At 41.1% G+C, this 1,074,927-nt stretch overlaps 10 protein-coding genes, 2 long non-coding RNA genes and 1 other non-coding gene across 25 annotated transcripts in view; 5 read left to right on the top strand and 8 right to left on the bottom strand.

The window, feature by feature from the left end:
* Positions 1-14,337: 14,337 nt before the first annotated feature.
* On the bottom strand, positions 14,338-72,673 carry NRCAM (neuronal cell adhesion molecule). Its single transcript, XM_032221902.1, is given in 27 exon segments — positions 14,338-17,209; positions 22,619-22,697; positions 24,674-24,805; positions 28,855-29,007; positions 30,205-30,330; positions 41,581-41,757; positions 42,408-42,530; positions 43,159-43,363; positions 44,103-44,218; positions 45,157-45,382; positions 46,215-46,285; positions 46,377-46,574; positions 47,054-47,155; positions 53,242-53,366; positions 54,315-54,462; positions 54,553-54,719; positions 55,485-55,488; positions 58,267-58,377; positions 59,840-59,983; positions 61,521-61,556; positions 61,559-61,651; positions 63,532-63,716; positions 64,148-64,259; positions 66,221-66,277; positions 67,301-67,471; positions 72,112-72,234; positions 72,511-72,673. Coding segments are annotated over 27 exon segments (3,570 nt in total). The 5' UTR covers positions 72,659-72,673; the 3' UTR covers positions 14,338-16,971.
* A 109,621-nt stretch (positions 72,674-182,294) lies between these two features.
* Positions 182,295-243,084, bottom strand: PNPLA8 (patatin like phospholipase domain containing 8). Its single transcript, XM_032220774.1, has 10 exons — positions 242,995-243,084; positions 240,406-241,573; positions 237,723-237,872; positions 235,429-235,580; positions 215,379-215,473; positions 213,545-213,716; positions 211,625-211,682; positions 201,257-201,451; positions 186,308-186,503; positions 182,295-183,575 (listed from the first exon to the last, which is right to left on the bottom strand). Exons 2-10 carry the CDS (start codon positions 241,486-241,488, stop codon positions 183,301-183,303), a joined length of 2,376 nt encoding a protein of 791 aa, XP_032076665.1. The 5' UTR covers positions 241,489-241,573; positions 242,995-243,084; the 3' UTR covers positions 182,295-183,300.
* A 22-nt stretch (positions 243,085-243,106) lies between these two features.
* LOC116511039 lies at positions 243,107-261,528 on the top strand. The gene is made up of 3 exons (XR_004255709.1): positions 243,107-243,180; positions 251,397-251,512; positions 261,448-261,528. It is a non-coding gene; the product is annotated as an uncharacterized LOC116511039 (long non-coding RNA).
* Positions 249,833-376,335, bottom strand: IMMP2L (inner mitochondrial membrane peptidase subunit 2). Of its 2 annotated transcripts, none has more exons than XM_032220777.1 (6): positions 376,075-376,335; positions 371,009-371,146; positions 354,477-354,580; positions 289,281-289,346; positions 263,052-263,154; positions 249,833-250,543 (listed from the first exon to the last, which is right to left on the bottom strand). In XM_032220777.1, the coding sequence occupies exons 2-6, from the start codon at positions 371,132-371,134 to the stop codon at positions 250,421-250,423; spliced, it is 522 nt and encodes a 173-aa protein (XP_032076668.1). In that variant the 5' UTR covers positions 371,135-371,146; positions 376,075-376,335; the 3' UTR covers positions 249,833-250,420. The 2 variants fall into 2 exon arrangements, with proteins under 2 accessions (XP_032076668.1, XP_032076669.1); XM_032220778.1 differs by lacking the exon at positions 249,833-250,543 and adding an exon at positions 260,598-261,630.
* Positions 317,784-335,481, top strand: LRRN3 (leucine rich repeat neuronal 3). 2 transcript variants are annotated; one of them, XM_032220776.1, is made up of 3 exons: positions 317,784-317,895; positions 317,980-318,079; positions 332,851-335,481. In XM_032220776.1, exon 3 carries the CDS (start codon positions 333,184-333,186, stop codon positions 335,317-335,319), a length of 2,136 nt encoding a protein of 711 aa, XP_032076667.1. In that variant the 5' UTR covers positions 317,784-317,895; positions 317,980-318,079; positions 332,851-333,183; the 3' UTR covers positions 335,320-335,481. The 2 variants fall into 2 exon arrangements, with proteins under 2 accessions (XP_032076667.1, XP_032076666.1); XM_032220775.1 differs by having other exon boundaries at positions 317,784-318,079.
* Positions 376,336-394,490: 18,155 nt separating the features above from the next.
* Positions 394,491-781,872, bottom strand: DOCK4 (dedicator of cytokinesis 4). 4 transcript variants are annotated; one of them, XM_032221142.1, is made up of 52 exons: positions 781,507-781,862; positions 684,134-684,217; positions 681,995-682,035; positions 670,360-670,415; positions 665,930-666,026; positions 627,129-627,277; positions 622,187-622,271; positions 621,598-621,749; positions 592,028-592,109; positions 591,073-591,133; positions 588,139-588,271; positions 586,580-586,668; positions 573,052-573,177; positions 565,104-565,228; positions 560,296-560,458; positions 558,776-558,882; positions 555,733-555,889; positions 554,681-554,778; positions 554,512-554,595; positions 554,325-554,425; positions 551,409-551,490; positions 548,515-548,685; positions 547,744-547,936; positions 546,092-546,219; positions 544,787-544,921; positions 515,820-515,918; positions 510,487-510,581; positions 509,862-509,937; positions 505,250-505,350; positions 502,402-502,460; positions 491,850-491,998; positions 482,592-482,677; positions 477,459-477,554; positions 472,161-472,221; positions 468,923-469,016; positions 466,505-466,653; positions 464,202-464,288; positions 458,447-458,551; positions 424,349-424,490; positions 423,183-423,349; positions 421,964-422,050; positions 420,117-420,293; positions 417,786-417,869; positions 414,415-414,534; positions 414,010-414,128; positions 412,056-412,176; positions 408,897-408,978; positions 408,581-408,690; positions 403,026-403,098; positions 402,707-402,814; positions 396,507-396,565; positions 394,491-395,672 (listed from the first exon to the last, which is right to left on the bottom strand). In XM_032221142.1, exons 1-52 carry the CDS (start codon positions 781,541-781,543, stop codon positions 395,247-395,249), a joined length of 5,868 nt encoding a protein of 1,955 aa, XP_032077033.1. In that variant the 5' UTR covers positions 781,544-781,862; the 3' UTR covers positions 394,491-395,246. The 4 variants fall into 4 exon arrangements, with proteins under 4 accessions (XP_032077033.1, XP_032077034.1, XP_032077035.1 ...); XM_032221143.1 differs by lacking the exon at positions 554,512-554,595; XM_032221144.1 differs by lacking the exon at positions 402,707-402,814.
* LOC116511270 lies at positions 749,587-779,613 on the top strand. Its single transcript, XR_004255732.1, has 3 exons — positions 749,587-749,628; positions 778,744-778,844; positions 779,462-779,613. It is a non-coding gene; the product is annotated as an uncharacterized LOC116511270 (long non-coding RNA).
* An 82-nt stretch (positions 781,873-781,954) lies between the features above and the next one.
* On the top strand, positions 781,955-837,736 carry ZNF277 (zinc finger protein 277). The gene is made up of 12 exons (XM_032221146.1): positions 781,955-782,083; positions 803,550-803,751; positions 807,052-807,140; positions 810,042-810,124; positions 815,550-815,641; positions 820,192-820,302; positions 823,100-823,232; positions 828,504-828,571; positions 830,688-830,784; positions 832,358-832,400; positions 836,018-836,192; positions 837,116-837,736. The coding sequence occupies exons 1-12, from the start codon at positions 782,044-782,046 to the stop codon at positions 837,306-837,308; spliced, it is 1,326 nt and encodes a 441-aa protein (XP_032077037.1). The 5' UTR covers positions 781,955-782,043; the 3' UTR covers positions 837,309-837,736.
* A 39,317-nt stretch (positions 837,737-877,053) lies between these two features.
* Positions 877,054-901,883, top strand: IFRD1 (interferon related developmental regulator 1). Its single transcript, XM_032220931.1, has 12 exons — positions 877,054-877,441; positions 882,478-882,582; positions 883,647-883,728; positions 885,295-885,419; positions 885,521-885,678; positions 887,826-887,876; positions 887,959-888,137; positions 888,619-888,727; positions 890,172-890,306; positions 898,156-898,284; positions 898,553-898,648; positions 899,570-901,883. The coding sequence occupies exons 1-12, from the start codon at positions 877,390-877,392 to the stop codon at positions 899,657-899,659; spliced, it is 1,311 nt and encodes a 436-aa protein (XP_032076822.1). The 5' UTR covers positions 877,054-877,389; the 3' UTR covers positions 899,660-901,883.
* A 71,101-nt stretch (positions 901,884-972,984) lies between these two features.
* On the bottom strand, positions 972,985-989,148 carry TMEM168 (transmembrane protein 168). 5 transcript variants are annotated; one of them, XM_032221297.1, is made up of 6 exons: positions 989,083-989,148; positions 985,511-985,609; positions 984,345-984,384; positions 981,663-981,805; positions 979,485-979,759; positions 972,985-975,873 (listed from the first exon to the last, which is right to left on the bottom strand). In XM_032221297.1, exons 2-6 carry the CDS (start codon positions 985,537-985,539, stop codon positions 975,326-975,328), a joined length of 1,035 nt encoding a protein of 344 aa, XP_032077188.1. In that variant the 5' UTR covers positions 985,540-985,609; positions 989,083-989,148; the 3' UTR covers positions 972,985-975,325. The 5 variants fall into 5 exon arrangements, with proteins under 5 accessions (XP_032077188.1, XP_032077187.1, XP_032077190.1 ...); XM_032221296.1 differs by lacking the exon at positions 989,083-989,148 and having other exon boundaries at positions 985,318-985,603; XM_032221299.1 differs by lacking the exon at positions 989,083-989,148 and having other exon boundaries at positions 984,345-984,403; positions 985,511-985,588.
* Positions 989,149-999,712: 10,564 nt separating this feature from the next.
* On the bottom strand, positions 999,713-1,023,653 carry BMT2 (base methyltransferase of 25S rRNA 2 homolog). Of its 4 annotated transcripts, none has more exons than XM_032221717.1 (6): positions 1,023,485-1,023,558; positions 1,019,582-1,019,717; positions 1,012,128-1,012,269; positions 1,006,874-1,007,038; positions 1,005,681-1,005,795; positions 999,713-1,002,918 (listed from the first exon to the last, which is right to left on the bottom strand). In XM_032221717.1, exons 3-6 carry the CDS (start codon positions 1,012,196-1,012,198, stop codon positions 1,002,289-1,002,291), a joined length of 981 nt encoding a protein of 326 aa, XP_032077608.1. In that variant the 5' UTR covers positions 1,012,199-1,012,269; positions 1,019,582-1,019,717; positions 1,023,485-1,023,558; the 3' UTR covers positions 999,713-1,002,288. The 4 variants fall into 4 exon arrangements, with proteins under 4 accessions (XP_032077608.1, XP_032077607.1, XP_032077605.1 ...); XM_032221716.1 differs by lacking the exons at positions 1,019,582-1,019,717; positions 1,023,485-1,023,558 and adding exons at positions 1,013,681-1,013,748; positions 1,015,357-1,015,396; XM_032221714.1 differs by lacking the exon at positions 1,019,582-1,019,717 and having other exon boundaries at positions 1,023,485-1,023,653.
* A 20,826-nt stretch (positions 1,023,654-1,044,479) lies between these two features.
* Positions 1,044,480-1,044,586, bottom strand: LOC116511921. The gene has a single exon (XR_004255793.1). It is a non-coding gene; the product is annotated as a U6 spliceosomal RNA (small nuclear RNA).
* A 25,681-nt stretch (positions 1,044,587-1,070,267) lies between these two features.
* The window catches only part of GPR85 (G protein-coupled receptor 85), a 4,842-nt gene continuing 182 nt past the window's right edge, over positions 1,070,268-1,074,927 (bottom strand). Inside the window, exons 1-2 of the mRNA XM_032222164.1 lie at positions 1,074,479-1,074,927; positions 1,070,268-1,073,021 (exon numbers count right to left, since the gene is read on the bottom strand). The exon at positions 1,074,479-1,074,927 is cut by the window's right edge and continues 182 nt beyond it. Coding sequence (XP_032078055.1) covers positions 1,071,734-1,072,846 — 1,113 coding nt within the window. The 5' untranslated portion in view covers positions 1,072,847-1,073,021; positions 1,074,479-1,074,927 and the 3' untranslated portion in view covers positions 1,070,268-1,071,733. The remainder of the gene's footprint in view (positions 1,073,022-1,074,478) is intronic.

Genomic DNA, 1,074,927 nt, shown 5'->3' on the forward strand with positions numbered 1-1,074,927 from the left:
TAGGAACAATGGGATTAGAAACAAAATATGGCAGTAAGTAAATAAAAAACGAGCCTAGGATCTAGAATAGAGGTGTCCAACCTTGGCAACTTTAAGATTTGTGGACTTCAACTCCCAGAATTCCCATAGCTGACTAAAGAATTCTGGACCTGTTCCACACACTAGCACTGAAGTATTATTACCTAATAGTGGATTAAGTTTTAAGAACGCTAACTTTAAAAAGGGTTGTTTGAATTACTAAATCTTATTCTGTTTTAGCAGTGAAGTAATAAATTTTTACTGCACAAGATTTGGGGGGATAGATTGTGGGCAGGGGTGGGTTCCTGCCAGTTCTAACCTCTTCTATAGAAGAGGTTCCATAAATCTACAGTGCCATTTAGAACCGGTTCCAGCTCCCTCCCCTCGCCGGTCCGCACATCATCAAGATGAAGAGCTGGAGGAGGAATTCTGGGAGTTGAAGTCCACAAATCTTAAAGCTGTCAAGTTTGAACACCTCTGGGATTTTTTTTCTAAAGGGTTAATGGTGCAAGGGTCTTGTAACTTGACAGCTTTAAGACTTGCATGCTTCAAATGCCAGAGTTACTGAGCCAACATGACTGGAGGAGGAATTCTGGGAGTTGAAGTCCACAAGTGTTAAAGCTGTCAAGTTTGAACATCCCTGGGTTTTTTTTTTTCTAAAGGGTTAGGCTTGCAGGACTAATAAAGAGCATGAAGTAGTGAAAGACCTACTGGAAGAAATTATTCCTAGATTTGGACTGCCAAATAGTATATCATTTGATTGTGACCCATATTTCACAGCTAAGGTTTTATGTGAACAGTTAAATATCACTTGGAAGCTTTACTCAGTCTACCACCTGGCAAGTAGTCCTATGGCAGAAAAATGTATTGATTTACTAAAACAACAGCTAGCTAACATATGTCAGGATGCTCACCCGTCCTGGTTGCAAACTTGCCACTCACATTGTTAAGGCTTCACTTTCCATCTCAAAAGGGAACAGCCTTGAGCTTCTTTGACGCCCTTTTTGGGCGACCATATCCCTCCCTAAAGGCAGAGGAGAGGCCCATCCTACAAGTGGGTGAACTTACCTTGTACCAATATGTAAGACAACTCGCTGGGATTATGAATTTTGTTTCCTGTTATCTGCAGGAAAATTGATACCTTGGACTAGATCATCCAATGCATCCATTTCAACCTGGAGGCTGGGTGCTCGTAAAACCATGAGGACCAACAACCTCCTTGGATGAGAAGTGAAAGGGACTATTTCAAGTGCTTATGACTATGGCACTAAAAGTGGAAGGCCTGGCGTCTCGCGTACATCATTCCAGAGTGAAGAAATGCCCACAATTTGCCACTCCTGATTCTTGGACGGTGTAGCCTGTGATTTCCTTAGAAGAAGCACCGGGACTCTGTAACCATAGTTACACCCCCCCATAGGCGTTCTCTCAATTAGAAATTTCCCCCGAAGGTATTTGTAGCTACTAAGCTACTAGATTTGGGAGAGTTACCCAATACTTACCAATAGCAGATTGGGGAGTGAAGACTACAAATAAACTTAGCAATTGTCAAGATAAGATTTATGACTTATTTTTATAGTAAACAGCTGTTAAGCCATCTGTACCTAGTGCTTTCCCTAGCTTTAATTGTTTGATTACCTGCAGGATTTCCCCAGAGGTTATTGGTTGGTTCAACCTATACCTATGTTCTTCGCTAACTAGGGGGATTTTCTCTTTATCTAAGTATTTATTTATGTCTAAGTCCCTAATTTTGTCCCCTTTATACAACTCTGTAAAAAATTCTCGAAATCCCAAGATTTATGACTTATGACTTGTTATGTAACTGTGCTCCTCCCACCCACCTATATTACACACACTTTACTTGAAAGGAAGATTAGAAACCATAGGGACCGTGAAGTATCCAGAAAGCACCAGAAAAACTATCAACCCCTTACCTGATTTGGTGGATTCTAGTCGCTCAATAATGCCCTGTGTCGTATACAGGCAGTGGTGGAAATTCTAGCTAATGAGACTGGGGAGCTTTTTATTACTGCAGCAAACGAACAAGAAGCCATACAGCAAATGACAGTTCAGAACAGGATGGCTCTGGATATAGCATTAGCATCCAAAGAAGGTGTGTGCCCATTACTTGGACAACAATGCTGTGTGTATATTCTGGACAATCAAAGGAATTCCACAGCTGAGCTACACACATCACAAAGATCCCCCCTCAATCCCCCCTCCCCCCATGAAAGTATGGGAAGGCTTATGACATTGGCTGACAGGATGGTTACTTAATTTCAGCTGGTTAAGAACCCTGATAATGACCCTGGCAGGCATAGTCCTTATTCTCTGAACTACCTGTTGTGGATTACAATGCCTTCTGCTTTGCCTTTCTACCTGTAAGCAAACTACAAGGTATCTGTTTGGTGAATCTTGGAAAATTAAACCATTTTCAGGTTCAAAAGGGGTTGTGGAATGATGGGCTGGCTGCAAAAACAAAGCAAGGTTATGTCATACACTTGAAAGGAGATTGGGAAGCCTGTAATTGTGGAGTCTGCCTTGCAAGAATGAAGAACACTTATTACAGATAATATGCACGTGTAACACTTGTAGCAATTCTAGGTGGTTAGAAGATGATAACAGTAACAAAGAACTAGACATCCTGCATAGCTCAGCTAAAAATTAGAAATAGAGATGGCCTGGAACAAATAGAATGTGTATTAGATAACTCCTGGAGCATTCATTAGCCAAGGCTTAGAAACAGGGGGGGGGGGGGGGGCTAGAGACCAATAGAACAAATTGTTAGATCATTACTAAAATGCTTATTAGATGATATTTCTTCTTAACCTGCCTTGTCCTCTCTTCTCCTTTAGTTGAAATGTATAAAGCTTTCTTAACCCTTTGTTTTTGGTTCTTGGCATTTTGGCCGGTCCTGACCTTTTCCTTGTGTGGCACGACATAACCGCAAACGTCAAAAGTGCGCCAACAACACCGCGGTACTAAAAGCGTGATGTCAAAAGCGCGCCGACAACAGCGCGCCGACAACAGCGCGCTGACAACAGCGCACCGACAGAAGCGCGATTTAACTTAAGGTAAGGTTTAGGGTTAGGTTTAGGGTTAGGTTTAGGGTAGGTTTAGGGTAGGTTTAGCGTTAGGTTTAGCGTTAGGTTTAGGGTTATTTTTAGGGTTATGTTACAGCGCGCTTCTGTCGGCGCGCTGTTGTCGCGCGGTTTTGACGGTGCGGTTTTGTCACCGCACTTTAGTCACATGCGCTTTAGTCTACCGCGGTTTTGTGGTGGAACCTTTCCTTGAAGTAATCCAATAAAAAGGCAATCAAAATTGTGACTGGCATCCTTCATTGGCTTCGGCCCCAGGCTGGGGACATCTCAGTATCTCAGGTAATGTGAATGGCTAATCTTACAACAACAACAACAACAACAACAACAACAACCAGCATATATTTAAAATGTGCTCAAGGCAAGAACAGAAGACTGGATCAATTTTCTCTTGCAGTGATGTGTTACAGAAATAAAGTTGTCCCTAGCTTCTGTCTCTGTTTTATTGTAGGAGAGGATGATCTTTTCCCATTTCTATTTTCAATTTGTGAATGCATTTCCTGTAAGTTATATACATTTGCTTCCAGTCTTCTGCTAGAAACAGAGCCTCCCCTTTCAAGATTCTCCTTAGCTGACAAGAAAGTGCATCCTAAAATATGTATGATATGGCATGCAATTTCTGTCCATAATCATCTATATATAGCATTACAATCTTCTCTGCAGAAAGAGAAATAGTACAGTGTATGATGTTGATATATTCACAGCAAATAGCAGATTTAAAGTTTTTCATATTTTGCGGGGAGAAAAAGATGCTGGGATAAGTATATGTGCAAAGTATGTGGTACAAAGAAAGTCAATATCACAGATGATGGCAAAAAAATAAATAAAACCTGTCTTGTTCTGCCAGCCATCTTTACTCCTGGCAATGAACATGGAGATATATCGTAATAATGATCATGTGCATCTCTCTCTTTCTCTACCTCTCAAAAAAGGAGAATAATCTAGAGAAAGTAATAATATTTCTGTAAAACTTCACCATTCACATCAGAGATATTTTTCTCAGAAAATAATTACCTGGAAATTTTCATCTAAAAGCCAGTGAAGAGAGAAGCATTGTTTTATTTTGTTTCTGGGCTACAGTGCTCTAATAAAAATGTTCATTCACTATTTTCCACCTTCTTTCCTCAAGTCATGTGTTTGCTTAATTAATATTTCATTGTACAATATATAAACATTCATACCCACTTCTCTCCATCCATTCAGAGCAAAGAAGCTGTAGAAGTGCTCCACAATAGCATTTCCATGGCAGTGTAGATATTAACGTGCATAAGACTGCAGAAGTAATTGGCCATTAAAATAAAAACTCTTCTTATGTCTAATCCCAGGAAGCAGGGCTTTAAAGTGGCGGCAGGGCCCCGGCGGCAGGGCTTTAAAGTCCCGGCACCATCCACCATAGAGTGGGACCCGGTCCCGCTCTATAGTGGATGGTGCCGGGACTTTAAAGCCCTGCCGCCGGGGCCCTGCCGCCACTTTAAAGCCCTGCCGCTGCGTCCCTGAGCGGCCATGATTTCCCCCCTCCCCAGCCAGCCCGCCCACCCAACCCATTCCTCCCCCTGCCACCACTGTGTCCAACAGGCCAGGCATCTCACGTTTATGACGGACATAAACACGAGACGCCTGGCCTGTTAGACACAGCGGCGAGAACGTCCCTGTCGCTGCCGTGTTCTGCCGCCTCGCTCCCCCTGAAAGAAACACACACACACACACACACACACACACACACACAAATTCCTCACAATAAAAAATTACAAATTAAATTACAATCATTTTGAATCCCCTCCTCCCTCTGTCCGATCCACATACCTTTTCCAGCTGTGGATTTCAACTCTCCTCTTGTCCGCCCGCCATGATGAAAATGTAAAAAATTAACTAAAAAAGCAACTTACTTAGGTAAGGCATGATTTGCTGCTCCCAGATCAGGAGGCGGGAGAATCACGTGCCTCCTTTGCATAAGGAATTTTTCACCTTTTAACTCTTGCTTAACTCTGAGCAAGGATTAAAAGGTGAAAAATTCCTTATGCAAAGGAGGCCCATAGTTCTCTCGCCTCCCCCTACAGTTAGCACTAAGCAGACTCAGAGTCACTGTGACTCTGGAGTCTGGCAGCAACTACCTTAGCCTTTTTAATTATTTTAAAAATTCTTCTCTTTTCCTCATGACACTGGTGAAGCCCCACCTCCCCTGCCTCCCCTGACTGCACGTCCCTGGTTAGAATCAAGCACAAATTTGGTAAGTTCCACTTCTATTCCCTCATTGAATTCGTTTATGAAGATGTTGAAGAGTACTGGACCTAAGACGGAACCTTGTGGTACTCTCCTGCTTACTTCTCTTCATGTAGACATAGACCCCTTAAGAACTACTCCTTGAGTATGGTTTGTCAGCCAGTTATGAAGCAATCTTGTGGTGATGCTATCTATCCCACTTTTTTCTAGTTTACCAAGAGGTAGGTTGTGGTCTACCTTGTCCAATGCTTTTCTAAAGTCTAACTATACTATGTCCACAGCATTTCACTCGTCTACTTTAGTCACTGTGTTGAAGAATGAAATAAGATCGATTTGGCATGATTTGTTTTTAACAAACCCATGCTGCCTTCTAGTTATTACTTTACTCATTTCTAGATGTTGGAAGATCTGTTTTTTAAATTATCTTTTCCAGTATCCTCCTGGGTATTGATGTTAGATTGAATGGCTGTAATTTCCTGGGTCTGTTTTTTTTCCCTTCCTTTTTTGAAGATGGGAACCACATCAGCACTTTTCCAGTCCTCTGTGCTCCAGAATTTTTGAAAGATGTGGTATAGTGGTTATGAGATGACATCTGCCAGCTCCTTTAGAACTCTGGAATGTAATCTATCAGGTCGTAGTGATTTGTATTCATAAAGATCAGACAGGTGTTCTCTTACTATTTTTTGTGTGCTTATTTTAACTTTTATTTCTAGTCTGTCTTTTACAGTTATATTTTTGGTAGGTTGGACTATAGTTTTTGTGTGTGAGAGAGAGAGACCAATGCAAATAATGAGTTAAGCAGTTCTGCTTTCTCTCTGCTGCCTGTTGCCATCTTCTCTTTTTCATGAACTGACTGTTGCTTTGATTTTTTTCTTGTTATTTATATGTTGGAAGAATTTATTATTATTATTATTATTATTATTGACTTTTGTTGCAAGTCTTTGTTCATTCTGAGTCTTCGCTTTCCTGATCTTTGGAGATTCTGGCTATCTGCTTAGTTATGTGTCCTCTTTCCAGTTTTTGTGCTTGTCCTTTTTGTCCTTTTGTCAGAGAGATGTTTGTGCAGCCATGCTGGTTTCTTCTTGGATTTCTTGTTTTGCTTTTTTAGTGGTATTGTGCTGGACTCAGGTGTTATTATCATATTGTTTAGAGTTGCCCAACCTTCTTGAGTTGTTTTCCCCTTTAGGATTTTCATCCAAGGAATCTTCCCCAAGTTCTCTCTTAGTTTGTCAAAATCAGCTCTTTTAAAATATAAGACTCTTGTATAATTATGTTCTATTGCTTGTGTTTGCATTATGTTGAATTCTAGTATGACATGATCACTCTCACCCAAGGTCCCTGCAGTTTCAACTCCCTCTATCACTTCTTCTGCTTGTAAGAATTAAGTCCAGTATGGCATTTCCTCTAATTTCTTCCTTTACCTTTTGGACAACAAATTGTCAGCTAGATTGGTCAGGAACCTATTCAATATCTTGACTTGGTGTTGAATTAGTCTTCCAATTGATGTCAGGGTAATTGACATCCCCCATTACTATTGTGGTGTATTTCCTACATATATTTGTATTTGGTTGGCAAAAAGTACATCTATTTTTTCTGCTTGTTTGGGTGGCCTGTGTATATACCTATAACCATGTCATTCTTTTTTTTTACCCTTGAATACACACCCATATGTTTTCAAGGATGTTTTCGTCTTTGGCTTCATGCATTTCTGTAGCAATGTAGTGGTCCTTTACATACAGTGCAACTCCATCTCCTCTTTTATGGAGTCTGGGTTTTTTGAACAGTTTGTATCCTTCTATCAGTATGTTCCAGTCATGGTTTTTATTTTACCAAGTTTCTGTTGTCCAACTATATCATATCTACCTTCATGTATTGATAGTTCAAGTTTACCCTGTTTGTTCTCCAGACTTTGTGCATTTGTATAAAGGCACTTGAGATCTTTATGTCTGACTCTGTGTATGCTTCCTATATCTGCTATTTGGTGTTTGAGTTTGTCTTCTTTCCCATCCCTCTTTACGTCATTGTTTGACTTGTTTTCTAGGAGTTTTTGCTTGGAGATCCTAAATATTTGTCACCCCCCCCCCCAGGTGAGTTCCTCTGGGTTCAGCTGAACCGGTAGTGAAAATCAGGGCTGGCTATCCGAACCAGTAGTATCGGCAGGCTGGCCATGCCCCCGAACTGGTCCCCTGGTCACTTACGTCTGGAAAAAATAGAAGGAATAGAACTGGAGAATGGAAGCAAAGTGAAGGCATTAGGAAAGGATGGCATATTGAAAGCACATAACATCTTGAATGGAAAAGTCAAAGAGTCAACACAAAAGGAATACATCAGGAGGGTCCGCAAAATATTAAAATCAAAGCTGAATGCTGGAAACATAATTAAAGATATTAATACATGGGCGGTTCCAGTAATACGCTACTCAGCTGGAATCATCAACTGGACTTTGGCTGAACTGGAAAATGCACAAACTTTTGAATATGTACCACGCTTTACATCCATGATGTGACAGGTTGTACCTGCCAAGAAAAATAGGGGACAGATGGCTATTGCAAATCCATCAAACTGTAGAAGAAGAAAAACAAAGTTTGAATGATTATGTGAACCAAAGTACAGAAAAATTGCTGCAGGCTGTGAAAATGTAGAACAGTACAAAAACAACAAAAACAAAGGCAGAATATAGGGAAAAACAGCTGGATGACAGATTAAATAGATAGAAAACCAAAGCTTTGCATGGACAGCACTTGAAAAATATTGAGGGAAAATGTACATGCCACCCTCATGCGGGGGGGGGATTTTTACCCTCCTGAGGCTCTGGAGGCTTTCCTGAAGTCTGGGGAGGGTGAAAGTGGCCTCCTCCAGCCCTTCGGGAAGCTAAAAATTAGCTGATCCTCCTGCGCATGCGCAAGTGAGCCACACACACACATACATGAGCCACACACCCACGCATGCATAGAGATTCCAAATTAGCAACACAATTAGGGAAGCCAAACAGACAAGATTAGCTCAGGATTTGCATTTCCCCCTTTGCCTGTAGAGCCAGACATGACCCCTTCATGACCCCATAGGAATCTAGCAGCAGCCTTTAAATTTAATATTAAAGAGACATTCTTACACCGGAACCGGCATGTCAATCACAAAATCTGAAAGAATGCATTATAGCCCAGCTATCTCAATCCCACCCCAGAAACATGCTGCTGTCGTGAAGTTTCTGGCATCCAAATAAAGAGAGAACTTCTTTCCTGCAGCCAGCCTCCATTTTATTTCCACCCTCTTTCTTCCGGCTTGGAACTGAACCAGATTTGCCGATGCCTGGAGGCTATTAGGATCTGGATGGGGGTGAACAAACTTGTGCTCAATCCTGATAAGACTGAGTGGTTTGGATGCTGCCCTCGAAGGACTGCTTAGACAGTCCATCCTTAGCTCTGGGGGTGAAAATTTACGCCCCTCAGAGAGGGTCCGCAATTTGGGAGTCCTCCTGGATTCGCAGCTGAAACTGGAACATCATCTATCGGCTGTGACCAGGGGGGCCTTTGCCCAAGTTTGTCTGGTGCACCAATTGCGGCCCTATTTGGATCGGGAGGCACTTCAAACGGTCACACCCTTGTCACCTCGAGGCTGGATTATTGTAATGCGCTCTACATGGGGCTACCCTTGAAAAGCATTCCGAGACTGCAGTTAGTCCAGAATGCGGCCGCACAAGCAACATTGGGTGCACCGAGGTACACCCACATTACCATAAATGCACTGCAAAACAAACCCTGGGTTTATATGCTATAGCATAATGTATTTGTTTGGTTTGTGATAAGCATAAATGTAAGTGCTATGTCACATACTGTAGTACCAAACAGTATGTTACAGAAAACAGTTTCTGTAACTCTATAGAAATAATGTGGATGTTGGAAACTACAATTCAGAATGTGTAGCAGTTAGAATGCTAAAGTAGAATCAGGAGACTGACATTCAGGTTTAATCTTTTCATAGGGTCACTTTAGGCCAGTCAATATCTCATATCTCAATTCATCTCACAGTATGTTGTGAAATATGTCCCCCCTGGAGAAAGGTCAGATAGCAATCAAATGAATGTCTCAGTAAGAACTATTTTTATGTCAAATGCATTATAAGTTATTATATGAACATAATGATTCAGGTGAATAAAGTGCAGTTTATTAGATCTTGGCATTAGTTAATAATCACATTTTTCCAAATTATGCCAAACAAATTACAGATCTCAAGAATCTCCATCATATGCATACTATGTGAGGTGGGGGGGGGGGAGAAATGGTTGGCTGGCAATATACATTTATTTAATAATTTAAATAAATTACACACACACACACATACTGTATAATCTAGCATCTCTATTGCTCTCATCTCTCTCCTATCTATCTATCTATCTATCTATCTATCTATCTATCTATCTATCTATCTACACACACACACACACATACTCACACACACAACTTATTTAATAAATCAATTATATATGTGTGTATGTGGTGTGATTTTATATATTCTGTCCAGGGTTAGGGTTAGGGTTAGGCACTCTGGCACTCACTACTGCTTGTTCGCTCATGGATGCGCCGCATGCGCAGAAGCAAAAACCAAGATGGCAGCACCTTATAGTGCCACCCCGAGAACCAGTTCAGGGGTGTGGCAGGCCTGCCAGTTCCAGTGACCCAGGCTGCCAAACCACTACTGGTTCTGCTGAACCAGTCCGAACCAGTAGGAACCTACCACTGATTCTGTCTCTCTCTCTTACATCTATATATCTGTATCTCTTGGACAAAGAATAAAACTATAGATATGTTGCATTTGACTCAACCTGCTTTTAATATTGCTACATTTAGGTTGTTTCCACAGCAACGGAGGGATCTCTCTTGGCAACATATCAGTTCTCTGCCTGTGTATTTCTGTTCTAATGCTTCATGGGTAAGATGTGGATCCTTATTAATACAAGCAATCTAATGAATTTTCCAATTTTTTTAAAAAAAAATATGACTATGAACATACAGTATATGCAATTACTTTATCATATTTTATTGACAGTTATGAAAGGTTCATGTTACTAGGAAATTGATGATGATGAAGAAGAAAAAGGAGGTGGAAGAGAAGGAGAAGGAGATAACGTTGATACATTACCTCCTCTCTTAGCAGTGAAATTAGCTTTTCCCTAGATGGCTATTGTCTTGGGCTCTTTATATGCAGCAAAATGAGATGAAAGTTGTAAAACTATATGACTTTGAAGAAAAATGTGATAATGATAAAGATAAGCCCTCCTGGGGATATTTTGTAGGACAGTGCATTCTCTGAAAAAGATTGGAAAGAAGTACTTCAGATTCCACAAGAGTGAAGCACCTGACATTGTTCATATAAATCAGTGTTCCACAACCTAGTCCAGTGTTCCACAACCCCTAGGGAAAGCAACCTCCTCCTCCCCTCATGCCGGCCACTCTGTTGCCCATTTCTCCATTGCAGCACAGCACCATGCTTGCCCCACCCATCACCATCCAAATGTCCTTGCTTCCCCCAAACATTTCTTTGCCTACCTCAGGCATGTCCAAAGTTCAGCCCAGGGGCCAATTGCAGCCTGTTTTCAAATTTTGAGTGGCCTGCAGCCTCTTCTCCCTCTTTACTGTACAGCGGTTCCCGCAGTTGTCCCCTGCTGCCCATCCACAGACTGACCACTGTCTTCAAGGCTGGTGGTTATATTTCACCAGAAGATGGCAGTAGACTGAGTCAGCACTCTTGTCACATGACCCTTGTGTGCCCATTTCTAAATTGGCGACAGTAACTAAAAAAAGGAAAGTTGATGGTGAAGGCCGCTTCCAGGACAAGTGGAAATTGTATTTTCTCACTGAAATATGAAACAACTGTGTCTGCCTAATTTGTCAAGAGATTGTGGCTGTTTTCAAGGAATTCAATATCAAGAGACACTACCAGATAAAACATGCTAACTGTAACAAGCTAACAGAACAAACAGGTCAAAAAATTGAAGGAACTGGAAGCTGCTTTAATGGCACAGCAGCGCTTTTTCACAAGAGTCAAATGAAAATGCCACAAAGCGAGCTAGAAGGTGGCAACGCTGATTGCCAAGCACTGCAAACCTAAGGGTGAATTTATTAAAGACTGTGTGATGAAAATGATGGAGAAAATTACATTGTCTGGACTATTTTGGTGCCTCTAACAGAGAGGAAAATTGCCAGAAAGGATGAGTTTACTAGGACAAGTCTGCCATGCAGAGGAAGGACTTATGACTACAATTGAGCCCAAAATTTTGGTTGCTAAGCAAGAGCGTTGTTAAGTGAGCTTCACCACATTTTACCCAATCTATGATATCTCCTGGTGAGTGAAATCAAGTTGAACATGTCCACAAAATAGGCCACACCCACAGAATAGGTAGTAAAAAGTTTTGAAACCCACCCCTGGATTGCATCTTACTCTTTTGCCTCCCACCCTAGGATGCTCTTATGTAGTGGGATCAATATGGGTGAAGGAATATGAAAGACTAAATTTTCCATTTTCTCCAGTGGAAGAAGGCAAAACCAGGGAGCGTGCCAAACCCTTGTCCTCCAGTGGAGCCTTAGGCCACATGGAGGACCTCTGATGGAGGCACAGGCTGTCTAGAGCCCTAGGCAGTGGAGGGCAAGTCCCCAGCCCGGTCCTTGAGTTCACAGGACACCTGGACCCCACAGCCCAGCCCCACGTCCCAGAGGGGTGCCCAGTTGCACTTAACTCCTCCTTGACACTGCTGCTACTGTTCTCTCTCTCCTTCGCCAGGTTGCTCATGGTGTGTGTGGGAGGTCAAAGTGTGTGGGTCAGAGGTCGGCCCATTTCCTCTCCATGCAAGGAGATCCAGTTGTGTAACCAAAGCATCCTCAGCTAGTATAGATCATGACCATCCTCTTTCCCTTTCCTGTCCCTTCTTGGATGTTCAAATGCAAAAGGGGAAACGTTTCTCCTTTTGTTTTGCTTTGCTTTTAGTTTAGCTCTCTGCCAGCGAAAATGAAGCTCGAGGGGACTGTGTGCACCCCCAGGGCTCTATTTTCAGTCACGACAGACTCCTGCCGCCCTCTGCCAGTGAAAATGGAGTGTGCAATGCTCCCAAGCTCTGCTTTCACTGGCAGAGGGCTGCAGGAGGCTGGCGCGGCTGAAAACAGAGCCTGGGAAGATATTATTGGCTGAGAATCTGAATGCTTTGCACCCCACCCTAAGCTCTGTTTTTGCCAGTAGAGGCACTAGAGATCAATGCTTTGCTGTTTCCATGGCAGCCCAGCGGGCCAGATCCAAGCCTTGAGTTTGACACACTTGCAATAGATTAATCACTTGCATGATCATAAACATTATCTATTAAAAATCTCCTAAGATATAACCCCTAAGGAGTAATACAATTTTATTGCCAAAAGCAATTCAGTTGTAAATATCTAGACTAAATGCCAGAATATGGTAATATTACTTATGGATTTTACATCTGTTGGTACAAACATAATCAATACGACAAGCAACTGATGAAAGTAAAGCATATATGCAAGAATAAAATGAAAGCTTAATAAATGATGTGATGTCCCTTGGTTTTTAATGTATTTATGAATAAATATAAAAAGAATGCTTAACATAATGGAAATTTATTAATAGAAATGTGATTTCATATGCAGATGAGGCTATATTATTGGCTGAGTATCTGAATGCTTTGCGATGAAAGATGTGATTCAACTCAACATACAGATCTGAAAAGTTAAAAAAAGTTATACATAAATGATGAAAAACTTGACAAGTAGGTGAATTTGTACACTATAGCAGGATATGTATTAAAAATGAAGAAATAAATTAGATATAATACATATGAGTAAATTTTAATAAGGCAATTGAAAATCCTGGTAGAAAAATAGCAAATAAGTTTATTTATTGCATGAAATTAATGTTGGAAAAAACAACTTTTGTATACTTGTGCCCACTTTGTGATTCAGTAGTGAAAACTGAATGTCAGGGGAAACATAAAAGTGTACTGAATATAGTATGGATTATTCGAGTAGTACTAAAGAAACTAGAGTGAATTGCCCAGGTATCAAATACAATTGTGTATAATTGAACTGAATAGAAAAATGAATGAGCACTATGAAATAAACAAATGTTACATATACAGAGAATAAAAGAAGTTTAAAACACAAAACCAATAAAGGAAGAGTAAATTAGCAAGCAGAAAATCAAATAACATTTTGAATGTGAGAAGCTTAAAGGAATAAAAAAGGGTTTTTTTCTCTTTCTTAATCTCATTGCATTGCAATGCAAATCACTGCATAATTTTACTTTTGCCTAATCTTATCTATACCAAAGGGAAATAGTTTTATAGTTCTGCATGAAGAATGTATGACGTAATCTAAATTCAGAATTAAACTACTACCAGTAATTTTATCTCTGTGTATCTCTGATATGCTAATGCAGAAAATGGTCAAATGGCCTTACTTTTATTTAGTTTTATTTAATGATATTTTGATATGGAAAAACATATCTCCTGAGTTCTACAGGCAAACAATATACTGAGAAAAAATGAAATTTTAAAACCACGTTTATTTTAATACAAAATGTGTTGCATCATTACAGAAGTAGCCTTAACTGTGTATCTTCACATGCATGGATAATTTTCACATCTCCATTTAATTGTAAGCTTATACCGGTTTCCAATACTGTTGAAAAATCTTGGTAAATTTATTCCCTTTTGTGCTTTTTCAATTAGTGCTCTATACCTACTTTATTTTTGGACTGCTAATGAGATGGGCATTGCAAATTGTGCCTTACATACATAGTATATGCATCAAAGTTGCAAATATATTGTGATCTCAAATATTAGATGCACTTGGTCACACATTAATGCTGTGCAATTTCTAAATAAGGCATTAATCATCCTTGTGATAAAACAGAAGCATCACACAGTAATAAACCTTACCACATGACCTGAAAACTGCAATAAGAAAAGTAATTTTTTATTGTCCAAGTTTGAATTTATATGCATTTTGGTAGATGCTTTAAAATACCAATCACCTTATTGGTTAAAGTACATCCTACACAATACAACCAAAACATTTTTATTTATAACACCTAATAGCATATAGCATCTACACTTTAAGGGTATGTACAAATTCAACAAAATATCTACATATAAAAGCTTACTTAAAATTAAACTTGATGCAAGTTATGAAAAACCAATTTATTAGCAAATGAAACTGAGCATTCTTTCAACCATAGGTTGTTATATAACATTTTATATTTGGAAGTAAATCTTTTCAATGATAATTTGTGTGTGTGTGTGTATCTGTATGTTTATGAGAGGGAGTTTGCACTTAATATGAGGCCATTTAAATAAAATTAAACTTAGCATTTATTAAATGATTTAACTCTTTTGTAGGATTCTATACCGTTTCATGCCAAGCACTCTATTAAAAGCTATATTCTGATTTTCTGACTGAGAGATAAATCTGGATGCTGTATTAAGTCAAGTCAAGTCAAGTTGGTTTTATTGTCATGTCAACAATATACAGTACAGTACACAGTGAGATGAAACGACATTTGCCCAGGACCAAGACAACATAGATAAAAAGAAAAAAAGGAGAAAACAGAACTACATATAGCTCTAAATCTAAGAATTTAGAGAGTTGAGGAATCTGATGGCTTGTGGAAAGAAACGGTTAGTCTGTTTGCGCGGGCCCAAATGCTTCTGTACCTTTTTCCAGATGGTAGGAGAGTAAAGAGTGTGTATGAGGGGTGTGTGTGGTCAGCCACAATGTTTCTGGCTTTATGAATGCAGCGTGTAGTGTATATGTCCATGATAGAGGGAAGAACAACCCCAATGATCTTCTCTGCTGTCCTTATTATTCGCTGTAGGCTCTTGCGATCCGAAACAGTGCAATTCCCAAACCAGGTAGTGATATAGCTGCTCAGGGTGCTCTCGATGGTCCCTCTGTAGAAGGTTGTGAGGATGTGTGGTGGAAGCTGTGCCTTCCTCAGTTTCCTAAGGAAGTAAAGATGCTGCTGGGCCTTCCTTGTAATGGAACCGGTGTTGAGGGACCAGGTGAGATTCTCCGCCAGGTGAACACCAAGGAATTTGGTGCTCTCTACGATCTCCATGGAGGAGCCATTGATCTTCAGTGGGGAGTGGCCGTGTTGTGTCCTCCTGAAGCCAACAACCATTTGTTGTCTACATTCAGAGACAAGTTGTTGGCTTTACACCAGTTCGTTAACTTCTCCACCTCCTCTCTGTGTGCTGTCTCATCATTCTTGCTGATAAGACCCACCACAGTCATATCATCAGCGAACTTTATGATATGATTTGAACTGTGCATTGCTACACAGTCGTGCGTCAGCAGGGTGAACAGCAGGGGATTGAGCACACAGCCCTGAGGGGCTCCAGTGCTCAGTATGATGGTGTTAGAAGTGTTGTTTGCGATCCGGACTGTCTGAGGTCTTCCAGTCAAAAAGTCCAGGATCCAATTACAGAGGGAGGTGTTCAGGCCCAATAGGGTCAGCTTCCCCATCAGATGTTGGGGAATGATAGTGTTGAAGTGTTATAGTGTTCGCATATTATTTTGAGAATAAGACCATGAAAAAGCAAGTTGTATTTTATAATTCATCTCCATAAATAATGAAATCTCAATGAGTTTTAATGTAGCTTAAATACAAGCCATTCCTAATCAAACCAACATATCTGAGTATTTGAAAGTGATTGGATTACTTTGGCAATTAATCACACACTGTTAAAATCAACTGAGTCAGACAAAATACATTGAGAACATTCCTGCAAGTACTCTTTCTGCATTTGTTTGGTGGTTGCTTAAATACATGTTTACCATGTTCAGAAAACTTCCTGGTGGATGATGCCAGTTATAGTACATAATGAAATGCACATTATTTGAAGGTACTGAATATATTTTGCCATGTATATTTCTGGTCTAATTTTTTATAATTTGAAAATTTTACATCCATAAGTGTACAACTCCAAAATGAATTAAAACAAAAAAAAAACATAAAACCCAGTGTGTACTATATTTCAAAAAATAGAACACTGTGGTGCAGTAATACTTCATAATTAATAAGCCTTTAAAATAAGAGAAGCAAAAAGCAGGTATCAGAATCTCAGTTAGCATCAGAAAATATGTCATACTTAGTCATTTTCAATCATATACTGTACATCCTGTTCCTAACTGTCTTGCAAGAGACATAATGACATTAAGCTAGACATTGTCACCAATTTCACAGCAATGTCCACAAAGACATTGAAGTTCTATGTAATACTACTATAACACTCTGACAATGGGAATGGACTTGAGGGATTTAGTTAAAGACTGTTTAACAACTTCTGAAAATCATTTTCACTGGCATAACTGATTTATTTTTAGATATATGCAAGACTTTGCACGCATTATACTGCATTTGCAATATTAACTGATGTTCCTCATCTTAACATCTTTATAAACAAATGCTGTGTAAAATGCTTCATGTTTTGCATTCTGATTTAGATTTTTGTTTTAAATTCTATACTTATAGAAAAAACACTTCATTAGTTAGAATATTTGTTTCTTCTCTTATCTATAATTAGGGGAACAAATATAAGTGTGATGTAAATGTTGATATGGAACAGTTTCTTTAATTAGACAAAAGAATTCATTGCATTAACTGGGGAAGGAGCTTCAGAACTTTCATTTCCTTCTGCAGGTTCTTTCTCTTTTTTCCCGCTATATTGTCCAATAAAGGAGCCATCCTCATTGAACTGGCCATTGACTCCTTCTCCATAATCAACTAAACTATCATCACTGTCTTCCTTTTTCACAGTCCTGTCTGAGGGTGACCTGCTTCCTTTTTTCAGAGGCTTGTGATCATCCATGTCACTGAAAAAAATAAAGGAACCATCTTTTAGAAACAAGTACAGCAAATATATTTTCTATAGTTAACTAAGAAATAAATGATGCATACTGATTTTGGCAACATTTAGTTATTACATAAATTAATAGAGTGTAATTGGCATGAATACATGGTACAATCATGGTTTAAACACAAGAAGCTTCCAGTAGCAGAACATCATTTTTTACCACCATACATGGGTTTCGACTTCAAATTTTGCACACACAAAAAATGGCAAGCATTAGATATGGCTTTTCGGTCTTCAAACATAAAATTATGGTGTGCATTTAAATTAGTTTGTTAAATTTTTTAATTTTCAATTCCTTCATATGAATGGGAAATGAATTTGATTATAAGAAAACATTGATTTCTTCATTACAAAAATATAATAAATAATATGTTTTATATGATATTTTACACATACCAGGGTTGAAATATTTAACATTACCTTTTAAGAGACCTATATATTTTATTAAAAGGGTACAGAAGAAACAAATGGAAAAAACCTAACAAGAAAAGCAGACACTCTATCCTGGACAGTGATGAGTATTTAATTCAACCAGAACCAGAATTCAATCACACATTTAAATATTTCCACAGAATGAATATTTTTATAAACAGTTGTTCCCAGGTTTGGATAAAATCACAGATGTTATATAATGCCACTGGAGAAAGTGCACCATTGAAGTAACAAACAATGCATAAACATTGCAGGTCCCAGTTTTAATAATTAGCTATGCAAACATTGCTAATAATGTGTCATTCAGATACACAAGGCACCTCTTCTTACCTTACACAAAGAAAGTAATGCAAAATAAATATGTTGTGTGGGAGCAGTGCTGCCTTGGCTACATTATTTTAACAAAGATACAATTTACACTATCTTAACAATGAAGAATTTATATAGAAATGGATCCTTGCTATTTTATATACTGAGCTAGATATATTGGTAAATTTATTTTACCAATCAATGGTAAATTTATTTTACCAATCAATACATCATGGATTTGTTTCTGTTTATGCTACTATAGAGGCACAGATTTCAACAGTATCTGGTAATGAATCAAGTCTAATAAAATAAATGTGGTGAATATTTAAGTGGTTTTGCCAAAGCCTGATACCTTTATTTTTGTTCTATTTCTGTAAAAAATTACACACTATTATCCATGGTAGGACTATCTTTTTTTCCTGGTAGCTGTCAGCCGTAGATTCTCCAGCATGGGTTTCTGCAGTGTGCTTGCTTGCTATCGGCTTGCAGAAATGGGGAGGGGGGCTTGGGCATTTGGGATGGAGAAATGAGCTGGTGTGTAGCAGTCCCATGAGAACTGGAAGGGAGGTTTGTACTCATGAATTATGGCACTACCTAGTGGAGTTGTTTATACTCTGTCATGGTCATCCATGACTCTAGATGCACAAAATTCCTGAAGAGTAGCTCTCGCACAACATCATGCTGAACATTGATTGAATTCTCAGTGCTGGACTCTGAGGAGAGGGATTTGGGGTTTCTTTCAATGTGTAACTTTCACGTGTTTTGAATTAGATCTTGTCTTGCTTTTGCTGCTATCATTTCAAACTTAATAAAAGTATCTCTTCTTTAATTCAGTGGAGTTGGGGGTTTTCTTTCTTGGGTTTTGAATGGAGGCAGGCCTAACATTAGGCAAGATCTGCTTTATCAGCCAACCTGGAGACCCTAGTCTACTGTGGGGGTTGAGCACTCAATGTCAACCCACAGGAATGACTGGGAAGAGTCCAGAGCCCTGGGATCAACCTCTCTTTGGCCATGCCAGAGCAGATATGAAATGGAGTGGCTGGAGGAGCTGCAGTGTGGCTGGTTGCTAGGCGTAGAATGGCTGGAAGACCATGGGGAGCATCCACCAGGGATGACCTTCACTAGAGGGCAGCATGGTGACTTCGCCAGAGAGGACTCTGACAAGAAGGTCTTCCTGCTGAGCCATGCATTGCAATTGCTGCATGAGGTGATCAAGAGTCAGAGAGCTTGGGAAACCCTTGCCTAGAAGCTTGCCCAGACTGGCCAGGCAGCAGGGGGAGCAGCCCCTTCCCCAGTTGTGGTGGTGACCTCTGTTATTCCACAGGGGGCAGCTCCAGCTGTAGCTGCTCAGCCAGCAGGTGCAATGGTGGCTCGGCCCCTCCCCCCCAGTGTGATAGAAATCCCCAGAAGCATTGAATTCCTAAGGTTCCTCCTCTGGGAATAAAATACAGAAGGGATCCCAAAGCTCTTGGCTTCTTTCTAGCCCAAGTCTGGAATCACATGCAGGAGTATGGAGATGAAGTGGGATCTGAGGCAGCCAGATGTGTCACCATGGTTCTGGAGGGAGCTGCAGTAGAGAGGATGGTTAGTCTTCACAACAACAATGCTCCCCAATTAAGGAGCTATGATCAATTTATGGTAGCACTTTGTCAGCAGTTCAAGGACTCCTAGCTGAACGCAAGGCTAGGATCTGAATGAAGACCATTACACGGGGGCAGAATATACCCAGGAGTTCCGTGAGCTGGCCTGCCATATGTCCATCTGGCCCGAGGAAGCAAGGATGGGCTTACTGATGAAATCCATCACACCTGCATCTCCCGAGGGGTCCCTCGAGATCTAAGGTGTTGGTATGTGTTGAGGTAGACATCGATCTGGCCGAAAACTGGCACCGTGGCAACTGCAGCTGGAGCAAGTCCTCCAGCTGCTGTCAAAGGTGGGCTAGTGTCCAAACTGAGATCCACAGCGTGCTTTAAGTGAGGGAAGGAGGGACACTGAGTAGCTGATTGCCATTTGGCCAAACCAAGCCCCAAATCTGCAGCTGCTGGGGGCAAGAAGCTTCAGAAGCAACTGCCGAGGCATCATGAAACAGCCTTGAAGGGGGTAGAGGCCTTTGAGTTTCCCCCTCCTACCCAGGAGGAACTGGGAGGAACCCCCACTGGAGGAGAGTGAAACAGACTTTGACGACAACCCCTTGGTAAGTCAACATGTGATCCCCATGACCACAGTGGAGCTAAGGATGCCTTTGTCAGGCACCCAGGGGAAGATGTTAGCCCTTTTGGACTCGGGGTGCACCAGATGTGTGATTAGCTTCGAGGTGGCAGAGAAAGTGGGACTGAGACTGAGGACACTGAGGGTACCCATAGCTTTTTGCCACTGCATGGGTCAGTGGCAGAGGGGCAACTCACTTCATAATTGAATCTATGGAAATGGGGATGGGGAGCCACAAAGAGACATTCAGTTTTGTTGTAGTCCCCAGAATGGATAATCCAAGCAGGTCCCTCCTACTTGGATTAACCTGGCTCCACAAATGGAATCATCTTCTGAACTGGAATAAGGGGCTTCTAAGAATCAGTTCCCAACCAGAGGGAAGAGGGGGAGAGAAACCTTCACTAAGATCCCAAAGAGCAAAGACTACCAGCGAATTAGGGGCTGCAGTGCAGGAGCACACAGAAGGAGAGGAGAAAATCCCAAAGGAATCCTGGGACCTCAGGGAGGCATTCAGGAGGGGAGCTCTGACACACTCCTGCCCCATCGACCCCTGACTGCAGCATAGAAATACTCCATAAGGTGAAATTCCCCAAGCCAAAAATCTATTTGATAACTCCATGAGAGTTAGATGAACTGCGCTGAAAAATATACACTGAATTATAAATAAAAGATAAACATTTTAATTGCACTGCAGAAAAATTCAATACTAAAATAATAAAACTATTTACTGTTTCTGGTTTAACTAAACTTGCTATTTTGAAGAGATGAAGTGTTCTGCAAATTAAATTGTGTACTATTATGGTAATACTATATGAAGTTTCCCTCAGTGAATATATGGCGAAGGCATGTATTTAATTTTTTATGTTTTTGATATATTAGATTTGAAGACAGACAACAAATTAGACTGATGATTTTCATATATGTTGAGTTACATTCATGACTTTTATTATTTTCAAAGAAAATACATGCTTATTCCAAGGCAAAGAGCAAAGTCTACTTTTTTATTACAAAGTATAAATTTAGTTCAGGCCATTTAGATAACTTTCATATTTCATGCTTTATAAATAGAAGTCATGCATGTATCAATTTCTGCTCAAAGTCATGCTGAAAGCACATTTACCAAATATATGAATGAAGTAAAATGCTGAATCCAAATTTGTTTAAATATTGGATTTTCAGTGCAATAATTTGGATCTGCATTTTATGATTATAATATATATGCTCATGATTTCTCAGCCATCTTTTATGGAGGGATAAGGCCAGGATGAACAGAATATATTTCTGCATAAACGTATGATGCAAAGCTCTACTACACATGCAGATGCAAATGCAAAGTTCTACTACGTACTTCTATTCATTTGGATAAATTTGTATATTAATAGTCAGCAATACGATTATTATTATTGATTGACTGATTACCTGTGATGGCCCACAGAACCATTTGTCAGGGCACACAAGGCGTTGCCCTATCAGCTGGCCAGCATGCATGTGCGTGTTGGCCAGCTGACTTCAGACTTCTTTTGAGGCCATTTTTCGCCTTCCGGAGGCTTCAAGGGCCTTTAGGAGGCTTCCATGAGGGTTCCGGGGGGGACGGGGGGGACTGGACGTAGGGCTGATTTTTGCCCCCCAGAGGTAAAAAATCGGCCCTATGGACAAACTGGAAGTCACCATTCACGAACTTCTGGGTTCCCCGTAGGTCCATATTTTGCCCTCAGGAGGCTTTAGGGAAGCTCCTGAGGCATCCAGAGGGCTTCTTGAGAGAGGGGAGGATGTTTTCACCCACCCCAGGCTCCTAAAAAGCCTCTGGTGCCTGGGGAGGGAAAAAAAAACAGTGCCAAAAGTGGGGGGCGCTGGTCACGCGCACATGTGCATGGGGTGGGTGGATCACACGCATAGCGTAATGGGTGTGGCATGCCTACGCACAACCCCCGTGCTCCCCCTGTTTTTGGCACGGGAGCCAAAAAGGTTTCGCCATCACTGCTGTAGGCCATATCAACGTACAAGGTTCCAACAGATATTACCAATAAAATCCTATACAAGCAATTTAAAATAAGAGTAGGATAAAATACAATAGTTATAGAATAAAATACAATAATCAATGTATATTTATAGTAATACTCAAGTGTATTCCTATGATATATGCTTTGTCATAATACCACAATCATGCAAATTGAAATATTTGCTAGGATTAAATGAATTATTAAATGTCTGATAATTTAACATATTGATTTATATATACTGTATCTGGATTGAAAAGTCATTTAGTAAAACAGCATCTAAAATGTTCATGTGGCATCATATCTGAAGATGGTGGGTGAAAGTTATTACTACACTCTAAGTTAAATGATTTGAATAGAAAATCTGAAGAGTATTATCTTCAAATCCAAGATAATATGATTAATAAGAAAAAAAGTAATACCTATATTCACCAAGAGTTCCATCATCTTCTTTCATAGGTTGTATTTCTGGATCACCATGTGCATCTTCTTTTTCTTTCACTAAAATATGCAAAATTGGACCTTTAAAGATGCCATTCACAGAATTTACACATCTTTTAGAACAACCCTCTGCAATCTATGAAACAATGTAATCTTGGCCTCATTTAATACACGACTAAATTACAAATTGGCAAAGAAGATTGAAAGATTGAAGATATACATATATGACTGCCTAGAAGGTTTTAATATACCAGGAAACATATTCAACAAAAAGACCAAAACTAGTCTTAGAAAAAAATAAAGCTATAACAGAAACTGCCACTCCAGTATTGTTTGCCCTTTTCTTTTCTACATAACCAGGGAGACACGAGGAAAGCCCAACTAAAGTCTCTCTGCAATAATTTTCCTTCACCTTTGGCTCAAAGCACACTTCTGCACCTGCTGTTGTCTTAACACTTTCTGAACTGCTTCTTCAAGATTATCTTTATAGCTCCATGCATACAGCAAATAACAATTGTATTGCTAGCATATTAAATTAGGCATTTGTAACTTTCACAATTTTGACAGTACTACTGGAAATTGGAGCAATAGTTGGCTATAGTTGGATTGTTCAGAATGGGTGCTTCAGATTTTCTTTTTTTAATCCCATTGTGTGTTGATCCTTCTCTTGGTAGCGTTCTAAAATGTTATAGCTAGTCAGATGAACAACAGAATAGTTGTAACTTTGAAACCATATTGGAAAAAATTAATCTAAGCCAAAACCAATGAACTATATACAGGTAGTTCTCTAATTATGACACCAATTGGAACCTAGAACTCTGTTACTAAATAACAAGGTTGTAAAGCATTACGTCACATGACTATATGGCTTAGTAATGAAATTACAGCAGTCCAGGTTATCATGAGGATTATGTGGGTCATTAAGTGACTTCTTACTGGCTTCACCATTGCTTTGCTCAGAATCACAATGACTTGACTGTGATGGTCAGAACTCCAAGAAACTGTCCTAAATCCCCATTTTTAACTGCTATTATAACTTTGAGCAGTTGTTGAATGAATGGTTGTATGAATGGATGAGGACCACTGATAGTAAATACCGTATTTTTCAGAGTATAAGATGCATCAGAGTATAAGACGCACTAAGGTTTTGAAGAGGCAAATTTAAAAACAAGTAGTTAAGTAGATAGAGGGAGAGAAATACAGTAGGTAGGTAGGTAGGGAGAGAGAGTAGGTAGGTAGGTAGTAGGTAGATAGAGGGATAGAGAGAGAGAGAGAAATACAGTAGGTAGGGAGAGAGAGAGAGAGTAGGTAGGTAGGTAGGTAGATGTTTTCAGGTGTATTTATCCATGTGCTGGAGAAGGAAATTGCTGACAACCTGCAGCACCTAAGACTTGTTTCTGCTGGCACAGCACTTGATCAATCTAATTCTCATCAATCACTCTAACTTTGCGAAAGGAAAAAAAAAGTTTTTGCACTCTGCAAACCTCCCCAAAATGGCCTGTTTTTTGCAAAAATGGGCCCATATTTTTCAAATAAAAGGCATGAATAGCCTGGGGGGGGGGGCTTGCAGAGTGCTCCTTGCGGTGTGGTAGGGCAAAAACGAGCAAAAAATGGCCTGTTTTGGGGGAAAATGGGCCTGTTTTTTTGTCAAAAAAAATTGCATGCATAGTCTTATGGAGGCTTATAGAGTGCTGCTGGGGGCTGGGCGGGGAATGGCCCTTTTTTGTTCATTTCTGCCCTCCCCAGCACCCAGGAGCTCTCTGAAAGCCTCCATAAGGGTATGCATGGCCATTTTGGTGAAGAGGGAGGGGGGGGCTTCGGAGGTAAAAATATGCTGTATTCGATGTATAAGGCGCACCCAGATTTTCAGGCTGTTTTTTGAGTAAAAAAGGTCTGTCTTATACTCCAAAAAAATACGGTACTTAAAGATTTACTTCTTATATTTTGAATCTTAGCAGCAGTGATAGAAATATTATATTTAAATAAAAACAAATATTTTCTTTTTCAAAGATTAAATCAGTAGATCCAAAACTTACCTGGGTATTTTCCACCTTTATTTCTCCTTATGAAACAAATAACGAGCAAAATCAAGATGAGAAGAGCAACTGCACACATAAGGCCAATGAACCATCCTTGAGTGGCAATGTCAACCTGCCGACTTGCCTTTGCTAATAATGAAAAAGAGGCATTTATTCGTACCAGTTTTGCATTCTTATGAATTAATTTACAGACAATTAGAAATAATATATTTTGGTCTTTTAAAAACTTTTGGCAATTTTTAGTATTGTTGAACTTTAGATACTTGCATTTTAAAATACTAAATATGTAAACATGAGTATTCTCTTCCCTTATACTTGCCCTACTCTTCTAATAACAACATTTGTGGCAGTGGTTTGGGAATTGTCCTTTGACGCACAGTTGAATGTACAAATAATTACCTTGGAAACATTTCTCACACATTTTTAAAGGAGCTCTCTCTGTGCACTAAATAAGGAAAATTATGTAGTAAGTTTCCTATCCTTTCTCCTCAGAAGTCTATGGTTTAGGAGCAATTTATTTCATTTAAAAGAACCAGTTACACTGAATTTATGTTCATGTAAAAGAATGCAATAGAATTTCTAATATAATTATAATATATATGAATTCTTCAAATTTATGCATTTGCAAAAGGATAGCATTTCTTTATAGAACATAAAAAGAACAAAATGGTTTTGTGAGAATTTGTTTTTTGTCTTTTAAAAAGCTAACTTTAAATAGGATAATATGAACAAATAATGTTTAATAGGTTAGAGCAATTTAGCTTTTCCAAACATGCAGTTATTTGGTATTAAAAATACAGTGTCAAGTATTAAATGAAGACATGTACATTTTACATTAAAATTCAGTATGTCAACTATGCAAAACAGTACATGCTTAACACATACTAATATATAAGCTACAATAACAACTTACTTACAGAGTTTCCAGTATTTTATTTCGGTATATTTGGGTAAAAGCATATAGAGTTCTATAAGCCACTACAGTGCATTTAAATTGCAAATTATGTATAATTGCACTACATATATAGTTTGCTTCAAGTATTTTTCTCTCTGAAAAAATACAAAAGCTGCTAATACAGGCAAGTCATATGAATTTATTCTACTGTACTTATTTAAAATCAAATCATTACTAAAGTAAATGTTAAACAGAAATCTTTTCATAAGCCATAGAATGGATCTTAAGCAACTAAACAACTTTTATATCTTTTTCCTGTTTACTTCCAGTTAGAAATAACTGGAGAATTAAGGAAATAGCTGTTGGTTTAGATCCAGAATCAGAGTTGAATGTTTGAATGAAAAAACTCTACCACCCAAGAGAAATAGAACTGATTCCTATTGATTCTTTCATATTACCCTAACCCTAACATAAACTCCTCTGATACAGTTTATCTTCCTTTGGTATAATAATATGGTTTGACTAAAGAAGGAATGGCCCATAAAATATTCCTGCCACTTCCACTTTCCAATAATAAAACTTAGGGGAAAAAATCAGTTTTTAGAGAAATGATGTGTCTTTAAGGAAGTCAGGAAGATTCTTGAACTTCTATTTTATTGCTGAGCTTTCTTGAGTCTTGAAATATATCTATAAATTTCAAAACTTAAAAAATGCCTTCCAAACTCCAGAGTGGGTTGAGCTAGCTATCAGTCAGTTCCATTCAACAATAACAAAAAAAACACCCCACCTTGGTATCCAAATTATTTAATTTAAAGGAGATTGGATTTTATGGAATTTGATGCAGAGAGAACTGACAGAATCTAAGACTTTTGTATAGCTGAGATACTATTGTAGCCTTCCAAGGCATAGATTTTTGATGGGTTTAGAGAAAAATACATTTTTAAAAAATGTGCCAAGCCTATTCCAAGTGTTTAGAAGTATACGGCCATATTAATTCCAATTTTGACTTATTGATCCATGTCACCCAGCCACTCTTTCAAATATCCTCCCTATTTTTCATCCTGTAAGCTGGACATCTATAATAGTTTTGACAGGGCACAAAGAGACTGGGGAGTTACTGTCATGCAGAAAAAGGCACCCAACCATATTAAATAGTATTTCAAGCATAAAAATGTTGTGAGGTAAAGGGGGTTCAGATCCTTTTATCTACAATGACATGTTTCAGCTGATAAAGTTATCTATAAGCTATAAGCTTTGGATCGAATCCATTATTTGAAATAATATTTAGATGTTGAATGCAAGGGCTTTTCTCATGCCAGTTCTTTTATTGCAAACAGAAGAAACATTAATTGCAGAACAATATTCTGTACTTCTCTTCAGAAAAGCTGTCAAGACCTGGCTTTTCTGGCAGGCCTGGGGCTGTTGACCTCATTGTTGAGGTCCAGCCCCGACTGAAATGAATGTATCTGTGTCGTTTAAACTTGTCTTATTTTATTTTTACTTCCTTTTATTTTCTTTCTCTTCCCTTCTGTAAGCCGCCCGTAGTCCTTCGGGATTGGGCGGCCTATAAATAAAATTAAACTTACAAACTTACAAACTCTTCACATATCAAACAACCAACATACACTGCTATTAGCACATGAAGCTACTGATCTAAAATATTGTTTAAGTTAGAGGTGTTGGACCACTCCTGATAAATTATTTTATTTTACAAAATTAAGTTTAGAGATATAATTCCATTTATAAAAACCAGTGTCCATGCAGTATGATGCTGTGAAACAGTGAGTGAATGAAAATATTTCAACACCATGTACTATAATACACTTCTGTTAATCACGTTTTTCAGCACAGGTGGGCAACTTGCCAGATGATGCATGCTCAATTCAGCTTTCTGGCAATTGTCCTAACCTGCAATTTAGGGACAGAGCAAGAGCCAGATAGAAAGAAGATAGGGTCAGGTAGCAAAAAGGAAAAAAATTGAATGGGTAGATAATCTTACACCCTTTTACCACTGGTTCCATCCATAGCTTATGACTATTAACATAAAGTCCTGCGTATTACTCCATAGGTCATATGATAGAAAAAGATTGCTCCCTAATGCTTTATGAAAATATGTGAAATTGAACAAATGGCACTGAAATTTCACAAACATCCTATGATAGTCTCTAAATATTATGTTTCAACATACAGTATGTAAAAACTGGCTTACAAATTGACACAGTAAAGACTTTGAATAAAATATTCAATAGTATATACAGGTGAAACTTGAAAAATTAGAATATCGTGCAAAAGTTCATTTATTTCAGTAGTGCAACTTAAAAGGTGAAACTAATATATGAGATAGACTCATCACATGCAAAGCAAGATAGTTCAAGCCATAATTTGTACTGTGCTTGATTGGCCAGCAAACTGACCTGAACCCCATAGAGAATCTATGGGGCATCGCCAAGGGAAAGATGAAAGACATGAGACTGAACAATGCAGAAGAGCTGAAGGCCGCTATTGAAGCATCCTGGTCTTCCATAACACCTCAGCAGTGCCATAGGCTGATAGCTTCCATGCCACGCTGCATTGAGGCAGTAATTGCTGCAAAAGGGGCCGAAACCAAGTACTGAGTACATATGCATGCTTATACTTTTCAGAGGTCCGATATTGTTCTATGTACAATCCTTGTTTTATTGATTGCATGTAATATTCTAATTTTCTGAGATGGTGGATTTGGGTTTCCATGAGCTGTAAGCCATAATCATCACAATTATGACAAATTGCGGCTTGACTATGTTGCTTTGCATGTAATGAGTCTATCTCATATATTAGTTTCACCTTTTAAGTTGCATTACTGAAATAAATGAACTTTTGCACAATATTCTAATTTTTCGAGTTTCACTTGTACACTATTTATATTCAATGAACCTTACATTTTGTAGAGATTTTGGATACCCTACCATTAGAAAAAACTGCTAGTAATGTTTAATTTATTTAGATTTGACTATTCTCAAACATTGTATTTCATCATGAATAAAAAGCATACTATATAGGAAAAATAATGTGAGGATTAGAAAGCATCTTTGAAAAGGAGACATGAGAACTATTTCTTTTTTCTAAATGAATGGGATATCCATTGTATGAACAAAAATGAGTTGATGTAGTTCTGAGTTACACCTTTTAAGGAGGCGAAAAAAGATATTAAAATATGTGAAGAGAACATGACAATATTTTGAAATGCCAGCACTTAACACATCACAATTCTGAATGGAAGGCAGAATTGCATGGTGTGCCTCACCTGAACCTGTCTCAAATACAGCCTCTGAGCTCCTAAAACCAGAAAGACCCTCCGCAACAACCCGGACTTTATATGGCGTTCCTGGTGTTAATCCTTTTAAGAGAAAGAAGCTCCGAGAACCATTAACATTTTCTTTTTTCAATTCTTCTTTGCCTATAAAATTTTTAGGAACACAGCATTTGTATTCATTCATTCATGATGAGATATCTTGTCACTTTCAGATACTGATCTTTAAAATATTTTTTCTTAAGACAGCATTGAGAGAACTATATTCTAAATATTATTTTATTCTTCATGCTATTCTGCTAAAAATTGCCATGAAGAAGGTAATTGGATGGGATAATAATTTTAAAGCATATTTTGTGTATTATAATAAACAACATCTTCCATTTATTTTGTTATACTTTACATCAATTATGCCTAGCAAGAAGTGAAAGGAAAGGAATCACAATTAAAAGGACAGATTCTCAATGAACTTTTATAAACTATAAGTTTGACCAGGCTCTTCCTTTTCTTTATTAACCACAAAAACAAGCTTCTATTCAGATTGTCTCACTACATCTTATTTGGAACTGCTAAAAAGCTGATGCTTTATGCAAAGTTGATCCATTAGACACCATTTTCTCACATAGAAACTGGCAGATAAGATAAGCAATTACATAAAACTTCCTCAAAATATCACAACTGAAGGAAGACCAAATTACAGATAATGAAAATCTTCCATTTCAGCATCCCATAGTTAAATGTAATTTAAAATATACATTGCTTTACATTTGTGTGATCTAAAAAATAAAATTAAGTTATTTCAAGAACACAGTAATGGCAAAATTAATATGAAGAAATTTGTAAGACTAAATATACTCCACAGTGAGCAGTTTTGTATATTGCTGTGCTATGCAAACCATGTTAGGAAAACTCTATTCATATGTTCCATATATATTTATTTGAATTGAAAAATACTAGTTTAAAAGGAACAAGCATTCCTTTCACAATCCAAAACCTATGTATGTCTTTCATAGGGCTAATAATCTGCTAATTTACTTCCTGAGAGAAAGAAATAACTAATTCAATCTGTTTTGAGTTTCTTTACCATCAAAGTGACGTGTAGGGACAGGCATGCTATGTCAAACAAGTATGTTAAAATTTTTAGTAATTGCTTTTGGCAGAAATCCTAAGATAATACAAGAAACCAATGTTCTATGTACGTAGTTAAACATGTTACTTCCACAAAATCTGACTCTTAAATCTATGTCCTAAAAAAGCAGAAATAACTTTAGAAAAGAAATCGATACTGTTTTTTTTTCTATTTTTACAATACATTTAAAAGAATTCAATGAAATGTCTTCTTACTGCCTGCCACACCATATTCAACATAAATGTTCTCATGAACTGGACCCTCATATTCCCAACTGATATTGGCATAAGTTTCAGCAGCTGCTGCCGTAAAATTTTTGATCCTTGGATACACTGGTTCCACTGAATATACAAGAAAAAAAGAGCAAATTATTAAAGGCTGCATGTATTCAATACTGTCCAACTTCATTTATTTAAGTATCACAAAATAGAATGGGAAAAACAATTTATTGTGAATTCTTATGTTTAGAAATTCTGCTTAAACATAATTAATACTTTCTATCTCATTTTAGTTACTAAACATGGTTCTCCTGCAAACAGCATCGAGACAAACTTTCTTTCAGCTCTAAAATGAGCTTATAGATGGAATAAGCCTTTAACATAATCTGAAATTATGTATATGTATGTTTGTGTTTGTGCATGCACATGTGCATATGATTTTATGAAGCATATATATATGCTTGCAATGCAAACAACACAAGGTGAGGGGGGGGGACACATGCCCCATGCAACCACATGTCCTTACCTAATGGCCACTCCTGCAACCCTAGCCACCGTGTCCATTGTGTCATGCTAATGGATGCCACAAAAAGAGTGGCAGGCCCAGTGACACGCCTTGCTGCAACAACACAACATAACAGCAGCCATGAGGTGACCACGCTCGCCGCCTCCTGCACCTCAAAAGTAATAAGATCTCCCAAAAAATAAGGCCAAGTGCTTATTTTGGGGGTCAAAAGAAAATAAGACCCTGTCTTATTTTGGGGGAAAGACATATGTGTGTGTATGTATGTATGTATGTATGTATATGTATGTACATATGTATGTACGTACATTCATATATATACAGTATGCATACATATGTAGATATATATGTAGATATATATGTATGGGTGTAGGTATATGTATGCATATAATGTATATAGCATGTGTATATATCTACATACCATATTTTTCAGAGTATAAGACGCACCAAGGTTTTGAAGAGGCAAATTAAAAAAAAAAGTTTTTGCACTCTGGAAACCTCCCCAAAGTGGCCTGTGAATAGTCCTCCTAAGGGCACGAACGGCCTGTTTTTTGCTCATTTCTGCCCCCCCCAGTCCCCAGGAGCTCTCTGAAAGCCTCCTACAAGCTATGCACAGCCATTTTGGTGAAGGGGATGGGGTTTCAGGAGGGAAAAAAATGCTGTATTCAGTGTGTAAGGCGCACCCAGATTTTCAGCCTCTTTTTTGAGGGGAAAACGTGCATCTTATACTCTGAAAAATACAGTGTGTGTGTGTGTGTGTGTGTGTGTGTGTGTGTAGATTTTCATGGGTGTAGGTATGATAGTCTTGTTGTATTTGGGTCTTTTCCCATGTAAGATTGAGATTGTCTTGGCATCGGTTCAGCGAGGTCTCACTCGCCATCTTCAGGCTGATGTTTTCGACTTCGTGTTTGTGTGAGTAAAGTGTGGTCAGAGCTGCCGTCTTTCTATAAATCTTGGTGGGGTTGTGTGGAGTGCTGGCTTTGTTTCAGTAAGTGGATTGATTGGCTGTGTAGTTGTATCATGATTGGTAGATTGGTGCTTATTGGTGCTGGCTGTGTGTCCATTGTTGTTTCGTGTTGTAATGGCCTGGGTGGTGGGTGGGACTCGTTTGTTGACTAGGGCTGGTTTGCAGATGTCTGGTAGATGGGAGGTATCATCACATTTATTCGTGTTATGGGGGTGTTTCTCTTTTTCGATAGCTTTTCCATAATTATTCTCTTGTTGAAGTGTTCAGTTTTGGAGATTAATTTGGTTCATTCAAAATTAATTTTGTGTCCTGTAGCTTTAAGGTGCTGGAAAAGGAAGGGAGTTTTTTCTTTTTTTCTTACTGCGTTCTTGTGTTCTGCGATGCATGCATTTATTCTCTTATTAGTTTTTCCTATGTATGTTACAGGGCAGATTTTGCCTGGTATTTTGTAGACTCCTTGGTTTTCTAGCTGGATTTTGTCTTTGGGGTTTCTTAAGATGTTGGCTATTTTTTGTCAGTGTTGAAGGCTGTCTTGATATTGTGTTTGTGGAGAATTTTGCTGATTTTATCTGTGGTTCCTTTGATGTAAGGGAGGAGGGCGATGCCATTGTCCTGTTCTGTGTCTTGATTCTTGGGGGGGCGTCTCCCTATGGATTAGGTTGGTAATTGTTTTTCTTTGGAATCCGTTGGAGATTAATACATTTGTGAGAGTGTGTAATTCAGTTTTCAGGTGGTCTTTGTTGGCGTTTGGTTCTGGAGATGAGGGTTTTGGCTACAGTTGATCTGTGCAGGGTGGTGATGGGATTGTGCGTTTAAGTAGCGGTTGGCGTGTGTTTTTTTCTGGTAGATGGTATGTCCTAGGGAGCCATTGGGGTTTTTTGTAGATTAGGATGTCCAGAAAGGGAAGTTGGTTGTTAGCTTCTATTTCCATAGCAACATTTTGAAACTAACGCCTTAGATAGATCTGAACACAAACCCAAACTCTGGCTTAGATATATAGATGACACTTTTGTAATTTGGCCACATGGGAAAGAAAAACTGGACAACTTCCTCACACATCTCAACAGCCTACACCCCAAAATACAATTCACTATGGAAATAGACACACACACACACACACACACACACATACACACATATATATATAAAGCCGGCGTCCCTCAGCAACCAAGAAAAAAACCACTTAACTCCATTTCACAGAATTAAGAGTACTTTTACTGGTTATGAAAAGATAGCAGCTAAGCAAAGCAAGATCTGAGGCAAAAGCGCACAAAATCATAGATATCAATAGGTGACCCAACCCCCTCCCCCTGGTAACCCCATCCCATAGTCCAATCCACACATCTCTCAGGTGTCATGTGGGTGTCATCTTCAAAAAGCATCATCAGGTTGGTATGCAGGACAGTTGGCCTTGGCAGGCCCAATCACTATCTCCAGCATGCACAGTAGATGGTGAGAACAACACTCCCTTTTCACAATCTCTCCTGTACTTAAAACTTCTCTTCCCAAATACCATGCCTCCCCTCCCCTGTTTCAATGGCAGCCGAAAAGCAAGTAGTGAAACAGAGGCTGACTATATATGTATGTATGTATGTATGTATGTATGTATGTATGTATGTACACACACGTATATATGTACATACATATATATATGCATATATATAAATATGTAGATATATATGTATGGGTGAAGGTATATCTATGTATGCATATAATGTATATACATGTGTATATGTGTGTTATGCACACTATATTGCCAAAAGTATTCACTCACCCATCCAAATAATCAGAATCAGGTGTTCCAATCACTTCCAAGGCCACAGGTGTATAAAATCAGGTACCCAGGCAAACATTTGTGAAAGAATGTGCCGCTTTCAGGAGCTCAGTGAATTCCAGCGTGGAACTGTGATAGGATGCCACCTGTGCAACAAATCCAGTCGTGAAATTTCCTCACTCCTAAATATTCCACAGTCAACTGTCAGCTGTATTATAAGAATGTGGAAGTGTTTGGGAATGACAGTAATTGAGCCATGAAGTGGTAGGCCACGTAAACTCATCCAACATCAGTGTGTGACCTCACAAATGCCCTTCTGGAAGAATGGTCAAAAATTCCCATAAACACACTCCTGAACCTTGTGGACAGCCTTCCCAGAAGAGTTGAAGCTATTATAGCTGCAAAGAGTGGCCCGACGTCATATTGAACCTTATGGATTAGGAATGGGATGTCACTTACAGTAAGTTCATATGCGAGTAAAGGCAGGTAAGTGAATACTTTTGGCAATATAGTGTATGTGTAGATATATATTTTCTTTTGAGAGCAGGCAACAGAATTTCATTTTTAATATGTCCTAGTGTGTTCACAATAAAACTGACAATGTTTATTTTTATCTTAATCTTAAATTATGGAGAAATAAATGATCAAACAATATAATCTTATATAAATACAGATATGAGCCTTGTTAGATTAAGTGATATGTAAATTATAAAAGACAAAAAAGCAGAATCCCAGATTATAGTCTTATTACTGAAAACTGCAATAGGAGGAACAGTCTTATACTGTTAACGTCAACTCTGAAGCTAGCCTGATCGAGGCCATTTTGGAGGCTTCAGTGTGCCACAATAATGCTGAGGGATAGGGGGGAGGGGAATAGAGATAGCTGGATTTTTGTAGCCAAAACAAAATAGTTTCCCCTGTGAACCAAGGACATTCCCATAGGTGGCTGAAGAGAGGAGGAGTGAAGTTTCCAAACAATTGGACAGCACCCTGATTGGAGCATGTGACTGATTGTTTAGGAAAAGGGGAAAACTTTTACTTTTAATTAGATGAAAACCGCTGGAACCTTTAGAGTTGGTTTTCACTAGCCTGTGTCACTATGATATGTCTAATAAACTTGTTCTTTGAGAAAACTGCTTGCCTTGGAGTTATGCTTGTTATGGGCATATTACTTGGAACCCTAATATTAAACCAACTCCACAACTAAATTCTCTGCTCCAACCAGAGCTGCTATCCGGGGTCCTGAGCTCCGGTCGCTTGCCCGGTCTACCCAGGCAGCAGAAAGACTCAGGGAAGATGACATAATGGAAAAGAAAGGAGAAGACACATTGGGAGCTAGTGGCAGGGTCTTGAAGAGCTTGCAGACCCCCTCAGAGATCCAGTAGGTGGCAGAAGCAGTGGCGGAGATCGTGTGCCAGGTGGGCCAAGTGGCTGGCCACTGGGGAACTGTACCAAGCAGAGGAGGACTTCAGATACCATGCCTCATCCCAAGAACCAGTGAGGGATTGTCCAGTGACCTTGACCACGGAGTTGATGATCACAGTCCTCGAGTGGAGGGTGAAGGGACCGCTAGACCTGGATGACTTTGGGGACTGGACATACCAAACAGCCGGTCCCCCTGGCTCCACAGGCCCTGCGCCATCTGAGGTGGGGCTCCCAGCCTAGTAGGCTGGCAACTGTGGTGAGGATTAGTCTGTCCAGTGCCTTGAAGCAAATTCTCCTAGAGATGGCAGGGGATCTCCACCAGAGGAGGGAGTGTATGACATCCATGGGAAGGTTGATCTTAGCCAGGGAACAGCTCAATGATTTTCTCTAAAAGGGTAAAAGACACCTCAGTGAGGACGGATGCGTTACACGGTTGCTTCATAGCAACTGCTCCAAACCTGCGTCTTCTGAGGGGTTCCTGATGCATCCACGAGTGGTATTGGGTGGCAGTGGTCATGGATCCAGAGCTTCACTGCCATGAGAAGAAGGGACCGACCAAAAAGAAGCCAAAGAGCCAACCTGAGTGGCGGCAACTTGGCTGATAGTTAAGTCCCTGGCAAGTGGATGAACAACTAAGGGGAACCTCAATGAAGCCAATCAAGTGCTTCCAATGCACCAGCAGGGCAACCAAGCAGCTGAATTCCTGGCTCCAGCCCCTATACCAAGGTGAAGACATCAGAAGCAGCAAAAAAAAAACAAAAAGAAAAAAACACTCGGGAAGGCTACAGAGAGGGGGGAGTTTGCCCACCAAATTATTGAGGTCTCCCTTCCCCTATCTGGGGAAGAGGGAACTCCAGTCCAGGAAGTCAAGTTGCCGATGGTCTACAACAGCCATGACAAAGGTGAGGATGACCCAATGGTAAGTGAAGCCATCTGTCCGTTCACCATCCGGTCGAAGTTAATGGTGTCCAAAACAGGGGCGCAGGGGAAAGTGGAAGCAATCATACATACAGGTTGTATCTGTTGCCTGATCAGCCTACCCATAATCCTAAGGCTAGGAATCAGGGCAAAGCCTTAGGATTCAAGCAAGTAAATGTTTCAAGCAAGTAAATGTTTCGTTGATAGGCAGAGGCTTTTCCATGCTCCTTACGATATGATTCAAGCAAGTAAATGTTTCGTTGATAGGCAGAGGCTTTTCCATGCTCCTTACCAAGCCTGTTAGGTTAGAGATGGGCCGGCACTGGAAACTCAGGAGTGAAGTTTCCAAGCAACTGGATAGCACCTTGATTGGACCATGTGACTGATTGTTTGGGAAAGGGGGAAAACTTTACTTTTAATTAGATGAAAACTGCTGGAACCTTTAGAGTTGGTTTTCACTAGCCTATGCCAATATGATATATCCCACTGATGGCTAACCTTTTTCTAAAGACATGCCAAAATTGTGTGTGCATGCCCCATCCACCTGTGCATGCGCGCGTAGGGTGGGTAGGTGGTGTTCCACCCTCCCCAGGCTCCAGAGGCTTTCCTGAAGCAAGGGGAGGGTGACAATGGCCTCCCCTGGCCCCCTGGAAGGTAGAAATGGATCATTTCCGAACTTCTGTTTGGCCTGTTGGGCCATTTTTCACCCTCTCCAAGCTTCAGGAAAGCCTCTGGAGCCCAGGGAGGGCAAAAAATGGCCCAATGGCCCAACTGGAAGTTCAGGAATGAACTCTAGAGGCTTTCCTGAAGTCTGGGGAGGATGAAAATGGCCTCCCCCGGCCCGGCCCTCCAGAAGGCTGAAAATCAGCTGGTCAGCGCATGCATGCATGCCAGAGCTGAGGGCTGCCATTCCGGCAAATATAGTTCCATGTGCCACCTGTGGCACGTGTGCCATAGGTTTGCCATCACTGATATCTCCAATAGACTTGTTCTTTGAGGAAACTGTTTGCCTTGAAGTTCTGCTTGTTATGGGTATATTACTTGGAACCCTGACAGTTAACTTATGAGAGGAAGGAAGGGAGGAAGGAAGGAAGGAAGGAAGGAAGGAAGGAAGGAAGGAAGGAAGGAAGGAAGGAAGGAAGATTAATCAAGCAAAAGCTTTTGGAAATAAAAGACGTGGTCTTTTAATTTCAGCTGCTTTAATAAGGGGATCATATTTGGTAGCTAAGAAAAGGTAATTATTTAAGATCAAATTGTAACTAAATATAACTAATACTTTCAATACAACATCTGTAAATATGAGATACTACCAGATAAATAAGCACAGATAGAACTCCATGTTTATCTATTCTAATATCCAATCAAATGTTTCTAAAACAATATTCCAAAATGGAAGATTCTACAAGTAATGAAAAAATGTGCACATATTTTTCTAATCTCATGCAATTTTGTACATTTCAAAATTTTCTTTCAGAATGGTGCATTCCAGCTATTTCTATGGAAAGTTATTTTGATAAAATAAATAGTAATACCCTTATAAAATATTGAAGGTGCAGTATGCATGACAGATGAGGTTTGAAAAGAGTTTTCTGAATATCCATCAAAGCAGCAAAAACAACAAAAATATGTTTTAATCAGCACTTTGCCATCTACTTTCTGTCCTTTAAGTAAACAGAATACACACATACATAAAGGTTTGTCAGTCCTTCCAGCTCTCTTTCTTTCTCTCTCTCTCTTTCTCCCCTTTTCTCTTTCATCTCTTTCTTGTGCATGCAAGCAAAATACCCCAGGATCACGGCGGCGGGGACAGCGACTACTTCCGCTGCCGCCACTGAGAAGTGAATACCTGGCTGCGCTGCGGAGAAGAGCCACACTGTGCAGGAGATTCCTTAGAGATAGATGTTGTCTCAGGAAGGAGGGGAATGGGACCGCGGCTCGCGCTGACCTATGTCTAGCGCTAAGGAGTCTCCTGCACAGCGTCCCCGCCGTTGTGATCCCGGCCCAGAAAAGTATTTTGCTTGCACGTGCAAGGAAGAGATGAAAAGAAAAGGGGGGAGAGAGAGAGAGAGAGAGAGAGAGAAATGAAAGAGACCTGGAAGGAGAGAATGGGGGAGAGGGAAAGAGAAGGAAACAAATTAGAGAGAGAAGGGGGAGAGGGAGAGAGAAATGAAAGAGAGCTGAAGGGAGAGAATGAGAGAGAGAGAAAAGAGAGGGAAACAAAGCAGGGGGAAAGAAAGGAAGAGGAAAGAAAGAAAGAAAGAAAGAAAGAAAGAAAGAAAGAAAGAAAGAAAGAAAGAAAGAAAGAAAAGAAAAGAAAAGAAAAGAAAAACTTTCTCAGACCTATGAGGAAAGCAATGGCAAGCTGGATCTCTTGCCAAGAAAACTATAGTTTGCCAGAAGGCACAAATTGGAAGCAAATCTGATTTTTTAAAAAGAAAATAACAGAGATGGCAAAAAATGCAAAAAATGAAAATAAGATTATTTATAATTTTGGATAGCATATTATATTGTCAAACTCAAAAGGCTTTTGATACTTGTCGTCGTCGTCGTCATCATCATCATTATCATCATCATCATCATCATCATCTCTCTCTCTCCCCCCCCACCTTCAGAGGGACTGTCGTCCCTTGTGGAAAACACAACTAGGAACTCCTTGGCTCCTTGTTCCCCCCCCCCCCCAAAATCTCTTTTTTTGTTGTTGTTGGCCACATATGGTCCTTGCTGATACACTCTTGCCCGCCACCCCTTCAAAACGCGCAAGGATGTGACAAAATGGCACAGATCCTTTTATTAAAAACCCCTGTATTACAAAGGCATTTTAATAAAAAGATTGTGATGACGTCAGTGCCTCACCAGCCATAAACCTCACCGCACATCACTGCCTTATAATTAAGAACTATTTGGGGGCCTACAGAAAGAACTAGAAGAAATTGCAGTTCCATCAATAGGAAATATTAACTGAATAGGTTCAATGCTTTATTTTGTTTCATTACTATTTAAAAGAGAAGGATAAAATGCTGTTAACTATTACCTGGAATAAAAAATGAAATAATATTCAGCAAGCTATTACCATACTTTTTATTGGTACTTAGCAGAGGTGGGTTCCTCCTGGTTTGGCCCAGATCGGGCGAACCAGTAGTGGTGGCGGCGGGAGGCTCTGCTCACCTGCCCAGACACTTTTGTGCAAGCACAAGCGAACCGGTAGTAAAAAAAAATGGAAACTCACCACTGCTACTTACATCTTTGTGAAATATTTCAGCAAATAAACCTTAGTATGTATCACATTGATTAATGAAACAGTAAGAAAAAATTATATTAAATTATTGAGCAGCTTAGTTCTCTTTGGAACAGTAATGAATGCTACAAGTAACAATCCTACATCAGTATTTTATTAGTACAGTACTTTGAGGAGGTTAATGACATGAGGATATGTGGCCCACTGATAAAGAGTGTTGCTGAACACTATTATTCAACATTAATTACAAGTGAACAACCCTGGAAGGCCACGTTTACTACCCTTCCATTACGTAAATAAGAAAACACTGCTTGTAGCAATTGCTCTTCCTTGGTTAATCTGGACGTTCCATATTCTTAGAAACAAATAGCCCATCCCAGCCTATCCAATCAGTTAACCAAAGCAAAGGGAAACAAAACAGTTATTGTCACTTAGTCCTTTCCAGTAAACTGAAATTGTTTTGTTCAGCATACTCAAAAGATAGGTGAAACTACCTATCCTACACAATGTGAATTGTGCTTTTATAGCTAGCAGTAGTAGGTAGCAGTGTGACTATAAATGAGTTAAATATCAATGAATTTGCACTTTTAGATTTTATGTAACAATCAACAGCACAATTTGGTTTTGTCAAGCTTATCAATTAAATTATTTTGGTAGATTTAGCATTAGCATTAGCTCTTCCCAAACTGTGTAGCATATCAGCCATTGCTGATCCCAAGCTCCGATGAGAAAGGAGGAGGATTAAGGATTGTGCTAGCAGCCTGTAAAAATTATAACCATTGCAAAAACATATATATATATCTCCATGATATATAATGGAGAAAAAGAATGAGGCAGCATATACTGTTCTGGTTTTTTGAACGAGTAAGCAAATTTTTTTTGTTAAGACAATAGATAGCTCTTTCATAAATAGTATCTTCTTAGGACTTTATTTAGGGAACGCTACTGTTTCCTCTTATCACCAACTTTTTAAAAAAATATAGAAAACTGGGGGGGGGGGGAAATCCACAGAATCAATGTTTACTTTTACTTGCAATTATATTCAAGGAATACAAGTATGAGTAGAGGAAAATAAGAGAACACTAAACTACATTACTAGTTACACAGAAAAAATACAAAAAGACTAGTAATTATAGTACTAATGTATTCATTGATATTAAAGGATGAAAGCAAGCAGTTAAATGAAAAGGTATTGGAATTAGAGAATAAGAAATTAAACAATTCATTGATTTACAATAGTGATATATGAAACAAAAAACAAAGTTAGTGGGCATGAATTTACTTTAAACTACTACTCTTTAACAGATTTAATTTTTTTCAATAAAGCATTTCTTAAGCACTAAGTATTCAGTCTTACAATTTATGGATATATCATTAGTGGAAACATTCCCTCAAACTGCAGGTAATGGAACTTACATGAAGATCATAAGCAAGATCTTACTGTACAAAATAATAATATCCTAGCAAACAATGTGCAAACACTATGCCAAATTAAGGAATACAACACCCAACTATCTATTTAATTTGGTCTTAATTGAAAATCAAAGCCTCTTTGTTTGCATTTGCTAATGTGATTAGGTTTTTGAATCATGTATTTTCTACTACATAAGTGATATTGCAAAAATATTTTATTGAAGTCTTTTCATGGAATGCTTACCTGCTATTGTTTAGGATCTTAAAGACTGATTTTGGTTTTAATACCTATTGTGTGATACAGGATCAGTGAATATCCCAACTGATGTATTTGTTTGCTTTAATTTATTTACTTTAAAATTCTTAAATTTATTAATAATTTATTCCTTTAATCAATTTATTTATTCATTGGTTGTGTACGATTGGCAGTTACATTACAGGGGTTTAACAACTTTCAGACAGATATCACAAATTTATTCCCATGAGCTCTAAAGCACCATTCAGCCTTTGAATCAACAATGCTGCAGAATCCTGGAATATGTGAAAATAGGTTATTTACTCTAGGCATTCAGAATTAGAAAACTGCTTTCACCTAACATATATCTGTATTCTTTATATAGTAGCTCTAAGACGATTAGAAAATGTTCATGAGTTTCCTATTTCTATAGTCAAATAGTATTTTTGAAACCTCAATAAAAATACTAAAATATAATTTCACATAGTAACCCCAAATATATGCTTGTATGTTAACATCTGTATTTCTTTTAGGTTAAACAGCTTTTCTAAATATAAAAATTAGGATATACTAGTACTTTAAGGGTAGAAAAAGATCTGCAAAAATGTATAGATTATTCCCCAATATATATATATAGAGAGACATTCTTTAAAAATCTACATACAGTTACTTCAATCTGAACTTGAAACCTTCCCTTAGGCATGGAAGTCAGCTGGGTGACTTTGGACAAGTCACTTTCTCAATCCACCCCACCCCACCAAAATTTTATGGGAAAATCAGGAAGCAGGAACATTCTGTATACTACCTTAAGTTACACAAGTAAAGGTGAGATTTACACAAATAAATATTTTAAATTGATATGCCTTACACATACCCATCTTACCTCCGTTCATAATTATTACTGCTTCTTCTGTTATTTGACTTCCAGGTCCAACTGATGTTTGTGCATAAAAATAGAACTTGTATCGAGTGCTGTAATTCAGGTTACTTAAAATCAAGCTGGTCTCATTGGCAGGAATATTGATCTCTTCCAAGTGACCTAATTCATGAGTACTATTAACTGTTGTTATATAGAATACAAAATACAATTAATTTTGTATTTTACTACTGAAGCCAAGCATTTATGCAACATGCTGAATCCTGCTATTGACATGCTGCATTAGCACTATTCAGAGAGTATAATTTGTTTAAATGAATGTATGATAAAGGCAGAAAAATCCTGCTTCTAAAGCAGAACAATTTTTGTTTGTGAAGTTGTTCTGTGGCTTCCTGCATGTATAGATTTCAAAGGCCTACAAAGTTGTAAGTTGTAATTTTTAAAGTAATGTGTACAGCTTACATGTTCACTTAATTAGCTTCCTAACATCTGGTTAAGAAGATCTTCTTAAGAAACACAATGCAGGTTAGCAGCACCTAATATCAATTCTCACCAAGCAACTTTGTGCTGCCTGCATCTTCCGCAACTTTTGTCCCCAAGTCGTAATGCATACTTTTCTCTGAAGCAGAGAAAAGTCATTGTATAGCTTTTTACAAGGAAATACTGTGCTACCCACTTTCCATAAAAATTTCCTAAAATTTAACACTGTTCATTTCCAATTCTTAAAAACTGATTCATATAGAAAAGTATTAACCAATCAATCTAAAAAGATACTATTAATTATTCAATAAAGTTATGATTTGTGGATTCATTTTTTTGTTAATTTTACTTACTTGGTTGAAACTTTAATGTGTATCCCAGCAGAACTCCATTTGGATGAGAAGGTGGTCCCCATTCCAAAGTTAGAGTGTCTAGATTTTGATTGGTAATCTTCAAAAAAGAGGGTGCACTGGGAACTTTAAAACACACACACACACACAAACACATCCCAAACACACCCCACAACATAAAGTTAATTTTAATAAAACTCAAATATTATATGAAATATTTTAAATGTTCCTTCTAAATTATCATCACATTTTATTTAATACATAAAGGTTACATGTGGGTTTTCTAAAATTTGTATGCAGTTTCTGGACCTCTTTGGAAAGTTACTCATCACTGCTAACATGTGCCTGAATTCTGCAGATACGTTATAATGCTATCAAAATCAACTAATAATGCTTTATTCTCCTTATATGACTAACCTTTCTGTTAATTTCTCCCTTCATATTTCCTTAGTATACCAGTTATTACATGTGATAGACATGAATATACTCTTTGTCTAATATGCCTTAGCACTACTCATCTGCTGCACCAGTACAACTTCAATAATGTAGCCATTTATCTATAAAAGCTTACATATCACTTTCTTATAGATTAATTTTATCTATATTTGCTGATGTTTCATTGTCTTCCAAATAAATATGTAAAAAATCAGAAACATGCATTATTTTTAATAATCATTTAATAATAATAAAAATGGCCAGGTAATACTTAACTCTTAATGTGAAAGATAGATATATGAGTTATTCAATTACATACCTCCTTCTGGAGTCTTAAATGTTTCATCTTGGCTTGCTGGTCCTTCTCCTTTCCCATTAAACACTCTTACATTCAGTTTATAAGAACTAAAAGGCTCTAGTCCTGGCACCATTCCATGTGTTCTATTTCCACTGAAAGTCAACATTCTTTTTTCCACATGCTGCTTAATTTTTCCAGATAAATGTTTGACTTTCCAATAGTAAATCTAAATATATATGCATGGATATTTTAAACATTAATTTATGATGTTCTCAGATTGCATTATATTATACAGCCCAAATGAATTTTGAGACAAGCAATTTAGTGTGCTAAATAATAACCAATAATATTTTTTTTAAAAAAATAAGCATTTAAAATAACTTAATTAAAGGAAATCCATTGATTTCTTCTCTAGCCAAGACTATCCGGTCGAGTGAGTTTAAATTATCAGTGCAAAGACATATCAAATCCTTAACATATGTAATATATTAGCACATTAGACTGCTAGTATTTGAAGCAAATAAACTGCCTTCAAATCTCCACTCAGATATGGAAGTTATTATCTGACTCTGAATTTGATAGTTCTTAGCATAGTCTATTTCATACTGTTAGATAAATTATTATAGGATTCTTTAGAAAATGGCTAGTATAATTTAAATACATAAATATGATATAAGTTTTAATGCTTTTGTATGCACATTCAACCCAAGACTAAATACTGGTATGACAGAATATAAAATTTATGCTACACATGTTACAAGGAACACTTAAGTGTAAATAATAACAATGGTTAGACTAAAAACTGTTTCTGACAAACATCAAATAGCCATTCTCATAGACCAAGAAAAACAAAATAGTAGTCACTATTTTGCTAGACCAAGCATCTCAAGAAGTAAAATAATCAAATATATCTGTGGATATTTTTATACTAAATGCTGTTTAAGAAATATTTATGGTTAACTTACTTTGTATCCCTGAAGATGACCCCGGACAAACTTTAATGGAACTGGATCCCACTGCACTTTCACTAATGTACTGTTTACAACCTGTACTTGCAAATTGCCTGGAGCAATCATTGGCACTGACAAGGGACAAATACAATAAATCCAAGTTTAGAACCACTTGCATGTGTTTATAAGGCACCATGTTTTCCCGAAAATAAGACCTGGGCTTATTTTCTTTGGGGCCCCGAAATAAGCACTTGGGCTTATTTTCAGGGAGGTATTACTTTTTTGATGTGCAGGAGGCGGCGAATGTCGGGGCTGATGGGAGTGGAAGTGCTGCTACCGCTGACCCCACCCTCTGTCCTGTCTACTTGCCTGGGGCCATAACGAACCAAACTCTTGGCACACCCCGGCCCCTGCCCTCCCCTGCCTGCTGGCCCTGCTGCTGCTGGGAAACTGGAGCTCGGGTCTTATCATGCAGCATAACTCTGCACAGCTTATTGCGCCAGTGGAGTCTCTTGCAGCAGGATGCTGTGAGGCTTGGGGTGTCAGTGGAGCCACTTCTGCAGCGAGTGGCTCCACTGGCCCAAGGAGTCTCATGGTATCCTGATGAGAGCGGCTCCATCGACACGACAAGACTTGTGTCATCTGGCCATAAGTGGCCACAAGTGGCTGCAGAAGAAGTAGGGCAGCAGTGCAACAAGTGTTGGGACATTGGAGGTCTAGCTGCAGCAGTCCTAAGGTAAGTGGGTTCAAGGCATGCGGGGTACCTCCACCCACCCCCCCAACATCGCTTGATTTTCACACTTTTCATCCCACCTCAAAGAACCAGTTGGTGGGCGGGGCTTAACTAGGGCTTATTTTTGTGGTAGGGCTTATTAGGTGCAGGCATGAAAATCGGGCTGGGGCTTGTTTTCAGGGTAGGTCGTATTTTCAAGGAAACAAAGTACTTTAAATTTCATAAATGTAGAAAATTAATTTTGAATTCTACATTTGTACCACAATATTATTACTACTCAGAAAGTCAGCTAAAGCAAAAATTATACTAAAAACTGAGTTAAATTAAGAAACTTACAGTCTTCTCCAGAATGTCCAATTATTGTTAAAGGGTCAGGTGCAAGTCCTAAGTCATTTAATGCTTGTACTTTTATCTCATATGGAACAAAAGTTGGTGTATCAGCTACAATATATTTAGATACATTTGCAACGGTAACAGATGTCCATTCATCTTCACCATCATTCTGCTGCCAGCTGACTTTGTACTGAAGACCTGGACCATTGGACTGAAAATCCGTTAAAGGCTAAAATGAAAAATAACAAAGGTATGATTTTTAATTAGCTATAGAAAAGAGGATGAAGATAATATAAAGTTAATAGTTTTGTTCTAACGATTGCTAGAAAGTGGTGATTTAACCAGGATTTTTTTCATATTCATGTGTGGTATACAGCTTAAGAAATCTTACTAATTTAATGACTCTTTACCTTGTTCTAAAGTAAAATCTCAAGTGGTGCTCACAGGGGGCAACTGTAAGCAAAATGCTCTCTGTCTAAAAAAGTCTAAAAAACATGCTATTAAAAGAAATGGGACTGGAAAGGACTAAAAAACAAGAAAGGGGAAATGACAAATTAAAAAACAACTTCCTTCTATAATCTTGTACTTCATGGGTTGCATAATGAAAATAGAAGTGCCCTAACTGAACAATCTGTTTCTAATATAGTTGCATTGCAGAATGACAAGGAATCATAAATTGAAGAGCTATGATCTTCAATTTACTGCATATATTGCTTAGATACATCATATAAGTGTAACTTACTCATGGGCGCTAACAATAAAGTTGGTTATTTTTTTAGCATTATCACTAGAAATTAATATTGGAACCACACTAATTTCAAGTCCCATATTTGGTCCTAGATGTATACTACTTTGCTTTATAGCAAATGATATAGCAGTGTAATCAGATAATTCAAGTAGCACAGGTTGAATGATATTAATGGCATTTCAATGGGGTTTTTTTATACAACAGCAAGTCAATCTTTAAAAATGTTTTGCTGTTTTTCTGAGGTTTTTGCTACACATTTGGGAAAAGTTAATACTAGTCATACTTCATTATTTTATGTTTTCAAAAAGCTTACCTTCCAAGTGATCACCAAATTATTAGGTTCCGTTCCAATCCCGTGAACGTTAATAGGATTGTCATCTGGTTCTAAAATTTTAATTTTTTATATTTAAGTAAAATATAGACCACAGTAGTTAAATGTTATTTATATACTAAGCAGATAGAGGTGTTTATTTACTTGCAGGTTTTGTAAAGTATTTTTCAGAAGCTTCACTTGGTTGGCTCCTTCCAATTTCATTAAGAGCTATTACACGAAATGAATAATTCACATATGGTGATAACTTTAACTTTACAGTTGTAAACACACCAGGGACTTCCATTTGGTAATTCCATGTTCCTGGTTCATGCAAAGCATCTTCATATTCAATAATATACCCTGTAAATAAAGTTAAAGTAAATTTTGCTTTATAAAGCCTTATTTTCTTTTCATATGACTAGCCAAATGCATATTTTTGAGAAAAGTGTTATTATATCAAGAGTGTTGTAAATGCTTGAAAACTGAAGATTCTGAAGGTCAAATTTTACTTGAAAGCTATCAGACTTTGCAGGTTTGAACCTTGGCATGGATTATAATAAAAGCATGACACAATATTTCTGATCAACTGAATCAAAGAAGTAACATCTCATGTATTTTGATACAGAAAAACTGAGGATACTGCTACTGAATAGGTAGTTTATATCAGTAAGTAACAAAAAATAGGTCATTTACATTGCTATTTTGCACCACAGTTCAGTGCTTATGCAATGGCACTTTACAGAATTTTAACAGTCATTTAAATGAAAACAATCAAACAAATGCTGTTTATTGCAAAATAGAATGCTAAATGATGTTCCAAATAAACAGAACTCTCATACCTGTAATGGGACTATTGTTTTCATTGCCCGGTATCCAAGTGAGTTGAACACTTCTTTCTAAATGATCTGTTAATTCCAAATCATAAGGTGGATTAGGACGATCTGAAAAGGGAAGTAAATAACAGTTATATTCTAGGAAAAATTCTGAACAAGCTTGTTTACAATATGATTGTGTAACCACTGGCATGCAATTGCAATGAAAATGCATAACTGACTTTGCTGGGAAACAGTGCAAAACAAAGGCAGATTATTACATAAATTCTAGTAACAACATTTGTTTTGCATTACAAAGTAACAATATAAGAACATTTTTGTCATGGTTCACCAGCAGTTTCAGTTTATGAGTTGTGGTAATGATTATAGCACTATTTTATGTAAAACAAACATTTCTTTACACTAAAAGAAACTAAAAATACATTTAATAACTACAAAAAAACTGTTTCAGAATTACATCGTTATTGGAGCCGCTATATTGGCATGTACTTAACCAAGCTCATGCAGACTTGATGTTTTTAACTTAATGAGTTAAAACTGTGACTCTTTCACACTCAGAAATTGATTTTTGCTTAAAGTGTGAAGGAGCCGGGAAATCCAATACAATATAAACATAGTGGTTTTTTAGAGAAGAAACAGGTCGAAGGCTGTGTGAGCACTGTCAAGGTGTTTAAGACCCAACAGAAAAGGGGAAATATGCAATATAGATGGGAGGCCCCAGCCGGCATTACGGTCACATTTGAGAATCAAAAACTTCGTCTTAATTCTGTTTCGGAGGCTCAAGATTTCTATTACAAGACTTTGAAGGCGGGACTTCCTGATTCACTTGGAAAAGAGGAGAGACAAGCCGAAGGAGAAGGCAAGCAACAGACCACATGGCTGCAAGATGGAGGGGGTAGCTCCCCCTCCCTCGGAGAAGCAGAAAAGCGGAGTTTGAGGATTTAGACATTCTAAAATATTCACCAAAGTTGTGGATTGAATGGGGGTTTGCGACCTCTCTCCGGCAGAAAAAGGGGAACTTATTGGTGGGGTGATACTGAATGTATATATGTAAAATGCATGCAGAATGATTTATGCTGTTTAAATCTTGTTAGAAGGGAAAGTTTGAAGAGATTATTTTAAAATAGAAGGTAAACTGATTTTTGTTGAAACTAATTATTTTGAGCTAGATTTTAAACTAATGCTTGCATAAATTTGATAGTGGCAAATATTAGAGAAGCAAGGGATGAGGGTAAAATGCATGTGGAATGATTTACGTATATTGGTGGGGTGATACTGAATGTATATATGTAAAATGAATGCAGAATGATTTATGTTGTTTAAATTCTGTTAGAAGGGAAAGCTGGATGAGATAATTTTAAAACGGAAGGTAAACTGATTTTTGTTGAAAGTATTATTTGAATATGTGGAATGATCTATGCTATCTAATTTTTATTAGAAGGGAAAGCTTGGTGAAATTATTTTATAAATTTGGATAAATGTTTATCTGAATACAAGGTTAAGGAAGAGGAACGGGAGAGTCTACAGGAGGTCGGGGTAAATAACAAAGAAGCAAGAGACGAGAATAAAATATAGATAGAATGATTTACACTATTTAAGCATAGATAAAGATGGGGGGCTGAGCTTAACACAAAGAGTTTCTTTTTTTTTGCTTTTTTTTTTTGTTGTTTTTTTTCTTTGTTTTTTTTTTTGTTTTTTTTGCCTTTTATATATTATTTTTATTTTTAATCCATATGAATATAAGATACTTTAGATAGAAGGCAGTGCCAGGTGTGGGCCCTGGGAAGTCAGGAGGAGTAGGGATGGGGATTTTTGGGGGGTGGGTGGGTGGGTGTTAACATAGTCTCAATAAGAACAAGAATGCACTTATATACGGTTGTTCTTTTTTTTCTCCTTTTTTTTTTACTCTTTTCTTTCTTTAAAAAAAATTTTTCCCCCTTGGTTTATTTTACTTTTTATCAGATTATAATAAACAACACTTGAATAAAGGAATACACCAAGGAGGGAGGTAGAGGGAAAGAGGAGGGAGGAGTAAGGAAGGAGTAAGGGGAATGCAAGGAGGGTGTGTTGGGAGTAAGGGGAGAAGGAAGGTTTGAGGGGAAAGGGAAGTAGGAGGGGAGCGTTAGAGGGAGGAAAGGAAAGTTGGAGGGGGTAGATGGGGTGTATGGAGGATGGAAGTGTCAGGTGGGGTTGTGAATGATGAGTTGTGTTTTCTTTTTATTTTATTTTATTTTATTTTTTATTTTTTTTTCTCTTATAGCAAATACTCTGTATATAAGTGATTGTAAAATGGAATGTGAAAATGAATAAAATATATTTAAAAAAAAGAAAAAGAAAAAAAAAGAAAAGGGGAAATATGATTTACATTCTTTGCCCTATCTGAGTCTGATAAATAGTGACAACCTATTGTAGAATTCAGGTCCAGGAAAGACAATAAGAGTTTTTAAAGTCATGGATTTCTTTGTTAGATTTTTAAATATATATAATGTATATATGAATATTAATATGTATAAGGTAGCAAACAAAGTTGAAAAGAAAATAAAGGATAGGTGTTCCAGTTACTGGAAATGTTATTTAAGTATAAAAATGATTGAATAAGAATGTCTTAGGAATTTAGAAGGAAAGTACTGCCACTCGTAATTATCTTCCAAATATGGGAAACTAAAGATTAATTAATTAATTCTTTAAAATATATATTCTCTAAAATTAAATCCAACCTCTAGTGTCTTTATAAAAATGTCTACTCTAATAGTTATGGAGAATATATCAGCAACCCATAAGCTGAAAAATTGTTTTCCTATCATATCCCATAATAAAACTGACATATGACACCTATAACAAAAATTGTCCCAAACTAATTCTAAACTGGTAAAATCTTGCTCAAGAATTATGTGTCCATGATTAAATTGCTTAATAAATTAATAATAAAATTTTAGTTTCTTAATTAGGGGGAAATAGTTACAAGAAGAAAATATATTAAGTGTACAAATTTTAAAGAATAAAGAGGGCAATAAGGAGTTCAAGTTTGGCATAACTTAGTACATTTAATATAGCACCATATGTAGACTTAATTTTGGGCAGAAACAACATCCATTTTTAAAATCTTACATTCAACAGCAATAAACAACTAACAGCCCATAAAAAGGTCTATATATGCTTAAGATTATATCACAGAGAAATTAGAAGTTATTTTTAAAAAATAACAAATGATAAACTATGCTTAACAAATGATAAAAAGCAGCTGAATGTTACACAGGTTTTAATAACTCGTTCAGGCAATTATTTGAGAAATTTATACTGAAGACAAGTTTGATTTAATTATAATAATGAAACAGTTTAGCATTTCAGTCATAAATAAAAATAATAACATAATTCTCATCAGATTTAACATAAATTTATAACCAAATAAAAAGAGAAAGTCTGAAAAAAGTAGAAAGTTGAGGAATGTTTGATATATAATGCAAGCAAGACTTATTATTAGTTTACCGTAAACAATAGGTGGAACAGTTGGAGGGGCTGAAAAAAAGGACATTAATATAAACTATAAAACTTGTGTTAGTAATCAGAATAAAGCAACACTATTTATTACTAATATGACTTGCTATTGTAATAAAATGTAATTATCTTATTTACAAAAATGTGCAGAATATGCATTGAATGAAAACAACAACAAAAGCCTCTTTTATCTGAGTCCTGAATAGCCCTGTAGACAATTGTCAAACTATAGACTCATCATATTGAAAGGGATCATTTAGGCCAGTGGTAGTCAACTTGGTCCCTATCGCCCACTAGTGGGCGTTCCAGCTTTCATGGTGGGCGGTAGGGGTTTGCTGTAACTCTGCTTTATAAATTTTATAATATAAAGTTATTTCCTACTTTATAAATCACCATTACTGTGGAACGGGTGGGCGGTTAGAAAATTTTACTACTAACAGAGATACAAAAGTGGGCGGTAGGTATAAAAAGGTTGATTACCCCTGATTTAGGCTATGTAAGGCAATTGCCTGCACAATGCATGAACTTTAAGCATTCCCAACATCTTTTAGTACTGGTCCCAGCATTGAAATGTTTTCACTGTTAATTGGTTTTATTCCCCATTAACATTACTGAAATTAGCTTTTCTACAATGTAAATATACAATTTACATAGATCCAAAGTTGTTCCAAAATAAGCGAGAACAAGTGTTTTTGTATGACATATCCCACATATCTGAGAAGTGCTATCATTTCCCTTGCTTACCCTATCAGTTTTTCTAAAAAAAAACCAAAAATATCCAGTTCAGCCAATTTCTCTTTACAGGATAACCTCTAATAATTTTCATTGCTTACTTTAATCCTGTTCCTATTTCTCAGACTCCTTCTTGAAGTATGCTAAAACTCAAGAAATTATTTTAAGTGGTGTAATTAAAACAAAATAAAATAAAGTAACTATTTCCTATAATTTGGAAATTAGTTTTTGTTGAGTATCTCTAATGCTACATCTATATGTATGTACCGGTATGTATATATGTGCATATTTGCAACAAAGATTTACTGATGACTTACCGTATTTTTGTAGTATAAGCCGAACCTTTTTCCCTCAAAAAAGAGGTTGAAAATCTGGATCCATCTTATACACTGAATGCAGCTTTTTTTTTTGCCTCCCAAAACCCTGCCCCCTTCACCAAAATGGCGGTGCATAGCCTTTAGGAACCTTGCAGAGTGCTCCTGGGGGCTGCGGAGTGCAGAAATGAGCAAAACACGGGCCGTTTTTTGCTCAATTTTGCCCTCACTGGCCGCCAGGCTCTATAAGCCTCCTAAAGGCTATGCATGCAATTTTTTTTGACAAAAACAGGGCCCGTTTTCATGACAAACGGGCCATTTTTTGCTTGTTTTGCGCCCCCCCCCCAGGAGCATTCCTCAAGTCTCCTAAAGGCTATTCATGCTTCTTTTTTTAAAATAAAAAACGGGCCCATTTTTGAAAAAACAGGACGTTTTTGGGAGGTGTGCAAAGTGCAAAAACTTTTTTTAAAAAATTGCTTCTTCAAAGCTTTGGTGCGTCTTATACTCCGGTGCATCTTATACTCTGAAAAATGCGGTATCTTGTTTACATTTCATCAATATCCTTTTCACAATTATCATCATAAAACTATGAATCTCCCATCCTCTTCAGATACATCTGATTGTTTTTCTTAAGTGGATAATCTTTTTACTTCACAGCTAAACTTCATTCTGTAACTTTCAGTTTATTTCTCTAATCTCTGAAGTTTTTTTCAAATTATTTCCACGATCCAGATTCCCTATCTCACTTAGTGTTATATCACTTGCAATTTGATAAGCATTGCCTTAACTTCAACCAGTTATTAATGAAAATATTGGCCAATTTGGAAAATTCTGAATATTTTAATCTCCTTCAGGATAATCCAACAACTGACAAAAAGTGAACCATAACCAATATTTCTTTAGAGCATACTGATATTTTGTTTCTCTCATTTTAATAACAGTATGTGCACCTCCAAGCTCTTTTGAAATCTGTCAAATAAGGCAATTAGGTATTTGTGTGTTACTTCCCTGCTAATGAAAACTTGTACTTTTCCATTAAACCTCCTATGTAGGAGATCTTTCTACAAAAATACTTTCTAATTGGATATGGAGTTTTAAACAAGATTAATTTAATAATGTCTACCTTACCAAATATAAATTCAAAGAATTAAGATATTTTAAAATATTTTTCTATCAGGTTATTTTTTAACTCTACAAAAAACAATAAGCTAATTTATGAAATCACATTATAAACAAAGATACATAATAATTATAATGCATACAGAACCCTAAATATTAAGATTCTGGCATGGAAAGAAAATCTGTACAGAGAAAACTCAGAACTATATTTTCTCAGATCAGGTCCAAATGACGGATATGCTAAAAGCTACCATAGTTTCAGGCAAGTATATAAGAAATCATACTGTCTTTTCTGGTTGTTGTTTTTTGTAACACTTTGGGTTCAAATTTAAGACAGTAATACCTGAAAAATTAGTTTTGTTGAATTTATGGGATCAAAATATATTCTTACTTTTAGATTATTCCAAAACTGAATACCAGAATATTCAGAATAGCTTAAATATCAGATCTTAAATAGATTAAAACCAGTTAATACTTTCACAAAAAGTTAACAGATTTGTTTTTGCTTTAATTCTACATTAAGAGATATCTTACCCACAATAGTGAGTACAGCATTTGCAGAAACACTATCCAATGTAGTATTAGCTAGGCAAGTATATTCTCCACCATCCTTATCAGTGACATTCATAATGGTCAAGTTGTATTTACCTACAATAAACCTGTAATTACAATACATTTAATTATTCCATTATTGCAAACAGTTCTAAATACATACGTTATTAGTTGTAGTATAAGTTGTAGTAAATAACAATAGCATCTTAATACAAATGTACTAGTTACTTGACAGCAGTTCAAGAAAGAATACAGAAGGAGAAACCAAATTGAACGACTAGAGTCCATTACAAAAAAAATGCAAGACGATACAGTGGAATTATGGGACCAGTTAGAACAATGGCAGAACAACAAATGTAGATAATTTTATTTATTACAATAATTTGTCCGCCATTTAATAACTTTCAGAGGAGATGCGATGAATTTAGAATGAGGTTTAAATATTGCAAAATAAATTCACCATATGTGTATGTTGAAATATGCATTCCACAGACATTGCTCAAATCAAAGCACTAAGAAACGACATGCATTATGGACAAATAACAGAGGCATCTGTTGGGGCTGTGTCAAAGCAAAGAAATTAAGAGAGCAATGTAATAATACAAGCTGCACCCCTTTTGTAGCGTGTAATCATATCACACACATGTATGAAATAAGTGAAACTTGTATCCTAGTGGCATGATGCTGCTTTTATCATTTTGATGAAAGTATCAGAATCTGTTATTGTTTTAGTAACATTTGTTTAGTTTAATGTGTTAATCATTACATCATTCTGGTTTTCTTTTCTCTTCGCAGTGTGATCCTAGGAAAATATACTTGGTGAATATATAAAAAAATGCAATAACACAGAGGGGTTATTGAATCTTATTATAGCATACATGCCTGGTGGAGAGAAATCATAATTGGTGCATTGCAGAAAGCACTATCTTAAAAAATAGTAATACTTTATCTGCAACAGGATATATTATTGAATTATAAGTGGAAATATGTATTAAATCCTCTTGTTCGTGTTTAATTAACTTGCAAAGAAGTGGGGCTTGGGTTGGAATACATACCGTCCATCATCTGGTAATTCATCATTTTCTTTCAACCATATAACTGTAGGTATTAATGTTGCATCATATTTAATTATACATTCAAAGAAAACCTGCTCCATCCTTTGTACTACTTTGTATTCAGGCTGCTTAATAATCATTGTGGGTTCTGAAAAATAAAATAATTACTATGATACTTAACAATTACCAATTGGCAAACAGATTAGGAGGCTTTTATTTCAGAGCCAAGGTTTCTTACCCTTGATTTCTAACTGAACATTATTTTGTGCTTTTCCTAGTTTATTTCTTGCTATGCAGGTGTATGTGCCACTGCTGTCCTTTTGGGCTTTCAAAATTTCCAAGGTCCCATTATTATGGAAAACATACTGGTTGCCCTGGAGAATGCTACCTTTCATTCCTTGAAACCTATGTATTGGAAAGAGATTATCCAAATTTTGCATTAATTTAAACTTTATTTGGAGACAAGGTGTCTACTGCATCCCTAAACCCCAATAGACATGTAATAATATTTGATAAACTGTAGAAAGATGATTATATGCATACACAACAAAAAAAGACGCAACTCACACAAAATGTTAATAAATGATTGGATTTAACATGCCTATTTTTAAATACGTATAATGTCCCCAATAAATTTTGGGACTGGCTAACATTTTCATTCTCACCATTCCATGCTCTGAAATTGCTGTTGATCCGTGGGTGATTCTATTGATGAGAACATTTGGTAGGGGAATTGCTTATCCCTGTAATCCCAAACCTAATTGGTAGAATCAATTAGCTGGCAGTTATACAATACAATAGCAGAGTTGGAAGGGACCTTGAAGGTCTTCTAGTCCAACCTCCTGCCTAGGCAGGAAACCCTATATCGCTTCAGACAAATGGCTATCCAACATCTTCTTAAAGACTTCCAGTGTTGGAGCATTCAGAACTTCTGGAGGCAAGCTGTTCCACTGATTAATTGTTCTAACTGTCAGGAAATTTCTCCTCAGTTCTAAGTTGCTTCTCTCCTTGATTAGTTTCCACCCATTGCTTCTTGTTCTATCCTCAGGTGCCTTGGAGAATAGCTTGACTCCCTCTTCTTTGTGGCAACCCCTGAGATATTGGAACACTGCTATCATGTCTCCCCTAGTCCTTCTTTTCATTAAACTAGACATACCCAGTTTCTGCGACCATTCTTCATGTTTTAGTCTCCAGTCCCCTAATCATCTTTGTTGCTCTTCTCTGCACTCTTTCTAGAGTCTCCACATCTTTTCTACATCATGGCAACCAAAATTGAATGCAGTATTCCAAGTGTGGCCTTACCAAGGCATTATAAAGTGGTATTAACACTTCACGTGATCTTGATTCTATCCCTTTGTTTATGTAGCCTAGAACTGTGTTGGCTTTTTTGGCAGCTGCTGTATACTGCTGGCTCATATTTGAATGGTTGTCCACTAGGACTCCAAGATCCCTCTCAGTTACTACTACTGAGCAAGGTACCACCTATACTATACCTGTGCATTTCATTTTTCTTGCCTAAATATAGAACCTTACTCTTTTCACCATATTTTATTAGATAATGCCCAATGTTCAAGTTTGTCAACATTCTTCTGTATCTTAAGCCTACCTTCTGGAGTGTTGGCTATTCCTGCCAGCTTGGTGTCATCTGCAAATTTGATGAGTTCCCCATTTATTCCCTCATCCAAATCATTGATGAAGATGTTGAAGATATCTAAAACTTTGGGGTACTCCACTGCATACTTCCCTCCATGTAGATGCAATTCCATTGAGGAGTACACGTTAAATGTGGTTGGTCAGCCAGTTACAAATCCATCTGGTGGTGATGCTGTCTAACCCACATTCTTCTACTTTATCTAGTAGTAGGTTATGGACTACCTTATCAAATGCCTTACTGAAGTCCAAGTAAACTATATCGAGGCATTACTCTGGTCCACTAATTTTGTCACTTTGTCAAAGAATGCAATAAGATTAGTCTGGCATGATCTGTTTTTGACAAACCCATGTTGGCTTTTGGCTATTATTTTGTTTACTTCTAGGTGTTTGCTAATTTGTTGCTTGATTATCTTTCCCAGAATCTTTCCTGGTATTGAGGTCAGGCTGATATGTCTGTAGTTTCCTGGATCTATTTTTTCCCTTTTTTGAAGATGGGAACCACATCAGCTCTTTTCCTCTGGCAGTTCCCCGGTGCTCCAGGATCTCTCAGTGGTTCTGAGATCTCGTCTGCCAGTTCCTTCAGAACCCTGGGGTGTAATCCATCCGGTCCTGGTGATTTGAACTCGTCTAGGGTAGACAGATGCTCAGTTATCATTTTCTTCCCTATTTCAACTTGGGTTCCTAATCTGATATTTGTAATGCTGTTTTTGATAGGTTGGACTGTTTTATCCCTTTGTGTAAAGAGAGACGCAAAAAATGAGTTAAATAGTTCTGCTTTCTCCCTGTTGCTTGTCACCTTCCTGCCACTTTCTCCCAGCAATTGGCCAATTGTTTCCTTAACTTTTTCTTGTTTTTAACATGTTGGAAGAAGCTTTTTTTTGTTATTTTTTACTTTTGTGGCAAGCCTTTCTCAATGTGAGCCTTAGCTTTCCTCACTTCATCTTTACAGGCTTGGGCTATTTGCTGATATTCTGCCTTAGTTATGTCCCCCTCTTTCCACTTTTTATGCTTATCTTTTTTTGACTTTCAATTTGTCAGAGAGTTCTTTATGCGGCCATGCTGGTTTCTTTTGGGAGCTGTTATTTTTCTTCTTCATTGGTATTGTGCTAGACTGGGCTTTTGTAATCTCATTTTTCAAAATTTCCCAAGCTTCTTGAGTTGTTTTCCCTTGAGGATTCTCATCCATGGAATTCTTCCCAATCTCTCTCCAAGTTTATTGAAATTGGCTCTCTTAAAGTCCAAGACTCTAGTTTGACTTTGTTCTACTACTTGTGTTTGCATAATGTTGAATTCCATGGTCACTTGTCTCCAGGGTTCCTGTGGCTTCAACACCTTCTATCATTTCCTCTCTGTTAGTGAGAACTAAGTCCAATATGGCTGATCCCATTGTTCCCATCTTTACTTTTTAGGAAACAAAGTTGTCTCCTAGGTTTGTTAGGAACCTGTTGGATCTTCCACTTGGTGCAGAGTTTGTTTCCCAGTTGATGTCAGGGTAGTTAAAATCCCCCATTACTATTGTGGCATGCTTCCTACATACCTTAATTAGCTGACTAGCAAAAAGTTCATCTACTTCCTCTGCTTGGTTGGCTGGCTGTAGTATAGACCTATGGCCATGTCATTCCCCCTCCCCAACCTTTAATATTGACCCAAATGCATTCAAGATAGTTCTCATCATTGTTGTGCTCTATTTCTGTTATTCTCTTATTTCTGTTAGTTTCTCTTATTTAAAAGAAAATATAATGATTACTTATAGTCATGGATGTAATTTGTCATCAGATCAGTGGTGGGTTGCAGATGGTACACCTTGGTATGGGCGTACCGAAGCCTGCCTGGAACACCGGATACCGTTCCTGTACAGTGCTCCAGAGGGCCCACCCGCCTGCCCGAGCTCCTTACCGGTCTTTTAAGTCTTTGGTGCTTCCGCACATGGCGCATACAGCATCTATGCAAGGCTCCGCTAAGCAGTTGGACTGTCGCGGAGGCTCACAGAGGTGCTAAGACACATGCACGTGGGCTGCACGTGTCCATGTGAATGCAGCCGGACCCATTCCAACTGTACCAGTTGGAACGGGATCCGGAACCCACCACTGCATCAGATGTTTGCTATATAGTGTAAGACAAATTAATTATGTATAAAATTGAAAAATAAATTAATCACATGAAATGGAAGACAAACAATTAAAGTACACAAAAAGGTATAGATCTCTATTTAACTTTCTAGATTCCCGCAATATTCATCAGTTTAATGCGCATTAAGCATTAATGATCCCCCCCCCCCCGCAAATTGTGAGTGACTTACCATTCAGTTCAGGCATAGGTGAACCAAAAAAAACACAATCTAGCAATGCAGGATTATTTTCAATGACTTGATAAAGTTTATTGTATGGAGTAAGGATTCTTGGTGGTTCGGCTGAAAAAAAAAATTCAAATGTTATGAATATTTTGAATGCATTTGTGTAGGAAAGTTATATATCTAGCTTATTTATATAAGTGTATATGTCTAGCATTGATGATGTTACCTACTTTGGGCAATTAAATGCCCCAATAACATGTAATAATAACGTTGCCATTTTCATACTCTAAGTCAGTGGTCTCCAACCTTGGCAACTTTAAGATCTGTGGGCTTTGCTGGCTGAGGAACTCTGGGAGTTGAAGTCCACAAGTCTTAAGTTGCCAAGGTTGGAGACCCCTGCTCTAAGTGAATTATGTTGCCATTATCCTACTCTAAGTGAATTAAATAGAACTCTCTGCTGTTACAGATATGTGACGTTGGGGGAAAAGTGTCTTTCATTCAAGTAAACGTAATATTTGAGATCTCAATAATAAATGTATTATCACTTTTTTTATTTTCCAAGACAGTTCTCTGTCTTATATCTTATGTAAAATTTGAATAAGACTAGTAACGATCTAAGACAAAATATTTAGGGATTGTCTTTAGTCGGACATTATTATCCCAGGGACCACCTGTAATCCAGTTTGGAACAGCATTTAAAGTCCGGCTTTAGGCACAAATCCAGTGGATGGCTTTGGGCCATATACTCTCCATTGTAGAAAAAGGCAAGGGCAAACCACTTCCAAAAATGTTGCCAGGACAACTGCAGGGACTTGTGTAAGCAGTCACCAGGAGTCGAGACTGATTTGAAGGCACATGTATCTTAAAAAGTTGAGTAATACAATAATTTTCTTATGCAAATTACATACCACCGAACCTAATGATCTCCCAAATAAAGATGAATAGGATTGCATATAAGAGTGATGGCTCAGTGGTTAAACAATGCTTAGCTTGTCAGCTGGAAAGCTGAATAGCCCATGTTCAAGACCCAAGTGCCGCACAATGGGTTGAGCTCCCATTACTTGCCCCAGCTTCTGCCCATCTAGCAGTTCAAAATCATGAGAGTAGATAAATAGGTACCACTTCAGTAGCAAGGTAACAGCATTCTGTGCACCTTGGCATATAGACATGCTATCCATGTGACCACAGAAACGCCTGTGGACAAACTCTGGCTCCCTTTGCTAAGAAGTACCATTCCTGACAGTCGGATAGGGGAAAACTTTACTTTTATAGGATCTAGCCTACTACTTCCCCCTAATAAAGATGAATAGGATTGCATTAAGACTTTATTGGGGACATTTGAGGTTGAGATATCAAATCTGACATTCATTATATGCTTTTTTATTCATTAACTATACTGTTTTTATGCATAATAATTACATTTATATTAATATAGTAATATAACTGAGATGCTGGAAAGACAAGTCCAATAAATACTAAAGTTACCTATGAGTCAATATTGTAGCATGTACTGTCTACTGATGAGTAATAAAGCACCATTATTATTGGATTTTTTAATTTTTAAAAAGCACCGTCTTACCTAAAATATTGACAAATGCATTTGCTAATAGATATCCATATTCATTAGAAGCATTACACTGGTATACAGCACTTGATCTTTCTTGCACATTAGTAAAAATAATTGTATCACCATCAACTTTTCTACTGGGTTCTTCAGGAGCAACTGTTAAAACACAGGATAGATTAAATTATTCAACACTGAAAAAACTATTCTTGAATTGTAAGAAAATCATTTGAAGCAAGGTCAGAAACACTGTATACATACATACATACAAACATACAAACATACATACATACATACATACATACATATGCAGTATTTCTGACTTACCTTTAAATTATTTTCTACATATATATTCCATACTTATTCCTTTCACTTTGTCAGCACCAACCTTATTTGAACTCAGAATTAGTTTAATAGTTTAATATTAATAGTCCATATCAGGTTATGATAATTAGATCTCAAGCCAGTAGATCATTGTATCAGCAAATATAAACTCCACTAATATTAATATGAACATTCCTGCAAGCTAGCTTTTGATTTTATCTATAGGCTCAGTATTTCTTAATATTATTTGAGATGCACTTACAACTGGAGATGGAAATTACACTGGAATTTTCTTCATGCAAAAAATACACTACTCAGTTTTGGTTTCTCATCTCTTCTTCACAGATCAAGGTAGGCAGTTGTGTCACTATAAATATTTCTATAATTCCCAGCAGGAGGGTCAGTAATGGAGAAAGCTGGGAACGTATAACATAGCTATAGGGTCATAGGCTTATTTTTTGGATTATATGCAAATAGGATAGGATATTTTTTTCTCAAAGATTAAAGCATAGCAAATGCTCTAATATAATTAGGAAGGCAATTTCATACTCTTCTTCCCTATTTATCTTTGTTCCTCTCAGTTCTGCTTCCCATCTTGCTTGGAACATCTTTAGTTTGCTTGGAATTCTTTTTAGGAGTGTACAATCAAGTATAAAAATAAGTGTTAAAATCAATTGTACAATTAATGTATAATCAGCTATATACCAGTTGAGCATACCAGTGCATAAAAAGCATGAATCATCATTTATAAAAATAAATACAGTATTAAAAATCTTCTTAAAGTGTTTCTCCCCTATATGAGTTTAGCAATCTAGTGCTTTCTTATCCCTTTCCTCTGATTAATTGCTTCATATGAGATGCGTGGCTCTCTCTTTGTGAAGCACAATTTGAAATGTTCTTTTCCAGAGTCCCTGCGTCAATGTGCATAACAACTTAATGGGAAGAAAAAAAAAACTTCAGAAAGGGTTGAGTGGTGGCCTGTTTTTAGAAACATCAAGGAACTACTATTTCACACTGAAGCACTTGATAGAATTGGTTTTAGATTCTTTCAACTTCTTAGTTAATGATCTGATTACAATGCAGATTCAAAAGCTCTTACTTTGTAAGACAAAATACATTCATTTCTTAAATAAATAAATGGTAAATTCATAATTTTCTATTTTAGATTTAATCGTTATTCTCTCTGTGTGTAATCTTTAGAGATTGATGTCCATTATTCTACTTACATTAAACTATACCAAGCTCTATAAATGTGTGGAATGTTTTGCTCATTCTAAACAAAACTTTGACTACTTGTTCAAAAACCTATATTAACAAAACCACTAATATCAAGCAGAATTTAACATGACATAAAAGTGAAAACAGCCCATACTTTCAACTGGAATTCCATTTGCTAACCAGTTTATGCTGGGTTAGGATTGCCACTAGTTCTACAAATCAAGGAACCATCTTCTCCAGGAGATAATACAAGGTTGGAAGGTTCTCTTATCCAATAAGGGGCAGCTGAGTTTTAAAAAAGAAGCAAAAACATTCAGCAACTAATTTTTGCAGTGGTAGCAGTATATTATGTTACATATATTAATATAATTAATGTCAAAACTCCAAATGTATACAGAACAAAAATGCATTTATTAAAAATAGAATAAATTGTTCGGTTAATAATCAAAAGTTTGGTAGCATTTTTTTCAAACTATTTTTTTTTATTAAAGGCATAAACTTTCATTACCTACAACTCACTTTAATCATCTTCATCTTCATTTTGATTCTAAAAAGATGCATAAATCATCTTTTTATACTAAGAGCTTTTACATTTAATAGTATTACCACAATTACCACTGTGTGGTAAACTCTTTTCCAATCTCTAAAAATCTTCTTGTGTCAGAAGCATAATGAGTTGAGAGACTGAAGGATGGGGAAAATAGCTGAACATACAATTAGGGATAATCCTTGCTCAACATTCATTTGTTTTGGGACTGTTTGAAGTTAGTGTTGAATGAAGGGACATATGATCTGGCCAAATTCTGGCCATTGCAGTACTCCTGCAGTCACATGAAAAAAATTTGAGCCCACTTGGGACTATCTGCATTTACAACTGTCATTTGCCTACCAGCTGCTACCAGCTGCCCCTTCTACCTGGCCTTGCTCCTCACCACAGCTGTGCCTGCCACCTTGTATGCCACTACTGAACCAGGTGACCCTCTTTTGTGCACCTTCTGTCACACCAGTACATCTGGGGGTTTTCTCTGCCATGACCACGATCTCTATTTGTGTGTCAGCCAGCATCTTCATTTGCAGCTAGGACAAAAGAAGATGGCATGAAAGAAGGCTGTGTCAAGTATGTATTAATACATGTTGCAGCAATTAGCAGGACTAGGCAGCAGGGGCAGCTGGTGGCAGTAGATTGGCAGGCAGCCGAAAGGGCAGATATGTGAGGAAGCAGTTTTACCTTACTAGCTCAGACTGGAAGGGACCAAGCCCGGAATGGCTTGGATTGGGGTGAATCCTTGTCTAACAACCAAGAGGCATTACCATCATATTTTTTAAAAAAATGTTTTAAACTTACCTTTATTGTTTTATAAATAATTCAAGGTAGTAGACATACCAAATAGTCCTTCCTGCTCCTATTTTTCTCACAACAACCAAGTGACTTCGGCTGAGAGACAGTAACTGGCTCAAAGTCAGCCAGCCAGCTTACATGCCCAAGGCGCAACTAGAACCCACGGCCTCCCGATTTCTAGTCTAGTGCTGTAACCATGAGATCAATCACCTCTTTATTTTGTTATAAGATCCTGTTATTCAAAGTTTTGTGTAGCAAATTTCTGATCCTGCTCTCGAAAAATTCCTGATAATCAAATTTAAGATGTATCCAGAAATGCCAAATCTGAACAATTTAGAGGCCAGAAACAGCATGCAATTATGATACTTCTATCATCCCTGGTGGTCTCTCCTTGCTGCACTGACATGTGGCAGTTTATTACAACTTTTATAAATCTTTTTATTTTCTTCTAACATTTCTTTCCTGTCATTGGTTCTATTATTTACTACTTCGCCCTCTATAATATCATGGAAATAAAATGTAAACTTAGATGAAAGAAAAATATAACTGCAACCCTCAGAAACTGAAAAGTTGACTACAATAGTCCATCAGATTCAAATAGATTACATTTTACATATCTCATGTTTATTATGAATTATCAAAAAAGGATGATAAGACACTAAGAAAATAAAAAGTTTCTATGAAGTTCCAATTAATCATATGCAACTTGGCCACTTTTATTTTTATTAAAGGATGTATTTCTGATCTGGCATGAATGTGAATTCAGAAATGTCTACAGAATATACATGTTAACTTCTAAATGCTAAACAAGACAACATAATTTTACCTTTGACATTGACTGTAATAACATGATAAGCAGAACCCAAACGATTTGTTGCCATACATTTATATTTCCCTGAATCAGCTTGAGAGACATCTATAATTTTGAGGGTTTTATGAAAATTGTCAAATAAAGTCCTGTTGACAGGAAGGTCGCCACCCTCTTTGCTCCAGCGGATTAATGGTGTAGGTCTGATAGAAGAAAATATCATTAAGAACAGTTGAGATTACAATGTTTAAATAAAGTACATTTTGGAGTTTTTAATAATTAAACTAATTTAATAATGGTTTAAAATCCAAACATATAATCATTTATTCTACGTTTTGAAAAAGGTACTAAATACTTATTATATACTATTTAAATTTTATTGGTTCTATTGCCTGTATACTATGTGTTATCTTAATTGGACAAGGCTGAAAGGCAGTATTGCCACTTGTTATAATTTGATCAAGTATAATAAATATAATGGTATGTGGGAAAGACCTTGGGAGGCTGAGCAAAGAGATGCTGCCAGGGAAATGATCAGATAAAAGACAGCATAGTCCACACATGTATAGTAGCTATCCACAGCTGTATAATGGTATCATTATACTTATTTTCCTTGATTAAAATGACAACTCACAATCCTTCTGCAATACATTCCAGCATGAGAGTGTTTCCTCTTAGTTCAATTTTGCTACTTGCATTTCCAGCAGGTGTTAGAAGAGTTGGCTGTCTTTCTGAATAAAATCTGACTAAAAAAAGGAAGAAAAAAAATTATATATCATTTAATGGAAACAAAATCTACACCAAAACTAATTCTTTGTATCCAGTGCAATGCATGCTTGAATGTGTCTATACATTCAGTAAATTATATAGAAATAAGTGTTTTTAGCTAGGGTTCTATGACTTGCTCGATTATCTAATCATTTTGCAAGAGATAATTTTGACAGAGATAAAGGTGTTGCTTTGTATATCAAAACCTTGCTTTTCCTATCATTTTTTAAAAAAATGCAAATTTGATCACAGATTGCAAAAGCAACTTTTCCTTGGAAAATTTATTATTTAACTCTAATATAAAAACTCTTAGGATAAATAAAACACAACAATGAAAATATTAGGCACTGAGTTATAATGATGGGCAAACGTTTCCATGGAAAAACTTTGATTTTGAACTATATATTAATTTAATTGTTATACAATTTAATTTAATTATCTTTCATGTATATTCAAACCCTTACTCTCATTAATGGGATTTTGAATAATTATAAGCAATGTACAGTAGCTCAATGCAGCTTTAGTTCCTGTGGTGGAATGTAGTCTGGATTCCCAGGAAGGAGGGGCTGCACTCCATAAGCAAAGAGGCAATGAAGCATGAAATATTTGGTTGGGAGGAAAACCAGCAATTTCAAGAGTATATCTATACTGAGGCAAATAGTTTCTTAGTTTGGCATGGTTTCGGTCTATAAGTAAAGAACAATAAAGGAAACTATTCAGAAATAACTTCATATGTATTTCTTGGTTCCTAAGAGACTTGGCAGTTCCACAACTTCTCTTAAGAAAATACTAGAACTGTAATTTGATATAATTTTATTCTTTGGGGATTTCTAACATCTGCACATACTTAGTTCCTTAACTTGGGGATTACTTTTAATAATGGAATAAAGGTATATCCAGGGAGAAAGAAGTTATAAAAAATAGTATGTTCCAGAAATCCAGAGTGAGCAGGTTTGCCCTGCCCTGTTTTTTGCATATGAGCTTTATGCATTTAAAAAAAAATAAGTTACCTACTGTTTTAATGGGAAAGGGGAACATTATCAAGCACTGTATCTAACAAAAGTTGCAAATCAGCCAGTACAAAAATGTTCTAATTTAAATAATGTTTTATGAAAAAGTAGAAGACAAATTGATTTCTACATATGTTTCAATTCCTGAAATAGTCATGGGCCATGGCAACTGAAAAGGAAACCAATTGCACTTGAAAGTAGGTAAAGTGAAGTAAAGGGAGCCTATTATATCAGACATACATACATGTGGTGTGTGGTGTGTGGTGTGTGTAATATATCTATATATTTGCATCTATCCTATGGTCTCAATATATATATTATACCTATATAAGCATAGCTTAACAAATATATTAAAAAGATGGTAATATAATAGACGTATTACAAGTGGGTTTGTCTTTTTATTTATTGCTTTAAAAAAAGTGGATATTTATACAAAGAATAATATTCATAATGAGAACCATAGCTTTGCTAAGGACTGGAATAAATAAATAAAGTGTCACATTAGAAGATAAATAATTTTAAATATGTAGTAAATATATTCATCTTAATGCAAATTATTAAGTCATTTAACAATACATTTGGTAAGTTATAAAACAGAACGTAGTTTTTCATTGCTTTTTAACAAATTAATTGCCATTTCGAATAAGTATGCACTATTGTGTAGTTCCAGGAGTAATAAATCATCAGAAAAAAATATGAAAAGAAATATTGTTAGGTTGATTCTTGGGTCAAAATGAAACATGTTCTTCATGCAAATATTTTGCTGTTATTTCCTAATTATCTAAACTTAATAACATTATGTAAATTGCTTAACATATCTCCAGTTCTAATGAGATCTACATTAATGTAGCATGAGCAAAACAACCATGAATTAATGTTAGTTGACTAAATTCTATATGAATGGAATAATGTTCATCTCTAAAACTCACCACCATAAAAATCAGAGTCACTCATATTAGCAGTTAATGTTTCATTCAATGAATCCACTGAAACAAATAGAATATCATGAAGAATGCAGCCAACAAAATTAAATGTGGGACTCAGAAATTAATTCTGTTATCACTACAACCAATGCTTTAACCTCAAGCACAAAGAATTCAAGATAGAAAATAGGAAAAATGGGAAAACAATGGATCAAGGTAAACTGCTTCCAAATTCGATTGCAGAAAATATGACTTCAGCAACAGAGTGGTCAATGCCTGGAATGCACTACCCGACTCTGTTGTTACATCCTCAACCCCCCCCCATAACTTTAACAACCTGTCTAGCGTGGACCTCACCCCTTTCCTAAGAGGTCTGTAAGGGGGCGTGCATAAGCGCACGCCTACCGTCCCTGTCCTATTGTCCCCATTTATTTGTACCCATTTCCTGTGTTCATGTACATGTTTATACTTATACCTGGTATCTCGTACATGTTTGACAAACTAAATAAAATAAATAAATAAATAGCCGTCTTCTGGATGAGGAGCATATTTGATTCCTTCAGAGTTAGTTCCCCTATACTAGAAATTCCCAAATATTGAGGAAAATCCACCTGCCTCCAAGAAAGTTTCTCAAAGAGGTCAGGGTTGTAATTGGCACAAATATGAAATAAAATTATTTTATCTTTCCAGGCTACAGAAGCTACAAGTTGCTCTTCTGATCTACAATTTGTTTTTTTTTTGTTTTTTTGATGTGATTATCACATGAAACTTCACTTGCAAGTAGGATCTGAATTAGTATGATACCTAAAAACTTATCAAACTGTATTCAAATGAAACTTGAAATTTTGCTAAGCAGTTACTTAATCCTACTGATGTCAAAAGTACTGAAACTATTTAAGAATAGCAACATATACTGTGATAGTTGTAATAAAGATATATTGCAAATTATTTTGACTCCTTTCCAAATATTTCATTTCGATATGTTGCAAGGCACAATTTGCAAAAAAATGTTTTCTACTATACTAATATAAATTATATTTTGGCTAAATATAATGTCTACAAACCAATTTAGAAATTCATACCTACCTGGTTCAACTCTTAATGAAATAGGTTGCTTCTGTTGAATAGTTTGAGTGTGGTTAAATCTTGCATAACATATATAATCTTCACGGCTATCTTCTTGTATTACATTAGAAAAATAGAGATCTCCATTTAGACTTTGTGAAACTCTATTATTTTGAGGCAGCTTTTGAAAAGCTATAAAAATAAAAAATGAAACATCTATAATGCCAGCTCACAATATATAATTATTTTAAGCATATATGTAAATTACCAACATTTCTTCTGGTAAGATACTCCTGTTCTATAGCCACAATTAATCCAGTTCAAATTGAAGGGATTTTTACCTTTAAAATATATTTTTCTTAACTGATATATTCCACAACAACTTCTATCACTATGACAGTTTCAGAACTATATTCCAGTTCATTTTATGGTTTGTATAATTCAGGGGTGTCAAACTCAAGGCCCGTGGGACCGTCCTGGAAACAACAAAGGACTGGCCTGCAGGATGGTATGGAACTTGGGAGATGTGTAGCCAAAATAACATTCCTTCTCAGAAAGTCAAGGTCGCTCCATCTCTGCACCTGGACAGATGTGGATGGGGAGGAATCTTCATCCACAGCAGTGACTGATTGGACCATTTGATGGGCTTGTAGGTATTGGGGCAGGGTCTTCAACTTTCAACTGGGTGGGGGAAACCTGGAAGCTTTCAGATTTGGGTTTTACCAGATGTGCCAACATGGCTCTTCTAATAAATTGGTGTTTTGAGGAACTTATTGCCCGAGGTATTATTTCATAGTGGATGCTATTTGGCAACCTGACATTCACCCAAATCTTCATTAACAACAACACCAGCTCCCTGAATTCTGGGGTGTTGTCTGGGGTACTAAGCCCCAATGCTGACCTGAAACCAGGCAGTGTGAAGACTCAGGGAAAATGGAGCATGAGGACACACCAGATGGCAGCTATGGGGATGGCAGGAGCGAGTGGCAAGGTCTTGCAGATTCCTGGTGGCAAGACGGATTAGCAATCAAGGGCGCCTGACTGAGACGTCGCAGTCAGCACCTGGAAATCCGGGTCTGGCGGAGGAAACCCCAGGCCAAGCAAAGGGGATCGGCGGGAAGCCTGCAAATAGCCACTGCCGATTGGGATGCCAAGTAGTGCTCGTCAGTCATGGGTGAGTTGAGACCGCTCAATCCCTGATGCCTGCCCTTGGCCGAGACCTGGGACTCCTCCCATGGGACCCCAGTGACACAAGTCACATGCGGCCACCGGGGCCAATGCAGTCGGGAATGAGCTATGAAAAAGGCTGCAATTGGCTTGGCTTGCCGGAGCTCCCTGTCCCTCAGCCACTGCCGCCAATGCAGGCTGCAGGGGTCTATGGAGTGGGCTACATCTACCTAGGTCCACCAGGGATTTTCATTCCCCAGTGACCATGACCCAGTGGCTGCCTGGAAGGAGCTGTGATGCCGGCTATGGCTGGATTGGCTCACTGGGACCATCCACCCCAGAGCAGCTGGAGCCAACTCAACCTCCATACTTGTTGGTCGCAACCCCTGGATCCAACAAAGCCTGCAACCTGTAAAAAAGGCAAAACTCCCCCACTCGACTGGTCAAGATCAAGAGCTGAGCATGAGAGCGGAAAAGGGGAGATTTGCTTAGCAGGGTGTGGAGGCTCCACTCCAGCCTCCAAAAGTTGAGGATGCCCAAGCCAAGGAAGGCTTAACAAAACTGGTTGAAGGAAGCAGTAGGGAGGATGACCCAATGATCAGCGTAGCCATCCCACCCTTTACTATCAAAAGCTGGATAGTAATGCTGGAAATCAGAGCCCAAGGTGAAGTAGAAGCTGTCACAGACACCAGCTGAACCAGATGCCTAATCAGCCTCCCCATAGTCAAGCAGCTAGGCATTCGCATGAGACCCCTCAAGTGAGCCATCTGTTTCGAGCAGGTAGATGGCACACTGATCGGTGGAGTACCATCCACCTTAGTCATGGAATTGGTCACATTAGAAATGGGGCGTCATTGGGAACTCATCCAATTTGTCGTAGCCCCCAAAATGAATGAGTCCATCATACTGGATCTTCCCCGGCTAGACAAATGGGGACAAACCATCACTTGGGAAGGCAGCTATAGAAAGCTGACTATAGGCGTTGGGCCGCTGCCTCTTGTAACGTCAGACCCAGGCCAAGTCTCCATAAGACACGGCAACAATAACAAGCCACAAGCTGCCACCCCTGCAACATAGGCCCTGCACAGTTATCTGCAAATGCCAAAGGAATACCGAGACCTAGTGGGGGTCTTTAGTGAAGAAGATTGCAACCTTCTCCCTCCTCACTGCTCCACTGTCTGCAATAGAGTTTAGCAATAGCAATAGCAGTTAGACTTATATACCGCTTCATAGGGCTTTCAGCCCTCTCTAAGTGGTTTACAGAGTCAGCACATTGCCCCCAACAATCCGGGTTCTCATTTTACCCACCTCGGAAGGATGGAAGGCTGAGTCAACCCTGAGTTGGTGAGATTTGAACAGCCGAACTGCTGAACTGCAGTCAGCTGAAGTAGCCTGCAGTGCTGCATTTAACCACTGCGCCACCTCGGCTCTATGTACCAGTGGTCAAGCTACCAAAGCCAAAGCCAAAGATGTACTCCATGACTCCAAGAGAGATGGAGGAACTAAGGAGGTACATTGATGACAACTTAGCAAGAGAGTTTATTCAACTTGCAAAGTCCAAGTGGCAGTCCCAGTACTCTTTAAAGAGAAGGATTGGGGGGGGGGATGAGGCTCTGCATTGACTTTCATGGAATTAATGCTGTGTGCATGGAGACCACCTACCCCTTACCCCTCATGAAGGATACTGAACCACGTGTCCAAGGGCAAAACCTTCACAAAGTTAGACCTGAGAGAAGCCTACTACTGCATACAAATTAGAGAAGGGGATGAGTGGAAAACTGCATTCAACTACTCCCTTGGTAACTTCCAATTCAAAGTCATGTCGTTCGGCTTACAGGGAGCCCTTGCAATATTTATGCAACTAATCAACGAAGTGCTGCATGAATACTTGTACCAAGGGGTTCTAGTCTACTTGATGACATTCTCATAGTCAGTGAGATTTTAGCGGAGCATGTGAAGCTAGTGTGACAAGTAGGGAAAAAGCTTCTCACTGCCAAACTGTACGCAAAGCTGTCAAAGTGTGAATTCCACAAAACCTCTCTGAACTGCCTCAGCTAGCAATTATCTAGCAGAGGGGTGGAAATGGATCCAGGGAAGGTTAAAGTAGTCCTCGACTGGCAATCCCCGCACACTCGCAGGCAACTTTAAAGCTTTTTGGGGTTTGCCAACTTTTATAGACAGTTTATCCCAGCATTTGCAGAAGTCGCCCTGTCCTTAACAGAATTGTTGAAAATGAGGTCCCCTCCAACAAAACAAAAACCACTCAACCTCTTGCTTGGACAATGGATTGCCAAAAAGCCTTCGAAAAGTTGAAGAGACTCTCTGCCCAGGAACCAATCCTGCAGCACCCTGATCCAGAGTGGCCATTCTTTATCCAAGCCACTGCAAGTGATGTAGCAATAGCAGCAGTACTACTGCAACAAAACCCAAAAGGACAACTCCTGCCATGCGCTTATATCAGGGGTGAAATTCACAAGGTTCTGACAGGTTCTGGAGAACCGGTAGTGGAAATTTAGAGTAGTTCGGAGAACCGGCAAATGCCACCTCTGGCTGGCCAATCACTCCATGCACATGCGGAAATGTATGACTAGTTTTTCTTTCTTTCTTTTTTCTTTTCCGCTATAATTTTGCAACCAGTGAGACTAAAACCAATTTCGTTGTATTTATTTTGCACAATGACAATAAAGACTATACTATACTACTATACTAAACTCCTATCATGATTGAGGGTAAGCAACACTCCAAAATTAAGGACATCCTGGATTCGCACAAACATACCATGGCATCACACAATACCTAGTTGCTTGGAAACACCTGTCCCCCTATCAGAATGAGTGGGTTACTAAAAAACATGTTAAGAGCCCCCAACTTACTGAGAAAGTTCAATTTACAGTATCCCGAGAAACTCAAATAATTCACTGTACTGTTTTCTCTTTGTGCTTATTTTTCAGGTGGATTTCTCCTATTCCTAGGGAGGCAACATGTCAGGTCCCATAGATCCCTATTGGGATGCTATCATTCTGGTGGGGATGGGGCTTGGGTGCATTCCTTTGCTTATAGCCTTTTTCCTGATGTCTATACGTATATCCTGTACTTTGATTTACCTTCTTGGGAATGTAATGAGGGAGGACCATCTGTTTTGTCTCAGTTCCAAAGCCTCCTGCAAGAGATGCCTGAGAACAGTTTCTTATCACATTCTCAGCCTCAATTCTGAAAACAACTACCTGTGGATTGGCTCATTCAACATCGAACTGAGGGGAGGGGTTTCTAACTGCGTTATCCTAACTGAATTAGGATCTCAGATCCTGCTTCTTTTGTCTTGCAATATTATTTTATTCTTTCAATAAAGGGTTCCTTTTGAAATGTTAATTGTTTCAAGAGTTCTGCTTTCTTGAACGGAGAGTAGAGGCAGACCCTTCACCCACAATGTAAGATTTCCCTTTGTTGAAGGATCAGGGCTTATCAATTATTTTGGCAGTCCAAATTATTATAAGCCTGCAACAAAATGAATTCCCAATGAATCCTAATTTCAACTGATGTGTAAAATAGCAAAATAAACCTCTCCCATATGTCTTATTGCTATAATCCATAGATCATCAGAAATAGAAAAACTGAAAATCTAATTTTAGTTTTGTAGTTGCATATGGGTTTCAAATGTAACTTACAGTTATCCATCCAGAATATAATAGGTGGTGGTAACCCTGCTGGTGGCCTGCAGGGAATAATTGTATATTGACCTTCAGTAACTCTTATTGGAACTAGCTTTTCTTTAGTCCACAAAGGAGATCCTACATGGAAAAACATACCGTCATTTAGTCTTAGGCTTAAAAGAAACAACCAGGAAAGGAAAATACTATTAATATAGCATAAATATCAGACAAAATGAAATTTATATTTAATATTTATATACAAGTTAACAAACAGAATGGTATTCTTTCTTAGGTAGGAATTTGATTTTGATGAGTGATATAGCCTGTTACAGAAAAGCAAGGATTTCAAACAGAGAGGGAAAACTATTTGCAAGAACTGAGAAGAAATAAAAGTTTCATTAATATTAAACTTACGGGATGCTCTTATAACAATATTATTGGAAATTGCTGCTCCAAGCACATTCCTTGCTGTACACTGATAAACACCTTCATATAATTCTGCTTTTCCTCCATTTTCTTCAGTAATTATATTTATTAAAAGAGTTCCTGAATGAGGCTTCATTCTTATTCGTGAATCTTTATCTATATCAAAGTGAGTTCCATTACGTGTCCATGAAAAGCTATCAATAAAATAAAAACACTGAAAAAAAACTTTATTAAGAACACATCTTGTTTTAAGAAAATGTACAAATTATAATAGTATAAACATAGTAGTAGTAATAGTAGCAGCAGCAGCAGCAGCATTGTGAGAAGCAAAGATAACAATTTTCTTAAAACACTTATCTCTATTTAATCCTTTTAATTTTCTTTTCATTTTCTCCAGTTAACAAAAAAGTCAAGTATGGGCAGATTTCCATATATTGAAGGCTTATAAACTGGTTCATATACATCAAGTAATAATTAAAGAGTAAAAATTCTTAAGAAATGTGTTATATTCTTCTTATTACTACAATAGTTTCCTCTTCAGAAACTTTGTGATTATCTATTAAGACATCCTTTTTTCCCCCCTGAAATTCATATATTCCTTTCAGAATTTTTTTGTCTTCTCCACTGACATTTGTACCCTCTAATTAGGAAATTATATTTTCTTAACTCTTTATTTTTAAAGTAAGTAAAATCACTCTTTACTGGTTGCTGTTTATAGATTGTGAAATGGAAAAACCTTTGAAATTTTTTTTGCATACAATATTTTTAGCAAAGTAAAATTAAAAATACTGATCATGTTGTATAATTATTTTGACATATAGGACAGTATACAGTATGACCCAGTGGTGGAATTCAATTTTTTTTATTACCGGTTCTGTGGGCATGACTTGGTGGGCATTGGGAGGGGAAGGATACTATAAAATCTCCATTCCCTCCCCACTCCAGGGGAAAGGTTACTGCAAAATCCCCATTCCCTCCCGATCAGTTGGGACTCGGAAGGCAGAGAATAGATCGAGGCAGGGACAGTCAGACGTGGTATTTACTGGTTCTCCAAACTACTCAAAATTTCCGCTACCGGTTTTTCAGAACTGGTCAGAACCTGCTGAATACCACCTCTGATATGGCCTGATTAACAGCTTTTTCCATATACAGCAGCCAAATCATTAAGATGTTCTTGGGTTTATGCTTATTTATAAGACAACTTAAGAAAGCATGTTCTTAATGCTGGAAGCCCAAATATGATTGAACAGAGATAAATTTGAGATGTTAACAGCACATTCAATGATCAGGATGATGTATATAGTACTACCACCAACATACTGAATCCAATGACAGGTTCAACCATCCTCTCGCCTTCTGAAAATGGAATAATGTATTTAGTTAGACCACATCTACTTTGGCCACTTTGATCTGGATATAAATCAGGAGCTTCTTAGCAATGGTTCTAGTTATGAATGTTAACTATTTAAAATAAAATAATTAAGAAACAAGTACCCTGAACGTTGAATAGTACTTCTGAATCTGATGGGAGCCATGCTTTGAACATATAAAGGATGTTCTTATACACACAACACACAACACACACACACGTACACATGCATGCGTGCACACACAAACACATATTCCATAGTATTACAACAATGATATTGAATTACTTTCCTTTCTCCTGCCACCCCTCCTGAAAGCACAGCAGAAGATGACAGTAAAGGAGAGCGCCTTTGAGGCATAGGCAAAGTGAAATGTAGGAAATATTTCCTTTTAAAGGAAATAATGTCAAAATGAAATAATTTCAGAGACAAACTTCTGACAGAACCATTTAGAAACACCAGTTAAGTATTTACATGATGTATTTTGATCTGGAATCAAATTTATCCTTGTATCTATAAATTATTGGGTCACCTTCATAAAATTTAGATAAGGTTGCAGTTATGGGAATGAGAGAAAACCTGATTATCCAAACCTATTTTGTTCAGGTATACATAAGATTGCATTATAAAAATGACAATAAACTTATGTATACAAGACAATCAATCCAGTAATCACTTAACAATAATGTTTTTCTTTGGCTGTATGATATATTATAAAAATCAATGGATGAATACAAATCTAGGACTTACGTAGGAGATGGTTTTCCTTTTGCTTCACACTGTATTAAAATATTCTCTCTTGGGTCAATAATATAATCTTTTGGAGACTGTTGTGTTATTGTTGGAGGCTGTGACACTTTTTAGAGAAAGTGATCAAAGAGAAAATGGGAAAATACATTTTTATTCACTGGTTTTAAATTCCTCTTTCCCTTCAAGAGCCCAAGATGGCAAACAGAATACTTCCTTCCCTAGCTATATCCACAAGAACAACCCTGTGATGTGAGTTGGTTGAAACAAAGTGACTAGGCCAAAGGAAGCTAAAGATAGGCTTGAACCTGAATCCCCTCAATCCTAGTCCTACAAATTAACCATATCTCTAAACTGATTAAATAATAGTAAACAAACATTTAATATATTGAAATCACACTTAAACCCACAAGGGAATAAGCTCTTCTCAAAAGAACATGATCATTACATGACTGTAGAACTGCATTCTAATACATGTAAAACAATGTTTCTACATATAAAATTTTAGGCAATTCAACTAAACTACCAGTTTATACCAGTCACCATTCTAGCACACACAGTGTATTATAAACAGTTGTTCTTATAAACCAAAACCGGTACTTACTTGCCAGGAATAACTGCTATTTTGTGTATGTCTATATTCAAAATTTATTCTTAACTATCCAATAAATCATGAAAAGAACTTAGCTTAGTATTATACCGATGTATTATACAATTGGCCTGGTTGTTATGTTTCAGAGAGCATCAGTGTATACAAAAATATGTCTACTTCTAGAAGATACACTGAATTTTTCATTAGTGTTCCCAACATTAAGGGAACTCAGTGCATTATCAGATGCCAGGCTAGCATCTTTCTGGATAAGGAAATTGACTCAATTTGTTTAACTATCCAGTAAATATCTCTAATGAGACTGGCAATCAATTCATGAGAATTAAATGAATTGTATTTTTATATAACAGCAAGTTTTCACATTGTCATATGTGAAATGAATTAATAACTAAACATATTAATATAGAAAAGTTCTGATGTGAGAAGGTAATTGTGAGATGAAAACTGACCTCTTAAAGTGATTGTGCTTAGAGTGCAAGGCACTCTTTAAAGTGCAGGAAAGTTCATTACTATTCAGGACTATTCAGGACTGTTCCTGTTGTCTCAATTCCAAATTCCAGTGATTCAGACAACTAGTTTGTAGGATAGGATCTATGCCTAAATATTGATGATCAACTGGAAGGGCTAAATAGTTAAAAGAGTAAGTGCACAAGGCATGCTAGGGCATATTTTGCACTAATTCCTATTAGAAAAGTATTTACTCTTTGTCTATGGATATTCTCAATCATTCAGGTAATGGTTGTCCCAATTGTGTTTTTCCAAAAGGTTTTGCACAAGATGACATAACAAACTATAGCCTGCCACAATCTGATATTTAATGACAATTTCTATTACTAGCTAAGTGGCATTTAGAGAATGTAATGGATAAATATTTCCTAATCCCTACCACTTCAGCTTGGGGAAAAAAGGATTGAATCAATCCCAGGTGGCACAGAAAAGCTACTGCTTCCCCAGTGCCTTTCTGTCCCAATTTTATTCTGTCCTCTATCTACAGGGAGTAGAAACAGCAGTAGCTATGGCTGATGAGGCCCATTTTATCATCTTGGAAGTAAATTAAATAGTCAATGATTGTAAATGTCATATTTATGGAATGTATCTAGCAAAAAGATGATTGTGTAAACCAGAGTGATCTATAACATTTTGCTCTCCTCAAGGAAAAGAACCAGATATTTCAAGCAAGCGAAGTATTAAGCCTTTTCTTTTCTGCAGAAACAGTATTTCTTTTGAGTATTTATCATACAATGCATGCATCTTATTGATTAAAATACAGCTATGCTATATGGGCTTTTGTATGCTGGTAAGATTCATATGTATGTCATATGTATTGTGCTTAATAAAAAAAACTTTAATGTGTTACATTTTAAGAAATATCTCTATTTCTTATTTTATTTGTAATATGTCTATGGAGATTCTTAATCATTCAGGTCATGTTATCCCAAAGGTTCTTTTCTATAAGGTTATATTAGAATTGAAAAAGTTTCTTGGATGAGAAGTGAAACATTTTCAAAGAAAAGATTTTCAAAGAAAAAAAACAAGAAAATCCAGTTTATTTGTAATACATTTTTTACTTTAGTAAAGAAGTAAAAGAAGTATCCTATTTTCCTTGGTCTAACACTTTAAAACAGATAATAATACATTTATATGATTTTATGAAAACCAAAATTCTAACTGTACATGCCTATCAATCAAAATAGCAAAAGGAAGAAAGATTCAGCAAATAACACACTTTGTGTACAGATGAATATTTATCTGGAACATCAGCAACATCTGCTCCTTATGCATTGGAATTAGACCTTGTACATTTAATGAACAAAGAGACATTTTAAATAGGAAAAATGCCTTTGAGTTTCATTTTCCAAAATGCAATCAATTCTCTAAATCCTTCTTAAATAATGTGCACTAAATGCATTCAATCCAACTTGCTTTTAAAAGTGTTTTTGTATGAGTTTTAAAGAGTACATGAATTTCTAAATGGAAAGGTACATACCATGTTTTCCTGAAAATAAGACCCGATTTTATTTTCTTTTGGGCTTATTTTGGGGGATGGTCCTTTTTTTTCATCTCAAGGCCTGGCCCAGCTGGGCATCTGTCCTGCCCATGCATGCACAGGAGGTGGCAACCATGCGGAGGCCGAATGCAGCAGGAGATAGAGGGAGGCAGGTACCTGTGTGCCTCAGATCAGCTGCCCCCATGGAGACCATGGCTGGTGCCACTGCCATGAGGTGGAGGTAAGAGAGCATGACAATGATCTGATAGTGTGTGTGTGTGTGAGAGAGAGAGAGAGAGAGAGAGAGAGGGAGAGAGAGAGAGAGAGAGAGAGGGAGAGGGAGAGGGAGAGGGAGAGGGAGAAAGAGAAACACTACTGCCAGAGTATAACTCTCTGAGGTTGGATTGGATTGTTCTCTTGCTCTTTCTCTGGGGTGGCAGTGGCAGCGCTTCAGTGCCTGGCCAGCAGAGGGTTTCTCACTCAGCTGATTTCCCTCTTTCTTCTCCCCACTCTTCTTCCTCCTTCAGACAAAAGCTGCACTTTTCATTTGTCCATTGCAGCGCAGCTCCCGGGATTTACTTTGAGAACGGCAGGATTTGGGGGACTGTCAATCCTTGTTTGTGGCATGGCAAAGAAGGTGGAAGGCAATCCCACCCATCAGACCAGACCAGCCTGGCAGGAAACCGACTAGTGCCAAAAGCAATTTAAAGTGTGGTGTTCAAGCCGTTCAGCTGCTTTTGGCCCCGCTTAGTTTCCCAACCCACTCCCACCAGGCTGGTCTGGTGGGGGGATTGCCTTCTGTCTTCTCCGTCATGCCACAAATGGGGATTCACCATCCCCCAAGCCTCGTCACTGTCAAAGTAAATCGTGGGCGCTGCGCTGCAATGGACAGGCAAACAGCACAGCTTTGGTCTGAAGGAGGAGGAGGAGCGGGGAGAAGAAAGTGGGAAAGTGGCTGAGTGAAAAGTAGCCCATTGGCCAGACACTACAGTGCCACTACAGTGAGAGAGAGATCCAATCCCACCTGTCTGTGTGTGTGAGAGGTGGGGAGGGAGGGAGGGAGGAAAGGAGAGAAAGATACCTGATTCCACCTCTAAGAGTTATACCAGGGCTGGTAGCAGTGTTCTCTCTCTCTCTCTCTCAGACACACACACACACAGAGGTTTGATCAGATCGTCCTCTTGCTCTCTCACCACCAACCATGTTTTGCACAATGGACTGCACTGCTTCATCCTCCAACCCCCTACTGCCTCGCTTTGTTTATGTTCATTCTTCATTCTTACTTGCTGCCATAACGGAGCAGGAGGATAGATGACACATTGGTATGATGGCCAGAAAGTGAGGCGGGGGGAGGGGTAAGATGAAACAAAGTAATGGGAGTAGAAGATGAGGGCAGGGGATGGGGAGCTTTCCCCCACCAATTTACCTAAGTGCCCCATAGCCAAGCCTTCAATGTCCTGACAACTGCCTGGACTTGCGGTGACGGCGGCTCCAGAAACCTCATCCAGGATCCCACCACAACAGAGCAGGAGGCTGAGCGATGCACGTGGATGGGGCTGCTGGAGCCATTGAAAGACGAGGCAGTTGTCAGGATGTTGATGACCAGACTGCGGGGTGCTCAGGTAAGCCGGTGCAGGGCATGGGGGGGCAGCTGCACACCCCCACCTTGCTTCATCCTTGACCGCCTTGCTTTGTGGCTGCTGCACTGGTGTATCACTCAGCCATTCCATTACGGCAGTGAGCAAGAAGAAGCAGCAGCAAAGAATGAAGAAGAATGAAGTGAGGCGGTGGAGGGGTAGAGGGCGAACCAAGGTGGGGATGTGGAGCTGCCACACATGCCCCATAAGGCTTACCTGAGGGCCCTTCAGCAATGTCACCCATGCCATACCCTCACCCACCCCACCCACCCCACCCATGGCGGCCACATGCCTTCACCAACATGCTTTCCAGCTCTGTTCTCTGCCACTGCATGCAGGGCAACAAAAGTAGTCTGTGGGACTACAGTAAAAAACTTCCAACGTCGCGAGATTTTTGTTTTTTGTGAGAAGTTCGAAGGTCTGAACTATTTTTTTAAGATGACTGCCTCGTCTTGCGGCAGTTCCAGCACCTATCCAATACCCATATGCGTCCTCAGCCTCCTGCTCCACTGTATAGTATAGTATAGTCTTTATTATGATTGTACAAAATAAATACAACAAAATTGGTTCTACCATTGCGGCTGTGAGCAAGAAGAAATCAACCAGTAGCACGCAGGGTCCTAGATGGGGTTTTTGGAGTCATTGCCATGAGGCAAGCAGTTGTCAGGATATTGATGGCCTGGCTGTGGGGCCCTCAGGTAAGCCAGTGCGGGGTAAATGGGGCAGCTCTGCACCCCCACCTCCTTTCATCCTATACCTCCCCACCCTGACCCTAGCTTGGTTTTTATGTCTGCGCCTTGCCCCCCTTGTAAAACCAAATGGTGGGTGGGACTTAACTGGGCCTTATTTTAGGAGCAGGTGTGAAAATTGGGCTAGGACTTGTTTTCAGGCTAGGTCGTATTTTCAGGGAAACACAGTATCTTTTAAATATTAATTTTTTTTCTTGTACATGTTTTATATAAGCTATCATCTGTACAGAATATTAAAATAAACACAATAAAATGGTTTCAGCACTTAAAAATTGTATTAAGTCACACATTTTTTTTTGTAGGCTTGTGGGCAGAACTTACATTCTTCAAGAAGTTTTGCTTTTTTTCCACGTTACCAGATTCAGGAAGTGAATTGTAAACATGAATTAAAGAAAATTATTTGTTAGTAAGATAGAAGTAATGAAATTCTAGAAAGAAAAGAGAAAGTACAGGCATTCATACTATAGATCTTTACTGACAACAGATACCGAATTCACTTTATCAGCAAAGAATCAGCATAGTTTTCTCACAAAATATTTGGAACTTTTGTTTAACGTTGCATTGTCAATTATAAATATTATTCCTAAATTATATGGAATAATTAGCATTACATATGCCCTTGGCTGATATGGAAATGGAATTAATGGATGGCATAATTTGTCCACTGCAAACCAAAAGCAATCGATAGACAGAACTAAATGGAAGAATAAGTAACAGAGATGGAATGCTCTGTTGTTAATTGTGCCATTTCATTATCATCTGTTTGAATACAGGAATTCCTCATTAATATTTTAATGAGAACCATTAATTCGTGTTACCGTGGAAATTATAATTCTGTGTTTGTCATAGGCTTGAAAAAATAAATTCTTGCTGATAAAAATATAAACTTCAGCCAAAATTGTACATTTTACTACTCTCTTCTGATAGCCTTTGTAATAGAATAGTGGATTCTAAATATTCTAAAACAGTGGGTTATAAGTTCTTTAGATAATTATGTGAACTGCATGTAAAACCAGAGTATATTTTAATGGCTCTGTATCTGTTCTTGCTCTAGTTGGTGTGTATTGTTGATTATTTTTAGAATATAGCCTTTTTTTCCTAATCTCAGTAATTATTACCTTTCAAATATTTTCAAATGTAGTTTGTTAAATATACTTCTTTTCATTGCTAAGTCATTAAATAGGTTACGAGTGCTAAGGTAATCAAAATGCTAATTGTTAATTATGGATATATTCTACATGCTGAAATAGCAAATGTATTAACAAGGTAATTATTAATGGATCATTATGAACAAGAATTTCCTGCAGCTAAGGAGACTGAAAATGTACACACACATATTCTTTGCAATGCTATATTGTTATACAGATTTATTCTAGGTCATCAAGATATTTGTTTACGACAATCTTTCAATCAGTATCTTTTCATATATTGTAAATTGTTAGTACTTACAATCAAGAGGTACATCCAATGCAGTAATAATTTGGCATAAAAAAAGAACCAAATGTATACTTTTCCAGAGATGCTGTGAATATCCATTTTTACTCAGAGATGGACCATGAAACTCACTTTAGAGTTATACAAGCTCAACTTTCTGTTCTTTAAGATTGCTGGAATGTTTTTACTTATTTTGTATAAGTAACCTAGAAAAGAAGCAATGCCAAACAGAAAAAGAGAAGTGAATGCTGCAATTAACTTGAATTACTAATTAATATTATATATAATATTAATATATAATATGGTTAATATGATTACTAATTACTATTACTAATTAATATGATTAATATAAAAATCAGCAAATATCAACAAATGGAATGTAATATGTAAAATGCAGGGACTCCAAATACAATTCTAATACAGTATTTATCTTTTACATAAAAGAGGTATCAAAATTTGAATGCAGAAATTATGATGGCAAATTTGAAATATATGAAGTCATTCTTTGGTAACAATATAGCAAAACAGCAAAGAAACGTCTCAAAATTAATTTAATTTTCCTTCTTATTAGCTGAAAAGGAATACACATTCCCGTGTCTCAGACAGAACACTACACGAGGGATGGATTTGTTTCAGGGAGTTATTCCCCAGCTCTTTCCTAAGTGGAGACAGAAATTTTGAGTCCTCTTCAAAAAGAAGACAAAATATTTAGGAGCTATTTCTAAGTATGAAATTGAATTTTTTATAGGTTTTACACTGTCATTATTTTAGGCATCAACATATCCTATTCTGTCTCATTTACATTTACTCAGAGGACCAGTTTATAAATAATTAACACTTTGTTTAACAGTAACATGGTACTAAGAATGACTAGAGAACACAAGTTGCTTCTGTTTGAAGATATACCCCCCAAAAAACCAACCCAAACTATTCAATTATGCCTATTTACAGGAATGAAGTTTTCTATTTCACAGGATCCATCAGGATATTTTTTATTTTCTAAGAATATTCTATTTCTTTATTTTCACACTTTTTTTGCAAAAAAAAAATATTTTTATTAAGCAAACAACACACAAAAAATCATCATCTTACATTATATCTTGTAGAAAGTGTGTCAATTGGTTACAATTAGCTTTTGTGCATCTCTTCCACAGTCATTACTTACATTCATATCAAATGTCAAAGATTCTTAATGCGTCTTACTATCACCATATCATAGTTCTCATTTGACTGAAATTGTTTTAGTGTCCTTTTGCCTAAAATAATCCATAGTTAAAAACAAAACCACCTGATGGCATTTTATTAATTATTACAGAGTCATCCAATAGCCTTAAACCTTTATAACATATTCTAAACAAAAATTAGTTGGCAAAGTTTCTAAGCCCTCTCCGCCCCCCAGCCACTGTTTACAATTTGTGTCCAGGTTCCTTTTGTTATGTATGTATTGTTACATGTATGTATCATTAACTGTATCCCTTATCCTTATCATTCTATTGTTAATTGTTGTAATTAATATTTGTTAATAAAAAATCCTTTACTGTTTATATCTATTTTCTTCTCATCAAACCAACATATATGTATACCTTAGTGCCCTTATCAATTATTTATTTAACATAACAATCTATAAGTTACTAAATTACTACTTACTAATGATAAAACTTAGTTAATTTTTATTATCTACTTTCATATATTCAATAACATTACACCTTTATAACATATTCAAAGTAAGAATTAATTAATTAAATTTCTAAACCTTTTTTCCCAAATCATTATTTGCAATTTATATCCAAATTCCTTATGTTAAACTACTACATATATATATATATAGTACATATATATAAACTACATCTCTTATAATTAGTTAACAACATTTCTAGGCCTTTTTTTCTAAGTCACGCTTTACAATTTATATCCAAATTCCTTATATTAAACCAGAACATATATATGTCGTTAACTATCTCTTATCATTTCATTATTATTGTTATATTAATATTTGTTAACGAAATCATTTATTACTTATATCCAGCTTCCTCACCTCCAGCCAACATAGAAATATACCTTATTACCATTATCAACTATTTATTTAAGCAAGCAATCTAAAAATTACTAAATTCCTACTTACTAATTATCCAACTTAGCTATTATTATTTTTTATTCTCAATTTTCATATATCAACCTATGTCCTTCCAGAAGGCACTTATTTCTTTTGCCATTGGTGGAGTTAATTTTCAGTTTATTTCCTTGGTAAAGTTTTTATGGACATCTCTCCACACCTTGTTGTTTGTTGGATCTCTCAGGTAATCTTGGTGCCCTTTTGCTACTTTAATTGATTTATCTTTGATTATCAATCCTGCTTCTGATCAAAATTTTCTCTTTAAAACCATCATTTTTTCTCTTTTTTCTTCTATTGGGCCTTGAAAATTGAGGTAGAGCTCCAGACCCCCGAATTCCCCTCTCCATTCTCCCATTTTTTTGCTTTCAACCACTTTCACTTCAGAAATCAAATCATTAGTTTTCTTATCTTTGTGTTCATGTTTATCTTCAGTTTTGGAGCTCCATCTCTCTCATTTTTTTCTGATATAAACTCTATCTTCTTGTCAATTCTCCAAGTTACCACCAAAAACTTTTGAATTGCATCCCAAATCTTTTGCAAAATATACATATACATATACACACATATACACATACATACACACACACACACACACACACACATACATATACATATGCATATGCTTATACATATACATATACATATATATCTTAAACACAAAATCATTTGTAATCTTCACAAGAAAGAGGTTCCGTTTCCCTCCCCCTCCCAGTGCTGATAAGACTCTCAAAGTACAGCTGTAGTAAACACTTTGTGCCCTTGGCTCTTATCACTTTTAGTTACGGAGCTTTGAAGTACAAAGACAGTGAAATCAAAGGAGAAGCAGGAACAAATGCGTAGTTTAAAAAAAAAACCAAAAAAAACTCTAGCTTCTAGCCTCCGAGAAGCAGAATTCAATTATTTTGCTTCTCTTATCTCAGATCTAAGAGGGACAGAGTTCTTAAATGGAGTTTAATAACAAATAATAGATGATTTTTGTTAGAGTAGAGAGAAAGATTTTGATCCTTAAGTTGAAAAATAAAGCAGGAAAGAGCCGAAGAAGAAAAAACCCGTCCGTTCACTTTAAGAAGAGGGGAGAGAGAGAAAAAAAATTGCGAGGAGCACTTCAATCTACAAAGTGTAGTTATAAAAAGAAAAGCATACTGACCAAAACAATCCAATAAAGATCAATTCCGCCGCTTACTTCTTATGCTTAAGGATTTAATTTAGCATAAAAAAGAAGTTCTTTTGGGCAATTTTTTTTTCAAAACAGAAAGGATTCACCAGATGATCACACTTTCTCTTTCCATTTCCTTCCGTTCCTTAGCTGTCCCCACTTCATCAGCCTAGGCTGCCTTTTGTCGCCAGCTTGAAGTCCTTCTCTTGTATCAATCAGAGACTTGTGTTATCCCTGATATCAGCAAGACGTGGTCTTCCTGTTCACCATCTCTTCAGGACAGTTTAGGTCCAATTGGACCTCCCCCCCCCCAGTGGCAAAAGTATTGGCTGCAGTCTCAAAACATTGAGACCGCACGTCCGTACCATAGGGACGTTGGCTCCTCCTCTATTTTCACACTTTTTGTTCCTTTTAAAAAATATTATTCAGAAAGGGAAATATAAAGACAAAATGATTTAACTGTAATAGAATACAGGAGAGCAAAGGCACTCTCCAAACAATATGTTCTGACCTAGGCTTCCTGAGAAAGCATAAATCACAAACTTAGTCTCCAAAACTCTCTTTATTTAAACGATTGTGAATTATGGTCATTCACAGCCCGTAATGATTTACAAACAGTCTGTGAAGATTCCGACAGATGTCTGCTCGAGTTGACAGTCTTTCAGGGTAATGTGGATAAGCACCCCCCCCTTTTTTTACCTCCCTTGCCAGAGACCTAGTTGCCAATTAGTTTTGCAAGGCTAAAAGCAGCACAGAGTCAAACAGGACTTCTCAGAGATTGAACTGACTAGATGAACTAATTACTTCCTGCAAAGGCTCATGTCCGTTTGCTCCTCTTTTATGTCTTATAGGAAGCGCCAATAATCTCCAAACATTACTCCCAAGTAACCCTTTTTTCCTTAATTGTTCTTGCCTTCTGGCAACTCTGCGCATGCGCACATTGGGAACACACTCACATTGTTATTCTGTCTCACTGATGTCAGACTCCGGAGGCTCCGGAGGCAGCTCATAACTACCAGATGGCCCTGGCCCCCTCTCTGCCTCGGATGCAGAGCCCTCATCCGAGCCTTCCCTAGACTCCAGGACTGGCCCATGTTCCTCCCCAACCTGCTCACTGTCAGACTCTGCTGCCAGCTCCGCAGGCTGCCGCCGGACCACAACACAATAAGACATAGATCAGAATACTGGATTAATATGTAAAAGCTTCTCATTTTTTAAACCATGTTATAATCATATTGATCAGTCTCTACATTACCATCCTTAAACATTATTTCTCTTCCAAAATCATGTTAATAGTGTATGTTTACTTTATGTGATTTATGAACATCATGTTATATCCTTCATATTATTAATATTCCTACCTACATTAAGCAAACTATGGTGGCCCCATTAATATCCTGGCCATAGTCTTGAAGATTATCTGGGTCTTCACTCTTTTTCTGCTTTTCCAAAAAGTTGTTACATTCATATAATTAAAATTGGAAGAGGAAAGAAAAATATATAATTCCATAAGCTGGACAGAAAACAGAATCTACATGCAATTAAGTACATAACATGCTCTTAAGAAAAATCATATTTCTTGAAACAGATCCTCTATCTGCCAGGCAACACTTCAATCCAATACAAATTTGATTTTCTTCTTCTCAATTGTGTCTGATCATCCAATACTGTCTGGAGAAATTTGTCTCCTTTGTAGGGTTGAGAGAAAGTGACTAGCCCAAGGTCACCCAGATAGCTTCATGTCTCAGATGGGACTAGAACTCAAGATCTTCTGATTTCTAGCTTGATGCTTTAACCACTACACAAAACTGGCTATCTATTTCAAAAGTAGAAATTGAATTGTAAAAAAAGTTATTTCAAAAATAGGAAAAGAAGGCGCATTTCTGAAGTAATTATCTGGAAAGGGGAAGCATGAATATCATTGGGATCCTGAGATCAGAGATTTATTAAAGTAGGAACAATGAGTTGATATTGTTTAGATGTCACTGAATGCTGAGTGGAGACATGAGGACTATCATGTTTAGTCTATGGCTGGGTAGTGCAGCCTTACCTGCAAAGGATAGAACAGCTATGAAGAGCAAAGGCAATCTAAAGTACAGGTAGTGCTTGACTTACAACAGTTCGCTTAGAGTCGGTTCGAAGTTACAACAGCACTTTAAAAAGTACCATTTTTCACATTTATGACTGTTGCAGCATCCCCATGGTCACACGATTTACATTTGGATGCCTGACAATTGACTCACATTTATGATGGTTGCAGTGTCCCGGGGTCATGTGATCACTTTTTGCAACCTTTTGAGAGGTAAAGTCAATGGGGAAACCAGATTCTCTTAACAACTGTGTTACTAATTTAACAGCTGCAATGATTCAGTTAACAAGAAACTCCTGATTCAGTGGCAAGAAAAGTCATAAAATGGGTCAAAACTCACTTAACAATTTCTCATTTAGCAACATAAAATTTTGGGCTCAATTGTGGTTGTAAATTGAGGACTACCTGTACTGGAGCTGATATTGTCCCTTCCAATATAAGCCATTCTACTGTAATAGAATACGTTGCAACAGAATAAGTTGTTTTACTTTCAGTTTTTATTTACTAAATAAAGAAAATTATAATTATACATTATTTTTCTGTAAAAGCCACTAAACAACATATACCACAATATGCAAAACTATTGCATACAATATGCATAACTTCTACAACTGAAAAAATATACAAAGCATCAACTAATTTATACAATTTTATTTAGTGATTGGTCTATCAAATTTTTATGCTGCTGCAGTGAAAGCACCATTCATGGCAGCACATCAAATAGGTCAGTGGTCCCCAACCCCCGGTCCGCGGACCGGTGCTGGGCCGTGGAGTACCTGCACCGGGCCGCGCAGCGGCCGGGGGCCATGATCGCTGCAGCGGCCGGGGGCCATGATCCTGCTGCCTCTTCACCCACACGCGCAGCCTGAGATCAACCCCAGGACTCGAACCCGAGAGCCGCCTCTCCGGTCCAAACCCCACTCCCACCCCGGCCGCCCGCCCGGCCGCCTTGGTAGCCCGTGGAGACGGAGGGCGTTCGGTTCGCCGCTACCTGGGGGCGCCGTTCCCATGACGTCACCGCGGAGTCCTCGCCTCCTTCCCTGGCGAGGCTTTCTCCCCGCCAGCCAATCAGAGGCCAGTCCCTGGGCAAGCGGGGACAAGTTGCTGGCCGGTCGAAGCAGAAGCGGGAGATTGGAGGGGGGGGGAGAGAGAGAGAGAGCGCTGGGCGGGGTGGCAGCGCGTTCCACAGCGGACTAGGCACGCCGCGGGCTGCCAACCCCCCCCACACACACACGTACACACACTGCCTCTCTGGCAATTGGCTGCCCAGGAAGGGAGCGGGGAGCTTTCACAGATAGGAACGTGATGGGGTTTGTTTCTTCCCCCACTCCTGAGCCCTTTTTTTTTTTTTTTTTGCTTGCCTTCTGGGGTCTCTGCCGTGGAGCAGCCGAGGTCAGATGGGGAGGCAGAGAGAGAGAGAGAGAGAGATGGCGGGTGGCAGCTGTCTGTGAAACATCTTCCCCTCCCCACCTCCTGGGCAGCCAATTGCCAGAGAGGCACGGTGGGGGTGGTGGGAGTGGTGGGGGTGGAAGGAAATAAAAAGAGAAGTTGCCCTTTCATTTTGCAATCTCTCTCTACGACCTTGTTTCATTCTCTTCCCTTTTGTTTCGTCCTCATTTCTCAATCTCAGCAACTTTAACACTTTTGGACTTCAACTCCCCAAATTGCCCAGCCAGCTAGAATAGATAGATAGATGGTGGATAGGTGATTGATAGATAGAGAGGGATGGATGGATGGATGGATAAATAGATAAATAGATAGATAGATGATAGATAGATAGAGGATATATACACATACACGCATACACACATACATACACAGAGAGAGAGAGAGAGACAGAGACAGAGACAGAGACAGACATGGATGGATAGATATCACAGAAGTGAGTACACCCCCTCACATTTTATCAATATTTAAGTATATCTTGCAGCAGTTTAGACATTAATGGCTGGGGGCCATGATCGCTGCAGAACAACGCCCCCCCACCCCTGCGCGCGCTCAGCGGGCCACGGTAAAATTATCAAAGGCTGACTGGTCCGCGGCGATAAAAAGGTTGGGGACCACTGAAATAGGTAGTCATTTCAATTAGCTCTTTGGTGTTACTGAAAAGCCGTATAGGATTACTTTTTTGTGTATGCATCTAGGAAAGAATTAATTTTGGTATGTAAAGTTCATTTCATGTTAGGATTACATAGAGAGAGACCATCCAGTACTGTACTGTATGTTCCAGGATTTACAGAGAATCTTTAGAATGTTCTCCCTCTGAAAACCCTTCATTCTGGTTCTCTGTGGGAATGTAAGTCCATACATAATACTTTGTATTCTAATAAGTGTTCTAGTAGAAATCTTCAAGTTAGTGTTACATTATACTATGCTGAAAATGTTTCCTGAATACACAATATTAAAAAGTTGAATAACAAATAATTCATCCCAAAATTGTGAAAACTACACAAATGGCCATCATTCATTATTTGAGTACGTTATCCTTTTGTTACCTTGGCACTATCTATTATTTCAAACAGGCTTAAAAACTGCTGCTAGTCAACATTCTCATAAAACAGCAAAGCTCTTCAATGTTATTAGACCACATACAATGCAAACACAAAACAAAACACTGAGCTAGTAAAAAAGTAATGTTACTAATGTCAGATGAAATCGCCAAGTCAAGTAGACATGGGATTTGCTTAGTTTTACACATTCTCTAATGGTCAGATAGAACAAAGAGATGCCTCCTAGGGAATGGTCAGATTAAGGGGCAACATAGCCTACAGCTGACAGGAGGTGAGGCAAGAGACTCAGAAGCAACCCCACCCTGGTTTCTCAGAATAACAGAGTTGGAAGTGACCTTGCTCAAGCAGGAAACTCTATACTATTTCAGACAAAATGATTGTCCAGTCACCTCTTAAACAACCTCCAGTGCTGAACGCCCACAACTTCTGGAGTCAAGTGTTCCACTGATTAATCATTCTAACTATTAGGAAATTTATCCTTAGTTCTAGGTTGTTCTCTCCTTGATTAGTTTCCATCCACTGCTTCTTGTCCTGCCTTCAGCTGCTTTGAAAATAGGTTGACCTCCCTCTTCTTTGTGGCAGTCCCTTAAGATTGGAATACTGCTATCATTTCTCCCCTAGTCCTTCTATTCATTAAATAAATACCCATTCCTGAAACTGTTCTCGTATATTTTAGCCTCAAGTTCCCTAGACATATTTGTTGCTCTCTTCTGCACTTTTCTAGAGTCTCAACATTGTGTTAATGCAGACGTGAAAACAAAACAATATTAGTTATCTGTCGTGTTTCCCATCTGGTCTACCTGATAAGGCTGACATCAGTCCTGCAAGTCCTATATTTCTTCCAGGAAAGGAGTTTCAGTATGGCCACTGTCCTCAATGAATTCTGGTATCTATCCAGCATCTGGTAGCAATGTTATGCAACACAAAGCAAGTGACTGCACTGCTGTCAGGCTAAGCCAAAAGAACATGGAACAATTCACCAAGTTCAGTCTTTATATACTTACATATAGCAGACAGAATATTGCCAGATTAAACTCTTGCTACTTCTAACATATTAGGAAATTATTGGGAGCGGCTATCTTCACTTTCTTCCCCTACGTCTTCTTATCTAGTTCTGGTTTCCGTCCCCTTTCTGAAATGTACAGGTAGTCCTCAGGGTACAAACCTAATGGAGCCTGCCCATTAGGTTCATAAGTAAAAAAAAAATCATCAAATGAATCAATTTTACAAATTTTAAAATCAAATTCATTAATTGAATGAAATGGCTCATTAAATGAATGAAGATCTGACTTACTATTTCCTTCCGATTCATTAATTGATCACTGGCATATTAACTGAACTGAGAGGCTGCTGGTCCATCCTTCTGCTGAGGAACTAAATTGCCTCCAAGCAGGCTCACAGACTCTCTGACTGCAGTTGCTTTAAAAAAACCCATTTGCTGCTAGTCAACTCAAGCGTCTTCAGACAGCTCCCCAAAAAAAGGGGGGGTGGGGAATTTACAGAACTGTCCGATTGCAGTTGCTTAAAAAAAACTACTTGCCACTAATTAGTTTAAGAGTCTCCAGCCAGGCACCCAGAGGGTGATGGAGGAGAGATTATAGAACTCTTGGCTTGCAACAGTAACAGCGCTGGAATGGGCTTTGTGGTCATCTAGTCTAACCCACTGCTCTCATAAGAGAGTATTCTGATAAATGCCTATCCAGTCTCTTCTTAAAGACTTCCAGTGATGGAGCACAACTTCTGGAGGCAATTTAAATTTAAAATCTACAAATTATAGTAATATACACTAATCCCCAAATAAAAGCAAGGAAACACAACATTATAGAATGCTTTATGTAAATTGCGGCTAGCTTTTCTACAAGCAGTTTCAAGGCAAATGCAAACAAACTTTATCTTTGCAAACAATAGTTTGCAAAGTATAGTACTTAAAAAGCAGAGCTGTTCCCAAAGTGCTTAGAAACAAACAGTACAGTACTATAGAATAAGAAAAAAGAATATTTTAATATACTTATAGAAGCAATTCTAGCATTCAATTCTGGCACTAGTTCTCAGGTCCATACAGCACTCAAAAGAACAAAAACAAAGTGCCACACTGGTTGTAAAAATCTCTGTATCTTGTTTGGCCATATGACCAGGGACAAAAAAACCAAAATAAACAAACATTGCCAGCTTCAGGAAATTGCATGTTGTAACCAATGTTCCCTCTAATTTTTTTCAGTGTGTGCGGAAAAGTATAGTGTTTGAGCGGCACATTTTCATGTCTGAGCACCTGAATTTTTTCACAGATGTTTCACAGAGCAATTGATTTATAAGATCTGAATTGGAATGGAGAAAAATGGTTTTGTGCATGAGTGTGTGTGTGTGTGTGTGTGTGTGTGTGTGTGTTTGAGTGAGCGAAGGGATCCGGTAAGGGAACTGTGCCTATTTAGAAAAGAAGGTAAATTATTGCAAACATGATCAGTTGAAGATAGCAAACATGATCAATTGAAGATAAGTATGGGGACAGGTTGGGCGGTAGAGAGAAAGTGATAAAAGAGTAGGAGAGAGGAAGAGAGGAAGAAAAAAGAGGGAAGAGAGACAGAAAGAGACAGAGAAGGAGAGAAAAAGTGACAGAAGAGTGGGAAAGAAGGAGAGAGAAAGAGCGACAAAGAGAAAGGATGAGACAGAAAGAGACAAAGAGGAGAGAGAAGGGAGAAGGAGAGAGAAAGTGACAGAAGAATGGAAAAGAAAGAGAGAAAGAGATAGAGAGCCAAAGAGAAAGAGGGTGAGAGAGACAGAGAGAGAAGAGAGTAAGAGGAAAGAGGAAGAGAGAACATCTCATTTCAACCTGGAGGTGCAAATATTCTCTTTGATTGGTAATTTTATTTGTCCATTTACTATCCAATACTCTCATTCCTCCTTAAGTTCATCAAGAATTTCCTTCTTTTTATTGAATTTATCACAATACTTTGAGAACAACTTTTCAGCATAGCTTTACAGCTATTTAAAATATATAGAAATTTAGGTCACGTTTTCAGAACATTAGTCTACTATTTATAAGTCACTAAGTCAAAGAAACAGAATTCAGAAAGTTGGCTTCCCTTTTTGTAATTCCATATTGCCTGCTTAACTTTTTACCTACATTTTTGATAACTGATATTCACTGGTTGACTCAAGAAGCCCATCGTAGAAAGAAACCCTCCATATGAACTTGTTTGGTTTCCACGGAATGAAGTTTGGTCTTTTTCCTCAACCATACAATAGCATATTCTTTCTAAGGAGGATATAATCAAGATAGTCCATAATGCCTACCAATCTAACAGTATGGCAATTGACAATCTCTTTATATTTCAACTCTAACTCTTTCAGTCTTAAAAGTTTGGTGAGGAGAAATCCAAAAATTCTTTTAAAGAGGGAAAAAATGCTTGCACAATTGCACCCATGGAGACTGTATATATGGACAACACACAGAGAAACAAACTTAACAAAGTGCTAAGTCTGCCCACCAACTAACTAACTCTCTCTCTCTGAGAGGGACTGCAGAGGGTCTCCTAGAGTCTATGGCAGCGAGTCAGTCAATGGGAAAGTTGCCTCTTGGAAGGAATGACCCGGATTGGCTTCCGCTTTCTATCTACTGCCCAAAGACTGAACGGAGAGCAAAGAGGCAGGAGAGACGAAGCAGGAGAGATGAAGTGGGAGCCAATCCGGGTCATACCTTCCAAGAGGCAACTTTCCCATCGAATGACTCACTGCCCTATAGACTCGAAGAGACCCTCTGCAGTCCCTCTCATCTGGCTGGGATGCCAGCGAGAGTGTTGGGCTGAAGGAAGGAGGGATACTCTCTTTCTCTCCCTCCCCTCTCTCGCTCTCTGGAAAATCTGAGCAGCCACTGCTGGGGAGCCCATCCCATGGCCTTCTCCCATCGCCCCACACACCCCTTCTCTGAGCTACTTGTGGACCTAGAACTGATTGCTATCTCCATGCTGGGCTCTCCTCTCCTATTATGGTGGAAGACGTCTCACAAAAACCACTGCGCGGCAGTTGGAACTGCTGCACGGTGTTTGTTGCCACGTGTGTGGCCGCGTGGCTGCGCAGCTTAGAAGAAACATTGGTTGTAACCCCAAATGGCATAGCCAAGTCACAGAGTAAAAAATAGCCAACACTGCAGCAGTGACTGAATTCCAAGTCACATGGCTCTAAGAGGCCTCTTTTTTATCGCAGTTTTTATGTCTAATGTAAGTACCCTTTCTGATAAATTCATTCTTGTGAAAATTCGGTAAATGAATGTTCATACCTGGAAGATTACCTGTATTGCTTTCCTTGGAAACTGATGTTCCACTATAGTCCATCACCCAGCTCCCCCTCCACGGGCATTATCTCTCACAACCAATAAGCAATTTGCAGCAGGCCACTGATACAACTACTGCAACAACATGGCACAATTTGCCCCAACCTGCAGGAGCACAACAAATTATGATTCAGCCAATCCTTCCACTTTCCCATGAGAGCTCGATAGAGAAGTCTGTAGAGGGTCAGGATCAATTCCAGACATTCACTGTTTAATATGAAATCTTTATGGCAGGCAGGCCAATGGAATTTCCCACCAACTAAAGTGACTTTTCTGTTGAGTTGCTAAAGGAAGCAGCTGCCAAGTAGGCAATGCAATTCATTGAGGGGAACAAACTGATGCTAGACAATGATCAGAATTTTACAAAATCACTGCTGTTTAGAGATTGGGAAGCTGGAAATGTAGGGAGGACTATCTTAGCACAAATAGTCTAGTTTCGAAAGGGGCTAGGTAAAGACCTAAGAGCCAAGCTGGTGAGGCATGGTACCCCCAAACCTCTGAAAGAGCTATACCAATGTTGTATAATAATAGATGCCCCTAGAAGAGTTAAGGCAGGAAGAAAAGGGTAAGAGAAAAGAACCTACAGCCTATGTTCCCCCATACCATCCTGCCCAATAGTCTTCTCAGAATCTAGTGTGGAAGAACCCATGCAAATCAGAGCAGCCAAGAGATCCTTGTATTCAGTAGAGAAACAAAGAAGAAGGGATTTTACTACAGGGCCTCTGGACACATAAACAGGGAATTCTCAGTAAAAGCACTAATGTTGGACACAGCAATTAGATGCAGAACTTGTAAATCAACAGAGCATGTAGCCCACAAGTGACCAACTTACTCTGAAGCAGCATAATAAGAAAAATTTTTCTGGCACCCTTCTCAGGAGGTCCCATGGGAGCCTTACACCATGTGATAAATGCTCTCGTCAGATGACTGCAGGCAACATACTGAATTATCCTGTAGCCTTACTTTAGACTCCAGGCAGAAGGTTGAACTTTCTGCTCTTGCAGACTTGGGAGCAACCACTATTCCATAGATAAAGAAACAGAATAGAACTGTGATAGCTACCTTTTTCTAAAAGCGTGCCAAAATGTAGTCCGCATGCTATGCGCGTGCATGCTCCACCCACCTGCATATGTGTGCGCAAACCGCCCCTGAGATCGCAGTCGACACTTTGCAATAGTTTTGATAACACCACCGACAATCAAAGATAAGCAGATTAAGGAAACAGAAGAAGGGCATTGAAATTACATGAGAGATCTTATAAGCAAAGAGTTGCTAAGTGGAGTCCATACAAAGCTGATTAAGGAGACGATTAGAGGATTGATGCTACAAATGACAGAAGATATGACACGGTTTTGTTATTGGAAAGATACTGGTTGACAGATGGAAGAGTATAATTTAAAACTAGCTAAACATAGCAAAATTTAGTGATAATATAGTTTATTATATAGTTTATAAATAATTGATAATGATAATAATGTATACAATGTGTGGTTATGATAAGTAATAACTGGATATGAATATTGAATGGTACCCATGAAAGGAAAATTAGAAACCCTTTTGGATTATATATAAAGGTTAATAATAACAACAACAACAACAACAACAACAACAATTCCGCCGTTGCCGGTCCCAAGCCCGGATGAGAAAGGAGGAGGGTTGGGGTCAGGTTGGCATCCCGTAAAAACAAACCCGCCAAACCCATACAATATGGTGAAAAAAACAAATAAGAATTCCATACTGCATCGGTCGTTGCGCGGGTTAACAAGGGCCGCGGCGGATGTTGGGGTCCCTGGACATCCGTCGACAAGTGGCTACAAGTGGACCAGCCAACAAAACGACAAAAATATAGTGCAGATGAAACCGTGCCATAATGGCCTGTTACTACAACTCAGAGCCAGAAAAAAGAGGCTATTTAAAGCGAATGTATGAATTATGGAAACAACAATATCCAGATTCAAATGTTAGTGAACAACGACTAGCAGATCAAAGGCGATTTATTATACGGAATAAAGTGTTTAGTGAAGTTGAACATGAGGAAATTCAGGCAAATTGCAAAACCCAAAAAACAATATCACAAGCGGAATAACTGATATTCAAGACACAACTAAAGACATTATAGTAGAACTCCAGAAGAAGCTCTCGGGAGGAATAACATCACCACCACTAGAACCAGTTATCACTGAACCAACTGATGAACTAACTCAAAAACAAAAAGAATTGAAGGATAAGATCATGGAGCATTTTCTGCTTAATGAGGAAAGGCAAACGTTTACCATCACTAAAAACTGTGCCCAAGAAATTTTGGCCCCTATCATGAAAATGGTTAATGCAGTGTTTTCAACAATTGAACCGGATCCATCTTGGAAACAAACCAGTTAATGTACAGCGCAGCTGTAATAGTCACTAATGAACTAGGCATTAAAATTAAAGTACCTAGTCACACAACAGAAAAAGCATCAAAGCCAAAGTGGAAAATCCGTTTAGAACAAAAAAAATCCAAAAATTAAGGGCAGATGCTAGTAACTTAAAGAACATACATGAGCAACGGCTTAAAAACAACAAAATCATAGATCGGCTAATCAGAAGATATAGATTGGATACAAGAAACATCAATGAAGCTGTAGAGATTGTAAAACAGCAGATAACACCAACAGCTAGAAAAATTGAAAGATATGAGGCACGAATCATCCAATATAAACAAAATCAGCAATTTCGATCAGACCAACGGCGTTTTTATCAAAGTCTTAATGTAAATGGTGACACCAAAAGTGAAAAACCAGAAAAAAAACAGGCCACAGTTGAATTCTGGAAAGAATTGTGGGAAAATGCAAAGGACTACAACAAGGAAGCAAAGTGGATACATGACTTTGAGAAAAGTATTGGCAACAAACAAATGCACATATTAGAAATAACAACTGAGATGGTCAAAAATCGAGTTAAAAAGGTAAAGAATTGGGCATCACCTGGAAAAGACCAATTACATGGTTTCTGGCTCAAATATCTGACCAGTTACATGCAATATTGGCCAGGCAACTGAATAAAATTTTACAAAAGGGCCAAATTGATGAATGGTTGACAACTGGAAAAACATACTTGATTCAGAAAGATGCAACTAAAGGAACAACACCTGAAAACTACAGACCAATAACATGCTTGCCAACAACCTTCAAATTACTCACAGGCATTATTGCAGATAACATGATGGATTATTTGGGAACAAACAACATCTTGCCAGTAGAGCAAAAGGCAACAAAAGAAGGAGCAGGGCACAAAAGATCAGCTTCTAATTGATAAAATGATATTAGAAAATTGTAAGAACAGAAAAACGAACTTGAATATGGTCTGGATTGATTACAAAAAGGCATTTGACTCACTGCCACATAGTTGGAATCATAAAATGCCTAGAAACAACTGGCATTAGCAAAAATATTACATCCTTTACTGAAAAGGCGATGAAACAATGGAGAACTGAGTTGGCAGTAGGGAATGAGATCTACGGAATGGTTAATATCAAGCGAGGAATTTTCCAGGGTGATTCACTTTCACCTCTTCTCTTCATCATCGCAATGATCCCACTATCAGTAATCTTAAAAAAAATGAAATTAGGCTACAAACAGCCAAAGAAGCTGAAAAAATTTCGCATTTACTATATATGGATGATTTGAAACTCTATGGAAAGTCAGAAATAGAAATCAAATCATTGACAAACACAGTCCGAGTATTCAGCACCGATATTTCAATGCAGTTTGGCATGGAAAAATGCGCCACTGTATCCATAAAAAGGGGCAAAATCACTGCATGTGAGGGAATTGAAATGCCCAATGGCCAATTAATTAAATGCAAAGAAAATGAAGCCTACAAATACTTAGGCATTCTGCAGTTGGATAACATCAAGCATGGAGAAGTAAAACTATTGTCAGGCGAGAGTACACCAACAGAGTTAGGAAAATTTTGAAATCTAAATTGAATGGTGGAAATACAATCAAGGCCATAAATACCTGGGCAATACCAGTTATAAGATACACAGCTGGTATAGTTAACTGGACACAAGCTGATTTGGACCTTTTGGACCGAAAAACCAGGAAACTAATGACAATGCACTACAGTTTACATCCACGTGGTGATACTGATAGACTGTACCTGCCCCAAAAATCAGGTGGCAGAGGATTATTACAAGTGAAGCAAACAGTTGAAGACGAAAAACATGCACTGGCTGATTATTTAAAAGAAAGTCAAGAACATCTATTAATCGAAGTAAAGAACAAAAATCTACTGAAGGCCCTACAGACGAAACAAGAATACAGAAAAGATGTGATAAAATCAAGAATGGAGAGTTGGCAGAACAAAGCACTGCATGGCCAATTTCTGGAAAAAATAAAAGATAAAGTGGACAGTGAACAAACTTGGTTATGGTTAACAACAGGTACATTAAAGAAAGAAACAGAGTCACTAATCCTGGCTGCGCAAGAACAAGCTATCCGCACAAATGCCATTAAGGCCAAAATCGAAAAATCCTCTGATGATGCCAAATGCAGACTTTGAAAAGAAGCTGATGAAACTGTTGATCACATATTCAGCTGCTGTAAAAAAATCGCGCAGGACTGATTATAAATTGCGGCACAATTCAGTAGCACAAATGATCATTGGAATTTGTGCAAAAATTATAATATTAAAACAGCAACAAACTGGTGGGAACATCAGCCTGAAAAAGTCACCGAAAATCAGATGGTCAAGATCTTGTGGGATTTCTGTATACAAACTGACAAAATACTGGTGCATAATACACCAGACATCACACTGGTTGAGAAAAATAAGGTCACAATCATAGACATCGCAATACCAGGTGATAGCAGGGTCACCGAGAAGGAACATGAAAAAATCGCAAGATACCAGGACTTAAAATCGAAATTCATGACTATGGCACAAACCAGCAGTGATAATTCCAGTGGTAATTGGCACACTGGGTGCTATTCCAAAGCACTGGAATTACATTTAAAACAGTTAAAAATTGACAAAATCACCATCAGTCAAATGCAAAAAGCCGCACTGCTTGGATCTGCACGCATATTACAAAAATACGTTACGACGTCCTAGGCCCCTGGTGGGGCCCGACTAGTAACCAATGCCAAATCTGGCGAAACAACTGGCCGCTGTGATACAATTGTATAATAATAATAAAGAATTGTTAGATTCAGTTAAGTCTTGATTAATAGGGGGAAAATGATATGATGCAGGATATAGTCAAATAAAGGAGGGATAATGATAATAACGTGTGTGTGTGTGGTGTGTGTGTGTGTGTGTGTACAATATAAAGAAATAAGATGTAAATTGTAACAATGATTGGAAAGAAGGATAGAAAACTTCGTTATTACATATTATGGATGTTTAGCTAGAATAGGATATAAGGATTTAGTGTCATTGGAGGATTTTAGAAATAGTAAATGAAATGCCATTATGTGGTTATGTATTAAATCTTGGTATATTTTATGATGAAGGACGTTTAAACAACTATAGTCAAATGAAAATGGAGGTATGATGACGCTAACATGTATAAATATCTGAGTTAAAATACTTGAGTTAATATGAATTATGCTTGATGACTGTGGAAGAAATGCACGAAAGTCTTTTGTAACCAACTGATACACTTTCCACAGTATGTAAAAAAGGAAGATTTTGTGTGTTGTATTGTTTTGAAAATAAAAAATAAAAAAAAACTTTAATAAAAAAACCCCATAGCTACTTCCAAAAACATTTAATTAGAAAAGCTCTACTTCAAATATGGTCAAAAATTAAAAAAACATTACAACAAAATTCCAATTTGGCTATCCACTATGGAAGCTCTGATATACCTGAATGTATTGGATATAAACAAGATAATAAGATACAAAGACATAGTAGATTTCAATTTCAATTTCAATTTAATAAAATTTGTATGCCGCCCACTCCCTTGGAACTCTGGGCAGCTTACAGACAGATAAAAAAGCATTTAAAAATTTAAAAGTAAAAAAAATACAATTGTTAAAATTACACAACATCCATTCAGTCTAAGTGGGGCTGGACATTGATCAACAGCCCCAGGCCTGCCGGCACAGCCAGGTCTTAGTGGCTTTACGGAAGGCCGGGAGAGTAGTAAGGGTCTGGATCTCTACGGGTAGATCGTTCCACAGGGCCGGCACAGCTACAGAGAAGGCCCTCCCCCAGGGGGCCGCCAGCCGGCATTGTCCAGTCGACGGCACCTGGAGAAGTCCCAACCTGTGAGATCTTGTTGGTCGTTGGGAGGTATGTGGCGGGAGGCAGCCTCTCAGGTAGCCAGGTCCTAAACCATGCAGGGCTTTAAAAGTAACGACTAGCACCTTGAAGTGCGTTCGGAGACCAATAGGGAGCCAGTGCAGCTCGCGGAGGATGGGTGTAACATGGGTGTATCTAGATATACCCAGTATCGCTCGCGCGGCTGCATTCTGGACCAACTGCAGTGTTTGAACACTCTTCAGGGGCAGCCCCATGTAGAGCGTGTTACAGTAATCCAGTCTTGAGGTGACGAGGGCATGAGTGACCATTCGAAGTGCCTCCCGGTCCAGATAGGGCCGCAACTGGTGCACCAGGCGAACCTGGTCACAGCTGACAGATGGTGTTCTAACGTCAGCTGCAGGTCCAGGAGGACACCCAAATTGCGGGCCCTCTCTGAGGGGTGTATAATTTCACCCCCCAGGCTAAGAGGTGGAATGTCTGGACTATCTTTGGGAGGCAACATCAATAGCCACTCGGTCTTGTCTGGATTGAGTGCAACCAAGAAAGGTTAAAAACAAGGCAAGAATTGAAAGATGAGGGAATAGACATAGGCTGGTGGCCATATTTACAAATACAGGCAAGGTATAAAAAAGACAAAGAAAGGGATGGATTCTATAAGGAGCCACAAGAACTGAATAAAATTCTATAGGGAACCGAAGAAAATTTGATTAAAAATATATCATTATTTATTAAGAATTAAAATGGAAGAAGAAACGGTGACAGAAACGATGACAACATGGGTGACAACTTTTGGGTATACTATAGAATTGGCAGAATGAGAAAAACATCTGGAAATAAATTATAAATTAACGATAGCAATGGCATATAGAAAGAACATGTACAAAATGTTTTACAGATGGCATCTCCCACCAGCGAGAATTGAGAAAATGTTCCCGGAGTGCTCACCTATCTGTTGGAAATGCAACCAACAACACGGAACATACTACTATATGTGGTGGACGTGCGCATCTGCGAAAAAATATTGGGAAAAAAATAAAAGACTGGCTTGGAGGAGATTACCACACACCAAATTGAATTAAAACTGGAATTATTTCTGTTAGGAATTATAAAGGGAAATTATGAGAAAAATATTAGATATTTAATTCTACACATAATCACAGCAGCAAGAATCTCATTCCCACAAAATTGGAAAAATAATTACACACCTACAGAATAAAATGTAATAAAAAATATTGGAATGTGCAAAGATGGATAGGCTCATGAAAGAATTAAAAGATAAAGCAGAATCTGAATATTACTCTGTATGAGATTTGTGGTATAATTGGCTAAAGGAAAGGGGGGGGGGGAAGTAAAGCAAAAAAGAAAAGAAAAATCAAGAAATTAAAAAATAACTACAAAACCGGAAAATGAATAAAAGGTAGTATTACAAAATAGACTGTAGCAAATAAATAATAGGAAATGGATATAAAACAAGTCAAATGTAAAGGAGAAAAAAGTATGAAATAATATAAATGTATATATACATATAGTTATAGTTATATAAGATTTACATGTACAGATAAAAGAATCACAACAGATATGTAAAAGAAGTGTAATGTGTTGCAAAGATGTTATGTTTGCATAAACAAAATAAAAAGTTAAAAAAAAAAAGAAAAGAAACATGGATACTAACGTCACAATAGATACAAAAGCTATGAGTGTCGCAAAGAGCCATGGAAAGATACATGCTTGGAATTACAAGACAAGATAAAAAGACCTGCACATGGATTAAAGAACAAATGAAAGTATATGATATCATCAAGACAGTAAAAGAATTGACATGAAAATGAACTAGTCACATAGCAAGAAGAAGTGTTCACGAAAGAGACTTAAAATAAGATGAATCAATGATATCAGTAAGTATTGCGGGCCCAACTGGCAAAAGGTTGGAAACATGCGGAAGAGGCCTTCATCCTGCAGTGGATAGACAATGGCTAAAATGAAGAAGAAGGAGAAGGAGAAGCCAAACATCAAAATTTTGATCGCGTGACCATGAGGATGCTGCAATGGTCGCTAAGTGTGAAAATGGTCGCTAAGTGTGAAAAATGGTCATCAGTCACTTTTTTCAATGCCATTGTAACTTTGGTCACTAAGCCCATTATACCACCTTTCTTGCCACAGTTCTTAAGTGAATAACTGTAGCTGGTAAGTTAATAACGTAAGTGAATCTGGTTTCCCCATTTGACTTTGTCAAAAGGTGATTATATGACCCCAGGACACTGAAACCATCATAAATACGAATCTGTTGCCAAACATCAAAATTTAGATCGCGTGACCATGAGGATTCTGCAACGGTCACTAAGTGTGAAAATGGTCGCTAAGTGTGAAAAATGGTCATCAGTCACTTTTTTCAATGCCATTGTAACTTTGGTCACTAAGCCCATTATACCACCTTTCTTGCCACAGTTCTTAAGTGAGTAACTGTTAGCTGGTATTTTGTATTTTGGATAGAATCTTTTTTTAAATAGCCTAAGACAATTTAAAAAAAGAATCCACACAGAATAAATTGAAGTAAAACATTTCAAACTATTCTTTCTATGTACGATCTATTTCAAAGTATTGTGCATAGAATTTTTAAAAATGGTTTCACTTCAATTTATTTTGGATAGAATCTTTTTTTAAATAGTCTAAGACAATTTAAAAAAAGAATCCACACAGAATAAATTTTAAAAAATCCTATGCACAATAAATAAAATATTATTTTAAAATACATTAAAAAAAGAAAAGAAAAAACCCAGCTCACTTACCAGCAGGCACAAGTGAGCACTCCAAGTCAATCCAGAATGGTGTAGATGTTAATACAAAGAACTGAGCAAATTAAAATGTTCAGGGAAATATTTTTCAAAGAAACTTTGCCACCATTTTTTTCACACGAGCAGACCTCCAACCTCCGTGCCCCTCCCCTCTGAAAAATCTAGGAAAGAACAGTCGCTACCTCTCTAGCCAAGTATTTCCTGGAGCTCTATGGTACTTGGTCATTTTTTCTTATAAAATGAGGTAAAAGGGGCGTGGGGGGGTCCGTTTTCTTGCTTTAATGTTTTAATATCTTCAATGAAAGTACTGAGACAGAGAGAGGGATTAGACTTTTGTCTTGCCCTGGTTAGGATTTTTAAGCAAATCCACTGGGCTTTCAACATGAAGCCAGAAAATCGTGACCTTTTTAAAACGCCCCGGGACACAGGACAAATTGTTATAAATTGTGACTGTCCCGCTGAAATCAGTCACCTTATAGTAGTAGTAGTATTTAATTCTAACCACAAAATGTCAGTTTGTCGACTAAAAATTGTGAATGTGTATGTCTTTCAAAAATTAATGTTAGAACAATATTTATCATAAGACTAAAAATAAATAATCTACTCCTGATATTGTCTTCATGAACAATCTGGGAGTGTTATTTATTTTTAAAAAGCAGCAAGTTGCATTTAGTTGCTGCCTAACTTAAAAGTATAGCAAAGTATTTTACAAGTTGATAATATCTTTATGTTTGAAACTGAAACCAAATCAGAAGTGATCAAAACAGATGAGTACATAATTTTAGTCATAATATTCTAAAATTCAACATCTTTTTTGAAAAGTCAAAGAACAGATAGATCTTACTGAACTTTAGTTTCCCTAATCATACAGTAATTTAAAATAAAAAAGCTTTATGGCTTACATGAGCAGAGATGGCTACAGTATTTTTTTAGGTATCTATAGTGTGTAAAAAATTTTACCAAGAAATCATCTTTAGCACCAGAGTAGCCAATTGCAGAGAAAATGGTTAGTTTGATGTTATCAGTGGTGGGTTCCGGATCCCGTTGCAACCGGTATGCTGCAATGGGGCCCAGTGTCCACGTGCACGTACTTACCGCCCGCAATGCTCCAGCTGCTTGGCAGAGTGTTGCGCAGGTGCCGTACAATCCATGTGCATGTGTGAAAGCCCTGATCAGCTCAAATATAGGTAAGAAGGGCGGGTGGGTGGGCCCTCTGGAGCACCGTACTGGAACAGTACCTGGTGTTCCCAGCAGGCACCGGTATGCCCGTATCGGGGCATACCGCTCGTATCCACCACTGCATGTTATAATATTTGATAGAAGCATACCTGTTCAATCTGGTTAGTTCTAAAACACCAATGGGAACTCTACTAGCCTTACATATTTGCAGCCTAAAAAAGTGGTTTCCTGTTCCATCTGCCAAGTTCTGTGGAAATCTCTTCCACTTGAACTAAAATTTCAATTGCTCTAATGTTATAAATGCATGCTCTGGCATTTTGTGCATTTGTTTTTGTTAAGAAGAGCATACAACTCTCATAGTATTGCACTTCGTTATACATTACTGTTTTTTTAATATATAGCAAAGTGATGCAATATACTGCCTTTTTAAATTGAGGTTCTAGTAAGAAAAGTAAAAAGGGATTGTTTTATTTCTTGTATGTACTATTGCTTCATTTCTTAAACCAGATAAAACAGCATGTCTTTCCAGATGCATAATATTTTTAAACAAACTTACAACAGAATAAAATGGTTACTTGCCCCAAATCTTTAAGTACACACACACACGCACGCACGCACACAAACATGAGATAGGGACAACAATCAAAATTGCAATATTTCCCCATCTCTTCCTTTTCAGTTTCATCAAAATCAGAGAACAGTATACAACATTTTGCATAAAAAAACAATAGAAAACTTACAAATAAGTTATGTGGTCATACATTATTACTGTTAAGGTTTATTAAAATAGAAGGTTCTTATAAGCAAATCTGAAAAAATAGTAAATGTATTGTAGTCAATTGATTTATTTTCACATTTTTTGCAAATTCTGTATCAGCAGACTTACCAAGGTTGATGAACTAGAAGAAAACCAACACAAACTAATGAGCAGAATATCAGACTATTAATCAGTTGCAGCTGATGTCTTCAAAAGAATTCATATCCATATATTTAAAAGAATCACTGTGCTTTTCCTGTGTTTCTTGTAGTTTAACATAAAATTAAACGATGGGATGATTTTTTTTTCATTCCAATTCTGCTGAGAAAGCTCTATGCTTCTGAAACCAATTGCTGCTAGGCTGCATTAGAAAGTTGCACAAAACAGGCTGTTTTGAAATGGCCAACAGCATCCTCTCTGGACCTCCCAAGTTTCACTATGTAATCAGCAAAAGCTCTTATAGCAATAAAATGGGGGTTAAATGTTTCCCTGTATTTAAAAGCAAGAAAATCTGCTTAGCTGTCTCCAAAAGCTAGATCTATTTAATTTTAAACAGTAGTAAGCATTTGTTGCAAAAAGTATTATCTATATAGCTATGAAATATATAAATATGGTTAGTTAACTCTAAAAGTTCCCCTCTGGTGTTTTTTTTTTACTCCTGTTTTTTTTTTTAATCCTTAAAGAACTATTTTATTTTGACCTAGCTAATTATTGTAGTATTTGACAATTAGCCACAAACTTCATTCTGGTCAAAAAATAAAAATGATGGGAAATCTAGAAATAATCTGTTTAGAGACAAAGGAGCCTTTTAGCACAGGAAAAGGAAAATGCTCTGAAGTCAGAATGAGTAAGAAAAAATGACCACATATAAATACAAAGTTGATGCACCAGTTTTATAACTTTCGCTTTTTTTTTCTTTTTCTTTTTCTTTTGAAGCCATTGCCTTGACACATTTGGTCAAGAACAATGATGCTTTTCAAACTTTCCTCCATGGAAAAATATGACATCTATAAAAACAATATATCTTTGCTGTCATAGCACACAATGTGAATTCTAGAAAAATTAACTCAAAAAATGTTTCCATTAACATTTGGCATGCTCAAATTGTTCCTTTCAAGCCCACTTCATTTCCTTGAAGACCAATTCATATTCTGAATCTTCACAAAAGCTCATTCACTATGTTACCCTATAACATAATCTACTTCAAAGTGTATTTATTGTTTGGGAAGCTAACAATAAGCACAGGCAATCTCTTACACAAGAAATATCTTTAATCTGCTTTGTTAACTATGGCCATTGTTGCTATTAGTAGAGTTGGGTTTCAGTTAATAAATAATGGTAACATCAAACTTACTTCAAATATTTATATGTTCAGTTTGGGGTACGTTTGCTTACTTGCTTTTTTCCTAAAGAGGATAGGGTTTTTTTTAAAAAAAAATAGCAACTTTTGATAGCACCTGTCAATATGATGCTGAATTATATATGTATTTTTAATTAAGTATGAGGCACCTCAGTATTAAGCACCTCAGTATCATTAGGCTCACTGGATAGAATTGTGTACCTAATTCTTCTGAAATTAATAGGCATTTAATTTTTATAAATAACATTACTTGCCCCAGTGGACACATTATCTCTTCTTTCAATACAGATTGTCTAGTAATTAATTTTATCTTTTTTTACATTTGATAATATCTCAGTATATAAATAAATTCAACTGCATGATTAAAAACCAGCTTTTTATAGAAAATGTCTAAATTCTTGGAACAATGATACTTCTCCCATTCTTTAAGCATGAACAGGAGGAGGCCAGAACTGATTTTGTAGCTTGATTGACCAAGTCTAATCAGAATTATTTCTGCTCATTGCTTCACTACAACAGTGCCCCCATTAAAGACTAAATGCTTTTGAAACCTTCCCCTTTTCACCTCTACTTGTGACCCACTATTTTTCAAACAGAAACTACTCAATAGGACACTCAAAATTTTCAAAAGAATATGGTGCATCTCAAAATCTACTGATTTGATTTCTAGATTTATTAGTATCTATAACTTATAATATCTATAAGAATCTGCCACTACACATTAGAATTAAGTTGTCAGTCTTTTTTATACTTTAAACTATTTTCACTCCAAGCTAACTTAGGTTATTTGAATTAATTGAATTTGCATTTGAAGATTTGTTATGTACTTTTAAAAGAAATCCATTTAACTATTATATTTAATTCAACTAAATCTCCCAATTCCAAATGAGGTACTGTATGTTTCTAAAAAAAGAGTGTTTGGGGTTGGAACCCAACATATAACAACTTTTTCAATTTGTTAAAAAGTAATTCACTACACTGATCAAATATGAATCGAATAGCATCAATTAGCATGAGTTTTTAAAACTTGGCTATTGGCTACACAACCAAAGATCATATTAAACTTGGATTTTTTAATATCAGATTATTTCCCAGCACCATTATTCAATCAAGGAGCACTGAGAAAGAATACAACTTTGGATTCAGTAGAACGAGTTGAAAAGCTACAGACCCATATTAGTAAGAAAAATATTAAGGCCTCAGTTTCTATCCAGAATAGCTTTTGTTAGCATGGTTTAAAGTAGCAGATTTGCACCATCCTTTTTTCTATTGGAAAAAAAAAGTCTGACCTCACTGTAATAAAATAGAGTGGTACTTCTGTACTCATCTGGGATTCATTCAAGGAGGTACGATGAGTACTAAAAACAAGACGTACCGAACAAGCCACATGACTTACCACATGACCCTTTATTTCAACCAGAAGGAGTAGCAAGTCACGAGACAGCCAATGCCAGCAAGTTCTACCATGTGTATCAAGTAGCAGGAGGAAAATGAGTACCAGGAAATGGTTTGGGAAATTTTGAAAAATGAGATTACAAAAGCTCAGTCTAGCACAATACCAATGAAGAAGAAAAATAACGGCTACCAAAAGAAACCAGCATGGCTGCATAAAGAACTCTCTGACAAATTGAAAGACAAAAAAGATAAGCATAAAAAGTGGAAAGAGGGGGACATAACTAAGGAGAATATCAGCAAATAGCCCGAGCCTGTAAAGATGAATGTAGGAAAGTTAAGGCTCACAATGAAGAAAGGCTTGCCACAAAAGTAAAAAAATAACCAAAAATGCTTCTTCCAACATGTTAAAAACAAGAAAAAAGTGAAGGAAACAATTGGTCCATTGCTGGGAGAAAGTGGCAAGGTGACAAGCAACAGAGAGAAAGCAGAACTTTTTGACTCATTTTTTGCATCTGTCTTTACACAAAGGGATAAAACAGTCCAATCTATCAAAAACAGCACCACAAAAATCAGATTCGGAACACAAGTTGAAATTTATAAGTGAGCACCTGTCTACCCTAGACGAGTTCAAATCACCAGGACTGGATGGATTACACTCCAGGATTCTGAAGGAACTGGCAGACTAGATCTCAGAACCACTGAAATATATCTTTCAGAGATCCTGGAGCACCGGGGAACTGCCAGAGGACTGGAAAAGGCTGATGTGGTTCCCATCTTCAAAAAAGGGAAAAAATAGATCCAGGAAACTACAGACCTATCAGCCTGACCTCAATACCAGGAAAGATTCTGGAAAAGATAATCAAGCAATGCATTAGCGAACACCTAGAAGTAAACAAAATAATAGCCAAAATCCAACATGAGTTTGTCAAAAACAGATCATGCCAGACTAATCTTATTGCATTCTTTGACAAAGTGACAAAATTAGTGGACCAGAGTAATGCCGTCGATATAGTTTTCTTGGACTTCAGTAAGGCATTTGATAAGGTAGACCATAACCTACTACTAGATAAAGTAGAAGAATGTGAGTTGGACAGCATCACCACCAGATTGATTTGTAGCTGGCTGACCAACCGCACTCAGAAGCATATATTACACTTGTACCAAAAAGAGGAGGCCGGCACAATTCAAATTAAGAACTATAGACCTATTTCTCTGCTAAATTCAGACTATAAGATATTTGCTTCAATACTGGCAGAGCGTTTTAAAAAATACTTAATTTTATTCACCTGGATCAAAATGGGTTTTTACCAAAGAGACAAATTAAAGATAATATGAGAATAATCCCGGACACTTTGGAATACTATGAGGCACATCCTGAAAAACAAATGGCTTTGATGTTTTTAGATGCACAGAAAGCCTTTGACAATGTGAATTGGTGATTTATGTCATTACAGCTGGAACAGATGGGCTTTGGCAAGAAATTTACTCAAGCCATACAAACTATATACCATAAACAAACAGCAAAGATAATGATAAATGGAGAATTGACAAGTCCTATTGAAATAAAGAAAGGGACGTGACAAGGTTGTCCACTGTTGTTTGTCTTAACATTAGAAGTCCTAAATAGAAACATCAAAGAAGAAAAAGACATAAAAGGAATGAAAATTAAAAAGGAAGAATATAAATTGTAGGCATTTGCAGATGACCTGGTCTTCATCTTAGAGCTCCCACTAGAAACTGCACCTAAATTAATAGAAAAAATAGAGGAATAAAGTAGCAGGTTTGAAAATAAATAAAGACAAAATGAAGATTTTGACAAAGATATGTTATTAAGACAAAAGGAAGAATTGGCGGGAGCTTTGCAGATTCAAGTCACAAATAAGGTCAAGTACTTGGGGATATATTTGACAGCAAGATGTAGTACACTTAAAGAGAACAATTACCATAAAGTTAAACAACAGATTGCGACAGATTTGGCAAAAGGGGGAAATTAACAACTATCAATAATAGGGAGAATATCAACAATCAAGATGAACATACTACCCAGGATTTTATATTTGTTCCAGACAAGTCCAATTAGATAAGGGAAAGATTATTTTGACAATTTAAATAAAATAGTGTTGAAATATATTTGGCAGGGAAAGAAAGCAAGAATAAAACTAAAATTGTTACAAGATGCTAGAATAAGAGGAGGATTTGGCTTACCTAACTGGGAATTACATTATCAGGCAACAAGTTTGATGTGGGTTAAGGAATGGATAACATTAAGAAATTCTAGATTATTGACAGAAGGACATGATTTGTTGTTGGGATGGGATGCTTTCCTATGGTACAAGGGAACTAAAATGCAGGGGTATTTTAGAAGACATTATATATGCGAGGCTTTGCTATTAAATTGGGAAAAGATTAAAAGGCAACATTACTTAAAAATTCCAGTCTGGTTATCAACTATTGAAGCTTTTTCACATCCAATAACGTACAAAAAGGAGCAAACAGCTAGATATGGTGAAATATTGAATGCAAAGGGTGAACTTAAATCTATGCAAGAACTGGAACAGCAGGGTATAAAGATGAACTGGTTTTCATATGCATTCCAGATACGATAAAGATCATAAAATTGAAGGTTTCCATGATAAAATGATTGAATTAGATAAAATTTTGAAAAGGTAATTTAAAAATTATATGGATATTAAGATAGAAGAAGAACAAGTTAAAGAATCTATGATTGCATGGGGGGAAAACTTTGGATATGGGATTGACTTAGAGAATTGGCAGAAATTGTGGTCTCAAAATTATAAAATGATAATGTCAACAGCATATAAAGAAAATTTGTATAGGATGTTTTACAGCTGGCACCTATGCCCAACAAGAATAGCAAGAATGTTCAAGAATAAATCAGAAAAGTGTTGGAAATGTCATCAGATACCGGGTTCATATACGATATGTGGTGGACTTGTATAGAAGCTAAAAATTATTGGACTAAAATCCACACCTGGTTGGAAAAAATGATACAAAAACATATAGACTTTAAACCAGAAATCTTTTTTTGGGGAATTATACCGGAAACATACAATAAAGAATTGAAATATTTAATTATAAATGTGTTAACGGCAGCTAGAATTGTATTTACTAAAAATTGGAAAAATAAGAAAATACCAACGCAGGAGGAAGTTATCTACAAAATAATGGAACGTGCAGAAATGAGTAAATTGACATTTGAAATTAGAGAACAAGAAGATAAACAATTTTATGAGACATGGGATATATTTATGAATGGTTAGATAAAAAAACATGGAAATGAAAGATACTAGAGAATATTACCAATACAAAAATAATAGAATGACATTGAATATAATGTAAAGATATATTATTATTGGATAGATGGAAGATGATGTAATGAATTATTATAATATAAATGATCCCAATATTTAGTATAATTCGTTGAAAGTGAAGGAATAAATAGTGATAGTCAAACAAATAAGGTACAATGATAATAATGTAAATAAATATATTGGATTTGATAATATGTGAATTCATATAAATTGCAAGTGATGACTATAGAAAGGATGCAAAAAAAACCTTTTAACCAATCGACACACTGTATGTGATGAAATATGGTTTTATGTTTTATGCCTTGTTTATGTTTGTTTAAAAAATAAAAACTTTCAAAAAAAAGGAGCAGTCTTCATGCAACTAATAAATGAGGTACTACATGAGCACCTATACAAGAGGGTCCTAGTTTACCTAGATGACATTCTTATATTCAGTGAAACGCGTGAAGAGCATGTAAAGCTGGTGCAGCAAGTGCTGAAAAAACTCCTAGCTGCCAAACTCTATGCGAAGCTGTTTAAATGTGAATTCCACAACACCTCCCTAGATTACCTAGAATACCGAATATCCAGAGGATGGATACATACATACATACATACATACATACATACATACATACATACATACCTTTATTTATTTATCAGCACAAATGCAACACACACACACACACACACACACACACACACACAAACATTCTGACCCACACCTTGTTCGTTCAGAAACGACAGCTACACACAGCTTGCAAAGGAATGCTTTTATCAGTCCCAGCTCTTGCTGGCTGCGAGCCCAAAATAAACACAGATAAATTATCTGGCAAAAGTAAACTACAGCAAAACAGGTTTATATAAATCAAATCACTTATCCAACTGCTTCTTCTCAATGATTGCAAACAAACAGAGACTTGACTAGAACAGGAACGGAACGGGATGGAACGAACGTTGACTTCTGCAACTAGGGCGTGGCACCATCAGTCTTTTATCCACAGGAGATACTTAACGAGCCACAGCTGCTTGTTATCTTCTCCTGTGAGCATCCTGAAACCACTCACAGAAAGTTTCTGTGTCAGAGTCTGATAGCAACTCCAAAGGCTCCTACCGAGCCACAACACTATCCCTCACCGCAGGGCCCTTCCCCCAGATCTGACGGTCCGGATGCGGTCGGGATGGGTTGTCCATAAGATAGGCCCGCAGTCATCTCCTGTGTTTCCTCCTTTGTTCCTTACGTTGAACAACCCCCAGCATGTGTGCCTCCTTATATAATTCCCAAATACCTTCAGGAACATTCCCCTTGATCCAATGCTCCCCAGGTATCTGGTGGCCACCACGTCTCTTTCCGGCCTGCGCGGCGTCGACACCCCGTCCAGGGTCCTCCACCCTCTCCAAGGCCGACTCACCAGCCCCCGTACTGCCAGATTCTGGCGGCAGCTCTAGTAGCTCCAGCCTGGCCACAACACCCTGTCCAGGACCAAGGCCAACTCATAAGACCCCCCGCCGTCGGAGTCTGGCAGCAGCTCCACTGACTCCTGCCGGGCCACCACACTATCCCCCACCGCAGGGCCCGTCCCCCGGTTCCGACACTCGGGATGCGGCCCGGAAGGGTTGGTGATGGCCTCCACGGAACACAGACCAAGACACTGGTAACCCGCCAGGATCCTAGAAACGAAGTCCTGTGCTGCAGGGACCGGGGTCAGCAAGGGCTGTAATCTTGGAGAAACCCTCCTTGCAGACCTGGCCCATTGGCACTGGATACACAACTCCATGCACTTCCACATGTCATTTCTTAAGCGGGGCCACCAAAACCTACGGGATACCAAGCGCAATGTCCAGAAAAACCCCCAATGTCTCGCTGCAGAAGCACCATGAACCTGAGAGAGCACCTGTCTACGGATGTGCCCTGCGGGAACATAGAGCCGATACTTCAAAAGATCCCCCTCCAAAGTCCATGGGGAAGCCAGCCCTACTTCCGCCTTTCGTCGCTTCACCCATTCGTCACCCCGCTGCGCATCCCGTATCAGAGATTGTATGCTCACAGGATGATAAACTGCAGCACAGGATGCGACGGGTAGAACAGTCCGAGGTGGAAGCGAGTCCGCAGGGTCAGAGTTCTCTGATTTCCTAGGCAGGGCATCCGCCATGGGATTCCACACCCCACGAATGCACGCTACATTGTGCGAGCGGGGTATCAGAGCCGCACAAACGTGCCGGTTGTCTGACACGATAGTTCATTGCTGAGGGACGGCCGCAGTCCGCACAACCCTTCTATTCTTCTTGGGGCAACTCCCGGCCAGGTGTCTAGGATCCCCACAGTAGAAACACAACCCCTCAGCACGTCGTCTGTCCATCTCTGTACGTGACACTTGAGGTCTGACAGCACCCAACTCCATGGGCTCCTCCCATTCCACTGCAGTCTCTTGATGAACCAGCATGCTAGTGGTCTCCTGGATGCAGCTGGGCATCTATCCGGAGGCACAAGTGGACCAACGCATCGAACGTCGGTGGCCTGTCCACCCTCACCAGTTCATCTTGCAAGGCATCAGACAACCCGTCTTGGAAAGTGTCCATCAGAGCTGGTTCATTCCACGCTGAATCCTGGCTACGCAGCCTGAATTCACTTACATAGTCTTGCAATGAACCACTCCCCTGCTGCAGTGACTTAAGACTTCTGGTTGCTGTTTCCCCCTTAATAGGATCCCCAAACATACGCTTAAAGTATTGACAAAAACCCTGGAAGTCATCCAACAATGGGCTCGGCTGGGTTAACAAGGGGGTAGCCCCAACGGGCAGCTGTGCCTGAGCGCCAACTAATAATAAATCCCACCTTCGTCCGGTCAGTGGGAAAGTCCGCCGCTCTCAAACTAGGGACAGCTGGCATTGTCCCAGAAATGCGGCAAACATGGCTTGATTTCCATCAAACTTATCCGGCATAGCCACTGGGCACTTCCTCCTTGGCTGGGGGGGGGGTGTTGCAGCTCTCTGCAGCTGAGAAATTTGCTTAGCCAATACTGTTATTTGCTGGGCCAGCCTGGCATTCTCAGAGTGAAGCTGCTCCATAATTTTATGAATGGAGGTTTGTCTGGGCAGAAGTCAAACTGTTCTGACCCCCACCTCATTTGGTCAGAAACGACAGCTACACACAGCTTGCAAAGGAATGTTTTTATCAGTCCCGGCTCTTGCTGGCTGCGAGCCCAAAATAAACATAGATAAATACTTTGGCAAAAGTAAACTACAGCAAAACAGGTTTATATAAATCAAATCACTTATCCAACTGCTTCTTCTCAATGATTGCAAACAAACAGAGACTTGACTAGAACAGGAACGGAACAGGATGGAACGAACGTTGACTTCTGCAATTAGGGCGTGGCACCATCAGTTTTTTATCCTCAGGAGGAGATCCTTAACGAGCAACAGCTGCTTGTTATCTTCTCCCGTGAGCATCCTGAAACCACTCACAGGAGGTTTCTGTGTTAGTGTCTGATAGCAGCTCCAAAGGCTCCTACCGAGCCACAACATATGTATGTATGTATGTATTTGTTTCCTGAGGTTTTCGCGGGTGTTAGTATATAGGTCTTTGGTTATTCGGGTTTCCAGGAGCAATGTGAGATCTCAGCTGTTTCTTCCTTTTAACTGCCAGTGGGGGTTTGAGCTGATTGGGTGGGAGCTTGGCTGTGTTCTGATTGGGTGGAGATGTGTTCTGATTGTTTGGGGTTTGTGCTTCATGTAAGGATTGGATAGCTTTAAATTGGCTAATGGTGCAGTTGCGGTCTGGCTTCTGGTCCTTGGTCATGCCTCATCATCAGTGTGGGTTTGAGTCTGCTTTCTATTTAGAAATAGGGAATATTTGGGCATACCAGGGGTTGTGACATAATACATACCTATTTCAGCCCAGGTTCGATTCCCAGTAAGGATATGGCTAGCTGATGAGAGCTAAATAGCTTGAAATAGATCTATACTAGTCTCCCTTTATTTATTCATCAGCACAAATGCAACACAAATGTAACAAAGGCAACAATAAAAATAATGGCTTTCTGTCGTGATGGTCTCTTGTGATGAGCCGATAGACAGAGAAAGGAAGCAGTATGCTTCCTCCCATATTTGGGCATACCAGGGGTTGTGACACAATACATACCTATTTCCCTGGCCTACCTGATAAAGGAAGAGAGCCTGTGGCTTAGTGGCTAATATAACTGCCTGATATGTAATACAGCCCAGGTTCGATTCCCAGTAAGGGTATGGCTAGCTGATGAGAGCTAAATAGCTTGAAATAGATCTATACTAGTCTCCCTTTATTTATTTATCAGCACAAATGCAACATACACACACACACACATACACACACACACACACACATATACATACACACACACACACCAGTGAACCTAAGCCATGCCCAGGCTCTGAGCTGTCTGACATGGCTTTCAGTCACCAAACACTTCCCATTGGCTGACTTGTTGTTATGGCTATTCCAGTTCATAATTACACTTACATAATGTTCTCATGGTGAGTAGAGTAACTGGAACTCTTGGCATACAGTTTTTAGATCTTCCTATAATTATTCTTCATTTTATTATGCTCACTACATTAATGAAACCTATGGACAAGAAAGAAGAGACAAATGAATATTATGCTCCCCTTCAATGTATTATTAATTATTATTCACATAATTCAAAGATATTTTCTTTGAAACCAAAATCCAAATGAAAGCTTTTTATGGGATTGTGTTTATTACCTTTTACCAGCAAAACAAGTATAGATACTCCTCATTTAGGGATCTCAGTTGCAACTAAACTAAACCATGATAACACTTCTGACCTTACTTCAGATTTCCTTTGCTTTACAGACCTCTGAAGGTCATAAATGCAAACATTGGTTGTAAATTTCTTTTTCATCGCTGTCTGTGACCAATGAGGCAGTCACTAAATGAAGGCTGCATATACTATACCCATGAATGTAAAGAAAATGTTGACAAATTCTGTTCAGATCTCATTTAAGCAGTAGAAAAAATTCTTTTAATATAAGAATTTTTGATGAAAACTAGAGAGAAGTCCTTTCTCATGAAGATCGATGGAAGAGTCCAGGATGGGTTACTCTAACCTGCTAGCTCTTTGACTGAGTTGAAATTCTGAAGACATGCCTCCCTGGAAACGGTCCTCGAACAACGAAGACGAAGCGAATCAAATCTTGTACTCTGTCCAGTCCAAATTTCTTCCCTTCCTGGCCACTGGCCAAGCAGTCAACCGGGTGGGTCTGGACTCTCTCGTCGATCTTCATGACAAAAGGGATCTCAGGTAAGACCAATGCCCCTTCTCTATGGTATCAATGGGATAGTCCAGGATGGGACATACTAAAGGCTTGGCAGTCCTACAGGCATGATCTGTCTTGGTCCAAAGTGCCGGCCTCCTCATGAACTCGCTGCAGAACATGCCTACTGAATGCTGCCTCTGCTGAAGAGTATGCATCCAGTCTGTAATGTTGGTTGAACAACACCGGCAATGTCGAAGTTGCCACCCAACAAATCTCCTCCACAGAAGCTTGTGTAGCCCAGGCCGCCGTAGCTCTGGCAATACAAGCTCGCAACTAACGACCCACCGTGGAAGATGTCACCCTGTGACCCAGAGTTGATGGCTGAAAGGATACGAACAGGGCCTCGGTCTTCCTGAAAAGGTCCTGGAGATGTAAATGTGGAGGGTCCTCCCTACATCCATTGCCATTCCAAGGCATGCTGAAGCCAAGGACAAAAGTCTGGCAGGATCAACTCTTGTGCTCAGTGAAACAAGGAGTTAACCTTTGGCATAAAGGCAGCATCTACTCGCAGGACCACCCTGTTCAGATGAAAGCAGATCGTTTCTCCTCTCTTGCAGACATAATGGCCACCAAGAATGCCACCTTACACAAAAGGAGACAAAGGCTGGCCACCCTTAAGGGTTCAAATGGTGCCGTGGTAAGGGCCTGTAACACTTTGGGCAAATCCCAGGTGGGATAGCTGTGTACAGCTGGGGGCTTCAAATTGGATGAGACCCTGAGGAAGGCTCGAACCCTGGGATGGTGAGCAAGGGAACTAACCCACCACCTACAGAACTGAGGCCAGGGCAGTGACCTGGTGTCATAGGGTGTTCGGGCAGAGGCCTTTCTCTAGGCCTTCCTGCAGGAATTCCAGTATATCTGCCACCAAAGTCAAAGTGGGATCTAAATGGCCCTTCTCACATCAGTCACTAAAGATCTTCCATGTCACATTGTAAATGCAGGTGGTAGAAGTCTGTCAGGCTCCCTGAATCATCCTTATGACCCTATTAGAGCATCTCCCTTTTCAGCAGCTTCCGTTCAATCGACAGTCAAGCACAACCACTGGGGCTCTGGATGAATGATGGGCCCCTGGCTGAGGGGGACCCTCTCTGCGGGAATTGTCTAAGGTGGGCGACTGACAAGCCAACCAGATTGGTAAACCACAGTTGTCTGGGCCAGTGCGGAGCTACCAACAAAACCTCCGCCCTCTCTGCAAACACCTTCCTGACTACAGCTGGGATCAGAGGCAACAGGAGGAAGACATATAGTAGACCCCTAGGCCATGGGCATTTTTAGCGTGTCTACTCCCTTTGCCCTGGAGCTGGGAACCTCGTGAAGAACCTAGGAAGGTGAGAGTTCGCTGGAGAGGCGAAGAGATCCAGAATCGGGTGGCCGAACTGTTCTGATAGTTCCACAAACAGGCTGATATGCAGGCACCACTCCGAGTGATTGACAGTGGCCCTGCTCTACCAGTCTTCCTGTACATTGGATACTCCTGCAATGTGTTCTGCCCTGAACAAGAGCAAGTGAGTCTCTGCCCACCGGCACAATATCTCTGATTCTGTTATGAGGGACTTCGACCAACTCCTCCCTGGCAATTGATGTGGGCCTTCGTTGCCACATTATCCATCAGGAGGGGGACATGGTGCCCAGTTATCTGCTGCTGGAGGGCTAGGTGTCACCCTGAGCTCAAGCCAGTTGATATTGTGGCATAGCTCCTATGGTGTCCATCACCCTTGGGCCACCTGGTCCTTGAAATGCCCCCCCCCCAGCCAAAAAGGCTGGTGTCTGATGTTATCCTGTCCGTCTCCTTGAAGACACAACCCTTGCCAATGGCTCCAGACCCCCACCAGCAGAGTGACTGAAGCACCCTTGGCGGCACCGCACTTTCGCTGTCAAAGTGCTGTGCCACGCCTTCTGGTAGGGCAGCAAAAACCACTGTAGGGGCCTGGGAAGATGCAGAAAATTAGTTGCCCTAAAATCTGGGACAACAGCACCAACGAAACAACCTTGTCTGTCCAAATCTGGGCTGTCAATGCCCTGATGCTGTCCTGTCGCTCATGGAAGAGAAAGACCATTGTCTTACCTGAACGGTAGTTCTCTGTGCGCTGCGGGAGAATCCAAGCATGGGTTCAACTTCTATTTGTCTGCCCAGTGACTGAGTTATTTTAAAGTCTTCAGATACACCTCCTGGACTTGGCTGCCTCCAGTTTCTCAACAAAGACATGGACCAGAAGAAGACTTGTGATAATCAGCAGTGTGATCTGACTTGACCCTTTTCAGAGACGCTGGACCCGGACCCAATGGGTAGGATTGGATTGGGTTAGCAAACCTTTTCAGCACCGAGTACCAAAACAGGAGCGTGCATAAACCTATTCGGCACCGAGTGCCAAAATGGGTGCGTACATGCACACCTGAAACCAGAAAAGCAGATGATCTGTCTGTGGCGCATGCACTAGCTCTTCCTTGTCTTTTAGGGGTCCTCACGCCTCCATGCCTGCCCCCATAGGAGTCGTGAGACAACCCCACTGATGACCTGGTTCCGCAGCCCTGGACATTGGAAATTAGAAACATGGGAAAAATTGTGGGAAAAGAACAGGAAACTAATCTTGGTCAAATTATACAAAGATAACTTATATAAAATATTCCATAGGTGGTATCTATCGCCAGCTAGGCTAGCCAAAATGTATAAACATTTATCAACTAAATGTTCGAAATATGATCAAACACCAGGCACCTACTACCACCTGTGGTGGTCATGTAGGAAAGCAAAATAATATTGGCAGATAATTCGAAGGTGGTTAGAAGAAATGACTGGCAGAAATTGGAACTCAAACCAGAAATATTCCTACTAGGAATTATCAAAGAGGATTTAAGCAAAGGGTTAGCATATTTAACACTACATATCATAACAGCTGTGAGAATTGCTTATGCCCAACAATGGAAGAGTGGAAACGTACCTAAAGAAAGGGAAATAACAAAGAAAATACTTGATTGTGCAGAATGTGATAGACTAAAGCTAGAACTGAAAAATAAAGGGGAGACAGAGTATAATATGAGATTTGGGATAGATTTTATTAGTGGATGGATTTAAGGAAGGGAAGCAGGAACCAACAAACACAAAGATGCATAGATTGAAACAAGAGGCAATATAGGTGGTATATAATTGTAAATGTAACTGCAAGCGTGTAGAAGAGGTTAAATATGTATATATAATTAGTAAGTAGTAACCTGTATTGAATATGCAAGAGACTTGTGTTATACTCTGTATGGCGGAGAGCTCGCTAAGACAGTTTCACCATGTCCACCCGTTTCTTTTTTAACAATAAAATGTATAATTAAAAAAAAAGAATATGTCTTCGCAGGATAGTGATATAAAGTTGGATTTTAGGGTTGAGAAAAAGGTGAAATATTTAGGGGTTTCATTGACAAATACTGTTTCAAAACAATTACTGTATTTTTTCCACTATAAGATGCTCTGGAACATAAGACGCACCTAGCTTTTGGGGAGGAAAACAAGAAAAAAAAACTGCCTCTGCAGCAAACAGCCTGATTTAGCACAAGCAGCTGATTGGATTGGTTGGATTGACCTCCCAGAATACTGCCAATCAGCTATTCCAGGCTGCGGGGATCACCACCATCCATTACTGGCCGCCACTGCCTATAGCCTCTGTGCTCCTCATTTTTGGTTTCTGCATGCCCCATTTTTGGCCTTCACACACCCCATATTTTTGGCCTCTGCGTGACCCATTTTCAGCCTGTTCCTGGTGGCAGGGATCTGGGAGGCCGATCCAACTGCCAATCAGCTGCTCGTGCTAAATTAGGCTGTGCTGAAGCTGACCAGGCTGTTTGCTGTTTGCTGCAAGGAGGCAAATTATTAGGAGGCAGGGGCCAAAGGGTGGGGGCCGGTGAGTGGGCGGGGCTTTAGAATAAATATAAGATAAGGCTCTCTACAAAGTTGCCGCTGGTTGTCACCCCAGGAAGCTTTCTTTAATAAAGAAATGGTGGCAAAACCAAACTGGTTGATGTATGATAAAATTTTATCTTTTAACTCGGGTGACTCAATATTAAAACCGAGGGAAGAACTTGAATCAGAAGGTTATGTTTGCCATTGGTTTACTTATCAACAACTGAAAGAAAGATTTAAACTGGATAAGCAGTGCTTTGGATTTGACTTTGTTAAAAATGAATTGGAAATTTTATTATGTGGAAATGATGAACATATTATTGCTAAGAGCTGTAAAATGTTATTTAAATTGAATTTGGAAAATGAATATGTAAAACATTGTATGATTCAGTGGTTTCAAGGAATTTTGGAACAGCATGATGCTCGAACAATGGGAAAATATGTGGACAAAGGGTTTAAAATTTACTGTCAGATCCCTAAATGTGATACTGCCATTCAATTGGGAGAAGGGAAGTCTTGGAGTTAAATCATTAGCTACATCTGTAACAACTGAGTTTTATAACTTTACAACTGGTTTCCTGTCACCGGGAGACTGAAGGTCCCAACATTTCTGTTGTTTATGATAGCCATGTGGGATAACTTACTTTAATATCTAACTAGAGATAGCCATGGGAACGTGTGTTTTATTGACTCCCAGGGCAGAAGAGTTAAGGAAGCATCTTCACACTTGTGTATTGGGCAGAATCTGCATTAGGACAAAGGGAGGGGTCATTATCAGCTTAATCCCATTTGCATGGCCAAAAGGTTTTCAGATGCTGGTTTGCCTCTAATGGTTTCCATCCTGCCTGATTAAAGGTTCCTTTTGAAATAATCCGTTTCAAGAGTCTTTACTTTCTCAAGTTAGGAAAGGAGTCATTGCATAAAGCAGCATCTCTCTGCAAAATGGTCAACCAGGACAGACAACATTTTACTCTACTGAGGGGACCCAGCAAACCATGTCTGAGAATAACAGCGAACAAGGGGGAACTGACTGCTGGAGGGAGATGGAAACCTACCCACAACCAGAGACCTACTCCTTGTACCCTGGTGGAGAAAACAAGGTGACCTTGGAGGACCCCAAAAAGCCCCGTTGATCAATCAGAATCGGGATGAAAGATGGCTGGGAAGGGAGAACCAGGGGAGTCACTCTTACTCGAGGTAGCCAAAAACCAGGGTGGAAAATGGAATTAGAAGCCCCCTCTAACCAGGAGGAACTAAATGAAGCCTCGCTGAGAGAGGATCCTCTGAAGAGGCATGTGGTGATGGAAATTTTGGAAAATCTCAACAACCAGGGGGAGCCAGACCGGCAATCAAGAAGCGTTGGAAGGGCGGCAAATGGGGATGATGCCAGGGGAACTAACCCCCCCTTTGGTCCCTGCTGATCAAGCTGACGGCACAGCAGCAACAGCTAGGAACCCAGAAAACTCTCCAATTGGTGCATGGGTTGGTGGCTACTCCAAACCAACCCCAAAACCTGCAGTTAGAAAGGAAAACGCCTTCCCTGGGGTAAAATTTGATGGGAACCCTAAAGAATTGGGATTCTTTGTGGCACACCTACATGCAAGAATATGGGTGTGATTTTCAAACCCAAGGAGCCCGAGTGTCCAAGGTCACCCTAGCCCTAGAAGGTCACCCTAGCCCTGGAAGGTCATCCAAGGAGCCCAAGTGTCCAAGGTCACCCTAGCCCTGGAAGGAGCCGCCACCAGATGCCTGGTGACTATACATGATGCCGATGCATCAGAACTGCGGGACTTTGATAGTTTCATGATGGCCCTGCGACAACGGTTCGAGGCCCCCCTCGCAGACCACAAAGCACGCAACCGCATTAAAGTTGTGAAGCAGGGACGCCAGCCAGTGGCAGAGTATACCAAAGAATTGCGAGACCTGGCATTTCATGTGAACTGGCCAGACAATATCCTGGTAAGATGGTTCAAAGATGGGCTGAATGATGAACTCTACAATGCTTGTGTGGCCCAGTGGGCTCCAACCCATCTACATGAGTGGTATTGCTGAAGAGGCAGAGATTGACATGGCCAGAAATCAGTACCGGGCAGGACGAATGTGGAAGAAATCCCCATCCCAATGGAAACAAGAAATTTTAAACCGCAAATGACACCTTCTCCAAAATCCTTAGTCTGTTTCAAGTGTGGAAAAGAGGGGCACCGAGCTGCAGAATGCCGTTCTCAGGCACTGGCTAAGAAACCACACCGCACATTGGGGGGGAAACCTACGAAACCTGGCCAGCGTGGAAAGGAGATGGCCCTGAGGAGTAGGGAGACCGTAGAATTTCCACCCCCTCCCTTCTTTGAGGAGGAAACCCCGGCTTCACAGCAGGAGGAACCATACTCATCTGGAAGTGAACCAGAGGATGAACCACTGGTAAGCCAACCAATGAAACCGATTACCTTGCCCCTGAGACTGTTTATCCCCAACTGGGAGAGGGGGGTGAAAATCTCAGCTTTAGTGGACTCGGGGTGCACCCGCTGTTTGATCAGCCCAACCCTGGTAAGGAAGTTGAGGATTAATGTAAGGAAACTGAAAAGCCCCATAGCTTTTTGCCAACTAGATGGGGTCAATAGTAGAGGGGGAGCCAGCTTCATTTGCCACTGAGCCAGATAGGCATCGGAAACCACGAGGAAATGCTTACATTTATAGTGGCACCTGGCATGGAATGGGCACTAGTTCTGGGTCTTGCATGGCTGAAAAAATGGAACCCCAAAATTAATTGGAGGCAAGGCACCATAAGAGTACAGTTGCATGTGACTTTTGCTGAGAATCCAGACAGAGAAACTGAGGGGGCAGAACACCTAGAAACAGCAATACCTGCTTACACTATGCCAACCCAGGCTTACTCAAAGAATATAAGGATGGTTGAGGTTTTTAATGAAAAAGCATCTGATGAGTTTCCCACCCCATTGCTTCACTGACTGTGCGATAGAAATCCTACCCGAGCCAAACTCCCTAAACCCAAGATGTATAGCATGTCTCCAAGGGAGCTGGAAGAACTGAGGGCATTCATTGAAAAAAACCTAGCAAGGGGTTTCATTGAACCAGCCTGACCAAAAGTTGCAGCCCCAGTGTTATTTAGAGAGAAAAAAGATGGTTCCAAACACTTATGTGTCAATTTTCGAAATTTAAATTCGATCAGTATGGAAAATGTATATGTCCTCCCACTCATGAAGGATATGCTAGCACACCTAGCTAAAGGGATAATTTTTTCAAAACTAGATTTAAGGGAGGCTTACTACCGTATCAGAATTAAGGAGGGAGATGAATGGAAAATGGCATTTAACACCCCGCTTGGATGCCATCAATTCAAAGTGCTACCATTTGGGCTACAAGTATTTATGCAATTAATAAATGAAGTGTTGCAGGAGCATCTATATAAGAGCTGCATAGTCTATATTGATGACATTTTATTATATTCTGAGACCAAGGCAGAACATGTAAAACTAGTTCGGGTGGTTCTGAACAAACTTCGCTCTGCAAAACTTTATGCTAAACTCTCCAAATGCAAATTCCACCAAGAAAAAAAACGATTACTTAGGATACCGCATTTCACACCTGAGCATAGAAATGGATCCTTCGAAAGTGCAATCGGTACTTGACTGGGAACCACCCAGAACACGCAAACAGTTGCAAAGCTTCCTGGGATTTGCAAACTTTTACCGGCAGTTTATCCCTGCTTCTGCCCAAATTGCTCTCCCCATCACCAAGCTCTTAAAAATGAAGGGGGAGGAAAACCTGAAACCGAAGCAGCCTTTGAACTGGACAATGGAATGCCAAGTGGCATTTGAAATACTTAAACGACGGTTTTTGGCAGAACCAATCCTAAAGCACCCAGACACAGAGAAACTGTTCATCATACAAGCAGATGCTAGTGATGTGGCAACAGGAGCCGTACTACTTCAGAAAAATGAGGAAGACCAATTACAACCATGCCCCTACACATCCAAAAAATTGAATGAATCTGAGCAAAGGTGAGCCATTTGGGAGAAAGAGGCTTATGCAGTTTGATGGGCTCTTTTAACCTGGAGACATTACCTAGAGGGGAGTAAGATTCCTTTTGAAGTCTGGACAGATCATAAAAATTTAGAAGCCCTAAAGACCCTAAGGAAACTCTCTCCAAAACAAGTACGATGGGCTCAGTACTTTAAACGGTTTGAATTTACGCTCAGATACCTTCCGGGGGGTGGGGGGGAATTTCCTGGCAGATGCAGGAAACTGCAATACAATAGTATGAAGCCAAACGTAATCAAACCCATGATACAAGACAATCAACTAGCCGCTAGAATAACCACCAGATCCCAGGGAAAACGAAACACTCTGGAGGACAATGACACCACCCAAACTTTTAAACAAGCTTTAACCACTGATGAGTGGTTTTTGAGCCACAAAGACAGCTGCCTGATGAAAGATAACCTAGCTTGGGTGGGAGGAAAGTTCTATATTCCAGCCAGCCAAAGACTGTACTTAATGGAAAGGTGCCATGATTCCAAACTAGCAGGACACTTTGGTTTTGTAAAAACTTTACATCTAATTAAAAGGCAATTTTGGTGGCCATCACTAAAAAAGGATATAGAGAGCTATGTAGCCATCTGTCCAATTTGTGCGGCAGCTAAAAGACGCTAAGGAAAAATGCCATGACTGTTACAGAAGGTAGCCGAGCCCTCAGCACCTTGGAAGGAGATAGCTATGGATTTTATTGTCGAACTACCAGAAAGCACAGGGAATACTGTCATTTGAGTCGTAACAGACTTGTTTTCAAAAGACACATTTTATACCATGCCAAACGATCCCAACTGCCAAAAGTCTAGCCACGTTATTCCTGATACACATTTATCGCCTTCATGGAGCCCCACAGAGAATCAACTCCAGCAGAAGGGTCCAATTGACCTCAAAATTTTGGGGGGCATTCTTAAACTTACTGGGCACCATCCAAGGACTGAGCTCCAATCACCATCCGTGCACCAATGGTCAAACTGAAAATCGGAAGATGTTCTAGAACAATACCTAAGATGTTCTATTAATTTTCAACAGAACAACTGGGTTGATCTTTTACCTTTTGCAGAAGTGGCCTTCAATAACGCTGTGCACTCAAGCACTGGGTTCACCCCTTTTAGAGTAGCAACAGGCCAGGATTTCAACCCCATGCCTGAACTACCCACAGAGGAACCCACCATCCCCTCACTAAAAGAATGGATAGACAACCTACGAAACACATGGCCAGTGGTTAGATTAGCGTTACAGGAAGCTAGAGAGGCTTTCAAAACTCAAGCTGACAAAAAAAAAAGAGTAGATCCCAAACCCTTCCATGTTGGAGATATATACCTATCGACAAAATTCCTGAAGTTGTGGCAACCATCAAAGAAATTAGGGCCACATTTCATCGTATCTTTCCCGATCACCAAAGTTATCAACCTAGTAACAGTAGAATTACTCTTGCCAAAGACACTCAGGAAAGTCCATCCAGTGTTTCACATTAGTTTACTCAAATGAGAAGTAATCTCACAACTCAGATCACATGCAGCTACACCTCCTGCTCCTATCATGATAGAAGGCGAACAACATTTTGAAATTAAGGAAATCCTGGACTCTAGGACCCACACGGGGAAAACTCAATACTCAGTTGCTTGGAAGCATTTACCTACATCCCAAAATAAATGGGTAGAGAAACACCACATTAGGGCCCGTCCTATTGAAAAAAATTCACTCTCAATACCCTGATAAACCTTGTTAAAATACTATGATGCAATTTCTTTTCCTATTTTTTCACAGGTGGATCTCTCCTTTTTCTAAATAAGGGCAACATGTCAGATCCCTAAACGTGATACTGCCATTCAATTGGGAGGAGGGGAGCCTCGGAATTAAATCATTAGCTACATTTGTAATAACTGAGTTTTACAACTTTACAACTGGTTTCCTGTCACCGGGAGACTAAAGGAGGGATGTTTATGATAGCCATGTGGGATATCTTACTTTAATGTCTAACTAGAGATAAATTTAGGTTTAGGTTTATTGACATTTGTATGCCGCCCACTCCTAGGGACTCTGGGCGGCTCACAGACAAGACAAGGGATATATTTAAAAATTAAAATAAGAATACAATCATTAAAATTACACAACATGCATACTGCTTAAAGTGGGGCTGGATACTAATCAACAGCCCCAGGCCTGCCGGAACAGCCAGATCTTAGTAGCTTTACAGAAGGCCGGAAGAGTAGTAAGGGTCCGGATCTCTACGGGGAGATCGTTCCATAGGGCCGGAGCAGCTACAGAGAAGGCCCTCCCCCGGGGACCCGCCAACCAACATTGACCGGCCGATGGCACCTGGAGGAGGCCCAATCTGTGTGATCTTATTGGTCGCTGGGAAGTAAAGGCAGGAGGCAGTCTCTCAGGTAACCAGGTCCTAGACCATGTAGGGCTTTAAAAGTAACGACTAGCACCTTAAAGCGTGTCCGGAGACCAATGGTGAGCCAGTGCAGCTTGCGGAGGATAGGTGTAACTATCGCTTGCGTGGCTGCATTCTGGACCAACTGCAGTCTTCGAACACTCTTCAGGGGCAGCCCCATGTAGAGCGTGTTACAGTAATCCAGTCTTGAGGTGACGAGGGCGTGAGTGACCATCCGAAGGGCCTCCCGGTCCAGATAGGGGCGCAACTGGTGCACCAGGCGAACCTGGGCAAAGGCCCCCCTGATCACAGCCGACAGATGATGTTCTAACGTCAGCTGCGGATACAGGAGGACACCCAAATTGCGGACCCTCTCTGAGGGGTGTATAATTTCACCCCCCAGACTAAGAGATGGAATGTCTGGACCATCCTTGGGAGGGAGCATCAATAGCCACTCAGTCTTGTCGGGATTGAGTGCAAGCTTATTCGCTCCCATCCAGACCCTGACAGCCTCCAGGCACTGGCACATCACTTCAACTGCTTCGCTGAGTTGGCACGAGGCGGACAGATACAGTTGAGTATCGTCCGCATATTGATAGCCATGGAAACATGTGTTTTAGTTTTAGGTTTATTGGTTTTGTATGCCGCCCACTCCCGAAGGACTCCGGGTGGCTCACAATAAACAGGGGAGGGAATAAATAAGACAATACAAACAATTTTAAAATCCACAACAGTCACAATTAAGATGGGGCTGGGTGCTTTAACAGCCCCCAGCCTGCCGGAACAGCCAGGACTTAGTAGCTTTACAGAAGGCCGGGAGGGTAGTAAGGGACCGGATTTCCATGGGGAGCTCGTTCCAGAGGGCCGGAGCAGCAAGAGAGAAGGCTCTCCCCCGGGGGGTCGCCAGCCAGCATTAGCTGGCAGATGGAACCCGGAGAAGGCCAAGCTTGTGCAATCGAATTGGTCTTTGGGAGGTAATTGGCAGGAGGCAGTCTCTCAGGTGCCCAGGTCCGATGCCATGTAGGGCTTTATAAGTAACAACTAGCACCTTGAAGCGAGTCTGGAGACCAATGGGCAGCCAGTGCAGCTCGCGGAGGATAGGTGTAACATGGGTGTACCTAGGTGCACCCACAATCGCTCGTGCGGCTGCATTCTGGACTAGCTGAAGTCTTCGAACACTTTTCAAGGGCAGCCCCATGTAAAGCGCATTACAGTAGTCCAGTCTTGAGGTCATGAGGGCGTGAGTGACTATCTGAAGTGCCTCCCGGTCCAGCTAGGGTTGCAATTGGTGCACCAGGCGAACCTGGGCAAAGACCCCCCTGGTCACAGCCAGGTTTTATTGACTCCCAGGGCAGAAGAGTTAAGGAAGCATCTTTACACTTGTGTATTGGTCAGAATCTGTATTAGGACAAAGGGGAGGGGTCATTATCAGTTTAATCCCATTTGCATGGCCTAAAGGTTTTCAGATGCTGCTTTGTTTCTAATGGTTTCCATCCTGCCTGATTAAAGGTTCCTTTTGAAATAATCCATTTCAAGAGTCTTTACTTTTTCAAGTTAGGAGAGGAATCATTACATTTACATTAAATTATAATCTAAAAGAAAATTTCTATAAGATGATGTATCATTGGTATTTAACACAAGATAAGTTATCTAAGATGTATAAAGGCATGTCAAATGAATATTGTAAGTGTAAAAGAAGGGATTTTTTATCATCTATGGTGGATATGTGCTAAAGCAAAAAAAAATTGGGAATGTGATTCATATTCTAATACGGAAAATTTTGAAAATGGAAAAAAAAATGAAACAATATTTTTTCCTTTCTGGGTCTAATGGAAAAAGATGGAGTTGGAGAAAAAAATTGAAACTTTGTTACTATATATGTTGATAGCAGCAAGACTGTATGCATAAAATAGAAGGACACTTCAATTCTTAACATGGACGAACGGTTGCAGAAGTTGATAAGAGTTGGCTGAAATGGCAAAATTGACCGTGGCACAAAACCGCGCTCATCAAAATAGCGGTGATAAAACCGCATCGCTAAAGCCGCGACGTCATCACCGCCACGACAGAAGGGCGCTTTAAAACAGCGCGGCGGCAGAAAGCCGATTTAAATTAAGGTAAGGGTTAGGATTAGTTAGATTTAGGGTTAGGGTTAGGGTTAAGGTTAGGGTTAGGTTTAGGGTTAGGTTAGGTTGAGTGCTTCGGAAGGCGCGGATTTGCCCTCCACCCTTATGTCAGCACGGTAAGGTCGCATTTGCTTTAGCGATTCGGACGGCGCGGATTAGCACTCGCGCTTATGTCTCCGCAGATAAGGGCTTCGCGGTATTGTGGTGGAACCAAATTGACTATTTTGATTTTCTAAAAAAGGATATAAATACTTTTATTTCCACATCGAGACCACTTCTGAACTTTGTACTTGAAGTGGAAAAGAATGAAACTTTGATTTTGTGTTTTACCAAGTAGATTGATAGATCTTTATAGAAATGATTTGTTGGAGCCTTATTTTACTGCAACAGAGAAAGTAGGAAGTCAATGTTTCTTTTTCTTTCTTATCCTCCCTTACTTCTCTTCCCTCCAGCTTTGTTCCTATTTACTTCCATATTTTATATCTTATTTTATAACCCAATAAAAATATTTGCAAGCATTGACTTCATTTAGTAATCAGGAAAGAAACCACTGGACTCCATTTGAATTGAAATCAAGTGTACTTTTACTAATTATAAATGAACAGTTGCAAAGCAAAGCTGAGTCTGGTTAATTAGGCGCAAAAGTGGATAATATCAAGTACAATTCAATCCCCTCCACTTGGCACCCCTGTACATAGTCCAATTATAATGCATGCAACTGTCAGGTGGGAGATAACTTCAAAAAGTCTCATCAGGATGGAATGCCGGACAGTTAGCCTTGGCGGGAAACTCCCTTCTTCCACATGCGCAGTAAGGTGGTCAAATCAGCGACTAGAAACTTCCTCCAGCACATGATTCCCCTCCCAGATACCATGCCCCCCCTCCCTGTTTCCAAAGATAGTTTTATTTTCCATTTTCATTTTCTTACAGTCACACATATACTGTACAGAACCGGGGCCATATAACATTAAACAATAAACACAGCCATTCCTCTTGTCAATAATACCCCCCAAAATAGAAACCCAATGTACCTCATCGACCCTCCATACACCCTTTCTTTCGCCCCCCCTCCAACTTTCCGTCTTCCCACCATCATTCCCCTCTACCCTACTTCCCCTCCCCCTCTACCACTCCTCTCTCCCAATACACTCCCTCCCTTCCTTCTCACCCTCCCTCCAATCCTCTCTCCCATCCTCTCTACCCCTCTTTCTTCCTTCCCTCGACTCCTCCCTTCGGTGTATTTCTACTATCTATTAATATATTCAGCTTGTCCTATTTTTACACTGGAATTAAAGAGCAACAGTATACAAGTGCAATCGTGTTACTTTAGTATCTAGCACATACTATATATCCCCCCTCCCCCGTAAGACCCCCCTCCCTCCCCCCCCGACTTCCCAGAGCCCGTACACGGTGTAGCTTTTTAACAAACACAGTCTAGAATATATTAAAACAAAGGAAATTAAAAAAAAAGAAAGTCAATAACATATCTGCGTTGAACTCAGCTTCTTGCTGTTGCACAAACTTTAAGCAGTTTAAATTATTCCTAATCTTAAGCATAGGCTATCTGTAATTTCTTAGTCCCGTATTTGTTTTGTGTATAGTCAATCCATTTTTTCCAGTCTCGTTTATATCTCTCATTTGAGTGGTCTTTAAGATATGCCGATATTTTAGCCATCTCAGCTAGGTTTGTAATTTTCAATGTCCATTCTTGAGTTGTAGGCAAGTCTTCCTTCTTCCAGTATTGCGCCACCAACAGTCTTGCTGCCGTTATTAGGTGCAGAACCAAGCTGGTCTCTACCGCTGTAAAGTCTGTACATATACCTAGTAAAAATAACTGAGGAGTAAATTTTATCCTTCTTTTAAAGATATTTTGCATGATCCACCAGATTTTTATCCAAAATGCCTTAACCTTTTGACAAGTCCACCCTATATGAAAATATGTAGCATCGAGAGAACCACATCTCCAACATTTAGGCTGTACATTCGGATACATAGAAGCCAGCTTTTTAGGATCTAAATGCCATCTATAAAACATCTTATAAAAATTTTCTCTCAGGTTTTGTGCTTGTGTAAATTTCACATTTCTTACCCATATTCTTTCCCACGTTATTGGTTCTTCAATATTCTGAGCCCACTTTATCATACAATCTTTAACCAATTCCGTTTCCGAATCCATCTGTATTAGTACATTATATATCCTCTTTATATGCATTAAGCTTTGATCTCTTATTTGTTTAAACAAATTATCCTCAATTTGGATAAAACCAGTTTTTTGGTCTATTTTCCACCTGGCCTGTAATTGGCCATACTGGAACCATGTTTGAACTACCTTCTCCTCTTTCAATACCTCTAAAGATTTTAGTTGTAGGACCCCCCTTTCCAAAGTGAGAAGTTGTCTGTAAGTGGTTCTATCGTGTTTTTGTTCTATATTCATATTTTCAATTGCATGTCTAGGAATTGCCCACATGGGTAACTTATCATTTAGTTTATCTTGATATTTTTTCCAGACCTGCAATAAAGCATTTCTTAAGATATGACTTTTAAAGTTCTTATCCAATTTTTTGTTGAATAACAAGTAAGCATGCCAACCATATACCAGATCATGTCCCTCCATATGCAGTATTCTATCATTGGTTAAATGGGTCCAATCACTAATTGCGGACAGCGCCACTGCATCATAATATAATTTTAGGTTAGGTAATTTCAAGCCTCCTCTCTCGCGCACATCTTGCATTATTTTCATCTTTACCCTCGGTTTCTTTCCAGCCCATACAAATTTGTTGATACCCTTCTGCCATTCTAAAAGATTCGCATCTTTTTTAAGTATAGGTAGCATTTGAAAAAGAAATAAAATTTTTGGTAAAATGTTCATTTTCACTGCCGCTATCCTACCCAGCAAAGATAAGTGCAATATCTCCCATTTTTTCATTTCTATCTGTATACTCCGCCAAAGTGGTTCATAATTATGCTTATATAGTTTCCCATTTGAGGCTAAAATATTGACCCCCAAGATATTTGACTTTTTTAACTACCTCACATCCTAGCATCCCTCCTAGTTCTTCCTTTTGTTTAGTATTCATATTTATACCTAATATTTTGGTTTTTCCTAAATTTATTTTAAAACCAGACACTTGACCATATTGATTAATCGTGTTCATTAAAACCATACTAGATTCCTGCTGTTGTTCCAATATTATGACCAAATCATCCCCAAAAGCGCAGACTCTGTATTCTTGCTGCCTAATCTTGATCCCTTTTAGACCATCCAAGCCCCGTATTTTATTCAATAATACTTCCAAAGTTATAATGAACAATAGTGGGGACAAAGGACAGCCCTGTCTTGTACCTTTTCCGATTTGAAGAGAGTCTGTTAAACTTCCATTGACTATGATTTGAGCTGTTTGCTGTTGGTATATTGCTGTAATTGACCGTAAAAATCTCCTATCTGCATTTTTTGCAATATCTTCAACAGAAATTGCCAATTAACTCGATCGAAGGCCTTCTCAGCATCCAGAAATATGAACGCAGCAGGGATTTGGTTGTTCTTTCCCAAATATTCTAATGCATTAATGATTAGTCTAACATTACTCTTCATCTGTCTCCCCTGTATAAAACCTGTTTGGTCAGTATGTATCAATTGTTGAATAACCACCATTAACCTATTTGCTAGTATTTTAGTGAAAATTTTATAATCTACATTAAGTAATGAGATAGGTCTATAATTTTTTGGTTGGGTAGTATCTTGATCTTCTTTGGGTATCAACGATATAAACGCTGTCTTCCAAGATGGGGGCACTTTACCTTCCGTTTGAATTTTATTAAATAGTTCTCTAAGAGGTTCTACCATTTCTAACTGTAAGTTTTTATAGTAAACCGCTGTCAAGCCATCTGTGCCTGGTGCTTTCCCTAACTTTAGTTGTTTAATTACCTGCAAGATTTCCCCTGAGCTTATTGGTTGGTTCAACTTTTGCCTGTACTCTTCTCTAACTAGGGGTATTTTCTCTTTATCTAAGTATTTGTCTATGTCTAAACCTTAATTTTGTCCCCTTTATACAATTCTGTAAAGAATTCCCGGAATGCCTTTTGAATCTCCTCCTGTTGAAACACCTCCTTCCCTCTATAAATCAATCTGGTTACATTTGGAGTTTTTGTTTTTTTCCTAATCTGATAAGCTAACCATCTGCCTGGTTTATTTGCGTTACAAAAGGTATTGTGTTTTGCATATAATAAACTAGTGGCTACCTGATCAGAGATCAACATATCAAATTGGGATTTTAATATAGTAATTGCTTCCTTAACCTTTGTATCGCCTGGATTCAATGTTAACTCCAACTCCTTCCCTTTAATTTCCTCTTCCAATTCTTTTCGTTTCAGCCCTTGTTTATGTCTATGTATTTTATTTATATTCATCAGTACTCCTCTCATATACGCTTTGCTTGCATCCCATACAAATTCCATAGGTGTAGCCTTATTCATATTCAGAACAAAGTATTCAGATAACAATTTTTTACAATCATTAATGTACTTCTCATATCTAAATAAGTTTTCATTCAGCCTCCAAGACCTTCTTGCCTGCACTATCCTTCCCAATTCTATCCAAACTGGGTTATGATCCGAAAGGACCCTCGCCGCAATCTTTGTCTTCTTCACCCTAGAAAGAAAATCGTTAGTGATTAGTATAAAATCAATCCTTGAAAAGGATTGATGTCTATCAGAAAAGAAGGTGAAATCATATTCCTCTGCGTTTCTTTCTCGCCAAATATCTCTCAATTCAAAGTCGTCCATCATGTCAAAAAAAGGTTTGGGTAGCTTAGCTCGCATTTTAGTATTAGGGCGAGAGGTCTTCTTATCTCTTTTAGTGTCAATCACACCGTTCCAGTCACCCAATAGCATACAAGACTTATAGTCCCACTGTACTAATTTAGCATGAAGATTTCTATAGAATCCATCTTGCTGTTGATTAGGAACATAAATTCCCAAAAGTAATGTCTTTTTCCCTTCTAAGACTAGGTCTAGCGCGATATATCTTCCAAAGGGATCTGCTTCAATTAGTTCAGTCTTAATGTCTTTTCTTAAGTATACAACTATACCATTTTTCTTTTCCGTAGCAGAGGTCACAAAATGTTGACCAAGTTTGGGGTTAAACAAATATTTTTGATCGGTTGATTTGATATGAGTTTCTTGTAGACAAATTATATCATTCTTGAATTGTTTAAGATAGTGGAATATTTTCTTTCTCTTCTGTAGAGAGTTCAGTCCATTGACATTCCATGTCAAAATCTTAGTTGTCATCTTTGGTTGCCTGAAGCTTTTTTAGAGCCTCCTGCATGGCCTGTTTAACCTTTGGCCTAGCTCCTCCCATGGCTTCTGAGCTTGTTGCTGTAACTCCTTGATCAATGGCCGGTGATTGAGGTGGTTGCATTGTAGCTTGTTTTTCCATTCGTCTGGTGGTCATGCGGCTAGGTCTTTGTTCCATGGCAGCTTGCCCTTCCGGGAGGGGAAGATGGTGCGTCTTGTCTGGTAGTTGTGTAGTTTGCCGTCTATCTTGTCCTTCTTGTGGTCTTTCTCCAGATCCAGATGGTGCAGGGTGTCCCACCTTCAAAATATTGTGATAGAAATCTCGGGCTTTCCATACAGAGTTGAGACGATATCTTTGCTTGTTAAGTGTAATTATAATACCAAATGGCACATCCCATCTGTACTGTATCTGACGGTTTCTGAGTTCTTCCACTAGAAAAGCATAATCTCTCCTGGCTCTTAGCATTTGAGGTGGTATTTCTTTCAAGACAATCAAATCCTGGCCGCCGACTTGAAGCCTGGTGTTATAGGACTCTTGTAATATCATGTTTCTGAACTCTCTTGTGGCGAAGTATATAACTACATCTCGGGGGAGTTGCTTTTGTTTTGCTGCCCATGAATTAACGCGATAAATTTTATCGATCTGCCAGTCAAAATTGGACCCCGGTCGTCCCACCAGACGGTCAAAAGCCTCTGAAAAAATCTGTTTCAAGTTCTCCTGTTTATCCTCACGCAACCCCCTGACTCTTAATGCGAACTCCATCTGCCTGTACTGTATCATAATAATCTGTTTTTCAGCGTTTTCAACTTTTTGTTGGACCACCTCAGTTTTGGATGTCAAGTTGGTATTAGCTTCATTAAGAACCTCTAAGTTATCTTCAATTCCAGAAACATGTTCTGTCAGTACGGTTACCAGTCCCAGCATATCATCGTTTATTTTGGCAATCCTAGTATCAAGTTTATCATATAAGTCCACCTTAAACTCTTTTAATTCGTCCTTTATCTCCTTAATCTCCCCTCTGAATTCTTTGAAGGTTTCCAAAAAAAGTTCTTTCGTTAGTACATCTTCAGTAGGGGGCAACTTTGTGCCAGGTATCGGAGATGTGCTTCTGGGAGGAAGTTTCCCCCCAGGAATTAATTTTGATGCCATTATAAGTCTTATCTATGGGCAATTAATCAAGCTCTACTGGCTCGCTGTGCAGCTTATGAAAAAAAAAAGAGTGTTAAGTCACCCCTTTTTTAGCTCTTTAGGATTTTTCAAAGGATTTTTAAAAAAAAAGAAAAAGAAGAAAAAGCATTGTAACGAAGCAGCTCGGCATATTCAGTGCCGTCTTTGACTTCTCTGTATCAGAAATAACAAAGTTGATAACAAAGTCTTGTAAACTCTTCAGAGAAGTGAAACTAATTAATAAGAAACTGCTGGCTGGCTGTTCCTCCCTTTGAACTTTTATCACTGCTTTTGCAGAAGAATTAGGAATGTGGCATTGTTACGAAGAACGCACAATCGCCATTTTAGGAGCCAGTTTCTTTTAAGAAAAAAAAAAGCTAAGTACACGAAGGAAGCTCTTGTAAAAAATGAAGCTAGGATTTAAAAAAAAAAACAGATAAGGTTCTCAGATATGGACTCTGCTTGTATTAAATTCAGATAAATAGATCAAATATTGTCCTAAGTGGAGGTATCTTACTTTGAGCCGTGAAGACGACGGCTAGGTATTTCCGGCACGGAGATAATGATTCAGCCTTGGCTGCCCCCCCTTCCCTTCACAGCCGAAAAGGCTGCAAACTTCAAAGGAAAAGCTCTTGCCAGCTGGATCTTCTCTCCCCCTCTTCTTTGCCTGAAGAGTGAGGTACCTGCCAGATATCTAGGCAGATAACGCAACCAGAAACCCGGGGGCAGCTCTATTAAGCTGCCGCCATCAGCAAGATCCCGCCCAGGAAGTCCCCCCCCTCCCCGTTTCAATGACAGCCGAAGCAGCAGCAAAGCAGAGGCTGATATCCGGCCCTCCTCCAGAAAAGGGTGGTCAGACCTGCAGAAATGAAAAGAACACAAACAGACAACAAGACACGAAAAAGGGAAAGGGAGAGGGAAGAAAAACAAGAAAAAGGAAAATTAGGAGAATGTCCAAAATCAGGGCTTGTCAGGATAAGCAGAGTAGAACTTGCGGAGCAGACGAGGCGCCCGAACATGGGACCCATCAACCCATTCAGTGTGAGAAGGTGGGAAATGCTTCCAAGCCACCAGGTACTGGACACAGTTTTGGCGCTTACGAGAGTCTAAAATCTCACGGACCTCGAAATGTTGCTCACCCTCAACCAAAAGCGGAGTGGACGGAGGAGGGAGAGGCGGCCTCAACGACGAAGTGCAGACAGGCTTCAGGAGGTTAACATGGAAAACAGGGTAAACCCGTTTGAGGTCCTTGGGCAGCTGGAGCCGGACAGAAACAGGGTTGATGATTTTGACAACGGGAAATGGGCCAACATACTTGGGCCCCAATTTCTTCGACTGCTGGGGTGTTTGAAGAAATTTAGTGGACAAATACACATAATCACCAACCTTGTATTCATAAGGCTTAGTCCGTTTCTTGTCAGCTTGTTTCTTATGAGCACGGTGCGCAGCATCTAGAATCCGCAGAGCCAAAGGCCAAATGCGCCGAAGGCAGTCACTCCACTCGGACAGCGAAGATACCTGGGGCTGTTCACGGGGAACCTCAGGAATGGGCACAAAGTCCTGGCCAAATACCACATGGAAAGGAGTGAAACCAGTGCTGCTATGCACGGAATTGTTGTAAGCCACCTCTGCATGCGGCAACAAATCCACCCAATCATCTTGCTGGTAGTTGATGAAACAATGTAAATATTGTTCTAGTACAGAATTAGTCCTCTCACAAGCCCCATTAGTCTGAGGGTGGTGGGCGGAGCTTAATCCCTGGGCGGAGCCAATACACTTCAGAAACTCCTTCCAGAAAACGGAGGTGAACTGCACACCTGTGTCCGATATAATGCGGTCAGGCACCCCATGTAAGCGGTAAAACATCTTAGCAAGAGACTTAGCAGAAGGAATCTTGGAGCAAGAAATGGACCTGTTTGGAGAACAAGTCGGTAACAACCCAGATAACAGTGTGTCCCTGACTGTCAGGAAGTTCGACAATGAAATCCATAGAGATCTCCTTCCAAGGGGCCACTGGGCGAGCTACTGCCTGGAGCAACCCCTGCGGCTTTCCCGGTGGGCGTTTAGCAGCAGCACAAACAGGACAACTGGCAACATATTTTTCAATGTCCATTTTCAAAGAGGGCCACCAAAACTGTCTCTTGACAAGGTGGAGCGTCTTGACGAAACCAAAGTGCCCCGCCATTCGGGAATCATGAGCCCGTTGAAGAACAATGAGTCTAAGAGACGCAGGAACGTATAATTTCGTCCCAATCCAAGGCAATTAATCTCTCATGGTGCATTCATTCACGTGCTGCCAGAACCAATCATCATCAGCAAGGGCTTTTTTCAGATTGGAAAGAAAGTCCTGAGACATCTCTACCTTAGAACACGCTTGACTCCTAGTAATAACAGGAGCAGCAAGGCTCGTCGCGGGAATGACAGGCTGGACCACACTGAGTTTAGAGCAGTTGTATTGAGGAAGTCTGGATAAAGCATCAGCCATAAAAAATTTTCCTCCTGGAATGTATTTCAGGGTAAAATTAAATCTATTGAAATGTTGAGCCCACCACATCTGTTTAGGAGAAAGTTTTCTGGTTTCTCAAAGTTTCCAAATTCTTATGGTCAGTCCACACCTCGAAAGGGTGCTTGGCGCCTTCTAGAAAATGGTGCCATGTGGCCAAAGCCCAGCGAACAGCAAATGCTTCTTTCTCCCAAATGACCCAATGTCTTTCCGTGTCAATTAGTTTGCGAGAGGTGTATGTGCAGGGTTGTAAATTACCTTGAAGCAACACAGCCCCCACAGCCACGTCATTGGCATCAGCTTGAAGCACAAAAGGTGCATCCACGTCCAGGTGTTTGAAGACTGGTTCTTCTGCAAAAAGCCGCTTTAACTTCTTGAAAGCAGCTTCGCATTCCATGGTCCAATCTAGCGGCTTGCTAGGCTTGGGTTTCGTCCCACCTTTAGACTTCAGAAGGTTAGTTATGAGAAGAGCTATCTTAGCAAAAGAGGGGATGAATTGGCAAAAGAGGGGATGAATTAGCAAAACCCAAAATTTTTGCAATTGCCTGCGTGTACGAGGGGCCTCCCACTTGGTGACCGCTTTTACCTTAGCGGGTCCATTTCAACGCCCTTGTGGGAGATGCGATAGCCCAGGTAGTCAACTTTCTTCTGATGGAATTCACACTTGGACAATTTGGCGTAAAGTTCAGCTGCCCGAAGTTTCTTCAGTACAGTTCGAACCAGCTTCACGTGTTCTTCACGTGTTTCCATGTAAATAAGGATATCATCTAAATATATGATAATGCCCTTGTAAAGATGGTCATGTAAAACCTCATTAATTAGCTGCATGAAGACCGCTGGCGCCCCCTGTAGGCCAAACGGCATTACACGAAACTGGAAACAGCCAAGGGGACAGTTGAAAGCAGTTTTCCATTCGTCCCCCTCTTTAATTCTGACTCTATAATATGCCTCCCTTAAGTCCAACTTAGTGAAGATGCAGCCCTTCCCCAGTTGGGCCAGCATGTCCTTCATCAGTGGCAACGGGTTGAGGTTCTGAGATGATATCGCGTTCAGGTTTTTAAAATCCACACATAATCTCCGGGAGCCATCTTTCTTCTCTCTGAATAGTACAGGAGCCGCTAACTTGGGTCTCGCCGGTTCAATGAACCCCCTCTCCAAGTTCTTATCAATGAATTTTCTCATTTCCTCTATTTCCCTAGGGCTTTGGAAGCTTCACCCCAGACAAAATATCAATGGTGCAATCAGTGGATCTGAGGGGGGGGAGGTAATTTATCAGAAGATTTTTCACTAAACCCCCCCCCCCCTGAGATCCCAATACTCCTTTGGAATTCTTTCTTCCCCTTCGATTCTCTCCTGCCCCCTGGCTGCCAATGTAGGGCTAGTTGCGGCAGAATCTGGAGTCTCAACCTTTCTTTCAGGGAGTATGTTTGTGCAAATTCGTAACCAACCCTTTCTCCAGTTAATGCGAGGGTTCCATCTACGAAGCCAGGAGAGTCCCAAAATAAGGGGCCGGTCCATCCCAAGTGCCACAACAAGTTATTAACTCCCGATGGGTCCCCATTTTCATCTCTATGGGCTCAGTAGAAAAATGAGCAGGACCGCCTCCCGCAATAGAACCATCAATTTGGCAAAAAAAAATAGGGGTTTTCAAAGTCCTCAATTTTAAGCCTAGTTTCTCCACCATTTCAGGGCTTATCATGTAGCGGGAAACAGCCTGAATCAAGGAGAGCTAAAAGTTTCTCAGTTGCTCCAGAAGATGGCACTCTCATCTCAATTGGGATAAGCATAGGGCCCATTTTGGAACTTACCCAGCGATGAGAGTCCTCCTCATCCGATTCGTCAGACAAGCTGGGGCTCCGGCTGGAAGTGCTGGGGAACATTCTCAGCAGCGAATGCAGCCTCCTTTCTCTAGCCTGGAGTTTTCACTGCCTTTCCCTCTCTCCGGGCGGGTGGGGCGTTCTGAGCTAATTTTACGCGGCAATTCACAGCGCGATGGCCTTCCTTCCCACAGCGGAAACAAGTGAAAGGCTTGGCTTTGCCTGTGAGACCTCCTCTGCCCTCACTCCTGGGGTGGAGGGGTTTTTTGGGACTGCTGGGGGGGATTTCTCCACATCTCCTTCTTTCATGCATTGAAGCCTGGCTAAATCCAACTCCACATCTGCGGCGTGCTCATACCAAACAGTTACATGACAGGGAAGGCGTCTGTTTATGCACTGTTGGTATATTTTTTCATTCAATCCCTCAGCAAACTGATCCAGCAAAGCCTCTTCCGACCACCCCCTCATATAAGCTGACAACTCCTGAAATTCCTGGACATAATCTGGCACAGTTTTGTCTCCCTGCTTCAGAGCCATAAATTTCAGGTGCCCGTGTCTTTCGGTCAAAGGGTCATCAAACCTCCTCCTCATGGCTGCCATAAAGTCATTAAAATTCCTCAGGAGAGGGGAATTGCATTTGTGTAGGCTAACCATCCATTCGGCTGCCTTTTTCTCTAAAGCCATCAACACCATCCTCACTTTCATTTCATCTGTCTCCAAATCAGGTCCATAGACTTCCATATAATTCCAGACCTGAATTATAAACAACCCAAGACTTTTGGGATCTCCATCATATTTTACGATTAAGGGAGGAACTTTTGCCATTCGGCGTCACCTGGGGGCCCCCTCTGCTCTTTGAGTGACTCTAGCTGGAGGGGGGGGGGAGGCTGGTTCTGGGTTTTCTTGCGCACAACCCCCCTCGGCCCCTTCATTCTCCCTTAAACTATGCATTGAGTACCTTTGTTCAAATTCCTCTGTCGGCTCCCTTTCCACTGCTCTCTCACAGTTTTTGCGTTCAGTCCATGCTTCTTCGAGAAGTCTCATGGTGTGGGAAAGCTTGTAATCTTCTTCTCCAGTGTCACCCCAATCTGCTGATTTTTTCCTTGGCCTCCTTCTCGTAACTCCAGCATCCAATTCCTCAGGCTCCTCTTTTTGTCCCACACCCCAAGTCCATCTGGGACGAACGGCAGGTTCTCCCACTCTTAGTTCGGCCAGCCTTTTGGTTAAAGATGGTCCCGCCGCTGCCCCCTCCTCTTCCTCCTGGTCACTTACATGCAAAGACATTTCTTTTCTTCTTGTGAGGGCACCCCCCTCGGTAGGTTTTAGCTCCAGGATGGGTGCGAAAGGAGACTCAGCTTATTGTCAGCATTGACTTCATTTAGTAATCAGGAAAGAAACCACTGGATTCCATTTTGATTGAAATCAAGTGTACTTTTACTAATTATAAATGAATAGTTGCAAAGCAAAGCTGAGTCTGGTTAATTAGGCGCAAAAGCGGATAATATCAAGTACAATTCAATCCCCTCCCCTTGGTACCCCTGTACATAGTCCAATTATAATGCACGCAACTGTCAGGTGGGAGATAACTTCAAAAAGTCTCATCAGGATGGAATGCCGGACAGTTAGCCTTGGCGGGAAATTCCCTTCTTCCACATGCGCAGTAAGGTGGTCAAATCAGCGACTAGAAACTTCCTCCAGCACATAATGATTCCCCTCCCAGATACCATGCCCTCTCTCCCCGTTTCAATGACAGCCGAAGCAGCAGCAAAGCAGAGGCTGACAATATTAAACTGACAAGACTGTACTGAATTAATTGGCAGCTGCTCTATATTGTCTTTGTTAAAAACATCTAACAAAGTATAATGCTAAGCTGAGGTTATCTTTAAAAGCCAAAGTACAAATCACTTAGATCACATTTATAGTTTGTTTAGATCTAATTCTCTTTTTAAACAACAAAACAAGTGAAATAAAAGCTAAAGTTACACAGCTGGGATTTTCAGATCATTTCATTCTTCTTCTCAGGATTGCAACATTTGCAGCAAATAGGAACTTCAAGGAAAGAACAGTGGGGGGTGGGGGCAGCAAGTGAACAAATCAGCAATAAATTGATACAACAATTACACTTTACACAATCCCAATTTGTGTTTGGTTTTCATTCTCACAGGAGTGTTTTGTTAAAAATGCACTGCTATTTTAAATAAAATTAATATTAAGATCCCCATCTTAGTTTAACTCTACATAACAGCACAATCCAATGCACGTTTATTCAGAAGGAAGCCCAACTACATCCAGGGAAGTTTAAACATTAAACCGAGTTAAGTTTAAGATTTCAGCCACATTTGATTTAAAATGAGCAAATATTGTGGAAAAGGACATCTAATTTAATCTTATACATATGGATAGATCTCACTTTTCCTGTTCCCAATTAGTCATAGTCATTAGTTAAATGAGCTATTTTTAGGATATTTAAACTAAATTAATAAATATTTAAACATGATAGCCCTTATTCTCCCAGCACATGCATCAGTGGGAGTTTTTAATAAGAGGGGGACAACCTTTGAGGCTTTAAATGTTGAGAATTCCTGCATGTTCCATAATATTAAAAATGCGACTTATCTCAACTTAATTAAAACTTGCTAATTTGACCATTTAAAATGCCAATTCTTTTCTGGAGTTATTTTAAGAAACTATCAAATCAAATGGTAAAAATGCTCTTTTCATGTCAAATATAGAACAGCCCTGAAACATAGAAAATAGAAAGCACATCTGAATCCAAATCATTGATGAAGATGTTGAAGAGTACTGGGCCTAAAACAGAGCCTTGGGGTACTCCATACTTCCCTCCATGTAGGTGCAGTTCCATTGAGGACTACATTGAGTGCGGTTGGTCAGCCAGTTACGAATCCATCTGGTGGTGATGCTGTCTAATTCACATTCTTCTACTTTATCTAGTAGTAGGTTTTTTTTATTTTTATTTTTTAGATTTTATTTAGCATTTATAGGCCGCCCTTTTCCCTAAGGGGACTCAGGGCGGCTTACAATAATAAGGGAAGGGGAGTGAAGACAAATATAGAAAAAAATGTGAAATAACTAAAAAGTACTAAAACACAACATTCACTCAGCATTCGGGAGGGGCAGAAGAGTTTATCCCCAGGCCTGACGGGCTAGCCAGATCTTAAGGGCTGTACGGAAGGCCTGGACTGTGGTCAGGGTACGAATCTCCACGGGGAGATTGTTCCATAGCGTCGGAGCAGCAACTGAGAAGGCTCTCCTCCGGGTAGTCGCCAGTCGGCACTGACTGGCGGATGGAATACGGAGGAGGCCCGCTCTATGCGATCTGATGGGACGCAGGGAGATTATTGGCAGAAGGCGGTCTCTCAAATAGTCAGATCCACTACCATGGAGCGCTTTATGGGTGGTAAGTAAGACCTTGAATTGCACCCGGAGATCTACAGGCAGCCAGCGCAGCTCGCGGAGGATAGGTGTTATGTGGGCGAACCGAGGTGCGCCCACAATCACTCGCGCGGCCGCGTTCTGTACTAGCTGAAGTCTCCGGGTGCTCTTCAAGGGCAGCCCCATGTAGAGCACGTTGCAGTATTCCAGCTTAGAGATCACAAGGGCTCGAGTGACCGTCGTGAGAGCCTCCCGATTCAGGTAGGGCCGCAACTGGCGCACCAGGCGAACCTGGGCAAATGTCCCCCTGGTCACAGCCGATAGATGGTGATCAAAACTCAGCTGTGGGTCCAGGAGGACTCCCAAGTTGCGGTCTACCTTATCAAATACCTTACTGAAGTCCAAGTAAACTATATTGATGGCATTCCTGTGGTTCACTAATTTTGTCACTGTCAAAGAATGCAATAAGATTAGTCTGGCATGATCTGTTTTTGACAAACCCATGTTGGATTTTGGCTATTACTTTGTTTACTTCTAGGTGTTCGCTAATTCGATGCTTTATTATCTTTTCCAGAATCTTTCCTGGATTGAGGTCAGGCTGATAGGTCTGTAGTTTCCTGGATCTATTTTTTTCCCTTTTTTGAAGATGGTTAGGTTAGGTTAGGTTTATATTGGTCTATTTCTTTTAAATAATTTGAATCCTTCTAGCTGTATGTTCCATTTGTGGGTTTCATCCCACCAAGTTTCTGTAATGGCAACAATATCGTATCTGCCCTCATTTACTTGAATTTCTAAGCATTAAGCAATTAATTGAATTAAGCAAAGGTTGAAATATATGGAATATGGATAAACATGATATTGATATTGATGTGGGGAGATTGTGAAAAACATGACAATAAAATGGAGTTGCTAACTGGTTGGATATAATTAATGGAAAGACAACTAAACAAAGCCCAAAATATATGAAATGTGGATAAATATGAAACTGACATGGGGAGGCTGTAAAACAGAGGTTTGCCATTTACTTTTATACATGATAATTAAACTGAGTGGCAAATTGACTGGAAACAACAACAGAAGGACAACTAAGCATGGGTTAAAATATATGAAACATGGATATATAATACATAAAACTTTTAAGATGTTGAAATAAAGCGAGATGTTTACCGTTTGTTATTCTATACAATAAATTAAGGGAATTGAAATGAATATTGAACAGCGAGGTTTGCCATTCATAGACAACTAAAGGTAATCTAATCCAAGACATGGAAAAATTAGAGAGGGAACATGAAATACTCTTATAGTATAGTATAATATTTATTGTCATTGTAATTAAATACAACGAAATTGGTTATAATGGGAAACTATTGAGACTTAAAGGCAGAATCACAAATTGGGGGGCGCGTACGGATGTATAATTATATAAAGATAACAACGAGATTAGCTGGGAATTGTAACCAGGTCCACATCTCGACCAAAATTAGGCTGGGGGGGATTTAAAAGTACAATGACTATATATGTATACTTTTTTGTTCTGTTTTTCTTTTTTTTTAAAGGATAATATATGTTTAAAATTAAATATGTACATTGAAAAGGAACTATGAATACCATCAACATAAAATGGAGCTTGCTCAGAATCTGAAATACACCAAGCAAGTGAGGTGAAGAGTGGGAAGAAAAGGAGAGAGGTAAGGGAAGAAAATAGGGATAGGAGAGAGGGTAGGAAGGGGATAGAGGAGAAGAGAAATGAGGAGTGGAAAGGGGAGAGAGGAGTAGGAGAGAGGAAGGGGAAGTAGAGAAGGGAAGGAGGACAGAGAGAAGAAAGGAGGTAGGGAGGGGGATGAGAGAGGGAGAAGAAAGTGAACGCACAAATATAGTGTATGGAGAGCAGAAGAGCCAATAACTGTTTTTTTTTTCTTTTTCTTTTGGGGAGTTGATGGTAAGATGAATTGATGTAAACATTTAATAATGCAATACGATGTATTATACTATATAATCGTATACATGTGATTATATGTTATGAAAATGAAAAATAAAAAACTTTATGGAAAAAAAAATCTTAATAGTTCTTGGTTGGATATCAAAAACAAAGTAAGACTCAAACAAACAAAGCAAAGGTAAGCATCAAACCCGCAAAAAGTATAATAATATCCATTATGACCAGTAATTAATTGACATTTAAGATTTTTTGGTTTAGAAGTTAAGGTGCTGGTCTAGGAACCAGAAACTGTCAGTCCTCATCCTGTTTTAGCCATGAAAACTGTCTCGGTGACTTTATATCTCAGCCGAACACAGGGCTGTTGTGGGAAAAATAGGATGAAGGAGCATTATTGCTGCCTTGAGTTATTTTTAAACAATAATAAAGGCAGGATAAAAATCAAGTAAATCAAGTAATAAATAAATTATGTCCCTATTTTATACTCTGTATCCTATCACAATGCTGCTCAATCTCAGCAACTTGAAAACATAGAAACATTAACTGCCAGAATTCCACAATCAAATATGTCGGGTAAGTCTAGTAGGAATGCACACAATTTAAAATTGCTAAGGTTGTAAAACAACGCCCATTATATTGATAAGGCAGAATGGATAAGAATGTAGGTACTATAACAGTCTGAAACAAAAACATCTGATTGTGTAAATGGACACGAGGCCTCATGTCTAAGCCACATCTCAATACTTGCTACACTTGCCATATTTCTTGTCAAATAGCTAGATGTTAATTATAATGCTCTATCATAAAATAAATCCATGCCAATGATGTTATGTTCATATCATATCTTTTAAAACTGTAATAGATATAAAAATTTCAATTCAGTAAATGCACTCAGCACTCAAACTAAATTTTCATTCAAATTTCTACTTAAGACTTGAATTCCTTTTCAGTGCTCTTTAACCCAGCTCTGCTCCCTCCTTCACTGAAAAGGGCAAAGACAACAGCCCAGCAAGTGGGACAGGGAAAACAGACTTCTTTTGTTCACTTTTTTCCTTTCAGTTTTCTATTGAGGTAAATAAGTGAAAAGCTCAGTCAGCCTTTAGTGGTTCTGAAGAAAGCGATGCAGCTAGCCTAAATGTACGCCCACATCAACATAGAACAGTGTCATGAAGCTTGAAAGACATCATGTTAGCCTTGCAAAGAAAACTTTTCAAGGAAAATTGATAAAGTGGTATTTACACACATATTATCAGTATCAATCATATTTGATGAAAATAAATTTTATTTTAAATTACATCTTCTGATATTTTAAAATCTGCATGAAAATCTTAATGCATACAGATGCATTAAATATAAATATTTAATCTGTACTGTATATAGATTATGACATGTATATTCTTTTTTCAGCTTACACAGCTAAAAAACAGACTTTAGTTGAATTTTATTAGCTTGATAATGCAAACTAAAACTTTGAATTACCATATTTCTCAGAATATAAGATGCACCTTTTTTCCTCAAAAAAGAGGCTGAAAATTTGGGTGCATCTTATATAACGAATACAGCATTTTTTGCCTCCCAAAGCCCCGCCCCCTTCACCAAAATAGCCATGCATATCCTTATGGAGGCTTTCAGGGAGCTTCTGGGGGCTGGAGAGGGCAGAAATGAGCAAAAAATGGGCCGTTTTTTGCCCCCCCCAACCCCCAGCACCACTCTATAAGCCTCCATAAGGCTATGCATGAATTTGTTTTTAAGAAAAATGGGCCCATTTTTGCAAAAAACAGGCCGTTTTGGGGAGGTTTGCAGAGTGCAAAAAACTTTTTTTTCCTTTTGGAAAGCTCTTTAACTGATTGATGAGAATTACATTAATCAAGTGCTGTGCCAGCAGAAAAGAAGTCTTAGGTGCTGCAGATTGTCAGCGATTTCCTTCTCCAGCACATGGATAAATACACCTGGAAACATCTACTTATCTACCTACTCTCTCTCTCTCCCTCCCTACTTACCTACTGCATTTCTCTCCCTCTCCCTCTCTTTCTCTCTCTATCCCTCTACCTACTTACCTACCTATCTACCCTCTCTCTGTCTCTCCCTACCTACCTACTGTATTTCTCTCTCTTTCTCTCCCTCTCTATCCCTCTATCTACCTACCTACTTTTTTTAAAAAATTGCCTCTTCAAAACCTTGGTGTGTCTTATACTCCGGTGCGTCTTATACTCCAAAAAATACGGTAAGCCCCATCATCTTTTCTAATGTTATTGGTTCTTACATTCTATCCTCTCAATTACAGTATATATTTAAAATCTGACAATTTAAAATAATTATAATATGTTAACTCTTGGAGCCTTAATGAACAATCACTTAAACAAGAGTCAGCAATGTACACAGCAGCTAAAAAAGGTAATACAACCCTTTATTGTATAAACAGAGGCATAGAATCAAAATCACATTAAGTATTAGTACCGCTTTATAAAACCTTAGTAACCCCACATCCAGTTTGGGTCACCACATTACAAAAAAGATGTTGAGAGTTTGTAAAAACTGCAAAGAAGAGCAACTAAGATTATTACAGGCCTGGAGACCAAAATATATGAAGAATGGCTGCAGGATAGGGGTTGGCTAAAAAAAAGAAGAATTAAGGGTGACATAATAGCAGCATTCCAGTATTTGAGGGGCTGCCACAAAGAAGAGGGGGTTAAATTATTCTCCAAAGCACCAGAGGACAGAACAAGAAACAATGGTTGGAAACTAATCAAAGAGAGAAGCAACCTGGAATTAAGAAGAAACTTCCTAACAGTGAGGGGACAACTAAACAGTGGAACAACTTGCCTCCAGAAATCATTGGCACTCCATCACTGGATGTTTTTAATAAGTTTTCTGAAATGGTATAAGATCTCCTGCTTGAGCAGGGTGGGTGGGTGGACTAGAAGAACTCCAAGGTCCCTTCCAGCTCTATTCTGATTATGATATTGCTGTTAACATGTTATCCATAAAGTATATTTCATGCATTAGGCATTAAGTAAATGATATAAGCAGTATGAATCATAAGATTGGTTCCAGACATTCTAATACAACTACCAACCAGATTTCTACCATGTTTCCCTGAAAATAAGATCCTGTCGTATATAGGCTCCAAAAGACGGATTAGGGGTTATTTTTGAAGAAACATGGTATCAGCCTCATCAACCCAGACGTGTTCCCCCCCCCCCATGCATGCAGAAGAGGCAGCAAGCACAAGAGGGGCAATGGTGTCTGGCAGCAGCTGCAGCCAACCAGCCCCTTGGCCAGCACATTCTGGGGGCTGCACAGCCCATGTAGGGCAGGTGAGTCGCAGTGCTGCAACCACCAGGCCGTCCAAGCACCAGGCGGAGGCAGAAGAGCAGGGAAGAGGCATGTGATCCAGCCCACCGGACACATCACATGGCTGCCTGTCCAGTCATGGCCACAGGCAAAAACAGTGGGACGGTACCCCCTCCATCCTGTCTGTCTTTGCTTGCCTGTAGCTACAACAGGTCAGGCAGCCACGCGGTACGTCCAGTGAGCCAGAAGGCGTGCCTCCCCATACCACTGCCTCTGCCTGCTGCTGCTGTTGCCACGAGGAAAGACAAGGCAGGTGGCGAGGCAGGGGGCATCAAGCTGCTGCCCCTGTGCACTTGGCCTCCGCTGTACAACGTCGTCCTCCAGCTCTGCTACACACTCGGAATGAGACTCCTGTGGCCAGCCACCCACTCTGCCCCATCGTCTGTCTCTGCTTGCCAGTGGCTATGATGGAGCAGGCAAACCCAGGGCCCATATGGCAAGCCAAATTGTGTGCTTCTCCCCGCACCTCTGCCTGCTGCTTGGAGGGCTGGCCTGGCAGTTGCAGTGGTCAGACTCACCTGTGGTGTGATGGCTGTGCAGCCCTGGAGTGCAACAGCCAAGGGACCAGCAGGCTGAGGCCAGACACCGTTGGTGTGCAAACAATATTTTCAAATGAACCAAAGCATAATGGGTATGCACATTTGTTGCATAGGGGTATGGGTCATGCAAGCTTTAACCTATTACAAAAAATGGCTGATCTGGCTGTAGGTTTGAATGTAAAAGATTGTGGGGCTTATTTGGAGGGGCTTATTTTTGGAAGTAGGGCTTGTATTACAAGCTCCCTAAAAAATCACGCTACGGCTTATTTTCTGGTTGGGTCTTATTTTCAGAAAAACACAGTAAATATTAAGATATTTAATAGTTGGAACGTTGGACAATGAGTAAGAACACACAGTATAGTTAATTGGTTAAAGAGAGCTGGCTACTGTATGAGGGAATCTTAGCTGTGATTGGTTGCTGAATGTAAAGGGGGAGTTTCCTTGTTTCCTGTATTTTTCCTGTGTGCTATGTCTTCTCTCTGTAATTTGCCTTCTGATGTTGTGTTGATTTACCTGATGATTCTCCTGTTTGCTACTTATTTATTGTAAATATATTTAGTTATATAAAACCATAAGTTCTTATCAGCGTTTCTGACTCCATTTGGACACCGGCTGTGCAATTCCCTGACAGGTTATAAGCCCAGAATACATACATACATACAACATACATACAGTACCTTTTATTGTACGTACGTACGTACGTACGTACGTACGTACGTACGTACGTACGTACGTACGTACGTATATATATATATATATATATATATATATATATATATATATACGGGTGAAATAAAAGGAAATGAGATGTAAATTGTAAACAGTGATTTGGAAAGAAGGATAGAAAACTTTGTTATTAAATATTATGGATGTTTAGCTAGAATAGGACATAAGGATTTAGTCTCATTGGAGGATTTTAGAAATAATAAATGAAATGCCAGTATGTGGTTATGTATTAAATCTTGGTATATTTTATGAGGAAGAATGTTTAAACAACTATAGTCAAATGAAAATGGAGGTATGATGACGGTAACATGTATAAATATCTGAATTAAAATACTTGAGTTAATATGAATTATGCTTGATGACTGTGGAAGAGATGCACGAAAGTCTTTTGTAACCAACTGATACACTTTCTACAGTATGTAAAAAAGGAAGATTTTATGTGTTGTGTTTGTTTTGAAAATAAAAAATAAAAAAAAACTTTAAAAAAAAGAGAAAGCAAAGAGACAGAAGAAAGAAGACACCCTGATTTCTGTGGTGAAGGCAAACAACAAAGACACTAAAGACATTTAGTTGTTGGACAGTGGGACAAGTGAGCATATTGTAAATAACCCAAAACTTTTTTCTAGTCTGGGACCAGCTGCCTAGGAATATATAATCATTCTTTTGTGCAAGGGCAAGGAACTGTATATGTACCATGTATTGGTAGATCATTCGATAAAGTTTTATGTGTACCAGAATTAGATTACAATTTGTGAGTGTGTCTTGCTGAGGGTATAAGGTAATTTTTGCATGTAATATCATAAATAATAACAAGATGTGTGAACAAAGTTTGAAAATGAACAATTTACAAGGAAACTGGTGACAGGGTGCAAACAATATTTTCAAATGAACCAAAGCATAATGGGTATGTGCATTTGTTGTGCAGAAGTCTGGGTCATGCAAGCTTTAGAATCTTACAGAAAAGGCCTGATCTAGCTGTAGGTTTGAATGTAAAAGATTGTGACAATTATTTGGATTGTGCTATTTGCAAAGAAGCCAAATCAAAAGTATACCGTCAGCAAAGTAGGGAAAGAAAATCAAAGTTTTTTTCAGTTAGTGCATGCTGATTTAATTGGCCCTCTACCCCCTTAAACTAGATTACTCTAGATATGGATTTTGCTATTTATTAGAAAGCACAACTGAAGTGTTTCAACAATTTAAACAAGGATTAATTTTTAAACAGAGAATATAATCAAAGGGTATGTCAGCTACAAAGGAACAACAAGGCACCACCCAATCTCAGACTCCCACTTTCAACTGCAACCAAGCACATTCGCCTGCTGACTATTTTGTCACCACAGGGTATTAATGCAACAACTCCCCAGTTGTCATTTGCTCAAAAAGAACTCACACCTGTAGCATTTCAGGGACTGTGCCAGAGCAGGTTGAGCCAGACACCCAAACTTAAGCCCAGCCCTGAATGCTAAGAAGGATTGGCTGATGTTGCTGCTGTGCCAAAGCCTGGCTGTCATTATATGGATGTGCACAACTGAGGCACACCCACACAGCAAGAGAAAGGAAGAGGGAGATTACCATGAGGACTCCAGTGCATGACAGAAATGCTAGGCCTTTAGATGACATGAGCTTCAGTTGCTACAACTGGAAGCCCTGACTGAAAACCAGATATTCAATGCCGCGTATCATCAAAACACCTTCAGACCAAACCAAAAAAGGAAACCCAGAGGCAGAAGGAGCAGGCAGACATTGTGGCCGTAAGGAGATGAAGGAAGACATGCCTCGATTCCTTCCTTCTCGATCTATCGCTCCCCTCCAGGCATGGCGATTTTTGCACGGGATTGAGCTGGCCCTGGGACCTTTGCAGTTTCCCTTTAAGGCCCCATCACGGCTAGTAGAGGTGAACATAATCCGCCTGCTGCCTAGGTTTTTGGCCTCTTGAAAAGGCAGGTGGAACTTGGAAGCGGCTCTCCCTCCTCACCGCCTGGCTTCTAAAGGGTGGATCCCAGGCGGTGGTGAGTCTGCCCCCACAAAACGGCGGCTGCCGGTTGCCATGGGGAGCCGCGAGCCAAGATTAGCTCGCAGCTCTCGCTGCGGAGCAGCTACTCAGCCCCCGGGTCTCCCAGGGTCTTTCTAGGAGATCGAACCGATGACAGCCACCCCGCCCCGCCCCGCATCTCAGCTTGCCTGAAACTCCTGCTGGAAAGCAGCGCAGACACATCCACCCCCCCACCCACCCCCCGATGCTAAGAGACATGCAACACTCACAGCCTCCGGTTGCAGAGCATCGATCGAAAGCGCCTCCTCCTTTGCTGGGGAAGCCGCTGGTTCTCGCGCAAACTCCCCTGCCAGCTTAATAGCGAAAGGCTCGCTCGAGCAAAGCCAGGCGAAGCAAAAGCAAAGCCGGCAGACGCGCTCTCGAGCCTCTCGCCTCTCCGCTCCTACGGAGGCAGCCCCGGCGCGCGCCCGCCCGAAGTCAAGAGGCGGTGGGAGGGGAGGGCTGCGCGCCTGCGAGGTTCGTCCTCCTCAGGCACCGCGCGAGTCGTGTCCTCGTCGGCCGGTCAGGCTTTCCGCCACACCTTGTGACGGGGTACGCGCTCTCGCAGAGGCACGCCCGCCCATCCATCCATCCTCCCGGCCTCTCTAACCGTGTCGGCCTAAAGTTTAGCCATGCGACGGCGGCCGCTGCTGCAGACGCGGCATGTGGATCGAGCTTTTTTAGCATATCTATGCAATGAATGCAGGAGGCAGGATTTGCGCGCCTACTGCCTCGTTGCAGAGTTGTTAAGTGGCACTTTTCTCCGGTACAGCAGAATGTACGCGCTGGCCCTCAACGCGGTGCTCAAATTCAGCCCTAAGCTTTTAGCATGAAAATAAGAGGCTCCTTGTATCAATTCATTGTTACTGCTTAAAGGTAGTCTGGTGTCTGTTGGGTTATTGTGTTGTTTTTTAAATGTTCCAAATAATAAAAACATGTTTCTATGTTTTAAAGCTTAAGAAGCCGTGAACTCTGATCTACTGTGAAAATAGTCTTGACATTAAAAATGGCCAGGCTAACTTTGTGCCAATGCAAATGTGCCTCCCACATAGATAGCATTGCACACACAATGACTGGACAAGCGTGTTCTCTCTCATACTGTCACTAAATTAGAATGAATGGATTTAAAACGCTCACATTTCTTTCCTGGCTACCTTGGCAGTGAAATGCATTAGACCAGTGGTCTCCAACCTTGGCAACTTTAAGACTTGTGGACTTCAACTCCCGAGGAACTCTGGGACTTGAAGTCTACAAGTCTTAAAGTTGCCAAGGTTGGAGACCACTGCATTAGACAGTCGCATAAGAAACTTCCCTGCACAAGTGCTGGAAATTAGCCTAAAAGTGAAGCAAAAAAGCAAAGTACTGTATATACTCGAGTATAAGCCTAGTTTTTCAGCCCACTTTTTGGGCTGAAAAAAGCCGCCTTGGCTTATACTCGAGTCAGTGAAAAATTTGCCCGAAATGGAGGAGAAAAAGGGGCGGGGCCATGCCGCTGGGTGACACTCGTGAATGGCCCAGTGCCCCTGTGAGTTTCCCCTCCCTCTGTGTCAGTTTGCCGCGCAGCGCGCACCGCACCATCCCCCCTCCTCACGTTCTAATGTAATGCAGGGCTGTCTTACGATTCCCCTTCCTCCCCCTCCTGCCGCTCTGCAACGATGTCCCACCTCCTCCTTGTTATGGCAAGCAGCCACATAGCGATGTCCCACCTCCTCTGGTACAGTGATCCAATGATAGGAATCACTGTGCCGTGTGTCATAGGAGGCGGGACATCGCTCCCGCGGCTGCACGGGACATCATCATCACAGCGGGACATCAGCATCATGAGGTGAGTGAAGTATTTAATTGAATACACCGCTAGTTTACTGTTTTTCTTTGAAATAAATATTCAAAAACATTATTGGTATCTATTTTTATTTTTGAAATTTACCGGTAGCTGCTGCATTTCCCACCCTAGGCTTATACTCGAGTCAATAACTTTTCCAGTTTTTTGTGGTAAAATTAGGTGCCTCGGCTTATATTCGGGTCGGCCTATACTCGAGTATATACGGTAGTTTGGCTTTTACAATCTATTATTGACTGTAGGAATCTGTACACCTGATAATCTTGGTTGCTGGGGTTGCACTCTTCCTAGCTAATGTTTCAATCAAAAAAGCCTAGAATTCAATTACTCAGTTTTATGCCTAATTATTAAAAGTAAACCCCACTGAATTTAGGTGTTATCAGGTTGAGTTTGACTATTGAGGACTGAATAGACAAATTGGCACCATTTTGTCCTACCTTTAGTACCTTGATGAAACAAAATTACGGAAAGCTGGTCACTAAGAAAATATCTCTTGCTAAGTGAAACAACTGTAAAGTGCATTTTGCCCCATTTTACGACCTTTCTTGCCACAGTTGTTAAGTGGATCACTGCAATTGTTAAGTTAATAACACGGTTGGCCTGCAATCTGAGAAGCTGAAGGAGGTAAACATAGAGACTTGAGGAATAACAGCATTTGAAAAAGTTAGAGAAATTAGTTTAGTTTACTTTATTGTCATTGCACCTCATACAACTAAATTAAATGCCATCTTCAGTGTACATCATATGTAAGAAAACTATAAAAATAAAACAAACACATCCTTCACATTCTATGCAACTGAATTGAAAACCCTCGATACTTGTTGCGTCCTCTCGATGCAGCCGGCAGGTGCGGCCAGAGCCTCAGGCTCCTGATTGGCTTTGGTGTGCCAGCCGGCCGGTGGGAGAAATGCTGGCCGCCGATTGGCTACCCGCCTGACAGCTGTCAAATATAAATAGCTGTCAGGCGGGCTCCGCTCTCATTCGTGTTCTGAGTTGTTGCCTGTTCTTCGTTCAATAAAGTTGACTCGTTTTACCTCAGAGCCTCGTCTTTAAAACTGGCGACGAGGATAATGTATGTATGTTTGTATGTTTATTATACTTGTATGCTGCCCTATTCCTGAGGGACTCAGGGCGGCTAACAAACAAGTGGGGAAGGGGGAAATACAAAAAATAAACAAAGACAAAATACAAAAAACAGATTAAAAGCAACGCAACGATCACGACAATTCAAGTGGGGCTGGGAACTCATCAGCCCCAGGCCTGCCGGAACAGCCAGGTCTTGACGGCTTTGCGGAAAGCCTGAAGGGTGGTGAGGGTCCGAATCTCCACGGGGAGATCGTTCCAGAGGGCCGGAGCAGCCACAGAGAAGGCCCTCCCCCGAGGGGTCGACAGTCGACATTGGCTAGCTGATGGTATTCAGAGGAGGCCTAATCTGTGGGATCTAATTGGTCGTAGGGAGGTAATTGGCAGGAGGCGGTCTCTCAAGTACCCAGGTCCAATACCATGTAGAGCTTTAAAAGTAATGACTAGCACCTTGAAGCGCGTCCGGAGTCCAACAGGCAGCCAGTGCAGCTCGCGGAGGATAGGTGTAACGTGGGTGTACCGAGGTGCACCCACAATCGCTCGTGCAGCTGCGTTCTGGATAAGCTGAAGTCTCCGAATGCTCTTCAAGGGCTGCCCCATGTAGAGCGCATTACAGTAGTCCAGTCTTGAGGTCACAAGGGCATCAAGGGCGTGAGTGACTGTTCTGAGGGCCTCCCGGTTCAGGTAGGGACACAATTGGTGCACCAGGTGAACCTGGGCAAATGTCCCCCTGGTCACAGCCGACAGATGATATTCTAAAGTCAGCTGTGGGTCCAGGAGGACTCCCAAATTGCGAACCCTGTCTGAGGGGCGTATAATTTCACCCCTCAACCTGAGAGATGGAATACAGGGCCAATCTTTGAGAGGGAAAAACACAAGCCACTCGGTCTTGTCAGGATTGAGTGCAAGCTTGTTCACACCCATCCAGATCCTGACAGCCTCCAGGCACTGACTACATCACTTCAACCACTTCACTGAGTTGGCACGGGGTGGACAGATACAACTGCGTATCGTCCGCGTATTGATGGTATTTTATCCCGTGCCAGCGAATGATCTCACCCAGTGGCTTCATGTAGATGTTAAACAGGAGGGGGGACAGGACCGAGCCCTGCGGCACCCCATACTTAAGGGGCCTAGGGGTCAACCTCTGCCCTCCGACCAACACCGATTGCGACCTGTCAGAGAGGTAGGAGGAGAACCATTGAAGAACGGTGCCTCCCACTCCCACCTCACGTAACCGCCGCAGAAGGATACCATGGTCGATGGTATCGAAAGCTGCTGAGAGGTCAAGAAGCACTAGGATGGAGGCATGGCCCCCATCCCTGGCTCTCCAGAGATCATCAATCAGTGCGACCAAAACAGTTTCCATGCTGTAGCCAGGCCTGAATCCAGACTGAAAGGAATCCAGATAATCGGTTTCATCCAAGGACTGCCGGAGCTGAGAGGCCACCACTTTCTCAACAACCTTTCCAACAAAGGGGAGGTTGGAAACTGGACGGTAGTTGCTTCAAATGGCTGGATCCAAAGATGGCTTCTTCAGGAGGGGTCTCACCACCGCCGCCTTTAAAAGAGGTGGGAAGGCTTCCTCCTGAAGAGAGGTGGTAACTATCGTCTGGATCCAGCCCTGTGTCACCTCCCTGCTGTTTGCGACCAGCCAGGAGGGGCACGGGTCCAGTACGCAAGTGGAGGCACTCACCGCTCCCATGGCCTTGGATGAGTGACACGGACCCCATTATCATCCCAGCCTTGGCTCCTTCTTCGGTTTTCATCGCTTTTTGCCCAGAGGCTGAATTCTGGGATGCTTTTCTTGAGAGGTTCGAGGTCTTCCTTCAGGCTCATGACCTCTCCGATCTCCCTGAGGGGAGGAGACAGGGCACCTTCCTCCATTACTGTGGCCCAGAAACGTTTGCCACCGCCAGGGCTCTTTCCGCACCCCAGTGCATACGATGCCTCTTGACCTCTTCATGGCTAGGCTCAAGCTCCACTATGAGCCAACGCCATCTAAGTACTCCCGCCGGCAGTACTTCAGGCGCTGCATCCAACGTGAGGGGCAAACTATCAGTCAGCACGTGGCTGAGCTGAGGGCTGCCGCAATAAATTGGGAGTTCGCTGACCTCGAGGATGCCCTGTTGGAGCAGTTCATTTATGGACTGCTCAATATTAACCTACATCGCCGCATCTTGTCCCGTGCAGAACTTTCTATGAAAATCGCGGTGGACGAAGCCCGCGCATATGAAATGGCCGGTCAGTCCACCCCCAACGTTCGGCGATTTCCTCCTTCTGCGATGCCTGCCTTGCCTCACTCCGCTGTGCATTGCCAAATGATGGTCGACGACCCCTATGCTGCTGCTGGTTCCTCCGTTGACCACCTCCAGTCTCTGCCCATTCAGGATGGCAGCGTGTGCCTCAGCTGTGGCGGCCACCATTCCAGGGCCTCCTGCCGTTTCCGAACTGCCCTTTGCCGCAAAGGAGGTAAGAAGGGCCACATCGCAGCTGTTTGCCGCTCCGTTCCGGGGGACGCTCGCAGTCCGAGACCTCCACTGTCTGCTTCTTCGCCCCATTTGCAGCCTTCCGACATCCACCTCCAGAGCCTCCTGCCACCCGCCTGGGGTGCTACACTGTCTCCGATCCCGAGGCCCCTCTGCCCGACAGGCAGCCCGACTCCGCCGCCTTCTCTTTCGGTGGCTGGGGTAAGATGCACCTCCACGTCTTACTCACCAGCCGCCCCTGCCGAATGGAACTGGACATGGGCTCGGCCTGCTCAATTATGTCCTGGGACACTCTGCGTGCTTTGCTACCACATCTTACGCCGAGCCAGCTGTCCCCTGCAAACTGCCTCCTGAGGGACTACCAGGGCAATCCTATCCCCATCCTGGGTTGCGGGAAGTTCCCTGTCCAGTATGGGAGGTTTAAGGGTTCCTTGCCCTTTGTTGTAGTCCGCAGCCTCCTTGCTTCCCTTCTGGGGCTAGATTGTTTAGGGCTTTTGGCTTTAGCATTGCCAGCATTAATTCTCTCCGCCTCGCCTCCTCCCTAGATTCCCTCCTGTCAGAGTTTGATGACATCTTCTCTGATGTTCTGGGTTGCTACAAAGGCAACCCCATCTCCCTTAATCTGGACCCTATGGTGGCTCCCATCTGCCTCAAGGCGCTACGGATTCCTTTCGCCCTGCGGGCTCGTGTAGATGCGGAGATCAATAAACTGATCTCTCAGGGCATATTGGAACCCGTAGATCACGCCCCATTGTGACCCCCATTGTGTTGCCTTTGAAGTCCGACGGATCCCTGAGGATCTACGTGGACTATAAGGCAACCATCAACAAGGCTCTGCAGATGCATCCCTCTCCCGTGCCAGTCGTGCAACACGTGTTGCACTCCTTGGGCCAGGGCAAGATTTTTGCTAAATTGGACCTGGCCCAAGCGTACCAGCAGTTGCCCATCGATGAGGCCTCTGCTACTGCCCAAACTATTGTGACCCACCGCAGGGTCTTCAAATACCGCCATTTGCAATTCGGGGTCAGCATAGCTCCTGGCATATTTCAGGGACTCATGGAGCATGTGCTCCATGGCATCCCGGGTGTGGTGCCCTATTTTGACGATGTCCTGATTGCTGCCCCGGACCAATCAGGACTCGTCAAGACCCTTAGGGCAGTGCTCTCTCGCTTTCAGGATGCTGGCTTGCACTTGAAATGCTCCAAGTGCCAGCTGGGCATCCGCTCTGTTGAGTTCCTGGGGTTTCTCATGGATTCCAGAGGAATCCACCCCACCCCTTCCAAAATTGAGGCCATTACCTCCACCCCCACTCCCTCTTCTAAGGCGGAGCTTCAGGCATTCCTGGGGCTCCTCAATTTCTATGCTTCCTTCATTCCCCATAAGGCATCCGTTGCGGAGCCTCTCCATCGCCTCCTAGATGCCTCCGCCCCTTGGCTTTGGACAGACCACGAGGTGCATGCACTCGTGGCTGTCAAAGCCCTTTTGACTTCTGCCCCCATGCTCATCCAATATGACGAGCACCTCCTGCTCATCCTTGCTTGTGATGGGTGTCGGCGCCTACCCCGATGGTTCAGAAACCCCGATTGCCTTTTACTTTCGCACCTTGTCCAAAGCTGAGCCGTTGTGGGGGTAAAACATTTTCACTCCTACCTGTACGGTCGCAAGTTCACCCTCCAGACCGACCACAAGCCTCTCTTTGGCATCCTTTCTGGCGACCGGCCCACCCCACCCCACCTATTCTTTCCCCCCGCATGGGTCGCTGGTCCGAGTTTAGTTTAGTTTGTTTAGTTTAGTTTATTTGTCTTGTATGCCGCCCACTCCCGAAGGACTCAGGGCGGCTCACAATAGACAAGGGAAGGGGGAGAGTTCCTCTCTTCCTACTCTTACTCCCTCCTCTACCGCCCCAGCAAACACATGGGCCACGCTGACTCCCTTAGCCATTGTCCGCTGCCCATCCCTGTCTCTAACCCAGCACCCACTATCTCGGTCACTGCCTTGACGGACAACCTCGCGTGTCCCCTCTCGGCCTCAGACATCTCCCAAGCCTCCCGGTCTGACCCCCTCCTCCAGAGAGTCCTGGATGCAGTTCGTCAGGGTTGGATGGTGGTGTCAGCACTCCTCCATTGAATAATTAGGAAAGAAAACCACGAGACTCCATTGATAGAAATCAAGTGTACTTTTACTAATTATAAATGATTAGAAGCGTAGCAAAGCGAAGACTGATTATTTAGGCGCGAAAGCAAATGATATATAGAATAACCCATTCCCCACCCCTTGGCATCCCAGTTACAATCCAATCGTAATTCTTCTAAGTGTCGAGATAACTTCGAAAGGCATCACCAAGATGGAATGTCGGTGCCGTTGGCCTTGGCGGGAACCTCCTCCGCATGCGCAGTAAGACAGGCAGCAGAAACTCCAGAATCTTCCTCCAGCACAATTAGTAATCCCCTCCCAAATACCATGCCCCCCCCTCCCCGTTTCAATGGCAGCCGAAGCAGCAGCAAAGCAGAGGCTGACAGGTGGAGACTCGCTCGGCCAAGTTCCTTCCGTTCTTTCACTGCTGGGACAAACTGTCCATCCTACAGGACTGCTTGCTCTGGGGTTCCAGGGTCGTGGTTCCTGCTGACCTCCGCCAGCAGGTCCTCCACCGCCTCCATGAGGGCCACCCGGGAATAGTGCGGATGAAGGTTCTCGGTCACAACTATGTCTGGTGGCCCTCCATGGATGCCGACATCGCTGCCTGGGTCCAGCGGTGCCCTCCCTGCCAAGCCGTTTGCCCTGCTCTGCCCTCCAGCCCTACCCGTCCCTGGGAGACCCCCCCTCCCTGTGGAGTTGCCTCCACCTCAACTTCTTTGGCCCCCTTGACGGCCTCACATTTCTCCTCATGGTGGACGCTCTGTCCAAATGGGTGGACATCTTCCCCATGATGTCTACCACCACCATCCAAATTCTGGATTGCCTTTTTACAACTCACGGCATCCCTGACATCATCGTCTCTGATAATGGCCCTCAATTTTCCTCTGCCCCCTTTCTCTCCTATCTGGCTTCCCTGGGCATCCGGCATGCCCCTGTTGCCCCCTATCACCCGGCTGGCAACAGCATGGCCAAGCGCGCCATGCGTTTGGCCAAGGAGGGCCTTGCCCGGCTCTCCCACCTACCATGGCCGTCCCGCCTCTGCACCTACCTCCTGGCGCAGCATTCCACTCCCTGCCAGGCCACCGGCAAAAGTCCTGTGGAAATCCTTATGGGTCGGCGCCTGAGAACCACCCTTGACCGCTTACACACCTCCTTCGCTCCCACTGCATGCCCCCTTCCCTCTACCCCTAGAGCTTTTCTGGTGGGTGAGGGGGTCTTCGCGCAGAACTATGCTGGAGACCCAAAGTGGCTACCAGGGGTCATACTAGATCTAACTGGACCCTGCTCTTATAGGGTCCAGCTTGACGATGGATGACTATGGCAGCGCCATCTAAACCAGCTGCGCCGCCAGACAACCGTGTGGCTGCCCCAACCGGCCACATCGTCTGCACAAGCACCGCAGCCGGGGCTTGCTTGCCCGTCGGCCACCTGACCTACCCAGCCATGACCAACCGTGGCTCAACCTTCTCCAGCCGCCTTCCCTGCTCCGCACCGCCGCGCACCACCCACCGCTTCAAGCGAAGGACACTTACCTTCAAACATTCCCGCTGGTCCAGGGGCCAGGCCTTCCAATCTGGTGCATCACAGCAACAGACCTCCTCCTCCAGCGACAACAGACACTCCCATTCCTCAGCGTTCGCAACGCGTGCACAAAAGACCATCCTATTTTCTTCTGTCCTTATTTTTTTTTCTTTTTTTTTTTTCCTTGTAAATGTGTTTTTATTTTCCATTTTCATTTCGTACAGTCACATATATACTGTGCATAACCGGGGCCATATAGCAATAAACAATAAACACAGCCATTCCTCTTGTCAACAATACCCCCCAAAATAGAAACCCAATGTACCTCTTCGACCCTCCATACACCCTTTCTTTGGCCCCCCCCTCCAACTTTCCATCTTCCCTCCAACATTCCCCTCTACCCTACTTCCCCTCCCCCTCTACCACTCCTCTCTCCCGGTACACTCCCTCCCTTCCTTCTCACCCTCCCTCCCATCCTCTCTCCCATCCTCTCTACCCCTCTTTCTTCTATCCATCTACTCCTCCCTTCAGTGTATTTCTACTATCTATTAATATATTCAGCTTGTCCTATTTTTACAGTGAAATTAAAGAGCAACAGTATACAAGTGCAGTCGCGTTACTTTAAAATCTAACATATACTATATATTCCCCCTCCCCTCCCTAACACCCCACCTCCCTCCCCCCCCGACTTCCCAGAGCCCGTACACGGTATAGGTTTTTAACAAATACAGTCTAAAATATATTAAGACAAAGGAAATAAAAAAAAGAAGTTAATAACATCTCTGCATTAAACTCAGCTTCTTCCTGTTGCACTAACTTTAAACAGTTTAGATTATTCCTAATCTTAAGCATAGGCTATCTGTAATTTCTTAGTCCCGTATTTGTTTTGTATATAGTCAATCCATTTTTTCCAGTCTCGTTTATATCTCTCATTTGAATGGTCTTTAAGATATGCCGATATTTTAGCCATCTTGGCTAGGTTTGTAATTTTCAATGTCCATTCTTGAGTTGTAGGCAAGTCTTCCTTCTTCCAGTATTGCACCACCAACAGTCTTGCTGACGTTATTAAGTGCAGAACCAAATTAGTCTCTACCGCTGTAAATTCAGTACATATACCTAGTAAAAATAACTGAGGAGTAAACTTTATCCTTCTTTTAAAAATATTTTGCATAATCCACCAGATTTTTATCCAAAATGCCTTAACCTTTTGACAAGTCCATCATATATGAAAATATGTAGCATCGAGAGAACCACATCTCCATTTAGGCTGTACATTCGGGTACATAGAAGCCAGCTTTTTAGGATCTAAATGCCATCTATAAAACATCTTATAAAAATTTTCTCTCAGGTTTTGTGCTTGTGTGAATTTCACATTTCTTACCCATATTCTTTCCCATGTGTCCAACATTATTGGTTCTTCAATATTTTGAGCCCACTTTTAACTAGTTCTGTTTCCGAATCCATCTGTATTAGTACATTATATATCCTCTTTATATGCATTAAACTTTGATCTCTTATTTGTTTAAACAAATTATCCTCAACTTTGACAAAACCAGTTTTTTGGTCTATTTTCCACCTGGCCTGTAATTGGCCATACTGGAACCATGTTTGAACTACCTTCTCCTCTTTCAATACCTCTAAATACCTCCCATTCCTCAGCGTTCCCAACGCGTGCACAGAAGACCATCCTATTTAAAGGACTACGCATGCGCTGTCTGGGGGGAAGGGTGTTGTATCCTTTCGACGCAGCCGGCAGGCGCGGCCAGAGCCTCAGGCTCCTGATTGGCTCTGGCGCGCCAGCCGGCCGGCGGGATAAATGCCAGCCACCGATTGGCTACCCGCCTGACAGCTGTCAAATATAAATAGCTGTCAGGCGGGCTCCGCTCTCGTTCGTGTTCTGAGTTGTTGCCTGTTCTTCGTTCAATAAAGTTGACTTGTTTTACCTCAGAGCCTCGTCTTTAAAAATACTGCATTAATATTACACTGTACCAGTGATGGGGAACCTTTTCAGCACTGAGTGTGTTCGTCAGGGCCACAATGCAGAAGAGGAGCTGCCCAGGAGGCATGTGTGCACTGGGAAATGAACTTACGGTTTCTACCATATGCCATAGGCATAAGCTGTACTGAGAATCAGAATAGATTAAATAGATTTAAAAATTAGAATTAGGGTAAGGTGACCAGATTTTCAGATTGGTAAAGAGGGACACCATTGACCCGGGGGGCGGGGCGCGGGGGGGGGGGGCGCTTGATTAAAAATTTTATATTTTGTCAAACATGACCCCAGGACACTGAAACCATCATAAATACGAATCTGTTGCCAAACATCAAAATTTTGATCACATGACCATGAGGATGCTGCAACGGTCGCTAAGTGTGAAAATGGTCACTAAGTGTGAAAATGGTGATCAGACACTTTTTTCAATGCCATTGTAACTTTGGTCACTAAATGAACTGTTTGAGACTTGCATTATAATGCCTTATGCCAGCTTACATTTTCAAGAGAGAGAAGCTAAACTCCTTGTTAGAATTGAAATAGAAATGAATAGAGTAGAGTAAAATAGAATAGAATAGTTTATTAGCCAAGTGTGATTGGACACACAAGGAATTTGTCTTTGGTGAATATGCTCTCAGTGTACATAAAGAAAAATAAAATAGTAAGATAGTGGGATCCTTGCTGCACCAAGCCTTCACTAATCCTCTCACTTTCATCAAAAACAGTAAAAATCACTCATGCTTTTTTATTTCTATTTATTATTTTGCTATGGCCACATATGAATATATATGCACATTCCAAACAGATTTTCTTACTAAACAGCCACCATTCTCATCCATAGGTCACTAAATGCCTCACCAACCTTTTCTGTATTCTTTCATTTCCTTCCATCCATTTTATTTATTTAACACAGAGTAGATTAGGCTGTCAGCCTTAGTCATTCTTCTAACATGACAACAATTCTTACCAACAAGGACGGTATTGGCACATTTTAGCTAATGCAACCTAAACATAACCAAAGCCTATTTCACTTCAAGTATGCTAACTTTATTCTATGCCTTCCCACGCATTACATGGCTTGAACGTTCGCGGATCACCACCAAATTGCACAGGTGGTTGTTCTACCAGATGGACATCCTTACTTTTTCTCGAAAACGGGAGAGAGGCTGCCTTTCCTAGTCTAGCCCCGTAACAACAACCCTACGAGGTAGGCTGGGTTTTAAAAAAAAGCGAGTGTTGGTGAATTCTGCAACTGCATCACCTCTTCGCTGCTCTCGCTTCCCAGGGAGCTCCCTTTCCTCTCACCAAGCAGCCCGTTCTCGGAACAAAACGGAGAGGCTCAGAGGCGGATACGCCTGGCAGTCGATGGGGACGGTGCTGAGAGGGGCGTGCGCTGGGAAAGGGAGCTTGCACGGTCCGCCTCTGAGCCTCTCCGCGCAGTCACCCCCTTCCCCGTCACGCCCCCCACCCCAAAAACAAACCACCAGCGCTCCTCCCGCTCCCCCACTCCCCAGGCCTGCAGCGCCTTTTCTTCCCGTTCGGCTCCGAGCCACCGTCACGGACCTCTTTTGGCTTCGCTCTAGGCACCGGCCGCTGCGCCGCCGTCCTCCCCTCCATCATTCCCCCTCCTCCCAGAGCACCACTGGAAACATGCCAACCTCAATACGGATGCAAAGGCGTCACATCGCCGCTACCCATGTTCACGAGGCGCCGGGCATTGCAGGGCGCAGAGGAAGCCAGCAGACAGACGGGAGACTTGGGGACGGGGGAAGGAAGAGATCCCGTCCAGGGTGAAAAGAGGGAAAAGCGGAGAGCCTACCCTGGATGGGATCTCTTCCTCCCTCTCCCCCCGGTCTCCCGTCTGTCTGCTGGATTCCTCTGTGCCCTGCGATGCCCGTCTGGGTTGGCTTCCTTGGACACTCAGCTGCCACCCCCACCCCCACCTTCCCTCCGACCAACTGTCAGTTTATTCTTTCTGCACGTGAAAGCGCTTTAGTCAGTGGAGTGTGTGCTGGGAGGAATCTCTCTTCTCCTCCCTGCACGGACCCCACGGTGCCTGCATCAGAGCTCGGGCGGGATTCAGGTGAAGGAAAGGACTTTTCTTTTGCCAGCATCAGAGCTCGGGCAAGCAAAAGCAAGTATTTTAATCAGTGGGCTATGCGCAGGAACGAATATATCCCCTCCTCCATGCACGCATCCACTGAATAAAGTGCTTCCTCTGGCCCGCCTGATCTCTGCTGCGGGCGAAAGGGAGCTGGGAGGATGGGAGATTCCTCTCTCCACGTGAAAGCGCTTTAGTCAGTGGAGTTCGTGCTGGGAGGAATCTCTCTTCTCCTCCCTGCACGGACCCCACGGACCCCAATTCCACTTATGGCCTCAGGTCTATTTACCAGTTAGAGGGTCTGGAATTGATCGTTGCCAATTGGGGGGCGCAGAGGAACCCAGCAGAGAGACGGGAGACCGGGGGAGGGGGGAAGGAAGAGATCCCATCCATGGTAAAAAGAGGGAAAAGCGGAGAGCCTACCCTGGACGGGATCTCTTCCTCCCCCACCCCCCGATCTCCCGTCTGTCTGCTGAGTTCCTCTGTACCCTGCGATGCCTGGTGCCTCGTGAACATGGGTGGTGGCGATGTGACGCCTTTGCAGGTGCCTCAGTTGATCGTGGGCGGATCTCAATTGATGAGGAACTCAATAATGCTGGCACATAAAGCTTTTTTTCCCCCTCGGAAACTGAAGCTCCTTTAAAGAAAAAGGGAAGGGCGGGCAGCTTCACGTGAGTGAGTAACTCCGGCGGTGGGAATCGGGAGGCTTCGGGTGGGCAGCGGCGCTTCCCTTGCAAACGGGGATCAGCGCACTCGCCGCCTCCCCCTCCCCCGGGAGGAGCTCTGCAGTGGGACAGACGAATGGAGGGGGAGATCACCCCTTCCTTCTCCGAGCCCCCAAACCCCGTCTTCCCTGGCCTGCACCCCTGCGCCCAGGCTCCTTTGGGTTTGGGGCTAATCCGAATGGGTGGAGCAGGGGATCCCCAGGGCAGAGGCCTCCCGGTGCAACGGTCTTCCGCAGCTCCGGAGCTAACCTTCGCCTTCCCGCCCAGGATTGCAAGGCTGGAGGCCTCGGCAGCAGCCACCCCCACCCCCAGCCGGCCAACCCTCGCCCGTACCATGAGTTTACCGGCCAGGTATCCATTGAGCTGGAGGGCAGGCACCGTGGCTTCCTCACGGCTAGTCTCGCTGCTTTCCCCGGGCTCGGCTCCATTTCCTCCCCGCCCATTTTCGCTCCCTCGACTGAGGCCTTCACCCCGCCCAAACCTACCTGCCAGCGGACCCTTGCTACGAACCTCCGCAAGGAGAACCGATACACGTGGCCGCCTCTTTTCCCTTCCGCGGCCACTTCCAGCCTGCCTTCTCACATGCTGGTCAAGCGCTTCCCGCCCGTCCTTCGCTTTGGGGATCCTTCGCTTGCTCTCTTCGGCACGCTTTGCATTTTAGCCCTCACTTCTCATCTCTGCCTCCCCGGCTCAGCTGCGCCCTCGCTTCCCCCACTCGCCAACGATCATCCCAGAGGCTCCAAGCAGAGACTGAAGGAAGACTGCATTTCAGTTAGCGCACCTCGGAGTCACCGATGCCGGCTTCCCCGCTGCGACTGGCGGGAACGGCAATGAAAGCTCGGGCTTCACTCCTCCGTCTGGGGCTGCGGCTAACAGGGACGGCCAAGCGCTTTCCTCAAAAACCCCGCCTTCCACACACACACGGCTTCCAAAATCCGGGGAGTTGCGGGGAGGGACGATCTTCTTCACCTCTCTCAGGTTGCCCGGTTCCCCTCCCCAGTTCCTCTCATGAGTAGCTCGCAAGGGAAGGCCTTCCCTTCCCTTGCTAAAGGCCACCGCCGCCCACCCGAAGCGGCGAAGCCTCCCGATTCCCACCGGCACCGGAGTTACTCACCAGGGCAGTGCAGCAAAAACAAACAGCGAAGGCGAAATGAAATGGAGACTCGTGAGAGTCACGACTTGCGCGGCGTGCTTAAGCGGACTCCAGCCAATCAGTGAGCTGGCTGGGATGGAAAATTTTAAGCACCCTCGTGCGTGCTTAAAGTTTTCCATCCTAGCCAGCTCACTGATTGGCTGGAGTCCAGGCCAATTAAATCAGTGAGCGGCAGGCTGGGCTGGCTTAAATTTGTAGGTAGCATAGAACAGAACGATGAGCCAGCCCAGCAGCTGATGGACGGGAGCTGCGAGCGCCAAAAAAGCGTGCCTTTTAAAAAAGCGGGCGGGACGCGGGAAAATGTATCAAAAAGCGGGGGTGTCCCGCCAAAAGCGGGACGTCTGGTCACCTTAAATTAGGGGGAATATAGTTATACATGATTTTGTATAATATATTTAAAATGAATGTTAGAGGTTATGATTAGATTTTGAAAAAGGATATTAGATATGCCTAAGAATAGGGTTATGACTATTATAAATATGGATTAATTGAAAATTGAAGGAATATGTGCCGATATAAATACACTGTATTTTTCAGTGTGTAAGATGCACCAAGATTTTGAAGAGGTAAATTTTTTAAAAAGTTTTTCTGCAGACCTCCCAAACCCTCTGCATCAGTGGTGGGCTGCAGGTGGTACGTCCCGATATGGGTGTACAGGAGCCTGCCACGAGCACCGGATATCATTCCGGTGTGCTGCTCCAGAGGGCCCACCCGCCCGAGCTTCTTACCAGTCTTTTAAGTCTTCAGCGCTTCCGTGCACGCGCATGGTGCATACAGCACCTGCGCGATGCTCCGTTGAGCAGCTGGAGCGTCATAGAGGTGGTAATACGCATGCACGTGCTGCACGCATCCATGTGGACATCACCGGGCCTGTTCCAACTGTACTGTTTGGAGCCAAGGTGGCGCAGTGGTTAAATGCAGCACTGCAGGCTACTGCTAGATCAGCAGGTCAGCGGTTCAAATCTCACCGGCTCAGGGTTGACTCAGCCTTCCATCCTTCCGAGGTGGGTAAAATGAGGACCCAGATTGTTGGGGGCAATATGCTGACTCTCTGTAAACCGCTTAGAGAGGCCTGAAAGGCCTATGAAGCGGTATATAAGTCTACTGCTATTGCTATTGCTATGAGACTGTTTGGAACGGGATCCGGAAACCAACACTGCTCTACACGCTTCATTTTTTGTGAAAAACATGCATGCAGAGAGTTTGAGAGGCCTGCAAAGTGCTTCTAGGGGGTGGGGGGGGGAAACAAGCAAAAAAATGGCCAATTTTCCCTTGTTTTTGCCCTTCCCAGCCCCCAGGAGCATTTTGCAAGCCTCTCAACCCCTCTGCACGTACATTTTTGTGAAGGGGCGTTTTGGGAGGACAAAAATGCTGTATTCAGTTTATAAGCACCCAGATTTTAACTCTCTTTTTTTGGGGGGGGGGAAGGTGCATCTTATACTCTGAAAAATACAATATATAATAATACCAGACTATGACTATTAGAAGGATGTAGTAAATATTGATTAATTGAAAATTGAAGGAATACGAGCTGATATTAATATATATAACACTAGACTATGTTCATTCGATTAATGTAGTAATATTTATTTATATATATTGGTTTTGTACCAAAATGAACAATAGTCAGATGCCATATGGTTTATGCAATGATATTGATGATATTAGTGTGTTTTAAAAACTTTACCCAGAAATAATAATCTGTTCACTCTGCCCGGTTTTCCGTGCCAGGAGGCTTGCAAAGGCAGAGCTGGGTCTCAGAGGGGCCAGTGATAGAGAGGGGAAGCTCGGAGGATCACTTTCAAATATGGCGCCAGAGAGACTGGCCTTTATGGCTGGATCCAGAGGCGTGACAGCCTGATAAATGGAGAAGGAAGCGAGAAGAGGGAAACAGCTGAAAGTATCGGTGGAGTTCAAGGAGTTGGAATGAAATACTGGGGTGACTCGCAGGAAGCGTGAACCTATAGCTTGGCGGGTGAGTGAGTCTCCAAGATGGAAAAAAAGGGGGCATTTTAGTGGTGGGAGCAGAGCCTTGAGAAGACGGAGTTAACATTCAGAGAAGGAATGGAGGAAATGTGCTGATGACTTGAGCTTGCTGGACAGTTACCACAGGCAGAAGGAACACGAGCTGAGATTGTTATTAGACTGGGACTAAACAGACTAAACAGATTGCAAAAAAGGAAAAAACTAACTATAAGAAGCTTCTGTCTGGGAAGAAGACAATGGAGATTTGATCTGGCAGGGGAAGGGAGAGAACTGTGATAGTGACTGTGCTAAATAGACAGAAGGCAATATCCTGGACATTAAGGGAGGAGAAGCTGATGCAACAATAAGAACAACGAAAAAGAACTTTCTAAGTTTCTGGAAATCTGTGCAATCTAAGTAACCTGATACAATTATATAAAATACTGTATAGCTATTATTTACTGTATAGCTGTTCATTTAAAACTAGACTTGGAACTTTATATAGAATACTTTAAAGACCTTTATATTTTATACTTTCTGACATATAGTCTCATAGATACATATAGATATTACCCAGTGGACATATACGTATGTGAAAGCAAACTTATATAGTATAAGTATATTTATATATCCTATATATTTTTATAATGTAATCAATTTAATAATCAAGTAAAAATTACATATATTTATTTATATTTATATTTTTATAAGTAGACTTAAGGTATTAAACAAATCAGGTTCCAATTCATGCCAGGGAAGAGTATTTTAGGGAGCTTTATACTGTTGCAGAAAATGACAGGCTTTAGACTTCTCAGGATACAGGAAAAGTTTATTTGGCAGCCAGGTTCAGAAAGCTAGCCCATGGCTTAGCATTGCAAGTTGTGAACAACCTTAATTATCGAAGCACACATTCTTATACATTCTCAAAAGCATTGCAACACGGAAATACTTAACACATTTCTTAGTGGTTACCTTGAGGAGAAAACCGTATATGGGGTGTTACTTCTCCTTTTGTTTATGGAGTACGTGTCATTAACAAACTTTAATTGAACCTTGGACTTTTGACATCTTGTGGTTAGGCACTGGCTTCCTGTTCTTCTGCAAGCTGCAATACTGTCTATGTGGCTTTAATATAAAAGTAAAGGCGCTCTAAGAGGCTGTCCAGCCTGACCCAGTAGGTTTCACACTTAATGTCCAAATCTCACTTTACGACTGCTTTAATACAGATCCTGACTATGTAACCAAGGAGAGTCAAGATAGTTTGGACCTAACTCCTTACTGGCCCCCTGTTACACCAGAAGAAATATCCTGGTTGATTGGAGCCCTAAAGGCTAATAAGGCACCCGGGGCTGATAATGTCCTGCCAGAAATAATCAAAAAGAATGCCAGTTGGTGGGCTCCACTTTTAGCATCACTGTTTACATTTATAGATAAAACAGGCCATGTGCCTTGAGAGTGGGGAGTAGCAATTATCATACCAATTTTTTAAAAAGGTAATAGAAATGACCCAGGCAACTATAGACCCATTAGTCTTCTAAGCGTTATTAGTAAACTGTATGCCAAACACCTAAATTATAAATTATCAACATTGGCTAATTTCAGGGGGGGGGGGATAATCAAAGACGAACAAGCCGGTTTTAGAGAAGGAAGATCTATGGTGGATCATATTTTGGTACTCCACATTTAGTACAAAAATACACATATAAAAAAAAAATCCTCTCTTTTTGTGGCCTTCCTTGATTTTAAGCAGGCCTTTGATTCAATATCCAGGATCACCCTCTGGGAGAAATTAAAATGCACCTCTATTGATAAACGCCTCCTCTTCCTCATACAAAAATTGTATGCCAATTCCACCTTGAAAGTGAGGTGTAATCCCCAAGGGAGTTTAACCATCTCAGTAAGGGTACAAAAAGGGGTACGGCAGGGTTGCATCCTGTCCCCCTCCCTCTTTAACTTCTATATTAATCCCCTGATTGATCTCTTACAGAACCCTGATTTCCATCCTCCTAACCTACACAACGCAAAGTGCCAATTATCTTATATGCTGATGACGCCGCTATCATTTCACAAACCCCTGTAGGACTGAAGAGAGCAATTAGGGCAACACTCAGCTATTGCAAGCAAAATAAGCTGGTCCTTAATTTTGATAAATTTTAGTTTTTGCTAAAAGACTAAGCCAATACTAAGCCTCTGGAAAATAGAAGGACATAGTTTGGAACATGTTAGAATATTTATTATTATTTATTTGTCTTGTCTTGTATGCCACCCACTCCCTGAGGACTCCGGGCGGCTCACAAAAGACAAGGGAAAGGGGGGAACAAGACAAAGACAACATATTAAAAACAAAACCAACATTCACAATTTCTGTGGAGGTAGGTGCTTCTCAGCTCCCCCCAACCAGCTGGAACAGCCAGGACTTGGTGGCTTTGCGGAAGGCCGGGAGGGTAGTAAGGATCTGGATCTCAACAGGGAGCTCGTTCCAGAGGGCCGGAGCTGCAACAGAGAAGGCTCTCCCCCGGGGAGTCGCCAGCCGACATTGGCTGGCAGATGGAATCCGGAGGAGACCCAACCTGTGCGATCTAATTGGTCTGAGAGAGGTAATCGGCAGGAGGCGGTCTCTCAGGTACCCAAGTCCGATGCCTTGTAGAGCTTTATAGGTAGCGACCAGCACCTTGAAGCGGATTCGGAGACTAATAGGTAGCCAGTGCAGCTCGCAGAGGATAGGTGTAACGTGGGTGTACCTTGGTGCACCCACAATCGCTTGCACGGCTGCATTCTGGACTAATTGGAGTCTTCGAACACTCTTCAAGGGCAGCCCCATGTAGAGCGCATTACAATAATCCAATTTAGATACCTTGGGGTGGTTTTCCACTCGCAAGGGACATGGAAGGCACACCTGGATCACACATTGCAAGTAGCCAATAGGTCCTCAAATGCAATTAAACATTTCTTTTATACAGGTGGAGGTCAGTTAGTACCTGCTGCCTTAAAACTTTTTGAGGCCAAAACATTGGCACAAATTCTATATAGGGCACAAACAGGAATCCTTGCAAAGAGAGACTTGCTAGAAACCATACAAACCAAATTCCTGCGAGCCATCTTAGCCGCACCCAATGGAACTCCAAATGCCCAGTTAAGAATTGAGACAGGCATGCCTCAAATTCAGGTAAGGGCCTGGAAGATGATGACCATTCATTGGCTTAAAATGCATTTCTTTCCAGAGGGACTGTCCCCACTAGTGTTGACTGACAATTTCTCCTCCCCCTGGAAACAGGCAATTGATCACAAGCTGGGCTCTTATGGGCTCTCACCGGTATTCTTAATGTCCCTAGGCTTTGTAGTAATCAATAGAATGAGGGACATGGAGTTCCAAGAAGAATTAAATAGGTTGCCTTTCCACAGTAGGGACAGAATCAAACAGGATGTGTGGGAATCGGCAAGATATCTGAATGACCTGATCTCTCCAAAACAAAGAATAGCTTTATTCAGAGCCAGATTTAACATTCTTCCCTCAGCACTCCTCCAGGGCAGGTATAAAAGAACACCTATAGCCGAACGCGTTTGTATATGTGGTAAAGGAGAAGTGGAAGATAATTCACATGTACTATTACACTGCGAGCTATACAGAGCTTGTAGGTCTGCACATATTCTCCCCTTATTAGAGAGATTGCCAGGGAGGGCAGACAATGTTTATCTAGGCTTTCTCCTCCAGGACACTAACCTCGTTACCAAGTATGCAGTGGCAAAGTTCTGTGCTGCTGCAATGTCCATAAGAAAAAAATTGGCTACAGAAGTATAGTTGTCATCTTGTACCAATTATCTGGACATATCTCTAACAATCTTTGGACCATTGTATTTACTCCTATACTTAAGAGTGTCAGCCTCTGCTTTGCTGCTGCTTCGGCTGCCATTGAAACAGGGAGGGAGGGCATGGTATTTGGGTGGGGTTTACTAATTGTGCTGGAGGAAGATTCTGGAGTTCTGCTGCCTGTCGGACTGCGCATGCGGAGGAGGTTCCCGCCAAGGCCAACGGCACCGACATTCCATCTTGGTGATGCCTTTTGAAGTTATCTCACACCTGACACTTGGGAGAATTATGATTGGACTGCAACTGGGATGCCAAGGGGTGGGGAATGGGTTATTTTATATATCACTCGCTTTCGCACCTAAATAATCAGTCTTCGCTTTGCTACGCTTCTAATCATTTATAATTAGTAAAAGTACACTTGATTTCTATCAATGGACTCTCGTGGTTTTCTTTCCTAATTATTCAATGAAGAGGTGCTGACAGTAAGCGAAGACTCACTCGCACCCCACCAAGAGGTCTCAACCTACCGTGGGGTGTGTACTCAAAAGAAGGAACGGAGAAAAAGATGTCATTGCAAGTGAGCGATGATGAGGAGACTGGAAGAGAAACTGCAGAACCATCTTTACCTGAAAAGCTAGCTGGGTTGAGGATAGAAGAAACTGCAGTTCGGCCCCGATGGACTTTGGGAGTGGGGCAAAAGGAAGATTGTGAGAGTTTGGATGCTGGAGTTACCAGGAGAAAACAAAAGAAAAAAACCAGCCGACTCGGAAGAAGCTATAACCGAGCGGAGGTCCCTAGAAAGAGAACAAACGGAAGAATTTGAACAAAGGTACTCTATGCATAAATTTAGGGAGGGTGAAGAGGCCGAGGGGGGATGGGAGCAAACAAACCCAGAAACAGCCTCCCCCCCCAGCCAGAGCTGCTGCCAGAGTAGGGGGGGGGCAGAAGATGCAGAATGGCAAAAGTCCCTCCCTTGCCAGTAAAATATAATGGAAATCCCAGGGACCTGGGTCTCTTTGTTATACAGATTTGGAATTATATGGAAATTTATGGGCCCGATTTAGAAACAGATGAGATGAAGGTGCGAATGGTTTTACTTTCTTTGGAGGGAAAAGTGGCCGATTGGATGGTCAGCTTACACCAATGTAACTCCCCCCTCCTGAGGAATTTTGATGTCTTTATGACTGCACTAAAGAGGAGATTTGATGATCCACTGATTGAGAAACAGGGGAAGGTGAAATTTATGGCCCTCAAACAGGGAGATAGACCGGTGGCTGAATATATTCAGGAGTTTCAACAGCTTTCTTCTTATATGAGAGGCTGGTCTGAAGAGGCGCTGCTCGACCAGTTTGCATTGGGATTAAATGAGGACATTTACCAACAATGTGTTAACAGACACCTTCCCAAGCGAGTTACAGCTTGGTATGAAAATGCAGCAGACGTTGAGCTCGACTTGATTAGACTTCAACGTGTGAAAGAGGAGAAAGCAGAGAGATCACCCCCCCCAGCTCAAAGGGCCCCATTCCACATCGGGGTGAAGGGAAGGGAAGCTCCACCGGCAAGGCCAAGCCTTTCACGTGCTTCCGTTGTGGGAAAGGGGGCTATCGCGCCATGGATTGCCACGTTAAACTTCCTGCAACCGCCCTGTCCCCTGCCAAGAGGGAAGGGAAGACTAGCAAGGCCCCAGGGAGGAAGAAAGAGGCTGCTTTCGCTGCTGAAAATACCCCCCAGCGTTTCCGGCAGGAGGCGGAAGAAGAAGCGGATGTGACCACCAGCTCCTCTGATGACTCCGATGACGATGCTTCGCCTCGTTGGGTGAGTTCGAATAAAGGCCCCATGTTGATCCCAATAGAGTTAAGGGTGCCACCCGATGGGGAGACAGAACAGCTTCCCGCCCTCCTTGATTCGGGCTGTTCTAGATGTATGATTAATCCTGCAATGGTTGAAAAACTGGGCTTGAAATTGAGGACTTTGAAAATCCCTATTGTTTTTTGCCAAATCGATGGATCCATTGCAGGGGGTGGCCCTGCCCATTTCTACACTGAACCTCTAGAGATGAAAATGGGCACCCATGTGGAATTGATCTCTTTTATTGTGGCTCCTGGAATGGACAGACCCCTTATTTTGGGACTCCCCTGGCTTCGTAAATGGAACCCTCGCATTAACTGGAGGGAGGGGTGGCTGCGTATTCGGACCAGCACAGCCCCAGACGGGAAGGCCGACGCCCCAGAGCCTGCTGGCTCCAGCCCCGCATTGGCCACCAGGGGCCAGGAGAAAATTGAGGGGGAAGAAAAGATGCCAAAAGAGTATTGGGACCTGAAGGGGGTTTTTAGTGAAAAATCTTCAGATAAACTTCCACCCCACAGACCTACTGATTGCTCCATCGATATTTTGCCTGGAGTAAAGCTTCCAAAGCCCCAAATATATTCAATGTCTCCTAGGGAAATGGAGGAAATGAGGAAATCCATTGATAAAAACTTGAAAAGGGGTTTCATTGAGCCAGCACGGCCCAAGGTGGCAGCGCCTGTGTTGTTCAGAGAAAAGAAAGATGGCTCCCTGAGATTATGTGTTAATTTCAAAAACTTGAACTGCATCTCAGCTCAGAACCTATACCCATTACCACTGATGAAGGACATGCTGGCCCAACTGGGAAAGGGACGTATTTTCACTAAATTGGACCTCAGAGAAGCATACTATAGGGTCCGCATAAAGGAGGGGGATGAGTGGAAGATGGCTTTCAACTGCCCCCTGGGTTGTTTCCAGTTCCGGGTAATGCACTTTGGCCTGCAGGGGGCACCAGCAGTTTTCATGCAATTAATTAATGAAATTTTGCATGACCACCTTTACAAGGGCGTTATCGTATATTTAGATGATATCCTTATTTACACTCAAACATATGACGAACATGTCAAGTTGGTCCGCACTGTCCTGAAGAAGCTCCGAGCCGCTGAACTTTATGCCAAGTTATCCAAATGTGAGTTTCACCAAGAGAAGATAGACTACCTTGGGTATCGTATCTCCCCCGCTGGTATTGAGATGGACCCCGCTAAGGTCAAGGCGGTCACTGAATGGGAGGCGCCCCGTACACGTAGGCAATTACAGAAATTTTTGGGTTTTGCCAATTTCTATCGTCAGTTCATCCTTTCTTTTGCCAAAATTGCACTTCCCATCACTAATTTGTTGAAGTCCAAAGGTGGGCCTAAACCTAAGCCTAGCAAGCCATTGAATTGGACCATGGAGTGTCAAGCTGCTTTTGAGAAGTTGAAACGACTCTTTGCCGCAGAACCGGTTCTGAAGCATCCGGAGATGGACAAGCCTTGTGTCGTTCAAGCTGATGCCAGCGACGTGGCAGTAGGGGCCTTCTTGCTTCAGACTAACGAGCAAGGTAAATTACAACCGTGTGCATACACCTCCCGTAAACTCACAGACACGGAAAGACGTTGGGCAATCTGGGAGAAGGAAGCATTTGCTGTACATTGGGCTTTGGCCACGTGGCACCACTTTCTGGAGGGCGCTAAGCACCCGTTTGAGGTGTGGACTGACCATAAGAACTTGGAAGCTTTGAGGACTCCCAGACGCCTCTCCCCTAAGCAGATGCGCTGGGCTCAGCATTTCAATCGGTTCAATTTCACACTCAAGTACATCCCAGGAGGGAAAAATTTTATGGCTGATGCTTTGTCCAGACTTCCTCAATACAACTGCTCTAAGCTCAGTGTTATCCAGCCCGTGGTTCCCACGTCCAGCCTCGCTGCTCCTGTTGTTACTAGGCAACAGTCACGCTCAAAGGTGGAAGTGTCTCAAGATTTTCTCTCCAATCTCAAAAAGGCCCTTCCCCAAGATGATTGGTTCCAGCAGCATCAAGGTGAATGCACTATGAGGGACGATTTGCCATGGATTGGAGCGAAACTTTACATCCCTGCCTCTCTTCATCTCGTTGTCCTCCAACGGGCTCATGATTCCAAGTTAGCGGGGCATTTTGGATTTGTGAAGATGCTGCATTTGGTGAAATGGCAATTTTGGTGGCCCCCTTTGAAGAAGGACATTGAACTTTATGTTGCCAGCTGTCCAGTCTGTGCAGCCGCTAAACGCCCGCCGGGGAAACCACAGGGTTTACTCCAGACTGTAGCCCGCCCTGTCGCCCCCTGGAAGGAAATTTCTATGGACTTTATTGTCGAACTTCCTGAGAGCCAGGGGCACACCGTTATATGGGTGGTTACTGACTTATTTTCCAAACAAGTTCATTTTATTCCGTGCCATAAGATTCCTTCTGCAAAGGCACTTGCTAAACTCTTCATTTCTCACATTTATCGTTTGCATGGCGTGCCTGATCGCATCATTTCTGATAGAGGTGTGCAATTCACTTCTGTTTTTTGGAAGGAATTTCTTAAGCGCATTGGCTCCGCCCAGGGTCTAAGCTCCACCCACCACCCTCAGACTAATGGGGCTTGTGAGAGGACTAATTCTGTTCTGGAACAATATTTATGTTGTTTCATCAATTACCAGCAGGATGATTGGGTGGACTTGTTGCCGCACGCGGAAGTGGCTTATAATAACTCCGTACATAGCAGCACTGGATTCACTCCTTTTCGAGTTGTATCTGGCCAGGACTTTGTTCCTATTCCCGAGGTTCCTCTTGAGCAGCCACAGATTTCGTCCATCTCCGAATGGAGTGAGCAGTTGAGGCATATTTGGCCTTTGGCACTTAGTACTTTGGATGCTGCGCATTGCGCGCATAAGAAACAGGCTGATAAGAAGCATGCACAACCTTATCAGTACAAGGTGGGTGACCAAGTTTATTTATCCACGAAGTTCCTTCAAACTACGCAAAAGTCTAAGAAGTTGGGGCCTAAGTACGTGGGCCCGTTTCCCATAATCAAGGTCATCAATCCTGTTTCGGTTCGCTTGCAGCTACCCAAGCACCTCAGCCGTGTTTATCCGGTTTTCCACATTAATCTCATTAAACCTGTTCGCTTCTCATCTTTACGTCCACCTGTGGACCCACCGCCTGCCCCCCTGTTGATTGATGGTGAACAGCATTTTGAGGTCCGAGAAATATTGGACTCTCGGCGGCAGCGGAATCGGATTCAGTACCTAGTGGCTTGGAAGCATTTTCCTCCATCTCATGCCGAGTGGGTGGACAAGTCCCACCTCCGTGCTCCCCAGCTGCTCCGCCAATTTTATTCTACTTATCCTGACAAACCCTGATTGACTCTCCTTCCTGACTTTCTCTCCCCCCCCCCTTTTTCTTTTTCTGTTTTTGTTGTTCGGCTGTTTGTTTGTGTTTTGTCGTTTTCCAGGCCTGACTGCCTTTTTCCGGGGGACGGCTGGATGTCAGCCTCTGCTTTGCTGCTGCTTCGGCTGCCATTGAAACGGGGAGGGAGGGCATGGTATTTGGGAGGGGTTTACTAATTGTGCTGGAGGAAGATTCTGGAGTTCTGCTGCCTGTCGGACTGCGCATGCGGAGGAGGTTCCCGCCAAGGCCAACGGCACCGACATTCCATCTTGGTGATGCCTTTTGAAGTTATCTCACACCTGACACTTGGGAAAATTATGATTGGACTGCAACTGGGATGCCAAGGGGTGGGGAATGGGTTATTTTATATATCACTCGCTTTCGTGCCTAAATAATCAGTCTTCGCTTTGCTACGCTTCTAATCATTTATAATTAGTAAAAGTACACTTGATTTCTATCAATGGACTCTCGTGGTTTTCTTTCCTAATTATTCAATGAAGAGGTGCTGACAAAGAGCATTGCACCCAGATAAACCAGGGAGTGACCCGAACAATCTGAGAACATGTATGTTATTTTCCATTTTTAACATCAATACCTTTTAATTATATCTTAATGTCAGTATTTTTAACATAGTGTAAAAATTTATGTGTATTGCTGGTCTTTGACCGTAATAAAGATTTACTTATGTACTTGTAGTATGAAAAATGTCATTAGATACAAAGATATCTTAACAGAAAGGGAGGAACTAAAACAAAAACAAGAATTAGAAAAACAAGGCATTGATATAGGATGGTTTTCACAATTGAAAACAATCAAGATATGAAAAAGATAAAGGGGAGTATGGTTTTAACTTAGGAAGTTCAGAGTTGGATAAGATACTTATGGGAACGGAAGAATGAATAATTAAGAAACTATATAGCTACCTATTAAGAACTAGGTTAGAAGAAGTGGTTAAAGATACAATGATAACTTGGGCAAAGAATTTTGAGTTAGAAAAGTGGCAACAACTGTGGGAAAGGAACTATAAATTAACCATGTCAACAGCTTACAAAGAAAACTTATACAAAATGTTTTATAGATGGCACATGTCACTGGAAAAATTAGCAAAGATGTTTAAAGACAAATCAGCGAATTTCAATATATCTGTGTCTTTCACTTGTTCTCACTTTGTTCAGAGGCAGAGAGTTCCCTACCATTTGCCAAATTCTCTACTGTCTTTTTTCCATCTTTTCTTTTCCATGCAAGTGACGTTGCAATAGAGGAGCTGCGACCTCTCCCCTATTTATCAATACTAGGGCTTGGGTGTCAAACTCGATTGCATCACGTGGCATATAGTGATATGTGATGTTTTTTGCCTTTGCAGAGCCAGGATGGGCTTGGCCTGCACATGATGCGTCCGACCCATGGGCTGCCAGTTTGACACTTCTCATCTAGGAGAATCAATAGGCAGTCCAATGGTAGCTGGGAGTGGATCAGTGGTGGGTTGCTCATCCCGTTCCAACCGGTACGGTTGGAATGGGGCTGGCGGCATCCTCATGCGCATGCGCAGTTCACGCATGCATCTTAGCCCCTGTGCAATGCTCCAGCTGCTCTCGGAGAATCGTGCAGGTGCTGTATGTGCCATGCACCTGCGTGGAAGCGCAGAAGCCTTCAAAGACCAGTAAGGAGCGCGGGCAGGCGGGTGGGCTTTTCGGCATTCCCAGAAGTTAGTTACTTCCAGGTTCACTGACCAACCGGTTCGCGGGGACCGCTGCAAACCGGTTTAAACCCACTCCTGGAGTGGATGCATGTTGTGAGGCACCTGAAGTTGACTGCTAGAAACGGAGGGTGAGTTCTTTCTTGCCTACTGAAACTACTTTATGGGGTGCTGCCTTGTGGTAGATGATTTTTTGGCCCTCCAAGGGTTATGGGGCCCTGCTATAAATAAGACAAGTAACATAATACAAGGGAATAAAAAATGCAGCTGAGAGCTGATCAGTGGTAATCAGTTGAGTGCTGGCAGAGCAGGAGGTTGTTGCTTGGTAACTGAAACCCCAGGATTTGGGACCTCCATGGAAAACTGCCAGAATGAGATCTGGGAGCAGCTGCTGACCAACTGGACAGTGCCAGAGCAAGGAGGCACAGAGCAGCTTGGGGCCTTTGTTCATTCCCTGGATCTCTGTAAGCCTTGCTGATGAGCCTACCATGGGACCCCAGGAACAGCTCTGTGATGGTGGCAATGATCAGCTGTGCTTTGGCAGAATAGGGAAACAATTAATCAACTGGAGCCCAAGACCAGCTATGGAACAACGAAGCTATTGGCGCCCTGCAGAAGTGATTGGCCCGACTCTGGGTTCATTGGGTGACAGTTGTCTTGTTCCAGACCTGGCACATGCACATTATCAAGAGTTCAATGTATTTATCAGTACAACTACCCCTAATCGTTCCCCAGGCCCTGCTGTGTACATAAACCTCTTATGGTAAGTCCTGTTCAAGGGTAACATGGCAAAAGTTCCCTCAAGTCACAAGCCACCCATATGTTGGAAGAATAATTCGGGGTTCCAACTGGAGCTGGGACTGTGCAAGAATAAATAAAAATGAGATCCGGACAGCTGTAAATAAAGAAGAAATATTTATTCCCAAAAGCAAAATAGTTTGCCTTTAGAGGCAGGCTGCAAAAAATTAGGGTGCAGCAGTATATTTTTATAGGGGGAGCATGTCCAGGGTGTCACATGCTGATTCTAGAGTGACACTTGAGGGGTTTGTGTGTGTGTATGTATGTGTGTGTAAGTATGTTTATTGTTATAAACATGCAGCTGCTCTGGGAGACCCAATTTAACTCTGTCTGTGTTTACAGACCTTATCCTTTGATATGTGGATTAGATCTGGGTAACTTATTAGGTCTGGATAACTTAACTCTTCTAGGCTAACCAAGTCCAATGCTGTTTAATTTTCAGTAGCTTGGAGAACTCTTCCTGAAGCGACTGCAGTTTTTCCTATTGAAGTCTACTGAATCAAAAAAACAATTGTTAACATTACAGTGTGGGGGGCCAGAATTCCATTAACACTTACCCAGTATCTATACCCAGTAGATTCAAGTCTGTTATTAAGTGCCCAATCACGATATGCGTATCAAACTCGATCGTGTCATGGGCCGGATCATGACGTATCACAACGTTTTCTGTCTTTGTGGAGCTGGGATGGGTGTGGCCTGTGCATGACGTATCCTGCCTGTGGGCCGCCAGTTTGACAGGCCTGCAGTACAGTGAAATAAAAAGCAATGGCTGGGCTAGACAAAGCCATGACAAGCAGACAAGGCAGAACTAGGCATAGCCTCGTCCTGCACATTGTATATCAGGTGGGGGCAGCAACTCCTTGTCAGCATTGACCAGTTGCAACTGCATCTCCTTCCCAATCTATGCAGCCCAACACTTGTCTGGTGGCTCTAACTTGGTTGTCCTTTGTGCCTCCTGAGTCATTTCACCTTAATTGCCCATCTTTACTGTTTCCAACCTTGGCTCCCCTAATGTGCCCACCGAAGCCATCTAAGGCTCCAATTCCTTGACATTGCCCCTCCGATGGCCCTGAAGCCGACTTCTCATCTGAGCCAGCATCCAAGGAATCCATCACAACAGCTGAGCCATATCCAGATACAACAGTGGTTTGCACAGCTCAGCGGGGAGCAGCTCAGACCAGAGGATGGCCAGAAGACCAGTTGAAGGGATGAGATCAATTGGCATATGGCAGGAGGAGCTGGGCCACTGACACAAGGGGCAACTAGCCAGCCAGAGTGAATGCTACACAGCTGCAAGTATCATGAAGAGTAGTCAGATGGCAGATATCTGGGTGGTGCCAAGACCACATGGAAGTTGGTAGACAGATCTACCCCAGCTTCAGTTAAGGACTGACAGCCAAAGGTCCCCTATATAGTGGAGTGGACAATGAAGTTTACCCCCTTATAGGAGTTGTGGTGGCACAGTGGTTGAACAGTATTGCAGGCTAATTCTGCCCATTGCCAGAAGACTAGCTCAGGACTGACCTATCCTTCCAAGGTAAAATGAGGACCCAGATTGTTGGGGGCTATATGCTGACGTTGTAAACCAATCAAAGAGTGTTGTAAAGCATTATGAAGTGGTATATAAGTCTAAATACTATTGCTAGTACTGTCAGAAGCGGAGCTGTCTGGAGAGCTCCACTACTCTTAGGTTAAGTGTCTGGGTGTATGTGATTTGATGGAGGGCCCCCAAGGTAGGGAAACCATTAGGCCAGGTCTAGGAGGTAATATAATCTCTGGGAGATGGGGGGGGAGGGGTTGCCATATCCACGTCATGATGATGGCTAGGAGACATTTTGATGGGAGTCAAAGGGCAGGTCTCAAACAGGAAAGATGCCACCAATGCTTAATACCAGTTATGCATTCCGGCTATGCTGAACCCTACTCAGCAGATCAATCGAGCCTACATTTTTTGATTGCTGGTTAATGTCAGATCAGTCAACAAGATTCCTCTTATTAGTGACCTTATAAATGAGGAGCAGGCTAATCTGGAAATACCTGCCTGGACTGGGAGAGGGAGGCTGCCTCTTGAAAATATGCCCAGCTATCAGGCATGAACAATCAGGATGCTTGCTAAGTGGCTCTTGGCCTTGAAACAAGATGCAGAACCCTGATCAAATGAAGTTGTGTTCAGATTCTCCACTTTAGTCAATGTTTTTAGAAGTAAGGTATTTTAGAAGCAGCACTTTTTGTGGGTTCATTGAATTAGTATATAAAACATCTGAATTATGTAATATTGCTGCATATTATATTTCACACCTAGCGTTCTTGATTCCATTTCTACTAATCTAAATAAGTGACACATAACCAGGCAGGAATTGAGCCTGCAGTACTTTCATCATAGCCCAGTATTCTTTTTTTGATTTATAACCACGAAGTACTGTTAAGTTCCAATTTCTAATAACATACAAAGAGCAACAACATTCAGAAGAATAAGCTGGGTGGGTTTTGTGAACTCAGTTGATTTTGCATTATTTTGCAAAGTGACTAACTAATTGTGACTTCGTTCACTACTGACCACAGAGGAACATTTATCACAGACAAATTATTTATTTGTTTCTTATATTTCTCTAAATTACAGTTGAGACATAGTTTATCAAACCACAAATGACTAACATCTCAACCACAAACTATGCTTTACAAAACACAATGGAAGGGTTCCCAAAGTCTTTCTGAAACTGTCAACTGCCAACATAGTTTCAAAATTTAGTGTATAGCTTCCTTATTAACTGAAAATGCTATTAGTTTGCCCCAAAACTTTCCTCACTGGGAAGTCTTACTTTGCTACTGACTTAAATAACATGTATATGAAGTTATATATTAAATATGAAAACATAATTTGGCATGATGATTTCACATAACTATATGAATAAAATCACACAATGAGATCAATGAGGACCTTTCAATATTTATTTTATTTCATACAAGACTCAGTTCTAGTGATTTGCTTTTCAAACAGCAAAGTAATTGCTCTGAAACCCCCCCCCCCCCAAATTTTTTTTTTTGAAAAATAAATGTATATTAAGTGTGACGGATTTTATTGCAATATGTCAAATACTGAATTGGATAAAGTAAAACAGTTAAAACATTACACACTACAAAACACTGGTAACATTTTAAAACAAAACAGTTTACATGCACAAATCTTATCATCAGACAATTTTCATGACATTTAATGGCAGTATAATATCCTGCAAGTCTATAATATACAGTAATTCAATCAGCAAACTAGCTGAACTACTCCCAATGGATTTAAAATTGTTTACTGTCATTAATCTCAATGGGAATTAAACTGTTTGATTTATTCTGGCTCAATTATTTGTAAGCAACATATTTGCTATGATTCTTCTCATGCTGTAATTTTCCATTAACACATAAGCACAATATGATTTTGTAAACAGCATGATTTTTTATATGCATTCATAATATATTGAATGCTTTGTACCATAATTGTCACAAATTTAGACATCATTTTTTTTTAAAAATATACCAGCACTTGAATATAAGTGGTAGTGATGTGAGTTTCTGAAAACTAATACTCATATACTTCAAGAAATCATAAAATCCCAAATTTCACAAGTGTTCTGTTTATAGAAAAAAAAGCATTGGCATTGATCATAATTACTGATCTACATATTCATGTCCTGCTGAATATTGGCTTGAAGGACCCTGAGAAACACTAAGTGTGAGGGTTACAGACTGGGAGACAAGGAAAAAATAGACTGGAAGGCCTTCCTTTGCTGTGTGCTCCTGTGTGCTACTGAGGAGCTACTGAGATAGAAATGCATTTTATATAGCTTGTTTGCTCATTGAATTAAAAAAAATGATTACATAATGATCAACAAATGTTGAACCTTTTTCATATACAACTTTGCACCTATGATGAGAAACATTTTAAATATTCACAATTTTGACAGAATTGGAAGGCCATCATACATATCACCTTTTAATCTCATCCAGTTACTCAGTTTCTGTAAAATATTTTTTTCCTGTGATAATATTTTGCCAGCTTTTTTCAACTTCTCATCATTTCTTTCTAAATATTGGATGCCATCTGTCTGCAATTTATTCAGTTTTTCTTTACGATTTTCATCCAGAGGAATATCTTCATTCATCAGCGGATTAAATCTAAAGTAGGTGTCTGGAGGTAAAAGGGCATCCAACATAATATGAACTTCTAGTTTTAAAAGAGAAATGGGAAAGAATTTGGTTTAAAATAAAGTTTTAAAGAATAAGGTTTCAAATTAATTTGTATAAATCCAGACATTTTATTAAGATTCTAGTATTAAATAAGCATATACAAATGTCCGCAGGAACAATGAAGAATTAGCAAAAGGGTAATGGTGTTAGGTTGTCATTACATTAACTCGTTATCTTACATATTAACGCTGAACAAGCTGACACAAATATGTAATTACAGTATATACATTATGTGTTGATGTCATTGTGTGAATGGTGTCATTTTGGAATCAGTGACATTCTCCTGTGCGCTGCTTGGAGAGTCCAAACATGGGTTAATTCTGTCTGACTGTCCTGGACTGAATTGAAAGATCTTTAGCCACGCCTCTGCTGCTGACACCTCAGATTTTACAATTCAGTCTAGCCCAGTGGACGTTTTTCAATGTGGTTCCTGCAATTAGCAGTTAACTTGGACTCTCCAACCTACCACTTTCTGTTCCTTTCCATTCCCTTTCGTAGAGAGCAGATCCGGTGAGCGTTTTTTTTTCCTTTTCCTCGTTGATTTTCTCACTGATGTGTCCCGAATGCTGCTCGGGGGTGCACGGTTGTTGGGGCGGCAAAAGGCGACACGAGCAGGTCGGAGTGCCAATGCCCTCATGATCGCACCGAGCTTTGAGCGCAGCAGTTAGTAGTGTGAGGATCCAGCCGCTTGTGCTATCGACTTTTCCCTATCAAGCGTCGAGCGCCGAGACCTCAGGCTGCTTTTCCAATGTGGTGGCCATTTTATTTTCACCTTTTTGGATGCGGCAGCCATTTTGAATTGACTCCCGCATTTCAGATTGCTGCGTGGAGTTTCTTTGTTCGGCCCTCCGGCAGGTTGTCTCCATAGGCCAGCAGAGGGGCCTTTCTTCCTTGGTGTGGCAGCAGAGTTTGTGACCTTCCCTTGGCCATACTCCTGTTACTGACGTTTGCAGGGCGCTGGTATTAAGCTCATGCCACAAGGATATTTGTTTGCCAGCACTGCCTACTCTTCCTGGCTCTCACTCTGCATTGAAGAGCTCCCATACAGTCCTCAGTAACATCCAGGTAGTGAGTGAAGCAACGCCTGCCTGATCCAGGGTACCTGAACAATCCTACCATAGAAGAAATCTGCAGAGAGGCAATGTGGGCATCACCATCTGAGTTTGTATGAAATTATAAATTGGACAAGTTTGCATCAGTGGAAGCGGCATTTGGGAGACGAGTCCTTCAGGGTATTCATTTCACTGGAGAGACCATTGAATCGATTGCTCCCCGCCCTAGTGACATTTAGCTTGGGTATCTCCCATACTTGGACTCTCCAAGCAGCACACAGGAGAAGGAGTGTTGGCTTACCTAAACGGTCTTCTCTGTGCGCTGCGGGAGACTTCGACCCCGCCCTGGTTTCTCACTGCTTCCAGTATCATTGATGTGAACTATTCTTGACTTAGTGACATATACAATGGAACCACGGTTGAACAGACTTATAGGTCCACGCCAACATCGAAAAATCTGAGGTGTCAGCAGCAGAGGCGTGGCTAAAGATCTTTCAATTCAGTCCAGGGCAGTCAGAATTAACCCATGCTTGGACTCTCCCACAGCGCACAGAGAAGACCATTCAGGTAAGCCAACGCTCCTTTGTTATGGATTCAACTTTCAATATGAGACCTTAATTTTCCTTAAGTATACCATCTTTTGTATTAACACCTGGTCAGTTGAAGTGTGACCTAGAACCAAAAATAATCTCAGAAATAATAGCCTTGATACATATAAGTTGATAAATCAAAGTTAGCAAATCTCTACAAAACATCTCTGTAAAATGTCAGGTTTTTTAAAAAAGTAAAAAGCAACAATGGGATTTGAGAGGACAATTATAACCCTTCCTTCCAGTGGTGTGTTGAAGCTGGCTCGTTAACAGGTTTTCTTTGAAGCAAGCTACTTTGATCTATGCAAAAGCAAATTCTTATGTCAACTAGTTCAAGAATTTTAGGATTAATTTGGCATGTGAACTCCTAGTTAGAATAAATCAAAGAAGATAAAGAAAGAATTATATAGAATTTATACAGTAATTCAAATTTGGATTGAATATTTATTTCTACATTATTGAAACACTCATGTGACACATGGTAAAATGGTCATTCTACATTTTGCATTGTTATTATGCAAATAGGTTCACTATTAACTATTAAATAATTTAACGATTAACAGTTTTTCCTTAATTATTAAAATGCTTATTCTAGCATTGTTCACATGTCCATGTTCATAACCTTGAAGATGGAGCTTTCTATCCCTACATTATGCCTATCATTAACAAAGACCTACTTTTATCAACAGAGATTTAATAATGGCAAAACTGAGGTATAGGCAATCTCAAGTAGCTAATTTAACTGAAAATCTGGCAATCATTGTCATCAACTGCCCATTCAATCTCAATTTTCTAAGTAGCTAATACAAGATATTAATTGGACAAAAGCAAAAACGCCAAATCTTCAAATGATTTTTTAAAAAAATTAATATTCATTACTTTGAAAGAGGTTAGCTTTGTATATGATTTAAACACTTAATTCTATAGATGTTGAGAGATGGAATTAATAAAACAATTGAATGTAGCTTACAAAACAGAACCAAAATGTCTTTTCATGTTTTTAGTTCAGGAAAGCAGTTAAAAATTGTACTACGAAAACAAGACAACTATGATCACCCGAAACTAACCTTCAGTATCTGTAGCACTGCTGATGACATTAGTCAATTTAGCTTTTAAACTTGTATAAGTGACATTGGTTTTTCCATGGTTTTCATACCGACCCGTTCCTAGGGACACCACACACTGAAGAGGAACATTTGGCCAAAGACATCTGCATTCATGCACTGCTAATGCTGTAGGATTATTTATAAGAAGCCCTCCATCCTGTGAATAAAATAATAACAGTAACAATAATAATGCAAGATGTTGGAGTTGTTGGAAATAATAAGGTAGATATAATAATATCACAATAGTATAACAAGATACCAGTATCTTTTTTGTCCCCAGTGAAGCAAACTTAACAGAAGAAAGTAAATGTCACACATTTTTCTATACGTTGACCTCAATCAATTATGGACATTCTCTAACAGATGTAAAAAGCAGTATGCATTTTGAGATTGGATAATTGTGCTAAAAAGACTAGCATCTTGTCTGTAGTTGACTTCAAAACATTAGAAGAATGTTTCTAATTTTTATTATTCAAAGCACTGATTGTTTTACCAGGAGTTTAGATACATTAAAATGCCAATATGTAGAGATCCATTGACAAATGAAGGCAAAACCAGGTACAACACAGAGTAAACTGTAGAAACATGAGCAGCTTCAGCCTACTTCTTCCTTGATCATTTTGATATGAAAACCTGATTAAGCTTTCAATAAACAATTTCTTTTAGTCCTACGCTGGAGCAGGGAGAAGATTGATTGCTTCTACTTTTAAATTTATTCCTTCCAAATAATACCCTAATCACAGCTATATTTAATCTATTGTTCCAATACATTGAAGTGAATTCTTTATTAAAAACATTTTTTTCTTTTTACCACAGCTGCAGTAGATAAAGTAGAGATTCAAATACTAGCTTATTCAGAAAGTCCTTTGATTAAGCTTTCAATAAATCTACAAAAGCTTTTTGAACTTTTTCTGGACCAATTAGTATATTCTGCCTTCAGCTGTAGTTAAGAAGAATAGTAGCTTTTTGGTCCGCTTTCTTTTAATTGTGACAAAAATAAGATTTATCCCTAAACACTGTGTTACTTTATGATTATGTCCTTTAATTTCACCTACAACCCTATTTTTTAAAGATGAAGGTAATAAATATCAACATAGTCTATAACTTTTGACAAGGTACAATTTATGAAATTGTATGGCAAAGGCAGAAAGCAGCATTCATTTTATCTGAAGGATCAACTGTTCCTGTTCTAAAAGGGATACTTTCAGAAATGAATGAAAAATCTGAATATTCTAGAGCAGACTGCTCCATTTTGCAGAAACGTATGCAACACTACAACTACAATGCATCTATTATGCATTTGTTAAGATTTTAGTTGTTACTTTACCTGGTTGTTTTATAAAATGTTATGAGTTATTCCCCCCTTCTTTTAATATGATAAAATAAAACCTATTGCCTTCCAGATGCTGAACTTTGGCCCATTACATTGCTTATCAGCGGACTTCCAGTTGACATTGTGGCAAGAACAGCTGGAAAATAGCAGGCTCTGCCAAGCCTTGCGAAATCCAACCAGTAACTGCTGCCGGGAGACCCTATGGGTCATAGCTACCTTGTACAGGTGGTGAAGGAAAGAGAGGCACTTTGCTGACCACAAGGAACTTGCAATTTCCTTGTTAGGTCTGAAGCAAGCTCTCCCAAACGGCAGCAGGGATGATGGCCATTTTTGGCAGTCACAAAGCTGGGACAACCAGGATTTGAGGTATACTCCTGGAATTGATTACCGTATTTTTCGGAATATAAGACACACCGGAGTATAAGATGCACCAAGGTTTTAAAGATGCAAATTTTTTAAAAAGTAGGTAGGTAGATAGAGGGAGAGAGAGAGAAATACAGGTAGGTAGGTAGAGAGAGAATAGGTAGGTAGATAGAGGGATAGAGAGAGAGAGAGAAATACAGTAGTTAGGTAGGTAGAGAGAGTAGGGAGGTAGGTAGGTAGGTAGGTAGGTAAAGGGATAGAGAGAGAGTAATACAGTTGGTAGGGAGAGAGAGAGAGAGAGAGAGAGAGAGTAGGTAGGTCGGTAGGTCGGTAGATAGAGGGATAGAGAGAGAGAGAGAAATACAGTAGTTAGGTAGGTAGAGAGAGTAGGGAGGTAGGTAGGTAGGTAGGTAAAGGGATAGAGAGAGAGTAATACAGTTGGTAGGGAGAGAGAGAGAGAGAGAGAGAGTAGGTAGGTCGGTAGATAGAGGGATAAAGAGAGAGAGAGAGAGAGAAATACAGTAGGTAGGTAGGTAGAGAGTGAGTAGGTAGGTAGATAGAGGGACAGAGAGAGAGAAATACAGTAGGTAGGGAGAGAGAGAGAGTAGGTAGGTAGGTAGATGTTTTCAGGTGTATTTATCCATGTGCTGGAGAAGGAAATTGCTGACAACCTGCAGCACCTAAGACTTGTTTCTGCTGGCACAGCACTTGATCAATCTAATTCTCATCAATCACTCTAACTAAAGAGCTTTACGAAAGGGAAAAAAAGAAGTTTTTACACTCTGCAAACCTCCCAAAAACGGCTTCGTTTTTTTAAAAAATAAAGTAAGTAAGTAAGATCTTTATTACAGTCAAAGACCAGCAATATACATTTGTCTTTACACTATATTAAAAATACTAACATTAAAATATAATTAAAAGTATTTACATTAAAAGTGGATAATAACATTATGGTCCAAAGATTGTTAAAGGTATGTCCAGATAATTGGTACAAGATGGTACTATACTGTAGCCAATTTTTTTCTTATGGACATTGCAGCAGCACAGACCTTTGCCACTGCATACGTGGTAGCCGGGTTAGTGTCCTGGAGGAGAAAGCCTAGATAAACATTGTCTGCCCTCCCTGGCAATCTCTCTAATAAGGGGAGAATATATGCATACCTACAAGCTCTGTATAGCTCGCAGTGTAATAGTACATGTGAATTATCTTCCACTTCTCCTTTACCACATATACAAACGCGTTCGGCTATAGGTGTTCTTTTATACCTGCCCTGGAGGAGTGCTGAGGGAAGAATGTTAAATCTGGCTCTGAAGAAAGCTATTCTTTGTTTTGGAGAGATCAGGTCATTCAGATATCTTGCCGATTCCCACACACCCTGTTTGATTCTGTCCCTACTGTGGAAAGGCAACCTATTTAATTCTTCTTGGAACTCCATGTCCCTCATTCTATTGATTACTACTTGCTTTGCTTGCTCAAAGCCTAGGGACATTAAGAATAATGATGAAAGCCCATAAGAGCCTAGCTTGTGATCAATTGCTTGTTTCCAGGGGGAAGGGAAATTGTCAGTCAACACTAGTGGGGACAGTCCCTCTGGAAAGAAATGCATTTTAAGCCAATAAATGACCATCGTCTTCCAGGCTCTTACTTGAATTTGGGGCATGCCTGTCTCAATTCTTAACTGGGCATTTGGAATTCCATTGGGAGCAGCTAAGATGGCTCGCAGGAATTTTGTTTGAATGGTTTCTAACGAGTCTCTCTTTGCAAGGATTCCTGTTTATGCCCCATAAAGAATTTGCGCCAATGTTTTGGCCTTAAAAAGTTTTAAGGCAGCAGGTACTAACTGACCTCCACCTGTATAAAAGAAATGTTTGATTGCATTTGAGGACCTAATGGCTACTTGCAATGTGTGATCCAGGTGTGCCTTCCATGTCCCTAGCGAGTGGAAAACCACTCCAAGGTATCTAAATGTTCTAACCTGTTCCAAACTATATCCTTCTATTTGCCAGGAATATTGGCGTGGTCTTTTAGCAAAAACTAAAATTTTTGATTTATCGAAGTTAAGGACCAGCTTGCTTTGCCTGCAATAGCTGAGTGTTGCCCTAATTGCTCTCTTCAGTCCTATGGGGGTTTGTGAAATGATAGCGGCATCATCAGCATATAAGAGAATTGGCACTTTGCGTTGTGCTAGGTTAGGAGGATGGAAATCCGGGTTCTGTAAAAGGTCAATCAGGGGATTAATATAGAAGTTGAAGAGGGACAGGATGCAACCCTGCTGTACCCCTTTTTGTACTCTTACTGAGCCGGTTAAACTCCCTTGGGGATTGCACCTCACTTTCAGGGTGGAATTGGCATACAATTTTTGTATGAGGAAGAGGAGGCGTTTATCGATAGTGGTGCATTTTAACTTCTCCCAGAGGGTGATCCTGGATATTGAATCGAAGGCCTGTTTAAAATCCAGGAAGGCCACAAAAAGAGAGGATTTTTTTTATGTGTATATTTTTGTACTAAATGGTGGAGTACCAAGATATGATCCACCGTCGATCTTCCTTCTCTAAAACCGGCTTGTTCGTCTTTGATTATGCCCCCTGAAATTAGCCAATCTTGAAGTTTATAATTTAAGTGTTTGGCATACAGTTTACTAATAACGCTTAGAAGACTAATGGGTCTGTAGTTGCGTGGGTCATTTCTATTCCCTTTTTTATAAATTGGTATGATAATTGCTACTCCCCAATCTCTAGGCATATGGCCTGTATTGTTTATAAATGTAAACAATGATGCTAAAAGTGGAGCCCACCAACTGGCGTTCTTTTTAATTATTTCTGGCAGGACATTATCAGCTCCGGGTGCCTTATTAGCCTTTAGGGCTCCGATCAACCGGGATATCTCTTCTGGTGTAACAGGGGGCCAGTGAGGAGTGTGGTCCAAACTAGCTTGGCTCTCCTTGGTTACATAGTCAGGATCTGTATAAAGCTCCCTAAAGTACTCTTCCCAGGCGTGAATTGGAACCTGATTTGTCGGCGGTAGGGGAGGTTTTCCCAATCCCCTGGTGATGTACCAAAAAGGGGGTGTATTTTTTGTCCTGACTGCCGTAATTAGTCTATTCCAAGACTCCTTTAGGGCCGCACTTTTCTTTTCTTTTAGAAGGTTCTTATATTGTGTTTTCAACTGCTTTAAGTAGTAAGTGTGCTCCTCGGAGGAGGCACCTTTACTTTTCTTGTATTTTTCATTATATATCTTTTTTAGTTGAACGCAATCTCTATCAAACCATTTTTTGTTTTTTGAAACTAGCATTTTGGGGTGAGCTAGTGATCTGTTACTGAGAACCGAATTCAAGTTTACAATTAAGGATTCAAACCCCTCTAGGTAAGATCCCCCACAGTTATTTCTTAGTAGAGATGTACGTAACTCTATGGTTTCAGGGGCTAACATCCATTTGGTAACTTCCTTAGCGTTTTTCTCATTCCATTTAATTTTTACCTGGGTATTTTGAGTTTCTAACCTGGGTAGGTAGGCTGTGCCTGCCCTTAGAGAATTCTGGTGCAATGTCAGAGTAAGGAGTATTGTATTATGATCACTTTCCAATCGCGAGTCTACCTCTATCTTCTGTAAGAACTTCAGGAGGTCATAAGATATTATCCAGTAGTCAACTGTGGATTTTCTTCCTGCTCCCCGGTAAGTATATTCTGCTGGGAAATCGCCCCATGCGGCCCCGTTAAGGATACACAGATCCAAACGTTCAGTCATTTGTCTTACACATAAGCCTGCCCGATTAGCTTTAGGGTCTTTAAATTGTCTGGCATGCAAAGATTCATCTGTTACATTTTCATCATAGTGAATCTTAAACTGCTTATATAATGCTTGGTCATTTGGACCCATCCTAGCGTTTAAGTCCCCCCCTATAATTATTGCAGCTTTGGGGAATTTGGCTGAACAGCCAAGAATAAAATCTTCTATGCTGTCCCAAATCTTGTTAATCTCATTATTCTTATTAAGTGGAGGAATATAGATATTGAATAGCAAAATCTCTACCTATTTAAATAAGAGTAATGTAGTTACAACCCATGACTGGAAAGGTGGCAGTGGTACACATTTAAAATGCAAGGATGTATTAACTAACGTCACAATACCCCCTTTAGCTCTCCCCCCCACCTTGCTTGGGACAGCCGGAATTGAGTTGACCCAATAGCCATCTAACTGAATCTCTGTGCATGTCCAGGTTTCCTGCAAGAAGAGGATGTCAAATTGTGATATATAGTCAAAAAAGAGTTGGGACGGACCAACCTGCTATATTCCAGGTTATAAGGGAGAATGGGTCAACTTTTGGAGCTCATCAGAAACTTGATTTATACAAAGGGAAGTTGTCTGGTTATTACCATGGATTGAGGTGTCATCGCACACTGAGTTGGTCTTCTTTAAAAATAGGGAGGACCTGTCTAGGTCATGAATAGACTTTTGAGAAACTTGTTCAGGGTAAAAGGTTTTAGTACCAGCTAGCAGAGCTTGCCATTCCGAAGCCTCTTCTCTGGTTGTAGGGCAAGGCGTTATTAGGTCATCTTTCATTTTTTTGCAATGGTGGCTCTTTCGTGAGTCGACTCTCAGTATCTTGGTTTGGAGCTGGCGATGATGAAGGTGTCATGGAATTTTCACACAGGGATGAAAACATCTCCATCTCTTCTGGGGTCTCTAATACCCGCTTTGGGTCTTGGCTTCTATTTTCTATGATCTTGTATTCAGGTAATCCCTTGTCCTCTGGGGGGGAAGTGAGAGGCTCAATTATTGGGGAAACCAGGTCTATAAGTGGCTCTGCTGTGTCCATTGTGACCAATAAGGATTTCTTTAAATTTTCTAGGTTGAATAATATATTGTCTTGTTCTTTCCTTGGGAGAGCACCAAAAGCGTTAATGAGGCTAGCTTCTGTGCTGTTAAGAATCTCTTCTCCGTGCAAGATTGGTTGACTCCCACTATCATTCTCTTTCTTTTCCAAGGTTGAAAATGAGGTGGTGTCATTCGCCTTGGAGGCTCGCATGTTAGTTATTAACGGGATAACACTTTCCTCACCAAAGACTCTGATGGGAAAGATTTGGAAGGAGGCTAAAAATGCCTTCATCTTGAATAACATCTGAGGTATGGTGGGCTGTTTGAAAGACAAAAGAACCCGCTTCCAATTTAGGGCCTCAGGTAACCACTCCACAGCACGGAGATCAATCATGCCCCTGTGACAGTGAAGAAGCTGGCTTAGGGAATTTAATATTGCACTTCTGGAATTCCAACGTCCATAATTAAGTCTGTTCAAATGGATTCTAAAAGCTATCCTTTGTGTTTGTAGCGAGCGATGTGATTGTTGTAATTGAGGGAGGGATTCTTTCCTGATTTCTTCTTTTTTTATACCTTTTCCTCTCGATGCCTTGTCTGGGGGGGGGGGGACTGTTTTTTTGAGAGGACTGTCTCCTTTTATCTGTCTCTTTAACTGTTTCTCTGGCTCTTTGTTCTTTTTCCTTTTCCTTTTCCTTATCCTGCGAATGGAAGTTAATCAAATCTTCTGCCAGCACTTTAGTGGGAGTTCTTGGGGCCCGATATTGCATTTGAAGAAAAACAGCTAAATCTTTTTTCAATGACTCTACATCATGTTGGATGGCAATTAATTGTTCAAATATTGAGACCACCGTTTGCGCTGTTTACTTTTAAATAAAAAGCATGAATAGCCTTGGGGGGGGGGCTTGCAGAGTGCTCCTGGGAGAAAGTGGGGTGGGGGAATGAGCAAAAAATGGGCCATTTTTCACAAAAACGGATCCATTTTTCTTATACCCTTATGGAGGCTTATAGCTCATTTCTGCCCTCCCCAGCCCCCAGGAGCTCTCTGAAAGCCTTCATAAGGGTATGCACGGCCATTTTTGTGAAGGGGCGGGGCTTCAGGAGAAAAAAATGCTATATTCGATGTATAAGACACACCCAGATTTTCAGCCTCTTTTTTGCGGAAAAAAGGTGTGTCTTATACTCTGAAACATACGGTAAATATTGTTAATACTTGGCGTTATTAGTAATCCTACATATTTGGAACACTGAAGTTACGGTGGAATAATAAATAATTTGTAAAATATTAAATAATAGTATTCAGTAGGGGATAACAAATACAAGGTGTACAGAGATGTTATTTATGTTTAAATGAATTAATGGAAAAATGATAAAGGATTATAAAAAGAGAATAGTATTGTTGAAGTTGAAAGATTAGAATTACACAAACCTATTTGTATTATTATTGTTAACATTGTTTAAAAAAGACCTGACCCAGTCAATGTTCTGTCCACAAAATATGTATGGCGTGAAAAGAAAACTACAAATGAAACATTAAAAAAAAAAAAAAAACATTGCTTATCAGCCATTGTGGCTACTGGAAGCTATAATCAGAAACATCCAGAGAGCCAGGTTTTTTGTTCTGTTGCAATTGCTTTTTGCATCATGCTTAGTCACGAAGTTATTTTATAATGTTCCTATCTGGTGTGAATGTGTATGCATGTGTATGTGTGTGTGTTTGTGTGTCTAAGAATTTAACATATAATTCAAATTCATAGGCTCTGCTCTTTTATCTACTCAACTATTAACTTGTTCAGTTTAACTATAGGTTTTTTAAGTGTCACTTTGTCAAAGCTGACATTTCACTCAGCAGTGTAAGCTATCTTAGGTTGTCGGCTTCAAATTATTTTACTTTCACATTAATATTTCAGTGAGTATTTTCTATAAAAAAAGCTCCCTTTTTACAACCCAGTCTATATTTTGGGTAGTCACAACAACTTGATGGAGCTAAGCGTTAGTATTGCCCTTCCTGGTGCTAAATAAAGCCTTGTGCCCTAATGAACAAAAATAAAATTCACAAAGTTCACCTTTGAGCATGTAATACATTTTTTTAATTACAGCTGCAGGATCTGTTTGCTTTCCTGGTTGCAGGGCATACCCTTGAACAACTGTTTAATGGTAACATAAAGTGAGCATTTGTTCAAAACAGGCTGCTCAAATATTAAAACTCACTTTAAAATTTCACAGAATAGATCAAGCAATCACCAAATGGTATCCTGAAGTAGCCAAACATACCAAAAATGCATTATGCAGTGTGAGTGACCCTTCAAAGTGAGTGATGAGTATACATTGACACGCACTGTATACATAAGCTTTGGATTTTACTGAATCTTATAGTCCATGGTCAAAGGTGACAAGTACTTCACTTCACTTTTTGTCTTGTGGATTCCCTTACTCCTTATTTTATCTTTATCTGCTCTATTTATTCTTATTTAAGTCTGAAGTCTTTATTATTCTTCCAAATAGACTTCAACTATCCCTGCCTGCCTTTAAAATCTTGCATTCTCTAATAGATCCCATATTCTGCTGTTGCTAACAGCCCACCGTGAACACATAAAAGAGTCAATCTTTCCATATATTATTATTGGAGGCAAATTAAACTTAAATTAAATGCTTCAGCCATTTCCAGCATCACTTCTTTTTTTTTCCCAAAGGAAAAGAAAAGAAGGAAGTGATAGATATGAAATTTTTAACACAGAGTTTCTATCTCAAGGTCCTTTATGATATTAAAATATCTGGCTAGTTCAAATCAGAATATTTTAATTTCAGGCAGAAGAATTTATCAAGGCCATTTATTTTTAAGTATGAAAGAAACAAATCATGAAGGATAACAGTGACATTTTAAACTCTGCTCCTATTATACTTGAGAATCTCCAGGTCAACTTGGTTCTTTATTTTTATAAGGTCCTATTTAATATAAATTACTCAAAAGCAACCCCCTTAAAAAGGAGAAGGGAAGTTGGAGAAACAACAAACAAATACAGATGCATCAAGTTAAACTGAAATTATACCTTTGAAAACAATTCAATACATTTCTGGTCACTGATGCTGTGATAACATGCTGTAGAACTTCTCAAAGTTCTATATACTTCTCTTTTTTTCAAAAAAAGGGGGGGGGAAGTAGTTGGAAAAATTGGTTAATATGCACAATTTCCACATTTCTTTTGGATATTTAAATTGGAAATAGTAACTATTTCATTATGATAACTAATAAGATATTTTTATTCTTTTCCTTTTTTGTATCTTAATAGCAAAATAAATTGTAGCACTTTAGAATAAAAATATGCAGCCATAGTGTAGAGTATTGCATAGAACAGGTAATTCTGTATCTCAAAGTGGGAAATTTGAACCTATTTGGGTGTATCTAAATATGTCAAATTTCAAAATATAACAGCTTTAATTTGCAGCCACAGCTATATAATCAACCAACATCCATCCATTCCTCAATAGGAATGTTGGTTGAGATAAGTGTCAACTTTCCTGTCAAGAGTGGTGCTTCCAATTAAGCCTCCAGAATCATAACATTTAGGTTGCTAAAGGATTGTGAAAGCAAGGAGGGAGTTTAGTTTACCTCATAGATTCTATGATCATTATTTCCCAATCTTGCATCTTGCACAGCTGTGTAAGATTTTTTTTAATGAGCTATACTGTATTAATTATATTGTCTAGGTTAGTGACCGATTTCTGTGGTGGAAAATTTCCATCAAATGTATCCATTATATTTCCAGAGAAACTTCTGGCAACCAATTCCACCATGTTAAGAAAAAGGCATCATTGTTCCTTATCATCTTTTCTTTTTACATTTAAAAATATCCTTCATATGTTTCTGAAATTTAGTATAATGTTCTCTCCTACATAAATGCAAGCCTTAGATAATAGATAGATAGATAGATAGATAGATAGATAGATAGATAGATAGATAGATAGATAGACAGAGTTATTTATTAAAGATAATTAACTAATTTCAATCATACATCAATTTCTATGAAATAACACATGCTCCCATTGCCAAGAAAACTGTTGCCAGGCTACACATTGCATCGTATTTCCTTTACAAGGGATTGTATTTTTTTATCAACTCCCACACTATGGGAGACGAGAGCTTTGCAGTTTGCAGCTGGTGATATGATATATAGAGATCATATGAAAGTACTTTTGGAATGACCTAGTCTAGGAGGATTCATTCTCTCTCTCCAGATTTTGCTTCTGCATGCCATCTTTTAAAATAATCTCTACATTCTATACATTCTAATGCACACGTGACTTTTGTCCACAAATAACATGTGGCCACTAGTATCAAGAAGTAGATAATCTCATTAAAGTTTGTTATTAATTAACATCTTCAATCAGCAAAGCTGAAAAATAAAATAATTTACCAGCAATAATCTAAAATATCAGTGGTCGTACTTTTTGTGGCATTTCTCCTATTTTCTTCCTAAACACAGGTTTTTTTTTTAAACAGTGAAGTTATGTGAACTAAATACCATGGCACTGAAAGATGTGATTTAGCAAAATGAATTCTGATACTTGGAGCTTGCTGGCTCCATAGCAACCATTTCACCTCAATGCCTGTGAAGACATGCTTTGCATTTCTAATTCATTTTCACAGACGTGCTCTGTTGTTTATCTTTATTGTATTTGTGCAAACTCCAAATTAGCACAAGGATATTACAAAGGAAAAAGATTTGTAATGGATATTTTCTCTTAGATAATTTGTCTATTCTTAAATTCAAAAAGACAATGTTCTTATATTGCACGTCATGTGGTTCTAAATATAGCTAGTTTTCCAGAAATTGGATTTTTGCCTGATAAATATAAGGTAAATGAACAGTTAAGGTAAGAAGCTATTGTGAAAGCTTGAATGCATAATGTTTTCATATGTTATTATCAGCAAATTTCATGAAATTCAAAGGAAGATACATTTGCATATAAGAAATATTTTTAATATAATTTGCACATTTCTATAAACATGGATTGAATCCGAAACCAAAAAGTAAGCACTGTAATAATATGTTGTTTACAATTCATTCATTCATTCATTTCATATATTCATAGAATTTATATACCAATCCATATACACTCTAGGCCTGAAGGAAAATTTCAATACATTATAAAATAACAGCAAAAACAAGAGTATGTATGTATGAAGAACTGTGTTGTGAATTGAAGTCCACAAGTCTTAAAGTTGGCAAGTATGGGGACTCCTGACCTATACTATAGTAGTGTGTGTGTGTGTGTGTGTGTGTGTGTATATGGCAACTTTAAACTCACAGCTTTCTTTAATATAGGTGATATATAGGCGATATATATAAGTCACAACCCCTGGTATGCCCCAATTATGGGAGGAAGCTAACTGCTTCCATGCTCTGTCAATTGGCTCGTCACAAGAGTCCATCACAACAGAAACCCAATATTTTTACTGTTGCCTTTGTGCTGATAAATAAAAATTATTTATTTATTTAATAAAGTATAAAGTAAATAAAAATTACTTTATTTATCTATCAGCACAAATAAAAAAAACATATATATATACAGCTTTATATATAGCTTGAAATAGATCTATACTAGTCTCCCTTTATTTATTTATCAGCACAAATACACATAAATGTAACAAAGGCAACAGTAAAAATATTGGGTTTCTATCTGGATGGTCTCTTATGATGAGCCGATGGACAGAGAATGGAAGTGTGAACTTCCTCCCATATTTGGGCATACCAGGGGTTGTGACTTTAAATATATACCTTTCTCCCACTTCCAATTTTACGCAGGAGAAAACCCGAATAACCAAAGACAGACAGACCGACATACATATATACATACATACATACATACATACATACATACATACATACATACATACATACATACATACATACATGTCTTTGGTTATTCGGGTTTTCTCTGAAAATTGGAAGTGTCTTGGTGACGTTTCGACGAAGTCTAATTCGTCATCTTCAGGCTTGTTTGCTTGGCTTGGTGCTTCCAGGAGCAATGTGAGATCTCGGCTGTTTCTTCCTTTTAACTGCCAGTGGGGGTTTGAGCTGATTGGGTGGGTTTGTGATCAGATTTTTCTAGAGCTTGGGTTTCAAAGTTTTCCATGTAGAGGTTGGCAATGACAGGTGAGAGGGGTGATCCCATGGGTGCTCCTTCTATCTACTTATCTCCTTCTATCTATCTATCTATCTATCTATCTATCTATCTATCTATCTATCTATCTATCTATCTATCTATCTATCTATCTATCTATCTATAGTATACTATACCTATATCAAAGGTGCATAAGACCATTTGAATTTGTTCTTGCCATATAAATTATTGCATGATGTAGATTGTACCTGGTCATCAATTTCATTGGGAGCTTCATCATCACTGATGTCAGAATCAGCGGTGGCGGGGGAGTGTTTCCTCATCGTCTATTACAAAATTTTAATCACAATCTGATTCCACTTCCTCAGATCACTCTCTGCTTCTCCATACCATTTTAGAACAGTTTCTTGGAAGTTTGGCTCACCAAATTGCACTCTTTTTGGTGGAAAACTTGGCCCCAACATTATTAAAAAAAACATTAACAAAGATTTGCAGTCCAAATGACTGAAACTCAAATTCAAATGCCGCTACAGAAAACGTCAAATAACTAATGCAAGCGTGATGCTGCATATGCTTTTATTGGTGGGAAAACAAAAGCTAATCGCAACTGGAATGGTCCATTTCTAAAAACAGGGGGATCCGAACATTTTGGAAAACTGTTGTGGTCATTATGACTGCAGGTCTGTGGTTATGGGTTAATGTAATAAACCTTCAAGTCAAACAAGGAATACTAGAAATCACAAATCCTATCTACCCACCACTTCTGTTTCAGCTTAAGCATTTGAACTGATAACCTTGGTCCAATCTTTGGCTACCTTCTAAATTTAACACTCTGATCTATTCTGAATTCTTGCCTAGGTTTTACTATTGTTACTGTATTCTATTTCAAATACCACATGTGTCCAGGATACCATCTGTGTCATTTGCCTTGGACTTTCTGGATCAGGACAGTTAAGAAACCTTATTTACTTGAAAATACACATCAATCATCACTATGAATATTTGCCTAATATAGAGATTTTCAACTCATAAAGTCTTCTAAACAGATGGTCTAATTAAAAAAAAAACACTAACAGCTATGGAAGCAATGTTAAAAATTGAATTATTTAAATATAGAAATCCAGTGTCCTGACCCACACAACAAAGGTTTTTTGGACAGAAGAAGAATGGACCTGCAATTTTTACTAAATTTTAAGTTGCCTTACTCCCATTGTTTTAGTAAAATACTTTTAAATTTTAAAAATGGGAGATAAATTAGTGCCTCTGATAATATTATCGAGGTAAAGTACCAGGAAAGTTTTAATATAACTGTAAAACATCATTCCTCAAGTTTTCCTCTTGAAATTAAATCTGCCCAACACAGGACTTTTCCATGTAATTCTGTACCTTCCAAAAATACTGATTTAATATTAATTTAAGTAGATCTAACTTTGCCCACTTTATCTTGTCCTTATAGCCCCCAGGCTATAAAGTTCTCTTATTCTCTCAGAGTTTAAGAATAAACATTCCTTGCATTAATTTCTATAGATATAACATTTTTTTCTCAAAACAATAACTTCCAAGGACGCTGGTCAATTACCAAAAGTAAAATGCATATAAAAGTATTCATGTTTATAAAAATATTTATTTATTTTAACTGGATGGCTGCATCTCTCTTCCCAAGAATTCATCATATAGAATACATCATGACTCTTTATATGTTTGGATATGTAGCTTAGAATGCATAATCAGACACCTAGATTAAATACACTGATCTGAATATTGGATTTTGAATTTACTTCATTTTTGACATGTTATAATGAAATAAGGGCATTTTATTTCCCTGTATTTTTAATGTTACATATAAAAGGGCTCTTATATTGAGAGAAACAATTATGAGTACCAGTGCACAACTCCCCCAGCAGACTCCTTGCCATTAAAGTTTGTCAACATATCTTGAAACATGCAGAATACTCTCACAGATCACAGTGCAACTAATACTTTCATTGTCAGGTTAAAGTCATTCAGACTCATGAGAGTGCTTGAACTACAGATGCTTCATGTTTTGTGAACTTTTGGCAATGAGCCATAGACAATCAGCCCACGTTTGTACATGTAACGGAGAGTGAAATATAACAGTGACATGAGGTAATATCATTACCAGCTCCTGTTGAATTGTTTAACTGAACATTAAATGTATGATTTAAGTATGTTAGGTAAGCATCCATAAATGATTAGTTTTATTCATCCTTATGCAAAGAACTTTGAGCATTTAAAATAAAATATTACAACTAACCTGATGAAGATCATTACCCAGTGCATATTCTTGGAAATAACCTGGTGCTGCAGATGATGCTCTGATAGCTTGCCACAATTTATAATGGCAACTCCCAAGATAGTGAGACTTTACTCCAGGAAAGTGATTGTAATTTCTAAATACAAAGGCTTTCAGGGGTGTTCCTCTGCTTACAATAGTGCTTATGGCAGCCACCTAATAAAAAAAAAATACTAAATTTTATCCAGTTATATATAGCTGCTTTTCCAATTATCCTTGCCTTACAACAATCAACTATTAACATGTTAGATCAATCTAGGATTACATCATTCATATTCATACTTATATATTATTATAAATACAAACACATATATACAGCAACACACACACACACACACATAATAAATGGGATAGATTAAAGTATTTTCATTGGAGCTATATATTTTTCAATTTTTAAGTAAGTATTTTTTACTAAAAGGATGTGATGGCCTTATGGTTAAGCACTGGACTTGTTGACTGGAAGATTGGCAGTTGGACCCAAACATAGCATGATGGTGTGAGCTACTGTTCTTGCCCCAGCTCCTGCCACCCCAGCAGTTCAAAAGCATACAAATACAAGTAGATAAATAAGTACCACTTCCGTGGGAAGTGTTCTGTGTACCGCAGCATATAGCCACATGACCAAGGAAGTGTTTGAACAACGCTGGCTCCCTCGGCTAAGAAATGGAAATGAGAACCACCCCCTAGAGTTGGACACCACTGGTCAGGGGAAACCTTTACTTTAAAAAAATTTTTTTTTTCTTTTTTACTAGGCAGAGTTATGTCTGAAGGCATTACCGGATATGGTTTTGAGTTCATGTTTAAAGAAGAAATAAAATGAGTCCCCTTGCTCCTCATTCCATCATTTGATCAGTCTTTGTCTTCCAAAGTCATGTAATTTGCTCACTTTTGACATTCACATTGTAAGTATTTTTGATTTAGTTGAATATAAAAGATTGGGAAATTATGGTATTATTGAAAACAAGATAAATCTTCCTATTTTAACCCAATGATAGTCACACCATACACAGCATGCTAACTGTTACTATTTCTGAAGGAAATTCTGTCCTTCTAGCCCTCCATTAGTATAAAGCAGTTTTCTTAAGAAAAATAAAGCTGTACATAAAATGAAAGTGAACAAAACCTTTATCATGCTTCAGAGATTATAAAAATGAATGGAATGTATTATTGTTTCCCAGAATAAAACAATAAGCACTGGGTCTTCAAGGCTTCTGTACAGTAATGGACACAAATTGACCAATTCTGCATTGAACTTACTCCTAGTAAGTTAGCAAATAAACATTTTTATATATTTCCCAGGGCACAGACTTGCCTTTGTCAGTGACATATGTTATATCTCTCTAGTATTTCCACATACCCAATCACAAAAGGCAAAATGCTATTCAATCAACTAAGTTAACAAATACAAACAGTCTCTCATATTTTCTAAGCAGTTTTAACAACCTTGGGATAAAAAGTAGGGAATTAAAATCAAATACATGTGTGAAGCTGAAATATGATGAATTTCTTTTTCTTGTGAGATATCAGCAATCATAGTTTTGAGTGTGTTGAGATAGCCAATACTTTTAGAAAATTAATGAAAGTAATCACTAAACTTCCGTGTGTTAAAAATGATTGTTAACGGGGAAGAAGGCGGGGCTTAGCAGTGAGAAGATGGAGTTTCAGGCTACTCCTGAAATTCCTCTATACCGAAGGATTTTTGGACGGGTTCTTTGAACTCTAGCTGTCCCGGAGACGACAGTGAAGGTGAGGAGAGACCCAGGACCTCAGAGACACCCGCAAGTCTCGGGGGGGGGTATTAACTCCTCGTGCCAATTCCTTTCTGGATTAGCTGCGTGCTAACTGAAACTGCAGGTTGCCCCTAAGAATGGTAGAAGTGATGTCATCTGGTAAGCTGATTTTATTATCCAAGAGAGACTGTTCGCGTTAAAAACTTAAGCTAACTGAAACCAAAGAATAGGAAAAATTAGCGGCGAATTGGCTTTTTTTAATGGATTTATGGCTGGTGGTTACTTTACTTCTTAAATGCTTCAAGAAACTCCTCGACATCCTCCCCCCTCTGACTCTCCCTAAGTGGATCGTAAAATTTATTTTCTACTAATTAGCCCGTCACGATTCGACATTTTTATTACTTTATTACTTGGCTCTGTTTACGATTAGATAAGATTGCACAGCCTGCAAGAGACTAAGAAAAGTGCTTCGAAGTCTGTGGAAAAAAAGAAGAGCTTGCAATTTTTAACTGCGACACATCATGGCGTCTCAAAATACCTCTAAGATTTCATTTCAGATTCTTTTTTCCGCATGTAGAGGGCTTTTTGACTCTTCTCAAAGGCTGGAAAGAAAATTGGATGATCTGATTTTAAAATATGAAGTAAAAACTGAGATCGTTGAATGTTTAAATGTTCCTGAAATACAAATGGAAAATGTGAGAAATGGTGTCTGGTCTATCTTAGAGGAAGAAAGGAGGGGGGGGAGCTATAAAGAAGATTCATTTAAAGAGACAGAGTGCAGGAGGAATGGAAAATCCACCCTTGAGAATTAAAGTTAACTTGGAAAATTTTACAAGCCCAGGACAACATTATTATTTCATCACTGACATTCAGAGTCCAAAGGTGCGAAAATATCTTTGTCTGGATTTGCTTATGAAAACATTTGGTAAATTTATCCAACGCGTGGCAATTGGCTTGAGAAGATTTTGCTATTGGAGAGACACTGGCTGACAGATGAAGAACGTAATTTAAAATTAGCTAAATCTGATTACCTTAATGTGTAATAGATATAGCTGAATAATGACTGATATGGATAGTAATATATATAATTTGGAACTGGCTGATAGATTGAAGAATACAATTGAAAACTAGCTAAACCTAATTGCTTTTTTTTGTAACAGATATAGTTGAATAATAATTGATATTGATAGTAATGTATATAATGTGGAGTTGATATGATAACTAACAATTGGATATGAGAAAACATCTTTAGATTATACATAAAGAGTATTAACTACAATAATTATCACTATTAAAAAAACTAAATAAAATACATACAATCAAATGTTAATCAATACTGGGAAAATGTTATGATATATGACATAATTAAATATTATGGATGTCCAGCTAAAATAGGACATGAGGATTTGATGATAATAGAGGATTTTACAAATAAGTAAATGAATTGTCAGCATGTGTTATGGATTAATTTCTTAGCATAGCTAAGGATGAAGGATGTTTAAATAACCATAGGTAATTAAAACTGGAGGTATAATGATGTTGATATTGTAAATATCCGAGTTAAGATATTTGAATTAATATGAGTTAATGGAAGAGAAGCACCAAAGCATGTTGCAACCAGTTGATATACTTCTTTTTTTTTTCATAATAGACACCTGTCTATTATTTGTTTTCCTGCCTTGTCTCTTGTCGTTTTTGTCTTTTTTTGTATTATTTTTATTTTTTATTTTAATTTTTATTTTTTATTTGCCCTTTTTTTTTTCTTTTCCCACCGGTGTGGGCAGATATTGTTCAAGATTATTACTTTTATTAATATTTCTAAATAATAATTACAGTTAAATGAAAATGGATATATAATAATGCTTGAGTTAATATGAGTTATGTTGGTTGACTGTGGAGGAGATGTACCAAAACTTATCTATAATTGATTGATACATTTTCTACAGATGTAAAGAAAGATGCTGTACCTGTTTTAAATTAAAATTAAAAAACATTTATTAAAAAAAATGATTGTTAACATGGGTTGAATTATTATTCTGTCAATCGAACAATATTAAAAAAATAAGTAAAGTGACTTGACTTTACACACTTTACAAGCCTCTACAAACATAACAGAATATGGCCAAACATTTTAGGATAGGAGAAGCTAGTTTAAAAAAGCAACAGTTTGAAAATATCCTGGCTGGAGTTTATTTAGAAAAAAAATGTTGAGAAAAACTTTCTTAATGCATTCCATAGGAGAGGCATCTGACTGTTCCATTGTAAACTCACTGCTCCTAGTTCATATGATCCAAAATAGACCATACATACCGTATTTTTCGGAGTATAAGACGCACCTTTTTCCCTCAAAAAAGAGGCTGAAAATCTGGGTTTTTCTTATACAGTGAATACAGCACTTTTTGCCTCCTGAAACCCCGCCCCTTCACCAAAATAGCCATGCATAGCTTGTAGGAGGCTTTCAGAGCGCTCCTGGGGGCTGGGGTGGGCAATTTCCCCCCCTAGCCCCCAGGAACACTCTATAAGCTTCCTAATGCCCTTTTTTGACAAAAACCAGGGGTGTTTTTGCAAAAACTGGGCTTTTTTGGTCGTTTTTGCCCCCCCTCCCCAGGAACACTCTACAAACCTCTTAAGGGCTATCCATGCCCTTTTTTGTGCATCTTCTACTCCAGTGGGTCTTATACTCTGAAAAACACGGTAGCCTTCTTTCTGCTCCCCAATGTATATGTATCACAAAACATGCAGAAACAATGAAGGGGGGGGGGTGTTGGAGAGAAAAAAAGAAGCATCTTACAGCAGCAGCTGACAGGAATTCAAGAAAATTTCAACTAATGGATTTCTGGTGGAAAGATGACATCTTACTTATACTGTTCTTTTCTTGGTCTGCTATCGATTCTCACAATTTTAAATTTAGAATGTTTTGTAAGTCAGAAGAAACTTCCCTGGGAAAGGGGACACTCTGGAAATCCAACCTTTTGTTCATCCGGATAGCTGGATGGTTAGAAAGAGCTTCTTGAAGAAGTAATTGAGTAAGTCTCTGGTTGGGGGCAGGGCAACAAAAGCAAGTTCACTGTGGAAGAACCAGGCATTTAAAATGGACAATAAAGTCTCCACTGTTTCTTAGACACTCATTTTTTGTATATTTACTTTTTGCTTTAAAAGGGCTCCCTCTGACTTTAAGATGGTGAGGAGGGGAGGAGTTGGTGTATCCGAGCCAAAATAAAGAAGTTGGAAATCACTGTGGAAACTACAGGTAGTCCTTGACTTATAACAGTTCATTTATTGACTCTTCAAAGTTACAACAGGATTGAAAAAAGGGACTTAGGACCATTTTTCACTTATGACCATTATAGTATCCCCATGGCCACAAGATCAAAATTCAGGTACTTGGGAACTGATTCATATTTATGACGGTTGCAGTGTCCTCGGGTCATGTGATCACTTCTATGACCTTCTGACATGTGAAGTCAATGGGGAAGGCAGATTCACTCAACAACTGTGTTAACAACTTCAGTGATTCACTTAATAAATGTGGCAAGTAAAGTTATAAAGTGGGGCAAAACTCGCTTAACAAATGTTTCACTTAACAATAGAAATGTTGGGGTCAATTATGGTCATAAGCCGAGGACTACTTGTCTTTTGAAACTTCTAGAGGATTTTATATCTTTAATTGACTGTTGAACTTCTTTGCCTTTAAAATAAAGACTTCCTAAATAGTGTTTTGATCTGTTGTGAGGAGGGGGAGAAATGGATTTTAATTGCTTCGGATTGGACTAGTTGTGTTGGCTGTTAAAACAAGGAGACATGGACTAAGGTGTTTTTTTATATTGCAGTGGGGCTGTTTGAGCACATGAGGGAGCCAAAAGACTGAATTATTAACTCTTATTAACTCTCCGGTAGCATCATTTCATCCATTGGATTTAATGTTAGAAATTGACAAGTTTAAAATTTTAAACTTTAGTTATATTCTGACAAGATGGCTACATGCAAAAATGGAAAGAATATCCGGAGATGCAGAATCTTTAATCTTTTTGGCAGCAAAAACACATGAACTACTTTAATTCAGACAATGGGAACAAAACTTGATACACTCTCAAAGAAACTTTGTGAGGAGACACAACACTTGACTGGAGATATGAAACTGTTGAAGGATAGAATGGATCTTATGGAACATAAATTGAGAAGAAAGAGGTCCAGGGCCAAGTTGATTTGCGTGAAAAGGCCCTTTTAGAATTAGAACTTAAAGCAGCTTCAATTAAGATTCTGGGTAGTTCCTGAAGGGTCTGGAGAGGATATCAGATAAAGGATAATTAAAGCCTTGGCCCAGTTAATTAATTGAGAAGAAAAGACCCTTGAACTTGAAATAGACAAAATTTACACTCCAGATTTGCTCATATTAGGAAATTACCTTAGGGTTTTAGTGGGCTTTAAAATAAAACAACAATGCTTATTAAGTATATAACCTCACAAGACTGTGATATAATTGACTAAAAAGTCTGGTTTTTAGGGTTGAGAAACTATGTGCCTCTCTGGAATGATATCAAAAAGGACTTATTAAGATGGGATTAACTGCATCTATTACTATTGGGTAGAATTTCTGTAACTAAGATCAATGTCTTACCAAAAAAGCTTTTTTTGTTTCACACATTACCAATACTTGCAATTGATACTCCATTTAACCAATGGAAGATGGATATTTCTAAGTTTATATGGCAAGAAAAAAAACAAGAATTGGATACAAATTACTGTAAGATACTAAGGAAAGAGGGAGTTTGGGGTTTACCAGATTTTAAATCGTATTTTGATGCTTGTTGTTTGATCTGGCTAAAAGAGTGAGTGAACTTTCAGAATAAGAGGCTATTTGATCTAGAAGGTCATGAATGAATATTTGGATGGCACGATCATTTATGGTATGACAAGGTTAAAGTAAATATTGATTTTAATGATCATTTTCTTAGACATGCCATTCTAAGAGTTTGGAATAAATATAAAACAAAGGTTTTTCTTTTATGAAGTTGCCTCTTTAGATGTCCCTCCAGGAAGCTTTTTTCAGAAAAGAAACGGTGGTGAAGCCAGACTCATGGACATGGTAAAATAATATATTTTAATATTGGTGGTCCTATCCTCAAGTCTAAGGAAGAGTTAGAATCAGAAGGATATGTCTGCCATTCGTTTACATATTTACAATTGAAAGAAAAATTTAAATGAGATAAAAAGAGTTATGGGTTTGACTTTGTTAAAAATGAATTGGAAATCGTACTGTGTGGTAGTGATGAATATATTATTGCTAGGGTCTATAAATTATTATTGAATTTGAATTTGGAAAATGAATATGTAAAGCACTGCATGATTCAGAGGGCAAGGAATTTTGGATATAATGTAATGCTTGAACAATGGGAGAATATGTGGACGAAAAGTTTAACATTTATAATAAATTATAATTTAAAAGAAAAAAAATTGTAAGGTACTGTATATATCGCTGGTATTTAAAACCAGACAAGTTGTCAAGAATGTACAGGTGCAACTCAAAAAATTAGAATATCGTGCAAAAGTTCATTTATTTCAGTAATGCAACTTAAAAGGTGAAACTAATATATGAGATAGACTCATTACATGCAAAGCAAGATAGCTCAAGCCGTGATTTGTCATAATTGTGATGATTATGACTTGCAGCTCATGAAAACCCCAAATCCACAATCTCAGAAAATTAGAATATTGTGAAAAGGTGCAATATTCTAGGCTCAAAGTGTCCCACTCTAATCAGCTAATTAAGCCATAACACCTGCAAATGGTTCCTGAGCGTTTAAATGGTCTCTCAGTCTGGTTCAGTAGGAATCACAATCATGGGAAAGACTGCTGACCTGACAGTTGTGGAGAAAACCATCGTTGACACCCTCCATAAGGAGGGAAAGCCTCAAAAGGTAGTTGCAAAAGAAGTTGGATGTTCCCAAAGTGCTGTATCAAAGCACATTAATAGAAAGTTGTTCTGACCCCCCCTTGATGGCTCATTAACAAACACAGACAATTAAACTTAAAAGGACTTTTCTTTATCAGTTTTCAGTTCAAACTGGCTTCGCGCCCAGAAATAACATAAACATCACTCTCCGATAAGAATTCAAAACAAAAGCTCTTACAAATGCAGCCCTTCTTCCACCGTCTCCACGGATCAGCTTTACATGAAAACACCAAAGCATTTATCCAAATGTAACAGGCATAATCACGAGTAATAAGCAAGCAATATTGTACCAGACACGGAACACACGAAGGAACGTTGACTCCAGAGATTGGGGCGTGGCAACATCTCTCCTTTTATCTCCCAACTTGCTTCTAACCACTCCCAGCTGCCTAATGAATCTTGATCCCGAAAAGACTCTCAACAGAACTGCTGAGTCACAACAGAAAGTTATGTAGAAGGAAAAAGTGTGGAAGAAAAAGGTGCACAAGCAGTAGGGATGACCGCAGCCTGGAGAGGATTATCAGGAAAAGGCCACTCAAAAGTGTTGGGGACTTTCACAAGGAGTGGACTGAGGCTGGAGTCAGTGCATCAAGAGCCACCACACACAGATGGATCCTGGACATGGGCTTCAAATGTCGTATTCCTCTTGTCAAGCCACTCATGAACAACAAACAACGTCAGAAGCTTCTTACCTGGGCTAAAGAAAAACAGAACTGGTCTGTTGCTCAGTGGTCCAAAGTCCTCTTTTTGATGAGAGCAACTTTTGCATCTCATTTGGAAACCAAGGACCCAGAGTATGGAGGAAAAATGGAGAGGCACACACTGCAAGATGCTTGAAGTCCAGTGTGAAGTTTCCACAGTCTGTGTTTGTATTTTGTATTTGTATTTTATTAACATTTATAGGCCGCCCTTTTCCCTGAGGGGACTCAGGGCGGCTTACATAAAATGGGGAAGGGAGGGTACAGACAATAGACACAAAATAGTACATAAAAGTAAAATAGTAAACAACATTCATTCATCATTCGGGTGGGGACAGATTATCTTTATCCCCAGGCCTGACGGGCTAGCCAGGTCTTGAGGGCTGTGCGGAAGGTCTGGACGGTGGTGAGGGTACGAATCTCCACTGTGCTTGATTGGCCAGCAAACTCGCTTGACTTGAACCCCATACAGAATCTATGGGGCATTGCCAATAGAAAGATGAGAGACATGAGACTGAACAATGCAGAAGAGCTGAAGGCCGCTATTGAAGCATCCTGGTCTTCCATAACACCTCAGCAGTGCCACAGGCTGATAGCTTCCATGCGACACCACATTGAGGCAGTAATTGCTGCAAAAGGGGCCCAAACCAAGTACTGAGTACATATGCATGCTTACATGCTTTTCAGAGGCCTGATATTGTTCTATGTACAATCCTTGTTTTATTGATTACATGTAATATTCTAATTTTCTGAGATTGTGGATTTGGGGTTTTCATGAGCTGTAAGCCATAATCATCACAATTATGACAAATCATGGCTTGACTATCTTGCTTTGCATATAATGAGTCTCTCTCATATATTAGTTTCACCTCTTAAGTTGCATTACTGAAATAAATGAACTTTTGCATGATATTCTAATTTTTCGAGTTCCACCTGTATAACGGTATTTCAAATGAATGTTGGAAATTCAAACTTAAAGAAGGGACTTTATATCATTTGTATTGGACATGTGATAAAGCAAGGAAATATTGGAGTAGGATTCATATCCTAATACAGAAAATTCTTAAAGTGAATATAAAGATAAAACCAGAAGCTTTTCTTTTGGGTTTAATGGAAAAAGACTTGGGGGGGAAATTTTATGTTACATATGTTGAAAGCAGCAAGATTATTTTATGCACAAAAATGGAAAGACATTTTGATTCCCACAATGGATGAATGCCTGCAAAAGTTGATGGAGTTAGCAGAGATGGCTAAATTGACTGCTTTGATTAAAGAAAAAAAATACAACTACTTTATTTCTACTTGGAAACTGCTTCTGGACTTTGTGCTTGAGATGGAAAACAATGAAACTTTGATTTTGGGTTTTACTGATTAAATAGATTTATTGTTATAGAAATGGCTAGTTTATACTATTATCTAAAAGTAAAAAGTTGAAGTTTAATGTTATTATCTTACTCTCTTTCACCAAGTGAGTCGGAAATCAATGCCTTCTTTCTTTTTCCTTTCCTTCCTACACTTTTCCTTCCCCTATTTTTTCTACAATTTGCTTTTGTATTTTTTTTATATTATAAACTAAGAAAAAAAGAATGTCTCAGCTAACAAGCTGTTAGGCTATTTGAACTGTTCATCCTTTTTTTAAAGGAAGGAAGAAGAATGCATATCAATACTTTGTAAGATATGATTAAAAATAAATAACCTGTTTCCCTTAAGATTAAGACCCAACTGGAAAATAAGATCTAGCATGATTTTTCAGGATTATTGTAATATAAGCCCGACCCAGTTAAGATTGTCAGCCAGATGGAAACATTCAGTACCATATTTTACCCAAAATAAGACCTAACCAGAAAATAAGCCCAAATGCATCTTTTGCAACGGTCTTATTTTTGGGGAAACACGGGTGGCAACAAATTCAAGGAAAATAGTAAACACCTTAGGAAAATAAACTTACCTTAGGACATTTAGGATTTCTTGTGGTTTCAAACATAACATCGGATCCCATTCGTTCCCTACACAAACCAGATAAATTGCTAAGATTACAATTTTAGAGTTTGCACTGTCTGTCCTTCCTCCTAGGAACTACAGTTCTCAATCAGGTAGGAAGCGTGGTTTTGCACTCATTTCTCTAGTCTGATTAAAATCAACGTATAAAAGCATGTGCTAAAAGTGAGAATTAGCTTGGATACATGTCTGTTTAGCACAGTATCTCTAATCACTGATTGTAATAATTTCCATGGATAATTTCTATTGCTCCATTTCTATTAATGTTAATACCAAGGTTTTTTAAAAAAGAACTTAAACCCTGAATGCCTTTGGGATTTAGAAACAGTTCAGTAAAATTATTCTTATAACTATCTATTACTATTGGTTTTTTTTTTACAGAAAGAAGGAATAACCCATTAGAGTATTTTCAGTATTACCAGCTTTTCTTGAGAGATTATTTAAAAACAGTAAATTTTAAAATAATGACAATCTTAACTTTTCAAAAATAGCAGTTGGACATACATTTAGAAAAAACCCCAGGATCCACAAGCACCAGCTGGCAGTCAAACCACAAACCCTTAATTTCTACTCACACTGACACCAAACAGCACCAGTTCAATTGGAGCAACACAAAAGTCACCAGCCACACTAGCACCCACCATGCTTATGAGCTCATAGATACAACAAACAATTCCATCAACAGACATATTGACCTGCAACCAGCCTACAAGCCCCTCAGAATCCAAATCAACCCCACAGCTATCCAGAGACAGCATTGCCCCTCAACTAATTTATGCAAGCCTCCCAATCAGCAGTTCACCTCCCAATGATGTAACCTCCCCATCACAGGACTTCCACTGATGTTACATACCTGAGCCATCACAAGACCCATTACAAGACCCTCACATGACACACCCACACCTGTCTTATCAACAGAAGAACACTGACATTGACATCCACTAAACTCTGTTGACCATGTTACCGAGCCTAGCAATGAAACATTTGGAAACCAACCCACAAGCTCTAAGAACTCACCTTTATATATTCAGAAAACAGAGCTATTAAATTCATTTCCATAAATTGCTTTGGATAGCAACATGGGCAGTAAATAAATGTAATAAATAATCATATAGTTTGTTAGAATTGAATCAACACAACTATTTGATTTAAATCTTTATAACATTAACCTTAGATAGAAGAAAATCTGTGTTTGAATTAAGGAGATATCATATGAGGACTAAATGATGGAACCAACAATCAAAGGATGGTTGTATAAGGCTTTGCCTCCCATATTATATTCTAGCAGAAGATAGCTGGGAATTGTAAGTAGAAGGCTCTGAAGCTCATAAGACCTAACCTGGAATGACCTCTTTCTCCCTAGTCTCAGTGAGGAACACAGGTTTAACAACAGCATTATGTTAGTGTACTGATGTAATTCAATTACTTTGTAAAGTTAGTAAATCTGTTTAAAACAAGATTAATGTACTTTTGTTCCTTTGTTAATTAAGTATCTGCCTATCATAATTATTTCCACATTCTGCTTACTTGTGCTAAAAAATTCTAAACCATAAAATGGATTTAGTGATGACAGAACAAAATCATAAGAAAAAGACCTCCATACCAAGGATATATGATACAGTGTTAGTTAGGTTGCTGCCCTGTTGTTGCCTCTTTAACTCAAATACAAATTTTCCAAGGGATCACTGTGCAAGCCTAGGAAAAGGTGTGGGTTCTTTAAGGAGCCACCAATAAATAAAACAGGGAGGCCCACATCTGATTAAAAAACACTATCTTCTTATTAATTAATATAATAGAGAAAGAGGTCTGTTTTATATTTTGGATTATACTGAAGGAAACATGATTGGCAAATAATTTCATATTAACTTACTTAAGCATTTTCTCCCATATTTCACTGTCATAAAATGCATGGCTCCATCCCATTTTAACTGTTCCAACAATGACATTTTGCTTAAAGACGTCTGTTCCTAATTTCCGGTAAAGTTCTTCACATTCATCCAGAGGTATATGGAATAATCCTAACATAAATGCCAATATAGCACCTGCGAATAAATATTTATAAATTTGAATAACAATTTAAATGTCTACCATCTTATGCAAGGATTGGCAACCTAAGATTCCAAACCACATGAAGCCTACCTGAATCTCTTTTCTGCGGCCTTTAGAGATTTCTCCATCTACCACTGCTAAAAAAAATGGTACTATGGATTCCCATGATTCTAAGGCAGGAAATTAACGCAGATTATGTTATGATGTAGTTTCAAAAGGAAGACCTCAGAAAAATCCTGGTTCAGCCTACATGCTTGACATGGCTCCAACCAATATGCATAATTGTTGCTTCTACTGCAGTAGCCATTCTAAATAAAAATATTAGATATAACTCTCAGCCAGCAAAGTTATCCTAATTATTCTTTATAGTAGTATTCTTTTACTTGAGAGTTGTAATCCAAGACATTTGGAAGAGCCCATTCAGTGGTGGGTTGCTGCAGGTAGTGGCCTGGAGCAGCTGAGAACGTATCAGTACGGTGGTACTAGGTACTAGGCCCACCTGCCCGCCCACGCTCTATAGCTGTACAGCATGCGGAGCCTGTGCATGCCCCAACAAGCAGCTGGGTATCGCAGGGGCAGTGAATTACGCATGTGTGCGCAGCGAATGCCAGGCGCGTGCACAGCACACGTCAGGCTCATGCACGGACAAGCTGCAATCAGCATACCGGTAGCGGCTACGAGCAACCCACCACTGCTCCATCTTATGAAAGGATGGTTGATAACAGTATATAGCAGTTTGCGTACAACATTAGAATTTGTCAGTGGTGCTGACATGCATTTTTTAATTCTTAAAATGTTTCTAGTGTTTTAATATTTTTTAAATTGTAAGTCACCCAGTCATTGATTGAGATGGACAGCTATAGAAACTGAATAAATATTATCTGTTCTGAAGATTTGCAGATCTCACTGAAGGTATCTCTGTGAAAAACCAATGAATGATAATTAAAGTTCATGTATAGCTCCACCGAGTGTTTTAAGACAATAGTGTGAAACCTGAAACATCACTTACCAGCTCTATTCAGTCTGCACTGTGATATCTGTGATACATTATTAATACAAAGTGTATTAAATCAACCAGCTACCCTATTTTGCTGCCTTAAACAACAAAACAGGACAGAAATATAATGTCTGCAGACAAACACTTAACCCTGTCTTCTTGCATATACTTTGGAGCAGGACTTTGTCATGTGTGAGAAATTAGCTGCTCATGTTTTATACAAGGATAATCTACAATATTACAGCATTTTTCGGAGTATACCCAAAAAAGTGGGTGAAAATTTAGGTGCATCTTGCAGATTGAATATGCGAGTTTTTGGCCTCCCGAATCCTCCATGTGCCCGTTTTCACCCTCCCCTGCCCCCAGAACCCCCCTGCAGTGCTCCACAGGTCCTGTTTTTGCCAGATGAATATGTTCTGTTGTTTCCAAGTCTTCAACCCATTTGTTGTATATTTTCCTAAGGGATTGCTTTGATACCCTTTCTTCCCATATTAATATACCACTTTTCTGGCGGGGGGTTGGAGGGGGTGTTCTATAAATTAGATATGATATGCAAATCTAAAAATAAAATCAAACCATCTTTAATTTTCAATACATAAATATTTCCAAAAGAAATAATTGACTTTTTCCATCATTACAGTATTTCAGGAAAATTTACCTGTACTCACTCCACAAATGTAGTCAAAAAGTTGATGAATAGGCTTCCCAGTGAGCTCTTCTAATTTACGAAGAGTCTGAAGTGCCACTAGGCCCCTAAAGAATATGAGAAATGGGCTGTTATGCAAGTTACCATTTAAGCAAAAACCAAGCATTTAATACAGTAGTTCTTAGGAGGAGTTTTACAATCGATTACGTAGGGTTAAACCAGTAATATTCCGCTGAGTTGTTGCACAATATGTCCTACGCACTCCATCCCAAAAGACAGTTTGGGAATTCACTAGAACAGACTTGGGGATGTATATGATGGGATAGGAAGACAAAGACGATTTATTGATGAACCAACTAATGCAGTGAGGGTGAACCTTTTCGGCATCGAGTGCCCAAACCGGAATGTGTGTGCGTGTGCATGCACGCTGGAGTGTCAGAAACACGAAGACCAGCTGGCTGTCATGCACATGCCTGTTTTGGGGGCATTTTCAGGCTGCTTTTTTAGCTGTTTTCAGGCCATTTTTCAGGCAGTTTTCCAGTGCTCCAGCGCCCGTGAAGACCAGCTGACTGGCCTGCCAGAATGCAGAAGAGCCGCTGGCAATGGCACACATGCCCACAGAGAGGGGTCTGTGTGCCACTTCTGGCACATGTGCCATAGGTTCCCCATCATGGAACTAATGTATCCACAATCTTGAACATCTATCAAAACTATACATTTTTACTTAAAAATAAGTCCCACTAAAGCTTACCTTAATAAAGGTAGGGTTCACGGATTTACAATTTATTAATTAAAATGTTTAGTATGAAGCAAAAATTCCACAAGGTTAAATTTTTATTAAGCAAAAATTTCCAGAACTATGCACCACATACTATATTTCATAAACAGGGTGTCAGCGTCTGCTTTGCTACTGCTTCAGCTGTCATGAAACGGGGAGGGAGGGTTTGGTATTTGGGAGGGGTTATTTGATGTGCTGGAGGAATGTTCTAGTATTTACTGGATGGTTGGACTACGCATGCGTGGGTGCTTCCCGCCTGGACCAACGGCCCCGACATTCCATCTTCGTGATGCCTTTTGAAGTTATCTCACACCTGACACTTGAAGGACTTATGATTGGCCTGAGGCTATGATCCCAAGGGGTGGGGAATGGACTATTCTATATATCAATTGCTTTCGCGCCTAATTAAACAGACTTCGCTTCGCAACTGCTCGCTAACCATTTGTAATTAGTAAAAGTACTTTTGATTTCCAACACATGGAATCTCTTGGTCTTTCTTTCCTAATTATATAATGGAGGGATGCTGACAAGAAGCGAAGTCTCTCAAAAACCCTTTCCAGGAGACCTACGTCTACCGTGAAGGGAGTAAATGTCTTCGCCGGTCAGAGAAGACGAGGAGGCCGCTTGTGATGTGGATCCCAGCGAGGCCGCCCCCCCCCCCCCGAACTTTCGCTTCACGAGGCCGGACCTCCCGACCTCTCGCTTCATGAAGATTTGTTTCAACTGCAAATATCAAGCCAGCCTGCCCCCCCCCCCCCACGATGGTCCACTTCGGTAGGACAAAGAGAGGAAGGGGCAAGCTGGGATGCAGGGGTTACCCGAAGGCAACCCCGACAACGACCGCTGGAGACGGGAGCCGTAAGAAAACCCCAGAGGAGAGAGTTGCCTGATTACGGGGGACAAAGGTACTTTGGGGAAAGAGGTGGGGAAGATGAGGAAGACTGGAGGGGCTGGGAGCGAGAGTACCCACGCGCTGCTTCACACCCCCCTCGGCCTGCTTCACCCCCTGAGGCTGGGGGTTTTGCCGGACCTGGGACCCCACCTCCCCGAAGGCACAGAATGGCCAAAATCCCTCCCCTGCCTGTGAGATACAATGGAGATTCTGCCAGCCTGGCCTCTTTTATTATGCAAGTCTTCAATTACATGGAGATTTATGGCCGTGATTTTGAGACAGACACTATGAGGGTGAGGATGATTCTCCTATCCTTGGACGGTGAAGCGGCTGCCTGGTCCACTGCATTGCATATGTCTGCTTCCCCCCTCCTGAGGAATTTCAATCGGTTTATGGAGGCTTTCAGGCGACGCTTTGATGACCCCTTGACTAAGAAGCGAAGCAAATTGAAATTTATAACCCTCGAGCAGGACGATAGGCCTGTAGCCCAATATATCCAGGACTTTCAGCGCCTTTCCCAATACATGAGAGGGTGGGGCGAGGACGCCCTTTTGGACAAATTTGCTTTGGGCTTAGATGAAGACATTTATCAGCAGTGTGTCAATCGCAATCTGCCCAGACGTTTGACCACTTGGTTTGAACACGCAGCTGACGCTGAACTCGACTTAAACAGGCTTCGTTGTGCCAAGGAGGAAAGAAAGAAAAAGAAGGAGAAAGCTGCAAAAAGCACCCCCCCTCCAGGCCGCAAAGCCCAGTTCAGAGGGAGGGGAGAGGGGAGAGGGGCCCCCTCAGTGAACTCCAGACCCGTAACATGCTTCCGTTGCGGGAAATTGGGGCATCGCGCCCCCGACTGCCGTGCTAAATTGCCCACCACCGCCCAACCCCCACCCAAGCGAGAGGAGAAGTCTGGCAGAGCCTCCGACAAGAGGAAGAAAGAAGCTGCCTTCGCTGTGGACTCCAGGCCCCCCCTTTTCGGCCAGGCCTTGGAGGGAGACGCAGACGCAGCCGCCCACTCCTCCTCTTCTGAGGACTCCGATGACGAAACATCACCTCACTTAGCCCCCTGCTAATCCCCATAGAGGTAAAAGTTCCCCCTGAGGGGCAACCAGCACCCTTTCACGCCTTGCTCGATTCAGGTTGCTCCCGGTCCATGATCAACCCGGCTATGGTGGAAAAATTGGGTCTCAAATTGCGTACTTTGAAAACCCCCATTGTGTTTTGCCAGATTGATGGATCCATTGCGGGGGGGGGGGGGCGCCCATTTTTTTACGGAGCCCTTGGAGATGAAGATGGGTTCCCACACTGAACTAATTTCTTTTGTAGTTGCGCCTGGCATGGACAGGCCACTAATTTTAGGCCTCCCTTGGCTCCGGAAGTGGAACCCTCACATAAATTGGCGAACAGGCCGCTTGCGCATTCGCATGAAGGATCCTCCGGAGGGGGAGGGCACTCCTGGGCAAACTATGACTGACACTCCTGAAGTGGCCGCTAGAGGGCAGGAGAGGATTGATGGAGAGGAAAAAATTCCTAAAGAGTATTGGGACCTTAAGGAGGTTTTCAGCGAAAAGTCTTCCGACAAACTGCCACCCCACAGGCCTACTGACTGCTCCATTGACATCTTACCCGGGGTTAAGCTACCAAAACCCCAAATATATTCCATGTCACCCAGGGAGATGGAGGAAATGCGGACTTTCATTGATAAAAATTTGGAACGTGGATTCATTGAACCTGCTCGCCCCAAAGTGGCTGCCCCTGTGCTTTTCCGTGAAAAGAAAGATGGCTCTCTTAGATTATGTGTTAATTTTAAAAACTTGAACGTGATATCAGCTCAGAATGTCTACCCACTTCCGTTGATGAAGGACATGTTGGCCCAGTTGGGGAAGGGCCGCATTTTTACTAAGTTGGACCTCAGGGAAGCTTATTATAGGGTCCGCATAAAGGAGGGAGACGAATGGAAGACTGCTTTCAACTGCCCTCTTGGTTGCTTCCAGTTCCGGGTCATGCCTTTTGGCCTGCAGGGGGCCCCTGCAGTCTTCATGCAATTAATCAATGAGATCTTGCATGACCATCTCTACAAAGGAGTTATCGTATATTTGGACGATATCCTTATCTATACTCGCACTTATGACCAACACGTCGCTCTTGTGCGCACTGTCTTGAAAAAACTCCGAGCCGCTGATCTTTATGCCAAATTGTCTAAGTGTGAATTTCACCAAACTAAAATTGACTACCTTGGATATCGCATCTCTCCTGCCGGCATTGAGATGGACCCTGAGAAGGTGAGGGCGGTCACTGAATGGGACGCGCCCAAAACTCGTAAACAGTTACAAAAATTTTTGGGCTTTGCTAATTTCTACCATCAGTTCATTCCTTCTTTTGCTAAAATTGCGCTTCCTATAACTAATCTGCTCAAATCCAAGGGGGAGCCTAAACCTAAGCCTAACAAGCCTCTGGACTGGACTATGGAATGCCAGGCAGCTTTCAAAAAGCTTAAACGTCTGTTTGCCGCTGAGCCAGTACTAAAGCATCCTGACCTGGACAGGCCTTTCGTCGTCCAGGCTGATGCCAGCGACGTCGCCGTTGGGGCCATCTTGTTGCAAGCCAACGACCAAGGTAACCTACAACCTTGCGTGTACACGTCCCGGAAACTCACAGACACAGAAAGACGTTGGGCAGTTTGGGAGAAAGAGGCTTTCGCGGTCCGTTGGGCCCTGACCACGTGGCGCCATTTCCTGGAGGGCGCTAAGCACCCGTTTGAGGTGTGGACTGACCACAAGAATTTGGAAGCTTTGAGAACGCCACGCCGTCTCTCCCCCAAACAAATGTGGTGGGCCCAATATTTCAACCGTTTCAATTTCACACTTAAATATATCCCGGGTGGAAAGAATTTCATGGCAGATGCCTTGTCCAGACTGCCTCAATATAATTGCTCTAAACTGAGCATCGTCCAACCGCTCCTAGCGGCTCCAGTGGTCACGCACCAACAGACCCACGGGAAAAAGGATGTGCCTCAAGATCTTCTTTCTGACCTCAAGCTGGCGCTTCCTCAAGACGACTGGTTCCTGAACCATCGGGACGAGTGCACTATGAGGGATGATCTGCCATGGATCGGCGCCAAATTGTACATCCCCGCCTCCCTACGCCTGGTGGTCCTTCGTCGCGCACATGACTCCAGATTGGCGGGTCATTTTGGATTCGTGAAAACTTTGCATCTGGTGAAGAGGCAATTCTGGTGGCCCTCTTTAAAGAAGGACATTGAACTTTATGTGGCCAGTTGCCCAGTTTGTGCGACCGCTAAACGACCACCGGGGAAACCGCAAGGGCTGCTCCAGTCTGTCCCTCGGCCGGTTGCCCCTTGGAAGGAGATTTCTATGGACTTTATTGTTGAGCTCCCCGAAAGTCAGGGGCACACTGTTATCTGGGTTGTCACAGACTTGTTTTCCAAGCAAGTTCATTTCGTGCCTTGCCACAAAATTCCTTCCGCTAAGGCACTGGCTAAACTCTTCATTTCCCACATTTACCGCTTGCATGGAGTGCCCGATCGCATCATCTCCGATCGAGGTGTCCAATTCACATCAGTTTTCTGGAAAGAATTTCTCAAACGTAATAGATAAAAGGAGAGTATTAAACATGTTTTGACCAATATTGAAGACAAACTTATATTAATTTGGGTCTTATGTACTTTCTTTTATTCTGTGCAATTTGCCTACAAACATTTATTTTTACAGGATCCAATCTGGGTTGGTCATTGGGACCAGAGGTTTTGTCTTCTGAGTTTTCGGACTCATGCTGGAGCCCATCTTCAGGGAATTTGTCTCTAGCAGAGTGTGCTTATCTTTTTCCTTTGTTCTGTAACCAATGTCAATGTACTAACACAATAGTGATAAAATATTTTAAATACCAACATTTATTTATTCATTGATAAATCAATATGGTCTAGCTTTCATGTAAACTTCCAATGCTTTTACAATTAAATATTCAGCACAATGTTTTCAGCCATGCTGTCAGATGTCTTTTAGAACAGTTCCTTGACAGTTAGCCTGAGATACAGGACCGATGGGAAACTGTTCAATCTGTAAAAACTCCAGGCTGTCACCAAGATAAAGGAGACTGTGCTATGTAACCACCTCTTTGCTGACGACTGTGCCCTGAATGCTAGATCAGAACAGGAAATGCAAGTCAGCATGGACAAATTCGCAGCAGCATGTGACAACTTTGGCCTCCTCATCAACATAAAGAAGACTGAAGTGATGTATCAGCCAGCTCCAAAAGCTCAACACCAAGAGCCCACCATCACAGTGAAGGGACAAAAGCTGCAAGCAGTGGACCAATTTACATACCTTGGCAGCACCCTCTCCCATGCAGTAGCAATTGACATTGAGGTTAACCGCAGAATCGCCAAGGCAAGCTCTGCATTTGGCAGGCTACTGACCAACGTGTGGGACCACCATGAAATAAGCCTTGCTACAAAGCTCAAAGTCTACCAAGCAGTAGTTCTAACTACCCTGATGTATGACAGTGAGACTTGGACTATAAGCAATTGAACCATTTCCACATGATCTGCTTCTGCAGAATTCTGAGGATCTGGTAGCAGGACAAGGTGCCAGACACCATAGCAGGTCATGTTGTAAGAATGGCAGACCATTGCATCCCTAAACAGCTCCTCTATGGTGAGCTGTCTCAAGGAAAGCAATTGCAAAGGGGACAAAGGAAGTGATATAAAGACATTTTGAAAGCCTCCTTCAAGTCCCTGGATATTGACACCACCTTCTGGAAAACCCTAGCACATGATCGATCGACGTGGCGTACGCTTATCTACCAAGGCTGCCAGACATCTGAAGACAGAACCACCATAGCACAAGAGAAGCGAGTACTCTGCAAAACCAGAGCTGCAAATGCTGCAACAATGGTGCCCACACATTTGCCCTACATGTGGCAGAACATTTCATGCCCCTATAGGCCTTACTGGCCACCTGCAGACTGTGGACAGCCCACAACCTGTAAGATGTCAAGGTCCTCTATGAACATGATGGACAAACATCATCATTACAATTAAATATATAAAATATAATAGTAAAAACAATCCAATTAAAGTCTAAATCAAGAATTAAGACTTCTGGTTGATGTTGTAGCAGGAACGGCTTGAAAATAGCAGAGCTCTGTTGGGTTCCATGAAATGCAGCCGGCAAGCAGACCCTATGGAGTCAAACCCCCATGGAGGGATGATGAAGAAAGGAGAGAAAGGAAACTGCAATTTCCTTGTTGATCTGAAGAAAGCGCTCCCAAACGGCAGCAGGCACGACAGCCATTTTGGTCTGTCATCAGCTGGGACAACTGGGACAATAAAATCTTGTACTGGAGCAGTGAGTTCCTTAAGTTCCTTAATCAGTATTAGTTTTGGTAATATCTCCTCCTTGTTACCTTTTGTTGATTTCTCTCCACTCTCCCCTCTGGTTCTTCTGGTGGCTCCATTCTTTCTTCCTTGTCTTGATCCTTGTCAACCCTTGTGTTTAGTCAATCTCTTTCTTAGTCCACTGTCCAGAGTTCATTAATTAAAAAAGCCAAACTTCCAAGTTACAATTTTAAATGTCTCATCAATAGTCAGTCCAAAAAATTTAAATTCACCAGGAGGTTATCCACGCCTCTTCAAATTACTTTATATGTTCAATAATATTCAATAATGTTCAGGGTCTCTTAACTGAAGTCCTTAGTTAGTAATCAAATCTCTAGTGGTCTTAGTGTGTCCAACATTAGTGTGTCCAACAAATACTTTCAGTCTTTTTGAATAGTTATTTCCAAGCTTGCATATTTCCCTTTTCATCAGCAGATGGCACTCTACTTTGTCTGCTTTAGCCTCTCTGCAATGTTGTTGACAGATCCAATTTCAATTATTTTAAATTATAAATCCAATAATTAAGCAATATTTGTAAAAAGGAATTTGGGACTTTAATTCCAGTGTTTTAAAATGCTCTCAATATCATGTCTTTTAACTTTGAGAACCAGCTTTCTATTTATCATTTAAACAGATTTTTTTCCTCCTTCAATTATCCAGTATTTTTCTCATTTGCACGATTGCCACTTCAACAAATAGTTTTAAATATGCTCCCCCCCCCGATTTTTGGGTTCATCTTTCAATAAAAATGTTTTTTCAACCAAATCACACTCAATTCACTTTCTCCACTCCAGGGCAGTCTTGGGTATTCAGGCTGTCCTTGGCTTCATGGTGGCCATTTTGGCCCCCCGCTGCTCCTCGTCTTCAGATAAGGGGGCTTTCCAAGTCAGGGAGAAGATGCGGCTCTCCTCTCCCTGCCAGGTGGTCCCGCTTTACTTCAGTACCCCTTCAGGGTAGCTATGGTCCGAATTTGGACCCTTCGACAGGGAGAGGTCGGAGCTGACTGCAGAGCTTGAGGATCAAGTTTCCAAAGATGCCGGAAGTACAATCAGAAGTCGATGGGCAATGTTGTTAAATCTAACCTGCATCAGTTGGACGAACTTGTTGGCATCTTCTAGCTCAGGGGCTCCTTCATCGTGGAGCTCAGCTATCCATTCTGACGCTTCCCCCTCGTTCATGCAGTCCGATATGGCAGAAATCAATTCCTGATCAGATGGGTACTGATTCCTATATTGGCCAATATAATCCCAGACTTGAGATTGAGAAAATAGGCTAGCCTCCCAGGAGGAACAGCTGGTGGGGCTTGTTGCTGGGCTTGCACAGGTTGCTGGACAGGCGCCTGCTGTTGGATCAGACCTTGTTGCAGACCACCGGCACTCGTTATTGGACTTGTTGAGGGATTTTGGCCTGGGATTGCAGTTGCGGCTGGACTGCAACCTACTGTGGGGCAACAACTGGCGACTGGAAAGGAGTGAGCAGCTGGAAAGGCATCAGCTGCTGGATTGGACGTCCACTGATATTGCACCCATCCTTGGCTGGAGCAGAATGCTCACCCAGGTAGGGTCTGGCTCACTGGTGGCAATCCAAAAGCCGGTTGCGGAGGTGGGGTAGGAAGACCCCAGAAGCTTGGTTGTGGGCCAAGCATTCCCTGACTGGGCTGATTCAGCAAGGCCGGTTGTTGGGTCACTTGCATCTCAGTAGTGACTGGGGCCATGTCTGGTATGGCCCGAGTTGTGAGGCTGTGGGCCAAGCCGCTATACGCAGAGTGGAAGGAAGCTGAGGCTCTGCTCCATTATGCCGGAACCTCTTGGCCCAGGAAGCTGAATGTAGGCTGCGTCACGGTCCACTTGAGCTGTTTGGTACTGGGGATTTGTGTGGCACCACTCACGCTGAGTTGGCCAAACTGCTACGGGAGGCCAGACAGCGACTGGCTGTGCAATGGTGGTGGGAATCCCCATTCTCCGGAATGCTTGTTGCGTGTCTGCTTTGGCATTCTCCACTCATGGGTCGAAGCTTATCCCACACCTGTCTGTGGTTCCAACAGCATCTCCTGGAGTGGGGGGTGATTCCCACGGCTTCGTCTTGCAGGGTCAGGTCTGGCTGCGAGGTTCACTTGGGCCCCGGATGCTTGCACCTGGCTCCCAGCAGCCTCTTCAGCTTCCACCACAGCTTGGGAAGGGGAGTAAATGGTCTCAACAAAAATCGTGAAACTATCTCCAGTGGCTCCCTCCATGGGTTTCATGTCTTCCTCCATTTTTCCTGAGTCTTTATGCTGCTTGGTTAGGGTCGACGCTTGGTCTCAGGACCCTGGACAGCACCACGGAGTTCGGGGGAGCTGGTAGAGTTGTTTAAAAGGAATTTGGGTTAATGTCAGGGTTCCAAGTAACACCCCTAACGAAAGAAGACTCCGAGGCTTGAGTTTCCTCAAAGTTCAATTTTATTAGATACATCATATTAGCACATCTGGGAAAACGAAAGTTTTCCCCACCCAAAAGGAAGTTCAAGTTCCTGCCCAGCACCCACATGTCCATTACATGATCCAATCAGGCACCATCCAACTCTGAAGATGTCTCCCAGTCACCTCATCACAGCTGCAGGGAAAGATGGCCTTGACCTTCTGAGAAAGAATTTTATTTTGACTATATATCACCAAACTCTGTATAATCCCCCCTCCCATTTTCCTACAGTAGAAAATGTGGCAGGCCTGAAATCCCAAAGTTTTGGGGGGAATCACACCCCTAAAATCTATACCTGTAATCAAACTGTCTTTGTTTTGCATAGGTCGCCTTCAGAAAGTGATGGGAGCTGAATGTCAACTCACAAAGCATCCCTGACCTGCTCTCAAGTTGCCTTCGGCAAGGGGGATGAAAAAGCAAACTTCACAGCTGCATCACGGAGCTGGCATCTCAGTCAAAACAAAGCACATTCAAACTGATACGCCGAGGTCATCTCCATGGAAACCTACAGTGATTGGAAGGAGTGACTTTTATAACCCGCGAAATTTCTTCATTGGATAATGTGACTGATGACACATATTTGGGGCGGGGAGGGAGGAAACAGGGTCAGAGGCAAAACACAAATTAACTGAAGTGAGAGTTTGCTCCACTTGGTCCATGCCGACATGAAACTTCTAATAAATAACTGGATTTCTTCTGGAGCTTGGCTTGAGGCTCACTATTTAATTACAGCATCTGTCAGAATCCTGACAGGACAATTGGGAAGGTTTAAACTGGAAACTATAAAGACTGTAAAGTATGAATGTATAGCTTTTATGGACTAGAAAAGTAGGGGACTTGGAGGAACAATTTTGGGATTGATAAATTTTATTAATAATTGACTTTTTGGGAGATTTTAGATATTGGGATACTGGAATATTAGAGACACGTTGAGTAATTTTTAATATATTAATTTGGTACAAAATGACTCAGCAGGAAACAATAAAGTTTTATGAAGAAATGTTAATGATGGCTAAACATGTTTATGAAACTGTGATAAAGAATCGTAAGGAGATGATGTGATTGTCCAAAGATAAAGAAGTGAGTATAGAAGACTCTCAACAAATGGTGGGAAAAGATGAAGAGAATATTCAGAAGACAGATGAGAAATCAGAAGGAGTGGTGGAAGAGACAAACTAAAATAAGCTACAAGAAAACAAAAACAATGAAAAGACAATAATAATAAATACTAAGAATCAAATAGATAATTCATTAAGAGCTTGCAATAGTACAGAGAAAAGAAAGAAAGACTTCCCAAAAATAATGAAAGGGTTATGGATGAGCATCCAAATGATGCAGTAGAACAGTGGTTCTCAATCTGTGGGTCAGGACCCCTTTGGTGGTCGAACGACCCTTTCAGAGGGGTCGCCTAAGACCATAGGAAAACACATATTTTTGAACAAATATGGAAAACATAAAATAATTTTATGGTTGGGGGTCACCACAACATGAGGAACTGTATTAAAAGATTGTGGCATTAGGAAGATTGGGGCCTCTCTGCAGTAGAAGGAGATAAGGGGTAAGGCATTTAATCTATGTAAAAATGTTAGAAAGAAATACAGTATCCCAAGAGAGAAATATAAAAGAAAAAATCAATAAATGATGAAATTCTAAAAATGCTGAGATGATGGATAGAGACATAAACACGAAAAGACCAGATCATGAGTCGAATCCCTTCAATTTTAACCAATCTTCAATGTCTCAGTCACTTAAATTTATAATCAACAGGCAATCCTTTTTGAAGGAAGTCAAAAGGAAAGAGGAGAAAAAAGAAAGACGTGTCTTTGGGGACATCCGTTATTCTATCTTATCTTCTGTCAATTAGTATTTATAACCCACAAGGCCAACTAAATCCCCCAACTTTTAATAATCCAATAATCCAAGATATCAAGCTAATCCCAAAATCTTTTTCTAGGTTCTCAAAACATTAAACACTCCACAAGCCATTTGGACCCGTTTACCGCAGAAAACACTGGGAGCCACAAATAATTCCACTATTTCCATTAGTCAGTCAGAGACATTTATAAGCCACAAAGTTCAAAAGGGATTCTGCAGCTGCTACCTTTCCCACGTTGGTTTCCAAAACAAATGCCATCTTCAGTTTATCTCTAAACACCAGGTGCAGCAGTTCCCAAAACAAAGTGTTTAAGTTCAGTCTCTTATCTAACTTAGTCACTTCCAAAATATTTCCTTTATCCTGCATTATTTTCTCCCTGTATATTGTCTTTAGCCAGCAGGTGTCACCCTTACTCTCTTTCTACATTTCTACTGCAAGCTTTAAGTCAAAAAAGGGAGGAAAACTTCCACTCACTATAACCAAGGAAAAACAACTTAAAAAAAGAATATTATCCATATCATAGGCAGTACTTATCTTATTAAAATAGCCAGTCCAATCTTTCTCTTTCCGTTTTAAAATTAATGTTTCATTCGCTTCTCTCTCTCTCTATTCAGGCAGATTTGTAATCAGCTCAAAATTTTCACTCGCCGCTTTCCTTTGGAGGGAGGAAAGACGATTACCTCCCTCCTTCTCTCTGGAGTCCCACTTTCTTTTTAAAAGTAGTTCTGGAGAACTTAATTTAATTCTGGGTAGAAATTAGGCAATCCTTACCCAGATTAGATACACTGTTTCTCTTTCTGCTTCTTCTTCGTGCTTTCTTCATTCCGGCTGTCACAGCTCTGGTTCAGACATTATGGCTGTCTTCTTCTCCGTCTGTCAGGAAGTTTTCTCCATATCCAACAAAGGGACCATCATCCACTTACGATCTACAGACAGCGCTTTCTATCTTCGTCACCCCTACAGGATGACTTTGGGTCCAAAGGACCTCTAGGCAGACAAAAATGGGCTGGGCTTCACAGAGCCCCGCTAGTAACAATCGCACCACAACGTCTGCATAGAAGACTGAAAATGTTAAAGGTAAAGGTTCCCCTTGCACATATGTGCTGGTTGTTCCTGACTCTAGGGGGCAGTGTTCATCTCTGTTTCAAATCCGAAGAGGCAGCACTGCCCAAAGACATCTCTGTGGTCATGTAGCTGGCATGACTAAATGTCAAAGGCTCACGGAACACTGTTTCTACTTGCATTTTTACATGGTTTTGAACTACTAGGTTGGCAGAAACTGGGCCAAGTAACGAGAGCTCACTCTGTTATGCGGCGCTAGGGATTTGAACCGCCAAACTGCCAACCTTTCTGATCGACAAGCTCAGCGTCTTAGCCATTACGTCCCTGTTACTGAAAATGTTACAGGAGTCTAAATGTAATGGGGGTTTGGGGTTACCAGATTAGGAGTTATATTACCAGGCATCTGTACTTACATGGGTGAAAGAATGGATAAACTTGAGGCATAGAAGATGATTGCTATTGGAGGGTCATGATCTTTAATTAGAGTGGCATGCTTTTTTGTAGTATGGAAGGAATACCGTACATAGATACTTTCAAAGGCACTATGTGAGGAATGCTTTATTTTTAGTATGGGGAAAAGTTAAATTAAAAAAAACTATAGGAAAATACCAGTCTGGCTTTCTACAATGGAAACATTGATACATCCAATATTGTCAACTTGGAAAAATTGTATCTTACCAAGACATGTTAAACGAGGAAGGGGAACTTAAAACCAGACAGGAATTACAGAACCAAGGGGTGGGCTTAGCATGGTGGACACATTTACAAATACAATTGAGATATGAGAAAGATGTGAAAGTATGGGGTTTCTATAAAGAACCAAAATACTTGATCAGAAACTATTAGGGACAGATAAAAAATTGATCAGGAAACTATATAGTTATCTATTAAGCTTTTAAATGGAAGATGAACAAGTTAGAGAAACAATGGTAGCATGAGCAAAAAAATTCGGTTATGTTATAGAATTAAATGGCAAAAACTTTGGGATAGAAATTACAAATGGCCACTGGCCACTGCATACAAGGAAAACCTATACAAAATGTTTTATAGGTGGCATCTGTCACTGGCAAGACTAACAAAGATGTTTAGAAATATGTCCGTCAAATGTTGGAAATGTAACCAGACACCAGGTATCATATGTGGTGGGACATGCGTAAAAGCAAGAAAATACTGGTTGAAAAGACACATGGTTGGAAAAGATGTTTAAACAGCACATAGGTATTAGACAGATACATCCAGAAATATTTTTGTTAGGTATAATACTAGAAAGTTATGATAAAGGGACTATATACCTAATGCTTTGTCTATTGACAGCAGCGACAATTGTATTTGCACAATATTGTAAAAAGGAGAACATCCCACCAGACGAAAACATAATTCGAAAAATATTGGACTGCGCAGAGATGGATAGATTGACATTAAAAATTAAAGATAAACGAGATATTATTCAACATGGGACAGGTTTTATCAGTGGTTAGATATAAGAGATAGAAGTTAGAAGAAGATTATTGTTATGTGTATGTAAAAAAATGAATATTATTTATGACTATAAGCATGCTAGTATAATTAACGACTACAAATAAGTTAATATAACTATAATCATTGTTATAAGCCCTATGTATATTATTAGTTTTATTACTAGTAGACATGTTTTTTTTTGTAAAATGAAGTGCCACTGTTTTCAAAATATTTATATATAAATATATACACAGACACAAAGAGCGTAATATTTGCTCTAGTTAATATTCCAAAATTTCATCATAATTATTAATAAAATTAATAATATGAATAGATACCAAGAGGAATGCCAGCAATGTATCATTTAGTACCAGATGAATGACATCTGAATTTCCTTCTGTCCTACCGCCAGACTGAAGATTGAGGTTGAGGTTTATTGGATTTATATGCCCCCTTCTCCCAAGGACTCAGGGAGGCATACAACATAAAAGAAAACACATTTTACAAAAATTAAAAGGGACATTAAATAAAGTATCCAAAAAACCCCAATTGATATTTACAATAAAATTTTAAAAATTAAATTAAAATTAACAACCAAATTAATCCTATATTTTATTCTATTCAGGCCAGGCTGGCTTGCTGGAAAAGCCAACTTTTTAGGGTGCGTCGGAAGGACCGGAGGTCGGTGATTATGCGAAACAAACATGCAAACAAGGTCAAATCTTTTCTTTTTAACTCAAATTCACCAAATGTTACCCAACATCTATCAGGCATGATAAAATATACTGTTTCAACGACAAGGTAATAATATAAAAATGTAAAAATAAATCACCAAAATCTCAATTTCTCTCTAGTCATAATCCCTTTCAAGCCATTTTTTTATTATTATTAATTTTTTTTAATTTTTAATTTAAAACAAGTACAACATCCTTCTTTACATGCTATAGAAAGTGTATCAGTCGATCACAAATAAACTTTCGTACATCTCCTCCACAGTCAACAAACATAACTCATGTTAACTCAAGTGTCATATATCCATTTTCATTTGACTGTAATTATTATTTTAAAATATTAATAATAATAATACTCTTAAACAATACATGCCCAGACCAGTGGGAAAAGAAAAAATAATAATAAAAAAACCCAACAAAAAGACAAAAAAGACAAAAAGAACAAAGGACAAGGCAGGGAAGAAAAAACAAAAAACAAAAAGCAAAAAAACAAGAACACAGGTATATATTATATAAGAAAAATGTATATCAGCTGGTTACAACATGTTTTGGTGCATCTCTTCCATTAATTCATATTAATTCAAAAATCTTGACTCACATGTTTACCATATTGCCATCATTATACTTCCACTTTTAGTTAACTACAGTTATTCAAACATCCTTCAACCTTAACTATACCAAAGATTTAGTCCATAACCACATGCTGACATTTCATTTACTTGTTTGCAAAATCCTCTATTAACATCAAATCCTCATATCCTATTTTAGCTGAGCATCCATAATATTTAATACCAAAAAGTCCATCTTCCATGCAATGTAGTTTATTATCATTCTCCCTTCTTTATGTAGTTATATCATATATCATAACATTTTCCCCATATTAATTAATATTTAACTGTATATATTTTATTTTTTAATAGTGGTAATTATTGTAATTAATAACCTTTATATATAGTCCAAAAGTATTTCTAACCTTCCTTTCTCATATCCAATTATTATGTATCATATCAACTCCACATTATATACATTACTATCAATATCAGTTATTATTCAGCTATATCTATTACAAATAAGAGTAATTAGATTTAGCTAATTTTAAGTTGTATTCTTCCATCTGTCAGCCTATGTCTCTCCAATAGCAAAACCTTCTCAGTCCTAATGCCATTCGATGAATAGATTTACCAAATGCTTTTATAAGCAAGTCCAAACAGGGATATCTTCGCATCTTTTTGCTCAGATTGTCTCTGATGAAATAGTAATGTTGTCCTAAGCTAGTTAAACTTTTCAAATTGACTTTAATTCTCGAAGGTGGAATTATGGAATCTGCCAATGATGTTTCATAAAGTGTAGTTTCTTTAGCTCTCCCCCTTTCCAGCATAGCATTTCTTCCTTCCTCCGAGAAAGAACAGACGTCATTTCTCACATTTTCCATTTGTATTTCAGGAACATCCAAACATTCAGCGTTCTCACCTTTTCCTTCAAGTTTTAATGTCAAATAATCCAATTTTTTTTCCAAATCTTTGATAAGAATCAAAGAGTTTTCGAAATGCAGAAAAAAGTGTATGAAGCGAGCCCTTGGAAATATAATTCGACGCCATGTTGTGTCGTAGTTAAAGACTCTAAGATAGGGACTTCCTGGGGGCGTGGCCTGTTGCCGAGGAGGGCTCCACCGAGCTCCTCAGAGATCTGGTCTGTATATCTAAATAAGATCATAGATAGCACCCCTTTTTGGCTAAGAAAGGGGCAGGGAGTAGCTCTGTAGGCTAGGGTCTATTCGTAAGCCACAGCCTTTTTCTTTTTTTTGGCTGTGGATAGAGATTAGATCCAGCCGGAGCGGAGCTTTTATCTCCAGCCAGTTCTTCTCAGCTGCCTTTTTTTTTTTGGCAGCCCCAGACAGGCTAGCCCCCCCCAGGACAAAACAAAGTTTTTTCAAGCTAGAATTGATACGGGCGGGTCCCACCCCTTGTGAGATTTATGCTTTTATTACTATCTTAAATACCAGCACCATTTGTCTTAGAGACTTCTTTGTCTAAATGGACTTCAAAATGGCGATTTCTCTCCGTGGATGATTGATAGTGGATGTACTTAGCCGGTTTTACCTTCCTGCAGACCGCTCCTTAACAAAATAAACTCTTCTTTGGAAATAGAGGGGAGCAAAGCGCTGCTTACTTGTTTATTTATTATGGCACCCAGGTCAAAGAAGCGTCTTGCTACAAATGTGTCTAAAGAATTTAAAGAATTTTTACTGGAACCACAGCCTTTGTCTCCTATGCCCTCTACTGGAGAATTTTTAACACAGGAATATCTCCTTAAAATGTTTAATGCCTTTAAACAAGAAATTAAGGAATTTGTATTGGAACTATATGATGATTTAAAGTCTAAAGTTAATCAAATGAAGGCGAATACGTTTGCAGCCGTGTCTGCCCTGTCAGATTACTCTGCTGAAATAGAGAACAAATTGGAAAGTTTGGAGAAGGCTAATTTTAATTTGACTACCAATATTCAAATTTTACAACAAAAAATTAGAGACAATGAAGAACAGCTTATGATGATAAATTTTAATAGGAAGGCATTTGCAATAAGAGTCAGAGGATTCCGTGAAAAGGAGCAAGAGAATCTGAAACAGACCTTTGCTGAAGCCTTCAGCCATGCGGTGGGAAGCCCGGGACTTAACTTTGATTGGCAGATTCGGAAAATCTATCGCCAGAACTCATTGATAGCGGAACAGCGACAGCTCCCGAGGGACATAATTATACATTTCTTTACAAAAGAATCTAGAAATGCGATTGTGCAAAAGTTTCATAATAACAGTCTCCGAGTTGATGACCAGGACCTGATTGTCTTCAAAGATATTCCTTTCCAGATGCTGAAAGCAAGAAGGGACTACACCTTTTTAACTAAGGAGCTTAGGAGTCAACAGATTCGATACAGATGGGAGGCCCCTGCCGGTATCACGGTTACATTTGAGAATCAAAGATTTCGTCTTAACTCTGTTTCGGAGGCTCAAGATTTCTATTGTAGGACTCTGAAGGCGGGACTTCCTGATTCGCTTGGAAGAGAGGAGAGACAAGCGGAAGGAGAAGGCAAGCGACAGGCCATGTGGCTGCAAGATGGAGGGGGTAGCCCTTCCTCCCTCGGAGAAGCAGAAAAACGGAGATCGAGAATTTAGACATTTCAAAATACTCGCCAAAGTTGAGGACTGAATGGGGGTTTGAGACCTCTCTCCGGTAGAAAAAGCGGACTAATTCTTATTAGAAGGGAAAGCTGGGTGAAACTACTTTGAGCTAGATTTTAAATTAACGTTAGCATAAATTTGATAGTGGTAAACATCAGACAAGCAAGGGATGAGGGTAAAATATATGTGGAATGATTTACGTTGTTTAAAGCTTATTAGAACAGAAAGCCGGTTGGGATTATCTTAAGATAAGTGTAAAAAGAATGCGGAATGATTTATGTTGCTTAAACTTTGTTAGAAGGGACTACTTTAAAACAGAAGGTTAACTGACTCTTGCTGAAAGTATTATTTGAATATGTGGAATGATCCATGCTATTTAACTTTTATTAGAAGGGAAAGTTGGTTGAAATTGCTTTGAGTTAGATTTTAAACAAATGCTAGTATAAATTTGATAGTGGTAAATATCAGACAAGTAAGGGATGAGGGTAAAATGCATGTGGAATGAACTACGTTATTTAAATCCTATTAGAAGAGAAAGTCGGTTGGAATTATCTTAAGATAGAAATTGATTTCTGTGTAAAGTAATATTTGATCTACGCTGCTTAATTTTACTAAGAAGGAGAAGCTTGGCTAGATTATTTTGAATTACTGTTTGAAAAGGAGGTTAAGAAAGATCATTTACGCTGTTTAAATTTTACTAGAAGGGAAAGTTTGATTACTCTTCTGTAAAGTCATATTTGAATATGTGGCATGAACCACGTTGCTTAAATTTTATCGGAAGGGATCATGAGGTTTAGGAAGAGGAACGGGAGAGTCTACAGAAGGTTGGGGTAAATAGCAAAGAAGTAAGAGACGAGAATAAAATATAGATAGAATGATTTATACTATTTAAGCATAGATAAAGATGGGGGGCTGAGATCAACACAAAGAGTGGTTTCTTTTTTTTCTTTTTTTTTCTTTTCTCTTTTCTTTTCTCTCTTCTTTTTTTTCTGTTTTTCTTTCTTTTGACATATTACTTTTATTTTTTAATCCATATGTATACAAGATATTTTAGACAGAAGGTAGTGCCAGGTGTGGGCCCTGGGAAGTCGGGAGGATTAGGGATGGGGATTTGTGGGGGGGGGGGGTGGGGGGTGTTAACATAGTCTTAATAAGAACAAGAATGTATTTATATACGGTGGTTCTTTTTTTCTTTTATTTTTTTTTTCCTTGGTTCATTTTACTTTTATCAGATCAAACAACACTCGAATAAAGGCATACACCAAGGAGGGAGGTAGAGGGAAAGAAGAGGGAGGAGTAAGGAAGGAGTAAGGGGAATGTAAGGAGGGTGTCTGGGGAGTAAGGGGAGAAGGAAGGTTTGAGGGGAAAGGGAAGTAGGAGGGGAGTGTTAGAGGGAGAAAGGAAAGTTGGAGGGGGTAGATGGGGTGTATGGAGGATGGAAGGGTTAGGTGGGGTTGTGAATGATGAGTTGTGTTTCCTTTTTATTTGTTCGTTTTATTCCCTTTTTCTTTTTTTCTTTTCTTATAGTAAATACCCTGTATATAAGTGATTGCAAATGGAATGTGAAAAATGAATAAAATATATTTTCAATAAAGACTCTAAGATATGTGCAAGTAAAGACACGCTGGGAACTGTGCGATCTTATCTGATCTTAGACCAACACAGCCAAGCAATAAAAGTGTCAGATCGTTAGTTTTACAGCCCACTTAGAAAGAGTCAGGGGGAAATGTTGAAGAATTCCTTAAAGCGTTTAAGAAATAGAGTAACCACCAGCCATAAATCCATTTAAAAAAAGACCAATTCGCCGCTAGATTCTTCTGTTCTTTGGTTCCAATTAGCTTAAATTTTAGTGCGGACCGTCTCTCTTTGAATAATAAAATCAGCTTACCAGTTGAATCCATTCATACCATTCTTAGGGGCAACCTGCAGTTTCGGTTAGCATATAGCTAATCCAAAAGGAGTTGGCAGGAGGGGTTACTTCCACGCCCCCCAGAGACTTTGCGATCGTCTCTGAGGTCACTGGATCTCCCCTCACCTTTCACTGTCTTCTACGGGACAGCTAGGGTCAATGACCCGTCCAAATTCCTTCGGAATAGGGGAATTTCAGGAATAGCCTGAAACTCCGTCTTCTCACTGCTAAGCCCCGCCTTCTTCCTCCCTTTCAAGCCATATTTTTAATGGTAATCTGTTTTGCTAGTAAGAGAAAAATGTTTAAATGACAGCATCTAAATTAAATAAATACCTTGTTCCTCCACCATCAATGGAAAGAATTCGAATGCCCCACCCTTTTACTGGGTCTGTATAGCCAATCACAGCCAAGGCCTCTCTCACAGCAGCCTGTAGTGCTTCATCTTTTGTCTGCCTAAGTTTCAGCAAGCATGGAATAACATTTTCCTATAATAATAATAAAGATTTTTGCTGATAATCCTGTTATACGACACACCTGAAACTATTATATATACAAGATCCCTAAGATTAAAGTGAAAGTAAGGATAACCTTGGACATTTAACACGTGACTCAACTCTTGAGCAATTTGTGAGAAAATAAACACTGGTGAAATAGCCAAGATTACTTCTGAACAAATATATTATTAACAAGTTCCTGGAACTTTTCAGCTGCCAAAAATGTACTGTATTTTTTGGAGTATAAGACGCACCAAGGTTTTGAAGAGGCAAATTTTTTAAAAAGTAGGTAGGTAGATAGAGGGATAGAGAGGGAGAGAAAGATAGAGAAATATAGTAGGGAGGGAGAGAGAGAGTTGGTAGGTAGGTAGGTAGATAAAGGGATAGAGAGAGAAATAGAGAAAGATAGAGAAATACAGTAGGTAGGTAGGGAGAGTGTGTGTAGGTAGGTAGAGGGATAGAGAGGGAAATAGAAAGAGATAGAGAGAAATACAGTAGGTAGGTAGGGAGAGAGAGGGTAGGTAAGTAGGTAGGTAGGTAGAGGGAGGGAGGGAGAGAGAGTGAGAAAGAAATACAGTAGATAGGTAGGGAGAGAGAGAGAGTAGGTAGGTAGGTAGGTAGATGTTTCCAGGTGTATTTATCCATGTGCTGGAGAAGGAAATCACTGACAATCTGCAGCATCTAAGACTTTGTTTCTGCTGGCACAGCACTTGATCAATGCAATGCTCATCAATCAGTTAAAGAGCTTTCCAAAAGGAAATAAAAAGTTTTTGCACTCTGCAATCCTCCCAAAAACGACCCATTTTTTGAGAAAATGGGGCTGTTTTTTTAAAGGCATGAATAGCGGGGGGGGGGGCTTGCAGAGTGCGGGGGGGGCAAAAACGAGCAAGAAATTGCCCATTTTTCACAAAAACAGGCCTGTTTTTCTTATACCCTTATGGAAGCTTATAGAGTACTGCTGGGGACTGTGTGTGTGTGTGTGGGGGGGGGGGAAACGGTCCATTTTTTGCTCATTTCTGCCCTCCCCAGCCCCCAAAAGCTATCTGAAAGCCTCCTTAAGGGTATGCACGGCCATTTTGGTGAAGGGGGTGGGGTTTGGGGAGGCAAAAAATGCTGTATTCGATGTATAAGATGCACCCAGATTTTCAGCCTTTTTTTTGAGGGACAAAGGTGCGTCTTATACTCCAAACATTATGGCTAATGTTTTAAATCACAGATCAGTATAAGTCGACAATTGAATTAAAAAGAATACAGCGGCTATAACTTCACATATAGTTAGCCCGTTTCTACTATCACAAAGAAATGAATTCAGTTATCTTCAGAACGCTTTATACTACAGTCCTATATCTTTAAAAATTTTTAAAAACTAGAAATAGTGATTGGTACAATTTTGATATAAGGACAGAAATCTGTCAAGAATTTTATTTCTTAAAGTCAATTCATCTGGAGTGGGGACAATTGCAGAGTGGCAAAGGGTCAGCTATTAAAATGAAAAGTGATTAGATCCACACTATTAATATCTAATTCTTTTCTCTTTCTCCTCACCTTTTAGATTGCCAAGTAATGGAGAGACTGACTGCTAGTAGACCAAATAAATCAGCTGAACATTCATAGGTTGCCCACCAATATACAAAATATTAAAATCCTTGATTTCCTATTCAGGTATAAAGTAGCATGCAAATTAACATTACATCTAAAAACTGTGGGTAAAATGTCCCATTCACTTTGACTTCCAAACAAATACTCTTGTCCCTCTTTGTCACAATTAGGAGCTATTCCCTATTTAAAGTCAGATAAAGTAAAGATAAAGGTTTCCCGTGTCCAGTCGTGTCTGACTCTAGGAGGATTCATCTCCGTTTCTTAGCTGAGGGAGCCAGGGTTGTTTGAAGACAATTCCATGATCATATGGCCAGCATTACTGTATGCCAAAGCACATAGAATGCTGTCACCCTCCCACCAAAGTGGTACCTATTTATCTACTCGCATTTGCCTGCTTTTGAACTGCTAGTTGGAGCTGGGCAAGTAACATTGTGCGGTGCTTGGGTCTTGAATTTGGACTGTCAACTTTCCAGCTGACAAGCCCAGCATCTTTAACCCACTGGGCCATCACACTTCCTTAAATTCAAATATTACCTTAATGGCGATGCCTCTACTATCTGGAAATTCCAGCAGATGATATGTCAGTTCTTCAACTCTGTTGATACAGACTCTTCTAGTAGACAATCTTCGCAATGCTTGAGTTAAAGCCCGAGTTCTATTATCTACACTAACCTTTGCAATAATCTGAAACAATACAAAAAGATCCCTATAAATATCAAGGAAATGTTTGCAAAATAATTAAGTGCATTGAAGGTATGGACACATAATTTATTCTCTTCTCCAAATATGTAGCATATATTTAAATATTTTATCAGTGAAACAGTAATTTTGTGCATCTTGATAGAAATTCTAATTTGTAAATCTTTCATATTAATAAATGGATTATGGAATCAGAAATGTAGGTTCTATTGAGTTTAATATGGTTTGCTCCTTATTAAATATGTGAATAAAATCTTACTGCTTTCATCTCTTGGTTTCACTACTTAAAAATAAATATATTAAAGTTATGTTACTGAAATACATCAAAAACATATTTTAAACCAAATTATTTTTGTAACGTTATCTTTCAAGAAAAGATGTTTGCCTGTGAAGTGAATGTGTTTATTGTCTGTTGTTTTATCTCAGCTGCTAGTTACATATTTATTTTATGTTCTTGCTAGTTTTAACAGTTGTTACCTAGCAGAGTTATTTTCACAAGATTAGCAGCTATATAAAATGAAATAAATATATTTTTAAACAGGCAATTATTTACTACAGTGCTTATGCCAATTATTCAGATACCACTGAATACAACTTTTGGCATTCCCACAGTGGTGGGATACAAGTGGTTTACCCCAGTACGGGCATGCCGGTGCCTGCTGGGAGCATCAGGTACCATTCTGGTACGGTGCTCTGGAGGGCCCACCTTTCCTCCTTACCGGTATTTGAGCTGATCAGGGCTTCCACGCACGGAGCGTACGGCACCTGCGCAACACTCCAAAGCAGCAGCTGGAGGGTTGCGAATGGTAAATACGCATGCATGCGCTGCGTGCGTGCTGCACGCATGTATGTGGTGGATGCCTGGCCCTGTTGCACCAGGATCTGAAACCCACCACTGCATTCCCATTACTAATCACGCTAAGTAATATGAGCTGTAATTCATAACAGGGAGAAGACCATGGATTTTGTACTCCCCCTGCTAACTAGCAACTGATTGGTAACACAATCATTAGTTGTGTCAGACATAATTTTTATTTTAAAAAATTACCTTCTCAGGTTCACAAAAATCAATTTGGGAAAGATGATCTAATAATCATATTTCTGGCTACTAATAACCTTTACAGTTTTGCTATGACTTTGGGAGAATTGACCAAAATATAGACATCATAAAGGAAACATAAGTTTAGCTTTTTTTTTTTTTTTTTTTTTACAAATTAGGTGTTCAGTAGCATATTGTTCAATAAAAACTTAAAGGGTTTAATACATATATTTTTCTTTGTGCATCTGCGCTCATGGATGCGGATATGTATTCATACTGCATAATAATTCTAGTAAGTCTACAGCAGTTCTGTAACACAGAATTACCCAAGTCCAAAACTGTGTATTATTTATGATCACTAAAGGCTGCCTTGAAATAATCAGGTAAAACCGGTTTTATAAATCCATTTACAATGGATCATCTTCTGTTCCCATGATAGTGATGTGCAACAATGAACTTTTTACATATACATGAATAGTACCTTCTGTAGAGTAAGATGGTGCCCATCTAGTCTATTTAATACAAAATTACTTCAAATAAATTGTTTGTCCTCATTTAGGTTACCACTGTAAATATTTATGCCAATATATTTTACAATGAATATTGTAATGTAACTATGAGGGTGTATGGCTCTAAATATACCAAGAATAAGTAGCCTCATGTCCTCTAACTATTACCTTGCTATCTACCATGCTGGTTGAATTGATGGAACTTGAAGTCTACAACAGCAGAGGACAGCCTTGGCTGCCTACTTCAGTTATACACTGAGACAGTGATGGCGAACCTTTTTTGGCTCACATGTCAAAAGCAGGGGGTCATGGGCGGGTGGGCCACACCCATGCTATGCACATGACCCCAGCGCGCATGGGCGCACGACCAGTGGTCCCATTTTGGTGTGCTTTTTCCGCCCTCCCCAGGCTCCAGAGGCTTTATAGGAGCCTGGGGAGGGCAAAAGCAGCCTCCCACTCCAGAGGCTTCAGGAGCTTCCCTAAAGCCCCTGGAGCATGAAAAACCGGCCCTATAGGCAAACCGGCACTTCGGCAACGTACTTCCGGTTTGCTCATAGAGCCAGTTTTAGCCCTCTGGAGCCTTCAGGAGGCTTTCCTGAAAGCTACAGAGGGTTAAAAACGACCCTACGAGCAAACCGGTACATTCCTGAACTTCTGGTTTGTTGTAGGGCAGGTTTTTTGCACTCTGGAGGGCGAAAAATGGTCTCAAAAGAAGGCTGAAGTCAGCTGGGCAGTGCGCACATACGTGCTGGCCAGCTGACAGGGCAACGCCTTGCAACCCCTGACAAATGCCTCCGTGTGCCACCTGTGGCACGCGTGCCATATGTTTGCCATCACAGCACTGAGAGTTTCCCCTGAAATAATAATGATGAAGGGGATTTCAATTTACTGCTGTTGATTAAACCTTTTTCTAGTATTGTTGCCAATTAGTGTGTTATAAATTATTATTATCTACAAAAAAGACATGTACCTTTTCTCTTTGAAGATTTAGCCTCTTTTCCTTTTCTTCTGCACGTTTAGCCTCTTTATTATCTTTCAACATGTCCTCTTGTTCCTGTTCTTTAGTCTTTTCCTGCACAGCAGATTTTGTATCAGATCGTAACTTAGGTACCAGGCCTCCAATGTAACTATCCATAAAGGCCTGTACACTGTTACTAGGATAAGAAAGAAAACTTGAAATACCCTTTTTGCTGGAAGTTGAAGGAGAAGGGACTTTGTCAGCATTTGGTGACTGTGAGGCAGGTACTAAAGCAGATACTGCACTCATCCTGTTTTCATCACTTAAAATGTCATCTTCTGAGGAATTAAATGTTTCTTCGCCTTGTTTGGGTGGGTTAGGGGGGCGAACACTCCCTTTCTTCTCTTGATCCATTCCAACAGTGCTAAAATACCAGTTGATATGATGGGCTACAAAGTTGTATGTTTCCCCAAAGTTTGTAGCAAATTTGCTAACATGAAAAAGACTATTTTTGATTTCTGAGGGATCTTTCAAAGAACCTTGACTGGTATTGACCGATGCTAAGATTCCATCTGCAGGCACAGCCTTTTTCTCATGTAAGTTATCAGTATAATCCTCCTGATAGATTTCACTTGGGACGTCTCTGTATTCTTCTGAGCTGATGAAAAATCTATTTTCCTTCCCATCAGCTTTAACCAATTTTTTCAGTATAGCAGATTGAGGTTTTAGACGAGCTAACCGTGAAACTAGTTCACTGTGAGTGCCAGACACAGCCTTGGAGACAGATTCTAAAGTGTTCTTCAATCGTGACATGCGATTGTTTTTGGTCAATTCCTTAGAAGTGCTAAATTTAGAAATTCTGTAACCCAAACAGTAATGGCAGTAGAAGTACTTCTGCCACACTGTTTTGCCTCTTGTCCATTTATAGTATTGCCTGTTTATGTGTAACACTCTAAAAGGAGAAGCATAGCTTATACTCCAAAAAAGTTTAGGTCTGTAAAAATACTGTAGGGTTCCAGTTCTCTGTCCATTCCAAATACTTTTTGTATTAAATGCTAGGTACACATATTTATTTAAAAGAAACCGAATTGGCATTACTTATAAAAACAGAAACTGTCCATAAATTCTTTCCCTCAAAAAATCTTATTTTATAAACAAACATTACGGTTCATAATATTACCTGGAACAGAAGAAGGAAAGAGCATCACTTTATTATATACATCAGGTTCCATATGTAAATAAAGATTTTTAAGAGAAATATACTTGTTCTTCACCTAGAAAAGCCTTCTCCAACCACACAGCATATGTTGGGGACATAACTGTCAAAATTCTAAATCATTCTGACCAAATGCCAAGTTGTACTTCCAATGCATGGAGAATACCAGCTTAAAAAGGTGGCACAATGGTCAGAATGCAGTACTGTAGGCTAATTCTACTGACTGCCATTTGCCAGCAGTTTGGCAGTTCGAGTCTCATCAGCTCAGTTTTAACTCAGCCTTCCATCCTTCTGCCATTGGTAAAATGAAGACCCAGATTGTTTGGGACAACATGTTGACTCTGTAAACCACTTAAAGAGGGCTATAAAGCACTGTGAAACAGTATATAAATCTAACTCATCAAATTAATAATTGTGTCATGTTATAAAGCTCTTCTGAAAAATATAGTGATAAAAAAGATCACCAGAAACAGAGGATCAGTTATCTAGGAAAGTACTAGAGATTCTCAGATTTAGCATCTTATATAGAGGCAAGATATGCTATGCATCGATAAAATTAGAAATTTAGCACACAAACATTATGATAAATCCAAAATTCATGGCACATGCTTGCAAGAACAGGAGAATAATTCAAAGTAAAAAATAAATAAATTACTCAACAGTTAGCACGAGTCGTTTCAGAAATATGGACAACACCCTAAAACTTCCCAATCATTCGCCAGTCAATTAATTCTTCTTGCAATACTGATTTTCCATCCTATTCTTGCACAAATCATTCTTTTTTAAATAATCCACTTTCAACACATCAGTCAAGGGTACTTTTGAGATAGGTCTAGGGAACAGGTGCTTAGCATAATAAAGCCTGTTAAAAAGACGTATCAAACTTAGATCCCTATGCCAGTGGTCTCCAACCTTGGCAACTTTAAGACCTGTGGACTTCAACTCCCAGAGTTCTTCAGCCAGCTGTTCTGAGGAACTCTGGGAGTTGAAGTCCACAGGTCTTAAAGTTGTCAAGGTTGGAGACCACTGCCCTATGCCATTTGCAGCATGTCGCCAAATATTTTCCCGAAAGAAAAACTGCATTTGGCAAACCAAGATGTTTAAGACACCAAACTCGCAACAAGATGGTCAATAGGTCAAGGGGACAACAGTTTGCACCGCCCCGTGAAGCTTTTTTACAACCACAAAAAAATATCCTTTGGAAGCGTTAAGAGTCATTTAGGAATATGCATCCTCTGGCTGCGTCCATTGGAGCCTTCTGGCTTTGAAAAGCTCGATGGAAAAAGAAGAGAGATTAAAACTTCCCCTCGACGTAACAACGGTCCCCCGGCACCTCCTTCCTCCCGCTTCCCCTCCCCCCACCGCCCCGCTTCTCCTTTCCATACCGATTACAGTCGCCGCTCCCGATTTCCTCCGGGACTCTTCCGGCAAAGCCCAGATACCGTAGAGCTTTTCCGACTCGAGGAGCCAGAGCGTCCACTCTCGGACTTGTGCTCAGTAATCTCTATTGTAGCTGGGCCGAATGGGAGGACCGAGGCTGAAAATCTCTGTGGAGGACAGGAGCATTATGGGTAAGTGTGGGAGGCTTCCCGGGCAGAGCATAGGTTACAATTACAGTTCTTCGTGAGATTTGTGTGGAGTGGTTGAATGTTTGTATCCTGCGCAAAATAAAATCGGCTTAACACACCTTGGCTTTTAAAACCACCAAACCCTCGCATAATACAGTCTAGAATTATCCTTGCTTGCATTGCTTCTCCATGGAGGGGGGGGGGGCTCATAAAAAAATAGCTGGGCATGTATTATTTATTGAACACATTTATATAGCTACCCAAATCACGCATAGGGGACTCGGAGCAGTTGAATCCCGTGCTTTTTTTTTAAAAAAAAATTGAGAGTAGTATCTGACATTGTGCAAAATGCTTCTAGAATAAAACATATACTTAAATTTATGCTTCCAGACATACAGGTAAATCCTTGACTTGCCAGCACAATTGAACCCAAAATTTGCGTTGCTGAGCAAGACAGGGAGTTAAGGGACTTTTGCCTTTCATTTAAACTGTTAAGTGAATCACTGTAATTATTATCCCAAAGGTGCTTTTTCAAGAAGCAACTGCACTTTCTGGTTTTTCTTTGAAGACGTTTTGCTTCTCATCCAAGAAACTTTTTCAGCTCTGATTGGATGGTAGGGAATGAAAGGATTTATACTCCTTGCAGACAGCTGGTCATTTGCATTCTTTTAGAGAGTCCTTGAAGCCACCTGGAAGTTTTTCTGTGTCCTCAGGGTCACCCGAGGGATGCAAATGGGTGTGGAGCCTTCTAGGAACTGTTGAAAGACTGTGATGTAGACTGGAGATAGATGATGATGTATCCCTCCCTCTTTGCTGAGGTTTTGAATTTCTTGTAAATTAGCTTCTTCTGTAGGGATTAGTGATATTATTGCTTCCATCCATGATTCAGGCACGTTGGCTTTTCCTAAAAATTCGTTAAACATTTCCACTCTTATTTCTTCCAATATTATTTGATTATATTGGTATATCTCCACTGGGATTCCGTCTGGTCCTAGGGTTTTATTCTTCTTCTGGTTTTTCAGGACTAATTCTATTTCAGCTGTTATTATCGGCCTGTTTATCGCCTCCCTTTGTTCTTTTGAGATTGGAATGATCTTTTCCGGGTTTAAATATTGTTTTATCTTAGTTTCCTCCATACTATCTTGCACGTATAATTTTGTGAAATATTCTTGAATAATTTGCTTCTTTTCTTCCGTTTATGTTGAACATTTCCTTCGTCATCTTTTAGTTGATACATCATCCTTTTTTCTCTTTCATTTTTCAATCTGTATGCCAGCCATCGTCCACGTTTGTTGACTTGCTCAAAGTAATTTTGTTTGGTCGCTTTAATTTTCTGCACTTATTTTTGGGGGGTTATTAAATTAATCTTATGTTTTATCATCTCTTTTCTTTTTTAATTTTATTCTTTGGGTCTTTCTGTAATTCAGCTTCGGCTTCCCTAAGTTTTTTTTGCATACGTTCTTGTTGCTCTTTTTGTTTTCTGATTTTTCTCGCTACATAGGCGATCATAAGGCCTCTTATGTATGCTTTCATGATATCCCAGAGATTTTGTATTGAGGTGTCTTCTTTTTTGTTTGTTCTAAAAAATAATTTTAATTCTTTCTCTAGCATTTGTGTGTATTCTGTTTCTTTTACGATATTTGGATTCATTATCCATCTTTTTCTTCTTGTTTGGCCTTTCCATTTTAATTTTATTAGATTATGATCCGCCCACTCATTTGTTTCAATTTTGATTTCCTCTAATTGATTACATAGTCCAGATGATATCCAGGCTATATCAATTCTCAACCAAGACTGGTGGGGGTTCGAATAGAAGGTATACTGCTTTCTTGTTTTGTGTCTTTCTCTCCAAATATCATGTATTTATATTCCATTGCCATTTCAAAAAAGGATTTAGGTAACATTTTTTGTCTTTTTATTTTTTTTACTTTCATAGTCCATCTTTTTATTGACTATTGCGTTATAATCTCCAATTAAGCAAATATTTTCATATTCTAATTCATTTATTTTGTTGTGTCATTTTCTGTAGAATTCCTCGTTTCTGATTTGGTGCATATTTCACTATTAATAAGATCAGTTTTTCTGTTGCCTATAATTCAATCATTAGACTCCTGCCTTCTTCATCCGAGTAGACTGCTTTGGAGTTTATTTTTTCCTTTATATAGGTTGCTATCCCTCCTTTTTTTTAATCTGCCAGTGCTGTATATAGTTTTTCTAATGTTTTGTTTTCCAGTAAATTAATATGTTTCCTTTTAATGTGTACTTCTGTATACAGTAAGGTGACCAGATTTTCAGATTGGTAAAGAGTGACACCTTTGACCGGGGGGGGGGGGGTTGATTAAAAATTTTATACGAAGCAACAAAAATTTTCATACAACGCAAAAATAGTATTGTAATATTTTTTTTATTTCAACATAACTACAATCTACAAATATAAATTGTAACTGTTGCCAAACATCAAAATTTTGATCACGTGACCATGAGGATGCTGCAATGGTCGCTAAGTGTGAAAATGGTCACTAAGTGTGAAAAATGGTCATCAGTCACTTTTTTCAATGCCATTGTAACTTTGGTCACTATACCACCTTTCTTGCCACAGTTCTTAAGTGAATAACTGCAGCTGATAAGTTAGTAACATAAGTGAATCTGGTTTCCCCATTTGACTTTATCAAAAGGTCACAAAAGGCAATTACATGAACCCAGGACACTGAAACCATCATAAATACGAATCTGTTGCCAAACATCAAAATTTTGATCGCGTGACCATGAGGATGCTGCAACGGTCGCTAAGTGTGAAAATGGTTGCTAAGTGTGAAAAATGGTCATCAGTCACTTTTTTCAATGCCATTGTAACATTGGTCATTAAGCCCATTATACCACCTGTCTTGCCACAGTTCTTAAGTGAATAACTGCAGCTGGTATTTTGTATTTTGGATAGAATCTTTTTTAAAGAGCCTAAGACAATTTAAAAAAAGAATCCACACAGAATAAATTGAAGTAAAACATTTCAAACTATTCTTTCTCTGCACAATATATTCCAAAGTATTGTGCATAGAATTTTAAAACATGGTTTCACTTCAATTTATTTTGGATAGAATCTTTTTTTAAATAGTCTAAGACAATTTAAAAAAAGAATCCACACAGAATTTTAAAAAATCCTATGCACAATAAATAAAATATTATTTTAAAATACATTAAAAAAATGAAAGAAAAAAACCTAGCTCACTTACCAGCAGGCTTGCACTCCAAGTAAACCCAGAATGATGTAGATGTTAATACAAAGAACTGAGCAAATTGAAATGGTGAAATTAGTCAGGGAAATATTTTTCAAAGAAACTTTGCCACCATTTTGGAGCAGATCTCCAACCTCCGTGCCCCTCCCCTCCGGAAAATCCAGGAAGTAACAGTCGCTTCCCTCTCTAGCCACATGTTTCCTGGAGCTCTATGGTACTTGGTCATTTTTTCTTATAAAAGTGAGTAAAAGGGGTGGGGGGAGTCCATTTTGTTGCTTTAACATTTTAATATCTTCAATGAAAGTACTGAGACAGAGAGAGAGGGGGATTAGACAGGGTGTCTTTTGTCTTGCCCCTGTTAGGATTTCTTAAGCAAATCCACTGGGCTTTCAACATGAAGCCAGAAAATCGGGACTTTTAAAAAACGGGCCAGGACACGGGACAAATTGTTATAAAGCGTGATTATCCCACTGAAATCGGGACGTCTGGTCACCTTAGTATACAGGTTATGTCTGCCTTCAGTTTCCTAAGTTTATTAAACATCTGTGCTCTTTTCTTTGGTGCGTTCAATCCATTCAAGTCTAACAAGATAATTGTTGTTTCCTGGTCCATCTTTACCTGGGGTGTTTTTTATTACTTCTGGTTTGTATCTAACTTTTCCCTCTCGCGCCTTCCATTTCTGCCCTCTCTTTTTCTTGCTTGTGTTCTTTTTCCCTGTTTCTTTCCTTATCTTCTGCTTCTTCTTCTTGACTTCTACAAGGAAGTAAAGTTCTCTTTACTTCCTTGTTCTTCTTCCCTTATGAAGTATTTTTCATAGAATTCTTGCGCTTTTTCTATGTTATCTATTTTATGTCTTTTACCTTGTCAAGAGACCAATATCCCTTCTGGTACCAACCATCTATACATTATTCTGTTTTTATTTAACTGGTTAGTTAAAAATTGGTACTGTCTACATTATTCCCTGACTCTCTGTGGTATCTGTTTAAGAATAATCAACTCTTTTCCCCTGTATGTTATTGTCTCTTCTCTGTTTTTTTTGTTTTTTTTGTACACTTTATCTCTAGTTGTTCTTTTGGCAAATCTTACATGTACTTCTTTTGGTAGTCTATGTCTTCTGGCATAATTGGTGTATATACAGTAAACCACATCAATGTCTCCTCTCATCTCTTGTTCCTCTCTCTGTAAAATTTCAGCAAACTTTTTTGGTCATTTTTCCTTTCAGGTTTTCCTCTTTTTCTTCAACTATGTTTTGGAATATAAGATAACATGAAGCTCTTTCCATTTCAAGGAAGATTATTGATTCTTCTAACTCTTTATTAACTTGTGAATATTTCAAATCCATTCTTTCCATCCTCTGATCTGTATGTTCTATTTTTGTTTCAATGTTCTGGATTTTCTGTTCGTTGATTGTTATGGTGTTTTGTATCTTTTCAATTTTGTCATCCATGTTTTTGATATCTCCTTTCAATTCTCTATTTTGTTTTTAATTTCCTCATGGTTCCTCCTCGTCTCTTCGTGATTTGTAGCTATCGCTTCTTAGGTTTTCGTCATTGTCTCTTGTATCATCTGGAGCATCAATTGCATACTTTACATTGTTTGTGCTGATCCCGCTATTCCTGCTGTCGATCCACCTTTCTCCAGCCCCAATGCACTCTCAATAGATCTTTGGTTTGAGGGTGAGGATGCTGCTGATGCAGAGTTGGATATTGTTTTTTCCCTGTCTTTGTTAAAGTAGTACTACTTGCCATCTTTATCCCTCTGTTTATCCTCACCCACAGTTGCATACAAGTTCTACTTTAGTTCTACTTTATCACACATATCAGTGGTTATATATCTCAATATCTAACAATAATTAACCATTTTTAATATCACGTTTCAATATCTAGACTATCCTATATATTATTCTATTTTTAATCCTTAACTATTATATCACAGAATTATATATCACTGTTATCTTATGTAAATAAATATCTCAGTTCTAATAATCAGCCTCTCTGTAGTTTTCTTTCAGTAATTCCCCATTTCCTCCCCCTGTTTCTTCTAGTTCTTAATATTAATATTATTTATGTATCCTTATTGTAGATTTATGTATGTACGTGTATGTATGTGTATGTGTGTCTGTATGTATGTATGTATATGCTTTCTCCCTATGTCTATTTCATTCTTAGATAATCCTATATAATTTTATCTATCTATCTATCTATCTATCTATCTATCTATCTATCTATCATCTATCTGAATTTTATAATATTAATAGTAGCTGGATTTCCCTTATCAGTTAATATTAATGTTCAATTACATCTTTCTCTGCCGTGTTTGTCTGCTTTTTTCCATCTTATGTCACTGTCAATTGTTCTTGCATCAGCCTTTACAGCTCAAATTTATAATCCACTAGATGTCGCCTTCTTCTCAGCATCACTGTCCGTTCCATCAATCACAGTCAGTAATCACAGCAGGCCCGGGGACGAAGACAGAACAAAAGAGAAGAGATTTCTCCAACAGTTCCAAAGCAACGCTTTTTCTACTGTCCCCTGTTCTGCTCTTGAGAAAAGTACTATATATTTATAAAATGAACCCCCCCCCGCAAAGAAAAACCCCTCATGCTCTTCATTACCTGGATTTATTATTCATGATTGAAACTCTGTTCAAAGTTCAGCTATTCTTTGGAACAAAAAGAAAAAAAACAACTAGCCCGACTCTTATACGATCCTTTGTGTGCCTGTCAGGTCTTCTCAACAGCCAATATATCCCGATCCTGTTGTAAACACCGGCTTTTTCTGCTTACTCTTCATTCTCCTATTGGGTTTCCCTCTATGATCACTTCTCTTTTATTATTCACGCTGCCACTTTCTGCTCCCTGCCTCTGCTCTCACTGCTTTTCGGCACCAATCCAGACTGTAAAGACAATCTTCACCACAGAGCCTTTTTCTTTCCAGCTCATCCACTCCACCAATTTCACATTGTCCTCCTTTCGTGGGTTGTCAATGATAAGAAATACCTCCATTTCAAGTGCTTTCTCTATTTGCTTCCCTCTTATGTGGCCACCATTGCTCTAGTCCTGTCCAAATGACAGGATAGATCTTCATCCATTTAGTGGGTTTCTCCTACCCTCTGGGGAGTTTGCCTTACCACCCCAGTGTCTTCAGACTTTCCTCCTGAATCTGCCGATCCCTTTGGGTTCCACAGTGCTCAAAAGTGAGCCCAAACGAAGAAATTAGGGTTACAGGTTATGGGAGCTGCTGTTCCTCAACCCCAGCACAATGACCTCACTGCAGGAAGCCATATTACTTTTAAACAAGGCAAAGTATCTACAGGATTAAAGACAATCTTAAAATATCCTAAAAAAATGGAATCAGTTCTGATCACTTTTTTTTTCATATTTAAATATTTAGTAAAATAAGGACTAGAGTTTTTCTGTACAGTATATTCCAATTCAGTGTATTTATTCTGTTAGTGAGCGACTACATTAGAAATAGAGATTTTAAATATGTTTAAATGCAATGCAAATACAATTTAATGTAATCATGACAGTAATAACAAGTAAAACAACATTTAATGAAATATATTTATGGGAAAATTGATTCTAGGGCATAGTTTTCTTCATTAGAAATATTGTTCCTTCAAAACAATTATACCTTATAAAGTATTAAAATACATAAATCATTACATCTAAAATAATGATGAATTACTTGCTGATATCATATTTTACCATTCAGTAATAACATCTAGTATACTGTGAAAAAACAAATAGTAAAAGAAAAAAACCCCTAAAAGTTGTAATGAAAAAAAAGTAAAACAAATCTTTTTTGTCTATAAAATTAAGACACTAGACTAAAGTGTTCAAGCCCTGTAGAATTTTGGGGTGGCTGAAATGCTAAAATCAAAACAGAATTGCTTTCAAAGCAATGAGGTATTTCATTTGCACCAACCTTTTATTAAGAAAAGTATCACCACCACCCTTTTCATATAGTCATACCAAATTCAATTATAAGTTTTCTAACAGATCCAAACTAGTCATTTGTGTCACGCTGAAAAGGCTGGCGTTCTGGAAAAAGCTTGGGTTGTAACTTTTGCCAACGCTCTGGAGGCCAAAGTATATGAGTAGCACGAGCATGTAGAAGGCCAAGAGAGATCTGAAAAAAAGTAATAAAACCACAGGTATAATATAGCCTGACAAGAAATGGCTAAAAGAGGTGGATACATATACATATATGGCATTTTATAGCTTGTTGAAAGAGTATTTGCTACAACTTGCTTGAACAATGAGCTGAGTCTAGAATATGGGAATATTTCTGTAATAGGACTGGTGTTGAGAAATTATAATGATAAAGCAAGTTAACTGAAAATAACATCAAACTGTGTAAACATTTATTAACTTGGTTCATATACATTTTCTAGTTAAATAATCATAAATGATGATGACTTGTTTCACTAGCTTAGCTGTCATATTTTTAGCTGAACAGAGCTTAGTGAGGCAAGCAATGCATGCATGGGATTACTTTTTTCTAAATTTTGAACTCCATTCCTCAGGGATGGTGTCTCCATGTCTGCAGCAAATGGAATCATCATCACATCTTTTTATGGCACTATCTTAAACTTTGGCAAGTTGCATTAATTGGCACAAAATCACCACTTACACAGAAATGTTACAGACAGGGCCTATGAATTAAAGTATGTGTGTTGGAAGTTCAATCCTTGATATGTATAGGCAGTCTTTCTCCCAGAGAACTGTTACAACTGAGTTCCTAAACTAAAATATCCTTCCTTCCTTCCTTCCTTCCTTCCTTCCCTTTGTGTTTCTTGTGTAGACATGTAAGCAATCTCTACACCTTGGTTGAGCAATACATTAATTATTTCTTGCTGGAATACTGACAAATGCCATTTCATAGTCAATGAAAGCCATGGAAAGATACATGGAAAGACTAGCGTAAAGCTAATGCTAGTGGCTCTAAGAAGAAATAATACCAATTTATCCTGTCTGGATAGAAAAGGATTGCAAAGGAAGCAAAAGTGACAGGATTTCTTCTTGATTGTGCCATGTGGTCCAGCAATGGAGCAGCTTTCTCTACCCTGACTTCCTGAGTTCTAGACTTCATCAAAAGGTAAGTAAGTGAATGGGAGTAGAAGTGGGGGAGGAGTGCATGGAACCAGTATATTGGCAAAGCAAATCCAGTGCCTCTGAGGATTTGATGGGGCTGGATGGGAGGGTAATAAGCGTGTTGTGCTGCAGCATCTCTGCAGTTGGTCATAAGGGCAAGAGTTTGTAACTTTGAAACAGATTCATATTTAGTTTTTGGGGTCTGTGTTGCAACTTCGAACATTCATTAAATGGCCTGTTGTATCTCAAGGATTACCCGTATAAGCATGATCAATCTAGCATGTTCAAAGCCCAAAGTAGGACTCAGATAATAATAGGAATGGAAATTGGAGAAAAATCATTCTGACAAACCTAAAACTAACTTCCTTTTGTCTACATGCCTCGGAGTCTTGCTTGCTATGGATTTATTACTTGGAACCCTGACACCTTTTTATAAAGCAAACAAAATGTGACTGTCAAGATTGAACCATTTTGTTTCTTTCCAACCTGATGCTTTTCAACTTGTCAATGAACTGAAGGGAGGTAATGGGGAAATAGAACGCTGAGAATGTGTGCATGGACTGTGAGAGTGTGGCAACCATCAAGGTCACCACTGCAGGTGTTTGAGAAAGAGTTGTACCGTTCCCATAACAAAAGGGCATCTCATAATTGAACAATGTGGTCACCCGGGGGTGGAGAGAAAGGGAAAGCATTAACTAAGCAAGCACTGCATGGAAAAATCAGAACCGCTTTTGATTCTTCAGTACCAAAATGATGTATCCAATAAAGATTTACTTTCAGGAATTTAAACCTCCTGAGAGTGTTTCCTTGTTTTGGGTACACTAGTTGGACAGTTGACATTAAACCAGCTCTCTTTAACTTAACGCAGCCTATTTGGATGCCTCCAAGAAAGCTGTAACATAACAATGTCCAGAGCAGAGCAAAACATTGATGCTGCAGAAAAGCCTGGGCCATCCCTTATTGAAAGTCACTGGCAGCAGCCCAAGCTGACTCCAAGATGCAGGTGGTGGTGACCTGATCCAAGGTGAGGGCAGAGAAAATGGAGCAGCCGCATGGCAGGATCCATTTGCCCTGACTGAAGATGTGATGGTCAAGTGGTGTGGGGAAGGCAGGCAAAGTAGAATTCCCCTTGATCCCACCCAGAGTGGCAATGACTTGAGGTAGAAAATGGAAGCTCCAGAGGGCTGCAGATTGGGAAGAACTGATGGAGTAGAAATTGCTGACAGCATGCCATAGCCCTTCTGTGGAGCAGTTGTGCAAAAGATTTGTTGGAATGGAGATAATGAAATCATCAGTCCCGGAAGCAGGACTTGGGACTAGCCAAGTGTTGGTGACCCCATCCCCATCTTCACCCAATGGGTGAGGCTGGGGAGTGTGGCCAAGGGGCTGGGATTCACCCAGGGGGGGGGATGCAGTCCCTCCCGCAGCTGTGAGATAAGCCAAGGAAATCCCTACAGTGGCAGGAGCTCAGGCTCAAGCAGTTCCACAGACGATGAGGTTACCACCGAGTCATGTGTTGGTTTGGGTGACTGAGCACCCCCACCTTTGAAAACCATATTTGATAGGTGGCCAGAGAAGCTAGTACATAGCCTGAACTAGATATGGAACTACTTTGAGTGATATGGAGCAATGCACCTGTACGAAGTTGTGCATGTGAATGTGATTACTTCAAATCTAGAAGGAGAGGTGGCAAACTGGCTGGTGTTTTCCATTATGAAGGGGCCCCAAAGTTGGGGAACGTGGATGCCTTCCTGGATGAGCTTTGAACTAGTTTTGGAGACCCTGCACAAGCCCTCCAAGTGGAGTCCGGGATCCGCACCATAAAGCAAGGGAATAGGTCAGTAGCTGAATACATTCAGGAGTTCTGCAGTCTGGCTGGAAAGTTCAGGGGATGGTTGGAATGCTTGCTGGTTTACCACCTCAGAGACAGACTAAACAAGGAACTGCACCAAAACTGCCTGCCCCGGTGAATTTTGGATGATCTCGGGGCATGGTACCATCTGGTGATCACAATTGAGCTAGACCTGTTGGGAATACCGGCAACATGCAGCACATGAGGGTCAGCCCTGACAAGTCAAGAGACACACCTGTCAGTTTGTGACCCCAAATGAGAGTCTGCAGCATCTTCCCAGGGCCTGCTTCCGGTGTGAGAAAGAGGAGCATTGGGCTGCCAATTGCCCAGCCCCACAGCCCATGTCAGTGCCAAGGGCATCAACTGCGGGCCAAGAAGGCACTGAGGAAAGTAAGGAGAAATACAGGTGCTGCAACAGGTGGAAGAGTAGTCGGTATCTAATTCTATAATTTGTAGCTTGATTAAACAGGTGCTGAATTATTTTAATATAATTTGGTTAGTTAAAAATATATACTACAAATACTAGATATTTTCTACTATTACAGTTCTGCATTCATTTCCATGAATTGTTTAATCAGAATGGTAGATTTGGAAATGGCTATGTTTATTATGGGCTCTAAGATCACCGCAGATGGGGGCTGCAGCTGAGAAATTTAAAAATGCTTGCTCCTGGGGAGGAAAGCTGTGGCAAATCTAGACAGCATACTAAAATACAGAGACATCACCCTGCCAACAAAAGTATGTATAGTCAAGGCTATGGTTTTCCCAGTTGCAATGTATGGCTGAGAAACCTGGACCATAAGAAAGGCTAAGCACCAAAGAATGGAGGCCTTTGAACTATGGTACTGGAGAAGACTTCTGCGAGTCCCTTGGACTGCAAGGCGATCAAACTGGTCAGTCCTAGAGGAGATCAATCCTGACTGCCCTTTAGAAGGCCAGATCCTGAAGATGAAACTCAAATACTTCACCATCTAATGAGAAGGAAGGAATCACTGGAGAAGAGCCTCATGCTGGGAAATATGGAGGGCAAAAGAAGAAGGGGACAGCAGAGAAGGAGGTGGTTGGATGGAGTCACCGAAGCAGTAGGCATGAGCTTAAATGGACTCCAGAGGATGGTACAGGACAGAAAGGCCTGGAGGAACATTGTTCATTGGGTTGCGATGGTTCGGACATGACTTTGCAACTAACAACAACGTTTATTATTTGTAACTGAACAATATAGAAAACTCATATGTATGTCAAGACATTTTGCATAAAATATTAAATAATAAATTTCTTCTGATATTATTGTAGTACAAACATTTGCATACTATGTCTAGAGTAAGACATGTACATATACAATACACACACACACATATATATACATATACAGAAACACAGACACACAGAACCACACAGATACATACACAAAAAGATTACCACCAGAGTATAAAAGTATTTTTACTGCTTATAAGATGGCCATAGATATTACTTTGGAAAGACCAAATTGAATCCCTCAATTAGAAAGTATACTCTATTTCAGGGGTGTCAAACTCAATTTCATTGATGGCCACATCAGGGCTGTGTTTGACCTTGGAGGGATGGGTGGTAGTGGCCAGAGTTGGGTGTGGTCATGGTAAGCATGGCTGGGTGGGCAGGGCCATGGTGGGCATTTGACTTTATTTCCACAGTTCTTTACTATAAGCATGTTCCTATCTCTTCTACCAGATATTACTGGCAAACGTTTATTACTTATCCTTCATATTCCACTAAACTTTTTATTTCTAAATTTATACCCCATGGTTCTCCAGGCAGAAAAGCTATTTATACTATTGTATTTTTATTATTCAACTAATTATTCAACTAAGCATAAATGACATGATAATATAAGATCTAACAGCAGAGGTAAATTTCCAGGTTAGTAAATAGAAATGGCTGTCAATTATAGATACAGAATAGAATATAGAATAGAACACAGAATAGATTGTTGATTGTAGATTAAGGGGACCTACAGGATGTAAAATCTGGCATTAAACTGTAGTATCAACATAGGATGTTGCTTGTTTTCTATCCAGAACAGGCACTTACTTGAGGCCACATAATTGCAATCCAGTCCAAGCCAGTCCTCCTGCAGCACTCTTCTGGCTGAAAACTGGCTGCATGGATACTCCGGGCAGTCCCTGCATGGCGTGTTTTCAGCCTCCACAGCCTCCCGGAGCACTCTCTCAGCCAAAAATGGGCTGTGGCCTCCCTGTGGCTCGTTTTGGCCAGCAGAGGCACTGTGGGACGGTCCTTTGATATTTCCAGGCCGGCCCCGCAGGCCAGATCTAAGCATGGATCCAGCCCACAGGCCTTGAGTTTGACACTCCTGCTCTATTTGAACTACAGAGCCCAAATCTGTTTTCAAAATAAATTATCATAAAAGAGTGCCTTGTTGCCTAGCAACAATCAGCATCTAGATGTTCTGTCCACAACAATAACAAAATGTCTTTTGGATGAAAAATTTCAAGCTCAGATCAGACATGTTAATGAAAGATGCTATTCAAACATATGTGCAGAATTGCATCATAAATTTAATTATGTCATAAAATTGTGTTATAAATTATGTCTATATAACTCATTGATAATTATAATTAAAGTGAAGATAAATATGCTTGAATATATTATGAATAGTGTTCCTAGCACAAAAAGGGGAATAAGGACAACTACAGATTTGACATTTTGACACTGATACCTGGGAAGATTATAAACAAATTGCCTTGTAAGTACCTGGAAAACAATGTTCTTCTTTGAGTTTATATTCCAGCAGATATCTGTACAACACTTTAATCAACCTATCTTCTGTCTCTATCAGGAGCTTATCTAATATTGAATATTCTTTGGCAATGCCTTCCTTTTTCCTATCCTGTGGAAACCTTGTTTGTTTCTGTAGATAAGACCATCACTCTAGGTGTTCCCCTTGTGATGCCAATTCTAATCTGGTTATTTCCCCCTATTTAGTCAATATCTCTTTGTATGTGACAATTTTTTCCATGTTAATTAAATTTGGGTGTATATATTCTTCCATCGTGGATATGAAATACCCAAATGGGTATTTCAGTATAGTGGTCATGTTTAATTTTATTCCATACTAATATCAAGGACTGTCTAATGTAATGTTAATGAAAATACTTATGTGCAGATCCTTTTTCATACCATAGGAAGGCATGCCATCCTGCTTGGAGGTCATAGCCTTCCAATTTAAGTAATCTTTTATTTCTTAACATTATTCATTCTTTTATCCATGTAAGAATAGCTGCGGTATAGTAAAGTTCCCAGTCCGGTACGCCAAATCCTTCTTTTTCCTTTGTGTCTTGCATAGCTGAGTTTTATTCTTGATTTTTTCCCCTGCCATATAAATTTAGAGACCAATTGGTTCAGATTCTTAAAAAAGCCTTTTTCTAATTTAATGGGAATGTTCTGAAACAAGAAAAGAAATTTTGGTAGTACACTCATCTTTATGATCGCAAGCCTACCTATCAGGGACAATTGTAAAATTTTCCACCTTTCTAAATCTTGCTTAGTTTTATTAATCAAATTAATATAATTGTCTTCTTTGATGGATACACACCCCACTGTTAAATATATACCTAGATATTTCCCTATTTTAACAATTTGAATACCTAATTTCTTCATTAAATCTTCTTTCAAGTCAGGTGCTATATTTTTAATCAACATTTTGGTCTTTGTCATATTTATTTTCAGACCTGCTATTTTCCTATACTCTGTCAATTCCTCAATAGGTTTCATACCGGACTTAAAAGGATCCTCTAGAACAAAGACTAAATCATCCGCGAAGGCTTGTAACTTAAATTGTTCCTTTTTAATTTCTAATCCCTTTATCTGTTCCTTTTTATGCACATTCCTAGCAAGAACTTCTAGGGTTAATATGAACAACAACAGGGATAGAGGACAACCTTGCCTTGTGCCTTTTTGTATTACTATACTTTGTGTTAATTCACCATTAATTATTACTTTAGGTTTTTTATCTGTATATATTACTCTAATCGTGTTTATGAACTTATCCCCAAATTCCATATATTCCAATTGTTGGTGTAAAAATTTCCAATTCACATTATTGAATGCCTTTTGGGCATCAAGAAAAAGCAGTGTGTAGTTCATTATGTAGTTCATAATATTCTAGGATGTCTAGTTCTCATATTACTTTTAATCTGTCTTCTGGATGGAAGGGCCCTAAGTTATACATCCCAGTACCCTCCAGATCCAGGTTCTGCAGAGAAGCCATGATGCCAAACAAGCCAGCCACTTTGGATTCTTAAAAAAGTAAAAAAGTTTTGGTGGCCAGGGATGAAGAAGGACACTATGTGAAAAGCTGTGCGGTGTGTGCCACAATGAAGAAAAGACCAAGAAAACCTCCAGGACTTTTGCAACAAGTAGCTGAGTCATCCTGACAGTGGGAGGTTGTCAGAATTTTGGCAGTGTGACTAGCAATAGCAATAGCAATAGCAGTTAGACTTACATACCGCTTCATAGGGCTTTCAGCCCTCTCTAAGCGGTTTACAGAGTCAGCATATTGCCCCCAACAACAATCCGGGTCCTCATTTTACCCACCTCGTAAGGATGGAAGGCTGAGTCAACCCTGAGCCGCTGAGATTTGAACAGCCGAACTGCAGAACTGCAGTCAGCTGAAGTAGCCTGCAGTGCTGCATTTAACCACTGCGCCACCTCGGCTCTAGTATTATGAGATAGACCCAGGAGCAAAACACAGCACACAGTGTCTTCAGACAATTAATAGTGGTTTATATACATAAATATATACAGACATACATGTGGTTAAATAAAATCCCTTACCATTCAGCTCAGACACAAGAAGAGAAAATGAAAAACACAAGAGAGAGAAATGCCCTCTAATGACCACCTATATCAGTGATGGCTAACCTTTTCCCCATCATGTGCCAAAAGCAAAGGGGGGTCGTGCAGAGGGGTGCCCACACCCATAATTCTATGCATGTGACCCCCGCCCGACCCCCTGCTTTGGTATGTGATAGACCCGTTTTTTGCCCTCCCCAGGCTTCAAAGGCTTCAGAGGAAAATGGACTCCCCCGCTCCCCCAGAGGCTTCCGGAGGCTTCCGGAGGGTGAAAAATGGCCCTATGGGCAAACTGGAAGTTCAGGAACAGATTTCCATTCTCGAACTTCCGGTTTGCGCATTGGGTTGTTTTTTGCCCTCCAGAGGCTTCAGGGAAGCCTCCAGAGGGCAAAAAATGGCCAAAAATGAAGGCCGAAGTCAGCTGGCCAGGCGCGCTGCAGGCACGCTGGAGGTGACATGGCAATGGCTCATGTGCCGAAACAAATGTCTCCGTGTGCCACTTGTGGCAAGCATGCCATAGGTTTGCTATCACGGACATACATACATACATACATACATACATACATACATACATATATATATATATATATATGAAAAATTATTTGCATTTTTTATATTGCACTAAATCAGGGGTCCTCAAACTATGGCCCCTGGGCCAGATAAGTGCAATGAATCCTTGTGTTGCTGCAGAGAGTATCCTCCTTCAGGGTCTTTTTGTGCAGGTCAGAGGTGAGCAGAAATTCTGACTTGAGGTCTTCTTCAGCCTTCTGGTGTGGGACTTTGGGCGAAGGCTGGAAGGAAGCACTGCTGGTGGCAAAGAGCTGGAGGGCCTTGTTCCAGTGGGAGAGCATCATGGCCTGGAACTGGCTGACGATCTCAGCCCGTTGAGCCTGGCCTTTTACTCCCGCAGGTCTTCCCTCTGCTTAGAAACCTGTTCTGACCCCCTTCTCCGCTCGTTTACAAACGACAGTCAGACAGACTTAAAAGGAAAGAACTTTATCAGCCTCGGCTCACGCTGGCTGCGAGCCCAAAAATAAACATAAATAAAGTCTCTGGCAAGAAGATAACAGAATGCAAAAACAAAGATCTCTTATAAAGCAAATCACTTCTCCAAGTGTCTCTTTGAATCAGGGTTACAGAAAGCATTACACTTATCCAAGTGTCTCTCACAAACAAACCATGATCGATGAACAATGAACCATGAACGAACGACGAACGAATGAATGAATGTTGACTTCTGCAACCAGGGCGTGGCACCATTAGTCCTTTTATCTCCAGTAGACCACACTAACGAGCCCCAGCTGCATTGTTATTCCTGCATCCCGACTCAACTCACAGCAAACTTCTGCTGAGTCACAACAGAAACCCTATGCTCATAGTCCTCAGTGAGGTGCTTCTGCTGAGCCTCCTTCTTGGTCAGATCCAATTTGAACTGAGCCAGCTATCGTGCCAACTAATTCTTGTGGTGGCTGCTTAGCTCCAATTTGGACCCTAAGGAGCTCGGGTGGGTGAGGAGGGGCTGGGAGGGGAGGGGCATGTAGAGGCTGGTGAGATGATCCTCAACATGAGTGACATTAAGTTGGCCATGCCCACCCAGCCAGTCATTAGGCAGATCACATTAGTGTCCATGGGATTTAAAATTATGAATTTAGTGGTCCCTAAGGTCCAAAAGGTTGGGGACCCATATTACAGCCTGTCCCAGGCTCCCTTCAGCTCACAGGCCAGTGAAACTGTTCCTGAAACATATTTACCAACTGCATAGGAACCCAAAGAGAGATATAGGAGATATAGGAGAATACCTTTGAAAGGGAGATAGGGGCATGGGCAGAAATCCTGGAAACTAGGCAGTGGAGGAGGGTAGAGTTGGGAAAAATACTCAGATTGAACAGTCAAGAAGCAGATGTAGAAAGAGATAAAGATCTCAGTAAGGAATATGGGAGACAAGTTAAAAAGAAAAAAAAAGCATAGCAACTAAAGTATTGAAGAGATGATGGATAAATGATTTTACGTTTTTGGCGTTGTTTTGATTTGATTTGCTTTTCCTCTCCCTCTTCTTTCTTTTCTTTTTTCTTTTTTTGTAGGTAGGTGACATGATTAGAAGTTAGACAGGATAGAAAGAAAATATTTTTAATAAAGGATGACAGGATTAAAAGTTAGAATAAGAAATAGAAATAAAAGGGGACTATTAGTGTATAAACTTTTATATAATGAAATAAGAGCAATAATAAGAGAAAACATGGAATAATTGAATAATGACAGATTACAACTTTATATAAACATGTATTACTATTAGAAATATATGTTGGTTGAAAGTAATAACTATGACTAATGCTATTAGTTTTATTTGTATTAGAATGTATGATACCCAGATGCCACACTGTTCACGCATTAATACTTTTTAAATTTTGTTTTGTTTTTTTAAATAAAACACTTATTAAAAAAAATAGCAGATGGTGGTGAGAAGTCATACTTGCTAAAGCCAGTTGGGGGCCACCAACTCCAGTCTATCCGTCAGTGGATCGTCCTATCCTCAGCAGCCAGACTCCCCTCCCCACTCCTCTGCCCCTTCCATCCTGTCCAGCAGCGTATCTCAGACTGAGCAAAGAGGGGGTGCCATCGTGCTGCGGATTATAGAAAAGCTTACTCCGTCTTCCCCAATTGTACATGCAACGTGTGTTCGTGTGCCTAGCAGGAGAGATGTCAGGTTTTGCAAGCATAGTTTGGCCACAGATTAACATTCACAAGGTCCGATCCATGACCAGTTTTCTTAAATTCATGGCCACCATCCAATTAGCCTTTAAGAGCCCTGGTGGTTGCCCCGTTGGACCTCCCTGCCTGATTGCCTGCCCTGCTTATCTATACGCAATGGACCCTCCTCCCACCTTAGTAGCTGCAGAAGCGCATAAGAGAAAAAAAATTAAATGTGAGCGTGAGCAAGTGAGAGGGAGGGACTTCTGTTTTGGACAATGAAGCTAAAACAATCCAGTGTTAAATAATATTTGTAAAGTAGGGTTTTAATTCTAATAATCACCAAGAGATTTTGCTGCATGTAAGTATTTATTACTTTTTGCTTACATTACTACAAAAATGGTGTTTCTTTTCACCCTTGTTAGGTTACTTTTTGCCCTTTACTTCCCATCAAATGTTTTTCTCCCTTCGTTTTTTGTTTCCCTCCCAGTACCATTACCTCTCTCTAATGTTCATTTCACTTTTTTGTCATTATTTTTTCAATTCAACAGATGGTTGGAAAGAAATTATGAAGATCCACTTCTCTTCTAAGAAAATTCCTCACTGCATCATATATTTTTCTTCTACATCAGTGGTCTCCAACCTTGGCAACTTTAAGACTTGTGGACTTCAACTCCCAGAGTTCTTCAGCCAGCTGTAGAAGTGATGTGCCAGTGTCTGGAGGCTGTTAGGGTCTGGATGGGAGTAAACAAGTTGGCACTCAATCCAGACAAGACCAAGTGGCTACTGATGTTCCCTCCCAAAGTATTCCATCTCTCAGGCTGGGGGGTGAAATTATACGCCCCTCAGAGAGGGTTCGCAATTTGGGAGTCCTCCTGGATCCCCAGCTGACTTTAGAACACCATTTGTTGGCTGTGACCAGGGGGACCTTTGCCCAGGTTCGCCTGGTGCACCAATTGCGACCCTACCTGGATCGGGAGACCCTTCAGATAGTCACTCACGCCCTTGTGACCTCAAGACTGGATTACTGTAATGCGCTCTACATGGGGCTGCCCTTGAAGAGTGTTCGAAGACTTCAGGTAGTCCAGAATGCAGTCGTGCGAGCGATCGTGGGTGCACCCAGGTACACCCATGTTACACCTATCCTCCGCGAGCTGCACTGGCTACCCATTAGACTCCGGACTCGCTTCAAGGTGCTAGTCGTTACTTATAAAGCCCTACATGGCATCGGACTTGGGTACCTGAGAGACTGCCTCCTTCCAATTACCTCCCATAGACCGATCAGATCGCACAGACTAGGCCTCCTCCGGATCCCATCTGCCAGCCAATGTCGGCTGGCGACTCCCCGGGGGAGAGCCTTCTCTGTTGCAGCTCCAGCCCTCTGGAACGAGCTCCCCATGGAGATCCGGACCCTTACTACTCTCCTGGCCTTCCGCAAAGCCACTAAGATCTGGCTGCTCCGGCAGGCTGGGGGGCTGTTGAAATAGCCAGCCCCACTGTAACTATGAATGTTGTATATTTTAAATTGTTGTTTGTCTATTTGTCTATTTATCCCCTTCCTTTGTTTATTGTAAGCCGCCCGGAGTCCTTCGGGAGTGGGCGGCATACAAGACCAATAAAATACAAATACAAATACAAATACATGATTCAGTGCTTTCATCTTCATTTAACACTGTAACTCTCTTACCTCTGTTCCATAAATGGTTGTCTAATATGTTTTATAAAAACTTCTTGGCTTTTCTGTGTCCTATTTGGCCCCTAGTCCACAGTTGGCATTAAATAAATGTCAAGTCATAATAGGAATATACAATTTCCTAAGGCACTAATTATAGCCAAATGGAAGGAAGTAGGGTCTGTAGCTTTGCCAAATGTAAGGGGAACTATGGTTATTGCAAATGTTTGTTTGGAAGAGGAAGTTATGAGTCACACTCAGATCAAAGAAGGCTTTTCCTTTCCTTTTAAATATCAGTCAATAAAAGTTTCCTACAACTCTCTTATGGGAGAAGCTGCTCCTAGCAATCTTTCTTAATGCTCATAAAGAAGTTTAAATGGTGCACTCTTTTAAATTATTGTATATTGTATTGTTATACTGTAATAAAATATTACATATTTTATGACATGAACATAGTGTTTTGTTCAATAATTATGTTCTTACCGGACCAAAAGCATTGCTGTCAAAGCTGTGCCCATGATGATCGCCTTCTACCCATATATGGCCATGTGGAATTTTCACATATTTCTTTTTATAGCCTATGGTTCTAAAGAAAATGGAAAGTTAGTTTTGTAAAAAAGCAAAACAAAAAGTCAACACTTTGGCTACAATCTTAATATGTATTGATCCTTTATTTTTTGCATGCTGTTCTCTTTTTAAAAAATAAAAATAAAATCATAAATATCAAAGTAGCCCTTTAATTTCTCTCAGCCCTCTCCACCCCCCAAAAAATATTCAGTTTTCAAATACAACCATGACGACTTGAAAACTCTCATTTGTATTTCTGAAAATATAGGATGCAGGATCCTCCATAGATTGTGTTCTTTGCCATTAACTACCTACCATATTTTTTTGGACTTTAAGTTGCACCGGAGTATAAGACGCACCATTATTTTGAAGAGGTAAATTTTAAAAAAAAGGTTTTTGCACTCTACAGGCCTCCCAAATCCTCTGCATGCCTCATTTTTTGCAAAAAAGAGTTTTGGGAGGTTTGTAGAGTGCTCCTGGGGCCTGGGGAGGGGCCAAACATAAGCAAAAAAGGCCAATTTTTGTAAAAAAGGGGAGCATGCAGAGGTTTTGGGAGGCTTATAGAGTGCTCCTAGGGGCTGGGGGGAGGGCAAAAATGGCCTGTGGTTTGCTTTTTTTGCCCTCCCCAGCCCTCAGGAGCACTTTGCAAGCCTCCCAAATCCTCTGCATGTCCATTTTTGCAAAGGGGGAGGGGTTTCGGTAGGACTACCTGTATAAATTCCAATTTTATAAGTTAGTATAGAAACAGGTGCTTTGATAACTCTAGTTTTTAAAAACTGGGAAAAGTTATATACAAACCAATGTTTTAAGCTCATGGGAATAAATGTACAGTTGAGGATGCTAACTGTGGTTTGCATTCTCTTGCAGTTAGAAATAAAGATTCATAATATTTGATGAAATTGAAAAGGCTATCTCCGCAGAACCAGGGGACCTCCGCTGCCCCCACCGCATGGCTTTTTCTGCGGCTTCCAAACCGAGTCTTCCGGCAGTGGCTGCTTTGGGCATACGCTCTATGATTGTGGGCCAGCTGCCGGCAATTTCTACTTTCTGTTACTATCTACAATTCTTTTGATCTTCCTAAGTGCACTGATAATACTTTTTCTCAGTTTTACTTTGATAAAAAAATTGGTAAAGGATGTCCAGATTTTAACAAGTGTATATAAATTTAAGGAGGAAATACATGCCACTTGCCAAGTGTCTGAATTTTATCAGGTAACCACAAGGATTCTGCAATGGTCATAAGTGTGAAAAATGATACACCCCCTTTTTTTCAGTGCAAGCGAACAGTCATTAAACAAATGGCCGTAAGTCAAGGACTCTACCATATTCCAATCATGATCCACACAGTTTTAGTCTCAGTCCAAAATTAAAAACAAGGCAACTTCTTCTCTTTCACAACAAGAGGAGGAGGTTGAAAAAACAGCTGCCCATCAAAATGCGGTGGGAAATAAACAAAAGGCAGTTGCTGGAAATCCTGTTCCATTTATTATTGTCCCACCACATTGTGAGGAAAAGCTTTTTCTCAAGAGAAATGCTTACCCTCTCCTGTGTGAACTTCAATCAGTTTCTCAGGAGGCTATAAATCTCCCTTAGGAAAGAGATTTTCTTCAAATTGTGCACAGATAATACAGGGAAGTGTCTTTGAAAGCACTGCTGTGCTCTGACCCCCTTTTTTCACTTTAAACCAGGGGTGTCCAACCTTGGCATTTTAAAACTGGTGGACTTCAACTCTTAGAATTTCCCAGCCAGCATTCCCGGAAGTTGAAGTCCATACATCTTAAAATTTCCAAAGTTAGATACCCTTGCTTTAAATCAGACCTGGGTGGAGCCTATAGTTACATTTGTGAACAAGGCAGACACTTTTAACATGAAACTCCAAAAGAGTCCAATCAGAGAAAGGAATATAAACCTAATGTTTATTTATTTATTTTTCAATTTCTATGGCCACCCATCTCAAACAAGTTTATATATTGCTAATACCCCTAACATAAAATTAAGCATAGAAGCTTCATGCTGTTCTCCGAGAGCGCCGAGAACCTTTCTGCCTCCACTGGACTTCATCTTGATGATGATGCTGCAGCTGCCGGGTGTGGAAGGATGGAGGTAGCCAGAGCTGCGCAGAGGAAGCCCGGCGGGCGAGCAAACAAGGATCAGGCAGCCTGATCCTCCATCGCTCGCTTGCTGGCTCACCCACCGGTCTGCCTCGGCGCTGCTCTGGCTACCTCTGTCCTTCCGCGCCTGGCAGATGCAGCCATGTCATCAAGACAAAGTCCCCCTTACTGTTTATCCCTACATTAGAAGCCCTTTTTTGAATACTGAGGAGTGATATACAAATTAAAGGGTTACGAGCTAAAGCTCAGGAATTTAAGGTCCAGGCTTTTGCCGACGACTTTCTTTTTATTTTGGAGGATCCTATGGCTTCTGGGATACAGCTTTTACGTAAAATAGAGGAGTACGGTATGATAAGGGGGGGTTACGTATAAATAAAGAGAAGACAAAACTGTTAATTAAGAATATGACGTTGAACTAGAAAAGGGAAGTACAAAGCCTGTTAGGGATTAACATGGCCCATAAAGTACAATACTTGGGAATTTGGCTTACGGAGAGATGCTCCTCTATCAAGGTATATAATTATATGAAATTATTATAACAGGTATCTAAGGATATGACTAATTGGAGTGGTAAACAACTGTCTTTGATGGGCAGGATTGTGACAGTTAAGACACATGTACTACCGAAATTTTTGTTTTTGTTTCAAACGGCACCGACTAAATTGGACAATTTTTTTTCCAAATCCTTGGAGACAATAGTGGCTCGATTTATATGGCAAGGCAAGAAAGCATGAATTAAAGCCCAAACGTTGCAAAAACGTAAAGAACTGGGAGGCTTCGAAGTACCCAACTGGGAAGCATATTATAATGCAGCAATTATGACATGGGTGAAGGATTGGGTGACGTTGAGTAGAAGGCACCTATTGGCTATAGAGGGACATGACCTCCCACAGGGATGGCATGTCTCCCTCTGACAAGAAAGAGATACCCCCCATAGGTACTTCATGGGACATTATATTCGGAAGATTTTGATGGGGGTGTGGGAAAAGATGAGGAAAAAGTACTATTTTAGGGTTCCGTGTTGGTTGGCACCGTTGGAGGCCTTAACGCATCCCAGTGTATTTAATTGGACAAGAAACATAATATATAAAGACATTATGACAGAAGATGGCAACATGAAAACAAAGATGGAATTAGAGCAGCAGGGCAGGAATCTGGAATGGTGGAAATATTTACAGATTAGAAATAGGTTTAAAAGCGATAAGGTACGGTTTGGGATCTATCCAAACCCTCAGGGGTTAGATAAGATTTTGTTTGGCGGAGATAAGAAAATGTTGTCGAAGATTTATCAGTTTTTGACCTGTCAAGATGCTAAAGAAGAGATGGATAAAAGTCTTCTAATAGCATGGGAGATAAATTTTGGCTATGAGATTGAAATGGGCAAATGGTGGGATCTATGGAATAAGACTATTAAACTTACAATATCTACAGCATTTAAAGAAAACATATACAAGATGGTTTATAAGTGGCACTTCCCCCCAATGAGGTTAGCCAAAATGTTTCCTGGGTTATCTCCACTGTGTTGGAGGTCGGGGAGGTCCTAGGAGGCCGGCCGTGCCGCACAAGCTACCGCCCACGAGCTGCGATGGAACGGGCGGGGCAAGCAGGCAAGGGGGAGGGGCAGGTACTCTATGACGAACCTCTTCTAACCAGTACGGTAGATTTCTGGAAGCTCTTCTACCAAACTGGTTAGAACTGGCAGAAACCCACCCCTGGCCGCATCAGGGTTGTGTTTGACCTCAGGGTGTTGGGGGTGGCATGGCCAGAGTTGGCGTGGCTAGCTTGACATCACTTGTGTTGGGGGCACCTGCGGTGACATGAGCGCACTGCCAGAGAAAACGGGCTCCCAAGCTCAGTTTCTGGCTATGATAGCCTCCTATAGCCCTCTGACAGTGAAAACAGAATTAAACCTTCACTTGTTCATCCTTAAACCTTCTTTTCTTGAAAGATCTTCTTTCATCCTGGACGGAAGATAATCTCTTGCTATAATATAACTTGTCTTTTAGAAGATTCTTAACTCCAAAATAATCAGTCATGTATTACATGATACATGATACATTATCATGTATCATTCTTGAAATTCCTCTCTTTGAAAGAAAGTAGACTTGTAAGATTGATGGCAGTCCTCATAGGTAAACCAGAAAGAAAACACAACTAATTAAACTAGGCTATATTAACAGTACTCAGGCAGCTTTTGTTTCCCTTGACTCTCAAGGTTATTCTCACATACCATTACAGCTCCACAAGCATTCTCAGAAAATAAAAATGGTTACAGCTCATGTTTTCTTTGGAAATGTGTTCATCTGTGCAGAAATAAAAAAGGACAATTGAAATGGTGGTAGATAGCAAGACATGATGATGATGATGATGATGATGATGATGATGATGATGATGACGACGACGACCAGGACACACTATCAAGTCACTATTGACTCCATAGCCAGTGCACAAAATATTTTTCACAATGAAACAATTGTTTCAGGTTCAAAACAGGATGTCCCCAATATTGAGGTAAGATTAGATCCATTTCAAACCTGAGATTGTTTTAGATTGTTTAGAACAAACTGTTCTAAGTCCAAAGAACTATTTCAAAACTGATATGTTTTGTGCACATTTCAAGTGTACACTTAATATGTCAGCAACTGCAAAATATGTAGCTTAGTTGTAGCTTTCTTTGTAACTAAATGAACTGCATCTAGAGAAAGGTATTATCTCTGCTGTATTAAATGCAACAGCTCTATAGTCTGTTCTAATAGTTATTTTCATCTCTGGTTGTCTAATTGTACCAGTGGCTTTTACTATAGGCTAATAATAGTTTTTATAGTGCAGCAAGATAAAAATAAACAGGAATAATGACAATACAAGCTACCATTTCTTTTTTCTTCTTCCTCCTGTTTTCCTATAAATGCTTTTTTTCTTCAGATTAAGCATGTGTTGATTCATTGGTTATGATAGGAAATGACCCATCAACTTGTCACCCAACCTTAATATTGTGGGCTGAGGATCACTCAGCTGGCTTTCATGCCTAAGGTGGAATCAGCACTTACAGTATCCTTGTTTCTAGCCTGGTGCCTTAACCACTAGACCAAACTGGTTCTCCGTTTCTTTTTTTAAAGCTATTGATTATCAGTTTTAGATTCATTGCAGAAAATTATTATCTTGAGTCAAATTTTAAATGTATACAATAAAAAACATACATTAAATGTGGATGATAGTGATATCTGTAAAACTGCATTTAGGGCCATTTATTTGTCACTGAACACAATCTAAAACACCTTCCCACTAGAAAGTATTTCCATATTTTATTGTAACATTTAAAACAATTTATAGCTTCAGTAGTCCTTACATAGAACAATTTGGCACGAATAGGAGTCTAAAGAGGCAATCCTCACCCATTCATAGTTAAGGAGTCTATATAATCAGAATTAAATACTGTACAATAAAAATGTATATCTACTGATTAAGGGAGACTCTTCAGTTGAACTTTTGAGGTAGACTCTGTCTGTGTGTTTAAATCTGGGTATTTGAAGATATAAACATTCAGAACTGATAGGAAACAAAGGAAAACATTGATTGATTTTGAGTTTCAAGTACTCTTTTTAAATTCTAAAAGTTTGTACCGTCTCATCTCTTCTCCATTCCAAATACAAGTTTACATTGGCATCTCCTGGGTAGAACAGGATTGATGTTTTGACGGTAAGCTATCCTTCCTTTTTTCTTTCCTTTCTTAACTTTGCCTTTAAAGTGGGATTAGCAAAACTCATATAGTGCTATTAATAATAATGGCTACAACCTAAGCAGCTTTATACCCTACAGCAGCTGGAAGTTGGAATGATATACAATATTGCCATTTCAGAGGAGGGGAATTCTTCAATTAGGTAGCAACTGGTCTAGTCTCTCTTCTCCTCCTTCCCCTAATTTACAATGGAACCTTTTCCCTAAATGCACATGCATTTTCTTCATTAAAGACAATGAATCCACTCCCATTCTCCTACTTCCCCCAAGTTGAACCCCTAGCTATAATATGTGCTCTCTTCTCAATATAACAGTTACTATAAGAGAACAAGGACTCTTAGGCAATCTAATATAAGTATAAGTATGATTACTCTAAGCTGCATAGTGTATTTGTCTTCCCTTCAGCAAGATGTAGAAAAGATTAAGAAATCAGAGCATTCAAGTTATCTGGAGCATTCAAGTTATCTGGCTCAGATAGGAGCAGGAAAAAGAGTGAAATCTATCTGGAAGAGTCACAGAAACAACTACTTCTCATGAATCTGCCTAAAGCAGTTAGATGTATCATCCATTTTAGGAGCATCAGTTAGCATCAGTTCTTAAAATAGCGGGAGAAGCCTACTGAATTTATGTTTTGCTTAGAGGGCTTTCCCCAAAGTCTTGCGCCTGCCACAAAATGAAAGAGGATACTGAACTTGATGAATTTATTGAATCTACTTAAACTTACATATTTGCATAAAGGGGAAAATTAGGAAAAAAGATTAGATTACACAGCTGATTTTGAGATTTTGCTTCATAATTTAAAAACTTGGAATACAGACTGGAAGGCTAAAGTGTCACCAAAGACTTCCCCCTGAGTGCTGACCAGTGTGACTTTCTGTGAGAGCATTAATGTATTCAGCTATGGTGAGCAAGTGCACACACAATTTAATGGGAAAGGGAAGGCAAATTACATGGACATCCATGCTGGTAAAACTCTGGTAAATGCTATGTTGTTTTTCACACTTTGACTGAAGGAAGACTATTTTTTTAAAGTGCTTCCTTTTCTAGCCTGCATATGAGTCAGATCCATAATTTGTTCTCCAATATTGTCAAATACTAGGGAGAAAGACACAGAAAATCTGGAAAATGTATTTTATAGCCCCAACACCGCTTCTTATTGCTACCTCCTCTTGTATTTTCTCTCCAAGAAATGTATTTATAGAGATGTGCTGATAAAATTCACAGCAGATACTAAAGGAAAAGGAATTGGTCTGTAGTTTTATTTGATTAAGGAGAAACATATTAAAGCAGACTAAGAATGGCTCTGATTCATTACTATTTGCCAATGGTAACATACTTTCCCTTCACTATACTTCATAAAGAATATAAATTGTCAAAATAACAAGCCATTGAGAAACCTTTCATTCTTACAGCTTCAGATCAGAATAACTCAGTTTCCCAAAAGTCTTTTTATGAATTTGCATTTCAGTCCCCCTTCATTAGGAAAGAGCTAAAATTGTGCCGAAATATTAGCATAGTGCCCAAGGACACAATTTTCTTATCTACTTAGAATACCTGGCAGAAAATATGCTGAGTTTAAAATGGCAGAATAACTCATTAGGAAATATGCAGTAGCCATGGCAAAATTTACTACACATATACTAGAAGTGGCTTTTAAAATTAATATTATGCTGCAATTCTTGGTTTAATTAGGTTTCTTCTTCATTTACAAAGCATATCTGTCTCTTTTATGAACTCAAGTTTCTTTTTCCTTGTTAACCTATTTAATTAAAGTTTTAACAACTGTGTAAGGTTTAGGAACACTAGAATGATTTTTATGACTTCTAGAATGATTTTTATGACTTCAGATCTGAAATCCTTGTTCTGTGTCTGTATTACACTGGGGAAAAAAAACAGTGGTGCAGATAATAATGTACCAAAATTAAGACATACTTTTCTGCCAGACCACCCACATGTGCATCCCATCTCTGATATTTTGCCAGTACTTTCATTCTGAACCTTAAAGATAGCTTTACTGGTGCCAAAATTATGATTACTTCACGTAGATGCCCAAACTATCTTCCCAGGTACATAAAAGGTCACCTTTTTTTTTAGTATACATTGAGGGCTAATCTGTGCACTGATTGCCTTGTTCACCAATTTATTTCATTTTTAAAGTAATGTATTAACCATTAACAATAGGTCATTGAACTTTGGCATTCATTTACAGAAAAAAATCTATTAATATCTTTCACCTGCATGTATCACATGTTCTTTGTGATATACAGTAAGATTTAGCAGTAATTTCTTTTTTTGCTATATGTAAAATGAAAAACTATTATCTGAAATGCTATTTGGGATATATTAGGAACCTCAAAATTGAGTTTTATTTTATTTCATTGGTTTATTTAGCCTGTCCTGTGGAATAATTATAGGTCTGATAATATAACATATCTGCAAGAATTATGACAGAAACAGCACCTAGGTTTGTGTGTTAAAACTCAGTTTATCAAACTGAAAATAAATTCTTAGAAATGCTTAAGTTCTACTAATGTAGTTTATGAAGCTTTTAACTTTATGTTTTTATTGCAAGATGACAAAAGCTTGATGATGTTTTTTTTAATTTCCTGTTGTTTATATAGTGGTTTACTGCTTTTAATGAAGTTGTCAATCACTTAGAATGAAGGTGCAGATGAATAAATAAACAATGCCATTTACCATCATCACCTGTATATTTAAAAATATAGTTTGGCTTTGTGGGAAAAAGAATCAGGAAAGAGAAATGTTCAATTGACAGAAAATGCTTTCAATTGCCTTTTCCCTTTTTATCACAGAGTAAAAGAGTTATTTATTTGCTTGACAATGTTACCCATTTCCTTTCTGTGGATAAATTATAAAGTAGTTTTTCTTGATGTAGAAAACTGTACTACAAATCTGTAAAACTTGATAGCAAGGCCAAAAGATGTGTTAATTAGAAAGTATAGCCAAATATTCTGTCTGTGTATTCTGATAATTATACAACACATCAGATGGATATTAAGTTGGACAGTTTTCTTGACAACCTAAACCCAAAAGGAAAGGGGAGAGAAAAAAGAGACTGTGAGAAATAAAGGAGTAGTGAGTGCATCAAATAATTCTCCCTGTACTCCCTCCATACACACATATGAACACACAGAGATCTACATATAGATTTGAAATTTGAATAACATTATAAACTTTTAGGATGTAGTTTCTCAAGATGAAAGGGCATGAACAAGGCTGAAAACAGTACCAGCAAAGTTCTAAATGAATTTTTCATTAATTAAGCAACTGCCCCGGGAAAAGATAGGAGAGATTATTGCTGAAGACTAATCTGATAGGTTGGTCTCTCGAGCCAAATGGAGATGGACATGCTGACAAATGGACCCTACCATTGCATGGGAATAACACTAGAAAGAAGAAGAATCTGATAGTTTGGTCTCTACATATTGTACTGCTTTTAGGGTATATGAATAATTGCTTTCTTTTAAGGGTACATTTTCATGAGCAAATGAACAAAATATTCTGTACATGTTACTAAGAGGATAAGCAGATACATAGACAAGTTGTGGAAATAACATACTTTCCCATTCTCCTTCCCCATCATTGCCTGTTCAAGAATTCAGGAAACATCTCATCATCATCATCATCATGATGGTACAATTGACAGAGAAATTAAAATTTCTTGTCAATCAAAGCATTGTATTTAAGCAAACTTCTGAACAGTCCAATGTTTTTCAAACTTAGCAACTTTAAGTTGTGTGGACTTCAATCTCCAGAATTTTCCAGTCAACAGGCTGCATTCTGAAACAACTGTACTTTCTGGATGGTCTTCAAGAGCAGCCCCATCATTGTAATGGTACAATCAAAAGATGATTAGGGCATGAGTGTCAGTTCCCAATACAGGAGAAGGCGCAACTGGCACTCAAGGTGAAATTGTGCAAACATTATCACCTAATCCTCAAGCAAAAGTTGTGAATCGAGAAAAACCCTGCAGATAGTGCACTAGGTATAATCAAAATGTGTGAGATGGCTGGGCCAATTAAAATCAGCTCATAAGGGGGAGTCCAGTAGAAAGTCACTAGATTAGTGACAGTAGACTAAGGTAACTGAATCAGAGGTGGTATGCTGCCCTTCCGGTGAACCGGTAGTAGCGGTGGCGTGAGGCTCCACCCACCCACCCTGACATCATCAAGGACCTTCTGCGCATGCGCAGAAGGTTCTGCGCATGCTCAGACATGCACTCTGCACACATTCTGCACATGCCCAGACGTGCCCAGATGTGCATGTTGTTGACTTTTATTGCTACTCGGAACCACTCAGAGAGTCAGTTTGGAATGTCATGGTAGGCAGTTACTTGGGCAATCTGCTGGTCCAGACTTGTTCTGAAAATATACACTAACAGACGCTCTGGTAAAGGGGATAGCCTTCCAATGACTCTCCTAAATTCGCGGATGTGCTTTGATGAGGCAGCCCCTTTGCTTTAGGTTGCTGAGTTCATCTTCCGCATACAGCTCCTCCTCCACCTCCTCAATTCTGGCCTCTAACAGTCATAGGAAATCATAAATGCCTTGCATTTGTGGGGCTCTCCTCTTGTGGAGGGCTGCTAGCGATTCCTTTGCTTTTCCCTCCAGTCCCTCTATGATAGTATTCATTAGGGCTCTGGGGGATGAGTAGAGGTGTCTATAGCATTCCAGGTGGGCCTCAGCTGAGTCAACGAATAGGGCTAACTGGTCTGAGTTTCCTCTGAATTGGGGTGGTTCAATCAGCAGTGCCCTTCTATCCTCTTGTCTGCCTCTGTATGCTTGCGTTTGATATGTCTGAAGATACTCCTCAGATTTAGTTCGGAAGGAGGGTGGAGATTGTCTGCCCTGGGCAGCCTGCCTGCTACATGGGAGAGGCACTGGCTTCATCTTCCTTCCAATGGGTGGAGAAGTGGGGCTGCGTTCTCATGTGCTTCTCATCACCTCAAGAGGATTCACTGCTCCTCCGCTCTCTTTTGGCATGCATAATGGCCTTTCTTCACAGAGGATGACCCAGTCAAATTCCTCCCTCTGTTGCTCTATGGAACTTCCTATGGGCTCCATGAGGGCCTGGCTTGATTCCAGTCCAGCATCCCCTCCACTTTTCCCAGCTCGCTTAGGGCCTTTCCCTTTTTCTGGGCATAGGGTTGCGGTGGAGGCTCAGCTTTAGCTGTTTTTAGGGGTTGATTACTTATCTCCTCTTGCTTCGCTCATCTCGGCTTTGGTGTCTGATGTTTTCTCTCCAGCTCTTTTTGGATAGCTGACCTTTTGCCATGGTCTTCTGAGTTTCCCCTCGGCACCCTCGATATTTAAAAGCAAAAGGTGGCTGTCTGTAAAGTACCCAACTATGCCTGCTTCATAATAAGTGACCCGATATTGTAATACAAAAAGCAGTGATTTATTAACAGCTTCATTAGGCATTCTTCATTAGGCATTTCTTATTCGCAGCCATCTTTTTTGCTTTCTTTATCTGCTTTTGAACTTTGCCCGTGTTTCTGTCCTCACTTCAGTCTGTCATAAATCATGTTATCCAATAGCTTCATCTCAATCCAGCTACTGTAATCTGAGCATCGATTACATGCTCTGCATGGAATGTCAACACAGAGAGTTGACAACAAAAGACAATGACAAAAACCCAAGAAGTGATAGCTACAAATCACGAAGAGACGAGGAGGAACCATGAGGAAATTAAAAAAGAAATTGGAGAATTAAAAGGAGATATCAAAAACATGTATGACAAAATTGAAATGATACAAAACACCATAACAGTCAACAAACAGAAAATCCAGAACATCGAAACAAAAATAGAACATACAGATCAGAGGATGGAAAAAATGGATTTGAAATATACACAAGTTAATAAGGAATTAGAAGAATCAATAATCTTCCTCAAAATGGAAATAGCTTCATATTATCTAAGATTTCAAAACATAATTGAAGAAAAAAGAAGAAAAAACTGGCTGAAATTTTCGCTGAAATTTTACAGAGAAAGGAACAAAAGATGAGAGGAGACATTGATGAGGTCTACTGTGTACACACTAATTATGCCAGAAGACATAGACTACCGAAAGAAGTGCATGTAAGATTTGCCAAAAGAACAACTAGAGATGAAGTATACAAAAAACCCAGAGAAGGGACAATAACATATAAGGGAAAAGAGTTGATTACTCTTAAACAGATACCATGGAGAGTCAGGGAACAATGAAGACAATACCAATTTTTAACTAATCAGTTAAATAAAAATAGAATAATGTACAGATGGTTGGTACAAGAAGGGATATTGGTCTCTTGGCAAGAAAAAAGATATAACATAGATAACATAGAAAAAGCGCCAGAATTCTGCAAAAAATACTTCACAATGGAAGAAGAACAAAGAAGTAAAGAGGACTTAGAAAGTAGAAGTCAAGAAGAAGAAGCAGAAGATAAGGAAAGAAACAGGGAAGAAGAACAGAAGCAAGAAAAAGAGAGGGCAGAAAGGGAAGGAGCGAGAGGGAAAAGTCAGCTACAAAGGAAATTGCACAATAAAATGAACCAATTAGATTATGAAAATATTTGCTTAATTGGGGATTATAATGAAATAGGGGATAAAAAGATGGACTATGAAAATAAAATAAAAATAAGACAAAGAAAAATACATTACCTAAATCCTTTTTCAAGATATCAATGGAATATAAACTACATGATATTTGGAGAGAAATGCACAAAATAAGAAAGCAGTATACCTTCTATTCCAGTGGGTCTCAACCTTCCTAATGCCGCAACCCTTTAATACAGTTCCTCATGTTGTGGTGACCCCCAACCATAAAATTGTTTTATGTTTTCCGTATTTTTTTGAAAATATGTGTTGTCCGATGGTCTTAGGTGACCCCTGTGAAAGGGTCATTCAACCCCCAAAGGGGTCCCGACCCACAGATTGAGAACCACTGTTCTATTCGAACGCGCATCCCTCTCTCCTTTATATTTATATTAACTTTGGAAATATTGTTAAATGAAATTAGGAAGGACCAGGGAATAAAAGGTTTAAGACTCAAAAATCTAAGACCCAAGCTTACATGGATGATTTAGTATTTGTTTTAGAGGATTCATTAGAATCTAGTCCAAAATTAATTCAAAAAATAGAAGAATATGGGGAGGTGGCAGGATTAAAAATTAATAAAAGCAAAACAAAAATGACAACTAAGAATATGACAAAAAAGCAAGAAGGGGAATTGGAATTAATGACTAAAATGCAAACAATTAAGAAATACTTGGGGATTTGGGTGTTGGCAAAGTATTCTACAATTGAAGACAATAATTTATAATAAACTAATGACACAAATAAAAGAAAGATTTAGAAAGTTGGAAAAATATTCATTTAACACTAATGGGGCATATAGCCACAGTTAAAATGAATATTTTACCAAGAATTTTATTTTTGTTGCAAGCCGCACCTATAAATCCTGATAAAACTTTCTTCCAGGAACTAAACAAACTAACATCTAGGTTCATCTGGCAAGGACGAAAAGCGAGCATTAAACTAAAGTCAATACAAGACAGCAAGGAGAGAGGAGGTTTAGCATTACCAGACTGGGAGCTATATGCACAAGCAGTAACACTAACCCAGTTGAAGGACTGGATAGAGTTAAAAAATAAAAGACTCTTGACCTTAGAAGGTCACGATCTGCAAGTAGGTTGGCACACATTCCTATGGGATGGTAAAAATAAAACGCACAAATACTTTCAAAAACATCTAATTAGAAACGCGCTATTGCAAAACTGGCTCAAAATTTTAAAAAACCACTATGTGAAAATCTTGAATTGGCTATCCCCGACAGAAAGGATGATGCACCCAAACTTTACAGATATGAATGAAGTGATAAGATACAGAGACTTAATTAATGGACAGGAAAATTTAAAAACAATCGAAGAATTGGCAGAACAAAACATGAAAGTTGACTGGCTAACCTACTTGCAAATCAAAGCTAAACACGATAATGATACTAAATTATATGGCATCCAAATGGAACCACACGAATTAGACAAAATAATTCAAAGTACAGATGATAGGAAGAATATATAAATTTCTTCTGAAATATAAAATGGAAGAAGAAATAGTGAAGGAACAAATGGTAAGACACAGAACTTTGGCTACAATATTGAATTAGATAAATGGGAACAATTTGTGGGGACAAATTTAAAAATCACACTATCGGTTGCATATAAGGAAAAGCAGTACAAAATGTTTTACAGATGGCACCTACCCACAGCAAGGTTAGCAAAAATCACAGCAAGTATATCACGAAAATGTTGGAAATGTGAAATAGCACAAGGAACATATTATCACACATGGTGGACATGTGAGGAAGCCAAAAAGTATTGGAAAATGATTAAAATTGGTTAGAATCGATAACAGGAGTTAAATTGTAAATTGTAAATTTAATAAATTTATATGCCGCCCAATCCCGAAGGACTCTGGGCGGCTTACAAAATACAGGACTAAAAAAATAAAAAGTTAAAAACGAGGAAAGAGAGAAACAGTTTAAAAAGCAACGCATCATACACTCAATCTAGGTGGGGGCTGGACCTCATTCATGAGGTCAACAGCACCAGGCCTGCTGGAATAGCCAGGTTTTTGTGGCCTTTCGGAAGGCCGAGAGAGTGGGAAGGGTCCAGATCTCTGGGGGTAGATCGTTCCACAAGGCCAGAGCAGCTACAGAGAAGGCCCTCCCTCGAGGAGTCGCCAGCCGGCATTGTCCGGTCGACGGCACCTGGAGAAGGCCCATCCTGTGATATCTTATCGGCCGTTGGGAGGTATGTGGCAGGAGGCAGTCTCGCAGATATCCAGGTCCTAGGCCATGTAGGGATTTAAAGGTGATAACCAGCACCTTGAAGCGCGTTCGGAGACCGATAGGGAGCCAGTGCAGCTCGCGGAGGATAGGTGTGACATGGGTGTATCTAGGTACACCCGATATCGTTCGCGCGGCTGCATTCTGGACCAATTGTAGTCTCCGAACACTTTTCAGGGGCAGCCCCATGTAGAGCGCGTTACAGTAATCAAGCCTTGAGGTGACGAGGGCGTGAGTGACCATTTGAAATGCCTCCCGGTCCAGGAAGGGCCGCAACTGGTGCACCAGGTGAATCTGGGCAAAAGCCCCCCTGGTCATAGCTGACAGATGATGTTCTAGGAGGACACCGAAGTTGCGGACCCTCTCTGAGGGGTGTAAGATTTCACCCCCCAGGCTAAGGGGTGGAATATCTGGACTGTCTTTGGGGGGCAACATCAATAGCCACTCGGTCTTGTCAAGATTGAGTGCAAGCTTGTTCACTCCAATCCAGGCCCTGACAGCCTCCAGGCACTGGCACATCACTTCCACCGCTACACTGAGTTGGCACAGTGTGGAGAGATACAACTGGGTATCGTCCGCGTATTGGTGGTATTTAATCCCATGCCAGTGAATGATCTCACCCAGTGGCTTCATGTAGATATTAAATAGGAGGGGGGACAGGACCGAGCCCTGCGGCACCCCATATTTAAGGGGCCTAGGGGTCGACCTCTGTCCTCCAACCAAAACCGACTGTGACCTGCCAGAGAGGTAAGAGGAGAACCACCGTAAAACGGTGCCTCCCACTCCCACTTCCTCCAGCCGTCGCAGAAGGATACCATGGTCGATGGTATCGAAGGCCGCTGAGAGGTCAAGAAGCATTAGGATAGAGGAATGTCCTCTATCCCTGGCCCGCCAGGGATCATCGGTCAGCACGACCAAAGCGGTTTCGGTGCAGTAACCAGGCCTGAAACCCGACAGATAATCTGCTTCATCCAAGGTCCATCGGAGTTGAAAGGCCACCACCTTCTCAACAACCTTCCCTAAAAAAGGGAGGTTGGAGACTGGACGGTAGTTTTTAAGGATGGCTAGGTCCAGAGAAGGCTTCTTAAGGAGGGGTCTTACCACTGCATCCTTCAGAGGTTGCGGGAAAGATCCCTCCTGCAAAGAGGTGTTCACGATCCTCTGGAGCCAGCCTCGTGTTACCTTCCTGCTGGTCGAGACCAGCCAGGAGGGACACGGGTCCAGTAAGCAGGTGGAGGCACTCATCGCTCCCATGGCCTTGTCCACTTCCTCAGGAGTGGCAAGCTGGAACTCACTCCAAGAAATCCGATCAAGGCCCTCCCTCGGCATCTCCGCTGGAACTGTCCAAGTGGAGTCTAGGTCCATCCAAATCTGAGTGACTTTGTCTGACAGAAATTGGGCAAATTCCTCAGCCCTTCCCTGTAGGGGTTCCCCTGCAACCCTTCCTTTCAGGAGGGAGCGGGTTATCCTAAACAGGGCGGCCGGGCGCGATTCTGTGGACACAATAAGAGTGGAAAAATGAGTACATTTTGCTGCCTGTATCGCCACTAAATAAGTCCTAATAAAGGATCTTAGTTGTGTTCGGTCAGATTCAGAGTTACTAGCCCTCCAATGTCGCTCTAGGCATCTCTTTTGGCGCTTCATCTCCCGGAGTTCCTTGGTAAACCAAGGGGCCCTCCTGGATCCACTGCCGTGGAGAGGCCACAAAGGCGCAATCCGGTCTAGTGTCTCAGCCGCCGCTATATTCCAAGCTGCGACCAAGGACTCTGTCGGATTGTGGGCAAGGGAGTCAGGTATCTCTCCAAGCTCCGTCTGAAATCCCAATGGGTCCATCAGGTGCCTGGGGCGGAACCATTTAATCGGCTCCACCTCCCTGCAGTGGGGGAGTAGCTTCTGAAAATCAAGCCTCAGTAGGAAGTGGTCTGACCATGACAAGGGTGAGATCTCTATGCCCTTCAATTCCAGATCACGTCTTCACTGCTCCGAAACACAAGGTTGAGCGTGTGTCCCGCTGTGTGAGTCGGACCCTGAATTACCTGGATCAAGTCCATGGTTGTCATGGAAGCCATGAAATCCTGTGCTCCGTCTGAGCGTTCGCCAAGAGATGGCAGGTTGAAGTACCCCAGTACTATCAGTCTGGGGAATTCAACCGCCAGTCCGGCTACTGACTCTAGGAGTGCAGGCAGGGCTGCTATAACGCAGCTGGGAGGTAGGTACGTTAGAAAAAAGCCCACTTGACCCCCTAGGTCCAAATTCACCAGAAGAGACTCACACCCGACAGTCCCCAGAGCAGGGATCATACGAGGAACTTATGACTCTTGGATGATAGCTGCCACTCCCCCACCCCTTTCTCTGGTGTCGTGGTTGGTGGAGCACCTGAAAACCTTCTGGTCACATTTCTGAGAGGGGGACTCCTCCCTCGTGGCCCAGCCAGGTTTCAGTAATACATGCCAGGTCTGCCCCCTCATCTAATATTAAGTCCCGGATGAGGGGAGCTTTTTGAATCACAGACCTGGCATTTAGCAATAGCAATCTGAGACCAGGGCCCTGACATCTCTTGCCACCTGGTCCTTGATATGAGCTATCAGGGCCGGAAAGAGGGATCGCTGTGACGTAGCGAACCCTCCTTCCCCGGTAATGGCTAGCCCTGTAGTTCCTGTCGTACCTGCCCCTCCCAAACGTAACCGGGATGCTTCGGCCTGTCCCCATCCCCGTAGACCCCTCCTTCCCTCCCACGGCCCCCGTTCTCCCCGGCAGGCCATTCATACCATGCACTCCGGGATGAGAGGCGGCTCCGGGCCCCCATCCACTTCTGCTTCTGCCCTCAGTGGAGGGGGCTCCAGGCCGCGCTCCCAGTCCCCTCATGTATACCGGACAGACATTCTCCACATGCATACCCCACTATGACGCTAAAAACATATAAGTACAATAAACAGAGTATAAAATTGAATTAATTTAAAAAAAACGTGGGATCATTCATCATCATGCATACAACAAACACTCCACATACAAAGAAGATTCGCGCAGGTATTTAAAAAAAGTGCAAGTAGCTCTTAGAGTTCGACTGGCTGAGAACCAGCGGTGGTGTACAGGAGAGTGTCTCGGCAGAGTGTCTCATCTTCTCTCCTCTCCTGTAGACTTGAAGGGTATAACAGGAGGGTCCAAAGTCTGGGGTGGCTGAGGCGGATTGAAAAGGAAGGGGGGAGGGGGGAGTACGCCAGTTGGAAAAAAAATGTTAAGTCCCCACCCATGTTTCCGCCATCTTCTGTCGTTCCTTCCACTAAACAGATGCACCAAGGAGCAAACTATAGGTGTCGCCAACATGCCACAGGGCCCCCACACTCGTTGCAAGTGCCCCCACCTATCCAAAGTCCAGAGCGCCGTAGTAAGGTGAATTGGGTGGCGCTATCCAGGGTGGTATTCCAGGGGTAGCGGCGGGTGGCGATGATCATAGCAAATGGGGCTGAGAGGGCAAGTCCAGGAGCCTGGAGGTCGTGGTTGGGAGAGGCCAGGTGTTCAGGGGCGGAGGTGTTCAGAGGCCAGGTGTTCAGGGGCCGAGGGGCCGAGGTTGGAGAGAACCAGGTGTTGGACGGGGGAAGCAGGAGGAGGCTCCACAGCAGTGGCGGCAAGCAAAGAAGAGACCGTGCTAAAAGGAAGGTCGAATCGGATGGAGAATAGAGGAGGGAAGCGGCAGCGCTGACAAGGTCGAGTCAAATAGGGAGGAGGGGGGGCGTCTGGAAAGGCCAAGGCGGCGACAAACAAGGCCAGCTGCCTGATTCGCCCAATACCGGCACAAGCCCAAGCTGACCACCCCCTCTCTGGGGCGATGGCAGTCAAGTATAGTCCCCAAGGGCTCACCAAGTCGAAAAGAGGGGGTTGGAAAGTGCCGCGGCATCTGGAAATTGCCGAAAAACGCCGTCGTCGCGGAAGCCGCCAAAGGCTGCATGGACCGGGGCCACCCAAGAGTGGCGACCCCCCGTTAGGTCCCCTGGATTACAGTCATCCCCAGGGACCTTATTCCGCATGGTTACGAGGTTAGTTTTATAAATTTTCCAGTGCTTTTCATCTTGTTGAAGTGGAGTGAAAAAGCCTGGCAGCCATTCTAATCTTGCACATCCGCAGAGTTAAAATTGATTGGAAACCAGAAGTGCTTTTATTAGGAATAATGACAACCAAATATAAAAAAAGAAATTATTTAATTCTACACAATAATCATGACAGCGAGGATTGTCTTCACTCAGAAATTGAAAAATAAATTGATACCAAGTGGAGATGAAATAATAAAGGTCATGGACTGTGCCAAAATGGACAAATTAATAAAAGAAATTCAGGGAAAAGAAGAGACAGAATGTTATCAGATATGGGAAAAATGGTCTAGGTGGATGGAGGAAAGAAACAAGGGTCAATGAAAGAAACCAATAAAGCCCCAAAATAGAAGTTGAGGAGGATTACCATGTATATATGCACTCAAGAGAGTTGAAACCTATTAGAGGTAATCACCCAATATATCAAATAGAGAAGTAAAATAAGAGGGTTAAAATGGTGAAACTCAAATGAAATATATTAGAAGGGGAAATAACATAAGGAGAATTGTACTGATTTGAAACTGCTATAAGAAGGAACGTGAAATTCCACTGTATTGTGCAAATGTAGTTTATGTCTAAGTTTTGTTTGTGTGTATTTTGTATGTGTGAAAATAAAAAATGATAATTATTAAAAAAAATAATTGGCTTGATTGAAATCACCTGCAGCCACCAGCAGTCCATCCGGGCAGGCTTGTTGCTGTTAGCTAATAGCAGTTAACAGGTGACTCATGGCTGTAGTCGTATTAGCATCAGGAGGTATATATACTGTAGTTATTATTACAATAAACTCACGACGCAGATTAAAGGAGCAGCATTTCACTGCCAAATACTCCAGATCAGGAGAACAGTGAGTGTCCATTCTTTTAACATTTGTGCTCCAGTTGTTATTTATGTAAACACAAAACCCCCCTCCTTGCTCTTCCCAGAGACAATGGTTCTATGCACTCGGTTTATTGAGCATCCTTGTAATTCGATAGCCTCCCCTGGAATGGTAGGATCAAACCACATCTCTGTAAAGACCATAATACAGTAGTCCCAAATGTTTTTCTACCGAGAGATAATAAGTTCTAGCTCCTCAATCTTATTAAAGAGAGATCTAACATTTGAAACAAAAAGAGTTGGCAGTGCAGGCTTGTGAGGATGCAATTCTGTTGTTGGGAGCAATTAATTACAATTTAATGCTCTCATATAAGACAAAAGTACTCTTTCTAGTTTTTTAACCACTTTTGTGAAGAGACAGACAATGGGGCAACTAATATAAGTTGAAAATAAACAAGCTACATGCCAAACAGGCAATTTAATTCCAACATAGTTTATTAAGTCAGGGTCCTTCTTCCAAATAGAAACAACTGTGACTTGCTGACTGATGAATATCGTTGCCTCAAATCCCTTCCTTTCTCATTAAAAAAAATAAAGAAGGTATAGATTGGTACCTTCGTTAATAATGCATATCCATATGTAACAAAAATGATGGTTGTCAGCTTCCGGTTTGGGCGTTGTCTGTGAGGAGTTGTTTTTTTAACAGCTGCATTAAGCAGTCTAAACAGCATCCATCAACTGTTTGACAGTTTGACTACCTCTCCTCCGGGCATAGGAAAAGAGGTGAGAAAGCTGAGTTTGGGAAGTGCTCCATTCAACCCCCCCAGAACATAAATCTGGGGGTGGAAGGTGTGAGCCGCCCTGTAACCCAGTGAATTCTCTGCACCAAGGACTTTTTTTTGCCTTTTTGCAGAATGAAGGCATACGTCCACCCTCAGCTCAATTATTGATTTATTACTGATTCCAAAACGGGCAGACTGATACTGGAGAACTTCTAATTGTATGTATCAGACTTTAACTCCATTTTAAAAAAAATTCCTTCTGATAAACTACTTGCCAGAAACACAAAGAAAATGGTGCCGAACAGCTTTGTAGGCGGGGTCAGGCTTTGATGTTACAGAGTTTCACGGAGCTCAGACCATTTAAAGATCATTAATTCAGTATTGATTTATTATTAAACTAAATAGTAATTGCTGGACAAGCAGCTTGCCTGGATTTAGTAATTGGGTGGAGAAGATTAAATGAGAAATGGCCTTTAAGCAGCAAAAAATAAACACCTCTAAAAGTGCTGGTAATTCACCTGCTCCGGGATCTAAATTACAGTCACTTCCTCCCCCCCCCAACCCCCTCCTACTCCTACAGGGGAAACTTTGACTCGAGAAATACTGCAAAAAGAACTAAGTGTGGCCTTAGCTGAGGCCTTAAAAAATCATGCAGCTGCGATGGAAATTAAAATACAGGAAAAGATATATGTTGCCCTTAAGGAACTGTCAGAAGAAGTTATGAATTCAGTCCAGATTTGTAATCAACAAATTAGAGACGATATTTTAGAGGCTTTTAAATGCCTATCAGGCTATGTATCAGGAATCGAAGATAAATTGGAAGATCTTAATGATTCCAATATTAATCTTGTAACGAAAATGGATGTGGTCCAACAAAAGGCTGGTGATGCAGAAAATGAAATTATAATGTTGCAGTACAGACAGATGGAATTTGTTTTAAGGATAAGAGGCCTCAAAGAAAAAACCCAAGAAAATTTGAAGCAGATCTTCTCAGAAGCTTTTGATCAATTGATGGGACGGTCAGGAGGGATTTTCGATTGACAGATTGACCAGATATACTGTGTTAGTTCCTGGCTTGCCAGACAAAAGCAACTCCCAAGAGACATTGTGGTGTATTTTGCCACGAGAGATATGAGGAATTTGATATTGCAAGAGTCTTACAAAACCAAGCTGCAAATTGGGGGTCAGGAGGTGACTGTTTTGAAGGAAATACCACCCAAAATGTTGAGATCAAGGAAAGAATATGCCTTTCTGGTTGATGAGCTCAAAAATCGTCAGTTACAGTTCAGATGGGAGGCCCCAGCCGGGTTAGCCGTCACTTACCAGGGGCAAAGATATCGTATGGAAGGCTCAAGATTTTTATAATAATATACTGAAGGCTGGACATCCCCCCTCCAGGACCCAGAGAAAGAGAACAAGAAGGACAGGACAGACAGCAAGACACCCAAGGATCATCAAGGCTGGATCAACTTCCTCTCTCAGAACTAGAAGGAGCGAAGGAGCAAAGACAAACTCGTGTGATTACTAGATGAATGGAACAAGAGTTAAAAAGCAACAAGCTTTGCAACAAACACACGCTACTGTCCAAGAACTCACAGGTTTTAGCTCAGAAGCAGTGGGAGGAGCCAGGCCGAAAGCCAAACTATAGGATTTTCAGATGGCTTTTAAAAAGCTTCAGGGAGCTAAAGATGATAACTAAGTTCTTAACCTGGAATGTCAATGGCTTAAACTCCCCACAGAAAAGGAAGAAAATAAATCATTATTTGAAACAATTTAAGAATGACATAATTTGCCTGCAAGAGACTCATATTAGATCAACTGATCAGAAATATCTGATCAATACAAGACTTGGACAACACTTTGTAGCTTCTGCCTCAGAGAAGAAAAATGGTATAGTTATTTACTTAAGAAAGGACCTGAAAGCCGAATTAATTGAAGCAGACTCTCAAGGAAGATATATTGCAATAGAACTGGTATTAGAAGGGAAAAAGATGCTTCTAATGGAAATATATGGTCCCAATCAACAACAGGACAAATTTTATAAAACGCTCCATACTAAGTTAATACACTGGGACTATAGATCTTGCATATTAATGGGTGATTGGAACGGTGTTTTGGATACCAAGAATGACAAGAAGGGTCTTCTGCAAAATATCCCAACGTGAGCGAAACTACCCAAGTCTTTTTTTGATATGATGGATGATTTCGAACTGAGAGACATCTGGCGAGAAAGGAATGCAAAAGAATATGACTTTATATTTTTCTCTGATAGACATCAATCCTTTTCTAGGATTGACTTTATACTTACAACAAATGATTTGCTTTCTAGGGTAAAGAAGACGAAGATATGTTCCAGAGCTTTATCAGATCATAATCCGGTTTGGATGGAGCTGGAATTTGGGACGGAAGCGAGAAGGACTTGGAGATTAAATGAAAAATTATTTAGATATGAGAAAAATATTAATGAATGTAAAAAATTGTTAAGAGAATATTTTGTTTTTAATATGAATAAGGGCACATGTATGGAAATGGTCTGGGACGCAAGTAAAGCGTACATGCGAGGAGTCTTAATAAATCTAAATAGGTTACATAGACGTAAACAGGGGGAAAAAAGAACTGAACTAGAAGAGATCAGGAAGAGAGAACAGGAGTTAATATTAAACCCAGGAGATAAGAAGATTAAAGAAGCAATTACTTTATTAAGAGCGCAATTTAATATGCTGATGTCAGACCAGGTGGCTACTAATTTGCTATATGCAAAACATAATACTTTTTGTAACACAAATAAATCTGGGAGATGGTTAGCATATTTGATTAGGAAGAAAAAGAAATCTCGCAATATATCGAAAATACATTATAAAGGGAAGGAAGTGTATCAACAGGATGAGATTCAAAAGTCCTTTCGTGAATTTTTTATAGGATTGTACACGAATGACAAAATACAAGGTTTAGATATAGATAGATACCTGGACAAAGAAAAAATACCCATAGTTAAAGACAAGCAGAGGGAAAGATTGAATCAACCAATAACTTCGGGGAAAATTCTCCAGGTAATTGAACAGCTAAAGGCAGGGAAAGCACCAGGTACAGATGGCTTGACAGTGGCTTATTACAAAAATTTACAATTAGAAATGGTAGAACCCCTTAAGGAATTATTTAATAAGATCCAAATGGAAGGGAAGACAGCCTTCATATCCCTGATACCTAAAGAAGATCAAGATCTTAGTCAACCAAAAAATTATAGACTTATATCATTACTTAATATAGATTATAAAATTTTCACTAAAATACTAGCGAATAGGTTAATGTTGGTTATTCAGCAATTGATTCATAATGATCAAACTGGTTTTATACAAGGGAGACAAATGAGAAATAATGTAAGACAAATTGTTAATATACCAGAATACTTGGGAAAGAATAATCAAATTCCTGCAGCGCTTATATTTTTAGATGCCAAGAAAGCCTTTGATCGAGTGAACTGGCAATTTTTAATGAAAATAATGCAAAAGATGCAAATAGGAGAGTTTTTTTTACAATCAATTAAAGCAATATATCAGGAACAAACAGCACAAATTACAGTCAATGGAAGTTTAACAGACCCATTTAAAATCGAGAAAGGTACAAGACAGGGTTGCCCCCTATCCCCATTATTGTTTATTATAACCCTGGAATTATTGTTGAATAAAATACGGGGATCAGATTGATTTACAGGGAATCAAGATTAGGCATCAAGAATATAGATTACGCGCATTTGCGGACGATTTGGTTATAACATTAACCCAACCACAGGAATCCTGTAAGGTTTTAATGAATATGATTAAGCAATATGGCCAAATATCTGGATTTAAAATAAATTTAGGGAAAACAAAGATGCTAGTTAAAAATATGAACACTAATCAAAGGGAAGAACTAGAAAGAATGACAGGATGTGAAATAGTTAAAAAGGTTAAATATCTAGGAGTCTACATCTCAATCTCAAATGGGAAACTATACAAGTATAATTATGAGCCACTATGGCGTAGCATACAGACAGAGATGAAAAATTGGGGAAAATTACAATTATCCTTGTTGGGAAGAATAGCAGCAGTGAAAATGAATGTTTTGCCTAAATTTTTATTTTTTGTTCAAATGATACCAATACTTAAAAAAGATGCAAATTTGCTAGAATGGCAGAAGGGCATTAACACATTTGTTTGGGCAGGGAAGAAGCCGAGAATAAAACTAAAAATAATGCAAGATGTATGTGAGAGAGGAGGTTTGAAATTGCCAAAGTTAAAACTATATTATGAAGCAGTAGTTTTTTCAGTAATCAGTAATCAATGACTGGGTTAACTTAACAGATGATAGAATACTTACTATCAAAGGCCACGATTTGGTATATGGTTGGCATGCTTACTTGCTATATGACAAAAAGGTGGATAAGAATTTTAAAAGTCATATTTTAAGGAATGCTCTACTGCGAGTATGGAAAAAATATCAATACAAACTAAATGATAAGACACCTATGTAGGCAATTCCTAGACATGCAATAGAAAACATAAATATAGTACAAAAACAGGATGTAACTACATACAGACAGCTTCTCACCCTAGAAAGAGGTGTATTACAATTGAAATCCTTGAATGTACTAAAAGAGGAAAAGGTAATTCAAACATGGTTTCAGTATGGGCAATTACAGGCCAGATGGAAAAAAGATCAAAAAATTGGCTTTACACAAAATGAGGATAATTTACTAAAACAAATTAGGGATCAAAGTCAAATGCATATAAAGAGACTATATAATGTATTAATAGAAATGGATTCGGAAACAGAATTAGTTAAAGACTGTATGATAAAGTGGGCACAAAATTTTGAAGAACCAATAATGTTGGATACATGGGAAACGATATGGGTAAGAAATGTAAAATTCACGCAAGCCCAAAATCTGAGAGAGAACTTTTACAAGATGTTTTATAGATGGCATTTAGATCCTAAAAAACTGGCTTGTATGTATCCAAACTTACAACCTAAATGCCGGAGATGTGATTGTGTTGATGCTACATATTATCATATATGGTGGACTTGTAAAAAGGTTAAAGCATTTTGGATAAAAATATGGTGGATTATGCAATATGTTCTTTAAAAAAGGGTAAAGTTTACCCCTCAGTTATTCCTGTTAGGTATAATTACTGACTGTACAGTTATAGAGACTAACTTGATTTTGCATTTAATAACGGCAGCAAGACTGTTGGTGGCGCAATACTGGAAGAAGGAAGATTTGCCTACTATTCAAGAATGGACATTAAAAGTAACAAACCTAGCAGAGATGGCTAAAATATCAGCATATCTCAAGGATCACTCAAATGAAAGATATAAATTGGAGTGGAGAAGATGGATTTACTATATTCAAAATAAATATGGGACTAAGAAATTCCAGATAGTTTATGACTGAAGAAACAAGGAATGATATAACCTGTTTAGAGTTAGCCTAGCAAAGAGGAGTTAAAGCTCAAATGAAAGATGATACTAACTTTATTTAAGTTTATTTTAGAATATCTTTGTTAAAAGATTTATACCTTGTATTGGTTCTGGGAAGTCGGGGGGGAGGGGAAGGGTGGGGGTGGGGGGTTCGGGTGGGGAGGGCAGGGGGGCGGTAAACATTTGTAAAAGTTTTTTTTTCTAAAATTTTCAATAAAAAAAGATGGTTGTCTGGGATACCAATCAAATTCTACTTAAAAGATGCTAAAATACTCTCACAAAAGTCAGAGGTGACAATGTATAATACTTACTTGATGATGTCCCCTTCAAGAGCAATCACTCGTTTAACAATCTTCTGTTCGGGGTTTCTTGGAGACCTAGGTAAAAAACAGGAGAGGCAATCATTCACTCAGCTGTTTTAAAAAATATGAAGAGAAAAACCAGCCTGAAAATGAGGACTGTGCTGATTTTGTATTCTGCCTGATATCGCATTTATCATTGCAAAAGTGAAGATCATTGTCGTTTCAGTCTACTGTGTAGAAAAGGGGACAAGAGCCAGGAAAAAAAATTAAATCCGAAGACTAAGGTAATTTATTGTGTTTTTGTTACAAAATAAATTTAGAATATATTCACTGATGTTCAAATTAATCCCGTTATAGAGAATGTTGAGATGGATTCAGATAGTTAAAGATGAATTTAGTACTAAATGCCAGCACAGTAGCATACATAAACATTTATGTCAGTCATTTATTTCAGAGTAAATGGAAAATTACACAATCTGATGAAGACACTTCTCTCTTAAAAACAGTTTTTAATAAATGAAGAGAGCATACTGCATGGAAGAAACATAACTTAAAAAGAGAAGATAGTGAATGCAGTTATAAGATACTACACTAAATTTTTTTAAAAAGAAGAGTACAGAATCTGCTGATTATCCAACAGCTTCCTGCATACTGATTATATACTGATTATAATGGTCAGAAATTGTACAGACATTCCTCATTTAGCAAATTGCTCACAGTTACAACCGTTATTCCTTGCATTTACAACCTTCATAGGTCTATAAAGCAAAGGAAAGCTGAAGAAAGATCATAAGCATAGAGTTTCATACAGTGATTGCTTCATTTAACAATCAAATTGACATTCCCAATTGTGGTCACTAAACTGGCATCTTTTGTTTGATACTATCTAAAAATGCCACCTTGGATAGAAGTTAACAAGGCATTTTAAGAAATTAAATACATGTACATACATATATACACATATTTCAAAGTGAATCTTAGAGATCAGTGGGAATTTTATATAGAATGGGTTCTCTGTTTTCTGGGCAGATAGAGGTAGCATCCAGGAATGGGTTAACCTTGTCTGTTATCCAAACGGACTGAGTCTGCAAAGTTCAATGTCCCGTCTCCTCTGGTAGCTCCACCCAGCTTTTTGATGAAGGCATTGCTGCAGACTGACGTGTGATGAGTGGAAAGTCCCTCCTTGCTGACGCCGGACTGGACCTCCTACAGGGTAGGGCTGGATGCTATCTCCACCTGCCCAGAGAATGGGTGTCTCAGGTAAGACCAATGCCCATTCTTCATTGTTGGTGGAGATAGCATCCAGGAATGGGACATACCAAAGCCTGTCCTGTCCTCATGGACGGGTTGAAGTTTGGACTGAAGTCACCTGGCTCTTGGGAACATGTTGCAAAACCCGCCTGCAGACACATAACTGTCTATTTTGTAATGGCAGATAAATGGAGACGGAGAGGCATTCGTGTTGGGATGAAACGCTGAGCTAAGTCCTTGTGTGGACCGATGGATCTCAGGAACTCTCTCCATAACTTGGTGGTGAACTGAACTCTGCTGTCTGAAATTACAGTGAGCCATCTTACTTCTGAGCCCAAGGGGAGCACAGACATTCATCAATGATGAGAGAGGACAAGAACGAGGAGAATGGGGAATCTGCTCTTTCCAACTAGCGCCAACTTTCCAGTCCCCCTCAGACTTTGGCACCATTTTTAGACTACGCGGGGGAAAGAACAAGGAACCCCTCCCTCCCAAATCATTATCGGCCCCAGGCGCCTCAGACTGCGCGGACCGCCTTTGTTTTGCGGCTTCAAGAACGGCGTTTTAACTAGTGTGCTGAGTGTATGATTGTACAACTGTGAGAGTGAATGTGCCCACTTTTAATTTAATTAATTAATTACTTTTATCACTATATTGTATTTTTAACGACTACTGTGGGGTGTGTCTGAGCAGAATTTTGTTGAGTGAACATGATAGGACTGGGGGTGCGACCTGGAGCCCACTCCACTGAGTGCAGAAGCAGAAGTGGATGGGGGCCCGGATCCGCCCCTCACCCTAGAGTGAATGGTATGTGTGGCCTGCCGGGAAGAATGGGGGCCATGGGAGAGGGGGGAGGGTCTACGGGTGGGGGAGAGGGTCAGAGCATTTCGGTTATGACCGGGAGGGGCAGATATGACGGGAGCTGTAGGGCTAGCCATTACCGAGGAAGAAGGATTCGCTACATTACAGTGATTCCTTGTTCTGGCCCCTCAGGCTCACCTCAAGAACCTGGTGGCAGAGGAGATCAGGGCCCTGGTCTCAGGTTGCTGCTGCTAAATGCCAGGTCTGTTGTGAATAAGGCTCCCCTCGTCCGGGACTTAATATTAGACAAGGGGGCAGACCTGGCATGTATAACTGAAACCTGGCTGGGCCAAGAGGGAGGAGTCCCCCTCTCAGAAATGTGCCCAGATGGGTTCCAGATGCCCCACCAACCACGACACCAGAGAAGGGGGGGAGTAGCAGTGGTTGTCCGGGCGTGGTTAGTTCCTCGCAGAATCTCTGCCCTGGAGATTGTGGGGTGTGAGTCTCTTCTCTTGAAGTTGGACCTAGGGGTTCAAGTGGGCTTGTTCCGGACGTACCTACCTCCCAGCTGCATCACGACAGCCCTGCCTGTGCTACTAGAGGCAGTAGCCGGGTTGGCGGTAGAGTTCCCCAGGCCAATGGTGCTGGGGGACTTTAATCTACCGTCTCTTGGCGAACACTCTGAGGGGGCACAGGAGTTCATGGCCTCCATGAGAACCATGGACTTGACCCAAGTAGTTCAGGGTTCAACTTCTCTCGGGGCAGTGGAGACGTGATCTGGAATTAAGGGGAATAGAGACCTCACCCTTGTCATGGTCAGATCACTCCTTGCTGAGGCTTGACTTCAGGACACTACTCCCTCACTGCAGGGAGGTGGAACCGATTAAGTGGTTCCGCCCCAGGCGCCTGATGGACCCGATGGGATTTCAGAGGGAGCTTGGAGAGATACCTGACTCCCTTGCCTGCAATCCGACCGAATCCTTAGTCGCTGCCTGGAATGTTGCGGCGACTGAGGCACTGGACCGGATTGCGCATTTGAGGCCTCTCCACGGCAGTGGATCCAGGAGGGCACCTTGGTTTACCGAGGAACTCCGGGAGATGAAGCACCAAAAGAGATGCCTAGAGCGATGTTGGAGGACTAGTAACTCTGAATCTGATCGAACACTACTAAGAGCCTTTATCAGGATTTACCTAGTAGCAATACAGGCGGCAAAATGCACGCATTTTTACGCTCTTATTGTGTCCGCGGAATCCCGCCCAGCCGCCCTGATCACGGTGACCCGCTCCCTCCTGAAAGGGGGTTTCTGTCGGATAAAATCACTCAGTTTCAGACAGACCTTGACTCCATTTGGGCAATACCAGCCGAGATGACGTGGGTAAGTCTAAGTCGGATTTCCTGGGATGAGTTTGAATTTGTCACCCCTGAGGAAGTGGACAAGGCCATGGGAGTGATGAGCGCCTCCACCTGCTTACTGGACCTGTGCCCCTCCTGGCTGGTCTCGACCAGCAGGGAGGTGACATGAGGCTGGCTCCAGGCGATTACCAATGCATCTTTGCAGGAGGGGTCTTTCCCGCAACCACTAAAGGAAGCGGTGGTGAGACCCCTCCTCAAGAAGCCTTCCCCGGATCCTGAAAAACTACCGTCCTGTCTCCAACCTTCCTTTTCTGGGGAAGGTTGTTGAGAAGGTGGTGGCGCTTCAACTCCGACGGACCTTGAATGAAGCGGATTATCTGGATTCCTTTCAGTCTGGTTTCAGCCCTGGGTACAGCACTGAAACCGCTTTGGTCGCACTGATCAATGATCTCTGGTGGGCTAGGGATAGAGGGCACTCCTCTATCCTGGTGCTTCTTGACCTCTCAGCGGCTTTTGATACCATCGACCATGGTATCCTTCTGCGACGTCTGGAGGAGGTGGGAGTGAGAGGCACCGTTTTACGGTGGTTCTCCTCTTACCTCTCCGGTAGGTCGCAGTCGGTGTTGGTCAGGGGATAGAGGTCGACCTCTAGGCCCCTCAAATGTGGGGTGGCACAGAGTTTGGTCCTGTCCCCCCTCCTATTCAACATCTACATGAAGGCGCTGGGTGAGATCATATGATGGCATGGGATAAAGTACCATCAGTATGCAGATGATACACAATTGTATCTATCTGCCCCATGCCAGCTCAGCGTAGCGGCGGACGTGATGTGCCGATGCCTGGAAGCTGTCAGGATCTGGATGGGGATGAACAAATTGGTACTCAATCCCGATAAGACCGAGTGGCTTTGGATGTTGCCCCCGAAGGACAGTTCAGACAGTCCGTCCTTCATCCTGGGGGAGGGGTGAAAACTTACACCCCTCAGAGAGGGCCCGCAATTTGGGGGTCCTCCTGGATTTGCAGCTGACACTGGAACACCATCTGTCGGCTGTGACCAGGGGGGCCTTTGCCCAGTTTGGCCTGGTACACCAATTGCGGCCTTACTTGGACCGGGGGGCACTTCAAACGGTCACTCAGGCCCTTGTCACCTCAAGGCTTGATTATTGCAATGCGCTCTACATGGGGCTACCCTTGAAAAGCGTTCGGAGACTACAGCTAGTCCAGAATGCAGCCGCACGAGCGATATTGGGTGTACTGAGATACACCCATATTACACCTGTCCTCCACGAGCTGCACTGGCTGCCAATTGGTCTCCGGACGCAATTCAAGGTGTTGGTTATTACCTTTAAAGCCCTTCATGGCTTAGGACCAGCCTATCTGCGAGACTGCTTACTGCCACACACCTCCCAACGGCCGATAAGATCCCACAGGGTGGGCCTCCTTCGGATACCGTCAGCCGGACAGTGTCGGCTGGCGGGCCCCTGGAGGAGAGCCTTCTCTGTGGCTGCTCCAACCTTGTGGAATCAGCTACCCCCAGAGGTCCGGACCTTACCCACTCTCATGGCCTTCAGGAAAGCTGTTAAAACCTGGCTGTTCCGGCAGGCCTGGGGCTGTTGACCTTAGTGTTAAGGTCCAGCCCCAATTAGAATGTATGTGTGTTGTGAATTTTAAATTATTCTTTTATTTTGCTTTTCTTTATTCTTCTTTTGTTGTAAGCCGTCCGGAGTCCTCCGGGATTGGGCGGCCTATAAATTTAATAAATGAAATGTAAATGAAATGAAATGATCCTCTTGGGCACTCCGTGCAGGTGATAAATGTGTTTCACAAATATTTTCACTAATTTCTTTGCAGACGGCAGCGCTGAGCAAGCAATGAAATGCGCCTGCTTGGAAAACAAATAAATAACTGTCCAGCTTACTCTATTTCTGCTGCTGTCTGGGAGCTCGACGATGAAGTCCATTGCGATCTCTTCCCATGTTCGGCTAGGGCTGGCCACTCGTTGTAGTAGTCCAGGGGGCTTTCCTGGCTGTGTTTTCATTGTTGCGCAAGTAGCACAGCTTTTTACGTAATCTTCCACTTCCTATTTCATCTTTGGCCACCAAAATTGATGCCTTCCAGCTAAGCCACCGCTCATCGTTAGGATGTCCTTGTTATTATTGAACCATAGGTCTGCCAGGAGTGCTGCTTTGAACTCTGTTGTCAGCATATCCTGGCTTTGGGTGGTGACCTGGGCCACCTGTTGCTGAGAGGAAGAAATGATGGGGTGAACAACTTCTTCCTTCTTACTGTTGTACTGCGGTTTCCTGGACAAAGCATCCCACAACAAGTTCTTTCCTGCAGGGATGTGTTTAATTTCAAATGTGAACCTTTGGAAGTATTGTGCCCAATGAACTTGTTTGGGGAATAACCTTCAATGGGATTTGAGAACTTTGAGGTCTTTATGATCAGTCTACACCTCAAACAGTATATCCCCTCCCCTTCCAGGAAATGTCTCCACATGAGTATGCTCCACCTGATCGCGAACACTTCTTTGTCCCAAATGGCCCACCTCCTTTCAGTAGTGGTGAGTTTCTTGGATATGTAAGTGCATGGCAAGAGGTGGCCCTCTTTATTATTTTGCAGTAGCACTGCAGCTATTGCTACATCACTGGCATTTGTCTGGATGGTCGTTCTGGGTTGGGGTGTTGCAGTATGGGCTCTTGAGCAAAGAGCCGTTTTAATTTCTCAAAGGCTTTTTGACTGTCCATTGTCCAATTCAGGGTTTGGTTTGCTTTTGGCTTCATTGGGGAAGGACCCATTTTTAATAGCTCAGTCAATGGGAGGGCAATTTCCGCAAAAGTCAGAATGAACTGCCTGTAGAAATTGGCAAATCCAAGGAAGCTTTGTAGTTGTCTGCGAGTGCTTGGATGTTTCCAGTCTAACTCAGCTTTCACTTTTCCTGGATCCATTTCTATCCCCTCGTTGGAGATGTGATACCCCAAGTAATCTAGTGAGGTCTTGTGGAACTCACTCTTCGACAACTTTGTGTATAGCTTGGCAGCCAGAAGTTTTTTCAGAACTTGCCATAGCAACTTCACATGTTCTTCTAGGGTTCCAGAGAAGACCAAGATGTCATCGAGATAAATGAGCACTCCGCAATACAGATGTAGCACCTCGTTTATGTACTGCATGAAGCCTGTGGGTGCTCCTTGTAGCCCAAATGCCATGACTTTGTACTGAAAACTGCCAGGGAGGGTGTTAAAAGCGGTCTTCCACTCATCTCCCTCTCTGATCCGTATGCGGTAATACGCCTCTCTCAAGTCCAGCTTGGTGAAGATCTTGCCTTTAGCCAAGTGGTTCAACATAACTTTCATGAGGGGAAGGGGATAAGTGTTCTTTTCGCATACTGCATTCAAGGCTCGCAGATCAACAGAGACGAATGCCACCATCTTTCTTTTCTCTGAAGAGCACTGAGGCCGCTACTTTTGACTTCGCTGTTTCAATAAATCCCTGTTTAAAATTGATGTCGATGTACTTCCTCAATTCAACCATCTCTTTGGGAGTCATGGAGAAAAATTTGGCTTTGGTAAGGTAGCCCCAGTTTTGAAGTTTATTGCGCAATCTGTGGGCCAATGAGGGGGAAGATAATTGCCATCTTCCTCACTGAACACCTCTGCCAAGACCCAGTAGTGTTTTGGTACTTGTTGGATCCCTGGGGGTTTGGTGTCCGCTGCAGGTACTGCAGGTTCCAAACGGTCTGGGCTATTGGGTTCCATCGTTCCTGGGTGGCCTTTTGGCTCCACCAGTGGTAATGGCCCAAAGCCGATAATCAATTTCCTAATGCCATCCTCCCACTTTATTATAGGCACTCACTTGTCCAGCCATGCAAGCCCCAAGATAATTGATTCATGCATTCTTGGAGCTACGATGAATCTGAAGAATTCATAGTGGTGGCGTATCATCAACTTTACCAACTCGGTAATATTCGTGGCTGCCCCCCTCCCAATCAGAGTTCCATCCACTTGCTCAAACCGAATAGGATGGCTTAGAGATCTTGTGCGTATGCCTAGCTGCTCCACAATCGACATACTGATTAAGCATCGGGTGCAGCCGGTGTCCACAATTGCCCCAACTTCCCCCTCCACTCCCATTTCTGGCACTTGGAGGTTGCAGTTTATAGTAAAGGGGCGGATGGGTGCACTAACCATTGGGTCATCTTCGGAATTTTCCTCCTCTGAGGCCTCCCCATTGGTAGGACTCTTCATCACCTTAGGTTCCGGAGGTTGTTGGCCCAGATGACTTTTCTGTGGTAGCTTCTGGGGCCTTTTCTTTACCGCGTTGGTGGTTGGTTCACATGTTTGTGATATTGAGGCTGGAGCCAAGCACTCTGACACTCTGTGGCCAAATTGACAGCAACAGCGGCATTTTATTGCCCCCCTCCTGAGGGATGGAACCCAGTTGCATCTCTAAACTTAGGAACCTCGTCACATTGTTCCGCTATCCATTCTGCAGTTTCCCCCTCATTCATCCCTTCTTCCATTGTCGAGAACTCTTCTCTGTAGAGAGGTGGGGTAAGAACCTGTTGGGGCATTGCAGGTGAGATTGGTCTCAGTGGGGGGGGGGGTTCAACCCCTGGGTTGGCCACTGCCCAGTTATCTGTCATGGTGCCATCTCCTGAGGGGAGGGCAGGTGCCCACTGGCATCCCTTCCATCCATGACCTGGGAAGAAAGCCCAATCTGGTGGTTGAATTCCCCATTTTGATAGGGAATCTGTCTTCAACTCACTTGTAGGGTAATAGGTCATTTCATTTATCGCTGTATAGAAGGAGTAATTATCTCCACTCCAGTATATTTCTGAGTCTTGGATGGGGAAGGAGTGGGAGTATGCACTCACGTTTAGCTGCATCTTTGCAGACACGATAAATCACCAAAATTCCTTTACTGCTTGGGAGATATGTAGAGAAGCATCTCATCTCATCTTCTTTTCTCAGAAGGCTCTTATCTTAATTCTTTGCTGAAATTTTACGCTGACTGGGTCAGGTAAGTGATGGGAATCAGCACCCCTCGCCAGCACCCCGTACCGGGGTTGCTGGTGATTTATTTTAAAGGAAGATTCGGGTTAAGGTCAGAGTTCCAAATATCATCCAGAATTAAATTAGAGTTCAAGGCATCGCTTTCATCAAAGTTACAATTTAATAAGAGAGACATGTTGGTACAATCTGTGGAAACCCGAATCTGAAAGCTTCCTGGGTTTCCACCCAGTTGAAAGTTCAAAACCTTTGCAGACTGTTGATGTAAAAAAAATCCTAATATAAGCTCAACTGGATATCAAATATATAAGCTTGCCAAAGACATTAATTTGTACAATGTTGCTTCAATTTTTATTAGTTTTGCATTAATAGATAACATTCAAGAGGTTATCCTTATAATCATCCTTTATTTTCACCAAATCAGTGAGCCACAAAATCTACCCACATGTCTGTCTACAATTTCCATAATACCTATGCCACCCGAAATTTTCAAGGGAAATCCTTGACATAAAAAGAAATAATCAGAATTGACCCACTCATTAAAATTAACTATTTTTCAAATAAACAAAGAAGGTTTGATTTATGTTTCTTAAACCACAGGTTTTATTTATGTTTGAAACTTCTTTGAAACTTTTCAAAACTATGACAGCAGTATGCCATGATTAAAACAGTCAATATCCACTAAGAGTTGTTGAAAGCTGGGCAACATAGAAGTGTGTTGTTGTTGTTGTTGTTGTTGTTATTATTATTATTATTATCATACAATTGTATCACAGCGGCCAGTTGTTTCGCCGGATTTGGCATTAGTTACTAGTCGGGCCCCACCCAGGGGCCTAGGACGTCGTAACGTATTTTTGTAATATGCGTGCAGATCCAAGCAGTGCGGCTTTTTGCATTTGACTGATGGTGATTTTGTCAATTTTTAACTGTTTCAAATGTAATTCCAGTACTTTTGGTATAGCACCCAGTGTGACAATTACCACTGGAATTACCACTGCTGGTTTGTGCCATAGTCGTTGAATTTTGATTTTTAAGTCCTGGTATTTTGCGATTTTTTCATGTTCCTTCTCGGCGACCCTGCTATCACCTGGTATTGCGATGTCTATGATTGTGACCTTATTTTTCTCAACCAGTGTGATGTCTGGTGTATTATGCGCCAATATTTTGTCCGTTTGTATACGGAAATCCCACAAGATCTTGACCATCTGATTTTTGGTGACTTTTTCAGGCTGATGTTCCCACCAGTTTGTTGCTGTTTTAATATTATAATTTTTGCACAAATTCCAATGGATCATTTGTGCTACTGAATTGTGCCGCAATTTATAATCAGTCTGCGCGATTTTTTTTACAGCAGCTGAGTATGTGATCAACAGTTTCAACAGCTTCTTTGCAAAGTCTGCATTTGGCATCATCAGAGGATTTTTCGATTTTGGCCTTAATGGCATTTGTGCAGATAGCTTGTTCTTGCGCAGCCAGGATTAGTGACTCTGTTTCTTTCTTTAATGTACCTGTTGTTAACCATAACCAAGTTTGTTCACTGTCCACTTTATCTTTTATTTTTTCCAGAAATTGGCCATGCAGTGCTTTGTTCTGCCAACTCTCCATTCTTGATTTTATCACATCTTTTCTGTATTCTTGTTTCGTCTGTTGGGCCTTCAGTAGATTTTTGTTCTTTACTTTGATTAATAGATCTTCTTGACTTTCTTTTAAATAATCAGCCAGTGCATGTTTTTCTTCTTCAACTGTTTGCTTCACTTGTAATAATCCTCTGCCACCTGATTTTCTGGGCAGGTATAATCTATCAGTATCACCACGTGGATGTAAACTGTAGTGCATTGTCATTAGTTTCCTGGTTTTTCGGTCCAAAAGGTCCAAATCAGCTTGTGTCCAGTTAACTATACCAGCTGTGTATCTTATAACTGGTATTGCCCAGGTATTTATGGCCTTGATTGTATTTCCACCATTCAATTTAGATTTCAAAATTTTCCTAACTCTGTTGGTGTACTCTCGCCTGACAATAGTTTTTACTTCTCCATGCTTGATGTTATCCAACTGCAGAATGCCTAAGTATTTGTAGGCTTCATTTTCGTTGCATTTAATTAATTGGCCATTGGGCATTTCAATTCCCTCACATGCAGTGATTTTGCCCCTTTTTATGGATACAGTGGCGCATTTTTCCATGCCAAACTGCATTGAAATATCGGTGCTGAATACTCGGACTGTGTTTGTCAATGATTGGATTTCTATTTCTGACTTTCCATAGTTTCAAATCATCCATATATAGTAAATGTGAAATTTTTTCAGCTTCTTTGGCTGTTTGGTAGCCTAATTTCATTTTTTTTAAAGATTACTGATAGTGGGATCATTGCGATGATGAAGAGAAGAGGTGAAAGTGAATCACCCTGGAAAATTCCTCGCTTGATATTAACCATTCCGTAGATCTCATTCCCTACTGCCAACTCAGTTCTCCATTGTTTCATCGCCTTTTCAGTAAAGGATGTAATATTTTTGCTAATGCCAGTTGTTTCTAAGCATTTTATGATCCAACTATGTGGCAGTGAGTCAAATGCCTTTTTGTAATCAATCCAGACCATATTCAAGTTCGTTTTTCTGTTCTTACAATTTTCTAATATCATTTTATCAATTAGAAGCTGATCTTTTGTGCCCCTGCTCCTTCTTTTGTTGCCTTTTGGTCTACTGGCAAGATGTTGTTTGTTCCCAAATAATCCATCATGTTATCTGCAATAATGCCTGTGAGTAATTTGAAGGTTGTTGGCAAGCATGTTATTGGTCTGTAGTTTTCAGGTGTTGTTCCTTTAGTTGCATCTTTCTGAATCAAGTATGTTTTTCCAGTTGTCAACCATTCATCAATTTGGCCCTTTTGTAAAATTTCATTCAGTTGCCTGGCCAATATTGCATGTAAACTGGTCAGATATTTGAGCCAGAAACCATGTAATTGGTCCTTTCCAGGTGATGTCCAATTCTTTACATTTTTTACTCGATTTTTGACCATCTCAATTGTTATTTCCAATACTTGCATTTGTTTGTTGCCAATGCTTTTCTCAAAGTCATGTATCCACTTTGCTTCCTTGTTGTAGTCCTTTGCATTTTCCCACAATTCTTTCCAGAATTCAACTGTGGCCTGCTTTTCTGGTTTTTCACTTTTGGTGTCACCATTTACATTAAGACTTTGATAAAAACGCCGTTGGTCTGATCGAAATTGCTGATTTTGTTTATATTGGATGATTCGTGCCTCATATCTTTCAATTTTTCTAGCTGTTGCTGTTATCTGCTGTTTTACAATCTCTACAGCTTCATTGATGTTTCTTGTATCCAATCTATATCTTCTGATTAGCCGATCTATGATTTTGTTGTTTTTAAGCCGTTGCTCATGCATGTTCTTTAAGTTACTAGCATCTGCCCTTAATTTTTGGATTTTTTGTTCTAAACGGATTTTCCACTTTGGCTTTGATGCTTTTTCTGTTGTGTGACTAGGTACTTTAATTTTAATGCCTAGTTCATTAGTGACTATTACAGCTGCGCTGTACATTAACTGGTTTGTTTCCAAGATGGATCCCGGTTCAATTGTTGAAAACACTGCATTAACCATTTTCATGATAGGGGCCAAAATTTTCTTAGGCACAGTTTTTAGTGATGGTAAACGTTGCCTTTCCTCATTAAGCAGAAAATGCTCCATGATCTTATCCTTCAATTCTTTTTATTTTTGAGTTAGTTCATCAGTTGGTTCAGTGATAACTGGTTCTAGTGGTGGTGATGTTATTTCCTCCCCGAGAGCTTCTTCTGGGAGTTCTACTATAATGTCTTTAGTTGTGTCTTGAATATCAGTTATTTCCGCTTGTGATATTGTTTTTTGGGTTTTGCAATTTGCCTGAATTTCCTCATGTTCAACTTCACTAAACACTTTATTCCGTATAATAAATCGCCTTTGATCTGCTAGTCGTTGTTCACTAACATTTGAATCTGGATATTGTTGTTTCCATAATTCATACATTCGCTTTAAATATCCTCTTTTTTCTGGCTCTGAGTTGTAGTAACAGGCCATTATGGCACGGTTTTCATCTGCACTATATTTTTGTCGTTTTGTTGGCTGGTCCACTTGTAGCCCACTTGTCGACGGATGTCCAGGGACCCCAACATCCGCCACGGCCCTTGTTAACCTGCGCGATGACCGATGCGGTATGGAATTCTTATTTGTTTTTTTCACCATATTGTATGGGTTGGCGGGTTTTTTTTTACGGGACCAGATGCCAACCTGACTCCAACCCTCCTCCTTTCTCATCCGGGCTTGGGACCGGCAACGGCGGATTATTATTATTATTATTATTATTATTATTATTATTATTACTACTACTACTACTACTACTACTACTACTACTACTATTACTATTTATGATTTAAACTTCAATTCAATTCCCAGTCTGGGACTGCTAAAAACTTAACAGTTCAAGTGTTAACCAAGGACCTCAGAGCTATTAAGGTAAAGTTCCAAGTAGGATGGATTTTTTTTTTTTTTTTTTGCAAAGTCAGGAGATTCAGGCCTAATAAGTTCAAAATTTCCATGTGGGACTTCCGGTGGTGACATCACAGAAAAGCAGAGCAAGGGAATGGGGCTCCATTCCCATTGCCCGATTTTTTTCTGCTTGGAGGCCCTAAAAGGGCAGTGTTAATCCTGGAGGGATCGACAAGGTAGAGGGGAAGCTCTGGAGACAATGAGGAGAAGGGTGATCTCCACCAAAGACGCAGCAGTGATTTAGCAGTGGGAGAGTTTGACAGCTTTGGACAGCCATTGACAGACTGAGAAAAGGATATGGGGGAGAGGAGAAACTCCAGACTAAGTTTTAAGAATATATCTAGCACTATATTATATGTATATGGATTTTGACTGTGACTGTGATGGCAATGGAATAGAGAATTTTTTATAAAACTCCAAAAGTTGTTGGACGTGAGACAGTATTAATAAGGAATAAGAAGTAGTACTGGACTAAGCAAAGTGACAGATACAATACCACATATATATACATAAATACATACATACACACACACGCACACACACACACATATGCTGGTCTTGTTGTATTCGGGTCTTTTCCCGTGTAAGACTGAGATTGTCTTGGCAACGTTTCAGCGATGTCTCACTCGCCATCTTCAGGCTGGGTTTTGGGCTTAAAGTGTGATCGGAGCTGCCGTCTTTCTATAAATCTTGGTGGGGGGTGGGGGTGGAGTGCTAGCTTTGTTTCAGTAAGTGGAATGATTGGTTGTGTGGTTGTATCATGATTGGTAGATTGGTACTGATTGGTGCTGAAAAATAGTTTGCACAAAAAATACAACCTGGAGGAAAAAACAATAACCGAAATCACGGAAAAACTAAAACACCGTGTAGTAGCCACAGCAAAGAAAATTGAAAGATGCGAAGGAGGACTAAAACAATATCTTCAAAATGTCCATTTCAGAAGAAATCAACACCTCTTCTACTGGTCCCTTGATGAAAATCGAGTCCAAACTAATGTTCACCCATGTAAAGAAAAAACTTTGAACTTTTGGAAAGAACTGTGGGAACACCCAGTGGAACACAACAAAACTGCTTCCTGGATCAAAGATACTCAACAACAAACAACACGAAACACAATGGAAAATATTGTAATAAAAACTGACATAGTGGCAAACAAGCAAAGAAGGTCAAGTACTGGAGTGTTCCTGGCCTGGACGAACTGCATGGATACTGACTAAAACACTTGACCAGCCTCCATCATCACATGGCCACTCAATTTGATCAAATGCTTCAAAATGCAACAAGTGAAGAATGTTTAACATTCTTACCCTAGCTTCTTACCCTAGAAAGGGGTGTATTACAACTAAAATCTTTAGATGTATTAAAAGAGGAAAAGGTAATTCAAACATGGTTCCAGTATGGACAGCTACAGGCTAGGTGGAAAATAGATCAAAAAATTGGTTTCTTGCAAACAAATAAGAGATCATAGTTTAATGTATATAAAGAGAATATACAATGTATTAGTACAGATGGATTCCGAAACAGAATTAGTTAAAGACTGTATGATAAAGTGGGCTCAAAATATTGAAGAACCAATAATGTTGGATACATGGGAAAGAATTTGGGTAAGAAATGTAAAATTTACACAAGCCCAAAACTTGAGAGAAAAATTTTATAAGATGTTTTATAGATGGCATTTGGATCCTAAAAAGTTGGCTTTTATGTATCCGAATTTACAACCCAAATGTTGGAGATGTGGTTCTCTCGATGCTACGTATTTTCATATATGGTGGACTTGCAAAAAGGTTAAGGCATTTTGGATAAAAATATGGTGGATTATGCAAAATGTTCTTAAAAAAGGATAAGTTTACTCCTCAGTTATTTTTGTTAGGTATAATTACTGATTGTACAGCTGTAGAGATTAATTTGATTTTGCACTTAATAACTGCAGCTAGATTGTTGGTGGCGCAATACTGGAAGAAGGAAGACTTGCCTACTATTCAAGAATGGACATTGAAAGTCACAAATTTAGCCGAGATGGCTAAAATATCTGCATATCTTAAGCATCACTGAAACGAGAGATACAAACGAGACTGGAAAAAATAGATTGATTATATACAAAATAAATACGGGACTAAGAAATTCCAGATAGCTTATGATTAAGATCAGGAATGATATAAGTTGTTTAAAGTTAGCTTAGCAAGGAGAAGCTAAGTTCAATGTAAAGATGTTATCAATTTTCTATTCTTTTTTCCAATATATTTTAGACTGTTTTTGTTAAAGATTTATACCGTGTATGGGTTCTGGGAAGTCGGGTGAGGGAAGGCTGGGGGGAGGGTGGGAGGGAGGGATATATATCAGGTTTGACGAGAGGTGTTATATTTTAATGTAATTTGATTCCACATGTATACTGTCTTCTCTTATTATTATTTTTTCTCTTTAAAACTAGAATATGTTAAGTATATTGATATGGAAGCGGAAACACACCGATGAGAGGAAGAGTGGGAAGCAGAAGGGAGAGGAAACATGGGAAGAGAGGGATAGGAGAGAGGGTAAGGGGGGAAGATGAGGAGGAGGATGATAAAGAAGAGTGGAATGTAGAGAAGGGAGAAGGAGAAAGGAAGGGGAAGTAGAGTAGGAAAGTATGATGGAGGGAAGATAGGAAGTAGGAGAGAGGTAGAAGAAAGAAGTGTATGGAGAGTAGAAGAGCTAATAATGGGTGTTAACTTTTTTGGGGGCGTTGATGACAAGATGAACTGATGTAATCATTATTTAATACTATATGATACTGGGTATGTATCGTATACATGTGATTGTATGTTATGAAAATGGAAATAAAAATATGTTTTTTAAAAAAAGAATGTTTAACATTAATGGTCAAACATACTTGATAATGAAAGATCCAAAAAAGGGCACAAAACCAAGCAACTATTGCCCAATTACTTGTCTGCCAACAACATTCAAACTTTTTACAAGAATACTGGCAAATTCTGTATTCAATCATCTGATGGAAAATAGTTTGTGTCCAGTAAAACAAAAAGGAAATTATAAAAAATCAAGAGGAACAAAATATCAGCTGCTCATTGACAAAATGGTACTAAAAATGCAAAATGAAGAAAAATAAATTTAAATATGGCATGGATTGATTACAAGAAGGCATTTGACTCATTACCCCACAGCTGGATTAACACCTGTCTGGAAAACTTTGACATCAGAAAAAATAACTTTACATTTTTGAAAGCAAATATGGAAAACAGTTCTAATAGCAAATGGGAAGAACATTGGTGAACTCAACATCAGACGAGGAATATTCCAGGGGGACTCACTTTCACCACTACTGTTCAACATCACATTAATTCCATTGACAATAATCCTATGAAACACAAAACTGGGATACCAAATCTCAGCCAACAGGGCAAGATAAACCATTTACTATACATGGATGACTTTAAAAATGTATGCGAAAAGCCCCACTTAACAACTTAATAGTTGTTGATAAGAAAGACAAAAAAGTTTGGATAATGGATGTACTAGTGCCTGGAGACAGCAGAACAGAAGAGAAAGAATTGGAGAAGATAACAAAATAAAAGACCTACAAATGAAAAGAGAATGACTATGGCAAAGGCAAGCAAGGGTAGTACCAATTGTAATAGGTGCTTTGAGTGCAGCCAAAACAATTAGAGCACTACAGGCATTGAGAAATTTGCCAAAGGCAGCTTTACTTGGAACTGTTTCCATCCTGCGATGACATTTGTAACACTGTCAATCATCGAGATTTGCCTAATCCAGGTCCTTGGTAAGGACTCGATAGGTAGACAAAAATGCCAAACCCAGACTGAACATCTGGCTGACTGTACAATTATTAATAATAATTCTTCAAAATGTTAATACCAAAGTGTAGCATAGTGCCCCCAAACTTTAGGGCACCAGGCACCAGTTCCATGGAGAGAGATTTAGTATAATGAGTATAGTGGATTCATTTAGCTTGTCAAGACTGAACCACTTTGCTTCTTTCAAACCTTAACACTTTTCAATTTGCCAATGAACCTGGGGTAGGGAAACATGAAATAGAATGCTCAGAATGTGTGAGTGGACCGTGAGAGACTGGCAACCAACTGTCAAGGTCATCAGGTGCCTGAGAAGAAGATGAATTGTTCCCATAACAAAAGAATGTTTCATAATTGGACAATGTGATCACCCAGGGTGGGAAGAAAGGGAAGTTATTGTTTAATTAAGCAAATATTTGCGTGGGAAAACCAGAGCTGTTTTTGATTCTTCAATAGCAAAATGGTGTATCCCATAAAGTTTTACTTTGGGGAATTCAAAGCTCCCAAGAGTGTTTCCTTATTTTGGGTTAACTACTCGAACAATTGACATAACTACTATTTCATCCACTTAATGACCACCACAAAAAAGATAGTAAAATCAGGTGTGGTCACATGATGATCTGCTTAATGACTGCCATGGCTTCCAACTATAGTTTAATCCCAGGCTCAATTACAGTTATGAGTCTGTATTCCCACATGTTCAGGCAGGGAAGATATACTGTAGACCAGTGGTCTCCAACTTTGGCAACTTTAAGACCTGTGGACTTCAAGTCTTAAAGTTGCCAAGGTTGGAGACCACTGCTTTAGACCCTGTCAGACAAAGAATTTTGGCTATTAGGGTCTAGAAAGAGGGATTTCTCTGTCACTGCATTGTGATTATTATTCCCTCAGAAGTGAGGAAAGCCCTCAATCCATAAAGGGATCAAACTATTGGCTGTTCAGCCTTGCTTGGGACTGTCTGGTCTGCCCAGCTTGCATTACTAACTGCTAACTCCCCATCTTGGAATTTTTCAGCTTTTGAAATATTGTAATGTTATTTTTATAATTTTAAATATTTTTAAACTTTTTAATTCTGATTTTAATGTCATTTTTATTAATTATATTGTACCCCACCCATAACCGTTCTCTGAAACAGATGGTTAAGAAATAGGAAATAAATGGGGCTTCCTGGGAGGAGCTTGCTGGTGGTGGCAGCAAAAAATCAGCTGCCTCCGAATTCCTGGCTACGTACCTGTTTAGAGGATCTTCCATCTGACGTCTTATCAGGTTTTCTTATCCTTCAGGCAAGAAGGAAAGAAGAAACTGTTTTGCTGGCAAATGCTCTTCGATTTTTGCAGCTTTTGTGCTTGCAAGGAAAGGGGGGCTAGCCCAAGGCAGAACGGCTGTCCGTGCTGGGAACTTCAAACTGCCTTGTGCAGGACAAAGTAAGACTCCCCCACTCTGCTCAAAGTTTTGTTTGATTTAATCTTATCACGAGCTGAATCCATTTCCGTGCACAATAATTGTTTATCAACATTTTAGCTTCTTTTCTTTTTCTCCTCCGAAAAATTATTTACTTAGAGGCTTTTAAAATGGCGCCGAGCAGGCTGGTTTCTCCGGTAATAATGAACACTTTTTGTTAATCCTCACAAGAATTCACAAGAATCCAAAACAAACGAGATTGCTTATCACATGTTTTGGTTTCACAATAGGCCAGCAGAAGCTTTTTAATTAGCTTTATTTCTACAAGAATGTTACTCCTTCATTAACTTTGCTTATCTGGAAGTTAAATGGTGATGAATCTGCTGAACGGTCTTGTTACAATGTTTACTCACTGAAAGTTTTGCCAAGCCTTAACTTCAAAATAAAAGGGGAATTCAGCCTCTCCACTTAAAGCTGCATATTCAGGCAATAGAGTTTTATTAACTGCAGGCAGATAAATTTTGAAATGGCTTCAAAACCAAATATTAACTTGAAGTTGTAAATTTTTTTTTTCTTATTACTATTCAAAATACCAGCTTCAATTTTGTAAAAGGCTTTCTTATCCAGCTGCGTTACAAGATGGCGATTTTATAGCTTCTGCGTTTGATATATGACACACTCAATCAGCTCTATTCTCCTGAAGACTTCTCCTTATTAACTGTTAAAAATCTATAAATAGTATCCCATTTAAAACCGAGGGGAGCAGAGACTTTGTTTGTTTGTGCGTTTTTTATAATGGCTCCCAAATCGAAGCAGTCTAAGTGTTTCCTTAATAATACATCTCAAGAAATTGTTACAAAATCGCTGCCCTTGCCTCCCACGCCCTCCACTGGAGATCTCTTAACGCAAGAATTTCTTTTTGAAACCCTTAAAGAGTTCAGACAGGAAATTAAACAACTTTTATCGGACTTATATGATAAACTGGACGCCAAGATTGCTCAAACAAGGGAAGATACGATCAGAGTTATGACTGTTATGACAGGCTATGTTTCTGAAATGGAGGACAAATTGGAACTTTTGGAAAAAACTAATTCTAATTTGACATCTAAAATTCAAACGTTACAACAGGAAGTTGAAAATGCTCAAAAACAACTCGTTATGATAAATTACAATAAGACTGCGTTTGCAATAAGAGTCAGAGGATTGCGTGAGAAGGAACAGGAGAATTTGAAACAGACCTTTTTTGAAGCTTTCAGACGTTCGGTGGGAAGTCCGGGATTTAACTTTGATTGGCAGATTCAAAAAATTTATCGCCAGAACTCGTGTGTAGCAAAACAACGACAGCTTCCGAGGGATATAATTATATATTTCACCACAAGAGAATCCAGAAATGCGATAATACAGAAGTTTTACAATAACAGGCTGCGAATCGATGGACAGGACTTGATTGTTTTTAAAGAAATACCATCTCAAATATTAAGAGCAAGGAGAGACTACACTTTCTTAACTGAAAAACTCAGAGATTCCCAGATACAATATAAATGGGAAGTGCCATCTGGTATCACAGTCACATTTGAGAACCAAAAATATCGTCTCAATTCTGTTTGCGAAGCCCGAGATTTTTACTACAAAACCCTGAAGGCGGGACTTCCTGATTCATCCGGACTTGGAGAAAGACAAGGAGAAGGAGAAGATAAGCAGCGGGACACGTGGCTACAAGGCGGCGGGTGTTGCTTTCCCTTTCCGGAAGGGCAGAAGAGTAAAGAATAAAGATCCAGCTATGCCTTTAAAATACTTCTTAAATTTTTAATTTGAATAAAATTTCAGGACTCCTGTCTGGTATAAAATGACAAAGCTGTATACCGATGAAGAGATATTGAGACTGAAAGAAGCGGTGCTGAATTTGGACATATATTATATGGGACTTATATAAGACTTGTTTGAATCTTAATTTAAACTGCGCATGATCTATTCTTTGGGGCGAGGAGAGCGGAGATCATCGTTTTCTTGGATTGTGGTTTGGGATGAATGGAGTCGGGTGCGTGGGGTAGATGGAAGGGTAGTGAAAGATCAATTAGATTATCTTGATCCAGAATGTAAGCTGATTTTTGTATAAATTGTTATTTGAATACAAGGTTAAGAAAGATTATCTGGAGAGTCTACATGAGGGTGGAGTAAATATGAGAGGAGCAATGGATGAGGATAAAATATATATGCGGACACGGGTAAAGGCAGGATGGGAGGTATAGAATTTATATGCGGAAGCAGGTAAAGACATTGTTTAAAATTTTAAAAATAATGAGAAGCTGAGTTTAATGTTAGAGAGTATATTGACTTCTCTTTCTTGAGGGGGGGTTACCCCCCCCTCCTTTTTTTTCTTTTTATTATTCTTTTCTTTTTTGTTCTTTATTTTTTATTATTTTTTATTATTTTGTAACTTCTAATCTATTTGGTTTCAATATACTCCAGACTTTGCTTGATAAAGAACGATGCCGGGAATGGGACCTGGGAAGTCGGAAGGGGGTCAGGGAGGGGGGTTCAGGGGGTGGGTGGGGGGGAGGGTGGAAGTATAGACTCAATTTTCAGAACAATGAATGCACTTGGATACTGTTGCTTTTTTTTCTTTTTTTCTTTTCTTCTTTCTTTTCCTTTTATTTTTCTTTTGTTTTAGTACAAAACAAATAGACCAATGAATACTAGAAATACACCGAAGCGAGGTGTAGAGGGAAAGAAGAGGGGGGAATTAAGAGGGAGTGAGAAGGGAATGTAAGGAGGGTGAGATGGTGGGAAGGGGAGAAAGGAATGGCTGAGGGGGAGGGGAAGTAGAAGAGGGGATTGTTGGAAGGGAGAAATGAAAGTTGGAGGGGTAGAAGGAAGGGTGTATGTAGGATAGAAGTGTTATGAGTTGTTTATTGCTTCTTTTTTTTTAACTGCACAGTAGTTAAGTGATTGTATAAAGGAAAATGAAAATGTAATAAAAGAATCTTTGATTAAAAAAAAAAATAAGAAATAGGAAATAAATGAATAAATAAAATTCAGTTCTAGGGAACCACAGACGTGGTATGATTATACTGTTGTAAACCTTAGCATACTGGCTAATTCTTACAACAAAACTGAAAATATTAGTTTACTAAATGTTCAGTTAAGCATTTGTAGGTATCCTATCCCCAAATTCCCCAATGAACTCAGAATATATATGGTTAACATATTATAAAGTTTGAGTTTGAGTTTCATTTTATTTATATGCCGCCCTATTCCCTGCGGGACTCAGGGCGGCGCACAAATCCAAGGAGGGGAAGGGAAAAACACAAAAACTACAAAAATACAGGGCATTTAAAAACAACCAACAGCCACACGGTTCGAGAGGGGAGGGGAACTCATCGACCCCAGGCCTGCCGACACAGCCAGGTTTTAATGGCTTTTCGGAAGGCCTGGAGAGAGGTGAGGGTCTGAATCTCTGCAGGGAGTTCGTTCCAAAGGGCCGGAGCCGCCACAGAGAAGGCTCTCCCCCGGGTAGTAGCCAGATGACATTGGCTGGTAGACGGAACCTGGAGGAGGCCTGCTCTGTGTGATCTAATGGGTCTTTGGGAGGTAATTGGCAGCAGGCGGTCTCTCAAGTACCCAGGTCCAACACCATGAAGGGCTTTATAAGTGACGACTAGCACCTTGAAGCGTATCCGGAGACCAATCAGTAACCAGTGCAGCTCGCGGAGGATAGGTGTAACGTGGGTGTACCGAGGTGCACCCACAATCGCTCGCGTGGCTGCATTCTGGACGAGCTGAAGTCTCCGAATGCTCTTCAAGGGCTGCCCCATGTAGAGTGCATTGCAATAGTCCAGTCTTGAAGTCACGAGGGCATGAGTGACTGTTGCGAGTGCCTCCCGGTTAAGGTAGGGACGCAATTGGTGCACCAGGCGAACCTGGGCAAATGCTCCCCTGGTCACAGCCGACAAATGATCTTCTAAGGTCAGCTGTGGGTCCAAGAGGACTCCCAAATTGCGAACCCTGTCTGAGGGGCGTAAAATTTCACCCCCCAGCTTGAGAGATGGAATACTAGCCAAATTTTTGGGAGGGAAACAAAACAGCCACTCGGTCTTGTCTGGATTGAGCGCAAGCTTGTTAACCCCCATCCAGACCCTGACAGCCTCCAGGCACTGGCACATCACATCAACCGCTTCACTGAGTTGGCACGGGGTGGACATATACAACTGGGTATCGTCTGCGTGCTGATGGTATCTTATCCCATGCTGCCGAATGATCTCACCCAACGGCTTCATGTAGATGTTAAACAGGAGGGGGGACGGGACCGAACCCTGTGGGACCCCATATTTCAGGGGCCTAGGGGTCGACCTCTGCCCCCCAACCAACACCGACTGCGACCTGTCCGAGAGGTAGGAGGAGAACCACCGAAAAACGGTGCCTCCCACCCCCACCTCTCGTAACCGTCGCAGAAGGATACCATGGTCGATGGTATCGAACGCCGCTGAGAGGTCAAGAAGCACTAGGATGGAGGGATGACCTCCATCCCTGGCTCTCCAGAGATCATCGGTCAGTGCGACCAAAGCGGTTTCCGTGCTGAAGCCCGGCCTGAATCCAGACTGAAAGGGATCCAGATAATCGGCTTCATCCAAGGACCGTCGGAGCTGAAAGGCTACCACTTTCTCAACAACCTTCCCAACAAAGGGGAGGTTGGAGACTGGACGGTAGTTATTCAAAATGGCTGGATCCAGAGATGGCTTCTTCAGGAGGGGTCTCACCATCGCTGTCTTCAATGCCGGAGGAAAGAAGCCCTCCCGAAGGGAGGCATTCACCATCGCCTGGATCCAGCCCCACGTCACCTCCTTGCTGTTCGCGACCAGCCAGGAGGGGCACGGGTCCAGTGCACACATGGCGGCACTCACCACTCCCATGGCCTTGTCCACTTCATCAGGAGCAACAAGTTGAAAGTCAGTCCAGAGATGTCACTCAAGACCCTCCCCCGGTACCCCGGCTGGCTCTGCGCAATTGAAGTCCAGGTCCATCCGAAGCCGAGCAACTTTGTCCGCGAGGAACTGGACATACTCCTCCGCTCTACCTCGTAGGGGATTATCCGCAACCCTCCCATTCAGGAGGGAGTGGGTTACCCTAAACAAGGCGGCAGGGCGTGACTCAGCGGACGCTATCAGAGTGGCAATATAGGTGTTTTTAGCTGTCCGTATTGCTGAGAGGTATGCTCCGATGCAAGCTTTTAGTTCCAAAGGTTTTATTTCTTTTAAAAAACACAAATATTTCATCATTCGTCAATCATTAAAACATTGAAGTACAATTTTTTTTGTATGCCTCTCCCTCCCTCCACCCCCCAACCCCCCTCCTCCTTCCCCCCGCAACTTCCCAGAACCCGTACACGGTATGGATTTTTAACTAACAAAGTCTAAAATCTATTGAGAAAAAAGAAATTAAGAAATTAATGACATTCTACATTGACCTTAGCTTCTTCTTACTGAACTAACTTTAAACAATTTAAATCATTTCTGATCTTAAGCATAGGCTAACTGGAATTTCTTGCTCCCGTATTTATTTTGTATATAGTCAATCCATTTTTTCCAGTCTCGCTTATATCTCTCATTTGAGTGATCTTTAAGATATGCCGATACTTTAGCCATCTCGGCTAAGTTTGTGACTTTCAATGTCCATTCTTGGATTGTAGACAAGTCTTCCTTCTTCCAGTATTGCGCCACCAACAGTCTTGCTGCAGTTATTAGGTGCAGAATCAAGTTAGTCTCTATCACTGTAAAGTCAGTACATATACCTAGTAAAAATAACTGAGGAGTAAACTTTATCCTTCTTTTAAAAATATTTTGCATAACCCACCATATTTTTATCCAGAATGCCTTAACCTTTTGGTAGGTCCACCATATATGATAATATGTAGCATCGAGAGAACCACACCTCCAACATTTAGGCTGTACATTCGGATATATAGAAGCCAACTTTTTAGGATCTAAATGCCATCTATAGAATATCTTGTAAAAATTTTCTCTCAGATTTTGAGCTTGTGTAAATTTCACATTTCTTACCCAGATTCTTTCCCATGTATCCAACATTATTGGTTCTTCAATATTTTGAGCCCATTTTATCATACAATCTTTAACTAATTCTGTTTCCGAATCCATCTGTATTAATACATTATATATCCTCTTTATGTGCATTAAGCTTTGATCTCTTATTTGTTTAAACAAGTTATCCTCAACTTGGATAAAACCAATTTTTTGATCTATTTTCCACCTAGCCTGTAATTGCCCATACTGGAACCATGTTTGAACTACCTTCTCCTCTTTTAATTGTAAAAGAGGAGAAGGTAAAGATTTTAATTGTAATACCCCCCTTTCCGAGGTAAGAAGCTGTCTGTAAGTAATTCTGTCCTGTTTTTGTGCTATATTCATATTTTCAATTGCGTGTCTAGGAATTGCCCACATGGGTATCTTGTCATTTAATTTATATTGGTATTTTTTCCAAACCCGCAGTAAAGCATTTCTTAAAATATGACTTTAAAAATTCTTATCCAATTTTTTGTTGAATAACAGGTAAGCATGCCAACCAAATACCAGATCGTGTCCCTCAATATTCAATATTCTATCATTGGTTAAATGAGTCCAATCACTAATTACAGATAATGCCACTGCATCATAATATAGTTTTAAATTAGGTAGTTTCAATCCTCCTCTCTCACATACATCTTGCATTATTTTCATCTTTACCCTCGGCTTCTTTCCTGCCCATACAAATTTGTTGATACCCTTCTGCCATTCTAAAAGGTTCGTATCTTTTTTAAGTATAGGTAACATTTGGAAAAGAAATAAAAATTTTGGTAAAATGTTCATTTTCACTGCCGCTATCCTACCCAGCAAAGATAAGTGCAATTTCTCCCATTTTTTCATCTCCGTCTGTATACTATGCCAAAGTGGTTCATAATTATGCTTATATAATTTCCCATTTGAAGTTAAAATGTTAACTCCAAGATATTTGACTTTTTTAACTACCTCACATCCTAGCATCACTCCTAATTCTTCCTTTTGTTTAATATTCATATTTATAGCTAATATTTTGGTTTTGCAAGCTTTTAATAGTGCTCGGTCCGACTCGGATTTACTGGACCTCCAGCGGCGCTCTAGGCGTCTCTTTTGGCGCTTCATCTCCTGGAGGTCCTTGGTAAACCAAGGAGCCCTCCTGGATCCACTGCTGCAGATCGGCCGTAAAGGCGCAATCCGGTGGAGAGCTTCAGATGCTGCTGAGTTCCAAGCAGCAACTAAAGGTCTCCACCGGACTGCGGGCGAGAGTATCAGGCACAACACCAAGCGCCGTCTGGGAACCCTGAGGATCCATAAGACGCCTGGGGTGGAACCACCTAATCGGTTCCTCCTCCCTACAGCGGGGGATTGGTCTCCGAAAGTCGAGCCTCAGTAGGAAGTGGTCCGACCATGACAGGGGCAAGATCTCACTACCGCTCAAACCAAGATCACAACTCCACTGCTCTGAGAGAAATACGAGGTCGAGTGTGTGACCCGCTGAGTGAGTTGGGCCCTGGATTACTTGGGTCAAGCCCATGGCTGTCTTGGAAGCCATGAACTCCTGCGCTCCATCAGAGTGTTCGCCGAGCGAAGGCAGATTGAAGTCCCCCCAGTATCATAAGTCTAGGGAACTCAACTGCCAGCTCAGCTACTGACTCGAGGAGCGAGGGGAGGGCTGTCGTCACGCTGTTGGGAGGCAGGTACGTTAACAACAAGCCCACTTGACCCGCAAGGTCCATCTTCACCAGCAAGGACTCACACCCGACAAGCTCCGGAGCAGGGATCATACGAGGAACTAAAGACTTTCGGATAACAATGGCCACTCCCCCACCCCTTATCTGGGGTCGCGGTTGATGAAGCACCTGAAAACCCTCTGGGCACATTTCAGTGAGGGGGACTCCTCCCTCCGGGCCCAGCCAGGTTTCAGGTTTCATGCCAGGTCTGCCCCCTCATCTAAAATTAGGTCCTGGACGAGGGGAGCCTTGTGAACCACAGACCTGGCATTTAGCAACAACAACCTGAGACCAGTGTCCTGACTGCTCACGCCATCTGGCCTTGGAGTGGAACTAACAGGGCCGGAAGAAGGGATCCCTCTGACGTAGGGAACCCTCCTTCCACGGTAATGGCTCGCCCTGAAGTTCCCGCCATATCTGCCCCTCCCCAATATGACCCCAATGTTCCGGCCCACTCCCGCATCTATGGTCCCTCCACCCTCACCCCAGGCCGCTGGATTCACCAGCAGGCCCTTCGACACACACATCCAAGGGCCGGAACCAAGCCTGGGTCCCCCTAACACTTCTGCCAGAGCACTTAGTGCAGGAGGTACCCAGCTATACTCCCAGCCCACCACACATACACACACATACAATCAATCAATCTCCACAAAACAAATTAAAACAAGGGAAACAACAATATCATAGTAAAAGTGGGAACATTCAGTCAACCACAGTCATACCACACACTCTCCATACAATTATAAATATAAATTACAAAAATTACAAATGTATAAAAAATTATAAAAACTGCGCAATATAGCAAATTGATCGAATATAGTCCAAAAAAGCCAAGGAGGGAGTAATGTCCAAAACCTCCCACACGAGCGCCCGAGATCCAGGGAGTAATAAAAGAGACATATGATGATAGCAATAAAGGGAGAGTCACACTTCCAGTCCTCTCTCTCATTACTGTAGAAAGTCAGTGGGGGGATGAACAGGAAGCCCAGGATGGCAGTAAAATCATAGGCCCCAATTTGCTCCCCAACGATGGCCCAGAGAGAAAGGCCAGGAAATGTCTGGGAGGCAAGTAGGCCACAGGTGGTGAATAGTAGCGAAAAGTTGTGGAGCCAGCCATAGGCAACGGCAGGCCAGCAACACCCCTTCCCTCAGGAACAAAAGGACACACAGGAGCCAGGGAAACCCCATGATAAGGGGGGAGGAAAAAGCCCCGCTCCCAGCTGTACCGTAACACTCCCAGTGGAGGCAGCCAGTCAGTAGGCCATCAGGCTAGCAACCCCACCCCCACCCTCACCCTAACCTTAATCCTAATCTTAAACTAAACTAACCCCATCCTATAATTCTAATCTAACCCTACCCTGTCCCTAGTCCGACCCTGCAGCAGCACAGACAGCAGAATACTTGTTGCATGCAGAACAATAGCTTCTTATACTATTCATCCATATTTCAGAAATCACTAGATACTATCTCTATAAGGGTATATGTAGCTGTCAAGCCAAAATAAACAAAAGCTAAGGTTTTTTTTTTGTTTTCCACTAGAGGGTGGCATCTCAAAAGAAGGGTTATATTAATATGTACATTAATTTTTTAAAATAAAATTCTACTTTTGAAAATTCTATTTTCAAATCCTTATGTGCTTGAGTTTCTCTCTTTCTGTCTAAACACTTTTATAGAAAAACAGTTAATCAATATTTTGGAGTATTTTTTTTTCTTTTTGAGAAGAATATGTTTTCAAACTCAGCTATAATTCTGTAAATTTTTAGTGTGCTATTTATTTAGGAAAAGTAACATAAAAGAAACACAGATAATTCAGATAGATAAAGAGAGAGAGAGGCAAGAGAGAGAAAGACTATGAAAAAAGCCTGTCTTCTTTTTTTCCTCGTGTATGTTTACTTACAAATTTCATTGATGTCTGTTTTGTGTCTCCATATTTATATTCAGGAGTGTGTAAATATGCATTTTCTATCTATCAATGTATGTCGCAAAACATAAGGGAGAATAGGGGAGTTTCAAACACATTAGGCTAATAGACATACTGTAGATCAGTGGTCTCCAACCTTGGCAACTCTAAGACCCGTGGACTTCAACTCCCAGAGTCGAAGTCCACAGGTCTTAAAGTTGCCAAGGTTGGAGACCACTGCTGTAGATCTTTCTCTGTGAGTGTGGGGGGAGGGAGGGAGAGGAAGGTGGAGAACAGAGAGAGATTTTCTAACTAATGAGTTGATATAACAAGAGCAGGAATGTTCTTCCTTTTCAGTATCATGCCCTACACGCTAAAGGGAATGCAGTGCTTCGCAGAGAGGCATTCCTTCTGAGCAGTGAAAGAATGCCTGGAAGCAGAAAGGAGAGCTGTGTGTATTTGTACCCTAAACGGTAATGTCATCTAACAGACAAGTTGTCTCAGCCAACCAGGCTAGAGCAGCAGCAAGTCCTACATCTTGGCACTCTATTGGCTCCTCTCTGGGGAGTGGATTATTAATGACCACTGAGAAGGCAGCACCATGTCAGTGTGACAACTGATCGGGTGAATGATGCACCACTAAGCACCATGGAAACGAAGAGAAAGAAGAAGAGAAGCTAGAAGCCTGCCCTGCCTGCCTGCCTCTCTCTCTCCACACACACCCCTTCTCCCTTCCACCTCCTTCCCTGGATGGTGGGCTTCTGAAAGCCAGCAGAGAGCTCTGGAAAAAAGTACGGGAAATCGGCAGGCTGCACAGAGATTCTCTCCTCTTATAGGATATATAGAGACAGCACTAATATTTATTATCTGTACAGATGCCGACTCAGCTTCCTAGCTTTAACATCAATATGTGGCTACCTGAACTAAGGAATAAAATAAGCATGAGTATTCCAGAACTAAATTTACTTTTGTAGGGTAAGTATTTTATTTATCCTAAGTTCTGTTCTTGTGCTATTTGCTTGTGAGATGTTTCTTTTCTGTCTCTAGTTTTCAGCCTCAGCTCCAGATTTTACTCTTTTGGTGAAACATACAAAGGACCCCTGTCTGCTCCAAACAACTCACCATCAAATCCTCATTAATCTATTTTCTCCCCAAGACTTCTGAAAGCTGAAACATACATCAAATGGCTTGAATAATGGGATTCTCAGTATCCTCAAGGCAAAATGAAACAGCCTACTTTCTCTGTTTGGAAACCAATTACATGCAGCACAGGGCAGTTCTTTAACCCCCTTCCTCAGGCTGAATTACAGCTAATGCCACAGCATGTCATACTGCAACCTAGTAGCTATTCAGAAGGAAGACTGAATAAGATCATCACATTCCAACTGAATGTCTCCCAGATTAGACTTTTAAGAATTGTTGTAATGACTGCCCCCACCCCACACACACACAGACACCTGGTAGTCAAAAAGGCAATGCCCCTATTAGTAATGCGCTGGAACTGGCATATGTAAGGTTAAAAAAAGACAGTCCTCATCTCCTCTGGTAACTGAAAGGATTATATCATAAGACATTAAAGAAAATTTCTGATAGGAAAACCTGGGGTCAGGAGACTGTATATTCATTCTTTGATGTTGATGTTATTGCTTGTTATGGAAAATCTGAGATATTTGCTTGAAAATAGGAGTGAGGAAGGGGTCTTGATTTGCACCAGCTCTGTTTGGTTCTAACCAGTAGCATAATTTAGAATCAATAAGGCTGTGTGCTTAAATTAGAAGGAACCAAATGGATAAAACAGGCAAGCTTGACAGGCTAGCTTTGATGTGTGTATAAGAAGTAGTGCTGGCACAGATACGGGAAGAGGAAGCCAAAGCAAACCAAACCTTGTTAACATATTTAATATAAAAATACCATAGTGGATCAGAATAAAAAAGGTCTCTTGTTCCTATTCCAGTATGAATAAAAAGTGGCAACGTGCCTTCCAAAATAGTTCTGTGTAGTATTTTTTGTAAGCTGAAGAATCACACATATCATCAAATGCCTGTTTTTGCTCCATTCCTGCCCACAAAAAAATCCTAGAGGAAGCCTGCTCCCTCCCCAGCAGCTCTTTCTCTGAAAGTTAATATTGGCTCTGCAGTATTCAGTGCAAACAGGCAGGGGACAAGGGAGAAAGCAACAACTCTTCCTGAAACTGGTCACTTTCCCATTAAGAAGACAGGAGAAAGTGGGCAGGGGGGGGGGGCTCAAAGCCAAGGATTGGCCAAGAAATCTGCTGCCCTTTCTAAAAGATGGGAAGAAAGCAACGTTAATAAAAGCCTACTTTTTTGTACTCGGATAATAAATGAGTTTAAGGCAATTATTCCTTTTTAGATTACAGTAAAGAAGCAAGGTGGAAAAGCTATTGTTATTGGCAATCGTGTCATTCTCCATAGCTGCCTCTTTCCTTTTTCTCTTTGCACATATGATTTGCTATGCAACAACAAAAACAATTGCTTTAAACTTAACTTCTTAGGCACCTTTCGGCTGTTTTAAAGGGAGCTGCATCTTTATGTTTTCAGCTATGCAAATGTGTTTCATTGCAGTCATGAAATAAATCATACTGCATTGTGGGTGATATAGTAAATGCATTGCTTGCATGAACACAGGGTCAGAATGATTTGTATGGATGCAACAGTACAAATGTTGATAATTGAGACCTGTGACTAAATAGTAGGTAATCAATAGTGTAATCCAAACTAGTTTAGCTAACAAGTCTATGATATATGATTCTAACCATTTAAAGTATCACTTTTGAGCTTTTCAAAATATAGTTCCCCCCCTTTTTAATTATCTCCATAGTGATAGTAACACCTATGCATGTTCTAAAACTCCCAGTCTTTAGAGGAATATTCTTGTTAAATTTGCTAATATATTCTTTTAAAAAAATTACTCTTTATTCGCCACCCTAACCTCACTGTTGTATTTTGCAATCACATTAAATAATCAGATATAATCAGATGCATGCACTAGTTAGGACTTTTTTTTTTTAAGAAAAATGTAACTATTTCAAAATACAATGGAAATGTGCTAATAATCATACTCAGTTGAAAAGAAATTGGAGGGTTAAGCTAATTGCTAGAAAACCAAATTGAGTTTTTCTTTGAGCTTCCCATTGAAACCAGATATCCTAGCTCAGGAGTGTCAAACTCACATTGTCACAGCAGCGTCACATAAATATAGGCACTTTTCCCCCCTTCACTAAACTGTGTGTGGGTGTGGCCAATGTGAGACACATCTGGCCTGTGGGCTGGGAGTTTTGACAGTCCTGACCTAGCTATTGTAATCACAGAAAATACTGGGAGGGAAAGGAAGGGAAGAAGTCCCATTTTTTATTCCATCCATCAAATATTTATTTATTTACTTATTCGTTTAATTTTCATATCAATAGAAATGCAACTTAATCATTGTACACAATAACTGAGGACAATTACAGAGTTAGCATATTACCTCCAGCAATCTCGGTCCTTATTTTGCCGACTTCAGAACGATGGAAGGCTGAATCAACCTTGAGCCAATGAGATTTTAACTGCTGGCAGCTGGCAGTCAGCAGAAGTAATTCTAATCAATGGGCCAGCATGGTTACTCCAATTTTTTGACAAGATACATATGAATTCATGCATAATTAAGTTCAGAACTTACTAAAAGAGGCAAGTTGACTATAAATACATTCTATTTAAAAAGCAGGAATGAACTTAAAGGGCAATTTCTGGCACCTTAAGAAACATATCCCCAGTTTAATGGAATATTCTGTGATTGAAGAGCAGACACAGAAATCTAATGTACTTTCACAAATCAATCTACAAATGTAGAAAAACATGACAATAAAAATTGGTATAAGGAAGACTAATGATACTTTCTTAACATACATAAGTGGAAAGGTAAAGTTAAGGATGGAGATTTAAAACCAATTTATTCAATATCACAATTTTGTAAAATACATGGTGGTAAATATAAAAGGTTTTGAATTAAATCAAAAGAAAAATTACAATAAACTGCTTGAGTTTTGTAATTGTGGATTAAAAATTTATTGCAATCTGGAAGGACAAATAAGGGGTTTCATCATTAAAATATCTTTAGACATAATGTAACCAATAAAAGATCAATGCTGCTTTTTCTTAGGTTTACCGAATAAGAAAATCCAAACATACTACTACTGCTTACAGTTAACATATTTGTAAGGAGGACAACATATCTGCTTCTTCCAGTTTCAATCGGATTGATTTAAATACTGATTACAATAAATAAATTTCAATCTGATTCAATCTATTCAAGATTCAAGATTCAAGATTTAATAAATTTGTATGCTGCCCAATCCTGAAGGACTCCGGGCGGCTTACATAAAAACAGTTTTAAAAATACTAAAAAAAATTAAAATACAAAGACAGCAAGTTAAAAGAACACAACATGCACTCAAGCTTAGTGGGGCTGGAACTCAATCAAGGGTCAACAGCACCAGGCCTGCCGGAATAGCCAGGTCTTAGTAGACTTTCGGAAGGCCGAGAGAGTGGGGAGGGTCCAGATCTCAGGGGGTAGATCGTTCCATAGGGCCGGGGCAGCTACAGAGAAGGCTCTCCCCCGAGGAGCTGCCAGACGACATTGTCTAGTCGACGGCACCCGGTGAAGGCCCATCCTGTGAGATCTTATCGGAGGTATGCGGCAGGAGGCAGTCTCGTAGATATCCAGGTCCTAGGCCATGTAGGGCTTTAAAGGTGATAACCAGCACCTTGAAGCCCGTTCGGAGACCAATAGGGATCCAGTGCAGCTCGCGGAGGATAGGTGTAACATGGGTGTATCTCGGTACATCCAGTATTGCTCGCGCGGCTGCATTCTGGACCAATTGTAGTCTCCGAACACTTTTCAGGGGCAGCCCCATGTAGATTCCAGAGTTGGATGCAATCATGTCAAACTTAGTCAGGATATATTAGAGTCAGCTTTGTTAATTTTGCAAAGCTTTGTAAGTTTTCAGTTCTATCCAAGTTAGCTTAAAAATTCAACCTAAATAAGAGAAACAGTTCCACTTCAACTACATCTAAATGACCACCTTGCTGAAGCCACAGTTGTCTATTTGTTATTTCTATATTTTTCATATATGTCTATTGTAATTATTGTCTTGTTTTGGTAAAGTAACATAAATGTAAAATAGTAATAAAGTGATACAATACAATAAAAAACTACAGATAATCATCAACTTACAGCCACAATTGGAACTAGTTTTACAGTCACAAGTCATTAAGGTCATGAGTCAGGCATCAACATAACTGGACTTGATTTTACAATTTTGACGCAGTCATTAAGCAAATCCATAGCCATTAAGCAAATACCATAATTGTAAATGTGAAGCCTTTCCTACAAAAGGGTGTGGGGTTTTTTTGCCAGAAACCTGCAAACAAAACCACAAATTGCAGTCACAAGATGAGCTGGTTGCCAAGTGTTCAAAATAGCCACATGACCACAGGAGATGTGTGTGGCATGATATTTTAGGACAATCTGAAATACTTTATCAATCCTAAAACACCCATTCGGAACCCATTGTAATTTCAAACAATTGCTAAACAACTGGCTGGAGGTCAAAACTATCTGTAAGCAGAAAAGTCTTTGAACCTGTAAAAAATTTACATGTAGCAGAGACTGAAATAATAACAGGATTTAAAATTAAAAAGAGACTATTACAAATACTAAAATAGTTTAAATAAACAAAAAGATCTGTGCCCTAAACTCAAAATATTTTATTTAAGTGAAATTGGTGTTTTTGGAAAAGCAGCAAGGTAAAAAGAAAGAGAATTAAAATATCTCATATATAACACACTTCTGTAAACATTTCTTTACCACTAAATCAATTTAATAATATGGTGGTAAAGTGGAATCTTGGCTAGTAACTCTGATTTTACTTAGGAGTTGGAAGGAAGGAAAGAAGGAAGATTAGAAAAAATAAAACTAGATATATTGGGGACAGCGATTACAGCACAATTATTTCCTTGCTATGCTTTTGGGGGGGATGCGGGGGGATTTCCTCTACAGGTTGTCCTCAATTTATGACAATTGGGATTGCAATTTATGTTGCTAAGCGATGAAATCATAAAGTGCAACATCATATGACTGCATCACTTAGTGCAGCACTCCTGGAATTCCCCATTGCCACCATTAAGCAAAATTCTTGTTAGTCAAGGACACACCCTAAGTCAAGCTATTCTGGGTTGATTCCTCTCAGTCCCGAGATTAAGTTCTTCCAAGATAAAGGATTGTCTCTTCTTCAACTCTGCCTAACTGCCTATTCCCCTGCCCCACCTCTCTCCTTCTGGCTGCCAAACATTCTATCTTCAGGGTGGCAAGCAGCCCCACAACTATGGGGCTATGGGGCTGCTTGCCATATTGCAGCTCAGGGACTTTGTGTACAATATAATGCTGGGGCTGCAAGAAAGCCTAGAATTGCACCATACCCCCAATAGAGGACAAACCTCCCATACCCTGAAACGGCCTGGCAGTATGGAACAAGGTGGGTATGTCCTGGGAAGCACAAGGGCAAGGTAAAAAGCCACAATGTCCCAGGATCCATCTTCCCAGCACCACCACCCCAAGATCCTTACCATCCTGTGCTTCAACATCCAGGCTGTCCTTTGCTGTCTTCTTGCTCCTTTTGCAGATGAGCCATGCCCACCTTGAGCCTTTGTGAGGCCACTGCTGGCCATGTGGGGCTGTCTTGATCTCTTAGGGAAAATGCAAGCACAACCTTGGAAAGAAAGCCATGTGCATTCAACAACTGTCTTGCAAAAGGCCAAGCAGGATGTGCTTGGTCAGCCGCAGGAGTAAAAAGACAGTGATGGTCAGCCAGGGAGGAAGGAGTCACAGAATGTAGAGGGCCAAAGGGGCATAGGGGGAGAGAAAAAGGTGGATAAGTAGAGTTGAAATCCCTTTGAGGTAGTAAGTGTAGGTAGATTGCCAAGTGCCTGAAATTTGATCACGTGACTATAGAGGGTGCTACAATGGCCATAACTTTGGGGACAAGTCATAGGTTCCTTCATTCAGTTCTATTGTAATGTCAAACAATCACTAAATGAATGGCCATAAGTTGAGGACCACTTGCAAAAAAAAATACTTATCTCAACAATATAGTTCTTAGAGATATTCAAGGTATCTCAGAAAGAGATAGGCCATTATCATTAATGTGTTTATCTGAATATTTATAGTCTTTAACAGTTCATTTTCTCATTGTAAAAAATTGGAACTCAAGGGTTGTGTAGGTGTGTTTGTATTCTTATCGGCTGGATCACAATTCAAACACATGGTCCAAAACATTTAACATTCCTAAGTAATATGTCAGGGTTCCAAATAGCATCCAAAATTAAATCAGAGTCCAAGGCAAAGTATTTCTCAAAGTTCCAATTTATTAAGAGAGCCATGCTGGCACATCTGTAAAAACCCGAATCTGAAGCTTCCTGATTTCCCCCACCCAGTTGAAAGTTCAAGATCTTGCCCCCACACCCACAAGTCCATCACATGGTCCAATCTTCCACAGCCATGCTGCCAGTTCCACACATCCATTTCTGGTCAGGTGCAGACAGGGGTGGGTTTCGACCGGTTCGCACCGGTCCCTGCGATCCGGTTGGTCGCCGAACCCGGAAGTAAGTAACTTCCGGGAACGGCGAAGCCCCCCCACCGCGCCCGCGCCCGCACACCCGCGCCCACTCCTTACCCGGTTTTTACGAATTCTGCGCTTTCCACGCATGCGCAGAACGCATACAGCGCCTGCGCGATCCTCCAGGAGCAGCTGGAGCATCGCGCAGACGCTAGTACGCATGCGCGCGCCGCGTGCGCGAGGACGCCGCGTGCGTGCGCGAGGACGCCGCCGGCCTCGTTCCAACCGATCTGGTTGGAACGGGGCGAGAAACCCACCCCTGGGTGCAGAGGTACCAAGACAAAGGATGACCTTGGCAATCTAAAAGGAATTTTATTTTGGTTACATCACATCCTACTACTTACTATCCCCCTCCCATTTCCCCACTAGAGAAACAACATAGTAGACGGAAGTGTGGCAAGGCCGAAGATCCAAAAGGAACCTGGCTGCACACCTGATAGGCGACCTCTCCTCAGAAGAAAAACGTTTCCTGAAAAGAGAATAAAGTAGGGGTTAACATAACAGAATTAACCACCTCTCCCCACCCCAGGGGGACCCTTTGGCTTATAGGGAAACTTATCATGGAATTGTTTTACTAACTTATCCGCTTTTAGGTTCCAGCTTTTCAACCAAGTAGCTTCAGATAAAAGGTACCCCTTCCAATGGACTAAATATTGTAAGTGACCCCTATACAGTCTTGAGTCTAAGATTTTTTTCACTTCATAATGTGTTTCCCCTTCTATCACTATAGGAGGGGAGGAGGCTGGGTGGACGGTCTTATGCTGGACCCAATTACTGGCTTCAATAAGCTACAATGAAATACTGGGCAAATTTTCCCTAGAATTCTGGGTAGACCGAGTTGAACTGTAACTGGGTTAATTATCTTCACTATTGGGAATGGACCTTGAAATTTTGAGGCAAATTTCTTACTAGGCATTCTTAATCTTATGTATTTGGTAGATACGAAAACTTTGTCCCCCACATGAAAGGGGGCTTGGAGCTTGCTTCTTGTAAGCTTCTGCGGCATCTGCTAGAGCTTTTTTCATATTTTCCCATCCTTTCTTTAGCATGTCCATCCATTCATTCAGAGACATGGAGGAGGGAGGTTCTCTAGGCAGCTCAGGCATGGGAAAAAATTCCATGCCACTGGTAATTTGGAAAGGAGTTAATCCAGTGCAGCTGTGGACTGTGTTGTTGTACGCCAGTTTAGTGAAGGATAGCAAGCCTGACCCGTTGTCTTGCTGATAGTCCACATAACACTGGATGTATTGTTCCACCATGGCATTGGCCCTCTCCGTTGCGCCATTCATGCTGGGATGAAACACTGAGCTCAGTTCTTGCATGGAGGCATTGGCTCTCAGGAACTCTCTCCAGAACTTGGCGGTGAACAGGACTCTGCTGTCTGAAATGACCCTGCTGGGCACTCCGTGCAGGTGATAAATGTGTTTCACAAACATTTTCATTAATTTCTTTGCAGACTGCAATCCTGAGCAAGCGATGAAATGCGCCTGCTTGGAAAACAAATAAATAACTGTCCAGCTTACTCTATTTCTGCTGCTGTCTGGGAGCTCGATGATGAATTCCATTGTGATCTCTTCCCATGTTCGGCTAGGGCTGGTCACCTGTTGTAGTAGTCCAGGGGGTTTCCCTCGCCATATTTTCATCGTCGCACAAGTAGCACAGCTTTTTACGTAATCTTCCACTTCCGATTTCATCTTTGGCCACCAAAATTGGTGCCTGGTGAGATGGAGCATTTTTAGGAATCCAAAGTGGTCTCCTAGTTTTGCATCATGGCTTCACTGTAGAAATTCCGGCCTCAACCCTGCGGGGACGTAAAGTTTGGATCCATTCCAGGCTAAGCCATCTTTCATCATTTGGATGTCCTTGTTATTGTTGACCCACAGGTCTGCTGGGAGCGCTGATTTCATTGCTGTCATCAGCTTATCCTAGCTTCGGGTGGTGACATGGGCCGCCTTTTGGTGAGAGGAAGAAAGGATGGGGTGAACCACTTCTTCCTTCTTACTGTTGTACTGTGGTTTTCTTGACAAGGCATCCGCCAACAAGTTCTTCCCTGCAGGGAGGTGTTTTAGTTTGAATTGGAACCTTTGGAAGTATTGTACCCAGCGAACTTGCTTTGGGGACAGTCTTTGATGGGGTTTGAGAGCTTTGAGGTTTTTATGGTGAGCCCAGACCTCGAACAGCACATTTTCCCCCCTTCCAGGAAATGTGTCCAAGTGAGCAGGGGCTCTGCTGGCTGGTCAGATAGCTCAGCTGCAGGGGCCTGCTATTCCACCCTAGCCTCGGAGGAAATGTCCGGTGGCTGTGCTGGACAAATTTGACGGCAGCCAAGACATGTTTCCAGCTTTCTTGGGACAATGCCAGCTGTTTATCAGCTTGAGAGCGGAGGACTTTCCCACCAACTGGGCTAAGGTGGGATTTATTATCAGCTTGCTCTCAGGTACAGCAGCTCGTTGGGCTACTCCTTTGTTATCCCAGGCTAGCCCTCTGCTGGACGATTTCAGGGGATTTTGTGAACACCTCAGACTGATGTACGAGGACCCCATTAAGGAGGAAACAGCCACCAGACTGCTCAAGACGCTGCAGGAGGGCCATGGCTCCTTGCAGGATTATGTCAGCGAATTCTGGCTTCTTAGTCAAGATTCGGCCTGGAATGAGGCAGCCCTCATGAACACCTTTCAGGACGGGCTGTCAGATGACCTTCAGGATGAGCTGGTGTGGGTGGACAGGCCACTGACATAAAATGCATTGATCCACCTGTGCCCCCGGGTAGACACTCGGTTGCAGAGGCGCGAGCCTCGCCGTACGTCCCAGGAGACCAGTGGGGTACCGATCCCGCAGGAGACCCTAACACCACGGGAGGAGCCCATAGATTTGGGCGCTGCCAAACCCCGCTTGTCGCAAAGCTCAGGAGATAGTCGCTGCTCTGTGCTCTGTTGCCCTCATGAGAAGGCCCGGGTGCTTCCTCGCTGGTAGAATCAAGATGATGTGATTCTAGATGATGCATTGCTTATGAGCCTCCATAGATCAGCTGTGGCCTTGGCGTGCTCAAGACAATGTCGATGGCTTCAAAATGGCAGTGGCACAAAAAAAAACGCTCTCTAGAGCGTAGAGCCACTGACCCAACTTGCCTGCTGTGATGTGAGCGAAGGCGCTCCGATCGGAGGAGAGCAATCAGAGGATCACAGTGAGCTGTGAGGGGGCTAGGAGACCTCCAAAATACTTGCTGTTCAAAGCTTTCTCCAAAAGGCTGTTTGAAGACTCCAAGCTTGTAATTCCATGTTTCTGCTCAGTTGATTGAGATGAGACAGATTGTAGTCACGTCTGTAGGGCTCAGTCTGAGTTAAGAAACTGAAAGCAGTCGAGCCAAGGAAGAATGGCCAAAGCTCTTCAAACTCAGTCACTGGGCAGATAGATAGAAGTTGAACCCTTGCTTGGATTCTCCAAGCAGCGCACAGAAGTATAGGTGTTTCCTGAGCTCTCTAGTAGCTCTACTATGCAGTCTATAGCCAAATGTAAATGGGCTGATTATAAATCACAGGGACACATTTATAAATTAATCATCAATTTGTAAATGGATATATTGATATCTAGTCTCTGCCCAAGAATTAAGGACTTATGCAACAGGTCTAATTCAATATGAGAATCAAGGCATTTACTAACAATATGAATAACAGTAAGTAAGTAAAAGGGAAAGATAGTAGCAAATGCAGATCTGGTCCAAGAATCAAATAAAAGTAGAATATAAAGAAACATGAAGATAAAATTTATCATATATGTATTTTTTGTAGTATAAAACGCACCTTTTTCCCCTCAAAAAAGAGGGCTGAAAATCTGGGTGCATCTTATACACTGAATACAGCATTTTTGCCTCCAGAAATCCTGCCCCCTTCACCAAAATGGCCGTGTATAGCCTTTAGGAGGTTTCAGAGCACTCCTGGGGGCTGGGGAGGGCAGAAATGAGCAAAAACCGGGCCTTTCTTGTTCAATTTTGCCCTTCCCAGCCCCCAGGAGCATTATAAGCTACCTAAAGCTATGCATGCCCTTTTTTTTGACAAAAAACAGGCCCGTTTCCATGAAAAATGAGCCATTTTTTGCTCATTTTTGCCCCCTCCCCCGGAGAACTCTACAAGCCTCCTAAAGGCTATTTATGCCTTTTTTGGGGGAAAAATGGGGACGTTTTTGCAAAAAACAGGCTGTTTTGGGGAGGTCTGCAGAACACAAAACCTTTTTTTTAATTTGCCTCTTCAAAATCTTAGTGCATCTGATACTCCAGTGCGTCTTATTCTCCGAAAAATATGGTAAGTTGGGTCAGCACTGACTCTTCTACTGGGAAGACCATAGATTCTAAAATTTATTTTTCCCTTCTTTTCAAACAGAACTGAAGGTGAAGAACCCTCCTTTAGTGATGTCAGATTCAGCAAAACCCCAGCTGCAGGTTTTTTCCATGTAAACAGCCTGGCAATCCTTTGATTCTTTATAGGTTGTCAATGTGCAGTTCCTGAAAGTTATGTGATTTTTGAGTTATGGACATTGAAGATCCAAATTTCTATAGTAGAATGGGTGATGGCAAAATCCATACTTGAGTTTCTCTAGTTTTGGCACTTTAGTATCTCAATGATAAATCCTGTTTCTTCAGATGAAGAAAATGTGGATTATGATAGTAGGCTCCTAAATATACAGCTGTGTGAAAAAGTCCTGCACTCTTTCAGTTTTAAGCTGTATTTACATGTTTAATCAACTTTTCACTCATAGAAACCACACAAAATTAGTATTTGATGAAAATTTCTGTAGTCGGATTGAGATGCATAATTTTTATTAATATAACCAAAGTCTTTTAAACGTTTTGAGTGAGTTTATGTGCAAAAATAAACACAACTTGAATTTTCAAGAATGTTAGGATCGAAAGTAGCCAATCAGCAGCAAGCTTTGGCTGACCAATCAAAATGCACAGAAGCTAAATCAATGTTGTTATACTCTCTGACCATAAGTAGGCATGAAAAGCATTGAGAAATTTAATTTAGCTCTGGCTGTGGGCAAGGATGAAGGCCTTTGCTTTCACCAGTACTGAGCAGAGGCATCGCATCATTGTGCTTCATGAAGAGGGTTAGTCCTGTACAGAAATAGCCAAGAGAGTGAAATGCCATTGCACCACAGTGAGCAGTGGTTGAAAAATACCCAATAACTGGTTCAGTTGATGACAGGCTCTGCTCTGGAAGACCAAAAAAGTCAACAAATGGCAAGACTGGGCTCTGCAACACATTTTGATGGCTGACAGGAAGCTCACCTCACCTCAGATTACAAGAATTTGGGGTGAAACATGTGATGTAAAAGTGTGCATAACCACAGTCTGCAGACTGCTTGCCAGAGGGCTCAAAGGCTGCAGGACTTGAAGTATACCTTTGCTCACAGAAGCTCACTGCTCTCGTTGACGTGTGTGGGCCAAGAAGTATGCCAAGTGGACCAACGAACAGTGGGCCAAGGTCATCTTCAGTGATGAGAGCAATTTCTACTTGACTGGGAATCAGTGCAATAAGTATGTCAGAAGATTTCTAGCTGAAGAATTTAGGCCGTACTGCCTGAATCTATCTGTGAAGTATCCATTGCACGTGATGATCTGGGGCTGTATCGCTGCTTCTGGTATTGGTCGGAATACAAATCGTGCAGGGAATCATGAATTCAAGTAGTATGTTGAAGTCCTGGAAAAGACCATGCTTCCTTCAGCTCAGCAATTTGTAGGGAAGGACTTTTTACTTCCAGGATGACAATGCAAGGTGGTCAGTGATAGTCATCTTCCTTCTGTAAGTAGCTCTTTTATTGTTTTGTGTACTTATTTTAATCTTATTTAAGTAGTAAGTGCACAAAATAATAAATTTCCTTTTTTTAATAACTTCTTTTTGTAGATCATTCATTGGGGCAAAGAATTCAGTGACATCAACTTGGCCACTCCTGCCTGGTCACATGACTGCCAAGCCACTCCCACCCAGTCACATGACTGCCAAGCCACTCCCACCCAGTCACATGACTGCCAAGCCACTCTCACTTGGTCACATGATTGCCAAGCCACTCCCACAAAACAGGCCACACCTATAGAAGAGGTTCTAAAAAAATTTGAAACCCACCACTGGTCTGACCAAAATCTCATCTCTGCCCAATATATATTATTTATTTGTTTGTTAAATTTATTGGCCACCCACCTCACAACTCTGGGTAATTTACAAAAAGAAAACAGAAAAAATAATAAAAATGTAAAAATAATGATAGTATAGAAATAAAACAATAAAAATAAACAATGGAAATACAAGAATGTCCAATTAGAAAGATAAGCAGGTACTTTTCGGAGTATAAGACACACCTGACTATAAGATGCACCTTAGTTTTTGGGGAGGAAAATAAGAAAAAAAATTCTGGCCACCAGGTATTTATTTTTATTCCCATAACAGCAGAAAACCAAGCAAACACTATAGTATAATAAAATGACACTTTTGCCACTTTTTTCTTTGCCCAGGCAGCAGGGAAAATTCTTAATAAGCTTCACTATATGTCTGGGCATTCAGCAAAAGCACTTCACACATGTAAAAATGTAACAAAGCTGAATCAACAAACCAGCCCAGCGCCTGCCTGAAGGAAACCATTGAGAAAATTCGGATAGCCCATAGGAAAAGCCTTGCCCTTAAAGGAATTATCCCCAAAAGAATAGAAATCACATAGTCACAGGATCTCTCTGCCTTGCCAAAATAAAAATAAAAAAACTGGACAAAAGAAGTACCTCTTAAGGCAGTCTTCAAATCTTTCTCCCAACTGGAATAAACCGAGAAATTTTTTTTTCAACAGTATGCTGCAGTAAAAATATTCAAGTTTTTTTCCCCAGTCCTAATAAAGTGCTAACAAGTGAGGCTGATCTTTCCATGCTTTGCCTGAAACGATTGCTTAACTCGTTAGCACATTAGGGCTGAAAAAAGATTCCAAAAAGCTATATTCGGAGCTTAAGACTCACCCAAATTTTCAGCCTCTTTTTTTTTGGGGGGGGGGAATGGTGTCTTATATTTAGAAAAGTATGGTATATTAGGTGAATGTAGGGTGATGTTCACGAACCTATGACTTTGTTGGGATTGCACATTGCAGAATTCCCCCAGCATAGCCACTGGGAATTAGCAGCCTCACTATATTGCAAATTACCATCCCTCAGATGGTAATGAACATCATCTCAAAATACATTTATCAATGTCTATGAATTGCTGACCTTGTTATACTGTTTTAAAACAATGCTTCTGTTGCCACATGTTAATGTTAGTACCAAAACTGAAAAAAACACAATGTGGGCTGTAGTGTGAGTGGTTTATATTGAATGCTATGGGTGTAGGGTAGTTTAAAGTATGCCTTCAGCAGTGAATATATTTTTTTTTAATCATCTACTGTATGCAGCACTTCTAATTTGCACAGTGTTCTTATCAGGATGCACAGAATATATTAAGCTACTACTTACTAATGTGAAAATTTTTAAACATGAACATGCCGTCCCTTCCAAAACCTGTTTCTCTGTATGCACACATATACAAGAAGAATATCTAGAGCAGTCAAAAATATCTGGGGGAAAGGCAAGTGATTTAGCAATTTTATAATTCTCTTGTATACCAAAAGAGCAGTCAGGATGGATTTGCATAATTCTCCTAGTTTAAAAACTGTGAATTTATATCTCTTTAACTGAAAATAAGGCCCAATTTTGATTTTCATCTGGATTATAATCTGCACTGTTGTATCTCTGGGAAACGTTATTTAAAATTCAAGCCAGAATTTAATGTCAATTTGATGTAAATGCTTATGTTTTCCTACTTGGAACTCCTCTCAATGTTCCTAATTACCCTACCCCAGTTGCCACACAATTACTTCATTTATAATGTGTGTCCAGTTGTTTGCAGTTTAGATAGTTATAAGAATATAAATTATTATTAATCTAACAACCTTTTAACATTATAAACAAAACACAACATACTATAATTTTAAATCAATAATAGTACATAAACCTTCATTGCTGTATTCATTGATAGTATTAATTATTTTCTCTTTTATATTGTAGGTTATTTTCCCCAAACAAAAATGAAAAAAGACGTAATGAAATTGAAAATGATTCCAGTTATATAAACAAGCTATTTGCTTTGATATCTCCTTCTGGATATATTTCATTTAAAGAAAGAATATAAATCCATGTGATGTAACATCGTTTTCCAAAAATGCCTTTTAAATTGAAAAATAATAATTATAAAGATGCAGAGCATTTCCAAAAAGCAAAGGAACGTTGAGTTTCTGCAGCATGCACTATTTGACAAATTCAAGTGATTGTCTTATCAAATAACCAACCCTTACTGTACATAAAAACTGTGCAATTGATTTTCTGAAATCCAGAACTAAAATGAAGGACATGTCAGTCAAAATTTACTTTTTACTTGGCCTAACTATCACTGCTCCAGTACAAGCTCTGGATAAGAAAACAGACTGCCCACAGTCATGTTCTTGTGAGATACGACCATGGTTTAATCCTAGGTCAATATACATGGAGGCATCAACAGTAGACTGCAATGATGTAGGCCTTTCTACTTTTCCACCTCAGTTGCCTGATAATACACAGGTACTACTTCTACAAGCAAATTCTATTAAAAAAATTGAATACCCTCAAGAATTTCCTGTAAACCTTACTGGTTTGGATTTATCCCAGAACAGTTTATCCACAGTGGCTACTATTGAACTTCAGAAGATAACTCAACTTCTTTCAGTATATTTGGAGGAAAACAAACTTATAGAATTGCCTGACAGATGTTTCTTTGGACTTAATAATCTCCAAGAGCTTTACATTAATCACAATTTACTTTCTACAATTGCATCAGGGGCTTTCACAGGCCTTGATAACCTTCTTAGGCTTCATCTCAATTCAAACAATCTGCAAATAATTAACAGCAAATGGTTTGAAGCTATTCCTAATCTGGAAGTTCTTATGATTGGAGAAAATCCAATAAGCAAAATTGAAGATATGAACTTTAAACCCCTTATAAATCTGAGGAGCCTGGTTTTAGCAGGCATAAATCTCAGAGAAATACCAGATAATGCCTTGGCTGGTCTTGACAATTTAGAAAGCATCTCTTTTTATGACAACAGATTAATTAAAGTGCCCCACAAAGCTCTTCAAAAGGCTACAAATCTTAAATTTTTGGATCTAAATAAAAACCCCATTAACAGAATACAAAGGGGGGATTTTAGCAACATGATACACCTGAAAGAATTGGGAATTAATAACATGCCTGAACTGATATCTATAGATAACCTTGCTGTTGAAAATTTGCCAGATTTGAGGAAAATAGAAGCAACCAATAATCCAAGATTATCATATATACACCCTAATGCATTTTATCACCTTCCACAGCTGGAATCACTCATGCTCAATAGCAATGCACTGAGTGCACTGTATCACAGTACAATTGAATCTTTGCCCAATCTCAAGGAAATTAGCATACATAGCAATCCAATGCATTGTGATTGTGTCATTCGATGGATTAATATGAATAAAACAAGCGTCAGATTCATGGAGCCAGAGTCACTATTTTGCGTAGATCCTCCTGAATTCCAAGGCCAGAATGTCAGGATGATTCATTTCAGGGAGATGATGGAAATTTGTCTTCCACTGATAGCCCCAAAAAGTTTTCCTGTAAATTTAAATTTAGAAACCGGTAGCTATGTTTCTTTACATTGTCGAGCTACTGCTGTTCCAGAACCTGAAGTATATTGGATTACTCCGTCAGGACATAAGCTTTTACCCAATACTGTTTCTCTTAAATATTATGTACATTCAGAAGGAACATTAGAGATCAGTGATATAACACAAAAAGAAAGTGGCCTATACACATGTATAGCAACTAATTTAGTTGGTGCAGATTTAAAATCCATTGTCATTAATGTGGATGGTCCTTTTCTCCAGGAGAATCATAAATCTTTCTCTATAATAGTAAAAGATGTACGCTACAATTCCATATTAGTATCCTGGAAAACAAATTCTAAAATTCTGAAATCTAACATTAGGTGGACTGCCTTTCCAAAAGATGAAAACTCCTTGACCTCTCAGAGAGTTCGAATTCCATCATATCAAAAGGTTTATAATTTTACTCATCTCACCTCATCAATGGAATATAAAATTTGTATAGACATCCCCACTATCCGGCTTCAGAATGCAAGACGGTGCATCAATGTTACAACAAAAAAATTGAATCCGGCAATGAGAAATTTTGAGAAGAGCAGCATCAACAGCACTACAATTCTTTTCTGCCTTGGTTTTTTTTTAGGATTCGTTTGTGTTGCTACCCTCCTCAGTTGCATCTGTCATGAAATGAACTGTGATGAAGAAGGACACAGATTTTTCAGGAATTATGTGAAGAAACAATCTTTTTCTTTCAGTGAACTTTTTCCTCCTTTAATCAGTTATTGGGATGCTCATAAAGAGAAAAGCACAGCCCTTGAAGTGCAGGCCACAGTTGTAGAGGTTCCAACAAACATGTCATGAAAGTGAAGGTTTTTGGACTTGTTGCTTTACGGTGGCAGCATCAAGACTCTTTTCTATTGTGCTCAGTTAAAAGATGAAAAAGGATTCCTTTATGGAAACTTAGTGATTACAAATGGTGGTTACAAATACAAATATTTACTAGTGTAGTATTTTTTTTTACAAAGGTAACACCTGTCTTTGGAAGTTCTATACCAATTAAACTGTTTTCTAAGACTTTATATGTGATTTCTTAAGAAATTCTAAGAGGTACTTAATACTCTCTAAACAAATAGATAAGTTTTTTTCTGTATTTGTTGTTTTTTAATTAGGTGTACAATAGTGGAACTGAATAAGGCCGTCCTCCTGTGTTGTATGATACACAGCCATTAGTTTTGCAAAAACAAATAAAACTAGTATAGTGTAATAAAATGAACAAATTCCGTAGAGTAGACACAGTAAATATGTGAAACTTTTTTATGATGAAAAATAGAACTTGATTACAATCAAAATAGCTTCAGTATTTTTCTTTCTAAAGACATTGTTCTGGAATATATGTATCTCCAATACATAATTTAATTCCTAATAGAGATATGTTTCTGAAGAAATACACATGTGATTTTTGAAAGCTTGTTTTAGATTGTGCAGTTGAAATGCAATCCTAAATATTCCTACATAAATTTGGAAAAGTTGTATTGTCTGGTCAGCTGGACAAGGCAAATCAATTTTCACAAGATAACAAAAATAATAATGTCCTTGGAATGAGATTTAATTTATAATGTAAAAGGCATGCAGTAATTTATGAACTACTCTTTTCATGTACTTAAAATTATAATCAACTGCACAGCTTCCTAATTACATAGATATTTACCCAAAAATGAAATCACTGCATTCAGTTAGATTTGTTCTCAGCTGAAATGTTTAGAGAGCAATTTCACAGCCTGGTTGGTTGCATCATAAAGTTCTAATATATCCAAAACATTGCTGGCAGTCTACCAATATGTGGAAGAGGGTGGAAATTCTGTGTCTTTTGTTAAAGACAATAAGAAGGAAATGAATTTTAGGTTAGATGATCATTTCTCCAGTTCAGAATCAAATGAAACTGAATAAAGTCAGCAGTGAGAAAGAAGAAAAAGAGGTAAAAATGAAAACACATAAAGCTATAAAATGGATCAAGGTAGAACTTTAGGATGCTTTAGGAACCTTACTTCCATTCTAGCAGCACCACATCCTATTTAGTGTGCTTCTAATGCCAAAAAGCACCAGCCATGAATATGAGTGGGAAAGGGACAGATTTTAAATTTAAAATCATCTTAATTTTAAGAAACAGACTCCTTAAAAAAGCAACAGCATTTGTTCAGCTTTCTGCAGAATCCTGAAAAGGGTAAGTCTAAATGCTCTTGCTAAGTCTGCTTCCCTGTGAACCACAGAGAAATTCTGTGCTTCAAATTCTGAAACACTTCCCCTATTCATTTCATAAATATGATCAATTGTACTATGTACATATACAGAGATTTTAGACTGGTGCTTAATCTTTATTTGGGAACTAAAATAATTGATATCCCTAGTTAAAAATGCTAAGCTTGCCAGATGGATAACTGATAATCCGGGTTCGAGATCTGAGCTCCATGCAACAGGGTAAGCATGCTGGCCACATGACCACAGAAATTGTTTTCGGACAATGCTGGCTCCCTCAGCCAAGAAACAGAGATGAGCATCGTGCCCTAGAGTTGGACACAATTGACAGGGAAACCTTTATCTTATATATATAGCATGTAAATTTTTTAAAAACACCTGTTGCTAAGGAACATTCTCTCTAAATATATTGCACTAAATGATATAATAAGACAAAAGGAACAAAACAGGCAACCTGTAAGATTATAAGATAAAAAAGAAAATTCTGATGACTAGCAAACATTCTGAAATGCTGGCACTGCATTTAAAGATAAATATTTTGCTGTCCAAATATATATATACTTGATTAAAGTATTTGGAAACCATCTTCTAATACATTGCAGAGTTCAAGACAACTGAAACGACAAGAGGGTAACAGAATCAAGTGTACAAGAGTTAAAAAAAACAGATTCCCCCCCTTTAAAAAATAAGGTTAAAAGATTATACAGAAAATATGGAAATTAACGTTTCAATTTTCAAGACTAAACATTCCTCCAAATATAAAGTTGAGTTGTGTTTGTTTAAGGGAAAAAATCAATATCAGATTTAAGCATCAAATCACAACCATGAAGAGGTTAGCTGACTGTAATTCATACCAACTACAATGGGAAAAGAGTGAAAAATTTTATATGGAACATTGGAACATTAAGATAAAAATGGGAGATATGCAGAGAGCAAGAAATAGGTCTCCAAGCATTCTGTCAAGGATTTAGAGCAAATATGCAGGAAGTCAATCACTTGTAAAATTGATTATTAGTCCATTTTTTAATCAAAGATTGAAACAGACTATCTAGGAACTGGCAGTCTATTTCCAAAAACAGTGTTCACAGACAATTTGAAAATCAACAAAGATTGCGGAGAGAACTGTTGGGGATGCCAAGACCCAATAATCCCCCCTCGCCAGCTGGCCATCAAAATGCCTCCTGCCGACCAAATCCCCCCTTGGCTGGGCCTTCTACCCTGGCCGGGGGTGGGTGCAGTATCAGTGGATGCCAGCCCCAGTCCCACCAGTGGGACAAGCCCCACAGCCTGCACAGCCAACTGTCCCTCCCCCATGGTTCAGAGTGATGTTTGATGGAACCCCGGAGAAGCTGGCCTATTTCCACACCTGGATTTGGAGACCAATATCAGACCGATTGAGACATAGCCTCGGTGATTTCAGACAACATGAATGAAGGAGATGCAGCAGATTGGATAGCTCAGCTACATGATGGAGCCCCAGAGCTAGAGGATGTTGATGAGTTTGTGCAGCTACTCTGGCTCCGGTTTGAAGACATTGCTCACCGGAAGGAGGCTGAAGCTCAGATCAAAGCCCAAAAACAAGTTGGCCACCCCACAAAGGATTTTGTCTGGGAATTCCAGAGGCTGACCAGAAAACCGAGAGACTAGCCAAGCCCCTTCTTGTCTACTACTTCAAAGAGGCCCTGGATCAAGACCTCAGACAGACTTGTGGCATTAGGTGAGTTCCAGACCATATACAGGACAGGTACAATTTGGCTGTGGCAATGGATTTAGAGATCCACCCACATTGGACGCCTACCATCAGAGAAGCCAGCCAAGAGGACCCTAAGTTGCCGAGACCCTGCAAAGCCTGAAGTGCTGCAACCAGCACCACCAATGACTATTAAGTGCTTCCAATGCAGCCAACATGGTCACTGAGCATCCAAGTGCCTGGTCCCAGCCCCAGTCCTTCAGCTCTAGACCCCATCAGCATCCTGGAGAAGGAAAATCCCAAGGAAGCCACCAGATAAGGGGAGAATCGCCTAATAAGCTTTTGAGGTTCCTCTCCTCCCAGCTGGGAGTGAGGAAACTCCATCTTTGGAGGTCCCTCCAGGTGCACTAGTAGGTGTAGAAGAGGACCCGATGGTAAGTGAAGCCATCCGCCCCTTCATCATCAAGGGCCAATAGAAGTGCCAGAATCTGGAGTCCAAGGCCACATAGAGGCCATCAAAGACACTGGATGCACCAGGTGCCTGATCAGCCTCCCCATTGTCCAGCAGTTAGGGAGAAGCACGAAACCTCTAGTGCACCCCATACGCTTTGAGCAGGTCGATGGGACATTAATAGGTGGAGCCCCAGCCACATTAGTCACGGAACTCATTAGACTGGAAATGGGCCACCACCAGGAAGTTATTCGATTCATAGTTACCCCCCAAGATAACTGAATCAATCATACTGGGGCTGGACAAATTGGGGCCTGACCATCAGATAGGAAGATGGTTACCAGAAACAGAAAATAGGCATTCAGCCACTGCTGCCAATCCCACCAGACAAATGCCAACAGGTAACAAACACCCTGGCAGACCCAGTCAGCTGGAGAGTGCAGCAGCCGCCAGAGATGGGTTCCCTAGGTGCTCAAATAATACCAGAATTTGGCAGATGCCTTTAGCGAGCAAGACTGCAACTTCTGTCCCCCTCACCGACAGATTGTGAGATTGAGTTTGTACTGGGAGCCAAGCTGTCAAAGCCAAAAATGTACTCCATGAGGCCTGAAGAAACAACCAAATTGAGAAAATACATCAATGCCAATAGCTAGGGATTTCATCCAACCCGCAAAATCCCACATGGCAGCCCCCATATTGTTCAAAGAAAAAAAAGATTTGATTTCCGTGGAATTGATTGAAATCTGTGAAAAATAATTATTTCCGTGGAATTAACGCTGTGTGCATGGAGAACGCCTCCTCCCTTCCCCTAATGAAGGAGATGCTAAGCTACCTGGCGAAGGGTAAAGTGTTCACCAAGCTAGACCTAAGAGAAGCCTACTATTGGGTGCGGATTAGGGAGGGAGATGAATGAAAGACTGCATTCAACTGCCTGCTGGGCAGCTTCCAGTTTAAAGTCATGCCATTTGGGCTCCAGGAAGCCCCAGCAGTCTTCATGCAGCTAATTAATGAAGTGCTGCATGAGTACCTGTACAAGGGGATCCTAGTTTACCTGTACAACATCCTCATATTCAGTGAAACACTAGAAGAACACATCAAGTTAGTCTGGCAGGTGCTGAAGAAACTCCTAGCCACTAAGCTCTATGCAAAACTCTCGAAATGTGAGTTTCACAAGGCTTCCCTAGACTACCTAGGCTACCAAGTGTTAAGCGAGGGAATAGAGATGGACCCAGGGAAAGTGAAAGCAGTGCTAGACTGGCAACACCACACGCACGCAAACAACTCCAAAGATTCCTGTGATTTGCAAACCTTTACCAACAATTCATTCCAGTGTTCGCAGAAGTGCCCCTGCTCCTATCAGAACTACTGAAGATGGGGGGGGGGCTTCCACAAAGCCATGCTCAGCTCAATTGCTGGCCTGGACACTGGATTGTCAAAAAGCGAGAAGTTGAGAAGTTAAAGCAACTCTTCGGTGAAGAGTCCTCCAGCACCCTGACCCTGAGACAATTCATTGTCCAAGCTGACGCTAGTGACGTGGCAGTGGCAGCAATGCTTCTCCAGAAGGTCCCACAAGATCGACTATTGCCTTGCCTGTATGTATCCAAAAAGCTCACTGACACTGAGAGGAGGTGGGCAATATGGGAGAAGGAGTCATACACAGTCTGCTGGGCTCTCCTTTCCTGGAGACACTTCTTAGAGGGGAGCAAGGTACCCTTCGAGATCTGGATTGATCACAAAAACCTCAAAACCCTAGACAGCCCAAAACCTCTTCCCCAAGCAAGTCCATTGGGCTCAGTATTTCTGGCAATTTAACTTTGAGCTAAAGTACATCCCAGGGAGAGGGGGGAATCTGCTAGCTGACACGCTGTCAAGAAAACAATATGATTGTCAGAGGGAAGAAGTCGTCCATACCGTCATCCCCACCTCACAACAAGCAGCACAAGGGGCCAGACCAAATGCCAAACAGACCCTGTGAAAGGGGAACTGACAGCAGCAGTAAAAATTGCACTCCTGGCCAACCAATGGTTAAATGAGAACCAGGACACTTTAACCATGAGAGAGGGGCTAGCTTATATGTCTCCACCAGCTTGAGGTTACAAGTTTTGCAATGCAGCCATGACTTGCGAGTGGACGGTCACTTCAGTTTCCTAAAAACCCTCCATCTGGCCCGAAGACAGTTTTGGTGGCCAAAGATGAAAACTGATGTAGAGGAATATGTAAAGAGTTGTGCCACCTCCGCCACCATGAAGATGAGTCCAGGGAAACCTCCTGGACTCCTCTAACAAGCTCTCAGAGAGCGGGGGGGGGGGGGGAATACAGTCATATGGACTGTAATTGACTTGTTTTCTCAGCAAGCCCACTTCATTGCCTGCTTGGGACTACCCTCAGCTAAGAAACTAGCAAAAATATTCATCAAACAAATGTATTGGCTGCATGGAGTGCCCCGCTGGGTGATCTCAGACAGAGGCATCCAGTTCACTGCTAAATTCCTAAGAGAGTTCCTGAAATCCATTGGCTCGACTCAGGGGCTTAGCTCAGCTTTCCATCTGAGTATGAACGCAGCCACGGAATGTGCAAACACCATGGTAGAGCAATACATAAGATGTTATGTGGATTTCCAGCAAGAAAACTGGGTAGACCTCTACCTTTTGTGGAAGTGGCTTACAACAATGCTGTGCACAGCAGCATCAAATTAACCCCCTTTCAGGTCACGGACTTTGTCCCCATGCCCACACTGCTGAGAGAGCCACCCTCCTCCATGACTCTAGCCAAATGGATGGAGTTGTTAAAAGGGGGGTGAGGAGATACCAAGAAAGTGCTAGCAGACGTGACCCGACAAAAGCGCGAACGTCATAAGCGTGCCGACAAAACCGCGGCGCTAAAACCGCAATGTCACAAGCGCGCCGACAACAGCGCGCCGACAACAGCACGCCGACAGAAGCGCGATTTAAGTTAAGGTAAGGTTTAGGGTTAGGTTTAGGGTTAGGTTTAGGGTTAGGTTTAGGGTTAGGTTACAGCGCGCTTGTCGGTGCGCTGTTGTCGGCGCGCTTCAGCGCTCATTCGTTGCTCATTCGTCACGCGGTTTTGTCAGCGCGGTTTTGTCACCGCGGTTTAGTCAGGCGCGCTTTTGTCGTTCGCGCATTTGTGGTGGAACCGCTAGCAGAAGCTGCAGAAACATAGAAAAAACAAGCCGACAAGCATCGATCTCTCTATCCTCCCTTCTGTGTGGGAGATCGAGTTTACCTATCAACCAAATACATCAAAAAGCTAGGACCTAAATTCTTCGATAGTGAAAGTAATTAACCCAGTAACAGTTCAGCTTAGCCTCCCATGTTAGGGAAAGTGCATCCATTCTTTCACAGCAGCTTGCTAAAGCCTGCTATTAGTTCAAGATTGAGGCTACAGAAAGGACCCGCACTCAAGCCAATAGTGGTGCCCATTACGAAGTTAAGAAGATTTTGGACTCTAGATTACCTAGGGGTCGATTACAATATTTAGAAAATTGGAAAGGGTACCCTTTTCCTGAAGCCACCTGTCTTGAGAGTTGGGATGTGAAAGCAGATAGACTAGTAAAGCAATTCCATGATAAATTCCCTGATAAGCCAAAGGGTCCCCCTAGGGGAGGGAGAGGTGGTTAGAGACTGACTGAATTAACTATGCTCCTTTTGTTTCAGGACACACTTTTTTATTAAATGGGGGAAGCCAGTCAACCCTGGAGGCCATCTTTCTCTTTGGATCTTCATGGCCTCCACATTAAATGCCTAGGTCTGCTGTGGGAAACTGGAAGGGGAGTTTCATGGAGTGGGTAGAGATAGCTAGCCAAATTAACATTCTTTTGTCTGGGAGTCAAGGATGTTCAGCCTGTACCTGGAGAGGTGTGACTGGGAAATATCTCCAGTTTGGATGGTGGATTGATTGGATTATGCGATAGACTTGTGGGTGCAGGGGAAGGAACTTTGACTTTCCTTTGGGTGCTTTCAGATTTGGGTTTTCCCAGATGTGCCAATATGACATCTCTAATAAAATGGAACTTTGAGAAACTGCTGGCCTTGGAGTCTTATTCAGTGTGTGTGTGTGTGGGGGGGTGTTACTTGGAACCCTGACACTCTGTTCTAATGCTGGCACTGTGTAGCAAGAACTTGTTCATGTATTTTGTACATTTGGGGTTGTTTTTTGAAGCAAAGTACATTTAAATCCTGCTCCTGATATAGCTCAAGGGTTGCAATCACATTTGTTTCAAGCAACATTCAAAATCAGTGGCAAAAAGTAACTGTTATGTAGTGAATACTTAGCAATAACAAATAGAAAAATAAACTATTTCTGCATCAAATGGATGCAGTCAGTTGTGTTTTTCATTTGTTATGCCATTTAATATAATTTATAATTATAATAATACCACAGTTTGATAATAACCAACCAACATTTTGATTTATTTTTCACTTTTTTGCTACTGAATAAGCATATATTCAATTTATTATTGCATGTTAATCATGTTGTGCTACACAAACATAATTATTCCATTATCTGTGGCAGAATTATCACAAATCATGATCAAAAGCATCTATAGCCTAGCATTAGCTACACAAATTGCTGTTAAGAACAGAAAGTATTGACTCTTGCTGTTTGATCATATTCTCAATTAAATTTCAATGAATATTAATGAAAATTTAGTTTGACAATGAGACATACACAGGCAAAATAATTGCTGTGATCATTTTCCTAGCATTATTTGACAATTAACTAAAACAGAGCTAAAATAATTAGGACTTGTTACTCTCATTTAGAGAGGGCAAGATGTCTATTGACCAAGGTAGATTGTGACACAGATTACTGAGGCAAGATGATTATGGAAAAACACACCAAAGCATCAACTGTTTTTTTTATGTTCTCCTTTCATATATAATATAGATTCCAATTCTTGAGAAAGTGTTTTTATTAGTTAATAGCCAGCTACACTGTATCAAAAGACTTATCTACATGGTCCTGCTTGACAGAGAAAGATAACCCACTAATCATTTGCTAAGCATACATTTTTCCCAACATAATGTCCATCTCATTGCCAACTTGCTACTGAGGCAGAGTGAGACCAGTTTCACTGGTCCCAACTAACTTGAAACTAATATATTCTTTATTATCACAGCCAAGAACATCCTACGAGGTGATATGGAGGATGGTGGAAGAGTCTTTAGAGACCAGCAATTACAGTAGCTGCTCTTTGACTGATCTGGCAAAGCTGATTCTGGACAGCCCCACCTGCCTGCTCACCAACTCTGTGTTTCCTTAACTAGTTTGGCTGGGGATTAGAAAGAGACTAGGCTTATCACTGTGATAGTTATCTTTTTGGAGAGGTGGTTTATAAATTAGAATATTTGCATCACGTAAGACTGAATGCAAGTATATCAAGACATCTATGCATAATGTCAGGTGCCTCTTCGTTTAATAATCAAGAAAGAAACCACTCAACTCCATGTTTCAGAATTAAGTGTACTTTTACTAATTACAAACAATGAGAAGCAAAGCTGAGTCTGAGTAAAAAGGCGCAAAAGCAATAGATATCATGTATGATTCAATCCCCTCCTCTTGGCACCCCAGTTCATAGTCCAATCATAATTCACCCAACCATCAGGTGGGAGATGTCTTCAAAAATCATCATCAAATTGGAATGCTGGACAGTTGGCCTTGGCAGGAAACTCCCTTCTTCCACATGCGCAGAGAGATGGTCAGAATAACTCCTAAGAACAATCCTCCAGTACATAATGATTCCCCTCCCAAATACCATGCCCCCCTCCCTGTTTCAATGGCAGCCGAAAAGTAGCAGCGAAGCAGAGGCTGACATCTGGCCCTCCTCCAGAAAAGGACGGTCACACCTGCAGAAATGAAAGAACACAGACAAACAAACGAACAACATGACATAGAAGAGAAAAGGGGAAGGGGGAAATTGGAAATCTACAGAGAGGTCAGGGTTTGTCTGGGTAGATAGAGTAGAATTTGCGGAGCAGACGAGGAGCTCGCACATGGGATTTATCAACCCATTCAGTGTGAGAAGGGGGAAAATGTTTCCAAGCCACAAGATACTGAATATGGTTTCTCCGTTTACAAGAGTCCAAAATTTCCCGGACTTCAAAATGCTGCTCACCCTCAACCAAAGGCGGGGCGGGCGGAGGCGGAAAAGGAGCCCTCAATGGAGAAGTATGTTCCGGTTTCAGGAGATTAACATGAAAAACAGGATAAACCTGGTTGAGATGCTTAGGTAATTGGAGACGGACGGAAACAGGGTTGATGATTTTGACAATTGGAAATGGGCCAATGTATTTGGGACCCAATTTCTTAGACTTTTGAGTTGTCTGAAGAAACTTAGTGGATAAATAAACACGATCACCAACTTTATAGTCATTAGGTTTTGACCTTTCCCTATCCGCCTGTTTCTTGTGCACGCGGTGTGTAGCATCCAGCGCCCAGTGCGTCAAAGGCCACATCTCTCGAAGGCGATCACTCCACTCGGAGAGGGACGGCACCTGTGGTTTCTCATGAGGAATCTCGGGGATGGGCACAAAATCATGTCCATAAACAACCCGGAAGGGGGTAAAGCCCGTGCTACTGTGCACTGAATTGTTGTATGCTACCTCAGCATGAGGCAACAATTCCACCCAATTATCTTGCTGGTAGTTGATGAAACAACGAAGATATTGTTCCAGCACAGAGTTAGTCCTCTTGCAGGCCCCATTAGTCTGAGGATGATGGGAGGAGCTCAAGCCCTGGGCGGAGCCAATCAGTTTCAGGAATTCTTTCCAAAATAGTGAGGTGAACTGGACACCCCTATCTGAAATGATGCGGTCTGGAACCCCATGCAAGCGATAGATATGTGAGATGAACAACTTAGCCAGGGATTTGGCAGATGGGATCTTGGAGCAAGGAATAAAATGAACCTGCTTTGAGAATAAGTCAGTGACAACCCAGATCACTGTATTTCCCTGACTCTCCGGAAGTTCAACAATGAAATCCATAGAGATCTCCTTCCACGGGGCTTCTGGGTGGGCTATCGCCTGGAGCAACCCTTGGGGTTTTCCCGGCGGGCATTTTGCAGCGGCACAAGTGGGGCAACTAGCCACATAAGATTCAATGTCTTTTTTCAATGAAGGCCACCAAAATTGTCTCTTAACGAGGTGCAGGGTTTTGACGAACCCAAAGTGTCTGGCCATGTGAGAGTCATGAGCACGTTGAAGGATCGTGGATCTAATGGATGTAGGCACGTATAGTTTAGCACCAATCCAAGCCAGTCCATCTTTCATGGTGCACTCATTCATATGTTGCTGGAACCACTCATCATTTGTAAGAGCCCCCTTGAGGTCAGAGACAAAGTCCTGTGTGACCTCTAACTTAGAGGTCGTCTGACTCCTGGTGACAACAGGAGCAGCCAGACTTCTCGTTAGTATGACAGGTTGGACAACACTGAGCTTTGAACTGTTGTACTGTGGAAGCCTGGACAAAGCATCAGCCATAAAATTCTTTCCTCCCGGAATGTATTTCAAAGTAAAATTGAACCTATTGAAATGTTATGCCCACCACATTTGTTTGCCTCTAAGTTCTTGTGGTCAGTCCACACCTCAAAAGGGTGTTTTGCGCCCTCTAGAAAGTGATGCCAGGTCATCAAAGCCCAAACGAACAGCAAAAGCTTCCTTCTCCCAAATAGCCCAGCGTCTCTCAGCGTCTCTCAGTGTCGGTTAGCTTACGAGAGGTGTAAGCGCAGGGTTGTAATTTCCCTTGTGTATTTGCCTGAAGCAGTACTGCCTCCACCGCCACATCACTAGCATCAGCCTGGACCACAAAAGGTGCGTCTATGTCTGGGTGTTTGAGGACCGGTTCCTCTGCAAACAGGCGCTTCAATTTCTCGAAAGCAGCCTGACATTCCATAGTCCAGTTCAAAGGTTTGCTAGGTTTGGGCTTTGTCCCTCCTTTTGACTTTAGGAGGTTAGTGATTGGTAGAGCGATCTTAGCAAATGAGGGAATAAATTGACAATAGAAGTTAGCAAACCCCAAAAACCTCTGCAATTGCTTACGTGTCCGTGGGGCTTCCCATTCGGTGACAGCTTTAACCTTTGCCGGGTCCATCTCTATCCCTTTGTGGGAGATTCGATAGCCCAGGTAATTTACCCTCTCCTGATGAAATTCACACTTGGATAATTTGGCATATAGTTCTGCTGCACATAGTTTTTTGAGAACTGTGCAAACAAGTTTCACGCGTTCTTCACGTGTTTCCGTGTAAATAAGGATATCATCTAGATAGACCATCACTCCTTTGTAAAGATGGTCATGTAAAACTTTATTAATTAATTGCATGAAGACCGCTGGCGCCCCCTGGAGGCCAAACGGCATTACTCGAAATTGGAAGCAACCAAGGGGACAATTGAATGCAGTTTTCCACTCGTCCCCCTCCTTAATTCTGACCCGATAGTATGCTTCCCGCAGGTCCAATTTAGTGAAAATCCTCCCCTTCCCTAGTTGTGCCAGCATGTCCTTCATCAGTGGTAAAGGGTGGAGGTTTTGGGCAGAAATGCAGTTAAGATTTTTAAAATTAACACATAAACGAAAGGAGCCATCCTTCTTCTCTCTGAATAACACTGGGGCTGCTACTTTGGGTCTCATTGGTTCAATGAAGCCCCTTTCCAAGTTTTTATCAATGAATTTTCTCATTTCGTCCATCTCCCTAGGGGTCATTGAATAAATTTGGGGTTTCGGGAGCTTCACTCCAGGTAGAATATCAATGGTGCAATCAGTGGGCTTGTGAGGGGGCAACTTATCAGAAGGTTTTTCACTGAAAACATCTTTCAGGTCCCAGTATTCCTTCGGGATCCTTTCCTCCCCCTCAATTCTTTCTTGCCCTCTGGCTGCCAGTTTGGGGCCAGCTTTATCTGACTCCGGATCCTCCATCCTCCCCTCAGGGGGTGTGGCCGACCGAATTCGTAACCACCCATCTCTCCAGTTAATGCGTGGGTTCCATTTACGGAGCCAGGGGAGTCCTAATAAAAGGGGCTACAATAAAAGTTATCATCTCTTGATGGGTTCCCAACCACATTTCGATGGGTTCAGTAGCAAAATGAGCAGGACTTCTCCCCGCAATAGAGCCATCTAATTGGCAAAATGCAATTGGGATTTTCAAAGTTTTCAGTTTCAACCCCATTTTTTCAACTACATCTGGGCTTATAATGCAATGTGAGCAACCAGAGTCTAGAAGAGCCAGAAGTTTCTCTTGCGTGCCAGAAGAGGGCACTAAGTTCAACTGGGATAAGCATGGGCCCCGAACGGGAACTTACCCAGCGGTCCGTGTGCTCAAAGTCACTGTCGTCTGACAAACTGGGGCTTCTGCTCCCTCCTTCCTCTGGCTCGAAGCATCGAGAAATCTCCTCCCCCCTCAAAACAGGTTCTTTTTTCTTGCTAGGAGGCTTCTCAAGCTTTTTCTCTCTCCGGGGGGGGCAGAGCAGTGTGCGTCATCTTGACTCGGCAATTAGGTTTAGGTTTTATTCAACTTGTATGCCGCCCTATTCCCGAGGGACTCAGGGGAGCTAACAAAACGAAGGGAAGGGGAGGGGACAATACAAAAGGAAAGGCAACAGAAACAAACAACAATACAAAACAATTTAAAAAGGTCTCAACAAGCGCACCAATTCGAGTGGGGAAGGGTGGTGAGAGTCTGAATCTCCATGGGGAGATCGTTCCAGAGGGCCGGAGCAGCCACAGAGAAGGCCCTCCTCCGGGTGGTTGACAGCCGGCATTGGCCGGCAGATGGAATTCGGAGGAGGCCTAATCTGTGGGATCTAATGGGTCTTTGGGAGCTAATCGGCAGGAGGCGGTCTCTCAAGTACCCAGGTCCAATACCATGTAGGGGTTTATAAGTGATGACTAGCACCTTGAAGCGTATCCGGAGACCAATGGGCAACCAGTGCAGCTCGCGGAGGATAGGTGTAACGTGGGTGTACCAATCGCTCTCGCAGCTGCATTATGGACCAGCTGAAGTCTCCGAACACTCTTCAAGGGCTGCCCCATGTAGAGCGCGTTGCAGTAGTCCAGTCTTGAGGTCACAAGGGCGTGAGTGACTGTTGTGAGAGCCTCCCGGTTCAGGTAGGGATGCAATTCACAGCACGGTGTCCCTCCTTCCCACATCGGAAGCAGATGGAAGGCTTGGGCTTGCCTGTGAATCCTCCCCTTCCTCCTTTTTGCACCTTTGGGAGGGGGAATTTGGTGGGAGGTGAGGAATCCTCAGCTTCTCCTCCCTTGTAATGAAGTCTGGCCAAATCAATTTCAACATCTGCTGCAGCCTTGTACCAAGGTTCTAAACAACGGGGGAGTCTCCTGTTCACACAGTGCTGGTAAATTTCTTTGTTCAAGCCATCCGCGAAATGATCTAAGAAGGCCTCTTCAGCCCATCCTCTCATATAAGCTGACAATTCCTGGAATTCCTGTACATACTCAGGCACAGTCCTTTTGCTCTGTCTAAGGGTCATAAAGTTAATTCTAGCCCAGCGCTCGGTGAGAGGGTCATCAAAGCATCTTCTCAGGGCTGCCATAAACCCGTCAAAGTTTCTTAGGAGAGGGGAGTCACTATTATGTAATTCAACCATCCATTCAGCTGCCTTCTTCTCAAGAGCCATTAATACTATTCTTACTTTAGCTTCATCTGAATTCCGGTCAGGTCCATATATTTGCATATAATTCCAAACCTGAATTAAAAACAACCCCCCCGCTCTTGGAATGTCTCTAGCTGTAGGGAGTGAGGTCGGTGCTGGATCTTCTTGTGCACATTCTCCTTCGGTCCCCCGAGCCTCTCTTAAACTATGCAACGGGTACCTTTTCTCTAGTTCCTCCTCAGGTCCTCTTTCCACACCACTCTCTCGAACCCGGCGTTTTCCCCACGCTTCTCCAAGAAGTTTCATGGGTTGGGACATCATGAAGTCTTCCTCTTCAGGTCCACGCCAATCAGCAGCTGGTTTTCTGGGCCTCCTCATCGTGACTCCAGTTACTGGTTCTTCAGGTTCCTCTTTCTGTCCCACTCCCCAAGTCCACCTGGGTCGAACAGTAGTTTCCTCCACTTGCAGGTCAGCCAACATTTCCGTTAATGATGGTGCTGCAGCTGCTGCCATATCCTCCTCTTGGTCACTGTCATGGAAAGACATTTTTTTCCCGTTGAGTGCACCCCCCTCGGAAGGTATTCTCTCCGGGCTGGGTGCGAGGTGAGACTCAGCTTAATGTCAGGTGCCTCTTCGTTTAATAATCAAGAAAGAAACCACTCAACTCCATGTTTCAGAATTAAGTGTACTTTTACTAATTACAAACAATGAGAAGCAAAGCAAAGCTGAGTCTGAGTAAAATGGCGCGAAAGCAATAGATATCATGTATGATTCAATCCCCTCCCCTTGGCACCCCAGTTCATAGTCCAATCATAATTCACCCAACCATCACGTGGGAGATGTCTTCAAAAATCATCATCAGGTTGGAATACTGGACAGTTGGCCTCGGCGGGAAACTCCCTTCTTCCACATGCGCAGAGAGATGGTCAGAATAACTCCTAATAACAATCCTCCAGTACATAATGATTCCCCTCCCAAATACCATGCCCCCCTCCATTTCAATGGCAGCTGAAAATCAGCAGCGAAGCAGAGGCTGACACATACCATAACTGGTCCAGCAACCTCTTTCTCCTGATGGTGAATAGAATGATGGCATGAGTGGAGAGGCACTACTACTGCAGAGCTTGTCTTTCAATGTAGCAAGGAATCAATGTGCAATTTTTGAAAATACAGAGTGATTTTTAAGCAGTTATAGCTGCAGGAATATCGTTTAGTTCTGATAAGAAAAGGTCCACCATCATATACATACAAGCAAGGAAATAATTAAACAGACAGTTTGAACTACCCTGCCTCCTCTGTCAACTCTGTTCTGTTGCCTCTTTGCCAGCTGGGCTTGGCAAACTCCCTTGACAGAATAAGGCTCTGCTGCTCTGCTACACTCACTGCATGTATTCCAGGGCTATGCCTTCACCCAGCTTCTAGATACTAACCAGAAGCAGAAATCAGTGAATGGGAGTGCCAGGGCTTGGTGACAGAATGCAGGCTGGATAAAAGGACATAGAGGGGAAGCTAGGTGGGGATCGAAGGAGAGGTAGTTCATGCTGGGGAAGGGAATCATGCATTAGGTGATATTTTGCTAATCACCGCTTTGCTTAGCTATTGTGGGGAGCATGAGGTATTTCAATGGGTCGGAAAGGCCTTGGGTGGTTTTAGGCAGGTGGCCTGTCCCATCACCAACACCACCCTGTCAGACCTGGAAGCCATCTTTTACATTTGGGCCTTCAGGCCTGCCACATTTTCTACTGGGGGTGTTACTTGGAACCCTGACACCCATGGCCTTCCCCACCTTGAAATACCTCTTGTATACATAACAAGCCTTGCATTGTTATGTATACAAGAGGGAGTGATCCAGTTCAACGTATGAAATTCACTCCCACGAATCCTTGGGTTACAAATGGAATGGGCAGGCTCCATTCCATTTGTAACTTGAGAACTACCTGTACAAACATAAATACTTAGAGTACAAAAGAAACATTTAAAAAAAACACTGCAATCATTTTCAGTGGAAGAGAAAAAGTGAAGTAACCACAATGGTGTACTACGGATTTTTACTTAGCAGGGGAAATGAGCTATTGCTGAGTCTTTTTATAACAAAAAATACTTTTTCTATATAAACATACAACTAGATTGTGCTTTACATATTTTCCATGTTGATTAGTTTTCTTTTCAGGTATGCCAGAGTCATGGAATAAGATGGGTCTGTCAGAAAGAAATCATTTCTGAACTTTGACAAATTTCCTTGTAAACATTATGCACAAAAAATGAGACATAAACTTTACATAGATGTGTATATACTAATTAAAGTATTTCAAAGTGATTGAGTTGCTTTTTGAATTCATTAAGGACCTTTTGAATCTTGAATAGAGAACCTTTCACTTAATATGCTCAATTTCACTGAAACCCTACCAGCCTCTTCCTACACTTTTTAAAAAGCTAGATATGGCTTGATAGAATATTATTGATTTTGATTGATTGATTTTATTATACTTATATGCCGCCCTTTTCCCCCAAAGGGGGAAATATCATCTTCAATTGCTCATACATTTTCTATTAAAACTATTCTAGCCAACAGTTATTTGCAAAAATCTCTTTTGCTGTCTATTCTGCATGAAATCTGTATCTTTTAACATGGTCTTTCTTTGACTCTCTATTCCTCTCTATATTTTATTAACATATTGGAAAAGCAGGACTAAGGCTGAGGAAATAAAATGAGGGCAGCCAATTGTAATGCAACATTATGTTCCTCGCAACATAAACTATTCCTAGGAATATACAGTAAAAAAATGTATACTCTTCTTGGGCATTTGAGTTCCATAAATATACAAGAACAGTATACATATTTATTTGTATTACTTTCTTGTAATCTTTACATCACTTCTTGAACATCATACCTCCTTATAACTTGGACGATCCTACACTTCCAACTGGAGATCAGGTTTCAAAGATTAACAATGTAATTTTTATACTATACTATATATACACACAACCTGCAGTAGACTGCATAGTGCATAGACAGTTTCTGTGCTCAAAAAATAAAGTTTCACAAACTTGAAGTAAATGAGAAAAGAGATACATCATCAGCAAAATGAAAGGAGGCCAGATTGACTTTTCTGGATACCAAATTAGCTGATGCCCTTACAGCATTATAGTTTATGAGAATGGAAACAAAAGACCATCTGCCTATTCTTAAAGTAGATACTCCAATTCAACATAATCAAGTCATGCTGGGCTCCAAATGCTAGTGCTCTTTCAATTTGTGAGAACCTCAACGATTCTTAACTTAAAAATGTTGGAAATAGCAACCTGATTTTTTTCAAAGAAAGACTCAAAGTTAGAATTCTGTTAAATGAATATCAATCTCAAATAAAATTACCATTAGTATGAGGCCATATTTTTACTTGACAATTTAGGAAAGATGATAGCTTTCACTTTTGTACATATGTCCTTTATATAGCTGGAGATCAAGCAACACAAGTTAATATCTAGAGAAGCCCTGGGCGCTGTCTTGTGAATGACGATAGAGCACAATAGGATAAACATATATGGTGGGATTGTGATAGTTGACAAAAAATATGGGACATGGTGTTTAGAGAAATTAGAGCACAGTTGACTGTAAATCTAGAGATGTCACCGAGGATTGCATTATTGTTGCAAGTGGAAAAACAGGATATAAATGAAACAAAAAAGGAATTATTGCAAATTTGATAATGGCAGCTAGATTAGTGATGGCTAAATATTGGGGATGAAATTGGGATATTCAAAGAAAGGAGTGGTATAATGAAATTTGGAGTATGGCAACAAATGATAAATTAACAACAGAAATTAAACTTTAAAAAGGGATGATTAAAGTAAATAATTATAATGAAATATGGGGAGATTTTATAAAATCAGTGTTGGTGGAAGGCAAAGGGAATAAACCTACTAAAAATATATGTTGTTTTGGAGGGGATAAAGGCACAATTGGAATATATTGTGTATCTGAGAAATATAAGGGGAGAAAAGGTCTCTGGGGGTGGGGGGTGCACTGTAATATATGGGTTTTTTCTTTTGCCTTTTTTTTGTATTCAGTTTTATATGTACTGTTTGTATTATTTGTGTTTTTAAATTTTAATTTTTTTTTTAAAAAAGAGCACAATATGATTCTTTTTGGGAAAATACTGAATAGTAATAAGTAGTAGCCTGGAAACTTATTATTTTAAGTATTATTTACTTTTATTATTTTACTCTTTGTACATATTTTATTCTGCTGGGATTTGGCCATAATAAAAATGTACTTATTGCTAATACTAGTAATTTAATACTTTGAAATTTTTAATAATAAACATATAAAGTGTATTTCCCCAACAATCAGTATTAATATGCAATTTTCAGCCAGGAAAAGCAAAGACAATCCTCAGTGCTGTTTATGCACCAAATACTTTAATTATAAATTGGAAAAAAAAAACAAATTTTGTCTTCAGAGCATGTACCATCCATTTGCTTAATGTCAATGTCTGTTATGCACAATTCAACATTCATTTCTAAATCCATTAAGACAAGAACAGTCTGTATCCTTTAATTGCCAAGAGTATACATAGCAGAGAAACAGCGCCACTGTATGGCTTTTCATTTTATGGTATTAGGAAATGACCAAACATATTTTATGGTATTAGGAAATGACCAAACATATTTATGGCCATGCATCTGTAAAAATGAAGTACTCTCAAAATCATTCAAACACAGACCACACTTATTTTTCCATATTGAAGAAAAACTGTTCCGGTCACATCCATATTCATCACAAACATGCCTAAATTCAGAATAAAGTTATATAATCTTCCATCATTAAATCACTACTGCTGTTGTAACATTGCAAGTTACTTATATCTGCCTATAGCAAAACATAACACAAATAATAAAAATCTATTGAAAATCTAGAAAGCAATGGTAATCATCGTACAACTGTCACTCATCAATGAAGAATAAAACAAAGACATATTGACATTTGCTTAAAGCTACTTACACAAGTGAAACTATGTCTCCACGTTGTACTTCATAATTCCGAATACTCCAATGATTTAAAAGCACTATATCAGATACTTGCTGTTCCACTGGATTCAGTGAAGGCTGGGAGGATTAAAAAGGGACAGGTATTAGCATTCGCAAACAGAACCACCCAATCAACTTGCATAATAGCTTACCCTGTGGAACTTCTCATCAATACACATTGGTTGGGGGGAAAAGCGGTCAAGAGATTTGCAAAGAATCAAGCTGGGGAAAGCTGTACACAGAATAATTAAAAGCACTGAATTGCAACACATGGCACATGCTATCTACTTGTAACCCATGCCACTTTGCCTAAGCTGTGCATGTAAACAGAGACTGAAAATATGAAGAAAATAATACATGAGTATTAGAATATTGTAGAATATTTTAGAATAGTTGATTCAGGTTGCTCATCTGATCTTTACAGTTAATATGCTGAAAAGACAGTTTTGAAGTAGCTTAGGGAGAATTACCAAGGAAATAGTAGAATTACAAATGTACCTCATCTATAATGAATATAATGTGAATACTCTTTTTTAAGTCATAGAGAATAGCATTGCTCACATTCATGCAGTCAAAGCTATAGAACTATAGAAGCGGAAATACAATGAGCCATGTGTAGAGTGGCCACAGTATAATAAAGTTCCCAATCTGGTACGCCAAATCCTCCTTTTTCCTTAGTGTCTTCTATAGCCTTGAGTTTTATTCTTGGTTTTCTTCCCTGCCAAATAAATTTCGAAACCAGTTGATTCAAATCCTTAAAAAAATCTTTTTCTAATTTGATGGGAATATTCTGAAATAAGAAAAGGAATTTTGGTAATACGTTCATTTTTATGACTGCGATCCTACCCATCAGGGACAGTTGTAGGTTTTTCCACCTTTCTAAGTCTTTCTTAATTTTATTGATCAAATTAGTATAGTTATCTTCTTTTATAGTCACACACCTCACAGATAAATGTATACCAAGATATTTGACTTTTTTGACAGTTTGGATACCCAATTTCTTCGTTAACTCCTCTTTCACTTTTGAGGTCATATTTTTAACCAACATTTTAGTCTTACTCATATTTATCTTTAAACCTGCTATTTTCCCATACTCTTGTCAATTCCTCAATATGTTTTGCACCAGACTTTATAGGATCCTCTAACACAAACACTAGATCATTCACAAAGGCCTTAAATTGTTCCTTTTTGATTTCTACTCCCTTTATTTGTTCCTCTTTATGTACATTCCTGGCTAAAACTTCTAAGGTTAATATAAACAGCAGCGGGGACAGGGGACAACCTTGTACTTTCTGGATTGCTATACTTTGCGTTAATTCTCCATTAATTATTACTTTGGCTTTTTGATTTGTGTATATAAATTTATTTATTTATAAATTTATCCCCAAATTCCATGTGTTCCAATTGTTGATGCAAAAATTCCCAGTTCACGTTATCAAATGCCTTTTGGGCATCGAGAAAAAATAGTGCAACCTGTTTTTCATTATGCACTTCATAATGTTCAAGAATGTTCAGGATAATTCTCATATTGTTTTTAATTTCTCTTCTGGGGAGGAATCCATTTTGATCTGTGTGGATGAATGATATAAGGAATTTTTTCAGCTGTTCTGCTATTATTAGAGCAAAACTTTTGTAATCTGCATTTAACAGTGAGATTGGTCTGTAATTTTGTATAAACATCTGGTCTGTGTCCACCTTAGGTAATAATAAAATATTAGCCTCCGTCCATAATAATGGTGTCTTTGCCTCTTTCAGCACAGCATTATAAACTTCCAACAACGTTGGAACAAGCACATCCTGGAATTCTTTATATATTTCCGCTGGCAGCCCATCCGGCCCTGCAGCTTTATTATTCTTTTGTCTTTGTATGGCTTCAATTACCTCTGATGTTTTAATGTCTTCATTGAGCATATCCTTTATTTCCTCTGGTATCTTTGGCAGATCTGACTTTTCCAGATATTGTAGTATTCCTTCCTTTGTATAGTCTCGGTTTTCTCTATATAGTTGTTCATAGAACTCTTGGGTAATCCTTTTCTTTTCCTCTAGTTGGTAGCAGATCTTGCCTTTTCCATCTTGTAATTTATTGATCCAGTTCTCTTGCTTTTGCTTCCTCAGCCTATAGGACAGCCACCGCCCGGGTTTATTTGCATTCTCAAAGAAATTTTGTTTTGCTTTTTTTATAGACTGTGCCAATTTTGCTTCTTCAAATATAGCCAATTCATGTTTGATCAATTCCATACTTCCTTTTATACTTCTATTTTGTGGTTTCTTTTGAAGTTCGCTCTCTAGATTTCTATACCTTTCTTTCAACTCTCTTATTTTTTGATTCTCTATTTTTTTTCTTCCTAGCTGTAGCTGATATTGTGACCCCTCTTATAAATGCCTTAGTTGTATCCCATAGGTTTTGTATGGATGTGTCTCCTGGCCAGTTTTCTTTGAAGAAAAGTCTTAATTCCTGATTAACTCTTTTAATATATTCCTGATCCTTTAGGATTGTTCTATTGAGTAACCAACGATAACTGCCCTTTTGTTTTTTCCATATAATCTTCATGGGATTGTGGTCGGCCCATAAATTGGGTTCTATGTCTATCTCCTTCACTTCTGAAATTAACTCCATCGACATCCAGACCATATCTAACTTTGACCAGGATTCATGTCTATTCCAATAGAAGGTATATTGCTTTCTCTCTGGGCATCTTTCTCGCCATACATCATAGATATTAAGTTCTTCAGCCATTTGAAAAATGACCTCGACAAAGTTTTCCTACCTACTTTTCTCTTCTTTCCATTTTTGTAGTCCCATTTCTGGTCAACTGTAGCATTGAAATCATCCATTAAACAAATATTTTCATTTCCCATCTCTCGAATAATGCTATGTAGTTATAATAAAACATTTCCTGACCTTCATTAGGTGCATATATTACCCCCCGTGACACCTTTTTTTGGTTTAACATTATTTCTACAATTAATATTCTCCCTTCCTCATCATGATAAATTAGTTTAGTCTGGATCATGTCTTTAACATATAGTACTATTCCTCTTTTCTTTTGATCAGCTAATGCCGTGTAAAGTTTACCCAATCAGGGATATTCTAAGATCTGGATCTGTCGTTTAGTTATATGGACCTCTTGCATTGCAATTATGTCATAATTCAAATGTTTTAGTTTATTAAAGGTTGTTTTCCTTTTCTGGGATGAGTTTAGACCATTGTTATTTAATGATAGAATCTTGATTTCTCCTGACATGTTTCTATGTGTATTTAGGTTGTGTGCTTCTTGTTGCCCTTATCTCTCTCACTTCTTCTGGTTCTTCCCCTTTTTTGTCTAAAATAACTTCTTTTTCCTTTCTTGTCTCAATTGGTTCCTTTTCTCTTTTTATCTGTGCCCTGAGTCCTTGCATCCTTGCTTCCGACTGTTCTCCTTCGTATTCCTCATCCTCCTGCTCAACAAGATTATTGTAGAAACCTTCCGCTTGTTCCACTGTGTCTATTCTGAATCTTCTATCTCTCCAAGTTACCAGTATACCCTCCGGCATCAGCCATCTGAAGTTAATTTCATGTTTATTCAGGACAGATGTTAAAAATTGATAGGGCCTTCTTAGTTCTCTGATTCTCCTCGGTACTTCTTTTAGGGCTGTTAGTTGTCATTGATTGTGTATTATCGGATCGTCTCTTGTTCTATTCAACACTTCGTCACGTATTGATTTTTTAACAAACTTTACTTCTCTCGGTAGATTGTTCTTTTTTGCGTAATTTGTTTGGATTCTATATGTCTCCTCGATTTCACTTGCCATCTCGTCCTTTCCTATTCCCAAAGCCTTTGCCATACAGTCTGCCATCGTGTCTGGTAAATCCTCACCTTTTTCTTCCTTTACATTCTGAAACCGTAGAAATTGGGGTGCTTTCTCCGATTCTAACGTGAGGACCGTTAACTCAAGTTCTTTGTTTGCCTGGATCAGCCTAGAGATCAGCTGCTCCATTTTTCCCCCTCACTCTCCAACCTTCCTTCTATTACATTTATTCTTTGTTCGTGTTTATTGATCTGTTCCTGGAACTTCTCAAATTTATCATCCATCTTCTGCATCTTCTTCAGTTCTCCAGAATCATTCTTATTTCTCTAATATCCTTTTTTAATTCTTCGTGATTTTTAGCCATTACCTCCTGCATAGTCTGTAATATCATCTGAAGCTCCTTAGTTGAGTTGGATCTTTCTCTCTGTAACATATCCTCCGAAGATCTTTGGTTCAAAGGGCTGGCAGCTGCTAAAGACGGCTGAAATGCTGGCTTCCTTCCCGTGCCAATTTTCGTTAGATTTGTAGTGCTTGTCATTTTTTGGAAGAATTGGATCCCTAACTTAGTTATTTTCCAAAACTCCCACTTTCTTCTCTCCCTCATAACTTTCTCCAGTCCTTCTTTCTTTCCTTCTTTCGTTCCCTCCTTTCTTTCTTTCTCTTCTTTCTTTCTTCCTTTCTTTCTGCCTTCTTACCTCTCCCTCTCCTTCCTTTCCTTCTCCTCTTCCCTCTTTCTCTACTCAATTATCAATTTTAAGTTGTATTAAGGGGTGGTGTATATATAATCTTCTTTCTTTCTCTCTAGTTGTTTCTTTTAGTAATGTCCAAAGACTAACATCAGAATTATCCAATAGTCAGCTCTCTTGTTTTCCAAGGGGTATCACGTCACCAAAAAAAAAAAAAAAAGATTCCAGATTTTGCCAGTAGATGTCACTCTTCCACAAGCTAACCAGATACAGACTAACCAGAAACAGATGTGGCAAGGAACACTGCCATAAATCAGCTTTTATATCTTCTCCTTCAAATCTTCAGTAGTTAACTCATTTCCCCCTGAAGGCATCCTTGTAGTCAGAGTTATTTACAGCCAGCTTTTGTTGTGTTAACTAATTAGGTTTAAATTCAGCTCCTCAGACAGAGAAAAAGAAGAAAGAGCCTCCAGCCTTCACTCAGCATAATCCTCTCACCGCTATAAAGTGGGGTGAAAAAAAAACAATTTAAACTCTTGAGCTGTTTTGGAATAAAAATACCTTCCACCAAGATCAGGAACTGTTAAGCCATTGGCGACTCCAGCAGCTTCTCTGTAATAAATCCTCACTTATTTTAAACTGCTGTCAGCACTCTGGGATGGCCTTTTCAGATCGCCCTCTTCCACGCCCGGGGTTATGAAGGAAATTTCAAGCGCAGACCATGAATTGCCATCCTATGGTCGTGCCAAACCAACCTTCTCTTCAGTCTTCCCTACAGGAGACCTTCAGTTTACAAAAATCTTTCCAGAAACCCTTCCGGATGCCAAATCCAGCTGCTCTTCATGGAGCTCTCTGTTCAAGCAGCCATTTGTGCTGGCAGCAAGCCCCACCTCGCGAAGCAACAATTTCTTATATAAACAGTTCATCACTATAAAAAAGTGTCAAATGTTAGTTGATATTGGTAGTAAAAATAACTTCTCAAAATTTTATTAAGAAATATTAGATTTCCTTTTTTTCTAGACATAACAAAACCAAGCCATGATAAACAAATGTTGAAGTATCTGAAATTATTAATTTTTGGTATCCGTCCAAAAATTGTATTTTTATTTTGCAAGTTATTTCCTGGGAGGAGCCTACTGGTGGAGGCTGCAAAAAATCAGCTGCCTCCGAATTCCTGGCTACGTACCTGTTTAGAGGATCTTCCATCTGACGTCTTATCAGGTTTTCTTATCCTTCAGGCAAGAAGGAAAGAAGAAACTGTTTTGCTGGCAAATGCTCTTCGATTTTTGCAGCTTTTGTGCTTGCAAGGAAAGGGGGGCTAGCCCAAGGCAGAACGGCTGTCCGTGCTGGGAACTTCAAACTGCCTTGTGCAGGACAAAGTAGGTCTCTCCCACTCTGCTCAAAGTTTTGTTTGATTTATTCTTATCACGAGCTGAATCCGTTTACTGCGTGGACAATAATTGTTTATCAACATTTTAGCTTCTTTTCTTTTTCTCCTCCGAAAAATTATTTACTCAGAGGCTTCTAAAATGGCGCCGAGCAGGCTGGTTTCTCCGGTAATAACGAACACTTTTTACTAATCCTCACAAGAATTCAAAACAAAAGAGATTGCTTATCATTTGTTTTTGGTTTCACAACAGAAGAATTTTACTCCTTCATTAACCTTGCTTATTTGGAAGTTAAATGGTGATGAATCTGCTGAATGGTCTTGTTACAATGTTTACTCACTGAAAGTTTTGCCAAGCCTTAAACTTCAAAATAAAAGCCTCTTTACTTAAAGCTGTATATTCAGGCAATAGAGTTTTATTAACTGCAGGCAGATAAATTTTGAAATGGCCTCAAAACCAAATATTAACTTGAAGTCGTCACCCTCTACTTCCAGGGGCACATCCTCAGTGCCTGGCACAAAGCTGCAGCCTCCGCTTCCTACACCCCCTGCTGGGGATGTGTTAACGAAAGAATTTTTCCTGAGTAATCTAAGCGAGGCTCTTAACGCACAGACAATTAAAATGGAAGATAAGTTTAGAGATAATAGAGAGGTGGTAAAGCAGGAGAGAAAAGAGGAAATAAAAGAAATGAAAGAAGAAATTAAAAGTGAAATAAAAGGACTTAAACAGGAGCTGTATGAGAAATTTGATGCTAAGGTTGATAAAATTAGAGACGACATGCTGAGTCTTGTAACTGTATTAACAGAACATATTTCTGGAGTGGAAGATACTCTAGAGGTTCTTAATGATGCCAATGCTAATTTGACATTGAAAACAGAGGTGGTGGAACAAAAAGTGGAAAATGCTGAAAAAGAAATTATTATGATACAGTACCGACAAATGGAGTTCGCATTAAGAGTAAGGGGGCTGCGTGAGGAGAAACAGGAGAACCTGAAACAGATCCTATCGGAAGCTTTTGACCGCCTGATGGGAAGACCAGGGACCAATCAAGTCTGGCAAATTGACAAAGCTTACCGCGTTAACTCCTGGCTGGTAAAGCAGAAGCAGCTTCCTCGAGACATCGTTATATATTTTACTACAAGAGAGTTTAGAAATATGGTACTGCAAGCATCTTACAATACTAAGCTTCAAATTGGCGGTCAAGACCTGGCTGTTTTGAAAGAGATACCACCTCAAATGTTAAGAGCCAGGAGAGACTACGCTTTTTTGGTCGAAGAACTCAGAAATCGCCAGATACAGTATAGATGGGATGCACCATTTGGCATCATATTTACATTTGATAAGCAAAGGTACCGCCTCAACTCTGTATGGAAAGCCCGAGATTTTTATTATAATATATTGAAGGCCGGACACCCTGCACCATCTGGACCTAGAGAAAGACCACAAGAAGGACAGGATAGACAGCAAACTACACAACCACCAGACAAGATGGAGCATCTCTCTTCTCTAGAAGTGCAAGGTGCTATGGAACCAAGACCTAGCCGCATGACTACTAGACGTATGGAGAAACAAGCTAAAAAGCAACAGCATCAACAATCATCGGCCATCGATCAAGGATCTACAACAACAAATCTGGAAGTAATGGGAGGAGCTAGACCTAAGGTTAAACAGGCCGTGCAGGAAGCTCTAAAAATGCTTCAACCAACCAAAGATGACAACTAAGATTTTAACATGGAATGTCAACGGACTGAACTCTCCACAGAAGAGGAAGAAAATATTTCATTATCTCAAACAGTTTAAGAACGATGTAATTTGTTTGCAAGAAACTCATATCAAGTCAACTGATCAAAAATATTTGATCAACTCAAAACTTGGTCAACATTTTGCAGCTTCTGCTATGGAAAAGAAGAATGGTATAGTTGTATACTTAAGAAAAGATATGAAAGCTGAATTAATAGAAGCAGATCCCTTCGGAAGATATATTGCTTTAGACTTAATCTTAGAAGGGAAAAAGACATTACTTTTGGGAATTTATGCTCCCAATCAACAGCAAGATAGATTCTATAGAAATCTTCATGCTAAACTAGTACAGTGGGACTATAGTTCCTGTATACTATTGGGTGACTGGAATGGAGTGACACTAAGAGAGATAAGAAGATTTCCCGCCTAAATACCAAGATGCGAGCAAAGTTACCCAAATCTTTCTTTGACATTATGGATGATTTTGAATTGAGAGATATTTGGCGAGAAAGAAATGCAGAGGAATGTGACTTCACTTTCTTCTCGGACAGGCATCAATCCCTCTCAAGGATTGATTTTATCCTAACCACTAATGATTTGCTTTCTAGGGTCAAGAAAACAAAGATTGCAGCTAGGGTCCTTTCGGACCATAACCCAGTTTGGATGGAGTTGGGAAGGGTAGTGCAGGCAAGAAGGTCTTGGAGATTGAATGAAAACTTATTTAGATATGAAAAGTATATTAATGATTGTAAAAAATTACTATCTGAATATTTTGTTTTGAATATGAATAAGGGTACATCTATGGAATTTGTATGGGACGCAAGCAAAGCGTACATGAGAGGAGTTTTGATGAATATAAATAAAACACATAGAAATAAGCAAGGGTTAAAACGAACAGAACTGGAAGAGGAAATTAAGAGAAAAGAGCTGGAGTTAACAATGAACCCAGACGATACAAAGGTTAAGGAAGCTATTAACATATTAAAATCTCAATTTGACATGTTGATCTCTGACCAGGTGGCTACTAATCTATTATATGCAAAACACAATACTTTTTGTAATGCAAACAAACCTGGCAGATGGTTAGCTTATCAGATTAGGAAAAAAAGGAAAACTCGAAATATATCTAAACTGATTTACAGAGGGAAGGAGGTGTTTCAACAGGAAGAGATTCAAAAGGCTTTCTGGGAATTTTTTACAGAACTGTATAAAGGGGATAAAATTAATGGTTTAGACATAGACAAATATTTAGACAAAGAGAAAATACCTTCAGTTAGAGAAGAACACAGGCAAAAATTGAATCAACCAATAACCTCGGGGGAAATCCTGCAGGTAATTAAGCAATTAAAGTCAGGGAAAGCACCAGGTACAGATGGCTTGACAGCGGTTTACTATAAAAACTTACAGTTAGAAATGGTAGAACCTCTTAGAGAATTATTTAATATGATTCAAACGGAAGGTAAAGTCCCTCCATCTTGGAAGACAGCGTTTATATCTTTGATACCCAAAGAAGATCAAGATACTACTCAACCCAAAAATTATAGACCTATTTCATTACTGAATGTAGATTATAAAATTTTTACTAAAATATTAGCAAATAGGTTAATGTTGGTCACTCAACAATTGATACATACGGACCAAACAGGTTTTATACAAGGGAGACAGATGAAAAGTAATGTTAGATTAATTATTAATGCATTAGAATATTTGGGAAAGAACAATCAGATCCCTGCTGCGTTTATATTTTTGGATGCTGAGAAGGCCTTTGATCGAGTTAACTGGCAATTTCTGTTGAAGATACTGCAAAAAGTGCAGATAGGAGATAATTTTTTACAGTCAATTAAAGCAATATACCAACAGCAAACAGCACAAATCATAGTCAATGGAAGTCTAACAGACTCTTTTCAAATTGGAAAAGGTACAAGACAGGGCTGTCCTTTGTCCCCATTATTGTTTATCATAACTTTGGAAGTATTGTTGAATAAAATACGGGGCTTGGATGGTTTAAAAGGGATCAAGATTAGGCAGCAAGAATATAGAGTCCGCGCTTTTGCGGATGATTTGGTCATAATATTGGAACAACCGCAGGAATCCAGTATGGTTTTAATGAATATGATTAATCAATATGGTAAAGTGTCAGGCTTTAAAATAAACTTAGGAAAAACCAAAATATTAGCTATAAATATGAATATTAAACAAAAGGAAGAATTAGGAGTGATGCTAGGATGTGAGGTAGTTAAAAAAGTCAAATATCTTGGAGTTAACATTTTAACCTCAAATGGGAAATTATATAAGCATAATTATGAACCACTTTGGCATAGCATACAGACAGAGATGAAAAAATGGGAGAAATTGCACTTATCTTTGCTGGGTAGGATAGCGGCAGTGAAAATGAACATTTTACCAAAATTTTTATTTCTCTTCCAAATGTTACCTATACTTAAAAAAGATGCGAACCTTTTAGAATGGCAGAAGGGTATCAACAAATTTGTGTGGGCAGGAAAGAAGCCGAGGGTAAAGATGAAAATAATGCAAGATGTACGTGAGAGAGGAGGATTGAAACTACCTAATTTAAAACTATATTATGATGCAGTGGCATTATCTGTAATTAGTGATTGGATTCACTTAACCAATAATAGAATATTGAACATTGAGGGACACGATCTGGTATTTGGTTGGCATGCTTACCTGTTATTCAACAAAAAATTGGATAAGAACTTTAAAAGTCATATTTTAAGAAATGCTTTATTGCGGGTCTGGAAGAAATATCAATATAAATTAAATGACAAGATACCCATGTGGGCAATTCCTAGACACGCAATTGAAAATATGAATACAGCACAAAAACATGACAGAACTACCTACAGACAGCTTCTTACCTCGGAAAGGGGGGTATTACAATTAAAATCTTTAGAGGTATTAAAAGAGGAGAAGGTAGTTCAAACATGGTTCCAGTATGGGCAATTACAGGCTAGGTGGAAAATAGATCAAAAAATTGGTTTTATTCAAGTTGAGGATAATCTGTTTAAACAAATAAGAGATCAAAGCTTAATGCATATAAAGAGGATATATAATGTATTAATACAGATGGATTCGGAAACAGAATTAGTTAAAGATTGTATGATAAAATGGGCTCAAAATATTGAGGAACCAATAATGTTGGATACATGGGAAAGAATCTGGGTAAGAAATGTGAAATTTACACAAGCTCAAAATCTGAGAGAAAATTTTTACAAGATGCTCTATAGATGGCATTTAGATCCTAAAAAGTTGGCTTCTATGTATCCGAATGTACAGCCTAAATGTTGGAGGTGTGGTTCTCTCGATGCTACATACTATCATATATGGTGGACCTGCCAAAAGGTTAAGGCATTTTGGATAAAAATATGGTGGGTCATGCAAAATGTTTTTAAAAGAAGGATAAAGTTTAGTCCTCAGTTATTTTTACTAGGTATATGTACTGACTTTACAGTGGTAGAGACCAATTTGATTCTGCACCTGATAACTGCAGCAAGACTGTTGGTGGCGCAATATTGGAAGAAGGAAGACTTGCCTACAATCCAAGAATGGACATTGAAAGTAACAAACTTAGCTGAAATGGCTAAAATATCGGCATATCTCAAAGATCATTCAAATGAGAGATATAAACGAGACTGGAAAAAATGGATTGATTATATACAAAATAAATACGGGACTAAGAAATTCCAGTTAGCCTATGCTTAAGATCAGAAATGATTTAAACTGTTAAAAGTCAGTTCAGTAAGAAGAAGCTAAGGTCAATCTAGAATGTCATTAATTTCTTTATTTCTTTTTTCTCAATAGATTTTAGACTGTGTTAGTTAAAAATCTATACCGTGTACGGGTTCTGGGAAGTCGGGGGGGGGGGAAGGAGGAGGGGGGGTGGGGGGGTGGAGGGAGGGAGGGGTACACACAACAAAAAAATTGTACTTCAATGTCTTAATGATTGACAAATGATGACATATTTGGGTTTTTTTTAAAGAAAAAATAAAAAAGTTCTGTTCCAAAAATTGTATTTTTATTTTGCAAGTTATTTCCATATTGCTTTTTGTCAACAAAACCGTTCTGAAACATAAATCACAGCAGTGGCGCAGTGGATAGAATGCAGTACTGCAGGCTACTTCTGCCGATCACAGGTTGCCAGCAGTTTGGCAGATTGCAGAGGTGGTATTCACCCAGTTCGCGCAAACCGATGGAGAAAATTTGCTCTGGGTTGCTGAACCCAGTGACCTTTGGCTGGCCCCACCCCCCCACCCGATTGCTACTTGCTTGCCCCATCCACCCACCGCTCACCCACCCTGCCTGCCCACTCAACGCTCACTCGCCCCACCTGCTCAATGCTTGCTCATCCCACTCAGTCACTCCTCACTTCTACTGTGTGAGTCCTCGCTTGCGCAGTCTCTACTCTGCAGCTTGCCTGCCTGAAGTATTGTGTCCCAACTGAGCGGCCCTGATCTGCCTTCCAGGTAAGCCTGGAAGCCACAGTCTAGCTAGCTGCCTCTCCCCCCCCCACTGTCCCAGCCTGCTTCCCCTACTCCCTTCCCCACGGGCCATGGCCCTGCCATGCTTCCCTGCCTTCCACACGGCCTTCCCGGCGGTTCCCATGGCCAGGCCTGCTTGCGAAGGCCTCCTCTACTCCCTTCCCCATGGCCGGGTGGTCCCAACATTCTTGCCTGCCTTCCATGTAGCCGTCCCGGCATCCCCATGGCCAGCTTGTGAAGGCAGGCAAGTGGGCCTGGCCACGGGGACTGCCGAGAAGGCCACATGGAAGGCAGGCAAGCATGTTGGGGCCGCCTGGCTATGGAGAAAGGAGCTAGCAGCCTACTCCATTCCACGCGGCCATGCCATGCTTGCCTACCTTCCATGCAGCCTTCCCGGTGGTCCCCCATGCCCACTTGCCTTCCAAGGTCAGGTCACGGATCCAGCCCATGAAGGGAGACATGCCACTTCTGGGCCAGGCCAATCAGTTTGGGATTAAATTCCAAATGAATTTGGGTCTTCAGGGTAAGGAGACATGAAGAACTTTCAACTGCAGGTTTCTAAAAATCTTATTAAAATGAATGTCTAGAGGCAGCTCTTTAATTCTTAGCTATTTAGCTCAGGAATAAGTTGAAAGGGACTTTGGAGGTTCTTCTAGTCCAACCTCCTGCTCAGGCAGGAAAACTGAGGATGCCAAACTCTGAGTAGAGGTCCTGGGAAAGGTGTCAGAATAACAGAATAACACTTAGAAGGGACCTTGGATGGAAACCCTATGTCATTTCAGAGAAATGGCTGCCCAGTATTTACTTCTAGTGATTGAGCATCCAGAACATTTGGAGACAATTTCACTGGTTAATTGTTCTCACTTTCAGGAAGTTTCCCCTTAGTTTTAGGTTGCTTCTCTCTTTGTTCAGTTTCCATCCACTGCTTCTTGTTTTGCCTTCTGGTACTTTGGAAAATACATTGCCCCCCTCCCTCTTCTTTCTGGCAGCTTGTTGCCTATCCACTCTTAAAAGCCTGTGACTATCACATTTTTGTGCAAAGCATGTGAGCCATTTCCTCCTTTCAGTGGTCCGTGAAAGAACATCTATAGTATGTAGATAATAAAGTTGAAAAAAGGTGAACATTTTTACAGAACTATAGATATGTTGAGGATGGGTGTGGCAAGGAATGCCTGGGAGGGGAGAGGCCAGGTGAGGCACCCCTTGACGTGAGTGACATTGAGTTGACCACACTCACCCAGTCCCATGACCACCAAGCCACACCCACAGAACTGGTAGTAAAAAAATTGAATCCACTCTGATGTATTTGGGAACTAATAACATTTTCCTTGCTCAAGTAAAAGAAAAAAAGAAAACAGTATCTTCATTTTGATATTAATAATATTCTTCTCAAATTATCCATTATTGTAATGTTTTAAAATAATTTACAACTCAATCACTGTAAACGCTACTCTCTACAACTGTTCCAAAAATAATGACTGTTACTTTGCATATCACAAATATCATCTGCATTACAATCTTAAAATGATATCAATACACCTTAGCTCAGAACTGTCAATGTGCTTACCAACTGTCTGTTTTTAGCTGGAATATTTAAAAGCATTTGAACATAAGATAGGCCACATTTTGTCTCAAAAGGTGCAGAATAGCTAGAGGTGTATTATATACAATCCTGACAGTCACATACAGGTAGTCCTAAGCTTATGACCAATCACTTAGCAACCACTTGAAGTTATGACAAACCCCCAAAAAGGGAGTTTTATCTTTCTAGTACCAGAAATTACATTTTTATCTTGCCCTTCAAATTGGATTGCCTCTTAGTTCTAATTCAGGCCTTTATACCGTGTTTCTACGAAAATAAGACTGGGTCTTATTTTCTTTTGACCTCCGAAATAAGTGCTTAGCCTTATTTTCGGAAAGGTCTTATTTCCCACCAACCCCCATCTAACGGATAAGGCAGGGTGTGGGGCAAGTGGCCTGTCATGCCAGCTTCCTGAAGGGTCACAGCAGGCCATCCCACCATCCACGAAACAACAGGTTTGCAGGTGCCGTTCAGGGTGCCTTTCCTCCGCAGCTAGGATGATATGCAGGAAAATTTTCCCCCCCACACACACCTGTAGATCATTCTTTCAAAGAGGAGCCCTGCACAGACGCACATCCAAAAATGCTCCCTCCATGGCTTTGTAGCCTCCAGTCTTGCAATCCTGTGCAGGAAAGGCAGGTTTGCTCTGAAGCTGTGGCAGAGCGTTGCACAAGGAGATCTGCGCAGCTACGGTGACATTTCTGAAATGTTAACTTTTAACACCATACTGGGCCACGTGGATCAGGACGAAATAACAGTAAAAGAAATGTGGATACCAGTAGCTGCTGCTACAATAGAGAAGGTCATTGCAAGGTGCCAGAGGCATGGGCACATCTTCTGCTGCCAAAGTCGCCATACTCAAGGAGCACTTTTGGGAGACAAAGCAAAGGGGAAGCGATCAGTTTCGCCATGCCCCTTGTCCTTATCTCCCCCCCCCCCCTTTTTCGGCTCTCCAAGGGTCTCTCTCCCAGAACCAAACTCTGGCACAGCTCAATCAGAAAAGTGGCCTGCAGGCTTTCAGGAGCCAAGTCGAGGCTGAGAGGAGCCAGGATGGAGGGAAAATCCAGTGCTGTCCCAGCACTCTTCTTTCATCAGAAATGGAGTCTTGGCAGTGGGAAAGGGCAGCACCAGGGAGGGTGGGTATGTTGGTATGTGTATAAAAAGCACAAAGCGAGGGAACCAGCAGCCGCAGATTAAGGAGCTTTGTGAAACTTCATGCCTACATGCAAAGTTTGGTGAGGGAGGGGGAGAGAGATACTTCCCTCTCTCAGCAGTGTTTTGCTTGAAAATATTTGAGAATCTGACCAGAGAGAAGGGTTACGGATTCCCATGCCTTCCTTTACGTGGTCACTTTGCACCTGTGACATCAGAAGGAGCCCTGCAGAGAGACGAGGCCGCCGATGTGCAGGAATTCTACCACCCCCACCATGACAAAGAGGTGGCTGGAGGTAGCGTCTGCGTCGGGTTGGGCTTTCTTCGTGACGGGACAATCTGGAAAGCAAGAGATTTAGGAAGCCTGGGCTGGAGTGGGGTGGCTTTTCCAGCAAAGCGCCTGATTCATCTCCAGGGGTGAGTGTCTTCAATGAACTTCGCTCTGTGTCTCTGTGGACAGCAGCAGCATCTCCTCACAGGGCTCCTTCTGATGTCGCAGGTGTGAAGCAACCTCCCATAAAGGAAGGCATGGAAATCCGTACCCCTTCTCTCTGATCGGATTCTCAAATATTTTCAGAACAAGCAGTGAAGACCCTGGTCTTTCTTTCTCTCCCCCAAACTCTGCCAGAAATGAGTCTTTGTGAGACTCGTCGCGCTGGCGTAGCATTTTGGAGCAGAACATTGGAACACTTGTTGTGCGCTTGTTGTTCGACATACCAGTGCAGTCACGAGCAGCAGGACACTAGCTGCACCGGTGTGAAGCTCGTAGTTGTGGTGCTGTTCACAGGTGCAACGCCACAAGTCTTGCAGGGTCCTGCTCCAAGAGGCTTAACCGGTATGACAAACCTCACGACGGTGCTCCCATTCCTGCGTGGAGTTTGGGGGACAGAAACAAGCCAGGTCTCTGCTACTTCTGCTTTCCTTGTGTGCAGCCAAAAGTTTGCAAAAGGCAGGAAGGTGAAACGCCAAGCTCAACCCATACCCACACTTCCTGTATGGGCCACAGCCAGCAGTGCCGGGGCTGGGGAAGCCATTGGAGGAGCCCCCCATGCTCTCCCACCTGCTTCCGCTTCGCCTTTGCCAGGGTAGCAAAGGGCACTGTACCGAAGCCTCCCCGCCACTTGGTTGGAGGCGGACAGTGCCCAGCAGGCCCAGGTGTGGTGGACAGGCAGGTAGTTGGAGAGGCTGTATGGCTCGCTCTAGTTGTGAACAACCCGGGGATTTGGGCAGCACTTACATGGCCGGGATTCTGCAGGATCCCTGGCTTCTGAGGCAGGTAAGGCCCAGAGAGGAGGTGTTGCAAGGGAGCCCATTTCTCACATTCGCCTCAGCTGCAAGGTTGCCTGGCACCGTGGGCAGGGCTGGGGCTAGTAAGAGCATGCTGGAAAAATCTCCAGGCACTTGAAGAGACAGACATCCTGGTCCTTACTGGATGAGCTGATCCACGGGCTGCAATTAAGGGGCCAAGTAGCCGTGAGGTGACGGGGAAGAGAAGGGCTGCCTCCTGTGCTGGCCACGCCAACCCCATTCACTAGGGTTTATTTTGGGGGTAGGGCTTATATTAGGTCCAACCCCCAAAAAATCAGGCTAGGACTTATTTTCGGGGCAGCTTGTATTTTCGGGAAAACACGGTACCTAAAAATGAACACAGCAGAAAAGATCCTAATTACCTGCATTGAAGTCCCTTCTACTCTCGCTATACAAGCCACTCTGTCGAGGAAAGTGACAGTCACAGGAACAGCAACAAAAAAACCTTTCAAAAAGGCTTTAATATACTTTCTCCCAAAGTCTTGCATCTGTATCACAATCTGAAAGATAAAATAAAAAGACAATATAAATTAGACTTCAGAACTGACAAATAACTTTAAGAAACGTTGAATGCAAAAATATAATAAAATGATAACAAATATGTGGGCTGAGTTAACTTTACCTCCTTTCAACTCATTAGTTCATTAGTAGATATTCATATCTTTGTATATTATAAGAAAGTTTACCAGACATTAGAGTAAAGCACAGAATGGGCCAAGAAGAAAAGAGAAGTAAGATGAATGCTTTCAAATCATTATTTTTCTCCCTGCCTTCCTTTTCACAAAAAGGAAACATAAAAATTCCCTTTCCTTCCTTAAACCAAAATGTTATCATATTCTCTTATGCAGTTGAAAGGACCCTATTCATTTTATGCTACACCACACAATCTCATCTAATAGAAGATGAAAAATAATTTAGAAAATGATGAAATAAAAGAGATTATCTTAATCAGATTTCTAAAATAATCATTTGAAATGAACACAAAAGATATATGTATGAAGAATGATGATTATCTAGTGGCATCAGAGGGTTGATGTTCTAACCTGGCAGCTAGTTAAGGTTGTTGTGGGACAATATTAAGACAATAGATCCATTAGTGATTAGTCCATCCTGGTATATACCCGTATTTTTCAGAGTATAAGACGCACCTGAGTATAAGACACACCCGAGTATAAGACGCACCAGAGTATAAGACGCACCAAGGTTTTGAGGAGGCAAATTTTTTAAAAAAGTAGGTAGGTAGATAGAGGGAGAGAAGGAGAGATAAATACAGTAGGTAGGTAGGTAGGTAGGTAGGTAGGTAGGGAGAGAGAGAGAGAGAGTAGGTTGGGAGGGAGAGGGAGGGAGAGACGGAACGAGAGAAATACAGTAGGTAGGTAGATGTTTCCAGGTGTGTTTATCCATGTGCTGGAGAAGGAAGTCGCTGACAATCTGCAGCACCTAAGACAGTGATGGGCAACCTTTTTGGTGTGGTGTGTCAAAAATCAGCAAAAAATCGAGCATAACTCGTGTTGTGTGTCACTTCGACAAAAACATAATTTTGCGCAATTTATAGTTTAAACTACAAAAATGTATAATTGCAATATATAATTGTATTTAATAAACCAAAAACAAATTATTTAACATACCTGCTTAGTAACTTCTTTGTTAAGCGCTTTTGCATGCTGAGCTATGGAGTGAGCAATGCTCAAACTTGCAGAGTTTAAATTTGTAGAGCCTTTCATAAATTTAAGGATGGAGTTAGATTGGCTCTTATAAAGGTGTAGCTTCCTGGAAATGTATTCCCTCCTTTCATCCTCACTTTTTTCCAAGAGCTGGGAATGATTAGTTTCAAAATGTCTATTTATATTCCACGTTCTGCTTACTACCGTTTCAGTACATAGAACGCAAAATGATCTGCCATTTTTTTCTATAATGCCATACATCTCGCTCCATGTCTCTTGAAAGGGTCGGCCACTGCCACTACCACTCCCTTTACTTAACCTTTGTTTTTTATTTTTTGGGTGCTCCATCAGTGGGCCAGTGACAGCAGATAGAATTATAGATAGCCAATTAGGGGTTAACTAGCCTAACAAGCTAACACAACCTCCCCCTCACTTATCTCAGTTACTGTGGGCAATTACAAGTCCATGGCACCCCAATAGTTGCTGCTAATGGCGCTCACAGTTCCCGTTGGCACTCCGCTGTTCCCTGCTGTGATGCGGTCGTAACCAACAGTCCCAGGAGTAGACTCTCTGTGCCGGCCTGACTGGAGAGAGGCGCGCACTGTTCCCGCGCTCCTCTCCTGCAGGTCCTCCCTTGCCGCGCTGATGACGTGTGTGCGCACAGCACGCACGCCTTACCAGCAGCCCCTGCGCTCAGAAAGGGGCGGCGGCGATACAGTAAGTGAGTGTGGGCGTGGGAGATCACACGTCCCGCCCCCCCCCATTCCTCCAGCACAGATTCTTTCATCCTCGGCGGCCGTGCAGGAGCCGAGGATGAATCGCATGAAATCCTGTGCGTGTCACCCCAAATGGCTACGTGTGTCAGCACTGACACGCGTGTCATAGGTTCGCCATCACTGACCTAAGACTTTGTTTCTGCTGGCACAGCACTTGATCAATGTAATTCTCATCAATCAGTTAAAGAGCTTTCCAAAAGGAGGGAAGTGTTTGCACTCTGCAAACCTCCCAAAAATGGCCCGATTTTTGCAAAAATGGGCCCATTTTCTTTTTTAAAAAAAGGCATGACTAGCCTGGGGGGGGGGGCTTGTAGAGTGCTCCTGGGGGATAGGGGGCCAAAAATGAGCAAAAATGGCCAGTTTTTCACAAAAACGGGCCAGTTTTTTGTCAAAGAAATGCCTTATGGGGGCTTATAGAGTGCTGCTGGGGGCTGGGGGGGACAAAGCCAGCCCATTTTATGCTCATTTCTGCCCTCCCCAGCCCCCAGGAGCTCTCTGAAAGCCTTCATAAGGGTATGCACGACCATTTTTGTGAAGGGGAGGGGCTTCGGGAGGCAAAAAATGCTGTATTCGGTGTATAACACGCACCCAGATTTTCAGCCTCTTTTTTGAGGAAAAAAGGTATGTCTTATATCAAAAATATGGTATACGTATCCATAAATACCACAGATAAGATTCTAGGAATAAGGATACTTTGCCTCATCAAAAAAGTAACAACATTAAAAAATGTCCTACCAAAATCTAGCAGCAATCTTTGTTTCTCCAAGCGTATAGATAATATAGTCAGATCTAATTTAAAAAGTTGCATCCCAGTTATGATTCCAGTCTGATTAGAGAAGCATACTTTTAGTCTATTGGAAATGTAATAATAGGATATTGAGCATAAAGATAGCATTGAAATGAGCATTTTGTTTTGCAGCATGCTCACTGCCAATTATGGATTTGCTGATGTTAAATGCCTGCATTTAATTTGCATGCATTTAATTTGGTCCAGAGCTTGAATGTACAAAGGGAGACTCACAGGTTAGAGATTCAAAAAGATTGTTCCAGCTATTGTATGTATATTTGTTTCATACAAATAAATACATGGAACAATCTAACTTTTGGAACCTCTAATCTATGGGCCTTTGTATATACGAGATCTAGCCGAAGTAGATATGTGAACATTTAATATGGATTAAAAAAAAACACTCAATTACTCCATCCAATTGTGATCAAGGAGTTAGAGGTTTGCTCTATTTTTAGATTGAAGATTGAAGAGCATAGATTACTACTGAGGTAAATATACAAGATTGCTATTTGGAGTTCTTTAGGTATAAAACTTTCGGCATCAATGGTTAGCAATGGTTAGCATTTTACATACTTCAATAGTGCTAGGTATGAAACACTGAATACAGATGAGTTGAACTCTTATACTCATTAGAGATGAGCAAATATTTTGGAAAAGGTGTTTTAGCATTCAAGGGAACACATATTCAACAACTCTCTATTCTTTTTCCAGAATCAAGTAGCTTCTTCTGGAAGTAGCCAAGTACATGTATCCCTTTTGCTTTGTGAAGAATGCATTTCCATGCACAGAGAGCCAAGAAAAGCTTAGAAAGCAGATATTGTACATCTGCCTTAATGAGATAAACATGGCCATATGCTTGCTCCCTGCATTGTTAAGAGCTTCTGTTGAAGAATTTGTACAGCTCTAATAAATATTCACATCCTTATATCCATTCAAACAATTCTAGACGTCCTTGCCTGGTTGAGAGTTGCCTTAAAACCCAAAATAATATGAGGTAATGACCAAGATGTTGGTTTGACAAAAGAAAAAAAACCATCAGGATGGACAATTTTGTTTTCTTCTCTTTTTACTGTGCTGTGTTGTTGTTTCATAGCTATCTGCTACCAAACTAGAAAAAAAATCATTTTCCTACTGTGCACTATTCAGTTTCATTAATAATAACAATTAAAGTTTAATTCAAACATGCTAAGCTATACTGCAGATTTTAGTTCATATAGGAGCTTTTTTTCCTTGCAAGAAGCAACAACTTCAGCCTTTATTAGAGATTGAAATCAATTTAGGGACTTTAAAGTATCACTTTAAAGAGACTTAATACTTTTTTAAATAAGCAAAATTGTGTTCAAATAGTAACATGACACATTTTGACAGTAAGGAATTCCAGGGGCCCTCAAAATAAGCTGAAAGGCATATTGACTACTTACAAACTCAGTTTCACATATTATATAAAAACCATAAATAATGGCTAATTAAATAAACTATCATTAATTATGGTTTAGCAAAAGTGCAAATCCAGCCATAGAACTTTTATGATATAGAATTACCTTAGGAATATTATTTAATTAAAATAATATTCCAATTTATAATGGCTAAATCTCAGAAAGGCACAGAAAAAAAAAGCATTCATCATCAAAAACAAAGACACAAAAACAAAAATGCCACTGAAGGCAAAAAATACAAAATACTCGTGCAACCTAAACACGAAGGGGTTACAGTCCGGAAGTATTGGATTTAACAACTACAAAATAGTAAGGTTATGCTTTTGTATATTTAAATACCATCCAACTAGGAGATAGTCCAAGGCATTTTGTAGTGTAATTCAAAAAGTTGCATATATGTGTATGGCTGAAATATACGAATGAAATCACAATTTTCTTCAGCAATTTTAGAAGTTTGTTTATTTTATGGTAAACTATGTGTCCGTTTTTTAACCTATTTTTTCAAGTTTGGAAGTTTAACCCTCCAAAATAGAAATCAGAACATAACAGTACTATACTTTTTTTCCGCAAAAAGAGGGAACGAAAATTACTCATATGAACACACTGTCCATTTCTCTATTATCTGTTCTGAAAATTTAGTATTGCTCCTTTATTCAAAACGTGAAGGAAACTGCAGATTCCCTGGTTGAAGAAATGTGTTCTATGCATGCGGAGGAACTTCACCCCCATTATCAGGAGTTTACTAAATCAGAAGTAACATACCTCCTCGCAGGTTTGCACAATAAGGAAACCCAACCAGCATAGTTTGTAAAATATTATTTCAACTTCTTCATTCCGTACGAGTCAGCAACTGTAGCTTTTGCCTCTTTGCTTGCTCGGGTTGGGTGGCTCACATTGGAAAAACAAAAACAAACCCTCTGTCCAACCTCTTGCCTTCCAGGAACGTTAGATGCAAACGCCCCAAATCCTCCAACGCGTCCTTTGCGCCTTCCCGCCGCGCTCCGCTCGTCGAGGTCGAAAACGCGTCCGGAAATATCCCGGATTGGCCAGTGACAGCCGTCAGCTGGAGGAGTCCCGGGGCGGCGCTTGGCAACTGCAAACCCTGGAGGCTGCGGCGCTGCGTCTCCTTCGGATGATTGCGTAGGGAGAAGAGGCGAGGCTAGCAGGCAGCTCCAGACTTTTGCTGCGGTTCGGGAACGGAGGAAAGTTTCTGCAAAGGGATCGTTTGGCACCTTTAACACTAAAATGTATGGCGTTTTATTTTCGGTAGTAGAACAACCAATTTCTCTGTCTGCCTTCTGACCGCGTGGCTTCTTCTTCCAGAAGACTGAAATTTTGAGGCCTTGTTTTTGATTGCAAAAGATTGCAGAATATGGAAAGCCAGAATGCACGTTGGAAGAATAAAATCCGGTCCAGTTCCGAGTTGGGAGAAAGGTGTTGGAAATAAATGGAGGCAGGTTGCAGGGAAGCAAATCTGTTTATTTGGAAACCAGAAACTAGCGACAGCGGCCTGTTTTTGGGGTGGCTGATAAAATGGAATTGAGAATAGGTGGGTTTTTAAGCATTCTTTGGGATCCGCTGTTAGACCCCCCCTGCAATTTGCATACCAAGCAAATAAGATGTACATATAATGCTGTTAATATGGCTCTGCACTACATCCTACAACCTCTTGAATTTCCAAAGACCTACCCAAGGGTCCTCTTTGTAGACATTTTTGTAGACAGTTCAGCATTCAATACCATCATACTGGACATTCTTTCAACTAAACTAAATCAGCTAGCAGTACCTGAACACACTTGTAAGTGGATCACTAGCTTCCTAACAGACAGGAAGCAGCAGGTGAAGCTAGGCAAAATCACATCAGATACCTGTACAATTAGCACAGGAGCCCCCCAGGTCTGTGTGCTCTCTCCACTTCTCTTTATATACCAATGACTGCATCTCAAATGAGCCATCTGTTAAACTAAGTTTGCAGATGATACAACTGTGTTTGGTTTCATTCGAGATAACGATGAGTCTGCATACAGACGGGAGGTTGAACAACTAGTCTTGTGGTGCGACCAGAACAATCTGGAACTGAACACACTAAAAACATAGAAATGGTGGTAGATTTTAGGAGAAACCCTCCCATACTACCACCTCTTACAATACTAGACAATACAGTATCAACAGTAGAGACCTTCAAATTTCTAGGTTCTATCATATCTCAAGACATAAAATGGACACCTAACATCAAAAACATAATAAAAAAAGCACAACAAATAATGTTGTTTCTGCACCAACTCAGGAAGCTCAAACTGCCCAAGGAGCTGTTGATACAGTTCTACAGATAAATTATTGAGTGTCATCTGCACCTCTATAACTGTCTGGTTTAGTTCTGCCAAACCCAACAAGACAGACACAAACTTCAGAGGATAATCAGAACTGCAGAAAAAACAATTACTGCCAACCTGCCTTCCATTGAAGACCTGCACACTGCACGAGTCAAAAAGAGGGCCGTGAAAATATTTACAGACCCCTCGCATCCTGGACATAAATTGTTTCAACTCCTACCCTCAAAATGACACTATAGAGCACCAAGACAACTAGACAAAAAAGTTTTTTTTATTGTTTCCTGATTGTTTATTTGTGCCATATGACTATCATTAAGGGTTGTACCTTAGGATTCTTAATGAATGTCTTTTTATGTACACTGAGAGCATATGCACCAAAGACAAATTCCTTGTGTGTCCAATCACACTTGACCAATAAAGAATTCTATTCTATTCTATTCTAAATGGAGAAACGTGCTCTTAGAGTAAGGTGACCAGATTTTCAGATTGGTAAAGAGGGACACCTTTGACTGGGGGGGGGGAGGGAGCTGGCCGCGGCGGTTAATGCCAGCCCGCGGCCTCGCTAGGGACATCTGGTGACCTTAATTATACACATCGTCTCTCTATCCATCCATCCATCCGTCTGTCTATCTGCCTGCCTATCTGTCTATCTAGTTATGGTATCCCTCTCCCTCTTTCCCCCTCTCTTTCTCCATCCATCTATCTGCCTGCCTACCTATCTTTCTCTCTATCCATCCGTCTATCTGCCTGCCTATCTGTCTATCTAGTTATGGTCTCTCTCTCTCTCTCTTTCTCTCTCTCTCTCTCTCCCTCTCCCTCTCCCTCCCTCATCTCATTATCATCTATCTCAGTGTTTCTCCACCTTGAAGACTTGAAAGTATGTGGACTTCAACTCCCAGAATTCTATCTAATTAATATAATTATTTCTCCCTCTCTTTTTCACTCTCTCTCCAGCGCACACATGCAAATGCATAGGGCAGCCCACCTCACACACAGGTAACTCCGGGCGGCTTACGACATTATTATGCACGTCTCCCCATAGCAGAGGAGATGTGGAAGCCGGGGGCCCGGAGATCACCCAGGGGATGCCGAGGATGCCCCAACTCAGCCCCTCTTCCCGCTCCAATCATGTGCCGCTACTTCCTCCGAGCGCGGCGCTTTACTCCTCGGAGCGTTCGCAACTTCGCTCCTTCCAATTTCTCGGCCCGGGAGGCTCGCCGGGCTCCGCCTACCCCGGGCCCCCATTGGTCCAGCGGGCCGAAGAACGCGAGAGGGGTGCGGTTGGGAGGGAAAAGCGCTTGGCGCGAAGAAGGACTTTCTTCCAACCAGCTGAACCCCCTGGCACAATCGGGCTGCGATCGGCGGCCGTCCTTGCTACAATCCGCGCCGCCTGCCGCATCAGCAGAATCTAATTCAAGAGATCTTAATCTTGACAGCGTTGTTGGGATCTGCGGTGAAGAAATTACTTTAATCAGTGGGGTAAAGTTCTTTCTTTCGCTCGCCCGAGCTCTGATGAGGGGGAAAGAGAGGACTTTCCTTACACCCGCATCAGAGCTGGGGGGGGGGAGAAAGAACTTTACCCCATTGATTAAAGTAATTTCACCCGCAGATCCCAACAACGCTGTCAAGATTAAGATCTCTTGAATTAGATTCCGGCTGATGTGGCAGGGGCTGCGCTGGTGGGGACGGGCAGAGGGGATGAGACTTGGAGTCCTACGATCTTGGCAAGTGGGGAGTCCCATCCCCCCCGCCCGTCCCCGCCAGCGCAGCCGGGCTGCAATCGGTGGTCATCCCTGCTGCAATCCGCGCCGCCCGCCTCATCAGCGGAATCTAATTCAAGAGATCTTAATCTTGACAGCATTGTTGGGATCTGTGGTGAAGAAATTACTTTAATCAGTGGGGTAAAGTCCTTTCTCCCCCCTCCCCCCCAGCTCTGATGCGGGCATAAGGAAAGTCCTCTCTTTCCCCCACATCAGAGCTCAGGCGAGCGAAAGAAAGAACTTTACCCCACTGATTAAAGTAATTTCTTCACCCGCAGATTCCAACAACGCTGTCAAGATTAAGATCTCTTGAATTAGATTCCGGCTGATGCGGCGGGCGGCGCAGATTGCAGCAGGGACGCCCGCCGATCGCAGCCCAATTGCGCCAGGGGCTGCGCTGGCAGGGACGGGTGGAGGGGATGGGACTTGGAGTCCTACGATCTTGGCGAGTGGGGATTCCTTCGATGGGATTTGGAGTCCGATGCCCCTGGCGATTGGGGGTTCCGCTGGTTGGAAGAAAGTCCTTCGCGCCAAGCGCTTTTCCCTCCCAACCACACCTGGGGGACACAGGGAAAGGCGCCCGCTCGCCAGTCCGCCCGCCCACCCTTAGGCTCCCGGGGCAGCACCTCCCCAGCGCCTTCCTTCACTCCTTGTGGAGTTTCTCGCACACAGGACGGGCGCGACCTGGGAGACACAGGGAAAACTCCGCAGGGCACAAAGGAAGCAGCGCGGCAGCAGCAGAGCTGGGAAGGTACTGTCCCCGGAGCCCAAGGGTGAGCGGGCTGGCGCGGGCTGGCGAGCAGGCGCCTTTCTCGCACACAGGGAAGGGGAGGAGGGCAGCGGCGGCTGTTTCACTAACCCCGAGCAGGTTACTAAAGGCCCTCAGCAGCAGCAGCAGACGACCTCGCGCGACGGTCCTTGGGGGCGCTGTGGAAGCCCTGCCAAAGCGCCCCTTTCCCAGCTCGGAGCGGGATGAGCAGCGAGCGGAGCCTCGTTTAAAACGACGGCCATGGCCGCTCGTTCACTCCGCCGCTCTTGCGTGGAGGTCTGAGGAGGCAGAGGGGTGGGAGGGGCGCGAAGGAACCAGTGCGGTGGCGCTTGGCGAGCGGGCGCCTTTCTCGCACACAGGGAAGGGGAAGAGGGCGGCGGCAGCTGTTTCACTAACCCCGCGCAGGTTACTAATTCCCGGTTTACTCACCAGTGAAGCAGCAAAACAAAGCAAATGGCCGCGAAGGCAAAATGAAATGGAGACTCCTGCAACTCATGCGGCATGCTAAGCGGACTCCAGCCAATCAGTGAGCTGGCTGGGATGGAAAACTTTAAGCACGCCACGTTTTCCATCCCAGCCAGCTCACTGATTGGCTGGAGTCCAGGCCAATCAGTGAGCGGCAGGCTGGGCTGGCTTAGATTTTTAGTGTAGATAGAATAGATGGGGGAACAGAACAAGCGAGCTAGCGGCAGCTGATGATGGGCGGGGGAGCCAGCAAGCACCAAAATAAAGCGGGGTTTTTTGAGAAGCGGGCGGGACATGGGAAAAATGATGAAAAGTCGTGCCTGTCCCACCAGATGCGGGACGTCTGGTCACCCTATCTTAGAGGCAAAATGCAGCCCCAGTTTCCTGCATAGTTAAAACAGCTTCCAGCAGAAATATTGAGATGGAGATTTGGGGCCCATTAAGAAATCCTGGGCCCAGGCTATTCACAAACAAAATACCTTCACCTCCAGTGATGGGATTAAAATATACATCCTTCCCCCATCCAGATTCAATGAACAGGACATGGCCTTTTAGGACATAGTAGGATTAACATACCACCCTTAGAATAGCAAAAGGCACCAGGCTCACTTCATTACATAACCCCTGCAGCATTTAGGAAACTATGAAACTCCTTTCACTCATCAAGCTAATTTGTCAGCTGCCCCAAAACCACATGCTGTTGTTGGTTCTGCTCATCAATGAACTTTTTTTCCAATCGCCCTCCATTTTATTCCCAGCACCTTTCTCCCAGCTTGGAAATGAATGAGGTGGATTTTTCTTCCTACACTGTGCTACACTGTGCAAGAATATGTCCTTCAATATTTTAATGGCTGTTGTCAGATTCCTGTGGGGTCATGTAGCGGTCATGGCTGGCTCTACAGGCAAAAGAGGAAATGCAAATCCTAGCTGTTTGTCTGAACTAATCTTGTCAGCTTTGGCTGCCTATTGTGTTGCTTATTTGGAGTCTGCTTATGAAAGATTGGCCCAGTTTTTCTGAAAGGATACAAAATCTCCATTCCTAAAGACCAGCCTCTTCAAGCTTCTGCTTGAGGCTGTTTACTATAGAAGGAAGACTGGAGCTGTTAAGCCTCACCTACTCTGTATTTATACCTTTGATTTTTCCTGCCTAAATATAATACTTTGCTTTTCTCCACAGTAAAATTCATTTTGTTGGATAGGGCACATTGTTCAAGTTTGTCAATATATTTTTGGATCCTGAGCTTATCTTCTGGGGTGTTGGCTATTCCTGCCAGTTTAGAATCATCTGTAAATTTAATACAATAGCAGAATTGGAAGGGACCTTGGAGGTCTTCTTGCCCAACCTCCTGCCTAGGCAGGAAACCCTATACCATTTCAGACAGGTGGCTATCCAACATCTTAAAGACTTCTAGTGTTGGGGCTTTCACAACTTTTGGAGGCAACTTCTGTTCCACTGATTAATTGTTCTAACTGTCAGGAAATTTCTCTCAGTTCTAAGTTGGTTCTCTCTTTGATTAGTTTCCACCCATTGCTTCTTGTTCTACCCTCTGGTATTTTGGAGATTAGTTTGAATAATTTGATGTGTTTCCCTTCTATTCCCTCATCTAAGTCATTGATGAAGATATTGAAGAGTACTGGGCCTAAGATGGAGCCTTGTGGTACTCCACTGCTTACTTCTCTGTGTGTGGAAGTAGTACCATTAAGGACTACTGGTTGAGTATGGTTTCCAGCCAGCTACAAATCCATCTGGTGGTGATTTGTCTATTCCACATTTTTCTAGCTTACTAAGAAGTAGATTGTGGTTGTCAGCCTCTGCTTCGCTGCTGCTTCGGCTGCCATTGAAACGGGGAGGGGGGGCATGGTATTTGGGAGGGGAATCATTATGTGCTGGAGGAGTGTTATTAGAAGCTGTCCTGACCATCTCTCTGCGCATGTGGAGGAAGGGAGTTTCCCGCCAAGGCCAACTGTCCAGCATTCCAGCTTGATGATGTTTTTTGAAGATATCTCCCACCTGACAGTTGGGTGAATTATTATTGGACTATGGAATGGGGTGCCAAGGGGAGAGGATTGAATTATACATGATATCCATTGCTTTTGCGCCAATTTACCCAGACTCAGCTTTGCCTTGCTACTTATCGTTTGTAATTAGTAAAAGTACACTTAATTCTAAGAATGGAGTTGAGTGGTTTCTTTCCTGATTATTAAATGAAGCAGCACCTGACAGTAAGCTGAGTCTCACCTCGCACCCAACCCGGAGCGAACACCTTCTGAGGGGGGTGCCCTCACAGAAGAAAAAAAAAGATGTCTACACGACAGCGACCAGGAAGAAGAAATGGGTGCAACGGCAGCACCATCATTAACAGAAATGCTGGCTGATTTGAGAGTGGAGGAACCTACTGTTCGATCCAGGTGGACTTGGGGAGTGGGACAGAAAGAAGAACCTGATGAACCACTAACTGGAGTCACGAGGAGGAGGCCCAGGAAACCAGCTGCTGACTGGCATGGCTCTAAGGATGAAGACTACAAGATGTCCCAAGCCATGAAACTCTTTGAAGAGGCTTGGGGTGAACACCGAGCTCGAGAGAGTGCTGTAGATAGGGAACCGGCGGAGGAACTAGAGAGAAGGTACCCATTGCTTAGCTTAAGGGAGACTGGGGGGGGTGGCGAAGGGGGATGTGCACAATAAAACCCAGCACCGACCTCTCCCCCTGCAGCTAGAGACATTCTGAGAGCGGGGGGGCAGGTGACGCCGGATGGTTAAGCTCCCACCCTTAATCGTAAAGTATGATGGAGAACCAGCGGCTTGGGGTTGTTTATAATTCAGATCTGGAATTATATGCAAATATATGGGCCTGACCTGGACTCTGATGAAGCCAAAGTAAGAATAGTGTTAATGACCCTAGAGAAGAAAGCAGCTGACTGGATGGTCGAATTACATAATAATGACTCCCCTCTCCTGAGGAATTTTGATGACTTTATGGCAGCAATGAGGAGACGTTTTGATGACCCTCTCATCGAGCGCCGAGCTAGGCTAAAATTTACGAGCCTCAGACAGGGGAAAAGTACTCTGCCTGCATACGTACAGGAATTTGAATATGTACAAGAATTATCAGCTTATATGAGGGGATGGTCTGAAGAAGCCTTGTTAGATCAATTCGCAGATGGCTTGAACAAAGACATTTACCAGCAGTGCGTAAACAGACGAATTCCCCGCGACTTAGAACCGTGGTACGAACATGCTACAGATATTGAGGTTGATTTGGCTGGACTTCATTACAAGGAAGAGGGAGAAGCTGAGGATTCCCCTCCCCCCACTAAATCTCCCCTCCCAAAGGTGCAGAAAGGGGGAAGGGGAGATTTCACAGGCAAGCCCAAGCCCTCCACCTGCTTCCGCTGTGGGAAGGAGGGGCACCGTGCTGTGAATTGCCGAGTTAAGCTGACCCACTCCGCTCCACCCCCACCCCGGAGGGAGAAGAAACCTGAGAAGCCTCCCGGCAAGAAAAAAGAACCTGCTTTGAGAGGGGAGGAGATTTCTCGACGCTTCGAGCCAGAGGAAGAGGGAAGCAGAAGCCCCAGCTCGTCTGACGACAGTGACTATAAGGACACTGACTACTGGGTAAGTTCCTGCTCGGGATCCATGCTTATCCCAGTTGAGCTTAGAGTGCCCTCTTCTGACACAAAAGAGAAAATTCTGGCTCTTTTAGATTCTGGTTGCTCACGTTGCATTATAAGCTCTGAAATAGTTGAGAAAATGGGCTTGAAACAAAGAGCTTTAAAAATCCCAGTTGCTTTTTGCCAATTAGATGGCTCTATTGCGGGGGGCGGTCCTGCTCATTTTTCTACTGAACCCATCGAGATGTGGCTGGGAACCCAACAGGAAATGATAACTTTTATTGTGGCCCCAGGGATGGACCGGCCCCTTATTTTAGGACTCCCCTGGCTCCGTAGATGCAACCCACGCATTAACTGGAGAGATGGCTGGTTGCGGATTCGGTCTGCCACACCCCCTGAGGGGAAGATGGAGGCTTCGGAGTCTGATGACGGCCAGAGGGCAATAAAAAATTGAGGGGGAGGAAAAAATTCCGAAGGAATATTGGGACCTGAAAGATGTTTTCAGTGAGAAATCTTCTAATAAGTTGCCCCCTCATAGGGCCACAGATTGCACCATTGATATTTTACCTGGGGTGAAGCTCCCAAAACCCCAAATATATTCAATGACCCCTAGAGAAATGGACAAAATGAGGAAATTCATTGATAAAAACTTGGAAAGGGGCTTCATTGAACCAGCGAGGCCCAAGGTAGCTGCCCCAGTATTGTTCAGAGAGAAGAAAGATGGCTCCTTCAGATTATGTGTGAATTTCAAAAACTTGAACTGCATCTCTGCCCAAAAGCTCTACCCTTTACCACTAATGAAGGACATGCTAGCCCAACTGGGGAAGGGGAAGATTTTCACTAAATTGGATCTACGGGAAGCATACTATCCGGTCAGAATTAAGGAGGGAGATGAATGGAAGACTGCTTTCAACTGTCCCCTTGGTTGTTTCCAGTTTCGAGTGATGCCATTTGGCCTCCAGGGGTCTTCATGCAACTCATTAATGAGGTTTTGCATAACCATCTTTACAAAGGCGTGATGGTCTATTTAGATGATATCCTTATTTACACAGAAACACGTGAAGAACACGTAAAGCTTGTTCGCACTGTTCTGAAGAAACTCCGTGCTGCAGAACTTTATGCCAAATTGTCCAAGTGTGAATTTCATCCGGAGAGGGTTGATTACCTGGGCTATCGGATCTCCCACAAGGGGATAGAAATGGACCCAGCTAAGGTCAAAGTTGTCACCGAATGGGAGGCCCCACACATAAGTAAGCAATTGCAGAGGTTTTGGGGGTTTGCTAACTTCTATCGTCAATTTATTCCCTCGTTCACTAAGATAGCTCTCCCTATCACTAACCTCCTTAAATCGAAAGGAGGAGCTAAGCCCAAACCTAGCAAACCATTGAACTGGACTATGGAGTGTCAGGCTGTTTTCGAAAAGTTGAAACGCCTGTTTGCGGTCCTGAAACACCAAGACATGGGCGCGCCTTTTGTGGTCCAGGCTGATGCCAGTGATGTGGCGGTGGGGGCAGTTCTACTTCAAGCAAATGCCCAAGGTAAATTACAACCCTGCGCTTACACCTCTCTCAAGCTGACTGACACTGAGAGACGTTGGGCTATTTGGGAAAAGGAGGCTTTTGCTGTTCGTTGGGCTTTGATGACCTGACGCCACTTTCTAGAGGGCGCTAAACACCCTTTTGAGGTGTGGACTGACCATAAGAACTTGGAGGCATTAAAAAAAACCCAGGAAGCCAAACAGATGCGCTGGGCTCAACATTTCAATAGGTTCAATTTTACTTTGAAATACATTCCGGGAGGAAAGAATTTTATGGCTGATGCTTTGTCCAGGCTTCCGCAATACAACTGTTCAAAGCTCAGTGTGGTCCAACCTGTCATTCCCACAAGAAGTCTGGCTGCTCCTGTTGTCATTAGAAGTCAGACAACTTCAAACCTAGAGGTCATGAAAGACTTTATTTCTGACCTAAAGGGAGCCCTTACAAAGGATGAATGGTTCCAACAACACATGAATGAATGCACCATGAAAGATGGATTGGCTTGGATTGGTGCAAAATTATACGTCCCTGCGTCCATCATCCAATGGGCTCATGACTCTCGCATGGCTGGACACTTTGGATTCGTCAAAACCTTGCACCTGGTTAAGAGACAATTTTGGTGGCCTTCGTTGAAAAAAGACATTGAGTCTTACGTGGCTAGTTGTCCTGTTTGTGCCGCTGTGAAGCGCCCTCCGGGAAAACCCCAAGGATTGCTCCACGTGGTGGCTCACCCGGAGGCCCCGTGGAAGGAGATCTCTATGGATTTCATTGTTGAGCTTCCGGAGAGTCAAGGAAACACAGTAATCTGGATTGTTACTGATTTATTCTCCAAGCAAGTTCATTTCATTCCTTGCTCCAAAATCCCTTCCGCCAAATCTCTGGCTAAGATGTTCATCTCACATATATATCGCTTGCATGGGGTGCCCGACCGCATCATTTCAGATAGGGGTGTTCAGTTCACCTTCCTATTTTGGAAAGAATTCCTGAAGCGGATTGGCTCCACCCAAGGATTAAGCTCCTCCCACCATCCTCAGACTAATGGGGCCTGTGAGAGGACTAATTCTGTGCTGGAGCAATAGCTTCGTTGTTTCATCAACTACCAACAGGATGATTGGGTGGAATTGTTGCCTCATGCTGAAGTGGCTTAAAACAATTCTGTGCACAGTAGCACAGGCTTCACCACTTTCTGTGTGGTATACGGGCAAGATTTTGTGCCCATTCCGGAGATTCTTCGGGAGAAACCACAAGTGTCCTCACTCTCTGAGTGGAGTGATCGCCTTCGGGAGATGTGGCCTTTGACACACTGGGCGCTGGATGCTGCACACCGCGCACATAAGAGGCAGGCTGATAAGAAACGGCCCCATGACTATAAGGTTGGTGATCGGGTTTATTTGTCCACTAAGTTCCTTCAAACCACTCAGAAGTCAAAGAAGTTGGGGCCGAGATATGTTGGCCTGTTTCCCATTATCAAGATCATCAACCCTGTTTCCGTCCGCCTCCAATTGCCTAAGCATCTCATCCGGGTTTATCCTGTTTTTCATGTTAATCTCCTGAAACCTGAACATACTTCTCCATTGAGGACTCCTCTTCTGCCTCCGCCCGCCCCGCTTTTGATAGAAGTGTTATTAGAAGCTGTCCTGACCATCTCTCTGCGCATGTGGAGGAAGGGAGTTTCCCGCCAAGGCCAACTGTCCAGCATTCCAGCTTGATGATGTTTTTTGAAGATATATCCCACCTGACAGTTGGGTGAATTATTATTGGACTATGGAATGGGGTGCCAAGGGGAGGGGATTGAATTATACATGATATCCATTGCTTTCATGCCAATTTACCCAGACTCAGCTTTGCTTTGCTACTTATCGTTTGTAATTAGTAAAAGTACACTTAATTCTAAGAATGGAGTTGAGTGGTTTCTTTCCTGATTATTAAATGAAGCAGCACCTGACAGTAGTCTACTTTGTCAAGTAGACAAAAGGTTGCAAAAGCTGATCACATGACCCCAGGACATTCCAAACATCATAAATGTGAGTCAGCTGTCAAGCATCCAAATGTAAATCATATGACCACGGGAATGCTGCAATGGTCATAAGAATGAAAAATGGTCATAATTCACTTTTTTCAGTGCTGTTGTAACTTTGAATGGTCACTAAGCAAACTGTTGTAATTCGAGGACTACTATGTTTCCTATTGTTTGCCAAATTTTATGAATATATAACTCAAAATAACATTTCTTTCCTATCAAAATATTTTTTAAATTATTTACTATTAACTTAAGAAGAAAGAGAGGAAATGATTTTAACATTCTTAATGTCATTGTTTTTTCCTTGTTCCAAGTTCATTCGTAGAATGTTGCCATGAAATAACATGTTTTTTGTCAAACTAACCTTGTTTTGGACTTCTCTGTAAGTTGAGGTAACCAGATGTCCCGCTTTTGGTGGGACAGTCACGATTTTCTACAATTTGTCTCGCGTCCCGCATCGTTATCAAAAAGTCCCGATGTTTCATTTTTAATTTTGGCGCCTTCTCGCTCGCTCACCCGATCTCCCATTTTTGCCGCATTGCAGCTTGCTCACTCGCTCCCCCGCCCATCCGCACTAAATCTAAGCCAGCCCAGCCTGCTGCTCATTGATTAGCTGGAGTCCAGCCAATCAGTGAGCGGGCTAGGGGCGGAAAAGTGTAAGCTTCACGCTGCTTGACTTGACTCTCCATTTCGCCTTCACCTTCTTGCTGCTTCAGGTAAGCAACTCCGGTGGCGGGACTCAGGAGGCTTCGGTTGGGCGGCGGCGGCCTAGCTTTTGCAAGGAAAGGCCTTCCCTAGCGAGGCCACGGGCTGGCAGTAGCCGCTATGGCCTAGTTTTCGCAAGGGAAGGCCTTCCCTAGCGAAGCCGCAGGCTGCAGTAGCCGCCGCAGCCTAGCTTTCGCCTTCCCTAGCAAGGCCGTGGGCTGGCAGTAGCCTCCGCGGCCTAGCTTTCACCTTCCCTAGCAAGGCCACGGGCTGGCAGTAGCCGCCACGGCCTAGCTTTCACCTTCCCTAGTGAGGCCGTGGGCTGGCAGTAGCCGCAGCCTAGCTTTCCCCCCCAGCCCCCCTCTCCACACCTGCTTAGTGATCCTAGCATTGTTGTTCCTCCACAGTCCAGTCCAGTGTCTTACCTGTTCCTGCTGCCTCTCTGCCTGCCTGCTCCCTGTTGCTTCCATCCATCGCTGCGAGGATCCATCACATCGGAGTTCTGCTGATTCTGCCTGCCTGCTGGTAAGTGAGCCGGGTTTTTTTCTTTTATTTTTTTAATGTATTTTAAAACAATATTTTATTTATTGTGCATAGGATTTTTAAAAATAATTTCATTCTGTGTGGATTCTTTTTTTAAATTGTCTTAGATTATTTAAAAAAAGATTCCATCCAAAATAAATTGAAATAAACCCTTTTTTAAAATTAGTATTTTAAAATACTAGTAGTATTGTGCATAGAATTTTTAAAAATGGTTTATTTCAATTTATTTTGGATAGAATCTTTTTTTAAATAGTCAGGAGTAATTGACACTGAATTTGCACTTTTAATAATCAGGAAGCACATACTGAGTTTCTTTGAAAGAAAATCCAATAATTTAAAAATCCAATAATTTGTTTCCTAGTATAATTGGATTGCTTATTAGTAACCTATGACTATCACTAAGTGTTGTAGCTTATGATTCTTGATGAATGTATTCTATTTTATTTTTCTTTATTTACACTGAGAGCATTTTCAACGAAAACAAATTCCTTGTGTGTCCACTCACACTTGGCTAATAAACTATTCTACTCTACTCTACTCTACTCTACTCTACTCTACTCTACTCTACTCTCTATTCATTTCTATTTCAATTCTAATAAGGAGTTTAGCTTCTCTCTCTTGAAAATGTAAGCTAGCATAAGGCATTATAATGCAAGCTAGCCTTAGCTTTCAAACAGTTCATTTAGTGACCCAAGTTACAATGGCATTGAAAAAAGTGACTGATGACCATTTTTCACACTTAGCGACCATTTTTCACACTTAGCGACCGTTGCAGCATCCTCATGGTCATGTGATCAAAATTTTAATGTTTGGCAACAGATTCGTATTTATGATGTTTTCAGTGTCCTGGGGTCATGTAATCGCCTTTTGTGACATTTTGACAAAATATAAAATTTTTAATCAAGCCCCCCCCCCCCCGGGGGTCAATGGTGTCCCTCTTTACCAATCTGAAAATCTGGTCACCTTACTGTAAGTGCACATAGGCATTAACACATACCTACACTGCGATGGGGCTGATAGGCAAGTGTAGATGGTTGCAGGTGGGTCGACACGCATACCTCCCAAATCTCAACTATGTATTGTGTGGAGATATGTGTCCTGCATGCCAATTAGTTGGTCCAACTTCATGCTTTATTGTTTGAGTGTCCACTAAACATTAACGTTTGCAGAAGTATAGGTGCAACAACTTTGCAACCATTTCTGAATGACACATACTGTATGTTCCCTCATGTGCAGTGACACAGAAGTGTAACACAGCTTTCTTCTTCTCAGGATTATTGTCATTTCAATGTTCTATATAACCAAATGTTTTTTTCTGTATTTGAAATATTCTCATGCAAATTGAATTACACAGGTGATGCTCCTCTTTCACAGGATGTCAGCAAGAGGATTTTTATGAGATTTTTACAGGTATTATACTGACCAATAGATTTCTGATCTCAATTCAAAGTGCCAGTGATATGTATAAATTCCTAAATACCATGGTAACCAATCATACCAAATGATATAGCCTGTGCAGCTGGATTATTCAGAGCCCCTGCTTAAGACTCCAGTCTGACATAAAGTGCATTTGAGGAAGCAGGCCTTCTCCGTTGTACCCCGACGATACACATGATGCTCCTGATCAGTGGTGGGTTGCTACCAGTCTGCACTGGTACAGGAAATCGGGCGTACGTTTGCGTACCAGTAGAGCTGGAGGCCCCTGTACAAGTACGGTCCCTCCCCTGTCCTACCCCTGCTCACTCTTCCCACCCACCCAGTTGCCGCTTGCTTCCTCTCTTGTCCCGCCTGTCCGCACCGTGCTTGCCCCGCCCACCCACTTCTTTTTGCCCGAGCAGAGGACTTGGCTGTTAGAAGAAGCACCCCCATGCTTTGTTCTCTTTGACAACCGCCTCGTTTGCAATGGAGTGGGGAGAAATCCATGCATTAGAGGGGGGAGAAGGCCATCCCTAGCAGAAACTCGGCTTTCTCCCCACCCCACTACAAACAAGGCGGCTGTCAAAGAGAACAAAGCTGCTGTTTTGGGCCAAGAATGACACTTCTGAGGGGGTCTCCCCGGATGGCACATGAGGTTGCCTCGCCCCCTTCTGCCCCATGAAAAAAAAAAAAGAGCAGCTCCTGACGCTGCTCAGCCTGAAATATGAGGATCGTGGAGGAAAATGTTTTCAGGCCGAGAAGCAGCAGCGTAGAAAGTGCAGACCTCCTAAACTCTGGGAAGTGGCTGCCAGCGGTGCTCTCAGGGCAAAGACATTGTGAGTGGAGAAGCCTTGGCCCACTCAGGAGCAGCCAAGAGCTTGCCACCCCCTCTTACACCCACCAAACCTCCTCCCACCACAGATGCAAGAATCATGGAGGAAAGAGCTTTTAGGTGGCAGCACCTTCCGCACACACTGTTTTTGGAATTGGGGAGGGGATCCTCCGCCTGAAAATGCTTTCCTCCATGATCATCACTTTTCAGGTGGCAGATCTCACCAGGGGAAAAGAGAAGGCGTGTCTGTGGTGGGAGGAGGCTTGGCAGGTGTCAGAGGGGCGACGAACGCTTGGAGGCTCCTAAGGGGGCCAAGGTTTCTCCACTTGCAATGTCTTCACCCTGAGAGCATTGCTGGCAGTCGCTTCCCACAGCTCACGAGGTCTGCTGCTTCTCAGCCTGAAAATGCTTTCCTCCACGATCCACATATTTCAGGCTGAGCAGTGTCAGCAGGAAGAGAGTGAGAGTGGAGCTGCTCTTTTTCCACGCGGGGCAGAAGGATGTGAGGCAGTCTCAGGTGCCATCCGGGGAGAGCCCCTCAGAGGTGTCGCTTCTTGGCCTGAAACAGCAGCGGGGAAGGAGTGTCTGGCAAGAGCCCCGCCACTGAGCTGAATTCACCAAAAGCGGCACCAACAGCAATGGGACATGCTCGAGGAAGGGAGAGCCAGAACTGTCTGAATTGTGCTTCAGTTGCTGTCACCGCTTCTGCTGCTACTGCAGCCACCAGAGACTCCTTCCTCACTTTGTTTCGGGCCAACAAGCAACACCTCTGAGGGTCCCTGGATGGCATCTGAGGCCACCTTGCCTCCTTCTGGCCTGCAGAAAAAAATAGCAGCTCCCCTTTCCCTTTCCTCAGCCTACACTATTCAGGGGGTGGGGGAAAGTGCCCCTTGGCTACTCCTCCAGGAGGACCACTGCGTATCCTCCAGGGGTGGGAGGTTGAAGGGGTGACCGCAGGTGAAGAGAGTCGATGGGTTTTGGCAGCATGAGAGAAAGACTTCAAAGTCAGTGGAGGTGATGTGTGGCTGGTGTGTCTTGTTATGACTTTCCCCGGGTGCAAAATGCTTTAAAAATAAAGTTTTAGGTTAGCGGGGGTGGGGGGGTGTTAAAGGTTGAGGTGTGTGTGGGGGGGGGAGAGAGAAAGAAAGAAAAAGAGGAAGAGAGAAAGAAAGAGGAAGGGAGGGAGGGAGAGAGGGAGGAAAGAGAAAGACAAGGATAGAAAGGGAAAGAAAAAGAAGGAAAGAAAGAAGGAAGGAAAGGAAGAAAAATTTGGTTGCTAAGCAAGAGTGTTGTTAAATGAGTTTCACCACATTTTACAAGTTGGCCACAGCCACTCAGTCACATGACCACCTAGCCCACAAAATAGGCCACACCCACAGAATAAGTAGTAAAAAAATTGAAATCCACCACTGTTCCTGATCTTCAAATGCTATATACATATAGATTTTCAATTATTTCACTTAGTGACAATAGTAACAGCCTACTGATTTTATGTGGTTTTCTTCTTGTTATTTATTGCACTCTTGGATAGAGTTTATCACCAAGAGTCATTTGACTAGTATATCATGAAAATGTTAATAAATAACATAAATTATGGAATTGTACTGTGATGGAGAGAGAGAATAAAACAAAAGATATTAAGTTTTATCTTTGCTTCTTAAAATCATATATGAAGCCTAATCAAAAATAAGTGTCTATTTTAATTTCCTCACAAATGTATTTTAATGCACCACTCAGCAGAAAATAAAACTGGACAATGAATTTCAATGAATTTTATTTTGTATTTATGGTTTCTCAACAATCAATATAATTATCTGTAAATAAACTACATTAAAATGTTTTGCTGCTAAGCAGGCATCAGTAATAACGTGCACATGAGTAAAAACTTTGCTTACTCTCAAATATATTTTTAAAATGAACAAGCAGCAAATAATACTGATTCAGTCTAAGCTGAAACACCAGGCAAACACAGATTTAATTCTAAATACAATATAGGAAGGGATCAAAATGGATCTATTATCCAGTTTGTGATAGTTTATTTAAATTACAATATATTTTATAAGCATAAATATGTAGCTAATGACTCCAAAAATGTAGTTATGCAGACACAAAAAATATTATGACCAAGCAAATTCAGAAATCTCAGGCCTCAAAATTAGCAACCTACAAACCTACATTTTATGTCCTTTTTCAAGTTGTAAACACTTTTGATAAGCAAAGGTGTTTCAACATATATTAATATATTTTGACATTCAAAGTTGTAGAATCAATATGGCAGAATTATTGTTAAAAACACATATCTACAAATATTATTCCCTGTATTCCTGTTCCCCCAATTACACAAAGTATTTGGCATAATTATAACAATCTTACTGCATACACAACCATTTGTTTTCCTTCCCCAAACATTATTGTACTTCTTATTAAAATTAATCAGTTATGTACAAAAATACTTGAACATTTATTATATAAAATTTCTATAGCTACCATTAATAGCATATACCTACTGGGAGTTTCTCATTGAGGGAATATAAAAAGTGTTCAATAATATTTCAGTTAAATTATCAACAAAATAAACTGATAAAATCAATCCAAATTTCCCAACAAAACAGGGAGGTAACTTTAATGGTATAATTGAAAAGTGCAGACCACATGATATCAATCAAATACTACAAACAGTAAGTTTTGTGTGGGGGATAAGAAATGGAAAAATTGCCTGTACATTTGTTTTTATGTTTAGTCTGTACAGTTGTAGAACTAAATGTGAGCTTTCAAAAACACAGGAGCTTTCTAGCAAAATGCCAGTTACGGCTCCATGTGGGATGAGTAAGAGCACTTTCAGAGAAAACATTTTGCAGGATAGGGGTTGAAATCTGGATTACTTTTAGTTGCCAACAAGTTTTCAATCTGTGCCCTAAAATCCCCTCTCTTTCCACCATCTAAACCATTATCCCTTAAATTATTTTCTCTACTTTTTTGCAGTGGAATATAGAGCAACAGAATGGAAGAACTTTCATTCAGAAGATTTATATATAATAATAACAAGGCTGAATCTTGTCTTTAAAAATCTGCTACTTCAATTAATTATACTTGTGAATAGCCTCATTCTCCTGAACATTTGCTTGAACTCAATTGCTTTCAGTGTTTTCATCTTAAGATTCTGACAGTGTTTTTTTTTTCTTGATTCACATTTAAAATGACTTATTCATTTTGGCCATTAAAATAATCTGAGAAGTTAGTTTCTGTGTCTTACATCAATGATCTTAAAAAAAATAACTGTACATATTGGCTACATTTTCTATAATACAATAATTATTAACATTTATTATCTTCATGGAACTGTAAATTGCACCTATCTAAAATAAAATAAAATGGAAGGGGGCAAATTCTACACGCATGTAAAATAACTAACCACTATCAGAATGCTAGAAAAAAGATATGTAAGAAACAAGTTCCAACAACATACATACAAATATTGAATAAAACACAATAACATGTCAGTAGAAAGAAACCAACCCAAACTTTTCCCCCCTAGAAATTCAGCTACAACATCTTTGTAATAGAACCTTTTCCAGTGCAATATGATTACAAACCACAAGAGCTTTATTGGATTCATTAGCTTCAAATCAAATTTTATTGTCAGAAAGTACACTGTTGCACTAATATAAGGCTTTCAAGGGAAAGTATGCCTTGATGTTGTTTGAACAGCTAGGTTCCAGGTTCAAATTTATATGCAGAATCTCATTTGCTGTTTGCTATGCTAAATATAGAATTTTCAGTCTCATTGCCTCTAGTTTCTGGCTTTTTAAGCTAGTACTTAGTTAAGTACTTAAAGTTGAGCAGTTTTTTAAAATAAACAGGAAGATATGTGAAGAATATTAAAGTGCCTATATTAGTTATGTTTTTCATTTAAGTAATCCAAAAAATGACTTTTTGACTTTTATTTATAACTGAGATACTTTTCGTGGAAGAGGCCTGGGTCGAGGCACCTGTTCTGTTCTCTTGCTGCGGTGCTCCAAATTGCTTGGTCTGACCAACAGAGGTTTTGGGGGTAATGCTGGTGGATCTGTAGAAATGGGAATGGAAAGGCTGTGAGGTAGTGGGACAGGACGCCTAAGAGTCCGCTCATAAACACTATAAGGTGGAGGAGTCTTGCTCTCTTTTCTTATTGGCTCTTCGGAAATGTTGCAATTAGAAAGAGGAACTGGATGTTCATTGATGTGAGTTTCAAAACCAGATGTTTCAGATGTGCTACATCGACTAAGTGAAGAAATGCCACTGCTGTAACTTCCAGACAAGACTGGAGAGTTGGAAATGAGCCCGGACGAATGGTAGTCCATAGGAGATGATGAAAATGATTGTACAGAAGCCTGAGTTTAGAAAAGAAAAAATTAGTCTGGAAATAGAAAGAAGAAATTAGGAGAGAAAAGGAAGTAGAGGAACATGCCTTTATATTAGTTCTGGGTCCCTGTTATTGTCCATGTTGTAAAAATACTTATTGTTATAACCTAAGAGTTTTGTGGTTTGAACATCAAAAATTGAATGGTGCTTATTCATTAATACTGTAAAACCTTGAATTACTGTGGTTCTATCTACTTTTAAATTACAATCGCCCAATCTATATTTGTTTTTATTTAGTGTATCAGATCACATAAAGCCAATATAGTAGACAAGTGAACTATGCAATATTGGTGGTGCCTTCAAAAGAGGGAGGGAGAGGGAGAAAGAGGGAGGGAGGGAGGGAGACAAAAATTCAACAACCTATGAATGTTGGGAGGAATCATAACCCAAATAATTTGAAAGAGTCCCTGTTGCTCAACAAGGAGAATTTAATATATCTTGAACAGCAATCGTCTATTGTGAATGCTCCTGGAATTGCATGGATATGCTTTTATGTTATAGGATATAGTGAGAGAAATTAAAATGAAGAAATTAATCTCTTTATATTCATTCCAATTTGTGACCACTGTCTCCTGAATGTATTCAGCATATTGTCCTTTATGGAACTTTACACGATTTGTTCATTTATCAGAACAAAAATGACTAAAAAGCTTAGTTTTTTATTCCCATCACACAACACAAATTGGAAAGGCATAAAATACACATTTATGTTTTCAAGGTGAAAAGTCAGTCACAATTAATGTAAATTATGAGAAATAAACAATGCAGTTCTGCTTCTAAATGTATTGAAAACAGAACAGTACCTTCATTGGAGATCTTCCAGTAGAAGGGGAAACTGAGGTTAGGTGTCGAACTGGCGATGCTGTGGAGAAAATCATTTTCACATGAATTTAACATAGAGTAAGTGAGGAGTGTGATGGCTTGATAGAAATGAACAGCTTAGCCAAAATGAAGAAAAATGTGTGTGAGAGGAGAGAGGAAGGAAAAAATGCACATGCATTTTACACTGAGAGAGATTTATGAAATACATATCTATAATATGTTGATAAAGATGCAGATTGTAAAATTGCAACAGGATTAAAAACAGAGCCAGACATATGGACCTTAGATAAAAAACATAGAGCTTGCCATTAAACCACCAACAGTTGGCTCAAAGAAAATCTTCTGGACAAAATAAGTACTGAAAATACTTTATAACAATAGAAATTTTATAAGAAGATGAACATGAACTGAGAGTATCCAGTAGAAGGAATATCTCTATTGGGAGATCTTGGTTAACCACATAAGTTTGGTCCATTCACTTCTCTCTCATATAAATCTCAAGTAAGAAATGGTTTGAATTAACACACAGTTAAAAAAATTTACCAGTGGAAATTACTTCAGTACTGCAATATTTTAGAAGGTTGAAAAACAGTAATCAGAGGTTATATTTCCATCTTCTCATAAAACCCAAAATACATACATTTGGAAATGTCTTTCCTGCAGATGAGAAGCTGGTAACAGAACTATAATTAAAAGGGTCATTGTAAAATCAATTATTATAAGGTCTTCTCATTTCTCTAAAGAAGCTTGGACCATCAGGCCTATTAAAAATTAAATGGTAGTGGCTTTGCCACCCACTTGCTCAAATTCATAGCAAAATAATAACATCTCAAAGCACTCTTCTCAATCTCTCCCTCATTTTACTCTTCATGGTAGGCAAAGCCAAAAGTATAGCAAACACAATATTTATTAGGAATGGCAGATCAACTATGCGGATGACACAGCAGTGGCGGGGCTTATCTGGGATGCAATGAAGATTATTTTTTTTTCTTTTTTTCTTTTTTTGTATTAAATGTTTTATTCATTTTCATTTTCAATTTTGTACATTCACTTATATACGGGATATTTGCAATAATAATAATATAATAGTAAGAAAGAAAAAAAACCCAACCTAAACACAACTCATAAACCCAACCTATTGCTTTCATACACCCCTTCTTCTCCCCCTCCAACTTTCCTTTCTCCCTCCAACGATCACCCCTCCTACTTCCCTTTCCCCTCCTATCTTCCTTTCTCGCCTTCCTCACCCTCCTTCCCCTCTCATCCTCCTTACATTCCCCTCTTCCTCCCTCCTTACTTCTCCCTCTTCCTTTCCTCTACTTCTCACTATGGTGCATTTCTCTATTCCTTACGCCAAAAAGAAAAAAGAAAGGAAAAAAGCAATAAGAAAAAAAAAGAGAAAAATAAAAAGAAAAGATAAGGAACAACAGTATACAAGTGTATTCTTCTTATTCTATATATTGAAACTATATCTCCACCCACCCACCCACCCCCAATGAACCCCCCTCCCTAACCCCCTCTGACTTCCCAGGTCACACACCCGGCACAGTTCAGTACCATTCACCTTCAAAATATCTTATTAACAATAATAATGAAAATAAAATAAAAAGAACACTCCGAAAAAGAAAAAAAAGAAAAACAAAAAAGTAAATAAAAAAAAAATTGAAAAATCTTTTGCATTATGCTCAGCCTCCCATCATTCTTAAAATTTAAACAGTGTGAATCATTCCATTTATATTTTGTCCTCGTCCCTTACTTCTTTGATATTTACCCCCATCTTCCTGTAGACTCTCCAGATAGCCTTTCTTAACCTTATATTCAAATATTAGTTTATACAAAAATCAATTTATCTTCATACTTTCGCTACTCATCTTCCTATCCTTCGTTTCACGTCTCCATTCCTCCCAAGCCCAAATTGCATAAGATTAGGATCTCGCTCTTCACTTTAAAATCCTGAGCTTTTTATGTTATACTTCAGACATGTAAATTCGTAAAATGTGTGCCCAAAATCCATACCAGTTCGTTCAATCCCAAGATCCCTTCATCAATATCCCGCTCCACCTTCCTTTCTGCCCCACTCTTCCCAACTCCATTCATCCCAAACCGCAATTCAAATAAATCTTAGTCCCCACTTTCCTCACAGAAAACACTTCATGCGCAGTTTGGATTGAAATTCAAATAAGTCTTGTAAAAGTCCCGTATAATATCTGTCTAGAATAAGCAATGCTTCTTTCCATTCCTCATCAGTACACAGCTTTACCATTTCATACCAAACAGAAATCCTAAAGTTTTAATCAGTCCAAAAGCTTAGAAAGTATTTTAAAGACGTCGCTGGGTCTATATTCTTTACTCTTCTGCCCTTCCGGAAAGAAAAGGCAACCCTCTGCCTTATAACCACGTGTCCCGCTGCTTTGAAAATATGACTGAATCCTCAGTTTCCGCTCTTCTGCCTCTCCAGTAGGGGGAGAACAACTCCCTCCTTCTTGTAACCAAGTGACTTGCTGCTTATCTTTCCTTCACCTTGTCCTTCCGCGTTTCCAAGTGAGTCAGGAAGCCCCGCCTTCAGAGTTTTATAATAAAAGTCCCGAGCTTCCGAAACAGAATTAATACGAAATCTTTGATTTTCAAATGTAACTGTGATTCCAACTGGAGCTTCCCATTTATACTTTATTTGACGATTTCTAAGTTCTTGGGTTAAAAAAGTATAACCTCTCCTTGCTTGCAGCATCTGGAGCGGGATCTCTTTAAAGACAAACAAATCATGGCCATCTATTCGGAGCCTGTTATTGTAAAATTTTTGAGTAATCGCATTTCTGGATTCTCTTGTGAAAAAGTATATAATTATGTCTCTTGGAAGCTGTCGTTGCTCTGCTACACGCGAATTCTGGCGATAGATTTTTCGAATATTCCAATCAAAATTGAGTCCCGGACCTCCCACCGCTTGGCTGAAAGCTTCTACAAACGTCTGTTTCAAGTTCTCTCCTTTCTTTTCGGGCAGTCCTCTAACTCTTATTGCAGACGCCTTTCTGTTATAATTTATCATTGTAAGTTGTGTTTGAGTATCTGTAATCTCTTGTTGTAATGCTTGGATATTAGAAGTCAAATTAAAATTAGCCCCCTCCAAAGTTTCCAATTTCGTCTCCATTTCTTCAATATAATCTGTTAAAGTAGACGTGACTTCAAACATATTCGCATTTATCTGGGCAATTTTGGTCTGTATTTTATCGCATAAATCCAACACAAATTCTTTAATTTCTTTTCTAAAGTCATTAATTATTTGAAAGAGAAGCTCCTGTGTCAAAGAATCTCCAGTAGATGGCGTAGGAGACAAAGGCAGCGATTTGGTAACAAGTTCTTTAAGCACGAGGGGGGAGGATTTTTTTTGCCTGTTTAGACCTGGGAGACATTATAGATAAAATCTGAGAATAGACAGATAAACAGTGTCTTCAGCTGGTCAGTTCTCCATAAATTATTTGTAGATTTTGCTCATTAATGAGTAGCAGTCTCCGGGGAAATAAAGCCAGTTAATTACGTCTTCAATCACCAACACAGTAAAAACGCCATTTTGTATCCCAATTGCGCAGAGAAGTTCAAAGGAAGAACAAGGCTGGTGTTTAGATAGTTAAAAAAAAAAAACACATCACAGAAGTGAGACCCGCTCGTATTATCTTAAAAACAATTTATCATTGTCCTGAGTGTGGGAGTCGGCTGTCTAGGGCTGCAAAAAGGCAGCTGCGAAGAACTGGCTGGAGATAAGAGCTCAGTTACGCTGGGTCTATTCTCTGTTCGCAGCCCAAAAAAAAAAGGAAAAGGGCTGTGAACTACGAATAAATCCTAACACCTGAGCTTCTGCCTGTCCCTTTCTGCCAGAAAGGGATGATATCTATTGATCTTAATTAGATATACAGACCAGTACTCTAAGAGGGGCTCCGTTGAGCTCCTCGGCGACAGGCTCCTCCCACAGGAAGTCCGCAATGAAGATTATTATAGGGAAGAGGTGAAAGCTCTCCTGGAGTGATGCAATAAAAATAACCTGGTTTTGAATGTTAACAAAACAAAGGAGATCACTGTTGGTTTTAGAAAGAGCCAGCATAGTCATACTCCACTTTGTATCAAGGCTGTAGCTGTGGAGATGGTTAATAGTATCTGGGGGTGCATATAATTAACAATCCTACTTAGTCTCTTCATGTTATCTTTAGTGAAACTGCAAACCAGTGTTTGCATTTCCTGTGTTGGATGAGGAAAGCACTTCTTTCTCTTTCTGTTCTGGCCACTTTTTACAGAAGCACGATTGAGAGCATTTTAACAAACTGTATCACTGTTTGGTTTGATGGCAGCAGTGCCTCAGATAGAAGGTCCATACAGAGAATGGTAAGGACAACTGAGAAGATTATAGGAAACTTGCTTCCCATTACTCATGATACTGCTTATAAGCTAGAGGTGACATTCAATTTTTTTCTCTACCGGTTCTGTGGGTGTGGCTTGGTGGTGGTGGTCCTATAACTGGGTGGGCGATGGCTAACTCGATGTTGCTCACGCCCATGCCCATTCAGTTACAGGAACACCCCCCCCCCCCCGCCAAGCAACACCCACAGAACCTGGTAGGAAAAAATGTGTGTATGAGCACAAGAAGGGCTCATAGTGAATGCTGTGGCAGAGAGAATCTGAACTTCTTTCCCTCCATTCACAACAGAGCTGCTGCTCCCTTTATGGTCCCACCCAGGCCCCCCTCTCTCTCGAGGGTTGAAGTACCTTAAAGGGACAGGCTGCAGCAGCTGCGTTGTGAATGGAGAGAGAAAAGTTCGGATTCTCTTTATCACAGAATTGAACATTAAATGCAGCAGAAAGAATCCATATGTTTCCCCCTCCATTCACAGCACAGCTACTGTTCTCTTTATGGTCCCCCTCAGCCTGATCTCTCCCAGGGACTACCTTAATGGGACAGGCTGCAGCAGTTCCACTGTGGAGAGGGAAACGTTCAGATTGGGTGGGCGGGTCGAGCAGCCAGAAGAGGTGAGCGGCGACCGGGCAGGTGACTGGGCAGGCGTGGGTAATGCCAACTAGGGGTGATTTCTACTGGTTCAGGGAACCAATTCAAATCGTCCCTACCAGTTCGCCCAATCCAGTTTGATCCAGTCAAATTTCACCACTGTTATAAGTGCTATGTGCTTAGTGCTCAAAGCATTGTTAGAGACTCTACATATCCATTTCATGGTCTATTCTGTTGTTTTATAAACTCATAGTATTCTTTTTTTTGTGTGTGTGCCACAAACTGTATATGTATACATTCGAATTAGACTGTGATGTTTCTCTGTCATATATGTGTATTTATATGGGTATTAGCATAATGGTTATCTTTTGAGAGATGAATGTTATGAAATTTCATTTTAATGTATGCTGATTAGTGATAAAGTGGCAATAAAGATTTCTATTCTATTCTATTCCAAATAAAATTGCACAATCTAGGGTTCAGAAATCCATTCAAAGCCTCTTCGAGAGGTTATCACAAAACTGTAATTTTTAAATGTGGCAGAAAAGAAAGATACTACAAATCTGGGAAATAATTAAATTCATTGTATTTATTCACTTCTTGAATTTTGTTGTGATTGTTTATATTTACTGTTCACTATTTGATTGCAAGTCCCTCCAAGGTTGTTGAAAAGTTTTCTGGAAGTGGCTTGACATTACCTGCTTCCTAAGGCTAAGATAGAGTGACTGGACCAAAGTCTCCCAGCTGGTTTTGTGGTTAAGGCAAGACTAGAATTCAGTATACCAATTTCTAACCTGGTAGTTTAACCATTACACCAAACTATTCTGTTGCTCATGGTATGCAGAAACATGAACTAAGGACCATTACAGATAAAGCTCCACACCAAAAGTTGTGCCTTCTCTTTATTCCAGAATTTAGGAATGTAACTTTTCTTGCTTTGTTGTTTCAATATTCAACATTAGTTGTCTTCCTCAATGTTCGTTCCACTTGCAGCATTTTCTCCAAAATATTTTTTTCCTTTCTATGGTCCCTTGATCCTCCTGGCTGATTTACTGTTCCTGTTCTAAAATGATCTTGTATTCTTCTGGTATGTAATAGGAACCCAAAACACATCCAGGCAGAATCGAGCTTTAGGTACAACATGCATAGAACTAGTTGTATTAAAAAAAAAGACTAATAAAGTAGACATACCAGTGGGACGAGGTGGCACAGGAGGAGACATGAGTTTTCCACTCTCTGACATGTTTTTGGCTTCTTTCCCATTGTCTAGGCTCCAACTGCTAGGAGTGCTAGTTACAGCTGTTAAAGCCATAACAACACAGATATTAATTGTTAAAACTTTTGAGAATTACCAAATATCAGAAATATATCCAGCATATTTGAGATCAGTTACATATGTTTGGTATTTGAGATACAATATCAATAAATACAGATTTAAATTTGTTTGATAACTCTCTTTTGTACTTTACAAAAATATATGGTAGCATATTAAAATAAATGATAGGCTTACCTTTCTCAGGGGCAGACAAACTAGGGTCACTTCGAGGCAAAGCACCATCACCGTTATGATTGAACCCAATTCTCTAAAATTTCAGAATAGTGTATTTTTATCATAGTGAATTTCAGTTACAGGTATAGAAACAAGAAAAGATTAGCTATTTCAGCAGAAATGTCTCTTCAGAAGGAAAAATACAAGAGAGAGAGTCTCATTAGACATAGGAAATGAAATGTTTTAAGGGGACTGGTATTCATTCAAGTTTAACCACAAGAATACAGAGACTTTAAAGATGGCACTCCTGAAAAAAAATCACCTTTTTCCCTTTCTTCAAGAGGACTGAATGTGGATGTATCTTGATTTACAAGTCATGCAGCACTACATGACTCAAAGTAAAATGATTTTTTCTAAGTGCTCAACAAAACTTGATGCTTCCTTGACAGCTTACAGCAAGACTCATACTGAGTTAATTAATTTTACTACCTTCTTTTAAAATTGTTTCATAGACATATCTGAAAAACAAATTACCAATTTAAGCCAAGTGTATTAAGGAAACAAAAAATTTGGATGTGTTAAAAAATAAAATTTAGCAGAAAGAAGAAGGAAGAATGCTGAGAGTCTATTACACATTAATTGGTTGCATATGCTAAACTACCCACCCAGGACACTAACTATGAATGCAGTTACTCAAGAGTTGACAAATCATATGCAACATTCACAAGAATACAATGTAACAGATTTTCAGCCAAGGAACTGAAGTCAGTGATAAAATGATAGAAGCAAACCAACATGTAAAATTGTGAGATACCTGAAGCAAGTAATATATTTAGAATAGAATAGAGCTGGAAGGGATCTTGGAGGTCTTCTAGTCCAGCCCACTGCTCTGGCAGGAGACCCTATACCCGTGATGGCAAACCTATGGCAACATGCCAGACGTGGCACATAGCGCCCTCTCTGTGGGCAAATGAGCCATCATCCTAGTTCAACTTCACTATGCATGTGCCCATGCCTCCCACTGCCAACTTGTCTTCAGGTCTCTGACAGCATGCACAGGGGAGGGACACGTGCGGGGGGGCTGCGTGCACATGCGCAGGGGGCACAGCACATGCAGTGGCCACACACGGGGGTCATGTGTATGCACAGGGGGCAGGGCACATGCACGGGGCCGCATGTGCATTGCGCTTTGGGAGTTCAGGTGCACGCATTTGTGCATGTGCGCACACTTTGGGCATTTGGTCCAGAAAAGGTTAGCCACCACTGCCCTATACCATTTCAGACAAGTGGCTGACCAGTCTCTTCTTAAAAACCTCCAGTGATGGTGCCCACGATTTCTGAAGGCAATCTGTTTCACTGGTTAATTGTCCTCAGTGTCAGTACATTTTTCCTTAATTCCAGGTTGCTTCTCTTTTTCATTATTTTCCAACCATTGTTTCTTATCCTGCCCTCCCTCTCGAGAACAATTTTAGAGACCCTTCTTCTTTATGGCAGTCCCTCAAATACTGGACTATTGCTATCATATCACCCCTAGTTCTTCTTTTCTTTAGACTAGCCAAACCCAAATTCTGCAATAATTCTTCATATCTTTTAGTCTCCAGGCCTTTAATTATGTTACTTACTCTTCTCTGAACTTTTTCCAAAGTCTCAACATCCTTTTTGTAGTGTGGTGACAAAAATTGGTTGTAGTATTCCAGGTGTGGACTTACTAGAGCTTTATAAAGAGGCACAAATAGTTCACATGATTTTGATTCTATGCCTCTGTTTATACAACCCATGATTGTATTAGCTTTTTTGGCTACTGCTGCAGACTGCTGGCTCATATTCAAGTGATATTCACTAGGACACCCAGATCCCTCTCACAACTACTCTTTTTGAGCCACATCTCACCTAATTTTGCTTATACCTTTGATTTTTCCTGCCTAAACATAAAATTTTAGCTTTTTTCCACATTAAAATTCATTTTGTTGGATAAGGCCCATTGTTCAAGTTTGTCAATATATTTTTGGAACTTGTCTTCTGGGGTGTTTGCTGTTCTTGCCAGTTTAATGTCATCTGCAAATTTGATGAATTCCCCTTCTATTCCCTCATCAAAGTCATTTATGAAGATATTGAAGAGTACACGGCCTAAGATGGAACCTTGTGATACCCCACTGCTTACTTCCCTCCATGTAGATGTAGTACCATTAAGGACTACTTGTTGAGTACAATTTGTCAGCCAGCTACAAATCCATCTGGTGGTGATGTTGTCTATTTTCTAGCACCATGAAGTAGGTTGTGGTGTAATTTGTCAAATGCCTTACTGAAATCTAAGTATGCTATGTCCACAGCATTTTGTTGGTCTACTAATTTAGTTACTTTATCAAAGAATGAAATAAGATTGGTTTGGCATGATTTGTTTTTGACAAACCTGTACTGGCTGCTAGTTATAACTTTACTTGTTTCTAGTTGTTTGCGGATCTATTTATGAGAAAGCAACATATTTATATATTTATGAACTCATGCTGTACTAAGGAGAAAGTAAAAGATGTGATAAGTACCCCAAAATGCATAATTTCACCACAAGGAGAAGACATGCAGGGTTTCAGTATAGAGAATAAGCTTAAGACAGATCTTGATGATTCAGACAACTTACCATTTAAAAAAATTAATTATGGTTGGTCACACAGTTAACCAGATATTCAGACTGGATTTGGCATTTTGTCTACTTATCCAGGCCTTCCCAAGAACCTGGGATAGGTACACGTTGTTGTTTAATAATATTAAAGTATTGTCACAGGATGTAAGCGGTTTCAAGTGAAGCTTTTGCAACTGACTGCTGGTAATGCGAATTCTGTTCAAGTAGTGCTTCAGATGTTTTGGAAGCAACTAATGTTATTGGTACTACTTTTGCTTTCTTTTGCTGCAGCTGTTTTACTTCTATTTGCAGGTCTTTATATGTTGTGATTTTTTTCTACTTCTTTCTCTTCTGCTATCTTGAGGTATTGCAATGTCCACTACCAAGACTTTTTTCTCTTTCTTATTAACACTTTCCTTTCTATTTCCCCCTTTATCCTACATCTTCCCCCTTATCTTTTCCTACTTTCATTTTCTTTTGTATTTTATATCCTGATAAACTTTATAAAAATTTGCAAAAAAAAACCCAAACCCAAACAGTTGTTGTATGTGGATATACTTGTCTATTTGAATTTTAAGATGTGTGGCAGATGCTTGTTGATTTGAAACCTAAAGATCCACAGCCCTTTAGCTTCTTCATTTTCTATTATTTTTCCTGTTTTGGGGTCCCACTAGTTCCTGCTTGCAAGAAAGACATACTTCTTGCAAATATTCCAGCACTCCATTATAGCTACTTTGTCATGCTGTTGTTTGTAGTCAGTCTGTGATCTTTTTACAGTACTAACTTAGGATCCACTGTTCTTTCAGCTTGTTTGGGGAGATGATATTTGCTGTCTGGTGCTGTCTTCTCAATTTTGGCTTTATGTGCATTTCTTCTGTCTTTTGCAGCCAGAATTTCTCTTTTTCTCTCTTTCTTCAAGTTTACTGTTCTTAGCCATTGCCAAATCTTGTTATTCTCTTTGCTTGTTAATTTTTTTAATGTATTGGCCATGTCTTTTTCCTATTCTTTGTTTGATGTTTCGTATATGCCAGATTATTGTTATTGTTGTTGTTGGTCACACCATCAGCCAACAACATCTGTTTATCCCAAGTCCTTTGGAAGGACTCAGTAGGTGCATACAAATGCCAAATCCAGTCTCAATATCTTGCTGTGTGTCATGAACCATAATAAGAATAAGTTTTCCTGATTAGCCATACTCAATAGAAACTAAATATAACATCCCAGCACAAGAATTCAGAGCCTAATTAAATCATACAATATAATATATGGCATCTGGGCAACTAACCTATGCCACACTAGCCCACTCTTACATATTTACCCTAAAGAAAAGCTGTGATGTGATTTGATCCTTGTTTTGTGACATGAAAAGTACAATAAATGGTAAGTATGGAAAAAATGAGTTTGATGGATATACTATTCCTGATTCAAACACAAAAAATGCTGACAGGACGGATCTGTGGCCAAGTCTTGCTTACCATTTTAGCAATGACTTATCTATTTTCTCCCCATAGTGACGTAACCACATTGATCTAGTACCAGAACTCTCAGAAAACTATATTTCCAACCAACATCTATGCCATCCCTAACAAAGATATATGCAATTTCAATTGTGTCCATACCCAAAAGACCCCATTCAATTGCTGTTTTTCAAGAAAGGGACTTCATCTAAATCATCCTCATCTCTTACATTTACTTTAAGATAGTAAGGGGAAAATGAACCATTCAAGGCTTCATTCATAATGCTTTTTATGAGAAAAATATTTTTTAATATTTATCCTGCTACTGAGGATGTTGACACATTGAGGATTTTTTTCTGCTGAATGAGCCTGTGGAAGAGCAGCTTCTGGGCCTACCTGCTCTTCAGACTCTCTTGGTGAATTGCTGATGCATTGCAGAATGGAACCTTCATTCCACTTGGCAAAGAATTTGTAGGCTAGGAACAAAAGTGACACAGACTTTGTGTGGCATGTCTTAAAAAGCCACCATATAGAGATTTTTCTGTGCTGTTTCCTGTTCTAGCTGAGGATGGTAGAAAAATTCAGGAAGAATTTGGAATTAGTATTTGCCAAGACATAACTGTTACTGAGTAAAATCAATTACTGTGACATGTTAAGACTGTAAGTAATGATGTAATAAAGCCACAAAGCCAACTATAAACCGGTATTTTCTGTCTTAAAAAATGAATTGCCGATATTTAAGTAGATACAAGAACAGTACATACTTTTTCTAAATTAAGATCCTCTGAAAGAGCAGAGTTTTATGTAAACTGACCTAGCAGTCCAGCAATCAAGAGGAAATGGATCATATCTGATCCAAGTCTCAGCATCACAAATACATTGCTAATTATGTGATAAAATGGAAAGAACTGCACAGGTCTTAAACATGTATTAAATAAAAACATTAGAGATGAGATATATAAATGAAAAATGTCCATTCATGCATTTACTTCATGCAGACATTGCCTACTTTAAAATAAAAGGTGATTTTATTAACAAAAGGAACAACATTTTTATCTGACATTCTTAAAGATATGACTCAAAGAGTTGGTGCAGGTAAGCCAGAAGTAGACCACCTGGAGTGTTTCATGTTTTCTGGATCTGAATAGCAATCAACAATCAGGGCATCTAAACTGAGTTTCCTGAAATTATCACTTATTCTACCTGTAAATTCAAAAATATTTTGAATGGATATATGATGTAGGGTTTTGGCAAAAGTATGGAAATGGTTTGTCATTTCATTCTTCTGGAATGATTTGTTTTTGTTTTAAGTTCCCACTGTAACCTGGTATAGGCCCAGAAGTCTCCCATCCAAGCACTAATCAGACCAGCCCCTCCTTATAAATTGAGATTATAGAACTTTAAAATAATAAGAATCAATCAGATGACCTAAAACATTTGTCTACCACAACAGTTCATTTTCAGGAATGTAGCTCTTTTACTGCACCCTGAGTAATGCCTACCTGTGAAGGTTCAGCAGGATTAGGGTAAATGGCACTACAGGGCCTCTCCCTTGGAGATAGGCAAGAGTTTTCTCTGGAATGTTTAAGCTTGTCTGATAACAGAGGTGACCCTGGAATACAAGAGAAACCTAGAGAATCAATGCAATTCTTCAATCCGCAATATGGTGGATTATTTGGGTGGGGGACACATATTGAATAAAGAATTTACAGAAGCCTATATCCCATGTGGAATTTCCATGTAATGTGATTTAGACCTAATACTATAGTTTTGATCCATAAAGATTCCATAAGGATCTTTGTGTAATAAAACACTAACCTCTGGTACTGGATGGAGCAGAGCTGGTCACATTAGGAGAAGCTGAGTGAGTAGAACTCAGACTTGAGGTAGATGGGCTTGGCTGGAAATACATAAAAGCCACAAACTCTCAGCATCATGCAACTTGATGAAAAAACATCAGCCATATGTACTGACTAATAGTGTGGTACATTATGACAGTAGCTCAATATAAAACCTCTTAGGCTCATGGAAAACATAATATTTGAAGCAAAAATATGGTTGGGTGATACATGAATGATTGAAGATGTAACCTGATGCCTGTCTATTGCGTAAAAGAAAAGTGGCACAGAGGAACTAGTTTTTTTGACTGCAACCTAAATCCAATTCAGATTATTCCATAATGACCAGTTCAGATTTTGTCTAATTTATTTCCTTTAATAACCATTGATTGATTGTGCCAACCTTTATAAAATAACTGTAAAATAACAAGGTCATTTCCTCTTGCTCTAAGATTTTTAGCAATGTTCTTCTTTTGTAAGTCTTTCAGAGGAGAATTTTGTCTTCTATTTTCAATTACATTCTATCCCTAGTGATTAAAAGTGTAGGGTAAAAAATGTCCCACCCTTTTATTTTGGAAGAGTTGTAAGACAAAAGTATTCTTGAGAAAGAATTTAAGAGAAACAAAAGATGCATTAATATTAATTCCAAAAATAAAACAATATATTAGAGTACTTGCAGATATTTGAATTTTGTTTCTTTCAAGTAATTTTTGTCTTTGTTGTATGCATAACTAGGCCAGTTAAATATCCTTTTTATTAGATGCATATCCCAAATAATGCTTAATCAGATTTTTACTGAATTAAAAACTGAAAAGTACCACCTTAGATAAAAAAGAAATAAATGTTTACATTTGTCTTCATATTCAAAATCCATGCAGTTGTCACAGTGACTCTGGATTAATCATTCCAGTAGAGCAGGGGTTCCCAACCACCGGGCCGTGGTCTACTACCAGGCCACAGCCTATTCGCAACCAAGCCGTAGGCTGGTGCACAAACGCACTCAGCTCATCTTGTGTGAATGGTGGGCTGGGGCATATACACATGAATGTGCAGCTCCACTTGCAGTTGAATTGCATCTGGATGTGCATGCATGGCAACCCTACACTCACGCGAGCCAAGCTGCACACACACACAAAGTTGGGGAACACTGCATTAGAGAAGCAGGTGTGAATCTCACAAAACACAGACTATGATGATTTTTTAATGTAATCCTATAATGAGGAATCCCAGGATTAATATATTAAAACTTTGCACTTTTTTGTGTTTGACTGATAATCTTATATATAATATATAGGCTTACCTGGATTTGGTTTTTCTCTTCTAGATACATCATTGAAGAATCTTGGCATCTTACTCATTTTAAAATTATTTCAAAAGATGCATATTTGTACATAAACAAGAATTTAAAACCTGGCATCTCAGGACAAAATTCTACACTAGGTCTCCAGAGAAGACGTCATATTCCAAAGGATTGTTGCCTTAGATATCAACAAAATCTTCAGAGCCGAGGTGACGCAGTGGTTAAATGCAGCACTGCAGGCTACTTCAGCTGACTGCTGTTCTGCAGTTCGGCTGTTCAAATCTCACCGGCTCAGGGTTGACTCAGCCTTCCATCCTTCCGAGGTGGGTAAAATGAGGACCTGGATTGTTGTTGGGGGCAATATGCTGACTCTGTAAACCGCTTAGAGAGGGCTGAAAGCCCTAGGAAGCGGTATATATGTCTAACTGCTATTGCTATTGCTAAAATCTAAGTCCCACATGGAAACTGGTCTATTGTTACAACTCTTAGCAGTATAAAAATAAATAAGGCTTAACCATTTTCTTCCACCTTCAGGAACATTTACTCATATCAAGAAATAATCATCTAATAATTACAGTAGTACAGAACCATATCACTTACTCATACAAGACTATGACTACATGTCAGGTTTCGTACAATAAAACTGTATTTAAATTGCCATTAATAGTATTATGGCATCATATTTTAAAGTTTTTGATAACTGTGAGTTTACTTAATACTCTAGGGAGAGTTAGGGCCAAGTCTCTCACCCATATCTGTGGAAACAGTTTTGTTCTAGTTTTTTGGGGCAACCATATTTGATAGATGAGTTTTTGCCCTTTTTTAAAACATATTTTTGTTTGTTAGAGTTTTAAAATTTGGGGGGCAGACTACTGAATGTCACATATCAGTCAGTGGTGGGATTCAAAAAAATTTACTACTGGTTCTATGGCCATGGCTTGGTGGGCGTGGCAGGGGAAGGATAGTGTAAAATCTCCATTCCCTCCCCACTCCAGAGGAAGGATGTAAAATCTCCATTCTCTTCTGATCAGCTGGGACTTAGGAGGCGGAGAATAGATGGGGGCGGGGCCAGTCAGAGGTGGTATTTACCGGTTCTCCAAACTACTCAAAATTTCCGCTACCAGTTCTCCAGAACTGGTCAGAACCTGCTGAATACCACCTCTGATATCAGTATACGTATATGATACGTATCAGTATATGAGCCGTGGTGGGCACAGTGGTGACACTATTTCTGCTCACTGCCAGGAGTTCAATCTTCACCAGCTCAAGATTGACTCAGCCTTCTATCCTTCCAAGGTTGGTAAAATGAGGACCCAGATTGCTGGGAGCAATATGCTGACTCTGTAATCCATTTAGAGAGAGTTGTAAAACACTATCATGTGCTATTGCTATTGCTATAAGATATCACTGCTTCCTTTGTGGATATTTAAGAATAAGTAGTAGAGCAAGTGCTTACAAGCCTACATGTTAAAAGTCAGGTTATTTAATAAAGCAACCACTAGACATGCTTGATAAAGATATATATGTATCTTTGGGACTTTACCATAAAAAATAAACCACTTTCCTCTGGACTTAATGAAATAGAAATTAACTTTTCCCACCTGATGTATTCATTAATTAGTTTTTGGTTACTAGAACTATATTTTAAAGATGCATTGTTTTAAACATAGTGCTATTATATAATGACTTACAAGTTAATAGACACTTTACATTGTTTCAACTATCAGTAAATTCAAATCCTCACGGTCCTTTTTGGATTTGCTGCTTTCTCGCACAACTTCCCATCCTATAACAAGCCTTAGAAGATGAACATTTATCAGATGAAGTATCATTTGGTACCTGCATGTTGAAAACTTCATCCGAGCTCTCGGATTGTCCAGTTATATTGCTGACCTCTGCAGATGCTTGAGAGGACAATGATGAGGAAGAATATCTGTTGATAGCTGGATAGCTTAATGGACTGTTGCAAGCAAAGTACAGAACAAATTTCATTAATCCGGATTCTATTTTCAGTTTATCATGCCCTACTTTTAACAATTTAATTCCACAGGGCCCATGTATAAAATATACATCCACATACAGGTAGTCCTCAACTTACAACAGTTCATTTAGTGATCATTTGAAGTTAGAATGGCACTAAAAGAAGTGAAATATGACCATCTTTCATACTTAGAACTATTGCAGCATCTCCATGGTCATATGATAAACATTCAGACACTTGGCAACTGACTCGTATTTATGACAACTTTAGTATCCCACAGCCATGTGATCACCCTCTGCAACCTTCTGACAAGCAAAGTCAATGGGGAAGCCAGATTCACTTAACAGTTGTGTTATTAATTTAACAGATGGGGTGATTCATTTAACAACTGCAGCAAGAAAGGCCATAAAGGAGCAAAATTCACTTACAATTGTCTCGGTTAGCAACAGAAATTTTGAGTTCAACAGTGGCTGAAAGTCAAGGGCTACCTGTATTGATATTTTTAAACTGATTGTGAAAGATTATGTATGAATGGGTATTATTAGTTCATTTCAGAATGTTTTCTGATATGTCAGATTAACAGATTAATCTGTTAATTAAGAGTTGGAAGGGATCTTGTAGTTCATCTAGTCCAACCTTCCACCCAAGCAGACCCTACAAAATTTTTGACAGATGGCAGTCCAGTCTCTTCTTGAAAGCTTCCAGTGATGAAGCTCCCACAACTTCAGAAGGCAACTTCTGTTCCATTGGTTGATTGTTCTCGCTGTCAGAATATTTCTCCTTTTTTCCAGGTTGAATCTCTCCTTGATCAGTTTCCATCCATTATTCCTTGTCTGGCCTTCAGGTGCTTTGGAAAAGAGCTTGACCCCCTCCTCTCTATGTCAGCCCCTCAAATATTGGAACACTGTTATCACTGTTATCTCCCCTGGTCCTTCTCTTCACTAGACTAGCCATGCCCAGTTCCTGAAACCATTCTTCATATGTTTTAGTCTCCAGTCCCCTAATCATCTTGGTTGCTCTTCTCTGCATGCTTTCTAGAGTCTCATCTTTTTATAGTGTGGTGACCAAAACTTGATGCAGTACTCTAAGTGTGGTCTTACTAAGGCTTTATAGAGTGGTATTAGTACCTCACTTGATCTTGATTGTATCCCTCTGTTAATGCAATTTAGGATTGCATTGGCTTTTGTTCACCAAGACTCGAAGATCCCTCTCACACTTACTGTTATTAAGTATGGTTTCACCAAGTCTATATGTATATTTTTGGTTTTTCTTGCCTAAGTGTAAGTCTTTACTTTTCTCTACATTGAATTTCATTTTGTTAGATCGGGCCCAATGTTCAAGCATTTTTGGTAAGCAAATTTGGTAAGTTCCCCTTCTATTCCCTTATCTAAGTCATTTATGAAGATATTGAAAAGTACTGGGCTTAAGATGGAACCTTATGGTACCCCACTGCTTACTTCCCTCCATGTACATGTAGTAGCATTAAGGACTAATCATTGAGTATGATTAATCAGCCAGTTACAAATCCATCTGATTTGACATCCGCCTGATGTCAAAAGAAAATAGTGTATTTCCAAATTCTGCAATACAATTTCTCTCCTACCTTATGCCTTCCATCACAGTGACCTATCCAATTCTTTTGTGAATACTTCATAACTCTCTTAGCAGGTAAAAACAATTATTTTAGAAGATCAGAACTGTCTTAAATGTTTTGAATACTACCCCCTCCCCATTATGCATCTTATAAAAGATGCCCCCAAATTAGAAGCACAGAAAGCTTTTTTGATTTGTTTGTTAGTAGCTTTAACTTACCTACGTCTAGGAATTCTGCCCACCTCTGGACTCATGGATATAGGGACCGAATTTCTAGAGACACGTGGGCTTCCATTTGGAAAGTGACCTGGATTAGCCTGGATGCATGCAGCAAATTCCTAAATTCAAATTTGACAATAAGAATTACTGTTTTAATGATATGTTTACATCTTAAATGAATATTTTATGGGGAAAATGAAATATAGTAAACTAAGATGGTGTTTCTTAATTAGTTTTTAAATTTATTTCTCAGCTGAAGTCATGAGGTTTTAAGAAAATCAATGCAGCCAGAAGATGTCACTGTTTATTGCTTAATAAAAATGTTATTTCAGATGCAGACATTTCTGTATTTGTTTTCAAATGTATTCTGACTTTGGAAGACCTATCAGCATAAATCTCACATACCTGTATTCCTAAACTAGATTTCATCACGAAAAACTGATCCACCAGTTTTTTATGTAAAGGTCTCATATCCTGTGGGACAAACGTCTCATGGACTGCTAAACCGAATTCAAGAATCTGGGCCTTAGAACAAAATCCAAAACAAAATATTTGAACACACACAGGCATACACACATAGAAAGGTGGGGGGGGGGGGGTGAGAGTTCAATAACATAGTAATACAATTCAGAAATTTGTACTATTAATGCTATATACTCAGTTCATGCCGAGACAGTATGGATAACTCATGATTTAGTGATGGGATTAAAAACCAATTAATGTCCGACATTCATTCATTAAAGATTAGTACTTCATCTGAACCCTAATTATATTTTCCCTTCAAGAAAGAGTATGAGGTTTTGATGAAACAAGCCAGCTTCCAAGACCAATTGCTAATCAAATCTCACTTTAAATATATGACAGTTAAAATTAACAATAAAGTTTGCTTGATTTGGGCAAGACAATAAGCTACAAATCAAACTGGATTCATATTAGATTAATAGAGTTGGAAGGAACCCTGTGGGTTAGTCCACCACCACCCAGCTCAAGCAGGAGACCCTACATCATTTCTGACATGGCAGTGCAGTCTCTTCTTAAAAGCTTCCAGTGATGAAGCTCCCACAACTTCTGAAGGCAACTTCTGTTCCATTGGTTGATTGTTCTCACTGTCAGAAAATTTCTCCTTATTTCTAGGTTGAATTTCTCCTTGGTCAGTTTCCAACCATTATTCCTTGTCTGGCCTTCAAGTGCTTTGGAAAATAGCTTGACTCTTTCCTCTCTGTAGCAGCCCCTCAAATATTGTAACACTGCTATTATGTCTCCCCTGATCTTTCTCTTCAGTAGACTAGTCATGCCCTGGAAACTTACAATATCAGACTTTTTAATGCATAAACTTTAATATAGGTAGGCCTTGCTTAACAACAATTCGTTCAGTGACCATACAAAGTTACAATGATGCTGAATGAGTGATAACTATGATCGATTCTCAAAATGATGGCCACTACATTGCCTCCCATAACCACACGATTAACATTGGCTGTCCACCTGCCTTTACAACAGCTGCAGGCACTCAACTCTACCCCACTTGCCTATCTCTCCCGTCTCTGCTCTTTTGGCCTTCCTGCCCACCCTGCCCCTGCACCCTGCTTACCTTCACTGCTTTGTTCCTCCCACTGCTGAGAAGGTGTACCTGGCCTAGGCAGCTGCCGGCCTTCATTATGCCTCAGGGAGGTCTTGTACAGGGTCCTTGAAGCCGCCCAAGGCTGCCGGAAGGACTAGGTGTGTCGCAGCAGCAGCAGGAACAAGACAACAAAAGTCAGCTGGAGTAGTGGGAAGTGTGCTGTAGCAGGTGTATATGGCAGTGGAGTATAGGGCAGCCCAAAAGGCAGTGGGTGGAAATAGCTGGGTGAGGGAAGTGGAAACCAAAGCAAGTACTACTAGGAAGCATGAGTTCCTTGTCTAAGGATGAGATGGAATGGGACCTTTAGGTTCCCACCCTTGCCACACCTCCGTCGCCTCCAGCCACCCGTCTCAGCCCATTCATAGCTTTCTTCCTTACTGCCCCCCCCGGGTGATTCTCTCTGGCCAATGGGCCTCTGGCCCTTTGCCCCTTGCCCTTTGGCTTGGCCCATTCACCAGAACACTGTTTGTACCACGAGTTTTGCTTCACAGGACAAAAAGTAGCCAGTCAATCAGGTGGCAAGTGTCAAAGATAAGGATGGGAAGGGTGACCGAGGGGGCTGGAAGGAGGATGCCATTGGTGACAGGTTACCAAAGAGAGAAGGGGAGGTGCAGGCAAATGCTGCCTGCACATGGTTCATGCTGGTGTTGGGAAGAGGAAGCAGGCAAACACTGCATGCGTGTGTGTGTGTGTGTGTGTGTGTGTGTGTGTGTGTGTGTGTGTGTGTAAAGGTGGTGGCATATGGTGGGAGGGAAGCTAAACTGCCTGTTCGGCAACAAGCAGGCAGGATCGGGAGCAGGGGGGAGGCCAGGTGCGGTGGCAATGGCAGGGATGAAAATGGTGCCACCGCAGACAAAGGACAGGCAGCAGTGGGAGGGGGCTTCCCAATTTGACCTCTCACATCCATTGTCTCTGCACCTGGACTCTGGTTTAACACAGAATGGGCAATTCAGTTCCCCCACCACCACCATTACACGCCATGCCATTTGACACTCCCCCACACCATAGCATCCGTGTTTACCCAGCTCTCCAGGAGCAGCGTGCAAACAGCATTTGCCTGCTTCCTTGTCCCAGCACCAGCACAAGCTGCACACAAGCAACGTTAGTCTGCCTTCCCCCCATTGCTCTCTTCCATCACCTGTCACCCATCGCATCCACCTTCCAGCCCCCTCGGTCACCCTTCCCAGCCCCATTGTTGCTGCCTGCCAGCTGATTGACTAGCGGTTTTTTTGTCTCTTGGTGCGAAACTCCAAGGACTCCCAGGATGGTGTCTTGGCGAATGTGCTGAGACAAAGGGCAAGGGGTAAAGGACCAGAGGCCCATTGGCCAGGCAGAATCACTTGGGGGGGGGGAGCCAATGGAGGAAGAAAGCTGGCTATGAATGGGGTGGGGTGGGTGGCTTGAGGTGTGGGCCTGAAGGTCCTAGACCCTAATGAGAAGGTCCTGACCTAACAACCACAACTAGGAATACCAGAACTGCTATTGCTAACTGATGCAATCACATGTTTTTTCACCTAATGACCGCTTCACTTAGTGATGGAAATTCTTGTCCCAATTAGGATCATTAAACAAGGACTAATTGTATTATGAGTTCTATTTATTTAGTTGCCTCTCTTTTGATAGCAGTGTTCAAGGAGAGCTACCGGCTATTCTGAGTTCCATACAAAGAAAATGTCCACATGTGAAACCCAGCACAAATTAACACACACAATAATAAATTCCAACAATTTTATAGTTTAAATATTTCATTATCAATTTTAAAAGAAGAGAGAATTAAAATTCTAGGATAATATTGGGGATTACTTAATACCACAACTTTATTTCTTCTTTCCTACTTGTACTAAGCCAGATGGAATTTATTTGCTGTTTATTCATATTTCCTTATAATACAGTTAGATTATTATTACAGTGAGATACAGATACATACAGATATGGAAAGCAAAATCCTATCTCTTTGCCACCTCTTCTTAACGTCAAAGAGATCTTGTTATCAGTAACTCTTAGTATGCTTTCTCTTCCCTGTCCAGTCCTTCTAAATATTTGAAAAATCCTCAATAGAATCTGAATGGAAAATTGCTATGATGTAATGCTTTTTCCTAGCTCTGCCAGCTTTGTTAAAATTGATTGAAAGCAGCTTGCTTAAATTTTATTTTACCTGCTCAAGCATCAGTTCTCTTAAGCATGTGATCTTTTCTCCATCCTCTGGATGGTTCAGAACATATTCCTTCACAAAGAATGCCTGAGAAGAATACAATAATTGCACAAAGTCATCCATGTTATTTCAAAGTTATACATATAATATATGTATTATAGAAAAATCCTGTTTCTCTAACAGTATCTTGACTATTATTTATACCATCTATGGATGCACTAAGTTCTATCAATATCTGTTTAAATTACTTGAATTATGAAAAAATCTTCAAACATTCTTATTAAATTACATGGAATCATATTTTATGATCTATTTTGACAGCTAGGAAATCTAGCTACAGGTCTCTTACATCATAGTTATATGTTATGAATTGATAAAATGTATACATTGATAAAATAGTGAACAGTTAAATATGGTAACCTACATCAAATGGGAAGACTTTCACATTTTGGAATTCTCAAAATCAATGCACTTTTAAAATAACAGAATACCAGAATAACAGAGTTGGAAGGGACCTTGGATATCTACGTGTCCAACCCGATGCTCAAGCAAGAAACCTTACCATTATGGTTGTCCAATCTCTTCTTAAAAACCTCTAGTGCTGGAGCAACCACAACTTCTGGAGGCAAATTGTTCCACTGACTAATTGTTCTGTCAGGAAATTTATCCTTAGTTCTAGATTGGTTCTCTGCTTAATTAGTTTCCATGCATTGCTTTTTGTCTTGCCTTTAGATTGATCCCCCCTTAAATATCGGAGTTGCTATCATGTCACCTCTATTCCTTGTTTTCATTAGACATATCTAATTCATACAATTGTTCTTCATATGTTTAACCTCCAGTCCTGAATCATCTTTGTTGCTTGTCTCTGCACTCTTTCATTCAATAGAACTGCAAATTCATGGGCCCATATCCATAGCAGAAATTGATATTTATCTACCAGAAGACGAGAGCTCCACTTTGTCCTCCAGTTTATGTTCACATTGAGTAATTTGTAGAAATAATAAAGATGGCATATAAATAAAAATAAAAAGTAAATGTTGCCAATGCACACAACATACTACATCACATAATGACATAGGAAAAATGTATTCTCACAATGTTATTTTACAAACAGAAAAAGCTAAAACAATAGTAACAAAAGTATAGTGTAATAATCAGAATACTATACTAGATAGAAAAATATTCAAATCTTAGTAGACATAGAAATTCACAACTTCCTCAGTCTAATGCTCTCAGAGTTGTTTTGATAATAATGATGGGGAAACAGAAGCATAATATAGTGTACTTGTTCCGAGCCTCTTAAAGAAAGAATTAAAAAGCATAAAGGCAGTTCTCATTTAATGATGAATCAAATTAACAACAACTTTGAAAAGAGTGCTCTGTGGCCTATAAAACACTTCTAAGCATTGCAAAAACATTGCACCATCCTCCACCGTCACAGGATCATGTTCTGGGTGCTCGGTGATCTACACTTACGATATTGCTAAGCCTCCACCCCCAACCCCACCCCAATGATCTGTGATCACCATTTGCAATCTTCGTTGCTGACTTCCTCAAAAAGTCAATGGAGAAGTCAGCAGGGATGTTGCAGCAGAGGGTATGGAGGTGAGTTCAAATATTTTGAGGGGTTACAGGAATGGAACTAAATCTTCAAATTTCAGCTCTGTTCTGACTGCCCCACAAAATATTTCTCTCCATGCATAGGCAGGGGGTGGGTGGGTTGCAGGAATATTTGAGAGCAAAAGGCGATTTTGTAGGGACTGAAATCCCCAGCAGGCAGATCTTTTGATCTCAGAGCTGTGTCCAAGCAGGATTTCAGCTTTGTGTGCAGTTGAAATGTTTTAGCAGGCAGCTTTTCCTGACCAAGAAGATCACTTAATAACTGCAATCAGGAGTGCCAGGATTGCAATCATTGAGCAAAACAGTCACATTGGCATCTCACTTAATGATCGCTTCACTCAATGAATGAGATTCCAACTCCCCCTTGGGATTGTTAAAGGCTACCTGTATAATAAATATTGCAGATTTGAAAATCAATTGAAATATTTAGTCATTCAGATTTTAAATATTTGTAGTTAATATAACAATAAATTTAAATAAAAATAGCATTTATCTAAATTAGATTTAGTGAATTGGGAGAATAAGAGAACTTATTCTCTTATTGAAGACCCATATAATACTTAATAATATAGTATTCTATAGAACCTAATGGACAACTGAAAGCTCAAGCTATAGAGCTACAACACTTTTCTATTATTGCTCCATAGCAACTAGTATTTCAGATACTGAAACAAGAATGCAACCTAACTCCAACACATATGGAATGACACTTACTTCTTGATACCTGGCAACTCCCCCATTAACTGCTGCATCAATTACACCATTCAAACACATTGTAAGTGGATTGATATTCTGCATCTGTCGAGTCTTGCACTGACTGATCAATGTCCTTAATTGCTGGTTTTTATTTTCCAATACTTCAATAGCATTCTCCAATGGGCTCATTTCCACCTACACGTTGTTAACAAAAATGGCAAAAATAAAAATAAGGAAAGCTGATTTGCACCCGAAAGTCACAATAATATATGGTGATTTTCAAGCTATTTCATAGTCTATCATTCTGAGATTTTCATATTGAAAATACTATTATTAAATTCTATAAATTCTGGCATTCTTTATAGTTTTTATAATTACACTATTGTGTTTTTTTCCTTTTCTGAATAAATTGTTCACAAGTCAATTCCAATGATATCAATAAATTTTAAGTGGAGCATATAAATCCAATTTTGGAAAAGTTCACGGTTTAGTTTCTACTGTATGTAAGCAAATGAACATTACATAGAACTAGAAATAGGGAGATAGCTTTGAAATCTTAACTGCATTCATATATCACAGGAAGAACACAGTTCATTTTAACCTCATTTGATGAACAAGCCATTTATTAATTTGTATTTTTATTTATAACATTTATAACATTTGGCTGATTTATTTATTTACTGCATTTAATTACTAGATTTATAAAGCCAATCAACTCAAACAAGGGACTCTGGGCAATATACTGTATCCAAAATCTAAATAATAAATTAAATCCCATTCCACCCCACATTTAACATACACAAAACGTGAGTTTTCGTAGATTTTCACAGGTGTAGGTATGCTGGTCTTATTGTATTCGGGAGGAAGTTTTCCCTTTTCCAGCACCTTAAAGCTACAGGACATGAAATTAATTTTGAAGGACCCAGGTTAATCTCCAAAACTGAACACTTCAACAAGAGAATAATTATGGAAGCTATCGAAATAGAGAAACACCCCCACAACATGAATAAACATGATGATACCTCCCGCCTACCAGGCATCTGGAAACCAGCCCTAGTCAACAAATGAGCCCCACCCACCACCCAGGCCGTTACAACACGAAACAACAATAGATACACAGCCAGCACCAATCAGCATCAATCTACTAATCATGATACAACCACACAACCAATCATTCCACTTACTGAAACAAAGCCAGCACTCCATACCCTCCCATCAAGATTTATAGAAAGGTGACAGCTCCGACCACGCTTTAAGCCCAAAACCCAGCCAGAATATGGTGAGTGAGACCTTGCAGAAACGTTGCCAAGACAATCTCAATCTTGCACAGGAAAAGACCCGGACACAACAAGACCAGCATACCTACACCCGTGAAAATCTACGAATATATATATATATATTTATTCTATGATTAAGGATGATTCTGAAAAAAAGTTACTGGACAATTTTAGCACTAGAGATAGTATGAGAATATTTTGGTATTCAGAAATTAGAGCAACATATTCAATATACCATCACATATTGTATGATTTATTAAGCAACATAATAAATAAATAAATAAACAATATACTAAAATTAATTTCTAACTTTCTTAGCCATAGCTCTTCATATTCAAGTAGTAAAATTGTAATTATCAATTCATTTTTACACAGGTTTTAAAGCACTAATAATTGTATAAACAAATTTCTTCCTTTCCTTTTCTCTCTGACTTCTTAGAAAAGTTCAAAATCAGACTTGGGCTTTATTGTTATTTGCTATTTTTTATTCTAATGTAAGCAATTTAAAGCAGCATGCAAAATATATTTGGCATCTAATATTCTATGGTAATGGTGGAGGGTCACCTATTTTTCCCAGCTTGTACTCACAATTTCACGTTTCTCCACTTCAAACCATCGGGAAATTCCTGGCAAACTCTGTACCAAGATCAGTGTTGTTCTCTCTACCCATAAACTCTGAAATAAAAAATAAAATGCCAGTTACATATTCTATTTCTGGAGTGAGGCAGAGAGAACTATCTACAACAGTTTATGTATTTAATTTTGAATGATAAAGAGGTAGAGGGAATATTTATCAGTTTATTTAAATAAAACAGGATAGTAACTTTCTTGGCAGCAACTCAAAAGTCTCGGAGTCAGCAACTTTAAACACTCAAAGAGCCACAAAGGTCCTAACCAAAAGCCCCCCATTTAATTCTGGAGCCGACTGGAAGTCTGGTTCCCCCACATTAGAGCCTCCTCCTAGTGCAGCGTCCTTTTTCCTCTGCCAATGGGAAGTCTGTTTCCCCCACTATAGTCTCCTCCTAGCATGGTGTCCTTTTTCCTCCACCTGTCCTAATCGAAAGCCCTTTCAATTGTGGAGCCGACCAGAGGTGACAGGGAGCCACAGCAGAGGGATGAAAGAGCCACATGCGGCTCCAGAGCCGTGGGCTGCTGACCCCTGCTCTAGATCAGAGATCCCCAATCCCCAGTCCGTGGACCGTCATCAGTCTGTGGCATGCCAGAAACTGGGCTGTGCAAACAAGTGAAGCCCCATCCATGGAATGTAGGCAGCACATGAAATCACATCCTCTTCAGCCTGTGGAAGAACCTCTCTCCACGGAACCGGTCCCTTGTGCCAAAAGGATGGGGGCCATTGCTCTAAATAACCCTGGTGCTAGTCAGTTTGACAGAACGGTGTGCCTCTGTCCTTGTTTGATAATTTAGCTTTAAACCTTTCATCTTTGCTGGGTACCCAGGTTCCTTTTCTTTCTTAATCAGTGCTATCAATCCTCATCACTATCTCTCATTTCCATATAAGTTTCTTTAGATATGGCATATGGCATTATTAGGAATGATTTGTATTCACAAAACCCCCAATTTCGCACCCTATCTATGTCATGTAAATGTGGCATATCTTAATTCCCTCTATATGATGTGAAGAAAACGAATTTTCATTTTCTGAAATAACAGGAAAATAAAAATATGTATTTAACATATAACAAACCCCAATGAGTCATCTAGTTTTACTTTTTAATTCTATGAATTCTTCTGGGAAACCATAAAATGAATCAAATATTTGTTAATGAGAATTGGAATGATAATATACCTTGAATTCGTTATCTTTGTCTTTGGTCCCTTTGTGAAATGGCCTGTCATATCGGAATCGCCAAATATGATTTACTTTATAAAAACTTTTGATATTATCTGGAATGCCTTCTCTTTGCAGGACATCCTGGCTCTCAGGAATTGGGGTCACAGCATAGATTTGCAGATCTATATATAAAATGTTAAGTACTAAGTAAACAGAAGAGGATGCATTTGCTAGAGGAAAGAAAGCAAGGTAAAGTGCATAATGGTTAAACAAGCAATACTTCTTTTCTGATTTGGAATTTGCCAGAGCAAACAAAACAAAACAAAATATGAGTTTGCCTAATATTTCAGTCCCATTGTTCTCTACATAACAGACTAGGACCCCTTGACTCATACTGTGAAAGAAAGAATTACTATTACTATGCACCTGACCACAAACAAAGAGCTTCAGAAGGGAACCTGCCAGACACATTATCCTTTATCTTAAGAGTTCTATGCAACCTATTTTCTTTCTGTTTTAGAATATCCATTAGGACAATATTCAATCATTAGCCAAGCACTTAAAGTTCAATGATAAGATTACTTTTTTGTATATACTCCATTTTTTAATTTTTTAAATAGATAGAATAGAATAGACTTCTTTATTGGCCAAGTGTGGCTGTGCACACAAGGAATTTGTCTTTGGTGCATATCCTCTCAGTGTACATAAAGAAAAATAAAATACATTCATAAAGAATCATAAGATACAACACCTTGAGTTTTCATTTTAATCAAAAGGAAACCTGTAATTCAACTAAATATTTTTGTTACTATTATTTTCCCTCTTTTCTTTTAGTCCATTTTTCTGTTAGCATGATTATGTTGATAAATGATTATGTCCCATCAAGTAATTTTCATCTCCTAGATAGCAATAGATACTCTGCATTACAATCTATCCATAACCTGCTCTTTTAGGTTTGGCCATGCAATAGTGCATCCATTGCTTCTGTAACTAAGTCTAGTCCATGACATAGCTTTTGAATCTGCTATCAGTATATTTAATTTCCTTTTTCCATTACTACTTTTAAAATAAATCCAGATCTGTACAGTGGAGTTTAAAAGTGGATTTTAGACACACTGCTCCATTTAAAGTTAAACTAGTAGACATTAACATGAATGGCTTTAAAACAATAATAGGGATACACTGTGCCTCTGCTTGAAAGATGGTTTCATCCGGTTGATTGGCATGTTGCATAGCAATGGCATGTGGAAACTCATTTAACATCCGCTGTTGAAAAGCCTCGAGACGCTCATAATCATGTCCTCGGCAAACAAATTCTTTGTTCTGCATAATGAAAGAAAATAAAACTCTTTCTATAAATAAATGTGAACAGCTTCCTCTTGTTCTAAGATTCTTTAGCAATGTTCCTCCTTTGTAAGTCTTTCAGAGGACAATTTTGTCTTACATTATCAACCGCACTCTATCCCTAGCTATTAAAAAATTAGAGTAAAAGGTGCCCCACCATTTTATTTTGGAGGAGTTGTAAAACAGAAGTACTTTTGAAAAATAATTCAAGAGAAAATAAAGATGTATTAATATTAATTCCAAAAATAAAACAACATATTAGAGTATTTGAAGATATTTGAATTTTGTTTCTTTCAAAAATAGTTTTTTTTCTTTGTTGTATGCATAACTAGGGCAAGTTAAATATCCTTTTGTTAGACACACACCCCAAATAATGCTTAATCAGATTTTTATTGAAAGAGTTAAAAACTGAAAAGTACAAGTTTGGATGGAAAAGAACTAAATGTTTACATTTTTCTTTATATTCAAAATCCACAAGGTTGCCACAAAGGCTCCCAATTAGTCATTCCATTAGAGAAGCAGGCGTGAATCTCACAAAACACAGACTACAATAGCAAAATGATTTTTAATGTAATCCTATAATGAGGAATCCCAGGGTTAATATATTAAAACTTTGCATTTTATTGTGTTTGACTGACAAAATCAGTGGAAAAAATAGACACAGGTAGTTTTCAACTTATGATCAAGAATGGGACTTCTGTCGCTAAGCAACATTGTAGTTAAGTGGGTTGCATCCAATTTTATGATCTTTTTCACCCTGGTCTTTAAGGGAATCCCACTTCCCCCATAGACTTTGGTTGTCAAAAGTGGAAAGGCAATCATGAAACTCCAGGTTGCTATAACCATCGTAAGTATATGCCAGTTGTCAAATGCCTCAGTTTTGATCCCATGACTGCTGGGATGCTGCAATGGTTATAAATCACTCTTTTTACACTGACATTTTTGAATAGTCATTAAATGAATGGTTATAAATCGAGGACAACCTATAGTCTGTTTTCAGGTCTGTCACACCAGCTTATATATATAAAAAAACATAACTATGATCTGAAAGAGATATTTTATTTACATTAAAATTAAGAAAGCAAATCAATTAGTAAAGCATAATTAATCACACAAAGAAATTACTCTCAAGTGATTTTATTTATGGCTATTTACAAGAATATTCTGATGTTACTAAATCCCACGTTTCAAAATAATGTATGAATTCTGGGGCTTCCTGGGCGAGGCTTACTGATGGAAGCAGCTTAACATAGCTGCTCCCAAGTTCCTGGTCGCGTCATCTGTTTAGATGATTGTCTATCAGACGTCTAACAGGTTTCTTACTCTTCGGGCAAGAAGGGAAGAAGATTAGTTCTGCTGTGCAAATGCCCTTTGATTTTTGCAGCTTCTGTGTCTGCGGAAAGAGGGGGGCCAGCCAAAGGCAGAACGGCATCCGTGCTGGGAATCTCCAACTGCTTTGTGCAGTACGAAGTAAGCATCCTCCCACTCAGATCAAAGTTTGAACTATTTGATTTTAACACGAGCTGAGCTCGCATGCAAGGACTTTAATTGTTTATCCAAATCCTAGCTTCATTTTTTACAAGATCTTCTTCCGTTAATTTATCTACTTAAAGAGGCATTTAAAATGTCGACGAGCCTGCGGAATTCCTCCGTAACAATGATTATTTTCTTAATCTCCTTGTTAAATTCTACAGAGCTTTAAAACTTCAAAGGAAAGGAGTGATTTATTACTCTGCCTCACAGCCGGCCAGCAGAGTTTTACTAATCACTTTCACTTTTACAAGACTTTCTTTCTTCCGTTAATTCTGCTAATTTAGAGACACTTAAAATGGCGATGAATATGCTGAACTGTCTCGTTACAATGCTTATTTCCTGAAACCTTTTGCAAAGTCCTACCGAGCCTCAAAAACTTCAAAATAAAGGGGGAGATTCAGTACCTCTTTCCATAGCTGTACAGTGGGTCAGTAGAGTTTTATTAATTGCTTGAAGATAAAACTTGGAATGGCCTCAAAACCAAATCCTAATTTGAACCCCCCCCCCTTCAGCCCCCAGAAGCACATCTCCAATACCTAGTACAAAGTTGCAGCCTCCGCTCTCCATGCCCCCTGCTGGAGATTTTCTAATGAAAGAATTCTTCTTGAGGGAATTAAATGAGGCTCTCAACACCCAGACAATTAAAGTGGAAGACAAACTTAAAGACTTTAAAGAGAAGATAAGGCAGGAGATAAAACAGGAGATAAAAGAACTTAAAGAAGAGTTGTATGATAAAATTGATGCCAGGGTTGTTAAAATTAGAGATGATATGCTGGGGCTGGTAACTGTACTGACAGAACATGTTTCCGGAATTGAAGATAGTCTAGAGGATCTTAATGAAGCTAATACCAACTTGACATTGAAAACAGAGGTGGTGCAACAAAAAGTTGAAAATGCTGAAAAAGAAATTATTATGATACAGTACAGGCAAATGGAACTGACATTAAGAGTAAGGGGGTTGTGTGAAGTAAAACAGGAGAACCTGAAACAGATTCTTTCAGAAGCTTTTGATTGTCTGGTGGGAAGACCGGGGGCTAAATTTGACTGGCAAATCGATAAAGTTTATCGCATTAACTCTTGGGTGGCAAAGCAGAAGCAGCTTCCTTGAGACATTGTTATATATTTCACTACAAGAGAGCTCAGAAACATGATATTACAAGAATCTTATAACACTAAGATCCAAATTGGGGATCAAGACCTGACTGTTTTGAAAGAGATACCACCTCAAATGCTAAGAGCCAGGAGAGATTATGCTTTTTTAGTTGAAGAACTTAGAAACCGTCAGATACAGTACAGATGGGACGCACCATTTGGCATTATACTTACATTTGATAGGCAAAGATATCGTCTCAACTCCGTATGGAAAGCTCGAGATTTTTATCATAATATTTTGAAGGCTGGACACCCTGCACCATCTGGACTCGGAGAAAGACCACAAGAAGGACAAGACAGACAGCAAATCACACAACTACCAGATAAGATGGATCATCTCTCTCCCCTAGAAGCGCAAGGTGTTATGGAACAAAGACCTAGCCGTATGACTACTAGACGAATGGAGAAACAAGCTAAAAGGCAACAACCTCAACAATCACCAGCCATCGATCAAGGAGCTACAGCAACAAGTCCAGAAGCCGTGGGAGGAGCTAGGCCAAAGGTTAAACAGGCCATGCAGGAGGCTCTTAAAAAGCTTCAGGTAACCAAAGATGACAACTAAGATTTTAACATGGAATGTCAATGGATTGAATTCTCCACAGAAGAGAAAGAAAATATTTCACTATCTTAAACAGTTTAAGAATAACATAATTTGTTTGCAAGAAACTCATATTAAATCAACCGATCAAAAATATCTGATTAACCCAAAACTTGGTCAACACTTTGTAACTTCTGCTATGGAAAAGAAAAATGGTATAGTTGTATACTTAAGAAAAGATATGAAAGCTGAATTAATTGAAGCAGATCCCTATGGAAGATACATCGTGTTAGATCTAATCCTAGAAGGGAAAAAGACATTGCTTCTGGGAAATTATGCTCCTAATCAACAGCAAGAAGGATTCTATAGAAATCTTCATGCTAAATTAGTACAGTGGGATTATAGGTCTTGTATATTATTGGGCGACTGGAATGGCATTATAGATACCAAGCGAGACAAGAAGATTTCTCGCCCAAATACTAAGATGCAAGCAAAGCTACCTAAATCCTTTTTTGACATGATGGATGACTTTGAACTGAGAGATACCTGGCGAGAACGAAATGCAGAGAAATATGATTTTACCTTCTTTTCTGATAGACATCAATCCTTTTCTAGGATTGATTTCATATTAATTACTAATGATTTGCTTTCTAGGGTCAAGAAGATGAAGATTGTGGCTAGGGTCCTTTCGGATCATAACCCAGTTTGGATGGAATTGGGAGGGATGGTACAGGCAAGAAGGTCTTGGAGATTGAATGAAAACTTATTTAGATATGAAGAGTATAGCAATGATTGTAAAAAATTGCTAACCGAATACTTTGTTTTTAATATGAATAAGGGTACACCCATGGAATTCGTATGGGATGCAAGCAAAGCATATATGAGAGGAGTACTGATAAATATAAACAAAACACATAGACATAAACAAGGGGTAAAACGAACAGAATTGGAAGAGGAAATTAAGAGGAAAGAGCTGGAGTTAACATTAAACCCAGGCGATACAAAGGTCAAGGAAGCAATTGCCATATTAAAATCTCAATTTGACATGTTGATTTCTGACCAGGTAGCCACTAGTTTGTTATACGCAAAACACAATACTTTCTGCAACGCAAACAAACCTGGCAGATGGTTAGCTTATCAGTTTAGGAAAAAAAGGAAATCCCGAAATATATCTAAATTGACTTATAGAGGGAAGGAGGTGTTTCAACAGGATGAGATTCAAAAGGCATTTCGGGAATTTTTTACAGAGTTGTATAAGGGGGATAAAATTAATGGTTTAGATATAGACAAATATTTAGATAAAGAGAAAATACCCTTAGTTAAAGCAGAGCACAGGCAAAAATTGAATCAACCAATAACCTCGGGGGAAATTTTACAGATAATTAAGCAGTTAAAGTCAGGGAAGGCACCAGGCACAGATGGCTTGACAGCGGCTTACTATAAAAACTTACAATTAGAAGTGGTAGAACCTCTTAGAGAATTATTTAATAAGATTCAAACGGAAGGTAAAGTACCTCCATCCTGGAAGACAGCTTTTATATCTTTGATACCCAAAGAAGATCAAGATACTACTCAACCCAAAAACTATAGACCTATCTCATTACTTAATGTAGATTATAAAATTTTTACTAAAATATTAGCAAATAGGTTAATGCTGGTTATTCAACAATTGATACACGCTGACCAGACAGGTTTTATACAAGGGAGACAAATGAAAAGTAATGTTAGATTAATTATCAATGCACTAGAATACTTGGGAAAGAACAATCAAATTCCTGCTGCGTTCATATTTTTGGATGCTGAGAAAGCCTTTGATCGAGTTAAGTGGCAATTTCTGTTGAAGATATTGCAAAAAATGCAGATAGTTTTTTACAGTCAATTAAAGCAATATATCAAACAGCAAACAGCTCAAATCATAGTCAATGGAAGTTTAACAGACTCTTTTCAAATTGGAAAAGGTACAAGACAGGGCTGTCCTTTGTCCCCACTATTGTTTATTATAACTTTGGAAGTATTGTTGAATAAAATACGGGGCTTGGATGGTCTAAAAGGAATTAAGATTAGGCAGAGCTGCAGCCGGTGCAGCTGGAGCGTGTTTGCAGTAGTGCTTCCCGGTTTTATTTTATTTTATCAATTTTTAGTACTCCTACTCAATTCTTTTTTATTTAATTAATTAACATTTTTTGGTGGAGATAACAGCGTAGAACATAATACAAACAAAAACTTTTGTTGCTGCCGAAGAATTAAATAAGCATGGGAAAAAGAAAGAAACGCCATGGCACCAGCCCAGGATCTCTCCCTCCAGTGAAGACAGCAAAACAACCACGAATTGAGGAGCTCTTTGTTGGCAAGAGATCTGTAAGTAAAACTAACCCCCCCATCTCCAACAATCTGGAGAGATTAGAACAGGATCGGCAAAAAGATATGGCAAATCAGCATTTACTAGACTTCTCCAATCTGGTGGAGGGGGGAAAAAATGATTGCCAGCTCTTATCACAAACAAATAGTCCAACTACTTCCTTTATTGAGTCTAAGTTAGAGACTAAAAAGGCAAAGAACAACCAGATAATTCAGAGTATGGAGAGTTTACCCTGGGAAAATTCAACCAAGTTTATGGCAAAGCAATGCCTTCTCACAGTGCAAACGGTGGTCTCAATATTTCAACAATTAATTGCCATCCAACATGTAGAGTCATTGAAAAAAGATTTAGCTGTTTTTCTTCAAATGCAATATCGGGCCCCAAGAACTCCCACTAAAGTGCTGGCAGAAGATTTGATTAACTCCCATTTGCAGGATAAGGAAAAGGAAAAAGAACAAAGAGCCAGAGAAACAGTTAAAGAGACAGATAAAAGGAGACAGTCCTCTAAAAAAAACATTCCCCCCCCCCCCAGACAAGGCATCGAGAGGAAAAGGTATCAAAAAAGAAGAAATCAGGAAAGAATCCCTCCCTCAATTACAACAATCACATCGCTCGCTACAATCACAAAGGATAGCTTTTAGAATCCATTTGAACAGACTTAATTATGGTCGTTGGAATTCCAGAAGTGCAATATTAAATTCCCTAAGCCAGCTTCTTCACTGTCACAGGGGCATGATTGATCTCCGTGCTGTGGAGTGGTTACCTGAGGCCCCAAATTGGAAGCGGGTTCTTTTGTCTTTCAAACAGCCCACCATACCTCAGATGTTATTCAAGATGAAGGCATTTTTAGCCTCCTTCCAAATCTTTCCCATCAGAGTCTTTGGTGAGGAAAGGGTTATCCCGTTAATAACTAACATGCGAGCCTCCAAGGCGAATGACACCACCTCACTTTCAACCTTGGAAAAGAAAGAGAATGATAGTGGGAGTCAACCAATCTTGCACAGAGAAGAGATACTTAACAGCACAGAAGCTAGCCTCATTAACGCTTTTGATGCTCTCCCAAGGAAAGAACAAGACAATATATTATTCAAGCTAGAAAATTTAAAGAAATCCTTATTGGTCACAATGGACACAGCAGAGCCACTTATAGACCTGGTTTCCCCAATAATTGAGCCTCTCACTTCCCCCGCAGAGGACAAGAGATTGCATGAATTCAAGATCATAGAAAATAGAAGCCAAGACCCAAAGGGGGTATTAGAGACCCCAGAAGAGATGGAGATGTTTTCATCCCTGTGTGAAAATTCCATGACACCTTCATCACCGCCAGCTCCAAACCAAGATACTGAGAGTCGACTCACGAAAGAGCCACCATTGCAAAAAATGAAAGATGACCTAATAACGCTTTGCCCTACAACCAGAGAAGAGGCTTCGGAATGGCAAGCTCTGCTAGCTGGTGCTAAAACCTTTTACCCTGAACAAGTTTCTCAAAAGTCTACTCATGACCTAGACAGGTCCTCCCTATTTTTAAAGAAGACCAATTCAGTGTGCGATGACACCTCAATCCATGGTAACAACCAGACAACTTCCCTTTGTATAAATCAAGTTTCCTGATGAGCTCCAAAAGTTGACCCATTCTCCCTTATAACCTGGAATATAGCAGGTTGGTCCGTCCCAACTCTTTTTTGACTATATATCACAATTTGACATCCTCTTCTTGCAGGAAACCTGGACCTGCACAGAGATTCAGTTAGATGGCTATTGGGTCAACTCAATTCCGGCTGTCCCAAGCAAGGTGGGGGGGAGAGCTAAAGGGGGTATTGTGACGTTAGTTAATACATCCTTGCATTTTAAATGTGTACCACTGCCACCTTTCCAGTCATGGGTTGTAACTACATTACTCTTATTTAAATAGGTAGAGATTTTGCTATTCAATATCTATATTCCTCCACTTAATAAGAATAATGAGATTAACAAGATTTGGGACAGCATAGAAGATTTTATTCTTGGCTGTTCAGCCAAATTCCCCAAAGCTGCAATAATTATAGGGGGGGACTTAAACGCTAGGATGGGTCCAAATGACCAAGCATTATATAAGCAGTTTAAGATTCACTATGATGAAAATGTAACAGATGAATCTTTGCATGCCAGACAATTTAAAGACCCTAAAGCTAATCGGGCAGGCTTATGTGTAAGACAAATGACTGAACGTTTGGATCTGTGTATCCTTAACGGGGCCGCATGGGGCGATTTCCCAGCAGAATATACTTACCGGGGAGCAGGAAGAAAATCCACAGTTGACTACTGGATAATATCTTATGACCTCCTGAAGTTCTTACAGAAGATAGAGGTAGACTCGCGATTGGAAAGTGATCATAATACAATACTCCTTACTCTGACATTGCACCAGAATTCTCTAAGGGCAGGCACAGCCTACCTACCCAGGTTAGACACTCAAAATAGCCAGGTAAAAATTAAATGGAATGAGAAAAACGCTAAGGAAGTTACCAAATGGATGTTAGCCCCTGAAACCATAGAGTTACGTACATCTCTACTAAGAAATAACTGTGGGGGATCTTACCTAGAGGGGTTTGAAACCTTAATTGTAAACTTGAATTCGGTTCTCAGTAACAGATCACTAGCTCACCCCAAAATGCTAGTTTCAAAAAACAAAAAATGGTTTGATAGAGATTGCGTTCAACTAAAAAAGATATATAATGAATAATACAAGAAAAGTAAAGGTGCCTCCTCCGAGGAGCACACTTACTACTTAAAGCAGTTGAAAACACAATATAAGAACCTTCTAAAAGAAAAGAAAAGTGCGGCCCTGAAGGAGTCTTGGCATAGACTAATTACGGCAGTCAGGACAAAAAATACATCCCTTTTTTGGTACATCACCAGGGGATTGGGAAAACCTCCCCTACCCCCGACAAATCAGGTTCCAATTCACGCCTGGGAAGAGTACTTTAGGAAGCTTTATACAGATCCTGACTATGTAACCAAGGAGAGCCAAGCTAGTTTGGACCACACTCCTCACTGGCCCCCTGTTACACCAGAAGAGATATCCCGGTTGATCGGAGCCCTAAAGGCTAATAAGGCACCCGGAGCTGATAATGTCCTGCCAGAAATAACTAAAAAGAATGCCAGTTGGTGGGCTCCACTTTTAGCATCACTGTTTACATTTATAGACAATACAGGCCATATGCCTAGAGATTGGGGAGTAGCAATTATCATACCAATTTATAAAAAAGGGAATAGAAATGACCCAGGCAACTACAGACCCATTAGTCTTCTAAGCATTATTAGTAAACTGTATGCCAAACACTTAAATTATGAACTTCAAGATTGGCTAATTTCAGGGGGGATAATCAAAGACGAACAAGCCAGTTTTAGAGAAGGAAGATCGACGGTGGATCATATCTTGGTACTCCACCATTTAGTACAAAAATACACACATTAAAAAAAATCCTCTCTTTTTGTGGCCTTCCTGGATTTTAAACAGGCCTTCGATTCAATATCCAGGATCACCCTCTGGAAGAAGTTAAAATGCACCACTATCGATAAACGCCTCCTCTTCCTCATACAAAAATTGTATGCCTATTCCACCCTGAAAGTGAGGTGCAATCCCCAAGGGAGTTTAACCGGCTCAGTAAGAGTACAAAAAGGGGTACGGCAGGGTTGCATCCTGTCCCCCTCCCTCTTCAACTTCTATATTAATCCCCTGATTGACCTTTTACAGAACCCGGATTTCCATCCTCCTAATCTAGCACAACGCAAAGTGCCAATTCTCTTATATGCTGATGATGCCGCTATCATTTCACAAACCCCCATAGGACTGAAGAGAGCAATTAGGGCAACACTCAGCTATTGCAGGCAAAGCAAGCTGGTCCTTAACTTCGATAAATCAAAAATTTTAGTTTTTGCTAAAAGACCACGCCAATATTCCTGGCAAATAGAAGGATATAGTTTGGAACAGGTTAGAACATTTAGATACCTTGGAGTGGTTTTCCACTCGCTAGGGACATGGAAGGCACACCTGGATCACACATTGCAAGTAGCCATTAGGTCCTCAAATGCAATCAAACATTTCTTTTATACAGGTGGAGATCAGTTAGTACCTGCTGCCTTAAAACTTTTTGAGGCCAAAACAAGGCAAATTCTTTACGGGGCACAAACAGGAATCCTTGCAAAGAGAGACTCGTTAGAAACCATTCAAACAAAATTCCTGCGAGCCATCTTAGCTGCTCCCAATGGAATTCCAAATGCCCAGTTAAAAATTGAGACAGGCATGCCTCAAATTCAAGTAAGAGCCTGAAAGATGATGGTCATTTATTGGCTTAAAATGCATTTCTTTCCAGAGGGACTGTCCCCACTAGTGTTGACTGACAATTTCCCTTCCCCCTGGAAACAAGCAATTGATCACAAGCTAGGCTCTTATGGGCTTTCATCATTATTCTTAATGTCCCTAGGCTTTGAGCAAGCAAAGCAAGTAGTAATCAATAGAATGAGGGACATGGAGTTCCAAGAAGAATTAAATAGGTTGCCTTTCCACAGTAGGGACAGAATCAAACAGGGTGTGTGGGAATCGGCAAGATATCTGAATGACCTGATCTCTCCAAAACAAAGAATAGCTTTCTTCAGAGCCAGATTTAACATTCTTCCCTCAGCACTCCTCCAGGGCAGGTATAAAAGAACACCTATAGCTGAACGTGTTTGTATATGTGGTAAAGGAGAAGTGGAAGATAATTCACATGTACTATTACACTGCGAGCTATACAGAGCTTGTAGGTCTGCATATATTCTCCCCTTATTAGAGAGATTGCCAGGAAGGGCAGACAATGTTTATCTAGGCTTTCTCCTCCAGGACACTAACCCGGCTACCATGTATGCAGTGGCAAAGTTCTGTGCTGCTGCAATGTCCATAAGAAAAAAATTGGCTACAGTATAGTACCATCTTGTACCAATTATCTGGACATACCTTTAACAATCTTTGGACCATAATGTTATTATCCACTTTTAATGTAAATACTTTTAATTATATTTTAATGTTAATATTTTTAATATAGTGTAAAGACAAATGTATATTGCTGGTCTTTGACCGTAATAAAGATCTTACTTACTTACTTACTCAACAGCAAACAGCTCAAATCATAGTCAATGGAAATTTAACAGACTCTTTTCAAATTGGAAAAGGTACAAGACAGGGCTGTCCTTTGTCCCCACTATTGTTTATTATAACTTTGGAAGTATTGTTGAATAAAATACGGGGCTTGGATGGTCTAAAAGGAATTAAGATTAGGCAGCAAGAATACAGAGTGCGTGCTTTTGCGGATGATTTGGTCATAATATTGGAACAACCGCAGGAATCCAGTATGGTTTTAATGAATACGATTAATCAATATGGTCAAGTGTCTGGTTTTAAAATAAACAGGGAAAACAAAAATATTAGCCATAAATATGAATACTAAACAAAAGGAAGAACTAGGAGGAATGTTAGGATGTGAGGTAGTTAAAAAGGTCAAGTATCTTGGAGTTAATATTTCAATCTCAAATGGGAAATTATTTAAGTATAATTATGAACCACTCTGGCATAGTATACAGATAGAGATGAAAAAATGGGAGAAGTTGCACTTATCTTTGCTGGGAAAAATAGCAGCAGTGAAAATGAATATCTTACCAAAATTTTTATTTCTTTTCCAAATGTTACCTATACTCAAAAAAGATGCGAATCTTTTAGAATGGCAGAAGGGTATCAATAAATTTGTATGGGCAGGAAAGAAACCGAGAGTAAAGCTGAAAATAATGCAAGATGCACGCGAGAGAGGAGGTTTGAAACTACCCAATCTAAAATTATATTACGATGCAGTGGTATTATCCGTAATTAGTGATTGGATCGATTTAACCAATGATAGGATATTGAATATTGAGGGACATGATCTGGTATATGGCTGGCACGCTTACCTGTTATTCAACAAAAAACTGGACAAAAACTTTAAGTCATATTTTAAGAAATGCTTTATTGCGGGTCTGGAAAAAATATCAACATAAACTAAATGACAAGATACCCATGTGGGCAATTCGTAGACATGCAATTGAAAATATGAATATAGCACAAAAACAGGATAGAACTACTTACAGACAGCTCATTTTGGAAAGGGGGGCACTACAACTAAAATCCTTAGAGGTACTGAAAGAGGAGAAGGTAGTTCAAACATGGTTCCAGTATGGGAAATTACAGGCCAGGTGGAAAATAGATCAAAAAACTGGTTTTATCCAAGTTGAGGATAATCTATTTAAACAAATAAAAGACCAAAGTTTAATGCATATAAAGAGGATATATAATGTATTAATACAGATGGATTCGGAAACAGAATTAGTTAAAGATTGTATGGTAAAGTGGGCTCAAAATATTGAAGAACCAATAATGTTGGATACGTGGGAAAGAATTTGGGTAAGAAATGTGAAATTTACACAAGCTCAAAACTTGCGAGAAAATTTTTACAAGATGCTCTATAGATGGCATTTAGATCCTAAAAAGTTGGCTTCTATGTATCCGAATTTACAACCTAAATGTTGGAGATGTGGTTCTCTTGACGCTAAATATTTCCATATATGGTGGACTTGCCAAAAGGTTAAGGCATTTTGGATAAAAATATGGTGGATTATGTAAAATATTTTTAAAAGAAGGATAAAGTTTACTCCTCAGTTATTTTTGTTAGGTATAAGTTCTGACTTTACAGCGGTAGAGATTAACTTGATTTTGCATTTAATAACGGCAGCAAGACTGTTGGTGGCGCAATATTGGAAGAAGGAAGACTTACCTACAATTCAAGAATGGACATTGAAAGTCACAAATTTAGCCGAGATGGCTAAAATATCTGCATATCTTAAAGACCACTCAAATAAGAGATATAAACGAGACTGGAAAAAATGAATTGATTATATACAAAATAAATATGGGACTAAGAAATTCCAGATAGCCTATGCTTAAGATCAGGAATGATTTAAATTGTTTAAAGATAGCTTAGCAAGAAGGAGCTAAGCTCAATGTAGAGATGTTGTTAATTTCTTATTCTTTTCTTTTCAATATATTTTAGACCGTGTTTGTTAAAAATCTATACCGTGTATGGCTTCTGGGAAGTCAGTGGGGGGAGGATGTGGGGGGAGGGGGGAGGGGGGGAGGGAATATATTAGGTTAGACAAGATGTGTTAGATCTCAATGTAATGTGACTTCACATGCATACTGTTCTTTTTTAATTTTTCTTTAAAAATAGGATAGGCCAAGTATATTGATATGTAGCAGAAATACACCAAGGAGCGGAGGAGCGGGAAAGAAGAAAGATGGGTAGAGAGGGATGGGAGAGAGGGTGGGAGGGAAAGGTGAGAAGGAAGGGGGGAGTGGATGTGGAGAGAGGAGTGGTAGAGGGGGAGGGGAAGTAGGGTAGAGGGGGATGATGGAGGGAAGATAGAAAGTTGGTGGGTGGTGGAAGAAAGAGGTGTATGGAGAGCGGAAGAGTTATATTGGGTTTCTATTTTCTGGGGCCTTGTTGACAAGAGGAATTGATGCAATTATTGTTTAATGCTGTATGGTGTTGGCTATGTAAAGTATACATGTGAGTGTATGAAAATGAAAATGAAAATAAAAAATTTGTGAGGAAAAAAAAAGAATTTATGAATTTTTTTTAAAAAATAATCCAATAATATATGCTTCACTTGAAGTATAGATTTTTATTTACTTTTTCTGCTACTGTAAGTACATAAAGTTGTGCAGTTATAAACAAGATTTCCACATCTTTGATGTCTTGTATTTGTTAAATTGGTCACTGGTTATCAACTATCCAGTGGTGGGATTCACTTACCTTCCCTACCGGTTAGCAAATGTGAGGTCACGCACTTTGCTCGCACACACCGCTTCTGCACATCTGCACCTCCTTCTGCGCATGTGCACTGCTCATATAGGTGTGGGTGGGCAGACCCTCCAGCAGCTACTGCTACTAGTTCACCCGAACCGGAGAGAACTGGCTGAATACCACCTACCACCTCTGCAACCATCATGAAATCATAAAGAGAAACACTAAGCATGCATGAGGAGAGTCGTTTTGATGGAAGAAAGTGTGCAAGGAAATACCAATAGCACATATTATTTAGATATACTGAACATAAAAAGAAAGCATTATATACATAGAAATTATAAAGTGTCTGTGTAAATCTTTACTGAACACAGAATGAAAATAAGTTTCTTAGCATATAGAGGTATGCTAGTCCTTAGCAACTGCCTTGGACAGCGACTGTTCATATTTAAAACAGTAATGAAAAAGTAACTTTACAAGCAATCCTGTTATTGACAATGCTTTTTGTAAAGCAAAGGAAAACTAAAATAAGATCATAAGCGGAGACAGTTTCACTTAGCTATTGCTTCACTTATTGATTGAATTGCCAGTCCCAATTGAAGTTATTAAACAAAGACTACTATTGTAGATGCTATAACATAGCTATAATTTTCAAATCTGCCATAGTAGGAATGTCACAAGTAGAAGGCAGATGGACTGTCCAACTCCATGAATCAGTTTGTCATCAGTTTAATTGTAGGTAATCCTTGACAAATGACCACAACTGAGTACAAACCATTTGTTGCTAATCAAAAGAGTTGTAGAGTGAATTTTATCTTATTTTGCAACCTTTCTTGCAACAGTTGTTAAGTGAATAATTGCAGTTATTAGTAACACCATTTTTAAGTGATTCTGGTTTCCACATTGACTGCTTGTCAGAAGGTGGCAAAAAGTGATCATAGGACCCTAGGACACTGCAACCGTCATAAGTATGAGTTACTTGCCAAATGTCTTAATTTCAATCACGTGACCATGAAGATACTGCAATGGTTGTAAGCATGAAAAATTATCATGTCACTTTCTTCAGTGACTTCAAGTTTTATTTTCAAGCATCGCCATTTCCTCGCTAATAAAGTGGGGTTTCATATTTAAGACTAATTAAATATATAATTAAATATTAAATGAAGGTGGAGTGGTCTCATCTAGCCTAAATCCTCTACTTTAGTGCTCTGAAGAACAATTCCATTTGTCTTGATCTTGGTGCAAATGACACCAGCTCATTGCTAGTAATATATTTCTTTTTTTAATGAAATGCAGTGGGGGGGGGAGGTATGATATCAAAAGGGAGACAGATGGAGAGGTTCACCACAATACTGGAAGACAATCCATTCCTGAGATGGCACCATGTGACAGTTGCAATGAGAGATGGCTGTTCAGTGAGCTTTCTCCCACTTTACAGCCCATCTTGCCACCATCAGTCAGATGGTTAAGCAAAGCTGGCTCCCCCAGTGACTTTGTTTGTCAGAAGGTTGCAAAAGGGAGATCACGTCACGTGACCCCAGGATGCTGCAATCATCATAAACGTGTTTCAGTTGCCACACATCCAACTGTAAATCACATGACCATTGGGATTCTGCAATGAGTGTGAAAAATGGACAACAGTGGCATTGCAACTTTGAATGGCCACTATATGATCATAAGTTGGGGACTATCTGTACTGTTTTCCAATCTGACGACAATCCTTGACTTACAGCTGTCATGGCCAGCCATCACCGATGTCATTTGCAACTACTCACTTAACAACAGTGGTAAGACGGGTCCTAAAGTGGGAGAAAGCTCACTGAACAGCCATCTTGCTTTGCAATGGAGATTCCGGGAAACCAGAATCACTTAGCAATTGTGTGACTGACTTAGCAACCATTCAAGTTACAATGGCACCAGAAAAAGGGGCTTATGACTGCTTTTCACACTAATGATTATTGCAGCATCCCCATGGTCAGGGGATCCAAATTTGGACGCTTGGTAACTGACTATTACTTATGGTGGTCTCAGTGTCCTGAAGTCACTCAATCTCAGAGGTACCTCGGAGGTCATCTAATCCAACCCCCTGTCCCCAGGGTCACATGATCCCCTTTTGCGACCTTCTGGCAAGCAAAGCCAGTGGGGTAGCTGGATTCATGTAACAATGGTGTTGCTAGCTTAACAACTGCAGTGATACGCTTAGCTACAATGGCAAGGAAGGTCGTAAAATGGAGCAAAATCCACTTAACATCTGTCCCACCTAGCAACGGAAATGTTGAGCTTGATGACGGTCATAGGTTGAGGACTAAAAATAGTCTTGGGCTTTCCTGTTATGTCACATGGTGCCATCCCAGGAATGGATTGTCTGCAAGCATCATGGTGAACCCCTCCATCTGTCTCCCTTTTGATATCTTCCCTCCTTCCCCCTCTGCAATTCATTAAAAAAAGAAATATATTACTAGCAATGAACTGGGGTCATTTGCACCAAGATCAAGACAAATCTTTGGAGCACTTAAGTAGAGGATTTAGGCTAGATGAGGCCACTCCACCTTTATTTAATATTTAATTATCTATTTAATTAGCCTTAAATATGAAATCCCACTTTATTAGTGAGGAAATCACGATGCTTGAAAATAAAATTTGTCTATGGATTGGGAGGCAGCATGCCAATCCCATCCCATCACTAAATAGTTGGCCACCCCCGAAAATGCTGATCACTCTGATATCTTCCAGTGGATCACAAACAGCCAACTGGGGAAGGAAGGTGGCGTACTTACTGCCCCTCCTCCTGCCCTTCCCTTCCAGCATGATCAGGTACAGGGGAATAGCAGCCCTTCCCCCAAACCCCATGCATCAATGCTTATGGCTTATGGATGCCGGCATTGGCAGCTAGGCGATTGGTCGGGGGCTAACTGTCCTGTGTGTTGAAAAACCCAGGAAGAAACCTCCTTCGGTGAATGGGCAGTGCTGAAGCTTGTGGGACAGAGGGGTGGTGGCCCATTGCTGAGGGTGAATGGGTGGGGGCATGTCAGCTGAGGAGAAAAGTCAAAGGAGAGTTGCCTGAAGAGAAACACTGGTGGCAAAGGAGGGGCGGCCAATGCTAGGAGATGAAAAGTCCCATTCCGATCTGGAACAATTGTGTTGACGTTTGCACAAATAGTGCAAAACTAACTATGGATAAAAGTCCTGGCACATTAGCACAAGTCAAAACAGTAGTACCAAACAGTACTAGTAGTTATTGTATTTTTCATTGACATAAATTTTCAGTAAAAGAAAAATGCTAGTTTCACTTAACAATGTTCTTGATGAAATAAAAATATGAATTTTACTAAATCTTATTAAATCTTTGATTACATGTATTTTTATTATTTTGCATGATGGACAAGGAAGAACTCATAAAACACTACCACTACATACCAAAGTACAATGATTATCCTGAGAGATGGTGCTTGTGTCTTACTGCTTGAATTGTGAACTGAGCAAGCTGCCTTCTTTATAGAACACTATTTTTTTAAAAAATACATAAAAAATTATGGTTATTCAGAGTTGGGAACTTTCAAGTAAAAACTAGAAGTTTGAAAAAACTGTATCTACTGCCGTGAGCTGGGCTGCTTCCCAATACTTAAAGACTTTTTCTGATAAGAATCTTTATTATAATCTAGCTTTATTACAGTCACAGACTAGCACAAAAGTTAAACATTAAAATAAATGTATTCCCCCCAAAATGTGATGTCCCTGTAGAACTTGCAGCACAGTAGGACATGTGAGATATCTTCATTTTCCCCATTGCCAGCTATTGGGGTTTTATCATACCTGCCCAGAAGGAGTGCTGAAGGGGGGATATTAAGTGGCTCTAAAAATGCTATTCTACTCTTGGGAAAAGTCAGGTCTTTCAGATACCTTGCTGGTTCTCACACATCCCACTTAATCCAGTTTCTGCTATGGAGAGATATCCTGTTAAGTTCTAGCTGGAACTCCATGTCTCTTATTCTATTGGTAACCACTTGCTTGGTTTGATCATAGCCTGGAGATATTAAAAACAGTGGAAGAAATCCATAGAAGGCCAGTTTATGCTTTATCACTTGTTTCCAGGGAGAGGGAAAGTTGTCTATCAGGACTAAAGGAGTCAAGCCCTCTGAGAAGAATTGAATTTTCAACCAGTAAATTTTTATCATCTTCCAAGCTTTTACCTGAATTTGAGGCATTCCTGTCTCAATTCTCAACTGGGCGTTTGATGTCCTGCTAGGTGCAGGTAAAACAGATTTGAGGAATTTTGTTTGTAGGGTTTCTAAAGACTCTTTTTAAAAAAAAAATCCTGTTTGTGCCCCATAAAGAATTTGTGTCAGTGTTTTAGCCTCAAAGAGTTTTAAGGCTGTGGGGACTAATTGTCCTTTGCCTGTGTAAAAAAAGTGATACCATTTGAGGATCTATGGATTGATTGCATTGTGTGATTCAGATGTGCCTTTCTAGATTGACCTGTATTGACCTGTTCTAGATTGTGTCCTTCTACTCTTCAAGAGTATTGAATAGCTCTTTTAGCAAAAACTAGGATTTTTGATTTATTAAAATTGAGGATCAGATTATTTTGTCTACAGTATTTCAATGTTGCTGAAATAGCTCTGTTATGTCCAATAGGGGTTTGTAAAATAATAGGGGTATCGTCAGCATAAAGAAGTATCAATATTTTGTGTTATGCTAAATTGGGATGATGGAAGTCTAAGTTATGCAGAAGATCAATCAGGGAATTAATATAAAGATTGAAAAGGGAAGGATCCAAGATACATCCCTGGCATACTCTTCTTTATACACTTATTGAGCCAGATAAAGTCCCTTGTGGGTTACACCATACTTTTAAGGTAGGGTTAGAATATAGTTTTTGTTTGAGATATAGGTGTTTATCAATATTAGTACTTTTTAGTTTATCTCAGAGGGTATATCTAGATATCAAATCAAAGGCCTATTGAAAGTCAAGGAAGGCTATAAAAAGAGAGGATTTCTTTTTATATGTATATTTTTGTACAAGATGGTGAAGTATCAAAATATAGCCAACTGTTGATCTCCCTTCCCTGAATCCAGTTTGTTTGTCTTTCATTATGTCCTCTGAGATTATCCAGTCTTGAACTTTGTGGTTTACGCACTTAGCATACAACTTGCTAACAATGCTCAGTAGACTAATGGACCTGTAGTTACATAAACCATTTTTATTGCCCCTTTTATAGATTGGTACAATAATTGCCATTTCCCAATCTCTTGGCATACATCCAGTCAGATCTATAAATGTAAAGAAGGATGCTAAAAGGGGTGTCAACCAGCTAAGGTTCTTTTTAATTATTTCTGGCAAAATACAATCAGACTGGAAGTCTTATTAACCTTAAGGGATCTGATCAACGGGAGTAACTCTTGTGGTGTAACTTGGGGTCAGTAAACGGCTGGATCCAAATTAATCTGGCTCTCATTCATTTTATGGGCAGGGTCCATATACAACTCTCTAAAGCAGGGGTGTAATACTCAAGGCCCGCAGGCCAGATCTGGCCTGTAATATGGTTGGACCTGGGCCACAGGGTCATCTTGGTCTACCCAGAGTGAAGAGGAAAGATCAGGGCAACATAGCTTAGGCCCAGTCTACTCAGTGCAAAAAGGAAAGATGCCAGCAGTTTGGGGTGTGGCATCAAGCTGAGTTTGATCCTCAGAAACGAGTTTTTACTTTTTCTGTACTCCTTATTATATGCCGTCTTTAATTTTACACAATTGTGATCAAACATTTTCTATTCTTTAAAACCCACTTCCTGGAATGAGGCAGTGTTCCATTGGTGAGAAATGATTTTACATCCCGGAGCTAAAACCTACCAAGGGGGGGTGCCCTCACAAGAAGAAAAGAAATGTTTTTGCATGTAAGTGACCAGGAGGAAGAGGAGGGGGCAGCGGCAGGACCATCTTTAACCGAAAGGCTGGCCAAACTAAGAAGAACCTGCCGTTCGTCCCAGATGGACTTAGGGTGTAGGACAAAAAGAGGAGCCTGAGGAATTGGATGCTGAAGTTACGAGAAGGAGGCCAAAGAAAAAAATCAGCTGATTGGGCTGACACTGGAGAAGAAGATTACAAACTTTCCCACACCATGGGACTTCTTGAAGAAGCATGGACTGAATGCAGAAACCGTGAGAGAGCAGTGGAAAGGGAGCCGACAGAGGAATTTGAACAAAGGTACTCAATGCATAGTTTAAGGGAGAGTGAAGGGGCCGAGGGGGGTTGTGCGCAAGAAAACCCAGAACCAGCCTCCCCCCTCCAGCTAGAGCTGCTCAAAGTGCGGGGGGGGGCAGGCGACGCCGAATGGCAAAAGTTCCTCCCTTAACCGTAAAATATGATGGAGATCCCAAAAGTCTTGGGTTGTTTATAATTCAGGTCTGGAATTATATGGAAATCTATGGACCTGATTTGGAGACAGATGAAATGAAAGTGAGGATGGTGTTGATGGCTTTAGAGAAGAAGGCGGCCGAATGGATGGTCGGCCTACACAAATGATTCCCCTCCCATGCAATTCCCCTCTCCTGAGGAATTTTAATGACTTTATGGCACCCAAGAGAAGAAGGTTTGATGACCCTTTGACCGAAAGACGCGGGCGCCTGAAATTTATGGCTCTGAAGCAGGGAGACAAAACTGTGCCAGATTATGTCCAGGAATTTCAGGAGTTGTCAGCTTATATGAGGAGGTGGTCGGAAGAGGCTTTGCTGGATCAGTTTGCTAAGGGATTGAATGAAAAAATATATCAACAGTGCATAAACAGACGCCTTCCCCATCGTGTAACCGTTTGGTATGAGCACGCCGCAGATGTGGAGTTGGACTTAGTCAGGCTTCAATGCATGAAAGAAGGAGATGTGGAGAAATCCCCCCCAGCAGTCCCAAAAAACCCCTCCGCCCCAGAAGTTAGGGCAGAGGAGGTCTTGCAGGCAAAGCCAAGCCTTTCACTTGTTTCCGCTGTGGGAAGGAAGGCCATCGCGCTGTGAATTGCCGCGTAAAATTGGCTCAGATCGCCCCACCCACACCCCCGGAGAGAGGGAAAAGCTGTGAAGACTCCAAGCAAGAGAAAGGAGGCTGCATTCGCTGCTGATAATGTTCCCCAGCACTTCCAGCTGGAGGAGGAGGGAGGCGTGAGCCCCAGCTCATTTGACGATTCGGATGAGGAAGAATCTCATCGCTGGGTAAGTTCCAGAACGGGCCCTATGCTTATCCCAATTGAGATGAGAGTGCCATCTTCTAGCGCAACTGAGAAACTTTTAGCTCTCCTTGATTCAGGCTGTTCCCGATGCATGATAAGCCCTGAAATGGTGGAGAAACTAGGCTTAAAATTGAGGACTTTAAAAACCTCTATTGTTTTTTGCCAAATTGATGGTTCTATTGCGGGAGGCGGCCTTACTCATTTTTCTACTGAGCCCATAGAGATGATGGGGACCCATCAGGAGTTAATAACTTTTGTTGTGGCACCTGGGATGGACCAGCCCCTTATTTTGGGACTCCCCTGGCTTCGTAGATGGAACCCTCGCATTAACTGGAGAAAGGGTTGGTTACGAATTCACACAAACATACCCCCTGAACGGAAGGTTGAGACTCCAGATTCTGCCGCTACTAGCCCCACATTGGCAGCCAGGGGACAGGAGAGAATCGAAGGGGAAGAAAGAATTCCAAAGGAGTATTGGGATCTCAGGGGGGGGTTTAGTGAAAAGTTTTCTGATAAATTACCCCCCCCCCACAGGCCCACTGATTGCACCATTGATATTTTGCCTGGGGTGAAACTTCCAAAGCCCCAAATATATTCAATGTCCCCTAGGGAAATGGAGGAAATGAGGAGATTCATCGATAAGAACTTGGAGAGGGGGTTCATAGAACCGGCGAGACCCAAGGTGGCGGCTCCTGTACTATTCAGAGAGAAGAAAGATGGCTCCCTAAGATTATGTGTTAATTTTAAAAACCTGAACGCGATATCATCTCAGAACCTCTACCCGTTGCCACTGATGAAGGACATGCTGCTCCAACTGGGGAAGGGCCGCATCTTCACTAAGTTGGACTTAAGGGAGGCATATTATAGAGTCAGAATTAAAGAGGAGGACAAATGAAAACTGCTTTCAACTGTCCCCTTGGCTGTTTCCAGTTTCATGTAATGCCGTTTGGCCTGCAGGGGGCACCAGCGGTCTTCATGCAGCTAATTAATGAGGTTTTACATGACCATCTTTACAAGGGTGTTATCGTATATTTAGATGATATCCTTATTTACACAGAAACACGTGAACAACACGTGAAGCTGGTTTGTACTGTGCTGAAGAAACTTCGGGCAGCTGAACTTTACTCCAAATTGTCCAAGTGTGAATTCCATCAGGAGAAGGTTGACTACCTGGGCTATCGCATCTCACATGAGGGTGTTGAAATGGACCCCGCTAAGGTAAAAGCGGTCACCGAGTGGAAGGCCCCTCCTACACGCAGGCAATTGCAATTTTTTGGGGGTTTTGCTAATTTCTATCGCCAGTTCATCCCCTCTTTTGCTAAGATAGCTCTTCCCATAACTAACCTTCTAAAGTCTAAAGGTGGGACGAAACCCAAGCCTAGCAAGCCGCTGGATTGGATCATGGAATGCCAAGCTGCCTTCGAGAAGTTAAAGCGGCTTTTTGCAGAAGAACCAGTCCTCAAACACCCGGACATGGACACTCCTTTTGTAGTTCAAGCTGACGCCAGTGATGTCGTGGTGGGGGCTGTGTTGCTTCAGTCTAATAGTCAAGGTAATTTGCAACCTTGCACATACACCTCTCGTAAACTAACTGACACGGAAAGACATTGGGCCATTTGGGAGAAAGAAGCATTTGCTGTTCGCTGTTGTTGTTGGGGGCAATATGCTGACTCTGTAAACCACTTAGAGAGGGCTGAAAGCCCTATGAAGCGGTATATAAGTCTAACTGCTATTGCTATTGCTGTATTCCATGTTATTGCTATTGCTGTGTTCCATGTTAACCTCCTGAAGCCTGTCTGCACTTTGTCATTGAGGCCGCCTCTCCCTCCTCCTCCCACTCTGCTTTTGATTGAGGGTGAGCAACATTTCAAAGCCCGTGAGATTTTAGACTTTCATAAGCGCCGGAACCGTATCCAGTACCTGGTGGCTTGGAAGCATTTCCCACCTTCTCACACTGAATGGGTTGATGGGTCCCATGTTCGAGCACCTCGTCTGCTCCACAAGTTCTACTCTGCTTATCCTGACAAGCCCTGAATTTGGACATTCTCCTAATTTTCCTTTTTCTTTTTCTTGTTTTTCTTCCCTCCCCCTTTCCCTTTTTCGTGTCTTGTTGTGTGTCTGTTTGTTTGTGTTCTTTTCGTTTCTGCAGGTCTGACCACCCTTTTCTGGAGGAGGGCCGGATGTCAGCCTCTGCTTTGCTGCTGCTTCGGCTGTCATTGAAACGGGGAGGGGGGGCATGGTATTTAAAATATTTAAAAGCAAAATCTCCACCTCTTTGGGTGCACCTGCAAATTAGTCACAAAAAATGGTTGTAAACAGGGCAGTGAGACACATTTAAATTTCAGAACTGCTCGGGGCAACTGGGATAGAATTAACCCAGGAGACATTTAACTTGACCTCTGAAGAGACCCAGGTTTCCTGTAGGAGAAGGACATCAAATTGTGATATATAATCAAAAATGTTGGTCTTTTGATGGGACTGACCAGGCAACAATATTCTAAGTTAAAAGGGGGAAAAGATAATCATTTGAGGCCCATCAGGAGATATGGTTTTGACAAGAATTATAATATTAGTATTAGCCTGTCAGGCCTGCAGCCATTTCCTTTTGGGATCTTTGGCCTGCCACACTAAAATTCTATTCTACCATGCTGTTTCATTAGTGGGGAATTGGGGTGGGGAAGCTGCAGGATGGATAGCAGACCATTGTGATGAGGCGGCTCCTAAGTTTAGAGATGCAACTGGGTTGTTTCCCTCGGGGCGGGGTGACAATAAAATGCCACCATTGCTGTCAACCTGGCCACAGAGCGTCAGAGTTCCTGGCTCCAGCCCCAATCTAACAAATGTGCGCACCAACCGGCATCACAGTAAAGAGAAGGCCCCGGAAGCCACCAGAAAAGAGTCATCTGGGTCAGCAACCTAAGAAAGCTGATCCTCAACCTAAGGTGATGAAAAGTCCAACCAATGGGGAAACCTCGGAGGAAGAGAATAGTGTAGATGACCTGATGGTGAGTACAACTTGCCATCCAAGCCAAGCTCAAAGTACTCAAAATGGGGGTGGAAGGGGACTCTGAAGCAGTCGTTGGCACCGGCTGCACCCGATGCTTAATCAGCCTGTCAACTGTAAAGTAACTAGGCATACACACAAGACCTCTAGCCCATCCCATTCGGTTTGAGCATGTAGATGGAATGCTAATTGGGGGGACCTGGCCACACTAATGACTGAACTGGTAAAGTTACAAATAGGCCGCCACTATGAGCTCCTCAGATTCATTGTGGCTCCAAAAATGCTGGAATTAATTATCTTGGGGCTTGCATGGCTGGACAAGTGGGTACCTACGATAAAGTGGGAAGATGGCATTAGGAAATTTATTATCAGATTTGGGCCGCTACCACCAGTGGAGCCACAGGGCCTCCCAGGGACTATTGAATCCAAGAGCCCAGAACCTGCAGCACCTGCAGCAGAGACAAAACCCCCAGGGATCCAACAAGTACCAAAAGACTACTGGGACTTGGCGGAGGTGTTCAGTGGGAAGATGTCATCTATCTTCCCCCTCACCAGCCCACAGATTGCACAATAGAATTCAAACCTGAGGCTACCCTACCAAAGCCAAAAATGTACTCCATGACTGCCAAGGAGATGGTTGAATTGAGGAAGTACATCAACACCAATTTGAAGTGGGATTTTATTGAACCAGCGAAGTCAAAAGTAGCAGCCCCAGTGCTCTTCAGAGACAAGAAAGTTGGGTGGGAGGGGCTGATGCCGTGACGAGATGAGACGCGATCTCAAAGCTCTGAGATCACACTCGACACTTTTATTGCTGGGGGGGTTCCAACGGACCTAAATCATCCTGAAGAGATGGTGAACAGGAAGATTACATCTTGCTGATCTCGGGGATATCGCAAAATCTCCGAGAAAAGCAAGACAAAGTCTTCGGCTGGCAATAAAAATTCCAGTCTATCAAGGCTGACAAAGTCAGGGCAATATAGAGGAGAAGTGTTAAGCTGGTGAGAAACTTTTATTGTTTTTTTAAAAAACGGACTGCCTATAAAATTTAAAAACTAACTTAAATCAAAGAATAGAAGAACTTAGCGGCGAATTTGATTTTTGTAATGGTTCTGGACAGTGGTTATCTTACTTTCTAAATGTTAGTTACATGGATTGATTCTAAGTAAACCTTTTCAAATGGATGGATTACCCTAACATTTCTTCTGACTCTCTGTAAGCTACAAATTGGCTGTTTATATCTCGACACTTTTATTGCTTGCTTGTTCTGGCTTAAGATCTGATAAGATTGTACAGCTGTTCCTCTGTAGTTTGTTTTCGCTTGCGAGTGTGTTTCAAACTTGCTGAGCTTCTAGGAAAAATATAACTGCATATAAACATGGCGTCTCTTAAAGCGATACTTTTAGCTTTGAAGAGGGTGTTTGATACAGAGGAAAGAATTGAGAGAAAATTGGACTATTTGGTGCATTTGGCAACAAAATGTGATGAAAAAACTGAGGATGTTCATCAAATACAAAATAAGAAGATGGAAATTCAAAAATTTGAAATGGAAGAGTTTGAGCCTGTTGATATTCGTGGCAATTGATTTATTTCTGAGGGAGGAAAGAATGGAATATTCGAAGAGGAATTAAATGGAGAGAAAACCTATTTCAAAGGACAGGACATAGAAGGAGAAGAAAGCATTAAAGAACTTATGGACTATGAAATACTATTTGCAAAATATTTTATAACACTGCTGAGAATTAAAGATAAGCTGTCAAAGGAAACAGAAGGAGGGCGTCAACATTATATGAGAGATACTACAAACAAGAAAGTGCAAAGAGAACTCCGTACAGACTTGTTTAAAAAGATGTTTGGAGAAGTGGATCCACAAATGGCAGTAGATATGATTGTTTTGCTATTGGAGAGATACAGGTTGATAGATAGAAGAGTATAATTCAAAATTAGCTAAACTTAGTTAAATCCAGTGATAATAGGTATAGTTAAATAAAAATTGATAATGATAGTAATGTATACAATGTTGAGCTGTTATGATAAGTAATAATTGGATATGAGAAGGGAAGGTTATAAATATTTTTGGACTATATATAAAGATTATTAATAACAATAATAATAAAAAACAAAATTAGACACAGTTAAGTTTCAACTAATAGGGGGAAAATGTTATGATAGTTAAATAAAGAAAGGATAATAATAATAAATTATATACATGGAGGATTAGAAAATTTTGGTATTAAATATTATGGATGTTTAGCTAAAACAGGATATGAGGATTTAATGTTAATGGAGGATTTTATAAATAAGTAAATGAAATGCCAGTATGTGGTTATGTATTAAATCTTGGTATATTTTAGGATGAAGGACATTTAAATAACTATAGTCAAATAAAAGTGGAGGCATGATGATGGTAATATAATAAATATTTGAGTTAAGATATTTGAATTAATATGAATTATATTTGATGATGGTGGAAGAGATGCACAAAAGCCTTTTGTAACCAGCTGATACACTTTCTACAGTATGTAAAGAAGGAGGATTTGTATGTTTGTTTTGAAAATAAAAAAAAAATTACAAAAAAAAGAGAGACAAGAAAGTTGGCGATGTTCATCTCTGTATTTATCTGAGAGCCTTGAACGCGGTATGCATAAAGAACACCTATCCTCTCCCCCTCATGAAAGATATGTTGAATCACTTGGCTAAATGCAAGGTGTTCACCAAGGTGGACTTGAGAGAGGCGTATTACTGTATACGAATCAGAGCGGGAGATGAGTGGAAGACCACTTTTAACTGCTCTGGCAGCTTCCAATTCAAAGTCATGCCATTTGGGCTACAAGGAGCACCTTCAGTCTTCATGCAGTACATAAATGAGCACCTGTACCATGGAGTGCTCGTTTATGTCAATGACATCTTGATCTTCTCTGAAACCCTGGAAGAACACGTGAAGCTGGTACAGCAAGTCTTGGAAAAGCTTCTAGCCGCCAAGCTGTAGCCGAAGTTGTTGAAGTGTGAGTTCCACAAAACCTCATAGATTACCTGGGTTATTGCATCTCCAACGAGGGGGTAGAAATAGATCCAGGAAAAGTGAAAGCTGTGTTAGATATGAAACCTCCAAGTACTTGCAGACAACTACAGAGCTTTCTTGGATTTGCAAATTTCTACAGGCAGTTCATTCTGACTTTTGTGGAAATTGCCTTCCCATTGACTGAACTATTAAAAATGGGACCTTCCCTGACAAAGCCAAAAGCAAACCAACCCCTAAAGTGGACAATGGACTATCAAAAAGCCTTTGAGAAATTAAAACAGCTCTTTGCCCAAGAGCCCATACTGCAACATCCTGACCAACATCCAGAGCGACCATTCATAATCCAGACAGATACCAATGATGTAGCAATAGCTGCAGTGCTACTGCAAAAGAATAAAGAAGGCCACCTCTTGCCATGTGCTTACATCTCCAAAAAACTCACCACTACTGAAAGGAGGTGGACCATTTGGGAGAAAGAAGTGTTGGCGATCAGGTGGTGCCTGCTCATGTGGAGACATCTCATGGAAGTGGGGGATATGACTTTCGAGGTCTGGACTGATCATAAAAACCTCAAAACTCTCAAAGCCCATCGAAGACTATCCCCAAAACAAGTTTGCTGAGCACAATACTTCCAAAGGTTCCAATTCGAACTGAAACACATCCCTACAGGGAAGAACTTGTTGGCGGATGCCTTGTCAAGAAAACTGCAGTACAACAGTAAGAAGGAAGAAGTTGTTCACCCCATCCTTTCTTCCTCCCACCAAAAGGTGGCCCAAGTCACTACCCAAAGCCAGGATAAGCTGACAATAGCAATGAAATCAGCGCTCCCAGGAGACCTTTGGCTCAACAATAACAAGGACATCCTAATGATGAAAGATAGTTTAGCCTGGAAGGGGTCCAAATTGTACGTCCGCGCAGGGTTGAGGTTGGAAGCTCTACAGCGAAGCCATGATGCAAAACTAGGAGGCCACTTTGGATTCCTAAAAATGCTCCACCTCGTCAGGTGTCAATTTTGGTGGCCAAAGATGAAATTAGAGGTGGAAGGTTACGTAAAAAGCTGTGCTACTTGCACAATGATGAAATCACAGCCCGGAAGCCCCCTGGACTACTACGAGTGGCCAGCCCTAGCTGACCATGGGAAAAGATTGCAATGGACTTCATCGTCAAGCTCCCAGACAGCAGCGGGAATAGAGTAATCTGGACAGTTATTGATTTGTTTTCCAAGCAGGCACATTTCATTGCTTGCTCAGGGTTGCCGTCCACAAAGAAATTAGCGAAAATGTTTGTGAAACACATTTATTGCCTGCATGGGGTGCCCAAGAGGATCATTTCAGACTGTGGAGTTCAGTTCACCACCAAGTTCTGGAGAGAGTTCCTGAGGTCCATTGGGTCCACACAAGGATTGAGTTCAGTATTTCATTCCAGCACAAACGGTGCAGCGGAGAGGACCAATGCGATGGTGGAACAATACATCCAGTATTATGTGGACTATCAGCAAGACAACTGGTCAGACTTGCTACCCTTCGCTGAAGTAGTGTACAACAATGCGGTCCACAGCAGCACTGGATTAACTCCTTTCCAGATTATCAGTGGCATGGAATTTATTCCCATGCCTGAGCTGCCTAGAGAACATCCCTCCTCCATGTCTCTATCTGAATGGATGGATACACTTAAGAAAGGATAGGAAAATATGAAGAAAGCTCTCACAGATGTGGCAGAAGCCTACAAGAAGCAAGCTGATAAATACCACTCGCTCCAACCCCCCGTTCCATGTGAGGGACAAAGTTTTCATATCTACCAAATGCATAAGATTAATAATGCCTAGCAAGAAATTTGCCCCAAAATTACTAGGTCCAATTACCAATAGGGAAGATAATTAACCTAGATACAGTTCAACTCAGTCTACCCAGAATTCTAGGGAAAATTTACCCAGTATTTCATTGTAGCTTGTTGAAGCCAGTAATTGGTCCAGTTTAAGACCGTCCACCCAAGCTCCCCCTCCTCTTGTAGTGATAGAAGGGGAAACACATTATGAAGTGAAAAAAATCTTAGACTCTAGGCTGTATAGAGGTCGCTTACAGTATTTAGTGCATTGGAAGGAGTACCCTTTGTCTGAAGCTATTTGGGTGAAAAGCTGGAACCTAAAAGCGGATGTCAGTAAAACAATTCCATGATAAGTTTCCCAATAAGCCAAAGTATCCCTTTGGGGAGGGGAGGTGGTTAATTCTGTTATGTTAACTCCTACATTATTCTCTTTTCAGGAAATGTTTTCTTCTGAGGAGAGGCCGCCTGTCAAGCCTGCAGCCAGTTCCTTTTGGGATCTTTGGCCTGTCACGTTAATATTCTATTCTACTATGCTGATTCATTAGTGGGGAATTGGGAGAGGGAATAGTAAGGCACAGAATGTGTTGTCAAAATAAAATTCCTTTCTAGAATCCAAGGTCATCCTGGATCAGCTCTTGGAGGTCTTCTTTGGAGTGGATGACATTGACAGCATTTAACAACACTTGGCTTGTGAGAGGCTTGTGCAGAGGTGTTGGGCAAAGAGATGTTAAATCATGCTGCTTCTGGCTCTGTGTCATGGAGGTTGGCAAGGATACTGCCCATTCCCTGATGGAGTCCCCATGGAATTTCCTGATGAAAGTAATGACTGGTCCTCAACTGCAGGATCCTCTTCTAGCCCAAGAGGATTCTGACTTCTGTTTTGTATAGGGCCATTTTCAGGTAATTTGCCAAAGTGGAAAGAGGCTCAAGGTTTGGAGATACAAGGTCTACTCAGCTGTGGCGATTGTGACCAACAAGATTTTCTTCAGATTTTCTAGTTTAAACAGCATATTGTTTTATTCTTTTCATGGTAAGGAACCAAAAACATTAATAAGTCCAGCTTCTATGCTGAAAACATCTTCATCAAGTAAGGCTAGTATTAATGTTTGCCATACCATGGGAATTAAATATGTATTGTCTGATGAGATTAATTTCACATTACTTGTCACTTTAAATAAACAAAAATAAAAACATAATGCAGCATTATTGTTCTTATTGGAGTTCTAATAAAAATTTTCTCTAGCACTTCAATCCTGTGTATATTTTCTTAAAAATGGTACCAATTAGCAAAACGTTTACAGTTTACCAATAGACCTGTTTGCCATGATAGTGAAACTATGAAGAAATAAATGTAGTCATTTAACTACCAACTCACTCCAGATGCCTTTACCTCATTAGGTCTCAAGTTAATCTACTTCCAAGGGAATGTTGCTGTGAAAGGGAGTATAGTACAAGTTCCTCTGCCTTGGTTTATAAGCATAATAATTAGTAAGATTTATTTCTATGTAAATAGTCATAAAATATAATTATATGAATTAAATGCAGTCTTATTCAAGGATATAAATTATTGGCTATTTTTAAAAAATTAAATGTAATATAGGCAGTCCTCAATATACAACAGTTCATTTAGTGACAGTTCAAAGTTACAACAGCAAAGAAAAAGGACTTCTACTGTTTTTCACACTTATGACCATTGCAGCATCCCCATGGTCATGAGATTTACATTCAGATGCTTGGCAACTAACACAGATTTATGACAGTTGCAGTTTTCCGGAGTCACGTGATTCCCTTTCGCAGCCCTCTGACAAGCAAAGAATGGGGAAAGCAGATTCACTCAACAACCATGTTACTAATTTAACTGCAATGATTCACTTAACAAATGTGGCAAGAAAAAATGTAAAATGGGGCAAAACTCAATAAATTTCTCACTTAACAAAATTAATTTTGGGCTCAATTGTGGTCATGCATTGAGGACTACCTGCACTTATCTTCAGTGTTACTTCATTCAGCTGTAGCATTAAATTTCATATAGAACAAGCTTGTTCTTTCAGAATTGTGGATTTGTTATATAACTGCCTACCTCTAGAAAAGTTTCTCTTGAGTTAAACTCAGCTCCTATAATTTTATTGATGTGTCGTAATTTTCTTAGCAGTAGTATGGAAATTGTCATTGTTGCTTTTGGACACTTTTAAATATTTTCCTATTAAATATACAGTATTGAGATTCCCAGGTGGGTTCCCCTCCAATTATTAGCCAGGTTCAACCCTGCTCATCTTTTTGAGAGCAGGCAAAAACAGCCAGCTTACATCCCTACAAATTGAAAGCTCTCTCCCTCCCTCTCTCTATCTCTCTCCCCTCCCTTCCTCTCTCTTTGTCACTCTGTGTGTGTTTGTGTGTGTGTGTGTGTCTCACTCACTCACTTAATCACTCACTCTGTGTATGTCTCTCTCTGTGTCTCTGTCTGTCTGTCTTTCTGTCTGTCTCTTTGTCCCTCCCAACCTGCAGATGGGCTCCGGACCAGCGGAGCCCCTTCCTTCTTTTTAACCAGGTGATCTTTGCTAAGACATAAAAAAGAACCTTAATTACAGGCTCAACAAAAGAAGCTGGAAAGAGATACTGAAGCCAAGAAGCTGAAACCTGGGACTGGAGAAAAACCTTTTCTATCCCCTTACCAGCCCATCCGGGAACACGAGGGGGATCCCTCCCCCCACGGATGGGTTCCAGACCAGCGGATCCACCCTGGACGTTGCAGCAGCAGCAGCCCCAAGTGCGCCGATCTCGGCTTTTTTCGCATCGGAGCGTGCTGCAAGAGGGAGTGAGTGAAGACCTTTTCTAGCTGGCGCAAAGGACTTCCCCAGACTTGCTTTGCTGAGCGCAAAGGACTTCCCCAGACATGCTTTGCTGAGCGGGGGCAACGGGCCCACACCTCCACCACGAGCAATCCGGAAAAGGTCTTCACTCACTCGCTCTTGCAGTCCACCCCGATGCGAAAAACGCTGAGATGTTAAGCAAGGGAAACATCTGTTGCTTCAGTAGAAAGGAAAGCAATTTCAGAGCTACGGCTGCATCGGGCCGGCAAAGGCTTCCCACTGACCTCCCCCCCCACCTCCGAGTTCCTGACAGATCGAATTATTTCAGCAACATCTCCCCCCACCACCCGCCTCCCCTCACACGTCACCTCCCCTCTGTTCTCCAGCAAGCCTCATGGGGTTTTTTTGCCTTTAGGAATAAGAATGTTTAAAAGGCTTTTTTTTAATTTGAAAAAAAAAGATGATGCAGGTTCTGAAAGAGTGAATCTCCGTCGCACGGCTAAGCTTTTTCTTTCTCCAAATAATGGTCACCGTTTATTGTAGTGAGTCAGCCTCCTAACTTCAGTCCAGGCTCTGCAATTACCTTCTCTCCCCCCACCCCCAAACCCGCAGAAACAGGAGGGAATCGGTCATTATCATTAGCACTCTCTCCCACGCCTGGCCTCCCCTTCGGAAGTAAGGGGCGGGGAAGTGCAGATCTCCTGGGGACACAAATATTCTCCAAGTGGCCACCACCAGCTTCTCATAGCTCCCCCGCCCCTACAAAACGGGAGGGGAGTGAAATAATACTACACTTTGGAAATGCGGCTCTCCAATGCCAGGTCCACGCCAGGAGGTTCAGGGCTTCCCTCCAGGCCACCTGCACAGCCAGCAGTTGCGTCCACAGGCTCCGTGAGGAAAGGTGGGCCATGGGAAAAGGGAGCAAGTGCGCTCCCCGCCTGCCCACCCCAGTCTCGCCCGCCCAGTTCCCAAACCCCCTCTTTGGAAAGAGTTCTCCAGCAGCCTCTGGCAAGGTGTCTTCCCCGCCCCGCACAGGCCAAAAGCAAATAAAACAAATAAAATATAAAATGCTGGTTTACCTTTCTCTGCTGCTTCTCTCCCAGGCTGGATCCGAGAGGAGATCCCTGTCCTAGTCTTCCTGATGCACTCGTGGCACGGGGAAAACAGATGGTACTTTGTCCCTTCTGTCTCCCTGTTGCTCAGAAAAGCAACTCTGGGAAGGTCCTTTGGTGGCGGCAGGCGTCCTAGAACCTGCCTGCTAGCAAAGGACCTTCCTGAAGTTGTTTTTCTGAGCAATGGGGAGACAGAAGGGACAAAATACCGTCCGACCATTTGTGAGCCAATCAAGAGTGTGGCTTTGAAAACCTGCGGCATCATTGTGCTGCGCGAGAGCGAGTGTCTCTCCCCGAATATGGAGGACGTAGTGGGCAACTTGTATGTATCCTAGAAAATCAGTGAGACCCGCTGGTGGCCCTTATCTGCCATGGCCTTGCAGCCTCTTTACATTGGTAAAGATAAAATTTTTTTTAAAAATCGGGACTTTTTAAGAACGCCGCGGGACGTGGGACAAATTGTGCAAAATCGTGATTGTCCCGCCAAAAGCTGGATGTCTGGTCACCTTACCTATGCTGCCTTATTATTCCTGTGGTTCGTATATTTAGGGTTTGCTTGCTGAGGATGGCTAGACCTAAAAGGCCTAGTATGAATTGTATAATGGTATTTTTTCCTAATGGGAATAACTATCTCATCCCGTGCACCACTAGGTGCCCTTTACTACCCAACCTCTTCAAATCACAGAAATGTGGAATTAGAAGAGACCACAAGGATTATCTAGTCCTGTTCTCATCAATGTACAGGAAAATCAATTAAAGTGATTATGTGCCATCACATTATTTTCAGCTGTTAGGAAAGCATATAGATAGCTTTACTCCAAGATGACCTGACCCTAACTTGTTTTCCCAAGTCTCTTAGCAATGCACATAAGAGAATCCATCCACCTGGCTACTGGTCATCCTCTTCTCTTTTTTCTTTCCTTCCAACTTTCCCAGAGAGGTGGGGATTTGAACATGTCCATAAATGGGAACTCTGGGTTGATTTGCTTGATGATCCATTGCTTGATGTTTTCTGATCCATAGTATCCGCAGAAATCTTCTCCAACACCAATGAACTCAAGATTTCAATACAATGTACAGGAAAACCAATTAAACTACCTTTTTTTTTCTTCAAATGGAGAACAACAACCTATGTAGGCAGACTTTTCCAAGATTTTACAGATGTTACCATCCGCATGTTTTTCATTATTATCTCACCAGCATTTTTTTCTCAATTTGGGGGGAGGGGGAGGGGCAGTAGTTTCTGTGACAATGGAAAATTGTTCCTAGCCATCTTTCTGTCATTCATGAAAAGATTGCATGAAAAAAATTAATCTTGCTAAGGAGCAACATAAAGCAGAATACTATAAGCAATAGAATACCAGAACACAGATGAAAATTTCAAAGTATGTTTAAATGTTACACAAAATTTTATTAAACTGCTGTACATACTGTAGTTTTTAATCTGTAAATGTTCTAATAGTATTGGCCTAACATTGTCATGCATGTTAACTTTTGTATTAAAAAAAAATCCATACTCACCCGTAAGAAAAATGGAAACTTCTTCCCATAAAATCCAACTCTGAAAAACTCAGGCTCCAAACGTTGCTGGTCCATAATTTTATCATATAAAGAAGCTTCCATCAACTGTGTGGATTTTGATAAATGAACAAATGAGAAAGAAAGACTTTTTTGTGTACTAATCAAAAGAGAAAAACAAGAAATATAATTCAACTGTGATCTCCTATAGATATCAAAAAATGATTTCAATCCAATAATTATTTAAAAATGGTACTAGAGAGTCTTTTGGATTTATCAAAAGAAATAGCACTTGTTTGACTCCTTCATTTTTATCTCTTTTGATTCATATTCTTTTTCAATCATACACTTAAGGTATACTATGGTGTTGGGGGGGATTCAAAAGTTCAACTGAAATACTCCTTCAAAGCTATTTCACAAAGTACTATGGCATAGAACTTCATGATGCAAAGTGTTACATCCTGTTACTTTAACATCGTTCTGCTTTGCATAGCTACAGGAAAAATGAAGGAAGGGCTGCTGATCTACTCCAGACTGTTGCTAAAAGGCTTAGTGAATCGCCTAGAAGCAATGAGTGTTGCATCCTCTGGTTTGCTTGACAACGGAGGAGGAAAAAGGGTGCCATCAGTGAAATCTTTGGCAACTGTTACAGAGCTCATGCAGTCACTTCCTCCAGGCTGCTAATGCAGAAACTTACATCAAGTACTGCAGAAGATGTGCCATTCAACTTCTCCAAATCATTAACTGAAATACTTTGGTGAGCATTATAGAAGACATAGCACACACCTCCTCCAACATAGTTTGCATTAATATTTAGGAAGCTGTAAGAAGTAACAGTGAGAACTGGACATGGAACCACTGATTGGTTCAAAATTGGGAAAGGAGTCCGGTAAGGCTGTATACAGTCACCCTCTCTATTTAACTTATATGCAGAGCACATCATAAGAAAGGCGGGGCTAGATGAATCAAAAGTTAGAATTAAGATTGCCAGAAGAAATATCAACAACCTCAGATATGCAGATGATACCACACTAATGGCAGAAGAGAAACTAAAGAGCCTCTTGATGCAGGTGAAGAAGGAGAGTACAAAACTTGGCTTGAAACTCAACATTAAGAAAACTAAGATAATGGCATCTGGCCCTCTCAATTCCTGGCAAATAGATGGGGAAGAAATGGAAGTAGTGAGAGATTTTATTTTCCTGGGCTCCAAGATCACCGCAGATCACGGCAGCCAAGAAATTAAAAGATGCTTGCTCCTGGGTCGGAAAGCTATGGCAAATCTAGACAGCATACTAAAAAGCAGAGACATTTTTATTTATTTTATTTATTTATTTGATGTTAATCATTTACAAGATAATAGGTTTAAGAATAAACATGAGTATGAATGAAATGAGTATGAATAAATGGGGACAATAGGATAGGGACAGTAGGCACATAGGCTTATGCACGTCCCTTACAGACCTCTTAGGAATGGGGTGAGGTCAATAGTAGACAGTTTAAGGTTAAAGTTATCGGGATTTTAGGATGTAACAACAGTCAGGTAGTGCATTCCAGGCATTGACCACTTTGTTGCTGAAGTAGTATTTTCTGCAATCAAGTTTGGAGCGGTTTACATTGAGTTTGTATCTGTTGTGTGCTCTTGTATTATTGCAGTTGAAGCTGAAGTAGTCATTGACCAGTAGGACATTGTAGTAGATAATTTTGTGTACTACACTTAAGTCCGACTGTAGGCGGCAGAGTTCTAGATTGTTCAAGACCAAAATACACTAGTGCTGTAGGGTATTCTGTTGCAAGCAGAGGAGTGTAGTATTCTCGTGAAATATCTCTGGACTCTCTCAATTGTATTAATGTCCGATAAACAGTGCAGATTCCAAACAGATGAGCTGTATTCAAGAATTGGTCTAGAAAAGGTTTTGTATGCCCTAGTTAGCAATACAATATTACTAGAGGAGAAGCTTTGTAAAATTAGGTTAACAACTTTTAATGCCTTTTTGGCGATGCTGTTACAGTGAGCTCTAGTGCTTAAATCATTTGATATAAGTACTCCAAGGTCCTTGACAGAGTGAGGGTCATATACAAGGTAGTATCCACCTAGCTTGTATTTGGTGTTCTGATTTTTTTTTACCAATGTGTAGGACAGAGCATTTGTTGGTTGAGATTTGAAGTTGCCACTTTCCCCCCCATTCAGACACAAAGTCAAGGTCGCTTTGAAGGGCAACAGCATTGTGGATGGTGTTGAATAGTTTTACTTCATCAGCCAAGAGGACGCAGTTGCTTATAAGATGATTGCAAAGGTCATTTATGTAGAGTATAAAGTGTGTGGGTCCTGGAATGCTGCCTTGGGGACGCCACTGTTAACTGGTCCAGGATTTGATAGGGCACTCCCTATTTTGACCATTTGTTGTCTGTTTGACAGGAACGCAGCAGTCCACTTAGGAAGGGATCCAGAAATGCTGTAAGTGTTTAGTTTTAATTGTAGTTTATTGTGTAACACTGAACCAAAGGCTTTGCAGAAGTCAATGTAAATTGTGTCTATTGCTTTATCCTGATTGAGTTGAGTAGTCCATATGTTTTGGCAGTGTAGGAGTTGCAGATTGCAGGACAATTTTTTTCTGAAACCAAATTGTTTTTTAGAGAGTAGGTTGTTTGTCTCCAATTGTAGGGTAATGGATTGGTTAATGATTGATTCCATGACTTTGCACATGACACAACACAGTGAGATTGGTCTGTAATTTTCAACTAGGCTCAGGTATCCTTTTTGAAGATAGGGATGATGGTTGCTAAGAATCATAGGTTGAGTAGGGAGCTACTTCTGAATGATATCTCATAGATTATGCTTAGGGGATCTGCTATGGCAGTGGAGACTGTTTAAGAAGTAGACACATAATCCATCGGGGCCAATAGATAGGGATGGATGTAGGTTAGCCTTTTCAATGTTATCTTCAGTAAAGTCGATGTGTAGTAGATCATTGTAATTAGTTGTGGTATGGCTAGGAAATTTGGGCACGAGCCATTGCTGTTTACAAAGACTGAACTGAAGAATGTGTTGAAAAGGATGGCCTTAACAGCTTCATCGATACAGTCTTTCCCATTAGGTCCTTTTATGGGTGGGATGGTTCTTGAGTCTTTAAGTTTGGTGTTTACAAAATTATAGAAGGCGTGGATGTATTTTGTGCGCAGGAGGTTTTCCTCGTCTGCAGTAGTAATTGGTGCATTCTGCCTTTATCTGGCAGCATAAGGTGTTGTATCACTTTTAAAGTTAGTTACATAGCTAGTTTTGTTTTTTTGCAAAAGTGATTTTTTTGGGATTGAAGCTTCCTTATTGTTATGGGTAATTTGTTTTATTTGGGGGGGCATTACTAATTGTACATATAATTTAATAACTTTCAACTTTGAGCAAAATAGTGTTATAATGGTCTTCAGTAGTATTACAGCCAGTGAACAGAATGTGCCAATCAAGACATGATAGGTTGGCAGGTATGAGATTATAGTTGGCTTTTTTGAAATTATATTTTGGGGACCCATCCTTATGATCCTCTTTGTGAGGACATAAATTGAGACAAAAGTCAATCATGCTGTGGTCACTGCTTGAAAAGGGTTCTTGTATTTGTAGACCATAAATTGAGTTTAAACTGTTGCAGAAGATGAAGTCAAGGCAGTTGTTGAGTCTAGTGATGTTAGTTACTAATTGATCCAGTCCCAGAGTAGTAACGGCATTGTACAGGATTGCATGTATGGGTTCAGATGTACATTCATTTAGAGTCCAATTTATAAGAAGTAGGTTGAAGTCACCAACGAAAATAAGAGGGTGTGGACAGGAGGCAGGAGTGAAGTTAGCTTCTTTGCATGAACGAGGTCATAATCAGGGGCTCTGTAGCATAGTAAGAAGCGAAATGTGGTATTTAAGGACAGTTCACAGACAATGGTCTCTGGAAGAGCAAGCTCCTGTGTAAGTTGAATCTTTTTTTTAGATTTAGGGACTTTTTATAGAAGATAGCAACTCCACCCCCTCTACGGATTTCACAATCTGACTGATAAACATGATAGTATCTTGTTGTGGAATGGCATATGGGAAGGATGCATTCAATTCACATTCAACCACGTCTCACCCTGCCAACAAAAATGTGTCAAGGCTATGGTTTTCCCAGTTGCAATGTATGGCTGTGAAAGTTGGACCACAAGAAAGGCTGAGCACCAAAGAATTGAGGCCTTTGAACTATGGTGCTGGAGAAAACTCCTGTGAGTCCCTTGAACTGCAAGGTGATCAAATCAATCAGTCCTAGAGGAGATCAACTGAAGATGAAACTCAAATACTTTGGCCACCTAATGAGAAGGAAAGACTCACTCAAGAAGAGCTTAATGCTGGGAAAGACTGAGGGCAAAAGAAGAAGGGGATGACAAAGAATGAGGTGGCTGGATGGAATCACTGAAGCAGTAGGCGTGAGCTTAAATGGACTCCAGAGAATGGTAGAGGCCAAGAAGGCCTGGAGGAACGCTGCCCATGGGGTCGTGATGGGTCAGACATGACTTCGCAACTAACAACAACAAACCAGAAAACACATTAGTCTGCCTTTTCTGGATTGTGTTTAGATGCAATGCCTGCAAAAAAAAAAAAAAAAAACCCTCTCTTCTATTTTTGGCAAATGACATATGTGATGAGCAACTTTTTAATCAAAGTAGACTGATTTTGTGACTGTGGTCTAGACTTCAGATTTCCTGGCTCTACAGTCACTGGCTATCAGATTACTTGTGTACAAAGACAGGAGCCCAGTCGGTCACTGCTCAACTGCCTATAGATTGTATGGCAAAACCACCTTGCTTCTGAAGATGCCAGCCATATTTGTTGGGGAAACATCAGAAACTCTGTTATCTAGACCACAGTTGCTAAATCTTGAAGCCCAACATTGCCCAACAGATATTTTCCATGAAAGCCTACATTCATGTAACCCTAGATTCACTTGCACACTCCTAGTTTGTTTCGTGGCACGACATAACCGCGAACGTCAAAAGCGCACCGACAACACCACGGCGCTAAAACCGCGATGTCAAAAGCGTGCCGACAACAGCGCGCCGACAGAAGCGCGATTTAACTTAAGGTAAGGTTTAGGGTTAGGTTTAGGGTTAGGTTTAGGGTTAGGTTTAGGGTAGGTTTAGGGTTAGGTTTAGGGTAGGTTTAGGGTAGGTTTAGCGTTAGGTTTAGGGTTAGGTTTAGGGTTATTTTTAGGGTTATGTTACAGCGCGCTTCTGTCGGCGCGCTGTTGTCGGCGCGCTGTTGTCGCGCGGTTTCGACGGTGCGGTTTTGTCACCGCGCTTTAGTCACACGCGCTTTAGTCTACCGCGGTTTTGTGGTGGAACCAGTTTGTTTATTCATTACATTTTTAAAACCACCCAATAGTTGAAACTCGTACAATAAATATTCATTGATACTGTACTTTAAAACAAAAGTCACTATTACACTTACATTCTTAGTTTTACCCACAAAAGATAAATAAAATTTGTATCTCTGTTTGATTATCAAGTATCTGATTCAGTTGGAACTGACAACCCAAAATTAACAAGGTAGGCATATTAGGCATCAACAGTATTTTTTGTCTTTATTAGATTATTTATTTATTGTTGTCTTTGTCTACTTTTGCTTCAAGGGATGATCTTAAATTCAGGGCTGTCCTCACTGTGGGTAAAATGGTAGTTTAATTGTGAAAGGCTGTACTGTACTGTGTGAATAATGTTTATATTTTAAAAAAATCAATTTCATTACCCTCATCTTGCTGAGATTTCTGTAGTCATAATAGCTTTCATATTGCTCAGCAATCTTCCTGCATAAAATAATAGCATTTTCCCAGCACTGTAGACAAATAAGAAAGAGAAATTTTCACCAAAGAGAAGAATCTAAAGGTTTTTATCTGTCCCCAACAAATTTTCAAGTGTCTCCTGTTAGCAGTTCAATCTCTACCTTAACAATCACTAATAATATCCAAAAGGAAGAGAACAGCTCCTTATGAAAATTGTTAAAACATTAAATATAATTAAATTTCATTCACAGATGTTCAGAATAACTGACTTACCAGGTTCTTAGACTATCTCATTCATGCACTACTGAATACCATTGGCAAAACTGTACACATAGCCTTATTCAAATATTTGGTTTATGTAGCATAGAGGACAGTCAGAAGGTACCACTAATGCTGGTTTAAATCACTTTGCTCCTTGAAGCAGAGCTTATATATTGGCTTTCCTCCCTACTAGGGCCAAAATTTTAATAGACTTTGCTCAGAGGTGGGTTCCTACCTATTTGGACTGGTTTGGTAGAAAAGGTAGTAACTTGGCTGGACACGTGACCGTACCAGTTCTATCCTGAGCACCACCATCTTTATTTTCTGTTCTGCACATGCGCAGAACAATCTTCATTGAAAAAAATTTTCAGGCACCAAATTGGTAGTAATGCCAGCAGGAATCCATCCTTATTTTGCTTGATTAGTGCTTGCAACATGTTGTGTCAACTGTTTTATTTACATTAGGCTGATTAAAATATACACGTTTAAGCAGGGGAGCATAGACTAGGTCCATATGATCAATATTTCTCACAAGACCAAATTTACTGCAAAGGCATAGAGTAGTTCAATTCTCCTCCACAGATGGTTTTTTTAAGACATTCATTTTAAAACACCCCAAGCAGAGTTTAATATAAAAAAAGTCTTATTTTTCTAAAGAGCATACTAACATTAAAGAGGAATTCATTAAAAAATTCACTTCTGCAGTACAAAGATTCTCAAGATCATCTCCTTCTCAGTGTAACTGTTGGGAAGCATTTATATAAAACTGCACAATGATCCATGAACTGGGAACTGCTGACACAGAAGACTGAATGTTAGTAGGAAATGGGCAGGGAGAAGGGCGTATGACATCATTTGTACAATTATGTAGTTGAGCACGGGTGTCAAACTGGTGGCCCGCAGGCTGGATGTGTCACATGCAGGCCATGCCCAGCTCAGCTCCGCAAAGTCAAAAAAGTCATGATATGTCATGATTTGTCTCATGACATGATTGAGTTTGACACAGTCATGTGGTGCAAGTCTGTAACTCATTTATTTGCAAAATGGTGTCATGTTGATATCATTGAGATTTCTACCAGATCCCTATGCATGGAAAACTATATATGAAACTGGTATTCATTTATCAGGTATTTGTAATAAAGGCTCTACTTCTCTATCTGTGTCTTCCAGGTGAAGACGGAGGAAGGAAAACAAAATCAAAGATATGGTTCCACAATTCTTTCTTATCCTTCACACTGAAAGAGGCCACTGCATAAATTTTATAAAACAAAACTAGATCCTAAGAAGAGGCTTTTAGTTACAAAAGTGGTAAGAATACCCACAGGGCTTTTCAAACAATCTTACTATTAATTGCTTGTATAAGACTGTTTAGTTTCCAAAGTAATTCCAAATAAAATTGCACATATTGGCATCAGTTTTGCTCCTCAAGAAACAAAAAGCCCAAACTCTTGCAGAAATAATGTGTGACTCCTTCTATCCCAATTCATCAGGGGCTTAGAATACAGCAGAAATTAAACAACCAATAGAAATATATTAACTGCATAATCAAAACCTCATATTTTAGCATTACAATTGAGCATGCAAATTTTTAGCTAAAATAATCAAATCTGAAATAGATTTGGTTTTTATTGATGTAGACCCTGTCATTTGAAGAACATCATAGAATTTAAAAATAAACAATAGAGCTCATAAATCAATACAACAGGGCACAGTAGGTACAAATGTTGGATCATAAGAGGAATCATTCTTGTTTTTTTTTTTTAATTATCACAATTTAAACTATTGAACCTATATATACCTAGATATATATTAAATGAAATATGAGTATGGGGTACAGGTTGAAATTTTCCCTAAACAGCCAACTTCACATTTCATATGAGAATGTGCAATTTAATTTCCATATCAAATATACTGTACCTCAAATAATAGATGGCAAGCAATATTAATAATTAATTGTTCAAAAGAAGGCAGTAACAAATAAGAAAAATATCAGCCAAATCTTTCTTACTTTTCCCCTGTCAAAATTCTGGATGATTGTGAGATGAAGAAATTCTTTGCGTTGCCATTCTGTCTGCATAGGATAGCTTAGGAATTCCCGCAATGGTCTGTCTGACCATTCCAACAGTTCATCATACAGCAAGAGTGTATAGGCAGCCTCTATCAAGTTTACAAATAAACATGAAACAATTTTAATGTATCACAGTAACATACATACATACATACATACATACATTCATACAACATATATATATGTTGCATTTGTGCTGATAAATAAATGTGACATGTGTGACACAATACATACATATATACATATACATATACATATACATATACATATACATATACATATACATATACATATACATATACATATACATATACACAACACACACACACACACACACACACACACACACACACACACACATATATATATATATATATATATATATATATATATATATATATATTCCATAAATAATTTATATGTTACTAAATAATTTATTCCTTGATGTTAAGGCTGCAATTGCATTTAGATGTCAGGATAAAGTAAAGAGAATGAAACAAGCTTTGCCTATTCATGTTTCTCTCCTTTTCTGCAGGAGACCAGATGCTTTTGCTTTTGCTTCTGATTGTATTTAACTGTTATTTAGTTAAATAAAAAATAATCACTAAACTATTATTAATCCTGGCCCTGGGTTATAGAAGGAGAGCAATTTCATTAATTGTTTTAAGACTGCTTGTTTCAGATAGACTACAGTTAAGCTTAGCCATATTTTGCAGAGCTTGAGTAATGGTCAATCAAAAATAGATACAAACATTCCTAAGGTATTACTCAAAATAGGGATAACAGGAAGAGAGAGGAAATGGATGAGGGAGATGGGCAGTTAAAAAGCTTGATAAATAAATAAATAAATAAATAAATAAATAAATAAATAAATAAATAAATAAATATAAGACGTTAAATGCAGATGGAGGATAGTATAATGGAATATAGGCCAGAGTTGTATGAGTAAGGGCTCTTTCTCAGCAAGCAAAGAGACAAAGAAGCTTGGAATCATTGATATGCAGAAAGGTGAACTCCTCCTAGCATTACACAACCTATATCTGGTAGTTATGCACATAGGTGCTTCAGGGGTGGGTTCACTCATGCATGCTAGTCATGTGCTGTGTGCGCAGTTCAATTAAATTGTTCTGCGTACGCACAGAACTTAAAAACAAGATGGCGGCGGTGACGGCAGTGACTGGGAAACAGTTTGGGGGCGTGGCAGCCTGGGGCGCTGCAAGTTCCGGTGACCCAGGCTGCCATACCACTACCCAGTTCGGCTGAACCGGACCGCACCGGTAGGAATCCACCTCTGAAGTCCTTTAGTCTGTCAAGGTTTCTTTCTATTGGCAAGCAACAATAAGGAAACTATTCAGAACCAACTAATGTCATTCTTGGTTCCCATGGGACTAACAGGTAGATGAATCCACCCCCAAAATTATTATTTTCTGAGATAGTTGAATGCTACATTCATATTTACATATTTATTTGCAATAAGGATTCTTAAAAATAATGTTATAGCCATCTTTTCCACACATTTACGCTTCTGGGATGGCACAACATAGCCTCCACAGTATAGGGAGGTCAAGGAGCCCAGCAAAGAACCAGAGATCAGGTTTGGGAAGAGGAGCTTGCCGCTCTACTCCTCAGCCTCTCTATGCAATAGCAGCCCTTTGGCCCCATCCAAGAAGTGGATGCTATTTTTTAGCAACTGCTTCCAAAACTGGCACTCATTCTACAATAGTGCCACATGGCCTCTGTGTAAGAAGGTCTTACAGTAGAAAGGTTGCTTCTCGAAAGAGATCTATTGAAATGGTAAGTGATCAAGTTAGCTGGGGAGGTGCTGCAAGCACAGGCCTGGGCCAGAACAAGGACTTCTAAGGTTTTTCCCCTCTCTGATGCACCCACGATCTGCTTAACAACCACAATGTAGAGAAGAGGGATTGAGGTTATTAAGCAAGGCTATCACCATCATAACTTGCAACCATAATGGGCAGGCTACATTACAGTCATGTCAACCTGTATCATAGTGATCAACAGCATGGATGTCAAACTGGTGGCCTGCAGGCCAGATGCGTCACATGCAGGCCACACCCACGCCAGCTCTGGGAAGGGAAAAAACATCACGAAATGTCACATGATGGCAACATGATGCTGCGAGTTTGGCATCCATGGTCTACAATATCCACTGGTTGATCTTATCCAATCAAGTTTTTTTGGTACCTGAAGAATAAAATGTGCTTCTCCCACTTCCTGAGATTAATAATAGAATAATAGATTATAACCCATTTTTTCTAATAGCAGAGAAGATCTAGGTAATATACATTTAGAATATTTCCAGAAATGTTTTGTCAAGGTTATGTCAAAAAAAATATTTACCTGTAAAGTTTTGTGCTTTTAGGTGCAGATCATATAGTTTATGTATGTACCTAATGTACATCTCTTCTTTATTCAATTCTGTTTTATAGAAATTCTGGAACCGAAGCAAATTATTAAATACTATTACAAGAGATAATATAATTATATTCTACAAATCACTCAACTCAACTTTGCTGCTCTATCTCCTGAAAAGGATGTGAATGTTTTGTTCACAAACCTTAAGCAATTATTTTATATTTTAAAAATTAAATAAAAAAGGAATACATTGTATGACTGACATATATACATAACATATTAAACTCAGAAAGTGAATAAAAATACATGTTAAAATTTTTTAGAAGTTTTATCTAAATCCTAATTGATAAATAGGCTACTTTCCTAATCTTAGCCATTACAACCTCACAACATACTCCCACAAACTAGAATGATGGTAATGATATTATCAGAGGTAGTGGAGCTGTTGTTTGTTTGTTTTTCTTCTTTGTATCAGCATTTTTAAAGTGTAGAAACGGGAACAGAATAGCTTAAGGAAGGAAGGAAAGAAAAAATCCTCTCTTTCAAAATCATGCCACTTAAATTCAGAAACAGAATGGCTGTTTGAATGAAGGGACAGATTGTCAGATGCCTCCCACTCCCTTGACCATCTTTTTAAAAGCAAAACCAATATTTAGGTTCCCAAAATGCACCAAATGTAATATTCATGATTGGGAATTCAAGGGGCTGAATGCTTTGTCCAGTGTTGTGACAATTTTACTGTAGTTCTGGACTAAAGCTAATGTTCCAGCTTTAAGCAAATTGAATGCTCTTGCAATAGACAACCTATATAGAATTTTTGGGAATTTATGTTAATTATTTGAATAACGAAGTGTATGCTACAAGTAGGTGACATAGAAAGTTCAGCATTTGATTATACCTACCAAAAGAACTTTTGTTGATCTTAAAAACAGGTATACCTTGTGTAGTGATGTTGGATTTATTCCCATCTCTCTGCTAGGTATAACTTTTATATTTGTCCTAGTAAGGAGATGGATTTTTCAAATAAGAGTCATATTGTAACTAGGATGAATTCTCCTGCTTGTGGATTTTTCTAATTCCTTTGTTTGTTTTGCAGTTTGGATTAGAAGCACATTTATAATTAATTCACAAATGCATGTGTACCAATTAACAACTGAAATCTATGTTTGTTCTATCATCACTTAATGACTGCCTAACAATGATTTGCATATATGAATGAGGCATCACAGAAAAACATATTTCTAAACAAAGCGCTACCCATAACTAAATGCTTTGAGCATTATAGCATTACAGCCTTGACTCAATTTCTGTCCATTACAAATAAATAATAATAATGCTATTTTTAGACATGGAGTGCTAAAATTATATTTTAAAAACTCTTTTTGAATTAAGCTATATAAAGAAGGAAATTTAGAAATGTGATTATAAAAGTGGACCATAAGATTTAAAGTCAAATAGAATTGTGCATTGATATGTTATTTATCCCTGTGATGATTTCAAAGATATTATTCTGACTTTCCCATCTCTTCAGCCTGTAATATTTACAGAAAATCCACTTTCAAGCAGGATCCCTGTGGGCCACAAGCATCGCTGCAATGTATCAAATATATTCTTGTTGATAGTCAAAAAAGACTACATTACATAATTTTAAGTAAAATAGAATTGCAGAAAAATACCGCAAGCTAAAGCTAGCACTTTTTCCTTTTAATCTCATGAGCTGAAATACTAGAATTGTCTTTCAAGGGGATAAACAGAATTTTAAGTCGTGCCTATGTTCCTTCATCAGGAAAATCTAATCAAAGGTATCTGACGTTGAAGGTAAAGTATTTACCAAATACTGAGTCCATATTGAAAAGAATAATGAAAGAAAACAGCAATTGGAGTCCATGCCTTAGATGAAAAAATACCCTGCAATTAAAATGTCACCAAGGATTCAGACTCTGGCAAGCTCTTGCTATTGACAACTATTTGGCACTTGAAATAAATGGCACAAATTTGGATGTTTCTAGCCTCTCCTTTTTTTTCTTTTTTCTTTAATGAACAAAGGCATTCCAGTTTAGCCACAGCATTTATGGGCCTCCAGCAATCGAATAGCTTTTAGCATAGGTTGTTCACATCGGCAAACATTGCTAGAATAATAGATATTTTATATACTTAGATGAGGTTTGTTACAATATAAAAATCTTTCTCATATCTAGTTCAAATAAGGACAACTGATTTCAATTGGAAAATGGTTCTATGTAAATTTCTATATTACACATTTATAAGTTTTTAAATATTCGTTAGTTTCAAGTCTAAAGTTGGCTGATTTTACAGCAAGACCTCTTCTCCTAAATGCCATTTACCCTGGCCTGATACCTCTCATTATGATACAATATGACAATTGAAAATCCCATGTACTTGAATAATCTAAAACTTTTATTGTTTCACTATTTGCATGTCGGCAGGTATATAAAATATAATACTTTAACTTCTTGAACTTGACATTATTTATTCTTAAGATTGTTTTTGTGTATGTTTAATATAGTATCCTATCCTATAAACTTTACATTTGGTGGTAGAACCCAGCAAAGCATAAAATCAAACAAAATATTCATCCAGACCACAAACATTCCATCAAACATTATCAACTTCAGGCCCAACAGTGATTTAAAATAATCTACGTGGAATGAAATATAGTACTGGTACATTACATTAAATTTAATTTAATTATCTAACTAAATTGAATTTAGTAAATAAGAAGTGTCTCAGTAACAGTATAACTGACGTATTAAGGGAAAGTGGGATATAGCAGTTAGGACTGAAGTAGAACTAGGATTTGATTGGGAAAAGCAGGTTCAGATCCCAGCAGGGCCATGAAGCTCTCTGAAAATCATTAAGTTTGGCTGATAGAATAATATCTGTTCTCATTTCCGTCCTTTAGAAAATTCTAGTAGAATATACTAAACTCTCACATATCTCTTTATTCCTGGATTTGCACTCCCCCCACACCACATACTGCCAAAAACGTTGACTAGGTAACTATCAATATATATTCAATGTAGCATAAATATTTTATTCTTTTAAAATAGGCTTTGAATTCACTGCTGTACATTACTCATGCAATAGAATTTGCACTTTTAATCTGTCTGAAAAGCAGGCTATTAAAGAATATGCTTCTCAACTAAGCTTTGACATTTTTAATATGGAATAGCAAAATATTCAGAATCAAAGAGATACATACCAACAAGCTGACAGTACATCCAATCTTTTTGCCATCCACTTCTCCCATTTTCATGCAGTCTCTGGACAAGGGAAAAAAACATTTGAAGGGAATATTATGCAGAAAATCTATTTATGCACCTCAGATTAAATAATCTATCAAGATAACTTTTATTAAGAGATTCATACACACTACAGAGAGAATAGAATAGAATTCTTTATTGGCCAAGTGGAATTGGACACACAAGGAATTTGTATTTGGTGCATATGCTCTAAGTGTACATAAAAAGACAAGATACATTCATCAAGAATCATAAGATACAGCACTTAATGATAGTCATAGGGTACAAAAAAGCAATCAGGAAATGACAAGTTTATTCAAATATATATTCATACCATAAAATGCAAAATGAATTTAAAAACTAAAGGAATATGTAGCTGCATTGTTTCATCATGCATTCTTTCCTTATTTATTCCAACTTTCATTCTCTCCCTTTCTTTTACTATTTTCTTGTCAATTTGTACACTGTACATTGATATCAAAGCAGTAATGTTTAGTGCCATTTTATATAAAGCAATCTATACAAGGAGAACATTTATCATCTTCTACAATTAAAGAACTGTTGGCCACAAAGTAATAAACATATTAAAAATAGTTTAATATAATAGCAATCAAATCAAGTTAGGTCCAATGTTCCCTCTAATTTTTTTTCAGTGTGTGCAGAAAAGTCTAGTGTTTGAGTGGCACATTTTCATGCCTGAGCACCTGAATTTTTTTTAGCCATAATTGCCATCAGAGCAGATGTTGGGGAGGGGGGCAAGGAGGGAAAGGGTCCCCTCCTTCTCCCTCAGACCCCCAGGAAGGAAGGAAGGAAGGAAGGGAAGGAAGGAAGGAAGGGGGAGGGAAAGGAAAGGAAATGGGAAAGAAGAAAAGGAAAGGAAAAGAGAAAGGAAAGGAAAAAGGAAAGGAAATAGGAAAGGAAATGGGAAAGAAGGAAAGGATGAAGAAGGGAGGGAAAGGGCAGGGAAGGGAAAAGAAAAAAGAAAGGAAAAGGAAATAAGGAAAGGAAAGGAAAAGAGAAAGGAAAGGAAAAGAGAAAGGAAAGGAAGGAAAGGAAAAAGGAAAGGAAATGGGAAAGAAGAAAAGAAAGGAAAGGAAAAGAGAAAGGAAAGGAAAGGGAAAAGAAGGAAAGGAAAAGAGAAAGGAAAAGAGATAGAAAATGGAAAAGATGGAAAGGAGAAAGGAAAGGAAATTGAAAAGAAGGAAAAGAAAGGAAAAGAGAAAGGAAAGGAAAAAGGAAAGTAAGAAAATGGAAAAGAAGGAAAGGAAAAAGGAAAAGAGAAAGGAAAGGAAAAAGAAAAGGGAAAGGGAAACGGAAAGGAAGATAGAAGGACAGAAAGGGAAAGGAAAGAGTGGAATGGATTGGTACTGCTCAAAAATCAAGTCTCAAGATCCCGTGGACCCCTTTGGCTCAGGCAGTCCAACTCCATGCTGCTTCCCTCTCTCTGCAAAGCGAAGGGATCGCAGAAAGACTGCCGAGCCCAGAATGGGGCTTCAGATGATGCAATGCCTGAGAAACCCCAGATGTGCAGAGAAACGCAGGCTACAACCAGCGAATCGCATTTTCCCAGGAACCAACAAAGCCCCAGAGGATCAATGGAAATTCTCCCTTCTGCAGCATCATCGGGCTCCGGGCAGTCTTCCTTGATTTCACCAATCACCAGATGGAGGAGAGAGTTCGGTGAGAGAAGGGAGGGAGAGGGGATATTTTCAGTCATATTTTAAGACATTAAAAAACATTGTGCAGCAGTTTGAAACTTCTGTGTGGTGTTTTCTTGTTACATGCGCGGCTGCACGGCCCGCACAGCCACGCAGCCGCACAGCTTAGGGGGAACATTGGATAGGTCCCTTCATCTATGCATTGACTATCATAGGCTAAACACTGTTTGTGTTGAAAACATCTAACCACTGCTGATGAAAGATATTCTAGCCCATTTGGCCAAGGGCAGGATTTTTACCAAGCTTAACTTGTGGGACATGAATTACTGATCAAGGAAGGCAATGAGGGAAAAACAGCTTTTAATTACCGCTTGGGTAATGTTTCCATTTCCTAGTCCTCCCCTTTGGACTGCAGGACGCCCCTGCTGTATTTATACAGGTGATAAACAAAGTGCTGCATGAGCACCTGTATAAAGAGGTTTTGGTCTAAATCAGGAATGTCAAACTCAAGGCTCGAGGACCAGATTTGGCCCGCAGGGTGATTAGATCTGGCCCCTGGGGCTGCCCTGGAAATAGCAAATGACTGGCCCACGGAGCCCCTGCCAGCAAAAACAGAGCTTGGGAGGGCTGCGAACTGGCCATGCTCACACTGGCCATGCCCACCTGGCCTGAGGTCAAACACAACCCTAATGCGGCCCTCAATGAAATTGAGTTTGATACCTCTGTTCTAAATGAATGGCATATTAATCCATACCGAATCTATGGCAGAGCATATAAAATTAGTCAGGGTGGTGATCAAAAAGCTCCAAGCAGCCCAATTGTATGCCAAACTGTCTAAATGAGAATTCCATCAAAGTAGAATTGATTATCTGGGGTTTCGCATTTCCCATGAAGGAATAGAAATGGACCCTCAGCAACCACAAAGCTTCCTGGGAAACTTTTGCCATCAATCCATCCCATCATTTTCCCAGACAGCTCTCCCCATCACCAATCTACTAAAGACAAAAGGGAATGGGAACCCCAAGCCTAGCCAGTTGCTGAAATGGACAATGGAATGCCAAGCAGCCTTTGAAAACCTCAAGTACTTGTTCACAGCAGAACCGGTGCTGAAACACCCAGACACCAATGACCCCTTTGTCATTCAAGCAGATGCTAGTGATGTGGCAGTGGGGGCAATGCTCCTGGAGAAAAAGGAGCAGGGGGTTCTGCAGACCTGTGCCTATACCTCCCAAAAGCTTATCAAAACTGAACATAGGTTGGTGGTTTTGGGAAAGAAGTGTATGCAGTGCGCTGGATGCTCTTAACCTGGAGGTACTCCTTGGAAAGGGGAAAAATCTTTTTTGAGAAATGGACTGACCATAAAAACCTAGAAGCCTTAAGACCGCTGCAAATTGTCATCCAAGCAAGTCTGCTGGGCTCAGTACTTTAACTGATTCAATGTCATACTGCAATATCTCCCGGGGTGGGGGGTGGAGAGAACTTCATAACAGATGCCCTATTCGAAGCTGGAGGTAATTAGACCAGTTATCCCATTCCAGCAATTAGCGGTTCCAGTCACCGCCAGAGGGCAAGCTAAGCTAAAAGTCCAGGTAGCCGAGGACCTAAGGGATGCCCTGAAAAGGGCACTAGCGAAGGACAAGTGGTTCCAAAGCCATAAGGACAAATGTATGCGCAGGATAGCTTAGCTTGGGTGGGAACTAAATTATACATTCCTGAAAGTCAATTATTATTGGTTCTACAGAAAAGCCATGATTCAAAAATAGTGGGACATTTAGGCTTTTCAAAATCTTGCACTTGGTTAAGCACCAGTTTTGGTGGTTGTCACTAAAGAAGGACATAGAAGGTTATGTAGCTAGTGGCCCTATTTGTGCCTCTGCCAAAAGGCAGCAAGGAAAAATGCCAGGATTTCTCCAGCCGGTGCTACAGCCACCTACCGGGCTGGGATGAGGGGAAACATCTGTAACTTTTTCATGCAGGAAATTTAGTTTGAGCCTGACTTTACTGCAGCCAGCAGCTTTTAGTAAAAGAACTATCACTTCAATAAAATGGAGTCTAGGGTCTTTCTTTCCTAAGAGACCTGACTTGAGGCAGTCTGACAGTCAGAATCTCTGTGCTTAGAACACTAACAGAGCCAGAGTATGGCATGTACATTGTTGCCAAATGACATAGCCTAGCAATAAAGATACTGAATTAGTAAATTTCAGATTTGGATCTTGCCTCTGCCATGAAGTTGATCATCAGGAAATCATCTATTCAGCATCACTACCCACATTTACAATAGGAATATTTTTGTGACATATTGCATAGTTTTTTAAAAAAATTATAGCCCATTATAATACTAACATCACTGGTAATGGCAAATTAAATTCCTTATCTGTTGTTAAATGTAGACCTTTCAATGATGCCCAATAACAATTTGGAATCTCTTTTAAAAGATTATTGGTAGCAATGAAGCACAGCTCGCAACAGAAGAAGATAAGAACTTTTATGTAAGAACATAAAATTATTCCTGTTATTAAGATTCAGATTCATTCCCATTAGTTGCATGAAAAGATGAAATTCAGTGCCTTTGTGAGAACAAATGGAAGCCAATAGCTTTTACAGGTTAGCAAAGATCTTCTGCTATGTCCAGAATTTAGAGCAATCTTCTTACATGGTGTCTTTATCTATGTGGTACAATGGCTTGTTCTGTTACTCATTTTAGAAAGCATAGTTCAGGGTAACTGGAGAGCATCAGGCAGGTAAAGAGTCTAAGATGATTCATTTTCTATTTATAGTCCTGCCAGTTGTAGAACCTCATACAGCAAAAATAAAGACAACATTGAATGCTTTCTTTTTATAATAAAGAAGCCATCTGACATTGAATTCATTCTTGACATAGTATAGCAAAGACAATCAAGGACAGGGGAAAACCATTTCCTTGTATAAGGTAAAAGAGAGAATATCACCTCATTCCCACTCCCTGCCAATTTCATGTTAATAGGCACTGTATCTAATGCCAATCAATTTATTTTGTCATCATAGGCAGAACACTGCACAGGCATTCTTCCCCTAACACTAAAATATAATAATAATATATTAAATCACAATTTTTCTGCCCTTGCATGAGACCCCAAATGAGGTACCTATGATTTTAATGGTACTAAAAGCACATCTAGCTTTGACTGAAATGCAACCAGTATCAAACTCATCTACAGATTTTTCATTAGTATAAAGCGTCTAATTAGAACTGGCTATACTTTATGAATAATTATATTCCATAAATATTTCCTGAATATGCCACCCCAAAATTGGGGGAAATGGAAGAAATTTCTGGGCACAGTAAGATTGCATGTCATTCTGATTCTGTTAGAAGTTTTCTCTGTGACATGCAAGGTTTCAACAGATAAGGAGTCTAAGAGGTGAGGCACTGTTGAAATATAAGTTCATCTTTTGCATATTACATGTAGGATGACCTTTGTGACTACATTTTGTAATGTACAAAATCTAACAACTCAATGATTGATATATGTCTGTTTATATTCTTCCCAAAATGATTCATTTCGGAAGAATGCAGACAATACTATATTTCTTACTGTAATGCATGCATCCATTGCTCACCTGTAGTCCAGCAGCCTCTCCATAAGACGGGTTACAGTGGCGATTAATGAAACACCACTTTCTCTCCATGTTTCACGTTCAATTTTCTTCAGCAGGCTAGAAGGAATGAACCCAGGGCAAAATATCAGCATTTATTTTTACCAGTCTCCATAACAACCAATTTATACTCAAAGGTACCTAAAATGTCTTAGCAATATCTGTTCATTTTAATATCTGTTATTTTATACAAAACACAACTGCAAATATTGTCTTACCTGGGATAAGGACCAAAAAGTGGAATTCTACTCCAGGAAGCATTGACAAGGTAAATTGATTTTTTAAGGTTAGCCAACTCCAACTCAACATAAACAGAAATATGTTTATACTTATGTGTGTGCCTATATGTGTGTTTGCATGCAAGTGTGCATATACAGACTCACACATAGAGAAAAAAACCCAAATATCTATCTATCTATCTATCTATCTATCTATCTATCTATCTATCTATCTATCTATCTATCTATCTATCTATCTATCCATCCATCCATCCATCCATCCATCCATCCATCCATCCATCCATCCATCTATCCATCCAGCTATCATTTGCAGAGAAAGAGAGAGGAAGAGATTATACTCAAAAGAGTCAGGATTTTATTATATACCAATCTACTGTACTTCACTAAACTTGCATTTTGGCATCAAGAGAAAAATGGAAAAAAAATTACCTAGAAGACAGCATTTTCCATCTCACTGCTCCTGTTCGATGAGATTTTAAATCTTCTCAATGTAAGATACCCCCCCCCCTCATATTTCAGCCAACAGTAGTTCTGCACCCACTCAATTTACTGCATTGTAACTGCCACAGGAAAAGGCTTTTCCTGGGATTTTAAAAAAATATACTTCCTTTATGCATATTAATTTCCTTTATTTAACCATTAAATAATTTACAAGTTCTTGGTTATATACAGTACATTATCCCAATTTCCTTATTTTTCTGTTCTCCAGAACAAAGAATAAATACAAATGTCAGTAGAGCCATCACCAATACACACATGTTTATTCAATAATTAAATAATAGATATCAGAATACTCTTTCCCCAAATGTTTATACCCAAATCCATATACATGCATGTTTTACCTACTGTACAGCTTGAGATAAATATGTTCTGCATATATCTTCTTGATTATTGCTTTCCATATTACAAGATAGAGCCCTGAATTTTTAAATTATCAGACAAAACATGTTTTAAGCATGAAACAGGGTCATTGACTCAATCAGCTACACTTTTTGAAATTATCTGGAAAAGCTTTAAAATATTATACTAATAGGTGTATGTTTTATACAAAAGAAATTCTAGGATACTAGATCAGGGAGAAATGTTAATTGTCATGCTCATCTCAAGTTATATAGCTAATAAAAAGAAAAATTGTCCAACTTTCAGTTCAACTATTATAAGGCTTATATTTCTCCAGGCAAAAATTCCAGATTCATTTGCAGGGTATAGTAAGAAACCCCTCCCCCCACCCCGAATAAACATCGAAGCATGTGTAGCAATGGATAAATGTCTATAGCAAAGTAGCATGGCATGGCAAACTAGTAGAAATAAAATATTATTTTCTTCAGGTCAAAATGGTAATAGATAACAAGAGACATTATGGAACTAACAACACATAAGTGCTACTCGTACAAACTAAATTATTGCAAGTGGAATCATACAAAGTTCACCAATGCATAAAAAGTGAGCTATATGTAACAATTTCTACCTGTGCAATATAACTTCCATTACCATATGCTAATATACTGTAGTATATTACAGTATATACTATCCAGAAGCTGCTAAATAGCTTTCAGATGATCCAAAGCTATCTTGGGTTTTGTTGAACTTAACTCTGACGTGCCAGCAACTGGAAACCTAGTTTAATTCTAATCTAGTAAACACCAAAAGTCTGCTCCTGTGAATGAATTTCACAGTTATCGGTATATGTTAAATAAAGGAGTGAAAATATTTAGGTGCTGAGGAGTGGACTTATTGTTTCCTTCCTGTAGCTAGACAAGTAGGTCTGTTTTCTGGAAGAAAGGACTTAAAGACTACACAATTGACTGAATTCCAAGATTTGTTTATAGAATGAAGTAGGACTATTGGAAGTTACTTCACATTTTATATTTCAGATTATTTTCCAGGCCCCTGTTTCTTTGAAGCTTAAGCTATTGAGTAATTTTCCAGGCCCAGGAGCACATTTAGACTATTGAGATTATGTCATAGGTGCTTCCATGAGATTGTTATGGCGCATAGCTTAAACATGAAAGAAAGCTGTAAATTTATTCTTTTCATAATACTACATACATCATCCTCTGGTCTCAATTCTCTTTACAAGCCCTAATTATCTTTTTCTTCTTTATCTTAGCAAGTTGACACTCTAATCATCCATTATCTTTATTTTAAAAAAATGCCTGAGATTATCTTCAATAGCAATAGCACTTAGACATATATAACTTCATAGTGCTTTACAGCACTGTCTAACCAGTTTACAGTATCAGCATATTGATAGTTTTACCGACCTTGGAAGGGTGGAAGGCTAAGTCAACCTTGAGCTGTCAAGATCGAACTCCTGGCAGCAGGCAAGAGCCTGCAATACTGCATTCTAATCACTGTACCTCTATGGCTCTAGATATTATGCCTTGTTTTGTAGTATGCCTTCTTTTCTTTAAAGATTATTTTTTTAAAAAAAACTGGGGAATGGAAAGCCAAGAGGTATCTATGTGAACACTATTGCTCTTGGGTACTGTTTGTTTGCACCTGGTTCAGCCTAAAATATTTGAAGGCCTATAGATTAGGAAAAATCATGGAATAAATCCCAGGAAATTTATTGTCTGATATTTATAAATCTGCCTAGGGAACTTCAGAAAATACATATGGAAACGTGGATATAAGGCATTACACTTTTTGTGGAAATGATAAGGAATTAGGAAACTACCATAAAAAGATTTTCAGATCTGAAAATTTCTCTATGAGCAAACATTAAAAATTGCTCAAAGTGAGAGAGCATCTTGAAAAAGGAGGTTATAATCATATTAACTATAGCCTTACCTCAGGAGGGAGGGAGGGGGAGAGGGAGGGAGGGAAGGAGAGAGAGAGAGATTTGGTGGATGTGTTGAGTACATTTTCAAGAATTCATTCAAGGCATTCACATTCATACAGCAACCTTTAAAAGATAATACTTAAAGTAAATATTCATAACAAAAGATCTTTTCAAACACAAGACTTAATTATCTCAGGCAATATCTAGACAGAAGTCAGAGAATGGCGTATTCCAGCTTTTTTAGCATTCTGCCAAGCATATCATGAGCAAAAACCTCCATCGTATGTTTCATTATAATATGGTTTATTCTATATTCCTCTAAACCTGTTTCTGAAGATTGTTTGCTTTCTAAATACCATTCCTTGCCTTTAGCACTAATCCTCTTACAATTCACTGAGCACACACACAGCATATTGTACAAAAAACCTATTTTGAACAATTACCGTAGGTGTTTATTCTCGTGTTGGTTATAGAAACAAAGGATGGTTGAGTGCATGACTTTTTATTTCCCTGCTTTTAAATACATACAAATAATAAAAAAGGATGAATGTTTAAGCCCTTTGATTGATAGCTAATTGTACCACTATTTGCTTGGATGTAAGTTTCTGACATTGGTTTTTGTCTCCCCTCCCCCTAAAACTCTGTCTTCTTGATAGTGGCAGCTCAAATGTACTTTGGGGTTCACCTGTGGGGTACTGTACTTGCTAAGGCCTTTATGTGAGCATATAATTTGGAAGCTTTTCGTGCTGCTTCTCAAACAAAAAAGGGCTTCATGTGAACAACTTACCAGAAGTCAACAATTCAGCACCAATATATATTTAACATTTTTATTCAGAAAATATTACCTATCAAAATCTGTATTTAGTACCAATGTTGACAATTATCCAGCACTTTATGAAACTATCATTTTTAAAGCACATAATTTGAGCTTTACCTTAATTTACAACACACTATTATAGATGTTTATATAAATAAATTCCAAATTGGCTATTCACAAAGATAGTGGATAGCGGGTATTATATCTTCCAACAGAAGAACGTATCAGTGGATTCAGGGACAAACGGTGGTTCTAGGTGCTATTGGTTGTTTATTTACAGGTGTTTCATTATCTAACTACCGTAGGTAATATCATCATTAACCAATTTGCACTGATGATGTTATCTAGTTAGGTAATGAAATGCTTGATGGCAAACAACCAAGAGCTGCACGCTATTATATATGCTTCTTGTTTGATTAATCTGTATATAATATACATTCTGATAAACAGTTTTGATTGCTGAGGCTTTTAAAATGTTCCTTAATTCCACCCATCTTAAAATTTTGAAAACCCATTATTACAAGTTTGCTTTTTGTTCCAAATATTACAGTTTTAAAATCTAGACGTTTGTTGTATGACAATCGTTGTGGGAATTACTACAATGCAGAGATAGCAAACCTACAAATATGACACCCCTTTCAACCAAAAATTAAAATGATATATTATTAATATATTTATTAATATTTCTGCAAATTATATTCTATATTTTACTATAAAAGATGAGTTGTGTTAATCTAAACCATTGCACATGAGCAGATAAATGTACATCCTTAACTCCAGTGAAATCAATGTTGAATTGAATTTTTACCTGTTTTAGTTTTAAGACAGATTGAATACACATATTGCCCTTAAGTGTCCAACAGAAATAAATGAATTTAATTTCATTGATCTCATTGGCTAATTTAATTATGTATAGCAATTGTTTTGCGTTGGCATGCTAATACTTTTTAAAGGTAAAGCTGATAGTATTTGTAACTTTATTCCACTGAGAAATGTTCTGAAAAATGCTTTCTTGAAAATAGGCATTTCACTTTAAAATATTAATAATTATTTAGGATCTTTATAAGTACTGTATATTCTAGTTCTAACAATTAAGGAAATACCAGAATTGCTGCTTTAAATGGAAAGAAATTCTTTTATCTCCCACAATGTAAACATTATATACAGAGGAAGTATATTTCTTTACTCATCTAGACAAATATTCTTTGATAAAAAAAATTAAGTCAAATAATTTTTAAAATACATTTATTACTCACATACTGTTGAAGAGCTCTCTGTAGGTTTCATCACCTTTTCCTTCTGACATCAAGCTATCCAATTTGTCAATCAGTTTTGCTTCCACCTGTAATAAACAAACAAAAAAACGTGTTAGAGGTTTTAAACCAAATCCAAGATAACATCTATAGAAGAACAAGTATTTCTCTAGAAGTATGTTCCTTTCATAATGGTTAGATTAAGAGTTTTAAAAGCTAAGGGAATACATTACAACATTATTTTGTCTCTTTGTAGAATTGAAATAATTTCATAGTAATAATGATATATAATACATATCAGTGGTGGGTTTCAAAAATTGTTCGAACCTACTCTGTGGGTGTGGCCTCCTTTGTGGGAGTGGCTTGACACCCATGTGACCGGATGGGAGTGGCTTGCTGCCCATGTGACCGGATATGAAGATGCCGACGACACTTGTCAGAACCACCTTAAATTACCTCACACACAGCACTGGCATGCATAAGAATATGATGTAAACTTGTTTTTTAAAAGGCATCTTTGGTTTGTGTTAAAACAACTTCAACACACGCAATGTTCTGATTGCACCACAAACGTAGTAGTCATCCTTACCTTTCACAGAGGCACTAAGTTTTATAAATATGAGCATGATAGTGTAGAATAATCATATCCAAGGACCAGTGGTGGGTTTCAAAAAATTTTGGAACCTCTTCTGTAGGTGTGGCCTGTTTTCCGGGTCCACTGGTGGAACCTCTTCTAACTGGTTCGGTAGATTTGACGAACCGGTTCTACCGAATAGGTGCGAACTGGTAGGAACCCACCTCTGATACATATATTATAATATAAATAATATAAGCTGGCTGTAAAATGTTGGAATTTCCAATTCCTGATACAACTATTTATGCAGACAAACAAACAAACACAGAATACCTAAGGCCCCTGCTTTGAATCCTCCCCATGTCTACTAATAACAAAAACACATTGCATATGTCTCAGCATAAAAACCTTTTCAATTGCTCCAGTCATTCTTTCATCATTATTATAACCTGTATTTCTTTCTATGCTATTTAACAGTCTGATACTATAATCTAACCCTATTCTCCAAAAAGCTTGGTGAGAATAATAAAACAGCAGAATAACAGAGTCAAAGGAACCTTGGAGGACTTCTAGTCCAACCTCCTACTCAGGCAGGAAGCCCGATACCAGTGGTCTCCAACCTTGGCAACTTTAAGACTTGTGGACTTCAACTCCCAGAGTTCCTCAGCCAACAATACCATTTCAGTTATCCAATCTCTTCTTTAAAACCTCCAGCGTTGGACGGAATGGGACCTTCCAGTTCCCACCCTTGGCCATGCTTCCTTCACCTCCAGCCTCCTGCCTCGGCCCATTTACAGCCAGTTTTCTTCCTCCGCTGGCCTTCCACCTGGCCCCCTTTGGCCCAGCCCATTCGCCGAGACACTCTTTGTTCTGGGCCTTTGGCCACGTGGGACAATTAGCCGCCACCCAATCGGGTGACAGGCAGAAGCCACGGTGTTTCTGCCTGCCAGCATGCAATGGATGATTGGCAATCACAGAAGCTATGGGGCTTCTGTGGAAAGTGCAGCATCTGAATGACAGAGTCTCACGTCCTCAGGTGCGGGGAAAAACAGCTTCTTGCATGGAGGGGACACGGCAGTCAAAAGGTCGATGCTGACGGCCTCGGGTGCAGGGCAAAGTGCCTGTGAGAAAAACCACCCAGCTCAGAAAACACCAAGGACCCCACACTTCAACCCTTGCTATAAAGATTCTCTTCTGTTCAAACCTAATAATGTTTTCGAACAAACTAGACATGGTTTGTTTAATGGCTTAGTCTGCTCTCCGAACCCAGTTATTGTGGTTTGTTCAGTAACTGTGCTGAAGCCAATAGTGATTTGGCTTGATATATGAGTCCACCTAAGGTGCCCCAGGGCAGAAAAAAAATATTTTGAAAGATGTCTTCTAATTCTTAGGGACTAGCATCATTCTTTTTTATTTCTGATCCCTGGGGAGATATCTGACATCGCTGGTCTTGGGATGTATGTAGTCCCCAATTGATAACCATACATTTAGTGACCGTTCGAAGTTACAACAGCACTGAAAAAAAGGGATTTAGGACCATTTTTCACACTTACAACTGGGGCAGCATCCCCGTGGTCATGTGATCAAAATTTGGATGCTTGGTAACTGACTCTTATTTATGACGGTTGCCGTGTCCCAAGCTTAGGTTATCCCCTTTTGCGACCTTCTGATGATCAAAGTCAACGGGGAAGCCAGATTCAGTGATTCACTGAACAGCTGGAGCAATTCACTTAATGACGGTGGCCAGAAAGGTTGTAAAATGGAGCAAAACTCACTTAACAACCAACAATCTTCACAACGAAGAAAGTGACAACACCGGTTCACACTTACAACCATCACATTATTCCTGTGGTCACGTGATCACAATTCAGACGTTTGGCAACTGACTCATATTTACAATGGTCACAGCATCCCGGGGTCATGGGATCCCCTTTTATGACCTTCTGCCAAGCAAAGTCAACAGGGAATCCAGATTCCCTCTAATTTAATAACTGCATTGATTCGCTTAACAACAGTGGCAAGAAAGCTCGTCAAAGGAGGCACTTAAGCAACATTACACTTAGCAACAGGGGCTCAATTGTGATCATAAGCCAAGAACTACCTAAAAAAGAAATAAAATTGCAGCCCAGAAGACCCTTAGCAAGATAAATTTGGGCCTCCATTGTGGTTGTAAGGTGAGGACTATAAAAGAAATATAATTTCTTTCTTGAAGACCCTTTAGTCAGATAAATGTGGGCCTCCATTGCAGTCTTAAGTCGAGGACCAGCTGTACTGAAGTCTAATTTCCTAACCAATGGGTGAAATCTGAGATACAATCCAGGGAAGAGGAGATTTTGCTTTCAATGGCTGCCCATCCTCCCGCCTTCTCTGCTCTCTCAAAAACCCAACAGCTTAATAAAGAAAGGAGATTTCCACTCTTCCCTGACCTCTGAGCATCTACTGAGTTCCCTAATTCTGTTGGACAGATGGCCGGCCTTGATCAGATGGGATTAATTGTATTTATACCACTTGCTTCGGATGGCTGCTTGGCCAGATCAATCTAATTCAGCTTTTCCATATAGTTCGTGCTCCACTTATGACCACAAATTGAGACTAAACTTTATGTTGTTAAGTGAACAATTTGCAAAGCAAATTTGTCTGACTTCTCTTGCCATGTTTGTGAAAGAAATCACTGCTGGTGTTAAATCAGTCACACAGTCATTAAGTTAATTCTGTTGCTAAGTGAGACAGCTGTTCAGTGAGCTTGGACCCATTTTACGAGCTTTCTTGCCACTGCTGTTAAGTGAATCATTGTTTAGGTCATAAATGTTTGGAGTCAAATCTGTACATTAAGGGACCTAGACTTTCCAAATACACTTAGTTCTCAACTTACAACAGTCCATTTAGTGACCATTCAAAGTTACAACGGCACTGGAAAAAGGGACTTATCTCTTTCTTTCTTTCTTTCTTTCTTTCTTTCTTTCTTTCTTTCTTTCTTTCTTTCTTTCTTTCTTTCTTGTCTCTCTGTTTTCTTTCTTTCTTTCTTGGATTTGGATTTGGATTGGATTTATTCGATTTGTATGCTGCCCTATTCCCAAAGGGACTCAGGGCGGCTGAACAAAAGCCAAGGGGAGGGGAGAACAATTCAAAAAAGTAAGACAGAAACAAAACAGGACAATACAAACAATTTAAAAGACACAACAAGCACAGCCAATTCGAGTAGGGGTGGAACTCAACAACCCCAGGCCTGCTGGGACAGCCAGGTCTTAACGGCTATATGGAAGGCCTGAAGGGTGGCGAGGGTCCGAATCTCCACGGGGAGATCATTCCAGAGGGCCAGAGCAGCCACAGAGAAGGCCCTCTTCCGGGTGGTTGACAGCCGGCACTGGCCGGCAGATGGAATTCGGAGGAGGCCTACTCTGTGGGATCTAATGGGTCTATGGGAGGTAATTGGCAGAAGGCGGTCTCTCAAGTACCCAGGTCCAATACCATGTAGGGCTTTATAAGTGACGACTAGCACCTTGAAGGGTATCCGGAGACCAATAGGCAGCCAGTGCAGCTCGCGGAGGATAGGTATAACGTGGGTGTACCGAGGTGCACCCACAATCGCTCACGCGGTTGTATTCTGGACAAGCTGAAGTTTCCGAACACTCTTCAAGGGCTGCCCCATGTAGAGCGCATTGCAGTAGTCCAGTCTTGAGGTCACAAGGGCATGAGTGACTGTTGTAAGAGCCTCCCGATTCAGGTAGGGACGCAATTGGTGCACCAGGCGAACCTGGGCAAATGGCCCCCTGGTCACAGCCGACAAGTGATGATCTAAAGTCAGCTGTGAATCCAGGAGGACTCCCAAATTGCGAACCCTGTCTGAGGGGTGTATAATTTCACCCCCCAGCCTGAGAGATGGAATACCTAGCCAATTTGTGGGAGGGAAAAACACAAGCCACTCGGTCTTGTCAGGATTGAGAGCCAACTTGTTCACCCCCATCCAGACCCTAACATCCTCCAGGCACTGACACATCACGTCAACCGCTTCACTGAGCTGGCACGGGGCGGACAGATACAATTGAGTATCGTCTGCATACTGGTGGTATTTTATCCCGTGCCGTCAGATGATCTCTCCCAGCGGCTTCATGTAGATGTTAAACAGGAAGGGGGACAGGACCGACCCCTGTGGCACCCCATATGTTAGGGGCCTAGGGGTCGACCTCTGCCCTCCAACCAACACCGACTGCGACCTGCCCGAGAGGTAGGAGGAGAACCACCGAAGGATGGTGCCTCCCACTCCCACCTCTCACAACCGCCGCAGAAGGATACCATGGTCGATGGTATCAAAAGCCGCTGAGAGGTCAAGGAGCACCAGAACGGAGGCCCGGCCCCCATCTCTGGCTCTCCAAAGATCATCAGCCAGTTTCTTTCTTTCTTTCTTTTCTTTCTTTCCCTTCCTTCCTTCCTTCCTTCCTTCCTTCCTTCCTCCCTTCCCTTCCCTTTCCTTCCCTTCCCTTCCCTTCCTTCTCTCCTTCTAAGGCTAAGATACCCACCTCAAACAAAAACTCCTTTGGATGAAGCCAGCCATTGCCAATGATCTCATCCAGCTGACTCAACCTAACAACACCCATTCCCTTCAACCATACCTGCCTGGCCTTGCCGCAGCAGCACATGCGGCAGCAGAGAAGGGCCCGGCACGCATGTGGCAGCCAGGAAGGAAGTTGCAGCAACAAATGGAACCACACAACTTGTGTGAGACTGGCATGTTTGGGGTGAACATAAAAACTTACTTAAGTTGCCTTAAAACCGCTGGGAATGTGAATCATGAGCCTCTGCCATTCGGCTGCCACACCCCCATGCCAGAAGCTCCTTTCCCCCTGTGCCTTAGGATGTGACCCTCCACCATTTGGCTGCTGCACGTCCCCCATAGCCCCTACAATTGCCTATCACCCATTGCACGCTGGCAAGCAGAAGCACCATGGTTTCTGCCTGCCACCCAATTGGTTGGTGGCTAATTGTCCCGGGCAGCCAAAGGCCCAGGACAAAGGGTGTCTTGGTGAATGGACTGGGCCGAAGGGCGGAGGGCCAGAGGACCATTGTCCAGGGCGAATGGCAGGGTGAGGGCTAGTGGAGGAGGTCCTCTTGACTAAACGTAGCACCTTTCTATTTTTCTCCATTGAATCTCATTTTCTCATTGAATTTCATTCAGATATGTGATTAATTTGTAAATAAACAAACAAACAAACAAATAAAATCTTGGAAATGAGAACAGCTACAGAATGTCAGATTGGTAGTTTAGTAGCTAATGATAATTTATTAAATAAGTGAAAGTATTTCAGGAGATGATTCAGCTGCAATTTCAAAGGATACAATGAAAGGAAATCCAATAAATTAATTTTAAGTGACCAAGGAAATGAGCATGAAAAAGGCACCCAGTAGTCATTAGGACAAACCTGGGCATTTTACAGTCATAGGCTACATTCGGCACTTTAGCTGTCCCTGTCCAGCCCGCATGATGTCAATCAGAAATAAGAAATCAAATATAAATAAGGGATGAAGTCAAGCTGTGTATACTCTATGAGTCACTATGTGCTCCTTCAGTCAGCTGGCGGCCATGGGAGGCTGATGAGAGAAAGTACTTTTCTGCATCTACACAGCACTTGTCCTTTTCCTGGAGTACTCTGGGAGCAATTGGTGGGATTCATTAGTGTGGTCATTCACTTTTTTAGGGTTCAGTGTTGTATTATCAATATGCTGAGGACACTTGTGGATGGTAAGAAAGATGACCCTGTTGAAGATATGCAAGATCTGTTGCTGTGGATAGTAGCCCCAGCCCTGTCCCCAGATCTGGAACTGAGGACTTCCATCCATCTTGGATGTACACACAGGTGGAAAATATGGGATCATCTTGAAATCATAGCATCTGCTAAAAGAGCAGGTGGTCTGTTTGTCACGGGATTTTCCCCCCAGCTCTATGTGGTGTGCCAATTTTCCTGCATTAGAAGTTCCTTCAGATGGTTACTTCAAGGCTAAACTTCTATCATGTGTTCTATATGATTCTGCCCTTAAAAATCACTTTAAAACTTCAGCTAGTCCAAAATGCAATGACACGCATAGTTGATGGGCATGTCTTGGAATGCCCATTTGAGAGTTGTGCTCTGCCAGCTATATTTGTTGCAAGTCTGCTTTCAAATACAATTGAAGCAGCTGACTATATATAAAAAGCCCTACACAATGTATGACAAGATTACCGGAGGGACTGTCTAACTCCTATGGTTTCTGATCAGTCAGTATATACTGGCAGAATTGGCATGCTCCAAGTCCCTTCAATTAAACAATGTCACATGTTGGGAAAGTGCACCTTCTCTGTGTGGTGCCTGTCCTTTGGAACAAAACTAAATGCAGATTAGTCCACACTAACTGACTTAGTGTTTCCTATAGTTACTTATAGTTGCTAAAATTGAACAATGAAAATACTAGACCGAAGAAAAATAGACTTATTAAAGCTGTAGTGCTGCACATTCTATAGACAGCCAAGGTAACAAACAAGCAAGTACTAGAATATATAAAAACAGACACATAGCTAGAAGACAAAATCACATTTCAGTTGTGCCTAAAATGGGCAGCAGTAAAAGGAAATGGGGCCACCAGAAAACATGGTGTCTAGACACCATCAAAACCAAAAACCAGCCAGAACATAAAACAATTGAAATAAACGGTACAAGATAAGAAAATCTAGATATACTTGGTCAATAAAATTACTGAGAATCAGATACGATTGAATGGACACAGTATCATTATCAAGCACAATACATAACTAACAAAAAGTAGATAAATTCAAACTGTATTTAACAGTCATATTGATACTTGTAATATAGGCCATTTTTGAGGATAGGATAGGATAGGGTAGAATAGGATAGGATAGGATAGGGTGTCCTTAACTTATGACCAGTCACTTAGTGCCTGTTGGAGCAATAGAGCTCAATAGGTTACTTACAATCCGGATTTCGAGTTCAGGATTGTATTTTGGGTGCACATTTATGGGTGCTTGCAGCATCCTGTGATCATTTGGCCATGATTTACAAAAAAAGTTACAATTTTTGCCAGACATTTTCTTTGTAGCAAAAAACCTCACCCATTGCAAATAATGGGTTCCCTTAACAACCACAATGTTCGCTTAATTACCATGGATATGCTTAATGAGCATAGTGATTCACTTAACAACTACAGCCAAGTCTGGGAGGCTAGTAAAGCAGTTATGATGGGTTACTTTATACAATATAATCATCTAGAGGAGAAAAAAAATCTCTGGAAAAGATGCCAAAGACATTGGACACAATTAGACAGAAAGAAATCAAATTGCAAAAGGCACTTATGGACTCTAAAATTTTGCATCAAATCAATTTGTTACATCAACAACTGTCTATGCTAACAGTTCAAGAAATAGAAGTAAAATTGAATTATGTGAAGCAAAGACATTTTGAGTATGCAAATAAACCAGGAAGATGGTTGGCATATAGAGTAAGAAAGGAAAGGTAGAAGAGAATGATTGAAAAAAATTGTAATGTAATAACTGATAATGAGCAAATTTAAAAAATGTTTCATAACATTTACTCTAACTTACTATATACAATGCAGGAGTTAGACAAGTCAAAGACAATTAGCAACTAGAATGCAAATGATTAAGAAAGTGAAATACTTGGGGATCTGGGTGTCGGCAAAATCTTCCACAATTAAGGACGATAATTATAATAAACTAGTGACACAAATAAAGAAAGATTTATAAAACTGGAAAAATATTCAGCTATCACTAATGGGACATATAGCCACAGTCAAAATGAATATTTTAACAAGAATCTTATTCTTGTTCCAAGCTGCATCTATTAACCTGGGTAAAACTTTCTTTCAAGAATTAAACAAAATAACAGGTTCATTTGGCAAGGACGAAAAGTGAGGATTAAACTAAAGTCAATGCAAGATAGCAAGGAGAGGGGAGGTTTAACATTACCAAATTGGGAATTATACACATTAGCAGTAACAATAACATGGGTGAAAGATTGGATAGAGCTAAAGAATAAAAGAATTTTGACCGTAGAAGGCCATGATTTGCAAACAGGTTGCAAAATTGGCTCAAAATAAAAAAAACCCACTATGTGAAAATCCCAAATTGGCTATCCCCGACAGAAAGGACGATCCATCCAAATTTTATAGATATGAATAAAATGCTAAGATACAGAGACATAATTGACGGACAGGGAAATTTAAAAACAATTGAAGAATTGGCAGAACAAAACATGAAAGTTGAACCAACTACAGGCAAAAAAGTCATAAAATTGGATGGGTCACATGATGATCCTTTTAATGACTGGCACAAGTTACATTCATAGCTTAAAGACTACCTGTAAAATGAATTTAGGGGAGGGCAAACATTTATAAAATTCACAAACAACTAGGCCATTTTGTAAAACCCTATAAATCTAGTGCTGGTAGTAAATTGTGTGTTTGATTATCCTAAATAACTTTATCCATTTGTCAAGTTCACACACTTTTTTTTCCTTTTTACCATTTGTAAAACTAGCATCTACTAACTCAGGAGAATAATTGATTAGATTATAATTTTAATTGAATCAAGTAAACGAGCATAACATGATAATATAATGTTGTCTAAGAATGATTAACTTGAAAAATTAATTTATCTTCCCCTAATGAATTGACAAAAATACCTGTTTAAAGTTGCCACTACATCTTTGCTCCCAGTCCATCATATCATGAAAAATAGGAATTACAACATTCCGCAGGTCAGGCTGAGGTATCAATGTCACTTCTAAGAAAGGGCCAATCAGTGCTGGGATGAAGTGGATTTTGTGTTCTCCTAAAAGGTAAGATGATACATTGAGTGGAACTAGTCTCAAGAACAAAATACTAGAAAATTGGACTAAGAATGCACAGCCTGTTTTGCTCACTAGTTTTTCAAATACAGGGTTTTTTAAATAAATAAATAAATAAATAAATAAATAAATAAATAGCCAATAAATAAATAGAAAATATGCAAATTAGCTCAATTTATATAATTACAATAGAAAATGCAAAGTAAAGATTATCCTGTCCATATAATTTCTATTACTTTTTGAAATTTCAACTGAACACATTGCATTAATGTGAAATCTAACTACATAACACCATCCATTTCCAAGAATGCATTTCTGTTCACTTTGGGGGACATATTTTATGGTTTCCATAATACTAATCTACTGGTAACATTAAACAAATATCACCAATCAAGTAATTCCTATAGATCTAAAACTATGAAAATTACACCAATTTATTCATTTCTTCGTAGTATACCAGTGGTGGGTTATGACCGGTATGCCCCGGTACGGGCATACCGGTGTCTGCAAGGAGCAACAGGTACAGTTCCAGTACGGTGCTCTGGAGGGCTCACCCGCCCACACACGCTCTTTACCTGTATGTGAGGTTTTCGGGGCTTCCACACATGGAGCATACGGTGCCTGCGTGACACTCCGCCAAGCAGCTGGAGTGTCGCAGAGCATCGCGGGTGGTAAGTACACATGTGTGCACTGCGCGCATTCATGTGGTGGAAACCAGGCCCGGTTGCACCATACTGGTTGCAATGGGATCCGGAACCCACCACTGTAGAACACTTATGCCATCACATCCTGATATCTATACATACATAACACAATACCAGTCTACCTTCATTCAGATCTATTACACTTCTTCTTTCTTTAGTTTTACATACAGGCAAAATATCTATTTTTCTTTCTTTCATTTCATTCACTAATGCATATATACTCCTCATATACTTTACCTGCCATTGTTGCCAATACATGATACATGATAGTTAATATTAACCTCCACCTCCCACTACAAAGTTTTCATGTAATACTTGTTAAAACAAGTGTAAAAAGTATAGTATTAAGGTATATTATTAAAGAAAAAACATGCTTGGTTTCCAGCCTTTATTATACTCACGCAACATGCCACATTCCCAGGTAAGTACACAATACCAATCAGTTTTGGCACATTTTGGCCACTATGCCTTAAGAATCACTAAAGCCCAGTTTTTATAGGAGAGAGACTGTCCAAGCCAGGGGAAGGATTCAGAGGAGGAATTAGTTTAGAGTCTTTAAATAGGCACAAGAGGGGGAAGTCCAACCTTCTTTGTAGGCTGTTGAACTTTATCTAGTTTCACCTAGGCGCAAAATATCAGTCTGAGGAGATTTCTGTATATAGGCTTGAGCAATAAAATGGCTAATTAAACTCTTCACATGTGAGTCTAGCCATTTACACCTGACCATTTTATGACAAACTACTGACACTATTGCTTGTAAGCTAGTATTTCTAATTTAAAGGCTGCCTTGCCCACATCCCATGTAAGGATTCCTCTCCTAACTTAAGAAAGTGAAGACTCTTGAAACAGAGTATTTCAAAAGGAACCTTTTATTAAGAAGAATAGAAACGATTAAATTCAAAGTAACATCTGAATCTCCTTAGGCAGCAGAGACCCCTCCCATTAGTTAGAATGCAGATTTTAGCCAATACACAAGTGTGAATATGTTTTCTTTATCAAGTGCCCTGAGAGCCAAATAAACATACATTCCCATAGCTATCTTCCATTAGACATTAAAGTGAAACGTCCCACATGGCCACCATAAACATTTCACAAAAGGTGAGGGGATCTCAACACACTTCGGCGTCAGGAAACCAGTTGTAAAATATCAGTTGTCACAAGCATCAGTTGTCACAAGCATAAATCGACTCCAAGGCCACCCTCCTCCCAATTGAATTTCAGTATCACTTTTAGGGATCTGACATGCTGCCTTCCTTAGAAAAAGGAGAGATCTACCTGTGAAAAGATAGAAACAAAAATTCCATCATAGTATTTTAACAAGGTTTGTCAAGGTATTGGGAGTGAATTTTTTTCAATAAGGTAGCGGCCCTAACATGGTGTTTAGATATCCATTCATTTTGGGATGAAGGTAGATGCTTCCAAACAATTAAGTATTGGGTTTTCCCCCTGTGGATCCTAGAGTCCAGGATTTCCTTAATTTCAAAGTGTTGTTCGCCTTCTATCATGATGGGAACAGGTGGTGTAGGTGCAAGTAGTCTGAGTGGTGAGATTACTTCTCGTTTGAGTAAACTAATGTGAAATACTGAGTGGACTTGCCTGAGTGTCTTTGGAAGGAGTAGTTCTACTGTTACTGGGTTGATGACTCTAGTGGGCCTAATTTCTTTGATGGCTGCAATGACTTCAGGAATTTTGTAGATAAATATACTCTATCTCCAACATGGAAAGGTTTGGGTTCCATTCTTTTCTTGTCAGCTTGAATTTTAAAAGCTGCTCTAGCTTCCTCTAAAGCTAATCTAACTACTGGCCATGTGTCTCCTAAAGTGTTATCCATTCCTTAAATGAGGGGATAGAGGCTTCTTCTGTGAGTAGTTCAGACATGGGCTGAAATCCCGGCCTGTTGCTACTCTAAAAGGGGTAAACCAGTGCTTGAGTGTACAGCATTATTGAATGCCACATCTGCAAAAGATAAAAATTCAGTCCAGTTATCCTTTTGAAAATTAGTAAAACATCTTAGATATTGTTCTAGGACCGAGTTAAGTTTTTCAGTTTGACCATTAGTTTGGGCGTGGTGCGACGAATTCAACCCAGGGGCAATGCCAAGTAAACTTAAAAATGCCCTCCAAAATTTTGAGGTAAATTGGACCCCTCTGTTGGAGATGATTCTCTGTGGGTCTCCATGAAGACGATAAAAGTGTATCAGGAATAACTTGGCTAGACTTTTGGCAGTTGAGATCATTTGGCAAAGTATAAAATGTGCCTGTTTTGAAAACAGGTCTGTTAGGACCCAAATGACAGTATTCCCCGCACTTTCTGGTAGTTCTACAATAAAGTCCATAGCAATCTCTTTCCAGGGTGCTGAAGGTTCTGTACCTTCTGTAAGAGTCCTGGGATTTTCCCTTGATGTCTTTTAGCTGCTACACAAATAGGGCAGCTAATTACATAGCTATGTCCATTTTTAGTGATGGGCACCAAAAATTGTCTTTTAATTAGGTGTAAAGTTTTCACAAAACCAAAGTGTCCAGCTAATTTAGAGTTGTGGCACCTTGCCATTAAGTACAGTCTTTGGCTAGCTGGAACATACAACTTCCTTCCCACCCAAGCTAAGTTATCTTTCATCAGGCAACTGGATTTGTAGCTCAAAAACCATTCATCGTTGGCTAAAGCTTGTTTAAATGTTTGGGTGGTACCATTGTCCGTCAATGTTTCTTGTTTTGCCAGGGATATGGTTATTACTTTAGCAGATAGTTGATTGTTTTGTATCATGGGTTTGCTTACGTCTGGCTTCATACTATTGTACTGCGGTTTTCTGGATAGTGCATCTGCAAGAAAAATTTTGCCCCCTGGGAGATATTTGAGCGTAAATTCAAACCGTTTAAAGTACTGAGCCCATCGTACTTGTTTTGGGATGAGTTTCCTTGGATTATTTAACGCTTTAAAATTTTTATGATCCGTCCAGATTTCAAAAGGGATCTTACTCCCTTCTAGAAAATGCCTCCAGGTTAAAAGTGCCCACCGAACTACATAAGCTTCTTTCTCTCAAATGGCCCATCTTTGCTCAGTTTCATTCAATTTTTGGAATTTGTAAACGCATGGTTGTAATTGGTTTTGCTCATTTTTCTGAAGCAGGACCGCTCCTATTGCTACGTTGCTGGCATCTGCTTGTACAATAGAGCCGAGGTGGTGCAGTGGTTAAATGAAGCACTGCAGGCTACTTCAGCTGACTGCAGTTCTGCAGTTCGGCTGTTCAAATCTCACCGGCTCAGGGTTGCCTCATCCTTCCATCCTTCCGAGGTGGGTAAAATGAGGACCCGGATTGTTGTTGGGGGCAATATGCTGACTCTGTAAACCGCTTAGAGAGGGCTGAAAGCCCTAGGAAGCGGTATATAAGTCTAACCACTATTGCTATTGCTACGATGAATGGTTTCTCTGTGCCCGGGTGCTTTAGAATTGGCTCTGCTGAAAACAGCCGTTTGAGTTTTTCAAATGCAGCTTGGCATTCCATTGTGCAGTTCAAAGGCTGCTTCAGTTTTGGGTTACCCTTCCCCTTCGTTTTTAAAAGCTTGGTGATGGGGGGAGCAATCTGGGTGAAAGCGGGGATAAACTGGCAGTAAAAGTTGGTGAATCCCAGGAAGCTTTGCAACTGTTTACGTGTTCTGGGTCGTTCCCAATCAAGTACCGCCTGCACTTTTAAAGGATCTATTTCTATGCCCTGGTGTGAAATGGGGTGCCCTAAATAATCAATTTTTTTCTTGGTGAAATTCACATTCAGGGAGTTTAGCATAAAGTTTGGCAGAGAGGAGTTTGTTCAGAACAGCCTGGACTAGTTTTACATGTTCTGCTTTGGTCTCGGTCTATAGTAAAATGTCATCTAAATAGACTAAAACTCCCTTATACAAATAGCAATAGCAATAGCAGTTAGACTTATTGTTGAGGATTCAGAAAATCCTCCACTTATGACCGGGAGGCCAGCAACAGTCTAGGCTGTGCCCTGATTGGCTGAGGCGCAGCATAGCCTGTTGCTAGCCAGCCAAGCCAACCTGATTGTCCAGGGTACTGCGTCAGCAGTTGCTAGACGCTCCTAGGCCTCCCATTGGTTCCCCTGTTTAAACTACTGTGTATAAATACCTTGGCGTGGAAATGTTACTTTTGAATCGCTGTCATCTTCTTGCTTGAATAAATCTGTTGTGTTGTGAAGTCTCGCGTCGTCTCTACCCTCGATCCATTAAACTGGTGACGAGGGTGGGATTCAAACCCACGCGTGCAAAGCACAAGCCTGTCTTGTTGACGAGCTGGTGCCACTCAAAGATCCCAGCTCTGAACTAGTTGGCCAGCTCCGGGCACAGCCCAGGCGCCCACCACCACCACCAGCTGTCCCTGCCTCGTCTGGATGTGTGGGCTGCGGCGGCCGCCACACCTGCACGGCTTGCCCCTTCAAGGGCACAGTCGGCTGCCATTGCAACAAGAAGGGCCACATTGCCCAGGTCTGCCGCGCCTCCCTGCCTGCACCATCGTTCCTGCAGCAGCCTGCCACATCTCAACCGCAGCCGAGCCGCCAGCCGCCGCGGCCCGCTAGGTGGGCTGAAGACTGCCACACCGTCTACCAGCCTGAGGCCGTCGGGGAGACGGTCAGCCAGGTGCCCGCCGGGGCCCGGAAGGTTTCCGCTGCACTTCAGCTGGAAGGTCAGCCCTGCCGAATGGAGGTGGACTCTGGCTCCTCCCGCTCCCTGCTCTCCTGGGCCACCTTCTCCCACCTGTGCCCCCACGTCTCCTGTGCCCAGCTGCAACCCGTGGACGCCTTCCCCTACGGTCTGGGGGCGGTCCTGAGCCATGTCCTCCCCAATGGCTCAGAGGCCCCCGTGGCTTTTTACTCCCGGACACTCTCCTCAGCGGAGCGCAATTACAGCCAGATAGACAAGGAGGCTCTGGATGCAGTGTCCGGGGTTAAAAAGTTTCACGACTATTTGTATGGTCGGCACTTTACCCTTGTCACTGACCATAAGCCGCTCCTTGGGCTTTTGGCTGGCGACAAGCTGACCCCCCCATCCTCTCTCCCAGGATGACACGTTGGACTGAGTTCCTCGCAGCGTATTCTTATACGCTGCTCTACTGTCCGGGCAAGCAGCTGGGGCATGCTGATGCCCTTAGCCACTGCCCCATGCCGGATTCAGACCCGGCCCCGGTGCCTTCCCTGTCCGTCTTATTGATTGCTTCCTCCGGCCTGCCCCTCTCGGCCACGGACGTCGTGGCCCACACTAAGGCCGATCCTGTCTTGGCCCAGGTTTGCTCTTGGGTCCTAAGGGGATGGCCTTTGGGGAAGGTTGCCGATTGCTTCCGGCCTTTTAAGGCCTGGCAAGCTGAACTATCCCTTCATGGCGGCTGCCTCATTTGGGGGGATCGGGTGGTGATCCCTGCTGTGTTGCAGACCCAGGTCCTGCCTCTGCTCCACAAAGACCACCCCGGCATAGCGCGAATGAAAGCGTTAACCCGCAGCTATGTCTGGTGGCCTTTGCTGGACTCAGAGATAGCAGTCTACGTTGGCCGCTGCACTACTTGCCAGCTCTTCCGGCCTAACCCCCCAGCCAGGCCTTCTCGAGAGTGGGAGGCTCCGAGAGGCCCGTGGTCCCGCCTCCATGTAGATTTTGCTGGCCCCTTCCATGGCCAGACATTCCTGATTGTGGTAGACGCCTCTCCTACCCTATGTTTCCAGAGTTTCAAGCTACAGTTGCTCCACCTCAATCCGACCAGGCGCAGTACGACAGGGACTTCCCCAGTTCAGGCCCTACCTACCCAGACGCCCCCTGTTGGCAGGCGCCTCAGCAAACTCAACCCGAAACGGTTTTCCCGCCAAGTTCCAGCTACAATCCTTCGCCGGTTGCTGCCTCCCGGCAATGCGAAGTTCCCCCTGTGGCCGCGCCCCCTTGGCCCGGCCTACCTGTTTTGTTGAGCCCGCCTTCTGGGCTGTTCCAAAATGGTGTTGCTCGGAGCTCCACTCCCTTTGGGGAGGAGCTACCATGAGCAAGTCTCACCCCTATGACGACTGCAGGCAAACTGCGAAGATCTGGGCGGGTCCGGTGCCACCCCGCCTACCTAGAGAACTACGCATGCTCCAATCAGGGGCATGCGCTCTAAGCCGGGGGGAAGGGGTGTTGAGGATTCAGAAAATCCTCCACTTACGACCAGGAGGCCAGCAATAGTCTAGGCTGCGCCCTAATTGGCTGAGGCGCAGCATAGCCTGTTGCTAGCCAGCCGAGCCAACCTGATTGGTCAGGGTACTGTGTCAGCAGTTGCTAGATGCTCCTAAGCCTCCCATTGGTTCCCCTGTTTAAACTACTGTGTATAAATACCTTGGTGTGGAAATGTTACTTTTGAATCGCTGTCATCTTCTTGCTTGAATAAATCTGTTCTGTTGTGAAGTCCTGGCTCTCGCGTCGTCTCTACCCTTGATCCATTAAACTTATATACCGCTTCACAGGGTTTTCAGCCCTCTCTAAGCGGTTTACAGAGTCAGCATATCGCCCCCACAGTCTGGGTCCTCATTTTACCCACCTTGGAAGGATGGAAGGCTGAGTCAACACTGAGCCGCTGAGATTTGAACCGCTGAACTGCAGATAACAGTCAGCTGAAGTGGCCTGCAGTACTGCACTCTAACCACTGCGCCACCTCGGCTCTTGTAGCACTTTCTTTATTAATTGCATAAACACTGCAGTGGCCCCTTGTAGCCCAAATGGGAGCACTTTGAATTGGTAGCATCCAAGAGAGGTATTAAATGTCGTTTTCCATTCGTCTCCGGCTTTAATTCTCATACGGTAGTAAGCCTCCCTTAAATCCAGCTTTAAAAACTTTTCCCTTTATCTAGGTGTGCTAGCATATCTTTCATGTTCTCCACACTGATCATATTTAAGTTTCTAAAATCCACACAGAGATGTTTAGAACCATCTTTTTTTTTCATTAAATAACACTGGGGCTGTGATTTTTGCTCGGGCTGGCTCAATGAAACCCCTTGCTAGGTTTTTCTCAATTAATCCTCTCAGTTCTTCAAGCTCCCTCAGGGACATGCTGTACATCTTGGGTTTAGGGAGTTTGGCACAGGGCAGGATTTCTATCGCACAATCAGTGGAGCGGGGTGGGGAGTTCATCAGAGACTTTTTTGCTAAAAACCTCAGCCAAGTCTTTGCATTCTTTGGGTATCCCCTGGGTTGGCATAGTGTAATCAGGCATTGTTGTTTCTTGGTTCTCTGCCCCCTCAGTTTCTTTGTGTGGATTCTCAGCGAAAGTCATGTGCATCTGAACTTTTATGGTGCCTTGCTTCCAATTAATTTTGGGGTTCCATTTTTTCAGCCATGCAAGGCCCAAAACTAGTGGCCATTCCATGCCAAGCGCCACTATAAATGTACATATTTCTTTGTGGCTCCCAATGCCTATCTGTAGAGGCTCAGTGGCAAAAGAAGCTGGCTCCCCCTGCTATTGGCCCATCTAGTTGGCAAAAAGCTATGGGGCTTTTCAGTTTCCTTACATTTATACTCAACTTTCTTACCAGTATTGGGCTGATAAAACAGTTGATGCATCCTGAGTCCACTAAAGTGGAGATTTTTATCCCCCTCTCCCAGTTGGGGATAAACAATCTTAGGGGGAGGGTAAGCGGTTTAATTGGTTTAAGTGGTTCATTCTCTGGGTCATTTCCGAATGAGTATAGTTCCTCCTGCTGAGAAGCCAGGGCTTCCTCCTCAAAGAGGGGAGAGGTGGAGATTCTATGATCTCCCTGCTCCTCGGGGCCGTCTCCTTCCCACGCTGGCCAGGTTTCGTAGGTTCCCCCCCATGGGCGCTCTGATCTCCTAGCCGGTGTTTGAGAATGGCATTCTGCAATTCAGTGCCCCTCCTTTCCACACTTGAAACAGGCTGAGGTTTTAGGAGAAGATGTCATTTGCGAATTGAATGGTTCTTAATTCCATTGGGGTGTGGATTTCTTCCACACTCGCCCTGCTCGGTACTGGTTCCTGGCCATATTGATCTCAGCCTCTTTGGCAGTTAGATACCACTAATGTAGTTGGTTCGGTGCACCTCGGGCCATGCAGGCATTGTATTGGTCATCACTCATCCCATCCTTGAACCAGTTTACCAAGATAGCCTCTTGCCAGTTCACATGACAAGCCAGGTCTAGGAATTCTTCGATATACTCTGCCACTGGCCGCCGTCCCTGCTTCACAACTTTAATGCAATCGCATGTTTTGTGGTCTGCGAGGGGGTCCTCAAAACGTTGTCACAGGGCCATCATGAAATGGTCGAAGTCCCGCAGTTCTGGCGCATTGGCATCATGTAGGGTCATCATCCATCTGGCAGTGGCTCCTTCCAGGGTTAGGGTAACCACCTGCACTCGGGATCCTTGGGTTTGAAAAATCATGCCCGTATTCTTGCATGTAGGTGAGCACATGTGCCACAAAGAATCCCAATTTTTGCAGATTCCCATCAGACTTCACCCCAAGGGAAGGAGTTTTTCTTTCTAATTGCAGGTTTTGGGGCTGGGTGTGAGTGGGCTAACTGGGGGAGAGGGTTTGCTGGGTCCCTTGCTGCTGCTGCTGTGCCATCTGCTTGATCAGCAGGGCTGATCAGAGGGGAGCAGGCCCCTGGCATCATCTGTGGTTGCTGACTTTCCCATGCTTCTTTGCTGCCGTTCTGGCTCCCCCCGGATGTTGAGATTTTTCAAAATCTCCATCACCAACTGGGTTACATGTCTCTTCAGATCCTCCTTCAGTGAGGCTTCGTTGAGCTTCTCCTGGTCAAGAGGGGGCTTCTAACTCCTATTTCCACTCTGGTTTTCGGTTACCACGGGTGAGGGTGACTCCTCTGGTCCTCCCATCCCAGCTGTCTTTTGTCTCAATGCCAATCGACCAGCAGGGCTTTTTGGGGTCCTCCAGGTTCACCTCATCCTCTCCGACAGGGTACATGGAGTAGGCCTCTGGCTGGAGGGGAGATTGACGTCTCCCTCCAGCATTCAGCTTCCCCTTGCTCACTATTGTGCTCAGACATGGTTTGCAGGGTCCCCTCAGTAGAGCAAAAATTGCTTCTCTGGGTTGACCATTTTGCAGAGATGTTGCTTTATGTAAGGGCTCCTCCCCTAACTTAAGAAAGTGAAGGAAGTATTTCAAAAGGAACCTTTTATTAAGTAGAATGGTAGCCACTGAATTCAAAGCAACATCTGAATCCCCTTAGGCAGTGCAAGTAGAATTAAAGCAGTAGAGACCCCTCCCATTAGTTAGAATGCAGATTTTAGCCAATACACAAGTGTGAAGATGTTTCCTTTATCAACTGCCCTGAGAGCCAAATAAATATACATTCCCATGGCTATCTTCCGGTAGACATTACAGTGAAATGTCCCACATGGCCATCATAAACATTCCCCCAAAAGGTGAGGGGATCTTAAGACATTTCAGCACCAGGAAACCAGTTGTAAAATATCAGTTGCTACAGGCATTGCTAATAAATCGACTCCAAGGCCCCCCCTCCTCCCAATTGAATGGCAGTATCACTTTTAGGGATCTGACATCCTATGAAATAGGTGACATGCAGAATACTGACCATTTCTGGATATTGAATGAACATTTTTGCATAAAATATTTTCTAAACACACATACCGAAAGTCAAACATTTATACAAATTTAAAACTTAAGCCATATAATTAATCTTACCTAAATTTTGCCACATGCTGAAGATTTCATATCCCATTGTCACTCGCATATCACCATATCTGTTACATTAAAAATCAGATTAGATCATTAATAATCTCACTTTATCATGAAATTTACTTTTTGTATGTTTGCAGCCAGTAAGCATTTTTTTTAATTATAGAGGGGAAAAAACCAACAGAATGTTTTCACAAAATATTTATTAAAGCAGGAAATGAAAAGCAGCTAGAAAACCACAACACATCACAGAAAGAACATTTCTGGACTATTCAAACACTGCACTTGCCTCCAATAATGGACAAGTATTTGTGGAAGACAACTACAGATATTATTACAGACAGTTTGATGTTGCTCATGTTCCTACTGCTGAAGAATCAAAGTGGTTACATACTGTCATTTCTAACAAGTTGCTAAATCCCTATTATGATACTGGCATTCCTGTAGGGAGGGGGGCTGGATACATTTATTAGCTTATTGCCCTCTTTCTGTTTCCTATACATCCTGTATTTCCCTAGTTGATAGCCTTTATCCTGGCACCTATGTGCCTTATGCTTGATTTACCTTTGGAGAATGTGATAAGGGGAGAGGGCCATCTGTTTTACCTCAGTTCTGAAGCCTCCTGCAAGAAGTGCCTGGGAATAGCTTTCTTTCTCGGGCCTACCGTTCTGACAACATCTTCACACCTGTGGATTGGCTCATTCAACATCGAAGTGAGGGGAGGGGTTTCTAACTGCTTTAGCCTAACTGAATTGCCTGGGGGGGGGGGGGAATTAGATCCTGCTTTCCTTTGTCTTGCAATCACTTCCTTTCAATAAAAGTGTCCTTTTGAAATGCTGCTGTTCCATGAGTTCGTGCTTTCTTGAACAGGGTGGAAAGGCAGGACCTTACGTAAAGCAGGATCTGCAAAAGCGGTCATGCCGGAGAAGCAAACTTGCTCTACCAAGGGAACCCTGCATACAATATCCGAGCAAAGCGGCGAGCAAGGAGTGGAATCATACCCTCCCTTAAGGAGTGGATATAACAACTGCAAAACATGTGGACAGTAGTAAGACTAGATTTGAGTGAGGATAGGGCCGCCTTTAAAGTTCAAGCTGACAAAAAAGGGCAGAATCAAAGCTTTTTAAAATAGGTGATAAGGTCAACTTATCCACCAAATTTCTACAGTCCTTATAACCTGCTAAAAAATTGTGACCCAAATTCATAAGACCTTTCCCTATCACTAGAATCATCAATCGAGTAACGGTAGAGTTACTACACCCCAAAACACTTAGGCAAGTCCACCCAGTGTTTTACTGTGACTTACTGAAGCCAGAATCACCTCCGCACTAAGACCACCAGCGGCCACTCCTCCTATCTCTATTATGGTTGGGGGAACAACACTTTGAGATTAAGGAAATCCTGGACTCCCGCACACCCCAAGGCTCCATGCAACACCTAGTAACCTGGAAGCATTTCCACCCCTCTCAAAATGAGTGGATAGCTAAAAAGCATGTTAGAGCTCCCACATTACTGAAAACAAGTCACTTGCAATATCCTAACAAACTTAAATAACTCGCTGTCATGCTTCTCTTTGTGTTTCTTTTACAGGTGGATTCCTCCTTTTTCTAAGGGGGGGGAACCATGTCAGATCCCTATTGTGATACTGCCATTACTGTGGGGAGGGGGCCTGGACACATTTATTAGCTTATTGCCATCTTTCTGTTTCCTATACATCTTGTATTCCGCTAGTTCAGTGTGGATGAACCTTTTTGGCTCCGAGTGCAAGCACACACACACATACGGAGGGGAGCACCAGAAACTAGAAGAGTAGTTCCCTGGCATGCAAGGTGAGCTTCTGGTTTTCAGCATGCGCATGCATGCTGGTCACCTGGTCTTCCGGTTTCTGGCATGCATGCATGTGCAAAGGCCAGCTGGCCAGCTGGCGTGCATGCGCACCACTAGAAACTGAAAGCTCAGCTTCCTGGCGCACACCTGGGAGCTGCTCTTCTGGCTTCTGGAGCTACCGCGTATATGAAAATCAACTGGCCAGCACACATGTACGTACCAGAACATGGAAGAGCAACCAGCGTCGGCCGGCATGCCCAGAGAGATGGCTCTGCATGCCATCGGCTCGCCATCACTAATGCCCTAATTTACAGCCTTTATCTATGTGCCTTATGCTTAATTTACCTTTGGGGAATGTAATAAGGGGAGAGGGCCATCTGTTTTACCTCAGTTCTGAAGCCTCCTGCAAGAAGTGCCTGGGAATAGCTTCTTATCTCTTTCTCAAGCCTGCCGTTCTCACAACATCTTGGCATCTATGGATTGGCTCATTGAACATCGGAGTGAGGGGAGGTGCTTCTAACTGCTTTAGCCTAACTGAATTGCCTGGGGGTGGGGGAGTTTAGATCCTGCTTTCCTTTGTCTTGCAATCACTTCCTTTCAATAAAAGTATCCTTTTGAAATGCTGCTGTTTCAAGAGTTTGTGCTTTCTTGAACAGGGAGGAGAGGCTGGTCTTATACAAGTGCACTCTTCTTAGGGTTTGAATTGATATTTTCCTGCAAGTTATTTCCATTAATTTCAGTGAGCTTTAATCATTGAATTAAAGTACTGTAAATCAGATAAGACTTATTCAAGAGCACTGTGATTGTTGTCAGGTACATCCCATTAAAACATACTTAAGAAATCAAATGTACTTCAAACAATTCTGCCTTGAAAAACAAAATTCTGTCTCTGTAATAATCAACAGCAAATCTCAGCAATGAAAGTTTTGACAACTTTCAATCTTAATAACATTTTGTACAGAAAAAAATAAATGCTACAGACACTGATTTTCTCTATTGTTTAAAAAACCCCAACAATTGTACTTACTTTTCTAGTACCTTTTTCTTCTTAGAAGGTGTGAACATTTCTAACTGTAGACACAACTGATTTATAAATATGACAGCAAGGTAAAAATAAGAATCCCAAATCTGAAAATAGACAACAATTTGATCATTGCATTTCTTTTAAAGATACTTATTAGTGTAGCTCAGGGATGTCAAACTCAAGGCCGGCGGTCCAGATTGGGCCTATGAAGTGGTCAAATCTGGCCTGCGGGGATGTCCTGGAAAATGCAAGTGACCGGCCCATGGAGCATCAGCCTGCCCATCCCAGCAGGTGCATGTGTGCATGCTTCACTCTTCTAGCAAAAATTGAAGCTTGTCTGCCTCTCCTCACCTGGCATTTGTCTCTGCATCTGACCCATTGCCATTGCACCCTGGTCTTTCCTCACTTCTTCACCCTGCCTTTGCCTCTCCATTCTGTTTCTCACTTTCCCACTTCTGTGCCTGGATTCTCACTCCTACACCTTTGCCTCCCCATTCTCTCCCTCACTTCTCCACTTGTGCACCCAGATTCTTGCTCCTACACCTTCTCCTCTGTACCTGAGCCTTGCTTCTTTGCCTTTGCCTCTGCTCATGGATCCTCACTTCTCAGCCTTCTTCTCTGTGCCCGGCCTCTTTGCCCCAGGCCTTATGCGGCAGAAGCACTGGCAACAGCTTTGCCCTTAAGGAAGGAGGTAAGCAGATCCCCCTCGGAGAAGCTGGGCTTGGCTGGGCTAGGCTGGGGTTTGCTACAGGATCCCAGTGCTGGAGGGCTGGGCTGGGTGCTCACCCACCATTCTTCTGGGCTCTGGAGTGGAAGTACAAAAGGGAAGGGCTTGCTCCAGGATACAGTGTGGGTGGCACAGGAGATACCGACTAGTGGCCCCAAACCCTTCATTGGCATATCACACACATTAAACCACTGACACCCAACACCTGATGGGCATCCTCTCCCACGAACCCCCATCTCCTTGCCCCGTGGGCCCCCAAAGCACACTATGTTCCAAGGCTTTGTGAGAAATGTCTGGAAGTCAATGGAGGGGGGCTTTGATCTTCCCCAAAGGAGAGACCCACAAGGAGGTCCTAGGGATCTAACCAGCATTGCCTACAAAAGCTAAACTTTGGATGGATATTTCAGGCATTTTGAACTCTATTTCTGAGCTTCTTGGATGTTGGAGAGAAATATTTGCTTTTGTCACATAATTATATTTATGCAATCCAATAATTTCTCCCAAACTTAATAAAGCATTAGTAAAGAATTGTAAATATATGTGTTTTAAAGAAGCATTATCCTGGTTACATCTCCAATAGATTATTGTTTTTGTAATTCTTTCCTATATAAATGTAACTGAGTCCAGTAAATTATAAATATTATTTTTGTTGTGCAAATCATTATGTGAGACCCATTGGCATTCTTGCAATAGAAATTGAAATACTTAGTTTTTAAACTGGAAAGAAAAGGCTGGAGAACCTCCTCCTAATATAAATGCTCACAATTGAATCCCTATTTCAATTGTGATATCTAGGATGTGTGAATAGGATAACACTGCCTGTTAGACAGCACTACCCATAAATATATAAAGATCAGAAGTTATATTTCACAAGGGCATTTGGCCTGAATCTGCCTTAATGAAGGATTCCATCTAAAGATGAGTTGCTTTGTTTTTGTGATAGAAAACTTAAAGGGATGCCAATAATTGCAAAGTTTTAAATAATCATTGTATCATTTCCAAAGCTAACAGGTTTCAGTGAGTCATTAATCTCTTGTACACAGATAAGCCAGGGGCAGGATTCTCAAAATTTATATTTATAATTTTATTAGAAATTACACGAATGCAGATAAAATACCACTCATAATTGGAAATAGAGATTCTCTTTCGAGAAGAGCCAGCCTCCCTCATGCAGGATTAGGGAGCACTGTTCCCCTACCACCTCCTCTCGCTCTCCAGAGATTTGCCTCTGGAGGAAACTGCTTCCTGCAAACTCTCTCATCCACATTTCCACACACAGCAGCAGCGTCCTCCACCTCCTCCTTGGCTGGGAGGTTGCACCACACAGGGAAATGTCAATGATGTCTGGGATTAGGAGAAGAACATCTCCTTTGGCATGCTGTGCACACACACAGACACACACACACACACCAGTGGTGGGTTTCTATTGGTTCACACCGGTTCTTCTGAACCAGTAGTTCTGCCATCAAGCAGAGAGCGAACCGGTTCTCTGTTGTTTTGAAAGTGGGTCTGCCTGCCCATCCCTGGGTTATACCTACCCTTATTTTAGATTCTCAAGCCCAGGTGATCAGGAATGGCAGATTGAATTGCCACTCCTCAGCTGTTTTCCTTGCTTACCGAGCAAGTTTCTTTCAAATGTGCAAGCACACGCTCAGAAAACCGGTAGAAACACCAGTAGAAACCCACCACTGGCATGCATGCATGCATGCATGCATGCATGCATGCATACATACATACATACATACACCATTCCAAATTTGGAGACTTTTATCCACATTTGAGCTTACAAACTGCCAAACATGCATGGGTTAGGGGAGAAGGCTCTCTCCTTCCTATGTGGATAAAACTCCCCAAACATGGAATATGTGTACGTGTGTGCACGCATGCACTTGGCTGGCAGTAGTTTGGGGAGTGTGGAGCTTGTAGGGCACCAAATTGTCCCCACATCAAGTTAGCCGGTATCACTTGTTCCATCCTGAGTCAACCATGCCCAGTGAGTGGCAGTAACCTGGCCACTCAGTTGGCCATGCCCACCCAGCCGACAACGCCCAATGAGTGGCATCAAGCTGGCCACACTCAGTTGGCCATGCCCACCCGGCCCCCTGAGGTCAACCTTAGCCCTGATGTGGCCCTCCTTGAAATTGAGTTTGACACCCCTGGTGTAGCTATATGACACAATATTTATCTTACATGCCTACATTCATTTATAAATTAATGATGGAATCTAACAGAAATCAAATACCTACCACAAAATAATTCAAATATTTATTTTGACTTATTTATAAGTTAGTTAAATATGATTCATCAAGTGATGTCAGGCACAACCACCAGTCCCCCACATGCAGAGTTTGTTCTCACTATTTGTTCTGACTGCCAACTCCTTTGAACAGTTGACTCCTAGATAAGGCTCCAAGGAACTAAAGAGGGGTCTGTCTCAACACAAGCCCTTTTGCAGTTGTTCAGTGACTCCAAGCTAACTCTAAATTTGATCTCTCCTCCTTGCCAGGCTGGGTGCTTCCCAACAAGTGAATAAGTTAAGAACTGCATGATCAAAGGGATTGCAGTTCTTATCTTACTCATCTGATGAATCAGATTTAACCAACTTATAGATAAGTCAAAATAAATATTTGAACAGAACAATTGAAATGCAGTGATGAGAATAATGGGAATATCAATGAAATTTATATCGATGTCATTTTGATTTTTTTTCCTAATAAATGTTACTGTGTTTGAAAACCTCTTGAATAACAATTTGCTTTCCTCTTTATTTCTTTCCCTTGTTACATTTATAAATGTTACTTTATTTATATATCTTGGTGTGTTTTAAAAATGGCTGGTGAATATTTATTTGTTACTTTTATACCACCATTATTATTTTTTATCAATAACTCAAGGCAGTGAATATACTAATACTCCTTCCTCCCCCTATCTCCTGCAGAAAACATCCCTGTTTGGTGCATTGATATTGAGAGAGATTGGTTAGTCCAACATCACCCAGCCAGCTTTTATGTCTAAGACATGACTAGAATTCATAATGTCCTTGTTTCCAGGCCAGCACCTTTATCATTACAGAAAACTGGTTCTCTTATTATAAACATAAAATTATATTATTATAAATATGTGTTGTGTTATACTGCATTGCATATGACCATATTATTAGGAGTGAAATTCAGCAGGTTCCAACAGGTTCTGGAGAACCGGTAGCGGAAATTTTGAGTAGTTCAGAGAACCGGCAAATACCACCACTGCCTGGCCCCAGAGTGGGGTGGGAATGGAGATTTTGCAGTATCCTTCCCCTGCCACACCCACAGAACCAGTAGTAAAGAAATTTGAATTTCATCACTGCATGTCATAAAGACTATATCTGATTATAAAAACAGAGCTTAGGACCAACATTATTCCCAGTTAAAAAGAAGTAGATGCTGTGAAGATGAATATTCATGAAAATCAATTGGATGTCCCCAGAGATTGACATAAACTTTATTATATAAATATTTTAAAGTAGATAAATAATAAATTTTCCACAACCAGAAATTTCCAGATGTCTATCTCCTATTATATCCTATGTCTGGAGAATTGTTTTAAAGTACAAGTTCAAATCAAAATTAATTCTAATCCATCACCACTCAAATATGAAATATTAAATGCAAAGCCCATTTTAATTAAATGTTACATACATGGAGATATTTTCTCATCTGTGCTGCAGAATAGCTGCCACTGTTGACACATACTCTGGGGTAAGATGATTAAACTGGAGAAACATTTTTTAAAAGCATTTGACAGAAAGAGCTCCATAATTGGTTGTAGAGTTTGGTTTAAGATGGGAGGCTACACAAATACTTTAAATAAAATCATGCATAAAATAATGCAAACCAACTGCAAGCTTACCTTGTAATCAAAGTTTTCATTTAAGAAGTTTTTGCGAAGGGCATCAGAAAGATATAACACTGTTGTAATAATAACACTATTAGAAAAACAAAAGATGGATTATATATTTAATTGTTCACATAGCAATATACATATTGTTTTATATCTTTGTTCTTATTTTTCTATTAATCTAGTTTGATGAGGACCCTGGGGAAACAGACAGGCATTTTATTCTGTCTAAATAGTCAATATTCAAAGTTTTGTCTCATGAGAAGGCTGCCAACTTGGAACATTTCTGGGACTATTTTATGCTATCTTAAAAATATTTTCAATTTAATGCATGTCTTTGTTATTCACTAGAGAATGGGAAATATTTAAGCTATAACTGGAATAAAATAGACATCTCATTGATAATCTCATTAACTACCAATCGTAAACATAATAGATGATAGATAGACAGACACACAGACAATAAAATATTTACATTCAAATAAGATCACAAGGTTAAAAAAAGCTTTGACGTTCCTTGGCTTGCATTATAAGGAAATGAAATTTGTTGTCATTTTATAAACCGAAAGTAATAAGCACACAATCTCAGTATAAATAGATCCATATTATGATTATATTTGTATTTAAGAAATCTTACTTGTTAGCAACTAAACGCATCACTGTCCAATCTTTTGGAAACATTTCTGGCTGTATTAATATTCGAAAAACAGTAAATATTTGTAACAAGAAATCCTAAGAGAAACAAAAATATACTTTTAGCAAATTTCTTTAGCAAACATATTAGAAAAATTTCAAATCAAGAGAAAAATATATTCTAAAGGGAAAAAAGACAATTCTTTTTGCCACTCCAGAAAATTTTCAAATAATATTATAGTAATTTAGCTGCTTATAATGAGATGGGAAATGGAGAAAAAGAAACAAACTTTGATTCAAAGATCTATTTGAAAAATATTTAAATTCACGGTAACAGATAGATTGGTCTCAAGCACTACTATCATTGTGACTTTTTTTTTAACAAATTGAATTATGTAAGTATAAATGGTTTTAAAAGTCAATGAGGATAATTCCTATTGGATTTCCTTGCTTACTATGATTCTCATCAAATTACACCACTGTGAATTCTGCATTATAGATTCAAATGAAAACAAGCTGTCATTTGAGTAATCATTCCCTCCACTTAAGCAGTTTACATTTTAAGTAGCATGCTCATTCAAATCCAGAATGCACAGTATCTGTTTTTTTCCCTAAGTACAGTACTTAATAAAAATTGTTTCAGAACTGAAGAAGCTTCTTGGATGAGAAGCAAAACGTCTTCAAGCAAAAACAAAGGAAGTCCAGTTGCCTTGTCAATTCATATGAATGCTTCAGAATATGAGACAGGCTTCAGCATTAAGATAAGACATTCAAGGAAAAATTCCCTTTCTTTCTATAAGCTGATTACTACTTTTCCTATGGCAATTGATGAATGTAAAAAAATTATATTGGTAATCAATCATCTAGCAATATTAATTCCACTTTGTAAAATAAAAGCAAGAATGCTTTACTTTAAATGTTTTTGAAAATAAGAAAATAAATTACACCATAGTACTGAATACTATTTACTCTTTCTTCAGATTGTCTTTATTTGGTTTCCATTAAGCATCTCTTGTGACCTTATATTACATTTATCTGAATTTATATTAAGCTTATCTTGATTTTAAGATTTCATTCTCACAAGATACGTAGATATAAAGAAATTTCTATATAGACAAAAATGCCATACAAGGCCTACAGTTCCCAAATCAAATTGAAATCAGGCCTGAGACTTTCTTTTCTTTAAATATACATAAGTAGTCCTCAACTTATGATCACAATGGAGCCTAAAATTTCTGTTGCTAGGCAAGGCTCTTGTTAAATGAGTTGTGCTTCATTTTTTTGCCACAGTCATGTGGTTGTTAAATGAATCTGGCTTCCCTCATTAACTTTGCTTGTTGGACAGCAGCTGGGAAGGTTGCACACGGTAATCTCATGATCCCAGACCCCAGGACAGTGCAACTATCATAAATACATGACAGTTTTCAAACATCCAATTTTTAATCACGTGACCATAGAGATGCTGCAACTATTGTACATGTGAAAAATGGTCATAAGTCACTTTTTCAGTGCCATTGTAACTTCAAACAATCACTAAACAAATAGTTGTAAGTTGAGAACTACCTCTATGCATGTTATATTTGTATATTGATACACACACACAAACACATTCTTGTCAAAAGGCCCATGCCAAAAAAGAGCAAAAGCAGAACAAAAACAAAGGGAAAAAAGGTATAACTAACTGCCTGTAAAAGAAGGCAATCCACTTACAACTGTAACTGGATTGGCATATGACAGCCATCTGCCCCTTATACAGATACAACAAACCATTCCCAGAAGTACACAAAACCTCTCCTCCCCTTTTCCAGCAGAAACAGCAGAGAAGAACGGGACAAGGAACAGGATGGAGATGGGGAAGGAAGAGCTGAAAGGAACAAACCTGGATGGATGTGATGAATGGGAAAGAAATAAGAGAATAGATCAAGAAAGAAAAGAAAAAGAAGACCTGTTCAGGCATTTAAAAGAGATAATTCAGCAGACAAGTAATCATTTCTATGACAATTCATCTTCAATAGGATTCACTCTTGAAGTAGCTTCATTATAACTTGATTTGGCATATTTTCTTTTTTTTTAAATGGATCCCAAATCATAAATTATTTAGAAGCGAAATATTTTCCTATCAGAAGAATGTGGTAGTCAACTTGTTCTTCTAAATTAAAAATTGAGTTATTAGTTACTCTTTCTACCTAGAGCATGGGTGTCAAACTTGCCGCATCACGTTGCCGTCACGTGACATTTCGTGATGTTTCCCCATTTGTGGAGCTGAGGTGGGTGTGGCCTGCACGTGATGCATCCGGCCTGCAGGCCACCAGTTTGAAACCCCTGACCTAGGGAGAGAAGCACTAAAAAAATTGAAATTGCAAAGTATGCCGGAGAATAATGTTATTCATTTTCCACTACACCTAGTTACTGTCCAGGCTTAAGACTGCCTTAGCATATGTAGTCATAGCTGTTGCTTTATTGAATGCCTCTAGAAAGAAGATAAAGTTGCATTAAACATGCATATTTTCTGATGTCCCATTGTTTTATATTAAAGGCAAAAGAATATAATGGTTCAGGTAGTCCTCAACTTATGACCACAACTGAGCTGAACATTTCTGTTGCTAAGCAAGGTAGCTGTTAGCAAGGCACATGAGTTGTGCTCCATTTTACTACCTCTTTTGCTACAGCTGCTAAGTGAATCACTGCAATCATTAAGTGACTCACATGTTATTAAATGAATATGGCTTTCTCCATTGACTTTGCTTGTCAGAAGCTGGCTGGGAAGATTACAAATGGTGACCCTGGAACAATGCAACTGACAGTTGCCAATCACCTGAATTTTGATCATGTGACCATGGGACTGCTGCAACAGTTGTAAGTATGAGAATTGGTTATCTCACTTTTTTCACTGCCATTCTAACTTTGAATGGTTGCTAAGTGAATAGTTACAAGTTGAGGACTACCTGAGTAAAATAACTAGCAATAAAAAGCCCTTGAATAAAATTTGAATAGTTTTTTATACATTTTGCTTCTATATTCTACTCTTTTCTGTCTGCTTTATTTCATCTCCTCTTTCTTGCTAATGATCTCTGCATAGAGCAGAGTTCTGCAATTTTGTGGCCTGCAAAGAGGCCATGCATGCAAATTGAAATTAATGCTCAAGATAAAATAAATTTAGTGAAGGGAGACAGGCAGACACACAGTGCCTAACATCTTAGCATCCAGGAGGTTTCATTTACATTGCATAGTAAATTGAAATACATTTTATAGTTCTCCACATTAATTTATATCCAAAGGATTTCTAGTTATGGAACGAACACATGTGCCATTAAGGACAAAGAAATGGACATATAGTATATGATCATGAACTGAAAATGCCGCAGAACATGAATGACTATTGAAATAATGTAATTTTGATGATATCATAATAAAATCAGTTTCTGGTTTGAGTTAGGCAGTAGCAGTTACCCTGGAATATACTACCGTGCTACCCCAAAATATTACCTCCCCCCCCCCAACACACCCTAGTCCAATTTTCACACCTTACACCAATATAAGCCCTACCCCCAAAATAAACCCCAATTAAGCCCTGCCTATATCTGGCTTGGATTAGGTGCAGGTGTCAAAATCAAGCTAGGGAGGGGGTGGCGGTTCTCTATGCATCCCACACCCACTTACCTCATCGCAATGATGAAACAACTCGCGGCAGAATACCCCGAGGCTCCTCTTGCCACTCGAGCCGCTTGTGGTAGAATGCCTTGAGGCTTGTTGCTCCAGTGGAGCTGCTCGTGGCAGAACACCACAAAGCTCGTTGTCTTGCTGGTGGAGCTGCTTGCAGCACAACACAATGAGACTCGTTGCACCAGTGAAGCCCCTCATAGCTGGTTGCTGCATGGTGTGTTGTGGCATTGCCCATACAAGCAGCAGCAGCACCAGTGAGACTAATTGTGCCGTGATCGGCTCCAATGACAACATGAGCCTTGGGGTGTTCTGCAAGTGGCTTCACCAGTACAACAAGCCTCATAGCATTGTGCCATGAGCAGCTCCACTGGCATGATGAGCATCATTGGACCAGTGGAACCATTCACGGTAGGCCTCGAGACTCATAGCATCAGTGGAGCTGCTCAGGGATGAATGCTGTGAGGTTATCTGCGCAAATGTAGCTGCTCACAGGAGAAAGCTTCTCACAACAGAACTTTATGCCCAGATGGAGAAATGACAGAGATTCAAAGCTTCATGTGTTTGCAAAAGGGACAATTTGAAACGGCGGTTTGCAAGCAGACAAAGCATTGTTTTCCTCTGGGCTAAAAGTATTTGGGTACTACCACCAGCCCTGCCCTCTCCGTCCCACAGCCTCGATCAGGGCCATGCTTTCGGAATGCCCCAGCCTCCAGCCACCCTGTCAGGAGGGCAAAGTGCCTCCATGAGGCTCCACAACCGAGAAGTGTTCCAGCAGAAGCTGGGGCCACAGGCAGGGCTTGTGGAGGCCAGGGCATGCTGAGAGCTTGGCCTGTTGCAGCCACAGGCAAGCAGACAGTGGGACAGAGAGGGCCAGCAGTATCTGTACTCCCACTCCCATTGGCCCCTGCGCTTGCTGCCTCCTGCACTTAACAAAAATAAGACCTCCCCAAAAAATAAGCCTATCTGCTTATTTTCAAGCCCAAAAGAAAATAAGACCAGGTCTTATTTTCAGGAAAATACGGTATATACCCATTGTGCATACAGAGTTTTATTAATTGATAACTATAATTTATAAGGTTGCTTGAAATATAAATAAGCCTGCAGATATGAGTATTTAACTATCAATCTGCTATCAAAGCTCAACATATTAATTCATCTTTGATTAACATAGCATATTCAATAATGTTACACATTTGACAGGATAGAGCTGTTTTTATACTATTAGAAATGTGTTTGGGTTCTTAGTTGAGGTGAGAAGTAGACCAGAGAAACCACTGCTGGATTCTTCCAATGCCTGTTCCTTTAGTCTAGAAAGATAATTTCTGTTCCTTTAAATGCACACCTAAATGTCTATTGAGATTCTCAGTCATCCATGTCATGGTTGTCCAAAATATACTTTTTTCAAGAGGGAACTGGACTTCTATTGTTTTTCCTTGAAGATGTTTTGCTTCTCATCCAAGAAGCTTCTTCAGAACTTTATATAGATAAAACTAGTATATTATTGTTTATTATTCTTATAGGGGCTTTCTAAACATGTTGTCTGCTTCTACTAATTATTTTGACCATTATATCAAAGCTGTGCTGGTTGATACATTATATCACTGATCCTATGTCAAGAGAACACACAAATTATAAAATAAATAAATAATCAATCCTGGGGAGAAAAATACTTACTCTCAGCATGTCTCTTGTCTTGAATCTGTCAAGGAGTTGCTGGTAATGTCTGTCAGTCATTTGTCGCAATAATGACAAAAGACAGGAAACAAACTCCCCCTAAAAGAAATAAAAAAAGAAAAGCTTTATAGTCTGAAGGGATGAAAAAAGAATTTTTTTTTTCTATTGATTACTATATACTGTATATTTTGAATGGCTAAGTAGAAGAAATCTCCTTTTGAAAGATTCTGCTTAATCCAAAATATTTTTCCTATTTGGTGCTCTTAGGCTACATATGAAAACTGACATATTAATCAGTAGGCACATTAAAGATATACTTTGATATCCTGGGCACAGCTTCTTGTTGAAGGTATATTCATGTGTTCTTATATTCAATATTTTAAAATGAGATTAGTCTGATATATACAGTATATTAATACTATGGCCTACTATACATAATAGTAGGTGAAAAAAGCAACTGAAAATAGCCTAGTGATTATAGAAATTATTCTAGTGAGGAAAGAAACAGTAGTTCACAAGTTAGAAGGAATCATTATATTAACATATGTTAGATAATTCCAAGGACATGAAGAGAATGTCCAAATAACTTTTGACACAGAAAGTCAGGAGGAAAAATTCTAGAATTTTAATTAAGGAACCCAGACCTTTATAAAGGCTTTAATTTCTATATACTTTGGTGAGGACAAATGCATAACTTCAGTCTTGCCAGTAGAGCAAAAAGGCAACAAAAGAAGGAGCAGGGGCACAAAAGATCAGCTCCTGATTGATAAAATGCTATTAGAAAATTGTAAGAACAGAAAAACGAACTTGAATATGGTCTGGATTGATTACAAAAAGGCATTTGACTCACTGCCGCATAGTTGGATCATAAAATGCTTAGAAACAACTGGCATTAGCAAAAAATTTACATTCTTTACTGAAAAGGCGATGAAAACAGTGGAGAACTGAGTTGGCAGTAGGGAATGAGATCTACGGAATGGTTAATATCAAGCAAGGAATTTTCCAGGGTGATTCACTTTCACCTCTTCTCTTCATCTTCTCTTAAGAGCCAAGGTGGCGCAGTGGTTAAATGCAGCACTGCAGGCTACTGCTAGATCAGCAGGTCAGCGGTTCAAATCTCACCGGCTCAGGGTTGACTCAGCCTTCCATCCTTCCAAGGTGGGTAAAATGAGGACCCAGATTGTTGGGGGCAATATGCTGACTCTCTGTAAAACCGCTTAGAGAGGCCTGAAAGGCCTATGAAGCGGTATATAAGTCTACTGCTATTTCATCATCGCAATGATCCCACTATCAGTAATCTTAAAAAAATGAAATTAGGCTACCAAAGAAGCTGAAAAAATTTCGCATTTACTATATATGGATGATTTGAAACTCTATGGAAAGTCAGAAATAGAAATCCAATCATTGACAAATACAGTCCGAGTATTCAGCACCGATATTTCAATGCAGTTTGGCATGGAAAAATGTGCCACTGTATCCATAAAAGGGGCAAAACCACTACATGTGAGGGAATTGAAATGCCCAATGGCCAACTAATTAAATGCAACGAAAATGAAGCCTCCAAATATTTAGGCATTCTGCAGTTGGATAACATCAAGCATGGAGAAGTAAAAACTATTGTCAGGCGAGAGTACACCAACAGAGTTAGGAAAATTTTGAAATCTAAATTGAACGGTGGAAATACAATCAAGACCATAAATACCTGGGCAATACCAGTTATAAGATACACAGCTGGTATAGTTAACTGGACACAAGCTGATTTGGACATTTTGGACCGAAAAACCAGGAAACTAATGACAATGCATTACAGTTTACATCCACGTGGTGATACTGATAGACTTATCCTGCCCCGAAAATCAGGTGGCAGAGGATTATTACAAGTGAAGCAAATAGTTGAAGAAGAAAAACATGCACTGGCTGATTATTTAAAAGAAAGTCAAGAACATCTATTAATCGAAGTAAAGAACAAAAATCTATTGAAGGTTCAACAGACGAAACAAGAATACAGAAAAGATGTGATAAAATCAAGAATGGAGAGTTGGCAGAAAAAAGCATGGCCAATTTCTGGAAAAAATAAAAGATAAAGTGGACAGTGAAAAAACTTGGTTATGGTTAACAACAGGTACATTAAAGAAAGAAACAGAGTCACTAATCCTGGCTGCGCAAGAACAAGCTATCCGCACAAATGCCATTCAGGCCAAAATCGAAAAATCCTCTGATGATGCCAAATGCAGACTTTGCAAAGAAGCTGATGAAACTGTTGATCACATACTCAGCTGCTGTAAAAAAATCGCGCAGACTGATTATAAATTGCGGCACAATTCAGTAGCACAAATGATCCATTGGAATTTGTGCAAAAATTATAATATTAAAACAGCAACAAACTGGTGGGAACATCAGCCTGAAAAAGTCACCGAAAATCAGATGGTCAAGATCTTGTGGGATTTTCGCATACAAATGGACAAAATACTGGCCCATAATACATCAGACATCACACTGGTTGCGAAAAATAAGGTTACAATTATAGATATCGCAATACCAGGTGATAGCAGGGTCGATGAGAAGGAATATGAAAAAATCACAAAATACCAGGACTTAAAATTAGAAATTCAACAATTATGGCACAAACCAGCAGTGGTAATTCCAGTGGTAATTGGCACACTGGGTGCTATTCCAAAAGCACTGGAATTACATTTAAAACAGTTAAAAATTGACAAAATCACCATTAGTCAAATGCAAAAAGCCGCACTGCTTGGATCTGCATGCATATTACAAAAATATATTACGACTTCCTCGGCCCCTGGGTGGGGCCCGACTAGTAACCAATGCCAAATCCGGCGAAACAACTGGCCGCTGTGATACAATTGTATAATAACAATAACAATAATAATAATGATGATGATGATGATGATGCATGGGCTGTCCATGGAGTTTTTTCCTGAGTAAGTCAATTCCTAAATAATAGTGTCAAGAGCTTAGAGCTATGCCTATGTGAAACTTGACAACACAATTTGTCATTCCTATTCACTCAAAGAGGTGAGAGGTGGCCCAGCTGAGAGGCAGCCCAGTGTCCCAACTGAGAGGTGGCCCAGCAACCCATTGGAGAGGAGGGACAGATGAGCTGAGAGATGGAGAGGAAGCCAGTGACCCAGCCTGACACCTGAGCAGAGCCAGTATGGTGCAAATGGAGGCCACTGAGTAGCAGTTAGGTGGCAGCAGACCAGTGGCTGTGAGCAGCACAGTAGACCTTTAGCATACTTCCAAGAGGCAGGATGCAAGCTTGGCACTGATTTTTTTTTTTACTGCCTTTCCTTAAATCTGGATGATATCCTTAGGATATCTTATGAGGTGAGTGAGACCAGCTGGTATCTTTAAGTGGTGCAAATGGACCTAAGGATTGCTTCTCCCGGGTGTGCTCTTTCTGGAGAGCTTAAATGACCTCTAAAGGGTTTCACTTTATGAGCAAGAGTTGGCTGTTGATAGCATTTTAACTATTTTAATTCCTCAAGGTGCTCTGGCACCCTGCCTGATTTGTAACTCCATCTTGCAGGTATTTCTAACATAATGATTGATATTTAGGGCAACTTTTTGCAAGCAAAGAAGCTTTTTGTATTTTTGTACAGGTAATCCTTGACTTACAACAGTTCATTTAGTGACCAAAGTTACAATGGCCCTGAAAAAAGTGACTTATGACTGTTTTTCACACTTATGACCATTGCAGCATCCTCATGGTCATGAGAGGCCAGGAGAAGTACCCCTCGACATGAGTGGCATCGAGTTGGCCATGCCCATCCAGTCACATGACCACCCAGCCACACCCACCAACTGGTAGTAAAAAAATGTGAATTCCACTACTGGGTGTAAGAAATGAAACTGATGGTTTCCAGACTAGAGAAAATCATTAATACTGAAGAAGTGCCTTTCAAAGAACTCAAGACAATGAGAAAGACAATGAAAAGTTAGGAGGAAAAAAACCCTAGAACTGAAGTGCAGGAGCACAGATTTATATTAGTGTTTTGATTTTTTTTATGCATTCATTTATCTTAAATGTACAATGTCTGCAATAAAGAGACTAACATAGCTAATTTGTGTTCATGAGTAACCCAACTCCTGAAAATAGATGTTGTCTCTGGATTTTGTACCTATGTGAAGCCTGATAGCTACTGGTTTTAGGCTATTTACATTATAGTTGTATACATCTATATAACTATATTTGTTTAACCTGTAATTCAAATAAAAATTTAATATGATTAAAATAAGTATTTCTCCTATTTAAAATTCCTCATATACATGAAAGCTTATGTGGAAAGAATATTCATTTCATTACATGCTTTAATTGTCATGCTGGTATCACTAGAAATTCTAACACTGTTTATTGAATGATTTTGGCAGTAATTGGCTAAATACTTGAACTACAAATAAACCATATCGATTTGTTTCTCAGTATACAACTTAGATCTGTGCTGTTTTCATTGAATATGTGATATAAAGTATGTTTAAGAGAGAAGCATTATGCAACTGAAGATTATAGAAACTTGTTCCTTAGGTTTCATCCTATATCATTAGTTTCTGAACTTTGCAAGGAAAGTTATAATTTCTGTATACATCCACCTACATGTCTCTTAAAAGACTTATTTCACATTTTAACAAACACAGAAAGTTTTCCCGAAAACACACGAAGAACCTGCCACCTACATTCAAACTGAGTGGCATCCTTTTTTTTCACAAATAATTCAAAAGCATTTGGCTCAGTATGTTGCCATAAGCAACTATAGTACTGCATACTTGCTACATAACAGTTTATACATGCCTTATGCTGTGCTATGAGTCATATAAAAATTAAGTATTCAATGTGGTAATTGAAATTTTGTCATACAAAGACTTACATAATATTGTGCCAGGATCCCCCGAGAACCTATTCTTCTACGCCAAAAATAATGTAGACCTTTATGCAATTTTGTAGAAGGTGAATTCAATTGCAAACTAGGTTTCTCAAAAGGAGAATTTCATTAAAATAAAAAACGTTCAATTGAAAACTCTACTTAATTGCCCAAATTTTATTTAGAAACACCTTAGGATGTGTATTATTAAGTGCTGTGGTGCAGTGATTGGAATGCAGTATTGCAGGGTAATTCTGCTGACTCCCAGCAGTTTGATTCTTACTGGCCCAAGGTTAATTCAACCTTCTATCCTTCTGAGGTCAGTAAAATGAGGAACCAGATTGTTGGGGGCAATATGTTGATTCTATAAACTGTTTAGAGAGGGCTGCAAAATACTATGAAGTGGTATAAGTCTAAGTGCTATTGTTATGCCTACTACTAAACTAATGTAATCTTTTTGGATGAATTTATAAAATGTGTTGCTCAAATCTATCAGCATTACAAGTTGTCAGGTCACATGAATTCCTACAGGGACACTGTCATTCTGGGGAGGCTTGGCGGTATCTCTGTATAGGATTTCTGTTTCTATTCCTTGCTTTGCTTTGCTATAATTTTTAGGACCTTGGGAGGGAGAATGGAAAGTGCTTTGAGCCAACTGCCTTATCTCATCTCTGGAGAAGAATGGTCAATTTAAAAAAAAGAAGAAAAGACGAAGTAGAAAATAGAGGACAAAAGGAATTAATGACATATGTAACAACAACTAAGCAACAAGAAGGAAGTGAAGTTGAACAAAAGTGACAAGCAGAACCAGAAGGAACAAGAATAAAGGAGCAGAGAGAAACAAGAGCAACTAGAATGGCAAAAACCACTTATAAGTGACATAACGAAAAAAGAAACAAACTTACTATCAATTAACATTATTGGACTAAACACTCCCATGGAAAGGAGAAGACTTTTTACAAAATTGCAAAAAACAGACTTAGATATATTTTGCTTACAAGAAGTACATATCAAATGACAATACAATAAACTTTTAGAGTACTCCAAAATTTGGAAACTATACTTCTCTCTGGCACAACAAAAGAAAAGGGGGGGGGTAGTCTTATACATCAAAGAAATAATAAAAGCCAAATCTATATACGCAGATGATGCAGGGAGAATATTAATGCAACAATAAACCACAAACTGGTACTTTTGACAGTAATTTACGTACCAAACAACAAGCAAGAAGATTTTTATGGGAAACTCCAGGAGAAAATTGCAGAATTGGACTATGAAAACATTTGCTTAATAAGAGATTTTAATGCAATCACAGATGTAAAGAAGCAATGAAATAAATAAAAAGGCAAGGAAAATTTTACCAAAATCTTTCTTCAAACTAGTGGAGGAAATGAACATTCAAGATATTTGAAGAGAAAGAAACCTGGAGAAAAATCAATATACATACTACTCAAATAGCCATCAATCCTGGTCAAGAATAGACATGGCATGGATGACACCAGGGTTCCACCACAATATCGCGAAGACCTTCAGCGCGGAGACATAAGCGCGAAGGTCTAATCCGCGCCGTCGGAATCGCTGAAGCGAAATCGACGTTAGTGCGGAGACATAAGGGCTTAGGGCAAATCCGTGCCTTTCCATAGTATTTTTTAGCAAAATGGGATGCTAGCGCCGCTTCATCATGCAGGCGCAAATGTTGCAGCTGTCAAAGCTGTCAACTGTCAAATAATCGTGCGCGCGTTGCAAAGCTGTCAAAGGATTCAAACCATTGGGCGCTGTCAAATCTTCGCGTGCACGTTGCAAATGTCAAAGCTGTCAAATGTCAAACCATCACGTGCACGTTGCAACTGTCAAAGCTGTCAAATGGCAAACCATCGCATGGAACTTTGCAACTGTCAAACCTTTCAACTGTCAAACTGACTTGCTGACTGTTTATCTTATTTACTGACATAATAAACTGATTTATTGATTCTGTATATTTACTGACATAATATGCTTCTACTGCTGACTTGCTGACTGTTTATCTTATTTACTGACATAATAAACTGATTTATTGATTCTGTATATTTACTGACATAATATGCGTCTACTGCTGACTTGCTGACTCTTTATCTTATTTACTGACATAATAAACTGATTTATTTATTCTGTAATCGATATCTTTATTCCATTTGATGCAACAAAATAAACTTTTAGTACTACATTTTACTGTCTGTAATTGATATCTTTATTCCCTAACCCTTAACCTAATCCTAAACCTAATCCTAAACCCCTAAACCTAATCCTAACCCTAAACCCCTAAACCTAACCCTAAACCTAATCCTAAACCTAATCCTAAACCTAATCCTAAACCTAACCCTAAACCCCTAAACCTAAACCTAACCCTAAACCTAATCCTACACCTAATCCTAAACCTAATCCTAATCCTAATCCTAATCCTAAACCTAATCCTAAACCCCTAACCCTAAACCTAACCCTAATCCTAAACCCCTAAACCTAGCCCTAAACCTAATCCTAATCCTAAACCCCCAACCCTAACCCTAACCCCCTAAACCTAATCCTAAACCTAATCCTAACCCTAAACCTAAACCCTAAACCTAATCCTAACCCTAAACTCCTAAACCTAATCCTAACCCTAAACCCCTAAACCTAATCTTAAACCTAATCCTAACCCTAAACCTAATCCTAAACCTAATCCTAAACCTAATCCTAACCCTAAACCCCTAAACCTAATCTTAAACCTAATCCTAAACCTAATCCTAAACCTAACCCTAAACCCCTAAACCTAACTTATTTAGTGACATAATAAACTTAATAATAAATAATAATAATAAATAAATAATAAATAATAATAAAACTTGTCCTAAACCCTAAACAAAACCCCTAAACCTCACTTATTTAGTGACATAATAAACTTAATAATAAATAAATAGATAATAAATAATAATAAAACTAGTCCTAAACCCTAAACAAAACCCCTAAACCTCACTTATTTAGTGACATAATAAACTTAATAGTAAATAAATAAATAAATAAATAATAAATAAATAAATAATAATAAAACTAGTCAACAAAACTGATCGATTTGATGCAACAAAATAAACTTTTATTTACATTTCACTGTTTCAAAACATTCAAAAGCTGCATTTTACATTTAAAACATTTAAAAAATACTGCGGTTAAAACAAACGTTAATTCAAAGCATTCACTTTTGCGCGCGCTTAAAACAAACTCAAAAGCATTACACAAACGTTAATTCAAAGCATTCACTTTTCGCGCTGCCGTCGTCGCGCTGATATCGACGCGGTAATGTGGGCGCGCTAATGACGACGCGTACTTGTCAACGCGTATTTGTCGGCGCTCTTTTGTCTAGCGCGGTTTTGTCGTGCCACGTGACACCAGAAGTAAGTACCAATATACAGTAAATAGAAATAGAACCAAATATATGACAAACCACAATTCAGTCAGGATTAAATGGAAAGGATACAAGAAAAAAGTGAGATGGATATTGAATTAATTCATATTAAAGACAAGGAATTCATACAAATAATAGAAAAAGAAATGACATTCTTTTAAAAAGAAAATAGAAAGGAAGAGACCTCACTACAAAACATATGGGATACAGTGAAGGCATACTTCTGAGGACTAGCTATTTCTTATACAGGAAGGAAAAATAAAGAAAAGAAACAACAACAAAAAACACTGGAGGGAGAATACAACAGATTGGAACTGGAATTGCACAAAAAAAACACAAGAAAAGCAGCTCAAAAACCAAATGGAAATAATAAAACACAAACTGATCCTACTCTAAAAAGAAGAATTAGCATGCAAAATTAAGAGTATGAAACAAACCTTTTTCAAAAATGCCAATAAACCAGGAAGATGGTTGGCATATAAATTTTAAAAAGGGGAAAAACATACGAAACTTGATAGACTAGAAAGGTATATTACAACATCAAAATGACAGCAAAAAAATAGTAATCCAGAACTACTATGAAAATCTGTATGATCAAGAGCAACTATTGGAGAATAAAATAAAACAATATCTAGAAGAGGCCAGGTTACCTAAAGTCCCTGAAGAAATAAGATCTTCACTAAATGAAAGAATAACAATGTTTGAATGAACAGAGGCAATTAAGAGACAGAAGAAGAATAAAACTCCAGGACCAGATGGCTTATTGGCAGAATTCTATAAATAATTACAAGTCCCCCTGGGACTGGGACTACTGGAAGTTTACAATGAAGTCTTACTAAAAGCTAAGATACCAAAATCCTGAATGGAAGCAAATATCACCCTCATACCAAAAGAAAATGCAGACTTATCACAGATTAAAAACTATAAACCCATCTCACTTTTAAATGTGAACTATAAAATGTATACATCAATAATATCCGAAAGATTGAAGAGATTCCTGAATGAATTTATACATTCGGACCAGAATGGTTTGCTGCCAAATAGACAAATCAAAAATAATATGAGAATAATTCTGAACACATTGGAACATGATGAAGCATGCCCAGAAATACAAATGATGCTGATGTTTCTTGATACGCAGAAAGCATTCAACAATGTAAACTGGCGATTCATGATAATACAGCTAAAATATATGGAATTTTGGGGGAAATTCACCAATATGATCAAGGCAATATACACAAAACAGACTGTAAAAGTGTTTGTGAATGGGAACATAACAGAATATTAATATTAAAAGAGGCACAAGACAAGGATGCTCATTGTTCCCCTTAATATTTATTCTGACTCTGGAAGAGTTAAATAGAAACATCTGCCAAGACATAGAAATAAAAGGCATGGAGATAAAAAAAGACTAATACAAACTACATGCGTTTGCAGATGATTTGGTGTTTATTATAGAAAAACTGCAAGAAACAGGACCCAAACTATTGAAGAAAATAGAAGACTATGGTTATGTTGCAGGATTAAAAATAAACAAAGAGAAAACTAAAATCTTAGTTAAAAATCATACAAAGAACAGAAAAAAGATTTAGAAAAGATAGATATTCAAATAATTAAAAAAGTAAAATATTTGAGAACACATCTATCAGCGAGATATGTAACTTTAAAAGAAGTTAATTACTTAAAATTAACACAGCAAATTAAATTGGATCTGGAAAAGTTCTCTATTTCTATTTCCTTCAGGTTGACTTCCTGTTTTTCTAGGGGGCATGTCATGTCCCATAGATTACTATAGGGATGCTGTCATTCTGGTGGGATGGGGGAGGCTTGTATGGGGTTTCTGTTTCTATTCCTTCCTTTGTTTTGCTGTAACTATCAGAACCTTGGAAGGGGGAATGAAATGTGCCTTGAGCCAGCTGCCTTATCTCATCTCTGGAGAAGACCAGCAGCGTTGCCTTGGAGACCGGTGTTTATCACCTTCTTGGCCTGAGTTTCCTATAACATCTTCAGACACTGGGATTGGCTGGATGATGTATTGGACTTTGGGAGGGGCTCTGTCTGCAATGTTTTAATCTAACATTTCAAGCTGGAAAACTTAATTCCATATCTAGATCTCTTGCTATCACAATTTCCAATAAAAGTTTCCTTTTGAAATGGCTTTCATTTCAAGAGTTCTGCATTCTTGAGAAGACTGGTGAGGCAGGACCTTACACAAGTACTCCTTTAAAAAGTTAAAGATTAAGGAATATTACAATTGTATCCTGGAGTTAGAGAAAAATAATTTACACATAGTCTATAATACTTATTGCTGGTAGAAAATGATATAATCCAGACTTAGGTTTATAAAATATTTGCTGTTATACTAATGTTCAGAATGCACTGTAAGAATCCATCTTCCATTATAAATTACAGTAAAACCTTTGAAAGTTGACCACCTAAGGGACTGAACAAAAGTGGTCAACATACGGAGGTGCTCAACATACGAATGAGGTACATGTGTCTTATTTTATTGTATAGCTTTTATTAGAGAATGTGATGCAGAAACACACATAGTGAAAATACAGGAAAACCATTCATATAATACTGTATCATACAAAATCAATACATTTATGTGTGGCGTTTTTTTTGTGTGTGTGTGGTTTAATGATTCTTTTTGAAAAAGAGAGTCAATTTTAGACTGTTTCTTATTCTTATTATGAAGGTAAGTGGATAAGCACTCTCAACACTGGCTATACCACTCAGCATACTGGGCATTTTTTCACAGCAAATGACTTTAACTGCATTATCAAATGACTGACATCCTCTGCTTTCAGAATATCTATAATTTTTGTGTTCTCATTTAATTCTTCTGCTTCATCAGTTGCTTCCAGCATTTTCCTGCTGGGCTGTACCTTGGTCAGTACTGATTGGAAAATTGCCTCTGGGTCAGGATTAGGGTTAGGATTTTACTTTTGCAGAAAGACCATAGGTTTGCATTTTAGCAATGACCCACTGCAGTAGCTGGTTTCGGAAGTGCATTTTGAATGTTTTGATTATGCTTTGGTTGAGAGGTTAAATTTTTGATGTAGTATTTGGAGACAAGAATTTCTGTTTCACATTTGTAAGATGATTCACTTGGGTATGGCCACAACAGTTGTCCACTTCAAGCAGAATGGACCATTTCTTCTCCTTCATTTCTCAGTCAATACCTCTTATCCACTCCTCAAATAGGATACCAGTCATCTATACAGATTTGTTAGATTTCCAGGTGATGGGAAGGTCTTTGGGCTGCAGGTACTTGAATGAGCATGGCTTTGTCAATTTACCAGTCACCAAAGTTTTAACTTCTCTCCAGTTAAGCTAGCACACAGCAGAACTGTGAGATGGTCTTTAAAAAGTTTTCCACTTGAACTTCCGGGGCGGGACCTTGCTGTTGGCGGTGGCTTAATTGAGCTGCCCCCAGGTTTCTAGTCGCGTTATCTGCCTAAATACCTGGTAGATACCTCATTCTTCAGGCAAAGAAGAATGAGAGAGAGATCCAGCTGGTAAGAGCTTTCTTTGAAGTTTGCAGCTTTTTTTTTCTGCTGCGAACAGAAGGGGGGGGCAACCAAGGCTGAATCATATCTCCGTGCCAGAAACCTTGGCTGTTTTCATTACGGCGCGAAGTAAGGAACCCCCTCTTAGGACAATTTTTGAGATATTTATCTGAAACTAATACAAGCAGAGTCCATACCTGAGAACCTTATCTGCTTTTCCTTCCGGCCCTATGAGTCCCACTCCAAGGCCAGATGGCGCGAGTAATCAGGACCCTGGTCTCAGGCTGCTGTCGCTAAATGCCAGGTCTGTAGTTCATAAGGCTCCTCTCGTTCGGGACTTAATTTTAGACGAGAGGGCAGACCTGGCATGTATTACTGAAACCTGGCTGGGCCCGGAGGGAGGAGTCCCCCTCATAGAGATGTGCCCAGAGGGCTTTCAGGTGCTCCAGCAGCCGCGAGCCCAGGGAAGGGGTGGAGATGTGGCCATTGTTATCCGAGAGTCTCTAGCACCTCGTAGGATCCCTGCTCCGGAGCTTGTCGGGTGTGAGTCCCTGCTGGTGAAGTTGGACCTCAAGGGTCAAGTGGGTGTGCTGCTAACGTACCTGCCTCCCAACTGCGTTGCAACAGCCCTCCCCTCGCTCCTCGAGTCAATAGCCGAGCTGGCAGTTGAGTTCCCCAGACTTATGGTTCTGGGGGATTTCAACTTGCCTTCGCTCGGTGAACACTCTGATGGAGCGCAGGAGTTCATGGCTTCCATGACAACCATGGGCTTGACCCAAGTAATCCGGGGACCAACCCACTCAGCGGGTCACACGCTTGACGTCGTATTTCTCTCGGAGCAGTGGAATTGTGATCTTGGTCTGAGGGGTAGCGAGATCTTGCCCCTGTCATGGTCGGACCACTACCTATTGAGGCTTGACTTTTGGAGACCAAACCCCCACTGTAAGGAGGAGGAACCGACCAGGTGGTTCCACCCCAGGCGACTTATGGACCCTTTGGGGTTCCAGAAGGAGCTTGGGGTTATTCCTGATACTCTCGCCCGCAGTCCGGTGGAGACTCTGGTTGCTGCCTGGAACTCGGCAGCGACAGAGTCTCTTAACCGGATTGCGCCTCTACGGCCGCTCCGAGGCAGTGGATCCCGGAGGGCTCCTTGGTTCACTGAGGAACTCCGGGAGATGAAGCGCCGGAAGAGACGCCTAGAGCACAATTGGAGGTCCAGTAAATCCGAATTGAGCCGAGCACTTTTAACAACCTGCATCAGAGAATACATTCGAGCAATCAGGACATCTAAGAGATCACATATTGCCTCTCTGATTGCGTCCGCTGAGTCACGCCCAGCCGCCCTGTTTAGGATAACCCGTTCCCTCCTAAATAGGAGGGACACGGGCGATCCGCTGCAGGGCAGGGCTGAGGATTACGTCCAATTCCTCGCGGACAAGGTTGCTCGGCTCCGGGCGGACCTGGACTCCAATTCTGCAGAACCAGCCGAGGCACTAAGGGATAATCTGGTAAGCCATCGCTGGATTGATTTTCAAGCTGTTACCCCTGAGGACGTGGACAAGGCGATGAGAGCTGTTGGCGCCTCAACATGTGTGCTGGACCCGTGCCCCTCCTGGCTGGTTGTAAACAGCAGAGAGGTGACACGAGGCTGGATCCAGGCGGTTGTTACCGCCTCCTTACGGGAGGGGGTCTTTCCCCCCCGCTTTAAAGGCAGCGGTGGTGAGACCCCTCCTGAAGAAACCATCCTTGGATCCAGCCGTTTTAAACAACTATCATCCAGTCTCCAACCTCCCCTTTGTGGGGAAGGTTGTTGAGAAGGTGGTGGCCTTTCAGCTCCAGCGATCCTTGGAGGAAGCCAGTTATCTTGATCCATTCCAGTCCGGCTTCAGACCTGGCTACAGCACAGAAACCGCTTTGGTCGCGTTGACTCATGATCTCTGGAGAGCCAGGGATGGAGGCCATGCCTCCATCCTGGTGCTTCTTGACCTCTCGGCGGCTTTCGATACCATTGACCATGGTATCCTTCTGCGACGACTGCGGGAGGTGGGGGTGGGAGGCACTGTTTTACGGTGGTTCTCCTCTTACCTCTCGGACAGGTCGCAGTCGGTGTTAGTTGGAGGGCAGAGATCGACCCCTAGGCCCCTAACACATGGGGTGCCGCAGGGTTCGGTCCTGTCCCCCCTTCTTTTCAATATCTACATGAAACCGCTGGGTGAGATCATCCGACGGCACGGGATAAAATACCACCAGTATGCGGACGATACACAGTTGTATCTGTCCGCCCCGTGCCAACTCAATGAAGCGATGGACGTGATGAGCCAGGGCCTGGAGGCTGTTAGGGACTGGATGGGGGTCAACAAGCTTGTTCTCAATCCAGATAAGACCGAGTGGCTGCTGTGCTTCCCTCCCACGAATTGGCCAAGTGTTCCATCTCTCAGGCTGGGGGGTCAAATTGTACGCCCCTCAGATAGGGTTCGCAACTTGGGAGTCCTCCTGGACCCTCAGCTGACTTTTGAACACCATTTGTCAGCTGTAACCAGGGGGGCATTTGCCCAGGTTCGCCTGGTGCACCAGTTGCGTCCCTACCTGAACCGGGAGGCCCTCACAACAGTCACTCGTGCCCTTGTGACCTCTAGGCTGGAGTACTGCAATGTGCTCTACATGGGGCTGCCCTTGAAGAGTATTCGGCGACTTCAGCTGGTCCAGAATGCAGCCGCGCGAGGGATCGTGGGTGCACCCCGATTCACCCACGTAACACCTATCCTCCGCGAGCTGCACTGGCTGCCTGTTGATCTCCGGGTGCGCTTCAAGGTGCTACTTGTCACCTACAAAGCCCTTCATGGTATTGGATCTGGGTACTTGAGAGACCGCCTACTGCCAATTACCTCCACTAGACCGATAAGATCGCATAGATTAGGCCTCCTCCGAATTCCATCAGCCAGCCAGTGTAGACTGGCAACTACCTGGAGGAGAGCCTTCTCGGTGGCTGCTCCAACCCTCTGGAACGAACTCCCCGTGGAGATCTGGACCCTCACCACCCTCCAGACCTTCCGTGCTGCCCTTAAAATCTGGCTATCCCGGCTGGCCTGGGGTTAAAGACTCCAACCCCTACTTGAATTGTATGACTGTTGAGTTCTTAAATGATGTAGTGCCTTTATGTTGTAAATTGTTTGTCCTCCCCCCCCCTTTTGAACTGTGAGCCGCCCTGAGTCCCCCCAGGGAAAAGGGCGGCATACAAATAAAGTGAAACTGAAACTAAAAAAAAATCCTAGCTTCAGTTTTACAAGAGTTTCCTTCGTGCAATTGGTTTCTTAAAAAAAATAAGCTCCTAAAATGGCGATTCTGCAGCTTCTGCAATTGCAATAATGGTACATTCCTAACTCTTCGGCAAAGACAGTGATAAAAAAGATCAAAGGAATAGCCTCTCACTAATTAGTTTCACTTCTCTGAAGAGCTTACAAGACTTTTTTCTTATCAACCTTTAAAAGTTTTAAAAGACTCTTTGCTAATATAGAGACATTCCAAACAGAGGTGAATATACTGAACTGTTTTGGTATAATGCTAATCTTTTGAAACCTTCCGCAAACTTTCTGCAAAAAGGGAGGAATAGTTTGCAAGCAGTATCTTATTAATTAGCCTTACTTCTCTGAAGAGTTTACAAGACTTTCCTCTTATTAACTTTGCAAATATATATCTTCGATATAGAGAAGTCTAAAATGGCGCTGAATATGCCGAGCTGCTTTGTTACAACGCCCTTTTCTGAAAACTTTTGAAAACCCCCTAAGAACAAATAAAGAGGTGACCAATTTTTTTTTTTTTTTTTTTGTAAGCTGCACAGCGGGCCAGCAGAGTTTGATTAATTGCTTGAAGAAAAGACATAATGGCATCAAAATTAAATCCTGGGAAATTACCTCCTAGGAGTACGTCCCCCATACCTGGCACAAAGTTGCAGCCTCCACCCTCTATGCCCCCTAGTGGAGATTTGCTAACGAAAGAATTCTTTTTGGAAACTTTTAGAGAATTTAGAGAGCAGAATTTAGAAACTTTCAGAGAATTCAGAGAGGAAATAAAGAATGAGATGAAAGTCTTATATGATAAGTTTGATACTAGGATCGCCAAAATAAATGATGATATGATGGGACTTGTAAATGTACTGACAGAATATGTTTCTGGAATGGAAGATAACTTAGAGGTTCTTAATGAAGCCAACACTAATTTGACATCCAAAACTGAAGTGGTGCAACAAAAAGTTGAAAATGCTGAAAAACAAATTATTATGATACAGTACAGACAGATGGAGCTTGCATTAAGAGTCAGGGGGCTGCGTGAAGATAAACAGGAGAACTTGAAGCAGATTTTTTCAGAGGCTTTTGACCGTCTGGTGGGAAGACTGGGGTCCAACTTTGACTGGCAGATCGATAAAATTTATCACGTTAACTCTTGGGCGGCAAAACAGAAGCAACTCCCCCGAGATGTAGTTATATACTTTGATACAACAGAGTTCAGAAACATGATACTACAAGAGTCCTATAACACCAGGCTTCAAATTGGCGGACAGGATTTGATTGTCTTGAAAGAAATACCACCTCAAATGCTAAGAGCCAGGAGAGATTATGCTTTTCTAGTGGAAGAGCTCAGAAACCGTCAGATACAGTATAGATGGGATGTGCCATTTGGTATTATAATTACATTTGGCAAGCAAAGATATCGTCTCAACTCTGTATGGAAAGCTCGAGATTTCTATCACAAGATTCTGAAGGTGGGACACCCTGAATCATCTGCATCTGGAGAAAGACCACGAGAAGGACAAGATAAACAGCAAACCACACAACTACCAGACAAAACGTACCATCTCCTCCTCCCGGAAGGGCAAGGGGTCAGGGAACAAAGACCTAGCCGTATGACTACCAGACAAATGGAAAAACAAGCAACAATGCAACAATCTCAACAATCACCGGCCATTGACCAAGGAGTTACAGCAACAAGCTCAGAAGCCGTGGGAGGAGCTAGGCCAAAGGTTAGACAGGCCATGCAGGAGGCTCTAAAAAAGCTTCAGGCAACCAAAAATGACAACTAAGATTTTGACATGGAATGTCAATGGACTGAACTCTCCACAGAAGAGAAAGAAAATATTTCACTATCTCAAACAGTTCAAGAATGATATAATTTGTCTGCAAGAAACTCATATCAAATCAACTGACCAAAAATATTTGTTTAACCCCAAACTTGGTCAACATTTTGTGACCTCTGCTACGGAAAAGAAAAATGGCATAGTTGTATACTTAAGAAAAGACATTAAGGCTGAACTAATTGAAGCAGATCCCTTTGGAAGATATATCGCACTAGACCTAATCTTAGAAGGGAAAAAGACATTACTTTTGGGAATTTATGCTCCTAATCAACAGCAAGACGGATTTTATAGAAATCTTCATGCTAAATTAGTACAGTGGGACTTTAAGTCTTGTATACTATTGGGTGACTGGAACGGCGTGATTGACACTAAAAGAGATAAGAAGACCTCTTGCCCAAATACTAAAATCCGAGCTAAGTTACCCAAATCTTTTTTTGACATGATGGACGACTTCGAATTGAGAGACGTTTGGCGAGAAAGAAATGCAGAGGAATATGACTTCACCTTTTTTTCTGATAGACATCAATCCCTTTCAAGGATTGATTTTATACTAATCACTAATGATTTACTTTCTAGGGTGAAGAAGACAAAGATTGCGGCGAGGGTTCTTTCAGATCATAACCCAGTTTGGATGGAATTGGGAAGGGTAGTGCAGGCAAGAAGGTCTTGGAGGTTGAATGAAAACTTATTTAGATATGAAAAGTACATTAATGATTGTAAAAAATTGTTATCTGAATACTTTGTTCTCAACATGAATAAGGGTACATCTATGGAATTTGTATGGGATGCAAGCAAAGCGTATATGAGAGGAGTACTGATGAATATAAACAAAATACATAGACATAAACAAGGGCTGAAACGAAAAGAATTGGAAGAGGAAATTAAAGGGAAAGAGTTGGAACTAACATTAAATCCAGGCGATACAAAGGCTAAGGAAGCAATCTCCATATTAAAATCCCAATTTGATATGTTGATCTCTGACCAGGTAGCCACTAGTTTATTATATGCAAAACACAACACTTTCTGTAACGCAAACAAACCAGGCAGGTGGTTGGCTTATCAGATTAGGAAAAAAAGAAAAATTCGAAATGTATCCAAATTGTGTTATAGAGGGAAGGAGGTGTTTCAACAGGAGGAGATTCAAAAGGCATTTCGGGAATTTTTTACAGAATTGTACAAAGGGGACAAAATTAGGGGTTTAGATATAGACAAGTACTTAGATAAAGAGAAAATACCCCTAGTTAGAGAAGAGTACTGGCAAAAGTTGAACCAACCAATAACCTCTGAGGAAATCGTGCAGGTAATCAAACAACTAAAGTTAGGGAAAGCGCCAGGTGCAGATGGCCTGACAGCGGTTTACTATAAAAACTTACAGCTAGAAATGGTAGAACCTCTTAGAGAACTATTTAATAAAATTCAAACGGAAGGTAAAGTGCCCCCATCATGGAAGACAGCGTTTATATCGTTGATACCCAAAGAAGATCAAGATATTACCCAACCAAAAAATTATAGACCTATTTCATTACTTAATGTAGATTCTAAAATTTTTACTAAAATATTAGCAAATAGGTTAATGGTGGTTATTCAACATTTGATACATACCGACCAAACAGGTTTTATACAGGGGAGACAGATGAAGAGTAATGTTAGAGTAATCATTAATGCTTTAGAATATTTGGGAAAGAACAATCAAATCCCTGCTGCGTTCATATTTCTGGATGCTGAGAAGGCCTTTGATCGAGTTAATTGGCAATTTCTGTTGAAGATATTGCAAAAAATGCAGATAGGAGATAGCTTTTTACGGTCAATTAAAGCAATATACCAACAGCAAACAGCTCAAATCATAGTCAACGGAAGTTTAACAGACTCCTTTCAAATCGAAAAAGGTAGAAGACAGGGCTGTCCTTTGTCCCCACTATTGTTCATTATAACTTTGGAAGTATTATTGAATAAAATACGGGGCTTGGATAGTCTAAAAGGGATGAAGATTAGGCAGCAAGAATACAGACTCCGCGCTTTTGCGGATGATTTGGTCATAATATTGGAACAACCGCCGGAATCCAGTATGGTTTTAATGAACACGATTAATCAATATGGTCAAGTGTCTGGTTTTAAAATAAATTTAGGAAAAACCAAAATATTAGCTATAAATATGAATACTAAACAAAAGGAAGAACTAGGAGGGATGCTAGGATGTGAGGTAGTTAAAAAAGTCAAATATCTTGGGGTCAATATCTTAGCCTCAAATGGGAAACTATATAAGCATAATTATGAACCACTTTGGCGGAGTATACAGATAGAGATGGAAAAATGGGAGAAATTGCACTTATCTCTGCTGGGGAGGATAGCGGCAGTGAAAATGAACATTTTACCAAAATTTTTATTTCTTTTTCAAATGCTACCTATACTTAAAAAAGATGCGAATCTTTTAGAATGGCAGAAGAGTATCAATAAATTTGTATGGGCTGGAAAGAAGCCGAGGGTAAAGATGAAAATAATGCAAGATGTACGCGAGAGAGGAGGCATGAAATTACCTAATCTAAAATTATATTATGAGGCAGTGGCCCTATCCGCAATTAGTGATTGGACCCATTCAACTAATGATAGAATATTGAATATCGAGGGACATGATCTGGTATATGGTTGGCATGCTTACTTGTTATTCAACAAAAAATTGGATAAGAACTTTAAAACTCATATTTTAAGAAATGCTTTATTGCGGGTCTGGAAAAAATATCAACATAAACTAAATGATAAGTTACCCATGTGGGCAATTCCTAGACATGCAATTGAAAATATGAATATAGAACAAAAACACGATAGAACCACTTACAGACAACTTCTCACTTCAGAAAGGGGGGTGCTACAATTAAAATCTTTAGAGGTACTAAAAGAGGAGAAGGTAGTTCAAACATGGTTCCAGTATGGCCAATTACAGGCCAGGTGGAAAATAGACCAAAAAACTGGTTTTGTCAAAGTTGAGGATAATTTGTTTAAACAAATAAGAGATCAAAGCTTAATGCATATAAAGAGGATATATAATGTACTAATACAGATGGATTCGGAAACGGAATTGGTTAAAGACTGTATGATAAAGTGGGCTCAGAATATTGAAGAACCAATAATGCTGGACACGTGGGAAAAAATATGGGTAAGAAATGTGAAATTTTCACAAGCACAAAATTTGAGAGAAAATTTTTATAAGATGTTTTATAGATGGCATTTAGATCCTAAAAAGCTGGCTTCTATGTATCCGAATGTACAGCCTAAATGTTGGAGATGTGGTTCTCTCGGTGCTACATATTTTCATATATGGTGGACTTGTCGAAAGGTTAAGGCATTTTGGATAAAAATGTGGTGGATCATGCAAAATATCTTCAAAAGAAGGATAAAATTCACTCCTCAGTTATTTTTACTAGGTATATGTACTGACTTTACAGTGGCAGAGACCAATTTGGTTCTGCACCTAATAACGGCAGCAAGACTGTTGGTGGCGCAATACTGGAAGAAGGAAAACGTGCCTACAACTCAAGAATGGACATTGAAAGTTACAAACCTAGCCGAGACGGCTAAAATATCAGCATATCTTAAAGACCACTCAAATGAGAGATATAAACGAGACTGGAAAAAATGGATTGACTATACACAAAACAAATATGGGACTAAGAAATTCCAGATAGCCTATGCTTAAGATTAGGAATAAGTTAAACTGCTTAAAGTTTGGGTAACAGCAAGAAGCTGAGCTCAACATAGAGATCTTATTGACTTTCTCTTTTTTTTCTTTAATCTCCTTTGTTTTAATATATTTTAGACTGTGTTTGTTAAAAAGCTGTACCGTGTACGGGTTCTGGGAAGTCGGGGGGGGGGGAAGGGAGGTGGGGTCTTAGGGGGGAGGGGGGGAGGGGGGAAATATAGTATGTGTTAGATTTTAAAGTAACATGATTGCACTTGTATACTGTTGCTCTTTAATTCTAGTGTAAAAATAGGACAAGCTGAATATATTGATAGATAGTAGAAATACACCGAAGGGAGGAGTAGAGGGAAAGAAGAAAGAGGGGTAGAGAGGGCGGGAGAGAGGATTGGAGGGAGGATGAGAAGGAAGGGAGGGAGTGTATTGGGAGAGAGGAGTGATAGAGGGGGAGGGGAAGTAGGGTAGAGGGGAATGTTGGAGGGAAGAACGAAAGTTGGAGGGGGGCGCAAGAAAGGGTGTATGGTGGGTCGAAGTGGTATATTGGGTTTGTATTTTGGGGGGTATTGTTGACAAGAGGGAGGGCTGTGTTTATTGTTCAATGTTATATGCCCCGGTTATGCACAGTATATATGTGACTGTACGAAATGAAATGAAAATAAACATATTTACACTGAACAAAAAGTTTTCCACTCTTAAATTTGTCATCCCTCATAATGTCCTGTCACGCATTGCCTTGAAAAAGAGTCCACACTCATCAGCGTAAAGATGTCATCATCTTTACTGCTTAATCAAGTAAAAATATTGTATTCTTTTATATTCTTCTTGAAAGAAATTCATTGCTATCAATTCTGCATTTCACTTTTCTTGATCTTTGTGCAGATTGGACTCAACTGGTCAAGTTATAGAGAGTAGATTAATACTGTGTGTCAAGCTCCAGGTGGTCAAGATATAACTTACATAGGTGGGCTTTCTATTGTGTACATATAGTGTATGTCTGGTCTACAAAAATTACCATATTTTTCAGAGTATAACACGCTCCAAAATATAAGACGCACCTAGCTTTTGGGGAGGAAAACAAGGGAAAACAAATCTGCCTCTGCCTCCCACCAATTTTCCTCCTTGCAACAAACAGCAAACAAAACAGAAGATATACACTACTTGTGGTGTTACATTTCAGACTATACTTGTACAGATGCTGTTTAAATTGATGTGACTTTCTGGGAATATATGTACATTATTCTCTGCTATTTAAAAGAAAATACAATAACATTGGGCCTCTTCAGATCCAGCATTTATTTTAAAACCTTCTTCACTTTGTTGTCTGGAACAATAATAAAGCAGTCTTTAAAAAATAAGTCTAAGAATAATTTAAACATTCTATAGGCATTTATAATAATTGATTTATCTCCTTGCAGCAAATAGCCTGATTAGCACAAGGAAAAAAAACTTGCCTCTGCCTCCCAGTAATTTACCTCGTGGAGCAAACAGCAAGTTTCACTTCCATTTTTTTAAAAAAAATTATTTTCTTTGTACAAACTTCACATCGTTGCAACACATTACATTTTTTTACCTATCTGTTGTGTCTGTTTTAGCTATACAAATAAATCTTTTATAACTATGACTTCATATATTTGTGCATTTACATTATTTCATACATGTTTTTCATTCTATACTATTATATACAGTGACATGCAGTGAGGTTTATGGCTGGTGAGGTACTGACACAGGGGTTTCAAATTTTTTTAGACTTGTGGACTTCAACTCCCAGAATTCCACAGCCAGGCATGCTCAGTTCCGATTTAAAGCGACAGCATTTGTTTTTCTCCTTTGTGAAAAAGTTTCCTTCATTCTTTTTCTTCTCCCTCCCCCTCCTTCCTCCCTCTCTCCCCCCCTCCCCCCCTTCCTCAAACAGACACACGCACACAGAGATGTTGGATTGGACTATCTCTCATACCCCCTTCCCTCTCTCACTCACTTTCTCTCAAACAAACACAAACACAAACACAGAAGTTGGATTGGAGCTGATCTGAGCCTTTGATTGCAGGCGGAGCCACGTTGCCTTTTCAAACTTGTAATCAGTGAAGCTGGGCTTATATAGTTTTATCCAGCTGTGTGTGTGTGTGTGTGTGTGTGTGTGTGTGTTTGAAAAGGCAACGTGGCTCTGCCTGCAATCAAACTACACTTGGGGAAGGATCTACACTTGAGGATGAAGTTTGAATTCCTTCCCCTCCCTCCGACCCACACATACCTTTTCCAGCTGTTTCAGAGAGGATTTCAACTCTGCTCTTGCCTGTCATCATGAAAAGAAAAAAAATGCAAAAGGAAAAAGGCAAGAGCTGAGGTCAGGCTGAGCTGGTTGCTGCCAGAGTCACCGTGGATGACTCTGCTTAACTGTTTAAAAAAGCGCCCTCTACAGGAAGAGGCAGGAGAACAGTGTGCCTCACCTATGTCAGGAATTTTTAGGATTTTAACCCTTGCTTAACTCTGCTCGAGTGATCATAAAATGCCTAAAGTCAGACTAGATGAGGCATGTCGTTCTCCTGCCTCCTCCTGTAGAGGGTGCTTTTTTAGAGGCTTTTTTAAACAGTTAAGCACTAAGCGAGTCATCCATGGTGATTCTGGCACCAACTAGCTCAGCCTTTTTCCTTTTACATTTTTTTGCTTTTCATGATGACAGTGGTGAGGCTCTGCCTCCCCTGCCTCCCCTGACTGCATGTCCCTGATTCTATATGTTCTATGTATAGCAGTTTTTACTACATTTATGTCATTTTGTATAATGGTTTAGGTTAGGTTAGGTTTATTGGTTTTGTATGCCGCCCACTCCCGAAGGACTCCGGACAGCTCACAATAAACAGGGGAGGGAATAAATAAGACAATACAAACAATTTTAAAATCCACAACAGTGACAATTAAGACGGGGCTGGGTGCTTTAACAGCCCCCAGCCTGCTGGAACAGCCAGGACTTAGTAGCTTTACGGAAGGCCAGGAGGGTAGTAAGGGTCCAGATCTCCATGGGGAGCTCATTCCAGAGGGCCGGAGCAGCAACAGAGAAGGCTCTCCCCCGGGGGGTCGCCAGCCAGCATTGGCTGGCAGATGGAACCCGGAGAAGGCCAAGCCTGTGCGATCGAATTGGTCTTTGGGAGGTAATTGGCAGGAGGCGGTCTCTCAGGTACCCAGGTCCAATGCCATGTAGGGCTTTATAAGTAACAACTATCACCTTGAAGCGAGTCCAGAGACCAATGGGCAGCAAGTGCAGCTCGCGGAGGATAGGTGTAACATGGGTGTACCGAGGTGCACCCACAATCGCTCGCGCGGCTGCATTCGGGACTAGCTGAAGTCTTCAAACACATTTCAAGGGCAGCCTCATGTAAAGCGCATTACAGTAGTCCAGTCTTGAGGTCATGAAGTGAAGTGGCTCCCAGTCCAGATAGCGTCGCAATTGGTGCACCAGGCGAACCTGGGCAAAGACCCCCCTGGTCACAGCCGATAACTGGTGATCTAAAGTCAGCTGTGGATCCAGGAGGACTCCCAAATTGCGAACCCTCTCTGAGGGACGTATAATTTCACCCCCCAGACTGAGAGATGGAATAATTAGCCAATCTTTGGGAGGGAACATCAATAACCATTCGGTCTTGTCGGGATTGAGTGCAAGCTTGTTCGTTCCCATTCAGACCCTGACAGCCTCCAGGCACTGGCCCATCACTTCTACTGCTTCACTGAGTTGGCATGGGGCGGACAGATACAATTGTATATCATCCGCGTATTGGTGGTATTTAATCCCGTGCCGCCGTATGATCTCACCCAGCGGCTTCATGTAGATGTTAAACAGGAGGGGGGACAGGACCGAATCCTGCAGCACCCCATATTTCAGGGGCCTAGGGGTCGACCTCTGCCCCCCAACCAACACCGACTGCGACCTGTCCGAGAGGTAGGAGGAGAACCACCGAAGAATGGTGCCTCCCACTCCCACCTCTCGTGACCGTCGCAGAAGGATACCATGGTCGATAGTATCGAAGGCCGCTGAGAGGTCAAGGAGCACTAGGATAGAGGACTGACCCCTATCCCTGCCTTGCCAGAGATCATCGATCAGTGCGACCAAAGCAGTTTCGGTGCTGTAGCCAGGCCTGAAACCGGACTGAAAGGGATCCAGATAATTGGTTTCATCCAAGGACCATCGGAGTTGAGAGGCCACCACTTTCTCAACAACCTTCCCTACAAAGGGGAGGTTGGAGACCGGACGATAGTTGCTCAAAATGGCTGGGTCCAGAGACGGTTTCTTCAGGAGGGGTCTCACCACCGCATCCTTTAAGAGGAGTGGGAAGGATCCCTCCTGGAGAGAGGTGTTAATTATCGTCTGGATCCAGCCACGTGTTACCTCCCTGCTGGTCGAAACCAGCCAGGAAGGGCACGGGTCCAATATACAAGTGGAGGTGCTCACCACTCCCATGGCCTTGTCCACTTCCTCAGGCGTGACAAGTTGAAACTCAATCCATAAACTCCGCTCAAGACCTTCCCCCAGTACCTCGGCTGGTACTGTGCAATTGGAGTCCAGGTCTAATATATATAATTAAATCTTTTATAACTATGACTTTATATATTTGTGCATTTACATTATTTCATACATTTTTTCATTCTATATGTAATATTCTATATATTCTATGAATAACAATTTTTATTGCATTTATGTCATTTTGTGTAATATTTATTTGCTATAGTCTATCTCATATTTCAATCTTTTAATCCTTTTCTGGTTTTGTAGTTGTCTATTGTTTTGTTGATCTTTCTTCCTTTCTTTTTTGCTTTCCTGCTTTTCCCCTCCTTTCCTCTAGCCAACTGTACAATAAATCCCATATGGAGTAATATTCAGATTCGTCTTTCTCTTTTAGTTCTTTCCTGAGCCTATCCATCTCTGCACATTCCAATATTAATTACATTTTCTTCTGTTGGTATATAATTATTTTTCATAATTTTTTTCATAAATATTTTTTTCATAATTTTCTTTTATAATCCCTAACAAAAATAATTCAGGTTTTAGTGCAATTTGATGTGTAGTAATCTCCTCTAGCCAATTTTTTATATTTTTTCCAATACTTTTTCGCAACTGGCACATCCACCATATATGATAGTATGTTCCATGTTGTTTGTTGCATTTTCAGCAGATAGGTGAACACTCCGGGAACATTTTTGCAATTCTCACTGGTGGAAGGTGCCATCTGTGGAAGATCTTGTACATGTTCTCTCCAGTGATGTGCAGTCAGGGGAGGCAGGGGAGGCAGAGCCTCACCACTGTCATCATGAAAAGAAAAAAAATGTAAAAGGAAAAAGGCTGAGCTAGTTGCTGCCAGAGTCACAGTGGATGACTCTGCTTAGTGCTTAACTGTTTAAAAAAGCCTCTAAAAAAGTGCCCTCTACAGGAGGGGGTGCCTCATTTAGTCTGACTTTATGATCACTTGAGCAGAGATAAGCAAGGGTTAAAAGCCGAAAAATTCCTGATGCAGATGAGGCACATCGTTCTCTTGCCTCCTGTAGAGAGCATTTTTAAGAGGCTTTTTAAAACAGTTACGCAGAGTCATCCATGGCGACTCTGGCAGCAACTAGTTCAGCCTGACCTCAGCTCTTGCCTTTTTCCTTTTACATTTTCATGATGACAGGCAAGAGCAGAGTTGAAATCCTCTGTGAAACAGCTGGAAAAGAAAAGGTATGTGTACGTGTGGGTCGGAGGAAGGGGGGGGGGAATTCAAAACTAACCCACCTGGTGCAACTTTGTGTGTGTGTGTGTGTGTTTGTGTGTGTGTTTGTTTGTTTCTTCACTCAAACAAACTCTCTCTCAATTTGAGAGTGAGTTTGTTTGAGTGAAAAGAGGAAAGGGGGTAGGAGAAGCAGGGAGGGCAGCCCGCCAGCTCAGGCTCTTTCGCCCACCTCTGAATTCGTGGCAGCCTGCCAGCTCAGGCGGGCAAAAGTCACTTCAACAATATTTTATCTTACCACAGTTCAGTTTAGCTTTATATTTCTTCTTTCAATGTTCTCCTTCAAAGGAAAAGATTTCTTTTTAGTCCAATTTCAGAGATTACAACAAAAAAAAGAAAAGAAAAAATATTCTCAGCTTGCATCAGCAGATTTGTCCTATATATTATTATTCAGTTCTTATTTCTTTCTCCACTAAATGGCGCTGTTACTCTTCTTTCATATAGGCTTTTTTTTCCTGCTCTTCAATCAGATATTTTCTCTCAAGTATTCCAAAGTATTTCTCTCTCCTTCTTCGCTGTTATCACTGATTTATCTGGCTCCAATTTCTGTTTATTGTCCAAATCGCTCCAAGAGTCCTCTCCTCCTCTACTTATTCCATTCCGTTCTCAAGTCACTCCAAGTCTTCTATTGCTGCAGGAAATCACGTGCTTTCAGCCCTCCTTATAGCTGCCAATATTGAGCTGTATCCAGCTCGCTTCAAAGCTTTGAAATTCTACTCAAAGAGTCTTTAGTAGAATTTACACCATTTTAGTTTAGTTGTTTTACTTATTCTCACCGATGTTGCTGTGTTGCTATCTTATCTCCCTCATGTGCGGCCGTCACCACCAAGCTCAGCCATGAATGCTGATTTCTTCTCCGGTGATTTCAATGGGTTTTCTCTCGTCCAATAGGGAAGTTGCTTGCTTCCTCCTTCGCCACCCAGGCTCCCCCTCTCCTGTTGATCCCTCCAGGTTCAACTCATCCTTTTCCAGGATCTTCACCACAGAAACTCAAGCAAAGCTAACGGAGTTCCTATTCCTTTGCCCACATGGAAGTGACGTCACCGCAGGAAGTCCAGAGAGTTTCACTTTCAATTTGGCCTCCCAATCATCAGCTGTTACAGGCTGCAGGGATTGCAGCTCTGCAAGCCCCATTTTCTCAGTTTCTTGTAAAGAGATAAATTGCTGGGAGGCAGAGGGCAAAGGGTGGGGGCCCAGTGGGTGGGTGGGGCTACATTCTGCATATAAGACACACCTAAATTTTCACCCTCTTTTAGGGGGGGAAGTGTGTGTTATACTCTGAAAAATATGGTAGGTCAACTTAGGGAAGTGGTTAATGTAGGAAGATGGTAACTATGGAGGTTTTACTATATATATATATATATATATATATATATATATATATATATATATAAAAACATGGGAAGAGTCAGACTAATAAGATAGCACATCAGAGAATGAATGCACCAAGTATTTCGCTACATCAGCTGCCCTTTTGAAGTGCTTATATACCTCATTCATTCTAGAAAGCAAATATGACCACAGCTTGAAAAGAAAATATAGCTAATAAAAGATAATGGCGTGAAATGTAAGTTCATAGAACACCCTTTTTCCTCAATTTTAATCATTCCAACCATTTCAGCATTTTAAGAACACAAAATATCACAAAGCCTCTACTTTTGGATGCCTATATAAAACCCATTGCCTCTATGGAGAGTACAACATTTCTGAAGACAGTATTTGTCAGATCCACCAGCTTCGGCTTGGTGTCTTGCCAGTGTTCTGCTATCAATTGGAGAGGAGAGGGGGAAACAAATGGGAAATAAAGATGTATAGGATGGGAAATTGGGAGGGGGACACTGGTAGCTGAGGAAGAACAGAGCACTTTAGAATCCTATTCATGTAGGGGGAGGGCAAAGGGGAACCAAGGTTTTAGTTCTGTATTGGTGTGCAGTAATTTTAGATTCCGCTTGATGGTACTGCATCCAGTATCTCTTAGTAAAAATAACTTTTCACTTCAATCAAATGGAGTTGAGAGTTTTACTTCCCTAGGGGATCAGACTGGGGCAGGTCTGACATTATTGCATATTTTCTGCAATTCTTTTTTTCTTTTCAAAAAGGGCTTCCAAACTTTGTGGAAACCTTTATAACCTAGCAGTCCTAACACTAACATAAAGCCATAGACTGCACATTCTTGACAAGATAGGAACAGGACTATAATTTGGGGGTGGGGGGAACCAAATTTATGTTTATTTGCATTTAATATGACAAGTTAGCAATACACTGTACTCTTTTTTGAACACTTACTATCAGTCCTTCAATCAGTGAAAATACTACATACTGGTACTATAAATATCCTAACAGTTCCATTCAGAATAATCACATGCCAACTGAATTTAGTTTCTGGTTAATCTGCAAATTCAGATGTGAGTTCTTCCAACATTTTAATCTAAGATGAGCAAATGTTCCAAATTGCAAACTGGAGCAACTTGTGTATACATGTACACATTTTAGACCAAAAATTTGTTTCTTAAAAAAAAAAACATAATAGGAAGGAGATAAATAAATAGTTCAACATTCATGATAGGTATTTCTGCTGTAATACTTACTGTAACATCCTGAAACTGAAGCCGCATGGTAGAACCTGCTGCTTGTGGACAGTTTGTGACCTCCAAGATGGTTCTGAGTAATACATCTAGTAGACTGTTCACAATTACATCTATTTCTTCCAATACTGACTTGTCCTTTCATTTTTTGAAAAAGAAAAACAAGACCATACTGAAAAATAAATCTAATAATCTCATTTTGTTGTAAATGTGAAGAATTAGATACTGCAAGCTGGATGTGCCAATTTAGAAGATATTTATTTAAACATTTGCTATGCAAATACTTTCATGGAGAAAAACTACATGATTGCCAGGAGTCAAAATCAATTGGATAATCAATCAATCAATGTATGGGTGGTATAACTGGTTCCAAAATATTTAGAGACTTTTGTTTCTTGGGAAAAACACTAAACATTGTTTGGTAATTATTTGGCAGTCAGTGAGTTGCCTCAATAGAGTGAGGCTACCTAATACCAAAGACTAGATACTGCATTTTGTGCTAGCATTAGCTTCTGAGCCAAACAAAATAGTACTTCCACATAAACTATGTTACAGTAACAAAAGCAGATTGAAATTTAATAGAGAACTATGTAAAGTTCTTTACTTATTAAAATAATCAGATTCTCAGGAATGGATGGGAAGTAAACAGTTTGGTAAAAATATGTTTGAAAAAGATATTGTACTGCAATTGATCAAAAAATAAATGTAATAAGACATAGTGGCTATAAAAGTGAAAGTGTTAATAGGTTACATGCAAGGCAAATATATTTTCAAATTATCAAAAATAATCTTCATAATACTTGATATTGGTCAGACTTCACTTCAAATAGTCTGTTATCATGTTTTAGGACTATTAATTTTACTAAAAGGCATTTAAGTTTTTTTGAACTTCTCACTTCATCAGACATCTCTGATAATATGCCCAGTATTATGAAGTGAGCTGGTCAGTTGATGAACTGAAGCTGAAGCAAACTGATAAATATGTTTTAAATTAATAATTTATTCCCCCTCTTTCAAAAATATTAAGCATTTTTAATATTTCTGAACCATAATATCTTTTGGAAAAATTAATACTATTTTATTTTTTTCTAACAGTTGATGAGATAACTAAGTGAGTATTGACTATCAAAAGTATAACTTTCTAATAAAATAACATTTCTACAAGTACTGTTCATGCACAGATACATTATAAATAACAATGAAACATACTAAAGGAGCATCCTAATAATAAACTTCAGTCTTACTTCTCTTTGAAATAGACTTCTTACCAATTAAAAGCCCATTTTCTGTAATGTTCCTTCTACTTACAGAACTATTTTTCTTAACGAAGGAAAATATGTTGCTAAGGATATGCGCACACATGATCAGATCCTTTTGCTCTTGCAGGTGCATATAAAGGTGATGTAGAACTACTGGTAGCAAAACATACCGAGACTCTGGAAGACAAAATATTTACTATGGATGCTGTCTTTCTATGATCCAGTCTTTTCACTGATTAAAGATACAAACTGATCTATCAAAGGACTATATTTAGTTTTGACATATAGGTAGTCCTTGACTTAAAACCACAACTGGGATCAGAATTTCAATTGTTAAGCAAGACGGTTGGTTGTTAAGTGAATTGCACCCAATTTTACAACTTTTTTTGCTACAGTTGTTTAGCAAATTACTGCAGTTGGTAAGTGAATCATTAGGTCGTTAAGCAAACACAGCTGCTCCCATTGACTTTTTTTGTAAACTGAAAAGAAAAAAAGCATTAATATTAACCCTTCACTAATTTTAATTTCACTAACATAGATAAAACACTATTCTATTTTGGTAAATTCCAGCTTAATGTTTTCCTTTTTAATGTACTCTTTAAGTATAAATATTTTAATAATGAGAATATTGCCTGTATGAGTATATTCTTCATGTGGCTACAAGAGAAATTTGACTATTGTTTATTGTCTTTGGGCTTTACTATGGAATATGCTCAGAACCTTCAAAAAAGGTACATTTAAAAACATTAAAAACATTTATAAACATTTGATTTTGAGTATGTAATAAATCCAGTCTAGCTAATGAAGGGCCATAAATCAATTTTGGCAGCAGGGCAAAGTTAACTTGGTGTTGTGCCACAGAACATCAAATACTCTATGTGTCTTTACACTTCTGGTAAAGAAAACCCCAAAACATGTTACCCTCCTTTCAATCTTATAAAAGTCTGACTAGCTGATAAACCGCTTTAGAACAGAAAGATATTTTCCTTCAAAGCTTCTTGATCAGTTTACAGATGTACTCATCCACATGTGTGCATACATATTGCTTCTACATTTATGTTTCTGCCCTCTGTATTGAGTCTGCATCTCTGAGATGAGCACTGGGAGGCTGCATATGTTCCATTTGAGGTCTTATGAACAGAAAGGAGCAAAGCAGCTCAGAGGTTGGCAGCATTCTGCGATTTGGTTCATTAGGGCTGCCCAGAAAAATAATCCTGTAATTTTTTTATCCATAGTACCTGGCCAAACTTGACCCTTTTTTTGTCCTGGCTTCTCCCACCATACCAAATTTGGTTCCTTTCTATTTGGAGAATTATCTTTCTGACAGACAGCTAGGAAGACAGAGCCTCAAGTCCATTTATCTGCCTGTCTATCCGTCCGTCCGTCCATCCATCCATCCATCCATCCATCCATCCATCCATCCATCCATCCATCCATCCATCCATCCTCCATCCATCATATTTATATAGCTGCCATCTCACATGTAAGATGGCAATTCTGGGCAACATACAACACATATATAATTGGACTGCTGGACTTCTGGTCCTGCAAAAAATGATTCAAGGGTTTCATGCAGATTCACCATACCTATTTTACTGTAAAATCCAAATGTGATTAAATTTTATCTGCTTTATATACAATCAACATGTGTCGGGAGCTATTTAAATATTAGTTAATTAGCAATGGAATTTGCTTTTCTACCTGGATTGGTGTACAATTGGCTTTCCACTGTTTTTCCAATGCACTGAAGTTTCACTGCTTGAAGAGATTCATCCGCATTTGTAATGATAGGCAAACTCCCTAGAGTATCACACACCAAATTTGCTACTTCTCTCACATCAAAGAGCTTTAACAATTCTGAATATATAGCTGGGAAGGAACTGAGAAAGATTGCCTGGGAATAAACACATAAAAAATTAAGTATATTACAAATGTTCAAACAGACAGAAAAAGAAATTTAAACTTTATTTGGATTTAATTTTAAAAATGATATTTTTTCTAATTTCCAAGAAAACCAGATATTTGGATATTGTTCTTAATAGTTTTAATTTGTTCCAAGGGAAAAAAGAATATAAATAATATTATTATGAGTTAATTTGCAGTTCTAAATGAATATGAGAAATTCAAGAACTATGGTGAAAATAGAGAAGGATTAGAATTAAAAAAACAAAACAAAAACTAGCAACTGCAAAAGCTGCATCTGAATCATGGAAGACAACTGGAAACAAAACAATTCTATAGCTTGTTAATTTACCCCAAAGCTTCATATAAAAAGACAGTACTATCAGATGTATGATCCAACTTTTGTTACCAATATGTGAATGAAATGAATTCATTGTAGCTGAAAATAGATCAGAAGCATTAATGTGTCACATTTAAACACTACTACATTTTTATATATCAGTTACCATGCACAGAAGCAATGTGAAAAACAGAAGTAACTGTATAAAGCAATATTTTTGCAGAACTTACTTGGGCCTGAGATAAAGCATTGGTTCCTTTAGTTTCTTGGGAAAGGAAGAATCGTATTGACATCAAAAGCTCTTGAATACAACAGCAGAATTCCTCCTCATTTTGTCCACCAGTAGCAAGAGAGAATAGTTTCCGAGACTGAACTATATATTTAAATATATATTCTTGGGCCTATAAAATAAAAATGTGTGATTTTATATCATTCCTTCTTATAAATAATAAACATTTTTCTAACAGCACTAGTTAGATAGCACATAGCCTAACATAGAAAATGAATAGCTCATATCACAAAAGAGCAACTTTCCATATTCATTCTTTGCTAAATTCAATGATTTTTTAAAATGTCCAGTCTTTCTAAATTAAGCGGAATTGAAAACCAGTGTCAGCCTGGTCATCTTTTCTTTATTTCAAGCTTGCTGCCAGCTGCCATGGAAATGATAAGGGGGTAAACAATGGAAGTTGGGAAACATGCAGGAGGTGAAACTGCAATTTCTGAGAAGCGATGGGGAGGTTGGCTTGAGTTATTTAACATCTTCAAGGCCCACCATCCTGGGATCAGCACGCATGAAGGAGGAGCAATGCACCTGGACCAAAGAACATCTTCCTGGGTGATTATTGAATTTTGGGTTGCCTGATTACTGAGGGGTTAGCTCTGGGGTTAGTTTTAATTTGTTTCTTTGCTTCGGATGTTGCCTGACTTTTGCTACAATCAGTTCTTTCCTAGTAAGAGTGCCTTTTATTTGAATCAATGGAGTCAAGGATTTTTTTCCCCCTAGGGATTGATCGGAGGCAGCCCTAACATTAGGCAAAGTCTGCTTTAACGGTCAACCTGGAGATTGCAGTCTACAGTGGGGACCAAGCATCTAAATGTCCAGCCACGAGAGGAAACTGGAAGAGACCAGAGCTCTTGTCAGATCCCCTCCCAGACTGTGTCACATCTGAGATGAAGCTGAATGACTGGATAAGCTAAACCAGTGGTTCCCAATGTGGAGCCCATGCCCCACAGGGGGACAATTTGATTTTTCATGGGAGCAATTCGAAAATGAGCTATTATCTTAATTTTTGAAAGCCTGTTAATTGTTCTTATACATTTGTGAGGAAACAGCTGTGTTTCATTTACCTATTGTTGTCTTTGTTAAAGTACATTTCCTAGGGCCTGGTCTGAAAAGGATATCCCAGCTTGGGGGGGGGGGGAACAACTGCCAGCCAATCAGATGTGTTCCGACTAAGGATTTTTTAGACTAAGCACCTAATGCCCTGCTGGAGCCCATCTTAATTGGAGGAGAGCAGCATTTTGAAATTAAGGAGATTCTAGATTCTAGGAAACATAAAGGGAAAGTCTAATACCTAGTTGCATGGAAACATTTCCTTCCTTGTAGTCTGGATGGGTAGATGCTAAACATGTCTGGGCACCTAAACTCCTCCAAACCTTTCACAGAAAATACCCTTACAACCCCCGGAAGGAGTAGTGGTTTTACTTGGTTCATATTGCTTTACCTATGCATATGTGGTTTACTTGTTTTAAGGCTAACACCTCTGTTAACAGAGGCCTGAATGTCAGCCTGGTCATCTTCGCTTTCCTTCAAGCATTCTGCAGGCTGCCATGGAAACAATGGGGAGGGGGGGGAAACAATGGGTATTTGGGAAGGGAAGCATGCAGAAGGTGAACCTTGAATTTCTGAGAAGTGATGGGGAGGCCTTGACTCAGATTGTGTTGTTTAATCTTTAAGGCCAACCTCCTGGGATTGCCATGGACAAGAAGGAGCAATGCACCTGAACCCAAAAATTCTTCCTGGACAATGACTGAATTCTGGTTGCCTGGCTACTGGGGGGAGGGGCTCGGGAATCCCTGACAGCCAGTTTGTATCACTAAGATTTATTTTTATTTCAGTCACTTTATTACATCAGGTCATATAACCAATTGCATTCGTTCCAGTATGAAACCATTTGCAACATCATCCAAAATATGATATTTTAATACAGAAAAATATCTCATAGTTGGAGATCTTTCATGCAAACTGAGCTTTCACAATTAATAAAATAATCTTCATTATGCCAATTTCCCAAAGTGATCTCAAGCTAATAAAAAATATTTATTAACAAATCTAAACAAATATATATTTAAATTATGTCTTACACATGGGCTAGTCAACTGATGTTATCTATCTTACATCACAAGTGCAAACTACTTTCACAATAATTTCCATATGCTGCTATCAGAGAGATATTAATCAAAAGTTTTGCTTTTAGTTATTTGATATCTTTATAGTTATATAATAGACTATGATAAATCAGAGGAAAATATTTACTAGTTTCCTAACGTGTGAAAAAGTTTTCCCCCCCTTGCCATCACTATAACTTAAGCAGTAAATGCTCCATACTACAGGGGTTATCTATTCTCTTCTATTTGCACTTCCTTTTCTATCCAATTCTAATATCAGTACAATTATCTACGTGAATATGATTTTGTTCTTCTTTGTTTTGTTCTTTACACTGTCACCTACCAAACAGAACCAATCCATTTTGTGCCCATATTAAGTATCTATCATGCACCCATACAGTTCTTTCCACACTAACAATCGTTCAGATTGTTTCAGGGTGAATAAATGGGATGATAGGTTTGAGAAAAAATAATCTTGCACAGGAAAATGCAATTGACTCTACTCCAGATACAAGCTATGGTAACTTCATTTGTTATGAATTAGCATTTTTATATTTATATAGAAACAATATTAACAATCATATTAAATCAGCTTTTTCAACCTGCTTCTAGTTAGATAAATGGAGCCACCCTAACTGGAAATTACAGGAACTGTAATCTAATAAAAGCCTCTGACTAGAAGCAGGTTAGAAAAAGCTAGCTGAGATTACACCATTTGTTTCAGTTTTATTACCTTTAATACTTCCTGATTGTGTGCTTGCCTTTCTGCTTCAGTAAATCGGTCAACATGCCACTTCAATACCTTTATGAGATCTCTAAAATATAAAACAAAACTTAGTTCTACATTGAAGTCTTAATTCATTGTTAAGTAGACTAATAACTGACATGAATAATAATTCCTAATTTAATCAGTACATATATCTACTGAAATTTAAGCCTCAATAAGCTATTCCTAGGGAAGTGAGCAATGCCGAATTATGAATATAGATAATAGGACATTATTATTGACATACATATTAACAAATATAATAAAGTTTGGTTGTTTTTAAGATACTAATATACCTTGTTTTCTAGGTGGGAAGGAAAGTGAATTAGCAACTTCATTGTAGTATGTGCAAGGTCACTGAATTCCTCTAAATAATGAGACACCACCACCGAATGAAATTTTGTCTGGGTTTGACATGATTCATAAACATCTTTTTGGCTTTCATCTCCAAATCTTAGAAATTCAAACATCCTCGATAATTTGCTCTCACAGTCTGGATAGGACATGATTCTCCTCACTCAGTATTTTCAGTAATATAATGTAATGTAATGTAGTGTAGTGTAGTGTAGTGTGGTGTAGTGTAGTGTAGTGTAGTGTAGTGCAGTGCAGTGCAATGCAATGCAATGCAATACAATACAATACATAATTTGTCCTTGAACCAGAGGCAAATGTTAGGATAGTTATATGTACCTTTCATATAAAATAATACTCTAACCTGAAGCAATGTGGGCCAATAATCTGGTTTGGTATATAATAGATATTGGTACAATGAATATGCTCCATTGGCTATGAAAATTTGTACACATTCCTAGAGAAAACATTTCAATCAATACAATGTTGGGTTCAATCAAAAATCTTACATGGAAATAAAGGGAGAGATTCTCAAAATCTTTGAGAACAGCATATATCATTAATACTAAAGGAGGCAAATTAAACCAAATAAAGCTGACAAAGTTAGGATGGAGTATGTATTGTTCTGTGAGAATAACCAGTCCATGACTGCTTTCTATATGGAGAAGAAAGGTATATTTCATTTCCCAGGTTAGGTATATATACTAGCCAGCGTACCTTCAAGACCACCTACTGCCACATACCTCCCAGCGGCCAGTAAGATCCCACAGATTGGGCCTCCTTCAGATGCTGTCAGCCAGACAGTGTCGGCTGGCGGGCCCCCGGAGGAGAGCCTTCTCTGTGGCTGCTCCGACTCTTTGGAACTAGCTCCCCCTGGAAATCCGGACCATACCCACTCTCATGGCCTTCAGGAAAGCCGTAAAAACTTGGCTGTTCCGGCAGGCCTGGGGCTGTTGACCTCACTGCTGAGGTCCAGCCCCAACTAGAATGAATGTATGAGGGGTGTCTGTTGTTTTTTAAATTGTTTTGTCGTTATGTGTTTTTTATACTTCTTGTAAGCCGCCCAGAGTCCTTTGGGATTGGGCGGCATATAAAAAACTCCAAATAAATAAATAAACTCCAAATAAATAGAGGGATAGAGAGAGAGAAATAGAGAGTGTATGTGTGTGTGTCTAATAGGTAGGTAGGTAGAGGGATAGAGAGAAATAGAAAGAGAGAGAGAGAGAGAAATGCAGTAGATAGGTAGGGAGAGAGAGAGTAGTTAGATAGGTAGGTAGAGGAATAGAAAGAAATAGAAAGAGAGAGAGAGAGAGAGAAATGCAGTAGATAGGTAGAGAGAGAGAGTAGTTAGGTAGGTAGAGGGATATTAGAGAGAGAGAGAGAGAAATACAGTAGATAGGTAGGGAGAGAGAGGGGGTAGGTAGGTAGGTAGATAAAGGGAGAGAGAGAGAGAGAGAGAGAGAGAGAGAGTCTAATAGGTAGGTAGGTAGAGGGATAGAGAGAAATAGAAAGAGAGAGAGAGAGAAATGCAGTAGATAGGTAGGGAGAGAGAGAGTAGTTAGATAGGTAGGTAGAGGAATAGAAAGAAATAGAAAGAGAGAGAGAGAGAGAGAAATGCAGTAGATAGGTAGAGAGAGAGAGTAGTTAGGTAGGTAGAGGGATATTAGAGAGAGAGAGAGAGAAATACAGTAGATAGGTAGGGAGAGAGAGGGGGTAGGTAGGTAGGTAGATAAAGGGAGAGAGAGAGAGAGAGAGAGAGAGAGAGAGAGAGAGAGAGAGTCTAATAGGTAGGTAGGTAGAGGGATAGAGAGAAATAGAAAGATAGAGAGAAATGCAGTAGATAGGTAGGAAGAGAGAGAGAGTAGTTAGGTAGGTAGAGGGATAGAGAGAGATATATATAAATAGAGAGAGAGAGAAATACAGTAGGTAGGTAGGGAGATTTGATTGCGCTCTGATTTACTCATTCATATTCAAACCATGTGGTTTAAGGACTATTAATAAATCCTTTGGGAATTAGGGGAAAACTACTTAGAATCGTAGAAACATAGGTCTAGAAAGGACTTTGGAGATCTTCTAGTCGAACCTTTTGTTGAAAACTTCTATTCCACTGATTATTGTTCTGTCAGGATATTTCTCCTTAGTTCCAGTTTGGATCGCTCTTTAACAAGCTTCCACCCATTGCTTCTTGATGTGCCCTCAGCTGCTTTGGAGAATAAATCCACCCCCTCTGTGAGTTTGATTTGGTTTAATGTTAAGCATTTCCCCAACTCAGAAAACAGTTAAAGACACATACAGTATGAACTTAGGTTTATATAAAAGCAAAATATTTATATGTCAGATGATTGATTTAGGTGTGGATAACCAAATGTAAAAGCTCAGATCAATTTTTACAACAAAGTATAATTAATTTAATATATCAGTTTATCACACTTTGGTTTTAACCATGGAGACTGCAAAACATTTGAACTAAAGTTGCTGTCAACTGCCACACATCTGATTGTATTTATATTCAAAGCATTGAAACCTTTCTACCTGTAAGCAAGAGCTCCTGCAAAATGACTTTGAATGTAGGTATCCATAACTGGCCTAAAATGATGAAACTTGTTGTCCTGCAGCAAATTAATTATGTGAACCTAAGGGGGGGGGAAATGCATATTAGTTTATTTTAGCCAATTTCAAAAATCAAAACAAACACAATGAATAATAACATATGTCTTACCAAACAGTCAAATACTTGAGAGCCATACTTTTGAGAATTTTCATCTAAAATCCCAAATAAAGTGTCTAGTGTATCTTGAAGAAACTAAATGAAGGAAGACAAATTTAAGAACTATATCCTTTGGAAATGTTATTCGGTGAGAAAAATAAACAGTGTCAATTGTATTCACCTTCACTATTTCAGAACCATCAATTTCTTTCAGTTTCGAGAGGCAACCTGCAATTTTTTCTGGGTGAGCTCGCCATTTAAGAAGGTCAAGCATATCTCCTGCAAAATAAAGTTTAGCAAAAATACAATTGTAAGCAAACAATTTATTATATATACATTAATTTTAGAAATAGCCAAAAGGAAAAGGTTATGCTGTATATCTAAGATCCCCTAAATGAAGCCCATGTTTTAAGATACATATCTGCTTATGTTATTTAAAAAATTGTGGCACATGAAATGTAACATTCATTTTATTCACTCACAAGTAATTCCTAAGAATTAATGCATTTTACTTCTGAGTAGAGAAATAGAATTGCACTGTCCAACATGAAACCGCATTTTTGCTCCATTTATTTAAATCTGTGTCATGAATGATATTCAATGCCAAAAATTTTAAGAATATTCCTTGGAAGTCCTCATTTATCATAATATTTTATCATTTTGGACAATAAATACAGTGAGGGCATTTTTTTTAAATCTGAAAGCATTGAATGGTAATAAAAAAAAATCCATAGATGTGCTTCTTAAAAATATTGTCACATTAAAACTGCTATATTTTAAGTCTGCTTGCAAACAGATCAACAGATTATTCATGTATTGAGCCAATCAATAGTTTATTAAGTATGTTCAGCATCAATTTTACTAATATTGAATTATAAAACATATTTGTAATACTTTCTGCAAATAAGCTTATCCATGAATATGACAACCCTCAAATATTTAACCAAAATAACCTGAAAATTGTGCAACCTGTGGATAAGATGACTCAGTTCGTGTATCTTCGTTTAAAATGTGATGGTCTGCTTCACCATAGATGGGTTTACATATAAGTATATATGGAATTAGAAATAGTAAGAAAATGTTGCTGTTTATACCAACAAGTCCATTTCTTGATAAGTGGAACCTGATTTGGGGGTGTATTTTAGCACTTAAAATTCTTGGCTTATCAACTATATACAGTATACTTATATTAATAAACTCATCTATTATACTGTATTATGCATTATACTTTACCATTTTGTGTGAGTTTAGTTGAACACAGAAAAGATGTAATCCAGAAAGATTCCTTTGTAGATTTTATTGCTTGGTGGTTGTTTGCAAGGAGATGCCCTTTTGAAAAGGGAAATTTGAGGTAGCGACTAGAATCCCGAAGGCTTATATTTTCTTCACACTGAGAGAACAATTAAATTTGCATTTTAACTCACTATACCTAATTAAATAAAATGTAGCATAGAACTGTCATCTAAAGCCATTAGAAAAACAATCTGCCCTGCTAATCAACTGTATTTTCTAACATTTTCTTCCTATGTACTTTCTAGACATATTCATTGCTTGCTATGCTTTCAGGATACTTAACTACTGATAATATTTTATATCTATATCCACTTCCTATGCTCTAAAATTTCCACATCCCTCATGTCCCAAGTTTGATATGTACAAAACTGATATTCACCTTTTTCCGCACGTATGAGAGGGCACACCACCGCCAGCCCTGGTATAACTATCTGAGGTTGAATAAGATTCCCCCCCCCCTCTCTCACTGCAACAGCAGTGGCAGTGCTTCAGTGCCTGGCAGATGGGACACTTCTCACTTGGCCACTTTCTCTCTTTTTTCTCCCCACTCCTCCTCCTCCTCCTTCAGACAAAAGTGTTAATATCTAACCCTATTAACATCTCTTCTTCTTCCTGTGGGTAAAGCTTCACCTGCTTTAGGCAGGCTTTGAAAGTCTGCCAGTGCTGTTCCTGACTTGGCAATGCTTAAGGAGAATTAGGGCCTAGAGACAGTTGATATATTCTCATTTCTAGTACAGGTGAGGCTGTCAGAAAGACTTTTTAGCAGGCACGCAACGCCTTCTCCTCAGTCTGTCAGGCACTAATGAGAGATGCAGCTCTACTGTCCAGGGGAAGCAAAGCCTCACAATTTGTACACACCATATTCTGCTGTCAGAAACACATGTATGGGTGGCAGGGATGTGCAGTCAGGGGAAACAGAGCCTCACCACTGTCATCATGAAAAGAAAAAAAATGTAAAAGGAAAAAGGCAAGAGCTGAGGTCAGGCTGAGCTAGTTGCTGCCAGAGTCACCGTGGATGACTCTGCTTGGTGCTTAACTGTTTAAAAAAAGCCTCTAAAAAAGCGCCCTCTACAGGAGGAGGCAGGAGAATGATGTGATTCATCTAGTCTGACTTAAGGCGTTTTATGATCACTTGAGCAGAGTTAAGCAAGGGTTAAAAGCCTAAAAATTCCTGACATAGGTGAGGCACGTTGTTCTCCTGCCTCCTCCTGTAGAGGGCGCTTTTTAGAGGCTTTTTTAAACAGTTAAGCAGAGTCATCCACGGTGACTCTGGCAGCAACCAGCTCAGCCTGACCTCAGCTCTTGCCTTTTTCCTTTTACATTTTTTTTCTTTTCATGATGACAGGCAAGAGCAAAGTTGAAATCCTCTCTGAAACAGCTGGAAAAGGTGCATGTGTGGGGATGGGGGAGGAATTCAAAAAGTTTGATTGCATGCAGAGCCACGTTGCCTTTTCAAACACACACACACACACACACACACACACACACACACACACACCTGGAGAAAACTATATAAGCCCAGCTTCACTGATTACAAGTTTGAAAAGGCAACATGGCTCTGCCTGCAATCAAAGGCTCGGATTGGCTCCAATTCAACTTTTGTGTTTGTGTTTGTTTGAGAGAAAGTGAGTGAGAGAGGGAAGGGGGTATGATAGTCCAATCCAACTTCTCTGTGTGCGTGTGTCTGTTTGAGGAAGGGGGGAGGAAGGGGGAGAGGGAGGAATGAGCGGGAGGGAGAAGAAAAAGAATGAAGGAAACCTTTTCGCAAAGGAGAAAAACAAATGCTGTCACTTTAAATCTGAACTGAGCATGCCTGGCTGTGGAATTCTGGGAGTTGAAGTCCACAAGTCTAAAAAAAATTGAAACCCCTGTGTCAGTGCCTCACCAGCCATAAACCTCACCGCCACCACTGATGGGTGGCATGGCTGGTCCATCCTGGGGGCAGAAGTTCTGCTGCTAATCCGGCAGCTCACTCAAGCTGTGGTTTAAATTTTTTCCCCTACAGGAGGCTACCGAAATGGGAAGCATGCCTCTGCCTGCATTACTAGGGGAAGACTCTCTGCTCTACCAAAACCAATGGTTCAAAAGTGGCTCCTCTGCCACCCCTCTTCCCCTGCTGCCTTCCCCAAACAACTCCCACCCATTGCAAACGTGGCATGCCATTTGGGTGAGAACTGTCTGAAATGCAATAAAACCCACACACTCACCTCCCTCCCGCTGACAGGCTGGCTAATGGGATGACAATAGAGGTGGAGATGCAGAAGGGGAGCTGAACAGATAGTAGCCCTCTAAAAAAAGGGGCGTCCATAGCATGCTATGGCATGCTATGGACGCCCCTCACTTGCCTCTGCCTGGCTTCCCTTCTCCATCTGTCCCCTTGGCGCTCACTCACGCTCTCCTTCCCTCTCCTCCTCTCTTTCTCCAGTCTAGCTTGATGCAAGCAGCAGCTCACGATTGCCCTTTGCAAGCCCACTGTCGGTGAAGCTGGGTACTGGTGGGGCACCACTGAACCAGGATAATGGGGCTTCTTTCCTCTCCGTAGTTCTGCCAAAGCAAAGTGGATTCTTTGCCATGCATGCATGAGAGCGTTAAATTCATTTATACCTGAAAGCATCTAAAAATTCAAGTAGAAAAAATAGGTACCACCTTTGGTGGGAAGGTAACAGCATTCCGTGCGCCTTTGGCATTTAGTCATGCCGCCACATGACCATGGAGACATCTTCAGACATGGCTGGCTCTTCACTTTGAAATGGAGATGAGCACCACCTCCTAGAATCAGGAATGACTAGCACATATGTGCTAGGGGAATCTTTACCTTTTTATACATGTGTAATATAAAGAACCAGCAACATAAGTTGGAAAGGATATGATGATAGGACATGTTACACAATGACAAATCTAGCATTCTTCTGACATTTGAATCAATCTAGGATTTTTTTTTACTTAATAACCTATGTTTTTTCTGGCTTCTTTTTGAAAATACCTTGTGCACAATGAGCTCATGAATGCCATCTGGCAGGGTCCTTCCATTTTCCTGCATCAGAGGGATGAAAGAAAAACCAAACATCTTCTTCTCTCCCTTCTCTTTTGCTGAAACACATATACACATTAAAAATACACCATATTCTATGCTAGGAATGAAAGTTCTTAAATGAAAATAATATAAAATTGCACACATATTTGCAACCAAAGGCTGGAGTGCTATATAAACAATCAAATGTACAGATATATTAATTACACAATACAATTAACAGATGATCAATTTGATTTCTATTGACTTCAATTAAATTCAAGATTTCTACCATCGGCATGAGAACCAGATTGGTGTAGCCAGCTGGAGGACCTTAGGCCAGTCACTCTCTCTTATCACTAGCAAGAAGAAGGAGAGAGCAAACCAATTTTAAAAATCTTGCTACAAAAATTGCATGCATTTGTCAAAGCTGGAAGGATATATATTCAGATCACACAATTATACCTATAATTTTATGAATAGCAATAGCACTTAGGCATATATAACATTTCACAGTGCCTTACAGCCCTCTCTAAGAAGTTTACAGAGTCAGTTTATATTGGCCCCAATAATCTGGGTCCTCATTTTACCAACCTTGGAAGGATGGAAGGCTGCATCAACCTTGAGCCAGTGAGAATCGATCTGCTAAACTGCGGGCAGCCAGCAGTCAGCAGAATTAGTCTGCAATACTGCATTCTTCAGAATAACTTATTTTTATTTTAGAATACATAGGAATATCACACTGCTATTAAATTAAATATGTTAATATTTATATGCACAGTTTTTTCATTAAAAGATACATTAAAACTACAATGGCCAAAGAGAAATTGCTTCAAATTTAGATATTGGATTCACTAAAATAATTAAATGATCCAGGTGGCTTAGGGGATTCTATACAAACCCTTGTGACTTCAGGAAATAAAAGAGATTCCCATCCACTAAAATCAAAATTTTTGATTTTTTTTTTGAAGAAAAGAAGCCATGATCTTCTAATAACTCAACTTGCATCATCCTTTTGGCAATATTTATCTCTGTTCTGAATCAAACTGGCAAGAGATTCTAATCCAATATCAGATACTCTTCCATTTCTCCTTCAATCTACAATCAGCTGTAAGTGTGAACTGGTTGCCAAGCATGCTTCATGTGACTGCCAGGAGAGACACAACATTTTACAATAGATAGAAGCACTCTTTCTGAGACCATTGTACCTTTCAACAGTCATTATACAACCAGTCGTAAGTTTGGGATTATCTGTACATTTGCCTCTTGGATCATTGGTGTTTGAAAGCATAATTAATCTTCAGTTACAGGCAAACATTTATTTTTGCAGAATATTCTAATGCAAAGCTGCTGTTTTCAGTCCATACTTGAGGGTTTTTTTTTATTGTGATGCCCGTATGAAAGCCTTTCCTCAATCAGCAGGTATGAAGAACATTTTTTAAAAAAATGTAGATTGTAATTTAAAATCACTACCACTTCCGAATAGGTCTTACTGGAACAGTGCCGGAATTCAAACCGAAGGTGTGCTCCCCTGAATTTATCCACTGGAATAGGTAGTTTCAGCAGCTCAGCCCACCTGGGACTGTTGTTATGATACAACACAAAAGAATGAAATTCAGAGGTTGGTGGTTCTCCAGAGCCGAAGGAGATAAAATCCTTAAAAAGAAAGCATTAAAAAAACTACTTCAGTTGTACAACCAATGGTCATTATCCTGAAAGATCTACAATAAACAGAACAAAACGTTTTGTTTTCCATGGACTTTTGAAAGGCACAAGAAGGGGCAATTACAGAGAATGAAGTAAATTTAATTTACATACCAGTAAGGGCAGGAAAAATGCTTATTGTTCACTCAGTAAGAAAGCATGAAGGGAATCCTTTATCATGGTCCATGATATTATTTCATTCATCAATCTACCATGCCCAAATGTCTATGGGGATTCTCGGACATCCAGGTCAGGGTTGTCTGGAATTTCTGGCTTTTCTTTGAAGATGTTTTGCTTCTCATCGAAGAAGCTTCTTCTGCTCTCTTCAGCTGAAGAAACTCCTTGGATGAGAAGCGAAAGATCTTCAAAGAAAAACCAGAAAGTCCAGTTGCATCTTAAAAAAACATCTTTGGGACTACTGTGCCCAATATTTCTTTTGGGCATGGATCTGCATTATATCATTTTCAGTGTTTCTCATTTTTCTCATTTTACATTTATTTTGCTTTAACTTATTTTGTCTGCAACTTTAATACTAGATTTTTTGCAACTTATTGCATTGTTATATTTTATATGCATTTTTTATGCAAAGGAATTTTGTAAAAAAAATTATATCAGGTTTTCTAATTGTCATGAGGAAGCATATTCATTCATTCATTTGTTCATTCAATCAATATACATAACCACCCTTACACTCACTCTATGATGATTCTGGGTATTTCTCTGAAATTCACTATACCACAATAAGTCTTCTCCCCCCCCCCCCCCATGTATTCAAAATAATAATGCAAACTTAAGAAATCAGGAAAACTGTGTGTGGGAGAGAGAGGGAAAGGGAGGGAGAGAAATCTGTCTAATATAATTGCTTTGCAACTGTGTGGAACAATTACGTAATGTTTCATTTCAGATTTCATTTAAATACTGTTCTTCTCTTTAAAAAAAACCAGAGGTAGGGAAAACATCTTGTAGGTGATAAAGACAAGGAGGAAATAATGTGATCCTCTGAACCATTTTTTGATTCTTTTGGAATAGTCCTCAACTTACAACAGTCCATTAAGTGACAGTTCAAAGTTACAACAGCCCTGACAAAGTGATCCAACTATTTTTCACAATTACAACCATTGTAGCATAATTATGATAACATAAATAAAATTGAGAAGCTTGGCAACTGACTCATATTTATGATGGTTGCAGTGTCTGGGGTCATATGATTACCTTTTGTGACCTTCTGACAAACAAAGTCAATGGGGAATCCAGATTCACTTAATAACTGTAGTAATTCACTTAACTGTTTCAAGAAAATTTGTATAATGGGGAAAAACTCACGTTTAACTCTTTCATTTAGAAAGAGAAATTGTGCTCCTAACTCAAGGACTACCTGCATTTATTATTCTTCAAAAATGCAGCTTGGGAGAATGTTGTTCTAAGGCAGCGGTTGAATGTGGGCAGAATTAGACTGTGCCCTGTGGAAAATGGAGTTTACTTTGGGCATGCATGAGGGATTTGTGCATAAGTCCACTGAGTGAACATGATCACAGACTTCTTCATTAGCTGATTAGACTGCCATCTCCAAAGATGTACCTGGATAATATTATGGCAATGAGGAAGGTCACTTTCAAGGTAACAGATTTACATTCACTTGGTTGATAACTTTGAAAGGATGATTTGTAACATTTTCAGAACCAGGTGAAAAGCTTAAGTGGGGGCATTATATGAGAAGGGACTCCAATAGCATGTATATCTTGATTTATGGACATTCAGAGACAGATAATCCCTCAGAGTGTTTTGCGTTATAGATTATTGATTTGATTGGAAAAAAGTATCTCAGGAAGAGGGACCACCAGCCTAATTTCCTTCCTCCTTCTCAAGGAAAAAGCATAGGTCAGTGATGGCGAACCTATGGCATGTGTGCCACAGGTGGCACGCGGAACCATTTGTCAGGGCATGTGAGGTACTGCCCTGTGCTCTGGCCAGCTGAGTTCACCCTTTTTTAAAGCCATTTTTCGCCCTCCCCAGGCTCCAGAGGCTTTACAGTATAGGACCCTGGGGAGGGCAGAAAGAGTCCCCCCCCCCAGGCCCTCCAGAGGCTTCATGAGCTTTCATGAAGCCTCCAGAGTGCAAAAAAATTGGCCCTATGGGCAAACCAGAAATTTGGGAACGGTTTTCCGGTTTGCTCGGAGGGTCATTTTGACTGCTCCGGAGGCTTCAGGGAAGCCTCCTGAAGGTCCCTGAAGCCTCCAGAGGGCATCCGAGGGGCGGGGGAGGCTGTTTTCACCATCCCCAGGCTCCTATAAAGCCTCTGGAGCCCGGGGAGGGCGAAAAAAGCATGCAAAAAATGGGGGGTCGCGCCTGTAGTGGACGCATGCACACGGGGGGGGGGGTCACGCATTGCATTATGGGTACAGCACACCCGCACATGACCCCCCTGCGCTTCCCCCCACCTATCACACGCGAGCCAAAAAAGGTTCGCCATCGCTGGCATATGTGATATCTTAAATTTGTCAGTGTTCCATGGGAAGCTAAGATGATCTACACCAAAACTACATTGTAGATCTGAGGTGACATTATGTTCCCTGGGGGAGGTAATCCACTCTAACTGCATGGCACATGGTAAATCAATGGACAAATGCACTCAGAATGCTAGAACCTCTGGAATACGAGTGTCAAACTCAATCGCAGCACGTGACATAGCACAACGTATTGTGCCTTTTTTGCTTTTGTGGAGCTAGGGTGGGCGTGGCCTGGATGTGATGCATCCGGTTTGACACCGGCATCTGGTTATGGAAGAATCAGCATGCTTTCTGCCTCTTCATCTCTGTCTTTTGTACTAGTCAAATTAAAAAAAGGAAATGAAACATTGAGCTACTTGATATTCTGAGGGCATGATATTCACCATCCAGATTGATTATTTTGTTCTCAAAATAATCAAAATTGTTCTCATAGTTTAAGATGAACTTTAATCTCTTCAAGAAAAACTGATAGTTCTGTCATGCCAATTTATCCACTTAAAATTTAAGATGTTCTCCAATCCCTATTCTTTTTAGGTAAAAACACACAAAAAATACAAAATCTTTGCCAGACCAATTCTTGAATACAGCTAATCTGCCTGGAATCCACACTGTATATCAGACATTAATACGACTGAGTGGGTCCAGAGGTATTTCACGAGAAGAGTACTCCACTCCTCTACTCACAATAGAATCCTTTATGCCACCAGGTTTGAAATTTTGAAATTCCAATCTAGAACTGTGCCGCTTGCGGTCTGATCTAAGCATATACGCAAAATTGTCTGCTACAACGTCTTGCCTGTCAATGACTTGTTCAGCTTCAACCTCAATAATACACGGGTAAACAATCAAACTCAAGGTAAACTGCTCCAAACTCGATAGCAGAAAATACAACTTCAGCAACAGAGTGGTCAACACCTGGAATGCTCTACCCAACTCTATTGTTACATCCTCAAACCCTCACAGCTTCAACCTTAAACTGTCTGCTGTGGACCTCACCCCATTCCTAAGAGGTCCATAAAGGGGGCGCCAGCGTGCCTACCATCCCTGTCTTACTGTCCCCATTTATTTGTATTCATTTCCTTCGTTCATGTCCATGTTCACACTTATACCTGCTATCTTGTACATATTTGACAAATTAAATAAATTATGAAAACAATTTAATGCACTTAAAAGATTGTCAGCCAGTGGCACTATTTCTATGGCTTTCTCAGCTAGGAATTTATCACTGGGTTTCACATTGAAGATAGAAGGAACAAAAAAACCTCAAAAACCTGAAGTTGGATCCTAGATAGGTCATTTTTATTACTTTATCTTTTTCCCCCAATTGTTTTGATCATAGCCTTGGGTAGGGTCCAAAATATCTATCATTTGTGAAAGCACTGGAGGTTAGTACTGAACTGGACTCTGTCTATGTTCCAAGTAATGATCCAAAAATGTATGGCTGCCTAGTCAGAATCAACCATGAAGGCGTTATATTTGCCAGTTAGTTAATGGAACTATGGATTAAGACTGGGTATAATCCACTGTGTTTGGATATAATATCACTCTTTAGACATTAGAAATGTACTGGCGTTCTTTTGCCATGTTAAAGAGAATGCCATTAAGTTTGTGACTAGGAGATTTGAGTATATCATCCCTGCTTTTTAAGATTGCTCTTGGAAACTAGGGACATTACTAGGATTTCCATCAATGGTTTGTACCTTGGATACAGCATACATTGGTTGAAACAGACAGATCCTCAGAATACAACGTCCATGCATCTTTCACTAAGAAGCTGATAATTACAATTAAAGCTATTGACTTCAGACAGATCCAGCTCCAGTCCAATATCAACATAATTCATGATCTCTTTTCAGTTTCATTACATTAATTATGCAGACCTAACAAGAGATTGTTTGAAACTAATGTAATAATGTGTCAATACCAAACATATAGATTTCTATTTAGCAGAATCGGCACATCTTAACTCAGACATTAAAAAATCCTACTGTTAGTCACCCAGGGGCATAATCTCTGGGTTGTTCCCCATTATAAAAGTTGTAATTTGAAATAGTATTTATAATTTTAAAAAGAAGTTAAACAGAAATTACATTCAAAATTTGTCCACTGCTGTCCACAATGTACATTGTGACTTCCACATTTCTGGCCACACTTTTTCCTCCTTTTTCAAATTCTCCTCTTTCTATTATGATATATAGATCATTTCTCATTTCACCTATGGGAGAAAAAATAAAGCAAGTTATCATCATCATCATCATCACCACCACCACCACCACCACCACCACCACCACCACCACCATCATCATCATCATCATCATCATCATCATCATCATCATCATCATCATCATCTACTCCTACAAGTAAAACAGACTGTGGAAGAAGAAAAACAGAGCTTGAATGATTACATCCAGAAAAGTGAAGAACCAATGATGAAGGAAGTAAATAAAGGAGGCCTTTTAAAGACAACTAAGTCAAAAGCTGAATATAAGAAAGAAGTAATTGAGAAGCGAGCTGAAAATTGGAAAAACAAAGCTATGCATAGCCAATACTTGAAAAGTATTGAAGGCAAAGCTGACCAAAAGCTAACTTGGAACTGGTTAAGATCAGGAGCACTGAAAAAAGAAACAGAAGGCTTTATTTTGTCAGCTCAAGAACAAGCCTTGGCCACAAACTGCATGAAGGCAAAAATTCAACATGTTACCACCAGCAACAAATGTTGCCTCTCTAATGAAAAAGACGAGACAGTCGACCACTTGATCAGTGGGTGCAGCAAAATTTCACAAACTGACTACCTACAACACCATGACCGCATTGCTAAGATCATTCACTGGAAATTGTGCCAAAAGTTTGGATTTGAGTACAAAAAAAACCACTGGGACCATCAGGTTGAGAAGGTTTTAGAGAATGAGAAAGTCAAGATTTTGTGGGACTTCAGAATCCAGACTGACAGGCACTTGGCCCACAATACACCTGACATAACAATAGTTGAAAAGAAAAAAGTATGGTTCATTGACATTGCAATACCTGGAGATGCACGAAGTGAAGATAAACAGCAAGAAAAAATCACAAAGTACCAGGACTTGCAAATTGAAGTTGAGCGACTGTGGAAAAAGAAATCATGTGTTGTCCTGATTGTAATTGGAGCCCTTGGAGCAATACCTAAAGGGCTACCTCGCTATTTGGAAATTTTAAATTTATCAGACTTGAACATTCTGATTCTACAAAAAACCACCCTACTTGGAACAGCTTATATCCTCCAACGTTACCTTAACAGTTCCTAGGTCCCTGGTTAGGACTCAAGCTGTTGAGCTACCAACCACCTCCAATGGCTGTGAATCTCACCAAAGATTAACATAATAATAATAATAATAACAACAACAACAACAACAACTCCGCCGTTGCCAGTCCCAAGCCCAGATGAGAAAGGAGGAGGGTTGGGGTCAGGTTGGCAACTGCCCCCCCCCAAAACCCCGCCAACCCATACAATATGGTGAAAGAAACGAATAAAATTTTTATACCGCATCGGTCATCGCGCGGGTTAACAAGGGCTGCGGTGGATGTTGGGGTCCCTGGACATCCGTCGACAAGTGGGCTACAATTGGACCAGCCAACAAAACGACAAAAATATAGTGCAGATGAAAACCGTGCCATAATGGCCTGTTACTACAACTCAGAGCCAGAAAAAAGAGGTTATTTAAAGCGAATGTATGAATTATGGAAAGAACAATATCCAGATTCAAATGTTAGTGAACGACGACTAGCAGATCAAAGGCGATTTATTATACGGAATAAAGTGTTTAGTGAAGTTGAACTTGAGGAAATTCAGGCAAATTGCAAAACCAAAAAAACAATATCACAAGCAGAAATAATTGATATTCAAGACACAACTAAAGACATTATAGTAGAACTCCCAGAAGAAGCTCTCGGGGAGGAAATAACACCACCACTAGAACCAGTTATCACTGAACCAACTGATGAACTAACTCAAAAACAAAAAGAATTGAAGGATAAGATCATGGAGCATTTTCTGCTTAATGAGGAAAGGCAACGTTTACCATCACTAAAAACTGTGCCTAAGAAAATTTTGGCCCCTATCATGAAAATGGTTAATGCAGTGTTTTCAACAATTGAATCGGGATCCATCTTGGAAACGAACCAGTTAATGTACAGCGCAGCTGTAATAGTCACCAATGAACTAGGCATTAAAATCAAAGTACCTAGTCGCACAACAGAAAAAGCATCAAAGCCAAAGTGGAAAATCCGATTAGAACAAAAAGTCAAAAAATTAAGGGCACATGCTAGTAACTTAAAGAACATGCATGAGCAACGGCTTAAAAACAACAAAACCATAGCTCGGCTAATCAGAAGATATAGATTGGATACAAGAAACATCAATGAAGCTGTAGAGATTGTAAAACAGCGCATAACAGCAACAGCTAGAAAAATTGAAAGATATGAAGCACGAATCATCCAATATAAACAAAATCAGCAATTTCGATCAGACCAATGGCATTTTTATCAAAGTCTTAATGTGAATGGTGACACCAAAAGTGAAAAACCAGAAAAGCAGGCCACAGTTGAATTCTGGAAAGAATTGTGGGAAAATGCAAAGGATTACAACAAGGAAGCAAAGTGGATACATGACTTTGAGAAAAGCATTGGCAACAAAGAAATGCAAGTATTAGAAATAACAACTGAGATGATCAAAAATCGAGTTAAAAAGGTAAAGAATTGGACATCACCTGGAAAGGACCAATTACATGGTTTCTGGCTCAAATATCTGACCAGTTTACATGCAATATTGGCCAGGCAACTGAATGAAATTTTACAAAAGGGCCAAATTGATGAATGGTTGACAACTGGAAAAACATACTTGATTCAGAAAGATGCAACTAAAGGAACAACACCTGAAAACTACAGACCAATAACATGCTTGCCAACAACCTTCAAATTACTCACAGGCATTATTGCAGATAACATGATGGATTATTTGGAAACAAATAACATCTTGCCAGTAGAGCAAAAAGGCAACAAAAGAAGGAGCAGGGGCACAAAAGATCAGCTTCTAATTGATAAAATGATATTAGAAAATTGTAAGAACAGAAAAACGAACTTGAATATGGACTGGATTGATTACAAAAAGGCATTTGACTCACTGCCACATAGTTGGATCATAAAATGCTTAGAAACAACTGGCATTAGCAAAAATATTACATCCTTTACTGAAAAGGCAATGAAACAATGGAGAACTGAGTTGGCAGTAGGGAATGAGATCTACAGAATGGTTAATATCAAGCGAGGAATTTTCCAGGGTGATTCACTTTCACCTCTTCATCATCGCAATGATCCCACTATCAGTAATCTTAAAAAAAATGAAATTAGGCTACCAAACAGCCAAAGAAGCTGAAAAAATTTCGCATTTACTATACTGTATATACTCGAGTATAAGCCTAGTTTTTCAGCCCACTTTTTGGGCTGAAAAAAGCCGCCTCGGCTTATACTCGAGTCAGTGAAAAATTTGCCCGAAATGGAGGAGAAAAAGGGGCGGGGCCATGCCGCTGGGTGACACTCGTGAATGGCCCAGTGCCCCTGTGAGTTTCCCCTCCCTCTGTGTCAGTTTGCCGTGCAGCGCGCACCGCACCATCCCCCCTCCTCACGTTCTAATGTAATGCAGGGCTGTCTTACGATTCCCCTTCCTCCCCTCCTGCCGCTCTGCAACGATGTCCCACCTCCTCCTTGTTATGGCAAGCAGCCACATAGCGATGTCCCACCTCCTCTGGTACAGTGATCCAATGATAGGAATCACTGTGCCGTGTGTCATAGGAGGCGGGACATCGCTCCCGCGGCTGCACGGGACATCATCATCACAGCGGGACATCAGCATCATGAGGTGAGTGAAGTATTTCATTGAATACACCGCTAGTTTACTGTTTTTCTTTGAAATAAATATTCAAAAACATTATTGGTATCTATTTTTATTTTTGAAATTTATCGGTAGCTGCTGCATTTCCCACCCTAGGCTTATACTCGAGTCAATAACTTTTCCAGTTTTTTTGTGGTAAAATTAGGTGCCTCGGCTTATATTCGGGTCGGCCTATACTCGAGTATATACGGTATATGGATGATTTGAAACTCTATGGAAAGTCAGAAATAGAAATCCAATCATTGACAAACACAGTCCGAGTATTCAGCACCGATATTTCAATGCAGTTTGGCATGGAAAAATGCGCCACTGTATCCATAAAAAGGGGCAAAATCACTGCATGTGAGGGAATCGAAATGCCCAATGGCCAATTAATTAAATGCAAAGAAAATGAAGCCTACAAATACTTAGGCATTCTGCAGTTGGATAACATCAAGCATGGAGAAGTAAAAACTATTGTCAGGCGAGAGTACACCAACAGAGTTAGGAAAATTTTGAAATCTAAATTGAATGGTGGAAATACAATCAAGACCATAAATACCTGGGCAATACCAGTTATAAGATACACAGCTGGTATAGTTAACTGGACACAAGCTGATTTGGACCTTTTGGACCGAAAAACCAGGAAACTAATGACAATGCACTACAGTTTACATCCACGTGGTGATACTGATAGACTTATCCTGCCCCGAAAATCAGGTGGCAGAGGATTATTACAAGTGAAACAAACAGTTGAAGAAGAAAAACATGCACTGGCTGATTATTTAAAAGAAAGTCAAGAACATCTATTAATCGAAGTTAAGAACAAAAATCTACTGAAGGCCCAACAGACGAAACAAGAATACAGAAAAGATGTGATAAAATCAAGAATGGAGAGTTGGCAGAACAAAGCATTGCATGGCCAATTTCTGGAAAAAATAAAAGATAAAGTGGACAGTGAACAAACTTGGTTATGGTTAACAACAGGTACATTAAAGAAAGAAACAGAGTCACTAATCCTGGCTGCGCAAGAACAAGCTATCCGCACAAATGCCATTAAGGCCAAAATCGAAAAATCCTCTAATGATGCCAAAAGCAGACTTTGCAAAGAAGCAGATGAAACTGTTGATCACAATACTCAGCTGCTGTAAAAAAATCGCGCAGACTGATTATAAATTGCGGCACAATTCAGTAGCACAAATGATCCATTGGAATTTGTGCAAAAATTATAATATTAAAACAGCAACAAACTGGTGGGAACATCAGCCTGAAAAAGTCACCGAAAATCAGATGGTCAAGATCTTGTGGGATTTCCGTATACAAACCGACAAAATACTGGTGCATAATACACCAGACATCACACTGGTTGAGAAAAATAAGGTCACAATCATAGACATCGCAATACCAGGTGATAGCAGGGTCGCCGAGAAGGAACATGAAAAAATCGCAAGATACCAGGACCTAAAAATCGAAATTCAACGACTATGGCACAAACCAGCAGTGATAATTCCAGTGGTAATTGGCACACTGGGTGCTATTCCAAAAGCACTGGAATTACATTTAAAACAGTTAAAAATTGACAAAATCACCATCAGTCAAATGCAAAAAGCCGCACTACTTGGATCTGCACACATATTACGAAAATATGTTACGACGTCCTAGGCCCCTGGGTGGGGCCCAACTAGTAACCAATGCCAAATCCGGCGAAACAACTGGCCGCTGTGATACAAGTGTATAATAGTAATAATGATGATGATGATGATGATGATGATGATGATGATACATCAATAAATTGCAGCTTCCTGCAATAACACCAGTGGAACTAGGATACAGGCATCAATCCATATCAACCATTGATCCATATCAGTGCCAGTCAACAATATTTGTGCTACATTTTTAAATGTTCAGTTGACTAAGTTTCATGTTTAATGAATAAAAGTTTATAATAATAATAACAACAACAACAACAACAAAAAGAAGTAATACAATAAACTTATTAGTAAGGTGAATCTGATTTAATAATAGGAACAAAAGGAAAGGGAGGGAGGGGGGAGGGGGAAAGGGAAGGGGAGGAAGTGGAGGTGGAGGTGGAGGTGGAGGTGGAGGTGGAGGAGGAGGAGGAGGAGGAGGAGGCTCTACATATTCACCTAAAATCTAATCTGATGTTCCTGTGTGACTCTCCAGGTGTCAACTTCGAAACGTTCAGGTCTGCCGCAGCCACCTTTTCGTTTCTCAGATTCCCACACAATGTGCAGTGGGGGGAGTCCGGAATATCAGACCACACAACAACAGACCATCCCATGGGAACCAAGGTGAGCTCAATAGATGAGCTATAAGACTGAGACTGAGGGGAGTTGCCAAGGAGATCCCAGAACACCTAATTGGACAATGTGACCTGTGATGACCCATGACCATGTGAGAGGGAATTATCTATTCTTTAATTATACTGAAACTGTGGGAAATATTTAAAGCTAGTTTTGTTTTCATCCGTGCTGAAATGATATACTCAATAAAACAGTTCTTTGGGAAAGCTGAAAGTCTTGGAGTGCTAAATTGGTTGGGTTCATTAGCAGGAACCTTGACAGTATAGCAGGTTTCCTTTTTTTAAAAAGCATGTACAACTTTTACATCAGGTATCAGCAAATATATTCAGAATTTGTATAAATGCAGAGGTAATACATGTGGTCAAGATACCAATACGACTTAGTTTCAGTTTAAATCATGTTTTTCAGAATAGAAACAAAAGCAGTACAGTAATTTACAGTGTGTTCATATATTTATCAAACTGTGATGCAAAACATCAAGGGAGGAAGGGGGGAGAAGGAAGGAAGGATTTGTTGAACTTTCAGAATTGGATACAAATTTTGTTCAAGCAAGTTATTTTTAGAAGAGGTTGAAGGAGAAGGTAAACACTATCTGGAATACAGAAAAATTCTTGACAGCAACAATTTTAAAGATAGTTACAGGCTTGATTTACTTAACTGTATTTCTCCTTAAACTTCTTTCTCAAAAGTAACACAATCAAAAAGGCTTCTGGTAAGATGGCACAGAGGACTCAAATTTTAAAGTTTTTGCAATAAGCTAAAAATTTACTGACTATCCTCAATTTTTAAGTCCCATAGATAAAGATGTCAGAATTCTAGAAAGCACTGTCAGTCTCTGAAATCAAAATGCTTTGATGCCCAATTTTTCTACTTCCTGACACAGTAATCTTTATTTCTTTACTTTGCTTTGCAATCATACAAATGTTTATTTAAGACAAATTTTCCAATACTCAAAAGAGGCATACTAACATATTTAAAAATGGGAATACATCATCAGCAATTTGAGAAACAATCTCAGTGAACTGAAAACAATTCAAAATATTTAGTTAATAAAGAAATTTCTGAGCCATCTCTTTGCTGCAGAACATAAGGTCATATGCTTATTGGATTATTTAGTGGGCCAGTTGACTATTTTTTCTTGGATAGTTGTTTTTCAGATCACTTAATTGAAATAGAATTTGCCCGTGCCAAACATACCTATAGATAATGCCTTATGATATTCCCCACCCCAGACGAAGTACAATGAAAAGAAACTTGGAAATGAGTATTTTCTGCAGGAGCTCCTCTCTTATGGAATGTCCTCCCATCAAAAATATCTTTGTTGCTGCTGTTTAAGATATTTTTTAACAACACACTACAAAGAAAATTTGGTTGCTGAAATGTGCTTCAGACAATAGCAGGCATTGGTAATACATATCTAGATATCTAGATATCTAGCTATCTAGATATCTACCTAGATCTACATCTACATCTACACCTACATCTACATCTCTCTATATATAGGTAGGTAGGTAGGTAGGTAGGTAGGTAGGTAGGTAGGTAGGTAGGTAGGTAGATAGATAGATAGATAGATAGATAGATAGATAGATAGATAGAGATAGAGATAAAGGCTGTATGTATGTAAGTAGGCATGTATGCATGTAGGCATATACATACCCAAGGTTATTATTTTATACTTGTTTGTACACTACCATTTTTCTGCTTGGAAACCATTTAAAGTTGCAAGTGAAATGGCATTGAAGCCTTCATAACTAAACAAAAATTATTCACATTTAAATATTCATGTTAAGATAGGCTTTTCTTACAACATACCTGGCATAATAATATTGGAAAAGCCCAACTTCCTTGCTATTGATACTCCATGGGTAAACATGGCTGTGTAGTCTCTCCTGATTTGTTCAATGTCTCCATGGAGTAGCTGCAGAGAGACAGCTAGGCCTACAAACAAGAAGAGAAAAATAGATGACATTCAGTAGGTTGCTACTTTGAAAGATTCAAACACTCTACATGTTTATCAACTAACTAGCTGAATACCCGTACTTCGCTATGAAACGATGTGATTGGGCTTGATAAATTGACACTTACAGCTTGAAAAGTAATGAGTAGTTACCATCAACTTTTCCTCTCCCCTTCTCTCTCTCAGGTTTGCTCCACAGAAGCCACCCACAGAAGCCACCCACCTATCCCCTTCTACCCTCAGGCTTGCATCACAGAAAGTTCCCGTGCCCCATTCCCTTCTCTCCCTTAGCCTTGCCCCACAGAAACCTCTTCTATTCTATCCCCTTCTTTCCCTCAGATTTATCCCACAAAATCTTTCTCTATCCTATCCCCTTCTCTCCCACAGCCTGGCCCCACATAAAGCTCCCCTATCCTATCCCCTTCTACCCTCAGGCTTGCAGCACAGAAGCCCCACCTATTGTATCCCCTTCTCTCCTTCAGGTTTGCCCCACAGAAACCTCTTTTCCTCTCCTATCTCCTTCTCTCCCTCAAGCTTGCCCCACAGAAGCCTCTCCTATCCCCTTCTCTCCCTCAGGCTCCTCTCCAAACTCCCAGCCAGCAGGCCGGATAAGTCATGCGCTGGCCACACTCATGCTAAGTTTTCAGGTTGAGAGGGGGAGTAGAACGTCTAACACCTTAGCATCAGAGCATGTTAATAATAATATATGAAATACTAATGCTATGATGGTCATTTCAAAAAGTCCTTCATTACCGAGCACCTAGAAGCCAAGAGGAACATACGTGCCAAATTTCAAGTTTGTAGGCTTTACGGTTTTGGAGATTTCGTGATTACTGCCATGAGTGTTTTCACATTTATATACTGTATATAGATATTGGAAGCAGGGGTGGATTCGATTTTTTTTACTACTAGCTCTGTAGGCATGGCTTGGTGAGCATGGCCAATTAAATGTGATGTCAAATTGGCCATGCCCCCTCAGTAACATGAAACTCCCACCAAGCCATGCCCACAGAACTGGCAGAAAAGAAGCTCCTGTGGCCTGTCCCTTTATGGTCCCTCTCCCCCTGCGTCAAAGGGACACCATAGTCCAGCTGTCTTCTGAGCAACTCCACTACGACGACGGCCCTCTGGTGCAGCAGGCCATTCTCCTGGCCAGTTGTGGCAATGGGGTGTGGCTGCACAAACACACTGGCAGGCAATGGGGTGCGCAAAGAACAGTGTGGTGATGATGGGACTTCAGGCCTCTTTTTCAGCCTGTAGTTTTTGTTAGTTTTCAGTGCAAGAAGCCTCCCAGTTGCCGCCTCTTTGCCAGCGGAAACCGAGCTGGCAGCAGTGGCTGCAGGCTTCTTGCGCTGACAACTACCGACTTCTGCTTCTCAAACACGCCAAAAAAGAGCTTTAGTCTCGCCGCCCTGTTCTTCTGGCAGAGCAGGCATGGGATGCGTGTGCATGGCCAGTGTGAAGAACAGGTGGCGACAACAGCAGGACTGAAGCTCTTTTTCAGTGCATTTGACAAGCGGAGGTCAGTAGTTTTCAGTGCAAGAAGCTTGCAGCCGCCGCTACCAGCTTGGTTCTGGCTGGCAAAGAGGTGGGTGCTGGGAGGCTTCTTTCACCGAAAAAAAAGAGGTGCCTGCTGCAGGGATCTCGTGACAGGGGATGAGGAGAGATGCAGGCTGGCAGGGAGCCCAGTGGTAATGGCTCAGCCCTGGCTCACCCCTCTGCCAGCAGCCACAGGAGGATTAAGGTAAGCCCACAGGGAGATTAAGTAAGGGCCAGGGTCTTTAAGGAAGGGAAAGGGGGCAACACACGGTGAAGGGAGAGTGGTGGCATGCAGGAGGAGGCCTCAAGAAGGCTGGAACTGGCGAATGGCATGTTCCTTGACCCGGCCAAGGTGAACGATGAGTGGGCAGAGGCTTTGGGCCGTCAGGGAATGGCATATCCCTGGACCCTGGGCCCCGACCCAAGGTGAAGGGCAAGCAGAGTCCTACGGGATTGGGCGGCATATAAATTTATTAAAAGTTAAGGTTAAAGCGGACAACATGCTTAACTTTGGTGAGCTGAGCAGAGTGGGCAATGCACAGAGGTGACTGGCGAGGCAATTACTATGAAGGTCTGAGTTGTTACTCTAGACCTGGAGGGGCAGTAGCCTGGTGGATGGTAACCCTTCACAACACCAATGCCCCAGAGCTGAGGAATTTTAATCAATTCATGACTGCCCTGAGACAGTGATGTGAGGATCCCTTAGTTGATTGGAAAGCCAGAGACCACATCAGAACCGTGAGACAGACCAGCAGCAAAGTACACCAAGAAATTTCGAGACCTGGCCTGCTAACTTCATTGGCCAGAGGAAATGCTTCAAGGATGGCCTGAACGATGACCAGTACAATGTGTGTGTTGCAAGGCCCCCCCCCTGTTCATCTCTGTAACAGGTGTATGCTAGCTGAGGGGATGGAGATGCACCAAAACTGAAAGAAGTATTGTGGTGGCAAAATGTGGAAGAGATCTTCCCCTGAGAGGAAAAGAGAGATTGCTAGGAGCCAACCCCAGCCACAATGTTCCTCCGTTTGCTTCAAGCATGGAAAAGAAGGCCATCAGGCAGGAGAGCAAAACACCCCATCAAGGAGGGAGAAGCAACTCTGGGAGGAAAAGTAGCAAGAGTACAGCCTTGTGCAAAGGAGATAGCTCTAAAAGGCTCAGAGGCTATAGTGTTCATTCCCTCCCCCAATTGAGAGGAGAGAATTACGACCTCACCAGAGAAAACCAGGAGTCGACGGACAGTGATTTAGATGATGACCCCTTGATAAGTTGCCCTATTGTCCCTGTAACCATGCCCATAGAATTAAAATTCCTTGGAACTGGACAGAAAGTCTCCTTAAAATCCCTTCTAGACTCTGGGTGCACTAGATGCATAGTCAGTCCAGCTCTGGTGGACAAACTGGGGATTCGCTTGAGAAGACTTAAAAATTCAATTGCTTTGCCAGTTGCATGGCTCAGTTACAGGGGGTATTCCGGGCACATTTGCTACTGAACCATTGGGGATGCAAATGGAGTCCCACTCAGGGACTCTAAGTTTTATAATTGCCCCAGGGATGGAAAGACCCCTGGTCCTAGGGCTAGCCTGGCTGAAGTGATGGGCTAACATCTGGTTCATCCCTGGGTGGACTGGAGAAAGGGACTGTTAAAATTCATAGAAAATCTATGAGCACCTAACTAAAGGAGTCAGGTATCGGGAAGGAGGAGCTGCAGGGCAAGAGGGACCCCTACTGGCTGTCCTAAGGGACCTTTTACTAAGGGAGTTTTGTATCAAGAGGTGGAAACTGCAGTACAAGGGAGACCTCTACTGGCCATTCCAAAAGAGTATTCGGACCTAAGGGAAGTTTTCAGTGAAAAGAAGTCAGATGAGCTTCCCCTCTACCGGCCCACCGATTGTGCCATTGAAATTGTCCCAGGGGCTAAGCTATCAAAACTGAAGCTCTACTCGATGACTCCGAGAGAGCTAGACAAACTTTGTACATTCATCGACAAGAACCTAGCTCAGGGTTTTATCCAACCAGCCAGACCCTGAGTGGCTGCCCAGGTACTATTAAAAAAAAAGAAAGATGGGTCCTCTCGTTTCTGCATAGATTATAGATCTCTCAACACAGTTTGTGTAGACAACATGTATCCTCTCCCACTCATGAAAGACACGCTAGCCTATCTGTCAAGGGGAGGATCTTCAACAAGCTGCATTTGTGGGAGGCTTGCTATCGCATTAGGATCAGAGAAGAAGATAAGTGGAAAATTGCTTTCAACTGCCTCCTCAGCTGCTTCCAGTTTAGGGTGCTCCTGTTCGGCCTGCAGTCTTCATGCAACCGATAAATGAGGTTCTGCATGAACACCTATACGAAGACAGTCTAGTCTACTTGAATGGCATTTAAATCTACTCCGAAATGAAAGCTGAACACATAAAACTGATTAGAGAAATCCTACAGAAATTCTGTGCTCTTCGGTTGTACAACAAACTGTCCAAATGTGAATTCCATAAGGACAAAATTGATTTTTTGGGGCTACAGAATCTTCCATGAGGGATTGAGATGGATCCAGAGAAAGTATGAGCGGTCCAAACTAGAAAGCAACCGCAGAGCTAATTGCTAATTTTTACCTGCAGTTCATTTCTTCATTTGCACAGATTGCCCTACCCATCACAAACTTGCTGGGGGGAAAAAGGGGGGGTTAAACCTAAACCCAACCAACCACTAAAATGGACTATAGAATGCCAGGTGGCATTTGAAAAACTTAAACGGCTCTTTTCTGACGAACCAGTGCTAAAGCATCCAGACCCAAATAAGCTGTTTGTCATCCAAGCTGATGCCAGTGATGTGGCAGCAGGGGCTGTACTGTTGCAAGAAAATGACCAAGGGCAATTACAGCCATGCATGTACACTTAACTGAAGCAGAACAACATTGGGTTGGGTGGGAAAAGGAAGCCTATGCAGTCAGACGGGCACTCCTCTCCCGGAGGCACTTTTTGGAAGGAAGTAAAATTCCTCTCCAGGTTTGGACTGATCACAAAAACCTGGAGGCCTTGAAAATCCTTGGAAACACTCCCCTAACTAAGCACAGTGGGTCCAATACTTTCGGCATTTCAACTTCACTTTGCACTGTCAAGGATGCCTCACTACAACAGCTCCAAAGTAGAAGTAGTTAAACAGATGCTCCCCTTGCACCAATTAGCAGCTCAAGTAAACACAAGAGCATGAGAGAAAGGAAAACTACAGGTGGACAGAGCCATAGCAGCCGCTTTTAAAATCACTCTGAAGGACAACACCTGGTTCAATGCCCACAAAAATATCTGCTCCATCCAGGATGGAGTGGTTTGGGTAAGAGCCAAAATATATGTAATTGTTAGCCAGGGATTCAAGGTTATGCAACTTTGCCATGATGCTAAATAAGCAGGTCGTTTCGGGTTCGTAAAAACTTTACACCTCATAAAAAGACAGTTTTGGTGGCCTTCCCTCAAAAAAGAGATTGAAAGCTATGTATCCAGTTGCCCTATTTGTGCTTTGGCTAAGCAAAGACAAAGGAAGACACCAGGCCTCCTCCAAACTTTAGCTAAATCTTCAGCGCCCTGGACAGAGATTTCTATGGACTTTATTGTAGAACTCCCAGAAAGCTCAGGGAACACAGTGATCTGGGTAGTGACCAACCTTTTCTCCAAACAGGTCCACTTTATTCCTTACCAGAAAATACCAACAACTAAGGCTCTAGCAAAAATGTTCCTACATCACTTATATCAATTACATGGGGCTCCACAGAGGGTAATTTCTGACTGAGGGGTCCAATTCAAGTTTTGGGGGGCCTTTTTGGACTTATTTGGTACCAAATAAGAACTAAGTTCTAGCCACCATCCTCAAACTAATGGCAGGACCGGAAGATCCAACTCAGTTCTGGAACAGTACCTGTGATGCTTTATCAACTACCAACAAGACAACTGGAATAACCTCCTGCCTTTGCTGAGGTGACTTACAACAATGTGGTGCATAATAGCATTGGCTTCATTCCATTCCAAATAGCTACTAGACAGGAATTTAAACCTATGCCTGAATTACCCATAAAAGATCTGGTGGTCCCTTTGCTGAAAGACTATCACTCAGTTACAAAACACCTGGCCTGTTGTACAAAGGCCCTAGATGAGACTAGGGCTGCTTACAAAATCCAGGCAGACAAAAAACAGATTAAGCCCAAGGAATTTAAAATGGGGGATCATGTATATTTGTCCACACATTTCCTCAAATCCTTAAACCCTCAAAAAAATTAGGTCCTAGGTTTATAGACCCTTTCCCTATCAAACGTATTGTAAATCCTGTTACAGTAGAGCTGGAACTGCCTAAGTGCTTATGGAGGGTCCACCCAGTTTTTCATTGCAGCCTACTGAAACCTGAATCTACCTCTGCTTTATGGCCCAAGCCCCCTCCTGTCCCTGAATCTTTCATGATTGAAGGCGAACAAAATTGTGAAATTAAGCAGATTCTTGATTCACACATGCAGAGGAAAGGTTCAGTACCTACATTTTCATTATCAATATCCTGATAAACCAAAGTGGTTGTTTTGTTTCTCTGTTTTTTCCTTTTATTCTTCTTTTTTAGATGGGGATCTCCTGGGGGAGGGGGAGCATGTCAGGTACCTATAGGAATGCTGCTATTCTGAAAGGGAGGGGGAGACATCATGGGCCTCATAGTTTACACGCTTTTGCTTTTGCTGTAGCTGTAACTGCTTGGGATCTTAAGGGAGGGAGAGATCTCACTAGCTGCATCAACTCCCTCTTGACCAGTCTGGGCAAGGTATCCAAGGTCACAATGCCCTTCAGGTGAACTCTTCTCACCATCCACCCTCAGAGATTTCCTAAACATCTTTGTGGCATGTTATTGGTTGATGATGGACACAGGGCATGGGGGGGGGGGATAGCCCGAATTTCAGACTTGGCCTGACTTCTCTGCAATCATTTTCTCTCAATAAAAGTTCCTTTTGAAATGTAAATTGTTTCAAGAGTTTTACTTTCTTGGGAAGGTAACGGAGACAGGTATTTTCTCACCATAGAACTGCATATTGTTGGATAGGGCCCAGTGTTCAAGTCTGTCAAGATCCTTTGGAATCTTGAGTCTACCTAAAGAAGTCCTAGCAATTTCCCAAACTATTGCATACTTCCCTTCCATATACATGCAGTTCCATTAAGGATAACACAGTGAATGTGGTTAGTTAGCCAACTGGCAATTCATCTGATAGAGGTTCTATCTATCCCACATTGTTCTATCTTAGCAAGAGGTAAGCTGCTACTTTATCAAATGCTCAATAAAATCTAAACATACAATGTCCAAAGCATTTCTTTGGTTTACTAATTTAGTCACTTTGTTTAAAGAAGGATATAAGATTTTCTTCGCATGATTTGTTCTTAACAAATCCATGCTCATCATTACTATTAACAGGAGCTTATCTCCTAGCATATATTGGTTGCATTTAGGCATCATTTATATGCCATACAGTGACCATTTGGCTCATGAACTCATCCTGTCATTTATTTTTCCACCATGGGCACAAGAGACTTTTTTTTAGCAGTTTTATGCTTTAACTAATTGTGGTTAGCTGTAATACCCCAAATTTATAATACCCAAAACAATTCACCCTTAGGTCAAACTGTTTACACATAAGTGACAAAAAGAGATAAATTCAAAGAAATAAAAAAGTTATTTCCATCAGTTAAGGAAATATGTTTATTTGCATAACTGATAGTTTATAACTAAATCTAGCCATTAGTTGAATTAATAAGGCTTTGGGGGGTTCTTTCCTTGAGAATTGGTATCAGGGATCATATAACTATCTACAAAAGCAACTGTATTTTGTGAGCTGGCTAGAACCTCTTTTTCCTCGATAAAACTTATAAAATACTGCTTAATATTTTCCAAGTAGGTCTATCAATATATACTCAGACTATTTGAACTTCAAAATATTTTTCCCACTGTGAAACTTAATTAAAATTAAGTCAGCAATTCTTAATAAGAAAAAAAAAATCTTATTAAAATTTATCTTGGCCTTTGATTTACTGAGTTTATTTTAAGTTATATTAATGCTGAATCACAAGAGTCCATCTTAATTTTCGCTTTCTTATACATAACAATCTGCACTGACAGTCTCACAAAGAGATGCTGTTTGCTAATATTTACCAAGGGACAAACAGACTTACCTACATTATAATATACAATTTGTCACAGATATTTTATGTTTTAATTCAGAAGATTCTTAAAATGAATATAACACTGATGTCAGGGTTCCAAATAGCATCCAAAATTAAATAGGAGTCCATGGCAAAGTATTGCTCAAAGTTCCAATTTATTAAGAGAGCATCTTGACACATCTGAGAAAACTCAAATCTGAAAGCTTCACGGTTTTCCCCACCCAGTTGAAAGTTCACAATCTTGCCCCCACACCCACAAGTCCATCACATGGTCCAATCTTCCATTGCCATGCTGGCAGTTCCACCCATCCAGTTCCGGTCAGGTGCAGAGGTGCAGAGACAAAGGATGACCTTGGCTTTCTAGAAAGGAATTCTATTTTGGCTACATAGCATTTAACTCTGTACAATCCCCCATCCCATTTTCCCACAATAGAAAAGGCATAGTAGAATAATAGAAAGTGTCAAAGATCCAAAAGGAATATGGCTGCAGGCCTGACAGACAGCCTCTCGTCAGAAGAAAAGCGTTTTCTGAAAAGAGAATAATGCAGGGGTTAACATAAACAGAACTAACCCCCCCCCCCAAGGGGGCCCTTTGGCTTATTAGGAAACATCATGGAATTGTTTTACTAACTTATCCACTTTTACATTCCAACTTTTCACCCACGTAGCTTCGGACAAAGGGTACCCCTTCCAATGCATTAAATATTGCAAACGGCCTCTCTATACAACCTAGAGTCTAAATTTTTCTTCACTTCATAGTGTGTTTCTCCCTCTATCACTACTGGAAGAGGGGGAGGCTGGGTGGACAGTCTTAGGCTGGACCCAACCACTGGCTTCAATAAACTGCAATGAAAGACTGGATGAATTTTCCCTAGAATTCTGGGTAGACTGAGTCGAACTGTAACTGGGTTAATTATTTTCATTATTGGGAATGGACCTAGAAATTTTAGGCCTAATTTCTTGTGAGGCATTCTTAACTTTATGTAGTTGGTAGACAAGAAAACTTTATCCCCCACAAGGAAGGGGGGTTGGAGTGAGCAGTGTTTATCAGCTTGTTTCTTGTACTCTTCTGCTGCTTCCGCCAGCGCTTTTTCGTATTTTCCCACCCCCTTTTAAGAGTGTCCATTCATTCATTCAGAGACATAGAAGAGGGGGATTCTCTGGGCAGTTCAGGCATAGAAACAAATTCCATGCCACTAGTAACTTGAAAAGGAGTGAATCCAGTGCTGCTGTGGACAGCGTTGTTGTACGCGACTTCGGCAAAAGGTAGCAAATCCGACCAGTTGTCTTGCTGGTAATTTACATAACAACGGATGTATTGCTCAACCATCGCATTGGCTTTTTCTGTTGCCCCATTTGTACTCAGATGAAAAGCCGAGCTAAGTCCTTGTGTGGATCCAATGGACCTCAGGAACTCTCTCGTGGTGAACTGAACTCTGAGATGATCCTCCTGGGTATTCCATGCAGGTGGTAAATATGTTTGACAAACATTTTCTCTACCTTCTTTGCAGATGGTAGTTCTGATCAAGCAATGAAGTGAGCTTGCTTGGAAAATAAGTCAATGACTGTCCAAATTACTTTATTATAGCCACTGTCTGGGAGCTCAACAATGGAGTCCATTGCAATCTCTTCCCATGGTCGGTTAGGGTTGGCCACCCATTGCAGTAATCCAGGGTCTTGCCTGGCCGTATTTTCATGTTTGTGTAAGTGTCACAGCTTTCTATGTAATCTTCCACTTCAGCTTTCATTTTTGGGCACCAAAGCTGATGCTTGGCGAGGTGGAGTATTTTTAGGAATCCAAAGTGGCCTCCTAATTTCACATCGGGCTTTGCTTGAGGCTTCCAGCCTCAAGTTCACGGGAACGTACAGTTTGGATCCTTTACAGGCTAAGCCATCTCTCATCATCCAGATGTTCTTGTTGTCATTGAGCCAGGGGTCTGCTGGCAGTGCCAATTTCATTGCTGCAGTCAGCTTGCCCTGGCTGAGGGTAGGTGGCCAGTTAGTGTGGCTTCTGGTGGTGATTTGGGCCGCCTTTTTGTGGGAAGGGGGAAGGATGGGGTGAACCACTTCTTCCCTTTTACTGTTGTATTGTGGTTTTCTTGATAAGACATCTGCCAGTAAGTTCTTCCCTGCAGGGATATACTTCAGTTCGAATTTGAACCTTTGGCAGTATTGTGCCCAGCAAACTTGCTTTGGAGACAGTTTTCGGGGGCTTTTGAAGGCTTTGGGGTTTTTACGGTCAGTCCAGACCTCGAATAGCACATCCCAACTTTCCAGGAAATGTCTCCAAGTGAGTAAGGCCCACCTGACCTCATATGCTTCTTTCTCCCAAATGGCCCACCTCCTTTCAATAGCAATAAGTTTTTTGGAGATATAAGTGCATGGCAAGAGGTGCCCTTTTTTGTTCTTTTGCAACAGCATTGTCACTACAGCCACATCACTGGCATATGTCTGGATTATGAATTGCTGTTCTGGGTTGGGGTGTTGCAGTATGAGCTCTTAGGCAAAGAGCCATTTTAATTTCTCAAATGCTTTTTGACAGTCCATTGTCCACCCAATAGGTTGGTTTGCCTTTGGCTTTGTCGGGAAAGGCCATGTTTTTAATGGCAGGGCAACTTCTGCAAAAGCCGGGATGAATTGCCTATAGAAGTTGGCAAATCCAAGAAAGCTTTGTAGCTCTTTGTGAGTGCTTGGGAGTTTGCAGTCTAACACAGCTTTCACTTTCCCTGGATCTATCTCTATCCCCTAGCTGGAGATGCAATAGCCAAGGTAATCTAGTGAGGTTTTGTGGAATTCACACTTGGATAATTTTGTGTATAGCTTGGCAGCTAGAAGTTTTTCCAGGATCTGTCGTACCAACTTCACATGCTCTTCTCAGAAAAAACTAAGATGTCATCAAGATAAATGAGCACCCCTCAGTATAGGTACTCATGTAGCACCTCATTTATGTATTGCATGAAGACTGCAGGGGCCTCTTGTAGCCCAAATGGCATAACTTTGAATTGGAAACTGCCAAGGGGGCAGTTAAAGGCAGTCTTTCATTCATCTCCCTCTCTGATATGTATGCGGTAATACACCTCTCTCAAGTCCAGTTTGGTGAACACCTTGCCTTTAGCCAAGTGGTTCAACATATCCTTTATGAGGGGGAGGGGATAGGTGTTCTTTATGCATATGGCATTTATCCCACACAAATCAATGCAGAGACGCACCCCACTGTCTTTCTTCTCTTTGAAGAGCATGGACGCTGCTACTTCTGACTTAGCTGGTTCAATAAAGCCCCACTTCAAATTGACGTCAATGTACTTCCCTAATTCTACCATCTCTTTAGGAGTCATGAAGTACATTTTCAGCTTCGGTAGGGTAGCCCCAGCCATGAATTCTATCACACAATCAATGGACTGATGAGCGGGGAGAGAGTTACAATCTTCCTCACTGAAAACCCCTGCCAGGTCCTAGTACTCTTTTGGCACTTGCTGGATGCCTGGGGGTTTTGTGTCTGCTGGAGGGGCTGCAGGCTCTGGGCTGTCTGCTTTATTGGGTACGATAGCCTCAGGGTAGCCCTCTGGCTTCACGGGTAGTAGCGGCCCAAAGCTTATGATCAATTTTCGAATGCTGTCCTCCCGTTTTATGGTAGGTGTCCACTTGTCCATCCGTGCAAGCCCCAAGATAATTGATTCATGCATTTTTGGAGCTATGATGAATCTGAGGAGCTCATAGTGGCACCCTATCTGCAGCTTGATCCTCAGGCTGCAGCCCAAATATTGGTGGCTGACTAGGGGGAGAAATCCCCCAGCACCTCTGCTGCTGGCTGGATTGGCTTCCCCATCCTGATTGAGGGGCCATCTGCACCCCAGGGAGGAGGGGCGTTGCCATTGGTCTTGCTCCAGAGCAAGTTATTGGGCTGACCTGCTTGTCACTGTATGGAAGGAGCATCAATCCTCCCTCCAGTGCATTGCGGAGTCTCTACCCGGAAAGGCCATGGTCCACCTGGGTGGTTCAGAGCTAAGGCTCTTGATTCCACTCATTTTCAGAACTGGTCTGGAAGGCCGGTCAGAGACTGACTGCGTGAGCATGGCTAGGACCCCAATCATCAACGTGGCCAGCTGGCATTTGCTTTGGTCCCCTCCTGTCATGGGTCAAGGCTGCCCTTGCACTCTCCTTTGGCTGCAACAGCAACTCCTTAAGGATGGTAAATTCCGAGGCTTCGTCTTGCAGAGCTAGTTTCGATTGCGAGGGAGGCCTAGGGGCCAGTGCTTTGTGCCTGGCTCCCAGCTGGTGCTCCCTCTCTGCGGCCCCCACGGCTTCCACCACAGCTTTGGAAGGCATGTAGATGGTCTCAACATAGATAGGTGATCTGTCATCTGCTGCTTTCCCCGTGACTTTCTTCTCCTCTTCCATCTTTACTGAGTCTTTGCACCACCCGGGTTCGAGTCAGTGCTGGAGCTCAGGACCCCTGACAGCACCCCAAATTTCGGGGTAGCTGGTGAAGTATTTTAATGCAGATTCAGGTTAATGTCAGGGTTCCAAATAGCATCAAAATTAAATCAGATTCCAAGGCAAAGTATTGCTCAAAGTTCCAATTTATTAAGAGAGCCATGTTGGCACATCTGGGAAAACCCAAATCGGAAAGCTTCCCAGTTTTCCCCACCAAGTTAAAAGTTCAAGATCCTGCCCCCACGCCCACAAGTCCATCACATGGTCCAATCTCCCACTGCCATGCTGGCAGTTTCACCCATCCAGTTCCGATCAGGTGCAGAGGTGCAGAGACAAAGGATGACCTTGGCTTTCTAGAAAGGAATTTTATTTTGGCTACATAGCATTTAACTCCGTAAAATCCTCCTTCCCATTTTCCCACCATAGAAAAGGCATAGTAGAATAATAGAAAGTGTAGCAGGCCAAAGGAATATGGCTGCAGGCCGACAGAAGCTTTTTTTTTTAGAACTACTGGAGATGGAATTTCATTATTATGTATGTTGACTGCAGCAAGAATTTTATATATGCAAGAATTCCCACAGTGGCAGAATACATGGAAAAAATGATAGAGCTGGCAGAGATGGAAAAATTAACTGTTTTAATCAAAGAAATGAATATATCTAGTTTCGTTTCTACATGGAAACTGCTTCTAGGCTGTGCTTGAAAAAGGAAAAATGAAATTCTGACTGGATTTTGCTGATTAGATTAGTTTAGAAATTAGTTTATTAAATGTGTAAAAGTAAAAAAAAATGAGGTTGCAATATTATTTTGTATTTTATTGCAATGAAAAATGTTGGAAATCAATGTTTTTTTCATCTTTATCTCACACCTATTTTCCCTCTTCTTTTCCTCCCTCATTTCCCTATTTTTATTTTATATTTTATATTACTACAATTTTCAATAAAAAATATTACCAAAAAAATCTAATCAAAGTCAACCAAAACAATGTACAATGTATCATTTTTCCAAACTGTGACATGTGAAGAAAACTGTGACAGAGTTTTAGAAAATGTCTGAAGAAAAGCACTTGTTTTAAAAAGAATAAAGTTACAAAATTCTCAATTTTTTAAATCAGGAGCAGTGATTACCTAATCTATCCTAAATGTTTCCTAAACATCTTCAAAGCTGAAGAGGAACCGTATGTTTTGTAACATATGCAAAGCAAAGTGCTCTCTGCAAACAAAACCAGAAAATATATTTACCAGCATTGGATCCTGTCAGGTTATAGCGTGCATTTAGTTTTTTTATGATGCTTTCATGAATTTGAAACCAGTCACTCTCTGTGTTACACCTGCAAAAAGAGTAACATTGCAAAACATTGCTCAGAAGTTAATGCTGTATCAACAGGAAAAGTAAAATTGTGAATAATCCAGTCAGCTCCAGATTGAAGGATATCCTGAGCAAACTTGTCCTTTGCAGTAGCTATTCAAATAGTTAGTTTCAGCAGTAACTTTAATCCATTCACCCTTCATTTTACCAGATTTATCAGCTGTCTGTTTACATAATATAAATATATAAACATGCATGTAATGTAAAACCATGACAGAGTATTGTTTCATAACATTGTCTGCCATTCTAATTGGTAAATGAGTTACTGCTGCTATTAGGCAAGTTTGCACATGAGAATTCAGCCCTATATAAACTGTTACTGCCAGTGGGATATGAATTTAGATTAAGTGAATCTATCAGTAAGTCTGAGATGTTTTAATTTGGATTTCTGCAAAGATCAGAAGTTGGACTTTGTGGCTTCACATGGTCCCTTCCAACTTTATGATTCTAGACCTTATTCTCTGCTTTAAAGAAAAGCTTAAAAATATAGTCTCAATAGAAAACAGTAGGAAAATAAAACTTCTCCACTGCTGATACATTCAGCAGGGAACACTTGCAACTGAATTTTAACAAAAGTAAAAAGAATCCATTATACTACAAGCCCCTTACATTGTTGTAAAGTCTTCTCAAATCCATTGCTTCACACAGCTCTAATTCAGGATCCTGGGGACCACAGCTAGAGAACAGTTGCCCTTAAGACACATAATGAATCCTAATCCAAATACTAATTTTTAAAATTAATACCAGCAGCCTGAGCAAGAGCCGAGCTCCAAGCCTTGTGGAGCGCAAATCGTGGTTGCCGCCTGCTCCAGAGCCACAAGGTGAGTTGTGGAAGAGAGGGGCCCATAGCTGCAAGGTTGCCAGGTGCTGTGAGCAGGGCTGGGACTGACAAAAATGTGCTGGGAACACCTCCAGGTGCCTGGAGAGAGAGATTGAGAGGCAGCTCCCAGCCCTCACTGGCTCAGCCAATCCGTGGGGCAGTGATTAAGGAACCGAGCCTCCATGAGTTGACCAGCGAAGGGAAGGATCTGCTGTGCTAAGCACTGTCTCAGGGATCACTGACCATGTTTGTGAGGGGACAAACTGCCCTAGTAAAGGGGGTGCTCATGGCTGCCTCCTGTGCTGATCATGCCCACCCCCTTCACTACGGCTTATTTTTGGGGTAATTTTTATATTAGGCACATGTTTAAAAATCAGGCTAGGGCTTATTTTTGGGGTAGGTCTTATTTTCAGGGAAACATGGTATATGTATGTCTGTGTATGTATAAGCTCTGTGTGTGTGTGTGTGTGTGTGTGTGTGTGTGTAGATATATAGATATACATATACACATATACATGTATTTGAAAGGAAAAATAGTCCACAGATTATATTTCATTGATAAAATGTGATCTAAATATTATTGTAATATATTACAAATATATGTATTCTTACATATATACTTTTAAAATAAGGTCATCTTTTGTATCACCAGCCAGTAGATCTGCTATACTGAGGACTGCACAACCAAAAGGTCGCCGATATTGTATATTGCAAGCATTTTTCTTTTCACCTGCCCCCATTCGGCCTGTCAAAACAAAATATATTGTGAAAGAAAAAGAACAAGAGACACTAAATAAATACATATCTGCTACCACCTGCAGTTAATTTAATAATTTTATTGGATGCTAACTGTGCCAACATTTAAGAGCACCTTCAATCTGTATCCTCCTGAATTGACCTAATTGTATGAAAAGTAGATAAAATGCCTACATTAACCTATGTGAGCCAGCTTTCTAAATTTGACTTTTCTTAGGAGCATTCACAGTTCACTATAAGCCCTCTATTGACATCAAGGTTGATTCCACCTTCTGTCCTTTCAAGCTGGGTAAAGTAAAGACCCAAATTGTTGGGGGCAATATGCTGACTCCGTACACCGCTTAGACAGGTCTGTAAAACACTGTGAAGTGATATATAAGTCTAAGTGCTATTGCTATTGCTATCAAAGAGGAACCCACATTAAATTTCTTAAGCTCCAACTGTATATATTCATTAAATCTTTTATCAGGAAAAGAGGTGTGCTTATCAATCTCTGCCTTAAATACACATGAGCTATATATATAAATTACGGAGCAACAAAAGGCACATTCTTATTAACAAATCACATGCTTGTCACATCTTTGTTTTAAAATAACCTGCACTTTTGCCATTACAATTGCACTGGAATGTGTGTAGTAAAATTTAAAAAAGAGCAACAAACCTAGGATCTAGTCTTGGCTTTGCAAGACATTATAGGCAACTGAACAGATGCAGATCAAATAGGGAATGAACATTAATGATTCCATTTGCACTTGATACTACACAGACACACAGACACACAGACACACACATATCCAGTGGTGGGATTCAAATAATTTAACAACAGGTTCTGTGGGTGTGGCTAAATGGCTAAATGGGCATGGCTATGTGGGCTATGTGGCCATGTGACTGGGTGGACGTGGCTATGGGGTCATGTGACTGGGTGGACGTGGCGAACTTGATGTCACTCACATGGAGGGGCGCCTCACCTGGCTTCTCCCTCGCCCCTCTCCTCCCAGCCAGTCCTCACCTCGGCTTGCTTGTTTTAGTAAGAGAGGAAGCATTTTTAAAGTCATCTTCCGCTTGATACTAGCCAATAAGATGAGATTTTGCTATCAGAAGACCTGATGTACCTTTCCAAGTATTGTTTATCGCCATTCTCTTGGTAAGACTGAATGGAGAGATTTATAAAGAATAACAGAGTTGGAAGGGACCTTGGAGGTTTTCTAGTCCAACCCCTTCTCAAGGATGAGACTATACTGTTATGGACAAATTTCTTCATAAAAACCTTCAGTGATGGTATACCCACAACTTCTGAAGGCATCCCATGCCTCTGATTAATTGTTCTCACTGTCAGAAAATTTCTTCTTATTTCTAGGTTGGATCTGTTTGATAAGTTTCCATCTCACAGATCAGTCTCACAGTTACTTCCAGTTGAGCCAGGCACCACCTATTCTATACCTGTGAATTTGTTTTTTTTTTTCTTGCCTAAGTGTAAAATCTTACTTTATTCTCCATTAAATTGCATTTTTGGTGAGAAATGATGTTCTACAGTGGCATTCATAATGATTTTTACAAAATGCACTAAAGCTTGAATAATACTTATACTGATAAAGGTTATTCTTTTTGAACATTAAAGCATATAGACAAGCAAATATTTCCAAACCATTGTAAATGAAAACACATTTGAAAGGCATTTTCAAAACAGTCAGCTGATGGATGTCTTACCATTCTTTCACTTTTCTTTTAATTAAATATTTTTGTTTTATTTTTTTCCCTTGGGCCTTATTGCAATATTCCAAAACTTTCACAGATCCTTCACAAAAACCCATTTCTAATTTAACTGGAATATATTGTTTTCATTCTCAGTTCTTCTGGTTACAGAACTTCCCTTCTCCTTCACTCATCATTTGTCCCTTTAATTACGTTGGAGCATACTTGCAACAAAAGGAAGCATTAATTTTGGAGTCGCCTGGGCAAGGGCAGCCCGCCGTTTCCAGGCCCAGCTTCATCCCAAGTGGTGAGCCCAGCACCAGCAGCCTCCATCACCTTGTGAGCCCGCCATGTGCTCCAGGCCAGTCCCCTGGGAACCAGGCATGAAGAGACAATTGCACCCAGTCCCTCATTGCCCGGAAAGGTTGGCAGGCAAGGTTTCCAGGTCCAACAAATCCCTCTTTTGGGGAGATTTTTAAACAAAGGGCTGGGAATTTCAAGTGAGATGTGTGCTACAGCCTTACCCACCCCACTGGCACCTCTGGGCTAGGCAGCGGTTCGGCTTTTCTGTCTGGCTGTGACCTTACCTACCTCCTGCAGCTGGTAGCAATGGGGAAGGAGAGCTACCAGCTGAGTTCCCTGCCAGTCCACAACTCATCTCCTGACTGGATTCTCCACAGCTGCTGGGGCTCGACTGCCGGGGGGGCGCAGACTGTGTGGTCAAGGCAAATGAGGGAGCCAGATGGAGAGCAGCAGCAGCTATGCTGGGCGAGTGAACGAGGAGTGACTGGCGCGGGGCGGGGTGGTGCAGCACAGGGCAAAATTTCAACAACTGATTTGACCAAACCGGCTGAATCACACCACTGCTTATATCTTCCAAAGTAGCCAGCATAACTGAGACTAAGAGTTTTTCTGCACATTTGAACATTTCAGTTTTAAAAAGTAGTAATAATAATATAACAACAGTAGCAATAATCTGTCGATTTATTCTGCCCTATAAGACTGACATGTTATACATTTAATGTATGTGGTTCCTTAATAACAATTGCTGTACAATTAAAAATTTTCCTTTATCAGGTGAAATTAGTATATGCATACCAATGCGTATAATGTGCACAGTAATGTAGATGTCCTTCCTAAGTTCACTGCTTCCCAAATCCTGTTGAGAATCAGAACAATCCAAAATTATGATATAATTTTTCTGTGGATTATTGATATAAACAATTTAAAATTTTTAAGTGTACTTCTGACTAGCATACTGAAGAGCAGTCAAGAAAAAAATAAAATATGGGTTATTCAAATACATTTTATTTGAACATTTGTACATGTTCATGGTCCTGGGAAATATAAGTAAAAATGTTAGTGATGAAGCCATCTTCTTTGTGGAGGTCTTCAAACTTCCAAATATGCATTAAGTCAAGATTTCCAGTCAGAGAATTTGGAATGACTATTTCTAGGAGAAATGACTTCTAACGGAAATAGGTCTCATTGTGCAGTTATGGTTGAAGCCCTGAATATCAAAAGCTATCCAGTTGTAGTTTTACTATGGTGCTGCCATGGTGTCAGCCAGCTTTTTGAAACTAGATGGAGTCCTAATTGATCAGATGTGAATAATCACTATTTGAATGATATTAAACCATAAATCTGATTCCATCTAGGAAAATAAATCCCATTCAGATTATTCTTAAAACTTAATTTAGAAATTTTCTCACAAAGTCCCACAGAAATGTTAAAACACAATGTTTCATATTGGAAAACAAAAGACTTCTTTAATTCTGAACTAAAATACATCTCAGAAGCAAACATCAAAGCTATCTTTGTGCCTATCATATATTTAAATATAAAATTCCTCTACTTGTTAGATACTAGACCAAATGGACAGTAAAATATATTATTATTACTATGTTGCTTTGTTCTTTTAAACTTCTTAGATATTAGTCTGAAGCCTCACTATTACATACACTCCGGTCATGTATTTGGATTACCGAATAAGTAATAAAAAATACATTAAAATACAGAAAATAAGGACAAATATATATATAAAGCAACTCACCACAAAAAGAGAGCAATATCTTTCTGGCTTCTCTGGACATTTGGGCAAACCACTCCGATTTAGTTTTAAAAAAAATCTCTCACTGTAAGATAAATATTATAATTGGAACAGATAAATTTATCTGTCACAGCAATGTGCAAAAAAAAGCCCAACACACCACATCCTTATTCAGTATTTGGATAAATATTTTTATCACTTTTTTCCAAAACAATCTTTTCTAAAATTCTAGAACAAGGTTCCAAAACAAGCCATTTTTTTTGTTTATCAGAGTAACTTTGATACTTTTGCTACAAAACCCAGCTCCTTCTACGTCACAATGCAGAATTCCATGAGGTTGAGATAATTGCTAAAAGAGTCATTGATATGGAATCAAAGCCAGATGGCTCTTTAAAATAACTCACTGAATAAAGCAGCAACTACTTAATTATATTTTTGATTATTAAGGAGTTGCTGCTTCAGTCAATAAATTATTTAAAATTCATTTCACAACTAATATGTTACTGAACTCATGAAATAATCTATCAGGATTTCAAAAAAGGGCTCATCCATTATTATCTACCTTGTTCCCCCAAAATAAGACAGGGTCTTATCTTCTTTCCCCCCCCCCCCCAATATGGCCTTGGCTTTATTATCAGGGGGGGCTTATTGTTTTGGGGTTGCTGGCCAGCAGCTGCTCTCTTGCGAGCGGGCTCCTGAAGAGCCTGGTGTGGGGACGGGAGGATGCAGCACAGCTTCAGGGGCAAACAGCTGTGTTGCACTGTCGCAGCAGCACAACACAGCAGCCATGAGGTACCACACTCAAGAGCAGCCTACTGGCACCCCCCTCTCCAGCTGGGCAGAGTGCCACTCACCAACCTAGTGGTATCCTGAAGGGGCCAAGCTGCGGGAGCCGAGGGGAACATACCCCGGAAGTCTGCTGCCGAGTCTTCTGGGAGCCAGGGCACAGAGTCTTCTAGCAGCCTGCCCACAACCATAGAGCAGGAAGTGCACTCCCAGAGCCACTGCCAAAAGACTCTATGCCTTGGCTCCCGGAAGACTTGGCAGCAGACTTCTGGGGTTTGGAAACTGCAGAAGAAGCCATCCTCAATGCTGGGATGGTGACGGAGGCAGCACCCTGGCCCTGCAGGGAGAGCTGACCCAGATCATGGTGAAGCCGGGAGGCACGCAAACAGGGGACGGAACAGGCCCTCACGCAACCCCACCTCTCCAGTCAGGCAGAGCACCACTCACCAACCTAGAGGCATCCTGAAGGTGCCAAGCTGTGAGAGCCAGGGGGGAACAGACCCCGGAAGTCTGCTGCTGAGTCTTCCAGGAGCCAGGGCAGAGAATCTTCCAGCAGTCTGCCCACAACCATAGAGTGTCTCTTCCCCCCCAGCTTCCGCAGCTTGATGCCTTCGGGATATTGCTAGGTTGGTCAGTAGCGCTCTGCCCAGCTGGAGGGTGATTGCCAGGCGGCTGCTGGTGAGCATGGTCACCTCATGGCTCCTGTGTTGTGACAGCACAACATAGCCATTCACCCCTGATGCTGTGCCCGCGTCCTCTCGTCCCCATGCCAGGCTCTTCGGGAGCCTGCTCGCAAGAGAGCAGCCACCTGGCAACCCTCCTTTCCAGCCAGGCAGAGCACCACTCACCGACCCATCAGTATCCCAAAGACATCAAGCTGCGCAAGCACCTGTTCCGCCACCCCCGGCTCCCGCAGCTTGGCATCTTTGGGATACCACTAGATCACTGAGTGGTGCTCTGCCTGGCTGAGGGTGTGTGTCCAAGGGGCTTATTTTTGGGGGAGGACTTATATTTTTGCCCACCCCAAAAATCTGGCATGGCCTTATTTTAAGGACATGTCATATTTTGGGGAAAATATGGTAGTAAGCTTACTGGTAGAAAAATACTTGCTTTTTTAGTCCAAATCAGTAACAAATCATAGTTGTATAATAAGGGGGAGAAGTGACAAACAATTTGACAAAATCATCTTAGATAAAAGTTATTTGCGATACTTGTTTTGATGTCCAAATGTTCTTTTAGCAAATAAAAAAGTGGAAACTTAAAAGGATATTATTACTTGCTCTATTTTTTTAAGAATTGCTATTCCCATTCCAGTTGATTTATCTGATACAGGATAACATTTGTGATGAAAATTTTCTTGCAGGATAACAACAAAAAAGTTAAGAAGATGAATTTTTTTAAAAATAAGTACATTCTACTTCAGTATGAAGTTTGTTTTCTTATATTTTCTGAAAAAAGGAAGAAATTATAAATATCTAACTACTCAGTCATCAATTTTTCCATCAAGAATATAAATTAGAAACTTAAAATGCAATGTTAATCTATTATTAAAAGAAATACTAATCAAAAGAAACAATACTGATAGTTAAATCCATAATTTAAGGAGTGAAGGGAGGCTTCCGTTACTGTGCCTTCTAATCATCTTATTCCGAAATTTTGCCATAAATAAGATATTGCTTTGTGCATTCTTTTTTAACTAAAGCTTTCTCAGCTATTTCTTCAGCTCTTCTCAAGGCCAAGTAATTTGTCACCCATATGTTCTTTGCCATATACAATAGTAAAAATAGCAGCCAAAACATCTATTCAAGTCTTTTAAAAGGCAGAATAAAAGGCTAATATTAACAGCTGCATCTTGTACACTTTCCCAATTTTTCCTAAGGTTGAACAGTCTTCAATGAAGATTCCATTCTTGTCATTTACATTCAGATGAAATGCTTTAATTAGTTCAAATTCAATATTAGAAATTTATAGGTCTCAAATATATGGGATACAATATAATAAGTTGCAATTTTCCATAATATAGATTATCATATCATTTATGAAAGATATCATACAATTTATCATACAAGTTTTATTCTTTGTTCATTTGCCTAGAGTTAGTATTTTAAAGTATAGCCACATTATTACATATCTAGAGCACAGCCATGTTTGCCCGATGTGTGAACTCTGGACATACACAGCTTCTGGCTTGAGATAAGTACCAGGTAATGGGTTTTACAGAAAAACAAGATAAGGGAATATCAAAGAGATGAGAAATGAAGGGGCTGGCTGCTTAGCAAGACAGGCCTAACTAATTGTAAAGTTTAGGTAGGATAGCAGATTATGTTAGCATGTGACTGACCTGGGCTTATCAACTGGGCCTGGCAACGAGGGACAAGCGGCCAGTGATAGAATTGTATAAAATAGGCTGAGCCAAAGTTTCACAAGCTTTTGCAAACACTTTTAATAAATCTTACTTCTGATTGACCCAAGTATGTGTGAATTTGTTATGCACAATTTGATGCCCAATGTGGGGCTCCAGAATGGCATCTGGATAGCCTGGAGGCGGCCCCAAGGGAAGACATGCCCTGCTGATTTCAACGGTCCAAACGAGGGAAATGATGACAGATCCGGTGCCCGTGAAGCAACCCAGACATTAAATAGAGGTCAATGAAGAAGAACCTCAACAGAAATCTTGAAGTGAATATAAATCCCTATCACAGAGATCCTCAATTCAAAATCATCCATCTAAGTTCAACATTCTTGAAATTGCTAAGATATTGGGGCCATGATCACAGAACCATCAAACATTTTGTTGCAAATAATCAACAGGGTTGCAAGAAACGTGTTGAGAAAAAAGATGCACATTAACTGCCAAAGGTTATTAGAAGAATAAAACATGATGCTACCAGGAACCCATTATCCTCCAGTGCTGTCATATTCTAGAACTGCAACCTACTGGAGTGCCCAGAAACACAAGGTGTTCAGTACTCAGAGGCATGGCCAAAAGAAGGCAGGCTGAAACCCATCACCACTGAACAAGACAAGTTGAAATGGCAACACTGAGCCAAGAAATATCTGAAGACAGATTTTTCAAAGGTTTTATGGACTGATCAGATGAGAGTGATTCTTGATGGACCAGATTCGACTCAGAGGCCAGCAAGGTGGAGATGGGGTATTGATAAGGGCTGGTATTATTAAAGATGAGCTAGTTGGATCTTTTTGGGTTGAAAATGGACTCAAAATCAATTTCCAAACTTACTGCCACTTTTTAAAAGACACTTTCTTCAAGCAGTGGTACAGGAAAAAGTCTGCATCTTTCAAGAAGACGATGATTTTTATGCAGGACAATGCTCCATCGCATGCATCAAAGTACTCCACTGTGTGGCTAGCCAGTAAAGGCCTTAAAGATGAACAAATAATGACATGGCCCCCTTCCTCATCTGACCTAAACCCTATTGAGAACGTTTGTGTCCTTCTTAAATGGGAGATTTATGGTGAAGGAAAACAGTACACCTCTCTGAACAGTGTCTGGGAGGCTGTGGTTGCTACTGCACGAAAAGTTGATCGTCAACAGATCAAGAAACTGAGAGACTCCACGAATGGAAGAAGAATGGCTATATTGATCACATTTTTTTAATGTCAGAAATGTTTATTTGTACATTTTGAGTTGTTTGTTTATTATTCTCACAGATATAAATAAACGAGTGAGATGGAAAAAAATCATTTTTCATTTAGTTGCATAATAATTCTGCATACTCAGAGGTGGGTTGCTCCCAGTTCAGCCGAACTGGTAGTGTGATTTGGCCTGGGTCACAGAACCGGTTCTGCAACCCAGGCTGGTCACGCCCCCAAACTGGTTTCCCGGTCTCTTCTGCCATTGCCGGCATGTTTCTGCACACACGCAGAACAATTGACAATCAATTGTGCATGCGCAAGCAAAGTGTGCATGCAGCAAACTGGTACCAACAGGTACAGGAACCCACCTGTGTGCACTCTCATAGTTGCCCAATAATTGTTCACACATAGACATTCTCCTAAGAAAGTCAAAACCTCACTTTTACTTTCTTCAATACACAGGTTTGGAGTTTATTAACATTTTGGATTGATCAAGAGCACTGTAGTTGTTCAATAATAAATCTTCCAAAATACAGCTTGCCTAATAATTGTGCATACAGTGTATAAACTTTGTTATAATTTGTGATATAGTAATTGCTCAGTTTTGATTTAAGCTAACAATTCAGTCAAATTAACATCAAGTTTCTTCATTCACTAAACATTCACCAAATGACAAATTTTAAAAAAATCAGTAGTGAAAATGGCTAAGTAAGACATAAATGACTAAATAGCTATCAGCACAGAAAAAACTTCAAATGCTTTCAATGGAGCCACAATTATTATAATAATTGGGTATTAACTTATGATTTGCAATCAATCACCAATAATCCAGATTTGAAGATTCAGTCTAAGTAATACAATAGCATTTATGAATGAAAACATTTTACACCTAATATTTTGTTGCCATAGGATGAAGGGTATAAAATTGATATTTATAGGGTAATGGAATTCAAATTTTATAGAGCTTCAGGCTCCCTCAGCAATAGTTCTGACAGAGGTCTAGTACAAATGGGAATGTCACATCATTAAAAATTTCATGGCTAGCTCACCTTTAGAAAAAAAAAAGCAATTTGCAACTATTTTCATATATTTCATATAGTTCTATTTATTCTCCTTCACTATGCTTCTGGGAGCACAAATACACACACACATATTTGAATGTACACATGGGTACTATTATGCTAGTTGAACATTTAAATTTACAATGATGAACCACGATAAAATTGTTTTTTATGCTGTTAGTTTTCAATATTCACACCATAGTAACTTAAGGAGTAGAGAGCCCAACTGGAGAAGAGTATCAATTTGAGCAAGGTCATCTATTAATGGTTATTTGGCTTTTACATAAGATGTTTTTGATTAGATCTTCTTTGGTTGTTGTAAGCCACCCAGAGTCAATATCCACATTGGGCAGCCATATAAATTCTATAAATAAATAAGTTGTAAGATTGACAAAAAAAGAAAGCCTGGGTCAATTGAGACCTGAAAGTTACGTGTAATGAAGGAGAAATAGTCTGAAGTCCATTTTTATCTTAAAGATGACTCATCCATCTGCAATCTCAATAATCGAGGGGAAAAAATACAACTCCTAGCAAGAGGAATTCTTAGCCAGTAGATTAAGAAATTACAATATTCAAAAAATCTGAGTAAAGAAATTGCAAAAAAGAAATGAGTTTAAAGAAAAGACTTTTTTTTAAAAAGAAATCTTTAGGACCCTTACAAACAGCAGTCAGAAATAAAAGTTCAGATTGTGCACTATTTGAACTCAAGCCAGAAGTTAAAATAAACCCTAGAAAACTCTATAAATAAGGCAATTTTTACATGTTTATAGAATATCTGGAGTAAGTATAGGACTTGGTGAAAAGTTTATGCTATTAAAATCTAAGCACTATTAATGAATTTGTAAAGCAATACGGATCCTTAAAGAATGTCATTGCCATAGATGTATACTACAGGTCACCCAACCAAGCAGAAAAAATAGATGTATTTGCCAACCAACAAATATATGTAGGAAGCACGCTACAATAGTAATGGTGGACTTCAATTACCCTGACATCAATTGGAAGACTAACCCCACATGAAGTGAGAAATTGAATGGGTTCCTGACCAACCTAACTGACCAACCTTTGTTGTCCCAAAGATAGAGGAGGGAACTAAAGGAACAGACATACTGGACTTAATTCTTACAAACAGAAGTGACAGAGAGAGTTGAAACCGCAGGAACCTTGGGTGACAATGACCATGTCATACTAGAATTCAACATAATGTAAACACAAGCAATAGAACACTAGGATACCAGAGTCCTAGATTTTAAAAGAAGTGATTTTAATAAACTTAGATGAAAATCCTTAAGAAGAAACCAGCATGGCTGCACAAAGATCTCTTTGACAAATTGAAAGAGAAAAAATACACAAAAATGAGAAGAGGGGCACATAACTAAGGCAGAATTTCAGCAGATAGCCAGAATCTGCATAGACAAAGTCGGGAAAGCAAAGACTCAGAATAAACAAAGACTTGCAACAAAAATCAAGGATAATTTTAAAAAAAATTCTTCCAACATAAAAATATCAAGAAAAAAATCAAGAAAACTAAAGAGAGAAGACAGCAAAGAAATAACAGGTAACAGAGAGAAGCAGAGTTGCTTAACTAATTCTTTGCATCGGCTTTATCAGAGTTTGTTTCAAAAATCACATCCAGAAAGCACACACAAATAACTGATTCAGCAGGATTCACTAACTTCTTTATATACATAATAACACATGAGTAAATGTACAATACCAATAGTGGCTTATCCAAACATGGTAGTAGTTACAGGCAAAAAGCAGGCAGAGGAGAGATTGGTTTCAGTTCAGAGTTCAGACCTTAATACAGACAAGACCAGACTAGTTTCGTTTTAGAGCGGATAACAAGTTAAACCACGCCCAGACTCCTTGCTTAAATTTCTGTTTCCAAACAGCCCTCATTGGCTGACTTAGTTGCTATGCCTATTCATTGGCTGACCTTGTTACCATGTCTCTGCCAGTTCATGAATATTCTGACAGTCTTCACACAAAAAGAAACGATAGTCCAACCTACCAAAAACATAACTGTAAAAGACAGACTAGAAATAAAAGTTAAAATAAGCAAAAAATGGTAAAAGAACACTTGTCTGATCTTAATGAATTTTAATGAAGAACATTTATATGAATATAAATCACTGGGACCTGATGAATTACACCCCTGAGTTCTAAAGGAGCTGGCAGATGTCATCTCAGAACCACTGTACCACATCTTTCAAAACTTCCTGGAGCATCAGGGAACTACCAGAAACCTGGAAAAGAGCTGATGTGGTTCCCATCTTCAAAAAGAAAGGAAAAAAGGGGGGACCCAGGAATCTATAGATCAATCAGCTTAACTTAAATAACCAAGAGGATACTGGAAAAGATAATAGAAAAACATATCTACTAACATCTAGAAACAAGTAAAGTAATAACTGGGTTTGTTAAAAACAGATCATGCCAAACCAAACTTACTTCATTTTTCAACATAGTGATTTAGTTAGTAGACCAGCGAAATACTGTGGACATAATATGCTTAGAGTTCAGCAAAGCATTTGACAAAGTAGACCACAATCTACTTCTTGGTAAACTAGAAAAAAGTGGGATAGATAGCCTCACCATCAGATGGATTTGTAACTGGCTGACAAACCACACTCAATGATTAGTTCTTAATGAGTCTACATGGAGGGAAGTAAGCAGTGAGGTACCACAAAGTTCCATCTTAGGCACAATACTCTTCAATATCATCATAAATGACTTAGATGAGGGAATAGAAAGGGAACTTACCAAATTTGAGGATGATACTAAGCTGGCAGGAATAGCCAATAGCCCCAGATGATATGCTCATAAACTAGATAGATCTTGAGAGACTTGAAAACTGGGCCCTATCTAACAAAATGAAATTCAATATAGAGAAAAGTAAAGTAAAATCTTACACTTAGGCAAGGAAAACCAAAAATACACATACAGACTGGGTGAAACCAGGCTTAATAGCAGAAACTGTGAGAGGGATCGTGGAGTCTTAGTGAACAACCAATTAAATATGAGTTAAAAGCATGTGGCAGCAGCCAAAAAAGCCAGTGCAATCATAAATTGCATTAACAGAGGGATACAATCAGAATCAAATAAGGTACTACCATGTTTCCCTGATAATACAATCTACCCTGAATATAAGTGCTAGCCTAATTTTTTGGGGGGTGGACCTAATATAAGCCCTACCCTAAAAAAAAGCCCTAGTGAAGGGGGTAGATGTGGCCAGCATAGGAGGCAGCCCTTCCTTTCCCCAGTCACCTCATGTCTGCTCGGCCCCTTAAATGTGGCCTGCAGATCAGCTGAGCCAGCAAGGGAGTTCTGTCTCTCTGGGCACCTGAAGAAGTTTCTCGTGCACTCTTGCCAGCCCTAGTCCTGGTCACAGCACCAGGCAACCTCACAGCTGAGGTCTCCTCTCTTCCATAGCTCACTTTGTGGCTCTGGAGCAGGCAGCAACCATGGTTTGTGCTTCGCCAGGCCTGGAGTTTGGGTGTTGCTCAGACTGCTGCTACAATGAGGCAGAAAGCCATGCAGCCAGTCAGAATTGGCTTGTGCTTGGTTGGTGCTGCTTGAGAAAAAGGTGATTGGCAGACAATTCAGGAAGATTGTGGGAAGCGTGTGCTTACTATAGAAGCAAAGCACAGCCTGTCCTTTTCAAGCGATCAAATGTGGGGAGGGGGATTTTCCTGCCGATTGCCAAAAAGCATCCGTGCTGGGCTTTTTGGCGATCGGCCATGTGCCCAGTAACCCATTCATTCATCTCTCTCTCCCATGCAGAGAGAGATGAGAGATGAGAGATGAGAGAGAGAGAGAGAGAGAGAGAGAGAGAGAGAGGGAGAGAGAGAGAGAGAGAGAGATGAATGAGCAACTGGGTATGTGGCTGTCAGATGGTTTCCAGTGCCGGAGAGGGCAGGAATGGAAGCAGCCAGGATGTTGCTGCCTTTCATTGGGGCAAGTGGAGCAAGATAGGCTCCTCTTGCCATCTGTTCTCCCCCCCCTCGCCAGGCATGGCAGGGCTTCCGCCCCCTCACTTATCCACCCGCCTCATTTATCGATGGAATTTGGGGATGGCAGGTGGGGTGGGGCAGGGGAGAAAGGGTATTCCCAACTCCCAGGCCAACTGGCTTCTTCCCGGCAGCTCTTTCTCTGCCTTTCAGCATTGGCTGTCAAAGACGAAGATTTTGTGAGCAGAAAAGCTTGCCCCACCCATCGCTGCCCAGGTGCCCTTGCTTTCCCCAAGCATTTCTTTGCCTACTTAATTTCCAGCTCCGTTGAGTTTTTTGCCATTGTGTGCAGGAAAACAAGTTTGTGGGGCTACCATAAAAATGTTCAATCAATTAATTCCAACTTCTTGCAGAAAAAAAGATCACTCTTTTTAAAGCATAAGGTTGCTTCTGCACTGCCAGAATAACAGATCAAACTTCTCTTAAAGACTTGCTTTCATCAAAATGTCACAACATAAAAATGCACACAATATTTTCTATTAAAAATGCCCTCTATTCAAATATTCCAACCCAACCAACCCAAATAGATTGTTGTCTATCTACCTAACTGCTCTTTCACGCTCTATAAATCATGTCTGCTTATGCTACAATTTCTGACAATTACTGAAAGAGCTGCCAGAAATAACTTACTTTAATAAATAAAACAGAAGTTTCAAACCATTCCTACTCGCTCCCTCAATGTTGCATTGATACATGCTTCCTGTAAGTGAAATATGAACAACATACAATATATAAAAACATTACCATCCCTAAAGGGTTAGGGTGCATATCAATAGCATCCTGATTTTAGTAACAGAGTTCTGTTTGAAGTTACAAGGTTATGTTTTATGTATGCACTGCAAGTGCTAAGCTTCAACTTCTAAGCATTGTTTTGCACATATTGAATTGGTATGCAATTGCCTAATTCTAGAAAGTTTTCTGAATTCACTTACCGGTCTACAGATTTTCTGAAATCAACCAAGGTCAGCTAAATGCTGCCTAGCTGCAGCCTTATAAACATGAAGCTACAACAACTATCCAAAATGTTATTTCTTTTTTTAAAAATATTTTTTTTAATTTTCAAACAAACAAACATACAAAACATATAACATAAAAACCTCTTCAACTGCATACAATGTGTTGATTGGTTACAGGGTTTTCCTGCATCCCTGCCATAGTCATCACTTGAGCTTTATCAAAATTCACATATTGTCAATCAAATATATTTGTATACATTATAATTATATTTCATTTGTTTGATTATCACTATTGTTTCTCCATTTTAAACAAGGTATTCTAAATATGTATCCATTTATATTATAATGATTCATTATATCATCTTCAATATATCCAATAATAAAGAATGTTTTATATCCTATTCTAAATCATTCTATTATTTTAGCATTGATAACATTCTCTAATAATTTTCAATTCCATGTTTTTTCCATTATTAGTATCATCAATCTAATACACATGTATACAAATTGTGATAATTGTTAAACATCCATTAAGCATAGCTATTATTACATCCTTTTTATATGAAACATATTAAATTTGAAGTAAATTTATATTATGGCATTTCATTACATCATCCTGAAATCATCCAATGATATTACATCTTTATATTCTATTCTATATAGAATTATTTATTTTTATAAAAAGGTTTTTCAACATCATCTCCATCATCCTCACTTACAGTTTGTATAAAATTTCATATTATCAATCTAGCATATATAAATGCTTTATTATCATTATTAATCATTTATTTGGCTATAGCTATTATTACTTTGTCTTATACATAGTACTCAAAATTTAATTACATTTAACTAAATTTTATTGTGACATTTCATTTCATCACCCTGCATCCTTCCAGATATAGTGCAGTCCAATATCTCTTGCCATTTGTAGAATCTGTATTCTAAGTGTTTTCTTGATAAATCTTATGTGGACTTCTCTTGACAACTTGTTATTCATTGCATATCTTATAAAGATTTGAAACCCTCTATCTGTTCCTTTCATCAGCTTGACTTTTGTTATCGCTGGTGCTTCTGCCAAAATTGCTCTCATTATTTCTGCCAAATTTTCTTCCCTTTCTTCATCTATATTTTGACATCTGAGATAGAGTTCCAGCTCATCAATCTCTCCTTTCCGTATTTCGCACTTATCATTTCCCTCAACTCTCGATTTGCTGTCAGTGTCAACAATATTCTTATCATTTTCATATGTCTCTGTGTGTCAGACCTGCTGACACTGTGTTTTTTTTAAGTCTGTCCTCAAATTTCATTGTTGTTTTATAAGTATTCTCAATTCTTCCCTCCGTACTTTCTGTATTTTGATCTATAATTTCAAGTCTCTTTTCAATTCTCTCTGTGATTATTAAGACTTTTTGAATTTCTAGCATAATTCTTTGCAATCTTAATCCCTTTTCTTCTTCATATTGGGCCATTTTTCCCGGTTATAAACACTGCCACTAAAACATCCAAGGCTTTTGCTAGGTTTCAAACAAATTCAGTAAAGTTTTTCAGGTCAAAGCTTTCTCTTTCCTTCAAAGAAACATCTGTATAAACAAGATGTTTTCCACTGACCCTTTCAGTAAACAAAGCCAATAGCTTTGTATTATCAGATGTTGCCAAGCCTCTAGCCTCTAGATGGCAGTGTTACATTCTTTCCCTCTGTTTTTGCCTCTCTTTCTAAGCTCCGAACTCCGGAAGAGAAGAAAAAAATGTTTAAAGATTACGATCTGGCCAAGTCTTGTGAGGAAAGAAACTTTTAATCCACAAATACAAAAAATGGAAAAAGTATAGAGGAAGAAGGGGAAAAAAGACCAGTCCAGTTTAAAAGTAAGAGGCATTTGTAAAAAGTCAATCCATAGAAAAGAAACAAAATTAAAGTGAAAAAGATAACATGATAGTTTTAAACCAGGGCTAATTTGCTGCTTACTTACTTCTGTCTTCAATTTTATTTTAACTAAATCTTTTGAGTTTTTTCTTCTCTAATAATAAGGATTTTTCTCACCATTTTGACACACTGTCTCTCCTATTCTGCTTCCATTTCAGGGGACTGTCCCAACCTTCTGCAGCCATTTTGACTGCTTCTTTTGTAGCCAGCAAAAAGAGCTTTCTCCTGGATCGATCAGGGACTTTGCAATGTCCCTGAGATCAGCAGCACATGCTCTTCTCTATCACCATTCCTTCAGAATGGTTTAGATCCAAAAAGGACCATCCAGCAACAGAGATATCAACAGCAGTCCTGGAGCTCCAAGATTGCATGTCATGTTGTTGTGACGTCAAGCCCCGCCCAGCATGATATTTCTTTCTTACATACAGTACATCTTAATCAATATTTTGGTGGAGTAATGTTTTCACCTGCTTTAACCTGTAATAGGAGAGGGGAGGGGGAGAAAAAGAATATGACCTGGGGAAATTTGTACTTCAAATGCTCTTAAGTATGTTTGGTAATTGTTAAAATTAATAACTTAAATAAAGCATAGGCATAAAGATGATTTTTTTATTGGTAAAATAAAAATAGACAACAAGTCAACAGCAAGATGCACAACTATAAAAGGAGATAATTGTTTTTGCCTCCGCCCCACCCCCAGGAGCACTCTGCAAGCCCCCCAAAGGCTATTCATTCCTCTTTTTTTTAAAAAGGGCTCATTTTTGCGAAAAACAGACCATTTTTGCGAGGTTTGCAGAGTGCAAAAACTTTTCCCCCTTTTTGGGAGAGATTCACCAGTGAAAAAATAGGAAAAGAAATTGCATCATAGTATTTTAACAAGGTTTGTCAGGGTATCGAGAGTGAAATTTTTTCAATAGAGAAGGGGCCCTAACATGGTGTTTCTCTACCCATTCATTTTGGGCTGAACTAGTGGCCATTCCATGCCAGGCGCCACTATAAATGTAAGCATTTCCTCGTGGCTTCCAATGCCTATCTTTAGAGGCTCAGTGGCAAATGAAGCTGGCTCCCCCCCTGCTACTGACCCATCTAGTTGGCAAAAAGCTATGGGGCTTTTCAGTTTCCTTACAATAATCCTCAACTTCCTTACCAGGGTTGGGCTGATCAAACGGCAGGTGCACCCCGAATCCACTAAAGCTGAGATTTTTATCCCCCTCTCCCAGTTGGGGATAAATAGCCTCAGGGGCAAGCGGTTTAATTGGTTTGCTTACCAGTGGTTCATCCTCTGGATCGCTTCCAGATGAGTATTGTGATCTGCTGCGAAGCCGGGGTTTCCTCCTCAAAGAAGTGAGGGAGTGGAAATTCTACGGTCTCCCTGCTCCTCAGGGACATCTCCTTTCCGCGCTGGCCAGGTTTTGAAGGTTTTCTTCTCAATGGCCGATCTGGTTTCTTAGCCAGAGGCTGAGAACGGCATTCTGCAGCTCAGTAACCCTCTTTTCCACAGTTGAAACAGACTAAGGATTTTGGAGAATGTATCGTTTGTGGTTTAAAAGGTTCTTGTTTCCATTGAGGTGGGGATTTCTTCCACATTCGTCCTGCCCAATACTGATTTCTGGCCATGTCGATCTCTGCCTCTTCAGCAATAAGATACCACTCATGTAGATGGGTTGGGGCACCTCTGGCCACACAAGCATTGTAGAGTTCATCACTCAGCCCATCCTTGAACCAGCTTACCAGGATATCATCTGGCCAGTTCACATGACATGCCAGGTCTCAGAATTCTTCGGTATACTCTGCCACTGGCCGGCATTCCTGCTTCACAACTTTAATGTGGTCACGTGCTTTGTGGTCTGTGAGGGGGTCCTCGAACCATTGTCGCAGGGCCATCATGAACCGATCAAAGTCCCGCAGTTCTAGTGCATCGGCATCATGTAAAGTCACCATCCATCTGGCAGCGGCTTCTTCCAGGGCTAGGGTGACCACTCACACTCGGGCTCCTTCGGTTCAAAAATCACACCCATATTCTTGCATGTAGGTGAGCATGTGTGCCACAAAGAATCCCAATTTTTTTGGGTTCCCATCAAATTTTATCTCCAGGGAAGGAGTTTTCCTTTCTAACTTCAGGTTTTTGGATTGGTTCGGAGTGGCCCCCAACCCATGCGCCAACTGGGGGGAGGGTTTTTTGGGTTCCTAGCTGTTGCTGCTGTGCTGTCAGCTTGATCAGCAGGGACCAGAGGGGGGTTAGTTCCCCTGGCGTCACCCCCATTTGCCGCGCTTCCAACGCTTCTCGGTTGCCGGTCTGCCTCCCCCTGGATGTTGAGATTTTCCAAAATTTCCATCACCAACTGGCCTCTTCAGAGGATCCTTTCTCAGTGGGACTTCATTTCCTGGGGGGGGGGGGTTCTAACTCAAATTTCCACCCTGATTTTCTGCTACCTCGGGTAAGAGTGACTCCCCTGGTCTTCCCTTCCCAGCCGTCTTTTGTCCCGATTCCGATTGACCAATGGGGCTTTTTGGGGTCCTCCAAGCTCACTCCGTTCTCTCCGCCAGGATACAAAGAGCAGGTCTCTGGTTATGGAGGGATTTTCATCTCCCTCCAGCAGTCAGTTTCCCCTTGTTCGCTGTTATGCTCAGACATGGTTTGTTGGGTCCCCTCAGTAGAGTAAAAATGTTTTTCTCCTGGTTGACCATTTTGCAGAGAGATGCTGCTTTGTGTAATGGCTCCTCTCCTAACTTGAGAAAGTAAAGACTCTTGAAATGGATTATTTCAAAAGGAACCTTTAATCAGTCAGGATGGAAACTATTAGAAGGAAAGCAGCATCTGAAAACTTTTAGGCCATGCAAATGGGATTAAGCTGATAATGACCCTTCCCCTTTGTCCGAATGCAGATTCTGGCCAATACACAAGTGTGAAGATGCGTCCTTAACTCTTCTGCCCTGGGAGTCAATAAAGCACATGTTCCCATGGCTACCTCTAGTTAGACATCAAAGTTATATATCCCACATGGCTATCATAAACATCCCTCCAGAGATATTGGGACCTTCAGTCTCCCGGTGACAGGAAACCAGTTGTAAAGTTGTAAAACTCAGTTGTTTCAGATGTAGCTAATGATTTAACTCCGAGGCTCCCCTCCTCCCAATTAAATCTCAGCATCACTTTTAGGGATCTGACAGTGTTATTCTTATGTAAGGTGTAAGTGCATGCAATTAAAGTTTTCCTTTCTGTGTCTCTTCTTTGTGCAGGTTATTGGAGCAAGGTAGTGAGGTGGTGGTATAGAAGACCAACTGCCAAGCCACTCCCACTCAGTCACATGACTGCCAAGCCACTCCCACCTTATCACATGACCACCAAGCCATTCCCACAAAACAGGCCACACCTACAGAATAAGTTCTAAAAAAATTTGAAACCCATCACTGGTGCACAATTTCCTTGTGGTTCAAAACATATAAATTGTTTAATTTCAAACCTTGTGCACACACCGTTATTCTTTATGATCTTACCTGCACCCTTTGCAAAAATTACTATACCCATAATTGTTTAAGCAAGACACACTCAGCAAATTGTGATTTAATTCTGTAAATTTTATCAAACGATTTACCAATACACGATATATATATACTATTCGTTGCCCCTGTACAGAAGAATGATTACCATTTGCCAGGCTTACAAATCCCTGGGCAGTATCTTCCACATCCAAAACTGAGAAACAAAAGCAAAAGAAATCCAAGATTCAAAGCTTGGGACATTTTAGATAGCAGGCAGTGTGATTACATGGTTCTAAAATAGCTGATCTTCATTATTAGAGTTATTTTATCTGCAATAAAAGCAATTTATCTGAGCCTGGCCCTTGAGTCATCATTATTAGCTCCTGAGTGAGAATTTGAGTTTGATAAAGATGCACTGCTAAGCCTTGCATGAACCTCTGACAATATGAAAGTACACTTGCGTCTCTCTATCACCATAATTGATTTTAGATGCAATACTTTGTAACTGTAAATGGCTTACATTACTATAAGGCAAAAATACATATTACAGAGGAGTTAATACAGTTAAATGCAGACTGCAGCTGCTTGTACTGTAAAGTCACCTTGGGAAAATCTAAAGTTTACAAAAAGAGTAAAGAATATTCAAGAAAAAAACTTTCAAGAAATTACATTATATGTATAAAAACTTTTGACAATAATTTCAATGCTCATAGAATGAAAATTAAGTATTAAAGAATGGAATGCAAATAGTTCTCATTTAAAATTGCTTTGTTTCGTGAGCAAGGTTATGCTGCCACTGAAAAAGAAACTTTATGACTTCACACTTACGTTACAATATCCCAGTTATATGACTGACATTTGCGTGCTTCACAGCTAATTTATGACAAGCACAGGAGAAATTACAAGTCATGGACCCATGTGTCATTTAATGACTATGAGTGATTGAGTCACTTAACAACCATAGCAGAAGTGAAGTTGTAATCCTATTGTGGTCCATTGATGTGCTGCTTAACAGCCATGTCACTTATCAACAGAATTGCCCAATTGTGGCTTATAAGCAAAAACTATTTGTTAATTCTGAAACTTTTCAAAAACAGGGAATATCAGCTATACTCACTTAGTGACTGTAATAGCAGCCTCATCAATTAATGACTGCAATTCTAGTCCCAATTGCCATTGTAATCAGAGGACCGTATGTATCTAAACCCACACACGCACACATTCCACACAAATTATTGATACATCCTAAAAGGATAACAAAATATTTTGTTTTCTCCTCAGTATGATCCATTTGGCTATTTGACACATATGCATAGAAATCAGTCCTACTTCTTTTCTCCCCTTTCTCCCCACATTATAGAGATCAATTTCTGTAGCAGTACATTCCTGTAGGATAGGTGTTCTGACCCCCTCCTCCGTCCATTAATGAATGCCGAGATAAGCTTAGCTGGAATACCACAGCACTTTATTAAGAAGAAACATAAACCTCGGTGGCTGAAAGCCCAAGCAGACAAACAGATAAGAACCTTGGCAGCAACTCAGACTTCGACAGATACAGATAACAGCTTCTCCAGCGTTAAGAAATAAGTTGAATCCTGCAAACCAGACTCCTCCCAGTCATCAATCATACCCAGTTTAAAAAATATGTGACATGGGAGGTGTTTTCCATTACCTTCCTCCTCTTTTTTATTTTTTTTTCCTAGGACAGTGGGAATCACAATAACAAAAAGAGCAAAACCCTATCTTCCAAGTATTTGGGCCATATATGATTTAAGAAATATTTTTTTCTGAGGAAAGTTAACACAGAATTGTAATCAGGATTATTACAAACAAATGCTGGTAACTATTTCAAAATACTGTAATTAATTTCTTTTTTTCTTTTTTTCTGGAGATACCGTAAAAAAATTTTTTTTTTAAATTGTTGCATGGCTTTTTTGTGGTAGGATTCTCATGAAATGCTAACTTAAAGTAAGGCTTTGCTTTTTTAGTAAAAGCACTTCCAGATATCAGTACACTTATCACGTAACATTAGATTGCAAAAATAGTTCCCTGAATGCCATACTATTTCCTATATTGACATACTGAATCCAGATCCTAGGACCTAGGTTCACAGAATTGGTCTCATACTGGAGCATATAAGAAATTCCATACTTGAAGAAGTATGTGGTGAAGGTAATGCCACTGAGAAATGTCTAACAGTGAAAGTTAGCCATGGTTCATCCCACTCACTTCAGATTCTTGCTTATTTTCTTACTCTTGGAAAATGACCAGGATGACTTCATGACAAAATTGGTAATCAAACAAATCAATGTGGCATTAAAAAAGAAATCTTTCTAAAATAAAAATATTTGAATGGAAATGAACTAATTTCTCAAAACTCCAAATTAAAAAAAGTTTTAAATAGAAGACCCCAAACCAAGATAGTTTGCACTTTGAGATGAAAAAACTAACTTGATGTAGATGTGATCCATTTTACATTGATGATGGGTGAGTGTTCATTCAAGGAAATGTCAACAAAGGAACCAAGAACTGTCAAGTCAGCTAAAGTACAATTGCCATTATTGAAGTAATTTAACATAAGAGGTATGCAGATAATGACTATCTTCAGAATTTTCAAGGAGGTATTTGCAGTTCCATGATATGCCAGTAGTTTTATAGAAAGGTTTTATTGAACTGCTTCTGGGCGGTTAGTGTGTTTAGGATTATGCAATCACTTTTGAATGCTCTTAAAGCATTCATAAATTCATAAAGAAAACAGATCAGGGAAGTACATAATATTTCTACAAACTGATATTGTCCCCATAAAAATGTGTTAAAAGAAACAATTAAAATAAGCTATAATAAACTGTATTTAACTACAGATAGTCCTCAACTTACAACAGTTCATTTAATGACTGTTTATTTAGTGACTGTTCAAAGTTACAACAGCACTGAAAAAAAAGTGATTTATGTCATTTTTCACACTTATGAATGTTGCAGTGTTCATATGATCGAAATTTGGATGCTTGGCAATTGACTCATATTTATGACAGTTGCAGTGTCCTGGGGCGCATGTGATTACCTATTGTGATCTTCTGACAAGCAAAGTCAATGGGGAAACCACATTCACTTAACAACTGTGTTACTAACTTAGCAACTGCAGTGACTCACTTAACAACTGTGGCACAAAAGGTTATAAAATGAAGCAAAATTCACTTAACAAATGTTTTACTCAGCAACAAAAATTTTGGATTCAATTGTGGTTATAAGTCAAAGACTACCTGTATAACCATTTCAGTTGTTCATAATTTTATAAGTTTTCTAAAATAATATTGATTTAATTTACTAGCAAGCATAAACAAGTTGTCCTGAACTAGTGACAAACCAGATCTTCCTCTTAAAATGCAGGAATATCTCAATTCACGTAGCAGTAGTATTGTAACACTCTGTAGTTGAGTCTAAAACAAGAACTGTAATAGTTTAATGTTAATGATCTACAAATTTAGGGTTTTACTTCCAATTCAATGTAATATATGCAAACAGCTGGAAAGTAAGAAATCCAGCAGGGCAAGTCAAGGAGTCCAGGAAGCAAAGGAGTAAGACAAGTAATCCAGAAAGGTTCAAATGTTGGCACTCAATACTCCATGAATTCAATATTTGTTCCCAACAAATGCCCCTCCCCACATCGTTTACTTAAGTCTCAGTCCCAAGTGTGCCTTGTGAAGAGGAGCAGGGTGTTCTCCTCCCAAGTCGTCAGGTCAGTCTGCACTGTTCTTGCTTTCTCTCTACTCTCTCTGCTCAAGGATCAGGAGGGGGTAGTCCTTGCTCATTGCCTTAGCTCTGTCTCTCATGTTCACTGCTTAGCTTCTCTTGGTCATCCTGCCCACCCTTCCTCCCTGCCCACAAGCCTTCTCAATCCTGAAAGGCCCTGGTCTGAGTGGGGCCACTCCTCCCCATGTTTCTCCCAAGCTAATGAAGCCTATTGTGCTGCACTTCTGGCTTGTCTTCCTCCGCAGATTCAAGTTCCGACGGGGGCATGACACATATGTTACTTATGCATTACACCCATTAGACCATTGCCTTTTATGACTGAAGTGTGGCTATAATGGGGAGGGGAAACCTAAATTGTATCAGCCAGCTATTATAGGAAATACCATCATCAGTAAAGAATGTCTTTTCCAAGCCTTCAGTGTTGAAGTGCTGGACATTTTCAAGCAAGCAAAGCTCTACCCAAAACTAAGTTATCCCTATCTTTGTTTTTGCTTTCTACATTGGACCTGGGTAGCAGCAATTAAGGTGATGGGTATCTCAAGCTCCTGGTCCTATGAGAAACGTCTCTGTTAATAATACTTTTGAAATGCCACAATATTAGGTTTTCAAAGCACTTTACCAAAATAAAAATACTGGTCTCTATCCAGATCAGAGGTTCTAAAAAAAATCTTAGTACTACTTAAAACATTCGGTCTACTTTAAATTAAAAAGGATAATGGCTTAAGTTAAAATGTCAGCAGTAGGATAGATTCAGCTTTATAATCTGAAAGAAATGATACACAAAAGACAGAAATGAGGAGGAATGAGAGAAAAACAAATTTATACTCTAGTTCAAAAAGCATCATGGAACAACTACTGGCAAACAGACAACTGAAAAGATCAGAAACCAGCTGGAATATCTTCAAAGATGACTCAATAGCCCTGTCTCTTTTTCCTCAATCTGTTGAAATGTCTGTCACAAACTGTATCCTAACTCTTGAATACTATTTTCAACTTGATGTGAGAATAACACAAATGTCTTTTCCTTATTTCAATCATGTCTGTTCCCAACTACTTTTATTCTAAGCAAAAGAAATGTGAAATTACATGCCAAAGATATATATATTTTTTAGAAAAAGTTTTTTATTGTTTTAATTGAACAAAATAAAAAAAAAGAATCATCTTTCACTGCATCTTGTAGAAAGTGTGTCGATTGGTTACAAATAGTTTTTGTGCATTTCTACCACAATCATTACATATACCTCCTTCATATTGACTTGTACAATATACATCTGAAATCTTCATATATTTTACTACTATCAATGTACGACAATTCTCATTCAACTAAAATTATTTCAACGTGCTTTTTATCTGAAACCCTTTGTATTTAAAAAAACATAACTACCTACTGGCATTTATTAGCAATTTCAATAAACCCCCTGTAATATTCTAACCCCCCTTGTGACATATTCTAACAAAGAAATCAGTTAATAAAATATCTAAGCATCCCCCCCTACTGCCAGCACATGTAGATCCCATTAAACATTATCTGTTAACGTTTCCTTGTTGTTGTAGTTAATTAGATTATTTGCTATATATATCACATCACCACTCATCAGACCCAAGAAAAAATTCATTTTTATACATAATCTAAACAAAAATGTATTGCTTAAAAAATTTATAAGTCTTTTTCCCAGTCCCAATTTGCAGTTTATATCCAAATAGCTTTTACTAGTCAAAATTATTATTTCATTATTGTCATCATTATTGTTATATGTAACTAAAGATTGTTTACTATTTATATCACTTCTTCTCTCGGCAGACGCAAGAAAAATTACCTCTTTATAACAAATCTAAACAAAAGTTTGTTAGATACATTCATGAAAAAAAAATTCCCCAGGTCCCAGTTTGCTATTTATATCCAAGATGTTTTTACTAGTTAGAATTATTATGTCATTGTTATTATCATAATGAGTTACTTGTTAATGAAAAACACATTTAAAAAGGAATCTACACATCTAAAGGAATCTACAAAGTACTAGAATTCCTAGCTATGTCACCAAAAATTAATTAAGTTTTTTTCCATCAACAGTTCGTTTATCAGCCTGTGTAGGAAAACAGTCTTATTTCTTCTATCAGTTGTTGCATCAATCCTCTTGTTAATTCCTTTATAAGGTTTTTATGAACTTCTCTCAGCACTTTGTTGCTTAAAAGATCTCTCAGATAGTCTTGTTGCCCTTGAATTGTTATTAAAATTAACATATCTTTAGTTGTCAAACGTATTTCTAAAATGGTTTCTCTTGTTGACTCCATCATCATCAATCCCCCCCCCCCTATATCTTGAACAGGGGGATAGAGTTCCAGGATATCAGATTCACTTTTATATATTTCCTTCTTTGGACTTTCACCCATGTTTGCTTCATCAATAAGATCATCTGTTATCTTATTTTGGTCTTCTCCATCTTCATTCATTTCTTTAATTTGGGGGGCTCCAACTCCATAATCTTTTGCTGTAGAGGACAATAGCCTACCCAACTTCTTGTCAAATCTCTCAAACCCTTCCAATATCTTTTGAATTCCAGCCAAAAAATCTTAAAAACTTAGGGTTCCCTCATCTGAAAATTGATACATGATTCCAGAAAAGAAAAAAACAAGGAGAAAAAAGAAGGGGGGGGGTTTCTAATATCCACTGCCACTTTAGCCTTTAAAATCTCTTTTGTGTATCTAATGTTATGTTTTAAATTGAATTAACCACAAGTTCTTTCACATTCCTCAACAAGGGAGGGTTCTTTCTCTTTCCTTTTCCTTCCCTTGCCAAGAGTGTTTCAAAAAGACACCTGTATAAACAACCATGCCCTTGAAAGTTTTACAGTTACAGAGTCAGTAAGATCAAAAACAGAAAGAACAAAGGATGTAATGTTTCAAGAAAAAAATTCTCAGGCTTGTAAAAAACAAAAATCTTTAAATATCTTTAATGGGAATCAATGAGAAGTAATAAGAATAATTGTTTGGATAAAAGAAATTTTAGTTCAAGCCAACAAAGACAGAGTGGCTGTGGTTTCCGTCATCCCGATTTGTGCATCTTGTTCCATCTTTGATGATAGGGGGAGAAATTTTAGCCCCCTCAGAGAGGGCCCGCAATCTGGGCGTCCTCCTGGATACGCGGCTTAGTTTAGAAGAACACCTGATGGCCGTGACCAGGGGGGCCTTGTACCAGGTACGTCAGTTGCGCCCCTTCCTCCTCATGCCCTCGTCCTTTCTCGCCTGGACTACTGTAACACTCTCTACATGGGGCTGCCCTTGAAGAGCACCCAGAAGCTTCAACTGGTCCAGAATGCGGCTGCATGGGTTATCATGGGGGCACCTAGGTGCTCCCATGTTACACCCCTTTTAGGCGGCCTGCACTGGTTGCCGGTTGTCTTCTGGGTGCGATTCAAGGTACTAATTATGACCTTTAGAGCGCTCCATGGCTTAGGTCCAGGGTACCTGCAAGATGACCTACTGCCACCGGTAGCCTCCCATCGTCTAGTGCAATCCCACAGAATTGGCCTCCTCAGGGTGCCATCGGCCAGACAGTGTCGGCTAGTGACCCCCAGGGGAAGAGCCTTCTCTGTGGGAGCACCTTCCCTCTGGAATGAGCTGCCCCTGGAGCTTCATATAATCCCCGATCTCCAGTCCTTCTGATTCGCCCTAAAAAGTTGGCTTTTCCAGCAAGCAAGCCTGGCCTGAACAAAACAAAATAAATTATTGATCACTGTTAATTTTAATTCGAATTTTTTTTAAAAAAATGTCATTGTCAATTTTAATTGGGTTTGGGATATTCTATTTAATTAATTTTAACTTTTGTAGTATGTGTTTCTTTTAATGTTGTATGCCGCCCTGAGTCCTTGGGAGAAGGGCGGCATATAAATCTAATAAACCTAAACCTAAACCTAAATAAGGCAGCTAAAAATAGGAAGACAAAAAAAAAAAAACCCCAGCTCGTTCACTTGCGAAGAGAAACAGCAAATGTTACAATCACTTCAATCCACAAAACATCGTTACAAAGAAGAAAAAGGGAAAAAAACCTTTCTAAGGCAGTCCAATAAAGATAAATTGCACCGCTTTGTTCTTTGCTTAAGGGAGTAATTTATCTTTAAACAAAAGAATTCCTTTGGGCAATCATTCTCAAAGAAAAAATGTCACCAGATGGACTCACTTTCACTGCCTTCTTTCCGGAGCTGTCTCCGACTTCATCAGCACGGGGCTGTCTGTTTATCGCTAACTTGGAGAGCTTCCCTTGGGTCAATCAGGGACTTTGCGATGTCCCTGAGACAAGCAAGGCTTTGTCTCCCTGTCACCGTCTCTACGGGATGGCTTAGGTTCATTGGGACCATGTAACAATAAAAGAATCAATGGCGGTCTCAGACAATCGAGACCGCACGTTGTCTCATCGCGACGTTGGCTCGAATCTTGCCAAAGATATTTTAAAATCCACAGATACAATGGTATACAATATTTACTGAGTCATTTGTCCTTACAAATGTTGAGAAGGTTAGCGAGGCAAGTTTTACCCATGTAGAAGGCAAATTAATTTCATTATAGTAAACCTCCTTGCTATATAAAATAATATTTTATTATTTGTCTTTTAACAATAATTTGTATTCATTTATTTGAATAAACTTTAAGCTATATTTCAGCTTGCAATGGACCAGGGAGGCCTGCGAAGGCCCAAACGGAGTGTCGGATCTGCCCCTCAGAAGCTCCATTTTGGCCAGCAACATGCCAGGCAAGGCCTCTGGAGGCCTGAACAGAGTGTCAGAGGGGTGCATGCAGCTGACAGGCAACTGCTTGCTAGCTCTTCAAAAGGTAAGTGACCCAGCATTGGGATGGATTGGAACACAATTGTGGGGAGCATGAAGTATTTCAGTGAGTCGGGGAGGCCTCGGGGGGTCTTAGGCAGGTGTCCTGTTCCATCACTAGGCCCCCCATGGCCTTCTCTATCCTGAAATATCTCATGTGCACTTAACGAGCCTCACATTTGATGTGAATGCATGGGCAAAAGGAGGGAATGAGCCCATTCAAGGTACAAGATTAACTCCCATTAATCCTCTGGTTACAAATGGAATGGACAGGCTCCATTGCATTTGTAACTCGAGTACTATCTATACTGAATAGTAAGAAGTAGATTATGGATATAATTCTAACACCAAACCATTCTACAATCTGTGACCTTAACATCACCATGGTGATGTTATTTTGACTTTGCTTCCTGTGGGAATCCTGAACATTTAGATAAGGGAAATGTGTTTAAGATTGGATTTTAAAAGATCAATATTGCTTTGATTAAAGAATCCGTTTTATCTGAAAAAACTACAATTGAGTCTCTTAGCAATCTGTGGTTTAACTGCCTCAGTATAGTTTCACTAATGGTTAATAAAGCAAAGCAAAAGTCTCCAGGTTGAGACAACAGTTTATTTTTCTATATTTGTATTACATGAAAATATACTCCATATTTTTGGAGTATAAGACGCACCTTAATTTTTGGTGGGGGGGGGGGCAGACAAGAAAAAAAAAGAATTCTGCAAATCTCACTACCAGGCCTAAATACCACTACCGGTTCACTTGAACTGGTCCGAACTGAGAGCAACCTACCTGTGTTTCATGGGATTTTCCTTTGTTCCTTTTCTGTGCTTGTATCTTTGGGGTGTTGGGAGTGGGGAAAGAACGTTCCTTGAGCGAGATCATGGTGCCTAGGAACTGCCTGTTATCACCTTCTCAGCCCAAAGTTCTCACAGCATTTTCGCACCTTTGGATTGATTCAAAGATGGACATTGGACATTGATGGACAACTGGGAGGGGCCTCAAAAGGAGGAGCTTAACTTAACGCTCCAGCGCGTGAAATTCAGATTCTGCTCACACAATCTCTGCTATTAGATTAGATTAGATTGTTTATTTGTATGCCGCCCTTTTCCCTGGGGGGACTCAGGGCGGCTCACAATCCAAAGAAAGGGGGGGAAAACAGACTTTTACATATAAGACAGTACATGATTAAAACGCAACATTCATACCATTCGGGCGGGTTACAATCTTTAGCCCCAGGCCTGACGGGATAGCCAGATTCTAAGGGCTGTGCGGAAGGTCTGGAGGGTGGCGAGGGTACGAAGCTCCACGGGGAGATCGTTCCATTGGGTCGGGGCTACTACCGAGAAGGCTCTCCTCCACGTGGTAGCCAGTCGGCATTGGCCAGCGGATGGAACTCGGAGGAGGCCTAAACGATGAGATCTAATGGGTCGTGTGGAGGTGATCGGCAGTAGGCGGTCTCTCAAGTACCCAGATCCACTACCATGAAGGGCTTTATAGGTGGCAAGTAGCACCTTGAAGCGTATCCGGAGATCGACAGGTAGCCAGTGCAGCTCGCGGAGGATAGGTGTTACGTGGGTGAAGCGAGGTGTACCCACAATCGCTCGCGCGGCTGCATTCTGGACTAGCTGAAGTCGCCGAATACTCCTCAAGGGCAGCCCCATGTAGAGCACATTGCAGTACTCCAGCCTAGAGGTCACAAGGGCACGAGTGACTGTTGTGAGAGCCTCCCGGTTCAGGTAGGGGCGCAATTGGTGCACCAGGCGAACCTGGGCAAATGCCCCCCTGGTCACAGCTGACAAATGGTGTTCGAAAGTCAGCTGTGGGTCCAGGAGGACTCCCAAGTTGCGGACCCTGTCTGAGGGGTATAATGTTTGACCCCCCAGCCTGAGAGATGGAATATTTGCCAAATTGGCGGGAGGGAAACACAACAGCCACTCGGTCTTATCCGGGTTGAGCACGAGTTTGTTAGCCCTCATCCAGTCCCTAACAGCTTCAAGTCCCTGGTTCATCATGTCCACCGCTTCATTGAGTTGGCACAGGGCGGACAGATACAGCTGGGTATCGTCCGCATACTGGTGGTATTTTATCCCGTGCCGCCGAATGATCTCGCCCAGCAGTTTCATGTAGATGTTGAAAAGTAGGGGAGACAGGACCGAACCCTGGGGCACCCCATATGTTAGGGGCCTAGGGTTCGATCTCTGCCCCCCAACTAACACTGACTGCGACCTGTCTGAGAGGTAAGAGGAGAACCACTGCAAAACAGTGCCTCCCACCCCCACCTCTCGCAGTCGTCGCAGAAGGATACCATGGTCGATGGTATCGAAAGCCGCTGAGAGGTCAAGGAGAACCAGGATGGAGGCATGGCCTCGATCCCTGGCTCTCCAGAGGTCATCGGTCAATGCGACCAAAGCGGTTTCTGTGCTGTAGCCAGGTCTGAAGCCGGACTGGAATGGGTCAAGATAGCTGGCTTCCTCCAAGGCCCGCTGGAGCTGAAAGGCCAGTCATGCTATGACTGTCTTCCAATAAAAGTTCCTTTTGAAATGCCATTTGTTTCAAGAGTTCTTCTTTCTTGAGAATGCTGGCGAGGCAGGACCTCACACAAGAAAACATTGTGGAGTACCTTCCATTAGGAAATAACCTGTGCATCATGCAGCAAATAATCTGCATCTTTTCTCTTATAACCATTACATGCAATGCAAAGTTAATAACTGCTTTACAACTCTGAGAAAAATTAAAACTTGGCAATAAGTAAAAAGTTATTATGTTATGTTACATTTCATAGTATCAAATAAGATCATGCAAAGCGTTCAGATCAATCACAGACTTGGTTGGAAGCAATTTAGATATCACCCAGTCCCATTATGTACACCGTCCAGTACAGGAATCTACTGCTACAGCATCTCCATAGACAAACATCCTGCCTCTATTTAAATGTCTCCAGAGGAGAATCTGCAACCTCTGTGCTACAGTTGAACAGTTCTTACTGTTATTTTTAAGTTTTTCTTTCCAAGACCATTATCTCTGGATATGCTCTAATTTGTCAGGATCCCACTTAAATTGTAAAATCCAGAAGTGAACACAAAGCTTTAGATGTCATTAGGCCAATGCATAATAAGGATGAACCAGAACTTCCTTGAACTAACAAGTATTTTTGCTTTTTGCAATAAAGCAAAGGTGTCTTTTTTCCAGGGAAAAAATAAAGTGGTTTTCCATAGCTGAGACAGTTAAACACAGCTTTCTAACTAGCCATGTGAGTCTTCCAAATGTGCTGCTGTCCCTCCACTGTCTGTAAAAGTGAAGGTATAACAATAGCATAGACTTATATAACGCTTCACAGTACTTTATAGCCCACTTTAAGTGGGCTACAGAGTCGGCATATTGCCCCCAACAATCTGGATCCTCATTTTACCGACCTTGGAAGGATGGAAGGATGAGTCATAGTAGCCAAAAGGAAAGGAGATGGGCAAGGAAAGGCTAGCCAAGTCTATATTTTGTGTGACTGCATCCTACAATATGTTTTCTAGGACCCAGATTCATTGGTTCTTAATATAAATTAACTTAACTTGTTTTGGGGAATTTCACATACCCAAAGGTATATAACATTGTAATAACCTTCCATTTATGGCCTATTATTAGCCACTTTCATCCTTGCGGTTGCTATTATTCCAGAATTTATAAAAACTAGTGTAAAACTAGTGTACACTAACCTATAGTATAAAAACTATAATATCTGTCTGACACTACTCAAAATTGCTTCTCTACTTTATTTCCTTACCATTCATTATTTCTTTTTTTAAAATATGACACTTTCTAGAAAATAATCAAAAAGACATGAGTCACAATGGAAACAATCATGTGAATGTAGGAAGAAAAAATGTGTATTATTGTTGGTAATAGCATTGATAATATTTAATCAGAATACATGGTATGTAACCATTTTATTTACAGCGAAAATATGTTCCATAGAAACTATAGTGTGAGCTAAAGGAAAATTTACAATTATACTAGGTTTCTCTATCCATGATAGTTGAAATCATATATCACACTAAGCCGCTGTTAATTTTAACCATTGTTTAAGATAAAATACTAATGCATCATTATTAGAATACCAGGACACAAACCCTTGTCTATTATAAGTCGCAATATTGTGCTCATTCTAAATAAAAATTAAACAAAATACATTATGGCTAAACACACTATGGGAGCATCCCTATCTTTATGAACTCTATTACTGTATATACTCGAGTATAAGCCTAGTTTTTCAGCCCACTTTTTGGGCTGAAAAAAGCCGCCTCGGCTTATACTCGAGTCAGTGAAAAATTTGCCCGAAATGGAGGAGAAAAAGGGGCGGGGCCATGCCGCTGGGTGACACTCGTGAATGGCCCAGTGCCCCTGTGAGTTTCCCCTCCCTCTGTGTCAGTTTGCCGCGCAGCGCGCACCGCACCATCCCCCCTCCTCACGTTCTAATGTAATGCAGGACTGTCTTACGATTCCCCTTCCTCCCCCTCCTGCCGCTCTGCAACGATGTCCCACCTCCTCCTTGTTATGGCAAGCAGCCACATAGCGATGTCCCACCTCCTCTGGTACAGTGATCCAATGATAGGAATCACTGTGCCGTGTGTCATAGGAGGCGGGACATCGCTCCCGCGGCTGCACGGGACATCATCATCACAGCGGGACATCAGCATCATGAGGTGAGTGAAGTATTTCATTGAATACACCGCTAGTTTACTGTTTTTCTTTGAAATAAATATTCAAAAACATTATTGGTATCTATTTTTATTTTTGAAATTTACCGGTAGCTGCTGCATTTCCCACCCTAGGCTTATACTCGAGTCAATAACTTTTCCAGTTTTTTGTGGTAAAATTAGGTGCCTCGGCTTATATTCGGGTCGGCCTATACTCGAGTATATACGGTAGTTTATTAGATCCACTAGCTAACACTTTTGTGGTTTCCAGTATAATGAGTAAGAATTTTCTGTATCCACATATCAATTGAACCCACATATCCCGTGACTTAGAGCCAGATTAAAAGCATTCAATAGCAACAACAACATGAAATACATGTGGGACTATATTTATGGACTTCAATGTTAAAAAGTCAAAATGACTTTGTTATCCAGGTAAATGAAAGAACTGTTGAAGCTGTATATTTCTTCATTCTTCATTAAAAAAGAGGTGCTACCTGATTGGTCGATTCTCTTTACTATCAAAAAGTGAGAAGATAACTTCTAGTTCTTCTTCTAGATTGGAACACATCAAACTCTTCATCTGCAGAAAGAGATGGTGGCTGCTTGCTGGGATAGGTGTGTCTTTTTTGCGATGACGATGCTCCATCTAAGTATAGATTGCCACACAAAGGTCAAACCAGTTTATGCTTATTTTAATTCATGAAATATAAACATACAGAAAGGCATTTTCTTGCTCACCACTTTATTTTTGTCAAACACTTGTGATTGTTTAAATCAAACATTTGATTTAAATGTTTTTGTCAAACACTTGTGATTGTTTAAATCAAACGTTTGTTCATCTGTTTCTTGTGAGACAATACTAGACAACATCTTGTTTCTTGATTCATTAGCCAATCATTATTTAAGATAAACACAAAAGTAACTTTTTCACATATTCATTACATTTTTAGCATTCTTTCCCAGAAACCTCAGGATAGATTTAATGACTTTCCTTCTGCATAACAATCTTGGAGAGAGAGGAAGGGGGTGGTGGTTTACAACACAGCAGCATTCACCCATAAATAAAATGAGTTATTTGCTTACCAATCGGTACAACTCTGTAATACTGATTTCCTCTGGATCCACCATTGCATATTCCTTTCTTGGAACCAAATCTAATCCTAGCTGTCTGCAAATGTGTACAAAAAGTCTAATTAGAAGAACAGTTTAAAATCCTTAGTTAAAATCTATAGAAAACATACAGAGTTTAAATCTGAAGCAATCTGTCATTCTTGTTACCATTATCCCTGCACACTTAACAGGAAAAATATGCAATGTACCATCTATGATTACTGCAAATTACAGATAATAAAAACCAGTATTAATATAACATATTTCTGCCATTTCTATTGCATGGTTCTATTCTTTATTCACTCTCTACCTATTATCTAACTTTAAAAAGTAGGCACTAAAACACCAGTAAGGGATTAATAGCAAATAACTCACATTGTTGACAACACAGTCCAGGAAAAAAACAGCTTAGGAAAGCAAAATAGAAAGGCTATGTTTTTATCCTGAAATCAATGTAAAAGTTAGAATTAAAATAAAGAGCTGCTTTTCACTAAAGCCCACACCTTGTCAGTTTCCAGTATTCATAAGGGCTGTGCAAAAATTGGGGAAAAAAAACTAGTTTGCAACATTTGGGAACAACTGCATCGTCTTCCTATCATCTATCTATCTCTGGAAGATATATTTATATTTTCTATACATATATCTACATCTTTCATGTATGTATATGTATATGTATATGTATATGTATATGTATATGTATATGTATATGTATGCGTGTGTGTGTGTGTGTGTGTATGTATGTATGTATGTATGTATATATATATATATATATATATATATATATATATATATATATATATATATATATATATATATATATATATATATATATATATATATATATATATACTTAAAGTCACAACCCCTGGTATGCCCAAGTATGGGAGGAAGGTCACACTTCCACTCTCTGTCATTAGGCTCGTCACAAGAGACCATCCAGACAGAAACCCAATATTTGTCTGGATGGTCTCTTGTGACGAGCCTAATGACAGAGAGTGGAAGTGTGACCTTCCTCCCATACTTGGGCATACCAGGGGTTGTGACTTTAAGTATATACCTCCCACCCTGGCTGGCTGATAAAGGAGTCGTTCTCTGTAGCTCAAATGGTTAACTCCCTGCCTGGGAGGCAATAGAGCACAGGTTCGATTCCCAAACTTGGGTATGGCTAGCTGATGAGAGCTAAATAGCTTGAAATAGATCTATACTAGTCTCCCTTTATTTATTTATCAGCATAAATATAACAAATGTAACAAAAAAGGCAACAGTAAAACATATTGGGTTTCTGTCTGGATGGTCTCTTGTGACGAGCCTAATGACAGAGAGTGGAAGTGTGACCTTCCTCCCATACTTGGGCATACCAGGGGTTGTGACTTTAAGTATATACCTCCCACCCTGGCTGGCTGATAAAGGAGTCGTTCTCTGTAGCTCAAATGGTTAACTCCCTGCCTGGGAGGCAATAGAGCACAGGTTCGATTCCCAAACTTGGGTATGGCTAGCTGATGAGAGCTAAATAGCTTGAAATAGATCTATACTAGTCTCCCTTTATTTATTTATCAGCATAAATATAACAAATGTAACAAAAAAGGCAACAGTAAAAAATATTGGGTTTCTGTCTGGATGGTCTCTTGTGACGAGCCTAATGACAGAGAGTGGAAGTGTGACCTTCCTCCCATACTTGGGCATACCAGGGGTTGTGACTTTAAGTATATACCTCCCACCCTGGCTGGCTGATAAAGGAGTCGTTCTCTGTAGCTCAAATGGTTAACTCCCTGCCTGGGAGGCAATAGAGCACAGGTTCGAATCCCAGTAAGGATATGGCTAGCTGATGAGAGCTAAATAGCTTGAAATAGATCTATACTAGTCTTCCTTTATTTATTTATCAGCACAAATAAAACACAAATATAACAAAAGGCAACAGTAAAAATATTGAGTTTCTGTCGTGATGGACTCTTGTGACGAGCCGAAGGACAGATGATGGAAGCAGTTAGCTTCCTCCCATAATTGGGGCTTACCAGGGGTTGTAAAAATCTAATATATATATATATATATATATATATATATGTATGTATGTATGTATGTATGTATGTATGTATGTATGTATGTATGTATGTATGTATATGAGAAAAATGGAAACAAATCAGCTGTATACAAACACATATTTGCAGTTGTTTCCAAATATTTGTCTGTATCTCTTTTGTATGTGTACACAGCTGTTTTGTTTCCCTTTTTTCCTAGATAATTGATCTTGGCTGGTCTCAAATAGGTAAACAGGTTAGAACCGTGATGGCGAACCTATGGTATGTGTGCCACAGGTGGCATGCAGAGCCCTCTTTACGGGCACATGCACTATCGGCAGCTGCTCTTCTGGTTTCCGGCATGCACATGCTCGCCAGCCAGCTGGTCTTCATGGGCGCTAGAGCACCAGAAAATGGCCTGAAAATGCCCCAAAACCAAGCCATTTTGGGGTCATTTTCAGGGTATTTTTTAGGCTGTTTTCAGGGTGTTTTTCGGCCTGAAAAATAGCCTGAAAAAATGGCCAAAAAAATGGCCAAAAAATGCCCCCCAAACAGGCATGCATGCGCCAGCCAGCCAGTTCCTGGGTCTCCAGTGCTCCAACGCGCCCGAAGATCAGATCAGCTGGTTGGCATGCATGCACATGTTGGAAACTGGAAGATCAGCTACCGGCATGCACATGTGCCCTGGCCAGCTGGTCTTCTGGTTTCTGGCGCTCCAGCGCATGCACATACAAACGAGTTCTGGTTTGACCACTCGGTGCCGAAAAGGTTCGCCATCACTGGATTAGAATATTAGGTGCAAGATAATCCCAGAGCTGTGGGCTAGACTGCAAAATTTTAAAAATAATAATGTTAGAACTCATTGATAATATTTCTGGATTGCATACTTCTGAAATAGAAATTTATATATATGACATGGTTCATTTTCTAAGGTCTGTCTATTTATCTATCAGGAAACATACATCAGAAATACATAAAACAAAGTCCTAATATACTTGGCATTTTTGAAGAATGAGCCAAAAGAGTTATACATCCATCACCTTACTATTAGAATGAAGCTCTTAAAAGGAAATGAAAGCACCAAAATGTTTTCTAGACAGCTCTTTTTCCAAATAATATTAATATAAGAAACCCACTGTTTTTATTCTTTCTGACAAGCTTCATATCTATTCTATAGATGCTGTAGTTAGTATTTCAAACTCAGCAAGGTAGTGTCAAGATCAGCAGGAGCTATGCCTGGCAGCATTCCAAATATATCCAACAAAATATTGTTCTAGAAATTATTAACTTTCCAAAACATTTAACAGCATTATGTATTCAGTAATAAGCAAAGTGAAGACTTTGATATGGTATGCTTTTAGTAAGTATAAACACGTGAAGAAATACCTGTCTATCATAAAAATTCTAACAGTGGGCTGATTTGCTCAAGGTTTTCAAGCAAATATTCAGGTAACAGCAAAGATTTCTTGAATTCTTTAAGCCAGTGGGTACTTCTTACTTTGTAACTTTTTTTGACTCTATCCAAATAGAAATTCATCTCACTCAGTGCAGCAGAACAAATCAAATTTAGATGCAATATCAGCCAAAAGCAAGAGAAGCACAAACAATATTTATTATTGAAAATGAAATAGCAAATCTTTGAGGTAGCTCTTATAGAGTGTTCCTCTTCACCTAAGGACATCTAAGGAACATTTCCCCTGGCACAATTCCATACTATAGGTGGTCCTCCACTTACAAACACAATTGGGACCAGAACCTAACTGATCATTAAGTGAGATGTGACTCAATGACTGCAATCCTGGTTGTGGTCATTAAGCAGACAGAATGAAATAACTACATGCTGAGTTCAGCTCTCCTTTGTGCACAGAAGGAAACTGTTCCATCAGGCTTTAAGATCAGAGCTTGGATCTTCAGGATCTCAACTTTGTTTTCCACTCCCCAGGAGGAATTTGTATCCCCTTAATGCATTGAAAACAACTGCTCTGGTGGATTGCAAGAATGGAGGTTGGATCTTCAGGATATGAGCTCCATTTCTTCACCCTGGCGGAGGAATTCAGTTCCCCACGGTAAGCACGGCAAGTCTTTCAGCCAGCTCCCAGAGACAAGAAAGAGTCATTTCAGTAGGCAAAGCAATTTGCAAACTTCCATCCTGGCCTCCCCACTGATTTCCCAGGGAAGCCAACAGATGGTGACTGCAAATGGTCATCACATGATGAGCATCCAGATCACAATTATGTGACAGGGGACGGGGGACACAGCACATTTTTTTATGACTGGGCAGGAGTGCTTTATGGACAATAAAGTACATTTCAGAGTCACTGTAATTTCGAATGGTTGTCAAACATATATTCTCACACTATTTTATAGAACAGATATGACGATCTTTCAGGATTTCCTAGTATAGTATCAATGTGATAGAAAAGAACTACATGGTCAGCTCCTACTATCTATCTGGAACTTCCAAACCATAACACAGAGCCATTCTATGTTACTGAACAAAGAAGGGTATAAATTCAGGCAATTGGCAGCATTCAAAGACCTACAGGGCTTTTCTTATCATTTCTTTTTGCCTGCAGCCATCACAATTTAAGACAAACTTCTGATCTCCTACAAAATTGCCTCAAAAAGAGAGAATACTTTGGCAAGTAAAGAACTGTTTTCCACTTAAGAGGTTTTATTAGAAATTGTCCATTTATTAAGTATAAACAGCTTCAGGACATCAATAAAGGTTTTTTAAACCTTCTTACTGAAAAGCTGCTTATTCTTTATGTTACAGCCCACTTGCAACAAGCTATCACCACACAGCAAAATCCACTACCTTTTTGTCATCTTGCCATAAACATTAAAATAATAATGATGAGTAACCAATGTAACAGTTTTATCAATTGACTCTTACTCACTCATTGCCCCAGTCCAAGCGAGCAGTAATGTGCCTTTTTACATCCTTCATCCGATCATGGGTCAGATGGCCCACCAGCACCTGCCGTCGCAGATCTAGGATTTCATTCATTATGTGCCACAGTCGGTGAAATAAATCACCTTCATTTCTCTGTCAAATACAGAAGCTAATTTTCAGATAATCAAAATCATGTATCTTATTCAAATCTGTTGTTGTTCCAGAAACATAATCCAGAAAAAGAAGGAAAACCGTGATAATTGAGATGGAAATAGTCAAACTAAGTTATCTTTTCTTTTCAAAAAATCCTCCTCTGTTCAAATACACATTTATGGATGTGTAGGTTGTTTTGGTAGTGAGTTTCTTCTTATTTGTATGCAAATAAAAGGCAGGCTATCCCACAAATAAGTCCCTCCCCTCTCTTTTTTTTTTTTTTAATATAAAGATTTTATTGGTAAAAAGAAAATACAACATCCATAACTTGTAACAAACAATACAACTACATTTCGCGATATTCCCATACTATCAAATCATTATAAACATCAAAGGTTAGGTATCTTTCCCTCCCTCTTTTCTTCCCTCCCCCCCTTACTTCCTTCTCCCCTGCCTTCCCTCCTTTCTTTTCTCCTTTCCTCCTTTCCTTCCCCGTCCTTTCTCTCCCTCGGTCCCCCCCTCCTTCTCACATACCTTTCCTCCTTCCCTGCCTCTTTCCCTCCTCCTTCCTTTTAATCTCCCTCCTTTCCTCCCTCCTTCCCTCCTTCCTTTCAACTCTCCTTCTCTCTTTCTTTCCCTCCCTCTTTCCCTCTTTACTACCCTCTTCTCTTCCCTCCCTCCTTCCTTCCCCAGTTTTTCCTCTTTCTCCTCTTCTTCTTTCTTCCCACCTTCTTTCCCTTCTCTTCTTTCTCTTCCTCCTCTTTATCCTTCCCCCCTTCTTCTGCCTTTCCTATTCCTCTCCTTTCTCCTCTCCATCCTGACTTCCCTACTGCCCTCCCTCCCTCCCTTCTAACCTTTATTACATTTGCATGTTTTCCTCTGCTGAGGACAACCTGGTTTTCTTTCCCTTTCCTTGCTTGAAGAGGCAAGGATTATAAGTCCTCTCGCCTCATCTAAAATGAAGTTTGATCGCTAATTTTATGCAGGTAATTATAGCGGATTTCCTATCAGCTTTTTAAAGTTTTCCCAACATTGTAGCGTAACAAAATTGCTCGACGGTGGGTTCTCGCCCCTGATACATTTCTCCTTTCGTTTATCTCTCAGTTGTTGTATATTGTTCATTTGAGTTATTAGTTTAATCGTATTAGGTTAGTCAGCTATCTCTTTTTATGTCTAGGTCTTTACTGACTCATCAAGCCATTTGTATAGCTTCTCCCAGACTGTATAAAAGTCTGTGTCTTCTTTGTCATTAATTCGCATCGTCAGTCTATTCATTTCTGCTAGTTCTAAAATTTTATTCATCACCATAGTGTTGGTGGGGGCATTTTCACTCTTCCAGCACTGTGCGTAAACAATCCTTGACGCTGTCAGAGTATGGACTAGGAGGTATTGGTCAGATTTGCAAATTTTTTGATCTATTATTCCTAATAAGAAAGTTTCCGGCTTAAGGCATAGTTTAATTGACAGGATTCCATTCAGCCATCCTAGTATTTGCTTCCAATATGCTTTGGCTACCGGACACGTCCACCACATATGGTAGTACGTGCCCAGCACCGTTTTACATTTCCAGCATATGGCCGAAACTTTTGAAGACATTTTCGCCAGTCTTGTCGGTGGAAGATGCCAGCGGTAGAACATTTTATATATATTTTCTTTATAGGCCGTCGACTTTGTCAATTTTAGGTTCCATTCCCAGACTCTTTCCCAGTCGTCTAGGTCTATTGTGTGGCCAATGTTTTGGGCCCAGGTTACCATGACTTCTTTTACCCTTTCTGCTTCCGTTTTTCGAATCAGTAAGCAGTTGTATATTTTTGAAATTAATTTCTCATCTGGTCCAATTAAAATTTTATCTAATTCCTGGTTCTTGTTCTGGAAGCCAAGTTGTGCTAGATCGAATTTGTGTTTGTTTTGAATTTGGAGATATGGCCACCAATCAATGTTTATTCCCTTATCAGCCAAATTTTCCCTGGGGTTTAGTTTGTTTTGGTCGTCTAGCAGCTGTTGGTAGGTAACAATTTTATCCAAGTTTACCAAATTCGGGTATATCAGGGCTTCCGTCGGAGATATCCATTTAGGTAGTTGCGTGTAGTATCTCCTTCTAATTTCGAGCCAGTCCTTAATCAATACCCCCCTTAAATGGTGACTACTAAAATAATTGTGGATTTTATTTCCCTCGCACCATAGGTAGTTATGCCACCCGTATTGCAGGTCGTGGCCCTCTATTGTTAAGATTCTTTTATTAGCTAACATTACCCATTCTTTTATCCACATAGTTGTTGCTGCTTGATGATATGTTTTCCATTCCGGTAATCCCATTCCCCCTTGAGTTCTTTTATCCTGCAGGTGCATATATTTTATTCTGGGCTTTTTACCATTCCATATAAAGTTTCGAATCATTTTGTCCAAATCATTATAAAATTTTTCCCCTAGCTTGACCGGTGCCGTTTGAAATAGGTAGAGGATTTTTGGCAGAACATTCATTTTAATTACTGCGACTCTTCCCATCAGTGATAGTTGTAGTGACCAGTTGTTTGACCAGTTTTTTAAGTCCTTTTGGGTATTCTGTAACAACTTATCATAGTTGTCTTCTTTTATGGAAGAGCATTTCGCAGACAGCCAGATCCCTAAATACTTAATTTTTTTAGTTACCTTTAATTCCATTGTTTCCTCTAGTTCTCCAATCTGGTTTTTGGGGAAGTTTTTTATAATCATTTTTGTTTTTTCCTTGTTTATTTTTAAACCGGCCACACACCCAAAGTTCTCAATGTCCTTCATCAAATTCGGTCCTGAAAGTAAGGGGTCTTCTATGATAAAGACCATGTCATCCGCGAAGGCCTGTACTTTATATTGTTCTCTTTTTATGGTCAAGCCCCTAATTTCCTGATTTGATCTTATCCGATTTAAAAGGACCTCTAGTGACGTAATAAATAGTAGTGGGGAGAGCGGGCACCCTTGTCTAACACCCTTTCCAATTTGTATCCTCTCCGTTAGTTCCCCATTGACTATAATATTTGCAGATTGCCGTGAATATACAGATTCTATAATCCTAATAAATTTATCGCCAAATTTCATCATTTTTAGTTGAGTGGTTAGAAAGTTCCAATCTAGGTTATCAAAGGATTTCTGAGCGTCGACAAAGATTAATGCGAGTTGTTTCTCGGATCTTGTTTGATAGAATTCCAGGGTATCAATTATTATTCTTGTATTGTTTCTAATATGTCTTTTTGGGAGAAAGCCGTTTTGATCCGAATGTATACTCTGATTTAATATTATTTTTAGTCTTTCCGCCAATATTGATACAAAGATTTTGTAATCTGCATTTAACAGGGATATGGGTCTATAATTTTGGACCTTGCTACTGTCCGCCTCTTCCTTTGGTATTAGGGTGATGTAAGCTTCCCCCCATGATTTTGGGACCCTACCATTTTGTAATGCCTCATTACATAGTTCTAATAGTTTATCTTCTATGGTATTTTGAAGTTTTTTTATATATTTCCGACGGAAGCCCATCCGGCCCAGGTGTTTTATTGTTTTTTTGTTTTTGAATGGCCTTTTTCAGTTCTTCTTGTGTGATTTCTTTATCGAGCATCTCTCTCATCTCCTCCGACAAGACTGGAAGCTTCTGCTTTATAAGGTATTTTCTAATGTCTTGTTCATTAATTTCGTCTTGTTTATATAGTTTCCTATAATAGTTCTGTACTATCTTTTTCTTTTCTCCTATTTCTTGTTTCAAATTCCCCTCCTCGTCATACAGTTGTTTAATAATTCTTTTGACCTTCTCCTTTCTTATTTTGTGGGCCAACCATCTCCCAGTTTTATTTGCATGTTCAAAATAATTCTGCTTCATTCTCTTAATGTTTTGTGCTATTTCCTCTTGAGAGATCAAATTTATTTGGTGTTTAATTAACTCTCCTTTTTCCCTGTGTCTACTATTTTCTGGCTCTTTCTGTGTCAGCAGTTCCGTCTCTCTTAATTCTTTGTTCAGTGTATTAAGTTTTTCCCTGTGTATTTTGTTTCTTCTTATTGTATAGGCTATGGATATTCCCCTCACAACTGCCTTCATCGTGTCCCAAACATTTTGTATTGAGGTCTGCTCTTTACCGTTTTCTTTAAAGAAGTAGCCCAATTCCTTTTCTATTTGTTGTACAAATTGTTTCTCTTGTAGTATGTTCTGGTTTAATGTCCACCTGGCTTTTATCCTTGCCTTCCCTTTCCATTGCCATGAGACTGGGTGATGATCGGCCCACTTGTTGGTTATTATTTCAATATTTACAGTATCCATGAGTAGCTCCGAGTTTGACCAAACCATGTCGATACGGGACCATGAATTATGTGGATGGGAGTAAAATGTGTACTGTTGCATCTTGTCATTCATTGCTCGCCAGACATCATAAAGATCTAAATCCTTCACCATATTTACATAGGCAGACGGTAGTTTCCTTCTTGTGCTTTTCTTGTGAGTACCCTTATAGTCCATCTTACCGTCTGCAATAGCGTTGAAATCCCCTAGAATACATATATTTTGCCACTCTATTTCATTTATCCTCTTATATAGATTAATATAAAATCTCTCTTGTTTTTGATTTGGGGCATAGATTCCAACTAGTAAAAATTTTTTCCCACCATTAATTATCTCCACCATTAATACCCTACCGTCTTTGTCTGCATATATTAATTTGGGGTTCAACCATTCTTTTATATACATTACAATTCCTCTTTTTCTGGTTTGTGCTGACGAGCAGAATGTTTTACCTAGTTTTGGACAGACCAACAGGTTATTGTATTTTTCTTTAATGTGGGTTTCCTGCAGACAGATTACATCTAACTTTTGTTTCACTAGATCCAACAGTACACGTTTTCTTTTGGAAGTTATGTTAAGACCATTTACATTTGCTGATAGTACATTCGTTTCCCATTCTTCAATTCCCTTACACATTATTCGCTTTGAGGGCGCCTTTGGATCGAGTCTCGATGGGTGACCTTGCTCTCGGATCTTCTCTGCCATATCTCTCTCGTTCTCTGGCCTCTCCTGGCCCCCGCCCCTCTGGTTGAGTGTCAATTATAGTGTCCTCCTGTCTTAAAAGTCCTTCTTTATTAAATCTCTCATCGTCTGCTAGACACTTCCGGTCTGGCGTCACGCTGGAACGAGCTGCTGACAGACTCTCTGTTCGGTTCGCCCGGTCTTTCCACGAGCGTGGCCGTAATAGGCAAGGTCCCTTCGAGGTGCGAGGACCTTTGGAGAGGGGAAGCTTCTGTGCAGTGGAGGGTGAAAGGCGATCTCCCCCCACGAAGCAAGAGGCTCCCTCAGAGTTCGTGCAAAAGAGGTCGGCTGATTAATGGCCGACCAGAAGGCGTGACTGCCAGCCACTAATAAGGAAGGGAGACAACTGCAGGGGAACATAGTGGATCGAATGACGGTAATCACAAGATCTGACTTAAAAGCCTAAATCTAAAAGATAAACAACTTTACTGCAATAAATACAGATACGTGTGTGGGAGCATTTATCTGCAGCGGCTATTAAATACAAACAGTAATCTTTTGTGAAAGCTGATTGACGTAGTGGACAGAAGGAGACTGAGGCTTTGGACTATTTAAATTTGAGGATTAACAGACTAAGAAGAGAAAGGCAGTCAGCTGGATTTGCCTGCCTGGGAAAAAGGAAAAAGGAAAGAAGCTTAATCACAAGGGTTTGAAGTACGCGGTGTCATATTACAGCCAGAGACAGCAGAAGGAAAACACTACACTGACAACAGGAAGAGATTGATGGGTGAGTTCTAAATACTTTCTGGCCTCTCCTGCACCCTGTCGTATCACGCTGAAACGTTTCTCTTCCTGACTCTCCCAGATACTAGAGAATTAACTGAGCCTATATTTCACAGTCCTGCTCCAGCTTAATTACCCTGTATGTACCCCGGGCTCTGTATAACTACCCAAACAGCATTCAGAAGGTACTAGGCTTACACCTTAAAGGGGAAGAGCTGAATTAAAGCAAATGGCAACCAAAACAGTAACTTTAATTAAAGGGAGTAAAAAGCAAACTCCCCTATCTACCCCGGTGAGGGAAAAGTCCCCTGAGGGCAGGCAAACGGGAGATAAGGCAGCCCCAACCCTGCAAGACCAGGAAGTAACAATGGACTCCCTACAAGAGACAATACTGAGGATGGGTGAAAGTCTCACCAAAGGCCTGGAGGGAGTAAAGAATGAAATACATGAAGTAAGAAACAATATGGGAAGAATTGAGGAACGCATAGGAGTAATACAAACAGCGCTGCTGAAAAATGAGCAGGAAATCCAAAATGTTAAGGGGAGAACGGAAATAGCGGAAAAAAGGATAGACAAAGTAGAGGACAATCTGGAATCTATAAACTCAAGCCTGGAGGAGGCCATCCTCCAGCTAGAATTAGAGCGATCAGCATATTATTTAAGACTACAAAACGTGGAGGAAGCAAAAGATGAAAACCTCCGGGAGCTGATTGGAGAAATCCTGGGATTAGTCCTCGGCAGGCCGAAAAAAGAGGTTATTAATGATCTGGACGAAGCCTATAGAGTCAATACAGGCTTCGCGAGACGCCACCGGCTTCCGAGGGAGATCCATGTGAGGGTGTTGAGAAGACAGCTGAGAGAGGACATTCTAAGTACAATAAGAGGGGACTCTCTAACATACAAAGGTAAAGAAATTCTCATCTTAAAACAGACTCCACGGAGAGTCAGAGAGAAGAGAAGGAAATACAACTTCCTCTCCACACGTTTAAACAGAGACAGAATCCAGTTCAGATGGCTCCTTCCAGAAGGAATGCTGATAACATGGAGGGAAAAGAAATACCGAATAGACACCTTGGCGAAAGCTCAAGAATTCCAAGTCCCTCCCCTCTCTTATCCTCCCCTCTCCTTTCCTTTCCTTCACTCTTTTTCTCACTACCTTAAAAACTTATTCTCTCATTATATTGGAGCCAATGTAGTAAATGCTAAGCTAAATAAATAACTGGTTTAACAATGAAATAAGGCAGTATTCTATATTTCTTTGTTTTTAGAAAGTGGATAAATATTTTAGTACCTCATGTTCATTATTGTGCTCACATGTCTAGCATCTCCTAAAAGGTGAGACAGTTCTACATTAGCTTTTGACTGAGATGTCCCAAAAGTGCTTTTTCAAGAGGCAACTGGACTTTCTGGTTTTTCTTTGAAGATGTTTCACTTCTCATCAGAGCTGAAGAAGCTTCTTGGATGAGAAGTGAAATGTCTTTAAAGAAAAACCAAAAAGTCCAATTGCCTCCAGAAAAAGCACCTTTGGAACAACTATGAGCTGGATGACTAGGAATCTCCATAGCATTATTTCTTGTTTAACAGCAATTAAAGAGATGGGCAGATTATTGTGTTTGAGCTATTCAACCTCTGCTTTAAGATTAATACCAATATACAGACTCCCAGCACCATAAATACCTCAGTATTATACCACATTGAATAGAAAGAACTATGATCTATGATATGACACAAATGGCTGCATATTAAAGCTCTGATCTATAGGCACACCTTGTCTTCAGTTGCATATAATCTGTTTCAGGCACTAGAAACATCAAAATGTCTCTAATAATAAAAAAAGAGTGAAAGAAAAAATTATCCCATAAAATAGTGATTAAAATCCATGTGTACTCTTCACATACAAGTGGATAGCATTCTCAGTTATTCTTTATGGACTAATGCTGTTAGTCTGGAACTACATGCTGTTTCACAAAAACTGTACTCTGCTTTGACCGCAATCATTACTTGTTTTAGAAATTGGAGATCAGTCTAGGGGTCCTCCTTACCCCTCTCAACCCACCATCAAATCACTATTAAAAGAGCTAATTTTGACAAACTCAGAAAGAATTTGGAAAAGATTCCTTGGATGAAAATCCTAAAGGGGAAAACAACTCAAGAGCTTGGGAAACTCTGAAAAATATGATAATAAAAGCCCAGTCCAGCACAATACCTCTGAAAATGAAAAACAAGAAATCCAAGAAGAAACCAGCATGGCTGCATAAACATTTCTCTGACAAATTGAAAGACAAAAAGGACAGGTACAAAAAATGGAGAGAGGGACACAATAACTAAGGCAGAATAACAGCAGATAGCCAGAATCTGCAAAGACAAAGTCAGGAAAGCAAAGGCAAAAGTCAAAGATAATTTAAAAAGTTTCTTCCAACATATAAACAACAAGAAAAAAAATTACGGAAACAGTCGATCCACTAAAGAGAGAAGACGGCAAGAAAATAAAAGGCAGCAGAGAGACAGCAGAACTGCTTAACTCATTCTTCGCATTGGTCTTCATTCACAAAAAAACCCCCAAACTACCAAAAACATAACTGTAAAGATAGACTAGAAATAAAAGTAAGAGAACACCTGTCTGATCTTGATGAATACAAATCACTGGGACCTGATGAACTACTAGAGGACTGGAAAAGAGCTGATGTGGTTCCCATCTTCAAAAAAAAAGGGGGGGGACCCAGGAATCTATAGATCAATCAGCCTAACATAAATAACTAGGAAGATACTGGAAAAGATAATTAAAAAAAGATCTGTCAACATCTAGAAACGAGTAAAGTAATAACTAGCAGTCAGCCTGAGTTTATTAAAAACAGATCATGCCAAACCAATCTTATTTCATTCTTTGACATAGTGACTGAATTAGTAAACCAGCAAAATACAGGCAATCCCCAGGTTACAAGCCTTCCCTTAGCAAACGTTCAAAGTTACGCGATCAGCGCCCTCTAAGTGTTTCGAAACAAGGCATGAAATCACAAATCTTGCAGCACCATGGAAGCTGTTTGCCCTTACGAATAACCACAGAGGCTCTGCAACATTTGTCCTGCATTCCGCCCCTCAAAAACCCCGTTTGGCTATCCAGAGGCTTCACCTGGCACCTTGCTGGCTGAAATGGAGCTTTTTTATTACATTTGAGACATTTTGTATCCATTTCCTATTATTTATTTGCTACAGTCTATTTCGTATTTCTATCTTTTAATCATTTTCCGGTTTTGTGGTTGTTTTTTAATTTGTTGATCTTTCTTTTTTGCTTTCCTGCTTTGCCCCCTTTTCTTCTAGCCAATTATACCATAAATTCCATATGGAATAATATTCAGATGCTTCTTTCTCTTTTAATTCTTTCATGAGCCTATCCATCTCTGCACATTCCAATATTTTTTATTACATTTTCTTCTGTTGGTGTGTAATTATTTTTCCAGTTTTATGCGAATGCAATTCTCACTGCCATGATTATGTGTAGAATTAAGTATTTAATATTTTTTTCATAATTTCCTTTTATAATTCCTAACAGAAATAATTCTGGTTTTAGTTCAATTTGGTGTGTGATAATCTTCTCCAGCCAATCTTTTATTTTTTTCCAATATTTTTTCACAGATGCACACGTCCACCACATATAGTAGTATGTTCTGTGCTGTTGGTTGCATTTTCAACAGATAGGTGAGCACTCCAGGAACATTTTCTCAATTCTTGCTGGTGGGAGATGCCATCTGTAAAACATCTTGTACATGTTTCTCTCTATATGCCATTGCCATCGTTAATTTGTAATTTATTTCCAAATTTTCCAATTCTGCCAATTCTATAGTATACCCAAAATTTGTCGCCCATGTTATCATCATTTCTTTCACCGTTTCTTCTTCCATTTTAAATTTTAATAAATAATGATATATTTTTTAAATAAATTTTTCTTTGGTTCCCTGTAGAATTTTATCCAGTTCTTGTGGCTCCTTATAAAATCCATCCCTTTCTCTTTTTTACACCTTGCCTGTATTTGTAAATATGGCCACCAGCCTTTGTCTGTTCCCTTGTCTTTCAGTTCTTGCCTTGTTTTTAGTCTTTCTTGGTTATCTAATATGTCTTCGTATCTTATCATTTTATTTATGTCCAATAAATTCAGATAGATCAATGCTTCCATAGTGGATAACTGGAATTTTGGAATTTTGTTATAATGTTTTATTTTAATTTTTGACCAAATTTGAAGTAGGGCATTTCTGATTCGATGTCTTTGAAAGTATCTAGGGGTCTTTCCCATCCCAAATATAGGCGTGCCAACCCAATTCTAAATTATATCCTTCTGATGTTAGTATTCTCCTATTCTTAAGGTTAACCCAATCCCTTACCCAGGTGAGAGCTGCTGCTTGATAGTAAAGCTCCCAATCCAGGAGTCCAAAACCTCTTTTTCTCTACTGTCCTGTAGGAGTTTTAATTAAATTCATGGTTTTTTTCCCTGACCAGATGAATCATGCTATTAATTTATTTAGATCTATGAAAAAAAAATTCCCTAGGCTAATTGGTACCACTTGAAATAGGAATAATGTTTTGGTAAGAAGCCGTTTTGATCTATGTGAATGATTTCATTTAATATTTTTTTATTCGCTCTGCCATTATTGATTTAAAGATTTTATAGTCTGCGTTTACTAAAGAAATTGGTCTGTAATTTTTTTATTTGTTGATGGTCCGAATCTTCTTTGGGTATCAATGTTATATACGCTTCCCTCCATGATTTTGGTAGCTTCGCTTCTATAAGTGCTTCTCTTTGGACCATAATGTTATTATCCACTTTTAATGTCAATACTTTTTAATTATATTTTAATGTTAGTATTTTTTAATATAGTGTAAAAACAAATGTATATTGCTGGTCTTTGACCGTAATAAAGATCTTAAAAAAAATCTTCTCTATAAGTGCTTCATTAAATAAATCTAAAATCGCTGTTTCTATTTGTTCTTGTGTGGCTTTATAAAATTCTACAGATATACCGTCTGCGAGAGTTATTATTATTTTTTTGTCTCTTCAGTGCTTCCTTTAATTCCATCATTGGGATTTTTTTGTTTAGCATTTCTCTTCCCTCTTTCTCTATTTCATGTAGATTCTTTTTATTTAAGTATTGTTCAATGTTGTCTTGTAATATGTTTTCTTTGTTTTCCGGTATTGTATGTTTCCTCTTTCATCTTGTAAGTGGTGCATTATTCTTTTTTCAGTTCATGTGCTAACCATCTTCCTGGTTTATTCGCATTTTCAAAATAGTTTTGTTTTGCAAATTTGATTTTTTTGGGGGGGGCATCTCTTCTTGTGTCATTAAATATAAATTTGTGTTTTATCAGTTCTTTTTTCTCCTTTATTTTTGCTTCTTGCGGGTCTTTTTGCAAATCTATTTCTAGTTTTTTAAGTTCTTTCTCTAATGCTTCTTGTTTTTGTCTCTTTTCCTTGTTTTTCCTTGCCAAATATGCTGTTGTCAACCTTCTAGTAAAAGCTTTTGTAGTGTCCCATATGTAAGGTGACCAGATGTTCCACATCTGGCGGGACAGGCACGCCTTTTCATAATTTTTCCCACATCCCGGGCCGTTCTCAAAAACCCCTGCTTTATTGGACTTCCGGGGCGGGACCTTGCTGTTGGCAGCGGCTTAATTGAGCTGCCCCCAGGTTTCTAGTTGCATTATCTGCCTAAACACCTAGCAGATATCTCATTCTTCAGGCAAGAAGACTGAGAGAGAGATCCAGCTGGTAAGAGCTTTCTTTGAAGTTTGCAGCTTTTTTTTCCTGCTGCGAACAGAAGGGGGGGGCAACCAAGGCTGAGTCATATCTCCGGCCAGAAACCTCGGCTGTTTTTACAGCGCAAAGCAAGGAACCCCCTCTTAGGACAATTTTTGAGATATTTATCTGAAACTAATACAAGCAGAGTCCGTACCTGAGAACTTTATTTGCTTTTCCTAAAAAAAAATCCTAGCTTCAGTTTTACAAGAGTTTCCTTTGTGCAATTGCTCCCAAGATGGCGATTCTGCAGCTTCCGCAATTGCAATAATGGTACATTCCTAACTCCTCGGCAAAGACAGTGATAACAAAGATCAAAGGAATAGTCTCTCACAAATTAGCTCCACTTCTCTGAAGAGATTACAAGATTTTTTTTCTTCTTATCAACCTTTAAGTTTTAAAAGACTCTTTGCTAATATAGAGACATTCCAAACAGAGGTGTAATTGCTGAACTGTTTTGGTATAATGTTAATCTTTTGAAACTTTCCGCAAACTCTCTGCAAAAAGGGAGGAACTTTTCTTTTTTTTTTGTAAGCTGCACAGCGGGCCAGCAGAGTTTGATTAATTGCTTGAAGAAAAGACATAATGGCATCAAAATTAAATCCTGGGAAATTACCTCCTAGGGCTACGTCCCCCATACCTGGCACAAAGTTGCAGCCTCCACCCTCTATGCCCCCTAGTGGAGATTTGCTAACGAAAGAATTCTTTTTGGAAACTTTTAGAGAATTTAGAGAGCAGAATTTAGAAACTTTCAGAGAATTCAGAGAGGAAATAAAGAATGAGATGAAAGTCTTATATGATAAGTTTGATACTAGGATCGCCAAAATAAATGATGATATGATGGGACTTGTAAATGTACTGACAGAATATGTTTCTGGAATGGAAGATAACTTAGAGGTTCTTAATGAAGCCAACACTAATTTGACATCCAAAACTGAAGTGGTGCAACAAAAAGTTGAAAATGCTGAAAAACAAATTATTATGATACAGTACAGACAGATGGAGCTTGCATTAAGAGTCAGGGGGCTGCGTGAAGATAAACAGGAGAACTTGAAGCAGATTTTTTCAGAGGCTTTTGACCGTCTGGTGGGAAGACTGGGGTCCAACTTTGACTGGCAGATCGATAAAATTTATCACGTTAACTCTTGGGCGGCAAAACAGAAGCAACTCCCCCGAGATGTAGTTATATACTTTGATACAACAGAGTTCAGAAACATGATACTACAAGAGTCCTATAACACCAGGCTTCAAATTGGCGGACAGGATTTGATTGTCTTGAAAGAAATACCACCTCAAATGCTAAGAGCCAGGAGAGATTATGCTTTTCTAGTGGAAGAGCTCAGAAACCGTCAGATACAGTATAGATGGGATGTGCCATTTGGTATTATAATTACATTTGGCAAGCAAAGATATCGTCTCAACTCTGTATGGAAAGCTCGAGATTTCTATCACAAGATTCTGAAGGTGGGACACCCTGAATCATCTGCATCTGGAGAAAGACCACGAGAAGGACAAGATAAACAGCAAACCACAAAACTACAAGATAAAACGTACCATCTCCTCCTCCCGGAAGGGCAAGGGGTCAGGGAACAAAGACCTAGCTGTATGACTACCAGACAAATGGAAAAACAAGCAACAATGCAACAATCTCAACAATCACCGGCCATCGACCAGGGAGTTACAGCAACAAGCTCAGAAGCCGTGGGAGGAGCCAGGCCAAAGGTTAGACAGGCCATGCAGGAAGCTCTAAAAATGCTTCAACCAACCAAAGATGACAACTAAGATTTTAACATGGAATGTCAACGGACTGAATTCTCCACAGAAGAGGAAGAAAATATTTCATTATCTCAAACAGTTTAAGAATGATGTAATTTGTTTGCAAGAAACTCATATCAAGTCAACTGATCAAAAATATTTGATCAACTCAAAACTTGGTCAACATTTTGCAGCTTCCGCTAGGGAAAAGAAGAATGGTATAGTTGTATACTTAAGAAAAGACATTAAGGCTGAACTAATTGAAGCAGATCCCTTTGGAAGATATATCGCACTAGACCTAATCTTAGAAGGGAAAAAGACACTACTTTTGGGAATTTATGCTCCTAATCAACAGCAAGACGGATTTTATAGAAATCTTCATGTTAAATTAGTACAGTGGGACTTTAAGTCTTGTATACTATTGGGTGACTGGAACGGTGTGATTGACACTAAAAGAGATAAGAAGACCTCTCGCCCAAATACTAAAATCCGAGCTAAATTACCCAAATCCTTTTTTGACATGATGGACGACTTCGAATTGAGAGACGCTTGGTGAGAAAGAAATGCAGAAGAATATGACTTCACCTTTTTTTCTGATAGACATCAATCTCTTTCAAGGATTGATTTTATACTAATCACTAATGATTTACTTTCTAGGGTGAAGAAGACAAAGATTGCGGCGAGGGTTCTTTCGGATCATAACCCAGTTTGGATGGAATTGGGAAGGGTAGTGCAGGCAAGAAGGTCTTGGAGGTTGAATGAAAACTTATTTAGATATGAAAAGTATATTAATGATTGTAAAAAATTGTTATCTGAATACTTTGTTCTCAACATGAATAAGGGTACATCTATGGAATTTGTATGGGATGCAAGCAAAGCGTATATGAGAGGAGTACTGATGAATATAAACAAAATACATAGATATAAACAAGGGCAAAAACGAAAAGAATTGGAAGAGGAAATTAAAGGGAAAGAGTTGGAACTAATATTAAATCCAGGCGATACAAAGGCTAAAGAAGCAAACTCCATATTAAAATCCCAATTTGATATGTTGATCTCTGACCAGGTAGCCACTAGTTTATTATATGCAAAACACAATACATTTTGTAACGCAAACAAACCCGGCAGGTGGTTGGCTTATCAGATTAGGAAAAAAAGAAAAAATCGAAATGTATCTAAATTGTGTTATAGAGGGAAGGAGATGTTTCAACAAGAGGAGATTCAAAAGGCATTTCGGGAATTTTTTACAGAATTGTACAAAGGGGACAAAATTAGGGGTTTAGACATAGACAAATACTTCGATAAAGAGAAAATACCCCTAGTTAGAGAAGAGTAGAGGCAAAAGTTGAACCAACCAATAACCTCTGGGGAAATCCTGCAGGTAATCAAACAACTAAAGTTAGGGAAAGCATCAGGCACAGATGGCCTGACAGCGGTTTACTATAAAAACTTACAGTTAGAAATGGTAGAACCTCTTAGAGAACTATTTAATAAAATTCAAACGGAAGGTAAAGTGCCCCCATCATGGAAGACAGTGTTTATATCGTTGATACCCAAAGAAGATCAAGATATTACCCAACCAAAAAATTATAGACCTATTTCACTACTTAATGTAGATTATAAAATTTTTACTAAAATACTAGCAAATAGGTTAATGGTGGTTATTCAACAATTGATACATACTGACCAAACAGGTTTTATACAGGGGAGACAGATGAAGAGTAATGTTAGATTAATCATTAATGCTTTAGAATATTTGGGAAAGAACAATCAAATCCCTGCTGCGTTCATATTTTTGGATGCTGAGAAGGCCTTTGATCGAGTTAATTGGCAATTTCTGTTGAAGATATTGCAAAAAATGCAGATAGGAGATAGCTTTTTACGGTCAATTAAAGCAATATACCAACAGCAAACAGCTCAAATCATAGTCAACGGAAGTTTAACAGACTCCTTTCAAATCGAAAAAGGTAGAAGACAGGGCTGTCCTTTGTCCCCACTATTGTTCATTATAACTTTGGAAGTATTATTGAATAAAATACGGGGCTTGGATGGTTTAAAAGGGATCAAGATTAGGCAGCAAGAATATAGAGTCCGCGCTTTTGCGGATGATTTGGTCATAATATTGGAACAACCGCAGAAATCCAGTATGGTCTTAATGAATACGATTAATCAATATGGTCAAGTCTCTGGCTTTAAAATAAATTTAGGAAAAACTAAAATATTAGCTATAAATATGAATACTAAACAAAAGGAAGAATTAGGAGTGATGCTAGGATGTGAGGTAGTTAAAAAAGTCAAATATCTTGGAGTTAACATTTTAACTTCAAATGGGAAATTATATAAGCATAATTATGAACCACTTTGGCATAGTATACAGACGGAGAAGGAAAAATGGGAGAAATTGCACTTATCTTTGCTGGATAGGATAGCGGCAGTGAAAATGAACATTTTACCAAAATTTTTATTTCTTTTCCAAATGTTACCAATACTTAAAAAAAATGCGAATCTTTTAGAATGGCAGAAGGGTATCAACAAATTTGTATGGGCACGAAAGAAGCCGAGGGTAAAGATGAAAATAATGCAAGATGTACGTGAGAGAGGAGGATTGAAACTACCTAATTTAAAATTATATTATGATGCAGTGGCATTATCTGCAATTAGTGATTGGACCCATTTAACCAATGATAGAATATTGAATATCGAGGGACATGATTTGGTATATGGTTGGCATGCTTACTTGTTATTCAACAAAAAATTGGATAAGAACTTTAAAAATCATATTTTAAGAAATGCTTTATTGCGGGTCTGGAAAAAATATCAACATAAACTAAATGATAAGTTGCCCATGTGGGCAATTCCTAGACATGCAATTGAAAATATGAATATAGAACAAAAACACGATAGAACCACTTACAGACAACTTCTCACTTCAGAAAGGGGGGTGCTACAATTAAAATCTTTAGAGGTACTAAAAGAGGAGAAGGTAGTTCAAACATGGTTCCAGTATGGCCAATTACAGGCCAGGTGGAAAATAGACCAAAAAATTGGTTTTGTCAAAGTTGAGGATAATCTGTTTAAACAAATAAGAGATCAAAGCTCAATGCATATAAAGAGGATATATAATGTACTAATACAGATGGATTCGGAAACGGAATTGATTAAAGACTGTATGATAAAGTGGGCTCAGAATATTGAAGAACCAATAATGCTGGACACGTGGGAAAGAATATGGGTAAGAAATGTGAAATTTACACAAGCACAAAATTTGAGAGAAAATTTTTATAAGATGTTTTATAGATGGCATTTAGATCCTAAAAAGCTGGCCTCTATGTATCCGAATGTACAGCCTAAATGTTCGAGATGTGGTTCTCTCGATGCTACATATTTTCATATATGGTGGACATGTCGAAAGGTTAAGGCATTTTGGATAAAAATGTGGTGGATCATACAAAATATCCTCAAAAGAAGGATAAAATTCACTCCTCAGTTATTTTTACTAGGTATATGTACTGACTTTACAGCGGTAGAGACCAATTTGGTTCTGCACTTAATAACGGCAGCAAGACTGTTGGTGGCGCAATACTGGAAGAAGGAAGACGTGCCTACAACTCAAGAATGGACACTGAAAGTTACAAACTTAGCCGAGATGGCTAAAATATCAGCATATCTTAAAGACCACTCAAATGAGAGATATAAACGAGACTGGAAAAAATGGATTGACTATATACAAAATAAATATGGGACTAAGAAATTCCAGATAGTTTATGCTTAAGATTAGGAATAAGTTAAATTGTTTAAAGTTTGGGTAACAGCAAGAAGCTGAGTTCAACGTAGAGATCTTATTGACTCTCTTTTTTTTCCCTTTAATTTCCTTTGTTTTAACAAATTTTAGACTGTGTTTGTTAAAAAGCTATACCGTGTACAGGCTCTGGGAAGTCGGGGGAGGGAAGGGAGGTGGGGTCTTAGGGGGGGAGGGGGGAGGGGGGAAATATAGTATGTTAGATTCTAAAGTAACATGATTGCACTTGTATACTGTGGCTCTTTAATTTTAGTGTAAAAATAGGACAAGCTGAATATATTGATAGACAGTAGAAATACACCGAAGGGAGGAGTAGAGGGAAAGAAGAAAGAGGGGTAGAGAGGGTGGGAGAGAGGACTGGAGGGAGGAGGAGAAGGAAGGGAGGGAATGTATTGGGAGAGAGGAGTGATAGAGGGGGAGGGGAAGTAGGGAAGTAGAGGGGAATGTTGGAAGGAAGAACGAAAGTTGGAGGGGGGTGAAAGAGGGTGTATGGTGGGTGAAGGTGGTATATTGGGTTTGTATTTTGGGGGGTATTGTTGACAAGAGGGAGGGCTGTGTTTATTGTTCAATGTTATATGCCCCGGTTATGCACAGTATACATGTGACTGTACGAAATGAAATGGAAATAAAACATATTTACACAGAAAAAATCCCTGCTTTATTTTGGCGCTCGCTGGCTCCCCCACCCATCAGCTGCTGCTAGCTCGCTCGTTCTGTTCCCCCATCTATTCTATCTACACTAAAAATCTAAGCCAGCCCAGCCTCCCACTCACTGATTGGCCTGGACTCTAGCCAATCAGTGAGCTGGCTGGGATGGAAAACTTTAAGCACGCACACAGCGTGCTTAAAATTTTCCATCCCAGCCAGCTCACTGATTGGCTGGAGTCCGCTTAAGCACGCCGCGCGATTCGCGACTTTCACGAGTCTCCATTTCATTTCGCCTTCGCCGTTTGCTTTTGCTGCACTGCCCTGGTGAGTAACTCCGGCAGTGCCGGTGGGAATCGGGAGGCTTCGCCGCTTCAGATGGGCGGCGGCGGCCTTTAGCAAGGGAAGGGAAGGCCTTCCCTTGCGAGCTACTCATGAGAGGAACTCAGGGGGGGACCGGGCAACCTGAGAGAGGGGAAGAAGATCGTCCCTCCCTGCAACTCCCCAGATTTTGGAAGCTGGGTGTGTGTGGAAGGCGGGGGTGTGGGGGAAGGAAGGAAAATGCAGAGACCAGCAGTGGAGAAACATTGCTCTAGCGAAAACCCAGACGGCCCTCCTCTCCTTCTCCCCCTTTGCGGAGTTGGGCGGGCCGCCCTGAGAAGGACTACCACTTTCTGAACTGTCTGCATCAGATTTGAATCGATTTTACCATCTTCTGCTCCCAAGTCTCTCGGAAATGTAATTTTAAAGTGGACAACGCGAGGAGCTCCCACTGCATGCTGGGAGATGTAGTTCTGCAAACGTCGACGTCTCTGGACGGACGTCGTTTCCCGGCAGCCTTTTCGGCGTGCCCCATTCAAAACGGCGGCAGTTGGTTGAGTGCTCTTGTGCGGTAGCGGGCTAGTTTGCAGGTGTCTTGAGATTTCTCTGGCAATTTAGTATGGATTCCAACATTTACAAGTGCCTTCAGCCTGGCTTATCGACTAATATTGAGCGCAGCAATGGTGAGTGCCGAGAGGAGAAAGGCGATTTGCTTCGGAGCGTCTTTTGCCTCCTTCCATAGCCCCGGTGTTCTCTGGAGGCTCCATGAGATTAATGCTCAGTGCGTTATTATCGCTTTCCTGCGGATTCGTATGTCTGTAATGCAGAAGGATGGTGGCCAGGCTAAATTCCAGACTCTTTTCTCCTGTTCTTCGGGACAGAAGAGTTGTCAAAGAAGCAAGTTAAAGTCGGGCTATTCTGCCCCTTTGCCTAATGTTACTCGCTGGGACTAGCTGAGCGTGTGCTGAGCAGTACCTCCATGTGGTCTCGCTCCTTGATGCTTTTTTAGAACAGGAATGGGGAACTGTGGCCCTTTTAAGACTTGTGGACTTCAACTCCCAGAATTCCTGAGGCAGCATGGCTGTCTCAGGAATTCTGGGAGCTGAAGTCCACAAGTCAGCAAGGGGCCATAATTCCCCACCTCTGTTTTAGAGCTGAGTGCAAGGAAATTTCACTTCAATTAGTGTACATTTCAAGTGACAATAAAGTTTTTATTCTGTGATTCTATTCTAACAACAGTGTGATAATTTCCACTGAAAATTTCAAGCTATTGGTTTCTCTCTCTTGCAGAACATACAACAATATGGCCTGTGGTAACATTGTTTAATATTTTTAATCTTTGGAGTGCACATTGTTTCAGCTGGAGATGATAGTAATATAGTGCCCTGGATAATACCAGTAAATAACTGGCTTTTTCACAAGGAGAAAGCAGCCAGATTAGTGTTCTAGATTTCAGCAGAACTGACTTAATAAGCTAAGGGTTAAAAATAGGAATGATTGATTCCATGGATAGGGCTTCTATGGGGAAACCCAATTTAGGAAGGTTGAGAAGTCACATGACTGCACTTTGGCCGCTTGGCATCTGATCAATATTTGCTATTTGCAGCATCCCGACCACAATTACAAATTTTTGGCCAGAAACTGATTTACTTCCAATTAACCTTTGTTATTTCTTCCAACCAATTTTTCATCCTTTTCCAGAATTTTTTTGCCTCTTCACAAGTCCACCATAAATGATAATATGTGCCATGTATCGAAGCACATTTCCAGCAATTTAGCGAGGTATTTGTTGAAATTTTGGCCAACCTTGACGGTGCCAGATGCCATCTATAATAAAGCATTTTGTACTGGTTTTCCTTGTATGGGATTGATAGTGTCATTCTTAAATTTATTCCCCCAAATTTTTCCCATTTGTCTAGTTCAATGTTATAGCCAAAGTTCTGTGCCCATTTTATCATTGGTTCTTTTACAATTTCCTCTTCCATTTGATACTTCAATAGGAATTTGTATATTTTCCCTATCATCTTTCTGTCCGGACTTTGAATAATTTTATCCAATTCGTGTGGTTCTGTTTCAATACCATATATTTTAGTGTCTTTATTGTATTTAGTTTTAATTTGGAGGTAGGTTAGTCAATCACTTTCATATTCTGATCTGCCAATTCTTCAATTATTTTTAAATTTCCCTGTTTGTCAATTAGATCTCTGTATCTTAGAATTTTGTTCCAATCTGTAAAATTTGGGGATGTCGTTCTTTTTGTTGGTGATAGCCAATTTCGGGTTTTCACATAGTGGATTTTTTTGATTTTGAGCCATTGTTGCAGTAAAGTTCTTCTAATTAAATGATTTTGAAAGTATTTGTGCGTTTTATATTTGTCATTCCATAAGAAATTATGCCAGCCTGCCTGCAGGTCATAGCCTTCTAAAATCAGAATTCGTATTATATTTGTAAATTGTAGTTATGTTGAAATTAAAAAAATATTACAATACTATTTTTGCGTTGTATGAAAATTTTTGTTGCTCCGTATAAAATTTTTAATCAAGCCCCCCCCCCCCCCGTCAAAGGTGTCCCTCTTTACCAATCTGAAAATCTGGTCACCTTACCCATATGTTTTGTAATGATGTTTCCTCTTTCTTCTTTACTTTGTAGAAAAATTTCAATTATATATTCTTTATCTTTCCACATTCTTTGATTCATTGTCCATCTCTTTTTTCTTTTTTGGTCCTTTTCATGTTATTTTTGGGGGGTTGTGATCTGCCTAGGTGTTTGTCATTACTTCAATCTCTTCTGTATCTCTTCTCAATTTCTGGGTTGACCAAATCATATCTATTCTTGACCATGATTTGTGGGGATTTGAATAATATGTAAATTGTTTGTTTCCTATGTTTCTTTCTCGCATACATCTTTCAGGCTCAGTTCCTGCACCATTTCGAAAAAGGTAATTGGTAGTGTTCTTTTTTTCCCCTTATTTCTTTTGTTACTCTTGTAGTCATCATAGATATCTGTTATAGCATTGAAATCACCAATTAAACATATATCCTCATATTCTATTTCTGTTATTTTTTGGCGGATCTTCTTATAAAATTCTTTTTGATTTTTATTTGGGGGCATATATTGCTGTGAGGAGAGAATTGCTTTGTTCTGTTCCTATTTCTATCATTAAAATCCTCCCCTCTTCATCTGCATTTTTTTTTAGTTGATTCATTCTTTAATGTATATTGCAATTCCTCTTTTTTGTGCTAGTGTTGTAAATAATTTCCTTAATTTTGGGTTAGAATACCCAAAACTTGTTATATTTGCTTTTGATATGTACCGTGAAGGCACACTATGTCCATATTCATTTTTTGTAATCTAGTCAAATTTTGCCTTCTCTTTTCTGGTGAGTTTAATCCATTTATATTTAGTGAGAGTAACTTAATTTCTTGTTCCATTGTGTTACTTGTGTACCACCCTTAGTTTCCTTGCGTTTGTATCTCTATTCCTATTCTACTACCCTCTTGTTCTATTTGTTCTCTTTCCGGTTTTCTTCTTTGTTCTCTTTCTTCCTCCCTGTTTTCAACTGACTGTTCTTCTTGACTTCTACTCTCTGGTTCCTCTTTACTTTCTTGTTCTTCCTCAGCGGTGAAATGATTTTCAAAGAACAAGAACTCATGTGCTTTCTCGACTGTCTATTTTATATCTTTTATCCTGCCAGGTAATCATCACTCCCTCTGGTGTGAGCGATCTGAACATTACATTGTACCTTATTAGTTGTTGTGTAAGGAACTGATATTGCCTTCTCTGGTCTCTCACTATTTTCGGGATTTGTCTTAGGATTTGTATCTCTCTTCCTTTATATATGTTATTTGTTCTTCTCTCACTTTCTTATATAATTCATCCCTTACCAATTTTCTAGTGAAGTGTACATGGATTTCTTTTTGGAGCCTGTGCCTCCTGGCGTCATTTCTTGTTTATTTTTTTATTTTTTGTAATATGTTTGCTACAATCTCTGTAATTGTTTCCCCTAAATCCTCCTCCTTTTCTTTTACTATATTTTGAAAGCGCAGAAGGCAGCTTTTTCAATTTCTAAGAAGACAATTTGTCCCCTAATTCCCTATTTAGTGTGGTCAGTTTGTCATCTACCATCTCCATTCTCTTCTGTTTTTCCTACCTTTGTTTCTACTTTTTGAATTTTTTGTTCATTTTTTTGTTATTTCACTTTGTATTTTCCCTATTTTATCATCTCTCTTTCTAATCTCACTCTTCATTTTACCATTTCTATTTTAATTTCTTCATGGTTTTTCCTAGTTTCTTTGTGATTTTTTGTAATTGTTTCTTGTGTTTTCAACATTGTTTCTTGTATTGCTAATGCATCTTGCATACACTGAAGGTTCATTGTTGAGCTCTCTCTCTCTAGACTCAATTGTGCACTGATTTGAGGGTGAGGATGTTGCTGATGCCAGGTTGGATGCTGTCTTCCTGTTCATTTTACTAATTGTTGTTGTACTTGTCATTTTTGATTTTAATTTCCTTACAATTTTTCCCCACAATAACATATATTTCTCTCCACCAACTACTTATTTCCACCCTCTTATCAGCCCCTTCAATTTCTAGACTTTCCCTCTTCCGTGCACAGTTCAATTCAATACAATTCAATCCCACAATCTAACAATTTAATTTCTACATATTTGAGTTTGTGTGCAAGTCCATCCACACAATATTCCCTCAATATTCAATATATTTAACCTAACAAGTTCTTGATTTGATTCATATATAATCTTATATCATCTCTTTGATAGCTACAAACTAAACCCCCACCTAAACACTATATTACTATTTTTTCCTTTATATTCTCAAAATATGCAATATGTTTAGACTAATAAATCCTTGATTTTAATTCTTATATAATATAATGTTATCTATTTATAACATTAATAATTTCAAAGTATCACCAATAGTTCATATATCATCTACACTCTCTCTTCCAAATACAATATGGTTCAATACACTTCATCAATATTTCATCTCACCACAATTCAGTTTACATTTATATTTCTTCTTTCAATGTTCTCCTACAATTTTTTTTACCCAATTTCAGAACCCACAAAATTGCTTTTGTCAATTTTTCAGCAGATTGCATCAGTCAGTTTATCCAGTTTTGTTACTCAGTTCTTATTTCTCTCTTCACTAGATGGAGCTGTTACTCTTCCTTTGTATAGGCTTTATTTCCTCCTCAAAAGTTGGATCTTTGCTGCTTTTACACCTAACTTTATCTGAAGTAATCCAAAATACTTCTCTCACCGTCTTCACTGTTGTCACTGTCTCATTTGTCTCCAATTTCTGTTTATTGTCCAAATCGCTCCAACAGTCCTCTCCTTATTCTGTTCCATTCTCAAGTCACTCCAAGCCGTTCTACTGCTACAGGAAATTGCGTCCTTTTCTTCCTCCTTATAGCCACCGATCTTGAACTGTATCCAGCTCGATTAAAAACTTTGAAATTCTAGCTCAGAGTTTTTAGTAAAGTTTATATCGGTTTAGTTGTTTTTAGATGTTATCACCAATGCTGCCGTGGTGCTATCTTCTCTCCCTCATATGCGGCTGTCACAGCTCAGAATTGGCCATGGACACCGATTTCTTCTACGATGCTTCCAAGGGGTTTCTCTCATATGGTAGGGAAGTTGCTTGCCTCCTCACTGTCACTTGAGCTCCCCCTCTCTCCTGTTGATCCCTCCAGGTTCAACTTCGTCCTTTTTCAGAATTTTCACTGCAGAAACTCGAGCAAAGCTAGTGGCTCTACCATTCCTTCGCCCACTCCACTGTGACATCACCGCAGAAAGCCCCAAATTTAACATATCATTTCCATCTATTATTCTGTTTTACTATCAATAACATATATCCTCAAGTTTAATTTTATATAGTAAATATTTCACTTAATTAATTTCCACAATTAATAGTATTAATTTATTTCCCTCACATCCTATTATCTATATACCATTGGCTATATTTACCAAATTTCATTCTATTCTACTAGTAAATCCTTTCCCTTCTTTTCTCAAAAAGATGTTGAGACTGTAGAAAGAGTAAAGAGCAACCAAGATGATTATGGGACTGGGGGGGGGGTAAACATACAATGAACGGTTGCAGGAACTGGGCATGGCTAGTATATTGAACAGAAACACCAGGGGAGAGATGATAGCAGTGTTCCAGTATTTGAGGGCTGCCACAGAGAGGAGGGAGTGAAGCTATTTTCCAAGGCACTCAAAGGCCAGACAAGGAATAATGGATGGATGCTGATCAAGGAGAGATTCAATCTAGAAGTAAGGAGAAATTTTCTGAAAGTGAGAGCAATCAATCAATGGGCCAGCTTGCCTTCGGAAGTTGTGAGAGCTTCATCACTTGAAGCTTTAAAGAAGAGATTGGGCTGCCATTTGTCAGAAATGATGTAGGGTCTCCTACTTGGGCGGGGCTTTGGACTAGATGATCTACAAGGTTCCTTCCAGCTCTGTTAATCTGTAATATGTATGTTCTGACCTATGCTTCCCAAGCAGCCTGAAGCCCTCATCCCCCTTTTTAATATTTTAAAAATTTTTTAATTTAAAACAAAGATATCATCCTTCTTTACATGCTATAGGAAGTGTATCAGTTGCTTACAAAAAAAAAACTTTCGTGCATCTCTTCCAAAGATAGTTCATATTAACTTAAGTATTTTAACATGTCACCATCATTATATCTCCATTTTCATTTGACTATAATTGTTTTAACATCCTTCATGATAAAATATACCAAAGTTTAATACATAACCATATACTGGCCTTTCAATTACTATTTCTAAAATCCTCCACTAACACTAAAACCTTTTGTCCTGTTCTAGCTAAACATCCATAATATTTAATAACAAAGTTTTCTAATCCTCCTTTCCAAATCACTGTTTAAAGTTTACATCCAGTTTCCTTATGTTATACCCATATCTATATATGCATTGTTATTCTTATCCCTCCTTTGACTATCCTGTATCATAACATTTTCCCCCTAATAATCAAAACTTTAATTGTATCTAACTTAATTCTTTATTATTATTATTATACAATTGTATCACAGCGGCCAGTTGTTTCACCGGATTTGGCATTGGTTACTAGTCGGGCCCCACCCAGGGGCCTAGGACGTCGTAACGTATTTTCTTAATATGCGTGCAGATCCAAGCAGTGCGGCTTTTTGCATTTGACTGATGGTGATTTTGTCAATTTTTAACTGTTTTAAATGTAATTCCAGTGCTTTTGGAATAGCACCCAGTGTGCCAATTACCACTGGAATTACCACTGCTGGTTTGTGCCATAGTCGTTGAATTTCGATTTTTAAGTCCTGGTATCTTGTGATTTTTTCATGTTCCTTCTCGGCGACCCTGCTATCACCTGGTATTGCGATGTCTATGATTGTGACCTTATTTTTCTCAACCAGTGTGATGTCTGGTGTATTATGCGCCAGTATTTTGTCGGTTTGTATACGGAAATCCCACAAGATCTTGACCATCTGATTTTCGGTGACTTTTTCAGGCTGATGTTCCCACCAGTTTGTTGCTGTTTTAATATTATAATTTTTGCACAAATTCCAATGGATCATTTGTGCTACTGAATTGTGCCGCAATTTATAATCAGTCTGCGCGATTTTTTTTACAGCAGCTGAGTATGTGATCAACACTTTCATCAGCTTCTTTGCAAAGTCTGCATTTGGCATCATCAGAGGATTTTTCGATTTTGGCCTTAATGGCATTTGTGCGGATAGCTTGTTCTTGCGCAGCCAGGATTAGTGACTCTGTTTCTTTTTTTAATGAACCTGTTGTTAACCATAACCAAGTTTGTTCACTGTCCACTTTATCTTTTATTTTTTCCAGAAATTGGCCATGCAGTGCTTTGTTCTGCCAACTCTCCATTCTTGATTTTATCACATCTTTTCTGTATTCTTGTTTCGTCTGTTGGGCCTTCAGTAGATTTTTGTTCTTTACTTCGATTAATAGATGTTCTTGACTTTCTTTTAAATAATCAGCCAGTGCATGTTTTTCTTCTTCAACTGTTTGCTTCACTTGTAATAATCCTCTGCCACCTGATTTTCGGGGCAGGTACAGTCTATCAGTATCACCACGTGGATGTAAACTGTAGTGCATTGTCATTAGTTTCCTGGTTTTTCGGTCCAAAAGGTCCAAATCAGCTTGTGTCCAGTTAACTATACCAGCTGTGTATCTTATAACTGGTATTGCCCAGGTATTTATGGCCTTGATTGTATTTCCACCATTCAATTTAGATTTCAAAATTTTCCTAACTCTGTTGGTGTACTCTCGCCTGACAATAGTTTTTACTTCTCCATGCTTGATGTTATCCAACTGCAGAATGCCTAAGTATTTGTAGGCTTCATTTTCTTTGCATTTAATTAATTGGCCATTGGGCATTTCAATTCCCTCACATGCAGTGATTTTGCCCCTTTTTATGGATACAGTGGCGCATTTTTCCATGCCAAACTGCATTGAAATATCGGTGCTGAATACTCGGACTGCGTTTGTCAATGATTGGATTTCTATTTCTGACTTTCCATAGAGTTTCAAATCATCCATATATAGTAAATGTGAAATTTTTTCAGCTTCTTTGGCTGTTTGGTAGCCTAATTTCATTTTTTTTAAGATTACTGATAGTGGGATCATTGCGATGATGAAGAGAAGAGGTGAAAGTGAATCACCCTGGAAAATTCCTCGCTTGATATTAACTATTCCGTAGATCTCATTCCCTACTGCCAACTCAGTTCTCCATTGTTTCATCGCCTTTTCAGTAAAGGATGTAATATTTTTGCTAATACCAGTTGTTTCTAAGCATTTTATGATCCAACTATGTGGCAGTGAGTCAAATGCCTTTTTGTAATCAATCCAGACCATATTCAAGTTCGTTTTTCTGTTCTTACAATTTTCTAATATCATTTTATCAATTAGAAGCTGATCTTTGGTGCCCCTGCTCCTTCTTTTGTTGCCTTTTTGCTCTACTGGCAAGATGTTGTTTGTTTCCAAATAATCCATCATGTTATCTGCAATAATGCCTGTGAGTAATTTGAAGGTTGTTGGCAAGCATGTTATTGGTCTGTAGTTTTCAGGTGTTGTTCCTTTAGCTGCATCTTTCTGAATCAAGTATGTTTTTCCAGTTGTCAACCATTCATCAATTTGGCCCTTTTGTAAAATTTCATTCAGTTGCCTGGCCAATATTGCATGTAAACTGGTCAGATATTTGAGCCAGAAACCATGTAATTGGTCCTTTCCAGGTGATGTCCAATTCTTTACCTTTTTAACTCAATTTTTGACCATCTCAGTTGTTATTTCTAATACTTGCATTTGTTTGTTGCCAATGCTTTTCTCAAAGTCATGTATCCACTTTGCTTCCTTGTTGTAGTCCTTTGCATTTTCCCACAATTCTTTCCAGAATTCAACTGTGGCCTGTTTTTCTGGTTTTTCACTTTTGGTGTCACCATTTACATTAAGACTTTGATAAAAACGCCGTTGGTCTGATCGAAATTGCTGATTTTGTTTATATTGGATGATTCGTGCCTCATATCTTTCAATTTTTCTAGCTGTTGCTGTTATCTGCTGTTTTACAATCTCTACAGCTTCATTGATGTTTCTTGTATCCAATCTATATCTCCTAATTAGCCGATCTATGATTTTGTTGTTTTTAAGCCGTTGCTCATGCATGTTCTTTAAGTTACTAGCATCTGCCCTTAATTTTTTTATTTTTTGTTCTAAACGGATTTTCCACTTTGGCTTTGATGCTTTTTCTGTTGTATGACTAGGTACTTTAATTTTAATGCCTAGTTCATTAGTGACTATTACAGCTGCGCTGTACATTAACTGTTTTGTTTCCAAGATGGATCCTGGTTCAATTGTTGAAAACACTGCATTAACCATTTTCATGATAGGGGCCAAAATTTTCTTTGGCACAGTTTTTAGTGATGGTAAACGTTGCCTTTCCTCATTAAGCAGAAAATGCTCCATGATCTTATCCTTCAATTCTTTTTGTTTTTGAGTTAGTTCATCAGTTGGTTCAGTGATAACTGGTTCTAGTGGTGGTGATATTATTTCCTCCCCAAGAGCTTCTTCTGGGAGTTCTACTATAATGTCTTTAGTTGTGTCTTGAATATCAGTTATTTCCGCTTGTGATATTGTTTTTTGGGTTTTGCAATTTGCCTGAATTTCCTCATGTTCAACTTCACTAAACACTTTATTCCGTATAATAAATCGCCTTTGATCTGCTAGTCGTTGTTCACTAACATTTGAATCTGGATATTGTTGTTTCCATAATTCATACATTCGCTTTAAATAGCCTCTTTTTTCTGGCTCTGAGTTGTAGTAACAGGCCATTATGGCACGGTTTTCATCTGCACTATATTTTTGTCGTTTTGTTGGCTGGTCCACTTGTAGCCCACTTGTCGACGGATGTCCAGGGACCCCAACATCCGCCGCGGCCCTTGTTAACCCGCGCGACGACCGATGCGGTATGGAATTCTTATTTGTTTTTTTCACCATATTGTATGGGTGGGCGGGGGTTTTTTTACGGGACCAGATGCCAACCTGATCCCAACCTTCCTCCTTTCTCATCCGGGCTTGGGACCGGCAATGGCGGAGTTGTTATTATTATTATTATTATTATTATTATTATTATTATTATTAATGTATAATCAAAATGGATTGCTAATCTTCCTTGCATGGGTACCATTCAATATTCATATCCAATTATACTCATCATAACACTACACATTGTATACATTAGTAACATTATCAGTTGTTTATTAAAGCTATATCTATTATCAATAAATTTCACTAAGTTTAACTAGTTTTAAATTATATTCCTCCATCTATCAACCTGTATCTTTCCAATAACAAAACAATCTCATATCTTTTGCCACTTCTGGTGCCAATCCTCTAATCATCTTCTTGATCAGCTTGGTATGGACTTCTCTTAGCAACTCCTTGCTTGTAAGATCTCTCATATAATTGTGATGCCCTCTTTCTGTTTCCTTATTCAGCTTGTCTTTGATTGTCAGCAATGTTATCAATACTTTTGCTAATAGAATTTCTTTAAGTCCAAAGATTCTTTAATTTTTTCTTCTTCTATATCTTGCCCTCTGGAATAGATTTCCTGTCCAATTACTTTCTCTTTCAGTATTCCATTCTTTCCATTTTCAGAAACAAACCAATTACCATCAATATCAGTAGGTTTAATCTCTTTATATTCATTTTCCACTTTGCTTTTTGAGTTTCAATCTCCCCATTTTGCATTTGATAAACATCCTCAATTTTTTCATCATATTTTATTGTTATGTGCTCTAAGTATTCCAGTTTTTTTATCTATTCTTCCATATATATTTGATAATTTCTGTATTTCTGAAAGTATCTTTTGCAAATTTAAGACTTCTGTTTTCTTTTGAAGTTGTGCAATTATAACAAACACAGCTACTCTAGCTTGGAAGGGAGGAACCGATTAGGTGGTTCCGCCCCAGGTGCCTGATGGACCCTATGGGATTTCAGATGGTGCTTGGAGAAATACCTGACACTCTCGTCCACAATCCGGTAGAGTCCTTAGTCGCTGCTTGGAATACAGCGGCGGCGGGGGCCCTTAACCGGATTGCGCCTTTACAGCCTCTCCAAGGTAGTGGATCCAGGAGAGCTCCTTGGTTCACTGAGGAACTCTGGGAGATGAAGCGCCAAAAGAGACGCCTAGAGTACTGCTGGAGGGCCAGTAACTCCGAGTCAGACCGAGCACTGATGAGAGCCTTTATCAGGACCTATCTCGTGGCAATACGGGCGGTGAAATGTGCGCATTTTGCCGCTCTTATTGCATCCGCTGAATCGCGCCCAGCCGCCTTGTTTTGAATAGCCCATTCCCTCTTGAAAGGGAGGGATGCGGACGGCCCTTTACAAGGTAGAGCTGAGGAATTTGTTCAGTTTCTAACGGATAAAGTCGCTCGGATTCGGACAGATCTGGACTCCAATTGCACGGTATCAGCTGAGGTACTGGGGGAAGGTCTTGAGCGAATTTTATGGAACGAGTTTCAACTTGTCGCTCCTGAGGAAGTGGACAAGACCATGGGAGTGGTGAGTGCTTCCACCTGTATACTGGACCCGTGTCCCTCCTAGCTTGTTTCAACCAGCAGGGAGGTGACATGTGGCTGGATCCAGACGATAGTTAACACCTCTCTCCGCGAGGGGTCCTTCCCGCACCTCCTAAAGGATGCAGTGGTGAGACCCCTCCTGAAGAAACCTTCTCTGGATCCAGCCATTTTGAGTAACTATTGTCCAGTCTCCAACCTCCCCTTTGTTGGGAAGGTTGTCGAGAAAGTGGTGGCATTTCAACTCCAACGGTCCTTGGATGAAACTGATTATCTGGATTCCTTTCAGTCCGGCTTCAGGCCTAGTTACAGCACGGAAACTGCTTTGGTAGTGCTGATCGATGATCTCTGGTGAGCCAGGGATAGGGGTCACTCCTCTATCCTTGTGCTTCTTGACCTCTCAGCGGCCTTCGATACCATCGACCATGGTATCCTTTTGCGACAGTTGCGGGAGGTGGGAGTCGGAGGCACCGTCTTCGGTGGTTCTCCTTCTACCTCTCGGACAGGTCGCAGTCGGTGTTGGTTGGAGGGCAGAGATCGACCCCTAGGCCCCTCAATTATGGGGTGCCGCAGGGTTCGGTCCTGTTCCCCCTCCTATTTAACATCTACATGAAGCTGCTGGGTGAGATCATATGCCGGCACGGGATTAAATATCATCAATATGCGGACGATACGCAATTGTATCTGTCCGCCCCATGCCAACTCAGTGAAGCAGTAGAAGTGCTATTCCATCTCTCAGCCTGGGGGGTGAAATTATACGCCCCTCAGAGAGGGTTCGCAATTTGGGAGTCCTCCTGGATCCGCAGCTGACTCTAGAACATCATCTGTTGGCTGTGACCAGGGGGGTCTTTGCCCAGGTTCGCCTGGTGCACCAATTGCGACCCTACCTGGACCGGGAGGCCCTTCAGATAGTCACTCACGCCCTCATCACCTCAAGACTGGACTACTGTAACACGCTCTACATGGGGCTGCCCTTGAAGAGTGTTCGAAGACTGCAGCTTGTCCAGAATGCAGCCGCACGAGCGATTGTGGGTGCACCTCGGTACACCCACGTTATACCTATCCTCCGCGAGCTGCACTGGCTGCCATTGGTCTCCGGACACGCTTCAAGGTGCTAGTCGTTACTTTTAAAGCCCTACATGAGAGACCGCCTCCTGCCAATCACCTCCCAAAGACCTATTAGATCCCAGAGACTAGGCCTCCTCCGAATTCCATCTGCCAGCTAATGTCGGCTGGCAACTCCCCGGGGGAGGGCCTTCTCTGTGGCTGCTCCAGCCCTCTGGAACAATCTCCACGTTGAGATCCGGACCCTTACCACCCTTCCGGCCTTCCGCAAAGCAACTAAGACCTGGCTGTTCCGGCAGGCCTGGGGCTGTTGAATTTTCCAGCCCCATCCAAGGTTACGACTGTTGTTGTATTTTAAATTGTTGTCTTTTATTTTTATCTTTGTACCCCCTCCCCTTCTGATTGTTAGCCGCCCTGAGTTTTCCGAGAATAGGGCGGCATACAAACCAAATAAAACCTTAAAACCTTGGCTTCCGGGGAGTGGCCTGTCGCCGTCGGCAGTTTAACAGAGCTGCCCCCAGAATTCAGGTTCGTTATCTACTTAATATCAACAAGATAACTCTTTTTTCAGACAAGAAAAAAGCAGTGAGGAATCTCAGCTGGTAAGAATCTTCTTTGAAGTTCACAGTTTGTTTTTTTGTGAGCTGTGGACGGAGGGGGAGGATCAACCCATAGCTGAGTCATTCAACTCCGACCTGAACTTCGCAGCTGTTATTCACAGCACTAGACAGAACCCCTCCCCCTCAGGACAATCTTTAGAAAAGAGACTATTAAAAATCAATACGAGCAAAGACCAAACTTGTGAACTTTGAAAACCTTTCTCTATCTGAAATACCAGCTTCAATGTTATAAAAACCTCTTTTGTTTAATTGTCTTCAAAATGGCGTTTACAGCTTCTGCATTTGTTATCTCCGGCTTCCTGCTACAGAATTAAAGAAACAATCTCTTATAATTTAATTAGAGCTACTCCCTTAAAGCTTTCAAGACTCTTTGTTGTTGAAACAGGGACATTCCAAACATTCCAAACGGACTTTCTCTTTTGAAATCCTCCGTAAAACCCCTTGAAAAAAAAAAAAAAAGAAGGAAAAAAAGGGGGGGGGAGGAATTTCTTTTTCTCCACATAGTACAGTGGATTAGTAATTTAGAATAAATAATTAAAACTAAAATATAATGGCATCTAAATCAACCTCTGTCAAATTACCTCCGAAAACGTCTCCCATACCTGGTACAAAGCTGCAGCCCCCACCATCTATGCCCCCTAGTGGAGATGTACTAACAAAAGAATTTTTTCTGGAAATGTTCAAAGAATCCAGAGAACAGAACTTAGAAATGTTTAAAGAATTCAGAGAACAGAATCTAGAAATGCTCAAAGAATTCAAAGATGAAATAAGGAATGAGATGGAAGTTCTATATGACAAATTCGATACCAGGGTCACTAAAACGAATGATAATATGATGGGAATTGTAAATGTGATAACAGAATATATTTCTGGAATGGAAGATAATTTAGAAACTCTCAATGAAGCTAAAATTTTCTGAAGCTTTTGACCGTCTGGTGGGAAAACCGGGATCCAATTTTGATTGGCAGATTGACAGGATTTTTCGTGTTAACTCATGGGCGGCAAAACAAAGGCAACTTCCCCGAGACGTAGTAATATACTTTGTTACAAGAGAATCTAGAAATATGATACTACAAGAGTCTTACAATACTAAGCTTCAAATTGGTGGACAGGACCTGATTGTTTTGAAAGAAATACCACCTCAGATGCTAAGAGCCAGAAGAGATTATGCTTTTCTGGTGGAAGAGCTCAGAAAGCGTCAGATACAGTACAGATGGGATGCCCCATTCGGTATTATAGTTACAATGGACAAACAAAGATATCGTCTCAGCTCTGTATGGAAAGCTCGTGATTTCTATCATAAGATTCTGAAGATGGGATACCCTGAACCTTCGGGATATGGTGAAAAACCACGAGACGAACAAGATAAACAGCAAACCACACAACCATCAGATAAAATGTATCATCTCCCTCTTCCGGAATGGCAAGGAGTCAAGGAAAAAAGATCCAACCGTAAGACCACCAGACAAATGGATAAACAAGCTACTATGCAACAATCTCAACAATCGTTGGCCACTGATCAAGGAGCTACTGCAACAAGCTCAGAAGCTGTGGGAGGAGCTAAACCAAAGGTGAGACAGGCCTTGCGGGAGGCTCTAAAAAAGCTTCAGGCAACCAAAAATGACAACTAAGATTTTGACATGGAATGTTAACGGACTGAACTCTCCACAGAAAAGAAAGAAAATATTTCATTATCTCAAACAGTTTAAGAATGACATAATTTGCTTGCAAGAAACTCATATCAAATCAACCGATCAAAAATATTTGTTTAACCCCAAACTGGGCCAACATTTTGCGACCTCAGCCATGGAAAAGAAAAATGGCATAGTAGTATATTTAAGAAAAGATATTAAAGCTGAGCTAATTGAAGCAGATCCCTTTGGAAGATATATTGCATTAGATTTAATCATAGAAGGGAAAAAGACGTTACTTTTGGGAATTTATGCTCCTAATCAACAACAAGATGGATTTTATAGAAATCTCCACGCTAAATTAGTACAGTGGGACTTTGAGTCTTGTATATTATTGGGTGACTGGAATGGCGTGATCGACACCAAAAGAGATAAGAAGACAGCTCGCCCAAATACCAAATTTCGAGCTAAGTTACCCCAAGCCTTTTTTGACATGCTGGACGACTTTGAATTGCGAGACGCTTGGCGCGAGAGGCATGCAGAAGAACATGACTTTACCTTTTTTTCCAATAGACATCAATCTCTTTCAAGGATTGATTTTATACTAATTACAAATGATTTACTTTGTAGGGTGAAGAAGACAAAGATTATGGCGAGAGTTCTTTCAGACCATAATCCAGTCTGGATGGAATTGGGAAGGGTAGCCCAGCCAAGAAGGTCCTGGAGGTTGAATGAAAACTTATTTAGATATGAAAAGTATGTTAATGATTGTAAAAAATTGCTATCGGAATATTTTGTTCTCAATATGAACAAGGGTACATCTTTGGAATATGTATGGGATGCAAGCAAAGCGTATATGAGAGGAGTATTAATGAATATAAACAAAATACATAGACACAAACAAGGGCAAAAACGAAAAGAATTGGAAGAGGAAATTAAAGGGAAAGAGTCAGAGTTAACATTGAATCCAGGAGATACAAAGATTAGGGAAACAATTGCTATATTAAAATCTCAGTTTGATATGCTGATCTCTGACCAGGTAGCTACTAGTTTATTATATGCTAAACATAATACTTTCTGCAATGCAAATAAACCCGGTAGGTGGTTGGCTTATCAGATTAGAAAAAAAAGGAAAGCTCGAAATGTATCCAAATTGTGTTACAGAGGGAGGGAAGTGTTTCAACAGGAAGAGATTCAAAAGGTATTTCGGGAATTTTTTACAGAGTTGTATAAAGGGGATAAAATTAAGGACGGAGATATAGACAAATTCCTAGATAAAGAGAAAATCCCCCTAGTTAGAGAAGAACATAGGCATAAGCTGAATCAACCTATAATCTCTGGGGAAATTTTGCAGGCAATTAAACAATTAAAGTTAGGGAAAGCACCAGGCACAGATGGTTTAACAGCTGTTTATTATAAAAATCTACAGTTAGAAATGGTAGAACCCCTCAGAGAATTATTCAATAAAATTCAATCGGGAGGGAAAGTGCCTCCTTCGTGGAAGACTGCGTTCATATCGTTGATACCCAAAGAAGATCAAGACCTTACCCAACCAAAAAATTATAGACCTATTTCATTACTCAATGTAGATTATAAAATTTTTACTAAAATATTAGCAAATAGGCTAATGGGGGTAATTCAGCAACTGATACATACCGATCAAACTGGTTTTATACAGGGCAGACAGATGAAGGACAACGTTAGATTAATTATCAACGCTTTAGAACACCTGGGAAAGAACAATCAAATCCCGGCCGCATTCATATTTTTGGATGCGGAGAAAGCCTTTGATCGAGTTAATTGGCAATTCCTGCTGAAGACATTGCAAAAAATGCAGATAGGAGATGGCTTTTTACGGTCAATTGGTGCAATATATCAGCAGCAAGCAGCCCAGATCATTGTCAATGGAAATCTGACAGACTCCTTTCAAATTGAAAAAGGTACAAGACAGGGCTGTCCTCTGTCCCCATTATTGTTTATTATAACTTTGGAAATATTGTTGAATAAGATACGGGGCCTGGGCGGTCTAAAAGGGATTAAAATTAGACAGCAAGAATATAGAGTCCGTGCATTTGCGGATGATCTGGTTATAATATTGGAACAACCGCAGGAAACTAGTAGGGTATTACTGAATACGATCAATCAATATGGTCAAGTCTCAGGATTTAAAATAAATCTAGGAAAAACCAAAATAATAGCTATAAATATGACTACCAAACAGAAGGAAGAACTGGGGGCGATGCTAAGATGTGAGGTAGTTAAAAAAGTTAAATATCTTGGAGTTAATATTTTAATCTCAAATGGGAAATTATACAAGTATAATTATGAATCACTTTGGCATAGTACACAGTTGGAGTTGAAAAGGTGGGAAAAACTGCATTTGTCCTTGCTGGGTAGAATAGCGGCAGTAAAAATGAACATTTTACCAAAATTTTTATTTCTTTTTCAAATGTTACCAATACTTAAAAGAGATGCGAATCTTTTAGAATGGCAGAAGGGTATCAATAAATTTGTGTGGGCAGGAAAGAAGCCGAGGGTAAAGATGAAAATAATGCAAGATGCACGTGAAAGAGGAGGATTGAAATTACCTAACTTAAAATTATACTATGATGCAGTGGCATTATCTGCAATTAGTGATTGGATTCATCTAACTAATGACAGAATTTTGAATATCGAGGGATATGACTTGTTATATGGTTGGCATGCTTACCTGTTATTTAACAAAAAAACGGATAAGAAATTTAAAAATCACATCTTAAGAAATGCTTTATTGCGGGTTTGGAAAAAATATCAACATAAACTAAATGATAAAGTGCCCATGTGGGCAATTCCTAGACATGCAATTGAAAATATGAATGTAGAACAAAAACACGATAGAACCACCTATAGACAACTTCTTATCTCAGAAAGAGGGGTGATGGAACTAAAATCTTTAGAGGTACTTAAAGAAGAGAAGGTAGTTCAAACGTGGTTTCAGTATGGTCAACTACAGGCTAGGTGGAAAACAGATCAAAAAATTGGCTTTGTAAAAGTTGAGGATAATTTGTTTAAACAAATAAGAGATCAAAGCTCAATGCATATAAAGAGGATATATAATGTATTAGTACAGATGGATTCTGAAACGGAACTGATTAAGGATTGTATGATAAAATGGGCTCAGAATATCGAGGAACCAATAATGCTTGAAACATGGGAAAGAATCTGGGTAAGAAATGTGAAATTTACACAAGCACAAAACTTGAGAGAAAATTTTTATAAGATGTTTTATAGATGGCACCTAGATCCTAAAAAGCTTGCCTCTATGTATCCAAATGTTCAACCTAAATGTTGGAGATGTGGTTCTTGTGATGCTACATATTTTCATATATGGTGGACATGTCGTAATGTTAAGGCATTCTGGATAAAAATATGGTGGATCCTGCAAAACATCTTTAAAAGAAGGATAAAATTTACCCCCCAGTTGTTTTTACTGGGTATATGTATTGATTTTACAGTAGCAGAGACTAATTTGATTCTGTATTTAATAACGGCAGCAAGACTCTTGGTGGCGCAGTATTGGAAGAAGAAAGATTTACCTACAATTCAAGAATGGACTTTGAAAGTTATGAACTTAGCCGAAATGGCCAAAATCTCAGCATATCTCAAAGAACATTCAAATGAGAGATATAAACGAGACTGGAAAAAGTGGATTGATTACATAAAAAGTAAATATGGGACTAAGAAACTCCAGATAGCTTATGCTTAGTATCAGTAATAATTTAAATTGTTTAAAATTTGGGTAACAGTAAGAAGCTGAGTTCAATGTAGAGATATTTTAGACTGTGATTGTTCAAAAATTATACCACGTATGGTCTTTGGGAAGTCGGGGGGGAGGGAAGGGAGGTGGGGATTTAGGGGGAGGGGGGAAATACAATATGTGTTAAATTCCATGATTGTATTTGTATACTGTGGCTTTTCAATGTTAGTGCGAAAATAGAACAAACCGAATATACTGGAAGGTAATAGATACCGAAGGAAAGAGTCGAGTGAAAGAAGAAGGAGGGTGGAGAGGGTGAGAGAGAGGAGGAGGAGAAGGGAGGGAATGGAGAGGGAGTGATAGGGTTAAGGTTAGAAAGAAGGGGAGGGGAAGTAGGCGTAGAGGGGTGTGTGAGAAGGAAGAATGAAAGTTGGAGGGGGTTGAAAGAGGGTGTATGGCAGGTTAAGGTGGTATACTGGGTTTGTATTGTAGAGGGCATTTTCTATATGAGGGCCGTGTTTATTATTCAATGTTATATGCCCTGATTAAGCACAGTGAATATGTGATTGTATAGAATGAAAACATAATAAAATATATATTTAAAAAAAAAAAAAAACCTTAAAACCTTAAACCTTAAAACCTTAAACCTTAATAAGATTAAAGCATAGATTCACAAAGAATGTTGTTTCCACTTCAAAGGGACATCTGTGTGCTTCCCTTCTTATCACTCTCTGTAGCCAAGCAATAAACCTTGTGGTGCCAAGTCAAAACAATCCATGAAGAAACAAAAATCTCCCAGCCTGTGAGCAGCGGTAACGCTGTTAAAAAGTTTCCTTTTGTATCTTTTTTGTATTTCAAGTTAGAAAAAGGAATCCAATCTTTAAATGAATTAGAAAAATATCCACAGCAATGAAAGAGGAAAACTTTAGTCTATAGATTACAGAAAATAATAAAGAAAAGGTAGAAGAATAAAACTTAATCCATCCGTTTCAAAAGGCTTGCATAAATTCCATTCATGAAGATAGCATTTAAAAAATAAGATAACCACTGTCCAAAACTATTCCAAATTTAATTTTTTAAATGAATTTTTTAACCTTGGATCATTGAAGAATCAGGGAGAAAGCTCTAATATTTAATTATAGTTATTGATTACCACATATGGCATGGGGATTTCAGCCTTTTCTTCCAACACCTGAATCTAAAATGTATTTTACTATACTCTGAAGTTCTTTAAAATATAATGCTTGTCCATTGCCATTGTTATGCTTTCTTTTAATATTATACACTGCATATGTTTCTTCTTCAACACAGATAAGATTACATTGTTTGCTTCTGTTTTGAAATATTGTGAACGTATTGTCAAAAAGCAGCCCTGTATACACAAATATATTATATTGAAAAATAATGATTTCTTTACCACATAAAGCTGTTTCCACATTGTTCCCCAGTCTCTTAAAGTAGAAGTCATCTCTGTAATAACAGAATCTTCTGCTGGAATAATAATTTCAAACTGCCTATTAAAATCAGAAGAAAAAAGTGTGAAATAAAAATCTAAAGTGGCATTACTTTTATTCAGCTAAAAATAAAGTTCCTTTGGAAATTGAGTATGGAATTTTTTGCAATTAGCCAATTAATGGAGTCATCAATAAATATTTAGGAGTGCCTTGAAGAGGCTATTACATGATAACTGTACATTCAGTACATCAATGTCATGCAACCATTTGGGGCCCAGAGTCTTACCTATGGCAGTGTCTAAGACCTTCAGGATCCTACACCTTCTTCACCTCCAGCCTCCTGCCTCAGCTCATTTACAACCAGCTTCCCTCCTCCACTCCCCCAGACATTCACCCTGGCCAATGGGCCTCCTCCCTGAGCCCTTTGGCCTGGTCCATTCACCGAGACACCGTTTGTCCTGGGCCTTTGGCCGTATGGGACAGTTAGCTGCCAGCCAATTGGGTGGCAGACAGAAGCCACAGTGTTTTTGCCTGCTAGCGTGTGATGGGCGATAGGCGGTTGCAGGGGCTATGGGGAAGGCGTGACAGCTGAATGGCAGAGGCTCATGGTCTCAGCAGGAGAAAGCAGTTTCTGTCATGAGGGAGGTGTGGCAGCCTCAGGCCCTTGTTAGGGTAAGGAAGGAAGAGGAGGGAGGGAGATTGCATTGTGCCCTGCCCCCAGCTCCCGCCCCCAGCCCCATGGAAGGCTGCAAGAAGCTCCCATATCAGCTTCTCTCATCTCTCTCCATCTTTTCCTCCCCAATGTCATAGCCTGCCTGTATGTCTTCTCCCTCACCGCCCCTCTTGCAGCTTTTCGTGGTGATTTATTTTTCTTTTTATCAGAGTCTTTCATTTTCTTTTGGAATAAATCTTACATGTTGAAATCCAGCTGCTGCCAAGGTTCCCTGTACCTGATCCTGCCTGCCTGACCCCAAACGGGCAGTTGGTGTCAAGCAGTTGGCAGGGAAATGGGGGAAAATGCACCAAACTGCTGTCTCAGCAACGGCAAATGTCAGACTCAATTGCGGTCATGTAGTCAAGGACTGCCTGTATCTGCTTTCCCAATGTCAGGTCAGATGGTCCTCCAGAAGTCACCCTTGTGTCCAGTGGCTTTAAGGTAGCTTAAGTAAGTTTTTACATCCACCCAAAAATCTCAGCCTCACACAAGTTGTGCAGTTGCGTTTGTTGCTGCGATTTCCTTCCTGACTGCCACATGCATGCCGGCCCCTCCCCTGGCAATTGGCATGCGATGTTGTGATGGGGCCAGCTAGGTTTGGCTCGAAGAGAAGAGCTGGGGGGCACATTGTTGGGTTGAGTAACAGAGTTGAAAGGGACCACGGAGATCATCTAGTCCAACTCCCCTGCTTGAGCAGGAGACCCTAACAGAATCATAGAGTAGCAAGGTTAGAAGGGACCTTGGAGGTAATCTAGTCAACCCCCTGCTCCAGCAGGAGATCTTATATCATCTGGGTTATTTTGGTGCCTCCAACAGAGAGGAAAATTATCAGAAAAGGGAAGGAGTTTTCTAGGATAAGGCTGCCATGCAGAGGAAGACATAAATAGTCCTCGACTTACAACCACAACTGATCTCAAAATTTTGGTTGGTAAGCGAGAGTGTTGTTAAAGGAGTTTCGCCGTATTTTACTCCATCTGTCCTCCAACAGTGGATGTCAATCACTGTGGACCAGATTGAGAAGTTGAGAGTAAAGGCCTGCTTGATTACCAATGATTGAAGCACTTGTAAAGGAAGAGTATGGATACTCCTCAACTTACATCCACCATTGAGCCTTGAATCACTGTTGCTAATTGAGACAGCTGTTCAGTGAACTTTCATCCATTTTACGAACTTTTTTGCCATTGTTGTTAAGCAAATAGTTGCAGCTGTTAAGTAAGTCACATGATCGTTAAGTGAATTTGGGTTCCCCATGGACTTCGTTGATCAGGAGGTTGCAAAGGGGATCGTGTGACTCCACAGCACTGCGATCATCATATGAGTCAATTGTCAACCGTCCGAATTTGGATCACCTGACCATGGGGATGCTGCAATGGCCGCTAAGTGTGAAAAACAGTTTTAAGTCCCTTTTTCCAGTGCCATTGTAACTTTGAACGGTTACTAAATGGACTGTTGTAAGTCGAGGACTACCTGTATTTGGGAAGTCTAGGTTCCTTAATGTACAGATTTTACTCCAAACTTTCATGGTTTAAACCTGGCTAGTCAAAACCAGCTAAGATTACATGCAGGCTGAAACAAACTCGAGATACTCCAAAGACCATGTAGCAGAGTCACCCATACATTCTGTACAAAGCTGACTCCAGATGTGCTGGAATCGAACCAATTCAATAAGTCTTGTAACAGGAAATCCTCAATCTATGACCATTCGCTTAGTGACTGTTCCAACTTATAACCTACGTGGGGAAGAAAAAAACAAATGTATTCTGAAGTACGGAATACTGAAGTACTGAAGTTCCAGCTGTTGGGGCCATAGCAAACCAGGGTCTTCATTTAACAATGGTGAAGTTTGTTTAACAAGGTGGGATTTGCTGAGTGACTGCTGCAACAACGGTCATAAAATGGTTGGATGGTCGGATGGTCCTGTTTGACAACTGTCTCACTATGTGACAATCATAGGAAAGGTTGTATGAAGAATATATGATTGATCTTAGGTATGGACATATGACATCTGTCAAGGTTGGCCATGATAGTCATAAGTCAAGGACTACCATCAAATTGGATAACAGTACAAGTAATGGTCGACTTACAACAGTTCATATTGTGACCATTCAAAGTTACACTAATGTACCATTTTTCACACTTATGACCATTGCAGTATCTCAGTGGTCACGTGATTTACAGTCAGATGCTTAGCAACTGACTCGCATTTATGATGGTTGTAATGTCCTGGGTTCACGTGATTCCCCTTTTGCGACCGTCTGACAAGCAAAGTCACTGGGGGATCCGGTTTTGCTTAATGACTGCTTGACTGACTTAAACAATGATTCACTTAACAGCAGTAGCAAGAAAACTTGTAAAATGGGTCCAAACTCACTGAACAGCTGTCTTTCTTAGCAATGGAGATTTGGGGAAGCCAGATTCACTTAACAACCATGTGACTGATTTTAACACCTGCAGCAATTCCCATCACAAATGAGTCGGAAAATGGGACAAATTCGCTTCGTAAATTGTTCACTTACAATGTAAAGCTCAGTCTCAATTTGTGGTCATAAACGGAAGACTAACTTGTAGGGAAAAGCTGAATTGGATTGATTTGGGATCTGGCCAAGCAGCCATCCGAAACATGTGGCATAAATAGAATTAATCCCTTCTGATCAAGGCCATCCATCTGTCCAATGGAATTAGAGAACTCGGTACATGCTCAGAGATGGGGAAGAGAGATAGACAGCAGCACCAGATGGGAAATCTCCTTTTGTTATTAAGCTGTTGGGTTTTTGAGAGAGCAGAGAAGGTGGAAGGCTGGAGAATCCTAGAAGCGCCGCGACGAGACCGGTTGGGAAATAGCGGAGCTCTGACGGGCTCAGTGAAAAACTGCCTGCTAGGGACCTTTTGGGTCAAAAATTTAGCTGAAATTTCTTTACCTGTCTTTATGGCAACCGTCATAAATATAACTGTACTCGAGCTGGGGGTTGGACTAGATGACCTCCAATGTCCCTTCCAACTCTGTTATTCCACGATTCTGTTAGGGCCTCCTGCTCTACTTTATGACCGCAGTTGAGTCTGACATTTGCCGTTGTTGAGACAGCAGTTCAGTACATTTCCCCCCATTTCCTTGCCACCTGCTTGCCACCAACCACCCGTTCAGGGTCAGGCAGGCAGGATCAGGTACAGGGAACTTTGGCAGCAGCTAGATCTTGACATGTAAGGTTTATTCCAAAAGAAAATAAAAGACACTGAAAAAAAGAAAAATAAACCACCACAAACAGCTGCAAGAGGGGCAGGGAGGGAGAAGACATACAGGCAGGCCGTGCGGCCAAACGGTGTCTTGGCGAATGGGCTGGGCCAAAGAGCGTGGACTGAAGGACCAGAAGCCCATTGGCCACGGCAAATGGCCGGGGGAGGGTCAGCGGAGAGGAAAGCTGATGTAAATGGACTGAGGGGAGGAGCCTGAAGGTCCCATTCCGGACCAGCATGCTCAAAAAAGTAATTGGGTCAGGATAAAAAGAGTAAAATTTGACAATTAAAGTATAATGAAGTAATTTAATTAAATACAGGTATTTCCCTATATGCTTAATTATTTGTCACATTAAGTATATTGCCACTCCACTAGGAATGTGGTAAGATACCAATGTCTTTTCCTTATCTTTTGCTAAAATTCAGGGTTTTCGAATTTCCACTTACCCTTTGTTCTTAACACATGCATTTTTCAAGTGAACAAAGCTAGATGGGAAGATACCCTGAAAAAAGAAGTTAAATAGTTCAACAGTTATATAAACATGCATTTTTAAAAAGTCAACAATTTCTAGACAGCAAATATTATGTATCTTTATATATTCAGACAGTCCATGACATATGAAATGTGCCTGGATAAACAACATTTTGAAAGCAATTTATACATTTGATTTTGGTTGCTGTTGTAGGAGAGGAACAAATGATGTCTGAGAATGTGATCAATCAAATTTTGAAGCTTTTCTTTGAAGCAACAGCACCTCTTAAGTACCTCAGGACAGAAGTTCGCTGTCAGGCATGCCTCCCTCAATAACCAAGAAAGAAAACTCCTAACTCCATTGTTTGTGGAATTATAATACTTTTACTGGTTATGAAAAGATAGCAGCAAAAGTAAAGCAAGATCTGAGCCAGGAAGGCTCAAACAAATACATATCAAATGATAACCCAGCCCCCTCCCTCCAACGACCCCACCCCAGTGTCCAATCTGCAACTCCCTTGGATGTCATGAGGGGTGCATCTCCAAAAGGCATCATCAGGTTGGTATGCAGGACGGTTGGTCTTGACCAAGTCCAAACACCGGCCACCAGCATGCGCAGAAGATGATGAGAAGAAAACTCCCTTTTCCATTCACTCCTGTACCATTTATTCCCATCCCAAACACCATGCCCCCACCCTGCCCGTTTCTTATGGCAGCTGATAGTAAGTAAGTGAAGCAGAGGCTGACATTCGCATTTGCAATTTAAGCTCATAAAGCTGAAAAAAAAATCTAGAATCTCTCTGGAATAGTTTTTGGTTTTGAAAGCTTTTTCTCATAGCTATTTGTAATATGCTATCCCAAACACCTTGCAACTATTTACTGCAATAAGATAATTTTTGTACACTCCCAATGCTTAGCACTTTTCATCCCTTCCCCTCTCCCCGCTCCCTAGAGATAACATCTGCAATAGCTGATGCCATATCACCTCACTCAATATTTAAGTCTATTATACTGTTATTGTGTGGCTGGAGTTATACCTAGAGGGTTGCTTAAATTCCACTCTCTAAACTTTAGTGGACTTGTCTCCTAAGATGTGAGGTTTGATTATAATCTTATTTCACACATTTAAAAAAAACTTTAAAAGTTGAGTGGGCTCTTTTAGCAATACCTTGAGTGCTATGACATCCATTTTAGGGTATATCACCAACCCCTCTTTAACTTAAGGCTAGATAACAGATGAGTGTCAAGATTGAACCACTTCTTTCAAACCTTAATGCTTTTCAACTTGACAATGAACTGGGAGGAGGGAAGAGGGAAATAGAATGCTGAGAATGTATGCATGGAAATTATTGGGAATTATTGGGAAATTATTGTTTAACTAAGTGAGCATTTGCGCAGGAAAACCAGAGTTGGTTTTGATTCTTCAGTACCAAAATGGTGTATCCTATAAAGTTTTACTTTTGGGAATTCAAAATGGAATGTGGAGAAGGTATGCAGAGATTGTGAGATTATAGAGCCAGCAAGGTCACCACTGCAGGTGCTTGAGAAAAAGACGGACCCTTCTCATAACAAAAGATCATCTCATAATTGGACAATGTGATCAACCAGGGGTGGGGAGAAGGAGAAAGGACGTTGGTCTTACCTGAACGTCTATTTTCTGATGGGAGGAGGGAATGGTCACACGTGGGTTTTATCACAGCCTGATTGGTCCAAGGCTGAGAGGAAATCTATAAATGCCTGTCCATTGCTGGCCCAGATTCTCGAACATGAACGGTACAACTGAAAAACAAGAAACAACACAACAAACCCCGGGAGAACCCCCCCCCCCCGGGCCCTCCCCTTGGCCCCAACAGACAGAACTCAGGGCGGGTTGTGACCATTCCCTCCTCCCATCAGAAAATAGACGTTCAGGTAAGACCAACGTCCTTTTTCCAGAATGGGAGGAGGGAATGGTCACACGTGGGACATACCCAAGCTAAAGTCCCAGGGAGGGAGAACAGGAACTCTAGGGCCCAAGGGGAGCCTCAGCCGCCACCCCCTGTAGGACCCTACGACCGAAAGACGCGTCCGCCGACGCGAAAGCATCCAGACGATAATGCTGGATGAACGAGGTTGGAGTGGCCCAGGTAGCCGCCCGGCAGATGTCTTCAAACGGGGCCCTCGTGGCCCACGCTGCCGAGGTCGCCGCGCTCCTTGTAGAGTGCGCCGTGACGCCTGACGGAACCGGCCACCCTGAGGCCACGTAGGCCTCCGAGATGGCCTGATGCAGCCAACGGCCGATGGTAGCCGAGGACACCCTCGAACCCAGAGCTCCAGGTAGGAAGGAGATGAACAAGGCCTCAGACTTGCGGAAATCCTTGGTCCGCCGGAGGTAGATCCGCAGGGCACGGCGGACATCCAGACGATGCCAAAGACGCTCCCTGTCAGTGGATGGACTCGGGCAGAAGTCGGGCAGGACGATCTCCTGAGCCCTGTGAAAGGGGGTATTTACTTTGGGGACGAATGCCGGGTCAAGGCGAAGGACCACTCTGTCCTGGTGAAAATGACAGAGGTCGTCCTTACAAGACAGGGCGCCCAGCTCGGATATACTCCGGGTGGAAGTTATGGCCACCAGGAAGACCACCTTCAGTGATAAGAAGCGCAAGTGCACCGAGCGGAGAGGTTCAAACGGAGCTCCCGTTAAGGCCTTGAGGACAAGCGGAAGATCCCACGTGGGGAATCTATGAACGGGGGGAGGCCTGAGATTAGCCGCCCCCTTGAGGAACAGCTTGACCAGAAGAGACTGGGAAAGGGAAGAAGACCCCGCCCCCCCCCAAGACCGAGGACAGAGCCGCCACTTGGCGTCGCAAGGTGTTTTGCGAGAGCCCGTCCTCCAGGCCCTTCTGAAGGAAATCCAAGACATTGGGAATGGTGGCTCTGTCGGGAGAGATGCCCTTGGGGGAGCACCAGCGGGCGAACGCCGCCCAGGTGGAGTTATAAATGCGGGTCGTCGAGGGGCGACGTGCCGCCTCGATGGTGCGAATGACCCCGGAAGATAGATGAGCCCCCCCTAGAAGCCGCCGTTCAAGAGCCAAATGGTCAGCTGAAGCCACTGAGGCTCTGGGTGAATCAGGGCCCCCTGCCGTAAGACCACCTCCCCTTGCGGGATCCTCCACGGGGAAGTCACCGACAGCTGAACCAGGTCCGCAAACCAGGGCCTCCTGGGCCAAAACGGGGCCACCAGAATGACCAAGGCCCCTTCCGTCACCACCTTCCTGACGGTCCCTGGGATGAGTGGAATGGGGGGAAAGGCATAGAGAAGGCCCGGGGGCCACCGGCTCCTGAGGGCATCCGTGCCCTCCGCCGAGCTGGATTGGAAACGGGTGAAGAAACGCGGGAGTTGTGTGTTCTCGGGAGACGCAAACAGGTCCACCCGGGGGGACCCGAACCAACGACAGATCTCCCGGAACAGCGACGGGTGGAGTTGCCACTCACCGTTGTCCAGAGTTGCTCGACTGAGCCAGTCCGCCTGGACGTTGGAGAGTCCCGAGATGTGCTCCGCCACCAGAGACTGTAAGTGTTTCTCCGCCCACGACCCCAATCGCAGAGCCTCCAGCCAGAGGGCTCTCGAGTGGGTCCCGCCCTGACGATTGATGTGCGCCTTGGTGGCCACATTGTCCGTCAGGAGGAGAACGTGGCTCCCTTCCACCGAGGAGCGAAAGTGACTCGGGGCCAGACGCGCGGCCTTCAGTTCCAGCCAATTGATGTTGTGACGGAGGTCCGAGGCCGTCCATCTGCCCTGAGCCATCTGAGAGCCCACCAGGGCCCCCCACCCGAACAGACTTGCGTCCATGGTGACGGTCACCCTGCTCGGCTCCCAGAACAAACACCCCCGCTGGATGGCCGGGGAGAGCCACCACACCAGGGATGCACGGACCCCCGCCGAGATGCAGAGAGTCCGAAGGGAATTGCTCATTTGTCCCCTCTGATAGGGCAGTGGTCCCCAACCTTTTTATCGCCGCGGACCAGTCAGCCTTTGATAATTTTACCGTGGCCCGCTGAGCGCGCGCAGGGGTGGGGGGGCGAAAATGGGGGAATACAAACATACTTTTTAAATCCACCTTCCCAATTCAACACCTGAATCATATCCCACCTTCCATTTTGTATGTAGATTTTAAGGAATAAACAGCTGAATTAATCAAGGTCAAAGATAAAAAGAGCAAGGGCAAAATTAAATAAGCCAGAGGATAGCAATGTAAAAAGAATACAGTATTAAGCTCATTCACTCTATCTAAGCCCCCCCACCTCACAAGGTTGTCGTGGGGGAAATAGGGGGTGGGAGTATTAGGTATCTTCACTACCATATATAAAAGGAGATACTATCTTAAATAACAAAGTGGGCCCCCACCTCCAAAATATACTAAAAGAAAAAAGATTCCATGTGCTCAACTAATTTTTTTTAAATCATCACTATATTATGGACTACAGACATATATATATATACATACATATATATATATATATACACATACATACATACATACATGCATATATACATACCGTACGTATGTACGTACGTATATATATAATGTCCAAATAACAGGAAAAGCGCTTCAAGGACCAAAGTATATTCCTTTTTTGCAGCCTTAAGAGAACTCTCGTTTTTTGAGGCTCAGAACCAAGCATTCTCGTGGGCTGCAAAAAGGAAATGCGACCCGGGAGCGCAGCCTCCAAGAGTCCATATCGCCAATAACTACGCGTGGGGGGAAAGGAAATGTGTTTTGTGAGGAAGAGAAAGAGCGCGCTTCACCGATGCCCGTTGGCGAAATTTTGGAAGAGAGGCAAGAGACTTCAGGCACCGAGCCCCCACCCCTGGCTGCGTCAACTGGAGTGGGCGGGAGGCAGGGAAGGGGTGGGCAAGACCGCCGCTTTTCCACCGTGCGCTGCAATAGCGGCAGCGGCGGCCTGAATCTGGCGCCAAAATCGCGCACCCCCCATCTCCCCTCAAAAGACCCCCCCCGCCCTCGGCTGCCCGACGTTCTCTCTCTCTCTCTCTCTCTACCTCTCCCGCCGTTCCTTCTCACAAGCTAAGGCTGGGCGGGAAAAAGAAGAGAGCGGCCTCCAAGGGCTCCGCTTCCAGCGCATGGTCCGCCCCCTCCTCGCCTCGCTTCCAGGCGAGCCGACTGAGGCGAGAAAGGAGAAAGAGGCGGAGGCGTTCACTGAGGGGACGGCTGACTCGGGGAGGGGGAGGGGGTGGTGTAGTAGTGGGGGATTCTTCCTCCTCGCCTCACTTGCTCCTGTGCTTCCGCGCAGCTCCCCCCCTCCGGCGACGGCACTGCATGAGTGAAGAGTCGGCCGTTGCATGGCCCCCGGCCGCTGCGCGGCCCGGTGCCAGGTACTCCACGGCCCGGCACCGGTCCGCGGACCGGGGGTTGGGGACCACTGTGATAGGGGATAAGCTCCCATTGAAGGGGCCGAAGATGGAGTCTGGCCCACGGGACAATCCCTATGCAAGAGACCATCTTGCCCAATAACTGCGACAGAGAGAGGATGGAAATGGAGCGCTTTGTGCGAATGCTCTCCGCCAGCCGACGAAGGCTGACCTGCCTCTCCTGAGACAGACGCACCTCCCCCAACTTGGAATCTATGACTGTCCCCAGATGCAGAATGCGAGTGGAGGGAGTGAGATGGCTCTTTTTGAAGTTTACCGAGAACCCCAGGGCCTGAAGGCTTCGAATGGTAATCCGAAGATCTGAAACGGCCTGAGACAGGGAGCCCGCCTGAAGCAAGACATCGTCTAAATAACATTGGAGGCGGACCCGGACCGATCTCAGATGGGCCGCCAGAGCAGCCAGGACCTTTGTGAAGGTCCTTGGGGCCGAGGCCAGGCCGAAGGGAAGAGCCCTGTACTCGTAATGGTGGGACCCGTGGGAGAACCTCAAGAACCGGCGATGAGCGGGCAGGATGGGAATGTGAAGATAGGCCTCCGTGAGATCCACGGAGGCCAGGAAATCGCCTTTCCTGATGCCCTGAAGGATGGACTTGAGCGATGACATTTTGAACCGCCTGTAGACCAGAAACCTGTTCAGGCGCTTGAGGTCTAGAATTGCTCTCCAACCCCCCGTGCTCTTCGGGACCACGAAGAGATTTGAGTAGTGGCCCCGGCCCCGTTCCCCTGCGGGAACCGCCTCCACTGCTTGGATTTCGAGGAGGTGGGCGATCGCCTGACTCATCAGGTGGCGGCGCTCTCGACTCCGGGATGGAGGGAACGACCGAAAGAGATTTGGAGGAGTGGAGAGAAATTCTAACCTGAGCCCGTAACGAACCATGGCTCGGACCCAGGTGTCCGACGTGATGTCGTCCCACCGGTCCGCATAAAGAGCGAGGCGGCCGCCGATGGGATGACTCGGGTTCGAGTCACTTCCCCCTGCGGAAGGGACAGCCGCCTTCCTCCCAAAAGGGCCGCCGAGCCTGGCCCTGGAATCGGCTCCTGTCCTGGAATGGCTGCCCCAAGAACTGCCTGTCAGAAGAGAAAGAAGAGAAGCGCTGGTTATAACCGAAGCTAGGGGCCCTATACCGTTGCCTACGGAAGGGACGTGACTTGTTCTCGGCCTTCTTAACCGTGGAGGGGAGGACCTTCTTCTTATCCTTATCCTCCACGAGGATGCGAGTAAGGGCCTCCCCGAAGAGATCGGGCCCTTTGAAGGGGGCAGCCGCCAAATCCCATTTCGCTTTGTTGTCCATTTGCCAATGGCGCAACCATAGGAGCCTACGGGAGGTGACCGAGGTGGCCAGGGCGCTAGAAGCAAACTTGACTGTATCCAAGGTCGCGTCAGCTGAGAACTGACACGCTGCCAGAATCTTGACCAGATCCTGATGGATCCGGTCTTCCTGTATGGGAATGCGTGCCTGCAGCTTCTTGAGCCACATGACCATGGCACGATTAAAGTACGAAGCTGAAGCCGCCGCCTTAATGGCCCACGCTGTGGCGTTGAAGTTCTTCCGCAAAGTAAGCTCTGCGCGCTTATCCTCTCGCTTCAACTTATCTGCCGCATCGCCCGACACCACCAGGGAGGAGGACACCAATGAGGCCACAGGGATGTCAACCGTCGGGAGCTGAATGGCCTGAGCAAAGGTTTGCTCCATGTTATAATGCCGACGGTCGGTACTGCCTGGAGAAGAGAAATTAGAAGGTTTAGCCCACTGGTCGGTCAGAACCTCTAGGAACAAGGGAGGGGCAGGGATCTCTTCCTTGTTGGTGGCTGTGGCAGAGAACATGACCATGTCGGGATCCCTTGGGGGGGGCACAGAAGGATCCCCAGTTCCGACCTTGGTGGTGTGCCTCGCCTTATCCAAGAGAACTTTAAACAAGGCGGGCATAAATAGGACCTTAGAAGAAGGTTCCTCCGAAACAGTGGTATTCTCATCATCTGAGAATCCCATCTCCTGGGGTAACTCCCCCCCCCCCCAAGGAAGGAAGTCTCACTGATCATGGAAGGGGAGGAAGCCGGAAACTGAGCCCTGTTCAGCCCCCCATGCCTAGAGTAAAGAGAGCCTTTGTCCCGCTGGGCAATACCCCGAGTGATGGCTGCAGAAATAAGCCTCTTAATCCCTTCAGGGAGATTATCCAGATCCTCCACATCCCCATAAGTAGAAGCAGGGCCCTGAGGGGCCAACCTTTGGGGGGAAGAGGGGCCTCTGGACGTGCCCTCCAGAGGATCATCTATGGGGGATGGAGAACGCCCCCTCCTGGAGAAGGCCCACGACCTACCAGGGGAGCTGCATGAAGAAGCCGGGCTAAAACCTCTAAGTAGAGACCACACGCCCTCCTCCCCCTGCTCTGTCTCCCCGGCAACACAAACAAAAGAAGCCTGCAGCGAGGCCCCTCCAGAGCGATCTGCTCGCTGGAGCCTCGAGGCTTCAAAGTTTCTCTTTAACTTTCCTGCTGCAAAAACAGCCGCTTCAAGGCAGTTTGAATGAAGCAGTTTGAATGGAGCGCGCACCCCCGCACCCGGGGACGGGCAAAGGCTCCTGGCCTGCGGGGGGGGGGGAGACTAGTGCCCCACTGGGCTCTCCCCCAGCCGCCCGAGGCAGAGATCTGTCCCTTGGGGCCGCAGCAGATCAATTTAGAATTTAAAAGGATTTAAAGTGCCCAATTAGCCAAATAGGAATCAGATTGAACTCACCCAAAAGGAGAAAACAAATAGAAACCTATCAAACTACTCTACAGCTTGGACCAGGCTGAGAGAGAATCTGGGCCAGCAATGGACAGGCACCGGTATTTATAGATTTCCTCTCAGCCTTGGACCAATCAGGCTGTGATAAAACCCACGTGTGACCATTCCCTCCTCCCATTCTGGAAAAAGTATTGTTTAACCAGGGCAAGCATTTGTGCAGAAAACCAGAGCTGGTTTTGTTTCTTTAGTACCAACATGGTGTATCCAATAAAGTTTTACTTTTGGGAATTCAATTCTCCTGAGAGTGTTTCCTTGTTTTGGGTTCACTAATTGGACAGTTGACAGACAGTTGACATTAAACTAGCTCTCTTTAACTTAACACAGCCTACTAGGATGCCTCCAAGAGAGCTGCGATCTAATGATGTCTAGGACAGAGTGGAAAGTTGTTGCTGCAGTGAAGCCTGAATCAGTCATTCCATGGGAGACACCAGCAGCAGCCCAAGCTAGCTCCAGGACACAGATAATGGTGACCTGATCCAAGGTGAGGGCAGAGAAGACTGAGCAGCCACTGGTGCATGATGAAGGAACCGTGGCAGGATCCATTTGCCTTGACCCGAAGACGTTATGGCCGAGCAGAGTGGGGAAGGCAGCCAAAGCAGAATTCCCCTTGATCCTACCTGGAGTGGCCATGACTCAAGGAAGCAAATGGAAGGCCAGGAGAGCTGCAGAGATTGGGAAGAACCAATGGAGCATACTATAGCCCTTCAGCGAAGCAGCTATGTGAAAGATCTGTCAGAATGGAGATGCGGAGCAGCGGCATTGATGAAATAGTCAGTCCTGGGAGCAGGACTTGGGACTGGTCAAGTGTCAGCAACCCCATCTCTATCCTAACTGATGAGGCTGGGGAGCATGGGACAAGGAGCTGGGATCCCCCAGGGGGATTGCCATCCTTCCCACGGCTGTGGGACAGGCCCAGGAGATTCCCTGCAACACAGGAGCACAGCCTCAAATGGGGCTAACCAGGTTCAGGATGACTGAGAACCCACATCTCTGAAAGTCCTGTTTATTGGGTGGCCAGAGAAGTTAAGCCTATTTCCTGAACCATATGTGAAACTACTTGGAGAGATATGGAGCAATGTTTCCAGATGAAGTTCCCTGTTTGAATACAATTACTTTGAAACTAGAAGGAGAGAAGGCAGACTGGGTGGTGTTCCTCCACAAAGAAGGGGCCCTGGAGTTGGGAGGATGTGGATGCCTTCTTCGATGAGCTTCAAGCTAGATTTGGAGATCCTGCACAAGCCCTCTGAGTGGAATCCAGGATCTGTGCCGTAAGGCAAGAGAGTAGGCCTGTAACTGAATACATTCAGGAGTTCTGCAGCCTGGCTGAGAAGCTGAGAAGCTAATCAGAATGCTTGCTGGTCTACCACTTCCAAGACAGATTAAACAAGCAACTGTACCAAAACTGCCTGCCCCGGACAATTCCGGACCTCAGGGCATGGTACCAGTTGGCGACCACAGTGGAGCTAGACCTGTTGGAGTACCAGCAACACACAGCACCAAGGTCATCCCCAACGAAGCTAAGAGAGATGACTGTCAGTGCACAAGGAGCTGACAATCCCTCGCTCAACCCCAAAGGAGAATCTATGGTGCCCTCCTGAAGCCTGATTCCGATGTGGAGAAGAGGGCCTTTGGGCTGCCAATGGCCCAGCCCATGTCAGCACCAAAGGTTCAGAGTCAACCAAGGCCATGAAGGCACCAAGAAAGGTGAAGGAGAAAACACAGGTGATGAAACAAGTTGTGGAGGTCTCTTCTTCCTCCAGCAAAGGGGATGGAACCCGGAAACCAACAAGCCCAATCTGGTCTTCTACGAGAGTGACAGCAAGAGGGACGACGATCTGATGGTAAGTGGAACCATCATCCCTTTGACCTCCCAGTTGGAGATGTTAGTGCCCCACTCAAGAGCAAGAGGGGTCTTCACTGCCCTGGTTGACTCAGGTTACACCCGCTTCTTGGTTAGCCAATGGATGGTGGAAAAGATGGGACTGAGACTTAAAAAATTGAAGCAGCCTTTGAAGTTTGAACAAGTTGATGGCTCCCTCACTGGGGGGGGGGGGGGGTTGCCTGCTACATGCCTAACCGAGCCAGTAATCCTGAAGCCAAGAGGAGACTATTCAATTTATAATAGTCCCCCAAATGGCAGAGACTATGATATTGGGGTTGGTGTGGCTGAAGAAAGGGAATCCAGTAGTCGACTAGAAGGACAACAGATGACACTTGAGAAGTAAAGGAGGTGGATTGCAATGTGTGGGGATAACACACAAAGGTGGCAAAACACCATTGGTGGGGATGGGAAAGGTAGAACCCATGAATGCACTAGCTTAGAGTGGCCAAAAGGGGATGGCCATCCCAAAAGAGTACCAGGACCTAGCTGAACCATTTCGCAAACGGGTGTCATATATATTCCCTCCCCATCACTCCACTGAGTGTGCCATTGAAATACTGCCTGGGGCAAAATTACCCAAAGGAAAGATGTACTCAATGTCCTCAACAGAGATGGAGGAACTCAGAAGTTTCATGGATAAAAATCTAGCTAGTGTCTTTACCCAACCAGCAAAATCTAGGATGGCAGCCCCAGTGCTCTTCAAAGAAAAGAAAGATGGGTCTTGGACTGTAAGAGTCTGGCAACCATCAAGGTCATCACTGCAGGTGTTTGAGAAAGAAATGGACTCTTCCTGGAACAAAATGATGTCTCATAATTGGACAATGTGATCACCCAGTGGTGGGGAGAAAGAGAAGTTATTGTTTAACTAAGCAACATTTGCACGGGAAAACCAGAGTTGGTTTTGATTATTCAGTACCGAAATGGTGTATCCAATAAAGGTTTGCTTTGGGGAATTCAAAGCTCCTAAGAGTGTTTCCTTATTTTGGGTTCACTAGTCAGACAATTGAGACTGGAGACCCGAACTTTATAAAATCAGACTTCCAAGCAAGGGAGTGATGGAGGTATAGTGACCTTACCAGTAGTAAAAAGGATGACAGTTTCTACTTTGAGTAGGGAAGGTAGATTATTCAAAGTATGTACTTTAAGACTTATTGACTTAGCCTTATTTGAGCTTTATTTTGTAAAGCACAGACAACATTAAAAATTACACTACAAAATTAAGCATTCACGGCTAAAATCCAACAGGATCCTGGGGTGCATGTTTTCTAAGTATTGCAACAATGGCGTTAAGAGACACATGCAGAGTTATGTTTTTCTTAGTGCATCTTAGCATAGTCCATAGCGAACTATAGTTTACCTTTAGCTCTTGTCAAGTAATTATTCCAGACTTAAACATTATTCCCACTTGGCGTACATGTTGTATGACTGCTCAAGAAACTATGTACTTTTACTTTTATATGAATACCTCAAGTTTTCACACACATTTTAATTTAGAAACAAAAATTAATTTACCTTGAGCTTTGGATTTTTTAAGGCAAATCCTCTGTACCAGTCTGAAAAGAAATATTTTATATTTCATTTTACTTTATGTATAGAGTGCCTGGCTTCCAAATATCTCTGGACAGTTTCCAACTAAAAATCAGTTTATCAAAAGAAAAGTACAACAAAAATACAACTGTAAAAATCTATAGTTCCATATATATTTAGTATGAAAATGTATCTGTATGTATCTTTCCCAAATAACAAAAATGGACAAGGGTATTTATAGAATACTACTACTGTATCATCAGTTACAAGCAGATAAGATTCATATCATTCAATAGCATTTCTATATAAAGAACTATGCAGGTTTAAGAAGTGACAGTTTGACAGTTTAATAGTTTGAAAATTCTTTTTAGCCCTTTTAATCGCTTTAATTCCATGTTAACAGTTTTGGAAAGAAAATATGCTCAAATTTAAAAACTGTTCTAATGAATCTTGAGGTAATCAATTTACACATGATAACACACTTGCGTCTCTGCTTCAGAAGCTGCTCCTAGCTGTCTTTGAATCAGTGGTGGGTTTCAAAATTTTTTAGAACCTCTTCTATAGGTGTGGCCTGCTTTGTGGGAGTGGCTTGCCAGCCATGTGACCGGGTGGGAGTAGCTTGCCGGCCATGTGACCGGGTGGGAGTGGCTTGCCAGCCATGTGACTGGGTGGGAGTGGCTTGGCAGTCATGTGACTGGGTGGGCATGGCCAACTTGTAAAATGTGGTGAAACTCACTTAACAACGCTCTTGCTTAGCAACCAAAATGTTGGCTCAGAAACTCTGGCATTTGAAGCACGCAGGTCTTAAAGCTGTCAAGTTACAAGACCCTTGGACCTCGAACCCTTTAGAGAAAAAAAAAACCTAGGGTGTTCAAGCTTTAAGACTTGTGGACTTCAACTCCCAGAATTCCTCCTCCAGTCATGTTGGCTCAGGAACTCTGGCATTGAAGTGTGCAAGTCTTAAAGCTGTCAAGTTACAAGACCCTTGCACCCCTAACCCTTGAGAAAAAAACCCCAGGGGTGTTCAAACCTGACAGCTTGTGGACTTCAACTCCCAAAATTCCTCCTCTCGCTCTTCATCTTGATGATGTGCGGAAGGGTGGGGGGAGGGAGCTGGAACCGGTTCTAAACGGCACTGTAGATTTGTGGAACCTCTTCTATAGAAGAGGTTAGAACTGGCAGGAACCCACCCCTGCTTTGAATGCATGGGACAAAGACTTAGCAAAATCTTACAAAAGAACTCCAGAGTATTGTGCCATTTCTACAGTGCTCTATTTTCTACACTATATCTCAGTGGCATCAAACTTGATTTCATTGAGGGCCGCATCAGGGTTGTGTTTGACATCAGGGAGCCGGGGGCGTGGCCAGGAGCATGGCCAGCTCACCATCACTCAACGAGGCTCTATTTAGGGCCATGATGGCTTCCTGGAGCCCTCTGCCAGCAAAAACAGAGCTGGCAGAGGGCTACAGGAGGCCATCGTGACCGAAAATGGAGCCCAGGATGGCTTTGTATAGTCTTGCTGAACTTCATTTTTGCTGGCAGAGGCACTGTGGATTTGTCCTTCGCTGTTCCCAGGGCAGGCCCGCAAGCCAGATCTTTTTACCCCACAGGCCAAATCTGACCGACGGGTTTTGTGTTTGATACCCCTGCTATATCTCATTACATCGTACAAATATATGTACCTTCATACAATAACACTCAATCTAACACAATCTTATGAACTTAATTCAAAATATATAAACTAATCTTTTTGAGGAAAGAATTTAACAGTTCATTATAAAGAAGTAATGTATACTCCAATCAGATCTTAATCTATAGTTATTGTTAGAATAAAAATATATTACTATATACAGAATAATTATTTCCTTGCAATTAGAGCTATCTTTTTACAGCAACAAACTGGATAGATTATTTTGAGACATTTCAGACTGGATAATATTTACTGTTATTCAAGCATCTATTATTTCAATAATCTTTTGCTCATACAAAATTTAATTTGGCTTTTATTCTTATTAAATAAGTTTTCAACTTTAGCAAACATTTATATTTACTTTAGCATAATTAGGTGAGTTGATTTTGAAGTCTCTTGTCAAATGACAGTTGCTTGCTTTTTCAACACTTACCATCACATTTTTCTAGTATTTGAACAGTGTCTCCAATCTCCAGTGATAAACCATGAGGGAGTGTTCCTCGAAAACTCGCAATTACTAGAAAAGATATTAAATTTCATTTAACCATATTTTTAAGAAAAGAAAAACCACATATTTGATATTTAGCAGTGTGCTATTGTAAGCAAAAGCAATTAATGAAATCTTCCCACCTCAATTTGCACTGAAATGTCACATCACTGGATTAATAGAAACAGTAACAGCCTTCTTTTAAAATCCTTTTTTTTATATTAAAAAAGGACAGTTTGTTTAAAAGCATTGGGGGGGGGGGGAAATTCAGCAAGAAAATAATTTATGGTTCACAAAATAGATTTTTAATTATATTTCATAAGTTTAAAGAATACAAAGGAATAAAAAATCAACATACAAATGACAAAATGAAAAATATACATAAAAACATTATGAACAGGAATTTTGATGTTAATTTTGATGCTACTTTTCTCCCCTTCCCTTCCATTCTTTTTCCCCAACACTAACCATTACTGAAATATTGATGGTGTAGTTTAATATTAAATATTGGAGATTTTTTCCTACTTCTTTCAGAACTATTCAAAGTGATAAAGGACTACATAATTTTAATTTTAAAGGGATGCTTCTTTCCACATTGTAGGAAATTAGCACCCACTCCTCTCCTAGAAGAACGGAATATTCTAGGAAATATTTAAAAGGTAGAATATTATATTTCCTTGGATGAGAAATGGAGAAACACTTTTTTTTTAGGCAGGAAGCAGACTCACTGTTAATAGCCCCACCCTCCTCAGTAGCCCACAGCAGATGCCAGCACTTAAGAGATAAAGAGATAGATAGGTCAATTAATAAGCAAATGCCCTCGCCCAAGATCCAGCAAAGGTAAGATCATCTCTACCCATCTAGCAACAGAACTCACCACGTGGCACCTGGGGAGATTGCATCACCCAGCAACCAAAGCTTACATCACTCAACCAAGCTTGGGACTCAAGACACTACAAAGTTACCCCTGCAAAGTTACCGGTCACATGGGAGCCTGACAACCAATCAGACTTCCAGTGTCTTTCTTCCAACTTGGGACTGAACCCAGATGGACATTTCTTCCAACCTCATCCCACTTGTTTGAATCATTCCATCTAATTGCCAGCAAGCTGTCTAGTGATAAGCCACTTGAAGTAATTGGTACTCTTATCTTTGATTGGCATTAATCTGAATTTAGACTGAATAACTCTTCAGATAGAAGTGGGCTTTCTGATAGCCAAGGCCTTTAGATACAGAGCTGGAAGCCACCTATCAGTGGTCAACATAAAGGTAGCAAAATGAGCCGGCAGATCGGAATATATTCATAGAATGTATGGCTGCAGTTGTAGCCATTTCCAAAAGCTCAAAGGAGGTAGTGTAGTATAGAGAGGGTAATCAGTCTTGAAGACTTCCGGCTATCTTTTACTATGTACTCTTGATGATTTCTTTTAATTTGAATTAACTAGCGTATGGCTTCATCTGAGATTTCAACAACATACAAGTATCACTGAACTTGTGAAAGGAAACTAACAAAAATTATGCACATTCAGACATTATGTTTGTGCTGAACTCTATGAGCAAGCTAAGTGAATTGCACGATAAAGTGGCATACCTGAAGGCAACAGATTAGTTTTGAAGAAGTTAGACAATCTGTAGGTGGTAACAACTGTACTTTCCAGCATGAGATAGAAAACTAGAGTGCTGGACTTGATGCCTTCCTACTGTATATCAATTATCCAAGGTTATTTCTCACTCATCATGGTAGTGTGGTAATCCCCCCCTAGGAGAATGAAATATTTTGGGAAATATTAAAAAGACAAGATAAAATGTTTCCCCTAAAGGAGTAATAAAAAATCTTAAGGGAGGCAGAAACCACCCCCAGTTTCCCTGCCCCAAGCGGAAACTGAGGAGGTCACTTTTTAGAAATGCAGATTTTGTAATCCATTCAAGACAGGATATTTTGAAACAAAGGCAAATGGTAGGATTATAAACAGCCCTCACCCAAGATCCAATACAGGACGAAAGCCATTAGGCACAATAGGAATTGCCCAACACACTTTCAGAATAGAAGTCTCTTCATTGCACCACCCCAGAGCAGTCCAAACTTCACCTGGGAGCTCAAATAAACAATAAGCCAGAGGTTGACCAGATTAGCTCAGATAAACACATAGGATTTGCATTTCTTCTTTTGCCTATAGAGTCAGCTATGACCCCTACATAACCAAGCTATGATCCCAACTTGGAAGTGAACCAGATAGATATTCCTTCCAACAGTAGGCACTTCTGGATAAAATTCCAAATTTTGAGGGGAGAGAAGAGAGCCCAGTTCTCTCTTTCTTTACACAAATCAATATATCACACTGAATTAATACGCATGGTTTAATGATTAGGAAAGGAAATGATAAAAATGTGAAAATACATTTAATTGGTAAATAAGACAATAAATTCATTAACATTTGGATATAGTATATTCCATAAACCCAAAGTAGAGAAAACGATAGAAACTGAGTTAAGTAAAAGTAAAATGTTCAATTAAACAAGTCCATAGGTGAGGAAAAAATAAAAAACTATTACATTTACATGAGAAAGCAAGATTCCAATAAGGAGGAAGCAGCTGTGGAATTTCAGATGTACATGGAGAATTATCAACCCAATCAAGGAACAGCAATGATATTTCAAGACCCAGCTAGATGACCAATTGCCTTTAGAATACCAGCTGTTCTCTCACAATGGAAAATGGAGTGGATAGCATGCAAGATCAGTGACAGCTTTAAAAATCCTGGTTCCTCTCAGTTATGAGATGAACAAAATATGTATATTATAGAACCCTTCCCAACAACCCCCCCCCCTCCTGTAATATCACCCACTTCTAATATAAGTAAGGTTTTTTGTTTTTAATTTTCAGTTAGCAGCCTTTCAATCAAACATTTCTATGGGGCGAAAAAAGTGAATGCAAAATAAGTATTTCAAGATGTTGCTGTTAATAGATGTGTCTCCCTATGCCAACGAATAAGCAGATTCACAATTAATATCAAAAAATCTCTATTGATAACAACTTGAGTATCAAGACATCTCTGGCCAAATAGACAGAAGATAACCCATGCTTGGATTCTCCAAGCAGCACACAGGAGACCTACCAGAGGATTGGAAAAGAACTGATGTGGTTCCCATTTTCAAAAAAAGAAAAAACAGACCCAGGAAACTACAGACCAATCAGCCTAACATCAATACCTAGGAAGATACTGAAAAAAATAATAAAAAACAGATCTGTGAACATCTAGAAACAAAGTGGTAACTAGTAGCCAGCACGGGTTTGTTAAAAACATATCATGTCAAACCAATCTTATTTCATTCTTTGACAAAGTGACTAATTTAGTAGACCAGCAATATGCTGTGGACATAGTATATTTAAACTTCAGCAAGCCTTTGATAAAGAAGACCATAACCTACTTCTTGGTAAACTAGAGAAATGTGGAATAGACAGTATCACCACCAGATGGATTTGTAACTGGCTGACAAACCATACTCAACAAGTAGTCCTTAATGGTACCACATCCATATGGAGGGAAGTAAGCAGTGGGGTACCACAAGGTTAGGCCCGGTACTGTTCAAAATCTTCATAAATAACTTAGACAAAGGAAAAGAAGGAGAAGTCATCAAATTTGCAGATGACACTAAGTGGGCAGGAATAGCCAACACCCCAGAAGACAAGCTCAGGATTCAAAAAGATCTTGACAGACTTGAACAATGAGCTCTATCCTACAAAATGAAATTTAAGATGGAGAAAAGCAAACACCTGGGCCAAAAAAACCAGAGGTACAAGTACAGATTAGGTGAAATCTGGCTCCAAAACAGTAACTGTGAGGGGAACCTTGAAGTCTTAGTGGATGATCACTTCCGATCTATGGAAAAACCACCCTTGCATGGTATCAGCTTCTGGCATCCAAATGACCTGTCCCAGTTGGTCCCCCAGGAAAATAAGACTCTTGAATCCATTGAATTGTGTCTGCTCTGTCTCCAAAGACAACCCCCTCCCTAATTCCCAAGCATCCAGGCAAAAGTGAAAGCATCCAAAGCATGCCACCCCCCCTCCCTTCCAACAGAATGGCAGGACCAGATGGTGAATCTGACAGGTTGGGAACCACTAATTAAAATATATAATATTTCTAGGTCTTTTTCCCTTCTTTTCTACAACCTATGTCTCAGCATGTAGTCGCACCTGATTGACCCTAAAAAGAATTGAGCCAAAAGTTAAACAAAGCCAGTTATTGCTAGTAGTTTTTAGATGAGGAAATGTCTACAAAACACAAGGCGATAAACTAGAATGAGAAGGCAAAAAATTAGAGAAGATTTTATGGCAAACCTACTTCATATTGTTGCTTAGAAAACTATTTGGACTCATTATCTCAAGGAGACTTTATTGTTTTATACAATCTATGTAAAATACTATATAATTACAGTATATAGTAATGGAACTTCCCCCAAAATTTGTCCCTTATGTGTATGGACTAACCACAGAATCAGCAACCAGCTTGCTTATCACCTATGTCGAATGAAAATCTATAAGGCAATCCAACCTCTTTGTTACCATTTTCCATGTTGAGAAAAATAGCTATAATGTGTCAATAGCTATAAGCCTAGAGTTTTCTTTTGAACTCTGCTGAGCATTAGCCTTTTGTTTCCAACGTAAGGCCAATGAAATAGATACAACTTTGGCATCATTAAGCAAGCTTCACCAATATCACAACTTCTAAAATGTAAAATTTTGCCAATCAAAATTCTGACTCTGCCTGGTATATTACTTTAATCAAAAGAGGGAAAAAGATGTTTTCAGTTTTACTTGAAAAGGCTACTGATTATCTCAGCATTTTGTCCTGCTGAGGCTGTGAAAGGCAAATATTTTTTTTTATTTGTTCAAGCCACAGGATAACAGCAACTTTCTCTGCATCCCTCAACAATCCAAGAGCCTCTGGAGCCTGCAGGCATGTTGATGAAGCTCATCAGTGAGAAAGTTTTCCTAGGTTCACTTCCATTAAACACAGCAGGTTTCATTCTACAGCTTATCCAAACGTGACTTTCAGAGAATTAAAAGACGCTGGGGTATCAAACCAACAGTTGATCTGCTAAGGAAAGTAGAGGTTATGAATATTCCATGGCCTATATATTTAATCAGAAGAGCCCGTGATTATTATGCAATAAGCAGTATCTTTTTTTAAAAAAGACAAAGAAATTAAACAATGTGTAATTCATTAGTACTGTGCAATAAATCTATGATTCTCTTTCCCATTGTAAGATCAGTCAAAATGCTTTCTAGTCCTGAACCCAGGTCACTTGCATTACCATAGGGAATTAATATAGTACACCCTAACCCTAAGGAACACTACCGCCTATCAATTTAGAAGACCCAGTTTCAGATGACAAGTTTCAAAAATTATTCCATCTTGTTTGCCTCACAGAATTCATGGATTGCAAAACTAGAGAGTGCCCTTTCCAAAAAAAAAAGGGGGGGGGATGAAAGTACAGCCTTGTAGCCTAGCCAATCAAGCTCCTTACCAAGACCTTTCACAGATAGAACTCATTCTGACAATAAAGAGAAATATACAATGATAACAACAGGAGACTTATGTGACTTAGATTTCTACAATCTTTAATTGAAGACTATCTGATTGAACAGGATTTTAGTCCCTTTTGAAAGCAAAATACTGCTTTGGAGCTCACAGAAACATGAATGTAGCATTTATTTGCCACAATTGAGACAGATATTTCTTTTACCAGGATCCTGGGTGTGAAACTGATATTAAATAGGCATCCCAACATTCTCTCAAGCAGTTTTCCCCCCCAAACTCAAAGCACTGTAAAATTTATAAACTATTATAACCTATCATCTTACTTTATCCAATATTAATTCTACATACTCTATTAAAAAAAGTTCTATATTTTCATTCCCGCAAAGGTAAAGTTTTCCCCTGTCCAGTTGTGTCTGACTCTAAGGAGCGATGGCCATCTTTGTTTCTTAGCCAAGATTTCTGTGGTCATGTGGCTAACATGACTAAAGGTTGGGGTGTCAAATTCAATTTCATTGAAGGCCGCATCAGGGGTGTAGTTGACCTTGAGGGGGATGGGTGGGCATGGCCAACTGGGTGGGGGTGGCCAACTTGATGCCACTCACTGAGTGTGACCGACTGGGTGGGTGTGGCCAGCTTGATGTCACCTCCCAAACTGCTGGCATGTCTCCTCTTTGCATTGGGTAGACCGGGCCAAAGCCAATCTGGCCCAATGTTTCCTCTTCGCATTGGGCCGAAGCCACACAGGTCAGCCACTTACATTTTCCAGGATGGCCCTGTGGGCCAGATCTGACCACATCACGGACCAGATCCAGCCCACAGGCCTTGTGTTTGACACCCCTACTATAGGCTGTCAGCTTTCTAGATGACAAGCTAAGCATCTTTAACCTCTGAGCCATTGCACCCTCTTTTTTACTCTCATGGGTCACCACATAATCTCTGTTTATGAATGCCCTTACATAGGAATGTCTGTACACTGATACCTACCTATTTTAGAAAAAAGACGGAATGTATTCAAAGAAGAAACATAAGAAATTCATTTCATTTCATTTTAGTCAATATTAAACATAATAATAAGATTGTTATTAACATATGCTAAGAAAGGAGACCAGTGACCCTAAGAGAGACACAAGCTCTCACCTCCTGGATGTCAGTTGCTTTTCTAGCAGAGCTGCCAGTGTTGTGATTCCCCCGCATCTGTGCCTGCCAGCTGGTTTTTTACTCTCCGCCGACCAGCTGATCATTGGTGTGCTGCTCCTGGATGTCAGATTCCCACCACCCAGCACCAGTTCATGGGTTCCTTCACCTCCAGGGGGGAGAGAGGGAGTGGGGGGAGAGAAAGAGAAAGGGAGGGAGGAAGAGAAAGGGAGGGAGGTTGGATTCCGAAAGTTCTCCTGTATGGAGAATTAGTGCAGGGAAAGTGCCCCAGAAGGAGACCACAGCTGCGATATAAGGAAATCTGCAAAAGGGATCTAAAGGGCTTGGGAATGGACATTAACAGCTGAGAAACCTTGACCTCTGATCGTTCAGCTTGGAGGCTAAAGACACAGCATGCCCTTCTCCAATTTGAAGAGATACTTGTTCGGCAGGCTGAGGCAAAGAGGCAGTCCTGCAACCAGCAAAATCTGAGGGCTGGGCAGGGGACATAATGTATCTGCCCTCAGTGTGGAAGGGATTGCCATTCTTGAATTGGCCTTTTTAACCACATCAGATGCTGCTTTAGGACCTCTTTCCAGAGCATGATACCATAGTCTTTGAGACTGAAGGATGCCGAGATATATATACATTTTTTAAGATACACAAGTATTGAATATATGAACAGTATGGCATCTCCATGAGCCGCACATTTTAGATGGCGGATCTGGCCAGGAGAAAAGAGAAGTACGTCTGCAGTGGGAGAAGGCTCTGTAGGTGTCAGAGGGGCAGGAAGCACTTGGTGGCTCCTGAGGGGGCCTTCAAAAGGCTTTCAATGCAATTCCCTGGGCTGCTTCGGGAATCAGACTCTATATGGAAGTGAGGAACCCTGCAATCTGGAACCACCCGAAAATGTGACATGCAGACCAGGTGGGTGGAGCTACATTCAGAGTATAATATGCATTATATCTGCATCCAGATTTTCATCCTCTTTTGGGGTGTAAAAAGGCGTGCCTTATACTCTGAACAATACGGCATATAATCCTTAATCATTTAATTATTCAATATTTTAATACACAATACTAATAACCATAATATTATTTAAATATACAAAATAAAATCATCTTTTAACTTCTGATCTTTACATCTATATATTAATTTTAAAATATTATATAGGAATATGCATAGTAATATGGTATTTTCCCCCTTTCTAGTTTCTACCTCTATTCTAATTCTTAATAGAACAAATCTTATTTTAGGAGGTATTCTATTTTTATCCATCATCTCTTTCCTGTTTTAATATTTCAATTCTTGTTGATTTTTTGGCATGTTTCCCATACTCCTCCCTTGAGATTTTGTATCTCAATGCATCATTCATATTTGATCTAAATATTTCCTCTGTCTCTACACCTCTTGCTGCCAGACCTCCAATATGCCTATCAGTGCCCCTATCCTCACTTCAGGAATGTCTTTCTGTTTATCCAGTTCTATTTTTTGATCTCTTAATGTATAATCTCTCTGATCTGTTTCATAAGTTTTTACTATCTTTCTTCTTCTTGTTTCATCTGCTGTTTCATCTGCTCTGTCCTTTCCTGTTTTTTTTCTATTTTCTCCTCTATTTCCTGAGTTGTTCATTTTACAGTGTCATTTGCTGAACATTTTCTGGTCTCACAACTATATCATGTATCAGATCCTTTATCTCCCTGTGGTTCATTATAGTTTCATGAATACTTTGAAACATCAATAATATTTCTTTTTGAAATACACTTATTTTTCCCTGTTGAAACGTTTTGCCTTATTTTGATGAACCAAAAAGTTACTCAATAATCTACCAAAGTCCCAAAATCACAGTTATCTATAACACCAAAAAGCCAATATTGAAACAGTTTACTCAGTCCAAAATTATTCATCAGGATGCAAAATATGCATAGTTCTTTATAATCCTCAACAGGTCAGTTTACTCCATCCAAGTTCTCCAAAAAGTCTTTTTTTTAAAAAAAAAAATCTTCTTTTGCCTCTTAAGCAGTTATCAGACAACATTTATAATCCTATGTGATCCCCATGTCTTCTTAAACCACATAGTCAACTCTTTAATTTCAATGATAATTCCAGGTATTTGTAATCCACTCTACTTAGAAAACTTCGAAAGTCTTAGAATTTGTTTCTCCTCGGCCATGAAGCAAATAGGTATAAAACAATATGCAAAAAGGCAGTCTTCCAGGTGTTGTCTCCACTCTTTTTTTCTGTTTTATCAATCCTCAGATTATTTCAAGTTTATTCCCAACCTTGTAAAAATATTGTATATATTCTTTCGCCAGTAGATGACACTATTGCCTAAAATTTCTTTTTTAAAATAATCTTTATTGGTTATATATATATTTTTAATAAGACATACAAATACAGCTTTAAACACCCCCCCCCCCAGTGACAGTCATTCACAGCCCAGCATTTTTTTTCTTCCTCATTGTTTAGTCTCTAACCAGCATCTTCTTGTTACAAAATTCAGGGATCTATTACAATACCCACGTTCACTTTTAGTTCCCATTGTTAACAGCTGCTATTTAACTTTCCCAGTTTTAAGTCCTTGCTGTTCTCTTTGTCGCCCACATATACCATAGGTTCCAACTAAGATAATGTTCCATTTCTCCTTTGTCCCTCAGCCAACCCATCATTCTGTCCATTTCTGCACACTTATAAATCTTTTTAATTATGGCATCTTCCGATGGTATGGTAGTAATTTCCAAAATTGCGCATAGGTTATTCTTGCAGCCACAATTATACGTAGGCTGAAATGCCATATAGATTTACTCATGTTTTCTGATTTTATGCTTAGTAAAAAAATCTCGGGTTTCCATTCCATATTTTCCCCGGTAACCTCTCTTAGCCAGTTTTGAATCCTTCTCCAGCATTTTGTGGCCTCAATACAGGACCACCAAATATGGGGGAATGTGCCATCTCTTCTTCCACATTTCCAGCACAGTGGAGATAACCCAGGAAACATTTTGGCTAACCTCGTTGGGGGAAAATGCCATCCATAAACCATCTTATATATATATTTTTAAACGCTGTAGATATCGTGAGTTTAATAGTCTTACTCCATAGATCCCACCATTTACCCATTTCAATCTCGTAGCCAAAATTTCTCTCCCATGCTATTAGAAGGCTTTTATCCATCTCTTCTTTAACACCTTGACAGGTCAAAAATTGATAGATCTTCGACATTTTCTTATCTCCGCCAAACAAAATCTTATCCAACTCCTGAAGGTTTGGGCAGATCCCAAACCATTCCTTATCGCTTTTAAACCTATTTCTGATCTGTAAATATTCCCACCATTCCAGATTCCTGCCCTGCTGCTCTAATTCCATCTTTGTTTTCATGTTGCCATCTTCTGTCATAATGTCTTTATATTTTATGTTTCTTGTCCAATTAAATACACTGGGATGCGTTAAGGCCTCCAACGGTGCCAACCAGCACGGAACCCTAAGATAGTACTTTTTCCTTTTCCCACACCCCCATCAAAATCTTCCGAATATAATGTCCCATGAAATACCTATGGGGGTATCTCTTTCTTGCCAGAGGGAGGCATGCCATCCCTGTGGGAGGTCATGTCCCTCTATAGCCAATAAGCGCCTTCTACTCAACATCACCCAATCCTTCACCCATGTCATAATTGCTGCACTATAATATGCTTCCCAGTTGGGTACTCCGAAGCCTCCCAGTTCTTTATGTTTTTGCAGCATTTGGGCTTTAATTCGTGCTTTCTTGCCTTGCCATATAAATCAAGCCACTATTACCTCCAAGGATTTTTTTAAAAATTGTCCAATTTAGTGCTGTTTGAAACAAAAACAGAAATTTCGGTAATACATATGTCTTTACTGTCACAATCCTGCCCATCAAAGACAATTGTTTACCACTCCAATTAATCATATCCTTAGATACCTGTTGTAATAGTTTCATATAATTATCTACTTTGATAGAGGAACATCTCTCCGTAAGCAAAATTCCCAGGTATTGTACTTTATGGGCCATGTTAATCCCTAACAAGCTTTGTACTCCCCTTTTCTGGTTCAAAGTCATATTCTTAATTAACAGTTTTGTCTTCTCTTTATTTATACGTAACCCCGCTATCATACTGTATTCCTCTATTTTACATAAAAGCTGTATCCCAGAAACCATAGGATCCTCTAAAATAAAAACAAGGTCGTCTGCAAAAGCCTGGACCTTAAATTCCTGAGCTTTAGCTCATAACCCTTTAATTTATATATCACTCCTCACTGTTCTAAGAAGGGGTTCTAATATAAGGATAAACAGTAAAGGAGATAATGGGCATCCTTGTCTTGTGCCTTTACCAATCTCAATATCACCCGCCTCTTCTCCATTTACCAGTAATGTCTCTGTCAGCCTCTGCTTCACTGCTGCTTTTTGGCTGCTATTGAAACGAGGAGGGGGGGGCATGGCATTTGGGAGGGGAATCATTATGTACTGGAGGATTGTTATTAGGAGTTATTCTGACCATCTCTCTGCGCATGTGGAAGAAGGGAGTTTCCTGCCGAGGCCAACTGTCCAGCATTCCAAGCTAATGATGATTTTTGAAGAGATCTCCCACCTGACAGTTGGGTGAATTATGATTGGACTATAAACTGGGGTGCCAAGGGGAGGGGATTGAATCATACATGATATCTATTGCTTCTGCGCCTTTTTATTCAGACTCAGCTTTGCTTTGCTTCTCGTTTGCAATTAGTAAAAGTACACTTAATTCTGAAACATGGAGTTGAGTGGTTTCTTTCTTGATTATTAAACAAAGAGGCACCTGACAGTTGCGGTTTGTCGTAAATAAATTGCCTGAACCGCGTTTAAGAAGTTTTCTCCAAACTTCATATTTTCTAACTGTGACAACATAAACTTCCAATTTACCCGATCGAATGCCTTCTGTGCGTTGAGAAACATAAAGGCTACTTGTTTGTCCAGCCGGGCTTCATAATATTCTAAGGCATCCAAAATAATTCTAACATTGTCTTTCAAATGCCTCGACAGCAGAAAGCCGTTCTGATCAGGATGTATAAATTTGCTAAGGAAAAATTTAAGTCTATCTGCCAGTAAAGCTGCAAAGATTTTATAGTCCATATTCAAAAGTGAAATGGGTACAGTCAGCTCCAGCCTTAGGCAGAAGGGTTATATAGGCCTCAGCCCACAATTTCGGTGTGATAGAATCCGTCAAGACAGCATTAAATATTACTATCATATCTTGTCCTAGGATTTCCAAAAAAGTTTTATAAATTTCAACTGGCAAACCATCCATGCCAGGAGTTTTGTTGTTTTTCATTTTTTTGACTGCCTTTTCTAGTTCATCTATTGTTATCTTTTGGTTTAATACCCCTTTCACTTCATTTGAAATCTTAGGTAGATTTGCATTATCTAAGAATTCCTTAATTTGGTCCTCAGAAATTTCCTCTCTACTATATAGTTGCTGAAAAAAACTTTGAATAATTTCCTGTTTCTCCCCCTTGGTTTCTACTAATTCCCCTTTATTATTCTGCAGTTGTGCTATACGTCTGCTCTCTCTTTCTTTCCAAAGTCTAAATGAGAGCCAACGGCCCGGTTTGTCAGCGTGCTCAAAAAGGTTTTGCTTAATCCCCCGAAGTTTCCAAGCAACATCCTCCTGGTCTAGAAAAGATATCCCATGCTTAATTCTAGCCATTTCTTCTTTTTTCTTATCATCTAACGGGTCCTGTTGCAAGGCTTTTTCCACCACTTCCAATTTGGCTACCCATCTTGTCCTCTCTTCTAATTTTTTCCTCTGTGTGCCTATTGTATATTTAATGCCCCTCATAAAGGCCTTGGCCATATCCCAAAGCATTTGTGGGGTTACTCCCTTCCTATTTTCTTCAAAAAAAAAAAACACCCCTTATTTCCCTTTTAAACATTTGTTGAAATTCTTGTTTTTTCACTATCTCTGTATTCATCATGCACCTTCTCTTCCTCCCCTGCCTTACTCCTTTCCACACCAATAAGAGTGGATTATGATCAGCCCAGGTATTAACCTCGATCGCTACTTCCTTAATCAGGTCCCCAATTTCTGGTGTCATCCAAGCCATGCCGATCCTAGAACAGGATTGATGTCTATGTGAAAAGAAGGTAAATTGTTTCTGTGGGTAGAATTCACGCCATAATCCTTTAATTCATATTCCTCCCTCATGTCTTCAAAAGTTTTGGGGAGGGCCCTCCTCCTTTCTCTTAATTCCACCCCCCTTTTGGATGTTTCCTGGGTTTTAGTCCATTGTCCTATCTGCCACAGCATTATAATCACCCACCACACATATGTGGTCATAGCCTAACTCTGCAATTTTTTGATGTAACTTTCTAAAAAAAGGTACTCTGATTATCGTTCGGCGCGTATATGGCCACCAGCAAAATTCTGTATCGACCAAATTTCAATTCAACCATTAAAAGCCTACCCTCCCCATCAGTATACACCAATTTGGAATCGATATGATCTTTAACATACAGCACAATGCCCCTTTTCTTTTCTGCTAAACTTGTGTGCATTATACCCAGCCGGGGGTAATGCAACACATTTTGCTGGTGGTTCGCTATGTGTACTTCTTGCAGGCATGTCAGATCACAATTCTTTTTCTGTAAAGCATTCAGTATTTTATTTCTCTTTCTTAGTGAATTCAAACCATTTATGTTTAAAGAAATTAAGCGGAGTTCATCCGCCATGTTTATTTATGTAGGGCTTTGGATTTTGTTGTCTGCCTCATCTGCGGTCTCTCATCTCTATTTTGACTCTCACTTCCCCCTTTCTTGTCTCCTGGGGCACTATTCTTTCGCTTCTCTCCTCAGCTCTTGTTATCCAATTCTCCATCATTACTCTGGGTTCCCCTCTTCAACTGACTTTCCATAAAGTCTTGTGCACCTTGCAATGATTCAATCCGAAACCTCTGGTCTTGCCAGAGGAAAGACATCCCTTCTGGTAAAAGCCATCTATACATCACCTAAAGTTTCCTCAATTATGCTGTTAGGTCCTGATATTTCTACCTCCTTTCCCTCACTTTTCTTGGTATCTGTTTTAGTACTGTCACCATCTCCCCCGCATATATGGTATTCTGGTCACGTGCCTTCTGATAAATTTCTTCTCTCAGAAATCGTTTGCTAAACCTCATGTGCACTTCACATGGCAGTTTCTGTCTCCTAGTATAGGAGGTATAGACCCTATAGACGTTATCAATATCACTCTGTATCAACAGCTTATCTTTCTGGGCGATTCCTGCCATCATCTCAACCATAATTTCCTTCAGTTCCTCCCCTCTTTCATCTGGAATGTTTTGAAATCTAAGAAAGAAGGCTGACCTTTCTAATTCCAACACAACAATCTCATCTTCCAATCTTCGATTGATATGAAGCTGCCTCATCTCCCACCTCACCATGTTCCCTTCACTTTCCTTCATTTTTACTCCTAAATCTTGATTCCTGTTTCTCCATTTTTGCCCAGATCTCCTTTTGCTGTAAATACAGCTGTTTCATTTCTCCCCTAATGTCTCCCATTTCATTTTTAATGTCAGCCAGGGATTTTTCGGTGACTTATTTATTTATTTATTTATTTATTTATTTAAAACTTTTATATGCCGCCCAATCCCAAAGGACTCCGGGCGGCTTACAGACAAAATATTTAAAAAACCATAAAAACAATACAATTTAAAACAACAATCATCCACCAAATTCATTCTAGTCGGGGCCAGACCTCAATAGTGAGGTCAACAGCCCCAGGCCTGCCGGAACAGCCAAGTTTTTATGGTATGGTCTGGATTTCTGGGGGGAGTTGGTTCCAAAGACTCGGAGTAGCCATCGAGAATGCTCTCCTCCGGGGCCCCACCAGCTGACATTGTATGGCCGACAGCACCCGAAGGAGGCCCAATCTATGGGATCTTACTGGTCGCTGGGAGGTATGCATCAGCAGGTGGTCTTGAAGGTATCCTGGCCCTAAGCCATGTAGGGCTTTAAAGGTGATAACCAACAACTTGAATTGAGTCCGGAGACCAATAGGAAGCCAGTGCAGCTCACGGAGGATAGGTGTAATGTGGGTGTACCTCGGTGCACCCACTATCACCCGTGCGACTGCTTTCTGAACTAACTGTAGTCTCCGAATGCTTTTCAAGGGTAGCCCCATGTAGAGCGCGTTACAATAATCCAGCCTCGAGGTGACAAGGGCATGAGTGACCGTTAGAAGTGCATCCCGATCCAAATATGGCCGCAATTGGTGCACTAGGCGAACCTGGACAAAAGCCCCCCTGGTCACAGCCGACAGATGATGTTCCAATTTCAGCTGCGAATCCAGGAGGACTCCCAAATTGCGAGCCCTCTCTGAGGGGCATAAATTTTCTCCCCCCAGGGTTAAGGATGGACTGTCCAAACAGTCCTTCGGGGGCAACATACAAAACTACTCAGTCTTATCAGGATTGAGCACAAGTTTGTTCACCCCCATCCAGACCCTAACAGCCTCCAGACATCGGCACATCATGTCCACTGCTTCACTGAGTTGGCAAGGGGCAAAAAGATATAATTGTGTATCATCAGTATATTGATGATACTTTACCCTGTGCTGTCGCATGATCTCACCCAGCGGCTTCATGTAGATGTTAAATAGGAGAGGGAACAGGACTGAACCCTGCAGCACACCAGACTCGAGGAGCCTAGGGGTTGACCTCTGCCCCCTGACCAACACCGACTGCGACCTGTCAGAGAGATAAGAGGAGAACCACCATAAAATGGTGCCTCTCATTCCCACCTCCCCCAGGCGTTGCAGAAGGATACCATGGTCAATGGTATCGAAAGCCGCTGAGAGGTCAAGAAGCACCAGGATAGAGGAATGTCCTCTATTCCTAGCCCACCAGAGATCATCAGTCAGGGCGACCAAAGCAGTTTCCGTGCTGTATCCAGGCCTGAAACCAGACTGACAGGAGTCTAGATAATCCGTTTCTTTCAAGGTCAGTCGGAGTTGAAGCACCACTACCTTCTCAACAACCTTCCCTAAAAAAGGAAGGTTGGAGACGGGACAATAGTTTTTCAAAACAGCTGAGTCCAGGGAAGACTTCTTGAGGAGGGGTCTCACCACTGCTTCCTTTAATGGTTGCGGGAAAAAACCCTCCTGCAAAGATGCGTTGATAATCGTCTGGAGCCAGCCTCGTGTCACCTCTTTGCTGGCTGAAACCAGCCAGGAGGGGCACGGGTCTAATAAACAGGTGGAGGCACTCATCGCTCCCATGGCCTTGTCCACTTCCTCTGGGGTGACAAATTCAAACTCATCCCAAAAAATCTGATTAAGACTAGCCCTCGGCATCTCGGGTGGCATTGCCCAAATGGAGTCCAGGTCTGTGCGAATCTGAGTGATTTTATCCGACAGAAACTGAACAAACTCCTCAGTTCTTCCCCGCAAGGGTTCCCCCACCTCCTCACCTTTCAGGAGGGAGCGGGTCACCCTAAACAGGGCAGCTGGGTGAGATTCCGCGGACACAATAAGAGCGGAAAAACGCGCACATTTTGCCGCCCATATCGCCACTAGATAAGTCCTAATAAAGGCTCTTAGTAGTGATCGATCAGACTCAGAGTTACTAGCCCTCCAACGTCGCTCTAGGTGTCTCTTTTGGCACTTCATCTCCAAGTGCCCCCCTGGAACCGCTGCCGCGGAGAGGCCTCAAAGGCACAATCAGATCCAATGCTTCAGCCGCTGCACTATTCCAGGCAGCGACCAAAGACTCAGCCGGATTGCGGACAAGGGAGTCAGGTATATCTCCAAGTTCCCTCTGAAACCCCTCAGGGTCCATCAGGCCCCTGGGGCAGAACCACTTAGTCAGCTCCACCTCCCTGCAGTGGGGGGATAGTGTCCTGAAGTCAAGCTTCAGCAAGGAGTGATCTGACCATGACAAGGACAAGGTCTCTATTCCCCTTAAATCAAGATCACATCTCCACTGCCCCGAGAGAAATACAAGGTCAAGCGTGTGTCCCGCCCTATGAGTCGGACCCTGAACTACCTGGGTCAGGTCCATGGTTGTCATGGAAGCCATGAACTCCTGTGCCCCATCAGAGCGTTCACCGAGAGATGGCAGATTAAAGTCCCCCAATAGCATAAGTCTGGGGAATTCCACTGCCAACCCGGCTACTGCCTCTCGTAGCACAGGCAGGGCTGTCGTGACGCAGCTGGGAGGCAGGTACGTCAACAGCAAGCCCAATTGAACCCTTAGGTCCAACTTCAAGAGGAGAGACTCACACCCCACAATCTCTGGCGCAGGGATCCTGCGAGGAACTAACGACATTCGGACGATAACTGCTACTCCCCCACCCCTTCCTGGTGTCGTGGTTGGTGGAGCACCTGAAACCCATCTGGGCACATTTCTGAGAGGGGAACACCCCCCTCTTGGCCCAGCCAGGTTTTGGTTATACATGCCAAGTCTGCAGTATTAAATCTCTGACAAGGGGAGTTTTGTTCACAACTGACCTGGCATTTAGCAACAACAACCTGAGACCGGGGCCCTGTACTCCTCTGACACCAGATCCTTGAGTTGAGCCTGAGGGGCCAGAACAAGCAATCGCTGTAATGTAGCGAGTCCTTGTTCCCCGATAATGGCTAGTCCAATAGCTCCCGCCATATCTGCCCCTCCCAGTCATGACCGGGATGCTCCGACTTCCCCCTATCCCCGTAGACCCCTCCCCCTGTCCCACGGCCCCCCTTCTTCCCGGCAGGTCATATATTCCATTCACACCAGGCTGGGAGGTGAGTCTGGGCCCCCTTCCACTTCTGCTTCTGCATTCAGCGGAGGGGACTCCAGGCCGCATCCCTGGTCCTACCATACTTACCGATCAAACACTCTCTTCAAACACACCCCACGCTAATTACTCAAATACAATGCAATAAATTAAAAGTGGGACATTTTCTCTCCAACATTCATACTATTTTGTTATAGCAGATTTGCTACTCTTAAAAAAGCAACCAAAGCTACAGATGCTATGGTTGCAATCCAATCCATATATACGTATACATATACAAGGGCAGAGGCTAGAAGGGCCCAGAAGAAGAAAGGTTAACGTGAAGAAGTCCCCCCGTTCCAGCCTGTGCATGTAAATCTCAGTCCAGGCGAAAGCAAGAAAAGAGTTCACCTCTGCACGCGGTCCTGAGGATGCCGGCATTGCAGACTCTCTGGGCCGCGATAGCCACGGCGGCCGCCATGTTTCCAAAGGTCCCGGGCAGCTCCCATAGTTCTTGTGGAGAGAGACCGTCTTCCTTCTTCCGGATCTCACCTTTGAGCGCGTAAAAATATGAGTTCGGTTTTTCAGTAAATCCGATGAAATTAATCAGAATGACAGGTACTGTTGATGGCAGCTTCTTCTCTCGGAGGAGCTATCGTTGAGACGCGGTCTCCAAGTCCTGGTCCAGAGAGTAGTTGACGTATGAGATGGTAAAGTGAGGATCAGCCAGAAACTCCTGCTCCAGGCCCAACAGCGCCTGCCGGTAGGGCTGCAGCACGGCATCCAGGCCAGTGCAGAAGGCGCGCAGATAGATCCCGGGCAGAAAGGCCAGCAGCTCCTGCAGCGGGGTGGCGGTTAATAACATCTGTATCCGTTTGAGAAAGGCTTCCGTAAAAATCAGGTACAGTTTTATTGCTTCTGTCCCAAACTGAGTTCCACAGAGTTTTCAGTCTCCTCTTGCAACTATCTCCCTCTTGGTTCCTAGCCATATTATTCTGTATTGATAGCAAAGTTGTCTGTATATTTTGCAATGTGGGTGCTTTCTCTACCCCAGCCATATTGTCTAAAATTCTGTGTGGTGTTGTGGGGGTTGTAGATGGGGACGACTGAGTAAATAGTGCCGAGGTCACCTTTCCCAGCTCATATCAATTAGGTTAAGAAGCTTCTCCCACTGTTTCATAAGCTATCTGCTACCAGTTTAAGCAATATTATTTACTGCTATCTAATTAATATAATTAGTTAAAGGTACAGTCCCATATAAATATATATGACTATAGTTCCATACGGAGATCTAAAAAAAAATATATGAGGCTCATATCAGAAAAAAAGGAAAAAAGGGGGAGAAGCAAATACGCCAACACAAAAAAAGAATCAAACCTCAAAGAGAAGAGAAAAAAAGGAAAAAGAAGTTCAGCTCATCCATTCTGTCCAGGAGCAATATTCCCCTTTTGAGTGTCCAACTCCAGCTCCACCCCCCCACAAAAAAATGATACGCACAGTAAATAGGACATTGTCTGTCTCAAATGGAATCTTAAGTCTCCTACAGCAACACACAAAGTTCTCCAAATGTCTTGAGGGCAGGCAGGGCAAGTCCGCCGATATCTACCAGCTGGACCTCAGGGTACAACTCCACTCTTCCTCCTCTGTTTCCACCACCTGGGTCGTCTTCAACAACTCTTTATGATGCTAATCCTTCTTCAATTGTTTGTTTGTTTGCTTCTGTTTGTCATAATCACTCTTGTTTACCACTGCCGCTAAAAGTCTCATCCAAAAAAAAAAACCTGCCAGAGATAACCAGATAGCAAATCCAACTTAGTCTTCAGGAAAATTGAGGGCATCCAGATTCACACCAAAAACTCTACACTGAAGAAAAGTGCTGCATCATGGCTTTGGGGCCGCCATGCGTCCCTCTTCAGATGTCTGGGATCAGGGCTAAGCCTCTGCGTCGCCGAGATCGCACCTCACCCCACCTGAAGAAAAAAGCCCCCCGTCTTCGCCGAGTCCTTCCGAGACCAACAAACGGCCGCTCTTTATGCCTCCAGACCCCTGGTTTGCCAGCTAGGCTTTGGAGCAATCTCCGAGCCTGCCGCCATCGCCAATGACATCACCAGAAGCCACCTAAAATTTCAATGTTACACAAAATCTAACAGCTGATTGCTGTTCCGATTTTCTTCAAGTAATTTCTTCCAATGATCAACCAAATATTCCCAGCATTTTAAAATGCCCTTTCAAAATATTACCAATAAAATATTTGAGTCCAGACTTTCTACATTTCTCCCTTAGGTTTCACTTTCTTTTGGGTCTGTAATCTTTCTCTAAGAGTTTATTCACCGCTTTTGCACCACTTTAGAGAGTCTTTCTTTCAGAATTTCTGTTCTTTGGGATTAGATCGTATAGAAGTTGAAAATCACCTCACCCAGTTCCAGTCCACTGTTCACGAACCGCTCCAGCACATTTCTTTCTTCGGTTATACCAGCTTCGTGGTGACCATAATGGCTGCCTCTCCTCTTCGCTGTTGGATGGGAGGAAGCCTCGGATAAAGCAGAAGAGCCGCTGTTCTCCGCGACCTGCAAGGCACCCCTCCTTTCTTTGCCACTCCTTCATAGTGACTTTAGACTGTTAGAGCCCTCCAACAATGAGGATTCAGACTGGGTTCGGAGTTGGACTGCCAGAGCCAAAGCGGTCCACAGGATCTTGAGACTTGATTTTTGAGCAGTACCAATCCATTCCACGCTTTCCTTTCCCTTTCTGTCCTTCTTCTATCTTCCTTTCCTTTTCCTTTCCTTTCTCTTTTCCTTTACTTCTTTTCCATTTCCTTTCCTTTCTCTTTTCCTTTCCTTTCTCTCCCCCTCCCTTCCCTTCCTTCCTGGGGGTCTGAGGGAGAGGGAGGGGACCCTTTTCCTCCTTGCCCCCCTCCCCAACATCTGCTCTGATGGCAATTATGGGTAAAAAAAAATTCAGGTGCTCAGGCATGAAAATGTGCCACTCAAAGACTATACTTTTCTGCACACACTGAAAAAAAAATTAGAGGGAACATTGGTTTAGGGATGTGTGCACTTTGGGCACTCAGACCGGAAAAGGTTAGCCATCACTGCTTTATACTTTTGTTCTAAAATTTCTAGTAACTCAAGTGCATAAATGTAATTGTAGAATTCAGAAATGCTTTTGGGAGGAGGGTGGAGCTTCCCATGATACCAATCACAAAGAATGGAGCTCTCATTACTGTGCTGGCTTCTCCCTGTTAGTGGGCTTCGAAAGGAGCCAAAGCTGTCTTGTGGGGGTGGTGAAGCTAAGGAGGGGTGCCCTGTGAGGTTGCAGGAGAAAATGCAACTCCCCTGCCAAAACCCAGGCCTTTTTTTCCTCTATGCCATGACAGAAAGAAGCAGCAACCTAGAATTGTTTCTATTCAAATTTTAACCCCAAAGAAATGTGGAGGAACTATTGACTTAGAGCTATCTGTTAAATGGTGAACAATCACTTTGGAAACTGATTAAGTGATCAGCAACCAGAAGCAGGAGATTTAAAGAGAGAGGAAACAATTTATTCTTTAAAAATACAGGGACTTTAAAATGCTGGAACTATGGATTAAAAAAATTAACACTGCTTTTTCACTTGAATTTGAAAATGCTGGAATTATTTATTTACAAAATCTATTGTGCTTTTATAACTGTCTTATAATCAAAATGATGATTGACTAGTAAATTGATAGCATAGTTGGACCTTGGGGGTCAAGTGGGTTTGTTGCTAACGAACCTACCTCCCAACAGCATTACAACAGCCCTGCCTATGCTCCTCGAGTCAGTAGCCGAACTGGCGATTGAGTTCCCCAGGCTTATAGTGCTGTGGGATTTCAACCTGCCGTCGCTCAGTGAATGCTCTGATGGGGCTCAGGAGTTCATGGCTTCCATGAAAGCCATGGACTTGACCCAGATAATTCAGGGTCCGACTCATACAGCGGGTTACACGCTTGACCTCGTATTCCTCTCGGAGCAGTGGAGAGGTGATCTAGATTTGAAGAGCATTAAGACCTTGCCCTTGTCATGGTCTGATCACTTCCTACTGAGGCTTGACTTTCGGAAACCAATCCCCCACTGTAGGGAGGGGGAACCGACTAGGTGGTTCCGCCCCAGGCGCCTGATGGACCTTATGGGATTTCAGACGGCGCTTGGTGAGATACCTGACTCTCTCGCCCAGTCCGGCGGAGTCCTTGGTCACTGCTTAGAATACAGTGGCGACAGAGACTCTAAACCAGATTGCGCCTTTACGGCCTCTCCACATCAGTGGATCCAGGAGGGCCCCTTGGTTTACCGAGGAACTCCGGGAGATGAAGCGCCAAAAGAGACGCCTAGAGCGACGCTGGAGGGCTAGTAACTCTGAATCCGACCGAACACAATTAAGAGCCTTTATTAGGACTTATCTAGTGGCGATACGGGCGGAAAAATGTGTGCATTTTTCCACTCTTATTGCATCCGCAGAATCGCGCCCAGACGCCCTGTTTAGGATAGCCCGCTCCCTCTTGAAAGGGAGGGATGTGGACGACCCTCTACAGGGTAGAGCTGAGGAATTTGTTCAGTTTCTGTTGGATAAAATCACTCGGATTCAGACGGACCTGGACTCCACTTGGACGGTACCAGCCAAAGCGCCGGGGGAAGGTCCTGACCGGATCTTATGGAGCGAGTTTCAACTTGTCGCTCCTGAGGAAGTGGACAAGGCCATGGGAGCGGTGAGTTCCTCCACCTGTATACTGGACCCGTGCCCCTCCTGGCTGGTCTCGACCAGCAGGGAGGTGACACGTGGCTGGCTCCAGAGGATTGTTAACACCTCTCTTCGGGAGGGATCTTTCCCGCACCCTCTAAAGGATGCGGTGGTGAGACCCCTCCTTAAGAAGCCTTCCCTGGACCCAGCCATCTTAAACTACTATTGTCCAGTCTCCAACCTCCCTTTCATAGGGAAGGTTGTCAAGAAGGTGGTGGCCTTTTGATCCGGGGGGAGGAGCCTGTCGCCGAGGAGGGCTCAACCGAGCTCCTCTCAGAGATCTGGTCTCTATATCTAAATAAGATCATAGATATCACCCCTTTTTGGCATAAAGGGGCAGGGAGTAGCTCTGTGTGCTAGGGTCTATTCGTAATTCACAGCCTTTCTCTTTTTTTTTTGGCTGTGGACAGAGATTAGATCCAGCGTGAGCGGAGCTTTTATCTCCAGCCAGTTCTTCTCAGCTGCCTTTTTTTTGCAGCCCTAGACAGGCAACCCCCCCCCCAGGACAAAGCAAAGTTGTTTGAAGCTAAGATTAATACGGGCGGGTCCCACCCCTGTGAGATTTATGCTTTTATTACTATCGTAAATACCAGCACCATTTGTCTTAGAGGCTTCTTTGTTTAAACGGACTTCAAAATGGCGATTTCTCTCCGTTGGTGACTGATAGGGGATGTACGTAGCCGGTTTTGCCTTCCTGCAGACCGCTCCTTAACAAAATAATTTTTTTTGTTTTGTTTTTTTGGAAACAGAGGGGAGCGAAAGCGCTGTTTATTTGTTTATTTATAATGGCACCCAGGTCAAAATCGAAGCGTCTCTCTACAAATGTGCCTAAAGAATCTGTGAATGAACTTAAAGAATTTACACTGGCATCGCAGCCCTTGTCTCCTACGCCCTCTACTGGAGAATTCTTAACACAGGAATTTTTTTTTCAAATGTTTAATGATTTTAAACAAGAAATTAAGGAATATGTATTGGAGCTATATGGTGATTTAAAGTCTAAAATTGACCAAATGAAGGCGAATACGTTTGCAGCCGTGTCTGCCTTGTCAGATTATACCGCTGAAATAGAGAATAAATTAGAAAGTTTGGAAGAGGCTAATTCTAATTTGACTACTAATATTCAAATATTACAACAAAAAATTAGAGACACTCAAGAACAGCTCGTTATGATAAACTTTAATAAGAAGGCATTCGCAATAAGAGTCAGAGGATTCCGCGAAAAGGAGTGAGAGAATCTGAAACAGACCTTTGTTGAAGCCCTCAGCCATGCGGTGGGAAGCCCGGGACTTAACTTTGATTGGCAGATTCGGAAAATTTATCGCCAGAATTCGTTGGTAGCGGAACAGCGACAGCTCCCGAGGGACATAATTATATATTTCTCCACAAAAGAATCCAGAAACGCGATCATGCAAAAATTTTACAATAATAGTTTGAGAGTTGATGGCCAGAACTTGATTGTCTTCAAAGAAATACCTTTCCAGATGTTAAAGGCAAGAAGGGACTATACCTTTTTAACTAAAGAGCTTAGAAATCATCAGATTCAATATAAATGGGAGGCCCCAGCCGGCATTACGGTCACATTTGAGAATCAAAGACTTCGTCTCAATTCTGTTTCGGAGGCTCGAGATTTCTATTACAAGACTTTGAAGGCGGGACTTCCTGATTCACTTGGAAAAGAGGAGAGACAAGCCGAAGGAGAAGGCAAGCAACAGACCACATGGCTGTAAGATGGAGGGGGTAGCTCCCCCTCCCTCGGAGAAGCAGAAAAGCGGAGTTTGAGGATTTAGACATTCTAAAATATTCACTAAAGTTGTGGATTGAATGGGGGTTTGCGACCTCTCTCCGGCAGAAAAAGCGAAATTTATTGGTGGGGTGATATTGAATGTATATATGTAAAATGCATGCAGAATGATTTACGTTGTTTAAATCTTGTTAGAAGGGAAGGTTTGAAGAGATTATTTTAAAATAGAAGGTAAACTGATTCTTGCTGAAACTATTATTTGAATATGTGGAATGATCTATGCTATTTAATTTTTATTAGAAGGGAAAGCTTGGTGAAATTATTTTGAGCTAGATTTTAAACTAATGTTTGCATAAATTTGATAGTGGCAAATATTTGAGAAGCAAGGGATGAGGGTAAAATGCACGCGGAATGATTTACGTATATTGGTGGGGTGATACTGAATGTATATACTGAATGATTTACGTTGTTTAAATCCTATTAGAAGGGAAAGCTGGTCGGGATCATTTCAAGATAGAATGCAAACTGATTTTTGTGTAAAGTAATACTTGATCCACGCTGCTTAAATTTTACTAAGAAGGGAAAGTTTGGTCAGATTATTTTGAATTATTGTTTGAAATTAAGGTTAAGAAAGGGAAAGTTTGATTATTCTTCTGTAAAGTAATATTTGAATATGTGGAATGATCCACGCTGCTTAAATTTTACTAGAAGGGATTATGTTTGAGTTAGATTGTATATTGATGTCTATACAAATTTGGATAAATGTTTATCTGAATACAAGGTTAAGGAAGAGGAATGGGAGAGTCTACAGGAGGTTGGGGTAAATAACAAAGAAGCAAGAGACGAGAATAAAATATAGATAGAATGACTCATACTATTTAAGTATAGATAAAGATGGGGGGCTGAGCTTAACACAAAGAGTTTCTTTTTTTTTCTTTTTTTTCTTTTTTCTTTTGGTTTTTTTTTTCCTTTAATATATTACTTTTATTTTTAATCCATACGAACATAAGATACTTTAGATAGAAGGCAGTGCCAGGTGTGGGCCCTGGGAAGTCGGGAGGAGTAGGGATGGGGATTTATGGGGGGTGGGTGGGTGGGTGTTAACATAGTCGCAATAAGAACAAGAATGCACTTATATACGGTTGTTCTTTTTTTCCCTTTTTTTCTCTTTTCTTTCTTTATATTTTTTTTTCCCTTGGTTTATTTTACTTTTTATCAGATTATAATAAACAACACTTGAATAAAGGAATACACCAAGGAGGGAGGTAGAGGGAAAGAGGAGGGAGGAGTAAGGAAGGAGTAAGGGGAATGCAAGGAGGGTGTGTTGGGAGTAAGGGGAGAAGGAAGGTTTGAGGGGAAAGGGAAGTAGGAGGGGAGCGTTAGAGGGAGGAAAGGAAAGTTGGAGGGGGTAGATGGGGTGTATGGAGGATGGAAGTGTCAGGTGGGGTTGTGAATGATGAGTTGTGTTTTCTTTTTTATTTTTTTTATTTATTTTTATATATTTTTTTCTTTTATAGCAAATACCCTGTATATAAGTGATTGTAAAATGGAATGTGAAAATGAATAAAATAGATTTAAAAAAAAAAGAAGGTGGTGGCCTTTCAACTCCGACGGACCTTAGATAAAACAGATTATCTGGATCCCTTTCAGTTGGGTTTCAGGCCTGGTTACGGCACCGAAACTGCTTTGGTCGCGCTACTCGATGATCTCTGGCGGGCCAGGGATAGAGGACATTCCTCTATCCTAGTGCTTCTTGACCTCTCAGCAGCCTTCGATACCATTGACCATGGTATCCTTCTGCGATGGTTACGGGAGGTGGGAGTGGGAGGCACCATCCTACGGTGGTTCTCCTCCTATAGCAATAGCAATAGCAATAGCAGTAGACTTATATACCGCTTCATAGGGCTTTCAGCCCTCTCTAAGCGGTTTACAGAGAGTCAGCATATTGCCCCCAACAATCCGGGTCCTCATTTTACCCACCTCGGAAGGATGGAAGGCTGAGTCAACCCTGAGCCGGTGAGATTTGAACCGCTGAACTGCTGATCTAGCAGTAGCCTGCAGTGCTGCATTTAACCACTGCGTCGCAGTCGGTGTTGGTTGGAGGGCAGAGATTGACCCCTAGGCCCCTCAAATATGGGGTGCCGCAGGGCTCAGTCCTGTTCCCCCTCCTATTTAATATCTACATGAAGCCGCTGGGTGAGATCATATGCCGGCACAGGATCAAATATCACCAATATGCGGACGATATGCAACTGTATCTGTCTGCCCCGTGCCAACTCAGCGAAGCAGTGGAAGTGATGTGCCTGGAGGCTGTCAGGGTCTGGATGGGAGCGAACAAACTTACACTCAATCCCGACAAGACCGAGTGGCTATTGATGCTCCCTCCCAAGGACAGTCCAGACATTCCACCTCTTAGCCTGGGGGGTGAAATTATACACCCCTCAGAGCGGGTCCACAATTTGGGTGTCCTCCTGGATCCACAGCTGACGTTAGAACATCACCTGTCGGCTGTGACCACGGGGGCCTTTGCCCAGGTTCGCCTGGTGCACCAGTTGCGGCCCTATCTGGTCACTCATGTCCTCGTCACCTCAAGACTGGATTACTGTAATGCACTCTACATGGGGCTGCCCCTGAAGAGTGTTCGAAGACTGCAGTTGGTCCAGAATGCAGCCATGCGAGCGATATTGGGAGCTGCACTGGCTCCCCATTGGTCTCCGGAGGCACTTCAAGGTGCTAGTCGTTACTTTTAAAGCCCTACATGGTTTAGGACCTGGCTACCTGAGAGACTGCCTCCTGCCATTTACCTCCCAACGACCAATAAGATCACACAGATTGGGCCTCCTCCAGGTGCCGTCGGCCGGTCAATGTCGGTTGGCGGCTCCCCGGGGGAGGGCCTTCTCTGTAGCTGCTCCAGCCCTATGGAACGATCTCCCCGTAGAGATCCGGACCCTTACTACTCTTCCGGCCTTTCGTAAAGCTGCTAAGACCTGGCTGTTCCGGCAGGCCTGGGGCTGTTGATTAGTATCCAGCCCCACTCTAACAGTATGCATGGTGTGAAATTTTAACTATTGTATTCTTATTTTTAATTTTTATATATACATGTTTTTTGTCTTGCCTGTAAGCCGCCCAGAGTCCCAAGGGAGTGGGCGGCATACAAATGTCAATAAATTGAAATTGAAAATTGAAATTTAAGTGGAGAGTGCCCCCTGCTGACGAAAGGTAAAATTACAAATTTAGAAATACCTACACTGTTTCCCTGAAAATAAGACCTCCCCAGATAATAATCCCTCCCTGAAAATATTGCAATACAGCAGCAGCCATGAAGTGACCATGCTCTCCATCTCCTACACCTCAAAAATAATAAGACCTCACTGAAAATAAGGCCAAGAGCTTATTTTGGAGGTCAAAAGAAAGACAGTATAAATATCCTTTGGATTACCTCTAATTACCCCATGACTTCTGGAGACCTAAAATATGAAAATAAGGAAGCTATTTAATTAAAGAGACATTTGAATGTTATACTAGAAGATTTACTCTGTAAAGGAGACGCAAAGAGACTTTTGATAATCTCTGGGACTATCTATATGGAACTGATGGTTTACTTATGGGACATAAAGAATTGAGACTAGTGCACTCCTTGAAAGGTAACTGAAGGACTGAATAAATAGCTCTTGGACCAATGGACGAATGGATGAAATCTTAGAAATTAGGCAGTGGAATAGGGAACAGGTGGTAGGAATATCTAGATTGAGCATCCAAGAAGCAAACATAGATAGAAATAAAGATCTAAGAAAGGAACTTGGAAGGCAAGTAAAAAAAAAAGCATAGCAATTAAAGTATTGAAGTGGGCAAGAGATGATGGATAGATGATTTTTTTCTCCTTTTATGTTGTTCTGATTTGCTTCTCCTTTTCTCTCTCTCTCTTTTCTTTTCTCTCTCTTTTTAAGGTAGGTGACATGAGTAGAAGTTAGAAAGGAAAGAAAGGAAATGTATTTTAATAAAAGGTGATATGATTAAAAGCTAGAATAGGTGATAGAAATAAGAAAAGGGGGAATATCAATGTATACATTTTATATAATAAAATGAAAATAATAACAAGAAAAAACATAGAACAACTGAACAATGATAGACTGCAACCTGATAAATATGTATTATGTATTAGAAATATATAAGTTGATTGAATGTAGTAATTATGATTAACTTTGTTAGTTTTATTTGTATTAGAATGTATGATACCCAGGAGTCACACTGTTCATGCATTGATTTGATACATTTATAAAAAATAAAAAACTTGGGGGGGGGATGCTTTTGAGTAAATTTTGCAAAATTATTTTATTTCTTATTCTTTTATTTATTTCTTTATTTTTTTGAGTATAAGATGCACCTTTTCCTCCCCTAAAAGAGCATGGAAATGTTTTTGGGTTTTATACACCGAATACAGCCATTTGGGGCCTCCCAAAGCCCCACCCCGCTTCTCATTTTTGTGAAAAATGGGGGGAAATGGGGTGTTTTTGCCTTCCCCCAACCCCCAGAAGCATTCTGCAGGCTTCAGCAGGGCTGGGGGAAGGGAAAAATGCCCGTTTTGCTTCTTTGCAATAAATAATATAAATAAATAGTATAAAAAGTGTTCTCTGGGGAGGTAGAGGAGTTAATATGCATACTTAACTTAAATCTTTCTTTTTAATTAAGTATTTCTATATCATTAAAGGTATGTTGACATGACCTAGTCCATCTTCACCTACAAAATCAGTAATATGGAAGAGTAAATTTGCTTAGCTTCAGCTTTAAGCAAATAAGTACTGTTGAATTAGTCTCTAAAATTATGCATTTATAACAAATGCTGACAGCTGAAATTATAGCTTTGGTGAGCTTCCTCCTGAAGATTTTTCATGAAATAAGTTTACCAAAAACCATAAGTCCACAAAAAAGAAATGTTCCTCTTCTAAAAACCTTCAGTTCAAATTGAAAGAATTATTCACAAGCTTGAAAAATTCTGATCATTATCTCCATAGAAACAAAAATGGAAAATATATAGCAATGCTTAAAAAAACAGCACATGGAACTCATTGGAATGTTTAATCTTGTCATAAGATCCTTAAGTAGGTCAATAGAAGCTTAATTTTTTTTGACAGGCAGCAAGAAAGGTTAATGTCATGCAAATCACCTTGCCAAAGAAGTTGGTGTTTTCTGTCTTTCTATGACCAAATTTCAATATCAGGAATGAATATGTCAATGCTCCTGAAACAGAGGAAGGAGAATTTTTTAACAGGACTAAACTATTGGCAATTTAAAATAGAACAGTTTAAGATAACTGGGGTTTTTGTTTTGTTTCCTTAGCCTTGAGAAACACCTAAACAGTCCTATACTACTAATCATGTTCCATAGACATGGAACACTGACTGCCTATTGGATAGTGAAAGGTTTCATAGTTAAATATTCATTACTTACTGCAGATTTACTGCATATTCAAACTGAAAGCTCATTTCCAAAGAATTGTTATTTACAATCAAAACTGTATGACCCTAAATTTAAAAAGAAGTTTATCCTTTTAAGATGATCTCAACATGAGCATAATTTTTAGAAAATGGGTAGAAAGCTGAACACTAAATAAACTTATTTACTGACTACAGAATATTTGAGTCTTAATGACAGATCATGCTAAAACATGGTTTGTCTTATAGCTGGTTAAGAAATTAAACTACAACTGTATGTATTAGCATATGTTAATCAATACTTTTTCTCTTGGTTTTTATCATTTGTTTTAAACTTTAGAGTGGATTGTGATTTGGTGTCTTATAAATTGAATAAGCAAATGTTGTGGAAATTTATTTAGGTAAAATAGATACCTTTCACCCTGGCTTGGCTGATAAGTGGTTAACACATTTGCCTAAGATGCAATACAGCACAGGTTCGATTCCCAGTAAAGGGCATGGCTAGCTGATGAGAGCTAAATAGCTTGAAATAGATCTATACTAGTCTCCCTTTATTTATTTATCAACACAAATACAACAAATGTAACAAAAAGGCAACAGTAAAAATATTGGGTTTCTGTCTGGATGGTCTCTTGTGACGAGCCGAAGGACAGAGAATGATCTTCCTCCCATATTTGGGCATACCGGGGGTTGTAATATATATATATATATATAGGGTATGGCTAGCTGATGAGAGCTAAATAGCTTGAAATAGATCTATACTAGTCTCCCTTTATTTATTTATCAGCATAAATATAACAAATATAACAAATGTAACAAAAAAGGCAACAGTAAAAAAAAAATATTGGGTTTCTGTCTGGATGGTCTCTTGTGACGAGCCGAAGACAGAGAGTGGAAGTGTGACCTTCCTCCCATATTTGGGCATACCAGGGGTTGTGACTTTAAATATATACCTCTCACCCTGGCTGGCTGATAAGGAGTCGAGCCTTGTAGCTCAATGGTTAACACATCTGCCTGAGAGGCAATAGAGCACAGGTTCGATTCCCAACATAGGGTATGGCTAGCTGATGAGAGCTAAATAGCTTGAAATAGATCTATACTAGTCTCCCTTTATTTATTTATCAGCATAAATATAACATATATGTATGTATGTATGTATGTATGTATATATATATATATATATATATATATATATATATATATATGTGTGTGTGTGTGTATATATATATATATATATATGTGTGTATATATACATATACACACATATATATAATGTATATATATGTAATATATATACATTAATAATGTAATAATATAATGTAATGTGTTTCATATATTTTAACCCATGCTTAATTGTCCTTCTATTGTCATATTCAATCAATTAGCAACTCAGTTTAACTATCATGTAAAAAAGTGAATCACAAACCTCTGCTTTACAATCTTCCCATATTTCTCCATGTTCCATATATTTTGACCTTAATTATCTTTCCATTACTATATTCAATCAGTTAGCAACTCCATTTTATTGTCATCTTTAGGAATAAACCCCTTATCTTAGCTTTATATTTTCCCATATAACAATTTCTAGTTGTCTTGGTTTTTTTCCTAGTAAGTCTTTTGTCCCACTTCTCTGTTCCTGACTTCTCCCTTTTCTTTGTTTTGACATATCCACCCTCTTCAATTTTCCCCACTCCACCATCAAAGAAATATTTTATATTTTTCTTTGTTGGGGCATAACCTCCTATTTCAATTTTCCTTATGCCACTGTCAACCTCCGAAATATCTTTTGTCTGCCTTTTACTCCCTTTTGTTGGGACACATTCCACATTCCAAATGGTAAACATTTTCCTTATACCACTGCCAAGCCCAATGGAGTTTTTTGTGTGCTTTTTATTTTGCACCGTTTCTACCCCTCCATTATCTTTCCCCCATTCTTTTTTTCGTTCTTCTTTAAATCCCTGCTTCTCTGGGTTCAGAATTCTATTTAGGCTTGATTTTAATGATTTATGCATATTTTTTATAATTTCACATAGTTCTTCAAATTCCCAGCTTTCCATGATGTCCAGTTGTTACAGGTCTTCTTTCAGAGTTCTGGTCTTTAAATTTATCTACTTCAGCTGCTGTGGAGAAGAGTGACGGGAGCCATCTTGGTCTTTTATTCTTCCTTAATGTCCAGTTCCAAAATTACAGTTAGTTATACAAGTCTTATTTCGAGGTTCTGGTCCACCTTAAATTTAGTTAATTCAACTATTGTGCAACCGGAAGAGAAGCTGAAGCCATCTTAATCTTTTGCAGAAAAAGAGGAAGAAAAAAAAACCCCTCGCATTTCTCAGTTCTCTCGTTAGTTAAAGCTGCTCAAAATATATTAATTGGAACAAGCTTGCATCCAGTCAAAATTCGGGGTATGTTTCTTCTTTGCCTCCTGCTTTTCCAAGTTCTGATTTATGGCAGTTGGTTAATTAGAATTTCCCACACAGGCAAGATTAGGTTATCAGTTATCAGTGAGAAGATAGTGCTTTTTTCTTGATTTTTCTCCCTAATTGGAGTTGCTTAAGATATATTAGTTGGGAGAAGTTTAGACAAAATTCCTCGGAATGTTTGGTTTCTATTTCAAATCCACAACCAAATTTAGAGTTTATATTTGAGTGGGTTTGTCACTTCTCTGCTTTCTCCCTTTCTGTCAGAATTTTTTTTAAAAAAATAGCTTTTTTTGCAGGCTAGTGTTTCAACCCTCTATTTTCCCTTTCTTTCTTTCCTTTTGCCAAAGTCCAGATCTGTCTATTGATATTATTTCAAGGTTCTTTGCCTTTTCCGAGTTTTGATTTATGACTGTAGGTTAAATGAATCTTCTTACTGGTTTTTCATCTTGTCTCCTGTACGCTCCTGTTCAGTGCTTTGTCTGGAAGCCAACTTCTACTCCAATACAGAGGGCAAATCTCCGACCTCCAAGGGACCTGTTGCCTCCCTCTGGGTCTGATGAGACGCTGCCCCTTCTTCGCACCCCCCTCCAGCGGGGGGGGGGTGCTGATCTAAAAAGGATCTTGGAGAGTTCATGTGAGGCTCTTGAAAGCTCACACACCCCACGTCTGTCCAGCTGGAGAGTTTCCAGTTGAATCCTACTTGCATTTTTACATGCTTTTGGAATGCTAGGTTGGCAGAAGCTGGGACAAGTAACAGGAGCTCACTCTGTTACGCAGCACTAGGGATTTGAACCGCCAAAGTGCCAGTAGTGATTGTTTTAAAAATACTCAAAAAGCTACTTCTTATATCCCAACCTAGCAAACACTCAAGTGCAACAACTGAATTTTCCCAAATGAAGACAATTAAAAAGAAACACTCCGCTAAGATGTAGGGCAACATTCTAGGTCAGTGTGCCAAGAGGAGAGAAGAAATTTATAGACAAGACAACAGGGGTACTGTAATATCACTGTTTGCCAGTGGGTGTTGCTATGGTTACAGAGCTCATTAAAGAGTAAGATAGGAAAGCAGGCCTTTCAGCAAGTGGATAGCGCAATGATAGAACAATGCAATCTATCCATGTGGGATTTATTAGAAACAACTAGGAAGTTATCAGATTCTGTCAGTGACCGAAACAAAATGGAAAAAAAAAAATCACCTTTCTTTCACACCACCATTTCACTTCTTTAAAGTTATTCCTTTTTCTTCTCATAACAGTAGTAGCTTCATTAATAGTCATTTCAGGCTTTAATCTTACATTTCAATTTGCATGTCAGGCAGGAAGGAAGAAGGGAAATGCTTTCTGGACAATAAAAACTGATTCAGTTCCTAGATCTGTGGATCAATTATGAGAAAGAATTGATTGCTTAACCTTCTACCAGATTGTGTACATTTTTTACTCTGTGCACTGTTTTAGTTATCAAATTCCCCCCCCCCCCCGCCAATGCTCACAACTCAGAATTAGTTCCCAGTAAGGGCACAAATGTAAATGTGATTATGATTTCCAAACCTCTTATTTTCTTTTCTTTCCCTCTTTTCTTCCTGCTCCTTTCAAGTACTGGAATTTATATAAGGCAATGTTGTTGGTGTCCTGCTGTCAAGACACAAACCTTTAAGTGTTATTGAAGGTGAGAAAAATCTTAACTCTCATTCCCAGCATGACCCATATATTCTACTCTTTTTATCATATTTGGAATCCAGGCTTTCTGATATATAGTTTGAGCAGGAAGGTCTCAAGTGAGAAAGATTCCAATATCTCAGGGGCTGCCACAAAGAAGAGAGAGAGTCAAACTATTCTCCAAAGCACCTGAGGGTAGAACAAGAAGCAATGGGTGGAAACTAATCAAGAATAGAAGCAACTTAGAACTGAGGAGAAATTTCCTGTCAGTTAGAACAATTAATCAGTGGAACAACTTGCCTCCAGAAGTTGTGAATGCTCCAACACTGGAAGTTTTAAAGAAGATGTTGGATAACCATTTGTCTGAAGTGGTGTAGGGTTTCCTGCCTAGGCAGGGGGTTGGAGTAGAAGACCTCCAAGGTTCCTTCCAATTCTGTTATTCTATTCTATTCAAATACAGAGTTGGGACAAAAAAGTACAGTTGAGGTTTTGGAATTCATTTATTATTAGCAAGATGATTGAGACATAGGAACATAAGAATAGAGAAGTGGGAAGTATTATGATCCCTTACTCAACAGATGTGAGCATGGTGTATCATATTTGTCAACCTTGGTAAGGTTAAGATGTCTGGATTTTCTGAATTTCACAGAATTTCCAGCCAGCATGCTCACAAATAGTCAGATTCAAATAGTCAGCCAAATCAGCATGCAAAAACTCCTAACTGCAAAATATACAGCTTCTTTTCAGTGTTATACATTATGCCAGCATTTCTCAATGGCATTTCCATTTATGAGATTTTAAATTGCAGAATTGCAAAGCTGGTATAGCTACCTATGAGAATGCTGGGAGTTTAAGTCCACACACCTGGAGGTCACCAAAGTTGGGAATTGCTGCATTATACAAAGAGAACAAAACCAAGTAAGATTTAAACTACATGCTTCTGTTATCCTTTATGATACAGTTTTGAAGATATGTTTTGAAATAAGGTGCTTCTATTTTTTTAAGTACAGTACATATAATTCACCTTTTAAAAATGAAAATTGATGTTGCTGATCTCCCTGCACCAGGAAACTAGTGAGAAAGAAAGCTTGTTTCCATCAGGAAAATTATGAAGTGATTTAAATCATCATCATAATCATCATTATCAATATTTATAGGTCATCTGACTCCAGGACAACTTTAAATGCCTGACTACAATGTAAAATAGTTGCCATGCAATAGCATCCATTTACTATAAAGACAATTTGCAAGTATTTACCAAAAGAAATTCATTTTGTGGAATTCTATTTGCTGGGATGTGTAGTCTCTTGAAGTCTAATTTCTAAGGCTAACACATTAAAATCCACTAAGATGTATCTTTCATTAAATCAGATAGGAAATTTATAAAATCAAGCGCATTATCACAAGAAGTCTATCAATAATGTATCCTTCTATTAAAAATGCATTTTAAAAGATTTATGTATTCAAATTCAGTTAATTCATAAATCATAGAATTAAGTTATAGAATTAAGTCAAAGAAGATCTCATTAAATTGGACATTGGCTCCAGTGTTTACTTTTTAAAGACTGATGAACAGAGTTTAAATTCTCACAAATGTAATTTCCCTGGAAGCTATTGTGGGAAGTTATCATCCAGCCCTCTCCCAGAAAAAAATGAAATATCCTAGGAAATATTGAAAAGGCAGAATGTTTCTCTGGATGTGAAAAGAAGCATGTTTTAAAAGATAGAAAGTTGCCTGTCACTTCCTGCCTACCCCCACTTTGTCAATAGGCCCATTAAGACTAGCTAGGCTAGCCCACTTTACATAATAAAGACTTCAGCAGCAGCTACAGAAAGGCAATAGCAATAGCAATAGCAATAGCAATAGCAGTAGACTTATATACCGCTTCATAGGCCTTTCAGGCCTCTCTAAGCGGTTTACAGAGAGTCAGCATATTGCCCCCAACAATCTGGGTCCTCATTTTACCCACCTCGGAAGGATGGAAGGCTGAGTCAACCCTGAGCCGGTGAGATTTGAACCGCTGACCTGCTGATCTAGCAGTAGCCTGCAGTGCTGCATTTAACCACTGCGCCACCTTGGCTCTTAAGGCATGATTGGCCTTTTACTCAGGTCTTCACATGGCATCTGAGAATTCATACCTGGATTCAAAACAGCCTAGAGAGTAGCCCCTTGCATGGCACCATGGGAGTCTGACAACCAATCAGAATACATTTCTTACACAGGAACAGGAAACAGAGAGGTGGGACTAAACAGGGTATAAAAAGCCTAGCAAGCCCCTTCCTCAGCCCTTCTCTTCTTCTTCACCTACATTGAACCATGTGATCGCCTTTTCTGTACAGGGCTCAAGCCATGTGGCTCTGTCCAACAATAAACGATCTTTCCAAGCAGCCTCCATGTCTCCTGTGTCTTCTTCCCCACTTGGAGCTGAACCCAGAAGGACATTTCTTTCAACACTATAAAATAAAGTAGTGTGTGAAGCAAAAATGCAACAGCCAAATCTCCTGAGATTTTAAGTAGATAATTAAAAATTATTTTGTCCCAATTCTGAAGAATTAAAAAGATTTGAATCAGCAAAATCAGCATAAAATATTTTAATAAACACTTCAACATTGTTCATAACTCGGTGAATATTGAAATTGCCAGTGTTTTTTTTCATTTAATATGAAGAAAGTTAACTCAATCTTTGACTATATTTTGGGAAGAAGTATTAGACTCTTCTCACAATCAGAAAGATATGTAACTTCTGGGCAAATAATCTAAAAGAAAAAAGTTAGAAATTAAAATTAAGATACTCCACTATGAAAAGCAATCAGATGTTTTAATTTATAGATATTTTGATTCCTATTTAAATGCTTCTTCTATCTTTTTATACAATGACACATCCCTCCTGACATGCAGGATACAAGGAAATATTAGTCATCTTGTACTTTAATATTCAAATTAAAAGTTTATAGTTGAGAATAAATCACTTGTTTTAGTTCTGCCACTACTACAAAAGCCATCACTACTGTTATTAGAAAAAGAATTCAAATTCTAAAATACTCAGGGCATTAACCATTAATTTTAATTTGCAGAGGAATTTTAAATCAAAGCTTCTTCCACTTCCACAGTAAAAGAATCTGCTTTTAACAATAGTCATCTCTACTTAGAGATAATTCCATACGGTTCTCACAATTGGGTAGTCTCAAAGCAAGACATATAAAAAGTAGAAATGTAGAAGTATTAAACAGAGCTTTTCAAGTGAAATGTTTTATGGCAAAGAGGTAACAGAAAAAAAGAAGGGCATTTTTCCAGTGCATTTATTTCTTGTAATGTGTATGGAAGCTTTCATTTGATTTCAACACATACAAGTTAATGACAATTATCAATACTAGAAGAATAACACAGCCAAAGTGTAAATGAACACAAGAGTAAACTGCCAGATTCCTTCTTTAGCTGGAAGATAAAACAATCATTTTCAAGTGTAGGAAAACAACTACTATCTTCTATGTTAGCTACTAATCAGAGTAATCCAGAGGCAACTAGCAGTTTACTCTCCCTTTTCCCCTATAACTAAGCTAGAGACAGAAATTTACACAGCATTTCTTATAGCTGGGGAGAAATTTATCATGAGGATACATATATATTGGATCTAATAGCATATTTTAGATAAATGCTATTCTGCATATCAGATAAGCAAAATAGGATTCAACTTTCATAATATTAACATTTAGAAATAATTACGCTTTTAACAGAAATGCAGTATAGTGGAGCTCTCCTGGATCAATTCAAATGATGATTTACTCTACAGCAGTGCTTTTCAACCTTTTCACAGATAATATCACTTTTAGGACATGGCAATATTCAAGTACTACCAGTCTCTTAGCAAGGTGTCAAAAACGTGATGACCCCCACCCCCCAAAAAGGAAAAAAGTGATAAAGTACAGTTAGTCCTCGATTTACAACAGTTTGCTTAGTGACTGTTCAAATTTACAATGCCACTGAAAAAAGTGGCATATGAACATTTTTCCATACTTATGACCATTGCAGCATCCCCAGGGTCATGTGATTTACATTCAGATGCTTGGCAACTGATTCATGTTTATGAGGGTTAAAGTGTTTTAGGGTCATGTGATCCCCTTTTTCAACCTTCAACCTTCTGACAAGCAAAGTCTATGGGGAAACCAGATTCACTTAACAACCGTGTTACTAATTTAACAATTGCAGTGATTCACTTAACAAATGTGGCAAGAAAAGTCGTAGAATGGGACAAAATTCATTTAACAAATTTCTCATTTTAGCAACGTAAATTTTGGGCTCAATTGTGATCATAGGTTGAGAACTTTAACATAGATGGGCTTCCAATTTCCAAAATTCTGGGAGTGGAAGTCCACACATTTTAAATTTGCTGAAAATACAACTTCCTAAGTCTTCATACACTGTTGCTAGAATGTTTAACAAATAGCCATTAGTATTTTTCTCTCAATATACATTGTTTAATTTGCTTTTATTGTTTTAATGGTTTTTAAATTATTTTACAATTTTAGAACTGCAAGATGCCCAAGATGGATGGATTTGCTTTTCTAATATAGATATTAAAATCCTAAAAATGCATTTATGCCTCCTGCACCTTTGCTGCCTCAGTCATAGCCTGATTCCAGAAGTGGCTTGGAAAGTGCAGAGGTCGGGACTCATTTGGCGAAGCAGGCACTGTGCAGGACGCATAAGGCAAGGTGGTTCACCACTCGGCCTCCCGTTTCTCCAGACAACCCAGGCGGAAGGCAGTTGGCTTCTGCTCCTTCCCCAGGAGATGGATTTGGACAGAAGGAATGCACGCCCCATTTTTGCAATCAGGGAAGAATACTGGAACCCCGCAGCCTGGAACCATCTGTTGCCTGAAACTCTCTTTTTCCTCGCCAATTATAAAAAGGGGCCGTGCGTTCCTCCTGGCCAGATCCGTCTCCAATTCCCAGCAAGCCCCTGCGCCATTGCTGCCTTGGTTTTTTGGAATAGGGAGGAAAAAGAACATGCCCTCCTCCTCCTCCTTCTCCACCTTCTCTTTCCTCCTCGCCAGATCTATCTCCCAGGCCAGGAGCAGAAGCAGACCACCCTCCGCCTGGGTCATCTGGAGAAGTGGAAGGCTGAACAGTGAACCGCCTTGCCTTCATCTCTCACGCAGCACCCATTTCACCTGCCACTTCTTGGGCAGTTCCAGGTGGCCCTGACTGCCACGCTGCCAGCTGAAAATGCTGTTACCGTGATCTCTACAATGCCCATTTCACCTGTCCCTTCTCAGGTAGTTCCAGGCGTCCGAGATTGCTGCGTTGCCACCCGAAAACAGTTACCGCAATCTCTGCAGCGCTCCCTTCACCTACCCCTTCTTGGACCATTCCTAGCAGCAGCCTGGAACCGCCCACCACTTGAAACGCTCTTTTTCCTCCCCGATTGCAATAACAGGACATGCATTCCTCCAGGCCAGATCCATCTCCCGGGCGAGGAGCAGAAGCTGATTGCCCTCCATCTGGGTGGTCTGGAGAAACGGGAGGCCGAGTGGTGAGCTACCTTGCCTTACGCCTCCTGCGCAGTGTCTCTTCTTCAGACGACCCAGGCAGCTAATTTGGAGTATAAGACACACCCAGATTTTAACACTCTTTTTTTGGGGGGGGAAGGTGCATCTTATACTTCAAAAAATGTGGTATTAAAGACTTCTTTAGTATTACCAAAGCAGTTCCCAAAATATTTTAAAAAGAAGTTATTGACTCAGAAATAGAAGCATAAAATGGACATCATTGCACAAAAATCTGACTGAACGAAAAGAGGTATTGATATATATTCAGAGAGATGTTTTGAAGCTTATTTTGCAACATTCTTTTTTTCCAAATAAAGGCGAAATAGGTCAAATACATGGAGTGGTCTTTTAGAAATAAATATTAAGTGTAATTATGTCTGATCCACCAACTTCAGCTTTGTATCTTTCCAGTGTTCTGCCATCAATCGGGGATGGGGGTGTGGGATCAGTAATGCTTTGGAATCCAGTTGGTGTTAAGTGGTATCTGCAATTGTGTTCAACTCGGAGAGGATACCACCTCTACTGTTAGGACCATCACACAATGTTGGCTCAAGGGAGCTACCAGGAGGTATTGAATGCTGGGAGGAGGCTTTGTCCAGGCCCCCTCCTGGGCTGGATCTCTCCAAATGACCTGTAGTGATCCACAGAGACCCAGGGTGTTGGGAGGAAGGAGGACTGGGAAGAGTAACCCACTCGGGTCACTTTTACCTGTGGGAGGTATGGCAGCTGCTGATGAGAAAAGAGGATGGAGCTGGAAGAGCTGGAGGAGGATGAGGACGAAGAGGAGGAAGAGACAGGTGGAGAGTATGGCCAGGCCAACTGAAAGATGGAACAAGCCATCAGGTTTATACAGGTGGGTTTTAAAAATCTGGAGGTGTGCAAAGCCCTTGCCCAAAACTCCCAGCCAGACAATCAGTCATGCCGCTTCAGAGCACCCATATCCATTACAGCAGGCAATAGGCGATCTGGATCCGCAGTAGCAGCACCTGGAGAGCCACCCCCGCTGCAGAACTGGTGCTAGCAAGCAAAAGGAGCCACAAGACCATTCCCCTGAGCATAAAGTTTGAGGGAGACCTTCCGCAATTGGGGTACTTCCTGGCTGAAGTTTTGACCTACATGCGGGAATACAGTCCTCAAATAGCCACAGAAGGCAGCAAGGGGAGCTATGTCACCATGGCCCCGGAAGGAGCTGCAGCAAGGTAGATGGTCACCCTAATGATGCCCTATAGCTGAGGAATTTCAACTGCTTCATGGCAGTTGCTCTGTAAATGCTTTGAGGACTCCCTCATCAACTGCAGAACGAGGGACTGCATCAAAACTATCAGCCAGGCCAGAGAAGTATGGTCAAATAGATCCAGGAGCTCAGTGACCTGGGATGGTGAAAGAACTCTGACCAGCCTAGTGGGAACTCGGGGGAGACACTGTCTCCAATGATGACTCCTGATAAATAGCTCAATCATCCCAGTGGCAGTCCCCATTGAACTAATAGTCCAATCCTCAGGATTAAAAGCCAGTTTAACAGCCCTTCTGGACTCACGGTGCACCAGATGCTTGGTCAACCTGCCCTGGTGGAGAAACTAGGGATGAGACTTATACTGTTCAAAGTGCCAGTGGCATTCTGCCAGTTAGATGGCTCCCTAGTGAGGGTGCATCCCGGCATCATTTGTCACCAAGCTCATAGAAACGCAACTGTGGGCACACCCAGAGACTCTGAGTTTTACTGTGGCCCAGAGAATGGAGAGACATTCAGATGGCACGGCTACAGAAGTGGAACCCCTATGTGAACTAGAGGAGGGAGCTGCTAAAATTCTGATAGTTGGAGACCAAAAAGAAACCAGGCAAAGGCTCAGGGATTCTAAAACCAAGGCAGGAGGCGGGGACTGCAGTGTAAGAGCAGAAGAAGGGGAATCCCCAAATTCTGCCAGAGTACTAAGGGATGTGTTTAGTGAGAAGGGTTCAGATGAATTCCCACCCCACTGGCCAACCGACTGCTCCATAGAGATCATGCTGGGGACTAAACTACTCAAACCCAAAATGTACTCATGACACCCAGAGAACTTGTGCTCCCCCACTCACTCACTCACACATACATGTAAGTGTGGTTTAGAGAGTTTATTAATGTTCTCCAGCATTAAGAACTATCCCAAATTAATCCAGCCACAAGCGGGCCAAGATTAGTCCACAAACAATGGTCAGTAGTCCATAAAACAATAAAAAGTTGCTCCAACAAGTAAGTCCACCAAACAAACTTAAACCCAGCAGGCAAAACTGAAAGTACATCCACAAGAGCTCACTTGGCAAGAGAAGTTCAGAGTCTCCAAGGCACAAAGTCAAGCAAGAAGCACAAGGCATAAACATACACAACCATAAACAAATTGTTCCCAGCAACGCCTCCCTCCATGTGCTGCAATAAATAGCTTTCCAGTGCAGCCATCAAAATGGGCGGGGCCTCCTCCAGAGTAATTTGACAGATCTCCATTGCTCGTTATTTTCTCTGCCTTGTGTGCTCTCAGATCCACCACAGAAGGCAGTTTCTCCTCCTACTCTTCTTCACTGACTGTCTGCCCCTGCAAGCTGTCCCCAGCCAAAGCCCCCTGTAAATCTCTTTCAGCTAACTGTCCAGAGTCATTAATTAACCCAGTTTCTGACATGCCAGGAATGAGCTCATCCCCCCTGACTGCCGAGGAAGAGTCATCCAAGGGAGACATCACAGAACTGGTGGACCTACGCTTGTTTAGAGACAAAAACCTGAATCCGGGGTTCATCCAACCGGCCTGACCCAGGGTGACCACCCTGGTACTGTTTCAGGAGAAAAAGGATGGGTCTTTTCACCTATGTGTAGACAATAGATGACTAAATGCTGTTTGTATGGAAAATGTCCACTCATTTCCCCTAATGAAAGACGTGTTAGCTCATTTGGCCAAAGGGAAGTTTTTTTTATTAAGTTGCACTTGTGAGAAAGAATGTTGGTCTTACTTGAACGTGTCTTTTAAGAGGAGGGGAGGGAGTGGTCACCTGTGGGTTTTCTCAAAGCCTGATTGGTCCAAAGACTGAGAGCAAAGCCTTAAATACTGGAGCCTTCCAATCCTGGCCCAGTTTCTCGAAATCGAATGGTACAACTGAAACAGCAAAAACAACAACATCCAAGCCCCCGGGACCACCCGGGCCCTCCCCTTGGCCCCAACGGAACACAACCCAGGGCGGGTCATGACCACTCCCTCCCCTCCTCTTAAAAGACACATTCAGGTAAGACCAATGTTCTTTTTCCAGAGGAGGGGAGGGAGTGGTCACCTGTGGGACATACCCAAGCTATAGTCCCAGGGAGGGAGAACAAGAAACCACTAGGACCCAAGGGGAGCATCAGCAGCCACCCTCTGCAAGACCCTCCGACCAAACAACGCATCCACAGATGCGAAGGCATCCAGACGGTAATGTCGGATGAAAGGCGTCGGAGAAGCCCAAGTGGCTGCGCGACAGATGTCCTCAAACAGGGCTCTTGTGGCCCACACCGCCATTGTCACAGCACTCCTGGTAGAATGGGCCATGATGCCCGATGGGGCCGGACGACCCAAAGCCCCGTAAGCTTCCACAATGGCCTGATGCAGCCAATGGCCGATGGTAGCTGAGGACACTCTAGAACCCAGCGTCCCCGGCCTCCGACCTATGGACCCCCTCGGTCCGCCGGAGGTAGATGCGCAGAGCGCAGCGGACGTCCAACCGATGCCAGAGCCTCTCCCTATCGTTGGACGGACCTGGGCAAAAGTCGGGCAGGACGATCTCCTGAGTCCTATGAAAGGGAGTATTCACCTTCAGGATGAAGGTAGGATCAAGGCGAAGCACCACCCTGTCCTGGTGAAAATGGCAAAGGTCGTCCCTGGAAGACAGGGCGCCCAGTTCTGAAATACGTCGGGCGGAGGTAACCACCACCAGGAAGGCCACCTTCAGTGACAAGAACCGCAAATGAACCGACTGGAGAGGTTTGAAGGGGCCCCCGTCAAGGCCTTGAGCACCAGGGGAAGATCCCACGTGGGGAACCTGTAGATGGGGGGGAGGCCTGAGATTATCCGCCCCCTTCAGAAAACGCTTGATGAGGGAGACATGGGAGAGGGAAGAATACCCCCCCCCAGGATCGATGACAAAGCTGCCACCTGGTGGTGCAATGTATTCTGAGAAAGCCCACTTTCAAGACCCTTCTGGAGGAAGTTTAATAAGTTAGGAATAATGGCCCTATCGGGAGAAATGCCCAGAGGAGAGCACCACCGGACAAAGGCTGTCCAGGTGGAATTGTAAATGTGGGTCTTCGATGGACAACGAGACGCCTCGATGGTACGAATGACCCCGGAGGACAGATTAGCCCCCCTTAGAAGCCGCCGTTCAAGAGCCAGGCGATCAGATGGAGCCACTGGGGCTCCGGGTGAATCAGAGCCCCCTGCAGCAAGACCACCTCCCCCCGCGGAATCCTCCACGGAGGGGCCACTGACAGCTGGACCAGGTCTGCGAACCAGGGCCTCCTGGTCCAATAAGGGGCCATCACAATGATCAGGGCCCTCTCCGTCACCACCTTCCTGACGGTCCCCGGGACAAGGGGAATGGGGGGGAATGCATAAAGAAGGCCCGAGGGCCACCGGCTCCTGAGGGCATCCGTGCCCTCCGCCGACCTGGACTGGAAACGGGTGAAAAACCAAGGAAGCTGGGAGTTCACGGGCGAGTCAAACAGATCCACCAGAGGAGTCCCGAACCTCTGACAGATCCTCTGAAACAGCGATGGGTAGAGCTGCCACTCGCCATTGTCCAGAGTCGCCCGACTCAGCGAATCCGCCTGGACGTTGGAGAGCCCGGAGATGTGTTCCGACACCAAGGACAACAGGTGCCTCTCCGCCCAGGCGCCCAGCCGCAGAGCCTCCAGCCAGAGGGCCCGCGAGTGGGTCCCCCCTTGACGATTGATGTGGGCCTTGGTGGCCACATTGTCCGTCAGGAGGAGCATGTGACGCCCCTCCACTGAGGACTGAAAATGACGCAGAGCCAGGATGTCCGCCTTCAGCTCCAGCCAATTTATGTTGTGGCAGAGATCCGAGGCCGTCCACCTGCCCTGAGCCATCCGAGAGCCCACCAGGGCCCCTCACCCAAACAGAGTCGCATCTGTGGTGACGGTCACCCTGTCCAGCTCCCAAAAGCAGCAGCCCCGCTGAATGGCTGGGGAAAGCCACCATGCCAGAGAGACCTGGACCCCCGCTGGGAGACGTAGAGTCCGAAGAGAATTGCTCAGCTGCCCCCTCTGAAAGGGGATGAGCTCCCACTGTAGAGGTCGAAGGTGAAGCCTGGCCCACGGGACAATCCCTATGCAAGAGACCATCTTGCCCAATAACTGTGACAGAGAGAGGACCAAAGCTAACTGCCTTCTGCGAACGCTTTCCGCCAGTTGACGAAGGCTGCTCTGACGTTCCGGAGACAGCCGCACCACCCCCGACACGGAGTCTATGACCGTCCCCAAGTGGAGTGGGAAAGATAGCTCTTGGCAAAGTTCACCGAAAAGCCCAGGCTCTGAAGGCTCCAAATGGTGAGCCGAAGATCTGAGATGGCCTGAGGAAGAGACCCCGCCTGAACCAAGACATCGTCCAAATAACATTGGAGCCGCACTGGGATGGAGCGCAGGTGAGCCGCCAAGGCTGCCAGAACCTTCGTGAAAGTCCGGGGAGCCGAGGCCAGCCCGAAGGGAAGAGCCCTGTACTGGTAATGGCGGGACCCGTGCGAGAACCTCAGGAACAGGCAGTGAGCGGGCAGAAAAGGTATGTGAAGATAGGCCTCCGTGAGGCCACGGAGGCCAGGAAGTCCCCTTTCCTGATGTCCTGAAGGATAGATTTGAGGGAGGACATTTTGAAACGCCTGTACACCAGGAACCGGTTCAGGCGCTTGAGGTCTAAAATCGCCCTCCAGCCCCCCGTGCTCTTCGGAACAACAAACAGATTGGAGTAGTGGCCCAAGCCTCGTTCCTCTAGAGGAACTGCCTCCACCGCCCAAATGCTGAGAAGGTGGGCGATTGCCTGATCCATCAGGCGGCGGCGCTCCTGGCTCCGAGACGGAGGGAATGACCTGAAGAGGTTTGGAGGGGTGGAGAGAAATTCTAACCTGAGATCGTGACGAACCATGGCTCGGATCCAAGCGTCCGAAGTGATTTCGTCCTATTGATCCACATAGAGGGAGAGGCGGCCGCCGATGGGATGACTCGGGTTCGAGTCACTTCCCCCGGCGGAAGGGACGGTCACCTCCTCCACGAAAGGGCCGCCTGGACTGGTTCTAGAAACGATTCCTGTCCTGAAAGGATGACCCAGGGAACTGCCTATCAGAGTGGAAAGAAGAAAAACGCTGGTTATAGCCGTAATCCGCAGCCCTATAACTTTGTCTATGGTAAGGGCGTGACTTAGTCTCAGGCTTCTTAGCATTAGAAGGAAGAACCTTCTTCTTTTCCTTATCCTCTACAAGGATGGGGACGAGGGCCTCCCTGAAAAGATTGGGCCCCTTGAAAGGGGCGGCCACCAAATCCCACTTTGCCTTGTTATCCATCTGCCAGTGACACAGCCAAAGGAACCTACGAGAGGTGACCGAAGTGGCCAGGGCACTGGAAGCAAACTTGACCGTGTCCAGGGACGCATCAGCGGAGAACTGGCAGGCCGCCATGATCTTGGAGAGATCCTGGTGGAGCCGCTCGTCCTGGATGGGGATGTGCTCCTGGAGCTTTTTAAGCCACATGACGGTGGCATGGTTGAAGTAGGAGGCCAAAGCCGTGGACTTGATAGCCCATGCCATTGCATTAAAATTCTTCCGCAAGGTAAGCTCCGCACGCTTATCCTCCGGCTTCAACTTATCCGCCGCATCGCCCAATACCACTGGAGAGGAGGAAACAAGGGCAGCCACCGGGTTGTCTATGGCTGGCAGCTGAATGGCTTGAGCAAAGGTTTGCTCCACATTATAGTGCTGGCGGTCATTACTCCCAGGGGCTGAGAAATTGGAGGGGCGAGCCCATTGGTTGGTCAAGACCTTCAGAAACAGGGGAGGAGCTGGAATCTCCTCCTTGTTCGTGGCCATGGCAGAAAACATGGCCATGTCAGGATCCCTGGGGGGGCACCGAAGGATCCCCCGTTCCTACCTTGGTTGTCTGCCTTGCCTTGTCTAAGAGGATTTTGAACATGGCCGGAACAAAGAGGCCCTTAGAATAGGGCTCATCAGGAAGACCCGCATTTTCATTATCCGGGAAGCCCATATCCTAAAGGTTCTCCCCACCCCACAAGAATGAAGCCTCGCTAACTATGGAAGGAGAGGAAGCCCGATACTGGGCCCTGCCCAGCCCCCCATGCCTGGAAGAAAGGGAGCCCTTGTCCCGCTGGGCAATGCCCCGTGAAATGGCTGCAGAAATAAGTTTTTTAATACCTTTAGGAAGGTTATCCAAATCCTCTACATCCCCATAAGCAGAACTAGGCCCCTGAGGCGCCAACCTGTGAGAGGTACAGGGGCCCCTAGACGTACCCTCCAAAGGATCACCTGAAGGGGAAGGGGAACCCCTCCTCCTGGAATAGGCCTGAGGCCTGTCAGGGGAGCTCGAGGAAGAAGCAGGGCTAAACCCCCCTAGGGGAAGACCGGCTAGAAATAGGCCCGAGAGGAGACTGGGACCTGTCCCGGGATGAGGGCCTGGCCAACCTGGCCTGCCTCTCTGCCCTGGCAAATGTCTTCTCAATCGCCCTATGCCACCTGGCCTCCTCCCTGGTGGAGGACCTAGAAGGGCGCTGGGGAGTCAAGGATCCCGGGGGGGAACCCCCTGCCCAACCTCCTGCTCCAGGGCCTCCTCACCCCTGATCGGGCTCACCACCTGGCCCTGGGGTATCTCCACTCCCTTGTCCATAGCCTATTCATGTGTCCGACGAGGGAAGCAGGAACACGGGCCTCCGTAGGCCCCGCCGGGACCAGGGCCTAAAAGCCTGTGGGGGAATAAGGCCAAAAACTCTCCTTGCCAGGCCTCCCCTTCGTTGCAGGCTGAAGCAGAGGCCTCTCACACGTGGCGGCAGCCAAAATGGCCACCGGAGCTCCGTGCAAAGGCGAGCGGCCACCAACAAGCACAAGTGGCTCAGCCGGACTTCCAGGGGCCGGCGCCGCACCAAATGCAGTCAGGGAGAGCCACGCGGCACCCAGGCATGCTCTCCTCAACCCCGCCCGTCCTCCTACACAACCAGGCAATTATCAGAGGAACGGCAGGCGCCCAGAGCGAACAGCTGTTCCGCGGGCGGCTTGAGCACTCCACGTGGTGCCGAAGCTGCTGCCGCCGCCATTCCATACAAAGAAAGCTGCTCCGTTAGCAGCTGAAAATGGGAGCTGGCACCCCCGCAATCCCGGGGATAGGGCTGAGGCTCTAGGCCCATGGGGGGGGAGGCTAAAACGCCCCACAGGGCCCTCCCCAACCACCCGAGGCAGAGAACTGTCCCTTGGGGCTGCAGCTGCACAATTTAGAATTTAGTAAAACTTTTAAAGTGCCCAATTAAGCCAAATAGAAACCAGATCTCAATAAAACTAGCCTACCTATGGAAATTCTCAACAGTACTTGGACCAAGAAAGACTGAGAGAAACTGGGCCAGGATTGGAAGGCACCAGTATTTAAGGCTTTGCTCTCAGTCTTTGGACCAATCAGGCTTTGAGAAAACCCATAGGTGACCACTCCCTCCCCTCCTCTGGAAAAGTCTATTATTGAGTTTGAATCAAAGAGGAAGATAAATGGAAAACCACTTTTAACTCCCCTTAGGATGTTTTCAATTCAGAGTCCTCCTCTTTGGACTACGAAGGGCCTCCACTGTCCTAATGCAGTTGATAAATGAGATATCGACAATACCTGTGTATCCATGGGTCCCCTCCCCCACATCCTCCATGGTATGCTTTGGCCAAAGAGGTTGAAACTGATCTGGCCCATTTGTGAAGCCAGCCCAGCTGCAGGTGGCAGATATCTCTCCTGGAAAAGGAAGAAATCCTGAATCCCACAGCAACATTCCACTGGCTACTTCAAGTGCGGGAAGGAGGGGCACTGAGTTGCTGAATGCTAAGCTACACATCCAGCCCAAAAGGCACTCTTGGGGCTTGCCAAGAACCTGGTGAAGCAAATGCAAAGAACCCAAGATACAGCTCTCGAGATAGTGGAAGTTGTTGAGTTCACCTCATCACTCAAGTATGGCAAGAGTATTCAACTGGAAGGTTCAATGGAGAACAACAGCGACTATGATACAGACCCCTTGGTAAATCACCCAGTGATCTCAGTAAGCATCCCCAAAGAACTGGTGATGCCATCTTTGGGAAGCAAGGGGTGACTGGTAGCTCTCCTGGACGTGGGTTGCATCAGATGCCTGGTCAGCCCTGCTCTAGTTGAGAAACTAGAACTAAGACGCCAACTTAAAGTACCTGTGGCCTTTTGCCATCGGGATGGTCGGTAGCAGGACATTCATCACTGAGCCAATAGAGATTAGAATTGGGGTGCACACAGAAATCTTGAGCTTTATTGTGGAACCTGGCATGGAGAAACCCCTCATATTAGCCTTGGCATGGTTACTGAAGTGGAATACATATGTAAACTGGAGGAAGATATTAAAGATTCAGCAGGCCAGTTCCACAAACAAAAAAGAAACTTGATATCCCTATTCTTATGTTGGTGTGGGTGAAGCCAAGAAGGGAGGTGGGAGCTGAAACAAAGGAGCACCCCAAAGGTGATACCTGGATTCCTAAAGAATATTGGGACATGAGGACATTTTTAGTGAAAAGGGCTCAGATGCACTTCAAACTGACTGCTCCATAGAGATCCTACCAGGGGCTATATTGCACAAAACCAAACTGTACTCTATGATCCCTAGAGAATTAGAGGAATTGCAAGCATTCATAGACAAAAATCTGAAGTGTGAGATCACTTCTCCCCTTAGACCTGAACTTTCACAAGCCCCAGAAACCTTTAATGGTAGAGGGGGGAGCAGCACTTTGAAATCAGGGAAATGCTAGCCTCCCATACACATAGGGCAGGGGTATCAAATTCAAGATCGAAGAGCCTGATTCGGCCCGTGGAGTGCTTAGATCTTGCCCGTGGAGCTGCCCTGGAAACAGCAAAGGACTGGCCTGCAGTGCCTCTGCCAGCAAAAATGGAGCTGGGGGGGGGGGGCTGCACCCGGAGCCCTCTCGAGCTCCATTTTTGCTGGCAGAAGGTTGCAGGAGGCTGCCACAGACGAAAACAGAGCTTGGGAGCCCGTTTTCACTGGCAGAGCACTCAAACAGCTACAGGTGCCCTCAACACAGTGACATCAAGCTAGTCATGCCCACCCTGGCCACACCCACTCCGCCCCCCTGAGGTCACAACCCTGATGCATCACTCAATGAAATAGAGTTTGACACCCCTGACATAAGGGAACCCTTCAGTGTTTGATGGTGTTGAAGGATTTCCAGCAGCTCTGAATGAATGGGTCAACCATCACCATATTACAGCCCTTACACTTATTAAATGTTTCCATAATCGGTACCCGGACAAACCCAAATGACATTCTTTTTGTTCTCTATTTCTTCTCTACCTGTTTGTTTTGTTCTGTTCTCCAGGACTAACATCACTGTTGAGGCTGGCAGCATATCAGCTCCACCATCATGTCCTGCCTGTCATTCTGTTGGAAGAGGGGACGGGGGAGGAAGCTTGCTGACAGTTTTAGCTTGCTTTTTGCTTTTGCTGTAACTGCTTAGGAATTAGGGAGGGGAACATCTTCAAAGATAGAAAGGAGGGGGAGAATCTTCAGAGACAGAATGATCTCTCTCCTAGCCAGTTTCAGTGGTCTCCAAGGCTGTCATGCCCTGTGGGTGAACTGTTATCTCTTCACACCTCAGAGATTCTCAAAACAACTCTGTGGCATTACATTGGCTACTGATGGACTGGTTGAGCGAGAGTTGGGCTAGGGGAAATAAAAAAATGTTCTTTGCAATTGTGCGGACTTTTTCAGATTTGGCCTTGTTCTCCTGCAATCACCTCTCTCAGTAAAAGTTCTTTGATTTAACTTAATGGATTAAGAGCTTTGCTTTCCTGAGAAACTAACTGAAGCAGTTTCTTACAGCAGCAATGAAAGCATGGGAAAGCATGTGGTTGCTTTAACCATTTGAAGAGAGTGGTTCCTCCTCTTCTGTACTTTAAGGAAGGAAGTAACACAATGACACAATTCAGCTTCAATATTCTGGAAAAATGCTCGTCAGCATACCCACTTGTGGAACTGAGTCTCAGGACTGAATGCAATACATGATTCATATGATCTCAGTGATTAAAGAAAGTATAAATTAGCTATAGAATATGTTTGTTTTATATTAATGTACCTAATGATTTGGTCAACATTAATAAAAAAAACATTGTGAGCAGATACTCTTTAATAAGATATTGTAGTGTAAACTACAAGAGAATGTAGTGTAAACTACTATGAGAATGGTTGTATATTTCAGAGTTTGTATCCGCCAGAGTGCTTCAATCATTTCATTTTTTTTACCCTACTGTTATTTTTGCTTAAAATTAATAAACTAAAGTTATAGGAACAAACAAACCAATTAAGCAGGACAATTTCATACAAACCACCAAGCAGCCTTATGTGGCCCATCTTTTTTTTTTTTTACAAAGTACAGGTAGTCCGTGACTTAAAAGTATTCATTTGGTGACTGATCAAAGTTACAGCGGCACTAAAAAGTGATTTATGACCGTTTTCCACATGACTATTATAGCATCCCTGTGGTCATGTTATCAAAATTTAGACACTTGGCAACTGGATCATATTTATGACAGTTGCAGTGTCCCTGTGATCCCATTTTGCAACTTCTGACAAGCAAAGTCAAAGGGGAAGCTAGATTAACTTAACAATCGTGTTACTAATTTAACATCTGCAGTAATTCACTTGGCAAAAAAGGTTGTAAAATGGGGCAAAAGTCAACAACTGTCCCACTTGGCAACAGACAATTTTGGACTCAGTTGTGATCATAAGTTAAGGACTTTGTGATACATTTAGAGTCACTTTTTCTAATTGTGGCCCACAAGAATTTTGAATTGATCAGATTCATTTTACTGTAAAAGAGTTGCATAGGCCTCATAGACAAAAATGAGAAAAAATGAGCAAAAGGCAGGAAACAGAGGGAGCGGAAAGGCAGTCTATCTTGCTGACAGCCATACATTCACAACGCTTCTCCAAAGCTTTCTATGTTTTCAAACCATCTTTGAACTACTCCATACATCATCTTTTGTTCTTTACATTTCTTATCTCCCTTTTTCTGTGGATCTCATTTCTATCAAAACATACTTTTCTCATTTTCTTCTCAATCCATTCCCCCTTCTTTCAGAACCATGTCCTGCAATTTGATTGTATTCTTTCTATGTGACTACACCACCACAGATTTGTTTCATGTTGGTCCCTCACTTTTATATTCAATAAACCATTTAGAAGCACTCACTCCTTGATTCAGCCTTTTTCAGAAATGCTCCTTGAGCAATCCATTCAACTTAATTTTGTTTACCTGACATGCCTAACTCTGACTTCTAAAGTAAGCAAAAGCACATATACATAGCTGTTCTGACCCCCCTCGTCCCACACCAACAAACACTCCGAGCCAAAGATAAGTTACGGCATTTAATTAACATACAGACAGGTCCTTGACAGCAAACCGGCACAGATAAGCCGTGGCAGCAATCCAACCTGCCAAGCTCACAATAATGTCCTCCAACATTAGTTCCTGTGTGACTTCTGCAAGAGGGGCGTGTGCAAAAGCAGTCCTTTTATAGTCTGGAGAGGAGCCTAATGACCACCAGCTGAGTGCAATTATCTCCTGTAATTGCATAATTGTTTCTTATGCCTATTAGCTCTCCGGTGCCGGGCATGTAGGAACAACACCCTTGGCTCCTCCCCACTGCTGACGTCCAGATCACACTCCCTTGTCTCCTCCCCACTGGTCCAAGGCTCAGGCACCTCCTGGTGGCCAACCAGCCTCTCTGCACCCTGCTCAGAGTCTGAACCCTGTCCAGGGTCCTCCACATCCTCCAAAGCCAACTCATAGGGCCCCTCGCTATCGGAGTCTGGTGGCAGCTCCAACGGCTCCTGCTGGGCCACAACACATAGCCATGTTTCCTTTTTTCAACAAACACTGATTGCTAGCAGTACACTACACACTATCCATTGCCATTTCCAAACTGTGGTAATCCTAGCAAAAAATATTAGATTACACTTTTTATATTTTATAGTTCTTAACTGCTTTTCAGCAATGTATCTTAATGTTCCATTCTATAACCCCACATATGGTGACATTTATACAGATTATTTAGTGTGATTTTACAATTAGCCAGAATACTACAATGTTAGTATATATTAGCTATTTGTCTGCCTAGGAGAATAGTCTTCAGCAGACTTATTCACTTATCCATGGTGAACCACAGAGGGCGAACAGGGTCCGCACCAGAAAGATGAGTGGTGACCTGTGGCATCATCTGGGGTGTTCTTTCACCACCAATGTCACCTTGTAGTTGGGCATCCCATCTGGGCAGGTCCAGCACTGGCAGAAGTCTGACCAGCCGCACAAAACACTACCACATTACCCAGCAAAGTGGTACCTATTTATCTATGCATATATAGCATGCTTTCAGACTGCTAGATGGGCAGAAGCTGAGGCAAGTGACAGGAGCTCACCCCATTATGTAGTGCTTGAACCCCTGGAGTAGAGACTATCTCCAGCATCTAAGCTACTGAGCCACCACATCTCTTATCTATACAGAAAAATTCAGATTAACATTGGCAGGATAAAGACAGGTTCTTGTCTATATAGTTGATTTGGAAGCTATGCTAATGAAGTTGATATGTCTTCACCAGGGGTAGGTTCCGACAGGCTCTACTGCTGGTTTGCTCATGAGCGCACCACATGTGTGCACTTCATGCGCACTACACGTGCATGCGCACTGCAATAAAAATTGCTCTGCGCACGTGCAGAAGCTAAAAACAATACGGTGGCACCTATGGTGCTGCCCAGAGAACCAGTTTGGGGGCATGGCAGGCCGGGGTCGCTGTCGGTTCAAACAACCGAGGCTGCCAAACCACTACCGATTTGGCCGAACAGGTAGGAATCTACCACTGGTCTTCATGTTCCAAGGGATGCCTACTTTAGTATCTTTAATCATGCCAACATCTGTTTCTCATGGATAATGCTGATAAAAATCTTCCATTAGTCTTAAAGCAATAAGTAAAATTTCTGGAAACTGTTACACAAAGAAGTGCTGGTCTGCTTTCTGCTTGTTTAAAAGAATCAGAGACTCCATAATGCTTAATTCCATTTCAGCTTCATTTATTGTGAACATATCTCTACATCTCTAGGAAATAAAAATGATATCTATCGTTTTCCCCCAAAATAAGGCAGGGTCTTATTTCCTTTTGACCCCCCAAATAAGCACTTGGCCTTATTTTTTGGGAGGTCTTATTATTTTTGAGGTGCAGGAGGCAGCGAGCGTGGTCACCTCATGGCTGCTGCTGTGTTGCAAAATTTTTGAGGAGGGCTTATTTTGGGGGGAGGGCTTATTTTAGCACATACACTCAAAAGCCCGATTGGGCTTATTATTCAGGGAGGTCTTATTTTCAGGGAAACAGGGTAAATACAGGAATCAGGGATGGCAACTATATTTGCCAGTTCCTGTCTGACTTTGGATAAATTCCACCAATTATGCATACAAACAAAAGAAATATTATAATACTAAAAAAAATCTGTGATGTACCATTGATATTAGAACTATTCTCCAAGTCTAGATCATATCTTCAATGATATTCATTGTAGATCAATGTGTAGAAGTCCATAACCTTATATAAATATCATACATAAATAGTCAATTTGGGAATGGGGATGAAGAGATATCTCAGGTAAGAACAGAAATAGAAAATATGTAATTCTACCAGGCATGAATCAGTGATTTATGCAATAAAATTATTTATATATTATTTTTGTAGAAATTAAGATTGAACAGCTACCTACAGTTTTACTGCCCTTCACATAAGGGAGATGATCTGGAAAATATTTAAGGTTAGGTTGGACATGGATATCAAGACAGAAGGAAAGGGTGAAAATGAAAGGGATGAAAAGGGAGAAAAATTCCACAAATTATTTTGAAATATTTCCCACTTTCGTTTCTAAGTAACCAGCAGATTCAAGAAATTTCCTATCACTTCCATGTAATCTGAAGAATCAAGCCAGTAAGATTATTATATTATATGTTCAATATATTTATTCTGATACTATACAGTGGCATTTTATCATTTCTGTATGTAAAAGTTATATGAGCTTTACAAATGATATATGTTTACAATTTTATACCAAGATATTATAGTGATAATTGCATAATTGATAATTGCATAGAAAATATACAACCAATTTCATTTATGAATGGATTATGCTAACTACTATGGAATTAGGGACATGATTTTTCATTAAAAATGTACTAATATATTATTTGTGGGCATAGAAGAAAACCTTTGTAACATAAAAAAATTCAGAAATGAACCAGTCTGATTGTTAATTTGTAGAGGGCATCATCACAACAAATTCAGTATATAATTCTTGGTTCTAGTTCTCTTATTCTTTTGGGCCACAGACTCATTATTAAACCTGGGAGAAAGATAATTTGATTCCTCCCTGGCAAATCTTTTTTCCACGGGTCCCAAATAGAAGATATTTATGATACAGCACTACTAACCAGGGTGCACCTCTAAACATTTTCACAAGAATTCTTAGCAGAAACAGAAAGGTGACAGATCTTTCATCCTAAACTCTAGAAATGCAGATATGTAAACATTTTGTTTCAATCCTATAATAGAAGATGTAGTTGTCTAACCAAGCATTGGGAAAAACTGCAATGAGAAACCTAATTTCTAGATATAAACCTGAGTTTATTGGGATTAGGGAGATGCAGAGAAAACCAAAGGAAGCAAGAGTTAAAAACCAAATCTGATAAAGTCTATACACTGACGGTTGTGCAATGCTTGGGGTTTAAAGGTGAAATAAGAATACATGGGGTGCAAACAGAGTACCAACAACATGCATAAGATCAATTTTCTAGCAGAGAAGGAGTATGGGCAGAGCGATAGGACAAATCATCAGCAATTGCTCAGCATATTTTAGCTATTCCTATTTCAGAACATTGAATGACAAGACCGTCAACCCAGGTTTTAAATAAGTGCTGCCATTAGTGCCTCTTTCATTTTAATTTTCTCAGTGCACATCATCTCTGCATATAAAATTCAAGACAACTCAGCTAGTGAATGCTAAACAGATAGCTAAAATGAGAAAGTTCAGTCCTATTACAGTTTGCATTATTGTTCAATAGAAGACTTATTTTAACTGAACAGAACTGGGATCCTCTGATTCAACAGTACAATTATAAGCACAAAAGTTTTATTTAGTTCTAAAGGTTCAATTCTGCCCAGTACCAAGCATTTTTGGCTCCTATGGATCTTTATGGATGTCATAGGCAGCTGAAATCAGGACATACTAAAATAAACAGCAGCTTTGTTCAGGAGCATAAATGAGCGATATTTGTTAGTGTCAGCCTCTGCTTCACTTGCTTGCTATCGGCTGCCATAGAAACGGGGAGGGTGAGGGCATGGTATTTGGGAAGGGAATTATATGGTACTGGAGGAGTATATAGAAGGAGTTTTGTTCTCACCATCTTCTGCACGTGCTGATGGCCGATGTTTGGTCTTGGCCAAGTCCAACCGTGTCACATACCAACTTGATGAGGCCTCTTGAAGATGCACCCCACATGACACCTTAGGGAGTTGCAGATTGGACACTGGGCTGGAGTAATTGGAGGGAGGGGGATGGCTAATCATTTGATATGTACTTGTTTGCGCCTTTTTGGCTCAGTTCTTGCTTTTCCTTCGCTGCTATCTTTTCATAACCAGTAAAAGTATCTTTAATTCCATGAACAATGGAGTTGGGAGTTTTCTTTCTTGGTTATTGATGGAGGCATGCCTGATATTTAGTTATATTTAAAAGAATTTGGTTTCCTATATCTCCATCCCCATTAAAATGACATCTCTAAGTGACAACTAAAGTTCTGCAGGAAAAGCAGCTGACATCCACGAGGCCAGAATAAGCTGAGACGATGCAGGGTCACATTGTGGCTCCACATCATAATGGGCTTCAGGAGGAGGGGACCCTATCTCCCCCATTGTGAAGTATGTGAATGAAAAAGTTCACTCAATCAATTCCAACTTTGCAAGATCTTTTTCTTTCACGACAATTTGGAATTGATTGAGTGAATTTTTTTTTTAGACCCACAAATTTTTGTTTCCCTGCAAACGATGGTGAGAACGCAACAGAGAAATGCAATGGAGATAGGCTGGGGCAATAACAAATACCATTGACTTCTGCTAATGGTTGATATGGGTTGCTGCCAGTGTCCTAGGTATCAACCAAGTACTTTCTTAAAATATACGATGGTCTGAGTGGCGCAGTTTTGTGCAGTTCCGCTGGTGTTATTGCAGGAAGCTGCAATTTGTTGATGTATCTTATAAAATTCTTGGACATCATACCAAGTGCCCCGATGACAATGGGTATCACTGTTACATGTTTCATCCATAATCACAGAGTTTCGTTGGCCAGGTTGCAGTATTTCATGATTTTTTTCCAGGTTTTTAAATTCGACTCTGGCATCTTCTGGTCCCGCAATGTCAATAAACAGGGTTCCACCACAAATCCGCGAAGCCCTTATCCGCAGAGACATAAGCGCGAAGACTAATTCGCGCCGTTCTAAGCGCTAAGGAAAAACGCGACCCTACCGCGATGACATAATCGCGGAGGGCAAATCCACGCATTCCCAAGCACTCTGTACCCTAAACCTAACCCTAACCCTAACCCTAAACCTAACCCTAAAACAAACCCCTAAACCTAATCCTAACCCTTACCTTAATTGAAATCGGCTTTCTGCCGCGACACCGTTTTAAAGCGCCCTTCTGTTGCCGCGCTGTTGTCGCGGCAGTGATGACGCACAGTGATGATGTTGCGGCTCTAGCGCCGCGATTTTATCACCGCGATTTTGACGAGCGCGGTTTTGTCGTGCCACGAATAAACAGTACGTTTTGGTTTTCGACAATTGTGATATCATGTTGCACTCTAAATGACGATCCATCTGTATTCAAAAGTCCCACAAGATCTTCACCTTCTCATTTTCGATAACTTTTTCCATTTTGTGTTCCCATGACTTTCTGGATACAAGTAAATCGTATTTTTTATATAATGACCAGTGGATTAATTTAGCAACTCGGTCATGTCTAGCTTTGTAATCAGTGTGTGTAATTTTGCTGCATTCACATATTAAATGTGAAACAGTTTCGACTTTGTCATTGCAAAGTCAGCAGATTGTTGGTGGATTTTTGTATCTTTGCTTTCATGGCATTAGTGCTTGTTCTTGAGCAGCAAGTATTAAACCTTCCATTTCTTTCTTGATAGTTCCCATCTTAAGCAAGAAACAAAAGGTTTAATACTCACTGCTCAAGAACAAGCACTACAAACTAACGCCATGAATCATCATTATCATCCCTAATGTTGCCCCATGGGGTCACGCAGCTGGCAGGTCAGACCAGAGAGTTGATCCTCCCACAGATGACCAGGCCGAATCGGGTCCATGTGGAAAGGACCAAAAGGCCAGCAACATGAGAGAATACCCTAACCACCTCTATCAAGCAAAGGGGGAAACCTGGCACAGGGGTGGGCTGAAGTTCCCCCTGAGGTCTCCTTGATCGCTGGCCACCCTCATCCCAAGATGTAAGGTGAAGAAGACTGCTGATTGAGACAAACACAGGGAATGGAAGTACCTAACTGCCCTTCACAGCACATCGGTAGAGCGGCTGAGGGAGAGATTTGACCACATGGAGATCCAAGGAGTGTAGCTGATGCACCAACCAAGAGAGTCTGTGGAGACAGCAGCTTGGGTGGCTCAGCTGCTTCTAATCTGCTGGAGCCCAAGTACAAACTTGGCAGCCCGAGCAGCCAACCCACCTTTCCAGCCAACCAAGGCAACAAGCCGGGACCGAAGGCAGAGCCCCACCCCCGCACATGGCAGCAGTGACCAGAGAGTCCAGCGGAGCAACTTCAGCCTCCCCATCTATGGCAAGGGCACTCACTGTGGTTTTACAATCCAGGGCCCGGGAGGTTCCCAAGACTGTGGGCACCCGCCCTTTCCTCCACTACCAGCAGACCCACCACCAATGAAGGCCACATTTGACAGAGACCCAGAGAAGTTGGCGTTCTTTCTCAACCAGGTATATGCTCATCTAGATCACTACACCCCAGATATCAGATATTGTGATGGTGAATGTCGTGGCCACCAACCTAGAGGGGGAAGCCTCAGAGTGGTTGATGAGGCTCCATGATAAAGATGCACCAGAGCTGGTGAACATTGATGCCTTCCTGAGGGAGCTGAGAGCCAGATTTGAAGATGAACCCCAGGTCCTGTAGGCTGAAGAGACCTAGATCAGAGGGGTTGACCATGAAGGAGTATGTTTGGGAGTTCTGCAGAGTGGCCGGTAAGCTAGGGCAATGGCCAGACTGACCATTTCAAGGAAGAACTAGACCGAGAACTACTATAGGTCTGCATCTACTGGGGAGTCCCCTAGCAGAGCTATGATTGGTACCGGCTGGCCATAGTGCTGGACCTTGAGCTAAAGCAGTACAAGAAATGCAGCATGCCCAAACCAAAGCCCAAGAAGGCCGCCGGTTCGGTCACCAAGCCATCGCTACTCCACCCACCAGTCTTCCATCTGCTCTGTCCAGAACCCCCATCAAGTGCTTCCGTTTGGGCCAGTAGGGCCATTGAGCAGCTGAGTGCCTGGTACTCATACTGCAACCAAAAGCAACCCTGGCCACATCATCCAAACCAAAAAAGCTGCTGTGGAAGGGCTGAGAGAAGTCAAGCTTAGTGCATCAGGCCATCAAGGGCTCCTCTCCCTCAAGCAGGGAAGAGGGAACTCTGGCTAAGACAGACCAGCAGACCGCCTCCTATGATAGCAAAGTGGAGACCAAAGGCAACTCAATGGTAAGTGAAGCCATCTGCCCCTTGCTATCCCCGCTAAAATCATGGTTGCCAAATTCAGCAGTTCAGGGAGAGGTGGATGCTCTAGCCTACCAATGGTGCTGAAGCTAGGCATTCAAGTGAGGAGACTGCCTAAAGCCATAAGGTTTGAGTAGGTCAATGCATCACTGATAGGAGTTTCTCCTGCAATGCAGCTCACGGAGCCAGTGCAGCTAGAGTTGGACCAACATTGGGAGATTATCCTGTTCGTGATAGTCCCAAAGATGACGAAGGCAGTAATTCTGGGACTGTCTTGGCTAGAGAAGTGGAGCCCAACTACCTGGTGCGAAGGAGGAGAGAGAAAAATGAGACTAGGAAGAGGCTCTCTCCCTCCTCAATGCAGCCAGGAGGGAGGAACTGTTCAGTACTAAGCAGGAGCTAAAGGAAGCGAGTTCCTGAAAGTTGCAGCAGAGCAACTGTCAGGGACCCAGCCAATTCCTAAAGCATACTGGAACCTAGCAGGGGTGTTCAGTGGGAAAGAATATGACGTGCTATCCCCCCACCACCCCACTGGCGATGTGATTGAGATCCTCCCAGGAGTGAAACTCTCCAAATCAAAAATGACTCAAAGGAAATGAAAGAACTGGGGAAGCACATCAACAAAAACCTAGCCAGAGGCTTCATCTAACCAGCAAAACCAATGTGGCCTCCCCCTTACTATTCAAGGAGAAAAAAGATGGGACAATGAGATTATGCATTGATTTCAGGAGATAAATGGTGTGTCTGTGGAGAACATGTACTCCCTCCCCCTAATGAAGGACATGCTGGCCAATCTAGGAAAAGGGAAAATCTTCACCAAACTAAACCTGAAGGAGGTATACTACAGAGTGAGGATCAAAGAGTTCCAATGTCTGAGTACCCTCAGGAGCCCCCTTCCTCAGTAAGCCTCACTGAATGGGTAGGCTCCCTACAGCAGGGGTGTCAAACTCGTGGCCCACAGGTTGAATGCTTCATGTGCTGGCCATGCCCACTCCCATTTTAGCAAAGGGGGGAAAGTTGTGATACGTCATGTAACAATGTGTCATCACGTGTTTGACACCTCTGTCCTACAGGATGCTTGGGGGGAATGTATAATGGGCACTAACAAAAACCACAGAGATGCATGGTAGACTGGTCCAAGGGATATGGGAGCAAGTTTTAACAGCACCCCTGTTTTGTCTACATAAGAAAAGCAGGAATTTTCTTGCAAATGTCTTAGATTTCCAGGAAATAGGTTGCATTTCAGGAGACATATACAACTATTTTAGTGAATGTTGAAAGAAAACTATGGAGATCCAATTTGCATATCTATACAACTAAAGGTTGACAATCTGCTCTCTCATATTAGTTGTTATCTTCCAGTGGTACTCTCACTCAAGACTTGGCCATTCACAAGATTTATGTGGAGCTGTTAAATTTCACACGTGAATACCAGTAATATTCCCGAGCACCTCAAAGTTGACTCAGCCTTCCATCCTTCCATAAAATGAGGACCCAGATTGTTGGAGATAATATGCTGACTCTGTAAACTGCTTAGAGTGTGGTGTACAGCACTAGGAATTAGTATATGTCTAAGTGCTATTGCTATTTCAGACTTTTACTCTGTAATATGTACATCTTCGCAGTAATATTAAAAATAGAAAGGTACCTTACACCAGGTTCAACAATCTGCCTATTAAGCACAGTACTACCAGCTCTAACTGAAAGATATACTATTGTGTTAAACAAAGCCTTTTCTTATAATTTGTTATCCTATTAATTTGAATTGGAGATGCCAAATATTAAGCCCTGGGAACACTCTTCCAGGAAATATCAATTAAAGAGGGGAAGATGAAAGTAAATGCAAGCTCACTAGCATATTTCAAAAACCTAGTTGTACATAAAAAATCAATTTTATTTTATATTAAGTAAAATCATAACATGAATAGAAATTATATAGGCTAACATGTTGTGAAAATAAAACATAGAACTGATGCCTGTAACTCACATTGAAGACAATTAAAAATCTAAAACTATATGCATGAAAATATGTTTCAGACATCAGAGGAGCTTTATGGCTTCTGATGAGATTCATGGTGGACTAGACTCCCTGAAGGCAATGCAGCAGAGATCACTGGCCAAATGATAAATTCTGGCCAGAGAAAACTCTCAGGGAAAAAAAAAAGAATGATAGTAAGATCAATGCCCCTCCTGCACTCCTCATAAGTAAAGTGCAGGTTACAATATGTTTGCTGTGATTGAGTGATTGAGTTGAGTGGCAAGTAATCAAGGGATTTCAACTCAGCTCACAGCTGTAAGGCAGCCTATTTAGACATAAAGTGAGCTTAAGCCTGATCCTTAAATACTTTTGGATGTAATTAATTTATAACTAAAGAGTGATCTTCTGAGTGGCATGATAAGAGACTTCCAATTAGTGAATCAATATTATTTCTTGATTAAAAAGTAAAAAGGGGGTTCCAAATAATTATAAACTTTTGGCAAAGGCATAGGTATAAGAAAGTTTAAAATTGATATTATACAGTATTTTGAAATATTATTTTTGGTTAAAGTGCTTTTGAACAAATTGAATTAATATAGACAAAGAAAACAGACCTCAGTGGGAATATTTTTGGATTATTGAAGAGTACAGAAAATTGGTGAACATTACAAAACAAAAGCTGCCTTGTTTACAATTACATTTCCAGCATGCATCTGAAGCCCTGCTTTGTGCAGCTGATTCAGAAAAACGACAAATTAGTCCACCCAGTGTTCTGAACGACCATTTGAAGAGCTACTTCATTGCACATAATGGAAAATAGATAACAGCTCTCATAAAATATGCTGATCTCTGGACCTTACCCTGTAACAGCTTACAGACGTCTACCGTATATACTCGAGTATAGGCCGAGTTTTTCAGCCCACTTTTTGGGCTGAAAAAAGCTGCCTCGGCTTATACTCGAGTCAGTGAAAAATTTGCCCAAATGGAGGAGAAAAAGGGGCGCCCCTTTTTCTCCTCCATTTCGGGACCCAGTGGAAGTTCTCTGCGCGAGGTGAAATGGCCGGCAGCAGCCTCACTCTCCTGCCGTGGCTTCCGTTTCAGTCGCGCAGAGAACTTCCACTCGCTTCCCGGGCTTGTGTTCTGATGAGGGGGAAAGAGAGGACTTTCCTTACGCCCGCATCAGAGCTGGACGTAAGGACTTTACCCCATTGATGAGGCGGGCGGCGCGGATTGTAGCAAGGACGGCCGCCGATCGCAGCCTGGCTGCGCTGGCGGGGACGGGCGGGGTGGGGTGGGATGAGACTCCCCACTCGCCAAGATGGTAGGACTCCAAGTCCCATCCCCTCCACCCGTCCCCACCAGCGCAGCCCCTGCCGCATCAGCCGGAATCTAATTTCCCCCTCATCAGAGCTCGGCGCGGATTGTAGCAAGGACGGCCGCCAATCGCAGCCCGATTGCGCCAGGGGGTTCCGCTGGTTGAAAGTCAGTCCTTCTTTGCACCAAGCGCTTTTCCCTCCCAACTAATTATAACTAATTATATTAATTAGATAGATCAGTGTTTCTCCACCTTGAAGACTTGAAAATATGTGGACTTCAACTCCCAGAATTCTGGGAGTTGAAGTCCACACACTTTCAAGTCTCCAAGGTGGAGAAACACTGAGATAGATGATCCACGGTGTTTATTTTTGGAAAAAAGCGCCTCCTGCTCTGGACTGCCGGGAACGCGATCGCGTCTCTCTCTCTCTCTCTTCCCCCCACCCCCGGCTGTTCCCACCCGGGAATGTTCTGGCGGGCTAGGCGGAGGGTGCGTGTGCGTGCATGTGTGTCAAGGGTGGGGAGGCTAAGAGGGCGAGGTGAGATCCTGGCGGGGACCGCATTTCACCCGCCGAGCTTCCTTTTCCCCCGCCTTTTCCTCCGCTCGCCGACTTCCTTTCTCCCGTGGCTGACAGGTGGGTGGGTTTCCCTCCTCCTCCTCCCTGCTGGACGTGGATCTGCGGCGTGGGTGGCCGTCCTTGTTGCCCGCCGGCAGCAGGTCGCGGCAAAGAGAGGGAGAGGGAGAGAGAGAGAAATGCCGCCGCTCCCCGGCTCGCCTCTTTTTCCCGGGATCGCCGTGATGCTTTGAGTTTTCCTTCTGCGGAGGTGGGGTGGAAAGAAGAAGAAGTGGGGCCCTTCCCCGCTTCTTCTCGGACTACCTAAGTGTTGGGTGCGCTGTCCCCATCTGGGAAAGTAGTGCTGACTCATCAGGTGTCTGGGAACGGGTGGGGCTGAGGAGCGGCTGGGGGTGGGGGGTGTTTCACAGAGCGGCTGGGGGTGGGGGGTGTTTTACAAAGGGATGAGGTGGACTGAATTACCCCCTTGTATCTGCTGCCTTGTTTAGTGATTGTTTTGTTTGCAGCTATAATGATGGTGAAAAAGACCTGTAAAGCAAAGGAAAACTGAATAGGATCCTCAGCCCAGTCACAGTTTCATTTAACAACCATTTAATGACCAAGATACTAGTCCCAGTTATGTTCACTAAATAAGGATTATCTGTAAACTGTTCTTTTGGTATCCACGTATGCAAAAGACTGATAGCTGTAGGAGATGAGTTTTTAAGAGTTTTTAAGTTTAGAGTTTAAGAGTTTTATTAGAATTTGTAGGCCGCCCTTTTCCCTGAGGGGACTCAGGGCGGCTCACATAAAACCGGGAAAGGGGAATACAGACATCAAGATAGAAACATATAATAAAATGGTAGGCAACATACATTCATCATTCGGGAGGGGCAACTATCCTTATCCCCAGGCCTGACGGGCGAGCCAGTTCTTCAAGGCTATGCGGAAGGCCTGGACGGTGGAGAGGGTACGAATCTCTACGGGGAGCTCGTTCCAAAGGGTCGGGGCTACTGCTGAGAAGGCCCTCCTCCTTGTGGTTGCCAGCCGACACTGGCTGGCCGATGGGATACAGAGGAGGCCTAGTCTATGGGATCTTATTGGTCGCAGGGATGTAATTGGCAGAAGGCGGTCTCTCAAGTATCCAGATCCACTGCCATGTAGGGCTTTATGGGTGATTAATAGCACCTTGAAGCGCATCCGGAGATCGACAGGCAGCCAGCGCAGCTCGCGGAGGATAGGTGTTATGCGGGTGAATCGAGGTGCACCCGCAATCACTCGCGCGGCTGCGTTCTGCACTAGCTGAAGTCGCCGGATGCTCTTCAAGGGCAGCCCCATGTAGAGCACATTGCAGTATTCCAGCCTAGAGATCACAAGGGCCCGAGTGACTGTTGTGAGAGCCTCCCGATTCAGGTAGGGTCGCAACTGGCGCACCAGGCGAACCTGGGCGAATGCCCCCCTGGTCACAGCCGTTAGGTGGTGGTCAAATGACAGCTGTGGATCCAGGAGGACTCCCAAGTTGCGAACCCTCTCTGAGGGGTGTAAAATTTGACCCCCCAGCCTGAGTGGTGGAATATTAGTCAAATCTTTGGGAGGAAAACACAACAGCCACTCGGTCTTTTCTGGGTTGAGCACAAGCTTGTTAACCCTCATCCAGTCCATAACGGCCTCAAGGCCCCGGCCCATCACATCTACCGCTTCATTGAGTTGGCACGGGGCGGACAGATACAATTGAGTATCGTCCGCATATTGATGGTATCTAATCCCGTGCCTGCGGATGATCTCTCCCAGCGGTTTCATGTAGATGTTGAATAGTAGGGGGGATAAGACCGAACCCTGAGGCACCCCATAATTTAGGGGCCTAGGGGACGATCTCTGCCCCCCCACTAACACCGACTGCGACCTGTCCGAGAGGTAGGAGGAGAACCACCGTAACACGGTGCCTCCCACTCCCACCTCCCGCAGTCGTCGCAGAAGGATACCATGGTCGATGGTATCGAAAGCCGCTGAGAGGTCAAGGAGGACCAGATGACCAAGCTGAGCCCAAGGGAAGGGTCAAACACATCAATGGCCAACGTAATTGTTTCAGGGTTCATTTTATTTACACCAAATATAATTCATTTAAGAAATTGGACAGCACATCCTTTATTAGTTTCAAATTCTTTCTTTAAAGATATCCATGGTGGAATGTAACATGCTGAAAGCAACAGTGGCAATGGGATGCTTTTGTGGCCCTTTGGGATAACCAAGAAATAAGTGTAAGTGTGTGTGTGTGTGTGTGTGTGTGTGTGTGTGTGTGTGTGTGTGTGTGTCAGAGAAGAATTTTTAACACAGGTATGTTGTACATGCATACATTTGGACAAACTGCAGAAATCTCCTTTTTTTAAGTTTTATTTGGCATCATTCAATAGAGCAAAGTCTGAAAATGAAGCTGCATGCTACTGTAGGAGTCCAACAGTTTAGCAAATAAAAAGAGAACTTAGTGTTCCAGGGAGATGAATTTAAACTGCATGGAGATGAGGTGAGTGAAGTATTTCATTGAATACACCGGTATTGTGTGATAATAATTTGTTATCCAGAGCAAATTTTTACAATGGCTACTGTATATTTAATGGGCACAGGCAGGCTGTATATGTTATTCAATGGGCAATGGCAGGCTGTAATTAATGGACACAGGACAGGCTGTATATTCAATGGGCACAGGCAGGACACTGGTAGAATGTATATTATGAGCCTATGAGTTTTGAAGGATTTTAACTCGTGTTTTAGCTTGGTTGCTGAATGAGCTAAGGTTTTTGTACTTTTAAAGTTATTGTTGATACCATATTGTTTTTATTGACCCTCTTTTCCACTTACAGAGCTAGTTTACTGTTTTTCTTTGAAATAAATATTCAAAAACATTATTGGTATCTAATTTTATTTTTGAAATTTACCGGTAGCTGCTGCATTTCCCACCCTAGGCTTATACTCGAGTCAATAACTTTTCCAGTTTTTTGTGGTAAAATTAGGTGCCTCGGCTTATATTCGGATCGACCTATACTCGAGTATATACGGTAAATTCATTTGCTTTCCTTGCATCAATACCCTAATAATGCAAGGCATCAAGGGAGTCAGCTCTTTTGGACAGTATCTCCTAATCATGTTCAGATAATCTTGCTAACAAAGACCAAAATCAACATCCCACAGGGAAATAACTACTTCTGTCTTCTGGATCAAGCACAAAACCAATAAATCTTGCTAGTCCTCAAAGTGAAATACTGCATGAAGTGGCTGTTGCAGCACTGCTTTTAATTACCTTGACCACACAATCGCTCAATCTGATGAGTAGGTTCAGTGAAGGGTGAACTGCTGCATCAGAAACAGATGAAAGACAGGAATTGGAAGCCATTTTGCTGCTTCAAAAAATCCTTTTGAGTTCTCTTTGGGTTGGAAGGAAGGGATGTCGTCAATGATGGCATATGGTAGTTACTGAGAGTGGGAAATACAGTCCCTAGTGTACACATATGGTGATAGATACTGTGCAGTAAGATATGATTGCCGGATGTCAAAATGATGAACAACATTTGGCCAACCACAAGTTTCAGCAACCCTAGCTGTGTGGCCAGGAAAAAGCAAAAATTATGAGGTGTAGTTCATCAGTATTTTGGAAAATCACATGTTCATTCTTCTGAAGCTGCCTGTTGTATTGCATACTTATAGTCTGCGGAAGGGCACAGAAATATCACTAATATGTGCTTGATGTTGGCAATAACTGAGCATATGATACATAAGACCAGAATTCAAAGTCATTGATTACTTTTACATTCAAGATTTTCCATTCCTTATTGCCTTTCTCTCTCTTCTCCTTGGACTGTCCAACAGTTTCTTTCCCCCAACTTATCATATGACAGCCTGAAACCATCAGCAAATATGACTCAGTTCCTTCTATGATCATAACACTTCATATTAGCTAATGTGATGCAGTGTGTGACCAAATTACCTTCTTGATGAGAACGCAAATCAGAGCTTAGTGCTCCATTAGATATATTGCATTTATTCTTTGTTTTTGTTTTAAAGATAAAAAAAGGGGACAATTCATTTCCTCAGTTGATACCTGATGGAAAAGAAAGGTTAAATCAATCTCTCTGCACACATACAGATAGTCCTCAATTTACAATAGTTGTTTACTAACTATTTGAAGTTACAACGGCACTGAAAAATTGACATGACCATTTTTTTGCACTTATGACTATTGCAGCATCCCCATTATCACATGATTTACGATTGGATGCTTAACAACTAGTTCATATTTATGATGGTTGCAGTGATCCCCTATTGTGACTTTCTGACAAGCAAAGTCAATGGGGAATCCAGATTCACTTAACAACTGTGTTACTAACTTAACAACTGCAGTGATTCGCTTAACAAATGTAGCAAGAAAAGTTGTAAAATGAAGTAAAACATTTTAAAAATGTCTCACTTAGCAACCCAAGTTCTGGGTTTAATTGTGGTCATAAGTAGAAGACTACCTCTATTATAACCCGTCATAATGTTACTAAAGGACTAGACCTGCAGTAGCATATTATCCATCTGTTATTATTTTAATGGCCCACTGTGTGTTGACTGTTTACTCTTACATTTGGTCTACTTGCCTATATGACAGAAGATATTTAAATCTCTGATAGTAAATATTACCTAAGTATAGTTTTAGATAAACAGATTTATTAGAATTCTGCTGTAGGGAATTATGCAAAAACTCAATGCATGGCTATTCTACATACATTACTTCAGTTTCTTCAAAAAAAACCTACAAACCCCCACAATATCTTCAATTATGCCAACTGATTCTTTGTCAGAAAACTAATGCATATTTCAAAAAACTATTAGCCAGCTATGTCTGCTTATTCCAGACAAGACACATAGACAAATGTTCTTAAAATCGTACTTGGTTTTTTTTAAAGAACTGAAAACACTGACAAATTCTGTAGTTTAAACTCTTACACAACTTAAAGGCAAAAAATAACAACTAATTGGAATCAGAACTTACGAAAGCTTCCTCTGATTACTCAACAGCCACTATTTGTAGTTCAGAAAAAAATCTTTTTTAAAAAACTTGGTCAGTCAAATCAGCCTTCATGTAATTCTTTCTATCAAAAACTGCTTGACTCAGCATCACTACATAAAGATACTAAGTCCACTCAGAACTACCTCAAAATATGCTCCAAAAATATATTAAAGCTAATATGTAATGAAATGGAAGCAGTTCTTCACAGGGCATAAAAAAATATTTTGAACACATGTGCACCCTACTCATGTACTATAATCTTCTGCAGGTCAAATTTAGATTATCCACAATTATCTATATTTAAAGATTTTTTTTTCAAGATTGCATAAAACATTGGTTAATTAGGCTTCAACAGACATGAAATATGTGAATGTACTACAAAACACTATTAAAAAGAAATTGCCAGTTCTCTTTTGAGACATTCTAGTAAAAATTAAAAATCTAAAAGGAATACTTCATTTACCCATCAGATACACATCTTACTATTACTGTGTTGCAATTTCAAAATAAAATATACAGTCTCCTGATAAGGTTTATGGAAATACATATTATCAGAAAAACAGTTAAATACTATTCAGCCAAAAAACTATAAACAGTGTCCAATTCATATTTTTGTCTTCTTTTTCTGCAAGGAACTATAGTTATTAAATATAGGCTGAGAGTTGAACATATAGTTTCCAGGAGTTGATTTTGATTCAAAGAAGGTTTATAGTATTTTTACTTTTAGGCAACTGATAATTTTATTTTTTTTTATATTATTTATATAGCATAATAATAAAGATTGAGAGCATTTTATTTTATTCATAGTTAACTGTTGTGACTCAACAGAAGTTTGCTGTGAGTTGAGTCAGGATGCAGGAATAACAATGCAGCTGGGGCTCATTAGTGTGGTCTTCTGGAGATAAAAGGACTGATGGTGCCACGCCCTGGTTGCAGAAGTCAACGTCGTCATTCATTCATGGTTCATCGTTCATCGGTTGTGGTTTGTTTGTGAGAGGCACTTGGATAAGTGATTTGCTTTCTGTAACCCTGATTCAAGGAGACACTTGGAGAAGTGATCTGCTTTCTTTCTGTACACCTGGTTTGGCCGTAAGAGATCTTTGTTTTTGCATTCTGTTATCTTCTTGCCAGAGACTTTATTTATGTTTATTTTGGGCTCGCAGCCAGTCTGAGCGGAGGACTGATAAAAGTTATTTCCTTTTAAGTCTGTCTGCCTGTCGTCTTTGAATGAGCGAAGGAGAACAGTTAACTAAACTACAGCTTAGTTCAATTATATGAATTCACCAACACTATTTGTTATTTACAAACAGTTTAGATTTTTCTTACAGATTAACAGAGTTGGAAGGGACTTTATAGGTCATCTAGTCCAACCCTCCCCCCTAAATAAATTAACTGAAAGACAGCAAAATTGAGGTGGAAATTCTCATTGCTTTTTTAAAAAGAACAAATAATTATTTTTTAATATTTTTTATTTAAAACAAATATATTATTCTTTACATACTATAGAAAGTATATCAGTTGCTTACAAAAAAACTTTCGTGCATCTCTTCCACAATCAACAAACATAATTCATATTAATTTTTTTAACTCAAATATTTATACATGTCACCATCATCATATCTCCATTTTCATTTGACTACAATTGTTCAAGCGTCCTTTATCATAAAATATACCAAAATTTAATACATAACCACATACTGGCCTTTCAATTACTATTTCTAAAATCCTCCACTAACACTAAATCCTTATGTCCTATTCTAGCTAAACATCCATAATATTTAATAACAAAATTTTCTAATCCTCCTTTCCAAATAACTGTTTAAAGTTTACATCCACTTTCCTTGTTTTACCCATATCTATATATACGTTGTTATTCTTATCCCTCTTTTATTTGACTATATCCTGTATCATAACATTTTCCCCCTAACAATTAAAACTTTAACTGTATCTAACTTGGTTCTTTTTTTTTAAATTAACCTTTATGTATAATCCAAAGAGATTTCTAATCTTCCTTACATGGGTACCATTCAATATTCATATCCAATTATACTCATCATAACACTACACATTTTATACATTAGTAACATTATCAATTATTTATTTAAACTATATCTATTGTCAATAAATTTCACTAAGTTTAACTAGTTTTAAATTATATTCTTCCATCTATCAACCTGTATCTTTCCAATAGCAAAACAGTCACATATCTTCTGCCATTTGTGGTGCCAGTCCTCTAATCATCTCCTTGATCAGTTTTGTATGGACTCGTCTTAGCAACTACTTGCTTATAAGATCTCTCATGTAATCTTGATGCCCTTCTTTTGTTTCCTTAGTCAGCTTATCTTTGATTGTCAGTAGTGTTATCAATGCTATTGCTAATAAAATTTCTCTCTTTAAATCCATAGATTCTTTGGTTTTTTCTTCTTCCGTATCTTGCCCTCTGGGATAAATTTCCCCTCCATTTAATTCCTCTTTCAGTATTCCACTCTTTCCATTTTCAGAGACAAACCAATCACCATAAATATCAGCAGATTTAATCTCTTTATATTCATTTTCCACTTTGATTTTTTGAGTTTTAACCACCACATTTTGCATTTGATAAACATCCTCAACTTCTTCATCATATTTGGCTGTTATATGCTCTAAGTCTTCCAGCTTCTTCTCTATCCTCTCATATGTATTTGATAATTTCTGTATTTCTGAAAATATCTTTTGCAAGCTTAAAATTTCTGTTTGCTTTTGAAATTGTGCCATTCTCTCCAGCTAGCAAACACAGCTGCTCTAGCTTGGATGGTTAATAAAATTAAACATAGATTCACAAAAACGTTTGTTTTCACTTTTCTCTGGTTAATGATATATTTCAAAGGGACATCTGTATGCTTCCCTTCTTATCACTTTCTATAACTGCTCTGATCCAGCGTTCAGGGCACAGTCGTCAGCAAAAAGGAGGTCTCGTAGCACAATCTCCTTTATCTTGGTGACAGCTTGGAGTCTTCACAGATTGAACAGTCTCCTATTGGGTCTGTATCTCAGGCTGACTCCCAAGGAACTGTTCTAGAAACCGTCTGACAGCATAGCTGAAATATTATGCTTAACAGGATCTGTGCGAACACGCACCCTTGTTTGAAGCAGTTTGTGATGGGAAAGGTCTCTGAAGCTTCTCTGTCATCCAGAACATGAGCCGTTGTGCCATTCTGGAACTGATGTATCATCAGAATGAATCTATCAGGGCACCCAAACTTCGACAAGTTGTGCCACAGATCTTTGTGACTGATAGTGTCAAAAGCCTTGGTTAGAACCACAAAGGTGGTGTACAATTCACGATTCTGCTCGACACTTCTCTTGGACCTGTTGGGCTGTGAAGATTTTGCCCACAGTGCCACACTCTTTGTGGAAATTGCACTGTGTCTTGGGTAATAAACCTTGTTCCAGGTGGTCAGTCAGGCAGTTAGGCAACACTCGTGCAAGGATCTTGCCTGTGATGGAAAGCAGTGATAGTCCTCTTATGATTATTGCAGACTTGTCGATTCCCTTTCCTCTTGTAGCGGTGTACGATGGATGTGTCTTTCAGTTCCTGATGAATGGATCCTTGATTTCAGAAGGGCTGGAATAGCTGAGTAAGTTTGTCAACAAGCATTGCACCACCATCCTTACAGACTTCTGCTGGGATCAGATCCTGGGGCCTTGCCACTAGACAGATGGCTAATGGCCTGTAGGGTTTCAGCCTTTGATGGTGGGGCATCCAGGCTGTAGATGATATCTGTCAATCGCCTTGTTGTTGATGGAAGATGGGCAGTTCAGTATAGATTGGAAGTGCTCAGCCCAACGCTGTAAAATCAGAGTCTTCTCAATAATGATAGGTGGAACGGCTGAGTCCAGAGGGGAACTCTCTGAGGGTTGAGGTCCATACAAAGATCTGAGGGCTTCATAGAATCGTTTGGCATAATTTCTATCAGCAAACTTCTGAATTTCATCTGCTTTGGCACTCAACCAAGAATCGTGCATCTTTCGAAGCTTGCTCTGTATGGTCCTGCAAGTGTTGTTGAAGGCATTTCTCTTAGCTGTTGGCGATGGGTTGTTCTGATGAGCACGGTGAAGGCAGTGCTTTTCAGCAAGTATTTTATTTTTTTATTTTTTTTTATTTTTATTTTTTTATATTTTGTTTTATTTATTTTATTTATTTTATTTATTATTTATTTATTATTTATTTTATTTATTTTATTTATTTTATTTAGTTTATTTAGTTTATTTAGTTTATTTAGTTTATTTAGTTTATTTAGTTTATTTATTAGTTTATTTATTTTATTTATTTTATTTATTTTATTTATTTTATTTATTTTATTTATTTTATTTATTTTATTTATTTTATTTATTTTATTTATTGTTTATTTTATTTATTATTTTGTTTATTTTATTTATTATTTTGTTTATTTTATTTATTATTTTATTTATTTTATTTATTATTTTATTTATTTTATTTATTATTTTATTTATTTTATTTATTATTTTATTTACTTTATTTATTATTTTATTTACTTTATTTATTATTTTATTTACTTTATTTATTATTTTATTTTAAGCAAAATAAAACTACTTAACACGCCATAACATGACTCAAGCAAAAAATCCAAAAAGGGTTCCATGAATAAAAAAAATTTGTCACTGAAAAAACCTTTTTCACCCAGAAAATATAAAGTAGATGCCAAGTTAGTTTTTTTTGGTGAACGATTACTAAGGACTCAAAATAATTTTTCCACTTAGTTTTAGTATAGGAGGAAACTTAAAATAAGAGACTTCAGTTATAAATTTAATAGTTTGAATAGTAATTATGTAGAAGGTCAGTTTGCAACCTCTATTAAAGTAAAATTCATGTATTTATATAAAACATATACATTTATCGTGATGAATTCTAAAATACGTAAAAACAGGATTACAGCATAGCTAACCTGCTGGTCAAATCAATATTAAAACCTCAACATTTTTCTTTAAATTATCTACAGTGCCAAGAATATAGCTGTTATGAAATAAAAAATTTTCCATCCAGAAATCCTAAGATTATCATGACTGTCACATTAAATCTATTCATTGAATGAAGTGTGATTGGCTGGTTTTGCACAATATATTAAGCCACTGTTCATTGTCCACAAAGACTAAGTTGATACAACAAATTAAAATAGATTTGGAAAGGTGGAAGAATGTACAGTTATCAATGATAAGGAGAATTACAGTTGTGAAAATATTACCAAAACTACTTTTTTTATTCCAAATCATACCAGTAAAATTAGAAAAGAATTTTTGATGAACTAAATAAAATGACTTTGAAGTATATTTGGCAAAGTAAAAAATCAAGAATAAAATTGAAATTACTACAGGACTCTAGGAATAACGGTGGTTATGGGCTCCCAGACTGGGAATTACATTATCGGGCTGCAGCTCTCACCTGGCTAAAAGATTGGGTACATTTAAATAACAGAAGATTATTATTACTAGAAAGGCATGATTTGCAATTAGGCTGGCATGTCTTCCTTTGGTATGGCAGAAATATGTCACACAAATATTTCCAGAAGCATTATGTGAGGAGCGTTTTGCTTAACATTTGGGAAAAAATTAAACTACAACACTATAGGGAAGTACCAGTCTGGTTCTCTCCAATGGAGAGATAATATATCCAAATCTGATAAATTGGAGAAAAATTGTACATTACAAGGATACTTTAAATGAAAGGGGTGATCTTAAATCCAGACAACAATTGCAGAGTCAGGGGATGGACTTATCCTGGTGGCCGTATTTTCAGATCCAATCAAGGCACAAAAAAGATGTAAATTATGGGGTGTAAATAAAGAACAAACAGCATTAGATAAAATTTTAATAGAGATGGATGAAAAATAAATTAAAATATATATATAATTATTTACTGAACTATAAAATGGAGGAAGAGATAGTTAAAGAAACAATGATTGCCTGGGCAAAGAATTTCAGTTACAATATAGAATTAGAAAAATGTTTAAACATTTGGGAGAGAAACTACAAACTGACGATCCCTGCGGCCTATAAAGGAAACCTCTACAAAATGTGTTATATTTGCCACCTGCAAGATTGCCCAAAATGTATAAGAACTCATCTGTCAAATTCTGGAAATGTAACCAAATTCCAGGAACATACTACTACCACATGTGGTGGATGTGTAAGAAAGCAAGGGATTGCTAGGAGAAAATTCATAATTGGTTAGAAATGATAACTGAGCAACATACCGAGTTCAAACCAGAAGGATGTCTTTTAGGTATACTGTTTGAAAGTTATGACAAAGCAACCATATACTTAGGGTTACATATATTGATGGCAGCAAGACTCATATATGCTAAAAATTGGAAAAATGTGAACACCCCACTGGATGACGATATAATTAGGAAAATTTCGGATTGTGCTGAAATGGATAGATTAACCTTGAAAATTAAAGATAAAGAAGACTCAAAATATTATACGACATGGAATAAATTTTACGAATGGATAGAGACTAGAGGTAGAAATGAGAGGGACATGTTTTAATGTCAATAACTGTTAGTATGGAAAATAAAGATGTATAGAAGTATGCTTATAATATGGAAAAATTGTAAATAGGCTAATGTAAGTAGAAATTTAGTTAAAGCTCATTTTCTTTTCTCTCTTTTTTTTGGTTGTATTACTATAATTACTGTAAATATATTACTGTTATAGTTATTAGCTTGTATGTTAAGATTTGCTATTGATTTTTCTTTGGCTTTGCTTTATTTGTAATTGTTATCCTGACACGGCAGTCTTTTCAATAAAGTATTAAAAAAAAGAGCCTCACAGTTTTGCTTCCTATGGATGTATTACTTAGAACCCTGACAAGGGGAAATACAGTATATATCTGACTCAGAGCCCCCCTGCAAAACAACCACCACAACATCATACCTCCCAAACCTTGCAGTCAGTCCAAAAGACTGCAATGACTGACTATCAAAAACAGCTAAGAGATTAAGGAGCATAAAAAACACATCATCCCCACCCCAGCTCTACCATAAGTCATCAAGAATCACAACTAATGGTATCTCTGTACTGAACTTCAGTCTGAAATCCAGCTGAAATGATCCAGATATTGAGCAATGTTTCAGCTAATCCCTCTTAGCCTTAACATATCTGCGGTATCAGAATTCTAGCCCTAACCTTTTCTGGGCTCTGGAGCAACTGCCAATTACATCTGCAAGGCTATTGTGTAACAGTTTGACTTGCTCACACAATAGGATAAAACCTATTCAGGTGGAAATGATCAATGGCAGAGCCCTGTAATCAAGTCCTGTGTACTGCAACATAAAGTGGGGAATAAAGACCATGAAGAATTCTTTCAACTATATTTACTACTTCCATATATGTCCTAAATGTTTTGAGGATGGATTGGCTTCAGACTCATAATCTGAATTTCACTGGAAGAAAATGCTATTTCCTCTCAAAAAGATGACAGCAGCAGCATTTGCAGGCATCCAGCTTTTCCTTCTTTTCATCCCACACCACTGCCTACATCATAGAAAACATAAAGAACACAAAACCTGGATAGATGTGGCTGTGGGGGGTCATGTGACTCAGTTGGTTATTTTTGGTCAGTCTTGAAGGCTGTCTTGATATTGTGTTTGTGGAGAATTTTGCTGATTTTATCTGTGGTGCCTTTGATGTAAGGGAGGAGGGTGATGCCGTTGTCCTGTTCTGTGTCTTGGATTTTGGGGGGAATTTTGGTTGGGGATTGTTTTTCTTTGGAATCCGATGGAGATTAATACGTTTGTGAGAATGTGTAATTCAGTTTTCAGGTGGTCTTTGTCAGCTAGGCGTTTGGTTCTGGAGATGAGGGTCTTGGCTACAGAGTTGATCTGTGCAGGGTGGTGATGGGATTGTGGGTTTAAGTAGAGGTTGGTGTGTGTTTTTTTCTGGTAGATAGTGTGTCCTAGGGAGCCATTGAGTTTTTTGTAGATTAGAACATCCAGAAAAGGAAGTTGGTTGCTTGTTTCTATTTCCATAGTGAATTGTATTTTGGGGTGTAGGCTGTTGAGATGTGTGAGGAAGTTGTCCAGTTTTTCTTTCCCATGTGGCCAAATCACAAAAGTGTCATCAACATATCTAAGCCAGAGATGGGGTTTGTGTTCAGATTTATCTAAGGCAGTAGTTTCAAAATATCCCATGTATAAGTTTGTGATGACGGGTGAGGGGGTGATCCCATGGGTGCTCCTTCTATCTGTTTGTATCTTTGTCCATTATGGATGAAGTATATGTTGGTTAGGCAGTGGTTGGTCAAGTCCAGGATGTGTTTAGGGGTGTTGTGTTTGTTGGATAGCTGTCAAGGCTGCTTTTATAGGCACTTGGGTGAAGAGGGAGATGACATCGAAACTCACGAGTAGGTCGCTGGGTTGTAGGTTTTGTTTCTTTATTGTTTCTATGAAGTGGAGTGAGTTTTGTACGTCTCACTCGCCATCTTCTTTAAGCCGAAAACACCAGCCTGAAAACAGCGAGTGAGACCTCGCCGAAACGTTGCCAAGACAATTTCAATCTTACATGGGAAAAGACCCAAATACAACAAGACCAGCATACCTACACCCGTGAAAATCTACGAAAAAGGGCGTTGGTACTTACCTGATACGCCTCTTCTCATAGTGGGGGGGGAGTATCCAGCATGGGTTGACTTTATCCTCTCGTTGATTGGACTGAGTCATCAGAGCTCTTGGTATAAGCCTCTGGTCCACCAGGCTCCGCCCAGTTTGTAGACGAAGAACTCTACCCGACTCGTTGAACCATCCACTCCAGACCTTGTTAAGGTTTCTACTTTTTATTGAATCCTACTTTGGTCATGTTATTACAACCTACAACCTAGTAAATGTTACCCTACCATGACAGGGGGGGGTCTGGATACTCCCCCCCCCACTATGAGAAGAGGCGTATCAGGTAAGTACCAATGCCCTTTCTCCATAGTGAGGGGGAGGAGTATCCAGCATGGGACGTACCAAAGCTAACGTCCCTAGGGTGGGTAATAAGTTGAAGACCCCTGGCCAAAGTAAGCCTGGTGAGATGTCTCCCTTGCCCTGTGGACAGCCTGTAGTACCCTGCGCTCAAACAAAGCCTCCACCGAGGCAAAGGTGTCCAGCTTGTAGTTCCTCACGAAGGGTGATGAAGAAGACCCTGCGGCTGCCCTACATGTCTCCGCCAATGAGGCCTGTGTAGCCCAGGATGCCAAGGTGGCTGCACTTTGTGTGGAATGTGCTGTGATGGGGCTTGGTGCCTGCATGCCCTGGGATTGGTAGGCTGTAGCAATGCAGGTCCTCACCACCTGCCTATTGTGGTGGAAGTCACCTTTTTACCCAGAGACCACAGATGGTAGGAGACCAACCGGGCCTCGGACTTTCTTTTTGGGCAGGTTCTATCTAAGGTGTGCCACTTCTTCTCTAGGGGGTGAGCAGGGTCCAGACAGAAATTGGGCATGCCCAGGTCCTGTAATTTGTGGAAACATGAACCCACCTTAGGAATGAAGAAGGGTCCAGCCGCGGCACCTCTCTGTCCTGGTGAAAGATGCATAGGTCGTCCTCCATGGACAGGCCCTGCAGCTGTGATGTCCGCCTGGCAGATTTGATGGCCACTAGGAACACCACCTTAAGGGTTAAAAACTTTAGAGACATTGTTTGCAATGGTTCAAATGGGCCCCCTTAAAGCATCCAGCCCTTTATGCAAGACCCAGGAGGGGCACCTGTGTATCCTGAGTGGTGTGAGGTTGGATGCCCCCTTCAGAAACTGCCTTGCTAAAGGTTGTTGACTGAGTGCCTGGGCTCTACCGCATAGAAGCGCTGAGAAATGGCCGAGACTTGTCTCCTAAACGTGTTAGGGTCTAACCCCTTGTCCAGGCCTGCCTGAAGAAATCTGAGCACTAAGGGCTCTATCCCCCTGATGGAAAGTCTTTCCTCCTTCAGGATGCTCCACTCAACCACCAAGTGGTCAATTGGAGCCATTGGGGTTCCGGGTGTTCCAGTGACCCCTGCCTGAGGGAGAGCCTATCCTGAGGAATCCTCTGCACTCTGTCCCCCAATAGCGACTGAAGGTCTGCCAACCATGGCCTCCTGGGCCAATAGGGGGCAACCAGTACCAGCTCCGCCCCCTCCCACAGAATTTTTGGATGACCCTGGGAATCCGGGGCAAGGGTGAGTAAGCGTAGAGCAGTCCCCGAGGCCAGGGGCCAGGAACCTTCCATCCTTCCAAGGTGGGCAAAATGAGGACCCGGATTGTTGTTGGGGGCGACATGCTGACTCTGTAAACCGCCCAGAGAGGGCTGAAAGCCCTATGAAGCGGTAGATAAGTCTAACTGCTATTGCCCCTTCTGACCCCAGGCTTTGGTACCTGGCGTAAACCTTGGGAGCTGGGTGTTGGGGGGGGGTGGCAAATAGCTCGACTTCCGGGTGGCTGAGGTGGTCCATCGCCTCTCTGAAGATCACCGGGTGCAATCTCCACTCCGAGTTGTCCACTTCTGCCCAGCTGAGCCATTGGCTCTGATGTTGTTCCCCCCCCCCGCTATATGTTCCGCCCTTAAGGAGAGAACATTCCATACGGCCCACTGACCTGGCCTTTTGGCCTCCCTCATGAGGGCCTTCAACTTGGTCCCCCCGTCTGTTGAAGTGGGCCTTGGGTGCAATATTGTCTGTGGGGGCTGGAAGGTGTCTGTCCTTGACAGAGTGGTGAAATTTTTCTAGGGTCAAGTGAACTGCCCTGCGTTCCAACCAGTTGATATTGTGAGTCAGTTCTGTCTGGTTCACTGTCCCTGCACTATCTGGTCTTGTAGGTGGGCGCCCCCCACCCTCCGAACAGGTTGGCACCTGTGGCTACCGTCACCCGGTCTGGCGTTCTGAAGAATTCGCCCTTGGTTATCGCCGGGGACGTCCACCCGATCAGTGAGCGTGGGACTATTGCCGGGAGAAGAACCCTGGCCTGGGAGTAGCTCCTGTGCCTTTGCTGGAATGGCAAGGGAACCCTTGTAGGTCTCTGATGTAGAGACGGGCCCAAGGAATAATGCCAAAGGCTGAGACCCTGGTGCCTAACCATCTAGACCATGTGGCTAAAGGCACCCTGTCTCCCTTGATTACCTGGATGACTAGTCGTCTTAGCGAGCACTGTCTTTTGGGTGACAGGAATATCTTACCTGCCACTGAGTCTATCAGAGCCCCTAGGTGAATGAGCCTAGTGGAAGGGTAGAATTGGCTTTTAACCGGATTCCCCGAGAACCCGTGCTCCCTCAGGAATGGCAAGGTGATATCTAGATCCCCTAATGCCCCTTCAAAGGATGACTGTATGAGGAGGTCATCTAGGTGGCCTAGAATCCTAACTGGAATCTGCCTCCAGCTCGCTGCTAAGGCAGCCATTACCTTGGTGAAGTCTTGCGGGGAGGGATACCGGCCGAAGGGCAAGGCCTGGTTATGGGAGTGCTGCCCCAGGTAGCTGAACGTGAGAAACCTCCTGTAATCCCTAGTGATGGGAATGTGTAAATAGGCCTCTGTGGGGTCTATAAAAGTGCGGAAGTCTCCCTGTCTGATTCCCTCCAAGATGGAGTGGAGGGAATGTATTTTGAACCTCCTGTAACGATTGAAGCGGTCCCGCCACTTCAGATCCAGAATTGCCCTCCATCCCCGATGTCTTGGGGATTCCGAAAGGGATGGTGTAATGCCCTTGGCCCTGCTGTCTAGAGGCACTGGCTGGATGGCTCCATGTCCAGCAGGAGTTGTATAGCTGCATCAGTAATCTCCGTGCCGGGTTATTTGAAACCGGGCAGCTCTGGAAAAACCCCAGGGGTTTAGACAGGAGTTCCAGAGCCGGACTGTGCCTCATGGTGTTCTGAACCTATTTATCTGATGAGGCACGGTCGCAGCAGTCGGTGAAGTATGCCAACCGCCCCCCTAGGGGGGGGTGACTCGGTTCTGGCCTTAGTTTTTGTGGGAGGGGCATTCCCCCCGCCCCATCCTCCGCTCCCTCGGAAGGGCCGCTTCTGCTGCCTGCCCCTCTGCTGCCTATCTTGGCATCTCTGCCTGCCGGAAGAGCCTCCTCGTAATGCCTGGCACCTGAGTACCCCGACCCTGAACCCCTGAAGGGATCCTAACCCCAAAAGGAGGACCCGAAGTCTTGTCCCCGGGAACAGGGCCGTCTGGAGTAAGGCACCGTCCTGAACTGTCCTCTCTTAGGGGCTGTGGGGAGATCCTTCCTCTAGTCCTTATTCTCGACCAGATAGGGGTCCAGAGCGGGTCCAAAAGGGACATCTCCTGTGAAAGGAGTGGATGCCAGGCGCCACCTGTGGTGAACCTCTGCCTGCCACTGTCTCAGCCACAGCAGCCTGCGAGATGCAACAGTGGAACAATTGCCCTGGAGGCAAGCCTGGTTGCAGACAATGAGGCATCTGCCACAGATTGGATGACCGCCCCCAGCTTATTGATGTCCTGGTGCGCTCTGACCTCGGTAATGGGGATGCGTTGTTGCAGCTCCTGCAGCCAGAGCAGAGGAGACCTGTTGAACAATGAGGCGGTGATGGCGGCCTTCACCGCCCAGGCGGCTGCCTAATGCCTCTTCGGAGGGTGAGGCCCGCCTTCCTGTCTTCCCACGTCAGAGCCTGCTCAGGTTCCCCTGGCAGAATCAGGGGTGTTGCAGAGCCAAAGCCAAGGCGCCCCTGGTGGGTGGGATAGCACCCCCTCCATGTCTTGATCCACATTGAAAAGGCCTTGTCTGTGGATGTGAGCATGGGAATGGCCCCTTGGCACTTGACCGATTCAAGAAAGGCCCTGGGAGTTGGCACTGTGTCGGTCTCAATGGCCTGCTCCTCAAACCTGGTTTCTGCAGAAAACCCCCTGCTGCTGAGGCGGTGCCTCTGCTGCTCTGTTCCCAAGCCTGGCGGCTGCTTAACCCTTAAAAAGGAGTGATTTATATAACAAAGGCTGGAACCACCCGGTGAAGGTCAGCTTGGGAGGGGGGCAAGCCTATGTCATTGGATAGGTCATCCTCCCTGACTTCCCCCTCCTCACAATCCAGCTCACTCTCCTCCCATGATAAGGCTGAGGAGCTAAGCTGTCCTTCCCCTGGGTTTCCAGCCCTTCAGGTATCCTAGGAGAGGATGCCACTGAGGCAGCATTTGAGGCTGCTGCAGCAATGTCAGGCATTGCTGGAAGCCCTTCATCATTATGTCTGAAAATTGGGGGCCTCTGTGGTGCTTGCTGGCTGGGGGCCCTTGCCTGTCTGGGGGGGGGTGGCAGAGGCTGATCTCAGGGAGGCAGCATGGGGGAGGGGGATTGCCACCTCTGAGGGAGACCCCAAGGACTAGGGGTGTCAAAGGGGATTCTTGCCTGCAAATGGTTGTCTCCCCTGCAGTCCCACCTGCTGTGGGGCCTCCAGGAGCCTTTCTTTTCTTTCCCTGGCATGGGATGGATTTGAGGCCACTTGCCCTCTTGCAAATCTGTTCCAGTCTTTAATGCCTCCTCCTTTCTTATTTAGATGGCTTGGGAGGCTTGTGACTCCCCCCCCCCTGCTTTCAGCTCTGCCCTGGGGGGAGGTGTTTTTTTTTGTTTTTTTTTGGTCTCTGCCTTTCCTCCCCCCCCCCCCGCCTGTTTCCAGCTCTGCGCTGGGGGAGAGGTGCTTCTTTTTGTCTCTGCCTTTCCTCCCCCCCCTTCTCTGGGCCGCCTGAGGGGTGGTCACTAACCTGGTGGGACTGCCGGCTGTTGTTGCCAGTACCTGTGTCCTGCCAGTCTCCTGTTGCCTCTGGGCGCCGCCATCTTGGAACACATGGTCCCTTATGGCTTCAAGATGGCGCCTTTGCCAGGAGATGAAGGCGCCCCTTTTGAATATTCTGGCTGGGCGGCTTGTGCTCCGAAGAGCTGCGCTGCTGCCGTTTTCTTCACTTCCCATGCCGCTGGAGTCCTTGCTTTGCCCGTGAGCCCCCTCCAATGAGGTGGGTCACGTACCAATGGGGCGGGCGCTCCGCGTTTGCAAGGCTCCCTTCCAGGGGGCGGGGGGGCTCCGCGCCGTCCTAGCCTGTCCCTTCTCACGATCCGCGGCTCTTGGGGAAGTCTCCGGCGCTGCTGGCGTCCTTGCAGCCGGGCGTGCCTGCCAGAGGCTTCTGCCCTCTGTCTCCTGCTCACCCGGCAAATTCCTGTCTGAGTGTTGCTTTTCTCACTCAGCAGCCTGGGCGGCGGGCCGCCCGCTGAGGGGCTTTTGGCCGATCCTTACAGTCCCGGGAGTTGCCAGCTCGCCTGGGATGCTGTAGGAGGGAGACACTGGAATTTTCCTTCCTTTTCTTTCTTGAATATCTTCGACCTGTTGGAGATCTAGGATGGTCAACCGTCCATTTGAGTGGACTGAGTCTAAAACTGGGCGGAGCCTGGTGGACCAGAGGCTTATACCAAGAGCTCTGATGACTCAGTCCAATCAACGAGAGGATAAAGTCAACCCATGCTGGATACTCCTCCCCCTCACTATGGAGAACATACATACATACATGCATACATGTCAGAAAGTATTCAGAACTCCTTCATTTTTGTCAATTTTGCTATGCTGCAGCCTGATTCTACAGTTATTATAATTCATTTTTTCTCATTAATCTACACTCAATACCCCATAATGGCAAAGTAAAAACAGAATATTAGAAATGTCTTTAATTTATTAAAAAGACCGTTGGCTTACCTGAATGGTCGTTCTCTAGGCGCTGCGGAGTGTTCAAGCATGGGTTAACTTCAGCTTGCTGCCCAAGGAACTGAGTTTTAAAATTGATTGTAGCTCTGCCTCTTGGTTGCCTCAGAGGCTCAGTTTCAAAAAACGAAGAAGATCAATAGTCCATAACTCGAACCAGTCAAAGTCCAAGTCCAAGACATGAAGGTGTTAAGAACACACCTCGCGGCCCCACCTTAAGGGTGGGTTTGGATACTCCGCAGCGCCTAGAGAATGACCATTCAGGTAAGCCAACGATCTTTCTCCTAGGCGCTGCTTGGGGTGTCCAAGCACGGGACATGCCAAAGCTATGTCGAAGTCGGGAGGGAAGAAGAAGAACCGTCTGGAGCCGCAGTGCTTGCCACGACCCTCTGCAAAACTCTTCTCCCAAATGACGCCTCAGCGGAGGCGAACGTGTCAAGTCTGTAGTTACAAATGAATGGAGACGGACCAGACCACGTAGCAGCACGGCAAATTTCTTCAATTGGCGCTTGAGTAGCCCAGGTGGCCGAAATCGCTGCGCTCCTCGTAGAATGTGCGGTAATACGCAGAGGAACCGGTCTGGCCTGAGTCTCGTAAGCCATCTTGATGCTTGCTCTGAGCCAGCATCCGATGGTGGAGGACGTGACCTTTCCCATGGAAGAAGGTTGGAATGAAACAAATAAAGCTTCCGACTTACGGAAAGGAGCGGTCCGCTTCATGTAAATGCACACCGCCCGCTGCATGTCCAACTTGTGCCAGGTTACTTCTCTCTGGTGCCTGGGATGAGGACAGAAGTCTGGAAGTATCACCTCCTGCGCCCTGTGGAAGATGGTGTTAATCTTCGGGACGAAGGCAGGATCCAATCGTAAGATGACTCTATCGGAGTGGAAGATGCAGAGGTCACCTCTAACTGACAAGGCAGCCAACTCTGATATCCTGTGGGCTGAGGTGATGGCGACCAGAAAGGTCGCCTTAAGGGTCAGGTGGTGTAAGCCCACCGTCCGAAATGGTTCAAATGGTGGTGCAGCAAGCGCCTGCAGTACAACAGTCATGTCCCAGGAAGGGTACCTATGGATGGGGGGCGGACAGATGTTGGATGCCCCTTTTAGGAAGCCCTTTACCTGGGGATGTCTGGAAAGTGGTAGCTGAGAGTCAGAGGACAGAATGGTGCCCAGGGCAGCCACCTGTCTACGGAGAGTGTTAGGCGCAAGGCCCTTGTCCAAACCGTCCTGCAGAAATTCGAGGACCTGCGGGATGGTCGCGGATGAGACCACTATCTGACGGTTGAGGCACCAACGGGAGAAGGCCAACCAGGTTGCCTTGTAAATTCTGAGGGTGGAAAGTAGTCTGGATGACTCTGTCAGAAAAACAGTGGAGCCTCAGGAGGTTCTCCTTAAGTGCCAGACGGCCAGCTGCAGCCACTGGGGCTCCGGATTTTGGATGGCCCCCTGGCTGAGGCAGATTTGCTCCTGAGGTATGCGCCACGGCCAGGATACCAACAAGCTGACCAGGTCGGCAAACCAAGTCCTCCTTGGCCAGTGAGGAGATATCAGAAACACCTCCGCCCCCTCTTTCAGTATCTTTCAGATGACCTGCGGAATCAGAGGAAGAGGAGGGAAGGCGTACAGTCGACCTGGAGGCCAGCAGGATCTTAAAGCGTCTGTGCCCTCCGCCCCTGGGCAGTGGAACCTGGTGAAAAACCAGGGGAGGTGCATGTTGGCTGGCAAGGCGAACAGGTCGACCACTGGGTGGCCGAACCTCCCGGACAGCTGGCAGAACAGTCTCGGGTGCAGCCGCCATTCTGAGTTCTGGATGGTGGTTCTGCTGAGCCAGTCTGCCGTCACGTCGTCCACGCTGGAGATGTCGTCTGCTCAAATAGAGGCCAGATGTCTCTCCGCCCAGCGACCCAGGGCCTCCGCTTCCGACATCAGGGCCAGGGACTGTGTGCCGCCCTGGTGGTTGATGTAGGCTTTGGCAGCTATGTTGTCCGTCAGAATCAGAACATCGCGGCCCCCGACCTGATCGAGGAAGTGGCGCAGGGCGAGTTTTGCTGCCCGGAGCTCGAGCCAGTTGATGTTGTGGGAGAGCTCCGCCTGCGACCATCTGCCCTGGACCACCGAGGTCCCAAGATGAGCACCCCAGCCGAAGAGATTGGCGTCTGTGGTGATTATCAGGTGCTCTGGTTCCCTGAAATGACTGCCCTTGAGGAGGGCATCCGACAGCCACCACCTGAGGGATTGAAGGACCTTCGGGGGAGACCCGTATCATGCATCTGGAGTTGCTGGCCTTCCTCCTCTGGGACCACCGAGCTGCACGATACCAGCTTCTCAATCAGCTGCGAGAGGGAGACGACTGACGCAGACCCGGTCGAGCGGATGCTCCTCACCAGGGTCCAGATGCTGTCCACTCTCTCCTGAGTAAGGAAGACTTGGCAGGTCTCGGAATCGATTATCGTTCCAAGGTGCTGGATTCTGCAGGTCAGATTCAGGTGGCTCTTGGCGAGGTTGACTGAGAAAAGGCGTTGGTACTTACCTGATACGCCTCTTCTCATAGTGGGGGGAGGAGTATCCAGAATGGATTGACTTTGTCCTCTCATGATTGGATGAGTCAGATAAGCTCTTTGGGCAACGCCCCCTGGCCAGCAGGACTTCCCATATTTGACGAAGAGCTCCATCCGACTCGTTGCACCATTCACTCCAGACTCTTAATTCAGTTCTTAGCTTTTATCGTCTTCAACATCAATATTTATATAACTTCATAAAACAATGAACATAAAACTTAGTCGTACAAACATAGTCAGGGAGGGACTGGATACTCCTCCCCCCACTATGAGAAGAGGTAAGTACCAACGCCCTTTCTCCATAGTGAGGGGGGAGGAGTATCCAGAATGGGACGTACCAAAGCCTGCACGTCCCTAGGGAGGGAGACCCATGAGGCCCCATGTCCCCCGCTCATGCCAGTTGAGGCGTGGGCCCCGCCCTGTGAACCGCCTGCAACGCCCTGCGTCCAAAGAGGCTTCTGCTGAGGCAAAAGAGTCCAGTTTATAGTTCCTAGCAAAGGGAGAGGGGAAAGCCCACATGGCTGCCCTGCAGATTCCGGCCAGGGCTGTCTGCGTGGCCCAGGCCCTGGACGTGGCTGCGCTCCGCGTGGAGTGAGCTGTGATATGATTGGTGTCTGTAAGCCCTGCGATTGGTATGCAGTGGCAACGCAGGTTCGCAACCACCTACCTATTGTGGTGGAAGTCACCCTGTTACCGAAGTCCCTATTTGGAAGGAGACAAACAGAGCTTCAGATTTCCTGTCTGGCCTGGTTCTCCTGAGATAATCCTCAGAGCCCTCCTTACGCCCAGAGTGAGCCACTTCTTTCCCAACGGTTGGGAAGTGTCTGGACAGAAGTTGGGCAAATTAGTTCCTGGGTTTGATGGAAGCAGGGGCCCACCCGGGGGATGAAGGACGTAACCCCACTCTGTCTTGGTGGAAGAAGCAGAGATCCTCCCCGGTGGACAGAGCTTGCAGTTCGTATATCTGCCTGGCGGAGGAGATGACCACCAGAAAGGCCACCGTGAGAATCAGGAACTTAAGGGAAACTGTTCGTAAAGGCTCAAATGGAGCGCCTATTGGAGCGTCCCCTACCCTGTGTAAGTCCCAGGAATGGTACCTGAACGCTGTGTGCGGTTTGGGGTTGGAAGCCCCCTTGAGGAATTGCCTGACCATAGGATGGTGAGTCAAGCTCTGGTTTCTGCCACGCAGGAGAACCGGCGAGATGGCTGAAACCTGTCTCCTAATTGTGTTAGAAGCTAACCCTCTGTCCCGGCCTGCCTGGAGGAGGTCCAGAATCTGAGGCACTGAGGCCTGGCTAGGGTTGTGCCCCAGGGAATTACGCCATGAGGCAGAGGCCCGCCATCTGGAGCCATAGATACGCTCTGTGGAGGGTGTGCGGGCAGTCTGGATAGTCTGCATCACCCTGGGGGGAAGAGGTCTTTCCCCAGGATGCTCCGCTCAAGAGCTAAGCGGTCAGCTGGAGCCATTGAAGGTCTGGGTGCTCCAGCGACCCCTGGTTAAGGGATATCCCCTCCTGGGGGATTCTCCATGGCCTCTCCGCTGAAAGCGACTGGAGATCTGCAACCACAGTCTCTGGAGCCAGTGAGGCGCCAACAGAACCCCTTCCGCCCCCTCTCGAAGGGTTTCCCATATGACCCTGGGGATCAGGGGTAAGGGCGGAAGGCATACTGCCAACCCCTGGGCCAGGGGCTTCGCAGATCTTCCGCCCCTTCTGCCCCCCCATGTCTGGTACCTGGAGAAGACCCTCAGGAGCTGAGCGTTCAGAGGCATGGCGAATAAGTCGACCTCCGGGCATCCAAAGCACTCTGCCAGCTCCTTGAAGATTGCTGGCTGCAGCTTCTGCTCCAAATTGTCCCCTTGGTCCGGCTGAGCCAGTCGGCTCAGATGTTCCCCACCCCTGCTATATGTTCTGCCCTCAGCGAATGTTGTCTAAATTCATAGGCTATCTGAGGTGCTTCTGCGATCTCTCATAGTCGGGCATCCCATTCTGAGTTTGTGGTGGGTTCTGGCATGGGGCCAGCCTGTCTGACCCTTTTTTCCCCTGGCCATAAGGGTGCTATGATTCTATGGCTAGGATTAGCGCAGAGATATTCTGAATGTAAACACAGACGGAGTTTAATGGGCAGCCACTAGAGTGCGTGTAAAGATGAAGTGAGGGAAGCTAAGGCTCACAATAAAGGCCTGCCACAAAGGTAAAATAATAATAATAACAAGAACCACAACAACAACAACAATAATAAAATAAAATAAAATACAAAAGGGGGCATCTTCCCGCCTGATAAAACCAAGAAAGATTAAGGAAACGATTGGTCCCTTGCTGGGAGAAAGTGGCCTGAAGGTGACAAGCAGCAGGGGTAAAGCCGAACTATTTAACTCGTGCTTGGCATCTGTCTTTACCCGAAGGGATAAACAATCCAACCTATCAAGAACAGCACCCCAAATTCAGATTAGGAACCCAAGATGAGATAGGGAAGAAATGGTAGCCTGTCTATCTTAGGCAAAGTCCAATTCCCAGGACCGGGTGGGTTACACCCCAGGGATCTGAAGGAGCTGGCGGACGAGATCTCCAAACAACTGAAACTATATCTATATCAGAGATCCTGGAGTACCGGAGAACCACTATAGAATTGCTGATGTGATTCCCCCCTTCAGAAAGGGACAAAAACCGGCTCAAGAGCCCAAAGCCAACATGGGTTTGTCAAAAAACAGATCATACCAGACTAGCCATATTGCCTTCTTAGATACGGTGACAACCCTAGTGGACCATAGGAATGCCATTGATATAGTTAACTTGGACTTCAGCAAGTCCTGATAAGGTAGACCATAACCTACTACTAGATAAAGTAGAGGAATGTGGGTTAGACATAGTCACACCAGATGGCTTGGTAACTGGTTGATCAACCGCACACACCTGTACTCCTCAATGGAACTGCCTCTTCATGGAGGGAAGAATGCAGTGAGTCCCCCAAGGCTCTGTGTTGAGCCCAGTACTCTTCAACATCTTCATCAGTGATTTGAATGAGGGTGTTAGGTGTGTAAGCTAACAGTTGGGTTAGCAAAATATATGCCATGATAGTAGTACTGTTTCTTTAAGAACTGCTGTTATCTCAAGCGGTCATAAGAAGGAGCCAGATAACTGTTAGCTCTCTGTTTGATAAATGCTGATCGGTGGGGGGGACGACTCATCAGGTTAGCAGATGACCCCAAGCTGGCAGGAATAGCCAACATTTCAGAATACAGGCTAAAGATACAGAAGGATCTTGATACCCTTGAACATTGGGCACTACCTAGGAAAATGAGATTCAATGAAGTAAGGTTCTACCTTTAGGCAACGAAGGTGAAGTGCACAGGTACAGAATACCTTGCTCCACCGTAGTAACTGTGAAGGGGATCTTGGAGTCCTAGTGGACAACCCTTTAATATGAGCCAGCAGTGTGCAACAGCTGCCAGAAAACCCAACACAGTTTTTGGCTGCATAAACAGAGGAATAGAATCAAGCTCCTGTGAAGTGTTCATCCCACTTTATAAGGCCTTGGAAAGGCCACAATTGGAATTCTGCATTCAGTTTGGTCACCATGATGTAGAAAGGATGTAGAGGCTCTAGGGAGAGTGCAGAGAAGAGCAACAGAGGGGATCAGGGGACTGGAGGCTAAAGCCTATGAAGAACGGTTGCAGGAATTGGGTAGGTCTAGTTTACTGAAAGGAAGGACTAGGGGAGATGTGATAGCAGTGTTCCAATATCTCAGGGGTTGCCACAGGGAAGAGGCAGCCTGATTATCCTCCAAGGCACCTGAGTGCAGAACTAGAAGCAATGGGTGGAAACTAATCAAGGAGAGAAGCAACTTAGAACTGAGGAGAAATTTCCTGACAGTTAGAACAATTAATCAGTGGAACAACCTGCCTCCAGACGTTGTGAATGCCCCAACAGTGGAAGTTTTTAAGCAGCTGTTGGATACCTATTTGTCTGAAAAGGTATAGGATCTCCTGCCTAAGCAGGGGGGTTGGGCTAGAAGACCTGCAAGGTCCCTCCCCCCTCTGCTATTGTATTGCATAGTATTGTATTGCATTGCATTTGCTCTTTGCCTAGTCACCCCCACCCTTGGAAGGCCTTGGGGGAGGGGGGTAATCTCTAACCTGATTGGAGGTTCTTCTGTCCCTCCCTGGGGGCTGCAGCCTTTAGCAGCCGAGCTGATTACTCCTCCCCCCTCTGTGTTTTCCAGGCTGCAGGGGCTGCCGGCTTGGGCCACGTGGGGCCCCTCCTCCCCCTTCTTTCCAAATGGCTCTGCAGGGCAAATACCATAGCCCCGCCCTCATAACTTAGCCACAAAAAAACAGCTTTTGCTAAGGGGCCAGCCTCCTTCTCAGGGACTTCTCACCCCTCCCCCCTCCTTCTCCTACTCAAAGGAGAATGCTCTTAAGGGGGAAGCAAGAATTAGCCACAAAAAAACGCAGCTCTTGCTGGACAGCCTCTTTCTGATGGCCTTCTCGCCCCCAACTCTCTTTCTCCTACTTAAAGGAGAGTGTCCTTAAGGGGGAAGCCTTCTCCTGTTGCTAGGCAGTTAGAAAGGGACAGAACGGGCTTTTAGGCAAGATTTCTGAAACACTGAAGCCGAAGGAGATCCTCCCCTGGGGGGGGGAGGAGTTCTCAGGTTGGGGGGGGTTCTTCCTGCAATCTTGTGGCAGCTGCCTCTGTGATTCATCTAGGAGGTAGGCTTGGGGGGGGGATTGATCTACCGCCTGCCTCTAACCTCCTTAATAAGCCTCCTTTTGGCCCTTTGCTGCGTCCCCCGCCCTTGGCTAATGCCTCTGCAATGGTTTCTCACCTTTCAAGGGCTCCACAGAGCCTCCGGTTGTGGTTGTTGCTGGAGGGCTGAGTGCTGGGCTCCTGCCTGCCTCCTCTGAGCTGCTGGGGGCCGCCATCTTGGACCACGTGGTTTCAAGATGGCCCCCGGCTCCAAATTCAAAAGGCTCCTCTTTGCTGGAGCACATGGAAATGGCTTTTGCCTTTGCAGGCTTGCCATGTGGCTGCCGCTCACCTCCCCCTGCCTCCCGCAGCTCTTTCTGAGCCTTTCCGGCTCTCATCTTGTCCACTGGTGATAGCTGCCAGCGCAGGCTTTCCAGGGCATTTTAACAACCCTCGTGGCTCAACCCCTGAGGGGAGCAGAGGAGCGCTTCTGCTCCTGATTAGCCTCTGCATCAAGGGCTGCCTCTAGGAAGCATATATGCCCTCTCCTCCTGCCTGCCCGGCAAGGGTCCTCCCTGAGTGACTCCGTCTCACTCAGTGGCCAGGGCAGTGTGCCGCCCCAGGGGGCTTGTGGCAGTCCAGTCTTTACAGGAGGAGGCTGTGTGCAATGTAGGGAGGCAGGATTCGCCGGGTCCAAGGTTATTTTCCTTAATCCTTTGTAAATTACTGGAGGTCCAGAGTGGTGCATCCTTTCCCTGAGTAGGATGAGTCAAAATACGGGAAGTCCTGCTGGCCAGGGGGCGTTGCCCAAAGAGCTTATCTGACTCATCCAATCATGAGAGGACAAAGTCAACCCATTCTGGATACTCCTCCCCCCTCACTATGGGGAACCCATGGAGCTGCAGGAGCTTGATGGTGGTGCTCAAGTCTGCACAGGCCTGCCCCCTGGACGACGAGTGGATAAGGATGTCGTCCAGGTAGCATTCCAATCTCACGGGAAGAGACCTGAGCCGTGCAGCCACAGCGGCCAGCAGCTTGGTGAATGTCCGCGGGGCCGACAAGAGTCTGAAGGGGAGGGACTTGTACTGGTAATGACGATTGGTGAACTGGAACCTCAAGAACTTGCGATGCACCGGGTGGATCGGAACATGCAGGTACACTTCTTTCAGGTCGATCGAAGTCAGCAGATCGCCCCGTCTGACGCAGCCCAGGATGGTCTGGAGGGACTGCATTTTGAAGCGCTTGTATGCTAGATGTTTGTTCAGCTTCTTGAGGTCCAGGATCACCCTCACCCCCCCTGATGACTTGGGGACCAGGAAGAGGATGGAATAAAACCCCCTGCCTTCTTGACCCCTGGGGACCTCCTCTATGGCTGCTATCTCCAGGAGGTGGTCTATCTCTGTTGGAGCTTGTGGGTAGACCTGGGGATGGGGCAACGGAGGAAGGTTCTCGGGGAAAGGGACAGGAACTCCAGGGTCAGCCCATGGCGGACCGTGTTCCTGACCCAGATGTCCGTCATGGTCTCCTCCCACTGGGCGGCATAGAGCTGGAGCCGGCCACCTATGGGGGGAGCTCTGTGACAGTCACTTGGATTTCCGAAAGGGTTTGTTTGAATAACCCCTTCGGAAAGGCTTGCAGAACCCCTGCTTCTTGCCTATGTCCCTAAACAAGGACCTATCCTGAGAGCGATCCTGAAGGCGGATGTAGGCGCGACTGGGTCCGCCGGAGGAAGTGGAGGGCTCGCTGTTCCGAAAGAATTTTTTACGAAAAGGCTGGCCCTTCAGTTCCTGCTTCTTGGTGACTGGAGGGAGCACTTTGCGTTTGTCCTTGGACTCAGTTAGGAATAGGTCCAAGGCCTCCCCAAAGAGCTAACTCCCTTTGAAGGGAGTGGAAGCCACCTTCCATTTCGCCTTCACGGCAGCCTGCCAGTGGCAAAGCCACAGCAGGCGCCTCGAGGTAACGTTCGAGGCCAGGGCCCTGGAGGAAAATTTTGTGGCTGCAAGGGAGGCGTCGGCGGAGTACTCCACAGCAGCAATAATCTTAGTGATGTCCTGCCTAGTTCTAGAGTTTCCTGCTGGAAGCCCCGCCCACAACTTTTGAAGCCAGAACAGGGCTGCCCTGCCAAAATAGGAGTAGCTGGCGGAAGCGCGCATGGCCCAGGCGGTAGCCTGGTGGGTCTTGAGACCCGCGGATTTTGCCCTCTTGTCCTCCGTCTTAAGCCCTTCCAGCAATTCCACGGGAAGGGAAGAGGGGGAGGTGAGGGACATGATAGGGTCATCCATCTGGGGGAGCTTCAGGAGCTCCTCCAGTGGGGCCTCCATAGTGTACAGCTTCCTGTCCATCCCACTGGGATTGGCCATTGTCCCTGGCTGGGCCCATTGCCATTGGATAATATCTAGGAATAACTGAGGGGCCAGAACCAGGTCCAGGGGTGGAGGCACCTCATTAAACAGGCCTGCACCGGGATCCTGGGGCCCTATGGTCATGCCCAGCCTGGTCAGATGGAGGTTTGGCCGGAAGACCCATCTGGGGCCCCATTGCCCGGGCCTTGGTGAGAATGGCCCTAAACATGGTGGGGTTAAACAGGCCTGAGCTGGTGGCCTGCTCAGGGGCGGGGTTCTCATCATCAGAGATGCCCTATGAGGATTGGGGCAGAACCCAAAATCCTCACTGCCTGGGCCTAAGGGAGATTCCCCTCACTGGGAGTCACTTCTGGGAGACCCATCCCCGACCTCACTTGTTTCTCCAGGGCCTTCTGGTGGCGCAGCACCATTTTTTCCTCAGCCTTAGAGGCCATCCCCACCTTTGGCTGATTCCTCCTTGGGGAAGCATCCACCCCAACTCCCTTGGCCAATGGATTGGGCCTACTACGTTTGCTGGGAGTGGGCCCGGTCTTTTCCCCTTGCCTCTCTTCCACGCTGTGATGAGGACTGAGCTGCCTCTCCATTGTGGCAGCTAAGTAAACCAGGCCTGAGGTGAGACAGAGCCTGATCCACGCGTTGGGCCTTTGAAGAGCGCTGAGGTCTAGCCGGCTGAGGTGAACAGCCCCACACCCGCAGATCCGTGCTGATGGCAGGTAGAAAGGCTGGTCAGGCCTAGAATCCCTGCAGCCACTTGAGGAGAGAAGGAGGGCAAGAGCCTGCCTGGTCACCCAGCACGAGGCTCCGGGCTTATGGCGGCCCTCCGCGGCGATCTGCTGGGTTAGACAAGCTGCGCGGCTGGAGCCCAGGAACGAAAGCGTGCCAAATTAGGAGTTTTAAAATGGCAGCCATTCGCGTGCGCGCCTGGAGCATCATCGGGTTTCACAGAGCCTAACGCTCCTGTTAGGGGAATCCTGACTACCTGGCTGCCCTCCTAGTACTCACAAATAGCTGCCCGGGCGCACCCCCCCCACCGACTCCACGATCTGCCCAAGACAATGCCTGGGCTGTCAGCGCTCCAGGGAGCCTGTCTGTGTGATGCAAAGGCAGACGGAGCTAACAGAAGACTAGAACTGTAAACGAAGCTATCTGCAACCTAGGTTCCACCACAAAATCGCGGAGGACAAAATCACGCTCGACGAAAGCGCGCATTTGACGTCATCACAGCGCGACGAAAACATCGCGCTGTGATCGAAAAATGTAAAAATAAAGCTAAAACCTTACCCTAACCCCCCCAAACCTAACCCTAAACCTAACTCTAAACGTAACCCTTAACCTAACCCTAAACCTAACTGTTAACGTAACGCTAAACCTAACGCTAACCCTTAACCTAACGCTAAACCTAACGCTAACGCTCTAAACCTAACCCTAACCCTTAACCTAACCCTAACCCTAACCCTTACCTTTATGTGAATCGGCTTGGTTTAATTTTAATTTTATTTCAATTTTTAATTTTTTTCGTCGCGCTGTGATGACGTCACATGCGCGCTTTCGTCGAGCGCGATTTTGTCCTCCGTGCTTTTGACGGGTCACGGCAACCTAAGCTAAATTTTCTAAAACAAGATAAAATAAGGGAGCTACAACTATGCTAGAATTTGGGGGTCCAGCTTGCTGCACAAGGACTAGAGCCCCAGAATAGACGTCCTGTAGGGCGACTGAGTTTTTTTAAACTGAGCCTCTGAGGCAACCAAGAGGCGGAGCTACAATCAATTTTAAAACTCAGTTCCTTGGGCAGCAAGCTGAAGTTAACCTGTGCTTGGACACTCCAAGCAGCGCCTAGGAGAAAACTGAAATATCACATTAACATAACTATTCAGACCCTTCACAGAGTACTTTGTTGAAGCACCTTTGGCAGCAATTACAGCCTTGTCTTTTTGGATATGATGCGACAAGCTTTGCACACCTGGATTGGGGGATTTTCTGCCATACTTTCTTGCAAATCCTCTCAAGCTGTCAGGTTGGATGGTGATCATCGGTAGACAGGCATTTTCAGGTCCCTCCAGAGATGTTCAATAGGGTTCAAGTCAGGACTCTGTCTGGGCCACTCCAGGACATTCACAGAGTTGTCCCTAAGCCATTCCTGTGTTGTGTTGTGTTGTGTTGTCTTGGCTGTGTGCTTGGGATCATTGTCATGTTGGAAAATGAACCTTTGGCCCAGTCTAAGATCCTGAACATTGTGGAATAGGTTTTTATTGAGGATATCCCTGTACTTTGCTCCATTCAGCTTTCCCTCAATCGTGACCAGTCTCCCAGTCTCTGCTGCTGAACAACATCCCCACAGCATAATGCTGCCCCCACCATGCTTCAATGTTCGGAGGATATTAGGTAAGTGATGAGTGGTGCCTGGTTTTCTCCAGACATGATGTTTATAATTGAGGCCAAACTTGGTTCATCAGACCAGAGAATCTTGTTTCTCAGTCTGAGGGGTCCTTCAGGGGCTTTTTTTGCAAATTCCAAGTGGGCTTTCGTGAGTTTAGAATTGAGGAAAGGCTTCTGTCTAACCATCTGCCATAAAGCCCAGATCTGTGGAGGTCTGCAGTGATGATTGCCCTTCTGAAACACTGTCTCACCTCCATACAGGATCTCTAGAGCTCAGCCAAAGTGACCATTGGGTTCTTGGTCACCTGTCTTATTAAGGCTCTTCTTCTCCAATTGCTCAGTTTGACTGGGTGACTAGCTCTTGGAAGAGTCCTGGTTGTGCTAAACTTTTTCCATTTGAGAATTATGGAGGCCACTGGGCTTTTAGGAACCTTCAGTGCAGCAGAAATTTTATTGTAGCATTCCCCAGATCTGTGCCATGAAATAATCCTGTCTCTGAACTCTGCAGGCAGTTTCTTTGACCTCATGGCTTTTGCTCTGCTATCAACATTATCAGTTGTGAGGCCTTCTACAGAGTGTGTGTGCCTCTCCAAATCATGTCCAATCAATTTAATTTACCTTAGGTTGACTCCAATCAAGGTGTAGAAACCTGTCCGTGAGGATCAAGAGAAATGGGAGGCACCTGAGTCAAATTTCAAGTGTTGTTGCAAAGCATCTGAATACTAGTACCAATGTGATATTTTAGTTTTTTCTTTTTAATAAATTTACAGACATTTCTAAAATGCTGTTTTCACTTTGTCATTATGGGTTACAAAGTATAGATTAATGAGAAAAAAATGACAACTGTGGAATCAGGCTGAATACACACACACACACACACACACACAGTCAGTCTGATTATTTATTGTTCTGCATGTTACTTTCCCTTTCTATAGAGCTAAAATAACCTTGTAATAAAAATGATATTTTTGTCTTTATTTTCCTTTTCAAAAAGAGTCTTAAAAAAGCAAGATTTTTATAACTTGAAATATTTGACCAGCAATATTGCACATGTTGTTCAATTATATATTAGAATGCTTTTGAAAAATCTGTACATTGTTGCAGTAATCCTAATCAATATCTAGGCAGAAATCAAGAAAATCTATTAATGAATTTTGTAAATTAATATTTGGGTCAGAAACAACATCTGGGATCAATTTTAAGAATGCTAGTGGTGTGGAACCTATCTTCCCTTCCACTAATTATTAAGCATAATGTGATATCAATATAGTATTTGCCAAGATAGTATTTGCATTTTTGTTTGAATTGTTTTGTCCAATACAATATTCAACAGTGTGGCATATCTCCAATTTCTAACATTTTTGTCATGACTTTCACTAGCTTATTTGTGCAAATATTTATATCTTTGTTCTTCAGATTTAAAAACAAGAAGCATTATTCTAATTCAATCCCATATATGTTTATCAAGAAGTTAATTTTGCTAGCAGGGCTTACTTCCATGCAAATAGTCTGGGATTCATTACTTTGCTTATCAGCCAAAAAGTATCTGCACTCCAGCTCCAAGCCAGAAATAGAAAATTAATCTAGCAAAAAAAAGCAACAACAGTTTATTAATTAAAACATGCTGATGCTCTTGGTCTTTCGGTTATTAACTGAATAGAAAGTACATGGTAGACAGGTTGCCAGCTTTAAAAAAAGTTAGTTACATAATTGCATTACTATTTTTGACAGTTTCAGAATCAGTATCAGATAAGTATCAGATAAGTATCAGAATAGAAAAAGAATAAAAGGAGTAAGTGGTTTTAAGTATTCAGCAGATGGGTGAACAGAGAAGGATGCGAAATTCTACATCCATCAGTCAATATCTAATGTTCTTTGTTGTTCATCTTTTGTAGAGTAGGGGATGGATTTTTTTTCTGCTCTGCCCTGTAACTTCCTTGACAATGCCCAGTCTATTTTCTTGTGTAATGCAAACACTTTTGTATTTAAAAAGCAGAACAAAAACATCACCAGCATTAGAAGTAGGTTACTATCTGATTTCAAACTAAACACACACCGCATTCAACCTTGCGTTGATACTGTTCACAATTTACAAAGGAGACAGCAGTTTTAAGTTGCAACGACACTCGACAATCAAAGCTACACATTTTTAACAACATCACGACATTGCTTAGACTGCTTAGACTGAGTTGACCTTTGAAAGATGCGGTTCAATCGGACACGCGGTTAAAAGCATCTTCCAAATACAGTCTTCCAAAAAGCCATCAGTCTCTCCCGACGACACATAGTAACCACCTACTGCAAATGAATCAATTATCCCTCCTTTTTCTTTCTTCTATATTTTTAAAACCAAGAGCTGCCCAAACGATACTTCGGGGAACAGGGGAGGCGAAAAGCAAGAAGGGGAAAACTGCGAGAGCGCCACGACGAAACCAGCAGAGTCCCCCCACTCTTGTCTCTCGAAACCTTCAACGTCTTTCTGGACCGCACAGTAGAGAAATATAGAATTGCCCCGATCAAAGCTAGGAATCGGGACGGGAGCAAAGGGTGAAGAGTGCACGAACGGAGATCCCTCTCCGGTCTATTTCCCGAGCCCTAAAGGAAAAGCCTCGGGGATGACAGAGAGAGGACAGAGAGGCATGAAGTGCCAAAGGGAGATGTCACTCACCGACTCCGTATTTTTCGTGCTCTGTAGGAATCCACATGAGTGCGCCTTTTGGTCCCTTTTTTTGCAAACAATAAAGCTGCAGATGCTCTCCAGCTCAAAAAACAGCAGCAGCTGCTGCCATTCCCAACAACTCCCTCGTCCTAATACAGCCGCGATTGCTTTTGCGCGGTGCTCAGCTCCGCTCCGCAGCCTTCGGGGGCGAAGTCATTGTTCGGATTGACTAAACCCAGCTCGAGCTCTGGGACAGTTACGGCGAGCTCCGTCTCCGCCCCTCTGCATGCTGGGAAACGGAGTATTTCTCTCGCCAGCCACCACCACCCCGAAAGACACGCCTACGTTTCTTGCGGCTTTCCTTCGCAGAGCCCGCTGGTGAACCAAAAGACGCCCGCTCCCGACATGCTTTGCGCTAGGGAAGGAGGAGGAGGAGTTGGGGAAAGGGAGACGCCTTTCCGTTTCCTGTTGGAATAAGGGCCAATCCAAGGCTGGAAGGCGGCGCTTTGGGGAGAAGTCGCCGAGCCTGCGTTACGGCCTGACGGGATGGCTTGTTCGCGGGACTGGGCGCCGGAGGGGAGAAAGGGTAAGTCTGATCTCCTTTCCCCACCATTCCGGGGAAGAAGCTGCCGAAGTTGGAGGAGAGGCTTAAAGGCTTGCAAGAGAATCTGGTTCCTTTCCCGCGTGGCAGCGAGGTCCTTCAATGCAGTGGTCTCCAACCTTGGCCACTTTAAGACTTATGGACTTCAACTCCCAGAGTTCCTCAGCCAGCTGGCTGAGGAACTCTGGGAGTTGAAGTCCACAGTCTTAAAGTGGCCAAGTTTGGAGACCACTGCAGTTCAATGTATATGTAGCTTCGTAAAAATGGCCCCTTAATAGAAGGAAACGGGTTTTTTGGTTTTTGGGGGGTTTTTTTGTTATTAAAGGGCAGCATTTGGCATTTTTGGGAGGAAGGACAGTCATTGAAAGCGACTTGAAATGAATCCTTGAGTAAAAACTTCCCACGCTTCGCTATTCCTGTCGATCATTAATACAACGCCAAATGTAGCCTTTTCAGACTGGTGCCTCGGCATCCATATATTTAGAGTCCATAAAAGAGATAAGAAAGGTATTAATAACTTTGTTTAATAATGATGGAAACATGGGAAAAGATTTGGGTAAGAAATGTAAAATTTAGGCAAGCTTAAAACTTGAGAGAGAATTTTTATAAGATGTTTTATAGATGGTATTTAGATCCTAAAAAGTTAGCTTGTATGTATCCGAATTTATAATTGGAGATGTGATTGTGTCGATGCTATGTATTATCATGTATGGTGGATTTGTAAAAAAAAGTTAAAAGCATTTTGGATAAAAATATGGTGGATTACTCAGAATATTCCCAAAAAGAGGATAAAGTCCACTTCTCAGTTGTTTTTGCTAGGTATAATTACAGACTGTATAGTTATAGAGACTAATTTGATTTTGAATTTAATAACGGCAGCAAGATTGCTGGAAGAAGGAAGAATTGCCTATTATTCAAGAATGGACGCTAAAAGTAGTAATTTAGCAAAGATGGTTAAAATCTCAGCACATTTGAAAGATTATTCAGATGAGAAATACAAGTTGGAATGGAGAAGATGGATTGACTACATTCAAAATAAATATTGGACTAAGAAATTTCAATTAGCTTATGAATGAACAAGGAATGTTATAATTTATCTAAATTTAGCTTAATAAAAGGGGAGTTAAAGTACAAGAGGGAGGTAGGATGTTATAGTTAGTTAGCTTATGTTAGTGTATGATTATTAAATGTTTATAACCTGTACTTTGCTCTGGGAAGTTGGGGGGGAAGGGGGCTGGGGGGGGCAGGGTTGGGGTGGAGAGAGGGAAGGGGAAATATTTGTAAAACTTACTAAAACTTTTCAATAAAAAAAGAGATAAGCCAGATCCCAAGTTGTACTGACAAACTTTTCTTATCTGGAGTTAGTCTCCATCTTATTCATCGGTTTAGAAATGTTCAAAACTAATCTAAATATTCCTTTAAAAGAGAGAAAATAAATCAGATTAAAATACAAAGTAACAGTTGTTGGAAGAAATTTCCATCTGGGTTCAGTTCCAAATGGGGAGAAAGACCCTGGAAACATGGTGGCTGTTTGGAAAGATGGTTTTAATAGTGGACAGGATCACATACCTTGAAGATGTTGGGTGAAGAAAAAAGGGAAGAAATGCTGAGAGTGCTTGAGTTTTATATCCTCTCTTGGATCCCACCTTGGAGCTTTCTGTTCCTGTACAAGAAATGTATCCCATTGGCTGTCAGACTCCCAGGGGTCTGGGGTCTTAGCTAACTTTGTAGGCTGACTGTGTCCCAGGCCTGGCTGAATCTTGATGTAATCTCCCCAGATGCCATGTGGTGAGTTCTGTTGCTAGAGGGCTAATCCTATCATGTCCTAAGGGCCATGTCTTAATCCCATTACCCTGGAGCTGAAGGGGGTAGATCTTTGTTATGTATTTTAGACTGGCGCAGGCCTTAATGGCTCATTGACAAAGGGGATATGTGTGTGAGTTTCTGCCTCCTTTTTAGGGGGAATATTCTAACCCGGCTGTCTTGATCAACATAGGTACAACAAGTAGAATTAATGAGTGCACAGACTCCTCCTTGATCCACTAATAAAAAATAACAGAGGCTTGTTTTGAATGAACAATCAACCAAAGGCTCTCCTTTGAACAGCCTGAAGCTTAATAGCCATTTGCAATTCCTCTGCAGTGTAATGTGGAGTGTTGGTCTAACAGTGCAAAAGGAAGGAGACTCATCAGGTTAATTGAGGCCTTCAAAGCTGCTTCCTTTGCCACCTTATCTGCAAAAGAGGAATGTGGCATTTCTTTGCAACATTTCTTTTAGAATACTTGGCGTCATCCTTTGAATGGCCCCTAACATGAACAACAGCAACTTTTTAGGGTCCCAGATGGCATCTAGAATCTGCAATATTTCTTCACCATATTTAATCTGACTACCCTTGGCTGTAATTAAACCTTTTTTCCGCCACAGGGCTCTGTGGGAATGTCCCAACACCAAAGGCATATTTGCTGTCCTAGAAAATATTGACCGTTTTCCCTTTTGCCAATTTCAAACCAAGTTTAAAGCAACAAATTCTGCCTTTTGAGCTGATGTATTAATAGGTAATGGTTCTTGCTCCAAAACATCAAAAAGAGTGACAACAGCATACACAGCTCTTTGCTGGCCATCCAAAATATAACTGCTGTCATTTCGGCATTTTGTAAAGGCCGAAATCTGGCCGAAGGCTGTCAAATCTGGTCTTCTGGAATAGACTGCATCAAGACTTTGGAAACAATCATGAGGAAAATCATCAGATAAATCATCTACAGGCATCAAAAAAGTTTGATTAAGCTTATTAACAGTCACAAGTCTGACATTTGTAGAGGCAGAAAAAAATTGTGTGGTAATTTGTTAAACAGTTGGTGGCCAACGGCCGCCTTTAATCTGTAAAAGCTCTTTAACTTCACGTGTCACTCTCGCTTCTAAATCCTTTCCAAAAGTGAGCTTCTCTGACTCAACAATTAGCAGTGCCATATCAGCAGCAGCCCTCAGACAGGCTGGCCATCCAAGAGCAACGCAATCTAATTGTTTAGAAAAATATGCCACAGAATGCTTCCAGCTGCCTAATTTCTGAGTTAAAACGCCGATTGCAATCCCCCCTTTTTTTCATCTACTGAAAGGTAAAACGGTTTAAGTTTGGCAAGCCTAAAGCTGGTGTGGATGTTAAGGCTTGTTTGAGTTGATGAAATGCATGATCACATTGAGAGGTCCACTTTAAAAAATCTCTGCCTTCCCCTTTTGTGGCTTCATAAAGAAGTTTGGATAAAACACTAACATTTGGAATCCAAATACAACAAAATCCTGCCATCCTCAAAAATTCCCTGAGTTGATGACTGATTTTAGGATGTGGAATTCTCACTCAGCTTCAATATATTGGGAGGTAAGCTGATTTGCCCTTGAGAGATTTTGAATCCCAAGTAGAAAACAGTTTGAACTACCATATTTTTCGGAGTATTAAGACGTACCTTTTTCTCTCAAAAAAGAGGCTGAAAATCTGGGTGCGTCTTATACACTGAATACAGCATTTTTGTGCCTCCTGAAACCCCACCCTTTCACCGAAATGGCCATGCATAGCTTGTAGGGGAGGGGCTGTTTTTGCTCATTTCTGCCCTCTCAGCCTCCAGGAGCACTCTATAAGCTTCCTAATGCCCTTTTTTGAAGAAAAATGGGCCTTTTTTGCTTGTTTTTGAACCCCCCCCCCCCCCCGGAACACTCTACAAGCCTCCTAAGGACTATTTGTGTCCTTTAAAAAAAATGGGAGCTTTGCAGAGTGCAAAAACTTTTTTCTCCATAGTGAGGGGGGAGGAGTATCCAGAATGGGTTGACCTTGTCCTCTCATGATTGGATGAGTCAGATAAGCTCTTTGGGCAACGCCCCCTGGCCACCAGGTATTCCCCATTATTTGACTCATGCACTCACTGGAAAGGTGCACCATTCTGGACCTCCAGTAATTTACAAAGGATTAAAGAAAATAAGCTTGGACCTGGCGAATCCTGCCTCCCTACATCACACACAGCCTCCTCCTGCAAGGACTGGACTGCCAGAAGCCCCCTGGGGCGGCACGCTGCCCTGGCTACTGAGTGAGACCAGAGTCACTCAGTGGAGGACCTTTGCCGGGCAAACAGGAGGAGAGGGCACAAGCCTCCTGGAGGCAAGCCCTTGCCGCAGAGGTTCACAGGCGCAGACAAACCACGGGTTGTTAAAATGCCCTGGAGGGCCTGCGCTGGCAGCGATCACCAGAGATCAAGGTGAGAGCCGGAGAGGCTCAGAAAGAGCTGCGGGAGGCAGGGGGAGGCAAGAGAGAGAGCCTCCAGCGGCAGCAGCAACCACATGGCAGCCTGCAAAGACACAAGCCATTTCCATGTACTCCAGCAAAGAGGAGCTTTTTGAATTTGGAGCTGGGGGCCATCTTGAAACCACATGGTCCAAGATGGTGGCCCCCAGCAGCTCAGACGAGGCCGGCAGGAGCCGAGCTCTCAGCCCTGCAGCAACAACATTGGAGGCTCTGAGGAGCCCTTAAAAAGGTTAGAGACCATCGCAGAGGCATTAGCCAAGGGCGGGGGAGGCAGGCAAAGGCCAAAAGGAGGCACATCTCCATCAAGGGGGTTAAAGAGGCAGGCGGTGGATCAATCCCCCCCCCTCCAAGCCTACCTCTAAGATGAATCACAGAGGCAGCTGCCACAAGGCCTGCAGCAGGAATACCCCCCCCCCAACCTGAGGAAAGATTGCCACTCGGGCAGGGCGGAAGAAAGGAACCCCTCCCCCCAGGGGAGGATTCCCTTCCGCTTTGTCATCCGGTGTTCCAGCAACCTTGCTGTCACGATTTATGCAAGCCCTATTCTGTCCTTTTCTGATTGCCTGAGTAGCCTCTTCCCTTTAAGGAAAAACTTCCCCTTTAAGGAACAGAAATACAGAGTCTTGGGGTACTCCACTGCATACTTCCCTCCATGAAGAGGCAGTTCCATCAAGGACTACACTTTTAGTGCAGTTGGTCAACCAGTTACAAAGCCATCTGGTGTGATGCTGCTTAACCCACATTCCTCTTCTTTATCTAGTAGTAGGTTATGCTCTACCTTATCAGGACTTGCTGAAGTCCAAGTAAACTATATCGACAGCATTCCTCTGGTCCACTAGTTTTGTCACTTTATCTAAGAATGCAATAAGGTTAGTCTGGCATGATCTGTTTTTTGACAAACCCATGTTGGCTTTGGCTTTTGATCTGTTTTCTCCCTTTCTGAAGATGGGAACCACATCAGCAATCCTATGGTAGTACTCCAGGATCTCTGAAAGGTACTCCAGGATCTCTTTACTTTTTAAAAAATTATTTTCTGTAATCCGCCCGGAGTCCTTTGGGATTGGGCGGCCTATAAATTTATTAAATAAATCAATCAAATCAAATCAAGATATAGTTCAGTTGTTTGGAGATCTCGTCTGCCAGTTCCTTCAAATCCCTGGGGTGTAATCCATCCGGTCCTGGGAATTGGATCTTGTCTAGGGTAGACAGGTGCTCACTTACCATTTTCTTCCCTATCTCAACTTGGGTTCCTAATCTGATTTTTGTGGTGCTGTTTTTGACAGCTTGGACTGTTTTATCCCTTTGTGTAAAGACAGATGCCAAACATGAGTTAAATAGTTCTGCTTTACCCCTGCTACTTGTCACCTTCTGGCCACTTTCTCCCAGCAATGGATCAATTGTTTCCTTAATCTTTTCTTTTTAACATGTTGGAAGATGCCCCTTTTTTGTATTTATTTATTTATTTTCTACCTTTGTGGCAGGCCTTTCTTTATTGTGAGCCTTAGCTTCTCTCACTTCATCTTTTTTTTAAAATGTTTTTTAATTTTTAATTTAAAACAAATACAACATCCTTCTTTACATGCTATAGAAAGTGTATCAGTTGGTTACAAAAAGACTTTCGTGCATCTCTTCCACAGTCAACAAACATAATTCATGTTAACTCGAGCATTTTAACTGAAATATTCATACATGTCACCATCATCATATATCCATTTTCATTTGACTATAATTGTTAATAATAATAATAATAATAATAATAATAATAATAATAATAATAATAATTTTTGTTACTTAAACAACACATGCCCACACCAGTGGGAAAAGAAAAAATCAAAACCCAGAGAAAACAAAAAGAACAAAAAACAAGGCAGGGGGGAAAAAAAGGAAAAACAAAAGAAAAAAAAAACACAGGTATATATTATAAAAAAGTATATCAGCTGGTTACAACATGTTTTGGTGCATCTCTTCCATTAATTCATATTAATTCAGATATCTTAACTCAAATGTTTACCATATTGACATCATTATACCTCCACTACAGTTATTTAAACATCCTTCATCCTTAACTATGCCAAAGATTTAATCCATAACCACATGCTAGCATTTCATTTACTTGTTTGTAAAATCCTCTATTAACATCAAATCCTCATATCCTGTTTTAGCTGAACATCCATAATATTTAATACCAAAAATTCCATCTTCCATGCATATAGTTTATTATCATTCTCTCTTCTTTATGTAATTATATCGTATATCGTAACATTTTCCCCATATTAGTTAACATTTAACTGTATATAGTTTTATTTTGTTTTTTAATAGTGATAATTATTGTGATTAATAACCTTTGTATATGGTCCAAAAATATTTCCAACCTTCCCTTCTCATATCCAATTATTATTTATCATATCAACTCCACATTATATACATTACTATCAATATCAATTATTATTCAGCTATGTCTATTACAAATAAGAGTAATTAGGTTTAGCTAATTTTGAATTGTATTCTATCAGCCTGTGTCTCTCCAATAACAAAACCTCCTTAATCCTATTGCCATTCGTGGAACAAGTTCACCAAACGTCTTTATAAGCAAGTCCAAACAGGAATATCTTCGCACCTTTTTGCTTACGATGCCTCTGATATAATATCGTTGTCCTAAGCTTGTTGCACTTTTCAGCTTGTCTTTAATTCTCAGGGGTGGTATCGGAAATTCTGCAGGTGATGTTTCATAAAGTGTAAATTCTTTAATGCTTCTCATTCCTCCTGCGCTCTGTCTTTTGAAATAAATCTTCTGTATGGCTGCCCCCCTTTCAAGCGTTGCATCTCTTTCTCCCTCCGAAGTAAACCAGACGCCCGGTGTGTCAGCAAGTTGAGAATCTTTAAACCAGATGCCCGGCGTGTCAGCAAATTGAGAAACTTCATTTCTGACATTCTTCATTTGTATTTCAGGAACATTCAACATTCAATGTTCTCACTTTTTTCTTCATATTTTGATGTTAAAAACAACAAATAGTCCAGCTTTTTTTCAAATCTATCATATGTGTCAGACAACTTTTGAAATGCGGAGAAAATCATTTGAAATGAATCATTTGAAGCTTGCATAGACGCCATGTTTATGACGCAGCTAATATTTCTTCCTTTAGAGGCTTTAAGGTATTTGCAAGTAAAAACAAGCTGGGAGCTGTGCAATCTTATCTGATCTTAGACCAACACAGCCGAGCAATAAGTGTCAAATTGTAAGGAGCCAAATTATAGTAAATTGGTTTACAGCCCACTTAAAGAGAGTCAGAGGAGATGTTGGAGTAATCTTTCCTTTATCCATGTAAATAGCGTTTAAAGCATTTAAGAAATAGGGTAACCACCGGCCATAAACCCATTAAAAAAAAACAAATTCGCCCCTAGATTCTTCTGTTCTTTGGTTTCAATTAGCTTAAATTTTTATGCGGACCGTATCTCTTTAAGTAATAAAATCAGCTTACCAGTTGAAAACACTCACACCATTCTTAGGGGCAACCTGCAGTTTCGGTTAGCTTACAGCTAATCCAGAAGGAACTGGCAAAGGAGGTTAAATTCCAAGCCCCCCAGAGACTTTGCGAACGTCTCTGTGGTCACTGGATCTCCTCCAACCTTTCACTGTCTCTCCGGGACAGCTTGGGTCCGAAACGGACCATCCAATTTCCTTTGGAATAGGGGAATTTCAGGAATAGCCTGAAACTCCGTCTTCTCACTGCTAAGCCCCGCCTTCTTCCTCTCACTTCATCTTTAAACGGACCCTAGTGGCTGACCATTGAACTCCGTCTGTGTTTGCATTCAGAATATTTCTGAGCTAATCCTAGGCATAGAATCATAGCACCCTTATAGCCAGGGAAAAAGGGTCAGACAGGCCGGTCCCCATGCCAGAACCCACCACAAACTCAGAATGTGATGTCCGACTATGAGAAATCACAGAAGCACCTCAGATAGCCTATGATCTTAGACAGCATTTGCTGAGGGCAGAACATATATTGGGTGGAGAACATTAGAGCCGACTGGCTCAGCCGGACCAAGGTGGACAATTTGGAGTGGAAGCTGCAGCTATCAATTTTTGAGGAGTTGGCAGAATGCTTCGGATGGCCGGAGGTCAACTTATTCGCCATGTCCCTCAACGCTCAGCTCCCGAGGTTCTTCTCTAGGTACCAGACACCGGGGGCAGAAAGGGTGGATGCTCTGCGAAGCCCCTGGCCCAGGGGTCTTCTGTATGCTTTTCCGTCCTTACCCCTGATCCCCAGGGTCATACGGAAAATCCTTTGGGAGGGGGAGGAAGTGGTTCTCTTGGCCCCTCACTGGCCCCGGAGGCCATGGTTTGCAGATCTCCAGTCGCTTTCAGTGGAGAGGCCCTGGACAATCCCCCAGGAGAGGATATCCCTCAATCAGGGGTCGCTGGAGCACCCAGACCCTCAATGGCTCCAGCTGACTGCTTGGCACTTGAGTGGAGCATCCTGGGGAAAGACCTCTTCTCCCCCAGGGTGAAACAGACTATCCAGACTGCCCGCACACCCTCCACGGAGCGTATCTATGGCTCCATGTGGTGGGCCTTTGCCTCATGGTGTAACTCCCTGGGATATTATCCTATCCAGGCCACAGTGCCACAGGTTCTGGACTTCCTCCAGGCAGGCCTGGACAGAGGGTTAGCTGCTAACACGATTAGGAGACAGGTTTCAGCCATCTCGTCAGTTCTCCTGCGTGGCAGGAACCAGAGTTTGACTCACCATCCTATGGTCAGGCAATTCCTCAAGGGAGCTTCCAATCCCAAACCGCCCACGGTATTCAGGTACCCTTTCTGGGACTTACACAGGGTAGGGGACCCTCTAACAGGCACTCCATTTGAGCCTTTACGAACAGTTTACCTTAAGTTTCTGACTCTTGAGGTGGCTTTCCTGGTGGCCATCACCTCTGCCAGGCGGATATCCGAGCTGCAAGCTCTGTCCACCAGGGAGGATCTCTGCGTCTTCCACCAGGACAGAGTGGGGTTACGACTGGATCCGTCCTTCATCCCCAAGGTGTGCCCCTGCTTCCATTGAGCCCAGGAACTCATTTGCCCAACTTCTGTCCAGACCCTTCTCACCCGTTGGAGAAGAAGTGGCACACTCTGGACGTAAGGAGGACTCTGAGGGTTTACCTCAGGAGAACCAGTCCAAACAGGAAATCCGAAGCTCTGTTTGTCTCCTTCCAACCAAGGTCCTGGGTAACAAGGCAACTTCCACCACAATAGGCAGGTGGTTGCGAACCTGCATTGCCACTGCATGCCTATTGCAGGGCTTACAGACACCAATCATATCACAGCTCACTCCACGCGGAGCGCAGCCACATCCACGGCCTGGGCCACGCAGGCATCCTTGGCCGAAATCTGCAGGGCAGCCACATGGGCTTCCCCCTCTCCCTTTGTTAGGAACTATAAACTGGACTCTTTTGCCTTGGCAGAAGCCTCTTTGGCCACAGGGTGTTGCAGGTGGTTCACAGGGCGTGGCCCATGCCTCAACTGGCATGAGTGGGGGACATGGGGCCTCAGAGGTCTCCCTCCCTAGGGACATGCAGGCTTTGGTACGTCCCATTCTGGATACTACTCCCCCCTCACTATGGAGAAAGGGCGTTGGTACTTACCTGATACGCCTCTTCTCATAGTGGGGGGAGGAGTATCCAGTCCCTCCCTGACTATATTTGTACGACTAAGTGTTATGTTCATTGTTTATGAAGTTATATAAATATTGATGTTGGAAACATTAAAAGCTAAGAACTGAATTAAGAGTCTGGAGTGAATGGTGCAACGAGTCGGATAGAGTTCTTCGCCAATAATGGGGAATACCTGGTGGCCAGGGGGTGTTGCCCAAAGAGCTTATCTGACTCATCCAATCATGAGAGGACAAGGTCAACCCATTCTGGATACTCCTCCTCCCACTATGAGAAGAGGCGTATCAGCTAAGTACCAACACCCTTTTTATTTGCCTCTTCAAAACCTTGATGTGTCTTATACTTCCATGTGTCTTATACTCCAAAAAATACGGTAACTGAGCCTTTGGTAAAGAAACTTTATAGCTACATTCACCCAGAAAATTTAAAAGACTAATAGTATTTTGTTCACATTCTACCTCAGCGGAAGCTCCCAGTAATAAATCATCCAATATTGCAACACTGTTCTATTTGTTCCTGGTAAGGAGTCCATCTAAGTAAATCAGACCCAAGAGCTTCTCCAAAAACAGTTGAACTATTTTTAAATCCTTGGGATAACACAGTCCAATATATCTGAGTATCCTGCATGTGTTCATTTTCAGACCATTGAAAATCAAACAACCTCTGGCTATTCCCTTGAAGAGGAATACAAAAGAGAAAATCCTTTAAATTCAATACAGTGAACCATGCAAAATCAGGTGAAATCAGAGACATCAGTATATAAGGGTTTGGCACAGTGGGGTGAATGGTCACTGTAAGTGACTTAATAAAATGGAGATCAATAACCACGTGAAAGGATCCATTAGGCTTTTTAATGGGTAGAATGGGATTATTATAAGAGGACTTTTCCTTTTTAAGAAGCCCATACTCAATAATTGGCTTCAATCCTGTCCTAGCCTCCTGAGATAGGGGATGCTATTTACTCCAGTTTCAGAGTAATCTCCACAGGAGGAATATATTCTGGTTACTGTTGGAAACCTGACGCCCACACCCATGGCTTAACTGCATCTAAAACAGATTGCCTTTGATGTGGAGGCTCTTGTATATAGTTTCCAAGAGAGGCAAAACAAGTCTCTAGGATTCGTGTTTAGGTTGTTCTTGGTCAAAAGAAATAGTGGCTTGTAATTTTGAAAGTCCCAAAAGAGGAACAGGACAGTCAGGCATATACAAAAAGCTATGTATCAACTTTTCCTCTCCAACTGCCATTTCCAAGGGTTATAAAAAGGAGTTATGTTGCACTTCTCCAGAAGGTCCAACATCTAACTGCCCCTGGCTGCCTCTTATTCTCCCAGCATAAGAAGATTCGGACTGGGAGAGGCGTGCTGGTTATCTCCAGATGGAACAAATTTATGTTTTGCATTCAGTGGGCATGCCTCTCAATGCCCTATTTTCCTACAAAAAGCACATTCATTTCTCTTAAGAAGTGTTCTGTTTCTGTGTCCTTGAAATACTCTTAGCCTTCCTCACCCTCTCATTCCTCTCCCTCCTCAGGCCACTCTTCCTGGAGGGCCCTATCACTGCCTTGCAAAACCTGTGGCAAAAACACAGTGTTTTGTCTTGCACGTACATTTTCCTGCTTCTCTTTCTCTTTATCCCTATTCACAAATACTTTATAAGCACTTACCACAAGCTGGCTGACTGGAAGAGCCACTGCTCCCTTCCAACTTATTGTAACTTTCTTCTAATATGTTCACAACTGTTTCCTCTGAACAACATATTTAACATCCTCTGATTATCTGGGGAATCAGAATCCAAATCAGAATATTGCTTCATATTATCACATAAATAGGAATGAACTTGGAGTCTCATTTGGAAGTTGTTTAGTTTCATAATCTTCCCTAAATTTTTCTTCTTTGGAATAGCAATCATTAAAGCTGCAGCTATTTTCCTATTATCGTAGAGAGAGCAGCCAGACTGGGTATGCTCCGTCCATTAACCAATCAGACTGAGTCTACACTTATGATGTCATCGGGCCCTTGTGGCTCTTCCCCAGTTTTCAGACTGTCCAACCTGGACTGGCTGTGAGAATTGATCTCTCCAAATTATTTAATTATATCTTTAATTGGTGAAATTTTGTTGTACCTTTAAATTGGTTCCTTAACTAATCCTTTTTTTTCTTTTTCAAATATACTTTTTTATTTTCATTTTCATAACATACAATCACATGTATACTATTACATAGCCAATATCCTATTGTATTAAATAGCAATTACATCAGTTCCTCTTGTCATCAACACCCAAAAATATAAAAACCCATTATTAGCTCTTCTGCTCTCCATACACCTCTTTCTTCTACCTCTCTCCTACCTCCTTTCTTCCCTCCAGCATCCTTTCCTACTCTACTTCCCCTTCCTTTCTCCTTCTCCTCTCTCTACATTCCACTCCTCCTTATCCTCCTCATCTTCCCCCTTACCCTCTCCTATCCCTCTCTTCCCGTCTTTCTTCTCCCTTCTGTTTCCCACTCTTCCTCTCATTGGTGTATTTCCGCTTCTGAGCAAACTCCAATCTATGTTGATGGTATTTATACTTCCATAACAATATACTTAACATATCCTAGTTTTAATTAAAAAGTAAGAGAAGACAGTATACATGTGCAATCATATTACATTAAAATCTAACACCCCTCATCAAACCTCCCTCCCACCCACCCTCCCCCCAACCCCTCCCCCAGCCTTCCCTCCCCCGACTTCCCAGAACCCATACACAGTATAAATCTTTAACAAAAACAGTCTAAAATATATATTGGAAAAAAGAATAGAAAATTGATAACATCTTTACATTGAACTTAGCTCCTCCTTACTAAGCTAACTTTAAACAATTTATATCATTCCTGATCTTAATCATAAGCTATCTGGAGTTTCTTAGTCCCGTATTTATTTTGTATATAATCAATCCATTTTTCCAGTCTCATTTATATCTCTCGTTTAAGTGATATTTAAGATATGCAGATATTTTAGCCATCTCGGCTAAATTTGTGACTTTCAGTGTCCATTCTTGAATTGTAGGCAAGTCTTCCTTCTTCCAGTATTGCGCCACCAACAATCTCTAACTGCAGTTATTAAGTGCAAAATCAAATTAATCTCTACAGCTGTACGATCAGTAATTATACCTAACAAAAATAACTGAGGAGTAAACTTTATCCTTTAAAAAAAAACATTTTGCATAATCCTAATTTCATCTTCCAGTCCTCTTCACTTTCCCCCTTGTTTACGTCTATGTAATCTATTTAGATTTATCAAAGCTCCTCTCATATACGCTTTACTTGCATCCCATACAATTTCCATAGGTGTACCCTTATTCATATTGAAAACAAAGTATTCTGCTAACAATCTTTTACATTTGTTAGTATATTTCTCATGTCTAAATAAATTTTCATTCAATCTCCAAGAGCTTCTTGCTTGCGTCACCCCTCCCAACTCCATCCAAACTAGATTATGATCTGATAAAACTCTGGTAGATATCTTTATCTTCTTCACCCTAGAAAACAAATCATTGGTAATTAGTAGATTGTTTTTTTTTAATTGTTGATCCATTGGTCTGGTAATCACATGGTTTTGTCTTTGTTCCTTGGCTCCTTGTACTTCTGAGGGAGAAAGATGATCCATCCTTGTTGATAGTTGTGTAGTTTGCTGTTTATCTTGTCCTTCTTGTTCTCTTTCTCTAGGTCCAAGTGGGGTGGGATGTCTGGCCTTCAAGATATTATGGTAAAAGTCTCGAGCTTCCCATACTGATTTAAGACGGTATCTTTGCCCCTCAAAGATGAATGTTAGCCCAACTGGTGCCTTCCATCTGAACTGTAGCTGACGATTTTTAAGCTCTTCAACTGAAAAAGCATAGTCTTTCCTGGATCTTAGCATTAGAGGTGGTATCTCTTTCAGAACAGTCACTTCCTGACCCCCAATTTGAAGCTTGGTTTTATAGGACTCTTGCAATATCATATTCCTCATGTCTCTTGTAGTAAAGTAAATCACAATGTCCCGTGGAAGCTGCTTCTGTTTCGCCAGCAGGGAGTTAGCACGATAAACCTTATCAATTTGCCAATCAAAATTTCCCCCTGGCCTTCCCAACAGACTATCGAAAGCTTCCGAAAAAATCTTTTTCAAATTCTCCTGATTGTTTTCACACAAACCTCTTATTCTTAGTGCAGACTCCATTTGTCTATACTGTAACATAATAATTTCTTTTTCAGCATTTCCAACTTTTGTTGCACCATGTCGATTTTGATACCAAATTAGTCTTGGCATCATTAAGATCTTCTAATCTGTCTTCAATTTCCGAGACATATTCACATTAACAACCCCCAACATATCATCCCTGATCTTCCGAACCCGAGTCTCAAGTTTATCACACAGTTCTTTATGCGCAACAAATATCTCCTCCTTAAGTTTTGTTTCCATCGTAACTACATGATTTTTAAATGCTTCAGCCAATTCCTTCTGAAAAATTTCTTTAGTTAATGGCTCCCCTGTTGGGGGAGGAAGTAATGACTGCGAACTTTTTGGAGCCAGGGGGGGACCTTTTGAATAGGGTTTTGCTTAAAAGCCATTCCAAGTTTTAATCTTCTTCAACCAATTAATAAGTCTGTGCTGGACGATTGTGCAGCTGTTACTGATTAATTTAGTATTAAATCACTCCTTCCCTTTGAAGTTTTAAACTCCGTAGAAATTCAAAGCTCGAACAGTGTTACGAAGCTGCTTGGCGCCATTTTGAATATCTCTTTAGCAAGTAAGATATCAGAAGGAGTTCTTGAAAAAAAAATGAAGCTAAGGATTAATACAAACAATTAAAAGTTCACATGTACAGGGTCCGCTCGTATTGGATTCAATAAATCAAATTTTGTTCTGAGGATTTGAGATTTGCTTTGTGCTGCTAATGCAGCAGGAATTCCTGGCACGGAGACGATTCTGCCGTTGGCTGGCCTCCTCCCCCCTCCCAGAGACAATCTGCGAGAGTTAGTTGGCACGTTGCCCAGCACAATCAGCTCACCTTATCTCCTTGACCCGAAGAAAAGGTAAACAAGCTGTCAGATGGCTGATGGATTGCTCATCTGGCAGTTAAACGCAACCAGGATTCTGGAGCTGTAATGACCAGCTTCCACCAGCAAGCAACCTCAAACCGGTTCCTTAACTAATCCTTTATTCTACAAATTGGAGGGAAATTCGAAACTGATCTCTGGCTGCCTCTCCTCAGCCATCTGATTGCCTGCGGCCACGAGTTCGCTCAGAAAGCCTGCCTTGCAATCAGATTGGCCAGCTCATGAGCTACGGCTCCACGGCTATTTCCCCGCGGCGCTCCTTGATTCTGGGCACTCGGAGGGATGCGTGACCGGCCATTTCGTGCGCAGCGGTTCCAGGTGAGTCTGGTGGCCACACTTAGTATCGGTGGCCATTTTGCAGGTCGGAAAAGCCCGCGAAGATAGCTGTGGCCATTTTGAGGCTCGGAAAAGCCTCATAGGAAAAAAAGTCAGCCATTTTGGACACTTTAAAAAAGGCATGAACTCTACAGCAGCCGTGTGGAGTGCCCAGCAATGCGGGATCACCCCAGGTGGACCAGATCAGGAGTGCCTGGCCAGCAAATGGGTGAGACCATTGCCTATCTTATTGGGGTGTTGATTTATGTTTGGGGAATGGCTGATCCAGCTATGGATACGAATGCAGGACTAGAGGAGGCAGGGCCATCAGGAGCAAAGAGCAGCGGGAAGAGGCAAGCCAAAGAGGCCCCTTCCTCAGGAGTAAACCCCAAGGTCTCTAAAGCGACTATCAGGGCAGAAGAGCGCAGGCAGAAGGCCCTTGAGAAAGAATTTCAGAGGGCCCAAAAACAACAACATAATCTAACTGCCCAGCCCTCCCTCCCTCCCTCTGAGGATCACTAAGTGGCGTCCCCAGCTCCACCTATCTTGCCTCCCATGGTCCCTGACGCCCCCCCCCAGCCTATTCAGAAGGGGAATTGTCTTCTTCGGAGTCCTCGTCTTCGATGGAACCTGACAACAGAGGCAATTTCTTTGATGTACCTCTCAATAGAGAGCGCACCTTTGAACAGGCTTCCTGTTCAAACAAGTATGTAAAGGAAGATTTTATGTATTGTGTTTGTTTTGAGAATAAAAAATAAAAATATTTTAAAAAAAGAAATATCTAATAAACATTTTAGTAATGTTCTAACAATTGTTTTGTTGGTTTCTAGCCATCCCTATTCCTAAGCCTTGGGTAATTAATGCTTCAGGAGTTATCTAATACACATTTTATTTGCTCCCGGCCGTCCCTCTGCCTAACATCTAGCTGTGGGATTGTAGTCCCTAGTTCAGGTTTGAGACTAGTGACGAAGTTGATGGAAGACACCAGACATGAGGTGCAGGTTTTATTTCCTTTTATTGAAGTGCTCCAACAACTGACTTCCGGTTGATGTCACGGCGAGAACAGCTTGGAAATTAGGGGCAGCAAAGAAAGGAGAGGCATTTTGTGGAACACAAGGAATTCGCAATTTTCTCATTAGGTCCGAAGCAAGCTCTCCCAAATGGCAGCAAGGACGATGGCCATTTTTGGCAGTCACAAGCTGGGACAATTGGGACCATAATATTTGTGCTGGAGCAGTTTGTGGATAGCATTAAAACTGGGTGAGACAACTTCCAACTCTTACTCTAAAAATGTAATTTAAGTACAAGAATTTGTAAATATAATCTCCAGGCGTTAAGGAAGCGGAGACACGCTGAGAAGATTAAAGACTGAAAATTAAGAGGCGAAAGAAATGCCCAAGGTTCGCTTTAAAATACAGAAAGCCTGAAAAAGAACTTAAACAATTTGAAAGGTGATTTTGGGGAGAAACTATCTTGCTTATTTGTATTTTTTAACCCCTTGGATTTATTGGATAACTAGCTGTTTTTGACATACTGTTTAATGTTGAAGTTGGGAGCAGGAGAGCCATCTACTGGAAGCAGAGGAGCACTACAGTACTATAGCGTCAGTATCCTTAGTGAAAGTGAGGTCCAATACTCATAAAGTCTAATACACAAAATAGAAGAAAGTATAACATCTGGAAGGCGGCCTGACCTTGACTCTATTCTAGAAGATGATTTGGATATTTTGAAAATACCTAATGAGTTTCTTTTTTCTCTTGAAGAGTTCTAAGATGAATTAAATTGCAAGTAACAAAATTTTATTGAAACTGGTTATTGGATTATGAATTTGAAAGATTGGAGGGACCTAGTGGATTAATTTGGATTTGGATTATCAAGGCTATTTGACAGCATTCTACAAGACAAAAGAAGAAAGGAGATAGAAGAAAAGAGGAAAAAAGAAAAGTTAAATAAGACTTTAAAATTTGGACAGTTGGGAAGATGTATAATTGGAAAATCACAAGGCTGTAAACTACTGAAAATCTTTAAAGATTGTAAACATATGGGATTTTGGAGGCATAATTATGGGATTGATTTAATTTTATTAAGTTGGAGTTTTTAAATATTGAGCCGTTGGAACCAAAGAGGTTAACTGAGTAATTTTTATTAAACTGTTACAAAATGGATTTACAGGGAATAATAGTGGCAAATGAGGAAATAATTTTGATGCTTAAAAACATGCCTGAAACTATAAAGAACAATAAGGAGACAAGGGGATTGTCTAAAGATAAAGAAATAAGTATATAAGCCACTTAACAATTGGGTGGGGGAGGGGAGATGAACATGATATTCAGGAAATAGAAGAGAAGATAAAGATAATGAAGAGAAAGGATTAAGAAGTAGGAATCAATCAGATAATTCCTTAAAATCTTATAATAGAACAGAGAGAAAAAAGAAAAATCTCTTTAAAAAAAAGAAAATCTTACCGATGAGTGTTCAAATAATACAGCAGAAAGAGATAAAGGACAACCGGAAGGGAATGTTCAATAGATATAAAAACATCAAAAAGAGCTATAAGACTCCCAAGAAACAGAAATAAAAGGGTGATTAAAAAGTCAATAAATGATGGAACTCCAAAAAGGTTAAGAGATGATGGATGATGATAAAATATATTTTTTTAAAAATAGAAAATACAAATAGAGAAAATAGTAGCATACATATTAACAGATAATAGAATTTATTATAATTTAAAATAAATTAAGCTTAGTAGGTGGAAATTTAGGATTAGGTAATTTAATTGTATTGTTAATAGTGTGTTAAATTATATTGTGAATTTAAACTTTTAAGGATTAGAAATTATGGGGATTTTGAGATATATTCCCGGGATTGATTGAATTTTGTTAATTTTGTTAATAAAGCCAAATAATTTTGTTATTTGGTTTTATTAATAGTCCTAGACATTTGGGATATTAAAATTATGGTGGGATAATTAGTAATTTTCAAAATATTAAATATTAGTAATTTAGGGGATAACAAATACATGGTGCAAAGAAATGTTATTTAAATTTAAATGAATTGAAGGGAAAAAAGATAAGGAATTAGAAAGAAAGTTGGAAGATCAGGATTATGCATACTTATTTGTATAAGTACTGTTAGCATTGTTTTAAAAAGATTTGATCCATTCAATACATTGTCCACAGAATATGTGTCTATTATATTAAAAAATAAAACATTTATTTGAAAAAAGAGTTAAGAAAGCTTTATACATTTCAATAAAGCGGAAAGCAGGATAAAGTGGATTACAGCGGGGCAAAAAAGTATTTAGTCAGCCACCAATTGTGCAAGTTCTCCCACTTAAAAAGATGAGAGAGGCCTGCAATTCACATCATAGGTAGACCTCAACTATGAGAGACAATGAGAAAACAAATCCAGACAATCATATTGTCTGATTTGGAAAGTATTTTTTTGCAAATTATGAAGAGTTGTAGAGAGTTCTCATTGCTTGTGGAGGAGGGAGATCTCCGCTGGCAGCTTCCCCCCACCTGAATGGCAGCTCCGGGCCTGTGAGCTCGCCAGAGCTGACATGATGTATTTCATGAGTTTTGTTTCAATATGAACAAAACTTGCTGCCTTGGTTTGAATATGGAATAAACCACAGCCATTTTAAATTGAATTGCCTCAAATATTCTATGCTATTTTGAAAATGATGTAATTATAATTTGTCGTGTTTTCAAATGGAAGTATTATTGTTTGTATTTTCCTCTTTGGGCTATGACAACAGGAAGCAACAAGTTGTGTCCCCGTTGCTGGGCAAGCAAGGTGAGTTGGGAGTTGAATTTTGGAGCAGAATGGCAGACATTTAAGGAATACATTTCATGGTGACAAAATTATTATGATTCTGTTTCCCATTCATGCCAGTCCTTGGGCACTAGAATGAAAACCACTTCTTGGAAAAGGAGCTGACGTCGCGACGGCACGATGTGCGATCTTAGTGCTCCGAGATCTCAGTCGATATTTCTGTCACTGGACGGTCCATTCGGACCTAAACCGTCCCGCAGAGATGGTGATTGAGATCCTGCTGATCTCATGGACACCGCAAAGTCCCTGAAAGATCCAGGGATAACCTTTATTTCCGGCGACAGAAACGCAGCTAATAAAGCTGCTGAAGTTGGGACAGCTCCGGACGGGAAGAAAGCGAAAAGAGAAAGTGTGTCAAATTGATGAGGAAATTTTATTATTAGAAAAAGAGACTACCCCCAAAAAAATTAAGTTAAATTAAAATTGAAGATAGAAGATTGTAAGCGGTGAAATTAATCTACATTAAAGTTAGTGTGTTATCCTGTTTCTAATTTTTTTCTTCATGCATGGAACTTTTGCATAGGCTCACTATTTTTTAAACTGAATGGATTAATTTTTTCTTCTTTTTTCACTTTTGCTTACATCTATGGATTAAAATTTTCCTTCTTTTTTATAATGCTTGATTGGATTGTTTTTGATCTCCATTTAAGGGTTTTTTTCTTTCTTAAGCTTGGAATATAAAGAAGATAATAAGGATTATAAAGAGGGTTGTCACAACAGGAGAAAAAGCAGATACACTGCCACCTGGAGGCTGGATACATTGTTTTTTCTTCTTTCTCTTTGATCACTTGAAATTCAAGGTTTTTTCAGTTTGTTTACTGAGAGTGATAGTAGGAAGAGTACAATTTGTTTATACAGGTGTTTTTGGGGAGCTTTTTGCTTTTTTTTTACAGGTGCTAGCTATTGGAGGGAAGACAACATTTTGACGTGAAAGATAATAAATGAACCTGTTTGAAGTTTATTAAAATAGCCTTGAATCCTGTAGTGGCAGTGCCTGCAAAATTGGAAGAATGGTGCAGCAGGAAAAAGAAACCAACATTGCAAATGATTATATTTGAAATTCAAAATCTATTAGTTGTGACAGAGAGAATTGAAAAGCGATTGGAGAATATGGAATACAAAACAGAAAAATTTGATGGAGAAACTGTGGATGTTTATCAAATGAAGAATGTGAAGGACAGAGTTCAAAAATGGAAGAAAAAAATTAGCAAAGAGATAAGAAAACTGTGGATACTGACAACAAAGTGAGCGAGGTTGGTAATATGGAAAGGGGAGATAGATGGATTGGAACTACCCCAGACTTCAAAGCACAGAAGAAGAAAAGAGAGAAAAAGTGATGGAGATAAGGAGAGAAATCTTGACAGAAGCACCAGTGATAACCAAAAATAAGCTGATGGAAAGAGCAGATGGTGGGTTTCGAGCTTTTATGAGATACGAAAGGAACAACATGTTGCGAAGAGAAGTTCATACAAGATTTATTAAGAAAGTAACTAGAATATTAATGCTACAAATGGCAAGAGATATAAGACTGCACTATTACTGGAAAGATACAGGTTGATGCAATGAAAATATATAATAAAAACTAAGCTAAATTTAGTTTACTAGTAGTATGTATAATATGAAGTGACAATAGCTATAGTTAAATAATGATTAATAATGATAACATTACATATGGATATATTAGTTTGATAATATGAAATTTTATATAAACAATACATGGAGAATATGAGAGGAGGTTTAAAAGCTTTATCTAGAATATGTTATAAGGATGTATTGTGATTGGATGATTTTAGGATGATTTAATAGAATGTTATCATATAATCCTAGTCTAGATTTTGAATATTATATATAAAAGAATGTAAAAACAATTATAGTCAAATTAAGGTTGAGATATAATAATCATGATATACATGAATATATGTGAATTTAAAATATGCGATTTGATATGAAAAGCAGATGAGGATTATGGAAGAGATGCATGGAAATACTATAACCAACTAACACACTTTCTACAATTTGTAATGGAAGATGGCTTTTTTTTATTTTTATGTTTGTTTGTCTTTGTTCAAAAATAAATAAAAATTGTTTTTTTTAAAAGAAAGAAAACCACTTCTTGGTTTTCTAAAATAGATTCTTGCATATAAATATAAGTGTTTATGTAAAAATGCATATATGAATTATTGATTATGCTTTAGGAATAATGCAAATAGAATGTAAGTGCAAAAAACTATTTTGTGTATATGTATTAATCGTGATATTATTCCCTTCAGACCACCAGGACTATATTTTGGAACCACTTTCCCTGCCAGAAAATCCAGGTGGCATTTCTGCTGAAGAAGAATCTTCATCTGTGCCTTGTCTATTCTGTGAAGAATATTATCTAATATCAGAACAAAATCAAATTCTGAAACACATGATCATAAAACACAAACTTGTCATATCAGATGTCAAGCTGATTGCAGATTTTAGAAGGTATGTTTCCTTGTACAAATGTAGGCCCCAGACCTCATTTTTGAATTTTAAACATAAAATTTCCAAACTTAAAACTGAAGAGAAACAGATCTTTAAAATCATTCTATGAATTAGCACCAACTCTACATAGTGGAACAAAACACATTTGGTTCTGATTTCTTTCTGACTTTCTGCCATTTTATATTAAATTTTGTCCTGTTAAAAGATGGATATTCCAACATAAGCCTCAAACGATCCAGGCCTAGACCGGGTGGGGATCAAAGCAAACACACAGGAAACCGAGCAGTTCAGGCTTTACTCCATAACAATAAGCCAGAGTCTTGGGACATGATGACTATCACACACAGTTACATGCAAAGTCAGCACTGGGAGCTCTTGCCTCCCAGCCTGCTTTATTGTCCAGGGCCACACCCTTCAGCCGGCCAGACCCGCCTGCTGGCCACCCAGCATCCAGCCAGTTGAAGCAACCATCTGGCTGCAGTGGTGTGTCTCAGCCGGAGATGAGCCTCAGGGTCCCGTGAATCCAGACCAGAGACATGCAGGAGCGAGCAGCTGTCGAGCAGATGCATGGCACTGTCACTGGAAGTCCCATCGCCCCTTGCTCTTCACGCCAGGCGCTTGCCTGTTGCCCGGTACCGCTCATGTGGAACCGGTGAGGCGGCCAGCCTACTGATGGGAGGATGGATGGCACCGCCCCAGCATGTCCCGCTGCTGCTTCTGCAGCCTCACTCATTGCTGCGATCACTGTCTTCAATGTGTGCTGCTCTGTGCCCTTCCCACCACCCCTAGGTATGGTGAGCCCCGGATCGGGCTCGACAGTATTTTGGAGATGATTTTAAACACAAATGGGAATAATTTAATAAGAAAACCTAAAAAATAACCTTAGTAAATAAATTGTCAGTTGTCTGCCTGTTGTGACTCAGCAGTTCTGCTGTGAGTTTTTTCGGGATACAAGATTCAGTATGCAGCTGGGGCTGTGGGAGGCAGGTTTGGAGATAAAAGGACAGATGCTGCCATGCCCTAGTTGCAGGAGTCAACATACGTTCCTTCGTGCGTGCCTTGGTTTATACAACATTGTTTGATCATCAGTCGTGGTTTATGTAAGATTCACTTGGATAAGTGCTCTGTCTGTCTGTAACCCTGATTCATAGAGAGTTTGGAAGAGTGTTTTGCTTTCGTTTTCTTCAAATTGAGTTGCTGTAAGAAAGATTTGTTTTCATTACGTTATCTGGTCAAAGACTTGTATTTATGTTATTTTTTGGGCTCGAAGCCAGTTTGAACTGTGAAGTTTGTCTGCCTGCGTTTGTTAAAAGCCGTGATGGGGGGGGGACAGAACAGATTGACTCCTGCCCGATAAGCCTCCATTTCAGTAACTATGGAGCAATTACATGCTGCACATGCGCAACTCGCGTAACAGATGGCTGTCCTGACGGATCAAATTCAACAGTTGCAACCCCCCCTCCCCAGCCAAGGAGGAAGTGCCCAGTAGCCATGCCAGATAAATATGATGGGAGTCTGGCCATGTTTGCAGATTCTTGGGACAATGCCAGCTGTTTATTAGCCTGAGAGCGGAGGACTTTCCCACTGACCGGACGAAGGTGGGATTCATGATTAGTTTGCTCTCAGGCACAGCTGCCCGGTGGGCCACTCCCTTGTTAGTGCAGCAGAGCCCTTTGTTGGATGACTTCCAGGGCTTCTGCCAGCATTTCAGACGGATGTTTGAAGATCCGATCAAAGGGGAAACCTCTTCGTCCATCGAAGAATAGCAGATACACGGATCTGCCAATTATGCTTTAAACAAGGAAAATATGCATACATATCTATTCAATTTTATAAACCAATTCAATTACTAAACACAGATACAAAATTTATACAAATTGATAGCCAATTAAAATAATATGTTTAAAACAAACTAAACTTCTTCCTAAAGGAGATCTTATTCCAAATTTCAGATCAGTACTTTCTCTGACAATATATTACTAAGGAGTTAGAGAAAGGGAAGAAACAGGCTGCTTATTAACATATACATATAAACACATTTGATTCATTATCATTGTAAAGGGTTAAATTTAGTTTCAATTCTATGTACTGATGCATATATCAAAATATGAAAGTTAATGAAGAATAATTCCTAAAAGTTTTTGTTGATGATATGATATTGGACATACAGTAGTTAATGCGGTACAAATTACTTTTTAAAAAAATCATTTGTAAGAGTGACCTATAAGCCCATTTACTAAAACTTATTTAAAACTTTTTAAATAAAACTAAAGTTTTGCATTGGTGTCAGCATTATGTGTTAATTATGAGAAATTAGAATTACTGAATGTTCAGAAATTTACCAAGGATTTTGTAGAAACTAGTGAATATTCCTCAAACTTAAAAGATTGAAAATATACAAAACTTTAAATAAAACTTTAGAAGAAAACATTCTAGTGTGGAAAGATTGAAGAAGGATTAGACTTGATGGGACAAATATTCATTTATACAAAGGATAAAATAGCTGGAATTCAACAGATATAATGTGTCTTGTGCATTTTAAATTGGCATGAGCAAATAGAATTGCCTACTTTCACTTCTCTTGTACAAATTAAAATACAAATTATAGTTTTCAAGTTTTCTAACGAAGATTTTTGTATATGTTTTATAAAGGTTGTCTAGGAATATTTGATTCATTTTTCCTTTTCTTTGCATATTGTATTTCTAGTATAAGTACATCCAGAAGTTCACTTCTTAGAATGACCATATGGTAGCACATGGTATTGTGGCATAAAGCTGGCTCCTGCAGCTTTTCGATATTTTGTTGGATAATTAAACTGCTAAGTAAGGATCAGCATTCATAACAGCATACATTTTTCAAAGGCTTGAGATGAAGTTTGCACAAAGGATCCCATTTATTTCTTAGGCAATATCAAGACTTAAAGCAAAAAAACATAGAAAGAAAGAATGTAGAGCAAATAAAATCCTTAAATAGTTGGGTTATTTAACACGATAAGCTTCCCATGTTTAAAAACAAATTCCAGGCATAATGTCTGGGATCTGCGTGTAAACTGTTCATCTGAAAAATGTTTAGCAAAATATTCTCAATTTGTATCTTAATCCATATGTCGGGTATATTATTATGGCTAAACAGAAGTGTTTAGTTTGAAGAAATGCCTTCATAGAAGACTAGTAGTACTAATGAAGTTTCCAAATACTGCAAGGAGAATTATTTATTTAAATGTTAATAGAATTAATTAATTGTATAGTAAGACAATTATAGAGTTGTCTATATTTTTTTCTTATTTTTCTCCCCTGAAGGTATGTATTGTACTGGAAGAAAAGATTCACAGAACAGCCAATTGCTGACTTCTGTTGTATAATAAAGACAAACTCTGAAGCAGCTTTAGGTAAGTGAGTTTTGTAATAGAAGTTTTGTAGGCCTGGTGTGAAAGATCTCAATTTTTACTAATCACCAAATGGCACATTTTTACTTTGTACTTAATTACCTTACATGCAAAAATACCTGTTTGAGAATTTATGTTCCATGAATCCTTTGATTTAGCTTGTGGCTGTGAAATACTGTAAAGTTAAAGATCTAGGGATAGTACTTAAATCACATTTCATTGTAATTCCCCAAGTACTTTAGAAATTGAAATGCAGCAGGAAATAGTCAAATTTGGGAGCATATCTTCTCATCAATTTCTATTTGAAAATCAAATAATTAAGAAGAGTTAAGTCTTTGATCAGGTTTTGCACTTTAAGTTGAAAAAAGGACTCATGGAGAAAAAAAATCAAAATGTTCAGAACTGAAGAAGCTTCTTGGATGAGAATTGAAATATTTTCAAGGAAAAACAAAGGAAGTCCAGCTGTCTATTGAAAAAGCACCTTTGGGACAACCATGACCTGGAGACTGGGAACCTCCATAGACAAACAGAATTGTAAAATGTATGTTGCTTGAGTTTGCAAATGGATAACCGCCAGGCTGTACTGATCTATGATAGGGAATAGGCCTATAAACGTTGAGACTTATTTCTTGGATAGATTGGAGAAAAGTTTTTTAAAAAACGTTATGGATAGCTAAACTAAATCTCCTACAGCAATCTTAGTGTCTTCCTGCCTATGTATATGTACCTGCTATATGTTTATACACAGTTAGAGCCAGATCTGACTGTTCTTTTAAAAGTAACTGTGCCATCTATGTCTTGGAGGAAATCAGGGAGTTATGGAACCATAGAGACAAGATTTTTAAAGCAAGCAGAGAGTATTGTTTCTATAAACTGCTTAATGGGTCATAAACTGTTTGAGAGGGAAACATAGAGGAGTGCAGATAGTTCTCATATGTAAATTCTGCAAATGACAAGAAATCAAGCTAATTGTCCCATTGATAAGAAACTGTCAGAAGTTCAAGATAGATCAGGTCAGGAAACAGACATTGCCAGGAATATAGGAATGCTACTTCATTGTTGTAAGCTATAATAATAAAACTTTGAAGGCCTGCTAGAATTTCCCTCTGCCTCCTTTTACACCAAACAGAATTATTGTGGGATTATTTGGGGTTCATAGTGTTTTCCCAGAACTGAATTGTCATTTTTCTTAATGACTTATACATTCCTTCATCAAGATTCTCTCCAAACATATCTTTATAGAAACTAACAATACAAAAATGGTTTCAACATTTTGTCTTCTCTAATTTCCTGTTTGACTGGGAAATGAGATAGCGACAAATGAATGTAAATAACTAGAATGTGATAGAGGACTTTCCAATATCTGGATGCAAATTAACAACCCTAATTCAGGATTATGTATTTGATAAACCTTTGCCCTGAAAAATATGGTCTGGAGCAATTTAGCCAACTTAGTATTACAGCTCTGACCCAAAGACAATATGGCATCGTTAATATCTGTTCATACTCTAGACAAAGTTCCAAAAAATCCAGATGTCTTGAGGAGCAGTTGAAATGAAAAGAGGGGCAAGACCTGAAAGATGCCTTCTTGTAGAATAGACTATTTAAATTGGCAATCCGTTTTTCAGAAGTTGAATTAATGGCCTAGTGTTCTCTATACAGAGATTAATATTTTGTAAAATGTTGGCAAATTCCAAAATTGAAAGCCACACATTGGAAACCTGAATGTTTGAATGTTCTACCTGCATACCTTCCATAAAAATCCAATCAACCAGATCATTTAATTGAGGAAGATCAAAGTTACATTTCCAAGTTACCATGCAGTTTGTTTTGGCATAGGTATTGAAAACATTCCTGACATGAAGATAGAAAATGGTCTTTTTGGGGGGGGGGGAGGGGGATCAAAATATCATGCAGATAAATGACTATATTCTTACCAAAAATATCAGACTATCTAATTCATATATCTGGAGAAAACAGCTAAGAGAGATCTAAAGAAGAATTTTCTTTCTTTTTTCTTTCTTTTCATAAACGTGTGTCTGTGTCTGTGTGTGAGAGAGAGAGAAAATAAAATATGGGTAGATAACCATTAAATCACTGATGGAATGGGCATCCAGCAGACGGATCTTTGAGAACAAATTCTTCTAGTGGCAACGCTTTGAGAGTGAACCAGAGTCCTGGCAGCACAGAATCATGGATTGCTTTTTGAGTCCATCTCCATGAAGAGATTGCTTTGTGAAGGACAATCAGCTGATGCACCCATCACCTTTTTATACAGTACAAGGCCATCTGATGATGTCCTGGAAGCTATTTCAGAATGGCCAAAATGAATCCCAAATTGGGGTCTGTGGTTAGGGCATTACAACTCAATCTTGAAAGCCTGACAAGTTCTCCTCTATTTCAACTTATACCTAGCCCATCAAGGAACAGTTGTTTCGAATTCCTTTGTTTTGCTTTCTAATTTCTCAGGATTTAAATATATTTTCGGTTGCAGCTTCCTCTTCTGCTCTATCTATATAGGAGATTAGGATGAGTGACCTTTTCATATTTGCATAATTTGATACCTCAATGCAATGTGCCATTTAAGAAGTATCTTAGTATACTAACAAAAGTTACACGGTTACAAAAGAGCCGAGGTGGCACAGTGGTTAGGGTGCAGTACTGCAGGCCACTTCAGCTGACTGTTATCTGTAGTTCAGCGGTTCTAATCTCACTGGCTCAAGGTTGACTCAGCCTTCCATCCTTCTGAGGTGGGTGAAATGAGGACCCAGACTGTGGGGCCGATATGCTGACTCTGTAAACCGCTTAGAGAGGGCTGAAAGCCCTATGAAGTGGTATATAAGTTTAACTGCTATTGCTATTGCTACACAATTTGCTTTGACACTTATGTTTACTTCATAACAGAGGATCAGGACAATTATTTTCTTTTATGTGATGCCTTACCTGAAGACAGAGAACTAAGGGAGAAACTTCAACAACAAAGACTGGTAAGATATTATTGAGATTGTGAAATTATTTACACAGATAAAATGAAAGTCAAAAACCCCTAGATCTTCTCTTTCAATATTATGTTACAGACTGACAATTTAATAAAGGAAACTTTAGCCCAGTAAAAACTGCTGCTTTAGAAGTATATTGAGCATTATTGGAGAAATTCAAGTAAGAAATGTCTTATAGGAGACATTTCTATAATACATAAGTGTGTGTGTGTGTGTGTGTGTGTGTATAGCAAAAATATACGCCCTCCCCCAAAAATAAGCCCCATGGACAACCCCCCCTCCAGCCAGGCAGAGCACCACTCACCAACCTAGCGATATCCCAAAGGTGCCAAGCCGCAGGAGCCGGGGGGAGGGGGAGCAAAGGCGCTCACATTGCTTTCCGCCTTCGGGATACCGCTAGGTTAGTGAGTGGTGTTGTGCCCAGCTGGAATGGGGGGTTGTTGGGTGGCTGCTCTCACGAGAAGCTGCCCGGCAGCCCCCCTTTCCAGCTGGGCAGAATGCCACTCACCAACCCAGTAATATCCCAAAGGCGCTAAGCCGCTTGGCGCTCTGTCCAGCTGGAAAGGGAGGTTGCGCGAGCGCCTGTTCCGCCCTCAGCTCGCGTGTCTCCCAGCCTCACCATGCTCTGGCCCAGCTCTCCCTGCAGGGTCAGGATGTTGCTGCAGCGCTCCAAGCATAACAGGGAGAGCTGGGCCAGGGCATGGTGAGGCTGGGAGGCACGCGAGCTGGGGCGGAACAGGCGCTCGTGCAACCTCCTTTCCAGCCTTTGGGATATTACTGGGTTGGTGAGTGGCGCTCTGCCCGGCTAGAAAGGGGGGTTGCTGGGCGACCACATGAGCGTGGTCACCTCATGGCTGCTGTGTTGCACTGCTGTGACAGCGCCACACAATCATTTGCCCCTGAGGCTATGCCCAGCTCTTCGGGCGCCTGCTCACAAGAGAACAGCCACCCAGCAATCCCAAACCAATAAGCCCCCCCCCCCAATAATAAGGTTCAAGCAACATTTGGTGGGTCAAAAGAAAATAAGACCCTGTCTTATTTTCAGGGAAACAGTGTATCTGTGTATCTGTGTATGTGTGTGTGTGTGTGTATGTATGTGTATATGTATGCCCAAATATGGGAGGAAGATCACTACTTCCATTCTCTCTCCTTCGGCTCGTCACAAGAGACCATCCAGGCAGAAACCCATGTGTATGTGTGTGTGTGTGTGTGTGTGTGTGTGTGTGTGTGTGTGTGTGTGTGTGTATATATATATGTATATGTATATGTTATATTTATGCTGATAAATAAATAAATATAACAAATGTAACAAAAAGGCAACAGTAAAAAATATTGGGTTTCTGTCTGGATGGTCTCTTGTGACGAGCCGAAGACAGAGAGTGGAAGTGTGACCTTCCTCCCATATTTGGGCATACCAGGGGTTGTGACTTTAAATATATATATATATACACACACACATACATACATACATACACACACACACACACACACATACACACACATACACATACACACACATACATACACATACATACATATACATATATATACATATATATAAATATATATATCAGTGACTTGCAGTCAGGGGAGGTAGGGGAGACACAGCCTCACCACTGTCATCATGAAAAGGAAAAAAAATGTAAAAGTAAAAAGGCCAGTGGTGAGGTGAGGTGAGGCTAGCTAGCTGCTGCCTCACCGTGAATGACTGCCTAACTGTTTAAAAAAACCTTTTAAAAACCCCAAGTACTACTATGAGGCAGGAGAATTGTTGCCTCATCTAGTCTAGTCTGACTTCTAAAATGTTTTATGATCGCTTGAGCAGAGTTAAGCGAGGGTTAAAAGCCTAAAAAGTCCCGAGGTAGGTGAGGCACGCAGTTCTTCTGCCTCATAGTAGAGGATGCTTTTTTAGAGGCCTCAACTCTGTCATTCTGTTTAAAGCTGCAGCATTGTGCCCACTCTTCCTCCTCTCTTTCTCCGTTTCTGATGCCCCCCACCCTATGCTCCCTCTTTTCCTTCAGATTTCCTTTTTTTCTTTTTTCTTTAATAAATGCAATGCCAGTTGCCATTTGGATTGAGTCTTCTGTGTTAAGTTAACCTTGCATGAATTGCAAAGGGAGGAAGATTGGGGAGGGGGGAATGCGAGCCTACCAAAGCTTCCGAAAAATAGGTGGGTTAGTCAGTGGGCAATGTTCCCTCTAAGGTCCGCGCCTGCGCAGCCGCGCACGTAACAAGAAAACACCGTGCACCAGTTTCCAACAGTGTTTTTTAATGTGTTAAATTTATTTAAAATATTCCCCCTCCCTCCTCTCTCTGCACCAAACTCTCTCCTGAAGTCAAGGAAGACTCTGCCTGGAGGCTGATGACGCTGCAGAAAGGAGAATTCCCATTAGCCCTCTGGGGCTTCGTTGGTTCCTGGGAAAATGCAATTCGCTGGTTGTAGCCTGCATTTCTCTGCACATCTGGCATTTCTCAGGCATTGCCTCGACTTCTCCCTTTTCCTTTGTGGAGAGAGGGATGCCATGTGGAATTGGACTGCCTGAGCCAAAGTGGTCAATGGGATCTTGAGACATGATTTTTGAGCAGTACCAATCCATTCCACTCTTTCCTTTCCCTTTCTGTCCTTCTTCTATCTTCCTTTTCCTTTCTCCTTTCCTTTCCTTTCTCCTTTCCTTTCCTTTCCTTATTTCCTTTCCTTATTTCCTTTCCCTTCTTTTTTCTTTTCCCTTCCCTTTCCCTCCCTTCTTCATACTTTACTTTCTTCTTTCCCATTTCTTTTTCTTTCCTTCTTTTCTATTTCCTTTCCTTTCCGTTCTCTTTTCCTTTCCTTTTTCTTCTTTCCCATTTCCTTTCCTTTCCCTCCCCCTTCCTTCCCTTCCTTCCTTCCTGGGGGTCTGAGGGAGAGGGAGTGGACCCTTTTCCTCCTTGCCCCCCTCCCCAACATCTGCTCTGATGGCAAACGTGCTTTTGTGTGCTACAGTATGTAAAGAATGCTGATATGAGACCTTAAACATAGCCCTTTAACTGCTGTCAATCAAATATTGGATAAGATAATTTGTAGCATTTTAATGTTTGTAAATCTGATTTGATGACATCAGTGCCTCACCAGCCATAAACCTCACCGCACGCCACTGATGTGTGTTTGTGTGTATGTGTGTGTGTGTATGTCAAGGTTCAATTAAAAAGAAGAAGAAACCCTCATCTGAAAAACTTACTTAAGGATAGGATTGGAGAGGTTTTTGGGGGTCACTGTGTTTTGGGTTCTTTTCATGTTTATAGATATATTAGTGTGAAAGATATATATGTATATTTCTTATATCAAAATATCATAGCCATATATAAATACATGATATTTTAGTCTATATATATTCAAAACAAGAAAAAGCTGAAAACAGACAAGGTAAGCGCCAAGCACTGTGAAGTGCCCTCAACAATGAAAAGTGAAAAAAATAGCAAAAATTCCATTACCATATGATGACAGTTATGAAACATAAGGTTTAAACCACAGCACTTACATATAAAGATCTTATATTTAAAGTTAGATTCCTTCATCGTTGTTTGAGCATCTTTTGCATCTGCGATAAAGTAACTTATCTGAACTTTATCCTTGAATCTTCTGTGGTTAAATTCATGGGGGTAAGGGTTGCAGTTCTAGAGGAAGATGCATTGCTTTGCCAACGGTGAGGTTCTGATATAGGAGTATGGACTCCAGGAAATGGGAATTCTAGGAATCCTAAGAAAGGAGAGGCCAAGAATTGATTACATGTCCTAGTGTTAACTTCCAATCTCCAGTGTCTTTTTGCAAAATAGCAATTTACCAACTGAGAATTTACTAAAATAGTTGAAACTGCTTATTAATACTAGCCACTTAACTACCAAACCATCAAGCGCTGTAAGCAGCAGTACAAATTTTAAGCTCTTTAACTGGGAGACCCAAACTAGATGAAAGATTTCTGCTCCCCTGGTCTTTGAACTGATTTGTGCATGTGTTTGTGTTTTACCATTTAATGAGTCATTGAATGGAAAGACTGCCATTCAGGCAGAGTAAAAGAACAGAGCTCAACATTGTGAATTTTCAAAAAAGCCACTCTCAGAACGGTGCTTTTCAGCTCATTGCATGATTTGTTCCTGATGAAATAGCAGTGGAGTTGTTTATGTGAAGGAACAAATGGTGTGGAATTTTCACATTAGTGAATCTCTGTTTGTGCAGCCATTGAGAACTGGGCATGCATACGTAAAACTACTCTTCAATGGTGCTCTACCCAGTCATCCTCTTCCTTTGTAAATAAACAGAAGCTGCAAGAATGAAAGGTCAAGGCTAGTAGGACATTAGAGGAGAGAGACTTTGGTACATGGAAGCAGATCAGACCTTTGCAAACAACATGAATAAGCTTGAATTATTTCTATTCCCATTATCAAAGTGGTCAAAGGCAATGTGGAGATGAATAAATAGGAGTTTTAACAGATATTATGGTCAGTTTGATGGCTTTGAGTTTTTCTTTTGGGATAGAGGTTTATTTGCAAAGCATTTTAATTTCAAGTGCCCTACAGTCTTTATATACACCTAAATATCTTCAGCACTCCCAGTTCCCCGTCTCTTGATCATTTCCTGTTACCAAAATATAAATGATTTATTCCTTTGGTTTTACATGGCAAAAATATACCTTGATTCTCTCACATTCAATTTGTTGTTCAAAAACAACATGTAGCTAAGCACTTGGAGTACTGAGCAGTAAAATCCAGTAAAAGCAATAAAAAATAAAAGCAGGAATAGAAACAGAAATACTAAAAAAAAAAGGGGGGGTGCTTTTAAACATATTTTTAAAAGTATAAAATTGATTTATGTTTGTGCATGTGGTTTTTTTTACTTGCATTGACACGCAGTGATATCTAACACAATACAAGACATACTTTTTCTCCCTACAATCCCTCTGTGGTAAATAGGTAATTAGAAAGAGAGGTTAAAAGGCATCCTAGTTTTATTCACAGCAATCCGCCTGCTTCTCAAGCTGCCACTGACAGTCATATTAACGAACTTGTTTTGTAAACTAAGTCCATCAAGTTATATTTGTCTAATGGATCTAACTATTTTTAGGATTTCATGGAGTTGGAAAGTTGGGTTGGTTACAGTTTCATTAGTTTGCATACAAAATGCCTACTTTGATCAGTCTTCATTTGTTTCTGTTATTGGGGATATATTAATTCAATAAATAAGAGCAAAAATTATTTTCCAATGGTCAAATGATATTGCACTACATATTATGCAATATATTACAAGAATAGGTTGTATATAGTTCAGCACAGTGCAGCATGATATTATAATTAATGGAAGAAACAACATATTTTTCTAGGAATAATTTGCCACAGGTTCTTATTAAAGATGTGATGGAATATTTTGTTTTTCAATCAATAGAAAGATATTCTAGATCAACAGCAGCAAGAAAGATATGATGCAGATTTTCATGGCATATGCATGTTTTGTGATCATCTTTTTTTGGGTAACAGGTTAGTACTGAACATTTTAGAGTATGTTTTTATGTTCATGAACATCCTGTATGTTATAAATCAAATCTGTTGTAACCCATATCATATCAATTCTGCAGCATGCTAAGTGTCTATTTGAGTAGAAAGTATTTTTTTTTGGTAGGGTTTCTTTCTCTCCAAACATCTTTTAAGTCTATTTCATCAATTATTTTTAAAAAGGATTTGGGAAGTGGTTTTCTACTTAACTTTATTATTTTCTGTGCTTTATAATCCATATTCTGATCTACAATTCTGTTAAAATCTCCCATCATACAAATATTAACATAGTCCAAATCAATAATTTTCCTGTGTAGTTTTCTGTAAAATTCATCTTGTTTGTCATTAGGAGTGTAAATTGCTATTAAAAGTACTTTCTTGTTGTCCACAATTTCCACCATCAAAATTCTTCCATCGTCTCTATAAATTTGTTCCGCTGGGATTGTATCTTTAATATAAAAAAATCACTCCTCTTTTCTTACAGTTTGCCAATGTAGTAAATATTTTCCCGAGTTTTGGTTGCACCATAAGTGTTCATATTGTTTTTGAATATGCACTTCTTGTAAACAAATTATATCCAATTTCAATTTTCCTAATTTATGGAATATTTTATTTCTTTTAATTGCTGAATTAAGTCCATTAATATTGATTGTAATCATTTTTTCTCTTCCATTTTTATGCTTTATAAGTAGGATTTATTGCTCTAGTAGATCTTAATTCTCATTGTTCTCTGATGTCAACTCCGCCTACAGCACCCTCTTCTTTTTCAGTCCCACCTTTAGCACCTTCTTCTTTCTCAATCACGACTATAGAGACCTCTTGAAGTTCTCTTAGTGGTTCTTCTTTTCTAGCCTCCTTGGCCTTTCCTCTGAGATGTTCTGTGAAGAATGATTCTGCATTTTTGATTGTGTCTATTCTATATCTTTGTCCTTGCCATACAAACATTAAACCTCCTGGTATCAGCCATCTGTAATTAACACCTTTTTAAAGTAGGATTTTAGTCAGGAATTGATATTCTCTTCTCATCTCTCTTACTCTTCTCGGGATTTGTTTCAAGACTACAATCTCCTTGCCTTTATATTCCAATTTTGTATCTCTTGCTTTTTGTAATATTTGTGACTGGATTGCTTTCTTAGTAAATCTTACATGACTTCCCTTGGGAGACTATTCCTCGTTGCATATCTTGTGTAGACTCGAAACGCCTCGTCTATACCGTCCATCATCTTCTCTTGGGTTATCTCCAGGACATCTGTCAGAATTTTCATCATTATTTGCATCAAGTTTTCTCCTTTTTCTTCTTCTGCATTTTGGAATAAAAAAAAAATTCTGACTTTTCCATCTCCCATCCCAATAATCCACTGTTGTCTTTTTCCACCACGCAAAATCTGCTGTCAATATCCCCAATTTTCTTCTCTTTTGGGTCATCTTTTTCCATTTTTTGTAGTCTGTCCTTATATTTCATCATCATTTGTTGAATACTTTCAATTTTTTCATCTGTTTTTCCTTTTTTTTTGCTCAATATTTTCCATTCTTTGTTCCATTTTCTCTATTCTGCTTTCAATACTTTTTGTTCTCTTTTCTATGGTCTCTGTTCTTACATTTATTTTTTGTATTCCTTGCATAATCATCTCTAACATTACTCCCTTGTCTTTTTCTTGCTGCAACATCATCTGTATGTATCTTTGTCCTCCTGCTGGTAAAGAGGAAGAGGTTGTTGTTGCGGAGCCGGTGGTTGTTATTTTCTTATTCATCTTCAGATTCTTCTATATTTTAATCCACTTAGTATGAAATATAATTATAATCCCAAATGACCACACAAAGGTCAAAAAAGAAGAAGTAAATAAGAAAAAATTAAAAAGAAAAAGCCAAAACCAAAAAAGGGAAAAGAAAAACAGTAAGACAAGAAAAAAGAAAAGAAAAAATCTTCAATCCCTTGTTGATCCTTATCCAATTATTTCCAATTAAAAAAGAAAATAAAAGGAAAAAGGAAAAGAACCGACAGCAAAATAAAAAATCTCCTTTGGTCCAATTCAATTAAAACAAAATAACAGATGTAAAAAAAAAGAAAAAAAGAAAAAAAAGAGGGGCAGAGAGTAAATATCACTTCCACACAAAAAAAAAGAATGAAAAAAAAGAAAAGCCTTGCCACCAGAGAAATCTCAAAACTTCTATGAGGTGAAAGCCTTTTCAAGGTCACTCTAGGCTTTCCCTTTAAGTTTTTGTTTGTATTTTCAACACAGAAAGTCCCACACACTGAATTTCACAAAGATCACCTGTGTAAACATCCATGCTCATCTCTCCATCAATTCCTGGTTAAGCATTGTAACCTTGAAGAGAGCAAGTTTTCTTCAAACACTCATGCAAAACTAAAAACAATGTTTCAAATCCTCTAGGTGACAGTGATACTTGTTTCCAATTTGTTTCTTCATTTTAACTTAAATCTCCGCATTTAGGGTGTTCTCTCAAGTAAAAAATAATAATAAAACATTCTCACCAAGATGACACGCTTCTCTCCTGCCCTTGAGTTGCAGCAACTTTGATGGCTGCCTCGCAGCCGCCAGCAAAATGGCCTTTTCCCAGATCACCAGAGACTCTGCGGGTGTCTCCGGGATCGACAGGATGTGCCCCTTCCTGTCACTGTCTCTTCGGGATGGTTTAGGTCCAAAGTGGACCACCCTGCAACTAGAATTCAGCGGCAATCTTGGAGCCCCAAGATTGTCCATCCGTTTCACCACGACATCAAGATCCTCCTAATGAACATCCTAATGCTGTATTATTGGGGAAAGCTCAGATGGGGTATCACAGAACAGTTTTCAGACGTTGTTATATTATGCTTACAATTTAGGGTAGTAGCCTATAGTAAAAGTGTGAAACACATAACAGCTATTGGCTTTTGTTGATCCTTAGCCATTTACTTTACCCAATAGGTTAATTGTAACCCTATGGGAGTTACAATTTGCCATATCTGAGGACAACATAAAATCACACGGTCTAGTAGTCTGTTTCACCCAAAGAAGCTCCTCAGTACTGAGGTGAATCATGGTTCTAATGACTCATGATACATGATAGGAAATAGCACCTGGGTAAGTAACGGGTAGCTGAGATAAAGAGACATTGTTTTTCTGATGCTATGCCAACTTTGTTGAATAGCGCTCTCCTGCTCCCCCCCCCTTCCTGGAGATCAGACTGGCTCTTCTATGCTGTTCTCAGCAAGCTCCTAAAAACCAAGATTTTTCAAACAGCCTTTTTCAAATTGGATTTCATATTGTCATCTTTTATTTTATTTCTATTATTGTAGTGTTGCTATGGTTTTATTTATGTACAGGATTGTTTGATATTGGTTTTTTTTCTACTCATGTGAGCCACTAATAATCATTTTTATGAGGCTGCATAAAATATGTTTAATAGTATTTTAAACATATTTATAAACATATAACATGTTTATTATTTAAATAAATAGTAACTATATTACTATTTTAAATTATTATTATTATTTCTATTATTTTTAGCTAACTTAACAAAAGTTCAAAGTTTCAGCATACTGAAACTTAACAAAGCAGAAAGTTTTGAATCCTGGAATCTCAAAATGATAGGTAGGCTGTGCCCTGCTCATCCTGAATATCATTCTGCTTCTCTATATTATTCTATTTTTGATGCAACTACTCAGCCCAGCAAACAGTATATTATGAATATGGGAATGAGCCAGGATGTGTGGGCTCCACTCTCTGAACGTCAAACAGCATTTTACCAAGGCAGGAATTACTGAACTGAGACTTGAGAGGGGAGAGGAGGGGAGGCAATATATTTGGTTTGCGGTATTTGAATAATCAATGAATTACAGTAATACTACTCTGTGAGTAGAATCTATATATTGTGATTATCGCTCCAAGTAATAAAATAGATTTGTTGTATTATCTTTGTATGGTCTTTACTTTAAATAAATGTATGTGCTTGTGTTTGCCACCAGTGTTTCCATTCTAACGAAGTATGAAATATATTGCCCACCCTCCTCTATTGAAATCATTTGTCTTTTCTGCTGCAGCCTGAAATGGTAACCCTGATGCATAATTACAATATAGATCAATATCAGTAATTGGTTTTGGTTTTAAAGATGCAGATGATGATGTGATATGCTGCTATCAGAAGGAAATAACTTGAAAATACATTCTTTGCTGCTAAAAAAAAAAGCTTTCCATGAAGTTATTCAGTAATAGTTGTATTGGTCTGAAATTAACATTTTTCTTTGGTTAAGCACAAATTCTATCAGTAAAATAATTACTACAGTTATGTAGTCACTCGAAAGTATTTCAAGTAGCATTTGTGAATTACTGGATATTAAGAGTTGCTTTGGATATTATTCATCTCTGCATGGCTGTTTACAGTGAAATTGGAAATCTAAGCAAAAGGATAAACTACCTTCATTCTAGCAGCACTGCAAGCATTATGGTTTTCATTTGAGTATATTTATTGGTGCCCTAAAATGTAGGTAGAAGGAAAAAAAGAAACACCTGTATTTTGTTTCTTATATTTTGTAGGTCAGTCCTTCTCAATCACATGGCAAAAGATCATGCATTCAATATTGGCTTGCCAGATAACATTGTGAACTGTAAGGAGTTTTTGAATGTTCTTCAGAAAAAAATTGACAGGTACCTATTTGTATACCGCCAAGAATTAAAACAGTGCTTCTCAAACCTGGGTAAATTGGGGAAAAGTGACACAGGAAAGGATAGCCCAAGCACAGCCAGGGTCAGCCCTGAAGCTGACCTGACTGAGGCCATTTTGAGACTTCAGCACTGAGACACTGGAGAAGAGGGAGGGGAGAATAGAGATAGTTGGGTTTTTTAGTCAAAACAAAATACTTTCTCTTGGTAACCAAGGACGTTCCTGCAGGTGCTCAAAAGGAGGGGACTGGAGTCACTGGACAATATCCTGATTGGACCATGTGAAGGATTGTTTTGAGAAAGTGGAAATCTTTTAATTAGGTGAAAACTGCAGGAATAGGCACAGCTGGTTTTCACCAGCCTGTGCCAATATGACTATCTGATAAACTTATTCTTTGAGGAATTTACCTGTCTTAGAGTCTTGTTTGCGACATTTCAATTTATTTAAAATGGTTTATTAATATTGAGTAAAAAGGATCTTCTAATAGAAAAGTTTGAGAATGAAGGAAAAAGTCTGAGAAGCACTGAACTAAAATATCTGCTACCTAAGGGGTATGTTATATTAGTTTTGTCTATGGAGATTTTCAGTTATGATTGTCCCAAATGTGCTTTTTCAAGAGGCAACTGGACTTTCTGGTTTTTCTTTGAAGACATTTCACTTCTTACCCAAGAAGCTTCTTCAGCTCTGACTGAATGGTGGGGAATAGAAGAATTTATACTTGCAGAAAGTTGGACATTTGCATTCTTTTAGCAAGTTGTCAGGGCCACCTGGAGGTTTATCTGTTGTCAGGGTCACCTGATTAGTGCAAATGGGTATGGAGTCTTCTTGGAACTGTTGCAAGGACTGTGTTGTAGACTGGAGATAGATAATGTCACATCCCTTCCCCTCTGTTGAGAGCGGGCTGTTCAATTTTGACATAGATGGTCCATGGCATAGGAAGCATTCACCAAGCATATCAGTTCTGTGGACAAATACATCAATTTTACCTGGGAAGGTGTTAAGGAAAATAGTCTAGTCTTCCTGGACTGTGCAGTACACATCAAGGAAAACAGAAGCCTTACAGAAAACCCACACAAAGAGATCAGTAGTTTCATTTTGATTCCCACCACCCACTGGAGCACAAAATGGGAGTAATCAGAACCCTAGACCACCGAACTGAAGGCCTGCCTACCAGCAAAGATGGGAAAGACAAACAACTAAAACACATCAAGGAAACTCTCAGAACATGTGGCTATCCCAAGTGGGCCTTCATCAAATCTCAAAAAAGATCTGACAGGAGCTCCTCCATAACAGACAACAAAGAGTACAATAAACGAAGCAACATTGTCATTTCATACGTTGCAGGAATATCGGAAAAGCTCAGGAGGATCTTCAGTCAACACAAAATACATGCATACTTCACTAAGGCAGGAACTTGTCCTCCCCAAGGATAACACACCCCGACACAAACTAAGCAATGTGGTTTATGCAGTACAAGGCAATGAGCCATGTGCAGATCTGTACGTTGGGGAAACAAAACAACCACATCATAAACGCATGGCATAACATAGGAAAACATGAGTCCCCTTCGGGGGAAAAGAGCAGCATATAAATTTAATAAATTGAATTGAATTGAATTGAATTGAATTGAATTGAATTGAAAACAAACCCACCAGGACTAGATTCAGCAGTCCATCTGCATTTGAAAGGCAAAGGCCACTCTTTTGAAGAAAGCAAAGTCCACATTTTGGAGAGGAGGGGTTGAAGAGGCCATCTATGTCAAAATTCAACCGCCCTCCCTCAACAGAAGGGGAGGGATACAACATCATCTATCTCCATTCTACATCACAGTCCTTTCAACAGTTCCAAGAAGGCTCCATACCCATTTGCATTAATCAAATGACCCTGATGACACAGATAAACCTCCAGGTGGCCTCAACAGCTCACTAAAAATGCAAATGACCAGTTGTCTGCAAGGAATATAAATTCTTCCATTCCCCACCATCCAGTCAGAGGTGAAGAAGCTTCTTGGATGAGAAGAGAAATATCTTCAAAGAAAAACCAGAAAATCCAGTTGCCTCTCGAAAAAGCATCTTTATAATATTAGTTTTGTTTTATAATGGTAACTTCAATTCTGTTTTAAATTTATATATTTACTTTCTCTTTTTTTCTTCTCTATTTTAATAAATAAAAGGATGAATTACCACTGTTCTGAATGTTGTGTCTTTTCTGAAACTGTCTATTACTGATTTACCTGTCATTTATTTAATCATGGAAGGATTTGGGAGGCTGTTAACATTCCTGTGGGTTAGTTATAAAATAAGTCTTGTTGTTTTGGGTTAGTTATAAAATAAGTGATATTTGAGCCTAGATTCTGGGCATTTTGATTTTTAGATTTTTTAAAATTCCATCTTTTTTCATATGCAGCTTATGGCAAAAAATACCAATATTCTTTCCTTCTGTTTTCCCCCTATAACAACCCATGAGGTGAGTTGGGCTAACAGAGAGAGAGTGGTTGGCTCAAAATCACCCAGCTGGTTTTTCATACCTAAAGTGGGATTAGGTATGACAGTCTCCATTACATTAAACTGCCTCTCCATTTTAACAATGGAACAGAGCTGATTTTGGATGCTCCAGAGGTTGCTTGAATGATTTATTAATAAAAGTTTTCTTAAATGTCTTTCTGAAGCCTATAAAGAGTGCCTTACATATTTAAAAATGAACCAGTTTGGTTAGCATCACAAGTAAATTTGCTAATTGATAGTATTATAACAATTTCATTTTTCTTTTGTTAACTCTTAGTTTCCAATGTTTATACTGTGAAAAAACATTTGCAGATAAGAACAAAGTCAAGGACCACATGAGGAAGAAGCAACATCGTAAAATCAATGCTAAAAACCAAGAATATGACAAATTTTATATTATTAATTATTTGGTAAGTTTCGTATGTGTGTGTGTATGTATGTATGTGTGTGTGTGTGTATATATATATATATATAATACCAAGTTGCATTTTAAATCAACAATAAATTGCCAACTATTAATATGCCCTCATGCACAGACCAGTGATCATTTTACTGGGTTCAAACAAATGATTGTTTTTGACCAACTAAAAGTGGCTATTATTGGCTGTTAATTTGGGACTACAGAATCAATTGTAGGGTTACAAAATCAACTGTAGAATTAACAGCTATAATTTAAGAACAACCTGTACCTTTAAATTGTAAAGGCAATAGCTATAAAACTGTAGTAATAACATAGACCATAAAAGCTACTGTGAAATCATACCAAATTATAATTTTTAGATTTTTTTAAAAAAAAATTAAGTTTATCCATTTTAAAATAACTATATAGTATAGTAAAAATAAGATATAAATGATTCTGTGTTATTTGTAGCACACCATAACTGTTGGGGATTGAGAATTTTACAGGCAATTGTGTCTCTGTTTGGGTTATTCAGAATTAAAGCACTTTTTCCTTGGCAGTTACATTCTTGTCAACCACTTTCAACATCATAGGCACCTCCTGAGACATCCAAGGTTTCTCATTTGCTTGTATAACAATAGTCTTAAGAACACTGACATCCTCCATACACATTTGAACATAAGCAGACACAGTAGAAGCATACTTGTTCACATCAGTATGTTGCCTATTCATTGCAGCTTCTTTAAATATGTTCCAATTTGTGGGCCCAAAGCAATCTTGTAGAACTTCCATAGCTCCTGCCAGCCACACTCTAATTTGTTTTCTAATTGGTCTCTGTTTCTAATTAACAAAGGCTTATATGTGGCATAAACATCACAAAGAGATGATCTGAGGAGCCAAAATGAGGGCGAGGGGCAGCTTAAATGCTTTCTTGATGTTAGAGTAAGATAAATCCAAAGTATCCTCACCTCTAGTAGCAAAGTCCACATATTGATGGAAATTAGGGAGGGCTGCTTTAAAGTCAGCCTAATTGAAATCCCCTACCACAGTGAAAACTCCCTCGGGATGGATAATTTGCAAGTGATTGATAGTGCTATAAAGAGCACTCAGGGCTTCATTCTTGTTGGCACTGGGTGGAATATACACATCAATAATTACGATGACTGTGAATTGGCAAATAAAAGGGTCTCAACATCAGGAGAGCACTGGCTGGAGACTACCTTAGTATTGGTACACCATCTATCATTAATAAATACATACACCCCCACCACAGGAATTTCCCACTCAAAGCACAGCTCCTGTCCAGCCAAAATGTTAAAAAGCTCATCCTACTGATGGCATTGTCTGGAATAGATGACTTTAACCATGTCCCTGTCAGGATAATAGCACAGCAGTCTCTCACCTCCTTGTTCATGGCTAGTTTAAGATTGAGATCATCCATTTTGGTCTCTAGGGAGCAAATGTTGGCAAACAAGACAGATAGAAATAGTGCTCTATGTAAATTAGCCCTCCCTTCCCCCACTGTTGACAGGATGCTGGTGAGGTGTGAAACCTAAGCTGCTGGTTCAGACAGAAGGTTCCTCACCCCAACCTAGCTGTTTTCCTGGCAATATGAATGAATCTTAATCTGCACTCCCAACAGTTTATCCTAGAACGTAAGGCATCTCTGATTTAATTACAGTGTTTTAATTCCCCAAACGATAATGAAATATTGTTATGAGTTATTTTAATGGGTACACCATTTACCTGACATGTTGTAACAGCTCTGAAACTTCTGGTTACAGTACACTAAGAGGTAGGTTGCTCCTGGTTTGGCCCTGATCGGACTTCATTTATTAGTTGAACACAACTGGGGCTCCCTGTAATCCAAAAGCCATTACCTAAACTGGTAGCATCCTAACGGGCAATTGAAGGTGGTCTTCCATTTGTTGCCTTCTTTGATTCTGACTTGGTATTAAGCCTCCCTGAGGACCAGTTTGGTGAACATCTTCCCTTTGGCTAAATTTCCCAGCCTATCTTTCATAAGGGGAGTGGGTACATGTTTTCCACATGCTCACCATTTACCTCCCTAAACTTTATACGTGATCTCAACGATCCATCTTTTTTCTCCTTGAACAGCATGAGGATTGCCACTTGGGATTTTGCAGGCTAAATGAACCCCCTGGCCAGGTTTTTATCAATGTAGTCTCTCAACTCCCCCATCTCCTTCAAGGTCATTGAGTACATCTTGGGCTCCAGCAGTTTCGTCTCTGGCAGGATCTCAATTGCACAATCCATAGGACGATGGGGGGTTAGGATGTCACATTCCTTTTCACTGAATGCCTCCACTAAGCCCCGGTATTCTTTAGGGATGGTTTATGCATTTGGTGCTAGGTCGGATGCCCCTTTTGTGTGCTCGAATCCTTCCTTCTCTTCTCACTGCTGATTGGGCTTGGCCTGCTTCCTTTTTGGAGGAACTTTTATGGGTGGGTGTAGTTTTCTCATTTGCAATCCCAACTTCCGCACTGTTTGCAGGCTGACTAAGCATCGGATGCACCCTGAATCTATTAGGGGTTTTATGATCACCTTTGTCCCCAAATGGAGTACTATGATCTCCACTTGGGCAGACCAGTATGCCCATCTCACCATCAACCCGATCTCACTTACCATCTTCCCCTTGTTGTCGCTCTCGTAGAGATTCAGCTGGTGTCCTCCTCAGTTGGAGCTCTCTCCCCTTCACTGCTGAGTGGTGGGGAGAACTCTACAACTTGTCATGCTACTCATGACTTCTTTCCCTGTTTGGGAACTTCCTCGGTTTCGCTGGGCTCATGGCCCTCAGGATTGAAATGGGCACCAGTATGGGCAGGCTGCCGCTCTGTCCCTCTGGGCCACATCAGAAGCATAAGCTCAGTCTGCACATCGGGGCTTCAGGAGAGGCAGGGGCCCTTGCAGTGGGTTTTCTCTGCCCTAGTGGGTGCTTCTCCTTGCTCCTCTTCAGGCAGCATTCTGTTCCTCCGTGCTGTTTGTACTCCATTAGGTCCAGTTCCACGCTTGTTGCCACCTGTACCAGTCATGGATCCGCTCGGATATTCTTTGAGGTAGACACATATGGTACAACTCCCGGTTCAGACCGTCTTGAAAATAGTGAACCAGGAGCCATTCTGGCCAATGACTTGGCCTCCCTGCCAGTCTTCAGAGCTCACAAATGTATTCAATCACCAGTCTGCTCCCTTGCTTGATAGCATGAATGTCAGATTCCCCCCATCGGACTTGCATGGTGTCTCCAAATCGGGCTCTGAGCTCCCCAAGAAGGCATTGGGATCCCCAAACTCGGGAGCCCCTTCGTCATTGATGCCTGTCACCCATTCCGCTGCCTCACCCTCTAATTTGGCCACAATAGCATTCATACAAGCCACATCATCAAAGTAGGCTGGCCCATATTGATCCAGGTGAGCCCACATGTGATTCAGGAAGAATGCCAATTTCTCCAGACTCCTATCTAATGTGGCCTTAATCGGCAGCGGCTTGATAGTGCCTGGGGCACCCCAGTATCCCTGTGATCATCTGAGGAAAGAACCAGGGCTGTGCACTAACCACTGCTAGTTGCTCTTGAGGCTGCCCGGCAATCCTGTGCAGTTGGGCTGCTGCTTGTTAGGGGTCCAATGCCACCTTGCCCTAAAGCTAGGCCCTGCTGGGGGGGTGGCAGTCAGTGGGGTTTGGCTGCACATGAGACTATGGCTCCCCCCAGCCTCAGCAATGGATTGAGGCAATGGAAGTGGGAGTGTTGCAGAGGGTTGACTGGATCCTGCTGCAGAAGCTTGGGCTATCTGCCATGCCGGTTCTGCTTCCTGCAATTGATTCTGATGAACCCCTCTCTGTCAGCTATTTGACTGATGGGCTGTGGCGGGCTGTAAGGTACCTCCACTCCATCTTCCCACTCAGCTGCTTTTTTCTCTCTCCATCTTTTGCCTCGGGTGAATGCAGCTCCAGGAGGAAGCAGAGGGAACTCAGCTTTGGATGCCTTCGGCACCACACCTCACCATAACTCCTTGCTTGCCTGATGGAGTCCCCCCAGCTGCCATGGCCTACTCCTGCGCTGTTGGCTGTTTGCTTTTCTCTGCTTATCCCTTCAAACAAGTGATCACCATTTGGGTACTGAAATCCACTTGTCCTGCAATCGGGATATCTCTCGCCAGGCCCATCCTGGTCTTGGCCATCTGCTTTTCTTTACATTCCACCCCAGACATTTTCTGGGTCTTCACAGCTCTTCCAGAGGTAGCCAGACAGGCTGCATAAGCCCATAATGACTCCTTTGTCATTTTTAATTTTGGTAGATCTGGTTGAATGTCAATATTCTGTCTGATGAACCTAACCAAAGCAAGCACGGCCAAGATGATCCAATCTCTTAATGCAAAATTCTATTAAGTACATCATTTCAGCACAGATGAGGGCAAAACTAGATCTAGCTAATTCCTGTGCAAACCCACAGGGTTGTGGGTGAAGAATTTTTAATCCATCCTTCAGTTATCCAAAGAGGGCTTATCTTGCTCCATAGAGCTTTTCACTAGTACTTTCCACAACAATGCAGAGAAGTGCATAAAATAGTTAAATACACTGGATGTTTTCCATATCCTATAATGAGCATTCATCCCATAAAAGGAGTCAGTTATTAAAAAATAAATTTATATACTCTTTAAAAAGGAAAATAAAACTCTGTTTAGAAATAAGTTGTACTGGGAAATATAGGAAACTGCTCAATTCTTGCAGACTCTCATAATCTTCTATCTTGCCAGGAGTACTTAATTGTTAGCACCTTTTGTGAATCACACAAATTTATCATGAGTCAGGAATACAACCATTACAAAATCCAGTAAACCTAAGAAATGAACTTGATTTGGGTACCATAATAAAACTGTGAAATGGGTCAAAATTCAGTTCCTGTAAGGGATTCTCATACTTGCTATAGACTCTTGATGAAATCCCATATTTCCTCGCATTTGGGTTCTTTTCACAAGGAGAAATTCATTTCCAACTGAGTAAATTAATATTTTACATACAAAACTATAAAATTACTTTATCTTAAATACCCCATCAGATAAGATACAACCAAAACTTAGATCACATAAAGGTGAGCCTGTAACTCTTCAGATGTTACAAAGCTGCAGCATTCAAGTTCTTCAATGGATATCACCAAGGGGAAAGATTGCTGAGAGTTTCCATTTCTAACTTAGAATGTCTGCTCTTTCTGAATGAATCTAAAATTTTTAGTTGCTTAACATATTTTTATTTTATTTTTTTCCAGGAATTTGGGAAGTCCTGGGAACAGGTTCAATCAGAAGATGATCGAGAATTGTTCCACAATCAAGAAGAGTATTTGGATTTTTTGTTTAATATTTAAGGGCTAGTAACCTGATATTCTTTAGGCCTGATGACATGATAATGATAGACAAAATAGCAGTCACTGAAAAAAATTAAAAATAAGATTTTCAACATTTTCAAGTATAAATAGTAATTTTGGGGAACAGAAGTGAATTAGGATAGTCAGATTAAAAAGGGACAATTTAATATCTTTCATTGTATTTTTTTTAATGATATCTGTTCTGTCCTCACTACACATTAGTCTGTGTGCAGCTCGACATACAGCTAAACCCACCTATCCTCCAATAAAACAGACTGTGTGCATAGATCTGGATGCTTTATTGAAAGAACAACATATGGTGAAACTGGGGAAAATAGGAATACATACAATGAGAACCAAATACAAGATAGGCAGTATTGAGTTACTGCTGAATATGACAATTAATAAATATAAACAATCTAGCAATGCTCTGTGTGTGGGATGTGTGTTTGTCCTTGGATGAACATGTGCCACAGATTAAGTTGGATTCTTCTTTGTGCTTCTGTCTCCTCCAAATGCTAAAGAAAAATGAAGTCTGGCTTCCCAGCATGCACTTGTTTTGAGAGTGCGGGCTGATGGCTAAAGGGGTTGGGTCAACTTCAAAATAATAAAATTGGTATTTGTCCCTCCCACCGCTAGATGGGGCTAGAAAGCAGCAACAGTATATAAAGATTATATGTTGGGGCATGACAATATCCCACCTCAAATGTACTTTTGCACCCCAAGGAAATTTTTTAGTGTTCTTTTACCTAGTAGGGCAATTTATAATTTGGAAATACAGATCATCTAATATCGCCATTCCTGTGCTAGAATCTCCTTCAATAGTGATAAGAAAATGTTACAGAGAGATCCTGTTAATAGACGCATTTGAATTATTTTCATGCATACAGTTCCCAGAGAAGATTACGGAAAAGTTTGGTCTAACTTAAGGGCAGAGGTTAAAAATTGGAAGACTGTGAGTTCTATTTCTGTCTTAGCCATGAAAGCTTTGGGCCAGTCCAACTCATTTCATGAGACTGTTGTTGTGAGGAAAATGGGAGGAAGAAGGAATATTACATATGTTTGCAACCTTCAGTTGTTTAAAAACAATAAAGGTGGGATATAAAATAAAAATAAATAAATACAGAAAGCAGCACTGAGTTCAATGGGAAGCTGGTTCCTTGAACGGACATTCATATATTTAGGGCATGTCAATTTTTTCAACTTTCAATTTCCAAACATTAGGTGCTCAAAAATTGTGGCATGCCTTGAGGATTGTAAAGATATTTTGGTTACTTTAATATAATTTAGACATGTATGGCAACTACATAAATATCATAACTTTTTAACATTTTGTTTGTTTTTATATCCTTAAAGCAGCTGATGCATTTAGTTTTAAATAACCCACGTTTATAACTGCAATATTAGGTTGGCCAAAGACCATAATGGAGTCAGAATACTATAGTGGCATTATTGCAGTAGATGGAAAAGAGATGGGGGGAGGTGTTGGTTTTTAGTGGGATAAAACTATACTTAAGTTTAAAAACATTTACTTTGTTTTGCTGCTAAAAATTAACAACTTAAATTTTGGTAACTGCAAAAAAAAAACCCCACATTCTTGGATATGTTCTTTCTTTCTTTGAAATAAGCAGCATCCAGGCATAAGTACCTTTGTCCCATATGGGTGATGTATGTTGTTACAGCTTGTAATAGTTAATAGATGGAATAGTTATCTCATCAAAATGCTGAGACCAAGAAGAAGAAGAAAATACCAGTTTGCTTGAGAATTGCAAAACTTGCAATGCTACGAAAATAATATATGGGGAAATGTATATATGGCAAAACAACTTAGAGTAGATTAAACCTGCTCAGTGATAACATAAAACTGAGTATCTTCAGAGGTAGGAAGGAGGAACAAAAAGCTAATGGGGACAAGTATGGAAGAGGATATAGTTAAGACTGCAGCTGGTTGATAGGAGCAGAATTCCACTCTTTCTGCTTTTTGCAGGAATAGATGAGTTAAAACAGATTTTGTTTCCATGCCAACAGTTTTTCTAGACAATTCCAAAATGCAAGTTATAGATGGTTCTTTGCATTGTTTCTTTATAGAGACTGGTCTGATTGGGAAGAACATCCTGTTTGTGCAGTCTGTCTCTTCTGTGAAAAGCAAACTGACACCACAGAAAAACTCTATGTTCACATGCAGGTAAGAAGAATGTAGTAATGTATATTTTAGATTATGCATCATAAATTATATATTGTGGGTTTGTTAGGGAGGGTTGTTTTAGCAGGTTCTTTATTATGAATTTCTTTTAGATCCAATTTTCCCCCAAGAGCTTAAAGGAACTTTCATGAGGTTCCCCTTCATTTTATCTACAATAAAAAGTTGGGCTGTGAGATGCACTGGCCCAGTGAATTTCCCTGACTAAGGGTAGATCTCCCTTAGTAGTCCCTTAGCCATTATAATACATCGGCTGTTTGTTATTTTTTTGTTAGAATTCATTAATTTTAATGGAATTATAGCCTTGAATTAACAGATTAGATGCAGAGCTACTGTATTTTTCGGAGTATAAGACGCACCTTTTTTCCTCAAAAAAGAGCCTGAAAATCTGGGTGCGTCTTATACATCGAATACAGCATATTTTTGCCTCCCGAAGCCCCACCCCTTCACCAAAATGGCCGTGCATACCCTTATGGAGGCTTTCAGAGAACTCCTGGGGGCTGGGGAGGGCAGAAATGAGCAAAAAAGGGCCATTTCTGCCCCCCCCCCGCCCCCAGCAGCACTCTATAAGCCTCCATAAGGCTATGCGTGCAATTTGTTTGACAAAAAATGCGCCCCTTCTCTGGGCAGGTGGAGATAGCAGCCATCCCCACCCTGTTCTAGGCCATAGAGGGACAGCAGACAAGGACATTAGAGAGATGATCAGTCGAGATCAATTGAACAGAGCACAGCAGTCTCCTTATCAACTTCTTCAAAAGCGGGAGGAGACACCTCCGGTGCTATGACATCGCTTTGTAGACTCAGTCCTATTGGATACTGACAGAGTTAACCCATGCATGGCTGCTGTCTCCAACTGCCCAGAGAAGGGGTGTATCAGGTAAGCAACCAACGCCCATTCTGGCTATCTGTTGATATTAGTCACGTGTCCCTGTTTCCGGTTTTTGTACTTGTCATTTTTGTCTTTCAGTTTATCAGAGATATTTGTGCAATCATGCTGGTTTCTTCTTGGATTTCTTTTTATTTCAAAGGTGTTGTGTTGGGATGGGCTTTTATGATCATATTTTTCAAAATTTCCCACTCTTCTTGAGTTGTTTTGAGAGAGTAGGAAAAGGGCTGTATCTGTGATGGAGTTGCCTGTTCAGTTTGAAATGATTTATGTGTTAAACTGAAAATCTGAGAGGGGCTGAAGTCTGCATCTAACCCAGAATAGAGCTTGGGATAAAGTTTAATGGCTAAAAATATTCACCTAAGAAACTGTGGCTAGGTTAAACTTGTGCTAAGACATGATTTATATAAACATTGTTTGCTGGATAAAAGTGATAGTTCCTAATTCTAAAGCTTTGAGAAGGCAGCAAGCATTTAGAAGAATTAAGGTTTTTACATTTTTTTGTAACATTTATAATTGCAACCAATAGTTGGGTAAAAAATAATACAGCAGTATGTTTCAATATAATATTATACAGTACAATTATATTATTTCTAATTTTCACAAAATTAGCATTCATCAAATATAGCTAATTCAAAAACTTTCAAAAACTTTTTTTCTTTCCAAACCTAGGAGGCTCATGGATTTAACTTATTAAAAATTAAGTCTGAGCATGGTAAGTAAATCCACACTTTGTATTAAAGAAATTGCTCCTCATAAAAAATGGAGGTTATGTGGGTTAGAATATAAATCAATCTGTACAATTCAAGTTTTTTTTAATTACCTGGACTTTTAGTACAGTTTTCCTTTCTTAAATGTTAACGGGAGAGGGCCGGAGCATTACGGTCGTAACAGGGAGGGGCAGATATGGTGGGGACTTTAGGGCTGGCCATTACCGGGGAAGGAGAGTTCGCTACGTTACAGAGATCCCTCCTTCCGGCCCTATGAGTCCCACTCCGAGGCCAGATGGCGCCAGTAATCAGGACCCTGGTCTCAGGCTGCTGTCGCTAAATGCCAGGTCTGTGGTTCACAAGGCTCCTCTCGTCCGGGACTTAATTTTAGACGAGAGGGCAGACCTGGCATGTATTACTGAAACCTGGCTGGGCCCGGAGGGAGGAGTCCCCCTCGTAGAGATGTGCCCAGAAGGATTTCAGGTGCTGCACCAGCCGAGAGCCCAGGGAAGGGGTGGGGGTGTGGCTATCGTTATCCGGGAGTCGTTAGCACCTCGTAGGATCCCTGCTCCGGAGCTTGTCGGGTGTGAGTCCCTACTGGTAAAGTTGGACCTCAAGGGTCAAGTGGGTCTGCTGTTAACGTACCTGCCTCCCAACAGCGTTGCAGCAGCCCTCCCCTCGCTCCTCGAGTCGGTAGCCGAGCTAGCAATTGAGTTCCCTAGACTTATGGTCTTGGGGGACTTCAATTTGCCTTCGCTCGGTGAACACTCTGATGGGGCGCAGGAGTTCATGGCTTCCATGACGGCCATGGGCTTGACCCAGGTAATTTGGGGCCCAACTCACTCAGCGGGTCACATGCTCAACCTCGTATTTCTCTCGGAGCAGTGGACTTGTGATCTTGGTCTGAGGGGTAATGAGATCATACCCCTGTCGTGGTCAGACCACTGCCTACTGAGGCTCGACTTTCGGAGACCAAACCCCCGCTGTAGGGAGGAGGAACCGACCAGGTGGTTCCGCCCCAGGCGACTTATGGAGCCTCTGAGGTTCCAGACGGAGCTTGGGGTTATTCCTGATACTCTCGCCCACAGTCCGGTGGAGACTCTGGTTGCTGCCTGGCACTCGGCAGCATCAGAGACCCTTGACCGGATTGCGCCACTACGGCCCCTCCGAGGCGGCGGATCCCGGAGGCCTCCTTGGTTCACCGAGGAGCTCCGGGAGATGAAGCGCCGGAGGAGACGCCTAGAGCACCTAAGGAGGTCCGATAAATCCGAATCGAACCGAGCAATCCTAACAACCAGCACCAAGGAGTACATCAGGGCACTTAGGGCAGCAAAAAGATCTCACATTGCCACCTTGGTTGCGTCCGCTGAGTCCCGCCCAGCCGCCCTGTTTAGGATAACCCGTTCCCTCCTAAATAGGAGGGATACGGGGGAACCCTTGCAGGGTAGAGCTGAGGATTATGCCCAATTCTTAGCGGACAAAATTGCTCGGTTTCGGTCGGATTTGGACTCCATCCCTGCAGTTCCAGCCGAGGCACAAGAGGATGAATTGGTAGACCACCTCTGGGTTGAGTTTCAGGATGTTGCCCCTGGGGATGTGGACAAGGCCATGAGAGCTGTGAGTACCTCCACCTGTGTACTGGACCCGTGTCCCTCATGGCTGGTTGCTAACAGCAGTGAGGTGACACGAGGCTGGATCCAGGCGGTTGTTACCGCCTCTCTTCGGGAGGGGCACTTCCCCGCCGCACTTAAAGCGGCGGTGGTGAGACCCCTCCTGAAGAAGCCATCCTTGGATCCAGCTGTCCTTAACAACTACCGTCCAGTCTCCAACCTCCCTTTTGTTGGGAAGGTTGTGGAGAAGGTGGTGGCCTTCCAGCTTCAACGGTCCTTGGAGGAAGCAAGCTATCTCGACCCCTTCCAGTCAGGCTTCGGACCCGGTTACAGCACAGAAACCGCTTTGGTCGCATTGACCGATGATCTGTGGAGAGCCAGAGATGGAGGCCATGCCTCCATCCTGGTTCTTCTCGACCTCTCGGCGGCTTTCGATACCATCGACCATGGTATCCTTCTGCGACGACTGCGGGAGGTGGGGGTGGGAGGCACTGTGTTACGGTGGTTCTCCTCCTACCTCTCGGACAGGTCGCAGTCGGTGTTAGTGGGGGGGGCAGAGATCGACCCCTAGGCCCCTAACATATGGGGTGCCGCAGGGTTCGGTCTTATCCCCCTTACTATTTAACATCTACATGAAACCGCTGGGTGAGATCATTCGGAGGCACGGGATAAGATACCATCAATACGCGGACGATACTCAGTTGTATCTGTCCGCCCCGTGCCAACTCAATGAAGCGGTGGACGTGATGAACCGGGGTCTTGAGGCCGTTATGGACTGGATGAGGGCTAACAAGCTTGTACTCAACCCGGAGAAGACCGAGTGGCTGTTGTGTTTTCCTCCCAATAATTCGATCAGTGTTCCATCGCTCAGGCTGGGGGGTCAAATTTTATACCCCTCAGAGAGGGTTCGCAACTTGGGAGTCCTCCTGGATCCACAGCTGACTTTTGACCACCATCTGACGGCTGTGACCAGGGGGGCATTTGCCCAGGTTCGCCTGGTGCGCCAGTTGCGACCCTACCTGAACCGGGAGGCCTTCACAACAGTCACTCGGGCCCTTGTGACCTCTAGGCTGGAATACTGCAATGTGCTCTACATGGGGCTGCCCTTGAAGAGCATCCGGCGACTTCAGCTAGTCCAGAACGCAGCCGCGCGAGTGATTGTGGGTGCACCTCGGTTCACCCACATAACACCTATACTCCGCGAGCTGCGCTGGCTACCTGTTGCTCTCCGGGTGCGCTTCAAGGTGCTACTTGTCACTCATAAAGCCCTTCATGGTAGTGGGTCTGCGTACTTGAGAGACCGCCTCCTGCCAATTACCTCCCTGCGACCAATTAGATCACATAGATTAGGCCTCCTCCGAGTTCCATCTGCCAGTCAGTGCCGACTGGCAACTACACAGAGGAGAGCCTTTTCAGTAGTAGCTCCGACCCTTTGGAACGATCTCCCCGTGGAGATTCGTACCCTCACCACCGTCCAGACCTTCCGCACAGCCCTTAAGACCTGGCTAGCCCGTCAGGCCTGGGGACAAAGATAACTGTCCCCACCCGAATGATGAATGAATGTTGCTTACTATTTTACTTCTATGTATTGTTTATGTCTATTGTCTGTATACCCCCCCCCCCTCATTTTATGTAAGCCGCCCTGAGTCCCCTCAGGGAAAAGGGCGGCCTATAAGTATTAATAAATACTCAAATACTCAAATATCAATTGTTTTTTTTAATGGTACTCAAGAAATCACTGTATAAATGAGCAGCATGATTTCTTAATAGCTGCTCAGGTTTCAGCACTGAAGTAATACATATCAAGCAGTGGCATGGCCGTATTTGCTTTATTCCTCCTTAAGCAATATACAATTACCCTTCTATTTCAAATCATCAAAAGATATGCAGAACTTTAATTTATTTAAGAACAAGAAATGAAGTTTAAATACTATAAATGCAAGATTGTTTGTTCTAAGAATCTTATTTAGATATATCTATTTCTTCCCTAAAGCCTATTTTTTATTTGCTAGATCTGAATTTCTATCAACAAGTAAAACTAATGAATTACATCAGGAGACAGGTGCACCAGTGTCAGTGTTTTAACTGTGAGAAAAAATTCCAGTTGAAAGAAGAGTTAATATGTCATTTGGAAGATAGCAAACATATAGCAGTTCTGCCTGACAGATCTGTTTGGGATCAACCACAGTAAGTTATGTATGCATGCACCATCAATATTGTAGACACTGTATTGTAAGACTTAATTTGACAGCCAAGGTTTGTATTCTCTTAATCTGTGCAGGCTACAAACCAGCCAGTCATTCAGAATGCTCTCTGATCAACACACTTTCAAACTAAAAGCGCTAATACAATTTGCTAGATATTTTTTGCTTGATTTAAAAGGAAAGTATAGAATATTTTCATTAGACAAGGCATGTCACTTAACAAGTGGCAAATAGAGAACAGTCTGTTTTCTGTTACAAACTATTCAGTGTGTTTAAAAATGCAAGATAATTTAAGTTTACAGAAAGTAGGAAAACAGAATTAACTAGACTTGAAATTCAGAAACAAGTACCACTAGCATTGTTGGTTTCTACCTTCAAGAATCTGTAGTATCTGAATATATTGTTTCTATGAAAAAAAAGAGATAGATAGATTGCATGTTAACATATTAATTATGTACACATATAATATGCATGTGAACATATTCATTATGTGCACATATCATAAATTGTGAAGCAATTTCCCAGTAATGATTCCCATTTCATTGGGAACCATGTTAAGAATTGGAATCAGAGAATAGGATCCAATTACATGAGTTCTTTGTTTGGTGTTACCTACATGCAGTAACAGTTATTGCTGCCTTGCATTCTTCCATCAGCACTGAAATAGTAATAGATCTATAGTGCACTGCACATCATTTCAGTCCACTTTAACTAGTATCTCACAAACTACAACAGCAAGAGATAGCCGCAACTATTGTTAATTTCTCCTTACATGACAGGCTATTGCTGTTTATGTGGTGCAGTAGCCACGCCCATTTCAGTAATGTTAGGTTCAGTCATAATGCTATAAGAGGTGTGGGCAAAGAAAACATTAATTAGCTATATTACTTTTTTTGTTCTGTTTAGGTACTATTTTCCTACCTATGAAAATGATACTCTTCTCTGCTTACTTTCTGACAATGAGGATGAACTGACAGCTGAAAAACAAACAGATAACATACCTGTCATTAGTGAAGATGTTTCCAATATAGAGACTTTGAAACAGAACAGTATATTAAATGAGCTTCTTCACGAGGAGTTAAATAACACAGAAACATAATTACAATGAAAAAAATCTTAATAACTGGTTTTCAAATTGAAAAAAGGGTAAAATATTTGGGTATTACTATGTCCAATATGAATGGTATGTTATTTCAACATAATTATATTACAGTATGGAATGAAATTAAGAAAGATCTGTTAAGATGGAAAAAGATGAAATTTATCCTTGGAGATAAAAATAAAAGTGTTACCTATATACAGTGTTGTTTTTATTTCAAACAATACCAATTTTGAAAATGATGTGCCTTTTAAACAACGGCCAAGTTATTATCTAGATTTCTATGGCAGAGAAACAAACCAAAGATTAAATATAAATTCTGCAGGATACCAAAGACTGATTAGGATTACCTGATTTTTGCAGTATGTTGTTTTGGTTGGATGAAAGAATGGGACCTCCTGAGAAATAAAATAATGAAGTTTGTCGGACATGAGCTTTTTTATGGTACAATAAAGTTAATATTAATGTAGATTTTAAAAATCATTATGTGAAAAGTGCTATATTGAAATATAAACCCAGGTGCCCAAATATATCTTTTATCAACCTCCATATAGGAAGAATTCTATAGAAGAGTAACTGTAGATAGAAATAAATGGTTAACATACAAAGATTTAGTAGAAGAGGGTGGAGAAATTGAGATAAAGTCAAGAGAACAATTACCTGTAGAAGCACATTGTTTCTGATTATATGCACAGTTAAGAGAAAGATACAATATGAATAAAAAGACAATTTGAATTGAAAATTACAAAACATAATTTGAAATTGAACTATAATGTGTACAAATGATGAACATGTAAGAGCAAAAATTAATAAATTTTTATTGAATTTGAAGTAAAACAGAGAGATGAATATTTGAGAAAGAATGTGGGCAACTGGTATTAAATTTAGATTAATCATTTATGAGAAAAAATGTAAATGATGCATCATTGGTCTGTGACACCAAATAAATTATCAAAAATGTACAAATGTTGAAAATATGAAAACATAAGGGGCATTTTATTATGCTGATGGATTTGCACAAAAACTAAGAAATTTTGGATATAAAATTATATGAAGGATTTTAAAGATTATTATTGTAAAGAAAACAATTTTTTTCTTATTGGGACTCAAGATATAATTAATTAGGAAAAATGGTAGATTGATTTTTTTATGATAAAATAGAATGAGCTGGAAGGGACCTTGAAGATATTCTAGTCTTTTCTTCTTCTACCGCCCTTGTTGCTGTGGAGCCTTTACCATCTCCCTACCCAGCACTGACTCTCCACCGCCTTGGCCTGCCCCACCTGGTGTGACCACTACCGCCCGTGGAGGCTCAGAGATGCCACCTCAGCCCTTTCAAAGGAGCATCCTCCGGCCTTGGGCACATTTTTGGGACTTGGAGGAAGGGAGAGGGGTGGAGCACCCCTCTCTGGACTGCACCCTCCTTATTGAACTCTTACTGGACCTACAGAGGAGAAGGCTAAGACTATTAAGATCTCTTATACAAGCCTTATTCGATCTCCGCACGCTGCGCAATTTTTAATTGGTATGATGAGTGTATGAGATTTGCATGTGATTGAGCGAATGATCCCACTTTTTATTACCCTATTATTGTTGTATTTTTATGTGTTTTAATTATTACGTGGGGACCGCCTGAGTGAACGAATGAGTGTGTTTGATTCGGAGGGCCTGTCAAGGAACATGGGAGCCATAGGGGTGGTTGAGGGAACTATGGACACGAGAGTGGGCCGGAGCATTACGGTCATAACAGGGAGGGGCAGATATGGCGGGGACTTTAGGGCTGGCCATTACCGGGGAAGGAGGGCTCGCTACGTCACAGAGATCCCTCCTTCCGGCTCTACGAGTCCCACTCCAAGGCCAGGTGGTGTGAGTAAACAGGACCCTGGCCTCAGGCTGCTGGCGCTAAATGCCAGGTCTGTAGTTCATAAAGCTCCTCTCGTCCAGGACTTAATTTTGGACGAGAGGGCAGACCTGGCATGTATTAATGAGACCTGGCTGGGCCCGGAGGGAGGAGTCACCCTCGTAGAGATGTGCCCAGAAGGTTTTCAGGTGTTCCATCAGCCGAGAGCTCAGGGAAGGGGTGGGGGTGTGGCCGTTGTTATCCGAGAATCTTTAGCACCTCGTAGGATCCCTGCTCCGGAGCTTGTCGGGTGTGAGTCCTTGCTGGTGAAGTTGGACCTCAAGGGTCAAGTGGGCCTGCTGCTAACGTACCTGCCTCCCAACTGCATTGCAGCAGCCCTCCCCTCGCTCCTCGAGTCGATAGCCGAGCTGGCAGTTGAGTTCCCCAGACTTATGGTTCTGGGGGATTTCAATCTGCCTTCGCTCGGTGGTCACTCTGATGGAGCGCAGGAGTTCATGGCTTCCATGACAACCATGGGCTTGACCCAAGTAATCCGAGGACCGACTCACTCAGCGGGTCACACGCTCGACCTCGTATTTCTTTCGGAGCAGTGGAATTGTGACCTTGGTCTGAGGGGTAGTGAGATCTTGCCCCTGTCATGGTCAGACCACTACCTATTGAGGCTTGACTTTCGGAGACCAAACCCCCACTGTAGGGAGGAGGAACCGACCAGGTGGTTCTGCCCCGGGCGACTTATGGACCCTTTGGGGTTCCAGACGGAGCTTGGGGTTATTCCTGATACTCTCGCCCGCAGTTCGGCGGAGACTCCGGTTGCTGCCTGGGATTTGGCAGCGACGAAGTCTCTTAACCGGATTGCGCCTCTACGGCCGCTCCGAGGCAGTGGATCCCGGAAGGCTCCTTGGTTCACTGAGGAACTCCGGGAGATGAAGCGCCAAAGGAGACGCCTAGAGCACCTCTGGAGGTCCAGCAAATCCAATTCGAGCCGAGCATTTTTGACAACCTACACCAGAGATTACCTTCGGGCAATTAGGACGGCTAAGAGAACACACATTGCCTCTCTGGTTGCATCTGCTGAGTCGCGCCCAGCGCCCTGTTTAGGATAACCCGTTCCCTCCTAAATAGGAGGGATACGGGCGATCCGCTGCCGGGCAGGGCTGAGGACTACGTCCAATTTCTCGCAGACAAGGTTGCTCGGCTCCGGGCGGATCTGGACTCCAATTCTGCAGTACCAGCCGAGGCACTAAGGGATGATCTGGTAAGTCATCGCTGGATTGAGTTTCAAGCTGTTACCCCTGAGGATGTGGACAAGGCCATGAGAGCTGTAGGTGCCTCCACATGTGTTCTGGACCCGTGCCCCTCCTGGCTGGTTGTAAACAGCAGGGAGGTGACACGAGGCTGGATCCAGGCGGTTGTTACCGCCTCTCTTCGGGAGGGGATCTTTCCCCCCGCTTTAAAGGTGGCGGTGGTGAGACCCCTCCTGAAGAAACCATCCTTGGATCCAGCTGTTTTAAATAACTATCGTCCAGTCTCCAACCTCCCCTTTGTGGGGAAGGTTGTTGAGAAGGTGGTGGCCTTTCAGCTCCAGCGGTCCTTGGAGGAAGCCAGTTATCTCGATCCGTTCCAGTCTGGCTTCAGACCTGGCTGCAGCACAGAAACCGCTTTGGTCGCGTTGACCGATGATCTCTGGAGAGCCAGGGATGGAGGCCACGCCTCCATCCTGGTGCTCCTTGACCTCTCGGCGGCTTTCGATACCATCGACCATGGTATCCTTCTGCGACGACTGCGGGAGGTGGGGATGGGAGGCGCTGTTTTACAATGGTTTTCCTCTTACCTCTCGGACAGGTCGCAGTCGGTGTTAGTTGGGGAGCAGAGATCGACCCCTAGGCCCCTAACGTGTGGGGTGCCCCAGGGTTCAGTCCTGTCCCCCCTTCTTTTCAACATCTACATGAAACCGCTGGGTGAGATCATTCGACGGCACGGGATAAAGTACCATCAATATGCGGACGATACTCAGTTGTATCTGTCCGCCCCGTGCCAACTCAACGAAGCGATGGATGTGATGAGCCAGGGGCTGGATGCTGTTAAAGACTGGATGGGGGTCAACAAGCTTGTGCTCAATCCAGAAAAGACCGAGTGGCTGTTGTGCTTCCCTCCCATGAATTGGCCAAGTATTCCATCTCTCAGGCTGGGGGGTCAAATTATACGCCCCTCAGACAGGGTTCGCAACTTGGGAGTCCTCCTGGACCCACAGCTGACCTTTGAACATCATTTGTCAGCTGTGACCAGGGGGGCATTTGCCCAGGTTCGCCTGGTACACCAGTTGCGTCCCTACCTGAACCGGGAGGCCCTCACAACAGTCACTCATGCCCTTGTGACCTCTAGGCTGGAATATTGCAATGTGCTCTACATGGGGCTGCCCTTGCAGAGCATTCGGCGACTCCAGCTAGTCCAGAATGCTGCCGCGCGAGCGATTGTGGGTGCACCTCGGTTCACCCACGTAACACCTATCCTCCGCGAGCTGCACTGGCTACCTGTTGATCTCCGGGTGCGCTTCAATGTGCTACTTATCACCTATAAAGCCCTTCATGGTAGTGGGCCTGGGTACTTGAGAGACCGCCTACTGCCAATTACCTCCACTAGACTGATCCGATCGCATCGATTAGGCCTCCTCCGAATTCCATCTTCCAGCCAGTGCAGACTGGCAACTACCCGGAGGAGAGCCTTCTCGGTGGCTGCTCCGACCCTCTGGAACGAACTCCCCGTGGAGATTCGGACCCTCGCCACCCTCCAATCCTTCCGCGCCACTTTAAAGATCTGGCTGTCCCGGCTGGCCTGGGGTTAAGATTTTAACCCCACCCGAATTGTGTGACTGTTGTGCTTTCTTTTAATATGTTGTATTGTCTCCATGTTTGGAATACTGTTTGTCTTGCCCCCCCACCCTTCTGAATTGTGAGCCGCCCTGAGTCCCCCCAGGGAAAAGGGCGGCATACAAATAAAGGAAACTAAAACTAACTAGTCCAGCCCTCTGCTCAAACAGGAGAACCTATACCATTTAAGTGACTATTTAGTCTCTTCTCATGTGTTAATGTCAGCAAGATTACTGTATAAACAATAATGGATGAACAATGGGAGAGCCAGTTTGGTCTAGCAGTTAAGGCATCAGGGTAGAAACCAGGAGACCCTGAGTTATAGTTATGAGTTATGGGGGCTATTGTTAAGAGATTGGGGTCCCCACATATTTACCTAGACCAGTGTCAAAGACGTCCTCAAACTCCTTAAAGAATTCTTCAGCGCTCTCGTCTTTCAAGGTGTTGATACCGGTCACTTCTAGGCCCAGATGTTTGAACCAGTCAAGCCCAGGAGGCTCTGCAGGACACCGCTGACCACGGTCACTGGAAGCTGGCCACTGAAATTTTTGAATTGCACCCGGAAGGTGCCCTGGCCCACAATGGGGACTCAGTTCCCCTGATAATCGTGAAGTCAGATGTCAGGAATGCGTAGATGCTGCTTCTTAAGGCTAGGGATAGTGTCAGCACCTCTTCATTGGGTAATTAGGAAAGAAGACCACAAGACTCCATAGATAGAAATCAAGTGTACTTTTACTAATTATAAATGATTAAAGGCGTAGCGAAGCGAAGACTGATTATTTAGGCGCGAAAGCGATTGATATATAGAATAACCCATTCCCCACCCCTTGGCATCCCAGTTATAGTCCAATCATAATTCTCCTAAGTGTCAGGTGTGAGATAACTTCAAAAGGCATCACTAAGATGGAATGTCGGTGCCGTTAGTCTTGGCGGGAACCTCCTCCGCATGCGTAGTCCGACAGGCAGCAGAGCTCCAGAATCGTCCTCCAGCACAATTAGTAAACCCCTCCCAAATACCATGCCCTCCCTCCCCGTTTCATGGCAGCCGAAGCAGCAGCAAAGCTTGAGTGTAGACCACGGCATGATGGTCAATGATGACCCTGTGTCGATCTCCATCTTGCATGGAGAGCCCTCGAAGAGGACTGTAACCTTCAGCTTTTTTGGCCGCCTTGTGTGGACTTGGCCGATTGAGGTATGGTAGGTGACTCTGGTGTCGCCTTCTGAGCGCCGTGGTGGCGGCTGCCATGCCCCTTGGTTGGGCCTCTGCTGGCGGTTAGGTCGGCTTCTGGGCTTCCAGGTCATCGTGGGGTGTTCGCTTCTGCCAACCTTGGCGATGTGCCCCTTTCGCTCGCAACGCTGGCATATGGCGTCACGGAAACGGCAAAACAATCTGGCATGGTCTCTGCAGCTTGTGCAAGGCAGGAAACATGGTTTGAATTTGCATGCCGGCTTGGTGCGGGCACTGTGCATGCGGCAGCTGTCATCTTCGCTTTCTGAGCCCTTGGCCTCTGTAGCCTCGTGATGTACGTGTGTGCTCTTCCACGTGCCTTGAGGAGTGCTTTGGCGCTGCAGGGTTTCTGTAGACTTAACGGCAGATTCGGATGCCCTGGCTTCATCCAAGGCAATTTGTAGAGTGAGATTAGACTTGGCAAGTAATCTCTGTAAATTAATGTTCCGCACACCGCATATGATGCGGTCAAGTATGAGTTCGTCTAGGTCTCTGAACTCACAGTACCCTGCAGCCTTTCTTAGCACCACAATGTACTCGTTGATCGATTCGCCTTCCTTTTGATTGCGAATATTAAATTCGTGCCGGCGGATGTGTTTAGACGGCTTGGGAGCATAGTGTGTCTTCAGTATCTGTTGGAGCACTGACCAAGTGACCGATTGGAGTGATGTTGGCTCAGATAGATCTTTGGCTGTTTCGAACACTTCCCGTCCACAATAACCCAGGAACATGCTCTTCTTGCAGCCTTCAGAAAGGCCCATGAGGTCATTGGCTTCGAGGAAGCAGTTGAACCTTAGCATATACGATTCCCAGTGCTCGGTGACTGGGTTTTACGGAGTCAGTGGGGCATCCATGGCCATTTTGTGTTCTGAGGGCGTTTTGAGTTTGCCGTTCAAAAATTGCTGCTTAAAGCCACGCTGAGCTCCAGGCTGGATGTACTTGCTGGATTGCTACACTCTTTTTGGTTCACCTAGTTGCCTTCCAATCCCACCCTCGTCGCCAGTGTTAGATTGGGTATATGAAAGGCACACTCAGGCTTAGGCAACAACAGCTCTTTATTGTAACAGAACAGCTATGTACAATCCAGCGAAGGTTGAGTCTGACAGCAGCCCTTTTATAGGGAGCTGTCAGACCCTTCGACCAATGAGATTGAACCTCTGTTCCCGCCAGAACAGAGGACCTTGGTGGAAACCATTATGACAGTTGCTAATATCTAACAATTGTGGCCCCAGAGAATTTTGTGGAAAAGGAGGGGATCCCTCACTCTGAAAATGTCAGGACTCATGGGTCAATCTGAAGAAATAAAAAGAAGATCTCTATTGCAGTCAAAGACCAGCAAGAACCTCATGTTCATCACACCCTTTTTCTTCTCCTGGCATTACCCCATTTGCTGCTTTTTCTTCCTCATTAGATACTCAGTTTTCATTGATGGGAGAAGGCTGTAAGTAGGTACTCATGGGCTATATGCTGGTCTCACATTCAGATATTGGGGAATGGGAGTAGCAATAGCACTGGCATTTAAATTTATATACCACTCCATAGTGCTTTACAGCACTCTGAGCAGTTTACAAATGTCAGCATTTTACCCCCAACAATTTGGGTCCTCATTTAACTGACCTCGGAATTATGGAAGGCTGAGTCAATCAAACCAGTCAGGATTGAACTTCTGGCTGTGGGCAGAGTTAGCCTGCAATATTTCATTCTAACCACTGCACCATTGTGGCTCTTATGATGGCAGTCAGGATTGGAGACATTAGTGGTTGGTGTTGTTCAATTGTAACTCCCTGAGGAGATGCAACTGAAAAGGAAGAAAAAATAAGTGGGTATTGTAAGTCTTGGTTTGATCATTTTTCCTATTTTTTTGGTTATTTAGTATTTGTTCTGACCCCCCTCGTCCCACACCAACACACACTCCGAGCCAAAGATACTTTACGCAATTTATTAACAGACAGACAGGTCCTTGGCAGCAATCCAGCACAGATAAGGCTTGGCAGCAATCCAGCCTGCCAAGCTCACAATAATGTTCTCTGACATTAGTTCCTGCATTGACTTCTGCAAGAGGGGCGTGTGCAGTCTTTTTATAGTCTGGAGAGGAGCCTAATGACCACCAGCTTTGTGCAATTACCTCCTGTAACTGCGCAACTGTTCCTGACGCCTATTAGCTCTTTGGTCCCTGGCATCCAGGAACAACTCACTGCTGACGTCCGGATCACACTCCCTTGTCTTCTCCCCACTCGTCCAAGGCTCAGGTGCATCCTGGTGGCCAACCAGCCTCTCTGCGCCCTGCTCGGAATCGGAACCCTGTCCAGGGTCCTCCACATCCTCCAGAGCCGACTCATAGGGCCCCTCGCTGTCGGAGTCTGGTGGCAGCTCCAATGGCTCCTGCTGGGCCACAACAGTATTTTAGGTTTGGGGTTTTTTTTTGAAGTTTTTTGAAGTTTTTTAAAAGGCTTGGTTTAATCAGTGTTTGGAGTACTGGTATCTCTTTCCTTTGTCTTTTTTTTTCTGCCCCCCCCCCCTCATTTTCTTGGCCAGTGAGGATGGGGTACTTGATGTAATAAAGGCTTGTTAATTGTCCCGTGGTGCAAAATCTTAATGGAGTTTTTTCCAGTGCCATTTATATTCAGTTCATATGATTAGGAGTTGCTGAAAGAGTGATAAAGAACATTGACTAGGTCAGTGAAGGCAAACCTTTTTTTTACAGCATGCCAAAAATGTGCACATGCCCACACGCACACGCATGCCCACAATTCCCTGCCCAACTGTGCATGCGCACGTGACCCCCACACGCGCATGTGCACGCAACCCCACCCCAGGCTCTCGAGGCTTTCCTGAATCCTGGGGAGGGCCCCTTAGAGGCCCTCTGGAAGTCAGAAATGGATTGTTTCCAAACTTCCAGTTGGCCCGTTGGGCCCATTTTTTGCCCTCTCCAGCCTCCATTTCTGGCTTCTGGAGAGTCTCTGGGAGGCCGGGGGAGACTGTTTTTGCTTCAGGAGACAGTGGTTCTGAGCCTTGAGGCTCCCGGGCAGCCCATGTGCACAGGCCACTGGGCTGGCTCCAGTTGCAAAATGTCGGAAAATCCCCCATTTTGCAAGGGGCTCTCAAAGAGAATGAAATGGGCATGGTTGCTTCTTCCAACAGTGGAGGCCCCGGCTCCTCTTCCTTCCTTGGCTGTTGGTAGAAGCACTGCGCCAGCTTCATTCTCTTTGAGAGCCACCTTGTTTGCCGTGGCACGAGCGCTGCTGGGGAGAAATTAGGGGGAGAGGGAGGAGAAAGCCAAGCTTCTGCTAGGGATGGGCTTCTCCCTCTCCCCTTGATTTCTCCCTGGCAGTGCTCACCTCGCACCACGGCAAACGGTGTGTGTGTGTGTGTGTGTGTGTAAGGGTGGCTGGATGGGACCAATCAGTGGGAGGCTGGCAAAGAAGCCTTGGTTCCCCACTGCCGTGGCTCTTGGAAGAACAAGGCAGGGATGCTAGCTGGCGCTTTCTTCCCTTACTTCTCGCCCCGGCCTTCGCTGAGGGATGGAGTATTACTGCCCCTCTCCACTGGATGCAGCCTGGGCTCCGTTTGCCCTGCTTAGTTGGGCGGCTGGCCAGGAAAGCGGCGAGGGAGCGAGCAGCGCTGAGTGGTAAGGGAAACTAGCACCAGCCAGCATCTTTGCCTCCTTCCTCGAGAGTCACAGCAGGGGGGAAACTGAGGCTTCTTTGCCAGCCTCCCAGCTGATCGGTCCCAGCCAGCCCCCCTTACACACACGCACACCGCCTGCCGTGGCAGGAGCACTGCCAAGGAGAAATCAGGAGGAGGGGGAGGAGAAAGCTGAGCTTCTGCTAGGGGCGGCCTTCTACACCTCCCCTTGATTTCTACCCAGCAGCGCTCACCTCACGCTGCTGCAAGTGTGTGTGTGTGTGTTTCTGTGTGTGTGTGTGTGTGTGTGTGTGTGTGTTTAAGGGGGTCCCTAGCAGAAGCTTGGCTTTCTCCCCCCCCCAATTTCTCCTCAGCAGTGCTGGCCTTGTGAGGCAAGCAAGGCAGTTCTCAAAGAGAATGAAGTGGGTGCAGCGCTTCTTCCAACAGCAGAGGAAGGAAGAGGAGCCAAGGCCTCGGAAGAAGCATCCGCTTCATTCTCTTTGAGAGCTGAAATTTTCTGACATTTTGCAACATTGTGCAAATGGGCTGCCTGGGAGCCCCAAGGCAACTACTGTCTCCTTCTGTCAGAACCTCTCCATTAGATAATTAGGAAAGAAGACCACGAGACTCCATGGGTAGAAATCAAGTGTACTTTTACTAATTATAAATGATTAAAGGCATAGTGAAGCGAAGACTGATTATTTAGGCGCAAAAGCGATTGATATATAGAATAACCCATTCCCCACCCCTTGGCATCACAGTTACAGTCCAATCATAATTCTCCCAAGTGTCAGGTGTGAGATAACTTCAAAAGGCATCACGAAGATGGAATGTCAGTGCCGTTAGTCCTGGCGGGCATCTCCTACGCATGCGTAGTCCGACAGGCAGCTGAGCTCCAGAACGTTCCTCCAGCACAATGAGTAACCCCTCCCAAATACCATGCCCTCCCTCCCCGTTTCATGGCAGCCGAAGCAACAGCAAAACAGAGGCTGACATCCAGCCGTCCTCCGGAAAAAAGGCGTTCAGGCCTGGAAAACGACAAAACACAAACAAACAGACAAACAACAAAAACAGAAGAGAAAAAGAGGGGGGGAGAGAAAGTCAAGGCTTGTCAGGATAAGCAGAATAAAACTGTCGAAGCAGTCAGGGAGCACGGACATGGGACTTGTCCACCCACTCGGTATGAGATGGAGGAAAATGCTTCCAAGCCACTAGGTACTGTATCCGATTCCGCCGCCGTCGAGAGTCCAATATTTCTCGAACCTCAAAATGTTGTTCACCATCAATCAACAGGGGGGCAGGCGGTGGGTCCACAGGCAGACGTAAAGATGAGAAACGAGCTGGTTTAATGAGGTTAACGTGGAAAACTGGATAAACACGGCTGAGATGCTTGGGCAGCTGCAAATGAACCGAAACAGGATTGATGACTTTGATGATGGGAAATGGGCCCACGTACTTAGGCCCCAACTTCTTAGACTTTTGTGTAGTTTGAAGGAACTTCGTGGATAAATAAACCTGGTCACCCACTTTGTACTGATAAGGTTGTGCATGCTTCTTATCGGCCTGTTTCTTATGAGCGCGATGCGCAGCATCCAAAGTACTAAGTGCCAAAGGCCAAATATGGCTCAATCGCTCACTCCACTCAGAGACGGAAGAAATTTGTGGTTGCTCAAGGGGAACCTCAGGAATAGGAACAAAGTCCTGACCAGACACAACACGAAAAGGAGTGAATCCAGTGCTGCTATGGACAGAATTATTATAAGCCACTTCAGCGTGCGGCAACAACTCCACCCAATCATCTTGCTGATAATTGATGAAACAACGTAAATATTGTTCCAGAACAGAATTAGTCCTCTCACAAGCCCCATTAGTCTGAGGATGGTGGGCGGAGCTTAGGCCCTGGGCGGAGCCAATGCACTTAAGAAACTCCTTCCAGAAAACAGAAGTGAATTGGACACCTCTATCGGAAATGATGCGATCAGGCACCCCATGCAAACGGTAAATGTGAGAAATGAAGAGCTTAGCAAGTGCCTTCGCAGAAGGAATCTTGTAGCATGGAATAAAATGAACTTGTTTGGAAAATAAGTCAGTAACCACCCATATGACGGTGTGCCCCTGGCTCTCGGGAAGTTCGACAATAAAGTCCATAGAAATTTCCTTCCAAGGGGCGACAGGGCGGGTTACAGATTGGAGTAGACCTTGCGGCTTCCCTGGTGGTCGTTTAGCGGCTGCACAGACCGGACAACTGGCAACATAAAGTTCAATGTCTTTTTTCAAAGAGGGCCACCAAAACTGCCTCTTCACCAAATGCAGCGTCTTCACAAATCCAAAGTGACCCGCCAACTTGGAATCGTGAGCCCGTTGGAGAACAATGAGACGAAGAGAGGCAGGGACGTAAAGTTTCTCCCCAATCCACGGTAAATGGTCCCTCATTGTGCATTCACCTCGATGCTGCTGGAACCAGTCATCCTGGGGAAGGGCCTGTTTGAGGTCAGAAAGGAAATCTTGAGGCACTTCTACTTTCGAGCGCGCCTGCTGCCGAGTGACAACCGGAGCAGCAAGGCTGGATGCGGGAACTACGGGCTGAACAATACTCAGCTTAGAGCAGTTGTACTGAGGGAGTCTGGACAAAGCATCAGCCATGAAATTCTTCCCTCCTGGGATGTACTTGAGTGTGAAATGGAATCAATTGAAATGCTGAGCCCAGCGCATCTGCTTAGGGGAGAGGTGCCTCGGAGTCCTCAAAGCTTCTAAGTTCTTATGGTCAGTCCACACCTCAAAGGGGTATTTAGCGCCCTCCAGAAAGTGGCGCCACGTGGCCAAAGCCCAACGCACCGCAAATGCTTCTTTCTTCCAGATTGTCCAACGCCTTTCTGTGTGCGTGAGCTTACGGGAGGTGTATGCGCATGGTTGTAAATTACCTTGGTCGTTGGTCTGAAGCAAGACGGCCCCAACTGCCACGTCGCTGGCATCAGCTTGAACGACAAAAGGCTTGTCCATGTCTGGATGCTTCAGAACCGGTTCCGCTGCAAAGAGTCGTTTCAACTTCTCAAAAGCAGCCTGACACTCCATGGTCCAATCCAGCGGCTTGCTAGGCTTAGGCTTAGGCCCACCTTTGGACTTCAACAAATTAGTGATGGGAAGTGCAATTTTGGCAAAAGAAGGGATGAACTGATGATAGAAATTGGCAAAACCCAAAAATTTCTGCAATTGTCTACGTGTACGGGGCGCCTCCCACTCAGTGACTGCCTTCACCTTAGCGGGGTCCATCTCAATGCCAGCGGGGGAGATACGATACCCAAGGTAGTCAATCTTCTCCTGGTGAAATTCACACTTGGACAACTTGGCATAAAGTTCAGCGGCCCGGAGCTTTTTCAGGACAGTGCGGACCAATGTGACATGTTCGTCATAAGTTTGAGTGTAAATAAGGATATCATCTAAATATACGATAACGCCCTTGTAAAGGTGGTCATGCAAAATTTCATTAATTAATTGCATGAAGACTGCAGGCACCCCCTGCAGGCCAAAGGGCGTCACCCGGAACTGGAAACAACCGAGGGGGCAGTTGAAAGCCGTCTTCCACTCATCCCCCTCCTTTATGCGGACCCTATAGTATGCTTCCCTGAGGTCCAATTTAGTGAAAATGCGGCCCTTTCCCAGTTGGGCCAGCATGTCCTTCATCAGTGGCAACGGGTATAGGTTTTTAGCTGAGATACAATTCAGGTTTTTGAAATTAACACATAATCTCAGGGAGCCATCTTTCTGCTCTCTGAACAACACAGGTGCAGCCACCTTGGGTCGTGCTGGCTCAATGAAACCCCTTTTCAAGTTTTTATCAATGAATTTCCTCATTTCCTCCATTTCTCTAGGAGACATTGAATATATTTGGGGCTTCGGAAGCTTTACCCCCGGCAAAATATCGATGGAGCAATCAGTAGGTCTGTGGGGTGGAAGCTTATCTGAAGATTTTTCACTAAAAACTCCTTTCAGGTCCCAATACTCTTTTGGAATCTTTTCTTCCCCCTCAATTCTCTCCTGGCCCCTGGCAGCCAATGCGGGGCTGGAGCCAGCAGGCTCTGGGGTATCGCCCTCCCCATTTGGAGCTGTGCTGGTGCGAATGCGCAGCCACCCCTCCCTCCAATTAATGCGAGGGTTCCATTTACGAAGCCAGGGGAGTCCCAAAATAAGGGGTCTGTCCATTCCAGGAGCCACAATATAAGAGATCAATTGTACATGGGTGCCCATTTTCATCTCTAGAGGTTCAGTGTAGAAATGGGCTGGGCCACCCCCTGCAATGGATCCATCGATTTGGCAAAACACAATAGGGGTTTCAATGTCCTTAATTTCAAGCCCAGTTTTTCAACCATTGCAGGATTAATCATACATCTCGAACAGCCCGAATCAAGGAGGGCAGGAAGCTGTTCCGTCTCCCCATCGGGAGGTACTCTTAGTCCTATTGGGATCAACATGGGGCCTTTATTTGAACTCACCTAACGAGGCGAGGCGTCGTCATCGGAGTCATCAGAGGAGCTGGGGGTGACGTCAGCATCTTCCTCCCCCTCCTGCCTGAAGCGCTGGGGGTTGTTGTCAGCAGCGAAAGCAGCCTCTTTCTTCCTCCCCTTGCTTGTCTTCCCTTCCCTCTTGGCAGGGGGCGGGGCGGTCGCAGGAAGTTTAACGTGGCAATCTGGCGCGTGGTGGCCCCCCCTTCCACAACGGAAGCACGTGAACGGCTTGGCCTTGCTGGCGGAGCTTCCCTTTCCTTCACCCTGATGCGGAACGGGACCTTGTGAGCTGGGGGGGGGTGATCTCTTTGCTCTCTTCTCTCTCGCCCGTTGAAGTCTAATCAAGTCGAGCTCAACATCTGCTGCATTTTCATACCAAGCTGTAACTCGCTTGGGAAGGTGTCTGTTAACGCATTGTTGGTAAATGTCCTCATTTAATCCTAACGCAAACTGATCAAGAAGTGCATCTTCAGACCAGCCTCTCATATAACAAGAAAGCTGTTGAAACTCCTGAATATATTCAGCCACCGGTCTATCTCCCTGTTTGATGGCCATAAATTTCACTTTCCCCCGTTTCTCAATTAGTGGGTCATCAAATCTCCTTTTGAACGCAGTCATAAATGCATCAAAACTCCTCAGGAGGGGGGAATTGCTTTGGTGTAAGCTGACCATCCATTCGGCCGCCTCTTCCTCCAAAGAAAGTAAAACCATTCTCACCTTCATCTCATCTGTTTCTAAATCAGGCCCATAAATTTCCATATAGTTCCAAATTTGTATAACAAAGAGACCCAGTTTCTTGGAATTCCCGTCATATTTTACAGGCAAGGGAGGGACTTTTGCCATTCTGCGTCTTCTGCCCCCCCCCTACTCTGGCAGCAGCCCTGGCTGGGGGGGGGAAGCTGTTTCTGGGTTTGTTTGCTCCCATCCTCCCTCGGCCTCTTCACCCTCCCTAAATTTTTGCATAGAGTACCTTTGTTCAAACTCTTCAGTTTGTTCTCTTTCCCGGGGCTTCCGTTCGGTCAAGGTTTCTTCCCAGTCAGCTGGTTTTCTCCTTTGTTTTCTCCTAGTAACTCCAGCATCCAAACTTTCGCTATCCTCTTTTTGCCCCACACCTAGGGACCATCGAGGGGGAACCGCAGGGTCTGCTATTCCTAGGCCAGCCATCCTCCCAGGTAAAGATGGGTCTGCAGTTTCCCTTTCAGTCTCTTCTTCATCGCTCGCTCGCAAAGACATTTTTCTCGTTCCTTCTTGTAAGTACATCCCCCCACGGAAGGTTGAAATCTCCTGGTGGGGTGTGAGTGAGTCTTCGCTTACTGTCAGAACCTCTCCATTAGATAATTAGGAAAGAAGACCACGAGACTCCGTGGGTAGAAATCAAGTGTACTTTTACTAATTATAAATGATTAAAGGCATAGTGAAGCGAAGACTGATTATTTAGGCGCGAAAGCGATTGATATATAGAATAACCCATTCCCCACCCCTTGGCATCACAGTTACAGTCCAATCATAATTCTCCCAAGTGTCAGGTGTGAGATAACTTCAAAAGGCATCACCAAGATGGAATGTCGGTGCCGTTAGTCCTGGCGGGAATCTCCTATGCATGCGTAGTCCGACAGGCAGCTGAGCTCCAGAACGTTCCTCCAGCACAATGAGTAACCCCTCCCAAATACCATGCCCTCCCTCCCCGTTTCATGGCAGCCGAAGCAACAGCAAAGCAGAGGCTGACATCTTCAGCTCAGGCGCAACCGGAGGCAGCCCAGCACCCCGCGCACATGGGCCGCCAAGAAGCCCCCAGGCAACCACCATCTCCTTCAGCTCAGGCGCAACCAGAGCCAGCCCAGAGCCCTGCGCACATGGGCTGCCTGGGAGCCCCGAGGCTCACAACCACCACCTCCTCCAGCTCGGGAACAACCGAAGGCAGCCCAGCACCCTACGCATATGGAACCCCCAGGCATCCACTGTCTCCTTCAGCTCAGGTGCAACAGGAGCCAGCCCAGAGCCCTGCACACATGGGCTGCTTGGGAGCCCTGAGGCTCACAACCACCATCTCCTCCAGCTCGGACGTCCTGCACACATGGACTGCCCAGGAGCCCCGAGCCAACCACCTTCTCCTCCAGCTCGGGTGCAACCCGAGCCAGCCCAGCACCCTGCATACATGGGCCACCCAGGAGCCCGATGTAACCACCATCTCCAGCTCGGGCGCAACCAGAGGCAGCCCAGAGCCCTATGTACATGGGCTGTCCGGGAGTCGTGAGACTTTGAAACTACCACCACCTCCAGCTCAGGGGGACCTGGGCTGCTCCAGCAGCCCTGGATGTCTGCTTGTCCTCCCGCAGCATCACCGCTGCCTCCACCTCCCCTGCTGAGCCCCAGCATGGCTTCTGCATTTCCAGGAGGGGCCACCTGCCCACCCACTGGCCAGGCCGGATGCTGACCTAAGAAGGCAAGCAGGTATGGGGGACCGCTGGTAAGGACACATGGAAGGCAGGGAAGCATGGCAAGGCCACAGGGAAGGGAGTAGGCTGCTTGCTTCCTTCCCCCAGTCCTGCCATGCTTCCCTGCCTTCCACGTGGCCTTACGCTTGCCTGCCTTTGCAAGCTGGCCACGGGGATGCCGGGAAGGCAGCGGGGGAGGCAGAGAAGCATGGCAGGGCTGCGGGGAAGGGGGCAGAGGCAGCTAGCTAAGCCGCAACTTGCAGGCTTACCTGGCGGACAGATCAGGGGAGCAGCGCTTGAGGCAGGCAAGCTGCAGAGCAGAGACTGGATGGGGCGGGGTGAGCGAGCGATGACCAGGGAACTGGTTTGGGGGTGAAAATGGCCTCCCCTGACCCTCCGGAAATGTGAAAAATCAGCTGGCCAGTGAGCGCATGCGCACCGGAGCTGACGGCTGGTGTGCCACCCCATATGGCTCCGCGTGCCACCTGTGGCACGTGTGCCATAGGTTCACCATCACGGGACTAGATGGTTAATTGGATCAGCTGCATGGTGGGAATAGAGCAATTGGGTTTTGGAAAGATAAGTGTTGTAATGACTATGTTTAAATTAGTTTTTTCCCCAGATTCTTCAGTAGCTGTATAGGATGAATATGGTTTATTGTTCTGAGCCCCCTCCTTCGCTCCTTCAAAGACGACAGGCAGACAGACTTAAAAGGAAATAACTTTATCAGTCCTTGACTCAGACTGGCTGCGAGCCCAAAATAAACATAAATAAAGTCTCTGGCAAGAAGATAACAGAATGCAGAAACAAAGATCTCTTACAGCCAAACCAGGTGTACAGAAAGAAAGCAGATCACTTCTCAAGTGTCTGTTTGAATCAGGGTTACAGAAAGCAAATCACTTATCCAAGTGCCTCTCACAAACAAACCACTACCGATGAACGATGAACCATGAACGAACGATGAACGTTGACTTCTGCAACCAGGGCGTCACACCATCAGTCCTTTTATCTCCAGAAGACCACACTAATGAGCCCCAGCTGCATTGTTATTCCTGCATCCCGACTCAACTCACAGCAAACTTCTGCTGAGTCACAACAGTTTATATAGTATTTAAAAAGGTGAATTGTTAATATTTTCTTTCCTAGCTGATAGTGACTTCCATCCTTATTTGTATCAAACACATTATATTTTAACTACTGAAACTAATAACTGTATTCTGTTGAAATCATAAGAACCAGTGTAGATCTGATTGTATATCTCAGAAACATTAACATTACAACTATTACTTTTCTAAACTGTTCATATTTACATTTTCATTAAGTGCTTTTTGTCCTAGAATTTATGAAAAGTACAGAAAATGGTTGGTGACATCGCTTAAATTAGGGCAATATCAATGGGGGAGATACAATGTTTGGTAAGACAAATATTACCTTGGCTTTATATGTAGAAGGAAAAATGTATACACATATTAATACACAATTGAACAAAGGAACCTAATTTTGATGGGATATGTGATCTTTAAATACAAATGTGTGACAGGAAATGAAGATGACACAATCCTTTGAAGTGTGAATCCCAAACTGGAGATTATAATGATAAGAGCAGAGAGGTGTTAAATAAAGGTATTACTGTATTAGTCATCCTTGGTCATAATTAAAAATGGAAACAAATTTTAAAAAATCTATTATTGCATGCTACTATTGAGGAAAATGAAAATGCTTAACTAACATTTGACGGTTTTATTTGTTGACATGATTCATAACAAATCATTAAATATTAATGGTAAATTTATAATTGGATAGATCAACTTTAGATATATCCCTATAAGATGAAATTGTATTAACTAGCTTTTAGCTTTCCTTTGTTTGCCATATTGTCTTTTATAGATGTTAGTTCACATATCGCACTAATCCATAAGATTTACAAACCACAGAAACTAGGTTGACACAACACACTAGCCAAAGACAGCACTCCATTTTACGATTTAGTATGCTGTATGAATCAGCCAATATTGTATATGTGGCAACCTATCTTCATATGACCATGAAGTATTTGCCAGCTTACAAAAAGCACATAAAAGCAATGTTGGCAAATCTGAAAATATATTTGATTTTATGCTGCATTTGATTCCTGATAACTTCATAGATGTGTTCATTTAGCAGCAATACAAAGTCATTTGTCACTATTTTCTTTCTCCTTCAAATTCCAGCTTAAACTGCTATTTATTTGTCTTACTAACACTACAAATAATAAAAATAAGCAAGCTGTAAAAACGATCTTGAACTGAAAATGTATATTTATCACAGAATCAATTACCTTTTGCTCCTAGTTGAGATTCTTCTTAGTCCATAAACATTCCGCTCCTTACATAAGGTCTAACCTTGTCAAGAATATCCCAGTAGCTCCTTCATGGCACTTGTTGAAAAATATCTTGACATAGGATTTTTGTTGGGTAGTGTGGGTCCAACAGCTCCTGAGGCATCTGGGTTTCTTGCAAACTGATTGGAACTCCCCAAACTTGGTAAGTAATTACTGAATAAGTATTTTCTGCCCACATTTGGGTAGACCAGATTGTCCTGGTGTTTTAACTATCACGTGGGGACTGTCTGAGTGAACAAATGAGTGTGCTTGATTCGGAGGGCCTGCCGGGGAACGCGGGAGCCATAGGGGTGGTTGAGGGAACCACGGACACGGGAGTGGGCCGGAGCATCATGGTCATAACAGGGAGGGGCAGATATGGCGGGGACTTTAGGGCTAGCCATTACCGGGGAAGGAGGGCTCGCTACGTCACAGAGATCCCTCCTTCTGGCCCTATGAGTCCCACTCCAAGGCCAGATGGCGCGAGTAATCAGGACCCTGGTCTCAGGCTGTTGTCGCTAAATGCCAGGTCTGTAATTCACAAGGCTCCCCTCGTCCGGGACTTAATTTTAGACGAGAGGGCAGACCTGGCATGTATTACTGAAACCTGGCTGGGCCCGGAGGGAGGAGTACCCCTCGTAGAGATGTGCCCAGAAGGATTTCAGGTGCTCCATCAGCCGAGAGCCCAGGGAAGGGGTGGAGGTGTGGCTATTGTTATCCGAGAGTCTCTAGTACCTCGTAGGATCCCTGCTCCGGAGCTTGTCGGGTGTGAGTCCCTGCTGGTGAAGTTGGACCTCAAGGGTCAAGTGGGTTTGCTGTTAACGTACCTGCCTCCCAACAGCGTTGCAGCAGCCCTCCCCTCGCTCCTCGAGTCGATAGCCGAGCTGGCAGTTGAGTTCCCCAGGCTTATGGTTCTGGGGGATTTCAATTTGCCTTCGCTCGGTGAACACTCTGATGGAGCGCAGGAGTTCATGGCTTCCATGACAGCCATGGGCTTGACCCAGGTAATTCGGGGCCCAACCCACTCAGCGGGTCACACGCTCGACCTCGTATTCCTCTCGGAGCAGTGGACTTGTGATCTTGGTCTGAGGGGTAGTGAGATCATACCCCTGTCGTGGTCAGACCACTGCCTACTGAGGCTTGACTTTCGGAGACCAAACCTCCACTGTAGGGAGGAGGAACCGACCAGGTGGTTCCGCCCCAGGCGACTTTTGGACCCCTTGAGGTTCCAGACGGAGCTTGGGATTATTCCTGATACTCTCGCCCACAGTCCGGTGGAGACCCTGGTTGCTGCCTGGAACTCGGCAGCGTCGGAGTCTCTTGACCGGATTGCGCCACTACGGCCGCTCCGAGGCAGTGGATCCAGGAGGCCTCCTTGGTTTACCGAGGAACTCCGGGAGAGGAAGCGCCGGAAGAGACGCCTAGAGCACCTATGGAGGTCCAACAAATCCGAATCGAGCCGAGCACTTCTAACATCGTGCATCAAGGAATACATCAGGGCAATTAGGATGGCAAAAAGAGCTTATATTGCCACCTTGATCGCCTCCGCTGAGTCGCGCCCAGCCGCCCTGTTTAGGATAACCCGTTCCCTCCTAAATAGGAGGGTTACGGAGGATCCCCTGCAGGGTAGGGCTGAGGACTACGTCCAGTTCTTAGCGGACAAAGTTGCTCGGTTTCGGTCGGAGTTGGACTCCGATTCTGCAGATCCAGCCGAGGCACAAGGGGATAATCTGGTAGACCACCCCTGGGTTGAGTTTCAGGATGTTGCCCCTGGGGACGTGGACAAGGCCATGAGAGCTGTGAGTGCCTCCACATGTGTACTGGACCCGTGCCCCTCCTGGCTGGTTGCTAACAGCAGGGAGGTGACACGGGGCTGGATCCAGGCGGTTGTTACTGCCTCCCTTCAGGAGGGGGTCTTTCCCGCCGCACTTAAAGCGGCGGTGGTAAGACCCCTCCTGAAGAAACCATCTTTGGATCCAGCCGTTCTTAACAATTATCGTCCAGTCTCCAACCTCCCCTTTGTGGGGAAGGTTGTTGAGAAGGTGGTGGCCTTTCAGCTCCAGCGGTCCTTGGAGGAAGCTAGCTATCTTGACCCATTCCAGTCTGACTTCAGGCCTGGCTACAGCACAGAAACCGCTTTGGTCGCATTGACCGATGACCTCTGGAGAGCCAGGGACGGAGGCTACGCCTCCATCCTGGTTCTCCTTGACCTCTCAGCGGCTTTCGATACCATCGACCATGGTATCCTTCTGCGACGTGGAACAATCTCCCCGTGGAAATTCATACCCTCACCACCCTCCAGACCTTTCGCACAGCCCTCAGAACTTGGCTATCCCGTCAGGCCTGGGGTTAAGACTACAACCCGCCCGAATAGTATGAATGTTGTGTTTTAATTATGTATTTGTCTTATATGTTAAAAGTTTGTCTCCCCCCCCCTTTTTAAGTTGTAAGCCGCCCTGAGTCCCCCCAGGGAAAAGGGCGGCATATAAATAAACTTTAAATCTAAATCTAAATCCTGATAAAAAACACTTACTCTCTCCCTTGGTATAGCCAACAAAGCTAGGAGAGCCCGTGACTTAGGGGTTAATACATCGACCTAATATGTAAGTAGCCCACGTTCAAATCCCAGAAGTGTATAGCTAGCTGACGAGAGCTAAATAGCTTGAAATAGATCTGTACTACTCTCCTTTAATTTCTTTGTTGGTAAATATAAAATTTAACACAAAAAATAGTTTGCTGCGAAATCGACTGCCTGTAAAGGCTTCTGGATTGGGTCTGAAAGGCGAAAGCAGAAGCAATATGCTTCATCCCATATTTGGGTAGACCAGGTTGCCCTGATTAAAAAAAAACACTTAATTATTGAATAATTACTTAATTACTGACAGTCTGTAAGGATCTGCCTCAGCTAATCTCAGGAAATCAAGGCCCTTGAAACAAATTGTATTTTTAAAGGAACTTTTACTGAGAGAAGTTATTGCAGAGAAGTGAGGAGGAGTCTGAAGATTCCCGCGCTTTCGGTTTATCAGAGTATTGTTTGTGGAACCGTTTAAGCAATCTAGGGGCCTTAAATGTGTTTTTTAATCTATCCACTCATTCTGGGACCCAGGAAATATTGGTCATTGCCCCTGTGCATCATAAATCAAGAATCTCTTTAATTTAAAAAAATGTTGTTCCCCTTCCACCATAAATGGTTTGAGTACAAGTGGAGAGGTTGGTATTAATGGGGATATCACCTCGGGTTTTAATAAACTGCAGTGGAAAATGGGGTGAATTCTCCTCAACAACTTTGGCAATTCTAGTGATACTGTAACCAGGTTAATAATGTACTTGATGGTAAAAGGTCCTAGAATTTATGTCCCAACTTGAGATTTGTAAAGATTGGAGGAACTGAGTGGATAAATACACTCGGTCCCCAATATGGAATTTTTTAGGTTCAACCCCTTTTTCATTAGCCTGGATTTTATAAGCTTCCCTCACCTCAGCAAGTGCTTTACACACAACTGGCCATGCGTTTTGCAGCTGGTCCATCCACTGTTTTAATGAAGGAATTACTAGATCTTTTACTGGTAACTCAGGCATAGGCTTGAACTCTTGCTCTGTTGCCACTTGGAAAGGGGTAAAACCGGTGCTGCTGTCCACTGCATTGTTGGAGACCACCTCAGCCAACATCGAGGTCGGTCCAATTGACCTGTTGGTAGTTTATAAAGCATCTAAGATACTGTACCAGAACCAAGTTCATTTTCCCAGTCCCGCCATTAGTTTGTGGATGGTGATTAGAACTGTGTCCCTGATCGATACCAAATAAGTCCAAAAAGGCTCTCCAGAACTTAGAGGTGAATTGGACCTCCCCTGTCAGAGATTATTAGTTGTAGTGTTCCGTGTAGATTGAAGACATGGTGTAAACATTTTTGCTAACCCTTTGTGGTGGATATCTTCTAGTAAGGAATAAAATGCACTTGTTTTGAAAATAGGTCTGTCACAACCCAAATTACTGTGTTTTCTATGCTTTTGGAAGCTCTACAATGAAATCCATAGAGATCTCTTTCCATGGTGCTGAAGGCTCAGCCACAGTTTGGGGGAGTCCTGATGTTTTCCTTGTCTTCACTTTGTCGATGCGCAAATAAGGCAACTGGAAACACAGCTTTCAATATCCTTTTTGAAGAGGGCCATCAAAACTGTCCCTTGATGAGATGCAGACTTTTCAGAAACCCAAAGCGCCCTGCCAGTTTCGAGTCATGACATGACTGCATAATTTTAAGTCTCTGACTAGTGGGTAGATACAGTTTTCCTCCCATCCAGGCCAGTCCATTCTGGACAAACATTTTTATGGCTACCAAACTACTTGTCATTCTCTAGGGCTTTCCTGAAAACAACCACCATAGCACTGTCCACTGGCAATTTCTCCTTCTGCTGAGCCCCCGTGGTCACTTGGACAGCTAATTTGTGTGATGAGAGTAACGGTTTAATTATTTCTGCTTTAGCACTATTATATTGAGACAATGTTGACAAAGCATCAGCCAGTAGGTTCCTCCCCCCCCTCCTAGTAAGTAGTACAGGGTAAAATTGAATTGCTGGAAGTATTGGGCCCATTGCGCTTGCTTGGGGGATAGCTTTCAAGGGATTTTTAAAGCTTCCAGGTTCTTGTGGTCGGGCCATCCCTGGAATGGGATTTTACTCCTTCTAAGAAATGTCTCCAGGAGATGAGCACTAATCTTAACAGTGTGTGCTTCCTTCTCCCACACAGCCCATCGTTGTTCAGTTTCAGTTAGTTTTCTAGAAATGTAAGTGTATGGCTGCAGCTGTCCTTGCTCCAGCTGATCCAAGCTGATACCAGTGATGTACCCACCACCACTACATCACTGGTATCAGCTTGGATGACAAAAGATTCCTCAGAATCTGGGTGCTTTAGCACCGGTTCAGCAGTAAAAAGTTACTTCAGCTTTTTGAATGCCAACTGAGATTCCATAGTACATTTTAGTGTTGGCTGGATATAGGCTTGTCCCCCTCCTTTTGTTTTCAACAGGTTTGTGATGGGAAGGGCTATCTGAGCAAAGGAGGGATCAAGCTTTGCGATCAGCTAGGACAGGAGTGTCAAACCTGTGGCTTAGCATTGTTGTCACATTATGTATTGCAACTTTTTCTTCCTTTGCTAAACAGGGTGGGTGTGGTTAGTATGTGATGCATCTGGCCCGCAGGCTGTGAGTTTGACACCCTTGAGCTAGGAGGAGTTCGAATTGCCATCTTAGAGCTGTCATGAATCAGTTGAAATTTCTTAGTTCAAGGGCATTTGCATTGTGGAGTCATCCACCTGGCAGCACCCCCTTCTAGAGCCTCTAACCTTGGCTCCTTTGATAGGGATTTCATAGCCACACTCTTGCATGTAAGTAAGAGCATGGGCCAGGAAAAAATCCCAATTTTTGAGGGTCACCACCAAACTTCACGTCAAAGGGGGAGTGTTTCATTTTTGGAGAGCTGCACCCTCCACCCAAATCTCTGGATATTCATTCTCCCTGTGCCCCTCATATTGGTCCCCACCACTGCTGCTGCCCCCACCAGGGTTGCATCCACCATCACCATGGTGTCCAGGGATAAGGCTTTCCCATCTCCATCCTCTGTTCAGCCCCGTTGGTCATCGTCTCCTGACATCTGAGCCAAAGCCCCTCATGCTCTCGGATTCTGGAAGGCATCCATAATGCATCATATGGCTTGCTTCATGAGAAAGTTGGCATGGTCAGACTCATCCTCTTCCTCCTCATCCTCCAGTGCCTCCAGCTCCTTTCCATACCTGCTGGCAACTGCCTCCGTTTGTCCTTCCTTCCCAGTCTTTCATACCAATGCCTACGGATCACCTAGGCTTAGATGAGTCCCCCAGGCTCACAGCTTCCTATGTCCATCTGGCAGAATTCACTCCTGGGTGAGCCTTAGCAGAGGCTTCACCCCAGCATTAAGCTTTCTCCTGGTCACTGCCTTTCTCCCCCCCACCTCCATTGGAAACCAGGCAGCTGTCAAAGAGAAGGAGCGTGTGCCACTTGGGCTTCTCCCATTCCTCCGCTCCAGCAAAGGAAAAGGGTGGGCGGGGCAAGCCTGGTGCGGACAAGCGGGGCGAGCAAGCTGCGACTGGGTGGGCAGGGGGAGTGAGGAAGGGGGCAGGCCAGGGGAGGGAGCATTCCAGTATGGGGCCTCCAGAAAAATGGGCATGGGAAGACACGCTAAAGTTCATGAACAGGTATGGGTGTACCAGTGCGTACCGGCTGAAACCCACCCCTGGATTGTATGGATGCCATAAACACAAGTATTAAATCTAAGAGCAAGAGTACAGTAGCAGCAAATAATGTCTAATTCTTGCTAAACTATAGTAAAACTCTGCAGATCTTTGAAGTGGTGTTGCTTTTTGAGTGATACTTTAAATATTTACATATTTATTGAACATGTAGGTCTCCCAACCCATTCCAGACAATTCTGGCAGCATTAGAGAATTAAAATAACAACAGTGTCAATAAAACTCCAATGAAAAAAGTGATAAACTCTTTCTTTGCAGAACAGCCCTCCAAAGCAATACTGAAAAGTGGCACTCTGTTTCTAACCAATGAGTGTTGTAGCCATGCTGATTGATTCAGTGATGGTTGGTGAAACAGATTATCAAAGCTAATTAAATTAATCTTGATGGTCGGCTAAGTTGAAATGGCACTTCTTATCAGGATGGATCACCAGTGGCCGACACATTCTATAAGCTGTTGTTTATTTTAACCAGTTTTTCAAATTAACACAGTATCAAGATTGAGCAAGTACTATATTGGCATGAAATCTGCTGTCTTCTTGCCAATCCCTATCACTGTCAACTACCTGAATTCCTTCAAATTAGCAGGTGACAAAGCCAGCTGTATTGCATATTTTTCCTAGGTCTGAGATGTCCCAAGATATCCTTCAGTGTATTCATAGTTTTGCATTGCCTCTACTCCTCCCTCAATGTAAGTAAATAGTCAATCCTAATTTATTCTCTTTTGACATTTTTAAAAACCGCTTTCCAAGAAAAATGTATTATGCTGGTTTTAACATTGCTTCAGCATATACCTGCCTAAGTCTATTTTAGTTTATTTTAAGCTACCAGGAAGCCCAGATGGATTTGGCCAAAGCACCAATAATGTAGAATGAGAAAACATTAGAAAAACAATCTATTATCATTACAGAGAGGTGAATCCTCAGGGGTGAAAATTTAGAATGATTGCTCTATAATTTCCTTGGCTATTCTTCAAAGAACAATGTAGCATTGCTGGCATTTTTCCGACTGAAGTGTTTGGCTGCAGTACTGGTTAAGAATGAATGAATATAATTCCATTTAGTTCAGCTCTTATATCAGCCAAGCACTAACAGATGAACAGAGTTGGTCATCTAGTCCAACTCTCTGCCCAAGCAGGAGGCTCTACATATGCCTCTACCTAGGATTGAACTCACAATCTTCTGATTGTGAGGCGAGAGCTCCACCTCTAGGCCACAGCAGCAGGTAATTTCTGTCAGCAAAATAACACCAGGTAAAACTGATGGAGAATATAGCCAACATCACCACTACTAGCTGACCACAGTGTCACCTGTAACATTTTAAAATAATGTTATTAAAGTTGAGAATATAAATATGAAAGACTAATACAAACTAAGAAAAATATAAAAAGAGAGATGAAGAGTGAAAAGTGCAGAGAAGAATGAAAAGCACAGAGAAAAAGACAAAGGAAAAAAATAAAAATTAAAGATGGGAAAAAATTACTCCACCCCTCTCTGCAGACAAGTGTAAACTTAATTAACTTAAAGCTTTTCTGGTATTTCAGCTTTAAAAAAAACCTTCCCATATCTTAAACAATCATAAACAAAATATAAAACTCATCATTAAATTCTGATCATCACAAATCCTTTTAGCGCCACCTTTACAAATCTTAAAAATCTCATCATTCAATCATGGTTTTAAAAATTCCATTAATAGGTGAAAGTAACCACAACTTCTATAATTTAACCCTGACCAAATAAATCCACTTTATATTCCTTCTGTTTACTTTTAAACAGCTTGATCTTTAATTCCTTCAAATAATGTCCCTCAGGTTAATTTTGTTATCATTTTTTCTTTTGTCACTTCTCAGGAACTCCTTTATTAATTTGCCAACCCCTCTTTGTATTAGAAAGCTTTCAAAGTCATTCTTCTGATTTATTATTTGTAAGTCTGCTCTATTTATTAGAACTTTATATACTAAGTACCCCAGTATTATTTCCAGTGGCTCTGGAAAATCTTGATATATACACATATAACCACTGTAAATTGTTGTCTGTTGTTCATTTCTACCATTTTTTCCATCTGCCTTTTATCTCATTTTGCCAGTTAACTCTTTTGTTGTTTGCTTATATTTAATAAATAAAGATTCACTTATATTTTTGGTGGCTGAACTTGAAGGCAAGTAACCTTACTTTGATCTGGATTGACTTGTAGTATGCTGGTTACAAACTAGGTTGGAAAGAACTCACAGCAATTTTCCAACAAATATGATGTTTGAGCCCTCCGGGACTTATAAACTAGAATGTATGGCTCAGCTAGGTATGTGAAAACAGTCCCCTGTGGCTTATTCAACAAATTGTGCCAAGCTATATTACAGGTTAATATAGTGTTAAACTTCTGTCTCTGTATATGGCTTCATTTGTTTCCATTAGAAACTCAAGACAGCTTGAAGCAGCACCTTTAACTGAAAGCAATCTGCTAATAGCAAAGCAAATATTGTCAAAGAGTTAACTGAAGACAAAGGCTCTGCACATGTCCACAGTTTGGCTAAAATTATTCTAGTGGAAGATGCTTTTTATTTTATGTTTCCTATTTTTAATGGCATGTGTGGTAGTAAGGTAGGGTGACCAGACGTCCCGCATCTGGCAGAACAGGCACGACTTTTCATCATTTTTCCCGCGCCCCGCCCGGTTCTCAAAAAACCCCGCTTTATTTTGGTGCTCGCTGGCTCCCCCGGCCATCATCAGCTGCCGCTAGCTCGCTCGTTCTGTTCCCCCATCTATTCTATCTACACTAAAAATCTAAGCCAGCCCAGCCTGCCGCTCACTGATTGCCCTGGACTCCAGCCAATCAGTGAGCTGGCTGGGATGGAAAACGCGGCGTGCTTAAAGTTTTCCATCCCAGCCAGCTCACTGATTGGCTGGAGTCCGCTTAGCACGCCTCATGAGTCCCCCGCTGAATGGCGGCCGAGGGGCACACTAAAGTGCTGGCATGACTTTGAAGGGCTGGCTTGCCGCTTGCCTTCCATGTCGGCCTGCGTGGAAGGCAATCCAGCCCTTTCAAAGTCATGCCGGCAGTTTAGAACTTGCCCGCCATTCAGCGAAACATCTTTCGCTGAATGACAGCCAAGGGACATGCTAAAGTGCCGGCATGAGTTTGAAGGGCTGGCTTGCCGCTTGCCTTCCACGTCGGCCCGCACAGAAGGCAATCCAGCCCTTTCAAAGTCATGCCGGCAGTTTAGAACTCGCCCGCCGCTTCGTCTCTCCTGCCTCTTCGCTTCTCCATTCGATCGTTGAAAGCGGGAGCCAAGCTGGGTCATTCCTTCCAAGAGGCAAGTTTCCCATTGAATGACTCGCTGCCCTAGACCCTCTGCAGTCCCTCTCATCTGGACAGAATGCTAGCGAGAGTGTTGGGCTGAAGGAAGGAGGGATACACACACTCGCGTTCTCCCCCTCCCTCCCTCTCTCTCTCTCTCTCTCTCAAATGGCAAATCCGAGCAGCCGCCGGAGGGAGCTGCGCGTGGGAGAAACGGGCATCTGTCAAAACCCCGAATCCCATCTCAGCCTCGGGTGGCTGTGGCAGAAGCAGCGAGCGCGTGACCTCTCTTTCCCCGCTGCATAGGGATGTGGGGAAAGGGCTCGGGTGCCCAGTTTTCTCCCCCCCCTTCTTTCCTTCTCTCTCTCTGCTCTGGGAAAGGAGCAGCGCTCCGGCGAGCCCCAAGAGATTCTCCCATTCTCTCTCTCTCTCTCTCTCCTGGCCCTTCGAAGCCGAGGCGGCGGGGGCGGGAAGAGGAGTATGAGGGGGAGGGTCGCTCCCGGTGAAGCGTCGCCCCCGCGCTCACTGCTTCTGCCGCAGCCACCCGAGGCCGAGACGGGATTCAGTGTTTTGACAGATGCCCATTTCCCCCCCGCGCGGCTCCCTCCAGCCGAAGAGCCATGTAGATCCCTTCTTCTTTTCCTTCCCCCCTCCCTCCTTCCTTCCTCTCCTTCCCACTCCTTGCAACTGGCGGCGGCGAAATCGTAGTGATCCGAAGGGTTTGATGGCTGGCACAATGAAGGTCTTCTTCATCTCCTTGACTTCCGCAGCGTCCCCCATTTTCCTCCCCTCCCCCACCCGCGGCGCCTCTTCCCCTCCCCTCCCCCTACAAGGGATCTACAACCCATGCGGGAAGTTGGAGGGGGTTGCATCTTTTCCCTGGCTTCTCCGAGCTTTGTTCCTCCCGCTTCCGCTCCTTCAGCTGGAGAAAATTACACACACACACCCCAAAGAATCCTAGGCACACAAACAAGCAGCTTCCCCACCATGGGCTTTGTTCTTAACCGACAGCGGGCAAAGGGAATAGAGAGAGGCAGCGGCGAGGCTACCTTTTGCGGGGAGAGCAGGAACTTGGCCAACCGTGGAAAGGTGCCCTGGGGTTGGGATCCAAGGCGCACTTAACTAGGCGAGGAACTTGTGCGGACCCGCCGGGGCGTGGGAACTGAGGAAAAGAATAGGGGGGCGTGTGGAGAAGAAGAAGCGTGCCGAGTCCTAAGACACTGGCGATCTGGGGCTGCTGTAAGCAGGCGCTGGGTTTCGGGGGAGGGGGGATGTGCAAACCCCCCTCCTCTAATGCTTCCGGCTCTTCTAAAGAAGGGGGTCAGGGGGGGCTTTTGCAGATCCTTCCCCCCTATTCCCGCATCTCCTTGCAGGAACCCCCAATCGCCAGGGGCATCGGACTCCAAATCCCATCGCAGCAGCCCCCAATGGCCAGTGTCTTAGGACTCCAAATCCCATCGCAGGAATCCCCACTCGCCAAAATCGTAGGACTCCAAGTCCCATCCCATATGCTTCTAGAGCTCCCTCGCAAGTTTCAGCAGCCCCAATGGCAGCTCGGCACGCTGCTTGTTTGTGTGCCTGGGATTCTTTGGGGTTTGTGTGTGTAATTGTCTCCAGCTGAAGGAGCGGAAGCGGGAGGAATGAAGTTCGGAGAAGCCAGGGAAAAAATGCAACACCCCTCCCCCAAACTTCCCACATAGGTTAAAGTAGAGCCTCGGGATGCCTTCATATGGAATCTCCCCCCTTCCTCTCGGCTTTGACCTAGGGAGATCCCAGGCGCTCCCGCCACCCAGCTGGAAAGGAGGAAAATCGCGTGGGTGGGGAGAATCAGTGAGCCGGAGAAGGCTGTGGGTGTCTCCGCCATACACTCAGGCGCCAGCCCTGCTGCTGCTGCTACTGGGCAGAAGCCTGGCAACTGACAATGGCAATCCGTCTTGCTTTCCCACTCCGCTCCTCTTTCCCAACGCAAAGGTAGACCGACGGAGAGATAAGGCAGAAGAAGGGAGGGTAGCCGATGCCTCAACCGACAAGAGGCACGTCCTCCGCACCCTTAAAATCCCCATTTCCTCCCCACTCCAGGGGTAGGATACTATAAAATCCCCACTCCAGGGGTAGGATACTGCAAAATCCCCATTCCCTCCCCCCTCCAGGGGAAGGATACTATAAAATCCCCATTCCCTCCCCACTCCAGGGGTAGGATACTGCAAAATCCCCATTTCCTCTCCCCTCCAGGGGAAGGATACTATAAAATCCCCATTCCCTCCCCACTCCAGGGGTAGGATACTGCAAAATCCCCATTCCCTCCCTCCTCCAGGGGTAGGATACTGCAAAATCCCCATTTCTTCTCCCCTCCAGGGGAAGGATACTATAAAATCCCCATTCCCTCCCCACTCCCCATTCCCTCCCCCCTCCAGGGGTAGGATACTGCAAAATCCCCATTTCCTCTCCCCTCCAGGGGAAGGATACTATAAAATCCCCATTCCCTCCCTCCTCCAGGGGTAGGATACTGCAAAATCCCCATTTCTTCTCCCCTCCAGGGGAACGATACTATAAAATCCCCATTCCCTCCCCCCTCCAGGGGTAGGATAGTGCAAAATCCTCATTTCCTCAATGTGATCACTGTCTGTGATCTGGTTCATGATGGAAGGAGGCAGGAAAGCGCGGGGCACTGGAGAGCTCACCCAGCTGTATTTCTTTCGTTAATTTATCCATTTCGGCACAGTCCATAATTTTTCTGTATAATTTTTCCGTATAAAATTTTTAATCAAGCCCCCCCCCCCCCCGGTCAAAGGTGTCCCTCTTTACCAATCTGAAAATCTGGTCACCTTATAGTAAGGTTTTCTCCTTTTTATTAAAAAAGTTAATGCTTTGTCCACAAGAAGCAACCTCTTGATGTTGTACATTCTTCGGAAGCAGATAGCAAGTTGGTATTGCACCCTGTTGGTCTTTTGTATTATAGACAATACATTATGCAGCTTCCTCTTTTCTGGCAAGTCAGTTTGTAATACAAATGAAGGGGGGGGCTATAACCTCTTTAACTACAAGACATTTAAAAAAAACCTCTTTAACCCAAAATAAATGTTAGATATGGATTGGAACTAATACATATTAGAAGATAAAGATTGTGCCTTGGAGCTGAAAGCAAGATGCCATGCTTTGAAAATTTAAACTGAAAATCATAAGAAACAGTAATTAAGACATACTGTACGCACCTCACTGTTGTTATTTTTAATAGTTTTATTGTTGTTTATGGAGAGACTGTGGCTTCATCAAATTTGGAATTTAGTTTCCGATTCCTTGCTTGAGAAACCTCTATAATGCGGACCTCCGGGGTGGGACCTTGCTGATGGCGGCAGCTTAACGAGCTGCCCCCAGGTTCCTGGCCGCGTTATCTGCCTAAATACCTGGTAGATACCTCATTCTTCAGGCAAAGAAGAGTGAGAGAGAGATCCAGTTGGTAAGAGCTTTTCTTTGAAGTTTGCAGCTTTTTTTTTTGCTGCGAATGGAAGGGGGGCCGACCGAAGGCTGAATCACATCTCCGTGCCAGAAATTCCTGCTGTAATCATTATGGCGCAAAGTAAGGAACCCCCGCTTAGGACAATTTTTGATATATTTATTTGAGATTAATACAAGCAGAGTCCGTACCCGAGAACCTTATCTGCCTTTTTTCTTAAAAGAAAGAGCTTTCTTTGTGCACTTGGTTTCTAAAAAAATAAGCTCCTAAAATGGCGGGTGCCACATCCCTAACTGTCCGGCAAAGAAAAAGATCAAAGGAACAGCCAGAGAGCATTCTCTTACTAATTAGTTTCGTTTCTCTGAAGAGCTTACAAGACTTGTTTCTTATCAACTTTTAAAAGCTTTAAAAGACTCCTTGTTAATATAGAGACATTCCAAACAGAGACAAATATGTTGAACTGTTTCGTTACAATGCTAATCTTTTGAAACCTGCTTTGTTACAATGCTCTTTTCTGAAACCTTTTGAAAAACCTCTAAGAACAAATAAAGGGGGGACTTAATACTTTCTTTCCTCGTAAGCTACACAACGGGCCAGCAGAGTTTGAATAATTGTTGAATAATTGTTTGAAGAAAAGATATAATGGCATCAAAATTAAATTCGTGGAGACCTCTTTTTAGGAGTACATCAGATCGAAAAAATTTATCGCGCTAACTCTTGGGTGGCAAAACAGAGGCAACTCCCCCGAGATGTAATTATATACTTTACTACAAGAGAGTTCAGAAACATGATACTACAAGAGTCTTATAATACCAGGCTTCAAATTGGCGGACAGGACTTGATTGTCTTGAAAGAAATACCACCCCAAATGCTAAGAGCCAGGAGAGATTATGCTTTTCTAGTGGAAGAACTCAGAAACTGTCAGATACAGTATAGATGGGATGTGCCATTTGGTATTATAATTACATTTGATAAGCAAAAATATCGTCTCAACTCTGTATGGGAAGCCCGAGATTTTTATCACAAGACCCTGAAGGTGGGACACCCTGAATCATCTGGATCTGGAGAAAGACCACGAGAAGGACAAGATAAACAGCAAATCACACAACTACCAGACAAAAAGCACCATTTCCTCCTTCCGGAAGGGCAAGGGACCAGGGAACAAAGATCTAGCCGTATGACTACCAGACAAATGGGAAAACAAGGCATATTGCAACAACCTCAATAATCACTGGCCATTGATCAAGGAGTTATGGTCTGAACTCTTTACAGAAGAGAAAGAAAATATTTCACTATCTCAAACAGTTCAAGAACGATATAATTTGTCTGCAAGAAATTCATATCAAATCAACTGATCAAAAATATCTGTTCAACCCCGAACTTGGTCAATATTTTGTGACCTCTGCTACGAAAAAGAAAAATGGTATAGTTGTATACTTAAGAAAAGACATTAAGGCTGAATTAATTGAAGCAGATCCCTTTGGAAGATATATCGCATTAGACCTAATTCTAGAAGGGAAAAAGACTTGATGGACAACTTCGAATTGAGAAATGTTTGGCGAGAAAGAAACGCAGAGGCATATGACTTCACCCCTTTTTCTGATGGACATCAATCCCTTTCAAGGATTGATTTTATACAAATCACTAATGATTTATTTTCTAGGGTGAAGAAGACAAAGATTGCGGCGAGGGTCCTTTTGGATCATAACCCAGTCTGGATGGAATTGGGAAGGGTAGTGCAGGCAAGAAGGTCTTGGAGGTCGAATGAGAGTTTATTTAGATATGAAAAGTACATTAATGATTGTAAAAAATTGCCATCTGAATACTTTGTTCTGAATATGAATAAGGGTATATTCATGGAATTTGTAGGGGATGTAAGTAAAGCATATATGAGAGGAGTATTGATGAATATAAACAAAATACATAGACATAAACAAGGGCAAAAACGAAAGGAATTGGAAGAGGAAATCAAAAGAAAAATTTGAAATGTATCCAAATTGTGTTATAGAGGGAAGGAGGTACAAAGGGGACAAAATTAAGGGTTTAGATATAGACAGATACTTAGATAAAGAGATAATACCCCTAGTTAGAGAAGAGTACAGGCAAAAGTTGAACCAACAAATAACCTCTGGGGAAATCCTGCAGGTAATCAAACAATTAAGATTAGGAACAATGTAAACTGCTTAAAGTTTGTGTAATGGCAAGAAGCTGAGTTCAAGGCAGAGATTTTACTGACTTTTTTTTTCTTTTTTCTTTTTTAATTTCCTTGGTTTTAATATATCTTAGACTGTGTTTGATAAAAAGCTATACCGTGTACGGGCTCTGGGAAGTCGGGGGGGGGAGGGAGGAGGGGTCATAGGGGGGAGGGGGGGAGGGGGGAAATATAGTATGTGCCAGATTTTAAAGTAATATGATTGCACTTGTATACTGTTGCCTTTTTAATTCTAGTGTAAAAAAGAGAAACCTCTATAATGCATTAATATAAGGTTAGGTTTGAGACTGTTGGGACTTGGATAAAGCATGCCATGTACATTTCTGAACTTAAGTGGGAAGCTCTGCAGAAAGCTTGTAAGTCTGCTTATCTGAACTTGTAAGCACATTCATCTGAACATAATTAAAAGTTGATTCTTTCAATAATTTTAATTTTGTTCTTAATTTTGTTTTCTCTTTGTTCTATTTATGCTTTTATATTACTTTTTATGTTTTTATTATAAACCTAGTTTGTATTGAAGCACTTTAGGCCCACAGAATGGTTAAATTGAGCATTAATGTTTTAAGTGTCACTGTAAATATAGAAATTTGTGCAGAAATTCCAAAGAATAGAAAGTTGGAATGTTTATATGATTTTAACAGCAAGCAAATATATATAGTGGAGAAAAGAATAGGAAATAAATGTTTCGGGACAACATTTGCTGCAAGGAATTTGAAGACAACAATGGAAAATCTGATTCAAGATCTGGTGGATTAAGACATGTAGACACAACTTGAATAAATTTTAATAGTAACATAAATGTCATTGTGGTTTCACTAATTTGCTGCATCTATGGAGCTACAAAACCAACTGTATCTAGATCTGAAGATGTGAATAAGGAAAAATGTGTACATAAATACATTTTGTCAGAAGCATTCATTAAAACAAGTTTATGCTATTGAATAGATTCAATTATTTATGGCGATCTGTTGAACCTAGAATGTTTTTCCTTCAGTTAGATTTATGGCCTCTATCTTTTGTCTCTTTCTAATAAATATTTAAAATCTCCACAGATGAGAAAGCTGAAATAATATACTGAGAATCAAGGAGACAGATTAAGGTTTAAGTAACAATTTATGGAGATTCCTTCTCTTTCTTCAGTAGCTCACTGTTTTGTTTTTGATCTTTAATCTATCAAGAACCTCTGCTTTATGACTGAAGCTTTTTATTATTGTTATTCATAGCTTTGGCAAGCTTTCTCTTTTTATATGGAAGCCTATAATATACTCCATTGGCCTATTAGTTCCTTAAATGGGGATTTCCTGTACTAAACCTAGCCATGAAAGGTGGTCTGTCACCCATTTTTTGTGCCACGGTTTTCTATCAGGATCTACATTGGATACACTCCATGGTATGATCGCTTGCCATTTATTATTTTTTTCTACTTCAAATCGAACACACATGATTCATATACTTGGTTTTATAGTGACTCTATCCTTAGGGTGACCAGACGTACCGATTTCAGCGTGATAAGCACGCGTCCCTCCGCCTTTTAAAAAAGTCCTGATTTTCTGGCTTCATGTTGAAAGCCCAGTGGATTTGCTTAAGAAATCCTAACCGGGGCAAGACAAAAGACACCCTGTCTAATCTCTCTCTCTGTCTCAGTACTTTCATTGAAGATATTAAAACGTTAAAGCAACAAAACGGACCTCCACCCACCCACCCACCCTGCGCTGGTCACGTTTACCTCATTTTATAAGAAAAAAAGTGATCTAGTACCATAGAGCTGCAGGAAATGGCTAGAGAGGTCGCCAGTGTTACTTCCTGGATTTTCCGGAGGGGAGGGGCACGGAGGTTGGAGGACTCCAAGATGGTGGAAAGTTTCTTTGAAAAATATTGGAGTTTCTGCCTGCTGGTAAGTGTGTTGGGTTTTTTTCTTTTATTTTTTAATGTATTTTAAAATAATGTAGGTTTTTTAAAACGTGCAGCTGTTGTTTTTTTATTCAAAACAATATGTGATGTGCCATGGAAATATCATTAAAAAAAAACCCTGAAAGAACAAAAGGGTTTTTTTAGGGTATTTTCCTGATCAAATCTGTAATTGTTTCTGCATGACACCCTTAATCACAAATAGCCAACTACACTTCATTCTAAATAGTTTTATTTCCTTTATTGTATGTGATTACTCAAGTCCAAAAACTGAGTTAATTGGATAAACTCAGCTCCACAATTTACTAAATATACAGTTACAGGAATTTCATGTATAGTATGCTGTCTCTTAGGGTTTATTGAACATAGGAGAATAATATGAGAGGGATTTGATGTAAAATAAGCTCTTTTAATGAATTTAAAATCAACGCAGCAGACAAGACATGAGAGTGAACATAATACACACTTTAACAATATTTTTTTTTCTTTTAGCCATCAAATACTGCAGCAAGTGTGTCAGTAATAATAGCAAGACAGGCATAGGATTTTCCAGACAGGTTAATTTTACTTTTTTATAGTTTTGATGTTGTATTTAATTTTATCTGTATTAGAAACTTATGAAGGCTGTGCAACATTTTGAGGTGATATAGAGTATGTAAAGGCATGAATACAGTAGAACCTCTGGTCACAACCATAATTCGTTCCATAACATTGGTCGCAAACTGATTTGGTCATGAATCAAACCTAATTTTGGAAATTTGGCGCTTACAAAAAAAAATGGTGCAGAAGGGGAAATCAGCAGCGGGGGGGGGGGAGGAGAGAATGTGAATATTTTGGTCAGAAGCGTTCGTGACCAAAGGTTCTACTGTATAACATCTTCACTTAAGACTTAAGATTCACTTAAGAACTGTGGCAAGAAAGGTGGTTTAGTGACCAAAGTTACAATGGCATTGAAAAAAGTGACTGATGACCATTTTCACACTTAGCGACCATTTTCACACTTAGCGACCGTTGCAGCATCCTCATGGTCACGTGATCAAAATTTTGATGTTTGGCAACAGATTCGTATTTATGATGGTTTCAGTGTCCTGAGGTCATATAATCACCTTTTGACAAAGTCAAATGGGGAAACCAGATTCACTTATGTTACTAACTTATCAGCTGCATTTATTCACTTAAGAACTGTGGCAAGAAAGGTGATATAATGGGCTTAGTGACCAAAGTTACAATGGCATTGAAAAAAGTGACTGATTACCATTTTTCACACTTAGTGACCATTTTCACACTTAGCGACCGTTGCAGCATCCTCATGGTCATGTGATCAAATTTTGGATGTTTGGCAACAGTTACAATTTATATTTGTAAATTGTAGTTATGTTGAAATAAAAAAAACATTACAATACTATTTTTGCGTTGTATGAAAATTTTTGTTGCTCCGTATAAAATTTTTAATCAACCCCCCTCCCCCCGGTCAAGGGTGTCCCTCTTTACCAATCTGAAAATCTGATCACCTTATCTATCCTCCAACCCTGCTTGGTTCTTATCTCTTCTAACATAACATTTGAGAAGATAAAGCTTTCAGCTCATCATCATTTGTGGTCCTAAATATGAATAGAACATGACAGCTTCCTTCAGTGGCTATCTTTTAAAACCAAACTTTGTAACCATCCAAGCACTACAACTTGGCAACTGCTCATTCTTATGTAAGAATTGATTGCAAGAGATGATTTAATATATTTCTTACAAGAGCTTATGCTAATCATAGTTTCAGTATTTGTACTCTGAAACCAAACTTTGAATACAAGTACTGTAGCAAGCAAAATGTAACATTTCATCATCGGTTTTAGTCATTTTTAATTTTTTCATATTGTTCATGTGTTTCTAACCATTTATTAACATCTGAAAATAATTTCTTTTGGAGAGCTCATACAACATCATTAAAATTTGTGGGGTAGAAGTTATCAGCTTTCAGGAGCAAAAGTCCTGTGGCTTTTATAGGATTGACTACCGTGATTTTCTATATCACTAGATTATTTCTACCCAGATTATTTTTTATTAATTTGTGATTGTAGAACATATTCTTTCATTAATTTTATCAATCTAGTCAGCAAATCAACAATATATTTGTCATGCCTATCTAAAAAGTTTCAGGACTCATTAGACCAGAATATACTAGCCGGATTTAGAAATAGCCACTCTTTTTTGATTATCCTTTTATTAAATATATCATCCTTTTAGCCATTGTATCTCTACTGCAAGATGAAGTATTGGAAAACTGCTATCATGTCTCCTCTAGTCTGTCTCGTCACTAGACTAGCCATGTCCAGTTCTTGCAACGGTGCATCGTATGTTTTAGCCTCCAGTCCCCTAATCATCTTGGTTGCTCTTCTTTGCACTCTTTCTAGAGTCTCTTTTTTTAATAGTGTGGTGACCAAAACTGGGTGCAGTACTCTAGGTGTGGCTGCCACGAGTCTTTCTGGTTAGTGTAATTCTTTTATAAGGAGGAGAAATACTGATAAGAAATTCATGTTATGATTGGATGGTCGAAATACTTAACCCCGCCCCACATGTATATGTAGCAACAATTTAATAGTCTGTAAAATAATTTTTTTTCTTTTTCTTTTGATTTCTTTACTGATGAAAGAAATGTCCTTCTGGGTTCGGCTCCAAGTGGGGAAAAAGACACTGGAGACATGGAGGCTGCTTGGAAAGATGGTTTAGTGGTGGCTTGAGCCCGGAACAGAAAAGGTGATCACATGCTTCAATGTTGGTGGAGAAGAAGAGAAGGGCTGAGGGAGGGGCTTGCTAGGCTTTTTATAACCTGTTCAGTCCCACCCCTCTGTTTCCTGTTCCTGTGTAAGAAATGTATTCTGATTGGTTTTCAGACTCCCATGGGCCCATGCAGGGGCAACTCTCTAGGCTGTGTTTTGAATCCAGGTTTGGTTGAATTCTCAGATGCCATGTGGTCAGTTGAGTAAAGGGCCAATATTATTATGCTTTTAATCCCATCCCCCCTGGAGCTGAAGTGGAGAAGCCTTTATTATGTAAAGGGACTTAGCTTGGCCTTCTTAATGGCCCATTGACAAAGTGGGGATGGACAGGAAGCTACAGACAGCTATTCTGTCTTTTAAAACATGTTTCTTTCTTTTCACATCCAGAGAAATAGTCTGCCTTTTCAATATTTCCTAGGATATTTCATTTTTTCTGGGAGAGGGCTGGGTGATAACTTCCTACATTACTTTATGATGGTTGCAGCTATTTAGTTTCTCTTATTGCCCCTTTGGAGAAGGCGCTATGGCTACACTGCAAACATCCACACACGCCCTTGTAATTAGCCCAAGGAGCTTTCTGGGAGTTGCTGGAACCGAGAAAACTAGGAACCGTTCCCGTCGCCTCTGCGAGGTTCTCCCCTCTTGCTTTATAAAGGTCACACCAGGACACGGGTAGAAGAAGCAAGACCGGCGACGTGAGAACTTCGCCCCTCGTAATGGCTCCAAGGCTACAAACTCCATTTCCCAGCATGCAAAGCTGCCTAGAAACTTCGCCCACCGGGGGAAAAATCGACGCAAGTCGTCGCCCTGGAAACAAAAGCGGCCGTTAGCGAACAGAATGGCAAATGACGATCTCGCGCTGAAATGTCACTCGAGCGATAAGTTCTATTGGCTCTTTTTAAGTCACGCCCTAAATATTATTGAGCCCCGCCTCTGTCGCTTCCAGGCTACGTATAAAAGTCGCGTCGGCAGCCGCCCTGCGTCTTTAGCTTCTGGTGTCTGAGAGGAGAAAGATGTATCGATTCCGTTCACAGGCATCCACGGGGATTTCTACCGCCGCTGCAGCTTTGCTTATCGCCCGCTTCCCTCAATACTATCCGCTGCCTCGGTCCGGGAAGCCGGCTTCTGAAAGACATTCCTATAGTAAAAAGCGCTCCTGGTCTTCCATCGGCTGATTGTCACTGCTGCCCGACGAAGGGGAGAAAGTAAAACCAGAGACGGGAGAACCTCTGTGCCGGAGCGCCAGTAGGAGCCGCGCGGAGATACAACTACCGTTGTAGGCCGCTGCCATGCCTAAATCTAAGCGGCGAGGAGGAGGAGGTACCTCGCGCGGAAGATCAGGTGAATAGATTGGCGCTTGCGTGTCGCCGCCGCGAGTCATTCTGGGTAGTGTAGTTCTGCGCTGCTTGGTCCTCAATGACGGGCGGCGACGGCCATTCGCTTGTGGGGGGGGGGGGGGAGCCGGCCTGTAGGCCGGGCCTATAATTCTTCGTAGATGTAGGATGGTGTTTGGTTGCGGATGTGGGCGACGCCTTCGACTCGGCTCTGCCCTGTCTTTCCATGGCGTATCCAAACTAGACAAGTGACCTGGTCTTTCGGGAGGCTAGAAAACGGCGACGCCTGGACTCTAACCTTGGCAACTTTAAGACTTGTGGACTTCAACTCCCAGAGAGTTGAAGTCCACAGGTCTTAAAGTTGCCAAAGTTGGAGACCACTGCAGGAATTCAAGATACTATTTGTAGAGTGTGACTTCAACGGCTTTTATTTTTGTTTGTAAAACTCAACTGTTACCTTTTACTTAGCTGCTTTCACAAGTAATGGTCTCGGTAGTGGTGGTGAAGGGAAATTAACCTTTAAGTAAAAGACTTAAATGGCACTTAAAAAAAATAGAATAAAAAATAGAAAAGTGAAAATTGCAAATTAAAAACCTTCAGTCCCAATGCGTTTCCCAAAGATATTGGTAAAATGACATTTTTACAAACTGGTGGTTGCTACTGATAAGAAGTTTTTATAAAAAATATAAATCTAAAAGCCATTGTCCAGTTCACAGAAACAAACTTTTTTAGACAGCATTATTAGCTTGCCAGGAATAACTTTCCTTTTAGGTTAAACTTAAAAATTCTCATGACAGATGACCTGAATATATGCAGGGCTATTACTTTACTGAATATTAATAGTGACATTCAAAAGAATAAAAATTGTTTAAACAAGGTGTGTATGCCTTCCATTTTTGGTAAAATATATTTTCTAGTGGAGCAAGAACATCTCTTGGGTCAGGGGTGTCAAACTCAAAGCCAAGGGGCCGAATCTGGCTCGCAGGGGGTTTAGATCTGGCCTACAGGGCTGCCCTGGAAATAGCGAAGGAGCAGCCCATGGTGCCTCTGCCAGCGAAAATGGAGCTCAGGACAGCTGCACGTGGCCCTCCAAAGCTGTTTTAGTTAACAGAGGGCTGCAGGAGGTCATCGCACCCGAAAATGGAGTTCAGGAGTCCATTTTAACTGGCAGAGTGCTCGGGGGAGCACAGGTACCCTCAACATGAGTGATGTTGAGCTGGCCATGCCCACCCTGGCCTACCAAGGTCAAACACGGTACCAGCCGAGGTACCGGGGGAAGGTCTTGAGCGGAGCTTATGGAGCGAGTTTCAACTTGTCACGCCTGAGGAAGTGGACAAGGCCATGGGAGTGGTGAGCACCTCCACTTGTATATTGGACCCGTGCCCTTCCTGGCTGGTTTCGACCAGCAGGGAGGTAACACGTGGCTGGATCCAGACGATAATTAACACCTCTCTCCAGGAGGGATCCTTCCCACTCCTCTTAAAGGATGCGGTGGTGAGACCCCTCCTGAAGAAACCGTCTCTGGACCCAGCCATTTTGAGCAACTATCGTCCGGTCTCCAACCTCCCCTTTGTAGGGAAGGTTGTTGAGAAAGTGGTGGCCTTTCAACTCCGGCGGTCCTTGGATGAAACAGATTATCTGGATCCCTTTCAGTCGGGTTTCAGGCCTGGCTACAGCACAGAAACTGCTTTGGTCGCACTGATCGATGATCTCTGGAGAGCCAGGGATAGGGGTCACTCCTCTATCCTAGTGCTCCTTGACCTCTCAGCAGCCTTCGATACCATCAACCATGGTATCCTTCTGCAACGGTTGCGGGAGGTGGGAGTGGGAGGCACCGTTCTTCGGTGGTTCTCTTACCTCTCAGACAAGTCGCAGACAGTGTTGGTCGAGGGGCAGAGGTTGACTCCTAGGCCCCTCAACTGTGGGGTGCCGCAGGGTTCGGTCCTGTCTCCCCTCCTATTTAACATCTACATAAAGCCACTGGATGAGATCATGCGCCGGCACGGGATTAAATATCACCAATATGCGGACGATACACAGTTGTATCTGTCCGCCCCGTGCCAACTCAGTGAAGCAGTAGAAGTGATGTGCCAGTGCCTGGAGGCTGTTAGGGTCTGGATGGGAACGAACAAGCTTGCACTCAATCCCGACAAGACCAAAGGGCTATTGATACTCCCTCCCAAAGATGGTCCAGCCATTCCATCGCTCAGCCTGAGGGGTGAAATTATATGCCCCTCAGAGAGGGTTCGCAATTTGGGAGTTCTCCTGGACCCGCAGCTGACTTTAGAACACCATTTGTCAGCTGTGACCAGGGGGGCCTTTGCCCAGGTTCGCCTGGTGCACCAATTGCAACCCTACTTGCACCAGGAAGCCCTTTGGATAGTCATTCATGCCCTCGTGACCTCAAGACTGGATTACTGTAACGCGCTCTACATGGGGCTGCCCTCGAAGTGTATTCGAAGACTTCAGCTTGTCCAGAATGCAGCCGCCCGAGCGATTGTGGGTGCGCCTCGGTTCCACCACAAAACCGCGTTCGACTAAAGCGGGCTCGACGTCATCACAGCGCGACCTGACGTCATCACAGCGCGACGAAAAAAGCACGCTGTGAGCGCTAAAGCTAAAATTAACCCCTAAACCTAACCCCCCCGAAACCTAACCCTTAACCTAACCCTTAACCTAACCCTAAACCTAACCCTAAACCTAATCCTTAACCTAACGCTAAACCTAATCCTAACCCTTAACCTAACACTAAACCTAACCCTATCCCTTAACCTAACCCTAAACCTAACCCTTACCTTAACTTGAATCGGCTTGCTTTCAAAGCGCTTTTTAAAGCGCCCTTTTTTCTCCGCGGTCGCTGTTGTCGCGCTGCTGATGACATCAGCGACGCGCTTTAATCGGGCGCGCTTTAGTGGACCGCGGTTTTGTCGTGCCACGGTGCGCCTCGGTACACCCACATCACACCTATCCTCCGCGAGCTGCACTGGCTGCCCATTGGTCTCCGGACACGCTTCAAGGTGCTAGTCGTTACTTATAAAGCCCTACATGGTATTGGACCTGGGTACTTGAGACCGCCTCCTGCCAATTACCTCCCAAAGACCGATCAGATCCCACAGACTAGGTCTCCTCCGAATCCCATCTGCCGCCCAATGTCGGCTGGCAACTCCCTGGGGGAGGGCCTTCTCTGTGGCTGCTCCGGCCCTCTGGAACGATCTCCCCGTCAAGATCCGGATCCTTACCATCATTCCGGCTTTCCGCAAAGCTATTAAGACCTGGCTGTTCTGGCAGGCCTGGGGCTGTTGAATCTTCCAGCCCCATCTGAGGTACGAATGTTGCTGTATTTTTAAATTGTTTGTCTTTTTATTTTTATTTTGTACCCCTTTTGTATCTCCCCCTCAGATTGTTAGCCGCCCTGAGTCTCTCGGGAATACAAATTAAATAAACCCTTAAACACAACCCTGAGGTGGCCCAGTGAAATCGAGTTTGACCCCCCTGTCATAGGTGGATAACTACTTTCACACATGTTAAAAGAGAACTTTTTTTCCCTAATCCTACTTCCTGTGGGAAGGGATGCTCCCACTTCCCGAGTTTTATTTATTTATTGAATTTACATAGCTGCCTATTCGCCCATGGCTTAGGTTTACAGAATATAAACCCACATTTAAAACAATAAAACTAATAAAAAGAATCAAATAAATTAATATAGTATAATATAATAAAATCACCCCCTGCCCCAGAAACAGCAGATCACATCAGCCATTTAATGGGCTCCATCCTGCTGCGAGCTCGCCAGGCCTGCTGGCAGAACCAGGTCTTCAGTGCCTTCTGGAAGAGTACTAGAGAGGGGTCCATTTTGATCTCTGGGGAAATGATGTTCCAGAGAGAGGGAGCTACCACAGAGAAGGCCATTCTAGATGCCACCAGCTGTATCTCCCTCGGGATGGGACCCACAGCATTCCCTGCCTCCCTGCTCTGATGGGTCAGTTAGATGTGACCGGCAAGAGATGGTCCCTCAGATATGAAGGGCTTTAAAGGTGACAACCAGCTTCTTGAATTGCACCCGGAAGCAAATTGGCAGCCAATGCAGCTCCTGGCTGGAGAGGTGATACATGTGCACGCCTGGGTCTGCACAAAACCATGGGGGCTGCTGCATTTTACACCACCTGTAGTTTCCGACTGTTCTTCAAGGGCAACCCACGTAGAGCACATTGCAATAGTCAAGACGGGAAGTGACATGGACATGAGTGACTATGAGTAGGGGTTGTTGGTCTAGGAAAAGGCATAACTGGTGCACAACCTTCAGTTGCGCAAAGGCCTTCCTAGCCATGGCCGCCCCTCATCTTTAAACAGGAGTCATGAGTCCAGGAGAAAGCCCAGGTTACATACAGGCGCTGTTTGGAGTAGTGCCACCCCCTCCAAGATGAAAGGTGGCAATTCTCCCTGAGCCAACAAACCCCAAACCCAGAGCCACTCAGTTTTGCCAGGGTTTAGTTTCAATTTGTTGCTCCCCATCCAGTCCCTAAGAGCCTTGAGGTACTGCGAGAAGGCGGACACGGCATCATTTAACTCACCAAGGGCGGAGACATACAGCTGAAAATACCAGTATATTGGTGATACCTCAGTCCATGGTGATTGATGATCTCACCCAGCCACCCATATAAATGTTGAACAGGAGTGGAGAGAGCACCAAACCTTGCAAAGCAGAGAGAATATAGTTAACAGGCAGAGCTAATTGTTAGTCTGGAGCAAAATAGAATGTTCTTATAATAATATACATTGATATTTTTACGTGGAAGTGGAGTGTTTGGGTGCTTAAAATCTGAACAAATGTATATTATAGTTGTAGAGACATACTGCTGGGAAAGCATGATAGTAACTATCTCAAAATGTTCAAAATTCAAGTAGTATCTGGTCTCCAACAAAGTTCCCAGCATTCATCTTACTCTTCGTAGGGGATCCTAATTTAATAAATTAAAAGATGTAGCAATATCTTTCTGCAGGCTGTTTCCCATCATTAATGTGAATTATGTATTACTTTTGTAGGTGCCCAGCACAGAAACATGCAACCTTTTAGTGATGAAGATGCATCAGTTGAAACTATGAGCCACTGCAGTGGCTTCAGTGATCCTGCCAGCTTCAATGAGGATGGTATGTCAATATTTGGGCTTATATGAAAAAAATCTTGATAACATAGCCTCCCTTTGGAGATAATTTTGGTTGGAATGTAATACACCATTTTAAGTCAGCTCATAAGCAAAAGAATGATTTGCAAAGTATAAGGGCTGTTTGCAGACCCCCGTGTGCATTTATATCCTTCCAGGTATCTGTTCATGATTCTTTTTCATTTCTATCCGAACATCCTTCATCCCAGACCCATCAAAGGTGAATTTAAGAATGGGAAGGGTATCTCTGTCTTCACTTCATTATTACAAAATTGAAAACTTCAGTTTTGATACTGAAAATATGAAAATATTGGCAGAGGAATGTTGTACATCAACGAGACATTTCAGAAACAGGAGGGTATTGCAGAAATGAATGTTGAATATAGAGAATGAGATAAATAACAGGTGGGTTAGCAGAGAGGCTTGCAGAAAGTCCTTAATAAAGCTTTTTCAAAATTATTTTGCTAATCAGATTGGGAAATTTTATTGAAAGATATTTTAAAATGATAAAATGCTGTCATGAATATGTAACTTCTATTAGGTTTGTGAAGACCTTTTTTGTGTGTCTTATTTGGGAGAGATAATTGGAAGGTAGCTGAAAGAGAATCATTTGCAACTGCTGCCTGAATGCAAAAGGGGCACTTTGGGAAAAAAAGTACTAAATCAAAATATTTTCCTTGTCCATTCTGAAAAAAAGAATGATCAGAATAGTCATGATAAGATAGTATGCAAGGATATTCTTTTTTAAACAGTGACAGAACATCCATAAATATTGATGGCAGGCTTAGCATACATTGCATTTACTTTATATTCATGTATTTTATTCATTCTGCTTTTATAAAAACTGTAAGCATGTCTCATAATGATTCATCTGTCATTAATAGAACATAACAAGATCTGTGATGAATAGCTGGCCAGATAGAATTGGAGAAATAGCAGATAAATTACATCCACTTGAACCTAGTGATCAGTTTTGCATAAGTTATGTATAAGTTTAGATGTTAATATGTTATATTCTATTTTCTAATTTTTTTTTGCCACGTAATACAGGACCTGAGATTGATGACGAAGCAACCCAAGAGAACTTGGAATATAAATTGAAAGGGTTTATTGACTTGACTTTGGACAAGAGGTAGGGAAGATCTGAGAAGTTCACTCGAGTAACTCTAGTTCATGGGTGGGAGGTTATGAGGGCTTTACTGCTCAAATCATGTGCAAGATTGTTTTTGCAGCTATCGACAAATAACTTTTATTTCACCATTTTTACCAGTAATTTTAGCTATTAGTAGTGTTGTAAATGTAGCTACCGTATTTTTCGGAGTATAAGATGCACCTTTCCCACCCCCAAAAAAGATGGTAAAAATCTGGGTGCATCCAATAGCAATAGCAATAGCAGTAGACTTATATACCGCTTCATAGGCCTTTCAGGCCTCTCTAAGCGGTTTACAGAGAGTCAGCATATTGCCCCCAACAATCTGGGTCCTCATTTTACCCACCTCGGAAGGATGGAAGGCTGAGTCAACCCTGAGCCGGTGAGATTTGAACCGCTGACCTGCTGATCTAGCAGTAGCCTGCAGTGCTGCATTTAACCACTGCGCCACCTTGGCTCTTATACACTGAAAACAGCATTTTGGCCTCCTGAAACCCCACCCCTTTCACAAAAATGGACGTGCAGAGGATTTTGGAGGCCTGCAAAGAGCTCCTGAGGGCTGGGATGGCAAAAGTGAAAAATTGGCAAAAAAAGGACATGCTCGTTTTTTGCTTGTTTTTGCTACCTGCCCTCCCCCCCACCGCCCCAGGAGCACTTTGCAGACGTCTCAAACCCTTTGCATGCCCCGGTTTTCCCAAAAAATGAGGCGTGCAGAGGGTTTGGGAGGTCTGCAGGGTGCAAAAACTTTTTTAAAAAAATTACCTCTTCAAAATCTTGATGCGTTTTATACTCTGAAAATACGCTAATTTAAATTTAGACTTCACAGTTTGTTTACTGCTTTTTCCCCTCTTATTGTTTGTTGTTATTTCTCTCTCAGAAGTTTTCTTAAAAAATTGGAATTTTCCTTTGAACTTATAAGAAACGAAAAGTGCTGGGGGGGGGGGTTTATTAAAAAAAAAATTTTTAAGAATGCCTTTGATACTTTCTAGTCACTGTAGAACAGAGATTAACTGGGACTATTTGGGGAGTTTTGATGAGCATTTTTCAAATCTTAACATTGCAAACTTTAGTTTTAGCTTACTAGTAGACAGCCCTGGATCTTTTTGGTTATCATTTCAGAGATCTTTCCTTACCATATTTCTCAATGGTAGAGCTTCTAATGTTCTGGAAAATTTCTTTAAAAATTCAGGGAGATATTCAGAGATACATCTGTATTGAAAGTATCTCAAGTATCTAATTTACACCTTATGAAATGTTTTCTGCTATTTTATATCATAAAATGTTTTATGATCATTTTATTTGCCAAATTTGTCAAATTTCAATATCATGGAAATCATAGATTGTGTAAATTAGCTCACTTGAGGTACCTTAGGTGAAAAAGGCAGTGTTTTTCCCAGTTAAAGGTTACAGGCACAAGAGTTTTTAGTAGTATATAGATAGTATGTCATTTATGATTGTGTTCTTTACAAATGTGTAAGAAATCTAAAGGGATTGTATAATTTTTATAACTGATATTTTAGCATGAATTCCTGCATTTTATCTCAAAAGTACAAAGACGAGGCAGTCCGCTCTTGATGGTCTTAAAAGTGCTTTGACATCAAAAATGCTATACGAGTTCATCCTGGAAAGGAGAATAACACTCACAGACAGTATTGAACGTTGTATCAAGAAAGGTAATACCATTCTGTCTTTCTGAGAAGTAATATTCCATTAATGAAATCCATTGTTTTTCAGATGTATTTTAATCATGATTTCTTATTGGTTTTCATTGTAGGCAAGGGTGACGAACAGTGTGCAGCTGCAGGACTGGCTTGTCTGCTCTGCATACAGTTGGGGTCAGGAATTGAAAGTGAGGAAGTCTTTAAAACCCTTGCACCTCTCCTAAAGAAAATACTCTGTGATGTCTCAGCAAATATGAAAGCTAGGCAAGCTGTAAGTATATAGATGCTAGTTGTTATTCCCTAGTGATATTTCAGTAAGCTTTTAAGGAATCAATATGCTTATTACCTAGTCTGGATGTCGGCAACCTGTGGCTCTCGAGCTGTGTGAGCTCTTTTGCCCCTCCTGCAGCTTCCTGTCATACTGCCAGTAGTTAGGTTTTTCAGCAGTTCCAGCTGACCTCACCACTGGCTGGCCCTGCCCATAGCCCCTCCCTCTCCCAGTCACTACTTGCCTGACCTGAGAAGAGAATTGCTCTGGGCCCACTATGCTCGTCTTGTTGCTAGGGGCGAGTGGGGCAGGGTTGCATTGTGGCTCTGTGTCGTAATGGGTCCTGGGAGGAGGGAATCTGTCTCCTCTATTGTGAAGCCACTAAATTTTGCTGTGCACTGCTAGAACGCCTCATGGCCTGCCCGCTGCTCTTTCAGTGCGTTGCACAGGACAGTGAAATTTAGTGCGTCTCCCCGAGCATCCGAGGCACACCCAGCACGAACAAAGGCTGGAAATAGCTGCCCACTTGCTTCAGTCTGTTGGACAGTGAGACCCCTGGATGAGATGCCAAAGAATCAGAATCAGAGAGAGAGGAGGAGAGGAGAGAGACAGAGGGGGGGGGGAGAGGCAGGGGGGAGAGAGATACAGAGAGGAGGCGAGGTGGGGTAGAGATACAGAGGGAAGGGGAGAGATATATGGAGAGAGATAGAGTGGGGAGAGACACAGACAGAAATACAGAGAGGGGAGAGAGAAAGGCAGGGTGATAGGGGGACAGAGATACATGGAGAGGGGGAGAGGGAGTGTGAGCAGGAAAGAGATACATAGAGGGAGAGAGAGAGAGAGAGGATGAAAAGGGGGAGAGACACAGATGCAGAGAGGTACATGGAGAGAGAGAGAGATACAGATGTGAAGAGAGGGAGGGTGTGGGAGAGAGAGAGAGACGGAGGAGGGAGATACAGAGAGGAGGGAGAGAGAAATACAGAGGGGGAAAGAGAGGAAGGGGTGAGAGAGAGAGATAGCGAGATAAGGGGGGGATCATTTGACATTTTAGATGTCAAAAGGGGTTTGTGGATCCCGGTGTTTTTTAATAACTGGTTCTCTGCCCTAATGACCGGTTGGGTGGGCATGGCTAGGGGGTAATGTGACTGGGTGGGAATGAGTGACGTTGAGTTGGTCACATCCACCCAGGTTTTGTGGCTCCCAGTGTTTTCTATGGGAAATGGCTCTGAATGTTTAAGGTTACAGACCCCTGACTTAGTCAAATATTCAAAAAGCAAGAACTTTTGTCACCTTTGTGGCAAGTCTGCTGAATATAATTCATGATGGAAAAAATTTGAAAGATTTCTTGTCAAACAGAAAAACAGATTATCCATGGAAAGATTAGAATGAATTCAGCAAGCAAACAGCCCTTGAAAGAGGAAAATAGTAATGATGTATAATTCCTTGAACTTCAAAATCCGGTCAAAATAACAGTGAAGAGTTTAGACTTGGACTAGTAGCATTCTTAGTTCTGTTGCATGTTGTGTTGCTAGTTTCCTCTTAAAACACTCTTGTCAGCATTTCAAATATCATCCAGAAATAAATCAGAGTCCAAGGCAGAACTATCCTTAAACTTCCAATTTAATAAGACAGGCATGTTGGCACATCTGTAGCAATCCCGAATCTGAAAGCTTCCTGGGTTACCACCCAGTTGAAAGTTCAATATCTTGCCCCCACACCCATAAGTTCATCACATGGTCCAATCTTCCTCTGCCACGCTGGCATTTCCACCCATCTAGTTCCGGTCAGGTGCAGAGACAAAGAATGACCTTGATTTCTAGAACGGAATGACAACACATTCTACAATTCTACTCCTTACTATTCCCCCTCCCAATTACTATACTAATAGAAAAGCATAGAAAAATAATAGAGTGTGTGGCAGGCCAAAGAGCCTAAAAGGAATATAACTGCAGGCCTGAAAACTGTCGTTTAAACACTGCGTGATTGGGAGTGTACAGATAATGTTGCTCTTCCAGAATAGGTTTTTTTTTAGATTACATAATCCAATTTTAAGACAAATAAAACTAGATCAGCTATGATAGAGTCATAGATATGATCACCATTATGAAAATACTAGAAAAACATCATGATTTTTAATTTCTCTTTTCCAGTCTGCTACCTGTTTAGGGGTTTGTTGCTTTATTGCTACTGATGATATCACGGTAAGATTTTTTTTATGTTAAGTATTACTATTTAATGCTCAGTTAATGTTTGCTTAATAGTGTTTTATTAATTTTTAATTAGGAATTATATTTGACTATGGAATGCTTGGAAAGTATATTCAAAAAATCCTACCAGAAAGAGAGAAATCAAAATGGTACTTCCAGCACTCATAACACAGGTCTTTATATAAGCGCTCTCTTGGCATGGACCCTTCTGTTGACCATCTGCCCAATGAATGAAGTGAAGAAAAAGCTTGAAGGGTATGTATTGTGTTCCTTGGCAGTCATCTTTGGAGTGAAACATGCTGAATCATTCTAATTATAGGTTAAGGGTAGGAAGCAGCCTTATCTAAAACCCTATTGGTTTAGCTTAACAGGATAAAAAAGGAAGAAGGGATGCCATTTTTCTCCCTTTTCTTTATTTTAATGTTTTTCCTGTTTTGGTTGCAATTACTATGCCAACAGGATATAATTTGGGGGAATTGGAAAGTTTAATATTACACAGATTGTGATATATGAATGGAATGTCCTCTCTTGATCTCCATCAATGCAGAGATTCTGCTATGCAAAAAAAAAAAAAAAAAAAGCAGACATTCTAGTTTGAAAAACTTTCTCTTTAATCCTGGAAGTAAATCAGAATATCTGAGGGTCCTTGGAATTAAATTCTGTGCACTATAACACTTTATCTCATATCTGTTTGTCATGTTCAATATATTTATTGTAAGTATTTTGATTTTCCTAGACATTTGCATACATTTCCTAGCCTGCTGTCCTGTGATGATGTAAATATGAAGATTGCTGCTGGGGAAACATTGGCTGTTTTATTTGAACTTGCAAGAGAATCTGATGAGGTATATCCAAAGAAATAGAAGGCAGAAAGTAGGGAGAAATAGTAAATATTTGGTATGGTGTTTTCATAATATTACTTTTTCATTCAGATGTGAAAATGAAAGGTGTTGGTAAATCTACAACTTCTCAAGTGGTATTGAATTATAATATTGCAATATTGGTATGGAGGAATTTTGAGAAATCTTCAAACATTTGGAGAGTTACAAGTTTCTCCATCTGTATACATGGGCACTCTTAAATAAAAGCATGTTAAACCCTATCCATGTAGCTAGTTCAAATTTAGCATATTAATAGCTTGTTTGGCAGCAATCAGTGATACATAAATTATTAAAATTCTATTATGATTTGCAGTCCTTCTTAATAACAATCTCTTAAATGTATTAAATGCATGCATTGTTTAGTACAAACAGTAAATTGAGTCATACACTTTTGAATGTTTTGAATCTTTTAAATTATATAGATTTAGACTTCAATAATTGTTTAGTAAGTCTTTATTAATATCTTTACTGTTTTCTTTAACAGCACTGAAGAATAGTCTCAGATTATTCAAAAGCCTATCTTGGGAAAGTAGCTAGAAAAACGCTTGGCAACAAAGGATAAGAGAAAAAGAATAAAGGAGTCAAGAAAGCCATTGTGTTGCACAGTTTTTAAATATTACTCTGATGTATGCAGTTGAAATTTGCAGTTTTAGCTTGAGCTATGGCAATCTAATTTTGAAAGGAAGAATAATGAACATGGAAAGCTTTAATCCTTTATGGTAGTATCTGACTTTAGTTAATGGAAATTGATTTTCATATTTTCTTATATATGGTTGTCCTTGTTCTTTCTCAAATAACAGGCCTTCCTTTGCATACTTATAGCTTAATAGCTAGTGTATAGCTGTTAAATTTCCCCTGCTAATTGTAACTACAGTGATTGGGGAAATGACAAGTGAAAGTGAATGAGATGAGATGAAACAGAAGAGAGCAGATACTTGGCACTGAATAATTGATATCCATGATGCAGGAAGTAAAAGGTGTGGGATAAATGGCTGTTTCAGAAGCAATGCATTTAGTATCTGTTTAACCAGAGTTCTTGAATCAGCTTTCTAATGCAAATGCTATTCATTTGGAAACATATTAACACAATGAACTGTAGACTATGATTAGTTTATACTAATATATAAATTTAGATTGCCTCTGCTAAAGTCCAATGTTTGGAAATGGGTGAATTATGAATTAAAACATTTACAGAAATTTCATTCTGCTTAGAGAATTCAAAAGAAACTGCATTGGTAGCAATCCTTTCAATATTGTGATAGGGTAATCTTAAATAATGATAACCTATTGTGTTATAGCTTAATTATTTTAAACAATAAAGCATATAATTATGATAATGTGCCAATTTACTGGTCTTTGAAACTTGAACTTCATTAAGATGCAACAAACAACTTCTCTATTTCTTTAGGATTTTTTTTATGAGGATATGGAGCTCCTAACACAGAAATTGAAGGCCCTGGCTACAGATGGAAATAAGCATCGTGCGAAAGTAGACAAAAGGAAACAGCGATCGGTCTTCAGGGATGTCTTGCAAACTATAGAGGTAAACTAGAACAAAGAATAAATTTTATTTTACCTCTTGGAAGTAATTTTAAGACCGAATTTCTTTATACACTTGCATGCAAAGATTTTAGATTCTGCTCAAATTCTGTTTCACTTAATCCTTAATCAAATAGAAGCAGAGAGAATGCTTACATAGTGCTAAGTTAAGATTTTCCAAGATCGCGGCAGCAGAGGAAGCAGTATCTGATTATGGGGAGAGAAGTTACTAAATGAAGTAGAAAGGTATAAGGAGAGGAGAAAAAAGGAGCAGGAAGTTAGATGAGGAAGATAGAAAGAATAAAGTAAAAAAAAGAAATTGGGTTAAGGTGAAAAACACCAGCAAAGCAGCAACACAGCGAATTAATGGTTGCATGTCGAGTCGGAGGCAGTCGGCAACAGAGAACAATAGATCCAGCTTAGGAGCCCAACTAAACAGCCCAACCCTGGAAAAGAGGTAACTGAGAGGAGTGAACCAGTGGCTGAACAGCGGACAAGCAAGGAGGTTGTTGGAGGCAGTGAGCCGGTGGCTCACAATATTAATTGCCTAGGCCCATACTCCAATCTAGGCAGCCTGACTCAAGAGACCAGCCAGGAATCCCAACCCAGGGCCCAGAAAACTAGAGGCAGCCCAACTACCACAGCCCTCCCCCTGCGTCCTTCCAGCCCAGCAGCCCTCCCCAGTGACCTGCCCCAGGAGTTGTGGAAGACTTGATCAACATTCCCTCACCAGCGAGTTCAGCCCCCCCTATCTGCTTCCTACTAGCCTGGCAGCCCTTCCCTGCGGCCTGTCTGGTGGAGGGCAAACGGCCTGGTGTAACCCATCCAACAAAGGGAACTACTGTCTGAGAAATTGGTGATGGTAGAATTAGCGGAGGGGAGAAACGCAGCAGCAGAATAGAAGGAGGAGATCATAGCAGCAGAGATAGGCAGCACAACGGCAGAGGTGCATCAAATTAGAGAGCTCTGATCTCTAAAGCTGAGTGGCAGACGGAGTGGAGCAGACCAGACAGAGCTGAAGCAGAGTTGAGCTGACTGGAAAACTCGGCAGACCGAGAAAGCTGGCTAGAGAAGAGACGAGGAGGCCCAAAAGACCTGAGTACCTGAAACACAGAACAAAGCTGGCAGAGAAGATGACAAGAGGCTGCAGCAGCAAATGATGGAAGTGAACACCACAAATCAAGGCAGAGGTCCAAATAGGCAGGGAGGGAAGACCCCAGTAGAGAATAAAAATAAATGCAAGACAGAAAATAAAAGATAAATAAATAGGCAAATAATAAGGACAAGAGTGGAAAATTAGAAATCAAGGAAGAATAGAATTAATAAAGATCAATCAAATAAGCACATCATAAATAAGGCAAATCTTAAAGATGGAGAGCTGGAGCTCAAAAACTTTTTTTAAAATATAGGGAATAAAGGGGTAAATAAAACTAACAATAGTAAGCAAGTAAATAACAAGGTATAAAAACAAGCACAAAAAGGCAGAAAAAAGGATAGAAAAAAAATACAAAACGTTTTACCCTTAAAGGAACCAGCAAAAAGAAACTCATTGAAAAGGTGAATGACTCTATTGTGGTATGCAGTACACGTTCCATGTATGTGTTTATGCCCAAAGAACACACAGATTATATATGTGTTAACTGTAAGCTGTGTGAACTACTAGAGGAAAAAATAAGGGATCTAGAGGCAGCTCTAGCCAAGCTCCAACCTACACAAGAAAGCTATGCCCAAATTGAACCAACTAATGACCAAATAACTCCCAGAGGATTTGACCCTGCTGAGAAACCCTTGGAGGAAGACAAATGGAGGTATGTCACTCATAGAAAGATACACAATGATCAAAGAAAGAAGCAGCACACATCTAACAAACCCCTGCTAACCAATCTAACCCAATCAGAAGCAGCCCCATTAAAACTAAGCAACCGATTGTTCCCCCTAGTTCAAAATACCAAGATCCACAACCTCCCCCTCAAAGAAAACATGCAAATGCTTAGAAAAAGACATAATCAAATAAGCCTTTAAAAGTCACAACACACCTGAGATAAACAGAAAAGCACCTCAGACTGCACCCCCCCCCCCCCCAAGGAAGGCAAGTGTTGGTAGGAGATTCTTTTCTTAAAACCAGCCATCTGCAGACCAGACATGCAATCTAGGGAGGTGTGTTGTCTCCCTGAAGTAAAAATCAAAGATGTATCAGAACCTAAAGCCCGCATATTGCTATCCTTTCCTCCGCCTTCACATTGGGTCGAATGACACAACCAAGAACCTGAGTACAATATTGAGAGATTATAAGCAACTAGAAAACAAAGTTAAGGAGCTAATAGCACAAGTAGTGTTCTCGTCAGTATTCCCAATACCCATGGGAGTATGGGTGAACACCCATTGAGGGAGAAAAAAATTCTCCCCAAAACCACTGGCTAAAGGGTTGGTGTCGCCAAAAAAAAATTGGACCTTGGATTGCATTATGGACTGACAGCATTGCGGTGGTGCAGTGGTTAGAGTGCAGTGCTGCAGGCTATTTCTGCTAATCACCAGCTGCCAGCAGTTTGGCAGTTCAGGTCTCACCAGGCTCATGGTTGATTCAGCCTTCCATCCTTCTGAGGTTGGTAAAATGAGGACCCAGATTGTTGGAGGCAATATGGTGACTCTGTAAACCCCTGAAGCGGTATATAATTCTCAGTGCTATTAATGTTATCTTCATGAAGGACTTTTGGCAAGGGATGGGCTGTACCTCATAAACACATTCTGAAAAATGTATTTGAAAAAAGACTGTCTCAACTCATCAGAAGGGCTTTAAAACTAAAATTGAAGAGGGAGGGGGACCAATATTTAGAATCTCTAGAAAAGGGATGTTAAACTTGCGTCACATTGTCACATGACATATCAGGACTTTTTCCCCTTCGCTAAACCGGGGGTGGGCATGGCCAATATGTGACGCATCCAGCCCATGGGCCATGAGTTTGACACCCCGGCTCTAGAACACAAAACCAATCATAAATCCCAGGAAAAATCAATGAGGTAAGAAGTGATGAGAAAAAAGAAAAACTCAAACAACTATGAGATGCAGTAAACATACCTATGTACAGGCATAAAAGTCTTAAATGCTTATACGCAAATGCTCAAAGTTTGAGGAACAAATGGTGAACTAGAAGCAATAATACACATGGGCAGGTATGACATAGTTGTCATTACAGAAACCTAGTAAGATAAAACCTATGACTAGAATGTACTGGTGGATGGATACAAATTGTTCAAAGAAACAGATCTACAAAAAGAGGAGGTGGAGTTGTACTCTATGTGAGAGATCACTACATATCTACAGAAATGCATATGATCAAAGATAAACCCCCTCCAGAATATATATGGGTCACTATAAAGGGGGGGGAGTGACATTGTCATTGGTGCATATTACAAGCTACCCAACCAATCAAGAAATGGATGAACTCTTTGTCAACCAGTTAACAAACGTGTCATGCCCCTGGAGTCTGAATCTGCTGAGGAAGATGAGCTGGAACAAGAACTGACAGAGACAGAGAGGCCGGCTCTGTTGGCCTTGGAGGAAACGGGGGAAGGGCAGAGTCAGTCCAGGCAAGGCTTTTCCGAATTAGTAAGGCCTGCAGACAGGGAGAGCTCAGGAGAAGAGGAAGGACTACCCGCTCCTGATCTGAGAGCAAGGAGGGAAGAGAGATGGTGAGATCAATGCAGATTGAGCTGGATACGAGGGAGAAGAGTGCCCCGCCCCCTTTCACAAAACACACCTGGGGACTGAGTTGTAAGCAGGTGCTGGGGGGAGGGGAATTTGTCGGGAACAAGCGTTTAATCTGTGGAACCTTGTGTGCACTTGCCAAAGCCTGGAGAATTGCTGTACTCTGTCCTGTAGGGCTTGCCGGTTTGCTTGCTTTGCTGAACTTCTTGCTCTGGTTAATATTTGGGCTAACCTGGCTTATTGGACTGCTGGCCCTGGTTGCTGTTTGGTTAACCTGGCTTACTGGACTACTTGCAGCCAGAGGCTTCTGAAGGTGTGTGTGAGAGCTTTGCTCCAGGACTTGTAGTGAATTGTGGAAACATGTGGGGGCACAGTTGAAGCAATAAAGGGGAGTTAGACCTGTTCTCTGGTTGTGTTGCTTTTGTGCCACGTCCTGGGTCATCACAAAATGTATGTAGGAAGCATACCACAGTAATGGAGACTTTAACTATCCAGATATCAACTGGGAGACAAACACTGCAATGAGTGGGAGATAAAATAGATTCCTAACCAACCTACTGTATATACTCGAGTATAAGCCTAGTTTTTCAGCCCACTTTTTGGGCTGAAAAAAGCCGCCTCGGCTTATACTCGAGTCAGTGAAAAATTTGCCCGAAATGGAGGAGAAAAAGGGGCGGGGCCATGCCGCTGGGTGACACTCGTGAATGGCCCAGTGCCCCTGTGAGTTTCCCCTCCCTCTGTGTCAGTTTGCCGTGCAGCGCGCACCGCACCATCCCCCCTCCTCACGTTCTAATGTAATGCAGGGCTGTCTTACGATTCCCCTTCCTCCCCTCCTGCCGCTCTGCAACGATGTCCCACCTCCTCCTTGTTATGGCAAGCAGCCACATAGCGATGTCCCACCTCCTCTGGTACAGTGATCCAATGATAGGAATCACTGTGCCGTGTGTCATAGGAGGCGGGACATCGCTCCCGCGGCTGCACGGGACATCATCATCACAGCGGGACATCAGCATCATGAGGTGAGTGAAGTATTTCATTGAATACACCGCTAGTTTACTGTTTTTCTTTGAAATAAATATTCAAAAACATTATTGGTATCTATTTTTATTTTTGAAATTTATCGGTAGCTGCTGCATTTCCCACCCTAGGCTTATACTCGAGTCAATAACTTTTCCAGTTTTTTGTGGTAAAATTAGGTGCCTCGGCTTATATTCGGGTCGGCCTATACTCGAGTATATACGGTAGATGACAACTTTGTCATCCAAAAGGTAGAGGGGGAAACTAGAAGTAAAACTATACTCGACCTAATTCTTACTAATATAGAAGAAGTGATAGAGGGAGTTAAAGTTGCCGAAACCTTGGGTGAAAGTGATCACGTCATACTGGAATTCAATATAATGCAAACACAAGCAAAAGAAAATAATCCAACCAGTATCTTATACTTTAAAATAGCCTAGGAAAGATTCCAGGAGTGGAAATCCTAAAGGGAAAACAACTCAAGAAGTGTGGGAAACTGAAAAATGTGATCATAAAAGCCCAGTCCAGTACAATATCACTGAAAAAGAAATTCACGAAGAAACCAGCATGGATGCACAAAGATCTCTGACAAACTGAAAGACAAAAAGGACAAGTACAAAAATGGAAAAGGGAGCACTTAACTAAGGCTGATTATAAGTAGATAAGCAGAACATGAAGTCAGGAAAGCAAAGGCTCATAATAAAGAGTTGCAACAAAAGTCAAAGATAATTTTTAAAAAGTTTATTCCAATATATAAATAAGAAAAAAAGTAAAGGAAACGATCCATTAAAGAGAGAAGATGGCAAGGAAATAACAGGCAGTAAGGAGAAAGCAGAGCTGCATAACTCATTCTTCACATCAGTCTTCACTCAAAAAAATTATAGCCCAACATACCAAAAAAACCTACAAGACAAACTAAACCTAAAAGACAGACTGGAAATAAAAATTAAAATAAGCAAGAAAATGGTAAGAGAACACCTATCTGACCTTGACAAATATAAATCAATGGGACCTGACAGATTACATCCCAGAGTTTTGAAGATGTTGGCAGATGCTATCTCAGAACCATTGTACAATATATCTTTCAAAAATTCTGGAACACACGGGAAATATATGACGATTGGAAAAGGGCTGTTCTTCAAGAAAGGAAAAAAGCAGGCAAAGGAAACTGCAGACCAATCAGTCTAACATCAACACCTGGGAAGATCCTGGAAAAGATGATTTTAAAAAAAACATCTGTGAACAACTTGAAGTAAATAAAGTTATAACTAGTAGCCAGCACGGGTTTGTTAAAAACAGATCATGCCAAACCAATCTTATTTCTTTGATAAAGTCACTAAATTAGTAGACCAGTGAAATGCTGTGGACATAGTATACTTAGATTTCAGTAAGGCATTTGGCAAAGTAGACCACAACCTACTTCTTGGTAAGCTAGAAAAATGTGGAATAGACAACATCACCACCAGATGGATTTGCAGCTGGCTGACAAACCATACTCAACAATGAGCAATGATACTACATCCACATGGAGAGAAGTAAATAGTGGGGTACACTAAACTGGCAGGAATAGCCAACACCCCAGAATATAAGCTCAGGATCCAAAAAGATCTTGACAAGCTTGAACAATGGTCTCTATCCAACAAAATGAATTTTAATGTGGAGAAAAGCAAAGCTTTACATTCAGGCAGGAAAAATCAAAGGTGCAAGTACAGATTAGATGAGACCTGGCTCAAAAATAGTAAGAGAGCTTGGAGTCCTAATGGATTATCACTTGAATATAAGCTAGCAGTGTGCAGCAGCAGCCAAAAAAGCTAATACAATCCTGGGTTGTATAAACAGGCATAAAATCAAGATCATGTGAAATATTAGTACTGCTTTAGAAAACCCTAATAAGACCACACCTGGAATACTGCAACCAATTTTGGTCACCATACTACAAAAAACTTCGTAAAAAGTTCAGAAAAGAGCAACAAAGGCCTGGAGACTAAAACATGAAGAATGGATGCAGGATTTGGGTTTGGCTAGTCTAAAGAAGAATTAGGGGTAACATGATAGCAGTATTGTAGTATTTGAGGAGTTGCCACAAAGAAGAGGTCAAATTATTCTCCAAAGGCCAGAAGGCAAGAGAAGAAACAGTGGTTGGAAACTAATCAAAGAGAGAAGCAACCTGGAATTAAGGAGAAACTTCCTAACAGTGAGGACAATTAACCAATGGAACAGAAGTTGCCTTCAGAAATTGTGGGTGCTCCATCACTGGATGTTTTTAAGAAAAGACTAGACAGTCACTTATCTGAAATGTTATATGTTCTACTTGAGCAGGCACGGCACTGGGCCAATCCCAGTGGGACGAGATACTCCCTCAAATAGCCTGGACCCCTGCCATGAAGAGCTTTAAAGTGATAACACCTTGAATTACACCTCGTTGAATTTATGGATACTGTTTTAAAGATACAATAAATTGGGAGCAGTTTTAGTAATGAGTTTTTTTGGATTTTCCTTGACACCAATGGTTTTGTGGACCTTGCATTTCTGAATAGTATTTCTTAACAATTTTATCTGCTAGCCAGAAGCATTTAGAGCTTTTTTTAATGCTTTACTCTGCTCAGGAAGACTGAAGCTTCTCTTCATTGCCTATTTTTTTCATGCCATGGTATGCAAAAAATCTTTACCGAACCAAGATAGGCATTTTGTAACATCTTCTATTTTCAAGCATCCATCCATATTTGTTTAATGCTAAGTGGTTGTATTATGTAGGAAAAACTTGTAATATGGTGTATCTTTGTGAGAAGTGATAATGAAAACAGTCAGCTGTTTAGTTAAGTTGGCAAAAACAAAACCTTTCACGTTTTGGATTCTTGTTTTAAGCACTGAACTTTAGAATATCAGTAGTACCATATTAACCTTTTTGAAGTAAATTTTAGTTTAAAATGTGACAGTACCGATGTTTAGGATGAATAAGTAGAGTGCAAGATTTTCAGCAGTATTTAGAACATTTTGTGCATTTCTGTATTGCTAAAGAAGTCTGTTGGAGAAATACCTGTGTAGCCCAAAATATTAGAAGGATGTTCAAGGAAGGATGGCATAGAATTTAAAAACAGTAAATTTGATACAGGTGTTTTTTCTTTAACAGGAACACGACTTTCCCACAGAGACAGTCAAGTTTGGACCAGAGCGCATGTACATTGACTGTTGGGTTAAAAAGCAAACATACAATACTTTCAAGGAAATTTTAGGATCAGGAATGCAGTATCATTTACAGGTATACATTGGAATGAAACTATTTTGACACCCTCTTTGAGTCTGCTCTGTAAATAGCACAATGCAAAATCCCTAAAACAGTTTTTAAATTAGACAATACATGTCTGCATAATAAGGAAAGAAAAAATATAGGCAAAAGATATACTAAATCTTTAGCAATAGGAAAGGCAGCTCTCTGATTACTTTGCAAATTTTGCATATTAAAAGGGAGTTATTTAAAACTTTGGTCAAACATCTGCACAATTGTAATGACAACATGTTTTATGCAGTCCAATGAGCTCCTCCGGAATATCTTTGAACTTGGTCCACCACTGATGCTTGATGAGGCAACCCTTAAGACCATGAAGATAAGCCATTTTGAAAGGGTAAGTGATTCATACTCTGTTGGGTTAAATTATCTTAAATGCAATTCACTCACATAATTGTTCAAAAGCATAATGACATGGTAATATTTATGTAGGGAGAGGAGGGAGTAATGTGAATAGAAGGAATGACAAGGGTTTGTGAGACCTCCTAAATTGATAACAGTATCCCATCACTGTCCCTTGCACAGACTTATTTTTGACTTAAAAGTTTGGTTCCAGTTAAAAGAATGCTAAGATAACCCAGTGAACGATCCAGTATCATTCCTTTATTCTATCCTATGTTCTTTTTATAAGATAGTCCATTGCCTGTATTATGACTGAAGTGGTAGTGTCTTGTATTTGACATCTGGGAAATGTGATGGGTGTCAGAATATGAATTTTCAAGGCTGCCATCATTAACAGCTAAATTTTTACTTTGTAAGTGTGTGATTGTATTAATGTTTAATACTATTTGTTTATTTAAAAAATTTAAAATGGCTGCCCATCTCTTGTGAGTCATTAAGCCAAAACCAACTTAATACAACAACACAGTTTAAATGCTAGAATGAGTAACATTTGGTAAAATTTCAGATTTCGGTGGAAAGGTTGAGTTACATTTCCAGTACACATTTTACGTCTTTTGCATATAGAGATTTTGTAAGCTGCGATGTCTTGATAATAAATATTCTAATGATTTTGCTTTAATTTAGGATTACTGAATGAAAACAGCTGTTAGAATTTAGTACAGAAAATAAAGCCAATTTAAAGTTGGGAGTGGAATGTAGTTCTAGCGCAAAATAAAAAAAATTCTAATTTATATGCATTAATGGAAAATACATTAAAATGGACCTGTTGAATAAACCCCAAAGTTGTCAGAAAAATGTTTAATGTTGGCTAAGATTATTATGATATATAATTGCACTTTCTCTCCTGTTTTTATAGCATCTGTACAACTCCGCAGCATTCAAAGCTCGGACTAAGGCTCGGAGCAAATGCCGTGATAAAAGGACAGATGTGGATGAAGTGTTCTAGAACAAGTCTTCAAAGCCCTTTAACGTGGTGTTTTTTTGTTGTTGTTGTTAAATATAATTCTTGTTTGGGTACAGTTAATTGCAGTGTACAGAGTTAAATAATCTTTTTAATTGTGTCAGTTCCATATTTTGTACACCACTTGATGTTTGTTAAACTGACTTGTATAGTATAGTATAAATGAGGTAGGATGGTAGGAGAGAATTTCCTGATAAATATATTGGGTAAAAATCAACTTTTTACTTAGAAAAATACTTAATATTCAACTAGTTCTGAGGAGACTCCTGATTCAATTTTTTTAATCTAATGAAATCTTAAGAAGTACATTATTTGGAGATCAGTGTCCCTTGGTAAAAGCTGCTATTTGACAGCTAGTTACACATTTTAAAAATAAATATCCAATTTATTATAGTGACATCAGCATACTAGGATAATATTATCAAATTGGTTCTTAATTGGTGTTGGCTGGGCTTTTCCACTTGTTTAGCCTATAGTCAGCCACCAAAAAAGTTGCATGAGCAAAAAAGGGATTTTTTTTAAAACTGCAAAATGATAAAAGGCTATCATATATATGTGCTCTATATTAGGTTTTAGACCTTTTGGGTATGTCTCATTTGGGAGGGATAATCAGAAAGTAGCTGAAAGAGAATCATTTGAAACAATGTTTTACTATTTTCAAATAAGTGTGAGTTGAAACATTTACTATTAGCAGAGGATGCTATATAGGGCACGTCATTCAATGGGGTGAAAATTTTTGCAATTTTTGTCAGGGGTTCTAAAAATACGTGTTTTTACACTAAAAATTCTAATCTTATTTTTGCAATTATACAATGTTTAGCTTGGTATGGTAAACCCACGTCTGATCATATACCCCACAAAAGCCTCTCATAAACCAAATAGTGTTAACTTTATCTTCTCAACATTACATCTTCTACCACAAAAAGTAAAGTTTTTTTCTGAATGAATCTTATCTAGCTAAGCAAAATAGAATCCATGTAATCATAAACTAACCAGAAAGCAATTATCTGAGTTACAAAAATGTTTAAATGAGTTTAATCAAGTTCTTGTTTTGATTTGTTCTTCAATATCAGCCGCTCACTTGCTTCTTGGCTTCTGATATATCCCTTGATTTTCTCATGTTTATACACTCTGCTTACTGCCTCTGACCTGTTTCACACATATCTATTGATTGGGCATGATGGGGCCACTGTGGTACTTGCATTAGTTCATCAATGAGCTGCTTTATTTCTGTTGTAGTCAATTTGCACGTCAAGGTGGCTTTATACACCTTCACATCAGTCAATCAGAGTGGATACTCTGCTGCAGCTCTGGATGCAAGGTGTTTTTCTTGTACATACAGAAAAATCTACCAGCGCGTCTGCACCCCTCTAATCAATTATCTTTTGCACACCAGCTCTTGAATGTCATCTGAACACAAGAGTGTCTGGATTATCATTTCACTGAAAGTGTATCATGCTGAGCGCTGAATAGTTGGCAAAACAGCATCCAATAGAGCTTTCTTTTGCAGTCTGACTTGCTGCAGCTGGAACAACACATGACACTGGTCTTCAATCCAGGAACGTTTCACTTTCATGTTGAACCAGCAAGGGTAGTACACACCAATGATGTATTCCACTATCATTCCTATGTTTTGCCTTTAAAGCCATGTTTTGAAAACCATATTTGACAAAGCCTATTTGCAGTTGTCAACCAGTTTGAATGTCTTGTGGAGCCAATTTCCAGAAGAGCCAGATCTGTGGGAAGTTCTGTACTTATTGTGTGATCCCTACACTTGATCAGTAGAGAGATCCTTTACAATGCTGTTGCTCTGAAATGAGAGGCTCACCAATTGAAACCGATGAATGGGTGGCTGCCCCAGGTTATTTAGAGGAAAGATGGGTCTTTATGTCTCTGTGTAGATTACCATGATCTGAAAATATGTAACTCTCATGAACGACATGTTGGCTCACTTGATGAAGGGAGGAATCTTTACAAAACTAGACTTGAGGGAGGCGTAATACCATATCAGAATTCGATGTGAGATGAGTGGAAGGCTGCTTTTAATTTCCCTCCTGGCTGTTTATATATTTTTAAAAAACTTTTATTGTTAAAAAAGAAAACATTAGTCACGGCAAAACTTTCTGGCCTACTGAATATCCCACAAGGGTGTGGAAATGGACCCAGAGAAAGTGCAGGCTGTTCTAGAGTAGGTACCACCCCGAACTAGCTTACTGAAAACCAAAGTGGGAGGAAGATCTAAGCTCAGCCAACCATTGAAATGGACTATGGAATGCCAAGCGGCATTCAAAAAACGTAAATGGTTTTTGTGGCCCAGCCAGTGCTAAAACAACCAGACGCAAACAAGCCATTTGTAATCCAAGCAGATCCCAGTGATGTGGCTGTGGGGGCAGTACTGTTGCAAGAAAAGGAAAGAATTCCCTCATAGATGCATTGTCAAGAATGCCTCAATACAATAGGTCCAAGGTGGAGGTGGTCAAACCGATGCTCTCTTCACACCAGCTAGCCACTTAAGTAACCATGAGAGCACAAGTGATGGGGCAATCACCCTTGGATGGAGTCCTGGCAGATGCATTTAAGGTTGCTCTGAATGATGACGCTTGGTTTAATGTGCATAAAAATATATGTTCCATTCAGGAAGGACTAGTATGGGTAGGAACCAAGCTGTATGTGCCTGCCAGTCAAACACTGGCAGGCAGGACACTTTGGATTTGTAAAGACATTACACCTAATAAAGAGGTAATTCTGGTGGCCTTCCCACAAGAAGTACATTGAAAGCTATGTCTCCAGCTGTTCTTATCTGTGCCTTAGCTAAATGCAGGCAAGGAAAGACACCAGGATTCTCCCAAAAGATAGCCGAGCCTTCAGCACCCTGGTCAGAGATCTCTATGGACTTTGTTGTAGAGCTCCCTGAAATCTCTGGGAACACAGTCATTTGTGTCGTGACAGACCTCTGAGCAGGTCTATTTCATTCCTTGCCAAAAAAAATCCCTACAGCTAAAGCACTGGTAAAACTGTTTCTGCACCACGTTTACTGATTACATGGTGCCCCACAGCATATAATTTCAGGTAGGGGGGTTCAATTTACTTCAAAATTTTGGAAGGCCTTTTTGGACCACCTTGGTACCAAACAAGGACTGAGTTCATTGCACCATCCTCAAACTAACGGGAGCTCGGACAGAATGAACTCAGTCCTAGAACAGTACCTGCTATCGACTATCAGCAAGATAATTGGACTGACCTGTTGCCATTTGCTGAGGTGGCTTACAACAACACAGAAAACAGTAGCACTGGTTTCATTCTGTTCCAAGTAGTTACTGGCCAACAATTTAAGCTTATGCCTGAACTGCCCGTAAAGGATCCACTAGTCCAGGGGTGTCAAACTCATGTTGTCATGGTGACATCACATGACATATCTGGACTTTTTTCTCCTTTGCTTAACGGGGCATGGGCATGCCCAGTGCATGTTGCATCTGGCCCCTAGGCCAGGAGTTTGACAGCCCTGCACTAGCCCCTTTGTTGAAGGAATTGATCTCACAGTTATAAAACACTTGGCCAGTTGTTCACAGGGCCCTGGACAACATTAGGGCCACTTAAAAAATCCAAACAGACAAAAAAAGAACTCAGCCCAAGGACTTTAAGGTCGGGGTCGTGTTTATTTGTCCACGTGGTTCTTCCAATCCTTACAAACCTCTAAAAGACTAGGCCCTAAATTCGTAGGCTCCTTTCCCATCACACATGTTACCAATCCAGTCACCATGTAACTAGAATTGCCTAAATCGCTGGAGGGTCCAATCTGTCTTTCATTGCAGTTTGTTAAAACCCGAGTCAACCTCGCCTTTATAGCCAACCCCTCCTCTTGCTCCTGAACCCTTTATGATGGAAGGTGAACAGCATTCTGAGATTAAACAGATTCTTGACTCGCAGGTTCATAAAGGGAAGGTTCAATACCTGGTGCCATGGAAGGATTTCCTGAGTCCTCGGAGTGAGTGGGTGGTTGAATCCCATGTCAGAGCCTCTACACTTCCATGCTCAATATCCTAACAAACCAAAATGATTGCATTTTCCATGTTTATCTTGTCCTTTTCTCTTCAGAGATAGATCTTCTAATTCTAGAGGGGTAGCATGTCAGGTCCCTGTCAGATCACTGCCATACTGGAAGGGAGCAGGAAGGCATTAGAAATAGTTTACATGCTTTCACTTAGCTGTAACTACCTGGGAGCATGAGGGTGAAGAGGTTAACACCATTTCCATTTACCCCTCCCGACCAGTTCACGCCGGATGTTCAAGGCCGCCATGCTCCAAGGATGGCATCTTCACCATGCCACCTTGGTGAAGTCAAAACATCTTTCTGGTAAATGATCGGCTAATGATGGACACTGGATATTGAGGTGGGGGCTGAAGGGGAAAATTAACTTTACCCTTTGCGCCTGTTTCTCAGACTCTACCTGACTTTTCTGCAATCACTATCTCTCAGTAAAAGTTGCTTTTGAAATGTGACTGGTTTCAAGAGTTTAACTTTCTTGGGAAAGGAGTTGAGGCAGACCCTTACAGGCACAGGCAATGCAGAACTATTTTAAGGGGAACAATTCTTTTGGGATGCTCTTTATGGCATAGATTATTAAAGGTGCCCCTGACTATTTAGTATGCTCAGGAAGAGTTGGCATGTTTCAAGTGTGTCTGATGAAATAAGTCTATTGGGACTTATGAAACCTTTTTCTATGTTGCATACCTTCCCCCTGAAAAGATTTTCCCCTAGAGAACCAGTTAGTTCCCACCCTGATAATGTTCTGCTGGTTTTCAGAAACCTGATTATAATGAAGAGGATAATATAAAGTGAAGATCATCAGCCCATTTGTAAATGTGGTAAAATTAACAGTGTTTTACATGTTGGCTTTTAATTTACTGTGTCCAATGAAGTATTTGAAACCTGACAACTTTGCAGAAACGAATACTAAATATAGATGGCAACAACATTCTGCTTCAGGGCTGAGCTTGTGGCTCTCATTAATACATTGGAGTGGATTTGGAGAAGACAAAGGAACAACGCTGCTGATATATGCATTTTCCCAGCATTTTATTGTGAAAGAAAATATAAGATTAATTGAGGATAGTTTAAATGTGAGTAATATTTAGTTCTCTAAGCCTTTAAATGTGTCAAGACTTTATTCTTTCATGAACCAAAGAAGTATTTATTGATGTATTTATTGGTAGCCTTTGCATATTACAGTTATTCATATAACAAGCTTTAGGTATTTCAGATGATATTTAAAGTCAATTGCCATATATTTGTATTAGATAAATATATTTGAATTAGATTTAAGTAGCATCCTGTTTCCTAATTTTGCTTGAGTCTAGTGAAAAATAGAGCATCCCCCTTTAAAATATCAAATAACCTCAATATTGGTGATATAGATTCAGAGGATTCCAGAACATGTTTTCAAATGCAATCTGACCTAGATGTTGAGCTTATCCTGAAGGGCTTCCAAAGAGACAATCCCAAAATAGCAACAACCATGTGGCTATTGGATGTTATTCCTTTCCAACACGTAATATTTTCCCAAAGGAACAATAACCCATCTGTTCTGAATTCAATCAATGTTGCATATATAATTTTCTAATCAACATGGCCCATTCTTTATAATTGGAACCTCTCATTACAGCCCTCAATGGAGCAGAATGAAGTTTTCTGGGTTTTATGATGTCATGATGTTTGAAAGAATCCTGTTTCCACATTTTCCCTAAAGAATTGAACATTTAATTGAACTTAAAAGTGGTCTGTGTTTAAGTTCTAAGATTGACAGCAAATAAGCAATCAATGAATCAAGAAGTAGCAGTAAACAAAATTCATATATAGTATTTTTGTAGCATAGGCTGAGTATGCAGTGTAACTCAATGCAAATTTGCAACTAAGCAGTGTAGACAAGGGGAAAAGATAGATTTACGGAATTCAGATCATTTGGAGAGTTTATATATGACAATTCAAATGTGCATATTTAGCCTATGCTGCATAACTAGGACATGTTTCTTTACCTGAGCATGCTTGACTACCACTCCTAAAAAAATCAAACAATCCTTCTTTTTTTTTTCATTTTAAATAAAGTCTGTTGTCATCTCATAGGCATCATGCAGAGTTCTTCTGCAAGTGTGTTTAAAAATTCACATGAAGAAGGGAAACTTTATGCTGTTGATTCATTGAACAATTTAAATGAACATGTTTCTGCAGCTCAAACTCAGCCCCCAAGTATGTATACTACACAATATTTTGTTAACAGTTTTCAAGATTTATGTATGCTGTTTACTTGATGGCATTTAACAAGATAAATATGCTTTCTGAATGGTTTAGAAAAATGAATAGAATAAATAATTAAACAGGAACAAGAAACTCCTGGTCCTCTGGATGATGCTGAATTAGAATTTCCATTCTAATTCACTAATTCCACCATTGACCATGCAAGTCAGAGCTGCTGGAAATTGTGGGTTAATAATTTCTGGAGAACCGTTTCCCATCCTTTGAAGAGTAAAATACATTTGGGTTTGTTGAGTTAAAACAAACTAGCTTTTGTCAGGCTGCACCCGAACTGGTGGAAGGCCTGCCCGTTCGGAGCAACCGTGCGGCTCACCTGCACTGGCTGTCTCCCTGGCGATGGGCAGGCAGTTGCAGGTGCTCCACCAGCTCGGGTGCAGCCAGACCGGAGCACTTTCAGGTACTTTGACCTCTGGGAGGGAGGGGGCTGGGGGGGCATAAAGGGAGCAGCAACTCCACTGTGAACAGAAGGAGAAGGAAACAGTTCGGATTCTCTCTGCTGCAGCACTTAGCGTTGAATGCTGTGGCAGAGAGAAACGGAACTTTTTCCTCTCCCTCCATTCACAGAGGAGCTGCTGGTCCCTTTATGGCCTCCCCTGGCCCCCTCCCTCCCAGGGGTCGAAGTGCTCTTGTCCGGCTGCAACCAAGCTGGTAGAGTGCTCGTCCACTGGGAGCAACCGTGTGACTCATCTGCACTGGCTGTCTCCCTGGCAATGAGCCGGTGATTGTGGGCACTCCGCCAGCTTGGGTGCAGCTGCACCAGAGCACTTTTCCTTCTCCCGCTGCCAAAAGAAAGAAGGGAAGGGACTGGGAGTCTGCTTGGAAGGAAGCTGTGGCAGCCTGTCTGTCCCTTTCAGGTACTTTGACCCCAGGGAGGGAGGGGGCCAGGGAGGGCATAAAGGGAGCAGCAGCTCTTCTGTGAATGGAGAGAGGGGGAAAAGTTTGGCTTTTCCACCCAGGGATGGGCAGCCTTGGAGGGCCTGTTCATCATTCCCCTTTTTCTCTCAGCCCTGCAAAACCAGAAATCTCCCCTCTCCAAGCAGCAACTGAGACTGTGCAGGACAAGAGAATCTGAAAGCCAGGAAAGACGGAGTGATCCCAATTCTGCAGCAAGAGGAGTTTCTACAAAAGGGAGGAGGAGGGGGCACCCGCACCTTCCAAAGGCCTTTTGCTTTTAGGCAGGGATGTTGGCCGGGGCTCGCTTCATTTACTGCTCACCACCGACACCCCTTCGACCCGCCAACCGCAGCCCCATTGGCTGGGTGGGCAAAGGAAGTGAGTGGGCGGGGCAAGCATAGTGTGGATGGGCAGGCGGAGTGAGTGGCGACCAGGCGGGGGGAGTGAGCGGAGACAGGCCAGGGGACCGTACCGATATGTGGGCGTGGCCACACTGCCATCAGCAAAGGTACGAAATGGTACAGCCAATTTCCGCTACCGGTCCACCCATACCGGTCTGTACTGGTCAAAACCCACCTCTGTCCTAGGTCTTTGACACCCAGCTCATATTTGATGTTCTGATTTTTATTGCCAATGTGTAGGACAGAGCATTTGTTAGCAGAGATTTGGAGTTGCCCATTGTTTGACCATTCAGATACATAATCTAGGTCGTTTTGTAGAGTAGCAGAATTTTCTGTGGTGTTAAATAGTTTTACATTGTTGGCAAAGAGGACACAGCTGCTAATAATATAATCACAAAGGTCATTTATGTAAAGTAGGAAGTGTGTGGGACCTAGAATGCTGCCTTGGTGGGTTCCGGCAGGTATGCCCTAGTGAATGTTTAGTGCAGTGGTAGTCAACCTGGTCCCTACCGCCCACTAGTGCGCGTTCCAGCTTTCATGGTTGGCGGTAGGGGTTTGCTTTAACTCTGCTTTATAAATTTTATAATGTAAAGTTACTTCCCTACTTTATAAATCACCATTACTGTGAAACCTGTGGGCGGTTAGAAAACTACTACTAACAGAGATACAAAAGTGGGCGGTAGGTATAAAAAGGCTGACTACCCCTGGTTTAGTGAATAGGCTGTAGCACAGAATATTTTACATGTGATAGTGTGAATATGTCCCATGTTTTCTATCACATTTTCTATCTCTATGTACTTTATATAATTAATTGTGAAATAAACAAGTTCTTCTGGTGTAGAATTTAAATATTTATAAAATGTTACAAGATGTTATTTAGTTTATTTGGCTGACATTTTTGTAAGAGGAATCATTGGATTGAGTTCAACAAATATCATTTATTTATTCCATGGAATTAGAACAATTTATAATATTTATTCTTAATGTCCATTATAAGACTTTATCTTAGGATAAAAATTTTTTTGTTTCATAGTGGTTTGCGAAGATGACATATATAGTAATGGGTGTCCAATACTGCAAAGGAGCATAAGATGTCAAAGCTGGTACTTTGTCACATTAATCATCATTTTAATTGTCAGCCTGGCACTTGTTTCCTTTGTAATAATATTAATAGGTAAGTAAATGCACCTTAATTTTTAGGATAACGATGATAATGGATGACTAATCTAGAAGTGAATGCCATGTTTTATGCTTATAGCATGTTCTCTTCATAAACAAAATATGAACAAATGAATGCATATTGCATGCTGATTGTATGAAATTCCTTTAACAGTAGGGTGTATATTCAGGAAATTTAGACCGACAGAAATTTAAAAAATATTTTACTAAGCATTGATTTGTTTTACAGCTGGAGTGACAGAATTTTGGTAATATACAAAAACTTTATTAACCTTCCTTTTATAATATTGTTTGATTTATTTATTTATTAAATTTTGTTTATGTTTTTTTAATCCTGATTTTCTACCACAAGTCATTTAAAATGTTTAACAAAAAATATTCAAGCATTTGGAATAATTTAAAAAGGTTATGAACCTACGTCAGGAATTTTTAGGCTTTTAACCCTTGCTTAACTCTGCTCAAGTGATCATAAAACGCCTGAAGTCAGACTAGATGGAGGCACGCCATTCTCCTGCCTCCTCCTGTAGAGGGCACTTTTTAGAGGCTTTTTTAAACAGTTAAGCAGAGTCATCCATGGTGACTCTAGCAGCAACTAGCTCAGCCTGACCTCAGCTCTTGCCTTTTTCCTTTTACATTTTTTTTTATTTTCATGATGACAGTGGTGAGGCTCTGCCTCCCCTGCCTCCCCTGACTGCATGTCACTGCTGGACTACATCTGCATATGTCTTGTGTTAATAACTAGATAAGATGAAAAAAATCTATGCCATTGCAGTTACCAGATCTTCGGATATTCTTTACTGTAGACTGATGGAAAGGAGTGGATGTTGGACCATTTGCAATATACCGTATTTTTCAGACTATAAAATGCAATAGATTATAAGACGCACCTAAATTTACAGGAAGAAAACAAGAAAAAAAAGTTTTTGGCCTCTGTGTGTCATGTTTTTGCCCTCCCCAGCCCCCAGAAGCATTCTGCAGTGCTCCGCATGGCCCATTTTCACCAAAAACGGACCATTTTTTTTTTGCAAAAAACATGGTTGCTTTTAAGCTCCCAAGCCCTCCGCATGTTGCTTTTTGGCCCTCCTGGCCCATAGAAGCACTCTGCAGTGCTCCACATGGCCTATTTTTGCCAAAATGTGCCCATTTCTGGCCTGCAGTGTGCTTCTGGGGGCCTGGGAGGATGATAATGTGATGCATGGAGGGCTTGGGAGCCCAAAAACAGGCCTGTTTTTGCTGAAAATGGGCCATGCAGAACACTGCAGAGTGCTTCTGGGGGCCTGGAAGAGCAAAAACATGACACGCAGAGGGCAAAAATTATTTTTTTCTTGGGAGCCCCAAAATGCATTCAGCTTACAAGACACACCTAAATTTTCACCCACTTTTGTGGTGGGGAAAATGCATCTTATACTCTTATACGGTATTTAAGACTTTAGTTAGGATTTTGGTAAAGTAGCAGGATTTGTTTGTTCACAATGCTAAACTAGTACAGAGCAACTTGTCATAAAACATCATATATTGCATTTTGATCAAACTTACATTGGTGTTTAAAATAGGCTATTTAATAGCTCAGTAACAATAATCATGGAGTTTGATACGGTAAGATTAGTTTAAACATTTCTTTCTTCTCTTTTTGTCTCTCTCTTTGTTTCTTCTTTTTGTAACAGTACACACTGGAGAGAAGATGGATGAATTTTCAAAAAAAATAATTCTACAAAGGAGGAGCATTGACAATCTCAAGAAATTAAATGACATGATATTACAATACCTCGACCAGACAGAAACAATAGAGATTATAGGAAATTTCAGCACAATGTTCAAAAAAGATTATTGAGGCCTGTCTTTTCAGATTATTAGCTAACAACAGGAGGTCCTCTGCTATGAAATCTACTCTCAAGTTGTCATCAAATGTTGGATGTATTCTATTTAAAAAAATATTTCTATTAATCATTCTACAACATTCAGGCAAAGCTTGACAAAATCAAGCTGTTTTTTAAATTATTGATTTTCTGTAGCATTGCAATTTCTAAATCCATGCTTCTTCCCACGTGTCTCAGCTACTCTGCCTTTTATTTCACATTATGCCTATTTGAAGTATTGAATGGCAATGAATTCATTCTTGAAACAGCAATCTCACTTCTAAATCTAAAAAAAAATCCAATTTGCAAATTGATGGAACATAATTATGGTTTCTTTGGTTTTCCACTGGTGCGATTTCCTTTTCAACCTACTATTCTTTGCACATTGCAGGTTACAACGTTTTTTTTTTTTTTTTTTTTGCAAACTGCTGTAGGCAGTATATTTGAATAGTGTGTTAAAAAAACAAGAAACACATTTCTTTAAGATTTATAATTTATGAACTAGCTAAACCAGGGTTTTGAAACTTTTTTTTGTGGAAGTTTAAAAAAAAGCAAACAGAAACAGAAGCATTAACAGTAGAAATTGACAACAAAGTGAAAATGGTGCTAATTGTCATCTGTCCAAACCAAAAGGGCTGGCAAGGAATTACTATATGGAAAGACTCCCTAATTCTGTCTACCCAGAATTTCCCATTTTTCTGTGTGGGAGAAGGGCAAATAGATTGGGGCACCATGACTTTATAGAAAGCAGGGCAAGCATAACAAAATGGCTGAAGCGTTTTCTCAGATAAAGCCTGATTTTTGCCCTTTCAAAAAAATTTGCTATGTGATACTGTGCCCTTTAAAAAAAATCTAAAGAACCTCATATTTAGTTTCTTTGCCTAAAGAATATTAAACATATTGCTGTTACGTAAAGCTTTTTTTAAAAGTAGCATATTGGAAACAAAGACATGCTTTTAGCATCATACTACTGACCATCAGATAAGGCAAAGTTGTCTAACAGTCTGGGTCCCAGTTAGAAGTTCAGTTTTTTGCACTTTCTTTGCCAGTTTAAATGACAAATTATATTTCTTTCTCTCATTCCTTGCCATGTACTTTTTCTCTCTGATTTCTTCTTTTTTTAAAGTTTTATTTATTTTATTTATATTACATTCAATCCAATTTTCATTAAACAGTGTGTGGTCTGGGTGTAATCACACTTAAACAGTCATAGTATTCATCTTCGTTTTTGTATTCATCTCCAAGGTCAACTCTCTGTGTTGACATTCCATGCAGAGCGGCAGCAGAGCTGGATCTCAGATTACAGTAGCTGGGTTGGGATGAATGAAGCTATTGGATAACGTGATTTATGACAAAGACTGAAGGGAGGACAGAAACACGGGCAAAGTTCAAAAGCAGATAAAAAAAGCAAAAAAGATCGCTGCAAATAAGAAATGCCTAATGAAGAATGCCTAATGAAGTGTTAATAAATCACTGTTTTTTGTATTACAATATTGGGTCGCTTATTATGAAGCAGGCATCGTTAGGGTACTTTACATCCACAATAGTAATAGTGTAATTACATAGTGATACAATAATAATACTTAACAACTCTCCTCTTTAATACTTCGTCTTTTAATATCTCTTCCCTTCTAACTTCTGTCTCTCTTATCTAGAAATTAGACCATAAAAGATTACATATATCCCATGTCAGAAAACAAAACAAAACAAAAAGAAATATATAAAAAGAAAAGAATAACTCCAGGTAACAACAACAAAAAGAAAGTCATCCCTTCATCATCTCATTGCCTGTTTCAGCTTTATAGTTCCTATGCCTTGAAGAAAAGAGAGGAAAGGGAAAGGAAAGTCCAAAAAACAATAAGGAGAAAGAGAAGAAGAAAGACATTTAACCATTGTCTATTGCCCATCTCGATGTTTTAATTGCTATGCTTATTTTTGGCCTGCCTCCCATATTCCTTCCATACATCTTTAATTCTATGTATATCTACTTCTTGGATGTTTGACCTAAATATTCCTCCCATTTCCACCCTCTTCCACTGCCTAATTTCTAAGCTTTCTATCCCAGCCCCTGTCTTCCTTTCAATCATATCATTCAACCTTCTTAATATATTTCTCCCCTGATTTAATTAATCCTCCACTATTATTTTTATTATCATCTCCTCTTTATATTTCCCCCTTTCATTTCTTTTATTGGCTCCTCCCTTTCTTTTGATGACTCCTCATTTTCCTGAGCAACTTGATCTTCACTCATAAACCCTTGTATGGGAATTTTCTATTTTCCCCATGGCCTCCTTAAAACTTTTCTCCATCATGTCCATTGCATTTTGGAAAAGTAAATCCATCTCCTTTACAATTCCACTCATTTCGTTTGGATCTCCAGGAAAAAGTATTAGAAGCTGAGATGTAGAATTCTTCTTTTTTCTTTTAAGCAACCTCTATTATTCCCCAATTGCAGTTGCTCAATTGTACAGCTGCTGAAGTCTATGTCCAATCAAATTACTCTTTCTCAGTAATTTTCTCAGTAAACAAATCTCAGATGCAGGCAACTTATCTAGGTTTTATGATAGTCTTGCAACACTGTTTCCAATATGCTGTCCAGGGTTAAATTCTAATCCACACTTCCTTTTAATATTAATAGTTAATATTAAAAATGAGATGAAGAGGTAGTGGAAGACTTGGGAGAATGGGGTGCTTTGTCCAAAGTTATTGGTATATCAATATAGTTCAAAATGTCAACTTCAAACCTATCTAAATTATGGGGGGGGGACTACATCAGCATCAGCATCCAGTCCGTCATCAACAATGTCAAGCCCTTCAAGCCAAAGGTCAATAGAAAGTTGAATTCAGCAGGAAAATATCAATACAATTCAGAAAGATATGCAAGGAATGTTTCAATCATTACAAGAGACCATAACTAAGAACTATACTGAAATGAAGACTGAAATGAGTGAGATGAGGACTGAGATGGGAGAGATCAAGGGAAAAATGCAAAGCATGGATGAAAAACTGGGGACTTTTCAGCAAATTCTAGCCAAAAATGAAGAAAAGATTAAAACAATTGAAGAGAAGTTAGAACAAACAGAGAAAAAAGCAGAAGAAATGAATTAGAGATTAACACAGGCCAACAAAGAGTAGAGTAGAGTAGAATTCTTGATTGGCCAAGTGTGATTGGACCCATAAGGAATTTGTCTTTGGTGCATATGTTCTCAGTGTACATAAAAAGACAAGATACATTCATCAAGAATCATAAGGTACAACACTTAATGATAGTCATAAGGTACAAATAAGCAATCAGGAAACAATATCAATATAAATCGTAAGGATACAAGCAACAAAATTATAATCCTGCAATCATAAGTGGGAGGATATGGGTGATAGGAAAGATGAGAAGACTAATAGTAATAGTAATGCAGTGAATAGTTTGACAGTGTTGAGGGGATTATTTGTTTAGCAGAGTGATGGTGTTCAGGAAAAAATGTTCTTGTGTCTAATTGTCTTGGTGTGCAGTGCTCTATAGTGTCGTTTTGAGGGTAGAAGTTGAAACAATATATGTCCAGGATGCAAGGGGTCTGAATTGGAAGGAACTGTAATACAATTGCAAATGGAAAAGGCTGAATACTTTCTAGATTCCAGAAGAGACTAAAATAAATGGTTTTTAAAAGGAACCAACAGAACAGGATCAAATTTTAATAGGACCGGATGAGACACTAATTTAAAAATTCTATAATTATTTATTGAGTATTAGAATGGAAGAAGAGCAAGTAAAGGAAACCATGATAGCATGGGCCAAAAATTGCACACTCTATAGAATTGGATAAATGGCAAAAATTGTGGGAAAGAAACTATAAATTAACAATGTCTACTGCATATAAAGAAAATGTATATAAAATGTTTTACAGATGGCACTTCCCTCCAACAAGATTAGCCAGGATGTTTAAAGATATGTCTGCCAAGTGTTGGAAGTGCAACCAGATACCGGGTTCATACTACCACATGTCCACATGTGGACATGTCCAAAAGCAAAAAAAAAAAAAAATGGACAAAAATATATACCTGGATATAAAAAATGGTAAAGGAACATATAGATCTAATTGGGCATTATACCAGAAAAATATAGTAAAATGAATGTGTATTTAATAGTGCATGTGTTAACAGCAGCCAAAATCGTGTTTGCATAACATTGAAAGGGCGAGGAGATCCCTACAGAAGAGAAGATAATAATACAAATCTTAGAATGTGCAGAAATGAGTAAACCAACTCTTGAAATTAAAGAAAAGGAAGACACTGAATATTTTGAGATATGGGGTTTGTTTTATCGATGGCTAAATAAGAGAAACAGAAGTTAGAACTTTTAAAACTATAAAAGAAAGATTAATTTTATTATTATGGTTGATTAGTATTAATAATTAATATGTATTAATATTATGAAGGAAGAGCACTGTTACTATAAGATTATTGCTAGGGAATATCATCACTATCATGATGTGGAGTATTGTTTAAAGGAATTGTAAACAGACAACATAGACAGACAGCATGGATATTGAATATGTTGCTCTTTCTATTTATAGTTTTTAAAAAAATCTAAATTAAGATGAACAGATTAGGGTCAACAATCTCTAATCTAAGAAAACTAGACCAAGAGCATCCTCTGCACCATATATACAATCACAGAGGTTACTTGGAAGTAACAAGTAGTGCAGTTCCATCCGGTTCCATCACAAAATCGCGGAGGACAAAATCGCACTCGACGAAAGCACGCATTTGACGTCATCACAGCGCGACGAAAACATCGCGCTGTGATCGAAAAATGTAAAAATAAAGCTAAAACCTTACCCTAACCCCCCAAACCTAACCCTAAACCTAACTCTAAACCTAACCCTTAACCTAACCCTAAATCTAACCCTAAACCTAACCGGTAACGTAACGCTAAACCTAACGCTAACACTTAACCTAACGCTAAACCTAACGCTAACGCTCTAAACCTAACCCTAACCCTTAACCTAACCCTAACCCTTACCTTTATGTGAATCGGCTTGCTTTAATTTTATTTTAATTTTTAATTTTTTTTGTCGCGCTGTGATGATGTCACATGCGCGCTTTCGTCGAGCGCAATTTTGTCCTCCGCGCTTTTGACGGGTCACGGTTCCATCCATACCTGTTGTGGCCCAGCAGGAGCCATTGGACCTGCCACCAGACTCCGACAGCGAGGGGCCCTATGAGTCGGCCCTGGAGGATGTGGAGGACCCTGGACAGGGTTCCATCTCTGACCAGGGCGCCAAGAGACTGATTGGCCACCAGGTGGCGCCTGAGCCTTGGACCAGTGGGGAGGAGACAAGGGAGAGTGATCCAGAAACCAGCAGTGAGTTGTTCCTGGATGCATGCCATCGAAGAGTTACTCAGCGTCAAGAACAATTATGCAATTACAGGAGGTAATTGCGCTCAGCTGGTGGTCATTAGGCTCCTCTCTAGACTATAAAAAAGACTGATTGTGACACGCCCCTCTTGCAGAAATCAATGCATTAACTAAAGAGAACGTAACTAACTTGGCAGGCTGGATTGCTGCCAAGGTTTGTCTGAATTGCTGCCAAGGTTTGTCGGACTTTCTGCCAATGTCTTTATCTGTTTGTTTGCTTGGCTTTCAGCCACCGAGATTTTGGCTTCTTGCTATTAAAAGTACATTCTAGCTAAGCTTGTCTCAGCTTTCATTATTGGACAGAGGAGGAGGTCAGAACACATACCTATTGAGAATGGATCCTGCTGATTCTCAAGTTGGAGGATATTCTGCAGTGTATCTAAGGCTTTATTTTCAATATATTTCAAATGTAGAAATATTATCCCTGATATATGAAACTCAACACATACTTTTAAACATCATGCATAATATTCTAGATCCGTGATGGCGAACCTATGGCACATGTGCCAGAGGTGGCATGCAGTGCCTTCTCTGTGGGCACTAGGTCCAGAAAAGGTTAGCCATCACTGTTCTAGATCATGCTTTATGGTTAAGAAATCCTACTTTTATGCTCCTATTGATGCCTGAAAAAATGGAAACAAAAAGGTCTCCTTACAGAAAGGAAAGGTACTCTTGCATGGCACTAGCAAACTCTATTACAATGTTCGCTACTAAGGGAAAAAGGATAGCTGGTAGTAAATTCAGAGTTATTAAAAATTAATTAAAAATATTTAAACCAAGGATTACTAAAATTTTTGCTATCCTGCCTCACTTTTGTGTAATCTTAATATACAACTTCCTGAAAAATCCAAATAACAAAAGAAGCAGAAATGGATAATGAAACAATGCAATGAAACTTTGGGAAACGTACTGTTCTTGCAGCAATTAAATGTTACATTTAATTGCTACACCTCCTCTGGACGCTTGTTTGCATCTCCCCAAGTTGCAGTGATAAATGAATCACTGAATTTTGAATCACGTGGATATTTTCATCTCGCTCACAAACTATTTTTAATATGGGACATGTAATTTATGAATGTTAACACTGGATAAGAACCAAAGAGCATATTTAGATTCCCTCAAAATAGAGGGAAGAATATATTATACTGAAGAGCAGTATATGTATATATGAACGTAAGAAGAATCAACAATGAAAGAGATTATTCAGATCTATATATTTTCAAGAAACTGCAGTTTCCAAATATGTAGACTAACTAACATATTATATGTTTGTACTATAATAGATACTTCTGCATATTTAATAGTTATATTTATTTTTCCTTTAATTCTGTTCCCCGGGTCTTTTTTTTTTTTTTTAAAGAATGACTCTCTACTTATAAATATGTTCTATGAAATGTACTCTTTAAACTATCATCTCAGTTTGATGTTAAGCTAACAAAATAGTCAGTAAATCTTTCTTTCTGTTAGTTTTTCCCTAAATAATTTTATTTGTGGTGATTCCATGTCCTTATCTTATGGAATTTAAAGGAAATGTTTCAAGGTTATTGGATTACATGGTCTAATTATGGGTTCCACCACAAAACCACGGTAGACTAAAGCGCGCTCGACGAAAGCGCGTACGTGACGTCATCACAGCGCGACGAAAACAGCATGCTGTGAGCGGTAAAGTTAAAATTAACGCGTAAATCTAAACCTAACCCCCCCCAAACCTAACCCTAACCCTTAACCTAACGCTAAACCTAACGCTAAACCTAACCCTTAACCTAACGCTAAACCTAACGCTAACCCTTAACCTAACCCTAAACCTAACCCTAACGCTTAACATAACCCTAAACCTAACCCTAACCCTTAACCTAACCCTAACCCTAACCCTTACCTTTACGTGAATCGGCTTGCTTTAAGAGCGCTTTTTAAAGCGCCCTTTTTTCTCCGCGGTCGTATTTGTCGCGCTGCTGATGATGTCAGGTACGCGCTTTAATCGGGCGTGCTTTAGTGGACCGCGGTTTTGTCGTGCCACGCTAATTATGTACTAAGCAGCTCTAAAACAGGATTTAAATTTCAGAAATCTGAGTTTTTATCCACTAGGTGGTAGAAATTTGCCATCAGAAAAATAGGTTGTATATAAAGTTTATTTTATTATGAAAGATAGGTGAATAAAATCAATATTGTTTTAATATATTATGTGCCATCAAGTCAGCATGTGACTTAGTGACCACACAAATACCAAACTTTTCTCCAAAAATACATATAGATTTTATCCAGGAGCTTCAATATTAGAATAGTTATTGTACCTGTATTTACCTTGATTTATGACAACTGAGCCCAAAAATTATGTTGCTATGTAAGACGGTGGGTGCATTTTTTCCCATTTTATGACTTTCCTTGCTACAGTTAATAACTGCACTTAAGCAGTTATTAAGTTAGTTATTAAGTTAGAATCTGATTTCCCCCTTGACTTTTCTTGTCAGAAGGATATAAAGGGATTAACATTACCACATAACACTGTAATAGACATAAATAGATGCCAGTCAGCAAGCATCCAAATTTGGAACACACGACTGGGGAATGGCGCAAAAGTTGTGTGAAAAATGTTCGTAAGACACTTTTTTCAGTGTTGCTGCAACTTCAACTGGTCACTGAATGAATGACTGTAAATCGAGGACCACCAGTATCTATCAATAAAAATTAACCTGACAACTGAAAAGGCCATCAGAATTATTCTTAATTTTGACTTTGACATAAATGCAAATTATTTAACTGTTAGGTTTGTTTTAGAAGAAATGAAAGGACTTGATTTATACACATCATTCATTCATTCCCTAAGTCTCAGTGCAGGGATTCATCTCTAATTCTGTGATCATGATATTCAAGGGACAATGACCCTCATTGCATTTATCGGCTAATGAATCAAGTCAAGATCCAACGTGTTGAATGAGCATTGCCTCCAACTAAATATGCACAGAATCCAGTAACGGTATCCTATTTTCTTCACTATCGGTTCGGTAGCTGGAAGGCGCGCGCTCACTTGATGCCCTCCTGGCCTTGTCAGCGCAATTGCCAGATTTCCCACCAGCGCTTTTGAAAGGGAACCTTGAAGCTGGTTCCCAAAAACCAAAGGCGGGAGAGGACGAGGCTGGCCCATCGCTTTGTTTCTCCGCTCACCATGCAAGCAATTCGGTTGCGGGTCTCCGGTTGGGGTCTGAAAACCTAGAAATCAAGCAAAGATCTCAGATCCAAATGAACACAAAACTCCAGGTATGCAGGTGGCTACTTCTACCCTCGCTTGCCTTTCAGCCAGCCAGAGCTTCACTGAAAGCTACTCCGGTGACCGCGGAACATCGGGGGAGCTTCGACTGGGGAAATCCAAGCGAGAGACTCGAAGGGGAAGCGCGGCCAGGACTTCTTGCGAGGGTCGCCCAGGGCTGCCGTAGCTCCCGGTGGAGGAGCGCGGGGCTTGGTTCTTCCGCTACCATGGCAATGACTTTCATCTCTCAGCAGGGACAGGATGAACACCGTGGATGGCGGCTCCGCCGAGCGTCCCCTCGCGCCATCTGGTGGGGTCGGACCAGAAGGACGTGCGGCTGCCCCCTTCCCTGGCCAGCGTCCCCAGCAGGCAGATCTCCTTCGCTAGTGCCCCATCGCCAGCCAGAGACGCCAGTTCCACCATTCCCCCCATGTTCATGACGGCGATCGCGCAGATCCAAGCGCAATCGCAGACGCTCTTGCGAGCCGCTATAGCCAGCGAGAGAGCTAAGCTCTGGCCTAAGGTAACAGGAGCTCCAGCTGGGCTCGCCGAGCGGACCGCGTGGCGGACGAATTCTGGATGGATTTGCCCCCCGGGCGTCATTGCACCGGCTTAGGCGGTAATGATGCTGGTAGTTGAGGCCCGCAGAGCTGCCTTTAAAGTTGCGAATTCCCAAATTGCCAATTAGCCTGGCCTTTGGCGGGGCCTTTTGGAGAATTTCGATTCAAAACAAGTTTGGGAAACTGCTTCCGCGGAGGGTAACTTCGAATGAGCGAGGAACTGGCTTTTAGTCAAACTCCTTTTTCCCTCTATCCAGAGCAGAACTTTCTGTGCTTTCAACGGTTTTGGGACCTTTAGAGTTCAAGGCGTGAAGTTTCGTTGTCCTTAGATGTCACGCATCTCCTGGTGGAGAACCTGTGCACCAGACAGACAAGCATAAAGCCTTGACGAAGAGTAGAAATGGAAACCCTGATTCCATGCAATGAGCCTGGTTTTGGTGTGGGGTTTCATTCTGTTCGCCAGAAAAATAGGCAGAATTTGCTTAAAATGCTAATATGCAAATATCTCGAATTCTGAGTTACTTTTATTTTTCGGTATTCTTCCTTTTGTGTCTTTGGCATTGGCATTTCTTTTTAGTTTCTGCCTTTTGGGTTGTTTTTTTTAAAAAAAAACTATTGCTTGTATAGTGAATATTTGGCTATATTCTGCGTGCATGATAAACTAAAGTCCCTGGGTTTATATAATATGCTATACAAAGTATATTATGACATCACGTATTATGGCTTGGTACACACAGGAATGGTGGACTTGGTTCTATGGTTAGCAAATCATGATGTTTATGAGATCACAGAAAACATGTATTTGCAGAAAGTTGGGGAGGGGCAGGGACTGATTTGTCTGCAGTTTTGTTTTTCTTGGGTTGAAGTTTAAAAACAATCTACTTCTTGCCATATTTTGAAGGACTGTAGATTTGGGAATGGAAGAGGGAATGTGTGAACTGTTAAGAGGTGACTTTCGGAATCAGTTGGTCCCAAAGAAAGGGGAAAGAGTGACAAAAAGTCAAAATAGCCCTGTTTGATTCTAGGATGGGATAGAGAGAAACTTGGACAGGCTTTTAATAAGATAGTTGCTGGCCCTCTAAGGTAAGCGTGCAGCAATTCCAGGTATGCTTTTTGTTATTGCAGGGTAGAATAACAAAATCCTGACTCTCTGTTCCAGTTTGTATTTATGCCTTACCTTACACTGAACAGAATCAAGCTTAGTTTGTGTTTCTTTCTCGCACTTCCCTCTTTCTCAGGATTGACTCCTCTTTTCTGAATCCTTCATTCCTCACCCATTCCCAAGGCCATGTCTACATTCCTTCACAAATACAGAGATTCTTAAATTTAGCTTCAGTTCTCATACTTTAAAAAAAATTGTTTTCAGGCAATAGAGTATTATAGAAGACTGCTAAGCTGCTTGAGTCAAAGGAATTTTCCTATACAATATGTTCCTGGTCCTACCTGTAAACTGTTGGTAATTGAAATCTCAAAAAATTCTATATAGAATGTTAACTTGAAATCCTTGCCGATTTGGTTATAAAATGTGGATGGATTGGAAGCAGTCTAACTTTAGACACTAAATTGAGATAGTAAACTTAGAGACAAGGCAAACTCACTGTTCCTTTCTTTTAATTCCTTGTACAGGTAGTCCTCGAACTTAGAACAGTTCATTCAGTCAGTTCAAGTGACTTATGACCATTTTTTCACAGTTATGACTGTTGCAGCATCCCTATGGCCATGTGATCAAAATTCCAATGCTTGGGAACTGACTCATATTTATGACTGTTTGTTTATGACTCTATGAGTGTCCTGGGGTCACATGATCACCTTCTGTGATCTTCTGATCAGCAAATTCAATGGGGAAGCCAGATTCATTTAACAACCATGTTACTAACTTAACAACTTCAGTGATTCACTTAACAACTGTGGCAAGAAAAGTTGTAAAATGGGGCAAAACTCACTTAACAAATATTTCACTTAACAGAAATGTTGGACTCAAGTGTGGTCGTAACTCGAGGACTACCTGCATTCAGCTTCCTTGTGCAAATCCTCCCTCCCTCCCTCCCTCCCTCCCTCCCTCCCTCTCTCTCTCTCTCTCTCTCTCTCTCTCTCACACTCACTAGATTAAGCATGCAGCATAGGAAGTTGCATTTTAACACAGGGGTGTCAAACTGGATTTCTTTGAGGGCTGGATCAGCATTGTAGTTCTTCGTGGGGCGGGGTGAGGGGGACAACAATGAATGTCTCCTACAGCACACTGCTGGTCAAAACTGGGATCCATGTACCCGCCTGCACCTCGTTTTCACCCTCCATGGCCTCCTGAAGCATTCTGCCAGCTGAAAACGGGCCACGCTGCCCATTTTTGGCCTGTTTCCGGCCCGGTTTCGGCCAGCAGTGTGCTGCAGGAGGCCATGGATAGTAAAAACAAGGCACAGGGGTGCCACACATGGCCCATTTAAGCCAGGCCAGTCCTTTCATATTCTCATGCCAGCCCCATGGGCCGGATTTAAGCACCCCATGGGCTGGATGCAGCCTGCAGGCCTTGTGTTCGACACCCCTGTTTTAACACATCGGTTCCATTATGTGTGCCTGCCTCCAACAAACTTATTTATCGTCTGATATTGCATAGTCTGTAACAAGGACTACATTTCAGAGTGGAAGAAGTGATGGTCTTTAAGGTGCAACCAAATTCTGTCACTTTTATTCCAACAGACAGATTCCTTAATTTCAAATGGGGTTTAATCCACAAAATGTACACCGTGATATACCTGTTAATTCTTAAACCATGGATATTTTAAATGCTTTTTAAAACCCTGCATACAATGCTATTCTTTTCTACTTTAAATTATTATTGAAAGGGGTTCTACCTCAGCACTATTCCTTTATTAGTCAAAGGATGGATTGTACTCTTGGTCTCATCCCTTGTTTATTATGTAATCCATTTATAATCTGGCCTATTACCTAGAGCAGTGATGGCTAACATTTTCTGGACCGAATCCATGCACGCGCATCCAAATCCCCAAAATGAAATGTGCGTGCGCTCCATGCGCATATGCCCTATACCCTGTGCATGTGAGTGCCTCCTGCATGCACCCAGTCCCCTGCACATGCACCCATCTTCAGTGCATGTGCATGTGCCCCACCCCCATGCATGCACACGTGGCCCTTCTGCACACACACCACTTCTCACACGTGCACGGCAGAGACCCAAAGACCTGCTATCCAGTGAGAGGTGTGCGCGCATGCGTGGCAGAACTGAACTGGGGTGATAGCTTGCATGCCCACAGCGAGGGTGCTGTGTGCCCCCTCTGGCACATGTGCCATAGGTTCGCCACCACGGACCTCGACTCTTATAAATCAGGGTAGTTGTCTGGAGAGCCTCCTTGCACAACTACTGAATATATGGTATGAGGGAGTTCACATATTTCTGACCCATCTGTTTATTCAGGAGGTCTGTCTTTCTAGAAGAAGATCAGAAGGTAACATGGGAAATTATTAATCCTAACCAAATGCAAGGGAATTATAAGCAAGTTTTGGAACTTTCTAAATTGTTTGTTACAAAGGATGCTAAAGAAAATCAGACGAGGAAAGAGCAGGTTAGCATAGATTGTGCACTAATAATACTGTTATGAGAGTAAGGAGGTTATGAGTGTGAGGAGGTTAAGGAGACAAAATTGGATTTCCCTCATAAACCACAAAATTGTAGCACCGAAATTTACTGGATCAAATACAGGCTGTTCAGTATGCTGTTCCTTGAGAATACTGTATTTGGTTCATGATTTTTTTTAAAAAAATGCAATTAAAATCCATATTATTCACTATTAGAATATTGATTCTAGTATTCACTGTATTTTTAGAACATGTATGGAAATTTCATCATTAATAATGGGAGGTAATTTAATATTTGAAATTTAGAACCTGTTAAGATGAAGTTGGTTATTAAGTAATTTGATATCCCAATTCTTTCATTTCAGGTGTTTGAAACATATTATCATCTCGGTGTAGCTTTCCAAACTATGCATAACCATCAAGAAGCTTTGGAAGATTTTTCTTTTGCCTTAGAAACTGCATATATTCCCAAGGTATGGAATTAAAATTTATGCCATGTGCACAGTGCATTAAAGTACAATTTTGTCAAATGGAGAAATAGTCATGTTGCATTCATGATCTGTAATTGTAAATTGAATGTCTATATTTTGGAATCTGTTGAATCAAAGGACCATGCAATTGGAAAAGCTGCTGTTCAATGCTGTGAACATATTTCAAAAGGCTGGAAAGTTCTTGCTGTCCTGTAGAAAAGCTCTATACCCGTGATGGCGAACCTATGGCACGCGTGCCACAGGTGGCACGCATGCCACAGGTGGCACGTGGAGCCATTTGTCAGGGCATGTAAGGCGTTGCCCTGTCACCTGGCCAGCATGCATGCGCGTGCTGGCCAGCTGACTACAGCCTTCTTTTGAGGCCGTTTTTCGCTCTCTGAAGCTTCCCTGAAACCTCCAAAGCGCGAAAAACCGACCCTACGGGCAAATTTGGATTGACAAATGGCTCTGCGTGCCACCTGTGGCACACACATGCCATAGGTTCGCCATCATGGGTATAGAGCTTTTCTACAGGACAGCAGGAACTTTCCAGGGTGCAGGCAGGGACAGAGACAGCACAGCCTTTTGAAACATGTTCACATTGAAATAGTTTCTTCAGGTAGTATAGATCCTGAAACTGTAGATTATTCCTTCTTTATACAAAACTAAAACGTGAAAAACACATTTCTTCCCTTATGGATATTCCTGTGACATTTTCTATAATACTTTTGCATAATGCTTTTCATTAGAAAGAGGTAGACTAAATTATCAGCCTTAGTTGCATCCATGCTATAAACAGCATGCTATATTGTTCTAACAGCAAGAACAGTAAGTACTAAATTTGGGCACATTTTGCCTGGTATACTTCAAGTACAAACCAAATGAGGTGCAAGATAAGAATAAGATAATATAAGATATATATTATTAGTATGTATGTACATACATATGAGAAGAACACCTTGGTGAGAACTGAAAGGTATGAATGGGCCAGGTATATGTTCTTTTGTAAGCAGACAATGCTATGCTGATGCCTTATAATTCAAATGATTTGCAGTAAATGTTAGTCTGTATGATGCAGAGTGAAGATTAATGTATCAAAAAACAATATAGCTGTAGCTGAAAGGAAAACTGGATTGAATGATAGCAAGTGATGCAAAAACAATTAAAAAATCAGAACAAATAGATGAATTTGTGTACCCAAGTAGAATATTTTCTTTTTTTGTATTTTTTTTAAAGACAGACAAAAACAAACACAAAACACATAACCTTAAAAACATCTTCCAGTTCCGTACAGTGTGTTGATTGGTTACAAATTTATGATACTAGTCATCACTTAGACTTTATATAAAACCTCATATTATCAATCTGATATGTATGTAAACACATTATTATCATTTTTATACACTTATTTGACTATAATTGTCATTGCTACATTTTATGTGAGATATTCTACATTTTAGATAAATTTATATCATGACATTTCATTACATCATCCAAAATCCATCCAGTAATAGTACATCTTTATAAAATTCTTTGTTTAACCATTCATAAGATAAATTCCATATTTTTAAAAATTGTTTATCTTGGATTACCAAACTTTTATGCATTCTCTCCATAGTCCTCACTTACAGATTATATAAAATCTCATATTATCAATATATATGGATACAGTATTATCATTATTAATCATTGATTTGACTATAACTATTGTTACTTCATTTTATACCAAATATTCTAACTGTAAATAAATTCAAATTAATTTTTATTATAACATTTCATTACATCATCCTGTATCCATCTAATAGTAGTGCAATCTTTTATTTCTTGCCATTTGTGGTATTTGTATTCTAATTGCTTTTTTAATAAATCTTGTATGGACATCTCTTGGCAACTTATATTTCACTGTGTATCTTGTGAAGGCTCGAAGCCCCTCATCCGTTCCTTCCATCATCTTCCCTTTAGTTATCACCAATGCTTCTGCCAGAATTTCTATCATTACTTCTGCCAAATTTTCTCCCTTTCCTTCTTCTATTTTCTATTTTCTGGAATCTGTAGTAAAATTCAAGTCTATCGATCTCCCATTCCAATATTCCACTCGTATCTTTTTCAAGAGCGCTCATTCTGCTGTCAATATCTCCAATTTTCTTACCTCTTTGTTCATCTTTTTCTTCAATTTTTTGAAATCTATCCTCATATTTCATCATCATTTCATCTATTTTATCTCTTCTTTGTTGAATAATCTCCCATCTTTTTCAATGCTCTCTGTTCTTGTTTGTATTTTTTGAATTTTTTGCATAATCATCAGCAATGTCACTTCATTTTCTTTTCCCTGTTGTGACATCGTCTATATTGATCTTTTCCTTCCAATAGTGCACACGGCCACTGTAAAATCTGAGGCTCTTTTCCAAACCAAGTTAACTGTTCTCATTCCCAATACATGCAGTTTTTTTCCCCACTTCAAGCTTTTCACTCTGACGGTACCCAGAGGAGCACCTGTATAAACATCCGTGCTCTTCCCACTATCATTTTCAGTAAACAAACTCTAACCCTAACCCTAACCCTAACTTAACAACCTAGTTGACAACTTTGTCATCCCAAAGGTAGAGAAGGGAACTAGAGGACAGCCATACTAAACTTAATTCTTACAAACAGAAAAGTAGTGATAGAGGGGGTTGAAACCACAGGAACCTTGGGTGAGAGTGACCATGTCATAATAGAATTCAGCATAATGCAAACATAAGCGATAGAGCATGATACTAGAGTCCTAGATTTTAAAAGAGCTGACTTAAAAAATTCAGAGATAACTTGGGTAAGATTCCTTGGATGAAAATCCTAAAGGGGAAAACAACTCAAGAAGCTTGGGAAACTCTGAAAAATATGATCATAAAAACCCAGAGCATCACAATACCACTGAGAAAGAAAAACAAGAAATCCAAGAAGCAACCAGCATGGCTGCACCAGGGATGAAATGCTCTGAAGTCTGCTACTGTTTTGCTTTGCGTGCACATGCACACCACAGATGCTAGGGAGCCTTTTCTCAGTCTGCAAAGGTAAGTAGAACAGCGGGGGGGGGGAACAGCTGTGCTGTGCTATTTAGATTAGCTAGAAAGCAGGATTTCATAAGACAGAACCTTAGGGAGAACCGGTAGTTAAAAAATGCTTTAAAAAGTTAAAAAAAAGTTTTGATGATCGCACGACACAGTTGATTGTCACACAGCTGATTGTTGGAGCTTTAAAAAAACTTTTTAAAGCATTTTTTTTTACTACCGGTTCACGGTAGAGCCTCCCACCATCACCGCTATCAGTTCGCCCAATCCAGGCTGAAACGGCAGCAACGCACCTCTGATGGAATTCATGAAAAGTAGATGTACATACCGTGTTTCCCCAAAATAAGACAGGGTCTTATTTTCTTTTCACCCACAAAATATGGCTCGGGCCTTATTATCAGGGGAGGGCTTATTGTTTTAGGGGTGGCGGGCGGCTGCTCCCTTGCAAGCGGGCTCCCGAAGAGTCGGGCACATCCTTAGGGGTGAAGCAGCCATGAGGTGACCACCCTCATGAGCAAGCATGCACTGACCTAGGGAGTATCCTAAATATGCCAAACTGTGGGAGCTGGGGGGCAGGCAGAGCGCCATGTTGCTTGGTGCCTTAGGGATACCCCCTAGGTCAGTGAATGGCACTGTGCCCAGCTGAAGAGGGGGGTTGCCGGGTGGCTGTTCATGAGCATGGTTACCTCATGGCTGATTCGCCCAAGGCTGTGCCCGGCTCTTCGGGGAGCCCGCTCGCAAGGGAGCAGCCGCCCGGCAACTCCCCGCTCCAGCCAGGCAGAATGTCACTTCTCAACCTAGCAGTATCCTGAAGGCGCCAAGCAACGTGAGCCCCTTCCCCCCGGCTCCCGCGGCTTGGCACATTCAGGATACCGCTAGGTCGGTGAGCGGTACTCTGCCTGGCCGGAAGGGGGTGTCCAGGGGGATTATTTTCAGGGGTGGGCTTATATTTTTGCCCACGCGAAAAATGTGGCAAGGACTTAGTTTCAGGACAGGTCATATTTTTGGAGAAACACAGTATATTCTCCCCTTATATCACACCTTCTGTAGTATGTTCTGTACTGTTTGTGCATTTTTCATAATAATGCTTTCCCCAATAGGAAATAGCATGATATTGTGTGTTTGTTTATTTGTGTGTGTGTGTGTGTATGTGTGTGTGTGTATTGTGATCTGTTTATATTACAGAGGAAACAGAAATTATTCTAAGTGTTGTATTATCTTTTATAGCTCCAGTGTAATGTAATTAAACCCTTTCTCCATTCTCTCTTTAGGCTGGGTTTTGGGCTTAAAGTGTGATCGGAGGTGCCATCTTTCTATAAATCTTGGTGGGTGTGTGTGGAGTGCTGGCTTTGTTTCAGTAAGTGGAATGATTGGTTGTGTGGTTGTATCATGATTGGTAGATTGGTGCTGATTGGTGCTGGCTGTGTGTCTATTGTTGTTTCGTGTTGTAATGGCATGGGTAGTGGGTGGGGCTTGTTTGTTGACTAGGGCTGGCAGATGACTGGTAGGCGGGAGGTATCATCACGTTTATTCATGTTGTGGGGGTGTTTCCCTATTTTGATAGCTTCCATAATTATGGAAGTCTTCAGTTTTGGAGATTAATTTGGTTCCTTCAAAATTAATTTCATGTCCTGTAGCTTTAAGGTGCTGGAAAAGGGAGGAAGTTTTTTTCTTTTTTTCTTACTGCGTTCTTGTGTTCTGCGATGCATGCGTTTATTCTCCTGTTCGTTTGTCCTATGTATGTTGCACGGCAGATTTTGCATGGAAAAGGGAGGAAGTTTTTTTCTTTTTTTCTTACTGCGTTCTTGTGTTCTGCGATGCATGCGTTTATTCTCCTGTTCGTTTGTCCTATGTATGTTGCACGGCAGATTTTGCATGGTATTTTGTAGACTCCTTGGTTTTCTAGCTGGATTTTGTCTTTGGGGTTTCTTAAGATGTTGGCTATTTTTTGGTCAATCTTGAAGGCTGTCTTGATATTGTGTTTGTGGAGAATTTTGCTGATTTTATCTGTGATGCCTTTGATGTAAGGGAGGAGGGCGATGCCGTTGTCCTGTTCTGTGTCATGGTTTTTGGGGGGAGTCTCCCTTTGGATTAGGTTGATGATTGTTTTTCTTTGGATTTCGTTGGAGATTAATACGTTTGTGAGAGTGTGTAATTCAGTTTTCAGGTGGTCTTTGTCGGCTAGGCATTTGATTCTGGAGATGAGGGTCTTGGCTACAGAGTTGATCTGTGCAGAGTGGTGATGGGATTGTGGGTTTAAGTAGCGGTTGGTGTGTGTTTTTTTCTGGTAGATAATGTGTCCTAGGGAGCCATTGGGTTTTTTGTAGATTAGAACGTCCAGAAAGGGAAGTTGGTTGTTTGCTTCTATTTCCATGGTGAATTGTATTTTGGGGTGTAGGCTGTTGAGATGTGTGAGGAAGTTGTCCAGTTTTTCTTTCCCGTGTGGCCAAATCATGAAAGTGTCATCAACATATCTAAGCCAGAGTTTGGGTTTGTGTTCAGATTTATCTAAGGCGTTAGTTTCAAAATGTTCCATGTATAAGTTTGCGATGACGGGTGAGAGGGGTGATCCCATGGGTGCTCCTTCTATCTGTTTGTATCTTTGTCCATTATGGATGAAGTATGTGTTGGTTAGGCAGTGGTTGATCAGGTCCAGGATGTGTTTAAGGGGGTTGTGTTTGTTCTGGATAGCTGCCAAGGCTTCTTTTATAGGCACTTGGGTGAAGAGGGAGATGACATCGAAACTCACAAGTAGGTCACTGGGTTGTAGGTTTTGTTTCTTTATTGTTTCTATGAAGTGGAGTGAGTTTTGTACGTGTGAGGTGATGGATTCTGCGTAGGGTTGGAGTTGTTTGGCGAGGAATTTGGCAAGATTCTGTAGAGGTGACCCTATGGAGCTGACTATGGGTCTGAGTGGTGTTCCTTCTTTGTGTATCTTAGGGAGGCCATAGAGTTTGGGGCATCTGGAAGATTTCTCTCTGGGGATGATTCTTTGCTGGATCTCTTCACTGATGGGAGAGGCTTTTATTTTGGACTTGGTGGTTTTTTCCAGGTAGGTGATGGGGTCTGTTTAGAGGTTTGTAAGCGGGGTCTTGGAGTAGGTTGGATAGTTTGGCTTGGTAGTCAGACGTGTTCATCACCACTGTGGTGTTACCTTTGTCTGCTAGGAGAATGATTATGTTGTTGTCTTTCCTCAGATTGGTGAGTGCTTTTTCTTCTTGTTGTAAGTTGCTTCTGGGTGAATTACTGGAGCAAAGGATGTTGGTGACTGCAAGTCTGATTTTATTGGCTTCATCTGGGTTGATTTTGGTGAGTGTAGCTTCATCTCCATATATGATGTCTTCAGTGGGGATGCCTTTGCGACTGCAAAGTTGAATTCTCTGGAAAGGACATTGGTTTCAGCTGTGGTGATATGTTGTGTACTGTTTGTTTCTTTCATGAGTTGCTGTGGAGGGGGTTGGGCTTCTGTTGTTTTTCTAGTCTGTGGAGTTTGTTGATGTGTTTGTCTGTCTTGTAGGAGGTTTCTGTTTCGGCTCTCCACAGGGCTAGTTGTTTGGATTTGTCCCAGAGTGCTGGGTGGATTTTGTTGCTGAGTTTGAGATGAAGAGTGAGTAGGTCCCGGTTGGTTTGGTCTAGTAGGAATCTTTTCTTGTGGAGTTCGTTTCTGATTAGGGCTAATTCAGTTCTTTTCAGGATCCTTTCGGTGACTGAGGTCTTAGAATGGAATTTTAGTTGGAAAACTTCCTCCCTTTTCCAGCACCTTAAAGCTACAGGACATGAAATTAATTTTGAAGGAACCAGGTTAATCTCCAAAACTGAACACTTCAACAAGAGAATAATTATGGAAGCTATTGAAGATTTTCATGGGTGTTAAGTATGCTGGTCTTGTTGTATTCGGGTCTTTTCCCGTATGTTTGTGTGTGTGTGTGTGTGTGTGTGTGTGTGTGTGTTGTATTTGTGCTGATAGGTTCTAATCCCAGTAAGGGTATGGCTAGCTGATGAGAGCTAAATAGCTTGAAATAGATCTATACTAGTCTCCCTTTATTTATTTATCAGCACAAATACAACACAAATGTAACAAAGACAACAGTAAAAATATTGGCTTTCTGTCTGGATGGTCTCTTGTGATGAGCCGATAGACAGAGAATGGAAACAGTATGCCTCCTCCCATATTTGGGCATACCAGGGGTTGTGACACTTATATATATGTATATGTGTGTGTGTTTGTGTGTGTGTGTGTGTATGTATATTTATATGTATATGTATATGTAATACATACATACATACATACATACATACATACATACATAATGTTATTGTACTGTTGCTTGTCTAATCTCTTGGGTTCTTATCTTTTTCAAAGTTGATATAATTATTGAAACATTAGTCTTGAGTGATGATATGAATCATCCCCATAGGATTCTGAACACTTTAGGGAGTAATCTGATAGAACTCTACTGATGCAAATAAGATCTGTAATGTGAATTAAATAAAAGAACAGTGGGGCTAATGCAAACAACTCAAAAATTCCATTAGCTTCACAGTGACAATGTATATAATGGTATAACAGTGCACTGGGTATTGAAAACTTCATTACCTATTTCAATTCCCATGATGTTTCCTTTTTTTTGCCAGAACGTCTGTCAAGTTGGTTGTGCTTCTGGGTCTTTCTATCAGATACCTGTTCTAGCAAGGAGAGCTTATTCATATGTGAAATGTGGTATGTTTTAAAAAAGAGTTGTACTTCAACTCAACCCTTGTTTTCGTAGCAAGATGAACAGTAACAATATAGATATAGTTGCATTGGCAGTGTAGAAGAATAGGAATAGGAAATAAATAACAGCTGTGTTATGATTTTAAATCTTACATACATCTGATTTGAAATTCAGTGAAAATCAACACAAAGAATGTGGACTGACATCCACACTCACAATTTCTGAGCATTTAACTGAAGGCCTGAATATATCCTTTATTTGAACAATTTGTATACATTTGGCTCTGTTCAGACCATTGGATGGATATTGGATGTGGTGGGCAATAAACGTATATTTCCTTTCTATGTAGTAAGAATATTTACATTTTGCAGGAGTGGCACAAGAACATAAAGGCTAGGTACATGGAAAATCCCAAACTGAAAAAGCTTTGCTTGAGTGCTTCTGCCTGAAAGAATGGGACAAAAGTTCCAACAAAATGAAATTCAGTGTAGAGAAAAGTAAGGTTTTACACTTAGGCATGAAAAACCAAATGTTCAGATACAGATTAGGTGAAACCTGACTCAGTAACAGTAACTGTGAGAGGGATCTTGGAATCCTAGTGAATCAATTAAGTGATCATAGGAATCACTTAAATATGAGTCAGTGCAATCCTAGATTGCATTAATGGAGGGGTAAAATCAAGACCACATTTAGAATACTGTAACAAGTTTTGATCGCCATATTACAAAAAAGATGTTAAGACTCTTGAAAGAGTGCAGAAAAGAGCAAAGATGATTAGAGGGCTGGAGGCTAAAATATATGAAGAATGGTTGCAGGAATTGAGTATATCTAGTCTAGTGAAAAGAAGGACTAAGGGTGACATGATAGCAGTGTTTCAAATTTTTGAAGGCTGCCACCAAGAAAATGGGGTCTATTTTCCAAAGCACCAATAGGCAAGAAAAGAAACAATGGATGGAAACTAATCAGGAGAGAAGAAACCTAGAACTAAGGATAAATTTCTTAACAGTGAGAAGAATTGACCAGTGGAATGGCTTGCCTACAGAAGTTGTAGATGCTCCATCACTGGAGGCTTTTAAGAAGAGAATGGATAGTCACTTGTCTGGAATGATATAGGGTCTCCTGCTTGAGCAGGGGGTTGGACTAGAACGGGTGTCAAACTCGCGGCCCTTGGGCCGGATGTGTCACACACTGGCCATCCCCACCCCCATTTTAGCGAAGGGGAAAAAAGTTGCGATACATCACATGATGACAATGTGTCATCACTGGTTTGACACCCCTGAACTAGAGGGTCTCCAAAATCCCTTTCAACTCTTATTATTCTGTTATAAATTATTTAATTAACTGTAGGAAGAAAGTCTATTTTTCATTCAGTACAACTATAGGACAAAAACCCATTTGTGTATAACTATAGCTGTTTTGTATAACATTTGTGTATAACTATACCTATTGTGTATAGATGGGGTATATCCAGTGTGTATACACGTTAATAACCTAGAATAAAATAAAACATGAATAGGGTATATGACGCTTTTGAATTGATTATACAGATTAGTGTATATAGGATTTGGACTTAAAGTGCAATGTAACTATTTGATTTGGGTCTAGCCTGTTTCTGTATATATATTTTATTTTGTAATCTTTTTTGGTCCTTTTGGTTTACTTTGGTTTTATCCTTTCTATATATCTTTTTTTATATTCCACTGCTGAACATAGGCAGTTTTGGAAGAAATTATTCACAGCTTATTCCAAATTATAGCTGAATTCTGTATTGATGAGTTCCCGTCAAGCCTCTGACCTGTGGTTTCAATTTCTCTCTCCTATATTGTAGTGACAGAGACTTAACCAAGGATCAGTTTTAGTCTGTACGATTCTTGACGTTGCATATTAACCAGGCCTAGTAGCTGTTATTTATATATTTGAGGCCCAAAAGTTTAGGTCCTTTTGCTGATTCGACAAAAAGTGTGTAAGCCTCCTTTTTCTACAACTAAAGCTTGTTTGATGTTATGATGAGCGAGCCACTATATGTGTCTCTCTACTGTTTATATTTCCAGGCAAGATTAAAGAAGCTATACGTGATTCCACAAGAGCTGTTAATTTAGATTCTTCAAATCCTGTAAGTAATAATGAAGAAATTTATATATTCTAGCTATATGTTTTCCCTACAGTGATTGAAGGTCTCTCAAATGGGTTGTTCCTCTCACTTGCTGTGAATAGATAGGGTTTATACAAACTTATGAATAAATATTTAGTAAAGAAACAAAGAATTATAGAATTGTATTTCTGTGGCAATTTTTAGATGTTCTCTTTTCATAGAAAGGAAGATTAAGGTACCAGTTGGATAAACCAAAGAATGAAAACTTCTTATAGAAACCCTCTCTAAAGAAACCAAAGAAATAGTTAACTGAACTTGGAGCTATGCATTTAAAAAAAAAAATAGTGAAGCATTAGGATTGACAACAATTTGTTTCATTTGCTTAAATGCTTAAATGAAAGGCATCTCAGGAAACATTGCTTCTCAAATTAGATGAAGTGCCATAGAATTAATTGCTCTATCTGCATTCAAGCAGATGATTTTATTAGATTAAAAGTGCAATTTGTAATATATGGAAAGTGTCCTTCAAGTCATTAGATTCCTATATCCATTGATGTCTGCAGCAGGAGGTGAGGCCAACAGAAGCAAGATGAAATTATGCCATAACATCTGAGAAGCTATTTCACCCCAGTGGAATTAGCCTACTCCACTTGTTCCAATGGAAGGGGCTTACCGAGGCCCCCATCTGCTAAGGAATTTTGGCTGGCAGGGTTAAGAAGAAAAGCCTTTTCTGCTATGGCCCTTGCCCTACAGAACATTCCATCATCAGAGATCTCTTGGCCTCCCAGAGCGGCCTAAAAACTTGGTTTTGCTGGTTGGCTTGGTGTCCCGATAGGAGTGCTCCTTACTGGAGATATTGATGGGATAACAAGACCTCGCTCACATGCCATCCATACCCTTGGTCCTAGCTCTTAGGTGACTTTTTCAATTTTTAACTGTTTCCATATTAATCTTTTTGTTGTTTGTAAGTTACTCTGTGAGATGGGTGGCATATAAATGTAATTAATTAATTATATTCGTGCGAGCAAAGCGAGCAGCACATGCACAAAGCACACACACAGCGAACCGGTACTAACCGGTTCAGGAACCTCCCCCTGGGTCATAGGCAGCGGTGGGTTCCTGCCAGTTCTAAGCTCTTCTATAGAAGAGGTTCCACAAATCTACAGTGCCGTTTAGAACCGGTTCCAGCTCCCTCCCCCCACCCGCCCGCACATCATCAAGATGAAGAGCAAGAGGAGGAATTCTGGGAGTTGAAGTCCACAAGTCTTAAAGCTGTCAAGTCTGAACACCCCTGGGTTTTTTTTCTAAAGGGTGCAAGGGTCTTGTAACTTGACAGCTTTAAGACTTGTGTGCTTCAATGCCAGAGTTCCTGAGCCAACATGAACTGGAGGAGGAATTCTGGGAGTTGAAGTCCACAAATCTTAAAGCTGTCAAGTTTGAACACCCCTGGGAGTTTTTTCTAAAGGGTTAGGGGTGCAAGGGTCTTGTAGCTTGACAGCTTTAAGACGTGCGTGCTTCAAATGCCAGCGTTTCTGAGCCAACATTTTGGTTGCTAAGCAAGAGCGTTGTTAAGTGAGTTTCACCACATTTTACAAGTTGGCCACGCCCACCCAGTCACATCGCTGGCAAGCCACTCCCACCTGGTCACATGGCCATCAAGCCATTCCCACAAAGCAGGCCACACCTACAGAAGAGGTTCTAAAAAATTTGAAACCCACCACTGGGCATAGGATATTTTTAGTTTGAGCTGAAATTATGTTTTTCATTTTCTAGGATGTATACTGTATCAGAGCTCTTGTATGGAGCTCAGCAAAAGAAAAAAGGAGAGCCCTGGTTGATTTGAATGCTAGTTTCAAACTGAATCCATCTCATGTTTGTACTTTGATATTAAGGGGAGCTATTTTAAGCTCTTTGGGTAGCCTGCCTTCAGAGAAAAATAAAGATCATGAAAAGGTAATCCTGTTCTCCTAGAACCTATAGTTTTATTTATATATATTTTATATATATATATATATATATATATATATATATATATATATATATATATATATATATATATATATATATATATATGTTTTCTGAGGTTTTCGCGGGTGTTAGTATGTAGGTCTCTAGTTCGGGTTTTCTCCCGCGTAGAATTGGAGATGTCTTGGCGACGTTTCGACGAAGTCTCATTCGTCATCTTCAGGCTGCTTCAGACTACTTCAGGTTTATAGTTATATACTATAGTAGTCTGAAGCAGCCTGAAGATGACGAATGAGACTTCATCGAAACGTCGCCAAGATATCTCCAATTCTACGCGGGAGAAAACCCGAACAACTAGAGACATATATATATATATATATATATATATATATATATATATATATATATATATATATATATATATATATATATATATATACACACACACACACACACACACACACACACACACACACACACATATACATACACATATATATAATGGTCTGAGTATTTTTTAAAACTGCAAATTAGTGAGAGAATAATCTTAATAGAAATATGGCATGTATTGTTTTTTGTTAGTATGAGGAATTGTTTACTCTCATATTTATGGACACAAATACTGACAATGCTACAAACAATTATTTACATTCCACTTACTAGTAAGGGAAATAATTTTTCTTTTTAAATATTTTTTTATTAAAGTTTGTAATATAAAATACAAATATAATAAAGATTAGAAAGGGAAAAGGAGTGTAATGAAAAAAGAAAAAGAAATAAAAAGAAAGCAGTGACTTCCAACTCTTTACGATGCAGTAGAATACAAAATACAGTCAACTTTTTGCTTTACATTTGTAGTACTCTAGATCAGTGGTCTCCAACCTTGGCAACTTTAAGACCTGTGGACTTCAACTCCCAGAGTTCCTCAGCCAGCTTTGCTGAGATGAGCTAGATGCAAGCCATTTCTACAACAGCAGAGTTGATCTAGTCATCAAAACCTAAGATCAAAATTTCATTTTTTTAAAAGTATAAAGTCCAAAACTAGTTTCCAAGTGAAAACAAAACTGGGTAAGCTCTTCTCTAATTAAAACAGCTTTGCCATTTGCACCATTACTTTTCGATCCATTTCACTGTGAGAATTGACATCTTTCTTTCCAAATATTTTTTCAAGCTCTTTGTCCAGCAGTCCTTAAAAAAGAAAACCTCTGGTTTCAGCTTTGTAGTTGCTTTTAAAAAATAGATTTCTAAGTTTACCTAGGAAAACAGGCATGATGTTATCTTATAAAATAAAATGTATTAATGAAATAAAGCTTGGACCATTCATGGAATATTAAAGCATTTTGAACCTATAACCAAGAACAACACCAATAATGCCTATTAGGGCAGTGATGCAATAATGGTAGCAGAAATCACCAAAATATCTGAATTTTCTCCATAGTCAATCAGCTTTTCAGTAATGTTTTGTAATCTGAGGCAGCAGTGAGATTCATACACTGAATATTTCTAAAAATTAGTGTTGTGTTATAAAAATATAGGTAAGTTTCTCCTTTCTAGTTGTATCTGATTCTTGGGGGTGGTGTTCATCTTTGTTTCCTGGATGGGCAGCCAGCGTTGTCCAAAGATGCTTCTATGATCATGTGGCTGGCATGACTATATGCTGAGGCTCATGTAACAGAGGTAGGTTGCTCCCAGTTCAGCCCGGATCGGGCGAACCATAGTGGCGGTGGTGGGAAGCTCTGCCCACCTGCCCAGATGCTTCTGCGCATGTGAAGCATTGTGTGCAAGTGTGCGTGGGGGTGCACCCAAACCAGTAGTAAAAAAATTGGCAACCCACCACTGGCATGGAACACTATTACCTTTCTACCAATGTGGTACCTATTTATCTACTTCTGCTTGCTTTTGAACTGCTAGGTGGCAGGAGCTGAGGCAGAAATGGAAACTTACCCTGTCACACAGTGCTTGGGATTGAACTGCTGACCTTTTGGTCAATGAACCCAGTATCTTAACCACTATAACATCTATGGGATCACCGCTTTCAGGACTTTTAGCAGAGGTTGTAATGCAATGTCTGAAAGTGATAGAACTTCCACAAGTACAACCCAAAATATGGATCAGATATAAAGATGATACCTTCACCATAATAAAAAGGACAAATTATAGAACACCCATAAAATCATCAACAACATCCTCAAAGAAATCCAGTTTACCAGAGATGAAGAAAACCACTCACTATGCTTCCTAGACATCCTGATCAGCAGAGGCCACATGGACAAACTAGAAAAAACACAAGTGTACTGAAAAAAACACCTACACCAATCAAGTGTTTCACTACTAAAGCAGCAACCCCACCTCCCACAAGAGAAGTGATGTAAGGACTTTATTTAGATTATCACAAACTCACTGCAGCAACCTTGGCAGCAGAAAAAGGAACAGAGCATCTAAACAACATCTTCCAACAAATTGGATATGCATGCATCAAAAAGTGCCCAGCCACTCAATCCAATACAGCATAACCAACACAAGCTGTAAAAAACAACACTGGCATACATCAAAAACATTTCAGAAACCACAAATAAACTATTACAACCACATGGAATCAGTAGTTGGCAGTTGGAGCAGTCATCATCATTGTAACTGACTGATCTTGCTGCTTTCCTTTCCTTCTACCTATCTCTACATTAAAACCTTTTCCAGAGAGCTAAGCCTTTGCATGATGTAGTTAGTTGTATTGGCTATTGTTTCTCAGTATTGAAGTCGAACTACCTGGAGGATCCCAGATTGGAAAAATCTGACCAAGATTCTTTACCCTGTTACCAAAATATGATTCTCTACTGTGGCCTAGTGTTTAAGACTTTGGACTCAGCAACTGAAAGGTTGGCAGTTCGAGATCCAAGTACCATGTAATGGGGTAAACTTCCATTCTTGCCCTAGCTCCTATCAACCAGTCAGTTCAAAAGCATGCAAATCCAAGTAGATAAATATGGTCCAATTTGGTGAGCAGGTAAAAAGCATTGGTCTATAGTCAAGCCAGCCACATGACCATGGAAGTGTTTTCAGACAACCTGCGCCCTCAGCTAGGAAACAGGATGAGCTCTGCTCTTAGAGTTGGACATGACTAGACAGGGGAAATCTTTACTAATGAAGGTGTGCCCCAGGATCAGGTTGTAGGATACAACCTGGGTTTGTCACTAGGGCCAGAGGTTTTGTCTTCCAAGCTTTCGGACTTGTGCTGGAGTCCATCCTCAGGGAACTTCTCTTCATCTCTTTACTTTTAAAGAGAAATCTTTACCTTTTATAAAGAGACAATATTTTACACTTCTAAAATCTATGACAGATTTTTAAATCCTGCCCGGTGGCTGCACCTAGCCAACTTTAACTGCTCTTGCACAGCTAAACAGGACCCGACTTTGATAGCAATTTAACGGGAAATCACCAAAAGTTATCAAGAGTGTAGGATAGATTAGGAAGTCAAAACCACATTCTGAAAGAAACTAGTTACAGACAAGTTCTGAACTGTGACCAAGACAACTATGTGAATGAAGACCTTAGAAATCAAGCTCAACTTCAATGAGAATTTCTTAAATCTTACATTTCAAATGTCTAATTATATTTTCTAAATAGCACTGTAATTATCCAGGTATGAAATAAGTATCTGTTTTCCATTAGGCCTTGGTTCTCTCTTGGGACAGTAAGGATTTCTGTGATGTGCAAGACTTTTATCATCCTAAAATGCTCTCTTTCTATGATAAGTGAGTATAACTATAAGCTTCAGGGAAATCACTGTTATATACATAGTGAATAGGAAGACCTCCCATCCGAAGAGTTTCACACATGAAAGAGTTAAAGAAAAATATTAATTTGACCTGCCAATCAAATGTAATCTTGTCAATTCAGATAGCTGATAGAGAAAGTCAGTGCCAAGGGAGATCAAATGCTAGTGTCAGCAAGGGACAGGAATATTGTTTTCTTAAGTGGCTTCCAAAAAAAAAGATGACAATTCCTGTTTTGTCTTTAGTGTTTTTCCTTTAAGGGAAGAACAGTTGACTCACTTGGCATGTAAGCAGAGCCCTGACTTGTAGTGGGATTGAAAATACGGAAAAATGCAATAATAAACTAATTTAAATCAGATATACATTATAATGATAGGGGACATGATGGCTCAGTGGCTAAGACGCTGAGCTTGTTGATCAGAAAGGTTGGCAGTTCAATGGTTCGAATCCCTAGTGCCGCAAAATGGAGTGAGCTGCTGTTACTTGTCCCAGCTTCTGCCAAACTAGCAGTTTGAAAGTATGTAAAATGCAAATAGAAAAAGGGAACCACCTTTGGTGGGAAGGTAACAGTGTTCTGTGTGCCTTCAGAGTTTAGTCATGCCAGCCATATGACCACGGAGGCATCTTTGGACAGCGCTGGCTCTTTGGCTTTGAAAAGGAGATGAGCAACGCCCCACCCTAGAGTTGGGAACGACTAGCACATATGTGCGAGGGGAACCTTTACCTTTATACATTAGAATGTATCCTTGGAGCTAGGTTTGTATGAGTGTGTGTGTGTGTGTGTGTGTGTGCATTTCAGCCATGAGTGGAAGCAGTTCATTTCCCCCCATCTCTTGTTTTCTCAATTCCCCTTTACTTACTATACATACATAAGAAAGATTTTAATTCATATTGAATCTGTGGCTCTCATTCTAAAAAATAATCTTAACACAAGGAATTTATGATAAGATAATATGAATGAGAAGAGATTGCCACTTTGCTTGCTTCTGAGTAATTCAACATGATAGAGGAAAAGATGTTAGAGGCAACATTCACTGAACAGTTGCCCTGGAAGTGTGGAATGTGTAGTAGAGATTATGAAGGATGGGCTTCAAGACACCCTCCCTCTCTTGAGGGAACTGGAGTGCCCAACTCACCATGTCTTGTGTGTGTGTGGGTTTGCAAGCTCCCTTTAAAGGTACAGAATAATATCATCTACATCAGGGGTGGGTTGCTGCCAGTTTTACTACTGATTTGCAACCCCCACCTGCGGCAGACACGCATGCACTGTTCAATGGAAATTGTTCTGCGCCCATGCAGTCACTAAAATCCAACATGGCGGTGACATCAATGGTGGCGAGGGAACCAGTTTGGGGGCATGTCAGGCCTGGGTCACTGCTGCTTCTGCGACCCAGGCTTGCATTCCACTACTGGTTTGGCTGAACCGGCAGCAACCCACCTCTGATCTACATATATCACTTATTTGCAGATGCAAACTGTTTTCTTTATCAGAACTATGTTTCAGATTGTGTGACCCTTTAAAGTCCTGATAGGGAAAAATGAGGAAAGATAGGGAGGTAGTGAATTAATACCATATCTATCTATCTATCTATCTATCTATCTATCTATCTATCTATCTATCTATCTATCTATATATACATATATATATTATAATTGTAAAAAGATAGTAAAGCTATAGTAATTGTTTTACAGATTCTTGTGGTCTCTAAATGCTTTTCACACCATAACAGAAATCAACCTCTTTGATGGAGCTACATATGCAGCCAATTGTAAGAATGAGTGAATGTATATAATGCTTCTTTGCTTCCTTTTGTGAGTGTCTTTTACTTTAGTTGCGTTATTCAGCATATCCTTGATTATATAACCCTGATTAGTAGTTTTAGTCTCAAAAAAATAATAATACACATATTATTTTTCCTTGGCATAGATGAGTTTTCTATATTTTACTTTGATTGCATCACTATCTTGTGAATATTGGATTTTGCACTTACTTGATTGGATATAGAAAAGTGTATAAAGTACAGAGGTATGAATTTAACAGTTAAAGCTGTTCGTATAATATTTATTTCTTTTTTAGTAGGAATTGACTATTTTTTTTCTTTAATTGTTTAACTCTTTAATGCATTTTGTTTGTTGTATTCCTGAATTGGCAGCAAACACTAGAGATATGGGACAATCAAAGAAATCATTTAAATGTGGTTCTCTTACAACATATTCCAACAATACATCCTTAGAAAGAAGAAAAGTATACACAGAAGAAGTCAGGCAATCATCTATAGGATTTAATGGTAAATATTGCAAAGGTTTTTGAACAGAATAAGAGTAAGAGGGCATAATCTTTTTTCTAGTTACCATCTTCCTGTACTATATAATAATGCAGACTTTGATTGTAAACTTCTGGCTGTCTTTGTGATGATGATTTATAGCAAGTACCATTGCTACAGGGACATTTAATTTCTCACAATCTTGCCCTATTTTACTATTTTATTGTCAATTTTCTATTGCTTACTGAACTGTGGATATATTTGTGACTTGCCAATTACAAAAGCCATTAGAATAATAGAAGAATCAAATCAAATAATCTCTAATTAAGGTCAAACTCAAATATGCATTATATATAGGTTTTCTCTGATTTCACAGAAATTGAGGTCAATACTCTGAAGCCCCTGGGAATATCAAAACTATGATTTCTTTTAGGTCATGTTTAGATACAAATAGTTCAGCAGTGGCCCAAATGTCAGCTCTTTTATGGAAGGGCAAAGCTCTCTAGGGCAACAGATGTTCTCAAAGTTCCAATATCTCCAGGAGATGGAATGTGCAGTAGTATTCCAATTGATTCTGTGTCCTTTCTGCTTATACGTATATTATGTCACATATTTATTCAAATTGCATGAAGCAGCTTTATGGCTTTAAATAATTATTCAGCTATCACAATGTAATCATGCTTATTCAATGCAGCAGAAAGATTATACAAAATAGATTATTCATTCTTTTTTCACCTACTTATTGTTCTGTCTTTTTGTTCTGTCTTATTGTTCTGTCTTTTCTGTCTCAAAATGCTTGAACCCTGGCCTGGTATTCTAGTGAAGAAAGACTCAAGTTCATTTTCATCAATAACACGGGGATCTGGTAATTATTAAAATTATTATTAATGCTACTGTTTTTGTTACTGACCAATTTTGTTAGTTATGATAATCCTTCAAATTTTGCATATGAAAACATTAACATATTCAACATATTTGAAAGATTTAACAAAAGCTTAGAAAGGAAACCTGAGAACATGTTGAATTTCCACATAATGCATATAGGCATTCCTCCATTTATAACTGTAATTGAGTCTGGCAACTACGGTCAAAGTCATGAGGGCCATAAAGCGGGTCATCACATGACTAACCTGATTTTATGACCTTTATTTGTGACGCTTCTTAAATTTCTGCCACAATTCTTAAGCTACTGGCAGAGTCATAAAGCAAATACTGTGGACATTAAGCAAACCCATTGTTCATAATGGAAGCTTTTGCTGGAAACTGGAAGTAAATGCCAATTTCTGGCAAAAATGTCATAAAATTTGGTGATGTGACTGCAGGATACTGCAAATGGCCGTAAATGTGAGACAGTTGCCTAGTGCCCAAAGTGTGGTCATGTGATTACATAATGACCAAGCTATTGGAATTGTGGACTCTGGTTGTACGTAGTTTTTGGTAGGTCTATCATAACTTCAAATGGTTGCTAAGTGATCAACGTAAATCAAGAACTACTTGTAGTTTAGAGTGTTTAGAGTTTAGAGTTTTATTTCATTTGTATGCCGCCCTTTTCCCTGAAGGGACTCAGGGCGGCTCACAACTCAAACAAGGGAAGGGAGATACAGACAGTTAACAACAACACAAAAACAATACATAATTAAAAAACGCAACAATCATACCATTCGAGATAGGGGCAATGATTCTTTAGCCCCAGGCCTTTCAGAACAGCCAGGTTTTAAGGGCTATGCGGAAGGCCTGGAGGGTGGTGAGGGTGCGAATCTCCACGGGGAGTTCGTTCCAGAGGGTCAGAGCAGCCACAGAGAAGGCTCTCCTCCGGGTAGTTGCCAGTCGACACTGGCCGGCGGATGGAATTCGGAGGAGGCCTGCTCTGTGCGATCTAATCGGTCTGGTGGAGGTAATTGGCAGCAGGCGGTCTCTCAAGTACCCAGGTCCAATACCATGAAGGGCTTTATAAGTGACGACTAGCGCCTTGAAGCGTATCCGGAGACCAATAGGCAGCCAGTGCAGCTCGCGGAGGATAGGTGTTACGTGGGTGAACCGAGGTGTACCCACAATCGCTCGCGCGGCTGCATTCTGGACAAGCTGAAGTCGCCGAATACTCTTCAAGGGCTGCCCCATGTAGAGCACGTTGCAGTAGTTTAATCAATCCCACTACACAGCATAAAGGCTATAGTTTTGCATACATTTGACTGGATTATTGCATAGTTTGAAGTTCTATTGAATTCAGGGGTGAAATTCATTAGGTTCTGGCAGGTTCTGGAGAACCGGTAGCAGAAATTTTGAGTAATTCAGAGAACTGGCAAATATAACCTCTGGGTGGCTCCAGAGTGGGGAGGGAATGAGATTCTGCAGTATCCTTCCCCTGCCACGCCCACCAAGCCATGCCCACAGAACCAGCAGTAAAAAAAAATGAATTTCATCACCGATTGAATTTATCACATCTTGAAGACTATAATGAATGCAACATTTAAATAATTCATTTATGGTTTACAGTAAGCATTATCTCAGATATATGTAAGAATAGGGCAGAGGAAATTAATCTGAAATGGGAAACCTAGAGTTTTTGTATTTATTCACTTGACTCAGCCTTCCATCCTTCTGAGGTTGGTAAAATGGGGACCCAGATTGTTGGGGGCAATATGCTGACTCTGTAAACCACTTAGAGAGGGCTGCAAAGCACTGTAAAGCGGTACATAGGTCTAAGTTCTATTGCTATTAAATATGTATAAGTATGAAATGAATCCTTTCTAAGAAATATGCAAATGATCAGATACATTTTTAGTTGATTAAAATATTTAGAACTGTTTTATCTAATTAAACATTATAAAGGTGAAGGTTTCTTCTGCCCAGTTGTGTCCGACTCTAGGTGGCAGTGCCCATCTCTGTTTCCTAGCTGAGGGAGACATTCTACATGTAAATTAATATGTTATGAACCAAATCAATCTCTCTCTCTCTCTCTCTCTCTCACACACACACACACACACACACACACTCATATTCATAACACATTTACACACATACACAGACGCACACATGCACACGTATTTTACAGGTAGTCCTCGACTTACAACCACAATTGAGCCCAAAATTTCTCTTGCTAAGTGAGAGGTTTGTTAAGTGAGTTTTGTCCCATTTTATGACTTATCTTGACACAGGTGTTAATCAGCGCAATTATTAAGTTAGTAACATGGTTGTTAAGTGAATCTGACTTCCCCATTGACTTTGCTTGTCAGAAGGTGATCACATGACCCCAGGACTCTGCAACCATCATAAATATGAGTCAGTTGCCAAGTGTCTGAATTTTGATCATGTGACCATGGGGATGCTGCAACGGTCGTAAATATGAAAAATGGTCATAAATCACTTTTCCAGTGCCTTTGTAACTTTGAATGGCCACTAAATGAACTGTTGTAAGTTGAGGACTACATACATATTTAATTATATATTCATTTGGAGAATTAGCATGCTAATTGTGGACTTTCCTCCCCAGGAATGTAGGATTAGTTCCCTATATTGTTTTAGAAGGGAGGAAAGACTATATTATTTTATGTATTTTACTGTTCCTCAGTTTGAATGCTACTTCCAAATTTCTCTAAATAAAAATTCTTCCCTTTTATTTTATGATGCTTTTAATATATTTTTAATTGTATTTCCCTGGGCACAGACTAAATGGAAGGGTGTAATATATAAAGTTATTTCATAAATAAGTATATAGTTGTTATTTTATTTGTCATCACATTGCTAATGTATCCTAACATTTACTCTTTTTTTATATCCGAATCTGTGCTTAGGGAAGAAAGACTTGAATTCATCATTAACTTGGGGATTTGGTAATTATTTTTTCTTAATAGCTTTTTGTAAATAATAATAATAATAATAATATTATGAGTGTTTCTTTGGCTCTTTCTTCTTCTTCACTTCCTGTTGTCATGATCATCAACTTTAAAATAATTTGCAGAATTTGTCTTATAATTAAGACTTTGCAGAGGTAAACACAAGAATGTGTTCCACATTTATTATACATACATTATACATCATACATTACAGGCATGCCAGATCAATATATGGTGGGAATCCATATATCAAAAGGCAAATTGCTTTTCCTTGTCAGTAATTTGAAAAAATCTCATATCAGCCACTTATGTGCAGTTAATCCAGCATATAAGAACACTTATTTTAAAATAAATGTAGAAATCAATTGATTTTGATTAGTTCAAAGGATGCTTAAATATAAAAATGTGCTGACTAGACCAAATGTCCCTTCACTGTAGAAGATGAAGAACCAAAGAGTTACGAAGCAAATGGAACAAGGAAATATTCAAAGAAACCATCAAAGCCAGTAGACTGGGTTTTGTGAAGAATGAATCAAGTTTCATGGTAAGACAGTCACTTGGGGTAAAGAAAAGTATAATATAAAATAAGATCTACGTAACTGTTTTGGCAACCAAATGTGGATAATTTAAGTCCAGTGAAGGGATGTAAAAGCAACCTTTTGAATTGATACTGGCTATCATTCCTTTGAAATAGGCATTGTCAATGTATCACTAGCTCGCTCCCAACATGTGTTTTCATAGTGCACCACAACACTTAACAAGGGTTTCAAATTCCTTTGTGTATAATATATGTTGGGAGGGGGGAAATGGAATTGGAATAGCTGGTTTTCACAGAGATGTGAAGATGATTATTTATGAAGCTAAAAATAGTATTGGAAAGATTCTGCAATTTGTTTTGCAAAATAAAAATGGGTCAATTACTAGCAAGATTATTGAGTGGCATGGGTGGCCTAGTGATGAAAATGCTTGCTTACCACTCATAAGGTTGAGAGTTCAATCCTATGCAGCCACAGATGTTTCTTTCTCAGGATGCAAAGACAAAATATCTGCTGCAAACTCTGCAGAGGCATTGAGAAGGACAATCGCCCTGACTTTACCCAGAATTAAGGAATTACAGGATCATTTAAAAAGCTAGCGTGATTAATTATTAATTATATTTCTAATTTGGTTCACAGTTGCAGCTAAAGATGTCCAAAATATTTTTAACACAAACTCTTCTGAATTACAGACCCTGTTTTCAAGCATGAATTCTGCTGGTTTGAGCATTTTGGAAGTATTCTGAGTGCCAAGCAGTTCTGAAATGATCAAACCAGCCTATTTTCCAACTGAAATGTGACATTTGTAGAAGTTCTGAAAAGGGGTGACAAAAGTGCAGTTTAAAAAAGTATGCTTAAAGTATGCAAATATAAATTAGAGATAACAGTGAGAATTCCTAATAATTTAAGACATGAACAGAATATTGTGTATATCTCCTGTACATTTTTTGTAACTGAAATTTGCAATTAGGTCATTCCCACTTTTTAATTCATTTCACCTTTTAATAATTAAAATTGTGAGCAGTTTTATAAGAGCAAGTACAATGTAGTTTCTATTTGTTTATGATGGCATGGCATATCCAGACTTGTCTTATTGGGAAGATGGGTGGCAAATCAATCAATCAATCAATCCTAGGATCCTTCTATGCTTGTTTCTCATACTTTTTAAAATTAAGAATAGTGACGTATTTATATATATGCCTTGAATCTTGCCGATACAACAATGACTTAATTTTATCTAGGTAATAGACTTTTTTTCAAGTATTTTCTTTCTTAAAAAGAATAGTTATAATCCTAAAAAAGCAAATCTAGTAAAACTCCTTTGACAGTTTCAGAATATATAAGTGTTATGATTTTGTCCCTAAAAATATGTTTTCTTTTTGCCAGATGTTAAGAAGAATTCTTAGGATTTGTGCAGTGCTTTTTCACAATGTGATGACAACATAATAAAGGTATAAATTAATAGAGGATAAACACAGCTGTTTGTGGACACAAAGGAAACTTGCTTAGAAGAAAAGGAACAATCAGCATCATCAAGTATTTGATCAATTGTATTAGCACGGAAACAGAATGCAATCTGTGTTGACAGCAAACCTTATTATAGTAGTATATTTACATCATGTGCATCTTATTGCTTCTTGCAATGCAACGAGACACAAGAAGCTATATAATCATGAACTGAAATAAATCACTGCATGGAAGAATAGATCTGAAACATTTCTAATTATTTCAAGACTTTTTTGAACTGATAATGACAATTAGTGGTTTAATTCTTGTTTCTTGAATTGATACTATTTCTTTCATATATGTCTTATAGAATGCATATTAATACTAGTGCTATAGACATCTAAGACAAAGCTCAGGATAAAATTACTTTTATATATCTGCTTAGCAGAAAAGTTATGTAATGAAGTAGGTTATGGTAGTACTCTCCAATTATTGTCTACCATTGTTTTTTTTTAAGAGCATATTTAATAAACAATAATGAATGGAAAATAGATGTAGCCTTTCAGGACAGGCATTCCTGAATACAACTCTTTTTGTTTCAAGACTTAGATATCAACCCTATTAATATGAAATGATCCATGAGATAGCTTAAAGTTTAGAGGTATGATAACAATAGATTTATCTACATTTATCTTACTGCTAATAATGAGATACATTGAGTTTTATGGTAATCTTGAAAAATGATTAGTAGGGAAATATCAAGAATCACAGTCAGCTCTGCCGCAGCTGGCTCTCTAGGAAAGAAAGATGCTTGATTCCATCAGGTTACAAGGGTCTCTTACTAAAGACAACTGGAAGCAGTGAAAGTGTAAGATCCTGCCTCACCAGACTTCTCAAGAAAGCAGAACTCTTGAAACAAAAGCCATCTCAAAAGGAATTTTAATGGAAGATTGTGATAGCAAGAGATGTAGGCAGAAACTAAGTTTTACTGCTCAAAATGTTAGATTAAACCAGTGGTTCCCAACTTGGGGCACATGCTCCTCAGGGGGACAATTTAATTTTTAATGGGGGCAATTTGAACCTGTTTTAACTAAGTTAATGTCCTTTTAGGCTTCCTCCATGTGAGTAGAGTTCACTTTTTGAGTACAATTAGAATTATATGTTGGGGGGGGGGCATCAGGATTTTAAAGATGTTTAGGTGGGCCATGGCCAAAAAAAAGTTGGGAACCATTGGATTAAATCATTGCAGACAGAGCCCCTCCCAAAGTCCAATTCATCATCGAGCCAATCCCAAGGTGTGAAGAAGATGTTATGGGAAACTCAGGCTGAGATGATAAATGCCAGTCTCCCAGGCAGCGCTGCTGCTCTTCTCCAAAGACGAGATAAGGCAGCTGGCTTGAGGCACATTCCTTTCCCGCCTCCCAAGGTCCCAAACGTTACAGCAAGGAAAGCAAGAAATAGAAACAGAAACTGCATTCAAAGATCCCCGCCAAGCCTTCTCCCTCCATCAGAATGACAAAAATGTCCCTATAGGAATCTATGGGATGTGACAGAAAGCGAGGCCAGATCCGAAGAAAACCCGCACAAATTGCTACACTGTTCCAAACCCTTAGATCTCCCCATTTTGACAAGCTCATCAGTGCCCAGTAGGATGGTAACTGAATGTTTTGAGAACAGGACACTTTGAGAAGCAGTTAACACTCCATTTTCAGTTCCTGAGCACCCAAAGGTCCTTAAAGAGAACCAGATGATACTGGTTGACACCTCTGCTTCCTATCCATGCTGCTCTCGCCATCTTTCCCACTTTACAACAGACCCCCTTTCCACACCATCCTCCTCTTTCTCAGGATTGTGGCAGGCTGCAGCACAAATGATGGAAAGGATAGCCTGATATGCTACCCTTCTTCATAGGGACATTAGTCCTGGAAAGAGATAGAGAAAGATTAGTTAGTATTCCGTGGTTTATGTAGATATTGGTTATGGATCTCTGGAGTAGTTTAGGTGCATGCACATGCTGCGCATCCACCCATTCGGTTTCAGAAAGGGGAAAATGTTTCCAGGCAAATGAGGCCATATTCCAGGCAATATTTTTCCACTGTGCTTGCAGGAGTCAAAAATGTCTTTAATGTCAAAATGCTGTTCCCGTTCAATCAGGGTGGGGCTGGAAGGGTTCCTGGCTCCGGCCATAATGAAGGAGTTAGTGCCAGCTTCAACAGGCTGCAATGAAATACCGGATTGATTTGTCTGAGATTTTTGGGAAGCGTTAGTTGTAGTGCGACAGGGTTGATGATTTTACAAATGGGAAAAAGGCCCCAGTTTTTTTTTACTTCTGTCTAGATTGAGATATTTAGTGGAAAGGTTGACTTTCTCTCCCATTTCAAAGGTTTGGAATGTGTGCAAGATATGTGTCATCTAGTGCTTTATGGACCAAGGGCTAGGTGTGTTGTAGTTGGGTGATCAAGTCAGACAATGAGACAGTCTGAGGCATGCTTTGGGGCAGTTCTGGCATGGCAATGAATTCTTCCCCTTGCATAGGTTGAAGGGAAACTGTATGAAACCCAAAGGGTGCTGCTGCTTTTGAATCATGCCTTTTCTCTAGGACTAAAGCTCATCAGCTCTTAGGAATGTAGAGTTTCCCTCCAACTTATGCAAAGCCTCACACATTCATTGTTATGGTTCTTAAACTAGTTGCCATCTTTTAGGGCTATTTTCAGTGTTTCAATTACTTTGTTAGGTGTAGTTTTTGGCTGCTTTGCTCGAGCTCTTATGATAACTGGAATTCAGTGACGTGCAGTGAGGTTTATGCCTGGTGAGGCTCAGCTGGGCATCCTTTTGCGAAGCAGGGCAGCGTTCGGCCTCGGCGGTGGGGGGGGGATTTGCATCGCGTGAGCCGCCAAGTGCCTTTACTGCAGACCTGGGCGCTTGACGGCTCCCACAATGCAAAGTGCCCCGCCGCCCACCCGCTGACCCGGCCTGCGGCCGCTGCTTCTCCAAGCTCCGCTGCTGGAAAGCAGCTGCCGCAGGCCGGGTCAGCAGGTGGGCGGCGGGGCACTTTGCATTGTGGGAGCCGCCAAGCGCCCAGGTCTGCAGTAAAGGCACTTGGCAGCTTCCACGATGCAAAGTGCCCGTCTCCACAAGAAAGAAGCAAGGGCCTCTCCCGTCTGGCTCTTAAGGAAACCCCCGGCTAAGCGTTTTGTGGCTGGCTGAAATGCGCGGACATTTCCAGTCACCCACAGGGGGACTAGGAGGGAAGGAGTCGCTCCTCAGGAGTCTATCTAGCCAGCAGCCCCAGGAGACACCCCCCGCCCCCCAGAGAAGAATTGGGGCCACCAAAGCTCCCACACCCGCCCACCTTTGGGATGCAAGAGACAGCAAGGGAATCTGGACCCTGGGAAGGTCGGGGAGGGGTGAAGAGCAAATCTCCTCCTTCTCCCCCACTCCTCTCTCCTCTGAAGCGCGCCCTCCGAAATAACCCGCCCAACGTAAGCGTGCTCAAGAAGACATGATTGGCTGCTTCCAGATCAGGAGGCGGGAGAATTAGTGTCTCTTTTCCATCTGAACTTCTTTGCCTCTTTCTTAATATTTAGAAGGCGAAAAATTCCTTATGGAAAAGAGGCCTCTCGCCTCCTGCTTTGGTTAACACTAAGCAGACACCAAGCCACTGTGACCTGGAATCTGGTAGCAACTATCTTGGCTTTAATTATTTTAAAAAAATATTTAAATTTCTTTTCTTTTCCTGAGGAGAGTGGTGAGGCTCCGCCTCCCTTGCCTCTAGTGACTGCACGTCCCTGCTGGAATTGCTATTTGCTTTGAAGGGATAACTGGCTGGATGAGCTCCAGCTTAACACGATTGTATTGTGGCACTCTAGATAAAAGCATCCACTAAAAAGTCACAACCCCTTGTGATGTAGCGTAAAGCAGACATGTCAAACACGCAGCCCGTGAGCTGGATCTGGCCCGTGATAGGCTCTGAGTTGCCTCTCTATTGCCAGGGTCATGATAAAACATAAAGTCTTGGTGTGCCACCATTCTCCTCACCACTCATTCAGTGACAAATGTTGTGGGGGTTCCCGCTGCCCTAGTTCCATTTGATTAGCAGAAAGCTACAGGTATCTTACATTCTCTAAGGCAGTGGTCTCTAACCTTGGCAACTTTAAGACCTGTGGACTTCAACTCTGGGAGTTGAAGTCCACAAGTCTTAAAGTTGCCAAGGTTGGAGACCACTTCTCTAAGGCACAGTCCCACTTTTTCCACCCCACTAGGGCTGACCTGAATCCGAAATGGCAGTCAAATCCCCTTTACTGTACAAAGAAGGCACCTCATGTTCTACGGGGATGGTTATGGGAGGAGCATCCCAAGTTACCAAGGGGTCTTAATTGGTGTCAGTGTAGCCCACAGTCAGGTTCCATGGGGCTTTGATCAGAGTTCTGTTGACCAGGAATCTAATGTTTTTATAGAAAGTCTTGAGGGAGCCTGTGTGCCAATGTCACCATTGCCTCTGCAGGCCTTCAAGGTCATGGAAAGTTCCTCAGCGAACACCCAAAGTCCCTGAGATGACACCCAATGTCCTTGGAGAATCTCCAAGGGTAGTGGACGGCTATTTCTGTACTTCTTTATCTTATCTAAAGTGTGCCAGCTTGGAGTGGATGGAGTGTGCCAGTGCTTCTGGGTGGAGAAGTGGACAATGTAGCACAATATATGAGTATCAAAATGTGTTCAGGGTTCTCCCTTGCTAAGGCCCATCTTTATTCAGCTGAATAAATGTGTAAAGCTTATCAAAGTTTCTTTATACCAAGCAACACCTGAAACTGGCAAAACAGCTCCAGGATCGTCATCAGGGAAACTCAATGACCTCTGCTCCCTTTAATACCATGTCATGAACCCTCGGGGAGTTTCCCCAGCTTTTTAGCTGGCACTGGGGTGTTATTTGGGGTTATGCGGGGTGCACGGCAATCTACAGCCTGATGGCCCTCCTTCCCACCCTTGAAACAGCCAGCAGTGGAGTGTCTTCGCAGGCTTGATTCCCCACTTTTTAAGCCACCTCTCCTCTCTGCCAGGAAAGGCTTCTTCCATCCCTGGCTGTAGCAGTGGGGAGAGCGGGCCAGGTCAATTTCGGCTTTCTCCAGCCATGAAGTGTGGGGGTGGGGGCTTCAAATGCAGGCATTGTAGACATTGTCATTTAGCCCATCCTGGGAACACTTGAGCAGGTTCTGCAGCCGATGGGTTAGTCGGTAAGCCAGCTCACAGAATTCTTTAGTGCAAATGGCCAGAGATTAACACCCCTGGCTGATGGCTTTAATTTGGGTTTCAGCTTTGCTGTTGCCTAATGGATCCTAGAACCTCCAGCAGAGTGCTGTCATAAAGCGGTTAAAGATGTACAGCTTTGGGGCATCATTGTGAAGGATGACCATCCACTTTGCTGTGGCGCTGTCTAGTGCCAGCATTACCACCCTCGCCTTAACCCTTTAGTTGCTATGTCAGCCCCATATTGCTGCATGTAAATCCAGATGTAGGTGATGAAAAAAGCCAGGGTTGTGGGTTGACTGGGCCCCTCTGGCAGGGGGGCTGCGGCTCAGTGGTGGGATTCAAATAATTTAACAACCGGTTCTCTGCCCTAATGACCTGCTGGGTAGGTGTGGCTCAATGGCCATGTGACTGGGCGGGCTTGGCCAACTCAAGGTCACTCAGGTCAATGGGCACTTCACCCTAACTGTTACAATGTAATAAGGGTTAACCGGGGAGGCAGTTTCTGTAAGCAGGGCAGTAAAGATTAGGCTAGAAACAACACCAGAATGTTTCCTTCCTGCCTTCCTGACAGGATTAGCCCTATAAAGTGGAAAAAACCAAAAGGAGATTTCTTCCAACAACTGGTTCTCCAAACTGCTTAGAAAGTTACCGAGGCGCGAAATGGCTGAATCCCACCACTGCTGCGGCTGCTGGAGTGCCTGACTGGGGTGCATCCAGAACTTGGGTTTGGGCTCCTGACCCCCCTCGACAACAGCTCCATCCTGATCTCTCTGCACTGGAGCAGCCTGAAGGAACATGTGGGCCTGGGCTTCTCATGCTCGCAGGTTGTTCATGGCTCCCCTCAATGCTTCCATGGCTTGCTTGATCAATGTACCATCAGTTGCTGGGGCCCAGTTCTACTTTGAGTTCCATGCCCAATTCTCTTCGACGGGTTCCTCTGCCTCCCCGGGTGATGGTTTTGAGAATCCTTCATCCCATTCTTTTTGCCAAATGATGGCCATCCATCACCTGGATCTTGGTTCCTCTTGATTAATTTCCACATCTCCTGCCCACTACAGGGGTGATCTACCTGGTCCTGGTTCTGGCAATTGCCTCTCCCTGGATGTCAGCCTCCTCTTGGTGAGACATTGGTTGTGAGGTTCCCGTGGTAGCTTGGTGGCTCCGAGGGGACTGGACACCCAAAAGTCCTTGAAGTGAACAAGATGGACTGGTTCACACCTCTGCTTCCTGTCCATGCTTGTTTCCTCCCATCTCTCCCCTTTTACAACAGGCTCCTTGTACTTCCCATGCCCCTCCCTCTCAGGATTGTGGTAGGTTGCACCACAAGCAATGGGGAGGAATAGAGGGATAGAAGAAAGAGGGGTAGAGAGGGTGGGAGAGAGGATTGGAGGGAGGGTGAGAAGCAAGGGAGGGAGTGTACCGGGAGAGAGGAGTGGTAGAGGGGGAGGGGAAGTAGGGCAGAGGGGAATGATGGAGGGAAGATGGAAAGTTGGAGGGGGGCGAAAGAAAGGGTGTATGGAGGGTCGAAGAGGTACATTGGGTTTCTATTTTGGGGGGTATTGTTGACAAGAGGAATGTCTGTGTTTATTGTATAATGTTATATGGCCCCGGTTGTGCACAGTATATATGTGACTGTACGAAAATGAAAATGGAAAATAAAAACACATTTACACAAAAAAAAGAAAAAAAGAAGGATTTATCCTTGTCTAGATTCAATGCCCTCCCAACAGCTACTAAAAAGAGACACCCAAAGATCCCTTTTAAAACATGTTATTTTGTATTGTTGCCTCTACAGACGCTCACCAGAAACTTACTTTATCTTAAATTGTTATTATCAGATAAATCTGATTTTACTTCCTCAACCACACCTTCTATTAATTTGGGTTAATTAATTCAATTATTAACTGAAAGAAATTACATTGGTTTCTTTCAATTAAAAATTAAACCAGTGTATGGTTTAATACGGTTTGAATAATTTACTACATATTTTAACTCCTTAATTTGTTATATTTTGCTCAAATTAGGGAAAGTCATACACTACATGGATCAATCATACAATCTTGAATAGAGATAATCATGTAATTATGTTCTTTTTCTAAAGCAAAATATAGTTTTCAGTTCACATTGTTAGTCACATACTGCATTAAGCCATAATGTAATTTGTTTGGTTTGAGTCCCATGTTGTATGATTCCAGCTAACCCACTTTAAAAGCACTACTTTGGGAGAGTCAATTTAGTGCCTTATCTCAGGCATTGCTTCTATTGCTTTACACATTTCCTGCCTACCCTTTTTGCCTTTGAAGCTCCTGCTGCATTAATACAGTGAAGGTTCTCAGCACAATACTGTCAGAGGTCGCCGGAGCCCGAGGCACACCTGCAGGCCGCAGAGATGCACCCGGTGGCTTCCGGAGAAGGACGTGGTGTTCTACACCTCCATTTGCAACGCCGCATCCATTTGCAACGCCTCGTGGCGCCTGCTGGAGGCCTTTGGACTGCTGCACTGCCGCCTGGAGCCCTACCTGCGCAGCCTGGGCCTGCTGGAGGAGTGGACGCAGCCGGTGGGGTGCTGCTGCCCGGGCGGCCTGCGCAAGAGAGCTGGGGCCCTGCTGCGCACCGTCCTCTTCTTCGCACCCCCCACAGACTTCCACGAGGCCGCCCGCCATTTCTACGGCCGCAGCTTCCGCATCTACATGCGGCAGTGCAGCAGCGGGGCCGAGGAGGAGGCGGGTGGTGGGGGCTGTGGCTGCGGGGAGGAACGCTGCTGGTGTCCGCTGGTCGTGGAGCAGTTCCAGCAGCTCAACGCCATCCTTTACGAGCTGAACCTGCTGGAACGGGTGAGCGCCGATGCCGTGACCCACGTGCTGCACGAGATGATCGAGGAGCGCATGGAGTGGCGCTGCCGGGGCGAGTGCGAGCGCTCTTTCCTCGCCGATGTCAGCTTCTGTTTTGCTGTTGCTTCAGCTGCCATTGAAACAGGGAGGGAGGGCATAGTATTTGGGTGGGGTTACTTATTGTGCTGGAGGAAGATTCTGGAGGTCTTTGGATGGACGTACTATGCATGCGTGGATGTTTCCCGCCTGGGTTAACGGCACCGACATTCCATCTTCGTGATGTCTTTTGAAGTTATCTCACACCTGACACTTGAAGGACTTATGATTGGACTAGGCCTATGATGCCAGGGGGAGTGGAATGGTCTATTCTATATATCAACTGCTTTCGCGCCTAATTAACCAGACTTTGCTATGCAACCGCTCTTTAACCATTTTTAATTAGTAAAAGTACATTTGATTTTCTACAAATGGAGTCTCATGGTCTTCTTTCCTAATTATTAAATGGAGAGGTGCTGACAAGTAGCAAAGTCTCAAACCCACCTTTCCAGGAGATCAACATCTACCGTGGAGGGTGCAAATGTCTTCACCAGCCAGAGAAGAAAAGGAGGCAGAACTCCCTGCTGAGGAAGAACGTCCTCCCCCCGAACTCTCGCTTCATGAAGATTTGTGTCAACTGCAGATATCAAGCCCAGCTGATCCACCTCCCCCCAGGTGGTCTACCTCGGTAGGACAAAGAGAGGAAGGGGCCAGCTGGGATGCGGGGGTTACCAGAAGAAGACCCCAACAAAGACCGCTGGAGGCGGGAGCCGAAAGGAGACCCCAGGAGAGAGATCTACCTGATTACTGGGGACAAAGGTACTTTGGGAAAATAGGTGGGGAAGATGAAGAGGTCAGGAGGGGCTGGGGCCGAGAAAACCCACGCGCTGATTCACCCCCCCATCGAGCTGACTCACCCCCTGCAGCTGGGGCTTTTGCCGGAGTAGGGGGCCCACCTCCCAGGAGACACAGAATGGCTAAGATTCCACCCTTGCCTGTGAGATATGATGGAAGCCCTGCGAAGCTGGGGTCTTTTATCATGCAAATCTTTAATTACATGGAAATCTACGGCCCAGATTTTGAATCAGATATTATGAGGATAAGAATGATTTTACTATCCTTGGACGGCGAAGCGTCTGACTGGAGTGCTGGTTTACATCAGTCAGCTTCCCCCCTCCTGAGGAATTTTAATAGGTTTATGGAGGCCTTCAAAAGGCGCTTTGATGACCCCCTTACTGAAAAAAAAAGCAAGTTGAAATTTATAACCCTCGAACAAGACGACAGACTGGTGGCCCAGTATATTCAAGAGTTTCAACGCCTTTCTCAGTACATGAGAGGGTGGAGTGAGGAGGCACTTTTGGACAAATTTGCTTTGGGCCTAGATGAAGATATCTATCAGCAATGTGTCAATCGAAATCTCCCCAGACGCTTAACTATTTGGTTTGAGCACGCTGCTGACATTGAGCTGAATTTGGCCAGGCTCCGTTGCACAAAAGAGGAGAGACGCAAAAGAAAGGAGCAAGCTGCAAAAACCACCACCACCCTAGCTGGAAAGCCCCTTTCGGAGGGAAGGGTGAGGGGAGATCCAGACCAATAACGTGCTTCCGTTGCGGGAAATTAGGCCATCGCGCCCCAGACTGCCGTGCTAAATTACCAACAACCTCCCAACCCCCATCCAAGTGGGAGGAGAAATCTGGCAAGTCCTCGGACAATGAGATCTTGCATGACCACCTCTACAAAGGAGTTATCGTATATTTGGACGATATCCTTATCTATACTCACTCCTATGACGAACATGTCGCACTTGTGCGCACTGTTTTGAAAAAACTCAGAGCTGCTGATCTTTATGCCAAATTATCCAAGTGTGAGTTTCACCAAACCAAGATTGACTACCTTGGGTATCGCATCTCTCCAGCCGGCATTGAGATGGACCCTGAAAAGGTGAGGGCGGTCACTGAGTGGGACGCGCCTAGAACTCATCGACAATTGCAAAAAATTTTGGGATTTGCTAATTTCTACTGTCAGTTCATTCCTTCCTTTGCCAAAATTGCGCTTCCTATAACTAACTTGCTGAAATCCAAAGGTGGTCCTAAACCTAAGCCAAGCAAACCTCTTGACTGGACCATGGACTGTCAGGCGGCTTTCGAAAAGCTGAAACGCCTTTTTGCTGCGGAACCAGTGCTGAAGCATCCCGACATGGACAAGCCTTTCGTCGTCCAAGCTGATGCCAGCGACGTCGCCGTTGGGGCCGTTTTGTTGCAATCCAACGACCAAGGTAACTTGCAACCTTGCGCGTACACCTCCCGCAAACTCACAGACACCGAAAGACGTTGGGCGGTTTGGGAGAAAGAGGCTTTCGCTGTACGATGGGCCCTGACCACTTGGCGGCATTTTCTGGAAGGCGCTAAGCACCCTTTCGAGGTGTGGACTGACCATAAGAATCTGGAAGCTTTGAGAACACCGCGCCGACTCTCCCCCAAGCAAATGCGGTGGGCCCAACATTTCAACCGTTTCAATTTCACACTCAAGTACATCCCCTTTACATTTAGTGAAAAGACAATTTTGGTGGCCATCTTTGAATAAGGACATTGAACTTTATGTTGCAAGTTGTCCCGTTTGTGCGGCTGCGAAACGCCCCCCAGGGAAACCACAGGGATTGCTCCAGTCCGTTGCCCGACCTGTTGCCCCTTGGAAGGAGGTCTCTATGGACTTTATTGTTGAACTCCCCGAGAGCCAGGGGCACACCGTCATTTGGGTCGTTACTGATTTGTTTTCGAAGCAAGTTCATTTTGTCCCCTGCCACAAGATTCCTTCCGCTAAAGCACTAGCTAAACTCTTCATTTCCCACATTTACCGCCTACATGGAGTGCCTGATCGCATCATCTCCGATAGGGGTGTCCAGTTCACCTCAGTGTTTTGGAAGGAGTTTCTCAAACGTATTGGCTCCGTCCAGGGCCTTAGCTCTGCCTACCATCCTCAGACTAATGGTGCTTGTGAGAGGACTAATTCTGTCCTTGAACAGTATTTACGTTGTTTCATCAATTATCAACAAGATGACTGGGTGGACTTCTGCCGCATGCTGAAGTGGCCTACAACAATTCTGTCCATTCCAGCACTGGGTTCACGCCTTTCCGGGTTGTGTATGGTCAAGATTTTGTTCCTATTCCTGAACTGCCTCGTGACCAGCCGCAGGTTCCATCCGTCGCTGACTGGAGCGAACGTCTCAGCAGCATTTGGCCTTTGACCCTGGCAACTCTGGATGCGGCACATCGTGCCCATAAGAAACAGGCAGACAAGAAGCGGACACAGCCTTATGAATACCAGGACTCCCGGAACCAGTCATCCTGGGGAAGGGAGAGTTTGAGGTCAGAAAGAAAATCTTGAGGCACGTCGACTTTCACACGTGCCTGTTTGCGAGTAATCACCGGAGCCACCAGGCTGGAAGTACGAACCACAGGTTGCACGATGCTCAGTTTAGAGCAGTTGTATTGTGGGAGGCGGGACAAAGCGTCTGCCATGAAGTTCTTCCCACCGGGGATGTACTTGAGTGTGAAATTGAAACGGTCGAAATGTTGGGCCCACGGCATTTGCTTAGGGGAGAGTCGGTGCGGTGTTCTCAAAGCTTCCAGATTCTTATGGTCAGTCCACACCTCGAAAGGGTGCTTAGCGCCTTCCAGAAAATGCCACCAAGTGGTCAGGGCCCATCGTACAGCGAAAGCCTCTTTCTCCCAAACCGCCCAACGTCTTTCGGTGTCTGTGAGTTTGCGGGAGGTGTACGCGCAAGGTTGCAAGTTACCTTGGTCATTGGATTGCAACAAAACGGCCCCAACGGCGACGTCGCTGGCATCAGCTTGGACGACGAAAGGCTTGTCCATGTCGGGATGCTTCAGCACTGGTTCCGCAGCAAAAAGGCGTTTCAGCTTTTCGAAAGCCGCCTGACAGTCCATGGTCCAGTCAAGAGGTTTGCAACTGCTCTAAACTGAGCATCGTGCAACCTGTGGTTCCTACTTCCAGCCTGGCGGCTCCGGTGGTTACTCGCAAGCAGGCACGTGCGAAAGTCGACGTGCCTCAAGATTTTCTTTCTGACCTCAAACTCGCCCTTCCCCAGGATGACTGGTTCTGGGAGCATCAGGATGAGTGCACAATGAGGGACGACTTGCCATGGATCGGCGCCAAATTATATGTTCCCACATCCCTTCGCCCCGTTGTCCTCCAACGGGCTCACGACTCCAAGTTGGCGGGTCATTTCGGTTTTGTAAAGACTTTACATTTAGTGAAAAGACAATTTTGGTGGCCATCTTTGAAAAAGGACATTGAACTTTATGTTGCAAGTTGTCCCATTTGTGCGACCGCGAAACGCCCCCCAGGGAAACCACAGGGATTGCTCCAGTCCATTGCCCGACCTGTTGCCCCTTGGAAGGAGATCTCTATGGACTTTATTGTTGAACTCCCCGAGAGCCAGGGGCACACCGTCATTTGGGTCGTTACTGATTTGTTTTCGAAGCAAGTTCATTTTGTGCCCTGCCACAAGATTCCTTTCGCTAAAGCACTAGCTAAACTCTTCATTTCCCACATTTACCGCCTACATGGAGTGCCTGATCGCATCATCTCCGATAGGGGTGTCCAGTTCACCTCTGTGTTCTGGAAGGAGTTTCTCAAACGTATTGGCTCCGCCCAGGGCCTTAGCTCCGCCTACCATCCTCAGACTAATGGCGCTTGTGAGAGGACTAATTCTGTCCTTGAACAGTATTTACGTTGTTTCATCAATTATCAACAAGATGACTGGGTGGACTTATTGCCGCATGCTGAAGTGGCCTACAACAATTCTGTCCATTCCAGCACTGGGTTCACGCCTTTCCGGGTTGTGTATGGTCAAGATTTTGTTCCTATTCCTGAACTGCCTTGTGACCAGCCGCAGGTTCCATCCTTCGCTGACTGGAGTGAACGTCTCAGCCGCATTTGGCCTTTGACCCTGGCAACTCTGGATGCGGCACATCGTGCCCATAAGAAACAGGCAGACAAGAAGCGGACACAGCCTTATGAATACCGGGAGGGTGACATGGTTTATTTATTCACTAAGTTCCTTCACACCTCGCAGAAGTCCAAAAAGTTGGGGCCGAAATACGTGGGTCCGTTCCCCATCGTGAAGGTCATCAATCCTGTCTCTGTCCGCTTGCAACTGCCCAAGCACCTGAACCGGGTTCATCCGGTTTTCCACATTAACCTGATTAAGCCTGTTCGTGTTTCCCATTTACGTCCGCCTGATGTCCCTCCGCCTCCCCCTTTGCTCATCGATGGTGAACGGCACTTTGAAGTTCGTCAAATTCTTGATTCCCGCAAGCGGCGTAATCGCATCCAATACTTGGTCGCTTGGAAGCATTTCCCTCCCTCTCATACCGAGTGGGTTGACAAGTCCCATGTTCGTGCCCCCCGACTGCTTCGGAGGTTTTATGAGGTGTATCCTGATAAACCCTAATTTCTCTCTTTCCCCTCCCTGTTTCTCTTTGTGTTTTGTTGTTCGTCTGTTTGTCTGTGTTTTTTTTTTCCTAGGCCTGACAGCCTTTTTTTCCGGGGGACGGCCGGATGTCAGCTTCTGCTTTGCTGTTGCTTCAGCTGCCATTGAAACGGGGAGGGAGGGCATAGTATTTGGGTGGGGTTACTTATTGTGCTGGAGGAAGATTCTGGAGGTCTTTGGATGGACGTACTACGCATGCGTGGATGTTTCCCGCCTGGGTTAACGGCACTGACATTCCATCTTCGTGATGTCTTTTGAAGTTATCTCACTCCTGACACTTGAAGGACTTATGATTGGACTAGGCCTATGATGCCAGGGGGAGTGGAATGGGCTATTCTATATATCAACTGCTTTCGCGCCTAATTAACCAGACTTTGCTATGCAACCGCTCTTTAACCATTTTTAATTAGTAAAAGTACATTTGATTTTCTACAAATGGAGTCTCATGGTCTTCTTTCCTAATTATTAAATGGAGAGGTGCTGACAGCCGAGTTCCAAGAGTGGATTGAGAAGGTCATCGGCTGGCTCAGCAGGGTCTTCCTGCAAGAGAGTGCCAGGGCGTCCCTGCCCAGCAGCCCCCTGAAGCTTCTGCTACCGCCTATATGCCAGCTTGAGCATCAAGGAGCTCTACAGCATCATCCGCAATTTCCCGGAGTTGAAGCCTGCAGTGGAAGACCTGAAGTATTCCCTGGAAAGGACGAATCAGCGGCAGCAGCTCCTGACCTCCCTGAAAAGTGCCTTGGAACTACGGCTGCTCCATCTCGGAGTGAACATTTGGACATCATTACCCTCTACATTTTGGCCATCAAAGCCCTGCGGGAGCTGGACCACCTTTGTTTTGCAGCCTCAAGAATGGCATTTTAACTAGTGTGCTGAGTGTATGATAGTACGACTGTGAGAGTGAATATGCCCACTTTTAATTTAATTAATTTAATTATTTTTATCATTGTATTGTATTTTTAATGACTACTGTGGGGTGCGCCTAAGTAGAATGTTTGTTGGGTGAACATGATAGGACTGGGGGTGTGACCTGGAGCCCCCTCCACTGAGTGCAGAAGCAGAAGTGGATGGGGACCCGGATCCGCCCCTCACCCTAGAGCGAATGGTATGTGTGGCCTGCCGGGAAGAATGGGGGTCATGGGAGAGTGGGGAGGGTCTACGGATGGGGGAGAGGGTCAGAGCATTTCGGTTACGACTGGGAGGGGCAGATATGACGGGAGCTGTAGGGCTAGCCTGTGGGAATAATTGCAGAGAACTGCTCCCACAGGATGTGCCATAGTGCACACGAAACAATGAAAGCGCATGGGCTGTGGAAAACAGGATAAATGACATAAAAAAGTAATGGCCACAGGCAGGTCTGGCCCTAAGTGATAACATTGTATGCTAATGAGTGTAATAAGAATAAAAGGGAGTTTCGGACTCTGCTCTGAGCTCTCATCCCAAGACATCTTGCCTGCGTGTCTTATTCCTCATGAGAGACCACCACACTAGCCATTACCGGGGAAGAAGGACTTGCTACATTACAGTGATTCCTTGTTCCGGCCCCTCAGGCTCACCTCAAGAACCTAGTGGCAGAGGAGATCAGGGCCCTGGTCTCAGGTTGTTGCTGCTAAATGCCAGGTCTGTTGTGAATAAGGCTCCCCTCATCCAGGACTTAATATTAGACGAGGGGGCAGACCTGGCATGTATAACTGAAACCTGGCTGGGCCAAGAGGGAGGAGTCCCCCTCTCAGAAATGTGCCCAGATGGGTTCCAGGTGCTCCACCAACCACGACACCAGAGAAAGGGGTGGGGGAGTAGCAGTGGTTGTCCGGGAGTCGTTAGTCCCTCACAGGATCCCTGCCCCGGAGATTGTGGGGTGTGAGTCTCTTCTCTTGAAGTTGGACCTAGGGGTTCAAGTGGGCTTGTTCCTGACATACCTACCTCCCAGCTGCGTCACGACAGCCCTGCTTGTGCTACTAGAGGCAGTAGCCGGGTTAGCGGTGGAGTTCCCCAGGCTAATGGTGCTGGGGGACTTTAATCTACCTTCTCTCGGCGAACACTCTGAAGGGGGCACAGGAATTCATGGCCTCCATGAAAACCATGAACTTGACCCAAGTAGTTCAGGGTCCAACTCATAGAGCGGGACACACACTCGACCTTGTGTTTCTCTCGGGGCAGTGGAGATGTGATCTGGAATTAAGGGGAATAGAGACCTCACCCTTGTCATGGTCAGATCACTCCTTGCTGAGGTTTGACTTCAGGACACTACTCCCTCACTGCAGGGAGGTGGAACCGATTAAGTGGTTCTGCCCCAGGTGCCTGATGGACCCGATGGGATTTCAGAGGGAGCTTGGAGAGATACCTGACTCCCTTGCCCGCAATCCGACCGAATCCTTAGTCGCTGTCTGGAATGTTGCGGCGACTGAGGCACTGGACCGGATTGTACCTTTGAGGCCTCTCCGCGGCAGTGGATCCAGGAGGGCACCTTGGTTTACCGAGGAACTCCGGGAGATGAAGCGCCAAAAGAGACGTCTAGAGTGACGTTGGAGGACTAGTAACTCTGAATCTGATTGAATACTACTAAGAGCCTTTATTAGGACTTACCTAGTGGCGATACGGGTGGCAAAATGCACACATTTTTCCACTCTTATTGCATCCACAGAATCCCGCCCAGCCGCCCTGTTCAGGGTGACCCGCTCCCTCCTGAAAGGTGAGAGGGTGGAGGAACCCCTGCAGGGAAGAGCTGAGGAATTAGTTCAGTTTCTGTTGGATAAAATCACTCAGTTTCAGACAGACCTTGACTCCACTTGGGCAATACCAGCCAAGATGCCGAGGGTAGGTCTAAGTCGGACTTCCTGGGATGAGTTCGAATTTGTCACCCCTGAGGAAGTGGACAAGGCCATGGGAGCGATGAGCGCCTCCACCTGCTTACTGGACCCATGCCCCTCCTGGCTGGTCTCGACCAGCAGGGAGGTGACACGTGGCTGGCTCCAGGTGATTACCAACACATCTTTGCAGGAGGGGGTCTTTCCCACAACCACTACCACTAAAGGAAGTGGTGGTGAGACCCCTCCTCAAGAAGCCTTCCCTGGATCCAGCCATCCTGAAAAACTACCATCCTGTCTCCAACCTTCCTTTTCTGGGGAAGATTGTTGAGAAGGTGGTGGCGCTTCAACTCCGACGGACCTTGAATGAAGCGGATTATCTGGATTCCTTTCAGTCTGGTTTTAGGCCTGGGTACAGCACTGAAACTGCTTTGGTCGCACTGATCGATGATCTCTGGCGGGCCAGGGATAGAGGGCATTCCTCTATCCTGGTGCTTCTTGACCTCTCAGTGACTTTTTTTTTTTAATGTTTATTTCCATTTCATTCCATACAATCACATGTATACTGTGCATAACCGGGGCATATAACATTGAATAATAAACACAGCCCTCCCTTTTATAGACAATACCCCCCAAAATACAAACCCAGTATACCACCTTGACCCACCATACACCCTCTTTCACCCCCCTCCAACTTTCGTTCTTCCTTCCAACATTCCCCTCTACTTCCTACTTCCCCTCCCCCTCTATCACTCCTCTCTCCCAATACATTCCCTCCCTTCCTTCTCCTCCTGCCTCCAATCCTCTCTCCCACCCTCTCTACCCCTCTTTCTTCTTTCGCTCTACTCCTCCCTTCGGTGTATTTCTATTGTCTATCAATATATTCAGCTTGTCCTATTTTTACACTAACATTAAAGATCCACAGTATACGAGTGCAATCATGTACTTTAGGATCTAACACATATTATATTTCCCCCCTCCCCCCTCCCCCTAAAACTCCACCTCCCTTCCCTCCCCCCGACTTCCCAGAGCCCGTACACGGTATAGCTTTTTAACAAACACAGTCTAAAATATCTTAAAACAAAGGAGATTAAAGAAAAAAAAAGTCGATAAGATCTCTACGTTGGACTCAGCTTCTTACTGTTACCCAAACTTTAAACAGTTTAACTTATTGCTAATCTTAAGCATAGGCTATCTGGAGTTTCTTAATCCCATATTTGCTTTGTGTATAGTCAATCCATTTTTTCCAGTCTCGTTTATATCTCTCGTTTGAGTGGTCTTTAAGATATGCTGAAATTTTTGCCATCTCGGCTAAGTTTATAACTTTCAAAGTCCATTCTTGAGTTGTAGGCACATCTTCCTTCTTCCAGTATTGCGCCACCAACAGTCTTGCTGCCGTTATTAAGTACAGAACCAAATTAGTCTTTATCGCTGTAAAGTCAGTACATATACTTAGTAGAAATAACTGAGGGGTGAATTTTATCCTTCTTTTGAAGATATTTTGTATGATCCACCACATTTTTATCCAAAATGCCTTAACCTTTTGACATGTCCACCATATATGAAAATATGTAGCATCAAGAGAACCACATCTCCAACATTTAGGCTGTACATTCGGATACATAGAAGCGAGATTTTTGGGATCTAAATGCCATCTATAAAACATCTTATAAAAATTTTCTCTCAAATTTTGTGCTTGTGTAAATTTCACATTTCTTATCTTCTTTCCCACATGTCCAGCATTATTGGTTCCTCAATATTCTGAGCCCATTTTATCATACAGTCTTTAATCAATTCCGTTTCCGAATCCATCTGTATTAGTACATTATATATCCTCTTTATATGCATTAAGCTTTGATCTCTTATTTGTTTAAACAGATTATCCTCAACTTTGACAAAACCAGTTTTTTGATCTATTTTCCACCTAGCCTGTAATTGGCCATACTGGAACCATGTTTGAACTACCTTCTCCTCTTTTAGTACCTCTAAAGATTTTAATTGTAACACAATTGTAATTGTAACTTTCTGAAGTGAGAAGTTGTCTGTAAGTGATTCTATCGTGTTTTTGTTCTGTATTCATGTTTTCAATTGCATGTCTAGGAATTGCCCACATGGGCAACTTATCATTTAATTTGTGTTGATATTTTTTCCAGACCCGCAATAAAGCATTCCTTAAAATATGATTTTTAAAATTCTTATCCAATTTTTTGTTAAATAACAAGTAAGCATGCCAACCATATACCAAATCATGTCCCTCAATATTCAATATTCTATCATTGGTTAAATGAGTCCAATCACTAATTACAGATAATGCCACTGCATCATAATATAATTTTAAGTTAGGTAGTTTCAATCCTCCTCTTTCACGTACATCTTGCATTATTTTCATCTTTACCCTCGGCTTCTTTCCTGCCCATACAAATTTGTTGATACCCTTCTGCCATTCTAAAAGATTCGCATCTCTTTTAAGTATTGGTAACATTTGAAAAAGAAATAAAAATTTTGGTAAAATGTTCATTTTCACTGCCACTATCCTACCCAGCAAAGATAAGTGCAATTTCTCCCATTTTTTCATCTCCGTCTGTATACTATGCCAAAGTGGTTCATAATTATGCTTATATAATTTCCCACTTGAAGTTAAAATATTAACTCCAAGATATTTGACTTTTTTAACTACCTCACATCCTAGCATCACTCCTAATTCTTCCTTTTGTTTAGTATTCATATTTATGGCTAATATTTTAGTTTTTCCTAAATTTATTTTAAAGCCAGAGACTTGACCATATTGATTAATCGTATTCATTAAGACCGTACTGGAATCCTGCGGTTGTTCCCATATTATGACCAAATCATCCGCAAAGGCGCGGACTCTATATTCTTGCTGTCTAATCTTGATCCCTTTTAAACCATCCAAGCCCCGTATCTTATTCAATAATACTTCCAAAGTTATAATGAACAATAGTGGGGACAAAGGACAGCCCTGTCTTGTACCTTTTTTGATTTGAAAGGAGTCTGTTAAACTTCCATTGACTATGATTTGAGCTGTTTGCTGTTGATATATTGCATTAATTGACCGTAAAAAGCTATCTCCTATCTGCATTTTTTGCAATATCTTCAACAGGAATTGCCAATTAACTCGATCAAAGGCCTTTTCAGCATCCAAAAATATGAACGCAGCAGGGATTTGATTGTTCTTTCCCAAATATTCTAAAGCATTAATGATTAATCTAACATTGCTCTTCATCTGTCTCCCCTGTATAAAACCTGTTTGGTCAGTATGTATCAATTGTTGAATAACCACCATTAACCTATTTGCTAGTATTTTAGTAAAAATTTTATAATCTACATTAAGTAGTGAAATAGGTCTATAATTTTTTGGCTGGGTAATATCTTGATCTTCTTTGGGTATCAACGATATAAACGCTGTTTTCCATGATGGGGGCACTTTACCTTCCGATTGAATTTTGTTAAATAATTCTCTAAGAGGTTCTACCATTTCTAACTGTAAGTTTTTATAATAAACCGCTGTTAGGCCATCTGTGCCTGGTGCTTTCCCTAACTTTAGTTGCTTGATTACCTGCAGGATTTCCCCAGAGGTTATTGGTTGGTTCAACTTTTGCCTGTACTCTTCTCTAACTAGTGGAATTTTCTCTTTATTTATCTATGTCTAAACCCCTAATTTTGTCCCCTTTGTACAGTTCTGTAAAAAATTCCCGAAATGCCTTTTGGATCTCCTCCTGTTGAAACACCTCCTTCCCTCTATAACACAGTTTGGATACGTTTCGAGTTTTTCTTTTTTTCCTAATCTGATAAGCCAACCACCTGCCTGGTTTGTTTGCGTTACAGAAAGTGTTATGTTTTGCATATAGTAAACTAGTGGCTACCTGGTCGGAGATCAGCATATCAAATTGGGATTTTAATATGGAGATTGCTTCCTTAGCCTTTATATCGCTTGGATTCAGTGTTAATTCCAACTCTTTCCCTTTAATTTCCTCTTCCAATTCTTTTCATTTTTGCCCTTGATTGTGTCTGTGTATTTTGTTTATATTCATCAGTACTCCTCTCATATACGCTTTGCTTGCATCTCATACAAATTCCATAGATGTACCCTTATTCATGTTGAGAACAAAGTATTCAGATAACAATTTTTTACAATCATTAATGTACTTTTCATATCTAAATAAATTTTCATTCAACCTCCAAGACCTTCTTGCCTGCACTACCCTTCCCAATTCCATCCAAACTGGATTATGATCCGAAAGAACTCTTGCCGCAATCTTTGTCTTCTTCACCCTAGAAAGCAAATCATTAGTAATTAGTATAAAATCAATCCTTGAAAGAGATTGATGTCTATCAGAAAAAAAGGTGAAGTCACATTCCTCTGCATTCCTTTCTCGCCAAACATCTCGCAGTTCGAAATTGTCCATCATGTCAAAAAAAGATTTGGGTAACTTAGCTCGGATTTTAGTATTTGGGCGAGATGTCTTCTTATCTCTTTTAGTGTCAATCACGCCATTCCAGTCACCGAATAGTATACAAGACTTAAAGTCCCACTGTACTAATTTAGCATGAAGAGTTCTGTAAAATCCGTCTTGCTGTTGATTAGGAGCATATATTCCCAAAAGTAGTGTCTTTTTCCCTTCTAAGATTAAGTCTAGTGCAATATATCTTACGAAGGGATCTGCTTCAATTAGTTCAGCTTTAATGTCTTTTCTTAAGTATACAACTATGCCATTTTTCTTTTCCGTAGCAGAGGTCACAAAATGTTGACCAAGTTTGGGATTAAACAAATATTTTTGATCAGTTGATTTGATATGAGTTTCTTGCAGACAAATTATATCATTCTTGAACTGTTTAAGATAATGAAATATTTTCTTTCTCTTCTGTGGAGAGTTCAGTCCGTTAACATTCCATGTCAAAATCTTAGTTGTCATTCTTAGTTGCCTGAAGCTTTTTTAGAGCCTCCTGCATGGCCTGTCTAACCTTTGGCCTGGCTCCTCCCATGGCTTCTGAGCTTGTTGCTGTGACTCCTTGGTCAATGGCCGGTGATTGTTGAGATTGTTGCATTGTAGCTTGTTTTTCCATTTGTCTGGTAGTCATACGGTTAGATATTTGTTCCCTGGCCCCTTGCCCTTCCGGGAGGAGGAGATGGTACATTTTGTCTGGTAGTTGTGTGGTTTGCTGTTTATCTTGTCCTTCTCGTGGTCTTTCTCCATATCCAGATGATTCAGGGTGTCCCACCTTCAGGATGTTGTGATAGAAATCTCGAGCTTTCCATACAGAGTTGAGACGATATCTTTGCTTGTCAAATGTAATTATAATACCAAATGGGACGTCCCATCTATACTGTATCTGACGCTTTCTGAGCTCTTCCACCAGAAAGGCATAATCTCTCCTGGCTCTTAGCATTTGAGGTGGTATTTCTTTCAAGACAATCAAATTCTGTCCGCCAATTTGAAGCCTAGTATTATAGGACTCTTGTAGTATCATGTTTCTGAACTCTCTTGTAACAAAGTATATTACCACATCTCGGGGGAGTTGCTTCTGTTTGGCCGCCCAAGAATTAACGCGATAAATTTTGTCGATCTGCCAGTCAAAATTGGATCCCGGTCTTCCCACCAGACAGTCAAAAGCCTCTGAAAACATCTGCTTTAAGTTCTCCTGTTTATCTTCGCGCAGCCCCCTGACTCTTAATGCAAGCTCCATCTGTTTATACTGTATCATAATAATTTGTTTTTCAGCATTTTCAACTTTTTGTTCCACCACTTCAGTTTTAGATGTCAAGTTAGTATTGGCTTCATTAAGAACCTCTAAGTTATCTTCCATTCCAGAAACATATTCTGTCAGTACATTTACAAGTCCTGTCATATCATCATTCATTTTGGCGATCCTAGTATCAAACTTATCATATAAGACTTTCATCTCATTCCTTATTTCATCTCTGAATTCTCTGAAAGTTTCTAAATTCTGTTCTCTAAATTCTCTAAACGTTTCCAGAAAGAATTCTTTCGTTAGTAAATCTCCACTAGGGGGCATAGAAGGTGGGGGCTGCAGCTTTGTGCCAGGTATGGGGGGACGTAGCCCTAGGAGGTAATTTCGCAGGATTTAATTTTGATGCCATTATGTCTTTGCTTCAAGCAATTAATCAAACTTTGCTGGCCCGCTGTGCAGCTTACAAAAAAAAGGAAAAGTTCCTCCCTTTTTGCAGAGAGTTTGCGGAAGGTTTCAAAAGACTGGCATTACACCAAAAACAGTTCAACAAATACACCTCTGTTTGGAATGTCTCTATATTAGCAAGAGTCTTTGAAAACTTTTAGAGGTTGATAAGAAAGAATCTTCAGAGAAGTGGAGCTAACTAATTAGTGAGAGGCTATTCCTTTGATTCTTTGCCAAGGAATTAGGAATGTACCATTATTGCAAATGCGGAAGCTACAAAATCGCCATCTTGGGAGCAGTTGCACAAAGGAAGCTTTTATAAAACTGAAGCTAGGATTTTTTCTAGAAAAAGCAAATAAAGTTCTCAGGTACGGACTCCGCTTGTATTAGTTTCATATAAATATCTCAAAAATTGTCCTAAGAGGGGTTTCCTTGCCTTGCGCTGTAAAAACAGCCGAGGTTTCTGGCCGGAGATATGACTCAGCTTTGGTTGTCTCCCCCCTTCTGTTTGCAGCAAAAAAAAAAAAAAGCTGCAAACTTCAAAGAAAGCTCTTACCAGCTGGATCTCTCTCTTCAATCTTCTTGCCTGAAGAATGAGATATCTGCTAGGTGTTTAGGCAGATAACGAGCCAGAAATCTGGGGGCAGCTCAATTAAGCCGCCGCCAACGGCAAAGTCCCACCCCGGAAGTCCGCCTCTCAGTGACTTTTGATACCATCGACCAAGGTATCCTTCTGCGACGTCTGGAGGAGGTGGGAGTGGGAGGCACCGTTCTACGGTGGTTCTCCTCTTACCTCTCCGGTAGGTCGCAGTCGGTGTTGGTCGGGGAACAGAGGTCGACCTCCAGGCACCTCAAATGTGGGATGCCGCAGGGTTCGGTCCTGTCCCCCCTCCTATTCAACATCAACATGACGCCGCTGGGTGAGATCATACGGCACAGGATATAGTACCATCAATATGCAGATGATATGCAATTGTATCTATCTGCCCCGTGCCAGCTCAGTGTAGCAGCGGACGTGATGTGCCGATGCCTGGAAGCTGTCAGGATCTGGATGGGGATGAACAAATTGGTACTCAATCCCGACAAGACCGAGTGGCTTTGGATGTTGCCCCCGAGGGACAGTTTAGACAGTCCGTCCTTGATCCTGGGGGGTGAACACCCCTCAGAGAGGGCTCGCAATTTGGGGGTCCTCCTGGATTCGCAGCTAACACTTGAACACCATCTGTCGGCTTTGACCAGGGGGGGCTTTGCCCAGGTTCGCCTGGTACACCAATTGCGGCCCTACTTGGACAAGGGGGCACTTCAGACGGTCACTCAGGCCCTTGTCACCTCAAGGCTCGATTATTGCAATGCGCTCTACATGGGGCTACCCTTGAAAAGCGTTCAGAGACTACAGCTAGTCCAGAATACAGCTGCGTGAGCGATATTGGGTGTACCGAGATACACCCATATTACACCTATCCTCCGCAAGCTGCACTGGCTGCCAATTGGTCTCCGGATGCAATTCAAGGTGTTGGTTATTACCTTTAAAGCCCTACATGGCTTAGGACCAGCCTATCTGCGAGACTGCCTGCTGCCATACACCTCCCAACGGGCAATAAGATCCCACGGGCTGGGCCTCCTTCGGATACCATCAGCCGGTCAGTGTCGGCTGGCGGGCCCCCGGAGGAGAGCCTTCTCTGTGGCTGCTCCGACCCTGTGGAATCAGTTACCCGCAGAGGTCCGGACCTTACCCACTCTCATGGCCTTCAGGAAAGCCGTTAAAACCTGGCTGTTCCGGCAGGCCTGGGGCTGTTGACTTTAGTGTTAAGGTCCAGCCTCAATTAGATCGTATGTGTGTTGTGTATTTTAAACTATTTTTTTAAACTTATTTTGCTTTTCTTTTTTTTTCTTCTTTCATTGTAAGCCGCCCGGAGTCCTCTGGGATTGGGCGGCCTATAAATTTAATAAATGAATGAATGAATTTATACTAACCAGAGTTTTTCAGTGTCACAAATTTCTCCTATGGTAACTTCCTACTAGCAAAAAGGAGTGTCTCCAAACATTCTATATGAATGCAAAATACTCCTCCTCCTTACTATTCATGCAGGCATTATAGGAGAGATGTGGTAAGCTATGGTGGCAAAAAAATCAGGAAAAGTCTGCTGACCCTTTTTTGGACTAACACATTTTTAAGAGGCTGCTGATTTGATTTTTAATGAAATGTGTTAGTTGGAAAAGATGTTACCATATTTCTTTTAATTAATGTAGAAAATTATGCTGATAGAGGTTTGTAATTTGCAGTTGTAGTCGATATGACATAGTTTCTAAGCATAGGAGTTCCAATAACTACTGCATTGAATGTATTTTTTAAAAAAAACATGTTATGATTTTTTAAAAAAGGTTATTTTCCAGTACGTAGGTTTTTCTGTTTATAACCAAAATAGGAAAAATATTTCTACAGCACCCAGTATTCTATTCAGACAGCTGCTTTCTATCTTGTACAATATAGTTCAAAACAGAACTTGTTGCAACATATTGCAATTCCTTCTTGCTGATATTTTCTAATATAGGAATGAGTTTCTCATGATTCCTAACAGAAGAGAGATACTTAAAAACAAGAAAGAGAATTTGTTCTAAAATTCAGACATTCTACAATTAATTTATTGTATTTCCACTATTTTTTTTTGGCAAATTCATGGTGAGAAAATTATATTTTGCAAAAATATTATCAATGCCCTGAACATTGAAACATTATATTATTTTATTCTCATTCTAGGTATTGTGAATATGCTGAATCTTGTACCAAATGTTATTGATTGAAACTGTATAAACATATTAAAATACTTAATTACATTTCTGAATTTAATGAACATAATAATGACTAAATCAAATTTGTATTCAAAACCCAGCTGATTATTTACTGGCTGATTTAAAAATATTTTCCGTATGGTTAGGTCAGTGGTGGGTTGCAGGCAGTATGCCCTGGTACGGGGGTATCATTCTTTGCCTAGCTGCATGCTCCCTGAAAGGTGGAAAAAGTTAATTTATGTCACTTCTATACAATCCAATTAAGTTTAATAAAAAATAACAAAATGATTAAATATAGAATGAGAAAAAAATGTAAAAAATATCATACAAATGAGCCATGCATATATAAATAATACTTTTATAGTATAAGTTCAATTTTAAAAAACTGATAACAATTTTTTTTTTCAAGAAAAGTGTTACTCATTGCTGACAGTACATTCAGGCTTAAATCCTTAAATCACTTTTAGCGTACCAAAACCTCAAATAATCCACATAAAATAATGCTGAGAAAAGAATGCAGCTATACAGTCAACAAAATGGCTTAGTTTTTTTGTAAATATAATTAATATACTTTCCACTTAGATCCAAATTACGTGGATGTATCAGTATTTTCATATTATAGGAAATATGTATAAAAAGAAGAAATCAAATATAATGAGTTAAATAATTAACTCATTAAGCACAAGAATACTAAATTCTAAAACTGTATTTTAAATAACAGCTACTCAGAAACCACTTTCAAGGATTTTTTTTCTCCTTCTTTCACCTGGTGTTTAACAAGTCCTGATAATTTGAAATTAAAACTGATTTTTTTTTGCCTGAAACTGCACTTTAGGACAAAAGTAGTTTCATACCTCTCTTATATTATTTATAAACCTTGACTTAATAACTGGGTTATTTTCATTCTGGCATCTCTTGACAAAGAATGCACAGAACTTGTTTTAGAAAAATGTCCTGATTTTTCATTTTTAGTCCCATCTTGATTCAATCATCACAGAATGCTTCATTTGTTATTACTGGCTGAAAAACATGGAGTTGATCTTATTATAACTCTTGAGTGTTGTCTTTTAGCAAGTGGTTTTTTTAGGGGCATTGAACTTTGCAGACCATAGCTGTTGAATGGAATAGGCAATGCAAGAGAAAGAATTTCCCTCCGTTTCTGAATCTATTAAACTATGAACTGTTAAACAGAAAGTGACGTAAGTAGGAAAGTACAATTAGTAAGTTTCAGCTGTTTCATTACTATTAATGCACATTTTAAATTAAACTTCTGTAGTAATTGATAGTAATTTGAATAAATATAGGAATGGCACTTAATGCATTGTGAATCTATTTTATAGTGCTTAACAAAAGTATGAAGTAAAATACTGTAATCAATCATTACAAAACAGATTTCCATTTAAAAAATAAAAATAAGAATGCAGATTATGTCATATTATCTCCAGATATTGCCAGCTTTATGTTAGTCTATATGCTTTCATTGTGCTGTACATTTTATAAGATAAGAGAGGGGGAAAACAAGTAATTTAACTCCCATAATTAGAAACATTAAATGGTTTGTGGGGATACTTTATCTTAATTTTATAGTTCTAAAACTGTTGCATGAATAATTAGTATTCAGGGAATAGTTTTTAAAAAATGAATTGAAAATGTTTTTTCATATATGCATTTTAGTTACTACTCAATTATTTTCTAGCTCCGCAAAGAAACATTCTGCAGTTTAATAATTTTCCTTTAAAAACTAAAATCAATGTGTTTCAGTGTGATGAAAAAATATAATAAAAATTGCTTATCTTTCTCCACTGAAAATCAGAGAAAAATATCAGTTTAATCTTGCTGAATTTAGCTTTGCTGAACTTATTTATGATGTTGTATTAATTAAGGCTTGAAATACTCAAAAATTAATTTTGGCATTATTTCCAAGACGAACCATTATGCTTTCAAACCTAAGAATACTTGGCAATAAGCTCCACTAACATCAGTAATACTTACTCCCATGTATGTTCATCTAGGATTAGGATATAAGACCCCTATGTTCCATGGAAAAATGTAACATTCACTTTAGTTCATTTCAACATGAATTCAAAGTGCCAATAGCTTTAGAGTAGGGGTGTCAAATTTGTATCGTCATGGCGTCATCATGTGACGTAAAGCAACTTCCCCCTTTTTGCTAAACTAGTTGTGGGTGCAGCCAGGCTGCAATGCATCCGGCCCACGGGTCGCAAGTTTGACAGTCCTGCCTTACAACTATCTATGTGGCATAACTTGATTTATTTTAATTCTTTGCTGCTTTACTTTTTGAAACCCTTCAAAACAAACGATGACCATGATTCAGTAGTTTCTCTTCCAATGACCTAGGACTGAAATTGATATAAGTGTGAAATTTGACAAATTTATATCAGACAGCTACAATGCAAAGAAGCACACAAAGCTGTCTCTCAAGTCCATGGTCACATTTAATGGCTCATATGGAATTCAAATCCAATTTGGTTACAAATATCTATGCTGTTTTTGCTTTCAAATGGAGTTCTTATTTTTCTAAAATCTTGCATTTGCTCAAGAAAATACAAAAAGCAATATAGTTACACAAATAACATTTTTTCAAAAAGTAAAATGTAACAAATAAAAAAGTTATAAGTCAATCCTGTTTCAAGTTGTAGGAGCTCTCACTTCTGATTCTTTGTTAAGATCTGACAAGTTTAAAGCCTTGTCCTGTATCCAATACTGTAGGAAGAAACCAACTCATTTTTAATCGTTTTAAGCACCTAAAACAAGTTTTGCAAATCCAGAAGAGATTAAGCCCACAGAACCAGTTTGCAAGATGAACCAATGGGTATGTGATGCGGGGAAAATACATCATCCAGTGTTTGGCAACATCACTTTCAGTTGGCAAATGTAAAGTGTAGTCACTCCACCCTTTCGACACTCCATACACAGCTTTTACAGTACGTCCCTTTTCAAACCAGCTGATATTGTGATTGGAATTACAATTGTATTCAACCCAATCTCGGGTGAAATCACCAACGTGGGGAGGTTCTGATTCTTCTATGTCTACTACTTTAGCCAGTTCTGCTCCTTGCACTGCGATATACATGTCACTGACTTTTCTGACTTCTTTAACCCAAGGCAGAGCATTTTCACAGTCTAAGACTATAATAAGCCGTGAACAAAAGGAACCATTCTTCTCTCTCCACCAGTCTAAAAGCATGTCAAGTTGTAATGAATCTCCACCTGTGAGGGAGCCAGAAATGCAAGAATTACAAAAAAGAACCATTCCTACTTTATACCAATACCATCATGTTTTGTCATATGATGTTTTAAATAATGCTAGAAAAATTAGTATGTCCTACAAGAATGCCTTCAATGCAGTTTTGTTCAGATCAAGTTCATTGCAGGAATCCTATCCACGAAAAATTGCAGTAGTGAAGCGCCATGCAGTCAATACAGGTAATTCCCGGGTTACAAGTGTTCTCTTAGCGAACATTTGAAGTTATGCAATAAGTGCCCCCTAACATTTATGAACAAGTTCCAAAACTACGAATTTGCAGCAACATGGCAGTAATTTGCTCTTACATGATTGCGGAGGCTTTGCAACATTCGCCCTGCCTATTCCTCCCCTCCCTCCCCTCGTGCCGGGTCTCCATAGGCTGTGAATACTCACCTTGTGGATACTCATCTAGAGAGCCTTCACTTTCTTGGCCTTTGGTGTGTATACAGAATGTGTACCTTTGATCACAATAGATCAGTAGTGCAAAACTCACACTATTGATCTCGCATGACCTCACGCTACTTTAGGCCTCTGTTGTCTGCAAATGGAGGCCTGGATGAGAGCAAATTTTTGCAAATGGAGGGAAGGCCTGAAACATCTGTTTGCAAAGCCTTTTGCCATCTTTGCAAAAAGTCTTTGGTGCAGAGAACAGAGCCCCCAGAGGGAGTGCATGTTGCTCCAGAACTCCATTTTTGCCACCTTTCCTAAAGGACTCTGCTGAAGAGAAGCTCCATTTTCAGGATCGCTCAAACACTTGTCACCCTGATGCAGACTGCAAAAATGCAAATGGGGCAGTTGGAAATGGAGCTATTTGCTCCATTTCCAACCCCAAAGTCTCTCAAACACGTTCCACCCAGAAGCCTCTGGGGTGCATGATCTCGCATGAGTTGAGGCACCCATTTGTTTTTCAGATAGTGGGGCCTGACATTCCCATCTCCGCTGGAAAAGTGGTGGCACACTAATGAGGGGCTTGGACCAATGGGAGTTTGCTGCCCCAAAGCCTCATTTCATGCAAACGCTTTTTCACATGGAGCCTGGAAGCTTTTGGAGAAGACTTAGTGAGGCTGCCCGCCATTCCAGAATTGGCAGGCAGGCTCAGTGATCAGAGAAGCCGAACAGGGCATGCTAATCCTACTCTCCCACTGCTCTCACCACTCACAGGCAAAGAAACAGAGATGTTAGAGAGGAGACAGATCTTCACAAGGTAAGTGACTGAGTATGGTAGATTGTGGGGGAGGGGATAAGCAATAGTGGAGAGAATAAGGTATTTCAGTGGGTTGGTGGAGACCTTGAGTGGTCTGAAACGGGGCCAGTTCCATTACTAGGAATCACACTTCCCCATCCTGAGATATGCACTTAACGAGCCTTGTCATTTGATTAGCAAATGTGTGGGCAAAAGGAGGGAGTGATCACATTCAAGGTACGAGATTCACTCCCACCAATCCTTACGAATGGAATGGGCATTCATGAGGATTGGTAACTCGAGGACTATCTGTACATGGAGGACAAAAATACTTCTAATAATAAAATAAAAGTACACTGTCCACCTCTTGGGAATGTAGAGTCTAGAAGTTTGTCTTTTCCCATCTTTTTCTTAAAGCATTGGTCATACTTTAGGTATGAGTATTTTTCTCTGTAAGATCAAATAACCTGAAAGAATACAGTGAACCTTGTTAATAAAAATGGTGATAGTTCACAAAGATAATTAGGTATAAATGGAAATATATACTATTTCCATAGCATAGAAGATAAAGCAGGAATTAATCATTTTATTCAAAGAGGAGGCTATATTTAAGTATGTTTTTCATTTGCATATTAGTTCTGGATTTTGTGCTTATGATGAAAAAAGAAAATGTTGACTTTAATTTTGTCAATTAGATTTGTCATTATAAAAATGACTAGTTATATACTAAAGTGTTTAAAGCAAAAAGTTGAAGTTGGAGTGTTTTTATCTTGTACTGTGCCTTTCCCCCCCTTTTTACCTCTTGTACCTCACACTTACTCCCCCCACTCTCTTACCTTCCTCTAATTTCTTATTTCTACTTTTCTTTGTGTTTTATGTATTTGTAGGAAGTTATCACCCACCCCTCCCCTGGAAAATGAAATATTTTAGGAAATATTAAAATGGCAGAATATTTTCCCCTAAAAAGGAGGCAGAAACTCATTCCCCCCACCTTTGTCAATGAGCCATTTCAGCCTGAGCCAGAGAAACATGTTTTTAGGCAGGAAACAGACTCACTCTTAATAGCTCCCCCCACCTTTGTCATTGGGCCATTAAGGACCCAGCCAGCCTATTATATATAACCAAGATCTATCCCATCTCCTTGCCCTTCATTGCAATACCCACCAAGTTTCAACCAAACTTAGCACACAACCTACAAAGTTAGCTGAGACCCTCGCACCCCCCCCCCCGGGGAGTCTGACAATCTGGATGCATTTCTTGCACAGGAGGAACCAGAAGCTATGAGGTGGGGCCAAACGGGGTATTAAAAATTCAGGGACCCTCAGCAAGGCCCTTTCCCTTCTTTTTCTTCACTCAACATCTTCGAAGCATGTGGTCCCATTTTTGCCTAGGACCTCAAGCCATGGGTCCTGTCCACCATTAAAACCATCTTTCCAAACAGCCTCCATGTTTCCAGTGTCTTTTTCCCCACTTGGAACTGAACCCAGATGGACATTTCTTCCAACATATTAAATAATAAATAAATAATAAAAATATTGTGATGTTCGAGGAAAATATTTGCCTTTTTCAAAGACTGTGCAGCAACAATGGAGAGCAACCACATGATCCCGAGGAAAAAAAAATCTGCTTCAATGAGTTTTATATAGGTAAAAGCCAGCTTGATGTAGTGGTTAAGGCATCAGGCTAGTAACCAGGTGACAATGAGTTCTAGTCCTGCCTTAGGCTTGTAACCAGTTGGGTGACTCTCAGTTCTAAGAAGACAATGGTAAACCACTTCCAAAATATTTGGCCAAGAATAGGGGCTTTGCAATGCATGAGAGTACAAATGAAGCATCACCCCTTGAATCGTTAAAACCACTGCATCTTTTGCCATATTTCACATGGCTGTTTTCAAAACTGCTCCCAGCAGTTTCCAAATATATGTGAATGCAACAACAACTTTATAAGTAGCTTTTAAGTTCCCAAGTGAATGTCAGGCACATACCTGCAGAGTGGCAGGACACAAACAATCTGTGGAACCCTGGCAAAAACATGGTTGCTTTACCAATTGGAAAATAATTGCTGTTAATATTCCAGCTTACTGCATTAAAAAAAAATAGTTTAGCCTTACTACAGATTACTAAAATTGTCCTTGAAAATGACAGGCTAAATGAGCTTTAAACATATATAAATGAAAGAAACACAGTATTAAGACCTGGCTGTCAACTGACACGGGGATCCAAGAGTGGCACACAACCTCAGGTGTGGTGGTAGATTGAGTATGCGCTCTCTTTAACTTTGTCTATTTTTGTTGGGATTTTAAGTTTTTATAGGTTTTTTTACTTGTAAACCATTGAAAGTCACTTAAATAGTGATGGGCAATTGATAAATTTGATAATATTCAGTTCTTACCTGCTAGTGCCCACTCCCCAGAGCTGTGAGAATGACCACTGTAGTATAATATATAAGTATCATGCCTAGGTCCATCTGATGTCCGAAGTTCAAGAAATGACTTTAGTTTAGAATGTAATGTGTCAAATGAAAGTCCACTGGTGGAATAATCACAGCCATAGGTCTCAATCATATGATATGCAAAAAACCTTTGGATAGCATTAAGCATGCCTGTAGACCTCAAATTTAGCTTTTGCACATGCTCAGGTGGAAGCAATGTTGGTTGTCCATCAGAACTGAAGGAAAATAGAAGATAAAGGAAAACATTGTAATGAATACAACTTATTATAAGTTGTCTAATGTTGTATTATGAAATGATTCACCACTCTAATTGCATACACTTTAAAACAAGAATATTCAGTTACAAATGGCTTAAATTAGCAGCCTAAGTCATGGAAAAGTTCTATGTCTCATTGATAGCATATACAACGGACATAGTTTTTAAGATAGTCCTATTTCTCAAGGATGTTAAATATGAATATCTATTTGCTTTCTGATACTGTGTTTGCCCGAAATAAGACCCGGTCTTATTTTCTTTTTGGCCCTCAAATAAGCATGAGGTCTTTTTTGGGGGGGGGGGATGCCTTACCCGCTTACCTTAAGACCACCGCAGCCACAGCTCCCACACACCTGTTGCGCCACTGCCTGACCTTTGTAGCTGCTTGCGGCCGCGAGACTTGAAGCACCGATGCCAATGATCGTGACAGGACATCACGCAGCTCGTAGCACTGGTGCTGCCGCTCATGGCAGGACGCTTCATGGCTCATCGCACCTGTGCCACCGCTTGCAACAGGATACCGCATGGCTCAGTGTGCCAGTGCCACCACTCATGGCAGGACACCATGTGGCTCATGGCAGGACATCCCGAGGCTTGTCACGTCGGTGCTGCCGCTCATAGAGGAAACTGTGTGGTGCATTGTGCCATTGCACATGCAAGCGGTGGCACCAGCGTGACGAGCCTTGCAGCATTCTGCCACAAGAGGTGGCACCAGCAGAAGCCACACAGCGTCCTGCCACGAGAGGCACCACCAACGCGATGAGCCATACAAAATCCTGCCGCGAGTGGTGGTAACAGCATGTCGAGCCACGCAGTGTCCTCTCGCAATTGGAAGCACCGGCACAATGAATCATGTGGCGTCCTGCCGCCAACAGTGGCACCAGTGCTATGAGCCTGATGGCATCTGGCAGTGAGCGGCCACAGAAGTTAGACAGCGGCACGACAGGTGTCAGCTGCGGTGATATGGCTGTGGTGGTCCTAGGGTAAGCAGGCGCGGGGCATGTGGGGCAGCTGCACACACCCTGCCCTAGCTTATGCCTTGCCCCACCTCGTACAACCAGATGGTGGGTGGGGCTTAACTAGGGGTTATTTTGGGGGTTGGGCTTATTTCAGGCACAGGGGTGAAAAATGGGCTATGGCTTGTTTTCGGGGCAGGTCGTATTTTGGGGGAAACACAGTATTTATAAAGACTTTAGCTGAAAATACAAACGTGAATGGTTTTGTTCAGACATTAATAGCAATTTCAAGAAAACCTAGCTGTAATCAGCAGATATACACTGACACCAATTATTCTATGACCTAGAAGAATGCTCCCCCTCATTTTTCTATCAGTTTTAGTTGACAGAGAATTCAAGGGGTTATTAGAATCTTTTCTGCATATCTAGTCTCATTCATTACTTCTCTCCAACCTGTTCACCTCCCAAACAGATGAGATGCTACATAAAGCACTGATAGACAGTTACAGATACAAACTTCCAAATCCAAAACTATTATAGAAAGTAGGTAAACAGCCAAATCAGTGTGAACAGAAGGTGCTCCTTTTCCAAGGAAAAGAAATAATAGTGATAGAACTATTTGGAATGCTGTTTCTTTTATAAAAAATATGACTTGAACTTGCTGTTAGAAATGATTCCATTCAGAACAAAAAGCAAATTAACATTACCACTGTTTTCTTTCTTAAAGTTTAAAGTGCTCACAATGTCAGTTTTATTAACAAATCAACACATTCCCATGGATTCCTTAAATTTATCTGATTAGAATATGTAAAGGAGAAAAATGCAAATCTGGTAGATAAATTAGCATAATTAGATGACTGCAATAATACTGTGTATTAAATAACATGTATTTGCATTAACACTTACCTACAAAAATTGGTAGGGATCACAACTGCATAGCCAACACATGTGCCTCCCAAACAACTTCCTAGTTCATGAAATAACCCATGAGCCATAGATTCAAGAGGCAATACAATCAAAAAAACACTCATGAAGATTCCATTGGATCTCTACAATAAATGAATTTCTTGTAAGAATTGAATGCATACAATTACAATTATTTCAGTTTGCAAACGTGAATGAAAATACATAACATTTAAAATCACAATATTTTAAACATGATTCAAATGCAATACTGTAATCTTAAGAATGCGAATTCTCAATTTGGTCCTAACCTTCTCACCTCCCAAAAGGTGCAATAGTATGCACTACAACTTTAACAAAAATATTGCTGAAAAAGCTTATTAAGTATGTGCACAGACTCAGTCAAATATTTACAGTAGGTTTATTTTTTGTATTTGATTTTCAAAATTATTAATATTTCTTATATGGATATGAATTTCCATGAAATAATAATTTATTTATTAATAATAATTTATTAAATTAAATTTAATAATTCAACAATAAATTAATAAATTAAATTTTTATTATTTTTAATTTATTATATAATTTATTATTTCATGAAAATACATATTTATAAAAGAAAAATGTAAATATTCGGCTGAGTCTGTGCATATACTTAATTAATGAACAATTCCACTGCAGTCAAAAGAAGTATACACTCTTTTTTTCCCTGTTACCCAGTTAACTGACACTTGTCCTGTTTCTTGACGGTTTAGGAGGTAGCTGCAATACATCTATATAACAATTCTCCCTAGCTGAAAACTATTGGTGCCAACCTCACTTGTCTTAGTGCTTAGTAATATAATGAAGCAAAGCTAAAAATAAGGAAATTAATAGAAACTGTTGTTAAATGGTTTTAATTATGATGATTTTGTGGCTAAAAGCAAATTGAGGGGGACCAGGGGTTGATGAAAAGAACACAGAGAAACCTAAGGAGCTACTTCCTAAATTAGAAAAAGAATTAACTATCAAGTTTGCTCTGAAAGCAACTTGGTTTACAGATCTTCTATCTTTCAAGGAGAAACTAAAATTAGTGTAACTTCAACCATGCCAGTTAGACAAACAGCTGATAGAACTAAAAGATATTTCCTGTCTTGTTAGAAGGAAATAAAGGTGGTAAGAGAAGAGAGGTGACATTCACAGGTGGTCTGTAAAAACAAAGGGAAAATAAATGAAAATAACTAGATTACTTTAAAAAAAGAAGAGAAACTTTGGTCATATCTTGTGACAAGCTAAAGGATCATTTTGCAATTAAGCATGGAGATTTTGTAGATCAAGGGTGTCAAATAGACTTCATTGAGGGCCACATCAGGGTTATGTTTGAACTCAGGGGGCTAGGGTGTGCATGGCCAGCTCGACATCATTCATATCTGGGGCGCCTGTGCTGCCCCAAGCACTCTGCCAGTGAAAACGGGTTCCCGAGATCTGTTTTCAGCTGCGATTGCCTCCTGCAACCCTCTGCCAACGAAAATGGAGCTCTGTTTTCAGGGCAGCCCCATGGGCTAGATCTAAGCACTCTTTGGGCCAGATCCGGCCCCCAGGCCTTCAGTTTCACAACCCTGTTGTAGATTTAGCTCTTCAGAGAGGAATAACTTGCCTCCTACTACCACTTCCTCTCTTTCTTTCTCTCTCCCTCCTCCCCTCAATATTTCAGGGGCTGGCACAAAGAACAGGGGTCAAGCTATTTTCCACAGCACCAGAAGGCAAGACAAGAAGCAATGGATGGAAACTGAACAAAGAAAGAAACAACAGAGTACTAAGGAGAAATTTCCTGACAGAATGATCAACCAGTGGGACAGCACGCTTTCAGAAATTGTGGCTGCTCCAACACTGGAAGCTTTTAAGAAGGGATTGGACTTTGTCTAAAATGGTATAGGTTCTCCTGCTTAAGCAGGGAGTTGGAGCAGAAGACCTCTAAGGTCCCTTCCAACTCTATTTTACATTCTTCTAAAAGGATGTAAAGAACTTGTAAGACAAGTCATAATGTGAATATACCATGAAACTTCAATATATGAACTCCATGTTTAATCCTATCAGGATGGCAGCTACTAATGATGCCACTTAAATGGAAAATGACACACATCTATTTACATCTTAAATAACTCATCTCAATCTTTACTGCAGTCATTAACCAGCACCAAATATAATAGTAATGTACATCTACAAATGTAGCTGATTAAAATAAATGGCAGAAAATAAATATCCATCCCCCAAACATTCTTCCCATCAGCTGAAAAGTTTCCCCACTGACTTTTACGATGTGTCACCAAATCTGTTGCTTCCCATCAATTAAATGATAAAATGCAGCCCACACAATAAAAAGGGTTCTCCTTTTTTTTAGCCCAATGAAATGTTTACATTTCCCCCCCCACATAGTTCTTGGGGGGGGGGGAGACAGGAGAAATGAGTATTTAGTAAGTTTAACAACTTGAATTACCTATAAAGTAATAAAGGTGGGATAAACATCAAATAAACAAAAATAAAATAAACAGAGCATGGTGATTTCAAGCATTTCAAGGCATAATATTCTATTTGCTTTTATTTTTTGTCAAAAGCCTTAGCCACAATTGTTTTAAAATCTCCCTTTTTTGCTGCACATACTTTAAAGACAGTTTGACAGAGGACTATAAAAACATTAAAACCTACCTGCCAACATACGGTACCCAAAACTGCTGTTGCAAGAAGGCTGAAAAAGACAAGTTGCTCTGAAATTAAACAAAAATGGCGCATTCCTTTAGATGCCATTACTCTGTCAAGGCTATTGTTGTCTGTTCTGTGTGTGTAATATATTTTGTGACAGTCATTAAGTTTTGTATGAAATCCCCAGAGAGTTATAAGAAAAATGATGTGACAGATTATCCAGAATATGCCAAAAATGGAAAAGCCTGGTATTACAAAGTACCAAAGATCCAAATCACCTAGTTTAAGTGCTGAAAGGATGAAGTAAATCAGTTCAATAAATCCAACAAAAATGACTGAGAATCTTCGGCAAACTCGACCACGATATAAATAAGGTTTCCAACGTTCTGTAACTGAAAGTCCACTAAAGTAAACATCAAGAAGGGGATCAGCTATTAAGCAACTAAAAAAACATCCCAAGGGAAATGGATTTGTTGGTATATGCAAGGATGGAAAAAATAACAAAGAGGCAAGGACTCCAAAAATTACTAAATTTGGAATTGACAGAAATGATTTCATCCTCAAATCAATAATCAGCATTGCTAAAGCCACAATCAATAGAATAATACTCATGGATTTCTCCACCAGCATAGTTGTACTGGCAATTGCAAATCCAACCAGCTCAAGTACTTCAACCGTTGTTAGTAAAATGGGCCGATGATGAACACAGCCACATATTCTCTGCACCAAAGCATACAATATTCTTATAATTATGGAGGAAAGAAGTAAATATTTTGTTGCCTCTTCCTTTATATCATTTTTAAAAGAATTATTATCCAGGAAACAAAGAAGGCCAAGTAAAAATCCAAACCAAAGATTAGAGAGACTTAAACTTGCTGCTTCCATTGAAAAATAGTAATAAAGTATACTTGCAATTCCAAGAACAAATAATCCAAGGATAAAAATTATGAGTATTAGTGCATCTGCAGTTTTTTCCCACCTGACATAAAGACCCATACATATCGCTGCCAACAAATTCATTCTGGCTATATAGCCGAGATAGCGGACAGAGGAATGCATGTTCACTTCTTGATTTGCTTCTTCCAGTCTTGTCATTGCTGCATACAGACAATGACTAACACAGTAACGCAATGATCTACACATGTAAGCAGACTTTTAGGGATTGTACCCACTTTACAGAATATAAATGTTTGAATTTCATCCAAGAAATATGATGCACAAGCCGTCTTGCAGTATTGTTTCATTTATAATTATCAGTCACTACTGAAGATCTGAAAAACAAAAATAACTTCACTTTAATAATATAGTGTATCACATAAACAGATACTGTAAGTCTGCATTCTTACATATTATTTTTCAGCAAGAGAATAATGTAGGCAATACAGTATTAAAATCTTAATATAGTAATATATGAATCCAAAAAGGGAATTAATTTTACATGTTGACTCTGCAAATTACATATATTACATTAGTCAACTTTATTTTCTTACTGAAGAACAGAGGTAGTGTTGTTGAAATAGAAGCAGGAAAACCAGGTCCTATTCCAGTGATGGAGAACCTTTTCAGCACTGAGTGCCCAAAACGGAACGTGCGTGCATACATATGTGCATGTGAGTGCCAGAGCACCGGAAACCCAAAGACCAGTTGGCTGGCACGTGCATACCTGTTTTTTGGCCATTTTCCAGGCTGTTTTTGGTCCCAAAACAGCCTACAACAGCCCAGAAAATGACCCCAAAACACCCTGAAAAATGGCTCCAAAACTGCCCGAAAAACGGCCTGGTTTTTGGCCATTTTCCGGGCCATTTTCAGGCCGTTTTCCAACGCTCCGGTGTCAACAAACACCAGCTGGCCAGCGGGCCGGAAACCAGAAGAGCAGCTGACAACAGCACACGTGCCCACAGAGAGGGCTCTGTGTGCCACCTCTGGCATGCGTGCCATAGGTTCGCCATCACAATCCTAGTCCTTCCTAGGCATTTGGAGCTTCCATTCATTTCTATTTTTTGTCCCCTTCACATTTTGATTTTGCCATTTCTCTCATTATTTTGATCTTGTTCTTCTTTTAAAAACTCTTCCATATATGAAATTTGTTATGCATTTCCGAAACCTAGTCTTATTTCCACTCAAGAAAATGTGTGGGATATTTATTTATATATTTTTATTATTTATATGACCACCCAATTTGCAAAAGTGTAAAGTCAAGCAACACTGTAAAATAAAAAACTCTGTACTTGTAACTCTGTATGTATGAGAAAAGATTACTATGTATACTGATGGCATATTAATTCATTTTACAAAATACAAGATGTAAATATGCATCATATAGACAGATTGTAGCTAACCAGCATAATTTTTACACCACTCAGGCCTTTTGATATTGTTACAGCCAAAAATGTAGGGTCACTTTTAAAATCATTTTTGCAGTATTTGGAAGAAATTTGTGGGGCAATGTTGGGTTTAAGTCCTGTACTGTACATTCATCTCATTCCTTTAAATCCTTTAAAATCAACCGTGGAAACTATCTGTCCTGACTTCTGTAAGTTGTTATGCCAAAACAATGTTAATATATAATAATTATTTAATTTTCTGCCCTGGGGCTTGTTCTTTTTAGAACATGGCTATAAACAGTACAAGTTTGTTAGATGCACTTTTATTTATTGGGAGGAGGGGATGTCACCCGATTTCATTTTAATTGGTATTGGCAACTACAGATTGGCAGGATAAGAAAGCTGTAATATGAACATAAGGGGTTTTTTTTTCCTAAGAGGAAAGCAAACTCCTCTTGAGTAAATGTAATTTTATATTATCTGTCAATTGAATTTTCCACTATTTTCAGTTTTTAAATTTTGTATAGCAATAGCACTTATATACTGCTTCACAGCTCTTTCTAAGCGGTTTAGAGTCAGAATGTTACATAAGTCAACCTTGAGCCACTTAGAATTTCTGGAGTGAGCAGTGAATTAGCCTGCAGTACTGCATTCTAGCCACTGGAATTGATAGATTTATTGGAGAACATCTACATTCATTGTAAAATTATTAGCTACGGCTGTGATGGTGAACCTATGGCCCTCGTGCCGGAAGTGGCACACTTCCTCTCCAGGCACGCAAGACGGCGCTCATTGCAGTTCCAGGTTCTGCCATGCCGGCCAGCTGGTCTTCACGTATGCTGGAGAAGAGCAGTCGCCTGGTGCGCATGCCCACGCCGGGAAGATGATCTTCCGGTTTCTGACACGCATGCATGCACAAAAACTATCTGGTCCGTGTGCACGTGTGCGCCAGAAACCGGAAGACCATCTTATTGGCGCGCATATGCACATCGGGGCGGCGGCTCTTCTGGTTTCTGGCATGCACATGCCCTCGCCTTGGCACTTGGGTGCCGAAAACCAAGTGCCAACACTGTTTTTCACCAACCCTGATATAGGTTTCAAATGAAGATGATATATTTTTTTTAAGTCTTTCCAGCATATAGAAACAGATTCAAACCATGGAAGAACAAAACATACAGTTTAACTGCCCAAAATGTGTGCAAAATTACAGAAAATCACCATCCTAAAAATATTAGAAATACACTGTTACATTTATGTTGAATTTATTTTAAGTTGAAACTAATCTGGGAAAAAAACTATATCATTTTGACTAGTTTGAAATTTAAAGAAACTGCCAGTACTGATCAAACTACTAAATTGGAATAGTACTTACAGGAGCTATGCAAAAATGTAGATAGCCACAGCCTTTAGTTTATTAGGAAAAGAGAAGTGATCTCAATAATATATTTTTTTGAGAAATTTTTTTATTGTTTTAGTTAAACAAAACAAACAAACAAACAAAACCATCTTTCGTTACATCTTGTTGAAAGCGTATCGATTGGTTAAAAATATATTCCGTGTGTTTCTTCCATAATCCTTACATATACTTCATTCAAATCAGGTTGTACATTTTAAGTTATGTATTTTACTATCCCTGTACCATAATTCTCATTTGGTTACCATTGTTTAAACATGTTTTTATCTAGAATCATTTATATTAGAAGACACAACCACCTACTGGCATTCATTTGCAGTTTCAATAGATCTCCAATAACATTACACCTTTATGACATATTCTAAAATTAATTCGGTTTTATTTTCAAAACTTGACAGTTCTGCTGTTGCTACTCCTTTGTCTCAGCAGCCCTAAATGAAATTAAAACCTCTTTTCTTACTTAATAAACCAATCAAATTATTTCTGCACACAAACGATCCAGCATTTCAAGTTTAAAGCCTTGGCCGTTTTAAATATCAGTTCCACCCCATCTTTTAACACGCAGGTATTCAGGAGAACGAGCAAGCGTGTCTCCTATTTAATTGTAATAGGGGGGGGAGCTTCGATTTCCTAACGAAGTTAAGAGTTTGTGAAACGGGGTTAAGGCGAGGTGGGCTCTGTAGGTAGGGTGGCGGGTGGGCAGGACGCCTATCTCAGCGGCTCACAAGCTACCCGGGCTCACCGCTTGACAGCAGACCCGACTATTTGCTGCCGGGAAACTAAGAGCGGCGGGGAGGCAACCGCTGGATGAAGTAGGAGGCTGAGCGGGCCTTTTTCCCAACGCCAGGTGGGGCAATCACACCCCTCCCCCCTTCATAGACGAGGCAACTACGGTAGCCGGAACTGTCTCTTAGCACCCTCCGCGCCCACCTCCCGCCTCTGTCCTGATCGAAGATCAAACTGTGGCGCCCGTGTGATGAATATCCCGGTTTCCTCGGAAACTCACCGTCCGCCACTTCCTCCCAAAACTTCCTCTCCCGCCGCCATTTTAGCGCTTCCTCAAATAGGTTCCGAGTGGGACGGGAAGAGCGAAGGTTCAAATCGCGCAACGACGCTCTGCCCCCCCCCTCCCCTGAGCGCGTGGCAACGCTCCTCACCCAAAGCAAGGAAGGCCAAAACAGCAACAGCAGAATGAAGGCGTCGTAGTGCTTTTAACGGGAGTTTTTTTCCCCCCTCCTAGACTTACGACCTGATAGCAGTGCAAAGAGACGTCACTCTTTCTTCCCAAGGGGGAATGTTTGAATCTCCTTTCAGTAGAATGGAATGGGAATAGGAATAGAACCGGGAAGGGACCTTGGAGATCTTCTAGTCCAGCCCCCTCCTCAAGCAGGAGAACCTATACTATTTCAGACAAGTGACTGTCTAGTGTAAGAAGTTATCACCCAGCCCTCTCCCAGAAAAATGAAATATCCTGGGAAATATTGAAAAGGCAGAATATTTCTCTGGATGTGAAAAGAAAGAAAAGTGTTTTAAAAGACAGAATAGCTGCCTGTAGCTTCCTCCTCACTTTGTCAATGGGCCATTAAGAAGGCCAAGCTAGTCCACTTTACATAATAAAGGCTTCTCCACTTCAACTCCAGGGTGGTGGGATTAAAGCATGATAATATTGGCCCCAACTGACCACATGGCATCTGAGAACTCAACCAAACCTGGATTCAAAACACAGCCTAGAGCAGTGATGGGCAACCTTTTTGGCGTGGTGTGTCAAAAATCGGCAAAAAATCGAGCATAACTCGCGTTGTGTGTCATTTCGACAAAAACATAATTTTGCGCAATTTATAGTTGCTGCTAATGGCGCTCACAGTTCCCGTTGGCACTCCGCTGTTCCCTGCTGTGGTGCGGTCGTAACCGACAGTCCCAGGAGTAGACTCTCTGTGCCGGCCTGACTGGAGAGAGGCGCGCACTGTTCCCGCGCTCCTCTCCTGCGGGTCCTCCCTCGCCGCGCTGATGACGTGTGTGCGCACGGCACGCACGCCTTACCAGCAGCCCCTGCGCTCAGAAAGGGGCGGCGGCGATACAGTAAGTGAGTGTGGGCGGGGGAGATCACACGTCCCGCCCCCCCCCCATTCCTCCAGCACAGATTCTTTCATCCTCGGCGGCCGTGCAGGAGCCGAGGATGAATCGCATGAAATCCTGTGCGTGTCACCCCAAATGGCTACGCGAGTCAGCACTGACACGCGTGTCATAGGTTCGCCATCACTGGCCTAGAGAGTTGCCCCTGCATGGGCCCATGGGACTCTGACAACCAATCAGAATACATTTCTTACACAGGAACAGGAAATAGAGAGATGGGACTGAACAGGTTATAAAAAGCCTAGCAAGCCCTCCCTCAGCCCTTCTCTTCTTCTCCACCAACATTGAAGCATGTGATCACCTTTTCTGTTCAGGCTCAAGCCATGTGGTCCTGTCTACCATTAAATCCATCTTTCCAAGCAGCCTCCATGTCTCCAGTGTCTTTTTCCCCACTTGGAGCCGAACCCAGAAGGACATTTCTTTCATCACTAGTCTCTTCTTAAAAACCTCCACTGATGGAGTGCCCACGATTTCTGAAGGCAACTTCTGTTTCACTGGTTAATGGTTAAAGGCAACCATGATGCCTTTTGTGGCAAGTGGGAGTCACGTGGCATCTTGTTGCACTTAGCCTGTGTACTTATTCAGGATTTATGGGATAAACAGATGAGGCGAATTTCCCCTAAGACCCTCAAACGAAACCAAGCAAAATTATGATTTAGTATAGTCTTTCTCAATCTTGGCAACTTTACTGTGGACTTCATTCCCAGAATTCCCAAGCCCAGGAATTCTGGAAGTTAAAAGTCCAAACATCTTAAAACTGCAAAGTTTGAGAAAAATTGATTCATGCTGGAATGGGCACAATAACAAATGGGTTTTTTGGTAAAGTTCTTTTTATTCCCCAACACAAGTAAAGAGAATGGATGAAATAGATTGCCTGGAACACCAAACCACAGAGCTCTTGTTGTGGTAGGAATAGAAATGCCCTACAAAGATTTGTAGAAAGTTACAAATTACCTCTCCTAAAAGAATGAAATCTTTTGGGAAATATTATAAAAGGCAGAATATAATATTTCCCTAAAGGAGAAACCTGCTTTTGGAAACCTTTCTTAATAGCCCCAGCAGGGCTGGGCCAGCCTATCTATAAGACAAAAAACCTTCAGCTCCAGGATGATGGGATTATCCTTCAGGGCAAAGCCATTCAGCCACAATAGGAACTGCATTGCATCAGTCCAAGTTTCAACCAAGCTTGACTCAGAAAACTTACAAAGTTAGCTATAATCCCTGCATAGCCCCATGGGAGTCTGACCACAACCAATATAATACATGTCCTTGCCACAGGAACAGGAAGCTCAAGGGCAAGGCCCAAGAGAGGTATAAATATTGTTCTCGCTAAACTCCATGTGTTCAGCTGCCCAGGATCTCAAACCCATGTGATCCTCTCCATCAATAAACCATCTTTCCAATCATCCTCCATGTTTCCAGTGTCTTTCTCCCCACTTGGAACTGAACCCAGATGGATATTTCTTCCAACAGCTTCTAACTAGTAATCTGGAATCTATGCATGGCAAAGCTGTCTACCATGATTGCCTACTTCATGCATTGGCCTCTGGCTCGAAACCCAGGTGGGATCACATCTATTTGGTGCTTTGATAAGATAGGATTTTTTGATTTTTGATTTGATTTAAAGTTTATTTATATGCCGCCCTTTTCCCTGGGGGGACTCAGGGCGGCTTACAACTTAAAAAGGGGGGGGGGAGACAAACTTTTAACATATAAGACAAATACATAATTAAAACACAACATTCATACTATTCGGGCGGGTTGTAGTCTTAACCCCAGGCCTGACGGGATAGCCAGGTTCTGAGGGCTGTGCGGAAGGTCTGGAGGGTGGTGAGGGTACGAATTTCCATGGGGAGATCGTTCCACAGGGTTGGAGCTGCCACCGAGAAGGCTCTCCTCCACGTAGTTGCCAGTCGACATTGACCGGCAGATGGGACTCGGAGGAGGCCTAACCGGTGAGATCTAATAGGTCGTGTGGAGGTAATTGGCAGTAGGCGGTCTCAAGTATCCAGATCCACTACCATGGAGGGCTTTATGGGTGGCAAGTAGTACCTTGAAGCGTACCCGGAGATCGACAGGTAGCCAGTGCAGCTCGCGGAGGATAGGTGTTATGTGGGTGAAACGAGGTGCACCCACAATCGATCGCGCGGCCGCATTCTGGACTAGCTGAAGTCGCCGAATACTCTTCAAGGGCAGCCCCATGTAGAGCACATTGCAGTATTCCAGCCTAGAGGTAACAAGGGCACGAGTGACTGTTGTGAGAGCCTCCCGGTTCAGGTAGGGGCGCAACTGGTGGACCAGGCGAACCTGGGCAAATGCCCCCCTGGTCACAGATGACAAGTGATGTTCGAAAGTCAGCTGTGGGTCCAGGAGGACTCCCAAGTTGCGGACCCTGTCCGAGGGGCGTAGTGTTTGACCCCCCCAGCCTGAGAGATGGAATACTAGCCAAATTGGTGGGAGGGAAACACAACAGCCACTCGGTCTTATCTGGGTTGAGCACGAGTTTGTTAGCCCTCATCCAGTCACTAACAGCTTCAAGTCCCTGGTTCATCACTTCCACCGCTTCATTGAGTTGGCACGGGGCGGACAGATACAACTGGGTATCGTCCGCATACTGGTGGTATTTTATCCCGTGCCGCCGAATGATCTCGCCCAGCGGTTTCATGTAGATGTTGAAAAGTAGGGGGGACAGGACCGAACCCTGCGGCACCCCATATGTTAGGGGCCTAGGAGTCGATCTCTGCCCTCCAACTAACACTGACTGCGACCTGTCCGAGAGGTAAGAGGAGAACCACCGCAAAACAGTGCCTCCCACCCCCACCTCCCGCAGTCGTCGCAGAAGGATACCATGGTCGATGGTATCGAAAGCCGCTGAGAGGTCAAGGAGAACCAGGATGGAGGCGTAGCCTCCGTCCCTGGCTCTCCAGAGGTCATCGGTCAATGCAACCAAAGCGGTTTCTGTGCTGTAGCCAGGCCTGAAGCCAGACTGGAATGGGTCAAGATAGCTAGCTTCCTCCAAGGACCGCTGGAGCTGAAAGGCCACCACCTTCTCAACAACCTTCCCCACAAAGGGGAGGTTGGAGACTGGACGATAATTGTTAAGAACGGCTGGATCCAAAGATGGTTTCTTCAGGAGGGGTCTTACCACCGCCGCTTTAAGTGCGGCGGGAAAGACCCCCTCCCGAAGGGAGGCAGTAACAACCGCCTGGATCCAGCCCCGTGTCACCTCCCTGCTGTTAGCAACCAGCCAGGAGGGGCACGGGTCCAGTACACATGTGGAGGCACTCACAGCTCTCATGGCCTTGTCCACGTCCCCAGGGGCAACATCCTGAAACTCAACCCAGGGGTGGTCTACCAGATTATCCCCTTGTGCCTCGGCTGGATCTGCAGAATCGGAGTCCAACTCTGACCGAAACCGAGCAACTTTGTCCGCTAAGAACTGGACGTAGTCCTCAGCCCTACCCTGCAGGGGATCCTCCGTAACCCTCCTATTAAGGAGGGAACGGGTTATCCTAAACAGGGCGGCTGGGCACGACTCAGCGGAGGCGATCAAGGTGGCAATTACCAGGCATGTAGTTCAGGATACAACTCATATTTCAAAAGTAGGCAATAAATGAGCAAATAAAGAGCCAGTTTGATCTAATTGTTAAGGCATTGGGTTAAAAAGCAAGAGTCAGTAAGTTGAAGTCCTGCCTTGGCCATGAAAGCCCCCTTCACCCAGTCACTTACTCTCAGCCCTACTCATCTCACATTGGTAAGGTGACCAGACGTCCCGCATCTGGCGGGACAGGCATGCCTTTTCATAACTTTTCCAGCGTCCTGGGCCGTTCTCAAAAGACCCCGCTTTATTTTGGCGCTCCCCGCCTCCCCTGCCCATCAGCTGCTGCTAGCTCGCTCATTCCGTTCCCCCATCTATTCTACACTAAAAATCTAAGCCAGCCCAGCTTGCCGCTCACTGATTGGCCTGGACTCCAGCCAATCAGTGAGCTGGCTGGGATGGAAAACTTTAAGCACGCCGCGTGCTTAAAGTTTTCCATCCCAGCCAACTCACTGATTGGCTGGAGTCCGCTTAGCACGCCGCGTGAATCGCACGAGTCTCCATTTCGCCTTTGCCGTTTGTTTTTGCTGCTGGTGAGTAACTGGTGGGAATCGGGAGGCTTCGCTGCTTCGGGTGGGCGGCGGCGGCCTTTAGCAAGGGAATGCCTTCCCTTGCGAATGCCTTCCCTAGGGAGGCCGGGGTCTGGCTTCCCCCCCGCCCCACCTCCTCCACTAGCCTTTGTCCCCATTAGGGTGGCTGGGGGGAGGAGGAGACGGCCCTCCTCTCCTTCTCCCCTTTGCGGAGTTTGCCTGTGTCTCCCACTGGTGCCGCCCAAGCCAGCGGCCGTCACCGCCGGCTCCTCGGGTCGCAGCTGCCTCTTTTGCTCTGGGCAGATCAGCCACGCGGCCATAGATAGAAAGCACAGAGCCCTTTGCAAGTCCGCGAGGCATGGTCGCTTCCCACCGCAGTACAGGCGCTGCCACCGGCGGCAGAAGATCTGTTGCTCTGCGCGGGGTTAGTGAAACAGCCGCCGCCGCCCCCCTCCCCTTCCCTGTGTGCGAGAAAGGCACCCACTCGCCAGCCCGCCCACTCTTGGGCTCCGGGGGCAGCGCATGGCCGAAGTGGAGAGAACGGCCGCATTCCGCTGACCCGCGTAATCCCGGGGTTTGCCCTCCCACCCTCAACCCCACTTTAACTTGGCCCGGGAACGCTGTGAAGCCACAATGAGCGGAGGGCGCCCTCTGAGCACGTGCAGAGCACCGAACGGTCCGGAGCCTCCCCTGCCCAGTGCTTGGGGTTCCTCCAGCCAATGGCAGCTGGCCAGACAGCCCCAGCCTCCCTCTGTCTCCCGTGCCCGGGCAACCAGCGCCCCCTCACCAAGCGAAGAGCCGGAGCGCAGCCGAGCAGGTGAGTGGCCTGGGGAGGGAGCCTGGTGGGCGGCCCGGCTTCTCCTCTGGCCCCCACGTGCCCTTGCGCGGCTCCGATCCTCTCTTCTTCTCCCTGCCGCCTGTCTTCCTCTCTTTTTCCCCTTCCAACCATCCCGCTTCCTCCCTCTGCCGCCTTTGTTCCCCAGCCCCAAACGGGGCTCCCGATGCTGGGAAGTGGGCGGGAGAGAAAAGCGATCAGGCGGTGGGGTTCGCTGGATGGGCGCTTATTCCAAAGGGAAGCTTGGAGAGAGAGCCTAGAGGCCGTGCAACATGGGTCCTGCTGTGGCTAAGAGCATGGGAAGGTGGACAAAGAGGAAGGGGCAAGGCCGCGGGGAGCGCATCGCATCTCCGCCCTCGCCTCCTCTCTTTTCAAGAAGGGGTGGTGGGGAAAGATGGAGATGGGGAGGAAGCGGTTTGGGGGTGGGGGCTGCCGGGTATCCCGTGTAGGGGAGCTGCGGGGTAGGAGGCAGAGAAGTGGGGGTCCGGCAACAGGTTTTCACTCACGCGAATGTCTTGGTATTACAATGTGGAGGGCCGTTCCTCACTGAGGACTGGCCGCAGCACCTTCCCAGCACCGCCGCTACCACGCTGGTTCCTTCGCGCCCCTCCCACCCCTCTGCCTCCTCCATGCAAGAGCAGCGGAGCAAACGAGCAGCCACGGCCATCGTTGTTTTTAAACGAGGCTCCGCTCACTGCTCATCCCGATCCTTCAGGGCCGGCGAGCGCCAAAATAAAGCTGAATCCTTTTGAGAGGGGACGGGCGCGATTGGCAACGGTGGAGGCCGTGCCGACGCTTCCCAGGTCGCGCCCATCCCCTCTCAAAAGGATTAGGCTTGGCCACCGCTTCCTCCTCTTCTTCTTCCCTGTCTGCGGTTCTGATTGCAGTTGCAAGGAGTGGGAAAGAGAGGAAGGACGGAGGGAGGGGGGAAGGAAAAGAAGAAGGGAGGGGGGAGAAGATGGAAGGAGAAAAGATGGAAGGAAGGAGAAAGAATGGAAAGAGAAGGAGGAAGTTGGAGAAGAAAGGAAGAAAAAGAAGGGAGAAAAGAGGGAAGGAGGTAGGAAGAAAAGGGGTAGAGAGGGAAGAGAGGGAAAGAGCAGAAAGACAAAGAGGATGAAGTTGATAGGCAAGAGGAAGGAGGAAGGAAGAAAAAGGGAGGGAGAGAGGAAGGAAGAAAAGATGGAACTAGAAAGGAAAGAAGGGAGGGAGGGAGGAAAGGGGAAGACAGGGAAACAGCAGAAAGACAGAGAAGGTGAAGGTAGATAGGCAGAAGGAAGGAAGAAGGAAGAAATAGGAAGGAGGGAAGGTGAAAGGATGGAAGGAGGAAGGAACAGAAGCAAAGAGGAAGAGAGAAATGAGCAGAAAGACAGAGAAGGTAGATGGGCAAAAGAAATGAAGCTGAAAGAATGGAAGGAGGAAGGAAGAGAAAAGGAGGAAGGGAGTGAGTGAGGAAAGAAGAGAGGATGGAAGGAGAAAGGAAGGGAGGGAAAGAGCAGAAGACGGATAAGGTGAAGGTAGATAAGCAAGAGGAATGAAGGAAGAAGTGAGGTGTCTCGAGGAGGGGGAAAACATTTAGTGACCAAAGTTACAATGGCATTGAAAAAAGTGACTGATTACCATTTTTCACACTTAGCGACCATTGCAGATCCTGATCAAAATTTTGTTTGGCAACAGATTTGTATTTATGCTGGTTTCAGTGTCCTGAAAGGTCAACACCTTTAACTGCTTGTTCTATTAGGGCAGGGTCCTTTTCAAGTTTCTTTCTCCGACAGTTGAATCATTGGGGGCACACGTTTCTTGTCTGATTTCCTAGGCAGCATTTGATCCTGCAAGGACATTCCCACATTTTGTTAAAAACCTAACCCCACAAGACCGAATTATTTCTTTGCTTCTTTTAATACCCATGTGGGAACACCCTTAAAGGATATTTGAACACCTTCCAACCCAGTTCTTATATTCACCATTATTCACTCACCAATGAACCATAGCACTGTTCACTAAATCTGCTATGAAGCTTTAGAAAATGAATTATCTTAAAGAGTTGACCAACTAAAGGTTTGTCAATCCAGGTGACTTTAAATTAGCAGTTGGAAAAAGACTAGTGTTTTTAAAAACATACATAATAAAGCTTTCTTGGTTTACATCTTTCACCTCTTCAGAATTATGCTGTAACCAAGCCAACTCCTACAGCCAATATAGGTAAGCTAAACTTAATTGGAGTTACTGAGCTGCTAGTTAATAGAATTGTAGTTTGATTATGACTGCAAGTACTGTGAGAATTCATATGCACTACTGATAGCAACATAGGCAGTATTTTATTAATGTTATCAATCACCTCACCCAGGAGAGAGAAGAGATTCTTTAGGGCAAGAGCACAGAACATCAGGCTGTATCATGATCAGCTTCAGTGGGAAAAACTGAAGGGATGGGAGCAATGTTCCCTCTAATTTTTTTTCAGTGTGAGCAGAAAAGTATAGTGTTTGAGCGGCATATTTTCATGCCTGAGCACCTGAATTTTTTTCACAGATGTCACCTAAGACAACAACAAAATCAGTATTATTTGAAACTCAAAGTTATGTTTATTCAAGGTACCCGCTTAATTAAAAGTGTTATATAATATCAGTATCACTTAACGACGCTCCTGCTTAGCAACCAAAATGTTGGCTCAGAAAGTCTGGCATTTGAAGCATGCAAGTCTTAAAGCTGTTCTTACAAGACCCTTGCACCCCTAACCCTTTAGGGGAAAAAAACCCCAGGGGTCTTCAAACGTGACAGCTTTAAGATTTGTGGACTTCAACTCCCAGAATTCCTCCCTGAGGGGAATTATATATTTGGACTGTTTCATAGTTACATTAGAGAACTACATTGTTAGAACTTAGCACAAAAGATACCTTTTATCTGAAAATCCAAATAGAGTAAACCTGCTATTATCCCAGAGCACTAATGTCATTTGTCCCAATCTGTTTTACGAGTCTGTATTAAAATAGATAGAAATATTTTCACTAAATTTTATAGATCTATATTTCAGGAACCTATCAGAAGTTAGGGCAAGATAAGAGTGGAAGAATGAATTTTGTTGCAGGTCATGGGGATTTTTTCAGCATCTTAAAAGTGGAGCGCATGTGCATTGAACTAGCAATACCCATTTAATAACAAAAGGAAATGGCTGAATTAAATTTGGTAAAGTTGCAATCGAGCTGTAAAAAGCTTGTGGTTTTTAAAATCATAGAATCAGAAGGGATACTGGAGGTCTTCTAGTCCAGCCCCTTGTCCAAGGCAGGAGTCTATATCATCTGAGACAAATGGCCATCCAGTCTTTTGAAAACCTGTAGCAAATGAATTAATATTCCATTGATTTTAATTGTTCTTACTGTCAGATTTCTCTTTATTTCCAGCTTGAGTCTCCTTCTGACAAGTTTCCATTGCTTCTTGTCCTGTCCTCCTCAGGTGCTATTGCTGCCACCTCCTCCTCCTCCTCCAACAGCACCAACACATTTGCTGCCCAGTGCTGCGGCTGAGGTGAAGCCGCCAAAGCTCCCGCTGGCGCCCCCGCAGCGTTGGGCGGAAATCCGGCAGTGCTGTTGGAGGAGGAGGCGGCGAACCAGCCTGCCACCGTTGGCCACTGCCAGCCCCACCACTCTTCCCGCCCCCTTCACAGTCCAGCGGACGCAGCAGAAGCAGCCCCGGGGCTCCGCTGCCGCTCCCCGCATTTTCTGGACTGGGTCTCGCAGGAAGGAATCCCCCTTTGAAGAGCCGTGCTCTTCAAAACAAGTCTGGGGAGGTCCTTTGCAGGCGGCCAGTTGTAGCCGCCTGCAAAGGACTTCCCCACGTTTACTTTACAGAAATCTCTGTGCGGCAGTTAGAAACTGCTGCGCGGGGGTTTCTTTCCACGTGCGCGGCCGCACAGCCGTGCACCTTAGAGGGAACAGTGGATGGGAGGTGCTGGAATCCAAAGATCAAAAGATTTATAGAAGAACTTGTCAAGAGCATTTAATTCATAAATAATTTTACCAGAAGAGAAAAAAAATGGAATAGGATTTTCTGAAAGAACGTTTGGTTGGATGGAATGAAGCAGCATTCACTCCTATTCTCTCACTATAAATTTTAATAAAAAACAGCGCACACACAGAGCCAAAAGTAGGCTATTTTGTGTCCTGAATTTTGATGATATATTTCAATGTGTTGGGATTGCAATTAGGCATGCTTGAGAACTTTGTGTGACTCAGAAAGTCTCCATCCCAACTGTACAGCAGCAAGCTGTGTGCTTGTATTCAAAGAAAAGGAGCAGCTGTTATGATGCTAGCAAGCCATCCTTCAGGGGTATCCACTGGCAGTTAAGTAACCAAAGAATTACGAGAGGGAGGGAGGGAGGGACTGCTGCAGCAAACCCTTTTTACAAATCATTTTCATTGTACTACTTTATAAATTGTTTAAACATGACCAGTGTCATTTCTGTCCTTGAAAATGGATTAGTAATTTGAACAAAAGCAATAAAATTAGTCTCATGACAAAAGGCAAACTTGTTCATAGACGCTGGAAGTACATAAGAATTCAACATTTTAATGAGCAAATACACCAGATTGAATGAACTGCAATTGATGCTTGGTATTTAGTTTTTTTAAACACAAAAATATAAAAATCCTAAAGACCTAAAGGTTAATCATGTTGCAAAGAGGTACAAGACGTCAGTTTAATCTAAGTTGTTGAATAAGTTACTATTAGTTAGATTCAAACATTACACTAGTTTGTAAACATATTTAAAAATAAAATCAGGGTACAACCAATAAAGCAATCCACAGAATGCTAACTCAGTGTCTTCCAGAGCAAGGTATTATTTGGCTGATATGGGAGAAATCCCTTTTTGGTATTATGTTAGTACTGATTTATATAAACAGTTGCTCTCAAGGTTGTGTATAAATATAACCAAGCATTATTATGGCTTTTGTTATAAAATATGATTTTATATTCTCAAATTCTCTATTAATAATGTAACAATAGCAATTTTGCTCTCTTGATCATTAAAGGCAAACTGAATGAAATAGTATACATCAACACTATTCAGAAAATTGTTGATATATTTATCCTGATGTGCTCTGAGAACATAAAAGAAAAAATTGAGACATTTTGTGGTACACTTGAAAAAGGTGTCTTCCTTGTTAACCCTAGATTAACCCCTTGGTGTTTCTAAGAACCCCCTTCTTGGAACATCTGACAGATCTACGTAGCTGTCTTGAAATTTGTATATCCAGTAAAATATATCCAGTAAAACATAGAAAGTAGTTTAAAACATCACCATATCCACAAACATTCAGGAAAAATATTATACTTTCCACAAAGTCATCAGGTATTACTGGCCAATATCTACCCTTTAAACTTGAAGCTCTTTCATCCACATATATCTTGAACTGGATTAGGCATCAGAATGAGTTGGAAACAACATTACCACATACATACATGCAACGTAAATGCATCATACTATGTAGTTTTGAGAACTTTTTGTTAATTAAACAGTACATTGTGTATATTCTAAATACATAAACAGGAAACACTATTATGAGAAGAGGGATAAAGCTAACATATTTTTAAACTAATCCAACAATATAAAAGGAGAAAGCTTTTAAATTCTAGTTAAAAGAAATTTTTAACTAGAAGTAGGCAACTTTTGTTTGACTAGCATATACTTTTATTCAAAGGCCATTTAAAAAGTTGCTTAGATGTAGCATGTTGTTGGCTGCAAGCTTTCTAGGACCCTTTATATATATATAGTTCACCCACACCCAACTTTTGCTTCATCTCTGGGGTAAATGATTTGCTAATCTGATTCAGAGCTAAAATTGTGGTCTTTTATTTAGTTCAGGTCTCATCAGTGAATGCATTTAGATAAGGTTTAACATATAAGGTTTATACCATGAATTACTCAACACACAAGGCAAAAACCAAACCTAAAAGTCAGCTGTGAAACAGTGCAAAAAAATTAGTGGTAAAGCATTGTAATAAAAAAAAAACCTTTCGTAAGTAAAACACTTTCCTTTCAAACTAAGCAGTGGTATTCCTGAAATGAATGGTTAATATTAATATCATTTCTGAAACTGAAAAACTATTTTGATTTTTACATTTTTCTGTTGTTTATTTCAAATTATATTGGCTACATCCTCATTCAGATTTGCAAACATAAATTATTTAATCAGTTATTAAGTCAGGAAGCCATCTTTAGATATTTGAATGTAACTTTCTGAGGCAGCTAAGAACAGAAATGTTGGGATTGTTCTTAAAGCAAAATCTATTATCATTCATTTTTAACTAGAAAGAAAGAAATTAATCTTAATTTTTGAACTTCATATCTTTATATGAAGATTAGCTATCTAACCTGGCATCTAGACAAAGAATTAAGCAACAATCTTCTATTACTCCCATTTCCTAAAATATTTATATATGTTTAGGATAAACATATTAGTTTGATTAAAACATTTGGTAAAGCAGTGAAATTGAAACAATGGTTACACAAGTTGTATGGTAACAAAAAAACTGTTTATGTTTATGTGCATTATATATTATTCACTGATTGAACAGGTAACAGAATGTGTATTTTGTGAAAGTGCTCCAGTTGCAAATACAAGTTGAGTGAAGTGATTTTGGAGTTATTTTCACTTACCAGATCAACATTAACTCAAGCAAAACTTTTGTTCAAGTTCAAGGCTAACAAAGCTTTCTAAACATATTTCTTAGACGTTTAACAGTGCATATCATCTATTTTGTGCAAACTTCTGAGAAATGCTATCACGAATCTCAATCAAAAGCATTAAAAGTATTAAACCAGGGCACATCAGCATAGAATACATAATCACAGTTCACAGCACTGAAAGGGAATGGTAACTTTCTAGAATATTACTAAGTAAACTCTGTTCATGCTATGGCATGAGCCATTCTGCATAAAACACATTAATTTTTCAATACAAGAATACGTTTTAAAATTTATAAGTACAAAAAATAACAAGTTTTCAAAAACTTTAGCAGTTCTTTTTTGTAAATGCTTCATGTGCAGAACAGATGGCGATTTAGCAAAATTAGTTTTACGGGAAAAGGTATTTGTACTTTAAGCAGATTTTAATTCTTACATTAACTTAGAAGCAATATAGGATCTTCTAGTTCATAGAAGGGTATCGAGCTAGCCTGGCTTTCTCCAGAGTCTGAATCATAAGGAGCATCTGGAAGCTCCATGAAGCTACAGGCCAGTTGTTCATCTTCCATATCTGATCGGATATAGCAGGAATTATCAGAAAATTCCTCCTCTTCCACAGTGTTAAAATCCTGGGGAATGTATAGCATTCCTGGGTAGTTCCTGCTCACTAAATCACTTGTTGTTTTGAGTGAGATTTTCCTAAAAGCCATCAAATGCATATGAGAAAACTTTGAGTATTTGAAACGTTTAAACCCTAAAGATTCTACAGCAATTTTCCAGCTTTTCATCATCATAGCATGGCGATTCTGATGAGAAGAGTCAGGAGTGATAATAAGGAGCAATCCGTTTAATACAAGTAGTTCATGGGCCTTTTTACAACATATCCATCGCTGATAGGGTGATGGAAAATAAGAAAGGAGGAGGGAAAAGACCACAACATGAAATAGTTCTCCAGGCAGGGAATCAATAGGATTCTTCAACTGTTTCAAAAAAGCATTAATAGCATCTTGTGCAAGTTGAAGAGGTTGATGAATCTGAAGGTTTAAAAAGTCACATTTGTAGACACTCTGGGGGAAGAAATATAGATGCAATGATATACTTGGTACACAAGTAAATAAGATGATAAATAATTCTTAAAATCAGTAATAGAATTTTTCATTGATCAATTAATTTCATTTTTATCTGGGTATAATATTTTTAAGTTAAGCAAGTAGCATGCATTGGTTTCAGATAATATAGGTGTGTAGTTAAATCCAACTATACAGGTGAAACTCGAAAAATTAGAATATCGTGCAAAAGTTCATTTATTTCAGTAATGCAACTTAAAAGATGAAACTAATATATGAGATAGACACATTACATGCAAATCAAGATAGCCATGATTTGTCATAATTGTGATGATTATGGCTTACAGCTCATGAAAACCCCAAATCCACAATCTCAGAAAATTAGAATATTGTGAAAAGGTGCACTATTCTAGGCTCAAAGTGCCCCACTCTAATCAGCTAATTAAGACATAACACCTGCAAAGGGTTCCTGAGCCTTTAAATGGTCTCTCAGTCTGGTTCAGTAGGAATCACAATCATGGGAAAGACTGCTGACCTGACAGTTGTGCAGAAAACCATCATTGACACCCTCCATAAAGGAGGGAAAGCCTCAAAAGGTAATTGCAAAAGAAGTTGGATGTTCCCAAAGTGCTGTATCAAAGCACATTAATAGAAAGTTATGTGGAAGGAAAAAGTGTGGAAGAAAAAGGTGCACAAGCAGCAGGGATGACTGCAGCCTGGAGAGGATTGTCAGGAAAAGGCCACTCAAAAGTGTTGGGGACTTTCACAAGGAGTGGATTGAGGCTGGAGTCAGTGCGTCAAGAGCCATCACACACAGACGGATCCTGGACATGGGCTTCAAATGTCGTATTCCTCTTGTCAAACCACTCCTGAACAACAAACAACGTAAGCAGCGTCTTACCTGGGCTAAAGAAAAACAGACCTGGTCTGTTGCTCAGCGGTCCAAAGTCCTCTTTTCTGATGAGAACAACTTTTGCATCTTATTTGGAAACCAAGAACCCAGAGTATGGAGGAAAAATGGAGAGGCACACATTGCAAGATGCTTGAAGTCCAGTGTGAAGTTTCCACAGTCTGTGTTGATTTGGGGAGCCATGTCATCTGCTGGTGTTGGTCCATTGTGCTTCATTAAGTCCAGGGTCAACACAACTGTCTACCAGGAGATTTTGGAGCACTTCATGCTTCCTTCCGCAGATGAGCTTTATGGGGATGCTGACTTCATTTTCCAGCAGGACTTGGCACCTGCCCACATTGCCAAAAGCACCAAAACCTGGTTCAATGACCGTGGGATTACTGTGCTTGATTGGCCAGCAAACTCGCCTGACCTGAACCCCATAGAGAATCTATGGGGTATTGCCAAGAGAAAGATGAGAGACATGAGATTGAACAATGTAGAGGAGCTGAAGGCCGCTATTGAAGCATCCTGGTCTTCCATAACACCTCAGCAGTGCCACAGGCTGATAGCTTCCATGCCACGCAGCATTGAGGCAGTAATTGCTGCAAAAGGGGCCCAAACCAAGTACTGAGTACATATACATGCTTATACTTTTCAGAGGTCCGATATTGTTTTATGTACAATCCTTGTTTTATTGATTGCATGTAATATTCTAATTTTCTGAGATTACGGATTTGGGGTTTTCATGAGCTGTAAGCCATAATCATCACAATTATGACAAATCACGGCTTGAACTATCTTGCTTTGCATGTAATGAGCTCTATCTCATATATTAGTTTCACCTTTTAAGTTGCATTACTGAAATGAATGAACTTTTGCACGATATTCTAATTTTTCGAGTTTCACCTGTTTAGCACATCACTGAGTACTCAAGCTTTAATCACACTATAACTTAAGCAATGGCTTTAGATATACACTAATAAAGCTGAGGTTTTCAGTTTCAGTTTCACTTTTGACTTAACTATTTGTTAAAATACTCACTTTCAACCTAAAAACTATACTATCAGATATTAACCAAAAGGGAATTAGCAATCATTGAATAAATAATACCGTATTTTCACGACCAAAAGCCGCACCGGATTATAAGCCGCAGTATCAATTAACGTTAATTTTTCAAACTTTTTCCACATATAAAGCGCACCGGGTTATAAGCCGCACGTTTCCCGTCGCTTCTGGACATCTGTTGCAGTCACGAGGAGGAGCGGAGAACAGCGCGAAGGTTCTTGGCGCTCCAGGAAGCCGCGAAAGAGGCTGGGGGAGGCGCACGGCTTGGTTTCTCCTCCCTGGACGTCGCAGCAGCAGCCCCAAACTCACCGATCTCAGTGTTTTTCGCATTGGGGTGTGCTGCAAGAGCATGCCCCGATGCGAAAAACACAGAGTTCGGTGCACTTGGGGCTGCTGCTGCGATGTCCAGGGAGGAGAAACCAAGCCGTGCGCCTCCCCCAGCCTCTTTCGCGGCTTCCTGGAGCGCCAAGAACCTTCGCGCTGTTCTCCGCACTCTCCTCGGCTCCTCACAACTGCAATAGACGTCCAGAAGCGGCAGGGGCTATCAAGCTGGAAATCCAATCCCCATTAGCCCCAAAAGCCGCTTCTGTACATCTATTGCACTCGCGAGGAGCAGAGAACAGCGCGAAGGTTCTTGGCGCTCCAGGAAGCCGCGAAAGCAGCTGGGAGATCTTTTTCCACATATAAAGCGCACCGGGTTATAAGCTGCACTGCCGGTTTTGGATCAAATTTTAGGATTTTCAGTGCGGCTTATAGTCGTGAAAATACGGTACATTTTATGTTTTGGATTGTTAATATTTCATACCTCAACAGCTGGGACAATATCAATACCAACAGTCAAAAACTCTTCAAACTTCAAAAATGGATTAAAACAGCTGCCAACATCAAGTAATCTTATCTTTCCTGAAGGATGTAGCAATCTAAGTAGAAGAAAAAAATTGAAATCTCCCTCAGAATCCCCACAATCTTAGTCATGGAAATGCTATTTAAAATAGTAAATATGTTGCAGTTTCAGAATTAATGAGTGAATTTTGCATAAAATATTTTTATTTTTAATCTTTCAGGTAATCAATAAGGTAATGTTTGAATTAGTTTTTATTTTAAGAACAGATTAAACATGTCAATTTTGAAAGATATGGAAGATTCAGTGAACGCCTGGTTCATGACATACATATTTGGCAACATGGCCCCCAAACTAGCAACTCTGTACCATGTTTTCCCCAAAATAAGAACCCAGTCTTATTTTCAGTGGGGTTGCCCACTGACTCACCTCACTTGCATACGTTGCCCCCAGCCTTTTTCACTATCAGAGGCCTTCAGGAACCTCTTTGTCCGGCAAGGCCAGCAAGAGTTTCCTGAAGGCCTCTTTAGCCGATAAGAGAGTTCCAGATCGACCCAAAGCTCTGTTATTGGCTAGAGAAGCTTTCAAGAGAGCCTTGCCCGCTGCAGAAGAAATGGGCCGAGGTGTGCGAAACATGGTATATAAGAAAATCTGTTTTTTTTTAAGTTCCAATATAAGAAGCTATTTGCCTAGCTACATATAGACGTATTATGATTATATGAGTTCTAACAAAAAAAGCCTGTTCTATATTTTTCATCTAAATTGTCTGCTTACTTCAGAATAATTTAATTCTATACATTATAGCCATGGTATATGAAAGAGGTACTTAATCTATTAGTAACAGTTTAGTTGTCATGCTTTTCCCAATGAACTCTGAAATATTTTTATTGTTGTTAGAGAGCCATAAAACCTATTCCTAATAGGAGAGAGTAACTGGTTGTATAAGAATGTTGTATATGCTTTATGAGAAGATACAAACCAACCAAAGTTGAACATTTAAATCACACTGGTTTCAAACAGAAAATCTAGATTGCACAATTAATTAATGTATTAAGCACAGTAGTGCTCAAAAATCTTATTTATCTAAGTTAATAATTTCAAAGTTAATTACAAAAATTAACTTCCTATTCATAATCACATCACAATTAGATACTTACTCATCCATTACAGAACTATGGATTGGATTATCAGTAGAAACTTCATTTTTTGAACTTGCATGAATGCTGATAGTTTGAATGCTTTTAGTAGCAAGAGCTGCTCTTTTCTCGTCTTTTTCCAGTGCTTTCCGTTTTCCACCATTTTGAAAATATTCCCGGGATACACTTAAGGAAAGAAAGGCAGATAGCTTTTTAAAAAATGCTTATTATACCCATGATTTAAAACACTGTAACTATTCCACATTACAATAGTGTAATTTAATTATACTTCATCAAAATGCATATAAAATTAACAATTAGATTTAAGCTAAATGCTAAAATAATCACAGAAACTGTTCAATATTGTACAATTCTTTCAGTGACTAATGCAGTACTGTAGAATTGCATGGATCTCATTATTTCCCCCCTTTTCTTTCATTATTTTTCTTCCTTATGCATCTTCAGCACTATTTTCTATAGCAAATTACTCTTTCCAGAAAACACTTGCGGTATATTTCTTCATTAGGAATTAAAAACAATGATTAAACTGTCAGTTCTTTAATATGATTGCAAGGTAAAGACTACAGGTAGTCCTGATCTTATAACTGTACATTTAGCGATCAAAATTACTATGACACTGAAAAAAGTGAGTTACAAGCAGTCCTTTCACATGACTATCACATAGTCACACGATCACAATTCATGTACCTGGCAACCAGCAGTAATTTACAATAATTGCAGCATCTTGGGGTCATATGATCACCATTTGCAACTTTCCCAGGTAGCTTCCAACAAAATCAATTAAAGAAGCCAGATTTCCTTAAAGGCTGATTGAGTCACTGAACAACTGTGGTTATTGTGATTTCGATCTGAAGTTCTCCAGCTGAACAGACATGGAAGATGTGAGCTCTGAAGAGGTTCACATGAACCCTGTCTGCAAACTGTCTCAGAGATCCATTTTTGGATCAGAACACACATCCCCCCCGGAGGGGGGGCGAAGAAGGGGCAGTGTCTCATCAGACCTAGAGGGAGTGCAACAGGGGACCTGTTGTAGGTTAGAGATTTGCCCTCTGAATCGGAACTGGGCGGCAGCATGTCAACATGCTGCACAAGAAGCTGGCTCCAGGCCAAAAGCAGTTGAACAGGAGCGTGCAGAGGCGAGATGAAAGCCTGGTAAGATCTATTAACCCACAGTTATAAAACAGAATGTGGAAAAGGCAAAGAAACTTGAGAGCATAAATAATATTGATGGACAGATCAGGATTTTGGCAAAAAGAAAGAAGGAGAAAAATGAAGGGTTGAATCACCAGCCCAAAAGAGAGCCATTTTCTGGAAATAATTTGGAGAAAGTAAAGAAGTGACAAATCCACTCAAACACAAACTCTAAATTTGGTTTTGAACTTGAAAAGATTGGTTTTTTAAAAAGAGTTTTAGGAGTGTGAAGATTTCCTTCGCCCAGATTTCCTTCACCCGAATGTCTTTTAACTAACATATTTTAAGCAACTCCTCTATCTCCTCACTGACAACTGATAATTTAATTTTGCCTGTGTAGGAAATTCTAATTAACCAACTGCCATAAATCAGAACTTGGAAAAGCAGATATCCGAGTTTTGACTTGTATGCAAGCTTGTTCCAATTAATATATCGAACAAGAGGTGAAAAGTAACAAGGGAAAAAAAAATAACAAAATCAAGAACCAGGAAATACAAAGGTTTTTCCCCCCTTTATTTCTGCAAAAGATTAAGATGGCTCTAGCTTCTTTTCCAGTTTCACAGTAGTTGAATTAACTAAATTTAAGGTGGACCAGAACTTTGAAACAAGATTTGTATAACTAACTGCAATTTTAGAATTGGACATTATGGAAAGCTGGGAATTTGAAGAACTACGTGAAATTATAAAAAATTATAAAAAAATATGCTTATCACATTAAAATCAAGCCTAAATAGAATTCTGAACCCAGAGAAGTAGGTATTTAAAAAAGAAAGGGGGGGGATAATGAAGGGGTAGAAACGGTGGGAAATAAAAAGCAGACAAAAAACTACATAGGGCGTGGTAGTGGTATAGGGGAAATTGTACAAGGGGGATGTGTCCCAACAAAAGGGAATAAAAAGCAGACAAAATATGTTTCGGAGGTTGAAAGTGGTATAAGGAAAATTGAAGTAGGTTACACCCCAACAAAGAGAAATATAAAAGAACTTTCTGACGGTGGTTTGGGGAAAATTGAAGAGGGTGCATGTGTCAAAACAAAGAAAAGGGAGAAGGCAGGAACAGAGAAGTGGGACAAGAGACTTACTAGGAAAAAAATCAGACAACTAGAAATTGTTACATGGGAAAATACAAAGCTAAGATAAAGGGTTTATTCCTAAATATGACAATAAAATGGAGTTGCTAACTGGTTGAATATGATGTTGGAAAGATAATTAAACAAAGGTTAAAATATATGGAATATGGACAAATATGAAACTGAGATGGGGAGATTGTAAAGCAGAGGTTTGTGATTCACTTTTATACATGATAATTAAACTGAGTTGCTAATCGATTGAATATGACAATAGAAGGACAACTAACCATGGGTTAAAATATATGAAACATGGACATATATAAAACTTTTAAGATGATTAACAAAGTGAGATGTGTACCGCTTGTTATTCTATATAGTAGATTAAGGGAATTGTAATGATATTGAACAGTAAGGATTGTTATTTAAAGACAATTAAGGGTAACCTAAACCAAGATATGGTAAAATAGAGAGGGAACATGAAATATACTTACAGTGGGAAACTATTGAGATTTAAAGACAGAAGCAAAAATTGGGGGCATGTAAGGATGTATAATTATATAAATATAATGATAATAGCTGGGAATTGTAACTAGGTCTTCATCTCGGTCAAAACTAAGCTGGCGGGGGGGGCATTAAAGGCATAATGACTATATATATATATATATATATATATATATATATATATATATATATATATATATATATATATATATACTTTTTTGTTCTATTTCTTTTTAAAAGGAGGCAGATATATGTTAAAATTAAATATGTATATTGAAAAGGAATTATAAATACCATCAACATAAAATGGAGCTTGCTCATAAACTGAAATACACCAAGCAAATGAGAGGGAGAATGTGAAGCAGAGGAGAGAGGCAAGGGAAGAAAAGAGGGATAGGAGAGAGGGCAGGGGGAAGAAGAGAAGGAGAGAAAGGAGAAGTGGAAAGGGAAGAGAGGAGGAGAGGAAGGTTAAGTGGAAAAGAGAAGGATGGCAGAGTGAAGAAAGGAGGTAGGGAGGGGGGGGGAGAGAGGGAGAAGAAAGTGATGGATAAGGTACAAATATGGTGTATGGAGAGCAGAAGAGCCAATAATTGTTTTTGGGAGTTGATGGTAAGATGAATTGATATAATCATTTAATAATACAATACGATGTTGGCTATGTAATAGTATACATGTGATTATATGTTATGAAAATGAAAAAATAAAAACTTAAAAAAAAAAAACTATTGTGGTTATTTGCTTAACAACTGTGCCAAAAAAGGACATTAAACTGGGCAAGGCTCATTTAACTGCCTTACTTGCAACAGAAATTCTGGTCCCAATTGTGGTTGTAAATTGAAAACTACCTTTACAAAATTCCTGTGTCTATGATCTCCTAAAGTAGGTTCACTAATGGCTTTATATACATATTAGAAAGCATGAAAGCACACTGTATGGGATTCTGTGGGACATAACAGGTTCAGTGCCACAGGGTAAGGCACAAGTTCCAAATTACTTTTGAAACCAAATTTGAAAATAAAACTGAATCTTCATGACTTTCAATCCTTATCCACACAACTGGTTAATAGGATATTATAGTCATTGGTACTTAAAACTGCTAAAGTTATGAAAAAATCAACTTTATTTATTTATTTGGATCCCTTTATTATTTTTACAGTAATTCAAGGTAGTGAATATATACAACACATCTTCCTCCTCCTATTTTCCCCACAACATCATTGGGGATGATTTGGGCTAAGACTGACTAGCTCAATGTCACTCACCTGGCTTTTGTGGCTTAGACAAGACTAGAACTCAGTCTCCCACTTTTTAGCTGGATGATTTAACCACTATACCAAACTGGCTTTCATCATAACGCCCAATCTTTCTTTGAATACAGATCTTTATATTAAGTTTTGTTTTGTGCAGAACTTAAACCTAATACATACTACAGAGTTTTGATCAGGTTTATTTCAGATTGAAATTCTCCCCATATTTAGAATTTCAACTCTCAAGCAAGTATAACCAAAAGCCAAGAATTGGGACAATGTAGTTAAAAAACTGGTAGTTGGCATCAGGATTTTACAGTTTACTTCTGGTAAAGATAATGTTTTATTCAAAAATACCTGGAACTGGATTATCATCATTTGGTTGCTACTTAGGCTAAAAACAGAAAATTCATAGTTGGTTGATAGTTGTAATTAACATTTAGGTCCAATGAAACTTTTCTCAAAAATGTCTCACAAATTTCTACTTCATTAAGTTTTTTTCTTTTCTTTTAGACACTGATAACCTTCTGGACCCATTCAGTCATCCCTTGCAGAATGATTAGAAATAATCAAGATAGGCATAGGTTAAGAGTATAGGTGGATGTTGTGGCCCAGCAGGAGCCGTTGGAGCTGCCACCAGACTCCGACAGTGAGGGGCCCTATGAGTCGGCTATGGAGGATGTGGAGGACCCTGGACAGGGTTCCAACTCCAAGCAGGGCGCAAAGAGGCTGGTTGGCCACCAGGAGGCACTTGAGCCTTGGACCAGTGGGGAGGAGACAAGGGAGAGTGAGCAGGAAGCCAGTAATGAGTTGTTCCTGGATGCACACCATCAAAGAGCTAATAGGCGTCAGGAACAATTACGCAATTACAGGAGGTAATTGCACTCAGCTGGTGGTCATTAGGCTCCTCTCCAGACTATAAAAAGCTACTTGTGCACACGCACCTCTTTGCAGAAGTCAACACAGAATCGAATGTTGGAGAACTTTGTAGGAGCTTGGCAGGTTGGATTACTGCCAAGCCTTATCTGTATTTATTGCTGCCCAAGCTTGTCTGGGCTGGGTTGCTGCCAAGGACCTGTTTGTCTGTTAATTAAATGCTGTAATTTATCTCTGGCTCAGAGTGTGCTTTGGTGTGGAACGAGGGGGGTCAGAACAGGTGGATAGTTGGAGCGTTTCAAGCACCTTTTCCATACACTACTGTGAAACATCTTTCAAAACATTTTCTTTCCTTAGACTATATATTTACCTGCAGCACCATTCAATGCGACCTTCTCCTTCACAAGTTTTAGCCCAGTGATTATCTGCCAAGTTTTTCATTGCCTCAGCATATTCACAGAGTGTTTCTTCATCCTCACAATGTTCACGCCATATCTTATCAAAGTCACCCACTAAACAAAAACACACACACATAATATGAAAGCAACTATTAAAACTTCACTGTAAAAGAAATCAGATACGCTACAGTATATTCCTATATATATTTTCTACTTAACAAAATCCACTGTGTAATGTGATGTTATAAAACAACTGATCCATATCGTTCTATTCCTTCTCAGGCTTACTTGAGGATATGAATATAGCAGTGGTGGATTTCAAAATTTTTTGGAACCTACTCTGTGGGTGTGGCCTGCTTTGTGGGAGTGGCTTGCTGGCCATGTGACTGGGTGGGAGTGGCTTGCTGGCCATGTGACCGGGTGGGAGTGGCTTGCCAGTCATGTAACTGGGTGGGAGTGGCCAAGACGATGTCACTGAATTCTTTAGTTACTTCCGGGTCCACCGGTCAAACCTCTCACCGGATCAGTAAATTTCACCAACCGGTTCTCCCGAGCCAGTGCGAACTGGCAGAAACCCACCACTGGAATATATCCATTAAAACATCAGCAATACAAAGCTGTTCCCTGTGATGTTGTTCATGCCTGAAACATTTTGCGCCATGATTTCTGAGGTGAATAATTTAAAAAAATAGAAGCCATTCCTTCACGTTTCCTTCCCATCTTGGTAAAAGATTTGTAATTTCATAATCAAAAACATTTACTTGATTTTTTTGTCTTAGCAGGCAAACTGCACATACCAAATTATAGCAAGGTGCAAAATCTCAGCTAAGGCACTATTGCTCAAGCCTGAGATAGGGAGCTTGTCATTTCAAGGCATTCACCAATAACTTGACATGGCAGGCTGCCACAGCTCTATCTGGTCTTCACCTGCAACCAACTAAAATTGGCTGACTTAATAAAAGAGGAACTTCACAAAGCAACTGGTTCCACTGAACAGTCTGTCTGTCTGTCTCTCCCCCCCCCCACACAGTGTCCACTTAAAAGAAAGTATTATTTAGATTTTTTATCTATTTTCTCAGTGAGGTCCATGTAACATTCAAAAGAATAAAACAAACCATTATTTAAAAAGTTAAGCATGAAAATGAAAAAATCTAAGAAGCTGAAGCAATTGTTCAGTACAAACAGCCAGCTAAATAGGCATGTCTTCAGCTATTGATTAAAGGAAATAGGGTGCAGACATAGGAACAAGTTTTATAGTTAGAAATTGGCACCTTGAAGGCATTTATCATTACATTGTGAATTGAACTATTTAGTGAAAAGAAAAATTGGGCCTCTCTACTTGATTTTAATGCAGGAGTTGGATGATATCTGGAGAGAAATTTTCAAAAGTATTTGACTCCTCAAATATTTAAAGCAGGAGTCCCCAACCCCTGGTTCACAGCCTGCCAGGAACCAGGCCATGCAAGTGAGTGAACCTCCCTCCACACACACGTAGGATCCAGGCAGCGCATGAAATCATACCCACCCTGGTTTGTGGAAATTCCATCCTCCACGGAAGCAGTCCCTGGTGCCCAAAAAGTTGGGGGGCGCTGACTGTAGATGACAATTAATAACTTGGATTAGGCCTGGTGCTGCAAAAGCAGTAAAGGCAGCTTAATTCCTGGGCCTCAGATCTATCTATTCATAGTGTTTCGTATGAATTCAGTTTCCTGACTGCACCCACTTTCCTGGTCTTCAGACAGCTGTTATATACCTGCACAATCTCCCCCGATTAAGATGGGAAGAGGAAATAAGAATACGGATATCAAATATCTGAACTACCACACCCAAGTGGCTTTATGGAAATGTTGAAGGAAGAAAAAAAAACCTTGTGAGGTTATCATTAAGCACAATGAGGCCAAATAGAAATCAATAATGGTCATTCTTGTGACCCTACAGTTTTAAAAAACATAGTCACATTACACTGTCCCTGCGAGATCTTAACAGTCATACTGGGCAAACTGATAGATAAAAAGTAGCTTGCTTATCCTCCCTAACAATAGCAATCAGGCCACAATAACAAATTAATTAGTTCATGCTCACATAAATTTATGTGCAGCAATTATATGGGTCAATTTAGAACAGATTTTATCTTCAAAATTTGTTACAGTAGACTGCTAAATGATATGCTGAATCTGCCTCAGGATTAACTTTGAACAGGCAACCCACCACCCAAGGAAGTTGTGCTGGGTTGTTTTCTGAAAATACAATGATGGCAGAGAAATAATCAATAATATATGATTCCTATTAATAATAAACAATAAACAATAAACAATTCCTAACTAACCTAGCTGACAACTTTGTTGTCCAAAAGGTAGAGGAGGGAACTAGAGGAACAGTCATACTGGATTGAATTCTTATAAACAGAGAAGTGATAGAGGAAGTTGAAACCGGCAAGGAAGTAACAGGCAACGGAGAGAAAGCAGAGATGCGTAACTCATTCTTTGCATCACTCTTCATGCAAAAATAAACTATAGCCCAACCTACCAAAAACTGCAAAAGACAGACTAGAAATGCAAGTTAAAATAAGCAAAAGAATAGTAAGATAACACCTGTCTGATCTTGATGAATACAAATCACTTGGACCTGATGGATTACATCCTAGAGTTCTAAAGGAGCAGGTAGATGTCACCTCAGAACCACTGTATCACATCTTTCAAAAAATCCTGGCACACTGGGGAACTACCAGAGGACTGGAAAAGAGCTGACGTGGTTCCCATCTTCAAAAAAGGGAAAAAAACAGACCCGGGAAATTATTACAGACCAATCAGCCTAACATCAATACCCGGGAAGATACTGAGAAAAATAATAAAAAAACAGATCTATCAACATCTAGAAATGAGTAAAGTAATAATTAGGAGTCAGCACCGCTTTGTTAAAAACAGATCATGCCAAACCAATCTTATTTCATTCTTCAACATAGTGACTAAATTAGTAGACCAACCTACTTCTTGGTAAGCTAGAAAAAACTGGGATAAATAGCATCACCACCAGATGGATTTGTAACTGGCTGACAAACCATACTCAATAAGTAGTCCTTAATGGGTCTATGTCTACATGGAGGGAAGTAAGCAGTGGGGTACCACAAGGTTCTGTCTTAGGCCCAATACTCTTCAATATCTTCATAAACGACTTAGATGAGGGAATAGAAAGGGAACTTACCAAGTTTGCAGATGATATTAAGCTGGCAGGAATAGCTAACATCCTAGAAGATAGTTCAAGATACAGATGGATCTTGACAGACTTGAACATTGGGCCCCATCTAACAAAATGAAATTCAGTGGACTTAGGCAAGAGAAACCAAAAGTACACATATAGACTGAGTGAAACAAGGCTTAATAGTAGCAACTCCAAGGGATCTTGGAGTCTTAGTGGACAACAAGCTAAATATGAGCCAGTAGTTTGCAATGGCAGCCAAAAAAGCCAACACAATCCTAAATTGCATTAACAGAAGGATACAATCAAGATCAAGTGAGGTACTAATACCACTCTATAAAGCCTTAGTAAGACCACACCTAGAATGCTGAATCCAGTTTTGGTCACCACACTATAAAAAAGATGTTGAAACTCTAGAAAAAGTGCAGAGAAGAGCATCCAGGATAATTAGGGGACTGGAGACTAAAACATATGAAGAACGGTTACAGAAACTGGGCATGGCTAGTCTAGTGAAGAGAAGGTCCAGGAGAGACATGATAGCAGTGTTCCAATATTTGAGGGGCTGGCACAGAGAGGAAGGGGGCCAATCTATTTCCCAAATCACCTGAAGGTCAGACAAGGAATAATGGATGGAAACTGATCCAGGAGAGATTCAACCTAGAAATAAGGAGAAATTTTCTGACAGTGAGAACAATCATCCAATGGAACAGCTTACCTTCAGAAGTTGTGGGAGCTTCCTCACTAGAGGCTTTCAAGAAGACATTGGACTGCCATTTGTCAGAAATGGTGTAGGATATCCTGCTTGGGTGAGGGGTTAGACTAGATGACCTACAAGATCCCTTCCAATTCCAATTAATCTGTAAATCACCTTTTTTGCTAGCATTGCAACTTAAACTATTCTGGCTTGTGCTTAATCATAGTTATTAGAGGCTTTGTTCTAGCAATCTAATGATTTTTGCTTTACTGCACACAGAACCAAAAGAGCATTCTAGGCTGTATGTAATTGGAGAGGTACTCAGGATCAATAGCATCAATGTCCATCCTCTACTCAATATATCACTGTAAATCCAGTGCTGTGAACTACCAACCATGTTAGCTGAGAGTGTTAACTACCATAAGTCCTCAGATTCCATCTGTCTCTAAGGGTAAATCATCTTAACTGGTCAAATTGCAACAGTAACAATCTTTTCATGCAAACAGAGCTATGTTCATACTATGAATTAACCACTCACTTCTAATGTAATCTTATTCTCTTTACACTAATAATCCATGGTTGTCATGACACAACTAAATTAGTTGTCAACTTTAATGTTGATATGAAAGTCTGGAGAAAAACTCTCTCCAAGACCATTTCAAGAACTGCCTTTGATAGGAAAGATGAGCAATAGAATTCCAAACCTCAGAAATATGAGAGAAAAAATTCTGATAGAGAAATGCAATCCCTTCCTTTTGGCAGATGTTGGTACTGTACCAAGTATATGGCCCAGCATAAATGGATCAAGACTGCCTCCAATAGTCTGTTCTCATGCCAGCAACACTTATGCAGAAGGCTCTGTAACAATAACCCAATCCTTTAAAAACCTTGCTTGTTGTCACTTTCATACTCCTTTTCCCCAGTGATGTTTCCTTTAAACTAAGAATTTCCAAGGAAGCACATTTTCTTACCAAGGACTTACTTCAAGTGATTTTTTTTCTAGAACAGCCACTGTCTCTCTCCTATACAAAACTGGAATTATTACCCTTTGAATAGCTGAGAGAAAAGAGTATCCAGGACATCAAAGACAAAGTAGTGGAACATATGGGTATCAATGATAACCATACTAGTTATGATAATCTAATGATACAATTAGAATTAAAGAGAATTTGATTCTAATATAGGATTGTTCAAAGGTTCAAAAGAGATACTTTATAAGACACAAAGTTAAATTAAACAACTGTCCTTGAATCATGAAAGGTGTGTCTTTTGCAAATTTCGGACAACTATTTCAAAACTTGTCCTTGGCTCTGAGGGGGCATGTAAAGCCACTTCATAAAGGGCAGTGTCAGGACAAAACTTTTGTGAAGGATAAACTATATACTCTCTAAACTACTAACTTCAGCTCTGATGATTAATTGGTAATTGTGAAATGATATAAAATTTAACATTCCAGAAAAGCAGGTAGGCCAGCATAAATACAATTCCATGGGACTTTTTTTTCTACTTTAAAATATTCCATTTTATAAAACTAATTAGTTTTCATTTGCAATTAAAACAAGGCAATTGATTAAAGCTATCTAAAATATCAATATACAAATTTCTCAAAGCCTGACTAAAATAGCAGTTTTAAATTGGCTCCTAAATGTTAAGAAAATGTTAAGAAGTAAATGCAGTACTTCAGCCTTGAGACTACTAATACAGTCTTTTTCTAAAAATTGAATACATCTACAAAGAAAATATGTGAGCAGTTAAGCTATCCTCATCTCCTCAGGTCACTAATGGATTACAGAACTATATAACGAACTGAAATTTTCCATTCTCAGTTCTGCCTCAGGCTTGTACAGCTAAAAGTATTGTCAAAATTGACAATAAAAAAGAAGATGAGAGAACTTCTCTTTTTTGTTTGTTTTAAGTTTTTTTTACATTAGTATATGGCTCCCAGATCTGATCTGCAAAAAGTCCACATGACTGCTAGATGACAACAAATAGATACAGAAAGCACAGTTGTTGCAGCCCTGATATGGTATCTCTGCATTAGAATCTCAGGATCAGTAATAAATATCAGAGAGGCTTAGAGCAGACTATATGTAACAGGATTAACTTTATAGCAAATATCTGTAAGAAAAATATTCTATGAAATTGTATAACCTCTACTTCCAAAGATGTGGCCCTAAAATAAGTATATCCAAAATTTACATAATTGTAGTATTACTGGATAGAAATGGCACGGAGCTTTCCCCATGAACACCAATATAAGCCCTAACCCCCAAAATAAGCCCTAGTTAAGCCCCATCCACCGTCTGGTTGTACGAGGTGGAACAAGGTGCATGTGTAAAAATCAAGCTAGGGCAGGAGTAGGATGGAGCAGCCCAATGCACCTGCTTACTTAGGACCTCCGTAGCCAGGCCTCCCATTCCCCAACACCAGTAGCACCGCTGCCTGATTTCTGTGGCCTATTGTGGCCGGATGCCACATGCCGCATTGCACAAGTGTCATTGTTCACGGCAGGATGCTGCGAGGCTCATTGCACCAGTGCTGCTGCTTGTGGCAGAACACTGAGGCAAATCGCAGTAGTGCTGCTGCTTGTGGCAGGACATCACAAGGCTCGGCGCACCGGTGTCACCACTCACGGCAGGATGCTGTGTAGGTTGTTGTGCTGCTGCTGCTGCTCGGGTGTGCAATGACACAACACGCCATGCAGCCTCTTGCTGCGAGTGACAGCACTTGTGTCAGTGGCCACAGAAGTCAGGCAGTGGCGCAACAGATGTCAGGGTGTGGGAGGCCTAGCTGCAGTGGTACTAAGGTAAGAGGGTAAGACATCCCCCAAAATAAGACCCAATGTTTATTTTGGGGCCCAAAAGAAAATAAGACCGCGCCTTATTTTTGGGAAAACACAGGTACGTCTAAGGAAATGCTTTATAGTTACTTGAAATTATAGTATTGCTAATTTAAGCAATTAAATATTCTATTTAATAGTATACCTGATTTTTTATACCAAGCAATGTTTCTGAACTTTCCAAAAATGTTCATAAAGCATGGGGAACATCAAATTAAATAAACCTCCTCTCCCTATGTTTTCACTGAGTTCATGTTTTGAATGAGTAAAATAATAATTGTGTATGTAAATTTTGCATCAAACATATAATACAAAATTAAATATATAATTACCATTTAAGGCAGATGCTGAGGTGGCAAGCAGGCTCTGTTCTGTCAAACTAATCATTAATGAATATGAGGAGGAGAGGCTGGAATGCCAAGCAGGCTGTCTGAAATCTCAAGTGTGCAGCACTCAGCTGGTCAGAGCCTACTTACCACTACAGATCTGCCTCTATGCATGTAGCAAATCAACTGGCCAGACCAACTCACTGCCTGAGCCCTGCGTGTCCACCTACACTGACAATCAGAGGAAAGGGAAATGTTCAGGGATGGGAGTGGGGAGAGAGACTGTGGCCAATGGATACAAGAAGGCTTTAAGTACTCCCTTTAGTGAATTTCCAGAGTTATTCAAAGGCAAATGTAATGGGTAATACTTACACACCCTAAGATTTATTTAATCTTGACCAACTCCGATTATACTTTACATCTTTCATTTAATCCACCAAAGGCAAATAAGTTCTGAATACTTTAGTTCAACTAGTAAAAGCCATCTTTAAAATTTAGATTTCTGCTCCTAACATGAGAAAGAAAAACAAAAAGCATCTTATTTTAGTATGAAATTCCAGAACTAGGATTTCTATTAGGTTTAATACTTCCCTTATATAATAATAAGGAACTAGTAGCAGAATTGTTAAATTGGTTTCAAGATTGAAGTCATATAATAATTTCTTATAGGCCAAAACTATTGCATGTTTAATATTTACTCATATTTTAGCAAAGTAAAAACTAGTATATATTTCTGTGTAGAGCAGGTATATGTATACAAAGTTTTGCTGCTAAGGGTTTACATGTAATTTAAGCTTAAACATATTCTCTTTGAGCCTATAGAGAGATCAATTATCTACCGTAATTGCAAACTCATTTTGGATTACGCCTACTGAATTAAATGTTTCGTTCTGAGTAACCACGTAAAAGCCTCTACATTAATAATCAACCTAGCAATTTACAACTAGTATAATAAACTATTAACAAGTACAAATCATGTCTATCCCAATATTATCTTTTCTCTTTTAAAACATATAAGACAATAAATTAAGACTAAAATCACAAGGCCAATATATTTTAAATTGTGGGATTATTTTTCAGATAAAACTGAATAAACCTCATCTAGGAAATCAGCTAAAATAAATACTAATAAGTTATCTAATAATTAGTTTTTCAGGTAGCTTAAAAGATTTAGCTGATCTTCATCCTGACAAAGACTCCTATCACTGCAAATACACTGGCTATGATTGTTTCTAAAGGTTTCTTAAAATGTGAGTGATCTTTATTTGATGTAATCATGTACTTTTTGCCAACCCTAGTGACTCTAAGCAATTGCAATTCAAACAAGGCAATTAATTAAAGCTATTTAAAATATCAAAAATTCCTCAAAACCTGATTAAAATAGTGGTTTTAAATTGGCTCCTAAATATTAAGGCCAGCCTCATTCAATGACAATTAATCCGTAATATAACTCTAGAGCAGTGGTAGTCAACCTGATCCCTACCGCCCATTAGTGGGCTTTCCAGCTTTCATGGTGGGCGGTAGGGGTTTGCTGTAATTCTGCTTTATAAATTTTATGAAGTAAAATTACTTCCCTACTTTATAAATCACCATTACTGTGGAACCGGTGGGCAGTTAGAAAATTTTACTACTAATAGAGATACAAAAGTGTGTGGTAGGTATGAAAAGGTTGACTACCCCTCCTCTAGAGTATGTAGCAGAAACCACAGGCTGTTCTAATACGTACCTTGAATTGGGATCAAAAAGCAACTGCTAACCCAGGGGTTGGCAACCTTAAACACTCAAAGAGCCATAAAGGTCCTAACTGGAAACACACACCGCCACCTCGTTCAATTCTGGAGCCAACCAGAAGTCTGGTTTCCCCATCATAAGAGTCTTCTCCTAGCACGGCATCTTTTTTTCTCTATCTGTCCTAACTGAAAACCCTATCAATTATGGAGCGGACTGGAAAATCCACCCTTTGCCATAGAGACTCCTCCCGGAGCGTCTTGCTCCCCCCCCCCCACAACCAGGGGCTCCTCTCAAAATTGTGGTGCCAACTGGCGACAGGGAGCCACAGCAGAGAGATGAAAGAGCCCCATGCGGCTCCAGAGCCACAGGTTGCTGAGCCCTGTGCTAACCGGTGGGATTGTTGGAAGTTCCTCCCCACTTATGTATCACATTCTGTGCCAATGGCAATTTATAGAGTGTTATCAAGGGCTGTCCCATGAAAAACAAATGTAGTATTACCACCTTGAGGCTACCAATAGTCTTTTTTTAAAAAAAAATTGAATACAACTACAAAGTAAAATATACCCTCTTGCTATAGTGACCAGTTTTATTAAAGACTACTTTAGAAACTATGAGAAACTTCCTCATTTTATAGTATCTGTTCAAGGGAATAATAAAATGTCACAATATTCTTTTGTTTTGCTTTCAAGATTATCCTAATTTAATTTAATTTAATTAACCACATTTATATGCTGCCCAATCCCGAAGGACTCCGGGCGGCTTACAAAAATAAAGAGAAAGAAAAGACACATAACGAACATATAACAAACAAAAACGGTTTAAAATAGCAACACCTCATGCATTCATTCCAATCAGGGCTGGACCTCAACAGTGAGCCCCAGGCCTGCCGGAACAGCCAAGTTTTTACAGCTTTCCTGAAGGCCATGAGAGTGGGTATGGTCTGGATCTCTGGGGGTAGCTGATTCCAAAGAGTCGGAGCAGCCACAGAGAAGGCTCTCCTCCGGGGGCCCGCCAGCCGACACTGTCGGGCTGACGGCATCTGAAGGAGGCCCAATCTGTGGGATCTTACTGGCCGCTGGGAGGTATGTGGCAGTAAGCGGTTAAATCACTATTATTTGTTAGTTAAAACACTATTATTTCAAGTGCTCAAGCTGAAAATACTCCTGAGATATAGAATAAAACTGAATTGTGCAAAAGTTTGTTCCACTATTCTATACAATCCTGGGATAAACGTTGTTGTTTTACCACCCATATAAGAACCTCCTACTAAAAATTAGCCAAGTACTTCTTTTAAAAAAGGTTCACCAATTGCGGTAAATGCCACTCTTAAAAGAAAAAATAAAGAAACACGTCTTTAGAGCAGGGGTCTCCAACCTTGGCAACTTTTAAGACTTGTGGACTTCAACTCCCAGAGTTCCTCAGCCAGCAAAGCTGTAAGCTGGGTTCATGCAACATATTAGGGTAAGGTTAGTTGGTTAATCTGTAGATCAGTATGTCAAAGGAACATAGCCAATATCCTAGCACCTTTTTCACATTTTTAAAACTGGAAGAATCTAAATGTTTGTGGAGATTCTCAGTTATCCAGATCATAGTTGTCCCAAAGGTTCTTTTTCAAAAGACAACCAGACTTTGTTTTTTTCTTGAAGGCATTTCATTTCTCATCCAAGAAGCTTCTTCAGTTCTGACTGAGAGAACTGAAGGATTGAACTGAACTGAAAACTGAAGGAGATTCTTGGATGAGATGCAAAACATCTTCAAGAAAAACCCAGTCCAGCTGCCTTTTGAAGAAGCACCTTTGCAACTGCAAGAATGTATTTGCCATACACAATTTTCCTTAAATATGTGCCCTTTAGCAGGGGCATAACTTTACTTAATGTAGGATTTCTTGTCAGCTTCTGAACAGGAGCTCACCTGGGATGCAGCTGTACACCTGTGCCATAGTGAGCTTTCTAATCTGTTATGTCATCATCCTCTCTGAAATCCATGGCAGATTCTTTCCATCCTCTAAATAAGTGGTCTCCAACCTTGGCAACTTTAAGACTTGTGGACTTCAACTCCCAGAGTTCCTCAGCCAGCTGGCTGAGGAACTCTGGGAGTTGAAGTCCACAAGTCTTAAAGTTGCCAAGGTTGGAGACCACTGCTTTAAGAGTAACGCACTTCATAGAACGAAAATCACTTAACATTGAAAGGTAAATTCTGCTAAATTCTGACCGACCCAAATCCAATGATTGGATTTTTCCGGAAATCCTCAACTGTAACGTCCTCCTTGCCTTCAAAGCGAATGGAATTGTTTTTGCTTTTACTGTTTCCCACGTTGCACGAGAGGAGGAGGCGCAGCTCCCTTCCTCTCACGCACAGTCCCCCTCCTTCATTCCTAGGACCGAGAGGAGAGAAAGGTGGGCGCGGTGCCCAGGCCCAAATCCCTTCCAAAGCGACGGGAAGCCGAGACAAGAGGGGCGAACCCAGCCCTGAATGCCGCCCTTCCTCTTCCCTGCTCTCTGCGGACTGAAAGGGGACGAGTTAAGACCCGAACCTTCCTATTACCTTCCCGGTATTTCTTGCGCAGGCGCCGATGGACGCTCTTCACCACCCCGGAGAGCTTCTCCTGCTGCAGTTTCCGCTCTTGTTCTCCGGCTTGGGGCAGAAGCAGGATAGGAACCCCGCACTCGACCTCCATGGTGCTAGAACTGCCGCTCCGCAACCACTCTCTCTCCTTCCGTTTCCCCCAGAGGGGGCGGCGGCCGCAGTCTCTATGACACGGCCGGCAGGGTAGGTTTGCTCATAGGATCACGTGATCACTTGGGCTCCCGATGCCTACTGGGAAATGTAGTTTTCGCGACTGAAAACCTTTTGTGGCTGTTTCCTTTTTGAGTCTTAAGTTTCATAGTGGGCCAGCTATATATCCAAGGGCCATGGGGTCTTTTAAGATTAACGCTTTTCATTGCGAGGTCTTGTTGGAAGAAATGTCCTTCTGGGTTCAGCTCCAAGTGGGGGAAAAGACACTGGAGACATGGAGGCTGCTTGGAAAGATGGTTTTAATGGTGTACAGGACCACATGGCTTGAGTCCTGAACAGAAAAGGTGATCACATGCTTCAATGTTGGTGGAGAAGAGAAGAAGAAAAGCTGGCTTCTATGTATCCGAATGTACAGCCTAAATGTTGGAGATGTGGTTCTCTCGATGCTACATATTTTCATATATGGTGGACTTTTCGAAAGGTTAAGGCATTTTGGATAAAAATGTGGTGGATCATGCAAAATATCTTTAAAAGAAGGATAAAATTCACTCCTCAGTTATTTTTACTAGGTATATGTACTGACTTTACAGCAGTAGAGACCAATTTGGTTCTGCACCTAATAACGGCAGCAAGACTGTTGGTGGCGCAATACTGGAAGAAGGAAGACGTGCCTACAACTCAAGAATGGACATTGAAAGTTACAAACCTAGCCGAGATGGCTAAAATATCAGCATATCTTAAAGACCACTCAAATGAGAGATATAAACGAGACTGGAAAAAATGGATTGATTATACACAAAACAAATATGGGACTAAGAAATTCCAGATAGCCTATGCTTAAGATTAGGAATAAGTTAAACTGCTTAAAGTTTGGGTAACAGCAAGAAACTGAGTTCAACGTAGAGATCTTATTGACTTTCTTTCCCTTTTTTAAAAAATTTCCTTTGTTTTAATATATTTTAGACTGTGTTTGTTAAAAAGCTACACCGTGTACAGACTCTGGGAAGTCGGGGGGGGGGAAGGGAGGTGGGGTCTGAGGGGGGAGGGGGGAAATATAGTGTGTGCTAGATTTTAAAGTAATATGATTGCACTTGTATACTGTTGCTCTTTAATCCTAGTGTAAAAATAGAACAAGCTGAATATATTGGTAGATAGTAGAAATACACCGAAGGGAGGAGTAGAGGGAAAGAAGAAAGAGGGGTAGAGAGGGCGGGAGAGAGGATTGGAGGGAGGGTGAGATGGAAGGGAGGGAGTGTATTGGGAGAGAGGAGTGATAGAGGGGGAGGGGAAGTAGGGTAGAGGGGAATGTTGGAGGGAAGAACGAAAGTTGGAGGGGGGCGAAAGAAAGGGTGTATGGTGGGTCGAAGTGGTATATTGGGTTTGTATTTTGGGGGGTATTGTTGACAAGAGGGAGGGCTGTGTTTATTGTTCAATGTTATATGCCCCGGTTATGCACAGTATATATGTGACTGTACGAAATGAAATGAAAATAAAACATATTTACACTGAAAAGAAAAGCTGAGACCCTGGTTTTATGCCCTCTCTGGCCTTTGATCTTGAGCTTGTATTCTGATTGGTTGTCAGACTCCCATGGGCCCATGCAGGGGCAACTCTCTAGGCTGCGTTTTGAATCCAGGTTTGGTTGAATTCTCAGATGCCATGTGGCCAGTTGGGTAAAGGGCCAATATTATCATGCCTTAATCCCGTCACTCTGGAGCTGAAGGGGAGAACTCTTTATTATGTAAAGTGGACTAGCTCAGGCTTTAATGGCTCATTGACAAAAGTGGGGATGGGCAGGAAGCTACAGGCAGCTATTCTGTCTTTTAAAACATGTTTCTTACTTTTCACATCCAGAGAAATATTCTGCCTTCCTAGGATATTTCATTTTTCTGGGAGAGGGCTGGTTGATAACTTCCTACAGTCCAAAGTTGTCATAAGCTACAGCTCATTTCAGAGACCTTGGAAGCACCTGCCTTATAAATTAAAGCAATCATACATCTTTTATTTCAGAAAAGTGTCTTTACATTTAATGTAATTGTCAGTGTTATCGTTTTTTGTTCTAGAATTTTCCTTTGTAAAGCAAAAGCTCTGAAACTATTTCAGGTTTATCTTTTATTTTATCCAATAAAATATAGTCACTGTGCTTATAATAGCTGATAAAAGCATTTCTGCATCTTAAAAGGTGCTATCGGACTTATTCTTGGTGACCCTAGACCAGCGTTTCTCAACTTCAGTTGAAGTCCATGCATTTTAAAGTGTCAAGATTGAGAAACACTGCCCTAGGCTAACACAAATTTCGGAAGAAATTGTTGAAGAAGGAAGCATTAATACCAGGCTCTTATTTGAATGCAAAGAAACCGATTGGTGCAATAAATAGAAAGACTAATCTGAAAATCTCAGTCTTCCTTCTTTGCTTCTTCAGTAGAAGTTATTCAATAAAATGAAGGTTTTATTGATTGGAATGATTAATTCTGAAAATACAGGAAGATCTGCAAAATTATAGATCGATACAACAGTTCCTTTAGTCCCATACCCACTTCCCCTCTTTTTTTGCACACTGGATACTACACATACCTAAACTAAATATGCATACTTGTTGACAAAAGCCTACAGATGATGTTTGCTTCACTCTCTGTTGCAATACAGAAAGATGATTACAGAAAGAGCAATCGTTGATGTTAGATTGGGTGAATGAAGGCACACTCAGGCTTCAGAGTAACAAACAACTCTTTATTAGCACAAGTCAACTATGTACAATCCGGCAAAGGTTCAGTCTGACAGCAGCCCTTTTATAGGGAGCTGTCAGACCCTTCGACCAATCAGATTGAATCTTTGTTCCCGCCGGAAAAGAGGACCTTGGTGTATCGATGTTTCTGATATCTAACACCCCTCCCCTCTTAGATGGGCTCAACCGACTTGTGACATAGTCACACAGGTAGGCGGGCTTTCTGGTGGCTCGCCCAGACCTGCGTAGTTCAGTTGGTGGGTGTTCCTCAGTCAGGTCGGATGGATCTGTTGTCTCTGCGGCTTCACCTGGTGGAAGATCCTGGAACGTCTCACAGGCCGCGGCTGGAGTTTCTGGAGCCGGTTCACTCGGAACTCGCTGTGGGCCTGCAACAATTACAGATAAGTGCCCCGGTACCTTCGGGATTGAGTTATCTGTGGAAGGAGTGAATTCGTGTTTCTTGTGTGTAGGGCTTTGGCTAACTTGTGCAGGAGTTACCTCTGGTTGCCTAAAACTGGAGTTGGAGATGTGGCCATGGAGTTGATCAATGTGCCGTCTCCAATGTCAACTGTTCTCAAGCTCTAATAGATAAGACCGAGGCTCGGTGATGCCTATTACTGTGGCAGGAATCCAAACAGTTCCCCAGCGTAGTTGTGGGCGTAAATTTGATCCCCTATGCTAAAGTTTCTTATTTTGCCGGTCAAATCTGGGGGCGATGCAGCAGAGTAGTTTGGGTGTAGCGGTCTAAGTGGGATCTTAGCCGGCGACCCATTAGAAGTTTGGAAGGGCTTCTACCAGTGGTAGCACTTGCTGTGATGTGCTGTATGAGGAGGAATTGATCAATTCGTGTTTGCCAATCTCCTGGGCCCATCCTGGATAGAGCTTCTTTTGCAGATCTCACCATTCTGTCGGCCTGACCATTGGAAGCTGGATGGAATCGAGCGACCAGGGCATGTCTGATTCCCTGGGCTGCTAAATAGGTCTCAAATTGCATGGCCATAAATTGGGGCCCATTGTCAGAGACCAAAACATCGGGCAGGTCATGAGTGGAGAAAAGTCTCCTTAGTGTGTTGATGACCGCTTCTGCCATGGACTACTTCTACCTGTCAGCACTCCTTCATTCAATAATCAGGAAAGAAGACCACAAGACTCCATTGATAGAAATCAAGTGTACTTTTACTAATTATAAATGAACAGAAGCGAAGCAAAGCAGTCTGATTATTTAGGCGCGAAAGTGAATAATATATTGTATAATTCATTCCCCTCCCCTTGGCATCCCATGCACAGTCCAATCATAATTCTTCCAAGTGTCAGGTGTGAGATAACTTTGAAAGGCATCACCAGGATGGAATGCTGGTGCCGTTGGCCTTGGTGGGAAACCCTCCTCTGCATGCACAGTAAGGTGGACAGTTCAAACTCCAGAATCTTCCTCCAGCACAACAGTCAGTCCCTTCCCAAATACCATGCCCTCCCTCCCCGTTTCAATGGCAGCCGAAGCATCAGCAAAGCAGAAGCTGACATCCGGCCCTCCTCCGGAAAAAGGCGGTTAGACCTGGAAAAACGACAAAGCACAAGCAAACAGACGAACAACAAGAAAACGGAAAGCAAAAAAACAGGGGGGGGGGGAGAGAAAAAGTCAGGAAATATGGGAAAACTAAGGCTTGTCAGGATAAGCAGAATAGAATTGGCAGATCAGCTCAGGGGCCCGGACATGTGATTTGTCCACCCACTCGGCATGAGACGGGGGAAAATGCTTCCAAACCACCAGGTACTGAACACGATTCCGCCGTCTGCGAGAGTCCAAAATTTCTCGAATCTCAAAATGCTGTTCACCATCAATCAACAGGGGGGCAGGTGGCGGATCCCCGGCGGGCGTAAAGACGAAAAGCGAAGAGGCTTAATGAGATTAACGTGGAAAACAGGATATACATGGCTGAGGTGCTTAGGCAGCTGCAGGCAAACTGAAACAGGATTGATGACCTTGACAATAGGAAATGGGCCAACATACTTAGGCCCCAACTTCCTGGATTTCTGGGTAGTTTGAAGAAACCTGGTGGACAGATAAACCCGATCACCCACTTTGTACTCAGAAGGCTTAGCACGCTTCTTATCTGCCTGTTTCTTATGTGCGCGATGCACAGCATCCAAAGTCCGAAGTGCCAAAGGCCAAACATGCTGAAGGTGATCACTCCACTCAGAGAGAGATAAAACTTGCGGTTGCTCACGAGGAACTTCAGGAATAGGGACAAAATCCTGTCCAGACACCACCCAGAAAGGGGTGAAACCAGTGCTGCTACGCACAGAATTATTATAAGCCACCTCCGCTTGTGGTAACAAGTCCACCCAATCATCTTGCTGGTAGTTGATGAAACAATGTAAATACTGTTCCAGAACAGAATTAGTCCTCTCACAAGCCCCATTAGTTTGAGGGTGGTGGGCGGAGCTTAAGCCCTGGATGGAGCCAATCCGTTTAAGAAACTCCGTCCAGAACACGGAAGTGAATTGCATGCCCCTATCTGAAATGATGCGATCAGGCACCCCATGCAAATGGTAAACGTGAGAAATGAACATCTTTGCGAGGGCCTTAGCAGAAGGAATCTTGGGACAAGAGATAAAGTGAGCTTGCTTGGAGAATAAGTTGGTAACGACCCAGATAACAGAGTGCCCCTGGCTCTCAGGAAGTTCGACAATGAAGTCCGACAATGAAGTCCATAGAGATCTCCCTCCACGGGGCGACAGGGCGGGCCACAGTGTGGAGCAAACCTTGCAGCTTCCCAGGCGGGTGTTTAGCGGCAGCACAAACGGGACAACTGGCAACATAAAGTTCAATGTCCTTTTTCAAAGAAGGCCACCAAAACTGCAGTTTCACGAGATGCAGCGTTTTCACAAACCCAAAATGCCCCGCATCCTGGAATCATGAGCCCATTAGAGAACCACCAGACGAAGAGAGGCAGGGACGTAAAGCTTCGCCCCAATCCATGGCAAGTCATCCCTCATGGTGCATTCATTTTTATGTTGCTGGAACCAATCATCATGAGCAAGGGCGTTCTTGAGATTGGAGAGAAAATCATGGGACATCTCCACTTTAGAACGTGCCTGTTGTCTTGTCACCACAGGAGCAGCGAGGCTAGATGTGGGAACAACCGGCTGGACCACACTGAGTTTAGAACAGTTGTATTGAGGGAGCCTGGACAAAGCATCAGCCATGAAGTTCTTCCCCCCCGGGATGTACTTCAAGGTGAATTTAAAACGATTGAAATGCTGAGCCCAGCGCATCTGCTTAGGGGAAAGTCTCCTGGGAGTTCTCAAAGCTTCCAAATTTTTATGGTCAGTCCACATCTCGAACGGGTGCTTAGTGCCCTCTAGGAAATGGCGCCACGTGGCTAAAGCCCAACGAACAGCAAACGCTTCCTTCTCCCATATAGCCCAACGTCTTTCTGTGTCAGTGAGTTTGTGAGAGGTGTATGCACAAGGCTGCAAGTTACCTTGATCGTTGGCTTGAAGTAATACGGCCCTCACCGCCACGTCGCTGGCATCAGCTTGCACCACAAACGGTGCGTCCATGTCCGGGTGTTTCAGAACCGGTTCCTCGGCAAAAAGTCATTTTAACTTCTCAAAAGCAGCTTGACATTCCATGGTCCAATTCAACGGCTTGCTAGGCCTGGGTTTTGGCCCATCTTTGGACTTCAACAAATTAGTGAGGGGAAGAGCAATCTTAGCAAAAGAAGGGATGAACTGGCGATAGAAATTGGCAAAACTCAAAAATTTCTGCAACTGCCTGCGGGTACGAGGGGCCTCCCACTCAATGACTGCTTTGACCTTAGCAGGGTCCATCTCCACACCCGCGTGGGAGATACGATAGCCAAGGTAGTCCATCTTCTCCTGATGAAATTCACATTTGGACAATTTGGCATAAAGCTCCGTGGCTTGGAGCTTCTTCAGCACCATACGAACCAGCTTGACGTGTTCGTCACGTGTTTGCGTGTAAATAAGGATATCGTCCAAATATACGATAACGCCTTTGTAAAGATGGTCATGCAAAACCTCATTAATCAATTGCATGAAGACCGCAGGTGCCCCCTGCAGGCCAAAGGGCATCACACAGAACTGGAAACAACCCAGGGGACAGTTGAAAGCTGTCTTCCACTCGTCTCCCTCTTTAATACGGACTCTATAGTATGCCTCCCGTAAGTCCAGTTTAGTAAAAATGCTCCCCTTTCCCAGCTGGGCCAGCATATCCTTCATCAGTGGCAATGGATAGAGGTTTTGGGCCGAGACAGAATTAAAGTTTTTGAAGTTCACACATAATCTGAGAGAGCCATCTTTCTTTTCTCTGAATAGCATAGGAGCAGCCACCTTGGGTCTAGCTGGCTCAATGAAACCCCTCTCCAAGTTCTTGTCAATAAATTTTCTCATCTCCTCCATCTCCCTGGGTGACATAGAATATATCTGGGGTTTTGGAAGCGCCACTCCAGGTAAAATCTTGATGGTGCAATCAGTGGGTCTGTGGGGGGGGAGTTTATCAGAAGATTTTTCACTAAAAACTCCCTTTAGATCCCAATATTCTTTCGGAATTTTCTCTTCTCCTTCGATTCTCTCCTGCCCCCTGGCTGCCAAAGTGGGGTTGGAGCCAGTAGGCTCTGGGGCTTCAACCTCTCCGTCAGGGCTGCGCTAGTGCGAATGCATAGCCACCCTTCCCTCCAGTTAATACGAGGGTTCCATTTACGAAGCCAGGGGAGTCCTAAAATAAGGGGCCGGTCCATCCCAGGCGCCACAATAAAAGAGATTAACTCTTGATGGGTTCCCATCTTCATTTCCAATGGCTCTGTATAAAAATGGGCAGGGCCCCCATCCGCAATGGAACATCAATTTGGCAAAAAACAATAGGGGTTTTCAAAGTCCTCAACTTTAATCCCAGTTTTTCCACCATCGCTGGACTAATCATACATTGGGAACAGCCGGAGTCCAGCAGAGCTGAAAGCTTCTCTGTCTCACCAGCAGATGGCACCCTTAATTCAATAGGGATTAACATGGGGCCTTTATTTGAACTCACCCAACAATGCAAGGTGTTGTCATCAGATTTGTCAGAGGAGCTGGCGGTAACGTCCCCCTCCTCCTCCTCCAGCTGGAAACGCTGGGGAACATTCTCAGCAGCGCACGCAGCCTCTCTCTTCTTCCCCAGGGCCTTGCCTGCCCTCCCCTCCCTTCTGGGAGGGGGTGGAGTGGTCTGAGCCAGTTTAACACAGCAATTCACGGCGCAATGGCCTTCGTTCCCGCAACGGAAGCACGTGAAAGCCTTGGTCTTGCCGGCGAAACTTCCCTTCCCTTCACTTCTGATGCGAACCGAGGCTTTTGGGATGATGGGGGGGGGGGCGACCTCTCTGCTTCTTCCCCTTTCATGCGTTGAAGTCTGGCCAAATCTAAGTCAACGTCTGCTGCATTTTCATACCAAGCAGCAACTTGTTGGGGAAGGTGTCTGTTAACGCATTGCTGGTAAATGTCCTCATTCAATCCCAAGGCAAACTGATCTAATAAAGCCTCTTCTGACCATCCCCTCATATAGGCTGACAGCTGTTGAAAATCCTGAATATATTCAGCCACTGGTCTATTTTCCTGCTTTAAGGCCATAAATTTCACCTTCCCACGTTTCTCAAGCAGCGGGTCATCAAACCTCCTCTTCATTGCAGCCATAAAGTCATTAAAATTCCTCAGGAGAGGGGAATTGCATTGGTGTAAGCTCACCATCCAGTTGGCCGCTTTGTCTTCCAATGAGAGTAAGACCATCCTTACTTTCATCTCATCCGTTTCTAAATCCAGACCATAAATTTCCATATAATTCCAAATCTGAATGACAAACAACCCTAACCTTTTGGGATCACCATTATATTTCACTGTTAAGGGAGGGACTTTTGCCATTCGGCGTCACCTGTCAAGTAGGTGTCCACAACTACCATAAAGTTATGGCCATGAACAGGTCCAGCAAAATCTATGTGCACCCTAGACCATAGTGTTTGAGGTCGCTCCCACTCCTTAGCAGGCACCTCGTGGGGGGGGGCTGGTCTGGACTCTTGGCATGGTGTGCAGATAGCCACCCATTCTTCTAACTCCCTGTGCATGTTAGACCACCACACATAATTCCTGGCCAAAGATTTCATCCTGACAATTCCAGGATGCCCTACGTGCAAGTCCTCTAATACTGCAATGCGCAGTTTGGGTGGAACAACGACCCGGTCTCCCCACAGTAAACAACTATTTATTACTGACAGTTCATCACATTTGCAGTAAAACATTTTAAATTCAGACACCACAGGCCCCTTGGGCTGAGTGGCGGGCGACGTCACAAGACGAGACAGGACCAGCCTCAAGCCAGTCAATGAGGAGGACTGGCATCTCAGGGGTAGGGTCTGCAAGCAGTTCAGGCAGTGGGCATCAACTCAAGGCATCGGCATGCCCCAAGGTAGAGCCAGGTCGATGGACGAGGCGATAACTGTAGGCTGCGAGGAAGATTGTCCATCTGGTCATTCGCGGTGACAAAGAAGTAGGGGTAGGCCGGTCCCCAGCCAGCAATCCCAGGAATGGTTTGTGGTCCGTGATAAGTTCAAAGTCATGGCTGTAGATGTACTCGTGGAACCGTTTCACACCGGCGACTGCAGCCAGAGCCTCACAGTCCAATTGGCTGTAATTCCGCTCGGCAGAAGACAATGTTCGTGAGTAGTAGGCGATGGGCGCCTCAGTTTCATTGGGCATGCGGTGGCTGAGGACGGCTACTACGCCAAATGGGGAAGCGTCGCACATTAGGACAAGTGGCAGGGTCTGGATATATTGGAACAAAAACGTGTCTGCTGACAGCAGTTTCTTCATCGTGGCAAATGCAGCTGCTTCAGCTGGATTTGGATTTGGATTTAGATTTGGATTTGGATTTAACTTTATTTGTATGCCACCCTTTTCCCTGGGGGGACTCAGGGCAGCTCACAATTCAGGGGGAGGGAAGGACAAAACAAATTATACACATGAAGACAATACATCGTTAAAAAGCACAACAGGATTTAGGATTTTTTTTTTTTAGGATTTTATTGAGGATTTATATGCCGCCCTTTTCCCTGAGGGGACTCAGGGCGGCTTACAACAATGAGGGGAAGGGAGTGCAAGACAAGACTTAAAAAGAAAAAGAATCGTGAATAAAAGAAAATTATCCATAAAAACACAACATTCACTCAACATTCGGGCGGGGTGAGAGTAATCCTATCCCCAGGCCTGACGGGATAGCCAGATCTTGAGGGCTGTGCGGAAGGCCTGGACTGTGGTGAGGGTACGGATCTCCACGGGGAGGTTGTTCCATAATGTCGGAGCTGCAACTGAGAAGGCTCTCCTCCACGTAGTCGCCAGTCGGCACTGACTGGCGGATGGAATTCGGAGGAGGCCTACTCTGTGCGATCTGATGGGACGCAGGGAGGTAATTGGCAGGAGGCGGTCTCTCAAATAGTCAGATCCACTACCATGGAGCGCTTTATAGGTGGTAAGTAAGACCTTGAAGTGCACCCGACGATCAACAGGTAGCCAGCGCAGCTCACGGAGGATTGGTGTTATATGGGCGAACCGTGGTGCGCCCATGATCACTCGCGCGGCCGCGTTCTGAACTAGCTGAAGTCGCCGGATGCTCTTCAAGGGCAGCCCCATGTAGAGCACATTGCAGTATTCCAGCCTAGAGATCACAAGGGCTCGAGTGACTGTTGTGAGAGCCTCCCGGTTCAGGTAGGGCCGCAACTGGCGCACCAGGCGAACTTAGGCAAATGCCCCCCTGGTCACAGCCGACAAGTGGTGGTCAAAACTCAGCTGTGGATCCAGGAGGACTCCCAAGTTGCGGACCCTGTCTGAGGGGTATAAATTTTGCCCCCCCAGCCTGATTGATGGAACGTTAGCCAAATTTTTGGGAGGAAAACACAACAGCCACTCGGTCTTTTCCGGGTTGAGTACCAGTTTGTTAGCTCTCATCCAGTCTTTAACAGCCTCAAGGCCCCGGTTCATCACGTCCACCGCTTCATTGAGTTGGCACGGGGCGGACAGATACAACTGCGTATCGTCCGCATATTGATGGTACTTAATCCCGTGCCTCCGAATGATCTCACCCAGCGGTTTCATGTATATGTTAAATAGCAGGGGGGACAGAACCGAGCCCTGCGGCACCCCATAGGTTAGGGGCCTCGGGGACGATCTCTCCCTCCCCACCAACACCGACTGCGACCTGTCCGAGAGGTAGGAGGAGAACCACTGTAAAACAGTGCCACCCACCCCCACCTCCCGCAGTCGTCGCAGAAGGATACCATGGTCGATGGTATCGAAAGCCGCTGAGAGGTCGAGGAGAACCAGGATGGACGCGTAGCCTCCATCTCTGGCTCTCCAGAGATCATCGGTCAATGCGACCAAAGCGGTTTCAGTGCTGTAACCGGGCCTGAAGCCAGACTGGAAGGGGTCAAGATAGTTAGCTTCCTCCAAGGTACGCTGAAGCTGTAAGGCCACCACCTTCTCAACAACCTTCCCCACAAAGGGGAGGTTGGAGACTGGACGATAGTTGTTAAGAACTGCTGGATCCAAGGACGGTTTCTTCAGGAGGGGCCTCACCACCGCCGCCTTAAGCGCGGTGGGGAGGTGTCCCTCCCGAAGAGAGGCGGTAACAACCACCTGGATCCAGCCTCGTGTCACCTCTCTGCTGTTGGCAGTCAGCCAAGAGGGACACGGGTCCAGTATACAGGTGGAGGAACTCACAGCTCGCATAGCCTTGTCCACATCCCCAGAGGCAACATCCTGAAACTCAACCCAGAGGTGGTCTACCAAATTATTCCCCTGTGTCCCGGCTGGATCTGCGGGGGTGGAGTCCAGTTCCGATCGAAACCGAGCAACTTTGTCCGCCAAGAACTGACTATATTCCTCAGCCTTACCCTGCAGGGGGTTCCCCGTCTCCCTCCTATTTAGGAGGGAGCGGGTTATCCTGAACAGGGCGGCTGGGCGAGACTCGGCGGACGCTACCAAGGAGGCAATGTGTGATCTTTTGGCGGTTCTCAATGCCCAAATATACTCCTTGGTGCAAGCTGTCAACAGTGCTCAGTTCGATACGGACCTGTCGGACCTCCACAGGTGCTCTAGGCGTCTCCTCCGGCGCTTTATCTCGCGGAGCTCCTCGGTGAACCAAGGGGGTCTCCGCGAGCCGCTGACCCGGAGGGGCCGTAGTGGCGCAATTCGGTCCAGAGACTCTGATGCCGCCGAGTGCCAGGCCGCAGCAATAGTCTCCGCCGAACTGTGGGCGAGAGCATCTGGAATGACCCCAAGCTCCGTCTGGAACCTAACAGGGTCCATCAGTCGCCTGGGGCGGAACCACCTGGTCGGTTCCTCCTCCCCACGGTGGGGGTTTGGCCTCCGGAAGTCTAGCCTCAGTAGGTAGTGGTCTGACCACGACAGGGGAATGGTCTCATTTCCCCTCAGACCAAGATCATAACTCCACTGCTCCGAGAGGAATACGAGGTCGAGTGTGTGTCCCGCCAAGTGTGTAGGGCCTCGGATTACCTGGGTCAGGCCCATGGCTGTCATGGAGGCCATGAACTCCTGCGCTCCGTCAGAGTGTTCACCGAGCGAAGGCAGATTGAAGTCCCCCAGAACCATCAGTCTAGGGAACTCAATTGCTAGCTCGGTTATTGACTCGAGGAGCGCAGGGAGGGCCGCTGCAACGCAGTTGGGAGGCAGGTACGTTAGCAGCAAACCCGCTTGACCCTTGAGGTCCAACTTCACTAGTAGGGACTCACACCCGGCAAGCTCCGGAGCAGGGATCCTACGAGGAGCTAAAGACTCCCGGACTACAATAGCCACACCGCCACCCCTTCCCTGGGCTCTCGGCTGATGAAGCACCTGAAACCCGTCTGGGCACAGCTCTACGAGGGGGACTCCTCCCTCCGTGCCCAGCCATGTCTCAGTAATACATGCCAGGTCTGCCCCCTCGTCTACAATCAAGTCCCGGACGAGGGGAGCCTTATGAATAACAGACCTGGCATTTAGCGACAGCAGCCTGAGACCAGGGTCCTGATCGCTCACACCATCTGACCTTGGAGTGGGACTCATAGGGCCGGAAGGAGGGATCTCTGCAATATAGCGAACCCTCCTTCCCCGATAATGGCCAGCCCTAAAGTCCCCGCCATATCTGCCTCTCCCTGTTATGACCGCAATGCTCCGACTCTCTCCCGTGGGCATAATTCCCCCAACCACCCCAATGGCCCCCGCTTGCCCCGCCAGGTCCTCCGAATCAGGCATACTCTGACACTCACACAAACAGTCCCCACAATGTAATTAAAACACAAAAAGAATACAGCAATAATAGTACTAAAAGTGGGCAGCTCACAATTCAGGGGGAGGGAAGGACAAAACAAATTATACACATGAAGACAATACATCGTTAAAAAGCACAACAGTCATACTATTCGGGTGGGGTTGAAGTCTTTAGCCCCAGGCCTGTCGGGACAGCCAGGTTTTAAGGGCTACGCGGAAGGTCTGAAGGGTGGTGAGGGTACGAATCTCCACGGGGAGTTCGTTCCATAGGGTCGGAGCAGCCACCGAGAAGGCTCTCCTCCGGGTAGTTGCCAGTCGACATTGACCAGCTGATGGAATTCGGAGGAGGCCTAATCTATGGGATCTTATTGGCCTAGTGGAGGTAGCTGTGCCCCAGGACCACTTGGCGTGTTTGCTGAGAAGCCGATGCAAAGGCTTAGCAACTGTGGCTTTCTGCTTGAGAAAAACACTGTAGAAGTTAAGAAGCCCGAGGAACGCCTGCAGTTTGGTCTGATTGCAAGGTGCAGGGGCATTCTGGATTCCCTTAATTTTTTTGTTGGTCGGGTGAATCCCAGAGCCGTCGAGGAGGTACCCTAGGAATTCAGCCCTTGGCATGTTAATTGGGCATTTTTCTTTTTTTTTTTTTGAGGCGGAGGCCTTTGTCTCTGATTCTGGGCAGAACAGTTCCCAATCTTTTAAATAATTGCGCCTTAATTTGCAGCTAATACCAATATGTCTTCAAAATAGGGGATGACTCCTGGAATCCTCTGCAAAAGCCGTTCCATAACGGTTTGGAACAGTCCAGGGGCGATACTAACTCTGAATTGAAGACGGGTGCATTTAAATGCACCCCTGTGCATCACAATGGTTTGGGCCTCTGCCGTGGCACCATCTAAGGGTAACTGCTGGCATGCCTGCGCCATATCTAATTTTGCAAAAACTTTTCTGGGGCCTAATGAGTGCAGTAAATGCTCTACAATGGGTACAGGATAAGCGCTTTGCTGCAAAGCTGTTTATTGCGCAGATGCAGACAGACCCGTCAGGCTTGACAGGTGTCACTATAGGGGTCTCCCAGCGTGCGTGATCTATCGGCTCTAGGATTCCCTGGCCAATCAATTTGTCTAGTTCCAAATCAATTTTAGGATGGGAGAGCGAAAGGTACTCTCCTGAGTTTTAGCCTGATGGGGGCTACATTGGGGTCCAAGTTAAAAGATATTGAAGTCCCCTCATATTTACCTAGACCGGTGCCGAAGACTTCCTCGAACTCCTTAAGGAATTCCTCAGTGCTTTCATCACGTATGGGATTGATTCTGGTCACTTCTAGGCCCAGGGCTTCGAACCAGTCAAGCCCCAGGAGGCTCTATAGGTCTCTGTTGACTACCGTCACTGGTAGCTGGCCGCAGAAAGTCTTGAACATCACCCAGAAGGTCCCTTGGCCCACGATGAGGACTCGGTTCCCCTGGTAGTCGCGAAGGCGGATGTCTGGAACCTGCAGCTGATGCTTTTTAAGGCTAGGGATAGCCTGTTTGAGTGCTGCCCAAGACATTATGGTTAAGGATGACCCCGTGTCAATCTCCATATTGCATGGAGAGTCCTCAATGAGGACTGTGACTTTCAGCTTTTTTGGCTGCTTCGTGCGGACTTGGCCTCTGGAGGTGTGGTAGCTGACTCTGGTGTCGCCTTCTGTTCGCCGTGGTGGCGGCTGCCATGCCCCTTGGTTGGGCCTCTGCTGGCGGTGAGGTATGCTTCTGGGCTTCCAGGTTGTAGCGGGGCGATCGCTTCTGCAGACCTTGGCGATGTGCCCCTTGTGTTTGCAGTGTTGACAGATGGCATTGCGGAAACGGCAATGTGTTCTGAGGTGGTTTCCTCCGCAGCTGGCGCAAGGCAGGAAATGCGGTTCAAATTTTCGTGCTGGCTTGGTGCGATCACTGCGCATGCGGTAGCTATCATCTTCACTCTCTGAGCCTTCAGGCTCTGTGGCCTCGCAATGCACGCCGTGCGCTCTTTGGACTATTTTGGCGCTGCAGGATTTCCATTGATTTAATTGAAGACTCAGTAGCCCTGGCTTCGTCTAGGGCAATTTGGAGAGTAAGATTAGTTTTTGCTAATAACCTCCTTTGCAGGCCAATGTCCCTAACACCATATATGATGCGGTCAAGTAATAGTTCATCAAGATCTCTAAATTCACAGTACGCTGCGGCCCTTCTGAGCACCGCAACATATTCGTTGATGGATTCGCCTTCTTTTTGGTTATGGATGTTGAATTTGTGCCTCCGGACGTATTTAGACGGTCTGGGAGCATAGTGTGTCCTCCGTATCTGTTGTAGAACTGACCAAGTGACCGATTGGAGTGGCGTTGCCCTTTACCTCAGGTCAGAGCCCGGGGGGCGCACCAGTCCCTGGCTTTCCCCAGGGTCTCAAACTAAGCCCCCCCTGGGCCAAAGCAATTTATCCAGCCTGCGGCCTGCTGCCTCAACTGAAGGCACTGGAGGGGAAGCGTGGGTGCAGGAGGGGTGTGTGGATACAGGGGGGCCGAAGAAGAAAGTATGAAATAGGCTTGTATAAATCATTTGGTGGGATTTCAAAGCATTGGAAAGTTGTGTAGTACTTTGGAACATCTGCTTCATTGACCAGATCTGGAGGAGTGCTCAGAGCCCTGTAAAATAACTTGCCTAGCTTTAGTACAAATGCTAGGACTGCATGGTACTTTGGATTCTGTTCCAAACAAAGTACTGAAGAGAATATAAGACTGTAAATATAGTACCCACCCACAACTCTTTAAAGTAGATATTTCATGAATCCAGAGAAAAGGTGCCGCTGCTTTAAAAAGTACCAAGTAGATGCTGTGGACTTTACATTCCTATATATTCAAAAACAGTGAATAGTGTTGCCCTAACAAACCTTATTATTTAATGAATTTAAGTTGTTGCCACTGCTTTGAAGTTAAATTCATGTGTATGGATGCCTCTTTCTTTTCTGTGTAATTTATACCTCTATCTTCACTGGGAATGCTGACATCATCTTGGCCACTCCCACCTGGTCACATGGCTGGCAAGCCACTCCCACCCGGTCACATGGCTGGCAAGCCACTCCCACCCAGTCATATGGCTGGCAAGCCACTCCCACCCAGTCACATGGCCGGCAAGCCACTCCCACCCAGTCACATGGCCGGCAACAAAGCAGGCCACACCCAGAGAGTAAGTTCCAAAAAATTTTGAAACCCACCACTTCAAAAGGCACCCTGATCTCTTCAAGGAAGTGTCTCTAGATTAAAAGTGCCCAGTTCACTGCGTAAGCTTCCTTTTCCCATACCACCCACCAAGACTCCAATAGTTTCCTAGAATTGTAAGCACATGGCTGCAATTGGCTATTTTCATTTTTCTGTAACACAGCCCCATGGCCACATTGCTAGCATTGGCTTGAATAAGAAAGGGAGAGTTTGGGTCAGGATGCTGCAAAACCAGTTCAGCTGCAAACAGCTATTTAAGCTTTTCGAATGCTGCCTGGGATTCTAAAGTCCATTTCAGAGGCTATCTGGGCTTGGTTCTCTTCTCCCCTTTTGTCTATAACAAGTTCTTGATAGGGAGTGCAATCTGGCCAAAAATGGGATGAACTGGTGGTAAAAATTGGTGAAACACAGTAAACTCTGCAGCTGCTTTCTGGTTTGGGATGCAGCTCACTCCATCACCGCCTGGACCTTTTGGCAGTCCATTTCAATTCCTTCATGCAAGATACAATAACCCAAATAGTCTATTTTGCTCTGGTGAAACTTGTCCTTGGAAACTTGCACTTGCACATACAATTTGGCAGCTCGTAATTTTTTAAGTACATCCCTCACCAGTTTCACATGATCTGCCTTTATTTTGATGTAAATTAACTGTTGTTGAAATAAGACCAATATCCCCTTAAACAGGTATTCATATAGGACCTAATTTATTAATTGCATAAACACACCAGGGGCACCCTGGAGGCTAAAAGGAGGACTTTAAATTGGAAGCTCCCTAAAGGGCAGTTTAAAGCACTTTTCCTTTCGTCTCCCTCCCTGATCCTCACCCAATAGAAAGCTTCTCGCAGTTCCAATTTAGCGAATATTCTGCCCTTAGCCAAGTGGACTAACATGTCCTTCATCAGGGGCAGTGGGTAAATATTTTCCATGCAAACCACATTTAGCTCTTTATAATAAATGCATAGATGAAGTGTCCCATCCCTTCTTTCTCAGAACAGGCCTCCTACCCGGGGTCACACTGGCTGAATGAATCCACTGGTTAGGCTTTTGCCAGTGAACAACCATAGCTCATTTAACTTCCTCAAGGTTATTGAATATGGTTTTAACTTAGGCAGTTTAGCTCTGTGCAGGATCTCTATAGCACAGTCCATTGATCAGTGAGGGGAAAGTTCATCCAACCCCTTTTCAGTGAATACCTCTCTTAAATCCCAATATTATTTGGGGTTAACAGGGAGGACCTTTTCCTGTCCCTGCACTGTTCCCCCTAATTTGCACTGTGGATAGGTTGCCTTCTGGATTCCCCCTTGCTCTCAGGGAGGGCAGTTCATTCGGGTTTTTAGCAGTCCCCTTCTCTAGTTTACACAAGGATTCCACTTTTTTAGCCAAGCTAGCCCTGATACCCCGTTCCATCCTGGGAGCAACTATGAAGCTTAGAGTTTCTACATGGGCCCCCCGCTCTTGATCCATCTAGTTGGCAAAATGCAATCAGGACTTTCAGCCACCTCAAGCAGATCCCCAATTTCTCAACCAGAGCCAGGCAAATCAGGCATTTGATACAGCCTGAGTCTAGCAGGGCCCATAAGGTGGCTTTCGACCAGTGGTGGGTTTTAATTTTTTTACTACCAGTTTGTGCACACGCATGACACTTCGCACATGAGCAGAAGCATCCGGGGGGCGGAGCCTCCTACCGCTGCCACTACCACCTGATCCGGACCGAACCAGCCGAAACCAACCTCTGCTTTCGACTCTGAAGCTTGGAAACTTAGCTCTATGGGGATTGTTACTCTGCCATTTACCAAGGGGTTGTCATTGGGTTGGTTAACCCCTTGCCATTGGTCGGTGGGGTCGGAGTTCCCTCATGCCACTTTGGTGACAGAATGAAATCCCCAACCTCCACTTTCCTAAGTGCAGTCTTCCTAGCCTGCTGTGGTGCCTTGGTGGTTTTTCCCATAGGGCCAGGAGTGGTTTTCTTAGCCAGGCAGCCAGTCTTGTACTCTGCTGCCGAGTGGCCTTCCTTGCCACATTTGAAGCAAGCCCCCCCACCCCCCAACCTTCCCCCTCCCCCCGACTTCCCAGAAACATACAGGGTATAAATCTTTAATAAAGAAAATCTAAGGTACAGTTAAAAAAAAAACCCAAAAAAGATAGTTAATAACGTATTTCCATTGAACTCTAGCTCCTCCTTCCTGGACTAACTCTAGATAATATGACTTTTGAAATTCTTATCCACCTTTTTGTTGTATAGCAGATAAGCATGCCAACCATATACCAAATCATGCCCTTCAATATTAAGTATTCTATCATCTGTTAAATTAATGCAGTCACTAATTACAGATAAAACTACTGCATCATAATATAGTTTTAAATTGGGTAATTTCAAGCCTCCTCTTTCACTCACATCTTGCATTATTTTTAGTTTTACTCTCGGCTTCTTCCCTGCCCATACAAATTTATTAATACCCTTCTGCCATTCTAGCAGACTTGCATCTTTTTAAAGTATTGATAAAGTTTGAAAAAGAAATAAAAATTTAGGTAGAATATTCATTTTCACTGCTGCTATTCTTCCCAGCAAAGATAACTGTAATTTCTCCCATTTTTTCATCTCTGTATACTATGCCATAGTGGTTCATAATTATACTTATATAAATTCCCGTTTGAGGTTGAGATATAGACTCCTAAATATTTGACTTTTTTAACTATTTCACATCCTGTCATTCCTTCTAATTCTTCCCTTTGTTTAGTATTCATATTTATAGCTAGTATCTTTGTTTTCCCTAAGTTTATTTTAAATCCTGACACGTGACCATATTGATTAATCATATTCATTAAAACCTTACTTGATTCCTGTGGTTGGGTTAATGTTATAACCAAATCATCCGCAAAAGCACGTACTCTATATTCTTGCTGCATAATCCTGATTCCCTGTAAGTCCCCTGAACCCCATATTTTATTCAACAATAGTTCCAAAGTTATAATAAACAATAATGGGGATAAGGGACAACCCTGCTTTGTACCTTTCTCAATTTTAAATGAATCGGTTAGATTCCCATTAATTATGATTTGAGCTGTTTGTTCCTGATATATTGCTTTAATTGATTGTAAAAAGTGCTCTCCTATTTGCACTTTTTGCAATATTTTCAGCAGGAATTGCCAATTCACTCGATCAAAGGCTTTTTCAGCATCTAAAAATATAAGCGCAGCAGGAATTTGGTTGTTCTTTCCCAGGTATTCTAATGTATTGAGAATTAGTCTTATGTAAGTTCTCATTTGTCTCCCTTGAATAAAACCTGTTTGATCATTATGAATCAATTGCTGAGTAGCCAACATTAACCTATTCGTTAGTATTTTAGTGAAAATTTTATAATCTATATTGAGTAATGATATGGGTCTATAATTTTTTGGTTGAGTAAGATCTTGATCTTCTTTGGGTATCAAGGATATAAAGGCTGTCTTCCAAGATGGAAGGATCCCTTCCACTTGGATCTTATTAAATAATTCCTTAAGCGGTTCTACCATTTCTAATTGCAAATTTTTGTAGTAAGCCGCCGTCAAGCCATCTGTACCCGGTGCTTTCCCTGCTTTTAGCTGTTTAATTACCTGGAGAATTTCCCCCGAAGTTATTGGTTGATTCAGTCTTTCCCTCTGCTCGTCTTTAACTATGGGTATTTTTTCTTTATCCAGATATCTATCTATATCTAAGCTTTGGATTTTATCATTCGTGTACAATCCTATAAAGAATTCACAAAAGAACCTTTGAATCTCCTCCTGTTGGTACCCTTCCTTCCCTTTAAATTGTAATTACGAGCCTTCTGTTTTTTCCTAATCAAATATGCTAGCCATCTACTAGATTTGTTTGCATTACAGAAAGTGATGTGTTTTGCATATAGCAAATTGGTAGCCACCTGGTCTGACATCAGCATGTTAAATTGCTCTTTTAATAATGTGATTGTTTCTTTGATCTTTTTGTCTCCTGGTTTTAAGATTAGCTCCTGCTCTCTCTTCCTAATTTCATTTTCAAGTTCAGTTCTCTTTTCCCCCTGTTTGGGTCTATATAATCTATTCATATTTATCAGAACTCCTCTCATATACGCTTTACTTGCATCCCATACCATTTCCATAGATGTACCCTTATTCATGTTAAAAACAAAATATTCTTTTAACAACTTTTTACATTCATTAATGTTTTTCTCATATCTAAATAAGTTTTCTTTCAGTCTCCAAGACCTTCTTGCTCGGATCCCAACTCCCAACTCCATCCAAACCGGATTATGATCTGATAAGGCTCTGGACCATATCTTCGTCTTCTTTACCCTAGAAAGCAAATCATTGGTTGTTAATATGAAGTCAATCCTGGAAAAGGATTGATGTCTATCAGAAAAAAAAGGTAAAGTCATATTCTTCTGCATTCCTTTCTCGCCAGATATCTCTCAATTCAAAATCCTCTATCATATCGAAGAAGGACTTAGGTAGTTTTGCTCGCGTTTTCTTATCTTTCTTGGTATCCATAACGCCATTCCAATCACCCAGTAATATGCAGGATCAAAAATATGGAATGCTTCACGAATTTGCATGTCATTCTTGCTCAGGGGCCATGCTAATCTTCTCTGTATCGTTCCAATTTTAGTATATGTGCTGCCGAAGCAAGCACTGAGCATGGTTGCAGGTTTTGTGGTTCCATCACCTCTCTCTTCTCTGATGGTGACCTTTTCCATGGCTGGGCCAGGAGTACTTGTTACATGTCTGGTCTCCACTTCTATAGCTAGGGCATATGAATTGTGGAAGGGTGCGGGGACTCCCCTTGAGACACAGGCATAGTACAAATCATTGTTCACTCCATCCTTGAAACAGCGGATGAGGATGTCCTCAGGCCACTCATTGAGTCAGCATGCCAGATCACAAAGCTCTTCTGTGTATTCAGCCACCACTCTGAGGTTTTGGCACATGGTTTTGATGCAGTCCCTGGTTTTACAGACAGCTAGGGGGTCTTTGAATTGCCAACAAAGTGGTGTCATAAACTGATTGAAATTTCTCAGCTCAGGTGCCTTCACATTGTGAAATGCCACCATCCAGCGGGCTGTGGCTCCCTCTAGTACCAGGGTGATGCTCCTCACTTTGGCACCTTCAGTGGGAATTTCTGACTGTACTCTCACAGGTATGTCAGGACATGGCCAGAAAGAATTCCAGTTGTTGGAGTTGCTGTCAAATTTCATGCCCAGGGTTGTGGTCTTCCAACTCTTTCCTTTTGTCTGGACAGGTCCCGCTAGGGCAACAGCTCTGGTGCCCCCCACCTTGATGCTGTGCCTGTGGCAACCACATCTCAGGTCATTGAAGCTCCCACCATTGTTGTGGTGGTGAAGAAAAACGCATAGGCAGGAAGAAGGTTAATGGGAAGGTACCCCAAACAGCTCGTGGGAGCTCCCTTTTATTGTCATACACAGTTTCTGTGGCAGAAGCTGATTCATTGATCAAAGTACACTTGTACTGATTGGCTAGACAAAGCTCATGCTATGGCTATGTTATCAATGTGGACAGCTCATGGTTTCCTGCTGCAAGTGATGTGATATGCCAAATCTCACGTTTCACACTTATTAAGGAAGGATCATTGTGCTGACATTGCATTCCTCAGCGTGGTTTGCCAGCTAATGAGAAAGCAACTATCCCCACATGCCATGGTATCTAGCACAGTCACTTGTCCCCACTCCTGGGCCAGTCGGACCTCCCTGGTGGCGTGGCACGACAAAACCGCGCTACGCAAAATAGCGGAGATTAAATCGCGTCGCTAAAGCTGCGACATCATCACCGCGTGTCATCACTGCCGCGACAACAGCACGGTGACAGAAGGGCATTCTACATGCTTCATTCTTTGCCTCCAAAGGTAGCCCTCCTCCTCCAGCTGACAGCGGCAGCGGGCACGGGGCAAAGCGGGCTGCCCAGCAGCAGCAGCCCGTGGGAAGGGTCCAGCACAGCCGCAGGGGGCAGCAGGAAGCCCGTGGGGGGCCTGAGCGGGGCCGCCGATGCCGGCGGTGGTGGAGGACATGGCAGCAGTGGCGGCTGAGGCTCTCCTGGGGCCGGCGAAGCGGGCTTGCCCGGCGGAGGCAGGCCGCCCTCTTCTTCCTCAACAACATCTCCTTGGACGGGGACATTCTTTCCCAGTCTTTCTTTTTCCCAACTCCACCTGGGTCTCCACAAGTCTCCCAGGCTCCTGACCTCCTCCATCCATTTGGAGACCTCCAGCCTGGGGGGAGGCCTGGATGATGCTCCGCCCCCCAGAATTCAGCTTCCTCCTGGTCACCGCCTTGGGCTGACATCATGTGTACTGTCCCCACAGTAGGGCTGTGTGCCTCTCTGGATTGATCAAATTTACAGATTCCGCCTAATGTAGGAAACTTCCCCAGCTGCTCCGTCAGGAAAGCATGACTCTAGACTCCATTGAGTTGAATCAAAAGAACTTTTATTGAGAGAAAGTGGTTGCGGCAAAGTCACTTGGAATCTGAAGGTCCCGTGCAAAGTGCAAAGGAATTCTTATGTTTCCCCAAACCTCCTCCCGCCCCCAACTAATCCATCGGCAGCCAATATATGCTGCAAGGATTTTTTGAGAATGCAGAGGTGCTAAGCAGATAACAGATTGCTCTCAGGGCACAACAGCCTTGGAACCAAGCTGGAACTGGCTGGGAGGGAATCTGCTCCATCTCCAAAGACAATCCCCTTCCCTGATTCCCAAGTGCTTATAGCAAAAGTGAAAGCATGTGAAAAATACCAACAGAATGGCAGGATGCAATGGTAGACCTGAATCATGCTCGGTAACGTTTACCTAATCTACTACTTTCCATTTTAGAGAAGATTGTTGGAAAGATTTTGGTGAATCCACTACAGAGTTCCTATATAAAACAGATTATGTAGTTCCTTTTCAGTCAGAATTCAGGAGCAGGCACAGGACAGAAGCAGCATTGGTCACTTTGGGATTTGTCATTCTTCTTATATCTCTAGGAAAGGTGCAGGCCTGATTTAGTGTGTCATGAATGGTCCTCTTTGGGGGATGAAGTCAATGGGCTATCATAAGGAGAATATTCTCTGTCATTTTAATAGCTTGAATGCTGATAATCCATTGCTAAAAGCTAGTAGCAAGGTGTGTCCAGTAATTGTGACAAATATTCAACTTGTAGCCAGTAGCTGAAGAGTTGCATTTAGTTATTTATCAAATTTATGTTGAACTTTCATGAACAAGATCTCACACAAGTCTCAGTGTATATATGAATAAAATATCCCACCTATCAAGAGTATTTTCAGGTTAACCAACCCATAAATTATTAAATTGGATTATTAAAAAAATCCACAATTATTTTAATAAATACTTATCACTAAATGATGCCAATTGTAAAAGTTGAATAGAACAAATAATTGAGGACCTACCTTTTGTTTAAACAAATGGTAATCTTTTAATTAAATCTTAATATCTCTATCATAGTCAAAAAAAAGTTCAGTCTTATTGGGTCCTACTGTGTTTGTATAGAAAAAGAATTAATAAATCATCCTGTTGTTGGAGATACGCTGAGAAGTATGCTTCATTAAACTATATTCTGCAATGTCCTAAAATTGCTATATTCTGGGGATGATTAACACGTTAATTTGACTTTGACAAGGATTAATATTTTTGAATATCTGTATTCTTTGGACCTACTTACAGTATATGGAAATAGATGGATTGACAAAAAATAGATTGATCATATCCTTATGTGGGACAGGCATAGAGCTGAGAGTGTCCATCGCTGTGCAATTAGAGTCCAAACCTTTATCAGAAAATTAATTAATTACATGATGCATCCCTAAATATCAGAAATTGACAGTTGCAATTTAAATACAAACCAAAGTATAGCATAGATTTATCACATAGGGTATATTAATTTATCAGAAACTTTAATCTTTAAGATTAATTAAAGAATTGAGAATTAATTAAAGATTAAATAATTAAAGAATTGAGAATTGATCTACTATAGTTTTTTTTTACTTCGATTGAGGACCATAGAACAGCCTGCAGGGAACTCATGTGTACCTGTTTCTTCAGAAAGAGAAAGTAAACCTCTGGAAAAGAGGCCCCTCTAAAGATGCAACTTTTAGGCTTGGATTTCCATGTGTTCCAACTGAAGTTGTATTGTAAATCACACATAGCAGTATATCTGTCTGAAAAGTATATAACAAATGGGTAGGTGAAGGGAAACCATCCTGTCACAAAGAGATACACAGAGACATGTTGATTACTCTACCAAGTACAGCAATTACATCATACAAATATTTAACAATAGGGCTGCAGGGAGCCTTCTAAAATGAGCCGACGTGGCGCAGTGGTTAGGGTGCAGGCCACTTCAACTGACTGTTATCTGCAGTTCAGCAGTTCTAATCTCACTGGCTCAAGGTTGACTCAGCCTTCCATCCTTCTGAGGTGGGTGAAATGAGGACCCAGACTGTGGGGGTGATAAGCTGACTCTGTAAACCGTTTAGAGAGGGCTGAAAGCCCTATGAAGCAATATATAAGTCTAACTGCTATTGCTATTGCTATTGCTATTGCTATTGCTATTCTACAATTTTCAGACTAGTAATTTCTGCTTATATGAACCATCCCTTTTTGTTTTCTGTGTAACAATCACTGCTGCATTTCTTTAAATAAATTGCACATTGGCTTAGACAGGTTCTATTAGTACTTCAATCACCTTTCAATTAATCTTACACTTTACTGTCCATTACTTAAGTTCAGTGCTAATTCAGATCAGAGTTTCTTCAAAGCCATGAAAACTTTTGACATTTATGTATGTATAATCTTAATAGATACAGTATTATTAAAATTACTATATAAAATTCCTTTTTATCTTTCCTCCTCCTCCTCCTCCTCCTCCTCCCCCTCCTCCTCCTCCTCCCCCTCCCCCTCCTCCTCCTCTCGTATGAGAAATAATGAACTGGATTTCAGTGCAAAAGGCTTATTGTCATTAAACAGGGTGATATTTCTGGACAATGTGCTACAGTCAACTAGATTTTGAAATCCTTTGAGGCTATAAGAAATCTGCAAAAATAAAATGTTCTATTAGTGTAGTACAATAAAACAGCAAATTTGCAAACTAATTTGATTGAAAGACATCTAAGCAAAATCAGGAGAAATAAACACTTCAATTTATAGAAACCTTTCTAACCCAATTCTACCTTGAACTCTACAAAATTGTGAATGTATAAGAACACTGCACATCTACTATTCATGTAACTGGAAATTAAAATTCAGAGTCTAAGAAAGAATTGAACTGTCTTCAATTTCATATATGCAGCATTGTATTAACATTGTGGGGATATTCAAATGTGAAACTTACCTACATCACGATATTGCACCAAAGGTCAATTATTCTTACTTTCCTTGAAGGGAATTAGCAGCTAGCAAGTAAGATAAAAATAATGAAGGACAACTCTAGAATGAGATGGAACATCACTCCCAAAACAGAAATAAAGTATTAAAATATGATGTTATATGAGTTTTACTTAAGAAAGCTCTTAAAACTATAGAAAAACGGATCTAGTTAACACATAATTCCCACCTTAGCAGCACCCAGCTGACCTATGCTGATTTTAAAATGACAATAACAATAGAACCCCCAAAGCAAAGTCAGATCTGGTTAGTACTTGAATGGATGACCACTGTTAGGCTAGATTGAGAATTGGAAAAAAAATCTTGAAAGACAGCTTTCGCAAACCACTTCTATATTATCATTAAGAAAGCTATATTTATGGATCCCCCGTTTTATTTATTTTATTTGTATTACATTCAAACCAACTTTCATTAAACAGTCTGTGGTCTGGGTGCAATCACATTTAAACAGTCATAATATTCATCTTTGCTTTAGTATTCATCTCAAAGTAATAATAATGTAATAACATAGTGATATAATAACAGTAATACATAACATCTTCTTTAACATCTCTCCTCTTTAATACATCATCTTTTAATATCTCTTCCCTTCTAACTTCTGCCTCTCTTACTATCAATACATAAAAAATTAAGTATGTCCCATGTCCAAAAAAGAGAGAGAAATATATATAAAAAAATAAAGAGAAAAAAATAAAGAGAACGAGAGATAGGGAAGAATAACTCCAGGTAACAGCAAAAAGAGAAAAAATTATCCCTTCTTGATCTCATTGCCAGCTTCAGTTATAATGGATATGTCTTAAAGAAAAAAGAGGAAAAGGAAAGGCAAGTTCAAATCACAAGAGGAAAAAAAAGGAAAATCATTTAACCATTGTCAATTGCCTGCCTCGAGGTTTTAGTTGCTCTGTTTTTTTCTTTTGGCCTGCCTCCCATATTCCTCCCTTTCATCTCTAATTTTATCTACTTCTTGGATTTTTGGCCTAAATATTCCTCCCAACTCCACCCTCTTCCATTGACTAACTTCTGGGCTTTGTACCCCAGCCCCTGTCTTCCTTTCAGTCATATCGTCCAACCTTCTTCATATATTTTCCCTCTGATTTAATTCATCCACCACTATTATTTTTATTATCATCTCCTCTCCCCCCTTTTCATTTCAATAGAAAGGTTCCTCCCTTTCTATTATTGGCTCCTCATTTTGATCTTCGCTCATTAACCCTCATATGGCATTTTCTATTTTCCCCATGGCCTCCTTAAAACTTTTCTCCATTATGTCCATTACATTTCTAAAAAGTAAATCCATCTCCTTTACAATTTCACTCATTTCTTATGGATCTCCAGGGAAAAGTGTTAGAAGCTAAAAAGTTGAATTCTCCTCCTCCTCCTCCTCCTCCTCCTCCTCCTCCTCCTCCTCCTCCTCCTCCTCCTCCTCCTTTTTTAGGCAACCTCTGTTATTCCCCAATTCTAGTTACTCAGTTAAACAGCTGTTAAAGTCTATGTCCAATCAAAAGGCTACAGTGTTTACAACTTGCACTGTCTCCACTCTTTTTCTCAGTAATTTTCTCAAAACACAAATCCCAGGTGCAGGCAACTTATCTAAGTCTTGTGTTAGTCTTGCAACACTATTTCCAATATACTGTCCAAGGTTGAATCCCAAACAACACTTTCTTCTTTTTCCCCTCCTTTGCTTTCTAATACTTTCCTTTGGGTTTTGCTCTGGCCAGAAGATGTTGCTGTTGCACCGTTTCTCTTCTACTCCTCTTCCTTGGGTTGCTCTGCATACGCCATCTTTTAAAGTTCCAGAACTAAATTTTAATCCAAATAGAGTATATTAAATATTTAGATGTCCACTCTGCTTTTCTTCTTTTGACATTTATAATATCCAAATAATCAATTAATATATCCTGTTTTGGGTCTCTAATGGCTCTGCTCTTATCCGCTGCTATATCCGGGGGTGGAAGCTTGATAGAACCACCTCCTTCTTTTACAGCCCCACTATTAATCTATCTGTATTAGAAAGGGGCATTTTGACAGAAGTTAAAAAAACATCAGGAATTTTTCATTCAGTCATCCCACTGTTCTTTAATTTTGCTCCTGCACAAATCTTATTGTCCCGGTTGCCCTAGCTTTGTGACTGCCAAAAGCAATGGCAGTCTCCTCTGCTGTCATTTGGGAAAGCTTCCTCGTGGTCAGCAAAGCACCTTTCCTTTCTTCACCTCTTCTGCAAAGTGGCTATGACCCTCCTGGAGAGCATTACCGGTTGAATTTTGCAGGGCTCAACAGAGCCTTGCTATTTTCCAGCCATTCTCACTGTGACATTAACCAGACTCTACATTTATGGATCCTTCTGATCAAACAGTTCAGTTGTAGGGTGTTGCTATCTGTTCATGCTAATCATAATGTGTTTAGTTGCTTTTTTGTTTGTGTAATATGGAATCTTCCATTATTCTCTAACATTATATTATTTCAAGGAGGAGCAGCATCAAGAATGTGTTCAACCAATCATGATTTCAGAGTCCTGCTTTCCCTTTCTTGGCTACACTTAGATTTAGTTAAGATGTGTAGGTTCCATTGATTTCAGTGGCTCTGTTTTAATAACATTTACATATGAATCAAACTCATTAACTTTGAAATGATGTAAATGATTTATAAGGAACTGATAAGCAAGACAATATAATTGAGCTAACTAAGATGCATTTACTGATTAGATTTGCATTTATTTTCAAATCACTCAAAAATCCCCTGAGGGGAGAAATTTTAACTGCTGAATCTCTCCCTTGTCCCGATAAACATTTGCAATTTCACTCTATTTTTTCACTCAAAAGAAATGTTGATATTGTGGCTGAAAGGAATTTTTGTATATTATGTGTGCAATTGAACTGGAGATTTTATTTCTTTATTTTTGTTTTGTATTTCTTCTCCTGTTTTGCTATTCATCTCTACAACTCATATCAAGGCACTTCCAGGTATTCCCTGTTTAGAACATGAATAAAATAAGAGTATGGCCTTACCTTTGAATGCACCTTTTTCTTGAATTGACATCTTGCCTTGAATGTTCTCACATCCAGATTTGCTATAAATATAAGGATGGTCCTGGTAACAGATAAACGTCTGCCTTTCTTAAGCACTTCAGTAGGAGTTATCCTCAATAATTGACAAAACTTTGTGATCATTTAAAATAAATGAAAAATGAAAGAGAATTGTTTTCAAGTGTTAAATAAGAGATAACTTGTTAATAATGTAAGTATTGTTGAGTACATTACTGGTTTTCTTAAGTAAGCATAACAAATGGTTTATCTAAGAAACATGGTAGCTTCTTAACTTTGGAATGTAGAGTTCAATTTCTGTTTTAAATGCGGCTAGAACTATAAGCAGTTGCAGATATTCCAATAGAAACTACTGGATTGTCTCTTTTAATGCTCTAAGCCTGAATATGCTTGAATTAAATTTGTTGGTAGGGGTCCTTGGTGGTCTTTCAGCTTCACTGTTTTTGTACAGATATTTCATTATCCAAACTAGGTAACATTATCAGTGCTAGTGCATGCTTGTTTGTGCATTAACCTTCAGCAGCTTTACTGACAGAAAAGTAATAGAACAAAGATAAAACTTGTTATTTGGGTATCATCATGTAAGGTTTTTTTGCAAAAGAAAGACCATGTTTGATTCTACATGTACATATTACAGCAAAATCAACTATGATTTTTAATTTTTTTTTCCTTCCTTCCTTCCTTCCTTCCTTCCTTCCTTCCTTCCTTCCTCCCTTCCTTCCCTCCCTCCCTCCCACCCTCCCACCCTCCCTCCCTCCCTAGACTGTCTGACGATTTCAATAAAACAGAATGTTAAGTTTTTGGCATTTCACAGAGTCAAATATAGTACATTTTTAAAATCTTTTCAAGCTAACATTTCTTACAGAATTTTCTAATATAATAAGGTACAGAAGTACCTTATTATATATTAGAAGTTAATTCTATCTCCATTATAACAATCATTCTTATATTAATTAGTGGCTCAAGCTGCTTTTTCTGTCAGACATAGAGTTAATGGTCTTTTGGAAGAAACGCGAAATGTAATTTCAGAAACAAGTACATTAAATTCAGTTCTATTGCTTTTCCCTAAAGTTTTTCTTTCTTTCTGGAGCTCTTTTTTTTTTTTGCCAAACAAACCTTTTTGTCCATAGTGTCTCCATTCAGGTTCATTGAAGTGCTATTGTAAATAACAAGCTTGCCTATCAATCCTCTAAGATCAAATACACTTTGGAATATGAATCCTATTTCACAGTTTGCCCTGATCTATTCCCAGCATTCTTAATTGATGCAAGGATTTAACAGATGCCAACAGCAGGTTTGGAAGGCTGTTTAAAGAAAACAATGTATATAGGTAGTCCTCAACTTACAGCCACAATTGGGACCAGAATTTTGATTCTAAGCAATGTGGTCATTAATTGAGTCATAAAGTGACTGGGCACGATTTTACAGTACTCTTTACTGTGGTCATTAAACAAATCACCACAATTGTTAAATGAATCCAGCATCCTCAATCAACTTGCTTGTTGGAAACTGGCCAAAAAGGCTACAAATCATGATCATATGACCACAGGATGCTGCAATTATCATAAGTATGGCCAATTGTCATGCATTCAAATTGTGATCATGTTATTGTGCTGCTGTTATGATGGTCCTAACTTTGAGGATATATTATATGTACGTCACTTTTTTCAGGGGTCATTACAACGCTCATTATGGTTGTAATGTCCAGGGTGATTTCATGGAAAATATAATACACTGCTGTTCTATTTTTTATTTATTTTTTGACTCTTAAGCCAAGCTTTTAAATAACCTCTTCAAATAAATGCTAACTGATTGTATACAGAAAGAAGTTATTTTCTTTTGGCTTTTCACTCTAGAGTGATTCTTTTCACCAGTAGCAATTTCTTAACTTTCAAAGTATAAGCTAAAATTCTAACCAGTAGTTTAATAAATAAGCCACTGTGTGTGTATGGGGGGGGGGGGGAATGTGTGTTATAATCTGCAAGATAATAGTTGTGGCTCTGCTCCATTTTAATCTCAGTGCTTGGATTGTGATGCTCCACCTCCAGATGCTCCACCTTGCAGATTTTGACCCGTTTTCCCCATCCATGGACACTACTGGTGAAAACTTTAGATATTATGAATGCTTTATATCATGCAAGCATATTATCTCTTTTGCAACTATGACTTTTTCCCACTTTCTATCCTAACTTGTGGTTAAAGCAATACAAATTTGATAGTCTGCTAAATAATTGATCCATTGAAGTGTTGCTGGTAGATGAAGTTATTCATATCATTGCCAACAACAATTCAAAGTCCTTGAAAATTGCCTTTTTCTACACAACAGTACTTAATGTTGAGTTTTCATTACTGTACTGCCAATAATTCCATGGCAAATTTAGTATTTTGGTTAGATGATACTCAAGAGGATCATGAAAGTAAACCACAATGATATACGCAGAAAGAATAACAACATCTTCTTAAGTTCTTATGGCTATTGCAGATCGCCTGGGTTCATTGTCTGTTTGATTCAAAACGTAAGATTCTTTCCTTATTTGTTATTTGTTTATTTTTTATCCCACCTTTATTTTTTTTACAAATATCTCAAGGTGGCAAATATATCCAACACACCTTCTTCCTCCTATTTTCCCCACAAGAACACCCATATGAGGTGAGTTGGGCTGTGGAATTCTATAGTGTCTGACAAGCTTATTTGAAAAATTACTTGCTCAGCCTTCCCTTTCAATCTGAAGCCCTGGAAGTAAGCTTCATAAGAGTATGATTGAATACTTGAGTTAGAGATTTCCATTCCTAAAATTTAAATAGACTTGGAGCCAGTCTTCATTCCTTAACAAGTAAGTGCTTTGGAATAATCTGCCAACATTGAACCAATCTTAAAAGCCCTGACAGTAGTTGCGGGAAGACATGAAAAGGTAAGGCAAAAGGTTTCATAAGTAACAATGAAAAACAAAACCCCACACACAGATGCTGCCTTGATAATGATTGAGGCAATTATCATACTTAATAAAAATATAAATTTGTATCTAAGTTTCAGCAGACGCTAGTGTCTACAAAAGCTGGTCTCTACTAATGAAATGGCAAATGAATGCAAGACCAAGACATTAAATTATCACATTTAATCTCTTGATGGAAAAGAAATGGAAAGAGACTGAGATGGGAAAGAGAAAAATAATTTAATTTCCCCCCTGTTCCTCTCATAGTACCTTCCAAATAAATATCTGTCTAAAATATATCATGACTTACAATCATTCAATTAATGATTATTTGAATTAATGATACAAAAAGCCATTTATGACCTAAATTGGAATTTACTATCACTGTCTCCACCCCTGCAACTATGTGATCTCAGTTTGGGCACTTGGGCAACCAGCTCACATTTATAACTGGTTGCAGCATTGTATGATCACACAATTGTGTTTTTGACTTTTTTTTGCCAGATTGCAGCAAAAAATGTTATTGGTTAAGTTGGATTTCCACTTGTCATAAAAATAATTATAAAATTGAGTTTAGTCACATTATAATTCAGCTATAACTACAATGACTTACAACAGAAATTCCAGTCCTAATTGAGGTTGTAAGTTGAGGGTATCTGTAGTTTCTGTTTGAAGATGCAATATGCAAGAGCATCAGAAATAGGCCCTGGAATTACAATGAAAGAAAATGAACTCTTTATATTCAAGTAAAAAGAATGGGATGTAGGATTTACCAAGATTAGGACAGTATTTCTTCCATCTTCAGAGCTGTCATTTATTTAAATCACATAATGAGAAATAGTGGTGCTACTGTCATGAAAAAGAACCTACTGAAAAATTTGGGGGTAAGATCATTTTTTTCTTGCAAGTGGAGAGAAAACCATATGTGTAGAAAAAATGTAAGACTCCCTACTTTTAAACAGTTGGTCTGATAAAATGCGAGTAATAATTTCATTAAGTTGAAAGTGATGGCAAAGTCACACAAAACAATAGTGATCCCAAAAATTGTAGAGAAACCAGGCTGGTTTGTGAGGAAGAATAAGCAGGCTGAAAACATGATTTTAAAATCTATTAATTAAAAAGGAAATGTGCTTAGAAGTAACCTGGGATATTTCTATACACATTACTATAGATCTGCTATTATTTCTTTTTTGGAAAAAGTTCATAAAAGCTACCATACAGTCTACCAAGATCAAAGTTCAATGGACTAAAGATGATGGAGGATAGTTTAATTTCTATTGTAGTTAGATGTAGGATGTACAAATGATAGCTTCCTTTGAGCCTTAAGCTAATAAAATATTTAGTACTTGGTATCTATCTTTAGATGGTGAGGATCAAGAGGTGTCAATATTTGGCAGAATGTCCCTGCTGGCATCTCATTCTCTCTGAAATGAAAGATTGAAAAGAGAAGGGAAAAATGAATTATATTAACCCTAGCTATAATAATTCAATCTATCTATATATTTGTTGCGAAAACAGGTTAAGCATAAACTCCTTATACTCTTTAAGCATAGTCACATTTTTAAAAAACTGTTCTGGAACACCTGAACCTCTATCAATTGTTTTTTTCTGTGAATAAGTTGCTATTTGTGTTGTGGGTTAATTATGGAAAATGAACCTCTGAATAAGCAATATTAAAAATTAATATAAAAAATAAATTTTTTTTATAGGTGGCGCAGTGGTTAAATGCAGCACTGCAGGCTACTGCTAGATCAGCAGGTCAGCGGTTCAAATCTCACCGGCTCAGGGTTGACTCAGCCTTCCATCCTTCCAAGGTGGGTAAAATGAGGACCCAGATTGTTGGGGGCAATATGCTGACTCTCTGTAAACCGCTTAGAGAGGCCTGAAAGGCCTATGAAGCAGTATATAAGTCTACTGCTATTGCTATATTGCTATTTTGATCAGAGCCACGGTGGCACAGTGGCTAGAATGCAGTGCTGCAGGCTACTTCTGCTGATCATCGGTTGCCAACAGTTTGGCAGTTCAGGTCTCACTGGCTCAAGGTTGACTCAGTCTTCCATCCTTCCAAGGTCGGTAAAATGAGGACCCAGATTGTTGGGGGCAATAGGCTGACCCTGTAAACGGCTTAGAGAGGGTTGTAAAAGCACTGTGAAGTGATATATAAGTCTAAGTGCTATTGCTATTGCTATCAACGAAAGAAATATTAGAAAGAATGCCCCGATATCATGCCTTAAGATACTGAGGGAAGAAGCACAAATAAATCAAATCCTTAACTGAATGATGGCATACACCTATCTAGAATGGTCATTCTCTTCCCGCCAAGCCCACAATTTCAGAGGGACACAAGGAATACCCATCTAGCAAGTCACATTAACTGGATCACCACTTGTAATCAGTGGGATAACACAGACAGATTGTCCTCACATGTAATACAAAAACATTATTATGACTATGCCTCTTGTGCACAACTATAGACACAGAAGCCAAGGGAAAAAGATCCTCCATTATTATGGCAACTATTTCTGAAGTCATACTAGTCAGATCATTTTGTCCTCCATGTAAACATTTCCAGTGAATGATACTGCCAGGGAACAGAGATATCACAAATCATTAGAAATCAAACAATCAAAAAGAGATGAGATGTGTTAAACCAAAATACTATGCCTTGTTTCTCAGCTGAATTATTCTTTTTCCCATCTCTATAGATAATATACAGCTATCATACTTTGCGTGCATTCATAATCCTATTCTCTATGTGAGCATTTAATCTTCTTTAAAAGTGTAAACACGTACCACTAATACAATATTATAGTTTAGTATACACTGTTGGGTGGGGCGGGGGGGGGGGGCTGAGGGTCCTGCTATTGGTCATGACTTGTTCATCCTTCAGCTTCATTGGATATTCCTGGATTTTTAAACCAGAACTCTGCATGTGCTTAATTTTATGCTCTTCTGTGATGTCTATTTTCAGTTCTCTTTTCCCCCAAAATTAGAAATTTTCTAAACTGTATACCTTCTCTCAGTTGTCTTTTATTTGCCTCTTTCAGTTGCCTATATCTCTTTCAAACATCATGTAGTGGCTGGTGAAAAGCAAATCTAAATCTAAAATAAAAATGATTATATTCTTGTTGACAAAATTGCACTGAATTATTACAGTTCTTCATTTTTTAGTATCTTTCAAATGATATTATTCAATTTATTTTATATATCAGTTCCTTTGTATGTGTGTGAGGGAGGAAATAAGTCAAATATGAATTAGTGTCTTGAAGTGACACAAATATCTAGGCATGTACTGGTAACCCATTTATACAACCAAACAAGATTTTCTAAAATTAAGTGAACTGTATAATGTAACTTCAAATTAATTTAGAAAAAATCCTGCTGCTTTTAGTCATGAATCCTAATAGGCTACTCTAGGAATTAATCCTTAATATTAATAAAGTTAAAAGGAAAGCACAAGGAAAGCAGAGTAAATAATTTTTTGTTGGAAGAAATTTCCCCAGTTCGCTCCCAGCTGGGACACACCACAGATAATGAGAAGAAATGGATGCAGAAGCCAGCTGCCAGAAAATGGAATTCTTTTAATATAGGAAGGCAAGAAGCAAAAAGTGGCACAGCTCAAGTGTCCCTTGCAAGCAGAGTGGCATGATAAGTTTATGGATTTTTATACCCATTTTGCTTTTGAAGTTTGTGTGGTTTGATCAGATTTTGTGTGCGCCTTTAGTTAAGATGATTGCTCTGAGTTCTGTCTTCCTGCCTTAATCCTGTTCCTGGGACTTTGTCTTTCCTATCCTGGGGGTTAATTCTGCCAGGAAAGAGGAAAAGGGAAGTTCCAGGTGAGTTATTTTTAGTTGGTTTGAGTACTTTTAGGATTTCCCTCATACTCCAGTTTTTTTGTTATTTCTAGTTAATAGCTTTTGGCAGCACCCCCAGACTTTCAATTAGCCGGGGCTGGGACTTTCCTTTTAGGCTTTCTTAAAGGGGAAGGGCTGGCTTGAGTCTCTTGGTACTGTTTTCTAAGGTATCTGGTGCTGTGAGGTTTCTGGCCCTGTCCTTTTGGGGTGCCCTTCCCACAGCTCAAATCAGCTATTGCTGCAATTAAGTGTTGTGACACATAGTTGATATTCATGCCCTTAAGGACTAAAGCTCCCGAAAAGGCCTGAACCCTCCTTTAATTTCATGCATTACTTAAACAAGAGAACAAATATCTTTGTTTATTGCTCATGGAAACTCTAGGACTTTCCATATGTGTGTCTTTATTTATATAGATACTTTTATGGTTGCCAACAGCACATAAAATGGAAAAATGAAATATATTATCAAAAAGTAGAACAAACTCCTACTTAGTTCCATTACAATTCTTACATATGTAGAAAGTCAGCATCTACCCCCAAGAAGAATGAAATATTTTGGGAAATATTAAAAAGGCTGAATATTATATTTCCTTTAATGAGAAATGGAGAAACATGTTTTTAGAGGCAGGAAGCAACCCCAAAGTCTCTCTTAATAGCCCACAGCAGATGCAAGCACTTAGAGATAAAGAGCTTATTGAAAGAAGAAACTAGATGGCTCTATTCATAAGCAAAGCAAATACTGCAGGCAGAAATCCATTCAAGACAGGATATTTCAAAACTACTTGCAGCAAAGTTTGCCCCTAACAAAAGCAGAGTGATGGGATTAGAAGCAATCCCTCACCCAAGATCCAACACAGGACAAAAGCCATTAGCCACAATAGGAATTGCCCAACACTACAGATCATAATCTTCTTGTAATAACATGGAAGGAACAAAGAAAGAAGAGAGGAAGATGGATACTGAACTTACAAACTTTAAAACAAAAGGAATATATTAAATGGATTACAAAAAATTAGAATTATTCTTTCAGGTGAATAAAAAACAACATTCCTCTTTATAAAACCTATGGGACACAATGAAGGCACATAAAAGAAAATTAACAATAGCTTATACCACTAAGAAAAATAAGGGGAAAGAGAAAAATTATAATACACTACAGGAGAAGATTAAACAGTTAGAAGCCCAACTACAAAAGAAGCTTGGGGATGAGCAAATTAAAAGTAAAAGGGCCCTAGCCAAGCACAAATTGAATATAGTGGATCAGGAGAAAAATGCAAGACACCTAAAATTTGTAAAACAAAACCACTTTGAATATGCAAACAAACCAGGGAGATGGTTAACATATAGATTAAAAAGAGAGAGAAGAGAATAATCCAGCAACTACAAGATAAGAACGGAAATTTACAAAGCAATATAGACAAGAAAAGGGAGATTGCACTAGACTTCTTTCAGGAGCTTTACAAACAAGAAGGCCTTTCAATAGAGAAAATAAAGGATTATTTCAAAGGAGAAAACATGCCCCCCACTAACAGAAGAGAAAAGAGAAATATTAAATAGGGAGATAACATTAGAAGAACTTAAGGAAGCAATTCAAAGGTAAAAAAAAACCAACAAGACCCCAGGGACAGATGGGTTATCAGGGGAAATGTATAAGAACTTAGGTGAACCAATTGAATTGTTATTACTGGAAGTCTACAATAATGTTTTGATAGAACTTAAGCTACCAGAATCGTGGAGAGAAGCATATATCTCCTTGATTTTGAAAGAAGGTACAGATGGCACACAAATTAAGAACTATAGGCCAATCTCTCTTTTAAATGCTGACTACAAAATATTTATGAACATTATTGCAGAAAGAATGAATAAATTATTAAATGAAAATATACATTCAGATCAAAATGGATTCTTACTGCTGAGACAAATAAGAAATAATATAAGAATGGTAATTAATATATTAGAGGATTATGAGGCTCACACAGAAAAACAGGCAGCTCTGGTCTTCTTAGATACCCAAAAGGCCTTTGATAAGATAAATTGGCAATTCATGACCCAACAAATAAAAGAAATGAAGTTTGGAGAGAAATTTGAAAATATGATAGAGTCAATCTACTCCACCCAGAAAGTAAGCATAATATTAAATGGGGAATACAAAACCATTTGTAATAATGAAGGGGGTATGTCCACTGTCACCTTTACTATTCATATTGACGTTAGAAATTTTATTAATAAGAATTAGATCGACTTTGGGAGTAAGAGGAACTAAAATTAAATAAGAAGAGTATAAGGTCCAGGCGTTGGCCGATGACCTGGTATTCTTTATAGAAGAGCCATTGAAATCGGGACCAATACTAATACAAGAGATAGAAAAATACGGGGAAGTAGCAGGCCTCACAATTAATAAGGAGAAAACTAAAATGCTAGTTAAAAATTTAACAGTTAAACAGAAGAGAGAATTAGAGAAGGGAATGGGGCTGCAGATCGCAAAGAAGATTAAATATTTAGGTATTTGGCTAACAGCATGATGCTCCTCAATAAAAGAGGATAATTACTAAGGTGACCAGACGCCCCGATTTTGGCGGGACAGTCACCATTTATAACAATTTGTCCTGTGTCCCGGGGCGTTTTTAAAAGGTCCCGATTTTCTGGCTTCATGTTGAAAGCCCAGTGGATTTGCTTAAGAAATCCTAACTGGGGCAAGACAAAAGACACTCTGTCTAACCTCTCTCTCTCTGTCTCAGTACTTTCATTGAAGATATTAAAACGTTAAAGCAAGAAAACACCCCCCCCCGCCCTTACCTCCTTTTATAAGAAAAAAATGACCCAGTACCATAGAGCTCCAGGAAATACATTGACTAGAGAAGTCATGAGTGTTCCTTCCTGGATTTCGCGGAGGGGAGGGGACGGAGGTTGGAGATCGGCTCGTGTGGAAAAAATGGTGGCAAAGTTTCTTTGAAAAATATTTCCCTGGGACTATTTCACCATTTTAATTTGCTCAGTTCTTTGTATTAACATCTACATCATTCTGGATTGACTTGGAGTGCCTGCCTGCTGGTAAGTGAGCTGGGTTTTTTTCTTTTATTTTTTTAATGTATTTTAAAATAATATTTTATTTATTGTGCATATGATTTTTTAAAATAGTTTTATTCTGTGTGGATTTTTTTTTAAATTGTCTTAGGCTATTTTAAAAAAAGATTCTATCCAAAATAAATTGAAGTGAAACTATTTTTAAAAATTATATGTACAATACTTTGAAATGTTTTACTTCAATTTATTCTGTGTGGATTCTTTTTTTAAATTGTCTTAGACTATTTAAAAAAATATTCTATCCAAAATACAAAATACCAGCTGCAGTTATTCACTTAAGAACTGTGGCAAGAAAGGTGCTATAGTGACCAAAGTTACAGTGGCATTGAAAAAAGTGACTGATGACCATTTTTCACACTTAGCGACCATTTTCACACTTAGCGACCATTGCAGCATCCTCATGGCCACGCGATCAAAATTTTGATGTTTGGCAACAGATTCGTATTTATGATGGTTTCAGTGTCCTGGGGTCATGTAATTGCCTTTTGTGACCTTTTGACAAAGTCAAATGGGGAAACCATTTTCACTTATGTTACTAACTTATCAGCTGCAGTTATTCACTTAAGAACCTTGGCAAGAAAGGTGGTATAGTGACCAAAGTTACAATGGCATTGAAAAAAGTGACTGATGACCATTTTCACACTTAGCGACCGTTGCAGCATCCTCATGGTCACGTGATCAAAATTTTGATGTTTGGTAACAGTTACAATTTATATTTGTAAATTGTAGTTATATTGAAATAAAAAATATTACAATACTATTTTTGCGTTGTATGAAAAAATTTGTTGTTCCATATAAAAATTTTTATCAAACCCCCCCCACCCCCCGGTCAAAGGTGTCCCTCTTTACCAATCTGAAAATCTGGTCACCTTAATAATTACATGACTCTATTCCAACAAATAAAGAAGGACTTAAAAGTATGGGGAAAACTACAATTATCGTTGTTAGGAAAGATTGCAACCATTAAGATGAATATCCTACCTAAATTACTTTATTTATTCCAGACGATTCCCGTGAAATTGGATAAAAAATTATTCACAGACTTAAACAAAATAACTTTAAAATTTGTCTGGGAAGGTAAAAAAGCACGAATAAAATTAAGAGCAGGAGTAGAGGTAGCTTTGGGCTCCCAGTATGGGAAACCTATTACAAAGCAGCAAGTTTAGTTTGGATTAGACAATGGGTAAACTTAAAAAAATAGGAGAATTTTAACCTTGGAAGGGCACAACCTACAGATGGGCTGGCATACCTTCATGTGGAATACCAGAAGCAAGTTACACTCATATTTTTATAGACACATTTTGAGGGATTCATTGATATGAACATGGGAGGAGATTAAAAGTAAACATTATATGAAAATCCCAGGCTGGTTATCCACTATGGAGGCGATGATCCACCCCAACACATTAGACCAAGGTAAAATGGCCAAATACGATGAAATTTTAGATGCCTAAGGAACACTAAAAACCAAGCAGGAATTAACAGACCAGGGAGTGATTATAGACTGGTGGCCCTAACTCCAACTACAATCTAGATATAAAAAGGATCGAGAGGAATTTGGAATTGATATAGAACCAAAGCAACTAGACAAACTGCTATTAGGTACAGAAGAGAAATTAATATTGAGGATATACAATTATTTACTAAATTTTGACATGGCTGAGGAAATAGTAAAAGTACCAATGATAGCCTGGGCTAAAAACTTGGGTTATAATATTCAGTTGGAAAATTGGAAAAGAATTTGGAATAAAAATTACACAATAACAAAATCTATTGCATACTAAAGAAAACCAATACAAAATATTTTACGGCTGGCATTTAGCCCCCTCGAGACTGGCAAAAATGTATCCGAACTTAAAGCCAAACTATTGGAAATGTAAACAGGTGCAGGGTACCTTCCTTCATGCATGGTGGTTATGCCCAAAAGCAAAAAAATATTGGACTAAAATACAAAAATGGTTACAGGAAATTACAAACACCCAAATAGAGCTAAAAGGAGAATTGTTCCTTCTGGGGATTATTAAGGGAAAGTATATGAAAGAGATAAAATACTGATGAAATAATTTTGCACATAATTACAGCAGCGAGAATAGCGCTTGCACAACGTTGAAAAAGTGATACTATGCCGACAGATTGTTTGATAATCCAAAAGATTCTTGATTGCACAGAAATGGATAAACTCACCTTGGAGTTAAGGGACAAGGAAGACTCAGAATATTATACAGTTTGGGAAAACTGGTATAAATGGATAAATAATAGGAACATGAAATGTACAGCTTAGAAACATAGATGTATAGATATAGGAATAATTAGGAATGTATAAAATGTATTTGAATAGTAAATGGTTATGATAGTACTGTCAAAAAGGATTGTGACTTACACAAAAATATTTAAAAGGTATTTGTATTTAATGTTTTAAATCCTCAATAAAGTTTTTTTTCTTAAAAAAAAAAGGAATTGCTCAACACACAAGTCCCTTCATTGCATGACCCCCAGAACAGACCAAACTTCAAAGTCACAGAAACCTGGGAGCTCAGATAAACAATAATCAGAAGTTGACTAGATTAGCTCAGACAAACACCAAGGATTTGCATTTCCTCTTTTTCCCATAGAACCAACTATGACCCCTACATGACCCCACCAGCCAATAGAATATTAAAGGACATGTTCTTGCCCAGGAACTGGAAGCTCAAATACAAAGCCCAAAGGTGGTATAAAACCCACCCATTCTCAACTCCATTTTGTCAGCTGCCCAGAATCACATGTGGTTCTGCTTCATCAATAAACCATCTTTTCAATCCGCCTCCATGTTTCCAGTGTCTTTCTCCCAGCTTGGAACTGAATCAGATGGATTTTTCTTCCAACACATACATGCATATGAGAAGCCTCTGTCTCCCTTTTTTCCTTTGCTATGTTTGTTCTATTTTGTTAAATAACGGTTATATATGTAGAGCTTGTCTGCTCAGCTGTTGATCATGAAGCCCAGGAATGGGATGATTGTGATCTGTTTTTGACAAATTGCAAATAAAATAGCAAAATACCTGTGAACAATTAATGACTCAAGTTTTAAATTATTTATTATAATAAAATAAGTATCTCTGCCAATTGGTTTTGACAATTTTTTCCCAAGCCAAAAAAGAGAGAAAAGAATAGAACAGGCATGCCAAATATCCACTATGCTGCTGTCAAACTAGAAAAATCAATGCCATGTATGCAATATATTCCCAAGATAAAAAAAAAAATCAATGCCAAATCTTGCAAATAATGTAGCTTTAGGTAACTGAAGGAAAACATTCAGAAACCCATTTTCTGCATTGCCCAGTGCAAACAATGATAGGAATAGGAATTAAAATTCAACTTCATTGCTTCCTTTTCTTGTTCACCATTTTCCATGTCTTTGTATCTCTATACCCAAGAGCCTGTTTCTACAGTGGAGTTTGTGCTTTCTACTATGCAGAGTGCATTTGTTTTCTATCAGGAATAAGCAACTCAATGGAATTCTACTGAAAGACCATCTCTCTTCATGGAAGTTGTTGATGCTATCTTTTGCTCTTTCAATGGTTCCAAGAAGGCTCCGCACCTATTTGCAGTACTCAAGTGACCCTGAAACACAGATAAACCTCCAGGTGATCTTAGCTAAAAGAATGCAAATGACTAGCTGTCTGCAAGGGGTATAAATCCTTCCATTCCCCACCATCCAGTCAGAGCTGAAGAAGCTTCTTGGATGAGAAGAAAAACCAGAAAGCCCACTTGCCTCTTGAAAAAAAGCACCTTTGGGAAAACCATGACCTGGATGACTGAGAATCTCCATAGATATTTGCTCTTATATCTTTTCTAGTATTATAATAGGGTTTCCCAGAGCATAAGAGCCGTAGTGGCACAGTGGTTAGAATGCAGCACTGCAGACTACTTCTGCTGATCACCGGCTGCTAGCAGTTCAAGTCTCACTGGCTCAAGGTTGACTCAGCCTTCCATCCTTCCGAGGTCAGTAAAATGAGGACCCAAATTGTTGGGGGCAATATGCTGAGTCTGTAAACGGCTTAGAGAGAGCTGTAAATCACTGTGAAGCAGTAGAAAAGTCTAAGTGCTATTGCTATTTACTTTATAAATGTAGCATAACATAAGACTGGACAAACCTCATATCTCTTTGCACTACCATATGCTGAACATAACTGTGATCTCTGATCAGCCAACCATAACATTTGTAGGAAGAAGTCCTACATTTTTAGATGAACAATTAAAACAGGCTTAGAAGCACAATTGTAATGGTAATTAAAGTTTTCTACAATTAATCACTAGGCTTAGCATCTTTGTTCACTACTATATAGATGTTCTCACATGCTCCAAATTTAATGAATAGGAAACTCAAAGATGATTTTTTAATCCACCCAAAGATGGCAAAAAATATGCCTGTCAAAGTTAAGCATTTTAATGCTTTTTCAGCTGTCAATATGAATCATAAGCTAATTAAATTTATAATTCTCAACTCAAATCATTATTTGGGCCTGGTTTTTTGTATTCTAGTTGAAGATTTGTTAAAGGAAAAAAAAGTCTTAAGCACTTGTATATTGAGAAAATTTTTTAAAAATCTGTAGGTTATTTTATCAATGTAATATTATTTCAGCTAATGTCCAGAGCCAGAATCTCAGAAAATGAATCTTCATAGATGCTTTGAGAACTATAAAGTTCATTATTTCATTTGTTAAAAGCCAAGTTAACTGAATTGAAACACTAGCAATAATCATATATACTGTGTTGGTGCAGTGGTTAGAATGCAGTATTGCAGGCTAATTCTTCTGATTGCTGACTGCCAGCAGTTTGTCTCTCACTGGCTCAAGTTTCACTCAGCCTTCCATCTTTCCAAAGTCGCGATTGGAGGCACTATGCTGATTCTGTAAACCGCTTAGAGAGGGCTGTAAAGCACTGTGAAGTGGTATATAAATCTAGTGCTATTGTTATTGCTATACCAAGTGTGTTGACTGATTATATTTAACTGGGAAATGGACAGGGATATGTTTTGTGGGTCTAACATAAGTAAAATAAATAAATAAATAATACTTGAGAGACCGCCTCCTGCCAATTACCTCCTTGCGACCAATAAGATCGCATAGATTAGGCCTCCTCCGAGTTCCATCTGCCAGTCAGTGTCGACTGGCAACCACACGGAGGAGAGCCTTTTCAGTAGTAGCTCCGACCCTTTAGAACGATCTCCCCGTGGAGATTCGTACCCTCACCACCGTCCAGACTTTCCGCACAGCCCTTAAGACCTGGCTATCCCGTCAGGCCTGGGGATAAAGACCACAATCTGTCCCCACCCGGATGATGAATGAATGTTGTGTACTATTTTACTCTCATGTATTGTTTTATGTTTATTGTTTTGTACCCCCCCCTCCCTATTTTATGTAAGCCGCCCTGAGTCCCCTCAGGGAAAAGGGCGGCCTATAAATGTTAATTAAAAAAAAAAAAGCATTGTTCACGCTGAGGTTTTTCAAAACTGCTAATTGTTTCTTAGGAACTACCAGACAACATTCTGAAGGGCAAATTCAGATGAGATGGGATGAAAGCTAGGGGTTAAAGATTCTACAGTCTACTACATGTGGGAGGCAGAGTTTTGTTAGTCTGTCTTACATGAATACACTAAAAGCATATATCTGAACTATTAAAGGAAGGTTAAATTATGCAAAGAGAAATTTGCTGATGCTGTTTTGTATAAAGGAAAACCATAAAGAGTAAGAAAGCAGAATGAGAAACTGTATTTCAACAGGCTTATACTATATTTTCATTGCCCAAGTCAGAGATTTTTCATTTATTTATATATAAATAAATGGTTTCAACTTGGAAGTCCACACCTCAGAAACCAGTCCAGATTGAGAAACCTTGCCAGCGCTTCCTCTGAAGACAAGATTGTATTCTCTGCATAACTAGAACCAGAGTCCAAAGCTACATGTTTATGTCCTTCTTTGTAGTTTAATTCATAAATGATTATCTTACATTCCCACTCTCTACTGGCATGGGGGTTGGGAGGCAAAAATGCTGACATTCAAAATCTAACATTAATACCAGACTAGTATAAAATAAATAACAACAAATACTTTGGTTTGCAATCTAGTTCCATAGTTGCTTAGACTTGGTCCTAAGGAACTCAACTGACAGAACTTTTGAATAGGCACATATAAATCTGAGTTGTTAATTGTTCAGCACTGTAAATTTCCTTCTTAAATGTAAATAAATGGTAAACAGTGCCCAGTTAACATTTCCAAATCATATAATCAAAATTTTAAGTTTCCCATTACTTATGCCATCTGCTGAATAAGAGAAAGCTTAAAAATGTATGGCCTTTGAAATGACTGCATTTATTTGCATTTACAATAAGAACTGTACTTTTATTAAATTGTTAAAATGTGAGAATGATAACTTATGAATGTAATTAATGTTCAGAGTTTAAAGGCTAATTCATCATAGCAGCTAGCTTTAAATAGAATAGCTTCATGTATCCTTATTACATGGAAGGGAAACTCTATTTCTATGCTGCAAGCTCCTCAAAAAATTTTTTACTTGACAATTACCCTTTGAGATAGACATTTTGAAAACTGACCTATGAACCAGTGCAGATATTCATTCATAAAAGTTTTGTTCCATGCATGTAGAACAGCCATACACAACACCACTTGTACTATTATGAGGGGATTTTCCAAACTTTTGCACATGTATTTAATCATGTAAATACACACTGTACAATGGGCATACCCATAATCTTTACATGTGGTTGTTTGAATGGATAAGCCAAAATTTCCCTACACCTGTTTAGAAAAAAAAAATGCAAAAAAGAGACATGATCTTCAGGGATTATAAGAAAGCCAGTTTGGTCTGGTGGTTAAGGTTCCAGGCTAGAAAATAGGAGATGGCAAGTTTCAAATCCTGCCTTAACCAGGAAAGCCAGCTGGGTGAGTTTGGGTCAGTCATTCTCTCTCAGCCAAACCCACCTCACAGGGTTATTATGGAGAAAATAGAAGGAGGAAATTGTGTTGGATATGTTCACTGCCTTGAGTTATTTGTAAAAATAATGAGGGGATGCAAATAAGTAAATACTTTTGGAATTAGACTTGATCAGACTTGTATCTCAGTACTCTAATTCAGTGGTCTCCAACCTTGGCAACTTTAAGACTTGTGGACTTCAACTCCCAGAGCTTTGCTGGCCGAGGAACTCTGGGAGTTGAAGTCCACAGGTCTTAAAGTTACCAAGGTTGGAGACCACTGCTCTAATTGAACTGTATTATGAGGTTCAGGCAATAAAGTGGAGGGCTCTTAAGTTCACGCACATCATATTTTGGAGATTATGATATCAAATGTTTTTGCATTGATGAAGATTGAGTATTGTAGCGTTTAACACTACATGCTAAATTTAGCCTTTGAATTCATCAACATGAGAATGAAGTTCAAATGAAATTATTTAAAGATGCATTTAGGCATTCAATGTTCAGTCCCTACTCCGTAACTGTATTATTTGATTATATGTGTGTTAAAAGAATATTATGCCAGGGGTATCTAGTTATGTATACTGTATATTTCACTTTAAATATTAGCATAACCAAAAATATTTTGGGATAACTAATACAAGTTCTAGAACTTCAGTCAAGTATAAGGCACAGTATTATTTAATAATTAATGATCATGTCCTTATTCACAGAAGTTCAATCTTTTGGTCCAAAGTTTTGTTTCACTAAGTTACTGCATTAAAAAATGTTCTCTGTATTAGATTTCAAATACCATGTAATGCTTGTAAGTAGAACTGACCTATTCAAACGATAACAGGATAATTATGATAACTACAAAGAGTGCTATCATTGAAAATATCATTTATCAATTCTGTGGTCCCCATTATTCATGCATTTTACATGTTGCAAATACAGCAACTTCAAAGAATAATAATCCAGAATAGCTACATTCTTGATAATTCATGCTCACTTAATAAAATATTACTAATAATCATAATGAAAGGATGGTTATAAAAGTGGAAAAATGTAAAAATTTATTCCAAGGAAAATTAACAGGCTACACAAATAAATTTTGGTAAATGCAACTTTATATTGAAATCCACACATCTGTATCTTAAAGAAGGAAAGATTCACAGACTCAAATGTCTTTCTAAGGTACTAGAAATCATATTATATGCTTTCACAAGTTAAAATTGAAGTAATTTGAAACAACTAATACACCAAAAATGTGCAGAAAGTATCAACAAGACTGTGCCTTCAGTAGAATAAATCTTTACACATTGTGCAAGTTATCTTACTAAGGCTGAGGTCTTCCCATGACAGCTGTCTTAAAAATATAAACACACATAGACTGCCTGTGTTTCTCAGAACAAACTAGAATGGGCAACACATTTAGAGTGACAAAAAATCATATCATCCTAGCAATAGGCATATTAATCTGGGGGAATCATGGAATAAAAATAGGATTTAAGTGATGTTTCATGCATTCCCAAATGACAGAGTGACCGTTTCATTTTTCTTTGCTAAAATACTGAACAAAATGGAAGATACTAGATAATCCTTTAAGGCAACATGTGGTATATTCCATGTAAGGATTACTTTTTGACATTACAATTAGATAATCTCATTTATGTTGCCTATCTAATCGATATCTAGCTTTTGAAAATATAAAATGGGTCTAATCAATATTAAATCAAATTACACTTTTTAAAAAAAAGACATAAAAAGGAAATTAACAGAGAATACAATTATATGCATGTAATATTTCGTCCAAAAGGGAAGAATTTTAAACAAAAAAGAATATACTCAGAGAACATTAAAATTCTTTAATTTAAACAAAAGAGGCGTGGAGGAAAAACCTAGAAGACAGAATTGGCTTTGGAATGTTCCTCTAAACAAACAAAGGATGAAAATTCAGCACTACATGGCACATCATTTCCCATCAACTACAGGACTTAAGTCAGTCCCTAGATTTTAGTCTTCAAAAAATAGTAATCATATGAAATAGCTGAAAGGTCATCCAGTGCCTAAAATTAGTTTTATCAACATATTAACCTTATGTCAAACTAAATTGATTCAGATGTCCAATGCTAACCTTTGTGATGGTCTTACTTTACATCATGGTATATATACAGCATTTAGTGCTGATATATCTAACACCTACTACTCTCTGAATCATTACTAGATTTCAACCATATCAAAGCATTTTAGAGCAATGGATCAGTCCTTTATCTTTAATTACAAACCTCCCCAATGGTCAGCAAGAATAAATTTAGATTTCAAAATAGGATTTAATGATGAGCTATTGCAAAGATGGCAGAATATTGTTGCCCAAATCCTTACAATTGCTGACATTCCTCTTTTAATGCTGTTCTCTTCCTTCTCCTCTTCTTCTTCTTCTCAAGACATGGCAACAGTAAACCCACAATTGCTTAGTAGAGAAGGGTAGTGTTTTCACATGACTAAAGATTTTACAGATGCTCCCTCATATAACACAGTAAGGTTCCCTTGGTAACCTGGATTTTCTGCAGTAAAGAAGGGTTGTGCTGAAACAGCGCCTCAGCTCTCTGTTGGAGAAAATGCACACAAAAGGATTGATTCCAGCTTGGGCAAAACTCATCCAAACAGCAGCTGTTAGAAATCCCCCAGGAACCACAGGGCCTCTTGCAAAAACTCTCCAGTAGCAGGCAACCAGATAGGGCCCCCACAAGGTGAGAAAGAGGAATGTCATTATATAGAACATTCTACTGATTCGTTTTTCCATTTTGAACTCATCCAAGACAAGTAGCCTTCTCCTGCTTGTGGTGTTGGCATTTTGCCGGATCCCCAGCAAGGTAGGTGGCGTGGGGCCCCTTCCAAATCCAGCCAGCCAATTTGCAGCCGCTTGACCACTGGCTCCAGGACCATGAAATGTCCAGTTCTGGCTCACTGCAGCAACAAACTGAACTGGCTTCATTTTCCTGCGATCATGAACAAAAAAAATCAGCTTGAGGTAGACAAGCTGTGTGGCTAGAAGGATGAGAGCAAGCAGCAGCATGAATCCCAGCGAATCATTGGCTCTAAAGGAACGATGCTGAAAGGTACACTGGTCTTCCTCCCTAATAAAGGAATAGGTGCCCACATCCAATACTGGAGGGAAAGCCATAGCTACAGAGAGGGTCCACACCATACAGATCACTGCCAAACAAGTCCAAAATGACAGTCTTTTTGTATAAAAGCGATGGTGGGCAATAGCTAAGTATCTGGTGACGCTTATGCAGAACAGCATGAAAGCTGTGTGGAAACAGGACAAAACACCCAAGAAGGCAATCACTTTGCAAGTGAGGGTCCCATACGTCCAAGACGATCCATTTTTCACGGAAGTAAAAACAAATGGGAAACAAATTGCAGATCTGAGGATATCTGAGCAGCAAAGATCCAGGAGGAAGTAATAAGGAGCTCTATGCAAGGACTTGTCTTTAACGAGCAAAATGGAGATCAGGAGGTTCCCTACGACGCTGACTCCTATGATGAATCCCAGAGAAGTCAATTTCAAAAATGCTGTCAAAGGGGAAAGATTTTGCAAAATGTTGTCAGCTGCATGGCTGTAGTTCGCCATAGATGGATGGAAGATAAGAAATTTGCCTTAATCAAGTCTCGTGATCTATATATATGAATAATAAAAAATAGATCCATACATCTTATTGTGAATGTATTCCAAAAGCAGGTCTGATTTGGGATTTAGTTACATAGTATGTTCTCTTTTCTTCAGATTCATTGTGCCATCAAAATATCTGGAAGAAAAAAAAATCAAGCCATCAGGCCTTAAGTCAACATACAAATAATGCCAGGATGTGCTAACCAACATGTTAATTTATGGAGAGCCAAAGGAAGTTGCAAGTTGGAGTACTATTATTTGTTTGAGGGAAATTCAGTGATAATTGCACATCTACTATGCAATGCTTTAGGTTTACAATCCTCACAATCCCTCAGATTATTTACAGTTAAATCTCTGGGCAAGGTAAGAAACCTGTACTTTCCCTACTTCCAAACAGCTGGATTCATACAAGATATTTCCAAGTACTGTTGACACTGGTATATTTTGAAAATAAAATGGGAAGGAAGTCCGTTGAATAGCTTTGTCATGTCCATCTTTTCTGTTTGATGTGCCTTAAGGCAGATGCTGGGCTGGTGATGGAATACATCCAAAAGAAACCCTGCAGAATGTATGTTTTCTAACTCAGCTTCCAAAGGCATATAATCACACCCTGCTAGTTCATCCACCCTGAAAGAAGATTACAGAAACACAATCTTCCCAGTGATTTGGGTTCAACCCCTCCTCAGACTAGTAAATAAATGCCTGTGCTAAAGAGTTGACAGCCCTGTGTTTTATGGGCTTTTGTGTCCTCTTATGATATAGAGGTGGGGAAAAGCAGAACTATACTGAATATACCCAGGGAGATAGTCATGTGTGTCCAGGAAACATACCTCAGGAAAAAAAACATCTCATTCAGACAGTTCCCACCCAGATTATCACAAAATGCAAAGATCCATATTTGGACCATTGAACTTCCGAATTTGTTTTGATGGTCTCTCCCAGAAACAGTTCCTGAACCTAGAATAAAATGTCCTGCTACTTCCAGGGATTTGGGGAAAGCCATTCAAGGCGGTGGCAGGCAAGGTTGCTTGTTTGCCTCTTTCCCAGTAGTGTTCCTCCCTCCTCAGGTTTACAACATTGCAGCCAAGAAAAAGCATTTCCACCATTCCACCATCCAGGAATTTTGCCTGCCTGCCTGCTTGCCGCTGCTGGTCGGTAAACAAGAGCTCGATCGGATTACGACAGCATTGTTCCAAAAACAGACACATCAACATTAACACAGATGAGCCTCCATCAATCAAATAAACCCACCGATCCCGCGAAATATGCCTCCCCCCCCCCGACCTCCAGTCCCTCTTCCCACTACATCCACACGGCGTGGAGAGGCCAGCAGATGCCTGGGGTCTGCTTTACGGAGCCAAGCGCTTCACCTGGTGGGGGGACATCGGCTCTCCGCCGCCGACTTTTCCCTTCATTCGCTAATTCAGAAATGACTCCCCCCCCCCAAGAAGCCCCCACAACACCGGATCAGCTTAAAGAATAGAGGGAGGGGGTCCATGTAGCCCCGCTCCGACTGCTACGTCGCATCTCCCCCTCCTCGGGCAGATAAATCCCGGGTCACACACATCCACGCGCGCCGCCTTCCCCTTATACCTGTAGGTGATGGAGAAAGGGGAGATAGAGAGAAGCCCCCCCTCCCTCCCCCCTCCCTAGATCTTCTTCTTTCCACTTGCTGGTGTTTTCATGTCTTGATTTATTTCTTTATTTCCAGGGCTCAGCCGTCGCTCAGGCTCCGGAGTCGGTGGTCTCAGCCGGCGCATGCTCAGTGAACATCCTCGAGCGCTTAGTCTCGTCTTCCCCGTCGCAGCCACACGATCTCTCCCACTAACGCAGCAGCAGCGGCAGTCAGGTAGTCAGTCGGTGCCCCGTCGCCGCCGCTCCGAGGAGCAGCGGGAGCAGTCAGGCAAGAGTCCGGGGCGGTGGGCGAAATGTCTGTGCTGCCGCCGCCGCCGCCGCCGCCGCCGCCGCCAATCTCGGCTCCGAGTCCAGCTGGCGCTTTAATCCCGACGAGCCCGGAGCAGATGTGGCTTGCTTGGGAACTC

This window comes from Thamnophis elegans, chromosome 7 (genome assembly GCF_009769535.1).
Source record: "Thamnophis elegans isolate rThaEle1 chromosome 7, rThaEle1.pri, whole genome shotgun sequence".
Classification (NCBI taxonomy): Eukaryota; Metazoa; Chordata; class Lepidosauria; order Squamata; family Colubridae; genus Thamnophis; species Thamnophis elegans.

Coding starts and splice junctions, on each gene's coding strand:
- PNPLA8 (XM_032220774.1), bottom strand. CDS start 241,488: ATGCCAATTCGGTTTCTTTTAAATAAATATGTGTACCTAGCATTTAAT. Junction 237,873..240,405: donor TAAATCTTCAAAGAGAAAAG/GTACATGTCTTT, acceptor GTATTGTTTCAG/ATTATTGCAAAGGTTAGTGT. Junction 201,452..211,624: donor GAAATCCTAAATGTCCTAAG/GTAAGTTTATTT, acceptor TTTTTTTATTAG/GTGGCTGCCATAAGCACTAT.
- LRRN3 (XM_032220775.1), top strand. CDS start 333,184: ATGAAGGACATGTCAGTCAAAATTTACTTTTTACTTGGCCTAACTATC.
- IMMP2L (XM_032220777.1), bottom strand. CDS start 371,134: ATGCAAGACTTTGGGAGAAAGTATATTAAAGCCTTTTTGAAAGGTTTT. Junction 263,155..289,280: donor CTTGAAGGGGACATCATCAA/GTAAGTATTATA, acceptor CATTTTCTTTAG/AACCATAGGCTATAAAAAGA. Junction 250,544..263,051: donor ACAGCAATGCTTTTGGTCCG/GTAAGAACATAA, acceptor ACTTTTTTTCAG/ATCTCTCTTGGCCTTCTACA.
- DOCK4 (XM_032221142.1), bottom strand. CDS start 781,543: ATGTGGATTCCTACAGAGCACGAAAAATACGGAGTCG. Junction 422,051..423,182: donor ACAAAGATAACGAATTCAAG/GTATATTATCAT, acceptor TTTTTATTTCAG/AGTTTATGGGTAGAGAGAAC. Junction 403,099..408,580: donor ATCCTGCTGAACCTTCACAG/GTAGGCATTACT, acceptor CTGAAATTTTAG/AGAATTGGGTTCAATCATAA.
- ZNF277 (XM_032221146.1), top strand. CDS start 782,044: ATGGCTTGTTCGCGGGACTGGGCGCCGGAGGGGAGAAAGG. Junction 828,572..830,687: donor TTGTTCCACAATCAAGAAGA/GTATTTGGATTT, acceptor GTTTCTTTATAG/AGACTGGTCTGATTGGGAAG. Junction 836,193..837,115: donor TCTGTTTGGGATCAACCACA/GTAAGTTATGTA, acceptor TGTTCTGTTTAG/GTACTATTTTCCTACCTATG.
- IFRD1 (XM_032220931.1), top strand. CDS start 877,390: ATGCCTAAATCTAAGCGGCGAGGAGGAGGAGGTACCTCGCGCGGAAGA. Junction 885,679..887,825: donor ATATGAAAGCTAGGCAAGCT/GTAAGTATATAG, acceptor TCTCTTTTCCAG/TCTGCTACCTGTTTAGGGGT. Junction 898,285..898,552: donor GAATGCAGTATCATTTACAG/GTATACATTGGA, acceptor TGTTTTATGCAG/TCCAATGAGCTCCTCCGGAA.
- TMEM168 (XM_032221295.1), bottom strand. CDS start 985,481: ATGTGTAGATCATTGCGTTACTGTGTTAGTCATTGTCTGTATGCAGCA. Junction 979,760..981,662: donor ATCCCTACCAATTTTTGTAG/GTAAGTGTTAAT, acceptor ATTTTCCTTCAG/TTCTGATGGACAACCAACAT. Junction 975,874..979,484: donor TGGGGAGTGGGCACTAGCAG/GTAAGAACTGAA, acceptor GCTCCCTCACAG/GTGGAGATTCATTACAACTT.
- BMT2 (XM_032221714.1), bottom strand. CDS start 1,023,617: ATGGAGGTCGAGTGCGGGGTTCCTATCCTGCTTCTGCCCCAAGCCGGA. Junction 1,005,796..1,006,873: donor CATAGTTCTGTAATGGATGA/GTAAGTATCTAA, acceptor TCTTCTACTTAG/ATTGCTACATCCTTCAGGAA. Junction 1,002,919..1,005,680: donor ATATTGTCCCAGCTGTTGAG/GTATGAAATATT, acceptor TTCTTCCCCCAG/AGTGTCTACAAATGTGACTT.